Source organism: Carettochelys insculpta, chromosome 1 (assembly GCF_033958435.1).
Source record: "Carettochelys insculpta isolate YL-2023 chromosome 1, ASM3395843v1, whole genome shotgun sequence".
In the NCBI taxonomy this organism is placed as follows: Eukaryota; Metazoa; Chordata; order Testudines; family Carettochelyidae; genus Carettochelys; species Carettochelys insculpta.
This window is the reverse complement of record NC_134137.1, coordinates 194,667,042-195,820,474: the sequence shown is the minus strand read 5'-3', so window position 1 is coordinate 195,820,474 and position 1,153,433 is coordinate 194,667,042. Positions and strand designations below refer to the sequence as shown.

The 1,153,433-nt window shown below is 42.3% G+C and overlaps 1 protein-coding gene across 1 annotated transcript; it reads right to left on the bottom strand.

Annotated features, from left to right (window-relative positions):
- Positions 1–335,370: 335,370 nt before the first annotated feature.
- Positions 335,371–1,043,199, bottom strand: ROBO2 (roundabout guidance receptor 2). Its single transcript, XM_074983473.1, has 29 exons — positions 1,042,988–1,043,199; positions 973,252–973,578; positions 550,682–550,839; positions 548,724–548,844; positions 522,799–522,937; positions 497,689–497,816; positions 494,506–494,517; positions 480,924–481,048; positions 474,460–474,631; positions 468,395–468,600; positions 463,474–463,555; positions 461,511–461,676; positions 459,417–459,583; positions 451,682–451,803; positions 439,760–439,991; positions 432,146–432,270; positions 429,267–429,438; positions 421,172–421,354; positions 410,723–410,765; positions 409,072–409,199; positions 402,841–403,122; positions 388,614–388,770; positions 384,029–384,289; positions 374,514–374,722; positions 359,430–359,612; positions 354,238–354,408; positions 346,605–346,865; positions 338,919–339,119; positions 335,371–335,828 (listed from the first exon to the last, which is right to left on the bottom strand). Coding segments are annotated over exons 1-29 (4,590 nt in total). The 5' UTR covers positions 1,043,043–1,043,199; the 3' UTR covers positions 335,371–335,826.
- Between the last annotated feature and the right edge of the window lie 110,234 nt (positions 1,043,200–1,153,433).

The window sequence follows — 1,153,433 nt, the reverse complement described above, 5'->3', positions numbered from 1 at the left end:
GGTGGGTTGGGCTTTGTTTGTTTTTGGTTTTGAGTTTTTGGTGTGATTCTTTTCCTTCCTCCCGCAAAACACCTGTACAGGAAAGCTGCTGAATAGTTTATTTTCCCTCCCTTCCCTCTCCCTAATGTACATATATTGGCTATTAAGTGACACACCTCCATCAACTGGTAAAAAGCTATTAGACTGAGGTAAATATTCACATACAAGTCCATTAAAACAAATCAGTTTTTTTTTTAAGTTACACATTTGTATGCTTGTACTGTACATTGGGCTTTGGGATTTAGGGCTTCCTATCCATTTACACAAATCCATGCTATTAACAAATGTCCCCAGGGCTCAGATGGCTTTTGGGAGAGACAATTGGTTATGGGGCCTTTTAACCACAGTCATCACCAGTTTTTGAAACAACCCAGGTTGGTCGTAAGCAAAACTTGGCATCTGATTGTTCAGTGGCCTGTATGAATTGAAAAACTGATCCTGGTATTATTCCTAAAGAATAGGTGTTTGTATTGCAAACAAAATTGTTCATTGTTATAAATAAAGCTCTGGCTAGATGTCTTGTCAGAAAGGCCAAAGACTAAACAGATGTGGGCTACGTCTATGCTACCGTCATCTGTCAACAGAAGTTACTGTCTGAAGAGGTCTTCTGGCAAAACTTCTGTTGACAGATAATGTCCACATACAAAAGTGAATCAAAAGAGCTATCTGCTTTGTTGACAGAAAGTGGCCAGACTGCCCAGCCTCTCTCTAACAGCCAAACAGAAGCTTAGCAAATAGGGCTGTCCAGTGAACCAGAAACCCTATCTGTTGACAGAGGGCCCCTAAAGTGTCTGCACAACTATTTTTGTTGACAGAAACTGTCGACAAAGGTATTATTCTTTGCAGAGAGGCAGTATGCTGTTGAAGGAAGTGATGACTTTTGTTGAGAAATTGTTGACAAAACACATTTTGCGTGTAGACGCACCAAGAATTTTTGTCCCCGTTTTGTCAACAAAACTCTCTAGTGTAAATGTAGCCATTGAGTTTGAACAACTCTTCCCTCAAGTCAAGGTGGAAGAAACTGTGAGCGGGTATGTGCGGAAAGCTTACATCTCTGGCTACTTCTGTTGTGACAAAAGGAGAGAACGCTTAGCTCTCATTTATACTAAGGCTCCTCTATATGAAAGGGATTTCATAAAGGAGCCTATGACATTTAAGGTTGCTGTAAAGCTTTGTTCCATGACCAGAGGCTACATCTCCACTAAAAAAAAAAGGGGGGGGGTCGGGGTGGAGAGACCTAACTCAGTGTAAAATCCTGGTGGAGATAAGATCCTGTATCTAGACCGTAGGTAGTCATGGTAAACCTTATTAACCTGAGGTTGATAATGGTGACATTGCCTACCTATATTGAGATAAAAGATACCTGTGGTTTGTCTATGATGTTGATGTAGTTATCTCATGCATTTTTTTCCAATGAAGATATAGCCAGGGTTGCACCAGGGGCTTTTTGTTTATAAGTCTTATTTATAAGTCTTTGGGTGCCACTGAATTCATTGCCACGACTCTCATTGACTTAAATGATTTAATATCAGGGCTCATTACTGTCCATCCAGCATTTATCATGAGAGCAAAAGTCATGTCACAAACAAGAAAAATGATTTGTAATCAGTGAACATGACTACAGTAGGTGCTTTGCTTGAAACAGTTATCTTTACAAGGGAGTAAAACATGTATTATGCATATTTGTATAAATGAATACATGACATGTTGATCCTGTTAGGGGATGAAGGCCCAGCCCTTCAGTCTGTGCCCATGCGGATAATCCCATTCGAATCAATGGGATTACTCTCATGAATAAGGATTATGTGACTGAATAAGAGTTGTGGGATCAGGCCCTAAGAGGCTGTACTTCGTAAGACAGAGTGGAGACATAACCAGAGGAGCATAAAATCAATTACCTGATACTGCAGGCAACTGGAAGAGAATTAACGGGTCTAGAGGCACACAGTTTTAGTATTTGTCTGTTTAATCAATTTTCAAGAGTGACTTTTCTGTAGCCTTAGTAGTAGCATCCTTCAGTCTGTGTAGACTATGGATTGCGCCCTTCGTAGTTCCATTTGGGATCATCATTTGCAGCATTGACTGTGACTGTGAAGGCCCACACGAGAGTGACAGTCCTTGCTGCATCTGTTACATGTGTAATAGTGTCTGGCAGGTCCTTACTGTGCTTTCTGTGGGCTCGCTTCTCCTTTGCTAGCTGTCTGATCCTCATCTCACCCTTCTGAAGGCCCTTGTGTAGTTCCTCCCTCCATCTGCTGCCATCATCTGCCAGCTCCTCGCAGCTGTCTGGCTCGATGTCTACCTCCCTGAGGTCCCTCTTGCAAACATCTGTGTAGCGCAACTGGGGGCATCCGGGAGGTCTTTTGCCAGAGGCTAGCTCGCCATACAGGATGTCTTTTGGGATCCTTCCATCATTCATCCTGTGGACGTGGCCAAGCCAGCGGAGCCGATGCTGCCTGAGGAGGGTGTGCGTGGTTGGGATTCCAGCTTGCTCAAGGACGGCGGTGTTGGACACTCTGTCCTTCCATGATATTCCAAGGATGCACCTGAGGCAGCGCAAGTGGAAGACGTTCAGCCTTTTTTCCTGGCGGGCATACAGGGTCCAAGACTCGCTGCTGTAAAGGAGGGTGCTGAGGATGCAGGCTCTGTAGACTTGCATTTTGGTGTGGGTGTACAACTTGATGTTATTCCACACTCTCTCGCTGAGTCTAGACAGAGCTGTGGCTGCTTTTCCGATCCTCCTATTTAGCTCAGACTCCAATGATAGGGTGTCAGTGATGGTGGACCCGAGGTAAACAAACTCGTGGATGACCTCTAACGTATAGTTGTCAATGCTGATTGATGGAGGTTCAGCTACGTCCTGAGCAAGTACATTTGTCTTCTTTAGGTTGATGGAAAGCCTTAAGTCCTTGCATGCTTTGGAGAACCGATCCAGCAGTTTCTGAAGCTGGTCTTCTGTGTGTGACACTACAGCAGTGTCATCTGTGAAGAGCATATCTCTGATGGGGACTTCCTGCACCTTAGATTTAACTTTCAGCCTTGCAAGATTAAACAGTTTCCCATCAGATCTTGTGTGCAGCAAGATGCCCTCTGTTGAAGATCCAAAGGCATGCTTCAGGAGGAGTGCGAAGAAGATCCCGAACAATGTTGGAGCAAGGACGCATCCTTGTTTGACGCTGCTCCTGATGCTGAAAGCATCCGATAATGTGCCATCATATTGGATGGTTCCTCTCATGTCTTCGTGGAAAGACTGGATCATCTTGAGTAACCATGGTGGACAGCCTATCTTGTGGAGCAGTTTGAACAGTCCATCCCTGCTGACAAAGTCGAAGGCATTGGTCAGGTCGATGAAGGCAATATAGAGTGCCTTCCTCTGCTCCCTGCATTTCTTCTGCAGCTGCCTCAGAGAGAAGACCATGTCAATGGTAGATCTCTCTGTGCGGAATCCGCACTGTGATTTGGGATACACCCTCTCAGCAATCTTCTGGAGTCTGCCGAGGATGATGCGAGAGAACAGTTTACCAGTGATGCTTAGGAGGGAGATTCCACGGTAATTGTTGCAGTCACTTCTGTCTCCTTTGTTCTTATACAAGGTTAGGATGTTAGCGTCGTACACGTCCTGTGGAACCTCTACCTGTCTCCAGCACAGGCACAGTAGTTCATGTAGGGGTTCCAGGAGAGTGTCTGTGGCACACTTGTCTGGTGGTATACCATCCTGGCCTGGGGCCTTTCCTACTGCAATGCTGTTGATGGCTTTCTTCAGTTCATCCACAGTTGGTTCCTGGTCCAGTTCGTCCATTACTGGTAGGAGCTCGACAGCATCGAGGGCTGTATCAACCACAATGTTCTCGCGTGGGTACAGCTCGGAGTAGTGCTTGACCCAGTGCTCCATCTGTTTGGCTTTGTCAGTAATGACTTCACCAGATTTGTATTTCAGAGGTGCCATCTTATCCTGGGTGGGTCCTAATGCCTTCTTGATGCCCTCGTACATTCCCATGAGATTTCCAAAGGCAGCACTGGTCTGGATGCTGCTGCATAGCTCGAGCCAGTAGTTGTTGGCACAGCACCTGGTCATCTGCTGTACTGTTTCTCTGGCTGCTCTGAGTGCTTGCAGGGTATTCTGGCTCGGCGAGCATTTGTACTCCAGGGCTACGTCTACACGTGAACGCTACATCGAAATAGCTTATTTCGATGTCACTACATCGAAATAGCCTATTTCGATGAATAACGTCTACATGTCCTCCAGGGCTGGCAACGTCGATGTTCAACATCGACGTTGCGCAGCACCACATCGAAATAGACGCTGCGAGGGAACGTCTACACGCCACAGTAGCACACACCGAAATAAGGGTGCCAGGAACAGCTGCAGACAGGGTCACAGGGTGGACTCAACAGCAAGCTGCTCCCTTAAAGGGCCCCTCCCAGACACAGTTGCACTAAACAACACAAGATCCACAGAGCCAACAACTGGTTGCAGACCCTGTGCATGCAGCATGGATCCCCAGCTGCAGCAGCAGCAGCCAGAAGCCCTGGGCTAAGGTCTGCTGCCCACGGTGACCATAGAGCCCCGCAGGGGCTGGAGAGAGAGTGTCTCTCAACCCCTCAGCTGATGGCCGCCATGGAGGACCCCGCAATTTCGATGTTGCGGGAAGCGCAACAACTACACGGTCCCTACTTCGACGTTGAACGTCGAAGTAGGGCGCTATTCCTATCCCCTCATGGGGTTAGCGGCTTCGACGTCTCGCCGCTTAACGTTGATGTTAACATCGAAATAGCGCCCAACACGTGTAGCCGTGACGGGCGCTATTTTGAAGTTAGTGCCGCTACTTCGAAATAATAATCACAAAATAATACTTCGAAATAATACTTCAAAATAATACTTCGAATAATAATCACAAAATAGATCTGATTGTAATTTAGAAAAAAGATAACGTGTAGACACGGCTCAGGAGTGCAACATGATTCTTTTCGATGGCTGGAATCATCTCATCTCATCGGAGTTAGCTTCGAACCAGTCATTTGTGTTTCTAGCTCTTCTTCCAAACACCGAGAAGGCCGTGTTGTAAATTGTATCCCTCAGATGCTGCCATCTGGATGTCACATCGGCATCCCCAGGGCTGCTGCGCAGATTCTCCTCGAGGGGGTCTCTGAACTTTTCGGCGCTCTCTGAGTTTGCTGTCTTTCTGGCATCAATGAGGGGCCTTCCAGTTGGTTTAGAGTGGTACAGCTTCTTGGGAATCACCTTGAGTTTGGAGCAAACTAGCGAGTGACCTGTATTGTGATAGCTGCATGTCAGAAGGATATTTTTGAGGTTATCATGTCTAGCGATGACCACGTCTAGTTGATGCCAGTGTTTTGAGTGTAGGTGTCTCCATGACACACTGTGCTGTGGCTTGGTTTGGAAAAATGTGTTTGTGATGCACAGATTGTGGTATGTGCAAAGTTTGAGAAGACGCTGCCGTTTTCATTCATTTTTCCCACACCAAAGTGGCCTAAGCAGGAAGGCCATGAGTCATGATCAGCTCCAACTCTTGCATTGAAGTTACCCAAAATGTACAGTTGTTCGCGAGCAGGTATTTGCGTTATGGCAGCACTAACCACGTCATAGAACTTGTCTTTTACTTCCGGTGCGGCGTACAGGATTGGAGCGTAAGTGCTGATCAGATAGACAGGACCAGCGCAAGTTTGAAGTATGAGCTGAAGGAGTCTTTCTGATCTGCCCATGACTAATTCCACCATTTGTAGAAGGGTGTTTCTGATGGCAAAGCCAACACCATGCTCCCTGGATTCTTCTTGGGCTTTACCCTGGCAGAAAAAGGTGTAGTTCTTTTCCTTCAGAGATCCCAAATCTGTGAGTTGCATCTCTTGCAGAGCAGCAATGTCAACTTGGAGCCTCTTCAGTTCCTCATTGATGACAGTGGTCTTTCGAATGTTGCTGATGTCCTGAAGATCTTCGGTCAGCATGGTCTGCACATTCCAGCAAGCGAGCTTCAAGCTTTGATGGTTTCCTTTTCTTGTTGATTTTCTTATTGGTTTGCCTGGTGCTCAAATTTCAATCACTTGTCAGGTTTGGGAACCTTACACCTCATGCACCCAGTGAGGCAGGTGAACTGTGGCGGGACAGTACCTTACTGGCTGGGGGCTGCCCAGCTTGAGGCAGGCGGAGACTGTCCAGTGAGATGCAACAATCTCTCCCACCATCGAAGGCAGCCCCTGGAGCTCGTTCTCTACGCCAGTCGAGCAAGAGCTTATAACTGGTATCTGTTACCTCCCGTGTTGGTTCAACGCTGTTAAGCAATGCTGGGGTACCTCTCCAGGCATGACCCTGGGCAATTTTTTTGGGACCCTGGGCTGCCCAGATGCCAGTGTTCCCCTCTCAGTTTTGCTGATATAGTCCAAAGGAGAGGATAACCTCTATGTCTGGTACCAGCTCAGCTGCAGGAGTTGCCGGGTCAATGCCCGAAGTTGGCACAGAACCGCCTTAGGACTCCCCTCTGGATTTTCTGTCAGGATTTACACCCTTAGCCTTGCTCCTTCCCAGGATAACCCACAAGGCAGTGGGGCATGGAGAATGTGGGTAACGATCCCACTACCTCTTGCATCTCCCTGGCACCACATGTCCCCAAAGCTCCCTGTGGCCTGATGACCTCCTCACCTCCCCAGGACCCTCCTCCCCACCCCTCCGCTTCCCATCAGCTACCATCACCCCCAGATCCCCCCTCCCCACCCCCTTGTCCCCCGTCCACTCCCATGTCCCCCCACCTCACCACACTGCCCCCTATCAGCTCTCATCGCCCCCAGGTCCCTCTTCCCCCGGACTCTCTGCACCTGGCCACGCGCTGCTGCAGCCCCATGTCCTCCAGGAAGGTGACGATCTCGCGGCCCAGCCGCACCCTGGGTCCCTGCCCAAGCTTCCAATTATTCTTCTGGCTGCGGCTGCCCCTGGAGTCCCACGGAGCTGCTGTGGGATGCGCATGCAGGGATTGCAGGACTGGGCCTGGAAGCCCAGGCAATCTGAGCCGGGCACGCCACCACCAGCCTCCGTGGGTGCTGCTATCCGCACAGCCATTCCACACACCCCCAAACCACATGCCCACCACCGACACCCCTCTGTCTTGCCCCCCCCGCCCCCACACTCCCCTAAGCCCACTTGCGTCCCACTGCCCATGCTGCACCCTGGGGGTGGCGGGTCCCTCAGCTCCAGCCAGCAGTTGGGAACGCCACCGCTGTAACCATCTTGCCGCCCCTTACCCCCGTAGAAGTAACTAGCTCCCTCTAAGTTCACCTTCTAAACTCCCCTCTCAAAACTCCCTCCTGCTAGCAACCACCCTGTTTGCAAGCACCCAGTCGCAAGCTCCCCGGTTGCTTGCCAGCAGGGTTTAAAAAGCTTTGGCCTTCCTGAGAAGCCCTTCCCTCTGACTACTGCTCAGCCAATCGGCACTCACAATTTAGATTTCAAACCTAAACCTAATCAAGGCTAACATCTTCCAACTGCCAGCCTGAGCACACGGCCTTTCAAACAGACAGCTCAGCACTCCAAACACCAGACAGACAGACAAACCCAGGCCCAGAACCCCCAAACCTAGACACTCACACACTCCAGAGAGCCACTTACCCGAAGGTGCTGTAGTTTGCCCCCTCATTCCCCAGGAGAGCCCCTCTGTAGCCTTATTTTGAAGCTTATCTGTGGTTAAAGAGTATTCATCCTCTACCCATCTCTAGCAACAGCATATCTTATAACTGCAGTGTCCAATACATTCCCCACAAACTACATGTGGCAAATGGGACACTGTGGTGTGGTGATTGGCTCTGGAGCCCCATGCAGTTCTTGGAGCCTTCAAATGCATCTTCAAGCTGCACATGTGAGTGACCTCTGCCCACTCCACTTATGCACCCCACCACTTGGTGTGACAAATATGGTGGTAGCAGCAGTGGTGGCAGTGCAGGCTGCGGCTTGGGCCCGAGCATGGCTCCTGCCTGAGTGGCTCGGGCTGTTGTTCAGGTTCCAGCATGGCTCCTGCTGGCATGGGTCGCTCGGGCCCCAGGACTGCTTGTGCTGGTGTAGCTTAGGTCCTGGCGAGGCTCCTGCTGCCGCAGCTCAGGTCCAACATGGCTCCCACCAGGTCAGCTGTGGCTTGGGCCATGGCTTGGACCCCGGCGTAGCTCCTGCTGGTGCGGCCATGGCTTCTACTGGCATGGCTTGGGAGGCCCCTGGCATGTATCCTGCAGCTTCTGAGGAGTCAGTGGCAGCTCTGGTGAGTTGACACATTCAGTTTGTACAGAGGAATAGGGGGCTGGGAGTGCCTGGGTCTGGGGGAGGGGGAGGGCATTGTCGGAGCTGGGGGCATGACAACTACAAGTCTGGCAATCCTTCAATTACTGTTGGACACCACCATCTTAAAAGAACAATAATTAATGAACATTGCTTGTTAGCCCTCACATTGTAACAGACAGTCCAAGCCCCCTAGAACTTTGGATCCAGATCCAAATGCTGAAGCTGTCAGGGCTGCTTCCCCACTCTGTAGTAGAGTGTAGAAAGTGGGTTCCTGCCAAACCTTAAAAATACCTGGCCTGTAAAAGGCTTTGCTTAATAAATTCCCCAAGGTCAAAAATTCCCCGACCCTGGGGGGATGGGAAGGAGAATAGCTGCCACCATGCAAGTTAAAAAAACAAAACCAAAAAAACAACCTTTAACCATGGAAGACACACTTGGTGATGCCTCTCTGCGGGATAGGCCCCTAGCTCTTATCCTTTCCTTAGGAGAGAGCTTGGGAGGAAAGAGCTGTAATCTGATAGCTGACCTTTCAGTCTAAGGCATAAATATACACAGACCCTTCTCAGGACACAGGAATCAGATCATTTGCTAAAAGAAAAAGTGATTTATTCACAAATCAAGAGAGAGTAACTCAGTCATACTGGTTGCAGCACAGAGAATTACTTTCCTGGAATTCAGCTTAGAAGTTGGAGAAAACAGGCAAAGCATCAAGTCATTAACCAGAGCCTCTAAAAAAATAGTCCATGCCAAATTCAAAATAGCCGTAATCTGATTGCTTCTAACTAAACATTTATTTTCTATATAAACATTTATATCTGATTATCAGATCTCCAGCATATTTACTGGATTCATTCCAGCTGCTTAGGAGTTACCATCTCTCTCTGTTCTCCTCTGTAGCCACACAGACAAAGACACCTCAGATGGCAATCGTTCCTAATCAAAAAAAGTTTCTCTTCCTCCCATTGACTTACCTGGCCAGCTCCTGCTGAAAGCCCTCTGTTAAGGGAGACCCTTCCTCTGCATTCATTCATGACAGTAGTTTAGGCCCACAATGAAGCATCTGATGAAGTGAGTCTGTGCTCACGAAAGCTCATGCTCAAAACTTTTCTGTTAGTCTATAAGGTGCCACAGGACCCTTCATTGCTCTTACAGATCCAGACTAACACAGCTACCCCTCCGATAAATGAAATATTAGTTAGCAGTAGCACAATGCTTCTCATCTTCCAAATGGTTTACAAACAACTGAACTAGCAACACTCATATGAGGTAGTAACAGAGAGATAACCATGATAGTCTATACACTATCAAAACAAAAAAGCAGTCCAGGAGCACTTTAAAGACTAACAGAATAATTTCTTAGGTGATGAGCTTTTGTGGGACAGACCTACTTATTCAGATCATTGCCACACCAGAACAGACTCAATATTTAAGGCACAGAGAACCAAAAATAGTAATCTAGGTTGACAAATCAGAAAAATTATTGTCAACATGAGCAAATCAGAGAGCAGAGGGGCAGAAGGAGCTGGGGGGAAGTCAAGAATTAGATAAAGCAAAGTATGTAAAAGAGTCCCTCTGCTCTCTGATTTGCTCACCTTGGTAATTTTTTCAACGACAATATTTTTATTTCAACAGAAAAATACTTTCTCACTTTTTAACTCCCAACTATTCCTTTCTTCCAGTAAAATGAAGTGTAGGTGCGCATTGGGGATGAGGAAGAGGGACATTTTCCAGCAAAATGTTCTTTAAAAAAAATCTTTTTTTTTCCCACTGAATAAATTTTGAGTAACAATTTTTGTGTGTGTTTTATGACCTGTTATAGAAATAGGATAGTGACCTCTTAAGAAGTTGGCTTTGTCTGGAATAGAATTTAAGATGTGAGGTTAGTATCTGATAGCTAACATCACTAATATTTCAAAGATCTACTGAAGACCAGCTTACCCATTTTACAAGCAGTGTATATATTACCTGGAACGTGTAAGCTAGAGATGGGGTGGCTGACATCACACCGTTAAATCCTATTAGAGACATTGTTGTGGTCAGAAAAAGAGCATAAAAGTGGATGCCTTTGGACTATACTCTACATACGCTGTTAGTGAAACACCTCTAGAGTATACCAGTATATTTATGTTGTTTTGGCAATGATTTAGTAGGAGTATAGTTACTTGTTACATTTAAACCATTTGCTTAACATTGGCACCAGCAATGCTGCAGACCCCGGGACAAGGAGAGGGGCCCAGCACTGCACCCTAGAATGGGGGGGAGCAGAAGAGGTGAGGCCAAAGACCGTCAGTCCTCAGTGTCACCCAGACAGCAGTGTTGCCCCCTGCTCCCCACCCAGCTCCCTCCCAGCCCCTCCAAAATGCCAAGTCCAGGAGCAACAGTCACCCTACCCCCCATTAGTGGGCCTGTTGCTTAGTTATAATGTATAGAAATACAATTGTTTTATACATATATAATCTGTTGGAACTGTGCTGAGGCATTTTAACCAATGAGGCAACCAGCTACTAACAGAATGATAGACAAAAAGCTGATACGTGGTTTGAGGGAAAAGAAGAGTGAGATGTTGCTGTGCTATACAAAAGAGGAAAATTGCACACATATTTTTAGAGAATAAATTTCGCAATATATTTAAAAGACAAACAATCCTTGGATGATTTATTTTTTATAAAACACATAAATAACGTTTGAGGATTAGCTGAAGAGCCAATATGTCTTATTCCTCTGTTTCCTGTATGTAATAACATTGTGGTCCTGAGGGATGACAAGAAAAAATAGTTTCATTTACTAGATCTTGAATTTTAGGGGCTTTAAATCTATAATTTTGTGACACAGTAGCACAATAACATTTTTTTTCAGTTTATATTTCTGGTTCACAGGAAAATATGTAACAGAATAGCTGATACTATAGAGCTTTATATGGCTGTGTTCTTCATTGTTCATTTTATTTTTCATTTATTCTTTCAAGGACTTGATCCTGCAATCTTCATCTATTGAGAATCATGAAGATGCTTCCACGTGTACAACGTACAGAATCAGGTTCCTATTTTTCAACAGTATTCTGTGAATACTTGGTATGGGCCAAATTCTATATATCTATGACTTATATTGTAGTAGTTTCTAAGGTAATGTTCATAGAAGGCAGTTTGTTGTAGTAATACATAACAAAAAAACAGGCTCTGGTCCAAAAATCATTTATAATCATTTTATGCTTAATGTGTTAGATCTTTTCCCTGAAACCATGTCAAGAATTTAGCAAATATAACTAGAGATATTTATTTATATACTATTGTAAATATATTTTACACTTCATTTTATCTGGGACACTATATTGTTGGCAACCTTAATGCCTTTAGTTTTTAGCGAAATATTAATTTAACCAAAGGAAAAATACGTATTGTACAAAAATCTCTTATTTTTGTTTTTATAGATGAAGAATCCAAGAGAATCTCATCATAACTTCCAAAAACAAAATGGTTATTGTTATTTTTCATCACTGAGAAATGATGATTGGTCCCAGAAGACTTCACTCAGATGTTTAAATAATTTGTGCAACCTTTCGGTCATCTAATTTATTTGATTTATCTGAAAAGATTGTAGACAAGCAATATCATCAAATCTGCTTGGCTTGCTAGCAGTCCTTTGTCCTAGAAAGTATAGGAAATAAACTAGTTTAAGATCCAGCTTTGCAAGGCTTTTAAAATTTATTGTAAATAATCACATACATGGCTATCAGAGAGGTACCCGTGTTAGTCTGTATCTTCAAGAACAACAAGAAGTCATGCATCTGATGAAGTGGGTCTTTGCCCACGAAAGCTTATATTCCAAAATATCTGTTAGTTTATAAGGTGCCACAGGACTTCTTGTTATACATGGCTATGTGAACTGCGTATAGTCTTCTAGCCTTACACATGCTACGTGCATATTTTGGATGTGTAATTTAGCTTGCTTAGGGTATGGCTATACTTACTGGGGCTCGTTTCTTTTGTCTAGTAGGGACAGGTGAAATCGAACTATCAGTGCTCAACAGTTGACCCCTGTATTCATTATTTTGAAGAATAAGGGAGGTCAGTGGGATAATTTCTCCCTTCCTCTGTGAGGATAGCAAAATAAGTCGATGTCCCAGCTGGATTTGTGTATTTAGGATTGACTTTCACATCCAGTGTAGACCTGGCCTTAGAAATGGCAGAATAAAGGCATGACTGTCCTTGGCAAAGAAACCAGCTCTGATCCTACTACACGATGAGGTTGCAATGCAACTTCCATGGATGCACAAGGAATCTGTGAAGATGCAGAATCCCATAAACCAAAGGTAGGCACCAGATGCATTCCTTTACTTTCCTGCGTACACACACTGTTTTGATGCCCTCAACATCTGGGTGTATAAAGCTTTACTTGGCCCATTGTGCTTTTATTATTTGTTATGTTGCCTGAAAGTTGAAACAAAGATCAGCACCCCATGGTGCTAAACACTATACAAAAGCATGAATGTAGTTCCTTGCTCCAGAGCATTTACATCTAAATAGAAAAGACACAAATGGATGTTCTCTGTTTTACGGATGTGACATTGAGGCCTAGAGAAATTAAGCAATTTGCCCAAGATCACATAATGTGTATTTTAGAGGTAGGAACTAAACCCAGATACTCCACTTCACATCCTAGGCTGTGTCTACATGAGAGAGAAATTTTGAAAGGGGAAACATCGGAAAAGAAAATCGAAATAAGGGATTTCAAAATAACGCTGCTACGTGCACAAAATGGATTGCTGTACCGATCTGCAATTTCAAAAAAACACCCTCCATTTTTCGAAAGAGAGTGTCCGCACAGGAAAATGGGCTATTTCGAAATAAGCAGCCGGGAAACATCATGCACGGGGTCACGTGGCCGACAAGCCCTTCTGGGTCACACAGCCCTTAAAGGACCCCTCCCAAACACATCCACCCTGCACACACAGATCCCAGCAGAGCAGTACACAGCACTGCATGGAGTGTGCACCCACAACCAGAAGGAGAATGGAGCAGCAGCAGCTGCCAGAGTCAGATGCTGGCACTGTCACCGGGACCCAGGTGGTCATTGCCATCCTGGGCGTGGTGGATGCCCTGGAGCCCACCTTCCCACCCACATGTGTCCTGCAGGCCCTGACAAGGGGGCAACAGCTGATCCCCATCCCCCATCCCCCACTGTGCCTCTGGAGTCACCCTAGCAGTGAGGACTGGTGGGAGAGGCTGGTCCTGGGCCAGGGGGATGACGAAAGGTGGCTCGCCAACTTTAGAATGACGAGGCACACATTCATGGAGCTGTGTCAGTGACTCTCACCCACCCTGCAGCACATGGACAGCTGCATGCGGCCCGCTCTCCCACTTGAGAAGTGTGTGGGGATTGCCCTGTGGAAGCTGGCCACCCCGGACAGCCATCGGTCAGTGGGGCACCAATTCGGGGTGGGCAAGGCCACCGTGGGAGCCGTCCTCCTGGAAGTGAGTCAGACAAGGGCCCCACACCCTCCCCAAGAAGGGGCAGAGGGCACCCCGGTGAGAGGCCTGCAGGGGCAGGGGGCGGGGGCCCCTGGGTGAGAGGCTGGCAGGGGGCAGGGCCCCCCCCCGGATGAGCAGGCCCACATGTAGGTGACTCTCTACAGGTGGTCCAGGCCATCAACCGCCTCCTCCTGTGGAGGGTCGTCCACCTTGGCAACTTGGACGATGCCATGGTGGGATTCACAGCCCTCGGATTCCCGAACTGCTTCTGCGTGCTCGATGGCATGCACATTGCTATCCATGCCCCAGACCATAGTGAAGTACACTATATAAACCACAAGGGTTTACCACTCGGTGGTGCTCCAAGTGCTCGTAGATGCCCGGGGCCGGTTTACTGACATCTGCGTTGGCTGGGGCGGCACATGGAGGAGGGCACCTACATCCCTGCCCAGGAGCTCCCCGTGGGGGACACAACAATGGCACCCTGTGTAGTGGCCGATGGGGCGTACTCATTAAAGCTGTGGCTGATGCGCCCCTACACTGGGCACACCACCGCCAGCCAGGACATTTTTAATGCCTCCTTGAACCAGGCCCGCAACACTGTTGAGCGGGCCTTTGGATGCCTCGAGGGGCATTTCTGATGCCTCAATGCGTGACTGGATGTGAGCCTGCACAATGTCCCCAGGGTGGTCGCGGCCTGTTGCACACTGCACAACGTGGTGGAGGGCAAGCAGGAGCGCTATATGCCCGGGTGGGCTGCGGACAGCAGCCCTGGCTGTGAGCAACTGCACATGGACCTGTGCCACCAGGCACAGCTTGAAGGGGTTAGCGTCTGGGAAGCCCTCCGGGAGGCCTTCGAGCAGGAGCCATGCTGACCTCCACCTGGCACATGGCTCACACCCACCCTGCAGCACGCCCTCCCCCCACACACAAGGGACACTGGAGTGCACAAAAAGGTTTATTAACTGGGGACTAACTATGTAAATAAACAGCTGTTAAACAATGGTGTAGGAGTCTTCCTATTGGGGCTAAATATGGGGGGAACAGGGGGAGAACTATATACAATGGGGCAGGGGCATGCCCCCATGGCTGGGGCCACAGGCATGGGCAGGCCTAGTCCCCCCCAGGGGTGGAGGGGTGAGATCCCCGGGGGGTACGGGTGCCCCTGCCGCCCCTGGTGCGGGGGCCCTGTCGGGGCTGGGAGGAGGCTGGAGGGATGGGGAGGTAGGGTCTTTCAGGGGCTGAAGAACAGGGTGGTCTGGGTGAGGCAGGGTGGGGGCTGGGGAGGGGATCCCCTTCCTGGCTGGCACTGGCGGCAAGACAGGAGGATGGGCTGAGGGTGGGTGGGATGAGGGCAAAGTGTTCGGGGGCAGCAGTGGGAGTGGGTTCAGGGGCAGCGGGGGGGCACGTGGGGGCCCAGCTCTTGGAGGGCTGCGACCCCCTTGGACCAGACCTCCCTCCACCAGGCCCTGTTCTCCCACTCCATGAGCAGCCACTCCCGGAGAATGGCAGTCTGCTCCCGGATGACTGCGGTGTAGGCCTCCACTGCCTCCTGGGGGTAGTAGCGCTGCCAGCGTCGGTCCATTCGGGTCTGGGCAGGCGGCATCCAGGGCAATGGGGAGGAGGGCTCTCCAGCTGCATCCGAGGGTTGCACGGGTGTGGTCCGGCCCTCAGAGGACGATGCTGTGGAGACACAAGTGGAGAGTGGCCACCCATCAGTGCTGTTGCCCGGGACCAGGGTCTCCACCCGCACCATCCCCATGCCATCCCCCGAGGTGGTGCCTCCCCTGCCGACCCCCCTTGGGGCTCCCGTGTGCCCGCTGGGACCTCATCTGTGGGGCAATTGCTGGCTGTGGCCTGGCCCCCACATCCCTCCCCGGTCGGGCAGGCTAGGGTGCTGTCCATGGGTGCAGGTGCTGGATGGCTCCGTGCTTGGGTCTGGGACGGGGCAGGGTACTGTGAGATAGGCCCCCCCCACCCAGGCCACCTGATCCACCTGTCACCTACCTGGGCCTCCGGAGAACAGGTCCAGGAACACTGGCCTCGAGGGCACCTGGCTGCAGGTCCCGGAGCTGACTGTGATGAGTAATGGGTCCCCCTCGTCCGTCGCTCACAGGCCCTGCAGGTGTGGTCTGGTTGGAGGGTCCCAGCTGCTCCAGCGGGTCTATCTCCCGGTTGGGGTCTGGGTCGCCTGTGTCCACCTGCACCGACGGCTCTGGGAAGTCCTTCGGGCTGAGGAGCTGTTGCAGTGCCCGGTAGTGTGGGCACCTTGGGCCGGCCCTGGCCCCCGATTGGCTGCGGGCATCGTTGGCCCAGCTGTTGGCCTGCCTGAGCTCCTTAAGTTTGGAGCGGACCTGAGCAGCCATGCGCTCAGGCTGTCCCTGCTTCCACAGCCCCAGGGACAGCCGCTGAAAGGCAGCTGTGTTGCGGGGCTTCCCTGTGCTGTGGAACAGCACTTCGTCCTCCGCCCAGAGGCCAAGGAGGTCTTTTACGTCTGCCTCCATCCAGGATGGGCCCCTCCTTCTCTGGCTGTGGCTGTCCTCCAGTGACCCCTTGGGTGGGGAAGAGGGGCCTCCTGGGGTGCCCCAGAGTGCAGGGGGCTCGCCATCCTGCTGATGGGCTGGGTGGCACGGCCGTCTGGCTGCTGGAGTGTGTATAGGGCTGAGCTTGTGCTTCTTGAGCCCTAGGCACCCCCTCAGCTTCCTGCACGGAGTTTCCAGAGCCTTGCGGCTTTAAGGGGCTGGCCCAGGGACCATAGAGCCCCACCGGGGCTTGGTAGCATGTCTCCCAAGCTCCCTGGAGCCGCCGCCATTGCGGACCCACAATTTTGAAATTGAGGCCGCAGAACATCTATTTCAAAATTTTATTTCGAAAGGGGCTGCTCTTCCCAATCCCAGACGGGAAGCGCAATTTTGAAATTTGTACCTGTTTTTGCCAAAAACAATTTTGAAAGAGGCTGTTGAGCATGTAGATGCTCCGCAGCCTCTTTTGAAATTGGGGTCACTTTCTAAACTAATTTTGACATAGAGTTCTAGTGTAGGCGCACCCCTAGAGTTTTAACACACAACTATGTTTCCTGCCTTGAAGAAGAAAATGTCATCAGTCATATATATTCTAGTGAATGAGTTCTTTGCTTCCTGAAAATCTTTTCTATGTCCATAAAATAATTACCAACATGAGACTACAGAATCATGAGTATTTGCACAATGCACCTGTTATTGTTAAGTTCATCTAGAAAGAGAACAGAAATAGTACTATCTGACTTGTGTTTATTCAAAATTAACAAATATTACTAACATCTGAAGTACTGAACGCCTAAAAGAAGTTGTCTCAGACAATTTATGGACTAAATACATGAGCAACTTTGGGGAATAATACAGTAGAGAAAATAAAGACAATAAATTTTAATTAAGTTTCTCATTATCTGACTTGCTAATTCTCATAGTTTATTAACTGTATTGCTATGTTGATGTAAGGTTTGTTTTGGTGTCTGTTTCTCATGATATGTTTTATCATACTTGTTAATTTGCTCTTAATCAGAACCACTAAATGACTACCATCCCCCACTAGTTCTTGACATTTAAATCTGCCTTTGTCAGGATGACCACTATTTCCTTGTTGCTTTGCCTGTGAAAGTGAGGCTGCTGCCCCAAAGAAGGTGGTCACCATCTTCTATTGTTTTGCATATGCCTGAAACAAGATGGCTCTCAGAAAAGACCTCCTACATTTGTTTTAGGACACTGGAAGAGAAACATAAGGACTTAGAAAGATGTGGGCAGGAACAGGAAGATTAAAGAGAGTATAGGAGAATGTGGTCTTCAGGGAAGAGATGTAGTGCTGGCATAAGATGGGGGACAAGAAACATCTGAATCAGGAGGCAGAATAAGAGGAGTTGCAGGGGACAAGGAAGTAGTATGGTTTGCTGGAGGGAGACAAGAATATGTGGGGATCAGTGGGAGATGGAAAGGAAAGAGGGAAAACATAGGTGTTTATCAGGGAGAATGTGAATAAAGAGAGATATATGGTGGTGTAGGTAAAGCCACTGTGAAGGATGGAAACAAGTAAACAATGAAGGAGGATGTTAGAAAGGGATTAAATTGCAGCATCCCACATCCAGGATTAAGGAAAATATAGCAGCCATTTGGGAGACTTGCAATTTTGGCAAGTGGGTAGCTTTCCTCTAAAGTCTCAAAATATCAGAAAGCCCCAGGCCTCCATTTTAAAAATAAAGTTTGGGGGATATTGGATTCACAGTGAATATTTGGGTTCAGTGGTACCTGCATTATGATTTATTCACTTTCTTCTTCCTGCATTCACAAGCCGTAGCCACATTTTTGACAAAAAGTAGTTGATTTTTACTATTATCTGATAGATTCTGATCTGCATTATTCATTGGCAGTCAAATGAGTCAAATGCTGCATTCCAGTTGTCAATGGTTATACAAGCCATACAGATGGAATACATATGAACTTTCTGATCCCATGTCAAACTGGAAGCAGGAACATAAGGAGAGAATAGCATTATTTTCCTTTCATTCTCTATATGGAAATAAGCGAGAGAGAGAGAGAGAGAGAAAAAATAGGTACAGAGCCACACAAGGTCATTTTAATAATAGCTTTTAAATTAAGAAAAAATGCACAAAGAAACGTTGAAGTGAGAGGTAAGGTCTGATTCTGGTTTTATGTGGGTATATAACAGGAATCACACACCAAAATTGTTGGAGTCATATTGGTATAAGATTATGACTGGGAAGGTTGGTATCAAAACATCACATTGAGATTTGTTAATTTACTTAGCAACAAGAAATTCATAGCTGTTTGCTCATTTCCATCTGAAACAAGATGTTCTCAGTGAATTTATTTTTGAAAAGCAAGACCTTTTAATTTGTGATTTTTTTTTTCTTATACAAAACTGATAGGCTAATTTTTGGAAGGACACATGGATGAAATGGTTTCTCTTGGCAGTAACATTTTAATATACATAGGCATAGGAGGTCAATATGGACTGTTTCAAAGATGGTGATAATTAACAACATGAAAGATTCAAAGAAGCAATTCAATTTACTGATACTAAATCACGGCGTGGTTTGTTTCTCTTTACTTCTTTTAGGATTATTCCCCATGTGTGGGAGAAGAGCCTGAGATAGAAATACTGTGCCTGGAATTTCCTTGCTTTGAGATAAATATTCCTTATCCTCCCTCTTCCCCCACATGGGGGAAGTGAATCCCAAAAGCTTTTTTTCCTGCTGTCCCTGACTCCTACAAAAAGTCTAGACCTAAAGTAGGTATAACTAAATAATTTCAGGGTTTCTCCGGTTTATACGGATTCATGGGTGATGTAGAGCTGCAATGGTGACTAATAGTGCTTCTCCCTCTGTATTCTGATGCAGGGAATAGAGGCAAATGATGCATTCCTACATCCCAGTGATTCCCAGATGCCTAATGACTCCCGGTTGGCATAAATGAAGGCCCTCAGGGTACACCACTTCATAATAATGACTGACACAGAGAACAGCCTAGGATGTGGGGTTACAAGAACAGCTTAGCTCTGTATTCCAAATTGCACTGAGCATAAGTAATTATAGTGGATGAAGGGTTGGATATGAGTCAACAGTGTGCCCTTGTAGCCAAGAAGACCAATGGCATATTGGGGTGCATGAGGAGGAGCATTTCCAGCAGGTCTAGAGAGGTTATTGGTCCCCTCTATTCAGCACTGGTGAGGTCACATCTGGAGTATTGTGTCCAGTTTTGGGCTCCCCAGTATAGAAAGGATATGGACGTGCTGGAGCAGGTTCAGCGGAGGGCAACAGAAATGATTAAAGGTCTAGAGCACATGACCTATGAGGAGAGGCTGAGGGATTTGGGCTTATTTAGTTTGCAGAAGAGAAGACTGGGGGTGATTTAATAGGATCCCTCAACTTCCTGAAAGGATACTCTAAAAGGGATGGAGAGAAACTGTTCTCAGTGGTAACAGATGGCAGAACAAGGAGCAATGGTCTGAAGTTACAGAAGGAGAAGAGTAGGTTGGATATTAGGAAAAACTACTTCACCAGGAGGGTGGTGAAGCAGTAGGTTGCGTTGCCTATGAAGGTGGTGGTATCTCCATCCCTAGAGGTTTTTAAGTCCCAGCTTGACACAGTCATGGCTGGGCTGACTTAGTTGGGGTTGATCCTGCTTGGGGCAGGGGGCTGGACTCAATGACTTCTTGAGGTCTGTTCCAGCTCTGTGATTCTATGATTCTACGAAATGCAGGATTTTAGCCTCTTACTGATATCCTGATGCATCATGACATTTAGCTGGCTGTGAATCTCTGAAGCTGTAACTTCTACATCTGCAGGAGTCCATTCACGTCCTATATTTCCAGAGCATCTCGATTGTTGAGCGAAGCACCCTCCGTACCTATCAAATATCAGTAGGAGCTGAAAATGCTTATATTGTGGGATCAGTTTCTGTGTAAGCAGTCAACTCTTCACAAGGCAGTCAATGTCCTTCTAAACTATGGCTGGGTCTACACTATGAGACAAATTTGAATGTCAAGGTTTTAGCTTGATATTAAAATGTGACTGTCTTCACACATAATACTGTTAACTTGATTTATTGAGCCAAAATGCCGATTACAGAATATTGATATTACAGGACGGATATAACGTCTATCTCAAATTTAAAATCTCAAATCAAGGCTAGTGTGGAAGCACCATGTCCCTAATTCAAATTTGTTAGCTTCCAGAAATGTCCAATATGTATCCCACAAAGCTACGTGGTGACCATGCAAGTAAGGACTCTTCATTGTGCACGGCTGTCAGGTGTGCAAGAAGAAGGTCAAAGTAAGCACGTGAAGTTTGGTTTGAATTTGAATTTGAATTAAAATTTGATTTGGAATTTAGCAGCCCAGCCCTGTAAATAAAAAGGGTGTTCATTATGGAAAAAACCGTTTGACAATCACATCACACCTCATCAGTAGCCATTGCATCGCATTGGTAGCAATTATTGGTACCTCTGTACTGCAATCATGAGCACTTAGGGTAGTGATCTGACTAGCACTTCTCAGGCTTGCAAGAGAGCCCCAGATTGGACCCACCAGAAGATTCTTGATCTCATTGCCATTTGGGGATACCAATTGGTGGCAAAGAGACTTCAGGTGGCCAAGAGAAATGCGGCCATCTATGATCTGATGGTGTGTGAGATGGCCGCCCAAAGTTACTCCCAGGACTCTATGCAATGCTGGGTGAAAGTTAAAGAACTCCATCAGGCCTATCAAAAAGTCCAGAAAGCTAGCCAGTGGTCAGGTGGCGGCTCCATGGACCTGCTGCTATTATCAACAGCTCCACATGCTTACTACACATGAACAAGTGGTCAGTGTCACAGTCTGCGCTGTGGTAGCTGCATGTCACCCTTACATTACCTAAACAGCTGCGTTTGGTGAGGACGAGGTCAAGCTGGTGCCAATGTTTCGATCCTGGGTGTCGCCACGAAACTTTGTGCTGGGGTTTGATGTTGAAGAGGGTATTGTTTAAGCAGAGGTTATGTTGGGAGCAGAGTTCAAGGAGGTGCTGTCTGTTTTCATTCATCTTTCCTGTTCCAAACTGTCCCAGACAGGGTGGCCAGCTGTGGTGGTTGTTGCCAACTCTGGCATTGAAGTCGCCAAGGATGAATAGCGGCTCATGGGAAGGTACCTCACTGATGGCAATGCTAAGTTCATCATAGAACTTGTCCTTAACTTCCTGGGCAGAAGTTAAAGTAGGCGCATAGATGCTGAAGATGTTGACCATGCCCACTGGTGTTTGAAGCTGGATTTTCAGCATTCTCTCAGTTCCCACATTTGGTGGTATGACTGAGCCAACTAGGCTGTTTCTGATTGCGAAGCCAACACCATGTTCCCTGACCTCTTCTGGAGGCTTCCCATGCCAGAAAAAGGAAAAGTCCTTCTCCCTGAGACATCCAGAGGATGATAGCCTTATTTCCTGGAGGGCCATGATGTCCATTCGCAGTCTTCTCAGCTCATTGTTAATGATTGCTGTGTTCTGGGGGTTACTAATGCTCTGTAGGTCTTCTGTAAGGCCCGGAGTCATGGTCCTTACATTCCATGTGCCCAGTCTGAAGCCTGAATTATTTTGTTGCTTGTTTGTTTTGCCTGGTGTAAAGTTAATGATCCACCTGTTGGTGATTCCCTAAGCCCCACACAACCAGTGGAGCAAGTGGACCGTGGTGAGGCAGCAACTACTTGGCTGGGGGCTGCCCAGCCTGAGGCGGGCGGTAGCTGCCCAATGAGATCCGAAGACCTCTCCCACCATCGGAAGCAACCCCTGGAGCCTCACTCTATGCCAATCAAGTGCAGTGGCTTAATACCGGTAACTGCTGCTTCCCGTGTTGTGTCACTGCTCAGAAAGCGATGCCAGTGTGTCCTCTCCAGGGCACAGTCCTGGGCAAGTAAGTTTGAAGAACCAGCTGATGCCCAGCAGCAGGTTCCCCTCTCCACGCCACTGATGTAATCCAAGGGAAAGGCAAAAGCCAGTACAGCTTGGCACCAATGTCGTCGCAGGAACTGCCAGAGTGAGATTGAGCACAACCTCAAACTGCCTTAGGGGCTCCATCTCCAGATTTTTCCTTGGGGTTTACTCCCGAAGCCTTTCCCATGACTAGGTATCGCTGCAAGGCAGAGGAGGTTTTAAATCAGAGTTTCCTTCTCCTAGGTGGGCAGCCTTCCCAGGCTGACGAGCCCCATCTGCCCGAAGCAGCTGGTTTTAAGGCGCCAGTCACCTGCCTTCGCCCCTTCTCCTGTCAGTGCAAACAGTTTTGCCGGGCTTAGAAACTAGGCCACATGTGAAGGCCAGGAGCTGGACTTCGGTTGTCAGAGGTTATTGGAGATGCACGCCATGGGAGAATTTTATAGATAGTGGGAGCTTATCCCCAGTACCACCCCCAGCTATGACAAGCTTTGAAACTTGCTTGTGTGTAGTAAGGTGCATATCCAGGCGTGAAGGTTCTTTCACTCTAAAAAGGAAGGGAGACCGCGCATTGACACTGGTAAGACTTGTGACCCTTCAAAAGTATGCGAGTTTGTCCAAGCACTTGAAGAGGCCTTGCCCCACCCGGACGACTCTGATATCAGCAAGAGATGGGAACAGCTACGGGACACTATCTATAATACTGCGATATCTATCTTTGGGAAGAAGACAGTCAAGTCTGCTGATTGGTTTGAAGCCCACACTGAAGTGCTGACATCCCAATTGAGAAGAAGAGACAGGCACTGGCTGCATACAGGTCCTCTCCCAGTGAGGTGAACCTGCAGGCGCTCCGGTCTGCTTGGAGTCAAGTGCGGCAGGTTGATTGGTGGTGTGCCAATGATTACTGGCTCCAACTCTGCTCCAAGATTCAGCACGCCGTGGACACTGGTAACATGCAAGGAAAGTACGATGGGATCAAGCAGGCCATCAGTCCATCACAAAGAAAGACTGCCCCTCTTAAGTTGGCCACAGGTGAGGTCTTGAAGGACAGAACCAAGCAGATGGAACGCTGGGTGGAACACTACTCACAATTGTATGCCAGAGAGACTGTAGTTACAGAGAGAGTCCTGAATGCCATCGAGCCTCTGCCCACCATGACTGAACTCGATGCTGAGCCCACCTTGGAGGAACTCAGCAACTCGTTAAAAGCACTCTCTTCTGGAAAAGCCCCAGGGAAAGATGGTATTCCCTCAGAAATCCTCAAATGTGCCAAAGGTACCCTACTTTCAGAGCCGCATGGAATACTTTGCCAATGCTGGAGAGAAGGCAACGTACCGCAAGATATGAGGGATGCTAACATCGTTACTGTCTACAAGAACAAGGGTGACAAAAGTGATTGTAAACTATCATGGCATCTCCCTTCTCAGTACTGTGGGGAGGCTATTTGCACATGTTGCTCTGAAGAGGCTCAATGTTCTTGCAGAGAGAGTTTACCCTGAGTCTCAGTGTGGGTTCACAGCCGAACGATCCACTATAAATAATGGTTTTCTCTGTTAGGCAACTACAAGAAAAGTGCAGGGAGCAGAACAAACCTCTGTATATTGCCTTCATCGACCTGACCAAGGCATTTGATCTGATCAGCAGAAAAGGTCTGTTCGCAATTCTGGCTAAGATCGGCAGTCCCCCAACTCTGCTCAGCATTATTAGGGCCTTCCATGAAGGCACGAAGGGGACCGTGGTATACGATGGATCCACATCCGAGCCCTTTGAGATTCTTGGTGGAGTGAAGCAGGGGTGTGTGCTGGCTCCAAACATGTTCAGCATCATCTTTGCAGTTTTGCTCAAATATGCCTTCGGAACTGCTACAGAGGGCATCTCTCTCCACACGAGAATGAACGGCAACCTCTTCAAACTGTCGAGGCTTAGAGTGAAGACCAGGGTGCTTACAAAGAGTCTAAGGTAGTTCCTTTTTGCTGCTGATGCAGCTATTGCTGCTGACACTCAGCAGGAACTGCAGTCACTCATAACTCTCTTTGCGGATGCATGCATGGAATTTGTCCTCACAATCAGCTTAAAGATGACCCAGGTGATGGGCCAAAATGTGGGTAATGAGCCATCTATCAGCGTGCTGGACTACAAACTGGAAGTCGTCCATGAGTTCATGTACCTAGGCTCCACGATCTCGGACAACTTGTCACTTGATAGCAAGATCAACAAGTGCATTGGAAAAGCTGCCACAATGTTCTCCAGGCTGACGAAGAGAGTATGGGCTAACAATAAGCTCACTGTACACACCAAGGTGCAGGTCTACACAGCTTGTGTTTTGAGCACACTGCTGTATGCCAGTGAAACATGGACTTTGTGCTCAAAACAAGAGCAGCGGCTCAACACATTACACTTGCACTGCCTTAGGCGCATACTTGGTATCTCATGGCAGGACAAGGTCCCCTATAGCGCAGTGCTTGAGAGAGCAGGCACCACCTCCATGTTCACCCTTCTCAAACAGAGGCGTATGCCCTGGCTGGGCCATGTCTCACGCATGATGGATGGCCGAATACCAAAGGACCTCCTCTTCGGCGAACTGGCGTCTGGAAAGAGGCCGAAAGGGCGACCTAAATTGCGCTACAAGGACACGTGCAAGCGTGACCTCAGCGCTCTCTCTATCAGTGTGAACACCTGGCATTCGCTCGCCTCAGACAGGCACGCCTGGAAACAGGGAGTGAAGGAAACTCTTGTTATGTATGAAACTACCTTGGTGAAGGAAGCAGAAGACAGGAGAGCCCTCAGGAAGATCCGTGCCCGTGATACCAGAGCGACATCTGCCTACTGCTGCTCACAGTGCGGAAAGGACTGTAACTCCCGGATTGCATTGCACAGCCACAGAAGACGCTGCTCAAATTAGTTCAACTGGGGTGCAAACCCATGATCCCTCGGGATCGAAGGATGCCTACTACTACTACATGTTTATGGGGAGCGACCCCACCACAGAGCCCAGACTGAATTATGATAGTTGCAGACACCCTAGAATGGATTCTGGGGTGAGCATGGAGGAGCAGAGTGGCCCGGAGGAAGAGGGCAATGAAGGGAAGGAAAGGAGCAATGAGCAGGGGACAGAGGAAGTTGTTCTGGACAGTCCAGATCTCTTCACCATAGACCTTGGAACTGGTCCCCTCCACGTCAGTCACCTCCACACTGGTCCATGAGCCCTTTGGAACAAGTGGTTGGGGGTGAGTCCTTATTCTGCATGCTAGAAGCAGGTTGCCAGTGGGTAAAGCTATAGAGTTGTCTGTAGGTACAGGTTTGTTAGCTGCAGTTGTGTGCTCCTCAGAACAGTATGTTAATGTTCCTTGGGATGGAGCATTTCTCCTTTATGGAGATCTCCTTGAAGTGCTCATCTAGGCACTCTTTTATTTTTTTCACAAGATTCTTGGGCAGGCCTGACATTGCGGCTTCCATGGTTGCACACCTTGCCACACCAGGCTACCAGATAACAATCTGGTGTTACAGCAACACACTGCATTTGAACAAACTTTCCAGGCTTTTGATCACACAGCAGGGATAGCTGTTTTTTCTCCATATCTGCTAGTTTTAGGAGGGTGATACCTTATTTGGCAACTTGGGGGAGTATGGGAATTCGCATCTGTTGGTTTGTTTTTTTTTTTTAACATGCTTCCTGCCCCTTTACTTTGGCCTTCAGCAGCTGGCAGGTGCTCCGTTCCCTGCCCCACAATGTGGTTTGCAGACACTGGGGGGGTTTGCCCCCACCATGTTCCTTTCCAAGCACCAGTTCTTTTCATTTTTCATGACCTCCCCCTGACCCACACCACACTGCTGCTGGGCTCCACTGGGCATTTCCCCTCCCAATCCTTCTTTCCCCAGTGTTTCTTTTGATTTTGCAGGACTGTCAGGTGCCATGTGGCTGCTGGGTCTGCTGGTCATTTTCCCTCTTATGTCCCTTACCAAGCCCCATTTGTTTTCAGTTCTCAAGAATCCCCCTGCACCACTGGGGGATTCCTCTGCTGTGCTTTTTCTCTCCCATGTCCCTTTACATCCAGCCTCTCTTTGGATTTTTTTTCTTTGCATTATTTTTATTGTGCATTGAAGCCCCACACACAGCCACCCCTTTGTCACTGGCACAGGACACCTGGCAGCTGCCCCTGCTTTGTAGACCTTCCCATTCCCACCAAAAGATGACAGTTGCTTATAACTTACCATATCCACAAAGCAATGTGCTGGATAAGTGATGGCAAGTGAGGTATGGTGAAATGAACACTTACTGTCTCATCCTTAATAACCCATGGGTCCTTCAAAAGCATACTTTCAGTCATAGTACATGGAAAGACCCATTCATTGCACTTGAAAGCACATTATGTGAATTGTATCTTAATGTTGACCCTCCTTTTCCATACCCACTGTCTAGTGTTGCGGAGAAAACCAGGAGATGCAAGAAATGCAAACGAGATCTGATCCTGCAGCACCTGGAAAATATTGAGGCAGAGCACAAGAACCTGACAAAGGACACTGCTCAGTGGCATCACAGTACAGCTGAGTGATGTCAGAGTCAAGTAAACATTTATGAGCGAATGCTTGACCTGCAGCAGCAGCAGTTGTCAAACATGAGTGAGGCCGTGGCAAAGCAGACTGAGGTCATGGCAAAGCTCTTAATAGCTGTTACCGAGCAGACAGAGAGCCTGCACTCCCTGCTTCAGTTGTAGAGGGACTCCTAACCCAGCAGGGCATAAGCTGATACTCACTGGCCAGAGTCCCCTGAGGAGAGGGCGCCCACCCTTCCGTCATCACATTCCCCATGACAAGTCCCCTGAGGAGAGGTCAGCCACCTCCCCATCATTGGGGTCTCCACACACAGTGAATGAGGGCAAGGCTACCCTGCCACTCCAGCCCCGAGGGCCACTGCAAAAAGCTCTTCAAGCACCTTTGAGAAGGCTTCATTTCCCAGCCACTTAAACCTCTCCTACCCTCAAAATAAAATCATTCCTTTGAGCTCAGTGTAGTTTCTTGTCCTGCAAGAGTTGGGCGGGGGCAGGAGGGAAACACAAATCAAAATGGGAGGGGTGGGGGAGAGTTAGTGCTGCTGAGGGCAGAGCTGGGAAGTGAAGCAGAGGGAACCAAGCAGGATGGGGTGGGGACCAGGTGCTGAAGGCACAGCACACCCTATTTACTTCAACTTAACCTCCTCCCACCAAAAAACAGTGTTCACTTATTACAGTACGATTGATTTATTGGCCATTATGGCAGACACATACATAGGTACCATGTGCATTACAGATGTCGTAAAGTTTTTTTTTTAAGCTTCCCTTATTGCTGCTGCCTGTGCATTGCTACTGGTGGAAGGCAATTGAGACAGCTGCAAGCAAGCCCTGCCTATTGCCTCCGCTTCAGAATTCCAGATAGGATGGAAAGTAATAGGCAGCTGTAATAATGGTAGGGGCATTAGCTTCAGAAACATCGAAATGGGTCAATAAACATCTGAACCTCGCTTTCAAATGTCCAATGGCCTGTGCCACAATCATTCTGCACCTGCTCAATCTGTGAACAAAGTTTTTCTTGCTTGGGGCCAGGGCTTCTTTGTAGGGTTTCATCAGGCAGTGAAGCAGAGTATATGCAGGGTTGCTCAATATAACAAGAGGTATCTCCATGTTGCAAATCTTGATTTTTCTGATCAGGGAAAAGTCCCATCCAGGAGCTTTCAGTACAGTCCTGAATTTCAGAATATGTGCATGTCGTGAGCCCTACCTGACCAGCCAATGCTGATGTCGGTAAAATGACCTTTGTGATCTACCCATCCCTATATGACTATGGAGAAGTACCCCTTTTGATTAACATACTCCAAGGTCTGGTGGGCTGGGGCCATTATGGGGATGTGCATGCCATCTATTACTGCACTGCAGTTAGGAAACCATTGGGCAGCAAAGTCATCCACTATGGCCTGTACATCTCCCAGGGTCGCAGTCTTCCTAAGAAGACACCTACAGATTTCATGGGCCACCTCCATCACCACAGACCCCGCTGTAGATCTGAGTACCCTGAACTGATTTGCCACTGATAGGTAACTGTTGTGGATCGCAAACTTCCACAGTGCAATTGCCACTCGCTTCTGTACTGTTAAAGCCGGCCTCATTTTGGTGTTGCTGTGCTTCAGGGCGGGCTCCAGTACATCACCAAGTTCTATAACGGTGGACTTGTGCATGCAAAAGTTCTGCACCCATAGTTGGTCATCCTAGGACTTCAAAATGATGTGTTCCCATCAGTTTGTGCTGGTCTCCTGAGTCCAAAAACACCGCTCCATTATCATCAATGCATTCATGGAAGTCACCTGCTCTGCATTCTTAGATCACAGTTGGCACATTTGCTGTTCCAAAACACCATACTCCTCCTCCTCATTGTCAGCAGCAGCAGTAGGATAGCCAAGCATCACTGAGCTTTGGACATGAAGGACAAATTGTGTGACAGACACTGTAGTTGCTGAAAGAATCTGTGCTATGAGTTGGAGCATTCGTGGATCCATGCTTGTGCTGGAATGCTGCAACAGGAAATGGCGTGATCTCCATTTCTTTTTCTCACGCAGTTAGTGATACAGCAACTTCTGGGATAGTGCTTGGAATTCTGGAATTCCAACATGAAACCCTCACAAGAAACTGGGGCTAAGGCACAGTGGGATAGGTACCCACAAACTTGCATGGGGCAATGAGAACGCACAGATTCAACATGGAGAAAATGTGGGTTGAATTTCAAGAATCTCTATGGACACTTTGTTCTGATTCATAATATCAAAATTAAGTATTTGAATTTATTATATATCAATTTTGTCTCAGAGTGTAGATGCAGCCTATGACTCTCCCATGAAGTCTCTCCACTGGCAGAGTAAGTGGAAAGCCTTGGCACTTCTGGAACACTGGACTCCCTGAAAATAGTGCAAAGGAGCCGACAATTTGTCATGATGCCAAAGAATGACCAAATTGTCTTTCACGTGTGAAGAGTGCTTGAGACTGAAGTAATTACAGTTATCTCTTTGCAGCACCTGTCAACATTCTCAAAGTATATTTATTTCCTGCCATGTTCTAGGAACACGTGAAATTGCCATATTCAACTTGTTCTCCCAAGCACAACCCTCAACAATTTCTGCTGATGTGGTTCCAATCAAATGCCATCAGATTTGTAGCCTGCAGGAACAATCAAGGTGTCAAACAAAATTTGATTTTTTACTGCTCTATTCTTCTGAAGTATAGATGGCTCCTGCTCCATAGTAGTATTCTACAAAGAGCAAATCTCTTGTCTTTCAATTACAATAAAAGCTCCTCAGTCAAGAATGTAGGAAAACATTGAAACATAACACCGGTGAAGTAAGCCAGAAAAATAGCACTTTACTGCTACAATTTTTACTTTTTTGCCTTGACTAAAATGCTAGTTCACTTCTGTAAACATTCAATATAAATACACAAACATATAGGAAATTACTGAGCCCTCCTAATTAAGTTTATCCTTTTAAAATCTGTTTTAAAATCCATAATTTTGCCCATTTATTCCCTGTGTGAAGGTCATATTCTCTTTCATACACAGTCTGGTGAAAGCCTGGCACTTCTGAAATCACTGGGAATTTAGCTATTGACATTAGTGGGACATGGATTTCTTCCATAAAGTCAGATGAGGGAAGTTCTTATTGAAAACCAGGGAAAATTGCCTTCTAAGGACCTGAGGCATGCCTCCCACTCCTAATAGGCAGGAAGGAGTCCAAGGGGGAGAGCTAATTCATCATTCTCAGAAGCTGTATGTATAAGTAGATGTGGTTGACATTTTTTGAATCTCAAGTTTTTGATTAAATATTTAATCAGTGTCAATTTTCAATTAAATAAAACGTTGCCAAAATATTTCAGTTTTTTCAACTAGTTCTGGAGCTAGTAACAAAAGTATAAAAATTAAAATGTGAATTTTGAAATTTGGAAGGGCCAGTAAAATTTATTTAATAAAACCTATAAATCTGGGGATATTTCGTTCCTGGGGGGTGACTTTTTAAGCCCTTCTAACATTACTATACATCCTGCAGTCTCTCAGTTGTCATTAATACTGCACATATGCCAAACCTCACTAATTATAACTTTTCCTTGACAGCTAATTCCTGGAGGCTGAAATGTCATAGCTGAATTTTATTTTCAGCATGCATTTAAAATAATCCTTTTGTTCTCTTTGTCTGGGGCTTTTTTACAGCAGTTCTATGCCTCCTTTTGGTAAAACCAAAAGGAAACTTAGTCTGAATAGCTTTCCTTCATGTCACTTTTATTTCTCCTCCCCGCCACCCCCGTTTTACTCACCTAGGAAGTTAAAAATGTCTTAAAATAAATCTGCTAAAACTCAACTAATTAATAGCGTGAACACCAATCACCAACTCCTGCCCCTTATAATCTTTGTGGCTGTGTGTTGTATTTTGTCTTAACAAGCATTTTTGGGTCATATCAAGAAACTGAATCCCCTGCCCAGCTGCCCAATCTGGAGTGTTTAGAAGTTAATGAGGGAGCACCATAGGGATCTTTCTTTCAGAAAACATGTCTGTGGAACTGTCTTGATCCATACTGTTTAATCTTTTTGGGTACAAATGGTCAGCAGGCCATCTATTTCAGCCCCCAGTGGTTCATTCGCTGAACATTTTAGTAGAGCTGGAAAAGGATAAACCCCCATGGAATCTTATCAAAATGCTGCAGACCACTCAAATGCACTATATTATAGAATTAATAAAATGAAGAATTAGGTATTGCAGCGCACACTGTAAAATGTTTCAGATCTCAGAGAGGCTTTCTTCAGGATGTATCCAAAGGAAACTATGACAGCAGGGGAACAGATCTGAAGAGGTTTTTTAAGTTGAGAATCGAAACATGCTATCTGAGTATGTAGAGTTTGGATTAAACCAAATTAGCAAATTTATTATAGGTTTTATGGGTATACAAACTACACAAGGAAGGAAGGAAGGGAGGAAGGAAGGGCTATTTTGAATCTGATCTGGTCCTTTAATTTAAAAGATGATGTGGCCAAAAAACATTGTTTGCATGTAAAAGCCACCTGCTAAAATATTTTACAAAAAATTAAAAGCCCAGAATCTTAGGAGATAGTGCAAAAGCTTCCAAAGGACAAGTGGGTGGCTTTCTATTGCAAATGAAACTTTTTGCTAGCACCAGACTGAAGCATCCTTCACTAGGAGGGGTCATAAAGTTGAAATCTGAGAAACTGAAACCAAATACAAATCAGGAACAAGAAATACAAATTATGAAGCTACTCCAGGCTGAAAATTTTACCTTATTTGGCTTAGTACAGCGAGCTGAGGAAAAGGGAACGTATACTCAGTGAAGAGTCTGTGATGAAACAGGAGGGTTTGGAGGTAAAGGTATATCAGGAAACCTCTTTGGTGGTGACTAGGCTTTAAAATAGGAGACTGTCGAAATCAACTCTTTGTTTTTTCGTCCTGCAAAATTTGAGTAAGCATTTCAAAGTCACTTAGATACAAAAGCACAAATCCCTTTGATTTGTTTTTCCTCACTCTCTCTTTTGCACACTTTAAGGTCTTCCCATCTTTCTTTTAAGACTCTACAGGTGCATCTACACTAGCCAGCTACTTCGAAGTAGCTGGCACATCATCGAAATAGCACGTGTCACGTCTACACGCGCCATGAGCTATTTTGACATTGAAATCGACGTTAGGCGGTTAGACGTCGAAATCGCTATTCCTATCCAAAGATGGGAATAGTACCCTACTGCGACGTTCAACGTTGAAGTAGGGCGTGTGTAGGCAATCCGTGTCCCGCTACATCGAAATAGCAGGTGGGACGTGGATTACATCCATGGCGGCCATCAGCTGAAGGGTTGAGAGACACTCTGTCCAGCCCCTGCAGGGCTCTATGGTCACTGAATGCAGCAGCCCTTAGCCCAGGGCTTCTGGCTGCTGCAGCTGGGGGTCCGTGCTGTGTGCACGGAGGTCTGCAACCGGTTGTCAGCTCTGTGGACCTCATGCTGTGCAGGCCAAGTGTGTTTGAGAGGGGCCCTTGAAGGGAGCAGCTTGCTCTTGCCCCAGAAGGGCTAGTGCAGCCTGTGACCCCATCTGCAGGCTTTGCTGGCCCCTTATTTCGGCGGAGAGTGCTTGTGTGCGTGGACGTTCCGCGTTTCCTTCCGGGGCAGCTCCTTTCGATGTTCCCCATCGCTACGTCGACATTGAACATCAACAACAACAGCCGTGGAAGACGTGTAGATGATACATGGCAAAGTAGCCTATTTCAACGTTCTTACTTCGAAATAGGCTACTTCGATGTAGTGTGCTGGTGTAGATATAGCCTACGTTACAAACTTGTTAGCTTAATGGAAAACAGTATTAGTACTGTAGAATAGTAATCATCTTCAAGACTGATATACAGCTAAATAGTTAAAACAAAAAGCAGTCAAGTAGTACTTTAAAGAGTAGCAAAATAGTTTATTAGGTGAGCTTTCGTGGGACAGACCCACTTCTTCAGACCACATCCAGATCAGAACAGAATCAGAAGACTGATTGAGTCTGTTCTGGTCTGGCTATGGTCTGAAGAAGTGGGTCTGTCCCACGAAAACTCACCTAATAAACTATTTTGCTAGTCTTTAAAGTGCTACTTGACTGCTTTTTGTTTTGATAGTGTATAGACTAGCACGGCTTACTCTCTGTTACTATTCAGCTAAATAGTTGAGTATCCTTACTGCGTTCTTCAGTGCAATGTGTTTCCTGTAGTTTTCCTTAGTAGCTGTAGATTATGAGTAAAAAGCAGCAGAAATTATGGTGGTGATGAGCCATTTCAGAGCTATAAAAGACTGCCTGATCCAAATGAAAAAATGACAAAAAATTCTATTTCTTTCAATAGCAAACAATGCCTAGGGTAATAAAAAAGATCTTTATGTATTTTCTTGATATTTAAAATACAGAGTATAATTACATGAAGGCACTATTATTGGTATAAAGTACACAGCCATAACAGCACTTAGTATTGGATAGCAAATATTTGATGCTTTAGCAACAAAGAAAATGAGGAACGTAGTGAATCTAGAAATTCTTATACAATTTTTATTTCACTGAAAGATTCCCCAAAGCAATACTATAAAAAGGTATTGAAAAGTGCACTGTTGCTCACTTTTGGGACTGTATGGCTACGTCTACACGTGAAGCCTACACCGAAGTAGCTTATTTCGATGTTGCGACATCGAAATAGCCTATTTCGATGAATAGTGTCTACACGTCCTTCAGGGCCGGCAATGTCGATGTTCATCTTCGACGTTGCTCAGCCCAACATCGAAATAGGCTCAGCGAGGGAACGTCTACACATCAAAGTAGCACACATCGAAATAGGGATGCCAGGCACAGCTGCAGACAGGGTCAATGGGCGGACTAGCGCTTCCGGGGCAACAGCTAGCCGCTCCCTTAAAGGGCCCCTCCCACATACACTCGGCCTGCACAGCACGCGGTCTGAGGAGCCATATAGGCACACAGACCCCGGGTGCCGCAGTCATGGACCCCCAGCAGCAGCAGCAGCTAGAGGTACACCCAGCCCTCCCAGCAGGAGCAGGGCTTGCCTTGGCCCATGCCATGTGGGAGGCAGCTGAGTACCTCCTTGCCCCAGGGGAGGAGATGCCCCCAGGGCAGCAGGGCTCAACCCCTACCCCTGTAGCACCCCGCTCCACCCCCCGCCTCACACGCCGGCGGCTGTGGAGCTACCCCACCAGCACCGACTGGTGGGAGCGGCTGGTGCTTGGGGAGTGGGACGACGACCACTGGCTCAGGAACTTCAGGATGAGCCAGCAGACATTTATGGAGCTGTGCCAGGGGCTCACCCTCGCACTCAGGCACCGGGACACTGCCATGCGGTGTGCCCTCCCTGTGGAGAAATGGGTCGGCATCGCTGTCTGGAAGCTGGCCACTCCGGACAGCTACCGATCCGTGGGGCAGCAGTTTGGTGTCGGAAAGGCCACCGTTGGGGCTGTCTTCATGGAGGTAAGAGAACCCACAGGGGGAGGCCAGGGCAGGGCAGGGGGGCCAGGGCAGGGCAGGGCAGGGCAACGCACACCCTGCTCACCCCTCACTGGGGCTGTCCCATGTGCTTTCTCTGCAGGTCGTGCGTGCAATCAACGCCATGCTCCTGCACAGGCTCATGAGGCTGGGGGACCCACATGCCACTGTCGTCGCCTTTGCCACCCTGGGCTTCCCCAACTGCTTCGGGGCTCTGGATGGGACTCACATCCCCATCCGCGCCCCGCATCACAGTGGAGGACGATACCTCAATCGGAAGGGCTACCATTCTGTCGTCCTGCAGGCCTTGGTGGACAGCCGGGGATGTTTCCAGGACATTTACGTGGGCTGGCCTGGCAGCACCCACGACGCCCGGGTTTTTCGGAACTCGGGCCTGTGCCGCCGGCTGGAGGCGGGGACCTACATCCCCCAGCGGGAGATCCCTCTGGGGGACACCACCATGCCCTTCTGCGCCATCGCAGATGCGGCATACCCCCTCCGGCCGTGGCTCATGCACCCCTACACGGGCCACCTCTCCGCTAGCCAGGAGCGCTTCAACGAGCGCCTGAACCATGCGCGCCAGGTGGTGGAGAGCTCATTTGGCCGCCTCAAGGGACGCTGGCGATGTCTCCTGACCCGCCTGGATGCGGGCCCCAACAACATCCCCCAGATTGTGGGTGCCTGCTGCGCCCTGCACAACCTCGTGGAGAGCAAGGGGGAGACCTTTCTGCAGGGCTGGGCCGCGGAGGCCGGCAGGGCACACGTGCAGCCACTTGCTGCCCCCAGTCGGCAGGTGGACCCCGAGGGGACCCGGGTCCGGGAGGCCCTGCGGGCCTACTTCGACCGACAGGCCGCGGGGTGAATTCTGCCCACGCCCCCTACTGCCCGCCCCTTCCTCCCCCACACTCCTGCCCCAACGCCCACAACACGGAGCACCCCACTGCCCCCCCCCCCACTTGTCCTGGACAAATGACAGCACGAACTTGTGGGTGAACGTAAATTTTTTTTTTCTGGCCGAACCTTTTTTTTGGGGTGTAAATAAATATGTGAGGCACAAACAGAAAACTAAGTACAAACGTTCAACCAAAGAAATATGTACACAAATAAAACAAACCAAAGAAACAACTGTGTGGCATACATAATAAAAAGAAAACCAGGGAGGAGAAAGGGGAGAACTATTTACATGGGGGGGACGGGGCAAACGGGGGCACCAAAAAAAGAGGGTCCAACTATATACAACAAGGCGGGGGCCACGTCCCAGGCCCCTCGCCCCTATAGCCCCGCATTGGGCGTGCCCGGCCGGGAGCCCCGCCGCACCTGCAGTCTGGTCCGCGGCTGGGTGGGAGCGGGCTGGACCGGAAGGTATCGGTGCCAGCGAGTCTCATGTGGCTCCAGGGGTCCCTCGGCGCTCTGGCCCTCCCGGGTGGGTGGTGGGGAGACGGTGGACGGGCCGGCGACGGCCGGAGCAGCTGGTGGTGGGGCTGCAGGAGCGGGCAGGGCGGGCGATGGCTCGGCCGGCGCGGCATGGGGGGCCAGGTAGTCCACCAGCCAGTTAAATGTCTGCATATAGGCCCCCCATGCCTCCTGGTGCCAGGCCGGCGCCCGCTCCTGCAGCTGGAGGTGCTGCTCCGATACCTCCAGCTGCCGGCGGAGGATGGCCAGCAGCTGGGGGTCCGTCGCCGTCGCTGGTAGTAGGCGCGGGGTCCGCCGTCTAGCCCTCTGCAGGGCCAGTCGTTCCTCGGCCGAGGGGCTGCCCTGGAGCGATGGTCCCGGAGGGCTCTCTGGGACAACTGAGGCCTCGCCGGCGCTCTCTTTTGGTCCTTCTGATGGTGCAGGTGCAGGACACAGGAGAGGAGGGGGGAAAGAAGAATGGAGACAGGCGTTAGTGTGGGCCCCAAGCCATGGCCTCTGTCCCCCCCGCCCTGTGCTGCAGGTTCCCCATCCCCGTCCCCGGGAGATGCTGCTGTGATGGATGGGGTTCAGGGGTCCCCCTGCCCTGCACCCCATCCCCTGGTGGGAGCGACTCTCACTTCACCCCGCGGGGTCTGAGAGCAGGAGAGGTTTCTTAGGCCACAGATGGCCAGTTTCTGGCAGGAGTGACAGCACCAGCTGTTGGAAGAGACAGTCCTTCTAACCCGTCTTGGGGAGAAGACCCCAAGGGTGGCCCCTCTGGGATGCAGCTTTCCCCCTCCTCAGGCTGGCTGCCTACCAGCTCTCCCTTCCCGTAGCCTCTACCTGTGGCCCCCGCCCTCGCCCCCCAATTCCAAGCCAGCTCGGCTCCTCCCTCCTGTTGGTTCAGGGCAGAGGTGTCACCTGCCAGCTGTAGCGCCAGGATCCTCCTTTGGCCCTGGGAGCTCTTCGGCTCTTGTGGCTCATATGTAGCCTGAGTCTCCCTTGGGCACTCCCCCCACTCCATCACATGCTGCTGCTGCGGGGTGTCCCACCCCCTCCGCCCGGGGGCCCCTCGAGGTTCCGCTCCCCCCTGGCCCGGGGATGGGGCATGGCACTGTCATGCAGGGTGGTGGGGGGTAGGGGCTGATGGCTGCAGTGCTGTGAGGGCCATGGCCCTGGTGTCCTTGGGGCCATGGCCATGTGAGTGTGTGGGGGGCCCTGGACACATCTCTGTTACTCCCGCCCCTCCAGCCCCAGGGTGTCCACCAGAGAGGGGTACCTACCTGTGGGTCCGCTCCCACGGTCTGGAGATCCCCGGGGGTCGGAGGCCCTGCTGCTGCTCCGGGATGGCAGGAGGAGGATCTGCAGGCTGGATTCTGCAGAGGAGGAGCCCCCCTCCTCCTCCTCCTCCTCCTCCTGCCGCGATGACCCGGGGATGGCCTCCGGGGGGGGCCCCCGGGGTGCGGGGCTTGCCTCCGGGGCGGACTCTGGCTGCAGGTCCTGCTGGGGCTCGTCAGCCTAGGTGTCAAGGGTGGCCGGAGGGGAGGAGGTGTGCCAGGAGCCCAGGATGTCCCTGAGCTCCCTGTAAAAGGGGCAAGTGACGGGGGCGGCCCCAGATCGGCTGGCCGTATCCCGGGCCCGGGCATAACCCTGCCGCAGCTCCTTCACCTTACTCCTCACATGATCCAGAATGCGGGCAGGGTGACCCTGGGCAGCCAGGCCATTGGCCAGCCGAGCGAATGCATCCGCGTTCCGCCTCTTGCTCCCCATTACCTGGAGCACCTCCTCCTCACTCCAGAGCCCCAGCAGGTCCCGCTGCTCAGCCTCCATCCAGGAGGGGCCCCGCTGCCGCTTCCCAGACTGGGTGGCCCTCTGGCTGGGCTGGCTGCCCTGGCTCCCCTTGGGGGGGGGGTCCCCTGGGGGCGCTGGGGGGGCTCCTGGCTCGCCATCGCCGCTGGCTGGGTGGCTGATGGCTGTGCAGGCTGCCCGCGTGTGTAGGCTGCAGCCTGCACGTTGCCTCAGCTTCCTGCAGAGTCAGGGCGGGGGAGGGGACCTTTAAGGGGCTGCTCCACGCGGCCACCAGTGAGCTGAGGGGCTGGAGAGAGCGTCTCTCAACCCCACAGCTGATGGCCGCCATGGAGGCCCCGGCAATTTCGACGTTGCGGGACGCGGATCGTCTACACTGTCCCTACTTCGACGTCGAACGTCGAAGTAGGGCGCTATTCCTATCTCCTCATGGGGTTAGCGACTTCGACGTCTCGCCGCCTAATGTCGAAGTTAACTTCGAAATAGCGCCCGACGCGTGTAGCCGCGACGGGCGCTATTTCGAAGTTAGTGCCGCTACTTCGAAGTAGCGTGCACGTGTAGACACAGCTTATCAGGTATAGACAGACTCCCAAGAAAAATACTCTAAAGAAGCCAAGAAAATCAGTGCAGATATAATGGAGAACAGAATTTGGTTCCGTGCAGATGAGTTTTTGGCATTTTTTGAGTACTTTTACAACATACTGGCAATATTGCGTACCAATTGTTGGCCTGAAAGAGTGATGAGAAAACATTCAATAGAGTTAGGAAGTGTTTAATCTCTCTTCCTTTATCATGCCTTTCTTTATCCTTCTACCTTCTTTGAAGTAGTGACAAGATAATCCCAGCTATTCATATTTGCATAGCTCATCTACTAAATGCTGAATATTTTATGTTCACATCGGAGGAAAATGGTGTTTTGTTGAGTTTTGGGTTACATTTGTAAAACTTACTGAATATAAGGAGTAGGTGTTTTTATTTTAGACCACACTTAGCACAGCAAACTAAGTAAAATACAGATTACTGTGGATGGTGGGAGATAATATAATGAATTGTTTGAAACTTACACAAGTACAAAGTTGTTGTGCTGCTTAGTGTTAACGGCTGAGTAAAACTGATGTTATGCTAGCTACCCTTCATTTCAGGCTAAGCGCAGGGAAAGAGCAGTTGAATGCCCATTTATGTAATAACAGCTGAAACAATAGAAGCAACCTCCCAAGGCACTGTTCAGACTGCGAAATACTTCACAGAGGCTAAATCATGTGTTCTAAGGGTGTTTCTTTGGGGACCGACTGCAAAGGTAGCGGCTGGGATGCTGCTTGTGGCGCTGTGTGTCAGTGGGTCAAAATCAGAAAGGAACCAGAAATCTAAGAGACAGCAATGAGGGAAGCATTCATGAGACGAGTAGATATCAGTACTTAGGGCACAGGACTCATTGTAAAAGCTGGTGTGGAGATTGGGAGCAGAGAAACTGGCTATTGTTTATTCTTGTTATGTTCAGGGAAAGAGGAGTTTTGCAATTAACATTGAAGCATTAAAGAAACACCTAACTTCTATAATCAGTTTTCCTCATCATCTGGAAACAATCTAGAAAGGTCCTAAATGGTGGCTAACCACTCGGCCAAGAGACAATCTTAACAACGTGGGGAATCATTTTTATAACAGATATAACCAAGCCTGAAATATATAACCCAGCATAAATTACTGTCAATAGAAATGAGGCTAATGAAAAATTAAAGGATGATTACACTAATCTTTAGATGAAACCCTAAAGGTGAGTCTACAGTGAAGCTAGAGGTGGAACTTCTAGTTTGGATGGACATATTTATTCTAGGTTTGAACAAAATAGTGTACTGGCAGTAGAAGTGTCTCTGCAGGGGCACAAACAGCAGGACAGTCTAGCTGTCTCAAGTACACGCTTTGGATTCCAGATGGGCTTGTATATGGGACAGCTAACCTATACTGCTGTTGGTGCCAGCACAGATAAACTTCATATAGTGACAAGGCTAGGTAAAGTAGTTAAATTTTGATTTATTCACAGGCATCTTCCAGTCCTACCATGAAGAAGGAACTTACAGTATTGATAAAATACAACAAAGTGTTTTCTTTGAGGTTGTTTTAATATCCTGGAAAAAAAATGTGAAAATATTTTGAGAAATTGACTTAAATGGTAAGTGTTTTCTCTGGCTCTGGATCAAGGCAAACTGTGCTTAGAGCAGGCAGTTACTCTAGGGTGCTGAGAAAAAGTGTCAGTCTCCGGGATTTGAATATGCTTTGTTCACTTCATAAAGGAATAACAGGAAATAGCTTATTTTTTTTTATCTCCTCCAGCTAGCTGTTGTAATATAACATCAGGACTGAGGTGGGAAATATGGAAAGTGATGATCTTATTTTCCAGTGAATGTTTTCTCAAGGTAAACATTAGATTTACTCCACATTTTTAGTGGTGTTGTAATGAAATATGGTGGCGATGTGCTGGTGAGCTTCTGATTATCTCATCTGTACAAGGAATTGTGAAGCAGCTAAATGGATAAACATGAAGAAAATCTGGTCCTTCTGATATATGAGAACTGGTATTTTCAATGCAAAAACAAATTATGTTCACTCCATTGCTGAGCTAGGAGTTCATACTTTGGAGCTGTTGGAATTCTGTAGATGTAAATAGGTTGGAAAGTTATAAAGCATGTACATATAAGGCCATCTTAGGTGAGTGTCTAATACCACTAATTTGATCCCCCCCAATTAGTAGGATGCATTTTCCGGTTAATTGATAAACTTTTCACGACAAAATCTCATGCTGCAACTGTAATCACCCTGTATTCTGATGGTGACATTATAGGCCTAACCCCTGATTCTAAGAACCTGCTGGTGTTAGTCAAGGGGAGTAATTGTATTGAATTCAATAGACTGGAATTTCACCAGCATAAAGCTGGTTAAAATCTGCACCCTAAAACATGATTATTTCCTTTCAGTAAACATTACCGTTCTCTTTTTATATGTGTTGTATTTTCATATATGTGTAAAACACCCCTATAATCTACACAATCTATATAATTTACAGCTTTGAGATGTTTTGGTTTAAATACCAGAAAGTATATTCTCCTCTGGATTTCCTCTAATGCTAGTGGTGCACATCGATGAAAGGACAATAGATCATCCTGGGTCTGATTGAGATTACTTCTTTGGAGTTCTAGAAAGGTAATTTGTCTTAAAAATGATGTTGTTGGAAGCTGCTGTGTTTGTTCCTTAACTGCAAAAATCTAGAGCTGTCAACTGCCTAGAAATAACTGGCATCTTAAAAAAATATTTAGTCACATTGAAAGTTATTTCTCAGAAGCTTAAACTATGTGTTTTACAAGTGTCTGATATGCGGATAGGGAAGATCTTAGCAGCAGTAAAGTAAACCAGACATACAACTTCTGCCTTATTTCAAGTGTTTATTTCCTATTTCATTTTAACATCTGGCAATGAAATGAATTATAAGGATTGAAACACAAGAGTCCAGGCGTAATACCTCAGAGCAAGTACAGTTTAAATGACATGGTTAAAGTACAGCACAGTGAATAGCAAACATAATGCAAGAAACTGCTTTCTAAAAATAATTTGATTATGGGGCGTAGGGGGTGGGGGAGCTCATGATCTGTCTCAATAAAGTACCAAGGAAGACTGTAATCTTTTTAATATGACAGTTTATGTCCATTTAGGAGGAATTCATGGTGCTTGTAAATAAGCCTGATATAACTAAGTAGTGAGTTATGAATTATTAAATGTTCTGGTATGCAGTACTCCATTTTAGGGGCCAAACTGTGTCTTGTTGGAAGAGGGACTGTATTTTCTACAGGAGACCAATCTCTGCTCAAGCCTCAAAAAGGCTCAATTTGCAAAAAAAAAATGTTGTTTAATATTTTTGAACAATACTTCCCAAATACTTAGAATGGTGGTTTTCCAGCTTGTGGTAATTAATAAGTACTGACTGGAAGAGGGAGAGAGTTTTGTTTATTGCAAGTAATGTAACTGACTAAAGCATTAAGTAATAAGAGGAAGAGACACGCAAGTGCGTTCCAGACAAATGGAGAGAGAAAGAATGGAGTTATGCCAGGGCACCAAAGAATGATCAGACAGCTTAGGCCAAACTCTTCTGTAGAGGTCTGAAGTGATTCTATGGGTACATCAAGATGTCTTCTGGAATTCTATTTTGCGTACCTGGCAGACGTGCAAAATTGAACTATCTGGGGTTGGTAGTTGACCCCGTAAACCTCAATAATGTAAGGAGTAAGGGAGGTCGATGGGAGAGCTTCTCCCATTGACATTCCTCTGTGAAGACATCCAGGTAAGTTGCTTGCAGATAAGTCAATTCCAGCTATGCAATTGTCATAGCTAGAATTATGCATCTGCAATCAACTTACCTGCCTAGTGTAGACCAAGTCTATGTTAACGAGATTACTTTAGCTTTACACCAATATAAGCAAGAACAATTTTAGGTTGTGGGGCAATTTGATTTCTGTGGTGGTAAATAAGAGCAGAGACCAATCTGCAGTATGTAAAGATGTTCTGCAATACAAAAAGGAAGATTCCTTTACATCACCGGTACGTGTTAAGTGCCCTAGAAGAAGCGTATTCAGCACACTAATTTATTAATGTTTGTAAAGCACTTAGATATCCTTCAGAGGGAGGCACAAGGGAAGCGATGTAAAATAAACAGTTTTCCAAATATTATCTTTAGGTCCCACCTGTCAGTTCTGCTGGGCTCTAAAATTTTGAATATTTATTTTGTTAGTATTATTGTTTTACAACCCACAGGGTGCAGTTACCCGTATTCTCTTGACACATCAGTTCTAGCCCTTCCTCACCTGAATTACTCTACATAAATACACCAACAAAACCAACAAACCCTGTAGGCCACTTCCTCTGAAATCCACAAATTTGCCTTACAAAAACAGCAGTGGGAGAATGTGAGGTCTACAGTTGTATAAATCATCTTGGCCATGACAAGGGAAATATATTTTCAAAGGGAAGGTACCTCAGAATGAGATTTTATTGTCAAAGGCTCAGTTTTTCTCATGATTAAAATGTTTCCAAATGAAGGAAAATTGCTCTGAGGATTTCAAACTCATGTAGTTTAATCCTGTTTTTCAGTGCCAGTGTATGCACCATTGTGTGAGTTGTAAGATTAACCCTGACCTAACTCCACATGTATCAAAGAACAGATCTCAGGTGTGAGATCACCTCCTGAATGTATAGATAATCTGGAAAAAATAATAAAAAGATGTTTAGGACTGCAGAAGGGAACATCCACTCAGAGTGCATCCCAAATTCATTTCTGAAGAATGGACTTGCTCAGTTAATCTTTTGGCTAGCTCTAAATCAAAGATTAAGCTATTCTGTTTTGAATGCCAGTTGCCATGGATTCAGATGTTGATTTTTGTTCCTGTCCATTTTTTCAATTCACCAAATGATATGTATCATTAGATACATGATATTATTTAATCAGCTAGGCCGAACTACCTCCATTGAGCCAAGCAACTTTTTGCCATGAAATGGTTTTAATGGTGATATAAACCTCCTTCCCTTTCTCCCCCTTGCTCCCCAATTCTCTGCTCATTGGTCAGCCTCCTTTGACAACTGTTCATTCTGATATTACAGAGCTCTGTATTTAAATGTGTATCTCCAGAATTATCCTCCTAACTTTCAGCTTACTATTCAGTTGTAGTTATTTCCTGATCTGCAGAGATAACTCTGCTTACTCAATAAATGAATAAATATAGAAGTTACATTATGTTATACTCAATTAAACAAACTTTTCCTATCAGAAGCCCTTTTATTAATCACATTTCACTTTGAATTGCATTTAAAACTAAGTGCTGCAGTAATTTCCTGTGCAATAACAAGAAGTTACTACCCCCCACTTTTTTTTCTTTCCATAACATTTCATCATGTAATGCAGAAGCACAAATCTAGACAATTAACGTCTAGGCCATATTTTTCACAACCTTATTATGGGTGCTCTTTTTGCCTGGTGGAGACAAAATGGTTTTAATTACTATCATTGTTTACTAAAGAAACAGTAAAATGAGATACTTAAGAAGAAACTCTTGTGTAATAGTTTAAAATTTTAGTTAATTGGATGGACAAATGATGCTTCACATGCAGGTATGAAACTTCAATGTAATTGTCAGTCTGTTTCCCCAGCTGCTGAGCGGTCACACCTGTAAAGTGGCCCATGCTGTGCTGGATTTTTTAACCAGAAAGAGATTCCATTTCGTTCCATCCCATCCCACAAGAAGGGAAGTGGGTAGATTAGTGGTTAGACCATTGGCTTTGTAAATACAGCGTTGAGTTCAATCCTTATAATGCAGAATTATATGCTTCTTGGAAGCAGGGCTGCATTAACTGACCTGATGCTATTGCATTTTGTGGGACCCCTGTATACAAGTATTTTCCTAATTTAAAACAACATTATTACAATTATAACATCAGGGCTGTTAAAATTATGCTCAATTTGCTCTTGAATTAACATAAGGCCATTCTATGGTTACGTTTCAGTCATTAAATATGTAGAGTATGGTTAATTTAATTCAAATTAGCTTACTCCATACCTTAGAACAGCTGTTATATTAATTTGTTTCTGGGAAAAAGTATGGTAATGTGAGGGGTCTCCAAGCTGGGGCAGAGTGTTGGCATGCAGGAGAGGGCAAGGACTGAGAGTGGTTGGACGGAGTTTGTAGCAGAAGAAGATTCTGACCTGGGATAGGGTTTGGGGTGTCTACTCCAGCCAGGATGCACTTACCATAAGTGGCTCCCAGATGGCTGTGCAGTGGGGCTCAGGAAGGCTTCCTATATGTCATGGCTACACGTTCAAGGGAGGTGGGGGACAGCATGTCTCTGTGCCCTGCCCATACAGTTTCCAGCTCAAGAGAACTGTAGAAACAGTGCTAGGGGTGAGGGCAGTGCAGAGAATTACCTCCCTGTGACCTGTGAAGGGCTACAGAGATGTTTCAGCTGCATGCTGCTTCTGGGAGCAGTGTGGGCCATGGTACGCAGGCAGCCTGACCAAGTGCTGCTGTGCTTTTAATGGCTCAGAGATCACTATAAATTGGAAGAGGCTCTAGGATTAACCAGACAATTCATGATCAACATGAATTGGTGGCCACTGATTTATTATTATTATGGATTTATTTTTGCAGGGCCACCACCCTGTGTGCAGACCCTTAAGCTCCTGTCTTAATTCAGCCCTGCTTGGGAGAAATCATATAAGGGGCATACTATAGAAAAGGCAGTTGGAAGGTACTTTTCAGAGAACGGCAGAACATAATCCTGTGCCTTTTTTGTGGATACTTTGGCATTGGCTTAAATAATTTCTGCAAAATGGACTCGTGGCGGCTCAACACCTGGGGTGGGAAGATTCCTTTCTCAGGTTTGCATCTACCCAGCACTCAGGCTGTACACTGGGAACAGAACTTGCTTCGTAGTGAATTAATTTAAGTTGTGCCCCGAAGTGTGGGACACTACTCTTTGGGGTCACTGGATGGCAGGAAATACAGGAATAAAATTAAACTCGTTTTTTCTGTAATGCAAAATATTTACCTTGTATATGCTGTGCTGTTTGAAACTTCCGAATGATGGTGTGTCATACCTCTTTATGGCTACATCTGCACTAGAGAGATTTGTAGAAAAAATTAGGGTTTTGTAAACAAAACTCTAGGAGCATCCACGCACCAAAAGCATTTTGTCTACAGAAGCAATCGACAAAAAAAGCTATGTAGGTGCTCTGAGGGCCCTTTTGTCAATCGAGAGGATCAAAAGATTGATCAGCTTTTATATGTAGATGCAATCTGTCAACAGAAGTTTTGTTGAAACATCTCGTCAGACAGTAACTTCTGTAGACAGATGCTTGTGGTGTAGACATAGCCTATGTTAGCATGTTCAGTTTCCAAAAATAGAAGAAATGGCTAATAGAAGCTTCTCCCATCTTTTTTCATGTATTACTTAAAGATATTTTATACCCTTGCAAAACTGCTTTAAGTACCAAGACTAAAACTACCAAAGTAAGAGTCCAGAAACATGTGAGAAGTGCTAAAACAGGCAACCCAGATTCTCCAACCCATCATACTGGTGTTATACTGTTGCAATTCAGTGCAGTGACTACTAATTTATGACTGACTGGACTGTTGCTAGCTGTAATGAACCTGTACATGGAAGAGGGGGAGGAACAAAGGAATCCCCTTCTGCAGCCTATGAAAGGGGTAGCCAGACCTGTAAATATGTTCAGGAAATGGTACCCCTGAACTTTCCTACCAGGAGTAGTAGCACCCTGGAAATGGGATGAGGAAGGTGTTAGGAAAGCCCCTACCCTCCATATCAGTAATTGTCTAGCCAGCATCTGGCTGTCCACGTGGCAGGGTGGTGATGAGCTGTGATCTTTTGAAGAGTATAACAATTTATTCTCATATGCCCAGTTAGGTTGCTGTGCGGGTGTGATGAATGGAAAGGGTAATGTCCTTTTCTCGACATTCCAGTCCTTCAGTTAATTAAAGTCTCTCACTCTTTAAACCTAAACCCATTTGTCTTGCCTGTAGGGGTTAAAATCCAATGGCAGCAGGTCCTAGAGAGTCCCTAGGAATTCTAGGGAAGCAGGGAGGGTGTTGGCAGGAAGACAGGAGAGCTAATGGAAACAGGATTTGGGCTTTTGAATTGGAAGGAGCATCCTTCCTGTCCCTGTTATTGTGTGACCAGAAAAGAGTCTGGGAGACATGAAATAAGGCAGGAAGTCAGACATGAGAAGGACTCCATATTGAAATTACAGATAAGTTGAGTAGAACAGGGAATAATTAGTCAGATGTGATCAGATTAATTTCTTTATTTTTGGGCTTGTTGGAGCTCTCTGTGCTGAGTGCATATAGCTAACCCCTTATACTGTAACTTTCCAAACTGAATCCCAGGGAAGCAATTCTCTGTGTTTTAATCTTTTTTTTTTCTTTTCTTTTTTTCAGTTGCACTTTAACACTTAGCAGCCAAGTAATATTTCACCAACTGTGTTTTCTTTATTTTCTTTAAAAAAAAAATCACCCATTTAAGACCATAATCTGATTCTTGTGTCCTAGAAGGCAGGATGTTCTGTATGCATGTGCCTAAGGCTGAAAGCCACATTACTAAGAGAAATTATGTTTTTCAAGATCTCTTTAGAGGGAGGGTTAAAGAGCTTCATGATAGTCCAAATGTATCCCAAATGTATCTTCCCCGGTTCTCTAAGGGTTTTTTTTCTGTGGGTGGTGGCCAGTGAATCTGTGACCTTGTGGAATTTTTAAACACAAGCCTTTAGTGGCAAGGTATTCTCAAGTCTCTTGTGGACCCCCACATTTTGCACTTGGAATGCCAGAGTAGGGAACAGCCTTGATAGAGATGTACAAAATTTTGTTGTAGTGCTGAGAGATAGCAGTGTATGGGGAAAGATGGATTCACCGTAGTGTGGTTGGTACTTAAGATGCATATGCTAGCTCTTAATTCAAATGAGAATCAGACCTAAAAATAGCAGCACAAGTTTAACTGTGGTTTATGTAAGAAGTAATGCTTCTTTCCATGGCTGACTGTTCCCTTTACATTTTCATGTAAAGCGAGTAAAATCCAGCATCTCCCCCGAAAATGTCTTCACATACTTCTTCCTGAGCATAGCTTAAGAAATGCTTTTATAAAATGTCGCCTGGTATCTGTAAGGGTGACAAAGTAATGAAGTTCAGTGTCCAGATGCCCTCCTTCATCTCACTTCTGCAATGACCAGCTTGATAGACCACTGGCCAGAGAGCCTGAACCAGAGCTCTGTCACAGAAGCCCTGCCTATAGAGGGTTATAGGAGACAGCTGAGCAAACCCAGGCTTGATGGCTTACAGCTGTGAGCCCTGGGGGGGGGGGGGCGGGGGGGGTAGAGGGGTTATATAAGGCAGCTGGTAGAATACAGAAGGAGAGTGCAGGAATGCTAGAGAGAGGTTCTACTTTCCTGTAGCTCAGAGGGGTTTCTGTGGCATATAGGAGCTGGTGGACCTTTTGCACATAATAAAAGCATGGGTGCCTGGAACTGGAGTGGTCTCTGCTGAGTTTGTGGACAGAACAGGGGTTTGGGGCGCAGGAGCATGAAAGGCCCTGCCTCACAGCAAAAGTGCCCTTTGTCTGATTTGTGAGGAGTGTACCTCTGAATACTGCATGGGATAGAAAGTCCACCCATTGGTAAGAAAGAATAAAGGCAACACCAACATAAGTCATCCTCATTTGAGTTTTATTTCGCTGTCAAATCACAAGCTACACTGACAGAAAGAAACAGCATACATTTAAAAAGTATAAGTTTAATTTTCCATTAGCAGTCCTGTGTTGATATGTGAGAAAGGAAGGCTGATGTAGAAGCACTAGAAATCTGTTTAGATGTTTAAATTTACACACCAGTTGGACTAACAACCTCAATGGTAATTTCAAAAGCACCAAAGAGAACTCCCATTGACCTTTTTAAGCACCTGTGGGCTAGCTGCCCAAGTATGGATCTACAGTTTTGAACAGGATTGTACTTTGGGTAGTCCAGTCCTGCTCCTCTGTCTCCCAGTGGAACTTAGGAGGAAAATGGGGTGAGAGTGGACCCAGACCTTCTCCACACTGACACACACCCAGCCAGCAGGGTTACTCCAAATCCCAGCCCACCAGCACACAGAGGGAAGTCGTGCACGTGCGCGCATGTGCACACACACACAAACACCCGCCCCCCCATACACACCCCAAACCTCAGCCAGCCAGAACAGAGAGAATATACATACACCTTTTCAACCACCAGCAACCTCAGCCACCCACCCTGAGCCTCTTCCAGCACAGCCTTCCCCACCCTCTTCCCATAGGGTATCCTCCATCCCAGGGAGAATGGGAGCCCCTGCCCTGGGCACCCACCTTGTTGTTTCTCCCACCAGAGCAGAGGAATTACCTGAGACAAAGTAAGTGCTGCTGTCTTCCCTGCTGGATTTCCCCTCCTACCTAGCTGACTCACCTGCAGGTAAAGTCACATGAGACTTTTCATATACAACCCCCCTCAGCACATCCCCTTGGGCAACAACTTGGGTCACTAGGAATGGTAGATACTGCGTAGATAATTGCCTTTGAATGAAAAGGTATTGATGCAGGTCTTAAAAGGCTATTAAAAGGGTTCTTCTTTGGCAGAGTCATTGTGCTTGTTGTATGTTTCTGCTGCTTTTTTAAAAAAAAGTCACTGCATGATGACTAGATAATATGTATGTGCAGCTGTGCTTTAGCTAATTGGAATACTGGCTTGTGGGGTGTTGAAAGGAGTGAGTAACTAAATACTTTCAGATATGGTAGGGGAGTAAAAAGTACAGTATTTTCTAAAAAAAAAAAATACTTAAGTGAAAGTACAATTTTAATGAAAATAATTACTTGAATAAAGTACCAATCCTGAAAAAAATGAGCATGGGTACTGTAACAAAGTATTTCTACTTAGTTACTTTACACCTCTGTTTATTATGCAGTAACATGGATTGGTCAATCAGCACAGCTTGGGGAATGTCTGTGAACTACTTACTGCTTCAAAGCCAGCAGAGGGAGCAGAAACCATTGTTTCTTCGTCTTTTAATTTCTCAGTGATGGTGTTCAAAGAGCAAACCCTCAAAACAACTTAGAATCCCCCAAAGTATATATAGATGTCATTTGAGACCTGTTATGTGGATAGCATCTCTAAGCAAAAATACACACAGACACACAAATTTTGGTGCTGGTGGTTCTCTTCAGCAGGTCTATCTAGGGAAACTGATCACTCTGAGTTTTTATTACACTTTTCCATAGCACATCAGATTGCATATTTCTTACCCATTATCCACCTGCCTATGTTACATTAATGAGGGTCACATAAAATGGTCTATACCACAATACAACAGGCTCCCTTGGTTGCTGTAATTATGGGGTAAATTAGCAATGTAATTTTTGTCAATTCCATTTTTATATTGTTTTTTTTGTATCCTTGTGTGTCGGATCTCAGTGAAATTTCCTCTCACAGCTTCACTACCTTAGGCCACTAATCTGGAACACAGCTCAGATGCTAAAACATGTCAAAAGATAAAGAAAAGGTAAAATCACAAAAAAAGCTCTTTTTTTATCACTTCCTCTTTGGTTCTGTTACTGCTATTTTTCTTTTCTAAGATCTCCTAGGTTTCACTTCTGTTCCGGAGGGAAACTGTCTGCAAAGCCTTCCATGAATGAACTGCTTTCATAAGGCCTCATAATAGCGGGACTAGCTGCACAAATGAATGGAGCACCGCTGAATACTGTGGCACAGGCTGACTCAAGCTTCCAAGGCTGTCTGTAAGAATTAGCGTTCTTGTCTGAGTATTGCACGCTCTGTAGCTTTTGCCCCATCTCACTCTGCCCCTGTAGCCATTCTCCCAATATATTATACTATTCACACAAACCACATTCCACACTGCAAGGATCAAAGAGAGCCTCAGCCTAACAAAAGCAGAGAACTTCACAGCCAAGGCAACCACGTTAACCCTTGTTCCTAGGTATTGTAGTTCAGTGAGAACAGTGAGCTACCTTACATACAATACCAAAGCTGAAGCCTACTTGCTGTACAAGTGACATCAGTGGAACTAACATAACTGAGGCAAGGAGGGTTTGGTTCTTGATCCAAAAGATCCTGCTTTGCTATCAAGGGTTGTAGAAAAGGACTACTGGAGTTTAGATCTCCAGTTTATTTAGGGGCATGTTTGTATGCTTTCAGGGCTAGTTGTGGGCACAGCAGTTAAGGAGAGAGATTCGAGTGTAAAACTTCTCAAGTGATCAATATGATGAAAGAACGTTTGGCTGGGAAAGCAGGAACCCAAGATGAGAAGAGTAGCTGTGTCAGGGTAAACAGGTTAAATAATAGCAAGAAAACTGAAGGACATATTCTGTGACGTGCTGGGCACTCAGTTATCATCAGCAACTCCCATTGAAATCAAAGGGGATTGCAGATATTAAGGTAAGTGTTCAGCTTCCCTAAGGGGAAAGCCTCTACATTCCCTACCAAACAGACATTTGCATCTGTATTTGCCTCGTTGTTTGCAATGAGCACTTTAGTGTTTGCTTTTCCCCCAAAACCTGTGTGTCCTTTGTTGCTGCAGATGGTCAAAGGACTGTTGAGCCTTTTGAGGACAGTCATTTTTTCAACAGGGTACAAGGCATGCCAGGAATGTTAAAGCACCAATACTTTCTACTGACTTCTCCGATTATATTTCTACAAGATTGCCAGGGAACATGTCCTGGAAAGCAGGTGTTCCATGGCTCCCCACACTGGTTTGACAAATATTTCCAAGACTACAGGACTCCAAGCAGGTGATATTGCTGCAAAAATTACATAGGCTTGGCCTATGGTAGCATGGTGAAATGGGGGAGTGGATGTACTACTGGGTTCTACCACCAGCTCTGCTGTGTGTGACCTAGTACCACTAATATTCTCAGTTGTTCCCTCTACAAAACTGAAGGAATTATACTTGTCTTCTACCTTGTCTAGCCATAGACCATGCTTAATTATGGATGTGAATTGCACATAATTATTATGTTAATCAGAGGAAAAGATGAAACTAGAGTTTATGGTCTCCTGACTCCCAACTCAGTGCATCTTCACTATGCTATAGAATATTGTGTGGTGGTGTAAGGGGAAGCAAGGGGACAATGTTTGACAACCAGTTCTGCAAGTGTCCTAAGTGGACTTTTAGTTCTGTATACGTATATGATACAGAAGGCTGAATAGAACCCAGAACTTTGTGTGAGTACATTCTAGAACATTCAGAAGATAAGCAAATATATAATTGGATGGATTTTCATTGGGATTGTGATCGATTTCTCATCAATTTTGGGGGCCATCTTCTTGCCAAATTTTAGCTTTCTACTCCAAAGTAGGGAGGAGGTACTGCATCACAACAAAAATAATGCTGGCTTTGGCAAAAATATCCCCCCCACAACAAAATGGAAATTCCTATCTCATTTTTATTCACGTTTTCCAACAAAATCCATCCAGCATGAGGCAGACACCAAATGAGGAAAATGCAAACCCAAATGGCTAAAGTTTTTGAACATTCTTAACAATTGAGAGAATGGCTTATAGTGAGACGTGTTGGGTAAACTTCATTCTAAGTATCACCTCTAGTTCTGTGTATAAGGCATGTTGTAACCTTAGTAAAAGAAAAATGAAGGCCCTGATCCTCAAAAATATTAAGGTACCTATGACAGAGTGTGAGTGTCTTAAGGCAGTTCGTAAACATTCCCATGTAGGACAAACTGAGGAGATAACTTGATTAAGCCGCAGGTGATTATCCAATTTCAAGGTGATTCAGTTTGCCAGCTGAGGACAGTTAAAGGGAGATGGGAAAGCTCTGCTATGTCTACACTAGAGTGATCTGTCGACAGAAGTTACTGTCAGAAGATATCTTCAAACAAACCTTCTGTCGACAGATCATGGCCAGACATCAAAGTGGGATTGCTCTTTTTTGATCTGCTATGTCAAGAAGGAGCGGCCAGACTGTCCAGCCACTCTCTGGACAGAGCAGCCCCTGGAACCTCAGGGTCACATAGCCAGCAGTGACTTCCAGGAGCCCCAGAAAGACATGCCCTTAAGGCTTTGCACCTCCTTCTACCACCCCCACCCCCCACCAACACCCATTCCCTAACTGTGCTGAGGCTTGCTTACCTCTGTGAGGGACAGCAGGTGCAGCTCTCATCTGCCAAGCCCATATGGACAAGGCCCCAAGGGAGAACTTCTCATGTGGCCCCCGATGACTATCCTGGGGGCAACCCCAGCAGGGGCCTTGGACCTGCAGTCCTACCCCATTCCCACCACTACTCCTCCCTGTGCCCCCTCCCACTTCCTGACCCTTCCCCATAGAAGATAGACATGGCAGGGGTGGTCAAATAGCGATTTTACTTCAACAAAGATAAATATTTTGAAAATAAATGGTGTAATAAAAAAATATGTACTCACAGTACAAAACCAGTGACCTATGTACAATGAGGGGGCTTGGGACCAGGGGGTGAGGGCATCAGAATTTGGAGGGTGGGGGTTGGAATAGGGGGTAGGGAGCATAAAGCCATGGTGGAGGTGGGGGGCTGCAACCCCACTGGGGAGCAGGACCCCAAGTGGCATTGGCCTCAGGATCCCCTCCCACTGAAGGTTCAGGGTCCCTGTCAGGGCTGGGTTGGGGCTGAGAGCATGGAGAGGCAGGGGGTGATGAGGCTTTGGTGGGTTCTGTGTCAACAGGGGTAGCAGGGAGGTGGGAATTGCCCTCACCCATTGGTAAAAATCAAGGAAGGCTTGGGAGTGGCTGGTGGGGGCAGGGCAGCATGGTAATAGTGGGGGAGTGGCAGTGGCAGCCATGGGGGCTGGGCCAACAGGTCCTCAATCACAGGCCTGCGACCTCCACTCCTAGTCCCATGACCACCCCTCCCAGTCATCTCACAGCTGCCACTTGAGGAGGTTGGTCAGCCTACAGAATGTGGGCACTCTGGAGGTAGTCATGTGTCCAGCAATGTCTCGTCCAGCTTCAGGCCCTCCCTTTCCGTGGGGCAGAGTGTGCCAGCTCACCCAGTGCTCCCTTGGGGCTGCCTTGCCCTGGTGGGGAGGTGGTGCTGGTTCAGCCCTGGCTTAGTGTGGGTCCCGGTGTAAAGAAGACAAGGAGGGGAGACAGCTTCAAGGAAATGACAATGACAGCTGACCAGAATGAAGCAGTAGACATAATATACTTGGACTGCAAGAAGCTGTTTGCTACAGTTCAGTTTCAAAGAGCAGTATATTAGGTTAGTGAGGCTGTTACAGTTGACAACATTTTCAATAGGATCAATAATAATGGTGGAGGAGGAAGTGTTGGATGCTAAAAGCTATTTCAGACTGGGTTTGGAGCATCTTGGCATTGACCCTTATATTAATGGGTAAATAATCACGCATTTTAAAACAGGTGTTACTCAACTCTGAATGCTTAAATACTGCAAGTGTTTATCCCAGCAAAGAAGGCTGACTCTGCAGTAAGAAGAATAAGCTTGTCCCCAGCTGACCTTTAATAAAGGATAACAACACATCTAATGTGAAATCTTACTTCCAGTAGGCCAGGAATTTCATACTTAAGGCCCTAATCCTGTGAACCCTAAAATATACGTGTAACTTTACTCACATGTATAATCATCAGGGTTGTCTCGATATCCGAGAAACTAATATCTGCTTTATGCTTACAATTTTTTAACCTTTCTGGATATTTGAGGTACTAGAGTGATTTTATTTTAATGGTGTAGTTGTACCTGCAGAAACCCTAGTGCACGTACAGTTTTTTTTTTTACAAAAGTACACTCATCCCTCATTAAACAAGTACTTTTCTTATGAGTACTCACTAAAATGAGGGACACATATACCTATCTTTGTTCACTAGATGAGTGAACTTCCCCCCACTGATATGAGCTTTAACCCTCTCCCCACAGACCCAATCCGCTGCAGCCTGAACTACCCACAAGCCCTGCAGACCAAACCCACCACAGCCTGAACCACCCACCAGCTCCACGGACCCAACCCACCTCAACCTTATCACTGCACCAGCCCCGCAGACCCAACCTGCCACAACCTTAACACCCTGCCCACCCCACAGACCCACACCGCTGCAGCCTGATCCCCCTGCCCACCCTGAGGACCCAACCAGAAGCAGCCATAACGCCCCACCCTCCCCATGGACACAACCTGCCACGGCCTGAACCACCCCCCCCTCCGCCCACCCAGCAGACCCAATCCATGAACCCAACCCACCACCAGGTTTTAACCTTCAGTCTTGCTCATGGCCCCAAACTGCCACTAGCTTTTAACCCTCCCCAACCCTCCCCTCAAACTCAAGGTTCACTTACCTTTCAAAAGCAGCTCCACAAGCTGTCACTCCTTCGCCGAGTTATGAGCACTAGGAAGGAATCAGAGATTTTTACATGCATTTTAATGGGAATTTAGAGTCAGTCTTACGAGTTTTCACCTACGAGCAGAATTTTGGGAACCAATTGTGTTCGTACAGTGAGGGAAGATTGTACTGTGCCAGTGTAATTATAGCTTTTTTTTCCTTAAAAGAAAAGGAACAATAACATAAACTCACATGAATCACTATAACCATGGCCACACAAGATGGAGTTGTACTCCTTTAACTGTAATCAGAGAATCATAGGGCTGGAAGGGACCTCAGGTGTCATCTAGTCCAGGCCCCTGCTCAAAGCAGGATCAAACCCAACTAAATCATCCCAGCCAGGACCTTGTCAAGCCAGGACTTAAAAACCTCTAGGGACGGAGATTCCACCACATCTCTAGGCAACGCATTCCAATGCTTCTACACCCTCCTTGTGAAGTAATTTTTTCCTAATATCCAATCAACTCCTCTTCTTCTGTGACTTCAGACCATTGCTTCTTATTCTGCCATCTGTCACCACTGAGAACTGTTTCTCTCCAACCTCTTTAGAGCTCCCCTTCAGGAAGTTGAAGGCTCCTATTAAATCACCCCTCAGTCTTCTCTTCTGTAAGCTAAACAAGCCCAAAGCCCTCAGCCTCTACTCATAGGTCATGTGCTCCAGACCCTTAATCATTCTCGTTGCCCTTCTTTGAACCTCCTCCAGCACATCCACATCCCCTTTGTACTGGGAGACCTGAAACTGGACACAATATTCCAGCTGCTGAATAGAGGGGAGCAACCACTTCTTTAGATCTGCTTGCAATGCTCCTCCTAATGCACCCTAATATGCCATTAGTCTCCTTGGATACAAGGTCAAACTGTTTACTCATATCCAGACTTTCATCCACCATTACTGCTAGGTCCCTTTCCATTGTACTGCTGCTGAGCCAGTCAGTCTCCAGGCTATAACCATGCTTGGGATTCATCTGTCCCAAGGGCATGACTCTACACTTCCCCTTGTTGAACCGCATCATATTTCTTTTGGCCCAATCCTCCAACTTATCCTGGTCACTCTGGACCCAATCTCTACCCACCAATGTATCTGCCTCTCCCCCAGCTTAGTGTCATCTGCAAACTTGCTGAGGGTGCAATCCAGTCCCTCATCCAGGTCATTAGTAAAGATGTTGAATAATACCAGCCCCAGAACCAAGCCTTGGGGCACTTCACTTGTAACCAACCACCATTTGGATAATGAGCCACTGACCACTACCTGTTAGGCCCAACCATCAAGCCAACTTTCTGTCCATCTTATAGTCCATGGATCCAGTCCACACTCCTCAACTTATGGGCAAGAATGTTGTGGTAGACTGTATCAAAATGGGAGGCTGTGTCAAAATGATGTAATTCAAGTGTTGCAACTCTGAGACAAATCTTCCTTGAAGTATTTTTTTCCCCCAGTAAGGAATGAGTTAAGAATGGATAATGACCATTGACTAGAACTTCATAGGTTTTGTTGATTTCCTCCAATCTATCAGTGTTATTTAAACTCCTTTATTATTTATTTAATTATTGCAGTGCTTTGTCTTGCGGCTATATGAGGCTGAGAAGCAAGTCCTTAATGACATAACACAAGTACTCTTGGCAGTGTCAGTAAATAAATAGCATGAATCTGTCTTCATTAGTGCCATGCACTAATTTGTTAGTCTTTAAGGTGCTACAGTACTGCTTTTTTTTGTGAAGCTGCAGACTAACATAGCTACCCCTCAGAAGCTGGGTCTACACGTGACCACCCTTTCAAAAGGGCAAAAATCGAAGTTCAGTGGTCGAAATAGCGGCCATCGAAACGGAGCACCTGCTGCCATTATCAGATCAGTATTTCGATCCGCTCTTTCAAAGTGCCGCTGCAGGTACTTCGAAAGAGAGCGTCCACATGGCTTCAAGCCCTCTTTCGAAAGAAGGGAGGCAGGAAACACCATGGACAGGGTCCCATGGCCGACAAGCCCTTCTGGAGCCACAGCCAGCTGCCTCCATTAAAGGGCCCCCCTCCCTCCACTCCGCATGAGCCGAGTGCTGCCCAGACTGGCACAGCCCACCCATGCCCACGATCAAGGCACAGTGATAGTTCCTGCAGGAGGACACCGTCATTATGGACACCCTGCTGTGCACCAATGCCGCAACTGCACCCAGTCTCATTGGGTGGCTGGGCAGTCCCCCTGGTGGGAGTGCCTGGTGCTGGGGGAAAGGGGAGAGGAAAGGTGGCTGTGGAACTTCTGCCTGTTGAGGCAGATCTTCGAGATCTACCACTGGCTTGCCCCCACACTCTGGCACCAGGACACCTGTATGTGGCCAGCCCTCACCCTGGAGAAAGGAGTCGTGATCGCCATCTGGAAGCTGGCCACCCCAGACTCCTACCGCTCTGTGGGACAACAGTTCAAGGTGGGTAAGGCCACCATCAGGGCTGTACTTATGGAGGTAAGGTGGGACTGGGTCATGCGTCCTCCATGGGTGGGTGGGGGTCTGGGGCGAGGGGAAGCCACCTCTGCAAGGGGTCAGATGGAGGGTCGGGGACCAGATGCGGGGGGGTGCAGAATGGGCCCGAGGCAGGAGGGAGATGGCCTGCCACCTGCACTAGAGCACGTGTCCCCCCACTGAAGGTCATCAGAGCCATCAATGCGATACTGCTCCATAGTGTTGTCTGCCTGGGGGATCTGGACAACACCGTCGTCGGCTTCCAGGACCTGGGCTTTCCAAACTGCATTGGCACTTTGGATGGCATGCACATCCCCATACGCAACCAGCCACACAGTGCAGGCCAGTACCTCAACAGGAAGGGCTACCATTTGGTGGTGCTCCAGGCCCTGGTGGCTGTGAGGGGCTGGTTCACCAACACCGATGTGGGCTGGGCCGGCTGCACCCATGATGCCCATGTCTTCCAGGACTCTGGCCTCTGCTGGTGCGTGGGGGCCAGCACCTTCGTCCCCAAGCGGGAGATCCTGGTGGTGGAGGACATCACCATGCCAATCTGCATGGTGGCAGATTCAGCATACCCCCTGCAGACATGGCTCATGAGGCCGTACACAGGACACCTCGACCCCACCCAGGAGGTATTCAATCAGCACCTCAACCACTCCCTCAATATCGTGCAGCGGGCCTTCAGGTGCCTAAAAGGGTGGTGGAGGTGCCTCCACATGCATCTGGAGGTCAGGGTTCTCAGCATGCCCCAGGTGGTGGGAGCCTGTTGCGTCCTCCTCAATGTTGTGGAGGAAAAGGGGGATGCCTATGTCCCTGGGGGTGGGAGCCCTGCTGCCAGTGCTGACTGTGAGCAGCCGGGCACCGCTCCCATCTGCCAGGCCCACTGGGACGGCCACCACATCAGGGAGGCCCTCAGGCAGGCCTTTGCTGACAGACACCTCTGACCCACATGCACGCCCACATCCCACACACATGTGCCACCCACTGTCCCCACCATCCCACCCTCACCAGCACCTCACCCACACATCCACTACCCACCATCCCACTAAGGAGCACAGCACAGAGTCGTAAACATTAAAATAAATATTTAGCTACACTATTTGTGTTAACTATGTACAGGGGGTGGTCACCTAACTTGGAGGGGTGCGGGTGGCTCATTCTGGGGCAGGGGTGGTGGGCCATGAGCCCTGTCAGCTCCTGGAGCCCCTGCCTCCCTAGGTGTGGTGTTTCTGGTGGGGCAGAGAGGGTGCAGGGAGCACCAGCAGGTAATGCTGGCGAGTGGGCCTGGTGGGGTTGGAGAGTTCAGGCTCAGTGGAGGTAGAGGGGGTGGGCTCAGCAGAGCCGGAGGGGGTGGGCTCAACAGGCAGAGCTGCCACGGGGGCCAGGAGGTGGGCATTGTTGGCCACATGGTCCCATAGGGTGTGGCCAATGCCCGCCAGGGTGGTCAGCAGCCTCTCCCAGGCTGCCCTCCACCACTCCATATCAGCCTGGGTGAGCCAAAGGTGCTGTTTGGCCACCTCGGTCTGGCGCTGGCTGGCTGGGTCCTCCTCAGCCTGGCAGGGGCCCCTCCAGCCACAGCCCAGATGGCACGTTGTGTGGGGTGGTGTCTGGGCACCTCCGTGGGCTGTGGGAGGGCTCTCAGGGATGAGGGACAGCTCAGGGCTCTCCCGGCCCATGGATGGTGTGGCCGTGGGGATAGGCTGACAGCAAGTCAGTAATGGGCCTTGGATGGAGGGGACCCGGCTGTGACCCACCCACTCGAGCCCACCCCATGGGGTCACCGCCCCCTCAAAGGCCACTGATCCCCACAAGGGGCACCAACCCACCCCCCGTGGGCTGGGCCTCCCTGCCTAGGGGTGCATCCAGGGGTCTCTCATGTGGGTGGCCCTTCCAGGCCTGCCATATGCTGGCCTCAGGTGCTGTCCAGCACTGACCAGCTGCCACCCCTGTGTGGCTTGTGGCGCTGTCCACTGAATGCGAGCACTGGGAATTGCTGGTGGGCCACTGCGGGGTGCCGCATCCCATGTGGGGGGTGGCTTGTGTGTTGCCTGGGACCATCGGTCCTGTGTGTGGGCAACTAGCCATTGCATCACCCCCGCCCTGTGGAGCAGGTGTGCACCCGCTACCTCTACATACTGGAGGGTCCCTCAGCAATGTCCAGCTCCCTGTCACCTGGCGGAAGGAGTGGGAGGGGAGGACGATGGTGAGGTCTCCCTCCTCACTCAACCACTCAGTGGTCCCCTCACCCTCCTGCGTCCTCAGTCCAGGCTTTTCCTCCTCCTCCTGCTGCAGCTCCTCAGCTGAGGTGTCCAGGAACGATGGGGTTGGGGAACTGTCCTGGGGCCCCAGGATGCCCTGGAGCTCCAAAAAGAAGGGTCATGTGTCTGGAGCAGCCCTGGAGTGGCTGGCCTGGTCCCTGGCCAGGGTATAGCCCTGCTGCAGCTCCTTGACCTTGGGACCGTACCTGCTCCGCAGTACGCTCAGGGTGCCCCTGAGCCAGACGGCTGAAGGCAGCGGCATTGCACCACTTGACCCCCATCTTGTGCAGGACCTCCTCCTCCTTCCACAGGCCGAGAAGGTCCCGCAGCTCCCTCTCCATCTAAGAGGGTGCCCTTTTTTTTCTCCCCCTGGGAGACCTGCAGGGGCTGGGTGGGGGGGGCATGAGGCTTGCAGAGGGGTTGGCTTCTGGCCAAGCTGTGGCGCTGGAGCGTGGGGCTGGAGCACATGCAGAGGCTGCTCCTAGCATGCTCTCAGTTTTCTGCCACGGGTTTCCTGCATGCATGCAGCTTTAAGGCAGCCGGACATAGGGCCCATACAGCCCCACTGCTGCCGGTTGGAGCGGCCCTGTGCTGCAGCTGTCTGGTGCTATGGCAGGCCCGTATTTTGAAAAAGCGGACTGTGGGGCATCTACGCGTGTACTCTTTTGATTTAGTATTTTGAAAGGAGCTGATCTGGGATTGGGATTTGGATTTTGACATCTGCGTCCCTTTCCTTTTGAAAGATGGCGTTACACGTGCAGACACTCCTCCCTCTCTTTTGAAGAAGGGCCACTTATTTCGATGTTTTGTGCATGTTTAGACACAGCTAGAGACTATTTATAGGGTGGCCATTGGTCCTGTATTGGGCGGGATGGTTCTGTATTTGGGATGCCAAAAAGGCATCCCGACTTATATTTTAAAAGGGACTCATTGTCCTGTATTTGCCCCCGGCCCCCTTTTCCACTTGCAACTGTGCAGGTGCAGCTGCTGGAGGGAGTCACTTCTTTGAGCCTTGGGGAAGCGTGGTTAGCTGGCAGCTGTGGCTTCCCTGGGGCTCACCAGCGGTTTCCACTCCCCCAGGGCTCCCAGGGAGTGCCTGTAGCTGCCACCTCCTTCTTGGCTCCCTGGGGCTTGCAGGAGATGCCGCTTCCCCTGTATCTCCCTGTCCCATATTTGGGACAGGGATATATGGTTGCTGTAATTATTTACCAAGCATGATGTAGTACAAGAATGTACCAGGTGGGAAGAAGTATAGTATTGGATGGCATTATTATCCACGTGCTAAATATCATGCCGAGCCTTATGAGAGAAGTAGTCTTTGATCAGCAAACAAAGGTTACGGTCATTTTTTAATTTCTTGGGGAGGATTTTTAGACCTCTTTATTTTAGGATGCAGAGAGTGGAGAATCTTATGAGCTGACTCATCCTCAGAAGCTCTCAGTGGAAATGAAGCAAATAACTGTCATTTGTCCTTTCGAAAAGCTCCCCTACATAGCTTGCAAAAGGATGTTTATCTCAACTGGAATCGCATTCTTTTCCGGCTCAATAATTACAAAAACACTGTCTTAATTAGTTCATAATTCAGTTTTAGATTCCTGAAATAATTTAAAATATATCACTTCCTTAAAGGCTTTTGCCCTTTTTCTTAGAAAAGAATTACCCAGACACTGGGCTGAAAGTCTTGAACAAGGGTAGGAGACACAGAACTGGTATAGATCTTCACTGACTTCATTTATTTACATTTGATGAGTAACCTGACTCACATTAATTATGGGAAATTTATCATGCTAAAAACAACCTTTAGTTTCTCTGAAGTCTCACCAGTGGGCATCCATTCCTTGTGCACAGTTCTTTGTCACAAATACCACAAGTGCCCACCAGACTATATAGCCAGTGTGTAGAATGAGGTAAGAGGGAGGGGATTTTTTGTATCGTGTAACAGTTTTGAAAATATTTCTGTATGCAGACGTAACCCCTATATGTACAGTGTTAAGTCAATGGAATAATTCTTCCATTCACCTGAAAGCCACCTTACTTATCCCAAGTGGCAAATACCTGCCATCAGCAAAGGTAGGGTCTATACTGAAGCATTATAGCAGCGCAGGGGTGCTGCTGTAGTATTTGAGGGTAGATAGAATTGCAGCCATTATGAAGGCTATGTATACACAGCAGCTGAGCGAATACTTCCTAGGAAACAGACATGAACTCTCTCTTCTTGCTCTAGTGCACTACATATGGTAGTAAGGCCATAGCAGCACAGGCCTAAAATGCCAGGAACTGAGATGGGATTGCTCTTAGGTGGTTAGGACATACCACCCATACATGGAGATACACATTTTGTAGAACTGGAAGGGACCTCGGGAGGTCATCAAGTCCAGTTCCCTGCCCTCTCGACCGGACCAAGCACCATCTCTGACAATCTGTCTCTCCACAGCCACACTGCTGTTTTTACTGTGCTACCCACATTCTTGGGTGTAGTGCTCTGTCCCAGCTAGCAGCACTGAGATCATTTAGAGAGAGATTAGTGAGTCAGCTTTACGTCCTTAGCTAAGGACCATGTGTGTCTAAGCTCATGGAGTAGAGGCTCACGTACTAACCTCAGAGGCTCCAGGTTTACTCCTACCTGCTGATGACCGGAGCTGGTTGGTGTTATATTAGTTTGAACAGGGCCTAAATGTTTGTCTGCCCACAATGGGAAGCACTTAGGGGCTATGCATGGGGAGGACGTGAAGGGTCATGTGCTCCACTCCTCATAATGCCATAGGGAAAAGTGCAAAGGGTCAGAAGCCCATCCATTGTAGGTGACGGTCATCCCATTGCTTGGGAGAGGGGTTTGGGAAAGGAGCGGAACACACACACACTCTCTCTCTCTCTCTCTCTCTCTCTCTCACCGATGGTAGGAACCAGAGCAACATAGGTAAAAGCTGGGGGTGCATAGAAGGTTCCTGCTAGGTCACTCTGCTTTCTCCTGCTGCTGGTGACTGTGCAGGGGGCCTATGTTGCTTGGTGGAGGTAAAGTGAGGGCAGAGCAGGGGGTGGGAGTTTGGGGGAAGCAAAGGGATGCAGGGGGCAGGGCAGGAACGGGAAAAGATGGGGCCTGTGTGGCAGCGAGAGTGTTGTTCCTGGCCCTGTATCTTACTGGGGATAGCCCTCCACCAGGCTATGGTTGGCATGAGGAGCAGTCATGGGAGGGGGTTAGGAGGCCAGTGCACGCTTTGTGTTCCCCACCAGCAGCTGCCTATCAAAGCACTCTCATCATTGCTGTGTAGAATCCTAGTTCTTTCGGCAGCAGAGCTACTACTGATGGTCCCTTTCTTTAGCACTGCCAAAAGGCAGCCTCTGGTTAAAAAAAAAAATCTTAATTGCCACCATTGCAGTGCCACACTGCTGATTGGGTAAACAAGTCAAGGCATTGTCAGGAAAATTGCTTAGATGGCAACAGTTTTGTAAGTGGGAAAGACATTTCAGATAGTCTTATCCTGTTTCTTCGAGGGTGACACCAAAGAATTGGTGAATTCCAGATTCCTTGAGGCGGTTAGCTCTGCAAATTCTTCTTGGTTTTGCTCCATTTACATGTGTAACATACATTTACCTTCTGGGTCTAGGACACATGGAGATGTGCCACTTGTTCATGCAGCAAAAGTGGAGTTCATCAAGTCTTGAAGTATAGAACTTGTGAGGACCCCCTCCTTCAACCCTTCTGGTGGCGGTTGAGAATCCCAGGATGCTCACTTGTGCTGCACTATTTCATGGCTCATTGTACTCTGGTAACCTCATTAGTCAATAGGAAGTCTGAGTTTCCGAGGACCATTGAACACTGAACATTCCCAGTATGTGCAATAACAGGAAGAATTCTGCTAAATAACTTCATTGATGACATGTGAACATGTGCACGGTATTCATCAATTCTCAGAATTACTCATTTCTTGGTGTAGAAGAGTCTGATGGGACATCAGTGTGGATTATTTTGGGGACTGGATGTGAGAGACTGAGACTGAGTTTTTCTACAAAATATTCATATTCTTTCCTACCTTGTTGAATTGCTTTAGTTTTGAATTTGGTACTCCAAAAAAGAAGGGTAGAATGCCCAAATGATCGGCTCAGATCTCTGAAACCTCCAGTCCAATAACACACAATTGTGTGGGTAAATTCTGCTGTTGTAGCAATGTAAATCTATAGTTAAATTAAAGAACTGAATGTAACTGAATACAGTCCAATGTAGCTGAGAGCAGAATTTAGCATACTCTGCTCCTCCTTTTTTCAGAATGCCAGATGTATGTATATTGCAAATGTGGAGCAATTCATAGCTCTAGCTGACTGAGAAGGCAACGTACATTTGGTTTATGAGGTTAATGAAGCAATACTCTGTCATGTTCCCTAGCAGCTAGCTTATGAATCCCTTACTCACAAAGGGGACTAGTTTATTTCCACCAATACTCCTGATTGAAATCAGTAGCACTACTGCAAGGAGTATCTTTTCATCATTGTGATTAAGGGGCTCAGTCTACCTTTAAATATCTTATCCCGAAGCCCAGCCTCAGTAGGACTTCCCAGCCATGTGGGAAAAAAACAAAAACAAAAACAAAAAACCAGGAGAAAGGAAGGAAATTGAGACTTTTTCCCTCAGAGGTGCTGGAACTAGAGATCCTGGGGATGTGCTTTCCATCACACACACGGTTTGTATTTTGGTTCAATGGCTCTCAGCATACCCATTATACAAATTATTCCATCACTCTTGCTTTCACCTCTAGAACACTGGACCAAACTGGTTATTGTGTACGGTAAGTAGTACTTATAATTATCAACTTGTAATGTTTTGGTGGTATCACTCTAGTTTCTAGATGACATGCATTTATCCATCATGACCTGTCTATCATTGTTAGCATCTCTAGAGAGGTCAAAAAATGAGTACATCAAGAAACTTGGTTATCTTATCACCCTTAAATGATTCTTTATGTTAGGGTGTGAAGGAAAGCTTTTGATCCAAGCACAGCAGCTGTTCCACGCACAGCCAGAGGATTTCTATGTTCAGAATTGAAAATATGTTACTTTTAGGGAACACTAAACTGTGTGACAAAATTTAAAGTAAAGGGATCCATTGTAGCTGACATTTCAATAATGGAGATCATCAAGTAACTCGAGAACAGAACATCAAAAATTCTTATTTCAACACAAGTAAAAATGTAGAAAAGCTAGTGTAAATCACACTTCCAAGGAGAAGGTAAAACTGTAAGATGACTTATTGTGACAAGGTACTTCAGAGAGCAAAAGGACAAATGTCCATCTGCTATACATGGGGTGTGTGGGACCCCAAATTTTGAAAGTCCATGAATGCTTGCAGGAGTATTCACAACAATTCATTACATAAACTATTCAACAGTCCCATCTCAACAATTAGTTCTGAGCCATTGTTATCCTAGAAGGATGGATTGGCAGAAAGAGAAGCTTGACTAGTGAGGAGAGGAAAAATTTAGTTCTTTATGTGCCTGGGTTGCAGATAAGCCATTTATATTCTGATCACACAATAGAAACGAACATGATTAAAGTTAGTATGTCTAGAAATAAGGATTTGAAATTCCACCGAGGAAAGACTGAGAAAATGTAAAATAGAAATCTGTCATTAAAATAAGAAATATTCCATTAGTAAAGAAATAAATATTGCATTTAGATGTGTTCTATATTCTAATTATTAGAAGACCTGGAAATATCATTTAATAAGGAAATGTAGTGTGTTGTTGCAGTGCTTTTTTTATTTATTTTACTTTTCACTTCAGATGCCTCGGCAGCATCTGTCAATAAAACTGCTTTAAAACCTGACAGAGAGAGAAGAAGAGATCTGAAAAAGAATTTAAACATGACCGTAATGTTGTCTCTTTTCACATCAATGTTAACATTAATTCATTCTTACAGCTCTTAAGTGCATGCATCTGGAGAGAAAATGAAGGAGTATTTTAAATTAGTGGATAATGTTTGTAAGACTTCTGAGGTGAAATAAGTGACAAACCTTAAATGATTATTTACTTGTCTTTGAAAGTTATTTCATATGATTATCAGAGATGCAGTAAATTGAGAACAAACACACTAAGGAGTGCATGACAGGCATGTACTGCTGTTGCAATTTTGTACCGCTTCAAAAAATTCAGGTTGGCTTCTTCTGCTCCTTGCTCTCAGCTATGACTTGGAAGAGATGGGTTATCGTAGAAACATGAACAGATGAAACTTTTCTCTGTCACTAATGTATTGAGCATATCTGTCTCAGTTCATATGCAACTCATGCTGCTTTCAAATATTTTCTATTTAATTGTGCATATTCTCTAAGAGAAATTTCAATTTCTCTTTCCAATGAGCAAAGTGAAAAATGGTGATAAGCCGCACTGTAGGGCATTCCTCAGCTTTCATTTGCTACTGCTGTTCATCAGGAGAGAATTTCTTCCCTTGTACATCTACTATTGATGTAGCATCCAGCTTTGATGAAATAGCAAAATATTACATAGGGCTACATTACCACCGCAGTTAAATGTTTGTCTCACAGTATAAATAGGCCAATTCTGAATGGTTTATAATGGACTCAAGACTAACATTTGATATACATAGTGTGCTCTCAGCCTTCATGCTGTTGGGAAAGTTGATTACCTTTAGAATCACATGCTGAAAATGATGTCTGATTGCATGTTGTTAGGAAAATGGCTGCTGTATATTGAAAGTATAGTACCATCAAATGCACCCATGCCACTGAAATTAAAACCAAGGTACAATAATTGCTAAACACATGCAAGTTATATATTAACCTCATAGACACTGGAACCATACCTTATATGTCCAGTTAACCTGTGCTTCAGCTGCCCTCTCTGTAAAATGGGTCTAAAACCTATCTCTGCATAGTCTTTTGAAATTGGCAGATGTGAATACTGAAAATTTTCAGGCCGTGGTTGTGTCCCTGGTGTGTCCAGATACCAATGAAGATTTTCAAGATAAATTGGCAGTATACCAATTCATCGATGTTCCGCTCAATTTGGATTTTTGGATCAAGGTCAGCAAAAGGTGTGGTCCAGACTAGAAACAAAATTTGACCTAAGATATGCAACTCCAGCTATGAGAATTGCCTATCTGGAGTCCACCTCCTTTGGTCGAATTTCTAGTGTGACAATGAGAAGTACTAGAGTTGATGGGGGTACCCTCAGGGTGGAAATCACACACTGTAGTCTGAATCCTTAATCCTGGTCTGGAAATTGTAAAATTTAGACACAAGGAGAAGAGGAAGGATAACTACATTTGTTTTCCCCAAATTTGTGTTTCTGGAAGCAATGTACATGGTTCTCCTGAGAACAGACATATTAAGCTGATATTTAAACAGATACTATACTAGACCTATTAAAGCTAAATAGGGAGGTATAATTTTTAAACTTAATATATTGCATTCATTGTATTGAGTAAAGCCGTGTTTGGTCTAAAATATTACAGAAAAAATGTGTTTTCTTGTGTACAGTATGCCTAGGTTATTAGAAAACAAATGTATAACTGCAGGATTCTTTTAAGCTGTCACATTGGCAGGTTAATTAGAAATCTTTATCAAAATTAGTGCCAAGGATTTGATTGTGGCCAGAAATTAGCCTGTTGCTGTGATTAACTGTATTGCTTGCTAATTAAAAAAGTAAATTAAGTTGAAAATAGTTATGCTATGGAGTGTACGCATATGCTGTTTGATAACATTTTTAATCTTAATATAACTGAAAGAATAAAAAGATGCTCATTGGCTCTTAATCACTGATCTGTATATTAAAAAACTTGGGAGTAAAAAAGAACAGTTGGGTGTCTGATATAGGAATGTATGTATCAAACTGAAAAGCAAGCTTCTAGTTCCAGAGTTACCTTACACCAAGATCTCCTAGTGGCCAAAATACAGAGAGACAGGTGCCCAGCAACAGTATGATAAGCAAGTGAGGTAATATTCTTTATTAGACCAACTTCTATTACCTCATGTGCCTGACACCCACACTATCACAACACTGCTTATCACATACGCAAGTGACAGTTCTACTCCTTTTCTTACTCATTGACAACCACCTGAGGTGCATAGACTAATTCATAATATATCTGTATTGTCTCCCATTTAAGTGGCCTGAATAGGGCCCAATCCAACCCCCATTAAAATCAATCCAAATACCTTACTGAGTTCTGGGTCATGGCCTTAATTAGCATACTGCACATGAATTGTTTAATTAAAAGACCACACAGCCAGTAATGTGTAGAGCAATTTGGATGATAGTGAGGTGGAGCTGCTGGTGTCTAGGATGGCACTGGTTTCTGTAGCTCACACTTTTCCATTTCTTTGGGCTTGTTTACATATAAAATGCTATAGCAGCAAAACTGCATTGCTGTAGAGCTTCAGTGTAGATGTAACCTACACTGACATGAGGGTTTCTCCTAACTGTGCTGGTTAGTTACTTCCCTGAGAGGCAGCGGTGAAGCCAGCAGAAGAATTCAAAATGAGCCCCTGTGTGGACAGCACTAGGCTGATAAAAGGATTCTGATTTTTCACACTTCTGAGTGACCTAATTATGTTAAATTTTAATGTTTTAGCATCAACCAAGCCTAAAAGTTCATGAGTAACTATCTTTCCACTTAATGGGCCCTGCATACCCACATAAGGCAGGTTTCCTATGGCCACACCCACTCCACACAAATCACCCAACTTACATGCTAGACTGAAATCTTAGAGTGAAAAGATTATATGAGATAGAGATATGCGAAACATTGCGCTGCATGTTGTCTTCCATTGATAGAGATGTCTCCTTGCTCAGTGTGTCTGCATGGCCTCAGTACCCGCATCATGTGAGCTGGTATGGGACTGGCTCCCAAGAATTGCTGTTACGGTGTTCAGAAAGAAGTACCTATGACTTCTTAATATTTTAAAGGCTGGTGTAGCTTTCTTGAAAAAAGACACCTATTCTCAAGGTTTCTCAGATTGTGGGTTAGAACCCCAAAGTTAGTCACAACTCCATTTTAATGGGGTTGCCAAGGTCAGTGTTAGACTTGTTGGGGCTCAGGGCCAAAGCCCAAGCTCCACTACCTGGGCCAAAGCTGTAGCACAACAGCTTCAGCCCTGTATGGTGGGTCTCAGTTTATAGGCTCCCCACTTGAAGCATAAGGGAGTTCACGCAAGGTGGTGTGGCTCAGGTGGGCTCCTGCTTCATAAATACACCCCCAGGGTCATGCGGTAATTTTTGTTGTCAGAAGGGGTTCACAGTGCATTGCACTTTGAGAACTGTTGCCCTAGGGAGAAGTGGTGGAAATGGAAAGAAGAGAACAGCCCATATGAGGTTTTCTGGAAGTTCACTGAAGTCAGGGCTTCTGGATAAAATGGAGAGCAGCCATATTTGCTGCATATGTAGCAAAGATACAGAAAATGTGCCCCATGTTTCTCTCATCTCCGTGCTGTCTGGTGCAAAGGGCAATAGAATTATATTTGACTCTTCTCTTCCTAGACATACTCCTTTGGACAGTCCCTAGCTAGTACCTCTTCCCTTTCATCTCCAAGGGTATATACAGCCAAAATATGCTGTTGTGTGTGAAAGAGAGATTTTCCTTGCCCATTGATTTTCTCCTCCCCCACCAAATAACGTAGAGGCAATCATAAATTATACCTGTGTCAAGAGTCCTATTCCACAGCCTTATGACGGGTATGGCACAGATCTGGAAAACTGAGTGAGGAGAAAACTGAGCAGTGGAAGTTCATGGTTTAATGAACAGTCTACATATTTGCTTGTATGTGGATCTCATTCCATAGGATGAAATAGAGCCAAACCCTGTACTGGATGAAAGATGGAGTGATCATAAATGGTGTGGCAATCACTGTAAATGGGAAACGTTAAACTGTATTATGTCTCCTCACTAGGTTGTGGGGTGTTTAACATGCTTTACTTACATCAATCTTGGTCCTACCTGGCAGGAAACTGTAATATCTCATGCTGACCAGAGCTGTTGTATACTTGGTTAAGAAGGAAGCTCTGTAGCCCACTCAAATCTCATAAAAGGACATGACAATCCCAAGGAAGTTTGCCTCTGCTAAGATCCTTTTTCAAGGATGCCATCCCTAAAGATTCCACGAATCCTTTCAACTGGCGGGCCCAAACCTCTCCTCTTGGTAGGACTCCACAATTCAATCACTGTCTGACTGGATCTCTAGCTGACATCTCCCTGACTGCCCGTTATATTATTTAGCAGATCCAAGAGACTTGGCAACAGCAGTTATGACGACATATGTGCATTGAGATAAAAACAGACCCTTCAAAACAAAGCATGCAATAACCAACCGAGAACATATCTTTCATGTGATATGCAACCAGATACGGTTCTTTCAAAACTGGACTGCACTGATTCTATGGCCCAAGGAACTGCCCTGCTCTGTGAGAGGATGACTGGATTTGCGTTTTACGTCAGTGGTTTTGATTTTTATTAGTTGTCAGTTAACCAAATATTTTGGTTGCATTTTGAGGGCTTGCGTTTTCTTCTCCTCAGAACATTAGGCAGATTTGAGCTACTTGAACTGGGGCTTTACTAATCAGCTGTAACTGGATCCAGGTTTTGGCATTGCCTGGTGTACTATAAAGAAACTCATTGCCCCCTAATCCTTGAAGTTATCTCATTAACCTACCTAGAGGTGTCCCACATGTGATTTAGCAAGGACGCGCCAATGTTAAAACAAACAGGAAAGACTACAGTGATTGGAATTCATTATGTAAGAATAATTTCAGTAAGTTTATAATTTACATATACAGCTGATTTCCCAGTTCAAAATAGCTTTCTGAGAACAGTTGTTTGTGAAGCTCTTTGCTCTAGGAGAGTGGAAATCAGATACACCATACCATGTAATTGTTGTTGTTTTAGTCAAAGAACAAAAAGTCCTTATGGTTAAACTTTCCCTAATTGATGAAAATCCCTGTTAAGTGAACAAATACAGATATATATCAAATAAATACTGCATCCTTGGGAAAATGGGGTAAATATTATTCATGGCGGGATGATACCACCAACTACATTTGAACTAATTTGTAACACAAAATTTATTTAGTTCTGTGTCTCTTGCAAGCATGTAATTCATGATCAGATTGAGATGCCTTTGCTATGCAAACTAATGGTCTGTAGACTTCATATGTTCAATATGCAAGCTATATTGGTTACTTTCTGATTGTTACACTGTTCGTATTCATATGTTTCTGTTCTTTTATTGGAGAAGTATGTCTTGGAGCTCATCTAAACACATTTCTTTCACCAGTGGCTATGCAATGTGGGTGGGAATGATATTTCTTTTAACACCAGTGTAGAGAGGGTGGTATAAGGTCAGTTGTCTTATAATGCATGGCTTATTCACCTTCATGTACAGGAATAGTGAAGTAACCATGTCTACTCTAGACATCTATACTGTTTTAACTATACTGGAATCCTTAAAATGGTACAACTTCTTTGTGCAGACAAGGCTTTAGAAGAGGGGCGGACAATAAGGAAGCAGCAGCCTGCCAAGGTTAGTCCCTGGTGATCCACCACCACTATATTTCCACAAACCCGGAAACCCTGGATGCCCTATCATTTTGAGTATTGGTACCCTTACCACCAGACTATCCAGTTATGTGGACTCCCTCCTCAAACATTATGCCACCAATACTCCCAGCTATATCCGAGATACCACCAACTTCCTGAGGAAATTACAAAACATCAGAAAAGTTCCTGATAACGCCATCCTTGCCACAATGGATGTAGAGGCTCTGTACACTAATATTCCACATGAAGATGGATTACAAGCAATCAGGAATACCATCCCTGACGCCACCACAGCCAGTCTGGTGTCTGACCTCTGTAACTTTGTTCTCACACACAATTATTTCCGATTTGGGGACAATTTATACCTCCAGATTAGTGAAACTCCTACGGGCACCCGCATGGCCCCACAATATGATAATATATTTATGGCTGACCTCGAACACCAATTCCTCAGCTCTCGTCCCCTATTACCCCTCCTCTACTTGATACTTTGATGACATGTTTATGATTTGGACCCATGGTATAGAGACTCTAGAAGAATTTCACAGAGACTTTAACAGTCTACACCCCACCATCAACTTATGCCTCGATTACAACATGCAAGAGAGACATTTCCTGGACACTACAGTGCTAATCAAGGATGGCCTGATTAGTACCACACTGTACCAAAAACCTACCAATCGCTATACTTACCCACACCCTTCTAGCTTCCATCCTGCACTCATAACTACATCCATTGTTTACAGTCAAGCTTTTAGATACAATCGCATTTGCTCTGATCCAACTGACAGAGACCAAAAACTACAAGATCTTTACCAAATATTCATTAACCTGAATTACCCACCAGGGGAAGTAAAAAAACAAATTGACAGGACCACATGAGTACCCAGAGACCAGCTACTCCAAGATCGGCCCAAAAAAGCCAAGAACAGAACACCACTGGTCAACACCTACAGCCCCCAACTCAAACCACTGCAAAGAATTATTAAAGACCTACAACCTATCCTTAATTAGGATGCCACACTCCAGAAGGCCCTGGGTGACATGCCTGTTCTTTCCTACAGACAACCTCCCAACCATACGAGGATCCTCACAAACGGCCACAGTCTATACCCCAGGAATACCAGTCCTGGAACCTTTCCTTGCAACAAAGCCCGCTGCCAGCTTTGTCCACATATCTTCTCTGGAAATACCATCACTGAACCCAACCAGGTTATTCACAGAATCACAGGCACTTTCTCATGCTCCTCTACTAACATCATATATGCCATCATGTGCCAACAATGCCCAGATGCTTTGTATATTGGACAGACTTCTAACTCCCTTAGACAAAGGGTTAATGGGCACAAAACAGACATCAAAACACTCCAGATCCACAAACCAGTTAGTCAACATTTTAATGGAATGGGGCATTTTATTAATGACCTAAAGGTATGTGTGTAACTGAAAAAGAACTTTCGCACTGTTCTTCAAAGAGAAACAGCTGAGCTGGCTTTTATGTTCAAATTCGGCACATTAACACATGGTTTAAACCGGGATGGGAACTTTTTGAGTCACTATAGGGGCTTGCCTGCGTATTTGGCTTTATCTAATTTTTGACCTTGTCCCCCACCCCTCCACTCTCTGATTTGCTCACCTTGATCATTTTTTTCTGATTTGTCCTCCTTGCTTACTGTTTTTGGTTCTCTGTGCCTTAAATATTGAGTCTGTTCTGGTCTGGCTATGGTCTGAAGAAGTGGGTCTGTCCCACAAAAGCTCACCTCATAAACTGTTTTGCTAGTCTTTAAAGTGCTACTTGACTGCTTTTTGTTTTGACACTATATTTACATGCACCTTCACAGGTATTGGATGATCACTGCTCTCAAAGGGAGCAGCTGGAATCAGCTTGGACCAGGACACAACTTCTGAAGACTCCTAAAGGATGCAAAAGGCAATCTGCAGCCATCAAGAGCCATACTCACTTGATACATTAGGAAGTACAGGTAAATATAAAAGTGCGGTCCTGCCAGAGACTAACCCTGGTGGACTGGATCTGGCTCACGGGCCAGTATGTGCCCATCCCTGCTTTAGAATCTGTTTTCTTGCATGAAGATTCAGGCTTGCACTAGGACACCAGTTTGGTATAACTCCATTGATCAGATATGTGGAATATCCACATCCGTGAGAGAGAGAGTTAAACCAGCCTAACCCTCAGTGTAAGCAGTGCTAGGCTGACAGAAGATCTCTCCTGATGTCCTAGCTACCTTTTTTTTGAGAGGTAGAGTACATGCCCAAGGGAGAAGCATTCCAATCTGCATAGGTAGTGTCTGTACGACAGAGGCACAGGTACAGCTGTGACATTACAGAGTAGCCCTCACGTTTCAAAGTATAGGCCCTGATTCAAGAAAGATTATTATTCAGGATAGCAGATGCTTTCCTGAATTGGAACCTGAGAAATCACTTTTCACAAATATTTGCTTAAAATGTGCTGATTCCATCACTTGCTGGCTAACTTATGCATTAGAATAACCATCAGAAGCAAGCACAAAGGATGTAAATACAGCCATAATAAATCTGATTGCAATTATATCCTGACTTTTTTTTTTGCATTTTTTGCCCAGCTCTGTAAAAGATGTTGAAATATTACTGAGGCTTTCAGAGAGGTGATGGATTATTTTACTACTTTGTTTAGTAAATTGATGCATTTTACATCATGCAAGGAATAAACAGTGACTTTACAACATTGTCCTAATAAATAATGAGAATATCCATTAACCAGGGAAACCAAATTAATCTACTTGTAAATGTAATTAAGGATGTGACAGAGCCATTGAATGTGAGGTAAACCAATATTTTCTTTGGAAATTTCTTGGCTTTCTAAGATAGCTGTAATTTTCATGCAAGTGGGGAAACTAAAATTATTTGTATTTATCAAAATGTCTGTTGCTAAAGTATGTTTTCATTTTTTTCAGTCACATAAGATGGAATTAGTCAATACATAATTGACTTAACATATAGATGATTGACAATGCATATTATAGTTTCTACTTACTTACTTATCTATAATGATTTAGGAAGGCAATAAGGGAAATTAGACTGTTGTCTGAAAAGTAACTAACAATAAGGATTTGTGTGTATAGGTTGCATGAGTTTCCTGAAGGCTGATTAACCAATGTTAGCAGTATAATAGTTAGATAATTATAACAAATGCAGCATAAACCAAAAAGGCTGAATCATTTTTTGCAACAGTTTTATAATGGGTTTGCACTATAAAGAGAGAAACCAAATTCATCCACACTTACTTACACTGAGTACTCCTACTTTGTCAAGTTTGACTTCAGTATCATTATTCATGGATCAAGGTGCTCCTCCTCCATTAGTGTGGCAAATGCTATGTCCAAATTAAGCTTGCCCAAGTGCACACAAATTGTGGGCCAAATATCTGTGTGGCCCTATGCTATGCAGCAAAATCAATGTACAATAGCTATAGAACCCTGTTTCTCTGTAAACATCAACCCACCTGATAAGATTAAAAGCCAATGTAGAAATATTTGCCTTATTACTCATTTGTGCTAGCTTTTCATATTAACCCATGAACTGCATATTGAAATGTAGTGGATCTCTCTGAGTTCATAAAATTAGAAAGAAAGCCATTGGGAATCAAGCCCATACTAATTTAAAAACTGATTATATTTCACACAGCAATGGAGGCTGAGTGAAGTTTTGTAATGTACAGCCGCATGAAAGTCCCAATAGATATACAGCTAGGACTGACACCTACTTCCCACAAAGAGACATGGAGCTAATAATTTAAACCTAGAGCCTTAAAATTATTTAGACACCCAACAGTATATATGCGTGTATTTATTTATTGTGAAAATGTATGTAGCTATTTGACTCAAAGGCTACATCTACACTAGCCCAAATCTTCTAAATGGCCATGCAAATGGCCATATCAGAGATTACTAAAGAGGTGCTGAAATTCATATTCAGCGCCTCCTTAGCATGTCGCCAGCTGCAGCTCTTTGAAATTGCCACTTTTCACAGCTGTGCAGCTCATCCAGACAGGGCTCCTTTTCGAAAGGACCCTGCCACCTTTGAAATCCCCTTATTACTATCTGATGATTACTTTCCAAGCCACTATTTCCATCTGTTATCAGCAACAGTCTATTACCTAAAGAACCTTCAAAACCAATTACTTCAAAACTTCTTGAAGTGCTTGCTGGGGTCTACAGCTGGACAAAAGAAAAACAAAAACAAAGCAGATTACTAATGAAGATTACTAATGAGGCACTGAAATACATATTCAGCACCTCATTGGCATGCCACTGGCTGCGGCATCCCTGGGATTTCGAAGTTGGCTGGGTCCTTTCGAAAAGGTGCCCCATCTGGATGAGCTGTGTGGCAGCAAAAAGCAGCAATTTCGAAGAGCCGTGGCCACCAGCGTGCTAATGAGGTTCTGAATATGTATTTCAGCACCTCATTAGTAATCTTCAAAATGGCCATTTGCATGGCCATTTCAAAGATCTGGGCTAGTGTAGACATGACCAAAGTGTTATCAAACTGGTCATCAAGGTATTCATTTACCAAAATCCCAGTTCTCAATAAATAAAAATATTACATAATGACTTTGACAGAAAAATGTGTTGAGGGAAAAGAAAATGGGTCTGTTTCTATTCCGACAAATTGGGAATAGCTTTGCTTTTTCGTTTTTGTTTTTCTTTTGTCCAGCTGTAGACCCCAACAAGCATTTCAAGAAGTTTTGAAGTAATTGGTTTTGAAGTTTCTCTAGGTAATAGACTGCTGCCGACAATGGATGAAAACAGTGGCTTTGAAAGTAATTATCATCCATGTAACTTGTTATATTCAGCAAAAATGCCTGAAATTTTTGAGCTGGAAAACATAAAAACTCAACTAGTCTTCCTGCAGGTAAGCAAAAATTTAGTCCTACAGTTCTGGTTTTGGCAGATAGCTTAGCAATTGGCTGACAGGAGCACAACCTCTAATTCCTATAAGAAAGAAAGAAAATTAAATAAATATTAACTCTGCTCAGTTCTAACATATTCTGACATCTTTTACCAAGTCACTTAAGGGACACTGGTTAGCCTTAAAAATTTTATATATATTTTTATTTATTTATTTTTTTTACAAACTCTGTGGGAGAGAGAGAGACAATATTGAGACTCCTCGGCTATATCTAGTCTACAGTGATCTGTTGGCAAAATGGCTGTTTTGTTGACAAAACCCACAGAGCATCCAGATTTCCTAGGGCATTCTGTTGACAATAAATCAACAGAAGGAAGTACATTTGTCAACAGCTGTACCCCACTTGCCACAAGGCAGAAAGTTGTTGTCTACAGAGACCTTTCAACAAAACTCCAGTCTAGATGTTTTGGGGTGGTCTTCTGTTGACAGAAGAAGCTTTCAGGACACTGCACAACCTTGTCTGCTGTGTTTCCAGGTAGCCAGGTTGTTGATAGTGCAGCCAGGCATTCTGGCCAATCTCTGTCAGTGCAGCAGATCGCTCTTTTAATCTGCTTTGGCGGTCTGGCCATGATATATCAACAGAGGTTTTGTTGCAAGGTATTTTCTGACACAATCTTCTGCTGACAGACCCCTGAAATCTAGATATAGCTCTGAGCTATGTTGGGGAGGGGTGAGGTGGAATCGAGTGGATTACAGCAGCAGGCAAAAACGTCTGGGATCTATAGAGGAACATCGTACTGATCAAGACTGGTCATACGGGGTCAGACCGGTGGTCCATTCAGCCCAGTATCCTGTGTTCTAACAGTGGCCAATGCCAGATGACCTAGAGGGAATGAACAGAAGAGACAATCAACCAATGATCCATCCTCTGTCCAACATTCTCAGCTTCTGGATAACAGAAGATAGGGACATCATCCCAGTCCATTCTGGCTAGTAACTTTTGATGGACCTATCCTTCATGAACGTATTTTGTTCTTACTGCAACTGTGTTATAGTTTGCAAAGAGCTTCCACAGGTTCACTATGAAAAAATAATTTATTTTGTTTTAAATCTGCTGCTTATAAATTTAATTGGGTGACCTTCTTTTGTTATGTTAGTGAAGGAGTAAAGATCACTTCCTTATTCAATTTTTCTAGACAGTGTAGTAATTTCTTTTCCAAATTGTAAGGTCCCAGTCTTTTTAATCTCTGTTCATATGGAAGTTGTTCCTTTCTCCTAATCACTTCTATTGCCCTTCTCTGAACGTTTCCAAATCCAATATATCTTTTTAGATGGGATAAGCAGATCTTCATGCATTCAAATGTGGGCATCCCATGACTGTATATAGAGGCAATGTGATATGTTCTGTCTTATTATCTATTCCTTTCCTAATGATTTCCAATAGTCAATTAATGTTTTAGATAGCCACTGCGCATTGAGCAGATGTTTTCAGGGAACTATTCACAACGATTCCAAGATCTCTTTCTTCAGTAGTAATAGCTATTTTGGACCTCATCATTTGGTACGCATGGCTGAAATATTTTGCCATGTACGTTACTTTGCATTTATCAACACTGAATTCCATCTGCCATTTTCTTACTCAGCCAATCAGTTTTGTGAGATCCCTTTGTAACACTTTGCATTCAGTGCTGGATTTAAGTATTTTGAGTAATTTTGTATCATCTGCAAATTTGGTCACCTCATTGCCCCTTTTTTAAGATAATAAGTTGAATAGCGCTGCTCTCAATACAGATCCTTGAAGCAAACCACAATTCATTCTTAACCTTTGTTTCTTAGCTTTTAAGTGAGGTACCCGGTAATGTTTCCATGATCCTCTAGTGAAGACAAGCCTTTTGTTATCTTAATTCTCCTGCCTTCCTCTGTTTATAAAATTTCATGCCCCAAAAGGCAAGGCTGGGAGGAGCACAATCTCTGTTGCACCGAAGAGCAGTGTCTGGGACCAGGGCATGCACTTCAAGCAGACCTGAAGTATGAAATCCAGGGGTTTGAATTTTTCAGGGGAGGGGTTGGAGCTACAGACCTTCCTGGCTCCCACCGTCAAATGGCGCCCCTGTGCTGGGTTCACATAGTTTTTTAGTCATGTATCTCCCTTGACTGGCATGTGCATGGTAGGGAGACAGAGGTGCTGGTGTCTCCCAAATGTCAACTGGTCATGGCACCAAAATGAGATGCAACTCATAGTAAACAAGTGCTTTTCTGTGACCTTCCCTTTTCTTTTACATGAGACGTGAGTGGTAATGTTTAGGTGTAAATGCTCATTACTGAGCATCTGAGTTAACACTTCAATAAAATGCTTGCATTTCTCAGCTCTGGATCATTTCTACCCTCCTTACAGTTATGAGCTTCTCTTTGTAGTAATAAATTATGAGGGTAACTTTTTTAACACAGTGAAATCCAAGATTTTGTAGAACAAGATGAAAGCTTCAGAAAGGTGCCAAGATGTTATAAGGGTGCATATCAGTCATATCCAACCCCCCCAGGAATGTCAAAGTTCATCCCTGACGCCTGCTGGAGAACACATTCAATATAGTCTATAAATATAAAAGTGGACAGCCAATAGGGCATACACCAAGCCCAAGTCTGCTATGTTTACTCATTTTGAATCCACCTTGCAGAATGACTAGTCTCATGGACTTCAACAGGATGTCATACATGAGGAGCAAAGTGCGATTCAGTCTGTGAAAGGGTATCAGAATATAACTTCTACTTTCTGTCCTGAAATTTCAGAACAGTACTATTATAATCCTTTCAGAAATTAGAACACTGGTGTCTCTGCAAATACAATTTCCCCTAATGTAGGCAGTGTAGCCTTTTTCTCAGTACTCTAACTTGAACATTCTTATAATTTTGTGAGGCTGAATCCTTCAAACATCACTGTATCAAGCATTTTGCTAAATTAACCTTCCTTGAGCAGGTTTAAAAATATAACTTCCAAAAAGCTAAAGATATGACATAATCTAGGAATTTTATTCATTCAATATTTGTCCTAATATATTCACCAACAGAGCTGATATCTAAATTTAAAACTCTTATGACTGCAAATAATCAAATTCACTGAATAAACATGATTTCAATTATCTGCTGCTCACTGCCTCAAAAACCAATTTGTATAGTCACAGAGAGGTAACTGTGTTAGTCTGTATCTTTACAAAACAAAAAAGCAGTCCTGTAGCACTTTGAAGACTAATGAAATGGCCATGCTAATGATGAGATTGAAGAATACTAATGAGGCACTGAAATGCATATTCAGCACCTCATTAGCATGCCGTCGGCTGCTGCACTTCAAAATTGTTGCATTTCTCTCCCGCGCGGCTCAGCTACATGGGGGTCCTTTTCGAAAGGATCCCGCCAACTTCGAAATCCCCTTATTCCTATGAATGGGTCTTTGCCCACGAAAGCTTATGCTCCAAAATATTTGTTAGTCTCCAAGGTGCCACAGAACTTCTTGCTGTTCTTCAGATCTGGAAATTTTGGACTTTCGAGATCTGAAAGTCAGAATTTTCTAGATCTGAAGAAGTGGGTCTCTCCCACGAAAGCTTGTCAACTAATAAATCATTTTGTTAGTCTTTAACAAATGCTACAGGATTGCTTTTTTGTTTTGTAAACAATCTGGATGCTCATTAATTACACAGGAAGCTGTTTTAGTTCTCCGTTTGAATTTACAAAACAAACTCCTCTTGTCTTTTGATGCTTATCATTTACTTTTTCCCCCCAAGAATGTGTAATTAAAAACAACAGTCTCCCACTCATCCTTCTTCCCAAACTGTGAATTACAGTCGACTGTTAATCTTTCAAGCTAACTCCACTGGCAGAGTTCACTGCCCCTCAGGTCCCAAGAACATTCTTTCTAGGTTGACACTTAAGTTTTCAGGAAGTGAAAGTCAATTAGAATGAATGAATTATCCCACCTGGTTTGTGTAGAAAATATGCAAAAACTGACAGTTATGCATGATTTTATTCAAAACCATAATTCACTCTGGGGTGAATCCAGGCTTTGGTGATTGCTGTTAGACTAAATTGTTCAAAAGGTTTGCTGACTCTGAAGGTTGAAAAGCAATGTAAACCCACCCAGTGAAATATTTGTTTTAATTTGACATGAAATCTTATTTCACATAGGCTAGACATACTGGTAGGAGGGTATTAGAAAATGTATTAAAGAGATCTTTAAACAACAGCCCCATTTTTCTCTCCCTGTTTGGAGCACCATAGAATTCACTCCTGCCCTCAGGCTTCAGTGAGTGTGGCAGAGTCTGTCCCCAGAGAAAGGGGGACCTGATTCTGTTTAGAGTAATTGAGTGTTACAGGCATGTTATTTCTATAGCACACCTATAGGAATGTACTGTAACATAGATTTTGAGAGACAAATAAGGAACAGCAAAGAAAGAGGCTAGAAATGATGCTCAGGTTTATCTCCCAACACCCAGATAGCAGTCCCATACCATCAGAAAAGACTTCTGATGACTTCACATGGGTCTACAAGGAGTGATGTATCAGCCCTCCCAGATGGTGCAATTAAGAGCAGTAAAACAAACAAGGAGGTAGTTGAGGATATTTAATTATGGATCATTTTTTGCCGAGGTACAGATGTGATCATTGTCACAGGTTCCATCACTCTGAGTACTGTGGTAGAAAGAAAGAACTAAGAACATACAAAATATAGTAAAAAATGCTAGCCAAGGAGTCAGTAGTATCAGGGTGAGACAGCCACTCTGTGCATCAGACCCCAGTCCCAAGTATCCCAAAAGTTAGTAAATGTAAAAATATGTACACTACTAGAACAATGCAATGGTTTTGTGTGTGTGTGTGTATCTTTGAGTATAAATTGATGACAAGCTACCTTGTGTAGTTCTTGAATTTTAATAACAACATCAGTCTTTCATATATGCATCTCATTTTATTAACATCATCCAAGCTGCGTTGATTGCAATTTGCAGGACACATTTCTGTTGATTTTTTTCACAGTGACTCTCAATGGTGGTTTCTTTTGGAATTTCCTTGTATTCTGCCTGCATGTTAATGGGATGTGTCAATTAGAGCAGTAATAAAACAGTTTATGCTTATAAACACATCTTCTGTAAGCAATTTGTGAAATAAGAAGAAATAGACCAGATCACTGGTATGAATAAGTTCTAATTACTATTTCTGAGACTGCTAACATGACCATTACTGCCAACAACAAAGCACAGAAATTTCAGAAAGTCAAATGGGTGACAAAGTCATTTTTAAAGGGGCCAAATTCTGTCCTCAGTAATGAGCTCGGAATTCCCACAAAATTTAATTGAAGCTGTGCATGTTTACGTGAAGGTAGAATTTAGCTCTATTTATATAGCACTTGATTCCTGCCCTGCCTTTAAGTTTCTGTAGGAAAGCAGGCTCAACACAACATCCATTGAAGTCAATGGAAATTTAGTCGTCCGTGTTCCCTGTAAGCTAGACACCTGTGTGACCACTTGGGAGAGTCAAATGAAGCCCTGCTGATTAATAGAGCACTCACAGCTAGATTTTTGTTTGTACTGGTGGTGCATGCACACATGCTGTGGTGCACATAAAAATTATTCCACGTAGGGATGGAAAACAACCTGCACATGGATGAAAACAATTAGAGGACACATTACTAATTATACTTTGCTTTTACAGGTCTATCCAGTGGGTGGAGAATGTTAAGATCATAACTTTAATGGTTTACATGCCCCTTGTTCAGGTTTAATGACAACATAAGTTGCAGTGTGAAAATCATACCCAGAGTGTATAATTCAGGACCAGCGTCTATCCCAAGAGAAATTAATTTAATCTAATAGAAATTGACTGGGGCTATATCAGGGATTCATTTAGCTTATGCTCAAGAAAATTTATATTGAAATACCTGTAGTGATGAGAGAGGAGTTGCAACAACAAAAGATCAGTAGGCAATGAAAGAAAACATCAGAACAACACCAGCTGTTCCCCCAAAATGACCAGAAGTATGGAAAAGTATAAAAGGAAAATGCTGGTAAGGGGAAGTACAGATAGAAAGGAATACAGTGAGGACAGGAAAAAGAGACACTTCTTTTTTTTTTTGCATGTTAAATTTTATTATAGCTTACGACATAAGATGAAATCACAGCTTATTGAAGAAAAGACTTTGATTGTTTCACTCATGACTTCATTTATTATATGAGTGTTTCATGCATTACATGTGGTTGGATCTGAGCAGTAAATATACAATTTTCTGCTATATAAGTGCATTATTCATGGTAAATAGCAAACTGTGAGTTTGCTGTAGCTTGGGTTACCAAAGACGAAACAATGCAAATAGTTCTCCACATATTCAGACAAGAGGCTCAGCAGTGTATGTGTTCAGTGCTATGATGAATCACTTTAGAATTAAATTGTTATCATGTCTGATCCTTGTAGCTTTCTCTTATGGAGTCTGGCAGGGACAAACTTGGCTTTCTTTACTCATACATGTAGTCTGCCAGTAGGACTACTCAAATACGTAAGAAAGTAGGGTTTGACCTTTAAATTTTTCTATGCTTTGATTTTAGTTTTAGTTGATGGAGCAGGTATCATGAAAAGGTACGTCTACATTTGTTGACAGAAAAAAAAAACACACTAAAACACATTCTGTTGACAGAAAATCGACTAAACCGGGTACTTTTGTCAACAGCCTTCTGCCTCTCCCCTAGGAGGCAGAACACCTCTGGCAACAAAATCTGTCAATGGAAAACAAGGGTAGACGCTTGGTGGGGGGCAGGGCTCTTGTCGACAGAACAGTCCTCCATGGCATCAGCCACCTGGCCAAGGGGACACCCTGTCCCTCACAATCACAAGTCTATGTTCCCTGCCTCTAGCCCTTCTTAAAGACACAGGGATCCCTGGAAACCCCATGACAGGAAGTGGGAAGTGTGGAAGCAGCACAGCAACACACTGCTTGTCTCCACACTCCAAGGCCACTCCTTCTGCCCAAGGTGAGTGACGGAGCATCAAGCCAGCCATGCCACGACCCCCCGTGGACCTCCAGGGAGCTGCAGAAGGGGTCACAAGAGCCTTCCCCCCCAAGGGCACAAACCACCAGGCCCCATCCTGGATCAGGCCCAAGCTGCAGGACCTCCTGAGCCTCTGAGCCAAGGAGCTGATCCTCCTGGACCCTTTGGCCAACAGGAAGAATGCCCCCGACCACGCCCAACTACCCACCATGCTGGCAGACCGGGGCCATCCCACCCAGCCGATGGAGCAAGTTTGTGCAAAGGTGAAGGAGCTCTGGCAGGGGTGCACCTGGGCCCAGAACACATGGTGGAGGTCAGGGACAGGCTCAGCCACCTGCCCCTACTTCGAGGATCTCCACCAACTCCTGGGGTGTGAGGATGGGTCCCTCCCAGTTGTTTCTGTGAACACAGCCAAGGAGGCACGCCCCACTGCTACTGGAGCTAGAGGAGGAGCAGCCCAGGACCCTGCTGGAGCAGGAGCCAGAGGTGGACTCAGATGCCAGCTTGAGTGAGGGCACATTGGTAATCACTCTGGACTCGGGCCTCACCAGCCAGGCCATGTCCAGGGTGTCCTTGGACCTAGTCAATGAACGCTATGGTAAGTACCCTGCACATCATATACCTAGGGCATGGGGGATGGATGCAGAGGGAGTGTGTGGCAAGGCTTGCCAAGCTGGCTCAGCTGGGACCTCATGCTGTGGTACCAACATGTGCAACCACGTGCAAGGCAGCATGGCCCACCAGGATGCAGCAGGCAGCCCCTGGACATGGGAGGCTGAATGAGCCCCAGGCCCTTCGGGGGAGGGGTGGGCCTGGCCGCCTGCTCCTCCTATGACTGGAAGCAGACCAGCCACACAGGTGACTGCCCAACCCCAGAAGCACCATGAAGGACTGTGGCTCCTGGCTCACGGGCATGCCCATGCAACTGCCCCCATGGGCAGTGCTGTGAGCTGCATGTGTGTGGGAGTGGGACCCTGGGGTGGGCCAGGCTGTGCCTGGCTCACCTGCCACCCATGCAGTCACCTCTCTGTGGCCAGACACCCCCTCTTGGGTGCTAGCTCCTCGGACAGGGGGTGCCGCAGTCAACCTGGTCCCCAAGGTACCATGGGGTCCCTGTGCAGCAGGGTCTGCCATGCAGGGCACACATGCTTGTGCCCCCGTTCCATCCCTTTCCCTTGGCCTGGGGGGTTGTGGCTGCTATTGATGGTGAGTCGGGGGCAGGGACTCAGGGGCTATGTTGCAGGAGTGGCTCTCCTCTCTTCTCTCCTCCTTCTCTTCCTGACTTCTCCACCATCTGAGTGCCAGGCCGGCACCACCACTCCACCAGGGCCAGTCAGCTCCATATCGGGACAGGAGCCAGGCAGCTCAGGACCAGTACCTGAGAGATCTGGCACCCCACCACTATGGGGCCAGCTTGTAGTTGGAGGGCTGTCACCAGCCTGATGAGGATGCCCTGCAGGACTACACAGCCGCTGTCAGGAGGCAGACCCACCTCCAGCAGTGGTGGCTGCGTGCAGACCTGGAGTGGAGGGCATGGGAATGGGAGTGGTGGATATGGGCTAACACTGCCATCTGGTGGGCCTTGTTGGCCTAGGCACCATGGCTGCTGCCCCGTTCCTCCCACTGCCCACACTTCCCCTGCCACTGTCTCTCCCCCTGCCCCTTGTCCCCTCACTGGCCTGCTCCCAGGTATGCTGCTGCCCCTGCTGAGCCTGATCCTGCAGCAGCCCCCCAGCTCCATATTTCCCCATGTTCCCAGTCCCAGTCCAGCTCTGATGGGGACCCTAGACCCATGGTGGGAGGGGAACCCGTGGCTGAAGCCAACTGGGGTCCCATTCCCCTGCACGGTCGTGGCCCCACACCCCCTCCCTGGACTGAGGCCCCCCACCCCTTGTCCCAATGTCCCCCATCCCAAGCCCCCCCATATAGTTATATGCTTGCACATTGTAAATAGTCTCTTTGCATGTTTATTTTTAATGCACTTATCTTTGTTTAATCAAACACGTGGGCCACTGGGCCACCAAGGACATGCTCCTTGGTCCGTGTGTCAGGCACATCTCCCCAGCAGAGGTGAAGGATGGCTCTGAGCAGCATGAGCAGCGGCTCTGAGCAGCTTTGAGTGAGTCCAGCACAAGCCCTGGGGCTGCTGTGGGTCCATGGCTCTCTGAAAGCGCAAACTCTGTCACAAAAAGCGTGTGAGCCCTCCCAGAAGAGACTGCTGGTCATGTAATCCTGTCTGATGAGATTTCAGGGTCTGTTCTGTCGATAGAGGGGCCAGGCTGTCTGGCCACTCCCTGTTGACAGAGCAGATTGCTTTTTCAGTCTGCTGTCTTGTGTGGTTTGTGAGCAGATCTCTTTCAACAGTAACTTCTGTCAACAATCACTGTAGTGTAGCCATAGCCAAAGAGTCTAGATAAAACTGAAATACAAGACATTTGGGCTATGGCTACACTACAGCGCTCTATCAACAGAAGTCACTGTCAGTAGCAATTTGCTGACAAAACTTCTGTCAACAGAGTGCGACCACCCACCAAAGCAAATCGGAAGAGTGCTCGTCTCTGTTGACAGAGCAGCCAGACTGCCTGGCTGCTCTTTTGACAAAACAGGCACCCAGAAGCACAGCAGACAGGACTGCCCATTGTTCAGGATGCACTTTCCATTGACAGAAGGCCCCCCCTCACAGAGCACCCACACAGTTTTTTGTCAACCCCGAAATCAGCAATGAAATAGCCATTGACCTCATCAAGATCAGAATTAGGCCAAGATGGAACGCTCTTTAAAATTCTACCTGGCAGACCTTGTTATCCCCTTTCATAAGGAAAGTAGAGTAAAACTGGAAGGTTATGTTTAGTTAATTCTGTGGAGTTTCTGAAGCATCATTTCCTCCATAGAAATGAGCTGAATCTGCATAGGGTTTGAAATCTCAGATTTTGTGTCTACATCATGTTGGGGATGGCACTGTATAGACACAAGAAAGTCAGCATGCTAGAGCAGCATGATTCATCCTCCACAATTAAACTCTGCAGAGGGGACCCAATGCTTGATGACCTTGATGAGCAAAAGATCAAAGAAATAGAGGGCAAGCAGTAGGGAATAGAAGGAAATCTGCAGAGTCAAGGGGAATTGACAAAGGCAGGCACATTTATGCATCTGATGGCATTTCCTGGTGCTCAGGGACACAATCTGCCAGTTGGGATCATAGTAAGTCTCCAACTATCCCATCTCTGTTCTGCTGTTGCCCACAGGTGCTCAAGGTTTTCACACAGTGCTTAGTATCTGAGGGGTAGCCGTGTTAGTCTGGATCTGTAACAGCAACGAAGGGTCCTGTGGCACCTTATAGGCTAACAGGAAAGATTTGAGCATGAGCTTTCGTGAGCACAGACTCACTTCATCAGATGCTGGTCTTGGAAATCTGCAGGGCCAGGTATAAATAAGCCAGAGCAAGGGTGGGGATAGCAAGGTTAGCTCAGTCAGCAAGGGTGAGGCTTACTACCAGCAGTTGACCTGGAGGTGTGAACACCAAGGGAGGGGAAGCTGCTTCTGTATTTAGTCAGCCATTCGCAGTCTTCGTTTAAGCCAGAGCTGAGGGCATCGAATTTGCAGATGAATTGTAGCTCAGAAATTTCTCTTTGGAGTCTGGTTCTGAAATTTCTTTGCCATAGGATAGCTACTTTTAAGTCTGCTACTGTGTGGCCCGGGAGATTGAAGTGCTCTCCTACGGGTTTTTGTATATTGCCATTTCTGATATCTGATTTGTGTGCGTTTATTCTTTTACTTACAGACTGTCCAGTTTGTCCGATGTATATAGCAAAGAGGCATTGCTGGCACATGATGGCATAAATTATATTGGTAGATGTGCAGCTGAATGAACCCACAGTGGTGTGGCTGATCTGGTTAGGTCCTGTAATGGTGTTGCTGGTGTAGATATGTGGGCAGAGCTGGCAACGAGGTTTGTTGCATGGATGGGTCCCTGAGTTAGAGTGACTGTGGTCTGGTGTATAGTTGCTGGTCAGGATTTGCTTCAGGTTGGCAGGTTGTCTGTGGGCAAGGACTGGTCTGCCTCCCAAGGCTTGTGAAAGTGGGGGATCATTGTCCAGGATGGGTTGTAAATCCCTGATGATGCACTGTAGAGGTTTTAGCTGAGGACTGTAGGTGATGGCTAGTGGTGTTCTGTTGGTTTCTCTCTTGGTCTTGTCCTGTAGGAAGAGGCTTCGTGGCATACCTCTGGCTCTGTTGATCTGTTTTTTCACTTCCTCAGGTGGGTATTGCAGTTTCAAGAATGCTTGGTAGAGATCCTGTAGGTGTTTGTCTCTGTCGGAGGGGTTGGAGCAAATGCGGTTATATCTTAGTGCTTGGCTGTAGACAATGGATCGTGTGGTGTGTCTGGGATGGAAGCTGGAGGCATGAAGTTAGGTGTAGCGGTCAGTAGGTTTACGGTACAGGGTGGCATTGATGTGGCCATCGTGTATTAGCACCGTGGTGTCCAGGAAGTGAATCTCCTGTGTGGACTGTTCCAGACTGAGGTTGATGTTGGGGTGAAAGTTGTTGAAGTCCCAGTGGAATTCCTCCAGAGTCTCCTTCCCATGGGTCCAGATGATGAAGATATCATCAATGTAGCGTAAATAGAGACGGGGTGTTAGTGGATGAGAGCTAAGGAAGCGCTGTTCCAGGTCAGACATGAAAATATTGGCATATTGAGGGGCCATGCGGGTACCCATAGCTGTGCCACTGACTTGAAGGTATATGTCGTCGCCAAATCTGAAATAGTTGTGTGTGAGGGTAAAGTTACAGAGCTCAGCCATCAGATGTGCTGTAGCATCATCAGGGATACTGTTCCGGACAGCATTTATTCCATCTTTGTGTGGGATTTTGGTATAGAGAGCCTCTACATCCATGGTGGCTAGGATAGCGTTTTCTGGTAGGTCATCAATGTCTTGCAGTTTTCTCAGGAAGTCAGTAGTGTCTCGGAGATAGCTGGGAGTGCTGGTGGCATAGGGTCTGAGGACAGAGTCCACATAACCAGACAGTCCTTCAGTGAGAGTGCCAATGCCTGAGATGATGGGGCGTCCAGGATTTCCAGGTTTGTGGATATTGGGTAGTAGGTAGAATAGCCCCGTATGGGGCTGTAGAGGTGTGTTGGTATAAATCTGTTCTTGTGCTTGTGTAGGGAGTGTCCTGAGCAGATGGTGTAGTTTCTTAGTGTATTCCTTGGTCGGATCTGAGGAAAGTAGCCTGTAAAATTTGGTATTGGAGAGTTGTCTGGAAGCCTCCTTCTGGTAGTCAGACCTGTTCATGATGACAGTAGCTCCTCCTTTATCTGCATCTTTGATTATGATGTCAGGGTTGTTTCTGAGGCTGTGGATGGCATTGCGTTCCGCACAACTGAGGTTGTGAGGCAAATGATGCTGTCTCTCCACAATTTCTGCCTGTGCGCGTCGGCGAAAGCATTCTATATATAGGTCCAGACTGTCATTTCTACCCTCAGGAGGAGTCCACGTGGAGTTATTCTTCTTGTGCTTCTGGGAGGGTGTCTGTGTAATGGTGTGCTGGTCAGTGTTGTGTTGAAAGTATTCTTTGAGTCTGAGACGGTGAAAGTAGGCTTCCAGATCACCGCAGAACTCTATTATGTTTGTGAGGGTGGTGGGGCAAAAAGAGAGTCCCCGAGAAAGAGCAGACTCTTCTGCTGAGCTGAGTATGTAGCTGGACAGATTGAGGACATTGCTGGCTGAGTTAGTGGTACCACTGCTGTGGCTCTGTGTGGCAGGCAGGAGTTTAGACAGCTTGCAGTCCTTTTTGCTCTGTAGAATAGTGAAGTGTCTAATGTAACATGGTGCTTGTTCATGTCATTATTGTTTTGAACCATTCTGCTCTATTCCCACAGAATAACTTGAACTGTGGATCAGCCACTGCTGCTCTTTGGCCCAGCAAAGACAGAAAGGAGTTCACCTTTTGTTAGTACCACGCTAATACAGTAGCAAAACGTTTGGCAGACCCCTGAACTGTTTCACTTGCCTCTCTTTAGTTAAGTCTCCTTGTTTCTCTAATGTTTCACTTGTAATCTTGAGTATCAATCTCACCTTTCTGTTTATTATTGTTCTGAATATTGCTGACTTTAGATTAAAGTGTGAATGGCTGGGAGCATAAAAGAAGAAATACTTCTGCCACAAAGTGTTCTTGTGAAGTACAGAAGAGGTAACAGAGTGAGAACATTTTTCCTGGAGTGAGGGTGTTTTATGTATTTTTTTTTCTTTCAAGGGAGGATTTGGTTATAATCACTAATATGGGCCTTTTGTCTGAGGTCTCTCTTTCTGTATATATAAAACATGCTATAGTTTTTGTGTTAATACATACCATTTTCCCCACCTACTTTATATCCTACATTGGAGTGTATGCTTTTTTGATAAGTGGTAAATATAAGAGCTTTTCATTTGCTTGGAGAGTAGGCTGTTTTTAATCTTTCCAGCTTTGTGGGTTGTTTCATTAGATGTGAATAGCAATGGTTGAGGCATAAGAATTCTATTAAATAAAAGATTAAGCTATTACACTTTGGATGAACATCTTAAGAAATAGAAGCAAAAGAGTCATAATTCTTCCAAAGTGGAGTAGAAGGAGCAGAAGCAAGGGCAAAAGCAGGCATAAAAGGGAGGTATCAGATGAGAGAAAAATGCCTAGAATAGAATGCACTTTATCCAGATTGGTAAAGGAGAATGCAAAACTAGAAAACAGGTGAGAGTAGTAGCTGGGTGCTAAAAACAGTAACTTCTGAAAAATAACTATTACCTTTTGATTTTGTGTACACTTGCTCCCTTCTTGGAGGGGACATGGTAATCAGCCTGATTGGAGAATACTCATGAAGAGCTGTGATGAATATGCAGCACTTCATTAGACTAATTCTCCCTGCTGCAACTTCAAAGTTGTAAACGTTGAAGTGCTGGTGTGCTGTGTAGCCGTTTGACGTACCCAGGCAACTTCAAAGTGCTCTTACTTCCCAAAAAACCCCATCTTCGAAAGAACACTTCTTCCGGAAACAAAACAGAATGAAGGGTTCTTTTGAATACGGGGTTTATTTTCGAAACAGCCACATCTACACTGCTTTTTCTCTTTTGCAAGAAGCTCATTCTTAAAGATCATGCAAATGAAGCACGAGATATGTAAATTGGCACTTCATTTGCATTTTCCATTTTCCTCATTTGCATTCCTCTCTAGAAAGAGGAATGCAAGTATAGACGCAGCCTATGTGTGTAGTCAACGCCTAGTCTTAGTCTCACATAAGTTTGTCAATAACAGTGTGGCCATGGCCACAATAGCCCCTCCTTTCAGAAGGGCTATGGCAATGTGGCACTTTGGAATATGCTAACGAGGCACTTCCATGAATATCCCAAAATGAGATGGGAAGAAGGAGCCTGCAAACTCAGAGGGCCATTTCGAAAGGCCCCCAGCTACACGGGCAGTGTGCATTTTGAAACTGGCAGTTTCCAAGCATGTGCAGCTGTCATTATGCTAATGAGGCACTGCATATTCATTACATCGCCTCATTAGCATATTTGAATTGCCACATTACTATAGCTCTTCCAAAAGGAGGGGCTAGTGTGGTCAAGCGCGGGGGGAAGGGGGATCAATTGAATATGCCTTTTTCAAACTCTGATCTTGTAATTCCTGTCCATGTAAAACTCCCACTGACTTTGAGTGTTTGGGAAGCTCAGAGAAAGGTAAGATTAGTTTACTTTTGCTATATAACCAAATACTGTATTGTAACTCTCCTGTGCTACAGACCTTAAGTAATCTGCTATAGAGTTCTGATATCATCAGATTAAGTGTGACTGTGTGTTAGCCGGTGGCCAGGTAATGTGCGGTGAGGTACCAACTATGCCCTTGTTATCATCCAAGTTTAAAACTACAAGAGCAGAGAGCTCGTCGCTGCAAGCAGCCAAGACAGGCTGACGGACTCCCCTGGGTCCTAAGCAACCCAGTTTTTTACTGTTAGAGCAGGCAGCTCCTAGCACTCTTACCTACGGCCAGGCTGTTGTAACCAAATGGTTAAAGTTCTTTTGTTGTGCCGGCTGTGTTGCAGTGACAAAAGGGTTAACAAAATAGTTAGGCTTGGATCTTAACTAGTTACAAGTTTATTAAGCTACAGTTATAAGCGTGTGGTTACAAAAGGCTATTGTTTACTTCTTATATGCTAGCAAAGTACAGGTGTTAACAAGTTACGTTACAATCCAATACAAAGATATCTGTTATCATCTAACACAATGATATCTTGGCACAATGACATCTAGTTACAGAGCTCTAATTCTTTAGCTGTGCACAAAAAAAAAGTCAGAGACCTAGCATGGGTGTATCTTACCCTCTCTGCGTCTCTCGATACCAGCGTAGCCAAGCCGGATCGGTCACTCAATTCCGTGGAAAGACGAATACGAGGTTGGGCGTCCCCAGTAGTGGACCTCGGGAGGCAATCACCTGACCCGACCAGCAGGAAGTTGGTCGAATGCACTCAGAGTTAGAGTTCTGCTGGACCCATCTTTTATACCCCTTTTGGGTTACGTATTCTCTTTCTTATCTATGGTGCCAGATCATACTGGTCTGTCTTTGTGACTCCAGTTTGTTACAAGGGCATTTCTACTTAGTTTGCACTTGTAAGACAAGAGATAAACAATTTAGGAGTACAGGACATTCTTTTGTGCGGGCGGGGCACGTCCCCTTCTGAGTGATTGTGTGTGTGCATCATATTGATCAATGCCAGCTGGGGTGATTTCTTGAGGGTTCACCCCCCCTCTCATGTTGACAGTCTGGCCTGTTAGCCTTCTAGCTGTACTTTCTGCTTCTCAGGGTCACGATAAGCCAGCATATCTGGGCCTCAATGAGGGCATCAAAGACTGTGCTGTCAGCAGCCATTTCCGTGCCCTGTGTGCTCCTCAGTGGAGGGGGGGCAACGAGCAAGCTGGCTTGTAAGGGGGAGACTCTGTCTGGCTACACTGTGTAGCTCATGGTGGAACCACTGTTACATATTTCCAACAAATCTTGTATCTTATGTGACATGTCAGCTATCTGTGAAGAGTTTAAGATTTGCTGCTTATGATTATGCTATTTGTATGCACGTACCATTTTCGTATTTGAAGTTATAAATATTGGCTCTACACCTGATTTCAAATATTTGCTCCTGGAGTAACAACCACAAAGTTTTTAGCCAGCATATCTCGGAGGGACTGTTAAAGCTGTATGGTCCATCAAGGAGTACTTGACTAACAGTGGAGCTTGGGAATTGCCAATCCACATCTGAGGTGCTTCCTTTGGAACTTTCAAACTAGCATGTGGGCAATGGCTTCTGCCTGTAAAGCACTGAGCTGTGCTGAGACAGGATACTTGCCCCTGCGCCCTTGGACACCATCTTGTGGACTGTAACTTTCCACAATAAGAGCAATGGGATTTTTTTCCACATGACAGAGGGTATAAAAGGCTCTGGAAACATTTCCAGTTTTCCTCATTCCTGCTCCAGCTGCTCTACTGCTCCAGACTCTGGGCTATGGATTTATACCATGGGAGCATTCCAACAAAGAGGCCGAGGTCCTCAAGCTGCTGTGGCTGAGGGAGTGGCACCCGTCTCCCAGTCTTAGCATGGATCAGCCATGGCTGGTTGGAAAGCTGCCACCTCCCCATCCTGGGCCCTCCCCCAGTTGTAGCACGGAGTTGCCACGGCTGCAGAAGGGGAGATGCCCCCACTTCACCAGCCCCAGCACTGATTGCTGCAGTTCTGGCTTCAGTGCTGGGGGGACACAGGGCTCCATGGGGGCTGCTTGTGCCCTGAGCACTGGCTTGAAACTCCCATGGGCCAGTGAGAGCTGGGCAGGGCTCCCTGTAAGGTGAACACTTGGGCAGCCACCCAGGAGAAGGTCAGGTACTGCCCAGCCAGTTGGCAGAGTGCCCACAGCCAGCCACAGCTGGCAGCCTGTTTCTACTGGTGATGCATATGTGCGCATGCCTGAGTGCACATAACAAAATTTATTCCATGCACAGGTGGAAAGAAATTGAGGGAACTCTGGAGGTGGGGGGTGGTGCTTTTGGGTGACAGCAGCATGCACGGTGCTCTGTGAAGCCTTGTGACCCCGTCACCCGCTTCTCCCTTAGGTGTTACAGCTGAAGGCCACTTCTGGGTTCAGTGTGACACTGCAGGAGAGGCAGGAACCAGGCAGCCCCCCTTAGTGTTAATGTCCAGGAGCTACCCAAGCCCCACCCCACCCCCCAATCCCTTGCCCCACCAGAATTCCTCTAAACCCAGAACCACCTCCTGGATCCCAAACCTTCATTCTGGGCCCCACCCCAAAGCCCACACCCCTAGCCCAGAGCCTATATCCCCCTCCTGAACCCCAACTTTCAGCCTGGAAACCCTCCCCCAAAGTGGAGCTCACTCTTATATCCCAAACTCCTTTTCCCTCGGCCCACCCCTGAGCCCTTCTTCCGCACCCCAACTGCCTCAACCCGCAACTCCTCCTGTATTCTGAATTCCTTGGCCCTGCCCATCAGACTGGAGCACTTTCCTGGACCCCAAACTCCACCTCTTCCAGCCTCAGTCCAGAACCCTCACCCCACTCCTTCACCCCAACCATGTATCCTAGCCTCATTTAGAGTTGAACTCACACTTAGAGCGCTCACCCCAAGCCCTTAGCCTCACTCCTACCGCATTCTGTGTGCAGAATGACTTGTTATGTGACACGTCATCTCTCTACTAGTACTCATAGTAGAAGTCATTCCATACATGGACATAATGAATTAAAGAGAACACTGTGAGTGGCTGGCCCTTTGCGATTTCATTGAGGATACTCAGTCTTAATAACGAATCATCCCTATAAGCTGTGCTGCTCATGGTGATACAGAAGAACTGGAGTATCTGAGGGAGCTGCTTTTCGGACTTCTTGTTAGCTAGCTTGGTAAAACAGAAGTTCTCTCTTCAGCTGGTTGTCAGGGATTTTTATCCCTTGGGCATTATCGTCCCCATGGGCCAGGGGAAACAAGCCTTTGGCCATTAACATCAATATAGGTACAGGTAAAATCTAAAGTTACATAGGCTGCCATTTAGCAGCCCCCTGAAACAGTCACTCTGTGTCAGTTGGTTTCCCCGGTAACCTGAATTCATGAATAATTCATGAACCAGGATTCAAAATCCAGGACTCTGATTGGGCACAGGTGGAGAGTTTCTAGTAACTTCCACAGCCCAGAGGACCTGGTTGAGAACCACAGGTAGAATCATGAATATTTAAATTAGATCATGAATTATGCATAAGATCTGTCCATAAATTCAGGGGCCACCCTCCATTCTGTGGCCCTGGGAGCTAGCTATCATAATAGCTGCTGCCGCATAGGGGAGTGCTGGTTGCTGCGGCAACGTCCACTGACCCTTAGGCCAGCTCACAGAGCGAAGCCTTTGTGAAGAGCTCCTGAGGCAACGCCGGCGGTGCCTACCTGCTGCTGCGGCCCTAGCGCCACTTGATACACCAGCGCCTGCGTCGAGGGAGCAGCAAGTGGGCCCTGTGGTGGAGCGGCCAGGTGGTAAGCTGGCCCCGCCCTAGTGGCGGGGTACTGCATGCCTGGCTGCGAAGCCCAGGGTCCGCTGCCAAGCGGCATCTGTGCTCCCGCCACCTCCACCATCTTGCAGCTTCAACATCCTCGGCACCTACCTGACTGGACACCACAACCAAACGAGACCTACCTACCGGATTGGACTGCTGTCTTCAGGACACGTAACTTACCCATAGGCCTGTGGCATAGCCCGGGACCTTCTTAACACTACTTTACAGATTTTTCACATCACCACGGATACTTCAGGGCACTGGGTCCCCTACCAGGGGGGTTCGGGGTCGCAACCTGGGCAGCGCCCTTCCAGGGCCAGGGAAGGGTTACACCCAGGGGCTTGACCCTAAGGCCGGGCCCAACTGCCCATATATAAACACCAACACAAAAAGGGAAAGAAAACGCTGTACACTTGCATTAATGGTTCAATAATCATAGTTTAAACCAGTTATAGTTTAGTACAGGTCTTATAGTTAGCCATTAGTATTTATTTGTTAGTCATTTTCACTAATTTATTGTGCAGGTGGGTCGAAACAGTGGAGGCTCAGCCTCCCGCTTCCCCGAATCTTCCCTGGACCTGTCCTATTCCCTTTTTCCCTATCCTGATTCTCCAAGCCCCAGCTGGGGAGGCGAAAGACACTCACTCAGCTGGAAGGAGGCCTTAGAAGGCACAGCCCTAAGGTCTCCAATAGGTCAGATTAGCAACCCGGCTGGAGCACATCGGGGAGGAGTAGTGCCCTCCCTCTGCTTGGAGCTAAATTCAACAAAGTTGCTTATACCTCTTTCCTGACAGTTTTCCTTTAACCTCACTCTTTTGCCTTCCTGTTCAATAAAAACAAAGTTACAGGTCTGATTTCATGGATTTATTAGTAGCAATTGTAAGTGTTTAAACAAAGTATCACTATTACAAACTGTTTTAAGCGTTGCTGTTTTGCCAGCTTGTTGCTGACTCTCTTAATAAATATTTAGTTTAATCAAGTCTATACCTAAAGCCTCCCTCTTTTGCCTCCACCTTGCCCTGGTAGCCAGCCACTGCCTGCCAGGGGGAAGTCCCACTGTACAGCGGCAAGGGTGCATGCACTACCCCGGGTCTCCCTGCCGGAGGTGGGGGGGGGGCCTGCAGAGGGGTGGGGTGGCCTTACGTCGCCAGGTCTCCGCTGTCCCTCCTTTCCATCTCAGGCCTAGGCCCCTTGAGGATTCGGACAACTGGTGTCTGGGAGCCTCGCCCCCAGTTGCGCTAGCTGGGGCTGCCCAGAGCAGGTAGAGAGGTTAGTGATTCCCCCTTTTAGCACCGACACTGGTTAAGTGTGCCATATAAGTGGAGGACTGCCGGTTTCACGCTCTGACTGGCCTTTTTCTCAGCCGTTTATCTGGACATGGACTTTCTCAGTAGAGTCCCATGGATGCACATCATTTACAAGATGAATAGCAACAGAGAGGTAGACATGTTAGTCCGTACTCCAACTAAACAAAGCAGCAGAAATGTAGCACTTTAAAAACTAACAACATGATTTATTCAGTGCGGAGCTTTTGTGGGACAGACCCACATCTTCAGGGTCTGCCCACAAAAGCTCATACCACATAAATCATTTTGCTAGTCTTTAAAGTGCTACATTTCTGCTGCATCATTTACAAGAGTACATCCAAATGTAAGGTCTGTAAGCCTGTTAGCTAGCTTTCTAGTTCTGGTGGGTATTTTTTTATAGCTACAGCCAATCTGAATCAGAAGAAGAGAGAAGAGAGAACTGTGAAGGGGAGGATAAAGAGGACAAAGTTTACAGTTTCTTATCAGTGCTATAGTTTCTCTGAGTTGGCCTGAGAGTGGAGTTTTTGCCTCCTCACTCTGCTCTGTTGGATGCTATTAAAATATAATGTGGGCATTTCTGGAGGTATTCATTATTCAGGGCCCTATTGAAAAAGGAGGGCAGCCTGTGAAAGCCTCTTGACAGAATGAGACAGTGTCTTATTAGCAATGAACATTGAGCACTGAGACACTAGAAGAGAGCTGGGGAGGGCAATGATAGCCTGCCAGGAAATACACAGGCGCCACAGTGGTTCAATGAAAATCTCAGCATATAATTTGGTTACTCAGTGGGAAGGCAGCCACACAGTGCTAGATCAGGCAGAGCAAAATACTAGTGAAATAATGTGAAGCTGCTGTGAGCATCAGACCCGCTTTACTTATTGATCTCCTGGGCATTCCAAGCAATGCCTTAGGTACCTGTTTCTAATAGCATTACTGCATATAAGACAAGAATGTTGTACCCTTTAAAGTGTGTTTCCTGGATGAACACCATAATGGGTGTTCATCCCTTATGCTGAGACTCAGGTCTCTCCAGGTTTGCGGGCATGCTAGTGTGATTATCGTAAGGTATTTTTAGTGAACTTCATCAGCAGAGTGCTGTATGGCTAATCAAGCACTCATTGTGGATAAACAGCACATTTAATATTCTTATCAGGCTGCTGGAGCTTAGAAGTTATTGACCCTTGTTCCACTTATATCAAAGCCACTCACAATCCTATCATCTTGTAGAAAATTCATTTTCTTTTAACGTCTGGATGCACTTGATGATACCTACATACACAAAAACTGAAAGTGGGAAGTATTGAGGATCATAATGTCTTGAGGTCCTAATGCACTTGCAGGATATTAATCATGTTAGATTAATACACTAACCTGATCCTCCTAGTTTTATCTAGCTCTTTAGAAAAGTTGTATTTATAATGATCAATTATTTGAACCTCAGTGATTCAAAAACACTCAATTGTCTCAAATTCTGATGTCTATTGATTGAAGTGGTCTATTAGTCTCTATCTAACCTTGTGCCTCCAATGATGTCTCGATAATCTAAATTGTACTGTAGATAATCTCTGCTAACATGCTACCAACTATCTCCCACAACTTTCTCAATCGAGAACAAAAAGAAGTCTTGTGGCACCTTATAGACTAACAGGTATTGTGGAGCATAAGCTTTAGTGGGCAAAGACCTGCTTCATCGGATGCATGAATGTAGGGGGAGGTGATTTCAGAAGGGTATTTAAAGAATGAGGTCCCAGAAAAAGGGAGGGCCAGAGCTGACAAGGTCTATTCAGCAAGGTGGAAATGGCTCATTATCAATAGTAGGTATCAAAAGAGGAAAAAAGAAGTCAGATCAGACAGGGGCATGTGAGCCATTGTCAGAGTCTAATGGGGAGATCTTAACACCCAGGGCAGAGAAGCTGCCTTTGTAAGCTGCAAGCCACTCCCAGTCTCTGTTTAATCCTTGGTTAATGGAGTCAAATTTGCAAATAAATTGCAGCTCAGTGATTTCTCTCTCCATTTGATTTTTGAGATTTCTTTGTTTCAGGACTGCCACCCTTAAATATGCTACTGTTTGATACAGCCTGCAGATATCTGTGTTTTACCCTGGGTGTAATAGAAAGCAATGAAAATTAGGATATTTTCAGATGGAACGGGGTAGAGGACTCAGGTAGGTTTGAATCTTTTAGATTCCAGTACACATGTTAATAACCTGGAACACACATATGGGGTTTGTGGGTAGACATAGTTACAGGTAGGTATATCTCAAGTTGGTAGGTTTATCCCAAACCATATTATGCTTTATAGGCTGAGGTCATGTCTACCCAATGAACTTTGACACAAGTTACATCAGCATAAAATTGCTGAAATTATTACGTTGCTTATGCATGTGCGTACCTGCTGCTTGTGTCTGCTCTGACCATGATCACCAGCAGTTCTTGTGCTGTGTAGTGCACTACAAATTGGTATCTGAGGATATCACACGTCACTGGCTGGGGGAGTGCTTTGTTGGAGGTTTTTGCAAGGTATTATGGGATAGAAATGACTGTGAGCTAAAGGCTAGCATACAACTTTCTCCATTCCATCATGCCATCTACATTCCATCACTTTCACTTTTAAAAAAAGAAATCCAACATATATATGCGGTATTCTTTATCTGCCATCTCTGACAGAAACATGACAGACCCAACCCCCACAACCCCCATGTGGCTACTGATCAACCCACTCATACAGCTCGCTCAGCACGTGCAGGGCTCCAACCTGTCCCCCGGCTCAAGCACTCCACTCCGATGGACCCCCGTTCAACCCCTCCCTCACCTGGTTCAATTCTCCCCCCACAGCCCCACCTCACCTCCCCCATGCATGGGGCTGTGACTTCAACCTGTGCCTGGGGCTCTGGATCGCAGCCCCTCTCCACTCAATCACCTCTCCCCGGTGCACCCTCTGTTTAACTCCTCCGCCTTGCTCAACCCCTTCCTCCCAAAGCCTCAGCTCATCCCCACTTTCCCCACCCTTGGGGCTCCGGCTGTCAGCTGCCACCAGCGTGTGCAGGGGCTCTATCCCCCTGCCAGCTGAACCCCCTCCTGCCCCAGTTTGCCTCCATTCAATCCCCTCTCTGCCCGGCTCAATCCCCACCTCCCCAGCCGACCCCACCACCCCCGGCACGTGCTTGGCTCCAGCTGTCAGCTGCTGCAGGTGCTTGAGGGTCTACCCCGCATCTAACCCCCTGCCCCGGTTCACCCTGTTCAACCCCCTCACATCCCCCATGGCCCCTGCTCACACTCTCCAGCAGGTGGGGCTCCGGCTTCAACCTGCACCTGGGTCTCCCAACCTCTGGCATTCTGGGCTCCAGCTCCAACCCCCTTACCCACCACCCCCACAGCCCTGGCTACATCCCCCTGTCTGGGCTCAACCCCCGCACCAACCCCCTGCTGCCCGGGTCCTACCCTTTGCAAGCCCCAGCTCAGCTGAACCCTCCCACTCCCTGCCCCGCAACCCACCCCAGACTTAACACTCTGCCCCCTCCCAGGCCCCCAACCCAAGCCAACCCCAATTTATGTGAAATTCAATGTACTCAAGGGATTACAGTATAAGGGTATTTCCAGCTTATGACCAAATCAAGTTACAACGAGATGTTGGAATGTAACCTGTTTGTAAGTTGGGTACTATCTGTATGCGGAAAGAATTAACATTGTAGAGAATTATGTACTCACTGATCTATTTTCCTTCTCTAGTGACTTCACTGGGATGCATATATATTCACTGTATAGACTCAGAAAATGTTGCCTTGGAAAGTTTAAAATAGTGATTTCCTCATGAGTAAATTTCCCCATATTCTCCTGTTTTTAAAAGTGCTTGTACGTGAGTGCAGGACATAGTTTTGTTTTTCTCCTTCCCCAATATTAATCTTTTGGCAGCCAGAATATTTCTTACAGAACTTTTGTCTGCTATTGATTATGTGACATTTGGGGAAGAAAGATAATTTCTCACCATGGTATCATGCCTTTCATCCAAAGGAGTCCCTAGTGGTTAAAAAACTAGATGATGAACTGTGGGAGCAACTTTTAGAAAATAGGGTAACTAACATTATGGACTAAAATGGATGGTTAGGTATTCAATCACTTCAAAAATCTTAGCCTTAATATATTGTTTAATTCTCAGTTGTGCTGAGCATCTGATGCTCCTTTTGACTTAAATGAATACACTGAATACTCAGTGCCTTTGAATGTCAGGGCATGCTTATTTATGTGCTAAAACTCGTTTTTACCACTGCAGTTACCACTGAAATGTAGGGTGGAATGTAGATGTAAAAGGGACACATCTGAAGTTCATGAGATTAAAAGACCCTGCTGACATCAGTGTGTTTTGTACAAGGTTGTAATAGCATGAAACCCTGCTCCACATGTGTGGGGTAGGGGAACCTCAGGTTCCACCTAGAACGAATGGAGAAAATGAGCATTTTTATCAAAAGTTATGAAACCCAAACAACTTTGTGTGCCCTACAGTGACACCTGTCAATAACCAAACATTTGTGAAAAGAGTTTAGTGGTTGTGGCCCCAGGTTAGATTAAGATGATTATTCAATACAAATTAGATTTTTCCATGTTATTCTTCATAGCAGAAAGTATGTTTCAGCTTCTCTGTGGCATTCTATAGCGATTCTGCTTGGAAGATGACTGCCATCTCTCGTTGTCTTTAATACAACAAAAGCTATAAACTGCCCACATTTTGAGGAAGGGGAAATGGTTGTCATCTTCCTTGGCTTCATTTTATTGGAAAAAATGGGAGGTGGTGGCCATTTTGAAAGAGGACATTTTTTGTTTCTCTGAAAGAAAAGAGTTTGTACAGCAACCTATGTTGAAAGAGAACTCTCATTATGACACACTGGTGTAAGCAATCAACAATCTTAAATATTTTTCCCAAGGTGACCTTTTGCACTGAGTCTAGTCAAGAGGTGGGAATGGGAAAATCCGGTGTGTATTGTCAGTGCGGGCAGAATCGCGGGCAATAAACCCCCTGCTGACCCCGCACCAGCGTCCCGTCCGGATCCCCACGGGGCCTCAGAAGAGGGCAAAGAAGAGACGGCAGAAGCCCGCCGACAGGCAAAGGCTGCTCCGCTCCTCAGCAGGCCAACCCCACCCACCTCCGGCAGGGGGCCTAGAGACCAGTGATGCACTAGAGGGAGGAGGCTGGAGGGAAGCTCATTCCCGGTTGGTCAGGAGTGGACTCGCTCGTTGAAAGCAAGGGTGAGACGAGGAGAGGAAAATTGAATAAAATGATGATTATATTTATTAACAAAAACAGCAACTTACAAACAAACAACACAGTATGTAAACTAAACTTACAGAACTATTCACTAACTTAACTACGTCTAATTATATTCCAAACACTTACACTAAATATCAACAAGGGTTCCATGGAAGGAGTCTATATGAGACTTTTCTTGTAAAACAAAAGGGTAGAAAGAGTTAGTGAGTTTTTTTCTCTGAGCTATGGGGGCATAAATTAGTTTTGTACCCCTATATACTCTGGATGACTAGTTGTGTCACCCTATTGGATACCTTGAGGTCCAGCCTATCAAGGTTCCCTCCCAACTGGTTTTTCCAGTGGGGATTGGAGAGAAGGGGAGAAGGGAGAGAGAGAAAAGGGGGTTAGAGAGGGAGAGAGAGAAACTTTAACAATGAACAGTTAACTAACAAGATCCTTAACTATGGGCTTATTAACCGATTGTGCAGCTTGGAGCAAATGATTTTAGCTCCGGGTTATAGCTCTTAGTTGGTTCTGAGCTACAGTCTGTTAAGTTCCCCTACACAGCCCGAATTAAGCTTTAAAGTTAGTGTCTCAGGGCGTGGAGGGGGTTTTACGTGTCCTGTTAGGCGTAAAGGTCCTGTCCAGTGGTCTAGTCGAGTGCGATGGTCACGTCCGGTGAAGAAGAATCGAGGCGATGGCAGCGGGAGCGTTGGTGCTGCGAGGGTGGCAGGCTCTAAGCTTCAATTGGAGTGAACGCAGTACCCCACCCTAGGGGTGAGGCCAGTTCGACCCACTCCAAATCCGCTTTGAGCTGCTTGTCGGCGGCGAGGTCGGGACTGCTGCAGTGATTTGACAGGCTCTGGGTACTAACGAGCGAGAGCGCAGTACCCCACCCTAAGGGTGAGGCCAGTTCGCCCCTCACCCAATTTACCTCAGAGCTGCTGCCTAAGCTCTTTTTGTGTCAGTGATACAGCTAGTGCCTCAGCAGGCGCACCCTGCTGGGCGGATGTGGAATTGCTTCAGGGAATCTTCAAAAAGTCAGGAGCTGTTCAAAAAGTCTTCGCCTCAGAGGCAGCTGGTACCAAGTGCCCTGAGCGCTGTGTGGCGCTGCCTTATATTCCCTGATCTTATGCATTATTCATGAGTCTATTTACATACGGACGTTCTGAAGGTCCTGCTTTCAAACAGGTCCTCCTCTAGAAGCTGCCTCACCTGTATCCAATGAGGAGCCTGGATTTCAAATCCATGATTTTTGAAATGTTTGTGAGTTCAGGTTACCGGTAAAACCAACTGACACAGAGTGACCGTTACAGAGGGCTGCTAACTGGCAGCCTATGTACCTTTTAGAGTCTACCTGCCCCTGTAATGATATTAAAGGCCCAAGGCTTGTTTCCCCTGGCCCACGGGGACGATTATGCCCGAGGGATGAAAAATCCCTGACATGTATCTGTGGCTATGCCTACACTAACACCCCCCTTTCAAAAGGAGGGTGCTAAGGAGACACTTCAGGAGATGCTAATGAGGCGCTGCAATGAATATGCAGCACCTCATTAGCATAACTGTGGCCACGGCGCTTCAAAAGTGCTGCTTTCGATTGGATGCTGCTTGTCTATGCAGGGTCCTTTTAGAAAGGACTCCTGCACACTTTGGCCATGTCTACACTAGCCCCAAACTTCGAAATGACCACGCAAATGGCCATTTTGAAGTTTACTAATGAAGCGCTGAAATGCATATTCAGCGCTTCATTAGCATGCGGGCAGCCGCGGCACTTCAAAATTGACGCGCCTTGCTGCCACGTGGCTCGTCCTGACCGGGCTCCTTTTCGAAAGGATCCCACCTACTTCGAAGTAGGCGGGATCCTTTTGAAAAGGAGCCCCGTTTGGACGAGCTGCGCGGTGGCGAGGCACGTCAATTTCAAAGTGCCACAGCCGCCCGCGTGCTAATGAAGCGCTGAATATGCATTTCAGCGCTTCATTAGTAAACTTCAAAATGGGCATTTGCATGGCCATTTCGAAGTTTGGGGCTAGTGTAGATGTAGCCTTTGAAATCCCCTTATTCCTCTAACCAAATAGGAATAAGAGGATTTCAGAGTGTGCAGGGTCCTTTCACAAAAGACCCTGTGTAGACGAGCTGCATGCTATCGAAAGCGGCACTTTCAAAGTGCTGCAGCACCATTATGCTAATGAGGCACTGCATATTCATTGCAGAGCCTCATTAGCATATCCTGAAATGTCTCATTAGCATCCCCCTTTTGCAAGGGGTGCTAGTGTATACATAGCCTGTCTATGTGGGAAGGAGAATATAGTGGATGCAAAAATGGGAGGGAAGTTGACATGTGCCTGTGAATGGAGGAACAGAGATGGTGCACCAAAACGGTGAAACTCAGGTGTACAGTGGAGGAGGTTTGAGCAGAACACCAAAAAAGAGAGAATTTGAGATGTGGATTCCAATCACTTTGTATTGCTCTGGCAGCAACAAACCAAACCAAAAAAACAATGATTTTTTGTGTCACTTTGGAGGATACCATTCAATAAATTTGCCTCCTGGTGTGAGTCTTTTTTTTTAAACTAATATTAGTAACAAAGTTGCTTCAGATTTCCCATACTACTTAAACTCACTGAAATCCTGTGTGTGGATGATGGTTAAAGACTTTTTTAGTCAGAGTAAATCTTAAATTGATAAGACATTTAACCAAAAAAAAAAAAAAAGCCTGCACTCAGTGGCTGTTTCTATGCATGCCATTTTCTTCGGGAAAGTGAAGAAGGGGCCTCTGGAAGGAGGACTTCTCTTCAGAAGACCCCCTGAGGGGCTGCACTTCTACACAATGTTTTGGAGTCCAGAAGAGCATCTTCTGGACTCCAAATCCTGTGACCTTATGCTGACCAACCGGGAATTTACATCGGCAACTCATTAGCATAATTCTCAATTTGAGAAGTATTATTTATTGCTACTTTTTAGAAATGTCTTCACACTTGCTAACTCGTTAAAGTTGAGTTTTATTTTCTGTCACTGCTAGTACTCTTTTACATTTAGCTGTTTTAATATGCTATTGTCTCCCATACACTCCTGACTGGGAGAGCATTCAAAATGAAAAACTGCTTGATAGCAAATGTTGTTTTTTTTATAAATATTGTTATGGATATCCTGAAGATCTATTAGCAGCAGATTTTTTTTATTTTAATTTTTTTAGGAAGCTTAGGTATGACTCATTCTCTGTATTCATAATATGTTAATTTTGGCTGCTGTTTGCCATATTCTCCTGCTCTGCAAATGGAACAATTTAAATAGTAAGAAAACATCTAGGGAGAAAGTGAATAATATTGTATCCAATTGTAAGTGAAAGGAAAATTAGGTAGAATGTAAGGACCCCCAGGTTAGCAACAGTACTCTGCCAAGAAAACTTTCATGAGCTCTGTGATAAGTTACAGTGATCTGGACCTTGGTTTTTATGCTTAATCAAGAAGACAAATCCTCTAGCAGCAGTGTGGTCTACAAACACCAGGCTGATGCATTTGTTTCATACTGAAGCAAAGGGAAAATGCCTCTGGCTTACTCACCACTGCAGTATCTAAATGCTTCCCATCCAGGGTAATCTTGCTTCAGTGGTGAACCCTGACAAGAACACACAGCCTGCTTGAGGAAAGCTGAAATATTAGCAGTGCATTTATGAAGATTTCGGACTGCTTTGAAAGAGTACAATTACAAACCTACATGTGTTTCATAAAATATTTTATGTCTGTATAAATAATATATAGTAATCTATAATTTCAGTTTTACATGTAGTTGGGTGCTCAATATATGCCTGGTAATTTTGTTATTTCTCGCCCTTACTCTGAGCATGCTGGCAGAATTAATTTTATTTGTTTGCTTGTTTACATTTCAAAGAACGTGTTCCTTGGTTTGTCAGACCTCTGGCAAAAGCTCCCTGGTAAACTGTGGAATTGTCCTTATAGAAGGGAAAGCTCAGCAGACACAAGAAAGGGCTTTTTCATGGTTTTGTGCTGCTCACAATCCTTATTATAAGAATGCTTTTCCTTTTCCTGTCACTAAAAAGAAGACATTTCATAGATCATATGACTGTTAGGAGCGAAGTCAGGCGAGCCAGTTCATCTCTAGCAATTGCATAACGGCACAGAAGTATTGTCCTGAGGTACTGTCGGTGTGTCAAAATAACTTTAAAGAAGTTCTCTTCCATTACTTCTGACCAATTATCTAGTGTTAGTGAAGGAAAAATTTAGCTCAGGATTTATTTTTATCTCCGAGAGACAAAAATAGGAATATCCTTCATGTATACCCTGATGACACATACTTTTCCCTGTCACAGGTACTTAGTTTTCCTGAAGTCACCAAAAATTAGCACACTTGTCCATTCAATAAATATATTCCAGGAATTTATTTTTCATAAATGTACTTCTTATATCTTAATACAGCATCCAGACAGCTCATAATAACGTACAATGAAGGTAAATTTTGAAGATTATAAACTAGTATTAGGCTTATGAACATATTAGCTCTGTGCAATTAACCAAGTGGCCACCATATCCACTGCATTGATGGAACTTTTAAAAATCTTATATTAATGTGAGTGTTTCATATAAATGAACAGTGTGACTGTCAAAAAAAGGGATAGGATGGGGCTTGGGAGATTGGGAGTGAAAGTGGTCCATGAATGAGCCTCTGTGTCAGGAGGTTAGTCACAATATAAAAGAAAAGTTAAGAAGCCCTTGGTTAATTTGCACAAATGCTTCCTTGGCACCACCTCAGTGAAGAAAGCTGACAGTAAGTACAAAACTTGCTATGCAGCTGAAGTAGAATGCTTCTCTAAAACGTATAAAAAGCACAGGCCTGAAACTGGCAAAGCTTTCCATCAGTCTCACCTTCTAGTTTATTCCCAAGGAGACTGCAGTTTGAGGAATGTTGCTATATTAAAAAGGACTTCTGTTACGAGTTCCTCAGTTTATTGTTGACTCATTCGAGTGTTACCCAATAGGGAAACACCATTTTATGTGGAAGCCATCCCGGGGCTTAACTGTTTTGGCAGTATAAATTTCTTCTGGCTTTGGGAGTGCTCCCAGCCTCTCCCCCTTCTTTTTTACCATGCAAATGTGCCCAGTGAGGGATTCAGTTGGAAATTACCATGAGAATGAACCCCTGAAAGCAAAAGCCTTATGTATGGCCCAGCATACACATTCACACACAACTGGAGTGAAAAGCTTTCTGGGAATCACTAAGCATACAAAGTGACTACTTTAATCTCTTACTGTTTTCAATTAATGTTTTCAAAATGAACATGAATTCCTTAACGTATCTATTTATTTGAGGTATGGCTTGTTTGAAGCCATCTCTGTGTTTTCTAGCTGATATTGTCTTGTTTGATACAAAGTTGGAAGTTTTCCCACACACAATTTTATGAAATTTTACTCCATTATTCGCTCCTCTTCTTGCCAATATGGACAACTATAGGCTGATTTCCAGTAACTAGTACTTTTTTATTTCTTGAATATGGGTGTTAAAAACAGGCCCCCTCACGCAATATTTCTTCTCCCACTATTACTTCATTTCCAATTTTCTAAGGCGGTGTGACTAATCCAACCCCCTTGGAGCCAAAAGTAGTTTAATGGTAGACATTTGTTTCTGGTGCACTCAATTCCAGTTGCTTTTCTGGCATTCTGATTATGTTCTCCTGATTATCATTAGTTAGGTGAAGACTTATTTCACAGAAGTCATGGATTCTGTGACTTTCAGAGACCTCTGTGACATTTTCTGCTTCAATTTCAGAGGTGACATTTACTAGACATGTGAGCAAGAGGTACCAAAATGAGCAAAGACTGGGTGGATGAAGGCAATGGAGATCAGCTGTTTTGGGGATTGGTGGCAGCAGTAGAGGAATCCTGGAGACAGGTCTGGTGAGGCTCCTGAACTGAATGAATGATTTGTAAAGGAGTGGAGGAATATTGATTGGAGGAGGGAAAACCAAACAACTCAAGGACAGAATTTATTTTGTTTGGGGAAAAAAGCAGGGAAAATCATGGATGATATGAGTGGCAGAATTCAGTAGGGAGGGCAGATCAATGTAATTGTGGAGTCAGAATTGATTAATACATTTGGGGACCAGAATACCTTGTTTGGCATAGTAAAAATTATTTTACTGAGGAGGAATAGAATTGATGCATTTATTTAGCAGTGCAGAATAGATACAACAAGGCATGCAATTGACAGACAAGTGTTTGTTTAAATGAGGGGCAGAAACCTCTTTCTGGAGAAGCAGGAATCATTTAGTGGTTAGGGTATGGAAGATATCTCAACTGAGAGGAAAAAATGTGAGCTTGGGAGCATGGCTTTGTGGGGCTTGATAGTGTAAGCTTTCTTCATGTGTACTAAAAAGGTCAAATCTTTGGAAAAGGGAAGTTGGGTCTGGGAAGTTTCTGATATCCTGCCTTTCATTGCTGCTCTTCCAGGATAAAGCTGTGTTTCATGGCTAGGGAAGACACCTAAATTCTGCCTATCCATGGGCCTAAATTGGACATTTTCAGCCGAATATTTGGCATTACATCAAATAATCATAACCACCTGTGTGCTAATGTTGGTGCATCAACACCGGCTTTATCACATCACGGAATGTAGATGAAGAAAACAAAGATGCATTTAACTGAGAACTTCAGGCAAGTCTCTGATTGTTGCTCAAGCAGTCAGACAGCTGCACTTGGAGAATGTTATTGTCCCAAACTCCTATGGACGATCTACTCTACATTTCCCACAGTTGCTGGAACACTGAGGGGGCATGATCTAAAATTCTTAGTGAGTGACTTAACATTAAAAGTAGAGCTTGTACCTCAAAGTGTTCTTTGGTCATATCCTGCAGCACAAACTTGGAAATTTAGTCAGATCTCCTAAAGCAAGGGTGAGAATTTAGAAAAGGTGATCCATGTGGATGGTCTTAAGCATGTGAATCTGGTAGATAATGTGGCAGAGTGAAAATAGACCAAAAGGTTACATGATAAAGGGGACATTATGATGATTATGATTGGCTGTATGGTCAACCCTTCACTTAATGGTGATATTATTGTCTGTTTGTTCTCCCTTTCACTTTTATTTTCCTCTATTTCTATGGGTACATCTTCACTACGTGGAAAATTGACACTGCCATGGTCGATCTTCCAGAGTTAGATTGTTAGATTTAGTATGTCTGGTAGGGACATGGTCAATCAAACTCAGAGAGCACCCCTTTCAGCACCAGTAGTCCTGCTCATTGCAAGGAGTGAGGGAAGTCAACAGGGACATTTGGTCCTGTTGACCTCCTGCAGTGAAGATTATTTGGAAGCTTAAATTAAGGTAGATGTACTCAAGCTATGCAATTAACATAGCTGGAGTTGTGTGTCTTAATTTAACCTTCCCCTTTAGTGTAGACCTGGCCTGTATTCCCCACAGACTTATGTGACATCTCAATGGATTTAATATCATAAATCAGAGAAGGCCAAAGAATTCCCTGCCAGCTCCAACCCTAGAGAACATGAGGCCAGATACAATCTGCTTCTTTTTAGGTTAATTAGTTATGAAGAAGGTTTCCAATGCCATTTTCAGAAGACCAAAATTTGCATGGTCTTGATGAAAGCTTTCCCTATGTCTTTCTCATGTAAAATTGAAGTCACTATCAACCACACATATATTCCCTCTGTTGCTCTTACTACAGTCACCAGTGTCATGCTCAGTTTGAAACACTTTCTATTAGAAAGACTTTAGAGAATTGTTTCAGCTGGACTGATTGTCACACTATGAACCCAGGGCTGGATTTCAACCTTCCCCTATATTCCCAAAAGTATCCAGGTCTGATCCAGAGATTTAGCTCAGCCTGCTATAAAGAACTGGATCTGCCATAAAAGTCAGATCTGGGGATCTGGGTTCAGATTGTAAACTTTGACAAAAGTTGGGACATGGGTGGATCTCGCTTTCTGCTTCAGGCCCATCTTTAATTGTGATTATTACTGGTTAAGTAGGAAACATTTAGTTGCCAATTGCCAATGGACATAAATGGTTTAGAGGACAACCACAGTTACCACACTTAGGCTACGTCTACACGTGCACCCAACTTCGAAATAGCTTATTTCGATGTTGCGACATCGAAATAGTCTATTTCGATGAATAACGTCTACACGTCCTCCAGGGCTGGCAACGTCGATGTTCAACTTCGACGTTGCTCAGCCCAACATCGAAATAGGCGCAGCGAGGGAACGTCTACACGCCAAAGTAGCACACATCGAAATAAGGGAGCCAGGCACAGCTGCAGACAGGGTCACGGGGCGGACTCAACAGCAAGTCGCTCCCTTAAAGGGCCCCTCCCAGACACACTTTCATTAAACAGTGCAAGATACACAGAGCCAACAACTAGTTGCAGACCCTGTATGTACAGCACGGACCCCCAGCTGCAGCAGCAGCAGCCAGAAGCCCTGGGCTAAGGGCTGCTGCCCACGGTGACCACAGAGCCCCGCAAGGGCTGGAGAGAGAGTATCTCTCAACCCCCCAGCTGATGGCCGCCATGGAGGACCCCGCTATTTCGATGTTGCGGGACGCGGATCGTCTACACGTCCCTACTTCGATGTTGAACGTCGAAGTAGGGCGCTATTCCCATCCCCTCATGGGGTTAGCGACTTAGACGTCTCGCCGCCTAACGTCGATTTCAACTTCGAAATAGCGCCCAACACGTGTAGACGTGACGGGCGCTATTTCGAAGTTACTGCCGCTACTTCGAAGTAGCGTGCACGTGTAGACGCAGCTTTAGGGTTTTTATTTGAAAGAGGAGCTACAAAACCTCATGTTTCAAGGAATAAGCCAACCATCAACTGAGGTAGGAAGTAACTTCCTTTGAAGCAGGTTGTTTAGTTACAATGTTTCTTCCATTGTTCTCTGACACAGCTGGTGAGACAAGACAATTTCCTGTAACATCTTGTAAGACTTGATGGTATTAAATTTCTGTATTTTTGTCAATGGGGATTGGATGTAACCTCTCCAGGGGGAAGAAGCTACAGATGTAAGGCCTGGGAGTTCAAAAGACTATACTGGAAATGTACCAGACATGTGTGGACTACTGGGACAAGAAGCGCTAAGTAGATTTTCTGGGGAATCCCTAGGGAGAGGTTAATGCAAATTACCCACTTCATAATGCAAAACCTAATGTTTCGAAGCTCTGCCCTGAGGAGAGGGTGATCGTCTGCTGATTGTCTGATATAGAAGGCCAAGATCAAATACCTGAGCAGTACAAAGCAATATTTGTTCTGTTCAGTCTCTCTTCTGGTTCTGTATTTGAGACAGTTATGAACTTGTAACTACAGGGAAAATCTAGCTAGGGTTCCGAAGGATTACCATCTACCCAACCCTGGTGTTGGTATTGAGTTTATCTCTGGTAGGTTTATTAGCATTTGGACAGGCCCTTTTACTGTGTACTTTTTTAAAATATTTTTCCCCCTAAGGTTGCATCCTAAGAATAAATGTGCTTGCTTAGAAAGAGCTCTGTGGCAACTTGTAACTGTCAGCAGTTCTACTTTTCTTAGCTTTTATGGAGCAAGAAAAGAGCAGGCAATGGCTTTTTCCTAAGCATTCCAGCAATATACATAAGTATACCTAAGGGTGCAATGAAGTCATATTTCCCTGGGCACAGATCAGCATTTTCCTCCTGACCAAGAGAGGTGGCAAGTGGGAGTTGGAAACCTTTAAGTGAGAGCCTTTAATGGACCATAGAGGGGTAAGAGAGATGCAGTTACCCTGAACTGTGACATTAGTTCTGGCCACTATCATCTAGTCCAGTAGCCTCAGAGAGAGGATACTGGATTAGACAGAGCACTCTGTATCAGGTTTTGTGTTCCGTGTGTTAGCATTTTGACTGCAAGGGGAGGGGTACACTTATATTTGCCCCTAATATTAAACATGAAGAAACACGAGCTTTTTAATTGGGAAAATTAATTTGTAATATTTGCTGCCAAATCCTACAACTAATATATAAGCACAAGTGATAAAACATCCTGATTAATGAAAAAGCATGCTACAAAATGTCATAAGAATGATACTTCAACAATGACATGTTCGGCAGTAATATATCCAGGGTCAGATATTGTGTTCTCAGCACCCACATTATTAGGAAATTCTCATTTTCACAGTGAAATCTGTACTGTAGTTGCAATCACTTCATTCTGACATTCTCCATAAAAATGCATCTTTTAAAATGGGCCCTACTGCAGGTTTGACCATTAGCAAATGGACTGATGGACTTCCAAGGAAGCATTCATGGATGAAACAATATACAAAGCAATGAATTATATTTGTTGGATACTAGCACGTCTCAAGTTTTGCATGTACACTCCAATATCACAAAATAATTTTACAAAAATGCATAGTACCAAAGAAAATTCAACTGACAGCAAATGGAAAAAAGTACACAGGTAAGTATTTGAAGGTTGCTTTAATGCCCGTTTGTGTCACTGTAGTTTAGTTGAGGACTTGTTTGTGAAGATAGGTTAATCAAATCTCATGCGTCTCAATAATCTTAGTCCACATACTGACAAATATTGTTAAAAGTCATTCAGCTGTTTTTGGTTTGTGGGGTTTTGTTTTGAAGCCAGCCCCAGAGTCTGTATTGGTGACATCTTGTGTCAATGAATGCCATAGATTAGTGATATGATTTGACTCCTGATTTCTCTTTGGGATGCTAACCTCTAAAACCCTAATACCTTTAGGTGGAAATGGGTAACTATAATGATCATAGAATCATAGGCCTGGAAGGGACTTTGGGAGGTCATCTAGTCCAGCCCCCCTGCTTCAAGCAGGATCAACCCCAACTAAGTCATCCCAGCCAGGACCTTATCAAGCCGGGACTAAAAACCTCAAGGGATGGAAAATCCATCACCTCTCTAGGTAACGCATTCCTGGTGAAGTAGTTTTCCCTAATATCCAGCCTACTCCTCTCCTTCTGCAACTTCAGACCATTGCTCCTTGTTCTGCTATCTGATACCACTGAGCACAGTTTCTTACCATCCTCTTTAGAGCTCCCCTTCAGGAAGTTTAAGGCTGCTAGTAAATCACCCCTCAGTCTTCTCTTTTGTAGACTAAACAAGCCCAAATCCCTCAGCCTCTCCTCATAGGTCATGTGCTCCAGCCCCTTACTCATTTTTGTTGCCCTCCACTGAACCTGCTCCAGTGCATCCACATCCTTTCTTTACTGGGGGCCCCAAAACTGGACACAATATTCCAGATATGGCCTCACCAGTGCTGAATAGAGGGGAACAACCACTTCTCTAGATCTGCTCGAAATGTGCCTCCTTATGCACTCCAATATGCCACTAGCCTTCTTGGCTACAAGGGCACACTGTTTACTCATATCCAGACTTTCTTCCACCATAACCCCTAGGTCTCTTTCCACTGTACTGCTGCTTAGCCAGTTGGTCACCACCCTATAACAATGCTTGGGATTCTTCCATCCAAAGTGCAGGACATTACACTTTTCCTTGTTGAACGACATCAGATTTCTTTTGGCCAATCCTCCAATTTATCTCCATCACTCTGGATCCTATCTCTACCCTCCAATGTATCTACCTCTCCCCTAAGCTTAGTGTCATCCACAAACTTTCAGAAGGTGCAATCCAGCCCCTCATCCAGGTCATTAATAAAGATGTTGAACAACACCAGCCCCAGAACCAAGCCTTGGGGGACTCCGCTTGTAAACAACTGCCATCCAGATATTGAGCCATTGACCACTACCTGTTGGGCCTGATTGTCAAGCCATCTTTCTAACATCTTATAGTCCTAGGATCTAATCCATACTTCCTTAATTTATGGGCAAGAATGTTGTGGGAGACTGTATCAAAAGTCTTGCTGAAGTCAAGGTATATCACATCCACTGACTTCCCCATGTCCACAGAGCCTGTTACCTCATCATAGAAGCTAATCAGATTGGTCAGGGAGGACTTGCCCTTGGTAAATCCATGTTGGCTACTTTTGATCACTTTCCCCTCTTCCGCGTGCTCCAGAATAGATTTGTTGAGGATCCAGTCCATTATTTTCCCAGGGATAGAGGTAAAAATCCCATAGTAACAGACAGGTAGCCATGTTAGTCTGTATTCTGACAAAACAAACAAGCAGTCAAGTACCACTTTAAAGACTAACAAAATAATTTATTAGATGATGAGCTTTGATGGGGCAGATCCACTTCCTCAGATCTGGAGATATGCCATTTCCAGTACAGCAATCCTCCTCTGCCTTCCCAATTGTCCAATCCATGGTGATTTTAAGAAGTGGGGTCTCTCTTTCCAGCTATCAAATCATGTCCACTGCTGTATTCTCTGCCTTCCTGCTCCCCAGTCCCAAGCAGCCCAGTCAGACCACTCTGATCCTTCTCTCTCACGTGCCTATCTCCTTTCCCTTCAGGGACTTAGATTGTCTGACTTCATCTTGCTACACATAAGAGTTGCTTTGTATAATCACAGTTTACTTTAAGAAGCTCTTATTGTAGAAGAACAGTTCCAAAAATGTTTCTCTCTTCATCCCTGGGGAAATGGTAACTTTCATAATATTATGTGCAGTGCTCCAACAGAATAATATGGTAGATTGTAGAAGATTATATTTTTGCTAATTAAAATTAAGTTTATAGTTCTTTTGTGCTCTGTAACGATAGGAAATAAGGCTAGAATCTAAGTAAAGAGATAGTGTTTTACTAATTTGTTAAATCGTAAAGAGTAATGTAGAATAGAGATAATGTTTGTAATGATTTTTTTCATATATTAAAGTGTAAATGGTTTTACTTGCCACCACCCATAGTTAAGGAAGCCTCAGTTAAGAATGCATTTGCCTCTTAAGGGACCAACTACTTGTAATGTAAGACCACTTTCCAAGCTTTTACGGGACTGTCTGTATCAAAATGTGGTGAGAGGAAGAGAAAGAGGTCAGACAGGCCCAGGGAAAGAGACTTTTTGTATATAGGAGTGAACGGGGTTGAGGGTATGTAGGGTATACGTTCAAGAAAGGTGTGAGAATCAGTAAAGAAAGAGCAGAATGGCTGTGTCTATGCTTATCAGGAATGTCGATAACTGCTAGCTACACAATTTTAGGTATGCCAATTGCATACCTAAAATTGATTTTGCAGCTGTTGACATTAGTCCCTGTCCTCACTGCAGAATGTTGATGGGAAAGCTCCTTCCACCAACATTCCCTAATCCTTGCGGCTGGCAAGGAGTTCTGGGACTGACATTGACCCCAGAATGGACTATTTTGTGCACGTGCAAAACAGCACCCTGGAAGTTTGAATCTAAGCATTTGATCTTCTGCAGCCAGTATAGACCCAACCTAAAAGAGATTAGTGGTGGGGAGCAGTGTTCCCTCCAATTTTTTTTACATCTAGTAGATAATAAACTTTTATGTGCACCAAGGCATGTGTGGATGTGCACCACTGATAGAAACACCCGCTGGTGGCTGTGGATGCTCTGCTAATCAGTTGTGTGAAACCTGACTCTGTCTTGGGTGGTCACCCAAGTGCTCAGCTTATTGGGAATACTGGTGGGGGAAGAAGACTGGCAGTTAGGAGACATGAGTGCAGTTCTTAGCTTTGAGAATATCTTGCACTGAGATATCAAGCAAGTCTTTGTGCCTTTCTCTTCTCCATCCTACCTCATGACTGTAGATGGTAGGCGGTAAGCTCTTCAGTGTGGGGCTTGTCTCGCACTATTTTGGTGTATAAAACCTAGCACAATCCAATTGGGACTGGTGCTGCTAAGACCTACTAAAATTCAAACAATTGCTGATTATTCATGAGACAGATTTTCAGCAATTATACACTGTCATTGCACCTCGAAGTATAACTTCATTTCATCTGACTGCAAACAGCCTTCAGCAAAGGGACGGATAGCAAATAGAACTATGAGGTTGAACAGCATGAGGAAAATCAGACCATAAACTAACACTACAGTTTTTGCTACAGTGTGCAATACTTTACCATGACATCTTTCTATATTTTTGTTGAAATTGAATGATATTAAGAAGAAAAAAAAAACCAGAAAGACACCTCAGATCAACAATAAGTGGTACATTAAAAAATAATTGATGAGATGAAGCTTTCTTTAAATCAACAAAAAGCAAACGAAGTGAAGACATGCCACAAAGATTTTAAAGAAGAGACAAGGGATTATAAACGAACAAGGTTTTTGGCCAGAACAAATTAGTGAATAGTATGAACAGCACTATTTGGAATGTAGGTTGTTTCAGTTAGGTATGACGTGTGCATAACAAGTTATCTAAATCAATGTTGTACATTGGTTTTAGACAGTTATTTTCTCTGCTATTTGTCACAGGTAAGAAATAAGATGTAAGCAGTTTTGAATGGTTATTTTGTTGTAATTATACTTCTCCTTTTTAAAAATGATATGATTTATGATGAACACTAGGTGCTGCAGGGTTTCTTTGTGGCATTCATTATGTCAGCAGGAGAAATAATTTAAAATCAGATACAATGGAGACAGGTAAATGCAAGAGTGTGCAGTCCCACCTGAAATTAATGTGAACACCCAAAGATTTATATATGCACTTTAAGTACTTTATAATAGCATTAAATCTATTTACTACCATCTGGGCACAACATACACCCATATGAAAATTTAATTTTGACCTCTGCTTGCTTGCATGATAATGATGGCCCCGAAAATAGAGACAAATGGATGTGTTATTGCGAAGGGAGGAGGGTGTTTGTTTAAAGGGCTTTAGGAAGCCTGACATCAAATTTGGCAATGCTAACTCTTTTTGACTTTATAAAATGCTTCACATTCTAACTTGATATTCAGTGGGTGCTATTCTGCAGTGTGAACAAATGTGGAGTAGTAAGATGTAGCTGAAAGGCTGTAATCAATTCTGTTCTTGTTCCAACTATTTTTCATTGTGTTCAGTTTAGCTACCCAAATTCCAGTAATGTCACACCACTACAGGGAAAACTTTTGTAATTGTATGAATCATTAACACCCCACCAACTCGTTATCTCCCATTTGGTCCTGTAGTTCTTCCCTTGTGTTTGCTTGCCACGACTCACTGGCAACAAACTAGACTGCCTGTGGCCTTTGTGTGACACTGAGGCAAAGGACTGAGTTTCAACAACTCTTTAGACTTTAGCACCTTACCTTAAATGTTGCAGGGCCATCTTCTCTTTGGGAACATCTGCAAGAAATTATCCACACACGGTAATCATAGCACAACATTTTAATATAAAATAAAATTAACAGAAATAAATGGTTTCCTTAGCAAATCTCAATTTACACTTCCCTTAAGCGATACAGAGTAAAGAGTTATAACTTGGTCACAGATGTGTAAACCCTGTGGCCCGAAGCCTTACAGAATAACGAGTTCTTTATTGTCCACCTGTTGGTGAAATGGGAGGAGGCTGGCCCAGAGAAGCTTAAGAACAGGAAAAAGAGTACTCTGCCAGCATCTTCTGGGAAGCAAAGAAACATTGACTGAATGGGGATCATTTGTATTTCGGTTTTATGCTGTGGTTCGAGGCATTTTGATCATGATACAACTAAACGTGCATGCAGTTGACTTTCTTGGGAAATACAAGGAAAAGATTTGCACATCACCCATGCCTGAGGTCACAGTGGTGGAGACTGTGCTGGCAGATACAGTTGGGCTGAGGAGCCTAGCTGGAATTACAGGGAAAAGGAAAAAAAAATCCTATTGTTTTTACTGGGATTGTGCTCATGATACCACTGATCCTTCTGTGAGAGCTGAGCTGAGCCTGCTGAACAGTGTTCAGTGTACGTTGGCGTAGGGCAGCTTCATGGGGAAGAATGGTACAGGAGCGGCGGCAACACTTTCAAAGAGACTGATGGTGCAAAGCAGCACATCCAGACAGTTTAGGCTTAAGCCACAGAGAGAGATCAGCAAACTACCTTAGGAACTCTAGTACAGATCTCCCTACCCTAACAAATACAGCTGAAATCACTACATCTGGGTCAGGTAGTGGAGCTCGTAAAGCAGTCAGGGCAGCAGTGACTTGCTAGAATCCTTGGCCTTCTCTGCCTCAGGACAGCGAGCTGTGAGTGGACAGAAGTGAGTGGCCTAGAATACATCAAGGACTTGCAGTAGCCAAAGGAGGACTAAAGTTAAGACTACCTGAGGTAGGAAAGTCCTACCTTACTGACTTGACCTTATTAATGACAGGTTTTTCCCAAATTCATTCTGTTGCCCTGACAACTGGCCGTAATGTTCTTTGTTATAACTGGTGCTTTTTTTTTCTAGCAAAAAAAGGAGACAGAACTCAAGCCCCACCAGTAGCCTCAGCTCCAGGAATTCCTCAGCCCAGTGGCTGGGAGCTGTCTGGGACATGGAGCCTTTCCGGCAGTGCCAGCCGTGGGATCCCTGGTAAGAGGGCGGTGGGGACCCTCCAGTCCCAGGGCTGGGAGCCAGCTGGGGAGCGGATCCTTGGCCAGAAGCCTCAGCTACGGGAACCCTGAAGGGGGTGGGGGGGACTAGCTGGGGCATGGAGCCCTGACCTCAAGCCTGTTATGCGGGAACCGCAGTTGGAGGGTGCAGAGCCCTGCCATCAGCACCAGCTTCAGTATCCCTGGCTGGGGAAAAAGGTGCCAGAACACAGTTCCATTGCATTCTGGAAGAATAAAAAAAACCTGGTTATAAAGTTTGGATTTCATGCTTGTGACTGGGAAAGCATTGACCATCAAGGATTGCACAGGGTGTTGCATACAATTTGTCGCATTTCTGAGTGGTGGGGTTTGAGCTGGCTTTAGTTATGTCTTTTTTGGAAGACCTTCTAGAAAATTGAATATATTCACACTTTAGTTAAAAACTGGTGGCGGGCCCATGCCTGCTGACTCAGGCTCTGGATACGAGACTATGACATTGTGGCGTACACATACAGGCTCTGGCAATATTTGGCCTGTACATGTATACCCTGTGGCTATGTCTACCCTAGAAACATCTGTCTACCGAAGTTGCTGTTGGAAGAGATGTTCCAACAAAACCTCTGTTGACAGATTGCGTCTATACATGAAATTGGATTGAATTTTCGATCCACTCTGTTGACAAAAGGGCCCCCCCGGAGCATTTACATAGCTTTTTTGTCAACAGTTTCTGTCAACAAAATGCATTTTCTGTATAGATGCTCTGTGAGTTTTACGAACAAAACCCCAGTTTTGTCTACAAAACTCTCTAGTGTAGATGTAGCCAGTGACTTCTGTCCACGTATTGCTGTAGTGGAGAGGTAGCCTGTGAGTGTATACCAGCTGACACTAGTCAGCTGTGGGTTTAATTTCAGTGTAGGTATATCCTTGATTGCAGATTACACCTGGCAGAAGAGTTACATGGAGAAAGCTAGAGGGAAGGTTTGTAAATATACATTTTTAAGTCAAAGAGCAAATAAATCCAAAAATAAGGGGTAATTTTTGACAAACTTGTGATACACTTGAATAGAAGAAATAAGCGTCAGGTGGTACTCAAATAAATATAGCAATTAAAGATTCAGAGAGGTGCTACCTGGGATTTTTTAAAGTGCATTTGTACCTTTGAAAGCCTCAAATGACACCTGCCTGCAAGTTTAGTTGCTACCTTTAAAAGGTTGTCCCTAAGAGACTCTGCTCTCACACAATAAACAATAAAAGAAAATAAAATTTTCCCCACACCAACTTTCATGTTTTCATGATGTTTGTTAATATTGCTGATCAGCTATTCTGCAGCTAATTGAAATTGTCTATCTCTGCAGTACAAAATGTCTCACTTTTGGCTTTTATTGCAGCCTTGCTGCCTCTGGAGTGAACTTTGTAAGTGTCACATGATTTAAGGTAGTTTTTCTTCCCCCAAACGAACAACTGGTTTTCCTTTCTCATGCATATATATTGTGTGGATGCTTTGTTTGAATTCTTGTCCTGTGCTACAGATCACATATGTCAGATAAACATCCATATGCATACGTATGCAAGCTCCTCACTTAAAAAAACATTTTCTTACTCTGCTGCACCCTCAGCATATAGCATATATTTTAAGGAAACACATAATGAAGAATTCCAGCGAGTGAACTTTATGCCATTTCCTTTGGCAAGAGACCCTTTCCCTCATTCATGTGCATAATTGAATTCTGAAATATATACCATTTTACACCATTAAAAATTTCATACAAGAAGATTCCCTTGAGCCTCCTCTTACTAAAAATTCCTTTCAACAAAAGACTTATTAATCAAAGTTCACACAGTATGAAAGTGTGGAAGCCTCTAGCAAGACTGAAGGTATTTGGAAATTATTTGGAAATTAACTACACTTTTATTTTGTTTGGGTGGAAGACAATTAAGACAAAAGATGATGAACGCAGGAGCCCTGCTGTGTTATATCTATGGAGTGGGAGCACTCTCAAATTGTGTGTATGTGCAGGGGAGAGATTCTTACTGTCTCACCAAACATAAAATTCACTGAAATAATATTTACTGTTTTTGTCAGTTTGAATTAACACCTGCACTTAATGTTCCAGTCCTCCTACCTACATTTGACCTCTATTTTCTCCCCTCTCTCTACTGATTATATGTTATTATTTAAACTCTAAACACAAAAGTCTGTTATGGTTTTTGACCTGGGTCATTCATGTACCATTTATATCAAGGTCTTGCACTTTCTTGTCCTCTCATAAATTAAACTGAAGTTCATATTTATCAACTATTGATCCACTGGATAATGTAACTACTATAGCAACTGGTCCTTGATTCATGGAAGACATAACATAATCTGTAATAGAATGGGTAAAATATTTGTACAGGCACGTTGAGGATGTTGTGAAATATTTTTAAACTCCAAAAATCCTCCTTTCAGTTTTACTGGTTGGATATGCTTATAAGAATTTACATTGTAAAGATATCATGTGGCCCGATCAATTACTTTACAAGCAACATTCTAATTGAAAATGTAAAGTCACAGAACACACAAATGCAATACCCATTACTCAGTGCAAGGCCTGCGCTATAGAATGTTAGCTGGGACATTTGGCACTACTGAAATTATTTCTGGGCATTGCAGCACATTGCTAGGCAACATCCATCCCAAACGCTGGAATGATACCTGCTGTATTAAAATCTGGAAATAGAATTATGGCTCATAAAGTGGCTCAGGTTCTTCTTGCACTTGTACGGGTCCATAAAGTGAAGGCAAGTCAAGGAGTCATCACATGTATGTCCTGTGAGTGGGCATGAAGGGAGAATTGATGTTATTAGAAAGTGAGTAACCTGAAGTTAAGTAGCATGACCTCTTCCAGGCCAGGAGTCGCCATGTATACGAGTGGCTCCCTTGAGCTAAAAACTGGATGTGACAGAGGAGATTTTGTTTTCCTTTGGACTCAAGCCCACAATGCTACTCAGTTGTTGGAGAAGTAGCCTAGCTGCCATGGGATGTAGCATGAGGTTGTCCTGATGACATAGGTGAAGAATGTGGAGCATGCGATCTGGTTGGAGAGGACCTTGAAAGATACCATCTTCTGGTAGAACATGGAAAACCCGAGATGGATGGTGGACAATGCCTTCAAGGTGACCTGCAAGTGGGAGGCCAGCCCCATTCCAGAGCCTGGTAGCTGTGCTATAGTTCTTTCCAAGATCCTCAAACAGTCATTCTGCCACCCACTGGGAACATTGCCATGAACTAGTCTAGCCCTGGAACAGTCAGTCAACTGTCACATCAATCATCATCACTAACGAGGAATGGAAGAGGACTGTCCTGGTAGATGTTGGAGTCCCTGATGATCTGTGATGCCCAATCTTGAAAGATGGAGTAATATATCCCACTGGACAATGGCTTAAGAGTCATGAGTGCTGTTTGGCAGTGATATCAGGAAAGTAATTGAAATACTTCCCTGATGTCCCTCAGTAAATATGAGCTAACCTACACATGCTTTTCATGAGCTACATGTGTCCAAGTATTTGGATGCTAATAGTTAAATGGTATTGTTACATGTATTAACATTAATTAGTGATGTGGCAGACTAAGGGCTATATGCATTGTATGACTTTTTAAATCAAGCTTATAATTTTTGGATATTTTAAACAGATAGACGTTCTTTCTTGAATGTGTATATTATGTACTTTCAACATTAGCTTTAATAAAAATGTATAACTCTTTAACATTTTATAGGATAATGTTTTACAGTCCTTATTTCAACACTCGTTCCCACTTGATATCAGAAGGATTCCTTGTAAGAGTCATAGCTCATTGATGTAAGTAAGAATTGCACTATCTAATCCATTTACTTCCTAAATAGTATTTATAATTTGCCATGCATCAAATTCTGCTATCTTTATTCATATTGAATATTATCCCTCACAAAAACTCCTATTGATGTCACTGGCTTTGCTCATATAGTAACATGTTATCAGCACCTGCCAGTGCACCATATCCTGTTCTGGGAAGGCGATAAGTGTTAATTGGAGCAGATGTTTCCACATATAATGTTTGATTCTATTATCTACATGTCGGGTGTTCTGAGGTAGGCAGTGAATGAAGTAATGACTGCCCACTGAGTTCATTTACTTCAGTTAAGCTGCGTCTACACTACAAAAATAACTTTGAGTGTCTACACACACCCTACTTGGAAGTTAAACTTCAAAGTAGGGCACTACTCCATTCCCGGAAATGGAGTAATGTACTTCAAAGTTGGGCTCCCTATTTCAAAGTTAACTTTGAAGTAAGGGAAAATGTGTGTAGACGCTCTGCTGACTACTTCAATGTGGTGCCTAACTTCAAAGTTAATTTTGAAGTTAGTTCCTAAAGTAGACACACCTTAGTGTTGTGTATACTCAGCATTTTTAAAAATAAAGACCCTAAATCTATGTTATGGCATGTAAATTGTGACCTGATTTTAAGTGGCGTTGAACACTTCTGGCTTTCATTTACTTCGAAGAGAATCGCAGTCCTGAGTACCAAGGAAAATGATGCTACCTGCTTAAATGTCTAAATATGTATTTAGAGACTTAACATTAAGTACCAGCTTTGTTTGTGCGCCTAGTTTTGTACTGAAGTTAAATGAATTCTGTCTTTTCTTTTTGTACATAAAAAACTTGCTGCTGTCAACATTTTCTCTCGTTCCCGCAGAAGACAGCAGGTAGACACTCTACAGTTACTCTCCACATGCAAATGGAATATACACAGAAAGTACTAGTGCTCACAAGTCAAACAGTCTCCTTTTGAAGTTCGAGACAACACACTGTCAGTGTTCATAAGAATGATTGAAAACCATCGTCTGAGTATGGTATGCTGATTTCATACATTAAATTATCTCTTTGTAGCAGTAAAATTGTGTTTTCTGTCATCCTGGGTTTATGCATTTGCTTTAATAATCATGTGTGCTATTTTCTAGATAATTGCAAACATTGGCAAGTCACATTAAAGTTTATGCATCAGGCTATTATAGGTACTGTAAATGTTAGGCTTTATGAAAATGCAGGATTAATTTGATACACATCTTTTATGTACTTCCAGTGACTGATGTATAAGGTACTAATAAATTTAGCCTGAAGAGTTTCATTACAATCTGATTGCCTTTCATTTGCATATTACCTCATTTTCTTGGTTTTCCACATGCTGTGACATTGACTTAATAGAGACACAAAGAGACTGATATTGGGATTTGTGACAAAAACGACATTGAGTGGGCATCCAAGGTGAAATATTAGATGGAGTTGATGTGGAGACTTTATGAGCAAGATATGGGGACAGGCATGTCTCTCCCCGTAGTGATAAAAATAATGGGTGAGTAATGAGTATGACTAATTAGGAACACATTATAGCCCTCACCCCACTCTGGATGTATCTATGCTGCAACTGGAACAAGACTGCAGTGTGCATAGGCATGCTTACGGTAAGCTAACTAGCTCAGCTGACAATAGCAATGAAGTGTTGAAGATTGGGTTTGCCACTCAAATACGTATCACGCTCCATGGCAGATTGTTATTTGTGGAGTTAGCGTTACTACTAGATTTAAATTAGTGTATATCTGCGTGGGCTACACTCATACGTCTGATGGGTGTGTAGACATAGAGAGGCAAGTGTGCTGCTTTGCAGCCATTACTGCCGTCCTCGTTATACAGTCTTTTATGTTGTTCTGAAGTCTCCCCCCTATGAAGAAGAAAGGCTAGTGGCTGTACCGGAAGCCCCATGAGTGCTGAGCTCTGAAATAGATAGGAAAATTGATTACTCAAGCCTTGTCCTCTCTGTTCATGCAACCACACCTGTTCTGCTTAATCTGATGCTCTCCAGAACTATGAATAGAGGTAGCATTTCTTTATTAATCAAGATTTCACATCTGGATATCTGAGTTTCTGTGGGTAGGATCATAAAGGAGAGTGGTTTGATGTTCTTAGCTGGTCCCTGATCACCAAAGAATACAATCCTGGATCCAAATTCTATTAAGGAAAGGACATCTGATTATTTTAAATTGTTGTGGAGCTCGTCCTTATTCCTTTCAAAGTCAATGGAAGTAGAGACCAACATGCTTAACTTTTATACGTGTGCTTTTCTGAATGGGATGCACTTAACCACATGCTTAAAGTAAAGCACAAAAATTTCCCGTTAATAATTAAGTGAAAGTTTTTCAGGGAATTTTTTGGTGAGTTAGCTCTTCTTATAATCTATGCACAGTAGAGCATAGTTGCCTTTGTGATCCATAGTATGGCAGCTTTAAATGTAAGTGTAGAATGACATAAACATGCTTTCATATTACAATATGCTTTTAGATTATAGGAACAATAACATATCTGTACTTTTCCCATCTGAGGCTCATTTAGCCAATTTTACTGAAGCACACAATCACTCTTGAAGGAAGCACCGTGTTTATAGATAACCAATTTTGTTTGGAAAAATCAGCTCAGGAAATCAATATTAAAACCAGATACAGGTTGCACCTCCAAAAACTGGCACTCTTTTGTCTGGCAACATCCTTTGTCCTGTTGGACAAGAGATATTCATGGACCAGAGAACTGAGGCAGGAGGGCAACCAGCTGGCTGCCCCACAGGCAGGGTGGTGAGGCCACAGTGGAGGTGGCATCCCCCAGCAAGTCCTCCACAGGAGACTGGGGCTAGAGTGGTGGTTAACCCTGGCAGCCCTAGATAGCAGGCTCAGATTCTGTCATCCCTGTAAATGTCCCCACGATAGGGCTGTGCAGTACTTTTTTTTGTCAGCAGAACGTTGCAGTCAGGGGTGGTGAGTAATGTAGGCAACAGAAGATGTTGGCTTTCCAAAACTGCTTACTTCCCAGCTGCTTGCGTGTCACATGAACAGCCCTCCCCGTGGCCAGGAAGGATTGGGCTGGGTTGGGCAGAGCTTGTCTCCACAGCGATGAGGGGAGAAGTGGGAGGAAGATTACAGAAGGTGTGGGGCCTTGAATGGAAGAGGTGGGGCCTCAGGCAGCAGGGGCAAGATGGAGGCTTACCTTCCCATGCTGACCCTTCTCCTGCTGCCCATGGTTGCAGTGAAGTTTGAGAATCCCTGACCTTCTGTGTAACACAAGCCATTGGACCTCCATGAATTAATTCTTGTTTGAACTAGAGCATACCTGTTAAACAGATACTCAGCCTTGATTTACAAATCTGCAGCAATGGAAAATCTACCACAACCATTTGTAAATTTTCCCTGTGCTTAATTGCCATCATTAAAAATGTATGTCTTATTTCCAGTCTGGATTTGCTTAGCTTCACCTTCTACCCACTGCACTTTGTCTAGATTGAAGAACTAGATTGAAGATATCTAGATTGAAGAACTCTCTATTAAAAAATTACCAGGTTGATACTGATATACTGATTAAATCACTCCTTAAACAGCTGTAAGCTAAATAGATTCATGGAGTTCAATCACTATAGGGCACATTCACCAATCTTTTAATTATTCTGATGGCTCTTCTCCGAATCTACTCTGTTTTATCAGAAACCTTCTTGAATTGTGGACACGGGAACTGAACACAACATTCTTGCACCAGTTGTTGAACTGCTGCCAAAAAGTGGTAATAAACCCTCCCTTTTCTTACTTGCTGTTTCTCTGTTTATACATCCAAACGTCTCATTAACCTTTTTGGGCAGTATTATACTTGGAGCATATGGTGAATTTTTTTTCCAAGGATGACCCCTAAATCCTTTTCAGAGTCAGTGTTTTCCAAAATAAAGCCTCCATCCCGTAAATCATAATACTTAGCTCTGATGCATGCTTTTCTTCAGCAGATCTCAAAGCACTTTGCAAGAGGACAGTTTCCCACAGTCACTCATCAGGTTAGCATCAGAGCTTGGAATAGATTCCAAGTCTCTTGAATCTCAATCTAGTACTCTGTCTACTAGAACACACTGCCTCCCTAACATTGGCTGTTTTAAAATCTATAATTTTTGCTTCCACTTACCTTACCTAGCAGCCCAGATCTCTCAGTAACATGTCTTTTTCTTGTTTACCAGTCTTTCAATCTTGATATCATCTGGAAACCTTATCATCAATTATTTTGTTTTCTTCCAGGTTATTGATGTTAAAATGTAGTTGTAAACAGACAATAATTATCAAGCAGGTGTCTGTCTAGTGGGGTCACATAGGGCTGTCTTCTTATTCATACTCTGTTTGAGACACATCAGTTAAGCAGTTTTTAATGTGTGCCATGCTGACTTTGTAATCTAGTTTTTTAATTAAAATGACATTCAATCTGAAGCCAAATGTCTTAGAAGTTTACATTTATCAAAATAATTACCTTCATCAACTTTATTTTCAGAGCAGGGGTGAACTGCTATTATTGAAAGGCTTATAACTGAGCTAAGTTGGGGTAAAATTGTGTAATGAAAGCAAAAGTTACAACTATTCTGACACAAAGGCCAGTCTGAGCCAAACTTCAAGTTTCTGCTCCATAATATGGCCTCCTAGAAGTTTTCAAAGAAAAGAGCACAGAATTTTTCACCTCAGCCTCTTGGAAATTCTTGACCTGGTTAGCTGTAATTTTCCAGAAAAATTCAGGGTGAGACAAAGTCCATAAGATTTGATCCTAAACAATTGAAATTTGACAAAGGGTATGTGTATGCTACAAATTACTTGCAGCAACTTCTATTGCACATGTTGCTACAAGAAGGAGTGAAAACCAGACTGTCTTCCTACTATGGTGTATAGTTATGCATGTCTGTGAAAGACTCTTGCAGAAAGGGCTATAACAGTTCCCTAGTGCTGGAGCTTTTCACTGCGGTGAATTCAAACTCTGGCAGAAGGAAGGCATTGGGGCCAATCACTTCAACAGGCGTATCTGAAGCTTTTTAACTCAGGTCTGCCCATGGATCTAGAAGAAGGACAACTCCAAATACAGGCTGAACTTTACTAGTCTGGCACCCTCAGGACTTCACCGGTGCCAAATGAGAGAATTTGCTGGTCCATGGTAGTCAATGTTGTCTAGTAGCATTACCTATTGGAAGAGCTGGCAACAGGATAGCAGCAGAACATGAGCTTGACTCGTTGCCCAGAGCCAAACACCAAATCCTGGGGCTGAAACAGTATTTCCATCTAATGGTTCAGGAGAGGACAAGAAGCCTACTGTAGCCAAGGTCACCAAGTCCCCTTGAGGGCCTTTGGTGTCCCATTGCATAGGGAAGCCCCCCTTTTTATTAGTTCAAAGGCAATGAGGAGTCAAAACATGTAATGGCTTTTTCGGGATCAGGACTCCCTGCAGCAGTCCATGCTGTTCTGAAAAACATAGCCATGTATTTGAGCATGGCACGCTCTGTAGTGTAGCAATCTGAGCCAGTATAGGACTCCTCCAAGACAGTGTTCTCCCAGAATTGACACTGACTTTAATTTCCTTCCACTGCCCTCTGGCTGCCCACCTGTACTCCCTAGGTGCTACTCTGGCTCTGCTCCTTCTCACCCCCACACCACTTCCTCCCTGTTGTCCCATCTTCGCTTGTCTCTTACCTTCCTACAGGGCACCCTGCCCTCACTCTGCCTCTTCCAGTTCCTGCTCTGCCCCCTTCCCCAAAGCACCTCAGGTAGCTAGTGGGTGCTGAACACTTTTTTTTTTTTTGCTGTGGATGCTCCAGGTCTAGTGCATCTCCACAGTCAGTACCGTGTCTGAAGCTAGTTGCTAAAGGCAAGGGACTTTCAGAGCTGACCTACCAGGATTCTAGTCTCCATCTTTCTAATGATTTCTCATGTAGCCAGGTCTGGGGGCTACAGGCCAGGGATTTTTTTTTTCTGCAGAGCAACTAAACCAGAGTGTAACAATGACAATGTGACTCAGGTCCCATTCTTCACAGTCTTTTGATTGATACAGTAGTAAAGCCCAGGATGGGAGCTCAGACTCCCCAGCTCAACCCCTAAATGCATGTTCTTCTCTCTGAGTTGGTATGACACTTACCTTCCTTACCTTCTCCACCTTGGCTGTGTTACTGCATCCAAGGAACGTGCTGTGCTGATGCCCAGCATCGCAACTCTTTGTTGTTGAAGATATTCAGGCCTGGGAAAGAGATATGTTTGGCATTCTGGTATTAGTGTCTGGTTCCTTCAATTCCCATGGATGACTGAGCGCTGTGTGGGGTTCTCACTACATCCATGGCCTAGCAGGACCCCATACAGGCAACAGAATATCTGGACTCTCTCTCTCTCTCTCTGTGTGTGTGAGAGAGAGAGAGAGAGAGAGAGAGATCTCTTTCACATATTGCAGAATCCTGTGATTCTTTTGGGTTCTGAAAGGGGGTGGACAAGGTGGGGCCATGTCCCCATCACCTTTAATAGTGGGATGGCTATGCCCTCCTACTTTTTATTGTCTGTAAGAGTGAGAGATGGGAGACAGAGGGCAAAGAAGCATGAGGGGGTGAGGTGTTGAGGGGGAAGAGGTGGTAGAATGTGGGAGGCCTTGGGGGAAGAGGCAGTGAGAGGCTGGGTCCTTGAGGAGAAGAGGTGCCCATGGCAATCCCACTTTTAGAGAGGTTCTGCTGCTCATGATCTGGAATTAGTTTCCCATTAACGATGAGTTCTAGTTCTGATTATTGTCCACTCCCACTGGGGACAGACACTGGACCCATGTAGTCAATTGCCAGCTCTGGGTTTTGGTGCCCAACACCTATGTGCTTCAGGCACTTTATTTGTTGCTGATTCTGATGGCACCTCCCTGTTGACCATGAAGAACCTTCTCTCCTGTCCCCTTGTCAGCTGGCAGTCTTGTGCATGTCCCTCTAATGTCCCACCCCTCTCAGCAGGAGGACCAAGGTGGGTTCTGGAGTAAAAAAGAAATCAATGTAGTTAGCTTTTTCACACCCAGCTATTCCTAATTTGAGAGGAAGGAGAGGGACTTTCCATCCACCTGGAGTCACTCTTGGACAATGCAGCTTGTTTCTTCCGAAGTCTCATTGCCTAATCGGGGTGAAGTGTAAGAGGAGAGTGCTTGTTTCTACAGGGTCCAAATTCCTGGTTGTGTTGCTTATCCTGCTGGCTCACTGGGGACTGGTATATTCCTTCTCTGCCCTGACTGTTGATATCCTCTCTTGTGCAAGTGTTGTAGAAACCCAGATGTGCCACAAGGTCCTTGTGGGAAAGTCAGATGAGTTCTAGCAGAAGCAAAAGGAGAAGGAATTCTCCAGCATTCTACCTTCACCCCACCCCCCAAATTTCTCCTGGGACCTGGAGACTCCCTCCTCCCACTCACCCTACATGAGACAGTTGGGGAGGGGATAGAGCTGTAGCCTTAAAATTCTCTGGGTGCTTGGACATGGGAACCTGTAGTGAAAGGACTAAGGCAAAGCATGAAGAGTTCCAAATCCAGGCACAGACTTGGCTGGAGCAGGCTATGGACTACAGGCCTTAAAGAATGAGGGCTTTCCAATTACTTAGATGAGGACCTTGATGCCAATGTATTTGATGTCCAGCTCCAATTCTGCCTTCGCTGGGAATTCCTCCAAATACAGCATCCCAGCAGCTGCATATCTCACAGCCTGCTGAAGCCAACGAGGCAGCCCTGCTTATGTTTGGCATAAGAATGCTGGTAGGCCAAAACAGACGCACTGAATACTGGCTGGTGAATCACATATTGGAGTGGAGCACCACTTCTCTTTAGGGCCCTGGATCTCCCATGGGTCTGAATCCACTTCTGGTAAAGGGGAACAGCCCCAGTGGTAGGTGACCTGAAAAGGGAAGGGTCATTGACTCTCAGCTGTGGCTCAAAACAGCACTGAAGGTGGGGGAGCCAAGCAGGAGGTTCCCAGTCCCTAATGTTGCCGTGATGACTGTGGTGGTGCAGATAATGGGGTGGGTCCAGACTGTACAGGCAGCTTTTCAAGCAGCACCTGGGAAAGACAAAAGCATGAGAGAGTCAGGCCCTATGGACCCATGGTTCCTTCCCAGAAAGGAGCTGTCAAAGTGACCCAGAAAAGTGACCTAGCATTCTCTCTCCTGGGCCACCCTTTCCTTTCCCCGGGGCTCCGGGCAGGAGAGGCCGCCATACAGTATTTGCGAAAGTCAACATTTGTGAGGGTTCTCAACATGGAACCTTCATGAATGTTGAGACCCTACTGTATGTGACAGGGACCAGTTCCCTGTCTCTCCACTGCCTCACAACAGAGAAATAAGGGGAAATGACTGCAAGGTCACACCATGAATTAATTTCATAATGCATAGTCACAAGGGGTCTGGAGTACAATTGCATCAGCCAGCCCAATTCTGCATTTCCTGACTTTTCAGAGGTTCACTTTGCAACCTTCAGGAATGTTCTTTTAGACTGTGTGTGCACATGTGTAATTTCCCTAGGTTTTTCAAATTGAAAAAATCATTATTACGTAAAATATTGACACTCAGTTGGCTGGTTCATCAGCAAGGTGGCGACATTAAGATCTGCAACTTGAGCTAAGTGATTGCAGTCATTATTGTTCATCCTCTATGTGGACCTGCATTAGAGACAGACAAGATACACTTTGCCAGTGGGTTTTGTAGGTAGTTACTGACAGCAAAGGAATTCCAAAACTCAAGAATCACAGACTCCATTTCAGAAGCTCTGGAGGGGAGTGTGTTCTAGTAAGAACAGAATCTTCTGGCCATTTTCCTTAAACTTGACACCTTCTGCTCCACCCCTCTAACTTGTCCCAGTCCTGTCTCTTGTCTCAACTCTATTCACATTGCCTACTTACCTAAGGTTTCTCGTTCCAATCTTCCCCTCCCTTGCCCAGCCACACTTAATATCGCCACCCAGGGTTACTATCTCAGTTCCAGTCTACCACCCTGACCATATTACAACTTGTATATATATATGTGTATGTGCTTATCTCGATCTAGATAGATACAGACATATATAGCTATATAGATGTTGGATGACAAAGTTATACAACATTTTATGAGAGTGTCCTCAATAAAATGCAGCTGCTTTTGGGGTGGAAGGTCATAACTTTTGAGCATGGTTTTGCTATGTTTTTGCTATGTTATTTCATATATGTTATATGTTATCCCATAAACAATTTCAAGACAGCTCTAAATACACTTGAATGTAATTACCTATTTTTAAATTGACGAGTGTACTAGAGTTAACCTACTACATTTTGAGAGAGGAAAAAGCCAAATATTTTCAACCCCATCTTGAAAGAGGAAGTTGCAGGTGTATTGTCCCTAACGACGATGCAGCATCATTTCAGTACCAACTCAGAAAGTCACTGAATCTCATTTCTTTCTGCAGAAGCTAGGGTCAACTTTGTTGTTTTAGAGTTCTATGTTATTCATGTGTTCACAAAACCAAATATCGCTTTGTTTATGAAACATAATTTTGATGTCCAAACCCTTACTTATATCCTGTAGGACGTTTCTATTTAATGAGCACTACTTTGTACTTCAGGACTCATCGTTATTCTATGTTTTAACTACATTTCTAATCTATTTGACCACATTCAGTGCAAATACTATCTACATTGACCTGTGATTCCATTTTTTCATTTGCTTTTTTTTCAAATACACCTGTGTGTGAAAATGTTCTCATGTGCAATCCATCAGCACTAAGTAGTGGGTGCCTGTGTTTGTATTATTGAAAAACTTACCACATCTGATTTTGCTTCAGTTCAATTAATATATTTTTTTATTTTTTTGGTTAAAATATTGTTTCCCCTTTTTGACCTGAATATAGTCAAATTTTGAAGCCTGAGGATAATCAAGTTGGAAGTAGAAATTGAGAGAGTCTACAATATTTCTTATTGCAATCAATATTTGCAATGAATGTACATTCTGCTTTTCTGAAAGCAGGAAGGACCAAGAACAAAATGAACAGTTTCGTATCTTATAGTCCTCAAGCTTCTTTAGCCAACAGATTTAAAAACTGTCTCCCTGTTGCCTTGGTGTGTTACATTAAGCCTAGGGTTTCTTGCTTGGGTTTTTTTTATGGCTCTCTGCCTCTCTCTCAGTTCTTGTCTGTCCACAGTTTCTGTCTGAGAAAACGCACCACGCCTGGTGACAATAGTCAGCAGAACTCCCTACCCACACAGCACTAGCTTCAGGGAAGATGTGATTATGACTTGGTTTAGATGTGATGCCTCTTGGGTTTCTTTTAACTATTTGAAAAGAAGGGTGAGTTCACACATCAGCCTGAGAAATTCTAATTTAACCTATAATAAAAGTTTAACACACATCACCACAATATTGTAAGTATAGTTAATTTCCCCCTTCACTCGCTCCTGTCCAGAGGGAAAGAATTAAACACACCTTTTGAAGTTATGCAGTTGTTCTCCCTTTATTTAGTTTATGTGCTGTAAATGCTGATTGAAAGTTTGGATACTAAGCCACCATCATTTTGAACACTAAACAGGTTGCTTTAACCACATGCAGTTAGTATCATTGTCCTGGATCTTACCTATAATGAAATACTATCTTGCCTTATCTCCTTTATGAATGAGTATTTGTACTCAGATCTCAAGTTCTACAAATAGGGAAACAGAAGTGTAACTGGGCTGGGAGTTGAGAAGTAATGAATTTAATGCTATTACATTCCCATCTTGCTTTTCAAAAAGCATTACGCAGAAGTTTCATAGCCCTATGGTTTTTATGTGGAACTCTAGCATAGAAGGCATTAATAGTTTATAGCTGGATTCAAAGAGAAATACTTTGATAATTACTTAGAAAAACATTTAATTCACAAAAATTGTCAAAAGTAACTGACAAGTCTTTCAAAAATGAAAACAAATATCAGGTGGCACATCTACAGATGTTCTTCATATAGACTCATTTCCCCTCTGTTGCTGCTACATATATTTAAATACAAGATTTCCAAGTAGCATGCACAAACAAATTCTCCTCTGCTCTTCTCTCAGAGATTTCTCCCTCTTTATAGTGCAGCCCTAATATTTGGTGTGTTGGATTCTTCACTGGAATTCGTCCAAGTGTCTACTGAAAGGCGTTGGTTCTTTACAAAAATCTCAGAACCTTAAGAACATAAGCACAACAATACTGGGTCAGACCAGAGGTTCATCGACTCAGTCTTCTGACAGTGGCCAATACCACAGGCTTCAGAAGCAGCGAACAGACAGCAAATCAGTAAATTATCCATCCCCTGTTGCCCATTCCCTGCTTCTGGCAAAGAGGAGCTAGGGACACCTTACCAGGATGTTTAGCGTCTGGAACCATCAACAACTAGTAGGGCTGCAGTCCTTGTGTAAGATGACTGGTCTCATTTGCAGGTAAGTGAGGAACCCAGTAGCCTATATCCAAAGTGATATAGAGGTTGGAAACAGCTTAAAAAAGTCAGTTCCTTGGCTCTCTTTGAGGTTCTCACTCAAAACGGCACTCTCTTTTCCTACAGGCCCAGCTAAGTCAGGTAAGAATAGTATGTTTTCATTTCACCAAGTTCTTCTCCTGTTTTTCTTTAATTAAGATAGAATCCAAGTTTAAAGCAATTAATCAATAATTAAGTAGTCTACAGGCTGCAGAGCCTCTAGGGGTGACAGATGTCCCCCTTCCCAGCTCTTCTTCTACATCCATAATACATATCACAGTGGACTAAATATTACAGGAAAATCTCTAGCAAGTAAAGCTGGAATAGAACTCACCAAGGATAGGGGCCCAGCCCCCACTGAAGATGCATCAATTTATCCCAATTATATCAACTACTGAGTCCTACGATTTTCCTTTAACTAGTATAGTCATAACTCCCTCCTGCCCATCCACACACACACACTGGCTCAGCTCTTAAGGGGGAAAAAGGCTGCCAAGGGTTTTGGCATTAATGAAAGCTTCAGAAACAAGTACTAAACATCTCTAGCCACCTGCCATCATCTTGTTCTGGATGCCCTTCCAACTGAGTTATCCCACATGTGCAGAGACACAGTAATCAAGCAAAGACCCATACGTCTTCCCTTCTACTTCTGCCCCTTTCTTTGGGCTATAAAAGTCTAATGCCGCCACATAAAGCATGCAGGTTACATAAGCACAGAGAATGTGGTTTGCTAATAGGAAATTGGGGCTTGGAACAAAGAGTTCAGAGTCTAAGCCTAGCAACCAGGGCACTTGAAACATTGCTGCTCCTATAAGTAAATTGCTGGTTTGAGTCCAGTTTCAGGTAAATATGTGTCTCACTGATCACGGTTCATAATAATTTCCATCCTTTACCATTTTTCTGAGGTCTCCAGCCAGGATGACATGATCATGCAGACTGAACTATCCCCTTGTCCCAGAGTTGCCACCCACCTCCTGACGCAGGGTTGAGACATCAGCAGGGCAGTTTGCTGGGGAGAGTGCACTAGGGCAAAAGAGCATTTATAATAATAATGAGCCATCTGGCACATTAGGCCCTTATTAAACTCATTCTGAAATAAAAAACTAGAGCTAAAGACAGCAGGGACCTTACATGGGGCAGGATTAACCCATCACTGGGCACAAGGCAAACACACACGTCTGGATCTCAACCTTCCAATGTAATTTGGCAGTGGTCCTGCAGTAGGAATATTCTTGTATTAACCCTTTGCTGGCCAGCTGAACTAGATGCCACCATGGTATATGGATGCATTTATATTAATCCTGTCTTGGCCATACCCTAACCCTTGTCTAGGTATTGCTCAAATAACCTTCTCATCTCAAGGTTAGGCAGAGACTGGATTCTGCAGCAAGGAACCCTGCCCTATTTACTAACTCATTTCAGTCCCTCCCCCATTCCCCAAACCCTTATACCCTTTCTCCTTTCCCCTTCCCTGTGTGGGCACTCACCAGAGATCCCCCGTTCATTGCCTGGTTGATGGCAGCAGAGCTCCAGCTGTTCTGGTTCAAACACTTGTAGCAGATCTTAAGGCTTACAGAGAAAATCCTGTAGCAGAAGGGATATGGGCTGCTGGAAGCAAGACAAGTACTGGTAGGCCACCAAGGAGGAACCCGACTGGGGAAGTTGGCCCTAAATTGGCAGCAGAGATAAGAAATGCTAGCTGTCCCCACTGCCCACTCTGTTTTCTCCTGGGTTTGAGGAGAGGCATTGTACCTGGGTGCATGGGGTTGGAGCACCATTCAATGCTGCAATGTCTAATATTTAGTTGCTCTGTGATTTCTTGCCCAAGGAGAGGTAGGTATCTAAGAATGTGATTAACATAATCCAGCAAGCTGAGCATGGAGCTGGCTAAGATAGCCAACAGTAAATGCTAAGCAGAGGAACAAGAACAAAGCTCCACTCCCTCGAAGATATTTGGGTTGATAGCACCATGGGGGACTCACAGCTGTGAACCTTCTCCTAGAATTAGGTGCCAAAACCAGGCCACCCCTTTCTGAGATGAAAAATGGACCGAGTGCTCTCACACGGTACCTACAGATGACAGCTGGAATGTGGCGGGAGCTGTTTTTTAATCCTGTTCTACAACAGGGACTTGAACCAAGATTTCAGGTGACAGCTTTGACCACCAGTCTGGTGAGCATTCCTGGATGGGGGTGCTTTAGAGCTCTCCTAGTAAGGCAGTTCAACTTTACATAACATTTTTAATTACAGCAAGACAGGGACTCAAACTTCAGTCACATATTTTTCAGTGTGAACTAACCAGTGAACTACAGAGTCAATCTCTTTCTCTGCAGCAATTAATTTATTTTAAAAGTTCATTAATACAATTATTTGCACAACCATTTCAAGAGGGGAATTGGGGAGAGAAAGGGAGAGACAGCTCATCTTTTTTCTGCATGGTATTCTCGCCACAGACTGCTCAATAGCTTAGGCTATGTCTTTACAGCATGCTCTTGCCAGCAGGGTCACGCAAATGAGGGCACTTGACACTGCAAATGAGGTGCTAATTTACAAATTGCATGCCTCATTTTCATACTCTTCTGTAATCACTGTCCTGGCAGAGGCCTCTGTCACCACAAAACAGAAATTACAGAATGACAGAAATGAAGGATAAGGAACTGTCAACAAGGGGGCTTTTGGTCACCAGAACCCTGTCTACATGGCCTGCTTTGTGGTGACAGAAGCCTCTGCTAGGACAGCAATCACATTAATGTGCAAATGAGGTGTGCAATTTCTAAATTAGTGCCTTCATTTGCATGACCCTGCTTGCAGCAGCATGCCATGTAGACACAATCTTAGTGGTTAAGGTCTTCAGCTGGAAGATGGGAAGCCTGGGTTCAGACTGCAGCTCAGATTTATTGGGATGTGAACACATTTTAAATGAGAGCCTAATCCACTGGGCTATTGGGTATTTTAATGAATCGTCTTCCCCTTGCTCTCTAATTTAGTTATGTCTCAGGAGCCCATAGCATGTCTATCAGTTTGAGCCAAGAAGACCAGGTAGGTAGGAGAACTCTAATTTCCACAAGGATTGTGCATGAGCCATGCTGTTTGGTAGAATCAGGCTTTGAGTGGTTTTGTACCTGCTCACTCACAGAAAGGTAGGCACTTTGGTGACTTCATTTGTGGAAATTTAGCAGCTATGGAATTTAGTTTCTTACAGGTTTAGAGAGAAGCTGAGTAGAATTTTTGAGGATCTCAGTGAGAGTTAGGTATCTCTGTTCCTTTGTCAATGTAGCCCTGAGTGCCAACCTTTATTTAAAAATAACAAACTTGTTTTTCTTCCCATCCAAGAAGAAACACTCTCGGTTATTTTAAATGAATGAATCATTGAAAGCAAAAGAAAGCCTCAGCATGGGATTTTGCAGGTAGTTTAAATGGAACATGGTGAATAGTCTTTCTTGTCAGAGATCTTTTCGTATGGTTTGGCATGTGATACATGAATGTTTGAAACTCCACTTTCTCCCTGTAGATCATTAAATGTGAGGGGAATGGATATAAGCATTTCTTTTCTACAGCATGTTCCAAATCACCAAAAGTCAGAAACATAACAGTCTTGTAATATGATAGGAGCCTGCATCCTATAATTTAATAGTTGCTCTCAGGAGCTTCTTTGAGCTTTCCCAGATTTACCACGTACAAGAGGGTTGCCTGACATCTTTCATTAGTATTTTAAGAAAGTCTTTGTAAATGAGAATGTACAGTGGTGGCACCGGTTTATTTCACACAGTGCCAATTAAAACATGATTGTATTACCAAACTTTGGCAATGTTTTTCAGCTGCAGTAGCTCGTGCTAATAGGGGGTATCCAATTACTAATATTGAAAACCTGCTTCTGTATAGAAGCTAATTGACCATATTCACTCATGGACTTTTTAGATCCCATCAGTTGTCCAATTTGTACTGTTTGGAACACTTAAATAAAAGATGAACAAACTAGGTAATACAGAAAGTAATCTGAAATTTTACCCCAAACTGCAATAAAACATCCAACTGGGCTTCCAAAAATATTGAAATAATGTTGTTAGATGGGACAGTATTAATCTGAAGTGTAGTCATGTTCAATATGTTAGTAAAATGAATTTTCAGATTCCATCATCCCTTGGGGCTCCTACCTTGACAATCTTTTAAAATTTTTCCATAATATTTTCATGGTTTTAAAATGCTTTCTCTCTCCTGTTGCTATATAGAACAGTATACAAACATAATCCTAGAGGAATTCTGTCTGTAAAAAAAAATCTGTGCCAAAAATTAAAAATTCTGCACAAAATATCTTAAAATTTTGAATATTTTATTTGTCAAAATAGCAGTAAATAATCATGACACTTTCAACTATTTTGGTAATTTATTTCAGAATACCTGTCAGCATGTCTGTAACAATGTAAACACAGACAAAAATCTTCCAGAGCAGAACATTAAAGAATCCCCTATAACACTCTGTTCCTGCTTCTCTGCACTCACCAGCACAGACTCATTACCTTACTTCCCAGAGGCCAGCTGCAGGTCCCTCTTATAACACCCTGCCCTCCTGGAGCCCAAGGATTCAGAGGGACAAACGGCTGCAACTGGTACCAAGCTTGCACACAGTTTCTGCACTATGCCACCTTTTTCCTTAAGGGGAGCTGGAACTACAGCTGCTGGGGACCCTCCAGTTCCCCTGCCCTCTTTGCCTTGTCTTCTGTTTGTGAGCTGGGATCCTCCAGGTCCAGCAGCTCCTAGTGGCAGCCAACATCTGTGTATCCACTTTCTTTGGAGAATAAAGGAAATAATGCACCCAACACTAATTTCTACAAAATTCTGCATTGTACTGTGGTGCAGAATTCCTTCAGGAGTAACAACCAGAAAGAGAAAATGACTGACTGACTATCTAGGGCCGTGTCTACACTAGCCCCAAACTTCGAAATGGCCACGCAAATGGCCATTTCGAAGTTTACTAATGAAGCGCTGAAATGCATATTCAGCACTTCATTAGCATGCGGGCGGCCGCGGCACTTCGAAATTGATGCGCCGCGCCTCGCCTCCGCGTGGCCCATCCCGACGCGGCTCCTTTTCAAAAGGACCCCGCCTACTTCAAAGTCCCCTTATTCGCATTACTTCCTTCAGGAGTAACAACCAGAAAGAGAAAATGACTGACTGGCTATCTAGGGCCGTGTCTATTCAGCTGATGGGAATAAGGGGACTTCGAAGTGGGCGGGGTCCTTTGAAAAGGAGCCCCATCGGGACAAGCCACGCGGCGGCGAGGCGCGTCAATTTCTAAGTGCCGCGGCCGCCCGCCCGCATGCTAATGAAGCACTGAATATGCATTTCAGCGCTTCATTAGTAAAATTCGAAATGGCCATTTGCATGGCCATTTCGAAGTTTGGGGGTAGTGTAGACACAGCCCTAGATAGTCAGTCAGTCATTTTCTCTTTCTGGTTGTTACTCCTGAAGGAAGTAATGGGAATAAGGGGACTTTGAAGTAGGTGGGGTCCTTTCAAAAAGGAGCCCCATTGGGACGAGCCGCACGGCGGCGAAGCGCATCAATTTCGAAGTGCCACAGCCGCCCGCGTGCTAATGAAGCACTGAATATGCATTTCAGCGCCTCATTAGTAAACTTCGAAATGGCCGTTTGCGTGGCCATTTCGAAGTTTGGGGCTAGTGTAGATGTAGCCTAGGAGGAAAAAAGTGAAGCAGTCTGTACCTGAAGTGCTGTGATATCACAAAGTAAAGCAGAAATAATAGAAACAAATCTTTCTCTAATCTTTTCCCTTTTCTATAACTTTAAGTAATGCTAGTAATAGTTGCAGACACAGAGGTTTCACAGAAAAGCCCATGGTTTATGGTTTTACTTTCATGTGTCTTTGTACTTCCTCGAATCAGCCAAAATAGGATACATGAAAGAGAAACTGTTCTTATGGTTTTTCGATGCTGCTGCAAAGAGAAAGTACTATTTATCTGCATAGAAGTCTGGTTCTTTTGAGTTTCCAGCCTATATCTTTACTTTTCATATAGGGCTGGTATTCTTGGCATAAACTTTTGGGCTAGATTCACAAATAAATTAAAGGTTTCTCTACACTTCAAACATTAGAGCAGTACCATTTCAGTCCTTCAGTATAGATACTACTTAAACCAAAAAAGAAGGGTTCTCTTGTTGACACAGATAGTCCACCTGCCTAAAGGTGGTAGCTAGGTGATGGAAGAATTCCTCTGTAGCTCTACTAATGTCTTCGTGGTGACTTAGGTCAGTTTAACAGTGCTGCTCAGGGGTGTGAATTTTTCACACCCATGACCAATTTAGTTAATTTTCTACTTTAGACCCAGGCCTTAGGTGCCTACTCGTTGGCATTCACAAAGCCTGAGTTCAGCACCCTGTACAATAAATGGAGGGAGATAGGCATCTCTGCATGGGATTCGCAAAAGCCAGAATGTTAGGCAACTCTCTGCGTAAGCTGGAGAATGGGAGATGCCAAGTTAAGCAGTGTGTCTTAAGTCGTGCTCCCCCTCCCCAGCTCCTAGGGAGTTTGGTGCCTGAGTCCAGGCTAGAGAGCAGCACCTCCTTCTGCTTGGGATTCTCAGAGTAAGGCCTGCTCTTGGAATTAGATGCCTATGCTGGCAGCACTGGCAGCAGTCATATCGTTCCAGACTACTGAGTCTGAGAGGATGCAATGTAATCTAGTGGCTAGGTCATTGGGCAGGGAGTCAGCAGACGAGGCGCCTATAACCAGCTACTAATCTGCTTTATGATCTTGGGCAACTCCCTTCACCTCTCTCTCTGTTTCCTCACAAACCTTTTGTCTTTTTTCTCTGTTCACACTAGAAAGTTTTCATGGCAGAACCTGTCCTCTCTTGTGTCCTTGTATAGTTCCTAGCACAATGAAGCTGCAAACTCAGTGGAGGCTTGCAAGGACTCATGCTATATGATTAAATAATATGAATATAGTGAGTAGCAATATTTTGAAAGTACAGGCTGTGTCTATCCTCTTTAAAATGGTTCAGATCAAGCCATAAAGGCCATGTCTACACTAGCAGAAATTACTAATAAGGCTCTGAAATGCATATTCAGTGCCTCATTAGATGCCGCTGGCTGCAGCTCTTTGAAATTGCCGTGTTTTGCTGCTGTGCGGCTTGTTCAGATGAGGGTCCTTTCCGACAGGAACCTGCCAACTTCGAAATCCCCTTACTCCTATCAGCAGATAAGGGGATTTCGAAGTTGGCAGGGTTCTTTCGAAAAGGACTCTGTTTGGACAAGCCTCATGGGAGTGAAATGTGGCAATTGAAGAGCCATGGCTGGCGGCATGCTAATGAGGTGCTGAATATGCATTTCAGTGCCTCATTAGTAATCTTCAAAAAGGCCATTTGCATGGCCATTTCGAAGATTTCTCTTAGTGTAAACGTAGCCAAAAGTATAAAGTTGATGGAAAGATACGCATTAGTACAATGGGCTTTGAATCAGGTCCTTAATCATTAAACTGTTCAAATTCCTATTGAAATAGACTGCAGTTTGACCTGACTAAGCCCCTACAGGTGAAATTCACCCATGTAGGAGCATAAACAAGGCTTCATAAATCACTCGAGTTCACAGAGTTGGGCTTAACTGATGTGTGGGGGTCTAATGTGTTCTTCCTGCACTGGGGTGAATTTTGTTTGGTTTTAATTTTTTTCTACTCATTCTGTGTCTATGAGGGGGCCGGGGACCAATGGATGATGCATCAGACTAAGTGCAAGAGCTAATAATTTTTGTATCTCCCGCATCTTGTTTGCCTCACAAGAAAAGTAATTATTCAAGTTTCACAATGCCCTTCTGACAGTTAAGTCTTGTTACTACTATTTTACAAATGAGGAGAATGGAACACAGAGAGATTAGGTGAGTTGCCTGAGTACATATGGCAAATCATTGATACAGCAGGAAACAGAACCAAGGATTATTATATAAATGCATCTACTGATTCAATATTAGAAACAGAGTGACAAAGTAGGGAAAAGGATATAATATGCACTCTGCATCATAAGATTTATAAAACAAAATGAAAGGCATCTACTTAATTAAAATAATATATAAGTAACTTGTAAATTGCAATGTAAATTTAATGTACAAGTACGTACTTGTTGCACCCTGTATTCAGAAAGTAAAATCTAAACTTTTGAGCTTAGTTCATCATTTAAAAAAGAGCCTCCAGATAGAAATATATAACACCACATAATGTTCTCAGGTGGAAAGTGTATTTTAGACTTTCAGTGCTAGGCACAAAACACCTTTAAAATAAATGGTGTTAATTTAATGTGAGCATAAAGGGGCCTGATTAAGTGCTATGGTATTGAAGTCTTTTATATCTCCAGTAAAGCAGGTACAAGAAACTTCCTTACACTGCTATTAAAAGTGTGCCTTGCGTAGGCAGGAGTATTATAGAGACAAAGAAAGATTACTATGTCAAACTGTATGGTGGTTTGTATGATGCGACGTGTGCACTGGGAGCAGAAGTGACACTGACACACTCATTTTACTTTAGACCTCCAAATAGACATCAAATGGTAACATCTGTTGGTCACAACACTTTGGAGAATGTAATATATACGATTTTATGTTAAAGCATCGAATATTCAGCCTAATCTAAAATAGGCTCCCATTTGTATGCCTGCAGGTTTGTGCTTGCAATTTTCAGCATATCTGAAGATATCTAAACACAGTAAACTCTTTCATATCTGGCAGTCCTGGGACTGGGAGGTTGCTGGATAGTCAAATAGTCTGGACAATAGAGAGGTGTACCTAGCAACGCACAACACTAAATTAAAACAAGATTAGATATTAAAAAACAAACAGTCTGCAGAGTACTTTATTGACCAACAACAGTAGTACTGTATACCCTGTAAACTTTATTTGTATTTACTTTCTCTATAGTGTACTTATGGAAAATGTAACTAAAATTTACTTATGGTTAAAATGATGGTTATTTGAGAGTTATGGATGATAGAATACCGGTTATGAAAGAGTTTACTGCAGCTATTTGTGTCTACAGATCAACTACTCAGACAGACAATTGACCATAATAGCTGCTTCCAACAGTGTAAAAAGAGAGGACAGGCTAAGATAATTGGCTCAAAGACTGAAGTTGGTGGGATTTTTTTTTTATTTTGTTTTCAAAGGTTTGTTGCAGTTGAAAGACTCCCATTGACTTGGAGCTGTGGTAAAGGACTAAACATGCTTAATTATACTATTTAAAATATTTATTTTACAATGAACTACCAGTCCTACCAATTCAGCCTGTTCTCCTGAAAGTCAAGCATGTGAGACTTTTCTTTCCATTTTGCACGTAATCAGAAGTAAGAAGATACAATCCAGCCCTGTGCCTTCCATGCATCGTATCATATAATCAGAGATAGTTAGACCCAACTGCATTCTACAAATATGCAGAGGGATTTTATTAAAGCCAGCTTGGCTACCTCATAAATGAAAGGCAACACCTACAAACTACCAGATCTAAAGACAACTGTAAAGTGCTTGGGGATTTGAACCCGCTCCCATTGAAGTCAATGAAAGTTTTTCAGCAGGCTTTGAATCATGTCCCTAAAGAATGTGTTCAAAGCAAAACTAATGACTTCTCTCTATTCTCGAGGACATATAAAGGCTAAAATAGTTGATACAGAAATTAATACCTATTAATGAGAAGAATCAATATACACTTGGCAGAGCACTGCAGCAAGAAAGTGATTTTTAATTCAAAGCTTGAATACAGAATGCATTCCTGATCATTCTAGGTTTAGAAAACTGAATTAACAATGACCTGACTACAAGAGAGCTGCCTTATAGTATGTGTTTTCTAAATCGGAGACGTCAGGCTAACAATCTTGCCTATTATAATTGGAGGAAATTGAGAGATGCATTTGGAAATGTCATGATCACAATCAATATAATTGACCTGCATGGGAAAAGCAGCTTTTTGAGTCAATTATGGAGCCAGTTAAATGATATGGTGTTTATGAGACAATACCAGAAGTTGAAAGTAGAAATGGCAAAGAATGCCAGGAAATAAATTGGATCTTAGTCCCCAGTGCAGGTTAGTGTTTCCATTGCAACTGAAATTCTTGCTGTGAGTCACAGAAGAAAGGACAAGTGATAAAAAGGGGAACCTTAACTGAGGGCTATACATTGTGGTGATGTGGAAAATGAGGTCATAGGAGTAACGAGAGGGAAATTAGTGGTGACGGTGGAGGCAGAAATTTGCTCAACACCTTAGATGTCTAGCTCAAGGGGTGTGGGGAATAAACAGGAAGAGCTGAAAATATTAGTCTATAAGGTACGCTAGAACTTAATTGGTATTATAGAGACTTGATGTTCCAAGTCTCATGTCTGGAATAATTTCTAGAAGAGTGTTGCTTGTTTAGGAAGGATAAACAGGGAAGTGGTATTGCACTGTATATGAGAAATACACTTGTTCTGAGATCCATGAGTCCAAAGCAGACTAGTTGAAAGTCTCTGGGTAAAGATAAAAGGTTAAAAAAAAGAGTGATGTCATGGTAGAGGGATCTACAACCAAATCAGGAAGAGGAGAAGGATAGAATCACAGAATCATAGAAAAATAGAGCTGGAAGAGACCTAAAAAAGCCATGAAATCCAGCCCCTTGCCCTAGGCAGGGCCAAACCCATCAGATCAGCCCTGCCAGGGCTTTGTCAAGCCAAGACTTAAACACCTCCAGGGATGGAGACTCCACTACTTCCCTGGGTAGACCATTGCAATGATTCACCACCCTCCTAGTGAAAAAGTTTTTCCTAATGTTCAACCTGGACCTCCCCAACCACAACTTGAGACCATTGTTCCATGTTCTACCATCTGTGACCACTGTGAACAGCCTCTCTCCAGCCTCTTTGCAACCTCCCCTCAGTAAGCTGAAGGCTGTTATCAAGTCCCACCTCAGTCTTCTCTTCTTCAGATTAAACAGTCCCAATTCCCTCAACCTTCCTTCATAGGTCATATGCTCCAGCCCCCTAATTATTTTGGTCACCCTCCGCTGGACCCTCTCCAGTTTATCCACATCCTTCCTATAACTGGGGGCCCAGAACTGGACACAGTACTCCATATAAGGCCTCACCAAAGCCGAATAAAGAGGAATAATCACTTCTTTGCATCTACTGGCAACGATCCTCTTGATGTAACCTAATATGCCATTAGCCTTCTTGGCCATAATGGCACACGGTTGACTCATGTCCAGCTTCTCGTCCACTACTACTCCCAGGTCCTTTTCTGCATGACTACTACCGAGACAGTCGAACACCAGCCTGTAACAATGGTTGGGATTCTTCAGGCCCAAGTGCAGGACGCTGCACTTATCCTTATTCAACCTCATCAGATTTCTTGCAGCCCAGTCTTCCAATTTGTCTAAGTCACTCTGGACCCTATCCCTACCCTCCCGTGTATCTACTTCTCCTACAATTTAGTGTCATCTGCAAATTTGCTGAGGGTGCAATCCAACCCCTCATCCAGGCCATTGATAAATATGTTGAACAGAATAGGACCCAGAACCCAACCTTGGGGCACTCCACTAGAAACCAACCACCATCCGGACATCGAGCCATTGATCACTACCCACTGGGCCTGACCTTCCAGCCAGCTTTCTCTCCATCTTACTGTCCATTTATCCAATTCACATTCCTTTAACTTGCTGACAAGAATATTGCGGGAGACCATATCAAAAGCTTTGCTAAAGTCCAGATAAATCACATCCATTGATTTTTTTTCCCCTATTCACAGAGCCAGTTATCTCATTGTACAAACTAATCAGATTGGTCAGGCATGACTTGCCCTTCATGAATCCATGCTGATTATTCCTGATCACTTTCCCCTCCTCCAAGTGCCTCAAAATGACTTCCTTGAGGAGCCCCTCCATGATTTTTCCAGGGACTGATGTAAGACTCACTGGTCTATAGTTCCCTGGCTCATCCTTCCTCTCTTTTTTAAAGATGGGCACTACATTTGCCTTTTTCCAGTCATCCGGGATCTCTCCTGATCTCCACGACTTTTCAAAGATAATGGCCAAGGGCTCATCAAAGACATACACCAATTCCCTCAGAACGCTCGGAGGAATTAGGTCCAGGCCCATGGATTTATGTACGTTTAGCTTTTTTTAGATAGTTCCTAACCTGTTCGTTCCCCACCAAAGGCTGTCCAGCTCCATCCCACAGTGCATCACTTATTGCATTAGTCTGGGAGCTGTCCTTGTCCATGAAGACAGAGGCAAAGAAAGCATTAAGTACTTCAGCTTTCCCTACATCATCTATCACTGGGTTATCTCCCTCATCCAGTAGGGGCCCCATGCCCTCTCTGATCACCTTCTTGGTAACATGCCTGTAGAAACTTTTCTTTTTGTCCTTCACCTTCCTCGCGAGTCGCAATTCCCATTGCACTTTTGCCTTCCTGATAACTGCCCTACAGTCTCGAGCTTTACCTTTATATCCCTCCCTAGACATCAGTCCAAGTTTCAACTTTTTGTAAGCTCCCTTTTTGTGCGCAAGTTTTCCAAGGATTTCCCCATTAAGGCAGTCTGGTCTCCTACCATATTTACTTCTCTTACTGAACATCAGGACGGTTTCTTTCTGCGCCTTCAGTAAGGCTTCCTTAAAATACTGCCAGTTTTCATGGACTCTTTTCCCTTCATGGTAGCATCCCAGGGGATTCTGCCCATCAGGTTCCTGAAGGAGTCAAAGTCTGCTTTTCTGAGGTCCAATGTTCATAATTTACTGCTCTCTTTCCTTCCTTTGGTCAGGATCCTGAAGCCTACCATCTCATGATCACTACTTCCCAGGTTGTCACCCACCTCTACCTTCCCTATTAGTTCCACCCTGTTTGTAAGCAGCAGGTCGAGCTGCGCACAACCTCTGGTTGGGTCCTTCAGCACTTGTACCAAGACGTGATCCCCAACATTCTCCAGAAATTCCCTGGAGTGCTTGTGTACCGCCATACTGGTCTCCCAACAGATGTCAGGGTAATTAAAGTCCCCCATGATAACGAGAGCCTGCGATCTGGAAACTTCTCTCAGTTGTCCAAAAAAAGCCTCATCTACCTCATCATCCTGATTTGGTGGCCTGTAGCAGACACCAGCCTCCACATCACCAGTGCTGCCTACACCACTAAGCTTGACCCATAGATTTTCTCCCTCTATGTACTGGAGTTCCAAGCAATCATATTGCTCTCTTACATACAATGCAACTCCTCCTCCTTTTCTCCCTTGCCTGTTCTTCCTGAACAGTTTATACCCTTTCATGACAGCGCTCCGGTCATGCAAGTCATCCCACCAAGTCTCTGGGGCATTTCTAGATCAAGTGACAAATATTGAAAACCAAAGGTCTCATAGTAATGGAGGGATTTGAACTACTCACTCATCTGTTGGAAAAATAATATAGAAAATAACAGAATTTTTAGTGAGTGATTGGAATGTATTGGGGACAAAGTTTGTTTCAGAAAATAAAGGTAGTAACCTGGGAGACAGCCATTTAGACTTAGTAGTGAAGCCGAAGGCATAAGGCAATTCAGGTGAAAGGGATCACAAAATTATAGATTTCATGCTTCTAAAGAAAGGGAACAGCAGCAAAATCTTCAAAAAGTAGACTCCAACACACTCTGATAACTTGGACGTAAGGTATTATGAAAAGTAAATCTAAGGAAAAAGAAGTTAATGAGAGTTGGCAGTTTCTCAATATTAAAGGCACAACTGCAGACTGCCCTGGTTCAACACAAAAACAGGAAGATTAATGGGAGGCCAAGAGAGCTCCATAAGGAGCACCTTAATTACCTGAATGTCAAGCAGGAATCTACAAAAAAGTGGGAAAAGGGATGAACTGGGAAGGAGGAGTGCAAAAGACTAGAGCAAGCACAAAGGGACAATATCACAAAGGCTAAGGCACAATGTAAATTACACCTAGCAAGAGACATCAGGGGAAATAATGAGATTTTTTTAAAATACACTAGAAGCAAGATATCTGGAGAATCTGGTCCAATAAAAGTTATTACTGAGCTCCCCTCACCTTTCTTTGGAGCAAGAGAAAGGAAAGTGTAATTGATCTATTGAATGGGGAAGGTGCACAGTGAAAGTAAGCTAGTGTGCTTACTAGAAACTGGATGCCTCAGGGCAGGGCTCTGATTGCTCCTGGCACCATGGCCTTTGTGGCCACAGTGCACCCAGGCACCAGCCCTGATGCTCGCGTGGTCAGGCAGTGGACCCTGCTGCCCTGGCCACCTTTAGCCAGACACCCCTTCCCCAGCTCACTCCTACACCCTCCCACCCTTCTTGACACCCCACCCTCAGCTTTCTTCTCCACCTCTTTCCCAACCAGACCTCCACTCCCAGCTCACTGCAGCACCCTACCTTCCACCCAGAATAGGGATGTAAAATCTCATTTAACTGGTTAACTGGTTAAACGCTAGGGCCATGTCTCACAGGCAGTTTCTGTCAACAGAACTCACAGAGTATCCACACAGTTAAAGTGCTCTGTCAGGCATTTGTCAACAAAGGTCAGCTGTTCTGCCAGCAGCGTTATACCTCACCCCATTCAGGTATAACATCTCTGTCTACAGTGTTTTGTTGAAAGAGTGCCTGTTTAGACAGTTCTGTCAACAGAGTGGGTCCTCAATGGCAGCTGTCTGGCAGAACTGGGAAATGCCCTCTTCACAGCCAGTGGGGCTCTATGGTTACTGCTTCTATGGTTACTGCTTCCTCCTTTAAAGGAACAGGGATCCAGGAAGCCCAGAGCAGGAAGCTGGGGACATTCCTGCAGGCTGGCTACACATGCCCAGGAACACACCCTAGCAGCCATGCCCCACACAGTGCTAAATGGCAATGGCAGCCCAGGATCGCCTGGCCCCTCCCAAGGACACCCGGAGCCCACCTGGGGAGGAGGGGGTGCTGGCGTGTTCCGTTGTGGTTCAGCAGTGAGGTCAAGGACCTCCTGGCCCTCTGGGCTGACGAGCCTATCATGCTGGACCCCAGTGCAAAATGGTGCAACACCACCAGCTATGACCGCTTGGTAAAAGTCCTGACTTAATGTGGCCACCCTGCATACATCCTCCAGTAGTTGCGGGCAAAGGTGAAGGAGATGCTTCAGGCATACATGAGGGCCAGGGATTCCCAGCACTGCTCAGGTGCAGGGGTTCCCTTCTGTTCCCACTGTGCAGCCTTACACCGCATGCAGATGGGAGACAATAGGGTCCCAGGCCCAGAGATGGTGGACATTGGTGAGGAGGTTCCCCCCACCGAGGCCAGTGCCATGGACCCCGCATCCTTCCCAGAGCCACAGGGCGAGCCATCCTCCGACCCCAACATCAGCCAAGGCATGCTCACCACTGCCCTGTCCTTCTGTCCCTCCACCACCATGCCATCAGCACGGGCATCCCCAGACCTGTACATGTTACTCTCTGGTGAGTCCCCCGTGGCAAGCCTACACCCGGCTGGTAGGTGGAAGGATACAGGGAGTGCCATGGGTCCTGATGGGATGGCCCCACCAGGAACATGCAGCTCGGGCCTGACACATGCACCATATACCCAACAGATCATCCCACATGGAATCCACAGGTGGCCTCCAGCCAACCCCCAGGGCTCCAGTTGAGGGGAGGGGAAGCCACCCCAACCTGCCATGCCTGGGAGCATGCCAGCCACAGGGTTGACAGGCTCACTGCACACACCCCACTCACAGGGACAGTGCCACAAGCTGCATGCATGGGGGGTGGGGGATGACACCCTGGCTACACTGGGTAGTCCCACTTTGCAGGAAGGGACTGCTTTGTAGCCCTCCTGCCTGCAGAGGTACCGGCCCCTGGGGTCAGCACAACTGGGTGGTGAGTTTGGGCCGGTGCCCATTGCACCATGGTGTCCTCATCACACAGAATCCACCCTGCAGGTGTCACATGCGCGCACACACTGCACAGACCCATCCCATGGCCCAGGCGGAGGCCTGCCACTCAATGTGGAGCGGGGGGGGGGGCATTCCAGGGACGGGGCTGCAGCAGGGACTCAGTGTGGTCCACCATCCCAAACCCATAGCTGCACCATCCGAGACCCAGACCAGCCCTGATGCCCAACTAGGCAGCCCTGGTGAGGAGGCCAAGCCAGTGAGACCCAGGCCATTGCTGCCCAAGGAGGATACACTACTGTTCCCAAGACATGCCAGCAGACCATGGGTCCCTTACTGGCCATCAGATGACAGCTACTGGGCTATGGCAGCTGTCATCTGGGAGAAGAATGCCATTGCCTGGAAGCAGCCACAGGCAGAGTGGGAACGGCAGCAGGATCAGAGGTGGGCCCTGGGTCTCTGGTTGGCCCAGGTGGACCTTGCCTGGGACCTTGTTGCCCATTGGTTTGGAAGCCCTGTCCATCAAGAGACACCTCCCGAGAGCATCCACACAGGTTTTTTTTTGTTGACAAAACCTGTTGACAAAAGGCGCTCTTCTTCCCTGGGAGGAGCAGAAGGTTGTCAGTGAATGTGCTGGGTTTGGTCAAGACACTGTCAATAAATCCCATTTTGTGTATGGATGCTCCACTAATTTTGTCAGCTAATTTTGTATGCTTCTTTCATCAGCTTTTAGAGTACATACCCAGGAAAAGACTCCAGCAGCAGGGGAAAGTCAGTAGACAAAGAGCAGATAAGGACTCTGGTAGCAGAGAGAATCTCTGGTGGCGGGGAGCTGCTGAAACCTTTCTTCACCACCTTTAGCTGATATGTGCAGCTATACATCACAGTGCAGTTGCAGCTTGTTTTTTTTCAATGTGGCATAGCTACACCTATACCACATATTATAAAAAGTTGGTGTGTAGTGTAGCTTTAGGTACAAAAAGTTCATGGTGAGTAGATACTCAAACAATATTATTAACAGTGGGGGGGAGGGAATGTGAGTCAGAGTTGGGAAAGAAGAGGTTAAAGAATATTTAGCTAAGTGAAATATTTTCAAATCATCAAGTCCAATGAAATTCACCATAGGGCACTAATGAAAGTAGCTGGAACAAACTTGTAGCCGAAGCAAACAAATTGGAGAACTCACTGAGGATATATGAGAACTCAGACGACTGAAGAAGGGCAAGTACAATAACTATCTTTAAAAAGTGGAACAAGGAGGACTCCATGGATTATCGGCCAGTCAACCTAAATTTGATACCTTGTCAGTTACTAGAACAAATTATGAAGCAATCTGTTTGTATGTGCCTAGAGGATAGTAAGGTTATAAGGAATAGATAGCATGGATTTACCAAAAACATATCACTCCAACTAACCTAATTTCTATCTTTTTATGAGCTACAAGCTTAGTGGATGTAGGAGAACCAACAGGAAGACTTTTGACTTAGTCCTGCATGATATAATATGCAAACTAGGGAAAGTACAGTCTAGGTCCACATCTACACTACAGCAATCTTTTGGAAGATATCTTCTGGAAGATCTCCTTTTGAAAGAGCGCATCCACACACAAAAGGTGGATTGAAAGATTGATCTGCTCTTTCAATAGAGAGCGTCCACACAGCTCCCACTCTTTCAAAAGAACGGTACAGGGAACGAAAAATCCAGCTTCCTGATGATGGCTCTTTCCAAAAAGGGCCTGTGGAGTATCTACATAAGCTATTTTTGAAAGGAGAGCTTCTGGCAGAAGAGCCACATTCTTTCAAGTTTTGGATCGAAAGAGCAGTTTGTGTGTGGACACTCCATGTGTTCTTTCAAAAAAGGGCCTGATTGTCTGAAAGAACTTGCTAGTATAGACACAGCCTAGATGAAATTACCAAAAGGTTAAAAGACCATACTAAAACAGTAGTCATCAAAGATTCACTGTGAAACTGGAGGTGCCAGTCTTTGGCAGAACTTAAAAGGGCTGTTCCTAGGTCTGCTACTATTCAATATTTTCATTAATGACTTAGATAATGGAAAGGATAGTATGCTTATTAAATTTGCAGATGACATGAAACTTGGCAGGGATGCAAGCACTTTGGGGGGAAGAATTAGCATTCAAAATTACCTTGACAAATTGAAGAATTAGTCTGATATCAACAAGATGAAATTCAATGATGACAATTGTAAAGTACTTTAATTAGGGAGGAAAGAAATCAAATGCACGACTATAAAGTAGGGAATAACATGTTAGGAGAAAGGACTGCTGAAAAGGACCTGGGGTCATAGTGGATCAGAAATTATAATATGCTGGAACTGCTAAAGAGACTAATATTATTCTGGATTATGTTAACAATAGTGCTATATGGTGACTGTGACACTGGACATCAAAACAACACCTGGGACCCCATGTTCTCCACTATCATGTGTTGTGTTACACAAGGTATGCATTGTGACATATCATTTTAAAAGTGTTCATCTATTCAATATAACTATCCTATTGGATTGTATGTGCTGTTATTATATGAGAAGATACAAAGTATTGCTGTATATATGCTGAGCTATGTTGTGAAGTTGGGAACACCTGTAACCAGTCTTTCAGGTACAACAGATGTGCTGATGGCCCATTAAAGGGAATCCATTTATCCAACAGCCAACCCATAGGACCTCTCAGAGCACATAAACAATAGAGACTGCTTGTCCACTGAGAGTTAGACCCCATGCCATAGCAAAGGATCTTCCCAGCAAGTGGGGAGAGAGTATAAGAGGGGAAGTGATTTTATCAATTGGTCTCACTCCCACCCTTTTCTCCACCTCAAAACCCAAAGGAAACTTTTGAAGGACAAAGATTTTGAACTAGGGGAAGGAAATCCCAGGCTGGGAAAAAAATCCAGCCTATATAGTGAGGATCTGTGACATGCTTGTACCATTTGTCAGAGTTAGGAACTGCTTGATTCAAATCCTGCATAGTTTATACAACTCAGACTGCCAAATTATTTTTATTTCTTAAACAACCAATGCTGATCTCCAGACTACACCTACAATGTATAAAAATTTAAAATCTATCTTTCTGTAGTTAACAAATCTTTTATATGTTACCCTAGTGTGTTTTGGTTGAAGTGTTTGGCAAAAGCTCAGACCAACGTGTGTTCTCTCCACATCAAGAGAGGGACTGCCTGGGTAATGAAATTGTATTGGCCAGGCTTCTGACCAGGTACAGTTCTGGAATGTGAGACGAGGGAGCTATGAGGAAATTGACTGGAGCCTCCCTATTTATGGTTCATGAGTTTCTGGGAGATGATTCATATAACTCAATAAGAAGTATCCCTGCCTGTGGATGTCTGTGTCACTGTAGTGCCTGTCAGAGTCTTGTGGCTTGACATCAGCATCAAAGTGTTAGGACCAGCCCAGGTTGTGGGAGAGAACGCTCAGCAGCCTTATAGTTTAGGTTTTATCCCAGGAGCTCCAACAGTAGAGGTATTTATCCCAGTCTATTTGACAATGGCAAGGCCTCAGCCAGAATATTGTGTCCCATCCTGGGACGCAGGCTTTAGGCATGATGTGAGCAGATTGGAGATCATCTACAGAAGAGCAACAAAGCTGTTAACAGTTTAGAAAAAATCTGACTTATAAGGAAAAGTTAATAAAAATGGACATGTTAATTCCTGAGAAAAGGAGATTGACCGGGGGACCTGATAAGTCAATAAATATATTTAAAGGCTATTACAAAGAGGATGGTGATCAATTGTTCATCATGTAAACTGAAGATAGACCATACCGCAGCAAGGGTTATTTAGGTTAGATATTAGGAAAACTTTCTAACAAGTGGTGTTATATTCTGAAATAGGCTTCCAAGGGAGCTTGTGGAATCCTCATCATTCAGAGGCTCTGACACCAGGGCTGAAGCATCCAAGTGGAAAAATTAGAAGGTCCTCAGCACCCAACAGTAGCCAAGCTTCCCTGCCTCCCTCAGCTGCTCTCAACTTCTGGCTGTCTTTCTGACTAGCTGCTCTCCCTCCCCTCCAGCACCTATCCCCGTAGGCAGCTCTTCTTCCATTTAGCAGGATGAAGAGAAGCTGTCATACCCCTCAGCTTCAGTGAGGTTTAACCTAGCCTCATAATATATATCATTGGCAGGATATAACAAAATGAAACTTATCTTGGAAAAATATAAGCTAGTATTATGGGGGCGGGCAGCACAGACATGGTATTCAGTGTGGAAGGAAGAAACCTGGAAAAGGGTCATGCTTTACCAAGTAACCTATCCCAAGGTACTTGATTTCAATGACTATTTTGTATATATTAGATGATATGGAATTGGGCATATACACCATCCTCTAAGGAAAACTATGTATTAGTGAAAATAGGACAACGATCCGATGACCCACAGTCTTGCAATAGACTCACAAACAACTCTGACCGGGGGAAGGGCAAAAGAAGCAATTGCTCAGGGGGAGCAGTAGGGCTGAGGCACACTTCCTGCTGTCTTGACTCCAAGTCACTCCTGGAAGTAGCCAGCCCAGCCCTGGGCTGATAACCTCTTTGGGGATATCTCCAAGCACTGCCCCACCCCCCAATCCCAAGTGTGAACTCTGCAGGTCATATTGTCCAGGAAAAGCGTGTGGAGACCCTTATCATCCCCCATCCCCATGCCTAGGAGACACTGCCAGAGAAGTTCACCTGTTGGCTTTCAGGAAATACCTAAGGTAAAAAATACCCCATTTGTCCCCTTCTTGTTCCCAACCTCCAGCCTCAGTTCAGAGCTTACACCCAAACTCCCTCCCAGAGTCTGACCCCCCCACTCCCTCCTACACCTATACTCCCTTTCAGAACCTAAACTCCACCCCATTTCCTGCACTCCCAACCACCATGCCCAGCCTGGTGAAATTGAGTGAGGGTGGAGGACAGCAAGTGATGGAGGGAGGGATAAGGCGTCAGTGGGGGAAAGGACCACAGTGATGGGGTAGGGCAAGGATCTTTGGGTTTGTGCAATAAAACTGTTGGCAACTGTACTGGGCAGGGATGTTGAAGCCCTGATCATATCAGAAGAGCATGACCAGCATCCATCTTGCTAGGTACCAGCCAGAAGAAGCACAGTATAGTCCAAGTGTCAGGCGGACTACATTCGTGTGACCATGATTTGTATGTGCGTGAGGGCCCATTGACTGTTCTGCCCCAAGGATGGTCGTCGGTGGGACTGCACACTAAACAGAAATGGGGACATGACTGGACTTTTCAATTTCTGTAGGATCAAGTCTTGATTTCCCCTTCTCTTGGGAGACTAACAATAACCTCAATAGCAGCCTTTCCCTCTATTCCAGGTCCCACTTAGGTACTGCACAGGTGTTAAGATCCATCTGAGAAGCTGCATACAACATAGGCAGGATGATTTGGAGGGTGGAGGAGTTCATATTGCTCATTAATCTGGAAAGACCAGAATAAAACAAGGATACATGCACAGCCTCTATGATTATTTGGTTCTCATCCTCCATGACTGTGAACCATACATTTAAGAGATGTGTATCAGTACAGCTGTGTCGGCGATGGATATGAGTTTATGCCACCAGGCTGTACATTCAAGAGCCAAAGTTCAGCAAACTCTAGCATGTTGCAAAAGTTGCTGTTGGGTTTTTTTGCTAGCTTTTTCTGCAATTGTTTTTTCAATAAAGCTTGCTGGTTTTATGCAGGCTGAGTATGCATATGGCTGTTAGCAACACTTGGGTCATCCCCTGTGTGGACTCCGGGAATGTTTGTTCTTCATAAGGTACCTTGATACTATGGTGATTGATGCTCTGTTAAATACCTCAGATGGATTAGATACACAAATTAGTATACAGGAGTTGCTTTAGTTGTTTTCCAAGGCTATGATATACATTATGTCACACACGTGCTTTTGAGGACAACACTTCTCCATACCTCTTCCCAGCTTATTGACAAGCTCACCACCACCCAGAAATCTTCCCTGAACTCTTTCTCAACACTGAATAATTAGCTGTGGGAATTCATTTCTGTTCCAAGTTGCTTTAACCCTTTACCATTTTTTTTCTGAATGATAGAAACCTTCTGAAATCCATGTCACTTACAAAAACAGTAGCCCTTTTCCTTCATTTCTAAGGCCCTTTTTGTGCACCACTGATGACTAATGTTTTTGTTCGGTCCACCTGTCAAATCCCCCAGATAGATATAGGAGCGACTTTCAGAGGTCTTGAATAACTTCCTTCACACAAGCCCCTAAAAAGCTTAGGGATAATTTCATATGTATATAAATGGGACCAGATCCTATGGTAAACAAATGTAGTTTCATTACAATTAGTAGAGATTTCCTTTTTCTTACTAGCTAGACTTGAAAAAGTGTAAAAATGTCTGAAATATACTCAACTGCTGAAACTTTCCAGAAAATAATCTGTAGAATAATTCAGCACATTCCTAAAGTTCTTAACTGGGGTGATGACATTTAGTCTTTGGCAAAACTGAGGAAGTACACATCCAAACTCTTGTGGTGATATTTGACTGCCTGAGAGCTGCCAATCTAACATTTAAGGAGGCCAAATGTGAACTGAATGAAGCAGTGCTGAAATCTGATGGGCACATTCCTCTGCTCCTTCCAAAAGTGCTATATAGCCAACCCTCAAAAAGTAAAAACAAAGAAACACACAACCAACCCTAATAAATATATTGCAAAAGCCCATAAGAGACAGGAAACTTTAACATCATTCCTCACGTTATAGGACAGGGTTTCTGTGCACAGCTGAAGAAATCAGTCCAGGGTCACTTTGCTTAAAATCTGGGCTACTTACAGCGCTAGGCTAGGATTTCCTTCTCACTAAGGCAAATCCAATCAGCTGCAAAATACCTCTGCCAGCCCCACAGGCCAGCAAGAAGCCAGACAAGCAAATGTACAGACTTCCCAGCTGCCACACCTGCCCAAATCAACAACCCCACACTTGGATGAGAGATTTGTAAACCTGTTTCACGAACTCCACACAGATCCTTCCAGGTCCCAAAGGGTCCAACCACAGGGCCTGGTCAATTATATACTTGGATCTTAACCAAAAACAACATGGACACCCAAAATCCTTTAGATCTAAATATCTAAAGAGTTGTTTATAAAGAAAGAAAGAACAGAGTTAGAGAGAGTAATTGTTAAAGCCATACTTTATGTACATCAATTATAGCTATTGATGCAGGCCAGTAATGTTATTTGCTGATTCTTGAAAGTTCAGGTTACGTGGTCTTAGTTACTGGAGAATTATAGATTTGGTCAGCTGGAGTCAGCATGCTGGAGCATGGATCCTTTGAGCAGGACCCAGAACAAAGAAGAAAGATCCAGTCCAAGATAGACGCTGCTAAGTCCACCTCATGGTTTTCTCTTGTGTCCAGGGACAAAGACCTTGCTTCTTCCCATCAGGCCCTTGAGGGTCAAAAGTCACCTGGCCTAGGTGAGCTGCTGTGGCAAAATGCCATTGATAGCTGGTTTTGCTAGCAGGCACCAGTCATTTACATGCCAGGTGAAATCTAAGCCTGGGCATCTCATTTCAATTCATTTGCCAGCCCAGGTCACCTGACCAGTGGGTTACAGTCCATTGACAAATCCCAAGCATCTGAGATGTGGATTTAGCATCTGACCACCTGGTTTCCACTCCATGTGCTGTCTGGGGCTGAGTTCGTACCGCCTATTGTGAATCTTAGCACTGAAACTTTTCTAATACAACTGCATAGCTAAGATCTATAACTTTGCCTACAACCATGATACAGACATATAAGTAGCATACATAGATTTAGGGCATCATCAGCTTACATTAGACACCTCACATACCCTGCCCCCACAAGCACAATGTTGGGGCCAACAGATACACTGGGCACATAAAATGGTTTCCATATCCAATATAAAAATCCAGTCATGTGACACCTCTTCTGAAGAGTTTAGGCAAAACACCTTCACTCTAGACCAGTGAAAGTCTAGGGTGAGGTTTCCTTTCTTAAATCCATCTCCCCACTGATCTTATCCTCAGGCTAAACCTGGCAGGGTCTTTCATATATAAGCATTTATAAATTCTGTCAGAATTTTGCGCTGATGAAACAGCTATGAATCATGCTCTGACTTGAGTGCAAGTAAAATATCATGTGTGAATAATGATGGTTAATGATGGTTAGATGTTTCCATTTGACATGCTGACATATTTCTTAAAATTATTTTAATTTTGTCATTGACACTGACTTCCTTTATGGTGTTGAGTAAGTTAATTCTGATAAAAAGTGTGTGCTGATTTGGGGTGGCTCAGCTTTTGGGTATTCATTTTATGAGACACAGAAATGGATTTCAAAGGTGCTGAGCATCCATAGCTCCAAGAGTAGGCAAAAGGAATGGCAAGTCCTCAGCACGTCTGAAAAGCAAGCCCAATGTAATTTCAACTGGGGATCCAACATTAAGGACTGATAAAAACAGTGCGAAATTTTGGCCTAATTTTGTTGACCAAGAATACAAGAAGAATCAGTGTTGGAGCCAGTATTAGAGTGCACATCTTGCTAGCCAGGCTCAAACCACTAGACCACATCTTCCAATATAAACTACACTGCCTCACACTAGTCAATGCACATTAGGGAAGAAAACTGAGCAAATTCTTGTTTATAAGTGTGAGCTTTTCACACAATTTCCAACATATGCTCCACAAGGATGATACAGCTGGATAGAAACAGGATCCTACTTTCAGGCACTGGGAACAAAACATTCCTGGACTGTATGAGTGGCCAGAAAGGATCAGTCTGAACCAAAGTTTGATGAGTTTGGATCAAAGTTTGTAATATTTTCTTCAGAAGCATTGCCCAGAGAGGGTAGAATTCTACACATATGCAAAAGCATGGCCTTTTCCCAGGAAGAATGTGGGCAGGGGACAGAAGACACTTCATCAGGGGGAGGGTTCTTTGGTGCACCATAGAAACCACTGAGCTGGCTCTTCCCAGTGATCTAATCTGCCCATGGCTCACTACACCAATTTACAGGCTACTTAGTGACATTAGTGCAGCTTAACCAATCAGCAACCAAGTCAAAGATTGTCCTTTAAAAAACACATGTAATAGGAATAAAATTCATTTTTCAAAGAAAGTACAATGTATGACCCTGAAAATCCAGAAAGAAATGGAACCACCAGGTGCCCAATTTTACTTAGCACAGAGTAACAAAACCTGTGGTGAAGACAGTAGCTGGAAATAACAGCTGCCAGTTTTGCAGAATGTTTGCATACAAAAACTCACTAGCATTGCTTTCTTGTTTTATTTCTTTTTTGTCCTATAAAAGGCCCCTAGTGTCCTGATAGCTATTAAAAGTAGTTCAGATTCTTCTAACCATAGTGCCATAACATATGTAATTCAATTTTTGTTTAATTATTTTATTGGATGTCATTTAATAAGTGGTGGAAGTTACTCTTTTGAGATAGAATTTTAAATTGATCCACCTTTATGTGTGTTGTCAATACTATTTGTAGTTATATTAAAAATCTTAAAAGCAGAAACTCGGTGAGCATAGCAAAGCTTAATAACTACACAGTCTTGCTAGAATGATAGTCTATTATGTAGGCTCAGCATGCCATGGAAAAATGCCACAATTTGGAAGCTTTATCCCAAAGAATTAATCAACAAAGAAATATCAGACCTTAATCCCAACACCTTTTATAGAGTCACGTCTAGTAGAATTGGGTCATTATTAATATAATTTAATTAAAAGTAAGTCACACACTGAAACTAACATTATATAATTTGAGATGACCCAGTAAATGTAACTTTTTTTCATTAAAATTGAAATTCTGTTTGGATCACTTACATTTGGCCATTTCCCTAAAATGCTGACTTTCACTACAGGGGTATTATATATTTCTCTTCAGCCAAGGAAGACTACATTAACAAGAATAATAAATCAAACAAGCAAGAGCTTTAATTATTAAAAATGAAGGAACCCAAGTCCCAGTCACAGCAGCCCTCCGAAGTCTAAAATGGCATTCTGTGGTAAGATTGCAGCTTTCTGACCACCCCGGCTTCATCTACACTATGAGATAATGTCAACATTTACTAAATTTGAATTTTTAACCTTATTCTTATGAATTCAAATTTAAGTGTCTGCAAACCTTCTGGAAATTTGAGCCTCCATTTTTCTGTCGAGTTTCCACTTCCCCATTGCATGATCCGAATTTGACTGCATGAGCAATGCACTGTGGATTCTTATCCCACAGTGCCTTAGCCTAGGTTGCTTGTGGGTGTTTCATGTCAGAATCCCAGAATGCAATGCACTGTCCCAGAATTCAGACACCCAATAACTGCGTGAAAATGAACTGGAGATCACGCCATTTACCTGGCACAGCACTAGTGCAAGCATGGATGCCCAATTGTTTCAAGTCATTGCACACACAGTTGCGACAACTTCTCAGACAGTCACTCAATTTTGCTTTCTATTACAAAGCACATCGATGGTTTATGATGATGGTGATGGAGCTGGTTTTTAAGAGCAAATCTTTGTACTCACAGTTGCTGGTTGCCCTGCATGCATCGCTGACAGTGGAGCAGCAGTTTTGGACTCATGAGACCGGCACACACTGGTAGGACCACATCATTTTGGAGTCCTGGGATGACCAGCAGTGACTGCAGAACTTTTGCACATGCAAGTCCACTTTTCTGGAACTTTATGACATGCTGGCTCCCGCAGTGAAGTGCAGCAACACAAGAATGAGGCCAGCTTTAATGGTTCAGAAGCAATGGCAATCACACTGTGGAAGCTTGCAATACCCAACAGCTGCCAGTCAGTGGCAAATCAATTTGGGGTGGGCAGATTAATGGGTGGGGTCCATGATGGTGCAGGTGGCCCATGCAATCTGTTGGTGTCTCCTCAGGAAGACCATGACCCTGGGAGAAGTACTGGCCATAGCAGATGTCTTTGCTACCTAGGTCTTTCCTAACTGAGGTGGGTAATAAATGGCACACACATCCCCATCATGGCCCTGGACCACCTGGCTTCTGAGTATATAAACCAAAAGGGGTATTTCTCCTTAGTTTTTTCAGTGCTAGTAGATCACAAATGTCATTTTACCGACGACAGCGTGGGATGGTTCACAATGCACACATCCTCAGAAATTCTGGGATGTACAGGAAGCTTATGGAGGGGACCTTTTTCCCAGACCAGAAAATCCAGATTGGCGATGTGCAAAAGCCTACTGTAATATTGGGCTACTGTGCTTACCCTCTGCTTCCCTTCCTTGTGAAGCCCTACACAGGAGCCCTGGACCACTGGAAAACTTCAATCACAGACTAAGGAAGTGCAGAATGGTTATGGAATGCACCTTTGACCAGTTAAAAGCGAGGTTCAGATGCTTGTTGACCCGTTTGGACATTTCTGAAACTAATGTACCCACCATGAACAATGTAAGATAAATTGAACAGCAACATGGAAGTGATACAAAAGAGATGCATACGCGAATCCAGGAGGTAACAGGAAGGAAACCATGTTCATCATCCGGCTGTCTGAAGTCAAAAGACGGTAGTATAATAATGGAAAAGGATAAAATTTTGGAAAGGTGGTCAGAATACATTTCAGAGCTCTAAGATGATGAGAGAGTGGAACAGTTGAGCACCTCTAAGAAAGCAGATGGTTTACCTATGCTCAAGGAAGAAGTAAGAAAAGCTTTGAAATGCACGAAAAGAAGAAACGTGCCTGGTAGTGCTGCCTAAATCCAGCTAATGGTGTTTTTAGTGAAGACAGTCATGAGTTATTATTGAGCTAACTGCCTTAAATTTGAATTTATCTCACAGTGTAGATGCAGCCTAAGGCATTGAGCATCCTCTCCTGCCACTGAAGTCAGCAGAAATTAAGGGCTCACAGTATCTTGCAGGCTTGAGCCCATAGGTACTGAAGCTCTGATCTTTAGATGAAAATTTCCTTGTTTACATTTTAACCTTATCACTCCTTCCATGTCATTTCTGATGAATGAATTTCAGTGGGTTAAAAAATCCAAGCAATTTGCTTTTGTCCAATCAAAGACAGGTACAGAAACAAGGCTAATAAATCACTAACGTGTTCATACATAAACAGACTGAGAAAGGCCAAAATGTTCGTAGAGATGCAGCTAAAGGCAGAAGATCCTCCACAGCTGAAGGGAGTTTCAATATTATGTTTTGGACCAAGTCAACAGAACTCCATCCCTACTGCAAGCTATACCAAATCTAAGTGAAATATTAAGGACTTTGTTTAATTGTTTTTTGTTCAGGAGATGGGAGGAAGGAGGTAAACAATGAGTCAGACTTTTTTAGAGTATCTGAAGGTGAAACAGTGCTTGCTTTGTAGAAAAGGAGCAGACAACCCATACCCACTATTCACTGATTAACTTACACTGTTTGCTGCATACCCAGGTAAGGATCCCATTAGTGTTACCTTCATTTTGCCCGAGTAAAGGCTATACAAAGTGGATAGCCTTGATGGTTAGACTCCTGACTTATATCCTCTGTTTAACTACTACCATGATTTGTGTCCTTGGGCTAGTCCATGGGTCTGCAACTGAAATAGTGAGAAAAGCCATTTTTTCAAATTCAGTTACAAAATCAATACTTCAAGAGCTGCAATGTGTGTGAATATGAGATGGTCCTTGATAAATAACATGAAACTGTACTTTTTGTCACCCCTATTTTAAGAACAGTGCACACAATGATTTACAAGTTAGAAATATGGAATAGATATGGAATAATCCTTACCTGTCTCACAGAAGAATTAAGAGGCAGTCATAAATTAATACTTTTAATGTGCTTGGAGATCCTCAGATTAAAAAAATACTCCTCAGATGCCCAGGTATCTTTGTTACTGTTTGTTGTGTAATGCTTACTTGTCATATGTTCATAATTACAGAATGCCAAAATTAGCATTAATACACCAATACTACGGTGGCTGCATAGGAAAGTAGCATAAAGATATGATAAGTCTGCAAATAGGTGAAAAGGTGATCATAAATGGATGAAAATCTCTGAATTGTAGGACTGGGATTTTTGTTATTTTGAAATCTCTTTCTTCTGTCTCACACTTTGCCTCCAGTTCCTGTCTTTTGAAAAGTAAACACTATTGAGTTACAAACAATGTGACCCTGAAGCCAAATAAGAAGTTGCTATGTTGTTTATCTAATGAAAGCACTTAATAAGCCACTACTCGATTTTAAGTACCATCATTTTAATTCTAGACCTCTACACTTGTCAAATGATCGCTTATTTTACTAGGATGTCCAAAAAATCTTTCACAAAGCAACTGTGACTCAAGTGTCCAATCTGCCTTTCAGTATGAAGCAATTCCCATTGAATCTTCTCATGCAGAAAAATTCTAGAAAGTGCTTCCTATCAATTATGCAACCATTGTCTGTTAATTACAAACAAATAGGCTGATTTGTTGGTCTCATGCGATTTAAACTGTTCTTTGAAATTATGTGCAAAGGCTGTGAATGACATATTCACCCCTTGGTAATTTGTCAGTGACAGATTATTCTTTAATTAAACTTTCAAGTTTCAAGATGAATTTTTCTTGTACTCAACAGTACTTTTATGTGGTGGCCTGAGGTAATGGTGCAGGTGTGTGTTAATAAATACTTTCATTATGAATAGGGCCTTGCCAAATTTACGGCCAAGAAAAGCGCATCGCAGACTGTGAAATCTAGTCTGTTGTGCTCTTTTGCTCTATTCTATGCAAAGAGGCAGCCTCTCCTCAGCTCTTCTACCTGCAGTCTGCCTCTCTTGCTCCAGCACTCCTGCAGGGAAAATAGGATTGGAGAATGGGGGCTTGTCCTGCCCTGCCCATGCAAACAGTGCTCCAGTTAGGTGGATGGAACAGGGAATGCCCCATATCCCTATCCTGTCTCCCAGCAAGAGCTATGGGCAAATGGGTAGACTGGGCCAGATGATAGGGGTGCCCATCTTTCTGGAACAAGCTCCAATTGGCTACTGTATTGCCACTCTTACGTCTGTGCTGCATTCAGAGCTGGGTGGTGTGAAGGCCTTGCCCCACCCACAAGTAAGGATGGCAATACTATTCCATGCCGTCCTTTTTTTAGTCTGCTGCTACCTTCAGAGCTGGGCAGTCAGAGGGTGGTGGCAGCTGGCTGTGGGCCCAGATCTGAAGGCAGCAGCACCACATGTAAAGGTAGCAATATTACACCCAGCCAGACTTCTTTCGTGCTGCTGATGGTGGTGCCACTGCCTTGAGAGCTGGGCTCCTGGCCAGCAGCCACCACGCTCTGACCACCTAGTTCAGAATGCAGAATCACTGCCAGGATCAGTGCAGATATAATGATAGCAGGATTACAACCCTCCCTACAAGAACATTGCAAGTCTTCCACATCTTTTCTTTACGTCAGCACCCCTATTGTTACAAGGGCATGACATTTCGGATTTAAATGAATGAAGCTGAGGAATTTACAATTTTAAAAACATTGTTACTGACCGAAATGGGAAAGTGAATTTAGTAGGGCCCTAATTAGGAAGATGCATGTATTAAAAATAAATAAAACTGAGGACATGCAAAATGACTAGAAATAAGGGCCAGTTCCTCAGCTGCTATAAATCATTATAGGTTTTAACAGGAATAAGCTGATTTATACCACCTATGTGCTGTAATATTATTCCCAAAGGCACCAAGCCAATAAAACTGAAGTCAGGAGAAAGACTCCCTTTTACGTCAGTGGACATTGGATCAGTCACAGAAATGCCACAACATCTGGTCCAGATTTGGATATCCTTATTCATATGCAATAGCAATTGAATGGCACTGATCACTCTTGCTGTTATGCAGTATCAGACTCTGACTTCCTGAATACATCATATCAGTACACGGATGCTCCATTTTTATATAATTACTCCATAATGGATGGCTAACAAAACAACAGAGATAACAGGCTGCAAAAGTCTCTTTATTCCTACTCTGGCAGAAAGTTATGTGAAAAATGGAAGAGATGGTTTCAAGTTCTAGAGTAGTAAATTAAACGTGCCCCCTTTGCCTGGTTAGTGTTCATACTTATGCCTTTTTGAACAATGTATTTATTTTCCAGTGAATTTATTTTCAATCTGAAACAAGCTTGCTCCCTCTTGGGCTCCCTTTCTTGTCTGTGCTAAGGTGAAGAGCTGAAGTGAAATATCTGATGTTTTTCCTTTGTGAATGTAAATGGTATAAGGGCGTTATTCATGTTCTCAATATACAACAAATCACATACAAATTTAAGGAGTTAAATTCTTTACAAATATTTACATTAGTTGTGAAAGACTTTACATAAATTATAAGTCTAGAACACTGTAACCTTCGGTGAAAAATGTAAACTAACCCCTACAAGACGTTAGCTTCTAATGCAACATGAAAATCTGACAAAAACCTCCAGAAGCCCCAGTACCATTTGCAGAATTTTTAAAATCTCTTTTCTTTTTTCCTTCTGTTCTTTTCCATTCTTCTAAGAAATGTATTGTGTTGCCAAATGTTTTTTGGACTTCTCAAAATACATATAAAGCCCTGGGGATCCTACATCAACACACTGAGATTGCAATAATTTCTGATGAAGTTACCTTACCATAACAGTTTTGATAGTGTTTCTAAATTATGGATGTTTTTCACATTCCCTGTCTACTTTTTCTGGTCACAATAGAAAGGATCCAGTTATACATGGTATGTAAGGAGTTTTATCTAATACTAATATGTTGCAGATACATAGCTATCAATACATGCTTATAAGCAACATGTAGACTTTTGGACTCTATATAAATCAATAATTATCGATTCCTTGTATATAAATTTGTACATTAAACATTCATTAATCCTTTATAAACTGTTCATAAATCAGGCCACAATATAAAATGTGGACAAACTTATTCTTTTGAGGTCTTCTTAAAACTCAGTTCTTTCTACATTGTGAAGGCCCATTCTGTTTTAGGCTATGTCTATACTACATGACAAAGTCAATTTTAAGGCAGTTAGCTCTACTTTAGTATGTCACTGTCTTCACTATAAATAGCATTCGGTCGATTTTAGAGAGCACCAGGGTTGATATTATTACCCGCACCATGCAAGTTAACGTATCATCAAGTTCAGCTTCCTGAAAGGGGTCTCTGAAGATGATGGAGAGAGACTGTTCTCAATGGTGACAGACGGCAGAACAAGGAGGAAGAACAAGCAATGATCTGAAGTTACAGAGGGAGAGGTGTAGGCTGGATATTAGGAAAAACTGTTTCACCAGGAGGGTGGTGAAGCACTGGAATATGTTACCGAGACAGGTGGTGGAATCTCCATCCCTAGAGGTTTTTAACTCCTGGCTTGACATAGTTATGGCTGGGATGATTTAGTTGGTGATGATCCTGCTTTGGGCAGGGGGCTGGACTGGATGACCTCCTGAGGTCCCTTCTAGCTGTAGAATTCTATGATTGTATGATGATTCTATGCCCCTCAGCACAGTGTGTTAATATTTCTGGGGACTGAGCACTTATCTTTTTTCCAGGAAGGCCTCATTCATATACTATTTATTTTTCCATGAGGTTTTTGGGAAAGCCTGATTTATTGTGGCTTCCATGATAGCACACCTTGCCCTTCCAGTTGACGAGACAGTGACCTGGCTTCATAGGGCCACACAACATTTTGGCAATTTTTCCAGGCTTGTGCTCACACATGGGCTGTGTCTACACGTGCCCCAAACTTCGAAATGGCCATGCAAATGGCCATTTCGAAGTTTACTAATGAAGCGCTGAAATGCATATTCAGCGCTTCCTTAGCATGCGGGCGGCAGCCGCGCTTTGAAATTGACGCTCCTTGCCACCGCGCGGCGCGTCCAGACGGGGCTCCTTTTTGAAAGGACGCCGCCTACTTCGAAGTCCCCTTATTCCCATGAGCCCCATCTGGACGCGCCACGCGGCGGCAAGGAGAGTCAATTTCGAAGCGCGTCTGCCGCCCGCATGCTAATGAAGCGCTGAATATGCATTTCAGCGCTTCATTAGTAAACTTCTAAATGGCCATTTGCATGGCCATTTCAAAGTTTGGGGCACGTGTAGACACAGCCATGATGAGCATCTCTTTGTTTTCACTATCTGTTATTCTTAGGAGGGTAATGTCTTCTTTGGCAAACTAAAGAAGCAAGGGAATTTGGATTAGATTCGGATTAGATCCCTGCCTGATTAAATTTCCCAGGACCGTATTGCCACACCATGTGGTTTGTGTGTGCTCTATCTCCCTGCTCTGTGCAGCTGGCTTTCCTGGCTTTCTCCCCTCCCACCATGCTACTGGCTTGATCAGGAGTCACCAAGAAAAAATTTTCCCCCACTGTGCAGCTGTAAAACTTCCCCCTGCATTTCTTTCCACTTTACATGGATCCTTCTCCACCCAGCCAGCCATGTGGCTGCAATCAAACCCTTCCTCCTTGCCCTGAGGTTGAGGTCCCTGCGGACCCTCCTCCCAGACTCTGAAATGTCCAGTGCAGGCAGGATTTCCTTGTGGAAGATTACTCTGGAAACCACCAAGAAAACTTTTTTCCCTGCTCCCGGACACTGGCTGTCTTCCCCTGCTTCAAAGACACCTTGCACTCCCACCACTGTGCCTAGTAAAGAAGGTGGTAGCTTACCATGTCCACAATGAAATGGTCTGGATAAGTGAGGGCTTGTGAAATGCAGAGTTTGATTCCTTTTCATCCTTTAAGTGGCCTTGGGAAAAAAGACAGTTTTGCTGATTGTAAAGACAGAGACCCATTGATACTATGGGTAAGCACTTTGCGTGAATTGTATCTCAGTTTTAACCTTCACTTTCCAGCAGGCATCCTCAGTGTGGGAGAGAGGATGAGGAAGCACAAACGGTCCAGGCAGGACCTTATATTGCAGCAGCAGGAGCAGGCTGACACAACAGCTGCTGCCAGCCAGGGAGCCACAGAACTGTGGCAGCAGAGTGTCCTGGAGTTCAGAAGAAAGGAATCAGCACAGCTGAGAGGAGACATGGCAGAGCTCTCCACAGCTGGGAGAGAGCAAACTGAGGTCCTGCACCATGCTGGAGCGGCAGAGGGACTCCCTACACAGGATTTAGTTTGTGGCCTCCACTCTCTGCTGCCACAGCTCTCCTAAATCCAGGTCAACCCACTCCACCACTTGTCACAGTCCCTGAACACAGGGAGGGAGGGCAAGGACAGGCTGCCATTCCACCCCCAAGACCTCTACCCCCTGCAAAAGGTTATTCCACCACTCTTGACACCCCTTCTTTTCCCTGCCGTGTAACCCTCTCCCCTCCAAATAAACATATTCTTTTTATGACAAACACAGTCTGAGTTCTTTGTTCACATGTGTGGTGGGGTGGAGTGCACAAATCATAGCGGGGAGTTTGGCAGAGGGACCTGGGCCAGAGGTGGAGGTGGAGAGGGCCGATAGCACAGCTGCCTGCCTCTATGCAATGGTCCACAGAGGACTCACAAAGGGACCCAGGCAACGGCAAGGGTTGCCAAAGCTGATGGGTCCAATGAAACCTGGGAGGCACTTCCCAGAGTCCAGAATTGGGGGCTGGTGCGTCGTCAGTGATGCTAGCAGTGGTGAGTATGATCCAGGCCAAAAAGTGGCATGTATTCTGGGCAACTAGGCTCTTGTGTTGCTGCAGCTAAATCCTATTTTAAAGCATACTAACATCATGAGGGCAAACACAGGTACATTTGTGCAGACTGGAAATAACAGCCCACCCTTAGTTCAACGGTTAGACTTACTCATACCCAAGGTATCGCCTGTGCTGTCTGTCAAATAAACAGTGGGCTGGTGTGCCCATTCAATACAGAAGGCATTTTTCTCATATCACTCTTATCAATGGCGGACCAGAGTGAAAGCTTCTGCACATCCCCTCCCATCTCCTGATGCGTTTCCATCCTTCCCCTGAAGTGCAGCTGATGGTAGTGGAGAGTTTCACTTCACCAAGGGAATTCACCATTGAGCATCTGCAGCTAAAATCTGGCCCTTTTCAGCTCTTGAAGTAGTGCAAAGGAGCCAAATCCTACAGAGAATCCAGCCCATATATGTTAAGTGTTTTTAATAAGAAATTGGTGTAAAGAAAATCAAGAAATTGATGATCAGTATATAAAATGTTCATAAAACCAAATATATGTGCATCCCATGTATCTTTCCATAAAGCATATATGCTCACAAACACACAAATTCATGTCTCCTTGGTCCTTGATGGGTTCAGTCTTTGTATTATATATTGACTTTAGGGTTGATGATAAGCAAACCTAACTAGTCGTTTACATGTTCATCCTAAATCACTGAACTTGTCTGTGTGCAGGCTTCATCCACCTCACTTTATGCTGTGGGTTAACATTCTGCATTGTTCCAATTATTAACAATAATGACCTCCACAAAGTGCATTTCCGGACGTATTACTGACTGGGGTTAATGGCCTGAAGCAAACCCAAGCAGTCAGGAATCCCCAAGAAATGCCCCGTGGTTTGATCATTATTGATTCATCATTACAACATAAAAGTAATCAGCAGTGATTAGAGTGTGCTTCAGCAGGTCATCCTTGGAGTTTAACTCCTTCTAGCTGGGAATTGCTGAAGTGGCTAGTTCTGACACTGAATTTTGCACAAGAATCCCGGTGTCATAGAAATTAATGTAAATGTCCCTTAGATGTTGGCAGAGGTATAGGTTCAGAACTGAGTGAGAAAGTGTTAGCTAAATTCAAATCTGATTCTACAAAGAGTAAACACAAACCAAACCAGCAAGGTCTGTGAGAGTGCTCTGGAGACAGCATGATTGCTCCCAGGTGTAGCCAAGAATAAAAGCTGTCAAGTATATGCAGTCTGAGTAGATGAAATACACGTTTTAATTAATGTTGTAACATGAGATCTTTTGGTCTCAGGTGGCAAGACAACACAACTGAATACGAACTTTGGCGTGAAAAAGTTGGTATGACTAATTAACTAAGAGAGAACTCTCTACCAGTAAAATTTGAGTAAAAGGTGAGTTAAGTGCTGAAGTTCTGCAGCAACAAAGTAGAAAATATGCCAATTAGTTTATATGGCAAGATGTCTGGCAATAACATCTTGGGGGAAATTTTATATTGACCACAAGTTGCTGTGGTAACAATTTGCTGTAATTGTTAATGAGAATAAAGGGAATTAAGGAAATAGCCAATGGGAGACCCCTAAATTATTGGGGGAAGAATGGATAAGGAATTATTGGGGGAAGAATGGATTGGAACCTTTATGCATGTTCATAAACTCTAACAGCTTTAGGCATAACTCAGAATAAAAAGGTGTTGATGCTCTGTGTGCTGCTGGGGTGAAAAGCACTGGAGGATACCAGGCTGACAATCAAAAGTGATTATGAGGAAAGTGCTGATGAGGAGGAAGATAATGACTGATGTCTAAAGTCTCCCAGAAGGAGACATGAGATGTGAGTAATGCCAGTCAGAGGCTAAACATGTTGTATTCTCTCTCACTGTCCGCTACTGTGTTTCAGCAATTGTGTGATTGTTTCTCTGCGAAGTGGGATTGTTAATAAGGGACTTATGGTCAATTGCATTGGATTTGTGTGTGCTTCTAAGTTCTCTTATTCTAATGATACTAATATTCCTGATGCTGTAGATCTCATGAGACCAAAACTTTATTGATCACTGTTGTCTAATTGATTAATGAATAATCAATATTAGTTAATCAATCACCAATTTTTCAATAAAGCTGCACAGAAAATTAAAAGCAGTTGTTACCATTGGCATGTTCAACTAGACCTGGTGTTAGGGGAGGAAACCAGGAGGGCTATTCCCCCGGCTTCTGGTGATTCTGAAGGGCCTGGGGCTCCCAACTGCTGTGACAGTGGAAGAGGCCAGAGCTCCAAGCCCTTTAAATCACTTTCAGAGCCGCACGTGACATTCTTAGCCAGTGCTGAGGGATGCCTGGGGTAGGCATTGTGCATTTCTGGCAGCACTGAGAGTTGCCTGGGGGATGCTAGCCCCAACCCCACCCCACCCATTTAAGTCCCCATCCCTTCCAGGGGTGCAGAAACATCTTCGTCCCGCCCATCTTTTGCAGAGGTCTGCAGAGTCTGTAGCCCCCACTCTTTGCAACTACATACCCGAAAGGAGATAATGCCATTGAGATGCTTGTATATTGCAGCCTTAAAGCAGAGGGCTCCCTGTCTGCTTCAAGACCTGCTGTTTTTTTTTCAAGTCCATTGCATTGTCACTTTGTTCTCTCTCACTCACAGAAACTTCACATTGGTTCTTTCCTTTAATTTAAAATAAATATCTAGATGGAGATATGTGCTCTTTGTATGTAAGTATGACATTCTTCAGTGGTCTCTCTCAGGGTCATGAAGGATGGTGGTAGACTCTGGAGGATGAATGGATGTAGCTGGCTGTTTTCCATCAAAGAAAAGTTGTCCACAATTTAGGGAGTGATTGATGGGAAGAATAAATGAGGGGAACGATAGGGGCACCTTAGAGACTCCAACAGGGAGCTGAATTAACATTATTGTATATAATCTAGGTACATGTGTTAAATATTCTGTTGACAATCAATCAAATATTCAATAGTGACCAGCTATTTTGGGAGGTCCACTTAAGGCATTGTATCGGGGCCTGATTTTTTTTATAAATGCTAGGCACAAATCCCTTGAAAATCAGAGGTTTTTAAGATGCGTCAGCCATGTGACACACCACTTTTGAAAAACTTGGCCACAGCATGGGGCAGATATCATAGTAAGATATTTGACATTGTAACATGAAGGAACAACATAACTAAGTATTGGACCATGCTGAAAGAGAGAGAATCAGAAAATTCAAAGCACTAGATTCACAAATGGAATTAGTTAGATATCTGACTCCCATTTTAGGCACCACAGTCCAAAATGTAGGCACCACTAGATTCTGTCAGCTACTGGCTATCAGTGGAGGCAAAAAGTCCCTCAGTGCCTAAATTTCAACTATTAAAGTTATATAAGTGGTTAAGTTTCTGTCTTTGCATGGATATTCCTATTTCATTCTAAGCAACTGAACACCAGATACCTGGTCTACACTAGGGAACAAAGTTGATCCCAGGTACACAATTCAAGACATTCCATTAGCATAGCTAGAATCAACGTATTAGCATAGACTTTGTTCCCTGGTGTAGATCAGAGCCCTTTGGGTTCACACTGATGTCCCTTATTCTAAGAGGTAGCATGGAGCACCTGGGTCAACAGCCAAGTCCAGAGAGGATCATAGATGTGACAAATGGAACTCTGGACAATCGATCACAGTGGTAAATATAGACATACCCTAAATCTCAATGGGAATCTGAAACTACGAGTAGCTCTCCTGCAGGGCAATTCTTAAAGCACAACTAAGGCCACTTAAAAGAGCCTTTAAACGCGATGGCCTTTATATATACAGGGGAGTCTATACTCTCCCCTCTCCTTGTGCAAAACCTCACTTTCCCATGAGATTACATTTTGAAAGCTTTTGGAGGTATTGAGGAAAATTCATGGGACTCATTTGTCCAGCATCCTCACTTCCATTAACTCACTCTGGAGGGATGGTCCTCGATAACTGTGAAAATCAGCTCCTAGGTTTATTTTCGCTCTCTGTCTAAAGGTCTGCTCATTTGTGAAGCTGCAGACTATCATGGCTACCCTCTGAGGCTATTCTGTTTCATCCAGCATGCTCAGTGGCCCCAGCCACTCTAAAAGAGGTCTCAACTTGTGTAAGGAACAATAGTGTCATCCAAAGTCAGTGATGGCTTTCTAACATTGGACATGATTTCAAACTGCCTCATTCTGCTCTGCTAGTGAAAACCAAAGTGTCTTATGCCGCATCAGTTTCCCAGAGAGATCATATAAATTATTTCCCTAGTGTTTAAAACCTGTCATTTAAAGGAATGTTTGGAATTTATAAATATGAGGCTGGTAGAATCTCAACTGCAGATTAGTGTGGCTGTTAGAAAAATAAACAAACATAAACCCGCTTGGAATGCTTGTTATATAGATTGATAGTCTGAATCTGATATCATGGAATGTCATTAAGATTATCATATAAACAACAAAAATGCTTTGTGACTGCTGGAAAATTCTGTGTTGGTGAATTATTGGCTTCCATACAATATTCTGTCATGTTAAAACATGGCTACATACAGAATACCAGAACAGCCTACTTGTTATTCACTTGAATCCTATAGCTTCGGATTTGTAGCAGGGCACTTTGGAGCAGTTTGCTCTATTATATTTGCCATTGTTCACTTAGAGTTGAGCATCCACAAAATGGCATAGTTATCTGAAAAAAAAAAATCACCGTAAGCAACTTTCTGAATTAATGGGAAAAAAAGATTCATTTGAGATTTATTTATTTATTTCTCCTAAAACAAATATTAATGATACTGTGATCAGCAGTATTTAAATTAACTCCCACAGGTTTTCTGGAGTCTTAGACCACAGCGAACATTTGCAGTCACCACCAGGAAAGCAACAACTTCTTTTAATCACTCGACAGAATGCTGATGTGCCCATGGAACCAGTGTATAAACAACTTGCTGTGAGAAACAGCTGAAGCAAGCTGTGTCAAGACAGAATCTGAATTATTACATGCTACTGCGTCTGTCAAAGCAGAAGAAGAGAGTACATGATTATGGCCTACAGCATGTAGTTAGGGAGGGAGAAATGGTAGCTTTTCAGAGTTAGTTGTTGATGGAAAACATCTGCTTCCGTTCCTGTCCCTGTGAAACAGGCAGTTGGGAAATGTTCCCTGATGGTATCTTTCTGAATCAAGTCATTCCTATATTTAGACTTCTTATGTAACATTTAAATCTGCTGAGAAATCATTTAAAATTAGGCTCCATAGTGGCTTTTGTGAAACACAGGAAATACCCAGATAATTAGTTTGGGGAAACTTCATTTTACTTCTGTTCTGTAAAGCTGTACTCTAAGACTAACTTATAACAACTCCCATCTTTGTTTCAAAGGGAAGACTGCCACCTGTTGAATCAGCAGCCCCAGTCTTAGCTGTTCTTGTTGGAGGTCACCTATTCACATAGGCTATGTCTACACTGGCGCCTCCCTTTTGAACGGGGCATGCAAACATGGTGGATCAAAAATGCAAATGAGGTGCTAATTTGCCTATTCAGTGCCTCATTTGCTTAGTAGTGGCCACTCACCATTCCAGAAGAGCTGCTTTTGAAATGCAAAACAGGCATATAGATGGGGTTCCTTTGAAAGGAAGCCCTGCTTTTGATAGCACCCTCATGTGCATTTTCAGTCCAGCACGTTTGCATGCCTTTTTGAAAGGGAGGGGCCAGTGTAGATGTAGCCGTACTGACTAGGTAGGATCTTATTGTATCTGCCAGGTCATAGCCCACGTCACTATTATCAACACTAAACTATAAAACACTAAGGCTGTTTCTACACAGGCCACTTCCTTTGGAAGTGGCATGCTAATACAAGCAGCGAAAGATGTTAATGAGGCACGGATGCAAATTCCCCACGCCTTATTAGCATAACGTCACGTGATTTGGAGTCCAGAAGACCGTTCTTCCAGACTCCAAAATGCCGTGTAGAAGTGTGGCTCCGGGGAGGCTTCTGGAAGGACGTGCTTCTTCCGGAGGCCCCTTCTTCCCAAAAACTTTCAGGAAGAAAGGGCCGCTAGAAGAAGGACTTCCTTCTGCAACACCCTCTCCCCGCCCCGGGGCTGCACTTCTACAAGGCATTATGCTAATGAGGCATGGGTAATTTGCATCCGTGCCTCATTAGCATATTTTGCTCCATGTGTTAGCATGCCACTTCCAAAGGAAATGACCTAAAGTAAAGACAGTAAGGTGTATCAATGATTCCAGGCATTCATTTCCTACTATTCAAAAATGCATGTCACTTTCTCACACACACATTTTGAAACAGAACCACTTCTATAAATTTCCTTCATACATACAGTTTCCTTTACTTCAGACTCAGGTGTACAAAGCATTAGTGGATTCAAAATTTTGGGGTGGCGATGTGAATAAATAAGATGATGGCTTGCTAAGTCTTCAAGTGTGTAAACTTCAGTATCAAAGTATTTCTACCAAAACAAGCAAGTGGTCTAAATAATTAAAAAAAAACATAGTTGTATTAGACAGAGATGATATTCCATTTCAAACTCAAAATTAGCTTTTAGGATGTTACAACTGATTTCACACTGTCAAATAGAATAGCTTGAGAGCACTGTAAACTTCCAGTCAAAAATATTTGATTTTAGAGAGAGGATACCAGAAAACCCATTCTAACTTTTCATAGATCTCTCTTTTTTTCAGGGGTGTGGGCACAATACAGTTGTTACAGTTTAATGTGCAAAGACTTCAAACTTTCCCCTTGAAGGTAGATGCTTTGTTGTATTCTTTAGTGATGTGCATGGAGCGTGTAATTTTTCTATTATATTATGTGATTCTGTTTGTACATGGTGAGTGAAATGGAAATTACAAAAGTTTATTTTAGAAATGTAAACCTTTTGTGTGTTGAATATCTCTGTGCTGACACACAAATATGTAGTGCAAATAGTCACCCAATCACAGCAGGGTGGATACTTGCTTCCAAGTCTCAGTGCAATATTGTTTAAATGTTTATACTTTTCAAGACCGGATGATAAATCAGCTAATGTGTTTGGTCTTATACTTTTCTTACAAATTGATAGTCAGTGGGATGTTATTTCTACTCCTGGGGGAATTCTGCCCCTGGAATTAATATATAAAAAATACATTCTGCTCCAAATGTTAAAATGCTGCCAATTTTATTTGTGAAAGCAGCACAATATAATGATGTCAATTTCAATTATTTTGTTAATTTATTTCAAAATGTCAATAACTATGTCTGCACCAATACAAGCAAAACAAATTTAGGAAATGTATAGTTGACAAACAGGTTTCTTACTAGGCATATTAACACAGAACACAAACATATTTCCCACACCCTCAGAAGTGCAAGCCCCTGCTCCTTTCCCCTGGCAGGAGTGCTGGGTGGTGGAGTGGGGTAAGTCCCTATATGCAAATCACACACTTAGGTAGAAGTGGGTAGAGTGGGACCAGCCTCAGTGCCTCTGCCCCCTCCCTGACAGGAGTGCTCAGTACGTTTGCAAACCAGGCTGAGGATCAGGGGTGCCATTTTTCCTGGGGTCCCCAATTGGTTGGGACCACTGGGCCTGGGCTATGTTGGCCCTCTGGCTAATCCATGACTGACTGTACAGATTTCACAGCACAGACCAAACTGAAGGTCTCCAGGTGGCCAGAGAGCAGCAGCTGCTGAGCAGGTCCCCAGCTCTGAAGGAAGTTCCCCAGCAGCAGAAGCTCAGAAGTAAGGATGGCAGTACTATCCCATGTCCTCCTTATTTCTATTCTGCTGCTGGTGGTGCCACTGCCTTGAGAGCTGGGCTCCTGGCCGAGAGCTGCTGCTCTTCAGTCACCCCTCTCTGAAGGCAGCCCCCCACCAGCAGTAGTGCAGAGGTTCAGGTTAGCAGTACTTCAACCTATTGTAGCAGTACTACAATAACCTTGCGACACCCCCCTCCCCTGGCCTTTTCTTGAGTTAAAACCTTTACAGTTGTAACAACATGAAATTTCACATTTAAATACCTGAAAACATGAAAGTTACAATTTTTAAAAACCTATGTCTGTGAAATTGACTAAAATGGACCATGAATTTGGTAGGACATAATATTTATGTAGCCATTTTTTTTAAATCCTATACTATGTGGTCAAATATATAGACAGATTTAAAACATAGCTGCTTCCTTTGATTTATGCTTAAGATCCTGGGAGTATCAATACATCATTAAGTCATGGCTTGACAAGACCCTGGCTGGGATGACTTAGTGGGAGTTGATCCTGCTTGAAGCAGGGGGATGGACTAGATGACCTCCTGAGGTCCCTTCCAGGCCTTGGATTCTATGATTCTATGATTACTCTCTACAGAACAGTGAAAACTTTTAATATAGTCAGAGACAAACATGCAGATACACACCCACACACAAATATATACCCACACATAAGGAGGGCAGTGGGTAAACAGATTCTGACTATGTCAGAGTTTGATTCTGGGCATGGTCCTGGGCCAGCACATCTTTGTTCAAGGTTTGTGGTAAAGCTACAGTTCAGCCACAGGGACCAGATTGTGATATTACTCAACATGAGCTAGAATTACACACTCAACAAGAGGCCCTACTGATGGCAAAAAGAAGTTGTGGACTAAGCTCTTACTTACTGGTTTTAAGCACAGCACAATCTAGTCTTAATGTTATATACAAGTGGAAGTAATAAGTAGCTGGAATGAAATGGAATAAGGATGGACAAAAAATCATAGTTAATTTGTTCAGACGTATGTTTCTGATGACCATTTAGTTAAATTTAAAGGCAAATACTGAGTTGTTTTGTGCATCTAACAAGCAAGCTAATAGGAGATTTGAATCAGAAGAGGTAACAGCTTGGCATCTCAGAACTCAGAGGTCATGTAATGCATAGAAAATGAGGTAGCAAAAACAGCTGTGGGGAGTGATGGTTGGGGAGAAAAACAGACAAGTGGGGCACTGAGACAGCCATAATTGGTAAACTACAGTAGGAAAGGGAAGATACAAAAAGGGTGTATCAGACAGACTAGAGACAGAGTTGCATAGGATCTTGAAACACTGAAAATGAGCTTGTTTTATAGAGTTCTGGAAAGATCCTGAAACTTTGATCAGTGGCCACTATTCAGCCATTAAACCATCAAATGCTCTCCTTGTATACAGCTATTGAACTGTGCAGAAGAAAAATTAAAACAAATAATCTCTCTAATTTTTTTATGTCAGCATTTCCTGTAACAGCCACAGGAATGGTCTGTGGCTGAAAATGTATTTCTATTCATATATGGTCAATGGTCAAAAATCTCAAGACACTTGCTGTTGGAGAAAACGTCCCAACCTAATTTATTCAATATGCTGATAGTCCTGACATGAATATTGCTGTTACTTTAGACGATGCAGCTTTGATAGTGCTGCTGATGCCACTACTCACAGTTAGGGGAACAGGAGGAAGGGCATTTGATGGCTCTTTGAATACTAAGGCTACATCTACACCGTGAGAGAAATTCGAATTTATGTCAGTAAGCTCAATGTTACAACACGACTGTCTTCACTGTAAATATGATTAGCTTGATTTCGCGAGCACTAATATCGTTATCATAACATCATCAAAACCGACTGGGAGTATCATCAAATTCGAATATAAAAGTCGAAATGAGGGCCAGTGTGGAAGTGCCTTGTCTTAAAATTAGGCTCCAGAGGCATCCCATACGTATTCCACAATGCCCCACAGTGCTCCAGTCTGGCCGCTTCCATCTCCATTGCTCTCCAGGGGTGCAGGAATTAGGTAACAGAAAGCCCACAAATTTGAATTCAGCACCAAGAAGCCCATGGCTGTGCGGGTCATGTTTGTACGACAGGCTGAGAAACTTCTTCCTTTATTTGCTATCAGTGCTGGGAGCACATCTACCCATTACAAATAGCCCCAACATAGAGTTAATGATTCTGTCTGTACCTCTGCAAGCTGAGCCCTTGGATTCTTTTTTCAACACTGGTGCCAGCGAGGCTGTTGCGGGGGTCATGCATGAAAGAGAGTATGAGAAACTTCTTTTCTGTGGTTCGCATTTGTGCAGTCCCTGACACTCCCCTACAGACACCGTGCAGTCAGGGTCTTTCCTATGCCCAACCACATCATGCGGCTAGTCCCTGACCCAATAAAAAGACATGCCTGTTCAGTGCGGGCCATGCTGCCAGGCAGCACAATGTCCTGGCTTGTGCGTGGTGAGGGCTGCAAGGGTGGGAAAGATTTTCGGAGCCTTACTGCTGTCGGAGGGACGGCTTCAACTGGCCCTCCACCCTCAGCAAAATTATTTTCAGCAGATGTAAAAATATTTACTTCTGTAAGAGTGATACTATGATAGATATCTGCTGTGTAAGTGCCCAGTGGATTTATCTTACTTACACACCTAACATTTATTCCTGTTTTTTGTTTATTCTCTACTTTTTCCAGATCACCAATTTAAAATACAGTATACTGGGGAGTCTGCCTCATTTTACACTATTATGATACTAAGAGATTGGTGACTCCTTTACAACATAAAGACAGCTGTTTTGAGGTGGTGTCTGGGGATGAGGGAAGAAGGGTGCTAAACCCAATCAGTTAAATCCCTTTCTCCTTTAAACAAATGTACAGAATTTGTCTTGATTTGCTGCTCTCTCTCTCTCTCCCCCCTCTCTAGCTATGTCTACACTAGCCCAAAACTTCAAAATAGCCATGCAAATGGCCATTTCAAAGATTACTAATGAAACACTGAAATACATATTCAGCGCCTCATTAGCATGCGGGCAGCTGCGGCACTTTGAAATTGCTGCGGCTCGTCCAGACGGAGGTCCTTTTCGAAAGTGCTTTTTGAAAGGACCCCAACAACAACAACTGCTGCAGCAGTGCATTGTGGGAACCTATCTGCTGATAGGAATAAGGGGATTTTGAAGCTGGTGGGGTCCTTTCGAAAAGGACCTCCGTCTGGACAAGCCGTGGCAATTTCGAAGTGCCGCAGCCGCCCGCATGCTAATAAGGCGCTGAATATGTATTTCAGTGCTTCATTAGTAATCTTTGAAATGACCATTTGCATGGCCATTTCGAAGTTTTGGCAAGTGTAAACATAGCCTTAGTGTTTTTGGAGAGTCTGAGGAACAACTTTTCTATCATTGTCTCCCCACCCTGTCCACAAATTTCTACTATTGACCATATGGTTATACAAAATTCTAGTTTCAGGATTTGGGGCAGGATTAACAAGGTATTTTTAAGATAATCTCCAAATAAAATTATTTCATTTCATACAAAAATGTGAATGTGTTAAGTAAAATTTTGGATTTCCTGTAGCCTTCAGTTGCAGAAGTAGAGCCCAGCTGATTGTCACATTTAATCCTAGTAAGGTTATGTCTTCACACAGCAGCATTATTCCTGAAAAAGCTATTCCACAAGAGGTATTCTGAAATAGCTTAGTCTGATAGGCCATTTCTACACTGGCCACTTTCTTTGAAAGTGACATGGTAATACATATCCGGAAATATGCTAATGAGGCATGGATGCAAATTCCCCATGCCTCATTAGCATACGGTCACGTGATTTGGAGCCCGGAAAACCGTTCTTCCGGACTCCAAAACACCGTTTAGAAGCGCGGCCCCTGGGGGGTCTTCTGGAAGGAGGTCCTTCTTCCAGAAGACCCTCCTTCCCAAAAATTTTCGGGAAGAAGGGGCCTCTGGAAGAAGGACTTCCTTTTGGAAGCTCCCCTGGGTCCGTGCTTCTACAGGGCATTTTGGAGTCTGGAAGAATGGTCTTCCAGACTCCAAATCACGTGACTGTATGCTAATGAGGTGTGGGAAATTTGCATCTGTGCCTCATTAGCATATTTTGGGCCGTGTATTACCATGCCACTTTCGAAGAAAGTGGCCTGTGTAGAAACGGCCATATAGCAGAGCTATATACAGAGGCTACATCTACTGTAGCATTTTTTTGACAAAACCAGAGTTTTGTCAACAAAACTCACTGCACGTCCACACACAAAATGTGTTTTGTTGATAGTCTGTTGACAAAACTCGGCACTTCTGCTTACAGCCTTCTGCCTTTCCCAGATGAGGAAGAGAGCCTTTGTCGACAGACTCTGTCAACAAAAATGCTGTGTAGACACTCGGGGGGCCTTCTGTTGACAGATCTGGCTTCCAGGACACTGTGCAGACATGTCTGCTGTGTTTCTGGTTGTCTGTTTTGTTAAGAGATCATCTGGGCAGTCCAGTCACTCTGTTGACAGAGCAGAGCAAGGTTTTGTTCCACTTTAGTGTTTGGCCACACTCTGTCGGCAGATGTTTTGCTGGAAAATCTCTTCCAACAGAAATGTCTGTGGACAGATGCTTCTGGTGTAGCCATAGCCAAAATGTATATCAAATTGGGCTCAGCTACAGTATTTTGAAATACAGCATCTACACACAATAGAGCCTGTTTTGAAATAGAGATATTGAATGCACTGTGGTTTATTTTGAAATAGGCTCTATTCCCTGTCTACACAGCCCTTCTTTTGAAATAACTTTGAAATACCTATTTTTTTCAGGAAGAAGGGTGCTTTTGAAAGTGGGGTTTCATTTTGAGTGAACCCCATCTACATGGCTGCTTTGGCTTTCGAAATCAGCTCTTCTGGAATCAAGATCCTGTGCGAGTATACAACTGAGGCATGAGATATTTAATTCATTTGCATTTGAAATCAGTCACATTTGCATTCCCCTTCTGAAAGAGAAGGGCAGTGTAGCCACAGCTGGAATGTGTTTAGTAATGACCACTTTCTCATGGAGATACTGAGGGTGAGGTGACCAATGACATGGAACATGAATTTTAGAATCTCCATGTCAGGAGACATTTTTGATTGTTTACCTTATCACATAGACAAAGAAGATGAGACATGATAAGAGTGTACAAGAAAATGAGAAGATCGGGTGAATACAAGAGCTTTGTCTATCATAGTGCAAGAGTAAGGGTCATTCAATGAAATTAAAAAGCAAACCGTTTAAAGCTGATAAAAAGAAATATTTTTCAAAATGAAATCAATGTGTGGACTGTATCTGTGACACCAAGAGTTCACCCAGATTTTTAAAAGAATTTGACATGAAGGTGACTAACAAGAATATCTGTAATTATAGTAAAGTTTTTTTTAAAGAATAGTGGATTTTTAAAATATATAAAACTTCGTTAGCTGGGGCTTAAGTCAACCCCTAAGTAATGGAGATTAGAACTTTTCTTATGGGAAGACATTTGCATAACTTCTGATTGGAGGATTCCTCGCAACTCTCTCTCAAACATATGATACTAGCCACTATTAGATACAGGATATTGGATTAACTGGGCCGCTGGTTTGATCACTATGGCAGTTTCTGTGGCTCACTGTGTGTATGTACATATATATATATATATATATATATATATATATATATGCAAGCTTGCAAGCTTTCTGCTTATTGTAGTACGGAGGACTTGCTCAGCTTTTGTATGTAAATTATTCATATTTCTAACTGTGTTGCTGCTAGATACACCTCATCCCTGTCAGTCTATTTTTGAAAACCTATTTGAGCTCTCTTTGGAAAACCTAATAAAAGAGTTGTAACATATTTAGTTCATTAACAAAGTGTTCAAAACCAAAGCCATGTTCAGCTCTTACCAAAGCTTCAATTCACGTCAGCTGTTTGGCTGAAGTTGAAGTGTACCAAATCACTTAGGAATGCCTTCTTCTTTATATTGCCCAGAGGTTAATTGAAAAAATAAAACAAAATTCACTTCTGTGGGAACTTCAATTTATTTTACAGACACACAAAACCACCACCCTATTTACAATATTATTTTAATTACAAATGCTTAAAGAACATAAACACAGTTAAATAAAGGTATCTTGCTTAAAAAAGTGAACACCACGTAAAATAAGCCCCATTACATAGGTATGACACTCAATTTAATAAATAGGTTTCTAGATTCTACACCAACTCCAGTGTATAGATGACACTGAAGCCTACAGCCCTATGGATGCCGTATTGCTGTGGTTTAAACTTAAATGTATTTTTCTATAAAGAGCCTATTTGATTCTGGGTTTTAGATGCCTACATTTCTCGTTGGATCTCGGCCAGAGTGATAGAGCGAAGTTTAATTCTTACAAAAATATTGCAATCTCCTTGCAAAAAAAAAAAAAAGAGAGCGAGAGAGAGAAATAAATCATGAACACCACGGCTGTCTGATCACCTTAACTGCTGCAGAGCATCTAATTAGATGGCCAGATTGTGAACTTCTCATAACTGGTAGGCATACAGCATATGATCTCCTCCATCTCCCAGTTGCTTCCCTGCGATATTACTTCTATTTAATCTGTACTGAACCACAAGAGTCTAGCTTTTGTCTATGCTCCAATTTTAGGCATACTCTGGCTGATTTATTATACCATGAGGTTTGGGTGCGATGGAATCAGGAAGGTGGGCATGTATATTGAAGGCACCCTAATCTGTGCTGCTTCACTAATCTTCCTAGCAGATCCCTGTACTCATAGATCAAGAGTGACTCCAACACATAGCAATGAACAAGAAGTACTAGACATTCAATCTGTGTCTAGACAACAGTGAGTGCTGGTTGACTGAGTAACATTGAGTCATATGCAGCTTAATTAGTAATAAGCTACTGAAGTGAATCTCAGTGAATTCACTGGGTTTCCCAACATATTTTAGAGTAGGTGGATCCTAGCCAAGGCTCTAAAATTATGAAATGGTGATTCATGGCTAATAAGGGCAGGTGCCCTAGAGAGATGAATATATGCTACCCCAACATGCTGACCTTTTTCCAAAGACATATCACTTTAATTATCTACCCTGAAAAGCACAATCACACTACACTCAAAACCTCAGTTTGATTCAGTTTCTACCATCTCACAAAATAAATACGGTGGGGAGTAGTAGTGAAATTGACTGGAGATCTCTAATGAATGGAGGAGAATTTTTTTTCCAAATTTTAAATAGGTAACACAATGCTTTTAGCACAGTCCTACTGTCTATGGTGTCGTGTGACAGTGTTGTCCAGTTCTGCCTCTGTCCACTAGACTTTGTATAAGCAATATGTAATTTTTGAAAAAAAGAGTTGTGTAGCTGGTAGAGTGGATGTCCTATGAGGGGGAAAGAAGGGAAAATAAGAGGTAGTGAGTCAGATAGCAAAGTATTATTCTGAGTCAACTGCAATGATATATACAAATCTTACCTGTGACCAGAAGTGGGCAAAATTTTTCATCTGAGATTTTCCCCTGCAAAGAATTCAGATTTGGCAAAGCTACCTGAATTTGTGCCTCTTTCACCAAAGTGATCATGTTGGAACAAATTCTGAGAAAGTATAAGCAATTTGATATGAACTATTTTCTTTCAAAAATATTGCATTTTTGGGTCAACTAATTACTTTCACATTTTGTTAATGTAGAAAAACAGCAGTAAAACACTTGAAAAATGTTTCATTTTATACAAAATCAATTTACCCCCAGCTTTTTGCTTTACCAACGTTTTTGAAAAAATTCATTCAGGTATTTCTTTTTTTTACAGAAATATGTTTTTTTAGAACTGCTACTCTCCAAATAATAATAATAATAATAATAATTAATAATACTCTTTTATTTGAGTAGCTTCACTTGTGACGTTTCCACTAGAACTAACATGGTCCATTTTCTCTCTTGTCTGCCAGTCTCATCTTTTAGTTAGGAATGTGCCACTGTTTATACGTGCTGATTAAGTCAGTAGTTTTCCCTAGGTAATGCATCTACTTACACAATTTTTAATTACAAAAGGAAAACATTTTGAATGCAGATTAGTTCAGACACTTTCATCATCTGGGACATTTTAAAAGTGAGCTGAGCTCTGATCTGCCGTACTTACTACAGATCTCATGGGAAAGCATTGGCTGAATGAGCATATCTTAATTTGCTCCCACTGTATGGCATTTCTAGCTATTTGATTTTTTTCCCTCAAATACTATAAATCATATTGTGGTCACTAAGTTAATTCCATTCATCCAGTCCCAGTTGCTATACTTCTGCCTACTACCACTTGTCTTGTGGCTTTTGGTTAAGCATAGAGTCATCTTTTGCTTCTGAAGTTAAGAAATTTCTGTTTTATGAATTTATAAACATGGGTAAATAGAAACTTAATTCATCACAACTACTAAGCTTCTGGGGCTTTGAATATGTCAACTGCAAGGTCTAAATGTGTTCCTTGTAGGAACAGAAGCATCTTCTTTCCCTCATAAATGGCCTGCACCATTCATATTAACTCATCATCCCGCCCCAGCTTTCATCCCTTCCCCTAAAAATAACAAAATTCTGAGCCTTCCAGACAATAAAAAAATCAATGTTAAACTGCTTATTATAGACCACTGTACATTTTCCATGCTGAAATTAATTCTATGGTCAGGCAAAAAAAAAAAACAGCAGTTTTCTGGTGGAAAGATGATTGCAATATAGTAACCACCTTATTGGCTCATTCTCCTGTCAGATTTTAATATCCAATCAGTAGAAGGGTTCTCAATCCCTTCCATTACAGGAACAGGAAGTAATAACCTGAGGCCAGTGGGACTCAGGTTTAAGGGAAATCCAAAGGCTGGCTGTATGCAGGAGAGATTGCCTAGTAGGATGATACAAAGAAAAGGTTAAGCAGCGAGCAGTTTGAGAGATGCCCTGGAAGGCTCAGAGTTGGGCTCATTTACCCTGTTACCAGCATAAGAATCACAGTAGACACAGTAGGTGCAGTAAAGGGAGTTAAGGCAAGAGAAGGGTATGGGGAGACTCATATATATGTGTGTGTGTGTGTGTGTGTGTGTGTGTGTATATATATATATATATACACACACACCTATGTTATCAGGCAGCAGTGGAAACAAACTCATACTCCCCCCCCTGCACTCCTCCCACCCCCCAACCCCGCCCAAACAAAAAAGCCTATCTACTATCCTGCAGCCTGTAAGGAATCTTCAAGTTAGACACATTAGGGCTTCGAGTTTCCACCTCCACTCTGTACTCACCAGGGTGTGGGGCAGACACTTACAGGCAGAAAGAGGAATCAAGGTGAAAGAAAATCAAGGATGTTTTAATAAAGTGGGTCTATTTGAAACATATTTTAAACCATGCCGGTTTATCACAAGCTCTAAGTCTTGTTTGGCTTATAAACAGATTTTGAGGAGATTTGGCAAATTTTCTTTTTGACCCAAAGCCTTGTTATCTAGCACATGGATTTTTGTGACACTGGATGGATTTTCCAAACACAACTTTTTTTTTAGCAAAACAGGAGGGTGACATTGAAGTTCCTTGCATACTTTGTTGCTTTCACCAAATGAAAATATTTGGAAAAATATCAAAGCCTTTCATTTCAACATTTTCAACAGCATTTCTTTTTATTGTAAGTTCAAAATCACTGTTTAAAAATTCCATTAATTTTACTACATTTAACCTGTTAAAATGTTCAAAATTAAACTACGTTTATTTTCAAAAACAAAATATTCCATTCAATGCAAAACAAATTTTGCCTTTTTAAAATTGCTATGACCGAAAATTACATTGTGGTGCCAGCAGTAGTCACTGGGGCCATATTTATAAAGTAGACCCTGTTACTCGAGGTTCTGCAGACAGCTTATTTTAATTCAACAGACAATTTCCATCACAACTAGTTTCAGACTGATGGGTCTAGAAAAAATATTAACTTAAATTTCAAGAACAAATGAAGATACATTTTCAGAGATTAGTGATTACAGATTATCAGCTTTCTAATCGTACGCAATAAGTAAGATCAGACGACTCCTCAGCTATTTCTACCAAATTAATACTTGACAGGAGTCTATTTCAAATGAACATCTCTCATCCATCCCTATTAACTTCCACACCATTCTTTTCTTAGGCTGACAATTTTCCTCAACATATCAAATATAGTGTTTTCTTTATGAAATACATATTTACAGAACATGAATTTTAAACACTAGTTGCATATACAAAGCCAAAAATCAAAGATGGCCATGCAACTTTCAAGCTTCCCTTTGTATTAAAGCGGCAGTGGTGCTTTTTATACTTTAGCCTGTGCATAGCACCAAGAAATTCCTCCCAATTTCTCACTAATTCCAGCATAATCTATTTTCCTTTAATTTACTGTAGCTACTATATATGGTACTCAGTGTAATCAAGAAATTAAACAATTGCATAAGGATTTTTGTGCTCAAAATAAAATGAGTAAGAATATTTTCAGCATCTTTTTTTAGTTTTAATGCATTTCTTCTCCCTCCCCCAAGACCTTTTATTAATCTCCAGGTTTTTGTTCATTGTGACCCCAGTCCTTCAGGTAGATCTGTGTGGATAGACCCTTCAGTCCACATGGAGTGCTGTTAAAATAATGACGTTCTTGAAGTGTGAAAGGATCAGCTTACCGGATCAACGGATACCATGGTGGTTAGCCATAGATTTATGTGCATGTCAGAAGAGCAAAAGTTAAAACTTGCTATGCAGCTCTAAGAGAACAATTCTGTTCCAAACATTTAAATAAATAATGCGAATAACAATATTCTCTTTTCCTTGTGCTTGGGGAATGTGGTGGGGAAACAAAGTAAAGTAAAATCACCATTTAACAAAATTCAATTAGCAATACAGTCTCAATCCATTTCCTCACACGCTTAACCTTATCCAAGCCCTGTATCCTTGTGAGACAGTAAAGTTCAGGAAAAACAATAATTCATAAACCATGGCTTTGTTCAGCATTTCCATCTGATCGCAGAATATTTCTGTCTCAAGCTCAGTTTTGTCAACTGATGACAGTTCTTACTTGTTGCCTTTGTTACCCAATCCACGTCTCTCAACATTTTACAGATTTTTGTTTAATCTAAAAAACATTTTTAATCCTCTTTAGCTTGTATAACTGACTCCCACCATTTTACTATGTGGCTTTTTTGTGTTGATTTTTGGTATAAAATCAAATATGCAACTGGCACCCCCAGCAGTTGTGAATGCATGGGGAAACTGAACATAAGTGCTAAATGATCAAAGAAAATAGATGCCTGGTGTGCTGCAACAGTGATGAAAGGTCTGGTACCAATCAGACCAGAAAAATGAAAAGAAAAACAGATCCGATATAGGATGGAGACAGGTAACAGGCAACTGCAGTCCTTCCAAATGCTGATTTAATTAGGGCAAGGCTTCCCTGAGATTGATGCTAGTATCCCAACTTCTCCAGAAGGAAACCTTTCCCTCTGGAAATTTGCAGGTGCTCTGAATATTGTAAAACATTGAAAATGAAGTTTTAGAAGTAGGAATCCAAATCCTTGGCTTCTTTGTCAAGTTTTGCCATCACACTTAAGCTGCGCAAGCCATCCTTAGAGCTAGCCTAAGTAGACCTCTTGGGATTGCCTTTGAATAGAGGTATCCTTGGTTGAGTAAAGGAAGCTTAGCTTGTTCTCTGATGGTGTTCCTCAAACTTTTCAGACTGTCAATCCCTTATGCACAGTGAAACTTTTTCTCCAATTCCCTAATATTTACTATAAAAGAAAGCCATATCAAGAATAAGCCTATAATACAACTCCTACATTTAAGCTTCAAAACAGTTCAGATTTTGATCATTCCAGAGTTATGCTGGAATTTCTTTCTCCTTGCTTTAGAAATGCAATACATTTTTCAACAACCTTCAACTCCCCAGTTACCTTTTTTAACCCACTGGGAGTAGCAACCCACTAGTTGAACAAGAAGAGGTCTGTGGCACCTGATGGACTAACAGATATTTTGGAACATAAGCTTTCATGGGCAAAGACCGGCTTCATCAGAAGCATGAGGCGAAGCGTGTCTTTGCCTAGTCCATGACAGCTGTCTCAGGCTTGTGGGGGCTGTTTTTTTGTGGTGTAGGATGTTTGGGCTCAGGCTGGAGCCTAGGCTCTAGGATCCTATGAGGTGGCAGAATGCTAGAGCTTGGACTTCAGCCTGAGCCGAAAGGCACGTACTGCAACTAAAGAAGCCTGCCAGCCTGAGTCAGCTGGAATGGCCCAGCTGTAGGTGTCTAATTGCAGTGTAAATATACTCCAAGTGCTGTCCTGGTACCTGGTGAGAGTCTTTGCAAGAAGGCTTCTTGGCCACTGCTCCTCTTTTTCCTTGGGGTGCAGAGAGGAGGGAGCAGAGAATGTTACGCCACCTAAAGACTTACATCAGAGGATTCCACATGTAATCATTTAAGCCCACTTCCAAGTTGTCTTGTTGTGCTCTGATGGTATAAAACCACTCAATCCATGGCAGGAGTCTGAACTTCTAAATTGCTTATGAATTGTATGTCTTTAGCCATCTATTAAGTTTTGCTGCTGGATGCTGTTCTATATTTCAGGGTTCTATATTTTGTGTTAACAGTCATGTAGTCGGCATTGTATTTTTCTTTTAGGCTATCCCAGAACTGTTTCACAATATGGTCAAGTATGAATAAAGAGATACAATAGTTGTACAGGAACCAGACAAAGCCTTGCCATCTGTAATAGTTTGAGGATAACTCTTCCAACTTTCTCCCATACACATTAAATTTTAACTCCCACTCCACCTTATTTTATTTCCTTTTGCTGGCATGATGTGGGGACACATTCCCATGCAAAGAGCTTCACATCCTTCTTGGAGATAAAGAACAACCAGTGAAAATTCCCTTCTTCGTATCCAGAAAGAGTGATCGGTTGTGTCAAACAAAGCTTGTCGAACAGCCTTTTCGTATATGAATTCACAAAACCATCCATTTTTGCTTGAATGTGTTGATTTCATTTGAGTAAAAAGATGTTTTAAATATGATGATAATCCTGGGAGAAAATATGGGTTGACTCCATGACCTCTGTCCAAATCCATTCCATGTATTCATGACTGTCTTCCACTTCTTACTATTATTATACATTCCTCTTGCTTATATTCTCTCAACTTCACACTCACAGGTTACCTGATCAGATCTTCCCAGATCTAATTTAATGTTATAGCTGCTGTTTTAATTAATCCTTAGGCAGTTAAAATGCTTCACATATGTCATCTCTTAATTGTCTTCTCCTAGGACAAAGCCCAGTTTTTTTGAATCTTGCCTCATAGATAACTCCCTGAGTTCCATTTACTGAGCCAGATTCACCCCCACAGGTGCAAGAAAGCTCAGTCTGTATCACCAGCCACCTACTAGGAGAGCTGTCTCTTTTCTTTGCTAGCTGTTCCAAGGAAATCTGTAAGGCTGGTTGGTACTCGTTTCCAGATGTCCAGTTTTATGGGCTTAGGTTCATCCTGGTTCTGGTAACCAAATAAAAAAAGGACATCCCTGAAATTGAGCGTGCCTGTATCAGCATCTACCAGCTCAGGTTGTGTTAATGTTATACCATATGTAGTACATTTATAAAATGTGAGTTGGTAGATGCCGATACAGATACACTCCTTCTCAGTGGTGTCCTTTCTTTTGAAAGTTCAAACAGGGTAATCCTGGATGTCCTATTTTTTTTTTATTGCAACAGAGCTGTGCACTGGTCTGCATTCTCTTTTTATAGTGTCCCATCAGTAAGAGCCCTCCAAGGAACAAGGTCCCTCTTACTTCAGTACCACTGTCATGGAACTTATTTGCTATGTTACAAGCATTTTATTATGAAGCTTTAAAAATGAAGAACTGATGTCTGTGTACCACCCTGGGTCACTTCACTCACAGGTTGCTAGCACATTACCAAATTGGAGTCAGACTTAGCTCTTACACAGTCTTTGAGATAGAGTGGTCTTTTCAACAGATGACTATATCAGAAGTGACCCTTCTGAGTCTCCCTGTCACTCACGTCTGAGGCTCTGTATGTGCAGTCTCTTCCATCCCTGAGGGATTTGGCCACCAGATGTTTGTCTCTGAATCCTGTGAGGATTCCTCTTATCCCTCCAGGAAAAGGCAGCAGCAAAATTTTCCCCATTTTGCTCTTTAAATATCCTCTTTATGTTTCTCTCCATAAAAATCTCAGAATTAAAGTGTTCTATTTTTCATTTTAATAACAACCTGTCATTCCAGAATGTTTTTTAAATGTATGTATGTTTAGTTTAACACAACACTACCCAGTCCTCCCATCCAGTTCCAGCACCTCTTTAAATTTTATATTCCCTTTTTGTCTACAATACTCCTGGCTCAGACATTGGTACTCCAGTTTGCTTTAGGTATTTCTGATGTCATCAAATCGGAACATTTTCATTTTAACATACCCATCTTGATCCCTTCCCTGATCGCTGCACTTACCCTATGGGAACATAGAATGCAGGGGACAGGACTTGATGACCTCTTGAGGTGCCTTCCAGTGGTAAGAGCCTACTTCCAGGCTACTGGACAAAATGCAGTCTAAGTAGTCTCAGGGAATTACTTTTAACATAAATTGCTACAAAGATGGACTGTTTACCAAATCCTTTTTATTACTCGATGGTTAAATATTGGACGCAAACTAAACATCCCTAGATGCTATGTTAATGCTAACTCAGAGTGCTCACTACCATGAGCTACATTGAACTAAACATGCCCTACTTTCTCCTCAGTAATTCATTCAATGTGACTCCATGTTTTAAAAACCATTTTTATTTGCTGGCTGACGTGTATTACTAACTTATATGGAACACTTATCCTGGCTCCATACCTAGCATTAAAAGTACTCTAATCTAGTCACAGCTATTACTACAAGTTTACTTAAATAAGAAGTGATCCTTTGTTCACCTGGTGTTTTGCAACATGGAAGCAGTAACAAATCGCCAATATTTGGTTTCTATTCATATGCCAATATATTTTAATGAAGATTAGCAGTAGCTCGTAAGGGTATATCTGCACTAGCAAGGTTCTGCACAGTAATGCTACAGTGCTGGTCATGGAGAAGGACAAAAGGGTCCACTGCCCAAACAGGCTGGTACTTCCTACTGCTGCTGTCACCTCTGCGACATCAGCGGCAGCCCTGAGCCCTTTAAATAACCATCAGAGCCCCAGACTGTGCTGAAGGGTAGTGCTGAAAGGCTGCCAGGGAGGCTAGCCCTAGCCCCAGCCCCACTCTTCTGCCTCCACTTCTGCTCCTTCTGGGTGTATAGAGCCATCCCTCAACCTTGCCCAGGGGCCCAGCAATTCTTTCCCTCCCAACCTCCCGTACATACCCTAAGAATCCATGGAACGAGAGTCCTTTTTGAAGTGACTCTACAAATGACTCTACCTTGCCGTTTCAAACAGGACTATGTTAATTTGAAGGGGGTACCTTTTATTTTGTTCTAATAGCATGTGAAGATGCAGTTACAGAGCAATGCTTCATTGTACATCACAACTCTGTAATGCTGTAGACCACCCCATGGGCCGTGTGGGCATGCCCTTTGTCACCTGGCCATTGTGACATCATAGCAAAAGGACAGAAGACCTGATTTACAACCACTTACATTTTTTGGCATGGTTCAGGGAAGCCCATTGATACACCTGAGGAGAAGACGAAAAACTGCCTCTTGATATTTGCTCTCTGCAGCTAAAAATCAGGTGAGTGGGGAGTGAATTTTGCCGGTCTGTGGACATTTGCATTGGACAGAAGAGAGCTTCTTTACTGTTTTTTTCTGGTTTGTCAAGGATTGACTGATATATGAAATTATTTGATCTGCCTCTGTTTTTTTTTTTTGAACAGCCCACGTAGATGAAGATCTTCAGTGTACTCTTTTGCTTTCCTGAAGATCTTGTTCTATCTAAAAGGAACTATTGCTATGCCAAAGAGCCTGCTCTTCATTGAAGTGTTCAGCTGTTTCAAGCTCATGAACCAACAGAAGAAAAGTGCTAGGTAAAATTTCTGAATTAAAATAAAAAAGGTTGGTTTTGTTTACATTCCAAGATGGTGATTTGTTGAAAATAAACAAGAACTGAAATATTTGAAAACATTCAAGCTGGGTTTATGAAACTTAATTTTCACATGGAAAAAAAATGTAGATGAAGAATGTTTTTCAGTCAAAAAAAAAAAAAAAGTCCATCAGATTTACTGTTCAGCCAGTTCAGCAGAAGAGCACTTGGGTCCCCTGACCAATTTAATGAAGAGCAGGAACTCTGATGTAGTAGTGGCTCCTTTCCCACAAAATACAGTCTTCATTAAAGATGCACTCCCAAGCGGGGAGGACTCTTTAACAAGAGATCATTTTCTTTATAAAAGGGAATTGCTGCTCTTCCAAAGATCCTATCTTAAAGCAAAACAAATGCACACACCTATCTGTGTGTTAGTTAAGTTTCTTCTAAATGTATTATGGCTAGCATAAAACCAAAAGAGCAGGGAAATGAGAAGTTATGGCTACCAATAACACATCCCTTGTTACCTATCTAGAGGCCCACCACACAGAGAGACTGCACTGCAACTTTAATTCTGCTTCAGCAGATATACCAGTTTTTTCAGCACTCACTTCTCCAAGTTCCACACCATCACCTTCACCACAAATAGACCAGGCATCTCTCCAGTACTTTGCCCTTCTGCATGAGTCCTGTGAAACTGCAGGCACTTCACCCTGTGTGCAAAAACTGCTCCCAGAAAGTACTGTCCCAGAGTCTCTTATTTCACCAAACAGAAGTTTCAGCAGATCGGTTCAATCCCTGACTAGCTATGAAACAGAAATTCTACATTTGAAATTAATAGCTCCCCCACTGGCAGAATATTTTCCAGACCTGCTAATATGTCTGTCTAATCCTGATATCTATTGAACCACATGGCTAGTATGGAAATTTTTTATTTTATCCTTTCTGATTTCTTTAAAAGATCAAAATGTGACCAGCCCACATGCTGCATGCTTATGCACAACTTTCCATATGAAAACATGTTCAAAATATTGTCATAGTATGTCTTCCTTTAATGGTCAGCACACTAGCAAATATAAGACACAAACCTTCTTCCTTAAGCCTGTCTAGTCCCCAAATACTAACTAAAAGAAATGCCTAGAGGAAAAGGAATAAAGATACCCTGCATTGCTTACATAAGTTCCAAGCAATTCAAACTTTCTTTCTTTCTGGGGGAGAGGGGCATTATGCAGTACATCATCATCATCATCATTAATAACCGTGGGCTCAGCACCCATTGGTGTCTGATGCCTCTCTCACTATTTCCTTCCGTCGTTCCCTGTCCAGTGTGGAGTGGCTTAGTTTTTGTAGACTAGCTCCACCCCAGTCTAATATATCATCTATCCATTCCCTGTGCAATCTGCCTCTCCTCTTTGAACCGTTCATTATGTAGAATACCAGGGTCTTGATTTTTCATTCATTATGCAGTACAATAGATCCCCTATTTAAGGGTAGGTTGCGTTCCTGGGCAACCACACTTAAGTCAAATTTTGTTCAAGTCAGGACCAGGTGGGGAATGGGCCCTGCCACCTTTGTCGTCTGATCCTGGCTGCATCTGGCTTCCTGCTCCAGTGAGCAGCAGGGAGTCAGAAACATGGTGGCAGCCTGTCTTCTGGCACCCCTCCACTTGCTGGAACCAGGAAACTGATCAGCACTGCTCTGCTGGTGAATTTCAAGTGGTGGGGTGCCGGGACCCAGCTGCCACCTGGTTCCCAGCTCCTGCAAGTGCAGCGCCACTGGCCTGCTTCTTGGCTCCCTCTCCTGACACTCATGAGTTTGACTTGTGTTATTGCAAGAAATGTGTAAGTCAAAATCACGTAAGCTGGGGGTCTACAGTAATGGCAAGGATTAAGTTTAAAATTGATAAGCACATTGTGAGTCTTAGCACCTCTAATTCTTTCCCCTGCTCATTCTGTCTATCTCATTTCCTCTTCTTCTTTCATCTTCTTTCATGCATATTCAAGTCCTAATCTAATAAGGCACCCAATATGGCTATGGTTACACCAGAGAATTTTGCCGAACCGCCCCCCGCCCCCGGTTTTATCACCAAAACTTGTGGAACATTCACAAACAAAATGTGTTTTGTCAACACTTTGTTGACAAAACTCATCAGTTTTGCCAGCTTTAGTGAATGGTGAAAGAGTCTGAACCAAGATGAACCAGAAAAATAGGATGAGCCTAGAAAGGAAATGCTTCTCAGTAAAACTTAGAGTAGAGTTAAAATGTTGACATTTGAAGTAGTGGTCTGCTTCCCCTCAGCTAAGTCAATGCTTAAGCTTTGAAAACCAGAAGAAAATGTTATTGGAAACCAAATTGACCATAGTGCTTTTTTGTTAAAACATAGCAAAAGATTAGAGATTAAAAAGATGAACAAAAAGTACACTTGATGGAATTCCCGTTGTTAAAATTCAAAATGTTCTGTTTATTTTAAAGAAACTTTTAAAATCCCTTTTTAAAGAGCTCTAAAATAGAAACTGGCATAATAAAAAGACCACTTTTGAAAAACACAGTCATTTAAGTAAAGCATGTACACACACCCACTGAAGAGATGATTTTTACTTTTTATCACCAGAAGAGGTGAAAAACAGGGTTCTGTCAGACAAGAGATAGTTACATGTCTCTGTCAATTTACATGTAAATTAAGTATTGTCTGGTATCCTACCACCTGAACTAAGTGCAAATGAGGAACTGTAAGAAAATCGGAAAGAAACTATCAGGATGAGAAAAAGCATCAGATGAAAATATCCTGTCTGGATAGGTTTGCCTGAGAAGGACACAGGAGTCTCCTATGCCCTTTACTGAGGAAGTAAAAGGAAAGTGCTTTTGCTTCATGAAAAAAAGAGTCTTAACTAGGCTTAACTGAAAAGGCTAGAGAGACATTTAGGTGAAATAAGCTTCTTTAGGGGAGAAAAGTAATTAAGTTCAGCTTCTAAACTACCCTAGTCCTGCCCACTGATGCGAGCACCAGGCTTAATGGTAGCTGTCCCTTCCTCACAAAGGTCTACCTCTCTTATCTGAGGGATTGAGAGCCACTGGTTGCCTATGAATCTGAGATGGCGAGGCTAACAGCTGTACAAACACACCAGAGGAGCTGCCTGCATAGGGTGTGGGCTACTGTGAGTAACAGCCCAAAAGCTGCTGCAGTTCCTGATAGAGCTCTGCCAAAACTGGTTTCTATCCATAGATATAAAATTTGTGTCCATGCTCGGCTCTACTTACAGTTGCTTTCCCTATCTCTCACACTCTTAAGGAGTAGTAACAGAGAGGTAGCCATCTTAGTCTATATTCTGACAAAACAAACCAACAGTCATGTAGCACTTTAAAGACTAACAAAATAATTTATTAGGTGATGACCTTCCATGGGACAGACCCACTTCTATTGATCTGAAGAAGTGGGTCTGTCCCATGAAAGATCATCACCTAATAAATTATTTTGTTAGTCTTTAAAAGTGCTGTGTGACTGCTGGTTTACTCTGAAAGGCAGAAGCGAAGAGAGAAAGAAATAAGGAGAGAGAGACAAAAGGAAAAAGAAAGCAGAAAGGAGGAGGAAAAATTAAAATGTAGCTGGCTTCCCTGAAAAAAGACAGTGGATCGTCAGAGAAAAGCTGCAGTTTGCCAAGATGTGGTCTTTGGTTTCCGCACACTGCTACTGTTTTTTCTTTCGAAAGGCAATTGAAAGACAGCTATATTCCCTATATATTGTCTACCTAAACATAGACATATATGTACTCTTTCTTCAGACTGTGTGTGTATTTATGTGTAAACACTCACCCACCGATAAGATATATAGTGCACTGCCATGGCTGTCTAGCATGGAAAAAAATCACCATGTGAAATTAAACTGCATTGATAAAACATCCAATTTAACATTCTTCCCTTGCATCACTAAGTCATGGGAGAAACAGGTGATTGGTACACATTTTGTAGGGCTATTTTATTCCGGCTCTGAATTGTTCTGCTCTGCCTGGCTTGGGTCAACAACTTAACAGATGAGGACTGAATTGTTTAGTAGTTTCCCAATATGCTGAAGAATGATTAGTCAGAGTTAACACCCAGGCAGAGTATGCTGTTCTGTTTTGCCACAGTCCAAATCTAGTGTGCAGGAGACTTGTATGAAATAGGCATTATCCGTCTGAAACATATTGGGCCCTTTTCCGAAAGAGCAGGAGGAGCGTCCACACGTGTAAACCTGTCTTTTGAACGAAAATTGAAAGAATGGGGTGCAGACTTTGAAATCCGAACCCTGATCCCGTATCAGGAAGATCGGCCCCTTTCGAAATACTAAATCGAAAGAGTACACGTGTAGACACTCCACAGTCTGCTTTTTTGAAATACAGGTCCACCATGGCGCCGGTCAGCTGAAGCGCAGGACTGCTCCAGCTGGCAGCAGCGGGGCTCTATGGTCCCTTCATTCGGCAGCCTTAAAGCTGCTCACACGCAGAAAACTGGTGGCAGGAAGCTGTGTGTGCTAGGAGCAGCCGCTGCACGTGCTCCAGCCGCATGCTCCAGCGCTGCAGCATGGCCAGAAGCCAGCCCCTCCACGAGCCCCATGGCCCCCCCTCCAAGCCCGCGCTGGACTCCCGGGGGAGGAAAAAATGGGCCCCCTTCTGGATGCAGCGGGAGCTGCAGGACCTCCTCGGCCTGTGGAAGGAGGAGGAGGTCCTGCACAAGATGGGGATGAAGCAGCACGATGCCACTGCCTTCACCCACCTGGTGCAAGGCTTCCACACCAGGGGCCACCCAGAGCGTACTGCAGAGCAGGTGCACTCTAAGGTAAAGGAGCTGCAGCAGGGCTATGCCCAGGCCAGGGATCAGGCCAGCCGCTCCGGGGCGGGTCCAGCCACATGCCCCTTTTTCCGGGAGCTCCAGGGCATCCTGGGGCCCCAGGACAGCTCCCCACCCCCAGCGTTCCTGGACAAATCCACTGAAGAGCTGCAGCAAGAGGAGGAGGAGCAGCATCCCAGACTGGGGACTCAGGTGGGCAAGGGGACCACCGAGTGGTCGAGTGAGGATGGGGACCTCACCATTGCCATCCCCTCCTGCTCTTCCAGCCAGGCGACTGGGAGCCGGATATCCCTGCACGTTGCCGAGGTACCCTCCGGTACGTACAGGGAGGGGCGCACACCTGCTCTACAGGGCAGGGGAGACGCAATGGCTAGTTGCCCGCACACAGGACCAGTGGTCCCAGGCCACACACAGGCCAGCCCCCACATGGGATGCAGGAACCTTTGGTGGCCTACCAGCAGTGCCCAGCACCCACCTTCAGTGGACAGCACCACAAGCTGCACAGGGGCTGTGGCTGGTCAGTGCTGGACAGCACCTGGGGCTTGCACACCACAGGCAAGGAAGGGCCACCTGCATGAGAGACCCCTGGATACACTCCCAGGCCAGGAGGTCCAGCCCATGGGGGGGTGGGTCGGTGCCCCTTGGGGGGTCAGTGTCCTTTGGGGGAGCGGGGCTCCGTGGGGTGGGCTCAGGCAGGTGGGCCACAGCCAGGTTCCTCCGTTTGGGGCACATTACTGACCTGATCTCCTCCTCTCCACACACCTGCACCATCCATGGGCCGGGAGAACCCCGCGCTATCCCTCATCCCTGAGACCCTGCCCGCAGCCCTCGGAGGTGCCCGGATACCACCCCAGGCAGCACGCTGTCAGGGCCGTGGCTGGAGGGCCCCCCACCAGGCTGAGGATTACCCAGACAGCCAGTGCCAGGCTGAGGTGGCTGAGCAGCACCTGAGGCTCACCCAGGCCGACATGGCGTGGAGGAGGGCAGCCTGGGAGAGGCTGCTGACCACCCTGGAGGACATTGGCCACACCCTCCGGGACCATATGCCACCACTGCCCGCCTCCTGGCCCTGCTGGCAGCTCCCCCCTTGAGCCTGCCCCCCCACCCCCACTGAGCCTGCCCCTCTGCCCCCGCTGAGCCCTCTCTCTCCTCCCCTACCAGGCCCACTCGCCAGCAGTATCTGCTGGTGCTACCCGCACCCTCTCCTCCCCGTGGGGAACCCCACACCCAGGGAAGCATGGGATCCAGGGGCTGATGGGGCTCACGGCCCACCACCCCTGCCCTGGAATGAGTACCTCGCCCTCCTCCAAGTTAGGTTCCCACCCCCTGCACATAGTTAACGAGAATAGTGTGGATAAATATTTTTTTTTACTGTTCACCACATGCTGTGCTCCTCAGGGGGATGGTGGGTGGTGGATGTGCGTAGGATGTGGGTGTGCATGCGAGTCAGAGGTGGCCATCGGCAAAGCCCTGCCTGAGGGCCTCCTGGATTTGGTGGCCATCGTGGTGGGCCTGGTGGATGGGAGCAGTGCCCAGCTGCTCATAGCTGGTGCCAGCCGGAGGACCCCCCTCCCCGGGGACATTGGCGTCCCCCTTTCCCTCCACAACATTGTGGAGGATGTAACAGGCTGCCACAACCTGGGGCACATTGAGGACCCTGACCTCCAGCCATGTGTGGCGACACCTCCACCACCCCTTTAGGTATCCAAAGACCCGCTCCACAACATTGCAGGCATGGTTGAGGCACTGACTGAATGCCTCCTGGGTGGGGTCGAGGTGACCCGTGTACAGCCTCATGAGCCATGGCTGCAGGGGGTATGCCACATCTGCCACCATGCAGAGCGGCAAGGTGATGCCTCCTCCACCGGGGTCTCCTGCTGGGGGATGAAGGTGCCAGCCCCCATGCATCGGCAGAGGCCAGCATTCCGGAATTCCTGGGCATCGTGCGTGTAGCTGGCCCAGCCCACATAGATGTCAGTAAACCAGTCCCTATCATCCACCAGGGCCTGGAGCACCACTGAATGGTAGCCCTTCCTGTTCATGTACCAGCCGGCACTGTGTGGAGGGGCGCAGATGGGGATGTGCGTGCCATCCAATACACCAATACAGTTCAGAAAGCCCAGTCCTGAAAGCCAGCGACAGTGTTGTCCACATCCCCCGGAGTAGCATCGCATCGATGGCTCTGACGACCTGCGGTGGGGAAAGGGGACACATGCTCTAGTGCGGGTGTGGAGGCTGTCTCCCCTCCCACCTCGGGCCCATTCTTCCGCCTTCCCATCCAGCCCCTGCCCCATCCGGCCCCTTGCAGCAGAGGGTTCCCCCTGCCCCAGTCTCCCTACCCACCCAGCCCCACCTTACCTCCATAAGTACAGCCCCAACGGTGGCCTTGCCCACCCATGAACTGCTGTCCCACAAAGCGGTAGGAGTCCAGTGTGGCCAGCTTCCAGATGGTGATCGCGACCCGTTTCTCCAGGGTGAGGGCTGGCTGCATGCAGGTGTCCTGATGCCAGAGTGTGGGGGTGAGCCAGTGGCAGATCTCGTCGAAGGTCTGCCTCGATATGTAGAAATTTTTCAGCCACCTTTCCTCACCCCAATCCCCCAGCACCAAGCGCTCCCACACGTCAGTGCAGCTGGGGTGGGCCAGAGGCATCGGGGCACCCAGGGGGGCGCCCAGTGGTGCCCCGGGTGGGGGAATCCCACGGCCCTGCGGGGGGGGGGGGGGGCGCTGCCCAGCCACCCTATGAGATCATGTGCAGCTGTGGTGATGGTGCACAGCACTGCCAGGAGGGCATCCACAATGAGGGTGTCCTCCTGCAGGAGCTGTTGCTGGGCCTCCATCGTGGGCATGGGTGGGCGCTGCCAGGCTGGGAAAGGCTGGGCAGCACTCAGCTCATGTGGAGGGGACAGTGGAAGGAGGGGTCCTTTAAAGGGGGTGGCTGGCTGCAGCCCCGAAGGGCTTGTTGGCCTTGGGACCCCATCCACGGTGTTTCCTGCCTCCCTTCTTTCAAAAGAGGGCTTGGAGCTCTGTGGACGTTCTCTTTTGAAAGACCTGAGGCAGCACTTCAAAAGAGCAGATCAAAATTCCGATCCGATAATGGCGGCGGGTGCTCCCTTTCGATGGCCGCTATTTCAACCACCAAACTTCGATTTTCGCCCTTTCAAAAGGGCGCTCAAGTGTAGACCCAGCTATTTTGTTTTCAGATATGGAATTTGGAAAAGTATCTCTTAACAGGATTTAAATAGGTGTTACATACGAGTGGGTTTAACTAAACAGTAGGAGGTAGTCATTATAAAATGGCAACATCAAACTTTGAACATACTAATAATGGCCATATTAAAGCTTATCATAGAATACTATTTTAATTCAAGACTATGTTTTAAGTAACAAGCTCTAAAGTCAAACACTAATGTCTTGTGAGAGGCTGTTTAAAAATCACTTACAGTGTCCTTTATGGGAGGTCAGATAATCCAATAAACAATGTTTTTTTAATATCTGGATCACATATTAATATATAATGCCTTTAGCTTGGCCATCTTTAGCCCAGTTTCTTCAGGTAGATGAATGTATTTTATACATGATTCAATTTGATTGCTAGTATAGGTGAAATTTCACAGGCTCTTATAAACAAAAAAGGTACAAAATAAAATACAACGAAAAATAACACAGCCCTAAAATATATCACATCTGCTATTTCCCCTTCCATTCACTAAGAATGCATCTACACTACAGAGCTTTGTCGACAAAACTTTGGGGGGGGTGTCAACAAAATTGGTGGAGCTTTCATATTACAAATGTGTTTTGTCAAGAAATTGTCGGCAGAAGGCACAGTTTTCTTGGGAGAGTTAAGTCGCTCTCATACGAGGCATAGTGCTTCTGTCAATAGATTCTGTCGAAAAAAAGGCTGTAGACATTCCAAGGACATTCCATTCGACGGAGAGGGCTTCTGGTTCACCAGGCTGCCTTGTTTGTGGGGCTTCCGGATGGCTGTTCTGTTGACAGAGGGCTGGCAGTCTGGGCATTCTCAGTCAACAGAGGATGTTGACAGGGGAGCCTGTATTAGGTGTGGCTGCATTCTGTCAACAGAGGTTCTGTTAAGAAATATGTCCCAACAGTAACTTCTGTCAACAAAACTCTGCAGTGTAAACCCAGCTTAAGACAGTAAACCTATCAATGAAAGAAATTCAGTTTGTTTGATGTGATTTGTTCTTGAGAAATCCATGCTGTTCCTAAAAACCATCTTATCACCTAGGTGCCTAGAAATTGTTTGATTAATAATTTGTTCCAGTAGCTCTCCAGGTTTCAAATTTAGGCTGACTGGTCCATAAATCCCCAGGTCCTCTTTGTTCCCCTTTTTTATGTTAAATACGAAATTTTTCCTTCTCCAGTCGTTTAGGACCTCACCTGTCCTCTGTGAGCGCTTGAAGATAATTGCTAACAGAGCCACAATTGCTTCTGCTCGTTTCTAAAGTACCCTAGGATGAATTTCATTAGGTCCTGCTGATTTGAATACAAAGTTAGCCAAATATTCTTTAATCTGTTCTTAACCTATTTTGGCTTGAGATCATCACCCTTGTTGTTAATAAGGTGCTGAGTGTCTTGTCATCATTAGCCTTTTTAATGAATTCATTCAGAGTTTTTAATTTTGCATCTAATGCTGATGATTTTTTTACAGCAAGAAGAACAGGGCAGTCTAGTCATATGTTGCTGCTGCTGCTGCAGGGATAAAGAACTAAGCTTGCCTGAGTTTATATACCTCCATTGAGTTTGGCCCAGAATACATACAGCAGTGGTTTCTATAATATTATAATGTTCATTTAATTGTGTAAGGGGCAGATAAGTGGACTCACCACTGACACTTTCCTATGTAGTGGAGTTAACACAGGAGTCTCTCCTTATCTAGTACCCCCTGCTGACAGAAGCTGTAGGTCTGGCTGCATCTACACTACAAGACAAATTTGAATTTGTTAATATTGATTTTGTAATTCTGGAATTTATAACTTTGATTTTGACTCTCCTCACCTCCACAAATGCCCCTCACAAAATCAACTTATTGTTTCCACACTTATTTGGCAAACATTGATTGTTGCAGTATTGCATTGTGGGAACCTACCCCATGGTTCCCTCATCTCCATAGCATTCTGAATATGCTTGGTGGTCTTTGACATCATCTTCCCACATTGCATTTTCCTCAGTCCTCTCCCATGGTAAGCAAATTTCCATTTTTCCTGTTGGACGGAAGGACAACCAGGGCATCCACAGAGATGGTAAAAAAGTTAACAGAAATCTCTTTCTTCTGTTACTGAATTCTCAACTGGCCAGCCACGGAGTGTGTCCCCTCCTGTGATTGCATCCAATCCCTGATAATAACACAGGGACCCTGAAAAGCTTGAAGAAAGAGAAGATAGAAAAGTTTTTCAAAAAAGAGAGTTGCTGAGGGGAGAGTCTTTGGTTTTCTGGTGCACTATGAGGCTTCTGTGCACAGACTGTGTTCTCAACGGGCCATCCACTGAGCGCCCCACCTCCCATGATTGCATCTGATCCCTGAAAATAACACAGGGACCCTGACTGTATTCTCAAGAAGAAGAAAAATGATAGAAAAGGCTAGGAAAAAAGATTTGTCTTGCCTCTTCACTACACAGGCATTGCCAACAGGGGGGATGGCAGTGAAATCTCATACACTGAACTTATAACAGGAATCTTCACTGGCCCTCAACCCTGTGTTTTGCGGGGGGCGTGTCAAAGCATGAAGACAGGTAGGAGATGTTAGGAAAGAGATTTTTATAACAGAAATATCAAACCAGCAGCTGTCTGCCACGGACATCAAGAGCCCAAAAATATTTGTGGCAGGTGGGGAGGGGTGCTGTGGTCAGCCCAGCTGGCTGAAATGTTGAAGTAGTCCCCATGAATATCTTAGCCACCTGGGGAGACCCTCCCCAGCAGCAGCAACCCCCCAAATATCATAGTCACCATGGGCGACTACCCCCCCCAGCACCTGCAAGCCCCTGAAATTCTTTCCTACTGGGGGAGACTTCCCACCAGTGGCAGCAAGCCCCACTGGTTCCTTGCTAGGAATGTGGGGGAGTTTCAGTGGGGGGGCAGTTGAATTAGTCCAACCAAATATCTTAGGTACCAGGGGAGACTTCCCCTCAGCGGCTGCAAGCCCCCAAAATTCTTTCCCACCCTTGGAGCCATAAACGCATGCAAGCTAGAACATGGTGCTGCCTGGCAGCATGGGCAGCCCTGAATGGCGGACACATCCTTTTATTGGGTCAGGGGCTACCCACGTGATGTGGCTGAGTGCAGGAAGGACCCTCACTGCATGGTGCCTGTGGGGGAGGGAGTGGGGTTTGTGCACGAATGTAAACTGCTGAGAAGTATCTTGTCCTCTTATCAAGCATAGGTGTTGAAAAATGTAAGAGATTGATACTGATTGGCAGCATTTTAAAGGTTATCTGGCATTTATAGATTTATATAATGGTTGTAGATTCAAAGTAAAAGCTGAGTTAGCAGTAAAAATGCTGTGAGATTTACAGCAAAATCTTGTGCGGTCACTCCATTTTATTGAGTAGAAGTTTGGTTTAGTAACCGGTATTTACTGTGTTTTTTACAATGTCGGTAAACTTACAATACTGGTCTCCACCCTGATATATGCACTTTTGACCATAAACATGTAAATGATACCTTTATTATGTTGATTTTTTCCACTGGGGCAGCAAATAAACCATAATGATATACCAACTTTCTGAAAATTACGTAATTTGTGCTTTGAAAAAGCTGCATTTACTTTTCAGTGGAAAATCGTACAATATTTTTATTTCATGCACTAGTGTATTGTGTATCTTCTGTAAAATATTCTCACTGCAGACCCCACTGAAACCTTTCAGAGGTGTCTACTGTCTGTCACTTGAACAGAATACATTACAGTGTGGTGTGACATAGATTTTATAGCCACATGTTATGGATATGTAGCAGAGCCACAAGTGAGTTACAGAAGTCATTTCCTGAGGTGCCAGCAAAACACAATTACTACAGTTGGCTGCACATTTTTTCTAGGACATTTTGGAGACAGAAAATTATAGCCAGTGATTTCTTAAAAGTGCATATAATTTGTTGGGAAGAATACTAGGTCCTTAGTTGGAGCTATTAGAAAAACTGATATTTGCACAAAGATAGTTTCTTGATTGGATATACCCTTCTCATCACTCCAGTAAAAATCTATTTCAGTTTTTTAATGAAAGCATGCAATCATGTAAGTATATTTCTAAATGCATATGCAGAGTGGGACAGATGTAAGGACTCTGAGAACACATAACATTTTGAATTTCTTTATTTTTGAGTACTTCACTTTGCAACCTTAACTTTCTTAAACAGTTTTCCACTCATGCAATTTGTCTTAAAGGAGCATGCATAATTCAGAAATAACAAAGAAGGACCTCAGATTTTTTACAATACAGATATCCTCCCACATTAGAAATAGCCTCTTCTTCTTCTACAATAATAATAATAATAATAATAATAGTAATAATAATAATCAAAGCACGGGTATATAGATGCACATCTTAGCATGTGATGCATTTCAAAATTGTGATGAACAGGATCTAAGTGATAAATTGCATTTTTTGTGGACTTTTGGCTCCTGAACTCAGTTTGACACATGCTAGTGGCATGGGGTAAAATTGTCAAACCTGGTCAACTAACTTACATTTGAAAACGGGACTTAGGAAACTGAGTATGCAGTTCAGGAGGTTAAAGCCTATTGACTTTCACTAAAACTAAGTACCTATGGCAGTCTTGAAAATGGATCCTAGGAATCTAAGTTGAACCAGCACGTCTGAAAATTTTAACCACATGAAATACTTTGATGTTATAGAGGAGATTTTCTTGAACTGGAAGGGATAAACAAGCTGATTTTCTTCTGGTTTGCTACAAAACCAAAAATAGAGTCAAGAGGAACAAAAGGTTGCCCTACATGTCCATTAAAGAACAGGGTATAAAATATTCATACAGGAGAGCAACATGCTTACATTATATGTTGAATTAATTGTGTGATACAGGGATGTAACATTGCACACATTAAATATGTGAAATACATTGTAATGATCCAGTAGGGAGAGCCAGAGGGCAATATTTCTACCTGGCACTTATGGTAAAGACTGCAGATTTCATTAATTAAAGCATGGCATTATGATTGTGATATACACTTCTGGAGCATGCCTCACCATAATGCCAAAGCTCCCTTATCTACATTTGGATTTTCATCAATTGCTTCAAAAGAAACCAACTTTCCTTCCTTCAATTTTAATCTGCTTACTTGCATATTCAGTCTGTGTGGTTTGCTTCAGGGACATACCACTGGGGACATTCTGCAACTGTTAGCAGAATGTCGGCTGAAACAATCTAAATCTTGCATGATGGCCTGAAGGATGCAAGACTTGGATTCAGTGGCAGCAATTATCAATGGTAGGCAAGGGGGTGAGGAGCTCTGAATGCTTAGCAATAGAGCTATTCTTTTTACCCGGAATAATATTCTGATTTTAGCACAACATCTGCAAACCCATGATTTGTATATAACTTAAATCAGTCAAGACAACTGTGTGTGATTTTATTTTAGTCCAGTGTAATCCATTGAAAAACGGTCCAATTAAACCTCTAAAAAAGCGTCTCTGACCATAAACTAATTTTAAAAGTGTAAGTTTTGTCTTGGATTTATCTTATACAAATATCCTGATTTACTGAAAAAAGACTTTTCTCCCATTTGGATGAATTTTTCAACCTAGATTAAGGAAAATTATACACATAAGGATTTTTTTCTTTGGGAGACATGACTCTACCTCATTCTGAAAATATAGTCATATGGACTTACATGAATAATAAGGCTGTATGTTAGATATACAATATGCTGAAAACTAGGAATTTAGTCAATATTGTCTAATATATATTACATAGGCGCCATGTTAAGGTTGTAAAGTCAAACATTCCAGGTCAGTGGGGTCTTCATTCAGCTCTCTTGTGCACATGAGTGATGACATCTTTAGTTACATCCCTTTTTCCTACAAGACCCTTGCCTCATTCAATGAAAAGGATAGTTACTATATGCTGATTTTTATCCTCAGAATTTAGTGTGGATCCCAGGTGTAATTTACTAATTATTGCTCTCCCCTCCCATCCCCCCATGTTCTCATCCTGCCCATCACCAGGTCCCACTCCTCTTTGCCTATGCTCCTGGCCCTATGCTTCATCGTAGCTTCTGTTTTTAACCCTCCATCCAACTAGGTTCTGAGACACCCTTGTCCTCTCAGTTCCAGCCTCACCTCTTCCCCCCACTCCCATTCTTCATCCAACTGAACCCCAGTCAGGCATTTTCCTCCTTATCCTCATTGCTGACTGAGCGCCACCAGGGAGGGCATTCAGAGCACAGGACAGATTCTGCTCACAGTGAAGGAGGCAGGTGCCATAGGAAAAGAAATGGCAGGAAGTCAGGTTCATCTCCTGCAATCACACGCTCAGCCACAGTGTGAGGGAAGGAGGGTACTCAGTACCAGCAATCTTTGGAGCCTACAGATTCCAAATGTTAACACATCTAGCTTAATCAAGGACAAACTTTTTTTTTTCCAGAGGCTCATAGTTTGGGTAGAAACCCCAAGCCAGGTTTCAAGTCCCTATGCCAAAGCATGGAGACACAACAAATTCTCAGCTAAGGGTTGTAAGATTTAAAGCAAACAAGGAAACAGTCATAGACAAAACATTTCTCTCCCCAGGCTATGCACCTCCATTTTGTTCTCAAAAGTGGGTGGACTGTTTTAGCTGAAACAAAATAGCAAACAAACAAAACAAGCCACACACCTAATCTGAAGCAGACCTAGCATGGGAAAATTTGAATCCAAAAGGTTTAAGTCTGGCAAAATTAAAAGCTCCTGAAAACAATATTATAATGGGATGTGGTGGGCAGTCTTAACAATAGGCAGTGACTTCTGCCACCTACAGAAAATATTCAAGCAAAGCTAATTCCTCCTGAGAACTGCTGTGTAAGTAGCTGGGCTGAGTCCTGGGCAGAAGTGCTTGGGATCTTCCTACCCAGACCGCAGAGCAGCTTTGAAGCCATTTTGACCCTGGTTTTTCCACAGCTGGGACTACGTGCAGTAACACGGTATCTAGACTCACTCCACTTTTCCCTCCCTGTTCTCCTCCAGCTGCCTCTGCCAGACACTTTCAGATGTGAACCTCTGCACAGTCCCCAAATTCTGTTCTCATTCATCCATGTACAGTGGTTCAAAACACAAGGTCTCTTTCCACAACCACATATATTTGAGGAGCAAATTAGGTACAGAATACAGTAAACTCTTTCATATCTGGCAGCACCAGGACCCAGAGGTTGCGGGATATTCAAATATTCTGGACAATAGAGAGGTATACCTAGCAACGCATAGCACTAAAGAAAAACAAGATTAGATATTAAGAAACAAACCAAAATGTATGCAGAGTACTATATTTACCAACAGTAGTATTGTAGACTGTAAACTTATACTGTATTTATTTGTTGAATAGTAACACAGAGATAGCCATGCTAGTCTACGTACTATCAAAACAAAAAAGCAGGCCAGTAGCACTTTAAAGACTAACAAAATAATTTATTAGGTGATGAGCTTTCGTGGGACAGACCCACTTCTTCAGACCATAGCCAAACCAGAACAGACTCAATATTTAAGGCATGGAAAACCGAAAACAGTAATCAAGGTTGACAAATCAGAAAAATATTATTCAGGTAAGCAAATCAGAGAATAGAGGGGCAGAAGGGTTGCGGGGAGTCAAGAATTAGATAAAGTCAAGTATGCATAAGAGCCCCTACAATGACCTAGAAAATTCCCATCCCAGTTTAAACCACGTGTTAATGTGTTGAATTTGAATATAAAAGAGAGTTCAGCAGCCTCTCTTTCCAAAGTGTTGTGAAAATTCCTCTTCAGTAAGATGCAAACTTTCAGGTCATTAACAGAATGGCCCACTCCATTAAAGTGTTGACTGTCAGGGTTGTGAATCAAGAGTGTTTTTATGTCTGTTTTGTGCCCATTAATTCTTTGTCTAAGAGAGTTTTAAGCCTGTCCAATATAGAAAGCATCTGTGCATTGTTGGCACATGATGGCGTATATGATGTTAGTTGAGGAACTTGAGCATGTGCCTGTGATTCTGTGAATAACCTGGTTAGGTCCAGTGATGGTATCTCCGGAATAGATATGCAGACAAATTTGGCAGTGGACCTTGTTGCAAGGAAAGGTTCCAGGACTGGTGTTCCTGCGGTATAGACTGTGGTTGTGGGTGAGAATCCTCATAAGGTTGGGAGGTTGTCTGTAGGAGAGAACAGGCCTGTCACCTAGGGCCTTCTGGAGTGTGGCATCCTGATTAAGGATGGGTTGTAGGTCTTTAATAATGCATTGCAGTGGTTTGAGTGGGGGCTGTAGGTAATGACCATTGGTGTTAAATTTATGGTTTAAAATGCCAGTTATCTGAGAGTTCCGGATGAAAGAATGCCAGATGTGAAAGAGCTTACTGTATTTATGCCATCAGTATACAATCATCTCTTTTATGTGCCACTTCATCATCAGCTCACTTCCTATTAATAACATCTCAATGTAAAAGGAAGGCCTTACACATCTCTCTGAAGTTTGTATTAATACCTCCCAATTTTTTAAAATTATCTTCCACTGATGTTTTTGGAAAGTATGCAGCTTCTACAGATTACACAGGAAATCTGATTCACTTTAACCTTTAATGAGAACTGCTTAAATAATAAAAATGAGGAGCAGCATACATTTTATGACAGACCGTGTATGAGTATATTGATTTTGTGCCAAACTCTGTTCTTTTCAAGAGTTTTTGTCACACAAATGAGGTTTCAGAAATGCAATGCCTGTATTTTATGAAATAAATGTCTTTCACCATTTCAAATTGACCTTTTCAATATTTTATATTTTTATGGGTTAGCTGTTTCATTGGTAGGGTCCCTATTAAGATCTTGGTTTTAGCTCTCTCAGAGAACACTTTAATTTACACAACAGTGTGATATAATATCTCTAGCTTTTGTTTTATATTATTTAATTATCTCTGTAACCATACAGGAAGTTAGGCATACCCTGGGCAGAACAACACACACATTGTACATGTCTGCATAAGAATTTATTTTCTGAAAAAGGTATTTTTGACCTGGAACAATTCATGAATTTGACCCAATTACTTTTGGTTGGAAAAAAATTTTGGGAGGCCTTCTTCACAAAAACTTGCATGTCCATCCCCAGTATAACCTTTAGGACAGTATTAGATTAGTAACAGAGAGGTAGCCATGTTAGTCTGTACTCCAACAAAACAAAACAGCAGACATGTAGCACTTTAATGACTAACAAAATGATTTCTTTGGTGATGAGCTTTCGTGGGACAGACCCATCATTTTGTTAGTCTTTAAAGGATTAAGGCAGTTGGTTTTGGATCCCCACTTATAGCCATGCCTTGAACTTAGAGCTTGTCCTGTATGCTAGTCTGGAATGGGCACTCATCTCGTCTGTTGCATTCAAATCAGGCACCTTACATGATACCAGGAGGTGTGTGGGTTACACTGGCACCCGCTAGGCAGTCAGCAAGGGCAGAGTAGAGACAGGCTCCCTGCTTTGGTTCACAGTGCTCAACCCTCCCCTGGCTTGGATCACTAATTACATTCAGATTAAGTATGGATTTGCCTCTGTAGTCCCAAGCATGCTGACTCTACCAGAGCTTTTCAAGCATGGACTAATCACAGATAGGAGCTCTCAGGCATGGTACATGCTCATTTGAGCTGCAGGGCTGCAGCATGACAGTGTGCACAGTACTAAGGGCTGAGTGGTAAAAGTACAGTAGGGCCTCAATATTCACAAACCTGAGGTTCACAAACTCAATTATTCATGAGTGACTGCATGTGTCCACATCCCCGGGGCTCCGGGAAGGGAGCACTGGCAGCTGATGCTTCCACTGGGTCCCCAGGCAGGAGTGCCATCAGCTGTGGCTTTCCCCCAGGGCTCTAGGCAGGGAGCTTCAGCAGCCACAGCTTCCCCAGGGTCACAGGCAGGAGAGCTGGCAGCTGCAGCTCCCCCCCGGGGCTCCGGGCAGGAATGCCGGCACCCGGGCACCAGGCAGGAGCGGCTGCCATACAGTATTTGCGAAGTTCAACATTCGCAAGGCTTCTCAACATGGAACCCTCGCGAATGTTGAGACTCTCCTGTATTCCGACTGAGCATAGGTTCTCACAGAGATGCTGAAATGTTACAATACTCTACTGGTCCCATGGGAGATTTTTTCAAGGTTTAAAACTTGCTCAAATGGAGGGAGTTATTTTTTTCCCACACAGATGGCAGAAGATGTATTACTGACACCCGTAACAAATGTCTAGTTCCTGCTCCAAAATATAAGGTGGGAGGGGCAACATTTTTTAAACACGGGCAAAACAAAGTATTTTCCCCAAAGTACATTGCTTGAACTAGCAGAAACACTGTGGCTAAAAGCTCCCAAAACCATTCAGCTAAAGGCAGACACCTTGTTTGAAAAATTCTGCCCACCTAATTATCATTTAATAAAGTTAAACTCAACTGACAAGGGGTCTTAAAATGGAAAGTGTTGGACAATTGTAATAAAATGACGGCACTAGTGGCCCCCCCCCCTCTACTAGTAGACACAGCTACAAAGACGAGAGAGGTTTGATCTGAAATTTTGAAGTTAGATGTTTTTCCATTTTTTTTTGTTTTTTTTTAAACCAGCCTTTTGTAAATATAGCCTAACATCATCATGAGAAGAAAATTACAAGAGGTGTGTGTGTCTCTTTGTGAGTCCTGCATTCTAAATCTTCTCTAGGCAGGCATACTTCTTACAAAGAAAAAAGTGGATTTTTTAGGAAAATGAGTCACAGCTATTTATAGCCGCGTCTACACGTGCCGGCTACTTCGAAGTAGCTGCGCCAACTTCGAAATGGAGCCCGCCACCTCTACACATGGTGAGCGCTATTTCGAAGTTGAAATCAACAAAAGGCAGCGAGACATCGAATTCTCTATCCCCAGCAGGAGATGGGAATAGCGCCCTACTTCGACGTTCAACGTCGAAGTAGGGCGCGTGTAGCCGATCCACATCCCGCAACACTGAAAGAGCAGGGTCCGCCACGGCGGCCGTCAGCTGAGGGGTTGAGACATACTCTCTCCAGCCCCTGAGCTCTATGGTCGCCACGTGCAGCAGCCCCTTAAAGCTCCCCGCCCCCTGCGTTCCTGTTCAGGAAGCTGAGAGAGCGTGCAGGCAGCAGCACTGCCACGCAGCCAGCCTGCACGTCTCTGCAGCCCCAACCCACCACCCCCCGCAGCGATGGCCACTCGACAGCCCCCCAAGCGCCCCCAGGGCACCCCCCCACGGGGAGCCAGGGCTCCCAGCCAGCCAGCCAGCCTGGGAAGAGGCAGCAGGGCCCCTCCTGGACGGAGGCCAAGATCCGGGACCTGCTGGGGCTCTGGGGCGAGGAGGAGGTGCTTCAGGTAATGGGGAGCAAGAGGTGGAACGTGGATGTGTTCGCTCGGCTGGCTGAGGGCCTGGCCACCCGGGGTCACCCTGCCTGCACTCCTGACCACGTCAGGAGTAAGGTTAAGGAGCTGTGGCAGGGTTACACCCGGGCCCAGGATGCGGCCAGCTGATGTGGGGTTGCCCCCGCCACTTGCCCCTTTTACAGGGAGCTCAGGTCCATCTTGGGCCCCGGTACACCTCCTCCCCCCGGCCACTCTTGACACCTCAGCCGACAAGCCCCAGCAGGCCCAGGAGATGGAGTCCGCCCCGGAGGCAAGCCCCGCACCCCAGGGCCCCCCCCAGGAGCCCACCCCTGGGACGCCGGAGGAGGAGGAGGGGGACTCCTCCAGTGACAGGGGGCTCCTCATCACCATCCTGTCCCAGAGCTCCAGCAGGGCGTCCGCCCAGAGGGTGTCCCCTGACCGTGGGAGTGGACCGTCAGGTATGTACCCCCCCGGTGCACACCCCCGGGGTTAAGGGGCAGGGACAAGAGACATGACCAGAGCCCTCCACATGCCCAGATGACCATGGCCCCAAGGACAGCAGTGGCATGTCCCTCAGAAGAGTGCATCAGCCCCTGCCCCCCAGCACGACAGCGCCATGCCCCATCCCTGGGGATGGGGGGAGCGGAACCTAGGGGCCCCCGGGGAGGAGTTGGGACACCCATCATCATCATCAGCATCTCCCAGGGACGGGGATGGGGAACCAGCAGCAGAGGGGTGGGCGGACAAAGGCCACGGGTCGGGGCACACACTAACAGCTGCCTCCACTCTTCTCCCCCCCGTGTTCCGCAGCTGTACCATCAGAGGGCCTGGAGAGTGCCGGCAAGGTGTCCGTGGTCCCAGAGAGCCCACCGGGGCCATCCCAGCAGGCCAGCCCCTTGGAGGAGCACCGACCAGCCCCAGGATGGGGCTGATGGCGGAGGCACCACGAGAGGACGGCCAAGGACCCCCAGCTGCTCGCGAACCTCCGGCGTCAGCTGGAGGTGTTGGAGTGGCACCTGCGGGGGGAGGAGTGGCAGCTGGAGCTCCAAGAGCGAGCGCTGGCCTGGCGCCAGGAGGCATGGGGGCCTTCACGTGCACATTCAAGCACATAGCGGAATACCTGGCCCCCCCCATGCCGCGCTGCCCGCCATTCTGCCCGCCGCTCCACCCGCCGTCCCACCGCCATCCGCCACCCTGGGACCTGCCACCAAGGGGGACCCGGGGCCTGCAGACACCCACCGGCCATATCTGCTGGTTCACCCGGCCCCCCACCCAGCCTCGGACAGTAGGGGTGCGGGGCCGAGGATGTACCCCCCACCTTTGTACATATCCCCCATTATTTGTATATAGTTTGTGTTGGACCCCGATCTGTTATGGTACCTGCCCCCCCATGTAAATAATCCCCCCTTTTGTTCTATATATATATATATATATATATATATATATATTGTATTAATAAGACATTTCACTGTTTACTTTCAAAAAACAGGTCCACTTATTTGCAAGAAAAATGGGCAGGGGTGTGCTCTTGGGTGCTCTGTGGTGTGGGTGTTGGGACAGGGAGTGTTGTGGAGGATGGGCGGGGGGGGTGCAGTGGGTGGCCTGCCAGCGTTCACCCCATGGCCTGGTTGAAATGGGCCCGCAGGGCCTCCTGGACCCGGATCCCCTTGGGGTCCACCTGGCGACTGGGGGCAGCGGGTGGCTGCATGTTGGCCCTGACAGCCTCCACAGCCCATCCCTGGAAGAATGCCTCTCCCTTGCTGTCCACCAGGTTGTGGAGTGCACTGCACGCGCCGACAACCTGGGGGATGTTGGTGGGGCCTGCATCCAGGCGGGTGAGGAGACACTTCCAGTGCCCTTTGAGGCGGCCAAAAGTGCACTCGACCACCTGGCACTCGTGGTTCAACTGCATGTTGAACCGCTCCTGGCTGGCTGTGAGATGGCCCATGTAAGGGTGCATGAGCCAGGGCCGGAGGGGGTATGCCATGTCTGCGACGACACAGAGGGGCATGGTGGTGTCCCCCACAGGGATCTCCCACTGGGAGATGTAGTTCCCCACTTCCAGCCGGTTGCACAGGCCCGAATTTCTGAATACCCGGGCGTCGTGGGTGCTGCCAGGCTAGCCAACATAAATGTCCAGGAAGCGGCCCCGGCTGTCCACCAAGGCCTGGAGGACCACCGAATGGTAGCCCTTCCTGTTGAGGAAGCGTCCTCCTCTGTGCTCCAGGGCACAGATGGGGATATGGGTCCCATCCAGAGCTCCAAAACAATTTGGGAAGCCCAGGCTGGCAAACCCCGCGATGGCAGCATCCGGGTCCTCAAGCCGCACAAGCCTGTGGAGGAGCAGGGCATTGATTGCGCGGACAACCTGCAGAGGAAGGACATGAGAGAGCACCAGTGAGGGGTGTGCAGGGTGTGTCTGGCCCTCCACCCCAGGGTTCCCCCCTCCCAGGGCTCCCCACCCCGGGTCCTCTTACCTCCATGAGGACAGCCCCAACGGTGGCCTTGCCCACGCCAAACTGCTGCCCTACAGATTGGTAGCTGTCTGGAGTGTCCAGCTTCCAGACAGCAACGCCGACCCATTTCTCGACTGTGAGGGCACGTTGCATGGAGGTGTCCTGGTGCCGTAAGGCAGGGGTGAGCCACTGGCAGGGCTCCAGGAATGTCTGCCAGCTCATGAGGAAATTCTGGAGCCAGCGGTCATTGTCCCACTTGCCGAGCACCAGCTGCTCCCACCAGTCAGTGCTCGTGGGGTAGCTCCACAGCCGGCAGCATGTGCGGCGGGGGGTGGGGTCGGAGGGCAGCAAGGTCTGGGGCTGCTTCCTCCTCCCCTGTGGGCAGCTCCTCTTCCACGAATAAAAGGTGGTCAGCTGCCTCCTGCATAGCATTGAGCAGGGCAAGCACTGCTCCTGCAGGGGTGGGGGTGTGGACCTCTGGCTGCTGCTGCTGCTGCTGCTGGGGGTCCATACTGCTTCGACAAGGTGTGCGTGCCTGTGGCGCTGCAGACCGCGTACTGTGCAGGCTGCGTGTGTCTGGGAGGGGCCCTTTAAGGGAGCGGCTAGCTGTTGCCCCGGAAGTGCTAGTCCGCCCTGTGACCCTGTCTGCAGCTGTTCCTGGCACCCTTATTTCGATGTGGGCCACTTTGGCGTGTAGACGCTCCCCTGCAGCGCCTACTTCAATGTAGTGCTGCCCAAAGTCAACGTTGAACATCAACAGCACCAGCCCTGGAGGACGTGTAGACACTATTCATCGAAATAGCTTATTTCGATTTCGCTACATCGAAATAAGCTATTTCGATGTAGCAGCCCTGTGTAGATGTAGCTTATATCACATATTTTCCCACATACTAACATGGTAACACAAAGAAAAAACATTACCTTTTAATGCATTCAGAACAATTCTGAGTATAATGAAAAAATTAAATAGTGAAACCACAGCCCCTTCATATTATAATGTCAAGATGGTAATCCTTTGCCCCTCATCAGAGATAATCATTTATTTTTATCTATATTGAACAATTGTTTCTCATTGAGTTACGAAATGAGAATTACCTTTCTGGTCTGTAATGTGTTTGTGTTTCACCTTCAGAATGTGTTGTAAAGCACAGAAAGCTAAAATGAGTGACTCCCAATATTCTAGGGACACCAGCCTAGTAGAGATACCTAAAACAAAAGGAGCACCACAAAGTGTCTTTCATGTACACAAGTACACTAAGTGAGTGGATCAGACCCTCACTGGGTGTAAATCAGTATACCTTTCTAAGGCTACATCTACACGTGAAGCCAACATCGAAATAGCTTATTTCGATGAGTAACGTCTACACGTCCTCCAGGGCTGGCAACGTCGATGTTCAACTTCGACGTTGCGTGGCACCACATCGAAATAGGCGCAGCGAGGGAACGTCTACACGCCAAAGTAGCGAACATCGAAATAAGGGTGCCAGGTACAGCTGCAGACAGGGTCACAGGGCGGACTCAACAGCAAGCCGCTCCTTTAAAGGGCCCCTCCCCGACACAGTTGCACTAAACAACACAAGATCCACAGAGCCTACAACTGGTTGCAGACCCTGTGCCTGCAGCATGGATCCCCAGCTGCCGCAGCAGCAGCCAGAAGCCCTGGGCTAAGGGCTGCTGCCCACGGTGACCATAGACCCCCACAGGGGCTGGAGAGAGAGCATCTCTCAACCCCTCAGCTGATGGCCGCCATGGCGGACCCCGCTATTTCGAAGTTGCGGGACACGCAACGACTACACGGTCCCTACTTCGAAGTTGAACGTCGAAATAGGGTGCTATTCCTATCCCCTCATGGGGTTAGCGACTTCGACGTCTCGCCGCCTAACGTCGAAGTTAACTTCGAAATAGCGCCCGGCGCGTGTAGCCGTGACAGGCGCTATTTCGAAGTTCATGCCGCTACTTCGAAGTAGCGTGTACGTGTAGACACGGCTTAAGAGACCTGACATTCACATCTGGTGTACCTTGCTACTAGCCAAAAAGGTGAGGGAGTCAACCATCTGGTATGGGGGATGTTCCTGGTCATTATTTAGTATATCTCTTCTAGAGTTATGGAATCCAACTAGACCCCTGTCCATATACCATCTCTGAACAGTGATCAGCACTCATTGAGGCTCTGTGCTATCATGCTAGATTCCAGCGCAGGGACCCTACAACCAGCAGTCTATGTTGACTCAGTGCTAGTCCTTGATGTCATTTTCCTGGGTTCTCTATCTTCTTGCATGCTTCTGAGTTTATCACTGGAGTTTGCTGTGCTGCCCATAGCTACTTCACACCTCCTAGCATCTTACTAAACTCCTTCTCAAGAGCAGAATCCCCAGACTTCCACTCCCACTACATTTCCTCCTTGCTCCGGGCAGCCTCTCTCTTCCTACAAAGTGACTACAAGTTCCTTCCCTTGATACTCCCTCTACTTTCAGTCTCCTGATTTTATACTACTTTCCCAGTCCTTCCCCTGCTGGATTTCACTCTCAATTAGCCCTGCCCCTCCCCCCGCAAACACACAGGTGATACCAGGTAACACAGATGATTGCTCCGGTTTTTGTTTACAGGGCTAGTATGGGATGCACACCCCCAAACAAGCTCCCACTGAAGATCTGGTCTCTATGAAGCACAAACATGTTGCATTCCTCAGTTATAGAATAGACTGATACACCATTATCAGGAGTGTTGCTTTTGAGAATGATTCTGTTGGGAAAGGTGACATTCACTACCATCGAAGTGAGAGGGGGTTTGGAGATCTGATTTATGCTCAGATCAAACAAATGTGCCAAGTGTATCTACAGCCATGTTACCTGAAAGTCCTCCTTCCTTTCTTGGAACTTCTTGCTTTGCAGAGAGAATTCTATTCATTACTATTGAGCCAGCATGGAAAAAAGCACACTCTTCCTGAAGGCAGGCAAGCAAGCAGACTTTTATGTGACATAGACTTTAACCTCTGAGCATGAATCAAGACTTATGAGGAGCTAGTTATAACATTTCTAAGCATCACCCATAAAAAATGCAGGCATAAGAAACTGTAAAACAGGGAAACTACAGCTGAAGGAAGCTAAATTGGCCTGTATATCAAATGGTTTAAAAAGATATAATATAATTTTGGATTTACGTAGAATTTAAACAGACCCTTTTTGAAAAGCTGTTGCATAGCTGCAGCAATACCCTAAAGGCTTAGCAAAGGTCTAAATCAGTGATTTACTTCAGTTTGTCATTTGGGGACCACTAAAATATTGAATGGGGGTGCAGACCTTTTTTGAAACCTTTTTGATAAAATCTATGGACCTCAGGGGTGAATGGACAACAGGTTGAAAACTACTGTTTTATGGTAATGACAATCTCCTGTAGCCTGCTTAGCCACAGTCTGTGGACCACAGAGATTGAAAACCACTGACAAAGACAAAAAAGGCAGAGACATATTTAACAATGGTTTGTTAAAATGGAAGGTGGCTTTAGTGAAAGTGATCATGAAGACAATAACATAAAATGTGGAAATGGCAGAAGTGAGTGCACTTGATGCAACTTCCATTTAAAAATAAATGTGAAATAGTGGTTGACTTATTTGGAAATCGATAAAACTCATTTAAAAGGGAATAGCGCTTATTTTGAAATAGCTATTTTGAAAGAGGTGCTATTAAGACAAGGAACAGCACCTATTTCAAATTAAGCCATAGTGCATCCAATGACTCTATTTCAAAATAGGCTCTGTGTGTTTTTCAACCTAGCTAAGTGCTATTTTGAAATGCATTTTTGTATGTAGCAGTGTTATTTCAAAGTAAGCTGTTTCAGAATAATATGCTGGAATAGTTTATTTCAGAATTAGACTGCTGTGTAGACATACCCTTTGGTTGATAACTAGCCTCCTGGATATCAGAAACTGATATAAATGGTATATTTTGACTTTAGTAAGGCTTTGATACTTTCTCACATGACCTCCTCATAAACACACTAGGAAAGTATAAGTGTCAGAGTTCAGGTTGGGAAACTGCTCACAGTTATTAGTGGTTCACATTCCAAATGGAATTACATATCATGCGGAGCCCGATAAGAATAGGTACTAGGTCCAATACTGTTCAGTATCTTCTTAAATGATTTAGATAATGGCATAGAGAGCAAACCTATAAAGTTTGCAGATGACATACTTGGAAGAGTTGCAATTGCTTTGGAGGATCTGATGAAAATTCACAATGACATGGACAAACTGGGGAAATGGTCTGTACTACGCATGATGAAATTCAATAAGGACAAATGCAAAGTACTCCACTTAGAAAGGAACAATCAATCAGACACATTCAACATGGGAAATGACAGCACAGGAAGGAGTTCTGAGGAAAAGGATTATAATGGGGATTGTAGTGGATCATAAACTAAACACGAGTCAACAATGTAAGGCTTTTGCGAAAAAAGCAAACATCATTCTAGGACATATCAACAGCGGAGCTATAGGCACAAGACAAGAAGTAATTTATCTGTGCTTCTCCAGGTGGATAAGGCCTCAGCTGGAGTATTGTGTCCTTTTCTAGCGCTACATTAAGGGAAAGATATGGACAGATAGGAAAAAGTCCAGAAAATGGCAACAAAAATATTAAAGGTGTAGAAAATATGATCTGAAAGGAAGGACTGGAAACACTTGGTTTAGTTGGAAGCAAAAATGTGAGGAGAATGGGAGGAGACAATTTTCAAGTCAATTAAAGGTTGTTACAAGGAGGAGGGGGAAAAATTGTTGTCTTAACATCTAAGGATACCACAAGAAGCAAATAACCTAAAATGCTGTAAGGAAGGCATAGTTTGAACTTTAGGACAAACTTCCTGTCAGGGTAGTTAAGATCTGAAGCAAATTACCTAGGTGTAATTATCAAGGGGCAAATTACTTCTGAGGATTTTAAGAATATGTTAGGCCAACATGTCAGGAATGGTACAGTTATTACATATCCCTGCCTTGTGTGCAGGGGACTAGACTAGATGACCTATTAAAGTCCTTTCCAGCCCTACTTATCTATGTCACTATTGTTAAATTCAGGTACATCTTAATAACCAGGATGGAATGAATTTGCTTTGTGACAAATGAAGAGTCACAAGGAGAGCCAAATGGATGGACAAAATACAAATAGATAGTGGCTTTTAAGGAGGGGCGACAAAGATACAGCTGGCTCCCAGAATATCACTTCTGTCAGAGGGACACTCACCTGGGATAAATCAGAGCTGGAGATTGTAGAGATGATGATGGCCAGCAAGTTCCAAAAGACAGCTTAGTGGAAATCATACAAAAAGAAATAGAAATTGTCCTGGTAACATCACTGCATGAAATGATACGAATACTTATGTTCTCCCTATAATAACAATATGGTAGAGATTTTTAGATAGAGACATGAAAGATAAAAACAAAAGATGTAATATAGACAAGATTGCTAAACCATGGTCTGCACAAAAATGATTGGTCACACAATGCTGGTCCTTCCCCTTATGCCCAGCTGTCTAATCACATTAAAAGAAGCCAAAAATGCAATAAATACCTTCTCATGTGATTTTTCATGTAAGCTGTTTCTGTTGCAGTTACACAGATACTCTGTGGATAAAGGTATGGCTTGTCCATGGTCCTGAGGTGCCTGTGGTTCAGTTTTTCTATTAAATAGCAACACACGTGCCAAAATCCATTTGAGAGTCTTTAGCCGTGTCTACACGTCCACGCTACTTCGAAGTAGCGGCACTAACTTCGAAATAGCACCCGTCACGGCTACACGTGTCGGGCGCTATTTCGAAGTTAACATCGATGTTAGGCGGCGAGACATCGAAGCCGCTAACCCCATAAGGGGATGGGAATAGCGCCCAACTTCGACGTTCAACGTCGAAGTAGGGACCGGGTAGTCGTTGCGCGTCCCGCAACATCGAAATTGAGGGGTCCTCCATGGTGGCCATCAGCTGAGGGGTTGAGAGACGCTCTCTCCAGCCCCTCAGCTCAATGGTGGCCACGTGGAGCAGCCCCTTAAAGGTCCCCTCCCCCTCCCTTCCTGTGCAGGAAGCTGAGGGAACGTGCAGGTGGCAGCCCAGACACACGGCCAGCCTGCACGTCCCTCAGCCACCCAGAACAGGGCCAGCACCTGCCATGGATGCCCGGAAGCCCCCCCAGCGCCCCCAGGGGACCCCCCCCCAAGGGGAGCCAGAGCAGCCAGGCCAGCCAAGCGGGCAGCCAGGCTGGGAAGCGACAGTGGGGCCCCTCCTGGATGGAGGCCGAGCTGCGGGACCTGCTGGGGCTCTGGAGTGAGGAGGAGGTGCTCCAGGTAATGGGGAGCAAGAGGCGGAATGCGGATGCATTCGCTCAGCTGGCCGAGGGCCTGGCCGCCCGGGGTCACCCTGCCCGCACTCCTGACCACGTCAGGACTAAGGTTAAGGAGCTGCGGCAGGGTTACGCCCAGGCCCGGGATGTGGCCGGCCAATCTGGGGCCACCACCGTCACTTGCCCCTTTTACAGGGAGCTCAGGGACATCCTGGTCCCCTGGCACACCTCCTCCCCTCTGGCCACCCTTGATACCTCAGCCGACGAGCCCCAGCAGGCCCTGCAGCCGGAGTCCGCCCCGGAGGTAAGCCCCGCACCCCGGGGGCCCCCCTGGAGCCCACCCCTTGGCCATCGCGGCAGGAGGAGGAGGAGGAGGAGGAGATGGGGGGCTCCTCCTCTGCAGAGTCCGGGCTGCAGATCCTCCTCCTGCCCTCCCGGAGCAGCAGCCGGGCGTCCGCCCCCCGGGGATCTCCGGACCGTGGGAGTGGACCGACAGGTATGTACCCCCCTCTGGTGTACACCCCCGGGGTTGAGGGGCGGGGGTAATAGATATGTGGCCAGGGCCCCCCACATGCCCACATGGCCATGGCCCCAAGGACAGCAGGGCCATGTCCCTCACAGGAGTGCATCAGCCACTGCCCCGCCCCCAGCACAACAGTGCCATGCCCCATCCCCGGGGCAGGGGGGAGCGGAACCTCGAGGGTCCCCCGGGAGGAGGGGGTGGGACACCCCGCAGCAGCAACAGCAGCAACAGCAGCAGAAGCAGCATGTGATGGAGTGGGGGGAGTGCAAAAGGGAGACTCAGGCTACATATGAGCAACAAGAGCCGAATAGCTCCCAGGGGCAAAGGATGATCCTGGGGCTACAGCTGGCAGGTGACAACTCTGCCCTAAACAAAGAGGAGGGAGGAGCCGAGCTGGCTTTGAATCGGGGTGGGGGCCACAGGTAGAGGCTAGGGGAAGGGAGAACTGGAAGGCAGCCAGCCTGAGGAGGGGGAAAGCTACACTCCAGAGGGGCACCCCTTGGGGTCTTCTCCCCACGACGGGTTGGAAGGACTGTCTCTGACTGTTGTGCTGTCACTCCTGGGAGAAACTGGGCATCTGTGGCCTGAGAAACCTCTCCTGTCAGACCCTGCTGAGTGAAGTGAGAGTCACTCCCGCCAGGGGACGGGGTGCAGTGCAGGGGGACCCCTGAACCCCATCACAGCAGCATCTCCTGGGGACGGGGATGGGGAACCTGCAGCACAGGGGTGGGGGGACAAGGGCCACGGCTCGGGGCCCACACTAACGCCTGTCTCCACTCTTCTTCCCCCCCTCCTGTGTTCCGCAGCTGCACCATCGGAAGGACCGGAGAGCGCCGGCGAGGCTTCAGTGGCCATCGCTCCAGGCCGGCCCCACGGCGGGCAAGACGGCGGACCCCGCAACACCACACGGTGGCGACGGACCCCCAGCTGCTGGCCATCCATCACCGGCAGCCAGAGGTCGCGGAGCAGCGTCTGCGGGTGGAGCAACGCCGCCTTCACCTGCAGGAGCGGGCACTGGCCTGGCGCCAAGAGGCATGGGGGGACTACATGTAGACATTCAACCGTCTCATGGACCACCTGGCCACTGAAAGAAAGAAAAGAAGAAAAGTGAAAGAAAAGAAGTGTCCTGGACCCTGTGATGACTGGTTTCTTTTGCTTTTGTCATCTTCAAACAGGGCTATTTTAATGTGAAGTAGGAACCTTATAGTCCACAATGTTTACACAGGGAGAGTCACAGAGCAGGACTCTGTTGCTCACTGATAGTCCTGTCTCAGTAGTCCAAACTGCAGGAGAGCCTCAGTTTATCTCACAAGAGTGGTGTGAGAACAAATACATCAATGACTGTGAGGTTTCAGATACTATAGTAATGGGGGTCAGGTAAATATAATAGAAAGAAACACAAGAAATATGCAAATCATTTTTTAAAAAAACTATTAAATAATAATTTTGCCAAGATGTTTTTCCTCTGCAGACTCTCACAGACATTTTCTGCTGCAATTCCAATGGAGCAGTTCAAAATAGTAGTCACTCTCCTTGACAAGAGCACACTCATGTAAACACACTTTTCGCCTCTGATCTCCTTCAGATGTTGTCAGCACTCATGGGTGGAATAAATTTGTATGTCACCTCAGATCTTCAGAACTGGCATAAAAACTGCACAGAGTGTGGTGACCACAGCTCAGTTTAGCAGATATAGTCGTCTGTAAAGGCTTAGACTTGTTCTCTTCAGTTCATGTAGTCAGATAGAATATCTGGCCTGTTGTAAAAATGTTACAGGGTTGAGCTATCTGGATTCTTTGGACTCACAGGCTGCACCTACACTACAAGATAAAATCAAATTTATTAATATTGACTTCGTAACACTGGAATTTATGAATTTGATTTTGACTATCCTCACCTCCCCACATGCTCCGCACAAATTCAACTTATTGTGGATACACTCAGTTGGCATTGACTGCTGCAGTAGTACTTTGTGTGAACTTATCCCACAGGTCCCTCATCCCCATAGCATTCTGAGTTTGCTCGCTGGTCTTTGAGGTCATCTTCCCACATTGGATTTTCCTCATTCCCCCACATATTAAGCAAATGTCCATTTGTCCCATCGAAAGGAAGGAAAAGTAGGGCACCCACAGAGATGGCAAAAAAGTTAGCGAAACTCTCTTTCTTCTGTGCCTGAATTCTCAACTGGCCATACACTGATTATCCCCACTCCCACGGTTGCATCTGATCCCTGAAAATAGTACAGCAACCCTGAAAATCTTGACACAAGAGAGGATAGGACAGTTTTTTTTTAAAAAAAAAGAGAGTTGCTTAAGGGAGGGTCTTTGGCTTTCGGGTGCACTACAAGGCTTCGGTACACAGGCTGAATGGTGAACTAGCCATCCACTGAGTGTCCCCCCTCCTGTGATTGCATCCAATCCCTGAAAATAACACAGGAACAGACTGTATTCTGAAAGTTAGAAAAAAGACGATAGAAAAGTCTAGGAAAAAAAGGTCTTTATCTTCCCTCTTCACTACACAGACATTGCCAACATGGGGATGGCAGTGAAATCTCATACACAGCCGACTGAAATGCTGAAGAAGTTGAAGCAGTCCCTCAACTATCTTAGCTGCTGGGGAGATTTCCCTCCAGTGGCAGCAAGACCCCGAGTATGTTAGCCATTTGGGAAGACTTCCCCCTGGTGGCAACATGCCCCCAAGCATCTTGGCTTTTGGGGGAGACTTCTCCGTGGCCTCATGACGCCCAACTGGTCCCTTGCCAACAGCCTGGGGGGATAGGGAGGGGGGTGGACAAATGTAAACTACTGAGAAGTTGTTTCTCAGCCTCTTATGCAAGCACGACCCCCACAACAGCCTTGTTGCCACGTGGTACAGCATGGCAGCGGATGGCACCAGGCAGCACAGAAAAAAATGAGAAGTTTACAGACAGAACCACAAACTCTGTGCTGAGGCTATTTGTAATGTGTAGATGTGCTCACAGTGCTAACAGCAAAGCCAGAAAGACATTTCTCAGGCTCTCATAGAAACATGATCCTATAGCCACAGTCTTCCTGGTCCCAATTTGAAATTCACGGTCTTCCTGTTACCTAATTCCTGCACAGCTGGAGAGTAGCGGCCAGAGCGGAACACTGAGGGGCATTGTGGGTTACATATGGCACACTTCTGGAGGCTAATAAATTCAATTTTAAGATGTGGTGTGTAGCCAGACAAAGTCTCCCCCTTACAAGCCAGCTTGCTCGCTGCCCCCCCGCACTGAGGAGCACACAGGGCACAGAAACGGCTGCTGACAGCACAGTCTTTGATACCCTCATTGAGGCCCAGATGTGCTAGCTTATCGTGACCCTGAGAAGCAGAAAGTACAGAGAGAAGGCTAACAGGCCAAACTGTCAACAAGAGAGCTGGGGGACCCTCAGAAATCACCCCAGCTGGCACTGATGAATTTGACGACCACACAGCCATCCCAGAAGGGGAAATCTCTGCTCACACAGAAAGGAATGTCCTGTACTCTCAAATTGCTTATCTCCTGTCTTACAAGTGCAAATTAAGTAAGAAATGCCCTTGTAACAAACTGGCGTCACAAAGACAGACCAGTATGATCTGGCACCTTAGATAAGAAAGAGAATACGTAACCCAGAGGGGTATAAAAGATGGGTCCAGCAGAACTCTAACTTTGAGTGCATTCCACCAACTACCTGCTGGTCGGGTCAGGTGATTGCCTCCCGAGGTCCGCAACTGGGGACGCCCAACCTCGTATTCGTCTTTCCGCGGAATTGAGTGACCGATCCAGCTTGGCTACGCTGGTATCAAGAGACGCAGAGAGGGTAAGATACACCCATGCTAGGTCTCCGATTTTTTTGTGCACAGCTAAAGAATTAGAGCTCTGTAACTAGATGTTGTTGTATCAAGATATCATTGTGTTAGATGGTAACAGATATCTTTGTATTGGATTGTAACGTAACTTGTTAACACCTGTACTTTGCTAGCATATAAGAAGTAAACAATAGCCTTTTGTAACCGCACGCTTATAACTGTAGCTTAAATAAACTTGTAACTAGCTAAGATCCAAGCCTGACCCTCTTATCCTTTTGTCACCGCAACACAGCCGGCACAACAAAAAGAACTTTAACCGTTTGGTTACTACAGCCTGGCCGTGGGTGAGAGTGCTAGGAGCTGCCTGCTCTAACAGTAAAAAACTGGGTTGTTTAGGACCCCGGGGAGTACCTCACCACACATTACCTGGCCACCGGCTAACATGGTAGTTCTGCACTGGCCTTCAATCGAACTTCTGAATTCGAGCTTGATACTATACTTATCAGGTACTGACAATATTGTAATATCGATATTAGTGCTCCCTAAATTGAGCAAATAGTATTTACGGTGAAGACAGTCATGTGGTAATATCAAGCTAGTTGCCTTATATTTAAATTTATCTCATAGTGTAGCTCCACAACATTTTGCTTTCCCAGCTTGCGCTTTTATTGGCTAAACCCTCAAGCTACAAATGGGTAAGACAAGCAGAACAACTTGTCAATATTTACTTCGCATTTGCATGTTCACCAAGCCAAGCAACAGCATTGTCAAAGGTAAAGTGAAGCACTTGGAGCCCATCACTGAACTTGGTTTGCAAGCAATGTGCATTATTATTTGATCTTTGCCACAGCTGCAGCTCACTTGCTGATTATGTTGGCATTGATGCTGTGCAGCTACACCCTTCTTCTGGAAAGAGGCCGATGACTTCCAGCTGAGTCCCTATATATCAGTCCTTTGTTTATTCATCTTAGACACGTACAACTAAGCAAGCAGAAGTTTGAAACCTAACCTATTCTACTGTGGCTTTTTTAGAAGCAAAATATCTGCCATGATAGCCCAGCCTTTCAAGGCTTTTTGAAGGACAAATAATTTTGAAGCGCAAAAGGTAAATTTCAAATTCCCCTACCTGGAGAGATAGCAAAGAGGATAAAAGGCTGGTCTAGGGTGATGAGTTACTATAGCTAAATTTGGTTCTTATTCAGCAAAGTCAAGCAGGCACCTTCCTTTAAGCATCTGAAGAGTCCCCACTGAAATCAGGTGAGGTTAGGTTTACGTTTAGGCAGATATTTAATACTTTTGATGATACAGGTGCCTTAAAGATTCCTTAAGATGTATTCAGTAGCAGCTGGCATCAACATTAGCACTGGGACTTGGAAGTGCAAGATTGTTTTCCACGGCTACATCCACATAAGAGCCTTATTTTGACATTTAGCAATAAGGTTCTTTCAGAAATGGGGTTTACTTTTGAAAGTGCCATGCCTACACTGCTTTTTTTCTTTCAAAAGAAGAATATGCAAATGAGTTGCCAGATATGTAAATATTAACATCTTTTGCATTTTTGATTTCCTCATGTACATGCATCTTTCAAGAGTGCAAGGCTAGCATAGGCACAGCCAAAAATGTATTTCAAAATAGCACATAGGTGTTTTGAAATATATTGTCTACACTCATAGCACTTATTTTCGAATATGGCTGTTTTTAAATATGTGCTATCCCATGTCTGAACAGCACCTATTTCAAAGTAGCTATTTCAAAGTAGGTGCTATTCCTCCTTCAATGAGGTTGACTGATTTCACAATGAGGCACCTACTATTTTGAATGTATTTCAAAATAGCATATGCATAGTGTAGACGACAGCAAAGCTATTTCAAAGCAACAGCTGTTATCTTGAAATAGCTTGGCTGTGCGGCTGTAGCCCACATGTGCTCATTACAGACTTTTAAAATAAAAACTGAGAAATCAGAGAGGAGGATTACAGAGAAAAGATGTCACAAGCACAGCAATGGACAAGGAATAAGGCCTTTCTCATTTTGGTGAAGTTAGTTGGACAGGGTAAATTGTTGAAAAATTTGAGTTAGGTTTAAAGTTATGTTTTATATTTAGGGATATATTTCAAGGTTAAACATACAGGTAAGTTTGAGTTTGATGTTTTAGGCTTGAATATATGCATGATACAAAGACATAGATCAGACAGTATGACTTGGATTTTATTACATCTGAGTAGTATCAAGAATTGGACTATAACAAGTGAGGAGAAATAGTATACAGCATCAGTGTATGTCTTCATTATGCATTCATATCAGTGGACTCCTCTTTTGCATTACATGAAATTCCATAGGAAAGCACATGTGAAACTTGCTTTCAGATCCAAGCAAGAGTCAAGTCAGCCATAGATTTGTTAAATGCATTTATATTGATTACATGCATTCACAGTCTGAGAATAATGAACCTGCTTTTGCTGCACTTACCTCATGATGAGCTCAAGCAAGAAACAACTGTTATGCAGAGATGGATAGTAACCTAAAATAGCTGTTTCTGAAAAAAAGCACTCTGTCTGTATCTCTGTCTCCCCCCGTAGCTTCATAATTTACTCCCAGCCCTTAAGGTCCTTATTTTCTGTGATTGGGATGATGGATGGCTCTACTTCAGCTGCGGCCAGGGAAGATACAGTAATGTATCACTCCATAGGAAAAAACAATAGAACAAATGAACCAGCAGGACAGAATAGTGGGCAAAGGAGCCTGGGGAATTCTCCTCTGGTGAAAAAAAATAGTCAGCCATACCCTGGAGTTATGTAAAACACAGCCTGGATCTATTACTCTCGTTGTGTGCATACTTATGTGAAACCTGATATGAATGGGATCCAAACCAAGGAAAAATAGTGGAAATCATTCTGCTTCAGTACTTCTGTTTTCACAGGAATGTGCCTATGCCACAACTTTATTTCTGGTATGCCTGGTATATAGCTATTAATATTTTTTTTTTAAAATTAGGTCAGTTTATGGATAATCTCTGTGAGCTTTAGTTGAATCTGAAGTTTGCTTGTGAATACTAACTCTTAAATCATTCTGTGATAATCAGTTACAATATTTATGTTTTACAGTAAGTCAGTGTTCAACATGAATCCAGTAAATCAACAATAGTACTGCCAAAAACTATCACAGCTCTTACAATAATGCACAGAAACCAATCTGACAAAGAAATAGAATGACAAACAACTTATTAAATAGCACATTTTGTTCCATTTAAAAAAACGGCACAATAACTTGGTAATAGTGGTAATTATGCTAGGAACTCCTACATAAAGCTGAAGGTTTTGGCAACATTCCTGCCCATAACAAACAAGAAAGGTACAATGCATATTGCTTATTACTAGAGACTTTTTAAATTATTTCACTGAAGTTTTCATGGTCACTATAGTAAGCAAAAGAAATATATCTAGATATAAGCCATTCACTAACGTCTAAGGGCATTTCATCCTCCCAGACATATTTTAATGACAGTGAAAGCAAATACTGAAGTTCTGAACGTTTAAATCATAGAATCATAGAATACTAGGACTGGAAGGGACCTCGAGAGGCCATTGAGTCCAGCCCCCTGCCCTAATGGCAGAACCAAGTACTGTCTAAACCATTCCTGATAGACATCTATCTAACCTGCTCTTAAATATCTCCAGTGACTGAGATTCCACAACCTCCCTTGGCAATTTATTCCACTGTTTGACCACCTTGACAGTTAAGAACTTTTTCCTAATATCCAGCCTAAACCTCCCTGCTGCAGTTTAAGTCCATTGCCTCCTGGTCTATCCTCAGAGGCCAAAAAGAACAAGTTTTCTCCCTCCTCCTTATGACACCCTTTTAGATACCTGAAAACTGCTATTATGTCTCCCCTCAATCTTCTCTTTTCCAAACTAAACAAGCCCAATTCTTTCAACCTTTTTTCATAGGTCACATTCTCTAGACCTTTAATCATTCTTGTCGCTCTTCTCTGGACCCTCTCTAGTTTCTCCACATCTTTTTTGAACTGCGGTGCCCAGAACTGGACACAATACTTCAGCTGAGGCCTAACCAGCGCAGAGTAGAGTGGAAGAATGACTTCTCGTGTCTTGTTCACAACACACCTGTTAATGCATCCCAGAATCGTGTTTGCTTTTTTTGCAACAGCATCACACTGTTGACTCATATTCAGCTTGTGGTCCACTATAACCCCTAGATCCCTTTCTGCCATAGTCATTCCTAGACAGTCTCTCCCCATTCTGTATATGTGATTGTTCCTTCCCAAGTGGAGCACTTTGCATTTGTCCTTATTAAACTTCATCCTGTTTACCTCAGGCCATTTCTCCAATTTATCCAGATCATTTTGAATTATGACCCTATCCTCCAAAGCAGTTGCAACCCCTCCCAGCTTGGTATCATCTGCAAACTTAATAAGCGTACTTTCTGTGCCAATATCTAAATCATTGATGAAGATATTGAACAGAACCAGTCCTAACACAGACCCCTGAGGAACCCCACTTGTTATACTTTTCCAGCAGGATTGAGAACCATTGAGAACTACTCTCTGCGTACGGTTATCTAGCCAGTTATGCACCCACCTTATAGTAGCCTCATCTGAATTGTATTTGCCTGGTTTTTGTATAAGAATATCATGTGAGAACGTATCAAATGCTTTAGTAAAGTCTAGGTGTACCACACCTACCGCTTCTCCCCTATCCACAAGGCTCGTTATCCTAGCATATTGGTTTGACATGATTTGTTCTTTACAAATCCATGCTGGCTGTTCCCTATAACCTTACCACCTTCCAAGTGCTTGCAGATGATTTCTTTAATTACCTTCTCCATTATCTTTCCTGGCACAGAAGTTAAGCTGAATGGCCTGTAGTTTCCTGGGTTATTCTTATTTCCCTTTTTATAGATGGCACTATATTTCCCCTTTTCCAGTCTTCTTGAATCTCTCCTGTCTCCCATGATTTTCCAAAGATGATAGATAGAGGCTCAGATACCTCTTCTATCAGCTCCTTGAGTATTCTAGAATGCATTTCATCAGGCCCTGGTGACTTGCAGACATCTAATTTTTCTAATTGATTTTTGACCTTTTTTTTATTTCGACTTCTAGCTCTATTCCTTTCCCAGTAGCATTCACTATGTTAGGCATTCCTTCATCAGACTTCTCAGTGAAAACCGAAACAAAGAAGTCATTAAGCATCTCTGCCATTTCCAAGTTCCCTGTTACTGTTTCTCCCTCCTTACTGAGCAATGGCCCTACCCTGTCCCTGGTCTTCCTCTTGTTTCTAATGCATTCATTAAAAGCCTTCTTGTTTCCCTTTATGCCTGTAGCTAGTTTGAGCTCATTTTGTGACTTAGCCTTTCTAATCTTGCTCCTTCATTCTTGTGTTGTTTGCCTATATTCATCCTTTGTGATTATCCTTGTTTCCATTTTTTATACGATTCCTTTTTTATTCTGAGATCATGCAAGATCTCCTGGTTAAGCCAAGGCAGTATTTTGTCATGTTTTCTATCTTTCGCTACTAGAAATGGCTTTCTAATTTTGTTTGGAAGTTAGGTTGACGGGCTGTGTCCACACTTGCATTCGTCTTTTGAACGAGGCATGCAAATGAGGGAAGTCAAAAATGCAAATGAGACTGATTTACATATCTCATGCTTCGTTTGCATAATCTCTTTTTGGAAGAGCTTCTTTTGAAAGAAGAAAAGCAGAGTAGACATGACTGTTTCAAAAATAAACCCCATCTTCAAAAAATAAAAAAGGGAAGAAGGGTGCTTTCGAAGATAGGGTTTACTTTTGAAACAGCTGCATCTACACTGCTTTTCTTCTTTCAAAAGAATATATATATGAGGCACCAGCTATGTAAATCTCCACCTCATTTCCTTTTTCAATTTCCCTCATTCGCATGCCTCTTAAGTGCAGACACAGCCAGGGAGAATAACAACATGAAGTTTAGTCTATTTGTGATAGTCAAGGGTCATTGTAGTGCTGCCTGTTACTAAGAATGCTTGCATTGCTGTTTATCAGACCAGTTTCAGTTGTTTTCAACTGCTTATAGTTTTGCCACACTACATCTGTCTCAACTGATATTCTTCATGCAAGGTGTTGCCCTCAGGCTGAATTGTTTTTTTTTTTTTTTAAAAAAAAGAAAATTTTCAGCCATTTCTGAGAATGTGTTTGAGGGAAAAGACATTGTTTTTGCCCATGTTAAAAAAGAAAAAAACCAAAACCCTGGCTAGCTTTTAACAACTCAAGTGCCCTGTAACATTGGAGCAGGAAGTTAAAATTTGGCAAGGGCCAGGTACGTACATTTCACTCTTCCTGAGAAAATCTGACTAAATTTGACCAAGTTATAATCATTTGAAAAATCTCATTTAACTCACAGCAATTAGAGATGTCTTAGATTTAAGAATCTGAGACATCTGAAGACTTTGTCTTCACAGAATATGCTCATCACCTAACAACTGCTGTGTATGCAACATCTTCCCAGAGCAAGTAAGCATACTCCAGTTTAGGACTGCTGGTGTGAAGCTGGACTTTTGAGAACAGAAGGTAAACAAATGTGATCAGAAGCTGAAGTGCAACAAGAAAATGGGGACCCACCAGGCCAAAGACAGTGAACAGTGGGACAAGGAGTTGGGAAGAGATTATCAGAGGGAGAATGAAACTGTATGCCCCATGTCTACACTAGCCAAAAACTTTGAAATTGCCATGCAAATGGCCATTTTGAAGTTTACTAATGAAGCTCTGAAATACATATTCAGCACCTCATTAGCATGCAGGTGGCCTTGGCACTTCAAAATTGACACGGCTCACCGCCGTGAGGCTCATCCAGATGGGGCAACTTTTCGAAAGGACCCCGGCTACTTCAAAGTCCCCTTATTCCTATCTGCTCATGGGAATAAGAGGACTTCAAAGTAGCCCGGGTCCTTTCGAAAAGGAGCCGTGTCTGATGAGCCGCGCAGCGGCAAGTCGAGTCAATTTAGAAGTGCCGCGGCCGCCTGCATGCTAATGACGCGCTGATTATGTATTTCAGTGCTTCATTAGTAAACTTCAAAATGGCCATTTGAATGGCAATTTCGAAGTCTTTGGCTAGTGTAGACGTAGCCTATGAAAGAAGAAGAGTAGAAATAGGATCATGGATCTTGAGTGAGGCAGGGATGTCATGTAAAAGTAGTATGTGATTATGTAATTAAAACCTATGTCATAATGCATATATATTTTCATATGGGGTCAAATTTCAGTTTTTACAGACAATCTCAATTCCAGCATCTCTCAACTTTTGAATGGTTGATTTTGGAACTTCAGTAAGGTGCTACTACATATACATAGTATACACCAAAGCATACATTAAATACATGCTTACTACAGTCCCAAACCTACAAGTGGTTGCTTATATACACATGCACAGTTCTAATGAATACACTGGGGACACATTTATCACAGAAGTAGCACTAGTGGGAAGGAGAGAACGTAAATGTAGTATAGGGTTTTATTGAAAATCCTAATCAATAAAGTTGACAGACTGTTCTGCGTTGTGCTTTCCTTGATCATTGGCAGAAGTCATAACATATTGGAAGCCTGGGAAATGCCTTTCCTTACACATATAGAAAAATTCATTTTGTTCCTCAGTGTGTGTGTTTGTTTTTAACGCACATAAGTTCTTGAAAATCATACTCAAACACTGGTGAGTGAAAAATTTGAGACCAGAATGTAGGAATATCTTGCTGCTCTTCCTCAAAGTACGTTTAGTTGAACAGACAAGGTGAACTGCAAATTAGCTGTAACTCTCATGCATGTACTTTATATGATCCATGGGACACATTCACTTGAAATGCATAGCCACCTGCTAGTATATTTGAGATTATATCTATTCTTGTTGCAACATCATTATTTGTTTCAAACATGAAACCATATGGTTTCCTTCAATTTGATTTGCAAAAGGTTAGCTGCTAAATTCTTTGAAGAGAAAATATGCATTTTCAGTGCAACAGATTAGGGAACTGGAAGGGGTAAACTTGACTCCAGTCTTTTGTGTGTGGGTAAAATGTTGGTAATGTTTGTGTATAAACTGTATTTTTATCAGCTTTGTTTTTCAGTATAATGTAATCCAAGTTTCTTCTAAGTTATTTTTAAATGTAAGATCCTGTTTCCTGTTCTCCTTCTCACACCTATGGAAATCAGGAGGCATTGAACTTGTGCAAATAAAGAACCTGGTCCTAAAGCTCTAAATTACAGAAAGGATGGTTCTTTCCCCTTCTCTCTCTAGGTTTCTAAATATTCTTAGAATTTTAACTACACCAATATTCATTTAAGATATGAATTCCAATTGTTTTTTTTCTAAGAGATTTCAAATTAAAATCCATCTGACATTAACATTAATTCCAAATTACTCTTAATGAATTTTAGGATGAGGTTAAATGTTTTAAATTACCCAGGGAAAAAGGTAAAAATTGAAAAAAGTTACAGTGAGATATTCAGTTAAAACTAGAAGTAAAACACCCAATGAATAATATAGTAACAATGAGAAGTCTTGTGGCACCTTATAGACTAACAAATATTTTAAAGCATAAGGTTTCATGGGCAAAGACCAACTTTGTCAAATGCAATGATGAAGAGGGTCTTTGCCCACAACAGCTTAGGCTCCAAAATATCTCTTAGTCCATAAGGTGCCACAAGACTTCTTGTTATTTTTGTGGATACAGACTAACACAGCTACTCCTCTAATAGGTAACAATTCATAATCCATTCATAATTCAAATAGAAAAATGGAGAAATAGAATACATTTTTAACTTGTTAAGATTATTGTTCCAAACACAACTGAGATCAATTAAATATCAGAAGATGTAGTTGCTTACATTAAATCCTTGAATTCTAACAATCCCCTGTAGCATCTCAGATCATCCCAGCTCCCCGTGTACTCTTTAATAAATACACATTCACAGTTAACTACAGAACAGGATATACATTAAATAATGCGTCTTCATTTAACGATTCTTTAGGAAAGCGAATTTCTTCTACCAGGTACACCACTGAGCCCCATAGACATGGCAAAACAGTCAGAGATATCTTTTAAAATATTATCATTTGTATAAAGCAAAGTGCAAGTCTTTCACCATTTTAGAGCATATTGTAATCCATACACCTGCTCCGTGGCTGCACAAGCCCCACCCTTTCAAAAGGGGAATGCTAATGAGCCATTTTGGGATTTGCTAATGAGGCGCTGCCATGCATATGCAGTGCCTCATTAGCATAATGGTGGCCACAGCACTTCGAAAGTGCTGTTTTCAATCGCGCATGGCTTGTCTACACAGGGTCCTTTTCAAAAGGACCCCACACACTTTGAAATCCCCTTATTTATATTTGGTTAGAGGAATAAAGGGATTTCGAAGTGTGCGGGGTCCTTTAAAAAAAAACCTGTGTAGATGAGCCAAATGTGATCAAAAGTGGCACTTTCGAAATGCCACAGCCACCATTATGCTAATGAGGTGCTGCATATTCATAACAGTGCCTCATTAGAGTATCCTGAAGTGTCTCGTTAGCATCCCCCTTTTGAGGTGGGGGGGCTAGTGTAGACATAGCCAATCTGTAGAAGCTGATGCACTAAGCTCCAGAAGTCGCAGATTTTCATTCCACCAGTCTGCGTTATATTATCACCACACACAAGGCAGAACATCATTGCAGCGCTGTCATACTGTGCAGCATGATAGAAAGATAACATACTGAAGATCATTCTATTGTTTTTATATCGTATGTCGTTTTTAAAGTTCTATGGCATCAACCCTCTGAATATTTCGGCATGAGGTGACCATTTCATAAGGTAGAAACTCTTGAGAGAATAAGATGGTAGAAAGCAGCATACAGTGAAGTGATCTATTCCATCAATGACAAAGAAAGCATGAATACCGCCGGTAGAAAGTAAATGCATGGACCAGGCAAGAATTACGAACTCAAGAGAACTGTGAAAGTCAAGGAGACATCAAAGCCAATCACAATGTGTCCTCAAAATGGACTATCATGTTAGAAGGGAAACTGAAATTGTAAAAACAAAACTAACAAGCAGTCACGTAGTACTTTAAAGACTAAAGCTGTGTCTGCACTAGCCTAAATCTTCGAAATGGACATGCAAATGCCATTGTGAAGATTACTAATGAGACACTGAAATACATATTCAGCACCTCATTAGCATGCTGGCGATTGCAGCTGTTCGAAATTGCTGCTTTTTGCTGCTGCATGGCTCGTCCAGATCAAAAGGTCAGAAGGACCCCAGGAACTTTGAAATCCCCTTATTCCTATGACCAGACAGCAATTTCAAAGAGCCACGATCGCCAGCATGCTAATGAGGTGCTGAATATGTATTTCAGCGTCTCATTAGAAATCTTCGAAATAGCCATATGCATGGCCATTTTGAAGATTTGGGCTCGTGTAGACATAGCCTAACAGAATAATATACAGTTGAGGGATCTCCATTTTGAGGCATAGTGTACTACATTTAGCCATTTGGAATGGCATTCCATTAATTATATATAATATTATTAGGCTTTAAAGTGCTACATGATTGCTGGTTTCTTTTGTTAAATACAGACTAGCATAACTATCTCCCTGTTGTTGAAATTATGAACATCAAAATATTAGTTTGGAATATGGAGCTAATTTCTAGTTATGGTGCTGACTGACTGGCCCTGGCCTTGTTTCATAAGTGAGATTACTTTATCCCAAGAAAAATTTTTAGCCCAAACCAATTAAGCCTAACAGAGTCTTTTTCTCCAAACAACAGAGGGTAAAATCCTCATCCCATGAAAGTCAAAAGCAAATCTTCCATTGATTTCTAGAGGGCCACAATATGAGTGTGCTACTCTAACTATCTCTGGAAGAGTCCCTCCCCACTTCAACTTGACAGTTGCTAGGTTAGGAAGAGCTGATGTTTATATTTATACTAAGGAATATTGATGTGTATCCACAGTTATGGGTAAAGTTATATGCTATAAGAATATACACTGCAATAATTCTTGAACTAGTGGCCTTCCAACTATATGGCTTTAATGATAGTTTTTTTTAAATTTTGCATGAAAAATATTTTTCTATATCAAAAAAGTAGGTGAGGTTCAAATGTACTCCAGGGAGTGTGGTTTATTCAAATCAGGCTTGGTAGGTATCCTCAACACAGAATGGACTAATGCTGTCTTTCTTTGCCAAACACTCTGTTGTACCTCAGTATTATGCTCTGAACATTGCTGATTCAGGAAACGTAGAGAGTTCTCTGAGTTATGCAGTTCAGAATGGTGATCAGAAAGAAACGATGTTCCATTTCTGACTCTATTAAAATGATTTGGAACACTGAAAATATGTTGTCATCACATGACAACATATTAGATGATAGTGACTATGACAGGAAGCTTGGAGGGCTAAGCAACTTAGTGAGTAGTTAAAATGTATGGGTCTCAGTCCCTTTAGGTTGAGAAGCCCCAGTGTTTAAGGCCAGGAAGGTAGGGTGACCTTTCTTCTGTATCGCAACCCAGCACTTATGTGCATCAAGCCCTGAATGAGTATCCTATCAAGGAATCAAAATCTGGTGTCCTAGGCGCTTTTCTGTTAGCCTGTTCCATTTGGGCAGGGCCTCTCTTGCCCAATTTACTAGGCAGCTTGCTTTCCATAGGATCTACTCTTGGGTATTGGCGAGTGCCTGACTGCAGTAACAGGCTTCTTCACCAGTAGTTAATTTCTTGAAGATCAGTTATCTATGTTGGAATAATCCAAGAAACAACCCAGAGGTACTCAGTGAGAAGCACCCACAATTGCAGCAGAAAAGAAAGACTGTCAGTGTTTGGCCACTCACCCTTGTTTCCGATATTTCAAGGGAGGAAACACTGGTAATAATGCTATTGAGGATTCATCATGACAAGGCAATAGAAGGAAACTCAGATGTGTTAGTGGGTAACTCTAAAAACAACAAACAGTCCTATGGAAACTTAGAGACTAACAAATTTATTAGGTCATCAGCTTTTGTGGGTAAAACTCACTTCATTTGATGAGTTGGAGTAGAAATTACAGACTCCAGGGTTACCTGCCAATTGTAGGGCCTGTGCTAATGAAGCAAACTAAGTCAGGCTGGATGTATCTCATTCATTGCTTGTGATGTGGAAATGTGAATATCAAAGGCGAAGAAATTGCCTTTGTAATGTGTTAACCAGTTAAGATCTTTATTCAAGCCAAAGTTGATAGTGTTGAATATGTAAATTAACTCCAGTTCAGATGTGTCCCTTTGGAATTGAATTGTAGACAATGAGTTATGTGATGTGTCCTGGATGGAAGCTAGAGGCATGTAGGTAAGAATAGAGGTCAGTACGGTTCTGATGTGGGGTGTTTGTTTATGTGACCATCATTTATTTATTTATGGAGATTGAAATCTGACTCACTGGAAATGTAAATTGTTTGATACTATATTTTTTCCTTGTGGACTGTATATATTTCTCAAGCATATGGCTAGACTGATAGCCAGTAGAGTCTGTCAAGATCGTTTATGCCACTTGATTATTTATGTAATGAAAAGCAAACAAAAAATCCATCACACCTGCAAACTTTGCACATCACCAGGCTGCATCTCCACACATTCTTGTACGGATTGAACCTCTCTAATCTATAAGTCTCTCATTCAACAAACTCGGTAATCTGCCAAGATTTCAGTTAGCTGGATGACCTCTTATCATGGATATGGCCAAGTTTCCCGTGGTTCCATAAAGTTTGTTTACAACCACCAGTCCTGGCTCTCAGCATTCTGTGCTGTTATTTAGCTGTAATATATCCCTTAATGGCCATGTCTACTCTAGCCAAAAACTTCAAAATTGCTGTGCAAATGGCCATTTCGAAGTTTACTAATGAAGCGCTGAAATACATATTCAGTGCCTCATTAGCATGTGGGCAGCCAAGGCACTTCGACATTGACGCGGCTCACTGCCACACGGCTCATCCAGATGGGGCTCCTTTTCGAAAGGACCCCAGCTACTTCGAGGTCCCCTTATTCCAATGAGCAGATAGGAATAAGGGGACTTCAAAGTAGCCCGGGTCCTTTCGAAAAGAAGCCCCGTCTGGATGAGCCACGCAGCGGTGAGCCTCATCAATTTCAAAGTGCCTCAGCTGCCTGCATGCTAATGAGGCGCTGAATATGTATTTCAGTGTTTCATTAGTAAACTTCGAAATGACCATTTGCATGGCCATTTCGAAGTTTTTGGCTAGTGTAGACATAGACAATGTCTTGTAAGAGCCCAGTACACAGAGGAAGTATTAGTAATGTACTAGAAAATACTGACCTCCCATCCTTTGGCAAATTCTCTGATCCAGCACCAGTCACGTCCCAAAGGTGCCAAATAAGAGCGGTTCAACCTGTACCAGTCACCCTCATTTTCTCCCTCAAAAAGAATTCCCAAGTCCAGGACAGATAGTTGAGGATTTACTAGGGTAATAGAGGCAATAGATAGCTTTGAAAGTCAACACATTTATGCTTATTAGACCTGCCAAAGAAGAAAATGGTAGAGACAAGACCTTCCCACTAAGAACTCCCAAGCCTCCAGCTTTTTCTAAGCAGCAGTCATCAAATGTGCAGACACATTTCTGCGCACACATTTTGACAGATGGGCTTTTGAAAATCTGGGCCTTCATTTTCAAATCTTAGCTGATCACAATTGCACAGGAAGTACGAAGGTGCTAAGGACCAAAACCATAAATGGATTTTCATATTAAAAGCAGAACATTGCACCCAAGAACAAACAAATCCAGTGAAATTTTTGGGATATAATTCCCACTTAATCTGCAATCCCTTGTCATGCAGTGATCTTCTCACATGTGTGCCTTTCTACCCCTACGAGACCATTGACTTCAGTAGGCCTCCACCTTCAGGATGGGGAGCTATCTGGGTCACTAGTGAGTTTTAAAACTTCAGATTGTCAGATTGTCAGACTTGACTGTGAGCCTAGCAAGGAAGCTGGTGCTTTCTCCTATGGCCAATTTAATCTAAAAGCTTTTTTATAGTTGGGGCCAGCTCTTGAATGGTATAAGTCAGTGTAAGTGATTGCAGTGACATTCCAGCAATTTATACAGTTGATGATTGGGGTGTCTTTCCCTGACCAAATATTTTTTTTCTCTATTCACTACAAATTTTGCAAACATTACTTATCCTAGGGGATTGTTGTGGGTATCTGCTGTAAATAACTGTCCCTATGCATATTTGTACTCAATCTGTCTTTTCTTGACCATTGTTGGATCACTCACTATGGCATAGTACTATGTATTGGTAGTGGCTTTTTCTGGTTATCTGATGTTGTCATTCTCACACACTGTCTTTTTTCTAAAAAAGAGAAATTAAACAAAGGTTGTTTTCTTTTTTCATGTCTATAAAAATTAAAATGTTCACCTCTTAAACCTACAAGACAGTGGTGAAGTCTGAGGCAGACTAAATTGCCATCTTGATGAGTGCATTCGTTGAAAGAGGCCTGTTCTCCTGCTATGCAGAATTAGTTTATGCCTGTATGGGGGATCAAACCATTTCAGCATTAATCCTTGACACCAGTGGGTGGCATATTAATCGCAGTATTGTTGTTTTGCTCTTGTGTGAGTAATGCCCAGGACTCAAGAATTATCAAGTTGCACATTCCTTTAGTTAGAAATAAAGATTTTAGACTATCAGAATCTCAGGTTTCTTTCTGGCACTCACTGTACATATCTTGTTATTAATTAAAAATATGCTTGGCAGTCAGTACATTAGTGGAATTCCGATAATGGGTCAATTAACTCACTTCCGTGCCCAAAATTTGGAATAAGAAAATAAGGCCTTCCAGAAATGGGCTTGGATATAAAAAATATTATTAAACATTCAACACCAATAATTAGGCAATTCAGACAGTTCTGTCTGCTGACTCGACTCAATCACAGTATGAGTGAATATTTGATTCATCTCTAAAAGAAAAGTTTTGTAAGTAAACATGTATTTCTTTGGGAGAAGTCCAAAGTAAAATATGATTGCACTTACAAATATGGTAGTAAAGTATGGTAAACTTATGTGGCAGTTGAAAATACAGTATTTCTTTGTCTCATAACATTTCAGAAAAATAAAATACTGTTATTATCCATTTAATATAAATTGTGTAGCGAGACAGAAGGCTTCTGTTTCATAGCCGTAGCAATCTTCTACTTTCAGAAACAGTGTTTTTAGTCCGGTACATTTATGGAATTGAACTGCACATCTATCAACACCTCAATCTACTAACACAAAGATTTTTTTTTATTGCCTTTCTGTTTAAGGGTGAGTATAACTGGTTGGATATCTTGACACCATTTTTGCTGCATAAGTTCAAGTTACAGTATAATAGGGTACATTAAAATAACCTGAACTCTAACAAAATATACTTAAGGGTATCAACTAAATTTTTCTTATGGGAAAGACAACACTTATGGAAAGAAAAAAAAAAGTGAGAAAACAGATGGGGTATTCTTTGCCTTTCACTTACCAACATTTTGCATTTTGCTCTGTAAAGTATCCTTTTAAAATGCTATTCATGATTAACTGCTGCAGTTATTACTTTAATTACAAATTAATTTATTTAATAGGTAATGAGAATCTGGTTATATCATGTATTTAAATATGGTGATATCATAGCTAGACGAATGAGTTTCTATATGTGTGTGTGTGTCCATTCATTATATATTCATTTCTATAGGAACAAATTGTCTCCAATTTCATTATGGATGTGCCTCGAAATATGGAAGATGAATACAAAAACTCTGATTACACAAATAACTCAAAAATTGGCTTTTCACATGTTTTGGCCCTGCATTTACACAGTCAGTAACTGAAATGTTGTCACTGTGTTCTAATTGACTCAGAATAGTTCATCTCATGTGCACAGCCGACAAAGGACTTCCTTATAACCAGGAATGCCTTTGTATATACATTCAGGACATTATTTATTATTTCACTTAATCAAGGCAACAATTATCAGAATGAGAAGCTAGGATAAGGATCCCCGAAGATGATAGGTATTTAGCCATTGCTCCAGCTTTGCTTTAGGGCAGACAGATGGACTCCCATGAGCCCTAAGACACTGAGCCTTTTTCTACCTGCAGGCCCCACAGCAGGTGTGTTTTGCTGATGATGCAGCTCCAAATGGAACATACCACAGGTGTTGCTAATTAAGAAAGCTATGGGAATATAAAAGAGCTCACATTTTATTGCTGATGGTGGAGTGCCAAAGGTTAGTGAAAAGCTGGACTGTCTTCTGGCCCAGGGTAGATAAGCACACAAAAGGGCACAGAAATGGATTTGAATGCAGCCACTTATCAGTGCGCCTTTTAAACTTCATTATGTTGCATATAATGGTGTGCTTTTAGCTCTAAAATTGGTAGTCCTTTCATAAATTAACTAATTTATTAACATCAATTTGTGTCACCATTTTAGTGGTTTCTCTCCTTTCTTTAGTCCAGGAATAGAGCACCAAGTCAGCATTAGACCAATCTAAATGGCTCTGATTTTCTTAAAATGCTCATTGTGTGCTGCTGGTATAAATCTGTATTTTGTCCAGATTAGCCCTGATGCTTCTCCCCCACAATCAGGAGAAAGTTAACCTCTTGTAAAACAAAGATATTTATAGGGTATAATAAATTGTTACAAAACCAGGGCTCATTGCTATAAAAATACAGCCAATTATTTTTCAGAGGAAAAACATTGATATACTTTGCAGTTAAATATTTGATCTTGATGCTTATTATGATAAAGTGGTGAATATGAACAAAAGGTAATACCAGATTTATTTGTTTATGACGGACCACTTGGTTGCCTTTACACTAGAAAATGGAACATTAACAAGACTTGCCTTGGATTTATGTTAAGTAATAAGGCAAATTGAAGAGAATAATAAATGTTTAAGATGGCTATACGTTTACTGTCATATGTATTTATGTGTCTAACTAAATCTACCTTCTAAAGCCTGTGAGTCCCTGGCTTGGCCCTGAAGCTGTAGGAGTTTAGGAGATACGAAAAAAATGAAGCATAAGTTCATTGTAACTAGGAAATCCTCAGTGGACATAGGATGTAGGAAACATTACAGGAAAGTATCAATGAGACTGAAGCTGCATTTGCTGAGAGTGCACCCCAGAAATATCAGCACCAAATCTAGAAACACATTATTTGGAATATACAAGTTCAAGTCAAGTAGCTGGAGCAATAACTGACCTGAAAGAAAGACTAAGACCACCCAGCATTCTCAAGCATTAGCAGGGTTGCCAATTTTGTTTGGATGTATTCCAGGAGATTTCATTATATGACAAAATCGTTAATTGAACATTAGTTTTTAATTCCAGGAGACTCCAGGACAATTCTGTTCACAGGAGAAAACAAATTGCGAAAGCTCATATCTAGAATGGGGCAAAATTTTTCAGTCAAAGCTTGTTTTGGTGGAAAATACAGATGCTCAGACACAAACATTTTGTGAATTGTTGTGAATTTTACTTAACTGTTTTACCTGTAATAAATGTGAAAATAAATTTTGAAGAATATCTCGTTTCTTTTGATATGTTCTAAATGAAACATTTGTGATTTTTCAATTCAACATTACTTTCATTTTTAAATTACCTTTAAAATAAAAGAAGGAGACCCTGTGTTAATGCTCAAAATAAAAACAAAATGTTTCATGCAACCCCAAACAATTTTAATTGCCAACAAACAAAAATATTGTTATTTATCCTACTCTACTTGTATGATAATCTTTGTGTTGTCAAGTTTCATGATGAACTTCATTAAAGGAGAGCCCAGACAATTCTTGGAGAAATGGAACCAACAGTTGTTTGTATAACATCTTCCAGGAGAGTCTACAATTTTTTGTAGCATTAGGGCTCTACCACCAAAACCTGGGGACCCCCCCAAACATCTGTATAGCTCTTGTGATGACACGATATGCTTCACCAGAACAATATGAATTTAAAAATAAGATACAGAACTGAGATATCACTTCCGAGACATGTCTGTTCCTTTGGTTACCACTTTTCCTCTAGTTAAGAGAATGCTGTGTTGAAATAAGGCTAAAGTTAGCTGGATTGGAGTTTGATTAAAGTCTAGCAAGGCTATGTCTAAATTATAGAGTTTGAGGATGTATTTTTGCTGCTGTGAATGGGTATGGCATAGTCAAATACAAAATAAATCAAGAAACTGACACTAACAAAGATGGAACTTAAAACCAACTGATTTAATGAACTGATCTAAAAGCACACTCTAGGACTCAGATGCAGCTACTTATTTGCACTAGTAAATGCTATTTTTGGAGTATCTGATAATAGCTTCATCACACTCTACGGTCACCTCAGAGTAAAAGGGCCAGATACACCTGCTCATTACTGCTTTGTGCTGCTCCTTGTGTCCTAAGTATCCTTAAAGGTGACTTAACTGACTACCCGGTGAATCAATTTCTCCTTCACTGAAAATCCTCAGGTGATATCAGGCCATCACAGTCACTCTATGTCTACACTACGAGATAATATTGACATTAAGTCTTTTAGCCCAATTTTATCAAGTCCCTCTCCTCACAGTAAATTCCATTAGCTTGATTTATGATGCACTAAAATCAACATAATATCAATACCACCATGTTGTTGGAACCTGATTGGTGTAGCTTTCAGGTCAAATCTAAAATTCCGAATGAAGGGTAGTGAGTAAGCACCATGTCTTTAAATCAGATTCATTAGCCTCCAGACATGTCCCATATGTGCCACAGAATGCCCCACAGTTCTCCGCTCTGGCCTCTTCCATCTCCACTCCACTCAGGTGTGGAGGAACTAGGCAACAGGAAGATCGTTTCAATTCAGCACCTGGTATACAGTGGCTGTAGAGTCATGAGAGGCTGAAACATCTTCTTTCTTTTTGTTTGCTATTAGCATTGCTGTGGGGTCTGTGTTTCTGTGTCTACCTCTGCTAGCTGCCTTTTTTTCCTGTGCTGCCTGGCGTCAGCTGATGCCCACCCACTCTATGTGGCAGCTAGGCTGTGGGTGGGGGTTGTGCTTATATGACAGGAGGAGAAACTTCTTTTCAGCCACTTACATTATGTCCTGACCCCCACCTATCCTCCCCTCCCACAGAGTCACCTCACAGTCTGGAACTTTCCAGATCCCAGCCACATCACGTGGCTTGACCCCTAGCCAATAAAAGGACGTGCTGTGCAAGGTGTCAGGCAGCTTGCACACGGTGAGGGTCCTGTAGCCAGCCAGGGGAAGTCTCCCTCAGCAGTTACAATTTGCAGGCAACAGAAGAAAATGCTTTGTCACTAGAGTGGCTGTCCTCTCAGAGGAAATTCTTGTGTAAGCTTTATCCAACAGCCAAGGGGCTGGCTATAGTTGGGGGTCTTTTAGCCTCCTGGGGGAAGTCTCCCTGGGCGGTCATGATTTATGTGTGCTGGCTGTAGCTGGAGGTATTTCAGTTGCCCTGAGACATAACTTTTTCAGTGAAGGCAATATAGTAGCTATACAGTTACCATAGCACTCAAAGTAAGGCTTGCAGTGAGGAATATTCTTGTTCTTAGGGTCTTCTTTCACAGGTCTAAACTTGGCTGTAGTCTGGGGTCTTTTAGCTGCCTGGGGGAAGTTTCCCTCAGCGGGCATGATTTTTGGGACTGGCTATAGCTGGGAGTCTTTTAGCCACCCCGAGCAGTAACTGTTTCAGTGATTCATTGAAGTTTCAGTGCAGTACACATGTCTACTTAAACAAATCTTTATTCTAAGGGTCTTCTTTTCCAGGAAGTCTACATCTTTGCCAGGTTCAAACCTAAATCCAAGCCTAGGCATGCTGTTAAGAGAGGCAGGTGGTGGGTTTCCCTGGGCTGTCATGATTTTTGGGTGCTGGCTGTAGTCTCAGGTCTTTTAGCACCCCAGGGGAAGTCTCCCTCAGCAATCATGATTTTCAGGGCTGACTATAGTTGTGGTCTTTTTTACACAGGCCATCGAAGGCAATGTAGTAGTTATACAATTCCCACAGTTCTTGAAGTAAGGCTTGTAGTGAGGAATCTTCTTGTTCTGAGGGTCTTCTTTGACAGGCCCAAACCTAGATCTAAGCCTGGGCATACTAGTAATAGGGGCAGTTGGTGGGTCTCCCTGGACAGTCACAATTTCTGGGGCTGGCTGTAGCCGGGGGTCTTTTAGCCACCCAGGGGAAGTCTCCATTGGCAGCCATGGCTACGTCTACACATGAAGCCAACATCGAAATAGCTTATTTCGATGTAGCAACATCGAAATAGGCTATTTCGATGAATAACGTCTACACGTCCTCCAGGGCTGGCAACGTCGATCTTCAACTTCGACGTTGCGCGGCACCACATCGAAATAGGCGCAGCGAGGGTACGTCTACACGCCAAAGTAGCACACATCGAAATAAGGGTGCCAGGCACAGCTGCAGACAGGGTCACAGGGTGGACTCAACAGCAAGCCGCTCCCTTAAAGGGCCCCTCCCAGACCCAGTTGCACTAAACAACACAAGATCCACAGAGCCGACAACTGGTTGCAGACCCTGTGCATGCAGCATGGATCCCCAGCTGCGGCAGCAGCAGCCAGAAGCCCTGGGCTAAGGGCTGCTGCCCACGGTGACCATAGAGCCCCGCAGGGGCTGGAGAGAGAGCATCTCTCAACCCCCCAGCTGATGGCCGCCACGGAAGACCCGGCAATTTCGACGTTGCGGGACGTGGATCATCTACACGGTCCCTACTTCGACGTTGAACGTCGAAGTAGGGCGCTATTCCGATCACCTCATGAGGTTAGCGACTTCGACGTCTCACCGCCTAACGTCAAAGTTAACTTCGAAATAGCGCCCGACGCATGTAGCCGCGACGGGCGCTATTTCGAAGTTAATGCCACTACTTCGAAGTAGCGTGCACGTGTAGACACAGCTCATGATTTTCAGGGGCTGGCATCTGCCCAGGGAAAGTCTGCAACAGCTGATATAGTCAGGAGTTGGGGGCGTGGGGCTGCGATCAGACTTGCCCTACAATGGATCATCATTAAAGGATTTAAACTCTATTCATTCCAATGTGGCAGCCATTTCTCAGGCTCTCTCTCTGTAATTAGCCCCTGGCTCCCTGTTACCTGTCAGCCAAGAGAGTGCCATCAAAATTTGATTGGGCAGACATTCAGTGTAATACCTGTGGGTACTTAAATGTACATTTCTAGATGATGGATTGGGTGCAAGGGTAGAAATGATTGCTCTGAGGATCTTCTTTGCCAGGAGGTCTAAATATAGATCCAAGACTTTCCTCTGGGCCTGCTGGGCAGAGAAGCAGGTGGTGGGTCCTGCCACAAGGTTTCCTGGGCTCCCAGCAGCTTTGAAAAGGGCCAGAGGAAGGCACCAGATAGCAATGATTACTGTGGCCAGGGAGTCCCTTGGGGAACTAGAGCAATTTTTTCTATGGGCTTGATCCAAAGGCCATTGAATACAAAGAAGTTGATCTACGATTACCACAGTTCTCCAAATAAGGTTTGCAGCAATCAATTGAGCCATAACTGATTTTATGATGTATTTCATTTTCAGTGTTGTGCTCACATCTATTACTTATACATACATTTCCAGGTTTTGCAGTGGTTGAAAGGATGAAAATTCTTGTTCTGAGGGTCTCCTTTGCCAGGAGGTCTAGACCTAGATCCAAGCCTGGGCCTGCTGGTAATAGGGGCAGGTGGTGAGTCCTGCCCCGGCCCGTCAACGAGCAACCAAAGTAGCCATAACTGATTCAATGATCCATTTCATTTTCAGTGTAGCACCCATGCCTACTTAAACCAGACATTTCAGGTACAAATTCTTGTGCAGAGGGTCTTCTTTGCTGGGAGATCGAAATCCAGATGCAGCTGGTGGGTCCTGCTCTGGAGTGGCGGCCAGCATCCTGGGCATGGATGTAGCTCTGTTGGACCTCCTTCATCTTCACCCAGACTTCCTCCATGCTGCAGCAGGGGGCGGCCTCATTCCACTAGGGGGGTGGCCATCCAGCGTAGGCTTGGGCATTATGGCGTTTCACCTTGGGGTCTTAGAGTAGATCCTCTTCACTCCACAGGTCCAGGAGGGTCTGCACCTTTCACCCAGTCCAGGAGGGACCTGCCTTTTGGTGCCCCAGGCTGACTCTCGGGCCTTTGTGACAAAATTATTGATCTAAGGATCTTCTTTGCCAGGAGGTCTAAATACAGATCCAAGCCTGCAAAGATTCAGTGCTTTTGTGCTCTGTTTTAAAAACCTGTTGGTTGGGCAACCCAGAATGTTTTTTCTAACCATTCCTAACCACTTGATGACCCCTCCCCTTCCCTCAGTTATAAAAAGCATATCTCTTTTTCTGGCAAGCCATATCCCTCCTGGGAAAAGGGACGTTTGTTTAACATGGCAGGGGAATGAGATAAATGAAAAGTGGGAAGATGTTATCAGATACCCACATCCACTTGCAGGACATTTTTTTTCCCATGCTGCACCAGTGAAAATAGCCAGAATGCTACGGGGCTCAGGGAACTGTGGGATAGGTTCCCACAATACACTGCTGCAGTCGATTTAAGCTATGTGTGTTTGGCAGCAATAAGTCAATTTGTGGAAAGCATATGGGAATGTGAGGGTATTCAAAATTGAATTGATAAAACCAAGAATTAATAAATCAATCTTAAGAAAATCAGTTATAGCTCATAGTGTAAATGCATCTTTACTCTCTGCTTCAGTTCATTGGGCATATTTGAGCAAAAGGGATAGTGCCCAGAAACCTATTATATCCATTTGGCCTCCTGATGTTCTCCTTGCACCATTCACCAGAGCTGGGACTTAACAGACTCTGAACCACATATCGCAAGAATGAATTTAGAGTTGATTTGGTCCAGAGGACATGCAAAGAGTTCACACCATTTGATCAGATAGGGTTGTTTGTCTTTTAAAGAATAAATGAATGCAGTTTAAAAAAATGGCAAAAGATGCTTTCTATATGAAGAGCTAGATTTTAAAAATTCTTCATCCTGCACTTACACATCTGCAGACCTATTGTACTCACAAATTATGCCAGTGCAGCTTGTTCTCCAAATATCTTGCGAGTTTCTAGGTGAATGCTGTGCACACTTAGGTAGCTGGATATTTAAGTGATACCAGTTATACCACAAATTGGAGGGGTCAAAAAGACATTTTAAACTTATTTATCTTTTGGTAGAAAGTTGTTAAATGTGCCTATTCCTGCCCAGTGATCTAAGTTAGCTTTACTTCCAAAAAGTGATCTGCACACATTTAAACAGTGTCTCCTGTATGTCTTATTGAGGCAATCACTGCTCTGCACTACCGTGTGATGGCAGTGGTGAGCAAGCACACGCCTACTCCCATTTTGCATTACTCAGCAAGTACAAATTATTCAGAGGGAGCCAAGTACTGCAGGCTCCATTGCTCTTGCAAGGGCAGGTACTACCACTGAATTCAGGACAAATGCTGGCTCACCCCATGTCCATAGCACTCTGAACTAGACGCTCAAAGGTGGTTAGGCTCCTCTCTCCCAGGCCATGTCTACACTTACAAAAAACCTTCCAAACAGCCAAATCAAAGAATACTAATGAGGCACTGAAATGAATATTCAGCGATTCATTAGCATGCTGCCCGCCACGGATATTCAAAAGTGCTGCAGTTCGCTCGCCTGAAGCTTGTCTATATGGGGGTCCTTTCCAAAAGGACCCTGCCAACATCAAAATCAGCGGATAGGAATAAGGGGATTTCGACATTGGCAGGCTCCTTTTGAAAAGGACCCCCATATCGACGAGCCACATGCAAGCGAACAGTGGCACTTTCGAAGTACCATGGCTGGCAGCATGGTAATGAGGTGTTGAATATTCATTTCAGTGCCTCATTAGTATTCTTGGATTTGGCCATTAGCATGGCCATTTAGAAGTTTTTTGTAAGTGTAGATGTAGCTCCACTGAATTCAATGGAAGTTAGGAGATTAAATATCTTTGAGGCTCTGAATCTGAGTCCTCTACAGCACTGCTAGGCTCTAATGCTATTTATGGAGAGCACAGAGCCTCTCACAGAGGTAACCAGGGGGCTTTACAATGGCCCATATCCACACTTTAGTTTTTTTAACTTTTCTCTATCAACCCTAACCAATGGTACTTGGGACACTGAAAACTGACATAAGAACAAAAATATCTCCTCACTTTCCTGACAGGTTGGGGAACATGGAGGGAGAGTTTATGGGCTTCAGTAGCCAACACAAGTGAGCGCTCATCTTGGAGCCATTGTTCAGGCTGGGGCATGAGAGACTACCCATTAGGTTAAAGGTACAGAGATGCCCCTGCTTGTTTGGTTCAAGAAACTTTGAGACAAGCCCTTGCTAAACATAAGGGACGTGTCTACACTAGCCAAAAACTTTGAAATTGCTATGCAAATGGCCATTTCGAAGTTTACTAATGAAGCGCTGAAATACATATTCAGCACCTCATTAGCATGCGGGTGACCATGGCACTTTGAAATTGACGCGGCTTGTCCAGACGGGGCTCCTTTTCCAAAGGACCCCGGCTACTTCGAAGTCCCCTTATTCCTATCTGCTCATTGGAATAAGGGGACCTCGAAGTAGCCGGGCTCCTTTCGAAAAGGAGCCCGATCTGGATGAGCCACGCGGCGGTGAGCCGCGTCTATGTCGAAGTGCCTTGGCTGCCCAAATGCTAATGAGGCACTGAATATGTATTTCAGTGCTTCATTAGTAAACTTCGAAATGGCCATTTGCATGGCCATTTCGAAGTTTTTGGCTAGTGTATACGTAGCCAAGATTAAATCTGCTTTGAAGCTCAGATAATCAAATGCAGCCAGAAAGAATTCAAAATGGGGCTATTTAAAAGTTCTAGTTAAATGTAATGTGTCTTGAGGACAAGATCATTTACAAACAGATATTTTTAAAAACACAGAAATAAAACTTTAAAGGGGCTGAAGTGGGCAGCAGCTAAGAGTCTCCTTGCCAGATACTCCTATAAGAAGAACACACTTTTGAGATGATGGTACTAGAGATTATGGAAGAGTGAAGACAAATGAGGAGTGCTTAAATCTCCAAACAAAGAGTAGGCCAAACTTTTAAGCATGCATTTATATTGGTAAATCTTTGTTGCAGGCTGGGTTCTGAGTCTATGAGCAAACAGCTCATCATGGAGAATGCTCACTGAAAAGCTCATTGGGCTGAGAGAGAATTGTTCAGTTCATATGTCATTTGCAGTAGGAGTTCTACAAAATCAGCAGATTTTTTTTTTAAATCTAATGAATATTGTTCCAGGATAAATTAAGTCTTTGATGCCCTGTGCCCCTTTAAGTGTTTGATCTGCATTTTTGTTAGCTGCACATTATCCATTTAGTTCTTTGAAATCTAAGCTACCTTGATCAGTGGCTCATATTTATTTTTTATAATAGTGATACAGTCTTGTAAATGCACAGTGGTTTACAGAGATTGGACAGAGTGGTCCAGCCCCAAAGAACATCCAGTTTAAATAAGACAAATACTGCCTGTGATGACAGTGGACTATGGTGCAGGAGATTAGTGAAAGCCTACAAAAATAATGATCAAGTGATTTTTGTTTTAGAATTGTGTGCAGTAGACTCCCAAGTTAAGCAGAGGTTATGTTCCTCTCAACCCTCGCATTACTCAAATTTTGCCTAAGTCGGGGAAAATGGGAACCAGGTGGCAGCCTGGTTCCTGGCTCCCCTAGGCTTGCAGGAGCCTGGCTCCCCTAGGCTTGCAGAAGCCTGGTTACCATCTGCCCTCTGCTTGCAGGACCCAGGAAACTGACCAGCATGCGGCTGGTCAGTTTCCCAAGTCCCACCAGTACAGAGGGGTGTATGGGGTGTACAGGGAGGCGTAGTACCTCTGTTGGAGGGACTTATTGTACCCCTTCGGGGGTAGTCCGTCCATTTTGGTCTCCACCTGTCACGAAGCTCTCACTTGTGGTTCCAAGTAGATGCAGCATATGCAGCAGCTACACCCCGGGCAATGGCTTCAACAGGCTGGCCAAACCAGGTGAGCGTAACCGATGGAGCTCAAACCCACGGTGAATTTTCGGTGAATTTAGGGATGTGCCTACCCAGCATGTGAAGTCAGTTCTGGTGGACTGGGCGGAAGAGATCATTTAGGTCCAACAGCCAAGAAGGCGGTTCTGCAATGCTTTGTGGAAAGTGAAGGGCTTGACAAGGCACGAAAGACGTCAAGGCCATCCACTGCAACCGAAGAAGTTACCAGTCATGATGCTTCTACATATCACTGGTGCCTGGCTTCCAAGGTCAAGAGAGTGGGATTGCTCCCATGCAACGGCTCTACCACTTAAAAAGCTTTCATGCACAGGCCCTGTGCAAATCATCATATCATCATATGACCCAAGTCCTGTGGCAATGGAGGAGGGGCAAAGTGACAGGTGGAGGTTACCACTGGGAGTCGTAGTCCCAATCCTGCACGTAGGTGGCCTGTGGACAAGTGGTCGTCCAGCTCTGTACCTGGGGCAGCAGAGTTGCCCGGCAGCATCCCAGGCGTCTGAGCAGTCCTCTTTAGGACAGCACTGCTCACCCTAGTAAGGGAGGGACCTAGAAAAGGTGGCCTAAAAATTGCCTGCCCTACAACAACAACTGGCCAGCAAGCCGTGGCTGGCAGTTCAACCCTACTTGTGGTCAAAACCAAAAGAAAAATTTGAGAAAACTTACCATTGGTGTATGGAATGTTCGTACTCTCATGGATCGAGAAGCTGTTGCAAGACCTGAGAGAAGGACAGCTCTCATTGCTCGTGAACTAGCCCACTATAACATCAATATAGCAGCATTAAGTGAGACAAGACTGACTGGGGAAGGTTTCCTGAGTGAACCAGGAAATGGTTATACCTTCTTCTGGAAGGACAAGACTGAGACAGAGGATAAAATACATGGAGGCAGTCTGGCAATAAATCCTCATTGATGCATCAACTCCCAGACATTCCAGTGGGTATCAATGAAAGATAGCTGAAACTATGCTTCCCACTAAATGCCAAACTTCATGCCACCATCATCAGTGCATATGCACTCACTCAAACATGCCCTGGCAACTCAAAGGAACAACTCTATGAAGTTCTCGACAGACTGATCAAGGCCACACCTGCAACAGACAAACTACTCCTACTTGGAGATTTCAATGCCCGAGTCGGGGCTGACAACAAGAACTGGAAAGGGGTAACCAGGCCACATGGTGTAGGCAAAATAAACAGCAATGGACTACTCCTTTTGAGCCTTTGTTCTGAAAAAGACCTGACTATTACCAACACTCTGTTCAGACAAGCGGATAAATACAAAAGGACGTGGATGCACCCTAGGTCTAAACAGTGGCATCTGATAGATTATGCCATTGTCAGAAGGTGAGACATCCGAGACGTACTGATCACCAGAGTGATGTGAGGCTCAGAGTGCTGGACAGATCACAGATTAGTCAGGATGTCTCTTCAACTTTACATCATTCCCTCTCGGCACAAATGCCTTAAGCATGTGCAACCTGCTTTTAACATCACCAAACTGAAGGATGTTCAATGTTTCAACAATTTTCAGAAGAGTCTCAATGACAAATTAACATCCCACGGTCAACTGATGGTACTGTAACCAGAAAATGGGATCAGTTCAAGCAGATAATGATTGACACAGTAATAACATTGCTTGGACCAAAGAAAAGAATACTTCATGATTGGTTTGATGAGAACCAAGAAGAAATATGTTCAGCACTGGAAGTAAAGAGAAAAGCCTTCATTGAATGGTATAATGACCCCTGCTCAGTCTCCAAACGGGACCATTTCAAGCACCTTCAGAGCAAAACACTGAAAGACCTCCATCAGATACTAGACAGCAGGTAGGAGAGCAAAGCCAAAGAAATTGAGCACTATGCTGAGACCCACAATTCAAAGATGTTCCTTACTGCTATTAAGACTGTCTGTGGACCTTCTAAACCAAGGACTACCCCATTGCTCTCATCAGACAACACAACACTGATCAAAGACAAAGAAGGCATCAATGAAAGATGGTGAGAACACTTTAGCAACCTCCTTAACAGACCATCGACCGTGAATAATAACGTCCTCAATGAAATTCCACAACAACCCATTCTGACAGATCTTGACTTTCCACCCGCTATAGATGAGATTAAGAAAACTGTTAGCCAGATGAGTTCATGAAAAGCTCCTGGAAAGATGGGATACCAGCAGAGATATATAAAGTGGCAGGTCCAGCAGCACTAGTAGCGTTCCATAGCATGATCATCAGCATCTGGGAGGATGAAAACATACCACAGGACCTCCACAATGCTATAATTGTCTCCCTTTTCAAGAATAAAGGCAGCAAAGCAGAATGTGGAAACTACAGAGGCATATTCCTCCTCTCCATTGGAGGGAAGATCATCGCCCGCATCATCTTGAACCGCCTAACAGCCAGTATTTCCAAGGCAAATCTACCTGAAAGTCAATGCAGTTTTCGACCTGGCCGGAGCACAGTCAACATGGTGTTTGCTGTCAGACAAATACAAGAGAAGTGCATTGAACAGAACATGTACCTGTGGGCTGTCGTCATAGATCTGACAAAGGCGTTTGATACCGTCAACAGGGAAGCCCTTTGGACCATTCTAATACAACTTGGCTACCCAAAAAAATTTGTCCAGATTGTACTCCTTTTCCAAGATGGCATGACAGGTGAAGTTCTGTCTGATGGAGCCACATCAGCCCCCTTCAACATGAGCAACGGCGTGAAACAAGGATGTGTTCTCACTTCTGTCCTATCTAACCTGTTCTTCGCATGCATCCTTAACCATGCAATGAAAGATCTGGACCGAGGTATATACTTGAAATACCGGCCTGATGGTTCACTTTTTGACCTCAGTCGCCTGAATGCAAAGACTAAGTGCAGAAACTCCTTTCTGAGGCACTCTTTGCCGATGACTGTGCCCTTATGGCTGACAATCTTCAGCACATTGTCAACAAGTTTGCTGAGGTCTCGCAACTTTTTGGACTAACTATCAGCCTCGGAAAGACAGAAGTTCTCCATCAACCTGCACATGGATCAAATGCTCCTCTCCCAAGTATCTCCATTGACGGCACTCAGCTTAAAGTAGTAAAGAACTTCAAATACTTGGGTAGTGTCATATCCAGTGATGGATCACTGGAGAATGAGGTCAACACACGAATATCCAAAGTGAGCCAGGCACTTGGCTGTCTGTGTGTCAAAGTTCTAAACCACCATAACATCCGGATGTCAACAAAACTGCTTGTGTACAGAGCTGTTGTTCTCTCATCTCTTTTGTACAGGTGCAAAACATGGACACTATATAGGCATCACATCAAGCAGCTTGAAGCATTCCACACGCGCTGCCTCCAAAATATCATGAAGATCTGCTGGCAAGACAAAGTGCCCAATCTTGAGGTCCTCGAGGGAGCCCAGATGACAAGCATCGAAATGATGATTATGAAGTCACAACTACGTTGGACTGGTCATGTCAGCTGCATAGATGCCAACAGAATCCCTTGCCAGCTTCTGTGTGGTGAACTCTCCCAAGGGCATCCAGCGTATAGGTTGTTCACGGAAACTCTACAAGGATACCATCAAAGCCAATCTGCAGTACAGCAGTATCAAACCTAGGGACCTTGAGGACGCTGCCAGTGACAGAACACAGTGGCGTGCAACAGTCAGAAATACCTGCATTGCCTTTGAGGAAGACCGCTGCTGGCGTCTACAAGAGGCACGCGAACGACGTCACAGAGCATCAGCAATGCACAACCCACAGATTGCAAACTTCCCATGCACCACCTGTGGCAAAATGTGCACCTCTAGAATTGGCTTATACAGTCACCAGAGGGCACACCATGAGACCAATAACAGATGATCTGCACAGATTTGTCATCATCGGATCGATGGACTACCTATAAAAAAAAAACAGTACAGAGGAGCCAGGAACCAAGTGGCAGCCTCATCAGGGGCTGCTGCTGGGGACTGGGCTGGGAGTTCAACTGCTTCCCAGCCTCAGGGCAGCTGAGGACCCCCAACCATGCCAGCCACAGTTCCCACGGCTGGTGCTGCTGGCTGGGCTCAGCCCCCACAGGGCTGCAGGATCCACCCTGTCCCCCCAGCAATGGATCCTGTGGCTGGAGCTACTGGCTGGGCTCGGTGCTCCGGCCAGCTCCCAGTGTGGATATACAGAATCCCCCCACTCCCCAGCAGCGGATCCCACAGCTGCTGGTGGGGCTCCACACCCAGCCAGCTTCCCGCTGCAGCCCCCCATCCCCCTCCCACGGTGGCAGCTGGGACTGTACTTGCAGAGCTTTTCTCCACCAGCATCAGCCCTTTAACATGGCAGGGTTGGATCCCCCTGTGAAGTGGGAAGAGAGCTGGTGCAGCACTTGGCTCTGCCAGCTCAGCCCCACTAGCTGCTGTGGGGGAGGGACAGGGGATTCCCCTGACAGGGGGATCGGATGGCAGCATCTGGGGTTGTGCTGGCAGAGGGGGATCCCCTGCCCGCCCTCTGTGGTTGCTTTGGGGCTGAGGCGTCAGAGTCAAGAGCTCCGTCAGGTCTCTTCCCCCTTTACAGGGGGATCCCCTGCCCCAATGGCACAAATACAAGATACATGCATATCAAATGCACACATCTTGAGGGATTACTGTATATCTCATGTTCTGCATTTTATTTAAATTTGATGCATATCTTTTACAGAATTTTTTAAATATTTACACCTCTTAAAGAACTAAAGATTTTTTTCTTTTATTATTCTATAATGACTTGGATGAGAAAAAGTCTGTATAAACAAGACAAGTACTATGCCCAGATTTTAATGGGCAGTGATGTAGACTTCACAGTAAGCTATCTCAATGTGATGTATAGCTAAGCTAATATTTCTTCAACAGTTTCAGCATATTTGTTCCATTATATGCCATAGTGAAATCTCCTTTCTCTAGCCTGCAGCCAGATGCTAATAGTTTGTAACTAATTTCAGAAACCCAGGCACAACATGTATTACATGTCTTGTCCATCTTTTATCTCTGTAGCAGTACATTCATTAAGGGATAGAAGGAGCAGCAAGCCCTTTTTCTTGCTCAGAAGTAGTACTGTTTCTCAAGCTGACAGTGAATGGAAAATTAGCAGTGAATGACATAATGGATGCACTTACTGCAGTGGAAAATTTGAGAGCTGATACATCAGGACAGGCCCCAGGCTTGCCCCAGTCACTGTTTGATAGCAAAGGCTGCAAATGTCTTGGATTAAACTGTCAATATGAAGGGGCCAAAGTCTGACAAATAATACTTAGCAATTATTGTACTGATGAAAATTATCTATTTGCGAGCCTCTCGTAAATTTTCTTCAACAACGGCACAGGTTGTTACATCTAGGAGAAATTTCTTTTTTTAGCTGTCATGCAATGCATTTTTTCAGCTGAGGGTGTTACCAGTCAAGGCTATTTTATGTATTCAAATCTCCCTGGTGGAAATCATTCTTAGGTGCAGAGTAGGGCTACCACTTACTAATTGCTGGAAACTGAACAGTCTTGCCCTTCCGCATCTTCCACCTCTTTCTCCTCAGCCCTGCCAGCCCCCTCCTCACTCCTTTTCTCCTCCTTCTGTCACTCACTCTCCATCTCCCTCTTGCTCACTGCCCTCTCCCAGAACTCACCTGGTACCTGTAAAGTTAGGCTGGTAGGAGCTGATGTGGAATCTACCTGCTTGCCTAATCAAGGTACAGAAAGATAGAGGGAGGGGCTTGATCTCCAGAATAAGGGGCTCAGGCACAGTGGCACAAAGCAGGAGCCATTCTCCTGAGCATGGGACTGGGGCAGGACAGGCAAACCCTGTAGTAAGGGACCAGGAGTGGGAAAACCAGGGCACAGAGGAGCAGTAAGTGGGAGCAAACACGTTGCCTCCCCGTGTGGTGGCATCTACCTCTCGGAGGCTAATCCAGAAGCCACCCACTGCTGTCTGTCAGGCACCAGCGTCTGAGCGGAAAGGACCTCCTCCATGTTTTTCCAACCCCTCAATAGCATTCAATGCAACCATCCAGACTTTCAGGGTGCGTCTATACTACATCTCTGTTTTGAAAGAACATCTTTTGAAATAGAACACGGAAAGATGCTCTTTCGAAATGGAGTGTCCATACAAGCCAGAGGGGACCCAAGGTTCAGTTCGTCCTTTTGAAAGGCCCCCAGTGCAATTTTGAAAGACAGTGTCCACACACACCAGGGCACTCTTTTGAAAGAGCAGAGGCAGGAAGCTCCATGGCAGGAAGCCACCCACCACCCACCATCCCCTTAAAGGGCCCCCCCACAGGCCTGTTCCCAGGCAGACACAGAGAGAGAGAGACAGGGACAGAGACAGAGTGTGGAGCAGGCATCCCGGGCCCCCATGGACCCCGAGCAGCAGCACCCCAGCATTGAGGCCATGGCCAGTGCACTGGCTGCGGTCCTGGCCGCTGTGCTGTAGTGGCTCCGGGTGACCACTCTGCTAGCTGTCCTCCCAGAGGCCGTACTCAGGGCGTGATGTCCCCAGACAGGTCCCCAGGTCACCCACCTCTTGTGGAGCTTCCCCACAAACAGCGACTGCTGGGATCAGCTGTTGCTGGAGGACTGGGGTGACAACCGGTGGCTACAGAACTTCAGGATGACCAAGAGGACATTCCTGAAACTGTGCCACTGGCTCGCCCCAGTCCTCCAGCACCGGGACACCCACATGAGGCCGGTGCTCCCTCTACAGGAAAGAGTAGCCATCGCCCTATGGAAGCTGGCCACCCCGGACAGTTACAGATCCGTCAGCCACCAGTTCAGGGTGGACAAGGCCACTGTCAGGGACATCCTTATAAAGGTAAGCCATGGCTGGGTTACACCCACACTGCATGTGGGGAGCAGGGGGCAGAGGGCACCCCAGCAAGGTGCCCTATTGGCGTGTGGTGGGGCATCCCCTGCCGGGGACACGGGTGGGGAGTGGTGGAGCATCCCCTGGCAGGGACAGGTGTGAGGAGTGGGTATGCAGGTTGCAGCCCAGGCCACACTCATGAGTGTACCCCCTCACTGCCCCGCACATCGTCCGTGCCATCAACAAGGTGCTCCTGTGGCAGTTGATCTGCACTGGGGACCTGGATGATGCCATGTGGGGCTTCCAGGAGCTGGGCTTCCCCAACTGCTTTGGGGCCGAGGACAGCACCCACATAGCCATCAAGACCCCAAAGCACAGTCACAGGGCCCATGTGAATTGGAAGGACTACCACTCCATGGTTCTGCAGGAGCTCATCAATGCTAACGGCCAGTTCCAGGACATCTGCATGGGCTGGGCTGGCCATGCCCATGATATTGGGTTTTCAGGAACTTGGGGCTGGGACGCAGCATGGCCGAGGGGACCTTCCCACCCCAGCAGGAGCTGCCCGTCGGGGACATGATAATGCCGCCATTTATCGTGGTGGATGCAGCCTACCCACTGCAGGCCTGGCTCATGAGGCCATACACAGGGCACATCCAGCTGAGCCAGGACTGTTTTAATGAGCAACTGAACTAGGCTTAAATACCATGGAGTGGGAGTTTGGCCACCTCAAGGAGAGCTTCAGGTGCCTCCACATGAAGCTGGAGATGGGCCTAGCCAATGTCCCGGCAGTGGTCGGGACCTGCTGCACCCTGAATAACCTCACTGAGGCCAAAAACAAGCCCTACATGCAGGGGTGGGCCGCCCAGCCAAGGCACAGGTACGAGCAGCCCCCTGCCACCCCATGCCACCTGGCCCAGCAGGATGGGGTGTGGATCCGGTAGTCCTTGTGCTAGGCCTTCGAGTGGGGCGCATGGTGAGCCCCCTGCCCTGAACACACACACCACCATCCTGCACGTGCGCACACACACACCACCACACCCTCACCACCACACATGCATAGGGGACATGGGGTAGAACACAAAAATAAACATTTTAATATGAATAAAAAAGTGTAAGTCTTTCTGACAACTATTTACAGGGGTCGGGGGGAATGGGTGATGGGGACAGGAGGTAACTATTTAGAGCTGTGGAGAGGCCCCGGGCAGGCTCCCAGGGAGGGGGGGCAATATTAGTACTCCCATGTCCTGCCCATCTCCCCAGTGTCCAGGGGCCCCATCGGGGCTGGTCTGGGGCTGGTGCCATGGGCAGGTAGGGGCACACCTGGGGCGAGGCCTCTGCGGGCTGTGCAGGGTTGGCACAGGGGAAGGAGCCATGGCCTCCCCCTGGCCAGCCCCCGCCAGCAGCATGTGGGCCATCTGGATGAGGTCAGCTGGGGGCAGGTGGGTCGGGACCAGGGTAGCCAGGTCAGGCTTTTGGGGGGAGGGTTCACTGCGGGTGGTGGGGTCGGAGGGCAGACTGGGGAGTAGGGGGAGGTTGGAAGGGGGGAGGCTGAGTGGGGGACAGGGGAGGTCAGAGGGGCAGATGTGAGGGGGTAGGAGCGAGTGAGGAGGATGCAGGGGTGGGGGCAGGAGGGGTGGCTGTGGGAGTGAGTGGTGTTGGGGTGGTGGTCAGTGTCGGGTGGCTGGCCATGGCCTGGGGCAGGGTGTTGAGGTTAGCTGCCACCTGGTCCCAGGCCCACCACTTGACTTCCAGCCACTCTTGCAGCACGCTGGAAAGGTCCCACAGTGCTGCAGTGTGTGCAGCCTCCCCCATGTCCTCCTCCCCACCCAGGTGGTGCCAGCAGATGGCCCAGCGGCAGGGGCCTATGCAGGGACAGCACAGGGTCCGGGTAGCTCCCCCTAGCCCTCTGTGGTGGGACTGGTCCAGCCACTGGCTACAGGAGCTCTGGAGACAAAAGGAAAGAGCCGGGGGGGGCATGAGTCCCAGGCACTGAACCTTGTGCCCCTGCTGCTGGGTGCCCTGTGATGCCCATGTCCCAAGATTCCCTGTGTGGGTGCCAAGGGCATGGGCTGCTCCACACTGCCCCACCAGTCCCTCCACAGCCAGCAGGTCTGTGGTGCTGTCCCACCTACATGGTGCTGAGTGCCATGTGTCAGCCCCCTGTCTGGGCCTGGGGAAAGTGGCTGTCTGGAGTCCACATGCCCTGTGGTGGTGGGCATGTGGGAGCACTGCAGCAACCCTGGGGAAGACCAGATGCCCCCTCCTCTGTCCCAGGGTCGTTGGTGCGCAGGCCACCTACCTGTGGGTGCCTCCAGGAAGTCAGGCGAGGTACGGGTGGATGGGGCTCGGCTGGACGGCCCAGATGGGGTGTTGATGACAAGGGCCCCCTCGCTTGAGCCCTCATCATCACTGGCAGTGTCCAGCCTCCGTGGGTGCCTGGTGCCAGGCGCGGGTCCGGGACAGTCCTTCCTCTCTGTCCCCGTCTCAGGCTCTTGCTCTGATGCCAAGACCATCATGTCCAGCAGCACAGCTGGGGGTCCCGCATCCTTGGGCCCAAGGAGGCAGTCCAGGTCTTTATAACAGGGGAAGCTGGTGGGCGCTGCCCCTGACCGCCCAGCTGTGTCCTGGGCCCTGCAGTATCCCTGGCGCATCTCCTTCACCTTGGACCTCACCTAGTTCGGGGTTTGGTTGGGGTGACCCTGGCCAGTGAGGCCCGGGGCAAGGCGGTGGAATGCCGTCGCTTTCCTGCACCAGAATCCCATCTGGTGCAGGATCTCCTCGACTGCCCAGAGGGCAAGGAGATCCTGCACCTCATTGTCTGTCCAGGAGGGGGCCTGGCACTTGGAGGGCTGGCTCCCCTCCAGGGAGGGCTTCCTGGTTTCTTTGGGAGGCCCTGGGGTGGGCAGGGGGTGGGGGCACTAGCCATGGTGCCATGGAGGGCTCTGGGTTGGCTGGAGTGTCATCGCAGGACAGTATTGCGCAGCAATGCAGGCCCCCTGCTGCCTGCACGCTCTCAGCTTCCTGCCTGATGGCTTCTGGGAGCCTGTGTCCTGAAATGTGGCAGGACTCTGGAGCCATAGAGCTCTGCTTGTGCTGGGAGCAGCGCCACCACCTGCCAGCTGATCACAACCATGGAGGACCCGCTCTTTCGAAAGAGTGGGCCTTGGAGCATCTACATTTGTGGTCTTTGGAAATAATCTTTCGAAGGAGGGCGCTCTTCCTATCCCAGGAAGGGAGGACCGATGTCAAAAGAATGGGGGAGTTCTTTCTAAGTTAATTTTGAAAGAGTGTCGTGTGTGTAGACCCTCTGTGAGGTCTTTCAAAAGAACTCGATCTTTCAATCTGGATTTCGAATTTACTTGCTAGTGTAGATACACCCTCAGTGTCTGGGCTGTCTGGATGCCCTCAGATTCCTTTTTCCAGCCAAAAACTGGACACCTGAAAATCCTAATGCACAGCTAATTCCTTCACAATATTCCTATGATAGCAAAAAAATGTACTTCAGAATGCCAAAGTATTTTCTTTCTACAAGGCATTATCCTCACACTGCTCCTTAGAGATAACACTATTTCAGGTGGGAAAATAAAAACAGCCATGAAGTGGGGTCCCACAGCCACACAGAACGTTAGTGACAGCACTAGGTCTAAAAATCTCTCAAGCTTCTTGCTGCCAGCTTTGTTCTGTACTTAACTTGCCAATGCTGCCTCTCTAAAATTTCTGCTGCTGCTAATTAGCACTTTTGTAACCAAGAGCTCACTACAATGCTCCATCACATGCTCATCTTTATCTTAAAAATGTTCCCTTTTGAGTTTAAAATAGCACATCAAATCCACCCATTAGATAGTGTAGGCATGCATGCTGCTACTTATCTTAGGACCAAATCTTTTCAGAGATTCAGAGCCTAAGGTAAGCTGTTCAGTTCACTTAGGCTGCCACCAGGCACTCTACTAGTCTCTTTCTCAAAAAATGCCATTATCACAATACTTCTACATAGAATGCAAATCTTAAAACTGGTATCACTGATGTCCAGGGTATCATGAAGAATACCCAGCTTAAATAAGACAAGGGCTGATGCTGATTATAACGAATGATGGAGAAGGAGAGTAGCAACTTGAGATACAACAGGAGTTCTATCAGTTTAGTTAACCAACCTTGGACAATTCATGGACAGTGTGAGAAACAATTAGGGCAAGTGTTACATTCCTCTACTACTTTGTATCTTTGCTGAAGAAACATCTATGGAAAGAGTTGTTTTGTACAACGTACCTCAGAAGACCTGATCCACAGCTCACTGAGGACAGCAGGGGATAGCCCTGGATCTACAAGGGGAAGTGAGAATGGAATTCAGTACAGCCTGGTAGCTTCCTATCCAGCTTGCAAAGTGTCACAAGGGATAATTTTCAGGCACTTAGAAAAATCACAGAGAATAACACTGAATTCTCAATGCCGGAGTGAGGTACCCTGGAGTCCCTTACAATGTGTGTGGAGCCGTAGATCCCTTCCAAGCCAAGCCACAAAAAGTCAGTACTAGTATCTCGCTGCCTAAGCTAGCTAATGGAAGATAATATTGAGTGGGGATTATATTAAACGCATCTCTGCCAATCCAAGTATATCACATCGGTATCTTTCCACCTCCTTCCAAAGCAGCTCTAATTTTCCAGTTGCCCACAGTGTTCGGACGTTCCAATGGATCGCATGTGTGTTAGCTGTAATTTTCTTTCAGTAGCCAATTTATCGACCCAACCCCAATCGCTCGATTGGTATCGCTGCACCTGGTTTATCCGGGTGATGTCTGAGCCGGCATCTTTCAACATTTAGTTGTACTGGCATCAGATTTCATTCGTATTGTTGTTTGACAGTCAGCACATCGACATACATCTGACCAACCCTCCTCCTTTATCCAGGGTTGGGACTATATTAAACCCCAGCCTTCTCATGGAGCTGGATATATAAGTCCAGGTTGCAGGGAGGCATCTATTTCTTACAGCAATCCACACCTTGGATATCCTCTCCTGGAATAAGGTGGCTGAGGTGCTATAAGGTAGTTTTGGTAAGAATGAGTTATGCAGGTATCTCACATCACAAAATAACCAGAGGAGAAGGACGTGGTACCACCTTATGACTTTAGCTTACAGTTTAGTGTGCTCTCCTGAGAGGTAGCAATGGAGCTTGAGTCTCCCTTCCCCACTCTGACAGAGGGGGGCAGAACTGAAGCTAGCACATCCTTCTAACATATGTTACGTTCTCATGGGAGACATCCTACTTTGCACCTGTCGAAGATCTTCCACTGTGGTTAATTAGTTAGTGTCACTGTGCCAGAGTTAGTGAGTCAGCAGAAAGAATGACAATAGACCAATGGCTAAGACTCCTGTTTGGGAAGCAGAACAGGTAGACTGGACTCCCTAATTATTTATGCAAAGTGAAACAGCTTCAGTAGGAGAGACTGTGGGAGCCCTAATTCAGAAATATCCCATATCTTGGTAGGGGAATCCCTTGTTCACAACCTCTTTCTTTCCCAAGCAAAGGAAGGGAATTGAACCCGGCTTTCCCCACACCCAAGGTGAATTGTTTAATTACTGCTTTAAAAGTTATAAGATGGGCACATCCGCCAGATGGATTTTGAATGGGAGACAGTCCAGTTGGTGGCCTTTGATGATGCCTAATGAATCAGGTCCTTAGGCAGATGGGCTAAAGTTTCTCTCCCCCTGATTTGTGAATTGTTTTGAGGCATGGGCAAGGAGATAGGTGTCCAGATGCCTACAGCAAGGCAGCAGTGCACATGCACAGAGGAAGAAATGTAAGTGCCAACAAAACTTTTACAGCATAAATTTAGGTGCCAGGTGAGTTCAGGCACCTTCAGGATTTGATGGGTGTTTTCCAGATTGCAGCAGCTCCTAAAACTGAGACTTAAGTACTCACATCCCAGATGATTGACCTGCCTATTGGGCTGAGGAGCTCATCTCTAGCTAGGTGTACATTGCAAAAAATTGTTTGATCTTAACTCAGATTAGCTAACCTGGATTAAAATAACAGTTAAGAATTGGGAAGTTGGCTTTTAACTCAATTTAGCTGTTTGAGGACAAATGTTGGCTCCCCTATGGGCATTTGAAAGCTGAGCTGCTCTGTCTTCTCTGCTATTTTAATGTTATTTAGCACTATTTTTTCATTGGTAGAAATACCATCTCTGTATCTGACTCTATAAATATTTAATAATTTATACACAGTGAAACACTTAGAACAGGAGCATCTAAAAGACAGGGATTAACTACTGCTGCTCTGAATGAGGCAGACAGGTCTTAAATATAACGTTCACGCAGCTTAGCTAGGACTGAACCGCAGAGTTATTTGCTATTTTGGAGTGTCTGGCTTTTTGCAGAATACAGAAGGGGAACAATTTTCAAACATATTTGCAGGACAGGAAAGCTAATTCACATCCAGCTCTATTCACCAGATAGAAGAATCTGAAGTGGAGCTTTTGGAGCATCAGAATTCCACCTAGGAAGTTTATGGGGCTTTAAGCCTGCTGAATTGCCAATATATGAAGCATTTCTAGTGCCTGATTGGACAAGAATCCTTCCTCAGATGACTTTGCTCTTTCTACAGGAAAATCTGTTCACTGTTTCCCCCTTCTTTCCCATTCATCTGAGGAAAGAGCCACCTGCTTCCAACTTCAACAGAGAGAGAGAGAGAGAGAGAGAGAGAGAGAGAGAGAGAGAGAGAGAGAGCAAACCATGCTCCCAGCTTCCCATTTCTTACCAAGAATACAAGAGAAGCAATATGGCTTAGGGCACACCTATACTTAAAGAAAGATTGATACTCTTGAGGTTTGATTTAGTGCATGTAGAAGAGACAAGATAAATCAAATGTTCAGGGCATCCCTGCTGGCCCCAGTATTCTTCACAGTCACAAGGAGTAAGTGAGATGGGAGATGTTTCTCACATTGACTTTCCGCAGTCAGGAGAGCACAGGAAGTCAACCTCAGGTACATCAACTGTAGCAACACTCTTCTCATAGCTGTAGTTATGAACCTTATGCACATTTTTTCTCCTACTGTAGACCTGCCCTCAGTCAGTTTCCTCTCCCGTCTTGGGGTCTGGTCTGGGAGAAGATGTCATTAGTAACATAGATGCTGTTTATTTACACAGTTCAAGATTACAAACTCATATGAACACTTTGGTTTGTTGTATCAGGACTTCTATCAGGGCACAGAATCCCTGCACATACGTTTAGTCCTTTATCCTCAGTCTCTTCACCATCTCATGTCCTATTTCACAACACAATACAAAATCACTTCACCATGTAATATCATCAACCACACTCTGCCACTAAAACTGATAGGCCATCCTACTGTGACCTGCCATCCTTTGCTCTCCAGCCATATGGGCATATTATTCTACTTAATTGGGTGATCTCCCCTTGTGTAACTATTGTGACCCTCTCCGTTCTTCTTTTGTCTTTGTACATATCTGTTTTCTCCCCTGTTCTAACAAAAATACCACTGCTGATAATTTTTTTTCTCTCTAGGTGCTTCAACAAACTTGGCCCTTCTTCCAACCCTGTCACTGACTATCTCTCATTTTTAACATTAAATTAATTATCTTTGTCCTTACATGTTGTGCACCGCTCAGCCCAGGTCAATATGTGTTTTCATTCCCTTTAATGAACCTCACATGTCTCTATGAGTATCAGCAGTTCTTTTCTAACTGCTCCAGTAATGGGCTTAATTTGGACTGAAATCTTTCCAGTGAACTCAATAAATTCTGAATATAGTCTCCTTCACATACCACCCCCTCTAAAACGTCTTATATTCTTTTAGGCTGTCTTTTATGTTTGAAACAGTCTCCCACATACTATAACAAATCCCCACCCCCAATTCTTTCCTTATTTAAATCTTTCCTCAACCTCCCACCACTTACTTTATCAAGCATTCTAAAAAGCTGTCTCCACAACGTTTTTCATTTGACTTATCATCCTGCATATAACATTTTACATATTAATTATATGTAAAATCCTCATGACACTGACATTACTTTTTACATTTGCTAAGGTCCGTGTGCCCATTTTATAAAATCACTGCTTTTAGTCTACATAATTAATTTGAGTCCATGCTGGTAAATATTCGGAAGCTAATGTATTGTTTCAAGGACCACTGAGTCCATAGAATATTGTCTCCTAATATTCTGATTTGATTAGGTATCTATCCCTTCTAATTATTATTACAAATAGTCTCTATTTTCCAGCTGGAGCTAGAGATAAGGTTTTTTTTCCCAAGATTGAGAAAGAAGGGTTAATCATTACAGATTGGACAAAATTGGACAAAGAGAGAGAATTACTTTTGAAGACTTTAAAGAGTGATTTGATTTAGGCAACAATGCCTATCTGTTAATAGGGAATTATATTAATATATTGGGAAAAAAATCCAGGAAATCTAGAATTTACAAAAAGTATCTGTATGTGTCAGTGCTGAGGAGCAACTTTACACTTTCAGGGGCTGAGAAGATTTTTATTGATAAACTGACAGGACAGAGTTGGAAAATAAACACATTCAGGTAAAAACACTGCATTCAAGACTAATTTAAAATAATGAAAAGAAAAGACCCTTCACAGACATTATATAGTAAGTATATGTTGCATTCAGGGCAGGGCCTACAATACTGTGAAAATCAAAGCATGAAATCAATTTGATGTAAAATCTTTATTACATTTTTCACATAATTTTGCAAATATATTATTTACACAGAATATTGAAATTATCACTGCATATGCTTAGAAAATTACAGCCTACATGGTTCCCAAAGTGGTACAATAACTATGCATCAATAATAAAGTATTTATACAAGAAGTGTGTTTAGATTAACAGTTACTAGTATATCATCAGTTCTCACTGTAAAACAAAGTCATTTTTTCCCCCAGTGGTCTGATGGAAGTTGAAGGAACATTAGCTATTAGGTCCCAAAAAAGGGAGGAAAACATAAAAACACACTAATGGCTGATCAGAAAGTCACCTACACATGGAATCATTATTAAATCTCAGATTCTTCCTTGGTCTTTTAGGATTCCAATGAAATGTTATTCTTGTTAGGGACAGGAAAAATTATAAATAAAGAAAAGTTTTTCCTCTGGCATTGCCATACTCTGAGATGCAAACAAGAATAGATGCACATTCACATACAAAAGTGAAAGATAAAATAATGAATTGTGATCCACTAACGTGCGGACCTTTGTTACCTTCACATTGTTGCTTCTTTTGAGCCCATTAGCAACATTTTCAGATGAACCTTTCTAAACTACCCTTCTCCTGACAGGAGTGACATAGATGTACAGAGTTTACCTGGATTTTCAGAGATGTAGATGATTGTGAGAAAATGACAGCCCAGGAGGAAAGGAAAATCATCTGGTGATCATATACAAAAATAGTGTCCTTACAATTCAGTTCTAATCTACCATATATTTGAGAAGTGTTCATCTGTCTGCCTGTGTGTGTGTCTGTCTGTTCAAGAACTCTTCCTAACCAATAAGAGCTAGTCACCAAATTCAGTGTGTGGCTTTCTGTAAGCTGCCTCTACACTACAGTATAAATTCATTTTTTATAAATTTGATTTTAACCTCATTCTTATGAATTTGAGTTTAAGTGTCCACAAACCTTCTTGATACTTGACCTACAGATTTTCTGTGTTGAGTTTCTGCATCCCCATTGCCCTGTGCAAGTTTGACAGTGTGAGCAGTGAATTATGGGTACCTATTCCACAGTGCCTTAGCCCTAGTTGCTCGTGGGTATATCATGTTAGAATCCCAGAATGCAAAGCACTGTCCCAGAATTCAAAACACTCTGTAACATAATTCAGCCCTCCCCCAGATCCACCCGGTTTCCCTATCTTGAGTGTCCTCCGCGGTCATAGGCATAGTGGCAGGCAGCTGTGCTATCAGCCCTGTCCACCCACATCTGAATGCATCAGCTGTGTGTCTGGACCTTTATATTTTCAAGCCTTGGTGCTTCAAAATTCAAATTCCAATTCTAATTCAATCAAAAATTCGTGGGCTTCCTGTGACCATCTTCCTGTGCACCTGTATGGAGAGCAGTGGAGAAGGAGGTGGCTGTACATGGAGGGTCACCATACTAGCCTTTATTCAAAATTTTAAATTCAAAACTGATGCGATACCCATGTGGTAATATTAATATTTTGTTAGTGGTATTAGGGCTCATTAATTTGAGCTAATGATATTTACAGTGAAGACAGTGATGTTTTAATATCAAGCTATCTCCTTGAAATTCGATTTTACCTCGTAGTGTAGCTGCAGCCTTGGAGACAGGTAAGGGTTTGGTTGTGCCAGAAAAATGGCATGTGCCTGAAATGTGATGCATAAAACCATACAGAATAGATTGAGAATCACCAGGCAGGTGAAAGGGGCTGGCTACAGCTATGCCCTGCCTTACCAGGACTGCTCCAGCCCTGAATGTCTTATTCCCCCAGTGCTCTTTAGGAGGGTGGGAAGGGGCAGAGGCTGAAGCCCCTGATTTGTATACGAACATTGCTGGCTGTTCCTTTTCATCAGGGAGAAAGGAAAGCAGTTTGCTGCATACCTGCCCCTGCCCTGGGTGGACATACACCCTCCCTGGCTGTGCCTACTGGAGCTGCAGTGGCCATGGAGAGATGCTTCTCACCTGGTACCAAACTGTTGCAGTGTGAAAGGGCAGAGGTAGTCCTCTCTCCTCCAGACTGCCTGCATAGTCACCCACTTATCCCAACCCCCATCACCAAAGCAATGACTGAAATTAAGTGTATACCTCTTAATTGTATCTTCCGGAAAACAAAAAATAATTGAGTTAAGGACCCAAGCAATGCTGGGTAAACCTTCTCGTACAATATATAGCTCAAAGAGAGCAATTGGCTAGGATAAGGAGCACATAGCTCCACAGACACTCTAGGAACAAGACACATGTTCCATGACCATCTCCATATCTTCTGCTCACATGGAATCATTTCATTGTCTCTTCTCTGCTTACTCCCTGCAATTACTCCAAACAGGTTAGGCAACTGCAGCTAAGGGGGCTGAATTAAACAGGGAGAAAAAGATCCATACAAGTCAGGTTTATAACAAAGGGGGATGTAGACCTGAGTAGCTCACCTATTTCAACTACTGAGCTGCAGTGAACCCGCCCCATGATAACTTTCAGGATAAGCCAGACTTCTGAGCCCTTTACTCCAGTAGAACGTAGTCGTAGGATTTGTTCCCAAGCTAAAAATCGCTCACTTTGGAATACTTACATTAAGTAAAAATGTGATGCTTTCCTATGCATAAAAATGCAGAAACTAAAATTTATACAGCAAAAACATACAAATGTGTTTACACAAACACACTTTCCCTCTGGTCACAATTCAGCAATGCATCCCTGTTAAGCTGAAGCATAAGTGTTTTGCTGAACTTGAAGTGCATGTTTAAATCCTGTTGAAGTGATCAAGAGTTAGATTTGTGGCTAATGGCAAGCATGTATTTAAGTGCTTTGCTGAAACTGGGTCCTTAATCAGTAAGTATTCACACACTGAACTGATACTGATATAGGCATTCTCTATATGGGCTACTGATTTTTGTAAGTTTTAGATTCAATCTATATGCCAGATTGAAATAAATATTTCACCAAATTTGGCATATAATGTACACACTGGGCATGAATACAGTAGGCCATGTTCACTACTGGCAAAAGGAACACACTCTATTGACATCAGAAAAGTTTCACGTAGTCAAACCCAGAGCTGAATTTGGCCACATGCTTGGCTATATATTATCTATGTAAACTAAAACTAGAACCTTTTGTCTGAACCATTCCTGATTCACCCCTTAACTGCATTATGATTGCTCAGACAAATGGGTCTGTGATCTCAGCGAGACCTTGGGTTTGTTTTACAAAACCAAAACTTCCATACATTGGGAAGACAAATTTACCATCCACACAACACATACCCAAAATTTATTTATGTATTATTCATATGAGACATAGGTCTACATTCATCGCCATTCACATTTTAGTAGAATTAGGCATGCTTGGAAATTCTGTTACACTTGGTTGAGCAACAGAAACCAATTAGTTCATCAGCACAACCACTGAGTAAAAATGGGAAATTATTCTTCACTTGTCTTTTTCAAAGCAGTTTGGGACACTGGTACAGAAAACATGCTCTCCCCGACCAGTGCCTGAAACTTTGTATGATGTGCTTAGCTCTTGTCATCAGGCGCAGTACAGTTTGAGGTGGATGGATGGTTTCAGCTAAACAATAGACAAACATTATTTTTTGTAGCTTCCTCAATTTTAGAACTGCACTTCCACAAAGAATCTTCTAAATTCTAGAAAAGAAACATTCTACTTCCAACACCTAATGCAGAGAACCAATGTCCACACATCCAGCCATCCATTACAAACCTTTACCTTATCCCATAGTATGATAAATATTTTGGATAGGCACAGAATATGTGGGTATGTGTATATCACACATTTTTCTCCCATCATAAATGCTACAATCTCTGAACTAAAGTAAAATCATCTTTCTAAATGGAATATTAATTTTAGCTAAGCTGCTTTTCAAGACCATGCTCTTTTAAAAACCAAAGCTCCATACAAAGGGGAAGGGGGAAGAAGAGGGAGGCTGGAGTTGATGAAATGCAAATGAGGCCTTGCTCAGACAGCTGGCTGCTTCTGCATGACACGTGTGATGAATGGCCCTTAAAACATGAGCAGGCATCAGGCTCCAATTCAGTGTCAGACTGGCAAAAACAGCAGCCTTACTGGATGCTTCCTTTAATTAATGCACCACTTCTGCATTAGTCCAGACATTGCCGATAAATGGGAGAGAACTGATATCAGTGGTAATATCAGAAGTCTTTCAACCTTGAAGCTGGGATGTGTTAGCCAAAAGCTGCTGTATCGTAAAAGGTTTAATTGTATTTGTAATGTACCAGTGTGCCATGACAAAAATGGGAGATAGTGTATGCAGGACTGGGTAAGCCAGTGATAAATGAGTGTGGGTGAGTGATTACAAAGTAAGGGGGAGTGTGAAAACAGACAATAGACAAGCAAAAGGAAGGGGGGTTATGATAGCAACAGCTACTCTAATGAGAAAAGTAGGTTCAGAGAGAAACCTGGTTACAGTTTCATATGGGAATACAAGCACAAAGCAGCTTAACATAAATCTTTCCTCCTAAGCAGATTTCACTGGCAAAAGTGAGATTTACCACTGCAGCACCTCGCTGGTGGACTTCTTGAGGAAAGAGCTTTGCAATCAGTCATCAGCTTATAATGCATTACAACTTTCTAGATCAACATCATAGCTCAACATTTTAGACTAATTACAGATCAAAACAACATACCTTCCAAACAAACATATTATTAACTAAGTTACAGTTTTAAAAATAAAGTTACATTGCTCAAAATGGAAGTTTTGCATAATTTTGCCCTTGCAATTGAGTCCTAAAGCCATTCTGCATCACTGTGTTAATAATCTAATTGAGATTACTATTTTTAATAACTCATTCAAATTATGAACATATATTCAAGTTTTCATATTTACAGGTTATCCACTATTTTGCTTTCCTTCCTATCCATAAGCATTTCCATTTCTAATATACCTGCAACCTTGGTATCTAGGCTGAGGAACACAATTAACAGTAAATCCTGTTCAAAGTTCTTGATTATGGCCTATACTTAACACTTCTGAGAAAGGTGAAAAATTCCTCTCATGTTCTTAAAGAGATTTGCAATTATTTGATAATACTTTCATTCATGCGGTGACCTTCTGAATCAATTCATATTATTCTCTTCCTTCTCCGACGGACACATATCCAATGTATAAATACATTTTAAAACTATCATTCTCTTCCATGAAGAATTTTTTATAAACTTTTAAAGAATCAGCCACACATAAGTACCCCATCCATTTTAATGCCCTTTCTTATGTTTGCATCACTTTGTTAGAGGGAGAGAGCATGCACCCAAGACAATGTGTATGTGTGCGTGCACGCATGCGTGCATGTGTATGAGCGGGGCAGGGATAAGAAGTAAGCAAAGAAAGAACTAATCCTTACTCGCTGTGGCTCTTAAATATATGCTTACTATTCAGAACATGCACAAGTGCTTCTTTATATTGGGCTTAGAGTGGTTATTCATTTTTTAAAATTGTTTAAACAGGGAAAATTGTCCTTAAGAACATCCATGTAACTTGCTGAGGACATAAATTACTTTCTTAATAAGAATATATATCTTTGCCTTTTAAATGCTATATTTCTATATATTTTCCTTCCAAATGTTTGCATATTTTATACATTGCATGCAGGTCCACTTACTGGGGGGACAAAAGGGACAACTGCCCTCGGACCTGGTGTTTCAAAGGGACCTGGAGCTGCAGCCACTGCTGTTGCTAACCTTTGAAATACCACAGGAGTAGGCATGGGGGTCAGCACAGAGGGTGGAGAGTGCAGAACCAGGGGCAAGGGATTGGGAGGTGCAGTGTGGGGTTCAGGGCTGGTATTGCTCTCTGGAGCCAGGCTGGGGTGGCAGGGCTGTTCTGCCAGTTGCCAGTGTTGCTCCCTGAGGCTGAGCTGGGGCTGTTGGGGGCCTGCTTGCTTGCTGCCCCCCACTGTGGTCATTCTGGAGTATAACTGTCCCTGCTTCCAGTCCCCCTCCCTTTGGCTGTGTCTACACTCGCATTCCTCCTTTGAAAGGGGAACGCAAATGGGGGAAATTAAAAATGCAAATGAGGCACTGATTTACATCTTTCATGCTTCATTTGCATAATCTCTTTTTGGAAGAGAGTCTTTCGAAAGAAAAAAAAGGAGTATAGATGGGGCTTTTTTGAAAATAAACCCCATCTTCGAAAGAACCCATCTTCCTATTTTGCTTCCAAAAAGACATGGCCTTTCTGTTTGGTGAGAAACAATCATATTGGAAGCACATCCTATTGTCCCAGAACAACCATACCCTTACCTTGCTTTAAGATACAATAGGAGGAAGCTTCCTACCAAACAGTGTCGTCCTTATGCTTACCATTAAGGAGGAATTCTTGAACAAATGGACTCACAGATGGACAGACAGGCACACAGACAAACACACAAATTCTCTCAAATATATAGTAGACCGGTTCATTCAGTTTGGCTCATAGATAAAAGAGTATGCCCCCCTTCCCCCACTGGAATTTCAGGTGCAAATTAATACAGTCAGTGTCATTGTATGAGAGGCACCCACACAGCTGGAAATGTCATATCCAAACAGGGCAATATAATGATATGCTTACTCAGGTAGACTAGCTCTTTACTCCATGAGCTGATTGCGATAGGACTGACTACATGAGAATTAAGGTGCTAATCAGTGTGAATGATAACATCAGAATCTGGTTCCTTCTGCTGCAAGGGATTATTCTGAACAGTTTATTAAAAGTTTTCTCCATCTTGCAAAACTTAGGAAACTAGAATGACCATGAAAAAAAAATCCAATTCCTGCTTCCTCTAATGTTTTTTTTTTCTTTTTTTTTTTTTTACTGGCCCTGAGAGCCCATCGTAATGTAATCACCCTCCACCATCCCAGGTCAGTCATTACCGTAGTATAGATGAGCCCTAAAGTTACTACACAGTTTTCCCCAATGGGAATTGAGCTGGATAGCATTTTATACTTCCAGAGGCTAGCCATATATAAATGGCTATTAATCACTTTATCCAAGTGAACCCAAAGGCATGTGCCAAATTACGGTGTCAAACTCTCCAGCATATATTCCATAATAAACAGAAAACTGCAGTTAGCAGACAACGACCAACCAACAACCAGTGTTTAAAACCATCCAACCACAAAGCTAGGCACAGATGGTTCGGACTTTCTTATGGGAGTCCAGAATGCTGGTAACCAGACATGATGAGTCAGCACTCAAGCACTGGTGAAAGAAAAACAATACTGACTATTCTGTTATGCAAAAAACTGAAAAGACCAAGATAATGTACAAGAGCAACATTCATGAAGGAGATAAAGGACATTCTAAACATAGAACAAAAATCCACATACACAAATCCATCTAGAAAGTAAAAATAATTTACCTTTTTTTAAAAAAGTTTGTGTGTAGTCATCTTGAGTGGCTGGAGGCATCCTCAAAAATATGAACATTATTTCTGCAAGATGCTAAAACATCTTGTGGGATTCAAAATTGATCAGAGGCCAAATTTCAGCCATAGTTTCTAGACATGATGAAACTGCTGCAAGTATGTGCAGAGGGGAGGAGAGGGGTTACTTTTAGAAAAGTCCAAACTGGGTGCCACAGAAGACTGAAAATATAGAATCTCTTATTACTTTAAGAAATGTGGGGCCAGGAACTCAGCTGGTATAAAATATGGCTTCTGCTGAAATCAGTGGAACTATATCACTTTACGCAAGCTGAGAGCTGCTCCTCTAATTTTTTACATAACTGACTCACAGGTGTGTAGAGCTGTGAGACATGCAAGTTTTTCCTGAAGTTTGTTTAAGATTGCAAGGATTTAGTTTATGGGAATTTTCAATTCTTACAAAAGCAGGCTGAATTCAGGTTTGAGATATCATTTTAAGCTACTGACATTTTGGTTTGGACATTTATTCTGCAAGTTTTGTTATGTATGAGGAATATAGCAGAAACTTTTTCAGAGGGTAGAAGGAGCAAAGCAGAATAACCACAAATGCTGCAAATGTGAATCCAATGATCGGTACACCATTTTTGTCAAATGCTCTATCTGAATACAGAGGTATGGCTCCCCTGTGAACAATTACTTTGGAAACATGAACCACCAATTCACACTTGTTAGGTGATATAAATTCTTTTTTAATTTAATTACTGGCACTTTTTTGAATGCCACTAATTGTTTTCTTTGATTCAGTGCTCAAAAGTAATTAAATGTAATGTTTTGTTTCAAAACGTGTCTACAAGTTGCCAACCTACAGCTTCAATCCCTGTGCACTATTACTTATGTCAGCCATTTTGGGTGGTAACATTGGATTATATTTCCAAGAAATGTGCAATGGGGCAAACCACGCGAGCAAAGTATTGATGCTTTTCATCGATATCCTGCTGAAATCTACCGGTTCAACTTTCCAGGGAGATTTGAGGACTGTGCAATGGAAAGCCATGTGGTTAATGGATAGAGAATAATGGATCAGGCTACCTGCTGGGGATCCTACGTTGACAGATGACATAACTTGCCCTATCTTTTGTCCTGGTCTATTTAGATGATAAACTCTTTTGGGGCAGGGACTGATTTGTGCTACATGTTCATGTAGCAAAACAGTGTTCCCATATCTAAGTGATAATCCAAATAAGGGGTATGTAAAGCATACAACATTGGTGGTGTACCTATGAATGTCCATCTTTACTTCTCACACTTGACCTGAAAGGGTACTACGTTAAGTTTTAAACATGATAAGAAAGTCTCCCCTATTCCTTGGCCAGGTCTACACTATGGAGTAAAATAGATTTTACATACACAAATCCAGCTATGAGAATTGTGTAGCTGGAGCTGACGTATCTAAAATTGAGTTCTGCCACCATCCACATAGCTGGATGTCAACAGGACAAACTCTCCCATTGACTTCCCTTACTCCTCATGACTGCCAGGAGAACTGGGGTCAATGGTGGCACCATGACAGTTCAATTTAATGTGTCCCCACTAGGCAAGCCAAATCAAACTCCAAAAGATCGACCGCCAGTGGATCGATCTTCCCAAAAGTGTAAACCTACTCTGGAGAAGATCACCTTCCAAAATAACAAAAACAAAAAACAAAAAAAAACAAAAAAAAAAAAAACGAGTGCTGAGTGCAGGAACAAAAGAGAATGTTCAAAAAATATGGTAATGGAATGCCAAATATAGGATTTGTACACGTACCTTAGTCACACCTGAAAAAAAAATAAAAATGAAAAAAAAGGAGTTGACCTAGCAGGTAATGTAAAGGAGTAAACTATTTTCTCATCCTTCCTGTTTTTTCTTTACTTCTTTTACACCTTTTAATGAAAGAGGGGCTGAAGGGCAGTTCATACAAAAGAAACATTATAAATCATCTTTAACGTGATGATTTCACACCTTAGCTGTCATGAAAACACTTTGTGTTATCATAATATTATATCATCCTTTAAAAAAATTTATCTGCATTGAACATCAGCACATTATATGCATCATTACATTGTAAGAATAAAAAGCAAAATGAAGACATGATGAGATTGAAGTATCTTCATAACAATTTCAAATGTGTGGACATGTGAGATGCAATTGTCAATTATAGCATATATTCAATTTTTAAAATGATGGACCACTGTGAGAAAGAACAAACTTGATTATGCCTCCTTTCCAATTTTTCTTTTCAATTTGCCTCAGGCTCTAGATATCAACTAACTGAAAAATGAACATTAAGCAGAGCGATGTGAAAGTTAGGATTTCTGTGCAAAAGATTTTGAGATGATATGGATTTGTACCCTGCAATTGTCATTCAGCATTTCATGTTCAAAATAATGCAAATGAAAAAAAAATCAGTTTCTAAGAAGTGAAGGTCAACAAATCAATAATCTGTTCCTTTTGTTCTGATTTTTTTAAATCAAAACCATGAGAATCACCAAATTTTACATGATTAGTAACTCAAAGCATAAATCAGCCCAGAATCTGTTGATATGAAACCCAAGATAGCTGATATATTGCAGTTTTTAGCAAATTTTAGCTATATTTGAGGTTGATAATTAAAAAGTCACGGCAATAGGCTTTTCATTTAAGGGTATTTTTTCTGTTATATTTTAATTTTTAATAGGTCTGGTCCCGTGCTCATTAAATTGGTTTCCTTACCCCTGAGCTACTCATGGAAAAGTTGAATCTGAGACCTTGACAAAACAGGGACAGATAGGAGAAAGTTTTATTAGACTATTTGTTATGCCTATTGTGAATGAGAATGAAGAATTCTTTTACTGATTTGGCAGAAACCTACTTCTGGTTTACTTTCTATGGACTAGATACTGATGTAACGCCCTGCTTGAGAGCACATCCGTGTACAAGCTGCCCCAAACCAGGAAGAGCCCTGAACAGCTTTGTACCTCAAAAACCATGCTTTTCTCCCGGCTTAGAGGCAAAGTGTCACTTTTCTGCTGCCATATACTCCTCAAAGACTTGAACACTGGCTTAGCTCTTCTAAGCAGAACGCGTGGAGCCAAGCCTCCGACCATTCACCTGCTGCCCCCACCCACCTGTTCCAGGGAGGGAGTAAGCAAATGAATAGTCTACACAGGCAGGTAAAAAGGAGGTCAGAAGTCCTTGTAATACTCCACGGGATAAGTGTGTTGTCTGAGTCAGAAACTAACCCTCTGCCTTCTGGGTTAGTGAGTCACCTAAACAAAGGGACATAACATTTATGTAAAATGTTTAGTAAATATCACAAAGGAGTATCAAATCTATTAAGAGACTAAATATCTCTTATATCATCAGTGACTGGACCTGCTAACTTCCATTAATAGCACACACTCACATTAACTACAGTATGCTAAATCAACGTTTATGCTGTTAGATCAGATTCCAAACTAATTTTTATTCATGTTTTCAGCAGGACATCTGCTGAGCAGATTCTTTAAGGCTAAAATTGCTATTTAAAGAGTCATAACTAAAACTAATTAAGTGTTTTGCACACAGCAAGCGGCTAACAAAATTATTTTGACAACACATTAAAATATTCAAAATCACATAGTTTTAAAAGCCAGAAATATCACAAGATTACTTTCTGCCGGTCCTATTCCAGAAAAGTGGAAATTGTTCACCCAGTCTATGGATAATTTTAAAAATATTTTTCCTTTCCATTCTCATGCACTGATTCACAAAGTCTTTCAATGTACTACAGTCAGGTCCAGACAAACACAGAATAAGACTGCATAGTCTTAGAGTGGGTAGTGGGTAGTCATAGAGTGGGTAGACAAGAGACAAGACAAGAGATGTCATGAAAAGAGAATTAAGCAATAGAGTTCTTTGGGGATTTCCCTCTACAAACCCACTCTACCCATCCTGCAGCAAAGAAACCTAGTTTTAGTTAACTCCTTTGAAGCCCATACAAATCAAGCTGCTTTGTACGGTCTGTGTACTTGTACAGTCTCCCTAGAATGTGACCTCTTCTGTTCCATTCCTCTCTGCTTACCATGTCAGACTTTCAATACAGTCCAGTGTCACTTCCTGCCTGTTGAGATAGGCCCTGATTCCATACAGGCTCCTGCAGTTTTTGCAAAGCTCCACTGATTTCATAGGATTAGGTACAGGTGTCCATTTGTGCAGACTTTGTGAGACTGCAGCCACATATGAAAAGCTGTAGATCACATAACGATATCCTGGCAAAATTTCTGCATGCTGTAAAAATCCAAGGGCAAAAAATAAGTGAATGTAGAATTAAAGTTGCTTGGTGGTGTGTCCTTGTGCCCTGGGAATACTTCCCTCCAAAATAAAACTGCTTTGTATAACTCACATATCGTAGCCACCTCACAGTGCAAACCTTTTGTCGTAGGTGGGGGCTGGTGATTAACGTTTCTTTACAAAACACTTTTGAAAATACTAATTTTCTAGCTTAACCTTCCCTTCTCTTGTACTGCAGTGTAAAACTATGCATGTTCTCAAACACCATTCTCATCCCGAGTTCCCAAATGATTTGTTTGGCGCCATACTCTATCAGGGGTAAAACTCAACCTATTGAAACCATTTTGACCTTCCTTCTACAAAATACTTTAATCTCTAGCACTAAAAATAACCCCTTTACATAAGCATAATTTTCAAATATTTTTCCAGGCTTACTTCAGCATAAGCCCTGGTCAAATGACTCTACATTTGAATAGCTAAATGCAGCATCCTAATGTGTACCAGATTTGAAAGGACCCCAATTAAGCACGTTGATTTTAGAGAATTTTAAAAACTAAACCTATAATTAGGTGTCATGATGCAGCCTTAATTTTAGTGGAGCTGCTCAGCCACCCTAAGAAATACCTTTATTGACCCATATATTCCACTGCTATAGACACACCTATGTACAGTAAACTCTATTTTAACCATCTTTCTATTATCTGGAACTTTCAAATAAGCAGTATTTTAACCATAAGTGAATTTTAGTTACGTTTTTCATAAGTACAGTATAGTGAAAGTAAATACAAATAAATACAGTATAAGTTTACAGTGTAAAGTGCTACTGTTGTTGGTAAATAAAGTACTGTGCATCCATTTCTGTTTGTTTCTGAATATCTAATCATGTTTTTCTTCAGTGTTATGCATTGCTCGGTATACCTCTCTATTGTCCAGATTATTGGAATATCCAGAAACTTCCCAGTCCTCATACTGCTGGATATGAAAAAGTTTACTGTATCACTCTTTTCCAAAATAGTAAAGAAGTGATTCATTTTCAGTATATGCACTCTAGCAAATTAATATTAAAAACAGAATACATGGAAGCATGTACAGGCACTAGATTTTTATAATGGCCACTATAACTAGTATGATGTATATCTATCTGGTTCTGTCAAAATAACAGGGCAAAGATGAACTATTTGCTTTTTATTGTTATCGTAAAGAATCAGTTAATGGCTCTTACAGGTTTTTTTTTTTATTATTTTTTGCCAGCTGCATAACAGACCAACAAACATCCCGTGTATGGCCGTCATACAAGGTCTAGTGTTATATAATCTCACTTTCTCCGCTGCTATTAATAATCATTAATCCATCTTATTGACTTACAAAAGAAAACCCATAAAGGATTAATCATGGGAATTAAGTAGGGAGTTGATTTTCTACTAAATTGCGGTCTATAGTGAATGCGTTTAATCCAAAGATAATTAGCTTTTTTGGTTTTTTTGCTTTAAAGAAATGAGGTGAAAAACTGACTGACCACACTCAAGAAGAATATCATCTTGCCCCATCATCAGATGGTTCTCTTTAAGTCTAGGCTGAGTGGCTCTCTCACAGCAGCACTCTGTAGCCTGTTTACCTTGGCCTGGGCAGTGTATATAACATAAAAGACAGTGAAAAATCACCCATATAAATAAAGGCTCCTTTTAGCTGTACTTTGTGACAGTACTAAATGAGCAAGATCTAGTGCAGGAACTGATCTGATTGCTCTAGACAAAAATATGCCCAAGTTTTCCATGCCTAAGCCATTCATTTGCCAAAATCACACAAAATGGGCACGCTGCTCATTGTTTGTAGAGTCTTCCTCTGCAATCAGAGAGTCAGAGTCTTTACAAGTCATACAAGAATGAGATTTCTTTCCAAGTTATTTTCAGCTGATGAGCAGCACAATCCTTCTGTCAGGGCATCATATAAAAAAGAAATTGTTTGGAATTCTGTCATGGCTAAGTATTTTCACTACAACTGATCAAAAACAATTTCTCCAGAGAATTCATAAAATGAGAAATACAGGCAAAAGCATTAATAAACAGGTATTGAAACTTTGGTTTTGTTAAAGGTTTTATCAATTTAAAATAGTGATAATCAAAAAGGATGCTGCGAGGTACTAAAATTATTTTAAACACAAAATTAGGCTGTAATTCAAGAAAGGACTTTAACTCACATTAATGATCTTCCCAAGTCCATCCCTACCTACTCAACAAGCACTTTTGTACATGATTAAATTTAAGGATGTGCTCAAATCTCATTAAAGTTAGTAGGAATGATCTTAAGATTCTGCTTAAGATCCTTTGCTGAATCAGATCTATGTATTTTAGTCCTGCAACATAATTTGTGTGGGCCAACTTTTTACCCTCATGTAAACTTGTAGCAGTGAATGAGAGGTACAGGGACCCACCTAGATGAACAGTATCACAAGAGCAAAATTCAGCTTTCCTAGTGGACCATAGACTGTAATTTCATGACATCTTAGAGATGAAAAAAAGGGAAATCATTATCTGCATAACAAAAACTTATAGTTTATTTACACAGTTAAATACTTAAAAACACTATAGCATGTAAATGCAGGCAATTTACATCTGCATGGCTTTTAAAATGATCCACCAATAAAATTTAAGGAAAGTTAGGTGGCCAATTGCTAGCAGCTGCATCTTTACTGCACAGTCAAGATTTTATAATGTGCCAGGAGGTAATATATCTCTGCGTACATTTTTCTCTTCAATATGAAGAAAGCCCTTGAGGGTAAACTTAAAAAAAATCGAACAACTTTCTAATATTTTGTTCCCTCCAGTTAAAAAAATAAAATTATAAATTGATTTGATTTTTTTACTCTGTACTCTGAAAAAACTAATTCCAGCTAAGTATTCCTAAGAAATCAGAATGTAAGGTATGAATAGCCACACCTTATTAATAAACATTGAAATTGTTATTCTGCAAATGCGGAGCTACTCTTCTAAATATTCCAACATCTGATAAAATGTCCTGTAAAGAGGAAATAGAATAGAAAACTACAAGAAATGTCTTTTCACTGGAAAACAGCAATGCTATTCGTAATTCCAAATGCATTATCAAAGAAATATTGAGTACCTATTTGTAATTAAATTAGAAATAATACATATATTTTACAGTGCCATAAAATGGGGGTATTAGCGATGAAATAAGTTTCGCATTAAAGTACATTATTACTGTGAAAGTAGGATGTAAAATATAGGTGGACAAATCTGTTAAACACCATGATGAACTTGAGATGTCAGCAAAAAAGGAAATCTAGTAAAGGTTGTCAGGGAACTGTTGAGGGGGCTTTGTACTCTATGACGTTCACGTACTATTGACATTGATTGCTTATTTATATTGAATACTTAAAAAAAAAACCCCAAAACTCTAGTCATCATTTAAGGTACCCCTTGTGTAGAGTGTGAGGACTACTGAATTTTTAGGTTCGGTGTTAAATTCTTCAGAAGACCAAATATTTAAAATGTATAAGACAGTTAAACCAGAAAATACATTGCCAGCTAGTAATAGGGACCCAGCACAATCCAAGATCCAACATCCAGAAAGTCCCAAAGGAAGACTATGTGAAAGTAGCCCTGGACAGCAGGAGTTCCTTAACATTTTGACACATATTTGGTAAGGCCGATGGCTGTGTTCCCAGCACCTCAGTAAGCATAGGCCATTTAATGTCCACTAGCCTGGATGTGGTCTGTATCCACCCCTCCAGCATTTTTCAAATCTAGACCCTGCAGTAGGATGATGGGAGCTAATGTCAGTCAGATGTGAGTAGAATGTAACTTCCACCAGCTTTGTTCCAGCTGTGGATAATAGAGGCTCCAACCTAGTCCGTAAACTCCACCTAACAAAACATACCTCCGGCCCACAAAGACTTCCCTACTGACCTGAGATACTACTGCTGCTGACTCCTGTCTTCCTGGTCTGTTGGTTGAAGTCACTGAGCTTCTCTTCATGATGTTATGTTAGTGAGGGCATGGAAGGCCCTGAGTGGGCTTCAAGAGAGATATTCTAAAGTGCCTGTCCCCAGAATGGCTCCCACTATTTTCTGAAGCCAACTGAGCCTTACGTCTTTTGCAGGGACCAGGAAGATGTTCAAAGAGATCTCCTTGACCAGATGAGGAAGGATCACTACACCCAAAAATGAATCATAGTGAACTTGAGGAGGGAAGAACACATTTTGGGTATGCTCAGATTTCCTCAGAATAGCTCAGAGATATTAAAACTCTTTTTTTTAATTTTCTCACAATATTTTATTATTTTATCAGTCTAGAAATAAAATTCCAAACTCCATTTGCTTTGTCTGGCTGTATTTCATGACACCACATGACCTCAGTTAAACAAACATCGTTTACTTGATCCCTACCAGTTAGTCTCAACTATTTAATTTTCCTACACAATATTTCAATACCTTGCAACATTAAAGACCACTCTCATCAGTCTTCATTGGGAATTGAACTTACGACTTCAGGCTAGAAGCTACTTCATACTACTATGTTAAAGGTGTAAGAAATTTGAAGGATTGTTGTAGTGAGCATCTTTGGATTAGCTATTACAAAAGGGACACAATATATACTAAACTGTAGATTACAGTAGCAGTCTTGATTTACCCAGTATCTGCCAATATATATTATGTTCTTTGGAACATGCTATTTTCTTGTATTCTTCTATAGTTACATTTCTCAAACAGCATAGTTCAGCTGACATTCAGTCAATGGTACTTGTACTATTCACTTCAATGAAAGCTGGATCAGATGGCAAACACCTGAAAGAATAAAACGAACAATTTATATTCTACACTATGATTACATTTCAGTCTTTCATTTCTGAGTTCTGCGTCCTTGTCTCTGCAGTCAAATGTGAGAGTGTTTTGTTGACAAAATATTTTCAAAGCCTGTGCCAGTAAGAATGAGCTCCCTTCCCCTCCCCTCCTTTTCCAGATGGTTGCTTTGGTCTCATGTGGTGTTATGTGCTTCTGTAATGTTTGTCTAACATGGCAATTTCATATTTCTAAAGCTTTCAGTATGATAGTTAATTCCAACACTCAGTTCTTTTGTTTTAAAGGGAGAAAGACTACCAGGAAAATGGACATTTGAATAACTCATGGAAACTATCAGACGTAGAGGACACAAAAGCCACTCATGTAACTAAATCATATCCTGGCAACTTAATGTCCTGCAATAATGAAAAAAAATTGAAACAATGTCTAGTAACAATAGATCACAACTCTACAGCCTCACCCAGCATGCAAGATAAAATGGAAAAATGCAGTGCCCTTTAACAGAGAAAACTGCTCAAAAAGCAAATAGCAGAACATGCCTTAAATAAATTGACTGGGCCACCTAAAGAGATAATGCTAGGTCAAATTTGGCCCCCGACTAAGGTTTCATTTGCAGCACTTAGGATTATGAGAAATGTTTTCATTAACGAAGAAATTGCACTATAAACATATGGCTACTTAAAGCAAATAAAAATCCCAAATATGATTGACATTCTCTTAAGCAGTTTGCAACCCTAATGGTACAGTGTTTTGTCAGTCTGGGCCATGATGAAAACTGAAATTGAGGAAGAAATGACTAGGAAGGAAAGGGAAGATTACAAGTCTATTGTAGTAACATTGTCCCAACATGAGAGAAAAGTATCAAAAGCAAAGAGGGTGGATTAGATTTTTATTTTTTATTTGAAACCTCTGACATTTTAATAACACAAATAAGGACTTTTCTTTAATTACAAGTGTGGGAGGCTCCATTGATTTCCTAGTCTGCAAGATACAGTCAACCAACTTTCATTCAGTTGTGGTCTCTTCTTTCCTGGCCCATCTTTATGACAACTTACAAACAGTCTAAAGAGAACAAAACATACAGTAGAAAAATAAAAACCACACCTACAGCCAAAAGTCTCCACATAGAACCATTCAGCCACGTCAAGCTCATCACCCCACTGGAGAGCTCCTATAATATTTCTTCTGCTTCCTCTGATAGGTGAGGATAAAATTGCCGCATCAGACTTCTCAGCTTTCTCTAAGAAGTGCCTTGCTACTGTTACAACGAGTTTTGTTTTGACATTGCTCTGTTTAGCATACAGCAACTTAGGAAATCAAAGACACAGTGTGCAGAGATCTAGGAAGTAAAACAGTATTCACTTATGAGGTCTGCTAATCCCTAGAGCTCCAGCAGCCAACGTTACTGACAAGAAAATGGTAGAGATGCTGGGGGTCTGATTCTCCTTTTTGGCTAAACTATACTTAGCACAAAAAGATAGCTGTTCAGAAAAGTAAAGGTTATTTCAGGCCCAAGCCAAGCTGGTACACAATGTCTGATAATTCAGACTCAGGGCTGGTTTGACTTGCTTTCTGGCTCTATAGTTCTTTTCCTTCAGCTAGGAACAGCTGGAATGCTACTACAGTATGTTGGTATCCCCTTTTCCTGTATCAACTGTCCTCTCACATTGGGTGAGGTTATGCAGAAGAGAGCACAAACCCCTAATGCTGGTTTGATTTCCCACAGGACTTCAAAGACTATATCAGCTGGGTTTCTCATCCCTTTGCTTTGGTGACATGTGGTAATAAAGAAGTAGGCCTTTATAATTCTGGCACTCCTTGAACCCATGGAATTAGGTGTGTGATGTATGCCTCGCGGAATAGTCAGGCAGGCTCTATGTCTATATCAAATGATAATGTGATTGATAAGTTGATAATAGGTAACTTTTAAACCACTTTAAAAGAGCAAAGAGATATGAAAAGAGGCAGACAAAATGCTTCAAAATTCTGCAGGTAAAACTGTAACACCTTAACTAAACAAAGAACCATTGCAGCCAATCAATGTTACACTGGTTTCTGAATTTATTTATGTAGTGTGCCCATAGATACAGTATCATCAGGTGCCCAATGCAGTTCTCACAAACCACTGTTGAACCTAGTCAGCGGGCATTGATCAACACTGTGCATCATCACTTGCCATGTACCACAGCTAATCAAAGGTCTGTCACGAAGACCCCAGTGATATTGATTGGTGGCACAAAGACCTTGTCTAGTTCAGAACCTGTTCCAGAGGGACAGAGCAGGTCAAAACCAGGTGGGCATATTGTGGAGTCAGTGATGAGGGGCTGGCTGGGAGACATAACTGATAGCCATTCTTCTTACCAGAATGTTTGCACCCTAACATCCTTGCATGGTGGGTGAAACTACAATGGGTGACACGAGGGCAAATGTGCTGCTGATGAGTTTAAAAGGTCATTGTGCAGCAGCAGGCTTGGATTAGTGCATAATTTCTCCAGTAACTTTCCACTGGCTACCTCTCATGAAAGCAGGAAGAGCAATATTGCTCAGAGCTAGAACAATGCCAGTGAACAATGAGGCAGTTTAAGGGAGCAGCACTGCTCACCAGGATGTGTTGGGCTTATTCATGCTGGCCTCAGCCCTTACCTACTACATCTGTGCAGCAGGAGGAAGGGACGTGGAGCCCAATCCAAAGCATCAAAAGTCAACAGAAGCCTTTCCATTCTCTTCCCATGGGTTTCAATACATCTGGTTTGGGACGGGGGGGTGGGGGGTGGAGGAGTTCTGTTGACCTCTAGATGTCTGTGTGCAAGTTATTAAAAACGAGCACTTGATTTAAAGGTAACTTGTAAAAAGTCATGGTAGACTAAGGTATTATTCAATGTGAGGAAGGGTATCAAAATCGGCTCCTAAATAACATAACAAGCTACAACAATAAATAGTAATAATTAGTAACTTCTACTGTGGTAACATATGAAGATCCTAGTAAAGAGTAAGGACCTTTAAACTACAAATTGAATAAACACATAGGAAAATTATAGTTAGGAGGTTTCTGTTGGAAATCAAGATTTTGAACTTCTGCTGCGACCCTATTTTCAGGCACCTAACACAGGTACGACTCTGAAAATCCAGTACACACTCAAGTGCAGTTGGAAATAAAGTTTCCACTGATCAAATGAACCATTTATTCATTGTGTGATATGAATGTCATTGCACAAGATTGCACCGCAGGAAGCTGCATGTTTAAAATCCTTTCACAACAAAACAAAATCTTTTCATGAAATAGGTTCTGTTTAGCTGTCTCTATAATCTGTTAGGATCTATTTATTTGCACGGGAACTCTCAGCACAGCATTTTAGTGGCTAGCCTATAGTAAATCAATTATACAGTAATCCCTCAATTTAACGGACCCTGATATAATGGACTTTGGAAATAACTGATGCTGTCTGCCAGCCCCCCTGCTCTCCTACTGCATAAATGCTGGAGACTCACTAGAGCCGGGGGCCACCACAGCAGCAGGGAATTCCAGGGCCAGAGGAGCTGGGATTGGGGGGTGCTGTGGTGGGCCACAGGAGCTCTTCTCCTCCAGGACCGTGTGCATGGAGCATGTCAGAGCCCAGCTAGTGCTGCCTGCAATGGTTCTGAGCAGCAGCCATGGTGTTGGGGGTGGCCAGGCTCTACCTTCGTGCAGGTGGCTCAGAACCAGGGGCTGGAGAAGCTGCAGCGCTGAGAGCTGCAGAGAGATGGAAGGAGCCAGGCTGGCATTCAGCTCCTCTCCTGGAAATTGGGAGAGGGAGATGGAGGTGTGAGGGGAAGAATGGGGCAAGGGAAGCAAGTGGGCAGAGGACAGGAGTGAGTGAGGGGCTGATGATGTGCTTTATCACACAATGGCTATGTCTACACGTGCACGCTACATCAAAATAGCTTATTTCTATGTAGCGACATCGAAATAGGCTATTTCGATGAATAACGTCTACACGTCCTCCAGGGCTGGCAACGTTGATGTTCAACATCGACGTTGTGCAGCACCACATCGAAATAGGCGCTGCGAGGGAACGTCTACACGCCAAAGTAGCACACATCGAAATAAGGGTGCCAGGCACAGCTGCAGACAGGGTCACAGGGCGGACTCAACAGCAAGCCGCTCCCTTAAAGGGCCCCTCCCAGACACAGTTGCACTAAACAACACAAGATCCACAGAGCCGACAGCTGGTTGCAGACCCTGTGCATGCAGCATGGATCCCCAGCTGCCGCAGCAGCAGCCAGAAGCCCTGGGCTAAGGTCTGCTGCACACGGTGACCATAGAGCCCCGCAGGGGCTGGAGAGAGAGCGTCTCTCAACCCCTCAGCTGATGGCTGCCATGGTGGACCCCGCTATTTCAATGGTGCAGGACGCAGATCTTCTACACGTGCCCTACTTCGACGTTCAGCTTTGAAGTAGGGTGCTATTCCCATCCCCTCATGGGGTTAGCAACTTTGACATCTCGCCGCCTAACGTTGATTTCAACTTCAAAATAGCGCCCAACACGTGTAGCCGTGACGGGCGCTATTTCTAAGTTGGTGCCGCTACTTCGAAGTAGTGTGCATGTGTAGACGCGGCCAATATAACCATTCAGATATGATGGACATTTGGCTTTAACGTCCCCCACATTAGTCAATTAAATCAAGGGTTTACTGTATAAATACAAAGCTTATGTGATCAGTATTTTTCTGAGTTTCCTTTAATTTTGTGATATATTTCAGCATTCTTTCTCAGAATCTGTTACGTTCCTTCTGCTATGCTTACAGTACAATGAAGTTCTAACCCCATGTTTTGTGACACCACAGTGTTGCGATGAAAATGATTGTGATGTTGGGACTGTGACATCATTATGATTTCAGTGAGGGAAATAACAGAAGTCTAAAATACATTAGGGAGCTAGTCTTTCATTCAGAAGCACCAGGAAGTTACTGAATCCAGACCCAGATTTGTAACTAAACCATAGTTTCCCTCAATCTGGGGAACGTGTTTTGATCTAATGTTCCACTTCAGGCCCATTGCTACATGAAATATAAAAACCTTAAGAGTCAGCTCAGGCAAGTGCTAAACTGGGTGACAGACTATCCTGAAAGAACAGTTATCACTGGCTCTCTCTCTCAGACTAGAGGACGCATCAAGAGGGGTTCCACACAAAGCTGTGTTGGATCTGGTACTAATCAACATTTTCATTAATGACTTGTGTAGTGGTCTGGATGGTGTGCTATAAAATTTATGAATGACAGCAAGCTGGAAGGACAGGATAAAAATCCAGATAACCTGAACAAATGTCAAAATTGGTCTGAAATCAACAAAATGAAATTCAATACAGACAAGTGCAAATTGCTTCCCTTAAGAAGGAAAATTCCTAATGTGCAATAAGGTGGAGAATAACTTGCTGGGCAGTAGCATTGCTGGAAAGGATCTGGGGATTAGAGTAGATCAGAAACTGAATACGTACCAACCATGTGATACAGTTGTGAAAAGGCTAAATTGGAGTGTATTAAGTAGGAGTGTCATACATAAGTGCAGAGGGGCAGGCTCTGGTTCTGCCATCCAGCTCCAGGCTCAAACCAAGCTCAGAGTGCAATGTTTGCATATATCCTCTACTAACACCTTCCCCAATCCCTTGCAACAGCACTGTTTACAATATCCCTGAGCATTTCACCTCTCCTCAGGACCAGTCTACCTGCTCCTGGGCTCAGCTAGACCTGCTCTTCTCCCCAGTATTTCCCTTCTATACCTTTTTATCAGCCTTAAGCTGAGAAGCCAACTCACCCAGCCTGCAGGCCTGATTACTAATTACTTTCAGTTACCTTAATTAGTTGTTTCCTGGGGAACAAACGGGTGTCAAAGCATCAGAGTGCAGGCTCCCTTCCTTCTCTTCAACCACACCTTTTCTGTAGAGAGCAGCATTGGACTCTGCTGCTAACCCTGGCCTCCAAGATGGTCGTCCATTCTCCAGCCACGGAAGTCACACTTTATAGTTCGGGGTCACCCCCATAACTCCATTCTCATATGAAAGGAGGCTTTCACCCTCAATCCCTTTAATTGGTTTGGGGTAAAGCTTGTTGCTTTGCCTACTTTTCTTCTGTCCATCAGAGGCTATGGTTCCCCAGAGCTTCTTAGACTGTTCTAGAGATTCTTAAGAGAAGGTGAGGGAGAAAAAGACTGTCCAGGAGAAGATGTAGGGGAAAATAACGCTAGTTTGCTGATTAAAGTCAGACAGACCCATTATCTGAATTCTTGCTAGCCCTGCTTCCTGCCTAAAAGGACTTCCAGCTTCCATTTTTCTCTTATTAGGGGAGGGACTCTAGTCAATTCCTATAATGGAAGGATGAGTCAGTCTATCCACCACACCTACCTGCTTCCACTTAATCTCTGCGGATATCTCTGTCATTGGGCAGACTTTCCTTTCATCATGGTTGCATTCATGCTTTAAGTCCCTACCAATAGAATCCATGAATACCTTTCAACTGGAGACCTGCCTGGAGCTGCATTCACCAGTGCCCTCTGATGCTTATACCTGCCCTCCCAAAATTTCCAGGAATGGTAGGCATACTCTTTTTTCAGTCATCTCCGCCACTCCACTCACAACATGCTGTGAACCTATTCCATATTTGGGCAAGTCTGCCTTATATTCCCTGTATGCCCACATTAGTAGGCACACTGGTTTACTGAAAGGAGCCTCTAACCCTTTTCCTTTTTCTCCTGAGTCCAATCCCCGAAACATCTAGATTTCATTCTTGGGAAAGCCTGCATCCACAAACTCATCAGCAAACCTTACCACCTCCTTTAGTACCATAGGATGTTGCCTCCAGATTTAAACATGTGTACTTTCATGGAGGGACTGGAAAAATTGCTCTTATACTATCATATTTATTATTTCCCACAGACTTTGGGTGTTATGCCTCAGTCAATAAGACACCTGTTCAGTAAGCATGTTCTTGTGCAAACCACCAGGCCATATCTTTCCAGTATACCTACAAAATTTCTATTGGCATTCTTTTATCACAAGGTCCTCCTTGTCCAGAATGTTTGTCTTTGCCTCATCATAGTCCCGAGCCATCTCTTCACTCAGAGGCCTATTGGGCTGAGCTGTCCATGACAAGTGGAGCTGGATAGCCCACAATCCTTTCCCCTTCCTGCACCCATTGCTATTCTCTAGAATATTAATAAAGACACATCAGGGTCATGCACTGAGTCTTCTGTGTCATACTGCTGTTCCCCATCCAAGACTCACCAGACCCTGGAGCAGTTGTTCCTTCACCTGCACCTGCTCTTTCATCAACTCCTATAGGCTCTTCTGCTGTTTGACCTACCACACTAGGATCACCTTTCCTTCTGTTCGGATTCCTGGAACAAAGGCATCATTTTCTACATCTTTTTTTGTTACTCCACTAATCACTGTAGAGTCTGCTCCATTACCATAACACCAAATCCACACACCAACTTTCTCCCCATCTGACCTGCAGTTACCACAGATGGGGAAATCATGATCCCAGACAAACTTCCATATATAGTAGGGCAGGTTCTGCTGCTGCCCTTTAGACCATAAAAAAAACAGCTCAGACTCCATTGACGATGTGTACTCTGTGCCATTTGAGTCCCTTCCACCAATATCTTCACTCTTCTTCTTGACATTATTATTTACAATATATCTGATGCTTTCTCCACTCCAATCTAGAACTAAGGGGGAACAAAAATCTCCCTCCATCTAGAAGCCTCTTTGATTTTAGTCCTGTTCCTCTCCCCGGCACACTTCATACTTGTTTCTCTTAATCATTTGTGAGGTACTGGGCTACTTGGCTTATTAGCTCACCCAGCTCATAAGCCTGATTATCTAATTATCTTTAATTACACTGCTGTTAGCCGGTGGCCGGGTTGATGTGTGGTGAGGTACCAACTATGCCCTAGTTACCATCCGAGTCTTTAACTGTTAGAGTGCAGGGCTCCTTCACAGCGGGCAGCCTGGGCCAGGCTGACGTATGGCCCTGGGTCCTAAACACCCAAGTCTTTTACTGCTAGAGCATGGAGCTCCTAGCACTCTCACCTATGGCCAGGCTGTGGTAACCAAATCATTAAAGTTCTTTTGATTGTGCCTGCTGTGTTTCAGTGACAAAGAGTAACAGCAGTCAGGCTTAGATCTTAACTAGTTGCAAGTTTATTAAGCTACAGTTATAAGCGTGCGGTTACAAAAGGCTATTGTCTACTTCTTATATGCTAGCAGAGTACAGGTATTAACAGGTTACATTACAATTCAGTATCACGACGTCTTAATGCAACAGCATCTATCTATAGAGCTCTAATTCTTTAACTGTGAGCACCAAAAGGAGACCTTAAGGTGGGTACATCTTACCCTCCTTAATATGGGTATATCTTACCCTCCTTGCGTCTCTCAATACCAGCGTAGCCAAGCCAGGATCGGTCACTCAATTCCACGGAAAGACGAATATGAGGTTGGGAGTCCCCCCAGGCAATCACCTGACCCAACCAGCAGGTAGTTGGTGGGAATGCACTCAGAGCCAGAATGCTGCTGGGTCCATCTTTATACCCTCTGGGTAATGTATTCTCTTTCTTATCTATGGTCCCAGATCATTCTGGTCTGTCTTTTGTGACGCCTGTTTTTACAAGGGCATTTCTTACTTAATTTGCACTTGTAAGACAGGAGATAAGCAATTTTGGGAGTACAGGACATTCTTTTACAAGGGCGGAGATTTCTCTTCTGGGATGGCTGTGTGGGCGCATCAAATCCATCAATGCTAGCTGGGGTAATTTCCTGAGGCCCCCCTTATTGACAGTTGGCTTGCTAGCCCTCTATAGCTGTGTCTACACGTGCACACTACTTCGAAGTAGCGGCACTAACTTCGAAATAGTGCCCGTCGCGGCTACACGCGTCGGGCGCTATTTCGAAGTTAACTTCGACGTTAGGTGGCGAGACGTCGAAGTCGCTAACCTCATGAGGGGATAGGAATAGCGCCCTACTTCGACGTTGAACGTCGAAGTAGGGACAGTGTAGACGATCTGCGTCCCGCAACGTCGAAATTGGCGGGTCCTCCATGGCGGCCATCAGCTGGGGGGTTGAGAGACGCTCTCTCCAGCCCCTCAGCTCACTGGTGGCCGCGTGGAGCGGCCCCTTAAAGGTCCCCTCCCCCTCCCTGCCTCTGCAGGAAGCTGAGGCAACGTGCAGGCTGCAGCCTGCACACGCAGGCAGCCTGCAGCACCCTCAGCCACCCACCCAGCAGCGATGGCTAGCCGGCAGCCCCCCCAGCGCCCCCAGGGGACCCCCCCCAAGGGGAGCTAGGGCAGCCAGCCCAGCCAGAGGGGCAGCCAGTCTGGGAAGCGGCAGCGGGGCCCCTCCTGGACGGAGGCCGAGCTGCGGGACCTGCTGGGGCTCTGGAGCGAGGAGGAGGTGCTCCAGGTAATGGGGAGGAAGAGGCGGAACGCGGATGCGTTCACTCGGCTGGCCAACGGCCTGGCTGCCCGGGGTCACCCTGCCCGCACTCCTGGCCACGTCAGGAGTAAGGTGAAGGAGCTGCAGCAGGGTTACTCCAGGGCCCAGGATGCGGCCAGCCGATCTGGGGCCGCCCCCGTCACTTGCCCCTTTTACAGGGAGCTCAGGGACATCCTGGGCTCCCGGCACACCTCCTCCCCTCCGGCCACCCTTGACACCTCGGCTGACGAGCCCCAGCAGGCCCTTCAGATGGAGTCCACCCCGGAGGCAAGCCCCGCACCCCGGGGGCCCCCCCCGGAGGCCACCCCGGGACATCGCGGCAGGAGGAGGAGGAGGAGGAGGAGGAGGGGGGCTCCTCCTCCGCAGAATCCAGCCTGCAGATCCTCCTCCTGCCATCCCGGAGCAGCAGCAGGGCCTCCGACCCCCCGGGGATCTCCGGACCGTGGGAGCGGACCCACAGGTAGGTACCCCTCTCTGGTGGATACCCCTGGGCTTGAGGGGCGGGGGTAAGAGATATGTGTCCTGGGCCCCCCACATGCTCACATGGCCATGGCCCCAAGGACACCAGGGCCATGGCCCTCACAGCACTGCAGCCATCAGCCCGTGCCCCCCCACCCCGCATGACAGTGCCATGCCCCATCCCCGGGCCAGGGGGGAGCGGAACCTCGAGGGGCCCCCGGGAGGAGGGGGTGGGACACCCCACAGCAGCAGCATGTGATGGAGTGGGGGGAGTGCAAAAGGGAGACTCAGGCTACATATGAGCCACAAGAGCCGAATACCTCCCAGGGCCAAAGGAGGATCCTGGCGCTACAGCTGGCAGGTGACACCTCTGCCCTGAACCAACAGGAGGGAGGAGCCGAGCTGGCTTGGAATTGGGGGGCGAGGGCGGGGGCCACAGGTAGAGGCTAGGGGAAGGGAGAGCTGGTAGGCAGCCAGCCTGAGGACGGGGAAAGCTGCATCCCAGAGGGGCCCCCCCTTGGGGTCTTCTCCCCACGACGGGTTGGAAGGACTGTCTCTTCCGACAGCTGGTGCTGTCACTCCTGCCAGAAACTGGCCATCTGTGGCCTAAGAAACCTCTCCTGCTGTCAGACCCTGCAGGGTGAAGTGCGAGTCGCTCCCACCAGGGGACGGGGTGCAGGGCCGGGGGACCCCTGAACCCCATCCATCACAGCATCATCTCCTGGGGACGGGGATGGGGAACCTGCAGCACAGGGCTGGGGGGGCAAAGACCACGGCTCGGGGCCCATACTAACGCCTGTCTCCATTCTTCTTCCCCCCCTCCTCTTCTGTGTCCTGCACCTGCACCATCACAAGAACCGGAAGAGAGCGCCGGCGAGGCATCAGTCGTCCCGGAGAGCCCTCCGGGACCATCACTCCAGGGCAGCCCCTCAGCCGAGGACTGACCGGCCCTGTGGCGGGCTAGACGGCGGGCCCCGCGCCACCAACCGCCGCCGGCGACGGACCCCCAGCTGCTGGCCATCCTCCGTGGGCAGCTGGAGGTCGCGGAGCAGCACCTCCACCTGCAGGAGCGGGCGCTGGCCTGGCACCAGGAGGCATGGGGGGCCTACACGCAGACATTTAACCGCCTGGTGGACTGCGGCGCCCGGGGTCTGTGTGCCTATGGCTCCTCAGACCGCGTGCTGTGCAGGCTGAGTGTGTGTGGGAGGGGCCCTTTAAGGGACCGGCTAGCTGTTGCCCCGGAAGCGCTAGTCCGCCCGTTGACCCTGTCTGCAGCTGTGCCTGGCATCCCTATTTCGATGTGTGCTACTTGGGTGTGTAGACGTTCCCTCTCTGTGCCTATTTCGATGCTGAACATCAACGTTGCTGGCCCTGGAGGACGTGTAGACACTATTCATCGAAATAGGCTATTTCGATGTCGCAACATCGAAATAGGCTACTTCGATGTAGGCTTCACGTGTAGACGTAGCCTAGCTGTGTTTTCTGTTTCTTAGGGTCATGATGAGCCAGCACATCTGGGCCCCTTTAGGAAGGCATCAAAGACTGTGCTGTTTAACTGCTGTTCAGTGCCCTGTGTGCTCTGAGGCACCTTAGAGGGGAGGCAAAAGCTGGTTTATAGTGGGGAGATTTTGTCTGGCTACAACTGCTCAGCTTTCTCCAGGGGAACTAATGGGTATCAATGGGATCAGAGTGCAGGCTCACCTGTTAACTCACTGCACTCTGTCACAGCAAGACAGGGAAGGTAATTCTCCCACTCTCCTCAGAACTGGTGTGGCCTCAGCTGGAGTATTATGTCCACTACTAGAGACCACACTTTCAGACAGGTGTGAACAAACTGCAGAGAGTCCAGAGGACTGAAACAAATAAATGACCTACCAGGAAAGGTAAAGAGCACTGGGCATATTTAGTGACTATCTATTCTACACTATAAAGAAGGTCAACCCAGCTCATCACTCAGGGACATGAAAAGTCCACAACCTGAGTGATGTAATAAAGCTGGGCTAACCCCTGGTGTAATTGCTGCTGGATAGACAGAAGTCGTCAACTGGTGTAGGTATCATCCTCCAGGGAGGTGAATTACTTGTGGAAGGACCCACACAGCAATCTGTATATGTCACAGTAAACTCTTTCCTAGTCAGCAACCCTGAAACTGGGAGGCTGCAACAGACAGCAGCTGCAGGATCCCTGGTATGGGGGGGATGCAGGGAACCCCACCAGTCCAGTAGGTGGTAACAGGCTGGGGCGCAGAGCCCCATCAGCAGACCCAGCTGCTAGAAGCCCAGCCAGGTGGTGGGGGACCCTGCCAGTCCCATATCTGGGAGCTGGCTAGGGTGCGAGCTCCACCAGCAGCTCCAATCCTGGGGGCCTGTCCCGGGTAGCGGGGAGGAATTCTGCAGAGGTGTGAAGCTCTGCTAGCAAAACCCAGGTCTGGGGGAACACTGGCGGCTGCCCTGAGGCTAGCGGAACTCCGCTGGAGTGCAGAGCTCCACTGGCAGCCCTGGGGCTGGGAGCTGGCCAGGGCACGGAGCTCTGCCGGCAGCTCCAGCACTGAGGATCCAGCTAAGGGAAGCCGGCAGCATCAGAGCTAAGAGCACCTCCGGCAGTTCAGAGGGAGGCAGGGTGAGCCCTGACCGGGCTGGCCCCTGAGTTGCTTGTGTGCTGTCACTTTTGTGCCAGTTATCTGAGAGTTCCCATTGCACAAATACCAGACAAAAGAGCATTTACTGTACATGCTGGTAGAAAGAGGATGACGATGATCCATTGTTTTTCATGTTAACTGAAGGTAGGACAAGAAGTAAAGGGCTTAATCTGCAGCAAGAGAGATTTAGATTAGGTATTAGGAAAAATCTTTCTAACCATCAGGCTAGTTAAGCTCTGTAATAGGTTTGAAAAGAAGGCTGTGGATTGGTCATCCCGGGTGATTTTTAAGAGCAGATTAGATAAACATCTGTGGGAATGGTCTCAGTACATTATATGTCATCCTGTGGTGCATGAGGCCAGAACAGATAACCTCTCATGGTCCCTTCAAGGCCTGCATTTCTGTGCTTTTATAACACAATATATGTGCCCATACAAGGTGTTCCCATTCCCATGTTGCCCTGGATCACAGAGGAGGATGGGGGAAAGCCTCTCTAGTGTGTCAACCAACACAGATTAGCCAACGTAGAGAAAGAAGTCAGGAACTCCACGGAAAGAGATAGTGCTGTTTATTTAGCTTCTGGAGTGGGGAGAAACAGGGACAGCATTTCATTGCCTGCTCTGGTCCAGGGGCAGTTCATCCACAAATAGCCTCTTACTCAAGTCTTAGATTAACTCCACAGTCCAGCTCCCAGTATTCAGCAGAAATAGGACCTAGTCTTGCAACTAATTCAAGCAAGTAATACTCTCATAACTAATCTCACTGAAATCAATAGATCTGCTCACATGACTGAAGGTTTTAGGGATGCACTCACAGTAAAAACATTTCAGAGAAAACACTGTAAGTGGACTTTGTGTGTCTGCCCGTCCAGAAGATGCGCGCGACCTTGCAAGATCAGGTGTTAAAACAATATGCATAAGAGAACCACCATCTGTGCCACAGCAAACAGCCACTAAGAATAATAAACCTTGGGGATATAAAAGGAAAATAAGTGTCTGTATGATCAGACATGTAGGAAGACAATCGGTAGAGCCTTGAACTTGTGTCCTTGCTAATCAAGTGCAGATTAAATGATACCATTGGCTGGGCTTGAAAAAGAAAAATGTAGATGGCTTCTGCCATGTTTTATTGCTGTCAATCAGATTCTGAGAGTAGAACACGGCAGAAAGACTTAAATGGTGCCAATCCTGCCTATTGAGTATTATCCTTTAAGAAAAGATATTCTCTGAACACCCTGAAGGATAAGAACGTATCTCACCATTACGTATGTATTTTAGTGTTCCATTTATACAGCTAAAAATACAGCATATATATTATATTGTAAATGCTGTACAAGCAGCTCGTAGCTATTGAAACATATATCAGCTAACATAAACATGAGCCCTTTCACATACTATAGTCTATTCACATGTAACACACAGAGTCTATGTTAAAAGCACATTAAAAGGTTGCAAAGTCTAGCACCCAAATTTCAGAAATGCCAGTGTTTATGTAGTCTGTGCAATCTTGATTTGGTCCCCATCAGTGTAATGGCTGCACTCTTTATGATAGTCTTTCACTACATGATCACATGCTCTTTTTTTGTTCAGAGGGCCCCTACCTCATTCACTACTGAAAATGAAGGGTGCTCAATGAGGCTATGTCTACATGGAGGGCACTATTTCGGGATACAAAGATATCCCAGAATAGCTGCCTGCATCTATGCAATGTGCCCCTTGTCTCAAAACAGTTTTTGAAATAATGAGCACACTATTCCAGCATCTCTGTATACCTCATCGCATGAGGAGTACATGGATGCCTCGAAACAGAGCTTTAATTTGGCAGGAGAGGGGACATGGAGACTAAGAAGGGAGATTAGACAGTGCCATATGCTGAAATAGCCTATTTCAGAATCTACTCAAAATGAACTATGCAAATTGCGTAGCTTATTTTGAGGTTAGGGTGCTGTCTAGACATAGCCTTAATGAACAGCCAGTCCACATTTTGCTTTCGCTTCATTGTTCAGCGTCTGGCCCCAGGTCTCAGCTACTGCTCGCTATTAAAACCCTGATTAAAAGATAGAAAAATCTGCGTGAAAATTCAATTGTGTTTATCTTCATGGTATCTGAGTTGTTCTCAAACACCAAATAATTTTACATCACAGTACGACTGTGAGGGGATAATATTCCCATTTTACAGATGAATAAGTAAGGAACTGAGAGAGTAAGGTTAAAAAATTTCCATTAATTCTGATTGATCAGTGTTAAACCTTGATTGCTTTGCGCGTTTAGCCTTTTATGGATGTTTATGTGCTCAAAGCAGAGCTCCCACTATTGCCAGTTGCAACTGTAATTGCTTAATATTTGTGCAAATCAGATTCCAGGGTACCAAGTTGGCAACCCAACAAATGAGGAGTACATAATTAGTGATTACACCTTACTGGATCCCAGTACTAATCTCCCTGCTTAGGCTTCTCATCCAGCCTCAATCTCTTCTGTGTCGCCTCTCCTGCTCCTTGCCTCAACTCCCCTCTCCCTTAAACTCCATTGGTTTCTTTTTCCATTCTCTTTGCCAAACCAGTGTCAGGTTGCCCCTAACTTCCTTGTAAGCAGGAGAACCAGAGGAACAAGGGATGCTGCAGCATCTACAGGGCTTTTTGGGTGTGGGGGCATGCCTGCCACTCTACACCTAGGGCCTGGCACAGTAAGCTCAGGTCCAGTCTCCACTCCAGAACATGGACCTGATATCCTGGCTGCAAGACCCAGGTCAGAGATCTGTTTCTGGACCCTTACGTGGGGTACTATCTAGTGGTCCAGGCCTCTGTTCCCGGCTACCACTGGGCCAACACCCAGGACTATGCTCCTGGTCCCACATTCAGGGTCCCATCTGCAGTCTCATGCCTGGGTTCTGCGCCCAGCCCTGCACATGGGGCTCCAGCTACTGCTAGCCCTGCTCCCAGGGCTCTTCTCCTGGCCCTATACCTGGGATCTTAGCTCCTGGCTGTCACCAGCCCTTTGCCCAATGCTCCTTTCATGACCCTGCACCTGGAGTCCACATACGGTATCCCGGTGGCAGATGCCCCAACACCTGCAACTCTACTTCTGTCCATCCAAGCAGGGTCCAGGTTTGGTCCCTGTATCCGTGCCTACATTTCTCTCCCTCACCTCATGGCCCTGCTTCTGGCCCCAGTTCTGGAGTGGTGGGGGTCATGGATAGGAGTATTGGGGGTGATAAAAAGATTGGGGTGGAGACCCCTGGCTTTCAACACCCTCACTGAAAAAAATGTTCCAGCAGCACTGCATTTCCTAGCTCCTTCTAAGATCTGATTTCCTGATCCCTTACTTTCTTTACCCTTAACCTGGTATTTGTTCCCCTGTATTTACATCAGACATCTTCCTCCTCCTAGGTGCCAGCAGAGGGTTCACAGAGAGCACAGGAGAAACAGGATCACTGCTTTTGCTTCCAGTGGCTGACCCCATTCTACCCCTGAGTGGTTGTCACAAGGAAAGTCTAGCCTGCTCTTTGAAGCCCTGGATTATAGCATGGCACATGGAAAGTCTGGACAGAACTAGGACTAGGAGAGGCTTAAGCACGCTCAGTGAGGACGGAATCTTCACAGATTTTTTAGCTATTAAAACCTCAGGAAGCATATTCTTCTAATACGGCTGAATTGGTTGGATTGTCATAGCAACATGAATAGACGTCTCACAGAATCTCCAATATAGAGGACGGAAAGAAAACCACAATAGGTCATCTAGCTCTGTCCCTGCACTGAGGCAGGACTAAGTATTATCTTCTAGACCTTACCTGACAGGTGTTTGTCTAACCTATTCTTAAAACCTCTTGTGACAGAGATTGCACAACATCCCTAGGCAATTTATTCCAGAGCCTAACCACCCAGCCAGTTAGGATATTTTCCCTAAAGTCTAACCTAAGTCTCCTTTGTTGCCATTTAAGCCCATTACTCATCCAGTCCTCAGTGAATAAGGAGAACAATTTATCACCTGCCTCTTTACAACAACTTTTTATATACTTGAAGACTATGTTCCCCTGTCTCCATGCTCCCGCCCCCATCTTCTCTTCTCTGGACTAAATAAACCAAATTTTTATTCAGTCTTTCCTCAGAAGATAATATTTTTAGAACTTAAATAATTTTTGTTGCTCCCCTCTAGATTTTTTCCAATTTTGCTACAGTGCTACATTGTTCACTCATACTTAGTGTGTGATGTACTATAACCCCAAATCTTTTTCAGAAATAGTTTCCCATGTCATATTTGTGCTGTTGACTATTCTTTCCTAGGTACGGACACCCCCAAGTTATAAATATCTGACTTAGGAGCATCTGGTCATACAAACAAAAGCTCACCTGCAGCCTCAGGCAGGGGCATCCTTAGGATTTATGGGACCCTGCGCAGTAATATTAAACTGGGGCCCTTATGCCCAGTGCAAGCCTGGGCAGGGGAGGATGATGATTTTTAAGATGTAATTTCATAATCTTCAGAAAAACACTAATGAAGTTTTTTTTAAAGCAAGCTTTAAATTAAGGTCCTGTTGACAAACACAGTACATTCAGAAACTGATAGTATGTACTTGGAGTTGGCAAATGCCTGTAAAATAGCTTCATTACTATTGAATGGCTCTTTCACAGGTTCAGTTAAGAGGGCTGGCAGGACTTCTCACTTTTAAGTTTACTAGATCCTCTCCAGAGGAAGCTAAGCCATAAAAAAGGGATAGGAAGAGGTCTGGGGACTTTAAAACGCAGGGGTTCCCTAATTTTCAGATGCCCTATAGAGATAAGTATTCTGCATATGGATCAGGAAGGCCCTGGCCTCAGGGGAGCTGGGAGGCATCACAGATGGTGAGGAGTGAAAGTGCTAGCCAGCGGACTCCAGAGGAGCAGGAGGCATTCGTGCAGTGTTGAAGATTAACGAAAATGTTTCTACCGTTTTTTATTGCAAATATACAGTATTTCAGCTACATTATGGGTTACATAGCTTTTTGTGGGCCAGCCTGTGAACTACCATTTTCAACATTGTATCTATGAGAAAATGTGTTCCAAGTTCCAAACAACCAACTTACGAACAAACTTTTGGAACCCAGCCTGTTCATAAGTTGAGGACCTCATGTATCATACTTTCATTTGTCCTTACTGAACTTCATTGTATTCATTTCAGACGACTTCTCTATGTCATCAAGATCCTTTTGGATTTCAGTCCTGTCCTCCAGAGAGCTTGAAATTGTCTGCCAGCTTGGCACTGTCCCCCAACTTTATAAAGTATACTCTTATCCAAATCATTTATGAAGCTACTGAACTGGACTGGACTCAGGTCAGATCCCTGATGCTCGACCCCATTGATACGTCCTTCCCGTTTGACTGTGGCCCATTAATACCTACTTTTCCAACCAGCTGTTCTCTCACCTTATGGTCGGGCCATCTAGGATATATTTCTCTTAGTTTGCTTATGAGAAGATTTTGTGAGTCAGTTTCAAAAGCGTTTCTAAAGTCAACATAAATCACATCTAATGTTTCCCCTCATCCATCAGTTTTGTTTCTCTGTTAAAGAAATAACAGATTGATTTGACATCATTTATTCTTGACAAATCCATGCTGACTGTTACTTATCACTGTATTTTCTTCTAGGTGCTCACAAATTGTTGATTATTTGTTCCATTATTTTCCAAGTACTGAAGTTAAGCAGACTGGTCTGTAATTTCATGGCTTATCCTTGTTCCTCTTTTTATAGACAGGCACTATATTTACCTGTCCCCAGTCCTCTGGCATCTCTCCTGTTCTTTGTGAGTTGTCAAAGGTAATCCACTAATGGGTTAGCAATCTCTTTAGCCAGTTCCTCAAGTATTTTCAGCAGGATTTTTTTCATCAGGTGCTTACCACCTGAAGATATCTAACTTGTCTAAATTATTCTTAGTTTGCTCTTTCACTATTTTAGTCTCATACTCTACTATAATTATGATGTGCACTATATTAATTCACTGATCATTGCTAGCCTTTTTGGTGAAAGTGGTCATTTTTTCCCCTGTTACCGCCATTCCCTGCACAGCAATCTTTTCTCTTCCTTCTAATACATTTGAAGCATGCCTGACAATAAAGGCCATCCCTCTATCAAATTATCAAGTTATTCCTTTAGAGCAGAGAATGCTACCATTGCTCAAAGAAAAAGTCAGGAGATTTTTTTAACAAGGATAAAACAAGTATTTTCCATTCACTTCCTTCTAGGAAAGGGATGAACAGTATTGCCTGAAATTTGCTATAGATATTTTTGTCCTGAGCAGATACACACAATATGTGAGCCCAAAGAGTTAATTGTGAAAAACTGAAAAATTATTTTTTATAATGTGATATAATATATATATTATATATATAAAAAATAATTTTTATATATATATATATATAAATATATATATAATTATTTTTATAATATAGCACCAGCTATAATAAAAGTTGCATTATTTTAAGGTATTATTAATGTTTTGGTGTAAAAGTTAGTTACATTTGTGGTTGCTTGAATTTTAATGGTTTGTGCCTCGGCACATCTTCTGTGTGCTGAAAGAAGCAGGGGTCCATGGAAAAAAGCCCATATAATCATGCAATTAATTACTATAATTATGTACAGGAGGCAGAAATAAATGCTTGATTTTGCACCTTAAACCTTTTTAAACTGTAGTTTTTTGTATATAATCTCCTGGGAGGCGGTGGTGGGGAGTTAAGGAAAAAGAGTAAAAACAAATGATATTATATGCAATTGTAGCATTGTCTGTTTCCCCATCTCCTATCATGCATCAACACCACAGTTACTACCTTGAAGCTTCAACACAGATTATATCACTTGAGCTAAAATACCATCATCACTAGATTAGCTATAGAGGGCCATAACTTTATTAGCTGGCAATAGGAAATGAGGGGGCTATTACCCAAGAAGGGAGAGATGAGTCACTGAGGCCAGTTGCTGGGTCCATGCTGGGGGGGCAATGGGGATCTTGGTAAGGCTCTCTTTCTTTCCTGCCCCAGCTCGGTGTGCGATTTCTACCCAATGTGTTGACCCCACAGTAGGTATGGGATGCTTGTGCCAGGTGGTGGGGATAAGTCCTCCCCAGTCATCCCCAACTCCTATTGGTAACTCAGGCATTCCCAGTACACTGTGTGATGCTGCTGCTTTGGGAGCAATATGGGCCTAGTTCTTTAAACTGTATTCAGTTATGCAGCCAGCTGCCAACATTTTCCAAAGAAACACAAGCAAAATAAACAATAAGATTTTTGTCAATTTGTAAGTCAGCTAAATCTGAAGAAAACTTCATCAGACCAATACAAAGCATGTTTCTAGCCCATGGACTGTCTTTCAGCTAATTGTTAAAGACCTACTGCAAAAGAGAGAAGTGTTAGGGCTTCTCCCTCTCTCTCTCTCTTTCTCTCTCTCTCTCAAAAAGAAGTCAGAATCTTTTATAATATTTTATAATTATAACCTTTCTACAATAGCCTATAGAGAGGGATCGCTAAACACTCCTTTGGTAACACAGAACACACTGCTTTGTATAATAAATATGCATGTGCTCACCATAAACGGAAAGGCATTTTTAATTTCTGCTGCGGAATCTTATCATTTTAGAATAGCACAGCTATCACATGCTTTTGCCCAAAGAAATCAGCACCTATGACTGTTTGCAGCTGATAACTACAGATCAGTGCTGTTCAAGCATCATTTGATCAGCTGAGATGGCACTAAGAAAATATAGCTGATGGTTCCATGGAGCTCTAGTTGTCAGCTTCAGTTGAGTGCTAGCTGTCTCTTCACTGAAGATATAAGCTGAAATAACTCATCAAGAGTGAGAGCCCTTCTGAATAGTTAAACACTCTCTTTGAGCATTAACTAATTTGCATGGCAAAATTCCAGTTTACCGTCTATCACTTAAGTAACAGCTTGTGCTATAGTAATTCAGCACTTTTCTTTTACACTGTTAGATTTCTGTATGTATCAGATTTAAGTACAGTGTTTATGGGGGGCATACAGAGCAAAATCATAGGCAGAACACATACTTACCATCACTAAAAGAATTAAATTCAAAATATAGAATAAAAACATCAAAAATAGACATTACCGTGCCCAATTAAAAAATCACAACTCTGCTTGAATCAAATGTGGACAATGAGCAACATTTCATTATCTTCCTTAGGGTTCTCCTTTCAATCCAAATCACCAAAGGCATTCTACCACGCAACAGATTTTCTAAAGCGTAATTGAAGCCAACCACAGAATTTTCATTGAGAAAATTGCAAATGCTGACATTAAATGCAGCTCCCCCATTTCTAAGGGTTGCGGGCAGAGTTGTACCCAGTATATGTGCAAGTGCATAGGTAGTACCAGTTTTAATACAAATATTATTTCTGTGGAAGACCAATTCACAGGTGATGTTTAACTGAGTTGCATTCCAGCTATTTTGTGTGACTCTGGCATTCCAAAGGACCCAGAACCAGAGTAGCTAGTTCTGAACGCACCAGCCTAAAGTAAGGAATTGTTAGAGCAGGACCAGGTGTGGTCAGCCCAGAACACTGTTACTCAAAGGCTATTCTCAGCTTAGAGACAGTCACTTGGGGACTTCTAATGTCCATTTGGTTTGGTGCAACCCCCAGGTTGTAAGTTTGTAATCAAAACTTAAGGGGAAGTCTAGAACTGCTAGTCCTTCCCAAATACTACCTACTTGAAACCCCACTTCCATGACCAGCTATATTAGTGGTAGTCAGAGCGGGTGAGGGTGAGGGTGAGGTTGCCATCTGCCAGTCAGCTCAGTTAGAAAGAGAAGAAATCCATGAGGTTCTGTTATGACGTGCAAGCACTTGGCTCAGGTCTGTGATAACCTGCTCATCCTGAGCTAGGGGTTGGACGACACTGCTAAATCATCTCAGTGTTGCCATAACCTGTTAAATGAGCCAGCCACAGTCAAGTTATCTTGCTGCCAGCACCAGATAGGTTCAGTCCCTTTTCACAAGTTCACTTTACTCCACTGTACAGAATTGTCAGCAGAAAAAAGTGGCATAAAAATGCCCTCAGACAGAAGTCCTGCATGTTGGCATAATACTCCTACTACCAAAAAATAACCCCCTTAACCCACCTTCCGTACTCAACTTGAGTTTAGTTAGCAAACCAAAGGCCACTAACTCTACATTCAGGGTGACCCCTCCCTTCTGGACATATGCCACAAAGTTTATGCCTTTCCATGAGTTGGATGAATGAATCATCAATCATCTTCATCATCATCACAGAAAGAAAACTATAAACTAATGACAATGAAAGCCGCAAAACACAATACTTGGAATCATTGGTAAACATACATGTAAATTAACATGGCCAGAGCTGGAAATTTCCCTTCTCTCCTACAAAAACAGCAGAAAATACAGTCTTCTGGAGCTGGGATTTAGATCTGAGTAAGGGCCACTTTCATATATTATCTCATATGAACCTATTATGCTAATCATATACTTGATATCATTTATCCCATCTCTCTCTATATATATATATATGAGATATGTATATATGTATAATTTTGTATGTATGTATGTATAGACATATGTAATGATTTTCAGCATATCAGAACAGCACTGACAAGAGATCACAACAGATTCCCTTGAGAGACACAAAAATTGAGAAAAACCTAGGCTTGGACCAATCTAGAATAACTGTAAGGAGAGAAACTACATCAAAACATTGGTGCTGGGCAAGACCATAAAATAAAAATAATTTTCTGAAGCATTTAGAGTTTTGAAATCTAATCCAAAGATCACTGAGGTCAATGGAAGTACTCCATTCAGTTCCACAGGATCTTGCACAGAACCAAGCTGCCAACAGGGACATCCATGAAACTGCATCTGAATTAGATCAAGGTGTGAGTGGACAAAACTATTAAAACTCTTTGCAAACTTCCATATTCAGAATTAAAGTGGCCTTTTTTTAATTTATGGCTAGCACAAATGAATTAAGAGGCATAAATAGACTCCAAAAGTAGGTTGATCTATGTAGAAGGCCCTGTCCATAACCAATAAATGGAAACCTTAATTTTGTAAATGGTAATTGGGTCCATTAGCTTTGTTTTTTTATAAAAAGTCAGAAGGGTTGTTGTGGTTTATATTATGTGAAAAAAATTCACAAAACTTATCCTAAAAGTTTTCAAACTTTGTTCTTCCACTCACTATCTGCCTGAACACATCTTTCCAACCACCAAGTATTTGACTAGCTTCAGGCTGAAATGCTTTAGGCTTCCCTCCAGTTGATTGTATAGCAGCTCCACTGGTGGTCATCTTTTTTTCATAGCCATCTGGATCTCCTTTCATTTATAGTTTTATTTCCTCTCATCCAGATGATTGGGACAAGATGAATGTGATCCATGGGATGACTACAGGGCTCCACTGATCCCATTCCACTGTATCTGCTTTTTAACAGGCTCAACCTTTCTGGTTCTGACACTATAAAAGAGTTAAGCATGCTTGATTAGCTTTTGCATCAATATTTTGGCCTTTGAGGACTGAAATGCGTCTTCAGCTTCTTGGCCTATGAAGACAAAGGCTCAGATTGTGGACCCAATGACTTGTCTTGAGTTAAAATCAGAACAGTAGAAGTAAAGGAACATTTGAATATCACCATTTGTTGCTAAAGCAGAAGCACAAGAAGGTTCTGTTACGTTTCTACGATGACCTTACATAGTGTTCATTGGTCAAGAACAAGATAATAGTGCTCAAGTATGTATTTTATATATTATTGATTAGAAAGCTGAATTCCCTATGAAAACATTTACTTTTTCTTGTCTAAGCAGACTGTGTGTATTGATGTATCAGAGCACTTTGCATACTTTATTGGTCAGCTTTTCACATGCTGCAAAGGCATCTACTAGAATTTTGATTTTTCCTTCCCAATGAGAATTAAAAGAATCCATGGACATATCTTTAAAAAAAAACTCAAATAATTTTGTAGATTATTTTTTCAGAAAGCAACACATGATAATCACGTTTCCTTGTATTTTTACAGAATAAAATGTAATATTGAGTTAAAACTTCCTAGTGAACAGAATGCTGAATGCTCTATCCATTGAAAAAGAAAGTAACTAATATACTCCCACAGGTGAATGATTATTCAGAATGGTCCGAACATCTGTTCGAAACATCACACACCAGGAACCTTTGTTGCTTGTGCAGCAGAATATTCCTGGTTCCAGTCATTTACAAAATTACAAAAGCAAACAAACAAAACACTAGTATCAAAATCAAACAAAGCCACACATATGCAAGCAAAATAAACATTTAATCTGTGCCATGACACTTTCCTCCACACAGTCCTACGAGTAGCACTATTGCAAAGGAACTTCGAATAAAAAAGTAATTTTTAGAGCAAGCATGCAGCATCCAAAACCTAGACAAACCATTGTACAATATCTGTATGTTTCTCTCTGAGTTTAATTGTTGTTTAAATTGGTGCTTCACAAAATACCATGTGCCCTGTTGAGATGTTCTTAATGCATCAGGAAGAAGCTCACATTCTGTGTTCTGATTGCATATAAAGAGAAGCTGCTGCCTCTTTGGTCTTTCCCCAGAGGCGATGGGCAGTTTGCCAGTGTTTCATTTTCAAGGGCTATTGTTCACCTAGGTCTTTAGCAAAAAGCGTTTGCTTATTTATTACTAATCCTAGTCTAAGTAATGATCTTTTTTTTAATCCTTTCACTTTTCATAACCTTTTTTTTTGAGACAATGACACCAAACACTGTCACAGATAGCTCTGGCACTTACTTTTTCATTTAGTAGCTAATTCTGTATTTAACACATCCAATGGATTGCTTTATTAGTTGATGAAGTCTGCCTTTATGAACATTCTATTGACAAAATCTAAATCAGTGGTTGAGAATTCTTTTCAACATGGTTTCATTAGTTACAGTCTTCATAACACAGCAGTAGAGCAGGTAACAGTGTTTATTGCATTAGCTAATCAGTCTGAATGTGAATCTTTGCACCACACAGAGTATATTCATATATTCCCAACATTCAATACTTATATGCACTGTAGGCTCAGAGTAAAAATGTTTTACTAAATAACACTTCACATTTTTTTGAAATAGTAGCAACATAAGAGAAGCAGAGAATTTTTAAACATGATTTCACTATGAGTTCATGCTGTGGTTTTAAGGTAAATACATTTTGAAGGACCAGTTTAATCCCAGTCTTCTAAACCAAACAGCATAATTTGGTTTAATTGACTGTGTTCAACTAGGAGAGGCCGAAAACTGAGCAAGCATGGTTGCCAGATGTCATCTTACACATTATAAAAAACCTGATCCCTTCAGTTTGACGGCTAATGTGCTATAATTGCTAAGGGATGCTGTGAATATCAGATGACTACCTCTCTAGCTAGGCTACTTTACCATAACGGCCTGCCAATCCCTAATCTTCAGAACAAAATAATTCACCTAATTATTTAACTAGTTTAATGTCAACAAGAAAATACTTGCCAAGCAATTTGCAATGAATTCATACCATGGCTTTTTTTTTTCCTTTTAAAGAATTGGCATAACATCTGATGTGAGCTCCAAACCCATCCAACCTCAAATTTCACCCATGTAATGTTAAACAATATTTCTACAGACACACATATTTTTGCAGGTTATTTGAGTCCTTCATCGAACTCTCAAAATTTTTACTTGTGGCCCACCATTTGTGCCCTGGCTTGGATTGCCAGAAATACTCTAGAGATCGTGTGATTATGTGGTTTCCACTCAATGCAGAAACAACAATCTTGGATGAGGAAATGGAAAATGGGTATGTCATTTAAGCTGTGCATGGGAGGTTACTATTTCATCTTTTATTCCAGAAATTAGGCCGATCCAAAAAAAACAAAATCCAGTAGGCAACAGATTTGCATAAATTTGTACACATTATAGACATTAAGGTATGTAAAAACAGATAGAGTGACGGGGACAGAGCATACAAGACAAATAGTGAGATCCCAGGATTTTGTTAGTTTTTTCACTTCTCTAACTGCTTTCCTTCTCAGTATTCCAGGATTTTTCTTCCTCTTTATCCTACATCCCATCTTCTACCATAACCCAATGCTTCAAAGAATCCTTGTGCCAGTTATCTTTGAGAAGCCAGAGCTGTAGGGAAGGCAAAAGAACTTAAAAGACTTCTTACACACCTAAGCCTGGAACCAGAGAAGATGAGAGTTGCAGAGCTGGCAGAGCATCCATCTTCTATTGCAGTGTTCCAACTTTTTAAGAGGGAGATGGTAACGAGTGCTAGCTGCTGTATGTGCTAAGGGATCAGACTGTCACTCAGCGCAGGGAGAAGCTCTGATTGGCTGCCTTTCCCCAGGGTGCTGGAATGTTAAGAAGGATAGGCAATCCAGTGGGACCCCAACAGGCAGGCCCATTTGAGAGACAGGTAAACCCATAAACTATGAAGTTTCTCCAACAGCTGAGCAGCTTGGAAGGTGGTAGGTCAGACTGAGTGATGTGTGAATGTCAGTTGTAGTTCTAGGAAGGGGACTTGACTGATATAATGTCACCTGCCAAAATCTGTACTATCTCCCTGTGATGGTCTTTGCTTGTGGATAGTGTTTCCTAGTGGTCAGGAGATGAAGGCCCTTCAACATGAGTGAGGGACAAGAGGAGAAAAACAGGGATAAACTGGGGAGAAAAAGAAAGAAGGAAAAATTGAAAAAAAACAGAGGGAAAGCTCTGAAGCTGGAACAGGGAAGCTGAGGGGAAAAAAAGGAGAAAGATTCAGAAAATGAAAGAGAATGAGAGACAGGACTGTTACAAGTTAGTAAAAGTAGCATAAGTAAAATTAAGAATAACATTTAAGTGACTAATTAAATGTACTATTGTACTCTGTAAATGTAATTACATTTTCTGTTCAAAGACGAAGCGTTAATCTTTCGGTCACTTTCTACTGCACACACACGTTAGCAGATTTGAGTATTGGAAAACACGTGTAACACCCAATTTAGACAATTTAAGCCACATATAAAATGTAGAGAAATGCTGTATGTGCTGCAGTGCTTTTGTTGTGAGAGAGAGGGAGAAGCAGTCATTTTAAAAAAGAATCAGGTAAGTCTGGAAAAGTAAAGGCAAATTTCAAACAATGGATACAAAGTATTCAAGTGAAATCACTGTTGAAATTAAAAGCTCAGTCAACCTATTGTCAGGATCAACAGCTTATTTTCTGTTGAGATTTATCATATGTGATAGTAACTCACCTGTGGAATCTGAGGAGGACCAAAATCAGTTACTAATCAAAATTACCTCTGAAAGACCAGGTCATTCACAATAAACGCTGAAGGACTGGCCATCGACACTATAAGGATGTTTCATAAACTAAATTACATGTTGACTGTTTTTCCTCATATCACTACTGACAGGTGAGTCTGATTTATGCCCCAGGCCCAACTTACTCACACTCATTTAGAGACCTAATGTGGAATTTTAGTTGAAGGAGAACTCTGGTAAAAGTAATTGAAGAGAAATTTCAATAGATTTCTCTGGAAATTTGCCCACCAAGCATATCGTTTACATATCCGCCTCCATCCAGTAGGTGGAAAATATATTCCAGGGCACCTGCATTTAATATTATTGCCATGCTGTAGCCAGGCTTCACATAAAGCTCCTAAATGTACCAAGCCAAGGCAATTAATCAATGTCAGGTTGTGTGATGATTTGTGACTGTAGTTGAACCAGGATGCTGGCTTGGTACTGTTTCTCCACTACTAATTATTTAGAATTGAAACAATTCCACATAGCTAGCTGGCAAAGTGGATGTAGCATTAGAGATAAAGAAGTTGTTTGTTGAATTTCTGGGTACAATCAACAACAATAATTTTCACAGTTAATGGAAAATATTGGAAAGGTAAATATTGGCATAAAATCTTTCAACTGCACAACATACATGAGTTAATAGAGCATATTGAATAAGGAAGTTAGACTTTCCTTGGGAATAAGAAATCCTCTAAAATGGATGAAGAGTTATTGAGTCAGGATTCTTCATGAGATGCTGTCTGTTAGCGTATCAAAGTAATGAACAGCTAAACAGATATCCAGCACAGATTTGTGAAAAGAGTGCGACCTCACTTAACCAACAGAGCTGTGCATAAATATAGACAGCCTATGAACAAATCTGTTTGTACAAGAGGAACATGTTGGCTGAGAAGCTTCAAAAATCTACTTTTTACACCACTGTTTATAATCTGTATCTTGGGACAAAAGAGCAAAATAATATCCTCAGTAAAAAAATGAAAGAAAAGTGCCATTAAGCAGCAGTTAGCAGGTGAGTTTTAGTGTAAACTAAGATGAAAATCCATCTTTTCCAAAAACCAAAAAACGGGGGTTAACCAATCCACAGAGATCCACAGTCACCTGTAAAAAGTAAAGAAAAACACAGAAGGAGGGTCAAATTGACTTGTACTGCATGACTCACTACATACCAGAGGAGCAACTTAACTCCACAGGCAGACACATTGACTATGTCTGCACAGCAGCATTATTTCAAAATAAAATATTCCAGAAGAGGTAGTCTGGAAAGCTGCATCTACATAGACCCTCCCTTTCAGAAGGGGCATTCAAATATGGTCAGTCGAAAATGAAAATGAAGCTCAGATTTATAAATCTCACACTTCATTTGCATACTCTCATGTGATCACATTTCCAGAAGTGAACTTTTTTCGGGGAAACAAAAAAAGCATTTTTCAAAATATCCCCTCTTCCTATTTTGTTTTAGGAAGAAGGGATCTTTTGAAAAAAAGGTGTTTCTTCCAGAGGAACCCTGTTTATGTGGCAGTTTGTTTTTTGCTTTTTTTTTCAAAAAACTCACTTCCAGAAACACGATGTCATGAATATGCAAATGATGTGTGAGATTTGTAAATTTGCACTTCATTTGTATTTTCAATCAGCCACATTTGCATGCGCCTTCCAAAGGGGAGAGGCCATGTAGAAGCAGCTGAATAGTTTATTTTGAAATAATGGTTCTACACACAAAATGCATTTCAAAACAGCTCTCACCTCTTTTGAAATAGAGCATCTACATACAATACAGCCTATTTCAAAATAGTGCCATTGGATACACTATGGCCGTGGCCATGCTAGCCCCTCCTTTTGGAAGGGCTAAGGAAATGTTACACATCAGAATATGTTAATCAGGCACTGTCATGAATATGCAGCACCTCATTAGCATAATGGCGGCTGCGCAATTCAAAACTGGCGGTTTCGAAACGCAGGCAGGCTATGTGGCTGGGGACCTTGTGAAATGACCCACGTGATTTTGAAAGCCACTTTTTCTCAAAACCAGATGGGAAGAAGGGGTTTTCGAAATCAGGCGTCTGTTTCGAAAGGCCTCCAGCTATACGCGTGGCATGCATTTTGAAATCAGCAGTTTCAAAGTGTGTGCTGCCGCAATTATGCTAATGAGTCACTGCATATTCATGGAAACCACCTCATTAGCATATTTTGAAGTGCCACATTACCATAGCCCTTCTGAAAGGAGGGGCTATTGTGGCTACAGCCTCTAGTTTAGTTCGAAATAGGGTCTATTTCCTGTCTACAGTGCCCCTCTCTTGAAATAGGAAGTATTCATCTTGGAATGGCTGTGTTTACACTTGCATTCCTCCTTCAAAAGAGACATGCAAATGAGGTGCAGATTTACATATCATCTCTTTCAAAAGTAAACCCCATCGTTGAAAGAACCCTTCTTCCCTTTTTTAAAATCAGCTGATAGGAATAAGGGGATTTCAGCGTTTGCAGGGTCTTTTCGAAAAGGGCCTCAGTGTAGATGAGCCACACACAAGCAAAAACGCAGTATTTTTGAAGTGCCAAGGCCAGCAGCATTCTAATGAGGCACTGAATATTCATTTCAGTGCCTCATTAGTATTCTCCAATTTGGCCATTAGCATGACCATTTCGAGGTTTTGCCCAAGTATAGACATGGCCATCGTAAATAAAGGTATCAGAATCTGGCACTATGTCAGTGGATGAATGTACTTCTCAGGACTTAGCAACTGGTTGTCCGCGTGCAAAGAGTAAACTGCCAGGTCAGCGCAGTCAGGGATGCCTTTGGTTCTCATTTGAAGGCTGTTGCATGAAAATGGGCACTGAAGTGAATTTAGCTGTGGTACACTGTGGTAGCCTTTATTTTATGTTGCATGAAACCTTTTACACTTTGGTTAAAAACCCAAGACCCTGCTGTAATGTTTAATAGTGGTGTTTCTGTCGATTTCACTTGAAAAGGCAAAGGACAGACTGGCAAGATATGGTGGTAAATTGTTCACCGCCATGGTCTTTCCACAGAAGTACTGCTGGCAGGGGTGGGCAGGGGGCAGAGGGAAAATGGTGCTAACTAGGCCAAGGGCAGTGATCATTCTGCCAGATTGCTGAATGTCTCTACTGAAACAGCAATTTCTTCTCATTAGATTCTGCTTTATCTCTTCTGCAGACATGCAGAAAACACAGCGAAAAACAGAGCAGGTTGTGTGTCACTTGTTTAAAAACCTTAAAGGCTCCCCCTCCCCCAGTCTTTTTTTCCCTGAAATATGTAGGCCTGTGAAAATCCATTATGCCATCTTTGTCTGTTTGATTGCAATAATGATGAAAACAGTATTTCATATACCTCAGCTGAGACATTTAAACACTGAATGGCTGTGCAATCCCTAACCTAATCTGCTTTTCCTGTACAAAACTCTGTTTGCAGTGCTGTACAGGGATATATATCCCAGCTGGGAACCTTAGCTTTAGTATCTGTACTCGCATGCACTGGCGTATACCTCATGGAAACTGTGAAAATAAAATAATCTTATTTTCTTCTGTAATGACTGGCTCAGTAAACTTTTGAATCTGGCACAAATACAAGGCTGTGTTACTTGAATCCCGCATGCAAGGTGAAGGACAGGGAAGGTGATGGCTGTGCCAAGAGGATGACATTTTACGCACACAGATGGATTTATTGTCGCAGGTAGGCAACTGCCAGGCAGGAGAGACGGGGGATGAAAAAGAAAATTAGTGGGTAGGTATGTGCCTTTGCTGTCTTAGCATCCCAGGAGTCAATGATCAGTGCAGCAGCATAAATTAGGCATGTCTACAACAATATTTATGTCAGCAAAACTTCTGTCATGTAGGGATCTGAAAAGAACACTAAGGCTACGTCTACACTAGCCAAAAACTTTGAAATGGCCTTGCAAATGGCCATTTCTAAGTTTACTAATGAAGCGCTGAAATACATATTCAGCACCTCATTAGCATGCATTTCCACGCTTCATTAGTAAACTTCGAAATGGCCATTTGCATGGCTATTTCAAAGTTTTTGGCTAGTGTAGACATGGCCAAAGTGACATAATTTTCAGCGGTGTAAGTGTAATGTGTACAGCACTCTGCTGGCAGAAAAGCTTCTCCTGCTGATGTAGCTACCATCACTCACATAGGTGGTTTTATTACACACTCATCCCTCATTAAACGACTACTCCAACCCACTGCAGCCTGACCCTCCCACTGGTCCCACAGACCAAACCCTCGGCAACTTAAACCCCCCCACCGACCCCCCCCCACACAAACAGCCACAACTTAAATCCCCCCACCGCCCCACACCCCCAAAGCACTGCAGCCTAACCCAGCTGGCCCCTCAGACCAAAACTGTTGCAGACTTAACCCCACCCCTACCCCACCAGCCTCACAGACCCAACCTGCAGCAACCTGAATCCCGCCCACCCAACCTGCCATCATCTTTTAACCCTCCCTCCCACTTATGTCCCCAAACTGCCTCCCAGCCATGAACCTCCCACAACCCCAGGTTCACTTACCTTTCAAAAGCACTGCCATCTGCTGCCACTCCAAGCACTTGGAACCAATCAGAGATGGTTACACATATTTTAATAGGAATTTAGTGTCCCTCTTACAAGTTTTCACCTATGAGCAAAAAGTTAAGAACCAATTGTGCTTCTATAGCAAGGGATGAGTGTATTGATGGGAGACCTTGCTCCCAGCAGCATACAGCAGCTGTAAGGGGAGTCCGACGGCAGCATCACTACATAAGAACAGCTGTGCCACTGTAAGGGTCCCAATACATGGACATGGCCTGAGAAGCTGATTGCCTGTTCCAGCTGCCATTTTGAAAACGTATCCTGGAGGAGGACAATGGAAGGATGTGGGCAACAATGGAGACAGGGAGGCGAAGTCTGGGGATTTGGAAAGCATCCTACCTCACATCATGCAGAATAATTGTTGCCATCAGGCACTTGTAACAGAAGTTAGCAGAGCAGTATTGAATCATCAACATCATAAATTGTGTGTGTGTATATCTAGATAGCTAGAGCTTCCGAGCTCCCTGACTCAGGATCCCAGGCTGGGTTGACAGCTAGAAATAGGGATGTTTTCTTATGAAGTCACTCTCAGGCCATGTCTACATTAACCCCCTTCTTTCGCAGGAGGCATGGAAATGACAAGGACTGGAGAATATCAATGAGGCTCTGCCATGCATATACAGTGCCTCATTAGCATAATGGCAGCCAAGCAAATTTCAAAGCTGCTAATTTCGAAGTGCTGCCAGGCATTCTAGACGTGGGTACTTTGAAATATGTGCCCAACCAAAATTCCCTTACTCCCAGTTTGTTTTGGGAGAAAGGGAATTTCAAAGTTGGGCACGTATTTCAAAGCACCAGCAGCTAGACTGCCTGTCAGCAACTTCTTAGTTAGCAACATTGAACTTCACATGGCCGCCATTATGCTAATGAGGCGCTGCATATGAATGGCAGCGCTTCATTGACATTTCCCAGTCCTTGTCATTTCTATGCCCCCTTGGAAGAAGCAGACTAGTGTAGACATGGCCTTGTCACAAGTTGTGAAGAAATCTAATGTAGGAAGAGCTCTTCATTGCCTTGCTCTGCTGATCCATGGGTGTTTTCAGGCGCCACAGTCTCCTTGGTTGTGGCAATGGCAAGGTATCATGTTCCACAATGTCACAGGTCTGCACATTGATGAATTTTCCACTGGGCTACCAGGACCTATACCCAAGGACCCCAGCTAAATCTGGGGCCCCAAATACATGGGCAAGCCAATGCCCCAACCCACACTACCTGCTCACCCAGCACCCCTGCTACAGATTATGGGTGCGGTGTGGAAGTGTCTCCCGTTCCTCAGCAAGTGAACAAGGACAAGTCCCTACACCCTGACCCCACTCAAGTTCCAGGAGGGTTAAGACTCTCTTCCCCAACCCTACCTCCCAGCAAAACCACAAAAGGGCATGGGGCAGGACTGCAAGAATAAGAGATGTGGCTGGGACCCCCTTGTACTGGATTATGGGCCCAACACCTATCTGCCTTTGAGTCACCAGTAGCATGCTGTCAAAAACCCTGTCTAGCTCTCATAAAATAGACAGGTAAAATAAGCACCCCCATACTTGTTTCTAGTTTTCTTTTAAGTTTTCCTGGGCTCTTGTCTGTTTACAGGGCACTGATCCTTGTCTTGGCTGTGAAACTTCTTGGCCACCTGCTTAGGGATGGCCTTAGAAATTGCATAATGCAGTGATTAGTGACAAGAGCTTGCTGTACCATCACTTCTCCACAAATAGCAAGAAGCTCAAAGATCTTGGGGTGCACCAAGTAGGTTCAGGAGGTAAGATGGGCTGGAGTAACGTCACTGTAACCTTTGTGATTCTGGGAGCAAAAGGAATGCTCCTGTCCTGTGCCAGATTTTAAAGGGAGGAGAGAACATCCAGTCAAAGCAGTATGGGATAGCAGATGGAAGACTCCTATACAGAAATATTAGATGCACACAGACAATAGTGTGCACTGACTCAATTTGCAGTACTCTTACTTCACTTTTAAAGCACCGTACACCAAGCTGCACTCTGGGATTTTCATTGCACTGTAGATGTCCACACTGGATGTTACTGCTTGCATGGTGCTGTGCTGGAGAGTCACATCCCAGCTTGCCATGTGCTAACACAATGTGTAGACAAGCCATAAGAGAGCTACCACAGACTAGGGCAAATATGCTTCTTCTTTTAACAATATTTTCTAAGGGAAAACCTTTTATCCTGTGCTCTCGTCCAGCTGCGCTTTATTAATAGTGCCATGCTGGTAATGGACTGCCACAGAACCATTCTTGTTAATTTACCAGTTAGTGAGACAAAACTGAGCATAGTCAGGAGAAACAAAAAATACCCACAAGCTTTAGTGATGTTCACTCAATTTCATAGAATCCACTGGCAGGTCTAAGGCACTTCAGTATTATACAAGAAATTTTGAAGATTACAATACTTTTAGAGCAGGATAGCCTTATTATTCACTGCAGTACCTTTCAGAATGTCTTGACCACCTCTGACAAGTGTTGCTGAACCTGCAAACCGTCAAACCCTCAAATTATATTTGACAAACAGAGAAAGCATTTTGAGTTAACTTGTCCTCCCTCAACGCTCGCTTATTAGGGAATGACCTGCTCTGTTCAGTGTTCGACAAGACATACGTTCCTGCAGTGTGTGTTGATTGCAAGTTGATAGTTATCTTATCTGACATTCACCAGCTTTTATATGCCAGGGAATTAACATTAAAAAGGAGCTTAGAAATAATGCCTTCTACAACATATGAGGGGCCCTTTCAGTGTTTGAAGGAAACAGGAGCCATGTGGTCCTAGCAGAAAATGAAGTCTGCTATCCCAGACCCTTTTAGCAACATTTTCTCACCACAATTAGGCATGCAGAACAAGGCAGCAAGGATAATGGTATCCCATTCTGGGGTGCAATCCAGACTAGTGACGAGTTGTGTCACCTCTTATCGTGCAACTTGTGTTTCCTTGATACTGCAGCTGTCCTCCTGGGATGCTCACAGTCTGCATCAGATTTGCACACTATATCTGTATAGTGGAGCCCAGAGCCTGCCAACAATACCTCAGACTTCCATTGCTTTCAGTCAACCTTGGTTAACAACGTGTAAAATGACTCCACATTCTCACCAACTTCAAATTTTCCACAAAACTTGTACTGGAACAATCAGCAAAAATGTTAAGGTTCATTGCTCCGTAAGATTCGATATTCAACAATGTGTGGCTTTGATTGAATCTACTAGTTTAGTTGAAAGAGCCCTGAATTAGTTTAGGTTACAAATAAAACAAATTTGCTTAATTCCAAAAAGACACATTTTAAATGAGCACAATCATAAGGATAAAAATCTGAAATATCTCCAAGATAGATAAAGATTTATAGCAACTGCAATGTGTGACTTGATTCAAGGTAAAATCCTTCTGCACTTTTCCCGTCAGAAAAATATGTGGTTTTTTTTCACTGAAGCTATGTCTACACGTGAATGCTACATCGAAATAAGCTATTGCGATGAATAGCGTCTACATGTCCTCCAGGGCTCGTGCCGTCGACGTTCAACGTTGACGTTGGGCAGCACTACATTGAAGTAGGCGCTGCAGGGGAGCGTCTACACGCCAAAGCGGCCCAAATTGAAATAGGGGTGCCAGGAACAGCTGCAGACAGGGTCACAGGGCGGACTAGCACTTCCGGGGCAACAGCTAGCTGCTCCCCTAAAGGGCCCCTCCCAGACACACTCAGCCTGCACAGCACACGGTCTGCAGAGCCATAGGCACGCACACCTTGGCGAAGCAGTTATGTACCCCCAGCAGCAGCAGCAGCAGCAGCAGCAGCAGCAGCAGCAGCAGCCAGAGGTCCACCCAGCTGCCCCTGCAGGAGCAGTGCTCGCCCTGCTCCATGCCATGCAGGAGGCAGCTGATCACCTTTTATTCGTGGAAGAGGAGCTGCCCCCAGAGGAGGAGGAAGCAACCCCAGACCCTGCCGTCTTCCGACCCCCCCACCCCACCCCACCGCACACGCCGCTGGCTGTGGAGCTACCCCACGAGCACCGACTGATGGGAGCGGCTGGTGCTCGGCAACTGGGACGACGACCGCTGGCTCCAGAACTTTCATATGAGCCGGCAGACATTCCTGGAGCTCTGCCAGTGGCTCACCCCCACACTGAGGCACCAGGACACCGCCATGCGGCGTGCCCTCAGCGTGGAGAAATGGGTCGGCATCGCTGTCTGGAAGCTGGCCGCTCCAGACAGCTACTGATCCGTGGGGCAGCAGTTTGGCGTTGGCAAGGCCACCGTCAGGGCTGTCCTCATGGAGGTAAGAGGACCCACGGGGAGGGGGAGGCAGCCCTGGGGGTGGAGGGGAGCCCTTGGGGGGTAGGGGAGTCCTGGGGGGGTGAGGGCCAGACACACCCTGCACACCCCTCATTGGTGCTGTCCCATGTCCTTCCCCTTCAGGTCGGCCGCACCATCAACGCCCTGCTCCTCCACAGGCTCGTGCGGCTTGGGGACCTGGATGCCGCCATCGCGGGGTTTGCCACCCTGGGCTTCCCAAATTGCTTCGGGGCTCTGCATGGGACCCATATCCCAATCCGAGCTCCGGAGCACAATGGAGGACGCTTCCTGAACAGGAAGGGCTACCATTTGGTGGTCCTCCAGGCCTTGGTGGACAGCTGGGGCCGCTTCCTGGACATTTATGTTGGCTGGCCTGGCAGCACCCATGACCCCTGGGTATTCAGGAATTCAGGCTTGTGCCGCCGGCTGGAGGCCGGGACCTACATCCCCCAGTGGGAGATCCCTGTGGGGGACACCACCATGCCCCTGTGCATCATCGCAGACGCGGCGTACCCCCTCCGGCCATGGCTCATGCACCCTTACATGGGCCATCTCTCAGCCAGCCAGGAGCGCTTCAACACGCGCCAGAACCATGCGTGCCAGGTGGTTGAGCGCTCTTTTGGCCGCCTCAAAGGGTGCTGGAGGTGTCTCCTCACCCGCCTTGATGCGGGCCCCACCAACATCCCCCAGATTGTGGGCGCGTGCAGCGCACTCCACAACCTGGTGGAGAGCAAGGGGGCGGCATTCTTTCACGGCTGGGCTGTGGAGGCTGGCAGGGCTGACGTACAGCCACCCGCTGCCCCCAGTCGCCAGGGGCTGGTCGGTGCTCCGCCGAGGGTCTGGCCTGCAGCGATGGCCCCGGTGGGCTGTCCGGGACCACTGACACCTCGCTGGCGCTCTCCAGGCCCTCTGATGGTGCAGCTGTGGAACATGGGGGGAAGAAGAGTGGAGACAGCTGTTAATGTGGGCCCCAACACGGGGCCCTTGTCCCCCCACCCCTCTGCTGCTAGTTCCCCATCCCCATCCCCGGGAGGTGCTGCAGCTGCTGACGCGTGTCCCAACCCCTCCCCCCTGGGGGACCCTAGGTTTCATGCCTCCCATCCCCAGGGATGGGGCATGGCACTGTCCTGCTCGGGGGGGCAGGGGCTGATCACTCTTCTGAGGGACATGCCACTGCTACCCTTGGGGCCATGGTCATCTGGGCATGTGGAGGGCCCTGGTCATGTCTCTTGTCCCCACCCCTCAACCCCGGGGGTGTGCACTGGGGTGGGGGGGGTACATACCTGACGGTCCGCTTCCACGGTTGGGGGACACCCTCTGGGCGGACGGCCTGCTGGAGCTCCGGGATGGCAGGAGTATTTGGAGCCCCCTGTCAGTGGAGGAGGATCCCCCTCCTCCTCCTCCGGTGTCCCAGGGGTGGGCTCCTGGGGGGCGGTCCTGGGGTGTGGGGCTTGCCTCCGGGGCGGACTCTGTCTCCGGGGCCTGCTGGGGCTCGTCGGCCGAGGTGTCAAGAGTGGCCGGCGGGGAGGAGGGGTACCGGGGGCCCAGGATGGACCTGAGCTCCCTGTAAAAGGGGCAAGTGGTGGGGGCGTCCCCCAGATCGGCTGGCCACATCCTGGGCCCGGGTGTAACCCTGCCGCAGCTCCTTAACCTTACTCCTGACATGGTCAGGAGTGCGGGCAGGGTGACCCCAGGCGGCCAGGCCCTCAGCCAGCCGAGCGAACATATCCGTGTTCTGCCTCTTGCTCCCCATTACCTGAAGCACCTCCTCCTCACCCCAGAGCCCCAGCAGGTCCCGGATCTCAGCTTCCGTCCAGGAGGGGCCCTGCTGCCTTTTCCCAGGCTGGCTGCCAGGCTGGGAGCCCTGGCTCCCCTTGGGGGGGGGGTGCCCTGGGGGCTTTTGGGGGGCTGGCGGACAGCCATCACAGCGGGGGGGGGTGGCCTGGGGCTGTACAGATGCGTGCAGACTGGCCGCCTGGCAATGCTGCCACCTGCACGCTCTCTCAGCTTCCTGCACAGGAAGGCAAGATGCGGGGAGCTTTAAGGGGCTGCTGCACGCAGTGACCATAGAGCTCAGGGGCTGGAGAGAGCATCTCTCAACCCCTCAGCTGATGACCATCATGGTGGACCCCGCTCTTTCGACATTGCAGGACCTAGATCAGCTACACGTGCCCTACCTCAACGTTCAACGTCGAAGTAGGGCGCTATTCCCATCTCCTGATGGGGATAGCGACTTCAACATCTCGCTGCCTTACATCGATTTCAACTTCAAAATAGCGCCCGCCATGTGTAGCCATGGCAGGCGCTATTTCGAAGTTGGCGCAGCTACTTCGAAATAGCCGGCACGTGTAGACGTGGCTTGAGAGATCCACTTGATGCTAACTGTGTTCTTTAGAAGAGTGTGATATCCCTTTTAAGTCATTTCAGCTCGTCATAGGTCATGCATCGTTGCTCTGTCAAAGGTCCTCAGATAAACCACTTGTAACCATTCAACTGTTCCCACACTTTGTTTTTAAGGCTGTTTTCTTTCTTTTACCTCACTTGCATGGTGCATTGGTTACAGTTCAACTGACAAGTTATAAAATGCTGAGGTCCGTGTACCCTTTGAAGCAGGCAAACTATGACGGGACAGCAACCCACGTATGGGGGATGCCCAGTTGTATGGCAGGGTTGGCTGTCTATTGAGGTATAATTCCACAGTCAGAGACAGCCTCCTGCCACTTAATTCTATCCCAACCAAATAAGAGCTTAACAATTGGTGACTGCTACCCCCTGTGTTGCATTGATGACCAAGGCAAAGCTGTTGTGGCTCTCTAGGCTGCAAGCCTGGGCAAATGATATGGCTCAGGACCTGCCCCAGAGCAGCAGAACCAATACATCTGGTACCTGATCTGCTGCAGAAGTCACCAGAAAGATACTAAAATGTTAGTAGCCTTGCCTTCTCTCAAATTCACCCACAAGGCACTGGGGTTTTTCTGTCAGGGATTGCTCCCTAAAGGTGTATCTAACCAGCAAAGTTATTTTGAAATAATGGCCCCATGCCGAAATAAATTTACAAGTATGTACACAGCAAAACAGCTATTTAAAAATAATTTTGAAATAGCGGATGGGTTATTTTAGTTTCTGTAAACCCCATTCTATGAGGAACAGCACCTATTCCAAAGTAATATTTCAGAATGGGGGCTGCATAGGCAGCGAATAAGGGCTATTTTGAAATGGGGGGGGTGGGCTCCAAACCCCTACTCAGGGTGCCCTATCAGTTTGGATGCTCTATTTCAAAATAGCGGAGCACTATTTTTATATGCATTCAAGTATCAGAGGGGTAGTCGTGTTAGTCTGGATCTGTAGAGCAACGAAGGGTCCTGTGGCACCTTATAGACTAACAGAAAAGTTTAGAGCATGAGCTTTCGTGAGTTAACTCACTTCTTCAGATACATCTGAAGAAGTGAGTTAACTCACGAAAGCTCATGCTCTAAACTTTTCTGTTAGTCTATAAGGTGCCACAGGACCCTTCGTTGCTTTATATGCATTGTGTGTGTAGATCCACTATTTCAAAGTAAGCGTAGTCTGGAAAATCTCTTCAGGAATAGCATATTCTGAAATAATCCTGTTGTATAGACATGGTCTTAGTGTTACACTCTACTGGACTACTCATAAGATAGGGAGTTTGATGAGTTGCAGGTAGTACCATCTACTCTCATTAGGGTAGCAAGCATAACCTGACTAACACAGTCCTGAGGAAGTAATTCCCCAGGAGGTGAAACCATCTTCCTTTAGTAGGATGGGGCAATTCCTGGTTGGCTGCCGTCTACATCTTAATGATTGTGATTTCGGTTTGCCTCCATAACAGAGCTTCAGTTGCTTGCACCTACATTAAACAATGATATTAATGACCAGTGAGTTGTGAGCTTTTCCCTGACACCTTGCACCACACTTTTCATGATGTTAAAGAAGTGGGGTGCTCTTAGACTGGTTCTGCTTCCCGTAATTCATTACTTCGTATCTGCGTGCCCCGTCGCCCTGGGCCCTTTTCTTAATGTCACAGTCATTTACACTACATAAAGGCTGCAATCTGCCATAATGAAGACTTCCTTAAACAGTGAACACTACCGGCTCACTGCAGTCATCTTGATGGTTTCCCTTACAACCTTCAAAGCTGTCGATTTCCCAGCTGGACTGATCTTACTGAGCGTAGTCATGTATGAAATTTTAAAGCATTAACCACCGGCAGCCATGCCAGAGTTGAAAAAATCTCCCAGAATATCATTTCAGCAATAAACAATGGTCTGCCTAAATGAAGATGCGCTGTCTTGACAGTCCTTCTTGAACTATCAGTTACACTTGCCAGCAAAAGGCAAGGGGACACACTGTGGCATTATAACATAGTGTTCAAAAACAAGTGCCCTGAAGCAATTAAAAACTACTTGAGAATAAGTTAATATCAGTAACCTTTTTAAAAAAATATTTGGATTGTGAAGGGCATATGAAGCTTCAAAGCACTCCTAAAATCATGGTGGTAACACAAGAGGGACTATTCACCGTAAGAAGATGATAGCGTTTTGTCTCTCATTGGTCTTGGTGCAGGGGTTAATTTAGAGTACATATCCACTCCAGCTTGGCACATGCTTCCCAGCATGGAACGCCAACAAGCACTAGCTCAGCTTGAGCTAGCATGCTAAAAATATCAGTGCAGCAGGGGATGGCCAGGGGAAAGGTGGCATTTTGGGCTAGCAGCCTTAATATGTACTTCAAAAGTCTGGGCAGTGTTGTAAAAGATGGAAGCTTGTCCAAACTTCCAGCCCTGCTAGTTTTAGCTCATTAGCTAGAGCAGAACCGAGTCTGCTCCCTAAGCTAGGCAGCACATGCCCCCCCAGAGTCCTGTATTGTTGGTATCCTAAGTACTAAGAATACACCACTAACTACAGTCTGTTTGTTGATATTACCTAACAGACATGATGGTCAGAGTACTGAAGTAAAGAGAAGGTTCTATTGGCTGTTCACCTTAGTGTTTGTTGGTTTTGTTTTGTAATCTAAACTTCAAGGTTTCTTTTACTGAGCCTACTACTCAGTTTCATCCATGTGTAAAAGAAGCTTACAAAGGGTTTTTACAGCCTAAGAAATAATATTTTTTTAGGTTTTTTTTCATCACCTTATGCTACCTGGGACCAATAAGCTTGCTTGAAAAATTTTGTTTGCATTTTTTGGCAACATTTTTCTGGTCAGCTGCAGGCCCTAGCTTCCAAGTGTTAATAAAAACAGTAGGGCTGTGTCTACACTAGCCAAAAACTTCAAAATGGCCATGCAAACGGCCATTTCAAAGTTTGCTAATGAAGCGCTGAAATCCATATTCAGTGCCTCATTAGTATGCAGGGGCCGCAGCACTTCAAAATTGATGCAGCTCGCCGCTGCGCGGCTCGTCCAGACGGGGCTCGGTTTCGAAAGGATCCCGGCTACTTCAAAGTCCCCTTATTCCTATGAGCAGATGGGGATAAGAGGACTTTGAAGTAGGTGGGATCCTTTTGAAAAGGAGCCCCATCTGGACAAGCCGCACAGCGGCAAGCTGCGTCAATTGCGAAGTGCTGCGGCCCCTGCATGCTAATGAGGTGCTGAATATGTATTTCAGCACTTCATTAGTAAACTTTGAAATGGCCATTTGCATAGCAATTTCAAAGTTTCTGGCTAGTGTAGACGTAGCCTAGGAGTTCTCAGAGGCTTGTGGGATGCGTCCCATAGATAAGCCAAAAGTAATGCACAATTTGCTAGATGAGAAGAACCTTAACTTTCCAGCAGTGAGTTTACAAGGCGAGTTACACGATAATTACAGAGGGCATGGGGAAAATGCCCTTTTTTTCCTATTAATATTGTCTAAGTCTGTGCCTATACTTGCATTCCTGTTTTGAAAGAGGAAAGCAAATGATTTACATGTCTCATGCCTCATCTGCATAATCTCTTTTCAGAAGAGTTTTTTTAAAAGAAGAAAAACAGTGTAGATGGGGCCTTTTTTGAAAATAAACCCCATTTTTGAAAGAAACCCTCTTCATATTTTGTTTCAGGAAGAAGGGTTCTTTTGAAGCTGGAGGGTATTTTCAAAACAGCCTCGTCTACAGTGCTTTTTTTTCTTTTAAAAGCCTCGCTTCCGAAAAGAGACTATGCAAATTAAGCATATGTAAATCAGTGCCTCTTTTGCATTTTTGTTTCCCTCATTTGAAGCCCTCTTTAAAACAGGAATGCAAGTGTAGACATAGCCTAAAATAAGCCTAATTAGCCAGTGCTGTCTTCCAAAAGTGCTTTACCAGCTGAGTACCCTTATCAAGGTGATTTGCTGCTCTGAATGAGAATAGCTGCCCATCCCTTTTATCAGTCAGATAATTTTCATAGGATGGGAGGCTTTAGAATCTGGCCAGTTTTACTCTTGGTAGTTCAGAATGGTATAATGCTTCATCATCATTCTGAAACAAGCGGTACCTGCGACTGATATGGCAACAATATTATTCTTAATAATATTAAAAGTACAGAAAAATGGTTCTGTATTGAGACAGTTATTTATGTTACATCATTATAGTAGTCTCCCTGCACTTTACAGCTTTTAATGTATTTACTTTCACAGCACTAATATGGGAAGAGAAGTGCTGGCATCCCTGTTTTACAGGTGCAGCACTGACTCAGAGCTTGTCTAGTTTTAGATTACATGGGAAATCTATGGCCGACCATGAAGTTGCAAATGGATTACCCAAATCCATAAATATGTCATTCAATTCTTAGCTAACCATCCTGTCTGAAATAAGCCTTGATGAAATTAACCAGATAACAACAGTTAACTCAAAACTGAAATGGAAGTAATTCTGACTTCATTTAATTCTCTATTGTAATAACCTTGGCCATGGATTATATCAACTAGACATGATTTTGGAAAGATTTTTTTTTTATTAAGAGATTGCAGAACATGATGTTTAGTAATGTTGAACTCCTCTACTGACCCTCACAGAAGATGCCCATCTTCTACGTATGGGCTATCTAGTTGACAGATGTGTTGGTTGGTAACCTTCATGTTCCTGAGAAGATGGACTCCTTGCTTTAGATTGCATTTGCTGCAGAGACTCAAGCACTGTCAGCCTGAAGCCATCTTTTGCTAGACCCAAGAGACCTTTCAAGCCATTGAACTTGTTGCAAAGTTGTGCACTCATACAATGTAATTCATTCAACTCCATGGTTAGGCATGCCATGCTATATTTGTTGCATCTGCCCATGTTTGCTCATTGTTCTCTGCTACATTTGTTGGATCATTTACTTAGATCATTGTATACACTGCACTTGAAATGTCCTATATGCATCTCATAGAGCTGGAAGGGCTCTCAGGAGGGCATTGAGTCCAGTCTCCTGCCCTCTTGGCAGGGCCCAGTACCATCCTATTTTTTTTTCCTTTTTTAATTTTAATCTATTTGCCCCAGACGACTTCCTCAAGGATTGAGCTCACAACCCCGCATGTAGCAACCCAATGCACGAACCACTGAGCTACAGCTCCCCTCAGTTCACAGCCTCTCTGTTAATCTGGCATCCAAGGCAGTTTGCTGGGGTATTAAATTTCTATACCTCTCTCATGTATTGCTCCTGTTTCACATAACATTGTAACACCATAAGAGCCCTTCTTGCCCTGCCCTGCCCAGCCCAGCCCATTTCAGTTCTCTGAAGCCAAGCATGTACAGATGGCATTTTTTTATTTCTCATGTAACCTATGCTAACTTTCCTATACTATAAAAAGTACAACCATTCATACAATTGCTACATATTTGGTCATCAAAATTCAATGTCTCTTGATCTCAGCTTTTTAAATGTTTCCCTGTGATCTATAACACAAGTCTCAAGAGCCATCTGTACTTATCACTCTCAGTTTTGGGTTTAATTTACTAGTTTCTATTGCAGTAAAGTTTCACCAGAGTTGGATGCAAACCCAACTGCACAGCTTTCATCTTTCCTCTGGGCTTGGGCGTGGCACTGTTGATAATAGATGGTGACTCTGATCATTTTCTGTTTGAAGCCTCATAACAGCTACCGCCAAAAAGATCACAAACACTGGGGGATGGGAGAATGATGTTATATAAAATACAGTACAAAGTCCAGTGTCCACTTAGTCACCAGTTGATTACAGAGGGAAGACTTCAGGCAGCTCTATAGACTAGATAGCTGGGTGTGATATTACATTATGGCTATGTCTACGCTGGTACAAAACTTCAAAATGGGCATCCAAATGGCCAAATCAAAGATTACTAATGAGGTGCTGAAATGCACACTCAGCGCCTCATTAGCATGCTGCTGGCCACGGCACTTCAAAATTGTTATGTTTCATTCCTGCACGGCTCGTCTAGATGGGGGTCCTTTTCGAAAGGACCCCTCCAACTTCGAAATACCCTTACTCCTATCAGCTCATAGGAATAAGGGGATTTCAAAGTTGGTGGGGTCCTGTCAACAAGGACCCCCTCCCCCGTCTGGACAAGCTGTGCAAGAGCGAAATGCAGCAATTTCGAAGCACTGCAGCTAGCAACATGCTAATGAAGTGCTGAATATGCATTTCATGGCCTCATTAGTAATCTTTGATTTGGACATTGGCATGGACGTTTCCAAGTTTTGCGCCAGTGTAGACGCGGCCTATGATAGAATGACAAAAAAACACCATGTATAAGAGTCAGAGAATTGACAGAGCAGGACAGGTTAGAAAGCATCATCAGAGAATGCCAGCTGAGATGGCTGGGAAACAAACCCCATGAGGAGGATGGCGGCCATGTTAAGCAAGCATTGAAGTGGGTATCCAAGGGAGGAAAGTAATTGAAAGGAGCACTTTTTGAACATTGGTATAGTGGGTACTGAATGTGCTGGCGTCACCTGGGAAGAAGTACCATAATCAGTGAGTGACCATAGCAATAGGGTCATTCCCAGTGAGAGCTGATAGCTGGTTGTGCTATGCTTGAGTAGAATGCAACTTTCACTTGTCTGTGAATTTTCTTTTCCACTGAAATTGGAATTGACTAGCATAGTTACTGCACTGATTTGCACAGCCTATCCAGCAGGATGCCAATTGCACTTTGCTCCTGGTAAGAAAATCAGTAAAAGCGCTCATTGGAACTTGGACCAACTATTGTTTTATAATAAATGGGGGTGACCCCCAATGCAGGAGTTGCTCACACTTTTTCCAGGGATGTGTAGTTAGCAGATGACTGCAGACATAAGCTGTGTCTACACGTGCACGCTACTTCGAAGTAGCGGCACTAACTTCAAAATAGCGCCCGTCACGGCTACACGCGTCGGGCGCTATTTCGAAGTTAACTTCGACGTTAGGCAGCGAGACGTCGAAGTCGCTAACCTCATGAGGGCTACGTCTACACATGAAGCCAACATCAAAATAGCTTATTTCGATGTAGCAACATCGAAATAGGCTATTTCGATGAATAACGTCTACACGTCCTCCAGGGCCGGCAACATCGATGTTCAACTTTGACGTTGCGCGGCACCACATCGAAATAGGCGCTGCGAGAGTACGTCTACACGCCAAAGTAGCACACATCGAAATAAGGGTGCCAGGCACAGCTGCAGACAGGGTCACAGGGAGGACTCAACAGCAAGCCGCTCCCTTAAAGGGCCCCTCCCAGACACACTTGCACTAAACAACACAAGATACACAGAGCTGACAACTGGTTGCAGACCCTGTGCCTGCAGCATGGATCCCCAGCTGCCGCAGCAGCAGCCAGAAGCCCTGGGCTAAGGGCTGCTGCCCACGGTGACCATAGAGCCCCGCAGGGGCTGGAGAGAGAGCATCTCTCAACCCCCCAGCTGATGGCCGCCATGGAGGACCCAGCAATTTCGACGTTGCGGGACGGGGATCGTCTACACGGTCCCTACTTCGACGTTGAACGTCGAAGTAGGGCGCTATTCCGATCCCCTCATGAGGTTAGCGACTTCGACGTCTCGCTGCCTAACATCGAAGTTAACTTCGAAATAGCGCCCGACGCGTGTAGCCGCGACGGGCGCTATTTCGAAGTTAGTGACGCTACTTCGAAGTAGCGTGCACGTGTAGACACAGCTCTGGGGATCGGAATAGCGCCCTACTTCGACGTTCAACGTCGAAGTAGGGACCGTGTAGACGATCTGCGTCCTGCAACATCGAAATTGCTGGGTCCTCCATGGCGGCCATCAGCTGGGGGGTTGAGAGATGCTCTCTCTCCAGCCCCTGCGGGGCTCTATGGTCACCGTGGGCAGCAGCCCTTAGCCCAGGGCTTCTGGCTGCTGCTGCGGCAGCTGGGGATCCATGCTGCAGGCACAGGGTCTGCAACCAGTTGTTGGCTCTGTGTATCTTGTGTTGTTTAGTGCAACTGTGTCTGGGAGGGGCCCTTTAAGGGAGCGGCTTGCTGTTGAGTCCTCCCTGTGACCCTGTCTGCAGCTGTGCCTGGCACCCTTATTTCGATGTGTGCTACTTTGGCGTGTAGACGTACCCTCGCAGTGCCTATTTCGATGTGGTGCCGCGCAACGTCGAAGTTGAACGTCGACGTTGCCGGCCCTGGAGGACGTGTGGACGTTATTCATCGAAATAGCCTATTTCGATGTTGCTACATCGAAATAAGCTATTTCGATGTTGGCTTCACGTGTAGACGTAGCCATATATAGACAAGAACGGAATTTTATAATTATCACCCCATTTCCCTGTCTTTTCACCATTATTTTGCTATCTCAGCATACTGGCATCCGGTCCAATAGGTAGCGAAAGGGCTGCCTATATCACTAATTTTCCTGTAGCTGGGAAACTGCATGTTTTTCTTGCTAGTGCACACCTGTATAGTAAACTAGCAAATTAATATTTAGGGCTACAGATATCTACAGACATTGATTTTTAAAATTCCCAAGGCAGAGCTCTCACTTACATTGTACTGCCCATATCTGGTAGTTATTAGGACAAATTGGGCCAAGCCTTTTTTGGTTGTCAAAGCCACATCATTACAGACTGCTTACATGAAATTATGCAGCACATACAGGCTTAAAGGCAATATCTCCACTCTGCAAGGACAGAACAAGATGTAGTATGCATTTTACTGCCAAAGGAGGTCAATTAAGTTTAATTGGTTCTAATTAGCACTTGCTCAAGCTGCTATATTCTTTACCTGCATCCGAGTGGCTCTCAAATTGGTGCAGTTCGGTTCCTGCTTTTCAACACATCACTGAAATACTAATGGGATCCTTGAAGTCAAAAGCTGCATTGATCAGCATAAATGAGGCACAATCATCAGCATGAATGGCAACTCGCTTTTGGAAAAACTAACTGTACCTCTAGTCCGGATTTCATCAGTTAAATAAATGCAAATATGCATTTTGTTGCTACTTTCAACATGGAAAACAAAGTAAACCCAACCACTTTCTGTAATTCTTCTGAATAGCCATAATTAGGTCAGACCCACAAATACATGCTATAGGTGCATTACTTTCTGCATGTTGGCAAGAGATGAATAGTATCAGTGGAAGTGAGCAAAAAAGCATGTTAAACAGAATACATATTTGAACATTGGTTTTAAGTGAAAATTCTTTACCATGTGGCCTGTGTCATGGATAGGAACATAGTCCAGTAGATTTGAACTTGACTAAATAAGAGTTGTGATGGAATGGGAATCTAAGTGAGAAAGTGCAACATTAGGCCTCATCTTCATAGTTAATGGAAGAGTAGGCAGCAAGTGAATCAAATTAATAGATAGGACTAAAGTTGGAGAAGATATGACCATCACTGAATATGGAAAAGTTATGCAAAGGAAAAGATTGAAAATATAGGCAGGGACCTGAGAGCTAGTCTGGAAAAATTCAAGGTAATATAACAAGAGAAGAAATCAGCGCCAGTCAATGGGATGCTGAAACCTGGTTAGCAACGTTCAGCTCCTCAAAAATACATAGGCATGTAATCCCAATTGATTTCAGAAGAATATATTTTCCATCTAAATGCAATAATTTGCTGTGACTGTGTAACGAGCAAAGGCAACAAACCAAAAATTCCAAACCCTCCTATGCCCAACAAGCGCAGAGAAACCAAGGCATGTTTGCACTGCCTCTGGGATACCATATGCCCTTCCATAGTTCTGATTGCTGTTTGTGACTAAGATATGCTCAGCACAGGAAGCAAGGGCTTGTGGCTGAGGAGAGGACCAAGACCCTGTTAATTTGTTTTTGTGTTTCCAAGTAGTCTGGGTCACTTGCTTGGCATAAATCAGAGCACACTTGCAGCCTCAACAATGTCTTAATTTAATCTAGTCTTCAATATTCCCTAAGGGGCTGGTTCAGCAGCAAAGAATAGACTAGTCTTAGATGTGGTATGCCATGGTGCCTGAAGGCGTAGGCTTTATGCCCTCCCCCACCTCTAAACTGATGGGGCAGCAGCCACAAAATAATTGAGCATCTGTGGTGTTGTGTAATGTAATACAACTGGCTGCCAACAGGTGCCTTCTGGCCTTTCAGCAGATAGCCCATAGGCAGCAGTCAGAGGTGATATAGAGCAGGGAAAATAGACCATTATGATGTTCTTTCACACTAACATCACAGAGATAAAATACAAGTCTTTTCCCTCACAGCCTTCATTAACACTGCTACAGGTCCAGAAATAGGAAGGCTGAATGTGAGCTTAGTTTGTACTAATGGTGTGTGTGTGTGTGTGTGTGTGTGTGGGTGTGTGTGTGTGAACTAGCTATTAAGTAAGGTAACTCAACCTATAACCATATTGGGGTGCCCGAATGGATTACCCCAGTTTTACAGAGGGCTGTTGGGCAACATGTAGGAACTGAAACAAGTATTAATGATAAGCTCGCGTGATATCTAGTACTTCAAGGGTCTCTAAGAGCCCAAGGGTAGGCTACTAAGAGGACATGCCTAGGTGGCTGGTGCGAGACAGGTAAACGAGCCTATTTAGCCAAGGCTGGGGCACTAAGTTCAAAGGACATTAACGCAGTAAAGACTGCTATGTGGAAAGGACATGTGGATGTGGTAAGTGGGTATCAACTGCTCAGGGGGAAAAAAACGGCAGGCGAGACATGGTGAGAGAAATGTCTGTAGGGCAGTCAGCTCCTGCCAGCCCAGAGAGGAGAGAGAGAGAGAGAGCGAGAGAGTATTTTGACTGTATAGCACATGCCAACAATTGCAAGGAAAAAGGAAGGTGTAAGCCTCTGATGGGTTGTCATTTATAGTTTTAACCATCTGCTGATTTTTATATGCCTGTGGGTGAATAAGCTATTCATTCTCTTTTTTAGAAGCATTTTTTTCGTTACTCTCTGTGTTTGGGCTCAGTGGCTCATTAGAGGGAAGTGCTTTGCAGCTGCCAAATAGTGTCATGTTAACGACCATGGTTGGAAACTGAGGCAGAGACATCCATTCAGAAAAATGGGGGGATAGGAAGTAAAGGTGTGGCCCCATCTAGGATTATATGTGCTTATATTATAGCCTGCATAGTTAAATGATGGAAGAGCAAAAAGCAGTGAAAGTCATAATGGAACACAGCGTTGTATATAATGCCTGGGGCAGCTACGGTCCCCCACCATAGCAAACAGCAAATGACATCCCTGAACAGGTGCTCTGATCCAGAGAGTCAGGCCAAGAGCGGGTAAGCCGTAGAGTTCCACAGCTGAGTGAAGCCTGGCATATGAAGGGCTCCCTTGAAAGGGACTGTCAACGGGATTTGAATCACAGCTTGGCCTGTACCTTTGACTTGGAGTTAGTTGCAGTGCTGCCCTGAGCAACTGTGTAAGCCTGGGCAGAGGGTTCTAAACTGCCATGTCTCTGGAAGGGTGTGTGCGAGATGTGTTCATTTGGACAGCCAGTGTGTGTGGAGGGAGGTAGCTTGCAGCTGCACTAGTTATTTTGGCATCAGCCCCCATTGTGTGGCTGGCGTAATGTCGACAACTCCAGGCACCTCACTACTGTAAAACTTTTGCCAACAAAACACAAACCAGAAACGTGCAGGAAGAACATGCCAGGGTTAGAAGAACAAAGACCTAAAAACTATGAGGAATGTTGAATGCTGTCCCTGTGTGAGTGCAAAAGGGGAAGGCAGGTCACATGACACCTTGGTCTTGATAGCTCACTGTTGAACACAAGTAATGGCGTGCAGCTACAGCGATGAGGCATGCTAAATACTGTCAATGGGTCAGAGAGGATGTAGAGGCACAGCTGCATGTCACCTGCTGCACTCGGCAGCAGTGCATTATGGTAAGCCTCATACTCTCAACAGCCCTTTGGGGGGCAATGTGCTCTCACCTCCATCATGAACATGGCCTTAGGGAAGCAGCCCTTACAAAGGTAGGGCATGATAGGGGAAATACTTGAGAAGTCTTTAAAGGATGCAAACACCCAGGAAGGAGAGTTTATAGAAGGCTTTCCTCATTAGAACTATATTTTCTGATTTTGCCACATAACAAAATTTTACCTCTTTGTTGCACTCAGGAATCTCTCTTTTACTGGGTGTGTACTGGGTGTGTACACCTTTCAAGGGTTTTTCAAGTGTTTTTTTGTCATATCCCATTTTAATGAAGTTTAGGATGAATGTAACTCAGTCAAAGTAACCCGGTAGCCTTTATATTTTTATTTATTGCTGGCTGTATGTGTCCTCATTTTTTTTAACAGAAATCCTGAATGAATCTATAGCCATGTCCCATTTGGTTTTTAAAAATAACTTATTTTTAGTTAATACATTCCAGATGTGATGAATGACTTAAAAATAGCTAATTTATTTGATTCAGTACATGGGAAATACAGATGTCTAATCTTTGGACAACAGCATGCAAGTGAATTCAAAGTCAACTACAGAGCAGACCTTTAGAGAAAAAAAAAAACAAAAAAACCCAAAACCCTTTAAAGTTGCAGTTCCCATCATTTTTTCACCTAGCACCTCAACTCAGTCTCCTTTAATTTGAGAAAAACATCATCAACAATGGAAATCTCCTAAAATAAAGCAAAATTATTCCAGGAAGTTTTTAAAAATACAGTTTCTGTCCATCTCCTTTCACTTGTCAGAACACTCCCTCAACAGCACTACTAAAGTTTTGAATTGTCTCACAACAGGTTGGGAAGAAGCATAAGCTAGAGGTATTTTGGACAGATTCATGATTTTTCTGCTCAGCTAACTATGTAGTTTAATAAGTACATTAAAACAATTAATGCTTTTAAAAATCTGTATCTTCCCATACAGTATTTTTGTATCCCAAAGAAGATACAAAAACTGTTTTTGTTGTATTTAAGGATCTTTGGAAGATACTTAGAACCTGGGTGCTGTATTTCTTAAACCCGTCATTTAAACACTACTGATGTTAACGATGACTGAGGGCAGGGGACAGGGCATGAAAGTTTCATTTATTAGATTGGGCTTTGTATCAGGAGCTTAGTGAACATTTATAAATAATCTGTTCCAAGATGCCATTTACATTTCTGTTCCTGACACTGAAGTAGCTGTATTTGAAGAACATGCACACTTTTTTTAATTCATTAGTGTTTAGTCTATGCAAATACCAGAGAAAAATGGTTTATACTGCGGATATTTGTACCAATGTAGCTACACAAGTGCAAATCCCCAAAGCAGATGTGCAGCATCAACATAAAAGTCTCTACCCAAGGTAAGCCATGCAGGTGCGAGCCTTGTATTACATTGACACAGGACATCTACACTGGAGAATGTGGCACCAGCATGGATTAAAATGGTGAAGTTACATCTGTATAACTATCCTAATTCTAGAGAAGCCTTCAGACATAAGTCCCCCATGGTGGGCAATATTTGCTATTGGTCTACGCAGGCACCGCCAAATTGATTTCAGTAATGTGATGCCACTGACAATGGTGGTAAATTTGTCTCAGAGTTCCTATGGAAGTTAGCAGCTTTGTCCAGCAGAGTCTGGTACCTGTAAGTAGGCAGTAAACATTATAATTCAGGGTCTGTTGTAGTTCCCTGATTCTTCCCAGTTTACAGATTTATAGAGTCCAAAAAAACATTGTTATAATTTAATCCAACCTCTTGTATAACCCAGGGCATAGAAATGCCCCAAAACAGTTCCTAACTACTATCGTTTAAAAAACAAAACAAAACAAAACCAAAAAAAAAAAAAAAAAAAAGCCCTACAATCATGGTTCAAAATTTGCCAGAGATGTTCGCCCTTGGTAAAATGTTCCAATGACAAACTATTCTCAGTTTGTCTAGCTCCAACTTCCAACCACTGGACTGATTTATTTAGAGTCTTTTAACTTATTTAAGGTTATTAATTCTTGTCACATATTGACTCCTTACATTATTTTCACATTAATGTGAAATGTGAATACAATTTATTTTCTTCCCCAGTAAATATACAATACACACTTAGACAGTACTCTTAACCAACTTCTTATGCCAATAGAATTTTGCTGCACTAACAATACCTTTGAAAAACATCGAGGCTGTACTTTTTCATAAACATACTGTTGCTAAAAATAAAATAAAATAAATTGGAAAACAAAGTGTCACCACAAGTCCCTCTTTTAAAAGCACATTACTCACTATAAATGTTTTCAGTCTTTTCAGTTTTTTTTAAAAAAAGGAAATAATTTAAAAAAAATAGAAAATTAAACTTCATTTTAAAAATATGTATTGTGGATTGTTGGAAATATGCTGTAACGAAAAAAGAGAGAAAAAAAGAAACATCACCTGTAAGATAATGGAGACATTTTGTAATACACACTGACTTCTTGTTCTGTAATATTGTAAGAAAATTACTAATGAACAAAAACATACAGAAGCAGATGGACAAATTAGCGAATATCGTGGTACTGCACAGCTTTAATACTGACACATATTTAGTTTCCAGTGGAATAGATAAAACATAGCTGAAAGAAACTGCGATGGCTTTTGTCAATTTCTAATCTCTCCAATTTTAAAATAGAACATAGTAAGAAAGGTGTTCCACCAAAGCTCAGCACTAGTGTTCAAAATCAAAATCCTCTGTAGATGTATTGAATTGTTTCCAGAGCTGTAAAATTTGAGACGCGTGCTGAAGAATCTGTATCTTGATGTATCAAGAGTCAGCAAAAGTCTGAAGCCCTTTTTGCCTTGAATATTTCTATACAATTATAAACAATGGCTTTAACTATATTCATTTAATCAGCAGGAAAATTACATATATTCATTGGTTACACATATAAATAAATTCATACATTTTGTTTATTTTTGTCTTGTAATCTGTTAAGTAACAGATTTAACCTTAAGTAAAGTTAAATACCAGTTTTTGATATTTGACAGTGCTGAATATGATTGAAAACTGTAGTTTTCTTGTAAAATGGAACCATTAAATAAACCTAAAAGAAACACAATTTAGCAGTGTAATTTACTTTTCCAAGACTTTGCCATTACTAAAAGTGTACTTCACTTAATACTGGTGAACACCAATGTAATATACAAATCAGCATATTAAAGATATACTTAATGGAAGTTTAGATGCAAACTTGCATTCAAGATTAGGGAATTAACAGAAAGAAAAGCTGTACTATGTAATATTTAAATTAAGTATTGAATGAAAGTGGTATTTAACACACGAGGATCATTCTAAGAAAGGTTTAAAATTTACTCATTGGGATTTCTGAGATACAGAAAGTCATGAAAACTAATGATGAGACATGATGCTGTTATTAATGTCCACTTACAGAGTTCGGTTTATTCAAAAAGTGTATAAACATGCGTAACTTTGTTATTATAGTAGGGTTGAAATTCACACGTTAAAAGTAGGTCAAAGTTTTTTTTATCCAATTTCTGAGAACATATTGTATTGAAAGAAAATATTTACTGCAAACTGAACATAATTTTACCATTGTTTTCTTATTCAAACACTAAGAACTTTACTACAAATTCTGTGGATTCAACTTCAGTTATTGAGGACTTCAATTAATAAAACACAAAATTTCTAGACTGCATAAAAACAATTGTGTAATGAATTTCAGTGGTGCAGCTCTATCCTCTATTGTACTGTACATGTATTGGAAAGATGAACTAAAATACTCCAACGTATTAGAATCATCTTGAATATGTCTCAATAATAAATTGCATCCTTAGCTACTTGCTAGGTAATCCCAGAGTTTATATTGACTGTTTTTTCCTAGGGGAATTTCTGCATTTCATGCTGTCTTTGAGAGATTAATTATGGTAATTCTTTTTAAAACGTAACATGAAAATGGCTTTAGTGAAACACCTTAATTTCTCTTGCTTGCAGCAAGTCACCCCTCCCCTTACTGAATTATATTGGGCAGGTAAAAACTGATCCTAAGAGTTGAAAAGATTAGTATTCTGTTCAGAGGTCATAGTTCAACTCTATATACCTTCTTTCATATTCACTCTTGAAGCTCCTATCTTCATCTTTTGACCCTCCCCACTTTTTAAATAGTAAGAGCAACCATGTTGCTTATTAAAAGAGTTAATTCTGTCCCTGACATCTCTGCTAACATCAGTTTTTCCTGTCCTCTTCCTATTTCTACATCCCAATGGAAAACCATTTACCATTACATCCATTACATCCAGCATGATCCAACACAGCTTCTAGCACATAAATGCTCTTCACACATTCAATCTTCTTCTTCATGTCACAATGAGTAGAGTTTTGTGCTTATCACCAAATAAAATTGCAGTGCAAACTTTAAACATAAAAGTTACACAATTAAAAGTTAATATATGGCACCACAGCCTATTAATTCACATATAGTACAACAGACCAATAAGAACAGACAATAATATGAACATAGCTAAAAAGAAGGTGAGCTTGCATAGCAATGCAACAAAAGAAATTATATACAGAGGGGAAACCTTTTCATCCTGGAGGGTGATTTTTTTCTTTCTTTTTTAATATACGCCTGACAAGAAATAGTTTAAGGTGGGTGGTGTATTAAAGAGACAAACACAAGTATCTGTGGGATATGTGTGGCTGTGTCTTTACATTGCATTTACAGTTCTTTTAATAGTACATAAATAAAGAAAATGTTCATTGCACTGTTTAGTGTCATCACTTCCATGAGTTCAGACCTGATGGTCCTTCAGAGCAGCTTGGGATGTCTCTTCTCAACTACTCTATAGAAGGAAAAAAAAAAAAAAAGAAAAATTGCACTAAATAAACAAATCCTCTGATTATATTGCAGCAGCATATCACATAGACATTTTTTTTAAATATTGCTTATATTGCATATTGCAAGTGCTTGGCTTTAAAATTCCACACTTACCACCAGAGATAGTAAAGATACTCAGGGTGCGTCTACACTTGCATTCCTCTTTCGAAAGAGGTACGCAAAGGAGGTAAATCAAAAATGTAAATGAGGTATAAATTTGCATATTTTGCACTTCATTTGCATATCCCAATTTCAAAAGAGCTTCTTTTGAAAGATGAAAGCCAGTGTAGAGGTTGCTCTTTTGAAAGTAAACCCCATCTTCAAAAGAATCTTCTTCCCTTTATTTAATGGGAAGAATGATTCTTTCGAAGATGGGGTTTACTTTCGAAAGAGCCATGTCTACACTGTTTTTTTTCTTTTGAAAGAAGCTCTTTTGAAATTAGAACATGTAAAGGAGGTGCCAAATAAGCAAATATGTTTCTCATTTGCATGTTCAGTTTACCTCATTTGCATACCTCTTTTGCAAGAGGAACACAATTGTAGATGCACCATAAATGTCCCTTCTGTGCATGTAGCTGTGAGGTAACTTCAGTCTCTCTCTTCCCACCACAGGTAACTACTGACGGGCTGGGTCTTTGCTGTGCCTGAGGAAGTTAAATGCCTGTGCTGATAGTCCATTGAGAGGTAGGGGTGTGTGTGAGAGAGAGAGAGAGAGAGAGACACAGAGTGAGAGAAATCCTTTCCTGATTAATAGGACTAGTAGGTTTGATCCAAAGTGTATTGAATTCAGGCATGAAGGCATACCACACGCTAATGGTAGGTCTACACAGCAAAGTTACTTTGAAAAAACGTACTGTTTACCAGAGCGAGTCTCCAATTTTATGGGTCAGTGTCACAGTGGAGAAGGGCCTGGCAGAGATGAGAGAGACACACACAAAGGTGTCTTAAAGGCACTTTTGCACAACCCTGAACCTGAGACTGATCTTCTCACTGCCTAGGGCACTATGTCATCACCATGGACATATGCTCACTGAATTGCAGCAAAATCTTAGCCACATCCCTTTTCCTCTGGCCACTTTCTTTGCCTTGGTGGTATGATGGGTCATCCTAGGGCCTTGCCTACATGTGTAACTACATGCTGCTGCGAGAAGAAGGTTACATTAATGTGACAGTGCATAGCCAGGCCTGCTGACTGAGGGTGGCGGGGCAAAGAGGGCTGATGTTCCCAGCCACTACCACTACCACTACCACAGAAGCAGCAGTGGCCAGAGCTCTGGACCCTTTAAATCATCACTGGAGCCTACTGCAGCAGGCTCTTGGGCTGGCTCTGAGGGCAGGGAAGTGGGCAGCGTGGCATGCTCCTCGAAACACTGAAGGCTAGCTGCTCCCTGCCCCGCCCCTTCTTGGAGCTCAGAGCAGGTCCCCCCGACTTTACCCTGGGGACTGACAAGTCTGTTCCCCCATCACCAGTGTGTGCAGATACGAGCAGTAATGAAAGGCTCTGGCAAGGGGGAAAGATTTGAGCAGAAGGGAGCACCCAGAGCTTTTCCCTAGCATTTCCCCACCAGCATTAGTTAGGCAGAAGGACACTAGTCAGCTAAAACCAGCTAAGAGCACACAGGAGGCACGACCTGGACATGAATAAAGCCATGTAGCAAACATACCCTAAAGTTTTGAAATGTCTTTATTTTCAGTGCCTTCTGTCAACATGGTTATTTATACCTGTGCTGGAGGGTGTCCAATGTATGTACTCCACATTACACCCCATGTGGAGGACTAGCCTGAGATACCCTATATCTTGAAGAACTTTCTGTCACTGAGTAATGCAACACTGACATTGCTTTACACTGACAATCGTCAGCCAGGGTCAGACATCAGCCTGCTCTACAGGTGCTGGCGGTGGGCTGAGACAGTCCCAGAACTTCCCTCAAGACTTCTAGCCCAGATGTGTTCTCACTGCATTTCCCACGCAGCAAGAGCTCCACAGTATTTACTCTTCCTGGAGCAAAAACGTCAGTTGCTATGATCGAACAGCCTGAGCTCTCATGTGAGTGTCAGCTAGCTGCTGCATACACTGCATGGTACCAGGTATGATACATATATAGTAGTAATACATTTGGGAAAGAGTTCTGCTGCGCTGGGGAACTTGAGAGAACAGGATGCATCCTTTTTTTGGGATGTACAAAAGGGAGACCCTCAGGTTTGGTTTACATTAGATCTTACAGTCGACTGCAGATACACAATTCTAGTTATGGCAACAGCATAGCTAGAATCGACGTATTTGCAGTCGACTGTAAGGGCTGTCCTCACTGAAGGAGGCTGAGGGGAGTGTTTCTCCAGTCAACATCCTTTACTCCTTGTGAGAGCAGGAGTACAGGGGGTTAAATTCAGATCCCCAGAGACATCAATTTTGAGCATCTTTAACAACGTGCAAAATCAAACTCTGGGAGATCAGCCTTGAACAGGTTGATCTCCCAGTATGTGTACACTTACCCACAGTTGGGGCCAGGGACACAAGAGGTGAGAGCAAGGTGAATCAGAAAGAGAATGGGTAAAGAAGAGGCGTGATGAGCTCACCTGCAGTAACCAGGCAAGCATAGAGCTAATGCCTCTTTTTAATGCACTCCTGTAACAGCTCCACCAATGCCACTTTCAGGCCAAGTAAAGTGAACATGGCCAAAAAAAAAAAAAAATTGAAAGCATGACTAATTCTAACCACCTGACCTGAAGTATGCCCCCTAACACTAGCATGAAATGTTCAAGGATGATTTAAATGGATGAACCTGGAATAAGTCACATTGTTAACATGGATTAACAGTCTCGTTTCAGGATGCAAGCTAAGCGAAATCTAAAGGCACAGAAAGATACATTTCAGGCACTTGTCTTTGTCACAGGGAAGTGATCTTTCAGAGATAACAGAGATGTGAGTCAGAGTCACATCTGACTGTCAAACTGCGCTTCCCATGCTCTGGAGTTCAATCTTGCATCAGTGAAAATTTTAATGTAAATTTCTCCTTTACTTTTACATTTGAATTGTAGCAAGAAAGACACTCACATAATTCACCAGTAAACTGTCCTGGATTATTTGATCCCATATATCCTACATCAAGAAGGTCACCAGCATTGCGTTGGTGACCTCCTCGCAAGGCTTCGCCTTTTCTGGGTCCAGTTGATCCTTTAGAAGAAGCTGTTCCTGAAGAGCTGTGACCACCTGGGGACGGGAAGCTGGGCTTGCTATATGGCACCAGTGCCTCTTCTAGGAAAAACAAAAATCAAATCATGTATATATTACTAACAGCCTTCGCCAGGTGTGGCCATCATACTCAGTGAGTATTACCTTTAGTAAGGGGCTATTTTGTCTTATGTTATGACAATAATACCCCAGAGCCTCCATGTGCACCCCAAACTGCTTCCACAGACAATGAACCTGATGTGGTTTGCTTGTAAATTTACAAACCAGTTTCCATGAATTACAAAATGACATTTATTGTGACCAAATATACGAGCACTCAGATTGCTTGCTAGAATAACTGCACATACAATTTCCAGAACAATGCAATGATTACATTTTCCTTGAAGCACCTAGGAGTATATTTTTTACCCTTTAGTTTAACTTACGCAACACCACTTCCATCAATTTACATAAAGAACTGTGGTATCAGTGAATTTAATTAGCTTCCTGCTTCACAGACCTTTCCAAGGCTGTAAAATACATTGGAACAAAACTTATTTTCAAATAATCCTATTTCTTACATATTTATGTGTGTGTGTGTGTGTGTGTGTGTGTGTGTGTGTGTGTTGCGGGGTGGGGATTAAACCTTCTGTAACACTGCTTCAGGGGTGCTACATGGCCCTTGTTGAACAAAGGGTTACTTCCCACCCTGTTTACCCCTCCTCTTGCACAGACAATAGACATCTTGGGAGACAGACTGTCTTTGGGGAGAGAGGGATCAAATCCCAGTGGCCATAGACTGGCACACCTGTGTTTGTACAGTACTTAGAAAAACAGGGCATCAAACCTGATTGGGTCCTCTGGGAATTATTGCAAAGACAGAAGCAGCAGCCACCAACAGAAGTGTTTTGACTCCCACAATGAGGAATTTAGCAGATTATTTTGTGGAAATATTTTTATTTTCTTGTTGTACACACAGCACTGTAGCTGACCTAAGGAAAAGACCATGCTAACTAGCAGACCGGATCAAGGTACTTAAGCATACGTATAACTTTAAATATGCTTTCATAGTCCCTTTATAAAAGTCAATAGGACAACTCAGGCTATGTCTACACGTGCAGAGCTTTTTCACTGAAAGTTTGTTGGTCACAGCAAAGTGCTAAAAGAAATGCAGTGTTTTGTATTCACTTTGTTTTGCACAGGCATCAGACCATGTTTACTTATGCCCCACCTGGGCTGCCAATGAGAGGAGCACACTGTGGTAGCTATTCCACTACGCATTGCTCTAGGACACAGAGCAAATCATTATGATAGCAGAGGTATGACTGCCACCGGAAGCAGCATCTGTGATGCAGGGCTATGGCGAGACCCTGATCTCAGCTCCCACCTCCCTCTCTAATTTCACACAGCACATTCTATCTGCATACCAATTGTTTGCATTGTGGGAGGCAGTCAGAGCATTCCACATTAGTGATTTGTTTTGCATCCTAGAGCAGTGACAGTCAGCAAGGAGCTAAGGGGGCGGGGTGCTATCCTGCTGGCATGACTGCTGACTTTCAAAAAGCAGCCACTCCCACTCTGCCTTGTGGGACAGCTTAAGTGGGTGATTAGATTGTTAAAAATCAATCAAGAGTCTTCACCGGAACATCTGTGCAAGAGGACTGTCATTGTGTTGGCTTTATTTTTGTGCTGAAATTCAGCAGTTTAAGTGCAAAATGTTGATTTCCAGTGGAGATGCTAGTGAGAGTCTGGGGAATAAAATATGACTTTTTGCACCAAAACAGGCAAGTGTAGTCATAGCTTCACAAGTTTAAAGCGTGCACTTGCTTAAGTACTTGCATGACTCAAGGTTAAGGTTACTCCTTCCACCACCTACTATTTGAGTATTTAATTGGGCAAGATGTATCTCATATAATAGGAGGTGGAGGCGGAGGCAGAGACAGAGAGGGAGAAATAGACAGCAGCATTGTCCAACATGGAGCGCCCAACAGGGAGCGCACAGATCAGAATCCAGCTTGCAGAGCCTTTTTATCTGGCCTGCTGAGATGGCAGCAGCACCATTTTTAAATGGTGGTTGGGCAGCTCCGAACCATGTGTCTCTTTCAGGCGCCATTTGCTGCTCCTGCTTGTGCTGCTGCTCTGCCTCTGGCTTGTGAACAGCAGGGGCAGCTCCCAGAACCCTACTGTGCTGAAAGAAGCATGCTCTGGTGGCAGCCCTGGCGCGTGGGACTCTGTTGGGGTGCAGAGCTCTGGCGGTGGCCCAGGGACATGGGGGACTCTTTGGGTAAGCAGAGCTCCATCAGCTACCCCACAGCCAAGGAGCGGAGCTCCGCAGGGGCCACAGGAGAGTACTGCCAGCTCCAGGGCTGACAGCTGGCAGCTCCAGCCCTGGGACCCAGACAGTTAATATTGGCAACCCCAGGACAGAAGCAGCCTGGGAGCTGGCAGGGAATGGCAGCAAGCAGAGCTCCTGGGTCAGTGAATCCTGGGTTTGTGGGGTGCAATTTGGTGCTGTGAGGAGAGGTTAAGCTTATGGGTGGGGGGGCAATTTGGGGCTGTGTGTGGTCTAAGGCTGGGGGTGGTTTTGGGCTGCAGAGGGTCAAGGGCTGTGGGGTGTTTTGGGGCTGTGGTGAGTTGAAGGCTGGGGGTGGGGGTTGATGGGTTGAGGCTCCTTTGTGTTTGGCCCCCAGAACATGTAAAAAATTGTCATGTGGTCCCCAACGAAAAAAAGTTGGACACCCCTGCTAGATAGGGACTAGTGAGAAAGGAACAAAGAGATTATATTTGACTCCCTTATATAATCTTAGGGCTGACAGGTCTAGAATTCTATCAGTCCAGGATATCAGCTTCATATGCTGTGATTGTGCTGTCCTTGTTGAAATGCAAGTGAACATTTAAAAGACATAGCTCTTTTCACAGCAAACCCTAACAGCAGGGAAAGCTCTTTCCAAAAGATGGATGAAACATGGAGCAACTGAGCAAAGCCAGCAATAAACACAAGCAGAAGAAAGCAGTTTAGCAGAAAGTTGGATACATTTATAGAGTATTGCACAAAAAGATGCTAGTTTTGCAGAAGTTTAGGAGCATGAAAAATATTATAAACTTGTTTGTTTTTCCAGTTTTGGGATGAAGACCAAGGTTTGGTGAATAATCCATTCTTTATTACTTTTAAGAGTGAAATGAAATACTCAGACACCCCCTGCAACCTCTCATACTCTATCATATATTTTAAGAACATGTAATAAAATATCTGCTGGTTTGATGTTGCTTGAGAAATGTGTAATTTATAAAATTAACAATAACAATACAAAATAAGAGTTAGATTCTCCAGACATTCTACAACTTGGATGATATTTGTCTAAATCCCACAGACAGCTCCAAAGGATATGTTCTGTCTCACACTAGCTTCTTTTGGCCTGATAGTGCAAAAAAGTTCAGCAAGCAGGGGGAGGGATAGTTCAGTGGTTTGAGCACTGGTCTGCTAAATCCAGGGTTGTGAGTCCAATTATTGTGGGGGCCATTTAGGGATATGGGGCCAAAAAATAAAAAGCATGGTGCTTGGCTCTGCTAAGAGGACAGGGGACTGGACTCAGTGACATCCTGAGGTCCCTTCCAGCTCTACAAGATGTGTATTCTCTCTATATTATATATATTTTATTTAGTATCTACCCATGTGGTTATTTTTGCAGATCCAAGGCCTTAATGCACACCTAAAACAACTGAGTTTGTTTGTCCAGACAGGTATTTGTATGGACCCACATGCACTGGACAACCACAATATTCACTTTGTTTTCAGAACTAAACTAGTCTAATCTAGTTCACACGGTGTGTTCATCAGAGGAGTAGCTGAGCACATCATATTTAGGTGTGTTGCCACTTTTGCTCCACTCAGTGATTCTGAGCATACTAATAAGTCACCAGTGAAAATATGGTTTTCAGTACTATACTACTTATACTCTCTTATAAATTTAATGAAATCCTGCACAATTGAAGTCAAAGGGCTTTATGCCCCATTGATATCAATGGCAGCTGACCAGGCCCTAGGTGGGGCCCTAGAACAAAAAAAATATAATATTTTATGTCTACCATGATTAGAAACCCTAATACCATAATTAGAGTTATTATTATAGCTAGTACAATTCTTAAATATCTGATAAACATTACTGTTATTAATTGAATACATCATATGCTGAGCATGATAAATTTTTCATTGTATAAATCAATCAAATTAAAAGAGAGTAATACATTCTTCTAATAGTTCTCAGCCAGCTCTGCTTATTGTTTCATACACACAGAACCGAAAGCAGGCTTGGGGTTTCACAGGTAAAGTACATATGGCCCCTGCCCCAAAGACTTTACAACCTCACGCTTTGATCCTGCAAATATTTGTGCACGTGCGTAACTTTTTTTCAGGTTAATAGTCCCACTGACTTCATATCTGGGCCAAATCAATAGGACTACTTGGGAACACAGGTAGCCTCAGATGCAGGTGTTTGTAAGAGCTGGGTCCAAATACAGACATAGTGCAGTGAGTGAAAGTAATGCAATGGGAAAAGGGAGACAATGGACGGAAGGATGAGGGTGACAAAAAGGCCATGCAGCTACTGTGGTTGCTTAGGCACGTTCTTGATTCTTCTTATACATATAGTCGTTATCAAAACAAAAAAGCAGTCATGTAGCACTTTAAAGACTATATTCTTATGCAAGTGTTTTCAAGCAGGTTGCAATTAGCATTTTCTTGCAAAGCAGATTATGCCTCTCATCACATTCACACTAAAAGTCATGCTTACAAAATGTTAAGGCAAATACTTGGTAATAGTAGAAACTGTTTTGAATGATATCAAGGAAAATGAGCAAATAATTTTTCGGAAAGACAACAATTAAAAATGCTTTCTTTTGGAAATGTATGCTAAGTGTCTAACCCTGTTATCTCGCTTCCCAAGTGACCTTCCTCATTAACTGAGGAAATAGTTCAGGGAAGCTTTAAAGAAAAATACTCATAATTAACCTTATATAAGGGGTGTGTGTCTATCCATTGTTAAACCTAATGGAGAAAAGATCACGGAGACAAAAAGCTTCAATACAAGAAGAAGAGAAGACATATATTGACACTGAAAATGCTGGCATAGCTTCAGGAAAGCACCTTGCATTCAACTATAGGCCATCACAGAGAGTACTTTCTGAAGACAGATCTCTGCATGTCTCCCATGGAAAAAGGTAGCAGCAGCTCTCAATGCACCATATGCATGAGGAAAAGTCAGTTGCCTTGGGGATCTGAAAAGATTCACAGGACAGGAAGTTTTAAATCACTCTAACCTCTGAGGGGGTCTGATTCAACACTCCCTGAAGCCAATGGGAATTAGTTCTTAACTCAGTGGGTTTTGGCACCGGCCTGAGGTGTGAGGCATGGGAGCCCTACTTTACAATCCCTGGCTGCGTCTACACGTGCACGCTACTTCGAAGTAGCGGCAGTAACTTCGAAATAGCGCCCGTCACGTCTACACGTGTTGGGCGCTATTTCGAAGTTGAAATCGACGTTAGGCGGCGAGACGTCGAAGTCGCTAACCCCATGAGCGGATGGGAATAGCGCCCTACTTCGACGTTCAACATCGAAGTAGGGACGTGTAGACGATCCGCGTCCCGCAACATCGAAATAGCGGGGTCCTCCATGGCGGCCATCAGCTGGGGGGTTGAGAGATACTCTCTCTCCAGCCCTTGCGGGGCTCTGTGGTCACCGTGGGCAGCAGCCCTTAGCCCAGGGCTTCTGGCTGCTGCTGCTGCAGCTGGGGTCCGTGCTGCATATACAGGGTGTGCAACTAGTTGTTGGCTCTGTGTATCTTGCACTGTTTAATGAAAGTGTGTCTGGGAGGGGCCCTTTAAGGGAGCGACTTGCTGTTGAGTCCGCCCCGTGACCCTGTCTGCAGCTGTGCCTGGCTCCCTTATTTCGATGTGTGCTACTTTGGCGTGTAGACGTTCCCTCGCTGTGCCTATTTCGATGTTGGGCTGAGCAACGTCGAAGTTGAACATCGACGTTGCCAGCCCTGGAGGACGTGTAGACGTTATTCATCGAAATAGTCTATTTCGATGTCGCAACATCGAAATAAGCTATTTCGAAGTTGGGTGCACGTGTAGACGTAGCCCCTAAGTTACATAACTGTTCACACCCTCATCAACCCTTCCTGCACACTTACTAGAAATGGAGCTGGGGAGCTGAGGACCTCCCCTGAATCTGGCTTCACACAGCAGAGAGATATATATGGTATGTAAGTGGTGTCTATGTAGAAAAACATTGTGTACAGATATGGCTACGGATATAGATCTATCCTGCCATTAAGGTTGTTAGTGGACTATATCAAGTGAATTCCCACATATGAACATAATTTTTAAACAAACAGTTGTACTGTGAGGACTGTAGAACAACCCATACCTTTTAAGAATTGTTTTGGTTTGTTTTTAGTGGCAAGATTAGTTATTAAAATATGGGTTATAGTATTTACTGTAGCAACTGTATCTGGATATTAACCTTTTTTTTTTGGTCTAGAATTAAACAGACCAGGCATTTTTCCTCCGAGCCTGTCCTGAAACACAGATAAAGGAGGGTATTGCAGAGGTATCAGACAGGGCCCATACAAATACCCTTGCTCCAGGACAGACGCACCTTCCCCTACCATTATTTTTACAGACAGATGAAAAGTGCGTAGATTAAGCAGGAGAATGAACATTGAAATAGTTATTGCCAGTGTCATTGTGTAAGTTTACTGCCTGCGTGTGGGTCCAGCCTGGCCCTAGGAAAAATGAACTATATGTGATGTATGTATGTATGTATGTTCCTTGTGAAATGATCCCCTGGTATCATTCTATTTAATCAGTGCTGGGGGCTACAATGTGAGAAGCAGATTAAGGAAAATAGGAGCTCCTGAAAAGAAGCTGTTAGTGGCTGAAGTCCAGCTGACAGAAGAACTCTATGCATATTGTAGAACTGAATCTCCAGTTCAATTTCACCTCCTTCTCCTGGACACATTTTTACAGCCTGAGATCGATTTAGAAGTCAAGTTCACTCAGCAAAGACAAGTTCCTGGTTAAAGTCTACACTGTCATCAATCTAAGCCTCACAGAGGAAGGTTATTTTGTCATATACTTAAGTTGATAGGAAAGGATGCTATAAATATAACCAGGAGAAACAGCTTAGGCTAAGGAGGGTCAGCCCTCCGTAGGTATGCAAAAGCAGCTGGTGCCAATTTAGTTTCTGGTTGAAGCTACTGAATTGAATATATGGCTTTACAGGTCTGTTTAAGTACATTTTATAAAGGGGAATCATTAACACACTGTTCTCTTGCCTTGCCCACCAACACAGTGTTCAGAGTTTAGTTTTTCTATGGTTATGTTTGACATCGTTATTAATTCCTTGTATGGTGTAAGGGGTTGAATGTATTTATTCTTGTAATATAAGCTTTGGCAATGTTGGGGACTATTGATTTAAGGGATCTTATGTACTAGTGAATTGGAAACCCCTGGTGGAAATGTTTCAAGAAGCTGTCTACAATTCTTTTACTGGTGCAGCACACACACCTGATCCAAATGCTTGTTTATGTTGGGCTTTCCTGAAATCTTCTTGACGTTCTGTGGATCTTATCCATTCCTGGGTTTGCCGCTGCCACTCTAATGATGTTCTAGCTTGACGATCCAATGAGCTCTTTGTTTCATCTATGTTGGAGGTATGCTGCCTCTCAAGAGAGCTTCCTTTTCTCTCTGCCGAGCCTCCACGTTGGCCAGGGCCTATCTGCTGCCTTAAACCCTGACCAGGGGGCGGATCTGGTGGTGGTGGAAGATCTAAAAAACGTGAATAAGATTTAGAACAAGCTAATGTTTAATTGACATACATGTATTGTATGAAACTGCAGAGAAAAAAGTCTCCCCTAATAAAAGGATTTGAGTCACTTATTATGACAAAAAAAATGGAAATCCATGTTAGCCCTCTCACTACGAGCCTCTACCTTCAGCAACTGTATTATTAATGCTTTCAACCTACAAATGAAATCAACAGAATATGAGATATGCTTTATGTTTCTCAGCACACAGTGTACTATACCTAGCCAATTGAACAACAGTCAAGGAATTACGTCAATTAAAAAAAAATCCATTTGAATTGACTGGATTTGTTCTGTTTCAGTCTGAGGCTTACCTTACTGCCCCCCACAAGCTTTGAGTTTCATTTTGGGTTTCAGTTTCAAATGAACTCACAATCTAAAAGTAAAACTCAATCAAATCCCATGAAGTTATTTTTTTAAAAAATGGTAATCACTGATAATCAATTATAAATGTGCAAAATATATTTGAAACTGAATTATTTAATAGGATATTTTTCCCCCAGAAAACCTTTCTTTTCAGAAAACAGTTCAATCAAACTTACTGTTTTTGAAAAATTTCAGCCAGTGTTATCCAAATTAAAACAAATTTTCAAAGACAGGTTTCATGTCAGGATTAACTTGAGTTCTACATTTCAAGTTTATCCACTAAACTTGTAGTACTGTTCTAAAAAAGTGTCAAAATATGTTTGTGATGATGAAAGCATACTTTTCTCATTATATGGAATTCTGATTTACCCTGACAGTGATAAAACTCCATAGCTCAAAATTAAAGTAGGAAAAGAAGAGACCATGGTTTTCTATGCCCTCAAGATCAGATAGTTACGAATTACAAAAATAAATATTGATGTGCCTCTGACATTCCTCTGAGAGGCTGCCCTATTCTGCTTATCTATCGTATGTTACAATAGCCTGTTGTTTATCACTGTTATGTACTATACTGTGGTTCAACTTTCTGTATGGGAGAAATTATGAAGATATTTTTGGAACGATCCTCAGATGGCATAGATCAATTGATTCCAGTGGAGATATGCCAGTTTACAGTGCCTCAGTCTCTAGCTCTTTGTTTTTTAATCCTTCAGAAATTACAGCGTTTAAAAAATATTTAATAGGAACTTGATCCAGAGCAGTGGATGGATGGAGGAGTATTTCTCTGCTTTTAGAAGAGGAGTCTCAGGTTTATAGCTATGAAGGGAATGAAGTCATTTTATATATTAACGAGGAGGCCTTGGTCAACAGATTTATTTTAAAATACTGGAACTGCTTCTATTTTATAAGGGGTATATTTCCTCATTTTCATGTCCTTGATGGTAGAGGTAATACTTGTATTTCCTATGTACAGAACAGTGATGTCTCAAAAGTTGATGAGCCTTCTTCCCAGTCAGCACTTTTGTTGTGAATGGTTAAATGAGAAAATTCAGGTTATTTGAGACAACAGGCCAGTGCGTAGTGGAGGAGAGATATATCCAGTAGCAGCACTGTATCTTTGCTCTTGAATAAGGTGTCAAACCCCAGATTAAAAGCTCTCTCTTCTGGTTAGCAGAATATTATACTAATCTGTCAGTGGGCTTGGTGTATCCTTTATGTTCAGTGCTAATTTATTTGAGGCTTTTTTTGTGTTGAATACAAATGTGACCTTCCATGCCAACAACTGTGTTTGAGTTATTGGAGGTGGAAAAGGGAAAGGGTATGGGAGCCTGTCAATACTAAAATTGCTTTATAGTTTTGGCTTCCAAAATGGCATTCCTGATAATTGATTTTACTGTAATCATAACTAGTCCACGACACTAGCGTCTGCTTATACAATTTGAAATTCAGATTACTGAGGTCATAATTTATAATCTCTATTTGAACATCTATGGAGTCCAGTAAAGGCAGTCTGTGGCATCCAATAATAACATAAACTATTACAATTTCACATAAGCAAAATAAAATTATACAAAGCAACAAGTGTGTAAATTTTAAATCTGTAACAGACAGTAGAACAGCAAAAGAACATCATTAAATTCAGTGTATACGGTGCCTTTCATCTGGCTTCCCCAATGCAGTGAGCAAACTCCCATTAATCAAACAAAGAAGAAGGTAAAGGCCTTGCTGTTAAGGAACAAATTGGTAATCAGGAGATCTCAACACAACTCCTGGACCTGCAGTAGATTTCTTCTGTGAACTTGGGCAAATCACTCAACCTTGTCTCTCTTGCTATTCCAGCTCTAAAATGGATATCATTGCCTGCTGCACATTAGTGATGTGAATGTTCACATTTGTAAAGGTCATTGATATTCTTGGGTGATATCAGTTATTTGCAATCAAACAAGATGTTTTTGAAGGAAGTCTCACTGTGCCTGGAGCCATGATGAGTCTATTCTCAGTTCACATCAAGCTAATCTGTCCCGCTCCACTGTTTAGTGCGTAAATCCGCAGTGGTGGCAGCACCTCAAAGAATATAAAAAACACCATATAGTGGTCAATCAAGAGGTTGGGATTTGGGCTACCAGAAAAAGGATAAGAGAGACTGGATCAATTTACAGTCTCACTTACCGATGTCCAGGACACTATGGTTAGATGCAACTCCATAGCACATCTTGAAGGGAGCCAATTCATTTCTTAAGGTCAATGGCTCCAGGAAAATTGTAAACCAAGAAATACAGGGATTTTAGAGGGCAGACCCTGGTACATGGTGAGTACTGCCTAGTATCTTAGCTGTTCCATCTCTGTAGAATTCATCTTTCTGTCATAAGGTACTACGTACTTATTTTATATATCCAGATCTAACTAGCAACTGCTTGGTTTGGTGGAATGCTGGCTAACCACCTCCAGCAGTATCTAATGTTGAGATCACAAATTTGCAAGCTATTCTGTAACTGAAATGGTGGGGATGGAGGCCTTGTCTCCTGATTGCATAATTGAGGGACTGGGATTCAGATGCATTAGCACAACACTTACCACACTCAGAGATTAATGGAGGGTTGTCTTGGGTTTAGTTTAGCCCTCCTTATGAATGCAGAGAGCAAGCTGACTCACACAGCCAAATCAAACAGGCTCTTAGGCTGTCATCATCAACTGAATGAAGGCACAGCAAATGATTGCAAGGTAGGCGGCAGGCATCCCTTTCTGCAAGATCTAGCCATTCATTGTTTTCCCAGGGAAGATTATTATTGTTACAGTCAATAAAGCTTCAGCCTATGAGCTGTTTCTTGTGATCGGAGTGTATGTCATCCTTACAGTGTTACAGGCAAAAGGGAGCAGAGGCAAAAGCTGGACAATGACAAATAACAGCAAGTCAGTGGCAAAGATGAGGAAGTAAGTGATGTGCTAACTTCAGGACTCCTGCTGTAGCCACTAGACACACCTCCTCTCTGGTTCTTCTTCAATGGATTAGTCCAGCACTCTGTTCTAGTAAAGAGCTAAATTAAAAATCAGCCAGGAGAGTATGGTAGTATGGTTAAAATATACAGTATGCAGTGCTCTGAACTTCATAAGTCTATTAATTAAAAGAGGAAAAAAGTAACTGACAGCTATTTTTGACTTTTGAATGTCCCACTGAGACTGACTCTACTCCCACTGCAGTCAAAGGCTCTACCCACATGGTGCTGTGAGCTCAAAATAAACTGTGCAACTGAGTAAATTTCAAAATAGACTATTGCATGTAGCACTGCCTGAACAGATGCCATAATAACACACCTGTTATCTTGAAAACTGTGTCAAGACAACAGGTGCATTGCTTAGATGCGGACAGCTATTTTGGTATACTTTCATATCCCAAAATAGCACTCACCATGTAGAAACAGCCAAAGGAAGTTTTGCCAGAACTTCAGTAGGAGTGGATTTGGACCATATTTGATATGGTAGATCAATTATTGTGTGATTCCAAATGGTGGGATTTTCAAAGCCACTGAGGGAATTTTGAGTCACAGTTTCCATGGAAATGAATAGGAATTGTGTCTAAATCCTACTGTCCAGCTTTAAAAATCTCACCCCAAGTTTTGGATGTCCAAAAATGGGTAGAACATTGTGCTGGGATTCAGAAAATCAGAATTCTGTTATATACACATATCTCATAGAACTGGAAGGGACCTTCTGAGGTCATTGAGTTCACTCTTCTGCCCTCACAGCAGGACCTATCACCACCTCTGAAAGATTTTTTTTAAATCTGTGTGTCCCATTCCCCTAAATAGCCTCCTCAAGGATTGAACTCACAACCCTGGCTTTACACGGCTATCTATGCATATTAGGCTTACCATTGGCTTTAATGGGTGCTGCACTTGAATGTATTTGAAAACCCTACCATGGAATAGAGTAGGAATGCAAATGAGGAAACCCAACTTTGCAAATGAAATACTGATTTACAAATCTCATGCTTCAGTTGTACAATTGTGCGTGATCATGTTGTCGTGAGAGATTTTGAAAAAAAAACCAGCCATGTAGATGGGGTTCTGTTGGGGAAAATCCCCTTCTTCAACAGAATGCTTATCCCTCATTTTTTCAGAGATAAAGAAGGGGCTTTCTACATGGCTGATATTTTTTTCACCAAAATCCCTCCCGACAATGTGCTCATGCGAGATTATGCAAATTAAGCATGAGAGTTGTAAATCAGCACTTTATTTTTAGTGTTGGGTTCCCTCATTTGGATTCCTCTTTCATGAGAAGAATGCCGTGTAGATGTAGTAGCCCTTGTTTTTAACTCAATACATGAAGCAGCTCTGGAGTGAGGGTGCTAAACAGCCTATCAACTAGATACCTCCTTTTGACTCACTTTGATATTTTATTACTCCAGTAGAAGACAATTGTCCCAAACTCAGCAATCACCCACTATAACCCCTCAAGCCCTACACTTTTATTGCTCATCTTATGCAACAATTGAAAAAACAATATAAACAATATTAAAACGGTGATAAAAGGAATTAGGAAAGAGATTCAGTATATTACAGGTTCCTTTCTTATGCTTAGAACATATACCTGTTGTCTCCTTTGGAATACGTATGTAGTACATATTTTAATCTAAGATCCTAATAGATCAGACTAATGATATCCAACAGTGGAGTAAAGTAATTGCATGCCATTACTTAAGACTGGGAGATTGAATAACAATGCCACATTACAGGTGTTATTAGTCAAACTTACTAAGGAGACTCCAGGGAGGTTTCTTTACTATAAAAAAAGAAGTTAAAAAACCCGGATTGGAACCACTTCTTTGATAAATTAGGACTTTCGAAGTTCTGGTCTCCTTCACTAATTTAAACTGTAGCATGAAGAGCAAAATACAGTACTTTGCAATGCTGCCTGCATTCCACCTATGCTCCATGATCTACATTGACATCCAATGTGCCTCTGAGTGCACATATTGTTATTAAACATTGATATTGCTGTAGCATCCCAAGACCTTAACATTAAATCCCCATTATACTTAGCCCAGTTTAATACATAGATAGACATAGACTTTACTCCCAAAGATCTTACAATTTAAGATGGTACGTGACTCACAAAGTGTGGGGGAGAAGAGAGAAATCAAATATATGCATGTTTGATATATGAATACTCCTTTGCCCAATAAAAATAAGGTGACTTTTTCCATTTAATACACACCTAGCCACCATTATGTGGCTGATTTTAGTGAATGTTTTGGTAGAAGAGGATCTTGAGGAGGGGTTTGAAGAGGGAGAAGGCAGTAAGGTTTCAACCAAAGAACATCTATGTGGCTTGGGTTATGGCTATTTTAGAGATCACCTCTTTTCTCATAAGATAGAAAGGTGGTGATCATTTGTGGATCTTGATCTAAAAAAACCCCCTATTTTAAAGTGTGTGCTTATGACAAGGCATTTTTGACAAAGTGTTTTCCCTGCTTTTGAATTTGTTCCTCACCACCTTGGTCTGACAGAGCCTGACATTGATCTTTAATGCCTATCTATTTTTCCTATCCTACTTCTGAGTGCCAAGACTAACTTGAGTGAGGGGAGCTTTACAGCTTGGGTGGATGAGGGTCCCAATACAGACATTGGTCCTATTGGTACAGTGTTAATAAATTCTGTATATATGTCAAGGGTAATGTGTAGGCACATTATACATAAACAAAAATAACTCAGAGCTACACACAATCTACTTGCAGTGTGGCATCTGAGCTCCCAATAAAGTAATGGAAGGGTTTACAAATGAAAGGTTGACTTGAACTCTGAGAAATGTTCACAATAGAAACTGACACTACACACCACCTGACTACTGCATTTTGCTGGAAAATGTGTCAAGGCTCACTAAAACTTAGAAAGAAACAAGAGGCTCATTTCTGAGTGAGCACAGATCACAGGCATAAATCCCATCCTAGCAGGGTCTGAAGTAGAGAAAATACAGCTCCATGGGACTCCCTTCTTTCTATTGTTGATCTGCCTGTGTGGAAGAGAGAGCAGGCAGCTGCAAAGCATCAGAGGGCACTAAGGGTTGACCAGAACAATCACAAATAGTGAAAAGAGTGACTACCTCCCCACCCTCATTAGAGGAGTGGTGAACATGTCTGGTAGCTCTTTAGAGTTCTTTTTTCTGCCTCCTACCCTCTCCTAATCCTTCAGCCTTTACAGAGGCCAGCTATGAGAGCAGCACAAGTGGTAAGAGAGCCACACACACCATGAGTAGATGGTGGTTCTGTCTGTTGCTAAGACAGTTTTGAATGAGGTAGGGATAACATGGGAGGTAGTTGTCAAGGTGATTACAAGGAACAGATTGATCAGGGATTTCCAGGTTGGAAATGGAGATTAAAGAGAAACAGCAGGGCCAGAGAACTGAAGAGAAAAACAGAGCCACTAGGGAGAGGAGATGAGTGGAATTCAGGAACAGGACAGCATTACTAAGCAGAAGGACAGGTGGGCAAGGGAAGCATGGTATGAGTTAATATGGACCTTTGTGTGGATGGCACAAAGTTACAAGCAAAGTAGAAAACAGAATGGCTCCCTTTGAATTTGGTCTTAGAAAACCCATTTGGCTATTGGTACATCCATACATTGCTTAAGGTCACGGTTTTGGTGATATTCAGTCATTTTAGATATAACTTGCAATTAAATTTATGGAATCCTGAGAGGAGTTAAGCCATCCATAGATGAATGCAAAAAAAAAAACAAAAAAAAAAAACGGTTTGCCTTAAGTCTTACTCAATGATGCACCAACTAAGTTTTTCCCAACTTTCACTTCAACATTATTAATTTGATGACTCAGAGCTCTTCCAAATGAAACAAATCGCTTGTTTCAGCACACATTCCTTAAGGGAACACTTTACACAGATTTATTTTTTTTTCAGTCCTGAATGCATGGAACATATCACTATTACCGAGCTGGCTTCAAATCAAAGAACTTACCATCTGTCATTCCCTCCCTGCGGTGAGGCAATGGGGGTTGGTCCAATCTACCCCCCTTGTGTTTTTTAGTAGGCCGAGGCCTCTGACTCTGATTCAGAGCTGCACTGGTGTTACTGTCAGTTGAAAATGGGCTGCTTGGCCGAGGTCGCTGGGAGGAAGGATATGCTTTGCCTAGAAGGGGTAGGGGAGGAGGGGAAAGGAAATCCAAATGTAAAATATTATTATAATGAAGTAGGTTGTCCACTTATGTATCATATCTGAAGTATTACATATCCTCCCTGTCAGCACACAGGTGAACACCGCCATCCTATAGGAAGCATCTCTATGTTCATCACTAGCACAATGAGGGTCCATGTCTATGACTAGAGATTGGAGGCTCTCTGGTGATACAAATATTATTAATAATAATAATGATGATGATGAAGATAAAGTAGATGCCCTGCTGAAATACCCACTAGTTAACTCACTTCAAAATACTCTGCAATGAGCCAAGTAAGAAACTCAGCATTACATTTTCCTTTAAAAATTTAATTAAAACCATTCCAAATCAATCATGATAAAACTGTTATATGGTGTGCAACTCATACCCACTTTGTACGCTAAACAGATGTGTTCAGAACAATTTCTTACACTAGCAGGGTGAGAAAAGAGTTTTACAATTGTATAGTATTTGTTCACCATAACCCATTTCTTTCTCTGTGTCTAGCACACAAATAGTGGACCAGATTTGTGATGGCTCCAGGTGTACTGTATATGTGAAGTAACGCCAATGACACTAATGTGACTGATTTTACAAAACATATTTTAACTAAATCTATGAACCCAAAAGAATAAAGAGAAAGAAGATCAATTTTATAATGCTTTCTCAATATTCTGAGAGTGTGCAAAAACTTATTTTGGATACGTGTTGACAAACTGAATTGATTACTTAAGAGTTTCGTTTATTGTCAGTGATAATTATGACTTCTCTATACCCCTCCTCTGCTTGATCCTATTTTGGAGTGTTCAATAAGAGTGACCATCAGGCTGGAAGCATTTTGCCATGGTTAGCCCCCAAAGGGCCACTGGTGGTTTATTTACGTGCACAACCTGTGGTACAGCCACTTGCACCTCCTGTTAGCTGCAGATTACCGTTCCTGGCCAATGGGAGCTGTAGGAAGTGGTCACAGCTTCCTGCCACTCTCATGGGTCAGGAATGGTGATCTGTGGCCAATACGAACTGTGAGGTACCATACTTCCAGACTGGCATGTAAATATATCATTGGCGGGCTGTCAGAGGCTAACCTTGGTGAACAGCTTCTGATTCACTTCCCACCTTGTCCTATTCTAATCAAGCATTCAAGAGTATCATAGATGTAGTTTATTTCTATTTTTACAGGTATGTATTAATTCACTCAAATATTCCATAGTGTTCTGAAAACGTGCTTACTTTTTAATGATTGGATGAGCCATTTGGAACCTTTTCAGCATGTTTTATTCTTATTTCACTTGTTTGATGTCTGTAACAAGTACCTTAGGAGGAACTTTAACATTGTGCTTTATTTCGAATTAGTGGTTATTCTGACCTTCTTTAATTTTCTCTAGGGCTGAATGTGTTAAGGCAACTAAACTCATCTTTGTATTAAACTGTGAAGGACCAGTGCTTAGGTCTGGCCAAACTGAGCAGGACTTGACAGGAGAGAGAAGATGGCTATATGCCATCTTTGTGCTCCCCGGGCTGGTTGGAATTGGGTGGGTGTCTGGCGAAGAACTTCAAGAAAATCCTGGACTGCTCAAACCTAAATTGGCTGTTAAAATCCCGCAAAGAGGCCACAGGTTTATAGGGAACCACTGGAGCACAGCAGTGTTCTATATACATTCTCTTCTTTTAGTTATGTCTGAGCACACACTCTACTCTGGAAGGGTTTTTTTAGGGTTAGATATAGACATGCTGACTGTCTATCATCTGGGGTTTTCTCTGGTACAAGGGGATCTTTATTTGCCAATTAGTAGAACTTTACACCCTTATGCACTGCCAGAGTGGTATAAAGGTGCTGCAAAAGGAATGAAGATCTGTCCCACAGTCTCCCAAAGACTGATTTTTAGTAATTCATGCCTGCCAGGATTGCTTTTGCCTATTTTTCCCTAGATATAGACTGAACCAGAAAGAAATGCTTGCCAAAACAGAGAGGATTTGATTTAAAAATAGTAAGGAAAAGAAATTCAGAGACGAGTCTGAAATCCCATCCTTAACTCACTCCATTTTGCAGCACAGATGTTTTGTAAAAATCAACCCCTGCAGCACGTAGGCACTATGGAGTGTAAAAATAACCTCCTACATGGTACTTCAATCTGCACCCGAGAAGAATAATGTAAAGTGTCTGAACGTGCATAAATGTCATACTGTTTGGAATGGGACCACATGAATGAGCACTTGGACATTTTAGTGCACTACTCATAGTGTCCATGCTGGTCAGACAGGGCCTGGCACACTAGTGAGGACTAAAACTTGCACCTCTCTGGTGAAGTTTAAGGCACCTCATAGAGAAGCCCTGAATCTTGGATGCAATGTCATCTTTAAATGAATTCTTTTGCTCTCATGGGTATGTGTCTGACTCTTAATTTAACATGCAGGCTACCCAGCACATATATTTCAGTGCATGTGATATGGTTAATAGCTTCTCTGTTATTCTCACCTCTTTAGTAACATCTGCTCAGTTGTGCCAGACCATCTATTTTGCTGATGCAATTGCTCCATAGTGTGTTACAAAAATGAAAAAAAAATTTCCAAACTCATTGAACTATATGAAAATGAGCAAGATGGCACTTGGAGACCTGAATGACAGTGTCACGAAGGAGTGATACTTGGTCCCAATTGGCCACTGCTTTGTCCTCTGTGCAGTCAGACACCCATGAAAACTGAATGTAAGATGCTACCAAATCAGAATGCACCAATCACACCAGTGATGGTGGTTTACACCCACTCAGCATAGGTATTCAGAACTGCATAGGGTACAAGGGAGTGGAGAATTACGACTTGAGACACGACCCCTGAATGACAGTCATACACAATATTGCCTCTTCTCAGATACAGAAATGACTGTGAAGAGACATTATGATGCATCAGGTAGATAATATGCACTTTAAAGTCCATATAAATATACTGTTCAATAAACCAGGGATAAGGATGGACAAATCATGTCATTTAACTATATCAACCCTGGGGAAGTTTTTTTTACTGCTGTATCAGATCCATAGAGTAGAACAATAATCGTTTGCCATAATGGTCCTTTGATGATAACTGGATAGTTGGCATATTCTAAAACATAATGGGTTATCAAATAGATAATATATTAGCATGCAATTTTAACACACTAGGTAAACCATAACACCACCATCAAAATCTGATCGGGTGTTTTTCAAGGTGGAAACACCCAATACTCAACCAGAAAGATGTACCCTTCTTGCATGGATATGCTACACAATAATACATTTTAAAGTTTCTGCATGGGAGGGGGAAGCAGCCTGTAACTTTTAATGAGGTTGATACATACAACATTAAGTCAATGGAACTCTCATCATTGACTTCAGAGGACTTTGAAGAAGACTAAGAGTGCACAAAAACTAGAACAGATGTAAAAGCTATGATGATCTCACACAAGGCTTCTCAAAGAGTTTCTTCAAGCAAAATTATCAATGTTAAGTGATAGTTTGGCCACATTTTGCATCCAGGATCACCATATAAATTTATGGGCAATTTTCCTAAATGCACATAATGTACTAATGGGGAAAATTTTATATGAGAAAAGTATTAAAAGTTCCAAAGTTACGGGGGCATAGAGAGATTCCTCTGGGCAGGAATTTGAAATGAGTGTGTAACTTCCCCCCGGCCACAGACAAAACCATTCCCTAATTAATATTGTGTTATTCATTTTTGTCAATTTAATTAAATAGCAAACTTTGTTTTGTTGTTGTGAGAAAACTCAGGATACAAATCCATTCTCAGAGGCTGTTTCTACACAGGCCACTTCAGAAGTGGCATGAGATGCTAATGAGGCACAGATGCAAAAGATGCTAATGAGGCACAGATGCAAATTCCCCATGCCTCATTAGCATAATGTCACATGATTTGGAGTCTGGAAGACTGTTCTTCCGGACTCCAAAATACCATGTAGAAGCACAGCCCCCGGGGGCGGTTGTGCATCGGGAAGAAAGTCTTTCTTCCGGAGGCCCCTTCTTCCTGAAAAGTTTTGGGAAAAAGGGGCCTCCGGAAGGAGGACTTCCTTCCAGAAGCCACCCCCTCCCCCGGGGCCACGCTTCTACACAGCATTTTGGAGTCCGGAAGAATGGTCTTCTGGACTCCAAATCATGTGATGTTATGCTAATGAGGCATTGGGAATTTGCATCCACACCTCATTAGCATCTTTTGCTCTCTATATTGGCATGGGCCTGTGTAGAAATGGCCAGTGTGTCCAGAACATCTTATTATAATTTATGTATTTCTTTTTGTTAGAAATGAAGATGTGAAAAATGACAAGGGACTTGTGAATTATAAATTGCATACTACTTAGTTATTTTAGAAGAAAAAGTGTGTTGTTTTCAAATGCAAAAGTCACTTCACCACTCTTAACATGATGCTGTTGGTATATTTTAATGAATATCCTGAGAGCCAAATATAATAAGTTATTCAAATAAAAATCATTAAAGCAACTGATTAATAAGGCTGTTAGCAATAAACTTACACCAGCTCACCCCATGCTTGGAGAGCCTTCTCAGAAAATACATTGTACAAAAGAGATGCACTAGAACAGCAGTAATGGAGGTAATGACTAAGTGTGCTTTTCATCACTGGAAATATTATTGATTGTGAGAAGATTTTGCAAAAAATAAATCATCAGAAATCGCATGGCAAAATTAGTAGTCTCTTTGCTGTAATATAAAAGGGAGCACATGTCAGTAAATCCATAGTGGAGTGAGAGTAAAGGGAAAGAGCAGAATGACGCTGATTAAAAGCTACTGCTACTCATTGCTAGGAATGCTAACATTAAAACATAGGGCAAGGTTTTGATTAAAGATATGCAGGAAAAAAATGTCCAACCTTCTTATTCCATGCAGGTTAAATCATTTCCTAGTAAGACTCAAGTTTGCTGAAAAGAAGATAAGAAAGAACAGGAGGAGACCATGCAGAAAGCATCAACTTGGAGTCTACAAACCTTTTCTTGTCAGGCTGGTTCCATCCAGCCTAAACCCAGCTTTATCTGCTGCTGCAACCAGTGCTTGTGCAAAACTGCCGCTGGTAAAGATCGAGTCATCTGAGGAGCTACCTACACTAGATCTATGACTAGAAAAGTTACGGTCCTCATCAGACGCAGAACCCCATCCATTTACCATTGAACCTAAAAACAAATGTAGGGGGCTAGTGAGTTGTATACATTCAATATCTCATCTGTTTATTGAAAGCTCAGAGGCCATCAACTTTATGTTATTTCATCAGGAAAAAAACAGTATCTGTATACAGAGAAGCTTTCAAGAGTAGATGAAATGACATTCACTGGTTATCCTTTGCTCATTTGACCATACATACAAAATAAGCCACAGTCTGTTATCATCTATACTTACAAAAATTCTGTGCAAACTCCACCAAAGCCTATGCATTTATTCCCAATTTACCGCAATGTAAAATCTAATGCCACATGATCTGGCTCCATAGGTTTTAAAGTAGTACATAGCCTGATTTTTACAATGTAAGGCCTTACTTAAGGAGAATACAAAAGTGTAAATACTGTCACAAATTGGAATGGAGGGAAGAAACTGTGTAAATTCTTTCTTTGATTGAGGTCTTAAAATAAGGTTAACATATTTGAATTTTCAAAAAAGAGGACATCCCTGCAAGGGAGTATATGTGTATCAGTATCTACCAACTCATGCTGTAAATGCACTATGTGTACTATAACACATTAATGCAACGTGGGTTGGTAGATACTGATACAGATACACTCCCTGTCAGGGCTGTCCTCTTTTTGAAAGTTCAAATATAGCAATCCTGCACAAAATAGCAATGTGATTTTTAAGTCAAAACTATAGAGTAACTACTACACACTGAAGTTCATTGAGCACATTCAGAGAGTTTCTGTTATAAAATATTTTTGGAACAGATCGGTACAACTGATGTGACTACATTCTGAATTTAATATTCAATCACCTAGACATGCAAATACTGCCTCCTGCTCTGCTCATGAGTTACAAGGACTGTACAAAAAACGTGCAACTAAAGTGACAAAAATGTATTCAGAAACAGACACTGTCTGAAATAGAATGGATCAAACTGAGAAAGAGCGAGCGATAGAAAGAAATACTTTAAATACTATTGGAAGGATACATTCTTTTTGCTCTCCAGATATCCATAATTAATAGTATCTGACATATGGTTTTGATATGAAATGTGCATTATAGTATCTACTATGTTTTCAAAAGTTACCCATGAGACTGGAGTTTTTAAAAGTTCTGAGCATCCGTAGTATGCACAGTACGCATTGGCTACATCTACACTACAGCGATCTTTCAAAAGAAGTTTGTCCAGAAGATCTCCTGAAAAAACAAACGAATAAAAAAAACAAACAAACCTTTTTTTGAAAGAGCGTGTCCACACACACACACACAACCTGAAGACTGCTCTTTTGAAAAAAAAGGGCCTCCAGGGCATCTACACACACATTTTTTTTTTTTCAAAAGAATCTTTCGGAAAAAGGCACTCTTCGTCATCTGGGCAAAGAAGAGGGCTGCTGGAAAAAGTGCTGTGCTCTTTCAATTTCACATCAGAGGAGCATATTTTATGTGTAGATGCTCTGCCGGTTCTTTTGGAAAAGGCCTTTTTTTTTTTTTTTTAAAGAACTTGCTAGTGTAGACACAGCCAATATTGATTTTAACTGAGGTTATAAGTGGCCTGTACTTTCGAAAATCAGTTCCAAAATAACACAAGTTTCCAAAAATGGAGGTACCCAAAATCACACCACGGCCTACCTCAATGCATGCACTGCAAAATAAACAAGTGGACATGTGCAGCAGCAGAAATGCTGATTTTTCCAAGATATGTAAGAATACATGTGTAGCAATAAATCATTCTGTAGATTCACTATGCAATTAGTGGTGATATACAAATGTTGAAGTGTAATTTTAATATCTGACCTGCAACCTATTGTTTTCCTTACATGTACAAGGGAGTGATTTAAAGCCAGTGTTTAAATGAAAACCTTTAATTATGGTTTGCTTATTAGGCCCAAGATGACAGTTACTGTGGTATTGTAGGTTACTGAAAACTATCTGATAAAAGTAAAGAAAAATATAGTTGAATACAGGAATTCAACCAACAACACACACCACTGGCTCTCAGCCACTGGTATGTGTATCCCTGGGGTGCACATGGAAGTCTTCCAGGGGTACAGCTAGATATTTGCCTGGTTTTACAACATCATAGAATCATAGGGCTGGAAAGGACCTCAGGAAGTCATGTGGTTCAGCCCCCTGCTTCAAGCAGGAACAACCCCCACTAAGTCATCCCAGCCGCATCAATTTCAAAGTGCCACGGCTGCCCGCATGCTAATGAGGTGCTGAATATGTATTTCGGCGCTTCATTAGTAAACTTTGAAATGGCCATTTGCATGGTCATTTCGAAGTTTGGGGCTAGTGTAGACATAGCCCTGGTGAAGTAGTTTTTCCTAATATCTAACCTATACCTCTCCTTCTTTAACTTCAGGCCATTACTCCTTGTTCTGCCATCTGACACCACTGAGAACAGTTTCTCATCATCCTCTTTAGACCTCCCCTTCAGGAAGTTGAAGGTTGCTATTAAATGACCCCTAAGTCTTCTCTTCTGTAAACTAAACAAGCCCAAATCCCTCAGCCTATCCTCATAGGTCTTGTGCTCCAGCCAAATAGAGAGGGGCTACGTCTACACTAGCCCCAAACTTCGAAATGGCCATGCAAATGGCCATTTCGAAGTTTACTAATGAAGCGCTGAAATGCATATTCCCATGAGCTGATGGGAATAAGGGGACTTCGAAGTAGGCGGGGTCCTTTTGAGAAGGAGCCCCGTTGGGACGAGACGCACGGCGGTGAGGCGCATCAATTTCTAAGTGCCGTGGCCGCCCGCATGCTAATGAAGCGCTGAATATGCATTTCAGCGCTTCATTAGTAAACTTCGAAATGGCCATTTGTGTGGCCATTTCGAAGTTTGGGGCTAGTGTAGATGTGGCCAGGAACAACTACTTCTCTCAATCTGCTCGAAATGCTCCTCCTAATGCACCCTAGTATACCATTAGCCTTCTTAGCTACAAGGGCACTCTGTTTACTCGTATCCAGACTTTCATCCACCATAACCCCTAGGTACCTTTCTGTCGTACTGCTGTTGAGCCAGTTGGTCCTCAGCCTATAACAATGCTTGGGATTCTCCCATCCCAGGTGCAGGACTCCACACTTCTCCATGTTGAACAGCACCAGATGTCTTTTGGCCCAGTCCTCCAATTTATCCGGGTCACTCTGGATTCTCTTTCTATTCTCCAATGTATCTACCTCTCCCCCTAGTTTTGTGTCATCCGCAAACTTGTTGAGGGTGCAATCCAGTCCCTCATCCAGGTCATTAATAAAGATGTTGAACAACACCAGCTCCAGAACTGAGCCTTGCGGCACTCCGCTTCAAACAGACCGCCATCCAGATATTGAGCCATTGACCACTAGCCATTGGGCCCGACCATCAAGCCAGCTTTCTATCCTTCTTGTAGTCCAAGGATCCAATCCGTACTTCCTTAATTTATGGCCAAGAATGTTGTGGGAGACGGTATCAAAAGCTTTGCCAAAGTCAAGTTATATCACATCCCCATGTCCACACAGCCCATTACCTCTTCATAGAAGCTAATCAGATTGGTCAGGCAGGACTTGCCCCTGGTGAATCCACGTTGGTTACTTTTGATCACTTTCCCCTCTTTCAAGTGCTCCAAAATGGATTCCTTGAGGATCCCCTCCATTATTTTCCCAGGGACTGACGTAAGACTGACCAGTCTTTAGTTCCCTGCTACATACAAAGCACTAGCAAAGTCAGTACAAACTGCAGTTGCATACAGACAAAGACTTGCATATTCTCAGGCCCAGCCTCACAGCAGGGCGAATTCCTGGGGTCCCACATTTTCAGGGCCCTGAGCTCCAACTGAAAATAGCATCCATCACCTATCAGCCAGGCCCCACTAAGCCAATTCTGTTTATACTGCTCTATATACTATAAACAGAGCAGCCAACAGGGGCGTAGTGGGGGGGCTACAACTGCCTTGGTGATTTAAAAGGGCCTGGTGCTCCCAGGTGCCACTGCTACCATGGCAATGGCCAGAGGCCTGGATTACATGGACCAGGAAGTGTTAAAGGGATGTCTGAGGGAGGTTAGCCTCAGCTCCACTCCTTCTGCCTGAGGCCCTAACCCCTCCAGGAGCCTAGAACAAGTTCCTCTCACCTTGTCCTGAGGCCCAATAAATCTGTCAGAAGCCCTGACTACATAATTAAATGGAAGGACAATATTTATATTACAATTGATTTATTTTATAATGATATGGTAAAAATGAGTAAGTTAGCAATTTTTCAGTAAAGGTGTGCTGTAACACTTTTTCATTTTTCTCTCTGATGTTGTGAGCCAGTAGTTTTTAACAGATGTAACTTGGAGGTATACAAGACAAATTAACGCCCTGAAAGGGGTACCCTAGAAAGGTTGAGAGCCACAGACATGCACCATGCCACAAAAAAAGAGTAAGAGAGAGACGTTTCTGTGCCACTAACTTTTTGAAACAAATGGATTCCTTTGCAGTGCTGCAGTGACCAAATGTTTTAACATCAGCACAGTGGCAGACCGTAATAACACAGGGTTCATGCACGCCAAAGATACAAGGACAGAAACCGAAGAGGTCTATGGAGGTCTGACAGGCGGAAAGTGTGTTAAGCCCAATAGAGTGTGACAGAGTTTGATTCTACTTGCCAAGAGCACACACAAAAGTATTACTTTCCAAAGAGATTCCACCTGACACACACAGATGTAAAGAAGCAAAGATAACAGCAAGGGAAGGCTGACACCCAGCCTCCTCCAAAAATACAGTTTCTTAAACAATTAGGGGTCACAGAACAGCATGCAGAAAGCACAGCAGTGGGTTGGCAATGGTATTGATATGAAATAGGAAAAACAACAATATAAACATGTATAAAAACAAGGAAAGCAGAAATGAGATACTCGAGGTGAAGATGCTTTAAAAATAATTGCTTCTTAGGACCTTAAAGTTCAGTATCTGCTCAGTTACCTTGCTAAATTTTAATAATGTAAATAGTGTGAGTCTAAGAATGTGTTAAGGAAGGAAATTAAAGCATGCTTTTTATTTGCATATGACATTTCCATCTATTTGCACACCAGTCACATAATTTTCTGAAACAGTTGTTGTACAATATACTATCCATGCATACAAAAGCGGCACGTGCATGCGCACGCACACACACACACACACACCAGATTTATTTTGCAATACCTAGATTTTTAATTATTGCCCGACTAGTATTACAAGAGTATCTGTCTGTCAGAGGTATACTTTTGTAAGGTGTTGAAAAGCCTTAAAGACTTACGTCCCCCTTTTAAGCATGGAACAAGCAGCATGGTGAGTGGCAGCGCACTTCTACACTTGCTCTCTCTCACCCAGGGTGAAAGTGACTGCCTTAGAGGTAGGCCTTGTCTACACATACCTCTCTCTCCCTTTCGGAAGGGGCATGTTAATGAGGCAGTTCCAAATATGTTAACGAGGTGGTGACAATGAATATCCAGTGCCTCATTAGCATAATGAAAGCCAGTGGCGCTTCAAAAGTGCTGTTTTTGAAATGCAGACTGGCTGTATAGATGCGGGTGCTTTGAAATGAACCCCACACTTCGAAATTCCCTCATTCCCAAAACAAATTCGGAATAAGGGAATTTCGAAATGTGTGGTTTATTTTGAAGTGCCCATGTCTATACAGCCAGTCTGCATTTCGAAAGGAGCACTTTCGAAGCGTGACTGGCTGCCATTATGCTAATGAGGTATTGAATATGCATGTAGGCACCTTATTAACCTGTTCTGAAGGCCTCATTAACATGCCCCTTCCAAAAGGGAAGGGAATGTATAGACATGGCCGTGCTGTGCTATTGCAGCCCAGGTCCCGTCAGCCCTTTTTACAGGTTCCTGCTGGTTTTTGTCACAGCTCAGAACATGCTTGTTGGAGCTGCATACCAGGGCGTGCTTGCTTACTTTTAGCTCTGCTTTCAGCCCTCATACCCTAAATCCGTCATGCTTCAACCATGTCACGGAGGGACCAGCTCTATGAGTGAAAGGGTAGCTCAGTCCTCGTGCTGATTTGAACTATATTCAGCGTATCTGTCAAGCTGGTTGCCAGCTAGACATGATATTTTTGGTATTATGGTTTCCGGTACTTTGGTAGCTGAACTGAGATTCACGGCTCACTTGAGATAGATCAATAAATTGCTATGAAATTGTAGTGAGTTTTTGGTCATGACTGACTTGGGCTATCACTGAACTGGGAACTAGAGGTAGAAGTATGCACATATTATATGACCACTCTCCCAAGCTACTCTGTCCAATGTCTTAAACAGCTTTTTCACCACAATCTATATATATCTAAACAAAAATATTCCCTTGTTTATCTTACAAACAGGTGCACCATCACAACTAAATATTGAACCTTGGTTTGTGTACAAACACCCTTCAGGCCAGAACTCATCTTGGATAATCTACCGCACTTAGTAAATAATGACTGCCTTTTAATGGTGCCCACTGGCTCTGTTTTCCAAATCAGATAAGCAAATGTTATCCGAATAAAGGTAGAATAAAAGGCACTGCTGTCCCTTTCAGACCAACCGTGCATTTTCAAAATGGGCTTTTAGTAGGTGTTCCTCTTTTGCATGCAGCAGCTTACTCTGTGTTGTCCAACAGTACATTGGAATTTTTATAGTTATCTGACAACTGTAAATTTTACTCTTGCAGACAGCAGCAGGAAATGCATTATGCAAACCAAAATCAACTATCTGAAAAGTTGAACTCCGTTTTCTTGATCCATAAAACATTTTTTGATGCTAAGGAAAAGAGAAAGTTGTTTTGCTCTTACAGAAAGGTTAAGAGGCTAGAATTGGTAGTCTGTTGTAGATTGCTTGCTACAGATTTTATTATTTCCTGACATTTTATAGGGAATGAAAAAGCTATTTCTTTGTGCAAACTGAATCTTTCAGGACTTGTCTTAAGACTAGCCTGCCTGTGAAACAAAGCCAAATTCTTATCAAAGAGAGCTCCCTATTGGTCTGGATGCTTTCAAAACAAGCCCTTAGCCATCGACTACTATAAGTCAACTAGGTCTTACTCACAAAAATTTATTACCTAATAAATAAAATGGTTAATCTTTAAGGTGCTACATGGCTGCTTGTATTTTGGGAAGCTGCAGACTAACATGGCTACCCCTCAGAGACTAGTCCAGAGGTATCCATTTAACCCTTGATCCTTCAAGGCAGGGTGATCATCCATTCCATATTAGGTGGGATGGCCCCGTATTTGGGATGCCAAAAAGGTGTCCACACTTACTTTTTAAAAGGTACTAATTGTCCCATATTTGGACCCTCCCCACTGTTGACCTGCTTCCCTGGGGCATGCTGGAGGCTGCCACCTCCCTGGGGCTCCCAGAGAGGGCAAGCAGTTGCTGCTTTTTCAGGCTCCCAAGGAGGGCTGGAGGCTGCTGCTTCCTGGGGCTTGCAGGGAGATCCGATGGCTGCCGCTCCCCTAGGGCTCCCAGAGAGCACTAAGGATGGCTGCCTCCTTCCTGGCTCCCCAGGGCTTGGTGGAGCTGGGAAAAGCCACCCCTCCCACCCCCATATCTCCCTGTCTCGTATTTAGGACAGGGAGATATGGTTGGCCTACTTCAAGGTTCTGAGAACCCTGGCCCCTATGTAGCAAATCACTTAGACCTAGCTTTACAAAGGCATTTAGATGTAAAGATGCAGGTAGTTACCGACTGGGATTTTCAAAATAGTCCAGGTGTCTAATTCGTATTGCCCTGTTTGAAAATCCAGCTAAGCACCTATTTACATCTTTTGGTGCCCAAATACCTTTAAAACTGTCCTTTTTATACTCACTAGAAAGGTATCCCTATTGAGTAAAGCACTTGTAAGCACATGCTAAACTTTAAGCAATGAAGCCAACAGAACGTAATCATTTGTTTCAGTGCTTCCCCAGATGGTCACCTTAGACACATGCTTATCTTTAAGTATTAGGGTTATCTGTATTTTCCTAAATTTGTCTTTTCTGGCCAGGGAATGCTTAAAAAAGAACACAAGACATTTGTACAAGTTTGACACTTTGTAGGTCCAAACATAATCAAGGCATCTATAAACATTTAATGAAAAATGAATTTATGCCACTTAGCGAAATTTATTTGGGTTTTTTATTTTCAACCTTCCTACATGTTTTGTACCCATATGGCTGAAAGGCTCCAAATTTTTTCAAATTTATTCAAGCTGTTAGAGAAGAAATGCACATAGAACATTAAGTAGTTGCTGAAATGTTGCCGAGCAGTAAAATACTATGATAAAGTGGCATCTTGCTGTGTCTCCACTACATCTTCAGCACTAAAATTAATTTATGATCAGTCATCAATTCATTTACATGTCATTTTATGCTAAATCCATCCTTGCTGATGAATGCGTATCCTCAGATCCATTAAGCTAGGATAAAGTCTGTGCTTTATAGTATGACCCTGCTAATTGTTGTATTACCATTTTTATGAGATACAAAATCTAGTAGTTCCCTATTTCCTAAGCACATATTTAATCCATAAACCACATTCTTCCTATTAAATGCAATCTGCCTAACTGCCTGTAAAATAAAAACTTTGGCAATATGTATCCCAGAGCAAATCAATACAAATATTGACGTCTGCCTTGGTAAAATATTGGTTAAGTAACCGATGTACAGTTTTCCAGAGTTATTCCATTTGTGCTCAGACTCATGGAATAAACAGCTTTTAACATGCAGCTAAGAAGAACAGTGACTTTTCTTAAATCAGGCTGAAAATATATAAAACAAAGCTCTTTTTTTCTCTGTGCTCTACTTCTTGTTGGCTATGTCTACACTAGCAAAAAACTTCGAAATGGCCAATGGCCGTGTCTACACTAGCCAAAAACTTTGAAACTGCCACGCAAACAGCCATTTCGAAGTTTACTAATGAAGCGCTAAAATACATATTCAGCACCTCATTAGCATGCGGGTGGCCGCGGAACTTCAAAATTGATGCGGCTTGCCGCCGTGCGGCTTGTCCAGACGGGGCTCCTTTTTGAAAGGACCCCGGCTACTTCTAAGTCCCCTTATTCCCATCTGCTCATAGGAATAAGGGGACTTCGAAGTTGCTGGGGTCCTTTCAAAAAGGAGCCCTGTGTGGACAAGCCGCACAGCGGCGAGCCGTGTCAATTTCGAAGTGCTGCAGCCACCCACATGCTAATGAGGTGCTGAATATGTATTTCAGCGCTTCATTAGTAAACTTCGAAATGGCTGTTTGCGTGGCAATTTCAAAGTTTTTGGCTAGTGTAGACACAGCCATTGGCATCTTTATTAGATTTTCAGATTACTTTATTTTTGTTACTTGTGTGCAAAAATAACTGCGTATTATTTTCAGCCAGAGAAACGTAAGAGCAGCCATACTGTGGAGATCAATGATCATTTTAACCAAATCCTCTTGTCTGACAGTGAACAATATCTGATGCTTCAAAGGGAATGAACAGAACAGGGCAGTCATAAAGTCATCTGCCCCCTTTTGTCCAGTCCCAGACTCTGGTAGTTAACAGGCCAAGGACACCTAGAGCATAGGTTCACATCCCTTACCATCTTGCTAATAGCCATTGATAGACATAATCTGTGGAATTTAAGCAGACTACAAGTTTGATTAAACTCTGATGGGACTTTACAGGCGAACATTTACACTAAATCCCTTTCTCCTCAGCTTCCACATCAGTAAAGATGCACTAATAATGGTAATGCATAAACCGTTATGCACAACAGTCACTGGTGTTACAATAGTAAGGTGGTCTACTCCAGCCCAGGACAGGTCAATCATATACGACAAAGTCTGAAATTTCTGAAAGTGTCAGTACTTTTTTAGTAAGTAGAAAGCCCACTGTTTTTATCTGGCTGGTGGCAAGAATATGGAATTTTAAGGAGTGGGTAGTGGTGAAAGGGTGTTGCCCAGGCTTTAGAGTCTTTCCATTGACTTCAGTGAAAAGTGGATGAAATCCCTATACACTAATCTTACACAATTACATTCTTATGTGCTGGTAAAGTGGAAGATCAAGGACTCTGGTCAAAATTATGGCACAGAAATGCATCTCAAATACAAATACTACATTAAGCCTGTTAAACCTATGCAGCCATGCCCCTCACCTTTTCCATTACCAATATTTCAGTGAACCTGTTAACAGAAAAGGATAAAAACGATCAACTAAGGGAAATTTAAGAAAGCAGGAGTTCTATATTAGTTCTATATTTAGCTCAATATTTTTTATCAGAACCAGTAACTTAATCATCTAATAACCTATGGGGTTGCGTCTAAACTAAGGGTTGGTTTTTTTCAGAAAAGTTGGGCCTTTTTCAAAATAAGCCACTGAGTGTCTACACGCAAAATGCATTCTTTCGATTTCAAATCCAAAGAGCATGGCCCTTTTTCTGGCTGCCCTCTTACTCTCCCAGATAAGAGCACCTTTTTTCCGAAAGATTATGTCAAAAAAAGCATGTGCAGATATCCATGGCTCTTCCTTCAAAAGAGCAGTCTTCATGGTGCTGGATTTTTCTGTCCCTGGGCTGTTCCTTCGAAAGAGCAGGGGTTGTGTGGACACTCTGTATGGAAATAACAGAGTGACCTTTTAATCTGCTTTTTTGTGTGTGGACGTGATCTCTCAGAAGATCTCTTCTGGAAGAACTTCTTTCAAATGAGCTCTGTAGAGCAGATGCAGCCTGGGTGATTTAGGTGTTGGGAAGAACATTGTAAGAGCTAAAATATGTCCTTCTTTCCATTTACTGTTACTCAGAGTTTTGTTGGAAACAAATTAAAGCTTCTGCTTTTACATTTATAAAATCATTACTCTAAACTGAAGTTTAAAGAGATTTTTTCCAGTGTGGGTTTTCTTTGTAGTATCTGTAGACTGAAGATGTGTTTGCTGTGAACTACTCTTCCTCCCTTTTTTTAATACTTGTCAATATTGGTCTTTGTCACCCACAAACAGAAAGGCTTAAAAGCACAAAGGAAAAACTTCTGTCTTGATCTTCCACCAGCACTAACTAAATCATGAGGGCGCTAGGAAAAAAAAAAAAACAGTCATATGCCAACTGAATCTAGAGTATTTTAAAATAATGATTTATTCCTGTTATTTGAGAGAACTTTGTATCAAGTAAAAGAAAGTTATCTAATAAACTTCTGCTCAAAAACAAGATTTAAAGCAGAATTTTGAGGGTAAAGCTGTAGGAGCCTATACCACCAGCTGCTCTGCACATAATGGACACTTACCTATGCATGGATAACAGGGATCCACCTTAAGGTGTAGCTTGCAGGAGCAAGGCTTGTAGCCATTATTTTGCCTCCTTTATTTCTGGAACTGTTGCATTTATTAATTATGGTATGGATCCTCTCTTTATCAATGTTGATGATGACTTTTCATTTTGGGCTCCAATCTCAAACTTTTGGAATTATATTGGATTTTCCATTTATCAAATTATATGGGATGATCAAAATAATTCCATCACTTTCAACATAAAAAGACTCACTTCCACAAGTAGGCCACTCAAAATGCATCAAAGCCTGAGGGCATCTGCAACAGTTGTACCTAATTGTGATTTTAGGACTTTTCTATCTGCCATAATGGGAGATTCCCTAGAGAAACATCAATAGTAAATTCCAACACTTAAATGTGCTTTGCAAGTTTAGAGCTCTGTTTTCACAGAAATAGCATGCATGTGTAACTGTCTAGAAGCAGGCTTGAACCAGGGACCTCTGGAGGATATTGTGGACACTACTACTGGTTGAGCTAAGGGCAAGCTGGCTCTTTGGTTAGGCTGTAGAGGACACTTATTCTTTCTCTGCGAAGTGCTCTAGGTACCACTACATTGGACAGTTAACCGCCCATAGGTGTGTGGGTTACACATAAAAATCTCCCCATTCAGGGTGCCAGACTGCGTCAGCAGAAAGGACAAGGCTTGCCTTGGCTATGAAGACAAAACTAGCCTCACTTCTGGAGACAGTGCTGAGTCAGTGACCTAAGGCCACTGCTAGTTGTGTTGTTTCTCTGTTATGAGGCCCTCCATATCTAGGCATGTGACCCACTATTTTTCCACATGTACTCTCCTTACAGAAACACATTTTGTTTTTTGTTTTTCTTTAAATAAATGTTGGCCTCGGAGTCCTTTTTTGCTCAATTTTCTAAAATAGTCAGTAGCTTGACAGAAGTGAAACATAAAATACCAGGAAATTATTCTAAGGAATTTGAAGCCCCGTGCAAACTATGGAGGCTTATATTTTAATGTGGGGAGAGGGTGAGACCATTCATCAGTTAGTTTCATTGCAGGATATAGGAAGAATTCCAGAATGCCTAACATATCAAAGATAAGCAAATCAGCCAATTTGAGAAACCTTTGAAAAAATGGGTTCTGAATGTGTTTTACAAGTACTGCTTATGGCTGAAAAATCCATTCTATGGGGCTGAAGAGATCACAGAAATCTCAAATTATTACCCACTGAAACATTCCCCACAAATGAAAACTGCACTCCCTCATGTGAAAGTTGTACTGTTGCTAGCAGACTCAGAACTAAAAGAGAAAATGAAGGCTTTGATCATACTTTCCCATACTGTCCTTAAAGACAGCAGAAAAAAAAATATCAAGAAGCCTGAGATTTTGTAGGTCATTTGTAGAAAACAGATGCATTATTTATATGTTATGAGGTAAAGCACAGTTTCTTCCTGCAACAAACAGCTTCATGGACTGACATTTTTAGCATGTCAATAATTAAGCAGTATCTCTATCTAGGAGAGCAGGTTTGATTTTTATTCATAAAAACATCAACTGTAAAGAACACAGAAGTATGTTGACTGTAGCACAAATGCAGCTGTCCTTACTTCATTCCCATTACCTACGTAAAGTAGGGTAGCAATAATAGTTGAAAATGTAAATGTGTGAAATGCTCATTTTCTGATATTCAGATATGTCAATATTGACATATTAATGCACACTGATGGGACAATATACAGTAAGCTGATTTTTTATTTATTCCTGTATTATCACTGTAAAACCTTTGCTGAATTCCTAATGGAAAGGCTTCAGAGCCATTAGTGAGATATGCAAAAATATGCAGAATTATAGCCTAAAGGAGATTACGCTAGAAATTCAGGCAAAGTAGCTTAACATATTCATGCACTAATAAGTCAGCCTTCTGAATTTAAAGATTTAAACTTTAACTCTACAGCTTTCAGTTGAATCTGGATTTCATATCACAACACTAGAGCTACAGTTCTTAAATCTTAATTAGCTTGGCAGCAGTCTGGCCCCAGGGTAAGAGAAAAACTGGAAAGTGGGACAGAACAGCACACTGTTTAATTCAACAAGGGAAGAAGAGGAAAACTGCAGGTACTGATGCTTCATCATTGTCATATTCCTATCTCCATCTGTGGGAATTACAATGTATTTTCAGAGCTGCAATGTTTAGATAAAGGAGTAAAATCCTTCGAACTTGTAAGGCTCAGAGAGGTGAGATAAGATTAAGTGGTGCTACATTAATTTGTCCCCAGTGAGCAAATGTATGCAGCAGGTATATCTAGAAACTAGTGCTTTCACGTGAAGATCAATGACTGAAGAGACAAACAATATATTTAATGAGCTGTATAACATCAGGCATGTTTGAGTCATCAGTAGAGCTAAATCTTCATGGATACAGCACATTGGCTGCGTCCACACTATCCAAAAACTTCGAAATGGCCATGCAAATGGCCATTTCGAAGTTTACTAATGAAGCACTGAAATACATATTCAGCGCCTCATTAGCATGAGGGTGGCCGCAGTGCTTCGAAATTGACGCGGCTCACCGCCGCGTGGCTCGTCCAGACGGGGCTCCTTTTCAAAAGGACCCCACCTACTTCGAAGTTCCCTTATTCCTATGAGCAGATGGGAATAAGGGGACTTTGAAGTAGGCGGGGTCCTTTCAAAAAGGAGCCCCGTCTGGACGAGCTGCGCGGCGGTGAGCCGCATCAATTTCGAAGCTCCGCGGCCGCCCGCATGCTAATGAGGTGCTGAATATGTATTTCAGTGCTTCATTAGTAAACATCAAAATGGCCATTTGCATGGCCATTTTGAAGTTTTTGGATAGTGTAGACGTGGCCATTATGTATAGGTCTACCTTCAGTTAAAAGAAGAGGAGTGCTGATTCTTCAGAAAGGGTTCATAATGTTCACGTAAAAACATCTTTTTTCTAAGAAAACTCTGTGGCTTCCTATCATTTATTGACAGCAATTTTACTAATTCAGCTTTGGTTGGATAGTTTAGCATGCATTTTCAGGACCCTCTTTGTTGATCACAGATCTAGATATGCACGGAGTATGAAACAGTGAAGGCAAAGGTGACAGAATAATTAAATAATTAAATATCTTCACTGAAGGGAAAAATTGTTAAACCCAGCAATATGAAATAGGTCCACAATATATGTTTCACCTACATATACATTTTCTTCAGTCTACAAATAAACATTGTGCTGGTCTATCCAAGCTTATTCTGATAAGTCTTTTTACCTCCATGTGCTCATCCGTTCATGCTTTTTACACAGCCCTATATCTAGAAACATTTTATGATAACATTTACTTTTTATGCCGCTCCCAATATGCAAAGTATAGTATATCATTTCCAAGTTGAGGGCATCCTCCCCCTCTTTTTATGTAATAGACTAGCTTTCCCCAAAAGAGTGAACTTTCCATGAAGGACAGCATATAATTTGAGTTTTCTTTCATGTCTTTAAAGCTTTTTAAAATTCATGAATTTTCTTATCATTTTTGCAGCAAAGCAAAAGTATTTTCAAATCCTTTAACTTTAGTATTTAATATTAACATATTTTAAATATCACAGAAATAGAATGGAATACATTTTTGCTTAAAAGGTATTCAATTTATGATGAATTTTAATATTATAAACAGGAAGATTTCACTGTTAAATGTATTTGATTACCTGTCACAGAGCTGTCTAGATTGTCCATACTGGATCCTGGAGTATGTTCCAGACCTCTTAGTGGCCTAGTGATTTCTATAGCTTCCTCATCAATGTCCTCTTCATCATCATCTGGAATGTCTGTTTCCAAATCTGAAATAAGTGTTCCAGCTACATAGCCAAGTGGTGGAACTGGGGCCAGAGGAGGTTGAGTATTGCTTTGGATGTGCCTGTACAAACAAACAGAAATGCAGTTGGGCCGAGTGGAAGACCTGGGCTTGGTGAGCCAATGAGAAAAGAGACAATCTCCCAGTATAGCCTGAATATACATAAAAAAGTTGATTGTAAGTTGCTTACCCAAGAAAAGTTGAATCTCGTATTTTATCTCAGCTACATACATGGTTATCACATTATCAGAGTATCCGAAAACAATATTTAAAGTTTTTCCTTACCACCACATCAGTGGTGTGGAGAACTGTTATTACGTCCACATTGCAGAAGGAAAACTGATGAGGCACTGAGACACTTATGGAGTTGCCCAAGATTATGTAGGAAATCTATGGCAGCATAGGATCTACTGCTGGAACATCCTTCCCCTTAATTATAAACCAAAACCTTTAAAATTCAACATGTACTGCAAGATGAGGATACCTGTCCCTGCCACTCCAAACTAGGTAGAGTAAAACCTCGAGTTACACAAGGGTTACATTTCTGCAACTCTAGCATAACTCAGATTTTAGCGCAAGTGCAGGGGAGATGGGTGCCAGGCCACAGCCTGGTTTCCTACTCCTGTCGGGGCAGCAGTTCTTGGTGGGCTGGTCAGTTTCCTGACTCCCACAGTGGCAGCGAGCTGAGAACCAGAGGCAGCCTGGCTCTCACCTCCCCTCCATTCCTTGTAGGCAGCAAACTGTCCTGGTCAGTTTCCCAGCTCTGCAAGAGCGGGGAAGACAGGAGCCAGGCTTCCACCTGGTTCCCAGCTCCCTGCCACTCCAGGGACTGGGAAATTGCTCTTGTCGGGGTGGCAGCCAAAAGTCAGGCTGCCACCCCTAACTGGAGCAGTTTCTCCACTCCTGTCAGGGATGGTAGCCTGACTCTCAGCTGCTGCCCCTGACAGGAGTAGGAAACCACTACTGTCAGGGGGTGCAGCCGAGAGTCAGGCTGCCACCCCAGAAAGGGACAGTTTCCCTGCTTCTGTCTGGGACAACAGCCTGACTCTCTGCCGCTGACCGTGACAGGAGAAGTTTCCTACTCCTGTCAGGGGTGGCAGTCCTGTTAACCCGAGACACACGCAACTTGGTTGCACATATCTTGAGGGTTTACTGTATTATAAATGGAATTCAGCCTCAAGAGCAGACAATGGCCTCCAAGAGAGGAGTTTTCAGGTAAGAGGGAATGTATCTCATCTTCAGCAAGCATTCATTTAGTTTGACCAACTAGAGCTAATTTAATGAGAGCACAATAAGGTCATCTGACCTGATTCAGCTCACAGAGTGTATCAATAGACCAATCAGGCTCATCCAGGTCTTTGACTATAACATCTAGACAAAAGAGCAGGTAACAGTTGTCATTTGTTTGATGATATTAACCTCCCTCTATTGTCTTCTTTTACAGGCCAGTCCTCATAAGAACTTTACAACATATTATTGACCATCCTTCCTTATCAAATATACCATTAAAAAAGCACTCAATTAGACTTCCCTTTGTTTTTAGATGGTAATCCTGTTTACAGCAAGCATTCTAGGTTGGAAAGCTTCATGGTATATCTTATGTACCAGAGTAAATGAAGTTTATTTGTCTCAGTACTCTTTTTAAAAGAATATATTACTATTGTGATATGTGCAGTGCTTTTCAGATTGACCAGAATCTAATGCATTCATCCTGCTTTAGAAACAGTCTTTGCATGATAGCTTTTGAATTTGCATTTTCTCACATGTATATTGGATGCAAAGGAAACCTTGCCTCTTAATTTAACTCTTGACAAACTGTGATTAGATCTGAGTGAACCAAATATGCTTAACTTTAAAATATGTGAACAGAACCATTGAAGTCCATGGAATTTCTCATGTGCTTAAAGTTAAACAAGTACATAAGTAGTAGTAGTAGTCGAAGGCATCCTTCAGTCTGCATAGACTATGGATCGCGCCCTTTAAAGTTTCAATTGAGGACTTCATTCACAGCGTCTATTGTGACTATGAAGACCCACACGAGACTAGATTAAGGCTGTAATAACTCCGTATTGTTCCAGTAATCTTTAATGCCTTGTCTCCTAAGTCTTCAGTCAGTCAGTCTCTGTATTTCCCCTCCCAATATTCTTGCAGTAATTTATCTAATCCCTTTTCATCTCTTCAGTTTTCTTCCTCTGTTTTCAGAGCAGTAATTTTACAGAAAGAAAATCAAGTGACAAATCTTACTTGTAAAGGTACAATCCAACTCCTATTTAAATCAAGGGCAGTAAGATCAGTAAGATCAGCCCCTAAGATAGTAGGAGCAGTAGAACTATATTACAGCAAACCACAGACCAACCAAGTATCACAAACATAGTAAAATCACCTTTCCTTAACTGATGCACTGCAGATTTGCTATATTGGCTGATGTTTGGCTTCTAGATTCCAATGTGAATAAGAAAATCTATTCATTTCCTATTAAAGATGATTGTTCCAAAGTCAATTACTGTGGCCATTCACAAGTCCAATTTTGGCATCTGTGACCCTTGTTTGTTATGGAACCTCATGACTGGCTTTCTGCTGCCTCAGTCTTTGAGAAGTGAGTTGTTTTCTAGAGCATTTTGTTTGAGATGGTGTTCTGACAGGCCAGAAGAGGGTTGTCAGAAGCTGGTGACATTTTAACTTGTAAGTTTGCAATCTGTGAAGCGGATCCTGGTTAGCCAGCATGATAGAAAGCTCAGAATTTGTCTTCTTGATGTCAAAGGAATAGGTCCCCAGATGAACTGGCCAGGGAGGCTAGGTCTCAGAACATTTTGTCTGCGCCAGTAGTAGACCATACTGGGTCATCTGATTGCAGTTGAACACATTATGTAGAGCAGGTGTCACTCACTGGCTGTGTCTCCACTTGCTCCCAACTTCAAAGGGAGCATGGTAATCAGGGCCATGGGAGATTACTAATGAAGAGCTATGGTGAATACGCAGCACTTTATTAGGCTAATTTTCCCCTGTAGCAACTTCGAAGCATCAAACTTTGAATTGCTGGCATGTATGTACTCGCTGGCACTTTGAAGGGCCCACACTACTTCGAATTCCCGTTACTCCTCAGAATTTTGACCTATTCCTTTGACGTCAAGAAGACAAATTCTGAGCTTTCTATCATGCTGGCCAACCAAGATCCGCTTCACAGATTCAGAGGATGTCTATTCACCACACAACTTCATTAGTAATCTCCCGTGGACCTGATTACTATGCCCCCTTCGAAGTTGGGAGAAAGTGTAGACGCAGCCACTGTATAGCATCATTCCAAAATGGCCCCCCATCCCTTATTAAAAAGTCATGAAGGAAACTTACTGAGCAGGTGTGCTGTAGGGGGTGGGTATGTGTGTGTCTCACAGAGCGTGTGGGACTTCTGCTGAGAGTAACCTAGGTAACCAGGTGACACCTCTGGACTGCAGACAAAGAGGGAGGCAGAGCCTGAGGCGTGTGAATTGGAAATGGGAGTTGGAAAGCAGTCAGTCTGGGCTGGGAGAGAGAAAGACAAAGGAGCGGGCAAGGCCCCAGCTCCAGGAGCCCCTTGGGATCGCCTCTCCCCAGCATGAATTGGTGTCTCTGGCTGCTGTACTGACTCTTCTGTACAACGCTGTGTCCTGTTGGTGAATAAACCCACTGTTTTCCTGCTGAGTGAGAGTCACTCCTGCCTGTGGATGGGGTGCAGAGTTTAGGGATGCCTGAACCCCATCACACTGGTGGCAGAGGTGGGATCTACTGCACCCTGAGGATGGAGCATCCAGCAGAAAGTGACTGGGGTGCAGGAGGAAGAAGAGGGGACAGCGAGACCCAGGTTTGCTGAAGGACAGCGAGGTGCAGTTCCCCAAGGTGGAGGGGCCTGTGGCTGAACCCAAGCAAGTGTGGTCATGGTCCCTCAGCGGGCATGTCACACCCAAGGAGGGGTACTCCTGGGTGTCCATTGGAATCGGTCCTAGAAGGCGGAGGGGCTGAGTGACCTGCCAGGGGGCTGACAGACTGAAGGGATTCTTCCAGGAATCGTGGAGTGCAGCAGGCATCGTCCTGTGAGTATGCAACCCCACTCAGCAACTGTGCTGTGAAGCGGCAGCACCTGGAAACTGAACTGAGATTAAAGGAACTGGATAAGGGAGCGTGAATGTGCAATGGCAGAGCTGAGGGTTAAGGAACTCCTGCAGGGGTGAAGCCAGACCAGGGGAGGGAACCCTGGACTGCATGGAGCTCTGAACCGAATGGCCTGCCACAGTTTAAAGAGTGATTCCAACCCATTGTCTACCAGAGGCCAAGACAGACTTGCGAAGAGTTTTCCAGGCCTGGGCCGAAGAAGGGTGCCTGTGTGTCTGCGCAGGCAAGCAGTTTGTCCACTGGCAATGGCAAGTTGTCTGTGAGAGAAGCTGCCCCACCTTCTGGGTGTGTCTGAGACAAGTCAGGGGGGCTGGGACAAAGGAGAGAGTGCCTCCTATTGTCTGTCTGTGTTGAACAGCAGCAGCATGCTTGGGGAGACAGCAGAGCCTGCATTTGAAAAAGGTGCCAACGAGGAAACTAGTCCATTGTCTGAGAAGTCCCCCAGCTTGGGGTGGCTGGAGAGGGAACCCGGAAAGAGCATTCCAGGCATGACTCTGAATCCAGCCATGGCGGCTGGAACAGACGGAATGTCTCTGGAATTGGCAGTGGCATCCCTGATAAGGACGCTGGTCTTTGGTGCAAGGAAGGGTGCTTCTGCTTCTAGGGAAGTGAATCCTTTGTCTGAGCCTGTCAGGGCTTGAGATGGGGCCAAGATCCTGAGTTGGATCTGAGTGCAGCTGAAGCCCAGATGGGAAGTGGGCCTAGTTCAGTGTCTCTTGGAGGACGATGCTTTAACTCAGTCTGGTTCAGTTAGTATCATCAGGGAATCCCAGAGACCAGACAATTCTGGTGCTTGTTCTTTGCCTGATGCTGAGGTGTTGCTTGCAGGGGGGCGAGAGGACTCTGTCTGACCAGAGTCATCCTTTAGCCAGGACACAGGAAGAGCAGACTGGCAAAGGAGTTATGCTGCCTCATGAAAATAAAGAAGCTGGTAGCAGAAGGGAGGAAAGTGATCTTAACCTTTTGTCTGGTGGTACTAGCTGTCTACCTGGAAGGGGGTTATATGGGAATCTGCCTGATGGGCCAGAAATGATCCTGGGTGTGGGTAAAACCCAGGAGGTGGTTGTGGCTCAAGGGAGCAGTGCGAGTGGTTGAGGGTGAGTTGTTGTTTGAGGGAGCTCTTGAGGAAGATAATTTCTCTGAAACTTTTCCTGAGAAGTCTGTGGGGATTGTGGAAAATGGGAGTGTGGTGAAGGAGAGTGAGCAGGAAAGGTGCTTGTCTGCAAGAGCCAGAGCCAGCCCTTTGCCTGGAGAAGTTTGTTTCGGTTCCTGATGGCCAGGACCTGCCTGAGTGTGAAACCACTGGCTGTGCTCTGGATGGATCCAAACCAGGCAGTATAAAGGTTTCTCAGCAACTGGAAGTTGGCCCAAGCAAAGTGAAAACTCTCAGGGAATGTGAGCAGCCCTGCGATAACCAAGTGACTGGGAGTGACCAGCTTACTGGGAATGTAGTGCTACTCCAGGCTGGTGTTGTAAGTGAACAGAATGGGTCTCAGGTTCAGAGGAAAGATAGTGTGGCTAAGTATGTGGAGCGGAACAGCTGCACAGTCAATCTCTGTAGGATGCAGGAGATGGCCAGCAATTCCCCATCTCCAGATGCTGGAAACACTTATATTCTCACAATGTACTCCAACTCTGATTCCACAGGGGACAGAAGTTGGAGGTGGAAGGACAAAGGAGCTGTGGACCTGGTGGGCCAGTAAGTGGCAAGCAGGGATTCCTTCATGTGGATTCTGTGTCTGGGACTCACAAAGCAACTTTCAGAAAGCAGTTTGGTGTGCAAATTCCTAGAATGTCTGGGAGGAGGAGGTCTTTCTGAGGATCAGCAATGGCCTAGCTATTGTTAGAAAGGAGAGCACACCCAGAGAGATCAGATTTCCACCCCACTGAGCCAGGGAGAAAATTAGAACTTGATCGTGCAAAGAAAGGCCTCAGCCATTTAGCCCCCAAATGCCAGATTCTCAAGGATGTTACACAAAGGTTGTGGTATTCCAAAGAGCAATGCAAATGGATAATTGCAATGGGTTTGCTCTTGTTACTCATGCTGACTGCTGTAACCAATGGGCGCTGCTACCAAAAGTTGTAGAATTGTACCATGTACTGAATGTTTGGAAAGAGCCATTTAACGTGTTGCTACTGATGTATAAGCATGAATTGTATGTTGAAGGCGTTTGTAATTCTGAAATGTCACTGTTGTTCCCTGTAACTAGTCTTGCAACCTCTCACATGAGAAGGAACATTCCAAACCTATTGTATGGCATGGAAGGGGAAACTGAGACACACAACCATATTCATGGTATGGCTAAATGCCGAGGGTAGAAAGCATTTGCACCTTCATTTAGTGGACTGTAACTGAATTCCAAACATTTGCTGGAGCAGCTGTTTCAACTAGTGGCCACATGGTGCAAGGCCCAGACCAGAGAGGAACTGTTTGATCTGCTGGTGCTGCAGCAGCTTTATGGGCTCTGCCTGCCCAACTTGAGAACATGGCTGATGGACCAGGGGGCCAAAGCAGGGAGACCACCCAACCCGAGGCAACTAAAGGGGCTTGCCTGGCTGCATCACACGAAAGGGGCCAATACCAAGTTGCTGATGTAGAGCCTCCCCCTGCATGATTGTGACATGGAGATGGTATGCATCAAGGGGAGCACTGAGGGTATAGCAGATGCCTTATCAAACGGGGATGCCTCAAACTTCCCCAGGTCAGTGGCTCAGTGACCTCACTGAGTTTGGTCTGGAAGTGGGGTGAGATGTGATGTAGTGGGGGATACGTGTGTGTGTCTCACAGAGTGTGTGGGGCTCCTGCTGAGGGTAAGCTAGGTGATCAGGTGACACCTCTGAACTGCAGACAAAGGGGGAGGTGGAGCCTAAGGGGTTTGAATTGGAACTGGGAGATGGAAAGCAGTTAGTCTGGGCTGGGAGAGAGAGAGAAGATGGAGGGGGCAAGACCCCAGCTCCGGGGGCCCCTCAGGATCTCCTCTCCCCAACATGAATTGGAATGACTGTCTCTGCCTGCTGTACTGTACCACGCTGTGCCCTGTTGGCTAAAAACCCACTGTTCTCCTGCTGAAAGAGAGTCACTCCCGCCTGTGGATGCGGTGAAGAGTTTGGGGACACCTGAACCCCATCACAGCAGGGAAAGAGATTTCTACCTTATAGGTAAACCAAGCAATTCTGCCTGTCTGCTGGTTTAAAAGGCTTTCAGGTGGCGTGAGTTAACTTTTGGTTTGTATATATGATTTATGGGTGTAATGTATATTTAAGTGGGTGTTCTTCTGTAAGCTTAAATCAGGTGGATGACCCTACCCAAAAGAATATAGATGTCAAAACAAGATCCACAGTGTCATCTGCCACCAAAATGGCACCTGCAGTTTGCAGGCCAGTGGAAGCAAAACAGCTGCGAAACCCAGCTTGGTAGGCTTCACAGACAGAGCACAGATTTGTGTGCCCACTCAAGTCAGATATTGGAATGGGCCAGGATTAGCCACTGCCTGAGGTACGGGCTAGGGCCTACACTAGTCAATGTGCAGTAGTGCTTAATTACCCCGTTGATTTAATGCAGCTTGTAAATAGGCCTCGAGACATCTAAGAGAAAACTGCAGGTTTTGAGTTGGCATGGACTGTTTACCTCTCTGTTCTATTTATGACAACTAACGTTCAATATAGTCGTGGGCTTTCTCTGCCAAGGAAGCATGCCTGCTTCTTTACTCATGAGCCGTGTCTACACGTGCACGCTACTTCGAAGTAGCAGCACTAACTTCGAAATAGCGCCCGTCACGGCTACACGCGCCGGGCACTATTTTGAAGTTAACTTCGACGTTAGGCGGCGAGACGTCAAAGTCGCTAACCCCATGAGGGGATAGGAATAGTGCCCTACTTTGACGTTCAAAGTCGAAGTAGGGACCGTGTAGTCGTTGCGCGTCCCGCAACTTCAAAATAGCGGGGTTCGCCATGGCGACCATCAGCTGAGGGGTTGAGAGACACTCTCTCTCGAGCCCCTGTGGGGCTCTATGGTCACTGTGGGCAGCAGCCCTTAGCCCAGGGCTTCTGGCTGCTGCTGCGGCAGCTGGGGATCCATGCTGCAGGCACAGGGTCTGCAACCAGTTGTCAGCTCTGTGGATCTTGTGTTGTTTAGTGCAACTGTGTCTGGGAGGGGCCCTTTAAGGGAGCGGCTTGCTGTTGAGTCCGCCCTGTGACCCTGTCTGCAGCTGTGCCTGGCACCCTTATTTCGATGTGTGCTACTTTGGCGTGTAGACGTTCCCTCGCAGCACCTACTTCGATGTGGTGCCGCGCAACGTCGAAGTTGAACATCGACGTTGCCAGCCCAGGAGGACGTGTAGACGTTACTCATCAAAATAGTCTATTTCGATGTTGCTACAAAATAAGCTATTTCGATGTAGGCTTCACGTGTAGACGTAGCCATGGAGTGCCATCCAGCAACTACCTATATTTATCTTCTGAAATTCTCAGACAATTTTTTATTTTCTCTAGATGGAAAACTTGTAAAAGGACAACTACTACTTAAGGGACATCCAGAAATCAACTGACCTTCAATTCTTGTCCTGTGCGGCTAAAAAGTTCTTTTTTAGTCCCTGAAGAGATTGCATCTAATGTTTGTTTTATAGTGAAAATGTTACAGTGATATTTGCTTGTTCTTCTTTTGAATAGGCAAACAAGTCTAAAAGACCAGCTACATTCTTTGTAATTTAACAGCTTTTTCCTGCTGTTTCCATTTTCTTCTTATTAAAATTAGAGGTGATAGTTCAACATTATATGAAAACTCTTAGCCATGCAGATATGTCATTCTCATTGGAATGGGAATGAAGCTAATTCTCAAAAAAGAAAAAAAAAGTTTTGTTGATAATGAAGGTGCCTGAGTTGAAGTTTAAATAACTATTTAGTGCCTTGTTATTTCTAAAGTTCTAATAATTTCTATTTATTTGGTATTCTGAAATATGTGGATAAAAGTTACCTGCTGATGGGGTTGATCAATAGCATATACTAGCATTCGGGATGCATATCAACTTTAGATGTATTTGTAATGCAATTTTAATACAGTACCTAATTTAGCCTCCCCTTTTCATGCCACAGAGATACTCTTTTTAATATATTTTTTTCAATTAGCAGCTTCAGTTGTTGTGAAGCACTAAGGATTCTGACAGTGGATTCTGTATTATTACAGTATCATTTTCTCAAATATATTTGTCTAATTCAAATATTTACCATGTTTGTTTTGTTATGTCAAACTGGTAGGCCCTGGTTAATTCATCCAGGTGGGCTTGAAGCATTGGCTGCATTTCCTCGCGTGGAGAAGGCGTGAGAGTTGCAGTGGATTGCTGCCCAAAGGAGATTGCTGGTGAGGAGGCTACCCCTCGGACAGGTGGTGTTGGGACTCTGTCATCATCTTCTTCAAGCTCATCCTCCATGCCCTGGTGTAAGTAAGTCTGAACTGGTAAAGGAGGACACCAACCATCACTGTCATACCTGAAATCAAGAGCATGTAAATTTAGTGTCTACCAAAACTAGAATGCTCAATATATTACAGGGAAAGACAGGCATCTTTATTATTTATTATTCACATTATTCTAGAGCCTAAGACTCCAGTGTTATAGACTAGACCCCATTGTGCTAGGTGCTGTACAAACTCAGCAAAGCTTAGTTTTGAGGATGAATTTGAAGATGCACATTGAGGTTGTTTGGAAGATGTTTACGGGGCATGACCACCCTGATATGTAGAATTGTTATTTTAAATATAAGTACAGCAGCAATTACTGAAATTTGTCAGATTGGTTGTTTTTTTTTTAATTACCTTATGATAGGTAAGCAATTTGAATAACATTTGCTACAAGTCACATGTCCATTATCCTGTTTAAAAATATTGATTAGATAGGGTTATTTCACAATTGCCAAAGGAAATAAACTTTTTCTCAGGGTTATTAAGCTAAAAGAATATATTAAAGGCTTACCTGCATCTAGCCATGAAAACCCAAGCCACTGATTAAGAGACAGTGAAGGAATTCAAATATTTAGTCATAGCACTTGCTTACTTCCACCCTTCTAATAAACATATGTTAGGTCTCTTCTTGCAATACCCAGAGCAGTGACTAAAGATATTGGACCATGCCAAGCGAGATTTGGAAGATTTGCGGTTACTATTGTTCTATATGAAACCCAGTCTTCACTTCTGCAGAGTTGTTAAATTAATCTGTTACTGGGAAAAGAACCAGCCTTTTCACATGCTGTTTTATTGCCTGCTCTTCACCACATGACCTTTAATATAGTCCAGATACAGGAGTGAGGGAGGTAGTTGATACAGGAGATGCCTAGTCTAGTTTGATGTCCTGTCCTGAGGAATTCTCATCTGGACATTTAGCATATATCTACATTGGGTTTTAAAACACATGGCAGCAAGTTTCTGAGCCTGGGTCTAGAAACTCAGGCGCATGCTACAGCATTAAAGACAGCAATGTAGCACTTGAGTTTTAGAATGTAGTGCAGACATCCGCCTAAGGGCATATTTTTAAAAAGGTGTTTAGGCATCCAGCTGGATTTTCAATAGTAGATCCCAGGTGCTTCTTAAAATTCCATTATTTGCCTATCTGCATCTTTAGACACCTACATACTTTTAAAATCTGTCCATTTGGTCCATGTGCCAGCCCCCTTTAGCTCCTGCTCACTACAAGGGAGCTAGAAAAAGGGGAGAGAACATGGCTTTTAATGTAAAACACAACAGTTCGTTACATCTTTGTCTTTCAAAGCACAACATGTAGTGATTTCAGAAGTTATGATTTCCACAAAGATTGTAAACTGTGCACACAGCCTTTCTGTATTTTATGCAACCTAGAAAAAATATTCAATTCATACAACAGCATCACACCCAATTCGTGCCATGCACAAGTGGAGGCTATATACCTACGATAAATCACAAAGCCCTCTGGTAAATTGCATTTATCATGCACCTGGACCATTTGCCAGCCCCACCCCTACTAACTACTCTCCACTGGAACTATTTAAATGCCACTCTAAATTTCTAAACATCTTCAACACAGGAGCCAAAAAAAAATGTAAATGGCTCAGTCCTATAAAGAAACACAGAAAGGCAGCCTCAGGCCACGAAGGCTACAATCTGAAGTTTTATTTCTAGTCTATCACATTATGGGAGAAAGTACATTCAAGTTGCATTATCATAGACTCCTAGGACTGGAATAGGACTCAAGAGGTCATCCAGGGTGTGTCTACACAGCCACATTATTCTGAAACAAACTAACCTGGAAGAGATAGTCTGTATCTGGGACCTCATGGATTAGGAGAAGAGAAGATTGGATTCTTCCAGACACTCTCATGCTGATATTAGTTCGTTCATTTTCAGATCACAAGGCCTATCTCAATGGATTCAGTTTTCTTGTGCGACATGGTCATTTCCAAATATGTGACATTATGCAGAGTATTTATGCTAGAAATCTCAAACTAATTAAGATAAAACTATAAAAAGAAAAATCTAAGCAACTATTTTCCCCAATATTTCAATATGACAGATGACACACTTAGCATAAACTTGATTTTTCTCAACTTGCATTTGATTTCAGCAGGTTGAAAGAAAAAATGCAGAAAAGGCCAAAACCGTACTGGCTAATTCAGTGGTGGGCTGCACATAGCCCACCAGGTTCTGTATGCTACCTGTGCAACTTCTTCTCACCCCTGCCCTGCCACAGCCAGCACCTCTCATGTGCTGGTGGCCTTGCAGTGAGGGGAGGGTCCTGCTCCTCCTCCCAGAACTCCTGGAGCACTGTGTGTATTCCCACTCCATCCCATCCCCTCCTGCTTTCTCCCAGAGCTTGAGCCCTGCAAATCAGCTGATTCACAGCATACAAGTGCTGGGATGGAGGGGGAAGATGGGGCATGGATAAGTGCTCCATAAATGCTTAGAAAGGAGAAGGAGGAGGAAAAGAAGAAGAAGGGACGGCACATGCTCCAGGGAGGAAGCAGTGAAGCGTCTGGGTGGGTGTTTGAGGGAAAGGGTAATATGGGGTGTGGACTGCAGTGAAGGGGAGAATCAAGCAGCCCCTGGCAAAATAAGAAGTGTCTCAAATTTAGAGCAAGGGTACATGTGAGGTGTGTGTTGATTGTACACAGCATTGTGAGAGCCATGTGCTCCCTCTGCTTCTTTATATTACTTTTGTCAGTGATTTAATTTGACACAAAAATGGATCGCTTTGTGTTGGAAAGGCAAATGAATCAAGAAGGAGAATCCAATGCATGTATTCTTATTCTTGTGGTCCTGGCTAGTGTACATGCCCACTTTTATCCTTGTTGCCCCACTGAGAGGTAGGAAGGCCCTAGCCTTGGTTGTCCAAAGCTGGGTTAGCTTCTCAGTTGGTATAAACCAGTGTAACTCTGCTGGTTTCAGTAGAGCTGTGCCTGTTTATGCTAGCTGCAGATCTAGCCTCTAAGTCTACTTTTCCTTTTGTCATTTAGAAAGTCTGGTTGCCATTACCATCAATGTGACATAAGTAACTAAAAAGTATAATTTGAAAGATAAACACAGTAAAAAGCAAGCCTGAACTGTGTGGGACTTGGAAGTGTGCCGATTATACTACCCGTAAATAACTAGTGTTGTCATGGTGACTAATAAAATTTGTTTCAGCTATGTAACAGATATTTCATGCAACTAAGAAGTCAAGGCCTCTGTCACAAAGGCTTTCACTAGATGATATGTCAATTCACTCGCTTAATGTATCAGTTTGTCATCTTTCAGGAAGATGGAAGTCATTTGCCTATTACTGCAGAAAAAGTTTTAGTTAAATAGCAACACACATGGCTTTTAACACACCAAATGGATCTATAACATTATTTTTATTTATTATACCTTAATTTTGTATAGTACTCTATTAACATAAATTGCATTTTTGGAAAAACATCCTTAAATTTAGACAATATATTGAAGTCCAAAATATATATATAACAAACAGAGCTGGATGAAATTTGGACTGCAAAATTGTTTCCTCCAGAGAAATGCATCTTTTGGTTGATTGAAATGTTTAGAGACTTTCTGTTGATTTGACCACTTTTGTATGGATGAAAAAATATATTTAAACAACTCTAGGTATAATATGCACCATTACAGATTCTAACATGGTCACTGAGCCTGGAATCTTACTCAGCAAGTCATGCCACACATTCATGAAGCTGAATGCCATTCAGCATAAATAACGGTGGCCAAACTCAGCTAGTAGTCCATATTTTAGATTTCTTTGATCACCTACATTTTGGAAGGAGCGGTTTTTAAGGGATATGTCAATCCTTGTAAGCATGACAGAGATTAAATAACAATATACTGCTTATGCCAGAGTGATGGGGAAACACATAAAATGGACCTGAGCCTTTGCACATTTTCTGAAAGGAAGCAAATAAAAACTTTTGTACCCATATCAGAACAGTGTAAAAAAATTTCTTTTTTCCTTCCAGAAGAGTTTTGACAAACAATAATAGGTTATATCATTTCTAAGTGTTGACAAGAGATGCTGGTGATAGAGATCTTAGGTTAAGCTAGGTTAGTGTGAAAAAAGTAGAGATGATAGAAAGGAAAATTAAGTAATTTTGGAGAGTCAGAGACAGAGAAATTTACAATTTACTTGATGAAAGGTTGCAGCATAAGGCCCTTACTTTACGGAGAATGCATATTTTTCTACCAGAACCAGGAAAGTACTGCCACGGTTTGCAGACCGTCTAAGATAAGGATATTTTATTCACATTAGGACAGTGAGTGATGAAGAACCACTGATTACATCTGCAAAAGAAAAGGCCTCACCCTGCTTCTTGCTGGTCCTCTGCATAGTGCTCTAGTTCTGTGCCCGGGAGTGGCTGCACTGGAGGAGGAGGTAGGGGGACGTTGGCCCAGTTAGATCCATTATTTTTCTGGGGCTTGGAAGTATTTTTGTTTTTCTTCTTTTTTCCTCCTTTCCCACCTGCAAAATCAACAAAAGTTACAGAGATATAATGGGAAAAAATATATTGACTGTATACATTTCTTTGGAACAATTTGGATTCCAGATGGCATATCCCAAAAAGATGTATTTATATCTTAGCAACATCAGCATCAACATGTTAAGGTTGTTACAAGGTTCTAAATAATAATAGGATAGAATGGGAAAAATATTCTGCATAATTGATGAAAATTGCTTCTTTTTTAAAATATGAACCCCCATAAAACCTCATCACAATAGTGCATAAACTGAATAAAGTAGAAGCATTTTTCTTATCAGAAGTATATTTATTGATTTATTCATGTCTGCTTTAAGCCTGCATACATTCATTGTTGGAAAAAATAATAGACCACAGCAAATTCTTTCAGATGTCAGATTTCAGTGTATTTATAAAACTATTTTGCATAATCTTTTACTGTGGAAAACAGAGAGGTTAAGGACACAACCTAAAACTTTGCCATTAGAGTCAATTTCTTTCAGCAGAATGACAAGCATGGTTGTCAAAACATAAAAGTGAAAGTAACTGAGTTTCTGCTGAAATGGTATTAGCAAGTTCAATTTTTAAAAAATATCAATGAGCCTTTCAAACTGTTGTAGGAGAGTACCCTTCACATGGCTTGTTGCATAGAAATCATGCAAAACCTTGTGGACATGATGGGAAATGGGTATTACAACTGAATGTGCTAAGCAAAACCAGAAAGATGCAGGTGGAAATGTGGTGGGTAACATTACTTGCCTCTGTCCTTCTTCCGCAACCCCCTATCATGTTGTTCCTTGCCTTGTATCCTCTTTTGTACACACTTCCTTTTGGTCTTTTCCACCTTCTTGTATTATGTCCATTTGAGCCACCCTGTGTTTGGTGGAAACCCATCAATTTCCACAGATCTGTTTGTTGCTTCTCCGTGCCTCTCTGCCCTTTTTCTTGTTTTTGTCCTCCCTTTATTTTATCTGCTTTCCCCATGAAAAATGTAATTTGAGGGGTAAGGCATGTACAAAAGAGGTAATATTACTTAAATAACCCTCTGTCTTTTTTTTCTTTTCTGCTGTTAGCCACAAGCATTTGTGAAAGGAGTTATTAGTTTGGGTAGGCTCGCCAATCTGACTTAAAAAAGTTCACATCTACCCCTTCCTCAACTTTAGTCTGAAGTGAGATATGCCCTGGGCTCCTGAGGTGGTTCTTGGGATTTTCAGTGATTACACTGGCAACACTGTTTAGCAGAATTTATGGTTTGTTTATTTTAGTAGCATGACGGTATTTAAACAACAAACAACAGATACAAACTGAATGGAGTTACATTGCAGTTAGTATCTGATTACAAACAAATGAGCTTACTTAACTATTCTAACGCAGCTCACTTAACTAACTTCACTTGTAGTTTATACTTGTGCTAGGAGAGAAAATACAATACTTACTACCGCCTCAGAGTTCTCAGAGCTGAGACCTGCTCTGCTCCAGTGGGTGAAGGATATATCACAGTAGTAAGTACAGTAGAGAAGTAAAGAGACTTTAAAGATTTCGAGAGATTGGATATAGAACAAATATAGAGATAAGAAAAAGGTGCTCATGAGCACGAGTCCATCTGGATTTTGGTGTCAAGAAAACCCTTTGGTGTTGGACCCACACGTTTGCCACACATGGCGATGTGTTATATAGCTTATTCTGCCTCTTTGTGCTTAAATACTGATGCTAAGTTAAGCTTCCATCTTCCCAGAATTTCTGAAATATCCAGATTTCATAGATTACATCAATTTGGGGCCTCCTCTTTAACTATATGCCTATGCGCCAAGTATGATGTCAGTCCTTATGGGCAAATTCCAAGAGAAGGTCAGGAAAGCACCACAAAATAACATTATCTGACTTTTAACTGTACCTTTCAGTCAACAGGGCAGGGGCCTGTTGCTGCTATCACACCTTTCTGGCCATAGCCGTATGTGTAGGTTTGAACACAAGATAAGGCAGAAAATTGATGCAAACATATAGCTATTCATCAGTGCGTACTAACTTGGTCATGCCCTTTCCTATAAATGGGGAAAAAGACGACAAATGAAAAATCCCTTTGCCAAAGGCCCCTTCTTGCTGACTTTTCCTGCAGGTTACTTGCATCATGAACGTGATCACATGGGATCAGTGCCCATTGGTGTCTGATGCCTCTCTCACTCTGTCCAGTGCAGAGTGGCTTAGTTTCTGTAGACCAGCTCCACACCAATCTACTATATCAACAATCCACTCTCTGTGGGGTCTGCCTTTCCTATTCGAACCATCCATGATGCCGAATACCAGGGTCTTGATTTTTCATTCATCGTTCAGTCTGCAAATATGCCCAAATAGTTGTAGCTTCCATTTTATAACCTTTCTGCAGCAGGTTCTCTTTCGGCTGTATCTTTCTATATAACTCCTCATTGGTGACCTTCCACATCTATCCTATTCTCAGAATCTTTCTATACCTTTCAAACACCAATATTCTTCTTTTCAAATCTTTCATTATCACCCATGTCTCACATCTATACAACATGCCACTGAATACACACATTTTCAAAATGCTCAGCTTCATTGTTAAGCTAATTGCTTTGCTTTTCTAGATCTTGTCCATCGGCTTCAAACTCACTCTTGCTTTCGCTATTCTAGTCGTTATTTCTTTCTTACAGTCTAGATCATACATTATGCTGCTCCCCAGATATGTGAACTTCTGTACATTTTCTAGTTCAATACCATGGACATTGATCTCCCTTCCTATTTCCTTATCTCCAAATACCATGGTTTTTGTTTTATCAGTATTCATAATCAGTCTGTACTGCTTCCTTTCTTCATATAACACTTGCACCGTTTTCACTAGCTTCTCCTCATCTTCCTCAATGATAACTATATTGTCCGCGAACCTCAAGTTGTTAATTCTTTTCCTGTGCACGGATATCCTTTCTACCTCTTCCTTGATCTTGTCCATCGCTCTCTCCAGATGTGCAATGAGGATACTTGGTGATATTGGATCTCCTGGTCTCGTATCTCTACTTGTTTTAAACCAACTTCCCAACTCCCGCATGTTCTCACCACTGCCTCTGCATTCTCATTGATATCCTTCAACAACCATATCAGTCTGCTATCCACTCCATATGACTCCAACACTGCCCAAGTCACTTTCTGATCTCCACTGTCAAATGCCTTTTGAAAATCGACAAAGCAAGCGTATACGTTCTTGTTCTTTCATCAAGCTTTTTCCCCTATCAGTCTTAGTGCCAATATCTGCTGTATGGTGCTTCTATCTTTTCTGAACCCCGCTTGTTCGTCTACTATATGTTCTTCTATCTGTGACCTTAGTCTCTCAGTCAGTATCATCATCAGCACCTTGCCTAGATGACTTATTAGGGCAATTGTTCTGTAGTTCTTGCACTCCAATGTACTTCCTTTCTTGGGTATTGTCACTAGCACAGATCTTGTCCATTCCTTAGGCGCCTTCCCTTCTTTCCATGCCATACTACATAGTTGTTGTATTTCCTGAATCATGCTTTCTCCACCGTATTTGATCACGTCTCCCCCGATCTTATCATTTCCAGGGCTCTTGTTGTTCTTTAGTCATTTCACTGTTTTGTCTACTTCCTCCTTTGAAATATTGGTCTTGTTCTCAATGCTCGGGGGAGATATCTCTTTCAGTTCTTCAATCAGTCTCTCTGAGACACTTGGGTCCAACTTCGCTTTGTATAGATTGGTGCAATATCTTGTCCATCACTGCACAATCTTCTCCCTGTTCATGAGCACTTCTTTGTTCTCCTCTTTGATCACCATCTGCTTTGGTTGCCATTTCCTATTAATATTCCTAATTGTTTTATACACCTCCCTGGTTTTACATTCGCTGTAATACCTCTCGATAGCTTCACATTGCTCCTCTAACCATTTCTCCTTATTCTTTCTGGCTGCTTTCCTTACCTCATTGCATTTCATCCTATGTTGGTGTTCTGCCATCTCAGAAACATCTCTTCTGATCTTCAGCGCTCTCTTCTCTTGAACCAACTTCAGTCTCTCCTGGGTAACCCACTTTGTATTGATCTTTTCTTCTTCTGGAACAGTCTGCTCAATTGCCTCTTCTATAGTGATGGCTGTCCCTGTGACTCTCTTATCTAGGTCTTTCTCTGTGGCGATATTCTTAATCTTCTCTTCGAGTGCTGCTCTGTATGCATTCCCTGTCTCTTCCTCACATAGCCTCATCACGTCTCTTCTTATCTTAAACTGTGTCTTACATTTTCTTTTGAGTTTTATCTTGACATTTGCGATCCCTAGAGTGTGGTCTGAGTGTATATCTGCTCCTTGGAAAGTTTGGCACTGCTGTACTGATGTTATCCACATTCTTCTTATCAAAATTATATCTATCATGTTCTTGGACTTCCCATCATTTGATCACCACGTCCACTTCCTACAGTCCTTTTCTTGGAATCTCGTTTTGCAGATCACCATCTCATGCTCTGTCGCAAACTCTAGTAGTTTCTCACCTCGTTCGTTTCTTTCTCCGTATCCAAACCTTCCCATGACTCTCTCCCAACCTTTGTTATCTCTTCCAACCTTCGCATTCCTATCTCCTCCAATGATCAACACATCTTCCTTCAGTATCTCCTCCACCACCTTTGTCAAGTCTTTATAGAATAGTCCAATCTCTTCCTCCATACTGTCCGACGTGGGTGCATACACCTGAATGACTGAGATGTTGAATGGTTTTGCTTTGAATAGGTTACTTGTGGTTACTGCTAAAATAGACAGGAAGGTAGGCCTAAATACACTATGATGGCTGCACAAGCTATCTGGGATTAATATATAGAAAAGCATGAACTTTTCTCCTTCTGTGAAATTATAACAGTCAGTCATCACTCCTTTTGTCACCTGCAGTGACACACAAATAGCGGAATGGCAAGCGAAAACAAAGAGCCAACCTCCTCCCACGAAAAAACAAAACAACTACCCCCCCAAAAAAAAACCTCTCTCTGTTTTGATCTGTCAAACTGAGAGTGAGTGTTCATGGACTGGTGCTGCAGCACCCTCCCTTGTCAAATCAACCCTTACAAGTCATCCCTAAACTGTGGTGTATTGTGGGGGGTGGTAATACAAGGACTAGACAATGTGGGTGTGTCAGTCTGTCAAAGGAGGTGGATACAAGGTTTCCCAAATAGTTACCCAAACAATCTATATAGTGTCTCAATGAGCAGTCAGCAGTATCTCTTTAAGAAGCCTATCACACAACTGAAGCAATTAGCATCTCTAGGTCCATTATTAAATATTCCCCTTATATTTTTGTTCCTCTTCCACATCAACAAAATTTAGTCCTCTTAATCCCAGCCTAGAGTAAGGAAGATGCTAGCCACGATTAAGAAAAATATCCTCACGCTATTTTTTGTTGGACTAGGTCAAAGAGGCAGGGACTGGACTTGATAGCCTCCTGAGATCTCTTCTAGCCCTATGCTTATAAAATGTAAGCTAGTCTATAGCCCCTTGGAAAAACCTGTGGCTACCATGGAAGAACCGGGACATCCTGAGCAAAACACAGAAGTATCAACCAGAACAATAAGTCTGAACTCTACAAATAGTCAGCCATCTTGTGATGGAATCCAGGGGAATAATTGTTCCCATGTCAGATTCCTGATTCTACAGGAAAAAGTTAAGTGAACTAACTCAAAAGCTCATATTTGGGATGAAGCATCTCCTGCCCTAAAGGCTGGATTCTGAAAGCACAGCCTAATCCAACCTTCCCATCCTAGTCTCATTTTATGATGAGAGGAGTATTCAGTCAGAAAAAATTATGAGCCAAAACAAGATCAGAGGCCACAATACCCCAAGAAAGACAACATTTCTAAGCCATGATTGAATGACAGATAGTGGTGCAAACTAAGCTGCAGGCCCTGCTTGCCTCATCCCAGCTCTATGAGTAAAGAGACTCAGCAAAGGGCAAAATGGTAAAGGTGGAGGAAGAGGTACACAAAACTTTTAGCTTGGAAGAGACAACAGCTGTTTTCAGCTGGTCTAAACTGGGGAGAGTCAGCAGACATATGCCATGTGATAAAAGGGAAGGTCCTCTTATGGATCAGTAACTGGTTAAAAAGATGGGAAACAAAAGGCAGGAATAAATGGTCAGTGTTCAGAATGGAGAGAGGTAAATAGTGGTGTCACTCAAAGGTCTGTGCTGGGACCAGTTCTATGCAACATATTCACAATGATCAGGAAAAATAAACAGTGAGGCTACTAGCAAGTTTTAACAACTAAATCCCAGGTTTGTCAACAAAACTGGTGGCATGTTGATACACAAAATGCATTTTGTTGACAGTTGACAGAAGTCGGCACTCCTGCCAACGACCTTCTGCTTCTCAGCCATGAGGCACAGTGATTCTGTCGACAGATTCTGTAGGCAAAAAAACGCTATGTGGACATTCTGGGGGGCTTTCTCTCAATGGACAAGGTGTCCAAGACCATGGGTAGACATGTCTGCTGTACTTTTGGGTGTCAGTTTTGTTGCGAGAGCAGATGAGCAGTCTGGCCACTTTGTTGACAGAGCAGAGCGGTCTCACAATTGGCTTTTCTGTGTGGCCACACTCTGGCAATAGACGTTTTGTTAGAAAATCTCTTCCAAGAATGACTTCTGTTGACAGATTGCTGTAGTGTTAACTATAGCCTGAGGTGGCAAAAGTTGCAGATTATACAAAACTACTCAAAGTATTTAAGTTTAAAGCAGACTGAGAAGAGCTACACAGTGACTTTTACATGGCTAGGCAACAAAATGGTATTTAAAATTCAATACTGATAAATGCAAACGAATGCACATTGGAAAACAGAATCCCAAACTTGCATATTAAATTATGGGGTCTAAATTAGGTATTACTGCTCAAGAAAAAGATCCTGGAGTTATTGTGGGTTGCTCTTTGAAAACATCCATTCAATGTGCACAAGCAGTAAAACAAACAAACAAACAAACAAAAAAACCCTAATAGAATGTTGGGAATCATTAACAAAGAGCTTGATAATAGAACAGAAAAGTACATATTGCCTCTGTGTAATGCCATGGTGTGCCCAGTCTTTGAATATTATGTGCAGATGTGGTCATCCCATCTCAAAAAAATGTATGCTAAAAAAGGATGCTAAAAGAGCAGCAAAAATTACTAGTGGCATGAGGAGAGATTAATAAAATGATTTTCAGCTTGGAAATGAGGTGACAAGGTAGAATATGATAAAGGTTTATAAAATCACGACTGGTGTGGAGAAAGTAAATAATGAAGCATTAACTACTCTTTCTCATACCACAAGATGTTGGGGTCACCAGATGAAATTAATAGCCAGCAGGTATAAAACAAACAAAAGGAATAATTTTTTCACACAATGCGTGGTTGCCCTGTGGAACTCTGCCAGAGGATGTTGGCAAGACCAAGACTGTAACAGAACTAAGTAAGTTCATGTATTATAGGTCTATTACTGAGTATTAGCCAGGATAGGCCGAGATGGTTTCCGCAGCCTCTATTTGCCAGAAGCAGGGAATGGGTGAAGGGGTGGAACACTTGAGAGCTATCCATCTTGTTCATTCCTTCTGATGCACGTGGCATTGCACACTGTTAGATGGACCTTTAATCTGACCCAGTCTGGCAAGTCTTTTATTCTTAATTAGGCTGCAGCTTTATGCAGGAGTACTCATTCACGTCTCCTCCCATAACCTGCATCTACACTATAAGATAAATTTGAATTTAAGGCAATTAGCTCGAGAGTACCACGTGACTGTCTTTCCTGTAAATAGCATGAGCTCAGTTGAGGGAATACTCATATCGATATTACAATATCGTAAGTACCTGATGGGTGTAGTGTCAAGCTTGAATTCAAATGTTCAATTAAAGGCCAGTGTGGATGCACCACATCTTAAAATTGAATTTATTGGCTTTCAGAGGAGTCCCATATGTAATCCACAGTGCCACTCAGCACTCCACTGTGGCCACTGCTCTCCAGGTGCGCAGGAATTAGGCAGACCGTGAATTTCAAATTGGGACCAGGAAGCCTGGGGCTGTCAGATCATGTTTGTACACGAGCCTGAGAAATGTCTTTCTTTCTTTGCTGTTAGCAGCGTGAGCACATTTACCCGTTACAAATAGCCCCAGCAAGGAGTTTGTGGTTCTGTCTGTACACTTATTTTTTTCTGAGCTGCCTGGTGCCAGCTGCTGCCCTGCCACAACATGGGGCAGCAAGGTTGTTGTGGAGGTCATGCTTGAATAAGAGGCCAAGAAACTTCTCAGAGGTTTACATTTGTGTGCTCTCCCACCCTCCTCCACTGGTGCCATGCAGTTGGGGTCTTTCCTCCACTCAGCCACATCACAGGGTGGCCCCCAACCCAATAAAACGACATGTCTGCCATTCAGTGCTGACCATGGTGCCAGGCAGCACCATGTCCTGGCTTGCACACAGTTAGGGCTCCAAGTGTGGCTAAGATATTTGGGGGAACTAACTCAACTGACCCCCACTGGTTCCCCCGCCCCACCCCTAGCAAGGGACCAGTGGGGCTTGCTGCTGCTGGGGGGCTGTCTTCCCTGTTCGCTAAGATATCTGGGGGGACTACATCAATCACTTCAACATTGCAACCAGCTCTGCAGCCGCAGACCACAGGCCCCACACCCTCCCCGCCAAAAATATTTTTGGGCTCTTGCTATTCATTACAGACACCTGCTGCTTTGACATTTCTGTTATAAAATCTCTTTCCTAACATTTCCTGTCTTTCTTCATGCTTTGATCCCCTCAAACACAGAGTGGAGGGCCAGTTGAGATTTCTGTTTCTGTTATAAGATCAGTGTATGAGATTTCACTGCCATCCTCCATGTTTACAGTGTCTGTAGTGAAGAGAGAAGACAAAAGTCTTCTTTCATAGATTTTTCTATCATCTTTCTTCTAACTTTGAGACTACATTCAGGGTCCCTGTGTTATTTTCAGGGATCAGATGAAATCACAGGAGGCGGGATGCTCAGTGGATGGCCATTTGAGAACACAGCCTGTTCACAGAAGCCTCATAGTGTACTGGAAAGCCCAAGACCCTCCTCTCAGCAACAATCTTTTTTCAAAAACTTTCCTATCATCTCAGTCTTCAAGCTTTTCAGGGTCCCTGGATTATTTTCAGGGATCATATGCAATCACAGGTGTGGCGGGGGTAGGGACAGTCAGTGGATGGCCAGTTGAGAATTCAGTTACAGAAGAAAGAGGTTTCTGTTAACTTTTTTGCAATCTCTAATTGTCCTTTCTTCTGACAGGAAAAATGGACATTTGCTTAACAGAGGAGGGGAGCAAGGAAAGTGCAATGTGGGAAGATGATGTCAAAAAACGACGAGTATACCTAGAAGGCTACAGGAATGAGGGAACTGTGGGATAGTTCCCACAATGCACAACTGCAACAGTTGCTGTTTGCCAATTGAGGGTTGCAGCAATAAGATGACTTTGTGAGGAACACATGGGGAGCTGAGGATAGTCAAAATCGAATTTATAAATTCCAGAGTTACAAAATCAATATTAATAAATTTGATTTTTTCTCATAGCATAGAAGCAGCCTGAGACTCTCCTTTGTAGCTAGCTCAGCTCTGAGCCTTCTTTGCCATTGTTCCTTTTCTTCTGTGTGGAAGTGTCTGAGCACTGGTAAGAGGCAGCAGGCTGGTAGGACTGGAAGGATGCTGAGCAGGTTAGAAGGTGTTCTAGCTATGAGATGGGTACAGCAGTCTCTTTTCTTCTCCTCTTCTTTGGGGGAAGATACAGGAGGAATTTTAAAGAGATGCAGAAAGTTTAGGAAAGGAAGACTGTGAATGGAAAAAGAAGCTTCGTGAGGGGGTGTTGTCCCAGACCCCATACTCCATTAGAGATGACTCTAAATACAACGGGCATGATAGGCAGGACAGAACCCGTGGGAGACGAAAACAAGGAAGGCACTTGGGGCAAGGAAAGTCAGAGGAGACTGGGAACATTAAGCATAGATATAGATTTGAGGGGTGCATGACCCTAATAACATCTCAGTGCAGACAGTAAGGGGCTCACTGTTATCTGCTAATCAGTCTCAACTGGCCTGAGCATTTCAGTATTGCCCAGCTCACTAATGACATAACCTGTATCTACAAGGTATTATGTAAAATATCAAAACAATAACACACTAATAATAAGCATTGTTTCATGCCGATGTGCAGAAGAGTAACTCAAAATTACAAGCACATTGGAAATTGTGTTATTTCAGAGTATCTGTCAGGCAGGGTTAAAGTTACCCTACTCTAGACAAAGGAATATGGTTCTACTATTCTGAAGATGCTTCCAAGATACAATTAGCAAAAATGTGAATCTACTATATATAGATGATGCTTCAGACCATCAAGCCACCAAGAAGAGCACCATTTAGTATCACAGCAGAGGAGGAGACTGAAGTAAACAGATCAATTTGCAGTTCAGCAAACACTGGCAGCGAAAGAAACCAGCAAGGAATTTCCTTCACCCCCGAACTCTGTGTCACTTTGAATGAACTTTACACTTAACGAATAATCTATTTAAAGGGTGCACTGGACTATAAAAGAGTGAGGTAAAGAGCCAGAAGGGATCTTTCACCTAAGGTAACAATGGTATTGAGAACTTTGGACTTTGTGGGAGATCCTATACAGTGGGAGCATCTTGCTGGCAGGTGGACTGGTAAGGAGTTCACCTTGAACATTCTTCAATGTATTTCTTATTTTATTGAAGAAACAAACAAATCTTGGTCTCTCTCTCTGAATGGTGCAGGAGAGGGCAGAGCACAGTTCTGAGAAAATTTACCACTGGGGGCAGAGCTGGGGTCATCTTACCACGCATCACCAAGGCTGCTAGAGGCTACTCTGTGGCAGTAGTGTAACAAGCACGGTCTTGTCATCACTTGCTGAGTCAGAGCTGCTTAACACACAAGAACTCACAGTGCAGACTTGTATGCTGGCTGGTAGCTTTCATCTGACAATGAAGCAGAGCATTTGGAAGCACTCTGGGTTACAGGGCAGATGATAATATACCCCCTCATTAGTTTGGATTGCACCACAAACTGTGTTAGAGATCCCAGAAAAGTGGGAAACTTGGTCATGAATACAAGACCACCACCTTAGGTAAGGAGAGCTGGGGAATGCAGGATGCTGCAACAGCTGGACCTTGGGGAGAAGCGACAAGTAGTTGGAGACTTTGAGGCTACTGGGAACGAGATGCATAAACTTGGGAGACTGTTTGAGAGGACAGCCTTGGGAAAAGGGGGGCAAAGGTGTAGGAGATCACGTTAGGGGAGATAAATCTGGGAGGAAAAGAAAGAGATTTGCAAGATAAAAGCTGAAGACATGGGTAGCAAACTAAAGGGGCATATTGTGCAGGGAGGAAAGACATGAAGAGTATTGAGAAGGGACGAGGAATCTCAGGGAATGGAGGACAGAATGGAAAGTGAAGAGAGAAACACAGGCTTGGTGGTCAAAAATGTGGGGGGAGAGAGAGATAGTAGGAGAATGTGGCCTATATGGATCAGAGGAGGATGTTCAGGGAGAAGAGGGAGAATGTGAGATGGGAACTTGTACAGGTTGAACCACTCTAATCCAGAACTCTATTGGCCAGGAACATCTGCAATCTGGCAAGATTTAGTTAGCCAGATGACTACTTATCATGGGTGTGGCCAAGTTTCTCATGGACCCATAAAGTATGTTTACAGCCACCAGTCTTGGCTCTCAGTGTTCTGTGCTGTTGTCTAGCTATAATTTACCCCTAAATGCTTCCAAGAGCCCAGTAAGCAGTGGAAGTGTTGGTAACGTGTTAGACATTGACCTCCCATATTCCACCAAATTCTATCGTCTGGCTTTGGTCAGGTACCCAGATATTCACAACCTGTATTATTTGATCCTTGTGGATATGGGCCACACGGTACTTTGCAGAAAGGGATTTAACCTCTCCTAACTCGCTATAAGCAAAAGTATTCCAGTGTCTGATCAGAGGAACGGAGAACTAGAATCAAAGTGTATATCTGAATATTGTTCCTTGTAAGTCTTATTTTCCCATGCTTGTCAAGCCAGAAACTCAAAGGTCTCTTCACGCTGAGGTACAGTGATTCTACTATTAAATATATGAATGAATCTAGGCCTCAGAGTCTACTTGTTGGACTTATTGCAGTGCGGACAACATATTTAAAATCTTGATTATGTTCTCTCATACTTAGCATGTACTGACTCATATTTTAGCATAGAAATATCTGCACTTGACAATATGAATGCAGAGGAACCAATTTTGTAAGATGTGTTAATGCTCCCCACAGTATATTAACTTGCATTCTCTTTTTATCAACACAATACGCTTACTTTCCCCATCTAACTGGAATAAGTAATTGTTGCCCATCAAATATAAGATTACTTTTGGCTATTTAAATTACAGGCTGACAGTTATAGCTGTCTGACTTAAACATTTATTTTCAATCATCATTAAAACTGAGCTACACAAAACATTTCTTAAATTGATCTGTATTATTATGGCTCCTTCAGGTTACACCAGAATTTCAAAGGTTACAGAAAAAATAAAAAAGTATCTCTAGTTAAAATCCCTGGAACTCTTTCCTCTTGTGCTTAAATATAATGATATACAGGTTGAACCTCTCTAATCTGGAACTCTCTCATCCAGCATGCTTTTAGTTAGCTGGACAACCACTTATCAGGGTGTGGCCAAGTTTCCCATGATTCCATAAAGTTTGTTTATGGAAACAAACTCAGTCCTGGTTCTCAGTGTTCCGTTCTGTTGTTTAGCTGTAATTTACCCCTAAATGTCTTCCAAGAGCCCAGTAAGCAGTGGAAATGTCAGTAATGTGTTAGACAATATTGACCTCCCTTAGTCTGCCAAAGTCTCTTGTCCAGCAATGATCAGGTCCCGAGGGTCCCAGATGGGAGAGGTTCAACCTGTACTTTCACTTTAAGTGCAAGATTTTTTGTTTTGTTTTTATTTTAAAGTGCATAATTTTACCATAATAATTTTTAACTAAGTCAAAATCAGAGTATTTATAAAGAAGCAATATTATTTGTTGTTCAGTGAAAATGTGTTATGTTTCCAGTATAGCATGCAGCACACACATACTATTTACATTATGTTTGTATGCAGACTTGAAACAATTTTTGAAGTATACCACCATCCTGAGGATTTGTCTGCACCTGAGATTTGTCTGTTTCTCATATGAGTTGGGATCCAATAATGATTCTGCAAAATAATTAACCTTTTCAGGATGCTCAACATAGGTAATCTGTACTGTACAGTGAAGACTGATTTTGGAATCAATTCAACATTGTACTAGAAGGGACAAAGTAAGATTTGAAATCCCACTAAAAAGTACAAGATAGAAAGGCTAGAAAGATTTTCTTATTATCACTAAATAGATTTCTTGTGCAGCCTGGACAAATAAGATATGTTTTTGTAAGAGCATGTTTTTATAGACTACAATGACATGTTCAGTGAAGTCTAAATAGACAGACACACTAATGTTTGACTGTAAACTGTGACTGAAGTAATCTCTCTTTCATGGTAATAATCAGAGCAAGCTGCTTACAAACACAAACACTTCTCTTTACACGTTGTAAAGAAACCAACCTGAAAGGCTGCCACTTCTTTCTGAGCTGTTGTGAGAGCTGCTGGTGCTGAAATCCTGTGACTGGTTGTGTGGCATTCTATTAGACAATCCCTCAGCCAATCGGTAGTCAGGGATGTAAAGCAAGGCTAAGGGTTAAAGGGCAAAGGTCATAGTGGCATCATGTGATTAGTTTACAGCACAAGCACATGCAGTTAGCAAGTCAGAAGCAGATGTGGTAGGATTGTGGGAAATGTTTTACCTAGCCTGTCCTAACGGAAATGAAGATGGGATAGAGATTACGGTGAGACAAAGAGGACGAAATACAGAATAATTAATTTTAAGATGGTGTAAAGAACAGCATACATGCAAGGTGTATGTTATTGGTTAAGGTAAACTTGAACAGTAAATCACAAACTACTACTTTCTAATTCATGCACAGAAGATCTAGTATAAATAGAGTCAGGAAAATAAAAGTAGGAATCACCATTGTTGCCTTTGCTTTGGTCCGGCAGAGAGTAACCAAATCCCATCAGGTCATTTTTTTGCTGAACTGAGCTTTTCCACTGGGGATCAGGTAAGTCGACTGCCAACTCATGGATGCTGTTCGAATGCAGAATCTGTGTGGTGGCATATGGTGTAGCTTGTGTGATTTGGCTGGAACTGTTGTAACTAGTTTTGGTGGTGAAGTCAATGCTGCTGTAAATGGCCCCATCAGAAAGCATAGTGGCAGTTTTATCCCCTTGGCCTGGCACTGGTGGCAGCACATCTGTGGTGAGCAGAGGGAAATGGAACAAATCAGCGATGCACAGGAAGCCTGAAATTATCAAGGTTTAAGATGAAAAATAAATGTGTCATTCTGCACGTTTGCATTTCAGCTGAGACAGGGTCCATGAGCCAACGAAGGGAAGATGATGTACAACCATTGCCAAGCTATCAGCATCTGTGACAGGCTTACCACTTGTCCTTCACGTTTCACTGCCTATAACCATCTTTCTTCTTCCATACCTTCAACTGTGAAAGTGAAGTATGGAATATTTCACTACTGAAGAATGTTTTCAATTGTTTGTTCTGTGTCAGAACCAATGAAACTGTCTTGGCTTTAGGGAAATGATGAAAGAAGTTAATCTACAAATCACAAAGGAAACCATCTCCCTGAAAATACCTAGCCAAACCAGTGAATGAATGCCACAGTTTCTCAAAGTAATTCTTTCCAGGGCACAAAGTGCATTTTTCTAAAGTTTATCCATCAATTTGCCTGGTTTGATTTCAGAACCTAAAAAAAAAGACATTTCATCTCAAAAATGCAGGAAAACTGACATGAATAAGTCATTTCAGAATGTGACAAGACTTCAGCTACACTGAAGAGATTCTGGTGATCAATTATAAAGATACAGTACGCTCCAGGAAATGGAGAACAACTCAGTTCAAAAACTGGACCATGTGTAGACTGAAATTAAACCTTGGGAACAAAATACCTGCTCACTTTTTCACACTGAATCATTTTACACATTTCAGATTTATAACTTTAATCCTTTAGATTTCAGTTCTGTCCCCTTCTGAAATTTCACACTGACACTTACTGGAAAAACACTAGATTTAAAAATTAACAACAGTGTTCCCTGTAAGCTAAGTGCTTGGGCAGCTTCTCAGGAGAGATTCAGGTATCACCTAGCTGACTAGTGGAGCATCTACAGCCAGTCACAACAGGTAGCATGTGTTTTCATTGGTGGTGCACATCTGCACATGCCTGGGTATACGTAACAATATTTATTCCACCTGTGGGTGGAAGAAATTGGAAGGAACCCTGGTTAATGCCTCTGATTATGAAAAGCTGCCTGAAAGGTGACTGGTACTGAGACATAGACAGCAATATTGCTCAGCTTATGATACTTAAATATTTCAAACGTGGCTCTTTTTCTAATTTGTATAACCTCAAAAAAGGAGTACTCAGCATGGAATCCAATGAATGGAAAATATGCGAGCTCTCTTATGCTTATAGCTTGACTACCAGGACATAGGCTCTGACTGTAACATTTCAATCATAATGATTATGACTAGTCCTGACTTCAGAATGCTCAGCTCTTGGGTTTTGTTTCAACACACTATAAAAATCAGGGTAGCTGGCAGGATTTTGGGGACTGTGTCGTACTAGCTCAATGGGATCCTGACCTTGGTAACAGCCTCTACACCAGGGTTCAGCAAACTTTCTAAGAGAGAGTGCTGAAATTTGACCTTTTGACCTCTATGTATGGTTTGAGTGCCACTGATACTTTTTTAAAGTCACTAATAGTCCTACTTACAATAGCTTAATTAAACAATACATTAAGATGCAGAGCTTTACCATTTAGGTGGTTGTTGGTGGCCTTAGCTGGTCTTTTGTTAATCCACAGATGGCATGGCTTTGAGCCAACTCCTGGCTGCACTGGTGCAGAGGGGTGGGGCTGACCTCCCACTTCACATGCTGATGCAAATCAGCTTGTGTGCCACTCTGGGCATCCACGCCAGAGGTTGCTGACCCCTGCTTTAGACATTACTGTAACAAAACTAAAAACTACTGTTCTGGATTCAGATTTCAAATATTACAAATTCAGAAGATTTTGGAAATGAGGACTTGTTTTGGCTTATCTGTATTTTCAACTTTTGCAGACACCAGAGAAATGATTTAGATGTCCAATGTTCTATTTGGTGAGGAAAAATCGTATACATAAAATGGCTAAATTTTAGCATGACGACAGATTATGAACACAGAAGTGAGATATAAAAATGAAGAGCATAAATTATAAAACTAGCATTAACTTTTTTAAAAAATCAGGCACTTAGAATCTACCTTTCCTGCATCTAATATACTTTCAGTATTCAGTTTACAGCTGTAAGATTTTTTTTTTCTTTTAACTACCAGCCCTGTAAACTCAGCCTGAGATCTGAGAATCAAGCAGAGTCCCATGTGGATTGTGTATCACTGCAAATAATAAAGATTCTACCTTGCCCCCACATGGTTTCATGAAGGTACAATGGATTAAAATTTAGAAAATGACTTTGTTAATATCATACAAAAATGTGTTGGGTCTCTTGCAGGGATGTCAGGAGTGAAAAACCTGTCAAATATACTTGCAAACTTGTCCTTGACGTAATCAGACATGACTCTTAGGGCAGGTGTACACTACACCTGAAGGCTGATCTTAGATATGCAATTCCAGCTGGAATTGACATATCTAAGCTTGATTTATCAGACTGTCCACACAGAGGAAGGTCAATGGGAGAAACTCACAAGATGAAGTATACCAGGGTTGACTGTCAAGCCCTGATGGTTTGATTTAGCACTCCTCACTAGGGCCGTGTCTACACTAGCCAAAAACTTCGAAATGGCCATACAAATGGCCATTTTGAAGTTTACTAATGAAGTGTTGAAATACATATTCAGTGCCTCATTAGCATGTGGGTGGCCTCGGCACTTCGAAATTGATGCAGCTCACCGCCGCGCGGCTCATCCAGACGGGGCTTCTTTCCGAAAGGACCCCGGCTACTTCGAAGTCCCCTTATTCCCATCTGCTCATAGGAATAAGGGGACTTCGAAGTAGCTGAGGTCCTTTCGAAAAGGAGCCCCATCTGGACGAGGCACGTCAATTTTGAAGTGCTGTGGCCACCCACATGCTAATGAGGCGCTGAATATGTATTTCAGCGCTTCATTAGTAAACTTCGAAATGGCCGTTTGCATAGCCATTTCGAAGTTTTTGGCTAGTGTAGACGTAGCCTAGGTGTGCTAAATCAAATTCCAGAAGATTGACTCTGACCAGGTCAATTTCTGATAAGTATGGACATACTCTAATATATGCAGAGAGCAGATCACTGCTGAATAAGGTTGTGACACTTCTATATAGTCACTTTTCAAAATAGAGTTGCACTTCACAGGCAACCTTCTGCCCTCCTCCAACCACATCCAAGATGTCAAGAAATTCTTTATGCCAATTCAGAGAAGGGATAAGTATCATCCCCTGATTTCAGGCCCTACAGTTCTAATCAAGGGACTGACAGCAGAATGATCAAGTTATGAATGTGACTTAGCTGTTCAAATTCAAAGAATAAATAAATGGTGTGTCTTTCTGATGACTGTGGCCCATGACCACTGAAGGCAAAAATCTCTAAAAGTTATTTCCACTCTTGGGGCTTATAAGCCAATTATAAGAAAAAAATGCAACGTGGGTGCTTATATAAACATGTGGAAATGCTGACTAATCATATTTTCAGAGCCTCTGCAGCCACAAGGCTGACTGATAAAGGTAGAATACTATAGCTGTTCTCTAAATATTATCTATAGACGTGCTATCTATTATAACACTTTTGTAAGATACACTGATCCCTCACTCTACGAGTACAATTGATTCCCAACTTTGTGCTCGTAAGCGAAAACTTTTAAGAGGGACACTAAATTCTCATTAAAATACACCTAAAAGTCTCTGATTGGTTCCTAAAGCTCGGCAAAGGAGTGGCAGCACGTGGCAGTACTTTTGAAAAGTAAGTGAACCTTGGGTTGAGGGGCTGGAAAAGGTTAAAGGCTGGGGGCAGTTTGGAGCCATCAGTGGGAGGCAGGGTTAAAACCTGGTGGCCAGTTGGGTCCATGGAGTGGGTGGGGGGTTCAGGCTGCTGAAGGTTGGGTGGGTAGTGGCGGTGGGGATCAGGCTGCGGCGGGTTAGGTCTACTAGGCTGGCAGGGAGGGGAGGAGGCAGGTCAGGCTGCTGCGGGGCTGACAGGGGATGGTGGGGGTCAGCAGAGGTAGGGGGTCAGGCTGCCATGGGCCAGGGGAGGGCGTAGGGGTGTCAGGCTGCTGTGGGCCAGTGGAGATATGGGGTCAGGCTGCCGTGGGCTGGCGGAGGGTGGGGGAGGGTCAAGCTGCCACGGGGCCAGCTTAGGTGCGGGGGGTCAGACTGCCATGGGTGGGGCCACGGGGCAGGGCTAAGGATCATATTAGTGGGAGGGAGCTCACTCGTAGAGTGAACAAAGGTAAGTAAACCTGTGCCTCATTTAAAGTGAGTACTCATAAGTACTAATTTAACAAGGGATAAGTGTATAAGACTCTCATTGTTAAGGAGTCAGTACTTGAAATAATAACAATGAAGATACTCCAAAAAGAACTTCCAATGAAACCACAGCAGGAAAAAAAAACACTAAAAAAATCCAAACAGCTCCCTGCTTCCCAACGAAGATTTAAGATTTTCTTTATATATTATGGTCTAGAGTGAGATCAGCTCTCAAATGTGGCTGCGGAGGGATACAGAGGTGAGCAACAAGTTTTCTCCTGTATGGAGATGTTCAAAAGCTGCTCTCAGCTGCTGTCCCTAATCTCCTTGCTCACTCTGCTTTCCCAGAGGACCCATTCCTCCAAAGGTGAAGAAAAAAAGAGGTGAGCACATTTTATTGTCCCCTCTACACCATCTCAAAGGGCAGACTGCTCATCCTCATACATTACTTAAATAAGAGTATTTCCAAAAGCCCACCACATCCCCACTGTTCTCCATGGGAGGTGCCCAGGTTAAGGGCTTCAGCCTCATGGTAGATGCCCAGGCTCAGGGTTTCAGCCCTGTGGGAGGTGCTGAATCTCAGACGTTTAGCTACAGGGCAAGAGGTCTCAAGGCTTTTGTTCCACAAGACTAAAATATTTATCAGAGCTCTGCTCTGGACAGCTCTGGATGAATTTAAGCCTAGCCCTTATATGAAAAGAACAGCACCCGGACAGTATCTTGTGCGCTCTCCTCCTATCCGTGTTTTTGGTCGACAGTTTAAATCACTATCTAGTCCTATAATTAAAGAAGTAGACAGGTGCACAAAAATTATGCTTTCTTTACCTTTAATAAAAAGGAATATTTCATTTTAAGTCAATCATAACATTTACAAAGAACCTGCTTTTTACCACCCTGAAACAAAAAATAATTTTATGTATTGCTTATCACAGATCTTAGCAAACATTAAATAATTAATTAATCTTCAGCAGTCTGGTGTGATAGAAATTTTTATATTCCCACTCAGTGTTTTAGTCTCTATGAGTGAAGTGCTTAATTTCACACAGTAAGTTGCAGTACTGAAATTAATAGCAACAATAACAATAATTTTACAGAGTGGGAAAATGAGAGGTGAAGCCTAACATTTTCAAGAGTAGTATCAGATTCTGGATGCCAAAGATACCTTGGGTCTGATTTTCAGAACTGTAGAGTGCCCAGGGAAGACAACAGAACCCTGGGCAGCTCAACTCTTCCGCAAATGAAACCCATGTGGAGAAGTCAAAATAAGAGACTTGAGCCGAGAGTTTTGACTGTAATGATTTGCTTCTGGCAACACACTAATCAGGGGTAGGAGTCAGGAGCTCCAGAAATGGTATGCTCGTACTGACACACCCTGCCTCCCTTCTCTCCTGTTGGTGTTTCTATGTTAGATTCAGAAATATCAGCAGGGCATAAAAGGACTGGAAACAGTGAGCTTGAATGCTGATAAAACCCAAAGATTATTAATAAGCAGTGTCACCATGCTTTACAATATTGTACCAGGAAGCGATTTTACAGCACCTCTAAGGTTCTTTGATGAATAGCCTACCTTCAGATCCCCGCCCCCCCACCACATACACAGAATCCACAGTAGCAGAAAAAGAGCCCTATATGAAAAACAAACTAAAGTGAAAATAAAATACATTACTTGCTGAATGAGGACAGGATTTAATAAAACCCACCTCCACGACCAAAATTCCCAAGCTCATTGGGTCCACTAGTGCTGTTGTTTACTGGCAGACTTGTGGCAGGCCAAGAGTCTGCAAGCCAAGGATAACTTGGGTCACTTGCATTCAACAGACCTGGTCGACTGAAGCAGGATGAAAAAAAATGGAAAGAAATGAACATTAAAATATGTCTGTCAGACAACTCGGGATAAGACAGTGATTGAAAAGACTGTATCATTTTTCTCCTGTCACAGTATGTAACAAACAGCTTAGGAGACTTCAATGTATTTCAAATTAAAACTGTGCTGGCTTCATGATTTACCGAATTTCAGCAGTTAATTAAGGCTATATACCAATCAGTTTTGTCAGTGGAAATGGTACGAGGCATCAGTTGTGATTTTGCCAGAATCCAAATGAACTCTGTTGTCTGTCTCAAACAGGGAGTATGCTGTAGTACTGAAGGATTCTAAACAAGGGTTGAATGATAAATTGCCACTTCAAGGGAACCATCACTCAATATGACTGCTCTGTATCAGCCATTTCCAGGACTTTGGGCTACTGTTTCTTCACTCCTTGAATTCCAAATGTACATCTATCATCTACAGGCTGGTAGCTCTTTCTTTGTGTACTCTTGTATAGTTTAGAGGCAAACAGGTTTGAGTAGGATTAATGGAAAGTTCACAACAGTATTTTTTTATCTCTGGCTACAACATGCTTTCATGTTCTTGCAATGTTAAACTCTTAAGAGCTGTAGTCAAACTTGGACATCTCAAAAAGGGAAGGGAACTTTGGCCATATGACACCGAGCAATCACACAGCACAGGATAAATAATGTGGCCCTATCCTGAAATTTAGCATGGCAAATGTGCCCAGTGTTCTGTGTTTTGCAAGGAAAATCAATCTCTTAAAATGAAAAGCACAGTTCTGAAGCTTTTTCAGATTATTAGCACACTTATAATCATGGTAGTTTTTCTGAAAGACCCCTTCTGGTACAATCCCTAAGAGAAACATGGGTTTCTATGGAAACAGCAATAAGAAGAGCTAGCAGTTTTCTTGCCACAACCACTAGCTCTCATTAGGCCTAATCTCTTTTTGCTAAAATATTGATTAAATGGGAGATTGGAAGTTATTACCAAGGCCTAATTACAATCTCCATATTGGCAAAGAGAAAATAGATGACGATATATGGGTTTGTTATCGGCTTTTATCAATTTCAACTGAGTAGCCAAAGTTGTGGAATCCAGTCCCATCAATCTACAACCTATTTATCATCCATGAATCATTTATTTTGTGATCGATTATGTGTAATTGTTCACTCACAGCAATTTAGTGGGAGCCAATAAGGAGTCTTAAACAACAGCAACTTCATTTGCTAATGTCTAATTAATGCAATAAACATCCTGGTAACAAATGAACACATTCCTTGTGATATTTACTACTAATTTCTTCTCGGGCATTTGGGAGATATGAAACATCTGGACTTGATTCCTCTAAAGTGCCCAACAGATAGACCATTAAACCTTCTGGTAAGCCATTTAATTCCTCTAAGTCTTGTCAGTATTATAACTGCTGTTTTCTTATAATAGACTTTTATCTATAGAAAAGTTTAAGTAACCAGTCATAAAGAAAATAGGATGGAAATAGATCACTTTAAAAAGAAACTTACCTTCCATTGCTCATTAGTCCTCCATCTCCTCTTTGAAAAGTCACTTTTTTTGTTAAAAAATTAAAACAAAATAAAAAACACACAAGAGGAAAATTAAATTAGTTAGTAATAATTATTAAGAATAAAGCCAATATTTTTTTGTTATCCAAGACTAAAATCTCTGGGCATCACACCACAATATAATGCAGCAGTTACAAAAAAGACATACATGCCACTTTAGTTTCCACTCAACAGATGCCAATCAATGTGACCTGTAGCATGTCAGCCAAAATTGCAGGATGGCTAAAAAGTCCTGAATTTACTATGGGTTCTCTCACACGACACTGTGCTGGGAGACTATGTCAGGCGGTGAAATTGTGTTTTCCTGGCATGCTTCTGCATTAGTGTGCAATGCCATTATACAAATATATTAATGATATCAGGGTCATGATGCACTTCCATAATAACACTACACAAATATTTTTTGTCCTATAGCATAAATGCAAAGACGTATCAGCTTTACTGGAGTTATAGTGGAGGAAAAACAAGTATAAATTCTATTTTATTTCCCTTACACATACAAAAATAAAACATCACACACACAGACACAAATACATATCAACCTTACATGAGGAGGTAAACTCTTCAGTCTTGCCCTGAAGGATGCCTAAGATGAACTTCGAAGTATAGGAATCATTTAAGATCTCCAAAATGGACCCATGGCAGAAAAGTCCCTTTCCCCATCAGATATTCACAGGGGTGTATTTCAAGATGGTTGACAGCTGTAAGCCCGATTACTCAGGTGCTGCTTTCACCCATAGGTCATTATAGGAGGTCCTATACTGTGATTCTGATTTTATTAATTCCTTTTTATACTAATTTTAAGCCAGCCATTGAATCACACTTGCTGAATAACAAGTGCAATTCATGTGCTGCAAAAGTCACTAAGTATTGTGAAGCAAGACCAATGACTGGTCCTGGTTTTTCAATGATAATAATTGATTAATTATTGTTGGAGATTATTCCAGTTACAGTCCCCTACAGCAGACTATTTTGGTCAGCCCTGATCTTTCAGATCTTGTGCAAAATCCACATTTAGGGGCAAAGATTTCAACTTCAGATGGAGGGGAGCTTCATGGTCTGCTCAGTTCACTATAACCCCCACTCACGGAATTCTGACCATCTTCCTCTGGCAGACATCGTCATCAAAAAATATACAGTCACTTTTGCAAGATTCTCCAGATGTCATCCCTACCATACAGAAATACCTTTATTGTATCTAGGTTGACTTTAGCCAGCTCTTTGTCATACACGGTACCCTCAGTCACATAACATTCATCACCAAGATGGAAATGCCATGATTCACAAAGTAATTGACATAAATTTGGATATCAGTGCCATACTGGTGACACACTGTATTTTGCCAATTTACCAGTTCTCCAAGGGGCTTCTAACAAAAATTTAAAGCAAGAAAATTGTGCACTTTGGAATTCCATACAGGAGAGCTCTTCAGTTTGACGATTAATTATCCATTACCATAGAATGGACTGCTGGGTCTACTGGAAAGCCACTGAAGTTCTATTTCATACCACGTTATTTAAGAGTTGTAATTTGGAAAGAGTTAATCTGAAACAGCCAATGAAAAGAAAATCAAAAGTGCGGGAAGTATTATTTAAAATCCTGATTAGAAAACACACCACATGCTAAAAACATTGCTGCTAATTAGCTTTTGATATGACACTACTTTCCAGTCATGTTGCTTTTTAGCGGATGGTATAGCTTGTTGCCAAAAAGTGAATAAGCTAAGGCTAAAGAGCTGTGGATATCATTTGAGAACATGCAAATAAATAAGAACAGTTTAGCTATGCCTCAAAAACGTTCTTTGGAAATATATTAGTAGAAGCCATTTTAATGTTCTTTTTCTTCCCCATCTTCCAATCCTTCCAGACTTTCTATCTCTATCAAAGCAACAAAGATATAAGTCAGAACAGGCCACTCATATATCAAATAAAGAACTTTATGAATTTGGTTTTATACATTAAAAGGGGTTTCCAGGGTAATATGGTCTATATTGAAACTTATTTCAGTTGAGATCAATATGTCAGTTTAGGCTAATTTTGAATATAAAAAGGAGGGGATAATATGATATTTGTAGGATTTTCTTGTGCCTTTGCAATGTACAACTGAAGGGAGGAATGCAGGGGGAGAACATACAAACAATGATCCCCAGAGGCATGCTATCTGCAAAGCTCTGAAGTATGCAGGATACTTCTGAACAATCTGGGAAGAACTTATTGGGAAAAAATGGTTGCTACACTCCTTGGCCGTTTCTACACATAATAAATGGCCCAAAATACGCTAATGAGGCGTGGCTGCAAATTCCCCAGGCCTCATTAGCATAAGGTCATGTGATTTGGAGTCCAGAAGACGTTCGTCCGGACTCCAAAATGCTGTTTAGCAGTGTGGCCCCCGAAGGCTCTTCCAGAAGGAAGGTCTTCTTCCGGAGGCCCCTCCTTCCCAAAAAATTTCAGGAAGAAGGGGCCTCCAGAAGGACTTCCTTCTGGAAGACCCCCTGGGGGAAGCATTTCTAAATGGTGTTTTGGAGTCCGAAAGAATCTCTTCCGGACTCCAAATCACATGGCCTTATGCTAATGAAGCAGGGGAATTTCCATCCATGCCTCATTATCATATTTTGGGCCATTTATTAGCATGCCACTTTTGAAAAGAGAGGTAGATACCACTGTTCTGGCCCACTCTTGAGGTCACAAGCTTCTAGTGGTAACCCTGCCTTGAGCTTGCATACAACCTCACTTTTTGAACAAAAATCTTGCACCTTCGTGGAGACAGAGATAGATACTGGCTGAAAAAGAGAAAGTCATACCAAAGGATGAGCTATGACAACGTCACTGGCTTTTTAGGGGCTGCATTGTGGATAAACATGTGTAGGTGCATGAGGCTTGAAAGGAGGAAACACCTTATGCTTGCTTCCATCTTGCACACAGATGTAGGAATGGATATAACCTTCCAGGAATGTGGAATAAGAAGATAGTACAGGCACTGTTCTTATTTAATTAGGCTCCTTCTGATCAGCTAAACTCGCCAGTCCAAGTCTGGATATCTTGATTTGAAACCACAGGATGCTAGTGGTAGATCACACGATCATTTTATGTGGTTGATCTCCTCCAAAAAGGACTACTTGAGATTTGCAGGAGCATGTGCATTTCTCTTAAGAGTCAACAAGATAGGAAAGTCAACTAAAAGCAAATAAAGACACAAGGTGCCAAAATAAACACTTTGTTTATTACTCCTGTCAGATGTTTTGTCAGCAATTTTGCCTGCAATTTCAGTTCTAAAAATACAAAACCAGACTAAATTCTGCAAAGGAGCATATTCAATGCGCAGTCGTCTCATAGATGTCAATGTAAAATAAAATGCCCAAACATGCTGGCTTTATTCAGGCTGTCTCCATTGCAAATCAAACATGAACTGTCTTGGGGGGCAACAGGGGAGGAGGATGAGGATGGTGTCTCTATCACTAACCCATCTCAACTTCTCTTGCCTTTTATCACTGAGTAAGCATGAAAGGTCTTTCAGCATTATCTGTATTTGATATATGTTCTTAGAATGGTTGAAGACCTGCATTAGGTGAAGGGAGGAGACTGGCTTGCAAAAAAAGGATGGGAGGAAAAAGGAGAATAGGGATTTCTAAGGGATTCTCACCAGACTATACTGCAAGAGCTGCAAATGTCCAGAATATACTCCAAAGTGAATTTAAAAAGCATACAATGCAAAGAAATTTTACAGTATATATTTGTATGAAGAATGTATGTTAAAGAGCATTGGCATGTTTTCAAATATATACGGAAGTACCAGTGCTATTTACTAATATTATCTGACAAGGTTAAACCTAATCTTCATGCGTGCTAGAACTGGGAAAATATGAATATATAGTAAGTTGACATTTTGAGGCAAGAAATCTTCAGAAAGCTTTCAACGTGCCTATCTCTAACAGGCCATATTTTCCTGCTACAAATGAAAACTTTAATGTTGTTAGCCAAGTCTCATTCCTTTTCCTGATAAGCTGTTCCTCAAATATGAATGTAGATTAATCCTCCTTTAATAAGCATTAACTCAGAACAGATAATCAGTGTGTAAAAATTCCATCAAATCTTCTGCCTGCCTTTGGATGATTCTGTCAAATAGTTTATACTCGTCTAACAATTTTATGAATTGTTCATGAAATGTTTAGAATGCCATAATTTCCTCATTTTAATTTGTTTGCATTTACTAAGTTTCACAAAAATCTTTAATCTCCTTAGGACACTAGTCACTAAATAATCTTTCCTACTCCTAACTGAATGTATACATTTACTTTCCTTGCATGGCTGATGGCCTGTGTACTCTTGAAAACACCTTGACCATTTCTACACAGGCCACTTCCGTCAGAAGTGGCATGCTAATTCACAGAGCAAAAGATGCTAATGAGGCGCAGATGCAAATTCCCCATGCCTCATTAGCATAATGTCACGTGATCTGGAGTCCGGAAGACCGTTCTTCTGGACTCCAAAACACCACGTAGAAGCGTGGCCTCGGGGCGGGGGGGCTTCCGGAAGGAAGTCCTCCTTCCGGAGGCCCCTTCTCCCCAAAAATTTTCAGGGCCACGCTTCTACACAGAGTTTTGGAGTCCAGAAGAACAGTCTTCTGGACTCCAAATTACTTGATGTTATGCTAATGAGGCATGGGGAATTTGCATCCACACCTCCAAAGGAAGTGGCCTGTGTAGAAACGGCCCTTTAGTATTCAAATGAATGGTTACTGGCACACCAATGAGTCTGGGGCTACATGAAAATGTGCGTCAATTTGTAAATGATTTGCAAATAGAGTTGGAAAAAGAAAAAAAAATGATCTTCACTAAATATTTTGAAAAAATGTTCAGTTTTCAAAACACTCCAACCACTTGTTTATGAATATATATCACAAATATACATAATGAACAGTTTGACCAATTCTAGTATATATTCAGGATATTCATGCTTTATGTATTCATGAAAGAAACAGATGTTTAGCTTGAGTAAAAATGTTCTTTCACAAAATAATTTATTAGGATAAATTCTCCTCTAATGTAAATTTGATGAAATTCACATCTGATGAAGATGAATTTGGACCTTTGCTTGTCTAAAAACATAAGACTGAAATCTATTTTAGTATGCATGGGTTAAAACTGATCATGGGAAGAACAATCTTGAGTATTCTCAGCACCAAAAGGTTAGGGGGAATTTTAAATATTTTGTGACTGTGGATCTTATAACTCCAAATTCTCACAGTCAGGAACTTCATGTGGACTTGAGACTCTTCTTGAGGAACTCTGAGCCTAGAAATAAATCAGCTGATTTTGCTCATGTATATTTGTGCTAATTGTGCCTATTTCTGAGGAACATGGGCAGATTTTGATATTTGTTCCTCTAGTATAAATACAATTAATTGTGATAAATCCAGATTTACTCATCAGAAGAGAGATCAACATCTAGCCCAGTATGTTCAGATCACAAATGAGTTAAGCTACTGATAGAGACAGTAGAAGACAATGGCTGTGTCTTAGCGACTAACCCCAAACTTCAAAGGGGGCATGGTAATCAGGGTGTTGGGAAATTACTAGTGAAGTGCTGCGGTGCATATGCAGCAGTTCATTAGACTAAATCTCCCCCATGGCAACTTTGAAGTGCCAGCTTGCGTGTAGCCATGGGTCATGAGTAAAAGGACTTCAGAGTAGCAAAGGCACTTCGAAGTATCTGCGGCTGACCTGCAGCTACGCGCAAGCCAGCACTTTGAAGTTCCACACTTTGAAGTTGCCACAGGGGAGATTTAGCTTAATGAAGTGCTGCATATGCACCGCAGCACTTCATTAATAATTGCCTGACACCGTAATTACCACGCCCCCTTCAAAGTTCGGAGCTTGTCTAGACACAGCCAATGAGGGTTTAAAGAGTTCACATTGTGTCTCCCAATGTAACGAGAAAAGCATTTCAGGCTGTGTCACTGTTTGTCAAGGTTTGCCACACCTTACTCTTATACGAGCAAAGATAGCAGTAGTGCTGGTTTGGCTGAGCCATTCATGAGTTTTCAAACATATTTTTTGGGTACAGTTGTTCCTAAAAATTATATAAAGTTTGCGGGTGTATTATGTGTCCTGTATCTTTTTACACCTCACTCACCAGACAGCTGTGCACTCCTGCTTAGCTGCACACAACTCCAGAGAAAAAGTAGACAGAGCAGAAAGCAGTAACTAGAAGGGAACAGAGGAAGGTCCCAGCAAGCAGAGGAAAAGTCACTAACTGCATAGGGAGTGCAGAGACTGAGTTTACCGTTAGCTATGGGGAAATAACCAGTGGCTATGAGTTTGAGAGCCTTGCATTACCACAAAAGGAAAGCAGAAATGATGGCAGGATAAGGAGAAGCACCATTTAAAGGGTCTGCTTTCAACTGGTGTCTGGGGGGGCTGCTGAGGATTCTGGGTATATTTTGGTGAGTTATAGTTTTCTCTATTCCACTTTATATCATACATTTCTTAGGACAAAATAACCTAAAATTCACCAAGAAGCACACACGGGCTACTACTAATGGGGTGGCAGGGGCAGTGGCCCACAAGCCCCCAAACCATATAGAAAAATGTCCCCGGTGAAAATTGTATTTGTCAGGTATGACTGAGAGGCATACTTCATGCCACAATACATTGCAGACACATACTGGAAAATATTAAAGTACACTGGCTATGTACATTGTAGCGCACGGAGATAATGTAAGAGTGTTTGAGACTGTGACACTCACTCATACTTAGACATAAAAATTGAATTTTTGTAAGAACTGAAGTTAGTTATTTGTACTAACTATTGCAAATAACTGGATGCATTGCATCTCTTGACCATACATATGTTGGCAAAGCTGTTTGCAACCTGCTGTTTCAGCCACAGTTCGTTTAGTCTTCACATAACTTTAATCACACTCAAGATAATGGTCTACCGTATGTTATGCCTTGTAAAAACATGGCAACACAAAGTTGTTTCTGGATTAGACAGGCAGAACATAGGCAAATGTTTCAGTGAATAAGAAGCTTTAAAATGCCTTAAAGACCTTTCTAATGTATCAGAATGAAAGGGTAGGTGGGTGGTTAACCGCTGGCTACAGTTAACATAAGTGCAGATCTGAAAACGCCATGCAGACACAGATTCATGTAAAGCAAAGAGCAGAATATGGGATAAATCCTGCTTCTCTGGCCAGCTGCAGAAGCCCTCTGAAATCTGCACGTTAAAAACATGAATCCTCAGGGGCAAAATCTGGCCCTTTGTGACTAGTTGCTTTCCTATGGGAGCTATGTTATTTCAAGCATTGCCCTGAAAATTACCTTTCAAAATTGCATAATTCAGAGGGGTTGGATGAGTCAGAAGTATGCAGAGTTATAAAGAAAGAGAAGTTAATTGTGGTAGATTGTAGCCTTTTTCTGAAATCACTAGCAGAGTCAATACCACATCACTATAACAGATGGGAAAGGGGAGTGTTTCGCCTCACTTGGTTTTAATTCTGTATACCTGCTATGATTACAAACACTTATTCTGATGTTTGCTATGATATGTCGGTGAGGTAAGAGACAGACTAATGGACAGTACCTGCAGGGGTGAAGGTGAAGGACTGAACTGCAAAACAAGAAAGCAAACACATTGTGAGTTACAGACCCTGGTAACAAACACTAATTGCAGGGTGCAAGGTTCCTTTGGAATTCACTAATCTCTGGCCTAAAAATCATATGCAGATTATAACAATTGTGATTTAAGCACTAGTCAGCCAGCAGCCAATGAGAAATAAAGGTTGAAAAATGGTGAGTAACGAATTTTGACAATTACATTTGATGGAAGTTAGTTCTGAGGGGGACATGCTATTAGGATGAGTTCTGATGCATAATGTCTTATGAGCTGTCATTGTTAAGAGCACACAGCATTTCACAATTGTGATAATGGTCATTCTGTGTCATGAAGCAATGTTCACATAGGCTGCGTCTACACTTGCATTTCTTTTTCAAAAGAGGAATGCAAATAAGAGAATCAAAAATTAAAATGAGGCACTGATTTACATATCCCATGCTCCATTTGCATAATCTTTTCACAAGAGATTCTTTCAAAAGAAAGAAAAGAAGAAAGCAGCATAGATGGGGCTCTTTTGAAAATTAACCCCATCTTTGAAATAACCCTTCTTCCTCATACAAAATTGGAAGAAGGGTTCTTTTCAAGACCGGGTTTATTTTCATAAGTGCTCCATCTGCACTGCTTTTTCTTTTTCAAAAGAATCTCTTCTGAAAAACAGATTATGCAAATGAAGCTTGAGGTATATAAATCAGTGCCTCATTTGCATTTTCAATTTCCCGCATTTGCATGCCTCTTTCGAAAGAGGTATGCAAGTGTAGACACACCCATAATATTTAGATACTGCAAATATCATGAGAAGTAATGTGCTATATTACTCTATATCATCTTGTACATTGTCTACTGACTATAGTGAAGTCTGTTCAAGCTCATTTTTAAAGTACAGAAGACTGCTCATATAAGAATGCCATTCCAACTCACACAGACATAAACCAAAATGCTTCCTTTGGAAAAATTAGGCTTAGTATACATTTAGTGGATTTGAACTACACAAAAAGATATGACAACTCTCTAAGTAAATGAGGTAGCCCGACTCCATTATCAATTTAAAGCAAGAAAGTGATAAAATAATGTCACTATCTCCTACTGCTAATTATCCTCGTTAGACAGATATATCTATATCTGCATGAATTAACAAAACCTCTCACAGTAGAAATTATCATGTTTATATGCATTATTGGTTACAAGGAAAGCAAAAAAAAAATACCATGTGTAATCAGCATAGCAAACTAATAATGTAGTTGTACCACTGTGGTCACTCAAGCTCATTCTACAGATTAGAAATCATCAAGGCTGTTTCTACACATTCCACTTTCGAAAGTGGCATGCTAATAAATGGCCTGAAATATGCTAATCAGGCATGTATGTAAATTCCTGGCACCTCATTAGCATAAGGCCACATGATTTGGAGTCCAGAAAGGAAGAAGGGGCCTCCAGAAGGAGGATTTCCTTCCAGAAGACCCCCTGGGGGTGGCGCTTCTACATGCCATTTTGGAGTCCAGAAGAGCGTCTTCGAGACTCCAAATCATGTGACCTTATGTTAATGAGGTGCTGGGAATTTACATACACACCTCCTTAGCATATTTGGGCTCTGAAAGTGGCATGTATAGAAACAGCCCAAGATTTTGGAGTGAGTGTAGCCTGGCTTGCTAATATTGCCAGTAGTAAACACGTGGGCCAAGTCATGAAAGGTGTTTTCCTCCTTGAAACCAATAATGTGCTAAAATTAATTTGTGCATTAGGTAAGAACACTAACTGGAAAAATACCTCATTATTTAAAGTAATTTTTCATGTAAAATTGGCCAAGAGTTGGAGATGTGCTTTTCTCCTTGGAGGAATTTTCAGTAGATTTATAGGTAATTTTATTACAATTACCTGACTTCACCACAACTGACAGGAAACTTGACATACTTCAGAGGGTTATAGTCCTGACACAACAGAACAAAGTGATCTGATGAGGAAATTTTTTTTTATTTGATGAACTCATTTTCCCTTCCAAATGTAATTCTCCAAGGCTAGATTGTGACTGTAGTAAGCACAGCCTTGAGCACAATGTGGCATACCATCCTAGAGGATACCTCCAGAAGGCACTGTGCTCCTCGACAAATCTGAGACAATACTTCTCACCTACTGTACATTAGTGAATTATTGTTTGCCTACACCAGCACTAAATTATCACATCTTCTGCACAAGGTCAGCTATTCCCACCAGTGAGTAGAGGTGTATGAAGCCCCCTACCCTTTCCCCTCTCCTTTCCTCCTCAAATCTGCATTGCCAGAGAAGGAGTGAGTGAGCAGCTCTGTTTACTTATGTGCCCCTAAACCCAAAGTCTAGGGGAAAGCATGGGAACGCAGGGTGGAGCCGATGTGGGATTCATATTCCCTCTCACTGTTGTGTGGTTAGGAAATCTGATTCACAGTGTCAATGAGAGCTGGGAACACTGAAAGAGTTCCTTTTGCCAAAAGCATTGGGTGAGAGGTACAGTTAATCCTTCTTGTACTTTTGTTATGCTAAATATGCTGAAGATGTAAAAGACTGTCTTACAGTAATGATGAAATGTGGTCCACAGCAATGCAATTAAAGCTTCTCATACACTGGCACTTTTACAGCACATGTTAAACAGGCACATAACATTCATCCATTCCAATATCATTTGTAAAACAAGCATTATTAGGGTTGTTTTATAAAAACAAAACAAAACAAAACAAAAAATCTAAAAGCACCTGTCTTGCTCAAGAGAGAACCTGACAAATCCATAGCAAATCATTACTGTTCTTACCAGCATAATTGCTCAGCCCCTTCCTCTTCTTTCTTCGCCAATAAAGCCAGATGCTGAAACCCATCAGAATTACCCAGCATGCCCCACCAATGCCAGCTATAAAGGCAGGCTGCTTGACAACATCCGTAATTTGCTCAGTTATGCTGTTGTTATTTTCAGTGATGACAACTTCGTTACGGCCTCCTGCAAAAAAAAAAAGTCAATGTCACACGTTTATAATAACGCAATCAAGAGCCAGCAACCTTAAATAAAAAAAAAAAATCCAAACCACAAACTGTACTGTGCTTCAAAAGAATTTTCTACGGAAAAGTAAAGAAAGGTGAGTGTACATTTACAGGGTATTGAAACACAGATCTGAAGGCAATGTTTCCCGCAACAGAACCTACAATCCATTGCAGTTATTCAAACATATGTTGAAAAACACAGTTATTATACTACTGTCCCCATAAGATACCTGATGGCACCTCACAGTCATTTTCTTTTAAATAGCTTGCTATGTGTATAAAATACCCTAGAGAAAGAATGATGATTATTAAGGGGAAGGAAGGATAACTCAGTGGTTTGCGCATTGGCTTGCTAAACCCAGGGTATGAGTTCAATCCTTCAGGGGGCTGTTTGGAGGTCTGAGGCAAATAGACTTTAAAAAAACAATGCAAAATTACCAGGGATGGTGCTGGATCCTACCAAGAGGGCCGGGGACTGGACCAGATGACTTCCTGAGGTCCCTTCCAGCTCTATGACATGTATACATCTATTTACCAAACTAAGATGATTATTTCTTAGAGGGCCCTTCTAAGGGCAAGATCTAAAGCATATTGCACATGAAGGAGCTTAGAAGAGTCAATGACACCTAAAACTTAGAATAATAATTATGAAATGTGTAAGATCCATAAAACTTATGAACTGCAGAAAAGTGACTGAAACACAGGCTATACCTGTTCTTGATTGCAGTGAATGATTCAGAAATTGACCTCCTGCATATGTCTCATTTTCTTTCTCCTGATTTTAAAACTAAACTGGTAGCTCAGTACGTGGCTTGATAACCAGCTTCTAATCTAAACTGTTATCTCTGGATGTAGGTCATACAATGCCAAACCGTGGAACTCCAGAACTGACAAACATTGTGATCGCTGAAATATTAGAAACTCTCTCCAGAAATACAGGTTGAACCTCTCTCATCTGGCACCCTCAGGACCTAACCAGTGCAGGACGAGAGAATTTGCCAGACGATGGGAGGTCAATATTTTCTAGCACATTTCAAACACTTCCACTATTTACTGGGCTCTTAGAAGACATTAAGGGGTATATTACAGCCATATACACTGAGAGTCAGGACTGGTGACTATAAATAAACTTTATGGGTCCACAGGAAACTTGACCACACCCACTATTACTTAATCCAACTGACTAAAATGCTGGATTATGGAGTTTGTCAAATGAAAGAGTTCTGGATTAGAGGTTTCAAATTGTATTGCATCTCTTCAATCTGAGCAGTAGACTCCAAAATTCAGCATTACAAAAATATAAAAATCAGACATTTTAGTCAAAAAATGTGAATGGTAGCCTTCTCCTTGTTAGGGGGTTTAAATGATATGAAATTATACAACATTAACGTTTGGAGCCTAGACATATCTCGACCCTCATTCACAGAACTACCTACAGTGTTTTTCAGATATAGATGAGATGATTCAATCATGTAAATGCTGTATTACAAAAAGGAAATATTTAGACTTTTAGTTATGGCAACTAGTAAATTATGGGAACTAGCAAATTATAAGAACCTATCACAAATGTAGGAAGTAAAATATATGTGGCAATAAAGTTATTATTTTAGGCAAATTATTATAAATATTGTAGCATTTTGCCTTGCTGTAAAATTTTATATATCTATTTTCTATAATTCAGCAATGGTTAAATTCACTGTTCACTTCTTGGAACACACTTAGTGTTATGTCAGCATACTGACTGTAGTCTAAAGTAAACAAACAAGGTCATTTGCTGAAGTAGATGTAAGAGAGAAAAGACTTTAAAGATGTGATTTTTATACCAATAAATGCTCCTTTACACAACTCCAGCAGCCTTGGAGTGGTTGTAAATGTAATTTCCCCTTTAAAGCTCCCTTTCAATGCCAAAGCAGCATAATGGAGCCTTAATATAATGGGACTCAAGATCAGAGAACATAAGAGTTCACTTTACTTCATTGTAATCTACTTGTCTCAGCACACTTTAGCTATCAGTGCCTGCACCTTTTATTTAGTCATTGATGTCAATGGCAGCAATGCCTTAATAAGAAGCTAGGTTTAGCTTTTATATCGCATTCGAAGTTGGCTGAAATTACTTATTAAGAAATGAGATGTAGCATATCATACTGCTGGAACAGCTGTTAATAATCCATGTGATTACACTATGCTTTCCCGCTATTTGATTACTCTTGTCAATCCTTAGTAATTCTGACTGTGTGTTCTTGTGAACAAATAGTTGAAATTTTACGCTGGACGTTGACTTGCTTTTAAAAATTCTGTTAAAAAAACTTTGGCAATTGTGCTATAAAAAAGACCAGGGAATATTAGGAAACTCTGAGAGACAAGGGAGAAAAGACCTTGACTTATTACGGATGCTTGTTTAGAAAAGGCAGCATGCAAGCTTCCTTATGTATGTTTGGAAATTTCAAAGCATTACATTGAATCATGCCTGACACTTGGAAATTTTACTATGTGCAAGGTGCTTTGCCAAACTTTAAATGGTATCCTGCCAATTACAAAACCCCAGGGCGTCTCACCTATTAAATGGCATAAAGGCAAAAAAAAGCAGTGGAACCCAGTGAGTGAGGAAAAGACGGGAGAAAGTAGTGGCTCCATCAGTTGTTCTCCCTTTCTTTGATGCCCTTGGAATCCTTCTTTGGGCGCATCTTAGGGCTGCACGTCCCTAGGTTAGAAGGAGATGCAATCAGTGTGTTTCCCCTTCTTTGGTGTCCATGGAACCCCGCTTGAAAGGGCCAGAAGGCAATATGCTGGGGTGAAAAAGGGGAGCAGGTATACTCTGAGACAGACACTTCGGAGGACATAGTAAATTAATAATAGAAATTGGCTTGGGAACTAATGTTGCACCAAAAAGCATTTATGCTCTCTTCATTACTGTTGAGGGCAGCCACATCCACTCTTTTGGACATGGTGAACAAAATGCTAGATAACGGGGCAATGGAAACATGGTTCTTGAATAAGCTATGGAAAAAGTATCAGAATGATGGCCATGTTAGTCTGTACCTGCAATAACAACAAGAAGTCCTGTGGCACCTTATAGACTACCAGATTTATTGGAACATAAGCTTTCATGGGCAAAGACCCACTTCATCAGATACTCTGATGAAGTAGTGTCTTTGCCCACAAAAGCTCAAGCTCTGTGGAAAAAGGAAGGTCAGGGAATACTGTGGACATGCTAGCTTCTTGAACATGTTCCTGAATCTGAAGAAGGATAAAGGCAGTGCTCTGAATGAGCTCTTCCCTCTCATCTACTAATAGGGGGAAAGACGTATGGAGCATACCATATTTTATAGCTACATCTACACTGAATGACTAGCAGAAATATCTGCTCTGCCCAAGTGATCAGTTTTGGCTGTTTTGGCCTAAAACTCATTAAAGGCTCGGAGGGATGACCATATTTAATATGCCCCAACTCTAGCCTTACTTGCTACGGTGATAGTGATGCCAAATCCAATTAGAAGGGAAAGGGAGGATGTGTTCCTATCTAAGGATACGTCTACACTAAAGCATTTTGTAGACAAAACTCGCAGACCATCTACATACAAAATGCATTTTGTTTACAGAAACTGTCGACAAAAAAGCTTCATAGATGCTCCCCGGGGGTGGGGAGGCGGAGGGGCATTGACAAAGCAGATCAAAAGATCGATCCACTTTTATGTGTAGGTGTGATCTGTCAACAGAAGTTTTGTGTGGACATCTCTTCCATTAGTAACTTCTGTAGATGGATTCTTTTTGTGTAGAAGTAGCCTAATAGTGTAGGACCTATTAAAAGGTTTGTAGAGACCCACTCTCTCCAGTGTTTAAAGGAAGAGCTGATTAGATTCTGCACCACAACCTTAGCGTTACAAGTGATTGCTAGAGTAGAAATCCTTAATGAGTGAGGGGACAGTGCTGCCATGAAAGATGACACATAAGAAGCCGCAGCAGTGAGGGTCTCTGCTACATGGTGAAAGCAACTGAAAGCAGGAGAACTGGGATAGGTGGTGGAACATCAGAACACAGTATGGCAGCTAAGAGGAGCAGGGCAAGGGGAGAGCCACAGTAGTAAGGATGATAGGCAGGCAGAGACATCACTCAAAACCCACCTTCCCTCAAGCCTCCAGGCAGGAGACAAGCCCATTTGATCACAACTCTGGACTTTGGGACTCTGCCAAGCTCAGACAACACATCAGAGGGAGGCTGCAGTAAGGGAAATGGGAGTGGTGAGTTAAAGGGACATTCATCCCTAGAGCTTTTCATACCACAAAGGACTATCACCCAACACTACAGGGCAGGTATTTAATTTATGGCTTGTCTGCTTTTGAATCGTCACTTGAGTGGGTTTTTTGTTTGTTTGTTTGTTTGTTTTCCAAATTACTGCTGTGTTCCTTCTCCTTTCAATTAAAAAAAAATCTTTTGTTATGCACAGACAATGTGCAAGCAGGTACAGAAGTATTGACTTCAAGAGGCATCAATGAATGATGATTTGTTTTCCCAGATTTCTGGGTGGGGGATTGAGCTATTTCTGTTTTGTAATGTTAGGAGGAACTCCTAGATATGAACATAGCCCTAGTTGCTGCTGTTACTATCTTAGAAACCTTAAGCCCTAGACTGGACACACTACTTTTGCAATGAGGTCAGACACATAGCCTGTGTAAGTAATGGATGCACAAATATCTCCAAAAGAAGAAACTTAGAGGAGCCTTCTGATGACCTTGACCCCTCACAGAGCCTCTTCCAAAGGAAGATGAAATCTGTCTCCAAATTAGGTCAACTTACTTTCTAAGTTAGCAGCCTGAATGTTTGTTCTACCCTTGGGTGCTTAGCAATTACATGTGTAAAAGTAATAATTCATTTAAATGTCAAAATAACATATGCTTTGTGATTTCAGTAGCTGAAAAGTAAATGAACACAGATGCATGTTTCTTATTGGCATAAAACAAAATTAATGTAATTGTAAGGTCTTTGGGGAATAAAACACATTAAATATCATATGAAGAAACATAAAATTAATCAAAAATAATACATATGTCATCCAGGGTATCAAGGTACTTTTTGCATACTGCAGGTTTTCTGTAACAATGCTGTCAGTTCTACTAATTAGAACATATACGAGGCATGTGTGTGACCTGTAACGCTCCATTGTTCTTGCAGACAAAAATATAATGAAATTTGTCTTCCTCCCATTGGAGAGTAATGAAGAACAAAACTAATTTGTTGGACCAAAAATTAATTAGACACATCAGATTTGATTGTACCTATTACTGTGAAAGTTTGCAGCTGTTCCTCCTATTGTTATACCAACCATATAATATAAGTATGGACATGCCAACTGATTACTGAAATAATTACTATATCATTAACCAATATTATTTTAAAATTTATTTCTTCTGATAATCTAACTACATTTACTTATCTAGCTTCTTCAACACTGGTAAGCAACATTATATGTTTTCCCTAGAAATAACATTTTTATTTTATTTATTTTTGTTTGTTTATGTACAGAAGCTCTGCAGGGCTTGAAAACACACAGGTTATGTCTACACTAGAGAGTTTCGTTGACAAAACTGGGGTTTTGTGGACAAAAAAAACTGTCTACAAAAAATTTGTGTACGTGCTCTGGGGGGCCCTTTTGTTGACAGAGCAGATAACAAGATTGATCTGTTTTTATGTGTAGACAGGATCTGTTGACAGAAGTTTTGTCGGAACATCTCTTCTGGCAGTAACTTCTGTAGACATATGTTTCCAGTGTAGATGTAGCCACACAGTTTACAGAAATAACAAAATTCATAACAGTTTCTTTGTATTAGACCAGGCAATCAAAAATATAATTTCAAGATGTTAATTATAAAGCCAGAAGGAAGTATTTGTAATGTATTTAGGGCAGAAAAATTGTTATGGATATCTGGGTGTATCATTCGAATGGCCAGGTAAGATATCAAGGTGATGTTACTTAAACTGCACCAGAGTTGTGATCTTTTTTTTTAAATTTTGTGCACATTATAGTCCCTTCCTTACACAAAATATAAATTTTAACCTGTAAACACAGATATGTAAGTAACTTTATTCACTTGAGTAGTCCCTGGGGCACAAATTATAGAATAATCAAAGGTCATCTATTCTGTGTCCTGAGTCAGTACCAAGCAAACTATTCCTAACAGCTGTTTGCCTATCCTGTTCTTAAAAATGTTCTACAAAAAGAGGATTCCACAACTATTCTTACAAGCCTATTCCAGTGGTTAACTTTCCTTATCGGGATAAAGTCTTTTCTAATACTTTGCCTAAAGCACATTTTTTACAGATTAAGGTGATCACTTTGTGTCCTGCCTTCAGTGGCTATAAAGAGTAACTCATCACCATTCTCTTTATAACAACCCTGAACATATTAGGCAAGTGCTTTCAAGAGCCCCTGTAAATCTATTTACATAGTTGTTTTGTATTGTTCTAGTTTCTCCAGCAAAACATTATATGGCACAAGGTCATATTTTAGGGAAATCTAAGTATATTACATCAGCACTATTATGTTTAAAAAATAAATCTGTGATCTCATCAAAAAAGGATAGCAATGTGTTCTAGATGCGATTTAAAGAAAAGTGAGATGCAGACACTGTCACTGCTAGTGAGAGAATCTTTCTTTGACAATACAAAAGAGAAAATATAACTGAAAAAGGAAACCAAAATCAAAACAGGAAAGACCTTATTAGTCACTTGTAGCCTAAAGGGTATTAAATATGCAGAAAGTGCTACCAGACAAGATTACTGAGGAAGATATTCTGGGATCATTAGAGAAAGAATACCATCAGGAGTTTAACAGTAAATAAATTAGAAGTCTCCAAATTGCAGCTGGCTTTTCTCAGTTTATAACATGTTTACTTTCACATGTCACTTCCACCTCATACCACAAATATGGAAACAGATCTTACCGCGTTCAGCTCTGCTGTATATTAACCAGTGTTGTAAGAATCAGGGAAGAACTCAGAGCTCAGTTCTGCAGGATGCTGAGCCCTCTAGCTCTGGTCCAGCAAAGCACTTTAGCACACATGTAAACTTATCCAAATTCTCTTTTAAAAATAACATCATAAAGCAACATTAATGGTTGGCCCAAAGCTATAGATCAAATTGATTAAATTAATAAATAAATCCCTGTACTTGAAGCACTTTAATGAAGCCCTAAAACAAAAAAGCTCTATTCAATGTTGTTGACCAAGGTTTCCTGCCCTGCCCCTACTTTATTTTTCAGAAGAATCTGAGAAGGATCAAGTTCTAGGTTTCCCTTAGATCATGAAATTAACTCAGCATGGAGACCACTAACAATAAACAGTAATTTTCAAGGAAAGAGATGACGAAGCCAGCTTCTCTCTCTGTTTAGACTAGAGGCCACTTGTTCATTAGCAGAAGGAAGCCCATCTGCTTAGGAGAGCTGAGAAATGCTAAACTTCAAAGACTCAGAAAACCAACTTTCAAGAGTGCCTTGGGCAGCAGCAGCAGCTCAAATCAGGCAGTATTATAAGCATTTTACAGGATAAGATAGTTTTGGTTGCTAGTTCTATAAATCTGTCAACCTGCAGGAGCTGTAAATTCATAATAAAATATTAAATCAGTTGTGCAGTATAATCTATGTTTTTTAATATGTTTCAGGAAAGGAGGAAATATTTCATCTTATTAGCTGTGAAAACGAGACAGAAGAGTAAAAGGCAGTGTTGGCAAGCAGTGGTATATTTAAAGTTAACTAGATCTCTCACATTGAATTGCTCCTTTTTTTTAGCTCCACTGGATTTTTAGGCTTTCAAAAGTGATTTATGAAAGCTTTGCTGAAATATTAAACAGGTAAAATAAAAGAGTAGGCAATCACTTACCAATTACTATGGGTTGTGGTTCACTTTTTACTCCAACACCTGCACTAGTACTTGCTGCAACTTCCACTCGATAATGAATACCAGGGTATAGGCCACCTATCACTACAGAGCGAATGGCTGCATCTACTGTTTTGTTGATGTGAAACCGAGTCTCATTACCGAGGCACCAGATCTGGGATAATGGTTGGAGAAATAAAACAGTATGAAAATAACCGTGCTTACAAATAACATTACACATATATTGTGTATCAATATACAGCACTGGAAATATATATACTGATATGCTAAAATGCAACTGCTAGATTCCTTTAAACTTTTAGGCCCAATTCTCTGCAAAGACTTACGCATATACTTAACTTTACACATGTGGCTAATATTCTCATTCTTGTTCTGGTCTCTTTACATCAGGTAAAAGAGCCAGAGGAGCATAAAGGAGTTATTTTAAAACCACAGACAACCAGTGTGTAGAAATGGAGGACGAATACCATAGGCTATCTTCCAATGACCTATTTGGAAGACATGGCATCGGGCGGTATAATGGAAACAGGCAACTTGGGATGGGGTTCAGAAAACTTTCAAGCAGCCCAGGATTAGGAGGGTACAAAGATGGCTTAAATCACCTCCTTCCCCATGTCCTGGTGCTGTCAGTTCTATGCTGCAATTCTTGGAAGCACAGCCCAGAATCTCCCCTACAGGCTTTAATTACTTCACCATGACTTATTCCAGGCATGACCAGAGGTGAAAGTAAGCAGGTGCGCCCTGTTGTGAAGCTCTGGCAAAATCTGGCTGAGCTGCAGCAGAAGCCAGCAGGGAGCTATTTAAAGAGATGGCGGGGACCTGGGTTTGCAGTAGAACAGTACTTGTAAAAAACTTTAAAGTTACTTTCATCCTGGGGCAAGACATTAGGCATGTGCACAAATCTTTATCGGATCAGGCTCATGTTCAGTTACTATAGCTGTGACCTACAGTTCCCTAAAGTTGTTTTTCAGTCTAATTTTTTTTTCTACTGAACAGAAAAAGGGTGCCAAATATTACAAGAAGAATCATGTTGAAACACTCTTAACAGTGCTGTACAAATGTCATTTAAAGTATTTTCAGCTCTCTATCCTGGTAGAAAAAGGGTGTGTGCCATTTCTAAAACGCCATGCTACGTTGTTGCTGTCACAACTGAAATTGTTCAGGAATCTTCATTTTGGGGTCTGATTTATTTCACCCTGTAATTTCAACAAACATAAAAATGTTCCTTAAGTATCCTACTATATGCCATATTCCAAACCAGCACTTTGTGGCGTGAGTGGTTTATTATTTCAAGGCATTTTTTTGCTTCTCTCACTTATATTTATTCATGAGCATTTCCTGAGACATTTTAGCATTGAGGGGCTCTTCTTTAGTTGAAGGATCTGCGGAGACTATTACTATAATATTAAAGAATGCATTAGCTACCACTCTAATTTCACTCAAGGGAATCAATACATGAAACCCCCTATATGCATGTATGTAATTGCTGTACAAAAGGAAGGTGCAGCTGGTTGACAACAACATGTGGTTGCAGACAATGTCCTTGATTATCCGAGATCTTACTCAGCTCAGCAAAGAATAAGCAAGAGTAAAATCCCCATTGCTGTTGTTCTTGGTCCTGCTCAGTTTTTTTTTTCATATGAGCTACACAGTACTAGGGACTATTTACCTGAGAGACCTCCCTATAAGCAAGATGTGCAACATAGAAGACATCCTGGCTCTCCTAGGTTCAAGCAAAGACTATTTACAGGCAAAAGGTACTGGCTAGGAGCATGAGGGAGTGGGGAGGAGTTGTCATAATTTGTTCTTGATCTGGTTCTTGGAAAGTACAGTACTATGTGGTGTGCCTAACTGAAGGCAGACGATAAGGTTGCAAACCAGCACTTCGTCAATAAAGGCACTTCAGACTACTGCAACAATGAAATTATTGTAAGCATAAATAAAGGAAGAAATGAAATTCTCAGATGTGTGTGTAGTTTAAGTAGCTGAAAAATGCTGAATTATTATATTACTTGATAATAAAATTATCATAAAACAATAATTACAGATTACTCAAGTTTTTAAAGTTACGTTTCGAAATTCACATTTATTTAGGAAAGTAAATAAGGTAACTATTTTGCAAAAGGTGCTGCTGAGTATTTGTTTACTGGAGTGGGAAGAACAGTCCACTGGATGCTATTTTGTGACATATCCATGCTGTAAATATTTATTTGTTCATAAGTCATCAAAACCTAAGACTGAACTTTGACTGATAGGGCCTCGGAGGATGACAAATCGCAAACACCATATCTATGAAAGAGGACAAAAGACAGCCAAAGTTTGCTACTAGCCCACTGATACAGGAGGCATTGGTTATACTGGTGATGTTCAACATGTTGCCCAGCGAGGCTGCTTGTGGCCTGCAGTTCTCTTCATTTATGGCCTTGGAGGTGACTATGGAAGAAGATTTACATTTGATTACAAATCGAGCTTCTGTTCTCAGGGTCATACCCTGTGATTTTTATACTCCAGCACTGTTGCAGGGCAGAAAGAAAGGAGTAGCTCTGGCTGCCCTAGTGCCAGCTTCTCTGTCAAGCTGTGGGAGCTCTACGATAGGAGCTTGGCTGATTCACAGCGAGCCCGGAGTGGTGCCTTGTACGAGATGGTCCCTCTCCCCCCACAGGGTCAGTTGTATTTTTAACATAATGTTCATGCCACTTAATTGAAGGAAGAAGGTACAAGTGCTCAGACCTCTCTGCTTGTTATTATACAGATCCGTATTTCATTATGTAAAAATCTAAGTCCCCCAAAACCTGATGCCCTATAATTTAACTATACTGTTTGCTTTGATTTACATCTCTTCCACTGCATATCAGCAGTACCTTGTACTCTTGGATGATTCCATTTTGGTGATCTGGTGGGGGAGGGTCCCAGGAAATGCTGATGCTTGTGCTGTTGTGGTTTCCAACTGTCAGAACAGTAACAGACTGTGGAGGGGCACTTGGAGCTGTAGCGGGTAAAGGAACAAAGAGAAGAAAGACATTAGTTCAGTGGCTGGGTCGTTAATTTTGCTCAACATTGTAAGAGCAGGCAGAGAATCTGTGAAGTTTGCACTCTCACAAGCTTGGGGAGGCGTACATTGTCAGGCAACACCTTTCTGAAGGGAACTGTAGCACAGACAGAAACTGCCATCATTGTGACAACACGGAGGCAATACAAATCACACTTCTTCAGTTATTTATTTTAGAAAGCTTCAGATTTCTACTAGAATTATCCTCAGAGTCATATTCATTTTCTTACATACAGAATTGGGCAAGCCCACTGATGGGAAGGGCAAAGGAGGCATACGCTGAAGGGGCCGGCAATTTCAAAGGCTCTAGGGTTCCTGGCTGCTGCCACCACTACAGCAACAGCAGCAGCTGCAGTCGTACACCTAGGGCCTTTTAGTCACTGCTGGAGCACTGCAGCAGGCATGCCAGGAAGCTCTCAGGCTGCCAGGAATGGAGGGGTGTGACATGCTCTGGGCAGCGCTGCAGGTTGGCTGCTGCCATCGCCATCTCTTCCACCCGAGGTCCTACCCTTTCTGGGAGCGCAGAGCTGCCCCCCATCTTGCCCAGGGGTACAGCAAGTCTGTGGGCTCTCCTGTGCCTACATTAATGAAATCTGCTCAGTCCACTCTAAGCATTGCTCTGAACTCCCCTATCCTCACTGTCCCAGCATGATCTAATATTGCTTAGTGGTAAACAGAAGAGGATATTTTTAAAGACACATATCCTCAAAGTATTTAAATGTAGGACATTGCAATTTTTGCACAGCCAAAGATCAGGGCTTACTTTCACTCAGATTTCCATAGAAATGATTTTGTGTACTTGTACCCCTTTGGATCTGAGACCTTTAGCCAAAATTTTTGCTTCTTGTGAGTTGTTCCAATTAGGAGGAAAAACTGATGATGGACTCAGATATTTCTCTGAAGCAATCCTGTTTAATTATAAAGCACATAAGTGCTCAAGCTCCTCCTGAGACAGAGCAGGAATCAAACAATCAGACAAATGACAGTTTCTTTGCTCACAGGCCAAGTCTTTTTCTGACAGCACACAACTCAAACAGCTCTGTCTACAGTTTTTCTCAGGGCCATGCTCCCAAAGCTCATCCAGGCCATGCCCCTGTCTTTCTGCTGTATCCCTACGTGGCCCTTTATTTTGCTTAAAGTGAATTAATCTCCAGTTGCAACATTTTCAAACTCAACAGAGTGAGAACAGACTTTGATGCATTTTTTGAACCATGGAAAATCTAGGAACACACAAAGTTCAAGGATAAGGATCACACACAAAATTACAAGTAATTATTATTGTCCATAGTACAGGTTGAACCTCTCTCGTCCGGCACTCTGAGGACCTGATCACTGCCGGATGAGAGAATTTGTCAGATGATGAAAGGTCAATATTTTCTAGCACATTACCAACATTTCCACTGCTTACTGGGCTCTTAGAAGACATTTAGGGGGAAATTACAGCTAAATAACAGGACAGAACACTGAGAGGCAGGACTGGTGGCTGTAAATAAATTTTATGGGACCATGGGAATCTTGGCCACATCAATGATAAGTGGTCATCTGGCTAACTAAAATCATGCCAGATCATGGAGTTTGCCAGACAAGACAGTTCTGGATTAGAGAGGTTTAACCTGTACATTTTTATTAAAGCAGTTAGTAAAGTTACAGTTACTCATGCATATGAGAATCCTGCAAAAACCCATGTGGTCATTATAACTGCATGATAGACTTCTCCATCCTCAAAGGCCTGATGGACTTCTCAATAGATGATTATTGCTAGAGAGGTGGTTCCTCCAGGAGTTTCATGGGAGGTCATCCCTTGGGTTTTCCCACTGTTATCCAACCACAGACCCCCTCTTTTATATTATAACTCTGATCTGTACTGATCTAATCTGTAGACCCCAGGACTACTGGGGTGTCCCATGTTTCACAGGTTGTTCTTAGTTCCTCTTATTCTCATTTGCATCTACATATAAGCTGTACCCCGTGGTTAAGACAGACATTCAAAGGTGTTGCAATTAGGTTTGTAGGGATTTTGGACAGTACACTGCCGTTTACTATAATCTACTTTTCCACAGTATCAGGTTTTGACACATTTTCACAGTAATTTTACGACCTTATGTACACGTGGTTATTCCAAGGTCATCCACTCATGCCAAGTGCTCTTAAGCCTATGGCCTAGCTTGACTAAACTAACATATCACAAGTCCCAGTCCATAGGCCTTGAGTTCCAGCCATGCCTTACTTATACACACTATCTACTTATCACTCCTAGATACTTATCAATCCTATAAATCTATAATTCTATAATTTAAATCTATTTAGCATACTGTCATTCTTTATGAAATGGCATATTGACTGACCATAATATCACATAATACAAAGATGATAAAAGGAATTAATTGGCTACATCTGTAACCATCTGTGGTGTTAAGTTCCTTCAGTTTCCATTTTGTTAGGAAAAAAGTCACAGGGGTTCAGGATTTCCAGCTGAAACCTCCCTCTCAGTTTTCTTCTCTACTTCCTACAGTCCTGTCTGTAGAAAACATAGTTCACTTTGCTGCTCTGTTAGTCCTGTGGGCACCAACACTCTGGAAAACTGCTTTCATTTCTGGGTTTTCCTGATAATTTAAACACCCTTGGACCACAGGTCACTGAAAAGTGGGACATAAGTCACCGGAATCTCACTGTTCACTTTTTGGTCTTCCCTGGTTTTCAGTGCCTGCATTGACCAAAACCCATGGCAGCTCCAGGACAGCTGGATTGTGAGGGTCATTCCGGTTTCCTGAGTCAGTCCAGGTCTCCCTTAGTTTTTACCATGGCTTCTCCACTACACCTGATGTTTTGTAGCATATGACCAACAAAACTTAATCCAGGGATTTAAACTCAGTTCCTTTTAGGGATTTTAATGGGGGAGGGTGGGTCTCACCTCTTGAAAGACTTCTAATAGGTTGCCAGCTGACCTTGCCCTCCAGCCAAGTTACAACGTCCAAATAAACCCCTTCAAGGACAGCAAAGTGTTCAATAAATAAATAGTCCACTACCTTCACTAGGGTCTTCAGCCCAAACTGTGGACCCTTTTAATGTAGCCCTCTGTTCAGGTTCTCAAATAAGCTATATTCCTCTCTTTGTGTTCATACCACTGTCACTGGAAGAGGAACGTGGGATCTGTGACTACTTGAGGTTCCAACTAAGGGATTGCATACACCGTAAACTTGTATTAATTTCACTTCATTGAAATAGTTCAGCTCAAAAAATTAGGATCACAAGCATTCTGGAATTCTTGCCAATCTTTCCTGTTGTTGCTCTGTCATGATGATCACTAGATGCAGGTTGGCAGTGTCTACTTCCTTTATGGCTGCCACCTTCTGTTGCTTTTGCATTGCTGCTTCTCGCTTCATGAGCCAGAGCAGTGCCTCCGTCTTTCCCTTCTTTTGGGGGCTGGCCCCAAAATCCCTCATACCAAATCATAATGGGGCACTCACATGTCCACTGTCTCTTAGGAGCTCTGTGTGGTACCACAGCCCTTTACTTCCCAATGGCAATATAGCAGTCTCTAAAGGACTGCAATAGCCAATGTAACTTGAGAGTAGCACTTATGTTGCTCTAAATAACTCAAGGGACCAGTTGGCCCTTGGCCAGTCCAAACCAGTGAAGCACAAAGGTGGCCTAGACACACTTTCCTCAACCACACTGAGTATAAAATTGGTGCAGTTGTAGACTAAAGGCCTAAGTCTTGAAGAGGATTAAGCTGCATAATTAAAACAGTATTGATATAAAAACCCTATTATCTATTACAACAAAAAGTATGAAAACCTGATTATAAAATAATAATAATAATAATAATAATAATAACAACAATCATAAATTTTAAAACTAAGCTGCTTATTCTTTTTGTGCTAAAATAAAATGGAATGTTTTGCAGAAATACATCGATGCTGCTCTTTAAAGTTTATACTGTTCATTTTTATACAGACATACACAGGGTATACGGAAATATAATACGCCACACACACACACACACACACACATTAAATCTATAAACACACCCAACAAATATATGTGGAGATAGAGAACTGGGGGAAAAACTGTAAGATATTTTTGAACACTATTCGTTTTGATATTTTTTAATAAAACTTTCAATTAACTGTATTAATGTCTTTGAGTTTCTATTTTATGAATATTCTAGTGAGTTAATTTACTGAAACTAATGTTAAAGGAAGTAGCAAAATTTTAAGAAGGTATAGGATAATATTAATGGAAAGTAAAATTGGAAGTAACAATCACAATCAGATGCCTGATTCTAAGAGTCAGAATCCAAACAGCCAGTGGGCATATACCCTATGAAAACGGTGTCCAATGAACACTAAACAAGAGAGCCCAAGTTTAGAATATCATACATTTGCAATGAACAGGTCATGAAAACCACAAAGACAAAGAATAAATCACCTCCGTTACTCCATGAGGCATTTCAAATAAGTGAATGAATTTGGAAAAACTAACAACAAGTTATCTGGATAATATGTGAGCAACAAAGAGCAAAAATGATCAAATATGTTATCCATTTAATCACTGTCCAACTGTGTGTGTGTGGGGGGACAGCCCTGATTTCTTTCTCTGTGATAGTATTGCTCTGTAAGCTGGCAACCTTGTATAAATTAAACAGCTTGTCTGACAGTGGTTAGTTATTAAATAGACCACACTGAAAAATAACATTTTTAAACCCGTTTTCTCATTTCCCTTGCTGCTGGCTTGTGGAGAACACCTTGCCTGATTCTTGACAGGTCAATTATTCCAGTGCTCAGCTTCTTCCTAGAGATATGAAAGAACGCGAATCGCTGCTCATCTTTTCCACATGCAACCAAACAGAATTCCATTTGTTACTTTCACAAGGACAAAAAGGTAGGAGATGAATGGATACTGACTTGTAACAAATGTCTGATCTAGAGGAAAAGTCAAACTGTGATGAAATTGATTTTTGGAGGTAGGCCTCAGAAGTAACATTCTATGTAAAATTAAATCCGGTAAAAAAGCTGATACCATACATGTTTGCAGCACCAAAATATATAGCTTTGGCAAAGGCAGTGTATTACCAGCAAGAGTATTTATAGCACTCTTCCATAATAACTATAAAGATAATATACCTGACGTTCAATAGCCAGGTTGGGAAAGTTTAATTTTCAGAACAGAATCGATCTCAATGTTGCAAGTGTGATACCTCAACAAATACTATTCCTTTTATGTCTAGAATAAGAAGTAAAGCATAGCCACCAAAAATGTATCTGGGACTAGCTTTACAAAAGTTTGCACAGCTGGGCAAAACCAAGATAACTGGAAGAATCAAAGGAGATGGACATTGAAATGCACTCACTAATTATCTCACGGAAGCTTATACTATTCATTTGTCCTTTGACAGAAAATACAAGCAGTTAAACTGTGTGTGTATGTGGAGTGTGGGGTAGTGGAATCTATTATAGTGGTTGACTTTTGACAAGTGAGAACAATTTGTTTTTCTGAAGAAGATACTATTCAACAGAGTGGTGGAAAGTTATACTAAAATACACAAGGATTGTTACTTTAACTTATTTGTGGTCATGGAAAGTTCTAAAAATCTTTACTGGGTATAAAGTTATTCCACAAGAAAAAGTGTCCTTTAGAGTAGAAAATTACCTGACAGGACCTGCTGGGAGATGATGGTTACAAATGAAAATGTCACTCCTGAAGTACTTTACAGAAATAGACTAGAGGCACAAAGCCTTTTCTCTTTTTTAGTATTGCTTAATTTAACTTTAGCAGAAGACACTTAGATGAACTCAATAAACAACAAAAATCAATTGAGAATGGACAAGGAGCAAATCCTTTAGTGAGGAGGTGAAAAATCCTACAGTTAAATTCTTGCTAAGCAATTTCAACCTAGCAGCTTCTCCAATGTTATTTTTAAAAAATCTTTTAAAACAAGCTTTGTTGTATGACAGAAAAGCTAACCTTTACTGAACAATTTAGGATTTATTTTCATATCAAAGCAATGTGAGTCAGGCATTCCCCCAAATTCTAAGCCTGCCTTCTCCAGTGATTTCCTGTATGATCTTATCTCAGGCAAGTCACAGGAACCTCAGTGTGTTCAATCTGCAAAACAGTGACAGCAACTGCCCAAATTAAAGCATTGATCATAGGCTTGGTTACTTAACTGTTGGCTACTTAAGAAACTATATTTTTGAAGGTGAAAAGTATAATTGTAATAATAATAATAATAACAATAATAATAATAGAAGACATACTCCATTCCAAGATTTCAGAGCGCATAGTGCATAGTGCAGTGATTACTTGAATTAACTTCCTCACAACACCGTCTGAACAATGGGCATCAGATAGACCCATATCTGAATGGTTAAAAACAACAACAACGCAGGCACAGAAAAATTATGGTCAAGATATAGAAACAAAGCTTTTGTCCGTTTTGAAAGTCTTGGCCTATATTTCTTGCCCCAGGCTTCAAAGGAAGTTTATGGTAGAGCCAGGAAGAGAACCCACATCTCTTTGCTCCAGACCAGTAGTTCGGCCACAAACCCACCCAAAAGATGTCCATGATGGCTTATATACTATGCTAATAGGGATGATCAGTTAAACAGACAGATTTTTTAGACATTTTGTGGTTACATCAAGGCCAGTTTAATTTATCTTATTATTACATTCCAGCCAATTGTAAAGGTATTTTACTATGCTGAACAATACACCCATGTCACGTTATGTACAGAGGGTTGTTTCGTCATTACAATGTTATAACATGGGTACTACTTCTATATTGTACTCATGCAATGATCTGTGTTTTAAGGATATGTTCCTCACACTGAGTAACCGACAACTGATTTCATTGTGTAAAGCAGCAGAGAAGACTGCTTCATGCATTGTGTGGTGCCAAGGGTAGTCTTGATATTTTTCTCTCTAATTAAAGGCAATATTTGGACTCCTCTACCCATCATTTTCTCTTAGCCATGACATCCATCTATGTTATTTCTGAGTCAGGAAAGAATGCCTATCATTACTCAGTCATCTGCAAAAGATTTCTGTGCTTTCAAACCATGGCCCAGGCTCTGTTGCACCAGCAGCCTGGGTACTTTAAAGGAATTACTGTGGCATAACTTGTGTCAGAAACCCAAAATTACTTGCTGGACATGTCAAAGAAACACAAGGTAATCTTTGGGAGAAGAAAGGTGTAGGAGTGACCAGTGCAGACTCCATAATATTACACCACCCAATTAGATTGTTAGCTGAAATCCTGAAGTCAGCTTTTTTCATGCTACACACATAAATCTTCAACTCATTACATATAGACCTTTTGGAAACGAATCAGAACAAATTTGCACAGACTTCACAGTGAACACAGTGATTTCCCCATTAAGACAAGATGGGAAAGTCAGTTGCTTCTTTTGATGATTTTACTAACCTTCTTCAGTGGTACGGGCAGACTTTGATTCACTATCCATTCCTTGGAATTCATTGAAATACGGTCGAACTTTAATTTCGTAAGTAATCCCTTTTTTTAAGTTGACTAGGACAGCACTGCGCTCAGTGGGGACTTTGACATCCAAATTCTGCCATGCCATTGGAGAAGGCAGGCCTGATGTTTGGCGATACATGACTCGATAGCCCTGAATAAACTGGGATTGGCGGTCAACCTAGAAATAGTATTAATTAGCACATTAATACACATGTTAAAGAATTCATTACATAATCCAATAATTAAACTTAAAAGACCACCTGCTGTATTCAGGTGGTTATGGCAAACAGCAAACCAGTCAGTTTCCTGTCTACTGACTTCCTCTAAATCTAAAATTAAAACATCTTGTGGGTTACTATCACTTCACTTATTTTTTTTAACGAGGAGTAAATATCTTTTTCATTATCCCCTTTACTTTTTTGTATTAGATATAATGATACACCCACCTACATCTGAAAGCATAAAACAAATAACAAAAATCTTCAATAGACAATTTTTTAGCCATTTGGCATAATGAGCACTGCATGTAAAGCAATTAAAACAAACATGGCTGCTGATGTGCTAAAATATGAGAAAGTAAGGAAAAAATATTTTCAAAACAGTACAAAGCTTTGAAGATGTACTATATGCTTTTGGTTAGCCTGTTAATTGGATCATTACTAGTCTTTTCACGAGATATTTAGTAAAATACAATAAATATACACAGATGCAGAAAAACAATAACCGAAAAAATGTGTTGTTTCCTGTGTTCCTAGGCTAACCACTCTATTTGCATTCCAAGGTTACAAAATACTCATACCATCAGATGCAGATGGAATGCTGTTGTTTGTGTTTAATTTGTTGCTGTGCAAACAGAATTAAAGATTGAGGGTTGTGCACTGAAATATACCTATTCTATCCCATCTTTCAAAACAATAAACATTACTGCAATTGAAGGAAGATGGTTCTAAATGTATTATCTTGAAGTAGCCAGAGCCATTTTTATCTGGGAAAAGGGTAACATATCTAATAGCTTTGAGGTATTACAATGTTTTGCAACATTTACACAAATTTCTAGTTCAATCTCTAACAGTCAAAAATGTTTCATACTAAAAGATTTTCACTGCTGCAGTTGTCAAGTGAAGAGCCAAAGAAAATAATAGAAGTAGCACGTTCCGTGTGTCAGTTTGGACATATGGCTGGCTGGGTTGTTAACTCTAGTCTTACAGCTGAGTTTTGACAAGAACAATTTCCTTCACCTTCTTGACAGCTTGCTAAGTCATCAAAGATATTCCAGAATTAGAGCTTGTTTGGGCTGTGTCAAGAAGAAGGGATGCCATGATTGACAACACAAATCAAGATCTTCTGACTTCCACTACCTTCACTATAACGTCACTTACTCGTCATTAATTCTTCGGTGGAGATAAAGTTCTTATAATGTTAAAAAAAAACAGAGCAAACAAGAAGAAGGAATCTTAATTTATGACAGAAAACCAGAAATGCCTTTAATCAAAACTGTCACTGTTACAAACCCTGCAACATATGTGACAACAACATTAAGCTTGCATTTTACAAACTTCTTTACATTCACTTTAACTGAATTTATGCACTGAAAGAGGGACATAACTCACAATAATAGCTTGTTAATACTGAAAGAATCAAGCTGTGTTTTTAAGAAGAACATTAAGCAGCTGTTTCCAGATGAAGGGAGTCTGTAAATCAGGGTAAATTGTTTTTATCCATGTTTGACTTTCATTAATTAAATGTTTTACAGACGTAAAGACTTCATGAACCTCACATTTACCAGCAAAACACAGTATTAACTCCTTTGCATACTTCATAATACATCATCTTCACCTAAACTGTAGTATACAGCTAAACTGTTTAATTACTCAGAACTAATTTTAAGATTGATTTCTCTCTATACTTCAAAAATAGGGCGTAAGTTGTGTTGATTTTTGTGTTGAATATTTAAGAATTGATTGGTGCAAAGAGTTGTTAAAAAGCAAAAAGTATGCTGAAAATTGGAAGGATGTGTACAAATATATATTTGTGTTTCTTACACAAACTATAGTCATGTGCATCTACCCCCCATACAGAGTACATCTAACAATAAACTTCCAGCTCATAAAGCTGCATACAATGAAACTGTAACTCAGATCAACAGATTTTAGCCATTAAACATCTTCAGTTCTGAAGTGTGAAATATTGCAAGCACTCATTACACTACTCAATACTGAGAACAAAAGATCTTGCTCCCCATTTTTAGCACTCCCAACAGTGCTACTAATAAAACACCATCTATAGTGTCACTTGTGGCATGTACTTGTGCACTGCCAACAGTAACACCCCTGACCCATTGTTAATGTCATGTATTCGGGCCAGCCTTTGGTTGGCCTCACAATCATTTACACGGAGGGTCACAGAGGACAAAAGGAGAAACCTTCCTTCTCTTGTCCTGTACAGGGTCCAGCCACAAACTACTCCTTGCTTTCATAGGTAGCAATGTTGTCCACTCCACTACAGCTGGAGAGGTGGTGAAACCCCGGGCATCCTCCTTTTTCAAATAAGAGGGTGCATATGCTTTCGGGTACCAGAGAATAACTGGTGGTGGACAGGTGCCTTACACTGCCTCCCGCCCCGGTATCACACTGTGTTTTAAACACACTATTGCTCTCTATGTTACGATGACTAGAGGAAGGAACTATAACACCAATCAGAGTTTTCTACACAGGACAGGCAATGCACAGTAGATTTTGTACTTAACTAACATATTCATTTTACCTACTATTAGGATCAGTTAAAATGCATTAGTGACACTTCGTGCACTATTCACACTAGTCACAGATATATTCCTATGGAACAGGAAACTGACTTGTTCAGATCTATGCACATCACCACCAAATGCTGTATGGATTCTAAACCAAGGTGATTATCCTATTAGGCTACTCAGGCATTTAAATATGGCAGAGAAATTCATCACTTAACAAACCCTGTAACTGTGGCTTCCTGGGGATGAGCCCACTAAACCACAGTCCAAAGACTTTTTGCAGAATACTCTTCTGTATGTAAATTCTTCTCCCAGAATATCCTCAATTAGATACAACTTACAACCCTGCCAATAGCAATTCTCCATCTGGGAGGAATAACTCGCGAGGCTGGTCAGAGCTACTGTACTCTCAGTGTGTGACAATCTCAACAGGAAGAACTCACCACAACTTTGGAAATTCACCAGTATTCATGCCTGCCCAGAATACCCAGGAGGACTGAATGCAAGGTCCAGGCTGCTAGGAGAGTATGCAAAAGACACTATTTCTCAAGTTTGCAATGGGATGCATCTAATACTTAATTTGTTATCTATGCCACTGCTTTGAAATATGAGTTTAACTTGCTTAACTATGGGATGGATAACCAGGTGGCTCCCTCTCTCAGTTCCTTGAATCCCAGCTCCCATGCTCTGCGTGAGTCCATGTCATGTGTTGTACACAGTGTGTGACTGAAAGTAAAGGAGTGAGGGGGACAGTGGGATGTATTAGAAACAGTCAGCTGGTTCATCCACCTGTCTAGTATCATCAGAACCTGGTTTCAACACTCCATGGAAGGCACGGGTTGGAGAAAGAAGAGAAGAAATTATGGGGATCAGGTGAGCTCTTGGCTGAGAGCGAAAAGAAATCTTGTGAAACAGAAGAGAAAAAAATGGAAAGAGGGAAAGCAGAGGGAACTAGAATGGAGGCATTAAGCTGTGTTCTTGAAGTGATGTAACAGCAGGAAGGTGCTGCTTTCGGATTTACAATTTTGTTTTGCTCAAAACAGTTTTCTGTTGCACAGCTCCATAAGACCAAATCAATTTTTTATGAAAATCTACCAATCTTGACAAAATGTCATTTTGTGTGTGGGGGAGAGTAAAAAGTGTCATGTTGCCATTTTTAGAAGAAACAGTTTCAATTTTTTGTTTCAAAAAAACTTTTCGTTTCATTTTAAATTAAAAACCCCATAAATCACAAATGGTCAAAATTGAAATAAAACTTTCTGAATTATCAAAATGAAAAACAACTGTATTGATCTGAAAACAAAAAAAATGCAGAAAAGTATTTCACGCATGCGTGTGTGTACACACGCACAAAGAGATAAACACATTCTGAAATCTCAATTCTTTTTTAGGATGAGAAAAACATTTTCTGATAGCTCAGCTGAGCTCTGAGAGATGTCATACCATTGGAAAGAAAAATGACCAGAATACTAAAAAGAATCCTCAGTACAGGACTTAACTCAACAATATAGCAGAGACATTGTTCAGAATTGTATAACATTCCACCATTTGTTTCACCTACATATACAAATTCTTCTAGACAGCAGCATTTACTCATCTTTTGTTTTTTGGAATGGAATGCCCAAACTCTACTATAATGTACAGCCACTAGGTGACACCACTTATAACATACCTCACTTGAACTGGTAATGGCTATAGCCAGCAGTGCACTCGTATCTCAGATGGAACACATCTCTTGTATCTCTCTCAACATAATGAAAGCACTTTAGCCAAGTCATATCCACTGCAGAAGCCTAACCTGCTAGTAGTAGTTCCGCAATTATATCATGTACCAGGAGTGGAGGAGATCCTCATTTGGGCATTTAATGAAATCCAAATAAAGAACATTTTGATAAATATAATCAATGCTTTCAATGCTGACTAGATCTGAGTAAATAATTCATAGCCAATAATTTATTAGATTTATGCAGGCTCTTCAACTTGACACCCACAAGCAGACCATCAGCAAATATATTTCTTATTCAAAATTAGAACACAATATTTTGTCACATTTTAATCATGTGGAGTAATCCTTTCCTGCTCTCTGGGTGCATTTATTATTTGTGCTGTGTTGGCTATTATGATTAGTGAGACAAGTCACGTACTATAGCTTCTGCTTGATTATGTGAAACTCTGGCTGATAGGAATTCTCTCACACATAGGCTACGTCTACACTAGCCAAAAACTTTGAAGTTGCCATGCAAATGGCCATTTCGAAGTTTACTAATGAAGCACTGAAATACATATTCAGTGCCTCATTAGCATGCAGGCGGCTGCGGCACTTCGAAATTGACGCGGCTCACCGCCGCATGGCTCGTCCAGACTGGCCTCCTTTTCGAAAGGACCCCGTCTACCATCTGGTGATAGGAATAAGGGGACTTTGAAGTAGGCGGGGTCCTGTCAAAAAGGAGCCCCATCTGGGCAAGCCGCGTGGTGGCGAGCCATGTCAATTTCGAAGTGCCGCGGCCACCCGCATGCTAATGAAGCACTGAATATGTATTTCAGCGCTTCATTAGTAAACTTCGAAATGGCCATTTGCATGGCCATTTCCAAGTTTTTGGCTAGTGTAGACACGGCCATAGTGTCATGGATTCACAGGGTCTATGCTACTTCCCACATTTTAAACAGAAACCACTTCAGTGTAACAGTCTCCCAAGGGGTCCCACACCTCCTTAAGGGTAGGCCACATAGCCTCAGCACCTCCAAGACCAAGTCTCTATGCTCCAGCACTCCTGTTTCTGCCAAGAAAGTTCAACTGACAAAATCTCTGAACATGAGCCATTTTCCATCTAGGAGTTCATAGAATCATAGAATCACAGAGCTGGAAGGGACCTCACGTGGTCATCAAGTCCAGTCCCCTCCCCCAAGCAGAATCAACCCCAACTAAGTCATCCCAGCCATGACTATGTCAAGCTGGGACTTAAAAACCTCCAGGGATGGAGATTCCACCCCTCCCTAGGCAACACATTCCAATGCTTCATCACCCTCCTGGTGAAGTAGTTTTTTCTAACATCCAACCTGCTCCTCTACCTCTATAACTTCAGACCACTACCTGTTGTTCTGCTGTCTGTCACCACTGAGAACAGTTTCTCACCATCCATTTTAGAGCACCCCTTCAGGAGGTTGAAGGCTGCTGTTAAATCACCCTTCAGTCTTTTCTTCTGCAAACTAAATAAACTAAAATCCCTCAGCCTCTCCAGACCCTTAATCATTTTATTTTCCCTCTGCTGAACCTGCTCCAGGACATCCACATCCTTTACGTACTGGGGGCCCCAAAACTGGACACAATACTCAAGATGTGACCCCACCAGTGCCAAATAAAGGGGAACAACCACCTCTCTAGATCTGCTGGAAATGCTCTTCCAAATGCACCCTAATGCCATTGGCTTTCTTGGCTACAAGCGCACACTGTTTACTCATACCCAGTCTTTCATCCACTATAATCCCTAGGTCCCTTTCCACTGTACTGCTGCTTAGTCAGTTGGTCCCCAGCCTATAACAACGCTTGGGATTCTTCCGTCCCAGGTGCAGGACTCTACCCTTCTCCTTGTTGAACTGCATCAGATTTCTTTTGGTCCAATCCTCTAATTTATCCATGTTACTTTGGATCCTATCTCTACCTTCCCTGAAGCTTGGTGTCACCTGCAAGCTTGCTGAGGGTGCAATCCAGTCCTTCATCTGAGTTAATAAAGATGTTCAACAACCGTTGCCCCACAACCAAGCCTGATGGCACTTCACTTGAAACTGACTGACATCCAGATGTTGAGCCACTGACCATTACCCGTTGGCTCCAACCATTAAGCCAGCTTTCTATCCATCTTTTAATACATGTATCCAATCTATATTTCCTTAACTTATGGGAAAGAATATTGTAGGAGACTGTATCAAAAGCTTTACTCAAGTCAAGGTATACCACATCCACTGACTTCCCCATGTCCACAGAGCCAGTTACCTCATCATAGAAGCTAAGTAGATTGGTCAAGCAAGACTTGCCCTTGTTGAAGCCATGTTGACTACTTTTGATCATTTTCCCCTCACATCTCAGCAAGTATATGCAGAAAAATTTTCCAAATGAAACAGGATTTATAAATCTACTGAAAAACAGCACTAAGAACCCTCTAGTTTATAGAGAAACAAATGTGAAACCATATTTCAGACATGCCAACAGGAGGGCTTTCCCTATTCAAGATGCCATAAAATCCATTTTGGCAGCCTCTCTCTCTTTCTGTCTCTGTCTCTCTCCTTCTGTCTTGTTCCAGATGCATGTGGTAGGTGTCTCTGTGAACTCATCTCAGCCACCTGGTCCTTTCCCTCTTCATTCTACCACTTGAGAGTTTTGCATGGCTTCCTTGCAGAGAAGTGAGGGGAAAATCTCTTTCCCCTTGGCTGTTGGATGCTTGTGTGAATGTCCATGCCACTGGAGTTCCAAATGGCTTTCCAAACTGTTAACTGATTATGGGTCAGTTTCAGGCAGTTCTTTAACAAATAATTCATACATCCCAACAGGTACAAACTAGTGGCTTGGACTCTTAACCAATGACCGCTTTTGGGGTTTTTTTTTTGCACTGTATGGTAGTTATCTCATGGTCAGTAAATTGCTGCCAAGATTATAATTCATTAAATGTTCTGCCTGCGTCTATACTACCCCTCTCTTTCGGAAAGGGCATGTAAATGCAACAGATCAAAAATGCTAATGAGGCACTGATACAAACATTCAATGTCTCATTTGCATAATTGCAGCCACTCATCATGTCGTAAGTGCTGCTTTCAAAATGCAAAATAGCTGTGTAGATGGGGGTCGTTCAAAAGGAAGCCCCGCTTTCAAAAGTACCCTTCTTCCTATCTGGTTTTAGGAAGAAGGGTGCTTTCAAAAGCACAGGCTCCTTTCAAAGGAACCCCATCTACACAGCTGTTCTGCATTTTGAGACCAGCACTTTTGACATGGCAAGTGGTCGTCATTATGTAAATGTAGCATTGAATATTCATATCAGTGCTTCATTAGCATTTTCAATCCACTGCATTTACATGCCCCTACCTCCATGTTCCAGAGTTTCTAGGTGCTCAAATAACCACACGTGGAGCCAGATTTGCAGAAATGCTGAGCCTTCACAATTAAAACTGAAGTCAACCAGAGCTGTACTTTGAAATGCATAAAGGTGACAGACACTGAAAAAAAATCAGGTGTTTCAAGTTAAACATTGAAAATGAGTGGATATTTTTGATAATTTCAGCTTTAATGTTTTTGGTGTTTTGGTTCCCCATGTATATAATGGAAATAAATGATCCCATCTAATCTCATAGGCATGTTGTGAAAATAAATTAATTAATGTTTGTGAAGCACTCAAATACTATAGTGAGAGCACTGTAGCAGCAACCAGGAGGAAATTAATAATTTTGTATTCAGTACAGGATTTGGATGGTGTGCATTAAATAAAGCCTGAGGCCATACTTTGAATAAAGAAGATAAAAAGAAATATTGAACAACTACCCATTCGCTGAATGATCCCGGGGTCTTCTGGAAGAGAATACTATGCAGTCATATAATTAAAGACCAAATCAGGGCAAAGTACATTGGAAGAATAACATTAATACTGCCACCTCCTAACTTTTGAGGTCTTGCTTTCACACTTCTTTTGACATACATATTTGGATGCAATATACCGTCCTCTATATATGTATAAATATTGCCAATCATGCATGTTGTATTTCTGGCAATTATTTCTGGAATTTCAAGTCCCGATACGTGAGACAATACTTTTAAAAATCTGCAACAACAGAACTCAGTGGAGGAGAGTGAGTGATGTTACTTTTCCGGCAGTCAGAATGCTACAAAGGCATCTAGGTGACCTGTGACCTGCATAAAGCATTTGTATTCCAAACAGGAATTTTCGAGAGGAAAAGTGTCATCCTTCTTCTGGCATCTATCTCCTTTTGGATGGGTCTTTATGTTACATTAATAAAGTTGGCTTTACTCTCTGGATAACGCAGTTGCTATCCCAAAGAATAGGATTAACTGAATGTTTTTGTCCTCTTTGCTAGAAACTTTCTAATTAGCAGCTTTAAATTCCCCTTCTTTTCCAATCTCGTCCTTCCTTACAGAAATCCTGACAGAACATTGGGTGGGCACTCTGTGTTTATTAGATAGTGTAGGGTAACTACTTTTTACATTAAGGGACCCAGCAAATGCTGAAATTAGAAATCATAACTGTTTATATTTTCCTTATTAAAACCACCTTTTCTTTCCTCTTTATGAATTTCAAGTAGGAACCAAGCAGAGAGGTTTTTTACACATTATTTCACCTCTTTCTGGTAGGAAGCATGAGTGAGTTTGGGTAAAACTGTGCACTCAGGTTTGTACTGGGAGACCCTACTTTACTAGGGCCTCTATTTTGTATTATTTGATGAACACATCTTTCCTTTCCCAGAGCAAGAATATTTAAATGCATTCCAGATAGCTATGCTGCCCAGGAAAGGCTCTTCACACGTCATGGAAGGACTGTCACAGAGAAGCCAAGGGAACTACAAACTAGGGCTAGCAAGGTAGAATGATTCCAGCCCTTTGGAACAAAGAGTTTTCCACACAGGTGCATTGCTGAGGGAGGAATTAGAGTATTTCAACTGAGCACCTGGCAAAAGAGAAACAGAGACTGCCACTCAGAGGGTTTGTCTACACTACAGGGAAGATTGACCCATTCAGGGTTGATCTTCCAGTGTTTGATTTTATGCATAGGGTAGATGTTTCTCACGAGGAATAAGTGAGGTTGACAGGTCTATGTAGACAGCCAGGTAAGTCAGTGGCAGATAAATTGATTCTAGCTGCACAATTGCCATAGCTAGATTTGCATATCTTCAATTGACTTACCTGCCTTGTACAGACGAAGCCTGAGTCATAAGCCAACCATCCCTACATGTATCAGGACTGGAAGAAGAGAGAGGACAGGAGGGACTCTACTCAGCCAGAAATACGAATAGACTTCAGACCCACAGAAGAGGTGAGGCTCTTACATATTGAGGGTTCATTAAAGATATTTGTTATTCTTCAGACAAAAGAGCTGTCTATCTAGAGTCAAATTGCACATTTAAGCAATTTCTTTGCTAAGACTGTATTCATTTGTTTACAGCTTTGTTGCCCCTGAAGGGGTTACACTCAAAACCCAGTGTGACCACAGCCTTGGTGGAGCTCTGAGGAAGCAGTGTACCCAAGTAAGGGTTTTAGGATATGGAGCTCTGGTGGAGTCCAGAATGGCTGTACTGCAAAGTCCCACATCCCAAAGAAGGGTGTGGGAAAAAGTCTGAGTCTCAAAGACCTCAGAACAGTGATTATAATCTGACCAGACGAAATTGTCTTAGAAACAACTCAGTTCCTTCAAATTGGACCCACAGGCAACAGTTTGGTGACAATACAACCTGTTCCAGTACCCCTCGGTGACACCTGGTTCTCTGAACCATATGCATGAGCATACTAACTGCCTTGTTCAGGGATAAATTCTCTTCTTATGCCAATCCAGAGTGGCAGAGCTTGCTACAATGGCAATATGTGAGGGCTGGGAATAAGTGTGTTCCTCCATTCCCAGCCTTTGAGGTGCAGTGAAACATTTTCTATACTCCTACAGAAAAGGAAAATCAGTGAACTTCCCAGTCTATTTCAGGCCAGTGTCTGTCCTTCCACAGCCTCAAGTTTGAACAGGCATGTGGTGTATACGTCCCCACCAAGTCATGCTCTGCAGTGCAAAACCAATAAACCTTACATCAGCACCGCAACATCCATGAGTCCACACTATACAAAAACATACACACACAGCTCTTATCTTTGATCCCCTGTTCTGTCTTAGCCTATGTCTACAATACTGCAGAAAGGTGACCTAAGGTAAGCATGTTCAGCTATAATAATGCAGCTGGGGTCAATGTACCTGAGGTTGAGTTACTGCAGGGTCTGTGTTTTGGTGGATCAACAGGAGAAACTCTTCCCTCCACTTAAGTTGATCTTCTCATCAGAGTATAGTACAGGAAATCTAGCTGTGGTCGATATGATGGGTCATCACTAGACCCACTAAACTGACCTCCACTGTATCGATCTCAGAGCATCAATCCCTGCTGTTGTGTAGATATAGCCTTATAGTCTAGGAGACTCGCTAGTTGCTGGCCAAAATGACACTGCATATGTAAACAAAAAATAACGTGCCCACTCCTTGGAACCCAACACCAGCAGCATTCATCCTGTATAAAATAATCATTCAAGCCATTTGCTCTGCTGTGGTGATTAGTCGTCTCTTCCTTCACTGGAATTCCCCTCCACCAGGTAACTGCCAGAAGAACAAAGCACTCATTTGTGGTGTATAGTGCCCTAGAAAATCTCTGCTTCCATGGTTACAAATCCCTTCCTTGAAGTGCCAGGAAAAGAAATGTACCATTTTGAAAGCTACATACTATAAACTTAGTCCTCAGTAGCTCTAACCCAATAGTTTGATCTTGTGAACAGAGATGTTGTAGGTAAAGCCAAAGAGATTCAGGTCTTCCATAATCCATCATCTGCAGGAAAAACTTATGCTATAGACCAAACTATCATGACGTTCTTAGGCCTTGCGCTATCAGAATACACATCTGTTCACGAGTGCCCTGTCAGAAGATCATTATTGCAAATAAAGGTCACCAGGCAAATGGGGTATTGTGGGAGTCCCCATGGACTGAAGTAGAGAGAAATTATTAAAACCTCAATCTATCCTTAATTCTGATACTTAATTTTGATGATTACCCTCATTTACATATTGAAGATTAATGTAAGGATTATGTATTGAGACACATTCTGCTAAAAAGATCTTTGTCAGTCAATCTGCCTTGTGCTACATGTGAAGCTTCTAAATCTGATTGACTTTAACTAAGACAGAGTGATATACAAAAAACAAGAAAAGAAAAGAAAAAATCTGCTCCTTTAGCACATTGTTCATTTTCTGTACAATGTCAGCTTACCTGGTCACTTGTGCTCAGGTCAGAACACATTTCTTCTAGACTGAGAAAGAATTCCAGGGACTTGTAAACAAGATTAAAGCTGTCAATGAAAGGAAGTAATTGAGAAGTCTTACCGTCCAGGTGACTTGAACTGTTGTGGGTGTTAATACAACAGGATTATGCAGCCTTACAATGACATCTCCTAACTCTTTCTGGACTTGCCTGTGATCCACTCCTTGTGCAGGTGGACTTATATCTGTCAGGCCAAACAGAGACACAAAATGATTATTTTAATAAGGAGGCTCACTTGTATCACCAGTCCATTAGGGTGACTAAAAAGACTGAATTAACTGAGTTAAAATATTCTTAGTTTGTAACATTTTCAAAAAACAATGCGGCAGATAAGATTGAACCATGAATTTTGAAAAATCACCATGTAAAAATTCACTGCCAGAAACAAACACCAGTCTATTATTTAGGCAATTAGAAATATTCCTATCTAGCCCAAATAGTCATTTAAAGCATTTTTTTTGCTAACAGGTAGTGAGTGATTGGTGCACTGCCACATGCATATGCTTTAGAATATTCAGACGATAATAGTCTTGGTGTGCCTCCAGGTCTAGAGCAAAAGTAGTTTGCATAATTTAAGCAAATGATATTGTTGGACCTGAATATGTACATTTATTTGTTTTTAAACTGTGTCTGTTACACTCTTCACGCTTCTACAAATGTTTCCCTCCTTTTCAATATGCACTACACTTTCCTCTATGACACCATAAAAGTGAGACAGACAGAGGAACCAGTGACCCATACTAAAAAGAGCAATTTCCTGTTATTTAAGTCTATTCCTGTACAGAAAATTTATACATCTCCCAGGAGTTCATGTCTCGAAAAGGTATTAAGTTGTGAGGTCAATTTGCCCTCTGTCACAGGGAAAAAACATCAGAGAAAATGTCCACAAAGATTACCTTTCAGAGATTATTCCAAATTGTGCCTTCCATAAGAGGATGAGAAAGGAATGCATGCATTCCCCCACCTGAAACCAGGTAGATTCCAGTAGCTCTCTGTCGGACCAGCTCAATCTATGTGGAGGCTCCATCCCACTGTACCACTCTGTTTCTGATGCCTGGCAATGGTGGCCCTGAGAGACTTCAGTATGGCTATATGAAAAAAGTTAGGCAACCTGCAACTGCGATCTTTTGTGTGTGTGGACCCTAAATATGAATGCCCCTAGCCTTTCCTCTGGTCTACTCATTCATTCCCCATTCTTTTCACATTTCCTCTGGGCCTGCCCATTTCCTGGCCATTCCCTCTGGCCAGACCCACAAACAATGTGGGGACAGGTGTGCTGGTCATTGCTGAAGAGGTGAACGAAAGAAGTTTCTGCTCAGAGAAATGGCTTTGTGTGGGCAGATCAAGTGTGGTGTGATCTGGTTCCACAGTATGCAGCACTGTGAGAAAGCACTTTGTCCCAGTGTTTTCAAGATTCCACCTATCCACATACTGGGCCACATAGTCCTCTCCACAACATGGCAGTGGGGTGGGGGAAGACAGAGGGAAGCAAGCTAGCATAGAAATCTTATTAGGCTGATGGAGGGAATAGCTGTACCTTCACCACATTCTTCTCTAACTTGTCCTTGGAAAGAAGAGAGGAGCCGTACCAAGACATGTACTAATATTCCTTAGAGCATGCAGTGTTATCCTGGGTTAAGTAAGAAAGGAGTAACTGAACATGACTCACTTCCTTCTGCACACCACAGACATCCAGGTGGAAATCCTGCTAATGGAAACCCTAACCACTAACTACCCTGGTGTGTGCTTCTCTCCCTGAAGGGCAGGGAGTTGGGGCACAAGCAGGGTGCTCAGATTCTGTGACATCACAAAAGTTGTGTTCCTAGAGCAGAAAGGGGCCTACAAAATGTATGAGCATTCATGAGTCCTGCTGTGATTTTCCAAGTGAACCACTGGAGCTATTGGTTTCACTGACCACACTGACTTCCCCATGCACGCTGCCTTCACACTCCTTCCCTCACAAAAGGAAGTCTCAAGAAAAGTGATACCTTTTCTGCCAGATGGGTTCACATATGGGCGAGTAGCTTGTGGCCCCTTATTCTTTTAATAGGAAAAACATAATTGTAAAGTAGAGATAAGACTGCTCTTAAGAAAAAAATAAAAAACAAACAAAGCATGTCTCAGATACCTCAGTCCTCAGGATTTTGATAAAAATCTGGTTTTCATAGTCCAGATTTCAGCTTCATATTCTGAGCAATATTGATGGTTTTGATTCACCAAAGAGAAATCACACAGGCTTTCCATTGACTTTCAAATATGTGGGATGACTCTATGAGCCTTTGAAAGGGAACATAATCCACATATGGAAAAGATAGCAATGGTAGAAAAGCAGTGTGCCAAGCAAAATATTCCTATTTAAAATGAGTGAAAAGGAGAAAGACAGCCAGATATTATGATAAACTGTAACAGAGAAGCTCAGAGTAGCTTATTGAAAAGTAACATACTAAATACAGGACCCACTTCATCAGATGCATGAGCTGGGGGGTGGTTTCAGAGGGGTATTTAAAGAATGGGGTCCCAGAAAAAGGGATGGCCAGAGCTGACAAGGTCTATTCAGCAAGTTGGAAATGGCCCATTATCAATAGCAGGTATCAAAAGAGGAAAAAATAAGTCAGATCAGACAGGGGATATGAACCATTGTCATAGTCTAATGGGAAGATCTTAACACCCAGGGCAGAGAAGCTGGATTTGTAAGCTGCGAGCCACTCCCAGTCTCTGTTTAATCCATGGTTAATGGAGTCAAATTTGCAAATAAATTGCAGCTCAGAGCCAGACGGGTACCCAGAAGCCACCTGCTACAAGACAGGCCTTGCAAGAAAAACAAGAGAACACCACTGACCATCACATACAGCCCCCACCTAAGGCCTCTTCAACGCATCATCAGTGATCTGCAACCCATCCTGAACAATGATCTTTCACTCTCACAGACTTTGGGAGGCAGGCCTGTCCTCACCTACAGACAGCCTGCCAACCTTAAACAAATCCTCACCAGCCACTACAAATCACAAACCAGCTGCCCTAGGCCTGGAACCAGCCCCTGGAATGGACCTCGCTGCCAACTCTGCTCACATATCTACACCAGTGACATCATCACAGCACCTAACATCAACCATACCATCAGGGGCTCCTTTACCTGCACATCTACTAATATAATATATACTATCATGTGCCAGCAATACCCCACTGCAATTTACATTGGCCAAACTGGACAGTCTCTATGTAAAAGAATAAATGGACATAAATCAGACATCAGGGACAGTACTGTACAGAAGCCTGCGGGGGAATACCTCAATCTCCCTGGACACTCAGTAGCAGATTTAAGGGTGGCAGTCCTGAAACAAAGAAATTTCAAAAATCAAACGGAGAGAGAAATCTCTGAGCTGCAATTTATTTGCAAATTTGACTCCATTAAATGAGGATTAAACAGAGACTGGGAGTGGCTCGCAGCTTACAAAGGCAGCTTCTCTGCCCTGGGTGTTAAGATCTCCCCATGAGACTCTGACAATGGCTTCTATCCCCCATCTGATCTGACTTATTTTTAACTCTTTTGATACCTACTATTGATAATGGGCCATTTCTACCATGCTGAATAGAACTTGTCAGCTCTGGCCCTCCCTTTTTCTGGGACCCTGTTCTTTAAATACCCCTCTGAAACCACCACCCATTCATGCAGATGATGAAGCAGGTCTTTGCCCATGAAAGCTTCTGCTCCAAAATATCTGTTAGTCTATAAGGTGCCACAAGACTTCTTGCTGTTCTCAAAGCTACAGACTAACAGGGCTACCTCTCTGATACTAAATACAGGACACTTTTATACTTGATCGAAAACAATTGCAATAGCTACCTATGATTATTATCGTAGAACAAATTGCCTTCCATAGGACAAAACTGGCTGTATACTTGGATTTTGTTCCCTTTTGGAATCATAGGAATTTGTATTTTTGTATATTGTGTATGTGCTTATGCATATTTTTTAATATGGACAAATGTTCATAAACAGAAAAAAGTACTAATTAGAGCTATGTAGGGATATCACTACCATATCTGTATTACTGTTCTTTATAAAAACACAAGAACCCACCTGTGATAGTGTAAGCCATGTGATTAATTGCATTTTGCATGTAACTTTAACTTCCAGACCAGCATTCTGCCCACTTATCCATCTTCCCAAGGACTGAATTTTAAATGTCTAGCCACTTCAGATGGTTGCATTTTTCAAAATCAAACTGAATGAGGAATATGTCCTTCTCTCCCAGAATTACATTCACCTGTGCTACATCTACATTAGCCAAAAACTTCAAAATTGCCATGCAAATGGCCATTTCGAAGTTTGCTAATGAAGCGCTGAAATACATCTTCAGCACCTCATTAGCATGCAGGTAGCTGCGGCACTTCGAAATTGATGCGGCTCGCCACTGTGCGGCTCATCCAGACGGGGCTCCTTTTCGAAAGGACCCTGGCTACTTCGAAATCCCCTTATTTTCATCTGTTCACAGGAATAAGAGGACTTCAAAGTAGCCAGGGTCCTTTCAAAAAGGAGCCCCGTCTGCATGAGCCACGTTAATTTCGAAGTGCCGCGGCCGCCCGCATGCTAATGAGGCGCTGAATATGTATTTCAGCACTTCATTAGTAAACTTCAGAATGGCCATTTGTATGGCCATTTCGAAGTTTTGGGCTAGTGTAGACATGGCCCTGATGTCCTGAACAGGCAATAGTAAGTCCTAGACTAGTAACAGCTTTAAGTCTCACAACCATTCAAGGCTAGAGATGAGAGCTTTAGGCTACTGGAATTGGAAGAGTCCCAGTGGAAAAGTTCTAGCCCAGTAGGATCCAGACAAAGATCCTAAGGTACTGGATTTTCAAATCATGCCATTGCTAGGCATAGAAAATGTGCTTTAGGTCATTTTAAGAGGTTTCTAAAATTGTTACTTGTTGTATTCATGTGCCACTGAATCGAATGCTATTGGACTCATGGCACTAGGAATATGTGGCTTTACAGATGAGGGAAGTGAAATAGCAAACCAATAAATATTACTCTCTGAAACAATATGTTAAAATATTTTTTGCAAAATAACAAGTCTATAGGAAATACAATGCAGGAGACATAGCTGGAATGTACAGGTTAAGCCTCTCTAGTCTGGCACTCTCTGACCCATCAAAATGAGTGGTCCAGCATGATCTTAGTTATCCAGCTGGCAACTAATCATGCTTGTGGCCAAGTTTCCTGTAGTCCTATGAAGTTTGTTTACAGCCACCAGTCCTCGCTCTCAGAAGGACGGCTGATCATTTGTGCTGGTGGGAGGCTACACTTGTACTTCTTAGCAGAATCATGCCTAGAGAGACTTTTGGTTGGTTGGATGAGCTTGGGAAAAGGAGACTGAGATAAGCTAGGGCAGCACAGGATTCAGAGAAGCCACTGAAATTCAAACTTTGTTCACATATGCAAAGCAATGCTCACAACATTGAAAAATTTGGTACTCAGCCCCAAGCCATCCTGAAAGATAACGGCAGTTGGAGCTGCATGGAAAGAAGATACGCCAGACTAGAAACTGCCTGACAAAAGCCAGAACACAATATGGTATTTGAGAACACCTCAGAACAGAAGAGCTAGCCTCAAGTCATGTTTGCTAGACCAACATCCACTCAGAACCATGTATTTATTTGGAAATGACAAGGGGCTTTATTTTAGCGTGATCTCAACAACTAGTAATTCCTATTGAAAATAGTAAGTTTTGAAGCATTTTATTTAGAGTTTAGTATTTCAGTAATACTTAAGAGTGTTTATAAATATGTGGTTATTAAACATATAAAGCAATAAGTAGTGTTCTTAGTGGCTTGCAGAATTGTTGCTCAGAGTAAGGATTTTCAATTCAAAGGTGTAAATTTGCCTAATATAGCCTACATGTCATTTGCCATATTTTTAATTTAATGAAGCCACATGTTAAAATATAAAAGTTACCACAGATGCATGCTGTGAATGAATATAACGTATCATTGCTTTAATTGCTTCTTTACTTTGCAGTGGATAGCACAAATAGGGTTTTTACTGCATGTCAGCTTCCTTTGTGAGTCTGAGCTGAATCCAAGCATTATTAGAAATCACATCAAAACATTATGCTAATTCTCAAATGATTTTATGATTTAATACCACTAAATGGCAAGGTAGCAAAGAGCTGTACATACTCTACATGTTGTAGCATGTGTGACTGGTGAACAGCTTGTGGAAATGGAAACTACAGCATGTCCAGATGCTAATGAAAATAAGTGTTTTTCTGCAATCAACTCACTTGTCGATATGTCAGATGTCAAGAGGTGGAACATGAGTGTGCTTAAGATCCCGACTGTGCTATGAGCATGGAGCTTAAGCCAGGGCTGGTGCACAGTCACACATCCACAGGGGAACTGAGAGGAGGCATACTCCTTTGGAGATCAGATTCCCACCTGGAGTCTTCTTGATGCAGTGGAGGTTGGGAACAATAATATGTAACAGATTTTAAAATAACAAGCCTCTGCCCACTCTGTCTCTGTTCTTACCCAACCCTGCCTCTTGCCGAGACTAAACTAGAGTCTTCCACAAGTGCTGAGGTTATCAATCTGGGTTACTGCACAGAGATGGAGAAGTTGTCTGCACTCTTCTTGCCTCTATACAGCCATAAAAGGTGAGGAAAAGACCTTTCTGTAAATGAATTATAGGACATTACTCTGAATCATCGGTGGCCAGGAATAAGTCTGGTTAAACAGCTGTTCATAACTGTTTTCCAATCTGTTCAATGAAGAGATATGCTGTGGAATGCAGAATTTGGGCAATACATTGGCAAAACTAAGCCACAGTCTGTGCTTGACAGAGAAGCTTGTCCTTTTCCACTATATTCACTTAGGCTGAGAATAGTGAGAGTAAATTAGATATAATACAAACAATCATTCCTGTTTGTCAGCATGTGACTTACCTTCTGCATAGGTTTAAGTGATGGGAGACAATAGAGGGTCAGTGACATGTTCATCTAATTGCTCTAACTGTCCTACAATTGACAAGTCCTATTTATGCCAGCCTTTTTTCATTCAGTATTTGGTGGATGAATGTCGAGAAGATTTTATCTATGTAAACACACATACGTCCCGGATTATCTTCTATAATAATTCTCAGCATGAATTAGATTAATTTTAATTCTCTGCAGAAATATTGAGCCCTATTCATTCATACACTCTGACTGCTTTGTGCCACTCTGGTGATGAAAACTAGCGAGACACCTGGCTTCTATGTCCCCCCACTAACACAGTGTCAGAGTGCCTCATGATCATGAACTTATTTATCCTCACAAAAACCCTAGCAGGTTGGGAAGTGCTAGTATAACTATTGTAGAGATGGGAATGGAGAAACAGACAAAGGGCCAGATTTGTTATGGTATTAATGCAGTAAAAATGAACATAGAAATTTCAAAAGCATACATGTAACTATGCCCCAATGTGTGTGGAACATGTTAGTGCTTTTGAAAATTCCATTACCCATCTAACTTCCACTGTGGGCACCTTAAAACTTTTACAAATCTGGCCTTTAAGTGACTTGTCTAAGGTTACACAAAACGTCTGTAGTGCAGCAAGAAATGAAACTGGATTTAGCAGCTCCCCCTAAGGTGACATGGGTATATAGTGTGCTTAGTTACCAGGGTAGTGCAAAGCACTGAACTAAACTGGACCAATTTTTCAGAGATTTCTCATCCTTCTTTCTGTTATCAAGTCATCAAGCAGAAGTCTTGGATACAGTTGAAGATTATGTGGACAATTTATAAGTGAAATTACCTTGTGTGCGGACAGGATCTGACATAGGGCTGGGGTCACTCAGGCCTTGTGAGTTGATTGCTCTCACCATAAACAGGTAGATTGTATTTGGTCGCAATCCTCTTACTGTGTAGAGTGTTCCCTTTACATGATTAGCAACTGTTTGCCAGCTATTGCTTACAGATTGGCTGCAAAGAAAACATGGTTGAAAACTACAGAATAAGCAAAAAGAAATCATAGAGATGTAGAACTGGAAGAGGCTTTGATCATTCAGTTCTTTGTACTCAGGACTAAGTTTATCTAAGCCACCCTCAACATGTGTTTGTCTAACCTGTTCTTATAAGCTTCCACTGATAGAGATTTCACCATCTTCCTGTTTGATCCCATGTCTAACTATCCTTAGAGTTAGGAAGATTTTTCTCAATGTATGAATCTTCATTGCTGCAATGTAAGCCAACTAATTCATGGCCTGTCCTCAGTGGTTAAGGAAAACAATTTATCACTTAATAAAAGTTTTTTATACTAGAGAGAGAAAGGATTTGTAAAAGAAGTTGGTTTTCATTTCCTGGCCAAGATTAACTACCGTGGAAAAAAAATCTAGATCAATAAAAAAAAAAAAAAAGAACAGTCCTGCTGGTTTTAGTTAATTCATCAAGAGGGTAGACCATATTGTAAAACAAAACAATAGTGCCATAAAAATGTTTCATCCCAGCTGAAGTGAATGCCTTTGCTAACACATTACAGCCCACTAAAATAAATACCTGCAAGAGGAACAGATATGGAAAAGTGAAAAAAGAAATTTGAATGATAAATGTGGCCCATTTGAACAAATATTTGTTAAGAATTAACCTGTTAAAAGACTAACTTTCTATGCTACAGGGAAAATTATGTCAATAACTTGTCCTGCTAAAAGAATGTATACTCTTTGCATTAAATTCATATGCAAATTACAACAGACCCTTTCAAAAACATATCTATAAAATAATAAGAAAAAACAAGAATACTTTTTCCTGTGCTTATGTTTTCATCTGGACTGTCCTATAAACGTCTCACATCTCTGTAAAGATGTCAAGTGTGATTGTTAAAAATAGCTCCCTATGAATATATGGTGCCTTTTAGAGTCATTGGTAGGCACCTTTGCTAAAGACAGGGAAAGAAATTGATTTCATAGCTGTGAATTGTTTATTTTTCATGTAAAAGATTTTTGATCATTTCCATTTGATGTTATTAAAAGTAGTCACTATTTTCATTTCATCCTTACACAGAAGGATGATTAATCATCATTGTGGCCTTCTGAACTGTTACCTATTTTAGAAGACCACAGACGACCATGCTAACAAAAATGGAAAATATGTTTACTCTTTTTTTCTGTCATTACTTTAAGACACAGATTCAGGAAGGTAGTTAAACACAACCCCAAAGAAGATTTCACATAACTCATTGACTTAAGTACTTTCTTGAACTATGGCCTAAGGATTCAATCCTGCAAGGAGCTGTGTCCGCCTGTGGAGCGCTTAGCACTTCAACTCCTATTTTGTTTCAGGAAGAAGGGTTCTTTCGATGATGGGGTTTATTTTCAAACGAACCCTGACTACACTGTTTTTTTATTTTTGAAATACCTCTTCCAAAAGAGATTATGCAATTAAAGCACAAGATATGTAAATCAGTGCCTCAATCTGTATTTTTGATTTCCTTCATTTGCATTCCTTTTTCGGAAGAGGAATGCCAAGTGTAGTCATAGCCACCACGTTCAAGGGTTAGGGGATTCTATTATTAGCTTTTTATATCTAGTTTGCACAACACGAATTGAACTACTTCCTAAACATTCTCATTTAAAATCCTCAATAATAATTAGGATTAAGAAACAAGTAATAGATGAGTGGTCAAGATATATTTCTGCTGACCTGAAGAAATAGTCTAGTGCTTGCCTGCACTTTCTATTAAGAAATAGATGATTACAAATAAAAGAGAGAAATTCTTGAAGACAAGGCTTTTAGTGAGTTAACAGAACTTGCAGATATCTATACAGGTACTTCTTCACCAGGAGCACAGCTAACACTAGGGTTAGAACAAAATTCAAAATGAAATAGATGAGAAGTGGAAATGTTCACATACCTAAAAGCCTCAATGATATATGCACTAGCTGGTAAGCTTCCAGGGGTACCTGGCTGCCAGGACAAAGTGACACTGTTCTTTGTAACATCAGTGACCTGTGGTTTGGATGGTGGCCCAGGAAGGTCATTCAAATCATAATTTTTGCTGACTGTTGCTCCACCAACCTCTGTAAGGGGTAAATAAAAATAATAAATTTTTACCCTTGACCGCACAATTTGATTTAAAATAGGGAGAGTAAAGATTAAAAAAGCCTTATAACTCAATTATAATATTAAGCATAATAGCCCTAATTTGGACTGAGCTAACTTAAAAATAAAGACAGAAAGAGTCAGGTTTACATTTATAGACTTATGTTACTGGACAATGGGCTGTTGCTCTTTATAGAAACTTTTGCTCGTAAACCAAACCTTACCAAAGGAGGCAACAACAATAGAAGACAAAAGGAGAGGATGACAGACAGAGTCTACTTTCATTTTTAATAACTGGAATAGACTCATGTAAAATGTCAACACATTAGCCAACAAAATGCCTCCAGTGCGACACAAGAGCTACATCTACACGTGCATGCTACATCAAAATAGGCTATTTCGATGAATAACGTCTACACGTCCTCCAGGGCTGGCAACGTCGACGTTCAACTTCGACATTGGGCAGCACCACATCGAAATAGGCACTGCGAGGGAATGTCTACACACCAAAGTAGCACACATCGAAATAAGGGTGCCAGGAACAGCTGCAGACAGGGTCACAGGGTGGACTCAACAGCAAGCCGCTCCCTTAAAGGGCCCCCCCAGACACAGTTGCACTAAACACCACAAGATCCACAGAGCCAACAACTAGTTGCAGACCCTGTGCACGCAGCATGGATCCCCAGCTGCAGCAGCAGCAGCCAGAAGCCCTGGGCTAAGGGCTGCTGCACATGGTGACCATAGAGCCCCGCAGGGGCTGGAAAGAGAGTGTCTCTCAACCCCTCAGCTGATGGCTTCCATGGCGGATCCCGCTATTTCGATGTGGCGGGATGCGGATCGGCTACACGGTCCCTACTTCGACGTTGAACGTCGAAGTAGGGTGCTATTCCCATCCCCTCATGGGGTTAGCAGCTTTGACGTCTCGCCGCCTAACATCGATGTTAACATCGAAATAGCGCCCAAAACGTGGAGCCGTGACGGGAGCTATTTCGAAGTTAGTGCCCCTACTTCGAAGTAGCGTGCATGTGTAGACACGGCTAAGGATATCCATTCAGGGATACTCCTTCAACCTACATGTAACCCCAGTGACATCAACGGGATTGTACACGGAGTGAGGGCATTTCAGCATGGAAACAATTAGTTTGTTTGTTCTCTAGTTTACCCTATATATAACTCTCTAATGTAGCTCAATACTAATGTAACTGGTATGGCAAGGGCCCCTCTTACTCAGTGAACTGTTCAGGTTAGTCTCTTTGGTCTTTCCAATCTCTCAGTCCTTTTCCCCCAGGGGCTGGGGCTTGCTATAGGTCTTCAGGGCAGGGAGCCCGGCCACTGCTCCCGGCTCCCTCCTCTGCTGTCCTGGCCCCAAACTGGTCTGTCTTCCCTTTAGCTTTCCTCCAGTCCTCCTTCTCTCTCTCCTCCCCTCCTTCCAGCTGTGGAGGGTTTTTAAAGGCATCTTACCAAGGCAACAGGGAGTCAGCTGGCCCCAATTCAGCTGAGCCAGCTCCCAGCCAGCTGCTTGTAATTGACATGCTTGTACTTAGCAGGCCCTGCCTTCCTCTCCCTCTGAAGGAGCCCTCTCACCTGGCCCAGCCACACTGCTATACTATCAAGAGTATAAAGAGAAATTAAGCAGATTAAGAGAAATTAACATCCAAATTTAAGTACGTGAAAGCATCCCGCCTTTCTACCTGAAATATATTAGTCTCAATCCTGGCTCCCTTGAAAATGGATCTGTTACAGTACAATGAACATAAGCCTCTCACACAGCTTACCTGTCACCTCTAACACAGCACTCCAAGATGTCTCCCCACTTGAACTTGTGGCCACACACGTGTAAGTGCCAGTGTCAGATATCTAGACATACGAAAAAGGTTAAGGGCATTTTTCAACAAACCTTTAATATCCCATGGTGCAATCCTTTTTAGCTTTTTTCTGAATATCTCTTGATGTAAAATAAGAAGGACTTAGCCTACATTGTACATCATGAAAGAACACCAGACATTTCTCAAATAATCATTTAATGGTGGCTTACTTCCAGACATATATAACAAGATTACTTGCTCGTAATAGTATCACTCCGTTTCCCCGCCAAGCCCTCCCTGCCATTATTCTAATTCTCATATTGTTAATGACACTGATGCAGAGTATGGGTATTACAAAATGGTTAATTTAAAACATATCAACAATGTTTTTAATATATGGAGGAAGATACAAGTGAATTCAAGTAAAATATAACACTATATGGCTACGTCTACACGTGAAGCCTACATCGAAATAGGCTATTTCGATGAATAACGTCTACACGTCCTCCAGGGCTGGCAACGTTGATGTTCAACATCGACGTTGTGCAGCACCACATCGAAATAGGCGCTGCGAGGGAACGTCTACACGCCAAAGTAGCACACATCAAAATAAGGGTGCCAGGCACAGCTGCAGACAGGGTCACAGGGCGGACTCAACAGCAAGCCGCTCCCTTAAAGGGCCCCTCCCAGACACACTTGCACTAAACAACACAAGATACACAGAGCCGACAACTGGTTGCAGACCCTGTGCATGCAGCATGGATCCCCAGCTGCAGCAGCAGCAGCCAGAAGCCCTGGGCTAAGGGCTGCTGCACACGGGGACCATAGAGCCCCGCAGGGGCTGGAGAGAGAGCATCTCTCAACCCCCCAGCTGATGGCCGCCATGGCGGACCCCACTATTTCGAAGTTGCGGGACGTGCAACGACTACACGGTCCCTACTTCGACGTCGAACGTCGAAGTAGGGTGCTATTCCCATCCCCTCATGGGGTTAGCGGCTTCGACGTCTCGCCACCTAACGTCGATGTTAACATCAAAATAGTGCCCAACACGTGTAGCCGTGACGGGCGCTATTTCGAAGTTAGTGCTGCTACTTCGAAGTAGTGTGCACGTGTAGACACGGCTTATGTATGTCAGAAATTATAATCGAAAGTGTATCTGAATTATTGTGAAACTGGTACAGATGTCACTTCAGAGGAGATTATGCTTGTTTCATAATCCCTCTCTTGATTTAGAGTTTCCAATCCAAGCAGAGTTGTCCCACACTCTTTTATTCTTCTGTTGTACAGAAAGTATTACTATGAAGTTTATCCTGTGCTGTGGTTTTCTGTTAAAATTAAAAAAAAAAAAAAAAAAGAAGAAGCCAGTACTCAGTGGACTCCCCACCCCAACCCTCCAGCCAATCCCATGGCTAGGGCTGCTGAGGTGCCGGTACATGAGTACCGGCACAAAAGCAGCATTAATCATGCATGAGTCTTTTTAGAGGAGACTTTAAAACAAGGCCTGTCTAGTCATTATGGATATTGAAGTCCTCGGGCATGGCATTTTTTTAAAGGGTAAGGCTGGGTTAGTGGCCAACACAAATTTTCCTCTCCCCTTTTCACTTTTATGCAGAACTATGAGAAACTGTTAATGAGCAGGCAGCTTTATTCCATGCCCAAGGGGCTGCAACTCAGTGGTGTTGTACATTTGGAGCTTGAGAAGTATTTTGGAGATCCTTTGGGATGAAAAGTATTACGTTCACCTAAATGATCTTCTCTGCAGTTTAACAGATATATAGAGTTTATTTGTGGAAATTATTTATGGTTACGTGACAATGAATTATTTTTCCTCCACTTCTTTACTAATTTTTCTGTCACACTGACTGCTTCCCCCTTTTGTTTTGTTATTTTTCACTATGAAGGCTAAGGGATGCTGTGCATGAGACTGATGATGGTTCTGGTGAGATCTACTGAGACCAATGGGATATCACAGTTGGCCAACAGTATGGAGTGTACTGAGAAGCTTCAAACCTGTTGCATGTAAAACTTGTTAGTCTATACGTGAAAATCAAGTGGAGAGACTGCTGACTCTGATGATACAAGAGAAGAATTATATTCACCGCGGGAAGGTTGCACTGGAACATCACAATAGATATAGGACTAAATCCAAAATGGTTTATTGGACTGCAAGGGAATAATATCTGTTTGCTCTGTACTATATTAAATTGGAACTGAAATCAATGTGCTCATAGCTTGATGTTCCAGATGGCTCTTGAGGCAAATTGGCAAGAAGCTCTTTACAATATCTGCTGATATATCTTTTAATTGATTTTGAAGTTTATCATTTTTTAATCATGTTGGCCCTTTCTGCTTCTGACACATTATCACCGCAGTATACTATTGTTATGGACAAGGCAGGAGAAGTAATTAGTGATGTAACTGTTCAGTAGAGTTTTAACATCACTAATTACCTGTCCTGCAAGACCTGAATTTTAAGAAGATGCAGATGCCCTGGGTCATTAAGAGCTTCTGATACATGGTGAAATATTCAACATGTGAACTGGCTGCTGAGGAAAGACAAAGGCACTTGATGGAATGTAGACTTATCGGCAGGGAAAGGCATGCTCTGCCATAGTGTTTTACTATATGTTTTCCCAGCTGCTGTTTGGGAAAAAGGTAACTCCTCATTACATATTAGTGAAAACTCTTGGCTGCTACTAAGGGCATCAAGGAAACAACTGAAAATCTGACCACAGAGATAGATTTTGATGGTCATTAAGTAGTGTCAGTATCTCTTTTCTCCTTTATAATCATGTGTCTCTAACAAAGCCATTAAAGTGGTGGTATGATTGAACACATATTTTACTGTTTGCATAAATGCGTAGAGGCAGGCACCCCATGAACTTCTGCCTCATGGATATTCCACAGGCCCCCATCATCAATGCTCTGCAAGTTCGTTTGAAATCACCAAGCTCCCACCTTTAATTGCTGCTTTCTAACACTACTGGGGATTCTTGACTATTCAACCGCACTCTTTAATCCAGCTCTACAGTAAAAATGCATTAACCTTCATGGCCCAAACCCGCCTTCAGCCCAGAGAGGGAGGATAAATTGTTTACCCAAGGAAAGCTGGCATAAATTTTTTACTAAATTCTCTTTTGTTCCAAGGAGGTTAACAATTCATTTACGATCACTGATGAGATGTTGGCAGAGAACTACACTGCAGCTCATTTCTTGTTCTTTATAGTCCTGCTGATTATTTTTCCCCCGATAAAACTAAGTGCAAACATTAGAGCTGATGAAATAAAATAACTACTGAAATTATTTTTAAACAATGTATAACATACCTATATTCACCTTTCTGTATTTTACCATCTTTAATATATACTTTGATATCTATAATGAGTATCTCTATATTTTATACATTATACATAAATATACACATCTACACAATGACTGTCAGACAAGATTTAACAGCAAGGTACAGCATTGTGGTAGCTGAGATATTGCAGATTTCATTAATACATTAAATAAGACATAGCAGTGTTAGCTCAGATTTCAATGTCTTAAACTGTTGATATATAAATTTTGAATGGCAACTGCTTTACAGGTGAGTGTAGATATATCAAAGATTCAGTCCTCCATGCTTGATCAGCAGAAAGCTGCCCTCAATGAGTGACTGAGTTTCCCATGAGACCTGGCTCCTGTCAGTTCTGATGGAGAGCACTCCCCAGGTGCAGGAGGGGCAGGTTGAAGCCCACTGTACCTGCTGGGACCACTGTACTTGGCACAAGTAAAAGCCATCACGTGTTTGATTCCAGATTTGGGCCTGGGTATGCAAATAGAACTATAGTTTGTCACTTCCTTCAGGGTTATTTGTATTTATGTTTTACTTTTGCTTTCTTATAAAGGCTTGTGACCAGCATATTGTGAATACAATCCTGCTTTACCTCAGTGAGACACATTGACTTTGTTGTGGCCATCTGCATTTGTAAGGATCACAGGCACGACTAAAGGCTGCAGAAATGGACCCAATTTATACAAGAAAATCTCCTATTCATTAATTCTAAATCCCATTTGAACAATGTGCATGCCTTAAATATTTATTTTATTTATTTTTAAGAGAGAAAGCCATTTAAAATGTTTGACAAGAGGTGATCCACAGACCAGAATTTAATTTCAGATCAAATTTCACAAAATATTGACACATTTTCATGCCTACCTAAATTCTACCCTTCCAAAATTCAGGGCATTTGATTTTCAAATAATTCCAACCACACAGGAGAGACAACCCTCCATGCCTTATGCCAAACAGGGGGGAAACACTGTCCTAATCAAGCAGCTGGGAAAATGCCAGCATACATAAGACAGAACCAACATGGCCAACTCCAGGGACCCTCCCTCTCCCCAGCCCTAGGTGTAGTGAAACCAGTAGGGAAGTGAGTAGACCAAGCCCAGCTGCAGCCTAGGAATCCCTGATGGTGATAACAGCTCCTCGGAGACAATTGTCAGAGGGAACAAGTCTGCTCCAAATGGTAAATAGTGAATGAACTGACACCCAGTCTCAGGATCAAATGAGATGGAAATGGTCACCAGCTCCCTGCCACCCAGCTTCTGCACAGAATACAGCTTGGCCAGCTTCCACTGCTGAGTACTATCTTCTAATACATTCTGTCTGAACATTACTATGTTCTTTGTACAGAAATGTTGAATCATATCTCCTTTTTTATATCTCTGGCAGAGGCAGGATATGAATTTTGCTCAGTGAAAGCTTGACAGTGAAAGACGTTATTCTAAATGGAGAGACACATGTGAACTCTGAAGGCAACGATGCCTAACTGCTTGATGGGAGCTCCACACCAGCTTAATAATGATTCAGTCCTAACAAAGATTCATTTGTATTCGTACTTACCCGTAGAGTTTTAATCTGCAAGGTCCCCTGCTCCTGTATTGATGTTCTAGGATCTCTGCCCAGGAATGTGAATCCTTCCTTTAACCAGCTAATAACAGGAACTGGATCACCAGTGGCCTTGCACTTCAGCAAAGCTGTCCCATCTACTGCCAATGTCTGATTGGCTGGACCTTGGAGAATGATGGGAGGAGGCCGATCTGTCAAAACTAAATGACAACGCAGCAATGACTGAACAGCTGTTCTTTTTAACCGCATGTTTAGCTGTTAGTACTCAGTGAAACAGAGTTAATAAAGTAACAAAATTGTAATTTCTGCAAGGCCCTTTATTCATGCCTGCACCACACAACTGTGATGTTGGATTGGCATATATACATAGTTTTACTTAGTTACAGTGAAATTAGCTGTGCATAGGCAATTAACAACCACGGAAAGATTATCATCCCTGTCTCAGTATGGATATGTCTACATTGAATAAAAAATACTCAGAGCTGTCCCAAGGCAGTTGAGTCAACCTCACAAGGTTTGGGCACCACTCTCTTCAGTGGGAAACAGCTCAGATTTAACCTAACTCTCAGTTTGCTTATCAAATTGCTTTACCACCTTTTAAAACCATGAACACTGTTACAATAGAAGCTCGATTATCCAACCTAAATGAGACCAAAGAATGGTCGATTAATGGAAATGTGAGATAACATGGAATACTAATTAAAAACAGATAAAAATATCTAGAAACTCAGTTTATTACTAATTCCAAAGAAAACACAATACAATCATTCTTACAAATTCTTATATTCATCATGTCAGATAACACAGAAAGTTGGCTAATCAAAGGGTGGATAATTGGGGTTCTTCTATACTTTTTTCCTAGTATTTTATATTTGCATGCCTGAAATATTTCATAAAGGATTCTATAAGTAATGAGTGCCTGGCAGCATCTGAGCTGTATTGAAGATAAGGATAAGCTCATTTTAGCTTTTTTTTAAGAACAATTTTTTATAAATAATTGTGATCTTGAACTTATTCTTTGTTCCTTCTGTGAAGTAAAAAAAATAGTTTTGTTGTTTTTATATGACTGGAAGGAGGTTAAAATGGGAAATTATAAAAAAGGTTGGATTGTTCATCAATGTGTATGGAGTTATACCGTTGTAACACAACTGAGGAACAGTTCTCAGATGTTTAACTTCCACAATGTTATAATTTTAAATCCATGAAGAGCATATTTTTGCATCTGAATGAAAATATTCTAACACACAGGACTATCTCCTGAGTAGAATCACATTGCTCTACTGATACCAATTGAGTTATACTAGGACTGTGTCTACGCTAGCACCCCCCTTTCAAAAGAAAATGCTAATGAGGTGCATCAATGAATATGCAGCACTCCATTAGCATAATGACAGCCACAACACTTCAAAAGTGCTGCTTTCGATTGCGCGTGGCTCATCTACATGGGTTCCTTTTTGAAATGACCCCGCAGATGTTGAAATCCCCTTATTACTCTTTGGTTATAGGAACAAGGGGATTTCGATATTCATTGCAGCACCTCATTAGCATAACCCGATGTGTCTCATTAGCATCCTCCTTTCAAGAGGGGGGTGCTAGTGTGGACATAGCCTAGGTGAGGACCTGGAACTATGTTTTTAGCATACCGTACATTCCTCTGAAGGAAATTAAAATAAATTAAGTGTGTTTTAAGATGGCTTGCATTGTGTTTCAATTGTTCAAGTCATGAGCCCACAACACTGATCAGGCTACATAAGATTGTCATGATATTGTTTAATATGTAGGGAAGAGGAAAGCTAAAGTAAACTGCTTTTATTCATAATGTTTGGTTTTGGAACTGTAATACTTCAACAACCCTAAAACTTCTCTTTATTTGAGAAATAAGGCTGATGAATTTACGTGTTGCAATAATAAATTGGGTTTTGCTCTCAACAACCTTAACTGAAACTGAAAATTTCAAATGCACACTGAGAGTTCATTTAAAAAAATTATCATAGGAAATGAAAGGTGCATTGGAAATTCTCATATATTATGCACTGAATTCAGCATTGACACAAGAACCATCGTGACACAAGAAGGAAACAATGGAATATATTTCTCCTCAAAGCACATGTTCACATCTGATTAGGGTTAAGTAGCACTACACACAACTGTTGATGAGAAAATGATGCCAGCCCATTTTAAGAAAAAAAACCTCAATCTCACTTTTATGCTGTAAATATAGAAACATGTTTGGTCCATGAAAATACCTACAGCAAAAATATATTCAAGTGACAACCAGGCCACATAAGTTTTAATTTACATTTAACACAGAACAACGAGTCTTCGGTTTTTCTAGATGAGTAGGTATAGATTGAACGGTTGATAACCATACATCTTTAGTTATTTGTAGCAAGTCGTTGCCTTTTTTATGGGTGGCAATATAGGTATTTTAAAAGCCTATTGTTTTTTAGGTATTGCTCTTTGGCATCTAATTAGTTTTTTTACTGCCCAAATGAGTAGCTCATAATCCTTTAAATGTGTTTGATCAATAAAGTAATTGAAAGTCTCCTGGCCAGAAGGAATCTTCATTTTCAAGGGTGTTACGGGTGAAAGACTACTACAGGTTTCCATGACACTAAGGCTAAAGGTTAAATGAACACTTAGAATTTTCAGTGATCTGTGAACAACTGTATTGTCTACACCACTATGACTTGTAAATCTTCTGTAAAATGTTTTCAAATTCTCCTGCCTTTGTCTGTTATTTAAAAATGTAATCAGGGTTCCCATGATATAGGTCTCTTGGTGAATCTGGAACCAACACTCAAGCATATTATTGGAAAGATGTTTGTATACATATGAGGATCTATCTGTCTGAAAAATGGAAAAATACTGTAAAGCATCTGTGAATTGTTGCTCTAATTCTGAGGTGAATTTGGTTTGTCCACATGCAAACCCTTTTCTGCTCATTTTCTACACATAGTTGTGATTTGATTTGAACTATACTAGTATGAATACACATGGAAAGAGAACTTGAATGTCATATGTGCACGCACTCGTTTAAAATTTACTGAATTTAAGATTAGTATCTGCAAGCATTCACATACAAATTTAAGATACTGATGGAATCAGTATCATGTGCTTTATCTGACCAGTCACAACTAAGCAATACAACTTTAATCTCAGTTACACAGAATTAGGCACTTACCGTGAACTATTTATGACCAGCCAATAGAATTAAAAAATAATACACACTGGACAAAATTATCAATCAATAAATATGAATAATGAATAGAGGAAATTGTGATTTACTTCTGAATATTCTGTGCACAAAAACAGGCTAAATTTATGGAATATATCACTACTTGTGAATTATTCTGTGTGTAACACACAGAGAGACAGTTAAATTGAAGATTTTAGTTTATTTGCATGATGTGCTGCTCTAAGCCAACGAGTTGCATGCTTACATTTGCTTTTGAAAGACTGCAAAGACTGTCTCATTTTTTAAAGTGATGTGACTTTACCAGATGTGATTAGACACTGGATTTATGTGATGATCTTTCAGGATAGTACAAGATTTGAATTTCAAATATATTGAAGGCTCTTAACACAGTCCATAATCAGCAAAATTATCACTCAACTCAGCAAATTTCCTCACAGCAAGTAATCTTTTCTCATAGGAACACTTGAGTTAAAAATATTTCCAGTGAAGACTTCTAAGTGCAAAAATGTAACAACTGAAACAGTGCTATATATGGCATAATTAAGCACTTGTTTTTCTGCACATGACATATGTTTTCATTCTGTACTGGAATTTCAATTGAATCCAAATTACTCTGGGATCAAACAAAAATGTGTTCAAAATGAAAATGATGGCTCGCCACTATTATTAAATCATTAACCAAACAGAAAAATTCTGGGCTATGAAATAAAACTGAAATCACCAGCCAAAAACCGGAAAGCTCATGCTTTAATATATAGCTAATACTTTAAATGTTTAGGTTTTAATATATTTTTAATCATTGAAATTAGATTTCACTACTCATTAATGTCTATAACCTAAACTTAGTGTGAGCTGATGAAGAATATTTGGATATTCATGTTTAATTCCCTAATCAAAGGCAATGTCAAAAATCACCTGTGATATAGTGGTGCCTATAGAATCACATTTGCAATGTACTCTTATTTCACATTCCTTGTGACTCTCCTCTACACATCAACTCAAAAATAAACTCACATTTCTATAAAATAATTGTGTAGTATATAACAGTGACTGTCCTGACTTTCAGGTTCTGGGAGATGTTTGAAGAATGCAGATTTGTCATTCCTTTAGTCATATAATCACCACTGAATGCTTTCTTAAGGAATGCAAAATGCTGAGTATCTTTGAATGTAATTAGTGTGAGCTGAGTTTGCTTTTTGCCATGGACACCTTAATGAGCTTTGTTGTTGACTGGGTGCATAAAATGATGTAGATGCAGCAGAGGTCAATTATGATATTTTTCCCCCAAATGCAGAAATAAATAAAGAATAAGATAAACCAGAGGCCTTGTCTGTCTAAAGGAAGAATTTCTCATCACTGATATCCTTGAACCTGACTTGCTCCTTTCAGACCCCACTGCAGTAAATCTCTGCAGCAAAAGCAGGTGCAACCATTAACAGCTCAATGTCCTATCAGCCAATGTTTGTGTGTTCTATTTATTCCAATCACAGCCACGACATGGAATCAGGCAGTGCCATGGACAGATATTAAAAAATACTGCCTTTCCATTAATTTTCAATGACCTTTTAATCTACATGTAAATTTGAATTGTATGAAAATGCATCATTTTGTCACAGAGAGTAAGAGAAAGGGAAGACTTAGCGAGGTCACAGAGCTAAGGTTAGGCTTTAATCTCCTAGAAACTACTTTAAGGGATTGCAGTGCATGCTTGTAAAGATGCAAGGATAAGGGAGAAATTATCTTTCCTTGTCATAAAAATACGGACAGCTTTTGGAAAACAACAACAAAAAGGCATCAAATTCATGCTCAAACTTCTAGAGCGTGTGTCTGAACCTCTCTACCTGTCACTCGTGATGAATATGCTTTTGTGAAGAACCAGATTATTCAGAATTAGACATCTTTTCAAACTTTCATGATGTAGGCAGGTCTCTGAGGGAGCTGTAATAGTGGATCTGTGCATGTAACAACAGTTTTAACAGTAAAAAACCATCAAAGTATGTCAGAAGCTATTTAATGATTCAGTTAAGATAGGGAATAATAAGGCCTGGGAATGCAATAGCCTGCCAGGAAAACAGGGATTTTTGTCTCCATTTTCTGTAGTATTATAAAGGACCTATTTTACCCTAGATCCATGAGAACTCACATTGCTGTCAATGGGATTCATGGGATCCAATGGAAGGAGGTATATACACCATGTAGGAAAGAATGCATGTAAGGTATTTTTCTAAAACACAATGTTGAAAAGGCTAGTGACAAGTCATGGTGGTAGAATTTCTCAGTCTATCTGACACCTATCACTACAGTATCTAAGCACAAACATTAATGTCCTTAAAACACTCCTGTAAGGGTAAGCAAGTATTATGGGCCCCTATTAACATTTTTGAGATCCAAAAAGACTAAAGGCCAGGATCCTCAGCTGATGAACACAGATAGAGGACCATACATTTAAATGGAGTTATGCCACTTTGTATGAGCTGACTACCTTAAGTTAACAGAAGAAGACTGTTGCCGAGGTGGGAATTAAACCTAAAATTGTTATTAAATGTTTTACCACAAAACCATCCATTGTTCACTTTGGATTAGATTTTGGCTCTAGAGTATCGAGCAGCGTCTCTTACCACTAATTATACTTCGAGCTGGTGTACCCCTCCTTTTTAACTGATCATTTTAAAGATGCAGAAAGTTGCAAATAATATGCAAACCCCTGTTCCATGTTTTTGTGTTCATGCAGAAGACTCTGAACTATTCATAATTCACACAAAACCACGTTTGATGATATATGAGCTAACTTATCTATATTTAGAAATTATATTTTAATCCTTAAGTACTACAGGTTAAAAAAGAGAGCCTAATTTCTCACCATCAGTAACTTCCAGCTGTGCTTTTGCTAAAATGCTCCCAGCAACCGTCAGTGCCTGACAGATGTAGTAGCCCGCATCAGATCGCTGAATGTTGGTAATAGTGAGATCACCTGTTGGAGATACTGAATACCTACTGTTGGGTTGAAGAGGCTGGTTTGGAAAGAGTAGATTCTGTAGAGACAATTCAAATCACACCAGTGAACAATACAAGAATATTTCATTTCCTCAGGCACAATAATTTTCTTTACATGCTTTACATGTAAAGACAAAAAAGCATGACTATATATATCATATCACAGGTGTGCATTGGGCTCTACAGACACATAATAAACCAATGTTCCCTGCCATGAGAAGCTTGGAGTTTAAACTAGACAAAACATCACTGAGAAATGACAACACACAATTGCGTTCCTGGTTGGAGTGGAAGTGTGGTGGAAGATTTCAACCAACACGTGAGTGAATTATGAGTCGAGAGGAGAAAGAGGAAAGTCAGAGAAAGAGTAAAGTGAGATTGTTTGGCATTGAATACTGTTCCTAGCAAAAGGGCAGCATGACAAGGCAGGGAAGCAGAAATGGCCAGAGGAAAATTTAAAGAAAGAGGGCTGGCCAAGCATGGGAGGTGAAAGGAGGAATAGGAGAAAATTAAACCTAAGATAAGAGGCAGAACAGAATGGAATTTTGAAGGAAGGACAAGGAGTATAAATTTGACATGAAAATTGGCAAGGAGACAATAGTTTTGAGGACAGGGCAGCTCATTGAAATTGTGTGTGTGCGCTGGGGGAGGAAGAGGTATTTTAGCTGAAGCCCTCTTAATGGACTGGCTGGGGAGAGATAAGAACCAAGGTAAGTAGAGGAGAGAATTCAGTAATCAATGCAAAAAGATAATCAAGGCAGGCATCAGGGTGTTCACACAAGCAGGCAAATTTTAGAGGGAAAAGTGATGACAGATGACAATGGCCTTGATGAGAGGAAAAAGGGGCTGAGGAGACCAGAGAGACAGCACTGGAGGAAAGACAAATTAGCAAAACTGGTGGGGGAGGAGATGGAAAAGGGGAACTGGGGGGAGGATTTAGGAGTTATAGTGAGAGGTCAGTACATAAAGGAGGAAAACTGTCTGAATGAACTAACTCTAAGAGTTTTGGAACCATGATTTATGACCTTGTCAAAGTAAAACAAAAGTGAACCAAACTCCATAAAAATATTACAATTCTTAACACTAGATGAGTATCCAAGCATTGGAGGCACACTACTGTAAGCCGTTGAGCATTAGTGGCTCTCACACCTATTTGATCACACCACCCACCAGCATCCACCCACTAGAACCTTCCCATTCCCCCCAGCACTACCTCCCACCACCAGGTCCTACAGATCAGTACTTTCCCTTCCCTCTCAGTGCCTACTGTCTGCCACAGATCACATGTTTTCCAGCATCAGCAGGGGCTTGAGGTGGGGAGGGTAGGGTGGAGGACTGAGGCTGCTGTGCACCCAGGGAAATGGCAAAACTGGGCAGGGAAGTAACAGGGCAGGGGTGGGAAAAAGAGGACAGGTGTGGAGCCATGGGGGGAAGGTATGGATGGGGTGGGGCCTGGGTATTGCTGGGTAGAGCACCCCCCTCCAGAAGATAAGAAACTCAGCACTTATGTCACAGGCCCTGCACCCCCCCGGGACAGGCCTGACTGTCAGCTTAGCTAGTGCCATTCGAGGAGGTGGTGTAACAATGTCAGCAGAACTTTGCCTCCTTCTGTGTGTCTACACTGGGGGTTCTGCTAGAATAGCTGTACTGCTCAAAGCCCTGTCACGCATGCAAGCACCGAATGGAGAATGGGCATAAAAGCTTGAGAGAAGTGAAAATCTTGATTTGGCAGTTTTGCAGCCACTCATCAATCATCTTGAGGATTTGTAGATGGCACCGTATAAGGTGCAAGGCCATGCGGGACCAGGCCCCTAATCTCTATGCCATGCAAACTGGGGTTTATAATAATTTTCACTGTTACATTCAAAATATTTATTTATCACTATCTCACAAGCCATCTTTGATTCTTCAGCTTGGACCAGATCCTGAGGGGCCTCAGTCCCAATGAATTCTATATCTCAGTGGGAACTGATAAGACTCAGTGCCCTTCAAGCTCAGATGTCATGGATTATAAATGGCCTTAAATTGACTGCAGAGTAAATTTAAAAAAAATTAAAATAAAGTAAGTGGATTCAATTAAACTGTTTGCTCATTCAAGCATAATGGTGACATGCAGGGCCCCAGTTATCCCAGGTGTAATTCCACTGACTTTAGTTGCTTTACATCCATTGAGTGCACCAGAGGTATATCAGGGATTAATTTTGCCCATGGTAGTTAGTAGTTAGAGACTAGGAAGAATAAATTCATTGCCTCGAGCTGCTGCATTTCACTGGAGGGCTGCTGCCAAGCTTTGGGAGAAAAGGCTACCAAATACAAAAGACCAGCTGCTGATGCACAACTTGGAACAAGTGTAATTCCAGAGAGACTTGTTCCCCTCCCTTCCAGCTGGTGTGCTCCGTAAAACAGAATGAAGGAACAGGTCCAGGATGAAGAATCACCTGTAATCACTGGAATGGGCCAGCTTGACTTGTTCAAATCACACAATACCGCATACAGTCACACAATGCCACAATAAACTCCAAAAGCAGCATTGCAAGGAAGATAGTTTCTTGAGTAAGAGTCTGTCTACGCTGCAATTAAAACCTGTGTCTGTCCCATGGCAGCTGACTCAGGCTCAGCCTAAGAGGCTGTTTAGTTACAGCATGGATGCCCCGGCTTGAGCTGGAGCCCAGATTCTAAGAACCTGCAAGGTGCAAGTGTCCCACATCTTGGACTGTGGCCCAAGCCTGAACAACTATACAGTTTTCAAACAGCCCCTTAGCCTGAATCAGCTAGCATGGGCTACCCCAAGGATTTTAACTGCAGTGCTGACATACCCTAGGAGGCAAAAGAAGCATTACAAGTCCATAAGACAAGGAGTAAACCCTCAGGAGATAAAGTGCCCCCATGTTCAGCATGTTACTCTTGGGTGTAGTCGAAGTATTATACTCTTTATTTCCTTGATAAAAACACAAGACGTGGAGATTCTGCTATTTAAGGAAACAATGTCTCACTTCAAAGCCTGGGAAGTTTATATTAGGGTGGTAACATTAACCCAATTAACCTGTGTTGCTTCACTGTTGCTCAATTAAGAACAAGGTGTAGGTATAATGAATCACACTGAAATATGTTTCAAGGCTTGATTATAAAAATGAAGATATCAATTTTATGTTGCCTTTATTTGCCAAAAAAGAACACTGCAACCCTATGGGATCTAGTTCTCAATATTGTAATTAATTTTCCAGGTTTGTAATTAAGCAGCTTCAACATGGTACAATCTGTAGGTAATAACATTCAATTAAAGACAGAAGACACATTTTCACCTTAAAATGTTTTTTACCCTTGAAGTGATACCAATGGAAGAGAATAAAATAGAGTATTAACACTTTTCAATTACACTAAATGACTTTAATCCTGCAAATGATGCCCTACTTTAATTAGAAGCTCTTCTCTTTATTACAACATGATGGATGTCCACTTTATTAGATTCAAGCATGACACTATAAGCCCACTTTACATAAACATTACCATGTTATTAAAACCCTCTACAAGAAGGGTTTTTGAATGTTTGCTACTACGTCAGCACTTCCTGGTTTAATTTAAAAATGCTATTATATTTTCCTCCTGGAACAATTTTGTTCCTTAGCAAAGGCCCATAACACAGCATTTTCCAGAGCCATGTATTTGCTGGTTAGAACCAAACTTCCTTACACAGTGCATAATCAACTTAAACAACTTAACTGTTGTGCATTAATGTACTCTTGCAGCTGTACAACCCCCCATAGCACAGAGCACTAACGCTAATCTTGATCCTGTAACTAGATTGCTGTGCCTGTGTGGTGCTCCATTAATTTCATGGTGGCTCTGTGTGGTGCACCTTTGCATAGGGTAAGAGGCTGCATTAATGAAGATCTTCTGATGTCTCCAATAATATGTGCAGTAATAAAGATGTCTTTGGACCCCTTTCGCATACAGTCACACAAGCCCCATTTTAACACGAGAAGATGAGCTTTTACCAAGACTAGATCATGCTAATTTTACAGACCTTCCTCCAGTCTTAGCTCACATTCTGGCTATAAACACACAGTTAGACAGGGCAGAGCAGACTCCTCAGCAGAGAAATGAGAAATGGTGACCAAGCTGATGTCATTTCAGTGAGGTTAGGTGGTAGCAGCTCAAGGTGGGGCCAGACAAGCAGTTTCAACAGGCCCAGAAACAGAGCTGCAGAGAACAACGGGTTATTATTATTCTCCAACCCAAACCAAGATTGAGTTGTGTTACTGGTTAAGTGGTATGCTTAGCAGAGCCCTGAACAGTTACATTTATCTCCCAGCCATGTGGCTGTACCACCACTAGCCCTGCCCCCAGAAGGCCCGTAGGACTCCAGACATGACACTTCACAGATGGGGTTGGTAAAGATGTATGGCCAGGAGGAGACAGTCACTTTCACCTCCTCTGTTCTCCAGGTGTGCAGGAAGTAGATAACAGGGAGACCAGGAAATTAAATTCATTGTCTTTCTGTCCAGCAAGATTAGCAGCTTCAGTAGTGCACCACAGGAGTGATCACATCGGGCTATGAGTTCTCAAGGTCGCAAAAGAGTCCCAGCATGGAGCCATCAGGAAATCCAGAATCTCATTTGGGGCTGGGGGGACAGGATGAACCTGTGCTAAATACACAGTGAACCAGCGAAAGAAATGCTGACGTTTATGGGAAGATTTCCCAGGGCATGGATAGTCTGGGTCATCTCCCAAAACTTGCTGCTTTCAAGAGTAGTTTGATGCAATTCTGGGGAAGGACCCAATCATGGCCGCAAAGAACTGCCTGGACTTCTCAGGAGACACTGCTCAGCTGTCCTGTGAGAGGAGGATGAGGATGAGGAGATGGAGGCCGATAAAGAGGAGGAAGGTGCTGAGCAACCCAGTCAGCAGGCAGCTGGGGAAGCTTATCCTTCCATCAGCCAGGAACTCTTCATCACTCTGGAGGCAGTCCCCTCATTGCAGGATGATCCGGAGGCAAGCAATGCTGGAGAGGGCTCTTCTGGTGAGTATATTTTTTAAACTCTGAGGCCTCGTCTACATTGGCAGCAGCACCATGTAGGGCACATTGCTATACACTGCAGTGGAAAAAAGGCTGTGTCCACACTGAAGTGTGTAGCTTCCCTGTGGTAGTGAAATGCTTCAGCAATGGATCGGCAGTGGGACAGTGTAGATGGGGAAGACACTGCTTGTGTGTGAATAGCACCATGTAGGGTACAAACTCTAGGGTTCTGCTGTGTCTTTACTTGCCTAATCTATGCCTTGCTGTCTCTTGCTATTTATACCTGTGCTAGTTGGGAGTGTACTGTAGGTGCTGTGCATGCTGCAATTCATAGACATCACCACAGCGCTTTGGTGGAGTGTGGGGAATTAAGTTCTGCCTGCTTAGGGCAAGTGGGAGAAAGTTTACTTATTCTTACCAGAAATCTAGGTGTGGCAAAGGTCAATTTTGTTATTCTCCAAGAGGAGTCTCAGCATACTGACTACGGCCCTTCTAAGTGCCATTCAACTCCCAGCAGGAGGGTTACCTACAAAAATATATCCAACTGACTCCAGGGGACAAATATTATCAATATTCAAGCATACAGTTTCTATTCAGGTCTGGGCCTCCAGACAGTGTGACAGCTTGTCTTCTGAAATAGCTAGTCTTGGTGACGAAACAACCTTGAAAGGCTACACAAAGATTTATCTGGGAGAGCATCATAATCAAATCTAAAGCTAAGGAAGTCACTGTTGGCACAGAGCAGCCAGGCTGGTGTCTGAAACGAGTACATCATAGGGAAAGTTTTCTAAAATGGGCCTCAGAAATTGCGCATGCCAGTTATGTAGAGGGAAGTAGCTGCATCATCAAGACCTTTATTTGCATGTATCTCCCACTGCAAATAAGACAGTTAGATATACTGCTATTTTGATAATGATGACACAGGTGCCCTATTGTAGTCACTGTCCCTGATTGGCTAAGAATTGTGTACAGCCTATTATTTTGGTTACCCTGTCTCTTTCGCTCAACACCACATTCATCCAGATCTGTGGTCTCGTGTTTCATATTGAAAACTTCTGGGGGAATACAAACTGGGATTTTCAATATGTCTGTACAATACTTAGCACAATAGGACCACACCTTGTTTGCCCTCTAGGTGCTTTACAGTATAAATATGCATCAATAATGATTTATTAAAGGATAACGAAGCAGACAAGAGCTCTGTATAAGGTCCACAGAGCATGTGAAAGGCAGTAAATTAATTAAGTGACTTAAAAATATTGAAAAATGTGCAATTAAAAAAAAAAGAGTTATGTATTCAGATGAAGACTTACCTGGCTGCCTTCCTTTTGCCAAAAAACAGCAGGCTGGGGATTTCCTTTAGTTTCACAGGGAAAGGTCACTGTTCGACCCTGAGCTACAATCTGGTCTCGTGGTCTTATCACAAATTGCGGGGGAGCTACAATGTTAGAAAAAACATGATGTAAAATTAAGAGAGATTTCATAATGAATGAATGAATAATATCAAAGGGAAAAGATGGCATTATGTAAATGCATTTTCATGCCAGAGGATAGTCATTAATTAGTATGTACACAATTAGGAAATACCAAAAAAAAAAAATAAAGACAGAAAGGAAAGCATTTCCATGTATGATCTCCATCAGCAGGAAGAAGGGAAGCATTACAACCTCATATATTTGTTTAAGCTCAGTTGTCAGTACAAAGCTGAAGAGCAACATTTGGTCCTTTATGTTCGAGTCTTGTCTTCTAGCTTCCCCTGAATCAATACTGACACTCCCATAATAACTGCACTTTAGCTTGCTCACTGTTCTACCACACGAGCAAAGGCAACAGTGCTTTTACTATGGTGTGCCCCAAGGCATGGAACTGGCTCACCCTCAACATTCTTTTCAATCCATCTCATCACACTTTTAAAAATGAATGAAAAGGGAGTGGGAAGGAAGAGTCTGGAGGTGCCAGAAGTGGGAGAGGAAAAATCCAATGCCTCCCCTAGGATTCTGGTGGCAGAGGGGTGGAAGAAAGATGGCTGCATTTAGGATAAAGATGGTAAAGGCAGTGACACATTTAAAAATGCACAACATGCAAAATATCCCTCCTTTTACAATACCTGATCCTGCTTCTGAGTTGTATGATTGGGCTCAGAGTATTTAATGTTTCCAGAGGTTCACTCCCAAATGATCCTAAAACACCCTTCAAATATGACCAGCTGTGTGGCTGAGATGTAGGGTGCAAAGCAGCTCAAGTAGCCTACTCCTCACACTCCTGAGTGTGAATTTTCCAGCTCCAATTGTTGAGTGCAGTTTGTGCAGCTTTCCAGTGCATGGCAAGTTGCTAGTTATCTGAAAGTTGGTTTGGGGGGACTTTTTTGAATTTATTGGAAAGAGGTTCTTTGTCAACAGCTGATAAAGAAGCAGTTTCTAGAGGTGTGTAGTCGCCATTATTCCCATCTTACAGGTTGGGCAACTGTGGCACGGAGCAACTACGTGACTTGTTTAACATCAGCAAACCAGTGGCAGAGCTGGGAACAGAAGTTTGGTTTCTCTCCACTTGCTCTTGAGTGCCCTGACCATTGGACTGTAAGTTATGAAGACTTATAACAAATTTTAATCAGATAAATTCATAACAATCCGAGCAGGTACTCCTAGAACACGTAGGTGCAACTACCTAAAAACCCTGCACATTAGAAAACCTGGCAAAAGAACTTCTTGTGATGTAATAAACCAAATGTTTTGCCTATCAAGCAATTACTCTTCATTGCTTCAGCTGTAACATTAATGGGCATGAAGTAAACAGTGGAAAAAATTGTTTAATTGACATTTGCAAGTCAAAGACAATAGCTCTAAAACAAAGTACATTGCCTGAACTCCAGAGAACAAGACAAGAATATATTAAAAAAGAACAATTAAGATTAGAGGCCTAGGATGGTTTTCTTGCAACAGTGTTTTGAAAAACTTAAATATAGTACACAGTAAATTAGATTTGATTTCTGGCAAATTATGCTTTGATACTGCATTCAGCAAGCACTGGCTTCAATCAATGTCATGCTAAAGCTCTGTTATGCTAATAGCAGCCTGTGAGGGTGAGTGGGATGATATGGAAATCAGACAGTTGAACATGAATAGAAAGCACAGGCCATGTATGAGGTGGGCTTTGAGATGATGGTCTGGGGGACCTTTAGGTTAATCACATCACGTTCGGAGTTGTTTTACAGCATAGAATGGAATTGTATAGCGTGAATTAAAATGGAGATAGTGAAGATACCGCTGTGAGCATTAATATGTTGCTGAAGATGCTAATGGCGGAATTCTGTTGCACGCTGTCTTTCTGGATGTTTTTTCACACCTGAGTGATTGGCTCCTTTATGCTATGTTAATAACGGTTTATAAAAGGTAGCCTGTGCTTATGTCTTAAAGAGCCTTAATAAGGGTGGAGCAATGAATATTGCAAAGAATTTCAAAGGAACTCCTCAGCATCTATCATTTCTTAATAGCTAGCAGAATGAGCCCACTGGGATGGAATGCAAGTCATTCATTTCCCCACCCAGTGGTGTTGCTGAATTCTAAGGTTATGCTGACTCACATGGGGCTTATAAAGCATCAGCTGTAGGAAACTTTGACTGAATCAGTTCATTCCTCCCAGCTGAATGCTAGTCACATGATAAGAAATGTAGCAGGCCATGAATTGTAGCCAGAGGCAGCTGAGGGATTTTATCACGGTAAAATGTATAATCAAGGTAAAATGTATAATTTTATAATAAAATAGTGCAGTGACCCTATAGAAGTAATATCACAATGAGATTTTTGGCTTAACCCCAAGAAGTGCTGTGTGCTATCAGCCTCCTTGAAACCAAGGCTCCTAAAGGATATATTGTCATTACCTCCTCACCAGCAACTGCCCCAAATGACTCGAGTCTATGTATTATACATTATTTATTTTAATTAAAAATAAAAAATGTACTATATAATCACTATTGGAAACTAAAATTGAAATAAAATCAACATAAACAGTACTGTTGTTATGTCTGCAATTGTCCACTAGCTGTTACTATGCAAATATAACTCTTTGTATTTAGTCCATAATAAAACATTTAAAATTGTGATAACCTAACTCATTTTTAAGTGTGTACTTTAATTAGAATTTTTAAAATACACTTTTTTATTTTACAATTTTACAATTTTTAAATAGGTTATAGCAATGATGAGATCGTGATCTAATGAGAGACTTTCCATTGATTTTGATGGACTTTGGACCAGGCCTCTAATGAAAACTAATTCTCACAAGAGAAGCATGACCACTACAACATTTGAAATGGGTTATTTATAACTAACGCATATCCATTACGTGCAGAGTACAATTTAAATCACTGATCTCATAACATAATTTCAGCTATTTTATATCCACAATCAGTGACATACAGCGTGACAAATATTTTGGAAAGCTTAAAGTTCTAAAAATGGAAGTTCATTTGAAATGTCAGTGATTTATTAACACATTTACCTCAAAAGGAAACGCTGTATCAGATGAGATCTCTAATTTGTGAAGGAACACATGTGCCTTAAGGCTGCAGGATCAAAAACAAATTCACTATGAAAGCCTTTTTCCAGTTGTACTTTATTAATTCATGGTCTACTGTCTGCAAGTGGCATGAAAGTTTAATTTCTAAACTCTTTTCACCTGTAAGATGCATAATTTTCACAACCTCTGCCAGACACTTAAAATTCCATTAACTGTTCAGATATGCTACACTACTACAGAGATCAGACCAGCTCTTATGTTAGGTAGTATTATTACTAACAGTTGTCATCTCTTTTATTTATTTTTCAGTAGAGTTAGGGTGATGCTGAAGATTAAAATGACTCTTATTTTATTTGACTTGGATTTCCCTGATATTCCTGCAACTGAACCAAACAGAGGCACACGGCAGCAGCTCATTCTGAGCAAAGCAGAGGTTCTTCTAATTGACAGGGAAATGCTAAAGAAATGGTCTGTGGCCACTTCCTCAACTGGGATCACCTGGTTCACCTTCCTCTCCAAGTGATGACACAGCCTTCAAGTACTGCTGTTGAACTTCTAGATGTAGCAGTGGGCAAAACTATTTTTTTTCCTGCCTACATTATGACTGGTCAAAACATTGCAGTCTTTTCCATCAGATGATCCCCAAAGTACATTGAGTCATTTCTCTAGGAAGGCCTCCTGGAGGTTATTTCTCACACAACATGTTGCAGCACAGGATGGTCTGCTGGAAACATATTGTAACCGTTCTTTCCACTGGTTATCTCTCTTGATTTCAACATCACAATTCAAGGTCCTTGTCTTCATCTGCAGAGCCTTCAAAGGGTTTGGATCTGGTTCTCAATGACCATTTCTTTTTCTTGCTCCCAGGACACTAATGGCATTCATTATGAACAGATCACTGGACTTAGACACACATGGTGGGAAATCCACGACATTGTCAATAGATGGCCTTTGAAATGGTTTCTGCTAGAAATCAGATGAGTCAAAGTCTTCCCGTGTGCATATCAGAAAGTAAGCCTCACCTCTACATGGAGGTGTTTTTCTAAAGGGTAGCAGGATTCTCTTGCTCCATTTGGAGTCAGATAATACAAGCAAGAGTCCAAATGTTCAGTGAAGCGAGCAGGGTCAGTTCCTATTGGGTAGAGTTCATTACATTTTAAAACGATAGGTAAGTAGGCACGTGGATAAAGGAAGGGAAAGGAAATAGGGAGGAATTATGGAGTGGGGCTGTTTCTTTTCTGGCAACCACTCTCCTGTACTGAGATTCAGCTTAAATTCAAAAAGGATGCATACAAGAAATGGAAACGTGGACAGTTGACTAAGGAGGAGTATAAACATATGGCTGGAGAATGCCAGGCAGTAATCAGGAAAGTGAAAGCACAACTGGAACTGCAGCTGGCAAGGGATGTGAAGAGTAACAAGAAGGGTTTCTACAGGCATGTGAACAATAAACAGGTTATCAGAGAAGGTGTGGGGCCATTATTGGATGAGGGAGGTAATCTAGTGACAGATGATGCAGGAAAAGCTGAAGTACTCAATGCTTTTTTTGCCTCAGTCTTCATGGACAAAGTCAACTTCCAAATGACAGTCCAAGACAATGCAGTATGCGAAGGTGGAGGGCAACCATTTGTGGGGAAGGAACAAGTTCTGAGCTATCTAGAAAAACGAAATGTGCACAAGTCCATGGGTCTGGATTTAATGCACTGCAGGGTACTGAGGGAACTGGCAGAGGTCATTGCTGAAACGTTGGCCATTATCCTTGAAGACTCTTGGAGATCAGGGGAGGTACTGGATGACTGGAAGAAGGCAAACGTAGTGCCCATCTTTAAAAAAGGAAAGAAGGATAATCCAGGGAATTATAGACCCGTCAGCCTTACCTCAATCCCTGGGTAAATAATGGAGGGAATCCTCAAAGAATCCATTTTGGAGCACTTGGAAGAGGGGAAAGTGATCAAAAGTAGCCAACATGGATTCACCAGGGGCAAGTCCTGCCTGACCAATCTGATTAGCTTCTATGATGAGGTAACAAGCAATGTGGACATGGGGAAGTCAGTGAATGTGATATACCTTGACTTCAGCAAGGCTTTTGATATGGTCTTCCACAACATTCTTGTCCATTAAGTTAAGAAAATATGGATTGGATCCTTGGACTATATGATGGATAGAAAACCGGCTTCATGGTCGGGCCCAACAGGTAGTGGTCAATGGCTCAATATCTGGATGGTGGTCTGTTTCAAGCGGAGTGCCGCAAGGCTCGGTTCTGGAGCCGGTGTTATTCAACATCTTTATTAATGACCTGGATGAGGGACTGGATTGCACCCTCAGCAAGTTTGTGGATAACACAAAATTAGGGGGAGAGGTAGATTCATTGGAGGGTAGAGAGAGAATCCAGAGGGACCTGTATAAATTGGAGGACTGGGCCAAAAGAAATCTGATGCAGTTCAATAAGGAGAAGTGTAGAGTCCTGCTCCTGGGGTGGAAGAATCCCAAGCATTATTACAGGCTGGGGACCGAGTGGCTCAGCAGCAGTACGATGGAAAGGGACCTAGGGGTTATGGTGGATGAAAGGCTGGATATGAATAAACAGTGTACCCTTGTAGCCAAGAAGTCTAACGGCATACTGGGGTGCATTTGGAGGAGCATTTCGAGCAGATCTAGAGAAGTATTTATTCCTCTGTATTTGGCACTGGTGAGGCGACATGTGGAATATTGTGTCCAGTTTTGGGCCTTCCAGTATAAAAAGGATGTGGATTTGCTGGAGCAGGTTCAGCGAAGGGCAACAAAAATGATTAAGGGTCTGGTGCACAAGAACTATGAGGATAGCCTGAGGGATTTGGGCTTGTTTACAGAAGAGAAGATTTAGATTTAATATAGCAGCCTTCAACTTCCTGAAGGGGAGCTCTAAAAGGAGGGTGAGAAAGTATTCTCAGTGGTGTCAGATAGCAGAACAAGGAGTAATGGTCTCAAGTTGAAGAGGGAGAGGTGTAGGTGATTCTCCATCCCTTAAGGATTTTAAGTCCAGGATGGACAAGGTCCTGGCTGGGATGACTCAGTGGGGGTTGATCCTGAGGTCCCTTCCAGCTCTGTGATTTTGTGAGATTAATCCTGAACTTCTGGTTTTGGTGATTGGAGAATGTTATCCCATTTCAGAAAGGTGAGAGCAATTTTTTTTTGAATCTTTATGACACATGGGTCTAAAAGAAGACTGAAATATCTATTTAGGCACCTGGATGTTGTGTTCTGTCCATTACATGACTGAGATGTCAATGCAGCTATGAGCTGAGAATATGAAAGTCAAGGGGACTGGTTGAGGGGGTCACTTTGATCTCTATTGTTGGGAGTAGAGGAGATAGGCATGCTAATACATGGAGTGAAAGATGCTAATGAGTCGCGGATGCAAGTTCCCACGCCTCATTAGCATAACGTCATGTGATTTGGAGTTCGGATGAAGGGGCCTCCAGAAGAAGCACTTCGACGTGGCATTTTGGAATCCAGAAGTGGCCTGTGCAGAAATGGCCATGGGGACAAACAATGTAAAATAAGAGAGTGCAATATTGGAGACACCTGCTGAGACAGATGTATTTTCTCAGGAATACAGAGCTGGTGGACAATGACTCTGCTAACTGCTTTTTTGTGAATCATAATCACTATGACCATAACTGAAGGCCCTAATGTTGGAGACAAAACAAAGAACTGAAGGGATGACATTGCAGATTTATTACTAACTCAGATATTTGTGATTGGTTACTCAGTTCAACATGAAACTAGGGCGGGTGAGGAGATGGCGAATCCATCTCAACATTTATCTTTAAAATTGAGAGGGTTTCTCAATTTGATACTGGACTTAATAGAGTTCCAGCATGGTGTAGAGATGCAACTAGTACTGTTGTGCAGATCATCTTGCTGTATCACACTCAAAACTAATGGAGTTGTTTGGGTTGTCCATGGTCTCACTGCTCTGTTTGGTGTGTTGGGTTTGCACATGGAGGTATGCCAGCAGTCACTTGTCTGTGTATGTACATCTTGGCTTTGAGGCTATTCCATGGATTTCACTTTTCTGGGCACAATTTGTATTCTGAATAACAATGAGCTTGTATGTATTTGTCATTCGCTTTTTCTTCTTTAGCTATGCAGACAGGGTAGCTGATTCATACTGTCACCCACTAGAGTTGGGTCCTTACCTAGAAAATGTAATAAAGCCCAAAGCTCAGATGATGGGACTCAGACGTGTATGTTGGGTGGATGTTTCCAGAGTTAGGGTTTCATAGGAGAAATAAAAGAAATTTGAAAAAGAGCAAACTTCTTTGAGCGCTTCACAAGGGAAGTATCTTGATTGTGGCACTAAATAGTTTTACCTTCAATTTAACTACAGAATCTTAATTTGATAAATAATAAAATATGGATTCTTATCTTGTACTCTGATTTTAATGTGGTACAAAACTCAGACAATTTCTGAAAGTTTGGAGAAACATTCACAAGTCCCTCAGTCTTTGAAGGAAGAGAGAGAAGGTCAAATGAGAGCAGATCAAAGTGCATTAACCAACTGCTAACACATGTCTCTGGGGTCAACACAGACAGTTAGTCTGTGACAGGCTAATAAGTCATAGATTCCCACCTCAGTTTGTTGTGAATTTCACATTTGTAAATGAGCTCCCATAGACTGACACAAAGCCCACCGAAGTCAGTAGAAAAACTAACATTGATTGCAGTGGCCATAATGGAATTAGGTTATATTCAAATAAGGTTCTGATAATTAGCATCCAAAATTGTGGAGGCAACAAGAAAGCAAAAATCCTTTCGGGCCCAACAATCATTAATGAAGGTCTGTCCGAATACTTGTACTTGCAATAATCTGGGACACTCTAAAAGGTACATCATGATTTTGGCACATACCTGGCAAGCGCTTGAGAAAGCCTACCTGGAGAAATCAGATGAATTTTGGAGATTTTGAGGATGGAGAGGTTTGTGGTCTAGCATTTTACGTTAGGTAGTCAGCTGACTATTCTCTTGACTGAAATTGCAAGTGTTACCTGAGCCATTTGGATCTCTATGTCGCTACTACCCAATAAAGTTGCAGCAACATCCAGTTTGGACGAGTCAGAACTACTGTATTGCTGGAAGGCCAAATCCTTGGATACTTACTTAACACTCACTCAGGGAGAACTTCTGAAAAAGGCAATGAGAGTTTTTCCCTGATCACAAAACTGCATAAGGATATGAAGATTTGGCCAGTGTATTTTAAAAAACGATAGCTGTCAGGAGAAATTGACCTACTGCTCTGCATCATGATTAAAACCCAACAAAATGTGAATGTTGAGATGTGATTAGGTTTATTTCATTTTCTGATTTCATTGCTGATCTGTTTAACGTGTTTATCAGTTAATAAATAAGGAAAAATCATTTTACTTTATTTATCTTGCCAGTTAGGGAAAAGCTTGCTGAAAAATCACCACTGTTGCCTTGGTTAACTGCCAAATCCCTATAGATAGCAGTAGTAGACATATTGCCCTTTGATGTAATTATGACAATTTCTGCCACCAAGAACTGGCAAAATCCTTGCAAACAGGATCTCATCGATCAGCATTTCTAATGATGATGAACTTTTCCTGAAAGTTCCATGTGAACTGTGATATTTCTATGACTGGAACTAGAATACAGCAACATTCACTGTGTGGAGTGTTTGCTGCAGAGAAATATCTTCTTCACTTATCATCTAACAACAGTAATTTCAAACCACAAAGAAAATTTAGTTGAAAATACAGTTCTTTACATTTCAGATGTATTGTGCTGCCACATTCCAGTGAGGCCATTAAGTTGTGCCAGGTTGATTTATGATGTGACAGCTTCCCAGAACAGAGGACAATGCATCAAAAAGTTGCATTTCACTTAAATTTGAATAGATTGTTTCTAATTGGTATTACACATGGCAAATGGAAGTGGGCGACTTCTCTGTGTGTATCTGCGTTCCCCCATTGAAAGGTACTTGATGTTTTCTTAAGGTTTTTGGTTTCTCCTTATCCTTCATTGTTAGCTAATTCCAGTTTGATTTTCTTTTTAATTCAAATTGAAAACAAAATCCAACTTGTTGTTACTTCCTTTTCTGGGAAGTTGAGTCATATCATAAATCAAGTTGGCTTGACTTGTTAAAATGCAATGGAAATGCAAGGAACTGTACTTTCAAGTGGATACAGGCAATTAATTTGAAAACTGAGTAGTGTTTTTGATCTGAAATGACTTATTGGGACTTATCAGGAAGAAAAGCAGGTAACGAGAAGCATCAGCTAAGTTTCTTCTCTGTGAACTTAACTTTTTTTCCTGTAAGTTCTCCATCTTAGGCAAAAATAGTTCAGCAGTTTTTGAAGACTAGGACTAATAGTTTTATTTTGTGGTGCTGATGGAACTTTGTGGTTCCTCCCAACACTGGTGGAGGCTTTTCATAGTTATTCCAAAGTGTGACTGCCACTACAAAGACAGCAAAAATGAGAATGTGTGAAAATATTAACTTGTTCATCTGGAAAACCCATCTGATGAGTGAAATAACATAAGTAAATGGCCTAAATAGGGATAAATATCCTGCTTCCTAAACCCATCTGTTATAACTCCTATAGGAAATCTTTCAAAAGCTTATAAATAAAGAGAACATCTATTTGGGAGATTGGCAACACATTTATTTCAAGCAGCAAATCACAACATGATGAGTAATCTGGTAAAGAACTGTTAAAAATTCACCAGCTGCCATCCACCTCGGGCAGAACCATGCTTCATTTCTGTATATGGAATGAATATTATATGCTACCAGCTGCTTGAACAAAAGATGGTGACCAACAGAAATAATTCAGACCTGAAACTTTCCATTCCAGATAAAATTTAAACAAAACTGGTCAAGATAAATATATAAATAAATATTTGAAACAACCATGAGAAAAACTGATTTGAAAATTAAAAGTATTAATTTTGCAATAAGAACTAAATTCTCTGTGAGCATTAAAATTCTTCTTCCCTGCTCGTCAGGGTACATTCCATTAAATAACATCCAATTTTGTTGTGTTTTTTAAAACACGCTCTTGTCCTCAAGGACAAGAAGAAATATAAAGTACCAAAACCTCTTCTGCTGTCTGTGTGAAAGGGATGAAAGAACAAATTCCTTCAAACTATACATTGCAGAGAGCCGTTGTTGTTCTACATAAGGCCATGCATGAAAATAGGCATATGTTCAAGGAGAGCTTTACGTATTTTAACATTAATTAATGAACAGCACCATTATCTTTTGTCATACTGTCTAATCTTGCTGACTGCTGGTAGAGACTGGCTTTACCCAAATCCCTGATATGAATTTACTAAACTTCGTAGAATGGAGACCTGAACCATGTGAACCAGGCCCATTCCAGCTCAAGAACAGTAACTGCATACGTTATAGTTTGGGGGAGCATTTTTTTTTTTGGTTGTTGTGATTTCTTGTAAAGTAGTTCCATTTTACATGAATGATAAAAATCAAGCAATGTACAGCCCCTAGCATAGTAAGTTTGCTTGGTAGCACGATACATTTCATATGCTTACAGCTGATATTTTGATAGAGTCATCGAAGTGAATTAAGTAATATGATAAAAAGTTTACTAAACAGTAATTATTTTAAAACATGCCTCTCTATTTTATGGCCACCTCAGTAAGTCAGATAAAGAAGACACTATATTTGTACTAACATTATCTTTAGAGTAACATTAAATAATTTTAGTACGATAAATATAAGCTGACCACAGTGCACCCTTATGAAGGTCTCATATGCTTGGAAACAGAATAATTTAAGATCAGGAGATTCAGAACAAGCTTAACAGCTGGAATTGTGATCCCAGGATCTATGGAATATGAAAGCAGAGGATCAGTATTTTGAAATAATAGGCAGCATCAAGACAGCTATTTTTTTCTTTAATGTAGCCTTACACAACTCACAAAGGCTTACCTTATGATTTTTTTTCTTCCTTCTCTTTTAAGAGTGAGAAAAAAAATCAAAGCATTTCTAAATAAAATGTGAGTGTTTTAGTAGTGCTGCATCAGCCTAGCCCTAACTACATGGGGGGATTATATTACACTCACCATGTCACTCAGGGATGTGGATATTTTTTAAATCCCTGAGCAAGATAGCTGGGTAACAACTTTCTTGACATAGACCAGGCCTGAATCAAAATAATCCCCCAAACAAAGGGCCTCATTTATGCCATTTTCACAGTAGAGTAATTCCATTTATTTTAATGGAGATCATTTGTGCAAAGTGGAAGTGATCCAGTGGTCAGTCAAGCTCAGAGTCTGTTTAAGAAACTCCAAATTGCTCACACAAACTTAATGTCAAACTCCACTGAACTCTTACGAGAATTTTGCCTGAGTAAAGTTTGCAGGATTTTACCATTCAGGAACATAAATACTGATGTTTGATGCTAAAGATTTATCCTCACTACATTAGCTCCAGTCAGTAGCTGAGGATAAGGGGTGCTTTAACATCACATCAGGGATGTGTGCATGGAAGCTGGAGTGTGGCTGGTGTTCAAGCTATTAGTGCAGCAGGGACTCGGCTGCTCTGTGCTGCTAATATACACGTTGTGGTGGAGTATTGTGTTGCTGTGTGACATGTGAGTACAGATAACTTAAACTAATGCTGCAGTGAAGACAACCATTTACACAAAAGGCCGAAAAATCATTTTTCTTTAAAAAAAAAACAAAAACAAAACAAAAACAAAACCAGTTGCAACCCATGATGTTCACAACAGGAATTTAACCAGGACTGCAAACGGGGGGAGGGAGGCGAGCAAAGGGGCACCTGCACAGGAGTCCAATGCACTGGGTGCCACCACCACTACAGTGGCAGTCTGAGCTCTGGGCTCCTGTGAAATGCTGTGGCAGTGCTGCTTTGCAGGGGGTAGGGCGGGTTTGCCATGAACTGAGTGGCTCTGCCCCTTCTGCCCTAGGTCCTGCCCCTTCAGGGGGTGCAGAGCTGCCCCCACTACCTTGTCCTGAGGCCTGTGGTGGCTGTCAGCCTTGCAGAACTTAACTGGAACAATTGTCCAACCCATCCCCCTGAGAACAGAATACACATCCATTAATGAAAACGCCCCAATAAACAATGTATACCTTTGAAATATTTTTCACTATAGAATAAGTTTCATGGGATGACAAGGTTTCTTTTCACGTCACACAATATTTTAAATGTAACCAAAGTTTTGAAAGAAATAACCAGGGTTGGAAGTTTTTGAAGAAAGATTCAAAATGCAGTTGGTCATCCAGGACCAGCTTTCTTAGATGTTGTACAGTAAAACCCCAAGTTACGTGGGAGTTGTGTTCCTGCAACCCCTGCATACCTCAAGTCGGGGGTGGGGAGACCGAAGCCAGGCTGCCACTTGGTTCCCAGCTCCCTGATGCTTGCGGGACCCGGGAAACTGAATTGCCGGCCACAGCCGGTCAGTTTGCTGGCTGCTTCTCCCTGCTTTCCCCCAGCTGCACTGTTATCAGGCTGACAGCTGTGTGGCTGGGGGAAGGCAGGGAGAGCGGGCTCTTATCCTGCCTAGCTGCCCACAACTGTGGTTAGCTAGGCAGACTGACAGCCGCAGAGCAGCTTCAAGTTGTGCTTAACTTGTGTTAAAATGAGTTACGCACAGCTTACAGCCACGTATTTTGGGGGTTTACTGTATTAGCATGCACAATATGTTCCTCTGCATTTCATTTTCATTTTAACTTGTGCACTCTAGAGCGAAAAGTTACACTGTAAAAGGAGAATTATGATCGAGGAATAAAAATCAGTTGTGGTAGGCTTTATACAGTGAAGTGGGTGAACTTCTCCAACACGAAAGGAAATCCATTCCACCCTCTCTTCAGTTGTAGCATGGGATAAAACAGACTTTACTATTTCAAAGATTTTTACAATGGTGTGAAAGACACAGGACATGCATATCTTCTTTTCTTACATCAGGAAAAAAATCATAATGGGCCACTCATCAGTGGCCTGATCCAAAGCCATTTAAAGTCAATAGGAATCTTCTCATTGACTTCGGTGTCCTTTGTGTCAAGCCCATACACACACATCCATAAACTGTTAAGAATTATCCTATTAGCAAATTTTGGCTTATTAACACCCTCCCACACCCTCTCAGTCACATTAATTGCTTCTTTGTTAGTGATTTGGCCCTGTTCTTTATAGATGACACTCAAGAAGTGGTGATAATTCAGAAGTAGCACTACTTGCCCAGTCCAAATCATTTGCCTAACATCAATAAGTGAACACTGTTAAGCACTGGTCATTAATAAGTGTGTTTAAGCCAGTCAAATTCTACTGCAAATGAAAGATGAAGCATTGCATGAAGCCATGCGAAAATGGATAGAAGGATGGTTACTTACCAACAGGGCGAGCTGTAGATATTACAATGGTGTGGTGAGAACATAAAAAAGAAATTAAAAAAGAAAAGAAAATTTGTCAGAATGCATGATGTGTAATGTTACATTTAACTATGGACACTCCAATGAGTTCTACACTCACAGTGTCAGTGTGAGTAAAATGTCCAGCATTACTGTTTAACTGAGTTATTGTTATTACAGTTTTGAGAGACAGTAGTTACACAGCTTCTGAATAAGCGGGCAGGAGCCAATAATATAAGAAATATTTTTGATAGGTTCATATGTCGTCATCAAGTATCATAGTTAATGTTTGATTGATGTAAAATAGCTTTGGATTAGCACAAACTTCTAGGCCCTGATGAATGCATCCATTCAATCCATGGACTGGCAAATGTCATGCAAATAAATGAAAGGCCTCACTGTCTGATTTAAATACCAATTGAATTTTAAGCATGGCCAGTCACTACTGCAGTAAAAGCTGGAGAAAAGCCCAAGACACCATTTTTTGCATCCATGAAAGCTTACAGCACATCACTTTTTCCTCACCGACAGGGCTGATGAAAATATAACAAATAGGTTGGAATGGCCATAGAGATTTCAGTTCAGAGCCTCCCAAATTACTGCATAGATAAACTTCTGCTTTCTAAAAAAAATTGCTGCTGAATGATCGACAGGTTAATTCTGCTTCAGACTGATAAAGAGATTGAAAGCAGTTACTGCAACAAGTGATTTTTTGATTATAGTAGCAGTCCTTCATTGTACTTGAGTTCAGGGAGAGAGCTGACAGGCCAGTTATTAAAATACAGACAACCCTTTTAAAGGAGCTTAACATTTGAACAGAAAATTCACTCGAGGTTAAAATCTGGGAAGATGAACTTGCATTGTTTTAGCAATGAATGACTGTTACCTACTGTGGAACTACAAGACTTTTGAGCAACCAGTTCCATTTGCTCACTTGGGTTCGCATCATGGCTGAACCTATATTTGAAGAGCCTGCATATTTAGTTTTCATCCTTCTTACGATCTGAGCCCTACACAGTCATAACCACTCCCTTTAATCATTTTCTGACTGCTGCACACCTCACCCCATAGCAACCTCCACCTGTTCTCTTTGTTAGGCTCTGTGGCTTTCAGTAATATGAAATAACCTCACTTTCATGGACTGGAAAGAAAAGAAGTAGAACAGAAGTGCAACTTCCCAGTCATTGAGATGAGGGTAGAGTCAGGAAACTCAAATTCAGTGGCTAATGGCATCTATAGGAGCCAGGGATTCAGCTGTGACAGGTACTGTGTATATGCATGCACATGTAACTGCAGCACCGGGTTTTCAATGAACATGCAGGTTACTCAGGAAAAGAACCACCTAAAACAGTGAATTCTAAAGTGTATCAGTTGTTTCCTCCCTTTTCATGGAACAAAAAGTGATTATGATGAAATCAAGTTAATTTTTTTACAATAATGTTGTATTAAATACACTAAAGATACAGGCTGAAAAAAGTTTGGTAATTCTCGGTGAAGACCATCATTAATTAAAATAGGAACAACTCCTTATTCATTTGAAGCCAAGGGAGGTTTTCTTCTTTGTTTTCAAAGAGTACTGAGCATTCAGCATTGCATTTCTTGCTTTTTCTCATTATCTGTCACACCCTGAATGTTTAATATGTTGTAATATAGTAGCTCCTTTTGTACTGAATAAACACTCTGCCTGTGGCTTGTGGATTACAAAGCCAAGAAAAAAAGATAATGAGAAATCTTCTGAGTGTAGGAAAATCGATTAAATTATATATTTCCTTTTTCCACCTTAATTTGGTCAAGTTCAAGCTCCAGTGAGCTCAGAGGATTTTTGCTTTGTTCTAGTCATTGCTCATATCACAAGGCTAAGCTAGTAAAAAAGAAAGGCTTGAGATGATAATGTATACTGTGGACACAGCTCTAGGAGAATGAAAGGCCACTAAACTAATGGTTTTTGATAGTTAGTTGTTCTGACTATTTTCTCCTCAAATTACATAATGGAAAAAACAATCTTCATTACAAACAAATAGCAAGTTAAGCCATTTCCCAGTTTACAACAGGAAAGCCACATTATCACTTACTATCAAAAGTGAATATTATGGCAATATTTTATCAGGTGGATTATCACAATACTCTCTTGTCTTTGTTATATACTAACCTGCCCTCTTTCCTGCGGCAAAGCCACTGGGTGACTTTTTTTTTCTTTGAATTCAGCAAATTAAACTGAACAGTGTCCATGCATTAAATGGATGGAAATGGAAGTCAGCCTCTTGGGTCAGTTGACCCTGTTCTAATAAAGCAATCCATAGAGATTTTGAACATTTGATTTAATGTGTAAGGTGGCCGGGGGTGGGGCGGGAGGAGAAAAAAAGATATAGCTAAAAATGTTTTTATTAACCTTTCACAGCTCTACTGAAAACCTTCATCATGCACCAATAAACTGTGAAATAGTGTCTGTGTGATACCCATTGTATCAAAATTGAAGCTTATCTGTTTTGAACAAAATGCAATATTTTAAATGTTATATTTGATTTACTCGTATGGAAATATGTTTTCATATTTAACCTCTCTCCACAATATATAATATCTCCATATGTACTGTCACAAGTACTTGAATAAAAAAAGCTCACTGTGCTGCTCTGGTTTTAAAACTTCTCACTACATCAAACAATACTGTGTAAACAATAGGTGGGTACTAGGGTGCACAAACATTTTAAAGAGGAAGATTTTATGACTTAGCTTATTATACTTAATTAAGTTTCTTATTTCTTGGAATGGTGCTACTCTTTCATAGGAAAATGGCAAAAAGCTCCATTATGAAATGTCTGAAATTAAAAAGAACAATTATGCTTAAGTGTAATTTCATGACAGAAAGGAACATGGAAAAACAATCTCCATAGGGAGAAAAACCTACATCTAGACCCATACATACATACATATTTGTCCTTTCAGTTATGAATACTGGGACAGATCCTCAGCTGGGGTGAAAGCCTTGCCCTTTTATAAGAGTTTTGTCTTGGACTCAAATGGGGCTAGGATTTCACTGCTGGTGAATATCAGTGTAGCTTCATTGACGGTGATAGTTATGCCAACTTATTCCAAGTGAGGATGTGATCCACTGTATCAAAAAGTGACAGTAAAATGTGACTCATTTTCAAGTACTTCAACACTCACCTCGAACTGTGAGGGTAGCAGATGCTTCCACTTTTCCAACTCGATTTTCAGCAATGCATGTATAGGTTCCCTCATCTGTGCTGGTGGCCTTTTTAATACGCAAGGTATAATCATCTTTGATGTCATATCTGCAGTACAGATATAAAAAAACGAAAGACATTATGTAGCTGACAGCATACGTGGCAAAATTTCTCACCTGGAGAGTACCAATCTGATTTTATCCTGGATACATCTCTGGAAGATAATTTATTATCTAGAGTTAGATAATTCCACCAGGCATTAATCTTCATGACATTTTTATTGCACTATGCATTAGTTAAAAACTTTACAGCCATAAAATTAGTATTGCTATGTTCACTCAGTATTAGGGCTTTATTAATAATATCACTCACTCTGCCCTTGATCTAGAGCAATATGATAAAATTAAGCTATCAGGCATCAATTATCAATATATGACAGCTCTGGTGTATCATGGTTTTAACTACATGAGCTGAATATTTTACTTCTGCAACTTTAAAAACAGTTTTCCCCTAGCTGGCTCCTAAAAATGGACATACATGGGGCAAAAAATTACATCACGCTCACTTACGCACAACGTACTTGGTGAACACAGGCTTTGCACAGCTGTAGTTTGGATGCAATACTAAAATGCACACATTAATTTCCAGAAGCACAGTGTAATAATTTAACATTATAGAGAGAGGAACTTTATTTTAACAAATAAGGAACATTTTCATTACCTTTTTTCTCCTTTGGGTGGGGGGGAGGTTACTTACTCTTGTAATTGCTCTAAAACTACTCACAGTATCCTCATAGTCCACTTCCGTACGCAGTGAACATTCATTTTTTAAAGGCTTTGTAACTGAAATTCTGAAAGTTATTCAGATATTAATTGCTATTCCCCTGCAAAACACTTCCTTTATACAACATAAAGGATGCTTTAAGGCCTGATCCACTGGATTCAATGGGAGTCTTTGTCTTTTAGGCAACATCTACACTAGACCCTTCCTTTCAGAAGGGACATGGTAATGAGCGAGTTGGGAAAATGAGAATGAGGGGCGCTGCCATGAATATGCAGTGCCTCATTAGCATAATGGACGCCATGTGCAATTAGAATGTGCCGTTTTTGAATCGCCCGTGTAAGGGTGTGGGGGGGCTTTTGAAAAGACCTCCCAGACTTTGAAAGGCCCTTCTTCCTATTGGGTTTTAGTAAGAAGGAGCTTTCAAAGTCCAGGGGGTCCTTTCGAGAGGCCCCTGTCTACATGGGCACTGCACGGTTTGAAAGCGGCGCTTATGAATCACACATAGCTGGCATTATGCTAACGAGGCACTGCATATTCATGGCAATGCCTCATTAGCATCTTCCCAACTTACTCATTACCATGCCCCTTCCAAAGCGAGGGGGCTAATGTAGATGCGGCCTTACTAATTTCAGTGGACACTCTCAGTCCCACAAATGTTTTTATTAGATGTGTTTTACACCTGAAATATTCTGTCTTAAAGAACTGATAAATATTGTGTTTGGAGACTGCAATCTTACTACACCTGAAATCAAATAAGTTTGAATCTAGTATTGCAGATTTGTCAGCCTCAAGGGGGAAGGATGCTCTTGAAGGTAACGTACCAGACTGGATCTCGATGGAGCTAATTCTTATACCTATATTCACAGATGCACACATGAGTAAGCGAGTCAGCTGCACTCTGCCTCCATTTACGTATCTGTAGAATACAGATTATGGTCCCAATTCAGAAAAAAAAAAAGAGCACCATTTAAATGGGATTTAAGCACATAGGTGAACATCTTGCTCAGTCAGGACATAGTTCATCTACTTCCCTCAGGAGTACTGTGACATTGTGTAGTATGAATCTGAAGCTGTAAACAACTTTGAAAACCCCAGATCTTTAGTTCTGTGTACATACTAATTATTATGTATTTGTATTACTTTTTTATTTTGCACTTGTAGTAGATGCAGTCAACATATAGTAAGGCTACTGGATTGTTAAATAATGTACTAACAAAATTACTGGAACATTAATCCATGAGTTCTTCATTCTGAAATGCTATGAAAAGATCAGTTTTGCCAAATAAAGCTCAAAATAGCAATTAATATTAATAGCTGCAGAGATAATTAGAAATCAACGTCCCCTTATTTCACATACTGCATACCTTTATTTGCAATTTGAGATCATTCCCTTTCAAATTCATTAGATAAGCAGCTAACAATAAGAACCGAGGGTAACCATTTTACCACTGGTGTATAGGATAGGAATCATATTTAGACGTACTTTTATTTAGTATTGCAGATTTATCAGATGTTTAAGTGACAGGGTGCTGCTGTATGCTCCAAGAAGTTAGAGTCATATTTGCAGCTGGCATAATTCCACTGAGGTTAAACATTATGACATCAGAAAATCCAGCCCTCTGTTCTTTGAACAGCACTAAACGATTGTAGATAAACATTGAAAATCCATAAGCAGTTACAGCACATTTCTTCTGGGATGTTGCACTAAATTATGTAATTTTGCACACTTTGCTGCACTAGTCAATGGCAAATTGAAATCGCCATTTTCATAGGAAAGAAAGGCAAATGGAAGCAATAACTTCCATAAAATCACAAAACTACAACTCCCATTTCCCATACTGATGTCCTTGGCAACCAAAAGGCTATAGACAAGAGAGAATGATTATTTCCCTGACACAGAGCCAGCTCTAGAGGAGTCAAACGCTTGGGGCCACATTCAGCTAATGTAAAGTATTCAGAAATTAAGACTTGATACCACTTACAGCTTAGGGGAGGGTAGAAAAAATATCTACAGTGCAGGGGAGAAACTGGCCATTTATTTTGCTAACGTGGTTTTGTTTGTTTACAGAAAGACAATATCCAAGTAGTGCTCTCACCACGGCTGGGCTAAAACCAGACAGTCAGCAGGACTGTGACTGACTGTTTGAAAGCAGGCACAATCTGGTACACGACTTCCCAGTCTGCTGTGAGCTGCAGCTGACTTGCTCCTCTTCGTCTCACTGATGTGTTGCTCCTGGCATGCCAACCAGCTGCCTTGTTAGCCTTAGCAGCCTTTATGCTTGCACCTGTCCATCATACAGATTGTGCAAAGGCTACTGGGTGAGAATGCCAGCCGCCTGGCATGCCTGAACGCAGAACTCGAGCACAGCCTTAATCACGCTCTTGGGTATTGACATGGAGGGTAGAGTAAGCATGTGCCTATCAAGGTCTAATAATCATTTACTTCAAATTCAGGTCCAGGCCTTCTTGCCTGCCCACCTGTTAGGGCCTCAGTGGGTTTCTGGACCATCCTGAAAAGGCATGCCATCTAGCAACTACACCAGTGCATGGAGGAACTCATGGGATGTTACAACCATCTGGTGTCCTACAAGATTGATGAAATGCCCCTCAGTCATCTGTTCTTTCTGCACTGTCCACACAACTCACCACGGTTAAATGATGAACTTTGAGAGATGAAGCAGGCAGTAAGGAGCCTTGAAGGAAAATTGGCTCTGAGTCTGATCTACAGCAGCACAAACGACCATGTGTGATAACAGGTGGGGACAGTGAATTTTTCTTCTCCTCAATGGTCTCCATAATGTCCCATCCTGTGGAACTGTTGTGGATGGTCAACAATCTAACCAGTTCAAATGGCCTTCTCCCAATATTGTAGTCCAGTATTGGTTATTGCAAAAAAGCTTGCATTTAACGGCAGCCAAGATCCCCTGTATCTGGATTAATGTCACTGACATTCTAGAACATCACAGCTGACCAGCTGATGATCATTCTCTGACCTGGAGGTACTGAAGGCTTTAGGATAGTCTTTCTACCACATGAGAACTAGACTCCTGACTTTTACTACTGATAAATGGTATAGTACAATTATTTATATGTAAAATGTCGTATATGAAAAATAACCTAACCTCCCTACGAGAATACTACCACGTCATAGATCTCGTGAGCTGAGGATAGACAGCATCAGACTGCGGAATTTGGTCCTTCATTTGTTGGCATGCAGTCACATAACCGTTAAGAGCAGAGACAACTAGAAGCCAAATAACTTACCAGTGAAAACTCTTGACAAGTGCACAGACCTCTTCATGTCACTGACTCATTTCTACCAACAGACCATTAGCATGCAATGATGACTAATTTCATCATAGCTCCAGGTAACAGTGGTCTAAGCCACTGATCCAGCCCTAGCTAATTAAATAGAACAATTAATAACTTACCTTAATTATAATATAAATTCTTCAACTGTAATCCATACATAAGATTTCAAGGAGCTTTAACTTTATGAAAAGTTTGAGGGGCACAGTTTACTCCATAATTTATCACCAGGGCTGAAAAAGGTCTGATAAAGAAGGCTAAATTTCCTAGACTGGTCATTTTCAAGTCAACTTTGACTAAGACTTGTTTAAGGGGTGAACTTGGAAAAGGTGAGAACATTTTTCTGTACTCAAAGAATAACTAGAGTAAAGTTTGGGGATGATACGTTGAACTCATCTATAGCAAAAAGGCTGAATTTCCAGGTTGAGGGGAAAAAAAATCAGCTAACTTTTAATTAACTATAGAGTCACAACCAGAGCTGACACAATATGCATAGTGTCAAGAAACACCTTTGAACATACTACATGAATATTACTGGCTGTTACCCAAGCTGATGCCAAAATCAACTCTGAATGTGTAGCCCCTAATCTGTAGTTGGAGTGTGTATGTGTGCACACACACACACTGTCATCTAATAGCTTTTAAATAGTTCTTTTGTTAAACTGTTTGAGGTACTTAACCTTTCACTGTATCTTACTCTTCAGCCATCAGTACTGAGTTAAGAGGCTTTTTAAATAAGCAGTCATTATATGTGTGGATACAAAACAGCCACTTTAAATATCATATAAAAATTATTCCTGTTCTTCAAGTAACAGTCAGAATGGGTCTGGCTTCAATAAATGAGAAAAAAAAAGAGAAAGCGAGCACATGAAAAAACTTTGCTGGCGAGGAAATTCTAACAGAAATTGGGTGATTCTGATTGTGAAATTTGGCAGTCTCTGGCATATATGAATGCACTCATTGTTGCTGGTTTTGATTAATGACAGTTGTACAATAGTGTGCTGACAGTCCCTGCCATGCAGACGCATTTTTTTCTGATATGAAACACTGCTGAAAAAATGCAACCCAATCAGATTTGGCCCCTGGACAACATGTGCTATCATCACTGTACCGTGAATTGAGATTGATTGGTAACCAGCTGTGACAAAGTGAGGAAATGAAAAGAAAAAAGAAAAAGAAAAGAAAATAGTGACAAAACCATTACCATCTGTTTGACCAAATAATGATTAAAAGAAAACAAATTAATGCACAGTGCTTTAAAACAGTTAAATTATTTTTCTTCTCTGCCAATGAATTTGCCCCATTTTCTAAAACTTCACATTTAACAAATAAAACAAGATAATATACTGGAATTTCAAACATTTTGGTAATCCAAATGCTGTGTAGGTGACTATTAAAATTAAGGCTTTTAGATATGTTAACTTCAATTTAATTACAAATAACAAGCATTCATGTAGGACTTTAGAAACTAACAAACTTATTGTGTCATTAGAGCTTACGTGGGTAAGGTGCACTTCTTCAAATGTAATTAATGCACACTGTGCTTTATGAAACACATTGAAGGCTAGATTTCCAAAAATCGAAAATATACTTGGACTTGGATGCCTACTTTGCATACACAATTAGCACAATTGTGTCTGCAGTTGAAGTTATTACACTTATAGATGACCTGGTAAATGCCTAACTGGTGAATGTGAGTGGGCATTTTCTCTGACTGTGAATTTCATCATTGCAACTGTGAATGCAGAGTAGATACATCAATGGGCATGAATTTTAGCCTTCACACAGTTCTGCAAATGCCACCCATAGAAAGTGAAGGTCTCTGCAAAAAGCAACGTACAAAAGGAAGGATCAGATCTTTCACTGGTGCAGATTGGTGAAATTGACTAAAATGAAGTCACAACAGTTTATGCTATCTGCAGATTTTGTTAAAAAGAGAGGTTGTGACCAGATTTTTTGTAACTACAGGTTGCACCTTCCTGGTCTGGCACCACTGGTACCTGACTAGTCCTGAATGAGGGAATTTGCTGGATGCATGGAAGTTCCTGGCCTCTGCCACGGCAGTCTGCAGTTCCTGACATCAGCTCTGCTTCCGTCCCTGCTGGTCCTCCTGCCTCCAGTCCCCACTGCTCCTTACTTCCAGCTCTGGGCTGCCTGACACCTGCTGGACGGATGCAGGCCCTGACTGGGCTGCTGGAGGTGGCCCCAGCCACTGGCTCTGTGAACACCGACGCCAGCCCCAGACATGTTGCTGCCTCTGGCACTGGCTTCAGGGACACAAACTCCACCAGGCTCCCTTGCACAAGGTTCCCCCCATCACCAGGCTCCCACCCAGCAGGGCTCGCAGCTGCCAGCCCTCCTCCAACTATACCCCCAGCCTGGCACTCTTGCCTCCAGGAACATCTGTGGTCCCACCAGACCATGGACGTTGCCAGACCAGGGAATCCTGATTGGGGGAGATGCAACTGGTACTACAGAAAGCGAGAATACTTTGCTCCATTTTATGAGTATTCACTTTAATTGTTTGTCAGGCTAATTAAAAAGCAAAAAAGCAAAGTTTGGAGAAAATTAAGTTATTTTATAATGGGAAGTGTTAGGCAATATATTTTACCTTAATCAATTGGTCCATCAGCCCTTACAGAGAGAGGGTTAGTCTTAAGATCATTCACATTGTTCTAATCTGCCCTTCAGCCACCACATTGCCAGGCTGTCAGTGGCACCAGACACCTGATGGGCATAGTGTACCCAGAAGACTTCAGCAATGTGCCAGCCTCACCCTCCCAAGCAGCTGAGGTTAAAAATGTATGCCACGATACCCAACTGGTTTAGATGTTAACGTCAGAACTTTCACAGTGCTGTAATGATGAGAGTCCCAAGTGGAAAGAGACATGTGAGGGGTCAGAGGTTTGCTACCCTTACTTCTGCACCACTGCTGGTGGGGGCACTGACTTCAAAGTTGGGGACCTCAAAGGCACCTTCAGCACCACAGGAGTGAGAGTCACAGGGTATGGGGGGGGGTCACCATTGCGGGTGGGGGGCAGAGACTGGTCCTTCTTACAATCTGGCAAAAGCCCCTTTAATTTCTGAGTCAGGGAGGGGAAGGTTGGGGGACGCCCCAGCTGGGGGCTCCTATTGTGCACCAGGCTGGGAGTATCCACTGGTTGCAGGAAGCTGTGTGGCTGTTGGCTGGGAGCTCAGCCCTAAAGGCAGCATAAAAGTGAGCTATATAAAAAATGTCTGTACGGCTACAGAACAGCCACTTTAAAACATCGCATAAAATCATTCCTGCTCTATAGGTTACATTTAGAATGGGTCTGGCTTTAATAAACCAGAAAATAAGAGAAAGCGAGCAGATGGAAAAAAAAAAAACATTGCTGGTGGGGAAATGCTAATAGAAATTGGGTGATTCTGATTGTGAAATTGGGCAGTTCTCTGGCACATATAAATGCACATGTTGCTGATTTTGGTAAATGACAGTTGTACAATGGTGTGCTGACAGTTCCTATATGCTTTTTTAAAGTTAAGTGTGTGCGTGTGCATGTAAAAATAAAATGCACTTACACACAGATATAGCTTTAAATAACATTTATGTATTCTTGAGCCTGGGAATCACAGGTGCTGGCATGGTTTTGAGAAGTAGGTTAGAGTCAGCTCAGGACCATTCTAAATTGAAACATCTGATAATAGCTCCCACTGCAGTATTAGAGCATGTGGCAGCTTAGTGCACTTAGTGGTTACCTGTACAGTCCCTGTTCCCTGGGCATACCCCACGCACCAGTGGTGGAGTATAGGCATAGTTTAGGTATGCTGTGCTGCCCCTGCATCACCCTGGAATTCACCAGGCCAGCAAAATCCTCAGGTAGCTATTTAAAATGGCTTCAGCCTGGCAGACCAGTGAAGTTGCCACAGGAAAGCCCATGGATAGAGGTAAATGGTACAAGTTATTAATCACATCTGCTATTGGCACCTTAAACACCCAGAATAAATTTTTTGGCTTCATCTGAAAAAAAATTATAGTTTGCTATCAGCACATTTTTTATAATTGAAGGACCATTTACAGTATTAATTGCGGCAATATAATATACAAAACCACATGCTTACTGCGCCTTAAACTAACAAGTGCTTTTGGCATTTGACAGAGTGGCCTGAAATATGTTAAAATACCATAAAACTAACAATTCCATTCCTTGTGCAAAATTGCTTCGGTTCTGAAATAAAACATGTTCTGTGCAAGGAAGTCTTTTTTTCCAACTTTTTTGAAAGCAATGCGTTCTTTTGTTGCTGCTGTGAACAAAGTGCCATAAGTCACGCACGCATGGGTGCATAGGTATGCAGCCTGGGAGCTCAAATTCTAAATAAGACAAAATTCAGAAGTGACGGTTATAGATAAAAAAATAAATGGGAAGGATAATCCAGAGCAAAAAGACAAATGAAGCTGTCAGGGATTTTTTATCCCTAGGACATAATTGCCCCCCGTGTGTCAGGGGAAACAGGCCTCTGGCTGTGTTAAAATCAATGCAGGTACATGGAAAATCTAAAGTCTCATAGGATGCCATTTAGCAGCCCCCCTTCAACGGTCACTCTGAGGCAGTTGGTTTCCCCGGTAACCTGAACTCATGAATGATTCATGAAGCCAGGTTCAAAATGGAGTCCTCTGATTGGCCGAAGGGGAAGGGTTTCCAGAACCTTCGGCCAAAAGGAGGACCTGATTGACAACCTAGACATAGAATCATGAATAGTATAATGAGCTCATACATAATAATGAGGACTTGCTATAAATTCTGGGCTCTCAGCTTAGTCCCTGGCCCTGGGGTACTGAGACAAGGATTCTACAGACCCCGTATTGGGAGAACACTGGCTGAAAAGCGTCCGCTGATCCCAGGGTCAGCTCAATAGAGAGCGAAGAGCTGATCTCACTTTGGCATCTGGCCCTTGAGTGGCGCTGCCCAGAGCTGAACACTGCAGCACAGCTTGCATCAGGGGCAGCTGAGCTGTGATGCGGCGCCGTCGCTCAAGCGCCTCTCCGAACTCCAGCGCCGCGCTTGCTTCCAGGAGCGGCAAGTGGGCCTTCAGGCGTACTCACTGGGTGGCGAACTGGCCAGTGGCTTCGGCCACAGGTACTGCGTACCCGGTGAGGAAACCGGAGGCCCACCAATGTCATCGCATCGACATCGCTCCTCTGGCCACACCACCACCTGCGCGCTGCTGAGACTGACATCCACCATCTGTGACTCACCGGATTGGACAACCTACCCGAATTAGACTACAACCGGATTGGACTACAACTGCCGTCAGGACACGTAACCTTTACTAGGCCCGTGGCAGAAGCCAGGGCCTCATACACCAGACGAGGCATATGTACATATTTCACTCAAAAGACATTTCAGTGGGCACCAGGACCCCTTATATGGGAGCGGAGGGTCACCACTTCCATTGTGCCGTCCTCCGGCGGGGGAAGGGCAGAGCCTGGGGGTCTGCCCCCCCAAGGGCCGGACCTAAAAAAGCCCATAAGAAATTAGACACACTTGATTAAATTTGTTCATTATAGTTAGTTTATTATTATAGTGTTTGTAATTGAATAGTTATAATTATAAGGAAAAAGTAATTAGTTAAGATAAAAGTTTAACTTGGTGCCAAAGAGGCATCAATACCCTTTACATATCTCCTTTTACCTTCCTTTAATTTTCTCTCAAGTGGGCCAGAGGCCCTGGGAAAGGGCTGGGGTTAAAAGGGGGCTGACTTCGGCTGAGACCTGGCAGCCCCCACCACCAGCCACTTGGGACGGGTATAGTGCCCCGGCCCAGATCCCCTTACCTTCCCTCTTCCCTTTATCCGCTAATCGAATTTTTCCTTTCCAGTAAATAAAAACAAGTGTACAGGAGAGCGTCATGAAGTATAATTTAACAATTGTAAGTTAGAGTATAGTTATAGTAGTCGATATAGTAATTAATATGAGTAGATTAATGTGTATGTTTTATTGTTGTTGCTGTGTGTTTGCTTGTTGTCTTTTTTGTTAATAAATTATTTACTAGTAGTACCCTTTATTCTGTGCCTGGGTCTCCCTCCTGCTGTCTGGACCTCTACCTCCCAGGGAAATAGAGTGTAAACCGCAGCACTTAAATTGCTCCAGAAGTGACTGCGTTTATCCTCCCGTTTGGTGAGTTGGTGGGATTCCCCCTCTGAGGACCCTGGGTTTTGGCCCCGGCTCATCCACATCTTATTGGCCATCTCTTGTGGGGAGAAACCACCGGGCGCTGTCAGAAGCATGTTAAGTTTTCTTGCTATATAAGTCAGTAACTTTTGTAAGAGACGTGGTTAATTATGAAAAGTTAACCAAAACTTTAGGTGTTCTAAATGGATGTCAGGAAGAAGAGAGTGAGGAGACCATGTTTTTTTCTACAAAGAAGTTTTCTCAAGGACACAGAGATAAATCAGTAGTACCAAAAAAGTATAGACAGGACACAATATTTGGATTTCATTAAATGGCTGAGGAGTGTTTATTAAAAGGATATTGAGTCATTCTCCTCTACATTACCATTTCAAATACAGACAGGGTTAATAATGACTGGAAATTGTTACCACCTGATGACCACATGAAATAGCTTTCTGGTCTCACTTTAGTTCCTCACAGACAGTTCTCCAGTTGTCACCTTTGTTGGCAATCTGAGGTAAGAAACCACATAGGCAGCAGTAACAGAAATACATCCCAGTGCCTGAGAAATACACTTGAACTCTGATGTAAAGGATCACTGATGTGAGGAGGCTAGGTCTCCATTCCAGTTCATTATGGGTATGGGTACTCTGCAGCAGGGAGTGAGCCAGAGCTGTGGTAGTGGAGTTGCACTATCATACTAAAAATGGCTGCATGGATATTGTGACACTGGGACAGGCTCAGCCCATCTACCTGTAAATCTGCTCAGACTCAGGGGTTCCCCATGGTTTCCCAGGTGCTTTAAGAGCCACACAGCTATTTTTAGTGCACTGGACTGAGCCTCACTACCTTCTGTCTGTCAGGGCTGGGAGGTTCACTCAGCTGCAGGCAAGATACACCCATAATGAACTGGCATGGAGACCTACCTTCCTAGCTCTGAAATGGTTCTTTACATCACATTTGAAATGTATTTGTCAGGCACTGGGGACTTTACTGCTGCCTATGTCATAATTCATCTGTCAACACTGGACTCTCAAGTCTCAGGGCTGTCAATCTAGCACTGTTCACAGCCACAAAATTTGCTTTAAAGAAAGGAGAAAATACTACTTTATGTCCATTTCTGCTAATATGTATTTTTATATACATATTTATTAGTAGAAATGGACATAAAGTAGTATTTCCTCCCTTCTTCAAAGCAAATTATTACACACACACACACACACACACACACACACACACACACACACACACACACAGAAAGAATATAGCAATGGCTGGAATCCAATAAGCATGCCAGAGCCAAGAGCTGCATCTTGCATTCACTAAACATGATATTATACAGTTAAAACAGACATTTTTTTTTTAAATCTGTACATGCTGCTTATTCACAGTGTGTAAGGATGAGACTATGTGCTGACTGGTTTGTGCTTCTTCGCCTTAAGTGTGATGATTAACCATTGTACTCATCAGTAAAATGAGCAGAAATATTTCCTAATCTCTATTGTAAATCAATGACAAAACATTAAGTGGTCACTAAAGAGGAAATCATTGTAATGTTCTAATTTAAGTATTTTTTATGTTACAGTAGAACTTAAAAGTCATATTATTAAAACCAGGTGTTTCATTATTGTAGATCTGTTCTCAGCATAAGACCTAGCAGGAGAAGCTGGCATATGTCAGAGCTTTGTTGGTTCTTACAGAACAAAAATTCTTGTGCAGTGGTTTCTTTGAAGAAGATGCTCCTCTTTCATATCTTTACAGGGAGGGAACATACTGAAAATAAGAGGAAATCTCTGCTTCCCCCACCTTCTGAATAGTGCCAATGAACTGGTCATTACTGGTCCTAATTCTTATTCCCCTTTGTGGAAGAGCCGTCTAATTTCTCTTTCCCTGCTTTTATGAAGGGGAATCTAAGGGGGTTCTATGCAACTTTTCCCACACAATTAAAAACAAAATGGATTTAGTCTTATTAGTCAACACGAGTGTTCTAACTATTTATCAGAAACCAAAGACACTTCTTCCTGAAAGATGGTAGTACGTACCAAAAAAGTAGATTTCCTTAGCTGGCACTCTGAGAACCTGCTCAACTTTTCTGAGTTTTCAAAGCAAATTTTATTAATCATATAATTAACAAGCTCTTTATTTGATATAGCCAAAGTTTTCCAATATTACATAAGGTGATTAACTGGAACAGGTCATATTAAGAATTTTAAATTTGACTGCAAGTCTACATCACAGGCTACATGTACACTTACAAAAAACTTCAAAATGGCCGTGTTAATGGCCAAATCGACGAATACTAATGAAGTGCTGAAATGAATATTCAGTGCCTCATTAGCATGCCACCAGCCTCAGAACTTTGAAAGTGCCGCGGTTCGCTTGCCCGCAGCTCGTCTACATGGGGGTCCTTTTTGAAAGGACCCTACCAACATCAAAATCCTATCTTTATTCCTTTCAGGCAATTTCGATGTTGGCAGGGTCCTTTCAAAAAGGACCCCAGTGTAGACGAAGCACAGGTGAGCCAACTGTGGTACTTCGCTGGCTGCATGCTAATGAGGTGCTGAATATTCATTTCAGTGCCTCATTAGTATTCTTCGATTTGGCCATTAGCATGGCCATTTCGAAGCTTTTTGTGAGTGTAGACATGGCCAAAGCGTTTGCAATAACATTCATTTATTACATATTATTATATATTATTCAAGGAAGAATCGGTACTTGAAATGAATAGCATTGGGCTGGAATGTTGTTCCAGAACTTTATCAAGTCATCCAAATTTCAGCAGTTATGATTTTTTAAGAAAAATGTTAAAATGGTAGAAAAAAAGTAAAATCCGCTGTGACCAATCACCTTTCAGTGAGGAACCAGCAAGTGTTCCACAGGTCACCAGTTGCCCATGTGGCAAAACTGAGCATCTCTGGATTGAATCATTTGTCAGCAGAGTCCCTTTAAGTCCATAGTGTCATGGTTGCAAAGAAATTCTTCCAAACTGGGACCACATCAATGCAGGAATGTCTTCATGAGTATGCAAACAGACAACTTAAAATAATACCACTTCTGAGATGTCAACTCACTTTTTCGCAGACTCCTAAATTCCAGGTGAGAGGGTTGAGGGCTAACATGAGAGAATCCTGGAGAGTGGGGCACAACTTTGATACTTGGGGTCTATACTACACAGCTTTTAGCGACACTGCTGGGTTGACAGTCATGCGATATAAATGGTGTTTGTTGGCTCTTTTGCTGACAAAAAACTTCCAACCACTAGAAGTGGTGTTTACTTCGTTGACAGGAGAGCATTCCTGTCAACAAAATCCTGCTTACTCTATTACTGGCCCTGGTAAAGATTTGGTCACATTTATATTCAAGTACATACACACCTACGCAGTTTTAAATTACTTTCCTCATTTCTTTTAGGAAAGCAGGAAATGAATTTGTTTGTACTGCAGGTCGTGGACCTCTACTTTTGATCTGTTAGGTTGTATGAAATATCCATCACTTATATTACAGTCTGACATGTGCCAGCCATGAGCTGTATTTAACATTGAACCACAACACCCCCTGGAATCTGTCTCTTGTCTCTCCAGTTGCATATAAGTATACAAATAGCACATTAAACCTCTATCTCATTTGACAATCTATTTAGAACATCCAGTTTTGTCCCCTATGCTCATCATAAAGGGAGTCAGTCTCTCCTTGATGGTTAGTTTAGGGAGCAAAATGCTGAGAATGGAAAACACAATGGATGTAAGGTGATATAGTGTGAATGCTACAGTTAATATGACAAACCTTTCCCCTGATTCCTTTATTTAGTACTGTTAATTGTAATTAATTACAACTGAAAATTGCTGATGTAACCAAAGATTAGATCCATCACACCATTAAAACACGGTCTTTCCTCTAATTAATTTTCGGTACACATTAGACTGCATTTTGTTACAATCTGCACTGAGATTAACTCAACCAAAGCACTCAGCAGTGTAGTGTTATTAACTCATATTTCATTGAAAGGTCATTTTCTCCTTGGTTGTATCTAGAGAATGCTGAAGTTAAATACTGCACGGTGCCAGCCACTAAATAGAAATGTTACATAGTGTTTTTTTTGTACAAGAAAATTTACAGTTGCACAAAATCTTGCCTATTTACTGAAAGGCCTGATCCTGAGAGATGTTGTGAAAGGAAATGGAAGTGCTTAGGAGGAGGCCCATCCCAAATATGATTTAGAAATGAAAGTTTCTGACTTTTATGCATTTAAAAGAGATGCTACAAATCTCAACTGAAGATCCTTCTGAAGAGTCCTGCTACTGCAGTCACTAAAGGGATGATTTTTAAAATCCAATCTTGTACTTGCAGTTTTGTGCCCACAGAAGTCACCTGTGCTAATCCTGGAAACTAGAAACCTGAAAATGCATGCAAACCTGAAATCTAACTGGTGGAATTTGTGTCTATAGCATACATATGAAATTATTTTCCGAGCACTAAAAGAGATACTAGATTTAAAAGTGTGTCGGCAATTCCTCTGTCGCATGGGGTTTATAGTTGAGGCCAAAATGTAATCAAATTCACACTCGAACCAAAAAGAGAACTTCGAATTACGCTAAATTCTCAGTTGTAACTGAAGTTGGTGGTTATTTGCTCTCATTTCAACAATTATTAAGTTCATAAAATGAAATATAAAGGGAGATAGTTACAAAGAGGAAGCCGTGCTAGTCTATACACTATCAAAACAAAAAGCAGTCAAGTAGCACTTTAAAGACTAGCAAAATGGCTCATTAGGTGAGCTTTCATGGGACAGACCCACTTCTTCAGACCATAGCCAGACCAGAACAGACTCAATATTTAAGGCACAGAGAACCAAAAACAGTAAGCAAGGAGGACAAATCAGAAAAAAGATAATCAAGGTGAGCAAATCAGACAGTGGAGGGGTGGACGGGAAGGTCAAGAATTAGATTGAGCCAAGTATGCAGACAAGCCCCTATAGTGACTCAGAAAGTTCCCATCCCGATTTAAACCATGTGTTAATGTGCCGAATTTGAACATAAAAGCCAGCTCAGCTGTTTCCCTTTCCAGAACGGTGCGGTAATTCCTTTTCAGTAACACACACACCTTTAGGTCATTGACAGAATGCCCCATTCCATTAAAATGTTGACTAAGTGGTTTGTGGATCTGGAGTGTTTTGACGTCTGTTTTGTGCCCATTGACCCTTTGTCTAAGGGAGTTAGAAGTCTGTCCAATATACAAAGCATCTGGGCATTGTTGGCACATGATGGCATATATGATGTTAGTAGAGGAGCATGAGAAAGTGCCCGTGATTCTGTGAGTAACCTGGTTAGGTCCAGTGATGGTATTTCCAGAGAAGATATGTGGACAAAGCTGGCAGCGGGCTTTGTTGCAGGGAAAGGTTCCAGGACTGGTATTCCTGGGGTACAGACTGTGGCTGTTAATGAGGCTGGGAGGTTGTCATCATGTGCCATCATTTTTGAGCAATTAAAATAAAATATTCACCATGTGCCTCTATCCTTGACTCAGAATGCATTTCAGTCTTGAGGCATTGATTCAAAATGGACAGCTGCTGGAATGAAGCTTTACACATCCCAGTGTTCACATTGTACTATTATTTTCCCCATTGATTTAGTACCGAAACACGCAATATAGGGAATTGGTAATGTGCTGGGAACAGTTTGTGGTCTAAAAAAAGAGTACAAATGCTGAAGAACTCAGTTAATAACATAATCAAAACAATGTCAGGGACATGTGAGAATGTGGCTGTAGGTAGCAACATTATCATATAAACTGCATCTATGAAGCCCTTCTTAGAGCTTTCTTTATTCATGGCCAGTTTCTTTGGAAACAAATACAGTGTGATGTAACTGTATGTAGTTAATAAAGCTGCACTAGGCACCAAAAACCTCTACATATTTTCCTTGAAGTACCTACTTCAAAGTTTTAAATAATATGCCTATATAAAATTCATATATATATATATACATATATATAGAAATATATACATCAGCTTATTAATACAGTATCTGAGCATCTCAGTCTTTGTTTTGCCCTCCCAACTCCTCCAAATGCTATTATCTTTACTTTACAGATGAGAATGAATTACAGAGATGCTAATGATCTATTTAAAAATGATATTTATGCACCTAATGATGCAAGTTGCTGCCTAATGAGATTTTCAAAAGCATCTAAGTGATTTTCCTAAAACTCGGAAAAGAAATCTGTGGTGGAACAAGGACTTGTACCCAGGTCTCTTAAATCCCAGGCTAGTGCCCTGAGCACTTCATCACCACTCATTTCTCCTAGCTTCTCAAAATCAGGCTGTGATGTTACTTAATTGAAATGTGACTTTTCAGGTCACTGTTGCAACTAGAGATGTTAACGGTTAAGTGGTTAATTAGTAAACCTCATCCTAAACAATAAACTGGTTAACTGGTAGGGGTTGGAGCTGCTCCAGCCCAATGGGTTCTGCCACAGGCAGGGGCACTCCAGTGTGGCCAAAACAGCCCTAATTCATGGCAGGCCCAGGAATGCTGTGGATGGGGAGAGAAGAGGGGAGCACTCCAGCCAGGCTGGAGCATCCTCCCATCCACCACACCCCCATTTAATTGGATAACTGGTTAAACTTAACATTTAATGGGTTGACTAGTTAAATGGGATTTTACTTCCTTAGTTGCAAGCCCTGTGAAATATTTGCAACAAATCTTACACAAAGTGGGCCAAGTGAGGTGTCTGTGGAAAGATTATAATTTGTTTGTTATGATTATGCCATTTGTATGCAAGCATCATTTTTGTAATTGAAGTTATGAGGTTTTGCTATTAACTTGTTTTTCACCAGGTCTGATTCCAAGTAAGTGAGGCATCTGTTGACCAGTCTATTGTGAAGGGACTGTTCAAGAGCAGTAGGAGTACTTGATTAACAATGGGCATGAGAAGGTGCCAATCCACAGCCTTTCCGTGAACCTTCAGACTAGCATCGGAGCAATGGCTTTCTCCTGCAAAGAATTGAGTCATGCAAGAATTGAGTCAAGCGATTTGCCCATGTGATGACTTGTGACTGGACACCCTCTTGCTGTACTTTTCTACAGCAAGAACAATGGAATTCCCTCCACTTGGAAGAAGACACAAAATGCCCTGGGAACTCCATCATTTTCTCTTCTTCTGACTCCCGCTTATCTACTGCTGAGGCCTCTGGATTGTGGACTTACACCAATGGGACCATTCTAACCAAGGAAGTAAGGCCCTTCCAAAGATTTGGAAGTAACCAGAGACATAGCTTGAGACAGCAATTTATTCTATCAGTGCTTTGATTCTGAATCAAGAGCTTTGTAACTGTTGTATGTATTTGATTCTTTTAACATTGTAACTTTCACTTTTCTTACTTTCTTTTTAATACATAAACCTTTATATTTAAATACAAAAGATTGGCAAAAGCATGATTTTTGGGTAAGATCTGAGTTATAAATTGACCTTGCTGTTTGGCTTTTCCCTTGGGATTGGAAGAAGCTTTTTATTCTGTGAGACAGGTTTTAACAACCACTCATGCTGATATGAAGTGCTATTGATGGTGATGCCGGGGAACTGAGAGAAATGGTTTGTATGACTTCTTGTTTGCCAGTGTGGTAAAAGAGATGTTTTCTTTCAAGCTGATCTGGTGTACCTTGTATGTGAAGGATCCCCAGTTTGGGGCTGTGGTTGTCTGATTTCTTAGCAGTTTGACCTGAATTAGATACTCTCAGTAGTGTCCCATTAGGGCACACCCTGATACAAAGGCCTATTATTGAGGCACTTACAAAAAATGAGCATTAAGATTTTTTTTAAAAATAACAATGTAACTTAGAGGAACCCATCATTAGCTTTAATTGGGATTTATGTTTCTAAACCTCATAGACTCTCATGAAAATTCTATCACACAAAACTTTACTCTAGGCATCCAATTTAGAAAAAAATTCTTTAAAATACCAATCCATGCTTCATAATTCTACTTAAATTCATTTTAAAATAATATCATTTATTTATTTTTGTAAATAAGACTCAGTGAAAATACTAGGTTACCACTTTCTTGTTAATATAACTAAAATAAGCAGTTTCTTCAGAAGTTTTGAGCAGCTTGCTATCCTTCAATCAATCCAGCTGCAACTTGAGATACACATTGTTCACAAAAGGATATTTATAATTAAAACTGCAATAGTAAGGTTTCTGAGGAACTAAAGGATTTTTCAATTATTATGCAACACAAAGTTTAGTGTAGAAACAGCTATATAATTTGACTATATTATCTGCTAAGTATGCTGAATGATCATGCTTTCCCAGCTCTTAGGCTGGGTCTACATGGCGTGGCTTTTCCAGCAGGTCCATGCTAATGAGCAGCCTCAAAACTGCAAATGGCTACTCATCAGCATAGTTCTGCGGCTCATTAGCACAGCCGCGTGAGAGCTCAGTCTCAGCAGCTCGTGCCAGCAAAAAGCCCCTCTGTCGCCAGACCCTTATGCCTGAATTTTTTCATCTGTACAGCCTGAATTTTTTCAGGCATAATGGTGAGGCAACAGAGGGGCTTTTTGCTGGCAGAGGCACATCCAAACGGCCTCTGTACTGCTGGCACCCAGCTCTGCCGAGACCGAGCTCTCACGCGGCTATACTAGTGAGTTGTGGGACCATGCTAATGAGCAGCCATTTGCAATTTCAAGGCTGCTCATTAGCATGGACCTTCCAGAAAAGCTGTGCCGTGTAGACCCAGCCTTAGATTTCTCAGAACACAAAAGTTTAAAGAAAAATTTATATTAACACGGAGAGATTTTCACATGCTTGTAGTCTAATATCCTGATCTCGCACATTACTCTGTATGTTTGCTTCCTCCAAGGTGTATGCTGAAGAATCAGGGCCCAACATAATCTATAACAAAATTCATGTATTGGCATCATTGAACTAGAAACTTTAGAAACTTGAAATATCTAAAGAAAAACTTAATAAACCTTTAACAGTAGTCACCAAGATGGCACCTCCTATAATCCTGCCATTGTAATCCTGGGTTGAAGCCAAGAGGAGAATATTATTTAAAAACAGAATATACACACTACCATCAGACAGCTGCACAAAGAATGTCATCAGTTGTGGAAATAGGAAATTGACACTTTAAGCTGTAAGACAAATAGAGGGCTGGAACATCTGCTCACAGGAGGTTTTATTTATGTAATAAATGCAAAGGGAAAACTTTCTGAAGGTTTCACGCTGAAATGTACATGTAAAATGCTTATAACGGAGGTGCTCAAAAGAAGTGAGTTAGCTTCATTTTCTCTATAAAAACAATCTAATCAAAGAGAAAATACTCAGAAGTTCACTTCTCTTCAACTGACATCTGTCATGCTGTGACTTGCCCATCTTTTAGATATTCATTTGGTCTACAGCTAGACAAATATCTTTGTCCACACTGAACAAATGCATAGAGTAAAAGCTGTCATTTTAGATTACTTCAAATTCTAATGTTTAGATAAAACCCAGTCTAAAATGATTTTAGAGTCCCAATTACTCATCAAATGATGAAGACATCCCTCTAAGCTTTTGTTTGCATAAATTGCAGATTCTCCCTCCCTTTACCACACTCTTAAAAGAAGCTAAGTGGCAATAAATTGTACCAGAGTGAAAGAAATAGAAACTAAAGTAATCTGCTTATTCGATGTACATGTAAAGTACATCAAGGGGCAGTAAAACTGTCACACACCCACACAAACAGCCAACTTGATGGGGTCAAAAATGGAGGAAGACAGTCCCTGCAGCAAGGGAGGGAGACACTTGCAAAGGGACAATAGGCAGAACCTACCTTTGGAAGCCTGTTGAATTCATTGGCCAGCTTGGAAGTGAAAGGCTCTGATTAGCCAGCATTCTCCAGCATGGGGGTCATGTGGAGCCTCCTTTGGCTCTGTTCCAACAACCCGCCCTACCCTCTCAAGCAAGGAATGGAAATATGACTGGACAGATGTTGCAGGACTAGCTAATAACCTGCTGGGAAGATCAGAAAGGATCTTTTCCTCCTATGGGTCATTTGGCTGAAGACCAGGAAGTTTTTTGCCTTCCTCACAGCACTTTCGTGACACAGTAGGCTAAGTAGGAAGGTTCCTAGTACATAACTGAGGTACTAGGATGGACTTTATTCATTACAACCTGTGGACAGTCACCAGACTATCTAACAAATAGCTCCAAGAAGTGCAAAACCTGGCATTTTGGTGAAGGTCTTTGGGCTCCTGTGATAGGTTCAGGCACTGTGGCCCTGCTACGTGCTCTGTTTCCCCTGGGCGGAGGGATACATGGTGATCAGTCTCAGAGAGAGCTGGCTCATGGAGGGTAGACAGAGGAAAGCTTATGAGGACAGTATGGTACACAGCTAGCCTTCCCTGTGCTAAAGTTGTGTTCTGCTGCTTAATTCCATGCGTCTCTCCTCATTTTACAGCTGTATCCACGTCGAATCTTCCTTGTATTATCTCACCAATGCATCTCAGCCCTGACCTAAAGAATTTGGCCCAAGTCTTCAGCAGGTGTAAAACATCCTAGGTCTATTATTTCAATGAAGACATGCCATTGTAGTAGGTAGGGGACTCCAGTCCTTTCTCGGAAGGGAACAGCTTTCATGCCCTTCAGATCCTCTGACTTCCTAAGACTGTTAACAAGTATCAGCTTGTTAGGGTGACATTGATCACAAAAAAAAAAATAGGAAACTGAAGATACTAACTAACTCACAAACTAAATAACTAACTAAGCCAAAGGACTCAAATAAAAGAGTTGAAGAAAAAATGGCAGTAAATTACCAGCATGGTTTAATGAAACACACATATTGCCAAAATAATTTCTCTTTTCTAAATACAAGATTACAAGACTGGTCAATACAGATACTGGAATAATCTTCATGCAATATTCTTAGATATATATAAAATGCATTCTCTTGCTATAATTTTTGTTAAAATATAAAATCATACAAAATCAATATGATGTATATTAAATAGACTAACAACTGGATCACTGATGGGTCTCTAAATGCAATTTTAAATGTGGAATCTTTATCAAGGAGGTGAGTTTCTAATGGGATCACACTGAAATTGATTCTTGGCAATACAGTATTTAATAGCTTTATGAATGACCTGAAAAAAAAAACCCATTACTGATATAGTCTGCAGACAATGCAAAGATTGGAGGACTGGTAAATGATGAAGAAGAGAGGTCACTGATTCAGAGTAATCTGGATAACTCAGTAAGATGGGCCTGAGCAAACAATTGTTTCAGCAAGTCCAAATGTAAGGTTGTACATCTTAGTGCTTATCTATACTACCAAGGAAGGTCAGTCCTCTCAGGGTCTTCCAGGGTTCGATTGACCCCTGCACTCCTCATGAGATGCAAGCAGTAAGGGTGGAAAAAGGGAGAAACTCTCCCCCTGACCTTCCCCTGCACAGAAACCTGAGTGCAGATACATCAACTTTAGCTACACAATTGGTGTAGCTAGAGTTGTTGATCTGCAGTCAGCTTGCTTGGTCTAGTATACACATAGCTTAAGAATGTAGGCCACACTTACAGGAGAGAGAATTCTAGGAAGCAGTAAGTCTGAGAAAGATTTGGATACAAGGTAGAAGGTCAGATCAGATTACTGCAGTGGACTTTAAAATTCATGAATCATTGTAGCAATTTGTAATGTTCTAAGGAGTAAGATGAAACCTCTAACACAGTACCTCAAATGCAAAACTTGTTAATGCAATGTTAAACTTCACTATAAAAGCACTATCACACTGCTATAGTGCTGGAATGTTCTCTGGTGGCTAAAGCTGGTTACGAACAGAATTTTAGCATGTATGTTCCTTTCCTTTATTTAACAATGAAATCCATAAATAAATAAATATATATGAAAACCACATGGACTTTTAAAAATTTTTTCTAAGACATGACATTTTGGTATGAAATTAAACATAATGCATTCTGCAATAGATAAAACTATGAAAACAAAGGGAAGAGCATAAGGACAATAAGAATGAACAGGATCTAATGATGGTTTTGGTTCTACAAAGTAAAAATGTATTTTAGTAGCAAGAAACACACACATCCTATGCAAAAGGCAAATTCCTTGCCTGTAAATAATAGGGCTATTTGTCCTGTTCTCGTAATGAAGGAAAAGCTGAAGGAGATTTAGTTACTGCCAGGGAGCATCAGGGAGAGGAGGTTGGAGGGCAGATGGAAGGTAGGACAGTGGAATGGAAAGGGCAGGAAGAGATTGACAAGGTCAGAGGGCTGAGCTGTTGCAGAGAAGCAGCTGAAAGTTAGAGGAAAGACGGGGAAAAATGGGAAACAATTGAATGTCAAACAAGGGTTGGGAACATATGGCCCGCGGGCTGGATCTGACCTGGAAGGCTTGGGGCTTGGTCCACTCCCACAGTAGGGCAAATGGGCACTGACGCTCCAGCTGTCGGGGAGCTCCGTGGCTGGAATGCCAATACCAACCAGCACATGTGGCTGCAAAAGTTGTGAGTGTGTGAAGAACTGAGTCTCAAACCTCAAGGGCTGTATCAAGGTAAGCCAGGGCCAGATTCAGACACAAGGCTCTGCCTGGCAGGGGGAGGATGTTCCTCCACATGCCACAGGGAAGCACTCCAATCTTGCAATTACTACTAAGAGCATTATCACCACCATGAATTGCTACCACTGACTTCAATGGGCCAGTGCAAAATAGGAAATGGCACACAGTTGGCAATAGCATTTGCAAGATCGGTCTCTAGAATAAAATGCTTATGATATTGGATGCGAATATATTACCATATACGTAAATTCAGTATCTACTATAACCACATTAGTTTTGATGTCATGATATATTCTCAGGTAGGAATATTACAGAAAGAAACTAATTCCACTTAGCACGTGTTTTAAATATCTCGATGATGACGATGACGACGACGATGACGACAAAAGAAAACCAAAACATCTTTGGATTGCTATGTACACATCTGGGAAAAGACAGTGGTTGATACATATTTGGATTTTGGATACCCAATATCAGACACCTTAACAGGGTCCAATTTTCAGAAGGCAGTTGCTGAGCACTTTCTAAAAATCGGGCATATATAAATCACCATAAGTTAAGCACACTGAAATTGGGGCCTACAGAGGCTATGTCTACTGTATGAGCTAGAGCTGTGCTTCCCCTGCTCATGCACACACACACGTGGTCACCTGATGAGAGCTAGTTCAAGTATAAAAGGCAGTGTTGCTGTGGTAGCATAAGGACGGCAGAGGTGGAGGCACAGCTCAGCTGTGCAGAAGATGCTCTCACCAATTTCAGTATTTCTGCTTAGAACAGCTAAACAGTGACATGTGGCTATTGCCTCTGCTACCAAAGCCATGCTTTTATTTTTACGCATGCTAGCTCTTGTTGAGCTACCACATTTATGTGCACCTGAGCAGGGTAATGAGATCCCTAAGTCATAGTTTAGGCATAGTCAGAGTCACTTTTTATACCTTTGATCACCAGCTAAAAGTACCAAGAGACCTTCAGTATACCAAGGGAAGGTCAGCATAAGTAAAATGTACTATATGTCAGACAAAACATTTTTGCTGCCTTTCACAATGTCTTATGAGAACACAAGCTCATATTGATACTTCAGAAAAAAAAACATACTAATACAATCCATATCCATTTTTAGCAGAGCATTATTCTAGTGAATAGCGAAGTGCTAATGAAATACATGCACGTTTCTGTGCTGCTTTTCATGTCCCTCTTCCTGTCTATATATAGAATGTTTTAAGAAGAAAGAGAAAAGACAATATTAAGGAACATGACGCAATACACTGTTGATGTGGGAAATAAACAAAGGGTTAGATGATGACTTAAACTACTAATAATGTTCGTTTTAATTACATACCAATAATATGCCACCAACCAGCAAAATTTTGACCAAACGTTTTACCGTTGCTGGAAATATGAGCATTCCTTTTTGTTTGTGCTTGATCAGGTGAGAAGAAATGTTTGCTTGTTGAATCTGTCTACTCCTGCTGATTCTCCTCTCAGTGCGACTAATGGGAGCTATGCAATTAATTTCAATAGGAACACTCTTAATGAGTTCACAGCTGGAGTACTTTCCCCTTCTTCATTTGCTCAGTCCTCTCAATTATTATACAAATATTCACCTATGATTTAATAATGACCTTGTCAGGGTGTTGCCTTATTTTTCCATTGCACTGGGAAATACATGTTTCAAGTTAAACTAACCCTGTTGTGAGAGTGTCTTCCTGTGTTTCCTCCTGCCAGGACATGTGTTAATAATGACTAAGCCCTCTTAACTTTCTTTTCCCTACTTCTGGCATTGTCTTACGCACTTTCCAAAATATTCCAGAACAGAAAGTCTTTTTCTCCAGTCTCAAACCATTGCATAAGACTGGAGAAGAGCCAGCAAACCCTTCCAGCCTGACTGATTTTTATGCCTTTCAACTACTGTTTCCAAGTGCTATGTGAGTGCTCTAGTCTGTTTACCCTTTGTAGATCATCTGTAAGTTATCCTCTGGACTAGCAGCTTTCTCAAATACTTATCACTCTTGATCTTGGGGAATCATTAAACATGTTCTTCTAGTGGAGTGAATGCCCAAGTTGGCAAAATAACTTTCCACCACTCCTGCCTCAAGACCCTCTTCCCTGGGTGATCATGCCTAGTGTGGTTTTCCTGAGTTCAGCCGCTCAGGAGAACACATTATGTGACAATTTGACCAATAGCTCATACACTTCCTTACGTACCATATCAGATTACTCGAGTTTACATTAGACAACAAATCAATCAAGGTAACCAAAGAGGAGAGACTGACAATGAGAACAAGAATGGTTAATCTTACCTTCCTCTTGGCAAATCCACATCATCCTTCTTCCACCGGACTGTTGGCTGGGGATCGCCCTGGACCTGACATCGAAATTCTACCACCTCTTCCTCCAGAACCACTTGATTAATTGGTCTCCTGAGAAACGTGGGTCGTTCTTGAAAGAGATTTTAAAAAGACATATAGTGAGTTGAGTTGACTACATTAAAATATAAGTAAAGAGATAGATGACTTGATAATGATGCAATTGATGATAATGTGCACATATGTTCTCAACTGTTGAGAACAAGGAAAGAAAGTCAGCAGCTGCCACATTTTCTGCATGAAACATACAAACTGCATGCCACAGGGGTAGCAAAACCACTGAATCAGCTTCCATAGATGAAGTAACTTAACAAAGAGAACAAATATTTAACTGCATCAGTTCAAGTCCCAAATATGCAACATCAGGTTATGAAATACTAAGTCCATGGGCTATGTTAAGCCTCCAAAGAAGGCAAAAAACATTCCATACTGGCATAATTTCATAACAGCCACACAGTTTAAATTGTATTCCCTCCACTCTGGGTAGTGTACATACAGTTTGTGGGAAATGAAAAATCAGAAGATTGGCAGGGAAGTCGGGTCCCTGCCCTCTCTCTCTGCACAATGCCCCAGAATGGGGTCAGTGCACCAAGATCAGTAATCCATTAACAGATGGAGTAGATTGCCCACCTACCGTGTAGAAGGAGCAGCCCTTCTGCAATCATAGGAATCAGAGGCTTAAAAGGGAACTCAAGAAGTCATCAAGGCCAGATCTCTGGTCTGATGCAGGACCTAGAGCCTCTCTGACAGGGAATAGAACCAACACTGATGAAGAATGCACCAGAAATGGCTTACGTGTGGGACTAGAGAGAGAACTGTAGTCAGCTGGGGGAGAGAACACCCCAGCAAGAAACTGTTGGAGTGTCTCCTTAAGCCATAAGAAGAAATCCCATGCAGGAGATCACAACACACAACCCTACAAGGAATACATCACACTTCCTGGGCAAGCCTGACAAAGTGAGCCTGATTGAGTTATCCAAACAGAATTCCTAGAACACTGCTAATTTAGCTATTAAGTAACAAGGTAGCGCTGGCCCTTTCCCCCTAGGAGTTGGCCCTGGGAAGAAGTTATTCTCAGGTGCATTGGCACATTTATTTTTCTTTTGATTCCTCATGACAAGAGGCAAAAGAAGGCCCACAAAGGATGGAGACCCTAAGTGGGGATGATATGCATCTCCCACCATCTGTGATTTAGACCTAATGGGGACACTTTTACACCATCTCTGACAGGTGTTTGTTTAACATGCCCTTTAAAAACATCCAGTGACAGGGATTCCACAACATTTCCTCATGACCTATGCTACTACTTAAATATCCTTACAGTTAGAAAGTTTTTCTTAATATCTAACCTATATCTCCCCTGCTGTAGCTTAAGCCCATTATTTCTTGTCCTACCTTCAGTGGACATGAAGAATGATTGATCACCATCATCTTACTACATTCTTTAAACAGGTTTAAAAACCTAAGAGGACCCCCCTCCCCCACCGTCTTCCTAAAAGACTTCACACATCCAGTTTTTCTTAATCTTTCCTCATAAGTCAGGTTTTCTAAGCCTTTTATCATTATTGTTGCTTTCCCTTTGTGTCTGTCTGAGTGTTCCTCCTTGCTGTGCTCCATATCATAAGCAGCGTGTGTTTTAAAACCCATTGTTTAGGATTTGCCAAGCAATATGAGACTAATAGGCTATTTCCTGTGGTATTCTGCCTTTCATGATAATCAATATGTGACACTTGGGAGGAAAGTGAAAACACCCTTCAATGGATCCGGACCTGATCTCTATCACTAACCCCACTACAAGAATCTAAATGATGCCCTCAATAAGGAGTTTTGTTTATCCTTTATAGTTTTGCATGAGCAGATACAAAAATGTGATTTGTTAAAGCCTTATCTATGCCAGTATCAAAGACGGACACATACAGCCAAATTATGACTTCAGTTACATGGGGACAAATCCCAAGGTAATTTCATTTCAAGATGTATCACTGCTTTTTGTCTCCAAGTTACTTGTGCTTCTTCACCCAAGTTTAGTTCCATCATCCCCACGACCAAACACACACTTATAGTGTTCTAAATTGTATAGATCAGAATTAAGGAAGTTATAGTAAGAGTTATTTACACTAAAGAAAAGGGAGTTTAAAATAAACGTACTTGTCACGCACTGCATCCCACATTTCAGTCTCAGTGAGCTGAAACATGACATTAAATGAATTCAGATTTATACTATAGTAAATAAGAGCAGAACTTGAACCATAAAGCTTGGCTTCCTGACTTCTTATGAGAATTTCCCAGGTTGACTACATTACCCATACAACTTTGAGTCTTTGAAATATTTGTATAATTACACAAAAATGCATTAAAATATTAATAAAATTGCAAGGCCAAACTCTCAGATTCAGTATAATCCCAGAATTAGGTTTGCCCATGCAGCTTTAATTCAGTTTCCTTCTGCTTATGCATCAGAGGACAGTTTTTAATTACACGATTGTATCTTAGTTTTTCCACAGTACACATACTCACCAAAATTAAATAAATGAGCAGCTACACAATGTTTTCTTGTACCCTCATTGTTTAATCAGTGGCCTCAGGACTTATTTATTGGACATAGTTCATACTCTGCTCTGAAAAAGATTATCTTAATTTGTTAGTTATTAAGTTCATGGGCTTTTCTGTGGCACTAATTACTATAGTATCCGAGTGCTTCACAAAAATAATTAATTTATTTTTTCCATCTGATGAGATGAGAGTATATTATGTCCATTTTGCAGAAGGGGAAATGCAGCACAGAAATACTGTGTTTAAAAATATCCACTACTTTTGGCAGCCTAATTTGAAAGCCTTAGGACTCATTTTTCAGTGTTCTTAGCACTGTATATCACTTCATAAACTCAAAGCACAACTCAGATTGACTTCAGCTGCAGCAGTGAGTCCTGCACACTTCTGATTTAGGCTCTCAGATCAGGCAGCCCAAAAACGAGGAGCCCATAACTTGCGTCTCTCTGTGAAAGGTAAAGAGATTTAAAAACACTATTCTGGCTTACCTGTGTTACTCATGCGACTACATATGCACATTTGTGCAAAAGTATGATGTTTGATTACAGATAAAATATAAAATCTGTTTATATTTTTGAGCATATATTTGATTGTAACAATGCATGTGCACATGCTCCAATACCACAGATGGCCATACAGTTAGTATGTGCAGATTTGTGAGCAAAAACGCAATACAAAGGCGTATAATGATCCAGATGTCCAACATTTTATGGAAAATGTAACATTTGATAAGTTCTTCTCTCTGGCTGCACATGTCTATGCAGAATGAGCCAGCAAAAATATCCCAACACATTTTCAAGAGACCCTTGCTCATGTGGCAGTAACTGGATCAAAGGGCAGAAGGTAGAAGACTTGCTCCTGCATTGGGCAGTTGAAGAGCAAAGTATCAGAGCAATGTAGGAGTGAAAGGGAAGATTATTGAGTTGAGCCCTCTGCACTGAGGCAGGACCAAATATAGAAAGCATGCTGCCTCTCTATGAATGCTCTGGTAGGCAGTGAAGAGACAGTGAAAAGGCAAGGCAGGAGCAGAAAGAGACATGCGGGGAAAGGGTGAGACCTTGCGGGGAAGGGATGAAGTGGAGGCAGAGCCTGGCGTGGTATATGAGAATGGAGCCTACGGCAGCATCTCAGAATTGCATGGTTTCCACAAAAAGTTATGAACTTGCAGGAAAATAAACAACTGAGTAAGTACGGACTGCAGTCATTAAGGACACACAAATTACAATTGCTGTTATTTTCATTTTGCCATCATTTCGAATTTTGCATAGTGTGAATGAATAAGGAAAGAACAAGTAGTTTTCCACATTTTGTATCACTCATACTCATTTTGTATCACTCATACAGGCCCCTGAACATGTCCAATAGTTAATTATACAGCTATAGAGTGATCAGAGTGCATGCCATTGACAATGCAAATGACATTCTTTGTGTGATAGTAACTCGATTTGAATCACCTGCACAACTTGCTTACAATATTAATCTCTCAAGAGACAGAACAGTGCTTGCCAGTGCATGATAACTAGAATAGCAAGCAAGTGAAATCCAGTTTCAGATCAGAACTTTATAAAATATAACTTTTTCTAAAGCATTGGCTGTAAATAAATTCTTGTGGGATAATTAAACATTGTAATTTCTGTCAATAATATTCAGGCCACAACATTTCTGAGAAAATAGCAGGAAAGGGTGATAAATTAAAATCATAGCGCCATATAAAAATTTAATGTAGCCATTTTAAAAGCTTGAACTGAGTAAATAAAGTGCCCACTGACCAAGCTGTGCTTCGCTGATGAATAGTCTTTGAAGAGGACTATAAAATAGGTTATGGTTATGCGTCATGTCAGCTTGTTGCACGATTACTAGTGTGACCTTTATAACTTCAGCATAAACTTTGTTTGCAGCTATAAAAGTGACTTGGTAATGTAATCAGAATACCAGATAGGCACCTGTGGTATGCTGTAGTTCTTGAGATAGGAACTTTGAGAAAATTCTCGTTAAGTAGTTTACTGGAGATTAAGGCAAAAGCTGGCAGAAGGCATCCTACCCAGATCAGAAGGAAAATCCTGTTCTTTTTTGGAAAATGACCAGCATTTGGGGCCCTTTCCCAGGGTGACTGTTCTATAAAGGTGAGGGGAAAAATAGCCCACTGTCTCTCTCCCTCTTTCGTTTTCATCTAAGACAACAAAGCAAGCAAGCTGTTGGAGAGACCCTGACCTGAAATTTGGTCAGCCCTTTTGCTGGGAATGTGTGGGAAGTATGCCATCTTGAATCCAGTCTAGTCTGTTAAGTTTCATCGGTTAGAAAGGTTTTTATATCTTTATTTCTCTTGTAACCATTTCTGACTGTAACATTTTACTGTTATACTCACTTAAAAGCCCTCTCTGCTGTAAAATGCATTTGCTTTATTCTTTAATCCAGACTAATCCATTATTGTGAATGAAATGGTAACTCCAGTTACGGTAGCAACCTACTGGATATTTTTGCCTTACAGGTGCAATGGAGCTAAAATATTTAAACACTTCAAGAGAAAGCTGGACATTGCAGAACTCATGTTTTGGATGAAAGTTTGGGACTAGGAGTGTATTGGTATTATCCTGCAAACAGTAACCAAGGCTGTTGGTAGCCAGAGTGTGGCTGATGTGCTGCCAACAGACTGCTGGGGTTAGAGCTGCTGGACCAGGCTGTGGACACATACAGTCATGGTGCAATCTGCCTGCTGGCAGGCTGATTGTGAGGAACCCAAGTTGGATGCTACAACAGCAAAGTGGGGTAAGGACACTCCGAGATGTAGTGAAGGGGTGACACTACCCCTCACTGGACTTGACTGAACCCTGGAAAGTGACAACCAGTACTTACTTTTCCTTTCATTTAATTGTGTGCATACAGCAGTCCACTAAAGAGGCCTTGATGGGCTTCAGGTATGTGTTACTGCTCTCCATATGCTCCTCAAAAAAAGTTAGGAGATCATACTTGGGAAGTCAAAGTCTTATACAGGTTCTACCTCCCTTGTCCAGCAACCTCGGGACCTGACTGATCCTGGAGGAGGGAATTTGCAGGATGAAGAGTGGTTCCATGCTCTGGCCACTTGGTCTGCTGCTGTCTCCTCTTTTGCCACCCGCACTCCCCAACTCCAGCTTCAGGGCCCCCTTATCTCCTTCCTGGACCTCAGCCCCTGATGGCTGATGCTGACCTGGCCACCTGGGTCTGCTTGCCGTGGAGATCATTCCAGCCCTGGCCAGCATGCCAGACATAACCCATGCTCTGCAGGAGCTGGCTCTGGCTGCAGCCATGGCCATATAGAGCCAGCTCAGCCCCAAATGCTCCGCCAGTACGGCCCCTGAGGCTGGCGGCCAGCTTTGGCTTGGACAAGCTGCTGGCTCTGGTCCCAGCCCCATGGAGATGAGAGCAGCACCAGTTCTCCTTTTTTCTAAAGGTTTGGCTGGTGCAGCCCCAGCCAGGCTGTCAGCATGGTCCCAGCTCTGCAGGCACCGGGTGCAGCCTTGAACCCACAGAGGCTGGCTGTGTCTCTGGCCAGGGACACAAGTCCTGCTGGGCTCTTGTGCCCAAAGCAGCCAGGTTCTCTGTACTAAATTCCCACCCCAGCATCTCTGCTCCAATAACATCCACGGTCCTTCTGGACAACGGATGTTGCTGGGTGAGAGAATGTCAGTTCTGGGAGTTTCAACCTGTAAAAGCAATCCTAACTGCCTTACTAGCTTTTTCTGCCAAGACAATTTCTGGACTGAAGAATGTACCATGTCGTCTACTAAGTAGACTCAATCAAATTTTAAACTGTTTACTCTTTCTGTAATGGAAAGAAATACTCATGTTTAAAGTGTTCTCATCTTCTAGTAAGAATCATGACAAACAAGAAAGAGAAAAAAAATATTTCAACCTTTTTCAACAAGAGTGGCAGTTCTCAAACTTTACTGCACTGTGACCCCATTCTGAAAACAAAGATTACATGACCCCCCGCACCCTACAAGGGAGGATCAAAGCCTGAGCCTTCCCAGTTCAGGCAGGGGAACCAAAGCTAAAGGTCGACCCATGCAGGGGAGGAGGAAAAAGCAAAGCCAAAGCATCAGCTCCAGGTAGCAAGCCTGTAACCTGAGCTCTGCTGCCCAGAGCTGTTGCTGAAGTCTGAGCTCTCCCCCCAGGCCTGAAGCCTGAGGGGCAGTAGGGCTTGGTTTTCAGCTTTGTCTTGGCCCCAGCATCTAACACCAGCACAGGTAGCCCCATTAGATTGAGGTTGGAACCCACTTTGGGGTCATAAACCATACTTTGAGAACCCCTGACCTAGAAATATTGACACAAAGGAAGAACATTCAAGACATTTTTTTCTATATCTCAGCCAGTGGAACAACTATTTTGCTAGATGTAACATGATTAGGATTACTTTCTACCCTACTAGTCTCAAAGTTCTCATTGTCAAAAATGATGGGGTCATATTATGTTTTTGAACAGTTCTTAGTGTATGTTGAGTGAGCAAGTGAAAGATGACAAAGAGCTGACAAAAGCTGGTGGTTCTGCATTTAGGACAGTCTTCCAAAGGTGCATTTGTCCTTCTTAGGCTATTTTTTCTAGTCTTTTTGGAAATAAATCATTTATGCAGTTACAGTTAACTTCCATGCCTTATACACTATCACAGTGCTGTGAGTTTTGGCAATAAAAGCAGAAAGAATTTTAAGAGCTACACATAAATGGTCTAGAATCACTATTATTGAAGTTCAGAAGTTCCTACTCTCCACAAACATAACTCTCTCCATTGATTTCAGTGATTCCTTCTTCTGAACATTAGGTTCAGACATCTAGCTAAGGGGCACTAGCTTGACTTGTGGCTGGGCCTACCACATGGGACAGTTGTACTTTGATGATTATCCCAGTAAAGGTGGATTGTCTGGCAGCATATGTGAGGGTGACAAATGTTATTAGACCAGCTCATCTCTTCAGAAAAAATATTGTGAGCATCGTATATTTCCATTCTGTATATGGAACATTTTCATAACTAATTGTAACTAAAACAAATGAGGATGAGGAAAATAATCATGACCCTTGCCATGACAAAGGACACACTGACTTCTCTCTCTCTCTCTCTCAGGACTGAATTAAATTATAGATAGAGCGATGATTTAGTCAGGTTTGTTCCCATGGTGTAGTTAGGAATCTTCCTGTAACAGAACTAAAGGACACTTTCTAACAAAGATATGTCCTTATTCCACAGTTATCAAAACACAATATTCATATAGCTGAAAATAAATGGCTAAATTCAGAGATGAGTATATCTTAGAGGTGTCTAACTGGTGTAACTTCCACCTTCCTTTGGCACCCTCTGTAGCCATGTCTCACCTACTTAAGTTCCCTCTCCAAATCTTTAATTACTTTGACTTTCTCAGGGCCCAGTCAAAAGACTGCCAATGAGTGAGATTTGGATAAAGCTTTCACACTTAGGCTTGGTCATGCTTATGGCAGAGGGCTGGACTCAATGGCCTCCTGAGGTCTTCCACCTTTTGAGCCCAAGACTGTGACCAGGTGCAACTCAAGCTGAGGTCTTAGATATGAGGAGTGTAAGAGGAGAAGCAATTCACAGAAAATAGAAGCTTCTGTGGAACTTAACATATATCTCCTGGGTCTTCAGTTTCCATTACACACTGGAGAATGTGTGTATGTGGCTGTGAGAGAGCTTACCTGTCAACAGAACATAACTGTGTGCAAGATTATTTGGCTATGTTCTCCATCTTGCTGAGCTCAGCACAGCACAGGAATAGAGTAAGGGGGCAAAGATGCCTTTTAAGCCACTTTTGGGCTGGCCTGTTCCAGGGCTCAGCATAAATCAGACTAATTTATACCATTTATATTTCTGAACATGGCTTTTAGAACTTAGAAAAAAAATGAATCCATAATAAATTAAAGTATCATGTTGCTTTTTGTGATTGCAAACTGTTTAATTGGTCATCCATTGATCCTGGATTTCGTGACAGTCTTGCTCGCTTGCTGCCCAGTTCTGAGATAACAACCAGGGATCCTCAAAAGACCGAAACAAGCAGTGACCCTCAAAAGAAGGGAGTGGTGAAACCTAATGTTGAAGTCATGTCACCACTTGAAGAACAAGACTAATTCTGAGATGTGCTACTTACATAGATGATTACATGGATCAAATTTTCAACTATGAAAAGTAAGTCAATTTTCTGCTTGGAGAGGATTCGGGATTTGACTAGGAGGAAGAAATCTCTGTTTTTACTACAAAACACACACAAAACATCAGTTTTATAAAGAGAGGGCAAAGTGTAATTTGCTTGTCTTGAGCACAGCTCTAATTGGGAGATTTTTGAATATTATTAGGGGATACTTGTGTATCAAAGGGGTAGGGTTCTAAATTTCAAAACCTACCCACAGCCCCTTCTGACATTTTCCTTTCCTCTCGGTCCTCCAAAACCCCTTCTATTGTGGTTTTTCTTCTCTACTTATTTAAAGTGTTGAGTTTAAAAGTTTTGTTTTTTAAATGCCAGACTTCCCTGCTGTTACTATCAAGCCACTAATTACTATTGCATAACTCAGGTTTTCCAGAGGCACTGCCATAAGCTAAATTCACTGCCTAAGGAACCAGAAAACTATAACAAGTAACATGCAAAATGTACTATAGAAAACTTCCAGAGACAAAATTCTTGAACTTAATTCTTGAAAATGATTGTAAACTATTATACTGCCCTAGTAAGGCAGTTTTGTAACATAAAGCCTGCCATAGGGATTTTTAACTTTGGTTTGGTTTTTTGAGCTGGGACTTCTAAAGAAGAGGAGAACAATAATCATCTGATTACTGAACTTTCCCTTTCATTATCAGTACTTTCTGTGTATTTATCAGTAAAATTAATAAATGTTTATAATTTCATAATAAAGACAGATTTAGTCCTCTCCTGGATTTATTTTAAGTATCAAGGCCAATATTTTCAAATCAACTCAATCAGGAAGTTCGCATACAGGCATCTAAATCATCTGTCTAACTTTCAGCATCCAACTTTGGCCTATATGATAATTATGCTACAGCAGAAAAAAACCCCACAACCCTGAAAAACTGGAAAATTTTGGAGAGCAGGGAAATTCTAAGAATAGATATCCTTATACAGATTCACTCAGTTGTGTGGGATCAAAACTGCAAATTTCATTTATAATTTCTTTTATATAGTAGTAGGAAGACAGGCAAAGAATGTCCTCCACTGGTTGACTGCTATGATTATATCCTGTAGCAAATTTCAGTCAATTGCAATTGACTACATAAAAGTTTGAATATTAAGGCAAATCTAATATTTGTCATACCTTTACAGTGTGGTGATTTAAATTTATTTCTCACATGATTTTATCTGTAATATTTAATTCCTTTAGCAAGTTATGAGAACCTTTGGCCTTTGAACTTCTATCTGCTTTGTTTCTACAGGGATTATTACCACAAATTACCAATTAGCATGCAAAGTGATGAACAAGAGAGGCTGAGGCACTCACTTTTGTGCTTGCTCTCTTTTTCTCTGTAAAATAAATAATAATAAATATATGTGCACCCATTGTAATGGAAACTATAATCCAATTCTGGTATTTCATGCATGGTACATTAGCACCTTTTGAAAAAGTCATGGGCTTTCATGCTTAGTCAATGCAGTACGCAGGGAGGTATCTTATAGTCCTGCAGTACTCCATAATGGCAAATCTGCAGGTGATCATGGAATATCACAAATGGGAACCATTTAATGCTCACAATTTGTTTGACTGGAAAAACAAATTTTGATTTATGTGTATGTGCAAAGACAGATAACATTTTATACCATATTAGGTAAGACAAAAAGGCCACAAACCAATTTTATAATTAACTTCAAGCAGAGCTTTCACAAACTCCATCTAGACATCTTCTGCTTGTAATAAAGGGCTTCACTGCCAGGACTGGGAGTAATAACATGGCCTGGTAGAACATCATGGGAAAAGAAGAAATAGAATTAAGAAATGAGAACTGATAATAGTGCAGACCTGAGGTAATTTAACATCTTGTTTATAACAAACCCAGCATCCCAATACAGGCAAATCAATGAAGAAACTCGGAACTTCAATTATGGTATTACAGAAAACATGACTATCTTCATCTTAGTAAGACAGTGCTGGAAAACAAGCATATAAGACTGTTGGGGTCTACAGAAGTCTGAGAGAAAACTCAGACGAAAAAGTGGTGATTATTACCATCAGGATCAAACTTAATATTTCAAAATTTGCAAATAAAGTCAAGATCACTTATAATATCAAAGTTATGAAGCAATACAAATGGTATCCTGTGATATGCTTTCAAAATACCATCAGTGGCCTTTTTTTAGACCTTGACGATAGAGCAATAGAACAAGTCTGGGCAGAGCAAAACAAAACAAAACAAAACAAAAACATTATGTATGCCACACGTGAGGTTTTGGGGATGAGGTTGTATACAAAAAGCAAAAGCAGAGTGCGTAACAACAGCAATAATGTATATATAGACACTATTTTATATATACATATACACAGACACACATATCAAGAACATCTGAAAACTGAAGACTGTGCTCAGAATATAAACAAATAGATCAATGAGGAACTAAAATGAATAGTTAAGAAAGCTAAAAAGGAAAGACTTCAGAGAGAAGTTAAAGAGCTTGAAAAACACAACAAGAAATACAAACAACTTCTCCAGAAAGTTAATTACAATTACAAAAGATAACACCTGTGCCACTGACAAATCAGCTCAGTTTTGAGAGGGGCTCTCCTGGGGAAGGAGGGGGCAAACTACAGCACCTTCAGGTAAGTGGCTCCCTGGAGTGTGTGGGTGTCTGGGTTTGGGGGTTCTGGGCCTGTGTTTGTCTGTTTGTTTGGTGTTTGGAGTGCTGAGCTGTCTGTTTGTTTGAAAGGCCGTGTGTGCAGGCTGGCAGAGTGGAAGCTGTTAGCCTTGATTAGGTTTAGGCTTGAAATCTAAACTGTGTGTGCCGATTGGCTGAGAGGTAGTCAGAGGGAAGGGCTCTCAGGAAGGCCAGAGCTTTTTAAACCCTGCTGGCAAGTGACTGGGGCACTTGCAAACAGGGTGGTTGCTAACAGGAGGGAGTTTTGAGAGGGGAGTTTAGAAGGGGAACTTAGAGGGAGCTAGTTAGTTCTACAGGGGTAAGGGGTGGCAAGATGGTTACAGCGGCAGCGTTCCCAATGGCTGGCTGGAGCTGAGGGACCCGCTGCCCCCAGGGTGCAGAGTGGGCAGTGGGATGCAAGTGGACTTGGGGGAGTGTGGGGGTGGGGGTGTGAGCCTGAGGGGTGTCGGTGGTGGGCATGTTGTTTGGGGGCATGTGGTACAGCTGTGTGGATGGCAGCACCCATGGAGGCTGGTGGTGGTGTGCCCAGTTCAGATTGCCTGGGCTTCCAGGCCCAGTCCTGCAATCTCTGCATGCGCGTCCCGCAGCAGCTCCGTGGGGCTCCAGGGGCAGCCGCAGCCAGAAGAAGAATTGGAAGCTTTGGCAGGGACCCAGGGCGCGGCTGGGCCGCGAGATCGGCACCTTTCTGGAGGACATGGGGCTGCAGCAGCGCGCAGCCTGGTGTGGAGAGGCCGGGGATAGGGGGACTTGGAGGTGATGAGAGCTGAGGGGGAGCAGTGTGGTGAGGTGGGGGGGACATGGGAGTGGATGGGGGACAAGGGGGTGGGGAGGGGGTATTTGGAGTGATGGTAGCTGATGGGAGGCAGAGGGGTGGGGAGGAGGGTCCTGGGGAGGTGAGGAGGTCATCAGGCCACGGGGACCTTTGGGGACACGTGGTGCCAGGGAGGTGCAAGAGGTAGTGGGATCGTTATCCACATTCTCCATGCCCCACTGCCTTGTGGGTTATCCTGGGAAGGAGCAAGGCTAAGGGAGTAAGCCCTGACAGAAAATCCGGAGGGGAGTCCTAAGGCGGTTCTGTGCAAACTTCTGGCATTGACCCGGCAACTCCTGCAGCTGAGCTGGTACCAGACGTAGAAGTTATCCTCTCCTTTGGACTATATCAGTAAAGTTGAGAGCGGAACACTGGCATCTGGACAGCCCAGGGTCCCAAAAAATTGCCCAGGCTCGCACCTGGAGAGGTACTCCAGCATTGCTTAACAGCATTGAACCAACACGGGAGGTAACAGATACTGGTTATAGGCTCTCGCTCAATTGGCATAGAGAACGAGCACCAGGGGTTGCCTTTGACAGTGGGAGAGATTGTTGCATCTCACTGGACAGTCACCGCCTGCCTCAAGCTGGGCAGCCCCCAGCCAGTAGGGTACTGTCCTGTCACAGTTCACCTGCCTCACTGGGTGCATGAGGCTTAAGGTTCCCAAACCTGACAAGTGACTGAAATTTGAGCACCAGGCAAACCAATAAGAAAATCAACAAGAAAAGGAAACCATCAAAGTTTTAAGCTTAAGAACATAAGAACATAAGAACGGCCATACTGGGTCAGACCAAAGGTCCATCAAGCCCAGCATCCCATCTGCCGACGGTGGCCAATGCCAGGTGCCCCAGAGAAGGAGAACAGAAGACAATGATCAAGTGATTTATCTCCTGCCATTCATCTCCTGCCCTTGTTATGAAGGCTAGGGCACCATACTTTATCCCTGGCTAATAGCCATTTATGGACCTAACCTGCAAAAATTTATCAAGCTCTTTTTTAAACCCTAATAGAGTCCTGGCCTTCACAGCCTCCTCGGGCAAGGAGTTCCACAGGTTGACTGTGCGCTGTGTGAAGAAAAATTTCCTTTTATTAGTTTTGAACCTACTACCCATCAATTTCATTTGGTGTCTCCTAGTTCTTGTATTATGGGAAAAGGTAAATAATTTTTCTATATTCACTTTCTCCACACCATTCATGATTTTATATACCTCTATCATATCGCCCCTCAATCGCCTTTTTTCCAAACTGAAAAGTCCCAGTCTCTCTAGCCTCTCCCCATATGGGACCCTTTCCAAGCCCCTAATCATCTTAGTCGCCCTTTTCTGAACCTTTTCTAATGCCAATATATCTTTTTTGAGGTGAGGAGACCACATCTGCACGCAGTACTCGAGATGTGGGCGTACCATAGTTTTATATAGGGGAAGTATGATATCTTTTGTCTTATTATCGATCCCTTTTTTAATAATTCCTAACATCCTATTTGCCTTACTAACTGCCGCTGCACACTGCGTGGATGTCTTCAGAGAACTATCCACTATAACTCCAAGATCCGTTTCCTGATCTGTCGTAGCTAAATTTGACCCCATCATGTAGTACATGTAATTTGGGTTATTTTTTCCAACATGCATTACCTTACACTTACCCACATTAAATTTCATTTGCCATTTTGCTGCCCAATCACTCAGTTTGCTGAGATCTTTTTGTAGTTCTTCACAATCCCTTTTGCTTTTGACTGTCCTGAACAACTTGGTGTCATCTGCAAACTTTGCCACCTCACTGCTTACCTCATTTTCTAGATCATTGATGAACAAGTTGAACAGGATCGGTCCCAGGACTGAGCCCTGGGGAACACCACTAGTTACCCCCCTCCATTGTGAAAATTTACCATTTATTCCAACCCTTTGTTTTCTGTCTTTTAACCAATTCCCGATCCATGAAAGGACCTTTCCTCCTATCCCATGACCACCTAATTTACATAAAAGCCTTTGGTGTGGGACCGTGTCAAAGGCTTTCTGGAAATCTAGGTATATTATGTCCACTGGGTGCCCCTTGTCCGCATGTTTATTAACCCCTTCAAAGAATTCTAATAGATTAGACAGACACGACTTCCCTCTGCAGAAACCATGCTGACTTTTGCCCAACAATTCGTGCTCTTCTATGTGCCTTGCAATTTTACTCTTTACTAGTGTTTCTACTAATTTGCCTGGTACTGATGTTAAACTTATCGGTCTATAATTGCCAGGATCTCCTCTAGAGCCTTTTTTAAATATTGGTGTTATATTGGCCGTCTTCCAGTCATTTGGTACCAAAGTGGATTTAAAGGATAGGTTACAAACCACTGTTAATAACTCCGCAATTTCACATTTGAGTTCTTTCAGAACCCTTGGGTGAATGCCGTCTGGTCCTGGAGACTTGTTACTATTCAGCTTATCAATTAATTCCAAAACCTCCTCTAATGTCACTTCAATCTGAGTGAGTTCCTCAGATTTGTTGCCTAAAAAGGCTGGCTCAGATTTAGGAACCTCTGTAACATCTTTAGCCGTGAAGACTGAAGCAAAGAAATCATTTAATCGCTCCGCAATGGCACTGTCTTCCTTGATCGCTCCTTTTATATCTTTATCATCCAAGGGCCCCACTGCTTTTTTAGCAGGCTTCCTGCTTCTAATGTATTTAAAAAACATTTTACTATTGTTTTTTGAATTTTTGGCTAGCTGTTCCTCAAACTCTTTTTTGGCTTTTCTTACTACATTATGACAGTTAATTTGGGAGTGTTTATGTTCCTTTCTATTTTCCTCACTAGGATTTGACTTCCACTTTTTAAAAGCTGCCCTTTTCTCTCTCACTGCCTTTTTAACATGGCTGTTTAGCCATGGTGGTTCTTTGTTAGGTCTCTTACTGTGTTTTTTTATTTGGGGTATACATTTAAGTTGGGCCTCTAGTATGGTGTCTTTAAACAGTTTCCATGCAGCTTCCAGGGATTTTAGTTTAATTACTCTACCTTTTAGTTTCTGTTTAACTAGCTTCCTCATTTTAGTGTAATTCCCCTTTTTGAAATTAAATGCCAGAGTGTTTGACCGCTGCGGTGTTCTTCCCAACACAGGAATATTAAAAGTTATTATATTGTGGTCACTATTTCCAAGCGGTCCAGTAACAGTTACCTCTTGGACCAGATCCTGCGTTCCAGTCAAGACTAGATCGAGAATCGACTCTCCCCTTGTGGGTTCCCGTACTAGCTGCTCCAAGAAGCAGTCACTTAAGGCATCAAGAAATTTAATCTCTGAATCCCGTCCTGAGGTGACATGCACCCAATCAATATGGGGATAATTGAAATCTCCTATTATTACTGTGTTTTTTATTTTGATAGCCTCTCTAATCTCCCTCATCATTTCAGCATCACTATCACTGTCCTGGTTAGGTGGTCGGTAATATATTCCTAATGCCATATTCATATTAGAGGAATGAATTGTTATCCATAATGATTCTATGGAACATTTTGATTCCTTTAGGATTTTTACTTCATTTGATTCTATATTATCCTTCACATATAGTACCACTCCGCCACCCGCACGACCTGTTCTGTCTTTCCGATATAATTTATATCCCGGTATGATAGTGTCCCACTGATTGTCCTCATTCCACCATGTTTCTGAGATGCCTATTATGTCAACTTCCTCCTTTGATATGAGGTACTCCAGTTCACCCATCTTATTAGACAGACTCCTAGCATTAGTGTAAAAGCATGTTAGAAAACTACGACTATTTATATGTCCGCCTTTCACAGACGCGTTGGATTTTTTTATGCACGATTGTTTCACATCTGATCTTGCCCATATATTATTTCCCACATTCCCTATCTGACTAACTTCTAGGGAATCCCTGTCTATGGAGCCTCGTGTAAGAGAAGTCTCCATCCGATCTAGGTGCTCCCCCGCACCAATCGGCTTTCCCCCACCTCTTAGTTTAAAAACTGCTCTATGACCTTTTTAAATGTTTAATGCCAGCAGTCTGGATCCACCTTGATTTAGGTGGAGCCCATCATTCCTGTATAGGCTCCCCCTACCCCAAAAGTGTCCCCAGTTCCTAATAAATCTAAACCCCTCTTCCCTACACCATCGTCTCATCCACGCATTGAGACTCTGAAGTTCTGCCTGTCTATCTGGCCCTGCGCGTGGAACTGGAAGCATTTCAGAGAATGCCACCAAAGATGTTCTGGATTTCAGTCTCTTTCCTAGTAACCTAAATTTGGCCTCCAGAACATCTCTTCTACCCTTCCCTATGTCATTGGTACCAACATGTACCACGACGACCGGCTCCTCCCCAGCACTGCCCATAAGTCTGTCTAGATGCCTCGAGAGATCCGCAACCTTCGCACCAGGCAGGCAAGTCACCATACGGTTCTCCCGGTCATCACAAACCCAACTATCTATATTTCTAATGATCGAATCCCCCACTACTAAAACCTGCTTCTTCCTAACAGCTGGCGCTCCCTCCCCCGGAGAAGTATCCTCGGCACGAGAGGATACAACAGCACCCTCTGGAAGGAGGGTCCCAACTATGGGATGGTTTCCCTCTGCTCCCCTTGACTGCTCTCCTTCCCTGAGCCTTTCATCCTCCGTAACAGCATCAGGACTGTCAGATTGGAGGTGGGACAGCCCTACTATGTCCCGGAAAGTCTCATCCACAAACACCTCTGCCTTCCTTAGCTCCTCCAGTTCAGCCACCCTGGCCTCCAAAGCACGCACTCGGTCTCTGAGGGCCAGGAGCTCCTTGCATCGAGCGCACACATACGCCACCCGCCCACAGGGTAGGTAGTCATACATACTGCACTCGACACAATAAACAGGATAGCCCCCACTCTGCTGCTGGGCTTCTGCCTCCATTTCCTACTCTAGTTATATATGAGGGTTAATTAAATGTTTCAGATAGAGGTTGTTATAAAGGATTTAGTTTAAGGGCAACAGAAGTCACTGGCTCCCTCCAAGCTCCCCCTCTCAACTCCCCTCTCCAAACTCCCTCCTGTTAGCACGCCCCCTGTTCGCGAGCACCCGGTCGCAAAGCTCCCTGGTCGCTTACTAGCAGGGTTTAAGTGCTCGGCCTCCCTGATAGCTCCTCCCTCTGCCCACAGCTCAGCCAATCAGCACACGGTGTTTCAATTCAAACCTAATCAGCTTCCAACTGCCTGCCTGCCTGCCTGCCTGCCTGAGCACACGGCCTTTCAAACAAACAAACACTCAGCTCAGCACTCCAAACAAACAAACTCCAAACTCCAAACAAACAAACACACAAGCCCAAAACCTCCAAATATAAGCAGCCACTTACCCCAAGGTGCTTTAGTTTGCTCCTTCCTTCTCCTCCTCCAGGAGAGCCTCTCCAAACTCCCTCCTGTTAGCATGCCCCCTGTTCGTGAGCACCCGGTCGCAAAGCTCCCTGGTCGCTTACTAGCAGGGTTTAAGTGCTCGGCCTCCCTGATAGCTCCTCCCTCTGCCCACAGCTCAGCCAATCAGCACACGGTGTTTCAATTCAAACCTAATCAGCTTCCAACTGCCTGCCTGCCTGCCTGCCTGCCTGAGCACACGGCCTTTCAAACAAACAAACACTCAGCTCAGCACTCCAAACAAACAAACTCCAAACTCCAAACAAACAAACACACAAGCCCAAAACCTCCAAATATAAGCAGCCACTTACCCCAAGGTGCTTTAGTTTGCTCCTTCCTTCTCCTCCTCCAGGAGAGCCTCTCCAAACTCCCTCCTGTTAGCACACCCCCTGTTCGCGAGCACCCGGTCGCAAAGCTCTCTTTAAGCTTCCTTGCTGCAATGTGCGGACCATGCTGACCAGTTTGACTGAAGATCTTCAGGACATCAGTGACACCGGAAAGACTGCTGTCATCAATGAGAAACTGAAGATGTTCCAAGCTGACATTGCTGCTCTGCAAGAGATGCAACTCGCAGATTCGGGATCTCTAAAGGAAAAGGACTACACCTTTTTCTGGCAGGGTAAAGCCCAAGAAGAACCCAGGGAGCATGGTGTTGGCTTCGCCATCAGAAATGCCCTTCTACAAATGGTGGAATTAGTCATGGGCAGATCAGAAAGACTCCTTCATGTCATACTTCAAACTCGCGCCGGTCCTGTCCACCTGATCAGCGCTTACACTCCAACCCTGTACACCACACCGGAAGTAAAATACAAGGTCTATGACGTGCTTAGTGCTGCCATAGCGCAAATACTTGCTCATGAACAACTGTACATTTTGGGTGACTTCAATGCGAGAATTGGAGCCGATCGTGACTCATGGCCTTCCTGCTTAGGCCACTTCGGTGTGGGAAAAATGAATGAAAACAGACAGCGTCTTCTCGAACTTTGCACATACCACAATCTGTGCATCACAAACACATTTTTCCAAACCAAGCCACAGCACAGAGTACCATGGAGACACCCACACTCGAAACACTGGCATCAACTAGACGTGGTCATTGCTAGACATGATAACCTCAAACGTCCTTCTGACACGCAGCTATCAAAGTGCTGACTGCGATACAGATCACTCACTAGTTTGTTCCAAACTCAAGGTGACTCCCAAGAAGCTGTACCACTCTAAACCAACTGGAAGGCCCCACATTGATGCCAGAAAGGTGCCAGGCAAACTCAGAGAGAGCCAAAAAGTTCAGGGAGACCCTCGAGGAGAATCTGCGCAGCAGCCCTGGGGATGCCCATGTGACATCCAGATGGCAGCATCTGTGGGATACAATTTACAACACGGCCTTGTCGGTGTTTGGAAGAAAAGCTAGAAACACAAATGACTGGTTCGAAGCTAACTCCAATGAGATGACTCCAGCCATCGAAATGAAGCATGCTGTACTCCTGGAGTACAAATGATCACCAAGCCAGAGTATTCTGCAAGCACTCAGAGCAGCCAGAAAAACAGTACAGCAGACGGCCAGGCGCTGTGCCAACAACTACTGGCTCGAGCTATGCAGCAGCATCCAGACCAGTGTTGACTTTGGTAATCTCAGGGGAATGTACGAGGGCATCAAGAAGGCATTCGGACCCACCCAGAACAAGATGGCACCTCTGAAATCCAAATCTGGTGAAGTCATCGCTGACAAAGCCAAACAGATGGAGCGCTGGGTCAAGCTGTACTCATGCAAAAACATTGTGGTTGATACAGCCCTCAATGCCGTCAAGCTCCTACTGGTAATGGACGAACTGGACCAGGAACCAACTGTGGATGAACTGAAGAAAGCCATTGACAGCATTGCAGTAGGAAAGGCCCCGAGCCAGGATGGTATACCACCAGAGGTAATCAAGTGTGCCACGGACACTCTTCTGGAACCCCTACATAAGCTACTGTGCCTGTTCTGGAGAGAGGGAGAGGTTCCACAGAATATGCGTGATGCTAACATCGTAACCTTGTATAAGAACAAAGGAGACAGAAGCGACTGCAACAATTACTGTGGACTCTCCCTCCTAAGCATCATGGGTAAACTGTTCGCTCACGTCATCCTCGGCAGATTCCAGTAGATTGCTGAGAGGGAATCACAGTGAGGATTCCACGCAGAGAGATCTACCGTTGACATGGTCTTCTCTCTGCGGCAGCTGCAGGAGAAATGCAGGGAGCAGAGGAAGCCACTCTATATTGCCTTCATCGACCTGACCCAGGCCTTCGACATGGTCAGCAGGGATGGACTATTCAAACTGCTCCACAAGATAGACTGTCCACTACGGTTACTCAAGATGATCCAGTCTTTCCACGAACACATGAGAGGAACCATCCAATATGACAGCACATTATCGGATGTTTTCAGCATCAGGAGCGGCGTCAAACAAGGATGCATCCTTGCTCCGACATTGTTCATGATCTTCTTCGCGCTCCTCCTGAAGCATGCCTTTGCATCTTCAACAGAGGGCATCTTTTTGCACACAAGATCTGATGGGAAACTGTTTAATCTTGCAAGGCTGAAAGCTAAATCTAAGGTGCAGCAAGTCCTCATCAGAGATATGCTGTTCGCAGATGACGCTGCTGTAGTGTCACACATAGAAGACCGTCTTCAGAAACTGCTGGATTGGTTCTCCAAAGCATGCAAGGACTTTGGGCTTTCCATCAGCCTAAAGAAGACAAATGTACTTGCTCAGGACGTTGCTGATCCTCCATCAATCAGCCTTGACAACTATACGTTAGAGGTCGTCCATGAGTTTGTTTTCCTCGGGTCCACCAACACTGACACCCTATCACTGGAGACTGAGCCAAATAGGAGGATCAGAAAAGCAGCCACAACTCTGTCCAGACTCAGCAAGAGTGTGTGGAATAACATCAAGTTGTACACTCACACCAAAATGCAAGTCTACAGAGCTTGCATCCTCAGTACCCTCCTTTACGGCAGCAAGTCTTGGACACTGTACGCCCACCAGGAAAAGAGGCAGAACGTCTTCGACTTGCGCTGCCTCAGGCGCATCCTTGGAATATCATGGAAGGACAGAGTGTCCAACACCACCGTCCTTGAGCAAGCTGGAATCCCAACTGTGCACACCCTCCTCAGGCAGTGGCAGCTCTGCTGGCTTGGCCATGTCCACAGGATGAATGATGGAAGGATACCAGAAGACGTCCTGTATGGTGAGCTAGCCTCTGGCAAAAGACCTCCTTGACGCCCCCAGTTGCGCTACAAAGATGTTTGCAAGAGGGACCTCAGGGAGGCAGACATCGATCCAGACAGCTCGGAGGAGCTGGCAGATGATCGCAGCAGATGGAGGCAGGAACTACAGAAGGGCCTTCAGAAGGGTGAGATGAGGATCAGACAGCTAGCAAAGGAGAAGCGAGCCCACAGAAAGCACTGTAAGGACCTGCCAGACACCCATTACATATGCAAAAGATGCATCAAGGACTGTCACTCTTGTGTGGGCCTTCACAGTCACAGTTGATGCTGCAAATCATGATCCCAAATGGAACTACAAAGGGCGCAATCCATAGTCTATGTAGACTGAAGGATGCTACTACTACTACTGGAGCCAAGAGCTATGAAGGCAACAATGATGAACACATCATGGATGCAGAAATTGAAGCTGCAATCAGGTCCCTGAAAAACAACAAGGCACCTGGTCCACACAATGTACTATGTGAAGTCTTAAGGTACAGAGGAAGAAGCATATTTGTACTCTTTACAAACAATTCAACCTATTTTGGGCAAAGGATGAAGTCTCTGAAGCCTACCCATGCTTAATCATTGTACAAACTCTTTAAAGAAAAGTCATTTGACCGATTGCAGTAACTACTGAGGAAAAAGTCTTCTGAGTATTCCTAGCAATGAACTTAAGGTAAGTAATAGCTGAATCAAAAGAGCAGAGGGAACATAAGTTCTAGACCTCAGTACTTCCAGCTTAGGCAATTGTTTTTGTCAAATCTCAGAAATGGACAAGTTTTGCACATTTGTTTGATTTTTAAGAAAGCATTTGACTCTCAACTGACAGGCTTTGCTCAAAGCACTCAAGCAGTACAGTTCTAGCAACAGACTGAGTCAAGTACTGCAGAAACTGTACAGCTTCAGTTTTGTACGCAGTAAGGGACAATGGAGAACTGACCCAGTGATAAGATATGCGAACAAATCAAACAGAGATGTATACCCAGTTCAGCACTTTTTGCTGTATACATAGAAAACTTTTTGTTCAACTTTCTTAGTAACAGTGAGGGAAGCTTCAGGGTATTTAGGCAAAGTATTAATCACCTTGGCCTAGCAGACAATATCATAGTGATAATGTCTATGGCGAAGTGAAACCAATAAAAAGCAATTAACCTGTTCACCTCAGAGAATAGGGATTAAAAATTAATGAACAGAAGACGAAGCTACTGTTAACATCAAAAAGCAAGAAGCAGGCAAACTTATTCATTAACATTGTACACTGAACCTTCGAGTTACGCATGGGCTGCGTTCCTGCAACCCCCTCATAACTTGAATTTCTGCTCAAGTCAAGGGGAGTCAGGAACCAGGCTGTTGCCTGGTTCCCAGCTCCCATGGACTTGGAGGAGCTAGAAAAGTAGGCTGGTCAATTTCCTGGCTCCCAGAGTGGTGAGGAGCCAGGAACCAGGGGGCAGCATGGTTCCCATCTCCACGCTGCTTGTGGGAACCGGGAACGTGATCAGAACATGGCTGATCAAATTTCCAGGTCCTGTAAGTGGCAGGGAGACAGGAACCAGGCTGTTACTTGGTTCTCTGCTCCCCACTGCTTACAGGACCTGGGAAACTGACCAGCTCATGGCTGGTCAGTTTTCCTGCAAGTGGCAGGGAGCTAGGAACCAGGCAGCAGCCTGGCTCCCACCTTCCCCCATTTCCCTAGCAGAGCCAGGAAACTGACCAGGGCAGATGCCTTGGTCAGTTTCCTCACTCCAGCCAGTGAAGAGGAGCCTGGATCCAGGGCAGTCTAGCTCCTGGCTCCCCTCCACTCCTTGGAGCCAGGAATCTAACTAGGGCTCCTGTCCTGCTCAGTTTCCCATCTCTGCAAGTTCAGGAAAGCAGGGAGCCAGGCTGCTGCCTGGTTCCCAGCTACAACCACTCTGGGACCGGGAAACTGCTCCTGTCAGGGGTGGAAGTCGTGTTAGCCCATAGTTGTGTCAGGATTTTTTAACACCTTGGACACCATCGTCCCCGTGGGCCAGGGAACACATGCCTTTGGCTGTGTAAAATCAGTGCAGGCACATGAAAAATCTAAAGTGTCACAGGTTGCCATTTAGCAGCATTACCAACGGTCACTTTTTGTCAGTTAGCTCCCCCGGTAACCTGAACTCATGAATTATTCATGACTAGGTGTTTGAATCTTAGGCCTCTGATTGGGCGAAGGTACGAACATCTAGAACCTTCTACGCCCCAGAGGACCTAACTGAAAACCACACCTGCATGTAAATTTGATCATGAATATTTATACAGAATCATGAATTATGTATGAGGACTAAGAATATAAGCAGGTGCTGCGGAGCACTCTGTGGCCCTGGGAGGCACAGACAAGGATTCTGTGGTCCTGTATAGGGAGGCGTGGCTGCAGGTGCGGTGTCCGCCGAGTCCCTTAGGCCAGCCCACAGAGGCAAAGCAGCTGAATCACTCTGAGCTGTAAATCACTTCACCACTGCCATCCACCTGCAGCACTGACTGGACTCGGGCAACACCTACGCTCTCTAGAGGCACCTCCTCTCCACCTGCGGTGCCAGCAGCAAGCTGTCTCCGTGGGGCGACGGCCGAGTGTTGAACTGGCCCGCCTTTGGCGGGTACTGCGCGCTCGGCTGCTTAACCCGGAGGCCGCCATCTTACCATCGTTCCCACCTCTCCACCTGCGGCACCGCCATATTGATTACCAGACTCTTCTACTTACCTGGACTTGACTCAACACTGGACTGGACTACAACTTCTGGACACGTAACATACCTGGATTAACACTTTATATAGATTCACCACAAAATACCTGGGACATCGGGGCCCCCAAAGGGGGAGTAGGGGTCGTGCCCCTATGGTGTGCTGGCCCGACGGGGTCGGCGCAGAACCTGAGGGCCTGACCCTCAGGGCCGGGCCTTGGAGCGCAGGGTATACAAAGTACAGCACATTTAATTATTAATTGTGAACAGTTTTATATTAATATTATTATAGCATATATGAAGGTATTTAGTAATAATTTTATTGGGAAGGTATTCTTGCTTGCCCTGTTTTACCCTCAATCCTCCTTTATATATATTATTGTGAGTGAAGGCTTGACCTCCTCACCTCCCATCAGCTGCCAACCTCAGAGCTACCTGAGGCAGAGCTAAGGCCGCCCAGGAGCCCCCTTTAAATAGAACCTATTCAGGGAAACGGAAGGCCTCCCACAAATAAGAGGAGTCAACCTTGACCACCTCTAGACCTTTACATTGGGGTAGGAGTAGCGCCCTGCCCCCGGTTAGAGGCGGGGGTTAGCACCCCTCGCCCTACCTGTATTGTTTGGCAGCAGGGATATTTAAACCCTTCCCCTTTTACCTATCCCTTCCTACTAATAAATTCGTTTTTTGCCTTCCGGCTTAATAAAATCTACGTCTACATCCAGGAACCATAAAATCTTCACAATGTTACTAGTAAGTCTATAGGTATCATTAAAGTTGTAGTATAGATTGTTATTTGGTTAGTGCTGTTCCAGTAAAAACCTTTATTTTGTTATCATTTTAATCCTTGTCCTCGGTCTCGCTCTTCCTTATCGGCCACTTCCCTCTAGGAGGCTTGGGCGGGGTAAGGTGTGAACCAGGGTGGAGCTCTCCTGCCTGGGTTTGCAGCAGGGAACTGACTGGGTGCTGGGATCTGTGCTCAGGAGGTGTCAAACAGACCTCCTTGGTGTAGGGCTTTGTTTAATCTAACATCCTTTAGCCTGTCCAGAAAAAAGCCCGGCAGGTTGTACATATCTCAAGGGTTTATTGTGGATACTGAAGAAGTAGACAGCTGCACCTGGATTAACACATATCAATAGGAAGATGACATTGACAACCAGATAGCTGCGGCCTTCAGAACGTTTGTGTTCTTGAATAAAAATATTTCGGACCTTACATCAATGCTCCTGACAATAAAAACGTAATCATACCCAGCACTAACTGTGGATTCATTATTTTATAGTTGCAAAACATGAGTATTGACAAAATGTCTGGAGCAAAAGCGGTAAGAGTTTGAAATGAGATACCTGGCCCATATCCTAGTCATGACAAGGCTTGCCAGATTAAGAACCCACAGAACACTGGACGTGCAATGAATGACTATACTCATCAGAAGACACCAATTATAACAGTTTGGTCATGTTGCTAGGATAACCCCATGGAGGAGAGCAGGGTGAGAGAGGCTGTGGATATCCAAGGAGACAATGGCATCACATAGTACATAAAACTATCCAGGAAACCCCACAACAGGTTCAAACAGTGGCTTCAGACAAATGTATGTGGAATCTCTTGATAACTTCAACTCAACCCAACCGTGGCATTGGAAAAAGGAAATTATGATGATACTAGTTAACAGGTATTCTATTTAGGAATGCATATTCCATAATATAGTGCTCAAGCCATACAATCAGATAGGAAGAAGGGCTTTTGAAAACTGGGGGGGGTCCTTTCGGAAGGTCCCATCTCCATGGTCAGCGCACGATTTGAAAAGACGCACTTTCGAGTCGCCGTGGCCACCATTATGCTAATGAGGCGCTGCATATTCATTGCAGCGCCTCATTACCATCTTTTGAACCCACTCATTAACATGCCCCTTTCGAAAGGAAGGGGCTTGTGTGGGCACGGGGTTAAGTTGGTCCAACTCTCTGTTAAGCGACATGGTGTTAAAAGTGGTTTGATTATCCTCTGTAATTTTATGGGAGGAAAGCATTATCTACTGGATTAAGGTTTCTGAGTTTATGCAGCTCGTCAAAGACCTCCAATTAGATTTCAACTATGCACTCAGAAAAGATGGCTTCTTCATCACAAGTCCCAATTTATAAATTGCAACGCTCAAAATCTGTGCTTCCGAAAAAATTGGGGAAAGTACTCTGTACATCAGCAGTTACTCTGTTACCCTGATTTTGTCACTTGCTTTGGCTCTTTAGCTAGATCAATTAAATATTTCACATCATCTCTAGTAAAAAATAAAACAAAAGCCTAGGAAGTAGTTTACCAAAAACAGTCAGCTCAGCTGGGTCGCTATCTCGTTCCCCCACCATGTTGGTACCGACACAAGTGTACATGCCAGCGTCACTTTTCCTTGTGTTTGAGATCATTAGTTTCCCACCTCGTATCTGTTTGAAGCAAAGAAAAGAAAGACATAAACAGATGTTCAGAGAGAATTAGATCACAAAGATCCAAAATATGAAGGGATTCTTTTGTTTTTTTACAAAAAAGCCTTGACTTTTATTGTTTAAGGGTCATCAGCCCATCTATTGGTTATTGAACAAAAGCAATACTAATGTGATATTAGGATCTTCTGAGGAATATTTCATCCTACTTCTGATCTTGCCTCAATTTTTTGTTTGATGTTGTTAAATTTTAGAACAGTTACATTTCTTGCTACCTTTTTTTGGTGATATATGATGCATTTGGTGCACTATTTCTAGCACGTTAATTTTGTAAGCCTACAGTATCATGGTGGCACTTTAAAAGGAAGCCAGCCTTACCTACAGTAAATTGATCTCAGAATCTGTAGTATCCCCTTCTACTCTCTGTATTTACAGAGCCAGATGTTCTCCTTAGTTCTTATTCGTGCAAATGGAGTAGACTCAATCTGCAGATAACCAACTGAGAATTCCCTTGACTCCTATATCAACCTCACTTCCATCTCAGGAAGGGGACATATTGAAGAAGGAAACAATCACATTAATTAGAAGAAAGTATACTGCTCAGCTCTGCAAATTACCAGAAAATGTATGGACTCTTTGGGACCATAGGTAGCTGTTATAAATTAAAGCAGCCCATAGTTTTCTTCAATTTATGGGCTGGAGCCATAACAACTTATATGTAGTGAACTGTAGTAAGACCCCTACTATGCTTCCTTTATCCCTGAAGAACCTAGTGGAGAGAGCATGGCTCACATCATTTTGAACAGGAAATACTTTAATTTTATTTAATTGCAACTACTTACACATGAAAGGCAATAGAATTTTCTAAAGCCACCACTGTGTCAAGTGATACTAGCACTGAACAAGTTCAAAAGTTACTATGTACAAAAGAAATGTTAAAGAAATACTTTAAAGTTGGTTGCAAAGCCAACTTCTCAAAAGTTAGAAGAGGCTAGTATTAAGGTTGCCTGTGCAAGGGTTCTACAGATAACTGCCTTCTTCATTACACATCCCTGATTTATTCTCATTAGTGTGTCACTTTGCTCTTTTACAGCCTGTGGCTCCTGTCCCTGGTCCTTATCAATGTCTTGTCTCCACCCCTCCCCAGCCAGGTCCTTTTTCCCTCCACTTTCCCTCACTTCTCACTCCTCTGCACTTAAGTCAGGATGTTTCCTTATTCTGCATATTTCTGGGCATTAGCACACTCATGGGGGCTTGCTCAATGGAAAACAGATTGTTCAGAGAATTTTGCTGCCAAACTCTAACAAATCTCTCCTAAGTATGTATAAACTGACAAACATAACTTGGAAAATTTTCCTAACTTTTCACAGAGGCAAGGGTACATACAAGACAATCTTAACTATTGCTTCTGGGTCTTCCTATGACTACAGATGGACCTGAGATGCAAATTCTTAACTTCTTCAAAGATTAATGTTTGAGTGTTTGGTTTGGCCCACTGTAGAGAAAGAATTAATTTGGGGAATTCTGCTCCATTTGAAGAGTTGTAAGGTTTTCAGGTGTGGAGGTGTGAGATAGGCCAAATGAGAATACTCACATCCTCAGTCCTACAATCAGAACTGTGCAGGAACACTCATTGCTTGGCGAGTATCCCAGCAACATCAGATATATTCCATATAAGCCCAAGGATCACCCTGCATGGAGCCACTTGGATTATAGAGGTTTATATTTTTGTGGGTACAGCTATATAAATTATTCAGAACTCATACAAATCCATAGAGAAATCTACTTCTTAAAAACACCGTAGATAATTATGTATCAAAGATATTTTGGTAGGACTTACACTGATTCTTTCTTCCCTATCATCAATGCGGATTTTATCTTTCTTCCAGTAGATTGTGGGTTCAGGATGTCCTCGAGGAGGCTGGCACTCAAGAATAGCAGGTTCTCCAGCTGCCACAACAACATCAGTAGGGTTTTGGCGAAAGTCATCTCTTAGCACTAACGGAACAAATAAGGAAAGGAAAAGAAAATGAGTTATTAGGAATTGCAACATGGCAAACAAGGCAAAGGCAAAGGCAAATTATTTTTCCCAGTCTAAGTTTTCAAATGGCAGCTTGGTAGTACTATATGAACTGTAAAACTCCTTGTAAAATGAGTTATTGGCAGTAAAAAGATGAAAGATGACTGACCAGGTAGCTTCTCTTATTAAGTGGATACAGAAAAGCCATACATGTATTTACTTTACATTTGCTAAACATAAATGCTCTCACTGCTCATCATTTAAATTCAGAAGGACCAATATACACAGGGCTCCTTTTAGTCTTCTATTCTAGATCCATGTGCTGAGTGACATCTGGCAAACCTAAGTTCTGAGGAGAAATATTCCTTATGGCAGTATTTCTGTTTTAATTCTGGACTCTTTTATTAAAGAAAGTAGCACACTGAACTTGCAACCCTTTAAAAATGAGGTGTGCCCGGCTCTTCAATTCACACCTTTCTTGTCAGTGATCTCCCCACCCTACTACTGGCTAGGTGAAAAGGTTCTAAATTTGACACACTAATGTTCTATATTTGACACCATAAAAATTGTGTAGTTTTGCCTTTATTCTAGAAGACTTTTTTTTTTTATCAAATTAGTGCAGAATGACCAGTGTTTTCACAAGATGCCAGGAAACTGAGCTGACGCAAAGTATGCTAGCAGTGCACCTGCTTCTGTTTTTCAGATATTCTTGAAGCCCTGACCAGTCTTGCCTCATAATACGCAAAAGAAAAAGCATTTTAATTGCCAAGAGCTTTGAAAAGTAAATTAGGCAACACACACTAGCTCTGTATGTAAATCACGCTACTGTAAAGCAGGATTAGGACCAGCTAGCTGGCTCCTGCAAGTGTTGAAATGATATCCACTTTATTGTTATTTCTCCATGGGTGTCCTCATCTCTAGGTTAATTAACATTCTTATAAAAATTGTCCTAGATAGAGTTACTGAAATTGAATTTAGGGCATATCCCCTTCTTGAATTGCAGCTATGTGTAAGCTTCATTACTGCTTTGCCACAGTTCCCATTCTTAATGAAACCAGGCCCTCCGAGAAATTAGAAAACACTTTATCCTAGTGAAAATGCAGTCAGAAAGACTTTAATATAAATTGGTCTTTCCCAGTTTATATGTAGAGTTAATTTACTGCTTTCGCTGTTAATAAAAACAACAATGTTTTAAACTGAATATTTTATGTCCTCTTCTGTACCACACAAGAAGAAATTGTTATTTATATGCACAAGGATTGGCTTCTGACTGCGGTGAGATGAATGTGCATGGAATTCAGTATAGGCATGGGGTTACAGTTATTATTCAGAATGTGAAATACACAAGTAAATCCCAATGGTGAAAGGAAATTAACTGAAAAGTATTATGATATATAAAAATACAAAAGAATGATTGTTTAGACCATTTGTAGAGGTACAAATACGACAGGAAAATGATCGGAAATGGTGAGCATAAAACAGCATTTTGGCAAGGACTCCACTTTTTTCAAGGTAGCACATCTGGTAGCTTTCTTTAGTACTGCTTTCCCAACAAATGGCTTGCAAAATGTCTCATCCCAAAAGGTATTTCTGACTGATATGACTAACTAAATAAGAAAAGAAAATAGAATCTTTTGGCATTCTGAGATAAACTGGAATGTAACGTGCAACACATAAAACAGAAATGACATGATGAAGATTACGGGCTTCTGACAATTTGGCACTACAACATGTGTTTGTGGCTATCATATTAGGCAGACAGTATTTTCCAAATGAAGCCAAGAAAGGCAGCATCAGCAGCAATTTCAAAGGTGGGGCCAGACAGAAATGTAAAAACCTCCCATTTCTGGAAGTGTCTCTTAAATCTGAGAGCTAAGAGAGAAAGACATATTTTTGAGTGGAGAAATAGCCTCATGCACAACTGGTAAATTGCTGCCAAGCATTGACTACTTCTACAACCAAAAAACTTCCAAGTGACAGATATTAATTTTTCTGAAGACACAAATGGACAGCCTTAAGTGGTTCCATCCTCATTACATATGTTACTAAACTCATAAATATTTTAAAAGTTAAACAGATATGTATGACCTGGTTCTTCTTTATATTGGAGCAATTTGAGAGATGCAGAAGTTTTACAAAGTATAATAGTTTTATACCACCCAGTCATAGTTCCCAACACAGGGCCAGGGATGAGTGTGTGGCTGGAGCACGGTGATTGTTTTCACTAGCCAGAACTTGCTTTCTTTTTCACCATAAGAAGCCTCTTAGTGCCAGAGGAAAGTAAGTGTAAATTACAGAAACATGGAAGCTCTGACTTATGCTCAGAGTAGAGTAGGGCCCTGACCAGTCAAGTGCCTCGATGGAATACAGAACTGAGATTTAGTAAGGGGAATACATTGAAACTTGACTCTTAATACTGCAATAGATGCATCTATGTTCCTCTGAAATTGTCTTATGTGCAAGAGAGACAATTGGAATAAGGACAAGCAGAAAACAGAAAAAGGAGAAAAAAAAAGGGCTACAGCTAGGCTAGTTAGTTTTGTCGATGAAACTCACTACACATCCACACACAAAATGCGTTTTGTTGCCAGTCTGTTGACAAAACTTGGTACTTCTGCAGAAATGGTTCTGCCTCTCACAGAGGAGGAAGAGCACCTTTGTTGTCAGAATCTGTCAACAACAAGCAGTGTGATTACACGGGGGTGAGGGAGTGCCCGTCTGTCGACAGACAGGGCTTTCAGGACAGTGGGCAGCCTTGTCTGCTGTACTTCTGATTGGCTGTTTTGTCAAGAGAGCCGCCAGGCAATCCAACCACTGCCAACAGAATGGATCATTCTTTCGATCTGCTTTAGAGCATGACCAGATTCTGTCGACAGACGTTTTGTCGGAAAATCTCTTCCAATAGAAATGTCTGTCGACAGATGCATCTAGTGTAGCCATAGCCAACGAGGCTGGGGAAGAAAGAGATGTGGGATCAGAAATGTGAAAGATGAACATGCAAATGTGAATACAGAAACTATGGAGCAAGAAACAACGAATTAGAATAGATTGGAAAAACTAAGGCAAAAGGAGGGGAAAGGAATGGAATAAGGAGGATGCAGAACAAAAGGATGAGGTAAACGAAAGGAAGGAATAAGTATGATTAGAGATCACCTGATGCCCTTTAGGAAAAATAGGTGGATCAGTAACAACTTGTTGGCATAAAGTCTTTCAAGTTGATGTATCCTTCATGCACATACATACTTGGCTCCTCGCACCAGCATTGTATGTGCTTAGCATGAGCACTTCTGTCAATGCACAGTGTGGTGTACCATGTGTAGGTATGCCAATGGGCAACCTGCCACAGCACAGTGCACCATATTTTGTGAAGTTTTGGCAGGCATGGTGCAGAAGAAACATGTTGTACAGGTTGTTTGGGAGCAAGAGGATCAACTTCTAGGGTGCCAAATCCTACTTGGCCTTCCTTACCATCTCCCACCTCTGACAGAAGTATGGAGCCTGCACAGCTCTGCACTCATCAGAAAAGGACGCAGGACACACATTCCTCCTCATGTGTCTGCTGAGACACAAGAATTGACTCTGTAGTGAACGTGAACGTTTCTTAAAGGAAAGATCTTTGTGGAGCATGGCAAGGAACATAGACTTTTTGTTTTGATACTCAGGATCTACTCAAGGTTGCATCCACAGAGCAATTGCAGATAGTGGAGCAGCACTTCTGGGCCTCAGAACAAACACTGATTAGTGGGGTTGCACTGTAATGAAAGCTTGACATGACTTGAAGTAGCTGCAGAGCTTTCAGATGTGCAAGACCACATTCCTGGATCTGTATGCTGAGCTTGCCTCAGCCCTCCTGTGTAGCACACCAGAAAGAGTGCTGACTGGCAAAGGAGAAACAACTGACACTGTGGAAACTTGCAACCTGGGAGTGCTACCAGTCAGGGGAAAATCATTTTGAAGGTGAAAGATCCAAAATGGAGGCTATTGTCATGTATGCATACAGGACCATGAATAGTCCCCTGCTATGCAGGAGTCTGATTCTCAACCATGTGCAAGACAGTTGGGTGAATTTGCAGCAATAGGGCTCCTGAACTGCACTGGAGCTACAGACAGATATGCCTATTTTGGCACCAGACCACAATGCCACAGTGTACATCAACAGAAAGGCCAATTTCTCTACAGCCGTGCAAACTCTGGGGAATCACTGACAATGCTTCACCAACATAAATGTTGAATGGTTACAGAAGGTGAGTTAGTTTAGTATCTGTAAGAACACAAAGGGCTAGAAGCAGGAACTTCCTTTCAAAACCACCATTTTACCACTGGAAATGTTGAAATGCCAATAGTGATTTGGGAGGGGAGCCCAATCTGTCCCTGCCTCATGAAGTCAAATACTAGCCACTCAACAATGCCAAGGAAATATTCAACACATGGCTCAGTGGGTACAGAATGACAGCTGAATGAACTTTTGGAAGATTGAAGGGACACTAGTGATATTTCCTCACAAGTGTGAGTCTCCATGGAAAAAATGCTTATAGATGTCTGCAGCACAATATCTGTGAAGCAAAGATGGGAAAGCTGCTTCTTCAATGGAGCTGAAACAGTTGTTCGCTGAATTTGAAGAGCCAGACAGAAGGGCAACTAGAACATGGAACTATACAGCTCAAGAAGGCTTTGAAAAAGCATGTCACAGTAATGTGCTTTAATGTACCATGATCTATCTGTCTCTGCTGTCTGGGGCCTATTGGGAATTATTTGGTTTTTGTTATACATCTATAAATATAGCAGTGTAAATGTAACTGTTAATGTTATGGTGCTTGCTGTACATTTATGATTATTACCCTGTGTTTGTCACTGATCCTATGAGATGTCTCAAACTGTACAGTAACAATTAAGTGAGCATTTTCAGAAATGGGAGCTGTGATGCTGTATAGGTTATGAACTAATAAACATGAATAATTTCCAAACAATAGCATTTTATTGAGTAACCGAACCAGTGCAAAGAAAAATAAATTAATTGAACAGAACTGACAAAGGGGAAAGAACATTTGTGCTCATTTTACCACGTTAGCAAATGTGGCTTTCAGAAGTCAGTGTACATGAAGATGCAGTGGTAGGGGTAGGGTTGCAGATCCTGATGCTACCTATAATGTTGTGGGAAGTAAAGTGGTGCCACAATTGAGTACTCCATGGATAGTTAAGGAAAGAGAGCCTGGAAATGTTGAAACTATAGATCCAAATGTGTCCACAAGTCTGTTTTTTTGCTGTGGGAGCAGCACCAGTATCATAAAATCATAGATGATTAGAGCTGGAAGAGACCTCAGGAGGTCATGTAGTTCAACCTTCTGCTGAAAGCAGGACAAACTTTTAACTAAATCATTCCAGCAAAGGCATTGTCAGAAACAGCCTTAAAAACCAATAAGAATGGAGATTCCAGTACCTCCTAGATAACCCTTTTCTTTGCTTCACAGCCATCCTACAGAAATAGCTTTTGTCCCCGAATATCCAACCTAGATCTTCCTCATTGCAACTTGGGACCATTGCTTCTTGTTCTGTTATCTCCCATCACTGAGAATATCCAAGCTGTATCCTCTTTGGAACCTCCCTTCAGGAGATGAAGGCTGTTACCAAATTTGCCCTCATTTTTCTGTTCTGCAAGCTAAACAAGCCCAGTGTCCTCAGCCTCTCCTCAGAAATCATGCACCCATGCACACTAATCATTTTCTTTGTCCTCCACTGTATTCTGTCCAATTTTCCCACATCCTTTCTGTAACAGGGGTTCCAAAACTGGATGCAGTACTCCAGAAGTGGCCTCATTAGTGCTGAATAATCACCTCCCCCATTTGCTGGCAATGCTCCTACAGATGTAGCCCAATATGCTGTTATCCTTCTTGGTAACAAGGGCACGTAGCTGACTAATATTGAGTTTCTCATCCACTGTAGTCCACAGCTCCTTTTCTTCTGTAAATCTGCCACTTACCCAGTAAGTCCCCAGCCTGTAGCAGTGCATACGATTCTTCACTCCTAAGTGCAGGATTCTGCACTTGTCCTTGTTGACCCTCATCAGCTTTCTTTTGGCCCAATACTCCAATTTGCCTAGGTTACTCTGGAAACCTATTCCTACTTTACAACTTATCTACCTCTCCCCTCACCCCCATCTTGGAATCATTGCTGAAGGTGCAATTCATCCCATCACCCAGATCTTTAACAAAGATGTTGAACAAACCTGACCTAGTACTGACCCCTGGGGCATTCTGATTGATACCAACTAGGCATTGAGCTCTTGATCACTACCCATTGATGCCAATGATCTATTCAGCTTTCTATCCACTTTACAGTCCATTCATCCAAGCCTTATTTCTTGAACTTGCTGGCATGAATACTGTGGCAGACAGCATCAAAAGCTTTGCTAAAGTCAAGTTATATCACATCCACTGCTTTCCCTGTATCCACAGAGCCAGTAATCTCATCATCAGGTTGCCAGGAATGACTCGCCCTTGGCAAATCCATGTTAACTATTTCTTATCACCTTCATGTGGTTCAAAATGGATTCCTTAAGGACCAGGTTGATGATTTTTCCAGGGACTGAGGTGTGGCCAACTAGTCTGTAGTTTCCTTTGTAAAAAACAGGCACTACGTTTGCCTTTTTCCAGTCATCCAGGATCTACCCCACTCAACACGAGTTTTCAAACATTATGGCCAATGGCTCTGTAACCACATCAGCCAATTCGCTCAACATCCTCCAATGCATTAGATCCAGCCCCATGAACTTGTACTTTCCCAGCTTTTAAAATAGCCTTTAACCTGGTCTTTAACCACAGAGGGTTGTTCACCTCCTCCCTACACTGGGCTGCCCCATACTGCAGTCTGGGAAATGACCTTGTCTGTGAAGACTGAGGCAAAAAAAGAAATGTGTACTTCAGCTTTTTTCCACATCTCCTGTTACTAAGTTCTCATCCTCATTCAGTTAAGGTCCCTCACTTTCCTTGACAGTCTTCTTGTTGGTAACATACTTGTAGAAGCCAAACTGCACTTTGGCCTTCTTGATTACACCCCTGTGTGCTTGAGCAATATTTTTTATACTCTCCCCTAGACATCTGTCCAAATTTCCATTTATAATATTATGTCCTGACGCATTTTCTTCTTTTCCAGCTGCCAATACTGAGCCTGTCTTCTGTCAGCAATATTCTCCTTCCAGGTGCCTTGTTCATGGTCTGATGCACCACTGGCTTGCAGGATTTCACTGAACATGTCATCTGGGGTCTTTTTTCCCCCTCCTTCTAATCTGGCTCAGGCATTCTGCAGGTGTCAAGTGGGACATCCCTTCCCTAGGCTGCAACAGCAGCAGCTACAGATAAGGCACACAATGGTACTATTGTCAGAATAGTCACAATTGAAAGTGAAAGTTAACAACCAGAACTTCTTTCCCATGATTTCCTGGTTTCAAAGAAGACAGGCTTACTGGCACTTCTGCTTTGGAGTGCTTCTGTACAGCAGAATGCACAGCATCAGTAATGGTGAAAATGGCCCATCAAGGGTGAGAGAAAAGAGGAGGAAATTGTTCAGTTGCATGAAACTATCAGTATAGATCAATGACAATGAACACTGTCACCTTTTTCCACTCATTTTAATTACTGAGGGTAACAAAAGTAGGCCACCAAATCCATTGAGCCTTTTTTATGCAGTGGGGCCTGATCAAGTTATTGCTGATTGCAGTGGGAAAGCATCCTACTGTGGTGGTGTATAAATAATTCAGCCACTAGAAACCTCCAGAAGATGATTGCAGAGTTCCATCATGAACGTTCCATCAAGATCTCTCAGGAGGAGTCAAGGAAATCCCTGTGTACATAAAAAAACTGCTCTTCAGTGTCACCCCTCCCACCCCCATATACACATCACTGTAGAGGGAAATGAAAAGCCGCTAACAAATTTCCCTCTCCTGGTTGTACTGCTACCTTTTCCAGTATGAGTAAATTAATAAAAAGTCAGAAGTTGTGCCCTGTGAATCAGGGGCTGGCAAAAGTACATCACTATAATGGACATACAACTGCACACTTACTTGATGTTCCTTTCCCTACAACAGGTTCACCCATGCTCATCTATTGGGAGCAACTAGAGTGCAGTGGAGTTTCAAGCAGGTCCAGGCTTGTGCCATAGATGGATTCTCAGCCCCCGTCTTCTTCCTTCTCCTAACAGTTCACAAAGGCGGCTGTGGCTTGAACTCCTCTGAGGTATCCACAGTGGTGTGCAGGAGATGGTGGTCTCTGCCAGGTATGACACAGAGCTTTTTGTAAAGATGGTAGGTCACTTGGCACCAGAATGACTGTTAGCTTCCCTGGCACTCTGATATGCCTGCCACAGCTGCTTCACTTTCACACAGCATTCCTGCTGATCACTGTTGTACCCTTTCTTCCACAGACTCAAGGCAATCACCTTCCAAGTTGTTACAGCTCATCCATAGGTGTACTTGCACAGTCTCTTCTCCTTACAGGCCTAAGAGAGTCAGTATTTTCTGTATATTCCAAGCCAGAGCACCTAGCCAGAATGGATGCAAGAATGGAGAGCTGCTAGATGTGCCTGCCAAGCTGAACAATCAGGATAAGGTGTTTCAAATATGCATAGGGCTTTAAAGGGAAGGGAGAGTCTTCTGTCCTTCTGACCTCAGGCAGTGGAGTTCACAATTTGCGTCCACCATGGTTAGAGTTGGGCATTGTGGGATAGCTGATAGAGGAGTGTCATAGGTGACATAAACCACAGAGTCCACACTCACACTGTGTCAATCTCTGTACACAGAGCATGGCTTGATGCCACTCAGGGAGACAGTGTTACTACATTGCTGTAATAAGGACTTTCATTGGTGGGACACAAATTTAAGTGTGGACACGTGCACAGCAAGGCTGACACATGACAACTGACATCAGTCTAGCTTCGTAGAGTAGACCAAACCTGATAGGCAGATATATCAAAGTGGTGGCTTATAATTCAAATATTTCAACAGCAGCCGCTGCAAGAAAGTAAGCATCACAAGAATCAATGGCAGAAATCAGCTTCTGATGACAATTGAGTTCACAATTCTTATTAATGTGGAAATGGACATAGAAAAGTTGCACCTCAGCAAGTTCCACCTCAACATCTTGTTGGCATTTTACATGGGATATGCTGCCTGGTTTACGTTTGCAATTAGTGTTACTCCATGAATGACAAATGATTCTGAAAGCAGTATGGTCAACATCGAGTCCCACACTGTAACTTCCACAGTGCATCTAATACCTCAGGGAGTAAGAATCTTGAGGTGATTTCTAATCCAGCACAAAGCCGTGCCATGCCAGCCAGCCAGCCAGCCTGCCTGAGTGGGGCATATTCCTTACCCCTGAGGTTCAGAAACCTATGACTGACATTTTGTTGTAGAACCATTAAGTAGAAACCTTACTCTTTGGTAATGAAGGGGGATTACACGGTTTAAAGGGATACACATCTTATACATACAGTTGGATGATGATGTTAGGGATGAAAGTTAATTAAAGTTTGATCAGACACTTTGAAGCTCTAATGTGTGGGTCTATCTGATGCTACTCAAACAAAATAGATATCTATGAAGAATCATATCAGGTTTGAATATTTGAAAGGCAACTTGGGAAGTATGCACAATTGTATTAACTGGCAGCAACTACAGGAAGAATTGAGATAAACACTTGCCGGCAATGCACCTGTTATATTAAACAAAAACAAAAAAAAAAGTCCCGCTACCAAGGCAACTGCTTACCAGCACCTCCAAGGTTAGGCCCAAATCCAGGCCCTGGTCAAATGGATACCCAAAACTCAGAGAATTATATAGAAACTGAATTCATCTCTTCAATCAGGGCTCTAACAATTTATTCAAAAGAGGCAGAGGGGAAAATATGTTTTATGACAGAAAAGGTGCAGAGGTCAAAATTATTCTAGGCTAGATAGCCATCTCTTAATCCTACTTTCCACTAAACCAGCTTTCAAGCCCTTAGGAAAAAAAATCCAACATTTTTATAGGATTTACATTTACATGATGATTACAAATAACCATCTGTCTGCTTCTAGTTTTTCAATCTGGTCCATGTCCCACGAGCCCCAAGTCTATGGTCAAAGCAGCTAAGCTGGAAGGAAGAAGTACAGGACTGTCAGGAGGCTTGGAATAATTGCATTCTTTTCCCAACAGTGCTCAGCTTCTCTCCTACCCCCATATAATGAATGCCTGAGATGATTTGTTAAAAAAATACAGAAACTGTCCTTATATTTTCCTCCTCACTGAATTATACTGCCTTAACATACAGATACATCTGTCAATCTGACTAGAGGGTATAAAAAACATACCAAGTAAATATTAATGTGCTGCTGCAGTTTGGGCCCTGGTAGTTTATCTTGTCCCTCCCATTCTGCTTAGTGCTTATCTGAAACTCCAAGCTTTTGTACTAACTCTGTGTTAGAAACATGACAGGCAGGTTGGTCTCCTGATCTGAGGTAATTCCATTCTCTCCTCATCCCACAGCATCTTAGTTTTGGCATTTTTCTCATATGAGGTGTGTTGCTATACAGGGTCAATATGAATTATCATGGCAAATAACAACTGTTGGTTGTCATGATTTAAGAACTTAATAGCCTAAAGATTACTGGCTAAAATTAGACACTGTTTTGTGCAGAAGGGGTGCCCAAGAACACTTTCTTTTATTTATTACAAACTGACATGACCACAGAACAATCTGAAATTGCTTGAAGGAACAGGTTGGTTGAGGACGAGAAGCAGCAGTCATGGTCAGCCTCCCTTGTGAAGGATATTGTGCCTTCTTCGAGGCCAAATCCTTCCTGCTTCAGCTGCTGGCTCAGATATGTTTTGTTGAGGCAACATAGCCTAGACACAGGGTTCACACTGGCACCCTCAGCAGACAGTACATTTCATATCATTGCATGGACCTATAACCATGTAGTACAGTTTTGTTGAAGAGATGCTAATGTAACCCATGCACCCACGTGTGGTGTACTGCCCCATGTAATGGTATCTAGCCTACTTACACAGAGCAAGAATAAGTCACCTTCACAGCCTTAGCTAAGACGTGCCAGCTGGCTTTTAGATCAAACTGTAGTGGCTCCTGAACTAAACTCTAGAGGTCGCAGATTCAAGTTTGCCTTCAAGACTTCAGGGAACGATTTGAAAAAAAAATCCATGCTATTAAGAAACAACTCTGCCTACACATCTTTATTTGTCTTTCTCTGTGGAATCTTCCTTCTCTGCTCTCCCCTTGCCTTCCCCAAAAACAAATATTTCTACGGCATCTAATATGGACCAAAACTTGCAAACTTGAGTGCAAAAATGAAGCACCAAAATCAATGCCCTGATACAAGTAGCGGTGGAAATCAGCTGCAGAAGAATATTTGCTAAAAATACTTGGATCTTCATTTCTGACACATCCACCTATGTCACTGTTTTAAGTCACAACTTTAAGTTAAGCATTTCCTTTACTCTCTTTCTTGATGATGAAAACTCAGCTGAACTTTGTATTTAAGCCACCTCCTTAGTTCTGCTATATAAAGGTAGCATTTTCTTTCTTTATTTACACCATTCATGTTGGACCAATAGAATACTGAAAAAGACCCTGCACTGACTTTTGCATTATAAATTGGTACGAGCCCACATACAAAAGCTTTAGACATTTGCACAATGTTGATGTCATGCTGGCTACTAATGTCTAAACTTTGAAAGAATCAGAGATTCACTCCCAAAATGCATAATATCTTAAATTGTTTACTACAGCGAATTAGCTCAATTTTGGTTTTGATAAGGGAAACATTTGGTGTAGGTAGTAAAATTCTGGAGAGCAAATCACACAACTTTCTAGACAAACTCCCACTGAAAACAGTTAAGGTCCATAAAAATTCATTAAGAAACTCAGGATTTAGGGAAATCTTTACACATTTGCCACAGCTTCACTGGGCTTTTGCCAGTAGCGAGTTTAAATCACTGAAGGTGCCATATTGTCCTGACCTTTCTCCTTCCTTATTTGTCGCATGAACTGCAGCCATTAGTTACAACTCTGTAAGTTATACTTTGAAATTTGTCAATAGTTAACCCTTTCGAAGGGCCTCTCAAACACATTTTCTTTCACACACAATTATATAGTAACTGGAGCTTGTTTAGTATCAAATGTGTTTGATTTTTCAAGTGCTTTCTACTGTCCTGAATAAAATACATCCAAAAAAAACTTGATTCCTGTATGACTGTGCTACTGAAAAAAGCTGTAGAATGTCCTTCTGACTCACTGTGTTCAAATGAATGCAAACTGACATTTCCGTATTTTCTGTGAAAGATATTATTTGACTGCTGGATGACATAAAGACTGGAGGTTTTTCTAATAAAAATGTAACGAATTTATGTTTAAGCTTCCTCATTGAAAACAAAGTTATATCACCAATCTACACTGCTCTGAAGTCCCAATAACCTTCTCTTTTTTTTACCCCCTAATGAATTCTGAATGCAGCAGTTAACATTCAGCAATCTCATTACCCATCTCCCATAAATCTTCAAAAGCATCAGTGTGTTTTGACAGCCAAGAAAGGGAAGGGGAAGCAATACGCATATCCAAGCATTTTTTTATGAATGCAGATTTCCTAAAGACCACATTTAAATTATTTCAGAAATCCAACACTACATTTGTCACAGTGAATGCAAAGAGAGGTGCTGGAAAATTTCCCATAACCCTGCAACAGAAGGCACAATTATATTTTTCCTGATATTGCTGAGTACATTCTCTTTTGATGCATGCCCTGTGAAAATAGATTGCTAATGCTAACATGGAGTCTGTTACAGAAAAAACTGTATTTTCTTAGAAAAAAATAAGAACAACGTTTTATACTTAAAATTTCAAAGGCTTTACAGAAAAGCTGATAACAAGATTTCAGAAACACAAGCTTGGCAAATGCGTGTACAGTACTTGGCTGTTGGAAGTCTTTAAATTTAACAAGGACCAGACATTTAACAGTTTACTGGAATAGTTATTTAATGATCCTTTAAACTGAAGTCTGACATTATCTGTTATGTGTTCTTTAGACTTAATAGGCTACATATTGAGAAAACCATGGGCAAGTCATTTATTTTCCCCAACTATTGTATTGTGTGTATAGTATGTGCTACTATGTGCAAGAAACAAAGGAGCTGTATCTTCTAAGGCTGTCACCTGTATAACATGACTGTGAGAACTAAAAAGAGACAACAAACTCAGTAGTGCCAAAGTATTTAGTGTTCAACCCACAAGTATATTCAAAGCTTTGTGGATTGTCATTTTTAATTATACTTCCTTCCAAAAGTTAGTCATGATGCTCACCAGTGGACAATGTCAGCATATTTAAGAATTTAATTGTATTACAGTTTTTCTTTTGTTCTCATGGCATCATTGAGATACTTTGTAAAGTAAAATAATACAAGCATGAACTAAACCATCCATTAATGTATTTCTACATCATCAAATTAAGAACTGCACAGGAAAATCTCTGAACATGTTTGGAATATTTAATCGTGGGCTTCCAGCTCACCCGACTTGAAATTTCTCTTATATATGGCAAACAATGCAATAGCAAACATAAAGAACAGTGACCATCTTTCAACAGTATTGTTGTGACAGCTCCTTCCCTCCAGCTCCTATAATTTTGGACTAGTTTCTGGTATATCCCCAAGTAATCAAATCTCTTCCTCACTTCAAATTTCACCTTAAAGCACAAATTCTGTTCCTGGGTTCTCAAGAGTATTGGAACTCTAGTCCAAATGGCAGAAGCTGACATTCAGTCCCCTCCCTCTGCAGGCTGTGACAGCCATCAACACCATCCTGCTGCAGAGGGTTGTCCATTTGGCTGACATAGACACAGGTGTGGCCAGATTTGCTACTTTGGGGTTCCCAAACTGCTTCAGGACTATCGACAGGGTGCACATCCGAATCCCTGGGCCACAGCACAGACACATATATCAGCAGGAAGGGGTACTTTTCCATGGTGCTGCAGGACCTGGACAGCCACTGTGGACAGTTCATGGGCATTTATGTGGGGTGGTTGGGCCAGGCACACAACGAGTGTGTGCTGCACAACTCTGGTTTGTGCTGGGAGATGGAAATGGGCACGTTCATCCCTTGACGGAAGCTAGCAGTCAGGGACATGCATATGACACTGTGCATCGGGGGTGCAGCCTATCCCTTCATGCCCTGGCTGATGAAGTGCTATACTGGCCAGCTGGACCCCCGCTGGGAACTGTTCAATGCCTGACTCAACCAAGCCTGAATGTGGGTAGAGAGCATCCTCAAGGCACGCTTTAGGTGCTTGCACCTGCCTGGGTGTGGGGAAGCACAAGGTCCCCTAAGTAGTAGCTGCGTGTTGTGTCTTGCACAACATAGTGGAGAGGAAGGGGGAGGCCTTCCTCCCAGGGTGGGAGGTGGGTGCTGGCTGTGGTTATAAGCAGCCAGGCGCAGCTCAGATCCGTTAAGTCCATTGGGATGGGGTGTAGATCCACGTGGCCCTGAGAGAGAGCGTCTCCCATGGCCCACAATAAGCCTCCCCAGGTCCTCCTCAGCAGGGGGTTTGGGACCACAGCACTACCCTATCCCCACCACAGTCTCTCCCATCGCCCCCTTACCCATCCCCAACTCCTGCCTAATAAATACAGATGCAGGAGTGGTGCTCAAATAACAAGATCCTCCCACAGCTCCAATAAACCCCTGGAGGTATGTGGCTCATGGGGACCGACTCCAGGACCATCATGAGGGTGCTCCCACTCGCCTCAGCCCCGGTGTCCACCTCAGGCTCCTGTGGCGGTTGGGTTCTGGGGCTCTGCTCCTCCTTCACTTCCTTCATGGACTCCAGCCACAAGGTGAGGTCTGCCTGCACGGTGTGGACAGGGGCAATTAGAGGGGATGTGTCTGCAGCCCCCCAGGAACTGGTGCAGTTCCTTGTAGTAGGGGCAGGTGGTGGATCCTGCCCTGATATTTGGCCGGCATCACAGGCTCCAGTGTAGGCCTGCCAAAGTTCTTTTAACTTCTCCCACACTTGCTCCACAGCACGAGCAGGGTGGTGGCCATCCAGGCATATGTGGGGGTGTTGTACTGCTTAGGCTTGGTGTTCAGAAGTGTCTCTTCCTCACCCCACGGGTCCAGGAGGGCCTGGACCTCAGGCCTAGCCTTGGACACAGCCCATCTCTTAATGCCCTGGGGTAACACTGGCAAGAAAGGAGTGGCTGCAAGGGTGTGGGGGACAGCAATCTGCAGCTCTGCTGCTTCCATGCTCTCAGCTTCCTACCATAGGGTTTTCTGGCTCCTTGTGGCTTTAAGAAGGGCCAGAGGCAGGGACAATTAGCACACTGATTGCTGTGAACAGGGTGTCCCCTAGAGCACCTGCATGGTGCCCTGGAGATCTTTTCTGTTGAGAGAAGGCCCCCAGAACATGCAGACTGGTTTTCTGTCTACAGATCTCTGTCAACAGAGGCGCTTTTCCTGGTGGGGAGTGGAATAACACTGTTCACAAAAGTACTCCATTCTGTCAATTTACACCTTGGCAATGTGGATGTTTTGTGAGTTTTGTCCATGAAACTCTCAACTGTAGAAATAGCCATAATATCTGAAAAGTGAAAACATTCCCCCTCTTTTCTGAAAAGCAGAACCTGGATGAAATATTTGGCAAGTTTTAAAAAGGAGGCATGAGACTTTCAAAAAATTAATTTTCAAACAAATGATTTAAAAGAGCATTTTCAGATGTGGAAAGGAGGAGAAGCAGGAATTTCTGTAGCCCTACTTATTATTCATACATAGTGCAAGAGGGAAGAAAAATTAAAGCAGCAGGAGAAACGGCCAACAGTTATAGCCTAGAGCATGGGTGTCCAAACTTTTGGCTTGCCTGGGCCACATTGAGTGAAGAATTGTCTTGGGCCGCATATAAAATATATAATATAGTTAATGTATATAAATCACATAATAATGTTAAAAGTTTACAATCTTGTGGGGCTGCATTACTAGCTGTCCAGGGACGCATGTGGCCCGCGGGCCACGGGTTGGACATGCCTGGCCTAGAGCAACAATTTATAAGGAGAATCTCAGCATCCTCAGGGAGACCAGAATCTGGATGTCCAGAGCCACCTTCCAGTCATTCCATTCTGAGCTCAACAGTCAAAATGACTTTCAGCCATCTGGTTCCATCAGATTCTGTAGATACTCAAATGTTCACCTACATATTTTGAATTGCTGGGGAACATTATCACCTTCATCCCCATCCTGTTCTCCCTAGATATTCTAACTAACATGCTAGTTCATGCACAATGAATTTTGCATAATGCTATAAGAAGCAAAAGGACCAGACTCTCTGCACCACACATCCTTCCGAATCCTCCCATAGCTTGCAGCAATCCAAAACCAGAGTAACTATATGTCACTGGACTTCCCTAATGTAAGTGAATCCCTCTGCTGGCAAAGAGACAGAACGTTCCTTTCTGGGACATTGCTCCTCATCCCAACCTACAGGAGCAGGGGCATTTTGAGGGTTTGGCCAGAACACTGCTACACTTCCGCAATCCCCAACTCATGGTGTAGCACCGAAAGTGTTAAAACAGAAAATCACCATATAAATACATGTTTATGGCTTCTCTAAATTGTGGTGGGACCAAACTGTAGGGTTGCCAACTTCCTACTAAAACAAAACCAAACATTCTTGTCCCTCTCCTCCTTCAGGGCCCTGCCCTTGTCCCACCTCTTCTCCAAGGCACCCCGTCACTCCTTTCCAGCCCGATCACTTGCCCTCCCCACCATTACTCATACACTCACCTTCACCAGCATAGTTCAGGAGACTGTGTAAAGGAAGGGATGAGGGGTCCACCGGGGGTGCAGGCTCTGGGATGGGACCACCAATGAGGAGTTGAGGGTGCAGGAGGGCCTCCAGACTGAGGCAGTGGGTTGGGATGCAAGAGGGGTGTGGGCTCCAGAGCACACGGATGAGACCCCTGAAGTGGGCAGGGGGGGAGCCTGAGCCATGGGAGTGAGGGAACAGGCTGGGGGTTGTGGGTTCCAGGGTGGAGACAGAAATGAGGGGTTCAGGGTGCAGGATGGGGGCTCTAGGTTGAGACAGAGAGTTAGGGTAGGGCAAGGGAATGATGGATTTGGGGTATAGGATGCTGCTTCACAGTCTGACTGAGGGGTTTGGAGGGCAAAAGGGGAATCAGGGTTGGGGTGCAGGGGAGGATGTTAGGACGCCACCTGTGGATTCAGGTTGTCAATGGGGCAGAGGGGTTTGGGGTGCAGGAAGGTGCTCCAGGATGGGAACAAGGGGATTGGAGTGCAGGTGGGGGATCAATGCTGATGGCAAGGGGTGGAGGTGTGGGGGGTGAGTCTCCAGCTGGGGGGTGCAGGCTCTGGGGTAGGGCTGGGGATTAGTGATTAGGAACGTGCTCTAGGCAGAGGGGTTTGGAGCATGAGACGGCAATGAGAGCTGGTGTGGGTGCGCGTGTGTGTGTGTGTGTGTGTGTGCACGAGCGCACAGGGATGGATAATGTGCGCAGGCTCCGGATGGTGCTTACCTCAAGTAGTGGCATGTCGCCTCTCTGGCTCCTATGCAGAGGTGCTGCTAGGCATTTATGAGCGCTTCCCTCCCCACAGATGCCAACTGCACTATCCCACTGGCCAGAACCATGGCCAATAGGAGCTGCAGAGCCAGTGTTTGGAGCAGGGACAGCTCTCTTGGCTGTCCCTATGCATAGGAGCTGGAGTAGGACATGCTGCAGCTTTCTGGAGCCACAGCAGATAAAGAGTTTACCATAGCCCTTCTGAGTGGATTTTAATGGCCAAAAACCGGACACATGGCAAAAAGGCCAACAAGTAGGGTTGATAAAAGTGGAATAAAGCCACAATTCTTCCCACTTCTCAACATGTGCATGTACAACCCTGGCATAGCTGAAGATCTGAGACAACACGTGAATATCTCATGAAGAGCCCTTGAGTATTTTACTACAAATATTTTTAACGTGGCGACTACCTAGTTCATGTCATATAATAAATGCAGAATTTATTGATCCTTCTTTCTACTTCTGCTAGCCCGGTGTTTTAAAATGACCACAGAACATACTAACTGTTCAAGTGACATCCATGAAAGGATTAATTTGTATACACTCAACAAACTCCTACCATTTTTCAATTAGAATAGCCAATGAAAGGTTTATTGACTAGACAAAATGTTCAGATACCATGATAATGAACACAGCATAACAATCAAATAGGCAGATATTAGATTATTAAATTAGATGTAATTTGATAAAATGTACTTTTATCCTACCACAGTATTTACAAATAAATAACATTTCCTTACTCTCTTTCTCCACATCACTCAAGATTTTCCAGACCATGATTATATACTCCTTTAGATGTCTACTTTCCCAAGCTGAAACTCCCGGTCTTATTAACCCACTTCATATGAATGATCCATAGCACTAATCATTTTAGTTGCCCATCTCTGTACCTTTTCTAATTCCCCATCATTTTATATTAATAGCTGGGACTGTGTTTCCCAATGTGCAGGACTGCCAATGGGAGCGGTGGGGGGTGGGCGCAAAAGGGGCAGTTGCCTTGAGGCCCATCGATTTAAAAGGACACATGGTCTCCGCTCTTTAAACCACTTCCAGAACCCCATGTCATGGTCTGGGCACCATTAAGGGCTGGCTCGGGAAGGTGCGGCATGGTCCAGGTGGCATTACGGGCCTTCGTCTTCTGCATAAGGCCCTGCCCCTTCCAGATGGGCTCCCATATTGCCCAGGGCCCATTGAAGTCTGTCACCAGCCCTGTCAACATGCATGACTTTGGATTTATCAGACTTGAATGTTATCTGCCATTTTGATGCCTAATTCCTTAGCTCTGTGAGACCCTCTCCATAATTCTTCACAGTCGCTCTTGACTTAAATAACTTGAGTAATTTTGTATCATCTGCAAAATTTTCCATTTTTCCAGATCATTTATGTTGAACAGTAATGATCCTAGTACACAGCTTTGAGGGAAACTGTTATTTTCCTCTCTCCATTCTGATAACTGAATGGAGAGAGGTAAATAAATAGCTTTAATAAAACAAATGTTGTGTTACCATACAGATCGTAGGTAAATACTCATAAAAATATTAACTACAGATTTAGGTCACAACTGCAATTCTCTAGTGGCATGAGACAAAAATATTTTCCCATGCACAAAACCTCTCTCTCGCTCTCTCTCTCTCTGTATATACCTGTATGTGTGTTTTATCTCTATATCTCTCTCTCTCTATATATATATATTCATACTCTCTCCATTCAGTATATGTGTGTGTTTATGTACAATCACACACACATTGTACAATTGTGTACAATCCTGAAAAAAGGAACAACTCAAGTGTGCAACTTTAACTTTAGAAGATTCCTCCACTAATGTGAAGAGACCTACTAACAGGCTTAAAGTGTGTTCAAGTACTTTAGTTTATCTAGGTCACTATTGTAAATTTTGTTTAGAAGCATATCTTAAAAACACTTTTTTTCCTCATTACTCATATATTTACTTAGTTTTAATAATCTAAAAACTCTAATTCAAGTTTTCCCAAATAACAATTCAGGTGTTTTAGATGTGTAAAGTGAATGAAATATACAAGGCAAACAAGTGAATCATGTACTAATTTGGCCTCACGCAAATTTTATACAAAATTAATTTGAGATTTCTTGAACATCTTTTCTAATAACATTATATGTTAGTTTTGTATTATCATTATCATCATCACCACCACCACACTTAGCTGGAAGTATAAGGTAAATCTATTTTTTTTTTTATGAAACACATGGCTGTTTGTTATTTCTGATCCCTTTTGTTCAGTGAGTAGGTTGTTTTTAGTTATGGTACTGTACAAGACAGTAAAGAACTAAAACAAATACAACACACAAGAGTCTCATATTTCTCTTGACCCAACGGGCAGTGGTATCAACCAAGCACTTGTTTTGTTGTTCATCACAGTATTTATTACCAGTATAAGTAAGAGTGATACACTCATTCAGAATAACAATAAAAAATATACTTCAGATGTTGAAACACACAATGTTCATTTTTAATTCCATCTGAGCACTATACAGTCAAGCTAGGATCCCTTCATCTTATCATTTTAAATTGGGCTGGTGTTGCTGTTTGCCTCTTTCATAATAAATACATTGCCATTATTTGTAGCCTGTCTTCACATCCCCGTAATAAATGATATATCCATTAAACTTCACTTTTTTTTTTTTGGGGGGGGGTGTTTCAGAAAAAATCCTACATGGGATACAAACTGATTACTCAGAGTCTGCTGCAATTGGTCCTAGTTATTTAGTAACAAACTGGAGAAGAATAAAGTTTACTGAGAGCTTCTAGTACCAAATACTTTTATTAAAAATCTCAGAGCAATAGTGAGTAAATCCATGTGTTCATATCAATATAATAATGGCATTATTACAAATATTAATAAATATAGATCTGCTGATGGGTTTTGACTGATGGGACATCATAAAATGAATTATATTCCTTTCTTAAACAATATCGTTAACTCTTAATGAACCTTTCCCTTGCCCCAGTAAATTCAATTTTGTCTAATCCTTAGGTTTATGGTAATGTTGAGCTCATTAAAATGTTACTTAAAACTCATTAAAATGCACACTGAGAGGTAACAGCTTCATTACGGTAATATGTTGTAAAAGAAAAAAAGAATGCTTTATTATCATTTAATTGTTTCCAAAACTGAATACATTTGCATAGTGATAAGGTTCACAGGATATTTTCAGTGGTACTCAATAATTAAGCAGCTCAGTAATTAAAAATACATTTTCTAAAAATAATTTTATGCTATTGCCTATTCCCGGTTGTTCTTTCAATTAGGAAAAGTGGACATATCAATACAGTTCATGGAAGTTGTGGAACAGAGATAGCAGCATTTTAGCAGCTGATATTAAAAATATTTTAGTCACTTTAAGTCCTTGATAAAATTATGTTGCCAATATTTCCTACTGAAAAACAATTGCATTCAACATGCTTAAGTGGTTCAAAGACAAAATGTATGCTTGACAATGAAGGTATATTTTACTAGTCTCCAATATTTTTATTTATTCTTTCACAATCAGATTATCAGGTTTTAGGCACATCACTAGCCTTTCAATTTTGGAACCTTTGCTTCCACCTGTAATTTAAAAGTTACAAATGGAAACAAATTTTGCCTCAGTCTTTATGTGGGGACAAAAATTACTGTTATGTTGGTACCGTTTATAACTTATTTCCCAGGCGTGCAGATAATATGATGAATTGTCCTCTTAGAAACCCCATACGCTGAGTTTGGGGCCAGTTGCAGCCTAGTTCCGGCTTCAGGGCAAATCAGATTAGCCAAAATGCTGCCCAACAGTATGTCCAGCCTTAGCAGCTTAAAAGCTGCTCAATGGTATGTGTCAGATACGGATTAGTTGCAGCACAACTGTGTTCTATCCATACCCCTTTTTCCTTAGTCAAATCCATGAGTTACATCTCTATATCATACAGGATACAGATGTTTCAACAGATCTTACCTGTATTACTGAGCTGGTTATCACCTCTAGGTTTAAAGGAAAAGATAAGTGTGATAAGAGTTATCTATACAATTCCAACTTGAATAAATTATTCTGTTGGTTAAGGGAATTTACCCAAATAATTGATCTTCCAGACCTATCTGCCCCATATTTCTGGGGAGCAGCAAATATCAAAATTTGAAAGAACAGCCATAACATTTTGTTCACAGTTACAAACCTTTCATAGTTACGGACAATCCCCATTCCTGAGATGTTTATAACTATGATGTTCAACAAACATATATACATCAGCATGCACTCACCCATACCACACAACTCATTTAAGACAGCACAGATATGGTTTCAAAGCTGAATACTGAGGGAGCTGCCTGACTGGCATGCCAAAGGGAAAACAAACTGAACTTGAACATGTTGTGAGGGCAGACACAAGAATATGTATAAGCTTAAGTACAAGATCACTGCACAAAGAAGGTCTTTGGATCTTTATATCCATAGAGTGCAAGAGGAGGATTTGCTGTAGTCTTGTAGACAGAAGAAAGAGGTAACCTGAAAAGTACTAAGTCCAGGAGCAGCACAACTGGATGGGTTCATTTTGGGATTTCTCACCTCTGCTTATTAAGCACTAGGCTTTACTAACGTGCTAAGGAATGATATTCTGGAGAGAAAGGACTGGATTGGAACTCAAGAGAAACAGGGTTCAATTTCCAAATTTCCCACAGATTTCCTTGGGGAAATTGGGAAATCAGCTAAACTTCCAGGCCACAGTTCTCTATCTGGATAACAAGGATAATACTTCTTCTTATCAACATTTTGTCTATTTAGAGAATTCCTAGCTCTAAGATCTCCACCTCTTATAAGTTCTCTGACCAGTGCTTAGCAAAAGGGCCCCACTGCATATTTCTGTAATACAAGCAATAACAAAGTATTAATAAATAAAACAAATATAGAATACTGACTCTAATAACCCATAGTACATTGGTGTGCAAACTGTAATCTAGTACAAGTTAGATGATGTTTCTAGCATTCCTACGGACACATCCTTAACAAACACACCATTACAGAGATTTACACTGTCACTTCTACTGTCTTTCACATTTCATGTCCTGAGCCTTTCCAAAAGAAAACAAAGAATGTACCTCTGTAGCCAAGTAAATAATATCTTATTTTATCTTTATTGCTCACACCAGCCTGATAAGTTATGTCATTTCTCCCAAAGACAATGTGAGATGCCTGAAAATAACCCAGACAGATAATAAGTAACTGCCACAATAAGCAAGAATGCTAGACTCTGTTGTGTGTCAATGTATCAAATAAGCAAAGTTAAATGAGGTACTATAAAAACAAAATAGAAGAGAGATGATAAAAGTAATTGTGTATTATATTTACTAAAATTCCCTAGTATAAGCACCATCTTCACTGTACGACTAGCAACAAATCCCTTGAAAACACCAGTAGAAAACTGTAAAGACAATTTTCCACTGATATTCATGGCAATATATCACTATATATCTTACAAAATTCACTGTTTAGCATGTGCATACAAGTGCTGATTTTACATTATTTGAAATATTGTGGTACATGCATACATGCAAGGCTAAAAGGAATAATAAAATATACATTCATGTTCTCATTACACAGATGAAACTGATACAATTTTAATTGTGAACCAATACAATTCTGAAATGAAACATATCAAACTCCAATTTCTAAAATGCAGTGATGATGTCTGAACAATTTTGTCCTTTTTATATTCAATAGTAATGGGGAAAAATGCTCATTTACTAGTTAAAGACAAAGCTTCAGACAGTGCGTTGATCTAAGTCATAAGTATCTGAATGGAAGAGGGGTTGTTTTTCACTTGTGAAAATAACCATCCAGCTACTTATCAAATGCCAACCAAGCCAATCGACTTCCTGAGTCTGCAGGCAGGCAGAGTGCCCCTATTGCTTTTCATAAGTTCATTAAACAAACAAACAAAAACAAAAATGACTCAGGGAAATCAGTAAGAGTCTAGTGAGATTTATTTTGAGTTGCAGCCAGTCCATACAGTAAACTCTCAAAATACATGCCTTCACGTTGTGTATAACCTGCTTTAACATACATTCATTTGTTTTACAAATACCCCTATAAATAATCATCATCCCAATTTACAGATGCACAAAAGGAGTAAAGTCAAAATGTCCATTCATTTTGGGTGCCAAATTTTAGATATTAAGACATGATTTTTCAGCGCACTCAGTATAAACCCTTTAGCACTTTCTGTGTTCAAAATACAATTTCATCTATAAGTGTTCAGCATACATTTCAGAAAATCAGACCCTAATGTTTCATATTGGACACACAGAAAATAGGGCACACAAGGATTATCTGTGAAAAGAATGGTCTAAATGACTTGCCTAGCATCACATAGTAACACTAGGACAGAAACTGCAATGGAATGCAATTTTGCCTTCACCGAGACCATCCTTTCCCCTCTTGCAATCCTCTTTTTCATTCATTATGCACCTTACAACTTCTGCAGCAGAGATGTAGGGGTACATGCAGACAGAGGCCTCCTTCAGTATATGAGATGATTCAATCCCACAAAGCTCTACTCTATGCATTGAATGAAGTAGCAGTCCTGTGAAAAATCACGATGTGAGTGTGGAATTAAAGTCTGTCAAAATGCAAACACGAGGGGACAAATGAAGGTTGTTATATATGGGCCTGCTACTGGAGAGGGGTGGAACACACACTTCACCAGAGGGTTCCTTGGCTCTTCGTTCACAGCTGAGGAATAGTAACATTCAAGAATTATGGGTTCTGGAGTGAGATGTGCCATGTCAGGCCTTCCATCCTGTCCCCTCCAACCTAGCCCTGCCCCAGTTCTATTTCCCAGATCTGACTCCTCATCTTAGTCTCACTCCTTTTTCCAACCCAGTCCCAACCTCCATCCCTCAGGCTTCTCAGTTCTAGTTTTCTTGCCCAGATCATTCTAGTCCCTAGGATCTCTACCTAAGGCTCTACCTAATCTCTTTCTGTCTTAGGAGTGAGGGACAGATTGTTAGGCCAAGTGCTCAGACTCAGGGGCCAGGACCAAGGGTCAGAGCTGGACACAGAGTGAGGAATCAAGATAAGAGTCAAAACTGGAGCCAGAGACTGGAGTGAAGCAAGTGTCAGGGATAGGACATAGGATCTGGGATGAGCAGAGAGAGAGAAAGAAAAGCAGGAACTAAGAACAAAGGACAACCCAGGATAAAGAGGGCAGGAACAGGCTGGTGTGAAGAACCAGGAGTAAAAGGAAAGGCAAAACTCAGGGAAGCAGGTAAGGTCTGAAATGGCAGCCAGTCAAGGATTCACCCATTGGTTCACACAAGTTTCTGGACATCCTTCTGGCATACATGGTATATCTAAGCCAACTGGTACAGCTAAATGTCCCCCCGAGGAAGGAGTTTGTGCGCAGCACCTTTGGAAAGTTAGAACCTGCTCTGGTTTCAGTGAACTGCTGAGTGGCAGCTGTGGTCTGAGCGTTGCCTGGAGCCAGCTGGATTCAAAAAGAATGCTCTCTCACTCAAATCCTCGGCTACCATAAGTGTTTTCCTCACCTGGTCTCAGCCTCCTTGCCCAGCAAGCCCCATTTTTTCCTTCTGACTCCTCATCTGATCTTTCCTTCCCTTCTCAGCAGCAGGATCCCAGTCCTAGTGTTCCCTCATTAAATGCAGTCTTCACAACCACCCACCCGCTACCAAGTCTCTTTCCTCAGCCAACCCTCAAGTCTCTTCCTACACCCAGCTCCTTGTCAGGTTTTTCTCTCCTGTCTGCTGCTGTCCAGTCCTGGTCTAGCCTGATGCCTCTACAGCTGCTCTTCTGATCTCAGGGTTCACCCAACTCAGTCAGGTCTCACCTCCTCAGTGGCTCCCAATTCTAATCTTTCCCTGACTTTCAGACCCAGTGTTCTTGTCCACTCAGCTTTTCCTCCCACTTTGTCCAGCCTCCCTACCCAACCTCCCTCATTCACTCTCTATTTCCTCTACCAGTAAACAGCCCTGGTCTCCTTGTCCAACCAGTTCCAATCTGCCCCTTCATCTCCAGTCAGATTTGGTTCCCACCTCCTCTCGCGCCGCCATCAGCTGCAATCCCAACCTCAAATAGACTTGGTCCCAGTCTACTCTTTCCCCTCTCTCCAATCTAGCTTTGGTACCTTCTGCATTTGAATCAGGCAGTGTCATGGTTCACAGTGCCAGGAGGGGGAATAACTGAGAGCACAGCATACATAGGCTTTTTGCTATCAAGGTCCTGCCCCACCCTAGACTGAAGCAGCTGGAATAAAGCAATTACTGGGCAACTCCAACTTTGCCTCTGTAGCCCTGGCCTGGAGGAGCATATTTACTTATTCCAAGGCCATGGAATGTGCAGGGTCAGCATTAGGGGACAACAAGAAGGGAAACTGCTGGAGGTCTCATGCCATAGGGAACCTGGCACAGTGTAGCACAGATTTTGGCTTCAGAAACACTGCAGAAATCCAGTGTGTGAGCAGGTAAGCGGCAACAAGGAGACAAGGAGAAGATGCACTCTTTAGTTTCAGCCCTGAGCTTCAGCAAGTCTTAACACAGTCCCTGAGCACAGTATAATTAGGACTTGGAGCTATGAGAGGCAGAAGCAAGTTAAGTGAGGGTGGAGTCTTTGGAGAGATTAGTTGTGCGATTAGCTCAACCAAGTTTCTGCTAAAACAACAAGAAATCCTGTGGCACCTTATAGACTCACAGATATTTTGGAGCATAAGCTTTCGTGGGCAAAGACCTGCATCTGATGAAGTGGGTCTTTGCCCATGAAAACTTATGCTCCAAAATATCTGTTAGTCTACAAGTTTCTACTGCACATGTGTGAAGTGTGATTTTTCAAGGGCTCATAACTTGACCTAATTTGAACAGATTTTTGTGAGAACACCCAGAGGAGCCCTGATTCCCCATCTCATCTTCACAGCCAAATTTCAAGCCCCCTGCTGTAAAGCACAGGAGAGGTAGAGCATTTCAAAAAAGTGGACTGCATTTTTTAATATGGGTAAAACAAATTATTTTGGCGGAAATCAGATGTTATATATCAATCTCAGCCTGAGGCAGACATCTGGCATGTAAAAGAATGGTTAAAATCTGGCAAAATTATAAATAACTGAAAAAAGAAGCTCATCATAAATTGTGTCTGGCAACCTTAATAATTAGCAGTGCTACCAGTTCCACTTTTAATTTGTTCTGTGACATTCCTAATTGACATAGACACACTACATGCACAATTGCTGGCATCCTATAAGTGTAATATAGTTTATCAACCTGCCAGAGCAGGCGGGAGTTGGAGTGAAAGGGGCCAGAACCAGGATAAGAAGAAAAAAACAACTTGTGAGAGCAGGAATACGAATCAAGGACTGCATTACCAGTGTAACCCCTCTAGCAAAGTGTTTCCCTAAAAGATAAGAATGTCCACACTGGGTCAATGGTCCATCTAGCTCAGTATCTTGTCTTCTAATAGTGGCTAATAACAGCTGCTTCCAAGGAAATGAACAGAACAGAAAAGTTTCACCATGTTGTCCAGTCCTGGCCTCTGGAAATTGGAGGTTTAGGGATACCTGGAGCATCCCTGTCCTTCTTGGCTAACAGCCACCAAGACACCTATGCTTTATGAATGTATTTAATTCCTTTTTGAACCCAGTTACACTTTTGGCTTTCATAACTTCCCTTGGATACAAGTTCCCCAGGCTGACATTGTATTGTACGAAGAAATACTTCCTTATGTTATTTTAAACCAGCTGCCTATTAATTTCATTGGTGATGCTGGGTGCTTGTTTTTGCGTGAAGAGCTAAATAACACTTCATGGTATGTCTGTGTCAATTAGGATTTTTCACAGGATAAGTTATAAGCAAGACTTGTAACACTGCTAATTAAGGTTGCCACACACAACTTGTTATAAACAATTGAAAACAGGGTCATTTCTCCACATTTTACTATACTTTTACATGCCATATGACTGCCTCAGGCTGATGCTTCATTAAAAAAAATCAGCCAATAAACAAAGTTTTACTCATGTTAAAAATTCCCTTTTTGCACATCATTCATGATTTTATAGATTTCTACCATATTCCACTATCATCCTGATATCATATATTGTAGTTCATGACTATGCTACTGCCTTTGAGTTAGCCATGTTAGTCTGTCTGTTAGTGATAAACACAGACTTGTGCCTTTAAATTTGGGAATGCTGGGTTCAACTGGCACAGAAGACTGCCTAATCATCATGAGGTAACAGACTGTCAAGCCACTACATAGGGACATGTATTGGTATGAGTTATACTATCCCCCATGCCAGATAAGATCTTCTTATGTGTCAGAGTCCGACAGAAATTCCAATCACTGTAAATGTCTCACAGGACCTAAAGGCATAAACCTGGGCTGACTGAGCTAAAGAACAGATTGGATAGCGCAAAGGCAGTAGCAGAAGAAACTTTTAAAACTGGTCCAGACAACATCGTGACAACACCATAAATAGTTCTTCGACTGATCTGTCAATAGATGGATCTCATTGTCTATGATGCCATTGGTGAGTGACCAAGCCAATCCTTGATCAGCAGAGCCGATTACAAATGTCACATAGAAAACCGCCAACTGCAGGTGTTGGATGTTCTTTTGGATCCTATGCTTTTCCTGTAATGCCTGGATACGCTGACCCTCAAAGCAATTAAGAGCCTGTGAAGTGGTTTACCACCAGGACAATCTGTCCTGAATGAGAGTTTCCAGATCACTAGGAGGTATGCTGCGTGATTTTACTTTGGCTTTTAAGGTGTCTTCATAGTGCTTATACTGACCACGATAGAGCACTCTCCATGAGCAAGCTGGCCATAGAAGACCATCTTTGTCAACCATGTATCATGTGTTCTCATAATATGACCAGTCCAGCTAGTTTGTTCATAAGCATTGCTTCTATGACCAAGACACCACATAGCTTAACCTCCATGTTAGGAATTTTGTCCAACCAATTCACATGGGCAATCTTCCTCAGACAGGGCATATGGAACTGACTGAGCTTCAAAACATGGTGGAGATATTTTGTTCATGACTCTGAGCCATACAGCAGCATATTCAGGACAACTTCCTGATAAACTGCTCCCATGGTATGGTGTTTAATATCATGGTCAACCCATAGGCCTTGGGTCAATTTTCTAAAAGCTTTGGCTAATCGAGCAGCTACGTGATGATACATATTTATGTTAGAAGACAGTACACTTCTGAGGTAGCAGAACTTGTCAACAACCTGAAGGACTGTACCAGCAGCAGTGATCATTGGCATACTGGGCACTTTCCAAACAGCCTGAGGTATAACTTCTGTCCGCTTGAGGCTCGCTGTGAGTCCAAAGCGGTGAGAAGTAACAAAGCGACCAAAAAGCTCCTGTGCATCCTTCACTGAATGATCCAACAATACACAGTCATCAGCAAACAGAAAGTCACAGATAGTTGTATTAACCAGTTAAGTGAAAGCCTGTAGTCCCCAAAAACTGAAAATACTGCCATCTGTTCAGAAGTGAATAGGTATTCCCAATGTGCAGTTCTTAACAGCAACTAATGGCATAATTGAAAAGTAGATGCTGAACAGGAGAGGAGCAAGGAACATTCTTTCTTTGTACCATTTGATATTTCAAAAGGTGCTGATGTCTCGCCATTGTTAAGGACATGACCAAGCACGCTGTCATGAAAAGACCAAACAGTGTTGATAATTTTTTTGGGATGGCCTATTTACCTGAGTATTTTTCAGAGCCCATTTCTGTTGACTGTGTCAAATGCTTTGGTCAAGTCAATGAAAATCACATAGAGGTCCTGATGCTGCTCTCTACATTTCTTTTGTATCTGTCTGGCTGTAAATATCATATCAGGGCTGCCTCGACCAGCATGAAATCTGCACTGGCTTTCAGGAATAATGTTATTTTTGAACACATGAAGCGAAAGCTGGTTGTAAAGGATGCGAGCCAGGATCTTACCAGCTATATAGAACAAAGAAATGTCCTGATGGTCATCACAACTCACACGGTCACCTTTTCGCTTGTATATGTGTACAGTCAAGGCATCTTTCAAGTCCTGCGGGACAAGCACTTTCTCAAAAAATGGTGCTAAATAAATGGTGAAATGGTACACTAGCTGGTCACCATCAGCTTTATAAATTTCTGATGGAATTGCATCACCACCAGGTGCCTTTCCAGATTTCATCTGTTTAACAGTATTTGTACCTGATCAAGAGTTGGTGTTATAACCAGATGTAAATCATTAGTTCACTGAGGAATGCCTTCACAAACGCTGTTGATAGAGCAAAGGGAATAGCAGAAAAACTTTTAAAACTGGTCCAGAAAAGAGGAGATGACAATGCCATAAAGAGTTAATACAGGTTCCACAGGAAAAACACAAAAAAGACAAACAAAAATAACAGAAAAAAATGAAACTCATGGTGAAAATAGACTTTTCCTTATAAAAATTAGAGTGCGATTTTTACTCTCTTCTACAACAGATTTAATATTTAATTGCTGGCTGAGGTACATTTGGGGTTATAACCACTTAGGTTTCAAGTCTAAAACACAACTAGATGTAACACTATTCTTGTAACCTTGGTTAATTACAATGCCTTAGTTGCATCATAATCCATACTAGCAATTTACTGTTACTAACTCTGGGTATTGAACATTGTATATTAAATTGTTGTTAGCACTGTTCCTGAAACAAATACATTTTAGGCCATATCTTCAACTGGAGTAAACTAACATTGCTCTAATGAAGTCTTCTCTAAAATGTAATGATTCAATGCAACACCCTGAGCACTCAGGACTCCTAAAGGATGATTAGTATCTGCAACTCACTGAGGATATGGTTACTCTGTAGCCATAACTTGAAATAACTTATGCAATTTGAGTTACCTTATTTCAAACTTGGTACCATCCAAACAGCACTGAAGTTTGAAATAAGGGGCTATTTTGAGGTTCCACCACCCCTTTCATGAAATGGACTGCCATGCTCAAAATACCACTGCTATTTCGAGCACAGCTATTCTGGGATACATTTGTACCCCAAAACACCAACAATAGTGTAGCCGTAACTTGAGAGTTTAGCACACTGAGCAAGTGGTAGGACCAAGTCCTGAGAGATTACTGGTAAAGATTTCCATTATGTTGCCAAGGCTGAGCATTTGCCTGATTTGTACAACTTTTGCCTTCCATCTGGATGTTCAGTATTGAGAATCGCAATTATGTGGCTTTCTTTGGTTGCCTTGGGAAGTGAGAAATTGGTCAAAATATTTCACAAATGGAGAGGGAAAGAGAAGAATAATGGCAAACAAAGGGGAGAAACAGTCTGCAGACTGTGACCTGTTCTTATTTAAAATGTTTAAAGTCACCTGTTCCTAATCTCCTCATCCTCCATCTACTAATGAGTGTACTGATAAAAAAGCAGTCCAGCCCACCCCCTGACATCCTTAATTGACTTCATAGTAAGTTTTATCAGGAGCTACTCAAGCAGTACTAATGGTGCCTACAGATTTCTCACACACTGCATGGTTGACATACAATGGACCTTAAAAGGGCTAATAGGAGAGCATATTCTCCACTCGGTATGTCAGTAAGAACAAGGCTATCTCAAAAACAATGAATAATTAGATAGTGCTATTCTCAGACAGAAGGAAGGTGTGTAATGAATACAAAATTGGTACCCAAATATACACACTCCAGCAAACTACTCCATTATGATATTCAGATTACAATACAGTGATATTTCTAAGGTTTGGCAACAATTAATATAAGGAATAAATTAGAGAATATGGTGTAATTTTAGTTAAAGGGTTGAGGGTGTTTTTCCCTTTGTTGGTGTTTTTTAAGGAAATATTCCTTAACAGAACAGATGGAGTCTGATGGCATTAGGAAAAGGGATGAAAGACCTGGAGAGAGCCAAAAATATATCGTGAATTTAAATTAACATTACAATGACATTCTGGTGAAGAATGTAACAAAACTCGTAAGCCAAAGTCCTATTGTTTCTATCACCAACTAAGCAAAGATCATCTTGTAACATAATGGCAACATTTAACAACATATGAGTGTCCAGTTGGATGATCTTTAACACTTGACTGTGGGGGTGAGGGGACACAATTTAAAAAAAATTGGAGAGATGTGACCTCTCCACTTGTCGCCTCTAGCCTTATCCCCACTACCCCTGTATCTCCCATACCTTCTGCAAGCCAGAGCCACCTTGCTCCCAACTCCCATCACAACTCCTTCCCCAATTACTTCTCCTACTCCCATATTGTGTATGGCATGGACTGGAGGTGTTTGCAAACTTACTACTGAGCAGGTAACTGCAGCTGTGGACAAGGAAGGAATAGGTCTCAGATGGCTTCTCTGCACTCCTGCCAACCAAAGTGCGCTGAGAGCTCTTTCGTTCCATCTTCTGGGTCCTTTTTAGAAAGGCTCAGTAGGCACACTAGATTCTGGTGCCTTACCCAAGCATATCCCCCTCACCTGTGTTCAGCCAGAGTCCCATACTGGAAGAAATCTGGAGGGGGGATATTATTCCATATACACACTTCCCCTTTCTCAAACATTGTCTCTGGCCATAATTACTTCCATCTTAGATTTTGTGTAAATGCTAATATTTTAGTAATGGTATATGCATGCTGATTTTCTGTAAGTCCTTTATATTTACAATCTTCAAAGTGTGTTGAAACACTGCCTACCTAAACCTTACATATCCTTGAGAAATCACTGCTGAGATACAGCTCATTGTGAAGTGGTCCATCCTATCGCTAACCTCACAAACCAGTATTACAGGATTGTCTGGACTAAGAAATGAAGATGAATTCATCCAATTTGACACTGCAGAAGAGATTTCAATAGGCAGAAAGTAAATATATGAGTGAGAATTTAGCTTTGAAATGAGGTTTAACACAGGAGTCAGCAATCCCCAACACGGGTGCCAGGAGTGGCATGCGAGTGGATTTTCATTGGCATGTGAGGTGGGAGCTCAGACCCAACCCACCTCCCTTATGCAGCCAGGAGCTTGCTCAAAGGTATGCTGCCTATGGATTAACAAAAGATTGGCTAATGCTACCAACCCCCACCTAAATGGTAAAGCTCTGCATCATTATTCATTTATTATTGAAGCTATTGTAAGTAAACTATTAGTTACTTTAAAAAAGTATCACAGGTGCTCGGACAGTACAGAGGGTTAAATTTGGGCACTCCACCTCAGAAAGGTTGTTGACCTCTGTCTAACGTAAGTGAGTTTCATGGGAACTGTAGTAACCATGGGTGACCAGAAGCAAAGTTTCATGTCTCTTTTGAAAGATACCTCCTCCGTCCGTACAATACCCTGAGCACCATGCTCAGGGGTGGTACTGACTCTGAGGGAATGTTTCTGAATCACTAAAACCACTACTTGCAATAAATGCATGTTTCTTTGAGCTTTCTCATCCAAATATCGACCTATTTTTGATTTGTGATCTGTGATAAGATCATATGGCATGTAGTATGCTATAAGCAGCAGACGATAATCTGTGGCCTGACACCTTTGAATGTTTAAGTTTTGTGGCTTTCTGCAAGATACTTACTAGCACTAGTCACTTCATCTCAAAAGAGCTATATTGGCGTTAGAAAAGGTTCAGAAAAGGGCAGTTAAAATGATTAGGGTTGGAATGGGTCCCCTATGAAGAGAGATTAAAGAGACTAGGACTCTTCCTCTTAAAAAAGAGGAGACTAAGATGGGGGATCTGATAGAGGTATATAAAATAATGAGCGGTGTGGAGAAAGTGAACAAGAAAAAATTAATTTACTTGTTCCCATAATACAAGAACTTGGGGACACCAAATGAAATTAATTGGCAGCAGGTTTAAAACAAAGAAAAGGAAGATCTTTAGACAGCACACAGTCATAATGTAGAACTCCTTTCCAGAGGAGGCTGTGAAGGCTAGGACTATAACAGGGATTAAAAAAGAGAGATAAATTCATGGAGATTAGGTCCATTAAAGGCTCTTAGCCAGGATGGACAAGGAACGGTGTCCCCAGCCTCTGTCAGATGCTGGAAACGGATGGAAAGAGAGAGATCATTACGTGTTTGGTTCACTCCCTCTAGGCCACCTGGTACTGTCCACTGTCAGCCGACAGGATACTGGGCTAGATGGACCTTTGGTCTGACTCAGTATGGACGTTCTTATGTTATGATAAAACTCACTACATTTGTAAAGGATAAAGAGACTAATAATTGCTATAAGGACTCACTTCAGTTGGGAGACTGGGCATTACAAGTGCAGGTTACTTGATTATTCTAAATGAAAGACGATATACGGTGGGAAGAAAAGTATAAATTCAATATATGTGCTAATTGGATCAAGAATATTAAAATACTGAAGGAAGAAAAGGACACAGGAGTGTCAAAATTAATCAAGCCTGAAACAAATCCATGTGCCTTTGTCAGTTTATAAACTCTAAACTAAATATTACCAATAGAAGCTTTTCAAACACTCCACAAACTGTAAACTGTTCTTTCTGATATTTGTGTAGTATTTTAAATTAATAAATATCTCATTACAAATTATCTAACTTTTAATGGGTTAGTATTTGAGAACAGAAGCCTGACCTTCTAAACATTTAGGCTGTGGCTACGCTAGCCCCTGCCCCCACCCTTTCAAAAGGGGGATGCTAATGAGCAACTTCCCTGTGAGCCTTCTGTCTGAAGTACAGATAGTCTGCGCTGATGTGACTAAGCCAAAGTATACATGAACTTGCTCATGTGATGCCATACTCCATCTTTACCTGTAATTTTCTACAGAAAGAGTAAAGGGATTCCTTCCACATGGCAGAAACTAAAAAGCCTTGGAAACACCGCACTTTTGCCTCTTTGCTGCTCCACCCTTTGTCCTGTTAAATCTAGACTATGGACTTATATTAATGGGAGCAGTCTAAACAAGGGACTGAGGATGTTCTAGTGATTTAGAAGCAACCAGAGACTTGACTTAGGCCAGCAGTTTATTCCATCACTGAGATAACCAAGAACTTTGGAATTTCTCTTTCTTTCTGTCAGTAAACCTTTAGGCTATGGCTACACTAGTGAGTTTTGCAGACAAAACCCTGGTTTTGGCAACAAAACTGGTGAAATACCCATACACAAAAGGCATTTTGTCCACAGTTTGCTGACAAACTCAACACTTTTGCCAGCAGCGTTGTACCTGTCAGCCATGAGGCATAAGGCTGCTGTTGAAAGATTCTGTCAATCAAAAAGGTGTGGGTGCTCTGGGGGCCCTTCTCTTGACAGACTGGACATCCAGAGCAATGGGCAGCCCTGTCTGCTGTGCTTCTGAGTACCTGTTTTTTTTTGAGACAGCAGCTGCGGGGTCCGGCTGCTCTCTGACAAATCCGAGAACCCTTCCAATTGGCTTTTGTGTGTGGCCACACTCTGTCAACAAAAGTTTTGTCCAGAAATCTCTTCTGACAGTGACTTCTGTCGACAGTGCTCTGTAGTGTAACCATAGCCTTAAAATGTAGATACTAAAGGACTGTTAACAGTCTGATTATTGGGTAGAATCAGTGATATATTGACCTGGATGTGTCTGGTCATTTGGGATTAGAAGAACCTTTGATGAGACTGGTTTTAAAGAACAACTCGTTTCTGAATACAGTGTTTCTGCAGATGATACAAAGACTGAAATACCTTAGGAAACTGCTTTTATGACTTATTACCCAGTGTGGTGAGTCAGAAGTTAATTTTTGTTGTTTATTTGGTGCATCTCATTGGAGAATAATTGGTTTTGGGGTATACTCGTTCTATTTCTCAGCAGTTGGCCCTGAATTTATTATTCTTAGTTAAGACTCATGAAGGCACGGTTACATTGAACAATGCTTTTTACAATTAAATATTTAGAAAACAGCACCCTGCCTTAATCATGTATATCATTAAAAGTAGGTAAATTCTAAGAGCAAATTTAAATTTTGAGCCTTATTCTTATTTATACAAAGGCTCCAGAGCAATGTTAAAAGAGCTTCAAAACGGATGTAAGGGTTGTAGTGTTAGAATCATGCCCTGTCACTAATTATAGGGTAAGCCTCCAAATTTCATAACCTCTCCAGTACTCTTAAAGCTGATCTTATAAATAAGAATAACACTAAAAGGGTAAAATTGTGTGAACATGCTTGTTTGTGTTTGGGTGGGGAACAGGATTTGGCTGTTCACCTGCCAGAGTACTGAAATAAAAATAATTGCTGCCGTGGTTTACATCAACATTTAGATCTATAAACTACCTGTTCTGGCCTGTTTAATTAAACCCTCTGCTGGAAATGAATAGCTTTTTCTAACAAATAAAATCATTCTGACTTTTACCATGAGACACATTCATTTTGAAAAAAGAGGGTCTCTTATGGATTCTGTTCTATACCCAGCCCCCACATCCACTAATTTACTTCAAACAAGTGGTTAAGAGCTAGTTCTGCTGTTGCTTTTAATTTTAAACAAAGTTAATTAGAATCAGTATCTCCAGCCAAAGGTGACAAAGATCTTGCCACCATCTGAATTATTTTATAAACATGACCAGTTAAACAGGTAGTTTATATTAAGCCGTTGAGTTAGCAATTTTCATGCTCACAAAATATGACAGTACAATTGATTATTATTTTTTTCCTCCCAGGAAAACACTTTCCTCAGAGATCAGAGGCTAGATGATAGGACATCTGTTATCTCACAAAGCATTTTTTTTTAAATCTAATATGTCTGTTATACTCTTCAGAGAAACGTTAGTGTGTTTAATGCTGTGGCTGCCAATGAAATGAAAATTGCTAACTGACACTGTATCTTTTCTCGCAGGCAGAGCCATTTGGAATTATGAGTTGGCCATATTGGGTTTAACAATTTATTTGTACACTTTGCAATCATGAACAGTATATTTGGCTAACCTCCAACTATATTAAAAACATACTCATGTGTATGTTGATCCCTATCATTTATAAAGATAGCACAAATCATGGAGACAGAAGTGCTGTATATTGTATTTTTCAAGAAGACATGATAGAAGAACCTAAGAAATAATATATTTATACAGGACCTAAAACTTTCCTCTCCTAGCAGTGTAAAAGCTTATGTAAAGTTAAATAATCCTCATCTCCTGACTTTGCTATTCAAATTCTTATTAAAAAAATAGAGTACAGTGCACCGTGAATGGGGCAAAACAGGGCTAGAAACATATGAGAAGAGTAAGAATGTGAATGAATAATTAAAATGTAGAAATATCTATGGAAGCGTGTAGACAGTTGTCACTAGTGACATTTAATCATTTTTCTGAATTATTTACTCTACTGTGGAATTTGAGATGCTGAAGTTTTCTTCCAGCCTCAAAATGATTGTGATATCCCAGACACCATTGTATAGTAACCGTGGGCAACACCCTATCTTGTTTAGCAATCTTCCGAATTCAAGAAACTTGAGATGCATATCTTCAGTACTGGATCTAGATCCGGATTCTTCTACCGCTGCTTTTCTTTCTGTCTCCTCATAAACTATTTCCATCATTCCCCTTCTGGTCCAACTGGTGATGCGCGAGAGTTGCACATATGCAAACAGCTAGTCCCTAGCCCTCCTCGCTCTCAGACTGATGTCCATAACTGGTAACCTGAACCAATCTGCTCAGGGAAAATTAACAGAAGTGGTGACAAGGTTAAGGTAAAGGAAACCAGCAGCGAAGTTCCAAAACTAAAGAAGTGGGAAACACTGGCTGGAAAGGTGCCCTGAAGACAGGGAGTGGGATAGCTGCTTACAAAATTGTGCAACATTTCCTTAAAGTAGGTTAAACTTGCAAACTAAAGAGTAGAAAATATGGTGCCAGTCCCTAATCTGTTTGTTGGGGCAAGCCTAGGAATTAAAGACTGGTAAACCTTGTTCCAGTACCAGGAACACCAACTGAAACAACTACATATAAAACTAGGTACTCCCTAAATGAGCATCATGGCTCCTGTTAAAGAAAACCCTGAATCTCATCTACTAGAATTGTATGTATCAGCAAATCACACAATTTACATTTAAATGTATTTGCAGTAACTCTTGTTCAAAGCTCCTTCCGAAAACGTTCATAAGGAAACCAAGAATTCCTACTTGAGAGGTAAAGTTCTGTTGTGGGTTAAAAAGTGGCTGAAACTGTGTGATACAGAAGCTTAGGGGTGGTTCACTATTGTGCGTCAGCAGCAGCTCTCGTCAGGCCTGAGATACACATTAGACCTCACACAATAAGGTCCTGAAAATCACTGTGTGGTGGAGGTACACAGTGAATATAAAGACTTATAATTGTACATTAGAATTACGTTCTTAAAATGTGTTTAGAAAGCAAAGCATAAATGAAACTGCCACAGACAAAACTCTGTGGCTATGTCAACACTAGACACATACGTCGACAGAAGTTACTGTTGACAGGGAAATCTCGACAGAACCTCTATCGACAGCTTTGCATTGCTCTGTCGAAAGAAGCGTCTACACTGCACTTCTGTCGACAGTACTCTGTCCAGAGATTGCTATGCCTCAAATTTTTGACGGATAATACTGGTGAGGAAAATGCAGAGTTGCCTGGAGACTATGCTGACAGAATGCTTTAAGTGTGTACACACTCCCTGAGTTATGTCAACAGAAAGCCCCTTCTGTTGACAGAACTCTCTAGTGTACACCCAGCCTGTGTGTTTGTCTGACCAGTCAGGCCATCAGGCACTGACCATGATGATAAACAGAGTCAACAAGCCAACAAGCAGAGGTAAAAAACAATGTGGAATTTACATTCCAGTAGTAGAGAAAATATAGTTGGGGATGCACCTTAGAAGAATACGTTTCAAAATTTAACTGTGCAATGTAAAAAAATGCTCCATAATTGCAGCGTGATTCTGCATACAGAAAGACTGCAATACTGATTACATGGAAAACGTGTATAATTGAGGCAGTGAGGAAGAGGAGATAAAAAGAAAACAGAGCTTTTACTTATTACTTAGAGGAGAATTAAACAGCTGTTTGTAAAATAATGTACATAAATTCAGAAGAGAGCATGCTTGTTCTTAGACTCCTGCAAAAAATACAGGGCAACATCCATTTACTACATATAAAATGAGCGTTGTGGTATAATACAGGGGTGAGCAAACTTTTAACAGTAGGCCCCCTTTTCATCCCTGCAATTAGCAGCTCCCCGCACCCCATCTGTGTAATGTAATCCAAAATGATGGAAAATTTGGTTTTGTTCATGTGAAAAAAACACTTTCAGCACGTGTAAGAAAATAAATATGTAGAATGTAAAAATGTTACTAACCAATATATAAATGTGACTACACATACAAGAAAAGAGCAAAACATTTCAACATTTTTAATGAGATGGGTGAGTCTGAGACCCAGCAGTTGATCATGCCGCACTCTGCTTACGAAATGTCATGCCCACCTCAAGGAGACCTGCCCCCCCTTTGCACACCCCGATCTAATAAGTCTTCTACATTCTAAACTATTTAGGAAAAAGAAGGTTCAATGATGCAAGAAGGTAAAGTTAATAAAGTTAATAAATAAAGTTTATGAATAAACTTAATAAAGTTAATAGAGCTTTGCCAACTTGCAGAAGCTTAGGATACAAATTAGACTGCAAAATACATACCATTCTATCCCTGATTTATCTAATTGAATGCTTTCAAACCTGAGTTCAGAATTCCATGGTTCCCTTTAAACAGTTGGCATTATTACAAACATCTAAAATAAAGATAGGAGTATCTCTTATATTTGCCAGCACTTTTTAAAGTGTTTGTGATGTTGCACACTCTTGTAGAGAAAATCCAGAATTTTGAATTCTGCTCTGGTACATGTTCTGCACACATCACAAATGCACTGTTCTCACAGGTTATAAAAGGAGTTGGAAGAACTTTGTTGCATCCAATCTTTACTTAAGTGGCTGCTGAATAAAATCTAATCTGTAGCACTGTCATCTTCCATTAGTTGATTATAGTGGCTTTATTGCCTACACTAATGCAGACTTCAAGCCAGGGTGTAAACAAATTGATTTAAAAATATTTTTCTTATTTAAGTAAGTTTTTTTCCTTAAAAAATAAACTTGTTTAAAATGAAATCTGGATTTAACACTTACCATAACCTCTTAAATAAAAGAAATATACTGAATCCAAGAACTTCCATCAAATCATTGGCACTAAAGGCTGCACCCTGGAAACAGTCAGCAGGTCCACCTCCAAAGCAGGTGACATAGGGCGCCATGTGCTGCCCCTGCCTCAGCAGTGGGTCCCAACTCCTATTGACGAAGAACCAGCCTATGGGCAAGAGCAGCAGATGGAGCTTCCTGATTCTGGCTTCTCATGCCTAGGTGCCAGACTCACTGTACTGTTGGCCAGCAGCCATATGAAACTCTATAATTTCTACTTGAGTACTGTTCTGTTCAGTTCTCAAATTGTGAATGAGTACGCCTTCACTCACCAGAGAAATGTACTCTCTCGCACGTGGAAGAACACTGGAGTTTATGTATTAAGAACATTTAAAGGTGTTTTGTTTATTGAAGACATTTTACAGGTTATTTTGTGTGTTAAAGTAAATTGCAATTGCCATGCTAATACAACCTGGCATAAATCATCAGAAAAAAAAGTATGTTATCTAGTAAGTAACTCATGTCATTCACCATTTTCTAACATATTAAAATGAACAGCTGAATCTATTGATCTGTATAGTGGCTTAGAAAAAAATGTATGGAGCCATAGCGTACCCTCCTCAGTAGTACAACAGACGTAAGAAATCTGGTATACAGGCTCTATTTAGTTGTAAATTAACAAGTCTTAATAGCTTTACCAACCAAAGAGAACATACTTTACTTTAGAAAACAACTAAAGTACAAACAAAAAATTTGATTCAAATCAGCTATTTAAACCTAGGGTTTCCAACTGGTGACATAATCATGATCTAAATCACCTTGATTTAAATCACTCTGCTGAGCCTTGGCCTGAACAACCACAGAACACACTACACTCCAGCAGGTTATAGGAGAAGGAACTGATTTTAAAACTAGTATCCTGTGAAGAACTATGAAATCCGCTTAAACGGGATGTCTCCCAGGGAACTAATTTAAACCCAATGATACTTAATAGCTATGATTGGTACTTAGTAAGTATGGTAATTACATTTAATGGTGATGCCTTAAGGCAATAGAGTGGCACTTAGGTCTTTTTTGTGTCTCATTTTCAAGGTACTGCTCTCCATTTTCTCCTCTAACAGCTTTCTGACTTTCCATAACTGCCATAAATGTGGAAAATTTACACACCGCCACCTGTTCCTGCTAGTCTGTTCCTTCCCTTCCATATGCAGGACCACAACACCAAGCATCTCCGTGCTGGCAGCCAAACGAATCTGAGTAAAACCATGCTTTCTCCCAACCCCATGTTATGGGGTTTGGTCCTCTCCTCTCTCTCCCTCAGCCCCACATACACATACAAAATCAATGTGAGCTTAACCTCTGACTTTAGTCAGAAAAAAGAATGAGATTCATAGTAAGTTCAATAGCTCTCCAGGCAGCAGCACTGCCATTGAAGTAGGGAGCAGCAGTTCCTTTTAATGGAGGGCGGGAGGGAGGTTGAAAGACCATACACAATGCCAATCCATTTTAAGAGGCTACTTCAGTATCTCTTTAAAATATTTATTTATTTGTAATGTTTGAATTTAAGGATAAATTTTGTCAGTATACAAAAGGCCACCAAAAAGCTTCTGGATTAGCTCACTACAAAAACAGCATATATTCTAGTCCTGTACTAGCCTTCTGCACTGGACGATTTCCATTACAGTATGGTTCAATGTCTCAAAAGTAATGAAAAATTCTTCACAATAATAAAATGGTGGTGAGGCTATTCAGGGCAAATTTCCTCTCTAAAATCTTAGCTTTAGTGACTGAACACACCCTTCATTTTTTCACATGCAAAATTTGATTTAAAGAAATTGAAATGTTGTAAGCTAAGCACATCAATGCTATATTAAACACATGCAATGAAGTAGCATAAGCAACTGAAATGTAGCCCATTAAAGAAACTGTGGAACTGTTGTTGCCAAAACCCATTGCCCACTGAATGAAGTCGTTTTAGGAAGATATCCCAGTGAGCTGTGATTGAAACATGATTACATTTTAAGGAGCAATGTAGATCCTTGATTCAAATACAGAAAGTGTATTTTACTGTTTTGAACATGTTTGTTCATAACTAAAACAGGCGCCAAAGTCCTTAAAATGAAAAAAAAATTTTTTTTAGTACACTTACAGATCAATTTACATACAACACTGAATCCACTATGAGGAGAACAACAACTTTGTACTTGACAAGGCTATTGTGTTCTCAATATTTTTATAATTATGGGATATGCCAATGTATATTAGTTAGTAGAGTAGCCTCCTAAAACACTTGGCAAGACGTATGTATAATTATTACAGTTATGCTTCAAAGAAGGGTAAAAATATAGTGTTTTATTCTGCTACTTGCCTTCAATTCCAATTAGCTGTAGTACCTCCCAGGATTGGATCCTAAACATAGAAAACCTCCCCAGTTTTCACATTCTCTTACTGCTGTGTATCTTGGGCTTCTTGTAGTCTTTATGGTAAAGTTTCAATCTTCCTGTTACCAAGACACACGATATTTCATTTTAATGAGATATTAAATTGTAGCATATTAATCCCTCAGGTTTCTTTCTCACCGCTAGTCTGTTCACTGAGTTCCTGCTAAAAATCAATGTGACTTTTATTTAAAAATAAACAAAAAACAAAAAAAACAAAACAATGGTAGGATAAGTGTTTTCTTATTGGTCTTCGGTTTCTTTTGGTAATATCCACCCATAAGCAACCAAACCTTCCAAGTAGCCTTATCCCATCACAAAGATGTGGGGTGCGTCTACACTAGCCGGCTACTAAGAAGTAGCTGGCACAATGTCGAAATAGTACGCATCATGTCTACACATGCCATTAGCTATTTCGATATTGAAATCGACGTTAGGTGGCGAGACGTCAAAGTCGCTATTCCCATCCGAAGATGGGACTAGTGCCCTACTTCGACATTCAACGTCGAAGTAGGGCATGTATAGATGACCCGCGTCCTGCTATGTCGAAATAGCGGGGTCCTCCATGGTGGCCATCAGCTGAGGGGTTGAGAGACATTCTGTCCAGCCCCTGAGGGGCTCTCTAGTCACTGCATGCAGCAGCCCTTAGCCCAGGGCTTCTGGCTGCTGCTGCTGCAGCTGGGGGTCCATGCTGCATGCAAGGGGTCTGCAACCGGTTGTCAGCTCTGTGGATCATGTGCTGTGCAGGGCAATTGTGCCTGGGAGGGGCCCTTTAAGGGAGCAGCTTGGGGCTTTGCTGGCCCCTTATTTCGACGGGGAGTGCCTGTGTGTGTGGACGCTCTGTATTTCCTTCTGGGGCGGCTCCTTTCGACATTCCCTGTCACTACTTCAACGTTAAATGTCGATGGCACCAGCCCTGGAGGATGTGTAGATGATACGCGTTGAATTAGCCTATTTTGATGTTCTTACGTCAAAATAGGCTACTTCGACATAGTGTGCTAGTGTAGATGTAGCCATGATGTTTTTGGTTGTTGATTGGTGAGCATGTCCACATCAGCTTCACTCAGGCAACTCTATAATAATAAACTAAATATTTAAAAATAATAGGATCACACTACAGTGGGTTTTCTCAATGATACAAAAATACTTTAAAATAATAAGACTCTTTAAATCTATGAGAGTTAGGACACTAGTATTACTTCTTTTTTGGATGTAGCAACTGAGCCACTAAAAAGTTAAATATTTTGCACAAGGTCACACAGCATGTTGAGGCAGAGATGGAAAGATAATGCAGATATTCTCAATATGAGCTTTTAGCTTGGACAGCTAGATGGCTCTCCCTCCATGATAATCCACACACACAAAATGCAGGCTAGAATCTGTGATTCGTACTCACAGTGGGTAGCTCCATACTCACAAGCTGTCCCATTGATTTCAGTGGGATTACATGCCAAGGAAGTGACTTCTTCATTTAACAGTGAGACCATCTGTCTGGAACTCAACTCTTATTTGAGGATGCTTAGAAAAATAATTTGAATCTAAGGAATGGCCACCACCATTTTTTCTTTTACTAGTTCATATTTTATGTCCACACCTTCAATCTCCTGGGCCATGAGATAGAAAATAGAAAATCTAAATGCAAGCCACAGGATTTGGGACAAATTTAGCTGGTGGTGAAACAAACTAGATTTTACCTCCTGGTCTATCATAGAAGAATGGTATCCATCCACATCTAGGGTTACCATATTCGATCTTTCAAAAAAAGAGGACACGCCTGAGAGGGAGTGTATCAGTATCAGTATCTACCAACTCACATCTTATTAATATAGTATATATACTATAACTCATTAATACAACGTGAGTTGGTAGATACTTATACACACACACCCCTTGCTCAGGGGCATCCTTATTTTCTATATGGTAACCCTATATCATACCTGTTAGCAATTTACTCAGAATGTTTCTATAGAAACCAAAAGCAGCAGCCTCCAACCAATGATAGTACTGAGAAACTGCTGAGATTAATACAAAATAGCATGCAGAACTGCCTTTCACAACTATCTGTAAGTAATCTGCCTTTCCACATCCTCTGCTGTTAGTGTCATATTAACTCTGAATGGGAGATGGGATAAAAGCAAGTTCTGGACCTTGTCGGGGTAAGCTGCCCAAATACCCACTTACTAAATAATATACTGTTGGAAAATTATGTTAAGTATTGAAAAATACTAAGTGGAGCATGGCTGAAATATTGTAACTATATTTGAGATGAACATATTTGCTGAAACAAGATATTGGATGCAATTTTCCTATAAGGTTATCCCTATGCATAATTATACAGCATCTTATCTGCTTAATGCTGCCCAGGTCGATAGTGCTTGTGTTAATCTGTGGACTAGGACCCCAATACAACACCCACTAAAGCCAGTGGGAGGCTTTCCATTGATTCAATGGGAATTTGGTCAGATAACAAAGGCCAAAGTCTGACTGGTACTCTCAATTTTACCATAAACTGCATTTTCAGCTTGCGTGAGGACAGGCACCTGCTTGCTTCTCCTATGATTTTTTCTGAGATTCTGTGCAACACTTTCTATTGATAAACAAATAAGTAGGGTTATCCCCTACCTCTTTAAAATATGTGAAGTTTCCTTTATACATTCCAATCTATACAAATTTTCCCAAGCTGTACACCATTTTCTGTAAAGTAAACAGGGAAGATGTACTATATGGCATTATTATTTTTCCTTTCAAATGCAAAGGGAAGTGTTGAGAACAAAGGTAGGTAGAAAGTATCCCCAGATCATCAGGTGCTGCAAGTCAATATAGCTTTATTCTGGCCCAAAAATTTAATTTCTATTCCATTTTGCCAAGTCCTGAATTTTGTCTAACACATGTCTAGGTGCCAAAAGACTAATCCTATTAACATGTACTGCCATTAACAAAAATAGTAACAGAAATCACCTTTAAGTCGTCAAAATGGAAAACACATGATAGGCTGTTAAAGTATGTAGAATAAACTGGTGTGAGATGTCAATCACCAGTTAGCAAGTTTTGCCAAAAAAAAGAGAGGCAGGAAGGAAGGAAGGAAGGAAGGAATTATAAACGCCTTGAAAATAAAAGTCATAAAATTATTCCATACAACAGTCTGATAACTGGTAACAATAGTAAAGGAACTCACATCTTTGTTTTATAGTCACAGAGAATTTTCCAAATTTGAAGAAGTGGATCTCACTCCCGAAAGCTCATCACCAAACAAACTATTTTGTTAGTTCATTAAAATTCTACAGGACTGCTTTTTTATCTTTGCTTTATTTTAAGAACAACTAACTCCACGGCATACTGTGCCAATGCAACTTCTGTGCACTTGAAAGCAACTGTGCCAAACCAGCAATGGTTTTAACAGTCCTGTCCTACAGGGTGGAACTTCTACATAATAAATTCAGTATCCTGAAAAAAAAGCTTACTTCAGTCAGTCTTGAAAAAAAATATTACACCAAATCGAGGAAAGTTAATGACATCCAATTGTCTTGTCTACACATTATCATTCTCCAAATCCATTTTGCTCCATTTGCCACACTTTGTCACTATGAGTATGTTTGGGGATTTCAAATGGCCTCTTTCTGTTCTAACAGATGTCAAAGAAGAGGTACATTGGTTTTAATGCCTATTTGGGGCAAAAGGGAATAGCTTTTCTTGTGTAAAAAGTCTGTTGCAATCACCCAGCAGGATCTCTCTCTATTCTCCTCCATACTTCTAGCCTCTAAATTTACTCAAATTTATGAAGCTATTGTTTAGTATTGCACTGACATTGATGTGTGGGACTGCTGATGCACACCATTATTATAACACCAGTCAAATGACAAGAATGCATTCACCACACCTTTATAACACTATGCAGGAAAGTTGGTCTAGTCTGTAAATAAGAAACAGACTAGGAAAAAAAAAGTTTATTCTCTTCTTCTGAAACAAATAAAGGGAATCATAGTTCATGGGCTTTCCATTAGGTAAGAAGTTTAATAAAGCCCAACAATGAAAACAAAAAGGTCATTATTAGAACAAAGGTTTTAAAGGGGTTAACCAATTACATTATTTTTGAGGTGTATTGTTTTCAAAAATATTAACATTCAATTGCCTAAGCAAATATTGCAAACCACTGTCATGATCACACATACAATACATTGTTTCTACATAGCATTTTAATGCACAAAAACACCTGATTTGCATATAAAACAATGGCAGCCATACCCATAAGTTAGGTACACGAATTGTGGGCACATTTTTTGTACACGCAAAAGAAAAAAAAAACTGGCCCTTGGAATCTTTCTACTATTTTTGCCTTAAAAGTGAGACACTTGTGAGTAAACCACTAGTTCACGTGCCAATTTTTGCTCTCAGATAGGAGAACAAAAGTTACATTACATGAAATAAGTGTGTGTAGTACATGTGATTAATATATTTGGCTCCAGTTAAGGTTATTAATGTCATCTAGAGTAAATTGCTTCTCCCCACTCCAACCCAGAGTCCTTGAGTGCAAAGAAAGCTTTAAGCCTTAGAACATAAAGCATGCAAGTGGCCATGTCTGTGTCATCACATTTTCTTTTTTCTTTTTGGCTCTCCCTATTTTTGTCCTCTTAAGTGATTCCTAGGCAATTAAATGGTGCTAAAAAGTAGTTAGTGGCCTAAAGTATGATACTATTACCATCACTCAGAGACACAAAAAGAATCAATACAAAATTTGCTTGCAATTAGCAAATAATTCAATTATCTCTTTTCAGTCCCCGGGAAAGGAGGATTGTGATATCTCTGAGTTCAGGTAAAGATCCTTTGGATCTATTTCAACAAAAAGCTTATCTCACAAACTTGATGAGTAACAGCATAGTTCTGAATGGGCCAGTGCCTTTGGATAATTGAATTAGAGTCCCAATTACTGTACATCATACTCAGTAATTATATACCGTATACATGGCACTCTCTTAATATGGGATTCTGTGTTTTATTATCTTAAAAAAAACTTGATAGTGCTGTTCTCTGTGTTGCTTGGCAATGTACTTCCAATATTTAATAAAACAATGGGGTCTACTTGTTTCAGCACAAGAAAAAGAAGGTGAAGGAGAAACTCCCTCTGTGGCTTTGAGAAAGCATGTAACATCTAGCTCAGTTTTGCCCTTTGGGGCAGTGCCATTTGCCTATTTTACACATGTTCTGTAACACTAGTCTGGGCTCCTAAAAGGCTGTCAAGAAGTCGGGTGGAATTTTCCACACTGATAAAAAAATCTAGACAACCAGTGGCCAGTAGAGACATGGGCACGAATCTTCCTCACACTCTTTCAGAAATATAAGCTGTAAAGTTCTAAGTACAATCATGAGCATAAGAAAATGGATTGCAGGTCATAATATTTTTCTTTACAATATTCTCTGAGAAATAATGGCATAAAATTTTATTTTTCCTCTGGAAGCTACCATTTCAGCTGTGGTATCTGTTCTGTGACTCATATTTGTACTGTACTCATCTTTCCTTTTACACAAGCTTCTTCTGTGCCTTTTACGATCTTACAGTAAGTCAAGGTTGAATCAAAGCCCTTGCAATTGCCAAAGTGCATGTATAAAATTATAGCAGTAAGTGTTAACCCTGCTTTGTAGGTTCACATACTTTTCAGTTAAAAGCCATCTTTAATACTGAAGGCTCAGTAGTTTATAGGTTTTAGTCAAAAGTCACCTTTAGTATTTAAGTAAAACCTATTTTATGATCATTTGCATGATTTTTGAAGTATAGCAATAGCTGTAATGTAGACAGCAAAGCTAATACAAAATTGCCATTACTTAATTATTGTTTCCTTTCTTGTACTGGTAAAGGAAGATGTCAAAATAACTATGCCCTCTCTTTTACAAAACTGATAATACAGGTTGAAACTCTCTTGTCCAGCAACATCCCTAGTCCGGCAGGAGCACAGATGTTGCTGGACCAGACAGCACCTGGTCAAGAGAGTGCTAACTGCACAGCTGCAGCAGAGCCATGCTGATGGCAGGGAACCTTGCTGTGAGCTGGGTCCAGGAGCCCCACTGTGGGTAGCCCAGCCCAGGTTGGGGAGCCCAGGCAGGGTTGGGAGCCCTACAAAGAGCCCTGTAGTAGTGAGTCAGCCAGTGAGCACAGCTAGGGTGGGCAGCTCAGGCTGGGCGAGACCCACAGCCCTGAAGTGGGGAGCTGGCTAGGGAGCCCAGCTAGGGCATGGACCCTGCCAGCATGCCCATGACAGTGGGGAATCCGACCGGGGCACAGAAGCCATGCAGCCCTGCTGATGGGATGCCAGCCTGGGAGCCTGGCTGAGGCATGGAGTCCCACAGGCTGGGAGTCCCATGGTGAGCACTGGCCAGCAGCTCATTGGCAGGGCTCTGGAGTGGAGCCCCACAAGCAGCCTCAGGACAGGGACCTGGTGGCAGCTAGGAGGGGAGCCAGGCCAGCAGGCTGGCAGCCCCCTGACCTACCCCAAGACAGCATGGAAGCCTTACCTCCCTCTCCTGGTCTGGCAAATCCCCTCGTTCAGGATTACTCAATAATAAGAGTGCATTTTTTATTGAAGAACTTGTACAATATGTTTGCTATACTGTTTTTAAGTATTGGAGCTAGACTGGGAAAGGTCAGGATAGCATTTACAAGAGTACATACCAATTTTTGTCAGTTTCAGTCAATCACAGGTGAGAATTCTGGATCATTGGTCACATATGATCTGGATAAATAAACAGGAAGTGTGTCCCTGCATATTCCTGTTTTGCCTGTAGGCCTCAAGGAAAGATGCTTTCTGGACTGCACTGATCAGACCCCACAAAGTAAGTCAGCCAAAACTTTAAGTACTTAATCAATCTATACTAAGTGTGAAGGCCCTGATCCCACAAAGAGCTGTACTCCTGTTAGCCTTCACTCTTTTTCAGCAATCCCACTAAAGTCAGTAGGGCTATTCACAGTGGATATAGTTAGGCATATCTGTAAGTCTTTGCAAGATGAGGGCTCAAAATTTCAATGTGGCCTTTAGGACTTAGCTCAGTAATGGTTGCCCTTTTCCATCTCTGGTTTTCACTGACTTCTCCAGATAAATTAATGGTTACAGGTATCAGCTCTACTCTGTAGGAAAAACACTGCTCTGTCACATTAAGATGTTCAGTACAAATATGGGCCACTTTTAACTTCTAATGAAACATAAACCATTGTAATGTTAGTTCCAATTAAATGATTCATGATTATTCCATGAAGCAGTTTCCTGACAAGCCTCAATGTGCATGGGTAGCCCACAGTGGGTGATGGAAAACAGAAACAGTGAAAATGATCAGTCACAAAAACAAGATTCCGTATATGTAATATAATACAGGGTGCTGGAACAAATTTTAATGTGGGGGCGAACCAAACTGTACATAACAGAAACCATTTCAAGTTTGGGGCACTCCTTGCAGCCTTACTTCCAGCATTTCTGGTACAATTTTTTTTTTGAAATTTACAGCATTATACCAGTGTCATTAAGGCTAAATCATCACAGTGTCAGAGTGTGCACAGTGATAATAAAATGTTACAGGCTGCATACATGACTGAAGGTCACACATTTGGAAAATATTCAGAAAGAAAAAGACAAAGTGATGTCTCATGCAACTTGTGAAGCTGCAACATCACCCTCAAATTAGACTACATGAGGGAAGAAAAAAAATACTTCTTCAATATCAATGCCCCCTGCTCCTCTGTTATGACAGCCTTGACAAGAAACCTATTTATTTTCTTCAAAGACAATATTCTGAGGTGGTTGATAGACAAAATAGCAGCTTGGCTTTTTGGACCTCTGCTGGATTAGCCTGCCTTGATAATCACAATGTTGCATGTTTGTCTCTTTAATGCTTAAGAAAAGTTGTACTTCTCTCCAGAGTTTCTGATTTAATTTGCATTGCAGAGATTTTGAATTCCATCCTTGTAGAAGTTGGAAATCATCATAATTGTCAACAAAAACCATAGGCTCAGCACCTGTTGGTTGTCTGATGCGTCTCTCACTAGTTCCTTCCACCTTTTCCTGTCCAGTCTGGAGTGGCTTAGTTGCCGTATACTACTTCTGCACCCATCTGCCATACCATCTATCCATTCTCTGTGGGATCTTCCTCTCCTATTTGAACCGTCTATTGTGCCAAGCACCAGGGTCTTGGCTTTTCATTCATCATTCATTGTGCAGATGTACCCGAATAGATGTAACTTGCCTTGTATAATCTTCTGCAGCAGGTTCTCTTTCGGCTGTATTTTTCCTACATAATTCCTCAGTGGTGACCTTCTGCATCCATCTTATTCTCAGTCTCTTCTATAACAACTCCTCTCAACTGGCAATATTCTTCTCTTCAAATCTTTTGTTATCACCCATGTTTCACATCTGTACAACATGCTGCTGAACACACACATTTTCAAGATGCCCAGCTTCATTCCTAAGCAAATTGCTTTGCTTTTCCAGATCTTATCCATCGCCTTCAAACTTGCTCTTGCTTTCACTATCCTAGTTACTATTTCCTTCTTACAGTCTAGCTCAGATGTGATGTTGCTCCCCAAATATATGAACTTCTCTACATTCTCTAGTTCGATCCCATCTACACTGATCTTTCTAATTCCTATTTCCTTATCTCCAAATACCATTATCTTTGTTTTATCAATTTTCATAATCAGTCTGTACTGCTCCCCTTCCTCATTTAACACTTGCACCGTTCCCGCTAGCTTCTGCTCATCTTCCTCAATGATAACTATATAATCTGCGAACCTCAAGTTGTTAATTCTCATCCCGTGCACAGATATCCCTTTTACCTCTTCCTTGATCTTGTCCATCTCTCTCTCTAGGTGCATGATGAAGATACTCAGTGATATCAGATGTCCTTGTCTCGTACCTCTACTCATTCTAAAACAACTTCCCAACTCTCTGCACATTCTCATCACCACTTCTGCATTGTCACTGATATCCTTGAACAACTGTATCAGTCTATTATTTACTACATATGACTCCAACACCTCCCAAGTGACTTTTTGATCTATACAGTCAAATGCTTTCTAAAAATTGATGAAGCAATTGTGGATGTTCTTGTTCTTCCATCAAGCTTTCTCCACTATCAATCTTAGGCTACGTCTCCACGTGCACGCTACATCGAAATAGCTTATTTCGATGTAGCGACGTCGAAATAGTCTATTTCTATGAATACAATCTACACGTCCTCCAGGGCTGGCAATGTCGATATTCAACTTTGACGTTGGGTAGCACCACATCGAAATAGGCACTGCGAGGGAACGTCTACATGCCAAAGTAGCACACATCGAAAAAAGGGTGCCAGGAACAGCTGCAGACAGGGTCACAGGGCGGACTCAACAGCAAGCCACTCCCTTAAAGGGCCCCTCCCAGACACAGTTGCACTAAACAACACAAGATCCACAGAGCCGACAACTGGTTGCAGACCTTGTGCATGCAGCATGGATCCCCAGTTGCCGCAGCAGCAGCCAGAAGCCCTGGGCTAAGGGCTGCTGCCCACGGTGACCATAGAGCCCCGCAGGGGCTGGAGAGAGAGCGTCTCTCAACCCCTCAGCTGATGGTCGCCATGGCGGACCCTGCTATTTCGATGTTGCGGGACGCGGATCGTCTACATGTGCCCTACTTCGACGTTCAACTTCGAAGTAGGGCGCTATTGCCATCCCCTCATGGGGTTAGCAACTTCGACATCTCGCCGCCTAACGTCGATTTCAACTTCGAAATAGCACCCAACACGTGTAGCTGTGACGGGCGCTATTTCGAAGTTGGCACCACTACTTCGAAGTAGCGTGCACGTGTAGACGCGGCCTTAGTGCCAAAAACTTCTGTATAATACTTCTACCTTTCCTGAATCCCACTTGCCCACCCACTAGATGTTCTTCTATCTGTGACCTCAGTCTCTACGTCAGTATCATCATCAGCTCCTAGGCGATCGTTCTGTATTATTCTGTAGTTCTTGCATTCCAACGTGCTTTTTTTCTTGTGTATTGTTGTATAACTTGGAAATTATCCCCAAAATTATAGCATTTTCTCAAACATGTATTCACAGAATGTGATAGTCAGAACAACTAGCAAATCAAAACAAAACAACTATTGCAATACAACAGTATCAGATTACAATAATTCTGGGGGCACAAAAATATTCAACCATCATTTAGTATTAAAAATATTCAATCATCTCAGCTATATGTTCAGGTGTTTTTTTTTCTAGTAATGCCTTTGAAACATGCATCAAAACAAATTCTAAGAAAACTAAAAACAAGGATATTCTAAACATATTTTATATACATATGGTTAATTTAAGGAACACATTACTCTTAGTCAGGGGCCAGTTGTTAATTAGAGAGCAATGTTATCAGAGCTATCTTCACTCATCGGCTGCATTATGTACAGTTTGAGATGCCTGATTCAACCAATAGTTAAGAAAATGAGAGCTAACTTCAAGCTATGGAATTCATATTTAGGTATCTATATAAGTGTCTACATTCCAAAATTGGTGAGCACACAGTGATTCACAAAAAAGAAAAAAAGAAAACCCCGAATCTATGCCACGTATGCATAAAATAACTGATTTATTTAATTTCCCAATGTAAAATGCCATCTAAGCGTTAAACCTATTCTTCAGAAATGGGCCAGAAGGTGTATTCTCTGATAACCAGGGAATTCTCACTGTAAAGGCTAAAATTATTACAATCCCTTACAATGTAGTTCTGCAGTGGAAAATGACACCACGTTATCCAATAAATAAGCTCCATGTATGCTGTATGGAGTGGTGTCTGCTCGCTGATTTACCCTTACAGACGAAAATAAGTTTTACTACTTTTTACAGCAGAGCCAGCAAGCTGTATCCTATTCTGGCTCATGCATCCCCAAGACTGTTAATTAAGTTTCAGCTTCCAGATCAAATTACATCAAATCCAAACCTCACTGATTTCAATGGGCTTTGGATCAGACCCTGGGAGCTTGGTTTATTACTGTTCCAGAATCAAAATATTGTGACTGTGTGATCAGGTCTGACATGCATGTGCACTACACAGAATTTTAGAAAAAAATTAACATTTAATTTAAAAATATGAATTTTCTGTTAAAATAGTTATACTGGTGCAAACCATTAGGTAGACACCAACACCTTTATACCAATGTGATTTACTCCTATATGCGCCAGGATATAACAGTGATTTGAGCATTGGCCTTGTAAACCCAGGTTTGTGAGCTCAGTCCTTAAGGAAACCATTTAGCAGTCTCAAGCAAATAGGTTTTAAAAAAAAAGATTGGTCAGGGATGTTGCTTAGTCTGCCAACAAGTCAGGGGACTGGACTGGATGACCTCTCAAGGCCCTTTCCAGTTCTATGAGATGAGTACCTCCATATTTATTATTATAAATCACCTTTATACTGACAGGAAGGCTTATTCTGTTCTCACTGTATTGGTTAATTTAAAGTGACAAGAGTTTGTGGGTACACAAGCCCACATAAGAGAGGCAAAGAATTAGTGGCTATAGTAGTTCCCTTGCTAGCAAGTGAAAAAGTCAATTTTTTGGTCACTTGCTGTAGGTGAACTTTACCTCACACTCCAGAGCTCTTTATCATATGTATTGTCTGACACATTCAGCCACTTAGTGAATTATATAAAACTCAATGATGGTTACTATGATAACATGAGTGTGGATTCTTAACATTCTAGAAATAGGCTTACTTGCTTGTAAATGGTTTATAGGATTTTATGAACTCATCTGTGTTAAAGTAAATGGCTGTTTGTTAGTCATGAATAGGGTGTCAGATACTTTATTAATCCATACAGCGGGGCCACCAGCCACTGTGGGCCCTGGGGCAAAGTGGGAGGGGGGACTCAGCTCCATGCCCCTAGAAAGGGCAGGGACAAGGGGAGAAGAAGTGGGACAAAGGGCCATCAAGCTTTCGCACCACCCTGACCACAGTGCTGTCCTGCCCCTCACAGCAGCGAGGAGAGGCAGAACAGTGCTGCTGCAGCACTTCAAAGAGGTCCAGAGTGCCGGCTGCTGCCACTGCCAAAGCAGCAATGGCAGGGACCACAGCTCCAGGCCCTATCTTAACATGAAGAATATTGTGCATACAAATGGTACAGGATTAATCACACCACAATCTCATTTTATCCCAAAGGCGGACAAATACATCAGGAAAAAAAAACCAAAGTATATGCTAGACTTTGCACAGCCAATAAACTTCAAGGTTGATTGACACCTCCTGTGGCTATAGCTCATTTCAGTTTCTTCCTTCCCTGCTTCTCCTCACCCCACCCCCAGCTGTTTCATAAACAATTTTCCAGGTACTTATGCCCAGAAGTTTAGCAAAGACCTCTTTTACTAGATATTTTCCAAAAAGAGAGTCACAAAAAACACTAAATAAAAAACATAAGATCAGTTGAGTAATCTATTGTTTTGATTTTTAAGAGAAGGGTTAATAATCATTTCGATACTCTGTTAGCCTCAATGGACATGAATTTTGGATCAAACATTCATTTACTGAATTGCTCTTAAACTAAACTAGATTGTCTTTTTAGTTGCCTTCCTAACAGAAAATGTTTTCTTTAACATTCCGTTAGCATTGTCTCAAAAGATGACATTTGGCCACCCAATGCCTTTGGGATTTAAGGCCTTTGTGTGAATAATTCATACCAGTTTTCATTCTTAAAAGCAGTTGTTCTAAATGTCAGTGTTGCATATCATCCCTAAAATGTATCTTATTCCAGAAGGGAGACAAGGAGGAGGCAGAGGTACAAGAAAGGATGAGATGAGCATTTTCATTTTTAAAAAACCCACACAACTTCTAGCAGCCCAGCATTATAGACGATTCATATCCTAAAGAATATATATAGCTATCCATAATTTGACCAAATGTTCAATTTTATCCCACTGGGAGGAGAGGGGACTGCTATTCTGGTAAATTGTTGATTTGTGATTATTGTGGAAGGTCTCTCTTGTACTTAAACTTTCATCTGCCCAGCATGAGACACTTACCTAGAAAAGATGGTAAAACCTAAGGAAATTGCAGAATTGATATTAAAAACATGGATTAGAAAGCCATGGAAGCAACTGTTTTGAATGACACTCATTCAACAACTCTTACAGACAAAGCAGCAGCAGATTAAACATTAATTTGGGGGATTAATACCTAAACTATAATTCATGTGTAAGCAGGCATCCCTCTCTTATTAAAAGTGAAATTTCAAAAGCAGAATGAGAGAGGATTAAAAGGCAGGAAAGCAGTAAGGGGCTGATCATACTGTAGTAAAGAAAAGGTCCTGCTTATTTAAAATAGAAAGACCTTGGCAGTCCCAGTGGATGTCAAGGACACAATAAATGTACTCTATTGCTGCATAATACACCATGGTACAAGTACACTTCAGTGCTAATGTCAAATTAAACCAGCATATGTCTACTTTAGTAATAAGCATGAAAAGCTGAAATGTAATAGAACTAGGCTCTCAAAGCTTGCACAGGCCAGCAATTAGAGCCACCTAAATAAGTTTCAGAGGAGTCTACGAAGGGAATAAGGATATGTGAACACATGAATTTTACAATTTTCTGATGTGGTCAGCAAAAGGCAAGACCCTTCAGAAAAGCACACTGCCGTTTTACCACTACTTAAGGCTGTGAATTGTTGAAGGACTGCACAGAATTTCACTTTCGCAACTGACTCCTGATAGTCAGCTGCCACTCTTCAGTAGAACAAGTCCTACTGCGCTCTAACAGGTACCTAGAGTCCCAGATAGAGCTTATTATCGCCAACTTACAAGGTGAAACCTGTTACCACAGAATTCCTTTACAAATACCAATCAGGTCTACTTTATGATCTGTTCATTTCATTGTCTCCAATAATCGTGCATACCCTGTTCCTTTGTTGACCTTTGTTGACCCTGTTTCATACTGGTCTATACTGCGTATTTGCATTGATCTGTAGACAAAGCACTGTCAGCTAGAATCAATACATCATTCCTTTAGTAATGAGACTGGTTTTCACTCAGTTTACTTACCTTTCTTTAAAAAACAGATCAATAGTGCTAAACTGATGCATTGTAAATTGGGGAGCAATTAGTACCTGTCTCCAAGCTAGTTAACAAGGCACAATAATTTGTTGCACAGAATTTTATTTGAAATAAAGATTTCAAAATTTCCTCATATGTCCTGCCACTATTTACATGTGTAGTTTTTAGGACAAGATAAAAATCTCAATGAAAAGCCAAAGAACTCAATCTAAACTAGGCCCAAAGTAATTAAATTTAAGGGCGCACACCTTGTATCGATAATGCAAAGGCATCTACTGATTAAACTGAAACACTTAATCAAATCTGACTAGCAGAATGCAAATTCACCATGAATACTGATACATACATCATACGCACTACTCACCAGTAACTTAGGGTGAGGCGGTCATTTTTTGTAATAATTTAGTTTTTTATCTAAAATTCCATTGTGCCTAAGAATACACACACGACTAAAAAAGGGCAACAACTGAGAAGCTTCTGAAGCAAACAGCATTGCTGCAATTATTGCTATGATGTGTTTGACACCATCTGGTTCCAAATTTTAATTGCAATGTGCTAATTATAGCTTGATAAAAATAAAAAGATTAAGCTTATCTGACTCTACTGTCATCAATAGTTAAGTGGAACTGCTTAAAAATGATCGGTATTTCTGTATCAGAGAGAAAGAAAAAAAATCCTTCAACAAAGACAGCATTTGTGTAATTTGTAAATCAATTCAAAACTTTTTTTTAAAAAAAACATAATACAGATTGTTTTCTGTAATACAGTCTAAAATAGATTGTGTTTGAACCAAATCTTAATGACAGGATCCAGTATAAGCCGCTCCAAGAACTACGCTGAGGTTCAGAATTAATTATACACAGGCAGGCAGAATTAGTGGGATGTGTGCAGACTTTGGATCAGAATGCACAGTGTGGGCTAATGGGAGTTATTACTACTCCATTTTGTTCAGCGCTCACTGAGACATGACATACACACTGGCTACGTCTACCCTAGCCAAAAACTTCAAAATGGTCATGCAAATGGCCATTTCAAAGTTTACTAATGAAGCACTGAAATACATATTCAGTGCCTCATTAGCATGTGGGCGGCCGCGGCACCTTGAAATTGACGCTGCTCGCCACCGCGCGGCTCATCCAGATGGGGCTCCTTTTTGAAAGGACTCCGGCTATTTCGAAGTCCCCTTATTCCCATCCGCTCGTAGGAAGAAGGAGACTTTGAAGTAGCCAGGGTCCTTTCGAAAAGGAGCCCCGTCTGGACGAGATGTGCGGCGGCGAGCCACGTCAATTTCGAAGTGCCGCGGCCGCCCGCATGCTAACGAGGTGCTGAATATGTATTTCAGCACTTCATTAGCAAACTTTGAAATGGCCATTTGCATGGCAGTTTCAAAGTTTTTGGCTAGTGTAGACACAGCCACTAAGTTCAAGTCAGTAAGTCAAACACCTTGTTTTTGCTTTCAGCACGGTCTGTAACTTAGCCTTCTCTTACCTCATCTCTGTCAAACTGTCTGGAGTAGCTCGTGATCACAAGTGCCAAACGCAGGATGGAGTCTTCCGAAGCAGAACATGAGCCCCACATTTGTAGTGTGTTCTACAATTAGATTTGACCAACCAAGTATCAAGTCTGAACTCCTCAAGAACTATAACAGCCTTAATATGGAGTCACAGACGCTCCCTTGGGATATTCCAGTCTATCATGCCACCCAGGCAAACTTACCATTATGATAGATGGCCCCTTACATCAAAACTCACTACCATGTTCAGGTTACTCCTAGTCTCCATGGTGCAGTCATTTACCTCCCAGTCAATTGTAACTTATATCCCTCAACAAAGACAAAACTTCTAGCCAGTCCTATTATAAATTAATTATACATTTATTAAGTAAGAAAAATAAATGAGAATTATTTTCAAAGATAAAACACATAAACTCGCACAAGTTACAGCCTTAGGTTTCAAAAGGCAATAGAAAATGTATGCAGGCTTTCTATGTCCTCTAGAGGCAACCCAAGATAAGCAACATAGGGATCCCTTGCTTATGCTTACAAACATTGTTCTCTCCAATTTCCAAGTAACTCAGTGATAAAGTTCTTTCTGGGCATGAAGTTTTCATCTCTTCCTCCAAAGTTGGCACCTGTCCTCTCCTCACTGGGGTAGAGGTTTTTGGAGAAGGAGAATTAACTACATTTGTCCTTTGATGTTTCATAATGGTTCATTTGGTTTCAGTAAGCCTTCTTGTGTGCAAAACCAGCACGTTAAAGTAAGTAATACTTCTTTCCTGTTTGGTGAGTTACATAGTTTAAGAGGTTTACCATACCATGAGAAATGTATATAGGATGTGGCCATGGAGGTATCAGGCCACATCCTATATACATTTCAACAAGTTAAAACACTAAACACATTCTTATAAACTCCACATCTATGTAAACACACCAACACACAGGTGATAGGGAGTCAAACAGGTTTCCAGCTATGCATTCATTATTGTCCAGTGAGGCCTAGGGGCCTGGGCATGAGCTGGCACCTGCTCTGACTGGCAAGCTTCCTTTCTTGACTCAGCCCATACTATACACCTGACTGCTTCCTTTGTACTTACCTGCTATGTCCTCCACAGTTCTTTCTTTATACAGCTTCTGAATCATAGAACCCCTCCTCCTTCCTGACCTTTACACCATATCTCACCACTCTATTTTGGTAGGGGTAGCTTTGAATATGTTTCACTGTCCTTCCCAACTACCCTTTCTGTGAACTTCTCTTTTTGTACTCACCTTAATGTAGGCCTCAATCCTGTAAGATTTACTCAAGCTCAGCGTTACTGCATTAAGACATAAATTCTACAGGCCTGCATCAAGGACCCCCTTCTCCTGTAGTTCTGTGCCTGTCAAACCACTTTTTTGTAAAGCATTTCTGGCTTTAATGGTTGAAAAGAAAAGCTGGAAAACGTGAACTACTTTATCAAAATAGCAACATCTGCCTGAGTTTGCAGGCAGCCTGAGCGCAGGAATACAAAGTCATGGGGAAAAGATGTGATGAGACCAATCTTGAGGAGAAGTGGCAACATATATGCCTCCTTTTATTTTTTTTTTTCCTTTCTTTTTTCCTTCCTCAACATCATGCCTGTGCAGCTCAGGGACTTGAGTTGGGACAAACAAAACAAACAAACAAAAAAATAAAACTAAACAAAACAAAAAAAATGCAGCAGGGCTGGAAATAATAAAAGGAGATGCTCACACTAGGCAAACCACCCTTCCCCTCCAACAGAAGAGAGCACAGAGGGGAGATATTTACACTCAAGGAAATTCTTTCCCCAAAATTTGGCACACAAATTATGCACCCAATATTTTAAAATTCTGCAATTTGTGTTTGTGAATATACAAATGTGGCCCCAGCATGGCAGTGGGGAGCATAGGCCACTGGTTGCATTGTGGTAGGGTATCAGCCTGAAACCCTCACTTCCCACAGTATGGCATGTCAGCAGTGAGGCTGTACCGAGCCCAGGCATAGTGTAAGGGACAGGCCTGTACCCATAGCACTGGGGTGCCCTGCCCCTCTATGCCAAGGGCACCAGCTGTGGATGGGCGGGCTCAGTCCAGCAGGAACCAAGTTGGTGGGAGGGGAGAGCCAGGTGTGGGGCAATCTGGGTGTGGGTAGCTCACTGGGAGAGCTGGATGCACAAGGACTCCTTGTGGGGTTCTGGATGCAGGGGTAATGGGACTCTGCAGGGGATCCACATAAAGGTGGTGCAGGGAGGTCTGGATGTGTGGCGGGGGTACAGGTGCAGCTGGTTGGGTCTTGGTGGGTATAGAGTCTGGGTGTGCAGGGTTCATGGGGGGCAGGTGCCAGGGAGGAGGGGTTTGTCAGGTTGAGGGCTTGAATGGACTACTGAACAGGGGAACTCCTGCTGCTGCCAAGGAGACAAACATGCTGGACTCCTGCTCCTTCCCATCACCATCTCATCCCCCTCCCACACTGCCCTATGCCACATCCCCACTTCCCTCACTCCAGGGTGCTGGACCAATCTGTATAGTGCTGGTAGGGGGGAGGCTGAGAGCCACTGAACCAAACTCTAAAGCTTGTATATGATGGAAAGCACTTCAAGTTAAGGAGTACAGCAGCATCCCCGAAACCTCTAGTTCATACCAATATCTCACTCCCATAGTCCCTTCTCCCAGACTCTGCATTCAACTTCCTTCCCCACTGCCTCTTCCCCCACCCGCCTCACTCTCTTTCCCCCTTCACCTCTGACCCTCCCCTGCCACAGGCACTCACTGTTGCACAGAAGACAGGAAAGCTCCCAGCACCCAGAAGGGGAACCCAACTGGCACTAGGACTGGAAGGTGGCATTTAACTGCAGAGTCAGTGGAGCTAAAAGGCGGCCTCCTTTTGCTGGATAACTACATGTGCACAGAATGGGGGGGGGGCAGCGTGCAGCCCCCATCCCCATGCATCCCCATGCTTTGCCTGTTTGGGGAGCCATCCCCCCAAAAAACTGCACCCTTGATCACCCCCATCCCCATTCACACACGACTTCCCTGTGCCTGACCACAGTGCGGTCCAGGTCCTAACACTCACTTGCACTTTGTAGTTCGAAGTGACATCAGTGGGACTAGCTCTTTGTGGTGTAAGGCGGGGTGAGCAAACTTTATAGACTGGGCCCCACTTTTCTTCCATGCAATTAGCAGGCAACCCTTCCCCCCAGCCCACAGATGGCCCTGGAAGCAATCAATGGTCTCCCGGAAGGGACACACTTCGTGCCCTTGTAGGCAGAGGCCATGAGGGTGTGGTGGGGGGGTGGAAGTGGAGGGGGCAGTGGAGGCTGCAGAAGGGCAGGTGTTGTTAGAAAAGATTGGAGGAAACGTTGGTCTGGGTGAGATTTTTAGAAGTCCCTGTGACACACACAAGCCCCATGCTGGGGAGTCAAATTAAAGGGGCTTCTTTCCTCCCCACTGTGCACACAGCCACCCCTCCTGGCTCAGTGCTGTGCTGGGTCATTCCCAAGAGTAGTAGCAGCAGTACGGGCAGGGGCAGGAGCTGTTCCACTGGCGCACCACTGGTTAACTGACTGTGGCCAGGTGGCACAGGGAGAGGGGTCAGAGGAAGCCGCTCCACTGCCCAGCAAATGGTTGTGAAAAGGCAGCTGGAGGACTCACTGGGACAGGCTGCATGCCAGGTTTTGTCCATGCATGGAGCAGGAGCGGGGTCGAGTGCTGGGCTGGAGGGAGGCGGCGGTGGTGCACACACTCTCCAGGATGCAGGGGGAGTGTCCCATTGTGAGTTAGAGTGGCTGGGGCACGTGCCATGCATGCACTCTCTCCCCTACAGCCAGCTTTGTCCCATTAATGACCAAGGAACAGGACTTTGCTGCAATGCCCATAAAAAAATCATGCCTCCCCCAGAGGGCACACCCTGCACTTTCTGCCCTCCTGGTGCAAGGTATTACTCAGTTTGAGCAAGGGTATCAGAACCTGTCCCTATCTGACTCCCCTCTAAAGAGTCACAACACATGCAAAGGTTGGAAGTCAACGGCAGCATGGCTATTGGTACCACTGTGCTAATGCTGCAGAACAGCACAAAACTTTCCTTCACAGGGCTGGAGTGGAATAGTAGCATGGTGCAGGGTAGGGGCGAGGCTGCATGCACTTGACATTCCAGAACCTTTTGAAGCCATGCCCTTTACAAACTCATGAACGATGGGGTAGGACAACGCTTCAACTCCACAACATCAATGAAACAGCAACATTTTGACATTGCATTGTTCCCCTCTACAAGAATTCTGTATTGGGGGAGAGCACTCAGGCCTTAAGCTCTACTCAAGCAAAACTGCCAATGATTTCAAATTGTTTTGCCTGAATAAACTTCAGGGTTATGCCATAAAAGTAAGGCTCCGAAAAAGACCAAAAAAAAAAAAAATCAGTGCAGCTAATGAAGGGGAATATTTCAGTCCAAGTACTTCATTCAGAAACAATCTGTAAATTGTATGTGCACTGCTGATGCTGAGAGTTCCTCTGGTACTGTCTATGTTCAATATACCCTATTCTACATTTTTACACACTGCCATTGCTTAGGAAAATAATTAATTTTAAAAGCCTCCCTGCAGCATGATTAAAAACACGTGGGTTTTACAAATACTTATTTTTCACAGCATAAGCCAACAAGGTGACATTTTTCAAAGCTGTTCTTTCTTTTCCTTTTTGGCTGAAGATTGTCCGTATGCTACAACAATACATCAAATATAGACAACTTGTTTTTTACCATTCAGTGTTATGCTTTGAAAGTTCTATGCATCACTGGAAATGACCTCATTGATTTTCTTTCTAATCTTTCAGCAGGAAAAAGATATAAGGCTTTAAAACTCTATGCATCTGTGCATGAAAACATATCCACTTGGCCCTCAAAAAGATAAACTGAAATTAATTTCTTTCAACTTTCCCTTTGAGTACTTTCTTCTTCCTCCACTCGCTACATGCTATGGTATTCTGACTTACAAAATTTCCTTTTCTTCTTTAGTGTCCACTTACAACTAACTGTTTAAAATGATCATCCATCACAGGTTGACAAAAGTTGATTTTTATATTTTTTTCAAGCTACAATTCACAAATGACATACATAAAACCAAGTATTTAAATGTGCCACAGGGAAGTACACCCTTTGTTTTAATTTAATCATACTCAAATAGCTGCTTTTTGTGTTGTCAGAAAACTCAGAAAGTCACATAAATAGACATTTTTGGAAGAAGTTCATTTTAAATTCTCCCCTGTGAAAATTATGTGTTTAGGTATGTATGCATGTATGTATGATGCCCTAGATTTAAAGAAAGACAGGCAGCACAGCATGACAGTTCTCACACTTCTTTTTAAATCTGGACATTATGCTGCTCTAGCTGTGAATATAAGAATGTTTATTTCATGTATTAGCCCACCTTTCCTCCTCCTCTCACAGTGCCTAATCAACATTCAGCTTAATTTATCAGCATCCAGAACTGGAACTGTAACAAGTTCTAAAACTGCTAGCCAGAAAGAAAGAAAATCAATCTGAATTGCAAATGCCAGTTCACACACTACATATATAAATATGTGTAGCACACTTCTCCCAAGAAGCATAAGTGAAATCCATTCAACAACAAAATATATACTTTTAGCAAAAATATAAAGTGAAAGTGCTGCATGTCGACCACTTCCCTTTCTGAATGAACACACACTCCAGTATCTGTATCATTTTGTTTGCTTACTTTGGCCAAACTGTGCTTTAAATTAGCTTCTGCACCAAATCTCTGGAGGACAGCTTTTGTGACACCAATTTTTATAAAGGGCTCTAGAGGTGATACTGACAATTACAGACAAAACAAAAAGCAGTCAAGTAGCACTTTAAAGACTAGCAAAATGGTTTATTAGGTGAGCTTTCGTGGGACAGACCCAGGTCTTTTGCTAGTCTTTAAAGTGCTACTTGACTGCTTTTTGTTTTGATAGTGTATAGACTAGCACAGCTTCCTCTTTGTTACTAATTACAGACAATAAGTCTAACTTCACTACCAGGCAAACTGATTGAAAATATAGTAAAGAACATAGTTGTTAGACGCATAGACAAACATAATTTGTTGGGGATGAGTCAAAATGTTTTTTGTAAATGGAAATCATGCCTCTACTAATCTACTAGAATTCTTTGTGTGTGTGGCAGGGCGTCAATGAACACGTGGACAAGCAGGATACAGTGTAGTTAGATTTCCAGAAAGCCTTTGCAAAGGTCTCTCATCAAAGGCCCTCAAGCCAATTAAGCTTTCATGGGATAAGAGGGGAGGTTTCCTCATGGATTGATAACTGGTTAAAAAGATAGGAGACAAAGGGGTAGGAATAAATTATCCATCTTCACAATGTGGAGAGGTAACAAGTGGTGTCTCCCAAGGGTCCATACTGGGACCAATCCTATTCTATATATTCACAAATGATTTTGAGAAAGGAGTAAATAGTGAAATGGCAAAATCTGCAGATGACAAAAAACTGCTCAAGATAGTTAAGCCCAGGCCTGCTGACAGGAGGTCAGGGGAGTGGGGGACAACTGCATAGTGTCCCGTCAAATCAAAGGGACCCAAGCTCCTGGCTGCTGCTGCTACTGTAGCAGCAGCCAGAACCCCTGAGTCCTCTGAAGCACTGTGGGAGAGCCATTCCTTCAGACTCTGAAACTAGGGGGCGGGGGGACAGCACCAAGCTCTGGGTGGTGCTAAGTGTTGACTGCCCTTGGCCCTGCCCCTTCTGCCTGAGGCTTTGTCACTTCTAGGACTGCAGAGCCAACTCCCCTACCTTTCTCCAGGCCCAGGATGGCTGTAGACCCTGGTGGTTAAGTCCAAAGTAGACTCTGAAGAGCTTCAGAAAGGTCTCTCAAACTTGGGTAACCAGGCAATAAAATGGCCGATTCAGTTTAATTAGAAAACATAATGTTAACTATATGTATAAAATGATTGGGACTAAATTAGCTGTTACCATTCAAGAGAAGGATCTTGGACTCATTTTGGAGAATTCTCTGAAAACATCCACTCAATGTGCAATGAGAGCCAAAAAAGCAAATAGAATGTTGGACATGTTTAGGAAAGGAGAACAGGATAAAACAGAGTATCTTATTGCCTCTACATAAATATACATCCTTAAAACTGCCTGCTGATGGTCACCTCATCTCAAAATGCTATAATGTCGCTAGAAAAAGTTCAGAAAAGGTCAACCAAAATGATAAGGGGGATAGAATGGGTGCCATATGAGGAGAGATGAATAAGACTGTGACTTTTCAGTCTGGAAAAGATCCTGCTAAGAGGAGAAGTTTATAAAAGTGTGACTTATGTGAAGAAAATTAATTAAGAGTTATTTACTCCTTCCCATAACAGAAGAAGTAGGGGGTCACCAAATGAAATCAATAGGCAGCTGATTTAAAAGAAATAAAAGGAAATCTTTCTTCACACAACACACAACCAGTCTGAGTCAGTCTTGATCAGAAGATGTTCTGAAGGCCAAGATTACAACAGGGTTCAAAAAAAAAAAGAGCTTGATAAATTCATGGAGGATAGGTTCATCAATGGCTATTAATCAGGATGGATCAGGAGGGTGTCCCGAGCCTCTGTCAGAAGGTGGGAATGGATGACAGGAGAGGGATCACTTGATGATCACCTGTTCTGTTCATTCCATCCAACCACTGTCAGAAGACAGAACACTGGGCTAGATAGAAGATTGGTCTGACCCAATATAGCTGTTCTTTTGTTAAGGAACGGTCCCACGTATAGAGCTGCATTGCCCCAATAGTAGCTCTAGGAGAAATGCTGTTTGATGCTAGGACAATTCCCAGAGTTCTCCAGCACGTATGAAGTGCTGGATCTATTCAACCCCTTACTGCTGTGCAGAATGCTACCTGTAACACACCCAGCAGATGATGCTCTGGATCAGGTTCCTTCACAATCTCTTACTGTATCCTGTGTGGTGTCTGGTGTGCCAGTGGATACATGGGAATACGAGTTCATCCAATCTAGCTAATGGAGGGACTGCAGTCATGGAATACAGTTGTTTAAGTCAAGAAAACCAGGGTAACTGTTTGCCATCCTATGAATTGTAGAGATGCATGGACAATTTACCCCAGAGATCATACAATGTTTGAGAGAAGAACCTGCATCTTCCTTTTGTCTTCTATCCTCTTCTGAATATTGCCAATGCTTATTATAATGGAACTATCAAACTCACAACCTTTTTTGGTCAACTTCATAGTCATGGGCTACATCTACACTAGCGAAAAACTTCGAAATGGCCATGCAAACGGCCATTTCGAAGTTTACTAATGAAGCACTGAAATACATATTCAGCTCCTCATTAGCATGCGGGTGGCTGCGGCACTTCGAAATTGACATGGCTCGCCGCCGCACAGCTCATCCAGATGGGGCTCCTTTTTGAAAGGACCCCGGCTACTTCGAAGTCTCCTTATTCCTACCTGCTCATAGGAATAAGGGGACTTCGAAGTAGCCGGGGTCCTTTCAAAAAGGAGCCCTGTCTGGACAAGCCGCATCAATTTCACAGTGCCACAGCCGCCCCTGTGCTAATGAGGCACTGAATATGTATTTCAGCGCTTCATTAGTAAACTTCGAAATGGCCATTTGCATGGCAATTTCAAAGTTTTTGGCCAGTGTAGACACAGCCATACAGTTTTAAAAATAATAAATTTCATGATTTTACATATTTAAATCTGAAATTCCATCATCTTGTAACCGTAGAATTCCTTTTCAGGACACGCTTTAAGGATGTTACCGATATGAATTTTATGTCAAGTGTTAACATGGACACAATCCGGAAAGATAAAAAAAGAGAGTGATTTAGGGAAACATTATGCAGGACAACAAAGAAAGAAGTCAGATCCATCAATATGACACTCAGCTCAACCACATCAGAATAAGATCAAAATAAATGTCAGAGACTGGTGGATGATATATGCACCTAAGAGTATAAGAAGAAAGGAAAAGAAAGAAGAGAAAAGAAAAGTAGATAAGGGATGTCAGTTCATCTTATTTTATATTACTAGAAATAAAGAGATATTCAATTAAACTGAAAAAGAAGCAATTTTCAAACTGTCTAAATGAAATGCTTTATCACACAAGGCCAAATGGTATCACTGAAATCAAGAGCTTAGATAATTAAACCCAAGTTTTAACATATAAATGTAGAACAAAAAAATCTAGGATTATAAATATAAGGATCATATCAATAAAACTACTCCAACACTCCATCAAGAGCCTTCTTGACATGGAAAAAAAAAAGTTTGAGACTAATATAAACCCATGTGCGATAGGGAATAGATCATGCTCTCAATAACGGAACTAAGCAGTCATTCTTTGTTTTGTGGTGATTCCAAAATTGCATACAGTGGGTTCGTTTCCTCACATTCTCCTCTGTCATCTGGCAGTGGACACTGACATGTCAGAGACACCAAGCTACCATCTGAGATGGAGTACAGAGTCTAATACAGTAAGGCAATTTTTATGTTCCTAACCATACCACACACTCATGCCCACCCACCCAATTTGCAGACCATTCCCAGCTTTTAACCAGAACACATTTAAATTTCCTTCAAGCCCTTGAGAGCTAGCAAATATTGGATCTAGTCATAATCATCTTTTATACAGAAAAGATACATTAAGTAATTCTTAGAGATGTCGTCAAAGTTAAAACAGACATACACTTTTCACCATCTGAGAATTGTTCCAAAAAACTCGTGGAACAAAAGTACTTAGGACATTAAAGGTGGAAGGATTTAAAAAAAAAGTTGTAATGTAATTAATTAAATCACTGATATCTAAAAATGGTAAACATGTAACACATAAGAGAAGCTGATGATGTGGTGCATTGCAATGGATTTGTTGACACTTGTTTGAGATGACCTGTATAATTCACTTATGTCTTTGCAATTCACGAATACATTGGACATACTCTTGGGCCGTGTCTACACTGGCACAAATCATTGAAATAGCCATGCTAATGGCCATTTCGAAGATTACTAATGAAGTGCTGAACTGAATATTCAACACCTCATTAGCATTAGCACACTTCTGGCCACGGCACTGCAAAAGCGCCGCTTTCGAAAGCTCACTGCTCTGCGCAGCTACGGGGGGTCCTTTTTGAAAGGATCCCACACATTTCAAAATCCCCTTATTCCTCTCAGCTGAGGGGAATAAGGGGATTTCAAAATGTGCGAGGTCCATTTGAAAAGGACCCCTGTGTAGCCCTGCCAAGCTGCATGCGTCTGGAAGTGGCACTTTTGAAGGGCCGCGGCCGGAAGCGTGCTTGTGCTAATGAGGAGCTGAATATTCAATTCAGTGCCTCAGTAGTAATCTTCAAAATGGCCATTAGCATGGCTATTTCGAAGATTTGTGCCAGTGTAGACACGGCCTTGGTGTCAGTTTGTCCTGAAATTCGTGATGAAATATCACTATATTCAGTTTGCCATGATGCAAAGTCACTTGATCATGATACACAGATCAGAACACTCTAGAGAAAATTCATCACATTTCAACTTAACCTTGCAGAAAGACATTTTAGTGACTCTGGAAATATTTCAGGATAAGAATAGGATCCTGTAAACCTACCTTGGCAAGAGAAATTAATCCATGAAAAACCCTATCTAAAACAAACAAACATACTGAACAGCTAAGAGTATTATCAAGAGATAATAAATTGAATAAATAATAAATACCAGTAATCATAATAATAACTGAATTGTTATTTTAACGCTTAAAGCTAACAAAACGTCACTCATATATTTACAGTGAGGTAATTATGTCAGTTCTTTTAACAGTCACGGGAAGAATTAGGTCATATGATTCCTGCAGACCTGAGGGAAAAATGAATTGCCTGTTCTAAGTCATGAAGAGATTCTTAAGAGGAACAAAAGGAGTCTTGTAAACTTTTGGCTTAATTTCTGTAGACAGACATTTAACTGCAATGTTTCAAGGCCATTAATTTGTGCTAAGCTGTTTTGCTGGCTGCCCAGCAAATGTAGAAGTTTGAAGAAAGAAACAAACAAAATAGATATAACCAGGAATTCAAACTTTCAATGTCACTAAACTTGCAACAAGAACAAGATATCTAGTGGCTTTTCCTACCTATCACAGTTATTGATTTCTTACACTTTTATGCAACACTGATGTTTTATTATTATTATTCTGAGTTAATTAGAATGCCCTGTGTGCCATGCAAACAAAGCTAAGCAGACTGCATGATTCAGGTGAAATGAATCGGCAGAGTACCAGGTGCAGAAACTGCAAGCCTGACAGTTAGCAAGGTGATAGTTTATGGATCCAAAAACCTGCTGTGCTTTTTTGTCTGTTTTTCTTTTTGCCAGTGGGCACCAACAGACACTTAGCTGCAGGCAACATCCAAAGCTTCATTTTGGAGCAGCCTCTTTTCCCTCCTGGGCAGCCAACTGACAACAAGGAACATTTCCCTCCGGCTGAGAGGATTCTATATGCAACATCTTTCACAATGGCGAGCCATGGGGTTTCATTAAACAGCCTATAGGAGGTACTGAAAAAGGGACAAGCAGAGCAGGGTGGAACAATGATAGATGACTGAACTGAAGTGTTAGTATAATCTAAACAAGTAACCTGTTTTCAGCACTTGTTCAGGCTGAAAACTGCTGCCAAAAATGAGTGAATTTCTAGAATTCAGGAATGAAGTATCACAACATTTCTCTCATTTCTCTCTCTCACACACACACACGCACACACACACATTTCATACACGCACCAAAATCAATCTCTCTTCCAGAGATGGACAGTTTGGCTAGAGCCACACAGCTACGTTATTTCAATATAACAGTTGTTATTTCAAAGTAAATTTGTTGTCGTCTACACTATGCACATGCTATTTTGAAATACGTTGGGAATAGCAGGTATCTTATTTCAAGACTGGCAAACATCATTGCAGGAAGAATAGCACCTCATTTGAAATAAGTGTTTTGAAATAGGTGCTGTTAAGACACAGGATAGTGCTCATTTTGATATCGCTCTTTTGAAATAAGCAGTATTCCCTCTCTTAAACAGTTATTCCAAAATAGGCGCTAAGTGTGCAGACTTTGCACTGTATTTCAAAACAGGTAAGTGCTATTTTGAAATACATTTTTGTGTGCAGCATCCCTATTTCAAAATACCTTATTTTGAAATAAGACTGTGGTGTAGATGTAGCCTTCCTGCCCTACCTTTCAACACATTTCTACCAATGGGTTTATTAAAAGTGTAATTGCAAAACCCATCTCTACATACTTAACAAACCACTTCGTGTCACACGAGGCTGGCGTCACTAGGCCCTGGGCAATGAGGAGGGGCATGCAGCTCCAGGTCCCCCTGAAGAGGCAAAGTCTTAGGTGGAATGGGTGGAGCTCGGGGCAGCCAGCCCTCTGTGTGTCCTGGACCAGGGGTCTGGTGGCAATTTAAAGGGCCCAGAGCTCAGCCACTGCAGTAATAGGGCAGCAGACCAGACTCTTTTAAACCGCTGGGCACCAGGGCAACTGCTCCCTTTTCCCCTCCTGCTCATCTGTCGGCAGCCCAGGTATCACATAACCAGGGGTCAGGGTGTTGTTGTCAGACAGTATGCCAAAATTTTATACACTTCAGCTGGATATCTTCAGGTGGTATAAAGCAGGCTGGATTCTCTTCAGTTCATAAAGCTACCGTCTTTACACCTAAGCATAAGCCTTCATTTTTCTTTTAATTAATTATAATTGGGCTGACTAAAGCTAATGTTTACTCTAAAAGAGAAAACTAGTCTTCAACATTCAAACTAAAGAGTTGTATTTTACTTTCTTGCTTATCTGATATCAACAGATTCTCAGTCACTCAAATTATTTTTAAGCATCTATGTTACAGATATGTAGCCAGACCTGAAAATCAACCAACATGTTCCCTGAAAAAACCAACCAAACAGAAAACAAACAAAAACAAAAACAAAAATCAAACAAACAAAACATCACCAAGAGATAAATGGATGGATGTATACATAGCTTTCTTTTTTAAAGTAAACCATGATTTGTTTATTGCATACTTTAGGGCTGTGTCTACACTAGCCCAAAACTTCGAAATGGCCATGCAAACGGCCATTTCAAAGTATACTAATGAAGCGCTGAAATACATATTCAGTGCCTCATAAGAATGCCAGCAGCTGCGGCTCTTCGAAATTGATGTGGCTCACCGCCGCATGGCTCATCCAGATGGGGGTCCTTTTTGAAAGGACCTTGGCAACTTTGAAATCCCCTTATTCCTATCACCAGATAGGAATAAGGGGATTTTGAAGTTAGTGGGGTCTTTTCGAAAAGGAGTCCTGTTTGGGCGAGCCGCGCGGCAGCGAGCCGCATCAATTTCGAAGTGCCGCGGCTGCCGGCATTCTAATGAGGCGCTGAATATGTATTTCAGCACTTCATTAGTAAACTTAAAAATGGCTATTTGCATGGCCATTTCGAAGGTTTGGGCTAGTGTAGATATAGCCTAAAAGAAATTGTGAGGGGTGGCCATGGCAGGCAATTGCAAAGACAACTTCAATTTTTGAGAAGATAAAGATATGTTCTCATATCAACAGTAACAGAAAATAGCAAATTATGGATTTTTTCTCTTTTGTTTCATGAGATATTAGAAGGTGCTTTGTCATAATCAGAGGTCAGTTTGTAACCCCAAATATTGAAGACAGACTTTTACAGAATAAATTAGCAGGGAGGTGATTTGACTTCAAACTCTAAGGTTTTATTTAGTTTAATGGCAAGTGTAGCAAAAGGAAACAATACAAATGGCTTTATGTGGAGGAGAATGGTCTCACCATCCTTACCTCTTTTACTGCTGATAGGGTCAAAAACTTGCTTTTCAAGTTACTTACATTCATCCTTGAACCACTGTTGTGAAACGAATATTCTCATTCAGTGTTGGAGAGCAAACAACATTTAGGGAAATATACAGGAAAAAACCATGAGAGTTTCCCATCTCCCAAAGCTCATCAAATATGACAATTACGAAAGATGAGCTTGATCTTCAACATTGAGATCTAGAACTAAATCCACCCCCCCAAAAATTGATGGAATTTTGAACCCACTGTTTTGATGTAAATGTTCATAGACAAAAGGGTTCGTTATAATGTTCAGATCTGGGCAACTGCTTATATATGCACATTCATTTTGGACAGGACCCTTGGCACAAAGTTGATAGGGTTGGGAGAATAAATCAGGAAGTAGCATCACACAGATATTAGAGCACAAAATAGGGACCTGGGGATGTGGGATCTGTTTCTAGCTCTGTCACTGACTTGATATATGACCTTGCGCAGGTCACCAGTTGCCTGAAGGTCAGACATTCTAAGCTCCCAGAGATCCTATTAACTACAGTGAGAGCCGTGGACGTGCCACAGTTTTGAAAATCAGGGATTTGTTAATCCTTTTCTTCAAATTTTTCACATGCTGGGAAGAGATAACACTCCTTACATTGCTTTGAGGATCATTCATTCAAGTTTATGAAGCTCTTTGACTTGTTTGGATAGAAGGTACTAACGAGTGCAATATTCTTACTCTTATTATAAACCATGGCATGTTTTCATGTCATACAGAATTCAGTTTTATGGTATCATTTGCTTAAGAGCTACTTGTAAATTCTATTTTTAAAGTTCCATTGCTATCAACTGGTTTCTCAAAACTGCAGTTTAAGACACTACAGCTATGTCTACACTAGTCCCCCCCTTTTGAAAGGGGGATGTTAATGAGACACTTTCAGATATGCTAATGAGGTGCTTACATGAATATGCAGTGCCTCATTAGCATAATGGTGTCCGTGGCCTTCAAAAGTGCCACATTCGATCATGTGTGCTCATCCACACGGGGTCCTTTTTTGAAAGGACCCTGCACACTTTGAAATTCCCTTGTTCCTATTTGGTTATAGGAATATGAGGATTTTGAAGTGTGCGGGGTCCTTTCGAAAAGGACCCCAGGTAGATGAGTCATGCATGATTGAAAGCTACACTTTCGAAGTGCTGTGGTCACCATTATGCTAATAAGGTGCTACATATGCATTGCAGCACCTCATTAGCATATCCCAAAGTGTCTCATTAGCTTCTCCCTTTCGAACGGTGGGGGCTAGTATAGACATACCCTACGGCTGTGTCTACACATGCCTCTTCCTCCAGAAGCAGCATGGTAATGAGCAGCGTGGAAGATCCTAAACAGGCATGGATGTAAATTTCCTGTCCCTCATTAGCATATGGCCATGTGATTCAGAGTCCGGAAGAAGTTCTTCCGGACTTCAAAATAGCCACATAGATACGCAGCCCACAGCAACGTCCCAAAAGGAAATCCTTCTTCCAGAAGCCACCTCTTCCTCAAAATCACATGGCCTTATGTTAACGAGGCACAGGAAATTTACATCTGGATTTCATTAGCATTTTCCTGGCTGCTCATTACCATGCCACTTCTGGAGGAAGAGGCATGTGTAGACACGGCCTATGAGTTTGCAACATATGAAGGAAGAGAGTGTCTTGAAACAGATCAGCCCTTTTCTGTAGAACAATTGCTAAAGACAGAATAATCCTCTTTTTCACTTCCAGATGTTCATCTCTCTCTCCCCATCTCCTCTGTGTGTGTGTGCATGCGTATATGTGGAGGAGAAGTTGCTTACTGAGGGATGGTAGGAAGAGAAAGGTGTAGTGGGGTGGGATGTACAATAACAAAGACAACAGGCAGCAAATTTGTGTCTAATTGAGAGAGAGAGAGAGAAAGAGAGAGATCTATAGCAACATTAGCTACACAAGGGGAATACTATAATGGAGTACATTTATACCAAAATTCACATATTACTAATTATGCCCCTTTTCTAGCTTCATTACCAATGTTTAGATGCCCCTATTTCAGCTCAGTGTGAATCTGTGTCCTCATTATGCGGAGATTTTAAAAAAACAGACAGACAGACAGACGTTTGTGAAAAGTACCCAATCAACCTCAGTAGACCATAAAGATCTCTGATTAGGCCCAAATCATGCACAGCAGCAGTGCAAACTGTGCAAGCTTCCACAAACAGCCCACCCAGAGTTGGAGGGATCATCTCCAAAGATGGTAGAATAGCTGTTTCCTTACCAACCCAAATAGCGACTTTTGCTGAGATCATCACAAAAGTTCTGGTTATTTTGGTATGTCTAGGGGAAGAACACAACATTGTACAAAGTTGTCTTCAAGTAACTAGACTGATTCCATTAATTTAAGTTTTCAGCTTTTAATGACTTTGGTCCTGAACTGATGAGTTGGAAGTGAAAGGTTTTGTATCCCATTAATAAATGCCTGAGTCAGCCACTCCCTGATCATCTCACTTATAGCACTGCCTAACATTTATAACAGATGTTGAGTAATGAAGCTGAGTTCATTAACAACATTGTTTATGATAAATGTGTGTGAATCCTACATCATTTAAAGTGCCCATTAATATTTTTCCTCATGACCACTGTTTTCAGTCTTCATCACATCAATATTTGACAACAGATAATAAATCATCAAACATTTAATACAGGTTGAACCTTTTCACTCCAGCACTCATGGGGCCTGACCAGAATGAGTGAGAGACTTTGCTGGACCATGGGACATCAGTATTATGTTGAAGCATTACCAACACTTCCAGTGTTTACTGGGCTCTTAGAAGACATTTAGGGGTAAATTAGAGCTAAGTAACAGCACAGAACACTGACAGCCAGGCCTGGTTGCTGTAAACAAAGTTTATGGAACCATGGGAAACTTGGCCACACCCATAATAAGTGGTCATCCAGATATCTAAAATCTTGCCAGATAATGGATGTTGTCAGATGAGAGAGCTCTGGATTACAGAGGCTCAATCTGTGCTGCCCTTTATTTCAAATGATTGCAAAACACTTCAAATTTAAAATTATTTCGATGTAGCGTGCACGTGTAGACGTAGCCCCACAGAACAGTGAAGCTGAAAGTGGTAGCCAGAGTGGTCATATTGGAGCACTGTGGGACATCTCCAGGAGGCTAAGAATGTTGAATTTCACAATGCTCCATCTGCACTAACCTAAATTTGACCATGAAAGATTGAATTTGGTGGTACTCCTTGTGAAAAGCAGGAGTACAAATCGAGTTCAGGAGTCAAAGTCAATGGAATGGCCCCTGTAGTGTGGACTGTTTCCTCAGAACTTTGACCTAAGTCACCTAAATTCAACCTAATTTCCTAGCACAGACCAAGCCAGAATATGTACTTAGCCACTTACTTTAAGACCAGACCTGAGACTGCATAGTTTGTCTGTACTGTTGCTATTTTAAATAAATGTAATAGTATTATAATATATTTCAATATTAATGAATAAACATAAGCCTTTACATCTCTGAAATCACCACTGGGTGGAACACATCAGGGTGTTTAACATGCCATAACACTTTAGGAAGATATGATGTGAAGACTACTGCAAATGGCAAATTAGGTAGGCAAAATATTATATCAGATTTGAATCTGACCAGCATTGTAAGTCTAAACCTGTTATTTCTGTGACCTGTATGATCTTGTGTTCTTTATGATCAGTAACTCCAATTTATGTTTAAACTAAACAGCACCTCCAATACCTCCCTCAGTAGTATGCAGCAGCAATGATCCAAAGGGAACTATGCCACCCATTAAAGCACTTGTACGTGTTCCCACAAAACAACTTATTTTTTTTTCACCCAAGCATTGTCAAGACTCAGTTCTACTCAGCATGTAACATTATCAGGACCAGACATTATACAGTAGTGTCTCAAGCCTTCTAAAGTCAAAGCCAGGAGCTCTCTCTGTTTTTGAGGGACAAAAATGAAAGTTTTGTTCCATTTCATACCAATTGTATTACTGCATTTGGATGTTGCATATGGTTTTAAACAGGGAGTTCAGAATTTAGTAAAGCATATTTATTGATACAACACTTAATTCCTCAACTTTCTATTTGTCCTATAATCTCAGACTGCTTGATACAGATACTATGACACACAGTACACTCGTATCACAAAATAGTTTCTTTTTTACTATGATCTGCTACTGGACCCTACTAATTATATGTGTCTTCAGTCACAGTTACTCAACACCAATACACCACTACCTTTGGAGTAGCATTGAAAAGCTGCATGAGTCAAAGGAACTGTGTGAACATTTTCTGATGCCACCTAAAATTATTAACGGTATACAGTCATTTGCTGAGGATATGTCGATTCCTTCTCCAATGAAAATGACTAGTTATGAATCAAGCAAACATTTACAGGAATCTGCAAATGAAAAAGCTAAATCCAGGATGACAAGGAGCCTCATAAAAGCAACCCATTTACTCTCTGAGCACTCATCCCCACCAGGGGGATCAATAGCAAACCTCATACAATACAATTCTAAATGCCATGCTGCAAATCCTCTTTGCATTTATGCAGTGGGATATGTCCCTCCCCCAGTTTTAGAAGCTGAAATCAAGTAAAAAGGCTATAAAATGAATACAAATAATAAATCTAAAAGTAACCCTTTTAGTCTCAAACCTGTGATTTTACTACCTATTCTTCCACAATGCAACAATTAGGACAGACAGTGAAACAGAAATTTTAGCTGTTACACACAGGGAGACGAAATGGGTGGTCACAAATTTCAGACTGCTTTTATCTACCTACATAGAGAGATTCAGAAACAGCAGCAATCAGATTAGTACTATCAAAATGAACACAACTGGTGGTCTTAGATATTCCCTTTCCTAGAACTCTGTGTGTGTGTGTGTGTGTGTGTGTGTGTGTGTGTAAAGAAAACCGATCATTACAATAAAGTTGGAGCACTACTCTTGTTAGAGGTAACATTTTTAAAAATGGCTTTGCAACGCTTCATAAAGAGGGGGATTTATGAGCCAAAACAAAGGTGTTGGCAAAATAGGGACGAATAAGAAGAGAAGATTCAGTTCTCACTAGAAGAGTGTTCAGCAGAGAACGATATCTAAAATGCTGAGATTCAGATACAACACAAATCAGGGCTACTGCTCTATTAAGGGTTTGAATTCAACTGTGCTCAATTTTCCAGAGTTATATTTTAGCTGCACCTTAATCTGTGTGAAAAAAGGAGTCCCTTTTGTTCTGGATTCAAATTAGAGCCAAAATTACAGAACCTGTTCTGACACATGGATCTGAATCTCAAAGATTCTGCTCTTTCAAAACATAAGAACATTGCAGCCTAGGGCTACTGGACTGGTAATCTATTCTCAGGTTACATTAAGATGAAATAAATAAATATTGCTACTAGATACTTTATGCCAACTACCTGGCTGTGAATTGGAAAACTAAGTAGTTTTATCAGATGTATGATTCATGATAATTCGGCTTCACACAATATCTTTGGGATAAAGGCTTACTTATAATATTAGTGCTTTTAAATAATGAGGTTATGCTACTTATAAAAAATACATTATTCTGAATAGATAACTTAATTAGTAGCTGAACTTATTCCTTCTGTAATAAGACAACCTCTTCAGAACAACCAATATACTCTGCACTCAAATGACGCATTTATCCTAAAGCAAAGAGATCCACTGTAACACAGCAGGACAGTTTATTGCTTCATAAAAGCTAAAATGTTCCTGAGGAATGACATCTGTGATGTTATTCTACAGCAGCTCTACCAAGGACTATCATAGAGTTTTTAGTTTATATTACGTTGTCAGATCTATGTAAGAACTCTTGTCTTCCAAGGGTGTAGGTCCCCCACCTGCCTCACCAAACCAAAAGCATTAGAATAATAAAAGCTTCACACAAGCTGTAGGGAACTAGGACAAAGAAGAAATTTAATCCCCTAATCCCTTGTCAATGACAGGGTATGTTCTCCTATAAAGTTTTATCAACTCCCAGGGGAAAAAACCAGGCCATCCTTTCTGCCTTTCCAGTAGGATATCATTCATTGTAGCACCTTTAAAGGATTAGGAACAGTATCTATAATAAACATAGACATCAATTTTTAAAATTTGCTCTAAGAATGATAACATTTCACATTTCAAGCTGTGCAAATGGTTTGGTTTGGGGGATGGCCTGAGAGGCAATAGGCCAGCAGGACAGCACTGGGATTAGCCCTAATTACCTCATGTTTCACCTTAATTAACTACTGATACAGAAGGTAAACTCTGCAGGATCTATGCAGAGACCTTATGCCAGTAGGCAAGATATCTAAACCTTCATTGTTTACACAAGATAATCTCTCTTTTGAATTCACTTTAATTCCTCAAAAAGATTAGCTGAAGGCTACACACTGCATATTGATTGGCTATGCTAAATAGATATATCATTTTCATATTTGTTTCATACACCTGTAACACTTTAAAGAGGCACACGTTATTTGCTAATTGTCAGAGATATACAAACCTAACTTTGATTATGACATTATTGTCCACAATAAAAACTGCTGTGAACATAAATGGGCACAGAAATATACAGCAAAGGATCTCCACTGTTATCCAGTAAATACCAGTGTGCTACTGCAATCTTTCATGTACGCATCTTAGATTGGAGAGCAAAGGAAGAGAGACACAATCTAGAAACAGAAAATATTGACAACTATGAAAGCGATTAGTTTCCCCGTTTCTGAATTCTTTTATTTTCCCCACAGTTCTGCTTTCTTTGCCATTTTATCAGTTCTCATCTAATCTTCATCAGCTTTTGAGAACCACCGAATGAAATTTAGCAGAATTTAAACACAAATGAGCTAAATCTTTATAGCCTTTCGATAGTTAAACTGACTGTACAGTACTACTCTCCTCACTTATGTCAACAGGATTCTCATTAAAAAACAAATCTTCACAGTGCTTTTTTTGAAAAATTAAATAAAAATGAGGAGCTGGTACTCAGCCAACTTCCCCACCCCACACCCACACCCTGCCACCAGCCAATCCCACATCTGGGGCTGCTGAGGCGCTGGTACGCAGTACCAGCAAGTACCGGCTCAAAAAAAAGCACGGAGTCTTCAGAAGTACTCCTTATTGCTAAAAATAGAACAAAACTTGCGAAATTCCCCTTTACTCAAATGCAGTGAGGAAAAATAATGTGCTGTGTTTACACTGGAAAATAATATTTATTTAACATAATACACAAAATAATCAAAAACACAGGATTGCTACAAATTGTGGACCAGCCTACAAACAAACAGTTAAAAATGTCTAAATCAAAAGATGAACTTGTCTCAAATCAACTGAATCAGTTAACATTTTAAGTGTGCCTTCAAGCTCATGAGGTCAGATCTTATCTGTACAATGAAACATTGAGGAAGCTTATGAATTAATGTTTTTTTCTGCAAATTGGAGTTGTAATATTGTTGATTAGAATATGTTTTGAACATTCTGATGATACTGAGCTATCTGGTTGAGTTTGGAAGATTTGATTCAGATTTCTCTTATTCTTCCCAAAAGACAACCTTCCAGAACACTATTACTCCACAATGTTTCTTCTTACATGTGCACTTCATGCAGTGGTTTCAGTAAGAACAACTGTTCAAATTTGCCTGTTTCAAATACTCATTTTTTTTCCCACTCACTAGAGCTAAAGGAGCTGAAAACTTTCCTTGGGACCTCACTTTCTTCACATGCCTGACAAAACGCAATTCACTGAGGGACAGTGCAATTTCACTGGTGACTGATGCCTATTCCAGATCACTGCTTCATTTCACTTGTGGTGTCATCTTGTGGCTCAGGGCAAAAGCTCACAATGGCTTACTGGACTGCTAAGGCTTCCAAAGAAACTTAAACAAAATTGAACACATAGCAGACATTCATCAAAGGCTGCCTGATAAAATAAAATACTCTGCGTATAACTAAAATTAAAATGAAAATTTAACTTGTTTTCTCCTGAGCACTTATGAACTATTTTTACTTCCAGTGAGTCCCCTTTGAATTTTCTTGAGAGTTTCCTAGAGAGACAAGGTGTATTACATACTTGCCAGATCCCTGGACAAGGTGGGAAGGCCATCTTTGCATACGTGAATGGAGTGAGGCCTCAGACAGCAGAGGCAGGGCTGGGATAGCCAGCCCTTATCAATGCCCAGACCATGTCATACTCGCCCAGCTGCCCCTGTGCCACATGGGGCTCTGGTGGCAATTTAAGGGGCCTAGAGCACCAGTCACCACCACTGCCACAGTAGCTGGGGTGACAGCTGGAATTGCTGGATCATGGGAGAGTTTGTATCTACCATCCCACATTGGTGGACAAGCTTTAGGCTTGTGTGCACTGAGAATTTGGGTTTGCAAGTCAGAGTTAACAATGTGTAAAATGTGCCTAACAGAACAGCTTCAAATAGTATTATATTTCTCATAACAAAGAGCAACTCTAGAAAGTCCTCTCTTACATCATCAGAAACCAGGGCCTTAAAAAATAAACTGCTGTGACATATTTAATTAATTTAAATATGTTCCCATTGTTGTTTGCATTGTAAATAAACAGAAAAGGAAATTACAGCATCAAGAATTTTCAAACAAATCTTAAAGTTTTAAAAGTCAACATACAGAATATTTATCCTTCAGAAATTTTTATTTTAAATTATTTTAAAATGAAAACATAAATTGAACTTAGGTAACCAATTTTGTATATAAATGCAGCTGTAATTTTACACTATACTTTTATTTAAGATGGCTGAGTTAAGTTTGTCTTCTTTAAAAGTTTGATACACAGTTGTACTACATCAGACTATGATCTTATCAGCTCTCACATGATAAACAGATTGGAGCTAAGAAATTACTTCAGTGTGAGATCTCTCAAAGCTCTCAAAGGCTGTGTAGACTAGAGGGATTTGTCAGCAAGATGGCTGTTTTGTCATGGAGGGTCCAGATTCCCACGGGCATTCTTTCAACAGGAAGTCAACAGAACACAGCACTTCCGTCAACAGCCACACCCTGCTCACCGTGAGGAAGAACACCGCTGTCAATGGAGATCTGTCAATAAAATGCTGGTCTGGACATTCTGGGGGGCTTTCTGCTAACAGAAAAGGCTGCTGGGACACTGCACAACCCTGTCTGCTGTGCTTTGGAGTGGCCGTTTTGCCAGTGGAGTGGCCGGGCAGTCCAGCCGCTGTCGAAAGAGCAGATTCCTCTCTCCATCTGCTGTGTGGTCTGGCCACAATCTATTGGCAGTTTTGTCGCAAGATATATTTTCTGACAGCAACTTCTGATGACAGAAACTTCTGATGACAAATCCCTCTAGTCTAGACATAGCCAAAATGTACTGCAGTTGAGGAAACTGATGATTCACAAGTTAATTATTTTCAATCAGTGTCCCCATGTAACCAGTGCCCCTGTATGATGACAGTGTACTTTTGCTGGTGCCATGTAAAACCAAGGATGTTGTCAGATGGTTGGTTAAAGTACTAACCCTAGTCTCTGATTGGAGTACTACCTGGACATTTTTTTCCAGAGGTTTGCAGGGAGGGAAGAAATAAATAAATCTCAGTTTTAATATTGTGTTGTTCTGCTCTGGCCTGGAAGAAAAACAGAGATGGTGAAATAACTCAAAAGAGGCTGTTCTTACATTCAGGGTCAGACAAAAATAAAATAAAATTTGAAGTGGAGCAAATATATTCAGCAGCACGTTGTATGGATGTGAGACCTGAGATTTGAAGAGAAAGATGTTGACATTTGAGAGGAGTTATTACAGAAAGATCCTGAGAATAGGATGGATGCAGAATGTCACCAATGAGGAATTATATAGGAAGATACAGCCGAAAGAGAACCTATTGCACAAGGTTATACAACACATGTTACAGCTATTTGGGCAAATTTGCAGAATAAATGACAAATGAAAAATCTAGGCCCTGGTATCTGGCATAATGGAGGGTTCAAATAAGAGAGGCAGATCCCACAGATAATGGGTAGATGATATAGTTATTTGGTGTGGAGCTAGTCTACAGAAACTAAGCCACTCCATGCTGGACAGGGAAAGATGGAAGGATGGAAGGAAATAATGAGAGAGGCATCACACACCAACAGGCGCTGAGCCCATAGTTGATGATGATGATGAAGAAACTTTATCTGGGTTTGCCAAGGGACAGCAGCTTTGATTTATATCCAGAGGGAAAGGGGAATTGATGTCAGAGACTGCTGCAAAAGGTGAAGGGCAGTCAACATTGTGGCTCACCATGAAGGAGTGTGAAGTCTGAAGGCCATAACGGTGCAGGCCATGAAATGTTCAGTGCAGGTACTCTCCAGCAAAGGCATTCAGTGACAACATAAAGGGTCAAGAAAAGGACTCAAAAGGAGGTGCTGAATAAGCACAAAATGGGAGATGGGGGTTGGGGACTTGTATGATTTGTATGGCAAGAGGCCATACTTCCCATCCCCCCTGCCCCCAAGCCCACCTTAGCCCTTCTACAAAAGGACTAGATAATAAAGGTCCAAGCCATGAGTTGGCTGGGGGGCCTGGTGGAATCCCAGGGTAGTGACTGGAATTAAATATGGAATTCCTTCCATTAGACACTTTATTGGCTGGATAGTCCCAGAAATGCCTAAAGTTGCGAACTGATTAAAATCAATATCAAGTGCCTCCTGTCCTTCCTTCCTTACTTTGGGATACCCAGACAATGAGATGAAAGACTTTTCTAGGAAAATTTCTTGCTTAATTCTGCAGTCTTAACTGATTTGAATAAAGAACTTTGGGAATGTCTATTCTTACTGGAAGATCAACATGCTGGGGTTAGAATTTCTGGAGTTTGATTTAGTGCACTGAGAGGGGCTGCACTAAATCAAACTTTTATGGCACTGCCATCAACCCTGGTACTCCTCACAGTCACAAGGAGTGAGGGAAGTCATTAGCAAAGTTGTTCCCATCAATCCTGAAGCTGTGGGAATGGTGGCAAAAATAGATTTTAGAGATGTTGACTCCAGATCCACAATTCCTGTAGTTTGCAGTTGTGTATCTTAAATTGATTTTATCTCCTACTGTAGACTTGATGTAAGTGTTTGTGTGAAGACAAAAAGTGAGCCTTCTGAGAGTTGCCCATAACAAGTAAAAGTATTTTTAAGTTTGGATGGAAAAATTTTTTTTAGCAAAATAACTGTTTGCTCACACATACAAAACCAAACAAACAAACAAAAAAAGAAATCAAACTTTAAAAGTACATTCTTGGTCATGATGTTGGGCTGGAGATTTATTATTGTTATTTCCTAACAATTATTTATCTTTCTCCGATCATTGCTATTTTAAGGGGAAAAACCTTGAACCAAACAAAAAACAAAACCAAAACAAAACAAAATCCCCCCACCCCAAAAAAAAATATATGGATTTCAAATGCATTCTTGTGAAATCTGATGAACTGACAGCCGAGGTCATTAGTCACCTGGAAACCAACAGAGCATTTCTAAAATATCTAGCAGTCTGCTTCAGTGATCTCAATGGAGCATTTTTAATGAACCCTGTATCTTCATATACAGCACTGAGATTTAAAAAGGATCAGCTCTGAAGTAAACACAAAATAAGGATTTTTTTTTGCTTTGTGAATTTATTGGGGGAAATAATAATTTTCATATATTAAAGAACAGAAGTTCTTATTTAGGTATCAAACTTAGAAAATCTTTGATGCAAGAAGCTTGGTTTGCCATTCCCTATTGTTATAGATGTAAATTCACAGACATCAGTAGACTTACACTTGATTTACACCTGGGTACATGTGAAGAGACTCAGTAAGACCCAGTGAGGTTGAAACATTTCCAAACTGCACCATATTGCATAGAGTTACTCAGGATTTTTAACATTTCTGAATTCAGATTAAAGTTTTAGGGTCTGATTTTGCTCCTATTGTGGCAAAACTCCCACTAGCCGTGGCTTGCAGTCTTACGCTGTTTCTACACATGCAATTTGTTCTGAAAGTGCCATGCCCAGAAAATGCTAATGAGGCACGGATGTAAATTTCTGGTGCCTCACTAGCATAGAGTCACATGATTCAGAGTCCAGAAGAAGCTCATCCGGACTCCAAAACAGCATGTAGAAGCACAGCCCCCGGGGGATCTCCCAGAAGAGCTTCTTCCGGACTCTGAATCATGTGACTGTATGCTAATGAGGCACTGGAAATTCACATCTGCAATTCATTTGCATTTTCTGGGCCATTCATTAGCATGCCGCTTTCAAAACATGTGGCATGTGTAGAACCAGACTTAACATTTGATTAAGTTGTTTTCATTTTGAGGTTTTTTACTTTTTTATTTTGTGATAGAAAATAAGCATTTGAAATCAAAGAGCCTTCTGAAATGGTAACAGTTGACGTAACAAAATTTTTCACTTTCTAGGAGTTAAAATTTCTCCTTATCTGCTACTACGTGTTTGTTCAGAACAAAGCACAATGGTTTCCAAATGCTGATGGGGATCTCTAGTTGCAATGATCACCTACAGTTAGCAGATGTCCAGTTTTCAACCAAAACATCCACTCAAACAGGGGCCCTGGCAGCTCTAGTCAGCACTGCTGACTGGGTTGTAAAAAGTCCACTTGGTGGCACAATGTGGCTGGCAGACTTCCCACCCAACTTGGTGTTGCTCTTGGGAATTGGCTGGCATGTCCATCTGGATTGGGGTGGCTAGAGAGTTTTCCCATGATGCTCCCACCCAGAGCACTGGTTCTGCATATCCCTTTGGCTGGGAACTGAAGAAAAGGAGAGCTGCAGGTGCAACACACAGAGGCTCATGACTATCCCTGTGCCTCACTTCTGGCCCCAGCCCAGAGCCTACACAACAACCAACAGCCCACACTCTCTCCCTTACTTGAATCCCTGCCTTGGCTCAGAGGCCTCCCCACTCTACAAACACTGTGGCACCAGACCAGTTCTTCTTCTATATTCCATAGCCCTAATCTCAGCTCCACCCTGAAGCTCCTATCCCTTTATGTACCACAACCCCCCACCTCAGCTCACAGGTCCCTCCTCACACTCCCCAGCCTAAAGTCCCCTCGTGCAACCCACAGTCCAGAGCACCTATCCCCATCTAGAGCTCTTACACCCCAACCCATGCCCCAGCCCAGAGCCAGCTCCTGAACTTAAAATCCCTCATATTCTGGTCCCAAACCAGAGTCTGTACCCTCAGCCATATTTTCACCGCCTTTACCAGCCTGGTGAAAATGAGTGGGTGAGGGACTCTAAGGGTGGTAAGGAAAGAGAACGGATGAGTGAGCAGGGGCAGGATATCAGAGAAGGGGCAGACCCTTCGGGCAGAGGTGTGGCAGGACAAGGGCTTTCAGTTTTCTGCAATTAGGAAGCTGACAAGCCTTCCACCATTTTCCTAGGTGCTTTAGTTTAGAGATTTGCACTAGGTGCCCACAAATCCCTGATTTCCCTTTAAAAATGACATTAAATAGATATTCTCTCTTTGTTCCTTTACTTTGTGTTTGAGGATCCTGTATGTCTTAAGCAGCACCTCAGCTTGAAAGGATGTATTATAATAAGACCTTGGCCATGTCTACACGTGCCGGCTACTTCGAAGTAGCGGTGCCAACTTCGAAATAGCGCCTGTCACGGCTACACGTGGCGGGCGCTATTTCGAAGTTGACATCAACATAAGGCGGCGAGACGTCGAAGTCGCTATCCCCATCAGGAGATGGGAATAGCGCCCTACTTCGATGTTCAACGTCGAAGTAGGGAACGTGTAGTCGTTGTGCGTCCCGCAACATCGAAATAGCGGGGTCAGCCATGGCGGCCATCAGCTGAGGGGTTGAGAGACGCTCTCTCCAGCCCCTAAGCTCGATGGTCGCCACGTGCAGTGGCCCCTTAAAGCTCCCCGCCCCCTGCCTTCCTGTGCAGGAAGCTGAGAGAGCGTGCAGGTGGCAGCCCAGCCACGCGGACAGCCTGCACGCTCCTCTGCAGCCACCAGAACCCCACAGCGCTGTGATGGCCGCCCCCCAGCCCCCTAAGTGCCCCCAGGGCACCCCCCCAAGGGGAGCCAGGGCTCCCAGACCAGCAGCCAGGCTGGGAAGCGGCAGCAGGGCCCCTCCTGGTCGGAGGCCGAGCTTCGGGACCTGCTGGGGCTCTGGAGTGAGGAGAAGGTGCTCCAGGTAATGGGGAGCAAGAGGTAGAACGCGGACGCATTCGCTCGGCTGGCTGAGGGCCTGGCCGCCTGGGGTCACCCTGCCCGCACTCCGTATCATGTCCGCAGTAAAGTGAAGGAGCTGCGGCAGGGTTACGCCCGGGTCCGGGATGCAGCCGGCCGATCTGGAGCCGCCCCTGTCACTTGCCCCTTTTACAGGGAGCTCAGGGACATCCTGGGCCCCCAGCACACCTCCTCCCCTCTGGCCACTCTTGATACCTCGGCCGACGAGCCCCAGCAGGCCCTGGAGGCAGAGTCTGCCCAGGAGGCAAGCCCCGCACCCTGGGGGCCCCCCAGGAGCCCACCCCTGGGGCACCGCAGGAGGAGGAGGAGGGGGAGTCCTCCTCCAGCAACGCAGGGCTCTGGATCCACATTCCGTCCCGGAGCACCAGCAGGGCGTCCGCCCACCGGGTGTCCCCCGACCGTGGGAGCTGACCATCAGGTATGTACACCCCCTGGTGCACACCCCCAGGGTTGAGGGGCAGGGGTAATAGATATGACCAGGGCCCTCCACATGCCCAGATGACCATGGCCCCAAGGACTGCAGTGGCATGTCCCTCACAGGAGTGCATCGGCCCCTGCCCCCCCAGTAGGACAGTGCCATGCCCCATCCCTGGGCATGGGGGGAGCGGAACCTAGGGTCCCCTGGGGGGAGGAAGTGGGACACCCATCATCATCAGCAGCAGCATCTCCCGGGGATGGGGATAGGGAACTTGTAGTACAGGGGTAGGGGGACAAGGGCCACTGCTCAGGACCCACACTAGCAGCTGTCTCCACTCTTCTTCCCCCCTGTGTTCCGCAGCTGGACCATCGGAAGGACCGGAAAGCGCTGGCGAGGTGTCAGTGGTCCCGGAGAGCCCACTGGGGCCATCACTCCAGGCCAGCCCCTCGGCGGAGCACCGACCAGCCCCACGGCGGGGACGACGGTGGAGCCGGCCCCACTCCTGGATGGCGACGGACCCCCAGCTGCTGAAGATCCACCGTCGGCAGCTGGAGGTCACCGAGCAGCGCCCAAGGGTGGAGGAGCGGCACCTTCAACTTCAGGAGAGGGCGCTGGCCTGGCGCCAGGAGGCATAGGGGGCCTTTATGCAGACATTTGAGCGTATCGCGGACTACCTGGCCCTGCATGCCGCGCCGGCCACTGCTCTGCCCGCCCTCCCTGCTCCACCCGCCGCTCCATCTGCCGTCTCACCACCACCCGCCACCGAGGGCCCTTGCGCCGAGGTGGACATAGGGCCAGCTGACACCCGCCGGCCTTATCTCCCGGTCCGCACGGCCCCCAGCCAGCCCCGGCCAGGGCTGAGGCCAAGGCATGGGTCGCGGCCACCCACCCCCAGCGCTGGACATTAGGGGGTGTGGGGCCCAGGACGTGGCCCCCCCTCCCCCTTTGTATATATCCCCTTCAGTTTTATCTTCTTTTGTAAATAGCTTCTATTAGACCCCTGTTGTTATGTTGTTATGCTGATACCTGTCCCCCCATGTACATAGTTCTCCCCTTCCTTGTCTTCCCCTTTTTTTCTTTCATCTTATCTGACTTATAACATATATATATATATATATATATATATATATATATATATAAAATATTTATTTGGCCTGTAAATAGTTAGTTAAGATACTAACAATGAGAGTTCAACATATATCTGGTTTGACAAACAAATGTCTGCTTTTATTTACAAGAAAAGTTGGCGGGTGTGCTCTTGGGTACTCTGTGGTGTGGGCATAGGGGCAGGGAGTGTTGTGGAGGATGGGGGGGTGCAGTGGGGGGTCTGCCAGAGTTCACCCCGCAGCCTCATCGAAATGGGCCCACAGGGCTTCCCGGACCCAGGTCCCTTCGGGGTCCACCTGGCGACTGGGGGCAGCGGGTGGCTGCACATCGGCCCTGCCAGCCTCCACAGCCCAGCCCTGAAAGAATGCCGCCCCCTTGCTCTCCACCAGGTTGTGGAGTGCGCTGCATGCGCCCACAATCTGGGGGATGTTGGTGGGGACCGCATCAAGGCGGGTGAGGAGACACCTCCAGCGCCCTTTGAGGCACCCAAATGTGCGCTCCACCACCTGGCGTGCGTGGTTCAGGCGCATGTTGAAGCACTCCTGGCTGGCTGACAGGTGGCCCGTGTACGGGTGCATGAGCCAGGGCCGGAGGGGGTATGCCGCATCTGCGATGATGCAGAGGGGCATGGTGGTGTCCCACTGGGGATGTAGGTCCCCACCTCCAGCTGGCGGCACAGGCCCGAGTTCCGGAATACCCGCGTGTCGTGGGTGCTGCCAGGCCAGCCCACATAAATGTCCAGGAAATGGCCCCAGCTGTCCACCAAGGCCTGGAGGACCGCAGAATGGTAGCCCTTCCTGCTTAGGTAGCGTCCTCCACTGTGCTCCGGGGTGCGGATGGGGATGTGGGTCCCATCCAGAGCCCCGAAGCAATTGGGGAAGCCCAGGGTGGCAAACCCTGCGATGGTGGCATCCGGGTCCCCAAGCCTCATGAGCCTGTGGAGGAGCAGGGCGTTGATGGCGCGGACGACCTGCAGGGGAAGCACATGGGAGAGCACCAATGAGGGGTGTGCAGGGTGTGTGTGGCCCTCCCCTGCCACGGCTCCCCTCCCCCTCCCCCTCCCCCCGTGGGTCCTCTTACCGCCATGAGGACAGCCCTGACGGTGGCCTTGCTGACGCCAAACTGCTGGCCCACGGATCGGTAGCTGTCTGGAGTGGCCAGCTTCCAGACAGCGATGCCGACCCGTTTCTCCACACTGAGGGCACGCTGCATGGCGGTGTCCTGGTGCCTGAGTGTGGGGGTGAGCCACTGGCATAGCTCCAGACATGTCTGCTGGCTCATGTGAAAGTTCTGGAGCCAGCGGTCGTCGTCCCACTCTCCGAGCACCAGCCGCTCCCACCAGTCGGTGCTCGTGGGGTAGCTCCACAGCTGGCGGCGTATGAGGCGGGGGGGGGGGGTGCTGCAGGGTTGGGGGTTGTGTCCTCCTCCCCTGCGGGTAGCTCCTCCTCTGCAGCAAGGATGTGCTCAGCTGCCTCCTGCATGGCATGTAGCAGGGCGAGCACTGCTCCTACAGGGGTGGCTGGGTGGACCTCTGGCTGCTGCTGCTGCTGCTGGGGGTCCATGACTGCGTCGCTCGAGGTGTGCGTACCTATCACTCTGCAGACCGCGTGCTGTGCAGGCTGAGTGTGTCTGGGAGGGGCCCTTTAAGGGAGCGGCTAGCTGTTGCCCCAGAAGCGGTAGTCCGCCCTGTGACCCTGTCTGCAGCTGTTCCTGGCACCCTTATTTCGATGTGTGCTACTTTGGCGTGTAGACGTTCCCCTGCAGCACCTACTTCAATGTGGTGCTGCCCAACGTCGACGTTGAACATCAACGGCACCAGCCCTGGAGGACGTGTAGATGTTATTCATCAAAATAGCTGATTTCGATGCCGCTACATAGAAATAAGCTATTTCGATGTAGCGTTCACGTGTAGACGTAGCCCTTCTGTCCTGGTTCTAAAAGCAAATTACCCCTGTGTGCACAGTTAAGCTTATTCCTCCATCACTTTTAGAAAATATATTTTGTCATTGCCACTGAATGGCATAACGGTATCCAAGCATGGACTCGTCATCATCTCACTGATCTTATACAGGCATGCCCAGAAGGTCTTTGTCTCTCAAGGCAACAGATAGAGCATAAGTGTGTCTGGGTCCAAGTAAATAAGTCTGCTGTGAAATTATATATTGAGTAATGTAACCAAACATTTTTGAGCCAACTCTACCATCTCTCAGTAGAAGTAGGTATAAAAAAAGTCAGATTGTAGATTTTCAGTGTTGCAAGTGGGAAATGTAAGAGTTCTCACATAGCTTATGACTTAATAAATGACTTTATGCCTTTTGATCTCTTCCCCAACCTTCCAGGAATAAACTCAGAGGCACAAATTGCATTACTGAGACAAGCAGCAATTTGCATGCATGTGCACTAATGGATTTCCAGAAACTGGACAAGTTTGACCACAGCAGAGAGGTAGCTGCGTTAGTCTGTACTCTAACAAAACAAACCAGCAGTCATGTAGCACTTCAAAGACTAACAAAATAATTTATTATGTGATGAGCTTTCAAGGGAAAAAACCCACTTCTTCAGATCAGTTTTACTGAATAAACATAAGATTCAAATTTGGACTGTTATGTATACTGGTTAAGAAATATAGTGAGGTTCCATTTTAAATTGGGCACTGGAGTAGAAATCCCTCAACGTCAGTGACAGAAGAGTGCACTATATCTCTAGTATTGTGCATAAACAAGCAAACAAACAAGACCAAACATTGAACTAATGGAGATCACTTCAAAAAGTTCAAATCTGAACCAAAGTGTTAATTAAAGCTAAAAAAAAATAACCTATCCCTGGATTCCCAATGGAACTGCAAACGGAATAAATAGTACTATCTACTATCATTGCTTAAATGAAGAAAGATTTACTGACCAAGAAAACAATTTGTCGTAGCGATGGTGAATTGATGTATCAATCTTACTGTGGTCCAAATGACTAAGTGCTGTTTAACAACTCATGTTATTCTAAACATAAGCATCATCAAACAGACCTGGTTCCTGTCCCACACTAGCAAAGCATGACTCAACAATGCAAAAATACCCAGTGAAGATAAAATGCTTGTATTTGCCCTAACATATTTAATTATAAATGTAGAAGGAAGCCACTGAAGCCATTTACATTTGAAAAAGTTGTGAAGGTGACTGAGGTTAGAAAACTCCTACATAATTAGAAACTTAAGAAGGAAAAACTGAAACTTGACTAACAAAACAAAACAGGACAACTGAGGAGGAATAATGCACAGTGTACATGCAATAAGAAGAATAAGTCAAAGAAGTACCACCGTACAAACAATAAGATACATGTTTGCTAACAATGTAGCTTCAGAAAAGTCTGTTATGATTTTGGCTGCATATGTAAATGCCTTGGGCTCCAATGTAGCTCTGGTGGAACAACGCTTCAAAAGTTTGCTCATTTCTTTCCACTGTATTACCAGTAAGTTATTGAAAACCTGGAAGGAATTCAGAGAACAACAGAGATTTTTTAAAAGAGTGTGCAGTAAAACTTGCCTCAGTGACAACAATAAGTATCTAAAAATGATAGTCTTCAGATGCATGAAGGTTGTAAACAATGACACAGAGTCACTATTTACCGTAGAACACAGTAGGGTACTATATGAAGATATAACAAGAAATAAGATAAAATAAAGAAAGAAACATAAATAAATAGCTAAACTTGTATAATTTTTAATTTGTTAAACTGTACCTTTTCTTTCTGCTTCAGGTGAGTTGGGTTGTTCGATATTATCATTTTAGGCCCCACTGGGACAACCAGCAAAGCTAAGATGGGAGAATGTTGCAAGGAGTTGAGTAAAACCTTGTAATGTGATTGAGTTTGACAGATGTGAATCGATCCATCAGTTAACATAATTGTAAAAGCTTGACTTCCATGAAAGACAAAAAGAACGTATGGACCCACAGGTTTGAGGCAAGGCCGAGCACAAAGAAACAGAATGCAAAAGAAGCTGACAGATAAAGTTGAAATCACATTGACTGATCCTGAATGAAACATGGGGAGAGGTTTTCGGGCAGGGTTTATGCTGAAAAGACTGCTTTTGGTGGGTTTAAGCAAAAGAATTTGTTTGATTCTTTCTGCATTCAGAGACACAGGACTTTGTGAGTTCTTTTTAAATAAACAGAACTGCATGAAAGAAATGCAATGACAAAGACTACCACCAATTTCTACTCCCACCTGGGCCACCCACTTGGCTCCAAACTTCTACTAAGTGTTCAGGTCAAAAGGGAAACAGTGCAAAAGGGGATAATCCTTCACATATAAAGAGATGGGAAGACTTAACAGTTAATTTTTTCTCAATATACTTCTGCCTTATGACTGATGGACCCCAAGATGGCAAGGACATACTTGATTTTCTCACCAACTGGCAAAGAAAAAGACAAGAATGGGACTGATTGGAAAGGGAAATGTGAAGTTGAAGGTTTTGATGTATTCATGTGATCATGGAATTTTCCCTTGCAATCTTGGGCTACTATTGATGGCTATTGTTAGCTTTGGCTCATAGTGCTATTTCCATCTGCTCTTAGCTAAGAAGCTGTAGATTCTCCCCTATGTGGTGGATCTCAAAGCAATCTTTTTTTGTCCTCTCAGGTCTCTTTTCCTTCAATGCAATCTTTGTGGGGCTGTCCTTAAAAGTCACTCAAACTTCAGCTAGTGAAACATGTAGTATACAGACGATGTAATGGTGAAAGCCAGTGTAGAAACACTTGTATGTGCTGTAAATGGAACTGCCTTTCCATCTGCTTCACCAGGAGTAATTGAAGGTATTGGTTCAAATCTGTAAAACTCTGCATACTCTGTGCTAAATAACTAGAGTTAATTCTGTAAGTGCTGTTGTAATAGATATGCATGCTTGATGACAAGTTGGTACACTGGTTTGGTGCAGGAAATTCCTTTTTTTACTAGGCTACATGCAATGGATTTCAGAAGGTAGTGTAAAACAGCTGTTTTTTTTAAAGTATGTGCTTGATTTTGCACATTTAGGCTGTGTCCACACTAGCCGGGGCACAGTAATCAGTCTGAGCAGAGAATACTAGTAAAGTGCTGTGATGAATATTAGGCTAATTCTCCCTGAGATAACTTCGAAGTTGCAAACTTCGAAGCACCGGCATGTGGTATAGCCACTGGCACTTCAAAGTGCCTGTGCAACTTTGAAGTGCCCTTACTCTCAAAAAAACTTTGAAGTTGCTGTGGGGAGAATTAGCCTAATGAGGTGCTGCATAATCATCGCAGCACTTCATTAATATTCTCCACTCAGGCTGATTACCATGCCCCTTTGAAGAAGGGGGCTAGTGTAGACACAGCCTTAGTGAGTTATTTATGGGTAGCTACAAAAAGCCGCCTTCTTCGTTGAGTACAGTCTAAATGTTAACATCAAGTAGGATTTAATGTCTCCAATGTGTCTAAGTACTATGGCAAGGTTGTACAATAAATAAAACATAAGTTCCCTCAAATTCTTTAAACATATTCCTATACAGTGCAATTAAATATAATGGTGAAAAATATATGTATGTCTGTAGCTATACTGATATCTATCTAAATACATACATAGACATAGACATAGATATATAGATATAGATATAGATATAGATATCAAGATATAGATATACAGATAGAGGTACAGATGTAGATATATAACTGATTACATTTATGTAAAAATGAATTACACATATACTTGTTTCTCACTTCCATCTTTTTAAATTCTAAATATTGAGAATTACCACCATTATGTTGAACTGATTTTCACCCTGACAATGGACAAGAAAACCTCACAGATGTTCATCTTTTAGCTTCCCCATTAATATGAAGTGGCTTGACCAAGAAAGTATTTTAATTTTCCTTGGTTGCCTAACAATGTAAAATGAAATTGGCAAGATGAAGACAAATGGCATGAGAACCTTTTGCTGATTGGCTAAAGTATTTTGTATAGGTTTGAAAATTCAGAACATCCATCCTAATTGGCAGTGGACAGAACACTTTAGCTGCTATAACTGTGTAAGACAGCAATCTATACATAAGAGGGTCAAAGGGTAAGGTCAACAGGATAGGATGGTGATGGTATTATCTGACATACGAGTTATCTTCTATAAACTCCGTCTGTAAGACATGACATTGTGGTGAACTCTGTGATGGATATTAAAATTGAGATTTCAACATGTTGAATAGGATGAGCAGAAAATAAAGGATGGGTTTATGAGCTAATTTTGAATAGCAGAAACAGAACTTGAATGGCAAAATAATTAACTGACATTACGACAGTTATAACGGATGGAAATCTGCAGCAAGAATGAAATCAAGATTCATTCAGTGCTGCAAGAGGAAGACAACTCAAGAAGGTAAACAGGGTCAAAAAGACAATGGGACAAATCATTTTCCTTGTAAATCTCTTATTAAAAATGTACTAAAACAGTATAATGGTCAAAGGGGATTTCAGCAGTTTGGCATCATTTAGATGCTCTATCTAGATATATCCAGAAAAACAAAAATATGCATCTTAAAGGTTTGGGATCAACCTGTCACCTAAATTATGGTTAAATAACTAACATTATCAGGATACGTCCCAAAGCACTGATCATATTTCTGCTCTATTTGCAAAGCCACTAGAAATGCAACAGTAACATCCATGAATTTCCATGACCTAGAAGGGAAAACCAGAGCACTAGTTATGTTTTCTGCACACTTTAATGTACATCTATCAGCAATGTGTTCGCCAATTTTTATTCTGTTTTTCTCATTGATGCATAGATCCCTACATTAATCAGAGGAGTGTTAGAGGACTGGATAGTCACACATTCATAATATCCTGTAATATACTGGACAAACCTAGTAGAATTAAGATAAAGTTTCCCAAATTAAATTAAACTTTATTGAACTATGATTAAAACCCTTAGAATTCATTGCACTACAAAAGGAAATTTTTATGTACTATTTGGAGATTCTACTGAAGATGCCCCATGTAAAAGAGAAGATTAGGGCAATTTCTGGAAGTTCAAAGGTCTTTTTTGAACAATAAGTGTAATGTGGATTTGTCTGGGACATATTTTGAGGTGAGGGGAATGAAAATTCTTTTCCATTGAAGATGACCTTTTTGAAGACATGCCCTGGGGAAAGAAACCCTTTCTATATTAACTTCCTGCTTCTAGAAATTCCAGCTCAAAAGACTCCTGAACTGTATAAAAAGGAGCCTGAACATGTTATGAGTGTGCCTGTTCTGAGCTGAAACTCTATTGGACTTGTAAGCATAAGGATGCTTCCCCAAGGCGGGAGTATTGCTGGGAATTCTTGTAAGCTCATTAGCACGTGTAAGTTCTCTTATTATTAAGAAATGCTAAGAAAAAAGTGTGTGGTAATTTATAACTATATCAGTTACATTGTTATCCATCTCTGAAGAGAAATCAAGCAGGTGTCTAAGGGCAAACTGTCTTTTCTGGGAAATACACAGAAAAGGCAAGAGAAATGTCCAGAATGGGAACACCTCAGTCAGAAGGGAAGGAGATGTCTCTCCATCCAAAAGAAGTCACCACTGAGAGCTGAATACCAAGAGTGTGTGCCCTTGTTCAACCACTGAGGGGAAATATGGGTGCAGTTGCCCTGAACTACGGCAAATGATAATCCAACTTGTACTAAGAACTTTAATCAAAAATGACTTAGTTGGGGCTTATTCATGCTTGAAATACAGCAGCACAACTGCAGTGCTGTAGCTGCACTGCCTTTGTGCTTAAATATACACAATAACTACACCAACACCTTAGTCACACTACCTTCCCGAGAGCCAGTAGCTGGGCTGAGGGAAGAATTTGTGGATTGAGCTAATGATGTCAACATCATGGTTAAGTCAGCTTAAATGTAATGTTCAGGGGTGCAGGACACTATAAGTACCAGGCTTTCAAGCATGTAGTGAAGTAATCTGAAAATAATCGATTTCATTCATGGAACACTGATATCTAGAATTTCTCTGCAACTGCTAGTATTGAAATCCTTATAGATATGCTATTGTGCTAATACAAAGAGTGGAGAATGCATTGGGAGGAACATACAGGCATAGAAAAATCTCATGTGAGAAGCTGAACTGAACTTTTTTGCTAGTGAGCTGAAACAGTTATTTATGGTGGGGTTTTTTTTCCTGTTGCTTTACCCTCCCTCAGCAGGTTGTTCTTTTATGTAGAGAACTTTCTTGAACCTTGATAACCTTCCAGATCTGTTTGGATTGAGCATCTCAAACTGCCCATAGGCTTTTCCAGGAAGGAGGAATTCCCCACAATGATGATAAAAGCTTCAGTCGCCTCCCATATTCTTACTAGCCCCACTCCTTCTCCTATCCTCTCTTTTCCTTGTTCAGCTTTTTCTGCTTCCCATTCGTGTGATTTCCACTGTGTCCTGGTGGGAACTACAATGAACAGTTTCATCAGTAGTCCAGTTTGTAACACTCACAACTCGCAAACTTGATGTGCATGGGAACAAAATGCATAACATGACACACCTCACTATATTCTTATTTAAGCATCCCTATATTCTAATTTAAGCGTCAATACTGACCATATTCCTATTTTACTTTATTTTTGCATCACTGCTTTTTTACAGAGACCTCATCTTTGACATAGAAGAGCGCATTATTCTTAATACTCCCACCCTGAAAATCAACATGTTTTATGGAGCAGCTACACCATTTCAGACCTAGAATCCTAGCACGAAACTTTCTCAGAATGGCATGAACTCAGAGTTGTCCTGTTACTCCCTTGCCTTCAAAGTGAGGGAGTTGATTGTAGGGTAGCTGCGCACCAGCTATTTTAAAGAGCCAGCCTTTCAACCAAATAAACACTCTCCTCAGGAGTCTCCCAGTCCTGTTTTGCTTTTCAAGTTTTCTTAACAGAACCATAATACCAGCGCCCCCTTTGAAGAGCACTTTCAGGTAGCATCAAGTCCTTGTCACTGGACACTCACAGACATGACCAGGGGGCTGTTTCCCAAAGAGACAGTATACAAAACACAGATGGTTACAGCTCACGATTCACACTTTATGTCAATACAGCAATGTAATCTATTTATAGTGAAAGCAAACACCTGTATAAGTTAAATAACAAAGAACTGAAATACACCCATTCAAATAAGCACTGAGTAAGAATAATGGAAATAAATGGTAACATGGAAGTATAACACTTTCTAGAGAGTAAGACTTAAGTTTGTAGACTACAACTTCTGTTTGAAGAAGGTTCTCGCCCTTTACATCTTTTAGAGATGCCTTGATGGATTTCAGTGAATCTAACATAAGAACAGCCATACTGGGTCAGGCCAAAGGTCCATCCAGCCCAGTATCCTGTCTGCCGACAGTGGCCAGTGCCAGGTGCCCCAGAGGAGGTGAACCGAAGACAATGATCAAGCAATTTGTCTCCTGCCATCTGTCTCCAGCCCTTGACTAAAGGTTAGGGGCACCATACTTTTTCTTGGCTAATAGCCATTTATGGACCTAACCTCCAAAAACTTATCAAGCTCTATTTTAAACTCTGTTAGAGTCCTGGCCTTCACAACCTCCTCTGGCAAGGAGTTCCACAGGTTGACTGTGCGCTGTGCGAAGAAAAATTTTCTTTTATTAGTTTTGAACCTGCTACCCATTAATTACATTTTGTGTCCTCTAGTTCTTATATTATGGGAACAAGTAAATAAAACTTTTCAATATTCACTTTCTCCACACCATTCATGATTTTATATACCTCTATCATATCACCCCTCAATCTCCTCTTTTCCAGACTGAACAGTCCCAGTCTCTGCAGCCTCTCCTCATATGGGACCCTTTCCAAACCCTTAATCATTTTAATTGCCCTTTTCTGAACCTTTTCTAATGCCAGTATATCTTTTTTGAGGTGAGGAGACCACATCTGAACACAGTACTCAAGATGTGGGCGTACCATAGTTTTATATTGGGAAAGTATGATATTCTTCGTCTTATTCTCTATGCTTTTTTTAATAATTCCTAGCATCCTATTTGCCTTACTGACTGCCACTGCACACTGCGTGGATGTTTTCAGAGAACTATCCACTATAATTCCAAGATCCTTTTCCTGATCTGTTGTATCTAAATTAGCCCCCATCACATTGTATGTATAATTGGTGTTATTTTTCCCAATGTGCATTACCTTACACTTACCCACATTAAATTTCATTTGCCATTTTGCTGCCCAATCACTCAGTCTGCTGAGATCTTTTTGAAGTTCTTCACAATCTACTTTGGTTTTGACTATCCTGAACAGCTTAGTATCATCTGCAAACTTTGCCATCCCTTTCTCTAGATCATTGATGAACAAGTTGAACAGGATTGGTCCCAGGACTGACCCTTGGGGAAAACCACTAGTTACCCCAATCAGGAATGAATCCAGGATCCATTCCTGAACCAATCACACACCCCTGCTACAAGGGTATTTCTTACTGAAATGGATAAGAAAGCGGTCCTTTCCCCTTCATTTTACAGTCCCATAAATCTTTGAAATGTATCTTTTTGGAGTGCAGCACCCAGATCAGACTCTTCTCCATTATTGCTTGTTCTTGACTAAGCTGGCACCATGTTCAGTTCACATGCCTGTTAACCAGTTTTTTCCCATGTACTCTACATGCAGATAGTACTTCCTTTATGTTGGGTTTACCACCCTCAATTTACATTTGATAGAGAGAACTACCTTCTTGCTCATCTGAAAAAAGAAAGGTCCCACTCCCCATGCTTTGTTTGATTACAGACATCCATAAGTAACTGCAGTTGGTACATGCAATTCCTCAAATAAAGTTAATACATACATTCACAATGCTATTAATGATGTTTGCACCAGTAGGAAATTTGACACATGCTAACTATCTCTGTACAAGCTTGTTCCTGGGTAGGTACTTTGATTGATACCTGCACTAGCCAGATCAAAGATATGCTGCAATCACAACTTCATTTGTGATAGACATGCCCCATATGCATATCCCCTTCTTCTAGCCCTGCCATCTCTGATGAGTCATCTTGGATAGCCAGTTCCCTATGGACTAGGGAAGCATCTGGCACTTCTGCTCTCTGGTGGCTGCTGTAATCATTTTCCAGGATAATCTCCTAAAGGCAGTGTCTGTATTCAGCTACAGATGTCTTCCTCTGGCATTCTGCTGGATTTCTCAAGCCTGGTATCTTCCCTGCTTTGCCTCCATGAAAAAGCTTTATCCCTTTGGGCTGGTATTTCAGCTACACTCTTATTTGGAAGATAGTCACAAGAAAACAGAAGACTCTCGTGAAGTACTTCACTCATGCCCTTCCCTCTTTGGTTATCATCTTTTATAGAGGTTTCCTGTTATTTTTTCTATAGTGTATATTAAGTTAAAACGTATGATCTGAGAGTCCAATGTTCAAATACCCTTCTATGTGCACACCATTGCCAGTTTTCAGCTGTCATAAGCGTCCTTTCTTGTAAGTCATTTCCTACTGTTTGTCAGAGGAATTTTATAGCCTCTCTCCAATTGTTCTTCCCATTGACCTCCATATTCAGCATGTCTATTAGTTCACTGTTATGTATGAATTTATAAAGGGTATCTATAAGTAACCTTAAAGATCACCCACGTAGGACAAAGGTGTAGAATGATCATCTATCTTCACACTCAGTGTAATTATAAACAGGTTAATGTAGTTTTGATAGTTCTTCCAAGCTGACATTTGTTCATGAGTCAGTGTTTGTAAGATTGGTAACAGCATTCTGTTAAATCTTTTGGCCGGGTTTCCTTGTGGATAGTAGGTTTTGGGGTATTAGATATTTGCATACCCTTATATTCACAAAGGATGAATTTCTTTGACTTTTGTCTCCTGAGAGGAAGACGACAAAAGCATAATGGGGCACTGGGGGGCTGGAGGGAAAGTGCAGAGGAGGAAACATTATTTAGGCTGATTCAATGGCTGACACCAGGGCAGACATGGGTTCGACTCTTGTGACTCTCGCATACAGTCTATATGCACCATCACAGCGGTGTACAGAGGTTGAAGCAAGAGCCAGAGTCCTTCCCAAAGTGTATGGAACTGTTAACTTTCAAATTCAGTACTCTGGTGATAGTGATTTTTTTTCAGGAAATCCCAGTGGAAGGATAAATTATTTAGATATTTTATCAGCAACTTTCCCCTTTTGTTGAGATTGTATATCAATCACTAGTGCTCTTATAGTATCCCCTCATCACTCCTGTGTGCATAATTTTATTACTTGCTCAGAGTTATTTAGGAAAAGAAAATCTACATCAATATTGGTTTTCACTGACACAGGTCATGAGGTAATTAAAATCAAGTAATTCTGACACCCATAAAAACCTCGCTGTGTTATGGGAGAAAGGGAGGGGGTTACGGTTGATCCTCAACCCTCTGATCATCAGACACAATGGCTATGTCTACACTTGTCCCAAACTTCAAAGGGGGCATGGTAATCAGGCTGCTGGGAGATTACTGATGAAGTGCTGCAATGAATATGAAGCATTTCCTTAAGCTAATTTTGCCCCAGGGCAACTTTAAAGTGTCAAACTTCGAAGTGGCAGGATGCCGTGTTGCTGCAGATACTTCAAAGTGCCCACGCTACTTCAAAGTGCCTTTACTCCCCAAAAATTTGGGGAGTAAAGGCACTTCCAAGTAGTGCGGGCACTTTGTTACACGCCATGCTGGCACTTCTAAGTTTGACACTTGGAAGTTACTGTGGGGAGAATTAGCCGAATTAACTGCTGGATATTCATCACAACCTGATTGCCTTGCCCCCTTTGAAATTCAGGGCAAGTCTAGATAGGGCCAAAGTGTCTAAAATTGGGTACCCCAACCACAAGACACAGAAAATTAGTGAATAGTTTTGAAAACATAGCAATTACTCTACACCATGTCAAAATAATACAACTATGAGTATGGGCAAGTACAACATTTAATTTTGTCCAAGAAACCCTGTGACCAGTTCACTTAAATCATCTTTTATACCAGGAGGAAATGAAGTTACTATTCTAAAAATGTATGTCTTGTGAAATATTATTTATGCTCCACTTGTGGTTTCTCCACTATCTAGCTGCCTTTCCTTTCATCTTCTCTAATGACAGCTGAAATATATACTACTCAGAAGCATTTGCCACCCTCCCCCCATCTTTATTAATCCAATTTTCTTTGTTATTAACAAAGAACTTGACTTCAATAGAAGCTACCAGACTTCTGCAACTCTGAAAATTAGCTATAAGCTATCTAACACTGGGAACCCAAAAACAGAGGCACAAAAATAATGAACTTTTGTAATGTATTAATTTACTTCCTCTCATAGAATAGACACATTTACATTACAATAAAGGGATTTCATTATGTTAAAAACAATGACACATTTTGTTTGAAATTTGCATGTGTGCATTACATGCTAGTCATTCATAGCTCTTCTGAAAATGATCTAACAGATATTGGTTTTATATATCTATATATATATATATATATATATATATATATATATATATATATATATATATATATATATAAACCTGTTTGAGAAGTTAAACTAATGTCTACCTCCTTTCATTGCAGTGAATAAGGAAGAACACCTATCATAGTATATTTCTATCATAGTATATTTTTAAAATAGGAGCTCCATCCATCACCTCCTTTTACTGACATTTTTACCCCGTTATTATCCATAATATATTCCACTGAGAATTTTCTCCTACTACACAAAGGGGGAAGATATTAGCCAAAGGCATCCCCCAACAACTACTGCCTTCTAAGCCTGCTCACTAATCAGAAGTGGGTCAAATGGTCTTCACATGAAAGCATCTAACAAGGTCCCAAAGGAGGTTTCCCTTTAGTGGCAACAGGGAAACACACTATTCCTCTTCAGAAAAGATGGATATTATCTTCCATGGAACAAGTGAGGTGCTGATACTTGCCCCTTTGAACCTGTTATATTCACCAATGCTTTCTGAAGAGGGTATATCATTTGGAAAAGTAAGTTCCCAAAACCAAAGAATCTGAGCAGTTGGAAAGGCCCTGTTCACAAATTCTGAGGAGAATGGAACAAAGCTTGGATCCCTGACACTGTTTTCAAGAACACACCTAGGATAGCATCAAAGTAACATAAAAATAATCATGTCTCATTTCTTCTTAGTGCATTTTTTATCAGGCTTTTTAATGTGATATGATGTGGATGTTGTGGGGTTTTATGTTTGGCTGTGATGTAAATGTAAGACTGGATTTAAATCATGCATCTCACTAAAGCAATTTTCTATTAATGCAATGTGAAGGGACCTCTATGTTAACAACAAAGAAAATTAGATTAATAAGTGAAAGGGGAGAAGAGTCAAATAATTTGACTACTGTAGGAATGATAGATGCCAAATTTTAGTAATTAGGATCATATGTGCAGAACAAGGAAGATCAGATCAATTAAAAAGACAAACCGTACCAACTGCATCAAACCAATGCTTTGAAGCTGAGACAATGGCTTTAGTGAACAGGGTCTTTCACACAAAAGATAACATCTGATATTAAGTGTAGGATTACCCATACACACACTACCATATTTTTACACATATTTTTCATTTCACAGTAAACCCGACATAGCCAGGATGGTTTACCAGTTGTATGACTTCTCAAATTGTATAGTGCAACCTTATGCACCACAAGGCCATTTTAATCAGCTATGCAGAGAAATGCACATAAATTGAGTGGCTTAAACAAGTCATTTATTTTAGCATATCCCAAACTACTCTGTCTCTTTGCAAAGTTCTGGTTGATGTTCACCAGCATCCCTTTTTACAACTAATACAATTTAGCTTCCAAAAGATAGTTAGATTTCAGAAAAGGGGAAAAAATAAGGCAACAGAAAAGATCCTTTCAGAAGAAACAAAAAGATACCCCACTACCCCCTACAGATGCACACTTTAAGCCCCATGAAATTAATGTTTAGCTCAAGGATTTGCTGTTCATCTCAATGCCCTTCCAGCCTGAGGGATTAGGTTCCAACAACGGAAGGAAATCAATAGATTTCACCTTTTTAATAATTAAAAGACTAACAGACTTTCAAGTGATTAAAATGGTGTATAAAATGTATGTACTATTATAATTGGAAACGTACACACACAAAGGGGGCTTTGAATCAGGCAACAGACTAGAGGGAAAGAGATTAACTTGTAGTGACGTATGGCAGTAAACAGAAAGGAAGGAGGCCACTCCATGCAGTACTAACAAGGTATTCACTTGTAGCTGGACACATAATTTTCTTTACTTTCTAAATTACCTATGTAATTTCTGAGTTATTTAAAAATGCTGAGTCACCTCAAGATACATCATGCCCCATTAGAAGACATGGAGAGGGACAGGACAAGGGAAGGCATGATAGAGAATATCACAGTTAGGTGGACTCAAACAGATATAATAAACAGAATTGCTATCATAAAAGTTTCCAAAAATAACTCAGTTATTCCTAAAAATCTTCACAAGTTTAATGGAAGCCAGTGATTTCACAATATAACCACTACCCACATTCAGGCAATATTAGAACACACCCAGAGCTGATATGCCATTTTTAAGAAGATACTGGAGGATAAAGGAAGCAATTATTCCACATTATTATTGAAATATGTGTCCCTTTTTTGTCCCATTGATTAGGTAATTGAACTATGACTTGGCTAAGCGTGTTACAAATGTCAGTGTCTTCACCTGATCTAAAGGTACACACACAAAGGGAGCTTTGAATAAGGCAGCAGAGCAGAGGGAAAGAGATTACCTTGTAACATGTGTATTTTGCATGTATTTGACTGATACACAGTTTTAAAAATACCTGTGAAGAGGAAAGGAATAGATAGAAGAAAAGGAATACCATTGGTTATATGTGACCTGCATCTTCAACTCAGTCAGTGAAGTGAGGAGTACAGAAAAAGAGAAGTTATTCACCGTAGTAACGGTGGTTCTTCGAGGTGTGTCCCCGTGGGTGCTCCATGTTAGGTGTCGGGCTCGCACTGGCGCCGCAGGTCGGATCTTTCCAGCAGTTTCTGCTGGACCGCGCATGCGCTGGCGCGCGCCGCTCCATTGTGTGCTCCCGGCCACGTGCGCGATCCAGTCCCTGCCAGTTCCTTGACCAACCGCCTTGGATGCTCCTACAAAACACTAAACAGAGATCCGAAGCGGGGAGGATGGGCGGGTGATGGAGCACCCACAGGGACACACCTCGAAGAACCACCGTTACTACGGTGAGTAACTTCTCTTTCTTCTACGAGTGTCCCCGTGGGTGCTCCATGTTAGGTGACTACCCAGCAGTAACCCAAGATAGGAGATGGGTAATCGGATTATGTGCAGCTTGTCCCCGAGAGGACCGCTGTCAAGAGATGGGGGGTGTGGATGCACTATGGACCCCTGAGCTTGCGTGAGCAGATCCGGCGCCATCGGGAGGGGCATCGGTGGACGGTCCGACATGCGCAGGAGTAAGGGGAACCACTGCTGTCGATCCCACACTGGGACTACTAGGATCATTCGGGCTCCCTCTCTCCTGGCTTTCTGCAAGACTTTGTGGATAAGCACTGTGGGAGGAAATGCGTAAAGCAGGGGGCCCTTCCACGAGATCGCGAATGTGTCCCCCAGGGACCCCCGTCCCAGTCCTGCCCTGCAACAGTATCGTGGGTACTTCTTGTTGTGTTGAGTGGCAAACAGGTCTATCTGGGGAAAACCCCATGCGTGAAAGATCGGTCGTAGCAGATCGGAACGGATCTGCCACTCGTGCGTGAGTGCGAAGCAGCTGCTCAGCTGGTTTGTCTTCACATTGTGAGCGCCTGGTAAGTACGAGGCTTTCAAGGTTATATTGTTGGCGATGCACCAGTTCCACAATCGGACTGCTTCCGCAACATAAGGCACGGGACCGAGCTCCTCCTTGCCGATTTATATAAAACATGGTGGAGGTATTGTCTGTACTGATCCCGACTACTTTGCCTTGTATATGGTCTCGAAAGTGTCTGCAGGCGTTGAACGCTGCTCTGAGCTCCAGTATATTTATGTGCAGTGACTGTTCCGTAGAGGACCACAGTCCTTGCGTCAACTCTTCGCCCATGTGTGCTCCCCACCCTATGTGGGAGGCGTCTGTGGTGAGGAAAACCGATATTTGTGGTTGGTGAAAAGGGCACCCGTTAGCATGTTCTTGGGGTTCACCCACCATTGCACGGATCTGCACACCTCTGTCGTGGGCGACACCACCCTGTGAACGGTATGTGCTGCCAGTTTGTAGACGCTCGCCAGCCAGTGCCTCATGCTGCGCATGTGTAACCTGGCGTTTTGTACTACAAACGTCGCTGCTGCCATGTGGCCCAGCAGCTGTACGCACGTCAGAACCGGCACCGTAGGGCTGAAGGTGATGACCTGCATGAGGGAACCGATGGCTCGAAAGCGTGTCTTTGGTAGATAAACCCTTGCTGTGATACAATTTATACGTGCCCCTATGAACTCTATGTCCTGTATGGGGTCTATCTTTGATTTTGCCAGATTGATGACCAGGATCAGCGGAGAGAACGTGCCTGCTGTGACACGTATCATGCGAAGTACCTCCTCCTTCGAGGCCCCTTTCAGTAGGCAGTTGACCAGATATGGGAATATAAACACCCCCTGTCTGTGCAGGTAGGCTGACACCACTGCCAAGGTCTTGGTGAAGACTCTGGGGGCCGAGGAGAGGCCGAACGGCAGAACCTCGTATTGAAAATGTTCTTTGTCTACCATAAACCAGAGAAAGCGTCTGTGAGCCGGGTGAATAGTTATGTGGAAATACGCGTCCTGTAAGTCGAGGGCTGCGAACCAATCTCCATCGTCCAGTGCCGTAAGTATAGAGGCGACTGTAATCATCCGAAAGCGTTGCTTGCGCAGGTACCGGTTGAGGACCCGAAGATCTAGGATGGGCCTCCAGCCTCCTATCTTTTTTTTTTTTTGTGAGGAAATATCTGGAGTAGAACCCTTTCCCTCGAAGTTGCTCCGGCACTCTTTCCACTGCCCCTATGAGTATGAGATGGTCTACCTGCTGCTTGAGTCTCACTTCGTGGGAGGCATCCTTTAGGTGGGGCCTGGGTGGAGGTCGTGGCGGTGGGAGTGACTGGAAGGGTATCGCGTACCCCGTGGCTATGATCTCCAGTACCCATTTGTCTGTGGTGATCCTTTGCCACTGGTCGTAGAATGGTCGGAGGCGATGGTGGAATAATAGCTTCGGATGACATTGCGCGATGGTAGTGATGGTGCAGCCCAGGATCTGGGTGTCAAACTTGTGGCCTTTGGCCCTGCCCCGAAGACGCACGGCTCTGTTGGGAATGTCGCCTGGGAGTTCTGTATTGCTGGTGCTGTTGATGTCGCCCTTGCTCGTAACCCCTGTGGGTCGGTTGATTCAGCAAACAGCTTCTGCGTGTCAAAGGGGAGATCGACGATCTTCGCCTGCAAATCCCTTGGGATACCCGATGTTTGGAGCCAGGACTCCCTGCGCATGACCACTGCTGTAGCTGTTGAGCATGCTGCTGTGTCCGCTACGTCTAGGGCGATCTGAACTCCCGTCCTCAAGGCTGCATAGCCTTCCTGCACGATGGCCTTGAGCACCGGCTTCTTGTCCTCTGGAAGGGAGTCCACGAGGGAAGTCAGCCTGTAGTAGTTGTCAAAATTATGGTTCGCTAGATGCGCTGCGTAATTCGCCACTCTCAACAGTACGATAGAGGAGGAGTAGACCTTTCTGCCGAACAACTCAAGTTTCTTGGCGTCTTTGTCCATTCCCCCTGTCTTGAACTGAGAAGTTTTCGACCTCTGTTGAGACGATTCCACCACCAGAGAATTTGGTTGCAGGTGGCTGAACAGGAACTCCATGCCCTTCGCCGGGATGAAGTATTTCCTGTCCGCTCTCTTGTTTATAGGCGGAATGGACACAGGGGTCTGCCATATTGTGGTGGCGGACTCCATGATTGCTTCGTCGAGTGGTATAGCTATTTTGGAGGAGGCCGGAGGTCTCAGGTTTTTAAGGAGCTTATGGTGCTTCTCCTGCACCTCTGCTGTTTGGATGCCTTGCATGAAGGCCACCCTTTTAAACAGCTCTTGGAACTGTGTGAGATCGTCCGGACGATGGATGTCCCCTGGGGCTGTGGCCTCGTCAGGGGAAGATAGGGAGGAACCACTAGGGTAAGCCTCTCTGGACCCCTCTGGGTCCTGTTGACGGTGATACATCTGCTCGCTGGAAGCTTGCGAGGGAAAATCTCGGGATTCCAGAATCACCTCCCCTTGAGATGTCTGTGTCTCTGTCCCCGTTCGCGATTGCCCTCGGAGATATGGAACCGTCTGGGGGGATCTGTCCCTGGAAGTATGCCTATGGTGTCTATGCCCCGCGTGATTGGGGCGACCATGGCAACATGGGCACTGCTCCTGAGATGGGGACCTGGACCACTCTAGAGGCACATACCCCCTGCACCTGGGGGAGCGAGATCGTCTGGATAATTGAGATACTGGAGAGACTGACTTTTGGTAGTACTCCAAAGGTTCAAAGCCCAAAAAGAGAGAATGTGGTCCGAGCCATGGTGAGGCTGGCTGTAGGAACGGGGATGGGGGCTCAGGATAGGCTGGGGGTGACCCCTGCCTTCTTGTTGGGGTCCGCAGCATGAGCAGAGGGCTCAGAGCGAGCAGCCCTGCAGCCCTGTCTGGAGATGGGCTGCGGTGCCGGGTTTTCTGTGCTGCCTTTCCCCTCCCCTGTGGGGCTGGCCCCGCCCCCTTTTGCGTCGGGGATCTCAGCCCCATTGTCTGCGCCGCGCTCGGCACGCTGCGCTGCGGTGCCGCGCGGGTGGTCTCCCCCGGTGCCTGCAAGCTGCGTGCCTGCGCGCTCTGCACCGCCGGTTCCCCGGGCATCGGTGCCGCTGCCTGCAGTGCCGCCGGTTCTGGCACTTGCCTGGCCGCTGCCCTGCCCGTGGTGTGGGGCGGCTGTTTGACTATCGGAGGCTCAGCCTCTGCCATGTGCATCTCCGCACCGCCGCCGCTCAGCTGTAACTGCGGCTGAGGGTACGCGCTCCACCCGTCCCGCTTGCTGTGGTTGCCAGCAGGGATCGGGTTGGTGAGAGCTTCCTCCATTTTTGCGCAGACGGGGTGAGGGAGGCAGCTTTCCTTTTATGGTCCCCTGCGGGTCCCTCTTGCTGCAGCCGCTCCGGCACGTCTGGCTGGAGGGCCTTGTCGAAGAGCTGCATTTTGAGTCGCATCTCCCTGTCCTTCCTTGCTCTGGCTGTGAGCTTAGCGCAGAAGGAACATTTCTGGGTGACATGAGATTCCCCAAGGCACCTTATACACTGACTGTGCCCGTCGGAGGCCGGCATCGCTTCGCGACATGACTCACACTTTTTGAATCCTGAAGAGGACATTATGGTGAGTCTTTGAGATGTTAATAGGGTACTTAGCACCTTCTCTGTGCCTGTTCCCCTCTCTGACTCAGCCTGCCGTGACAGGAGGCCTAATGGCCCTACGTCCCCGGGCCTCCGGTGCTCCACTTGTTACTAAGACTGGAAGCTTTACTCCTTCCTTTTTTTTTTTTTTTTTTTTTTTTTTGGAAAACAATAACAAGCTAACTTAATCTAAAAGACTGAAAAAGAAACTCTAAAACACTTTAAGAACGTTAAATACGCTGACTCTGGCCGTAGCCTGAGTGGATTCCGTCTGCAGCCGATGGCGGTTAAAGAGGAACTGGCGGGGACCGGATCGCGCACGTGGCTGGGAGAGCGCAAGGGAGCGGCGCGCACCGGCGCATGCGCGGTCCGGCAGAAACTGCTGGAAAGATCCGACCTGCAGCGCCGGGGCGAGCCCAACACCTAACATGGAGCACCCACGGGGACACTCATAGAAGAACTCTGTCTTAACTGGCATTCTATCATGCACAATTCTCAAATAACTAGCATTTTAACCATAAATAAATTTTAGTTATCTTTTTCAGAACAAGAGTATAGTGAAAGTAAATACAACTAAATACACCAAAGACAGTGTAAGTTTACAGTGTCCAATACCACTATTGGTGGTGAATAAAGCACTCTGCATACATTTTTGTTTGTTTCTTAATATCTAATCTTGTTTTTCTTTAGTGTTATGCATTGCCCGGTATACCTCTCTATTACCAAGAATATTTGAATATCTGGTAACCTCCCAGTCCCAGGGCTGCTGGATGTGAGTTTACTGTGATCAACATCGGCATTTCTCCTTGGCATGCTATATTTAATATTGGATACCCAAGATCAAAGTAGGTCTCCAATAAATTCAATGGTACCAGTGTTTGGGTTAAATCCTAAACTCATGTACTATACCATAGCTATGTTGAAGTCACTGGAAGAACGCTACTGGCAAAGGGCCGAATTACAACAACATTCTTTGAGCTGTGTGTGATGGATTGGGCCATAGTGATCCCCTGCAAACTGTCATTCGATGGGCTGACCACTCCGCAGTAAAGACACAGAGTTTGGGGTCACAGGCCCCATAGCAAAGCAACACAGACTAAGAGCTGTTCAGCTCTGAGCAGGTTCAGTCAGAGGAAGCTGACATAGCACCCATAAAATGTTTTCTCTATAAATGTTTTATAGAGAGCAAGCACATAAATTGTTTGCCCCATTTATGAATTAAATATTTGCACAGCTGTTGTCTCCTCCAGGTAATAACATTTACACTGGTTTAATTAATAAAGAAAAGTGATTTTATTAAATATAAAAATAGGATTTAAGTGGGATTGCAAGTGACAAAAGATTAAATGAAGTTACTAATCTAAAACAAAACAAAACAAAACATGCCAGCGAAGGTTAATACTCTTACACTTAGGCTATGTCTACACTAGCATTCCTCTTTTGAAAGAGGCATGCAAATGAAGGAAACTGAAAATGCAAATAAGGCACATATTTACGTATGTGGTACCTCATTTGCATATTCTTCTTTTGAAAGAAGAAAAGTCGTGTAGACACTGCTGTTTTGAAAGTAATTTCGATCTTCGAAAGAACCCTTCTTCCTTAAAAAAATAGGAAGAAGGGTTCTTTTGAAGATGGAGATTACTTTAGAAAGAGCTGCATCTATACAGCTTTTCTTCCTTCAAAAGAATACACAAATGAGATGCCAGATATGTAAATCAGTGTCTAACTTGCATTTTTGATTTCCTTCATTTGCATGCCTTTTTCAAAAGAGGAATGCTAGTGTAGACATTGCCTTAGAGATCTATGTTTTTTTTTTTCCTCAGAAGTTAGGCAGCCTCCTGGTTTGGCCATGATCCTTCCCCCTGGTCACTTTTAGATGCTTCCTGCAGTCATCTGGGTAGTAACAAGGGGGAGTCCTGGTATCTGGCAGCTGCTCCTATTATGTGGTTTTCTGCCTATAAATAGATTTTGCCCACGGTGGGAATCCTTCATGTTCAGCAAAAGTGGGTCCTCTGAGCTTGCCTAGAAAGCAGCCTCCACAGTGAGTATTTTGGAAACCACAGAAATCCAGTCTTCCTTGGGCTAGAGGAGCTAGTATCAGCCAATTAGGGTCCTTCTGATTAAAGGCATTGTTTGTCCTTAGACAGTCAGTTCCTGGCTGTGACCAAAGGGGCAAGCAAGGTTCTCTTCTGTGTTAAAAGATCTCTAGAGACAGAGTTTGCTTCTGGCTGCATTTCTCTAGCTAGGTTTCCAGGGAGATAGAGAGGACTAAGGCTGTGTCTATGCTGCATGCTTTTTCTTAATGTTATTGCTGTCAACGTCCAAAGATCAAAGTAAGTAAAGTCAAAAAATTGCATTCACACAGTCACAGCATTGCAAACTGGAGTGTTCACCTTTGCAGCCACCGCTCAAAGTCACAGCACTGCAAAACAGGCCTTCGTATAAGCTGATACAGCTGTGCTTTGTTCACATGCACTCATTTTTGGGGGCCGTGAGTTGATGAAAGTAATTCACAGAGCTGGAGCTATTATACTGAGGGGAAAGCCCTCTTATCTCGACCTTTTGTGCCTGGCAGTCTGAACTCGCCACTTTTTTTTGTGGGGGGTAGGGTTTTTCTGGGGGAAAAATATGCAAGGGTAGACTTGACACTGTGATAAGGGTAAAGCTAAATGGCCTTTGTTTAGGGTCCCTGGATTGGAACCAAGAGTAGGGGGAGGATCCGCATTCTGCCACTGGCCAAAGGCAAAGTTGCCTAAAACCCCAAATGGGACAGAAATTATCTGGAAGCCTGAACAAAGAGCTGAATTTAAAGGGCCCAGAGGTGGAGCTGAACACCCTACCAAATGCAGATAGACTGTTCATGTATTCGATTAATCAATACCTGAAAGGAGTTCATTCAGACTTTGTGACTTGGCCAGATAGCCAAATCACTGACGAGTCGCCAAGGTTAGCCAGAAGCCTTCAGGGGTGTGCAAGGATGGGGTGAGGGAAGGAAGACTGAATGACATAACCCTGCTCACTGAGACACTGAAGATGTCAGTGTACCTTACACTTCTTCAAATTTGACACCTCTGCCACATTCATTTTTTAAATCCCTGCTCTCTCCGCTAATAATGAATTCCTCACTGCAAAATATACAGGCTACGATAAGCAATCTGGAGTTGTAAAATAAAAATAAAAATAAAAATAATGGAGCTAGAAAGATTTCACCAAGGAGATATCCAGTTGAAATTAACTATTACTTCATGCAATTCATATAGCAGTTATGTTTCTGATGTTGAACAACTGCTCACTTGACAAAACAAAAATTGGAAAATTAGTCTGAATGAACTAAAACATTTAATGGGAAGAAATTAGGCACTGAGAAAGCTTTATAACAGATAAGGGATGATGAGATCATCAAGAAAAAGGAACGTGAAAACTACGCAACCCATAGTTGTAACAACTAATTCTTCTCCGTCGCTCTAAAAAGCATCTGTACCAAGTCATGAGCTGATGCTGCATTCCACACTTTAAGCACTGTCTTTAAAAAAGTTAAATCCCTTTTCCATTTAAGTTACTTCTGGGGAACTTTGCTCTTTTAGACAGATTTTTGCAGTTTCCACTGGTATATTAAGGTCTTTTCCTGATTTACAGTCAATTTACGGTGGTTGTAAAAGGCCACAAATTGAAGAGCTGTGATACAGTACTTAAGAAACATCATTCCTTCCCAGCTCAAGCTGCAACTTGGCATTTATTCTCAGTTCAGTGAGAAAGATCATCTATAAACATATATCTACCATAAATGTGAAAGCAGCCCTGCTTGTGTCCTACAGTTTTAGAAAATAGCTCTATTTCATCCCTTATAAAAATATCAAATGCATGGAAAATTGTGCTTGGTGCTGTGGAGAGTGTTATTCTGTTACTATTGAATTGGCTTATTTTATAGCTATCTTTGCCAGTGATCCACTGGCTACTGGAACAAAAACAAAAAAAGATACAAGTAACATACGTATATATAGAGACTGTTGAAGAATGATTTCTTGTTTGACCTTGACAAATGTTGTAAATGTTTAAGTAGAGGGAGCTAATTCCCATACTAGAATGGTCTACATCAGCATTCAAAGTCACAAAATGATACTACAGGCAGTGGAAATCTGCTGTGAAATCCAAGGCTCACCAAATGGCAAAACCCCAGTAAATGCAAAATCTTGTTGATTCCTATAACAAGTACATGTTTAGGACAGTTCTACTCATATGGGAACCTGCATGTGGTATAAAATGCAAAGAATGTAGACATGCATTTTTATCAGTTCAATGTTCTACTGTATTTGTTTTTTGCTATACAAGTCTATGTTTTTTTTAACTCAGTAAATGCCACTCTCATTGTAGTCACATTTGGGTCAGCGTAAATTAAGAGCTACTCTACTGCAAAATAAAATTTCACCTGTTTAAAGCCAATGGAGATCAGAATCAAGAAAATCTGGTGGAACATTTAGGCCAAATGACAAGTGAGGTAAGACACCACAGCTGACCTTAACCAAGTCCCTTAGCCCAGGGGCTCTCAACCTTTAGAGACTAGTGTACCCTTTTCAAGTGTCTTATTTGTATTGTGTACCCCAAATTTTACCTAATTTAAAAACAATTATAAAATCAATAACATAGAAAGTAATACAAACATGTCATTGTCTGTATGAAATTTTAATTAGTACCGACTTCGCTAGTGGTTTTTGTTTTTTTTTTAATGTCGCCTGTTTGAAAACTAGGCAAATATCTAGCTGAATCAGTGTACCCTGGGAGGACCACTGAGTACCCACAACAGAATGGACTACCCTGCTTGAGAAACACAGTCTTAGCCTGTTTCTCATACTACTTTGGCATGGCCCACACTTACAGCTACAGTGCCCAAGGGTGTGAAAAATCCAAAACTCTGACTGCCATAGGTCTTCCAACCTAACCCCCAACATAGATGCTGCTAGCTGAATAAAAGAATGCTTCTGTTAAAACAGCTGCCATGGTGTGGCATGGGGAAATCAACAGAGCAACAGGAAAAAAACAAAAACAAAAAACCTTCTGCCACTGGAGAAGGCATCTTCACTGTGGTACTGTGTGCTTACCTATACTGCTGTAGATCCCATCATATAAACGTGTGATCCTGAGCAGTAACATTTCTACTCTTCCAGCACAGTTTCTGCTTGTGACATAGACCTACATTTGAAGTCAAGGTTAAGTGCAGTGCAACCCTATGTCCCATTTTTATTTCTTATTAGCATAATAAACCCTGTTAGTGAAGCGAATAGGAATGATGCTCAGATTGCATTAGTACAGCACAATGCTTTAGCAGACATACGTGCCATGTCACAATAGGTACAATGAGCTACTTATTGCTATACTGCAGCATGTTAGAAAAGACCAACAACAAATATTTTAAAAACTTCAAACAACCTTATAATTATGAACTTAATTAAAATGTTGTCTGTCAAAGTAAACATATAACACTGAGAAGGAGATTTGTTGTTCTCCATACCACCTTTTCCCCATTATATTAATGGATGTACAGATTGAATCATGCTGTCGCTATGCCAAATGACCAACAGTGATCTGTGTTGCATTCGTCCTCCAGGACAAATCCCGGTCCTGCTTACGGAAAGGGCAAAACTCTTACAGACTGTAACTAGGTTTTGCCCTCACTTCTGGCAGAAGTGCAGGTGTCAGTTGCACTCCTGAGTGACTGCCCGGATAGTCAGGTAACACATAGACTTTACATGCTCCGATAGACTTTACATGCTCCACTGCCCACCACCATCCAGAAGTGACTGTGCAATTTGAAAGAAAAGGAAGGATGCAGTGGTCCTGGAAAACATTAATAAGAAAACAAAAATGGAGAGAGACATTGTGTGGGTATAGGCAAATACCTATTTAAAACGACTAGGCCTGCAGCCTTTCCTCAGATCCCTTTCCCTCGGGCTTGAGTAGAACAATTTCTTAAACTCTTCTTCTTCAGACAGACTTCCGCCTCTGAGTACTCACAGGTATCAAAACTGGTGATTATCTAACTGTGGGGACTGTGGGTGGTATGTATGCTGTAGAACTTGCCTTGGGGGAGCGACAAATGTCAGTAAGATGCAAAAATAGACACAGTGTGAAGTCAAAGAAATATGGAAAGTTTAGAAGTCATCATTTAAGAGCCCCTCATGCAGAGTTGCTCAGCTGAAAACAGTAATGCAATATACTTCTGATGATCTAAGTGAGGCACAAGAGACTGAAAATCTGACAATAGTTTTATGGGCTGGCAGGGTATCCTGGAATACTTTAAATGTTCTATAGAACATGGAAACAGAGGAAATGGAAGCTCAGGGTTTTAAGTATTCTAAATGCTTGATTTACAAAGAATTCAGGGTAAAAAGCCAATGTCTTGTTAGAAAAAATGTACCCTGTGATCTCAGCGTCTTTGAGTTGAAGGGGGAAAAAAGGCATCAAAAGGCTAAGGTTTATCACACTTGCCATTTGGGACTGTGCTAATCAGCAGAGGGAAACAGAGCACATTCATCTTAGCACAGACTCGCCACTGAAATAATCTCGGTAACACCCACTGGTCTGATAAAAAGGACACTTTAGCCTAACACAGCTTTAAGGCCACGCAATACATGAAAACAAAGCACTGTTATTTCTGTTAATACTTTGGGTCCCCAAAATCCCCATCTGCTGCTTTTTCTTTATCATCTTTAGCTTTCAACTCCTGTCTCCTTTGTGCTCCTTTATTTAAAGTTCCTGGATTTATGTTATCAGGGACAATTTTTCTTGGTTTTTTTTTCCTTCATGTCTCAGTTTCCCCTCACCAAAACAATGACCCGACATCCTCTACAATATACATTTAGATCTGTATTTAATGGGAAAGATATTACACAAACAAAGCTATAGTGTGAAATCAATTTTATAGAAGATCCAAAGAAATCAACAAGCAATGAAAAACTGGCGTTAGGATATGGACCAGATGTGATAAAGTGAGCATTTCTGGAAATACTGTTACGAATCCTGTGTGTGCCACCCTATGGCTACATCTACAATATCCCAAAACTTCAAAATGACCATGCAAATGGCCATGCTGAAGTTCACTAATGAAGTGCTGAAATACATATTCAGCACCTCATTAGAATGCCAGCGTCCACAGCACTTCGAAATTGCTGCGGCTCACCACCACGTGGCTCGTCCAGGTGGGGGTCCTTTTCAAAAGGACCCCGGCAACTTCAAAATCTCCTTATTCCTATCTGCTGATGAGCCGTGCGGCGGCGAGCCGTGGCAATTTCAAAGTGCCATAGCTGCTGGCATTCTAATGAGCCACTGAATATATATTTCAGTGCTTCATTAGTAAACTTTGAAATGGCCATTTGCATAGCCATTTCGAAGTTTTGGGATAGTGTAGACATGGCCTATATGTTTCATGGCTACCAGGGTGGGGCAGAGAGAGGAGGAAGACTAAATCTGGGCAGAAATCAGAAGATACCAAGGTGTGTTACCTGACTTCTTAGCCTGCATGTGTTTCTGAACAAGGACTGGTCAAGGCCAAACTAACATCAGTGGAGTACCCAAGAAGACAATAGAAAACGCAATCACCAGGACATTGACCACTACCAGTCAGTGACCCATAGGGAGATATATTTTCCCACCTCTCACCAGGGAAGCAGGACACAGACCCCCTCAGCTCTAGAACAAAGGACTGGAAGGTGTGAGGTGGGGAATATAGTGTTGGCTGCTAGAGGAAGCTAGGGGCACTTTCACTTGGAGACAGACAAAGTGAGATTGAGGGGGAGCCAGAGCATGGGGTTCACAATAGCTTGGCCATAGCTCCAGGCTAACCAGAAGGGATTATGCTTTGCCCTTCATCCCTTTGTGCTAACCCACCAGTTTTCACATTCTGAGAGCATTGCACTCTGGAGGGAAAAGCTTCTCACAGGACACTAGTTTGACTGGATTTGTTACAGTGGGCCATGGACACAGGAGAAGCTTGTGCCAAAGGCTCAGTCTTGAAGGCCACAGGCCTATTGCTGTGGAAGTGAGTGGATACTTGGGGTCTGGCACACTGAATATTTCTGCAGAAGTTGCACAATCACAGATAGTGCAATCAAATGGTCAGGCAAGGTTTTGTCAGTGCAGCTCCCTGTTTAAGCACAGAGACTACACTGGTGGCTAGTCAAGGCCTTTTCCAGCTAGTAGCTCACCTCATGGCATGGCAATGTCCTCTTGGAAGGAATAAGGGATCCCAGGCCCGTTCTTTCCATTGGGCTCTGGACAAGGGCTTAGTGGTGGACAGTTACACCTGACACCTTGAAACGCTAAGCTTCTGCCACTCTTGGCCCATTCCCACACCACGACTGTCAAGTCTCTGACCTGCACTCAAGCACTTGCCTCTCCTTTGTGAGTTTGTCTTTCTCTGTATTGTTTGGTCCCAGGCAATAAGCTATTGGGCAGTATTTTCCATTCAAGACGGTCACCTGCTCCCTTCCACTGCCTACCTCTGAGGTGGTTTGCTCCCCTTCTTAAAGGCCTGCCTCCCGCTTGCGCAAGCTTTGCAGGTGAGCTCATAGGGATAAGAGCATTTCAACGTTGGTGGGGTCCTTTCGAAAAGGATCCTGGTGTAGAAGAGCCGTGCAGGAGCAAACTGTGGCACTAATGAGGCACTGAATATGCATTTCAGCGCCTTATTAGTATTCTTCGATTTGGCCATTAGCATGGCCATTTCGAAGTTTTTACTAAGTGTAGACATGGCCATGGAGTCTGGAATAGACCTTGCTGTCTGGCCATAATGGAATGGAAGATATTTCTATGGTATAAACACAAACATCTTTGCTATTTTTTCAATTTGGCCATTAGCATGGCCGTTTCAAAGTTTTTATTAAGTGTAGAGGTAGCCCACATGATATTTCAAGTGATGATATCATAATTTATACTCCTTTGTCCACTTGTGCCCCTGCCTCACTCAGTCACTTTATATTTGTGTATAACATATAAGGTGAGTCTGTTCTTTTCTGGTCTGCAATACACCACCCAAAACTGCTGAAGTCAGCTGTCAAGATACTTCCACAAAATACCTTCACATCTTGAATTTCAAGATGAAAGGAAGATTGTTGCCTTCCATTTGTGTGCCAGCCACAATGGAAAGGGGGCAAGGAATAAGTATAAATCAAACTGACAAAAAATGATATGAGAAGTTTAATAAAAAATAAAACTCTCACCATTTTCTCCAACTGGTAAATATTTTTAACACCCTTTCCCTTCTTTCTGGGTGATTATAACTGGCGTGTTTGTCAAGGGCAAAATATTTCATCTACTTTAAATGTACATTAATACAGAAATCACTTCTATCCTCAAGTATTTGGAATAAATTGAGATTAAGACCAAACCTTCTGCACAAAATTGACCCTCAAAAGAACTTTGCTTAGAATCTTTTTTTTTCAAGACAACTCTCTCCCATCATGCCCCCAGGCTGAACCTAACCTCAGCTCAACTCAACAGGGTCATGGAGTAAGGTACTTACTATTCATTATGAGTAAGGATGATAGAAACTCATGCTATGAATGTAACTGTTTCTTCTCCTATAGTTTGTATTTTTGATCATCTCTGTATTCACAAATTCCACTCAGGACTGGAATGGAAGAAACATCTCTTGTTGCATGTGAGGCACAACTCAAAGCTGACCACTGCTCTCAATTCAATTTTCCAGTTTTCCAATCCCAATGATCAAAAATTGACAACTTCTCTGAACTGACTCCTAAAGTTTGTCCATGGTCACAGACTTCCTAAATAGTTCTGCTAACTACATTAAGTACCTTTTCAATTAGAACAATTCTGAACTTGAATACCCACTAAACATTGGTGGAATTAAAAACCATGACACAGTTTTACAATGGGGGTATACCTCACTTCTTTTAAACCATGAATGGAAATTAAGGTACCAAAACATAAATATGCTGTGCCTTCCCTCCAAAAAAGAATCAGCTGAGTTTGTAGAGATTAAAAGTAAAAATTCAAATGCAAATACATAAAAATAAGATAGATTGAAGCAAATACTTGAGTTATGTGTAAACTAGAACTGGAAATAGCCATCTTGGAAAACATTTCCTAATGGTTAGCACAAAGAATGCAAATGACTACACCTAAAGATTCAGTTACAAAACACGAAAGGCTAGATTACTGTGACCCATGCACATGTATCCAGGGAACAGGGGAGAGGTGGGTATGTATGTGTACCTTGCCTCTGGACTTGTTAGCTTTATCTAGAAAGCATATACAATTGCTGCATTTATTCCAAGCTTCCCGATTTCCCAGAGTCTGGCTTAGGTGTGCCACATAAGAACATAAGAACATAAGAATGGCCATACTGGGTCAGACCAAAGGTCCATCGAGCCCAGAATCCCATCTGCCGACGGTGGCCAATGCCAGGTGCCCCAGAGAAGGAGAACAGAAGACAATGATCAAGTGATTTATCTCCTGCCATCCATCTCCTGCCCTTGTTATGAAGGCTAGGGCACCATACTTTATCCCTGGCTAATAGCCATTTATGGACCTAACCTGCAAAAATTTATCAAGCTCTTTTTTAAACCCTAATAGAGTCCTGGCCTTCACAGCCTCCTCGGGCAAGGAGTTCCACAGGTTGACTGTGCGCTGTGTGAAGAAAAATTTCCTTTTATTAGTTTTGAACCTACTACCCATCAATTTCATTTGGTGTCCCCTAGTTCTTGTATTATGGGAAAAGGTAAATAATTTTTCTATATTCACTTTCTCCACACCATTCATGATTTTATATACCTCTATCATATCGCCCCTCAATCGCCTTTTTTCCAAACTGAAAAGTCCCAGTCTCTCTAGCCTCTCCCCATATGGGACCCTTTCCAAGCCCCTAATCATCTTAGTCGCCCTTTTCTGAACCTTTTCTAATGCCAATATATCTTTTTTGAGGTGAGGAGACAACATCTGCACGCAGTACTCGAGATGTGGGCGTACCATAGTTTTATATAGGGGAAGTATGATCTCTTTTGTCTTATTATCGATCCCTTTTTTAATAATTCCTAACATCCTATTTGCCTTACTAACTGCTGCTGCACACTGCATGGATGTCTTCAGAGAACTATCCACTATAACTCCAAGATCCCTTTCCTGATCTGTCGTAGCTAAATTTGACCCCATCATGTAGTACGTGTAATTTGGGTTATTTTTTCCAACATGCATTACCTTACACTTACCCACATTAAATTTCATTTGCCATTTTGCTGCCCAATCACTCAGTTTGCTGAGATCTTTTTGTAGTTCTTCACAATCCCTTTTGCTTTTGACTGTCCTGAACAACTTGGTGTCATCTGCAAACTTTGCCACCTCACTGCTTACCTCATTTTCTAGATCATTGATGAACAAGTTGAACAGGATCGGTCCCAGGACTGACCCCTGGGGAACACCACTGGTTACCCTCCTCCATTGTGAAAATTTACCATTTATTCCCACCCTTTGTTTTCTGTCTTTTAACCAATTCCCGATCCATGAAAGGACCTTTCCTCCTATCCCATGACCACCTAATTTACATAAAAGCCTTTGGTGTGGGACTGTGTCAAAGGCCTTCTGGAAATCTAGGTATATTATGTCCACTGGGTGCCCCTTGTCCGCATGTTTATTAACCCCTTCAAAGAATTCTAGTAGATTAGTTAGACACGACTTCCCTCTGTAGAAACCATGCTGACTTTTGCCCAACAATTCGTGCTCTTCTATGTGCCTTGCAATTTTACTCTTTACTAGTGTTTCTACTAATTTGCCTGGTACTGATGTTAAACTTATCGGTCTATAATTGCCAGGATCTCCTCTAGAGCCTTTTTTAAATATTGGTGTTATATTGGCCGTCTTCCAGTCATTTGGTACCAAAGTGGATTTAAAGGATAGGTTACAAACCACTGTTAATAACTCCGCAATTTCACATTTGAGTTCTTTCAGAACCCTTGGGTGAATGCCGTCCGGTCCTGGAGACTTGTTACTATTCAGCTTATCAATTAATTCCAAAACCTCCTCTAATGTCACTTCAATCTGAGTGAGTTCCTCAGATTTGTCACCTAAAAAGGCTGGCTCAGATTTAGGAACCTCTGTAACATCCTCAGCCGTGAAGACTGAAGCAAAGAAATCATTTAATCGCTCCGCAATGGCACTGTCTTCCCTGATCGCTCCTTTTATATCTTTATCATCCAAGGGCCCCACTGCTTTTTTAGCGGGCTTCCTGCTTCTAATGTATTTAAAAAACATTTTACTATCGTTTTTTGAATTTTTGGCTAGCTGTTCCTCAAACTCTTTTTTGGCTTTTCTCACTACATTATGACACTTAATTTGGGAGTGTTTATGTTCCTTTCTATTTTCCTCACTAGGATTTGACTTCCACTTTTTAAAAGCTGCCCTTTTCTCTCTCACTGCCTTTTTAACATGGCTGTTTAGCCATGGTGGTTCTTTGTTAGGTCTCTTACTGTGTTTTTTTATTTGGGGTATACATTTAAGTTGGGCCTCTAGTATGGTATCTTTAAACAGTTTCCATGCAGCTTCCAGGGATTTTAGTTTAATTACTCTACCTTTTAGTTTCTGTTTAACTAGCTTCCTCATTTTAGTGTAATTCCCCTTTTTGAAATTAAATGCCAGAGTGTTTGACCGCTGCGGTGTTCTTCCCAACACAGGAATATTAAAAGTTATTATATTGTGGTCACTATTTCCAAGCGGTCCAGTAACAGTCACCTCTTGGACCAGATCCTGCGTTCCAGTCAAGACTAGATCGAGAATCGACTCTCCCCTTGTGGGTTCCTGTACTAGCTGCTCCAAGAAGCAGTCATTTAAGGCATCAAGAAATTTAATCTCTGAATCCCGTCCTGAGGTGACATGCACCCAATCAATATGGGGATAATTGAAATCTCCTATTATTACTGTGTTTTTTATTTTGATAGCCTCTCTAATCTCCCTTATCATTTCAGCATCACTATCACTGTCCTGGTTAGGTGGTCGGTAATATATTCCTAATGCCATATTCATATTAGAGGAATGAATTGTTATCCATAATGATTCTATGGAACATTTTGATTCCTTTAGGATTTTTACTTCATTTGATTCTATATTATCCTTCACATATAGTACCACTCCGCCACCCGCACGACCTGTTCTGTCTTTCCGATATAATTTATATCCCGGTATGATAGTGTCCCACTGATTGTCCTCATTCCACCATGTTTCTGAGATGCCTATTATGTCAACTTCCTCTTTTGATATGAGGTACTCCAGTTCACCCATCTTATTAGACAGACTCCTAGCATTAGTGTAAAAGCATGTTAGAAAACTACCACTATTTATATGTCCGCCTTTCACAGACGCGTTGGATTTTTTTATGCACGATTGTTTCACATCTGATCTTGCCCATATATTATTTCCCACGTTCCCTATCTGACTAACTTCTAGGGAATCCCTATCTATGGAGCCTCGTGTAAGAGAAGTCTCCGTCCGATCTAGGTGCTCCCCCGCACCAATCGGCTTTCCCCCACCTCTTAGTTTAAAAACTGCTCTACGACCTTTTTAATGTTTAATGCCAGCAGTCTGGATCCACCTTGATTTATGTGGAGCCCATCATTCCTGTATAGGCTCCCCCTACCCCAAAAGTGTCCCCAGTTCCTAATAAATCTAAACCCCTCTTCCCTACACCATCGTCTCATCCACGCATTGAGACTCTGAAGTTCTGCCTGTCTATCTGGCCCTGCGCGTGGAACTGGAAGCATTTCAGAGAATGCCACCAAAGATGTTCTGGATTTCAGTCTCTTTCCTAGTAACCTAAATTTGGCCTCCAGAACATCTCTTCTGCCCTTCCCTATGTCATTGGTACCAACATGTACCACGACGACCGGCTCCTCCCCAGCACTGCCCATAAGTCTGTCTAGATGCCTCGAGAGATCCGCAACCTTCGCACCAGGCAGGCAAGTCACCATACGGTTCTCCCGGTCATCACAAACCCAACTATCTATATTTCTAATGATCGAATCCCCCACTACTAAAACCTGCTTCTTCCTAACAGCTGGCGCTCCCTCCCCCGGAGAAGTATCCTCGGTACGAGAGGATACAACAGCACCCTCTGGAAGGAGGGTCCCAACTATGGGATGGTTTCCCTCTGCTCCCCTTGACTGCTCTCCTTCCCTGAGCCTTTCATCCTCCGTAACAGCATCAGGACTGTCAGATTGGAGGTGGGACAGCCCTACTACGTCCCGGAAAGTCTCATCCACAAACACCTCTGCCTTCCTTAGCTCCTCCAGTTCAGCCACCCTGGCCTCCAAAGCACGCACTCGGTCTCTGAGGGCCAGGAGCTCCTTGCATCGAGCGCACACATACGCCACCCGCCCACAGGGTAGGTAGTCATACATACTGCACTCGACACAATAAACAGGATAGCCCCCACTCTGCTGCTGGGCTTCTGCCTCCATTTCCTACTCTAGTTATATATGACAATATATACACAGACAATAACCTGAATGTGCACCTTAGTCTAAGTTTTCTTCCCAAACTTGGATGTGTCTCAGGTTCTCTGCAGAAACCTCACTGTCTAAAAGCCCATTTCTCTCTGACCAAAAATTGTTCCCACCTTTCTTATATCATGAGTGGAATTAAAAAAGCCGTTAGTACTAAATGATTGGGAACCAATGTCTCTGTGCAGATTTTCAGCATCTAGATCAAAAGAACATTATCAGAGTTAGCTTACAGTCTCAGACAAACCATGCTGTTAAGCATTAATGGTCTAGGTGAGCTGTTAGATAGCTCAAAGGGAGCAGGCACATATGAGAACACATTGTATTTTCCACTAACACACATTGTTCCAACTGCTAGCAGACACAGAAGACCAAAAAAATAGACTGCTAGTTTGATCTGTTGTAACAATTACTATTTTCCTAAGATAAGGAGTAAAAGGAAGAACATTAGGTCAAATTTGACACAAAATATAACTTTGTAAAAACAAGCTTTTGAAAACTTTATGCCCAAGAGAAATAATTTAATGATATTACTTCAAAATAATCCCAGTGGAAATAGTTTGGGTTATTTTGCTTTGTTTTGTTGTAGTTTTCAATCCATCTATTACAGGTATTTACAGCACAGGAATTAAAAACAAAAAACAAAACCAAAACCAAAAAAACCCCTGATAATTGCAAGAAGTTAACTGATCATTTTTATAGTCCACTCTGAATGACATGATTTAACAGTAAACAAATACCACAAATGGCAATTAAAATACGATAAAGTACATACAATTTTAAAAATACAATTGATTGCTGTTTAATACTCTGGCACCTTCAGACATGTTAATATAATTTTTGGACGGTCTGTTAAAGATATGTCAGGATAGAATTTTTTTTTATTATAGAAATGGATACTAACCACATAACAGCTTTCAAAAACCCTGCCACAGCTCAGATATATGTATTTATTTATTGTTAATTTGTCCTACTCTGCTTAGGTTTGGTACAGATTCAACTGCTTGTGCTCTTATCTATCAGTATTAAGCAATCCAATAAAAATTGATAGTTGTATTTTCTGCTGCCAAATTATATCCAACTGGCAAAAGGCTAGCAAGATATTTAAAAAGAATTAATTAAGACCTCTTTGCTCCTGATGTGAACATGGCTATCCAAACATAAATCAGATATTTTACTTCTGCTCCAGTAATTCAACAATCTCTGCTTGTTTTAACAGGCCCCTGGTGCACAAACAACGAACATGCTTGCCAAGAATCACAGTATGCAGCAAACTTTAGGAAGGCCTGTAGCAAACCCACTGTTGCTACTTAAGTTTTAAAAGGCAACTCGCTAGGTCAGCAACCAAAATTGCAAGAGGAGCCATTTTTCACATTTTTATTTTTATTTTTATTTTACAATTCACTAAAATACTCAATAACTCAAGAGCCAAAATGCATGTGAATACAAGATGGAGGCTGTGTCCGGGTGAGGAATACAACAGGGCTGTGAAGGCTGGAGCCAGGTGATAACTCATTACAGAAATTGTGGAGATTTCTGGTGATCTAAGCAAACAAAGGAGCCCGAAGAGGTCTGGGAACATTCCTCAGATGCAGAAGAAGGACCCTGCCGATGTGACAGGAGCTGCCCAGTTCCAATAAAAGGAGAGAGCGGGTGGCACAAGCTCTTGTTCTGATCAGCTTGCCAGGCAGGGTCCTTGACTGCAGGCAGCCACTTCAGATCTACTATGCCTTGGCTCTAGACTCCCTCTGCAACCCTTTGCCTGTGTGGATGAGTACCTGAGGGCATGAATGAGAGAGAGAGAGAGAGAATGGCAGATTGATCCCCTTTAATTTACCTTATAGTGGCATTTGATAAAACCAGATGAGTGTATCCCGGGAGTGGTCCCTACTGTAAATCGAAGTAATGTAACATTTCTTACTGGTACTGTCCTATTCCAACCCATGTCCCTGCCACTACCTGGTGGTTTTTGCTGCAGCTCAGCCAGCTTTTGCTGGAACTGCACACCAGAGGGGCACCCACTTATTTTCACCTCTGCTGGCATATAATTCCCTGGAGTTGTCCTGAATCCTCTTTTTATAGATTGGTATTATACAGGCCCTCTTCTCATCCCTTGGAAAGCTTCCCGTCTTCTGTGAATTTTTGAAGATGATTGTTTATGGCTCAGATAGCAACTCAGTCAACCTTGAGTATTCTCAAATGTATTTCATTGGGCCCTGCTGACTAGCAGACTAGTTTATTTTTAACCTGTTCTCTCTGTATTTCAGCCTTAGAGTCTACTTAATTTTCGCTATATAGATGTCAAATTGCTAGTCACCTTTTGGTGAAAATGAACAAAAAAATCATCTAGCACATCTGCCATTTTTCCATGTTTTCTATTACTGACATCACTACTGTGCTTGGTCTTCCTCTTGCTTCTAATATATTTGTACACTGTTTTCTTGTTATCTTTTATATATCTAGCTAGTTTAATTTTGGTTTGTACCTTGGCCTTTCTAATTGTATTCCTATTCCTCTGTGCTTGTGTTGGGCTTTTTAAAGTTCATCCTTCATAATTTGACAATGTTTCCACCATTTGTAGGACTCTTTGGCTGGGTTTACACTTGGCCCCATCTTTGAAGGGGGCATGTTAATCAGGGCAATGAGAGATTACTAATGAAGTGCTGCTGTGAATACGCAGCACTTCATTAGGCTAATCCCTGCCCCAGCAACTTCAAAGTGTCAAACTTCAAAATGCCAGCATGCGTGTAGCCGTGAGCACTTTGAAGTGCCTTTAATCCCCAAAATTTTGAGGAGTAAAGGCATTTCAAAGTAGCTCAGGCACTTTGAAGTGCCTGCAGCTACATGCATGACAGCACTTTGAAGTTTGACACTTCAAAATTGCCACGGGGGAGAATTAGCCTAATGAAGTGCTGCATACTCACCACAGCACTTCATTAGTAATCTCCCGTCACCCTGATTAACATGCCCCCTTCGAAGATGGGGGCAAGTGTAGACAAGACCTCTGAGTTTCAGCTCACTATCTCCTCATTAAGCCAAGGAAGTTGTTGCCATATTTATCTTTCTTATCCAGGAGAATAGTGCAATCCTGTGTGTCACAGAGTGTTGAGGGGCTCCAGGTCCTGCACCCCACCTGCAGGCAGGAATGACTCTCGCTCAGCAAGTACAACTGAAGGTTTATTAGTTGACAGGCACAGAGCCTAGTACAGACTTGTCAGTACAGCAATCAGAAACAGTCAGTTGAATCCATTTTGGCCCCACTTCGTCTCTCACCCCCTGCCCAGGCTAACTGCCTTCCAACTCCCAGTTCCTATTCAAATTGCCAAGCCCCACCTACCCCTTTTGTCCCATTTCCCAGGGAACAAAGGTGTCACCTGTGAGCTCAGATTACCACAATGCACTGATGCTGCCTAGTGAAACTTAGGAAAACTGCAGGGAACTACAGGGCATCAGGAAATGCATGACAACTAACTCCAGGGGATAACATACACACACACCCCACTTTGTCACACAGCACCAAGAGAAAACTCTCACAAAATATTTTTCCCTTTATACTTGCTTCTCATGGGCTCTTACCTACCAGCTCCCTGAGTTTGCTAAAGTCTACCTTCTTGCAATTTATCATTTTCACTCTGCTGTTTTCTCCTCTGACCCTACCTTAGAATCATGAACTCTACCATTTCATGATCACTTTCACCTAAACTGATTCACCTTTTCAAATTCTCAACCAGTTCCATCTTATTTATTAAGATCAGACTTAGTGTAGCCTCCCAAGTTGTTTTCTGCACCTTCTGAAATAAAAAAAATGGCCTCCAATGCATTCCAAGAGTACATTGGAACAGTCCGTGTCCTGCTGTATTATTTGAAGTTGCCCATCACAGCTACTGTGTATTAGACGATTCTGTTGTTAAAAACAGCAAGCAAACCAAAACCACTTTATCTTCCTGGTTGGGTGGCCTAAAGGAGAACCCTGTGATGCATCACGCTTGATGATGATTACCCAGAGGCTTTCTTGTAACAATTCCCTTATTCACACTTTAGTCAACAAGGCTATGGACTAGACAGCACACCATTTTTTCTATACCTCTTAGTTCCCAATATCCTGACATCTCATGGTGGTTTGGCAGCATTGCCAGAGTTGTGGTACCAGGCAGGGCTGGAAATTAACCAAAGAAAAAGGGCTATATTCTCCACTGTAACTGCACTTTTCACCCACTTTCTTCTTGGATAAATTACTATGCAAATGTGCATGTAGAAGAAGTACAAAGGACCATCCAGGTATAAACCAAGGGGAAATTGTTTTTGTCTAAAATAAGGCCACTGAAACGCAGATGTATTTGCAATGTGTGGTTCACCAGAAGCAGCCTTATTTCAGTAGTGCCCTAGGAATGCAGCTTCTGAAGTGATTCTGTGCCATATGGGATAAAAGATATTACTCACATATAACATATTGCTATAATAAGATCATCTATAAAAATGTGTTCTATTTTTAACCTTTTAGACTACTTCCACCTAAATTAACAAAGGAAAAAGAAAAAATGGCACAGGAAATATCAGGAACAAAAGAAAACGGAATGAGGTGAGGACAAAAGGGTAGTTACAAATACATATGTATTTGTTTCAAATTAAAACTATTTTCATGTATCTAGTGAATCAAGCATAGAAAGCGTCCTCTGCTGGGCATGAAGGAAAGAACATGCAATGCTATGCAGAAGATCTTGCCTTTAAGCACTGCACTAGCAGCTTTGTTCCATTTTGCAGGTCTTGTGCATGATCCTGACATCATCCAGGCAGGGCCCTTGTTCTTCTGCCATTACTCAATGTTAAAATATGAGTGTATATGAGAGTTTTGGTATACAAAGAAAAAAGTAACAAGTGTCAAGTACAGATGCCTGACACATGTATGACTCTTAAATGGATGAAGTACAATGCTGTGCAGCTGTGATTTAATGGTTAGAAAGAAAAAAAATACAATTTACATAGAGAAAACACACACTCTAATGCTGTTCTGCATTTCAACTTATCCATTTCAAGTTATTCAATTTACAGACAAGAAAAGCTAATCTCTACACACCTACTTCCCTGCCAAAAAAACCCAACACTGATATATTGTTGCCAAGTGCCAAATACAGTGAGGCTTGCTACTCCAATGGTTAACTTGAGCACCACATTCTTTGGAGAGGATAAATGGAATAAAGTTCTGAAAGGTTATATTTCAGCCTCAGATTTTATTAAACAGTTTCTTTGCTAAGCACAGTCTCCCACAGAACTAGAGAAAATTACTATCTCCTGTTTTCAAAGGCTGGAATCCTTCATCACTCTGATAATCCCACAGTAAGATGCAGAAAATCACTTCCAAAATCTCCATAATGCCTTTAATTTTTCATGTGGAATGTCTTTTTTTATTGCCCATATAAGAAAGGTGCCAAGATCTCAGTTATTACTTATTAGCCCATACCAGTTTATTACTATGTTTAAAATACTGTGCTCCAAATCTCCAACTAGGTGCAATACACGCAATTTTTTATCAACTTTCCTTTTTTCTTTCCAAGGCTATGGTTACTCAAGCAAGTTTTGCCAACAAACCCCCAGTTTTGTTGACAAAATGGGTGGAATATCCACACACACAAAATGTGTTTTGTTGACAAAACTCTGCCATAAGGCATAACAATGCTGTCAGCAGATTCTGTCAACAATAAAGTTGTGTGGTTGCTCTGGGGGGCATTTCTGAACAGACAGAGCATCCACAACAATGGGCAGCCCTGTCTGCTGTGCTTCCAGGTGCCTGTGTGGTTGAGAGAGCAGCGGGGCAGTCTGGACACTCTGTTGACAGAGCAGAGTGCTCTTCCAAATGTCTTTTGTGTGTTGCTGCACTCTGTCGACAGATGTTTTGTTGGGAAATCTCTTCTGACAAAATCAACACATCGCTGTAGTGTAACCATATCCCAAGAAGTAACTGGAGCGAGCAGGAAGAGGTTTTTGCCAGGTGATCTCATGCATCTAAATGTGTGCATTTGCATCTAATTAGCTTTAGTAGAACTTATATACAATGGGACTGACAGCTCCTACCCTCCAAAATTACACTCATCCCTTGTTATATGAGTACTTTATTTATGAGTACTCACTTCAATGAGGGACACATATACCTCCCCTAGTTCACTCGGTGAGTGAACTCTCCCCCGCTAATACAAGCCTTACTGTGTGGCCACTCCAACCCTGGTAGTCTGACCCCCACCCCCACCAGTCCCGCAGCCCCAACCCACTGAAAAGCCAGACCCCTCCTGCCGGTGCTGCAGCCTGACCTCCCATCAGCCCTGCAGTCCCATACCGTAGCAGCGTAACTGGCCCCATGGCCCCATGGACAGACCTCCCTGCTGGTCCCACGGCCTCGTACTGCAGCAGTGGCAGCATAGCCAGCCTCATGGCCTGCCAGCCCTGTGGCCCTGCACTGCAGCAGCTTATCCAGCCCCATGACCCGACCCCCCTGCCAGCCCCATGGCTGGGTACCACAGCAGCCTAACCGGCCCTGCAGCCAGACCTTCAGCCCCACAGCCTGACCCCCTTGCCACCAGTCCCAAACTGCAGCAGCCAGACCCCCCCACTGCCTTTACCCCCCACGGCCCCGCAGCCTGAACCCCCCACCAGAATTTAATCCTCCCTCCTGCTCACGGCCTCAAACTGCCCCCAGCCTTTAACCCTCCCCAACCCAAGGTTCACTTACCCGTCAAAAGAAGCACCACCTGCTGCCACTCCTTCCCCATGTTAGGAGGCCTAGGAACTAATCAGAGACTTTCACCTGTATTTTAATAGGAATTCAGTGTCCTTTTTATGAGTTTTCACCTATAAGCAGAAAGTTGGGAACCAATTGTGCTCATATAGTGAGGGATGAGTGTAGTGATATCAAGACACGCATCAGCATATTATGCTATTCTGGGTCACTTCATTGTCCCTTTTCCCGGGTACTTTGCCAAAATGGAGTACAGAAAAATCATTTACAATTTGGCTATTGTGTCTTTCTTTTGGTTCATGTTAAAAATCAAAGAATAGAAGCAGAAGTGTTCAGTGCACATTTCACAGTTTCATAGCTAGGCAGCAGTCTGACCTTTGTTGGTGCTCTGTCCCTTACGTCAACAGAGGTCAGATTCAAATAGAACACGTTGCCATTATCACTACCTACACACAGAATATGCTGCAGCTGAATTTTTTATTCACCAACAAGATCAAACTTCATTGCTCACAGTAAAGCAGCAAAAACTATGCCTAGCTATCCAAGCGTCGCTAAGTGGCCTTAATTTCAGCTATGCTGAAAACCCACAGCACCCATGACAGTTTAGGTCCCTAAATATAGATTTTTCTGCCTGTCTACAGACTTTAAGGGCAGAAGGGACCATCATGAACACCTAGGCTACAGCTACACGAGAAGCGTCTGTCGACAGAAGTCACTGTCGGAAGGGATTTCCCGGCAAAACTTCTGTTGACAGATCACGTCTACACACACAAGCAGATTGAAAGAACAATCCACTCTGTCGACTGAGAGCAGCCAGACTGCCCGGCCCTCTCTTGACAGAATGGCTAACCAGAAGCTCAGCAAACAGGGCTGCCCATTGAACTGGAAGCCCTGCCTGTCAACAAAGAGCCCTGGTGCATCTATATGGCTGTTTTGTCGGCAGAACACTGTCAAGAGAAGCGTTATATCTGAACGCTCATGGACGTGCCGGGTTTTGTTGACAAACTGTTGACAAAGCGATTTTGCATGTAGTTGCACCACCGTTTTTCTTGACAAAAGCCCAGCTTTGCCAGAAAAAGCCTCTCATGAAGACGTAGACCTAGCGAATCCTCCTGTACATTGCAGGCCACAGAACTTTGCCTACCCACTCTTGTAATAAACCCCCAAGCTACCAACATTTTTCACATCATGATTTAAAGACTTCAAGTTACACTACACAAGTTTGCAGATGATACCAAGTTGGGAGGGGTTGCGACTACTTTGGAGGATAGGGTCATAATTCAAAATGATCTGGATAAATTGGAGAAATGGTCTGAGGTAAACAGGATAAAGTTTAATAAGGACAAATGCAAAGTGCTCCACTTGGGAAGGAATAATCAGTTTCACACATACAGAATGGGGAGAGACTGTCTAGGAATGACTACAGCAGAAAGGGATCTAGGGATTATAGTGGACCACAAGCTAAATATGAGTCAACAGTGTGATGCTGTTGCAAAGAAAGCAAACACGATTCTGGGATGCATTAACAGGTGTGTTGTGAACAAGACACGAGAAGTCATTCTTCTGCTCTACTCTGTGCTGGTTAGGCCTCAGCTGAAGTATTGTGTCCAGTTCTGGGCACCGCAGTTCAAAAAAGATGTGGAGAAACTAGAGAGCGAAAAGAATGATTAAAGGTCTAGAGAATGTGACCTATGAAAAAAGGTTGAAAGAATTGGTCTTGTTTAGTTTGGAAAAGAGAAGATTGAGGGGAGACATAATAGTGGTTTTCAGGTATCTAAAAGGGAGTGATAAGGAGGAAGGAGAAAACTTGTTCTTGGCCTCTGAGGATAGAACAAGAGGCAATGGGCTTAAACTGCAGCAAAGGAGGTTTAGGTTGGACACCAGGAAAAAGTTCCTAACTGTCAGGACGGTCAAACAGTGGAATAAATTGCCAAGGGAGGTTGTGGAATCTCCACCGCTGGAGATATTTAAGAACAGGTTAGATAGATGTCTATCAGGGATGGTTTAGATAGTACTTGGTCCTGCCGTTGGGGCAGGGAGCTGGACTCGATGGCCTCTCGAGGTCCCTTCCAGTCCCAGTGTTCTATGATTCTGTGATGTTATTTACACCCACTTTATGCCTTCAAATAACCTGTGCACCATCCTGCAGGTGAAAGAAAATAAAACCTAGAGTCTCCAAATCTGATTCATGGGAAAATGTGATGATCAGTTATACTCCAAACATATCAGCCATACCTAGAAGCTAGACTTCTGGGAAAGAATGCTCTGCAATAACTCAGAGCACCTAGAGTCTCATCTCCAGCTGATGGGGAATAATTGCTATTAGGAGTCCCACATTAGCTACTTGCCCTTGCAGGTGATCTAATCATACCATACCTTATGTAAACTTACCAGGCTCAGTCTTTAAGAGAGTTAAGATTTTTGTTCCTATTGCTCGCCTTAGAAAGTGATGCAGTTAACAAATTTAAAATGTGTATTGTGTATCTCATTCAGCCACAGATCTCTCAAATGCAAAGGCAAAGTTTTGATTATAGGGAGAGACAGAGAAAGAACGGGCTGAATTTGAGCATCTGACAGCAAACCAACTTAGTCACATTTGTACTGTTGTGTTATTTTACACCCTACAGCAGAACCGCAATAATCATTTGTTAATAAAATATGTATTTTAAACGAAGCAATAAATGATCAGTTTCCAATAATGGTTCTTAAAAGACATCACTATTAGTAGGGGCAGTGCACACTGCAATGGACATGTTAGATTTCTCACACAGAGATTGCAATAGTTTGCATCTAAAGCAAATGCTTTCTGTCACATCTAAGTACAGTGTCATCTATTTGTACGTTTTTTCTGTGCTTTAGGTTTCAAAAACTATGTGTGTCCTTTGAATTCCACTTTATCACACTTTGATCACAATATAATAGCTCTCAGTATTGACATAAAATGCATTTTCCATTAGAGCTCATGCCCCCATTTATTCCGATTTTTTTTCAAGTAAGTTGGCTTTTTTAGCAGAATAAAACCCAGTTTCTGTTTGTTTTTAACACTATAGTGTGAACTTTCACTGAGCACTAGTTGCCCTCATATAGATGGTCTCTTTTTTCCTATTGGCGTGGAAGCCTTGATCATCACTTAATATCAAGAAAATAATGTTGTCACTGCTTTTTTACAGCAATAATTTCAATTGGAATCAGAAAAGACAGATATCCGTCAGAGATATTTAAACTTAAGACAGGTGCTTAAGAGCACAAAAAGATCTTTGAGCTTTAACGTGTTTGCTTTCTGTGATATACACTGTGGGATAAATACAAAATTAAGGAATTTGGAATGGAGGGGGAACACAACATTTGCAATTAAAGTTCTGTATTGTGGGTTGACATAAAATCACTCACATTTTAATGGAAGTGAGCTGCTTTATGGAGATGACCTGCTGTTACTGATCCTGAGAACATAATGAAAAGTATTGACTGTTTAAATAGAGATATGAATAAAATATATGATAAATAACACCAGACAATGGGAGCTGAGAGACATCTGCTATACTGATGCAAATACTAATAAGGAAATAATGGAGCAGAATAAAGCATTATCAGATAGCTTTATCAAATGTATTCATTAAGCCTTCCCATCATTAATTAAGACTAGCAAACCTATGCCTGTACACATTACCCAACTATCCTGACCGTTCCACGCCACTTCATTCCATACCTGAACAGAGTCATTTATTCCCACATGTGGAAATGTAAGAGGCCATCTTAAACAGCACTACTTTACAATCCAAAGTCCACTGAATAAAATAGGAACCTTTTCTTGAGCGCAATGGGTTTTTGATGAGGCCCAATAAACACACACACTGTGGTCTGTGTGTGTGAGCATGTGCATACAGGCTGCATCTACACTACCAGATAAATTCAATTTTATTAAAGTGATTTTATAACAATGGACTTTATAAATTCAATTTTGAGTATCTTCACTTCCCACAAAATCCACACAAAGTTGAGTTAGTGCTGCCAAACCTCGACTGTTGCAACAGTGAATTGTGGGAATCTATTCCACAGTTCTCTCAGCCCCACATTCCGCGATCTGCGCTCGGGCCCTGCTGTACCCCAACTGCTGGCAGTGTTCACCCTGATGCCTGGTTCCTGGGTCCCCGCAGCCTGGGGGAGCTGGGAGCCTGGCGCAGCAGGAAGCCAGGTGCTGCACTGGTCAGTCTCCTGGCTTCTGTAAGTGGCGATGAGCTGGGAGCCAGGTGCAGCAGCACCATCAGTTTCCCGGCTCCCTGCCAGTTTCAGGAGCTGGAAAACTGACCAGGGCTGCTGCGCTGGACAATTTCCCAGGTCCAGTGGGTGGTGGGGAACTGGGAGCCAGGTGCAGCAGAACTGTCAGTTTCCCGGCGTTCCACCTCTGTGCTTCATCCAGGGTTTGCTGAAAACACATCTGAGTGTCGTTTCAACTTGTCAAGGTCTTCCCCCCATTGATCAGTGCTTAGTTGTGGGGAGAATCCCACCTGTCTCCCTGGGTCTTCCTCCAGCCTCAACATGCTCAGAGCAGCCAGCTGCCCTTCCCGAGATACAGGATAGGAGGGCTCACTGAAAGTCAAAAATCGGTACTGGTTGAACGTCTCTAGTCCAGCACTCTCTCACCTGGTAACATCCATGGTCCAGTATAATTTTCGTTAGCCAGATGTCCACTTATCACGGGTGTGGTCAAGATTCCTGAGGTCCCATAAAGTTTGTTTACAGCCACCAATTCTCAGTGCTCTGTGCTGTTATTTAGCTGCAATTTACCCCTAAATGTCTTCTAACAGCCCAGTAAGCCGTGGAAGTATTGGTAATTTGCTAGACAATATTGACCTCCGAGGTTCAGCAAATTCTCTGGTTGGGTATGGGTCAGGTCCCGACAGTGCTGGACTAGACAGGTTCAACCTGTAATATCTTTCTTAGCATTTCTATGATGGATGGCAAATTAGGATTCAGTATGCCTCTTCTAATGCATAAGTTAACGTTTAAAGTAACATAAAAGACAATGAAATAAACTAATCATACATTTATTTTCAAAAAAGAGTGTATGGTGGAAATTTCAGCACATACATTTTGTAGTACAACTTAAAGCTACTCTAAAGAATGTGAACCAGCAGTGAATGAAACGTTTTTTCATCTGACATTTAATGTCATGGCAATCAAAAGTTTGTACATGTGTACAATGACCTCACGTGTTTTGCTTCAATTACAAAAGTGTATTGGATTGAACTACTGTGCTGTGACAACAGACAGCATGCACTGTAATGACAGTGATGGAAATGCTCGTTCAGTTTGCATTCCGATTACATGCATAAGAAAATTTTACTTGTTAGTTATGTGGAGTGGAAGGGAATGCTGGGAGGAACACACAGACTCAGACATTTCTTGAAAAGCTGATCAGAACTTCAACACAATAAAAAACTATTGAAATGCTCCCAATAATTTCTGCTGCTGGCTCCTTAAATTTCATGGGTAGACCTTTCCTTTCTCCCCAGAGCACAATTTTCTCTACAGTTCTCTTACACCAAGTTTCTTCACTTGTTCAACCAATATGGCAATAAAGGGACCAATCATCTAATCACCCACATACTAGCTCTTAAATCCTATTTCTTCTTTTTCTTCTATGGGCAGTTTTCCTGCTTCTCCCCATAGCACACACTAACTACTCAGAGTGATGCTGCTGTTTTGCTAGATGGGAGTCACTATAAACAGATCTCCCCCTCCTCCACATAGTCCAATTTGGAAACATACATTCCATTTTAACTTCCCATTTGAACTGTATCTATATATATAGATATATATACACCATTTTAAGCTTACTACTAGAAGATTAATCTTAGTGTAATCTGCCTAAACAAATATCAGTACTAAAATTAATGTTCTATTCTTCCAAAGCTCTACAATGGCAGTACGATATATCTAGGAAGATAAATATGGCTGAGAAACACAGGAGGAAGTATTTTATCATTCTGGTTAATTGTTTCTCTATGTTTAATGATTAATTTGTTTTTCCTGAATGGCATTACATGATTTTGGAAAACAGCATGATGTGCACTCTGTCTGGAAAATTAAAACAAAACAAAACAAAAAATAACAATAACTTCATCTTAATGAAGCCTCAAGCAAATATTTTACTCTACATATTTTTCATAGAATACACACTGTACTTCCCTAAATTGATAAGTAGGGTACCTGAATACCAGAGAAATACGAATTAAATATTTTAAAAATATTTATCAGTTTACTCATACTGTTCAGCTATCCGGTCAAGCAGTGAAAAGAGGTCTTTTATTTTATCAGCCAGCACAAAATATAGAAAGCTTTATTTCTAATCATGAAGATATATGCACATCAATTCACACTATTGAGCATGGTCTAGGAAAAGAAGCACAAAGCTGTTAGAAAGACTAGAATTGTAAGTCTGAAGAGTTAAAGGGTCACATTCTAAAACACATGAACATGTAAAATAAGTTAAAAAGAAAAAGTGGGGTGCTGTCTATAAACTTTTTGTATCAAATCACATTTTTCAATACAAACTCAGAGCAGATTTGCTTCACAGCATATGGAAGAAATTTACTCAGAAATAGATTCTGGTATGTGCAAGTTGCTCCCCTAGCTGAATTCCCGCACCATTAAAAAACAGTGTAAAAGGAAATACCTTAGACAATATTTTTGTACCTTGTCTTACTAGAAACATGTTAGAAGCTTAATGAACAAAAACTACACTATAGAAGATGGTCTGCTTTTGTTTTCTAAGTGACCTCACACTGAGCTTTCAATCCAGGTGTTAGGGGAACAGAACTGACATATCATATGCTTTCAAGACTTTAATGATGCCCAGAGCTTTCATTTTCTTTTATACTCTGACAGTGGAAAACATGGCCTCCTTATGTACAACATAAAACCTAATAAAGTATCCAGCTGTTCTTTCCCTGGTGATTCCCGCTGCTCCAGTCTGGGGTACACTAATGTCAGATTTTCATGAAAAAGGGTAAAACACACTGCTAAATAACTGTGCCATACCTGAACATGTACAGCACGCTTGCCTTTTCTCTCTGCCACTCGGTATATATCAAATACACAGACAGAAGCTTTATTTCCCAGTGGTCTAAACCAGCAAAATAATACATCTACTTAACATCTAGCAATTTTTACACTGTTCCTTCAGAGGTTTTTTCTGCCACAATATTCCATGACCCTTTGTTTTCTAGCACCTTTTGTGCACTTCAGTTGCTTACAGTGCAAACTGACTTATCCATACAAACTATTGGAAAAGGGCAAATATACCAGAAATATTATGTAATTAACTGTTCTGTTGACGTCATCTAACTTGGCATATTATGTCAAATGCTGGTTTGTGCTACACCAGCCTGCATTCAGTCTGAATGAGATCATCCATACATTGGAATATCTGATGCCAGCATCTCCGCCAGCCACTATCTTGGTTTGTCCATTCCTATGCTAATAATCATCTAAACAATAGCTGCCACACAAAGCACTAACTATAGCTGTTCTTCCGCAATCCACTTCACGGCTGCTGAGAAGCACAGCTGCTGTAGCTTCTACAAAGTGCGCGCCACCCCACTGGAGCATTTCTCTGATAAGGCTAGAGTAGAAAGGAGGGAGTAGAGGTTAAGTAAGGACCAGCTGTTTGCAAGAATCTTGGCACCTGTGAAAGGACCGGAGCAAATTACTGCTCTGCCCATCACAGCCATGGAGCTTTCAGGAACTGCCACCCCACCAAAGCAAGATGCAGTGTAAATTACTAGGTGATGCAGCTAGTTGTACCAAGGGTGAGCTATTGTGAAAAATCCTCAGAAAAATCAGGTTTTCTTTCTTTTTAAATGTGAAGTGAAGTGTTAACATTTTCCGATCATCTTTGCTATAGCACAGTGAAGCAGCTGAAGCAGGCTAATGTCTCTCTGGGATAAAGTCACTATTTTGCTACTCACCTCACTGTTTACTGACTGGGGAGAAACACTCTGTGACAACATGATTTTGGGAACTGAGTCTCAGTGTCAGGTAACAGTGCTTTGTTGGCACAGACATTCTTAAGTCTCCCTTTATCAGGCTATCCAGGTAATTGCATGATGTCTATCTTTTTTGGTAGGGCAAGAGACTATGGTAATATAATGATGATTACAGCTTCAGTTCCCCCCTCCTCCCTCTGCTCCACACTCCACCCACACTACCTCACTGCCATTTCATTAACAGTATTTAAGGGGAAACATCCCTGCACCAACACCAATGAACACACAGACGGCCCCTGACTTACGAACACATCAACTTAGACAATTCGTACTCATGACCAACCTCCAGCTCACCCGCCTCGCATGCCCCAGCTCAGAAGGCTGCAGCCGCATGCCTGCAGCTCCCTTCTGATCCCCGCCGACCCAGCTCCAACACCTGTGCCCCGACCCCCACCCACACACACCCGGGCGTCAAACCCTCCACCCGACCTCGACACCCACAGACCCACACCCAATCCCCCAACCTCTGTGTGGTCCCAGATCAGCACATGCAGGGCTCCAACCTGCACCCCGCTCAACCACCCCACCCCGATGCACCCCCCACGTTCAACTCCCCTGCCTAGCTCAACCCCTCCCTCCCACAGCCCCAGCTCACCCCACCCACCACACTTGGGGCTCCAGCTGTCAACCATCACCAGCATGTGCAGGGGCTCTCTCCCTGATGCCAGCTCAATCCACCCCCACCCCGGTTCAGCCCCATTCAATCCCCTCTCCGCCCGGCTCAACCCCCCATCCCCAGCTGACCAGCTCCCTGGCATCCACTGAGCTGTCAGCCGCCAGCACTTGCAGGGCTCCAGCTGTCAGCCACTGCAGGCACATGAGGCTCTATCCCCTAGCAAACCCCCCCCCCCGCCCTGGTTTACCACATTCAACCTCCCACAATCTCCCATGGCCCCAGTTCACGCTCCCCAGCAGGTGGGGCTCCAGTTTCAGCCTGCACCTGGGTCTCCCAAGCCCCGGTGCATGGGGCTCCAGCTCCAACCCCTCTACTCACAATCCCCACAGCCCCGGCTACACCTCCCTGGCTGGGCTCAACCCCTGTCCCAACCCCCTGCTGCCCAGGTCCAACCCCCTGCAAGCCCCAGCTCAACTGTACCCTCCCACCCATCCTGCCACCCTAACCCACCCAAGGCATAACCCCCTGCCCCCTCCCAGGGCCCCAAGCCCTTCCCGACTTACGAGAAATTCAAGGTACACAAGGGTCGCATGGAACGTACCTCGAGGGATTACAGTATACGGGTATTTCTGACTTATTACAAAATCGAGTTATGACCAGGTGTTCGGAACATAACCCGTTCATAAGCCGGGGACTGTCTGTCTTGATAGTCAAAGAGCCTCGGGGTGTATCAACACAGTACAGAGAAGAATACTGGATTTCTAGAATGGACACTGGGATGAGTCTCCAGGTATGTTCTGAAAACTGAATTTTGCTGTCTCTGCAGAAGTTCCTCTGTTCAAATCTGTTTATGGAAAGATTTGTTTGGCAGCTTTTTTGTATTGAATTGAGGGGTTTTCCAACCAAGCCCTGAGAGGTACCCTCCCTTGGTGAGGACTTTCCAAACTTCTGAAGTGTCTGCCTGAGATCAGAGATTTTGGTATTAGACTTCCCTGCTGAGTCCTTGCTACTCCCTATGGAAATGAAATAACAGAACTTTACCAGAAACCATATCCACTCTTCAATCTTATTCGAATTTAGACTGAACCTCTCTCATCCGGCAACATCCATAGTCCAGCATGATTTTAGTTGGCCGAATGGCCACTTATCGTGGGTGTGGCCAAGTTTCCCATTGTCCCATAAAGTTTGTTTACAGTCACCAGTCCTACCTCTCAGTGCTCTGTGCTGTTATTTCACTCTAATTTAACCCTAAATTTGGTGTTGGTAATGTTCTAGAAAATATTGACCTTCCGTGGTCCAGCCAATCCTCTCATTTGGCACTGGTCAGGTTCTGAGGGTGCCGGACTAGAGAGGTTCAACCTGTATAGACCTCATGAACGTATTTTTTAAATGGTCAATAACAAATCTGCAGTAATTCTGAGATTTTTTTTTTCACTCACCTATTGGAGATATATGAAATCCCAGTCATTTGGGCAGAGGCAGCAATTCAGAAATCCACGTCAATGACATGAAAGAAAAAAAAAAAAAGAAAGGAAACAGTTAGCCAGGCATGAGATTAAACCAGTGGATTGATGGTGATCAATCAGTATTTGTATGCTACCTCTAATATGGAGTATATTTGTTTCAGGAACTAACCTCTAGCATTTCTTTATTTTTCCCTTTTAATATTCCTTACAAAAATATGGTTGTGAAAACAGTCACCAAAATGTGGACTGAACTTCTTACTGAACTTAAATAAAATTGAACAAACCTGCTACTTCTGATAGCAAGCTACACTGGAACAATTTTCACGGCATTTCTATTAAGGACTCAAATTAAATCTTAAGTTGAAACTCAGCAAAAAAGAGGTCCAGTAAGGAAATTATGCATTGAAAAGGAAATTGAACAATTTGGATAGTTGTGAAAAGTTCATAGTGTGGGACATCTAAATTGGCACAAAACAAAGCTACTATATATGACGTGCAGAAACAGAAAGAAAACTTCCTATCTGGACATGGCAACGGAAAGCTACAGAAAATCATTTTTGAAGAAATAAAATGAAGGACTAAAATGTGTCTCTCCTCCAAACCCATCTCCTAAATACAACATAATGACCCAAACCAGTGATTCCTCACCAAGCCTCACACATACATATACATTTTAGTTTTCCCAGGCACATTGAAAAGGCTGCATTTCTCTAAAAGATTTGGAAATGACATGCCTTTCAAAAGCTTCACACCCATACAAGATAATTTTAATGCCTCTTTGAAGTTATATTGACTGCAATCAGTTCCCGCATTTGGCAGATGTCTGATCTCTTCTAAAATGTGAACTGCACTGCAGAGTTGTCAGATCAGATTTCCTTTTAGACGTAAACATAGTGAAAGGCTGTTGTCTAGACTTGGGCTGGCATTAGAAAACTCAAGAAGTCTGGCTGGAAACAGCAATCACACAGGTAACTTTTCCAGGGTCGAGTCAAGAATATGGAGGAATAAGGAAATGCACTTCTCCAATAGCAAATATTTCTAAAGAAATGATTAAATCAGCGTTGAGCAGTTCTGCTATTTTTATTTGGGGAAGCACATACTAGAATTTGTGATATTGGGCATTAGGACGAGCAGCTTCTTTTTAGACTTTTTTTTTTTTTTAAACATAAATACAGGCCTTGAAACAGCACATCTGGGTACAAATGCACTGCAGCTGGGCGTGTGCTTGCTTCTGAGCATGGCTAGGCAGACACATGCTAGGTTTGCAGGAGCCAGTAAACTAAAAATCCCAGTGAAGCTAGTGAAGCACAGGTAGCAGTGCTGATTAGACATGGAAGTGCGTAACCAGGGGTTCCAGGCCTGTTCATATTCTGGTGGCTAGTAGGCTAGGCAACTTTCTAATCACACACAACTGAACACACTCCCCCACCCTCTGCCCCCACTTTTTCTGTCCTACCTTTTGAGGCCCTGCCCTATCTCACTTCTCCCTTCCCCGCTCCCCAGTTGCTCCCTCTTCCTCATGGCTGGGGTGCAAGGGGGCTGTGGGCTCCGGCTGGGGAAGCAGGTTTTGGGTGGGGCCATGAATAAGTGATTCTGAGGGTGGGACCGAGCTCCTAGCTGGGGCAGGGAGTGGGGCTGGGGAGGTGAAGACTCTGGGGAACAGCCAGGGATGAGGGGTTGGGGGTCCAGGAAGGGGCTCTGGGCTACCAGTTGTGTAAGGGGGGTTTAGAGCTCTAACTGGGAGTGTGGATTCTGGGTGGGCTAGAAATAAGGGGTTAAGAGTGAGGAAGAGGGCATTGTAATTTGGAGGCTGAGGGCTCCAGCTGGTTGTGGGCTCTGGGTTGAGCCAGGGATGAGTGTTTTGTGGAACAGAAATGGGCTCAGATCTAGGATGAGGCTTCCAGGAGTGATTTTGGGAGGGCACTTCAAGCTGGGGCAGGAATTTGAGGCGCAGGGGTAGTTCACGGTGCAGGGTCTTGGCAGTGCTTACCATAGCTCCTAGGAAGTGACTACCATATCCCTGGAGCCCCTAGGTGCATGGGTGGCCAGGGAGGCTCTGTTCACTTCCCTCACACCTGAAGGCACTGCTCCTGCACTCCCATTGGTTGCTGTTTCCAGCCAATGGCTGCTGCTGAACCAGCACTTGGGGCAGGGCAATGCATGGAACCTCCTGTGCCTAGAGGCCAAAGAGGCTTTGGAGACACTTCTGAGAGATGTGTGGAGCCAGGTCATATAGGAAACCTGCCTTAATCCTAGGTCCCCGCTGCACTGACCAGAGCCAACATGGTCCATTTTTAACTAGGTGTTCCTGTTGAAAACCAAGCTCCTGGCAATCCCAGTAGCTAGCCTGACCAGAGGTAACTGGTGTGGGGATTCCAGGGGAAGTACCAGCCACATGCCTCTGCCTTATCCCCTCCCCTCGCCACACATGCCCCTCCCCTGCTCTATCCATACCTGCTGTTTCTGGTGAATGTGGGGGCAGCCACCCTCCCCCAGAGTGGCACAGCCCAAGAGGGAGAAGCGGTGCAGAGCTGGGGGCACATGTGTCTCCCTAAGCAGCCCCAAGTGCTGCCTCTGATTCTGACCCACAACCCATTCTACTGCAACTGCACTGCTATTTTTAGCACACTAACTCAAGTGGAGGTAGCAAGTCTGTCTACCTGTACTGGGAAGAATACTCCCAGTTACAATGCAGATCTATTTTATACCAGTACTTGATGATAACAAGCACATGGCAATGGTTTTGCTCCTTTGCAGCTGCTGGAGGGCAATCGTGCCTCACTGTGCTGCCGTGTTGTTCTTCTCTGCATCTGCTGCGCAGAAGCTTAGCTCTGTGTAGCTGCACAGTCAGAAAGATGCAATGTTAGGATTAAGAGGAAGGAAGGAGCAGGATGGTCTGAACTCTGGAAGACCTGTCCGAGTCCTGTCCCCTGGCAATACTCTTCTGCCAGAAGCCATGCTTCTGGCAGGGAATGATGTGGCTGAATATCAGACCAGGCATGACAGATGCACGTCCTCTTCTCTGTGCGCATTAATGTGCATAAGGGGAGCATCAAAGCCTTAATTCTGAAGGATCAGGGAAAGTGATTTGTCTTCACCAATCTCAGAGTTAAATGCAGGAACCGAAAAGGGGCCACAGACATTACTATATTTTTTCTCATTATTCAGTCTGTCTCATTCTACGTAGGTTCTTATAGGCCCTAATTCAGCAAACCACTTAATCACAGACTTATGTTCTATTTAAATGCATAAAGCTTAAGCACATGTTTAAACCGCCTTGCAGAACTGATGTTGAGTGTCTTCCTCAGATCTGAAGATCTCCGTGTGACTCCGAAGTTTGTCTCTGTCACCAACAGTAGATGGTTCAAGAAAAGATATTATCACACCCAGGCTACGTCTACACGTGCACCCAACTTCGAAATAGCTTATTTCGATGTTGCGACATCGAAATAGGCTATTTCGATGAATAACGTCTACACGTCCTCCAGGGCTGGCAACGTCGATGTTCAACTTCGACGTTGCTCAGCCCAACATCGAAATAGGCACAGCGAGGGAACGTCTACACGCCAAAGTAGCACACATCGAAATAAGGGAGCCAGGCACAGCTGCAGACAGGGTCACGGGGCGGACTCAACAGCAAGTCGCTCCCTTAAAGGGCCCCTCCCAGACACACTTTCATTAAACAGTGCAAGATACACAGAGCCAACAACTAGTTGCAGACCCTGTATATGCAGCACGGACCCCCAGCTGCAGCAGCAGCAGCCAGAAGCCCTGGGCTAAGGGCTGCTGCCCACGGTGACCACAGAGCCCCGCAAGGGCTGGAGAGAGAGTATCTCTCAACCCCCCAGCTGATGGCCGCCATGGAGGACCCCGCTATTTCGATGTTGCGGGACGCGGATCGTCTACACGTCCCTACTTCGATGTTGAACGTCGAAGTAGGGCGCTATTCCCATCCGCTCATGGGGTTAGCGACTTCGACGTCTCGCCGCCTAACGTCGATTTCAACTTCGAAATAGCGCCCAACACGTGTAGACGTGACGGGCGCTATTTCGAAGTTACTGCCGCTACTTCGAAGTAGCGTGCACGTGTAGACGCAGCTCCAATGTGACACTCAAAATGATTGCAGTGAAATAATTGAGCATATTATATCCCTGATTTTTTTTTCTGAAAATCTGCTTTTTCAAGAAATTGCCACAGAAGTGGCTGTTTGTACATGTGCAAATGTGTGTGTAGCTATTCTTCTGCTATTCTGATAATCTATTCCTATGGCTAATTGAAGAAAGAGCAGCAGGAGCCAATAGTGATTTTTTTGTGCAAGTGTCCTAAAATATTTCCCACTCTCTCTCTTTCTCCCCCACTCCCCACTTTAAATACATAACTTGTGAAGTTTTCTATAAGCTTTAAGTGGGTCATACAAAGGTCTCCATAGCCTTCCTCATCTCTCACATTCTAGTGACAGTTGGCTGAACTCTTGATCTTTGACCTGGAAAGAAATTATCCCTCCATAGTCAAACACATAACCCTGAACACGTTAGCAGACTTAATAATGAGACGTTATTAAAAAAATCCGAAAAGTTCAGCAGAGCATTTCAAGGACAGCAGAATTAGGCTTCAGCCAATACCAACAGATTTATTGGCTAATACAGCCTATTTGATTTGTTAGGCTACACGCTGCAAGACTAGTTTAGAATTTGCTGGCATGGCAACAGCCATTTGGCAAATGTAAGTGTACATGGGTAAACATTCTAGTTCAGGACTTGTGCAGCTATAAAGTACCAGAAGATTTACCTGACATTGCTCTGGTCCTGAACGCAATTCATTTTTGGTTTTTGGAAAATAACATGACAATGTACATGTTTTATTTAAATCATTACTCCAGAGTGGGGCTGGGGAGGAGTGGTCCAGTATGCAGGCTACCCCAGGGGGAGAGAACTACCCCAGCCCTCTCTCACCACAGCAGTTTGGGACCAGGTAAAAAGCGCCTCGCATGGCTGCTGCAGCTCCACGGTACACAGCCGGGGAGGGATGCATGTCCCCTGGCTGGGGCAGGGCTAACACTGTCTGCCCTCTGTGCTCCCCCACACAGAATGAGGAAAGCAGCAAATTGTGCACTTTCCCCTTGCTCTCTGATGAAGGGCACCAGCCAGCAATGTCCCCCTATGAATGGAGGATTAACCCTGCCCTTCCTAAAGGGTGGAAAGCTCAGATTTGGGGCAGTTCCAGAGGGAAGGGGAGCACATCCCCACCCAACCCCTTTCACCTGCTTGGTGATTGTGTCTCTTTTCTGTACGGATTTATCAGTCCCCATATGAAGCAGAGGGGGTGGAAGCTTCAGCCCCCTCTCCTGTTCTCCCTGAGGGGAGGCTATAGGGTGGGAGACTTGGGGCTGGAGCAGTCCTGGATAGAGTGGGGGCATGTTCCCAGCCAGCCCCTTTCACCTGCCTGCTGATTCTCTCTCTCTGTGGAGGCTTATGAGCTGCAATCCAATTCCAGGCACATCCCATTTTCCTGGCACAACCAAACTCTTACCTTACCAAACTCTTTAAGTTATGGGTGTCAAATTTGGTGGCCCTAGCTCCTACCATTTAGGATGAATTCTTGAGCAGACAGACAGACTCATACACTCACAGGAGGACAAACTGTCTCAACAATATAGATTAACTCCCACTCTCCTGCCTTTTGCAGAAACAATAGAGCCATGTAACTCTCTTGATGCAAATCCAGAAATAGTGCAGAGGATGCAAGTTTATCACGTCACCCAAATTAGCCTTACATCACTTTTATCTTCCATGAGAGTTGCACAGTACAGACACTGTGCTGGCATGGGGAGGGCAACCTTTGTACTACCTCTCAAAATCCTGTGCCTCCTTCCACATGCTCTCACTTCAGTAGCTCTGAAATATATCTCTCTATATCTGAAAGGCAGCTGTTCTATAATTAGCACCCTACTAAAGTCACCATCCATTTGGGTCAATTTCACAGTCATAGGCTTTTTAAAATGGTAAATTTTAATATTTCAGATATTTAAATCTGAACTGTCCATGTGTTGTAGGGATCCTGCCCCCGCCCAAAGGGTTTTGTGGCAGTTGCAAGGTTATTGTGTGAAAGGGTTGTGGCATTGCTACCCTTACTTTTGTGTTGCTTTTGATGGTGGTGTTGCCTTCAGAGCCGGGCAGCTAGAGAGCAGTAGCTGCTGGATAAGAGTCCATCTCTGGAGACAGAGCTGCCGCCAGCAGCAGCAGCAGCAGCACAGGAGTAAGGATGGGATCAGATGGCATTGCCACCCTTATTTCTGCACTGCTTCCTGCAGAGTTGGAACCTAAGTCGGCATGTGCCATGCTCCAGGTGCCCAGTGCTCAAAGCAGCAGTACAGAAGTAAGGGCAACATGGATGTAGCATTGCCTCCTTTACTTCTGCAATGCCACTGTGCTGCTTTCAGAGTTGGACACCTGACCACTTTACAACCACTGCTCACCGTTTGCTCAGCTCTGAAGGGATCAGAGAAGTAAGGGGGGCAAGACTATGACCCCTCCTAAAATAACCTTGTGGGCCCCCTGCAACTCCTTTTTGGGTCAGGACCCATAACTTGAGAACCACCAGCCTCCCCCACGAAATCTGTAGACTCGGTGCTTTTTTTTTTTCCTGGAAAAAAGAGTGCTGGAACTCAAGTCTGATGATTCCTCATAGGGATTATGGTGTTCAGTTTTAATGCTGCAGTCCCGTGCTGTTGCAGGGCAGCTGGGGCTTTTGCCCAGTCCCCATGCTGCTGAAGGACCAGTGGGGACTCCTGCCTAGTCCCCATGCTGTGGCGGGGCACCGGGAGCTCCTGCCCTGGTCCCCGTGCTGATGCAGAACTGGCGCTGAAATTTCTTCTGGTGTTCTAATGCAAAAAAGGTGCCAGAACTCTGTTCCTATGTGTGCTGCCAGAAAAAAAAGCCCTGTGTAATAGCATAAGATAAATGCACGCAAACAGCCAGATTTCCTGGGAGGACCCCGGATTTTACAATTTGTGATGAATTTCACATGGCTGTGAATTTGGTAGGGTCCTATCCATAATGAGGATACATGTCCACTATATTTACATATTATAACTATTATATGAATTAAGGTGTTGCTTCTGACTACGGCAAAGTGAATGGCAAAACTCCCGCTGGCTTCAATGGGCTAGGATAAGGCACCAGATGACTAGCTCAGGAGCTTAATAGCATATGACGAAACCCAGACTTCCACTGAGAACAGACTGCACGCGTGCCCAAACTCAATGAGGGGTCCGAGCTTTGTGGTACCGCATCAGTGGGGCTGTTCACCAGCCTAAACAGAGTAGCAGCAGGTCTATTCAGAGCTTCCTGAGGAGGAAAGCCAAGCACTGTGGGCAGAATTCATGGAGTCAGCACATCTTGCACAGTCCTAATCAAGTTGAAAACATCAAAAAACAAACAGGAAGATAGATTGTGCCAGCCTCATCTGATATTGTTCTTTGACAAGATAACTAATTTTTTAGACCAGGAAAATGTGGTAAATTTACTGTATCTAGACATCAGTAAAGCATTTGATACAGTACCACATGGGAAACCATTAATAGAGAAGATAGAAATTCATACAAGAATTGTACAGCAGGTAAGAAACATGCTGAAAGAGAAACAACTGTGAGTTGTGTTGAAAACAGAATTCTCAGACTGCAGAGAACTTTCTAGTAAAGTTCTTAAAGAATCTGGCTTGGGCCCTGTTTCACAGAATATTTTTACAAGTAGAAGTATGCTAATGAAATTTGCTGATGAAAAAGCTGTGAGGAAGTGACAATGTAGAGGAGGATTGGAATATTACACAGGAAGAGATGGATGACAGGGAATGAGATGAAAGTTAATAGTACAAAGTCACTCGTTTAGGAATTAATAAGAAGAATTTTTGCTATAAGCTGGCAATTTACATGTTGCAAACAGCAGAAGAGGTGAACTATCTCCCTGTAATAGCTGATCACAGAATTAGTATGTGCTACCAATGTGATACTGCTCCCTCACTGCCAAAAACAGGCAACACACAATTCCAGGATGTATCATGTGAGGTATTAAAAGAAGAGACAGGGAAGTAAATATCCCATTTTACAAGGCACTGGTAACAACTGATTTTGGAATGCTCTGTACAGTTCTGATCATTCATGTTCAAGAAAAAAATGAATTTGCACCGGAACGGTGCAGAGAAGAGCTACTGAGATGATTAAAGAGAATGGAGCACTCATTTTATAAGAGGAGACTAAAGGTATCAGTACACTGCACACTAAGCCCAAGTCTGTGGAACCCAGACTTGTGGACTCATGTTTCCAAGTTCATGACTGAGCTTCCAGACTGCATTTTAAGCCCTAAAATGGTTCTAGAACCTGGATTCTCTGTGTTTGTTGACTCAAGTTGCCTCTGATTCCAGAAGACCAGACACAATGACTTGGGAAGTCCCTGATAGTCCTGTGTGCCTATGAAGGAAAAGGCAGCAAAAACAGGAAGCCAGAAGAGCAATAATATGCAGTGGGAGCTAAAGAAGTATAAAAAAACTGAGGCAGAAAAAGGGGCCAGTGATTAACAGAGGCAGAAAAAGTTGTGACTTGGGTTAAAAATAGGTTGGAAGAAAAATGAAGACCAATTAGTCAGGAAAGTGAAGGGGAAAATGTGAAGGAACAGGAGCCCTATAGGAAAGTAGGTCAGGCCATGAAGTGGTATGGATGTAAGACTACAAGGCAGCATCATTGCATGGGGCCAGTGGGGGCTTTCTTCTGTATCTTGTCCAGGTGTGGCAAAACATCACTGTGGCCTTTAATAGAAGCATAATATTAAAATGTACCAGATTGCCACCACATCTACACTTCTAATTAGCAGTTACTAAAATGGGGCTGGTGTAATATCACACTTTGATAAACAAATTCATTGCCAATATAAGACTCTCAGAGACCTGAAACTTCAGCAATGCACTGTGTCAAAATCAGGAACATCACTATTTTTATGTGTTGTTCTCTAGTTTAGCTGAAACTTCTGCCTAGATACATTCGTCTCAGTTCCCCTTTAACTGAACTAATATCAAAGCAATCATACAGCTTCATAGATCAACATAAAGATCAAAGCCAGTTTTTTATCTTTCTTCGGCTTTTCATTTACAGTATTTATATTCAGTCTAGTCAAATTAAATTGCCTGAATATTTCTTGTGGTTACATTGTCCTACAAACTGCTAGGAAGAATAAGCTAACTTATCAAGCTTCACCAACAAACTCCACTACTAGCTGCTAACACAATCTTGCCATTTGCAATGGCAAATGTTTCGCGCCTTTACAATCCATATTTAACTGAAGTGCCAGCTCCCCACTTTGCTGCCACAGGCTGCTAGTCTGCAACCGAGTTCAGTTGCAAAAATGTCAAACTTAATGAAAGAGCACAAAACAGAAGTTTGGCCAGTATATACACTCCTCTGGGTCACCACAGCCTAAGCAGATTTTTCTGGTTCAGCCACCACACCTGAGTTAGAGGAGCAAGCTACTGCCAGCTCTGCAGCAGCTGCTTCTGCTTCTCTTATTATGCCAGTAGGGTGCCATCCATCAAAGAACACCTCTTGAAGAACAGCATAATGTCAATGGTAGCTGCCAAACAGTGAAAACCTGTCATAATACTGAACATTAAGAAGGGTGTGCTGGTGCTTCTTCAGCATACACCAGACAACCTGACAAAACAGCCAACAGCTATTGTAGAACTAATTTAAAAAGACCTTCTTTGAAGTTACTAAACATTATCATATGTGCTGTTTAGCCCCAGCCAAAAAGATCCCATCCCTGGCTGTGGAAATGGGCACAGACTCTCATACTGACAGCATTCATGCCACAAACCTATTATGAAGAACAATTATTTGCAGAGATCAGCTTTCTATCACCCATCCATATTGCTGCCCAATATGGGGCAGCTGTTACTGACCAGCCAGCAGATTCAAAGTTCATTACCTGTGTTGCTATATACTGAGTTGCAGAATGTAGCATGTGCTTGTGGTCTGGCTTAGGGAAAATAAGTAGTTCTAAATTCCCCATAGAAAAATTTCTCCTCACCAAAGAAGATGGTTTTTCTCTGTTGTTCTATTTGTTTGTTTGCTTGCCTGTTTCTTAGTTACGAGATCTTTCTTCTCTTGGTTAAACACCAAACCCACATTTTTCAGAAACCAAAATAATCAAGCTAAGTACTTGAAAAAACCCTAATGTCCTAACGACTCACTACTTGTAATCTTTACTTTTTGGCCAATTGCCAATCTTTATTCAACAACTTCTGTAACATCCTCACTTAGCCTTCTCTCCATGGTGATGGGAAAGGGAAAAGGGAAGAACTCTTAAAGCTACTAAAGATAAACAGAAAAAAATTCTGAGTCTGTTCTGGTATGGCTATGGTCTGAAGAAGTGGGTCTGTCCCATGAAAGCTCACCTAATAAATTATTTTGTTAGTCTGTAAAGTGCTACTTTACTGCTTTTTTTGGTTTGATAGAAAAAAAATCAGATATGCATAATGCAGAAAAAATCCCACCCTTCCTGTTGCCCCCTCAAGATCTGTTAATTTACTGCCAATTTATTGCTACCTATATGTATATAGCTTCTTAAAGGTAAAGCTTTACTTCCTATTCAAAGGAACAATAATGTTATTTCTTTCCTTTGTCAGAATATGCCTGATACTTGGTTGACATATAAACCGTATTCAGGAAAATGTGCCAGCTTCATTGTTCTTTATTCCACTAACTGCAAGTGTCCTCAAAATGTCACCAACAATAAACTCTAAAAGGCTTCACATCAACTCATTAAAGACACTCCCCAAGGCAACAGACCACAAAATGAAGTTGCCAACTACCTTAGATGTTATTTACTCATTCAGGCGTATCTAGGCACTGCAACTTACCAACCTTTTATTTTATATAAATGTTCATACATTAAGGGTGTATTTCACTACAGGTATGTTGAAAACAACAAAAGAGAAAAGGTACAGTATTCTTAACATGCTTTCATTTCTCCAGTAAGCATCCTTGAAATGCTTTGGAGAGCTACTGTCCCTGAAGTCCTCAGGGCTGTTCACCTGTCAGTTTTGACAACAAAGTCTAATGTAAGAGGACATATAGCTTTCTTTCTTTTTTTCTTGTTCTTTATTTTTTTGGGGAGGGGGTGACAATGAATGACAGACTCAATACTGCTATATGCACACTTGGCAATTTGCCTTTTCTTTAAAAATAGATTGTTTTCACATTTGCTACTAGGCTAACGAATAGCAATTGCTAATGTGCATAAAGAAGTATAAAAATCCAAGACTTCCCTTTTCACAGTGGTAATTAGTAAAGAGCATGGAAGGAAAAATCAAATTCTGCCCTCAGTTTAAGCTCGTGTGAATTGACAACTGCCTGCCCCATTACTGTGAATGGAGTTACACTGTCCTAAAAGAGCAATGTTAGTGAGGAGAGGATGGGTCTCAAGGTGCTGGGGGAAGGGCGAATGAAATCCTCATTACTCTTTTTCTTTCTTCTTTTTTTTTTTTCATTTTTAAAGACCCATGATTACCTGCAGGTGGTTCATTTGTTATTGAAGTTACAGAACAGAATTTGTTTACCCTGTAAACTGTAAATGCTGTTATAAATAGCAGCACCACATCACAGAGGAACTGACAACTGACTGCAGAGTACTATTCAAGGTTAAATCTGCTTGAAGCATCAAGACAGCAAATTAGAGTTAAAGTATAGAAATTCGCACTGCATTGCTGTTTCGTAGCATAATCACACACGTAAGTGCATACACTGAGAATGCTCTCTGCCCTCTGTTCCGTAGCAAGTGGTGTCCCTCATTTTGTTACTTCACACACGTTCCCTCACAGTAGCTATTTATTGTTAAGTAGCATCCTCAGCTCTAGCTCTGGTATCCCATTAGGGTGCATTGCCTTGATTTGTCATTGTGTTATCATTGCCATTTTATTTTCTTATGTTCATTTCAAAGAGGTCAGTGGATACTGGGCACTAATTCACCACCATGGGATATGCAGGGGTGAGGAGCATATATATATGCCTGTTAAACAGAGTGTCGTGTGTTTATAGTCTCCTTATTTCAGTTTTGTTGCTTAGTATTTTATGTACATATTTCATAAATCTAGCATCATTTGCACTTCCCCGAGTGTGTTTCTTAAAGACAAAGGGCTTGTCTACACCACCTCCTTACTTTGAAGGGAGCATGGTAAGTAGGGTGTTGGGAGTTTATTAATGAAGCGCTGCAGTGCATATGCAGCATTTCATTACGCAAATTCCCCACCCCCACCCCGCGGCAACTTCGAAGTGTTAAACTTCAATGTGCCGGTTCGCCTCTACCTGCTGCTAACCTGCCAGTACTTTGAAGTGCTTGGGCAACTTCAAAGTCCCTTTACACCTCAAAATTTAACACTTTGAAGTTGCCGTGGGGGGGAACAATTTGCTTAATGAAGTGCTGCATATGCACCACATCACTTCATTAATAAACTCCCAACACCCCTACTTACCATCCTCCCTTTGAAGTAGGGAGGTAGTGTAGACAAGCCCATTGTCTTTAAGAAACACACTCAAGGAAGAGCAAATGATGCTAGATTTATAAAATGTGTTGACAAAATACTAAGCAACTAACCTACTATACAGCAATACAAGTAATGAACTTTGAATATGCTGGCTGGTCAGTAACAGCTGCCCCATATTGGGCTACGGTATGGATGGGTGATAGAAAGTGTATATCTTGAAATAATTGTTTTTCATAATTGGTTTGTGGCATGAATGAAGTGTTAAACTTCGAAGTGCCGGCTCATGTTTACCCATGGCTAACCCGTCAGTACTTTGAAGTGCTCGGGCAACTCAGAAGTCCCTTTACTCCTCAAGCACTTTGAAGTTTAACACTTTGAAGTTGCCATGGGCGGTGGGGATCTGCTTAATGAAGTACTGCATATGCACCACAGCGCTTCATTAATAAACTCCCAACAGCCTACTTACCACCGTCCCTTTGAAGTTTGGAGGTAGTGTAGACACAGCCAAGAGAAACAAAAACAAACAAAATCCCCGTAACTTTAAGTGGCAATATGCTACCAATCAGTACAGCTCTTCTGAAATCGGTGGAATGACACTCATTTACATCAGCTAAAAATGTAAAGAAGCTCAAGACGCCCACACTTTTACCGTGTCTACACGTGCACGCTACTTCAAAGTAGCGGCACTAACTTCGAAATAGCGCCCGTCACGGCTACACGTGTTGGGCGCTATTTCGATGTTAACATCGACGTTAAGCGGTGAGACGTTGAAGCCGCTAACCCCATGAGGGGATAGGAATAGCGCCCTACTTCGATGTTCAATGTCGAAGTAGGGACCGTGTAGTCGTTGCGTGTCCCGCAACTTCGAAATTGTGGGGTCCGCCATGGCGGCCATCAGCTGAGGGGTTGAGAGACGCTCTCTCTCCAGCCCCTGCGGGGCTCTATGGTCACCGTGTGCAGCAGCCCTTAGCCCAGGGCTTCTGGCTACTGCTGCTGCAGCTGGGGATCCATGCTGCATGCACAGGGTCTGCAACCAGTTGTTGGCTCTGTGGATCTTGTGTTGTTTAGTGCAAGTGTGTCTGGGAGGGGCCCTTTAAGGGAGCGGCTTGCTGTTGAGTCCGCCCTGTGAGTCTGTCTGCAGCTGTGCCTGGCACCCTTATTTCGATGTGTGCTACTGTGGTGAGTAGACGTTCCCTCGCAGTGCCCATTTCGATGTGGTGCTGCGCAACGTCGATGTTGAACGTCGACGTTGCCAGCCCTGGAGGATGTGTAGACGTTATTCATCGAAATAGCCTATTTCGATGTCACTACATCGAAATAAGCTATTTCGATGTAGCGTTCACTTGTAGACATAGCCTTTGAGTTCAGCGCAAGTAAAGGAAGAATTTCTTTAGGAAGTACCTAGAAAGAGCTACCGCTCCATTTTTTTCTTTGGAAGAGGAAAGCTTAATTCGGTTTAGAACACTGTAAAGCATTCTAGGTAAAAGTAGCTGTGATTTCCATTCTGAATATATGTAATTTCCCAATATCATTGTGACCCTGGCAGCCCCAGGACACAAACCATCTGAACACTCACCATACTTCAACATGCATCAAGCCTGATACATTCAGGCCCCAAATCATTGTTTTCATAATATTTAGCCCATAGATGTCATCTAATGTAACGTACATAAACTAGTGACATACTTGTCGCAAAAATCATCACCAGGGTAATACAACACACGTGGCTAGAAGTTTATTTTACTGTCCAATTTACTGGCGCCTAGACCTCTTACACAGAGAAAGAATGAATTTCCTCTACAGCCTTAGCTGACACCCAGATGGCTTTTAGCTCAAACCACAGAGTGGGAGTCAGCAACCTTTCTGAGGTAGAGTTCCGAAATCTGACCTTTTGACTTCTATGTATTGTCCGAGTGCTGGTGATACCTTTTAAAGTCATTAATAGTCCTACTTACAACAGCTTTATTAATCAATAAATTAAGAGCAGAGCTTTACTGTTGAGGTGGCAGTTAGCAGCATTAAGTGGTCTTTCGTTAATCCACAGGCAGAATGGCTTTGAGCAAGCTCTCAGCTGTATGGGGGAGGAGGCGCAGGGCTGAGCTCCTGCCTTGCACGCCGGGGGTTGCTGACCCCTGCTGTAGAGACCCCTACACTAAGCTCCAGAAGTCCCAGGTTTGAGTCTACCTGTGGGCGATTACAATAACACCATGACTTATAGCTCTGGGAGTCCTGACCAAGATAACACAATTTTATTCCCTCGAACAATGAAGAGTCCTGTGGCACCTTAAAGACTCCAAATTTATTTGGGCATAAACTTTTGCGCGTAAAAACCACTTTGTCACATGCATGTACTTCATCACCATGCATCTGACAAAGTGGTTACACCGAAAACTTATGCCCAAACAAATCTGTTAGCTTTTAGATGCCACCGTATTCCTCTTTGTTTTTGCAGCTACATACTAACATAGCTATTCCTCTGATATCTTCTCTAAGAAGTCCTCCAGAAAGATTTAGAATCCTCGTGTTTCAAAAGGCTCAGACAACAATGGTAACATCTGATCTATTGAAAAGAAGAAATGGACAAAGTCATTACTACTATTTCAAATATTATTTTAGGAGTGATTTGGAAAAGAAAAGGTCCAGTTAATAATAGAGCTGGAAAAAATATCACAGGGAACTGCTTAATAAAATTCATTCAGATTCTTTTAAAGTTTGTGAACCATTTATGACTCTATCAACCTACGTATCTGCTCTGCAGCACAACAGTATCAGAGTACCTCAGTCTTTAAATATTTATCCTTACATTCATGAGATAGAGCAGTGCTACCATCCCCATTTTACACATGGGAAAATGAGGTACAGACTAAGTGACTCATGGGGTGGCACCCACCTCTTGCAAACACTCCTTAGCCAGATGTGTATCTGCTCCTCTCTCAGTCTGTGATGTCCATCAGTAGTTTCAGCAGTTCAAGCTCTCTGGCTAAGTCACATAGTTTCTCTATGGCTGTGTCTACATTACCACCTTCCTTCAAAGGAAGGATGGTAATGAGGCTGTTCGGAGTTTACTAATGAAGTGCAACCGTGCATTGGCAGCACTTCATTAAGCAAATTCCGCCCTGTGGCAACTCTGAAGCTTTGAACTTCGAAGTACCGGCATGTGTCTAGCCGTGGCACACCTAGGAGTAAGGGAACTTCAAAGATGCCCCAGCACTTCGAAGTACCAGCGGGTGAGCCGCAGCTAGACAAGGTGCGGTGGGATACTGATGACTCCAGCAAGGAACCTTTGGGCTTAATTAGTTCACCTCATCATAGTGACTTTTCAGATTTACTATTAACACATTAAGAAGGAATCTGTGAAGCGTCAGGACCCCACTGCAGTAGGCACAGTAGTCACCATCTATATACAGAACAACAATGTAAACCCTGCCCCAAAATTTTTACAGCCTAAGAGAACAGAAAGCAGACGGATACAGACAGACAAGAAGTAAAAGTGAGTAATCAGACAATATTCGTAAGCATGACAGACATGGTCTCAGAACTCCAGCAATCTTATCATTGTCAAGGTTTCTGTAAGCATTGTGAAAAAAGTAGAATTGAGGGTTTTTCAAAAGGAGAATATGTTACTTATCTGGATGTTTATGGAGAGCTCAATTGAAATATAAGGAACAGAATGAGAGAAAGCATGATGGATCATGTTTGAAATTTTAACAAGTAAACAATGGATGCATTATTGGTCAACCAAAAATAGAAGTTTACTTTTTTGATAGTGACTGAGAGATAAAGGGACAGAGTGAAAATAGACCACAAAGGACTTTAAAGTGAAAACAAATAGCTTATATTTTATGTCAGAAAGAAGAGAGACCCCATTGGAAGATGTGAAAAAGGGGGTGACTTGGTTAAAGCAAATGACAGTTAAATTGGAAAGAATGGAGATTAATGTGAGAATTGAAATATGGATAAGGAATTGACTAACAGGGATGCTACAGAGGGTAATGCATTATGAAAGAAGGGTCAGGCTGGACAGTTTACTAGGGAAGCTCATTAGGGATCCATATTGGGAGCATTCTTATATAACATTTTATTCATGATATTGTCAGAAAAAGTGGGAACATGGTAAGAAAATTTGCAAATGAGACATAGGTGAGAAGAACTGTCAATAAGGAGAAGGATTGGAGTGTCATACAAGGAGACAATCTGGTAAACTGAAGTACTATTAATCGGATGGAATTTAATACTGTGAAGTCACGCACTTAGGGATTAAATTATTTCTGTAAACTGGGGACTGATCAGTTGGAAGTGACAGAGAAAGAAAAAGGCCTGCATGTACTGGCTGATCACAGAATAACTATGAGCTGCCAACTTGATGAGATTGTAATAATAATAATAATAATATAGTTCCAGGATGCACTGGTCAAGTATTTCCAATAGGCACTGGACAGTGTTAGTACCATTTTACAAGGCATTGCTGAGATATTATCTGGAATACTGTATGCAATTCTGGTCTCACATGTTGAATGGGTACAGAGAAGAGCTAATAGGATGATCCTAGGAATACAAAAGTTGACATTGTGAGGGAAGCTCTGGCTTACTTAGACCAACCAAAATAAGGGGTGGGAGGAGATGTGCTTGTTTTCTATAAATAAATAAGAGGAATATATATCAGAGATGGACAGGAGTTATTTATATTAAGCAAAAATAAATGGATATAAATTGACTATCAACAAATTTTGGCTTGAAATGAGGTGAAGGTTTCTAACCATCACAGCAGTGAAGTTCTGAAACAGTTTTTCAAGCGGTACATTGGAGGGGACAAAAACCTAATTGGATTCAAGACTGAGAGTGATATTCTTTGAGAGGATAGTATGATAAGACTGCCTGTAATGGTATGTAGCCAATCAGCAACTGTTAGCAGCAAATACCTCCAACTGGTACAGGGAGTGGGACCACTAGATGGGGAAGGTTCTGAATTACTGCAAACATTCTAGCCTGGGTGTTTGGCTGCTGAGACTTGCTGTCATGGTCAGGATGAGCTGACTAGGATTAGGGGGTTGGGAAGGAATTTCCCACCAGGTCAGATTGGCAGCGACTCTGGGCATCATGGGATATAGGTCAAACTGCAGGTATAAATTACTGTAAAATGATAACCTGAAGGCTTTATTTGAGGACTTCAGTAACTTATCCAGAGGTTATGGATCAATCACAGGAAGGGTTGGGTGGAGTTCTGTCTCCTGCAGTGTGCAGAAGGTCAGACTATATGATCTCGATAGTCTCTTCTGGCCTTAAAATCTATGAGAAGAAAAGTGGCTTTTCCATCAAAATTCTGCATGGCCTATGACCAAAGTCAGAGACAAAGAAGATGCAGTAACTGAGACATGAGATGAAGAGAGCCTGAAGAAGATTTTTAGCTGTGTGGATGGGGAGAAAAGACTGTATCTTACAGATATTATGCAGAAAGAATCAGAAAGATTTAGATATGGCCCAAATGTGAAAAGGTCTTAGTCTCAGGCTACGTGTACACTACAAGATAAATTCGAATGTAAGGCGGTTAGCTCGAGATTAGAATGTCACTGTCTTCACTGTAAAGACCATTAGCTCAAATTAGGGAGTACTAATATCGATATCATAACATCACAGGAACCAGCTGAGTGTAGCGTCAAGTTTGAATTTAAAAGTTCGAATAAAGGTCAGTGTGGAAGTGGCACATCTTAAAATTGAATTTATTAGCCTCCAGAGGTGTCCCATATGTATCCCACAATGCCCCACAGTGCTCTGTTCTGTCCACTTCCATGTCCACTGCTCTCCAGGTGTGCAGGAATCAGGTAACAGGAAGCCCACGAATTTGAGCTCAGCACCAGGAAGCCCGTGGCTGTGGGGTCATGCTTGTGCGAGAGGCTGAGAAATTTCTTTCTTTATTTGCGCATGATGAGGGCTCCAAGGGCAGGAAAGATTTTTGGGGGCTTGCTGCTGCCCGGGGGACCTCTTCAGCCGGCTCTGTACTCACCCGTCCCACACTTCCATGCCAAAATATATATTTGGGGATTTGTTGAAGCTGGGGGGAAGTCTCCCCTAATGGCTAAGACTTGCAGGGCCTTGCAGATGCCACAAGGACCCCTTTAACTGGCTCTGCAGCCAGAGACCCCAAGACTTGTCCCACCCTAAATAGATATTTGGGAGTTTGCTGCTGCCAGGGTGATGTCTCCCCTGGCAGCTAAGATTTCTGGGGCATGGGGGAACATTTCAACTGGTTCTGCAGCCACCAACCCCAGACACCCCCCACCAAAAATATTTTCAGGGGCTTGCTGCCCATTGCAGACACCTGTTGCTTTTTGCAAAATCTTTGATATTTCAGTTATAAAATCTTTTTTTCTAACCTCTCCTATCCTCTTTCCTCATGCTTTGGCCCCCCGAAAACACAGGTAACAATGGGTGGAGAGGCAGTTAAGAGTCTTATTTCCATTACAATGTAGCAGGAAGCCCAAAATCTTTTTCCCAACCCTCTTTCTTCATGCTTTGGCCCCCAAAAAACACACGGAAGAGTGGGTGGATGGCCAATTGAGAAGACACAGACACCTTGCTGCCCATTGAAGACACCTGCTGCTTTTTGTAAAATCTTTGATAATTCAGTTACAGCTACAATTTTATATGGAGATATACCTGTGTCATAGAACTGGAAATAACCTTGAGAGGTCATTGAGTCCTGTCCCCTTCACTCACAGCAGGACCCATCATCACCCTTTTTTTTTTTTAAACTATTTGCCTCTGATTCATACACAGCCCCCTCAAGGATTAAATTAACAAGCCGGGGTTTAGCAGGCCAATGCTCAAAACACTGAGCTATCCCCCACCCCATCCCCCCAGGTTACCAAAAGCAATTTACTTAAAGAACAAGAGATTTAGTTAATTCGGTGATCTTTGCTGATGCCAGGCCCTACTTGTCCATCCTTCCTCCTAGAAAAATGGCCTTTTGCTTTCCAAGGGAGGGGAATGAGGACAATGCAATTTGGGAAGATGATATCACATACCCACAACCACTTGCAGGGCATTTTTTTCCCCATGCTGCACCTGTGAAAATACCCAAAATGCTATGGGGCTGAGGGAACTGTGGGATAGTTTCCCAAATGCACAGCTGCCATAGTCTGTGTTTGGTGATTGAGTGTGGCAGCAATACATCGAATTTGTGGGAAAGTGAGGCTACTCGAATTTGAATTTATAAAACCCAGCATTATAAACTGATTTTAATAAATTTGAATTTCTCTCATAGTGTAGACATAGCCTAAGATGAAAGCCACATCACTAGCTTGAGTGGCAGGCAGGACAGTGGTGTTGTTCACAGTGATTAAGAAAGTAGGCAGGAGGGAGACTTGGAGAAAAAGATTAAGAGCGCTGTTGTAGTCATGTTCTGCTTGAACTGACAGGTTTACATACACAAGGAGATATCAGACAGATGGGCTGAAATTGTAGTTTGGACAGGAGACAGGACTAGAATAGACAGGTGGAATAAGGGGTGGAGGGCCAGTTGAATCAGCAGCATGCAGATGACAGTTGAATTTGTTTGCGGACAAGGTTACACAGAGGGTTTGTCTACACAACAGCATTATTTTGAAAAAAAGCTATTCCTGAAGAGTTATTCTGTAATAGCTTATTTCGAAATAACACTGCGACACAAATGCATTTTGAAATAGCAGTTAGCTATTTTGAAACACAGCATCTATACATAATGGCTGCATCTACACTGCCCTGCCCTTTCGGAAGGGGCATGTAAATGCAGTGGTTCAAAAATGCTAATGAGGCATTGATATGAATATTCACCACATCATTTGCATAATGGCGGCCATTCACTGAGTTGAAAGTGCTGCTCATGAAATGCAAACTAGTCGTGTAGACAGGGTTCCTTTAAAAGGAAGCTCTGCTTTTGAAATCACCCTTCTTCCTCATGTTTTTAAGAAAGAAGGGTGCTTTCGAAAGCAGCACTTTGGACATGGCGAGTGGCTATTATTATGCAAATGAGTTGCTGAATATTCATAGCAGTGCCTCATTAGCATTTTCAAATTGCTGCATTTACATGCCCCTTCCAAAAGGGAGGGGCAGTGCAGATGCGGACATTAATAGAGACTATTTTGAAATACAGCCATTAGACGCAATATGGCTTATTTCAAAATAGGCTCTATTCCTTGTCTTAACAGCCCCTATTTTGAAATAGCTATTTTGTAATAGGTTGAAATAGGCACTATTCCTCATGGGATGAGGTTTACCTATTTCAAAATAAGCATTGTGGAGACACTAGTAGGAAAGATATTTCAAAGTAATGTCTATCATAGACGTATCCGGAAATAAGGTGTAGAGAAGCAGACCAAGGACAGAGCCCCATGGAATTCTACAGAAAGTTGGAAGGGAGATAAGGAAAGGTACACAGTGGCCGTGTCTACACTTGGACCAAACTTTGAAATGGCCATGCTAATGACCAAACTGGAGAATACTAATGAGGTGCTGAAATGAATATGCAGCGACTCATTAGTATGCTGCTGGCCGCAGCACTTCAGAAGTGCCACGTTTCACTCATGCATGGCTCATCTACATAGGGGTCCTACTGGCAACAAAGTAAGTGATAAAATATGGAACATACTTGACAACTTTAATCCTGACTCCACCAACTGAGTCCCCCCCAATACCCACAATTACAATATGAAAATAAATATTTACAATTCAAATAGGAAACATACTATACTTTTCAGGTTAGATTTATTGTTTCCCTGTTTGCTGGAAGCAAATTCTCTCATAACACTTGGCATGGATTCTTCCATAACTTTGCTTGCTTCATGTATCCAAAGTCCAGGATACAAATCTTGGCCCTGTTGAAGTCAATAAAAAGCAACCACTGATTTTAATAGAAACAGCATTTGACCCCTTCTTAGGAGTACAGAAGAAAACTTCCCAGGACAAGTGGAGACTTCCAAAACGAAAGAGGAGTAATAATCATAAATTCTATTTCTTCCCCTAAAATAGAGGAGTAAAGGGGATGGGAACAAATCTAGAAAGATTTGGGAGTGGAGGTTTTCAATAATAAGGCCATAAGAAGGAAACATACACACCTGATAGTAGTTAAAATAGTATTTGTGCCTAATACAGAGAAGTTATCCAACAAAATTCTCTGCAGATGCCAACAAGACATGTGCAATGCTGCCAAGGTCAGTACGATATTGAATGTTGTGCTGCTGAACTGTGGCCTTGCCAGTTAAACCTGCCCAAGCGTGCTAGCAACTTACTCACACACTTAACAGTTTCAAGGAAATATGGAGAAACAAAATCACTGTAACTTGACAGTTTGTGCTGGTCAGTGCTCCGCTGTCATAGGTGTCCCTATTCCAATTTAAGAAACGCAGCATACAGTACTGTCCTTGATTCACTTCAGATGTGTCCCAATATCATAGAGGGAAATGAGAGAGCCCCATCATGCTGCTTTGCATTCAAACACCTCAACAAACCCTAGTGATCAAGACAGGGTCCAAAAACATACACAAAGAATTGGGTAGAGGCAGAAGTCCCTGATTTCACAAACAAATGGACTGATCTGGTAGGGCAAATCCTTCTTCCTGTATGCAAGAACTGTGGGCTTTATCCACAATGTTCAAAACAATAGGCTAATATAAATTCATTTTCAAGAGAAAGATGGATGATATCCATTATTAATGGAGCCCTACTGGACCCTTTTGCCTCCACAATGCATACACAGCCTTTGTCAAGATCTCTCAGACAAGAAACACAAGGCAAATAAAACAATGAAGTTTGGTTTTCGAATGATCAGTGCATTGAGAAAGGATGAGTAGAAGTACTGTGTTCAGTAACAGTAATTTGGTGAACACCTAGTATATGTCTTTTAATATGTCTGACTAGTTGATTCCTCTTATTGAAGAACATCTCCTCTTATGCAAAACATTTGAGGAGAGGGGGGTGGGATTCCAAACCAGTACTATCCTCTAAAAAGAAATTCTAACAGCTAGAAGAAAATGTAATGAACCATGTCACACAGAACAATTATATTTCTATTAGAAGTGAAACTTACCCTCCCTTTACACAGCCAGAGTAATTGGGCTTTGAGCTGAGATATCCTTGGAGCTGATGGGGGATGGAATTTTGAATAACTACCTACACAGGATAAGAAGATTCTGATAAAAACTTTGTGGCTTAGAGCCTATAACTCAGACAAACTAAGATGAGACTATCTCAAAAAATGGTACAAATAGTAGTTGATCAATATTCCTGTTTTCAGGCACCTCAGAGATATCTGTTCAGTGATGCATGTTCTTCAGTGTAACAGAGATAAATGGAGGAAGGGAAGACTATTGGTCGAATACAGAAGATAATACTAGATTCCTTCCCTTCACTATTTTTAGTAGTGCTACCATATTAGCCAGATTTGATATTGGGAATCATACACACAGGCTGCATCTACACTAGCAAGTTCTTTTGAAAGATTTTTCAATAGAAGGGGGCTCTTTCAAAATATCCCGCAGAGCGTCTACATGCAAAAAAATGTTCTTTAGAAAGTGAATTGAAAGAACATGGTGCTCTTTTTGAAAGCGCACTTCTGCTGCTGTTTAAGGAAAAGTGCCTTCTTTCAAAAACTTCTTTTAAAAGAAGATGTCTGTAGATAATATGCAGGCCCTTTTTTTTGAAAGAGCAGTCTTCATGGCGCTGGATTTTTCGATCCCTGGCCTATTTTTCAAAAGAGTGGAGGCTGTGTGGATGCTCTCTTTCAAAAGAGCAGATCACTCTTTTGATCCACATTTTTCTGTGTGGCCGCACCTTTTGAAAAAAGTTCTTTCAGAAGAGATCTTCTGGAAGGGCTTCTTCTGAAAGATCTCTGTAGTGTAGGCATAGCAAGATAAAGCATTGCCTTATTGAACAGCCACACACTTTTGTGCCCAGTATTTCACTCATTGTTTTGGACAAGCTCTTGGGTATATTTTCTGTTGTTCTGAATAGAATGTAATGCTGTTTTTATTCCAGACCTCCTACTAAGTAATATAATTAAATATTTATCCAGGGATAAAAGAAAGAAAAAGTCAGGCACCTCTTATTATTCCTGTTCCTTCATTCCACCAGCTATAATCCATGCAACTCAAAAGTAAACAGTTGCAAATGTTTATGCATGGGTGATGCCTATGCTAAATATAAAAACAATAAACATTTCAGATATTACTGCAAAGTAAATGATGACAAATGGTGACCAGTGTTTGTCAAACTGTGGGCAGTTGTGGATCTCTTTTCACTGATAATCCATTCACCCTTAAAAACTGTCATTTGACCAAAATAACTAAGAAGCAGAATCTCAGTATTTTCAGTATTCCGGTACTTCCTCATATTTACTTTAGACAACACTTCAAATATTGGTGGAGTGAAGTGGTGGGGCATATATCTTTAAAACAAGACTTCTCCTTCCATATATGTATAAGGAACGGGGTGAAGGGAGATACATTCCTAACTAAAGACACCCCTTAGGAGAGTGATTTTCAACTGGTGTGCAACAACACACTGGCGTGCTGTTAAGAACTATCCAAGTGTGCCCAAAAGGTTCGTCGATTTCCCCTCACTGTGGCTCTTCACAAAGGATCTCCCACTTTTTGCAGCCACATCCTCCCCTCATCCCACAAGCAGTTGAGTAATTGCTGAAATTTTCAACATCCCTAGCATGGCACACGTTCACTTGCCAGCTTTTCTTTCACCTCAAAGAGAGTGTGTTCTGCAGCAGATTTGAAACATTAAGGCATTTGATACTTACTTAACTTGTTGAATGACGTACTGTGTTACAAACCTCTCCAGTAAGACTGCAACCACAGTAAGTGTAAGTAAATGTGACTTTTACGAGCAATCGATTCAGCTGAAAAAAGTGGGTGTGCCGTGGGATTGTTTGTCTCATTAAAATGTGCCACGTTACTGAAAAGGTTGGGAACCACTGTCTTAGGAGATAAGTATGAGAAGGGTAGCTGAGTTAGTGCGTATCTTCAAAAACAACAACAGTCCTGTGGCACTTTATGGACTAACAGGTATTTTGGAGCATAGGCTTTCATGGGCAAAGACCCGCTTCATCAGATGTGAATTTGACCCATCTGTGAATCTGCTCACGAAAAGAGAAGTTACTCACCGTAGTAATGGTGGTTCTTCGAGATGTGTCCCCGTGGGTGCTCCACGTTAGGTGTCGGGCTCGCCCCGGTGCCGCAGGTCGGATCTTTCCAGCACTTTCTGCTGGACCGCGCATGCTCTGGAGCGCGCCGCTCCCTTGCGCGCTCCCAGCCACGTGCGCGATCCGGTCCCTGCCAGTTCCTTGACCAACCGCCTCGGATGCTCCTGCAAAACACTAAACAGAGATCTGAAGCAGGGAGGGTGGGCGGGTGGTGGAGCACCCACAGGGACACATCTCAAAGAACCACCGTTACTACGGTGAGTAACTTCTCTTTCTTCTATGAGTGTGCCCGTGGGTGCTCCACGTTAGGTGACCACCCAGAAGTAACCCACGATAGGAGATGGGTAATCGGATTATGTGCAGCTTGTCCCCGAGAGGACCGCTGTCGAGAGACGGGTATCCTCTTGAAATACCCTGTGAAGGGCGTAATGTTTGGCGAAGGTGTCATAGGATGACCAGGTCGCCACTCTGCACATGTCTTTTAGCGCAACGCCCTTGAAAAAGGCTGTTGATGCCACCACCGCCCTAGTGGAGTGAGCCCTGGGCGGGGCCAGTAAAGGAGTCTTTTTGAGTTCGTAGCACATTTTTATGCAGGATACGATGTGCTTCGAGATTCTCTGCGAAGAGAGACCTTCTACTTTTGATTTGGGAGCGAGAGAGACTAGGAGTCTATCTGTTTTCCGGAAGGGCTTAGTCCTGTCTATATAGAAAGCCAGCGCCCTCCTCACGTCCAGGAGGTGTAGGCGTGCCTCTTTGTTAGAGTTATGAGGCTTTGGATAAAACGAGGGTAAAACTATAGGTTCGTTAATATGAAACTCTGAAGAAACTTTGGGAACAAAGGCTGGATGCAGCTGTAATGTTACCGCCTCCTTGGAAAATACTGTGCAGGGTGGCGTTGCCATAACTGCTGCAAGCTCGCTCACCCTGCGAGCTGACGTGATTGCGAGAAGAAAGGTCGTCTTTATCGTAAGGAGACGGAGGGAAACCGTGGCTAAAAGTTCAAACAGTGGTCCCGTTAGCTCACTGAGCACCAGGTCCAAGCTCCACGAAGATGGAAGCAGTTTCCGAGGGGGGTATATGTTTACCAGCCCTTTGAGGAACCTGGTAACCATGGGATGGGCAAACACGGTGTGCCCTTCCTCTTCATGTCTGAAAGCCGAAATAGCGGCAAGGTGGACCTTTAACGAGGATAGGGAGAGTCCTCCTCTCTTGAGGTCCAGTAAATACTCTAATATTAAAGGTATAGGCACAGCAAGGGGGGCTAACTGTTTGGTAGAACACCATGCAGTGAAGCGAGTCCATTTCTGCTTGTAGGTCTTCCTGGTGGAAGTCCTACTGCTACTTTCTAGGACTTGTTGCACTTCCTCCGTACATGTGCTCTCTAGGGAGCTGAGCCATGGATTAACCATGCCTGTAGTCGTAGGCCTCGGGGGTGTGGATGCACTATGGACCCCTGAGCTTGCGTGAGCAGATCCGGTGCCACCGGGAGGGGCATCGGTGGACGGTCCGACATGCGCAGGAGTAAGGGGAACCATTGCTGTCGATCCCACGCTGGGACTACTAGGATCATTCGGGCTCTCTCTCTCCTGGCTTTCTGCAAGACTTTGTGGATAAGCACTGTGGGAGGAAATGCGTAAAGCAGGGGGCCCCTCCACGAGATCGCGAATGTGTCCCCCAGGGACCCCCGTCCCAGTCCTGCCCTGGAGCAGTATCGTGGGCACTTCTTGTGTTGAGTGGCAAACAGGTCTATCGGGGGAAAACCCCATGCGTGAAAGATCGGTCGTAGCAGATCGGAACAGATCTGCCACTTGTGCGTGAGTGCGAAGCGCCTGCTCAGCTGGTCTGCCTTCACATTGTGAGCGCCTGGTAAGTACGAGGCTTTCAGGGTTATATTGTTGGCGATGCACCAGTTCCACAGTCGGACTGCTTCTGCACATAAGGCACGGGACCGAGCTCCTCCTTGCCGATTTATATAAAACATGGTGGAGGTATTGTCTGTACTGATCCCGACTACTTTGCCTTGTATATGGTCTCGAAAGTGTCTGCAGGCGTTGAACACTGCTCTGAGCTCCAGTATATTTATGTGCAGTGACTGTTCCGTGGAGGACCACCGTCCTTGAGTCACCTCTTTGCCCATGTGTGCTCCCCACCCTATGTGGGGGGCGTCTGTAGTGAGGAAAACCGATATTTGTGGTTGGTGAAAAGGGCACCCCTGTTAGCATGTTCTTGGGGTTCACCCACCATTGTACGGATCTGCGCACCTCTGTCGTGGGCGACACTACCTTGTGAATGGTATGTGCTGCCGGTTTGTAGACGCTCGCCAGCCAGTGCTGCATGCTGGGCACGTGTAACCTGGCGTTTTGTACTACAAACGTCACTGCTGCCATGTGGCCCAGCAGCTGTAAGCACGTCAGAACCGGCACCGTAGGGCTGAAGGTGATGACCTGCACGAGGGAACCGATGACTCGAAAGCGTGTCTTTGGTAGATAAACCCTTGCTGTGATACAATTTATACGTGCCCTTATGAATTCTATGTCCTGTGTGGGGTCTATCTTTGATTTTGCCAGATTGATGACCAGGCCCAGCAAAGAGAACGTGCCTGCTGTGACATGTATCATGCGAAGTACCTCCTCCTTCGAGGCCCCTTTCAGTAGGCAGTCGTCCAGATATGGGAATATAAACACCCCCTGTCTGTGCAGGTAGGCTGACACCACTGCCAAGGTCTTGGTGAAGACTCTGGGGGCCGAGGAGAGGCCGAACGGCAGAACCTCGTATTGAAAATGTTCTTTGCCTACCATAAACCGGAGAAAGCATCTGTGAGCCGGATGGATAGTTATGTGGAAATACGCGTCCTGTAAGTCGAGGGCTGCGAACCAATCTCCATCGTCCAGTGCCGTAAGTATAGAGGCGACTGTAATCATCCGAAAGCGTTGCTTGCGCAGGTACCGGTTGAGGACCCGAAGATCTAGGATGGGCCTCCAGCCTCCTATCTTTTTTTTTTTTTTTGTGAGGAAATATCTGGAGTAGAACCCTTTCCCTCGAAGTTGCTCCGGCACTCTTTCCACTGCCCCTATGAGTATGAGATGGTCTACCTGCTGCTTGAGTCTCACTTCGTGGGAGGCATCCTTTAGGTGGGGCCTGGGTGGAGGTCGTGGCGGTGGGAGTGACTGGAAGGGTATCGCGTACCCCATGGCTATGATCTCCAGTACCCATTTGTCTGTGGTGATCCTTTGCCACTGGTCGTAGAATGGTCGGAGGCGATGGTGGAATAATAGCTTCGGATGACATTGCGCGATGGTAGTGATGGTGCAGCCCAGGATCTGGGTGTCAAACTTGTGGCCTTTGGCCCTGCCCCGAGGACGCATGGCTCTGTTGGGAATGTCGCCTGGGAGTTCTGTATTGCTGGTGCTGTTGATGTCGCCCTTGCTCGTAACCCCTGTGGGTCGGTTGATTCAGCAAACAGCTTCTGCGTGTCAAAGGGGAGATCGACGATCTTCGCCTGCAAATCCCTCGGGATACCCGATGTTTGGAGCCAGGACTCCCTGCGCATGACCACTGCCGTAGCTGTTGAGCATGCTGCTGTGTCCGCTACGTCTAGGGCGATCTGAACTCCCGTCCTCGAGGCTGCGTAGCCTTCCTGCACGATGGCCTTGAGCACCAGCTTCTTGTCCTCTGGAAGTGAGTCCATGAGGGAAGTCAGCCTGGAGTAGCTCTCAAAATTATGGTTCGCTAGATGCGCTGCGTAATTCGCCATTCTCAACAGTAGCATAGAGGAGGAGTAGACCTTTCTGTCGAACAACTCTAGTTTCTTGGCGTCTTTGTCCATTCCCCCGTCTTGAACTGAGAAGTTTTCGACCTCTGTTGAGACGATTCCACCACCAGAGAATTTGGTTGCAGGTGGCTGAACAGGAACTCCATGCCCTTCGACGGGACGAAGTACTTCTTACCCGCTCTCTTGTTTATAGGCGGAGTGGACACAGGGGTCTGCCATATTGTGCTGGCGGACTCCATGATTGCTTCATCAAGCGGAATAGCTATTTTGGAAGAGGCCGGAGGTCTCAGGTTTTTATGGAGCTTATGGTGTTTCTCCTGCACCTCTGCTGTTTGGATGCCTTGCGTGAAGGCCACCCTTTTAAACAGCTCTTGGAACTGTTTGAGATCGTCCGGAGGATGGACGTCCCCTGGGGCTGTGGCCTCATCAGGGGAAGATAGCGAGGAACCGCTAGGGTAAGCCTCTCTGGACCCCTCTGGGTCCCGCTGATGGTGATACATCCTCTCGCTATATACTTGCAAGGGAAAATCTTGGGGTTCCAGAATCAAGTCCCCCTGAGATATCTGCGTTTCCGTCCCCATCCGCGATTGCCCTCGGGGATATTGAACCGTCTGGGGGGATCTGTCCCTGGGAGTATGCGTATGGTGTGTATGCCCCGCGTGATAGGGGCGACCATGGCAACACGGGCACTGCTCCTGAGATGGGGACCTGGACCACTCTCGAGGCGCATACCCCCTGCGCCTGGGGGAGCGAGATCGTCTGGATAATTGAGATACTGGAGAGACTGACTTTTGGTAGTACTCCAAAGGTTCAAAGCCCAAAAAGGGAGAAGGTGGTCCGAGCCATGGTGAGGCTGGCTGTAGGAACGGGGATGGGGGCTCAAGATAGGCTGGGGGTGACCCCTGCCTTCTTGTTGGGGTCCGCAGCATGAGCGGAGGGCTCAGAGCGAGCAGCCCTGCAGCCCTGTCTGAAGAAGGGCTGTGATGCCGGGCTTTCTGTGCTGCCTTTCCCCTCCCCTGTGGGGCTGGCTCCGCCCCCTTTCAAGTCGGGGATCTCGGCCCCGTTGTCTGCGCTGCGCTCGGCATGCTCCGCTGCAGTGCTGCGCGGGTGGTCTCCCCCGGTGCCTGCAGGCCGCGTGCCTGCGCTCTCTGCACCGCCAGTTCCCCGGGCATCGGTTCCGCTGCCTGCGGTGCCACCGGTTTTGGCACTTGCCTGGCCGCCGCCCTTCCTGCAGTGTGGGGCGGCTGTTTGACTATCGGAGGCTCAGCCTCTGCCATGTGCGTCTCCGCGCCGCCGCCGCTCAGCTGTAACTGCGGCTGTGGGCTATGCGCTCCACCCGTCCCGCTCGCTGTGGCTGCCGGCAGGGATCGGGTTGGTGAGAGCTTCCTCCGTTTTTGCGCTGACGGGGTGAGGAAGGCAGCTTTCCTTTTATGGTCCCCTGAGATTCCCTCCTGCTGCGGCCGCTCCGGCACATCTGGCTGGACGGCCTTGTCGAAGAGCAGCATTTTGAGCTGCATCTCCCTGTCCTTCCTTGCTCTGGCTGTGAGCTTAGCACAGAAGGAACATATCTGGGTGACATGAGATTCCCCAAGGCACCTTATACACTGACTGTGCCCGTCGGAGGCCGGCATCGCTTCGCGACATGACTCACACTTTTTGAATCCTGAAGAGGACATTATGGTGAGTCTTTGAGATGTTAATAGGGTACTTAGCACCTTTTCTGTGCCTGTTCCCCTCTCTGACTCAGCCTGCCCTGACAGGAGGCCTAATGGCTCTACGTCCCCGGGCCTCCGGTGCTCCGCTTGTTACTAAGACTGGAAGCTTTACTCCTTCCTTTTTTTTTGGAAAACAATAACAAGCTAACTTAATCTAAAAGACTGAAAAAGAAACTCTAAAACACTTTAAGAACGTTAAATACGCTGACTCTGGCCGTAGCCTGAGCGGATTCCATCTCCAGCCGATGGCGGTTAAAGAGGAACTGGCGGGGACCGGATTGCGCACGTGACCGGGGGCGTGCAAGGGAGCAGTGCGCGCTGGCGCATGCGCGGTCCAGCAGAAACTGCTGGAAAGATCCGACCTGAGGGGCCAGGGCGAGCCCGACACCTAACGTGGAGCACCCACGGGGACACTCGTAGAAGAAGCTTATGCTCCAAAATATCTGTTAATGTATGGCCGTGTCTGCACTAGCCCCAAACTTCGAAATAGCCACACAAATGGCTTTTTCGAAGTTTACTAATGAAGCGCTGAAATGCATATTCAGCGCTTCATTAGCATGCGGGTGGCCGCGGCACTTCGAAATTGACGCGCCTCGCCGCAGCGCGGCTCGTCCCGACGGGGCTCCTTTTTGAAAGGACCCCACCTACTTCAAAGCCCCCTTATTCCCATCAGCTCATGGGCATAAGGGGAGTTCGAAGTAGGCAGGGTCCTTTCGAAAAGGTGCCCCGTCGGGATGAGTAGCGCGGCGGTGAGGCGCGTCAATTTCGAAGTGTTGCCGCCACCCGCATGCTAATGAAGCACTGAATATGCATTTCAGTGCTTCATTAGTAAACTTCGAAATGGCCATTTCCGTGGCCATTTCGAAGATTAGGGCTAGTGTAGACGCAGCCTATAAGGTGCTACAGGACTTGTTGTCCTAGGAGATTATAAGTGGGCACCATGGGCATTTAAATTGATAATTTTAACTTAGGAAAATAAAGTTACCTTAATATTTGCAGTATTCACTGTGCTTCTCTTTACCATAGCGAGTACTACCAAAAGGGAGATAAAGAGTACATTTGCCTTCAGTAAACAAGGTTTCAAGATCATCCACAGGACATGCTTTTCATTCTTGCAAGGAGTTATTTTCCTTTTTTATTAGAGGTCAGAGCCCTCTCTACCCCACCTGCTTCTTACATGGAAACATACAAAGAGGGAAATCTTATTTTCAAGATCTTCTGCCTTTACCCACTTCACTTTCTGCCATATCACCTTCCATAGGAGACTGTGTCCACAATGGAAAAGAAGAGAGCCAATAGAGGCAGAAAGCAAGGTCTGACAGCAGGATCATGTACGGTTTGATCCAATGCTCAGTGAACTTTATGGCATGACTCCCATTAACTTCAAGGGATATTAGATTAGACCTACAACAAGCATTTTCCTCCTTTAGCTATAACAGCCTGGGTCTCTCTCAATATTTATCTTATCCTTTGATGCTGGTGTTTGTTGACCTCTTTACTAGCCCGTTTGCCCCCTCTAGACTTGGAAATGACAAAGAAGGGGAGTTACCACTACATCAGCAGCTTTGATTCATTTAATATCACAAATTGTGGGGTCTTTCAATGGGAATAAGCTGCAGAGATCAGCTGTTCCTTGACTTTGCCTAGTTTACTAGACCTACAAGTATTGTGATGGTTACACAATCTGGGCTAAAGTGTGTTTTTCCCTTTCACATGGATCCTCTGCTCCTTATACACTCTTCTGCATTTTTTCTCGATGTATATTTTAAATACAAGATAACCTAAGTGATCCTTACTGAGAATGGAGAAACTACCAAATAGATGCTGCAGCAGTGATGAATTTTCAAATCATATTTTGAATGTATACTATTTCTAATATCCTATCTTGATTGGAACCTATAGCATTCAGACACAAGAATAATTAGATTAGAGCTACAACAACAAAACAAAACTGTGAAATTGCCCCATCACAGAAGCTAAGGTAGGCTTTTATGAGTTTGATGTGATGCAAAGTTTCAGATTTCAATTGTATATACTTTTGCTGTAGCCAGCTATAAAAAAGTAAATTTCATTTTTTCCCATTTAAAACAAGTATTATTTTTCCTTACACATAGAGGTCTGCACAGATGCAAAATCGGAATCCACATCCGCAAAAGTGATCTGTGCATATCTGCATACACATCTGCAAATGGGTATACCTGTAGCTATAAAGCAGATAACTGCAGATTTGCAGGCTCTGCCTATACCAACAGAACTCTAAAAGCTGAATGTGGACAAAAACTGACAGGGAGAGAGGTTTTCTTCTTGCTCCTTGTCATGATGACAGGGCAAACTGCCTGCAACCACTTTTACTACTATCTAGTCACCCCTTAGGTAACAGACATGGCCTCTCACACCTCACTGTGGGTGGAACCATGTAGCCTAACCACTAAGACTTGATCTCTGGGTTGCCATTCCCATTAGCTAACTATGTTAATGACACAGGTCCATCTCTGTTTGGCATCATAACTGTTTGACTCCCCCTGTGAGCGATGACCAGTAAATTGATTAATGCAACTCCAAAACAGTTCCTTCATAACAAAGCATTATTTATTCATTCTCCCAACAGGGACAGAGTGTGTTGAGCAAAGATTAAAAAACAAACAAGCAAACAAACCTACCCAGATTTATGAGTCATAGTTGCACCTCAGTCATGTTTTGCCATGTTTCTGAGTTTCCCTCAGCCTAGGTAATCCCCTGCCGCCGGCTAAGAGAAATCATTTCTTCCAACCTCTCTCTAACATGCTTCCTCAACAGGCTAGCAGCTTTTGCTGACACTCCCTGTGTAGCCTGTGGACACTCACCAAACCTACTTCCTTTCCTAGGCCCATTGTCCTGTCATGATTTGGTTTCCTTTGATCTCTCTTCTCATCCTTGGCAAAACAGATATGTCACTCGGGTTGGAGCTCAGTAGTCATCTCTTCACAGCTTTAATCTGGGCTATTGCTATTGAATGTCTGGATGGGCCTTAAGTAGGCCATTGTTTTATTATTCCCTCTTGGTTCCTTTAACAGCCCCGTTTGATCTTGGTCCATGACAGGTAATCCATCATAAGCATACAAAGAAATGCAGTGTATTAATAAAGTAATCACAGCTATTCCCTAGTTCATCACACCTCCTCAAATACAGCATTTTCCTCCAAAATCATCCTCTTAAACTGAGATAATAGTACCTTTGAACCCTTAAAAAGGGAAGATTCCAAACTTTATACTGAAATATATAGTGCTTGTTTCTAGCCCAAGAGAATCCAGATATATCAAATCTGAGTATCAGACAAAAGAAACAAACAAACAAAACAGAATATGGTAGTGTAAAAAACTGTTTCAGCTGATTTTCTGAATTTTCTAAATCATTGTCACTTTTTTCTGTAAATTTAGATTCATGGTAAGTATAGCATTTCTAGTTTACATTCTAAGGTTGTCCATAGAACCAATAGCATTTTTAAGTGCTATCTAAATCTATTGTTCCAAAATAGGTAGCATATACAGAAAATGTGATGGGATGGTATCTAGGTTTTAATGGTTCTCACTTCAAATTACATGAATGGAGCTTTTTTGCTTGTGAATAATGGAAGATCCTAAACTCGATGCATGTCTCTGACATTTATGCTGTACATATCAGGAACAAAGAACTTGTGGATATACATATGTATGTATGTGTATCATCAATAGCAGCACAAAGGCACCCATACCCAAAAAGATGGAGATGAGAGGAAAAGAAATGTGGAGAATAAAAATCAATAAATATAAATAGGGCTCAGAAAATCAACTGATTAAAATATTGAATCAAAATTGATTTAAAAATAATTCAAATATCGAGTTGCGAATGGGAAAAACATGGCTGTTTTCTTGATTGTTAGATCCAAATTCTACTGACACCAGGGTAATACGAGGAGTGAATTTGATCTTTAGGATGAAGAGCAGAGTAGTTCAGATGTCTCAAGCAGTTATCCCACTTAAATAAAAGAATATTTATGGCACTGCCCATCAGCAGAATGAATGAGATCTATAAATCTCAATTGAAGAGATTCTTTTGAAACATATTTTGCCCCTGTTTAACACTGGTAACACCATTTACACATACAAGCACTGATGATCAAATCTTGGCCTTCCTTTAATCATGTGCACCTCTGAAAATGAATGGAAAATGGTTGAGAAATACATGCATTCTGACTTGGTAGCATTTTATTTCCACTTTTCACAATTGCAAATTATTGCTTAAACAGAATCTTGCCCTCTCCCCAAGTCCTGACTCCTCCATGTAAGCTTGTCCAACTTGCTTGGTAGGTCCTCAATAGCTGAGCCCTCTGGACAAGTCACACAACCAACCTGTTCCAGGGGCAGCACAGAGCTCAACCCACTGTTGACTCTCACCATGGTCTTCAGTCCCATCTCTGTAACCATAAAGAGCAAGCTTTGTCTACTCTGTCATAGGACAAAGTATCCCCCCACTTGCCAATGGCCAATAGGGTCACCCATGCTCACTTACAAGTAACACTGCCTCCAATTCATTGATGCTACTCCCTGAATCTTCTTCCACATAGCTGTGTTCCTTTCACCTCCTGCCTTAGGGCCAGAGTACAGAATGAACCTCATTAATCCAGCACCCTCTCATCCAACAATGTCCGTAATCTGGCATGATTTTAGGTAGCTAGATGCCCACTTATCATTGATGTGGACGAGTTTCCCATGGTCCTATAAATTTGGTCTACAGCGACCAGTCCTGACTCTCAGTGTTCTGTGATATTATTTAGATGTAATTCACCCCTAAATATCTTCTAAGAGCCCAGTAAGTAGCAGAAGGGTTGACAATGCTGCTAGACAATACTTACCTCCCATGATTGAGCACTGGTCATGTCCCAAGGGAGCCAGATGAGACAGCATCAACCTGTAGTAAAATACTCTCCTTCCTAGGGGCAGTAAATCAGACCATCAAGCATGTCTGGGCAGGTTTCAGCTCCGTTCTTTGCCCCTCTGATCCTAGCTGGAATCTGCTCTCCTCAGACCCAGCAGCTCCTTTTATGTAATCTTGTTGTACTGTGATTGGGTGCATCTAGCAGCAATTCTAGGCAAGCGTGAAGAAATCACTTAAGAGTTCCTATCCAGGGATGGGGTTTAGTAGCTCTATGGGGTCTCCGGCAGGTGGCCTCAAAGGGCTAGGCACATTCAGTCGCATTAACCATAACAGTGCATTGTTGAAAGTGAAACAAATTCCAGTGCTTTCACCTTATTATCTTTCCCTGAAGGTTACCATTCAGGTCACCCTGGCTGCCATCAGAAACTTCATTCCTCTGATTTCTAACAAACTGAAATGCACTTTATTAAATAGTTGCAAGGGAAATGAATAGGTAGGGTTCCAAGCCATATGACCGCTAAAGCTTTCTGCAAAATTCAATAATTCTAATGGAGTCCAGTAAACAAAAATAAAAAAGCAATTGGCGTGCATAACACACCACAAGGGAAATGCTGCAGGAATTAGCTTGTGTTGAGTTAGTTCATGTCCCCAAAGAGCTGCATTTGAGCTGCTTGAAGCTGCTCACTCTGAGGGATTATCTCATTCAATCTGCTTTAATCACAACTAAATGCTTTCAATTGGTATATACACTGAGACAGAATTAGAGAATCACAAGCCTTCAAGATCTAAATGACAGGCTTGCAAGGGAGGAGAGCAACAAATGATATGGCTGAAGTAAAAATTCAATAAACCAATGTCCACTTTTTTCACTCACTGAAGACAATGTTGTGCTTGACATTCAAATGAATCTTAAAAATTTGGCAAATGTGCAATGAGCTTGAATCCGAAGATTACTAAAATAATAATAAAGTTACACCAGCATAAAACTAGAGAAGCACATTGGTGAACTGAAGCCAACCTATGCTTCATTAGGGTGCTTCCTAGTGTGATAGGGGGAGGCAGGAAACAGTGGGAGGGGGACAGCAGAGTGCATCTCCTTTGAACTTGGCAGGGAGTTAGACAGAGTTCAAATTCTAGGCTATTTATGTCTTTTTTGCTTTAGGAAGATGAACATATTTCAAAGCATGATGAGTAAGTGAAACCTTCAACATTTGTAGTGAGTGACATCTAGATTTTCTCAAGACTCCATGAAGACCATGCACTCCCAAGATTGTATAAGAGTGTTTATGCACACAACAAAAAAGTTGGCCAGGCATTTACAAGTGTAAAATAAAAACCGACTTCAATCAATATATTAATTTGTCTTCAGAAATCTGTGTGTTCTCTATACTTTTAAGATTAACCAGTAGATAAACATTTCTCTCACCAAACAAACAAAATCATAGCCAGTTCTCCCTTCCTTTGCCTTACCTGGAAGGCCTAATACAGGCACAGAAAGCTTTCTCCCTTCTCTCCATTCCTTTCAGAGATTAACTACAATCTTCGTCCCTTCTGGGTTTTTGCATACAGAGGCTCTTCAATGCTATCACTGTTGCAATATTACTGTTATGGTGCTTACACTTAGCTAGCAGAGCTAAATTAGCCAGATCATTTCACAGAATTCTGAAATTCATACATTCCTGGAAATTTATGTGATTAGCTGTAATTATGATCTATAGAATATGTGGGAATGGATTCTGAGTTCTAGGGGAATCTTAGAAACATGAAAACAACCCTAGGAATTAGGGTCAATGCTCTATTAACCTTTTAGAGGCTTTTTATATTATTTTTTTTGGAGGGCGGGGGTAAAGGATCATGCAAGGCAGAGGAAATTTAAACTTTGTTTATAGTTTCCTTATACCCTAGGGAGGAGGGCATCCTTTATCGGAGTTGCTGACTGGCACTATTAGATGAGGATGTCAACATCATTAAGTTGCCTGGGACATTATATTTTTTGCATTCTTGATAGAAGACATGTATAGAATGTAATGGCATTCTCTTGTCTGCTTGCAATCTAGGTTAATATAATAAGATATATGGGAATGACCGTAATATTGCAAGCTGTGGAAAATACAACCAACAATTTTCCTTTATAGAGTCACTATTAATATTTTCAATTTCCAATCATTTACATGAGTTCATATGTCGTGCCTTGATTTCATTGCATGCCCAGCTAGAAGTGGGTCTGTCACACGAAAGCTCATCACCTAATAAATTATTTTGTTAGTCTTTAAAGCGCTACATAATTGCGTTTTCGTTTTGTGAGGATACAGACTAACAGGGCTACGTCTCTGTGACTATTGACAGCGTGTATGCCCAGTTTCTAGGCAGACTGAATCCTTACTGAAGGCTCACAGCGGAAATGAGGATACAAATGCCTATGAAGCTGTGGGATCGTTAACAACGTTGACACTGTGTGGTCTGTTCACTGTAATGCATTTCATCTCTGGAAACTGATTTAATTGAGTTTGTAACCATGCAAGCAGAATAATTTTAAGCATTGTGATGATGTTTGTTACCCAACTCTAAATTCAGTGTACTTCATTTGGTATATAAGTAAAACCTGGGAAAAATGAAGTACCTATAACTACTTATGAGAGGAGAAGATTGTGCACTTTATGGAGAATTCTTTCTTTTGCTGCATATAATCAGGAAATATTTTATTTATAAAATCACTGCTGTTACAGACACTGTTTACAATAAAATCTGCTGTATTTTGCAGACACTATGGAGAAAAACCTTTCATATTATATGGCAGAGTGACTGGTTTTGATATCATCATACTAAAATCTACTTGTTTTTTATATTTTAAAAACATCTCTGAACATGATTTTAAATTGAAATGCGTTTGCAAACAGGTTTCAGCCACTTCTTCAGTGGGATTGTGTGTGACAGTATGTGTGTAAAATACAGTCAGTGGAGACGTGTGCTGTATATGCCACAACATACAATTGTAAGCTCACGGGGGCAATATTTTGGGCTGGGGAGTTGTTCGTTGTTAAGCCTTTTATGAACACCCCAGGGGATCCCCTGTCTAGTGGAACCCACCATGCAGCTGTCATATTATACATTACTGTATGTCTAGCATGAGGGATTATGGGGATAGTGATGGCACTGGACTGCTAGCTACTCCCCTGGGTAAATTGCACTTTTAAATATAGCATGCTGATAACAATGAGTAGAAAACAATGAGGTTGGTGGCTATTTATAATTACTTATTATAATAAAATTATGAATATTTCTACATGTTCATTTGTAGTTTCTGCAGTTCTCAACCAATGCAGCCTACAGAATAATAACCTCCCAGCTGTGGACGTGCAGAGTCCAAACTCACCAAGGCTACTAACCACGTGCTGAACACAAGAGCAATAGTTTAGACTTCTCACCTTAGGCAGTCAACATGAGGAAAACTTCATGAATTTCACCTTATAGGAGACTAGTTATTAGGGCAGATGCAACGAGGGAGTTGCCAACCTCCCACGCACATTGACTAGATTGACATTTGCTTAGCAGTAACAAGCTGCCATGGTTTGTGCCATGGGGGCCCTTGAGCTTGATTTAAGAGTGCTGACACTGACTGCTTGTTGTTTCATATTTTAAAGCTGTCAGGGAGGCAACTTATGTCAGCATAAAATTATTTGATAGCTCTAAATCACAGGCAAAGTATAAATCTATTGACGGACTAACTATAAACCAGAAATCAAATTGCTGACCTATTTGATAGTGAGGAAACTGACAATTGAACAGCACTCTGAATGTAGAGGCATTCACACAAACAATAGAGCAATGTTAAATCTTAGTCTGCTGTTATGTATCTGGCATCAACTCTGGACTGTAGCACTGTCTACCTTTCATTACAAAATATTCCTAATTGTCTTTGTGCTATCCATGAACTAGTTTCTGTGCCCGAATGCACGGCAGATTGTCCTATCAGCAATGAACTTCTATTTGGCTTGTCTCGTGGTAGCAATGTTTTCACTGCATATTTTACCTTTGCAAATGTAATTACTTATGTCTTTGCTAACACCCTTTCAGAATTTTAATGCAGAATGGAGGCATGCAGAAGGGAGTACAATGACTAACTGTGGAACCTTGTAAATGCTTGTGAAAGGCGCTGAGTAGGAACACTGAAAGACAAAGTCCCCATCCAGGCTTGTGGATTGAGTAGTTATTTTGGATGAACAAATACTAAGTATCTGCAATTTAAATGTTGAATACTGTTAATACACCTTTCTCATCTAGATTGTCCCAAAAAAGAGAAAATATCGATCACTTAGAGTGTCACCAAAATATTGTCCTAAGTATTCCTAACTTAGAGGCCAGGCTTTTTTAAAACAAACAAACAAACAAACAAACAAACAAACAAACAAACAAAAAACTCCACTAGAATATCTACTTTGAAATCACAAACATCATTCGTAAAAGATTTGAAATATGTTTTTTGCTGAAATATAACATCTACACTCCTATAAAGACACATCTTTGGCTTTTAATGCTCTCAGTGCATTTACCTTTCACAAGATGAAATCTATTTTTTTTTAAAGTAAAAACTCCACGTGCCATTTTTTCCTCATCTTTGGCAAAGGAAAAACACAAGGGCTTATTCTTACAAGTGCTCTGTGAAGAGCTGTGTAAGTAACTATTGCAATTTGTGTCTCTCTGGGGGCAAATGCACGGGAATCTAACATCAGTACTGGAAAAGTGTGGGGGGGGAGAGAAAGAGGAAGGCAAGAGACAGAGACAGAGACAGAGTGAGAAGCCATGTCCCAGTTCAATTCTCTTCCACTGCCATCTGTCACAATCGCTGTCATTCCCAAAAGGCTAGGTTTAGAAAGACTACTACAACTAATGAGCACTGCAGAAAGGTAGAATCCTGAATCAAGCTACATATAAACATCCAAAAGCCACATAAACCTTGCAAAGCTGTTAATAAACTCACAAGTACAGCGGGACAAATGTCCAACACTGTTGGTCCCATTGGTGGCTTATCTGGGCTGGCAGTAAACTCTTGAGCAATTCATATCTAGTTCAGAAGAAGATTTGCCATAGTGTAGTTTGTTTATATATTGCTTCTTTTCTATATCTTTGTGCACACACAGCTGAGTAATTCATAGTTTTGATTTAACCAATTATTACAGTACTGTTCAACACTAAATAAAAATGCATTATATTACATAAAGTTGACAGTGTTCAACTGTGGCATAGCAACATAAATCAGTTATTCTTATGTTATTCTTATTCTTATGGATGCCGTAAGTCATCCGAGTGGTATACTGATAAGATCTTTCCAGAATCTTCAGCACTCAACCATAAGAAAGAAAATCAAATGTTAAACCTCGAAATCACCTCTCTCTATGTATTTTTCAACCCTTTAAGAGAAAAGAAATATACTTTTAGGGTCGTGATCAGAGTTGTATGAACATTCACTTCATAATCCAACGTAGAGTGAGGAGATAGTAGCCCGAGATAAATTCATCCAATTTCAGTGTGAAAATAAAAGATTAAGCAGATTAGGCACAGTCCGTCTTCCAAACTCACAGGACTGACAACTCTTGCCATGACATGACCCCCTGATGAAGCCTGTTCCAAAGTTCATGAAGTCAATGGAAAGACCCCAAATATCTTCAGTGAAGTTTGGATGAGACAAAAGTTGAACAAGTAGGTCATTTGTGTAACCCACATGCTTACTAGGTGCAATTCATTGTCCCATGTAGCAGCCCTTAGATCGCTTAGGCTGACTCCTAATGAACCACAGCTGTTTGTCTGGGCGGCAAGGCTGCACACACTGTGAGCCTAAGTGGGGTACAAAGAGTGTTTATCCAGCTCCCAAAATGCTTGCCCTCCATCTGGCTCTTCCTGCATGCAGCCTGTGGTCTGCCACAGCACATTGCACTTATCACTACTGCATGATTTCCCACATATTTCAGAACTACCAAACTTCGGTGAATGCAGTCTGGATGGAGCTTCCTTTCAACCCAGTCAGTACTTCTGTTTATTGACAGTATGCTCTAGAACCACAGACAGACTCTTCAGCATAAAAACCAAGAACCTCCCTTCAGCACTTCCATCCACAGTGCAGCGATTACAAAAGAATATCTCCCTCATGACTGTTCAGAAAAAATCACTATTATGCTACATATACACACTATCACTATTACACCCACATATACACAATATATAGTAAATGGAGTTGTGTTAGCTTCGACCAGGTATTAGTACAGTCACACGCTCACTCACACACTCTCTCCCTCTCTCAAATCTCGTCACCTAAGTAAAACCGATAAAATTTGCAAGTGCTACTGTTCCTTATTGATCAAATCTCATTTGTAAACGGGCAGTTGTTCACATTAACCAGCTAAAAAACAGTTGAGTGGTGTACATAAATACCCACCTGCACATTCAGTGACTGGCTATGACCGTTTGGCAAGTGATGTTTAAGCAACCAACCATGGCAACTATAGATTCCCATGCATTTTTATAATCTTTCATCTAAATTTAGCTAGCTCCTAACATATATACTCCAATATATCTCTGTTCTGTTCATGTCTGCTTTAAAAAACCTCCTGTTCCACGTAACAGAAGGTCCAACATGCAACCTGGCAGTGCCAAAAGTTTGATTTATTTTCATTATTTTTTCACCATTTGTGAACACAAACAGCACTTCATGAAGCATTTCCTGGGGCTTTTGCTTCTTCTGTGTTGGCTAAATTTGATATTTTATTGTCCTGTATCAGCTCAAAAAATACCAAACACTGGATTTCCTGCTTTCCCCCAAAACAATCACTTACAAAGTATGGTGCACTACTTATGACTGATTGTAAATACTGCTATACAGTATATGATTTTTAAAATATTGTTAAAATATTTCGAGACTGAGATATGTTGGTACCTCACAGGCATTCATATTTGTTTAGCTAAGAAAAATATAGTTGTTATTTCTGTGCCTTGGTGGAAAACTCCAAATAAGGGCATTATGAAACTGCAAATGAGGTAATTATGCGACTTTCAGAATGAAACATGGCCAGGTTTGCTGCAAGCTTTGTGGAGGTCTGAATTCTTACCAAAACTAAGGCCCTTCTTCATTTTTGGATGGAAACTATAAGAACATGGTGATTTTACCAGCAGTGTTTTTTGGAACACAGAACGTCTTAGTTGCAAAGTACCCAAAATATATACAGTGCTTTCCAAAGCAGAGAAAAGGCAATAAACAACAAAGGATCTTACTTTCTGAGTGACAGACGCAGAGACAGAAGCCAACTAAATGCACTGAGGAACACTGAGGAGGGAGTTAATTTTGATGGATTTATTGTTGGTATTTTGATCTCCTATAGTGTGACGTTGAGAGATCCAATGAGTCTCACACATTTCATTTTTTTTTCTTAAAAATCACACCACCTGGAATCAAGTGATTAGTAGAAGGTCATAACTGTAATTTATTTATTAAGTTTCCAACCCTTGTGATTGTGGAGAAAAGCTCAAAAATGTGATGTGAAGGTAACTCCAAAATTCAAAAAGTGAGGGGCAAATGAAAAGAATCCCATAGTTATTATTTACAAAGCTGGTGACTTTTCAGCTATTTTGTGATTCTGAAGGGCTTGTCTAATGATTTTTCAGTGGTTGAGGTTGGCAATACAACTAATGTGATGACGGAGTGGAAAGGACATCTAGTTTCAGTTCTTTGTGAGAGGACAGGGGTGTTAAAGAAATTAATTAGTAAGAAGGAATTCACTATGACCAAATAGGGGCCACTGAGACTCTTGGCAGATTATTCCATGCATAAAGTGAAAGATGCAAGAAGGTACAGAGACAATGAGAAAAAAATAGTGGGTCACTAGAACAGGCTTTATCTGTGGAAGAGCACGCCAATGGAGGATGCAGTAAGAGTCAAGAGTGAGTATTTTCAAAAGCATCTAATTGATTTAGGAACCCAAGTCCCATTTTAAAAATTGGCATAGACACTTAGGAGCCTAAGCCTTATTGATTTTCAGATTTATTAAGCTAAAGTCCGAAATGTGGGCCAGGGCAGAATTCTGAAGGGATCTGAAAACTAGAATGAGACTTAAAATTTAGCATGAGCCTCAAGAAACCACTAGAAGCACTGGACAAATGGAATTCTAAGTTCTGACTATGGGCACCATCATTTTCGATAGACTAGAGGTGATGTGTTAGTATTAGGGAAGCCAGACAGAATTATGATGCAACAACCAAGGAAGGAGATGGACAATCTAGCCTCAACTGTTCATCCACTAATTTCATCCTTTTAATTTTAATTTATTTGCCACTTCCACTATGCTATATAATAATGCAGTTTCCTTTACTGGTATTGACACCCTTCAGATAGTTGAAAACTGTTTTCATGCCCTTCTTTATAGTCATTTAGTAAGCTACACATATTTAATTCAATCATTCCTCAATAATCATTCTCTCTGGTACCTTACCTTTTGATGCCATTTGATGCCATCAAATTGGTCAATAACTTTCTGGAACTGAACACCTTTTTCTGCATACGGTTGCACTACAGCTATATAAAATGAAAATACTACTTCCTGTTCCATGATGAAATGCCTCATCAGCATCTACAGCCAAAAATATATTGGGATTGTTTACTGTCCTATTACATTTAACGTGCAGTCCTTTCTTATTATGTTCTGAAAATTGACTTAGTACAAAGTAACAACAGGGGGGTAGGAAGGGGGTGTCAGTTCCCATATCTAAATGTGCTCCAGTTCATTACATCTCCTCCTACCAAATATCCCTGAAAACCCTACCTGGGATCCAAAAACCACGCTGTGTACTTTCCTTCTCCTGAATTGTCCCCAGTTATAAAAGATTCTGCAGGCCAAATAAAACTCACTTACATCAGTGCAACTCACAATCTGTCCAATTAGATTGCAGCATATGTGTAATTTTTGTCCTCAGTAGACCCTCCTACAGGAAGATACAATATGACCCCCCCCTCCCCGTAGGAAATAAGTTAACAATTACATTGATGATAGATAAACTTAAAAACATTCCTAGACATTCTGCATTCATTCCAGTGAGCTTCGGACCTGTTCAGCTGTGTTCACTCTGCCAAATGAACTTGAATAAAAAGGGTAGCATTTATTTAAGTCAATTGTCAGGCTAAGTTCTGATTACACAAAAGAAGCAGTGCAGTTTTATTTAGTCACCTTTTAGACTACAACTACCATACTCAGAAAAGGATAAAAGACTCGTCTGTAATAATAGGCATGAATTTAGAAAATATGGGTTTTCCCCCTCTTTTTTTTTTTTTTCGTTCTGAGAAAGAATGTAAAGAATGAATGACTGGAAAGTGGTGGTAGATTAATGTATCTGAATTTAGTAAATGATTTGATATAATGAAAATGTTTCTTTTATATTAATCCCAAAGATTAAACAGACAGACTCATTTTTATAATTGCTTGTAGAATCCTGTGAAGCAAAATTACAGTGTAGTGGGAGTAATTATGCTTCCATAGGGTGACCATCCATCCCATATTTGGGCAGGGGGGTCCCGTATTTTGGACACCAGAAAAGGCATCCCTACTTATTTTTTTAAAAGGACTAACTGTCCCGTATTTGAGCCCTCCCTCGGCTGACTTTTTCCGCCAGCAGCTGTGCAGGTGCAGCTGCTCATGGGAGTCATTTTCACCACCCTGGGGGAAGCAGGGGTGGCAGCAGCATCCCTGCTGTTTCCCTGGGGTTCCCAGGGAGGGCCGGCAGATGCTGCTTCCCCAGGGTTCTGGGGGCATGCTGGGGTCTGCAAGATTCCTGAGGAGGGCTGGCAGTTGCTGCCTCCTTCCAGGCTCCCCGGGGCTTGGTGGAGCCGTCCCTCCCTCCCATATCTCCCTGTTTCATATTTGGGACAGGGTCACCCTATGCTTCCAATACAAATCTACCCCCTTTGAAATAACTAGCAAAGAGTTCTCTAACTTCACAATCTCTGAAAAAACAAGAAATGACTGTCTCATTATCATCATTTATATTGCAGTAGACCCCAAAAGTTTCACTCCAGCTCAGAACCTGATTTTACTAGGAATTGGAGAACCACAGACTATGTCACAATGCCTGCCCAGAGAGTTTATAGTCTAAACAGACAGATCTGTCAGCACACAGAGCAAACTTTAAAAATCTATTAAACAGATCCAGCTCATGGCATCTCCTTTGCCCAATTATCCTGATAAACCAATGCTGCCCTGCTGTAACTTTTACCATGACGACACCATACGAGAGGGAAAAAAAGAAGGGCAGTCAGTATCTACTTCAGTGAAAATGTGTGAAAACTAGCAAAGGTCACCCTCCTTCCAGAAAGGCAGTGTAAGTGTGGCTTTTGCCACTTTCCCCCTGTACAGAGCTGTGCGTGACAGAAGGCTAACTCCAAAAGAGTTTAGGGAAACAGTGGCGGGTGGGGGCTTTATTGCCAATTCATACCTAATTATAACTGGGTGGCTCTTGGCTGTTCTCTCCTCTGGGTATGCACGATTATTGGAGTGGAGGTATGCTCCACCTTTATCTTCTGGGGTAGCGGCAGAGAGTACAATATGGTTTCTCATGTAATATTGTTGCTGCCTAACAGGTTTTTATGAGACTTAAATTGAAGGTACTGTAGAAATGTGATGGACATTTTAACAAGAAAGAAATATTAACATGTGACACAGCTAATTCTACTTTATTAGTTTCTGAGAAAACTGCAGCTTCAACTATGCTATTTTTTAAGGCGTGCCTCCTGATTCTTAAGATTTGGGATAAGGAGCAGATGCCGTGAGATTTGAGAGACATAGTGATCATCAGTCTTTTCAAGAAAGATGACAAGTTGGACCATGGAAACTATCATGGCATCTCCCTTCTGGCAACAGTAGGGAAAATCTTAGCGCAAACTGACTCCTGCCACTCTCAAAAGAAATTCTCCCAGAATCCCAGTGTGGCTTTCAACCATTCCGAGGAACAGCAGGCATGATCTTCATTGCCCAACAACTGCAAGAAAAAAGTTGTGAACACAACCAAGTCTTACATATGAGTTTAATTGACCTGACCCACATATTAGACTTGGTCAAACGTACTGCCCCATGAACCATCCTCTCAAAGATTGGCTGCACCAAAAAATTCATTAGCATTTTAATGCTGCTTCATGACAACATGACTGTCACAGTATTGAGAAACAATGGATCCCAAAGTGACTCCTTTGAGGTCAAAATAGGAATCAAACAAGGCTGCTTCATTGCCCCGTCATTGTTCTTCGTCTTCATCACCATGGCCCTTCACCTCATTGATGGCAAGCTTCTAGATGGTGTGAAGATTGTTTACAGAATGAATGGGAAGCTTTTCAATCTCAGAAGACTGAAGGCTAAAAGCAAGACCTCCACAACCTCAAACAAGGAGCTCCAATACACGGATGGCAATATGGTTACTGCTGTTTCTCCTGAAGCTCTTCAGACCATCTTAAGTGCCTTCGCTGAAGCATGTGAGAATCTCAGCCTCATACCAAACATTAAAAAGACCAAGGTGCTGCACCAACCCTCACCAATGGGACAATCTTATGGACCTTCCATTGAAGTCAATGGAGAACAGCTGGAAAATGTGGAGGACTTCCCATACTATGGAACACATCTTTCCACTAAAGTTGACTTTGATGTGGAAATCCAGTCATTGTCAGAGCCATGCAAGCTCTGCTTTCACCTGCCCGACACAAAGGGTCTTCAAGAACTGGGACATTTATCCCAAGACAAAGCTCCTTGTATGCTGTGCAGTGGTTGTTCCAATGCTACTATATGCATATGAAATCTGGACAACATACAAGTGCCATTTGAAGGCATCTGAACAATATCAACGCTTCCTTATGAGAATCTTAAATATCTCTTGGGAGGACAGGTGCAGAAATCCTAGTGTCCTGGAGGAGCTGAAGCATTCTTTGAAGCCATTATCGTTCATCAACAACTCCGTGTTGTTGGACTGGTCATGTGGTTCAGATGTCTGATCAGCACCTCCCAAAACAGAGTCTGTTTTGCAAATTGGAGGAAGGACAGAGGAGCACTGGGTGCCAGCGGAAGCAATATAAGGACATGCTGAAGGGACACATGAAAAAGTGCAGCATCAGTGTAGAAAGTTGGGAGAACCTTGCCCACAACCATCCCCAGTGGAGAACAGTAATCCATGAGGGGGTGGCATAAATTGAGAGGTTCCACCACAGTGCAGAGGGGGAGAAGAAGAAAAGAAGGTCAAAAGTTTTCCACACCCCTCCAACAGCTTCTAACACCTCCCTTTTCTGTGATAAGATCTAAGGCTCCAGAATTGGGATGATGAGCCATCAACGGACTCACAAAAAGGAGGGTGACATGAAGACATCCTACTCATTATCAAGTGACTGCCAAGAAGAGACAAATGAATTTATTTCATTTTTCTAAGCAGCCAGATCTCATTTATTAGGTCACTTACACACTAGTTCACACTGGTTTAATAAGTCAGGTGTTTTTTTGTTCTGTTCTGTTTGTTCATTTGTTTGCCCAGTGAACAATTCATGAAAGACTCTTTGGCCTTCTGAAAGTATTGTAATTGCTTGCTACTAGGTGTTTGACCTTGAAACAAGATAGCAGAAGCTTAAAAGTGGATTCAGAGAAATATAAAAAAAGAGAAATGTAACAAAAAAGTTTAAGAAGTTACTTAAAAAGAAATAAATAAATGCTATTTTGCTAAAATTGCACAGTCTAAGCAATGCAGAAAGGCTATTTGCTGTGAAATATTACACCTTTAAACTTCATCCTTATGTTTCACAGACAATTTCATACAGTCATGTATATTTGGGGGTAATTACATTAATATTATTTTGAGAGGGACAATTGTCTAGTGGCTAGAGAGGGGGAATTAAGACTTTTATGTTATATCACAAGCTCTGCCACAAATTTTTTGTGATGTTGATATATCAAGTAGCAAATATATCCTATTCCCGTATCTGTTTCCCTATTTGTAAAATTGAGATATTATTTTCCTACCTGACAAAGTTATTTTGACAATGTTTGTACAGCATTTCGAGAGACTCAGATGAAAGTACCATGTAACTATAAAGCATCAATATTATTCAACTAGCAATGTTCTATGTACACAAGCAAAATGAAGCAGGCAATTTATACTCATACATTTGAAAAAAATTGCATACAAATATTGAATATATGCTTGAATATATTTTCCAATTTTTATATAACATGAATTCCTATATCAATGGAACATGGTAAAATGGAGTGCTTAGTTTATTCCTGTGATCTTAACTTATTTGCGCTGAGCTACTTTTTGTTTTCATTTCAAGTTATAACAATAATGAAGAATGTGGATTTGGCCTACCAACATTTATTGCACATAATAAAAACTGTTTTCTTCATAAAAAGTATGATTCTCTCTAGGGGTTTGAGATCTGTTCTTCATAATATTTTACAAACCAGTGGTCTATTGTATATAACTTTTGCAGAAAGTGGAGGGTGGGGTGGAGTGGGAAGAGTTATTGCTTTCACATCTTAAGTTACTTCCATGTGCTGTTTAGTGAACTTTCACTTTTCAAACTTGCTTCCTTTGCAACTTGAGAGTTTTGCCTTGGCCACAAGAGAAATCCCAAATTTCCAACAGGAACTCAAGGCAAACAATATGAATGTGCTGAATATGGAGTAATTCAGTGTTCAATTTCATGTGGAGTCGGAGCTTTAAGATTTTTTAGAATGTATGTACCATATGCTTTAATTTAATCTTGATAGCGTACATGAGAACCTGTGTGAATTCACTGCACTGAACTGAAAGCTTCTGGGCTAAGAGATAAGGGGGGAAAATGTATTATCTGAGCACCATAAACTAGATCCTCCTGTCCTTTATTTCCCACCTGAGGACTCCAACCAGCATGGTGGTGTCTCTGAGTCTTGATAAGCTACCACACTTGGACTCTGCTGAATACTTGCAGGTGTGCAGCCTTTGGTTTTACCAGATTTATACAAAAAGCCTGTGATAGGGGAAATCACTTATTGGAAAGAAGATTAGGAAAAGGGTTCCTCATTGGCAGGGAAGGAAAGCAAGCAATAAAAGATCACTTAGAATATTTAACAGATATCAGCCTTTCCTCTATTTAACTGTACAAATGTTTCTAAGTGGACAAAATGTGAAATAAAGAGGTATTGCACAGTACAATTCACTGAAATTTTTGTAAGCCAAGTAACTCGGTATGGTACAAATCACCCTGCTCTTAAATGTAGGGTTGCCTGTTCTGGTTAGACATATTCTTAGAGATTTAATCACATGACATAGTCTTTAATTAAAGATTAATCTGGAGACTCCAGGCTAATCCTGGAGGTTTGGCTTGCAAGTTTCAATCTGCTTTCTAATTGGGTATCAAAACGTGAAACTGTGATAGCAGCTATCTGTACAAATGAAAGTATTTTATGTCTGTTGATAAACCTGTCCTGTTTTTTCCCTTGGGCAGAAGCTGCCTTAAATGAACACATGGCTATGAAATTCAGGGATCCTTGTTAAGCAACCAAAACTATGCAGAGGGGGCAAAAGTGGATAAAATTATGTTTTAAAGGTCAGAGAGAGTAAAACCTTTAAACACCTCACTCTAATACATATTTAGTAGTAACACAGAGAAAGCCGTGCTAGTCTACATACTATCAAAACAAAAAAGCAGTCAAGGAGCACTTTAAAAACTAACAAAATAATTAATTTGGTGAGCTTTCGTGGGATAGACCCACTTCTTCAGACCATAGCCATACCAGAACAGACTCAATATTTAAGGAACAGAGAACCAAAAACAGTAATCAAGGTGGACAAATCAGAAAAAAAAAATACCAAGGTGAGCAGATCAGAGAGCAGAGGGACAGAAGGTGTGGGGGGGAGTCAAGATATAGATTAAGCCAAGTATGCAAACGAGCCCCTATAGTGACTCAGAAAATTCCCATCCTGGTTCAAACCACGTGTTAATGTGTCAAATTTTAATATAAAAGAGAGTTCAGCAGCCTCTCTTTCCAAGGTAGTGTGAAAATTCCTCTTCAGCAACACGCATACTCTTAAGTCATTAACAGAATGGCTCACTCCATTAAAATGCCAGCTAACAGGTTTGTGGATCAGGAGTGTTTTTATGTCTGTTTTGTGCCCATTAGCTCTTTGTCTAAGAGAGTTTGAAGTGTGTCCAATATTCAAAGCATCTGGGCATTGTTGGCACATGATGGCATATATGATGTTAGTTGAGGAACATGAGAATGTGCCCGTGATTCTGTGAACAGTACTAGAAGATTTGCCCAGTATCGTTCAGGGCCAGAGAGTAGAGGACTGGTGTGTGTGTGTGTGTGTGTGTGTGTGTGTGTGTGTGTGTGTGTGTGTGTGTGTGTGTGTGTGTGTAATCACACAGGAATCAAAGCAGGGGGCTGAGGTTGTAGGAACTCAGGATTGAGGTTGTGGGGGTGCTGGAGTGGAAGACAGCTGGGGGGTGTGGAGATACAGGAGTCATGGTCTGGGACTGAGGAGAGGCTCAGGGTGGGTGATGCAGGAGTCATGGTAGAACATTGGGAAGGGAGGAGGCTCAGGGGAAGAGGAAGGAAAGGGCTGCAGGTGGGAGGACAGCAGCTGCTCAGTGGGGGCAGCCCAAGGCTATAGAGGTCATGCTGCCCATCTGCCAGCTACTCCACAGGGGTTGGATGCTTGGTGCCCTCCTGTGGTCACTCGGGAGTGTAACTGTCCCTAGTGTTTGCTGCCCCTCTGTTATTCAGGAGTATAAGCCTATGTTTACATGGCAGTGTTATTTTGAAATAAGCTATTCCAGATGAGATTTGCTGGAATAGCTTATTTTGAAATAGCACATGTACATACACAATGCATTTTGAAACAGTCTTCAGCTATTTCAAAACAGAGCATCTACTTCTGATTTGAATAGAGCCACTGGAAGCAATATGGCTTATTTTGAAATAGGGTCTATTCCCTAACTACACAGTCCCTATTTCAAACACCTATTTCAGGATAGACACTATCCCTCATAGGTTTACCAATTTTGAAATAAGCCATATGCTATTTAAATTTTTTTTCAAAATAGCAGTTGCATTGTGTAGATGTTCACAAATTTATTTCGAAATAAGAGGATTTTATTTCAAAATAAAATTTTGAAATAAGTTTGCTCTGTAGACACACCTTATCCCTCTCTGCTATCACAGCCCTCCTTTTCTTGTTTGAGGAGAAACAATCACATTCCACACATGTCCCATTGTCTTGACACAACCAAATCCTTACCTTGGTTTAAGTTATGATAAGAGGAAGCCACATACCAAAGTGGTGGTCCTGGCACTTACAATTCAGAAGTTGTTGAACAAATAGACCCAGAGACTTATGGACATACAGACAGATGCACGAACTCTCTCAAACACATCACAGATAGTGTGTCTAACTCTGATGTATTTGAAGAACTGAAATATTACAAATGCTTAACCAACACTGCACATTGCTTATAGATACACGTACAGGCACACAAATATGCTCAGTCTAGAAGAACTGCCTTCAACCTTCCAATGAAAGACTCACATCCAATATTTATCACACCACTATGTGACCAGAGATCAAATTTTCTAACACAAATGAAGTGAAAATGGTTCTTCCAATTTGAAGCCCATAAAACACTTATTACAGATAAAAGCAGGTTACTTAGCTATACTGGACTCTGCAAGATGCAATATGTGCAACAAAATGAAATAGAAAATTCCGTGATAGAAAATCATCCTCTTTCCCTCTTGATAGTATAATACCCTTTTAAATCATGTTTGACATTTGTAAGTTGAGTGAGCTGGCAGCCCTGTAAAATCTATGTGGTAATATATGTGGTAAACCCTTTCTGGCACAGTAATCTCATTGCTTTGTCTAATGGATCTCACTTCATGTGGGCTACATGTCCCCAAGAGACTTATTTGACTCTGCCTTTCATTCTGCCACTGGTTGCTAATGCTCCTTATTATGAAGGAAGTGGGAAAGTGCCTGGAGGCAAAGGCTACTCAGCCAGTGGAACAACCACAGGCCAACCTTCTGTTGAGCTTTTCCCCCTTCTTCCTAAAGACCATAAAATATGCACATGCGTTATAAAAGGAGTTCTTTGTGCTAACTCACCCCCCTACTCCAATTTGACAGCACTATTTACTCTGCTTCAATTGCTAATCTGACAAGCTCCATCTGCTAAGCAGACCTTTTATCTTCTCCAGCCCTAAATCTCAGAAGGAAAGTGGACATTAGTGGCATATGTCCATTGATGGTCCTTATGCTTAATGAGCCACACTATTTATAGGTCTAACCGTAAGGACACCTTAGAGACGTTACATCAAGTTGGGTCAGGAAGGAACATGAGGAAATAATGTTAAGCTCTGCATTTTCTTCTCTTTCCCAGCAATCCAGTTGACCTGGATGTAGAACTAGGCAACAAACTCTGCAAGATAATGTTGTAAATTCTACAACAATTCACAGATCTACATTTGATTCAGACAAATCTGTCCAAGTGTTTCTTTGGCAATAGTCCGGCTACCATCTAACGGGGTATTAAAACATTCCATAAATTTACTAATCATTCCTCAACTGCTTCAAGGGGTAAAATAAATGACCAAATTTTGTAGTCAGGCTTTGTTCCTACTCATGTAGCAAACTGTAAGACACGAATGCTGTGAAAATATATTCACTGATATTTGTGAGGCACTCCCAGATGATGGGCTATTGGGTCATCACTGGTACCTAGGGAAATAAAACCTTCATTTTAATTGAAGTTACTATTTTGGACCCCCCCATATTATCCAGATATTAAAGCAGTATGGTCAAGACTGCCATAAGAACGGCCATACTGGGTCAGACCAAAGGTCCATCCAGCCCACTATGCCGTCTGCCAACAGTGGCCAATGCCAGGTGCCCCAGAGAAGGACAACAGAAGACAATGATCAAGTGATTTATCTCCTGCCATCCATCTCCTGCCCCTGTACTGAAGGCTAGGGCACCATACTTTACCCCTGGCTAATAGCCATTTATGGACCTAACCTGCAAAAATTTATCGAGCTCTTTTTTAAACCCTAATAGAGTCCTGGCCTTCACAGCCTCCTCCGGCAAGGAGTTCCACAGGTTGACTGTGCGCTGTGTGAAGAAAAATTTCCTTTTATTATTACATATTGCATACTGCCATATGTAGTTCACCTATGTCGATGTGTTATTTTGTACTTGATCTTCACAAATATGATTTGAACTGAGTTCATCCCATTCCAAAAAATAATGCATAAAAATCACAGACTATCAGTGTTTGTTTTATTGGGTTCTAAACAAGAATCAAACCCAGTGGTCAAGTTTTTTGTTTTTTTTTTTGTGACACACACACACAAGCTGCGTCTACACGTGCACGCTACTTCGAAGTAGCGGCACCAACTTCGACGTCAGGCGGCGAGACGTCGAAGTCGCTAACCTCATGAAGAGATAGGAATAGCACCCTACTTCGACGTTCAACGTCGAAGTAGGGACCGTGTAGACGATCCGCGTCCCGCAACGTCGAAATTGCTGGGTCCTCCATGGCGGCCATCAGCTGGGGGGTTGAGAGATGCTCTCTCTCCAGCCCCTGCGGGGCTCTATGGTCACCGTGGGCAGCAGCCCTTAGCCCAGGGCTTCTGGATGCTTCTGCGGCAGCTGGGGATCTATGCTGCAGGCACAGGGTCTGCAACCAGTTGTCAGCTCTGTGGATCTTGTGTTGTTTAGTGCAACTGTGTCTGGGAGGGGCCCTTTAAGGGAGCGGCTGGCTGTTGAGTCCGCCCTGTGACCCTGTCTGCAGCTGTGCCTGGCATCCCTATTTCGATGTGTGCTACTTTGACGTGTAGACGTTCCCTCGCTGCGCCTATTTCGATGTTGGGCTGAGCAACATCGAAGTTGAACATCGACGTTGCCGGCCCTGGAGGACGTGTAGACGTTATTCATCGAAATAGACTATTTCGATGTTGGCTGCACGTGTAGACGTAGCCACATTTATATATATATGGCTTCATGACTAGTTGAAAGTTCACTCCATAATAGGGCAGTCTTACAGCTCAGGCCTCCAAACATTTTACCTACCTATTTATTTCTTTATTTGTTTGTTTTTAATGCCCAAGTGAGGTTTTCTTAACCCCCAGATTTTAATTCATAATATAGAGACATCTTCAAGTCTCTGAAATGTCTCGATTTTAACTAGTGCCTCAGTGTAGGTCTTAAGGCCCCATGGAGAAAAAATGCATTGAAACTTCCCAAATCATCCATCTGTCCATGGCAGCCAACCTTCAAAAGGGCAGTTAATTAGAAACATTACATGGAGACAAATTTTGATCTTGTCCAACTTTAAATCAAGTATTTTGAAATGGTCTCACATTAAGACTGCCCAGTGTCTGATGGGAGACGGAATCAGCACTTTCACTGGCAGGCACACAGATGCCACACAAGGTCATCAAAGAATTTTCGGGTCAAGACAACTTTGGTTCTACTGAAACCGATAGAAGAAAGTTCATGAATGCTTCCCATTACAGTGTGAATGTACACAATGATATTTGTTCCCCCAGAGAACCTTCAGCCTGAGCCTTCAGAATTAACCGTAATTCATCCTCCTTTTTTTGCCCAATCTATGTCATAGGCTTACTACACCCCACTAAAATGTCGTTTTAGATATCTCTCTTTAGACAACATTGACTCTACTTAGAAATTGATAGGGGAGGTGCAGTCATGTGAGACACATTTTCAGTCTTATCAAAGTCTCCTCACAGGATCCTCAGAGTTATGCAATCACCACACTTGGCCATGAGATAATTAATAGCATATAAAAACAGTAATAGACACAACAGTCTGCCAAGAGATTTAGGTACTTCAGCTGCCAAAGCTGTAGCGCTGGGTGGGGTCTACAATCCCCTCCAGCTGCCTGCAATCACCACTTACTTCCCCATGTTTCTAGGTACCCTGCCTGTCACCTTCTCTTTCTGAAAGGCTTCTAAATGCCCCCTCATCTGGAAACCTCCATCCACCCTGAATGGGAGAAAGAGATCAGAGGCAGTTCCACCCTTGGCAAATGCATCACATTTGCCTCTGTTGACCTATTTCTGCTCAAATTCATCGTTACACAATGAAGAAACAGATTACCTTCCAGTCCCGTACATCTTTGCCTTTTGCCCCCACTTTTCTCCTCGTGTCTTCAATTCATGACTCCATTCCACTCCATTTTATCTTTTTGTATTACTTTACCAACACTAATGACTCCAAGCTAGTATCCTGCCCCTTACTCCTCAGTATTACTTGCACTCCCTCAGTTTTCTCCTGCCCCCAATACAGCACCTCCACATGTACAGATTGAACCTCTCTAATCTGGAATGCGTTCATCTGGCAGCATCCATAATCTGGCATGATTTTTGTTAGCCAGATGACCATTTGTCATGGTGTGGCCAATTTTCCATGGTCCTATGAAGTTTGTTTACAGCCACCAGTCCTGATTCTCAGTGTTCTGTGCTGACATTTAGCAATAATTTACCCCTAAATGTCTTCCAAGAGCCCAGTAAAAAGTGGAAGTGTTGGGAATGTGCTAGACAATATTGACCTCCAGTGGCATGGCAAAGTCTCTTGTGGAGCACCAGGGTGCCAGACAGGAGAGGTTCAACCTGTAGTTCATGCTCTCCTGCTCCTTATCACTGTCTCCTAATATGTTCTCCCACACTTGCTCATTCTGCCTCCTGTCTGCCACATCCCTCTCAGGCTTCTCCTGACCCTCTTTAGCTCCATATCTTCTCTTCAGCTCTGTATCTCCTCCTACCATTTTGTACCAAAAATGGTAGCTGTTTTGTTTTGTTTTGTTTTCTGAGAGCAGCCAGGCTTCAATTCCATACAAAATAACAGGTCTTGGCCAGGACTAAGGATAGGTCACTTCAAATTTAGGAAGACGGTGGTCATCTTGTTCAGCTCCAATAAAAGTCAGAGAAGATGGTTACCATTTTGAATAAGGGAAGAAACTCACATTATGGAACACAAGAAAACGGAGATCACATAAAATACATCATAGAATATTATTGTACTCTTGATAAAATCACGAAAGTTAGTAGAAGTGTTGGCACCATAAAAAGGCAGTGAAAAGTAATTCCTGTCCTTTGGAGATTCTAATCTAAGGAGTCAGAGAAAGGGCAGGAGGAAGGATGATCATTATCCATTAACTACATTTTACATAGTCCCTAGTCCTGAAGCCTCCTTTCTAGTGCTGGTCCATCTGATTAACCAACATTGTTTTTTTTCTTTTTCATAACTGTGCTGCACTGCTTTTGGTACACTGTTAGTGAAGTAAGATAACAACTGTGGCATATTGTACCTTTGTAAACTCCTCTACCCTTTACAGCAGTGTAGTTCAACAGATCAACCGTCATATTTATCCTGCTATTTGTACGTCATAAATAATATTACACCTTGCCAAAGCCTTGGCATGTAGGAAAGGAGAGCTACAAAGTTAGATGACTGCAATCTTGACAAACTAGGTGCACACAAAGATGAATAATGATAGTTGTGAATGTATGAGGAGGGCATGCCTTCATACAGCCAGTACAGTTTAACAATAGACCCTTTGTTCTGTTCCTGAACTCAGTGAAAAGCTTTCAGCTTTCCAGAAGTTAAAGAGAAAATGTTTGTTAGTTGTAACATATTCCATAGTGAACATTTGATTCCCGTCATAAACTGCCAAATCGTTTGTAGTCGGACAGTACAGTAGTCTGAGCACTGTTTTGCTAAGGAAAAGCCTAGCAGTACATTAGAATTTTTCTGCATCTGAAAATCAGCAATGAAACACACTGTTAGAGCTATCTGACAACGCCTGTGTATTGTCTGCCTGTGTCATGACTGGCTCATGCCACGATACCACTAGTTCCTGACCTAGACAAACATCAAATTTACCCAAACAGTCAGAGAAAAAAAATAAAATTTCAAACAAAATTTATGACCACTGTCCAAATCACTGGCTGAAGCTTTAATCATGTTTACACTTTACAGCAAATCTCACAAACGTATAACCTTTATTAAGTTACCTAACACCTTAAATTACCGAAGTTTTTCCCCACCTATGCCTGCCAGACTCCCAAACTGTGTAGAAATTTGAGATAGCATAACAATAATATTATGCTAGAACGTTATTTGAGAAAATATCGTTCCCACTGGAGGGAAGATTTCAGGTAACAACTTAGTCACATGCCCAGTATTTACAGGGGTGGCTTTATGATTTTTCCAGACCCCTAAACAAGAGTGGAGTACAGGAAAACTGAAACAGAAAAAAATAAGGTTTGCATTTCTTCTTTTATTTGTGTAGCTAAAGGAAATATGGGATTCTTCAAATGTGGAATCTTCTCCCCTTGTAATCTGGGTGCTTGAGATGAAGGCACAAGAGCCCATCATCTGCAAAAGCTGTAAGTATGCACAGCCTCAGACACCTGCTTGCCTTGTTTACCTTAATGAATACGCAAGTTACAAACCCTTATGAAAAATATCTGTATATTATGTAGCACTCTCCATCACTGCAATGATACAGTTGTAGACATATAGATGGATACGGTAAGTTAAATAAGACGTAGAAGTAAAGGAGTCTTTTCTCTATCTCTCTCTCTGTACACTCACTAATACTCATTCACAGAAATTCTTTTAAAACACGCTTTGGTAATGCCATTATTTAGACGATGTGATTACATTTGCGTCTGGTGCACTTAGTGCAGAATCTGCTCCATTTAGCATTTCCCATGCTGATTGTTCACAGAGGGTGCCAGACCAGTGGCTGTCATATGGTCAAACAAGGAAAACAGCACAACAAGGAATGTTAATTAGAATAGCTATAATCAACTCTAATTGCCTTGCTATGGCAGTTAACATAAGGCATAAGCCCCATACTAGCCCTCCACCTGTGGTTATGCCTAGAAGGTATAGTCTAAGCTAAACATAGGCTTCCAATAAATACACAAATTAAAGGTACTGTTTTATCAGCCAAACAATACACAAGTGCAAGAGTGCATTCCCCCCACTCCACCCCAGACACACACACAATATTTCTGATTCTTTGCCATTTGAACCAGCTCCCACAGCTGTAGAAACAATTTCATGGTTGGGCAGTTTTGTAGTCAGGTATTTGATCCTAGTATTATTGAAAGAAAAAAAGATCAACATAAAATATATTAAAATAGGTTTCCAGTACATTAAAGCAGTGCCAAATTCTGCAGAAGTTAATAGCTTGTCAGAAAACAATTACCAGATATCAAAATATTTACTTTTAATCTAATTACAGAAGATTCAATGTTGGAATGACAGTACCTTCACTAAAAGCCCATCCTACATTCAACAGTGCAAGAGAGCCTTAATGAAATAAACAGGTTGCATAGAAATACTTAACCAGTTTAGCTCACATTTATATTAATTTAAGGAAGAATTTTCTTCTCTGAACACTGACTGGCTAAATTATGCTGAATTATGCCACAAATGGCTTGCTATCTGCAAAGGATGAACTGAGACAGCAAAGCTCTTAGTCACCACATCTCAACTGCAGTCTCTTTTAACATGACACTCAAAGTACTGACATGATAGACAAACCTGTGAAAGTCTGAATTGGAAAGACTCTCTGCAAATCCTTCTCTCCCAAGAGAAAAACAACACACCTATCTTTGGCTCTTCACTTCCCACCTTCTAACCTCCTTATGCACATTTCCATCACAATAGGTTTTGGTGTTGCTCAGAACCTCACACTGAAGGATGATTGCATTTGCATTATCACTTTATATGCTAACAGTTTAACTTCACTTGGAGACCATTATTCCAGGAACTTCTCTATCTTAGGTATTTGAAGAAGATGCCTATCATCTTCACATCTACTTAGGTATACAATGGAGTAGAAAATTTGAACTAGCTGGTACCTAAGGAAGCGCAAATGACATATCTGACCCATTATCAGGAGGCTAAGTTACTCAGTGACTTAGATCCAGCAAATAATCAGTTCTTCTCCTTTTTTTTTTTTTAAATACCAATGACAGGGAACAGCTCATTACTGCCTATTCTACTAACATGTAAGAAACTATGTCCCTTATTCCCCATATTACATAGCAAACTGATTTTACTTGTTGCAAATGCTCTATCTTTAATTATTAAAGCAACAATTCACTACAGATGAGCACTTTACCTTGTGTCTTCGAAGCTAAGAGTAATTAATGCAAAATCAGCACAGAAGTCACTAGCTAAGGTGCACTGCAAAACATCAGGCACAAAAGTCTTGAAATAATTCTGTTTTGTAAGCATCTTTTTGTTGTTTACTTGCCTCTCCAGGGAATGAATGTCTGTTAGCAGCAGCATTCTAAATGTATCCCATGTGTTTTCCTGAAGAATAGCAAGCATTGGGTGATAAGTCAATTCCACTCAGTTAAGGGTTTTTTGTTTTGTTTTGCAACCACTAAGATAAAATATATCAAGAAAAACAAGAATGGAACCATTTCCATGGAATTGCTATCACTGTCTTATATCTGGAAGCATTTTAGCGTACGCAACCTGCTCCAGTGGCAATTAAAGCCAAACTCAGGACTAACTATACTGCAGCAAAGAATATAAGCATAACAGACTAAATATTTACTACAGTTTCATAACAGCAAGATCAACTGAAGCCACCTGGAAGGATATAGTGAGATAATATATTTAAATCTTGGGAAACCTTAATCTGACACATTTCAGCTGTATTTTGTTTTCTTTTATGGAAGCATGAAAGTGAATAAGCCTGAAGACTAAATTGCCCTGCTGTCTTCAGAGAGGTCAATCCTTCTACATCTGAATGAAAGTGCTATGCCAGCGTGGGGGTCTAGAGAAGTGTGCTTTTGGTCTCAGTCTAGAAAGGTGGATTTATGTTCACAATATCAGCCATACTGAACATTAATAGGACAAAGACAAACTTTTTTTTAATATATTTATTTTCCTTTCACTATAATCAACTTTAAATGATCAGCTATGATGCCTAAGTCAGTCACCCCACCCAAAAAAATTAGACTTAAAAATCCATTTAGGGCTCTTTTTATTTGCCTTTTGATTTGTGAGCCTTACAGGCACAGTCATTTACTTTCCCTTATAAATGAAAAGTGAGATTCACCCCTAATCCCAGGTCTCCAGAAGCTGGGACTTTAGGAAAACAATAAATGACATGAAATTAATCAACAAATCACAAGAGTTGTCGATACTCTTTTTAGAGAGCTTGAAAATTGCTTTTCTCCCTTTAAATTTAATTTTGACCTTCTTTATATAGTAAACATTATGCCATGACATTACAAAATAGACTTTCTTTAAATCTGAAGACCATCTCCAATTACAATATTTAGGTCCTATATAACACCAGGCTAGAGTATAAACATATTGACCAGAACTATTGAAACTGAAAGCCAGACCATTAAACCCTCAAAATGATGGAGTTCAAGTTGCACTTAACTCACATTAACGTGAGTTATGTGCAACTCAAAATTCCACTTCCCCCGGCCCTGGTTTAACCTTCCTGGCCCCAGGCGCAGGTTCGGTTCAATGCCCCCCCACCCCACTCACCAACCATGCATGACTCTGGATCACCCCCAACTCCCACCTCCAGCTCACTACCTGCCACATGTGGCTCTAGCTCAGCCCCCACTGTGCGACTCCAGCTCAACCCCCTCCCATGCACAACTCCAGTTGAAATCCTGCTTGCACAGCTCTGGCTCAACCCCCTGCCCCCCTCCTGCCCCAGTTCAAACCCCCTGTGGCCTGGCTCACCACCCAAGCATGGCTCCAGCTCACCACCCCCATGCATGATGCTAGCTCAACACCCCCATCGCGGTTCAACTGCCCACCCCCCCGCACACGGCTCCAGCTCAGCTCTACCTCCCATTCACCCGGCAGCCTAAACCTACCCCAGGCTTAATCCCACTTCCTCCTTCCCATGGCCCCAAACCACCATCAGGCCTCATCCCCCACCCCCAGGTCTTACGTGTTGAAAAGAGCTCCAGGTGCTCCTGCTGCTTCCCTGGCTGCAGAGCATGCTGTATTTTGCAAATTTGAGTTAGTTATGGACCAAAGTATTTGACAACTATAATATTTACCCAAGATGGAGGAAAGATCGCAATTTTGTTTTATCATTAGACGAGGGGAGGGGTATCAGGATTCCAAAATGTTACCACCACCCCCACCACAACTACCGCTCCGCCATTGATTGTGTGTGCAACTTTGGGCAATGACTTTATCCCTGGTTGCCATCATCTACTTCCCTATGCAAACAGAATCGATCTGTTACAGGTGTTTTTGGAGGTTTAAATAACTTACATTTTAGGGATGCTTTCATGTAAAGGGCTATATATGGACTTTCCAAAGCCTGGAGAAGTCAATAGAAGTCTTTCCATTATCTATGTGCTTTAGATCACACCTTTACTGCACAAGGGAAAGATTTCAGACAGAACTGCAAGTTGTTGGTACCTCTCAAGACCACCATCTTCTTACATAACTAAAAATGTGTGGCCTGAATTCCTTAACCTGGCTCCTGCAAATTGATCATTGCAGCTCCTTTTGCAGTACACCAACTGAAAGTGATAAAGCTCTACATGGGGCATAGGTCTGCTGCTGTAGCTATGATCTCCACACTGGATCCTGAGTGTGTAAACGCTGGATTAAAACACATTCCCTCCCAGTGACCTAAATTCAGATCTGGAGTAGATCACAAGTGGCCTCACCTGAATCCCTAGGCAATATTTGGTAACAATATAAAGCCACCAGCATATTCTACAACAAGCGGTAGCATCCTCTGCTCCAAATAGAGTGAAACTGGAACCAGAATGCTGTTTCAGGTCAGGACTAGACGAAGTTTACACATGAAGCATCTGGGCACACTGTTCCCGGCTCTAGCCTGTGGGAGTAATCCCTCCCTTGTATGAGCCTCCAGACACACACATCCAAATTAAAAAACAGCAGACATTCCACTCATGCCCCTGGTTATTAAACATGCATGAAAACAATAGGGGGCATGTTTTCCTCATGATCTGCAGTTTGTTTCATATGTATCTGCAATTACTGTGTACAGGAATTGAGCGTGCCTAGTCTGCACTCTCAAATGCTGTGTCTCTTTACATGTTCGTAGGGTGGAAAAGAGCAATGTTATCTTTGCAAATTGTATGCTTTGATTGTCAGTGACTTAGAAAGCAGTTTATTTTTAAAACAAACATCCAGAAAATCTTTGATGGCATATTCATCAATCCATCTGCTTCACTGTAAATTCTTTGAAGTGCAGGTGGCTTGTAACGTCATGTTGCAGCAATTAATGAAGTTTTTGAATCTCTTTTGCTCTTTCACGCTCTGTTGAATGGTGAAAAAGGAGTTATCATCTTTAATTCTCTATCCAAACAGTATACACAATTAGATATTTTCAGACATTTTCATTTCCCTTTCAATAAACGCATGCCTTACATGTGTTTAATACAGAGTTACTGACTTCAATATAACTACATCTTAAAATGTTCAGGGTGATCGTTTAAAAAACAAAAGGTTAAAAATTCTAGATGCTGCTGTATGCTAAAAATAAAAGTTGAATAAAGGAATAGGAAAAAAACCACCATGTCCCTGCCTGTATTCATATATTCAGAAATTTAATTATATTCTGAAATAAATCATACAGTTCACACTGTAATTCTCTAATGAAGTATCTAAATAGGTATGTTTTCATCTGTCTTCTCTCTGCCAGAATTAGACCTGCTCCACTCACATGTAGAATCAGTTCCAGAAATGGGGAGAGAATATTTGGTGTTATAAGCCCTATATTGCTAATACCTAATCAGGGTTCTCCTATAGCTCAGGATCAAGTTCTGAGTTCTATCCCTGCTGTTGTGAAGATTCAATGATCATGGTGTACACTACAGCATCATGACAGCAGTCAAGTGCTACACAATCGCAAGAAAGTTATATACATTCACACACAGATCAGATCAAATTATTTACACATCTATGACTTTCTTCATGTCATTCATAATTGTATTATTAAGAAGGGCACCAGGATAACAAAAATATTGTAAAACTTCTTGCCTAAATGTGAAAATGGTCTTTGCAGACTGGGCATAATTATCTGAACTGAGTTTTCGGCAGTAAAATTATTGTTGGTTTGTAGAAATGGGAAATAAGAAGTTGCATTCCTGTATTTTTGAAACTGGAATTTTTATATTAACTTGTATTTTAAAATAACACAGAGGAGAAAAGAAAGCATGGGGTGGTCTGATAGAAAGACAAGGGAGACATGTGCCTTTGTCCAACAACTATAAAGACCAACCCCTAAGCAGATGGATTTTTGTTTCCAAATTTATGAAGAATAAGGGGCTGCCTTGATGCTGGAGTATGCTGTAGATGCTAACCTGTTTTTAAAGTGTCCTTTCTTTCACTATATTAGTTTGTTGACCCTAAGACACCCTATCTTTTGTCTTCCATAACCGCTACTGTTCTCCCAGCTACATAGCAAGATATACAAAAAGGATTTTTTTGAATATATAGTGTACAGCCTATCCATTAAATTAAGACTAAGCATATATATAAAACAGAAGATACCCAACCACCAGGCAGTACAATGTCAATACTAAGGCTATGTTTATATGGGAGGTTTTTCCTGCAAAACTGGGCTTTTGTTGGGAAAAAATGTGGAGCATCTACACACAAAATACACTTTGTCGACAGTTTGTCAACGAAACCTAGCACATCTGTTGGCCCTGTTATACCTCTCCACGTTCAGGTATCACACCTCTCTCAAAAGTGTTCTGTTGATAAAACAGCTATGCAGACACTCTGGGGCCCTTTTTTCAACAGAGAGGGCTTCCAGTTCACCAGGCAGCCCTGTTTGCTGAGCTTCCAGTCAACCATTCTGTCAAGATAGGGCCAGGCAGCCTGACTGATCTCTGTCAACAGAGTGGACTGCTCTTTCGCTCTGCTTTTATGTGTAGATGCGATCTGTCAATGGAAGTTTTGCCAAGAAATCCCTTCTTACGGTCCCTTTTGTTGACAGAGGCTTCTCATGTAGACATAGCCTTGATGTAATGAAGTAAAGAGATTTTGGTTCTGTACTAGGGCAGTATTCTATTACACACATACACTTAGGAAACCAACACTGGAATTCATTTTGTAGGGGGCCATGATGTCAAACAAGCAATACAACTTCGCATCTCACTCCCACATGCCTACTATGCACCTCTTTCCAACATTTCACATCATGACACTCATCTTCAGAGAAGGCCTGCCTGCCCATTCACTAACCTTCTGATGCAGTGGCCTCTTTTTCTAGGGTTTTCAAGAGATGCTGGCTCATGCAAACTCCCTTGCACTAGTTCTGTATTTGGGCTGAACAAGAATGTTGGCAAGATTACTACCCCCACCAACTCTGAGGGATTTCTTCGGGGGAACAGAGAGGAAGCAACCAAATCTCTACAGGGCAGTGGGAAAGGGAAACTCTCTGTCTGTGACTGCTGTTGTGATAAGTTGCAGATGCGGGTGGAACCCCATAAGTTACAGCACAAGAGACTTAGACCCCTTCAAACTTCCCTATTTATTTTGCATTAGAAACAATAGGGTGACAATTCCCTACCATGATGTTGCTAGGATACACCTGGCCATTCTTTTTCCTTCTGAACTGGCCATATTAGGCAAGATCTAACCCTGCAGGTTGTAAAATCAATTTTTAGTATGAAAGGAAGATTTTCTCCTCTCACCTTGCTTTTGCCAATTCCAAGCCCCGATTCCAGGGGTAGAAAATAAGGCAGTAGCCAGACAAATACCCTCAAACACTCAGTGTGGTCATTTAGCCTCACTGGTAGTAAGAGAAGGAAGGAAAATAAAGATGAAAATAAGAAGCAGAGGTTACACTGAACATTTGGGATTTTCTAGATTTCTTTGGTATCTCCACTATGATGTAAATGTAAAAGTCATTAATATAATACTTTTGTAGAGACTGATAACATTTCTATATAGAATACATAGACCCATTCCTAGAATTGCAAAGAACCACTCCCTATGAAATTATATGTTTAAGTGGTTCATAAGGAACCATATTGTTTTCATCCCTATTAAAACTCTAAACAGCTTATTCCTTAGGGGATGCCTCCACTAGAGGGTTTTCTCAACAAGAGCCAGGCAGCTTGCAGATTTCCAACGCATTCTGTTGACAGTAGATTGACAAGATGCAGCACTTTTGTCGATAGCCTTATCCCTCTCCCCATGAGGTATAACACCTCTGTTGACAGAAGACAGAAAGCCAGTCTGGATGTTCTGGTGGGTCCTCTGTCAACAGACAGGGCTTCCAGGACACTAGGCAGCTCTGTCTGCTCTGCTTCAGGTTGGCCATTTTGCTGATAGAGCAACTGGGCAGGAGCGATCTGCTTGGCAGTTTGGCCATGATCTGTCGACAGAAATTTTGTCAGAAGATATCTTCCAATAGTACCTTCTGTCGACAAATCGCTGTATTCTACACTTATCCTTAATGAAAAGCTTATGTGTCCTGCCAGCGTCAAAGATCATGAGTGACTATATGACAGGGTGGGGAGGAGAGGGAATTTCACAATTTGGAAAAAAAAATTATATTTGAATAATAAATTTGGAACCAAGAAACTGAACCCAAATATTGCCTTCCTTGTGCAGTTTTACTAAAGAGTCCCTCCTCTCAAACAAAATTTATGCATTTGATCTGCAATTGTGCTGGAATAAAGATACATAACACTGAATCACATTTCTTTGGTATGAGAGAATTTGAGTTACTGGATTAAGAATAAGGCAAAAATATGATACTGGCTTATCTTGACATAAAAAAATTAATAAAGATGGTATGGACCTACTAGATACATGGGCCAGGTGAAACCACTTGAAAGAAGGGGTTGAAAGAACATAGGTATGCAGAATGACCTTGTAATTTATAATATAAGGTTTTAGAGTCTGGAACATTAAAAATCCACATTAAAAAAAAAGGAAACATTCATAATGTTTGGACTCCAAATTTACAACAATGCCTCGAATGAATGAATAAAACTGAGGTCCAAGAAAAAAAGGAAGATGGGGGGGCAAATGTGTGATCTATTGCTAAATAATTTCTTAAAGGGAAAAAATCATGTAAAGGAGGCACACATGGTAATGAAAAATCACTTAAGGAAATTGGAGATACTGTCAGCAAGAAGCAGCACTCTTCTCTTTACTGACAGTGTACCTTGTGCTATTTGATATCTTTTGTTTTGGTTTCTAGCTAAAAGGAGGATTGTGCTTTGTGTGTTCAGAGAAAAGAGCTTGGCTGTGGGGTGTATGTACTACACTTGTACAAGCTTTTTGTTTTTCTTCATTTGAACTTTTTTTCACCCACCCCCCTCCCATCCAATATCTTGGCATATTATTTTTTTCTATTTCCTCTTATTTGTTATGGTGAAACCCTGGCTCCACCAAAAATAGTGGGGTTTTTGTCATTGATGTCAGTGCCGGCGTGCGTGTGTCATGGGTACTTCAAAGTGCCCGTGCTTCTCCATAGTCCCTTTACTTCTCAAAATTCGAAGTACCCGCAGCTGACCCATGGCTACACGCAAGCTGGCACTTCGAAGTTGCCACGAGGGAGATTTTGCCCAATGAAGTGCAGTAAATGCACTGCAGCACTTCATTAGTAATCTCCCAACACCTTAATTACCATGCCCCCTTTAAGGTTGGGGCTAGTCTAGACACAGCCCCTGTGTGTTCATTTTTCTCCTTATTCTTTCTCTTCTCCCTGTCTATTTTAAAAGCAAAGCTTACTGAAAAGTAGTGGTCTTTTTAAACTTTTTGTATTCAAGTGGGCTAAAAATTAGACAAAAATGAAACTGCCTACCCCTTTTTCTCATAATTATATTTAAACAGTTCTCCTTCCTGGCTGTAGCTGCATATGATAATCCCTCCTAGTTAAAGGGTCGATGCTATTCTCAATTCTCAACATGTGGATCCCATTGGGTGCCTCCTTGTTTGCACAAAGCCATTTCTAGGGGAAAAAAAATCTTCAGCTCAAGAATGTGCTGTTCTTGATCTGAAAGAACAGCCCTACAACTGTGCAAAGAAATAATATTTTGTGCAATTAACTACTGAAAAAAAAAAGAACAGTAAAAATGGTCCTAGTTTTAGAATGGCATGCACAACAGCAGCATACACTACAACAGGGGTCAGCAACCTTTCTGAGGCAGAGTGCTGAAATTTGACCTTTAGACCTCTATGTACAGTTTGAGTGCCTGTGACTGTCCTACTTACAACAGATTCATTAATCAATAAATTAAGATGCAGAGATTTACCATTTAGGTGGTGGCCAGCAGCATTAGCTCGTCTTTTGTTAATCCACAGGTGGCATGGCTTTGAGCAAGCTCTCAGTTGCATGAGGGAGGCACAATGGGGCTGTGCTCCCATCTCACATGCTGCTGAAAATTAGCTCACATGCCACTCTCGGCATTCGTGCCATGGGTTTCTGACCCCTGCACTAGACACGGATATGCATGTATAAAGGCAAATATAATCCCTCTGGAGTAAACTTGTATAAACAGGCAGAGCTTCTGGATATTTCCACCAAGGCTATGAAGAGAAGGACTGCTTCATTTCACAGAGAAAACGTCTCCAGAGCTGCTACTTCGTAATTAGAAGCCTTCCTCCCCTATGCAAGGAAAATGGCCATTAGTTTTTGCATAAACCTGGATCTACAGAGCCTCCATCCCACATTTACCCTGCCTGCTGGGGTACAGCCAACCACCCAGGGAATGCATCCCCATTACACGCAGGAGATGTGGATCCACTGACATCATGTCTCTCCAGCACAGTGAATCATATGAGATATTTTACCGTCAGAGATTTCTGTGCATACAGAGCATGGGATCCATTTATGCTCAGCACTCTTGTTACCAGCTCTGTGTTTTTGGGGAGCCAGAGCTCGACCACCTGTCAGCCCTGTGCTCTTGGGGAGCCAGGCAGTGATACTCATGGAAAACAAATCCCCTTCCCCCAGGCCTCTGCTTGAATCAAAGGCATAGCACTGAAACTGGTAGGGGTGGACACACGTAAACCCTACCAACAAGGATGACTGGATTAAGGAAATACCCCAGCCTCATCTGCACTGAAGACAGAACAGAAAGATATCTCCATTAGCATAGAGAATGGAGAACAGCTCTTCCAAAGAAGTACCCACACTGAATTATGGGATACCAAAAGCAGATAAGCACTGCCTGATGTGAATTCTGCTCCAGATGCTTATGAACCAGGCCCACTCACACCCAAATTAGTCATTATCAGACCAATTCTAGCAATATATCCTATTAATACCCAAAATACTGAAACTGCCTAGTTGCACTGTGAGCTGGTTCAAGGAACATCACCCATAACCAGGCATGATTAGTCTCTATTGTCTTGCCTCTGTTCACCCATAACCAAACCCACTATTCTTCTTGAACCATTGTTCTGTCTCTACAAAACCACCTACACTTGCTCAAGAAACTGTTCTGATGCCTGGATGTAAACTCTGCATCAGTTCCATTGAGATGCCATAATCTCCTCACTGATCATGCTGGGGGCTCTGCTTATCTCCTGGCCTCTGGATCCCCTTGGCTACCTTCACCATCTGGGGGACCCCCAATCAGTGCAAGCTGCATGGAGTGGTGAGATTCTCTCTCTCTCTCTCTCTCTCTAGGCATATACTCCTGACCTTGCCTTCTGCAGTTAGTTATATGGTTTGATAATCCTAACATTTGTAATTCGTTTATATACTATCGTAACTGTTTTATATATATGAGTATTGTATATTGTAACTGGTTTTATAACTATATATATATGAATTACTCAGAAATATATAACTTCCATTGTTAAACTGGTTGCCTCTTTCTTTCCTTCCTCTCTGGCTCACTCTTCCTCAGGGGTGTTGTTTTGGCTTCCCCATTCACTCTTATGGTACCTAAGAGTAACTCTTCTGGTAACTCTTCTGGTAACTCTTATGGTACCTAAGAGTAACTCTTCTGGTAACTCTTCTGGTAACTAAGCCAAAGATCCCTGTGGTGCCCAGAACTCCTGTGGGGTTTGCCCATCAAGTGGGTCACTTGTAGAATGTTTGTGCTGTCAAACTAGGGATTGGGGAGCGGGTGCTGAACCAGGATGCACATGAAGGTGGCAGCTGAGAGTGCTGTTTAACACAACCACTGAGTCCAGGAGCACATAAGGACCACAGCTTGGCAGTTAGTTATATGGTTTGATAATCCTAACATTTGTAATTCGTTTATATACTATCGTAACTGTTTTATATATATGAGTATTGTATATTGTAACTGGTTTTATAACTATATATATATGAATTACTCAGAAATATATAACTTCCATTGTTAAACTGGTTGCCTCTTTCTTTCCTTCCTCTCTGGCTCACTCTTCCTCAGGGGTGTTGTTTTGGCTTCCCCATTCACTCTTATGGTACCTAAGAGTAACTCTTCTGGTAACTCTTCTGGTAACTCTTCTGGTAACTAAGCCAAAGATCCCTGTGGTGCCCAGAACTCCTGTGGGGTTTGCCCATCAAGTGGGTCACTTGTAGAATGTTTGTGCTGTCAAACTAGGGATTGGGGAGCGGGTGCTGAACCAGGATGCACATGAAGGTGGCAGCTGAGAGTGCTGTTTAACACAACCACTGAGTCCAGGAGCACATAAGGACCACAGCTTGGCACTGCTGTGCAACCCAGCCCATTGAGTATAGGAACACATAAGGTGTCAGTTTGTAGGTGCTGATTAAGTGGTTCTCTCAGAAGAGCTCTAGCAGAGATAGTGAGTGTGTTCACCTAAGTCCAGGGTGGGAAGAACTTAATCCTGCGGACCCTGGGTTGGGCAGAATAGCTCCATAGGGTGGGAATTATCAGAAGGGAGAAGTAAAGCTCCTTAGAAACGCTAGCCTAATAAGCAGCACACTGACACAATTACTCACCTCTCCAGCATACATCCCCAAATAAATGAGCATACACCAGAGTAATGGGCAAATCCGGCAACACTTTGTCTTGCTTCATCCTAGTTTAAAAGTATTATCCCTGAATTGCACAGACTTGTATTCTGAAATCTTTCTGCATAGACTAAACCTACTTTTAATCATCATGAAGTTTGGTCTGATCTGCAGTAAGAACATCTGCCCAGTTGTCTCCATGCTCAGGCTTGCAATTACATTGTGTTTGGACTAGAAAAAAAACAGACCCATAGGCAAAATCAATTACAACTGTGTTTTTCTCTTTTTCTTTTTTAATTACAGGGTTTATTGTTTCAAATAGCTGGTTCACCTATCCAAGTTTTTCTTCATTGAACGATTGGAAGAGATATTTTGGCACAATATAAATAGCAAATGTCTAAAAAAGTTACACCAGCCATCCAAAATAATAGTAATAAAAATCTGTAGAAAAATGATTGAAATGCCCCATTTTTCTCAACATTCTTTTAACTATTTAAGGAACTTTCATACTCCTGGTTTTTCAGCAAGATGGCTGGTTTGCACATTAAAACACCAAAAAGAGAAAAACAAAAACACTTAAAGCTTCTTTCCAGACTGGTCCTGCTTTTAGCCTTTCCTCTCTCTTTTTGTCCAAATGTTTCACCTCAAAGTTGTCACAGTGGGAAATAACTCACACATGTAAGTCTATAATCAGACCTACAAACCTCTGACGAGTTATGCATTTCGGATAAATAAGCATCTCTGTTGGCTGCAGTATTTTCAAGTGAGGTCCACAGATAAGATAGAGAGCAACAACTTCTCAAATTACTCTCAGGAGAAGACACACTTGGACAGGAACTTAGAGACCATGAGTTCTAAACTCTACTTTTCCATCAGCAGCAGCAGCAGCAACCACCATGGGCTCAGCACTCGTTGGTGTCTGACGCCTCTCACATTATTTCCTTCCATCTTTCCCTGTCCAGTGTAGAGTTGCTTAGTTTCTGGAGACTAGCTCCACCCCAATCCACTATATCATCTATCCATTCTCTGTGGGGTCTGCCTCTCCTATTTGAACCATCCATTAAGCTCAATACCAGGGTCTTGATTTTTTGGTCTTTGTTCATTCTGCAAATATGCCCATATAGCTGTAACTTGCATTGTATAACCTTCTGTAGTAGGTTCTCTTTTGGCTGTATCTTCCTATGCAATTCCTCATTGCTGATCTTCTGCATCCATCCTATTCTCAGGATCTTTCTACAACAACTCCTGTCAGAGGCCAATATTCCTCCCTTTGAATGTTTCATTATCACCCACGTCTCACAGCCGTACAACATGCTGCTGAATACACACGTTTTCAAGATGTTCAGTTTCGTTCCCAAGCTAAATTGCTTTGCTTTTCCAGATCTTATCCATAGCCTTCAAACTCACTCTTGTTTTCACTATTCTAGTCACTATTTCTTTCTACAGTCTAGATCATATGTTATGTTGCTCCCCAGGTATGTGAACTTCTTTATATTCTCTAGTTCAATCCCATCTACACTGATCTCCCTTCCTATTTTCTTATCTCCAAATACCATTGTTTTTCTTTTATCAATGTTTATAATCAGTCCATACCACTTCCTCTCCTCATTTAGCATCTGCACCATTTTTGCTAGCTTCTCCTCATCTTCTTCAATAACACCTATAACATCCACAAAATTCAAGTTATTAATTCTTATCCCGTGCACAGATATCCCTTCTACCTCTTCCTTGATCTTGTCCATCGCTCTCTCTAGATGCATGATGATAATAACTGGCAACATCAGATATTCTTGTTTCCTACTTCTACTCATTCAAATCAACTTCCCAAATCTCCACACATTCTCACTGCTGTCTCCGCATTGTCATTGAAATCCCTCAACAGCCATATCATTCTGCTATCCACTCTGTACAGCTCCAACACTGCCCAAGTCACCACAATGCTATTCAGAATGAATGTGATGTGGCCTGTCTGCAAACCCTAAATCATGCTATCTTTTCAGACATAAGAGCAGAATCCAGGAATCCTGATCAACATTCTACTGCTAAATAGAAAACAGTTATGTAAGCGAGCATCAAAGTGTGCATATTATTTCCTCCCCTGTTGACTGTTCTATATAAGGGGTAATTGCTGGCAATCTAAAGGTCTAAAGATGGAACTCTGATACTAACCTCTGCTTTACATTTTATGCCTTTCCTTCCAGTTTTCTTGATAATCAATGGGTTTATTTAACTCAAGCAGTGGAACGTCCTTAAAACCCAGGTTTGATAGTTAAAAACAATTATAACCTGTCAATTATGCCATAAAATGCAACAAAACATAGGTGTTGTACATTTTAGTCATTTGCTACATGTTCATTGCCTCTGTTACTCACAGGCACGTTCACTGGCTGAGCAGCATGTCTATACATTGGTATGACAGGAACTGCCTTATCTTTATAGTCCCTGAAATCAGCAAAGCAGAGTGACTGCAATTTTGTTAGTTGTCCTTTCTGGAAGATGTATATATGGAATTTAGGTCAGGTGGGCTGGACACAGAGTTCACTCCCAGTCAAAAGGCAGCTCTAGCAGAATCAAAATAACCAAAATGTTTTAGAAAGAAAGCACATGTCCAGTTGTAAATACACAGGCAGCATCCTCAGGAGCAACAGTAAAGATGATTTTTTTTTAAATTTACTTTGGCTATGTCTCCACTTACCCCCAACTTCAAAGAGGGCATGGTACTCAGGGTGATGGGAGATTACTAATGAAGTGCTGCAATGAATATATAGCACTCCATTAGACAAATTCTTCCCTGTGGCAACTTCAAAGTGTCAAACTTTGAAGTGCCAGCATGCCATGTAACTTCGAAGTGTCTTTACTCCCCAAAATGTTGAGTGTAGACATAGCCTTTAATTTCTCTCCATATTCCCTCTCTTTACTCCTGTGACTTCATTTATTATTCTGTCCCTTAATGCACACATTGCCTTCCCAACTCATTTCCAAGCTTCTTTCTTTATATATTGGGAAAGGCATTGCTTTATTCAACCTTTAATTACCTCTGCCACCTGTACTTCAGTACCTCCTGTCATAACATGTCTGACATTTACCACTGGGTTTGTCAATGCCAATAGCTATATTCTACTTCCCCAGAAGTAATCAAATATGCAGCACATTTTCATATGGCTAGAAGTTGTTTTGGCTGGAAAGGGGATAGTAAAATGGACTCATCCTTTTCACCAAGATGAATATTTTTCAAAAGTAAGATCTTTAAAAGATTATTTTTTTTAATTAAGATACAGAAAACCAACAAAGTGCAGCTTTATAGGCCCAAAAAGGTGTGGATATTACCTCCCTGGATATGAAGATTTTAAGTCAGGTCAGAACAGAGCCTTAAACAATAGTTAGTCTTTTTAAACACATAATTAGAGACAAAAACAGAAAGACTTGAAACAAATCTACATTACTGATCAAATCAGTACTCGCTATATTATTCAAATAAAGTTCAACAGAGTTGTGCTCAGTTAGTATAGTTTAAAGGTCTGAGGATAGTTTAAGAGACTTTTTTTAAAAAAAAATTAGTTGCTGTACTCAAGACATTTATTTCCTGTATGCAAACATTCTGAAGTCTTACAAGGCTGAGGGGGGAATGGACATGGGTGCTTCAAAGTCATTAATATTTGGGAGATACACTATACAAGTCTTCCTGCAAAAATTAAAATATTCTCATAGATGTAAAGTAACAAATAGACTTTCAAAGAAGAGATTAATCCTAATTTGAGTCTCAATGGCTCTACTTCACCCTCTGTCTTCCCAGAGACACAAGCTATTTAATCACATTGTTGCAATTGGAACAGGTCTGGCCTACCCTGAAATATGTGTATGGGCCTAGCTACTTCAGTTATGGCTGAAAATCAAACACACCCCTGAAAAATGTAGATAGGCCAACAGAGCCCCCAGGGTAACCCCAGATGTCCTGATGGAAATGGATTTCTGTCAACAGACAGTAAAAGCTGTGTCATCTGGCACTGTGTTAACCTGGAAGCTACATTGCACAAGCCTGTACAAACAGCAAAACTGCATGAGCTGGCATTGAAAGACTGGCTTATAGTTCGATTGGTGCAGGCAGACAGGCTCCGTACCTGACCCAGAAATTGTACCATGTCTTGTGTTTCTTCTAGAGAAAGAATGGTCAAGGGGAGTTCATGTGCTGTCCCACACTCCAAGTGCTCGCTTTACAGCTCCCATTGGCTAGGAACATCACCCAATGAGAGCTGCAGGGGTAGCAAGTGTGGCAAAGGCACCGTGCACACCCCTACAGCTGCGCCTCTGCCTAGGACTAGCAGAGATATCATCACTTCTGGGCTGACACCTGAGGAGAGTGCTGCCCAGAGCTATCATTCTTAATTCCCTCCCATGCCCCTGCCCCAACTCCCTCCCAGGGCCCAAACCCCACACCTTCTCTCACATGTCCCTCAGCCCCAACTACTCCACAGAACCTCACTCCTGGCCCCACCCCACAGCCCAAACTGCCAGCTGAAGGTCTCAACCCCGCCCACACTCAACCACTGCCCCAGCCTAGAGCTGCATCCCACACCATGAACTTTTTTTCAGGGAGGTCAAACAGGTAATACGCCAGAACAACAACAACAAAAAAACCACACCCTCCTTCAGTTGGGGCAGTCAATGACATACTATACCATAAGACATATTGTAAATGTGAGAAGTGAATTGAGATTGGTGGAATGATCTAATCTGATCATTTTGCCATGTATGAGCTATGTACCCATCTATAACTTAAGGGATAAAACTGTATCATCATTAGTAACACACAAATAAGGACTACTGTCTAGTGGTTACATCAAGGATCTGGCAAATAGGCATCCTGGACTGTATTCCAAACACTGCATCTGTTGTCTTGTGAAACTTTGGGCAAGGTAAGTTATCCATGGCTTAGTTTACTCATCCGATCCATGGGAATTTGTAACAATTTTAATACCATGTTTTGTTGACAGTTAGTGTGAGCATATGCGTTTTAGAATAATGATGTGCCACATTCTTCTAGAAGCTCAAAACATAACTTTCATAGCTTCCCCAAGGTTGCTTTTAAAGTCCAGTATGCACAGAGGTCTGTGTTCTAGCAGTCAAGCCAGCAGGCAAATAAAAATATTAGCAGGAGAATGTTTTGATACACCATTTTAGTGTGAGCTTACATGTTGCTTCCAACTACATCTTTCATATGGTTTTAGGGGTTATTTTTTATGTGATCTTGAAACTCCGAAAAAATAAAAACAATTGGAGAACTACCACTGAAATCTCTCTTATTTATTCATTTTTTCCTAAGCATAGATCATATGAATAATAATCAAACAAAAACACTAAACGCCACTTCCCTAGTTATTCCTTCCCAGACTCCCACACACTAGAAAGGATCACGTATCCACTCCTTTGTTGTTATAACACTTTATTAGCATTCTGGCAGAAAAATAAAAACAAAAATTTGATGATTCAAATCAACATGTTTCTCTTCTTTCCTTAGTCTGGCCTGAGGAACTATTTAAAAATATTTATTCACACACGCCCACAGTCACCAGTTTGACTTGGAAATACAAGGTAGTTTAGATAAATGGAACATTTTCTCTCACACAGTGTAAAATTATAGCCACCTGCTACCTACCCTATAGTAGTATTGCTGTTAGCCAAAATAAAAGCTCACATTTAAGTGCTTCCTTAGTCTCTCTGCAGGGAAGTTTATTAGTTCACTAAACAAAAACAAACAAAAAAAAAGAGTTAAATTTACCATTGGTAAAAGTGGGCTAAAATAATACTGCAAAACACTCTTGCATTATAAACTTATTCAGAAAACTTAAAATGCCCACAAAACACTGCCTAGCAAACTGCATAAAGAAATTCATGTTATGATGAAACAATGAGAGAAATTGGACTCAGCAACCAAAACCTACTTTTGCTCTGTATTGATCTAGGGTCGAGCGACTCTGCTCAATACCGCGTTAATTGTGAAAGAGGTTTGGAATACACAAATGAGTTTTCTACTTTGTTTTCATGGTGTTGACTTTCATTGTTTATTAGAAGCCATCAGCCTTTCATGCAACCATAGAAAACAAAACCAACACAAAAACTAGGGAGACATCAGTTGATTTCTCAGACAAACAACTATCCAAGAATAGCACACTGAAAAGTGATTTAATCATACTGTGTATCCTTGTTTGCTTTACACAGTGTCAGTGTTCCCTTAATCCTTCAGCTGCAGCTTATAAATACTCTTTGGGACAATGCCTGACATGTTAATTTCTGTCTAGGGACCATGCCCTGTTTTGAAACTGGTATGCAGGTGAACACACACAGGACTCCGATTATATATTTCACTCAAGAAAAAAATGCATGGAGAGCTGCTTTAATCATGCAGCAACGCAAACTTTCCCACTTCTTTTAGACCTTGCAAACCATGACAGTGATGATTAATATTGCAATATGAGGTTTATATGCCTTAATTATCTTAACTAAGAAGGAGCGGCATCATAGACACACAGCATTGAAGAAGTCTGGGGATGATCAAGTCTCAGTGAGCCACCCTGAATCAACTGAGATGTCTCTTGTGCTATAAACAAAAGGACAACAGAGATACTAATTTCCATAAAAATATGCAAAAAAAAATTGTAACTTTGAAATTAAATGTGATTGATGATGTGTTCAGTCCTGCTTCCACAAAAATCTTTGGCAAACCATCACAAATTTTAGAAGTGTCAGGATCAAGCTCTATGAATGGAAAATATATCATTCATATGCATTTTGTTTTATCAGATGCTTTTCTTTTTGGATAAAAGTTGTAACTCTACCTATCTGATCAGATCAGATCAGATCAGATCTGATAGATAGATAACAACCAGCTGTTAACTTGTTAGTATGTTACAAGAACATACGAATTGCCGTATCAGGTCAGACTAATAACCATTTAGCTCAGTATCCTGTCCACTGTTGCTAGTGCCAGACACTTCAGAGTTTGTAAAAGTACATAGGAATGTATTGAGTGATCCATCCCTAGCTTTTGGGAGTCAGCTTTTAAACATGCCAATGCATGAGGTTGCTTTCATGACCATTGCGGCTAAGAGCAATTCTTGGACATATCCTCCATTAATTTATTTAATCCTTTTTGAAGCAAGTTATGCTTTTGCTCTTCACAACATCCCTTGAAAATTAGCTCCACAGTGTCAAAAAATGCTTCCTTGTATTTATTTAGATATTCTATCTATTAATTATAATGGGGCAATGCTTAGTTTTTATATTAGATAGTAAATAACATTTCTTTATTTTCTTTCTCCAATTAGTCATGGTTTTATATATCTCTATCATGCCCCCCGTTTAGTTGTCTCCTTTCCCAGTTGAATAGTCCCAGTCTTTTTGATCTCTTCTCATATCTCATATGTTTCCTGCCCCTAATGATTTTTGTTGTCCATCTTTTTTTCCCCAATTCTTATCTATCCTTTTAGAAAAGGGTTAACTTTTTTTTTTTTTGCTCTTTGTCTGATTGACATATGCCCCAATGACTTAATTTAATGGTGAATAAGACAACAAATGGAAAACAAAGGTCACGGAACTGGTAATTTGCTTAAACAAGTGAGGGAGATTTGTTTGCAGAGATTAGTCATATTGCATCATTACCAGTCTCACAGAAGCACAATAGAATCCTTGTCATCTGAGTAGCAAATTAAAAGAAACTAAGATTTATTTTTTCACAACTTTTGCCACTGAACTTTTGTACACACAAAAACAATCTTATTTTTATTATATCTTGTTTTATTAAGTATTACTTAGCTAGTCTCCTATTGAAAACAAAGATTATGATACAATAAATTAAATTAAGCATACTGAATTTTACTTGTCATATATAGTTAGAGTGTTTGGTCACAACAGAAACAAATTAAAATATCTATATGCATATGTTGTTCTTTATTTTTAAATGTGTCAATTTCTCTTCTCGACCAATTCAATAATTTGTTCTTCAGGATAAAAGCTTCCTCTGGCTGAACTATAATTAGCTGGGAAGTGAGACAGAAATAAATCACAGATGTGGAAACAATTAGATTGTACGATGCTGGGATCAGTGCAATATATTTTAATATCTATGCATTATTCCATACAATGAACCTGATCCCAGTTTCAGTGATGTCTGTTTTGAGTTGCTACAGGTTTTAATGGATGGAAGACAAAACTCACAAATAGAGATCCTAGCCTTGTTGCAAAAATAAATCTCAAACACCTAATTCAGATTGAAGTTCTGCGCTTGATACAGGAATTTTACTTAGTAAGGTCCTTTGGTCTATGTTATGCAGGTCAGTATGCATGATAATATGGTTCCTTCTGCCTTTAAAATCTATGAAATCTTATCTAATTTACAATGGTTGTAATTAACTAAATGGTATCACAGTAGTTACTATGGCATATCAAGAGCACACAATAGGACAAAGGCTTGTTTACGCTGGGAATTTTTTGAACTCTGAAAATGGTTCATCTAAACCAGGGGTCAGCAACCAAAACAGCAAGAGCCTTTTTTTCCCCCAAATTCAGTAAAAAATTAATATTTTAAGAGCCAGAATGCATGTGCAAACGAGACGGTCCTTAATAAATAATGTTAAACCATACTTTTTGTGGCCCCTATTTTAAGAACAGCGCACACAGAGTGATTTGTAATGTGATACATGTTTACTGCAGGACGTTCACAAACTTTTTACATATTCTGTTTCATCAGACTTTATATGTTTGTGTTTACACTACTATCTTCCTGACTTTTACTCCTGAACCCACTTTAGTTATTCCAATTTTACTTCATGTTTAATTTCAGTTTTCTTTCTTAATAATGCAGGTTGCCCTTCACAACAGGAATGCCACAAGCTTCCCTTTCCTTTTCAAAATCAAGACTTACTAGCAACATGATCAAAACACAGATTCAGTATCATATCCCACAATGCACTGTACATGTAAGACAGGGACTTATCCAACATTTTGAGATCACACATTGTTTGCTATTTACATTCGAGTTGTTCATTCTTGGCCTTTTTGACTTTCAACATTTATCAAAAAAAAAATCAGGAGGGATTTTTTACTTTGTAATTACAGTGTGTCAGGAGCCACTAAGAATTCCTTTAAGAGTTGCATGTGGCTCCGGAGCCACAGGTTGCAGACCTCTGAGCTAAACTTTTTATTTTTTAAATGTCAGTGCTATGTCTATGAACTTCGAAGCAATCTTGTCCTCTGTTCTCAGTGAAACAGTTGTAAGACCACTACATAGAAATACAGAATTGTAAGGAACCTTGAAAAGTCATTAAGTCTAGTCCTCTGTACTAATGGCAAGACCAAGCACCATCTGACCATCCCTGACAGTTATTTTCTAACCTGCTCTTAAAAATCTCAAATGACGGAGATTCCACAACCTCCCTAAGCAATTTATTCCGGTGCTTAACCACCCTGACAGTTGTGAAGTTTTCCCTAATGTCTAACCTAAACCTCCTTTGCTGCTATTTAAGCCCCATTGGTTCTTGTCCTATATTAAGGAGATTTTTTTTTTCTGGGCCCTCCTTGTAACCATCCTGAGATATGTGAAAACTGCCATCCTGTTCCCTCTGTCTTCTTTTTTCCAGACTAAACAAACCCAACTCTTTCAATTTTCTTTCATACTCATGTTTTCTAAACATTTAATAATTGTTGTTGCTCTTCTCTAGACTTTTTCTAATTTGTCCACGTTTCATGGAATCTGGCACCCAGAACTGGATAGAATACTCCAGTTAAGGTCTAACTAATGTGGAGTAGAGTAGAAGAATTACTACTCATGTCTTGCTTACAACGTTCATGGTAATACATCCCAAAATGATGGGTTTTTTATTTGTTTTGTTTTTTGCAACAGTGTTACACTGTTGACTCATATTTAGCCTCTAGTCCACCATATTCCCTAGATCCCTTTCTGCTGTACTTCTTTCTAGGCAGTCACATCATATTTTGCACACGTGAAACTGATTATTCCTTCCTTGGTGGTGTCCTTTGCATTTGTCGTTATTGAATTTCATCCTATTTACCTCAGACACTTCCCCAGTTTGTCCAGATTATTTCGAACTGTAATCCTATTGAATAAAGTATTTGTAACCCAAACCCACTTTGGTATTATCCACATACTTATACATGTTCTCTTTACTCCAGTTTCTAAGTAATTGGATTAAGACAATGGAACAAAATTGATCCCCAGAACCCCACTCATTTGATATGCCCTTTCAGCATGATAGTGAACTACTAATAACTAGGCTCTGGGAACAATTATCCAACCAGTTATGTGCCCACCTCTTAGTAGCGCCATCTATATTGTATTTCCCTAGTTGGTTACAGTGAGATCGTATTAAAAACCTGACAAAATCTATACCATATCTACTGCTTCTCCCGTATCTGCAAGGACTATTACCCTGTCAGAAAGCTAGTAAGTTGGTTTGACATGATTTGTTCTTAACAAATCCAAGCCAACTGTTACTTTAGTTTCTACCTACACTTTGGTTATGAAGAATGTATTAACTCCTTTGGAGTACAAAAGTAGTAACAGGCAAAATATTAAACTGGAAACATACTCCGTTATAATTCACCAATGGTTTTTAAGTATTGTACCTCAATGGGATGTATCATACTTGTGCTGCATTGTCAATAATAAAATATGTATTAATTGAATTCAAGGGAGTTCAAACTAAGTTTAGTGCATCCAAACTCACTGAATGCCCTTCAGGGAACAGTACTTTTCAGCAACCTTCTTTTTTTATAGTAGTAAGGTCATATAATATTTATCATTTATTTCAATGAATGTGAAAACTAGATGCAAAATAATGTGCTCTTTTGTATAGAAAGGGTTAAGTTATGGCCTTTGTGAGCCATTAGCTGGAGATTTATTGGGGGAGTTAGTAAGTCTATAGTTCAATATGTGGTGATTGAACAAGGACCATAGGTGCAGAGACAGAGAGAGGAAGAGAACTCAGTCAAATGATGCCTCTGGGGCTTTGCAACATATGGCCCATCAGTCAAGGGTCAAGCCCCCTCACAAATTGCATGCACTTTACATAGCCATCTGCATCAATAAATTACTACTCTTCTGAAGCACAAACACTAATGCATGGGCAAGAGGGATCACCCCACTTACAAATGAACTGCTTTATTTATTCTCGTTCCCTTCTCCCTTGAACAGTGACCCGTCTTTTCTACACTGGGATTTTCCTGCAGAGCTGATGAACTAATAAGCACCTAAACCCTTTTTACAGCACACATCTGTCTTTTTCCCAGTGTGTAGCTAGTGTCAGATCCGTATGAGGATCAGGTGGATCAAGTTAGGAAGCATGCATTTTTATATTACCTTGTCTTATTTCTGTGCTCTGAATCTTCTTTGCTTCTCCCTAGCTTCTTTATTCAGCATAATTTGTTGCCAATGAGTCCTCCATAAGGAATTCAAAATGGTTGCCTTGCTCCAAAGTAAGACACACCTACTCTGCAACCAAAATCTTTCCCATATATTACAAATCAGCCCTTCTGTGTGCTAGCAAATGATGCTCCTTAATCAATAGTCTTTAGAACAGCATTTCTCAATAACAGTTCCACAGACTAGCACTGGTCCCCGAGATCTTCCTGGCACAGGTTAGGAAGGCAGCAAGTTGGTTCCTGATAACAAAGAAAGGGCTAAGCAACACTAGTTTAGCACCTGTTCAGCTATATGCAGAGCCTTCTTTAGAAAGCATTGTTTCTTCTTTATTATTGTTATACCAGTTTCTCAACTATATTCTCTTGTGAGAGGCATGTGTAATGCCGACAGACCCAGGTTGCCAGAACTGGGGATAGAACCTGCAAGCATGGGGGCTAAAGCCCTGCACTTTACCACGAGCTAAAGAGGAGCTGGCTGATAGCCCACACTGTAGAGCAGAGACTTCACTCACCCCAGATGAGGTCTCTGTACCTCTGGGTACTACACACGTTCCACAGTATACTTTAGCTTACATCTGTATTGGCTGTCATTCCCTTTTTTCCCCATTTTTTAAAAACAAATTGTATATTGGTTGAAACTTAACAAATGTGGTAAACAATTTCCTAGCATTAAATAGTATTTCAGATCAGATCATACCGTTCAAAGTTGTAGACTGATATTTGGTGCATTAAGTGAAATGAGCTGGTGTTTTCAGTCCAATCCTTGGTGCAACAGTTTCTATAGCACAGAAAATTCCAGTATAGCAACTGTTAATCAAAATAGTGTGTCAAGTAGAAATTCAGAGGGATGGGCTCTAGAGGCAGAAGTATGGAATCCATTTAAACCCAGGGGCTATGTCTACAATAAAAGGAAAGGGGAATGCTATTGAGATATGTCGGGATATGCTAATGAGGTGCTGTCATGAATATGCAGTGCCTCATTAACATAATGGCAGACACAGTGATCTGAAAGTGCCACTTTTGAATCGCACGCTGCCCATGTAGATGGGGGCCTTTAGAAAAGACCCCCAAGTCTTTGAAAGCCCCTTATTCCTAAAACCAAATAGGAATAAGGGGCTTTTGAAGACTGGGGGGTGCTTTTGAAAGACCCTCATCTACACGGGTGGTGCGCGGTTTGAAAGAGGCACTTATGAATCGCCGCAGCTGCCATTGTGCTAATGAGGCACAGCATATTGATGCCAGTGCCTCCTTAGCATATCCCGGAGTGTCTCATTAGCATCCCCCTTTCGAAAGGTGCGGGCTTGCGTAGACATAGTCAGTAACATGATCTATCTAAAGGTATGTCTACACAGCAGCCTTATTTCGAAATAAGCTATTCTAGAAGAACTATTCTGGAATAGCTTATTTCAAAATAATGCCGCTACACACAAAAATACATTTCAAAATAGCACTTCACTATTTCATACCACAAATGTTAATTGGACAATACTCAAAATAAGTATAGTAAGATTTCCATCATAAGAAGGCATCGGCCCTTGGTCTAAATGGAAATATCAGTAGAAGTGTTTCATTGAACAAACTGATCTATTAAATCATATCGGCTAGGTCTACACATGCTGGTTCTTCCAGAAATGGCATGGTAATGAGCCACCTGGAAGGTGCTAATGAGGCATGGATGTAAATTTTCCAAGCCTCATGAGCATATGGGGCATGTAGATGGGTGTGTAAAAATACACATGTAGACGCGTGGCCTGTGGGAATATTCCAGAAGGAAACCCTCCTTCCAGAAGCCCCTTCTTTCTCAAAATTTTGAGGAGTAAAGGCTCTTTACTGCATGTGCATCACATCACTTCATTAGCAATCTCCCATCAGCCTGATTACCATGCCCCCTTTGAAGAAGGGAACAACTGTAGACATAACCATAGTGAGTTTAGCTGTACTAAAGTTTGGTCTCCATTAGACCTTACAGTTGACTGCAGATACAGAAATTGCATAACTAGAATTGACATATCTGCAGTTGACGCTAATGTCTGTCCTCAGTGAGGGAGGTGGATGGGCATGACTGTGTGTTAAAGATGTGCAAAATCAAACTCTGGAAGATCGACCCTGAATGACCTCCAAACAAGCCTTCACTGTGTACAGGACCTCATTAGCACTGTCAGCCTCAGGATGAAGCCATAAGTCTACAGAATTTGGCACAATCTGACCCTTAAAGTGGTCTGAAAACAGTGTGTGGGTGTACTGAGGGGAAGCAGGGTCCCTTCTGGCAAGACAGTGCTTAAAGTGCACCACTTAGTGACCGGCTCTATTTATGATTAGTTTTTGCTGGGTCTGAGAGTCCCCGTTAACACCCCCACGTGCATGCACACACACAAGCACATTCACACTTTAATCACTGGGTCAACAGAATAGCAGTGTGAAGGAGGGAAGAAGAAGTTGTAACAACCAGGCTGCATCTACACGAGCAAGTTCTTCCAGAAAATCAGGACCTCTTCCAAAAGAATGTGTGGGATGTCCACACACAAAATGCGTTCTGTCAATCCGAAATCGAAAGAATGCGGCTCTTCTTCCGAAGTTGTCTTCCACTCCTAGATCAGGAAAAGCATCTCCTTTTGAAATCTTCTTTCAAAAAAAAAAAAAGCACATGCAGATGCTCACGGCACCAGATTTTTCAATCTTTGGCCTACCCATTCAAAAGAGTGGGGCTGTGTGGACACTGTCTATTGAAAGAGCAGATCAATCTTTCAATCTGATTTTTTGTGTGTGGACATGCTTTTTCAAAAGAAGATCTTACAGAAGATCATCTTTTGAAGGATTGCTAGAGCGTAGATGCAGCCACAATGTATAATAGCAGCCATTAGAGTCAGAGCAGTCGTGATAAACAATACTGGCTCATGTAATATGCTATGGGCAGGAATGAAGAGCAGTCTTTTGTCAGCACTTCTGTCTATTACCCTTCATTAGAAAATAGGAAGCTGAATCATTTGCAACCAGTGGGACTTTGGCCTTTGTTTTTAAGATTAATAAGATTAATAAATCCATAAGGTTCTCTTACCACACGGATTCCCCCATCTACACTGAATGTCTTTGAATAAAATGATGTCCGACACAAGATGCCTCTTTTCATTCCTGAATGCAGATATGTTTTCAGCAAGCAAAAGCGGTGGTGTATAACCTCATTTTCTGTCACTCAGAGATGTCATCATCCAGGGCACCACTGTTATTTTCCTGGACTTTCTTTGCCAACACAAGACTCGTTTCAGAGATGTAACTGTTATATTCACCGCAGAAGTTACTGACACATTTGTATGTAGCCATAATGGTTTTCCAAGATATTTATTTTCCAGATAGCAACAGACTATACAAAATTGAAGCAGTGAAAATTACTACATGGGCCGCCCCAAGCCATTATTTTCTGTGGAACTGAAAACTGTGCCAATCAATGTGAGGACATTTCAGAGAACCATAAACTGCCCCCTCCCCATCTCATTCTTGTACAAGATGAAATCTTAAATGTGCTCCTTGGCATCAGAGCAACCTAGAGGGACTGTGACAGTTTATAATGTTTCCTCCAGATGAGATAATACCTCTGACTACTTGGCTGCCAAGATACAAATAGCAATATTTTCATTGTTTCTGGTTAAACTACCTTGCTGTAGAAGCTCAGTCTCTAATATAAAGGGCTGATCTATAATAAAAGCCAGCTCCCCTCCACTGACTGTTTCAGAAAACAGCATTGTGCTGCTGGATTCCTTTGTTCCTGTCAAGGCTGTATTTGAAAAAGAAACATGCTTTGTAGTCAGGTTTAGAAAAAAAAAAAAAAAACCTATCAGGACATCAGCACCTTTTTACACAAGAGAATTTATTTTCTTTGGAGGTTTTGTGTCTGGAAAATGAAGTACGATGATAATTAAAAGAAATGGCACAGGAGAAGAACAGGACTCTCCACTGTGCTCTGCCAACCATAACCCAAAAGGACTATATCAAAGGGTGAGAAGATAGGTTATTTTAGCAGTCCATAGCTGCTTTGCTGAGATGGCAAAGAGTGATCACTGAGGTGGCTGTTCACATGGGTCCACTAGGGTCTGACCTTTGCCCCATCATCTCATGTCACAATAAAACATACAATAAAGTAACTTTACTTTGTCTAGTAACTGACAAAACGTTGTTTTCCTCCTTTTGGGGGATTCTCTGGGATTGCCTATTTTCCCCTTCACACCCCCCTTTTCCAGTCTCCTTTGCCATGAAGGAGCCCTTCAAGGCCATTCCTAGGGCATTCGGCCTGCCTCAAACAAAAGAGGGTTCCTCCTCACACAAAGCCTCTGAATGGGGAAAGATAAAAAGAGTCAGAAGGTGGTTAAAAATAATCAGCTCTATCCAGTTACTAGGGAGGAAAATAGTGTTTCTCCCTCTCTTTTATAATGTGAAATGAGAGGATTGTCTTGGTTCAGTTCCTAGGGGTCAGCTGTTCACATCACAAAAAACACCAATACAGCTGCCACTAATTGGCACCCTTTGCAGTCACTGCAAACAAGCCCTAGATTGAATGACTTGTTGGGTTTGCAAAATGAACTGCCCTTACTTTCTCAGTGGGAAGTGATCTCTACAGGTCAGAATGGAAGCATACTGTGTGTTCAGCTTCTCTCTCTGTCCAATGTATTAGCACAGGATTCCTACCCCTTTCTTGTAAAGCATAGTTGCTGTGATTCCCTTCCCTAGGACTGAACACACATACACACACACACGCAAACATGCCTCAGCAGCATTCTATGTTGCTGCCAATCTGGAATGTTCCCTATTACAGCGCACAGTGTGGCGTCAATATGGCAAACATGTCCTTAACTTTACATGAATATACATTACCATCAGAGAGGTAGACGAGTTAGTCTGTATCTTCAGAAACAACAAGAAGTCCTGTGGCACCTTATAGATTAACAGATATTGTGGAGCATAAGATTTCATGGGCAAAGAACCGCCTCATCAGATGGTTGGTAAATCATAAGCTTTCATGGGCAAAGACCCGGTTTGTCAGATGCAATTGAGGATGCGGGTCTTTGCCCACGAAGCTTATGCTCTAAAATATCTATTGGTCTATAAGGTGCCACAGGACTTCTTGTTGTACATTACCATGTAATTCTGCAGTAGTTTCAATGGGACTACTCACTTGAGTAAAGATATGTGGGTGCATGCACATCTGGAAAATCAGGAACTAGAAAAACAGTCTTGTTAAATGTGTTTTTATTATTGTTTGTAGCGATTTGATCCAACCCTTCCCATTTCTAAAGTTTCTGATCTACCAACCAATTGAGAATCATTCTACTGGAAGAAAACTGGAGAACTGAATTCTTGTCATGTGGGTCTGTGCCATGTATGCGTTAAATATTGAATCTACTCCCCCCCGAGTGATACAACTGCAAAAAATATAATAGTCTATATTACACCTGCAGAAGCCTGCATGCATGATGCCTCTTTAGCATAAGACACACTCTGAATTATGTTGATAATCTGGTCTTCTTACATACTGAATGCTAAGAATGCTACTTTTACTGTTATGTGAATATATGTTTTATATTTTTACTTACTATGCATAATAAACCAATTTAAAATAAATTAATCTGAAAAAAATCTACAAAAATATAATGGAACCCAAAAGAGAATAAAATACTTGAACATGATTATGATTTTGAACAATCTTTGAGATTCAGCTTGAAAATTTTATTCCTGATCCATAAAGAGGTCCTCAGAGTGAATATCTAAGGCATTTCCTGTTTCTGTAATATTAAAGCATACCCATGTTGTCTTCCTGTATATGAGGAACACCTGCGTTACGCTTTTCAAATGGTGCTATAGACACATAAAAGGAGTTAAACAGCTCTCACTTAAGAGTGATTCAAAGGAAAATGGCATCAAAGCTGACAAAGGAGTCCCAAAATGTTTTGACCTAGTAAATAATCCCTCAGGCTGTTCTAGTGTCCACCAAAGCCAGGGAGTGAAAACAGCCAAGAGACAATAAAAGAAACCAGCCAGAAACCCAGATGGCACTTCCATAAACATACATTCCAGAGCCTGGCATCTGGATTTTGCAGATGCCAGGTGCAATCCATGTGTGCCCATAAATATTGGTTCTAATGCTGGATCCATTAGAGACTAAGCTCAAATGGAAGCACATTTGCCATCCCAAATAATAGAAGGTGGTAGTGCCAAATTCAATTTAAAATGACAATTTTTCATGTGTATTGCTATCAGAATTGTTATTATATATGTGTCTGGCTTAAAATTAGAAGATCTGTTTCTCAATCTGTATTGTCAGCATCCTCATTTCCAAGAGCAGGCTCCATTTAAATAGGGAAACTAGAGTCTAGATCTCACATGAGAAGAGCAGCTCTTACCACGTGGCCTTTTTTTGAAGAGCTGTATTGTACTTATATGTGAGTTTTATCTGTTTTCTCTTTGGCAGAGGGAATCAGGTAGCCCAGCCCCTCTGGACCAGTCACGTGTGCTTTCACGCCACTTCTCTGAGAAAAACCGGATTATGATAGCCTTCTAGAAAGCCGCATTTTGGGTAACCATTTGCTGGACAGCAATGGCTTGATGGATAAAGATGAAGTGGGATTAGGGGCAAGGTGGAAATATGACTGCAAAGGGTACACACATGCGCAAACCAAATATTTATATGTATACGTGCCCATTCTGCAGCTCACCTGAAAACACCATAAGAAATGACAACAAACAAACAAACAAAAAACTCAGTTTCAGTACTGGCCATTTTTTATGTAAGTTGGGAAAGTTAACAGAAATAGAAATGTCTGAGTATCAAGGGGATAATACACCCTATTTGTAATGTGGTACACAATCAAAAGTAAAGGAAAAAAGATGGTTGAGAATTTGCTGCCGTGTCCAGCATGCAAGCTAGAGACTACTTAATCTCAACGTATAGACTCCGAATAACATCACTAGATTCTGAATCAGGCTCCTGATGTGTCAATTAATATTCTCAGCCTCCTATAAACCCTCTATTACTAGCACTAATACAATATGTAAAGAATATGACTGATGTTCTAATTGAGCTTATCTTTTAAATTCAATTTATATCATTGGAGCTCTGAATAGAAATGGTAGAGCCTCAACAACCTGAAAATACAAGATTAACATTTTTGGGGGGGGGGCGCTTAAAATATTTGCAAACCACAAGAAAGTTTCAATTTATGATAGGTTCTAATATGCACCAAGGTGTCAAGGATAACAAAAGTCTATGCAAAAGGTGGAAGAGAGAGAACGAGAGAGAGAGAGAGGAAAAGTTGAGTTTATCTGAAATACATTTTTCTTTTTTCTTTTTTTAATCCCAGATGTTTTCAGTCTTGTAAATACTTTAGGCAAAGATTTTTTTAATGCATTTCAACAACCCACTCTACAATTATTTATTTTCTGAGTTACTTATGATATTTGGTGTCCTCAAATTATTATTGCAAAACTATACAGCATCTCAAATACAGTAAGGATTTCCCTGGTATAGTTAAAGAATCCAGAAGAAAGCTTAAATAGTTTTAATCTGTAAATCACTATCACAGTTGCAGAAAATTACATTTCTAAAAGGGCAGTGTCTAGTTTCTCCTTTGCAATATACAAATTGATTGCATAATTATCTGGCAGAATTCCTCCATAAAACAGTGATTTCATTTGGTGGATCAAAACATAAAAGAGACTTGTGCTTAACTGGACACATGCCCCCACCTCTGCCAACTATTTACAATGATGCTGGTTTAAGAGTAAAATGACTAGATTAATACATTCGTGACATTAATACTGCTCCTATATGTAGGGGATTAGGGATTAAGAGAAGGGCATCAAAAGAAATGTTTCCCAATTTCAATTAATTTGATAAATATATAGATATTATAAGATGAAAAAAGACATCTTCCCCTGTATTTTTCCTGATTTTTCTCTAACTACTAAAGTGAATGCAGTGCTCATGACAGCTGCTACCCCGAGACTAGAGTATTCTGTCCTCACAAAAGACATAGTAATAGCATCACCAGAACTTCCCTCAAACTTCAGAATTAGTGTTAAGAACTGCACAGAGGAAGAAAAACAAATTCTATTGGTTCTGCAAAAGCTAGGAATTGTGCTATGTATTCTTCAGCATCATCTCCTGTATATTTACTTATTTACTTTTATGTAGCCATTCTTCTAGGGGTTGCTGGCAGCAATGAGAAATTGGTTCAACCCATATGGGTTCTTAAAACTAACAATTACCACTAGCTGCAAATGCCACCCAGAATTTCTGGTGTCCCTGAAAACTTTCCTTTGGTACTCTCAATAGGCAATATTGCCTCAATCACACATACAGAGTCAATTTACAAAATAAGGACAGCTTTATTACGGGAAAGAGGAAACTTAGCATCAGATTGTGAAAACACAGCAGCAATCTATATGAATGGTAACTAAAATACTTCCCTCCATAATAACTTTAACTGAAGTCTATTGTGTCCACCCACCAGAATAAACATCCACTAGTCAATATCTCTACTGCATCACTTCCACAACCTTCATCTGCTAAACCCCACTCATATTTTGCTGGTTGTGCAGTACAAGTTGGCCCATGTCCCCTGGAAAGTCTGCTTGGTCCTGTCCTGAAGCTGCCCCACATAATGACATCAGCTTTATTTAGTGCCTGTACAGAAGGGGACCAAGCCAGAACTCACTCAGCTCCACTGAACCTTCAGAAAAAAGCTCTCCCAGCATGCACCCATTGAGTCATCCTTGAGTCACTTTCAAATTGAAGAGTTACTGCTTCCAACAGAACAATGAAGGGTAACCACTACCATATGCGGCCCTTGAACAGAGTGCTGACATGCAGCAGAAGCCTTCTCGCCTCACCTTACTCCAGTCACCACTCAAAGAATTCTGAATTTCTGTGTCTGGATTCACAATTACCGTGACTACCAAAAAAAGCACTGGAGGAATCTGGATTCTAAGCTTATGCAAATGAGACCATCCTTCTTCCTGTTCACCACCAGATGGTGACAGAGAGTTCCATTTAATTTGGAGCTTTAGTTGATCTGGTATTCGGAGTGGGGCTGGCAGAGGTGCTGTGGTGGCTGGTTGGATTTTCCTTAGTAAGAAGGATTTCTCTAGCTGTGGCCAGAAACCCCCGTCCTATTACAGGTGTATTCAATTCCCACCTTCTGTACCAAAAATGCCGACCAGGGCGTCAATTAATGCCAACTCTTTGGTCTTTGGGTGGTCACCAGTGTTCCCCCAAACTTCTTCCATCCATGGGTGGAATAAATTTTATTATGTGCACTCAGGCATGTGTGGACGTGCATGACCAACAGAAATGCATGCGGCCAGCTTAGTCACGCACATCAAAATTACAGCAACAGCAGGTTTGCCTGCTGAAGCACCTGGCAAATGCGTTCCTTCACCTGCCTGTTTGAACCAATTTGGAACTGGATGCGAGCGTTCACAATGTAAAAAACATTAAATAGTAAGCTTGTCGCTTTGTAGGCAACCAAAGCAGCCTTTTATCATTAATCTGTACTACCGTAGCAACACTGAACTGGAGGTCCAGTAGCCATCTGCTTAAATACATCATTTCAAGTCATAAAGGTTTATTTTTCCCACTTGCCAGACAACCCATTTCACCTGAGGAGACTGATGAATGACATACTACTTTCAAACAACTTGGTTTTCCAGACATCCTAATAAGATGGAACATTTACTCGGTGCTTCCAAAGTAATTTTCCAAGTTATAGGTGCTAACATGCCAACTGTGAAAGTCAAACCCAAAGCCAATTTCCCTGCTATGCTGGTAACAGACTTTCTGTGGTGCTTCTCCTTTTAAGAGGCTTCATTTTATTCAAGTATTTCTGTGCTTTAATGAAGTAAATACATTGCATGTTTTCATCAAGCTTGCTATACTGCAAACATTTCTGAGCAGCACTCTTTCCTTTGTTCTGTAAGATATTTCTCAATGGAACCCCCTGTATCTTAAGGCCATAATGCCAGACCACCAAGCATTCAGACACACCTCTTCCTCTTTCCCACCTCTTTCTTTTCATTTATATTTAGGTTTTTACAGAAATATAACAACTGGCCAATTTAAAGAGACAGAAATGGAACAATAATTGGTTACCATTTTTCGTATCCTTTAGAAGATGTGTAAGATCAAAAGATCACTAACTCTTGCATCATGAGCTATTTTCCTTATATCTTTTTCACTGACCCAAACCTACCACACCACCTGCTTGGGTGTAAGCATTTCTCTGCTCTTTTTGGATTTGGCCTCAACAGCTCTTGGTCACCTGAACAAACAAAGGGTATGTCTACACAGGAGCCTTATTTTGAAATAAGCTATTCCAGAATAGTTTATTTCAAAATAACACTGCTACTCACAAAACACATTTTGAAATAGCACTTAGCTATTTCAAAATACAGCGCCTACATATATGGGGCCTATTTTGAAATAAGCCACAGTGCATCCAATCCAAAATAGCTGTTTCAAAATAGGTGCTATTCCTCATGCAATGAGGTTTACTGATTCTGAAATAAGCCAGCCGATATTCTGAAATGATTTCAAAACAGCGGTTGCATTGTGTAGACGATTGCATAGTTATTTTGAAATAATGACTGCTATTTCAAAATAACTGTGTTGTGCCGACATTCCCAGGGAAAATTATGGGGGGGGAATAACTGCCATGCACTTCGTCCCTTTGTGAATGTCATTTGCCTGTGTCCCACAGTCCCAGTTCCAGAGTGCTATGGATTTCAGGCAATCTGCCCTGCTATTGTGAAAAGTACACTGCATTGAAAACGATGGCAAAAGTCTGAAATTGGACTGTGTCAATTTCTAGATGCCATCTGAATTATTCTTATTATATTGAAAGAAAAAGGTACAAAAATAGTTCTATAAATGCTTTTTTTTTAAAATGAATGAGCCGTACAAACAAGACATACTGTATGACATGGCTTGTCACTCACAACAGCAGCTGGTAATTAAAGGGAGAAAAGGCAGCACTCTCACAGACTGAAACTTACTTTACTGTAAAGCAGAATGACAAGGTTCTCACAACCCTGCTGCACACTTGAAACAATCATGCGGCGTCTTGAAACCCAGGCAAGCAAATGAACATGAAATAGCTGCAAACAGATGTTTGTCAAAGCAGGAAACTCTCTTTAAATCAGCTTGCATTTCAGACTGATAAATTAAGGTTTCTGCTGCTTAGTTCACCTGTTAGGCAATTGTGTTTATTCTGTCCAAGTATCATAGATATTTTTGGGGTGGGGAAGATGGAAAGGATGAGGACATTACCACTACCCAGACAATAGCTAATTTATTCTTAGGAAAGAAAAAGCACTAGTCTCATAAGCCTGAGAAGCATAGCCATCTGCTAGGGTCTTGAGTGACTAGTTAACTGAGCTCAGCAGCAGGCAGTCATACGGTTATTCAACTCTGCATTGGCCACCAGCAGGGTTTCCAGTGTACTACAATGGTTCAAAGGTAAAAGGACTAACACCTGGACAAGGCCAGAAACTTTTCAACTTGAGAAGGGGTGGACAACAGAAGGTTTGGGCATCCGATATGTCTGAAGGAGGAGATTACCTTTGAACAACCCATTTGCCCCTCTAACAATACCACATGATTTTTCCCCTTTGACCTGCGTCTGCTGCATTAGTGAGGTAGTGAAAGGAATAAGGCAAAATAGATTACAGAGAACAGGGTATCATCATCAGGTAAAATTAGGTCAAAGAAACGTTTGCTGTAACTCCCGGATTACAGAAGCTGCTGAAGATACGGTTCACCTGACCTTCACAGGATAATTCATTCCACTGCCAGATGAATCATACTGCAGTGATCGATCCACTGGGGGTCAGTTTAGGTGGCGTAGTGCAGACCCATTAAATTGACTGCGCATCTCTTGGCTGCTGATTCTGATACTTCACGAAAATGATGTGACTAAGGAGAATTGAAGTGTAGTGTGGACCCCATGGTAACTATATCTAAACCACACTGACTTGAGTTACATTACTATAAGTTCAACCTCCCCCATCCAGCACCTTCGGGACCTGAGCAGTCCCAGATGAGGGATTTTGCCAGACCAAGGGTGGCCAATTCTTCTCCTGCCCTCCAGCCTCAGCTAATGCTCCTGGCCTCCCCTCCCCACTGTCGCCACAGCTTCCCAACTCCCTCTTTCCTTCCTGTCCCTCACACTGGCTCCCCAGCCCTGGCTCTTGGCCCCAAACACCCCTTCCCAGACTCCCCATGCCACAGCTTCCTGCCAGATCCAGCTGCAACTTTGTGGGGCCACAGCTTTGTGCACAGTCCCAATAAAGCTTCTTGCCTGGAACTGGGAATGAGTTGGGTGAGTCGCTGCTCCCCATCTAGGGGCTGTGCATGCAGCTCCAACCACAGCTTCCCACCCAGTCCCTGCAATGATCCTGAGCTGCCAGCTTACCAGCCACTGGATCCCTGCTGCTGCTTCGGGCCTGGACTCCCTGGCTGCTGCTGCCCCCCTCCCACTTGCCAAAAGACTAGGTGTGTCTGCCCTGCCCTGGGCTCCTGCCACTGGTCTGGCTGGCCCCTTCTCCCCCCAGCCTTGGGGCTCTCTCATCCTGCAAGATCTGTGATTCAGACGGACGACAGATGTTGTTGGATTTAGAAGCTTTAACCTTGTAATATAACACAGTCTGCAGCTTAGATTGACTTTTCTCCTGTATATTGACCTGCCTTGAGAGCATCTGGGTAACACAATTGTAGAGCTGATGGAAAAACTTTTTCCTCTGAAAGTGTTCATGGGACGTATTAATTATTATTAACAACAATATTAAAACAAGATGAACTGACTGTATAGAAAACATACAAAAAACTGGGAAAGGGAAGATTTGTGAAATTGGCATTGTCAAAATACTGAAATTTTTAGTGGGTCCCCCTCAGAACTTTTCTGACCTGACTGACAGAGGGATTCGTCTAGTGCACCTCCCACTGATTCCAAGGATGGGATTACTCGTACGGCTAAAGTTAACCACTCAGTGCTTTTTTAATGAGGGCTAGAATGCCATGAACCTTGATCAATGAGTCCCTAAAGCCCTCTGCCCACTAAACAGAAAGTGGCTTCCCACTGCTGCTCTACCATTGTGCCAAAACTGGACCTGAAAAGATATCTTCTTGAGAGGAGATGGTTGCTTATTCTCTACGTACATTTAGTCCTTGTTTTTTCACCTGAGACTGTCAACAAACAGGTTAGTAATTGAGAGTTTGGTTGATGGTCTGTCTATATACTGTCATGTATAGAGAATAGATTTAAGGCTACCAGCTCATTTCATAAAGTCCAACACAACCTTCAAACAGGACAACTTTCAGTCTATATTGAACAGACCTCAAGTCAGATTGGAGGTGCATAGGAATAGTAGAAAGGGGCTTGTATTCTCTGAGCTATCAAGTCCACTCAGTTTTGCTTCTTTAAGATCACTACTCACATTTTCCTATTCACACAGGTTTTTACTTTTCTAATTGCATTCTGGTAAGAAATATAGCCAACAAAATGAACATGGTAGAAAGCTATTACAAATACTGAAAGAAAAATATTTTTTGTTTCAATATCATGCTTTAAACCTCACACGATGCTCCATAAATGTATCTCCAACCTGTTGATTCAAGGACACTCCTAGTTCTCAAAGCTCTTAGTTGGTAAACAGAAATTTTCTTTCTCCTGAATTTCACTGGCTTATTTATATTTTTTTTTTAATTTCAAACTTTCGGTGACAATTGTTCACAAAATATAATCCCAACTTTTCAATGAGAAATACCTCTGAGGAACCCTTAAACCCACAGTTAAACTTCAATGTTTTTTCCCATGATCTCCTCTGATCGCTCCTCTTCCAGGCAGAAGGCAGCATTGCCTTCCATACTGACAGGCACAAAGACACAGAGTTTGCCTTCCCAAATTTCTCATGTAAAGAGAACAGCTCCTGGAGACACATGGCACTAGACCAAAACCTATCATGACAATGGTCTCCACTGTAAAATGAACAGTGTTGTTTTGTTTAATTAAAAGCCTCTGATGAATTTCAGAGCCAAATCTACCTGATAAATGTCACCGGGCAACATCATTACCAGATCATCATAACAAGATAGTTAAAGCAGATGGCACAGCACTGCATCTTCAGCATTACAGCCTGTTAATTTCAGCCATCTCCCCTAGAAAAAGCAAAATTGGCTCATGTCAATCAAACATGACAGCACTTTGGATTTCTCCCCCATGATATTCTTTAGCCTTGAGGCAGATATGACAGGTGCCTTATTAAATTCCAAAAATAAAATGTGGCACAAGAAGGCAGTGCATTCCAATGAGACAACAGACTTGTTAAAATGCAACATGCATAAAACATAATGTGTTTTATTTTTGGTTATCAACAGTTTCACCATTTAAAAAAAAAATCAAATAAACATCCTATTTCCAAAAAAGTACATCAACATACTGTTTAAAACCATCCACCCATTCATTTCAGAGAACTCTATACCTCTTCTAAAATGTTTCATAGATGTTAAAGGAGATGATTCTTTTTATTTACTATTTTACTGTGCAAATGACTGTGTATCATGACTTCATTATACAGCCCCCGGCCTGTAATAGGAAGCATTTAAGCAGAATACTGCACCAATGCAGAGTCTCAATGAAGTCAAAAGTTCTCCAAACAAGCATGGAGATTAAATATCACACATCATATTCATGGTGTACATCCACTATGAGAACAAGGCCATTGCTTGCGATGCTCAAACAAAATTAAAGTAGTCAAAGGTAAAAAAAACACACACACACAGTTAAGACTGTATGGTATATATGTATAAATTTTCTCGGCTTCTTTCCGTGTTTGAATCAGCAGCTATTCTCCTTTTGAGTATCCCAGTCTAAGGCCTGGTCTACCCAAGGGATCAAACTCGATCCCAGATGCCCGAGTCAAGTCACACTATTAGTGTAGATAGAATCAATTTATCAGGATTGACTTTGTACCCTAGTGTAGATCAGGGCTTTTTGGGCTCCTGCCCATGTCTCTTATTCCACACAGCAGTGTGGAGTACCAGGTTCAATGGCTGAGCCCAGAGAGATCGATTTTGCTGTGTCTTCACTCACAGAGCAAAATCTAACCCCAGTGGATCGATAGTGGTGCATTGAACCCATAGTAAGTATAGATATACCCCAAGGAAGTTAACTAGTCAGATTCCACCGAGTTAAAATATGAATTGGGCATTCAGCTGCTTTAAATTCTTTTGAAAATCCCACTGACAGAATAAAATCATTTTGCTGATTATGCTATTTTTTTTTTTAAGATTTATGAAATCCCAGGTCAGAAGAGACAATCATATAATGCAATTTCTTGCATAGCACAGGCCTCAGAAATCCCCCCAAACTAATTTTTACAGCAGATCTTTCAGAAGAACATCCACTCTTCATTCAGAAGGTGTCAGTGATGCAGAATGCACCACAACACTATCCAGTCTGGAGTTGTCACACTTCAGTTTCCAGGCGATGGCTCTCTAGTCTACCAGAAAGCACTATTTTTACCCATTGACTACAACAGCACTAAAATTTCACCCATTGCCTTTCATGACAATCATTTGTTTATTCACAAACTGTGGCAAAAGTCCAATCCTAGGCAACCACACTTCAGTGGTTCCCACAGTTTTCCTTGGTGTGGTTTTGTCAGGTATTCTTGGGCGTCAAGGGCTTTGCTAGTGCCCCAGTGGGGAAAAAAGGGGGAAGCAGAGAAGTGTCACATCTCCCTCAGCTTCCTAGGCTTCTAATCCTCTTTCCCATTAGGTAAGTCTTCTCTCAGTTTTCTGTGCCAGTGAATCCCTCCACTCTTCTTGGGCAGGGTTTTGGAAAATGCTTGTGGGAGGGTCTCCCTGCTGCTCCCATTGGCCTGATTTCAGCCAACAGACGCAGTGGAGGATGGTACGTGGGAGTGGTGGGGAGCATGGAGTCAGGTAAGGGTGCCTCCACAATCCACTCATGGCCAATCTCCTGCACTCCCATCCTTCTCCTGTGCTCCTCCCCCGACCTCTACTCTGCTCCTGAAACCCCCTCCTCACTCAGGCCTGCAACTCCTCCCATATGGCTCTCCACCCAGGTCTGCTCCTGTAACCCTCTCCTGCTCAGCTCTCCCCTGTGCCCCCAAGGCTGCTCCAACACCCCCAGTCTGCTCCTGCACCCTCCCCTCAACCAGACACCTTTCCTCCAGCCTGCTTCTGCTCCCTCCCTTGCTCCTTTACCCTTCCTCCTGTCCAGAGCCTGTACCCACCTTGCTCCTGCACCCTCTTCTCTGGCCAGACACCCACCCCCAGCTCACTCCTACATACTTGCACCCTTCCAGACCGCTACTCCCAGCCTGCCCCAGCAACCTGTCTGCCACCCTGATCTGCACCATCACCCCCAACACTAAGCCACTCCCTGGCAGCTCCCTCCTGCACACTGAACCCCTCATTCTGGCCTCACCACAGAGCGGGAGGCTCACAAAATCTCCTAATCCTGGAACCTCAAATGAGTGAATCTGGCCTGTGGGAAACCCTGAAGCTTGGCCCTCCCTGACTCTGCTCTCCATCCTCCCCTTCCATGGAGCTGGAGTGACAGGCGCATAAGGTATCTCAGTTGGTGTGACAACAGTGAGGGGTTTTTTTGGGGGGGGGGAGGGGAAGGCAGCCTCTCACTTGTATGGCCCCCAACTGATTTTTCTGTAGCTCAATGGTCCCCAAACCCAAAAAAATGTTGCCCAATCCTGGACTAAGGCTTTGCCCATCCTACAATGTTTTGTCACCAAAAACTGTCTTTTGGCAACAAAACAGTGAGAGGATGATACTGCATTGTGATTTTTGTTGGGAAATATACCCAACCAATAATTTGAAATGATTTCCACACTCACAAGAGAATCCTTTCTTTCCCCTCTCTTTATTGTTGACAGAACCAGAGTAAACACTGTCTCTGTCTACACAGTGCACTGCTACTGGACGGGTTATGCAAATGAGGGCACTTGACAATGCAAATGGTCACTCATTTGCATAGTCACACACCTCATTTGCATAGTCATGCGAGATCACTGACCCAGTACAGGCTTCTGTCTTCATAAAACTAGACGTAGATGGCGTTCTGTCGACCAAATCCCACTTGTCGATAGCCCCTTAGTCCTCATTTTTGCAATAAGGGGCTGCTGACAAGATGGGGAGTTTGGTCAACAGAACCATATCAACATGGCTTGTTTTGTGATGACAGAAGCCTCTGGCAAGACAACGATCTTGTGCAGCTGTACAAATGAGGCACACAGCTTCGCAAATGAGCAGACATTTGCATTGTTGAGTCCTTCATTTGCATGACCCTGCCAGCGGAGGTGTGCTTTGTAGATACAGACTGTGTTTTTTCAATGGAATTGATTTCTGCCAGTACCCCACAATTCTTGTCCTGATTTCTCAGCTCATTTTGATTTCTGCTGCCCTGCAGTCATGTGCCCTTCCCCCCACTTCAAAGCTCTGGGAAGTATGACTGAGTGAGCTGCTCCATTTGGGGAACAAAGAGGAATCACTGGAATGCTCCTGTTCTGCTCTGCACAATGAACACAGTGGCAGGCAGACGGCTGCTGCAAGGAGCCGGGAGGCTGAAGATACTCTTGTGCTGCTTTGACATTCCTCAGCATGGAGAGCTCACTGGAATGAAATCCTCAGGTGTGCAGGGATGAGCTCTGCCTTCCCACAACACTGCATTGTGCATTGCTCACTCTGTTGATGACAGTGCCCCTAATGGGGACATGATTTGTTGACAAAAGGAACAAGTGTGAATACCCTTTACTGATTCTTGTTTGGTTGACATTTGGGTGTCACCAGAAGTTTCGTAAACAAAACCTGGTGGTGTAAACAAAGTCATATATACCTCCCAACTACCTCTCTCCTGCTGCCCTCTGGCCTCATGCACTTATAACATAATTGTCTTTGAAAAAGATGATATATAGATAGATAGATAGATAGAAGTAGGCCACGCTGCTGCAAACTCATAACTATATGCAGAGCTTTTTTTCTGGTGAAATGCACTGGAATGGACTTCCGACACTTTTTTTCCATTAGAACACCAGTTCTACAGCAGCGCGGGATCTGGGCAGGAGCCCCCACTGGTCCCACAGCAGAGCAGGGACCAGGCATTAAAACTGAACACTCTAATCCCTATGAGGAATCATTGGACTTTAATTCCAGCACTTTTTTTCTCAGGAAAAAAACCACTTATTGTGTAAATTTATACACGTGAGTAGTCCCAAAGATATTAGTGGAGCTACTTACATGAGTAAATTGAATGAACTACTTGGTGTCAGTAAAGTTAGTTATGTGCTGAATATCCAGGCCTGAATTAACTTCTCTCTCTGTGGCTACGTCTACACGTGCATGCTACATTGAAATAGGCTATTTCGATGAATAACGTCTACACGTCCTCCAGGGCTGGTGCCGTTGACGTTCAACGTCGACGTTGGGCAGCACCACATCGAAATAGGCGCTGCAAGGGAACGTCTACACGCCAAAGTAGCACACATCGAAATAAGGGTGCCAGGAACAGCTGCAGACAGGGTCACAGGGCGGACTAGCGCTTCCGGGGCAACAGCTAGCCTCTCCCTTAAAGGGCCCCTCCCAGACACATACAGCCTGCACAGCACGCGGTCTGCAGAGCCATAGGCACACACACCTCGAGCGACACAGTCATGGACCCCCAGCAGCAGCAGCAGCCAGAGGTCCACCCAGCCGCCCCTGTAGGAGCAGTGCTCGCCCTGCTTCATGCCACGCAGGAGGCAGCTGAGCACATCCTAGTCACAGAGGAGGAGCTGCCTGCAGGGGAGGAGGACTCAACCCCGAACCCTGCAGCACCCTGCCCCCCCACACCTCATATGCCGCCGGCTGTGGAGCTACCCCACCAGCACTGACTGGTGGGAGCGGCTGGTGCTCGGAGAGTGGGACGATGACCGCTGGCTCCAGAACTTTTACATAAGCCCGCAGACATTTCTGGAACTATGCCAGTGGCTCACCCCCGCACTGAGGCACCAGGACACCTTTATGTGGCATGCCCTCAGCGTGGAGAAGCGGGTCGGCATCGCTGTCTGGAAGCTGGCCACTCCAGACAGCTACCGATCCGTGGGCCAGCAGTGTGGCGTCGGCAAGGCCACCATCGGGGCTGTCCTCATGGAGGTAAGAAGACCCATGGGCGGAGGGGGAGGCAGCCCTGGCTGGGGAGGGGGGCCCTTGCAGGGGAGGGCCACACACACCCTGCACACCCCTCATTGGTGCTCTCCCATGTGCTTCTCCTGCAGGTCGTCCGCGCCATCAACACCCTGCTCCTCCACAGGCTCATGAGGCTTGGGGACCGGAATGTCGCCATTGCAGGGTTTGCCACCCTGGGTTTCCCCAATTGCTTCAAGGCTCTAGATGGGACCTACATCCCCATCCGCGCCCCAGAGCACAGTGGAGGATGCTACTTAAACAGGAAGGGCTACCACTCAGTGGTCCTCCAGGCCTTGGTGGACAGCCGGGGCGCTTCCTGGACATATATGTCGGCTGGCCTGGCAGCACCCACAACGCCCAGGTATTCTGGAACTCGGGCCTGTGCTGCCGGCTGGAGGGGGGGGACCTACATCCCCCAGCGGGAGATCCCTGTGGGGGACAATACCATGCCCCTCTGCGTCATCACAGATGCGGCATACCCCCTCCGGCCCTGGCTCATGCACCCTTACACGGGCCACCTGTCAGCCAGCCAGGAGTGCATCAACCTGCGCCTGAACCACACACACCAGGTGGTGGAGCACACATTTGGGTGCCTCAAAGGGCACTGGAGGTGTCTCCGCACCCGCCTGGATGCAGGCCTCACCAACATCCCCGAGGTTGTGGGCGCGTGCAGCGCCCTCCACAACCTCGTCAAGAGCAAGGGGGAGGCTTTCTTTCAGGGCTGGGCTGTGGAGGCTGGCAGGGCCGATGAGCAGCCACCCGCTGCCCCCAATCGTCAGGTGGACCCCGAAGGGACCCGGGTCTGGGAGGCCCTGCAAGCCCATTTCAATGAGGCCGCGGGGTGAACGCTGGCAGGCCCCCCACTGCACCCCCCCATCCTCCACAACACTTCCTGCCCCTACGCCCACACCACAGAGCACCCAAGAGCACCCCCCCATCTTTCTTGAAAATAAATAAAAACAGACATTTGTTTGTAAAACTAGATCTCTGTTGAACTCTCGTTATTATTAATCTCTTAACTAACTATTTACAGGCCGAATAAATATTACACACACATATATATAACTCCAATAAGATGAAAGAAAAAAAGGGGAAGACAAGGAAGGGGAGAACTATGTACATGGGGGGGCAGGTATCAGCATCCATAACAACAACAATATAACAACAGGGGTCTAATAGAAACTATTTACAAACAAACATAAAACTGAGGGGAATATATACAAAGGGGGAAGAGGGGGCCATATCCTGGGCCCCACACCCCCTAATGTCCAGCGCTGGGGGTGGACGGCCGCAATCTGCGCCTCGGCCTCAGCCCTGGCCAGGGTTGGCTGGGGGCCAGGCGGACCGGGAGATAAGGCCGGTGTGTGTCAGCTGGCCCCAGGTCCCCCTCGGCGGAAGGGCCCTCGGTGGCAGTGCGATGGTGGCAGTGCGATGGTGGGTGGAGCAGCGGGTGGAGCAGTAGGTGGAGTGGGCAGAGCAGCGGCCGGCACGGTATGGTGGGTCAGGTAGTCCGCAATGCACTCGAATGTCCGCATAAAGGCCCCCCATGCCTCCTGGCGCCAGGCCAGTGCCCGCTCCTGCAGCTGAAGGCGCCACTCCTCCACCCGCAGATGCTGCTCGGCGACCTCCAGCTGCCGACGATGGACGGCCATCCGTCGCCGTCCAGTGGTGGTGCTAGGTCTGCCGTCGTCCCTGCCGTGCGGCTGGTCGGTCCTCCACCTAGGGGCTGGCCTGGAGTGATGGCCCCGGTGGGCTCTCCGGGACCACTGACACCTTGCCGGTGCTCTCCAGTCCTTCTCATGGTGCAGCTGAGGAACACGGGGGGGAAGAAGAGTGGAGACAGCCGTTAGTGTGGGCCCCGACCCGTGGCCCTTGTCCCCCCACCCCTCTGCTGCAGGTTCCCCATCCACGTCCCCGGGAGATGCTGCTGCTGATGATGATGGGTGTCCCAGCCCCTCCCCCCGGGGGACCCTAGAGGTTCCGCTCCCCCCAGCCCAGAGATGGGGCATGGCACTGTCGTGCTGGGGGGCAGGGGCTGATGCACTCTTCTGAGGGACATGCCACTGCTGTCCTTGGGGCCATGGTCATCTGGGCATGTGGAAGGCCCTGGTCATATCTGTTCCCCCTGCCCCTCAACCCCGGGGGTGCACACCGGGGGGGGTACATACCTGATGGTCTGCTCCCACGGTCAGGGGACACCCGGTGGGCAGACACCCAGCTGGAGCTCCTCAACGGCACGACGATGTGCAGCCCCCCGTCACTCAAGGAGGATTCCCCCTCCTCCTCCTCTGGTGCCCCGGGGGTGGGCTCCTGGGGGGGCCCCCGGGGTGCGAGGCTTGCCTCCGGGGCGGACTCCGCCTCCGGGGCCTGCTGGGGCTCGTCGGCCGATGTATCAAGCATGGCCGGAGGGGAGGAGGTGTGCCGGGGGCCCAGGATGGCCCTGAGCTCCCTATAAAAGGGGCAAGTGATGGGGGCAACCCCAGATCGGCTGGCCGCATCCCGGGCCCGAGCGTAACCCTGCCGCAGCTCCTTCACTTTACTGCGTACATGATCCGGAGTGCGAGCAGGGTGATCCCGGGCGGCCAGGCCCTCGGCCAGCTGAGCGAATGCATCTGCGTTCCGCCTCTTGCTCCCCATTACCTGGAGCACCTCCTCCTCACTCCAGAGCCCCAGCAGGTCCCAAAGCTTGACCTCCGTCCAGGAGGGGCCCCCCTGCCACTTCCCGGCCTGGCTGCCAGCCTGGGAGCCCTGGCTCCCCTTGGGAGGGTGCCCTGGGGGCGCTTAGGGGGCTGGGGGCAGCCATCACAGCACTGGGGGGTTGTTGTGGCTGCAGAGGAGCGTGCAGGCTGGCCGTGTGGCTGGGCTGCCACCTGCATGCTCTCTCAGCTTCCTGCACAGGAAGGCAGGGGGCGGGGAGCTTTAAGGGGCCACTGCACGTGGCGACCATTGAGCTCAGGGGCTGGAGAGAGCGTCTCTCAACCCCTCAGCTGATGGCCACCATGGCGGACCCCACTATTTCGATGTTGCGGGACACGCAACGACTACACGTTCCCTACTTCGACGTTGAACGTCAAAGTAGGGCGCTATTCCCATCTCCTGATGGGGGTAGCGACTTCCATGTCTCGCCACCTTACGTCGATGTCAACTTCGAAATAGCGCCCAACACGTGTAGCCATGACGGGCGCTATTTCGAAGTTGGCGCCGCTACTTCGAAGTAGCCGGCACGTGTAGACACGGCCTGTATGTGTTCTCATAATAACCTCTGTGCTAACTGCATATCTTTCATATGACTGAATGTTGGTTGACCTTATTGCTATGAAAATTCCTCTTGCAGCCATAGTAGGGCTTGGTCCATCTGTCCATAGAGAGACCAGAGCAAACTTTGCCATACTTTTCTACAGATGTACCACATTCTTTCCCTTCAAGTGCCTCATTATCTCAGAGCCAAGCCTCTTGGAAGAACAGCTCGACAATTATGGACAGTTGTTCCTTTCTTCTTTTAAACTGTGGACTCACTGTAGCTTCCATTTGCCCAATTTCATTTTCCCTGTTTTGTGACACACTTGATTTTAGCTCCACTTCCACAAGTGTTTAAAGCATGTGCACTTACTTAAAGAACCACCTAACTCCTTGAGTTTCTTTATATTGATACAGCAAACCCTCAAGTTGCGCAGGGGTTGGATTCCTGCAACCCCCGCATAAGTCACATTTTCGTGCAAGTCAAGGGGAGAGGGAACCAGGCTGCCACTTGGTTCCCAGCTCCCCCGCTGTTTAGGGGACACGGGAAACTGAACAGCTATGAGACGGTCAGTTTCCTGGGTCCCGCAAGAGGTGGGGAACTGGGAACCAGGCAGCAGCCGGGCTCCCATTTTCTCTCCCCTTGCAAAGCCCTGATCAACTTCCTGTCTCCAAGGAGTGGAGGGGAGCCAGGAGCCTGGCTACCCACCACTGGCTGGAGCCAGGAAACTGACCAAAGGTGCTACTTTAGTCAGTTTTCCAGCTCTGCAACCTGAGGGGAGATGGGAAGCGGGAAGCAGGAAGCAGTCTGGCTCCTGGCTCCCTTGGAGCCAATGGAGAGGAGTCAGGAACCAGGGGCCCTGGTCAGTTTTCCAGCTCTGCATGCTGCCACCTGGTTCCCAGCTCTCCACCACTCCAGGGACCAGGAAACTACTCCTGTCATGGACGGCAAGGGGCAGGCTGCTGCCCCTGACAAGAGCAGTTGCCCACTCCTGTCGGGGCGGCAGTCACATTAACCCGAGACACACACAGCTTGGTTGTGTGTATCTCAAGGGTTTACTGTATTATAGAGCTGTTCTTCAGATCTGATGCTTTGTGTCTCTGTTTTCATACTGTCAGATATTATCTCTTACAGTTTCACTTCCCAACAAGAGAGTATTTAAAATTAGAAAGTTTAAATGTTGATAACACATTCTCACACACAAGTTGCATCTCTGCTGAAGTGGTATTAACAGAGCAAGGTGTTTGCACTGCTCAGAAATTGCCCCCCAAATGCCAGTGATCAGAATACTGTCAACATGTGCTGTAAACCAAACTGAAATTCCATCATCGTTTTACATACAAAATTTATTTCAGCTCCTGTGTTTGTTTGTTTGCTTGTTTGAATTTTTTAATGTATAATCATGCAAATCCTATTTCTGGGACTGTAACCGAAGTGTTACATAACACGCAGAAAGTGATATTTTCCTGCGCCAAGAATTTGCACTGAAAGCAAATAAACGGGGGAGACTAGTAGGAGCCCATTCCAACAGGGTGTGGATGCCGTTATCCTTGTCAAACAAATACCATCTTGTTGCCATTTCAATTTGATTTTCAGTTCCTTGGATTATGGTCCTCTTCCCCCCACACCCCGTAATAAATATAAACTCATCCAAGTACTCCTTGAAACGTGTGAACGCTCAACGCTCAAGAGAGTTTGTGCCAACAGCAGTCCATAAGGCAATACATATTCCAGTGCTAATGGATGTACTTTTATAGCAGAGAGGAGCGAGTAGTGGATAATCAAGGAAAAAAATAAAGGAAAGAGCTTATGTTCAAAATGCTAGTAAAGCAGCTGCACAAAGTAACTTCATACTAATTAGTGTTCAAATGTAGTCTCCTCCTGACACACATTTTTGAGCTACTGTGATTTTCTTAGGGACCTGGTTAACTAGAAAAAAATGTGCCAGAATTATTTTTCTCTTCTGCATACAGACACTATGGCTATGTCTACACGAGAGAGTTTTTCCAACAAACAAGAACCCTGACTTACATGATTTTGACTTACACATTTCTTGCAATAACGTGAGTCGAAATTGTGAGTGGCAGAGAGCTGGGGACCAGGCAGTTCTGGTCAGTTTCCCGGCTACCATGAGTGGCAGGCAGCCCAGAGCCAGGTGCAGCAATGCAAGTCAATTTCTAGGCTCCCGCAAGCCAAGGGGAGGGAGGAGACTGACCAGCGCAGCAGCCCTAGTCAGTTTCCCAGCTCTGCAAGTGGAAGGGAGCCAGAAGCCAGGTTGTTGCCTGGTTCCAAGCTCCCCATCACTCCTGGAAGCCATGAAACTGACCAACACTGCTATGCCTGGCTCTGGGCTCCCCACCGTACACAGGAGAAGGCAACCAAGCACAGCCAGACCTTGGGGACCCAAAGGCAGAAGAGTGCCTTCCCCACCCAGTCCTGACTTACACTAAACTTGACTTATGCGTGGTTGCTCAGGAATGCAACCTACGCATAAGTCAAGGGTCTACCGTATCTAGCGCCGAGCCAGGCAAAAGTCAGCCTACAGGCTGGATCCAGGTCACCAAGCCACTGGATCTAGCCTGCAGCCCAGCAAGAGCCTTGACCAAATGCCTTGCTTGACACACCCTGCTCAGAGTGGGGGGACCCTGAGTGTCTCTGAGCATGGACACAAGTCAGGGGATGATGCACCCTTCTCCAGATCAGAATCCTCTCCTGCACCCGTGCACCCTCCCAGACAGTACTCCCCAGTCTGCTGCCCCAGGTCACAACCCTCTCCCAGGTTCTGCACCCCATCAAATGACACCTTCTATAGCTCAGAACCCTCTCCCGCACATTCACACTCCCTCGCCAACCATCTGCTCTCTCCTCCACCCAAACCCCCTCCCAGACCCCACACCTTCTCCTGCACTTGTCTCCTGCCCAAGCTCCCTTCCACACCCAACCCCAGTACCAGACCTTGCACCTCCGCCATTAACATAATGGAAGAGTGTGGCTCTTGACCACATGCCAAATGTTTGCAGTGGCCCCCCTCAGAAATTGTTACCCACCCTGGTCTAGTATTAGGTTTCAAGAATGCAGTATAGCTGCTTCCTGTTACTTTCCTACTAACATGTCACACATGCCAGTAGCGGAATTGAATTCTTCCATCATTTGGGAGCAATTTCCAGTGATGTAGATTTAAACTATGACCACGAACAAAAAATGCATTTCATTTTGTGGCACAATTCTTTTGAACTGCCCACAGAACAAGCTCTGAATTGTGTAGCACTGCCCTAAGAATGTTTTTTTGTAGTAACTTAAAAGGCTTGTGTACATTTTGTTTTTAATAATTACAGTAGCTGCCTTTAATTAGTTGTTACAAACATTACAAAATTATCTGGCACATTGCATTGCTCTAGCACATTCACACACACTGACAACATGTGGGCATTTTTTTTACAGAAGTAATTCTAAACGGGCATTTCACTGAAGGAGGGAAAGAAAATATACTGTCAAAGGAATCATTTGAGTCACTATTTAAAGAAAAAAGAAAAAGGGGACAAAATGTTGGACTCATTGGGTTTTCTTAGATATGTGTGAGGATCAGAGAGTAGGGAGACACATAGAAATAAGGCTCAATTCTATGACATTGACAATACATGTGAAATGATGCAATGTAAGTACAGAAGTCATTATACCAAACTCTTTATTAAGCTTCCGAACATGCTCAGGTCCAATTTCCAAAAGCCTTAGCAGACACAGTCTGAGCTGAGATCAAGGTAATAAAAGTGTTGTGTCATTTTTCTACATGACTAAATATCTCAGTAAGTACACAGGCTAGTGGGTAGTGTCATTGGTTGTCTAAAATATATTGAAATCACCTATTACAATTTTACTACAATAGAGCATGGAGGCAACATTTGAGAACTGACATCCACTGAGTTACACATTATATATACGCAAGAGGATACCGCTCCTGCCCCAAAGAGATGACGGTATAAATAGGCAAGTCAGACAAAGAAGGCATTTAATTCACCTTCCCCTTCTAAGATGGGAAGCTGATTCACTGACTTATTTAAAGTAATTCAGGAAGTCTGTGCTAGAGCTAATAACTGAACTTGGAATGCCTGAAGAGAGCTAAACAGGAAAGAGTTTTCCTATCCAATGAAACTTTTCAAGTATTCAAAATATTTCTTGTGCCATTTTGTGGAAAAATTCTCAACAGGGTGTACTCCTGAATGCCACTCTGGTGCCTCAAACTCAAGACTCTCCTCCCTCTGAGGATAAATTCTCCAATACCACTATACATTCAGTCGGTCAGTGGATTACCAGGTGAACAACAGGTCATTCTTATGGTGTGCCAAGACTAGTGACACACTTGATGGCAGACCAGCATAAAGATTCCAGTCCAAACAAGATTGTGTGCAGTACTTTGTATTTGCTAGGAAGAAGCTAGAAAATTACGTCTGAATTTGGTGTTCCCATATTACTCATTTGCATCATATTAACAAACAAGAAATCTTAGATTAGCAACCTCAACGTCCCAAAAAATTCCAGAAGGCAATAGGGGAGCAGCTCTCTTCTGTTTGACTTAAGCCGAGCTTGTTGCAATGGCCCACCCTACAGTTGTTTCTGTAAAAAGATTACCAAAAGAGATTTCAGTGAGAAAGATCAAAGTTATTGTGACCCACGCAGATATCTGCAGCATTTCCTGTGCACTGTTGAAAACACCTCTTCTCACTTTTCAGGTACCCACAGTGCACTTACACTTTGAGTCTGTGAGAAAAATGTGTTGCCCACTTAAAGGCTGTGTGGTCAGTTGAGTTTGGACTTCCCAGACCAAGTTCTAAGGGGCATGTGGCCATATCACTATTAGCATTATTCATGGTTTACAGCAAATAGGCTAAAGACTGTGGAAATAGCAGTTATAATAAGCTGTCGTGTCTAGAGGCAGTCTTCTGAGAATGGAGTTTAAGTACATTGGCAGATTACTCTGTGGCAGCCTGCATTGCTGATGTCAGGCCATAATTGTTCCGTTTATAAACACTGAATTTTATTCTAAAGAGCCACTGTTCCAGCCCCTTTCATAATATTCAATTAATCGTTTTACAATATATTTGACGCTAAAGGAAGAGAAAAATATAGACTCCTTTAGGACTTTCTCACATAGGTCACTGCATGGTCTGAACCTCTGCCCATTCTCTGAAAGATGGGAGTAATGCACCAGTGGCTCCTCACAGAATACTTTTTTTCCTGATAAAAGGAAAAAAGAGGATGGCTCTGGAAGCATAGGGATGTGCAGCCACTGCTAAACTACCTTACCAGACAACATAGCATTGACTTTCCCTTGCCCCAGGCCACATGTGGTTGTTGGTGCAGAGACTGACGTGACCATCACTCTGCACTCGATTCTCAGTCCTTATGCTGCAATAGCACAAGGACTAAATTTGTGCCTGGTACATGAATTGGGTGTACATATTCAGTGTAGAAAAGGATCCTTCCACCATTTATACACCAGCACTGGCAGCCTTGCAATTTCCCTTACTATTTAATTCCCAAGACAGATTTAGACAGGCTATCAGCATGAACAAACCTACCCTTCTACTATTACCTCTTTCATCAAGCCTTCATTAAACGTGTGGATGAGACGATGGTGTAGGGAGGAGGGTTTTTAGATTTATTAGCAACTGGGGAAACTTCTTTGAAAGGAAGACCTATAAAGAAAGGATAGGCTCCACCTAAACCAAAATGGAACCAGATTGCTGGCATTTAAAATTAAAAAGGGAGTAAAGCAGTTTTTAAACTAAAAGTTAGGGGAAAGCCAACAGATGTGGAAGAGCACATAGTACTGACACAGGTCCTAAGAGGAGGCTCTACTAATGGAGAGTCTCTATGTCCTAGTAAGGAAAAGATTATGTAAATGATAAAATAGAGACAGGATCTGATCAGAAACAGTCAAATGAAAAAGAAGCCCATTCAATCACACCATGTTATGGCAGAAACCTAGAAAGGGACATGATTTAAAAGTGCTTACATACCAGTGTTAGAAGCCTAAATACTAAGATGGATGAACTATGGAGCCTCTTGTTAAATGAGGATATTGAGATAGCTGGCATCACAGAAAGTTGATGGAATCAACAGGACTTAGTAACATCATGGTAAAGAATACTTTGAAGAGACAGAATAATTTGTGCTGGTCGGGGAATGGCCCTTTATGTTAAAGGATACCCAGAATCAAAATCTTAAATGAACTAAACTGTACCATGGGATCTCCATGGATACTAATTCCATGCTCTATTAATAAGAATATAGCAGTAGAGATATATATTACCAACCACCTGGCCGCGATGGTGGTAGTGACTGTAAAATGCTAATGGAGATCAGAAAGGCTATTATCATTTTTAAAAAAAGAAGAACAAAAAACAAAATTCCTCTCAATAACGGGGGATTTTGATTATCTCCACTTTGGCTGGGTCCATATCACCTCAGGATGGGATGCAGAGATCAGGTTTCTTGACATTTAAATGACTTCTTCATGGAGCAGCATAGTCTGGACAAAGAGGAGAAGCAATTTCTGGTTTAGTTCTAAGTGGAATACAGGACCTGGTACAAGAGGTGAATTTTGCTGGACTGCTTGGTAATACTGACCATGATATAACTAAATATAACATCCCTCTGGCAAAGAAAACATCATAGCAGCCCAATACTATAGCATTTAATTTAGAAAGGCGAACTACACACAAATGAGGTAATTAAACAGAAATTAAAAAGGTACAATGCCAAAAGTGAAATCCCTGTAGGCTGAATGGAAACTTTTTAAAGACACCACAATGGAGGCTCAACTTAAATGTATATCTCAAAAGGGGAACAAAAAAAAAGCGTCACTATGGCTAAACAACAAATTAAAAGGAGCAGTGAGAAGCAAAAAATGCATAATTTAGAGAGTGAAAGTTAAATCAAACTGAGGGACATAAAATGGAGCATAAACTCTGACAAATGAAGTATGAACATATAACTAGAAAGGCCAAAAAGAATTTGAGGAACTGTGAGCCAAAACTCAAAGAGTACTGGGTGGGGGGGGGGAAACAAAAAACAAAAAAACCCCACCAACTATGTGGTAAGTATATCGGAAGCAGAAAGCCCAGTAAACAACCAATGGAGCCACTGGATGGCCACGATGCTACAGGAGCACTCAAGGATGATGAGGTCATTGCAGAGAAAGCGAATGAATTCTTTGTATCAGTCTTCATGGCTGAAGATGTGAGGCAGATTCCCAAACCTGACACATTGTTTTTAGATGACAAATCTGATGAACTGTACCAGATTGAGGTGTCATTAAAGTAGGTTTTGGAACAAACTGATATGCTAAAAAGTAATAGGTCATCAGGATCAGATGGCATTTACTGAAGAGATCTGAAGGAATTCAAATTTTAAATTGCAGAACTATTAACTGTGGTTTTCAACCTATTATGTAAATCTACTTCCGTACCAAATGATTGGCAGATAGCTAATATGACACTAATTTTTAAAAAGGGCTCCAGAGGTGATATCAGCAATTACAGGCCAGTAACACTGACATTGGTACCAGGCAAACGGTTTGAAACTACAATAAAGAACAATATTGCCAGACATATAGATAAGCATAATTTGTTGGGGGAAGAGTCAACATGATTATTGTCAAGGGAAATCATGTCTCACCAATCTACTGGAATTTTTTGAGAGGGTCAACAAGCATGTGTATAAGGGTAATCCAGTGGACACAATGTTTTTAGATTTTCAAAAAGCCTTTTACATGGTCCCTCGGTAAAGGTTCTTCAGCCAAAAATAAGATGTCATGGGATATAGGGAAGATACTTCCACAGGCCGGTCTAGATTCAGTGTGGCTGCCGGCAGTATGATGCAAATAAGGGCTCATGAAAATGCAAATAGCCAGGATTTGCAAATTCACTTTGCTCATTTGCAAATTCATGACAAAAAACAATCAGTGTATTTGTGGTTCTGACGGCAAAACCCCCCTGTGTTGTCAGCCCCTTATCCAGGAAAAAAAATGAGAGGTAAGAGGCTGGCAATAGAGGGGGTTTTGCCAGCAGAACCACATCTACAGGGCTTGTTTTCTGCCACCAATATGCAAATAAACTGCACAGATATGCAAATGAGTGGCCAATTGTAATTTCGTGAGCCCTCATTTGCATCATACTTCTGGCAGCTGGACTGAATCTAGATGCAGCCATAGATTGGTAACTGGTTAAAAATAGGAAACAAAGGATGAGTTATAAATGGTCAGTTTTCAGACTGGAGAAAGGTAAATAATTGTGTCCAACAGAGCACTGTACTTGGACCACTCCTAGTCAACATATTCATGAATGAAAGGGGTAAACAGTGAGGCAGCAAAATTTGCAGATGATATAAAACTATTCAATAAACTTAAGTCTCAGGCAGATTGCAAAGAGATACAAAAGGTCTCTCATGTCTCGGCAACAAAATGGCAGATGAAATTTAATGTTGCTAAATGCAAAATAATATACAGTGGAAAACATAATCCCAACCACACCTATAAAATGATGGTGTCTTAATGAGGTGTTCCACTCAAGAAAGACAACTTGGCGTCACTGAGGATGATAGTTCTCTGAAAACGTGCACTCGATGTGCCGGTGGTCAAAAAATGAACAGAATGTTTTGAGTCAGTAAGAAAGGGATAGAAAATAAGGCAGAAAATATCATATCGCCTCTATATATATCCCTGGCATGCCCATATCTTGAACACTGTTTGCAGATATTTTTGCTGCCTTTAAAGAGACATATTAGAACTGGGAAAAGGTACAGAAAAATGCACAAAAACGATTAAGGGTATGGAAGAGTAGGGAATGGCTGCCATAGAAGGAGAAATGAAAAAGATGCAGACTTTTCACCTAGGAAAAGAGACAACTAAGGGGGATAATATTAAATCATTGATTTGTATAGGATCTGCTTATCACACAAATGTATGTCCATGGTCTCCAGCAGGGTTCTATACAATATAAATACAGTTGGCTTGAAAGAGGCCTCATTACAGGTGTCAAACAAATATTGACATATCAGTACAGGTATTGTTTATGCTATAGATTTCCCTCCCGACCTTCTCTGTTTAATGTAATATGGAAACTTACACGGAATTGTTAATAACAGCTATTTCAGCTGAATATGGTCAATCAGTTGCATACTTATAGTGGGGGCTAAACTCAGTATGAAAATGTGAATGTTAAAAAAACTCTGAATGACATAGTGTTACTTTTAAATTCATAACAAAAATCTTTGTAAAATTGATTTTATGTAATAGTGTGATTACTATTGAGCTCTCATAACATATACACACCTGTCTCATAGGAAGTGTAACTTGCACTATTAAGTCTCCTAACAGCATTTGAGCATGATTCAGCAGACAGAAATGTCATGGCTAGAGTTGTTTCTGTTTATGCTAATATCAATACCTAAGTATTTGATGAGACTGTTTAATACAGCCTCATTTTATAGCCCAGAGGTTTACAAAATAAGCCCTATTCCAGGGATTTCCAACCTATCGTAGGGACCCAAACATGGGTCCCAATTAGATTTGTTAAGGGTGGCCAGCAGCTTGGAGCTGCATGTGGCTCTTAAAGAAGCCATTTTCAGCTCCTTAATGCTGCCACATCCAGCAGCTCTCTCTACCAACAGAAAAGGAATCACACGTTACAGAGACAGCTTCTCCACCTATTTGTGGCTGTCCCAAGCAAGCCACTTGACAGACTCTTGCAGTATATAATGTTTGCCCTCCCCTCCACCCTTACTCCCTTTTGCCCCCCTTTCTCTTCTATGTAGCTGACTTGTCAGTTTTCATTTTTTTGTTTGTATCACCTCCCCAGTCCCTGAGTGTGACTCACCCAGCCCCTCCATCCGCTGAGAGTGACCATCCCAGCCCCCCCAGCTCCAGTGTGACTCCTCCCAGCCCGAGTGTAACCCCAGCCCCTCAGCCCGACTGCGATTCCCCCACACTCCCAGCCCGAGTGTGACCCTCCCAACCCACACAGCCAGAATGTGACTGCCTCAGGCTCTGAATGTAATCCCCCGCCTATCCAGCCGCTTAGCATGATTCCCCAGGTCCTGAGTGTGACTCACCCACCCCAAGTCTGACCCCCCACCCAAGTGTGACACTCTCAGCCCCCCAGCCTGACTGGGACTGCCCAGGCTCTAAGTGTGACCTCCAGCCCCCTAGTCCCTGAGTGTGACCCTTCCAGCCCCCCCAGCCTGAGTGTAACTCCTCCAGCCCCTGAGCGTGACCCCCCTCGCCCTTGAGCATGGGGTTTAAGCTGGGAGAGCAAGGGGGTGGGAGTGGTTTGGGGATGAGGGTCTTTCCCCCACCACAACTCCGATCAACTATAATTATAAAATTACAAACGTAGTGTTTTTATTATTATTAATGCATTTTCCTTTTCTCTACAAAATAACTACTATGAATATATAAACTTGAAGGGGCACAATTTTATATTCTTGCCTCAGGCACAAAATTAGCTAGTTACAGTACTGCTCCCCTCCTTTTTTTGAATTGCCTTGGGTCACCAAATCTTCCTGAATTGTCAAAATGTGTGCCCCTCTGGGAAAGGTTGGAAATCACTGCTCTGTACAGATATGAAGAGAACCTTCATGATATAATACACCCACCAGTCTTTCACTGATTATGTACCCTTTTCAATAAGTTCACTGCATCTAATCAGACACAGGAAGGATGCTACATGAGCAAAGATCTCAGGGCATACATAAAAATAAGAGTGAAAATAAAAATAAGAAAGATCACAAAAATGCTATTTAAAATATATTAATAAAACACTCTGCCCATCTTCCTTGCTCTGTTTCTTACACATTATTCCCATGTTCCTTGGGGAAATAACTACTCCTTTCATTGCTGAGATAAGCTTTAAATATGTGCATCGTTCATTTCAAACAATGCTTGTAAAATGATTTTAGACATTTAATCTGTATTACTCACCTACTGGTATTCTTTTTAGTCTGTATAATCACTAAGTAACCTAGGAGCAAATGTTCAAGCAAGAAGAATCTCATTGGCAGCAAAACAATGAACGAGGTATGTGCCTCCCTAGATTACTCCATACAATATCAGACTACCTCCTGGCAGAGCACTAATTTCACTTCGTGTTAACACCAGCAAACCTAGAGGCTGTAAAGATGGCAATGGTGACAGAGTCCTGCACGGGCGGGGTGGGAGGGAAGCGGGCAAGAGGGGAGGATAAGGCAGTGAGAGGGTCAGGTTTCATTTCAGTCAACAACATTAGCTATTGCTCCTCAGTGTACGTTGATGTGGCACCCAAATGAGAGATGATGCTTTTCAAAGTAAGCACAGACAAAGCAATATTAAATATTTAATATCCAGAGTCAAAGGGGTGAAGTCCCAATGTTCAAAGAAAGCTAATGGTGCTCAGACAGTGAGGCCAATGTTAAAGGGAGCAAATACCTATGCAAAATCTTTGGTAAGCTCTGAGGTTTTATTAGGAAAAATGAAAGAGTCGAATTTACCTAAATGCTTCTTTCTACATAAAACATGTAAGTCATATGTAAATAAACAAATAAAAACCACCTTACTTATTCATCGACTTGCACCTCTTTAAGTCTTATTGCAGTTACACAAGGAATGGTAACATCAGTGCTGATTTTGTCACAATAAGGTTACCATGGTTTGCAACTTCCATTAATTTCAACAGGAGCAAGAACCATGCCTTTATGTACACTGCACACAATTTCAGCAAACTGGAGACCACCAGTGGATATTTTTCACGAAGTGCAGTTCACAAAGTGCATTTTCAATTAATTCATGCCCTTTTTATCACTGGTTTTTGAATGAGTAACGAATGTTTTAAAAATTATAGGAAAGTTTCTCTCTTCTTCCTTTTGCCCCCCCCCCGCATGCAGACAGAGAAAAGTATGTCATCATTATTCATGGTTTGTTACAGAATGAAATATCATAAAGATTAATGACTATGGATACTGCTGAGATAGTGATACCAGAATAACTTTAGGGATTTGATATGGAAGGAAGTTCTGATGTATTCTGAATAATGCCTGCCACCTACTACCACTCCACCGAGACCTGCTGCTGAGCCGCCTACATCCAGGTTGCCCAGTGCAGTATCCTTCTACCCCACACTAAGCCCTTCCACAGTTGGATCTTGCAGAGTTGAGCCTGCCTTCCCACACCTGGGCTGTGTCTACACTAACCCTCCCTTTCAGAAGGGGTGTGTAAATGCCATGGATCAGAAATTCTAATGAGGCGCTGATATGACCACCTGGAGCGTCAAAAGTGCTGCTTTCGAATTGCGTCGAAAATGCTGCTTTCAAATTGAAAAGTAGCCATGTAGACGGAGTTCCTTTGAAAGGAAACCCCAATTTCAAAAGCACCCTTCTTCCCAATTCATTTTGAATATTCATATCAGCACCTCATTAGCATTTCTGATCCATGACATTTACATACCCCTTCCAAAAGGGAGGGGTAGTATAGTGTAGACGCAGCCCATGTGCCTGATTTGGACAGGCAGAGCTCCAGAATGTTTCGTCGGTAGTCCACGCTCTTCTGATATATCAAGGCCAGAAGCAGCATCACTGCCAAGTTCAGGGAGCTAGAGGTGACTGCAGGGTGACCTCCCACCTCAGTGTAGCCTGTGCTTCCCTCTGCTATGCTGGAACCTCCGTATTTATGGAAAAATAAAATTTGCAGAATTTTCAAATATTGTGCACCCAAGTTTTAGTTTTGTGACACAGAATTCCCTCAGGAGTACATAACAGCTCATCCTCACCTGAAGCAGAGGGAGCAGTCCTGCAGCCTAAACAGTATGAACACTGTGCAGACTCATTGCACAAAAAGGACATAAGATCCCAGTGGAAACTGGTTGGTTTGAATCTTTGCATACAGTAAATGCTAAAGGTAATATCCCTGTTGTCTCCAGCAACATTCTACTGTTTCCAATTCTGTCCCCGGTTCTGTACTATGATCATTCTACTTTTTGTCATTGCCTAGATAGGACTCATTTTAATGCCCATTAATTGCACTCCTTAAGACGCTAGAGAGCATGCTGTTGAGCCTGACAAGACCATCTTTTCCTGCAGGAACTCAGCGTGCTGCTTGTTTAGCACTGTCGGTTCCCTGCTGGAAGAGGTACTGATTATCAAAAACTATAGATCAAACCTGGTTCTTCGGCATGCTATTCCAGACTGTGGAAACCATTATAATCTACAGCTTAAAAAAAGAAAAAAATCAGCAGCAATGAAAACCCAGTAGTGAAATGGATGCTGATTGTACTGCCAGCAGGAAGATATGGTTTTCTTGTTGATCGGTGCCATTAATTTACCAGAAACCTGACACAAGATGTCACTGGAACTGGCCTTTGAGGTTTATCACACCGAAGTATTTCCTATGATATCTATTATTAGATTTGGTAAAATCTGATTTAAACATTCCTCTAAATTTATTTACCAAATGCAACAAATGTTAAGGATTTAATTACATCCACAGGGTGGTCAGTCAGGGTAAAAGAGTTTAGAAGTGTGGGATATGAATTTTCTTGTTCAAAACTCTGTGAGGACTGTTCTCTTCTAATAAATGGAAAGAGAACCCAACACCAGTGAATGCTTTTTTCAGAGTTATTTTTTTTCTGTTAATTTATTTGAGATTAAATGATATGTCAAATTTTGAGGCAGTGACCCTTCCTTATCTCTGCCAACGAAATGAGAATTTATTTTACAGGACATCTTACATTAGTAAGAGTTTCTCCTTGCATCTTTCAGAGCCTTTGTCGATAGTGGCATATTAATGGGTGCCTTAAATGCTACCCACTATCATAAACAATAACATGAATTTTGGATTTCTATAGCCATTTTCAAATACCAAGGACCCTGAAATTGCTTAGGTTACTGGTAATTCTGATTCTGATACCAAGCACAGAACCCATTATTCTCTAATCAGTCATGAATTTGTCAGGATTCCTGCTACAGGAAAAGGAAATTCTGGAACATTTAGCCATTCTGCTAAAGAAACCGCCAGAAATCCACACACATTTTAACTTAAATCAGGATGTACACCAGAAATGGGGCTTCTAGTTTAATACCTCACCTGAAAAATGGGACCTGTCACAGTGTGTGGGCACACTGCAATTCTATGTAGTAGTATCAGTAGAGGGCATGAGTCCACCTAATGGGGTATGAGCTCAACTCACTAATTTTTAGCTATGCATTTACAACTGCCACAGTTTCAGGGTAGCATCACCTTACTCCCCTTCCATGTTCTTTCTAGGACACAAGCTGCAAAGTTTCCAGGCCCCCAGCCACACATCAACAGGATAGTGCCTGTACTTTGCTTTCTCTCTGAAACAAACTAAAAAAAAATCATTAACTGTGTTTTGTCCACAATTACAAGGTACCACGCAGCTCTTTTTAAGGAAGCACAGTTACAATTAAGATAACAGTACAGTCATACCCCGAGATACACCCATTTGGGTTATGAGAATTCAAGTTTACAAGGAGTTTGATTTAAAACCCCTACCTCGTCTTACGAGGCAGTCCCTCGAATTTACGAGGACCAATTTCAATTTTGTGCACCTCAGCGGGACGCGGATGCCCTGCAGCAGGAGAAAGGCTGTGGCTCTAGACAACTGCTGCCTGCAGCTGCATCTCGCCCGGCACGTCTCTCTGCAGCGCCCGGTGGCAGTTTCCCGGAGCCCCCGGCCCAGCCTTTACCTGTGGCTGGTCTGGGTCTCTGCCTCGGCTCTGCAGCAGCGGAGAGCCCCAGCCCAGCCAGCGGCTGTGGGCTCCCAGGTGCTCCCACAAGACGTGGCTGCTGGGCACGCAGCCCATCCCAGCCCCGCCCCTGCTGCTCGCTCCCTGGGCGGCTAGGGTCCGCCGCTGCCCACCCTAAGCAGCTGTGCCTCAGGCGCCACTTGCCGCCTGTGGTGTTCCTTTGTATTTAGTGCCTCAGCCGCTGCCGGCGGGGCCTCTTCTCTGCACAGCCCCACATGAGCGAGGCATCACCCCTTGCCAACTGGGGGCCTCCTGTGCCTGCCTAGCTCCCCACGTGGCCAGCCCCTGACACTGTCCCCTCCCCACTTAACCTAAGCTGCACTCAGGCTGGGCTGCCTCCCTGTGCCCTGCCCTGCCCACCTCCTTGCACTGGCCCCGCTTCTGCAGCCGCGGGCAGCTACCCGGCTTTGTGCCCCCCTCCCAGACGCTCTTCGATTTCCATTCCCATCTCTGAAGGTAAACAGACATATTGTAGAGTAATGAATGAAGGGAAAATGCCTTGTTAGGTTGTGTTATGATAACCAATGTTAACTATTGAAGTAATTGTGTTCATTTTAATGGGATTTTGTGTTGTTTTAGCGTAAATGGGTGTAAATTTTGGGGCTCAGGAACGCATAAAATTTTTTCCCATTGAAATTAATGGTAATTACATTTTTGACTTACAAGAATTCGCCCTAACAGGAGTTTTTCAGGAACGAATTCCCCTTGTAGGGTGGGGGAAGACTGTATTAGAAGAGACAGGGGGAAGTGGGCTTCAAGCAGGCTGATTTCTCTTATTCATCACCCACTGTCTTTAGTTACTGGAGGGGCTGCTGTAGCCCTCCCCAATGGACTAGAACACAAACATAGATGAACTGTTCATTCAAAACCACAGATCCCAAAGATACTGTATCCCCAATCTGTCCCATCTATCCCAATAGAAAGATTAAATACATAAACTGAATACAATAAGGTATTTCAAGGATCTTGCAAGAGCAGTACCCTGTTGGAACAGTCACTGATAATACATTAAACTATGTATTTTTCATATTTTGTCAGAAACTGAAGAGAAATCTCATAATTTCAAATAAAACGGAAAAAACACTGTAAGAACTACGATAGCCTCCATCACTACAGTGCCCAAATAGCTCTCCAGATCCATATATTTCCAGAACGATTACAAAAAATATGGATCCTGATTGTACCACACCTTTGTATCTTGAAATGGAACAGGAATAAAATACGATTCCATGAGTCTATTTCAACTTTATGGAAAATATTAATAATTAGATTTCCTATTATGAAATAAGTTGTTTAAAATTCTGGTGACCTCCAGTGTCCATTTTTCATAAGGATTTCCAGTGCGCTCTGTGATTGTCAGATACTGCATCTAACATACTACTCCAGCATTTCTTTTCAAATTCTTTGCTTCTGTCACATGACCAATGCTTATTCTTCAACTCAGATTTTTTTTCTGTTCTCCCAGAAACTGGATACCATAAATTTATATTTGATAGGAGTTACATGATTACATTCAGCTTTCAAATAGATCACAAGGAGTCGAATAGAAATGTAAACTAATATAAAATTCATACACCCAGTCTGCACCTTTCACTTTTGTATAGTCCCACATATCCAATTCTAGTACTAATATTCTTTTAATATCATTTCCCCCTTTGCCTTTGGCAGGCCTTATAGCATTCACCTTTGTCCTTAGAGATATCTAGGCTAATATTACATTTGTGTAGCAGGTTCTACATTTTTTTTATTTTATTGTAAAAGCAGTCTAGCATGAAAGAATGAAGGCACAACCTTAGAATTACCGGAACCAGTGGAGAGATATACTTCTAATCACCAGGGAAAAATCACTTAATACAGTTCAGTCCCCTTATGAGACCACCTATTTGCCAGACAAAGCAACTACTTCATTTGGATAGTCCCCATGTCACACCATGAGCATTGACTATAGGTTAAAACATTCTGCCTCCAATTTTTTGTACAAACGCCAACCTGTCAAAATCTGTCATTACATTTTTTCATTCACTCCCCTCCCAGGAAGAATAAGCAAGTGAGTGAGCGAGAGAGAGAGATTGAGAAATGGTACACCTGCTAAATCTCTAAAATTATAAATTTTTGAATATAGCTTTTTATAAAATTGGGGAATGAAATAAACTTAGAGATGTATTTAACAGTTAAAATCTTGACTTCAGCATCATGCCACAAAGCCATGAAAGAACATTTTGGAAGCGGAACATATTTTGCATGAATTGTGCCCTCAAATATAATATTCATCTTAAGAGTTTCAGCATTATACAGCCTTGCCCTCACCTTGGAAAACATAGCAAAAGTATACATCTGTTAGGGAACGTAGATCACAAAGGCTGCATCTACACTAGCAAGTTCTTTTGAAAGATTTTTTGAAATAAGAGGCTCTTTTAAAAGAGCCCATGGAGTGTCTACGCTCAAAAAGCATTCTTTTGAAAGTAAATTGAAAGAATGGGGTGCTCCTTTAGAAATCACTTCCTTTCCCATTTCAGGAGGAACGCCGCCTTTCAAAAGCTTCTTCCAAAAGAAAATGCATGTAGATGCTCCAAAGGGCCCATCTTTCAAAAGAACAGTCTTCATTTTCAATCCCTGGCCTGTTTTTTCAAATGAGCAGGGGTTGGGTGGATGTTCTCTTTTGAAAGAGCAGCTTATTCTTTTGATCCATTCTTTTGTGTGTGTGGACCTAATCTTTCAAAAGAACCTCTTCTGCACCAGCTTCTTTCAAAAGATCTCTGTAGTGTAGATGTAGCCAAAAAGTGGCTGATTTCTGATGGACTCACACTTCAATTTTTTAAAATGCATTACATATACTGCCAAAGTGTCCAATCACTTCTAGGGCACTTCCTCCAGCTGATATTAGGATTAGCTCCTACCTGGTCTGATGCCCCCTTCTACCATGCATTGGGAGCCCCCACTGTGCCTCTTTCTGTGACTCAGGGTGCTCTTTGTCATTTGGCCCTCTAGTTAGATCATTGTGTGTTTAACCCTTCCAATACATCAAAGTCTCTCCACACAAACTGTCTCAGCCAGGCAGTTTTCTCATTCACTCCACTGTTCGGGACACTTCCCCAGTGGCTGGCCAGGGAACCCAGGTCTGCCGATTATTTCAAATTCCAGTTCAGGGGCCCTCTAATCTCCAGCTATGGTCTGCACCTTCTCAAACCTTGTTGCCATTTCCCTAAGCATTTTTCTTCCTATACTCTTTCCTTCCATCATAAGTTTCTAATTGTCCCTCTTTAATGTTCCCAGAGTCCCTTCACTAGCCCTGTTCAGCTGCCAGCTTCCTGGCTTTATAGCAGCCCAGTCCATTCCTTCTCAGCTGGGCTACTTCTTCACTACATCTACACTACAGAGATCTTCCAAAAGAGTGCATCCACATACAAAAAAGCGTATCAAAAGAGTGAGCTACTCTTTCGAAAGAAGAATCCACATAGGCCGCCACTCTTTCGAAAGAACAGGCCAGGATCAAAAATGAAAACTGTTCTTTCAAAAGAAGGGCCCTGAAGAGTGTCTACACACGTTTTCTTTTTAAAGAAGCTTCAAAAGGGGGCAATCTTCCTGAAACAGGAAAGGAAGTGTGACTTCGAAAGGAGCACCATATTCTTTTGATTTACTTTTGGAAGAATGCTTTTTGTGTGTATACACTCCTTGGGCTCTTTCGAAAGACCCCTTTCTTTTGAAAAACCTTTCAAAAGAACTTGCTAGTATAGATGCAGCCCTTAGGTGAGGCCTATCCACTCAACTTACCCTTCCTCAATTTCATTAAGCTTTCCTAGGTTATTGTGAAATGAATGCCCCATCGCAGATATGTTTCCAGTCAGTTTATCAACCAAGCCTGATGCTCTCATTCTTCTATGAAGAGTTCCAGAGAACTGAAGGGCTATTTTTTTTTTCCAGAGGATAAGAAATAGTTCATTCTCAGTGTTAGGTCAAGCCTGAGCCCCACCTGAGTGTTAAAAAAGGATTTACAGTAATGTTTAGAGATTTCTGCAAACATCCCACATGTTGACCTGAATTACACAAACTATTTTAGAACACCAATTTTAGACAAACTCACAAGGTTGGGAGAACTGCTCACGCACTTGAGGCAACACTTGGTCTCAACATCAAATGCAAAAAAAAACCCACCACATTCAGTTCACCTGTTGTCCTGTTGTTTATTTCCCCCCATTACACAAGTCTGTTATATGTTCCTTTTCATTTAATATTTTATAAACATAATCTGAGATCTTGGTCTGTAGCTCAATCTTTAACCAAGAAAATACCCCCTTCAGACACAAAAAAAGTCTTGCTTCTCAAGTGCGTGTGTGTGTGCGTGAGAGAGAGAGAGAGAAACTGTCTTCATAATTTTTGCTGAAATGTTTCAATTTTCTATGCAACAATTCCCCCAAAATGAATTATTTTTTCAAGCTCTTTTTTATTCCATTTGTGTTTAAAAAAAACGGAATAAAAAGAAAACCCAAAAAACAGAAATGGAAATTTAGTTTCATTTTATTTGATTTTTTTCATTTAAAAAAAAAGTCAATAACTGAGTTTAAACTGAACTGCCCCAGTGGAGGATTGCCATAGTGGGGTGAAGCTCTACAATATCTCCTAGTCTCTGACATGCTCCTGTTTCTGGACGGGATAGAAGACAGAAGTGAGATCTGGAACCATCTCAAAATGCACCAGCAGGGAACCACCATAGACTCAGGAAATTCTCTGCCAGCAGTCTGTAAATAGTATTCAGTCTCTGTATGTTCTCAGGATGGCATAAAAAAGCCAGATTTATAGAAAAGAATATGACCTACTAATCTACTGCAATGTGGCCAAACCAGTTCTTCTTTATAGGACCTCAATGCTACATCCACAGGCATTGAATACTAAAAAAAACCACAACTTTTCAATAATTTATTGATATATTTTAAGATTATATAAATTAAGTTTCAGCTCAAGATTAATTTTATTTCACAGTCCGGCAGCCTCATTCTCCTATTGAAATGGTGGGTTTATAAACAAGTGCTGACTCAACTTCACCTTTCAGCATGCTGAACATCTTGTTATAATACTGAAATGAGTACAACATAAAGACTTATCTGGATATTACAATTCTAGCTGTATATACTTACCCTGCAATGAGGGACTGAATTTAAATGTTTATAGCTTTTCAAAGACTATTATGTGCTTGCAAATGTTAATTCAGTTTCAATGAAAGAGTCAATCTTTTTTTTAACAATATAGAATGCATTTTAATACACTATTATGCACAATAGGCCAACAGTGAATGGACCCATAATTGATTTAGAAGCACGTAGTACTATCTCTCTACCTCTATCTCTTTGGTAAATCATTTTTTAATCGGGCTAGTCTAAGCTGACCCATACAGAGCTTTATTTAATTTATTACAGAATTTATGTCTAAGGTTGACTGGTAATGCATGGCTGAAGCAGCATTAGAATTGTACAGTGAATAACAAAGAGGAAAAATAGAACAAGAATTCAAATAGCCCACGCACATGGCTGAGGTTAAGACAGGTTCAAAATGAGCAATGTTATTCAAATGCTTTAGAAAGGAAAAAAAGAGGGGAAAGGGCTCTGACACCATTAGAGCTTATGCAAAAAGGTTTGGTTTGAATCAATTAGTAAAGGGAGAATAAGGAAAAAAAATCTTACAAAATGCATTAGTTGGCTTTTATTTCTCCTAATGGGGAGGGGGCTGGGGAATTATATACAGGGCTAAATAGCAGTTTCAGAGCTCTTATACAAATCTCAAGAAATCTTACGAAAACACGAGCAAGGCTGAGAACCTGAACCTATGGATATGAAATCAATGGGAATTTTTTTCCTATATTCCAGTAGGTGCAGGTTCAGCTACGCTATGCTATGCAGATCCGTCGTGTTCTTAGATAACACAGAAGCTCAGTACTGAACACCCTGTAATAATTAGCACAGATATACTGGACAAAAGATAAGTGTCCCCTAGGACAAGTGGATGGCTCCTGTGATCACTAATGGGATGGAAAGCCTCTAGGCCAGTGTTCAACTCGTTATACCAGGGACTGGCTAGCTGCCTGCATTAACTGTGCCAAGGAGATCTCACAGACAAGTGCCAGTCCACGCACTGATTAGTGAGTCAGTGCTCTAGGCAACTGGCTTGAATCCCCTGTATGTCATTATCTTCACAGCTCATTTGATAGTGGACATGAAGGTAGCTGACACTCCGTCTAGCGTCCACATTATAAATCAGCTAACCTGATGGCTGTCTCAGCAGCGAAGTCAAGAACTGAAGGGGCACAGACACTCATTGTTAGAGGTAGTTTCTCGAGGGTCAGAGTTTTGGCAGAGTTGCTGAGAAAGTGTGCAGTGCTCCCTCTCCTTTGCCTCCCGCCCCCTGTGTGGCATCACTTCTGCAGATAAATACACAAATTAATCCTCAAGTGCTGTCTCCCGCCAGAAACTTACATGAGCATTTCATGCCTATTAAAAATATGTTCCTCAGCCAGAGGACAAGTCCATACTTTTGAAAGCATGTTTATTGTTATAGCAATACTTTTCACAGCCAAGTTAAAAAAAAAAGATGGAATAAGCACAGTTGGTCACTCTGTTTATGGGTCAGGTTTACAATAACTGATTGCAAGAAACATAGAAAATGCTAATTTTATAGACTTTGTAATAGGGTTATTAGTAAAAGTAACAAGACTAGCAATTCCACTTGCACCTCAAAGCCAGTGAATGGTCACGCCTTTGGACGTTTTAAATGGCCTGACTAGTGTAAAACTGAATAATCCCAACAGATCAGATTAGTCAAAGCAAATTAAGAACTCTTATGAGCCACTGTCACCTCTAACTTACCCACAAGAGCATCAGGAGCCTGGCAATTGAAACATCATTCATTTCCTATGACATAACTAGTAATTTCCACTGAAAGTTGTATGTTAACAAGGCAGGCAAATCACTGACTTGACTGCAAACCTATGTAAGACTTTGTATTTGGAGTGTAAGACAATACAAATTCTGTGAAATGCCATCCCTGGATGTGGCTGCTTCTTGCTAGTCCAGCAGCACAAAACAACCACAAAACTTAGCTGGCTATGCCAAGGTGACTCTGGTGTGATATAAAACTGCCTTAGCTGGCGCTATGACGCATTGTCAGCTCCTCTGGTATAAGACACATAACCAAGTGAAACTGGCCTGGGTGAAGTGCTGCTTTGCTCTGGAGATCAACAGTTACTAATATGCCCCTTAGGGATTGTTGGAGCCTATTGCAAGTTAGAACAGTATGGAGGTTGCTGTAATTCATGCTAAACCAGACCCAGTCAGTCCCAAGGTGTGTGAGGGTGCAAAAGTGGTATATAGTCACTTTTCTCTTTCCTTTTTATCTGCAGCTCCTGCATTTAGTGCAGGTCAGCTGGGCCTTAGATCCTGTCCCACTGTCTTCCAGACTGAAATTCCTTTCCATGTGCACTTTCCTTCCTTTTGGTAATATTCAGATACCACCAAAGCACTAAAGCCTAGAATTTGTCCAATTACATTTTTAATGGCTAATATCCAAGTTGATATGCATAATACTGCATTCAGACAATATCACTTTGATGTCAAACTGAAGAGAGGACACAGATAAAATGTTAGCTATCTATGGTGAGTTTTTTGATTTATGTAATATTTAAAAATCCTTCAATAAAGATTTAAACATAAGAACAATGGTACAGATCCAGTGCAACATGTACTGGAAAGAGATGTGCCCGATCCGTCCTTGTCAATGTCCAGGAGGACAGAAATGTATTATATTTGATCTTGTTTTGACAGGGTGAAGTAGACTACCTAAACAACAGTTCATGCATATTTAAACAGGAAGAAAATTGCTCTTTGGGATCTGCAGCTTTAAGTGCCCAGAACACCAGATGTCTGTAATTTAATGGGCTCTCTTATTTAGAAAAAGAAAATAAATTTAGGAATTGACCATACTTTTGCTTGGGACCAACGCCAATTCCCACAACCAATCATAAGTTTAGACCACACTGCTCTTCTCTCTGACAACATTTGTCTACACAAAGAATGAAACTGAATTCAAGTAGGAAGGAAGTGTCCGATCAAAGAAAACAGCTAATTAAGTCAAAATTATTAAGTGAAGCTACATTAAAGAAACATCTAACTGATAAAAGGTTAAACTTTTCTTTAAAGAAAAAAAATAAGTAAAGGCTAACATTTCCACTCTGGTCTCCCTGGCTGGAGGACAACTTGAGTCCATGAATTCCTCCAGAAGGAACATGGGGTTGGGTGTAAGAGAGAGAAGAGAAAAGGCTCTGTCGAGTACACCTCTCCGCTTATGCCCCCAACCCAATGAAATGCCCTCCACAGGCAGAGGATGTGTCAGAGAGAGGAAAGAAGGGCTAGCTGCTTCCTAACCTCAAACCCACAATACATTGTGAGGCATCCACATCAGGGGAACCCAGGCCAACAAGGCTCTGGCAGAAGACATGAAATACAGGAGCCATCAGCAGCTAGGGAAACTGCAGTCCTATTAAGATGCACTTTGCCTCTGACAAATGCTCTCAGGGTTCAAGGAACGAAACCCATGTCCTCTTTTAGGGATGGGCAAAAACTTTTTCTCGATGAAAAAGATGAAGGGAAACTCCATGAAGTGTAACTTAGAGTTTTCAACCTCTCACCCTACTGAGTAATAACATGTAGAAGGGTGAATTTGGCCCAAAGTGCAGCTCAAGACATTCATTAATTGCTAGACATTAAGAACTTCCTCATTGTTCAAGGTTTTAGGTTATTTATTGTTCATCTTGAATATACACCTTATGCACCTTAGCCATTTACAATAAAAAAGCTGCTATTTAAACAAGTATTCTCATTATACATGTAATAAAGCTCACGAGCATTATTGAAAGCTATGTAATAATTTGTCTTTTAGGAAAAGATAAATGGGTAACTTGGGTGCACAGGAATGAAAATTCATTAATGTCTTAATGGTGAAACAGATATGAATCTTTCTTCATTAGCTCAACAAAATTAGCCAAGCTAAGTTAGAAAATGTTCTCAGACATTATTTGATTTCAAATGAATATGCCTGAAGTATGAATTTTCTGAAGAGCTATTATAAACAACAGTCGGGAGAAATACCATTTGAAAAATTACCTTGACATTGTCCTTTTAATCATGTACTGTATTCAAGTAAAACTATTCCAATGTATCTCCTGTTTTGTGAACAAAAGTCTTCAGTGTATAAACAGTATTATTCAAAAGTGGCACACAATTAATTCAAGGTATATATTGATATAATTCTTCTGATCCTGTGTAAAATGTACATGAATAGAAAAACAAGTGTCAGTTATAAATAGATGTTTTCTAAAGAAAGATCATTTTAGGGCATTATTTTTTCTCTATATTATAGAGAGATGTGGGGTGATTTGATAGAAGTTTACAACTTCCTGAAGGGGGGCTCTAAAGAGGATGGAAGGATGCTGTTCTCAGTAGTACGGATGGCAGGACAAGGAGCAATGGTCTGCAGTTACAGAGGGCGAGCTTTAGGTTGGGTATGAGGAGAAACTTTTTCACCAGGAGGGTGGTGAAGCATTGGAATGTGTTGCTTAGAGAGGTGGTGGAATCTCCATCCCTAGAAGTGTTTAAATCCTGGCTTTACAAAGTCCTGGCTGGGATAGTCTAGTTAGGGTTCATCCTGTTTAGGCAGGAGGCTAGATTAGATGACCTCCTAAGGTCCCTTCCAGCCCTATGATTCTATGATTCTATAAATCTACAATAAACTCTAAACATTCATGACTGTTTACCAGATTAGGCACAAAAATCTACTTCACTTTCCACTATGACTGCCAGAAATGAAGACAAGCAATGTTTACTGTTCCAACAGAATAATTTACTTGCTCTGGGGAAGTGGACAAGTAGAAACTTTGGATGTCTGTCATAACAACAGAAGTCTTGTCCTCTATTGAATGTCCAAAAGAAATACGTTTGTTTGTGATTTTCTTCCCCTCTCTGCAATTATTAAAGAACATTTTTTTGGTTTTATGTACTCAGAGAATTACTGACCTCCTTTAAGTTAGAAAATCCTGGATCTCCCTCCTATCTGGTCACCAAATAACTGACTATATTCAAAGTCATTATTGCATTTGAGTGAATTTAATCAAAGGGGTTGAAGTGTTTGTGACTATTGTATGTTTACCTCTAGTGGCTACAAACACACACACACACCCCTTACCATACTCATAGCTAGTGAAGATTCTGTTTCATTCACAGGATAGAAGCTTTGGGTTTTGAAGCTGAAAATCATGATTATACTCCCCATGTGGCAGGCATTTGGTTCATTTCAAACTCATGGTACGTATATGCATGCAACACTGGATTGCTACTATCCCTACTGGCAAAATAAAAACAAAAACAAAAAAAAACAGGATTTCTAAACCTAAACTCAACTAAATCTGATGAGACAAATTAGAAAATGGATGCCAGATGCTGAAATGGTGTATTTCTTATTCTTCATTCTCTATTGCATAGCTTCTCAGTTCTTTATGTATATATTTCATGCAAAGCAGCAGAAACACACATTCTTTTGATCTATCAAGGATCAGATGTTTGATGTTATCCTTACAGCTTGGTGGGAGTGAAAAAGGCTCACACTAAGGACCCAACCAAAAGAGGCAAATGGCTCAACAGTAATTTCTGCGTAAGCAATCTTTTGGCCTTTGGATTCAAGATGTACCACTGTTGTTGCTCTAATATTTTACTAAGGAAACTATGATTTAGAACCAACATCAAAAAGGCAATATTAGGAAGAGAACAAGACTGACTGAAATAAGGGGTTATGATATGATTATGACTATGAAGTTAAAGTGTGGGGAAATTCAATGGTAAGCATATAGTAGAATGTAGACTGTAGTCTCATAATATATCAGTAATTCCCTCTTATCTAGGACATTCATCATGTAAGAATCCAATTGATGATGGAGAAAAACACGGTCTCTTTTGTGGGGAGAGGAGAAATGACACAAAACAAGCACAGATATCTCACAATCCTCCTTTGCCAGTACATCTGGAACTTTGTTAAGGATCCAGCACAATTTTCACTGCACTGATAGCTAAATAGGATGGAAACAAACTGGATAGATTTTTCTTTTCCTTTTTAAAAATTTAAGCAACAATTTCAAATAATTGAAAGCCCTGACAGAGGATGAGACACAAAACAATAAAGTTTGGATCAAAATGTGAGATTGATTACCCATTTAAACCTGCATGATAAGTATCTTCCTCCTATTAATATTAATTAGATCAAGACTAATGGGCTCATGAGCAGAATGTTTAATAGGTCAGGAGCCAATGAAAGGGTGGCAGCAGATACAATACCGTATACTGTCCATTGTTACAAGTGAAATGCTTCCATGCACATGGTAAACATGTCTTGTAACATTATAACTGTGAGCATTGTTAGCAGCTTCTTGACTGCTAAGAATCTGACTGCTCACATCAGGGCTGAAATACTGAAAATCAGGCTGCCACTGACTATGAGAGTGAAATTTTGAAACAGTAGATATATATATACACATCATTTTAATTAAGATTCATGAATCAATTTTTAGTGTGTCTGAAAATGTCAGGTTGACAGCACTGGGAGCTGAATCCCTCTGCTTAGCTACAGAACAGTACAGCAGAGACAGCAACACGGCAAATTTCAATATAGAGACCAACCCGCATGCCCGTGTTTTGTTTTACAAATACTTCCCCATAGGAGGAAAGGTCACTCTCCACATGCCCAGTCATTGCCTGGTCTTTCATCTGCATGGTTAACAGAGCATTAATTATGATACACTTAAGCCTCCATAATCTGGGTGTCCCTGATCTATGAACATCCATAGCTTGGATCCCCTAGCAGGGATAGAAGGAAACTTCACCCCATTGCTCCCATAATGGCCAGGGGTGGTGCCTGGTTGCAGCAGGGGTGTGTGTGTGTGTGCGCACGCATGAGCACATGCACAGATGTGTGTCCCCAGGAACAGGGTACCCAGTAAATGCCCCCATCCCCCGACATTCAGATCCCACATTCCTATCCCTCTCCCACACCTCGCCTGCCTCCCAGATTCTGCACTCCTACTCCCCAAAGCCCACTTGCACCTTACCGCCCTCCCAGACCACACACAGATTGCTGTCTATGTTAAGTCTGAACTAAAAATTTAGCACTTTGTAAAATGTTTATTTTCGCCTTCAAAAACAAAAGTGTGCATGAACATCCATGGTCGAGAAAATTCCACAATCCGGCACAGCCTATTTCTCGAGGTTGCTGGATTAAAGAGGTTCAAGCATATTAAATTTTGCAATGTTGACATGCATCTTATTAAGAACTGGACTTATTGTATACAGACCATCAAACAGCTATTGGATAGTAACAGTTATTGGTTGACTGAAATCCTAACATAAGCTTCCTAATGAAATGAAAAAGTTATCATCCTAAATGCACTTGCCGTGCATTTGCACCCAAAGCAGGATGCATGTATGAAATAGTCTCAAGTGCATTAAAAAAGCAAAACCAAAAATCCTTCCTACTATAGTTCCACATTTATGAACAAGTAGAAATCAAACCCAACATTTAATCATGTTTATTAGAGGCTGTTCTGTGGTCTCAGTCACAGTAGCATCTGGAAGCACATGGTATATTCATTCATAGTCTCCCTTTCATCTTTTCTGTACTAGGCAGACAATGTGGAGTCATGTCACTGATTAAATGTATGTTCTTCTGCTATGGAAAAATGGGTTCTGAAACTCTATCATCTTACTAGTGTTAAACTCGTCCCTCTGCAGAAAAGCCTACAGAAGGCATAGGCACCACTTACTTTCCACTTGAACTTTCAAAATAGTATTTAAGTGGCACTGAAGTGCGATGCAGTCCCAGTGCAGTCTCTGCCCAGAGTGAACTTTATACAGCAGAGAGGACATCAGGACTACACTGTGACCAAGATTTTCAAAAGTGGCTAGTGATTTGGGGTAGGCTTCTATTTTTAGTCCCAACTAGAGACACTGTAAAATGACCAGATTTTCAGAAAATGCTCTGAAGGTCAATCCACTCACATGACCAAAATATCAGTACCCAAAAAGTTACCTTTGGAAATCTTAATTTGCATATATTGGTTCAGAACTTGCGACTTATATTAAATGTACTTTATTTTTCTCTGGAGTTTCAAAATGAGATTGTGTTCAAAACAACTTCAATGCCTTGATGAGGTAGCTGCTGAAGCAAACAGTGGTGAACTCAATAGCAAAAGGAGGGAAGGAATAAACCTTACATGGATGAGTAACTAGCATGCGCTAGGGCTATGCTACAAACTGATGTTGGCATAATTATGTTACTTCGGTGTGAAAAAACACTCCCTGAGCAACACCTATATACTGTCCTAATCCCCAGTGAACACAGTGCTAGGTCCATAGAAAAGCTCCTGGTGGTCCCTGCCTGTATGTCTGTTATGCACACTTATTCTAGCAGTGAGTTCTCCTATGACTCACGCCCCATTTGAGTTGCCTGACTGGGTGCTGAGAGACCATAGCTCTTTTGAGAATCTGACCCTCATCTGGGATAGAAATTATTTCATAAGTATAATAATTCAGCTCTTTCCGTGCAAGATGGCTAGTATATTTATTTTAGTTTGCGAAGGGTAAAAAGTAAGATTGGTTATTAACAAAAACACTGCATCCTGTATTATACTGAAGTCATTAACCAAAGGCAATTTAATATGAGTGATGATACATTACACACTTTTGTAGAAGACATGGAATTTGTTCCATTTGCTCCAGTAGTTCTCTTATTGTTACCCAGGCCTCTGTCAACAAATGAGCTCCTACAGCTCTACTATCTGCACAGGTGAGAATTCGAAAACATAGAATAGCTTCATTGCATTGCAAGCTTTTGTTCTACCATGAACACACAGCAATAGCATGAAACACAGGGCTTGTCTACACTTGCCCCAACTTCAAAGGGGGCATGGTAATCAGGGTGATGGGAGATTACTAATGAAGTGCTGCAATGCATATGCAGCACTTCATGAGGCTAATTCTTCCCCTGGCAACTTCCAAGCGTTGGGAAGTGTGTAGCCGTGGGCACTTCAAAGTGCCTGCACTACTTCAAAGTACTTTTACTCCTCAAAATTTTGGGGAGTCAAGGCACTTCAAAGTACCACCATGCATGTAGCCACAGGCACTTTGAAGTGTCTGCACTACTTCGAAGATTGACACTTCGAAGTTGTCATGCGGGATAATTAGCCTCAGGAAGTGCTGCACATTCACTGAAGCACTTTATTAATAATATCTCATCTCCCTGATTACCAGGTTCCCTTTGAAGTTGGGGGCAAGTGTAGACCCAGCCACAATGATTAACAATACTTGTGTTAATCGGTGCACATAAACTGACTTCTTAAAAACCACAGAGAAATAACAAAAAGCTAATATATTTGATGGAAAAAGCAACATTGTTCTATTTCTTTATGATTCATTTTCATCAGTGGTAAGCTTGCTAGAAGCCTGAATAGCCACATTTTCAGGCAATCTGCAATAAATGTGGCATGTCTTTTGCACAGCTTGAAGGAAATGTGCCATTTCCTCTAGTGTCACTGTCCATAACACAAGCATCAGAATATTTCTCAGCCTATACCCCATAGACAGGAAAAAAATGTTTCCTCTAACAGTGCAAATTATAAAGCTGGTTTAAAACTATATGAGGCTACAGTTGATGGCATGACATCCAGGCACATCCCCGCCTTCGTGCCCAGTGATCTGGCTAATTAGGCTACCTAGATTCTATAAATTCTCTCCCGGAAGGGCAGTTTCAGCTGGACACTGTGGATGGTATGTCCTTGAGTCTTTCACCAGTCGCCAGTTGGGAAGTGGGAGAAAGAATTTAGCTCAAAAGAGGACCTATTGGCTCAAGTGTTCATGCACTGACTATTGTGCCACCAGATCAAATAAGGTGATAAACAGGCACTTGCACCTCATAAAAATCATATCTATTCATACTTTGGGGGAGACTTCCTTGCTACAAAAATATAGCTGATTCTATATTTTAAAATTTGAACTATTGGCCCAGTGCACAACTGCTACTGCACTAGGATGTGCAAGTACAGAATTTGGTTCATGCGGCTGAGGAGGGAGAACTCTGGTAGTTTTCTCCCCCCAAGTCTCTAAGGCTGCCAAGGTATAAATAATCACAAAGGACAGCTCAGAGCCTCAGGTCACTATGCCATCACATCAACAGAGATTGACAGCGCAGCACGTACGAGTCAAGCCACTTCCAACCCAACCAGGGAGTGGAGAGGGGGTATTATAGAGCTAGGGATGTCAGCTTTACAGTACTTGGGGATTCCCTGCATGCCGAGGCAACTCACAACTGCCCATTCAAAGCTAACTATTAGTCCCATTTGAATTATTGAAGCTACACAGAAGATATTTATCAGAGCTAAGGATCTAGCCAATTGCTCATAGCAGATTAAGAGAGAAGCCAAAATCTTGTGTGTGAAGTACTACTAGATTATGACAGACAATGTATTTTAAAAAAAAAAACAAAATAAATTCACATACAAATTTAATGAAATTTCTTCAAAGTGTAAATTTAACATTCAAAAATTTGGGGTATTTTATTCATCAGGTCATTTCCTTCCATTGCTTCAAGTGCCATCACCTACATAGCTGCCGATATTGGCCTGAAGATAGCAAAATACTTGGCCACGTCTAACTTTAAGCATGTGAGTGTGGTCACTAAAAAATTTTTATTGGACAACTTATGTCCTTAAAAGTAAAGCATGTGTCTAAGGGTCTTGCTGAAAAGGCAGCATAACAGTGTTTTTCCCAGTTACATTATAAGTGCACTGGTGGTAAGGGACAGATTAAATTATTATCCTACAATCAGCTTTTAAATTTGTACTGTCACAGGGTCACAAGTGTTTCAAAAACCTTTCCTTTCATCGTGAGTGTAACCAATCACACTTTGTGACACCCATTTCCAAAGCTCAACCAATGACCAAATGAATCTTCCACCTCTGATAATTATATCAGAGCTGAATCCTTTGAGCTGCTTAGTGCTTTGTGAGAGATGTAGAGCATTTTCATTTCTCATCACCTTTGGGATCCATTATATCTTCATGATTGAAGATGCCATCCTTCCACTGATCAACTACAGTTAACTTGTAATGAATTCAACATAATGAATTAATCTATTATGCACAACCTTAAATCCTAAAAAAGGGGTAAGTGCAAAACAGGTGTTCTGTAATTGCCTACATCATTCTGATCAAAACACCATGCTTGACTTGTTTTTAGGATGAAAAATATTAAACTAAGCTTTCTTCTAAGTACTTCTCAAGGATGCTAAGGGTAACCACACATTAACAAATAATAGTTTGGTTTTTTTTTACTGTATTATCCCTCCCTGAAGTCCCATTTGAAAATTTGCTACAAACCATCCAGTATACCTCTAGTGAGATGGACATGTAATCAACTGCAGCAAATTGGTATAAAGTACTGCGAAGCAGAAGTGCTGTATACTGCAGAAAAACGTGTTGATTCCAGTTCACTATATGCAGTCAAAATGAGGGCAAAAATCCTGATGATCAGTAATTTCGCAGTTGGCTGACTTCTCTCCTCTTTGATGTTATTTGTAAAATCTTTCCTAGGCTTCCCAATGTGTAAGTAAAGTAACATTTCATTCATTTACTTGTTTATAGGAGAAATTAAAGAAGCTGACATTATTGAACATACTGAATAGACAAAATACTTATAGTATCTGAATTAAATTACTGAGAAGTCCAAAGCATTTTAAAAATATACTAACAGGAATTTACAATGCTATACCATGATAAACTAGAAGTAAAAATTATGAGTAACTTAGCCATACTGTGCAAAATAAGAATGCTACTGTGTAGGACTGAACACATTTATAAAGTGTGCCCATGAAAATAAAACTGAACGATAATTTTCATACAAAATGGGGGCAACTGTTGTATATGGTTTATCTAAATATTTATACATAAACAATACACTGGGGATTTTGTAAAGAAACATACTTTACAAATTTAAGGCAAGTGACCAAACTCTTTCATTTTACAGTCAAATATAGGTATTTGTGAATGGTCCATAAGTGCTGGATTAGAAAGAATAAGGAGAGTAAGGTTTTAATTCAGAATAGTTGTATGCTCGTAACTTTAAACATCTCAGTAATCCTCTGAATTCAAGCCATTGCTTTGAGTTGTGCTTTCCTGAATATGATCTATAAACGTAGTCAGTCCACAAAATGTGTATTCTCATTTTGCACAATTTGAAATCCATGCAATATGTACTGCAGAATTACAATTTGCAGGATCCAGCTTTTAAGAGGAGATATTAAAAATGATGGAAGTGTGTTAGCTACCTAACATCCACTAATTTTCAGTGTGATTTGGGTTCCTAACTCCCTTGAATCTTTAAAAATCCAACCCTGCAGCTACATCTATACATGGAGCTGTGTTGAGACCTGCAACTCAAGCAGACATCGTCATGTTAGCTCTTAGTGAGTTAGTGCACTAAAAGTTATAGAGCATCTGCAGTAGCACAGGCAGTGGTAAATAGAGGTATGGGCTAGCTGCCCCGAGTACACACTTGAGAAGGCCAGCCCATGTCGCTGCTTTTGGCTCAAAGAAAACTAACGTGAGTTATGTCTACTTGAGCTGCAAATCACATCCTCCCCACCCTTCAAGTGTACTCATAACCTTATACTCCACATTCTTTGGGTCAGGAAATCAAATTTCTCCAAGAGCAACGAAGGGTCCTGTGGCACCTTATAGACTAACAGAAAAGTTTAGAGCATGAGCTTTCGTGAGTTAACTCACTTCTTCAGATGCTGGTCCTGGAAATCTGCAAGGCCAGGTATAAATAGGCCAGAGCAAGGCCTATTTATACCTGGCCTTGCAGATTTCCAGGACCAGCATCTGAACAAGTGAGTTAACTCACGAAAGCTCATGCTCTAAACTTTTCTGTTAGTCTATAAGGTGCCACAGGACCCTTCGTTGCTCTACAGATCCAGACTAACACGGCTACCCCTCTGATACTTGAAATTTCTCCAAAGCTCCTTGGCACCCACTTAAGAAATAATGCACATAATAACTAGGCCTGTCAAACATTTAAAAAGAACACGATTTTAAAGATTACTTGTGATTAATCTCACTGATAAACAATAACAGAATGCCATAAATATTTTGTAAGTTTCACTCATTTTCAAATATATTGATTCAGTTATAACACAGGTTTAGTGTTTTCCTTATATCTATTTTTATTATAATTATTTGTACTAAAGAGAACAAAATTGTATTTTTCATTTCATTTCACACAAGCACTATAGTGAAATTCATTTATCATGAAAGTTGAACTTACACACAGAATTAAGTACAAAAATTTGCATTCAAAAATGACACAACTGAAAACTTTACAGCTTAAAAGTCCAGTCAGTCCTACTTCTTGTTCAGCCAATCACTCAGACAAACAAGTCCGGTTACAATTTGCAGAATATAATGTGGCCTCTTTCTTGTTTACAGTGTTACCTGGAAGTGAGAATAGTTCATATGGCACTGTTATAACTGTCACTGCAAGATACAGGCTGAACCTCTCTAGTCTGGGACAGTCTAGTTTGGCAACATCTGTGTTAAAACCATGGCTGTTGCTGGATCAGAAAGCCCCTGCACCAGAGAGTTGGGGCCATCTGGGAGTCCACTGGCAAGCAGACTGTCCTTCCAGGAGCAGAGCCAGTCCAGCAGCAGAGGGGTCAACTGTCCAGGAACAGAGCCAGTCATGGGGGGGAAGAGCTGGCCATCTGGAAGCAGACCCTGTCCTGAGGGAGAGGGGCCAGCTATCATGTGACTGGATTTTTATATTGGATATACAAGCCATTTTATGGGTCCAGTGTAGCTACTGGCCCCAAATATTGTGCCGGGGGCGGGGGCACTTTGTGAGGTGTCTAATGAAACCTGAGGATGTCCTGAATTTACGTATGCTATTTATTATGTCTATGTTATGTGTTGGTAAGTAAAGTGACAGAGTTTAGCTGTGCAACAGTGTTAGAAATTGTTTTAGTGCTAAGCTTCAGAATAAAAGGTGTGAACTCAGCCCCAAGCTTCTGAATCCATACCTCAAAAAGACTAAACTTGTCAATGGAATGCAGCCCACTGGTCAGGTGACCTGGCTGAGCAAAGGAACTGAAATCAGATGCCCAGACATAGATTCCATCTGTCATGTAAATGACTGGGGATAGCTGGCAAAACCAGCGACCAATGGCATTTTGCCACAGCAGCTCGCCTGGATCAGCTGATATTGACTTTCAAGGGCCTGATGGGAAGAGGAAGAGACAAGAAAGAACCATGAGGTAGCCTAGCAGCATCCATCTTGGGGACAGAAGTCTGTTGTGCCCATTCCAAGGATCCATGCTCCAGCATGCTGACTCTAAGTGGCCAGATCTACATTTCTCCACTAACTAAAACTACGTAACCTGAAATGGACTTTCAGAGACTTTCAAGAATCAGCAAATAACACCGCTGACCTGCAGCAATAGCTGTAATTGACGTATGTAGAGTATCACTTTCACGGTATTTCTCTCTACCCCTATTCTTTCTTTTTATTAATAAACCTTTAGGTTTAGATCTGAAGGTTTCCTAAGCATGTTGTTTTGGGTAAGATCCAGGTATACATTGACTGAGGTCTATGGCTGGGCTCTTTGGAGCTCAGAAGAATCTGTGGGAGTTGGTAAAATAGGCTTAATGACTTCTTGCGTGAATTTGGGGGTTGTTGGTCTGGGCTGGTATGGCAGACAGGAAGTCAGTGGGTTTGCTTGTGTGGCTTCTGGCTGGCCAGTGGGGCTGGCAGAGGTACTTTTGTGGCTGACTGGATTTGCCTCAGTGAGAAGGAAATCCCAGCCTGGGGCTGTAAGTGGCCCAGATTTTAATCAAAGATACTCTAGACTGATTTCTCTAGCTGTGCCCAGAAACCCTGTCATATTACACCAGCCAAGTGTAATGAGAGGTGTCAGTCCAGCAGCAATGCCAGTCTTGTAACAGGGAGGCTGGTGGCAGGCAGACTTGTGGGCTGGAGCCCAGTCAAAGCTGAAAGGAGAGCTGGTCTGGTGGCTGGGGGAAGTTGGGGCAGGGAGTCTGGCTGGGGCTGACAATGGAGTTGATGGCCAGGAGGGGCCCCCCAGCTGAGAGGCTGACAGCCTCCTGGGAGACCTTGGAAGCTAGACTTCCCATAGCCCAGAAAGCTCCTTCCTTTGGGACTGGTCAGGTTGTGGGTGGGTGGGTGGGTGCTGGCCCAGAGGGATTCAACCTGTAAGTATGTACCAAACATGCCAAATATTCATATGTTCATTAATGCTTCAACATCTTTCCAGAAGACATGTGTTATGCTGATAATGGCTTCTGCTTGATAATGATCCAATACAGCATGCACTGATGCATGTTATTTTCATGGTCTGAGTCAGATGCCAGCAAGCAGGTTGATTTTCTTTTCTGGTAGTTCAAGTTCTGTAATATCCACATCAGATCATTACTCTTTCACAACTTCAGAAAGAATGATCCATACCACATCCCACTCAGATTTTAGCTGTAGCTTCAGATTCTGAAATCTTGATAGAGCGGTGTACCTACCTTTAGAAATCTCACATTAGTACTGTCTTTGCTTTCTGTTAAATGTGCAATGAGAGTTCTTAAAACAAAAAACACATGCTGGGTAACCATCAGAGACTGCTATAATGTGAAATATATGGCAGAATGTGGGTAAAACTGACCAGGACATATGATGTTCCCTCAAGGAGTCCAGTCACAAATCTTGTGAATATATTTTTAAAAGTACATTATCAGCATGAAAGTATGTCATCTGGAATGCTGACCGAAGCATGAAGGGGCATATGAACACTGAACATATCCAGCAGTTAATACCTTACAACACTGGTTACAAAAGTGCCAAGCAAACACCTCTCCTCACTTTGCAGTGATGTAAATAAGAAGCAGGAAGCAGTATCTCCTGTCAGTGTAAAAAAATGCTTGTCTTAGCAATTGGCAAAACAAGAAGTAGGTCTGAATAGACTTGTTGGCCCTTAAATTTTATATTGCTTGGTTTCTGAGTGCAGTTATATAACAAAAACAAACAAACAAACAAACAAAAAAACCCTACATTTGTAAGTTGCACATTCACAGTGAAAAGACTGCAAGTCAGTAAGTCAGTACTTGCGTGAGATAACTGAAGAATACCATTTTTTTATGTTTTTGGGGATGTATTCAGAATAACAATAACAATATAAAGTGAGAACTGTAAGCTTTGTATTCTGCCATGTAATTGAATGTAATATGGAAAATGTAGAAAAAATCCACATATATTAATAAATGTCCATTGGTATTTTATTATTTAACACCGAGATTAATTACAATTAATTTTTAATTGTGATTTGTTTTTGAGTTAGTTGCCTGAGTTTACTTCAATTAGTTAGTTAGTAGCATCCTTCAGTCTACATAGACTATGGATCGCGCCCTTCGTAGTTCCGTTTGGCATCCTCATTTGCAGCATCGGCTGTGACTGTGAAGACCCACACGAGAGTGACAGTCCTTGCTGCATCTGTTGCATATGTAATGGGTGTCTGGCAGGTCCTTGCTGTGCTTTCTGTGGGCTCGCTTCTCCTTTGTTAGCTGTCTGATCCTCATCTCACCCTTCTGAAGGCCCTTGTATAGTTCCTGCCTCCATCTGCTGCGATTGTCTGCCAGCTCCTCCCAGCTGTCTGGTTTGATGTCTATTTCCCTGAGGTCTCTCTTGCAAACATCTTTGTAGCGCAGCTGGGGGTGTCCGGGAGGTCTTTTGCCAGAGGCTAGTTCGCCATACAGGCTGTCTATTGGGATCCTTCCATCATTCACCCTGTGGATGTGGCCAACCCAGCAGAGCTGCCGCTGCCTGAGGAGGGTGTGCATAGCTGGGATTCCAGCTTGCTCAAGGACGGTAGTGTTGGACACTCTGTCCTTCCACGATATTCCAAGGATACGCCTGAGGCAGCGCAAGTGGAAGATGTTCAGCCTCTTTTCCTGGCGGGAGTACAGGGTCCAAGTCTCGCTGCCGTAAAGGAGGGTGCTGAGGATGCAAGCTCTGTAGACTTGCATTTTGGTGTGAGTGTACAGCTTGTTGTTATTCCACACTTTCTCGCTGAGTCTGGACAGAGTTGTGGCTGCTTTACCAATCCTCCTATTTAGCTCAGTCTCCAAGGACAGGGTGTCAGTGATGGTGGACCCGAGGTAAACGAACTCGTGAACAACCTCTAACATATAGTTGTCAATGCTGATTGATGGAGAAACAGCAATGTCCTGAGCAAGTACATTTGTCTTCTTTAGGCTGATGGAGAGCCCAAAGTCCTTGCATGCTCTGGAGAATCGATCCAGCAGCTTCTGAAGCTGGTCTTCTGTGTGTGACATGACAGCAGTGTCATCTGCGAACAGCATATCTCTGATGAGGACTTCCCGCACCTTAGATTTAGCTTTCAGCCTTGCAAGATTAAACAATTTCCCATCAGATCTTGTGTGAAAAAAGATGCCCTCTTTTGAAGATCCAAAGGCGTGTGTAAGGAGGAGTGTGAAGAAGATCCTGAACAGCGTCGGAGCAAGGACACATCCTTGTTTGATGCCTCTCCGGATGCTGAAAGCATCCGATAATGTGCCATCGTATTGGACAGTTCCTCTCATGTCTTCGTGGAAAGACTGGATCATCTTGAGTAACTGTGGTGGACATCCTATCTTGTGGAGCAGTTTGAACAGTCCACCCTGCTGACCAAGTCGAAGGCCTTGGTCAGGTCGATGAAGGCAATATAGAGTGGCTTCCTCTGCTCCCTGCATTTCTCCTGCAGCTGCCTCAGAGAGAAGACCATGTCGACGGTAGATCTCTCTGCGTGGAATCCGCACTGTGATTCAGGATACACACTCTCAGCAATCTTCTGGAGTCTCCTGAGGATGACGCAAGCGAACAGTTTACCAGTGATGCTTAGGAGGGAGATTCCACGGTAATTGTTGCAGTCGCTTCTGTCTCCTTTGTTCTTATACAATAGTTCTTATACAATTGTTCTTATAGATCTTCAGTCAGACCTGTCAGCATGGTCTGCACATTCCAGCAAGCAAGCTTAAAGCTTTGATGGGTTCCTTTTCTTGTTGATTTTCTTATTGGTTTGCTGGCGCTCAGCTTTCAGGTCACTTGTCAGGTTTGGGAACCTTAAGCCTCACACACCCAGTGAGGCAGGTGACCTGTGGCAGGACAGTACAAGGTTATGATGTTAGCGTCACGCATGTCCTTTGGAACCTCTCCCTCTCTCCAGCACAGGCACAGTAGCTCATGCAGGGGTTCCAGGAGAATGTCTGTGGCACACTTGATCACCTCTGGTGGTACCATCCTGGCCTGGCGCCTTTCCTACTGCAATGTTGTCGATGGCTTTCTTCAGTTCATCCAGTTGGTTCCTGGTCCAGTTCATCCATTACTGGTAAGAGTTCGACGGCATCGAGGGCTGAGTCGACCACAATGTTCTCGCATGAGTACAGCTCGGAGTAGTGCTCGACCCAGCGCTCCATCTGTTTGGCTTTGTCAGTGATGACTTCACCAGATTTGGATTTCAGAGGTGCCATCTTGTTCTGGGTGGGTCCTAATGCCTTCTTGATGCTCTCGTACATTCCCCTGAGGTTACCAAAGTCAGCACTGGTCTGGATGCTGCTGCATAGCTCGAGCCAGTTGTTGTTGGCACAGCGCCTGGCCGTCTGCTGTACTGTTCTTCTGGCTGCTCTGAACACTTGCAGGGTATTCTGGCTCGGTGAACGTTTGTACTCCAGGAGCACAGTGCGCTTTTTTTCGATGGCTGGAATCATCTCATCGTAGTTAGCTTCAAACCAGTCATTTGTGTTTCTAGCTCTTCTTCCAAACACCGAAAAGGCCATGTTGTACATTGTATCCCTCAGATGCTGCCATCTGGATGTCACATCGGCACCCCCAGGGTTGCTGCGCAGATTCTCCTCAAGGGTCACTCTGAACTTTTCAGCTGTCTCTGAGTTAGCCGTCTTTTTGGCATCGATGCGGGGCCTTCCAGTTGGTTTAGAGCTGTGCAGCTTCTTGGGAATCACCTTGAGTTTGGAGCAAACTAACGAATGATCTGTATCGCAGTCAGCACTATGATAGCTGCGCGTCAGAGGGACACTTTTGAGGTTATCATGTCTCGCGATGACCACGTCTAGTTGATGCCAGTGTTGCGAGCACGGGTGTCTCCGTGACACTCTGTGCTGTGGCTTGGTTTGGAAAAATGTGTTTGTGATGCACAGATTGTGGTATGTGCAAAGTTCGAGAAGATGCTGACCATTTTCATTCATTTTTCCCACACCAAAGTGGCATAAGCAGGAAGGCTACGAGTCACGATCTGCTCCAACTCTCGCATTGAAGTCACCCAGAATGTACAGTTGTTCGCGAGCAGGTATTTGCGCTATGGCAGCAGTAAGCATGTCATAAAACCTGTCTTTTACTTCCGGTGCGGCGTACAGGGTTGGGGCGTAAGCGCTGATCAGGTGGACAGGACCAGCGTGAGTTTGAAGTATGACCTGAAGGAGTCTTTCTGATGCACCCGTGACTAACTCCACCATTTGTAGAAGGGTGTTTCTGATGGCGAAGGCAACACCATGCTCCGTGGGTTCTTCTCGGGCTTTACCCTGCCAGAAAAAGGTGTAGTCCATTTCCTTTAGAGACCCCGAATCTGCGAGACGTGTCTCTTGCAGAGCAGCAATGTCAACTTGGAGCCTCTTCAGTTCCTCATTGATGACAGCGGTCTTTCGGGTGTCGCTGATGTCCTGAAGATCTTCAGTCAGACCTGTCAGCATGGTCTGCACATTCCAGCAAGCAAGCTTAAAGCTTTGATGGGTTCCTTTTCTTGTTGATTTTCTTATTGGTTTGCTGGTGCTCAGCTTTCAGGTCACTTGTCAGGTTTGGGAACCTTAAGCCTCACAGACCCAGTGAGGCAGGTGACCTGTGGCGGGACAGTACCCTATTGGCTGGGGTCTGCCCAGCTTGAGGCAGGCGGTGACTGTCCAGTGAGATGCAACGATCTCTCCCACCATCGGAGGCAATCTATGCCAATCGAGCAAGAGCTTATAACCGGTATCTGTTACCTCCCGTGTTGGTTCAACACTTTTCGCGATGCTGGAGTACCTCTCCAGGCACAAGCTTGGGTGATTATTGGGACCCTAGGCTGTCCAGACGCCAGTGTTCCCATCTCGGCTTTACTGATATAGTCCAAAGGAGAGGATGACCTCTACGTCTGGTACCAGCTCAGCTGCAGGAGTTGACGGGTCAATGCCAGAAGTTGGCACAGAACCGCCTTAGGACTCCCCTCTGGATTTTCTGTCAGGGTTTACTCCCTTAGCCTTGCTCCTTTCCAGGATAACCGACAAGGCAGTGGGGCATGGAGAATGTGGGTATGGTCCCACTACCTCTTGCACCTTCCTGGCGCCACATATCCCCAAAGCTTCCCAGGATGACCACCTCGCCTCCCCAGGACCCTCCTCTCCACCCCTCTGCCTCTCATCAGCTACCATCACCCCCCAGATCCTCCCTCCCTGTCCCCTTTTCCCCCATCCACTCCTGTGTCTCCTGACTGCACCACACTGCCCCATATCAGTTCTCGTTGGCCCCAGGTCCACCTTCCCCTGGCCTCTCCGCACTTGGCCACACGCTGCTGGAGCCCCACTTCCTCCAGGAAGGCACCGATCTTGTAGCCCAGCCACACCCTGGGTCCCAGCCAAAGCCACCAACTCTTCATCTGGCTATGGCTGTCCCTGGAGCCCCACAGATCTGATGCGGCGCGTGCATGTAGGGAGCGCAGGACTGGGCCTGGAAGCCATGCAATCTGAGCCAACATGGCGCAAGCAGCCTCCGTGGCTGCTGCCATCCTCACAGCCGTACCAGATGCCCCCAAATCACTTGCCCACCACTGACATCCCTTGATCTCACGCCCCTGCTCCTCATGCTGCAGTAGGTCCCTCAGCTCCAGCCAGCAGTTGGGGATGATGCTGCCTCTTATACCTGAAGTAGTAACTAGCTCCCTCTAAGCTCCCCCTCTATACTCCCCTCTCAAAACTCCCTCCTGTTAGCAACCACCCTGTTCGCATGCTCCCTGGTCGCATGTCCATTTCATCTGTGAGTATATGGGTGCTGCCTAAATGCATGACACATTATGGCACTTGTAGCAGTTCTGATAAAAGGAGGCTCCAGCAACGACACAAATACTTTCACGTGACAAAAGCAACCTGGCAAGTTGAACAAATGACTTTTAAGGGGCTTGTATGGATCAAGGTTTAAAAAGAGCAATACCCCCAGACAAGGAAAATTCATCATCAAGAATCATCTGTGCATCCCAAAGTAAATATCAAGGCAAGCCCTGGCTGCCACATTGACGACCCTTTACTTTGGGCAAATCCTTAAAAGCAACAGATGCCTGCATCGACCAACAATTTAAACTGCCTTGTTTCCAGAATGTGAATTCTCATTAGAAGAATCCCAGTGGGAGCAAGAATCTCAGAATTGGAGGGGCTCCTCCAGGAGTATGACCTCTTTGAAAAAAAAAAAAGAAACAAAAACAAAAAACTCCCACACCAACAGTAGATGCATTTAAAAAATAAAATAAAATAAAATAAAAGGATCTCTCCCAGCAATATTAATTCCTAAAGGGGGAACCTCCAGAGATGTCAACTTTTAGAAAAAGGAATACGATCAGCAATGGCAATGTGGGTGTGGAAAAAAAGACCAGTGGAAAATTCAGCCCTTTGCAACATTGGGAGGTTGCTAAAAACAAGATAAGTCTGTATCTACACTTCCACTTTAGGCAGTGATTTACTCAGATCTTCGCTCTACCTCCAACTGGACTTATTACATATAAATGAATCATAACCTTCCAAAGGCAATCACGATACAAAAGCATCAAGCCAAGCACTTCATTTGTCTTACTTGCACACAAAAGAAGAGAAGTCCTTAGATAAATAGATAAATAAGTGGCTAAACAGAAAGACAGAGAGACAGGCAGAAGAATTAGGCAGGCAGACAAAGATTTTTGCACAGGGAATTCTTCTCTCTTCGTAATTGAATCATTTAGTAAAATCTTGACTTGACAGGGCATTTCCAATTTCACTTTTTTTTTTAATAGTGTAAAGGCATCCTTAAAACAGTGAAAAGCTAGAAGAATTTCTCGTAGTAGCATTTGACTTAATAATAGCTATAATCACGACATGCTTTCAAAGGGAACCATCACATTCCCATACAAAGCCACGCAGTGCCTGAAGGGATCAGCCCACATGTCTGGTGCTTTCCTATTAGTACCCCACAGCTATCCAAGTAAGCTGCCAGAAAAGGCTCTAACTATATTTGATTAGTTTCAGGCTTCATTTTTAGCGAGTCATCACCCTCTTAACAGCAGATGATGCCCCCTAGTTGGAATCAATGTGAGTGGACCAGCTCACAATAGGCTGGATTAATGATGAAAAATGTGTAGTCAGCCTACAGGCCTTTGGACATTTATCACCCAATGGGTCTGCCAATTGGTGGGCTGCCCCCCTGACTCATCAAGACAATATCTACTCTGCCTTAAAGAGACAGCACACATACTAAGATTCTGACTTAATGAGACCTAAGTAGGAAAGGTAACATAACACAGCACACAGGATTTGTATTATGCATTTAAATAGATTCAAAAATATATTTTCTTCCCAGTCTCTTTTGCAATGTTAAGGTGCAGTGCCAAGTGGATTTTAGTGAATGATACTTAACAGAATTCAGTTACTTTTAAAATGAGGTAAGATTGCCCAGGGTGAATATTTCTCCTAAATTCTTCTTAACTGTGAAACATTCCTGTGTATATTATTTGTTAAAAAAGAGACTGTTTTTCAGTCAATGAATAGTCAAAGAACAAGTGATGTGTGGCACTGTCTTGGAAAATTTCTCTTTTCCAATTCATTGAGGAGAGTAACTTTTTGACAGGCTAGTGAAATCTCATCAAGGTTTCATCATCAGCACCACCACCACCAGGACAGGTGGGCAAACAGATTTTGTGCCTGTGATCATAAATACTCACATTAACTTGTATATCAGAGGTAAACTCTTATAACAATATAACAACTCAGAGCATATTTTAAAAATGTATATTCCCAAACTTTTGATTGTATGAGATAATTGTACCATGTTCTCTTTGAGGCTTTACTATTATGATACCCGCCAACAGGTAGTCACGTAAGTCCCCACCATACATCTGCCTTACCTTTTCAGTTATCAGCAGAAGTGATGAGGATGTGAAATGCAACAACATTTATAAAACAGGTCAACACAAGCAATACAGGCACTGACATATGAAAAGTACACTAGTACCTTCCTAATCCAGGAACCCTGCAATCCGGGAACACCCATGGTTTGGACCCTGACATGGGGGAGTAGGAGGAAACACACTCTGCATACTGTTTTTCTCTTTTCCCTTCCCCTCCAGCTCAGGGCATAGCACCAGAGCAATGCACTTCTCCAGAGACGGTACCTGGGAGCAGCAGGTGTGTGCAGAGTCATGTGTGTCCCTGGGAGTGAGACACCATCCCCTTCATGCCAGGGCTCACAGCACCCTTCATGGCCTAGAAAATTCTAAACTTGGCACACTCTGTTTGCCAGAAGTCTTGGATTAAAAAAGTTTAAGTGTCAGCAGGGTCACCAATGGAGGTGGAGAGGGCAATCACCCGGTGGCCCAGAAATATAATAAGGCCATCCACTGTGGATAGAGCGGTGGTCAGATCCCCAGGTGCTTTAAATCAGTGCTGGAGCCCCATGCAACACAGTCTAGGCAGTGCTAGGGCTGGCTGAGAGAGGCTAGCTAGTCCTTAGCCCCTCCCACCCAAGGCCCTTCACCTTCCTCCCCCCGACACACATTGTCCAGTGAAACGAAGTGGGGTCTGTGTGCCTGAACTTGGGTGTCAAGCTTCAGTTACTCGAACAGAACATGCCTACACCACAAACGAGGTGTCGCTGTATCTAGGCACACCTGTGCTAGGTTTAATCTCACTAACATGGGTAATAACAGACTTGGTAGGATGAGCTGCAGCATTTGGTAGCTGCCCTAACAGAAGCCTGCCACTGACACTGGGTACATGTCCCATTTGCTAGCCCAGGCCAAAGTCTGTGATACCATGTCTTCACTGCAGCTGTTACCAATTACACTTTCATCTGAGTGTAGCCATATCATATGTAAGCAACTGGAACCTGTCACCCCAATTCAGACAAATAAGCACACGCTTAAATGTAAGCTTCCCTTGAAGTCCCATTCCCAGCAATAACTCTTAAACACTGATGTAAAGTTAAACAGGGGTGTGTGTGTGTGTGTGTGTGTGTGTGTGTGTGTGTGTGTGTGTGTGTGTGTGTTCTTCTGAATAGAATGGATTTATGCGTATGTTTAAGTGTTTTCATGAATTAAGGCATGTTACCTCCCTTCCCATTGTAAACTGAATTGTTCTCACCAACTTCAAAGCAATTTGCTGTCAAACAAACGAAACAGACTCATTAGTAAAATTAATAAGCTTACTCAAGGCTCATCTTTACAATGAAATAAAGGTTCTGTCCTGAATTAGAAGAGCGCCCAGTTAATCATGAGGGATCTTTTCTAAACTCATAACTTCAAGCCAACGTGCAGCCTTAGGAAAACAAACCAAGGTTTCCTTGTGAAAAATTTACTATCCTTAGAAAAAACAATGATAATTTCAACATATATTTTAATGAAGAATGTATGTTTAAAGTTATATGAAAACCTGAACATTAAATATGAAATGTGTGTAATCTGGTCATCCATGGCCTGCAGACTTGAAATACTTTGGTTTGGCAAATGACAAAGACCCTGGACAAAGTCTCATAAAATGTTAAATATTTTAAGATTTTTTGATACTTAATTAGGTTATAGTCTGTGCTATCATAGGGATACAACAAAAATGTAAATAATAAGTTTAATTTCAAATTTATAAACTTATTTATTAAAATGTGACTCAGAAGAGTAGTATCATTATTGTATCACAAAATAGTTCAGTCAACTTAATATCTCAAAGATCTTAATAGCTATCTGAGACAGGGTGCGACTCACCATGGTGGCACCTCCCACCAGCAGTCCTGGGGATTAAAGCTGCGAGGCAGGGCGCCTTTTTCTGGTGATCTCTCATCACCAGCACTTCTACTCCTAGACCCTTGTCATTCCAAGAACCACCACATCCTCTTCAGGACACAGCCCCTCAGCTGTGCCACACTCTGTGGCCCTCTTCCAGAAAAATGTATTGTAGTCTGACACTCCAACCACTTTTTCAGTGGCAAGTGAGGATCAGGAAGGACATGTGCCTTCCCATTATCCAAGTCCCAGACTAGGGACTCTTTTTATGGGAACCATATACTGAACCCCTTTCAACCTCTCACTATATTTCCATGTGTCTCTTTCCTGCAGCTCTACCACTTTCTTCATCCTTTAGGTCAGGGCCCCAGCACACCAATCTTAGCATCCACCCAGGAGCTTACTCTCTGATCCTGCTTAGCACAGTGCCGTTCAAGGTGCCAGCACTCTTCCACCTGCAAGGCAGCCAGTCCTTCCTCAGAATCTCCAGAGGGCAACTAATGCTGCTTTGCCCTGCAGCTCTTATTAGGGCCTGCTAGACCCTAACTGGACACTCCTTACAGCCTCACTCCTATCAGCTGCTTTCTGTGGAACCTCCCAGGACTATATTACTACCTTACAGGCTAATGTGGGGTGGCTGCCCCACCTTGCTACCTTAAACCTTTTTTCCATAATTCAGAGCCATACAAAAATGACACAAAATTGAGGCATAACCCCTAATTTAGGATCAAATTGTAGCTGTATCAGAAGTATGGTTGAGTTGCCAAAGGTTAAGGCCAAAAGCCACATCAACAGCTGCTCTTTTCATGCATAGTCCCAGCATGAGGTGTAAGTGATGTGGAAGCAACTGTGTGGGCTTGCCACACCATGGTGAATTTCATCCTGTATGATGTTTTAGACTTCTATCCCCAATTGGTATCTCTTTTGTCAGATTCTATTATGCAAAAATCCCCATCCCCATATGCCACTTGGCGCTACTATATCCTGGCCTTTTGTATTCAACTCTTGCTTGATGAAGCATCATCATGACCATGTATTTCCTCAACTATAGTTGGTCAATAAAGCAGTTCTCTATTATACATATTGAATTAAAAGGTGGACAGGCAAGTACTTTTATGAAAAAAAGAAATTGTAATCTGTTGGCTGAGCAAATTAAACAGGTTATTTGACCAATCTTTGCCATAAATTCACACCACATACATTTGTTGATCAACAAAACCTGAACAGTATGGCTATGGTTACATTAGACAGTTTTGTCAACAAAACCCCTGTTTTGTCAACAAAACACATCGCACATTCATACACAAAATGGGTTTTGTCAACAGTGCGTCGACAAAACTCAGCACTTTTGCTGGCAGCATTTTGCCTCAAAACTTGGAGGAATAATGCCTTCATCAACAGATTTCTGTCAACAAAACAGATGTGTAAGTGTCCCCAGGGAGCCTCCCTCTACAGACAGGGCATTCACAACTGGCAGCCCTGTCTGCTGTGCTTCCAGATGCCTGTTTTGTCAAGTGAGTAGCCAGGCAGTCTACCCACTCTGTTGACAAAGCAGAGAACTCTCCTGACTGGCTTTTGTGTGGGGCCGCACTCTGTCGAATGAAGTTTGGTCAGGAAATGTCTTCCAACAGAGACGTCTGTCAACATAGCGCTGTAGTGTAACTGTAGCCTACTTTACTAAACTGTGTCAAAAATTTCAGCATAAAATTTATGTTTTGCTTATTTTTGGAGGTCATTTAGTAAGCAGCTCTATAAGGAAGAAAGAAAGAAAGAAAGAAAGAAAGAAAGAAAGCCCTATTTATTAATGACTCTGCCATGAATTATCATGTCATTGCTTTATATAAAGTAGGAAAATTAGTTATCACTTACACTTTTACAAGACATCCTCATTGAAATCCCAGTGTGAAGAATTTACAGGTATACTATTAAATTTTACTGCAATAAATGAGGAATCTCAAATCAACAAAGGTGCATTTTCTGTCTTAAAAGCTTAGCAATGAAATTCCAATCTTCACCAAGAAGTGTGATGCAGAAATGCCTAATATGGTGAATGCTAGTGGAAAGGGGATATGTTTATAGCATAGAAATAAAAAGAACAAGTTAAAAATTACTTAGAAAAATTAAATGTCTGCAAGTCACCAGGGACTCATATAATGCATCCTAGAATACTCAAAAAGGTGATAGATGAGTTACCAGAACATTTAGCTATCATCTTTGAAAAGTCCTGGAAGTCAGCAGAGAGTCCAGAAGACTGGAAAGGGGCAAATATAGTGCCCATCTATAGAATCATAGAATGCTAGGAATGGAAGGGACCTTGAGAGGTCATCGAGTCCAGCCCCCTGCCCTCATGGCAGGACCAAGTACTGTCTAGTCCATCCCCGATAGACATTTGTCTAACCAGTTCTTAAATATCTCCAGGGATGGAGATTCCACAACCTCCCTAGGCAATTAATTCCAGTGTTTGACCACCTTGACAGTTAGGAACTTTTTCCTAATGTCCAACCTAAACCTCCCTTGCTGCAGTTTAAGCCCATTGCTTCTTGTTCTATCCTCAGAGGCCATCCTCCTTATGACACCCTTTCAGACACATGAAAACTGCTATTACAACCCCATTCAATGTTCTTTTTTCCAAACTAAACAAGTCCAATTCTTTCAGCCTTTCTTCATACGCCATGTTCTCTAGACCTTTGATTACTCTTGTTGCTCTTTTCTGGACCCTTTCAAATTTCTCCACATCTTTCTTGAAATGTGGTGCCCAGAACTGGACACAATACTCCAACTGAGGCCTAACCAGCGCAGAGTAGAGAGGAAGAATGACTTCTCGTGTCTTGTTCACAACACACCTGTTAACGCATCCCAGAATCATGTTTGCTTTTCTTGCAACAGCATCACACTGCTGACTCATATTTAACTTGTGGTCCACTATAACCTCTAGATCCATTTCTGCCATACTGCTTCCTAGACAGTTGCTTCCCATTCTGAATGCGTGAAACTGATTGTTCCTTCCTAAGTGGAGCACTTTGCATTTGTCTTTATTAAACTTCATCCTGTTTACCTCAGACCATTTCTCCAATTTGTCCAGATCATTTTGAATTTTGACCCTATCCACCAAAGCAGTTGCAACCCCTCCTAGCTTAGTATCATCTGCAAACTTAATAAGCGTACTTTCTATGCCAATATCTAAATCGTTGATGAAGATATTGAACAGAACCCTGCAGAACACCACTTGTTACACCTTTCCAGCAGTAGTGAGAGCCATTAATAACTGCTCTCTGAGTATGGTTATCCAGCCAGTTTTTGCACCCACCTCATAGTAGCCCCATGTAAGTTGCATTTGCCTAGTTTACTGATAAGAATAGCCTGAGAGACCATAACAAAAGCCTTAGTAAAGTCTTGGTATACCACATCTACCACTTCTCCATTAACCACAAGGCTGGTTATCCTATCAAAGAAAGCTATCAGATTGGTTTGACATGATTTGTTCTTTCCAAATCCATGCTTGTTGTTCCCTATCAGCTTACCACCTTCCAAGTGTTTGCATATGATTTCCTTAATTACTTGTTCCATTATCTTTCCTGGTACAGAAGTTAAACTGACTGGTCTGTAGTTCCCTGCATTGTTCTTATTCTCCTTTTTACAGATGGGCACTATATTTGCCTTTTTTCCAGTTTTCTGGACTCTCTCCCATCTCCCATGATTTTCCAAAGATGATAGCTAAAAAAAATCTATTTGCCTCAGATCCCTAAATAGTCACCTCAGGGATTAAACTCACAACCCTGCATTTATCAGGCCAATGCTCAGACCACTGAGCTATCCCTCCCTGTTTTAAAAAGGGGAACAAGAACAACCCAGGACACTACAGACCAGTCAGTTTAACTTCTGTGCCGGGAAAGCTAATGGAGCAAGTAATTACATAATTCATCTGCAAACATCTGGAGGAAAATAAGGTAATAGGTAACATCCAGTATGGATTTGTGAAGAACAAATCATGCCAGACCAATCTGATAGGTTTCTTTGACAATACAACAAGACGTGTGGATAAGGGAGAAGTGGTGGATGTCATATAACTAGACTTTAGTAAGGCATTTGATATGGTCTTGCATAATTTTCTTATCAATAAACTAGGCAGCTTAGATGGGACTACTATAAGGTAAGTGCATAACTGGCTGGATAACCATTCTCAGAGAGTAGTTATTAATGGTTCGCAGTCATTCTGGAATGGCATAACAAGTGGGGTTCTGCAGGAGTCTGTTTTGGGACACAGAGTGCGCTTATTAAGTTTGCAGATGATATTAAGCTGGGAGGAGTTGCAACTGCTTTGGAGGATAGAGTTAGAATTCAACATGATCTGGACAAACTAGAGAAACAGTGAGGTATATGAGGTAAACAGGATGAAGTTTAATAAGGACAAATGTAAAGTACTCCAATCAGCCTCATACATACAAAATAGGAAGTGACTGTCTTGGAAGGAGTACAGCAGAAAGGGATTTAGGAGGTCGTATTGGACCACAAGCTAAATATAAGACAACAATGTGATACTGTTGCCAAAAAAAAAAAAGAGCAAACATAATTCTGGGATTCATCAACAGGAGTGTTGAGAGCAAGACATGGGAAGTCATTCTTCCACTCTATTCAGCACTCACTAGGCTTCAGTTGAAGTGCTGTGCCCCATTCTGTGCACCACATTTCAAGAAAGAGGTGGAGAAATTGGAGAAGGTCCAGAGAAGAGTAACAAGAGTGATTAAAGGTATAGAGCACATGAGCTACAAGGCAAGACTGAAAGAACTGGGCTCATTTAGTTTAGAAAAGAGAAGACTTAGAGAGAACATGATAGCGGTTTTCATGCACTTAAAAGAGAGTTACAAGGAGGAGGGAGAAAAAGTGTTCTTCTTAGCCTCTGAGGATAGGACAAGGAACAATGGGCTTAAACTGCAGCAAGAGAGGTTTAGGTTGGAAAAACTTCCTAACTGTCAGGGTGATTAAACACTGGAATAAATTGCCTAGGGAGGTTCTGGAATCTCCATCACTGGAGATAATTAAGAGCAGGCTAGACAGACATCTATCAGGGATGGTCTAGACAGTGCTTGATCCTGCAGTGAGGGCAGGGGACTGGACATGATGACCTCTCAAGGTCCCTTCCAGTCTCATGTTCTATAATTCTATGATCAGTCACTGCTTGGAACCTCAGAGATTTTTCTGAGTAAGTAGTCTAAATTATGGAAGAATAGTAAGTTTCCCCAGATGTTCTTTAGTTAAATGTGCTATTTAATTTTGATAATTTTTATTAAGCATTTTCAATATTCTTTGCCTTACTGGCCAAGAACAGGAGAAACATCTCTCTAAAAATAATTTCAATTACAAGATACAATTTACTCTAGATTTTACTAAGAAACAAAAATCAGTATGGCTAGGTAGAACTTTGACCTAGTGCATTAGTACTTTACCTATCTAGATGAGGATTCATATATCTACTAGATCACAAGTTAAGAGAGGTTGGTGGTCTCAACTAAATTCCCACCTGATTTTTAGGCACATCGTGAAACAACTGCATATTTAGGCATTTCTGTTCAAGTGCCAACCCAAGACTGAAGTGAAGGGCGGCTAGAGGTCAGGATTAAGGCATGAGAGCTGAGCTGGTTGGGAAAAGTTCACAGCAGTGCAACTACAGAGACTAGTAGGTGTCTCTATTATATCCTTGATAATATCAACATGGCTATATCAATACTGCATATCACCATTGATGGATATTTATCACTTACTTTCATGAAGAAACAAAAGAAAACTTTCACAACTCCCCTTGATCCCTCACTAGCTCCCTTCCTCCCAAAAAGAAACATGTTAAAACATACTTCAGGTGCTTTTTCCTCTGAAAAGTGACTTGTATGAAATTACATCAATGGGACCCATGTTCATTGTCTTTCAGTGTTTAGGTTCCACATGTAAAATTGGGAGTTTTACCACAGACTTCAGTGAATCTATGGTTTTATCCTGTTTGTACGATGTGTAATCTCTAAAGGTATCCCATCCCAAATTTCCATATCAAATTTGCTTTGTCTACAAGTGAAAGATGTTTTCCTTTCTCACTACCAGCCCTGAAGACTTGGCTGCGGATCTGATCATCAAGTTATGCTCCACCTTGCTTAACCACCCACAGTGTTCTGCCACTAATAAGATATGTTACAGCAACTAGGTTCAGCTGTGATGAACACCTCTGGGTAAAGAAACAAGAAAGCACAGTGGGTTTCAATAAGAGACCAATATTTGCCCATATCCTAATCAGGCATCTAATACATTGCAAAACACAAAAGGAAATAAAACATCTGAGATACTTCCTCATGGCAGCTACTGTCAAACTTTTCAATGACAATCACCATGGTTAACAGATTTTTTGTTGTTGTTGATGTATGACCCAAACAGAAATAAGAAAGCTGAACTTCTAGCAATCTTCTATCCTGTTCTGAGGTTTATGGGTCAAATGAGTATAAGGCTGGTGGTGACTGAGGAAGATCACTGTATACACACACATTTGGGAAGGAAGAACCAGCCAAAAATAAAGGTCTAAGTCGACATTTCTCAGAAGTTTGATGGTGTTCAGAGAGTGTTTTCATTCAGCTGCATGACAGAAGATTTACACACTGTCAATAATTTGTTTCAAGGAAATATTTTTTTTAAAGTGACATCTAACCTCTGTATTCATCATTGATGAAGGCTGGGTGCATTCAGCTGGGAAACATGGGCTTGGGCTGCACCTAAACTTGACACATCTGTCTATAGAAGTTACTGTCAGAAGAGACATTCCAACAAAACTTCTGTCAACTGATCGTATCTATCCATAAAAGTGGATTGATCTTTTGATCCACTCTTTCAACAAAAGGACCTCCTGAAGCATTACATGACTTTGTTTTTTGACTGTTTCTGTTAACAAAACACATTTTATGTGTAGATGCGCCAGGAGTTTTGTCAACAAAACCCTCTAGTATAGACGTAGCCATAGAGATCTGGGGTATATAGTGCTTCAGAAGAAATAAAACTACGCCCTATGACCAGGGGGTGTTAACAGTCCATTTGGTCACTTAAGGTGTGTGCTAGTTACTTTTTCTAAAATATCTGTTTCATTTTTTTCTATTATTATTTCTATTGAGTTGTGACACTCTAAGTACTCTTTCCAGGCCTGAAGAAGAGTTCTGGGTAGCTGGAAAGTTTGTCCAATAAAAGACATTACCTCACCCACCTTGTCTCTAATATACTGAGACCAACACTGCTACAACACTGCACACAGCAAGAGATGTACAGACTGTTGGAGGGTGGGGAGGCATATCTGAACATGCACACTGATCAAGGAATAGAAAAGTGGACACAGAAAAGGATGTAGGAGTAAGGAGATAATCTAGAAGTATAAGACGCTGACAGAACAGGAGAGTGATCAGAGCGGATACTCCTTTCATGGGATATAAGCTATTCATTATTCTGCTTTGGCTGTGTCCACACTTGGCCAAAACTTCAAAGTGGCCCTGCAAATGGCCATTCAGAAGATTACTAATGAGGTGCTGAATTGAATATTCAGTCCCTCATTAGCACTAGGACACTTCCGGCTGAGGCGCTTTGAAAGCGCTGCTTTTGAACCCGCACGGCTCGGTGTGGCTACATGGGGGTCCTTTTCGAAAGGACCCCGCACATTTCGAAATCCCCTTATTCCTCTCAGTGGAAGGGAATAAGGGATTTTGAAATGTGTGGGGTCCTTTCAAAAAGGACCCCCATGTAGACGCCCCGAGCCATGCCGTGCGTGTTCAAAAGCAGAGCTTTCGAAGCACCGCGGCCAGAAGCATCCTAATGCTAATGTGGGACTGAATATTCAATTCAGCACCTTATTAGTAATCTTCGAAATGGCCATTTGCATGGCCATTTCGAAGTTTTGGCCCAGTGTGACCACAGCCTTTCTGTATCTAAATTAATGCCTTTTTTAAACTTAGCCTATCAGTGGTGTGATGTTACATATATTACATACTTTCTTTAAATGTCTTTTCTTTTGCTTCAAATAAATCCTATTTTCATTTAGTTTTCTGCTCTATGAGTAATTCCACACTGACATCCCCAACAATAAGAAAATCCTGTGCCTCTAAAGACAGGTGCTGACAAATGAATTAATCCAACCATCCTCAGTGTCGGTCAAGGGACAGGCACACAGGTGTCATCTTCCAGTGAGTATGTTACCAAAATGTTGTCCTATAAAAAGAGTTTTTGGAATGATTTTATCCAGAGTTTCCCAGCATTTAGGGAATAAAGCAGTCTAAGCCCAAAATTTGGCCCATCCCCATACACAATATAGATATATGGATAATACTGTATGACGTTTAAGCAACATTTGTGTCACTTAAAATTTAAAATGAGATTTTCATAACTTAACTTTACTTACTATTTTTGGAAGAGATTTAAAAGTTTCTCAAACTAACTTTAGCCTAGCACAGTAAAGACCTGTCATCTCTCACAATAGAGCCCATCTTCTCAGGATTATTAATACATTTTATCTAAGAAGGGGAAGTATTGTTCTTTGCCAAACAAGTATCATTCATCTTTAGGAAGGACCACCTTACAGCTTCAAACAACCTCAATGAGGATTTCAGCTGCCTGAAAGGACAGCTTGAAAAAAAATTGGCCTCTTGCCTGCTTAACACTCTCCTACTTGGCTGTAGGACATCCTTCTTGTGTACGTTCTCGCATACTTCATCCACCCCAGCAGCACAACAACCATATAACAGTTTGATAATCTGTGCCACTCACAGAAGGAAGTCGGCAACTGTTATTTCTGTTTCTCTTCTATTATTCTTTCTGAAGGGTTTACCAAGATCAAAGTCAAGAGGAAATCCAGCAACAACTCCTTCCGTACCCAGATTTTGCTCATAATAGACTTTTGTGTACTACACTGAATTTCACTGTGTGTATCAGCTGCTGGTCTAAAAGAGGAATTATGACATTTGGTCTGAAAAGAAAATAGGATTCTTTTTTTAAGAGTTGAATCGAGAGATAAAAGCTAAAAAGAGGCTAGTAGGTCGGGTTTTGTGTACTTTGCTCTTAGAGCTATTATCCTGGTCTTGAGAAATTTCTGGTTGAATAAACAAGAAATCATAGCTTTAAGTGAGGCATAGTGTGGCTGGGCACTCTAACTACTTAATGTGTTACTTCACCAGCTATAGACATATCATAAGGCAGCCACTGGAGTTGGAGGGGAAGACACTTTTCCATGTTATAAGATTTTTCACTTTATTTCACTCAATACCATAAAGGGACACAATTGACAAATCACTCCATCAGCAGAGACAACCTTGGCCCGCACTGTATTTGCTTAAATATGTTAGGAAACACATTATATCCATTTGCAAGCACAGAACACTTCCAAATATGAGTCAATGCAGTTTTCTAATATCCTAATGGATATTTTGGGGTGTTTACTGTAATTTTGGTCATGACAATATTTAAGAAAAATTATGAGGCAGGACATAGGACATCCAGTTTTAAAAACCAAGCACATTGTTTTATACCCACAATAATTTTATATTTTAACACTGTGTAGAAACCATTCAAGAGCCAACTTCTAAAGCAAAATCCAAGCTTGTTCTTTATTAATTCTCATCAGGGTTTTCCCTAGGACATCGAGACTTAGGCAACTCCTCCCCGGACTCTGCCTGCAGGCCCCACCAATGCCCCACCTCTGCCCCACCCTCATCCACACTCCATCCCCTACCCCAAGCCCTTTCCCTACTCCTCCCCAACCCTGCCTGTTCCATGGACCGAGCTCATTCCCCCAAGCAAGGCGATGCAAGGCTCAGGGGTGGGGGGATGGGAGTGGCCTGGGACCAGGGTGCTCCACTTTGTGCTGCCACAGTGAAGTGGACCCCAGAAGGCTGGGAGATGGGCAGCAGAGTTGAGCAGGCTGCTGGATAACTCTGGCTCCTGCTGCTGTGGTGAGTGCAGGGGGCCTGACCTCTGTTGCCACCTGGCACCAATCTCCCACTGGTAATCCCCGAGGTCACTCTGGGACCGCGGCTAACATGTGGGATTGTCCCATCCATTGGAAGTTTGGGGGTTGCCACTGCAGGGCCCTCACAAAGCACAGGGCCTGGGGAGGCCACCCCAAACCATCCTATATATGGGATGGCTCTTACTAATATTCCCTTTTGGGAGGGGGTTTGTGACAGAGAAAAACATCATGACCCCACCCAAAACAATAAGGAGATTGCTCACAGGACCCTACCTGTAATTTGTTCAGTTATTTTTCTTTACAGCAATTCATTCACTCATACAAAAGACGCCAAAGAGAAAGAAGATTTTTTAAAAGTATAACAATTCTTGAAATTAATGCTTGTCATAACAATTTGCAGCTTTTCCCATACAGTTAGTACATGAAATATTGCCACTGCTAAGATATAGATACCTAGATAGATATAAACTAAGAAATAAATGAGTGCCTTCTGACAAAATCCTGTTACATAGAAGAATTCAGAGCTTGTTCTACAACTAATTAGCTCTCTGAAGTTATTTATCTACTACACATCCAGTAAGATACAACACTGACAATTCGAACCCCTTGCAAAGAAGGTGAATTCAACACCTCTACAAACTTTTTTCTTTGCTGATGGAATAATTTGCAGCACTGGTAGTCTACATCAAAATAAGCCACTCAAACAAAAATAAGAGGGTTTACAGAGAGGTTTGCTTCATTTAACTAAAATCATTTATAAAACAATTCAAATTAGATCAGTGCAACAGCTTTGCACAGACAAGTGTATTGATAAGCTGTTCAAATGCGTGAGATACCTCAATGTTTAGGTTAAAGACAACTTTGACATAGCCACCTTAGACTGTATTTGGATATATGTATATTAATGAAACATTTTGTGTGCATCTTTAAAGGTCTTTGCATTTGAGTTATTCATTATTATTACTCTAGTTTTTGCTTTAGTTAAATATCTTAACTCCACCTAGGGATTTTATTCTACAGATTTTATTCTATTTCATTACAAAGAACATCCTTCCTCTTCTAAGTCAAAGTAAGCGATGCAATAGGATGCTTGGTAACATATTACCTCACCTCTGCTTTGAGAAAGCAGTATGGAGGCAGGTGTCAGAATTCTCTCCATAACTTTGATAGGTCATTTTGCATATAAACCCATCTAACCCATCTAAATTAATGCTCTGGGGAAAGTCAGAAGTGTGTTGAGAACTATCTCTGCTTTACCTACAGGTTATTAATCCTATTGGTGTGTGTCAGGGGGAATTAGATACAGTTTTGTTTTGAGAATTTGTGCTCTTCTCTTGGCTTCTGGCTTTCACAGTGAAGTATAGCAAAATTTCACAGGGAATAATAAAGTTCCATTTTTATCTTTGTTCTGTATTGGTCACAGGTAGATATAGCCAAGATTCATGGGAAGCTCTGATATATCAGTGGTGTGTTTCGTTGCATTGAAACAATAAAAATATTCTTCAAAAATGCAAAGGAGGTAAACCAAATACATATAATTTATAAATATAGTTAATAAAATGTATGAAGTTTTGGAATTTTCATAGGGACTTTGTTTAAATAAATTGTCAGGCTCATTCACAATTTCACTCCTTTTCTCCTACACGTTATGATCCTTTATTGCCACGTATTTATAAAAACCCTTTATGTAAGCAGACAAAGGAAAATAAATGGTCACATGAATAATCAAATGTACAAATGATGTTAGGGATCAACTTTTTAAGGCAGGATAGTGCCTAGATTGAGTGTGATCAAAGGAAATTCTTATTTCTATTAGGGCATAGTGACAGGAGCACTTTATAAAGAAACACATTCAACAAGATTGCATGTATTCTTCAACTACAAAATTTAGAGGTTCCTTCACCTAATCAGGGCTCCCAACTCAAGGTCTTATGGAGTCACAAGTATGACTCAAGATTCTTTTGTTCTGCCTAGCACCAGATATAATAATCGTTTGACCAGTTACAGACCTATTCTTATGCAACCTATCACATAAGGATCTGAGAGAATGCTAACAAGTGGAATAGGTAGAAGGATTCTTCCAAGAAACCAGGAAGTGGAGATGTGCAAGAAAAAGGTGATTGTGTCAGCTAGACTCAGAATGAGCCAAGGAATAATCATGGCTCACTACCCTGACAGTGCTCAGTGGTGTCTTCATTATAATCTTGCATCATTATGGTATATGTGGGAAGATGATGATGCAATGTCACAATACAAAGGCCAGATTCTTGGTCAGTGTAAATTATCATACCTCGGCTGAAAGAATATTGAAACACCAATTATATCAGATTATGATTTGGCCCTGCTGTTTGCCACCCAATGGCAGAACACTAGGATTTTCTCATTTCTAAGCAATTCCGTGCCTTTACTTCCACCCTCAAATTCTATAGGAACTTTGGAAATAGTGACTGGAAACAGTTTTGATTGCCCTGCACATGAAGATAGGTGCTGTTAACATGTCAGGACAACCTGCTCTTCCCATAGTATTTCTGAGAGGGAGAGGGCAACAGGAAAGCAGATGGGGGAAATCTTCTTGGACATGGTATTTCTAGGAATGAGATTCTCTTGTTTAACAAAAACCTGCTCCTAACTAACAGTGGGAACATGGGCTCCTTGTATCCATTGTCAAAAACTAATATTCTATCAAATGCAAACTCTTCAATATTGATTTGTGTTATTTTAGACAAATGCTGTTGGCAAAAAAAAAACACAAATAACTATTTGCATAAATGGTATTAGTGATCTGAAAATGATACTTTCAAAATGATTATTAGAATAGCATATGTGACAACGAACATTATGATCTTCAGAATACTAAGCAATGCATTTGGAGTGCATCATAAACTAAACAGGCCATTACATTCATCTAGTTAAAATAGGACCCTGGAGGGTCTAAAAGAAAGAACTCTTTGAATACAATTGTAACTTTCAAGCTTATTCTATGATTTAGTATGGTAACTGACAATGTAAGTATCCCATATTGCTAGCGCTTTTTTATTTTCTCGTACATGAAGATTCATACACTATATTTATAATGGAAATGACTAAATTATACTTTTTTGCTACTTGGAAGCAAAGTTTCATTGATAATGCAAGGTGGCAGCTCACTATTTGTTATTGACAAAATACTACAAGTATACTGCCACACAGCTTTGAAATGCTGTCAATTAATATGCATTAGGCAAACATAACAACAGGGAATATTCTCCAATGTTTGTAGAGGACAAGAACAAACTGAAGTTTCCATTAAAAGTATTTTCCATTCCTTCAGTAACTCACACTTGCCTTGGTTTGCAAAAGAAAAGCTTTCTAAGTCAATTGCAAAAAATTAAAATCTAATCCAAATGCAAAGACACTCAGTTTCACATCTATAAATCAGTGCTATAAAGCTAAAAGGCTTTGCTGATTTTAGATTTTGCAAAGTAGGCTGATGTAAGCCGTGCAGGGAAAAAAATATGCACTTTACAATTAATGTGATTGTCTCTGGAGACGTGTGCTGTCCAGTAATAAGAATTTCTCTAGAGTAATTATACATTATACCAATCTTAATAAACAGGTTCCTAATTACTTGTATGTATTTTGGGTATAAGGTTGTTTAGAAATATTTAGTACAGGTCACTTCACTATCACTAGCTTGCAGAAAGCAGAACTCTACAGCAAATAGAGCAGACTCATTCAGGACTGCAAACAAATTGACAAGAGTGCTAGGCTAGAGACTATTACGGGGTGGACACCTTTATAATACTTTGATGAAGACAATGTTTATATGAATCTAATGTTTTAGCAATGTGCCCATTCAGCTACATTACAAAGCCCTTCCTTAGTGTTATGAAAAAGCCTTGATCAAAAAAATGCTCAAAGTCCACTCAGCCTCTGTCCATGTTTGTTTTTCATCCTTTCTGCTGGGCCACTATCCATGTAGAATTGCAGAATTCTCCCACAGGAAATCTTATTGCACAATGATCACATCTGTGGGGTTTTGTTATGTTCAGTTCATGCCCTATAGCCATGCTACCCTGGGCTTTGATCTTTCAGACTGAGCAGGATCGTACCTTGTCTATACTTGGCTGGGTGTCATCTAGGGAAAACACAGGTGTTGCAGGAACGGTTTGGTGATTCAGAAGCTGGCAGTTTTCCCTTTAAGGATCTGATCCAAAGCCAACTGGAGACAATGGGGGGTTTTCTATTAACTTCAACAGGCATTGGATCAAAGCCATTGTCAGTATTGAGCCAGGAATCCCAGGATGGTGTGATTGAGCACTGTTCCTGGAAATGCTACCTTTTGATGATATATATAACTGAAGTCCACTTGATATTAAATAGCTCCTGACACTTAATCTCAAAACCTAGGCAAAAGTCCAATTTATCTAATTACCTTCTGCCTATCTATATGACCTCCTGAAGTTTTAATTTAATATTTTACATTTTATTTTCTGCCCAGGTACTGTTAAAGAGTTCTTGTGTCCCACCTCACCTTAAAGGAGTCTTTATGAACTGGTGAATAAAGTGCATTTACAGTTTGTAAAGCACTTAGTGATTAAAAAAACATGTATAAAAGCAAAATCTCACAATAAAACTGTATATTTATACATCTGTTGCCTGATATAGATCAAGAGTACCCAAAGGTTAGCTATGAAGAGCGTTCCAGATGTACTGGCAGATGGTATTTAGTATGAAATTTATCCCATGATAACGATGTGTTTATTTAAATGTCAATACAACATTAACTCAAAAATGAAAGGCATCCAAAGTCTTCTGGATTCTAAGAAATTTCCAGACTACACTAGTGGAGAGAAACATACAACTACAAGACAAAACTGTGGTGTCCTCACTGTGGCATACATCAGAAAAAGCATAAAAACTGCAAGACCAGAACACTGATGACATAAAACCTTCTCTGGTAATTTCTGACAACAACCTGGGGACTGTTTGCACAACTACACCATGGCTGTTAAGGATTGTAAGAGAGACTTATTCCTCTTTGTCATAAACTCTGTCAAACCACAGCTGGATGACCTATTATTTATAGTCAATTATTTGATAATGCCATACTACATCAGGCAAGCCTGGGATCCTAATGTCACCTGCTACAAAGAGCTCTAGAACTACTCCTTGGAAAAGATTAGCCAAGTAGCCTTTGAGGGGTGTGACAAGCTAGAAAGTAGATCCTAAAGCAATTTTTAGGCCCCTGGAAGCTCAGAAACTTATGGTTCCACTACATGTAACTTAGGTTGGTTCTGTTCTCTAATTGCTGGTAACAACAGGAGGCCATGATCAGTTCAAATCATCAGTGCTTCCGCAAAGAAGTGAGAGTTCCCTTCTGCTCTTAGTGGACATCAAACACATTATAGTTAGCGTAAATTTATTTCCTCTCCACTCATCACACCCAGATTTCTTTTTATGGTCAGTTGTTTTCCCGTCAGTGTCTTTGCCATCTATCTGTACTATTATATAGCACATTCTTCTACTGGCACCCTTCATAGTAGTACTGGTCCTAGATCCTAGCTTTCTGTCTCTGAATATGTTCCATCTTCCTAATATCCAATGTGGAGTTAATAATCTGCATCTGCCACAACAAACATAAAAACAACCATACTGTGTCAGACCCAAGCTCCATATAACCCTGTATCCAGTCTTCAGACAGTGCCAATGCCAGGGGAATTGATGCCAATGAATCATCATCCTGTCCTAACAGGGCAGATCAACAGAAAAGCCCTGTCACCCCTAGTGTAGTCTCTTCTGGAGCAGGAAATCTATTGACCCCACCAGAAGATGCAGGAAACCAACAGTGGATACAAATAATCTCATTAACTATAACCTGTTTCTAACCTCACTTTCCCAGGCAAAGTAACTGAAAAAGTTGCAATGCCCATGCTCTTTCCAAGTAATCTCTGCCTGGCTTTTTGGATCATTTACAATCACAATTCTGTCTGAGCCACAATATGGATATAGCTTGATTAGTACTGATGGATGACTAAAGACAGAGGTCAAACTTCAGTGCTTACCCTCTTGCCCTGTCGGTGGCTTACGTTAGCCTAACACAGAGTGCTACTGACCCACATACAAGATATAGCAGAAGTGATAACGGACAGTTGCCCATCATCATCAAGAGCCCTCACATGTAGGGCCCCTCACCCCCATAACCAATAATGCCTCATCTCATTTGCAATGTAAGTATGAGCAGAAGTATGACTATCAATAGGGTTTTTTTTTTGTTTTTTGTTTTTTTTAAATGGCACTCAAGCTCTGCATCTACCCAGGTAATATGACCAATGCCATTATACAGATACACAGATGTCATTGTCTTTATGAGAGACAGGATTCTAGGTAAAAAATGGCTGGTGAAAATTAACCCAAGGAAGAAAGAAACTGTAAACGCATAGAGCAATCATAAGGAACAAACCAAAAGCCTGACAATGCCCCTCTCTTTATGGTATCTTCTTCTCAAAACAGAGTGTAGTTTTGTCCCAATATATATGTTGCAATTACATGATAATCAATTAATGATAGTGGCAAAAAGTGTTTTCTTCCACTTTGCCTTACTTTGAGACTATAGTTACACTTTATAATAAGGCTATAACAACTATAACCTATGAATTTACCTTCTCTAAAATGGACTATGAGAATTTCTCATTTGTTTAACATGTGGCAGCTTGTCTCTGGGCCTGGTGCCTGATCTGTACCACATCCATCATTGGCTCCAGTTCAAAATCCTAATTTCTTATTTAAAGATGTTGATACTAATGAGTGATTGCCTCACTGAGTAGAATCAACAAGAAATGACAATTATTTGAAAACTCTTCCATGCTGAAGGCAAGATATTCTCAGCCCTAATATGAAACTGTGAAACACTCTACTGGAGGGCCACATCTTGACTAGCAAGTCCTTTCAAAATATTTTTCAAAAAAAGGGGCTCTCTTGAAATATCTAGCAGAGTGCTTACACACAATAAAGCATTCTTTCAAAATTAAATCAAAAGAATGCAGGGCTCCTTTCTAAAGTGCTCGTCCACTCCCAATTCAGGAAGAGCGCCTTTTTTGGAAAGCTTCTTTCTTATGGAAATGTTTGTAGACACTCCACAGACACTCTTTTTTTCAAAAAGAGCCATCCCTCTTGGTGCCTGATTTTTCGATCCCTGTCCCATTCTTTCGAAAGATCGCAGACTGTATGGATGCTCTCTTTCGAAAGAAAATATCGCTCTTTTGAGCTGCTTTTTTGTGTGTGGTTGCACTCTTTTGAAAGACATTCTTTTGGAAGAGATCTTCTGGAAGGACTTCTTTCAAAAGATCGCTGTATGTAGACATAGCTGATGAGAACAGAATGACACCTAGTCTGACCGTTTTTAGAGCTGGTGCAAAGTCTACTCTGCAGAAAACTGAAAAGATTGCAAGGAGAAGTAGGAAGTCCCCAAATTTAAGATACTGAAGCCTTGGATGGTCATGCAGGCTCAGTCTCCAGAGCTGTCAGAAATGCCCTCACATGTCAAAAGGAAATTTACCTTGAGAAAAAGAAGGCAAGACTTCCCTAGAAACATTTATTTTAAGAAAAATACCGCAAAGGAACCCATGCCATCAACCTCCTCCTCATCAGCTAATTAAACCTTCCTCTCCTCTAGCTTCAGCATAGTTATATTAAAAAAAAATTAGTAAATTGTATTGTTTTTCTGTTTTGTTTAATTACTAGTATTGTAACACTACTGTTGTCTACTATTTCCATTGCAGATGTACAGTATTTTGACTACATTATGGGTCAAATACGCTTTTTGAGGGCTAGCCTGGGAACCTTACCACTATTTAGAACATTTTATTTCTATGGGGAATTGCATTCTGTGTTCCAATCAACCAATTTACAAACTTTGGAACACAACCCATTTGTAAGCTGGGGACTTCCTGTATCGCTATCCTGCTTAGAGAGGCTCTTAATGCAACTCTTTATCAGCTGGTAAGTACTTTGTAAAATGTTCTTTCTAATCTCTGTGTGCAGTTTCTGTCTTTGACATCACAGTGTTTGTTCTCCCGCTCTGTCCCATTACCTACTCTAAAATTCCACCCTTTTTGTCTCTCCAATGGCTTTGCAATTTCCACCCCTCTCCTGCCTGAACTCCTCTGTATTTTCTTGTCATTGCCTCTCCATTCAACTCTACTATTCACTGATTTACTCCCTCCTGCTCTCTACCCCGTCCAAACCTCTAGTCTCCAATTACAGGTAATCTCCCACAATCACCAACTCCATTTTTATATTGCTTTTCTTATGCACACCCTCCTTTGCATGCAACAACAGTTCTCCATCTTGTGTACTTATTTATCTTTTCATATGTGGGCAGCAAACTTTTCAACATATGTGTATCTTTACATATGTATGTGCTTCTGAGTTTACAATGTAGATTGTGGATCTCAGTTTACCTCCCCATACACTGTAAATTTGAATTCTCCTTAGACTGCAAATTCACTAGAATGAAAAATTTCTCTTTATTTCTGCAGAATGCTTGTAAAATATTTGGCACTACATGTAATATGTACTATTATTATTAATAGTGCTCATAAGATTTCAAGGCTTCACTTAAAGTTATTTTGTTTATCTGACTCCATCTGTGACATCTGGTGAAAATGAACTGAAGAAACAGAGCCAAAAACACTGTACAATTTTAATAATTTGCTATAATTTTAAAAACTCTTAATTTTTGCAAAATATAATTATTTTAGTATCTTCATACAAAGTTGGTTGAAAAATAATCAGTATCTTTCCTTTGACCTCCATGGGGTATTTGGATCAGACCCCAAATTGTGTTAAATATTCATTTACTGTGCTGTTCAACACTAGAAACTCAAATTTTACATTCCTAGAATAGATACAGCATAAGGACTAGCACTCCCATGACATCCTAAAGGATAATCATCTTTAGGAACAACAACTGCCTCCATGTCAATTTCAGTCTTCATGCCTATTAAGCGTTTGACCTCTTCTGAAACTCCAACAACAAGAAAGTCAGTCAGGCTCTCTTCTAGTTTGTTTGTTTTTAAATATGGATTCTTATCTATTGGAAATAGCAGGATGCCACCACCTTCATTTCACATAGGATTCCAAATAGCCATTACAGAGTTAAAAGTATTTTGTCACTTACTCTACTGACCCTGTCTGGAAATGAATAAGCAGACTAGAGGATTAAAGTTCTGTATCTCCTTAACAATCTCCCCAACTGGCATGACCCCTTTATATATTTTATACTGAAGCTATTTTATACACTTGTAGAGAACCACTGTGGCAAAATGGCGGGTGTCTGTCTGTGAGATGCCTGAAAAAAAATGGGACTCTGAAGGAGAGATCCCGGCAGGGTGGGGGGGCGGGCAGGATGAAAAAAAAAAAACCAAAACCAAACCAAAAGTACATACTTAAAAGCTTAAAAAATAGTTATTTTCCACCCCTGTGGTTGATGCTGACTTTTACAGACTTAGAACATGTCTGAAGCTTAGAGCACTTCTGGGTTCATTATTGTTAACCTATATACATAACATGCAGCAAGCCACAGAACACTGTTAATTCCCATAATGCTTTGGTACACTGTGTTCAGCTGACAAACACACTGGTTAACATTTAAAACATATGTAACATGATTAAGAGTGGCCCTGAAGAACAGATCACACTTAGAGAACAAAGTGCCTGTGAAGCAACAAAAGAACATGTTCTGCTTTAGGACCCCATCCTGCAAATGGCTTGGTGAGGTGAGAAAACTGCACTCTCGTGTGTGACCCCACCACTGAGATTCTGCACTGGTGCAGGAATCCACTCATGCAGAGCAATACGCAGGATATGGGACTTAGTAGCCCCAGATGTAGTTCAGGAAATCACTTCTAGTTTCTTCGTTTGTTTTTAATCAAAAGATAAGTAACAGATGTACTTAAGAATTCATTTCTTCCCTTCAAAGAGTTAGAGCTTTGCTGTGGTCCATGTTGTTCCTAATGAATAGTCCAAATCTAGCTGCTTCTCTGAACCAGCCACAGCCAGTACTATGCTTACACTGATACAGACCCACCACAGTTTCTTTTTGTGGTACTGTGCCCTTATCATAAGAGGTTTGCTAGAAAACATAAGAGTGAATGGAAGCTCTGGGTCTCATCAACACTAAACACAGGGATGAAATGTCTGTGGCTCTTTTCCAGGTGGCAAATTACAGAGTAATTGTCAGTGTTACTCCAAACAAGGCCTGATGCTTTTATTGACTATATCGCCATCTCCTGCGCTACCTAGTGTTCAGTCAATAGCTGTCACTGGAGGGAAGCCACTAACTCAGGGCTCTTGTCAGTATTTGTTATCTAATTACAAATGGGCCCCAGCTAAAGAAACTAAGTATCTCCTTAACAGATGCCGCCTCAGCAGCAAGTTTAATTTTACAAATTAACGTCACCATGTTATCCTTTTGCAGCTGCCAAGGATTGTTTCCACAAAATGTTCTCCCTTCTCTTTGACCAACACAACTTCTGTTATGGAACGTAAAACAAATAAATATATCATCACAAGTCAATCTGTATGCAGGCATATTGGGGAAAACAGAGAGCTCATTAACTATACAAGAGCTATTGCACTTCAACAGTCTGTATAGCTTGTGAGCAAAGACAGCTGGATATTACAGTTCCAAAATCTGAGATGGGGTAAGAACAAAACATCCAGTCGGCATGGCTATTCAGCTGCAAATTCTAATACGTTCTGGATAAAGAAGGCCTACTGATGAGTGGGGGTGGTGGGGCGAAAGGGGCAGTTGCCCCAGGGCCCGGCATTTCAAAAGGGACAGGCTCCAGATGCTGCTGAAGCTGCTTCTTTGAAATGCCGTGGAGCACTGTGCCCCCACTCCAAAGTAATGAGGGAGTATGGGGAGGGCACACAGCTGACTGTACTAAACCACGCCCATTGCTGCACTCCTCCCACTTTGTCCCCAGGCCTGCAGTGGCTGTCAATGCTGCTGGGAAGAGGCAATAGACTGAATTGTCAGAAACATTAAAAACAAGGCCAGATCCTCAGCTGGCATCAGCTGATGTCTCCAAGCCGCCCTGGGTTCCAAACAGAACAAGGGTTTTTCTGTCTTGTCAAACCATATTATCTGCATCTGACAAAGTTTCTTGGGGAAGATGCCAGTTGTGAGGAGTCTGCTGAAAGCAGCAATGAGTCAGCAGAAGGCAGAGAGGTAGAACTGTTGGAGGCGACTCAGTTGAGGAGGATCCAGAGGCAGTGAGGAAGGCCACTGGGAGGGTTGAGGAAGAAGTTGTGGAGGAGAAGAATATGAGGTACTGGGAAAGGCTTGTTGTTGAAGGCAGCTGGGTTGTGTATATTGGGACCCACAGAGGGGTAGGAGTCATCAGAGTCTAAATGGCCGAAATCCCTACAGGGTTTCCATTATCCATAATACACTTGACCCACTAACAGGTCTTGTGTCAAGAGACGAGCTTATGTAAAACAGTGCTAATTGACCTCAGGACGAGTCAATATTTACATATCTGTCTCTATCTATACAGATCTTAGTATGCTGGCAGTGCTCAAAAAATAAATACATCAAAATAGGCGTAACAGAATATAAAAACAGTGCAATAGGCAGCTTGGAAGACAAAAGTCACACAAAGAAACAAGCATGCAACGCCTGCTTTTGACTACAATGCTTCATACTTTAGCCAAGTATGTCGTCAGTCCTCCCTGATATTGATATGAACCCATGAAAAACAAGACTATTTTAGAGATTTGAAGATAATAATTAAGGCTGATGTTCTTAGAATACTCTAAAAGGTCTTGAAGTTTTTAATGAAATATATGCCTAATTCCCCTAAATCCCCAGAAAAATAGTTTGGGCATGTTCTTTCAAAGCCTACAGCTAACTTCCATCAGTTACTGGGACTTACACGGGCTCACTGATGGGAAAACAGATACTTAATGAATGGACTGGGAGTCTTTTAAAGGATAACAAGATTCTCTTCATGCTCTTTCCATTCTCCATTCTTCTGGAAGTAAATCCATTTACCTACATGTAACTGGCAAATCAGAAGAGAAAATGGAAAAAGTGAGGTAATGTGGGAAAGTTAAGTACTCTTGCTGAGGTTTCCTACAATATTATAAATTTATTCACAGATTAGTCAATGACAAGGCAAAACAAAGCAAAATGCTACTGCCCTAGTAGTCTCAAACTGTGGAGCTAATACTCTCCCCGAACCTTTCCTATTAATGTCAGTGAACCTGGAAGATTAAGTTATTCTTGCTGAGTTTTGGGGTCAGAATATCAGAACAACGCTAGGTGCGGGTTTGTTGGAGTTTGTTCTTAGTTCTTAGGTACATTCTGCACTATAATAAAGTCTCTCTCTTCCGAAGTGGAAAGAATACAAAAAATGAATGGGAGGGGATAAAGAAATGTAAAAAGTTGAACTGATAGGCAGCTCATTGGGACTTTTACACAAGGGCAAAGTAAAGAATAAAGAAGGAAGCAAGACAAACCACATGCAGCTGAATCAAGTCTCCAAGAAAAGTTTACAGCAGGGATGTGCAATACATTCACTACATGTGGCGAACAGATATTGCATTGTGCCAAATACAGCTCTTGAGATACATGTAGCGCTTGAAACCTTTAAATGTGGCTCCTCCTGGTATCCGCACGTGGGGAGTGCTGTCTGTCCACTCTGTGCACGTGCCCCACTGCTTGGTGGGAGAAGCGTGCTGCAGTCCAGACAGCTCTGGTGAGTCACTGTCATTGAATTAAAATGGGGGATTTGAGGGTGCCCGGCTCTGGGGGAGGGCATTCAGTTAGAGCCATGCGGAGGGGGCCTGGGGGTGCCTGGCTCTGGAAAAAGGGGGAGGGCATTTATTTAGAGGGGGAGAATATGAGTGCCGGGCTCTGGGGGGAGCCTGGCTCCAGGGGAGGGGGAAAGCATTTATTTAGAATGGGGGTTGGGTGAACGTGGTGTATATGGGATGACAACAACCACAAGTGTGGCAATCTTTGAATTCCTATTGGACAACTCTAGTTTACTGGACAACTATACATCTGCCACTAGGCTCGCCCTCTCTTGGCATTGCTCAACCAACTCAGATGAGTTGGTGAAGCTATTACCAGCAGGTGTTCTGTTCACACAGCGAGATCAGATCTTTCAATGGCCAACTCTACACTTACAAATAACTTCAAAATGGCCATGCTAACTGTGAAATCGAAGAATACTAATGAGGCACTGAAATGAATATTTCACCCACGGCTCATCTGCACAAAGGTTCTTTTCAAAAGGACCCTGCCAACACTGAAATCCCCTTACTCCTATCAGCTGAAATCAGGGGATTTCGATGTTGGCAAGTTCATTTCAAAAAGGACTCCTGTGTAGCTGAACTGCAGGAGAGCAAACTCCAGCACACTCAAAGTGCTGTGGCCGGTGGCATGCTAATGCGGTGCTGAATATGCATTTCAGCACCTCATTAGTATTCTTCTATTTGGCCATTAGCATGGACATTTCAAAGTTTTTTGTAAGTGTAGATGTAGCTAATAGTTTCTGGATTTAGAGCTTGATTTGTTCATGTTAAAGTTATGCCTATTATTTAGTTTAATTTTATAAAGAGTACAGTTATTTATAACAAATTTTACTATCGTTTTCCACTGAATAGCTAGAGTGTGAAGCAATTTCACATCTGCACAGGGGATTAACAGAGAATAAACCCACCTCCACTTATTCCTTTGCAAGGGCTACCTAGGCTTCAGGGTAGCAGTCACTGCATGAACACACCCACAAGCCTCTCAGTTAGTAGGTGGGCAGAGACAGTACAAAAGCGATGCCTCCCTCTCCATTAGTGAAGTATCTGAGCACTTCATATTCCTTAATGGCTATGTCTACACTACAGCAATCTGTCAACAGAAGTCACTGTCAACAGAGTTGTGTTGACAAAACCTCTGTCGACAGAGTGCATCTACACACAAAAACAGATCGACAGAGCAATCTGCTCTGTCAACAGAGAGCCGCCACACTGCTCTTTTGTCTCTTGAAAGAACGGCTGATCAGAAGCCCTGCAAACAGGGCTGCCCGGGGAACCAGAAGCCCTATCTGCCAACAGAAGTCTACACTGCACTTCTGTCGACAGAGTATTATTCCTCAAATTTTAGAGGGAGAATTCTGTCAACACAAAGCCCCTTCTGTCAACACAACACAACACAGCCAATATGTTCATCCTTGCAATAGCCTTGTGAGGCAGAGAAGTGCTCTTTCCTGCATTTTCGAGATGGGGAACCATGGCATAGAGGACCATATTATAGGCACTTAAAGGTGTAGATAAACTAGTAGGATTTTCGAAACCCCTGGGTGCCTAAATCCTGTTGAAATCAAGGAAAATCGGGTGATTTTGAAATTCCTACTCTGTGCCTATCTGCTTCTTTAGGTGGGTACATTTATCTTGATAAATTTGGCCAAGAAACTTTAAGTAACTTGCCCAGGGTCACACAAAGTCTGTGTCATAGCAGAAAACGGAACCCTGGTCATGCAAATCCTAGTTTACCAATGGACAGACCTTTGCCCTAAGTGTACCAGGTACCAAAGGACAAACCGTTGTCTTAAGTGTACCAGATGGCACAGCTGAGCCAGAGCAACAGCAGCAAATCATCAATTTTCAAGAGTAAGAGGAATGCAGAAGGGAAAACTGAGAGCTACTATTTGTAACACCACAAAACACCATCTTTTATTAGAGGCAATGGTCTGGGGATGCATTTCATTACCTACTGCATCAATTACTTTATTATGACACACATCAAAATAAAATCACATATGACTAACGAATCTCTTAACTACAAAATATTTGAAAGACTCCCTATCAGAACAGGAACAGAAAATTCAGGAAAAGTCATCTCAGATATAAACCTCTTAAATGTGCTAATAAAATGATGAATAGAAGATTAGTGTCCAGCCAACAAAATGCCATTTTTTTATTAGCTCAAGCATATGGAGTGATATGTATACCTGACTGTGTTATGAACTTGTGTTAGCCCCAGTACATGCCTGCAATCCTAATTAGTAAGGGGAAAAAAACTGCAGAAGTTTAGAAGTATTTCACTTAAAAAAAAAAAAAAAACCCTCTTCCCAGCTAATTGTTTTAGCCTTTAAGACATAATGGGTGAAATTTTATATAGAGAGAGGCTACAAAGAGGCTATCTTTGATCAGTTTAAAAACTGCAAATGCAGGATACATCAGCCTTCTCCCTTATATATTTGTCTTCTCCCAAGGGATTACATTGCTTATTCAACTTTCTTGTGCAGACAAAAAATAAAGTGTCAGGAATAAATTAGTCAAAGATGAGAAATTAGCCACTGTTTTATCTACAGATTAGTCATTTTTCACGGAGACCACACAGAATAATTATGACATCTGACTGACAGTGGACTTCCCTTAACCACTTAATGCATGGCAATGAATCACAAATAATTTGGTGTTTAAGATTAACCCCGCCCCCCATATAGGGACTAAGTAGGGTAAGGGATTCAGAAGACAAAATGACGCATTTGTTAATTTTAAAAAGCATTACTTGGAAAACATGTCTATTCTGTATATTCTTTTCAAAGAGTTCACTCTATAACAACTGCTGCAAATCAATATGCCCCCATTGAAGACATGGGACTATTCTGATTTACACTAGCTGAAGATTTAGGATAAACTGAATAAAGGACAAGACTGACAGAAGCTCCAAGCTCTCGGATTTTCAATGAGACTTAGTGTGGGATTCACAAAGATACACAGGCACATAACTCTCATTATTATCAATGGGTGCCAATTCGATCTGCAGGCTCTGTAGTCACCTAGGCACTTTTGAAAAAAAATTAACCTCAAATCTCAAAGAATATCAATGGGATTCAGGAGCCAAAATGACTATATCCCTTTTAAAAATGGTATTTTAGGCACTTTTGAAAGATGTACGTAATTATTAGATAGCAACTCTTTAGCACAGAAAGTTCCAAAACCTTGCCTATGACAATACAGTCTGATGTATCTAAGGAATAAACAGCAGGATGATAATGACCAAAGATGCCAAGGGCTAAAAAGCAACATAATGGATCTGGGATTCTTCCTTGTGCACAGATTATGCAGTAGTTTGAAATAGGACCAGGAAATAAAGCACAATTTCCAAGACAACAGAAAGTTATTTTTAGCATGAAAAATCATGTGTGAATATTTAGGTCAGTTAGAAATGTGTCTCACTATGAATCCAGAATTGCAAATAGATTTTTTTTTCCCAACTGCTACTTTACAATACCACAATCCTGAACCAGTTCTACTGTTTGCAGAGCTCCTTATATAAATATTTTAAAAAAATATTAATAACCTCATGTACACAGTACACAGGAATTATCGTATCAGTGATCCATATAGTCCAAAAGCCCATATCCAACTATGAAGTTAAGAAGGATCTATATTTTCTAAAACTATTTGGTATTTATTACATGGTGTTCAATTGATTGGCAGTTAAGTTAAGCTTATTAAGAGCCTATTAGATCATGTGGGGACCTCAGGTATTTTGCAAGCAAATTAAAGGTTTGTTTGCTAGATTGCTGAGTAGCAGCCCAAGGCATCAAACTGAGATAATTTAATATTTCTTTTACTTTTTCAGTGACACACAATTCAAAGTCCAGTGCACACCTTTGAGGTATGGCAAGTTGAGAATCCTGCAAACCTTTATAAGGCTGGGAGTTAACTGGCCACCATCAACTTACTGATACTTTTGTCTAAAAATAAGCCATAGTAATGCAAAAGTTAGACAAAATTACTTTATAGGAAAATATTCTCTTTTCAATTTACTTACATTTTGTTTTTGACAGCACACTGTGTCACAAACAGTAACTTTTCTCTTCTTTTTCATACAGCACTGATGAAAGGGTGTTTGATTATTTGTTTGATCACTTGTTTGTGTTTAAAGAAAAAAAAGTCTGTAACACCACTGGAACAAGTGACATGTGGACTCAGGATCAGACGTACCTGAAAATGCTTAATATGTTTTTTTTTAACTACACTAAATGACCATTGAAAGGAAATTAGTTGGTTATATGGATTTTTTTAATAGAAAAATATTTGTTTGGAGAGTTTTCCTGATGGCAAGAAATCCACTTCTGTTTTCAGTTATGCTCATATAAGTTGGCCTCCTCTCACCCACCACCCCCGACAAGTCCTTTTCTGTTAAACTCCATATTCCATTTCCAAAAGGATTGTACAAAAATATATATTCTTGAAACATAAGCCAGGACACTACAAAGACCTTTTAAAAAGGTATAGTCTATCTCCTCAAGTTGCTGAAGCAACTAGTGACAGGAGTGTCATTATAAAAAATATCAGTCAAGTTATTTTCCAGCCCAAATAATTCACACACATTTCTCTTAGTTACAGGACTGTCAAGAAAAGTAATTCTTGTCTCAAGCATGAGTGATTATGACAAGGTAACCACTGTGGTCAAAGTCTCATTAGGAAGCATACATACACCCTACACACATAATATACTAGTAATCAGTGATCTATTACTTCTAAATCTATTACTCTCATGAAAAAGCAACTAGTAACATGTAATAGCTTACTCTTAAAAATAAATTTAACTACAGTCTTTGCTTGAGGCTGTGGTAATGAGCTGTTCATGCATTAATTTGAAATTAATGATTTAAAGGCTTCCATGAGTCAGGAAAAACCTAGAGATGGAGACTATGGGGAATAGTAACAAAGCTAATTTCACAACAGAGAGGGTTCATTTAAGAGCTGTGCCTTCTAGGAAATCCAGATCCAAAGGCAGAGGTTTTACTGCGAGTAATAATTGGAGATCAAAATGAGATGCATTGAGAACTTGTTTGTCTGAAATCTTGAAAGTTGCAACTACACTTAGATTTGTGTGCTTGTATTCCTCTATAAACACACCAAGTTAAACAGGGGAGGGGGAGGAAGTCAAAACCTGAAGTAGATACGCCTATCCCAAACTTTGTCCTATCACAATTATGCCCTCAGTGGGACATGAAGGGTGCCAGAGTTTGCACTGTGAAGACCCATATTACCAAAAGGATATGTCAGAAGATAAAGGATGGTAGTTTTCCCTGTCAGGCAAGCATATACAAAAGAAAGGAAAGGAAAGACTACCTACTCATACTTTTTAAAAAAAGATTACACAGCAGCACACAGAGCTCCTTGTCAAATTAATAACTCATTCTATTATGACAGAAAAGACACAGCACAGAATCTACCCATGACTAGGTTTTACATAATGCATCAAAATCTTCATGCGACACATGCAACTTTTTGTTGAAGAGGAGAGATGGTACAGTATGAGGATGCCTGCCAATGGTGTGTGTTGAGAGATGTAGTCAAGAATCAAAGCTACGGATTGGAACCTCAGTTAGATACAAAATACCAGAGCCAAAGGCCAAGGCAGAATCAGAATTCAGGGTCTGGGATCAAAGCTAGGCCTGGTAACTGATGGCTAGATATGAGGCATAATGGCAGGAATCAGAGAAAAATCAAGGATCAAACACACAGCAGGAGCCTATCAGGAACAGCACTGAAGGCAAGGGCAAGGCAGGACACAGGAGCAGCACAAGAATCAGACACAGGAATGGGTGCAGATACAAGCATCATTAAGGCAGCTATAGCAGGAAATCCTTTTGCTGCTCAGGTAACTTCTTGTACCTCCTTCTGGCCCAAATAATATGGTTAGACTAATTAATCGCAGCAGACAATCCTCCAATCCATGGGTAGTGCCCTGACTGAGGCTGTAGTTTTACCAGCATCTCAGACCAGCAGGTTTGGGCTGAGACTGGGCAGAGACCAGGAAGGAACAACTTTGTGGGGACTCAGCTATGTCCACAAGGCAGCACTATTCCAAAATCAGTTATTTTGAAATGAATATCTTGAAATATATTTTGAAATAACAGGTCCACACAGAAAATGCATTTCAAAATAGCATTTCTGGGACCATAACACTATTTCTAAATAATGCCATTGGAGCTCATTATGGCTTATTATAAAATGGCGCTATTCCATATCTTAATAGCACTTATTTTGAAATAGCAATTTATAAATAGGCATTATTCCTTGTGAAATGAGGTTTACTGGAATTGGAATAACACACCTGCTATTTCAATTTTATTTTGAAATAGCATTGGCGTTGTTTGGTCATTGCCACAGTTATTTCAAAATAATTGCTGTTATTTCAAGATAACTTTGCCATGTAGACACAGCCTAACAGGTCTGGGACATCAAGCAGGAAGCACTTCTAAACCCAAATAGGGTGATAGTTTGGACTGATGTATTTCGGTTTGCAAGTTAAAGAAAACAATTAATTAAAAATTTAATCAAATCAAAAACACATTTTCCACTGAGAAACAGTTAACTGAAGTTTTTCAACCAGCCTCACTTACACCACCTAAGAAAGAAAAAGAAACTTGCTTCTGATTGTGAGACACATTTTGGGCCTGATTTTTAGCGCTAAGAACTCTGACTGATTGCTAAACATTTACAGTTCAGTTGAAATTTTGAATATAAGGCTAAAAATGTCTCAGTTTGAGTGCCTGAAGCCAGAGATCGCTCTTTTTCAAAAGTGCCATTAATGCATGATTGGACTTCAGTGGGATTTCCTAGGTGGAGTCAGGCAGAATTTGGCCTTCTCCTTTCATCAGATACATTTAGCAAATATTATTTATTTATGATATGCAAAGGACGTGGTTAATTAATATGTTAAAATAATATTTTTTAAAAAATATGGCTAATAAGACATTTGAACTCTAACCTAACAATGGATATAGGTAATTATGTTTGTACGAACGTGCCATACAAATGCCTCAAACAAATTGGTAATAATAGGTTATTATGTACAGTATCTCTAGGAGTGTGCATAATTCTAGATCAGGTGTGCTTGGGTCAGATGCAGATTTAATTACTAGGAAGCAGAGAAGAATATAATCACTTTGCAAGTCAGTGTCCTCTCTGCTCTATAAATGTCTTTGGTCTTTTTACTTATCCTTAAAAATCTCTTGAAAACAGGGTACAAAAGATTTCTCAGCTGCCACCAGCCATTTTCTCCTGACTAAATCCACTATGTCAGTTTACTCTGTCTGCTTACCTGACATCTCCACTCTATTCTGAGTTCATCAAACTCAGACACCTCAGATTAATGGCTAATTTATTATTTGCCTTGCAAATGTTTATCTGCAGGGAGATGAGGTAAATATACTTCTGTTCTGACAGCCACTCTGGCTCCTCTTCCTTGACTGATGGAATGGTCAGTTGATGCTGTCCCAGAGGAGTCATGCCCAACCATGGGCTGCTGAGACAGGCCTCTAAAAGGCAACATATCTATTTTTAATGAGCCCAGCATAAAATCAATTAGCTACTGGCTTGGAAGAGGAAATTAATAATCACTTTTGTTTGGCATTTTCATGAGCCCTATCAAAAATAAACTTCAATATTAATTATGTATATTGGTATTCCTTGATAGCTCAGAGAAAAAATGCTTGAAAAAAAATCAAATCACAGTCATGTTTTTACATCAGTCATTTAGCTGAAGAAAGCTATAGAAAAAGAAAACATTCAAACAAAATATATTTTCAGAAAAAATTGAAAAAGAGAAGATAACTCTCTGATGTAATTCTCTACCACCACTCAGTTGGGTGACAGCCAACTTCATACGTCACACTATACCCCTGAAGCAGCACACAATTCTCCCCAAAGAGCTAAATGTTTAAAAAAAATTTGCATACCTGGAAACTAATAGCTCTGGAATAAGGCCTCTTATTTTTGAAGAGTTTTCTGACACTTCAGTGCACTGATGTTTTAATTTACAAAAATGACAGACAACTTAGGAATTAGAAAACATGGCCACACGGGTTAGGTTAATATAGTTAGACCTTAGAAGAACTGAGGATAACCAGCCAAGTGATGCAGGTTTAACACAGGGAAACAGATACATTGAAGCAGGAAATATAAAATGCATTCCCTTTTACACCTGAGAGAGCAGCTGTTCCAAAAATGTTGATCATGTTTAAAGAAAATCACCACCCACCATCCCCTTTGCAGTCTATCTGGGATTTTAAATCTGCTGTTTCCTTCCCAGCTCTGCCATGGGTTGCCTACCAGCAATATTGAATCGAACTGCTTCAAGACGGCCATGCCCTGTTTGAGGGGGTGTGCCATCTATGTCCAGTCCGCACATGGAAGTGCACAGCATTCTCCACCACAGTGTTTCTCTTTGGCTACATCTACACTACAGAGATCTTGTGAAAGAAGCCCTTCCGGAAGATCTCTTCCAAAAGAATTTCTTTTGAAAAAGTGCATCCACACACAAAAAAGAGGCTCAAAAGAGAGATCTGCTCTTTTGAAAGAGATCATCCACGCAGCCCCCACTCCTTCGAAAGAATGATCCAGGAATCAAAAAATTAAGCCACATGAGAACTGTTCTTTCAAAAAAGAGAAAAAGGGAGGGGGGAAGGCTGCGGAGCATCTACATGTTTTCTTTCGAAAGAAGCTGTCAAAAGGTGATGCTCTTCCTGAAGTAGGAAAGGAAGAGAGATTTGGAAAGGAGCACCACATTCTTTCTTTCGAAAAATCTTTGGAAAGAATGTGCTAGTGTAGATGCAGCCTGTTTAGTAGAGCTATTACAATCAAAGCCTTCAATGCAAGGAGTGAATTAATCCCAAAAGGGTGAGCAAATTCCTTTTTGCCAAATTTTTGATCCTCTTGATCACTGTGACTGACTTGATTGTTGTTGGGTTCAATTGGTTGAAAAAAGGGATCAGAAAGATAGAAAAAAGTTCCCTGAAAAATAGAGGACAGAGTAAACAGAGAGTGGAAAAACAAATACAGAGACTGAGGGGAAAAATAGCAAGGTGAAGAGAGAGGAAAAAAACCATAATTCTTTTTCTTAGGATATGTTGGGTGACCAACCCGGCTTCTTGTGCTACATCAAAGTGTAAATACGTACTTATTCACTTTATCTAAACTGTACATGATTTCATAGACCTCTGTCATATCCTCCCTTATTCATCTCTTTTGCTAAGTGGAATGATCACAATATTTTTAATGTCTCTAGACCCTCCCCAATCATTTTTGTACTTCTCTGCATTTTTCCAATTTTAACAGCTGTATAACTTATTTTTGAGATAGTCAATAAGAACTGCACACAGTATTCAAGGTAGTCAAGTAGCATTTTAAAGACTAACAAAATAATTTATTAGGTGAGCTTTCCTGGGACAGACCTACTTCTTCAGACCATAGCCATACCAGAACAGACTCAATATTTGAGGCACAGAGAACCAAAAACAGCAATCAAGGTGGACAAATCAGAAAAAAATGATCAAGGTGAGCAAATCAGAGAGTAGAGGGTTGAGGGTGGGGGAGTCAATAATTAGATTAAGCCAAGTATGCAAATGAGTCCCTATAGTGACTCAGAAAATTCCCATCCTGTTAAGGACATAAGAACGGCCATACTGGGTCAGACCAAAGGTCCATCCAACCCAGTATCCTGTCTGCCGACAGTGGCCAGTGCCAGGTGCCCCAGAGGAGGTGAACCAAAGACAATGAACCAGACAGTTCGGCGGTCTCCCTTTCAAGGGTGGTATGAAAATTTTTCTTCAGTAACACGCAAACTCTTAAGTCATTAGCAGAATGGCCACTCCATTAAAATGTTGACTAACGAGTTTGTGGATCTGGAGTGTTTTTATGTCTGTTTTGTGCCATTAACTCTTTCTCTAAGGGAGTTTGAAGTATCCAATTCTAAGTAACCGGTTAGTCAACATTTTAATGGAGTGGGCCATTCTTTTAATGACTTAAGAGTTTGCATGTTACTGAAGAAAATTTTTCACACCACTCTTGAAAGGGAGACAGCTGAGCTGTCTTTTATATTCAAATTCGGCACATTAACACATGGTTTGAACCGGAATGGGAATTTTCTGAGTCATTACAGGGGTTCGTTTGCATACTTGGTCTAATCTAATTCTTCACCTCCCCACCCCCTATCCATCTACTCTCTGATTTGCTCACCTTGATCATTTTTTTCTGATTTGTCCACCTTGATTACTGTTTTTGGTTCTCTGTGCCTTAAATATTCAGTCTGTTCTGGTCTGGCTATGGTCTGAAGAAGTGGGATTGTCCAATGAAAGCTCACCTAATAAATTATTTTGTTAGTCTTTAAAGTGCTACTTGACTGCTTTTTTGTTTTGATAGTATATAGACTAGCATGGCTCCCTCTCTGTTAGTATTCAAGGTGTGTATGTCCCATGTATGTATCAAGTGGCATTATAATATTTTCTGTTATATTACCTACACCTTTTCTAAAAGTTCCTAGAATTGTTAGTTTTTTTAATGACTGAAAGAAATGTTGCTCAATAGCTCCCAGTTTGTGCTCCTTTCTATTTTCCTCAGTAGGTTTAGACTTTGAATTATTAAGAGATGCCTTTTTGTCCTAACCACTTCTTTTACTGTGTTGAGCCACGATGGCATTTGTACGGTCCCCCTTATTGTTCTCATACATTATTGTTAGTTACTATTATATATAGTTTCAGCCTCTATTCTGGTGCTTTATTTTTTTCCATGCAGCTTTGCAGGCACCTTACTCTTTTGATTGTTCCTTTTAATTTCTGTTTAACTAACCTCTTTATTTTTGTGTGGTTCCTTCTTTTCTGAAGTTAAATGCACCCTCAGGATGTTAAATTTAATGGTCACTCCAAAATACCAATACATAGTTTCTTTTTAAAACTGTTTATAGATTAGTCAGACAACATTGTGATAGGAATTGTATAAATTAATCAGAAAGCATCAAAAAAATCCATGATGTCTGGATTGCAAAGGCATTCTATGTGACAAGCACTTCTCCTTTCAGTCTATAAAGCAGACAGGAAATATTCATATTACCTTAGTGTATTCTTACATTCATCTTCAGAGACCCACACAGACCTCTATCATGTCTTAGTCATCTCTTTTCCAAGCTGAAAAGTAACAGTCATTTTAATCTCTCCTCAAACCGAAGCCATTTCACATTCCTAATAATTTTTGTTTCATTACTCTGTACCTTTTTCAATTCCAATATATCTTTTTTGAGATGGAGGCAGACAGAGCTGCATGTAGTATGTAAGATATGGGCTTACTACAGATTTACATAGAGACATTATGATATGTTGTCTTATTATCTATCCCTTTGCTAATGCTTTCCGACATTCTTTTCACATTCATTGACTACTGCTGCATTTTGAGTGAATAAAAACGGCCATATTGGGTCAGACTAAAGGTCCATTTAGCCCAATATCCTGTCTTCCAGCAGTGGACAATGCCAGAAGGAGCAAACAGAGGGAGCAAACAGAATAGATAATCATCAAGTGATTCCTCTCCTGCCATCCTTTTCCAGCCTCTATCAAAGAGAGGCTAGGGACCATCATTCCCATTCATCCTGGCTAATAGCCATTGATGAACCTAACTGCCATGAATTTATCTAGCTCTTCTTTGAACCCTGTTACAGTCCTGGTCTTCACAACCTCCTCCGGCAAGGGGTTCTACAGGCCTATCAGGTGCTGCGTGAAGAAAAATTTCCTCTTTGTTGGCTTTAAACCTGTTACCCATTAATTTAACTCGTTCATATGTTATGAGAACAAATAAATAAATTTTCCTTATTCACTTTTCCATATCTGTCATGATTTTATAGACCTCTATTTTAGCACCCCCCCCCCCTTAGTCTCCTCTTTTCTAAGCTGAAAAATCCCAATCTTTTTAAGATTTCTTCATCTGGCATGGTGTGTTTTTAAAAAAACTATCCACAATGACTCCAAGATCTCCTTCTTGCCTGGCAATGGCTAATTTAGATGCTATCATTTTATATGTGTAGTTAGGATTATGTTTTCCAATGAGCATTACTTTGCATTTACCAACTTTGAAAGTCATCTGTCATTTTCCTGTTCAGTCACCCAGTTTTGTGAGATCCTTTTGTGACTCTTCACAGTCTGCTTTGCACTCATTCTCCAGTGTAACAGTGTCATCTGCAATGATTTACACCACACTGTTTATCCCTTTCTCCAGATCATTTATGAATAAGTTGAATAGGAAAGGTCCCAGTACAAATTCTTAGGGACATGACCGTGTACCTTTCTCCATTCTGAAAACTGTTTACTCCTATCCTCTCTAATTTATCTTTTAGCCAGTTACTGATCCATGAAAGAACCTTCCCTCTTATCTGAGAATTTCTTATTTTGCTTAAGAGATTTTGGTGCAGGACCAAAAATCAATGAGAATTTTACTGAGGACAGCCACAGACATAGGTAAGAGCCCTTAGCGTCCACCAAAAATATTTGAGAGACTACACCCACGAGCAGTTGTTTTCTAGATTACATCTCTCTTTGAGCATAGGATACATATATACAGATATAGATGGATCTGTGTTAGCAAAAGAGGCACAAAAGTACAAGTATTGTTCTATTGGTATGTTATTAACATCAGCTAACAAGGTGAGCACTAGTGACAAACTTTCAGAGAACTCCTGTTAATTCACTTGTTACAATATGTCAGCAAACACCTTTTTCTGATGGCTTTCAAAAGACATTCCAGTACCAGATTCTCTTTGGTAAATTAGGTGTAACAGATTTAGCAAAGTCCCTAACTTAAAATATTTGGAATACAACCTCCAATGTGTCGAATCCTGCATAAACTGTCATTTTACTTTATTTTTATACACCTATGCAGAAAACCAGTTCCTTGAAAATTTATTCTCGATCAGAATTCTCGTGACTGCTGATGAGAAAACCAACAACTTGCCCAGGACTAATTTCTACACAGGATGAGTCATACATAGTACAGTGTGTGTTGGTGGCTGAGGCAGGATAGTCTGGCCTTGTTATTCAGACATCAAATATATAACTAGTCCTGACAACTGCTGATTATATCTTTTTTAAAGCACTACCGCCTTTTTTTGTTTGCCACTTATCCTCTAGTGTATATGCCAGTGCAGACAATGTCCCACCACTGTAATTGTCACTCAGCTGTCTGTCAGTGATGGGAAGAGAAGGGTGACAGCCTTGACATCCCACCAATCATCCCTCTGGAAAATTGATATCGTCCTCCCCAGTAAACAACAGCTAGTGGATCGACCAGCCTTGCCGGCACATCCCTGAACAATCAGCTTCCATTAAGGGCAGAAGCCACACATTTATCCCACCATACTCGAATCAATAGTATTCTAACTTGTTCTATGCTTATACAGGCAACCGATCCAGGCCTGCATTTAGTACTGGCTAACTTTCAAACACTTTCTGAGGCTCATTTACCAAAATAGGTCTTTCTGTTCAAATGAAAACAAAACATGGTTTAAAACATTTTTCCTCCCTCTCCCATTGATTTGGCGTATTTACTTCAGCCCACGAGAAGGTTAGCAGATTTATTTGCTTAATTAAATCTTATATATGATTATTTAACCTCATTATTAAAGACAATAAATAACAGAAATTGGGCTGTATTATTATTCACCCATTGCAGTCTTGCATTTATGTTTAGATGTGCTATGGGGAAAATAATGTGTGCTCTTTCAAACTGGCTTTAAGTGAGCTACACTATATTTACACTCTGGCTGCTCTCTGGGGCTACATCTGCACAACAGTCCCATTTCAAAATAAGATATTTTGAAATAACACAACCACACATCAAGTACATTTTGACAAAGCATTCACTTATTTTGAAATATCATTTCCATGTCCATAGTGTTACTCTGATATCGTGCCACTGGAGCTCATTGTGGCCCATTTCAAAATAGGTGTTATTCCCCAGGAAATTAGGTTTACCAGAATTGACGTGATGCACCTGCTATTTCGAATTTACCACTCAGATGCTGCCAAAGTTCTTTCAAAATAAATGCTTTATTTTGTGATAACTTGGCCACGTAGACATAACATGGGTAAACAGTGCAATTTGTTAACTCTGAAGCCCACATCTGTTTATACACCACCACAGCAATGGAAAATTATTTGGGTGATTGATCGGCCTACTCGTGTAATAACAGCACTATGTTCTGCCATGTGGAATGTCTGAGATGAGAAGGGGAAGACAGATTATTAACAACTCACTGATGGGGAATGAGTACTTCACAGGCATAAAATGTTTTATCATTTCAGAAGATGCAGCTGACAGATCCTGCTCCCCAGTTTGCAAAGCTGTACTGGTGTTAGTCTAACCACACAATGCAATGCTTTATTTCCAGATAGGACAAAGTCAGCAGCTGAAGACACCTCCTCGATTCACTAAACCCTTGATGTGCGAGAGTTTTGAAGCTATTGTTGGACACAGGTTTCCTGTGTAGACTGCATAGTCTATCATTAATGCTATAACTAACCTTTTGAAGAACACTATATCCAGATCTGAAAAAGTGGGTCTGCCCTGCAAAAGCTCATCACCTAATAAATTATTTTGTTAGGCTTTAAAGTGCTACATGACTGCTTTTTTTCTTTTCTTTTGAAACAATTTCAACATGTACACCATCTCTCATGGATGACCTTTACCTACAGTAAGAAAATATGAACACCCTTGTGATCTTATCAGAAACATTCTTCAACTAATAAACCAGTATAATTTGGGGCTGTGGAGCATTTGAGTGGCAGGGACAGCAGCAATATTGCAAGGTATTATACACAATGGCTGACACGAGAAAGACTGCTCTGCAATGTGCGACTTGAATGTGATGGAACGTACAACTACAGATTTAAATTCCACACTACAGAATAGTAAGTCTCACTCTGCATGCCTGGCTCACTTTACAGTCTCATGTCTCTCTGTGCAGAATGTTAATCTAAAGTAAGGTGAAGATCCTTGCTTATCAGGCGTATTTTAGATGCATAATGGTAAAACCGAACATACAAATTAATTTAAGTAACATCAAAAGGCTGTATGCTTTAGCAGCAAATATCTTTCAAAGCCTTTTTTTAAATCTACGGAACCACATCAGCATTAACATACGTATTTTTATCTATGTTTAAAATCAAATTTCAGGAGTTTAAAGAATACGATCAAGGCACTTTCTTTGTTTTGGGGGCTAGACACTAACCAAGTGATGTGCAAACCATTAGGGATGTCATTGTCCCCTTCACTTTGCTAAATGGACACAATCAATACCTTAATTGGAACATTTGGAAGCATGCTTATGAGGACCAAATTGGCATATTATAGCACTTTTTCTGGCCTGTCCATTAAGTTCATTAACTTTTCTCATTTAAATTACAAATTCCATTTCTCTGATCAAGATGAAGACAGGCTTTTCATTTACAAGCTCAGATTTGTGCTGTGATAATGTTTTACAAGAATGGTAAAGTTAATGCAGTGAGTGACATCGTGTAACCCCTACCGGTAGACAATTATAGATAAGGTTCCAAATTCCAATAACCCTGACCGGAGGCACTCAGGAACTTCCATAGACAAATGACAAAAATATTAAGTAACGAGGCCAAAAGGCTAATCAATCCTATTAGGACTATATTCCCTCCTGTCACTACACAAGCAAAATCCACAAAGCCAAAGTGTGTTATTTAATTTCATTTCATTTCATGAACAAACACAACCATGTGCTACTTAGCATTGAATATTAAGTTGTGATTAAAACCTTTTTTTTTTCCAAGATACTTCTCTAATTTTTATATAGCAGTATGTTTAGAAGCTCCCTCAGGTTTTGGAATGTAAATCCTATAGAAACTTTCCCATACTCATACTGAAGAACGAGGCTTACTTAAGAAAAAAAAATCAACCACCACAGTGCTTGTATTTATTATGGATATGTGTATGCAGATGCTATCAGCATAACAAATTTACATTAACAAATACTTATAAAAGTCCCTCCACACTATGTTCAGTTTATTGGTGCAGACAGTCTCAGGTGTTTAATATCTGGTTGTTGAGAGTATGACTACCCCATTCTCACTTAGGGTATGTCTACACTTCTGGGATGATTGACATGGTCAGGTTCAGTCTTCCGGAGTTTGATTTTGTGCACCTAGTAGAGATGTGCAAAATTGAACTCTCTGGTGTCAGCAGTTGACCCCTGCACTCCTTGCTGTCATGAGGAGTAAGGGAATGTGACAGGAGAAACCCTCCCTCAACTTCCCTCTGTGTGGATGGTCAGGTACATCGATTGCAGATAAGTCGATTCTAGCTATGCAATTGCCTTAGCTAGAATTGTGTATCCGAAATCAACTTAAATCCCGAGTGCAGACCAAGCCTTAGTAATTCCTTATGCCTCAAGAAGCCTGTAGAAAGGTCACTCACCAGCTGGTGTGCACCCTGATAGCACTAAGATCGTTGTCTGACTCTGGCTCCATCTGTTGATAGGTTATAGTGATTTGTTCTGACTCAAGACTCACAAATCTGGGCAGGTCGCTTACAGCTCTATGCCTTCTGGAGTATCAATGTTTCCAATCAACCAGCTGTATAATGACTTTGTGCCAGGTCTTTGATTGGGTTCAGTAGTCCCTACCCCTTCTTTGGGTGGCAGGTAGAAGAACACAGGCCTTTTCTCCTTTCTGGGTTCCAGCTACAGGACCCTGCACTAAGCAGCTAATTTCTGCTTCTTCGGCCTCCCTGCTACTGCCCTCTTCACGTCTTACCTTCATCTGCATCCAGGCCCCTCCAAGAGCAGATTATTCCATTATTTTGTCCTTAGAGATTCTAGCTCCTCATTTTCAGAATACTCAAGTTCCCTGGCAACAGCCTCTCTCTGACTGAGCCATCTCCCCTCCCCCCCACTTCATCCCAAGTGTTGCGGTCAAACAAGTGAGCTGCAGGTGTAGAAGAGCTAGTCTGTCCATTAACCTATTCATGACTTTTGCAGCATATGATTTAGAACACCTCACCTCTATCTCTTCACGAAGTCAATGAAGATATATGTGAGGTAAAGGGCTCCACTATGCTGGATTGCTGGTATTGAAATCAGGCCTTATGTTTATTGATAAAACTGAAATTCCCAAGAATTCTGTAACTTTGACGTAACATGACATTTCCAATTTACACCGAAAGACAAATACAAAAAAAAAAAGATCCACTCATGACAATTGCAAGGCTAAAGCTCCGTACCATTAACAGCAACAGGAACGATGTGCAGTCACACTTATCTCAGGGGAAGCTGGGGCAATCGATCCCTGAATATTCAGTTGTGTCTACAAAACGTAGAATGTACAACACCCATTAGAACAGTGCTACTTACTCTGTCTCTCTCTTTTTTTTTTTAAAAAAAAAGGTCAACACCTTTGGCTATAGTGTAGTTGTAAGAACCTTTCACCTTTCCATTCCTTCTGCAGCTGTTCATGACTTCTCTTGAGGGCAGACCCTACATTTTTCAGTTGCTTGTGCTATTCATAAAGCTCAGGTAGTGTCCATTGAAACAAACTCTGTGCATATGTCTAAGGGCTGATCAAAACCTACCCCAGTCTGAGTAACTATTGAGAAAGGAATGCCACTTTGTTCAGAAAACTCATACTTGATTGCTTGGTCGCTCTCTTTCATAATTAAGGGTACTAATTTTGAATTTAATTTCACTTTTAAAGACATGAACAGCCCAATTTGATTTCAATGGCAGAGGTATTTAGAGTATCTCTTAATATTAATAAAAACTGGCTATTGTAAAATTAAGGTCTGGGGAGAGGAATTTGAAGGGAGAGGCAAACATCAACGGAAATAAATGAGATTCAAAATCAGAATTGAAGTAGTAATAACTTAGTATGAATAGATTATTTTAAAAATATACAGCATTATAAAATGAACAGCTTAGGGCATTTCCTCGTGAGGTGTACTTGAGCTAGTATAGTTTCTGTATTATGTAAGCTGTTGAATTGATGACTAGAGAAAATATCTTAGCTGTCAGCAGATTTTTAATGTAGATAACTTGAAAACAGTGGAATTTGTAGGTCAAAAATAGGAAAGGATGTTAGGTAAACGCGTCAGTACCCATCAAAATATTTCTGCCTACTTCTGATTGACTCTTTATGTACCTTGGCAAGTTTGATATGCATCATTCTCTTGCACTTATGCACATACATTACACACCCCAAAATTTTATAAAAACTTATGGGTTTTCTTTTCAAGGGATGAACATGGAGCATGTGATGTGTGCTGGAATTCAGTGTTGTAACTGGGAACAAACAGAAGGAATAGCTCCTCTTACAGATTCTTCCTTTGCACTGTATTCCACTTCCCCCCTGAAAAGAATAAACACTACCAGCACAATATTAAGTGTACATTAATATTAATATCAATATGAAAACCAATTGGTGTACTATATTACGGAAAGTTAATTTGCTCAGAAAACCATTCACTCACTGTTGTAATAAGGTGGATTCCCAATAGCAATTTGGGATTTACATTGGGAACATCTACTTAGAAATAATCTAGCCATGGTTCAGGAGAGACACCAACCTCTTTCCACGTTACGCATTTTGTAAGAGATTTGTTTATGCTCTCAACTTGTTTTATCCAAATCCATTTGAGGCAAGACAGCTAAGGTGGTATAATGAGAGGGGTCCTAGAATGTATTGCAGAAGTCAGACAATATTTCAATTTCAGCCAAGCAATTATTAGAGTTTTTTTTTGTTTTGTTTTGGATTTTTGTTTTTGTTTTTTTTAACCCTACCGCACTAAATTATGAGTTTTCTCTCTTTTTTAAGCCATACTGCACTATTTTGTGTCCTCTATATATAACATATAGCTCTTTGTACATTTTTTTAAATCTTGGTAGCCCCTTCTTATAGCAACTAACAGGACCTGCCCCTTTGTGATGGCTACAGTCAAATTACTCATTTGCACGGGAGCTCCCGGTGGCCTTGGCAGGGAGCCATCTCCAGACACGGGTGGGGAGCCCCGCCAGCCAGGAGCACAGAGCTGGCTGGGGGAGGGAGCAGCGAAAACACTGCAGGGAGATAAGCGGCCTCCCTTCACCCAGCTTGTTCCTGCCATCTCCTCCTGCCCAGACCACTCCACCCTGCTCCTACATCTCCTCCTGCCCAGACCATCCCTCACCCACCCTGCTCCTGCACCCTCCGTCCCACCCAAATCTCTCACCTCTAGCCAGTCCTGAACCCCTGCACCCACTGCTGCACCTTACCTCCTACTCAAATCCCCAAACCCCAGCCCATTCCTGCACCTCCTTCCCATACAGAGTGCCCATGCTTAGCCCACTCCTGCACCTTCCCTCACACCTAGACGTCAAACACCAACCTCCAGCTTGCTCCTGCACCCTCCACCCTGGCCAGAACACCCACGCCCAGCCCATGAGGGAAGGGGACAGAAACCAACCTGGAGCAGATTCTGCAGGCTCCATGACGGGGGCTCCGGCCCCAGCCCCACACGGTGGCTCCCACTCCAAGCCCATGCCACCAGCCCAAGCCCTGTAACAGGAGCTGGCACTGCAGGGGACACTGCAATAGGGCTCCGGCCTCAGCTCCACACCACAGAGGGGGACTTAGCAGCAGGGGCTCCGACCCCAGCCCTGCCCTCCGGGGGATGACAGGGGAGGTGGAAGCTCTGGCTCCAGCTCTGCGCTTCCGTGGAGACCTTGGCAGCAGGGACTCCGGCAGCCCTCTGACACCCTCCTGTGCTGCACGGTGCAGGAGGAGTGGCAGCGCTGAGCTTCTGACACTATACCATTAAACAGTGGAACAGACAGGCAGATGGACAGACAGACAGCTCTCCTTTTATAACAGTATGCTTTCAGTTTACTGAATCAGAAACAAGGACAAAAGAATTCAGTGATAGCTCACAATTATTTTCTGTTGATTTCAAAATCCATCAGATCCAATTCTTTTGACTACCTTCTGCTAACCCAAAATATATGTTCTTGACTAGAAGGTTTACTACTGATTTGTCAGATCAGAAGCATTGCTAATGAAGTTAATGCCAATAGCAGATTACAAGGTAGGAGTACCTCCCTAATGGAATGATAATAGTTTGTACTTCTATCCATCAAATCATTTTATCCAGGTGTCTATTTATCAACACCATTTTAAACATCGATAAACTGAGTCACAAACAGATTAATGACATGAACTGGCACAATATAATGCCTTTTCACCACTTGTTGCTTCAAAACAGGATTCAGGAGTCAGTGGTAGCTCTGGGCCCAAGGCTTTTTATTACCAGTCTTTTGCTTTGGACATGAAACGATACTGTCTCCCTGAGGGGCAAAAAAGAAAATTCTTTACTTTGACTTTAAAATATTTCTCAGTTGTCCAACACTGTTGATATGTTAGGGAGTACATGGGGAGACGAGCCATGAATATTCCTTAAGAGAGACTATTCATAATCTTAACATATTTACTAAATTAACTGTAATAAAATTCCTGGTCAATTAGATGCCCATATTCTAGTAGTTTTATTATGCTCCATTAGCAAATGAGGCATCTTAAAAAGATGCTGAAGCTGCATTTTAATGCAAGATAGAATTTTGTGATGTAGATGTAAAAATCCAATTCAAATACATAGCTATTATTATAGTCATAATGTGTTTTTCTCAAAACCTAAATAAACAGCTCAAAGCCTTTGGGGACATGCATGTCCTAGGCAGTCATGCTTCATTGGCTCTATCTCCTGAGAAGCAAATGCTATGAAGCTTTCTGAAGCAGAGTTGTAATTACCAGCCTCCTCCAATTCACTTGAGTACTCTTTCCTTTACCTATTTATGTAACCAGTTAGCCGCTCAATAATAGAAGATGCTTTAACAACACTTTACATATTCAGAATTTCATAGAAAACCAAGCAACCCAAACATAAGAATGACTGTAGTAAAGAGAAAGCACTAACTACAGCAGTTCAAGTTCACTGCAATTTCATATCTAAATTATTGTTTCTACTTTGAAACAGCAGATTAATTGTTTCACGAGGCCAATATAAACACTACTAGAAAATCTGCCACAGTTTTCTGATCACAGTCACTACTGGTGTTTTGAAAATGACTGCATGATTGCATTTAGTCCTTCAACAATTAATATTCCATTGCACTCATGCATAGATGAAAGAAAGTATCTGAATTCTAAATAGTACAAATCAGAAATTTCTTATCCTGCTGGTTTTTAGTACAAATGTCCTCTACTGGAATTCCAGACAGGTCTTTTTTTTTTTCCCTGCCTTGGTGTACATAATATACTTAAAATTAGTTATTGTCATAGTATCTACCTCTGAAAACATTGATTTAATTGGATTTGCAGTTTTAAAAAAATTGTGTTTTTATTCATCGTCAGTATTACTAATAACATCCAAGAAGGGTAGACAGTTCCTGCACAATAATGCTTTTGTCACAGTAGCACATGTCTGCTGCCACAGAAAGAAGAAGCAGTTCAGTTGTAAGATGTGGTAATATTTCTGCTGTGCCTCAGCAATTAATCAGCCTGAAGACAGGAACTGGAATAGAGTTGTGAACTTGTCAGGCAAGCACATCAGACTTACTATAGAGCAACAGAGACTACTACTACAATTTTAAAGCTACAAAAATAATCCACTTCAGATCCTTTGTCATATCAACTAATTTCAGAACATGGAAATCTTCTCTGCTCCTTGAGAGCAAGAACAGTTCCATAGCTGTATCCTTAGAAGCACCTGCCACCCCAAATCGGAGGCACTCAAAAGAGGTGGATCTATGCTCACCTCCCACTGGAGATCACCAATAATGTAACTGAGCTGGTCAAACTCTCTCACATTTCAAGTTCTTAATGAAATTTTAATTGATTTTTTTTTATCAAAAAAAAAAAAGTCAGAGGGGTGCTGATTAAAAAAAAAATCAATATAGGCACAATGGGAAGGATCCACAAAGTGATTTTGGCACTACAAAGCTAAGGCTTAAAAGTCCTCAATTTGTAGGTGCCTGGAAAATCACAGAAACACTAAAAGCAAACTGCAAAGCTTGAGTCTGGCAACTATTTTGTCTACACAATGAAGGGAGGGAGATAGGCACCTTCGAATGTGATGTAGCACAGGAGCCAGCATGCTAGATGGCTTGCTGCATGTAACAGCGAAGGGGAAATGCCAACAGGGGTGTGTCCTAAACCCAGCTCCTCAAAGAGAGATGCCTATGTCTGGACCACAGAAAGATATCCATCTCTGTTTAGCTATTCATGAGTGGAAGCACCTAAAGCATTACTCGTGCGAATGAGTTAACCAGCTGTTCATTCTGCAGAAGAGCGCTGGATGAGGAGGTATTGCTGCTGGTGGTGTGACTGCTCTCCATATAACTTTTACCTCAAGTTCAATGCCTCCATGCCAGAAGGGAAGAAAGCATTTGGCTACCACTGAGCTACAGGATGGTCTGATGTTGGGACTCCCTCAATTTTCTGACTGAACCAGGGCAACCGGACCATGGATCTTCCTCAGGTGACTACCCTAACCACTGGATTGCAAAGACATTCATGTTTTATCTTGACTGATATATATTTAGATGTTCTTCTGAGTGGAACAGTCACTAGACCACATAAAGAAATAGTGGATGGGAGACCCTCCTGCTCTAATCACTGAGAAACTGCCTACTCCTTGGAGCAAAATAAGCAGACCAGATGACACAGGCTGATGAATGACTACCTCCTCTTCTACCCACCCTGTTTCTGAACAGCTCAGAGGCTTAGACAGGAGATAGTCATCCAGCTACCTAACAGAATGGAACAGGGTGCATGACCAGAGTCAGGAATGTAGGCATCCAAGAAACTTTTACCCTGAAAAGGTGTTGAGCGAGTTCAGGCACATACAAGTTTCCTCAGATTGTTGTAGATCACAGTGGGGCCTAAAAAGTTTGATCTTAGGCACCTAAACCCAAAACAAATGCCAAAGTCTGGGGTTTAGGCACTCCTGTATCTTTCTGGATCACACAGAGAGCGCGCAAAATTTATACTTTAAGGCTATGTCTAGATTCCAGTGATTTGTCAACAGAAGAAAACTTCTGTTAGGAGATCGTGGCCAAATTGCCAAGCGGATTGCAAGAGCAATCCGTTCCGTCGAGAGAGAGTAGCTGGACTGCCCAGCCACCCTCTCAACAAAACTGCCAGCCGGTAGCACAACAGACAGGGCTGCCTGCTGTCCTGGAAGCCCTGTCTGTCAACATAGGGCCCTGCGGAATGTCCCCACCTGCTTTCTGTCAACAGATCTCTGCCTCATGGGGAGCAGGATAAGACTGTCAACACAAGTGCTGCGTTCTGTCGATTTACTGTTGACAGAATGCCTTGGGAATCTGGATGCTCCCCAAGTTTTGTCAACAAATGCCAGTTTTGTTAACAATACCCTCTAGTGTAGACATAGCCTAAGAGTATTTAAAGTTAATGGCCAATTCCACTTTCACTAAAATAAATGGAAATTACAAAACACACACCCAAAGTCAGATTTGCCTTTCAAACTACTAGCCAGAGCCTCATCTGGTGTAAGAACTGACATCGTCCTTCAACTTAAATAATGTATAAAATTTTCACCAGTGTATACAAGCTATCCCATTGCCTAGTCTTCTAATAGTAGATTGAACCATACAATTCTCAAACACCAGCCAATCCTTCCTGACAAGAAAGGAGATTGATTTTTGCCTCTTGGAACATTCTATTATCACATGGAGATTGCGCCTATTAAGAATGCTATAATTTATACTGTAAAAAATCGTGACAAAGATTTATATTAATTGGCAGTTACTTTTATGATTGTAATATTGTTTATAGTTGACATACTTGATTCACTCCTCTCTCTCCCATGCTACCTTATGAGTGGATATTCTTACAAGTTCCCTCCTGAAAGCAAGTATTAAGTTCATAGGTGAGCAAATGCAAGACTGTATGTCTGAATGTGCCCCAAAAGCTTTGTCCACAGACTCTGCATGGTTGCAGAGTTGGTGGCAGTTTATCACGGCTGCACGTTATTTATTCCAGTTGCGATACTGTGTGCATGAACTGCCACTGTTTGATAAATCACTGAGGAAAACGGGATCTGACACACAGCTCTTCTTTTAGCAGCTGGCTACTGTGACAGCATCAATAGAAAAACACATCATTGGTTCTAAAATGCCACTTTTCACCATTTACGTTGAGTAAGACATGCAACTCTTTAAGGAGAGCAGTAGTACGTTATCATTAGGGCCTTTGGACTCTGTGGAGGGTGTGCTTTGCACTCGATTTTGTCATCACTCTTAATCTGAAGCTAATTGCATTCCACTCCAAAGAGACGGAAAGACTGCCTGCATGGTGACACTGGTGCCAGTGATGAAGTACTGCACCCCTTAAAAACAAATTTACAGAGTGGTTTCATTACCATCCATCTGAGATGGAACATTTCTGCCCTCATTAGAATCACATGATCTCTGCTTTCACATTATTTTCATGCAAACAGAATGTCATTGGGATGAATGGTATGGAACTTCTATTTATTTTTCCTATCATCTTTTTTGCCTGATTGTATCTTCTACTTCATTCTTAGAGGTAACACATGCTATCTGTTGATTATGCCCAGGGTTGATTCTTTGTTTTTGCTCAAATCATGGAGTTTCCCAGCTAAGAAGCTAAGGGACTTTTACTGTGTCCCTCAATCTGCATCATCTATTATGAAGCATTCCCAATTCTCCTACAGTGGGCTCCCTTCAACTGTGAAAATTAGGCACTATGGACATTGTATCCTTTGTTTTTGCCCAGTGACCTCTGTGAAATCAGATACATGATTTAGCATAAAAACAGCTATTTCTCAATTATACATAGTATAATGATGTAATTAATGCAAACCCTCAGTGTAGAAGGATTTATAATGTATCCATAAAATGTTGCTTCCCATCAAAACAGTATTATTCTACAATAAAGATGAATCCTTTATGGTAGGATGTCTTCCAGCAGTATCTAATATGACTGAAACACTGACATCCAAACCAAGTCATCAGGTGCAGAGACAGTAATTTTTGCTGCGGATTATTTTTTTAAATGTGTAACGTTCTGAAGCCATATTTTGAAAATGTGCGCAGTTATTAATATGCAGAGTGAATGCTAAAGGCATATTAAGAACAACGCACAAATTCAGCATAATCTTAATAGGTTTATTGACATACTATGCATTCAAACACAAAGATCAAACAGTGGCAGATTTCCCATATTAGCAGCAGTACCTATAGGGAGTTGGACACAACAGGGTGAGTTAAGGATGGAGTTTCAATCTGAATTCTGAATTTTCTTATCCACTGGAGTTCAAACTTTACCTCACAACAAGAACAGTTTTTGTGTATTTATTCCAGCTTCAGTTATAGAAAAAAATCTCAGAGATAATTTCACTTAGTCATAGCTGAGCATGATGATAGGAAACAGATTTTATTAAGAATCATGGTGCAGTACAAAGCAATTCTCTAGTCTCAAAAAAAAAAAAAGCTATATGGCGAGTAAATAAGAATCAGTAAGTGAGGGGAAGCATTATAAATTCATGTAAAAAGTATCATTAAGCTAAGGAATTCAGCAACCTGCCATCTTAAAGCAATCCAGAAGGGCTTTTACTAGTCACATTCTCTCAGAATCCTGTTTTTACGGCATGATTTGTGTCACATGCCATGTAAACGGGTCTCAAAGTATGACATGCCATGACAAATACCTTTTCATCAGTAGGATATGTCAGCGGTATAGATAAAAGACATTTAAAAGGAGATGCTCCCAGTCTGGAGACCACATGACTAGAAATCTTTTCTGCTATCAGGCCTAGGCATGTTGTTATAATTATAGAATCAGTTTTCTATTTTTGCATTTATTAATGTGAATTTACATATGCACTCAGATATATATACAACTCGCCTTTATGAAGTCAGTCTGTTCACCATTTTAGATTGCGTTATTCTAAATACTTTTTATTATACAGACTTAAGTTGCTTTTTTACATGCAATCCTTGACATTTATTTCACTCTCTCAAACAAAAGAAAGAATGGCATATATACCAAAACCTGAATATATATGAAATAATATCCCTTCTTATTTTACAGAATCCATCCCATGTTTCATAATTCAATCATCCATAATGCAACCCTTCTTTCAAAATTTGCAAACTGGTGACACAATATATCATGCTACATACAACAATGAACAGTTACAGTAAACTTTGTAACTGAGCTTTATTACCTTTGTACCTTTCTTAATACCTATACCAGAGGTGCACAAATTGGGGGCTGTGTTCCCCAGGAGGGGTATGACATTTTTTTTGGGGGGGGCACAACACAATCAACTCCCCTGACCCCCACAGCTTTTGCTGCCTCCCCAGCCCTCTGCTTCCTCCCTCAAGATCTCCACTATTATCCTCGTCCATGGAACGCCCCCCCCACAACCCTCCCACGGCTGAGCCAATTGGATTATTCAGAGGCCCTGCATGTGCGGTGTGAGCATGGCTGGAGAGGTAGTGGAGGCTGTGGAAGGAGCGACTGCCGAGCACATGCAGAGCTGGCGGTTGCTCATGCAGCAGTGCCCCCTTCCTGAGTGCCCCACCCACATCCGTTCCTGTGGTCCTCCCACAGGTTCGGGGAGCCCTGGCTAACTGCAGGGCTGAAAGGGGAGGTGCGACGTAAAAAGCTCTCTCGACCCTGATCTATACTCTTATGCAGTAATAACAAATTTCCCCTATGCAGTTCACCTTCTGACTCTTACATATGGAATTCTCAAGGACAGCACAGTATGTGGACACTAGTACCAAGCATTCAGCCGAGATCCCCAGAGAGGCTGAGAGAGACTTTTTTTTTTTTTTAATTTATTAAGCTTTTTCTACCCAAGAAAGCTGCACACATATAATGAAAGGCAAGATATTAAAACTCAATTCAACCTGTATTGTTAAACCAATGCAAAAGGCTATTAGGACAGGTGTGCTTTATGCTAAATCAATGTGGAAGCTAAACCAAAAAAGTTTAAGCTAAACCAAAATAAGTAAGTAAACCAATGTAAGCAAAAGCATAAGGCTTTAAACCAATTTAATCAAAATAGTTTAAAAAGTGATTTAAGTTAAACTAATATAACTTTCTGAAGTGGCGAGGCCTCAGTGTTCTCACTAGAAGGGTACTGAAGCACAGTACGTAAAGTATTTTAAGGTAATGATGATACTGTTTAATGGGAATTTCTAAATTTCAAAGAGCTCTACTAACACCTATGACCTGCCTCAAGGGATGTTAAAAAGTTACGTAAACTGAAGCCCAGCCAATGTACACATTTGTAATAGTTTTGTGACATCAGTGACATATAAACTAAAATAAATATTTTAAATTATGATTTCACTGAAATCAATGGCAAAATTCCCACAATCTTCAGTGGGGCAAGAATTTTACACAATGTCGACACCCTCCTTTGCACCGGCTCAACTAACTCCATTAAAAAAAAAAAGTTAAACCGATGACTATTCTCCACATAATAAAGCCATACAGCAGAGTTTGAGTGACTTGGACAAGTCACAGGTGAAGTCACTGTCAAGGCCATTACTCACAGCCTTCCTGTTCTGTGATCAGTACACTGGACTGTGCCCTCGTCCAGCTTAAAATGGTTAATTTATGGGGAAATTTACCCTAAGCAACAGCCATCACACAGTATTAACCGAAGAACAACAAACTAAGCAGCAGTCTCTTAGCAGCAGTTTTGTCATTAGTTTGAACTGAAGCCAGATGCAATTTCCCACGGCAAAAAATTACAATTTGCAACCTTGCATTATGAAGTCGTTCAACCCAGAAATGTCTCCATTAATATGTGTTTGGTTCCACCTTAACTATTAATTTGGCCCCTGGATATGATCATGTATTATATTGGAATCTATTACACGCTAGCTGGCAATATAGCAGCAAATGAATTAAGAGTAGGGAAGCACATTATTTATGATGCAGAGCTGAAAATAGAAAATGGCAGCTCAGGCAAGGGCGTTCCTAAACATGTGAAATATGGCATCTATTTCCCCACATCTGTTCTCTCAAAAATGCCAGTATTTCTTCCAAAAATGTTTCTGAAACCTTGGAATTAAGACTTATATAAATTGTATATCTAAGCTATGAACGTGTTTTCCAATTTAAATGTATTAAGACAAATATTCCCTTTCTGTATCACTTAGCCTAGGAGTCTCCAGCACTGATTTCATCCAGGTTTTCCCCTTTTACTACATTTAACTAATTAACCATAAAATCAGTTTCCTTACACCAGTAAAGCTGTCATAGTGCCAGCAGAAACCTGGTATAACGGATCTTAGTTAGGCGGCAACATTTAAAAGTTATTCTCATTGGGTCATTTTGAAACTGGAGAGATGAAACAATGAGAAGTGCGGTGGCACCTTAGAGACTAACAGATATATTGGAGCATAAGCTTTTGTGGGCAATGACCCACTTCATCAGCTTCATCTGTATTCTGATCTACAAAAGCTTATGCTCCAATATATCGGTCAGTCTATAAGGTGCCACAGGAGTTCTTGTTGTTTTTGTGGATACAGACTGACATGGCTACCCCTCTGAAACTTGTCACCATACAGAAGAATGCACACATACAAGGTGTGACTGGTCAGATTAATTTTTTTTTCACACTTACTTGTATTTTAAATCTGGATCTTTACAGACAGTCATCAAACGTGAATTATTTTATTTAGAAAACTGTCCATTCAGCAGCTTCTATCTCTGCAAGAAAATCACGACAGAAAAACAGTGACCTGTGTCACAATGTAAGCAGAGGTTCAGAGTCTGGAGCATGGAATTGGACATTTGGAACAATCCTACAAAATTTTACTACAGGTTGCACCTCCCTGGTCAGGCATATTCGGGACCTGACCAGTCCCAAACAAGAGAATTCGCCGGACCTGTGGAGGTCCTCGCCACAGGCCCCCAAGTGCCTGCTTTGGTTCCTCTGCCTCCATCTCCTTACCCCCCTGCTATATCCTCACTGGCCACTGCCTGCTGTGAGGCTCCCTGCTGTCCTGGCCCCTGCTCCTGCAGGGCTAGTGCGAAGCTCTAGACCAGCGCTGCTGGGGGACTCCAGTCCTGCCCTATGGAGCTCCAGTTCTGGGCTCAGTCCCTAAACTGTTGTCATGGGGCTCCAGCCCCAGCTCCATGCTCCTCAGGGCTGCAGCAGGGTTCCAGTCCACCCAACATGTGGGGCTCTAGCCCTGATCCCAAGACATCTGGGGCTGCAGGGGGCTCCAGTTTGTGCTGCCACGGCACTCCTCCCTGGGCAGAACTCCAGCCTCGTCCCCGGGCTCCTAGGGTTGCAGCGGTGCTCCAGTCTGCCTTGTGCGGGGACTCCCCTGGGCTGCAAAAGCAGGGCTCTGTCCCGTGGCTCCTGTGGGGCTCTAGCTTTGACCCCCTTGGCTTCCAGTCCCCACGTCCTGGAGGGGCAGAAGCCAGCCCCGCACTGCCGCTGCTAGGGCTTTGGAGCTTGCCCCTTGCTACTGTGAATTACCACAGGGCTCTAGTCTTGGGGTGCTCACCTCCTCGCAGCTGGCAGCTTGCCCTTCTGCTCCTAGGTTCTCTGGTCCGGCAACATCCATGATCCTATCAGACCAGGGATGTTGTTGGACCAGAGAGTGCCGATTTTTGGAGGTGCAACCTGTATTAGACTGAAATCCGTAAGAGTCCCATCTGAATCACAGTATGATATTATTATGAATACTTGGAATATTAACAGAAAAGCCATTTCTCATTGTCAATAATGTACAATCTAATAGAATGACTCCATAAAAATAGTTGCAGTCAAGATTTTTTCTTTGAGATTTAATATTTCTAATAATAATAATAATGATTATAATAATAAACTTAACATGACCAGAAAGCAAACAGAAAAGCTCCTCTGGTAGCAAATCCTATGAGACTTTAGTCCCTTTATTTTCATATGAAGCCACTTTTTCCTCTGGGAACACACACAAAATTGAAAATGAGCTGGTGTTGATTTTTTTAATAGGACATAGAGTTACAGGCTAAAGAACAAGACTGGTCAAAGAAACTGTGAGACTGTGACTCCCCAAGAAGCAGCTTATGGACCTTGGATGCTCCACAGACACCTAAATACAATAGGGCAAAGAATCAGCCAGAGCAGGGGTCGGCTACCAAAATATCAAGAAGAGCCATTTGTTTTTAAATTCAGTAAAAAACTCAACAATTCAAGAACTGCAATGCACATGAATATGAGACGGTCCTTAATAAATAATGGCAAACTTTATTCTTAGTTTTGTTTTGTTTTTACTTTGCAATTAGAGCATCAGGAGACACAAAGAAGTCCTTAAAGAGTCGTATGTAGCTCTGAAGCTGCAGGTTGCAGACCCCTGAGCCAGAGCTTTACAGCCTAGACCTTCAACTGCAGAGCCAATGGAACTATGTGCATTTAACACAGATGGCGATCGGATCCTGTCATTTATTTATTTTTTTTTAATTCCAACAAAGATCTCTATAGCCACTTAAAGTAGCAGGGTACCACCAAAACCGAGGACTTGGGAGATACTCTGATACAGGCTTACTGTCCCTAAGGCACAGAAGAAAATTAAGGGTGATAGACACCCTAGATGTACCATCTGAATGAACAGTCTGTCTCCAGAGGTGGGCCTATGTACACTTGCTCCTCCCATCTGGGTGACTTCTGCTGATGATACAGTCCTTCTGCCTACTGCACATAATGGCTACGTCTACACGTGAAGCCAACATCGAAATAGCTTATCGATGAGTAATGTCTACATGTCCTCCAGGGCTGGCAACGTCGATGTTCAACTTCGACGTTGCGCAGCACCACATCGAAATAGGCGCTGCGAGGGAACGTCTACACACCAAAGTAGCACACATGGAAATAAGGGTGCCAGGCACAGCTGCAGACAGGGTCACAGGGCAGACTCAACAGCAAGCCGCTCCCTTAAAGGGCCCCTCCCAGACACAGTTGCACTGAACAACACAAGATACACAGAGCCTACAACTGGTTGCAGACCCTGTGCCTGCAGAATGGATCCCCAGCTGCCGCAGCAGCAGCCAGAAGCCCTGGGCTAAGGGCTGCTGCCCACGGTGACCATAGAGCCCCGCAGGGGCTGGAGAGAGAGCATCTCTCAACCCCTCAGCTGATGGCCGCCATGGCGGACCCCGTTATTTCGAAGTTGCGGGACGCGCAACGACTACACGGTCCCTACTTCGACGTTGAACGTCGAAGTAGGGCGCTATTCCTATGCCCTCATGGGGTTAGCGACTTCGACGTCTCACCGCCTAACGTCGAAGTTAACTTCGAAATAGCGCCCGGCGCGTGTAGCCGTGACGGGTGCTATTTCGAAGTTAGTGCCGCTACTTCGAAGTAGCGTGCACATGTAGACACGGCTAATGAGTAGGAATGTGCTTAACGTCTGCAAGAGGCACCAAGGACTTCTTTCGTGCTTTCCTTCTTTTTTTTTACTTTAAAGCTAGCACACCAGAGGCAGCACTATTCATCAGCTCTCTCTTAATGTTTAAAGCTGGGATTTTTAAAGGTGCCTAAGGAATGTAAGTGCCCAACTCCCACTGAACTTTAATAGGATTTAGATACTTAACTCCCTTAAACCCCTCCAAAAATCCCCACTCACAAGTGCACCAGGGGTGTGTTAATTCTAATGAAATTTTTTTGGCAGCAGATGAAGTAAACATTTGTAGGCATAGGAGTAGAAAATACAAGTGTCTTTTTGAAGTAAAACAGACAGCCTCATTCACACTTTTGCCCTTTGCAACTCACACAATCTTCAATCATGTATATGCCTTGTTGCTCGCTGGTTTTGTGAAATATAAACAGATGGGAGCTGAATGATTTTTCACAGAAATGGAACTTCCGTTTCCAGAGTTCCAATATATCTTTTAGAATGCTGTTCCTGAGATCTAAAAATAAAAAAGATGAAAAGAAAGCTTGATATATTTCCCACTTGTTGTCAGCACACTGTACTCTCACTCTCTGCTCCTTAAAATCCTCTCTTAAAGCCCTCTTCTTGGATTGATCATTCCTGTGCTGGCATTTTCACCAATGATCTTCTCACCATCTTTCTTTTCTGCCATGATCCCTCTTACTGTTCTTGTCAACATTAGATTAGAAGTTTTTAAGCAAGAGACTGTTCCATTTTTCTACATTTTGTAGAATGCCATGTACATTTATGATGCTATATAAATGCTTAGAAGCAACAGTAATGACAAAACCGAAGAGTATGTTGGTGTTTAAAAGGGATGTTTACCACCAGAATCAACAGAATTGTGAAGCACAGTACTATTGGCAACAAGCAGTCCTGTAGCACCTTAAAGACTAACACATTTATTAGGTCATAATCTTTTTTGGATAAAACCCATTTTGGATTATTGGATTAGAATCCAGTGTATATATATCAGGGAGAGGTGGGGGTAGACCTGGAAGGAAGGAGGAAAACACGTTGATGATAGGGAACTATCTTTCCGCTATGTATTTGTACAACAGATAGCATAAGCAAGTCCCAATCCCTGTCTGGGACCACTAGGCATTACCACAATGTGAAAAATAAAAAACACAAAGTAGTGTTACTAGAGATCATCAACTTTATCACCTCATTCAGAGTATTACAGATGCAACAACTACCTTAAAAAGACTCAGTGAAATCCTTGGGCTAAGTATTTTTATAGAAAGCTACATCAATGTGTGTGTTACTACCCTGAGAATAAGCTCATAACCATACTTCGGTGTGTGTATTTAAAAGGCCTAGTAGGGAGTTCAAAATCATGACTTTCACATTCTTGACAAAAGTTAAGGAGAGAATAAGCAGCAGGTGGAAAACAATGACTCAGTGCCAAAACTTTAATTGCACATGTAATTAATTAGCAGCACATTTCAAAAGCTTCCTCCTGCCCCCTCACCCGCACCCACTGATCTGTTGCTCACTGAGACAGATACCGGGTTCAGGGAAGGAAGAGGCATATCCTGAATGCAGAGATCTATCCTGGGCTGCTTGACCGCATTCTTGAGAGCGATTGCAGCCCACGTGAATTACAGCATTCCTTGGGGCTGCTCTAGTTTATGCTGAGGCAGCTTCAGTTCTTTGCTGCTTCTCAAATCCAGGAGCTGCAAAGCAGCATGTTTTCACTCCCCTTCCGGGTTCTGCCTCTTCAGACATGCAGCTCAGAATCCGAGCCTCACTCCTTATTGCTTTGCAAAGTGCCATGTGCCTGTGAGGTGCAACACAACTATTAACACTGATTACTTTTATTATCACGTTGATGACAGAATGCACTTACAGTTGCCAGAAAAATCCTGGTGTCCTCAGTTTACATGGAAGAGCACAGAAGGAGGCAGGTCTGCAGATCAGTCCTCATCTCAAAGCAGTCAAGAAATTGATTGAGATATTGAGCTTCCTATGAGGATCTGTGAAGCTAAAGATCTGCAGATTAAATACCCCCTCCAAAACACAATGAAATGATAGACTGTGAGGGCTCTGTAAGATGTCAATACAATAATCCTCACACTAAAGACTCAAACAGGTATCAAGTGATAATACTTATATTGAGTGGAATCAATAATTTGCAGATTTTAAGATATCCTTAACATACCTGGTAACAGGACAGAACCTAAGAGCTACAAAGGTGTTTTGTGTCAATAATCCACAGACTCCCTAAGTCCATATTCATGGAATCATTACAGCTACAGTTATTTGATACACTGGAAGAATTTATCTCAATAGAAGAAAGATAACATGTTAGTGAAGCGTGGTATTGGGTCAATATACTGTAACCTACACTTGGAGGAATTTGCCATACAGTAAGGCGGGACTGCAAAGGAGAACACAATCTACTGGATCAATAATCCACAATTTAAAATATTTTAATTATATTTATAGCTAGTACTCTAAATTTTAAAAGGTTCCTAAAATTGTAGCATCATAATCTACTGTCAAGGAAGGCATTTTCTTGCCAGTTTTCCTCCAGGCCTAAGAAATATAGTGACTTTGTTAACATTGATATACAGATGGAGGAGAATTGCTGGTGACATTCACAGGAACAAAACACAAGTTCTGTTTAAATGAGTTGACACATTGGTTTCCTTTGAGGGTGGTAATAGATCTTTACTATAAGGACAAAATAAAGGGTAGGGAATGAAAAGATGAATGCATTACTTCTACAAAGCTACAGTGTTTTAATTTATCTATTTACGGCAGAGCATAATCAATTTACTGATAAAAAGAAGAGGGTGGAGAAAACAGGAAATTACAACAAAACATAAAAGCTCCAAATTCTAGTCTTGCCCAAACTGGCAAAAATTAAGAATAACTTCAGTGAAGTTGATGGTGTCCCCAGCTCAGAATCTTGTCCAAAATGCTTAAATTAATGTAAGAATCTGATGTCAGGCTACGGAAGGCTGCCATTCCAACATTTTTTTACTTAGTACAACTTCTTTCAGTAATATAATTAATGAGCATTACACAATATATTATATATGCACATCTCTCAGCCGGGTAAGTATGCACACATGGTTTAACACAGATCATTTGAACCTTACCTTAAAAAGGGTCACACAGATACACCTCTCATCCATTACACTCAAATCCAATACCAACAATTTGGACAGATGCCAGTTACTCACAAGCATTACTTATTACCACAATCAGCCTTCTTTTTTCCTCCTGCTGTACATAAGAATGACTGAAACTTATTTCTAAGCTACAGCACGTCGGCATAATTTATGTCGCTAAACAGACTGGATAAACTCAGCTCCCAGAGTGACATAAGTTAAAGCAACCTAAGCCCTGGTGTGGCAGTGCTGTGTCAATGGAGAGCTTCTCCCACTGACAAAGATTCTGCTGTTTGTGGAGATGGTTTTGTTATCCTGAAGGAAGACCTCTCTCCTCTCAGCAAAGAGCATCCCCACTGCATAAGTTCAGCAGTAGCACTGTCTACGGAGGCATCCCCTAAAAAGAAATATTCCAAAGCTATGTTTGCTTTTACATCTACAGGACAAAAACCAAAACCAAACAAATTAAACAAACACAAAAACAAAAAACAACAAGAACAACCACAACCCTCTTACCTATCTTTTGTATTTTATGGAACAGAACAGCAATGATTGTGTCAGTGACCATTAATAGGTCTATTACCCTGGGCAATATCTGAATGCTTTTAGTAAGACAACCTGTATCTCTTAGTAATAGTACCAAAGATTTTTAAAAGCTTTAAAATGGCCAACAGACACAAATGCAAGGCATGTAAACCTCCAGTAAAATGACAACTATTTCTTTAGGAAATGAGTGCTCACTATTCACAATTTCAGTGGATTTCTTCTGCCGCTCATTGCTGCTTTCCACAATTTTAAGAACATACAAATGCAACAGATCAATTCTTAAAATAACCATGCAAATATTACCTCCACCTTTTAAACTTTTCACTTTGGAAAAATTTAAAGTCTCCTTAAGCTGACGAAATATTTGTTTATCAACTGTTACATGCAGGCAATCCCAGCAAACAACCCCTGAGACACCCTACCGCCAAAAGGATGGGCTCTAATGTGTAACTGCATAGTCAAGCATAGCCCGTGGACACATCCTCATCTGGTGTAAACTGGCATAGCTCTACTAATGTCAATGGAGCGACGCCAATTTAAGCAGCTGTCTGGACAGGCATTTCAAATAAATGACTGAACGTGAGCAACAATTGATAATATCCCTACTTTCAGATCACTTAAATTTAAAAATTCTCACTTGAACTTTCAGTGACTCATTAATTGATTGTGAAGACTGATACATCTGGTTTGCTCCAAGATCTTAGAACAGTATGCCCTCGACATAACAGACTAACGGGAAGAGGGGAGTCCGTTAAATCCAAGGGTATAAAGGGGAGCAGCCAGCTGCACAGGGGGCTGCTCAGGCTGACAGCCTCCCACACTCAGGGCAGAGCACAGGGGCTGCTCAGGCTAACAGCCACCCACTAGGCAACTGCTGCCCTCAGCTTGCCAGTGAACATCAGCCTCAGATACCGGCTGCTTCTCAGCGCCATTGCAGGCATCTGCAGCCAAGCGCTGACATTCTTTGTGCACATAGGGTTGAGGGAGGAGAATGCCCACATCCCACCTGAACAGCCTCTGGGGTCCCGGGCATGTGGCTGCCCCATGGGGGTTTGCTGCCCAGCAGGGCCACGTGTGACAGGTGCCTCATCTCCGTGGCTAGCTACAGTGGAAGGAATGCAGAGGGCTGAGGAGGGAGAGTTCACCAGCAGGCTCGTTGCTCATCACCCACTCAAGATGGGCACTCCTGAGCAAATTAAGTTTCCCTGGAGCTGGCATACCCCTGCCCAGGACTCTGGCTGGCAGAATACCTGCCAGCTGTCCACTCTGGGCACCCACCATGCTGGGAGGGGGCTGAGCACTTGCCCTTGGCTAGCAGGCAACATGCTCAGACGGAGAGTGTTTTCGGCTCACCTGGCCTTGGTGCAGTCATCCGGGGTGACCGGGAGAATAGAGGGGGTTTCCCCAGAACATGTCTCCAGGCCCATCATTCAGCTGTGGCTGCTTCTATTGCTAGTGGCAGTGGCCAAGGTGACAGGTGGCACAGCGGACACAATCATGGTCACCTGGTGAGCCTCAGCCCCCTACTCTCTTCACAACTATGTGCAACAGGACCCAAAACACAGTCTCCTACTTGCTGACTTCCTCATGCAGCAGCCACTCACTCGGAACCCTCCCCTTCCACAGCAGGCTGCAGGTACCGCCAACGCCACGCACATGAACAAGCTGCAGCTAGAGCCTCAAAGCGTGCGCAACACAGCCACTGGGGCTGCAGGACCCTGTGATTCATAGGTGTAGGAGGAGCCACATCCACCACTGCCAATACATGTTTGTCCCACCAAGTGGTGGGGTGCACGTGCAAAACGGGAAGAGGGCGCTCAATTTCACCATACGTCTGGTTTCCATTCACCACATGTGGCAAATGGGAAGCGTACTGGACACCACAGAGCTATACAGTTCTGATGTAGCTAGAGTAATGCATTAGAAGCCCCAGTGCACACAGTGCTAAGAGCAGAGGTGTGACTTGTGTGACCAAGAATGTCATAAAGCAGATGCAAAAATCAAAAATTTAACCTTTTTTTACTAAGCATGCTCGTGGCTATGGAAAAGAATGAACAAAGCAATTAGTTCATATTGACAGATTACACTACACTACGCAACATCAACAACTTCCGCTTGTAAAAACAATGCTCTTTGCCTCAGACATCATACACTGCTTTGTAGCCCTTCATAGCTGAAAAGAAAAATTAAGATACATACACTCCAGAAAAAAGAGAGCACCTTCTTGACCCAACACACAAAAGCCCCAGTTCGACTCAGTCTTCCAATTGTATCACACTAATAGAGTGGTATGGTGAGGGAGAGTTAGGACTAGCGACAACAAGTTTGAAGCATGTGTCAAGCTTTAATTGAGTCTTACGTTGGTGCTGCTTCCTTATTGTAATTTCCCTAAATGTACGAAAGTGAGCATAATAAAGCTACACTTCAGGATCAGATGATGAGCCAATGTAATTAGTGATGCCATCCAGGTAATCTCTTATAATAGAGCATTTTGGTTTGGTAACTGTCTGTTCTTCCTCCTCCTCCTCTTCCTCTTCATTCTCCTTTTCTTTGTTTTTTGGCTGGAAGAACTTCTTCCACAATCTCCCCTTCAGTCAACACCTGGTATCCAGGGTCGCCTTAATCATCCTCTAAACACTGAAGAACATCATCCTCAGTTGCATCTTTTTCTCCAGCTTTATGATGGCAACTGCTGACCTCAAAGCCCAAGTCAGTATCAATATAATATAAAAGTTTCTTCCAGCCATTAGGTAAAGTTGATACTTTCATTGCCTTGCATGCAGCAGCACAGTTGAAGATTGCAGACTTCAAGTTGTAATTTCTGAGGTTTGCCAAAGTTTGCAGTCCTCTTGTATCAGTCTCATTATCTCTGTCATCCTCCAACACAACCACCACCTCTTGTAGGAATTTCTTGTGGTATAATCTCTTGCAAGCAACTGTGACTCCCTGGTCCATTTGACTGGATAAGCCAGGTTGTACTAGGTGGCAGAAGCAAGCACTTGATTCTGCCATCACTACTGCACACCTTATCTGTGCTTGGATGTGCAGGAGCATTATCTAAAATTAAGACAGCCTTCACATTCCCAAGAGCATCTTTAAGACCTCTGTCTGGTGCCTGAGAACCTCAGGAGTGAAGTGGTTAAAGAACCAGTCACTAAATATTTCCATGTTAAACCGCGCTTTCTTAGAGTTGTAATAAATCACTGGAAGCTCTTTCATGATATCCTTTAGGACTCGTGCCTGATGTGATTTTCCAGCAACAGGTTTCAATCAGTATAACCCATGTGCATTGGCACAGAGTAATGCCGAGATCCTTTCCTTACTTATTTTACAGCCTAATGTAGAGCTTTCATGTTTACATGCCTGCGTGTTTTCCGGGAGTGAATGCCAAAACAAACCAGTCTCAGCAGCTTTGTAAATCTGTGACAAAGTCAGGCCATCCTTCTGAATGAGTTCATTTAATTTTTTTCCTAAATGGCTCAATCTCCTCTGTTGGTACACTTAAAGACTCGCCAGGTGTCCCCTTGTTCACTATGCCATGGCATTTAAAGAGACACCAAAGCCACCCATCACCAGCTTTACAATTTATTTTCATGCGAGTTGCCAGTGTACTCACAGCAGAACGAAGTTCAACACCATGAACGTTCATATTGTATGAGTGTTGCAGCACAAACCACTTTTACACAGCATCCTTAAGGTCTTTATCCTGCACCCATCTCATATGCTTCCTGATACTAACTGCTGAACCACTTGAGGAAGAATCAACACTATATTTCAATGAAAACTGCACAAGCTTTGCCTTCCTCTTCTGAATATCTGACGCTGTTTGTTGCTTTACACCATATTCCTCACATACGTGCACAACTGAAACACCATAATCCAGCCTCTGAATTAATTCAAGTTTTTGCTTGATACTTAAATTCACTCTTTTTCTTTTTTCACCAGTAGCTACAGAGGCTGTAAAAGCAAGTGGGTAAAAAGGCTACTCACAGCATGCAGTGTGTCAACCTAAGCCTGGACACGCACATACACCAGAGCACGTACAACAACACTGGTGGGAAAAGCACATGGCGGCCCCAGCTGTTCTGGTGGACCAGCCAAGGAAGTGACCCCAGCCACTCCTCCAGAAAACAGGTCTTCAAACCAAGCAGCACACAGCCACTGAGTTTCTCAGGGTGGGGAGACCCTGAGGCGGCAGGGATCCCAGCCACATGGGGTGGGTTGGGTGGGGGCAGCTGGCAGTGGTGGCAGTGGCCAAAGACCCTGCAGCTGTGGGGATCCCAGCCGCAGGGTTTGGGTGGGGTCTGGGGAGCTGGCAGTGGTGGTTCTCCCATCAATGCCAGGGATCCCTTTACAGTATTGCACACGACTGCACTCTATTTTCATTGTGGGAGGATAGCAGTCTGTTATGACTGATATCTGGTAAAACGGGGTCAGCTATAATGAGAGTTTGGTCCCAATGAAAAGATATTAATGATTTGATCCCAATGAAAAGATATTAATGATGTTCAAAGACCCAGACTGTTCACAAAATTACCAACTTGAAATTCAATTAATGACCTTACCAACAGAAAAACTTAAATGCAGCCTAGTAGATGTTCTAAGTTATACCAAGGTCAGGACAAGCTTTCAGAATCAAGGAATCATAACAGATTCTTGTAGCCCCTCCTCGCCTCTTCTAGACCTCTGATATTCAGTGGGAGGGAGCCCTTCTCTCAAAAATTTATATCAGCAAAGCTCTTGTCATAAGCTGAGGTGGTATTCTGTAGTGGCTAAAGAATGTGGAGACTCAGGAAATCTAGCTTTTATTCTTGACTGGATTGTTAATTGTGTGTGATCTTGGATACGTTTCTGTGTCTCAGTTTCTCCGTCTATAATGTAGAACTGTAACCACAAACGCAAGTGCTTTGAAATCGTTATATATGTTTAGTAAAAATACAAAGAATGATTCAGAGTTTATATCTTTTGTCAACTGATTTTTAAGTATGGTATGAGCAAGCCCTCTCTTCCAGAGGAGAACATCTCAGGAAGTGAAACGCAGATATATCAATTCTTTTGTGGATCTAATGTTAATTTAACGGAATAAGAGTGTATGACTTCAGAAAGAACTATATTTCTAAAACTGGAGTCATATGGTAGCTTCAAGAGTTTCTTTCCATCTTTCTTTTTTTAGTGAATAATCTACAGATAACACATCAAGGCTCACTGAGCTTTAGGAACTGAAACTCCTTCCTTTGGTTTGAACGAAAGGATTGCTTTGATCCCTGTGAGGCAGGAACAAGTAAAAACAAGGCTCATGTTATCAAATCTCTTTCCGTCATATGGGAGTAGTGGAAGAATGGAATAAGGAGAAGTGTGATCAAAGTCTTAAAAATGTACATATGAAGGATGAATAAATTATAATTCACTCAATGAATAATAATACTATCTGGGTTTTCTTTATTATAATTAAAACATTTTATTTTCCAAACATAAATTAGTTTGAATGGACTGTAAATGTGCCCTACATAGCTTATGACATGATGGGCACCTGTGTTTTGTGCCTTGCTTCTTGTCTTTACAGACAGCTTGATTTGTTTTATTCTCAGCACACATATGTGGAAAACTTCACTCCAGGATTTGCAAATATCCTAATTCAGCTTCTGCATCTTCTCAATAGGATACACAAATGGATCATTCCAGACTGTACTCAGCCGGCTCCCGAGCACCTACTCACAAGAAATTCCACGGCTGGGGCTGCTGAGGTGCCAGTACTCAGAACTGGCAAGTACCAACACGAAAAAAGCATTGCCTTCCAGTCCTATTTACAGTTTATCCTCCAATACATGTATATCTGCTCTAAACCCACCAAGGCTGCTACACTAGCAAGTTCTATCAAAAGATTTTTTCAAAAGAAGGGGGTTCTTCCAAAAGATCTTGAAGAGTGTTTACACACAAAAAAGTGTTCTTTCGAAAGGAAATCAAAAGAATGTGGTGCTCCTTTCAAAAGTGCTCTTCCACTCCCATTCAGGAAGACAGCCTTCTTTCAAAATCTTCTCTCAAAAGAAAACGTGTGCGGATGCTCCACAGGCCCTTTTTTCCAAAAGAGCAGTCCTCATGGGGCTTAATTTTTTGATCCCTGACTCATTCTTTCAAAAGGGGGCGGGGCTGTGTGGATGCTGTCTGTCAAAAGAGCAGATCGCTCTTTTGATACGCTTTTTTGTGTGTGGACTCACTTTTCTGAAAGCAGTTCTTTCAGAAAAGAGCTTCTGGAAGGGCTTCTTTCAAAAGATCTCTGTAGTGTAGACACAGCTCAAGTTTAATTCAGCTTTATTTCAAAACCTGCGGCATCTATATTGATTTATTCTATTATTTTAATTAATACATGCTGCATAGGCAAATCTTAATACCATGTTCCTTTTCTTGCTTAAATTGAATGTGTGTTTCTCGTAGGTGGATGTCTTCCATGTGGAATATCAAATTGTGCAGTGTAGCCCTCATTAAAATGGTCAGAGTCTCTTTTCCTAATTCAATGTACCTGTGCCCTCCCTGTACCTGATCTAAAGTTAACTTCATTTATTATGCAAAAGTAAGATCCGCTAAATAAGATGGATGAAAAGCCAATATTTAGATTAGTAAGACCATGCATAAATAGTTGTATATAAATACATTTTATGGCCTCTTATACTTTGAATCAAAATGATTAAATAATTATAAATTGGATCAAGCAATGAAATATTCTCATTGACCTGAATGGGAACTGGATCTGGTCTTAAATGAAGTAAATACTAGGAACAGAAAGGGGATCTTAAACACTCATGCGCCTCTCTTACCATGCTGCTTCTAATGCTATTCACCATGAGCATTCCAATCCAACTGGAGCAAAGTAATGTCTTCACTGCGGCTGTCGCAAGAGTTAAGATATCTCATTTAGAAAAACAGCCATAATTAGATTTAGGGGTGTCAAAGACAGAAGGATCCGTGATATTTTATCCAACCTTATTGCTGAGTCAAATGGTTCCTTTGCCAACACCCCTCCCCCGCAGGTTCTGAATGGTTAACCATTCATTAGAAATCTCCATTAACTGCAATGACACCTACTGATAAAAGAAATGCTGAACAACAGTAGCACAGCATTTATGCTGAATACTATCCATTTGTCACTTGTGACTTCAATAGATATTTCTGCCTGAGATGTACATTTAGTTAGTCATCACAGAAGATAACTATCCATAGATACATGGAAATACTTATTTAAAACAGGTATTACTACGAAATCTGATGTATAAATATTTTCTAATACATATTATATTAATAAGAATCTTACCAATACATTTTAAGGCAACATATGAGAAACCTATGTCTAAAGTTCCCCAGTGGTATTAGAATTTGTGTATGTCCTTCATGCTGTTTACACTACAGTGCAAGTGAACTTGGTATAACGAAAAGCAGCTCCATGGGAGGATGAAGTTCCTTGTGAAGTGAATAAAATGTATATAGAAAAATAGATTAGGTATCTATCATTTAACAAATCCAAATCAGAATCCATCCACGTGACAATTAAAACAGTGAGAAACTCACACTTTCCACTTCAATGGTTCTGCACCCATGCATCAAAGAACTGCATTTGTGTATGTATGCTATTTTCTACCAATCACTAGTTTTGCTGTCCACCAGCTGATGGCAACTGCAGAGCTGTCTGTGCAAATGATCACTATTAGGCAAAAAAAGTTGAGGGAGGAGGTTTTAGGTTTTTTTGTTTGGCATTGGTCTCCCTTGAACTGGTTCCAAACCTTCTGCAATAATCAAAACCAACTAAGCCATTTCTTTCCTTCCCAATCCACAAATCTCACTAGGGTGACCAGATAACAAGTATGAAAAATCGGGATGGAAATTAGGGGTAATAGGCACCTCTATAAGAAATATAGCCAAATATCAGGGCTATCCCTATCAAATCATGCTATCTGGTCACCCTAAATCTGACAGAAGCTTCTGTGAGACACAAAGGCCTCTATATAAAACTGCAAAATCTAAATTTAGAGCAAAAAGTTTTTATTCTAAGTTAAAACTGAACTTTCCAACACATATTTTGTGTCATCAATGCTGTTCAGAACTGAAATGCTGAGTATCATATATATAAAAGGGAAGTGATAAGCCCCTCTGCATGCAACGTTACATGTGCTGTCAGGGTTTTCCTCAGTTATGCTCTCCTGCTTTTTGATAGCTTTGACATGGGACTTTTGTGGGATGGTTGCAATAACCTCTGTGGACTGAACTATGACCTCAAAAGTCTCAACATACTTAAGGGTATGTCTACACAGCAGGTTTACTCCAAAATAAGCTGTTCTAGAAGGCCGTGGCTACACTAGCTCCCACCGTTCGGAAGGAGCATGCTAATGAGCCACTTCAGCAGATGTTTCTGAGGTGCTGCCATGAATATACAGCATCTCATTAGCATAATGACAGCCAAGTGTGTTTCGAAAGTGCCGTGTTCAAAATGCACACCGCCTGGACAGATGGGGGGGGCCTCTTGAAAGGACCCCTCCAATTTCGAAAGCTGCTTCTTCCCAAAACCAAATGAGAAGAAGGAGCTTCTGAAATCAGGGGATCCTTTCAAAAGGCCCTGTCTACACGAGCAGTGTGCATTTCAAAAGCAGCACTTTTGAAGCATGCGTGGCCATCATTATGCTAATAAGGCTCTGAATATTCATGGAAGCACCTCATTAGCATCTGCAAAGTGACTCATTAGCATGCCCCTTCCGAAAGGCAGGGGCTAGCGTAACCACGGCCAAAGAGCTTATTTCAAAATTGCTCTGCTACATCCAAAAATGCATTTCAAAATAGCACTTAGCTATTTTTAAATACAGCAGCTGCATACACAGAGCCTATTTTGAAACAGACTCACTATAGGCACTATTCCTTGTAGAATGAGGTTTACCACTTTCGAAAAGAGCCAGCCACCATTTCAAAATAGTGGTTGCATTGTGTAGATGCAAAGACAGTTATTTCAAAATAATGACTATTATTTCAAAATAACTTTACTGTGTAGACCTACCCTCAGAGACCTGCTGATTGACTGTTTAAGCAACATCTTCAGTATGAGATACATTCCAATTTATTAATATTGATTTTGTAATGCTAGGTTTTATAAATTCAAATTTGAGTATTCTTGCCTCCTCACAAATTCCCCACAAATTTGACTTAATGCTGAAACGCTCAATCGCCAGACATCGACTGTTGCAGCAATGCACTGTGCGAACCTATCCCACAGTTTCCTCAGCCCAGTAGCAGTCTGGGTATTTTTGCTGGTGGAGCACGGGGAAAAATGTCATGCAAGTTGTTGTGAGTATGTGATGTCATCTTCCCACTTTGCATTACCCTCCCATGGAAAACAAATGACCATTTTTCCAGAAGGAAAGAAGGAAAAGTAGGGCATCAACAAAGATCACCAAACTAATTGAAATCTCTAGCTTCTACAAATGAAACAAAAAGTAGCAGGTGTCTGTGTCTTCTCAACTGGCCCTCCAGCCACTTCGCCCTGTATTAAGGGGGTCAAAGTTTGATGAAAGAGAAGGACAGGAAAAGAAATCACTGGAATATCAAAGATTTTACAAAAAGCAGCAGGTGTATGCAATGGGCTTAAACTGCAGCAAGGTGTCTGTATCTTCTCAATTGGACCTCCAACCACTTTTCCCTGTGGTAAGGGGGCCATGGCCTGAAGAAAGAGACAGCCAGAAAAGATTAGAAAAAAGATTTCTGGCGTCCCACTTCACTACACAGAGTTGTCCAGAAGGAGGATGGGGCTGGCCAAATTTCAACAAGCGGTGTTGCTTAGGTGTGGGGAGGGCAGGCCCAATTGACTGTTAGGGGCTGGACCCCCTCATCCCACTGGGAGGGAGGTGGGTGGATCAGAGGATGAGGAGCCAGTTGACAGGTTGGGGGAGCAGTCCTGATTTACTGTGGGGGAGGGCAGCCACCTCATCACCACAGGGGATTGTGAGGTCTGTGGCTGCAGAGCCAATTGAAACAGTCCCCCTGGCAGCAGCAAGACCCCCGTAAATCTTTCCCACCTTTGGAGCCCTCGCCATGCACAAGCCAGGATATGGAGCTTCCTGGCAAACTGGTCTGCACTGAACAGCAGGCACGTCCTTTTATTGGGCCAGGGGCTAGCCACATGATGTGGTTGGACACGGGAAAGACACCAGCTGCATGGCTCCTGTGGCGGAGCGGGGGAGGGCCCCTGCACAAACGTAAATGACAGAAAAGAAGTTTCTCAGACTCTCATACAAGCATGACCCTACCACCACCCCCTCCAACAACCTAGCTGTCATGTGGTTTGTTGGGGCAGGGGCAGACACCAGTGCTAAAGAAAAGTCCAAGTGCTCATCTTGCAGAGGAAGAGATGGATACATCAGCTCTGTCTTGGGGCTATTTTTAATGGATAGATGAGCTCATGGCACTGATAGCAAAGAAAGAAAGAAGTTTCCCCACCTCACACAGGCATGACCCCACAGTTGTGTTGACAGCAAAGAAAGAAGTTTCTCAGTCTCTCATACAAGAATGACCCCAGAGCCACAGGCTTCCTGGTGCTGAATTCAAATTCATGGGCTTCCTGTTACCTAATTCCTGCACACATAGACAGCAGCAGAGATGGAAGTGACCAGAGTGGAGGACTGTGGAGCATTTTGGGATACATACAGGACACCGTTGGAGGCTAAGGAATTCGATTAAAAGACATGGTGTTGCCACACTAGCCTTAATTTGAACTTTTAAATTTGAACTTGATGCGACACGCAGCCACTTTTGACGATATTATGATATCCATCTTAGTGCTCCCTAAAATCGAGCTAATGGTATTTACAATGAAGGTAGGGACATTGTAAAATTGAGCTAACTGTGTTAAATTCGACTTTAACATGCAGTGTAGACATAGCCTTAGAAAGAGATGGGAAGAGCAAGAGAAAATCTGTGAACTTCCTGAAAAAACTACTGGAATGGGGAGGTTCTTATGTACTTTTGCATAAAGGTGAGCTAACTAAATCACACTAGTGATGCCTGTGACTTCAGAAGGTGAGTGCTCCTTCACAATCCAGTAAAGAAACTCCTTGTGAGTTCCCATGGGGGAATAACTATCTTCTGGAGGAACCAACCCACCATCATAAAAACTGAAGGAAAAGTAAAAGCCATTTCTTGCTTCCTGTCTCTATCTTCAAGTTTCTACATTTTTTTTATTTTAAAAAATGTATGTAAAGAATGTATCTGTGAATGGTGTACACAAAATAGTTCTTCAAACACATAAAACAACATTGTGCTTAATAATCTTGCCTTCTAATAAATCACACATGCAGGAGCTGTAGATTTAATCCTGCGAAATCATACTATTACACCTAAATTTGTCATTTGAATATAAAATGTACAAAGCTGTCATACCAAATTGTACTGGCATCTTTCATATAACCTTATATTTGGGGAACATGGCTAGAGACTAGATATTATATAACCACCTCTAATTGGGTAAGCTGTCTTAATTGGCAATAGCTTGATAGTCTCAACACTGACTCAAACCTGTGAGCTATTTGTCCTTCCCTGTATGAGCCTTCACCTGGAATACAAATATTGCCATAAGCATTAAGACTGATAGTATCTTTTACTTATGGGGATGAACACTAAACAAGAATGCCTCCTTTCCACATTATTAAATAAAGCTTGTAATGAACTGTTGGTTTACTCTGGTTTAATAAACCTGATAATTAATTAAATTAATCACTTGAGATTAGTCCAATTTATTCTAATTTGGTTTACTTATTTCATATCTTGCTCTGTTATTTCGTTTAGCTGACATATTATTTAAAAATAGAAATCTGTCTAGTTTGAATATTTCTTCTGTAGCTAGTCAGATTTCTATAGAGCAGTGTTTACCCAACTAATCTGGCTGCAGAAAACTTTTGGTCTTGGAATATATTGATGGAACACACAGATGCTGGCCTCAGCAATGGGGTTGGGTGGCAGCTCACACCAAAAAATGCTGCATATAATGCTTAAACATTGATTTTAAAAAGAATTAGGTTTTTTAGATGTCTTATTTTACAAAGAACAAAAAAATAATGAGAGAATAGTCTGAATGAACAACTAATGTCTTCTGATAGGAGGACAGTTAGCAACCCTATAATTAAGTATAAAAATTAAAAAGTACAAACCCAAAACAAAACATCAACATAGAAGCTGAAAGAAGGATAGCTAGTGTGGGGGTTTTTGGACAAAAATAGAAAAGACAATATTGTTCAAAAAAGGACTGTCCTCTCTCAAAGTTTAAAAACCAATTTTACATAAATATAGTAAAACAAATTGGCTACAGTTTCACTACAGTGCTCTGTTGACAGAAGTCACATCAGGAGCGTTTTCCTGACAAAACTTCTGTTGACAGAGTACAGCCACACACAAAAGCCATTCAGGAGAGTGCTCCACTCTGTCTACAGAACAGCCGGACTGCCCGGCTGCTCTCTTGACAAAACAAGCGCCAAGAAGCCCAGCAGACAGGGCTGCCCATTGTTCTGGATGCCCTGTCTGTTGAGAGAAGGCCCCCTAGAGCATCCACACAGCTTTCGTGTTGACAGAATCTGTCGACAGCAGCTTTATGCCCCAAAGCTCTGAGGCAGAACACTGGTGGAAGAAGTGCTGTGTTTTGTCCACATACTGTCGACAGAACGCATTTTGTGTGTGCATGCTTCACAAGTTTTGTCAACAAAACCAGGGTTTTGCTGGCAAACCTTGCTAGGGTAACCATAGCCAATAGGCATGGAAAAATATTTTTGGTTTGTTTTTATAAATTTGCTATTTTTACAGAAAACTACTGAAAAATACAAATAACATTTGACAGTTTTCAATGGGAGGAGTGGTTTTGTATCTCTCTTTCAGCACAAGTTGCATAATAACTATACAATTATGAACGGGTTATAAATATTAATGTACCTGCAATCTAAATACTATTCAACTATCTTAGAATTTTTGATACACACATACCCTGTGTCCACACGAGCCCCTTCCTTTCAGAAGGGGCATGTTAATGAGCAGGTTTGAAAGATGCTAATGAGGTGCTGCAATGAATATGCAGCGCCTGATCAGCATAATAGCGGCCACGACGATTCGAAAGTGCAGCTTTTCGAATCACGTGCCACTCATGGAGATGGGACCTTCTGAAAGGACCCCCACCCCCAGTTTTCAAAAGCCCTTCTTCCTATCTGGTGATTGGAAGAAGGGCTTTCAAAAACTGGAGGGGGCCTTTTGGAAGGTCCCGTCTCCACAGGCAGCACGCGATTCGAAAAGCCGCACTTTCAAATTGCTGGAGTCACCATTATGCTAATCAGGCACTGCATATTCATTGCAGCACCTCATTAGCATCTTTCAAGCCTGCTCATTAACATGCCCCTTCTGAAAGAGGGGGTCTTGTAGACCCAGCCATAATTTCTTATTTAATATTTTAGAAGGAAAAATATCGTTAGCATCAAAATTGTTTTCACAGAACACCTATTCAAATTGCACAGAATACAAGCGCTCTACAAAACACAGTCTGGGAAACACTGCTATGGAGGAATCCCAAGACAGAAACCTAAAACTTTGGCCCTCCAAGGTTAGGTCCATAGAATTGCCTAAGTAGTTGTCCCATAATTTGAGCCTAAATAGTGCTGGATTGGTAGTACCAATAAAATCATTGTTTAGCTATTTTCTAGCTATAGTATCAGAATGAGCAACAATCTGTAACACATTTATCCTCACAACACTACTGTGAGGTACAGAAGTGCTATTATTCCCATTTTATGGATGAAAATCTGAGGCACAAAGAGCCTAAGTGACCTGCCAAAAGATCACATAAGAAGCTTGTGTTAAAGCAGGATTTTGAACCCAGACCTCTGAAGTGCAAGGCTGTCATACCAACCATTCTGGGAACAGTGGATAAAAAGAGACACTATTAGCCTGAGAAGGAAAGCTATCTTATGTACCAATCATTTATTTCAATGAGCAATGTGGGTTCCAGAACCTTTGGTGACCTGGGGTAGATACTAGTGAACCTAGCTAGCTAATCGCTGACCACTTCCTACAGGAAGGCTAAGTGTCTCACACTTGTTTACTTAAATAGCTGGTTTGATAGAGATATATTTAGGGCTATGTCTAGACTGCAGGCTTCTTTCAATAAAACTTGCACATCCAGACTTCAGATCTGTTGGCAGAGATCTGCCAGTTGGGAGCATCCTGTCGGCATCCCTGCACACCTCATTCCACGAGGAAGAAGGCATGTCTCAAGAGAGGGGTTTTTGCAACGTTTGTCCTTGTGTGGACAGGCCAAATGTTGCTACAGAACTTAAAGCAAAAGATATACGAATGCTTTGCACAATCTGTGTATCTTTTGCTGTCAGATCTTTTCCATCTAGACTAGGGAAAAAGCATGCTGCAGCTCAGACTTCTAATTTTTTAATTACTGTTTTCAGTAGACTCATGGAATAGAGGTGTAGAAAAACTGTAGAAAAACACAGCTCATATACACACTGTAGGTAATAAACCAGCAGTGTTATTAGCTACCCTTGTTAAAATGCTAATGGCTAGGCTGCAATCAGTTTGCTGACTCTCCATTTATTTTTGAGTAGTTCAGCATTTTTAAGTTTCTGCTTCTTATACTCTATTTCCAGTGTACTTTATTCAGTATTTTAAAACCGTTTTAATGAATATTGCATTTCATTTAAAATAAGCAGTTACATGGCACACTCCACATTGCCGTACACTAAAAAACTCTGGAATATTATATAATATTGAAACAGAACATGATTACTTGTTAAACACAGGCACAGGAGATTCATTTCTGAACATTCTTGCGTGGAAAGAAGAGAGAAACTGCAAGTATATCTATATACAGTCCTTTAGATGCCATGCCAAAGGTCTGACCAATTTTACCTAACTTTTGAGATGAAAGTCCTATTTTAAAATGAATTTTTCTGCAGCATTCCTTTTATGGCTGTGATTCTCTGTATATCTTATTTCCCCCCACCCTAGTAAAAACAAGTGTAGTAAATTCCATATGCGGCCTTGAATGTTATTGAGGTACACAGTAAGATGTGTATCCTAATAACAAAATTATGATAATACAATTTGATTATAATGGGGAAAATAAGCAGAATAATACTGAAAACTCAATTACTCTGGCAGTTCTAACTGTGAGCTATTGTGACTTGGTAACATCTGCTCCTAAAGCATATTAAAAATGACTTTCACACAGTTAATCCACTTACAGAATTCAGTTTCTGAGGTATTTTCTTTGCAAATGATTTCCTTCTTATATGTGCTTTACTGTTTATGGTTTTGTTTTGTTTTGTTTGCTGCTGCACTGCTCACAATGCACTGCAACCTTGGGCGATCCTTGAAAACACCTATCTCATATTTTTACCTTTCTACGTTTGCTCATCCTAAGAAAGCACTGAAGAAGCCAACTCCTTCTTCATAAAAGAAAATGCTCAGGGAATGTATTCTGTTTAGCCGTGTTATTTAACAGGCACCCCACTGCATGTTAAGTTTGGGGCTTTTTTTTTTAAATTCAGTACAATAAAAACAACAAATATGGTTTTCATGATATGGTTTTCAAGTATTGGTTTCAGGTTCAAACAGGTTACATCCATTACAGTTTTCAAATTCTATCAAAAAAAAAAAAAAAAGAGCTTCATAATTTAAAAAAATAAAAGGTGCTCTCAGAAAGACAGATGGACTAAAAAGCAAAACAAAAAACACACCAAAAACTATGTGTATAATACTGACTTATTTCCCCTTTTTTCTGTGTTTTAGTTTTAAGTATTTTCTTTTGTTCTCAATGCAAATGGTCACCGGTTCATCGTCTCTCACCCGGGACAGTTATGTCACATCACTTGACTAATACGCATGCATTTGCCACTAAAAGACATTTTAACTGAGAGCTGTCACATCCGTCATCTCCACTCGGGCTGGTTAAAATTTTTATCTGCCGTCTTGAATTAATTTCAGCTCGCCTGAGCCCAGCAGGGGACTTTAGAGTGGTTTAGTTAAATTCCTTATTTTAAAAAAAGCATTTAGATATTGTCCCCCTGCATCTAATTTTTGTTTCACATAACTGAAACAATGATACAATTATACATCAGGTGAAGAGAAAATCAATTTTGACATTTTTGTAAGAAAGCATTTTCTTTTCCTTTCCTGTTTTTTATGTAGCTTAGCAAATTGACTATGTCCCTAGTTAAATGGGATTAAACTAAGAATCAAATGTGCAGAATGCAAAGCAAGAAGGAGAAAGACATTAACTGAAAGTCGAAACATGAGAGTTGGAGGCTAGAGACACAGATAAAACAGAAATGAAAGATCCAGTCACCAAAATATTTCATACAAATCACGTCTGTGACAAGGCTGAATGTAACCAAGCCAATAATCTATCCTTCTTAAAGCAATCCTTCAACAGTTTGCTTTTTAGGCAGCAAACACACATATTGGTAGGTGAGGAAGTTCAAGCTGTGAATTGGATGAGAGGGATGTTTGAGGCTAAGTAATGCTAGCAAAAGAATCTAAATCTCTTGAAAAGATGTATAAGCCAGCACTGACCTGTGGGAATTTACGCCGGACCCCCCCATTCCTCCCACCCCACATGACGAGTATTGGGCTCTTGATAAATTTATTTTCTTACAGGTTGGAGGCCAGGGAAAGCCTCTATGGGTATTCTCAGCACGTGGACACACACTAGAAAAGCTCAGCAAGTGCAGGGAAACTAATCCCCAAAGGCACTGTATCTAATCTGTACTAAATACTACTGTCTGCACAAAAATGTTTGGAAGATGTGTAAAATATTCTGTGGTTCCAAGCATATGATTTACGTGCTTGACTACTGTCCAAGTACTCTTAAGTGAACTGGCCCACAACTATACTATGGACCTGCAAGCGAAACCTATTAGAATAAACTTTTATCAAAAAGAAAGCTTATAAACTAAATATTTAAAAAAGAAAAGGACAGACAATCATCAAGAATATAGGCCTAGGATAAATCTAGCTTTGCTCATGTTATTCACCAGGAACTCAAAATAGTCAAAAGAGCATTAAACACAGGGGAAAATCAAAGGATGCATTAAAAATTTCAAAAGGATCTTCCTACTCTGGCAGCTTACCCAAAATTTACACTGATTTATACACGTCTTCCCTGAGATTCTTCAGAAGCTGGGGATATCTTGAAGGGTGACACAGAGCTGGCTGTACAAACTAGGTCAGTGAGGCTACGTTATTCTGAAATAATCCATTATGGAACAGCTATTCTGAAACAGTTTATTTCAGAATAACTTGGCTACACGCAAGAATGCATTTTGAAAGAGCACTCAGCTATTCTGAACATAGTACCTATTTTGAAATAGTGCAGTTGGATGCCATTATGGCTTATTCCAAAATAGCGGTATTCAGGGTCTTAACTGTACCAGTTTCAAAACAGATATTTCAAAATAGGTGTTATCCCTGCTGCAATGAGATTTATGAAATTTGAAATAATGCGCCCGTTATTTCAAATGTATCTCAAAATAGGGTGTGTGTGCTATAGGTCCTCGCTAAGTTATTTCAGAGTAACAATTGTTATCTCAAAATAACTTTGCTGAGTGGCTGTAGCCTAAGGAAATCCCCCATGTCAGAGGAAGTCCCCGACGGGCAGCTGCTGTGGCTTTGTGGTGAGTGGTTTCACTGTAAAGTGACCATGAGGCAAGATGAATTTCACCCATTGACTTGCTGACCCATTAACAGGTTTCTTATTGCTGTTCATCCTACAATGTACAAACTATCTATCTGTTTTGAAATGGCTATCATGCACATCTGCTGACATACAACTGCATCAAGGGCAGCCCACGAGATTGCAGCATGAAGTTTTAAAACCTTTTTGTTCATTGTGATTTAATGGACTGAAGTAGCTGATGTGGAGGAGTGGGTAAGGGGCTAAAAGTTATAAGCTTATGCACTTTTAAATTTATCATTTCAGCCATCTGGCAAATTACAGCTATTATTATAAATTCTTATTTAAATGGTAATAAAATCAGTTGCTGACACAAAATTGGTTGTGCAAGGACCTGCAGATGTACCGCCTTCTGCCTAGGCATTGCAACTCCGTGTACAAAGTTCAATCCCTTTCATTTGTTCAGAGTGTATGGAACAGAGGAATAGCAACAACTTTAAGTGCCTTATGGTAGAGAGTGGACGGTGGGGGATTTCACTGAATTCACAGATACTAAATTTGAAATGCTTTTCATCTTACTACTGGGATACTTACTTCATGTTTTCCCAGCAAAGTTGAATGCATGGGCTAGACCACAGGAATTTGTCCTGTTCCTTCTTTATCTCCCTTTTGTCAGATAGCAGCTGTATGAAACAAAGGACTGGGAGGAAAACACACTGGAATACGCTTATTGCAAGCCCCAACAATTACATTCTATATCCATATTGGAGCTCTTTATGAAGCAATAACAAGTTACATAAAATAACTCCACTTTACTCTGCTAAAATGCTTTTTGAAATTATATTTAACAGCATGAAAATGTTACCTCCTGAAAGGATTTTACAGTTATACTTAAAACACTAATATGAATCCATTATTATTAATAGTTTATTTATTAAAAAATCGCATTTCATATGCTAAAGAAATAAACACTGTTTAAAACCTCTTTGTACTATTTTATAATCTTACAAAATTTGCACCAGTTCATACCTAGTTATAAAGTCCGTCTCACAAAAAATGGATAGCATAATAGCTATGCAATTAAACATCAGTACAAAATTCAAGGAGAAAGCATAATTAGGCTGTATATTAACACCTAAAATTTCCACCTTCCTCATGGATTTCTGAACTGGGGAAAACTCTCAAAAGCACATACGACTCAAGAATTTAAGCTCTATTTTAAAAGTAACATAGGCATTCAAGAGCCTAAGTCCCCCTGATTTTTTTTTTATTTAGGTTCTTAAGTGCCTGAATCACTTTTGAAAACAGGGCATATTTAGGAACATCTGCATCCCTCCGCCCCCTCCCTATGCTTTAGTTTATTAACCAAAAGAGTCTATGCTGTAGTGTCTTCTATAGTATTTGCTATTAACAAAACACTACATTGCAGGGACTATTTAAGAGTCTGATCCTGCAGCATTTCTCATGTAGCTATGGGTCAAGTTCTGCTATTCTTTCATAAAGTGGCATCTCAGTGCAATGAGATCACCATCTGCCACAGTGTGGATGGAGGACTAAGGATACAACACCCTAACCTCCCTGATTTGCTTTCAGTGTCCTTCTCTGGAGCAAGGGGTGGAGATGGGAGCTAGAACAAGCATCCACTTCAAGATATAGAGCACTGGAATAACACGGACTGCTACCATGAGTACCACATGCCAAGTACCACAAGTTGACAGGGAAGCTTTTTGCTCATCCCTCTGTCCATGCAGACCTGGGGGGTCCTGGCAACACAGACCTTTGTACAAGAAATGAAATTAAGAAGAAGATATATTAAGCAGATAAGGCCTCCAATACTGATTTTACTCACACTGTGTAAATCAAAAGAACGAACCCCATCACTACCTGCTGTAAGTGACCCACAATCAGGCCTATAGACTACACAGGTGAATAAGATAGATTCTCTCCTCCTTTCTCAAACTGAGTGGTGTTTTATTCAATACTTGCATGACAGACTTGTAGGATAAGGTGTTAACCAAGATGAGTAAGGGTGATGGAATGTGCTTGAAAATTATGTGATCTATTACAATAAGAAAAAGAAGCTGCAAATGTAAGTAACCAGAAAAAAGTATCTTCTCTCTCAAATGTCCAGTTAATTTATTGAGATGCTATGATTAACTGACAACAGCAATTTATATTTTACTGTACACTTGTGGACTCCCCCCAGTGCTTTCTTTGCCTCCTCTCTGCCTTTGCTCCTCTGTGCAGGGTAATGAAGAGCTTCTGACAGTGACTCCCCCTCCCTCTGCTCCCCCACCCCCGACAGCTATATGGAATCAAACATGCACAGCTCATGCATAAGCAAACAGGTTAAAGGGACAGGGGTCTGCCTAACCCCAAGCTAGCATGAGGTACATATGTATCTTGCTGATTGTGGCATGGTACTGATAGAAGACTACAAGGCCAGACAATAGGTAGGGTCAGTAGGTGGCTCTTTGATTTTTCTGGCTCCTGACACAAAGCAATGTGGGAGTTTGCATATTGTGGCGAAAAACTGTCCCTGTGCTGCTAACCCACAACGCTGAAGCATTTCGGCAAGCAACTTAAGATGCATCTGGGATGTAGATTCTGCATTTCTATTAATTGCTTACCACGGAAAGAAAATGCAAATCAGCATGTTTATCCCCCTGCCTCCAAACCCTCATTCTTTTCAAAGTGGAGAAATCATTAACAGTAAGAACTTCATAATAAAATAAATGGTTCCGTGCACATTGTAGGTTTTCCATTTGAATACTCCTCTTGCAGAATAATAGAATTCTGTAGTAAAAAACATATGTATGGTAAAAGTAGCATAGACTCCCTCTCTCCCCCTACTCCATGAAAAAGAGATTAACTGCACTTACACGCTATCACGTTTACATTCACATCAAGCTTCTTTTGCTTTCTCTCTTTTCCTCAGAGACACTTATTACATATCTGAGAAATTAAAAAAACAAACAAACTTCTATCCAAAATCCTTCTAAATAAAAACTTCGGTTGGCTGTAGTTGATTTACAAAACTCTTGGCGATACCTATATGCAAATGGTAAATGAGCCAACAGTGCCTTCATTTCAATGTGAACGTTCACACAAGGTTAATCATGCAAGCAAAGTATACTGGTATCCAGATTAAAGGAAGAATATATGGTAGCATAACTTAAAGGTTACTGAAAATGTAGGGCCAGATTCACGACTGGTGCACTTTGGTGCAACTTTATGATCTTCAACAGCACTGTACCAATTCACAGCAGAAAGGAAGTTGGCCCTTTAAAATTTGGTGTGGGTTTTTTTAAATCATATGTTATTTTCTTTTAATTAGCTAGCCCAGAAACATCAAGTAATCTTAATTAAGAGTTATCAGACAACTTTTATTAATTGAGCTGTAGGCACCCCTACAACATATTCAGTGGTTCCCACAGAGAAGTCAACAATTATTGTGATACAATGATATAAGATTACTGCAGTTTACAGCAGGAAAGACAAAAGGATCTCAAGCTTTCATAACACTTGGCAAATGCTGATTTTTTCAGAGCTTTTTTATTATTTTTTAAAAGAACTTTCTATTTATTTAGTGCAGAATTATGCATCTGGGAGACTGAGCTTTGCACGTTCTGAGGAAAGAGGTGCTCTGTTTGGGTAGTGGTCCCTAGAGAAAGTTCTAACTGTATGCATTCAATTTAAACTCATATTGTAGATGCTCCAAATTTCCAAAAAAACCCACGCTTTTTATAGCAAAAATCTCCAAACTCTGAACACACTAAGCACCTACATTCATACTGAGGCAGTTAAGTGTCCTCATCTTCAAAGCTGTTGAGCACCCAATAGAAACCACTGAATTCAGTGGGAGCTCAGCACCTGGGAGAATCAGGCTCCTTAGTTACCAAATTTTAGGCACATCTGCTCGCCTTTGAAATTTTTGGCTTCTGTCTCTATAAAGCAAAAACCTCACGGGGTACTGCAAGGTCATTGCATTGTACCTTTGAAAACATGGGTGTGGCATTCTGCACTCCCTAACTGTGTGACAGCTCCCTCCTCAGCCCCTGCCAAGGCACATATCTTCTGGGGCTGACATAAATCTCATGTAGAACACACATGAACAACCCCCTTCTCCCTGCTCCCCAGTGTAGCCAGTCACATTACGGATGCTTCAAGGACAAGTGCACTGGGTGGGCAGGTAGAAGGGACAGTAGTCCTGACAACCCATTAATTAACCCATGATAGATTAACTGAAATCTGTCTTTAAAATCTTTTCTGTCATTTTTTGACTCTGTAACTATTAGAGCAAATAAATATTTCCTATTCATTTTCCATTTGCATTTAAGTACCTTCATTATGCAGATTATTAATATTTAAAAGCCAATGGCAAATGATGGATGTGCTATAACCCCTGACAGCTTCTTCCCATGACCTGTTTTTAAATGTTTCCAGACGGATTAAAATAAGACAAAACAAACGATCAGAGAAGTAGCCACAGCTCATTTTTATCATCATGCTCCATTGGGCTAGGGCATTAATAAACAACTGTCTTCCAGTCTCACAAGTATTACTAACATTGGAGACTTGATTTAAAGCCCAAATCCTGTGACTTCCATATTAAAAAAATCAGTTCTGTCTTTCAAAAGGGTTAATTTTCAAATTCAATCTACAGATCTCTGTTTACAACTTCAGTAACCTGTAACCTAACCACACACAGCTACCCTGTGCCCCTTCCATATTCATAACTTCTTTTTTCTCTTCAGTTATATTTTATCTTGAAAGCTAATGCAATGTTCATTTGAATTCTTCAGTCTATAATAAGGAATCAAAAGAGAGGTAGCTTAAAAGGCTTTAAAACTAGGTTATTCATAGAGAGGCTTACTGTAATGACAAAATCTTTCCTTCACTTTGATCTAAGATTTTCCACGGCAGAGCTCGCACTTCTGGCACCACTGAGGAAAGGCTTCAAACTCTAGTATTTTTTGTCACCCCACAATAACTGTCAGTGAAAAATGCTGGGAAATGTACAGAATTTAAAATCCAGATACTATATAGTACATAAAGATTTCTGTAAGGTACTGATGCTTGGTTTGGCTATTTTTTCCACCCTGCTTTCCTTAACCTCTCTTCCAGTCAAAATGCAACTATAGGAAGTGTGTGTGGTTGGTGGGGGAAGCAAAGAATATCTCTTACAGGAAAAAAAGATATGGAACAAAAACTCCCATTGACTTTAATGGAGACAAGATTTCACCTACAGATCTAAAACACTTTCTAGAAATGTAGGAAGAAATTGCTTATTCTCCTTCCAACATGTCTGTCCTTCTCCTAACTGTTGAATTCAATCCTTTTTGTGAAATTCGTCTCAGATATAAATTGGCAATAGCTGTTATTTAAGTTTTCAGTATACTGAGAGGAAATTGTTCCCTTTTCTCAGCTCCTTCCCCTCTTATCTTAGGCCTCCAATCACTTCTAACTCAGTAGAGTACAGAACATATTGTAAATTGTGCAGTCAGCTTCACAATTCCCTTGCTTAGTCTCCAAAAAGAATTAGCAGAAATGGATGGCTGACTAGTTAGAAAGAACTAATGCTTCAACTTGAGGTCATGCAGATGAAGCTGTTTACTTGTTTATAAATGACAGGAAAAAGCTCATATGAGCAATTGCTTAATGCGGACGGTAAGCACATGAATGCACTAGTGTGGTAAGGACTGTATCACTGAACTGTATGTACTGTTGATTCAGTATGTGATTCTCAGTGCCTTGTAAAACTATAGTAGCTATACAATTTTCTACCATCTGCAATTAGTAAACAAGCAACGTAGTGTAGAGGCCAAATATGGCACTGTTGGCACCACTCACGCAATAGATTTTACCCAAGGATGTAGCAGAAATGAACAATCATTCAACTAGCCTGCTTGGCCTGCCTCTAATTTATCATGGCTTACATCTCTTGCCTGCCAGAGGAGCCGAATTCATATGTTATTGTCCCAAACCTGTCACTTTCTGGACTGCTTTTTAATCTTCCTCCCAGAATTACATTCAGAAAGGTCACCGCTATCCAATTAGAACCTTATCAAAGATGCACATGCAGGCTGGATTCACGCTTATCAAGAAAGGGTCATAAATCCAGAAATTGCACATCACAAAGTACCATTACCATAATGAATAACTGAAGGGGGGAAAGAGAAAAGTGACAAAAATACCTGCATATTTGCCAGGCAAGTCTTTTACTCTATTTCTGTGAACACCACTATAGGTGAACAACTGAAATGTTTCTTTAGGAACACAGGAATGGATTGGAATGGAAGATAATTAAGGCTATTCAACCAGTGCCATCGGCATAAAGTCTGCAACAAATAGATGAGTCATCTATTTTTTAAAAGCTAGTTTACACCAAGCAGCACATATTCAAGAAGGCTGGTTTTTTTTTTTTTTTGTTTGGGGAAGAGTGATATTTATTGCAGAATTATCGACCAAGTCAATGGTTGTATTTTGGCTTCATGCCTTGAAAATAACACATGCATCAGATCTCCCCCATGAAAGCTCATCACCCAGTAAGTTATTTTGTTAGACTTTAAAGTGCTACAGGACTGCCTTTTGGTTTTGTGAAGATACAGACTAACACAGCTACCTCTCTGTGACTACCTAGCATGATTTTAGTTAGTTACCATGGGTGTGGCCAAGTTTCCCATGGTCCAATATAGTTTGTTTCCAGCCACCAGTCCTGGTTCTCAGTATTCTGTGCTGTTATTTAGCTGTAATTTACCCCTAAATATCTTCCAAGACCACTCTGTCCAATACACTCCCCATTCACCATATGTGGCAAATGGGGCTGTGGATTGCGATGAACATGGGGCGCCTCTCAGGCTGCTCCATGCATGTGCCCCACCACATGGCGGCAGCAGCGGAGGCAGCTCCTTTTGTCCTGTCGGGCTCCAGCCTTGGGGCTGGTCGGGGCTCTAGAGGCACTAATGGCTCTTGGGGCTTGGGCGGTGCAGGTGGTTCTTGGGGCTGTGGTGGCATAGATGGATCTTGGGACTTGGGTGGTGGGGGTGGTTCTTGGCGCTCTGGCAGCATAGGCCTGGGTGGGGTGGCTGGGGCTCGGGCAGCACAGCAGGGCTCACAGGGGCTTGGCGACACAGCTCAGGGCTGGGCAGCTTCAGAGGCATGGCTCCAGTGAGTCACCGGAGGTGGGGATGGGACCTGGGGGGATGGTGCCTGGTGAGGGGAGGGGCATGTGGCAATTGGATCAAATGGTTTTAGGCACCACAGTTGTAAGAGGCAAGTAAGCAGTGGAGGTCTTGGTAAGGCTACTAGATGACATTAACCTCCCATGGTCTGGCAAATTGTCTCATTCGGCACTGGTCAGGTCCCGAGGGAGCCAGACTAGAGAGATTCAACCTGGATATATTTGACAGAGTCTGGCTGGCTGGCTGGCTGTTCAAGAACTCCTTCCAAACAGTAAGAGCTAGGAACACCAAATTTGGTATACAGTTTCCTCTTATCATAATTTAAGGCCAAACTCGGGGTTTGATTGTCTCAGGAAAATGGGATGGGCTTGGAATGGGATTGCTTTTCATAAAACCATACAGAAAAGAGCCACTATCACCAGGCATGTGAAAGAAGGCTGGCAGGGACATCCCCCAACCATCTGAGAATGTCCAACACAGAGCCTTTTATCCCCAGGTTCCCTGTTCAGAAGCCGGGGTCTTGGGGATGAAGCTCCCCACCACCATCATTTGTACAGGAAAATTGCTGGCTGTTCCCCTTCCCCAGACAGTGACAAAAAGTGTGGTTTCCCACATTCTTGACTCTAGCTGGGAGGCACAGGGGAAGAGGAACCCGTACCTGCCCCAGTGGGGGACATGCACTCCTCCCCTGGTTGTGCCTGCTGGAGCTACAGAAGCCATGGAGAAATGCTTCTCACCTGGCTCCAAGCTGCTGTGGTGCTAGAGGGCTGGAGTAGTCCTCTCTCCCTGGGGCAGCCTGCATACTGAACCCCTCATCCCCAGCTCCATCCCAGAACTATGACTTAAATGAAGCATGTACATTTTCACTGTATTTTCCAAAAAAACAAAAATGAACTGAATGAAGGTCCTGAGCAACGCCAGATAAATCTCCTTCTTAAATAGATAAAGGGCAGGCGGCTAGGACAAGCACGTGAAGAAACCGACTCAGTCAGAATTCCCATCAGCATCCCGAAATGAATGTATGCTTAGTTTCTCCTTCATGCCCAGCCACCTTTGTTGACCAGTGCATTAAGAAAAAAAAGAAAGGCAGGTGAGGGTAAAAGGAGACAGAGACCTGCCCTCTTTCTAGCCACTTGCTTGAGAACCCAGTGACACAATGCAAATTGCCTTATTGTGCATGTGCACAGTTACATTAGGGCTAGTCCAAAAATAGTTTAAGATAATTTAGGCCTCCACATCCCCCTGATCCCAGCTCATTTTGTTTGAGTAGTCTTTTGTAAACCATTGTTTAACTGTTTTCATTTTTAGCAAATTCCAAATGCTCACTAGAGTTATTTTAATAAGTAAGCAAGTAAACACAAATAATTCTACTGAAACTTCAATGCATTTTTCTATTGAGAATTGTTTTCAGGTGTTGAACTGGGGACTTATTGCATAATTATATATGTCACTTGGCAGCCTGAATCATGTAGGGTTTTTTTTTAAATAGAAAAACATATAAGATAAAGAAAAAACAAACAAAAAAATAACCACTTCTCCTTTTTTCTCTTAACCTTTGGCAACTAAAATCTTACCTTGCAAAATCAAACATTACAGGGAAGAGGCTCTCTCTTGGTACTGGGTTTGTGCACCACCTAACACGGTGCCCCAAAACCAGTTGGACCTGCCAAGCTCTGCTATAATACAAGCTATGCACATTAATACTCAGTCTATCTTTGCTAAACGAGGATTATTTCAAACTCTTTTTTCTAAAGCCTTAAACATAAAAATATTTAACACATTAATATTTTATATTTGGTAAAAAACAAGGCAAAACAAAACAAAACCCTGACCTCTGATTTTTGGAAAATGATTGATAAAACCAACACTTCAAATGAAGGCCTCTGCATGTCCATTTTTAAGTTGAATATTTGTGTTCTCTTAGCATAATCCCCGCACACCTTCAAGAAATAAAATGTAATTCTCCATTCATAGAACTTAAAATGAGAATCCCCAGCTCTGTGTATCTATGGCTGACAAAAGGGCTGCCTCCTCTACTTTCTTTTGGTTTTGGTTTGGTTTTCACTTTCAGCTGGTCACAAAGAAGTAAAGATATATCCTGGGGTTTAGATTTTCGTTTCAGTGTTGACAAGCATGTCATCTATAGCTCACTCGCTGACACATGAAGCTGTCATTATCCACCTTGATGGAAAAGTGATTGACCTTTGCTCATAATTATCAAAACAAGGGAAGAAAAGTGACTTGCAAGAAGCAGCTGCTGCTGTCCAACGGATGGGGGAAGAAGGCCTACTGCAAAGGTTTCCGGAGCTTTTGCTGCAATTAGGACATTCGTACAAACCTCATTATTTACTGCTAACAATCTCTAATATTGTTCTGTTGCAGGGAAGTTCTGAACATTTTTGTTCACGTCACCATTGCATTAGTCATTGATCGTAACAGTATTGCTAACTCAGACTTCAACACAGATATAGCTCTGAAGACGGTGTAACAAACCATATGGGAAAAGGTTAATTGTCCCAGGCCATTTCGGAGTGGACGCATCCTCATCTCATGACTTACACTGTAAACTCTTTGGAGACAGGAACTGTCTTTGTTATGGCTGTACCCTGCCAAACACACTGGAGCCGTGGCCTATAAGCCTTCTTGTAATACAAGATAATTACATCTGCCAATAAAAATTAACCTCACAGCTGAGAGCAAGTGGCATCAGTTTTGGCAATCCTAAGAGAGAGAGGCCAGAATCTACAGAACACAGAGCCAGAAATATGCTATCACAGCTAGAGATGCCCAATGTGGATCAAGGTTACAGTATACTACAAAGGGAAGTCTGTATTTCTTTTGTCACTAATGAGTTCTCCCCTTATAAATACAGAATTTATAAGCACCATGTCAGTTTTGCACCTTGCATCAGTAATAAATTGTCCCTAGGAAAAAAACAGAACCCCGTCAGTAAATGAAATGATTTACACTAACGAGAATCCTTGTACCATCGTCCTTAAAAATGAGGTCAGTTCACTGTTTAACTGTCATTTATGGAGCATTTTACCAAAATTCTAATGATGCAGTGAGTACCTCAGAAGTTATCAAATACCCACCCAGGGTTCTATGCTCACCTTAGAGTGTTGAATGAGTTAAGGGAAAGGTATTAGAACATGTGCCAATCTGAAAAAAATTGTTAGTTTCAACGAAGTTGTACATTTCATCCACTCCTTAAATTTCTTTGTGATCATCTTTTTCAGAATGTGACTTATTTTACTAGCAATATGTTTGCACTAGACTGAAGACTATGTGTTCTTTCACTCTGAACTCATCATTCAAAGGCTTCACGACCCCACCCTAATCCTTTGCTCACCCAGGAAAGTTCATTACTTAATAAATACATGTGCTAGTCTTTAAGGTGCTACAGGACCGCTTGTTACTGGGGGCTAATAAATTAGCACACAAATGCTCAAACTTGGTATAAAGTAGATTTTGAAAACAACTTCAAAAATGTGTTTTTGTGACTTATATGGTTATCATTCAGTGTTTGTGTATGACACAGACTACTAAAATACTAGCAACTATTTCAAAGATTAAATTAGGCAGATAGGCATCTTCTCGCCTTTGAATGTGTCTGTACTTTCCTTGCTTCTGCTCTTGGGCATGTCTGACTAAGAGAAAATCAATGCTTTAGGGTCATGTCCTGTCACTGATGATTTTATGATCCTCATTTCTTCCTGATAGAAAAGCTACCAGAAAAATTTTGACTTGTTTATACTGATTCCAGTTGGCAACTAGGTTTTGGGATGAAAAATGGGATCTAGTGCTCTTCTATTTGCAGGGTCCTTCAATAAAAAAAATGATTCATGCCCCACAGCAAGAGATACCAGCAGTAACTTAGAGACCAATTGAACAGTTGTAACAATATTGGAATTTTCACTAGGGTAACGGGTTTCACACAGAACACTGACCTTCAGTTTGAACAAGTAGCATTATTCTTATTACTACAAAGGGGGAGTGGAAACCTTTAAATACCTACACCTATCTTCATACTTCCTCCAGCATTTCTAATGCATTGAACCCTGCAGCATCACGAACCATTAACTATTTATTAATCATTAGAGATTTTAAAGCAAACAATGTGCTTATGCTGGTCATAGAATAGAACTTTTTAGCATATAGCTATTGCTGAGCCATTCAACAACATTTTATAATTTTTATGTATTTGGTAGTACAGGAAAGTAATCGTATCAGACAAGGTGAAAACTAATACTCACATGTACTGAACTGGTATCTATAATATCATTGGCAGGTGTCCTGGATGGACAATTGCTTTGGTTGATGAAGGTTTACACTCACAGCCTCTCTCTCTAAATACATCATTCTCTCTGAATCCTCTTCAGCCTCAAGGTATGTCTGCACTGCAACATAAGCCTATGATTCAACCTCAGGCTCAAACGTAATCCCTCATTCATCTACACACAAATTATTTTAACTCAAGGCTCAGACTCAGGCTCCTAGGTACCCACAGACCTGGACGGTCTGACCTAGGTCAAGCCAGGACCCCAGGGCTCAAGTTCTGTTACTCTGAAGTGTGGACACAGCCACACCAGACTTGTGCTCTGGGAGTCTGCCAAAAGTATTCCACAATCCCCTGGGTGAATTTTTCTTTATTCTCTGCATAGTCATCTTTCATCGATAGTCAAGTTTTCCCACTCTACACTATGAACAAAGGACTAGAGTGGTCACATTTTGGGATGGCTCTAGAAAATCTGGGATATTGGGTAGCCGGACTCGAGACTGCAGAGCCACCGATGGGGTGAGGGAGAAAAGGGGGCAACGTGGGCAGCTGCCCCAGTGCCTGGCAGCTGGGCCTCCACTGGGTGGGTTCCGGGCCTCCACTACTAATACCGTGGCAGCAGCAGCTGGAGCCTCAGGTCCCTTTAAATCACTGCTGGAACCCCATGCAGCTCAGTCTGAGCACCACTGAGGGCTGGGTAGTGGAGGGTAGCCTGCAGACCCACCCTTCCACTCAAAACCCACTACTTCCATGGTCCTGGAGCCAAGCCCCTGCTACCCTCCCCAGGGCTGGTGAGGTCTCTTGCCAGCCCTGTGCGCCTGCATGATGCAGTGCAGATGCTGAGGCTCCAGCCTGGCTCCCAGAATTCCACAGTTCCTAGCCTGGGTTACAAATGGGAAGAAAATACTCAAGCACTAGGTGAACAAACCCAGAGTTTTTCGACTCAAGTTCTGCTAAATCAAAGAAAACTACTTACAGTGCAGTGTAGACATACCCTCAGAAAGCCAGATGCCTGGGTCCAGTTAAATTGTATTCAACACAGAACAGGGTTCCCTTGATCCTTCAGCTGTTCAAGGCACCATTTAGCCACTAGCATGATTTCAAGCAGTTTGCTTAGCCACCTAAAATGGTGAAAATGACCAGGAATGCCCTGTCCGCCTAGGCAGGCGGTAAAGAGATGTCTATGTAAGTTTTGGACACATGGGACAATAATCTGGTATTTATTTTTTACTTTTTCATTTTATTTTTTCAAACTGTCATTATCATCACAATATCAGCAAGTTCTATTAAATAAGGAATTGACCATTACTGCACGCCTGCTGTGTTGTCTTGGCACTGAGAAAGGAACCGGTTTGAAGGATGCACACTTTTTTTCAGACAGGGGCAGTGATCTAGATCCTTGCTGTCAACCCCAGCTAATAAAATGTCAGTATTCCAGTTTCTCTCCAATGCATCCTTTAAGTAACAGGGTTTTAAGGTGATTTAAAACACTCTCAGCAGCACAATCAAGTGTTGGTATATTGCAGAAGACACTCTTGCTTTGCCATCCACAACATAAGCAGGACCTATGAGAAAGCAGGCAGCAGAAATGATACTCTGGGCCAACAGAGTGCAACAATGCCAAAGAATTTTTAATACTGAAGCCCAAAGATCCAATAACCAGAATGAAAGTTTTGAGACTCTTGTTCAAACTGAGTAAGTAGAAATGCTGATCACACCACAACTGTCAAGAGACTATTTCAGAGTACGTAATCAATATAATAGGATAGAAAATGGGTCTTTTCAAGCAAATTAGATATTGTTTGATAAAAAAGGATAATAAAGGAAACAGCCACAGTGGAATATTCAGCAAGACACATTTGACCACACAACATTCTGATTAGCAAATTAGTACTATATAAAATCAATAGGGCATACAGTACATTGATTTGAAACTGCTTAAAAGATAGATCTCAAAACAGAATCTTCACTGCAGACTTATCAATGAGAGAATGCATTTCTAATGGAGTCCTGTGCAGATCAAATTAACTCCCCATACCATTCAATATTCGTATCAGTACTCGAAAAGAAAATATAAAATCAGAGCTGTTCAAGTATTCATATGGCACACACTGGTACATAAACATGAAATACAAGATTTATAAACACTTATCTGAATTAAGTTGGGTATAGCCAAACTTCATACATTTTAATACATCCCGTGCAAGGTCATATTTCTAGAAATTTAGGATAGGTCTACACTACAGGGACGAGTCGATTTAAGCTACACAATTTGACTTCTGTTAGTAGCATAGCTCAAATCGATACTGTTTAGATCTACTCATGGCAGGGTCTACTTCGCATTGGTCAACAGAAGAAAATCACCCATTGACCTCCTTTCCTCTTCTCATTCTGGTAGTATATTAGAGGAGTTGATGGGAGAGTGATTGGCTGTTGATTTAATGGGCCTTCATTAAACCTGCTTAAACAACCTGCGGTGGATCAAATGCCATCATATCAATCCACTCTGTAGTGAAAACCTACCGTAAGTGGTTAGTCATATTTACAGAATGAGAGACTGCATCGTAGAAAGCAGTGACACCGAAAAAGAATTAGCTATAAATAAATGCTCCTGGTAAAGAATCAACTGAACACGAGCTGCCAGTGTGATGTTAAAGAGCTATACGAATGACTGAAAACACAGCTTCCAATGAGAGAAGTAAAAACCTCAAGTTTTGAAAATCAAGACACTTCCCAAGTACCGAAATGTGGGTTTAGGTGCTTATCTTTAGATCAGGCTTTTGAAAATGTTGACTGTAATATATATTTTAGCTATCTTTTAAAGCAGTTTAGCATCTGAAAATAAAGAGGAAAAGCCAAAACCATGTGGCAGGGTATTTTCCCATGGACTCGTTTATGGCTCTGCAACAGGGAGTACACTGGCGTGGGTTAGTATTACCACAGGACACAGAGCAGGGGACAAATTAATTATTTCTCTTTGCTTTTACACAAGTCCAAAATTACAATTGATATGATTATTTTTAAAATTGGCAAATTTTAAAAATCATCTTAAATTACTTTGCAAATTATCCCTACTTATTTCCTCAAAGTTCAGATGGACAAACAAAGAAGCCAATTAAAGACTGTTGTCAATATAGCTAACGGGAAAGTACAAAGAGAATGGAACAAAAAGATAACCTTGTCAAGAACTATTTGCATGGGTAATCTCAGATGGAAGACCAGGTCAACAGTTTTTGTTTCTAAAACATTGCAGATTGCCAATTCTCTCTTCTCCCTCTCTCCCATCTGCCCTCTCTCTGACTAACCTCTAAACTAGAGCCCCAGTGTTACCCCCACACCCACTACAACTTTCTCAGCTAACTGCAATTACAAATTTCTGCCCCCATAGTTTCTTGCATTTAAAGGCTGTCAGTACAGTTGTCAGAAGTGTGTAATTGCTATTTGAGACCCTCACAACTAGCCTCTGCACTGATCTATAGAACTACTCAATTCCACAGCTGTCAGAGTGCTGACACCCACTGCAGATAATGACACGGTGTCATCTCTCCAGCTCGTTTACCTGCCGGCCTTGCAAACAAATGGACATTGGCAGGGGAGAAAGGGAAGTGAGCAGCAAATACCATATTTATCATAATCACTGTGATCCATGGCGGAGGAAAATCAATTTCTCTTAATCGAGTAGAGTGACTTATTAAGGGTTATGAGTCCTGGCTGGATAGCTGTACTGATTTGATTATATTGGGAGAGAAATTAGCAGCAAGCCTCCTACACTGTCTTTCTCTTTGTCTTCTGACTCAGGGCTGTTATTAAATTATTAGCTTATGAGAGTCTTAGTAAGCAGGTTATGCTTTGATCAGGAGGAGCACTAGGAAACAGCGTGTTGAAGGTTTCAGAAGTGTTGACGGGTAGAGACATGAACGTTCACAATATGCCCGTTGCAGCATTTTTATTTATCACTGAAAGAGCACTGCAACAACACATGGCTGCTACAAATGCCCAAGCCCTCCCAAAGAGGCTTCACTCAGGTGCTGATTCAACTCTCCATTTCTAGGTTTGAGCTGGGAATCCTCCCGCAAAGAAAGATTACAGTTAATCATTTTGAACATTATCTAAGTGCAACACAAATTAAAGCTGAGCCAAATCAGCTTGTGAGAATGCTTAAGAAAAACTTATTGTATGTTCTTGAATTTAGTGTAACTAAAGTCAATGGCAGAAAAATTAGCACTTCAAAGTGTAGTGTGAGAAGTCTGTAGAAGCTGACACTGACAAAATGACAACATTAATTTTTTAGGGCTGTTGTATTGCAGCGCTAGGGAATGTAGTGACTAAGGCTCTCTTTTTCACTGCTGCTCCAGCTCTCTAATATTTCAGTTGTGGAGAAAAGCACTTAAGAGCCATACTGTAGAAGCGGAGCTCCGCAAATAGCTCTTCCTCCGCAATCAAAATGCAAGCTTTACTTTTACGACATGGACGTCCTTAGGGCCACCGACGTCCGGAAACTAGATTGAAAGATGTGGACACAACAAAGCTCAACAGGAAATCTGATGTTTTTTAAACGCACAAGAAAAATGTGTACATGTGAAATATTGTGTGTAATCCTGCAAAATGCTGAATGGCTCCTGCAGAGTGTGCCAGCACCTTTAACTATCATTGAGATGACGGTACTCAGCCATGTCCAGCACCAGACACAGACCAGAGCATTTGTATGTCTTCAAAAGACACTGGGCCAGAACGCGCCTGACACACTCATTACATCTAACACACCATTGCCACGATATATACACACAAGATGATATGTCATATGTCACTGAAAAACTAATGACTCACTGATCACTCATAGTTTTGTGCACTGCATGTACAATCAACACACAAACAATTATATGGATGTGCTGTAATTACATCTAAAAGGTGATTAAACCCAGCACGCATGCAAGAGTTAATAAACAGGGGTTTTTCCTCAGACAAAGGAATGCGATTCCACCTCCTTGATGTCCCTCTCATGTAAACTGAGCAAGGTGTGACTAAACACAAAGACAAGGAACCCTAAACTCTTCAACCTCTTGAGGAGACAAGGAAAATCAGAGCCTTGGACTCTGGGGATCACAGCAATTGCTGAAAAAGGCAGATGGGACTGAATCTGCCTTCACTAAAGACTGTAGTTTGTTCTGTCATATCTTCGCCATGAGCAGGCATATTTGTCCACTTTTCTTTGTAACACATTCTGTCTTAATTCCTTATCTATCTTAACGCTACATCTCCTATTAAACAAGCTTGTTTTACTTTCATTTAAAGCAGTTCAGATGCTGGGATGGAAACAGGCCAGTGTGGTTAAGTGGCAGCTAATGTTCCCTCTAATTTTTTCCACCCGTGAGTGAAATAAATTTTGTTATGTCTGCACGGGCACGTGCAGATGCATACCACAATAGAAACACAGGCTGCCAGCTGTGGGAACTATGCCGATCAGCTGGGCAGCTGTTCAATCTCTCCTGATCAGCGGCTCATGTGCTCAGCTTACAGGGTACTCTAACACCAGCGATACATCAAGACACTAAAGTATATTATCTCTTTAGAAGAGTAATGAACACCTTTTGTAAGTGTGCCAGGAAAGGGCGAATGTGGCAGGGGGATGTCTTTGGGGACCTTGGGAGATGGGGCTCACTGTCAGTTACCTCAGGGCAATGGTTGGGCTGGTAGAGTCTTCAACAGTTTGCTGGCAAGACAGACAAACTGAGGTATCAGGGAGCCCAGCTTAGCAATAGGAAACCTCCCACTATCTCAGGCAGAGAAAGGTAACACAGTAACAGAATTCTGATTGTCCCATTGGCAGATAGTTTGTGGGGAATATGGGACTGAGATATGGTTGAGGTCTTTCTGCAAAAAGAAACCACAGAGTAGAAAACAAAGGTGGGACCTTGTGTTTGTTGGTTGTTTGAATCAGGGCTGTTAAAGCACCTGATGTTGCATGGCAGGCAATGGCAGGTTCCCTTAAATGGTCTAAGTGGACCACCAAACTACATTGAAGTCAATGGCACTGTGTCAATTTACATCAGCTGAGGAACATGGACCAGATAAGAATCCTGGACCACTGCTTTAAAGACTATTACAACAACCACAAGATCAACATTTTCAGACATGCTGAACAGTAACAAGCTGTGTCTACACATGCACGCTACTTCGAAGTAGCGTCACTACCTTCGAAATAGCGCCCGTCGCGGCTACACGCGTCGGGCGCTATTTCGAAGTTAACTTCGACGTTAGGCAGCGAGACGTCGAAGTCGCTAACCTCATGAGGGGATCGGAATAGCGCCCTACGTCGAAGTAGGGACCGTGTAGACGATCCGCGTCCCGCAACGTCGAAATTGTGGGGTCCTCCATGGCAGCCATCAGCTGGGGGGTTGAGAGACGCTGCCTCTCCAGCCTGTGCGGGGCTCTATGGTCACCGTGTGCAGCAGCCCTTAGCCCAGGGCTTCTGGCTGCTGCTGCTGCAGCGGGGGATTCATGCTGCATGCACAGGGTCTGCAACTCGTTGTCGGCTCTGTGTATCTTGTGCTGTTTAGTGCAAGTGTGTCTGAGAGGGGCCCTTTAAGGGAGAGGCTTGCTGTTGAGTCCGCCCTGTGACCCTGTCTGCAGCTGTCCCTGGCACCCTTATTTCGATGTGTGCTACTTTGGCGTGTAGACGTTCCCTCGCTGCGCCTATTTCGATGTGGTGCTGCGCAACGTCGACGTTGAACATCGACGTTGCCAGCCCTGGAGGACGTGTAGACGTTATTCATCGAAATAGGCTACTTCGATGTAGGCTTCACGTGTAGACGTAGCCACAGAGAGATAGCCATGCTAGTCTATATACTATCAAAATAAAAAAGCAATTCAGTAGCACTTTAAAGACTAACAAAATAATTTATTAGGTGATGAGCTTTTGTGGGACAGACCCACTTTTTCCCATGAAAGCTCATCACCTAATGAATTATTTTGTTAGTCTTTGAAGTGCTACTGAACTGCTTTTTTGTTTTGATATTCAGGCACATTATCTTTGGGCGCTGTCCATTTTGATTTAAAAGAGGTTATGTGTTTATTCCTTGACCCTGATCTCTCTGCTTCTGTGAGATTTTTACAATGAACAAATCATTGAAAAGTCTATTTTCAACACTTGGGTGGTCAATACATGTTAACCACCAGTCTTTACTATAACCATATGCAATGTATGCCCATGCTTGTGGTGAACAATGAATGGTTTCCAAGCACTTAGGATCTCTTTGCTTTTATTTCTCAATACCTTCATGTTGAGTGCTTCTGGTCGCCTTAAAAAGAAAGGCAGCCTTTAGAAGTTCTACCCATTTTGAGTGATTTTACTAAACATGAATAGAACTGCCTATTCTGAAAATCAGAAGTATCTGCAAAATTAATAGTTTTTACTGAGGGAGAGAAAGAGAGGTGACACATTGGTAACATGTATGTGATAACTTGCATTCACCTTTGAACACAACTACTCTCTGTTCACTAATCCATCACCATAGGCATTATCCAAATATGCCAACCCTTGAAAACCTCAAACAAACACCATTTGAAATATTTCTAAAGAAATTATTTCTTCTCCTGCCCAGGCAAATTCACCAAACCTCTCCCTTACTGCACATGACACTGGTCTGACACCCAGGATGGGCATCCTTCAATCCTGGGTCAACAGTAGTAGATTTAGGGACCAAAGTTCTCTGATTTAGGAGAAGAGCCTTTTACTGTGTCAGAAGGGAAATTCTCAGCCTCTATACTAGACAGTTATGAGATTTTGTACTTGGAAAGGAAGATTGTTAATGGCATGAATATTGGTGAGCAACTACCACCCCCATTCCCAGATGTAAGTCAATGCTGCTAAAATATAATTAATGCCATTTGAAATCTTCCACTTAAATTATTACTATTACATACGTAACCTGAAACAAGAGTCAACTGTAATCCTCTACATAGAAAAGCAGTACAGCTGGTGAGAACGGTGAGACTCAGGAATTCTGAGTTGTCTTTCAGTTTCTGGACAGGACTATGACCACAGACTCCTTTGCATACTCCTGCCAAACTTGACCACTGCAGGCTTGTCCCATTTAACCTGTCCTAGTCCTGTCTCTTCCCACCATGGCCTCTTATTCCATTCACCTTTCTCACCAGTCCTGGTCTTTGCTCGTTCTGGCTCCTCATCCCATTCCAAGCCCCCTTGCTAGTCAAGTTGTAGTCTCATCCCTCCTGCCTTTTTGTCACAACCTCAATGTCTTCACTTTTCCCAGCCTCTGACCCCATGATTCCCAGTTCTCCTCTGTCACACAGATCCTAGTCTTCACTTTCTTTGGCCAAGAACATGGCAGCACTTTCCTCTCCTGGCTTCTCATCCCGTCTTCTCCTGTCCCTTCCCACCTGGGACTAAGGTCACCCACATTCTCCATCACCCAGTAGTTCCCAGTCCCAATCTCCCTAGCAATTGCAAAAGAAACCTTCTTACTCTGGAGGATAAACACCACTGACTTTAAAAGTCAAGGGTCAAAGGAGATCTTGCAGCAAACACTTTATAAATACTGGAATCCATTGACAGCCTATTAGGCAAATTCCTAAATTAACCCTTTTGTGCCTTCAGAAGCACGGGTAAAATATTTCTTTTACCCTCTAACATCAGTGAAGTATTGTTTAAAGCTGAAAATCAATGACTGTAAACAAAATGTACCATTTAACAAGATTTTAGTCCTCAGAAAGATTTAACTCTCAGTGAAACTGTAGCTCTGTCGAACTGCGCTCTTAACACCTACTTTGATTATACCTTAGAATCTGATAAAAATTGACACATGACAGCAAAAGGCCTGTTTTAATTAGAAAAGGTTACAGCAACATTTACTGCAGAGACTTAACTTGGATTTCTTTTCTTCTTATCAGTGAATACTCACCCAGATGCATTAAGGTACGTTATCTCCACCTGCACAGAAATTAAAACTACAGTGTACTTCATTATATATGTATTACAATGTTATTAACAATATAACATTACTTTTTTTCTGTGTAATGAGTCAACAAAGAAAATAAAACAATAATTCTAATTTATGGAATAACTTGCAGCAAAAACACAATTAAAACATGTCTGTATCTTCATGAAAAGATTCATTTTTAATGCATGCATATTTTCAAATGGATGGGATGAAGGGTTGTTTGTTTGTTTGTTTTTTAAGGAAATGTCTTCTAAATCAACCAGCAAACCTAAAAAATGAACAAGCTTACAAGCCAAAAAAGAAAGTTCCAGTTATTTTAGTGTTTTCTTGTGAAAATCTCTAAAAAGCAACTGCAAAACTTCTGTGCCACGTATTTTCCTTTAAATCATCTTCCAATTGCATTTTAGAGAACAGACTGTGACAATGGTTTGAAGCTTTATTCCCTTCTGTAGCTACAAGTCATCACAATGCTGACTCTAATCAGGTTACCCTGCATCTGTCTGTCACAAATAACCTAGTAACAGCTAAATGGATTGCCATAAATCTTTCAATTAGAATGCATAACTTTATTAGCACAATATTTTGAACTGATTGCATTACTTTAAAAAAGAGCTTTCATTTACTCTGTCATTTGGGGGTCAAATGTGTTCAATGGCTGGGAGCTGCATACATAACATATGAACCCTGCCTTTGACAGTACAGTGGTCTCCAGAATATCTTCTCTTAACACACCATAGCCATATATGAAAACCACAGAGGCACCCTGCAGTAGATTCTTTGCTCAATGTTATAAAACTGACTGATGATGTGGTGTGTAGTTCTGTAGGTTAACTAAACACACCCAAGTTTCTTTTTGACACAGGAAAGTCATAGGTCATATTACCACTTTCTCAGCAATGTCATCTCTCGTGTATCCTTATTGTGCTTTATCAAAATAGATTGTCATCAGATACATTTTCTAGATAGCGTTATGCTTATTTTTGGTCTGGGAACTACTGAAGTCTAACTACAGGAAAACTGCATGCAGTTTGAAATCCATGCCAGGACCATGTCACAGAAAAAGACTTCCTATCAAGTTATATTCAACGGGCACAGTCATTGCAGCTTTAGGGAGATCTGTATCTTGTTTCATAAACTGAGAGAAAAATAAAATAACTAACTCAGTGAAAATAGAACAGATTGTTTTATTCCATTACTTTTAGAAAAACTGTATTCCATTCACTGACTGTAGTGATGTTGACATTTTTCAAAGCTCAATCGTAACAGTTAAATATTCTTCTACAGAAAATGAGATGAATTCACCAGTTAATGTACATTATGAAGGTAAACAGATTAATAAATAAACGTAATCATTTATACAGCTATAGAAGCACATAATATAAGAAGAGCAGCTATAAGTATCCTCCAGCTACGGTTGCACAAGTATTTTCATTCAAGGGACAATTTTTTTCACTATAGAAATCCATTCTTGTTGAAATTTAGAAGTTTTTTTTTCTCTCTCTTTCTTCAGTCCAAGAACAAATATTTACTAGAAAGCTTGAGGTTTTGTCCATTTTCAAGAATAAAAAAGGCTGGGGATTAAAACCACTTCAAAATAATGCATCCATTCAAGAAAAATAATTTTTAAGAGCTCGTCTGGTATAAATGGCAGACAGGAAATCTGCAGATGGTCCCTATACCACAGATCACCTGTTGTTGCTTAAAAGCACCCACATCTGCCAACAGCCTGTGTTTCTATTGGTGGTGCACATATGTGCATGTCACGGTGCACATAAAATTTATTCCACACATGGTCAGAAAAATTAGAGGGAACCCTGATTGCAAGTGGTTAAAAATGAACATGAAAATGCCATGGATTCACTAATGAAATCCAACATCCCCTGTAAACTGAGAACTTGGGCAGCCACCCAGAAGAGATTCAGGTAACACCCATATTATTAGCAGATCACCCAAAGCTGACTGCATGTTTTTCTACTGGTAGTGCACATCCATACATGACTTAGTGCACACACACAATTATTCTGGTCACGGATGGAAAAAGTTTTCATAAGGGACAGAGAATGAGGCTGGTCTATGTAGAGAATCAAACTGGAACCCAAAGCACGTCTGCTTCACTCAGTGTATGCTATGTGCCAGATGACACAGGTGGCTGTAACACTCATTCCTTATTGGATGAAGAAGTTGAACTTTGCTTGAGAAGTCATGTAAAATGGGAAGAGGAAGAGTACTCTTAAATTAAGACAATAGACTAGAAACCAAGGAAATTAAGTGATTTTTGTGCCTTGGTCACTGATTCTCTCTGTGGCATTTTCAATTTTGATAAGTACTATGATAATAAGAACTGTATCCAAAAATCTATGAAGAGGAAAAGAAATAACTTACACCACACAATGTTTGGGTATAAATGACTCCTGGGCCCAAACACTGATTAATCAGGATACAAAGCGTTAGTCAACAGACATCTGTTTGACTGGGAACTATTCATCTCGTTCAATGACTGAAAGAGGGATCCTGCACAAAATACTGTATATGATCTTGTAATAACAGACCATATAGCAACAGACACATGGGGAAAGAGTTAAGGCTTCTGAGGCAGCTTTATCCCTGTTGTTTCCTGACTACTTCGCTTTACAACATCAATGATCTTTTAATGTGTTTTTAATACAGGTTGAACCCCTCTCATCTGGCACCCACGGGACCTGACCAGTTGCCAGATGAGAGAATTCACTGCACCACAGGAAGTCAATATAGTCTAACAGTATTACCAAGACTTCCACTGATTATTGGGCTCTTAGAAGACATTTAAGGGGTAAATTACAGCTAAATACCAGCACAGAACACCCAGAGCCAGGACTGGTGTCTGTAAACAAACTACATGGGACCACGGGAAACTGGGCCACACCCATGCTAAGTGCTCATCCGGCTCACTAAAATCATGCCAGATTATGGAGTTTGATGGATGAGAAAATTCTCGATTAGAGAGGTTCAACCTGTACTCTGTGTGTGTGTGTGTGTGTGTGTGTGTGTACCTACACACAAAACCCTGAAAAAATCATTAATGTATAATATTGTACAACATATATGCATACATACAGACATGTAATATAAAAATATTATTAAAAACAAGCACAATCCGCAGACAAATTAATCCTTGGAGTAAAGCCCTTAAAAAAAAAATCAATGAAACTACAATACAATACCCGAGATGAATGTGCCCTGTTTTGTCTGCTGTTAATCCATTTCACAAAGTATACACTCGAAATAAAGGCTACTTGTTTACTTCACTCTCCACTCTGGAATAGACCAAAGATCACTTGATTTAGTCTGATTTGTCTTTCCATACATATCTCTTTTACAACAGAAATCTATTCTAGGAAATAGTCTTAAACAGATTGTACAGTTTAAGATTAACTAACCTTATTGGATTCAGTTATAAAGTTGAACAGTATAAAGCAAAATAGTTGTGAAGGTTATATTAAGGTTTCTGTTCCATGCACTGCTTATCATCTTTCCCCACCAGAATCCCGTAATAGATCTAAAATCAATATTCATGTCATGTCTTAAATTTAGCATTTTCCCCCTGCAAAACAGTTCCACAGGGCCTCATAAAGAATCAAGTGGTTAAATTTCTTTTAAAACTAGTCAGTTATAAAGATGGGCCAATTTGTTCATTACCAAACTGTTCAGAGTTTAGGTTCTTGATATAGCACTTGATTCTCTGCTGCTCATTCTCCTCCAATCAGCTTTAATAATAAAGTAGCTCAGTTCTGAGCATGCAATTTCCTCTGGCTACTGAGGGAGACCACCATAAGTAGTTTCCACATTTGTCTGTGAAGCACATAAGGACTGGAGGGAAAAATAAAGAAAGAATTATTTTATTAGCCATGGGGGCATTAAGGTGGGAGGAGTGTAAAGAAAAAGAACATACAGGCCATCCACTTTCAGTTTTAAATCTATCAGACATGGTTTGTGACATTATGTCACCGGATTGTTGCGTTGTCAAGATGAAAGAACACAAGACAAAATTGCTTTAATACTTGAATGCTTGTAATATTACCAAATTGCAGTGTACTGTATATAGCAGAACAAAGCCTTGGGTTAGTATGGTACACTTGTTTTTCATGTTGCCAGCATAAATGTTAGTTTCAATTCCATAATATAAAAGCCATTTAAGTAACAAATTTATTACATTTCCCATGAATAGTAAAAATTACACAGAGGTCAATGGCACTGTGCCAATTTACACCAACTCAAGATCCACCACTAATTTTAAGACTATTGCGATAACCCCATGATTAACATTTTTAGTTACTTTTCAGGGCATGCCCATGGCACTTTAAAAGAGATTACATGTTTGTTTGTTTTTCTCCCCCCATGACCTCTACCTCTCCCCTTCACTTAGATTGTTACAGTAGACAAACAGTAAATATTACAAGATGACTTTATAGCATCTTGCTTTTGTTCTTGGCATTTAGGTGGGGGAAAATATAAGGACAAATATAAATATGGTGGTGCAAAGAGTCATTTGTGAAGAATAAAGGTTACAACTAGATTCCCATTTTAGCCTCAATTCTCTGCTTCTACTGCTGAAACTTCTGCAAAACTAAGCCAATCCATCTAGAGCTGTACATAGCACATTTCTCAGAAGGGTACGGTTTTTGGTTTTTTTTGGTTTTTTGAGGGGGTGGTGTTTAAAGGGGAGGAAATTCTTAAAGAAAACACACATAAACTAGGTAAAATGAATATTTAACTTTCCTTTTAATTAAAACTTCTACTTTTTACCATACAATTGCCTGCTTTAAAAGCTTTTTTTTTTTAACTCAAGACCACAGAATTGTGAATATGTGAAGTACTTAGTGTACCTAAATACCTCATTAGATTGAGCTGTATTATGCTTATCTACTGAGATGGAAAACTAAGAATATTAATATAGCAGGTTTGACATCACAACAATTGATGCAAATTCTAGGGTCTAACTTGATTATTTCTGAAGGCTTCCCCCAGTGAAAGAGCAGAAATGTTCTCAAAAATGTAAGTGTTATGTGTATGTGTGTTAGCCTGATCTTGTATTTGTAGCAAGGAACTGTGACAAAGACCTCAAAGACATTCGCTAAAGGAAGATGAATTTTAAAAAAAATAACCATCACAAGAAATAATGGGGTTGATTATAAGTTAGGCTAGATTTCAAAGGGACATTTCAACTGAAAAGCAGTTTCAAAATTGAGTTATAAGTAGGTTTCAGGTATGACAGGCAGTCCTGAATTCCTCCACATTATCTTCTCCTTTTAGAATAATATTTTCCCACATTTTTTGCCTCTCAGTGCATTAAGGACAACAACTAATATAAAGTACCAAACACAAAACAGAGGGCAATGAAGAGCCTGCTCTTGCACGTGCTTGTGGATATAATATTCCTGATGAATTCAAACGATTATTCATAGCCATAAATTTACTTATGCAAATGTTGGTCAAATCACAATTAATGGCTTGCTTCCACTCACATTTACATCAACAGGAAAGAGAAGTTACTCACCGTAGTAACGATGGTTCTTTGAGATGTGTCCCCGTGGGTGCTCCACGACAGGTGTCGGGCTCACCCCGGCGCCGCAGATCGGATCTTTCCAGCAGTTTCTGCCAGACCGCGCATGCACCAGCGTGCGCCACTCCCTTGCACGCTCCCAGCCACGTGCGCGATCCGGTCCCCGCCAGTTCCTTGACCAACCGCCTCGGATGTTCCTGAAAAAACACTAAACAGAGATCCGAAGCGGGGAGGATGGGCGGGTGGTGGAGCACCCACAGGGACACATCTCGAAGAACCATCGTTACTACGGTGAGTAACTTCTCTTTCTTCCTCGAGTGTCCCCGTGGGTGCTCCACAATAGGTGACTACCCAGCAGTAACCCAAGAAAGGAGGTGGGTAATCGGGTTATGTGCAGCTTGCCCCCGAAAGGACCGCTGTCAAGAGACGGGTATCCTCTTGGAATACCCTGTGTAGGGCATAATGCTTGGCGAAGGTGTCATAGGATGACCATGTCGCCGCTCTGCAGATGTCTTTTAGCGCAATGCCCTTGAAAAAGGCTGTTGATGCCACCAATGCCCTGGTGGAGTGAGGCCTAGGCGGGGCCAGTAAAGGAGTCTTTCTAAGTTCGTAGCACATTTTCATACAGGATACGATGTGCTTCGAAATTCTCTGCAAAGAGAGACCTTCTCCTTTTGATCTGGGAGCGAGAGAGACTAGGGGTCTATCCGTTTTTCGGAAGGACTTAGTCCTGTCTATATAAAAAGCCAGTGCCCTCCTCACATCCAGGAGGTGTAAGCGCGCCTCTTTGTTGGCGTTATGAGGCTTTGGATAAAACGAGGGTAAGACTATAGGTTCGTTAATGTGAAACTCCGAAGAAACTTTCGGAACAAAGGCTGGATGCAGCCGTAAGGTTACCGCCTCCTTCGAAAATACTGTGCAGGGTGGTGTTGCCATGACTGCCGCAAGCTCGCTCACGCTGCGAGCTGACGCGATTGCAAGAAGGAAGGTCGTCTTTATCGTAAGGAGACGGAGGGAAACTGTGGCTAAGGGTTCAAACGGTGGTCCCTGTAGCGCGTTAAGCACCAGGTCCAAGCTCCACGAAGGTGGAAGCGGTTTCCGAGGGGGGTACAGGTTTACCAGCCCCTTCAGGAACCTGGTAACCATGGGATGGGCGAACACCGTGGGCCCTTCCTCTTTGTGTCGGAAAGCTGATATAGCGGCAAGGTGGACCTTCAACGAGGATAGGGAGAGTCCACCTCTCGAGGTCCAGTAAGTATTCTAATATTAAAGGTATAGGCACAGCAAGGGGAGCTAATTGCTTGGTAGAACACCATGAAGTGAATCGAGTCCATTTCTGCTTGTAGGTCTTCCTGGTGGAAGTCCTTCTGCTACTTTCTAGGACTTGTTGCACTCCCTCCGTACATGTGCTCTCTAGGGAGCTGAGCCATGGATTAACCATGCTTGCAGTAGCAGGCCTTGGGGGTGTGGGTACACTATAGGCCCCTGGGCTTGTGTGAGCAGGTCCGGCGCCACCGGAAGGGGCATCGGTGGGCGGTCCGACATGCACAGGAGTAAGAGGAACCATTGCTGTCGATCCCAAGTTGGGACTACTAGGATCATGCGGGCTCTCTCTCTCCTGGCTTTCTGCAAGACCTTGTGGATGAGCACTGTGGGAGGAAATGCGTAGAGCAGGGGGCCCTTCCACAAGATCACAAATGCGTCCCCCAGGGACCCCCGTCCCAGTCCCGCCCTGGAGCAGTATTGTGGGCACTTCTTGTTGCGATGAATGGCAAACAGGTCTATCTGGGGAAACCCCCATGCATGAAAAATTGGTCGTAGCAGATCGGAACAGATCTGCCACTCGTGTGTGAGTGTGAAGTGCCTGCTCAACTGGTCTGCCTGCACGTTGTGAGCGCCTGGTAAATACGAGGCTTTCAAAGTTATATTGTTGGCCTTGCACCAGTTCCACAGGCAGACTGCTTCCGCACATAAGGCATGGGACCGAGCTCCTCCTTGTCGATTTATATAAAACATGGTGGAGGTATTGTCTGTATTGATACCGACTACTTTGCCTTGTATATGGTCTCGAAAGTGTTTGCAGGCGTTGAACACTGCTCTGAGCTCCAGTATATTTATGTGCAGCGACTGTTCCGTAGGGGACCACATTCCCTGCGTCACCTTTTCGCCCATGTGTGCTCCCCACCCTATGTGAGAGGCATCGGTGGTGAGAAAGATAGATATTTGTGGTTGATGAAAGGGTACCCCTGTTAGCATGTTCTTGGGGTTCACCCACCATTGCAGGGATCTGCGCACCTCTGTCGTGGACGACACTACCCTGCGGACAGTGTGTGCTGCTGGTTTGTAGACGCTCGCCAGCCAGTGCTGCATGCTGCGCATATGCAATCTGGCGTTCTGTACTACGAACGTTGCTGCTGCCATATGACCTAGCAGCGGTAAGCACATTAGAACCGGCACCGTGGGGCTGAAGGTGATGACTTGTACGAGGGAACCAATGGCGCGAAAGCGGGCATCTGGTAGATAAACCCTTGCTGTGATGGAGTTTATGCGTGCCCCTATGAACTCTATGTCCTGTGTGGGGTCGATCTTTGACTTCGCCAGGTTGATGACCAGGCCCAGCGAAGAGAACGTACCTGCTGTAACGCTTATCATGCGTAGTACCTCTTCCTTCGAGGCCCCTTTCAGTAGGCAGTCGTCCAAATATGGGAATATAAACACCCCCTGTCTGCACAGGTAGGCTGACACCACTGCCAGGGTCTTGGTAAATACTCTGGGGGCTGAGGAGAGGCCGAACGGCAGAACTTTGTACTGGAAATGTTCTTTGCCGACCATAAACCGGAGAAAACGTCTGTGAGCCGGGTGGATTGTTATATGGAAATACTCGTCCTGTAAGTCGAGGGCTGCGAACCAATCTCCATCGTCCAGTGCCGTAAGTATAGAGGCGACTGTGATCATCCGAAAGCATTGTTTGTGCAAGTACCGATTGAGGCCTCGAAGATCTAGGATTGGCCTCCAGCCTCCTGTTTTTTTTCTCTGTAAGGAAGTATCTTGAATAGAACCCTTTCCCTTGGAGTTGCTCCGGCACTCTGTCCACTGCCCCTATAAGCATGAGATGGTCCACCTCCTGCTTGAGTCTCGCTTCGTGGGAGGCGTCCTTTAGATGGGGTCTGGGTGGAGGTCATGGCGGTGGGAGCGACTGGAAGGGGATCGCGTAACCCGTGGCTATGATCTCCAGTATCCATTTGTCTGTGGTGATCTTTTGCCACTGGGCGTAGAATGGTCAGAGGCGATGATGGAACATTAGCTTTGGATGACGTGCGATGGTAGTGATAGTGCAGCCCTCGATCTGTCCGTCAAACTTGTTGCCTTTGGCCCTGCCCCGAGGAGGCACGGCTCTGTTGGGAACGTCGCCTGGGAGTTCTGTACTGTTGGTGCTGTTGATGCCGCCCTTGCTCGTAGCCCCTTTGGTAGTGAGCACGCTGGGGTTGATACGGGTATCGTCTTTGCTGAGGGTAATACTTTTTCTTTCTGTATGGAGGGGTATAAATCCCCAAGGTTCTGAGAGTAGCCCTTGAGTCCTTACTGGAATGAAGGACCGAATCAGTTGATTCAGCAAATAACTTCTGTGTGTCAAAGGGGAGATCAACGATCTTCGCCTGCAGATCCCTCGGGATACCCGATGTCTGAAGCCAGGATTCCCTGCGCATGACCACTGCCGTAGCCGTTGAGCGTGCCGCCATATCTGCTACGTCCAGGGCGATCTGAACTCCTGTCCTCGAGGCTGCGTAGCCTTCCTGCACGATGGCCTTCAGCACCGGCTTCTTATCCTCTGGAAGCGAGTCCAAGAGGGAAGGCAGCCTGGAGTAATTGTCAAAGTTATGGTTCGCTAGGTGTGCTGCATAATTTGCCATTCTCAACAGTAGGGTAGAGGAGGAGTAGACCTTTCTGCCGAATAACTCTAGCTTCTTGGCATCTTTGTCCATTCCCCCTGTCTTGTACTGAGAAGTTTTCGACCTCTGTTGAGACGATTCCACCACCAGAGAATTTGGTTGTGGGTGACTGAACAGGAACTCCATGCCCTTCGCCGGGATGAAGTATTTCTTATCCGCTCTCTTGTTTATAGGTGGAGCGGACGCAGGGGTCTGCCATATCGTGGTAGCAGACTCCATAATTGCTTCGTTGAGCGGAATAGCTATTTTGGAAGAGGCCGGAGGTCTCAGGTTTTTGGGGAGCTTATGGTGCTTCTCCTGCACCTCTGCTGTTTGGATGCCTTGTGTAAAGGCCACCCTTTTAAACAGCTCTTGGAACTGTTTGAGATCGTCCGGGGGGTGGACGTCCCCTGGGGCTGTAGCCTCATTGGGGGAGGATAGAGAGGAACCACTAGGGTAAGCCTCTCTGGATCCCTCTGGGTCCTGTTGACGGTGATACATCTTCTCGCTGGAGGCTTGCGAGGGGAAATCTCAGGGTTCCAGAATCAACTCCCCCTGAGATATTTGCGTTTCCGTCCCCATCCGCGATTGCCCTCAGGGATAGTGAACCGTTTGAGGGGACCTGTCCCTGGGGGTATGCCTATGGTGTTTATGCCCCGCATGATAGGGGTGACCATGGCAACACGGGCACAGTTCCTGGGATGGAGACCTGGACCACTCTCGAGGCGCATACCCCCGGCATCTGGGGGAGCGAGATCGTCTGGGTGATTGAGACAGTGGTGAGACTGATTTGTGATAGTACTCCAGCGGGTCAAATCCCAGAAAAGGCGAGGGTGGCCCGAGCCATGGTGACGCTGGCTGGAGGAACAGGGAGGGAGGCTCAGGGTAGACTGGGGGAGACCCCTGCCTCCTTGTTGGAGTTCACAGCATAAGGGGAGGGCTTAGAGAGAGCAGCCCTGCAGCCCTGTCTGGAGAAGGGCTGCGGTGCCAGGTTTTCTCTGCTGCCTTTCCCCTCCCCTGTGGGGCTGACTCCGCCCCTTTCTGCACCGGGGATCTCGGCCCCGCTGTCGGTGCCGCGCTCGGCACGCTTCGCTGCGGTGCCGCGCAGGTGGTCTCCCCCGGCGCCTGCAGGCCGCGTGCCTGCGAGCTCTGCACCATCAGCACCCCGGGGGTCTGTGCCGCTAGCTGTGGTGCCGCCAGTTCCGGTGCTTGCCTGGCCGCTGCTCTGCCCGTGGTGCAGGCCAGCTGTTTGATTATCGGAGGCTCAGCCTCTGCCACGTGCGCTTCCGCGCCGCCGCCGCTCGTCTATGATTGCGGCTGGGGGCTATGTGCTGCACCCGTCCCACTCGCTGTGGCTGCCAGCAGGGATTGGGTTGGCGAGAGCTTCCTCCGTTTTTGCACTGATGGGGTGAGGGAAGCCGCCTTCCTTTTATGGGCCCCTGCGGGTCCCTCTTGTTGGGGCCGCTCCGGCACGTTTGGCTGGAGGGCCTTGTCAAGAGCAGCATTTTTAGCCGCATTTCTCTGTCCTTCCTTGCTCTAGCCGTGAGCTTTGTACAGAAGGAGCATTTTTGGGTGATGTGAGATTCCCCCAGGCACCTAATACACTGACTGTGCCCATCGGAGGCTGGCATAACTTCGTGGCATGACTCACACTCCTTGAATCCTGAAGAGGATATTGCAGTGAGTCTTTGAGTTGTTAATAGGGTACTTAGCACCTTCTCTGTGCTTGTTCCCCTCTCGGACCCAGCCTGCCACGGCAGGAGGCCTAATGGCCTTACGTCCCCGGGCCTCTGCTGCTCCTCTTGTTACTAAGGCTTTTATATACATTTTTTTTTTTTTGCAATAAGAAAAATAACAAGCTAACTTAAAGACTGAAAGACTGAAAAGAAACTCTAAAAACACTGAAAACATTAAATACGCTGACTCTGGCCGCAGCCTGAGTGGATTCCGTCTGCAGCCAATGGCAGTTGAGAAGGAACTGGCAGAGACTGGATCGTGCACGTGGCCGGGAGTGCGCAAGGGAACGGCGCGCGCCGGCGCATGCACGGTCCGGCAGAAACTGCTGGAAAGATCTGATCTGCGGTGCCGGGGCAAGCCCGACACCTATCATGGAGCACCCACGGGGACACTCGAGGAAGAATGGGATTTATTTTATCTAAGTTATTTATTTGACATTTCTTACCCAGTGTCAGAGTATCTCGGTGTCTCCAATGTATGCACCTTCACAGTACCCTCCTGAGGTCAGGTATTACCATTTCCATTCTACAGATCAGGAACTAAAACACAGCAAGACCATGGCTGCACAAGAAGGGTGCAAAAGAGCAAAAAAATGGAACTGAAATCTCAAGCTAGAGCTCTTACCACTGGGTCATTCTTCCTTGTGAAGAAGCAGGCCTTGGACATAAACAGGAAATATTTTATGTATATTCCCAACATTATGTTAAAGCACAGAGTGAATAGAATGAAAAAAATGAGAAAAACTGTGTATCTGCAGTCTGTCTCTTTTATAGTTATCTTAAATTTCACTTTTAACAATTGTGAGTTACATATTAAGATCAAGTGTGATGTTTAAGCTGATGGCAATTCCTTTCAAAACTTAAAATTGTAGAGTCTCCACTAGTTGCAGATGGCTGAACCCAAGTATGTTTGGGTGCTAACTTTTGTTTTAGTAATATCAATGAAACCGTAGTTAGGAACCAATCATTTCCCCTTCCCCTAAAGCTTCATTCCCCTGTGGCTGTAGGTGACATTAAAAGTTTCAAATGTCGTACTACTAGATGGCTCAGAATTAAATATGTCCTTTGAAAGTGCTACAGTAAATGGGTCTCCAAGTTGATGATGGCTATTGAAAAAAAAGTATTTCTAAGACAATGGAAATGTGTGTCAAGACTATGCCGGAGAGAGAGAATGGATGGCCGATTTCACAGAAACAACTACATACAAAAAGATATTTTAAAGAAGGAAAATCTTGACTCTTTCAGCCAAATACAGTAAACTCTTTCATATCCATCATTCTATCATCCGGAACGCTCAAATAGCCTTACGTAAATTTTAGTTACATTTCCCATATGTACAGTACAATAAAAGTCAATAGAAATAAATAAAGCAAATACAGTATAAGTTTGCAGTGTACAATATTACTGTTGTTGGTAAATGAAGTACTCTGCAGACATTTTTGTTTGTTTTTTAATATGTAATCTTGTTTTTTCTTTAGTGTTATGAATTGTTAGGTATACATCTCTATTATACAGAATATCTGAATGTCTGGCAACCTTCCAGTTCTGAGGCTTCCGGATATGGAAGAGTTTACTGTATATCAGCCCCACTTTTAGAGGCTAGAAGTTGTCATTATTCCATCTACTGAGGACTGGAGAGAACAATACTGTCACATTACCAAGATGTAGAGGCCTATTTCCCTCTTAGATGTAAAGTAACACTTTCCTTAAAAATCTTTCCTACCATCTTAATTTATTAAGATAAATGGGGTAGGGATTGCAATTTATTATATGCTTGTCCCATGCCTGCTACAATGGAACCTGGTCTGGTTTAGGCCCCTAAATCCTCCCACAATATAAAAAGTAACAATAACAAATAAAGCTGGAATCTATTAGAATCTGCTTCAGCTACATTAGCATTATAATCTCATCTTTCAGGCTGACATCCCAAGCAAGCATTGGATCAATTAGCTTCATAAGATATTTGAAAAAGAAGACGCACCCTTTTTTTCCTCTTTTGCTTTTGCGCCCTGTGACTGTTTAGCTTTTGCATGTGTGCAAAAGAAAAAAAATACAAAATAAAGTTTCAGTCCTGTATGTGAAGTACTTTACATATAAAAGTAGATCCATTACGTGATTTAAATGAAGAAAAATGGTGCAGATTCTTCTCACATACATGTTCTATGACTAGGCTTTTTAGTATTTGGAGCAAATGTCTTAAATACGGCAACAATTGGGCATAAAACCACCAGGACCTAGGTGTGACACGTATTATCTACGTCTGTTTTTTCAGCTGTTTTCATTAAACTTCCCCACAACCCAGTACAGATCCTCACGATATGTCAGGTGTATAATCTGCAAACACTTCCTAAGAATAAGTAATAGATTTGCAAGAACAAGGCAAGACAGAATACTCATATTACACCTTTCTGTGCAGCTGTTACATAGCTAATGTCTTACTGGGCTCCATTTCAGAATAAGTAACTTTAGCCAAAGTTAATTTCTTACTCCACTTGTGAAAGATCATTACACATGACAAAATGTTCTGAAAAACGATACCTCTTTTCCTGTCATTACCCAGATGACAATTTATGCATCCAGGAATGGATGGCCATTCACATCCATATACCCATTAAATAATGTTAAGGGGCTTATGCAGAACCAAACAAAGCCAGGAAGCTCAAAATTAGAAGAAAAACAGCATTCTGACCTCATGTAATTCAGTGCAACTTCATGTAATTCAGTGCAACTTCATTGTTTCAAAACCCCCCAAAATCAGCTTGGATACCTAATGAATTCAGAAGTTTTAATATGTTTAGTTGATAATACAAGAAGAACAAGCCAGTTGAGGGAGAGAACATTCCACATCAAACAGTTCAGAGCTGACAACCATGTACAAGTTAGGCATAAAATGCAATACCGTACTATATTAGAAATAGAAATGGGACCAATAACACCTGATGAAATTAAAGCAGCCATTGAATACCTCAAATAGGATATAGGTCCTGGGTTAACAAATTCAACTGGAGATACGAAAGGCTGGAGGTGAAATTCTGACTGAGACATTAACAGAACTCTGTAATGAAATATTGTAAAAGAAAAAAAAGAGATATAAGTACATGAACGTGAGAGGTATTGTACGTCTATTAATTCCAGGGAAAGTATTGGCTACCGTTACACTGAACATAATAAAGATGACTGTAATGAAATTTTACAAGGACAAGCTGAGTTCTAGGTAGATCGTGTTCTGAACTGATATTCACTCTTTGACAGATCAGAAAAAAAAGCTGCTGCAAAATTGATCTTAACTTTATCAACTTTAAGAAAGCATTCAGTAGTATCCACAGAGACCCATTGTGGAATATTACTAGAAGTTTTGGGACACCAAACAAGTTGATTATCTAGGAGTTTATGAGATGTAAACAGATGCACAGTAAGATGGGATGCAGGCCTGGATGAGCGTTTCAATACTGTGACTGGAGTTGGACAAGGATGTGTATTATCATCACTCCTCTTTGTTTTAGCAGCAAACTGGGTGATGAAGCAGGCAAAAACCATTCTACACCATGGTCGGTGTAAAAATAGATAAGGGGAGACAAGTTCCATGTCTTTGATATAGTCAGTGACACCATTTACTAATATTATGTGGAACAGAATAATTGCCCTTGTATCAGAGGCACAACAGAAAGCAGCAAAAATTGGACCGATAATAAATGCAGAGAAAGCCAAAATGATGAAGGTGCAAAGGTGTATTTGGGTGGGAAAGCAACTGAACAGGTAGCAGAGTTTTGCTACCCAGGGAATGTGACAACATTGGAAGGTAGCTGGGACCAAAACATTTATATGAGATTAAGTAAAGCACTGCTAGTTTGACCGTCCAAAGGTCAGAAAATATAATGTGGTTGTACTGAACACGCTGTTGTATGAACCCGAGACTTGGCTAAAAACAAAGAGTTTGGAAGCTGCCAATCACAGATGGCTGAAGAAGATACTGCATGTTCCATGGGGAAAAAACAACAAATGTTAGACCCTGATTGAGCAACACAAATTAGAAAATATCAGAGGGAAGGGGTCAGGTAATTGGGATACCATGGCTTAGAGGCCCACTGGTATTTCACCTCTCTTTGTCAGTAATTCTCAAGCCTAACATACTCACTACACCCCTTTCATTATGGTTATAACCTGTATCTAAAAAGTGTCATGCAGTATGTCATTGGAAAACTAATAACACGCTCATCATTAATATTCTTGAGTGATATACATATAAAGAGCTTCTTAAGACATATGGATGGACGTATGCTGTGATTATGTCTAAATTGTGCTCGTACCAGGAATGTTGGGGCAGTTGGTAAACAATGCTGCCCTAGAAAAAGGAATGTATATTTGCGTCTTTGACCAGCTCAGGCATCAGAAAGAGCTAATGAATGTCTATTTATATATTCAGTAAACAAAGCTGGCAAAGAGGAGAAGAATAAAGTTTCTGGATGATAAAGACAGGGTTTGAAGCAACTGAAACAACTGATTGTACAGACCAGGATGGCCAACCAATTAGAAATAAAGAGCTAAAATTGTGGTGGATAGAGGGCAAAGGGACACGTATTATATATTTAGTGATATTTTGTATAGTGATATATCGACATATATAGATATATAAAATATAGATTGATATTATATATTTATTTTATATAGTTATATATGTGGCTCAATGTCCTCCCATTCTCCTAGAGCCAGCCACCCTCAGGACTCCCCCCCACCCACACACATACTCTAAATTGATGCCAGTTACTCACAGGAGATGCCAGAGCTGCTGCTGGAGTCGCCACCACACCCACCACTGCCACCATGTGCTTCTCCTACCAAGTGCAGGGGTGTATGTGTGGAGCAGTGGATGGCACCCCCAGCATTCAGCTCTGAGGAGGAGCTGCACTTAATGGCTCATAGAGCTGCATGTGGCTTGAGAACCACAGGTTGGCCACCTCTGATATTATTCTATAATAGTTTACCAAGTGAAGAGTTTCATGACAGCAAATGATGCACTAGTGATTAATAAAATTTTAACATATATATATTTTAACGCAATACAAAAAATTATGCATACTCACTGATATGAGGCTTCATAGTCTGTGTCCAAACCAAGGAAGAAACAGGCCTTTCCCTGACAAGACAGCCTTTACCTTTCTCCCATATAAATTAAGCATGACAGAATGAAAACATTGGAAGTGCCCCTTACATAAATGAGGTGAGTAATTAAAGTTTGGAAGATATAAGAAAAGTCAGAAGCCATCTTTGGCACCTGTCACTATCCAGACACAAGGAAACAGAGCTCTTGCAAGCTAACGAAAATGGGTTGAGGTCTGTGGGAAAAGTCTACAAAGACAAAGACAAAGACAAAGCCAGAATTTTGCACTTTCATAGACAATCCTGACTGAAAGTCAGCTAGGGCTAGGAGAAGGAAGACTGGTGAGAGAAACCATATTGAACAAAGCCTGTACATTGCTAGCTTAGTTCAGGACTTTTATATGGATGTTTTCACTTTTATTTGATTGTAACACTTTCTGTTTGCCTTTTATCACTTAACCTATCTCCTATTGTCAATAAATTTGTTTTATTTCACTTTATATCAAATCAGTGTTGTGCTTGTCAGTCATGAGGCATAAAGTTGCTGTCAATGGATTCTGTCAACAAAAAAGCTGTGCGGGTGGCTCCAGGGTGCCCTTCCTTGACTGACAGCATCCAGAACAATGCGCAGTTCTGTCTGCTGTGCTTCTGGATGCCTGTTTTGTTGAGACAGCAGCCGGGCAGTTCAGCCACTCTGTTGACAGAGCAGAGACCTCTTTCGATTGGTTTTGTGTGTGGCTGCACGCTGTCGAAAGAAGATTTGTCAGGAAATCTCTTCTGACAGTGTCATCTGTAAACAAATCACTGTAGTGTAACCATAGCCTTTCAGGATCAGGCTCTGGCATCTTAGTCCAGGAAAGTGCCAGGCGACAGGGCAGAAAATAAATTGGTTGGGTTCTCGTGTCAATCAGTGGTGAAATCAGGGATTAGAAAGAAACAGAGAGGTGACTTACTGATTGCACAAATAAAATACAGGTTGAACATTTCGAGTCCGAAACTCTCCCTAACTTCATCCATAATTGGTCATGATTTTAGTCAGTCAGGCAACCACTTATCAAGGGTGTGGCCAAGTTTCCTGTGGTCCCATTGGGTTTGTTTACAGCCACCTGTCCTGAATCTCAGTGTTCTGTGCTGTTATTTCGCTGTAATTTACCACTAAATATCTTCTAAGGGCCCAATAAGCAGTGGAAGTGTTGGTAAAGTGCTAGAAAATATTGACCACCCATGGTCTGGCAAATTCTATCATCCATCACTGGTCAGGTCCTGAGACACCAGACTAGAGAGGTCAACCTGTACATTAATTTAAATATATAAGTTTATTAGTTTTACAATATATCAGAAGAGCTAACTCAGAAAAACAGCAGATAGCTATAGATTTTCAGAGAGATGGTGGATTCTCCATCCCTAGCGGTTTTTAAGTCAAGGCTAGGCAAGGTCCTGGCTGGGATGACGTAGAGGGGGTTGATCCTGCTTGAGGCAGAGGGCTGGACTGGATGACCTTCTGAGGTCCCTTTCAGCCCTATAATTCTATTATTTTATGACTTTCTCTTATAAAATGTCCTGTTAATCAATGTTTATGTTAGTGTTCAAGAGAAACCTGGTTTGATTGCTTTGATTCTAAAATTCCTATTTAGTACCTTTAGATATTATGGAAGAAAAAACAATTAAAATACTGGTGAACTATGACTGAATCTCCGTGCAAACCTCTTGAACTATTTATTAGTCAACTCTAATGGGTGCTTTTGCTACCCCAGAAAATCTAATAGCCTTCTAGTTGCTCTGACATCTGTCCTATTAATTCTGAACAAAACGTTTCCAATATCCAGATCCACGATCACACAGGTAGCTGAGCATGTTATTGTCCAGGCAAATTTGTTATGAATTCTCAGATGATGGACTACAATAAGGCCAGATGTCAGAGGTGCTGAAACTGATAATCCATCAGTAATTTTCTATCTGCTGCAATAGCTCTGACCCATTGAACTAAATAAGTATGTTTAATCACCAATTGGTCAGCTTGTCAAAAAGTGCCACAGGGTAACAGTAGGTCTTGACAAAGAGAGGACAAACATTGCCTGTACCGTTGCCACAAGCAGGAAAGTAAAATGCCTTATCTCAGCATCTTTTTTTTTTTTTCAAAAGAAACATACTTGAGATGAAAGCACAAAGAAAAACAGTATTGGGATATTGGGGAAAAAAAGCCAATAGGTTAGAGCTCCTTTCCATCTGGAATGCCATGATTATTTTTTACTGTGGATTTTTACATTCTGGATTTTTGTTTCATGTTAGCAAAGAAGTTTCTCTCTTTTATATTAAAAAGTCCAATTATTTTCTGAGATGCTCAAAGCATAAGTAATACACAGTACAAGTGAATGGCCTAATTGCTTAGCAGTACTGCTGTTTCTCTGCACCTTTATGGATGGACCCTTAAATGATGCATTACCCATCACTGGGATACATGTGCCACCAGCTGGTGTGACTAAAAAAGAATGGCAGGCAAAGCCTCATGGAAATCATGAGACTTATATAAACTCTTCCTGAAGTTTGAAAAACAATCACACAGAGAAAGTGGTACTTTATCCAGGTGTATCTACAGTAAAGTGACCTAGCTACCCAACACTGGGTTATTAGTCTCTCACTTTGTGGCTGTCTGGGGCTGTCAGTCATGACAGAAAGCTCTTGAACTTGTTTATTCACACTTGTTTAATCCTGTTTCCACATACTGTCTCACAGTCTGTGGGACTAAGAAGATGGATGAGGAGAGCTAGGGCCATGAGGGGGTCAGGGTCATGATGTCGCCAGATCTCATTAACTACATCACTCACCACTCCAGTCACTCCAGAGGTCACCTCAACTGAGGACTCTGGGATAGACGATGGAAAAATGGCTGGCAGAAATGCACATATTTTTCTTTCCTACAGCTGGAGCTACGTACAGAAATAAGTAAAGATACTAACACTGGCCTTAAGCCCCAAAGGCTATTGGATGACAGATAGATATATTTATATGAACCTTTTCTGACAGATACCACAGAAAAAGTGAGAGAGGAAAATCATGATAAGGACGTACAATTAATTTTGGAAGTTAACATTTATGGGGAAAATCTATGTTATGTTTCTTCTACAAGCTTTTGCATAAATTATGAGACTAATTGGAAAGGGGAAAATACAGCAAGTATATTATAGATTATATCATATAATAGATTTTACCAAATTAAATAAAATGAACTAGAATCTACCCATATTATGCTGAAATTAAATTGAACTCACTGTATTCTTAACAAAGGAGCAGTGTCATAATTTAGAAGCTTGAAAGTTTACATGAACATTCCTTTCAGGGCCCAGAGTATGAGAACTTTTAAGGGGTACTATAAAATAACACTGTCTATGTTTCATTATAACTTGAGGATGTATTATCTCATAATATTAGCAAATAAAGATATTTGATTTATAAATGATATTTTGGACATGTCACATAGTTCTCTGTTTCATAGTTAAAACTTCATTTAAAATAAAACCTTTATGTACCTGTTAGCTATAACTCTGTTTAGATGTATTTACTGTAATCAGTCATTCTATAAAGGCGAAATCAGTTGTAAGAGATGGAGAAAACCCTACATTTAAACACCCCTGCAGTGCGGGAACGAAAACAGCAATAAAAGGGCATTGTGATCTTATATTACATTCACTGGTTTAGTATACAGGAACATAATAATAAGGAAATATGATGGAAACAACCTGAAAAAGTTAAAACTGATTCTGATCGTATTTTCCCGAGTTACCAGCAGATGCTCTCAGTTTACATTAGTCTGAGCAAGATCAAAGCAAGATTAATAATCAATAGATTCCGTCATGAGTGTGCACATGCTGGGACTCCACATATTCATTCGTCAAGGTGCCCATGGGCACTTAGACTGTTTTCGTAAGGGAAACCATTTATCCAGTATTTTTATTTCTTTCTCCAGGGACTATTTATCTGTAAGTTATGGTTTATATTGATCACCTGAAAAAGAAAAAAAGTCTCACCCCTTCCACAATATGACTCTGAAGAGAATTTATACAATTAGTTAATTCCTTGTAAAAGGTATAAAACATAAAGAAAGCCTCCATTTTACCAGATGTCATAGCAATTCTGTGTTGCCAGAAAACATATACAGTCAGAGCAGGAGTGAAAGTAACTTAGGGTATGTCTATACTTACTGGTCTCAGCCATCGACCCTAGTATCCAGACTCCCCCCGTGTGGAGTAAGGGACATTGGCAAGAGCCTGAAGAGCCCTAATCTCCACCAGGGAACAAATTCGAACCTAAGTGAATTCTAGCTACGCTAATAGCATGGCTAGACTTGCGTATCTCGGAATGATTTTGGCCCCTAGTGTAGACCAGGCCTTAGTAACTTAAGTTTCTTGCAGTAATTGTTGTCTTGCACCCTGGTGGGGAGCACTCAGGGCAGGCAGATGTGGGCGTGTGATACAACAGTACCTGTAAGAAATTTAAGTGTGGGGTGGCATGTGGGTGGCTCAAGGGAAAGGATGGGTATGTGAGAGGGGCACAGGAGTCGGGGTGGGGGGTGTGAGGAGGGGCTCAAAGCAGAAAGTTAGGGTGTGGGGGATACAGGAGTCAGGGGCTGGGGTGAGGAGGGGCTGATGTCAGACGGTTGGGGTACATGGGGCTCGCTGCAGGGGGTTGAGGGTGCAGGAGTCACGGCAGGGGGCTGAAGGGTGTGGGGGGTGCAGGTGTCAGGGTTATGGGGCAGGAGGATTCAGGGGTCAGGACAGGGGATTGGGAGTGTGGGGAGCTCAGGACAGGTGTTGAGATTGTGGGGCGGGGTGCCAAAGTCAGGGCTGAGGGCAAGGAGGAGCTCAAGCACAGAGCTGGAATATGTGGGGCTTAGGGCAGTAGGCAAAGGGCACGTGGGACCTAGGAAAGGGGGACTGAGCGTATGCAGGGGTGAGTGCAGGGAGCATGGATGCCACGTGGGGGGCGGATGCTACTGCACATACCACCAGCACACTCTTCTTCCCCTTCCCTGATTGTCAAGAAGAAGAAGAGTAGCAGAGTCCCAGTACATGTAGCTGCAGTCCCCACAACCCGCAGTTCCCACAACCTCCTTAACGTACACCTGAGGGCGGGGAAGACTCAGGGCTGGAGTAGTCCCGGATGGGGGAAGGATGCGCCAGTCAGCCCCTTTCACCTGCCAGATGTTGAAATATCCTCACCTGAGGTGCTTGATATGTCCCTGGCCATGGGCTGTGGTGTCTGTGTGTTTCTCCCCACATCTTAACCAAAAGCCTTAGGATCTGAGCATTTTAACATCTGTGTTGTTTAATTCATGATTTTGTTCCCTATCAGGCCCATAGAAGCACTTTATAAAAATCTACTGTAAAAAATCCCCTTTGAAAACACCATATAGAACTGTCTAGAATGAAGTAAACAAGAATGACAGTTAGAAAATGACAGTTGGTGTAAATATTTATGAGGGGTAGTAAATATGTATAAGTTACAGTTTGAAATCCTAATAGTTAGTTGGTTAGTTTTGGATACCTACTAAATATGTAACATATAGCTTTCCTCGGTTGCTATGGCAACCAAAATGCAACATGGACTTCAAACAGGTCCTCACAGGCCCTATAAAGTTAGGAGCCTGAGGCCCTTGCTCTCACTCCTTCTGGGGACCTGGACCGAGCTGAAGAAGAAAGAAGAAAAGAAGGTGACAAGCTTCGTGTCAGTCGTCGTACCCCAGGCACTGAGGGACGTTGAAGACCCGAAGCGGACGCCTTCAGGAACTCGGACTTTGCCCCCATAGTCATCGAGGGACAAACAAGAGCTCCTGATTGCAGCCATTTTGAAGGCTCCGGTTTTTCCCGGAGGGTTTGTTCCAGCAGGTGACGCTGCCTAATGAGCACGCGCCCTGTGACAGGGACAAACCGCAGCAGCGGTCCTGCCCTTCTCCTCCTTGACCATTGCCGTGGCCGGTGGGGAGAACTAAGGCCGTTCTGAAATCACTACAAATTTGCTTGCTTATTTGCAAAATTTGTTACAGGAGGTTTTTGTATCCCAAGTTGGTTCTTCTCCTCCTGGCTCTTTTCTTCAATCCTCTTTCCTGTCAGGCCTAGCGCGGAGCTGTAAAAACGTGCCTATGCAGCCATACTATCCTAGCTCCTGAAAGAAGCAATTGCAGGCCCAGTGCCTGGAAACAGAGCTAAGGAAGGAGAGGTAACAATCAAATGTACTTGTAATGACCTGGTTAATGTGTGTATTTTACACGTGTTGTTGTATCTTTGCTTGCTGCTGGATGTGCTAACCAATAGCAGCAACACATTATAGGTGGTAGGCTGGGACTGCCCCAGTTCTGCTAAAACAATTCAAACTGTGTAACCCTTTGTTTCTACTAGCCCATGTAAAGCACAGGGGGCGCTACTTATAGCCAGCCCGAGATACCTTCACCCCTCAGAGTATTCTAAAAGCATAATTTACTTTGCCAGCAAGAGGCAAGGATTAATTTGACTGGCCCGTAATAGGGATGGATACTGTATTTGGAAACTACCGTGAAAGGTGTTTCTTACCTTGGGCTAGCCGTTAATTGGCAGTCCAATCTAGGGAGTCATCGTAAGAGGTGACCCTAAACCTCGGGAGTCGTCGTAAGAGGCAACCCCAAACCTTGGGAACTGTCGTAGGAGGCGGTCCCATTCCATCTGCTCCCCCAGGTCAAGAGGGAGGTTGAGCGCCCGGATCATCGTAAGAGGTGATTCCGGAATTAGGGTTGAGAGCCTCGTGGCTCTCCCCCCCGCCTGTGAGGGACTAACTCCCTGCAGCAGGTGATTTCTTATTCTCTGCCGTTAACTGGCACCTCTATAAAAGAGGATTGTGTAATATTGTGCTTTAACTACTTTCCCCTTGCAGCACTCAGCGAAGACGTCATGGGATTCCTGGGATTCGCTGTAAGTAGTGGGACATTTTGAGGGTGCTGCTCATTGCAGCTTTACATAAGTCAAGGGCTGGTGTCATAAATAAACAAACTCTGTGCTAAAAAACTAGTAGAGGAAAGGGAAAACCTATAGTCTGTCAATTTAGGTTTATCCTCGTGTGTAATTTCCCTCCCCTTAATAAATTCCTCTTGTGGCTGCAACTTTAAAGGGACTCATTCATTCTTTCAGGGCAGACAGTGTTCAGCACCATTCTTTCGGATCCTACCACAACCCTGTAAACCCCATTGTGAGCGACCACCGTGTACACCGCGCTGGGTTGCGGGGTAAAATCCAGTGAGACACTCTACCAGCATCTCTAAGGGTATGGTTAGGTGTCTTGGGGGCAAAAAATCAAGAAAAATTCAAAATTTTTGTAGTGCCTCAGTTTCCCCAAGTGCACACATATTGCTTAACAGCATTGCCCTCCGTGATACCAGACTGGGGCTCAGTGCAGCAGCCTCCACTAAAAAAAGAGCCCTGGGAGCCACACTGGGAGCAGCCACGCCTCTGCTGCAGCTCAGCGGCCCAGCCAGATGGCTTCTTCTTGCCATAGTGGTACACCAGGGCGTGGGAGCTTAATGTCACCTCTGGGTCAGAGCATGAAGAACTGAAAACAATTTTTTGTTATGCTTTTCGTAACAGGGTAGGGAGAAGAAAGGGGAAAAAAAAAGACAGAAGACCCTGTTGAAATTTATCTTCAGAGTTCCCCGCTCTGCAACAACTTCCTGAGTGACTTCGGACAGGTCATTTAGTCTCTCTCAGTCATCCTTTGAGCTAATCTCAGGCATCGTTTGTGAGATGCTAAAATACTTCAGTGATAGGACCCACATAAATATCTAGAGAAAAAGAGGAGTCATTGAACTCAGGGAGGATGTCCTTCTTATTACAGTTGAAAAAGAGTGTAATGGCAAAATTTCTTTTGCTTTTCTTTTTTTTTAAATTTCATTTTAAGTTTGTCAACTCTATCCTTTGAAATGGGGACAGAAGGAACTTCTTTTCTCGGAGGCGCTTCTATTTCTGAATTCATTCACCCACTCTAGTTTGAACACTCATTGGCACCGCACAGATTTTGTTTTACACTACCAGTTCGTTCATTTTTAATCTGAGAAAACAAATATTCAACCTATTTTGTACGGAAGAAAAATACAAAATATTCCCTTTCTGAACTTTGCATAATAAAGACGCCCCCCCAACCCCCTGACCACGGTCTCTTTGGTAAACATGGGGAAGGTGGTTCATTTTTCATAATCTCCATACTTTTCTACTTTCAGCCAGAAAGAAAGAAGGGCTACATCTGCACTGAGGCTATGTCTACACTACCTCACTACTTCAAAGGGAGGATGGTAAGTAGGGTATCCGGAGATTATTAATGAAAGTGCTCCACTGCATATGCAGCACTTCATTAAGCTAATTCTCCCCCACAGCAACTTTGAACTGTTAAACTTCAAAGTGCTCAAAAGTAAAGGGACTTCACAGTTGCCTGGGCACTTCCAATTACTGGCGGGTTAGCTGTGGCATAAGCATAAGCAGCGCAGGACTTCATTAATAATCTCCTGACACCTTACTTGCCATGCTCCCTTCGAAGTAGGGAGGTAGTGTAGACACAGCCTAAGAGATGAATTCAAATTTATTAACATTGGCTTTGTAACGCTGTGTTTTATAAATTCAAATTGGAGTATCCTCACATCCCCACTGGCTCCCCGCAAAGCCAACTTATTGCTGCACCACTCAACTGCCAAACATTGAGTGATGCAGCAGTGCATTGTGGGAACGTATCTCACAGTTCCCTCAGCATTCTGGGTATGTCCACTGGTGCAGCATAGGAAAAAAATGCCCCACAAGTGTTTGTGGGTATGTGATATCATCTTCCCACATTGCATTGCCCTCATTCCCCTCCTGTGGAAAGCAAACGATTATTTTTCCAGGAGAAAGAAAGGAAAAGTAGGGCATCAACAAAGATCACCAAATTAACTGAAATCTCTTGCTTCTTCAACTGAATTGCTTTTTGTAACTGTAGCTGTAGCTGAATTATCGAAGATTTTACAAAAAGCTGCAGGTATCTGAGTCTTCTCAACTGTCCTTCCACCCACTCTTCCCTGTGTTAATGGGGCCAAAGAGTGGAAAAAAAGAGGATAGAAACAATTAGGAAAAAATATTTTTGCCTTCCTGCTACACTGTACAGATGTCCAACATGGGAGATGGTGCTCACCAAATTTAAAAAAGTGGTGGTGCTCAAGTGGGAGGGCCAGCACTGACTAACTGACAGTGTGTCAGACCCCGCTTAATACCGTGGCAGGGCTTGAGTGGGCAGAGGATGATGGGCCAGTTGAAATTGTTCCCTGAAAATCTTTGTGTGTGTGTGCTTGGTGGGGAGGGACCATGGCTGCAGAGCCAGTGAAATGATACCCATGGCGGCTGCAAACCCCCAAAAATATTGTTGGTGGGGGTGGGCAGCCAGATGAAGCAGTCCTCCCAGTGGCAGCAAGCCCCTGAAAATCTTAGCCACCAGGGGAGACTTCACCCACAGTGGCAGCTAGCCCACCCCACTGGTTCTTGTTGGGGCAGGGGAGAGTTTCAGTGAGGGCCAGTTGAAGTAGTCCCCCCATGCAGTACCAAGCCCCCAAAAATATTTCCCACCATTGAAGCCCTCACAGCACCCAAACCAGGACATGGTGCTGCCTGGCAGCATGGTCCACACTGATCAGTAGGTGTGTCCTTTTATTGGGTCAGGGGTTAGCCAAGTGATGTGGCTGGGTGCAGGAAAGACCCTGACTGCATGGCACCTGCAGGGGAGGAGGTGCCCTGGGCAAATCTGAACCACAGAAAAGAAGTTTCTCAGCCTCTCTTTCGTGCATGACCCCCACAACAGCCTAGCTGTCCTGTGGTGTGGCAAGCAGGGGCTGGCACCAGTGCTGGAGGAAAAAAAAAAACACCCAAGTGCTCAGCTTGCAGAGGTAGAGATAGAACCATGAACTTGGTGTTGGGGCTATTTTGAATGGGTAGATGCACTCACAGCACCAATAGCAAAGAACGAATACAAGCATGATCCCACAGCACAGCCACAGGTTTCCTGGTGCCAAAAATCAAATTCATTTGCCTCCAGAGATGTCCCTTATGTATCCCACAATGCCCCACAGTGCTCTGCTGTGGCTGCTGCTTCCACCTCTGCTGCTCTCCAGGTGTGCTGGAATTAGGTAACAGGAAGCCCGTGAATTTGATTTTTGGCACCAGGAAACCTAGCGTTCATTTGGACTTGTAAATTCAAACTTGAAGCTATACTTAGCTGGTTGAGATGATGTTATGATATTGATATTAGTGCTCCCTAAATCAATCTAATGGTATTTACAGTGAAGATGCTGATGTTGTAATATCAACCTTACTGCTGTATTATTCGAATTTACAGTGGTAGTGTAGACATAGCCATGGAAGTACTAAAATAACTTAACAGCCTTTTCTTGTGTATTTCCACTCACTTCAAAGGATTAGATGAAAGCGATAGTGTAAATTCTCTAGAAAGCTTTTACATGTTAGATTTCAAACCCAGTTTTAGATTTTCGATAAATTCTGACTATTTGAATGAGGTCTAAACTGAAAGTCAATCATTTGAGTGCTTATCTAATCAGGAGTATATTTAGTTTACGGTTAACCACCTACCACATTAAAAATGAATAGCACTGAGAAACTACTTAACCTGAAGTAAAACCCATTCTGAAGCTTTAACCAAATTGCAAAGCAAATCTTTTTGAAAATTTAAAAACAAGTGTTCCCTTTTTTTGTCTCCACTTCTGTTCTGATGCAGTTATACACCCTGGTTTCTGCTACAAGTGGGGCAAACTAGGACCTCCCAAAGTCTTTTCTAGTATGCCCACAGCCTTTTTTGGTGCTCATTCATACCAAAAATTTGCAGCCTCATTCACCAACATAAAAACAAAAATACCCTGTCTATTAAAAAATATCAGTACACACTTTAAATCTGCCAAGAGTTTTATATATGCTGACAGAAGAAATCTGAAGGCTGTCTCAAGGATTCCATTACTGCATTTCTTTGATATAAAATGAAAGGCTGGAAAAACGCGTGGCACATACCTTGAGATGTGGTTACGAATACAGTTTCACACTGAGTCGTTGAAGTCTTTGAAAACCAAGCCAAGGTTTTGAATTGCTAATGGAGGTGGATTAAGAGTCACCAGAGTAATGGTCTCAGAGGCTCATAGGCTGCTTATACTCATCCCACCTCCCGCGGGAGTTGGCATGAGGCAATTCAAAGCAGGCTAATAAGGTGCTAACATGAATATCCAGCACTCCATTAGCATAACGGCAGTTGCATGATTTTGAAGTGCAGAGTTCAAATTGCAGATTGACAGTGAAGGGGGGGCAGCATTGAAATAAGCACCCCACTTCAACATTCCCTTACTCTCACAAAACTAGATTGGAGTAAGGGAATGTCGAAGCAGGGTGCTTATTTCAAAGCTGCCCCCATCTTCACTGTCAACCTGCAATTCAAAGTCTGCACTTTGAAATTCATGTGGTCTGCACTGCGCTACTAAGGCGCTGTGGATGCACTTTAGCTCCTCTTTAGCCTGCTATGAATTGCCTCATTACCTTGCCGCTTTGGAGGTGGCATGTGTAGAAGCAGCCCAAGTCTCTATAAGCTTAAACGTCTATATTTTGTCAGCATTAACCCTACACTGAGTGATTTAAAAAAAAAGACCCTATTACAAATGGGATAGGGCTAAATTTCCCAAAGAGCTGAAGGTGGACAAAGTCTTTGCTGATTCTGAATGATACGGCCACTAACACCACCCAGGCAGGACAATTAGAGCAAACACCAGCAGGACCACAAGAATTCACACCCTTTCATGCTTTTGTACAAGACTTTTCCTTTTGTACAAAAATTCACACACCTTTTGTATAACATTACAGGTATCTGTGATGGAAGAAAATAAAATAACTTGCGGATAGGCCTGAAAAGAAAAGAATATTGAAATTTTGCTGAGGAGTGAGTCAGTGCCACATGCTTAAAAGGAAAATACTCTCCCCACACTAGAAAAAGTAATACAATAAGTCCACCCATGTGCTCACACCAAGATGTAAAGCTGATTCTTGTCTACTAGAAATTGGTTCTTCTCCCTCCTCCCAACGAAAGAGCCATCAGTTTTTATTAGATTATCCACTCAAAAACACCAATGGAAATCATGAAATGGGTCTCATCATCAACAGCCAAGGTGAAGTTTCAATACCTGGAGACCAGAAAAAGGATATGCACAGCTTTGTGAATGAAGACAGAATGGATTAATATTAAAAAGGAAAAGGAAAAAAAATGATAAGATTCTAGTTTCCATGAACAAAGCAGGTAGGTAATTATTTGAATGCAAGCCTATTAATGTTTAACATCCAACTTTGCCCCAATGATTTCTGTTAATTAGCAGTGTAATGCACTTTGTTAGTATTTAGATCATGCAGAACTTGCAAGTGAAAGGTCTGGAGTGTTGCTTCAAATGAGTTTTATTTTATCAGATTTGACATCACAAAGTAGTACAACATGTCTGAGGCATATGCCAACAATAGCCAGTATTTCAATTAATATTCAAATAGCACTCATAAGCTTTCTTAGCAAAGGGAGCAGAGGTGTGGAAACACAAATGAGTTAAATAAATTGATGTTACAGCATTATCTAGATCTGCTGTGTTATTTCCTGGACTGACTAAAATGAGAAAAAATGTCAAGCACAGAAGGAGTACACAAAACTAATGGAAGATCAACCCACATAGACTGGGAGGTATTTTAACAAAAATACTACATAACTCACGGGCAGTTGCTTAGCTTTCAACCTTTTATCAGATACACTGTTCAGAAATTATATAAACAGGAGGCTTGAAAAAATCAAAGGCAAGGGAAAGAAGGAAGCCTCAGAATCATATGAAGTGATGTGCAAGAGATTATTAAAAAGCAGAATCAGATCAGCAGCTCTGCAAAACAGCTTCCAAAATGAAATGTCAGCTTTTCTTGTGCGGGAGAAAGAAGTGGGCACTGAGCAGATAATTTCAGAGGGGAAACTGGATATCCTGAAGAAATTTGCTTTGTCCCTCACATTTTTGGGGTGAAAAGCCAATAGTCTATTCAAGATGTGGAGAGCTGTGGAGAAGCCCATTATGTCAGGTGCCTAGGAGTGGAAAAGTGGAGATGAAACAGGAAAACATCACGGAGTCTAGAAAGGAAGTTTTTTTTTCCCCCTTAGGTATTCTTGAAACTTTCATAGATCAAGGCCCCATTTAGTCATATTACAGCCAGAAGGGGGAGGACAGTCAACAATATTTTAGGTCCTGAAGCTACACCTGGGCCTGGGTTCCCATGTGCAAGCAAAGCAGTGGTAAGAGGGGCTAAGGTACACTTGCCCACACAAACCTGGTTGGTGGATCAGCACCTTAATCACTAAAAGATGCTTTGAAATAGATTATCTTTCTTTGCTCAATATACTTGCTTTTGCATAATTTGAAATGGGGAGCTAGAGTACTATCTGAAGCAAATGAGATGTGCTAACCACAGGTGGTATAGCTTGAAAAAGTCCAGATGTGTCAGCACTTACCCTGATCTCAGAGGCTGGCTACCTAGTGAGAACAGGATCCTCCATCACATTTCTTTTATCCTGACTGCAGCCAAGTAGGAAACAGCACAAACAAAGCCTCTCTCATGATAGGTCTGCTTCTATTCTCAGAGGACTAGGATTGTGACCTATAAATACATACTAAATTACAAATGAAATAATTAGACAACATGTGACCCTCTAATAGGAATCGGAGATGTTGTTTCATTCAAATGGTGGTTATCTGAAGTGGTTTTACTCATTGCTAGTTGTACATTTCTCTAGTTTCATATTTTCACCATAGAAATAAATGTGTAAGTCATCTAGTGACATGATTTATCATGCTGTAACTTCCTGTAGCGGTAACCACCAGTGGGTTACACCAGATATCCAGTTTAGTGCTACAAAAGTATACAGCAGAGAGGGTTTGGTTTTTTTTTTTTGGTTTCTTTTATTTTTCTTAAGCCATTGGATTTTTTCATAGTGATGCTATAAAGGTTCGGCCAAGCTCATGCATCTATTAAAATATACACCTCTTGTCACTCCTGATTGAAGTTGTGCATGTATGTTAAAGACTAACAGACCTTTTTGAGTAGAAATTGCACACTGGGAAAACTTTGAGGGCAAAGAAGGAGTGTGATTATATCTCAAAAAAACTACATTTTTGACAGAGAACAATGCTGAAAAGCAGTCAGACAAGATGATACTACATCTGTTTTTCATCCCACTTCACATGTGAAATTCAGGCATCTGTTTTTTCAAAAAAAGAAAAAACAAACAAACAAAAAGCATTTTAACTATCTAACAACACAGTCCTGATTTACCACATCTGTCACAATTTTCATTTACATTCATGAAATGTGTTCTTTTGACAGCCTTGCCATATTTAACCCCAGAAGAGCTGACATTTGGGAAGGACAGTACCAACTTTACCCCAAAGCCCTACTCTTTTGCACTACTGATGTTCTTAAATGGCCACTGACCACTACATTCCAAGATCTTTACCAAGCTTTTCTGAAACTACAAGACCCACCTAAGGAAGTGAAGAAACCAATTGAACAGTAGCATACCAAAACAGGAACAGGAACAGTAGCATACCAAAACCTGTAGGAGAATAATTCAATCCCCCTGGACACCCAGTAACAGATTTAAAAGTAGTAGCAGTTTCTCTGCTCTTGCTGTTCACAACTCCACATTAACTGCCAATAATGGGCCACATCCACTCCGACTGAATAGACCTTGTCAGCTCTGGCTCTCCCCTTTACTGAGGCTCCCTCTTAAATCCTCCTCTGAAGCCCCCCTCACCCCCATTCATGCATCTGACAAAGTGGGTCTTTGCCCATGAAAGCTTAAGCTCCAAAATATCTGTTAGTCTATAAGGTGCCACAGGACTTCATGTTGTTTTAGAAGATACAGACTAACTTGGCTACCTCTCTGACAATTTTCTGTGTGGACATTTATACCCCTTAAGTAAACATACTGTGGTATGGCAGGGCCAGGAAGCAGTGGGAGAGTGCTAACGCAGAGACACTTCAGTTCTATGCTAATTAAGGTGTGGCTCCCTGTAGACTAGGGAAAACTGAACCACCTGAAGCCAATTAAGGCCCTAACAGGAATCTAATGACTCGTCCACCCCATGGTCATGCAGCCAGTATAGACTGAGGAAGGAGAGAGAACTGGAGAGTTCAGCAGTGTGTTGCTGAGATCTGAGAGACCAGAAAATTGGAGGAAAGCAGACTTCTTCACCCCACATCAAGAACCAAGGGTAATCTTACCCAAGGGTGCGGGGAGAAGAGGGTAAGAAATCTAAAGCTCTCGACAGGGGCTGAGGATATGACCCCTTTCCTACCATCTTCCTTGGCCACTATTGGGGCTTTTCATATTCCAAATGTAGGAACAAGGGTGACGTCCTAGCTCCTGCCAAGAAAAGAGCAGGAACCATCATACCAACACTGGCTGCTTTGCCACAAATGACAGCTACCAGTTCAGACATGTGGTGATGCCCAGTCACCTGGCAAAGATGTAAGTGACTAAAAAGATGCAGAGCAGTGGACTATTCATCCTCCACACACTGGAGAGCAAATCAGGTCTTTTGCCACTGAGCCTGTAGTTTCTCTGCTGACACAGCCATTCAGTGCCAACTATGAAAATTTTATATATTTTTTTTAAAAAACGGGCATATCTCTGCACACTAGACCAAGGTCATCGACACACTTTACTATGCCCATATGGCATAGGTTGCTATGTTATGTTATTTTGCAGGTGCTTTGGATTTTAGGTATGTTTGATAAATATCATTAATTTTGCCGTCATCAACACATAGTTTCCTCCTAAAAGAACTTCATAGGGTATCTGGAGTGATTATTTTTATGACATACAGGTGATTGTTTGGTCAATATGATATGCCTCTCATTGTTTAAGATACACATTTTACAAATAAAACAGAGATGTTGTAATATTAGATTTCTTGTGTAACAGATTTAACTCACTTTGGAGAACACCTGCGACTGCTCTTGATAATCTCAGTCTAGTGCTGTAACCTCTCTTACTCATACAGATAAAGCATCAATTTAGTTTTGGATTTAACACAAACAGGACCATTATGTTTTGAGAGTGTTCCAAAGCTTGCTATTCCAGCAATCTGTGACCTATAAATAATGCAAGACCTTTTCTTTCTCCTAATGACTTCTGTACAAGCACAAGCCCTGAAAGATGGAGGCCAAAATTTATACTGCAGTCGTGGAATTCAATCTAGTTCTGCTTCCCCGACTGAATTATGAATCAGAGCTTGTTCACTCTTTTGTATCAGCCCCAGATGCCACACTCCTTCCCCTCTTGTGAAAAATACCCCTGCTTTTGAACATTTATCTTTTTTTCACTAATGTTGGTATCAAAGGGAAAATAAAGCCTGCCTAATCTGAAAAGCCCTCGTGTTTTGTTTTAGAGAAATGAAAGGAGTGGGGGATGGAGATGATTTTTTTTTATTCATGACTCCTAACCTTTGAACCACAACCTCTTTGCCACTAAAGCGTTCAACACCTCATTTAATCTCTCCTCACTGCATTGGCACAGCACTGAAAAAGGAAAAAAATAATCTGGGGACTTCATCAATTTTTCATGAATTTTCATTTAGGCCAAAGCCCCCTCTTACACTGGTCGATAGATCAAGCTGCTGTCACGTATTTAACACCTGGGGCTACAGCTGTTATCTCTGGGGGCTGCCACTGACTCAGGCTAGATCAGAGACAGCCTCAGACAGTGCGAGGACCCCTTATGCTCTTTCTGTTCCTTACATGTGGCGCCCTAGTGCTTGAAATTGAAATCCTACCTACAGTAGCTATGCAAATGTGTCTCTCAATATTCCCATTGGAATAATCCACACCATAGTTTCAGGCATCTCTTTTTTTTTTTTTTTTGCTTTGTGAAAAATAGTGCTTTTATTTTCAAAACACTGAAGTAGTACTGAAGGCATTTCACCAAAGGCAGATTAACTCAAACCTATCTTTTTATACCAGATTATTTAAAAATGCAAAATTTAAGTGTTACACTTATGATGTTCTTAATACCAACTTTAAGTTGCACTAAAGTTCTATTTGTGGTATTTGAAAGAAACAAACTCAAGATAAGCACATTTTTCTATTTTGAATAAAGCAACTATTTTTCATTGGTTTAAGAGCGTGGTGTTTATTGTTAATGATTGAACTATGAAAAAACCCACAAATTATCAGATCTACGAATGATGGTTGAATTATTTTTGTAGTTAGGAAGACATTCTTCTTAAAAACAAGCATCAGTCCAAGCATAATTGAATGCTTCACAACAATGAGGAATCATGCTTTCATATAAAATATTTTTGAAAATTTTTATGAGCAAGAAATTTGGTTAGTTTTCTTTAGGAAACTTACAACAGCAACCATAAGCCTCTATCCATCAATGGCCATAAGCACATGCTTAACTTTAAATCTGTATTTAAGTGCTTTCCTATAAGGGCTGCTTCTTTGAATTATGGCCTACTGTAGTTCTAAGGATTTCAACTAAAACAGGACTATGAATAATGTTGTTCATGATGTTTATATGATAGGTGCTCATACGAAAGTAGGAAAAGGAGACTAGTATGAACCAGTGAGCCATTTGGATCTTCACCTAGGTCAAAAAGCATGAACAGTTTCACTAACAACAAGACTAATGAAAACAAACCTTTATTTACAAAGTGCCCTTCTCAAACTGACTGTTCAACTTCAAATTTTGATAGGGAGAGAATTTAATATGGATATTTAAATAATTCACTATTGAGTAATCCCAAAATGGAACAGCAATTTAAGCATTTTTTGATCTATGAAAAACAGTTGCTTCCCTTTGGCTACAGTCAAGCTCCATGTACACTTGAAAAATGATCCATGTCAGTGATTGTCATCAAAAGGACCCCACCAGCTCCACTTTATCTTGTGCTGAAAGAGGTTTAACTGCTAGCGTGGAGAGGGAAGTTTTCAACCACTACAGACAGCATGAGAGATCCCTGGCGGAATGTGGCTTAGCCTGCTTTCTCATAACAGTACTGCAGCATCCCCAGAGTACTAACAGCTTGACAGCATTGAAGACAGCAACTGGAGCAGTGCAGAGGCACATGCTGCTGACAATTGTTACTAGCGACGGGCCATTTTTCTAAGGAAGACTGACTTTTAGCTTCTCCAAGAACCTATAAACAAGATGTGCAAAGCTCCTCCATGAAAAACTGTGCCCTACAAACCATTTGGAAATTTCTTTTCTATCCAAGAGAATAAAAATTCAGACATTTGAATGAGAATATAAGTGAACATTCACAGTAAACTGGAAAGAGTCAAGCAGTTTTACTATCGGACTCCAGTAAGATGTGCACCTCATTCAGGTGCATCAAGAGAGATTCTTGATACGTAGGCGGCCAACACATCTATGTACATTTGAGGCAATGCTGCCTGATCTGTGAAAAATATCCAGGTCACAAAATTTAATAAGGATGTGTTTTACTGAGTCTATAGTCCAGTGATATCTATTAGTCCTATTCACAAAGGCTGTGTCTAGACTAGCTGCCAGCTTCGAAGAGAACATGGTAATTAGGGTGTTGGGAGATTACTAATGAAGTGCTGCAGTGCATATGCTGCATTTCATAAGGCTAAATCTCCCCTGCAGCAACTTCGAAGTGTCAGCTTGTGTGTAGCCGTGGGTCAGCCACGGGTTCTTCAAAGTGCCCGCACTACTTCGAAGTCCCTTTACTCCTCCAAATTTTGCGTAAGCCGGCACTTTGAAGTTTGATACTTTCAAAGTTGCCATGGGGGAGATTTAGCCTAATGAATTGCTGCATACGCACCACAGCATTTCATTAGTAATCTCCCAACACCCTAATTACCATGTCCTCTTCAAAGTTGGCGGCTAGTCTAGACACAGCCTAAGTGAGCAAGGGTGCAGAATCTTACCCTTAAACGAAGAGTGAACATGGGTTATGAAGTTCCTCATACCATCATGTTTCAGTTCAAGGAAAGAAAAAGCACCATTTAATTTAAACGGACCAGGAATGTTCCCTGTAATCCCCTGAGACTTTAATTGGAGAACTCAGTCAGTTAAACTTCAAAGGTACAAAAACAGTAAGATAATCTGGTGTCAGGTGCACGATGCCTTTACAGAAACTTTGGCCGTGGTTTCAGTTCTCAGATTTCATGTTGTGTGATCCTTCTTGAAAATACTATCTACAAGGAAACCTGGTTTCATTATTTTTACAGTCTTCTGTTATCTGACTTTTGGTTCATGCATGACCTGCCACCAGCTGCAGTGGTTAAAACTGTAACTCAGGAAAGTGAACAGTTTGTAACTAGAAACTCACAGCAGTCATTGCAGTAGAGAGCAGTGAGATTTAATGCAATAAAAGCTGACTTTTATTTTGCAATAACCAACCATTTTGATGTGATAGAACAAGGTGCAACTGTGCCACTTTTTCCACTCTATATCCAGACAATAGATGTTTTAAGATTAACGTCATGGAACCAGGCAAATCTTCAAGTTAAAACGGCAAAAATTCCAAACCACTTTAATAAAGACAACACACCCTCTCTCATTAGAGATCTTAACAATCATGCATGTGCATAAAGTACTTGGAAGAGTAATTATCTAATACAGGTTGTATACCTCCCTCGTCCAGCACCCTCGAGACCTGAGTGGTCCCGAACAAGGGGATTTTCTGGACAAGGGAAGGTCAGGCCTCTCGGCTGTCTGTCGGTGGGCAGAGGGGACACCAGTCTGCGGGCCAGGCTCCCCTTCTGCATGCTGCAGGCTCACTGGTTGTGGGGATCCACCCATGCAGGACTCCCCTGCAAGGCAGCCAGGCTCCCCCATCCTGGCCAGGTTTCCCACTGCTGAGGGGTTGCCAGCAGGATCCATGCCCCAGTTGACTCCCAGCCCCAGGGTTGCTGGGCTCCCCCAGACCTGGTTGGGGACCCTGCGGCTGCTAGGCTGCCAGTGGGATTCTGTGCTCCAGCCAGGCTTCCTGCCCCATGGCTCCTGGAAGGGCTCCCCAAACCTGGCTGGGCTGCCTACAGTGGTGCTCCTCAACCCCATCCTTGCTGCCAATAGTAGGGCTCCCCAACTTGTCTCTCTACCCTGGGGATGCCCCTGGAGCTCCCAAAGAAGGCCACCATCAGGGCTCCCTGACACTAGCAGAGCTTTTCTGAAGCCCAGAGGCTGGAGGTCTCTCACCAGGAGCTCTGTGGTTCAGCAGCACCTATGGTCCTGCCAGTCAAGGGATGCTGTCGGATGACAGAGTTTCAGTCTGTAGCACTGGCTGGACACATGCATACAATTAGGTTTCTTCACATAGCTTTGCAGCCTTTCTCAGGCTGTCCTTTTCAGCCCCAAAGTGCCTACAATTTTAAACTATGCAAAACCAGGTGATGCTTTTGTGACCTGGGCAAGATTTCACTGGGGATTTGAATGAACAGGGCAAACTACTTTCATGAAAAGCATTTGAAACAAGGCTATATAACATGAAAGCCACTAGCCTGCTCTGCTTTAGCATTTAGCTTCCATAGCATGTGAAAGTTAGTTCAAAGAAAGTCCTTTCTGTATGTATGAGGAAAACAATATATTATCAAGATGAACGAATATATAGCATGGTATACTTAAGTCAGCTGAAGCCAGAGAAACTCTTTGTAGGAAACTAAACCAGCAGTTCTTCCGATACTCCTCAGTTACTTCTGGTGGTTTCACATACGAGCTCCTGTCCTGGTTTAGTTTATTCAAATACTATTAATGATATTAGCCATGGAGAATGTCATTGTTTATCCTTGCAATAGGGTGCCTCTATGACAATGTAGGGAACTGGAGGGTGGAAGATTAAAAATATTAGATATCCAGAAAAAAAGAGTAGAAAGCAAAACACTTAGGTCCTGGTCAGCAAGGCACTTAAGCCCATCCTTAAATCCATCCCTCTTCACCTTAAGTGCTAAAGTATGTGCTTTAGAGCCATAGAAATCAATGGAGCATAAGTTAAAACCCATGTTTAAAGTGCTTCAGTAGGAAACAACAGCTGAAATCAAGGCCTTGAAGCCTTCCTGCAGTGAAAATTAAGTCTAAGGAAAGAAGAGTGGGTTTTTTTCCTTTTAAATCATCTTTTGAAAATACAGGTATGTGAAAATGCACAGACAGCATTAGCTGACTTCAATTTACATGCTGAAATTCACCTCTCTTTCCTCGCATCCTTTTCAAGCCAGATGATTAATTAGGGACAATTAACACATAGCAACATTACATTTTGTGAAGGACAAGCTTCTTTAACTTGTACATAAAATGAGCCAACTTCAGTTTGTTCACTTGGAAGATGAGCATCCATGAACGAGGGTCTCACTAATTTCAGATTCTCTGGAAGATCTGCGATGACTTCACTGTTCTACAAAGCAGATCAATCGGAAAAAGACTGTTCCAGATGTGTTGAGAAATGGTACACAATTATCACATGCCAGTCAGGACTGAGGTTTCAACAGCACAGTACATGAGTCACCAGACCAGAAACAGACTACCTCTGCAGAAGTAACAGAGGATTCAATAAAGAGAAAGAGACAGTGTACCTCTACATTAAATAATTATTTTTTCACACTAGGTTCAGTACAGCCAACTTCACCCATAATTTCAAAATTAGGCTTCTGCCATGGTAGTGTGAATTATGTTTATACACAGGCTAGAATAGTAACACAGGATAAATCATACATTTCATATGGTCACTGGCACTCAATAGATATATGTGGAAACTACTTGGCAAAAAACAAACAGTTAAATGTAAAAAGACATGCTTAGCCACATTTATTATTTGTAAACTTGATACTGCGGGAGCGTGCTATATTTTGGCATGAAAGCAACTACAAAGTTTTTAGAAGAGGATTATTGTATTTTGGTTTACTTACATGCTACTTCCAGAGATGCGTTGCGACTCACAGCTTCACCAAGGTAGTTCCTTGCAACACAAACATAACTTCCTTCGTCAGGTTTGCTCCTGCGTCCATGTACTATGCGTAAGAAAAATAAAGATCCGCTGGGCAGCAACATACGGTGGGAACGGGGGTCATCTTTGTCTGTCTCCACTCGCTCTCCATCCTTGTACCATTCAATAGTAGGGGTTGGCCTTCCCTCAGCCTTACAGTTCAGAGTTGTTGGCTCTCCTTTAGAGACTATCACATCTGAAGGATGTTCAACAATCCGTGGGGGAAAGTCCTCCTGGCGAAGACGGGATCCTGGAAACAAAGGACAGGGGAAAAGGTTTAGGGTTTTTTTTAAGTTCATCTTGATAGGGTATTCTTACTGCTAGTCTCTCAAGGTAGCAGACAGGTTTCTAAGCATTCAGGCATGTGTGATGGCAGCCATCCCAGCTGACATATTAGGCATCGAACCAGGAATCTCCACAACTAAAAAGCATGAGCTGCTAAAGCTGAAGCCAAGGCTTTGTGGCGGGGTTTGTCTACACTGCCACTTTAGAGCACTGTAACATTCTCACTTGGGGTGTGAAAAAACACTCCCATTCCACAAGCAGCAAGTCACAACACGCAGATGGCATGCGATTTTTTCACAGAATGAGCAAGAAGAATGCAGCCTACTAACTTGCCAGTATAGATATGACTGTAACAGAATAATATTTTCTGCAGCTGGAGCACAGAAGGAGAGTAACACACACTTGCCAGTGGGTTACACATGGGCTTTTCCTTGGTCCAATCGTCTCTCAACACAACGCATACCTCTGGATGTCCAATGCCCTCTGCCTCCAGACTCCACTCAGAGCTGTTGCTCTCTTGCTCTTTCACCTGACAAATCAGTAGACTGACACATCCAAAATCATTGCATTTTATACCTAAGTCTCAGGGTCTATTGGTTAATGTGTCTCTGCAGATGTGTGACCATATCTTGTACCTCTATCACACAAACAACTTATGCGGGAAGAACAAAGGCTGAAACAGGAAAGCTATTCCTTTCTTTGCTCATTTTGAATACAAAAGTTTGGCTTGTTTGGGGGTTCAGAGTCCTGACTCATACAGGCTCTTCCTTGTTTTTAAGAAATGACAACTATAAGCTTTAGACATTCCCAGTTAGTTTATATTAATTTTAAAAAATAGCTTAAAAGGACATTTCTGACACCACTCTTTATCAAAGGACTGTCCCTTGTTCTTTTCCCACTATTTTCTTAATCTGCAGCATTTCTGGGTTTGTTTTCTTGGCCTCTTCTCTGCTTGCAAGCTCTTTCCCAGGATAGTTCATTAGTCTCCCGTAGCAGTTCAAACATCAGTTGGTTAAGTATTGCATCACACCTATTAGTAAGTAAGAGTACATGGTACAGCCAAATACACATAAAATAATTGACTGGAAATGCCTGCAATGGAGCTGCCAATCTAACACTATTGCACAGAGTCGCTTAGACCAGAGGTGGCCACAGGTGGCCCATCAGGGTTCTCTGTGTGGTTTGTGAGTCATTGTGTTTCTTGTTGCCCATGCACAGGGTTGCCAGATTCTGCTGATGGGCATCCACATGGAGGGTTTTTTTTTTTTTCCTTACCAGTATTACTAAAATGATACACACATAAAAGCAAGTGCATGTGAAGTGAGGTGCATGCTGATTGCACACACCATTGACTATAAGAACTGTGTGTTCCCTCTGCATCCAATCAAAGCACTGCTATGGTCCAATTGGCATGCCAGGCAAATTTTACATACACAAGCATAGTTCAAAAAGTACTCTACCCGATGAGACTATTTTGTCTGCAACAATCTTGCAGCCCACAGAGTGGAAGGGGAGCCGCTCATACAGCCCCCTCATTAGCCTAGGTTGCCCAGCACTGGCTTAGACTCATGTAACAAATCTCATCCTACGTGAAACTTAACACGCTTCAGACTAAGGATTCTGCAGACTATTAATATTTAGGGAATATATTTAACATCACCACGTTCCAGACTGTATGTGCTGGAAGATATATTCTAGGCCTCATTGGCCCCCGAAATGATGAGAAATAATGATGCATTTCACATATCACAAAGTTTGTCCACTTTTAGAATTCTGTTTTACTGATATCTGGGTCATTAAACTGAGGCTTACCCTAGCAATAATGTGTTAAACCACTGCGGCAGATGTGAACTCTTTTAGTGGCTACAAAACCCCTTAATGAATACAGTAAAATTATCTGTTCAGCACTGAAAAGGCCTAAATTAGATTAAGAATTTCCCAGCATGATATGGCCAGAGCATGATCAGAAAAGATGCTACTTATTTATTTAAATTTTAGCTAGCAAATTTGTAATTAGAAAGCATCATTACTTCTCTGCCAAGACATGAATGCAAAGCATTAGAAATGTTCACTAAAATAAAAAGCATGAATTTCATATAAATCAGTTGAAATCTATGAGAATACTGAGTAAGAAAATTGGCAAGAGGCAGGTATATAATATACGCCATACAATTTTTAATGTATTTCATAAATTCTCCTGCCCTAACAAGTCATCTCGGTAAGGTGCTGATGATGATACTGATGGAGAGACTGAGATCACAGATAGAAGAACATCTAGTGGGCAAGCAAGCGGGATTCAGGAAAGATAGAAGTACCATACAGAAGATATTGGCACTAGGAATGCTAGCAGAGAAAGCTTGACAAAAGAACGTGAACAATTACAATTGCTTTGTTGATTTTCAGAAGGCATTTGACAGTATAGATCAAAAAGCGACTTGGGCAGTATTGCAGTCGGACAGAGTGGGTAGCAGATGGGTATGGTTGTTGGAGGATATCAACAACAATGCAGAGGCAGCAGTGAGAACGTGCAGAGGTGGAAAGCTGATTTAGAACAACTAGAGGCACGAGACAAGGAGATCCAATATCACCAAATGTTGTCATTATGCATCTAGAGAGAGTGATAGACAAGATCAAGGAAGAGGTACAGGGATATCGGTGCAGTGGATGAGAATCAGCAACTTGAGGTTTACGAATAATAAAATATAATATAGTTATAACTGAAGAAGTGGAAGAAACACTAGAGCGAACAGTGCAGGTGTTGAGGAAGGGAAGCAGTACGGACTGATTACGGTCACTGATAAAACAAAAAATGATATTTGGAGATAAGGAAATAGGAAGGAAAATCAGTGTAGAAGGGATCCAACTAGAGAAGATGGAGAAGTTCACATTTCTAGGCTGTAAGAAGGAAACAGCAACTAGAATAGGAAAGCAAGAGTGAGTTTGAAGGTGATGAATAAGATCTGGAAAATCAAAGCAATTAGCTTAGGAACAAAGCTGAGTATCTTGAAAACGTGTGTATTCCGCAGCATGTTGTATGGATGCGAGACATGGGTTATAACAAAAGATTCAAACAGAAGGATGTTGGCTTTTGAGAGGAGTTGTTATAGAAAGATCCTGAGAATGGGATGGATTTAGAAAGTCACCACCAAGGATTTATATAGGAAGATACAGCCAAAGAGAACCTACTACTGAAGGTTATACAATGCAAGTTACAGCTATTCGGGCATATCTACAGAATGAACGAAGAATGAAAAATCAAAATCAAGACCCTGTTATTCGGCATAATGGATGGCAAAATGGGGGGAAGACCCCATCCCACATCAAAATGTTTCCAAAGCTCACATTTTTGACATAACCTTTTAGTGAAAATTTTGAAAAAAAAAAAAAACTGACCAGCTTTAAGTACCAAAATATGTTTGGTTTGTGATACATCAGTGTTCGCAGAAGACTAACAACAGTGGCCAAAGCAGAGCAAAGGATTAAAGGCTTGAGTCAATGCCTCCTGTTACCTTTCCTTTAGCTTCATTTGGCTTGCATTTGTTCCAGCCTTTCACCTTGTGAGGCTGATTTCAAATTCGTAGTGTCATAGAAAATCCACACAGGTAGGTGGTCACTACAGTAGCCCCTCCTTTCAGAAGGACTATGGTAATGTGGTACTTTGGAATATGCTAATGAGGCATGTCCATGAATATGAAGAGCCTTATTAGCATAATGGCAGCTGCGTGTACTTTGTAACTGCCGGTTTCAAAACAAACGCCGCCCGTGTAACCGGGGGCCTTTCAAAATGACCTTCCTGATTTCAAAAGCCCCTTCTTCCCAAAAACAAATGTGAAGAAGGGGCTTTTGAAATCAGGGGGTCCTTTCAAAAGGCCCTCGGCTACATGGACAGTACGCATTTCGAAACTGGCAGTTTCAAAGCCCGCGTGGCTGCTATTATGCTAACAAGGCTCTACATATTCATGGTAGTGCCTCATTAGCATATTCCAAACTGCTACATTACCATAGTCCTTCTGAAAGGAGGTGCTAGTGTGGCCGCAGCCGTACCACCAGTCACATCTGTGTGCATAGTTAGAGGGATGTGGGGAAGCTTGTACAAAGCCTTCTTTGGACCATAACATTACCTGGATCTTTCCAGTTCTGAGCGTCACTTCCATTTCAGTTTCAGGAAAACACTGAAAGGGGGAAAAAAATGTACTAAAGGAGAGGACCATACTCATGGCAGGTCTATACTACAGAAGACAGTCAAATTAAGGCACACTGTTTCAGCTATGTTAATTAAGTAGCTAAAATCAACATACCTTAATTAGGGCTTTGACACCATCTTCACAAAGGAAATTTGACTGAAGCCTGCACTCCCCGTTGACTTCCCTTACTCGTAACATGGGGCCAGGAGTACCATTGGTTGATGGAGGTACTCCTTTAATTGGATTAGTGCACATAGTGGGGAATGTGCAAAAATCGAACTCCAGAAGGTTGACCGTGCAAGGGTCCATCTTCCCCATACTGTAAATGAGATGATATCCACAGACACACACATACACACCAGCAGTCATGCATAGAGCCATTTGAGGTACTTTTGCTGGGGGTGGCTGGGATGGGCAACAGAAGAGAGAGAGGGATGATGAATTTTATTTCTGTCCCCCAATCTATGTAAGAGTACAAGTCGGTTCACTGCGAAAGGCTGCTGCTACACTACTATTCTCCCGTCAAAGGTGCCATGGTAATGAGGCAATCTGAAGCAGGCTAATGAGGCATAAATGTGCATATTCAGCACCTCATTAGCATAATGGCAGCCACAAAACAGACTTCTAATTGCAGATTGACAGTGAAGATAGGGGCAGCTTTGAAATAAGTGCCCCACTTCAACTTTGCTTTACTTCTACAGAAATAGACCAGAATAAGGGAATGTTAAAGTGGTGCACTTACTTTTAAGCTACCCCCATCTTCACTGTCATTCTGCAATTCAAAGTCTGTTTCTCTGGCCACCATTATGCTAATGAGGCACTGAATATGCAGGTTAGTGCCTCATTAGCTTGCTTTGAACTGCCTCATTACCATGGCATCTCTGACAGGAGAATGGTAGAGTAGCAGCAACCGAAGACAGCTTACTTTGTGTATTGCATGAGCCAGATAGCAAACTTTTCATTTTTTTTTTTATCAAAAGATTCCCACCATGGAGACCTTGCATGCATGTGTGCAAAGTGAATAGCCCCTGAAATAAGAGTCCCTAAATAGTCATTGCCATGATAGACTTCAACTATTCTAAATTAGCTGTTACACTCTACTGCATCCAAATGCACTTTTGCAGAAAGCCATTACAATGTGAATTTATACAATGGACCATGATGGCTACTCCCAAGAAGACTGTAAGATTTAACTGAGAAAAAGTGGTCATTTAAAAAGTCCCTAAATATATATTTAAGCAATACATTGTAATTGCTATACTACGCCTATAAAAACCTGATCTGTTGGGCATTAGCACTGGCATATGATCATTTATTACGGAGCTTCAGAATTACAGTTTTACATATACCTTATGAACTCACCAAGACAGAAGGGTAACCAATAATGGCAGATAACTTTTCAGCTTTGCCTCTTCATTTCCTAGCTTTAAAGATGTTAATATTATTTTTAAAAGACTTGTAAGGCTCTCACAGTATATTCCACTGTTGTTATTTATATTGTATTGGCAGACAAAAACACATTGGAAGCTCTTCAAATCATAAGTAGCCATGATCCCTGTCCTAAACAACATGCTATATAAAAAGACCATTACTCATATACAGTATTTTCCTTCTGAAATATCATAATACGTTTGACAAAAATTATAAAAAGAAATCACGTCACACTCCAAAGAAGTGCAGCCACTTGGTCAGTCTGGTCCATAGGAAAAATTCCAAGAAGGCCTATGGAACTTAGAATCATCCAAGACAAACTGAGGATAATTCTCACTGATTTGTGAATCTGAATTCTAGACGACAAGAGGCCCAGGAATCAGCAGAACTTTGGTACTGAAAGCTGGCTGATGGAGAAGAGAGGAGACCAGAACTCTGGTTTCAGTTTGGGATGGGTAAACTCCAGCTGCCTCTTGCATTTGAGTGTTCAGATGTGTGATCACAAAATATATTCCTGTAGCCAGACAGAATCCCTCTGCTCTACTCCATCTTGCTCCTCCTAGGTGCCTCAGAACACAAAGCACAAAGGAAACAGCACAGTCTTAGAATGTCGGAAAGCACAGATGTGCTTATCTCAAGCACAGTCTTTGATGCTTCCAAAACACAGATGTGCTGCCTCATCATGACCCTGGACGGAAGAATACAGATACAAGGGCTAACAGGCCAGCTGATGACCACAGGGCCTTAAACTGCTCTTGGCTGGTACTGATAATTGATATGCCTATACATCATCCCAGAAGAGGAATCTCCCACCCATATGAAAAGAATGTCCTGTCTTAATGATTTAGTTCTCTCTATCTTACAAGTGTAAATTAAGTTGTAACTCCCTTGTACGAACTGGCATCACAAAGACAAACTAGTACAACTGGTACCTTTAGGTAAGGAAGAGTGTACGTGACCCAAGGGGTATAAAGAAGGGTCTGGCAGACCACTCTAACGGAGCTCTAATTACCTATACCTGCCGGTCGGGTAAAGTCTTTGCCTGCCGAGGACTCAAGGGATGCCCTCCTCGTAGTGTTCTTCCCGAGGGATTCGGTGAACAATGTTGGCTACACCAGGAGTCGAAGGACGCAGGGGTGAGAATTATACCTGCAATGTATTTTGTGCACAGTTAGTAGTAAGAGCTCTTTAGGCTGAGGTGTCTGGTCCTCAAATGGGTAACCTTTCACTTGTAATCTAATTGAACGTCATAGGTATTATCCTACTAGTCATTAAGATGATAGAGCAATTACCTTGTAACCATTAAGATTCTTGTTTCTGCTTTTAATAAATAGTAACCATTTAAGCTTTCAGCCTGACTCCTTCCAGTTACTGTAACTCGGCTGAACACAAAACAAAGAACCCTAGCTGTTTGGCTATATCAGCCTAGTCAGTGGTAAGGTGCAGTAAAAGCTGAGCGCTGAGTCGTGTCGCCTCCATGGGACATCCTGGCTGCCCGCTGCAAAGGAACAGTCTGTCCTAGCAGTTAAAGACTCAGGTGGAATAAGGTCTCTGCACCAACCTTTGGGGCACCCGTCAGCCGCACTGGCTGCCCGCTGTGAAGGGACAGTGTGTCCTAGCAGTTAAAGACTTGGGTGGATCTCTGGGGCACTCATCAGCCATTTTTGGCTGCTCGCTGCAAAGGGACTGTCGGTCCTCGGAGTCAAAGACTCAGATGTAACTAGGCTCACAGACCACTCATTACCCAGCCATCAGCTAACAATTCCCTGTGTCTACACATGCCCCTTCCTTTCGAAAGGGGCATGTTAATGAGCGGGTTCGAAAGATACTAATGACATGCTGCAATGAATATGCAGCGCCTGATAAGCATAATGGCAGCCATGGAGATTCAAAAGTGCGGCTTTTCGAATCGCGCACTGCTCGTGGAGACAGGACCTTCCAAAAGGGCCCCGCCCCCCGCAGTTTTCAAAAGCTCTTCTTCCTATCTGGTGATCGGAAGAAGAGCTTTTAAAAACTGAGGGGTCCTTTCGGAAGGTCCCGTCTCCACGGGTAGCATGCAATTTGAAAAGCCGCACTTTCGAATCACCGCAGCTTCCATTATGCTAATGAGGTGCTTCATATTCATTGCAGCACCTCATTAACATCTTTCGAACCCTCTCCTTTTGAAAGGAAGGGGCACGTGTAGACCCAGTGATTATGATTTTAGAATCCTATAATACATAGCATAAGAGCACACTAGTAAATGGGTGTGACAAAGCAAGCTCTCAGAAGCCGTGCCTACCAGAGAATCACAACGTGAAATTGCAAAAACAGCACTTTCAAATCCAGTAACTGAAAGAAGAAAAATAGCATGAGCACTGCCCTTGGCCTTAGGCTAATACTTCCCTGCCCCTTTGTTGTCACCTCTGAGGATGTGTAACAAATTATTTGTTGCAACTAATATGACATAAATATCTGAAGAAAGTTAAAAAAACAAACAAGAACAAAAAAAAAGTGATTTAAAGAATAATGATGCCCTTGGACCATAAGCACCATGATGTAATATTAGATACCTAATGCAACACTTTTATACCAAATGAACTGAAAGGTCTAGAAAACATGACCTATGAGGGCTGACTGAATGAACTGAATTTGCTGTGTTTGGAATAGAGGAGATTGAGGGGAAAAGACAACAGCTTTCAAGCACCTAAAAGGCTGTTACAAGGAGGAGGGGGGGGAAATTGTTCTCCTGACCTCTGAGGGTAGGACAAGGAAAAACAGGCTTAAATTGCAGTAGGGGAGGTTTAGGTTAGACATTAGGGAAAACTTCCTGTCAGAGTGGTTAAGTACTGGAATAAATTGCCTAGAAGGGTTGTAAAATCTCAATCACTGGAGAAATATAAGAAGAGGTTAGATAGACAGCTATCAGGGATGATCAAGATGGTGCTTGTTCCTGCCATAACTGCGGAGACTGGACTCGATGACCTCTCAACATCCCTTCCAGTTCTAATATGCTCTGATTATATGATTCTACCACTAGACAAAGGCTGCATCTACACTATGAGATAAATTTGAATTTAGTTCAGTTAGCTTGATTTTACCACATGACTATCTTCGCTGTAAAGACCATTAGCTTGATTTTGGGTGCACTACTCTCAAGATTACAAAATCACAGTTACCTGACAGGTATAGCATCAAGCTCAAATTCAGAAGTTCGATTAAAGGCAAGCATGGAAGTGCCATGTCTTAAAAATGAATTTATTAGTCTCCAAAGGTGTCCTGTAACCCATAATGCCCCTCTCAGTGCTCTGCTCTTGCTGCTGCTCTCCAGGAACAGGAAGTGTGTGAATTTCCAAGTGGGAGCAGTGAGCCTTTAGCCGCGGGTTCATGTTTGTATGAGAGGCCAAGAAATGTCTTTCTTTCTATACTATTAGTGCTGTGAGTGCAGCTATCCATTCAAACAGCCCCTGCAGGGAGTTCACAGCTCTGTCTGTACACTTGCTATTTTTTTCTGAGTTGCCTGGTCCAGCCCATGCCCCACTGTACCACGTCAACAAGGCTGTGCTGGGGTTCATGCTTGCATAACACACCGAGAAACTTCTTCTCAGCGGTTTACATTTCCCTCCCTCACAGGTGCCACACAGTCTGGGTCTTTCCCTCGCTCAGCCACATCACATAGGTAGCCCCCAAACCAACCCAATAAAAGGATGTGCCTGACAATGCTGCCAGTCACGCACTTAGGGCTTTAAGGATGGGAAAGATATTATGGGCTTTGCTGCTGCTGTGGGAAAGTCTCCCTTGGTGGCTTAGGGGACTTGCTGACACTGGGGAAGGACCACCTCAAATGGCCCTCCACTGAACCACCCTCGTACTCGGGCTTGCTGCCACCTGGGAAAAGTCTCCCCCAGTGGCTAAAGGGCTTGCTGCTGCTGGCAGAAAGTCTACCCAGGTGGCTAAGGGGCTTGCTGTCACCAGGGAAGGACCACCCCAATTGGCCCTCCATTAACACCCACCCTCCTGCTGCACCGCTTGGCCCATACCGGGACTTGCTGCTACTGGGGAAGGACCACCTCAACTGGCCTCCCAGTGCATGCCCCCCCACCCCTTCATCCATACCAGGTTTGCTGCCACTGGGAAAAACTAAAAATTATTTTTTCCTGCACTTTTCTATCCTCTTTGTTCTCACTTTACAACACAGTCTGGCACCCTGCATTATTTTTAGGGATCACATCCATGCAATAATGGAAGGTGGGACACTGAGTGGATGGCCAGTTGAGACAGTCATTGCATCAATGTTGGCAATACCTGTATAATGAATCGGGAAATCAAAAATTCTTTTCTATCCTCTATCCTCTCACTGTCAAATACAGTCTGGGCCCCTGTAATGTTTTCAGGGATCACATGCATGCAATGATGGGAGGTGGTACACTCAGTGGACGGCCAGTTGGGAACACAGTTGTTGCACCCATTTGGGCATGTAATGGCCTGGGAAACCAAAAATTCTTTTTTCCTATACTTTTCTATCACCTTTCTTCTCACTTAATAAACAGTCTGGGTCTCTGCATTATTTTCAGGGATCGCATGCATGCAATGATGGGAGGTAGGATACTCAGTGGACGGCCAGTTGACAACACAGTCATTGCATGGAAGCCTTATAGTGCACCAGAAAGTCAAAGGCCCTTTCCAATACCAATATAGGGAAGGGGGAAACCAAAAAATCTTTTTCCAACACTCTCCTATCCTCCTCCTTTTCACTTTAAAAAATAGTCTGGGCCCCTGCATTCATTTCAAGGATCACATGCACTCAATGATGGGAAGTGAGACAAGTGGCTGGACAGTTGATAATACAGTCACCGCACACATGCTGCAAACGTAATCTGGGGGTAAAACAAAAATTCTTTTCTCCTAGACTTGTCTATCCTCTTTCTTTTAACTTTGACCGTCCCTGCATTATTTCCAGGGATTGGCATATTTTCAGGGATCAGAAGAGAAATGAGGAAAATACAATGTGAGAAGATGACATCAAGACCAGCAAGCATACCCAGAATGCTACAGGGATGAGGGACCTGTGGGATAGCTTCCCACAATGCACTACTGCAATAGTCGACGTTAGCCAATTTGTGCGTGGCAGTAATGACTCGACTTTATGGGGAGCACATGGGAAGTGAGGATGATCAAAATCAAGCTTATAAATTCTAGAATTATAAATTCAATATAAATAAATTTGATTTTAATCTCGTAGTGTAGATGCAGCCACAGTTTCTTGTTAAGGTTGTATCAGAATCAACCTTGAAAGCATGACGACATGAAGGCTTGGTCTGCACGGCATAGTTATTTCACAATATCAGCCATTATTTAAAATAACTATCCTAGTACCTACACAATACAACCGCTATTTCTAAATAATTTCAAATAGCAGTTGGTTTATTTCTAAATTGGTAAACCTCATTCTATGAGGAATAGTGCCTATTTTGAAATAAATGTTAAGACTGAGAATAGAGCCTATTTCAAAATAAGCCATAGTGCATCCAATAGCTCTATTTCCTCTACAGTAGAGCCCTGACATATGCACACTCGAGTTGCGCATATCTTGGGTTAATGCAACTCTGAGTGGCGGGGAGCTGGTGCCTAGCTCCAGACTGCCCACCACTTAGAGGAGCAGGGAAACTGACCAGCACTGCTGCACTGCTCAGTTTCCTGGCTCTTGTGAGTGGCAGGCAGCCGGGAGCCAGGTACCAGCTCCACGACACTCACAGCAGCAGGGAAACTGACCAGCGCTACTGCACTAGTTAGTTTACCAGCTCCTGTCACGGGCGGCAGCCGACAGCCTGACTCTGAGGTGCCACCCCTGAAAGAAGCAGGGAAACCGCTCCTGTCAGGGGCGGCAGCCTCCCCACTCCTGTCAGGGGCGGCAGTCTGACTCTTGGCTGCCACCCCTGACAGGAGCAGGGAAACTCACCAGCGCAGCACTAGCATTCATACACATCCCCTTGAAAATATCTGGAGCTAATCTACTATGCTGTCCCAGAATTAGCACCTGAACTGAGTGAAGTATGTTGCTTTCTACTTATTGTTTAGCAAGACTTCCAATTAAACCAAATAATTTGCTTGCATCTATGAAAGCAGCAGTTTTCCAATGAATAACACAAAAAGAAACAGAATAGTAAATAAATCTCCCTCATATATGACTCATTCCTCTACACTAGTTAAAGTGCTTTCACTGAACTTTATAAATGAACCAGGAAGCCATACTATTTCACACTAAACAAATGTATATAGCTCAGAGGAAGACTTATGACTTTGCTTTATATCTCAGCACTGAGTTTGAGGGGAAAAATCATTTTTTTTTAACACTGAAAGAAAAATACTGCTTCCCTCACATGCCCCCACATTTTTCCTGCTCCTCCAGTTTCGATTTTATCACTTTCAGACAAAAGTTGATTTGATTTATTAAACCTTCTACTTTATGGTAGTCACTTTCCAAGGCCAGCATGTTGTCATATGTAAACAATAAGCAGGCTAAGTTCATGGACAATTTTTACTTCTCAAATTACCAGACCATTTCATGGTTATTGGGATAATGGCAATTACTAAACAAGCATAAGAGAATGCTGATTTCACTACAAGCACTGAAAAGTTTAAAAGAAAAATAGCAAGGACATATAAATTCAACAGTGTATACAGAAATACTTCATCTTACAGTTTTAAGTCTTGCATTTAAGGTCCTCTTTAACGTTGCCACTTTTTTTCCTGTCAGATTTGGTCACCCCTTTGTTATAATAGCCAATTTTATTTCATCAAAGATGTCAAGCTTGATATGGCATTTAGTTGTCACCTCTCCTCCAACTTCCCTGTTTATGGCCCTCTGCAGACAGAGGCCACATCTTCACTGGTTCCTCTCTTTTGAAAGCAGCAAGTTAATCAGGGAATTTGGAAGGTTTTTTGGGGGGAGGGGGAGGAGAAGAAGGGAATTCCTTTTGAAGGCATCCCATTTACACAGCTAATTTGCAATTCGAAAACAGCACTTTTGATGCTCTGGGTGGCTGTCACTGTGCTAATGAGACACTGAATATTCATATCAGCACCTCATTAGCACTTTGACCTGCTTCATTTACATGGCCCTTCTGAAAGGAGAGGCATGTGTAGACATAGCCAGATTTAACAGCACCTATTTTGAAATAGCTATTTTGAAATAAGCACTACTCCTCATACAATGAGGGTTACCAATTCAGAAATAACTCAACAGCTATTTTGAAATAGCTATTCCAGAAAAACTTATTTTGGAATAAGCCTGTTGTTTAGACATAACCAGAATGCCCTTCTTTGGTTTATTCTTGTGCCCTTTGGCTGAGAAGCAACTAATTGACACCAGTGTGTAGTAGATCTTGTTGTTATTACCTTCGAGCCCTCAGTGTGGTTTCATCCCATTGCAGGGACAATTTTTAAGAAACAAACAAAAATGATTTACAATATGCTTACCAGTCACTTTTATGATTTAGGTTCAACAATATTATGTTGAATTTTGTTCCCTTACCTGTCATCCATTTTTGAATTTATTTATACCAGTCTTACCACATTTGAGCAGCTATCATAACATCCATAGAAAACAAAATCTTGTTGCTGTCTACATACCCAAGATTTAAAAAAAAAAAATCATTGAGTATGGCCAGTCTTCATGCTTTGAGACAAAAGATTAAGTAAAGGAATATTGCCAGCTTAAATTCACACTACTATTTGAAAACTCTGTGCCTATGATTATTTAAAGTAACCCGTACAACTACCCATAGCTGAAAGTTGGTTTGTTTGCTTTGTGTATTCGGCAACATTTTGAGCAGTCACTGTCACAGTTTTGCTAATGGTCCATGTCCTTCCCCAGGCACTTCAAGTGCATTGTGTACTTGTAACAGCAGTAGCACAGCTGAAATTGAAGAGGAAAAGACATCAAGCAGGAACAAGCAGACAGAAAAGAACACCAGAGCACATTTGATGTTGCTCTTGGTCCTGTCTAAAAAGATATTTCTAAACAGCTACAAACATATGAGGAAAAAAATCTTCTTATTAATTAAAATTAGTATATTTAAAATATCACAGCCTTAACAAGCAAAAATAATTTCTGACTTCCTACAATTCATGTCATAGTCACACTTTTAGGCTAAAAAGGGTAGTTATATTAATCTACTCTAACCTACTGTGAAATCAAATTAAATTCAGTGGAATTTCACCCGATTCCTATCTATTGCCTGATCACTTGTAGTTGAAGCTCACAAAGTTTCAACAGTAACTTTTCCTAATAAAGATAGTAAGTCTCTAAAAAGAAACACCATATTTAAGATTCTGAAGGCGGTAGCTAATAATGAAAAAAAACACAGTTTTAACATATTGTTGATAAAGTAGCAATCCTGGAAACTAAACTAGATCAGTGAGGTCAGGACCTTACAAAATCTACACAGTGGCAGGCAGATGTGCACTGACTGCATAATATTAGAACTGATATTGCTAATACCCTTTGAAAGCTCTCAATATGGCTCTGTAGAACAAGAACGTAAGATTATTTCTGAGTGACTTTTGAGGGAAGGACACATAAGGAATAGCGAAAAGATACAATACACAGAACAGTCTGAAAACGATTGTATCCATTCGCATTGTATCCAACCCTACACTAGCCAGGTAGAATTGATCCTGTGGGCTGTTACTATTTAACATGCAGGTCCTATGACGCCTATTTGAGACTGTTAGTGTAAAATAAAAGAACCACATTTCTGGAGAAAGGACTGCTTAGCAAAGTTTATTGGAAGATAGCCATATATAGACACAGTTATTGCCCACTATCCTACTTTCAAACACATATGCTGGCTGTTCCACTTAGAAAGTACTTGCGAACCACACTTATTATCCACATCTAGATGTAATGAATAAATTTGTTGCTTTCACTACTCTCTTAACTAGAGAATTGGCTAAAAGAAAGCAGAGCTCTCAAATAGAGATCCAGTCAGTTACATGCTAGTTTAAACAAAAGATAGTGTGGAAATTCAAGATAATGAGAAAATGCAACTGGAGTATGAACTGATGTAGCCTGATGCCCTCTCTCTGATTCCCCTAGATGCATTCCTCTAGGCAAAATGTCACAGTGAAGGTTACATTTGTAGGCTTTGTAGTTTGCAATTTTTTTGCAAATCTTTGCAGATCTGAAAGGATTCACATTGTATGTTCCCACAGAAGGTTTCCACTGAGAGTGAGCTGTGTCAGCTATGACAATGTCTGTAAAAGCTTTGTCTACTGCAAAATTAACCCATTAAGCAGCACATCCTACCTTACTCAAGTACCTGATTTTACAAGATAGGGCACCTTTCATGCATTGCAAGTTTCCTTAGGATGGAGGGAAAAAAGATAAAACAGATCTTCAAAAAAGCACTGAAAAAAATCAATATTCACTATTAAAATATTCAATAAAATATTTTGGAAAGAGAAATTATACACAATTTTAACTGATTAGGAGTACATAACCAATTCTAATGAGCAAAAATATTTTGTAAACACAAAACCCTGCTATTGATTACACGATAGGGAACAATAATATGTCAGTTGTGCTACAAACAGCTAGCCTGTTGTAATACAAGTACCGGTGGCAAATATATTGTATTATTTAAAGTTTGCTAATTTACCACTCCTCAATAAACTCTCACACACACAAACTCTTACGCACACAAGCCTACCACAAATTCAAGAAGAATTCAGGAGATCTGTAGGCCAAAAATAGGCATACCCAGAACAAAGTAAAAGAAACATCTACCCATTTAAGAGACAAGAACCATTATTATTAAGACTAATCAGTACTGCACAGAGAAATTGGATTAATTTTGTCTTGCTGAATAGAATTTTACCTAGACTAATTCAAACTGTAGGGACTTCTTTTATTTTCCTTGTTTCTTACCCTCAAAATTTACTTCAGGTCTTGACAACTAATGGTCTTCTCTTGATGGTTAATTATTATATTATCATTGTAGGGTAGTCTGGTTTGAGGAAAGGTGTCGAAATTAATCATGCATTTTAGAGTTGTTCATGAAAAGATCACAGACGTATCTTTATTCACCTCATCCTATAATTCGTATTCATATAGTTAGTAAAGCTGTTCTATCTATAGACATTTTACTTTTGAGCTTAAAAAGTGAGACTCATTTTTAAATTTCAGTTCCAAGATTGCCCCACTGTATCCTGACAATATGACATGATAAATCCACTTCAGACATGAAAATATATGGAGGAAAACTTTGTGAGCTATGAAATATTATATGAATTCAGGAAGAAAAACAGCTTCTCATCTGAAAAAAAACTGCAGGTAACCAAAGTACCACAAAGGGGTTTTCTCATTCTTCTGATCCAATGCAACTCAAGCAAAGTAGCTCATCCCAAGAGAGTTCCTCAAAGCCATTTCTGGAATTTTGCAAAGTTAAGTATATTCCTGACTGCTCTCAACACGTTTCCTTTCTGATTTTTTTCCGATCAAGGATGAGGGGGAAAAAAAGAGACACGCTTTCAAGACTTCCCAGTCTATCCTCTGCTACAAAACTGACCTATCATCACAGCATTGGGATAATAACAATTACTTCTTCTTAGACAGCAGAAAGACCTTCTCATATGCTTGAAAAATCCCCATTAAAGCTGAAAGCTAATTAGGGAGATTTGGTCAGGCTTTTAGGATGTTTTTGTAATATCAACCAGGTCCTACATGCACGTAATTTATTGGAAGAAATATGGTTACCTGTTTTTTATACTTTATAAAAACTATTACAAGTAAAATCAAGTATCATAAAATCAAGTTATCACAGCTAATTTCTCATTAACAATAATAAACTGAGAATAAAGAAATACAGTACCAGCAAATCAATTAATCAACAAGTTAGTCTTAATAGTTGACTGGAATCTAGTAACCAAATTAGTTAAATCATTGGCTTTATACAGCAAATTCATGCTTATAAATTCTAAGAATCTATGGAGGTGACAATCTGGTTGTGTAAATTCCAGCTAGGTTTGTTATAAGCCCAGCTGCTTAAGCATTTTGACACGAAAAACAAATCACCATCTAATATATATACCAGAACCCCAAAGCCAATTATAAAACTACCATCTCTGATCTGAATTTTGTGGGTGGCTAACCGTTTCCCCGACCTTCTCCCTAACAGAGATTTTGTAATATAGACTTTTACAGAATATTTTGACAAGCAGAAATTTGTCATCTTGGCTGTGTCTACACCAGCACCCCTGTTTCAAAAGGGGGATGCTAATGAGACACTTTGGGATATGTTAATGAGGTACTGCAATGAATATGCTTATTTCACCTTGCAGTGCCTCCCTGTAAGGCCTTCAGACAAATCAGATGTGAGGCAGACCTTGAACCCAGGCAATTTGGTCAGTGGTAATTGGTGTTGAAATGGAAAAATCCTGATTAATCCAATATTTAGAAAAAAATAATGTTTTATATAACAAATACAGTAAGCCACTGCCCTCCCACATAACAAAAATCTAAAAATATGAGGTTGCTTTTGAGGAAGTTTTGGCCTACATACATATCTCTAAACTGAAAATAACCTAGCAATAGCCAGCCAATCAACGCTCATCCCTCATCAAAATGCAAAATAAATTTGAACATCTCATGTGAACATATCCTTATTCTTCTTACAAAACAATACAACATACTGAAGTGTTTATTTTTAGGAAATCAAACTACTTACTTTTTGAAGTTTCATATTGAGAGGGAAGAATTAGTTTAAAACATCTCAAGATGAAAGCCATCATGAAATAAAAATAACTAAATTTATATAACTAGGTTTTATAATGTGCCCTTTTTCTTACATCATACACAAAGACTTTAGCCTCATTTTCAAGGTTTTGCACTGTCTGCTCCTGCTTAAATCACATCTCTCATTGCATACACATTTTGCTCTATTCTTTCCCAACACATTAGTCCTCCTTGTCCTTTCTGACACTGCACTTGCACAAGAATCAATACAAACACAAGCTACCCCTTCCCAGGACAGGACCTGATCTCAAAGGAACCATGCTCTTATACCCTTTCACCTTGCACTTGGATGTGGAAGGAACAGCATCCTTTGCAGCTTCTCCATGGGTGGCAAAAATATGCTGCCAGTATGTGCTTCCTGATTACTGCACATCCCTATTAGCATGGATGATGTTCAGTTATTAATGCCACAAATTCTAAATGCAATGGGATTCGTTTGGACATCTGCAAACATTGCCTTGGAATTTGCTCTTTGTAGCATGCAACTTGCGAACCCATTTAGTTGCTTTAAAATAAAAAAGGATTTTGTACCAAGAAAAAACTTACAAAAAACTTCAAAGTGGCCATGCTAATTGCCAACTCAAAGAATACTAATGAGGCGCTGAAAAGTATATTTAGCACCTCATTAGCATGTCACCAGCCACAGCACTTGCAAAGTGCCACAGTTCACTCACCCACGGCTCATCTACACGGGGCTCCTTTTTGAAAGGACCTTGCGTACATTGAAATCCCCTGATTCCTATCATCTGAACCCTCACATACATAACCAGGGGTAACCACAAGCACTTACACTGTGGTTACATCTACACTATGAGATGAACTCAAATTTAAGGCAGTTAGCTTGATATTACCATGTGACTGTCTTCACTGTAAATACCATTAGCTCGATTTAGGGAGCACTAATACTGATATCATAACATCGCTGAAATTGGCTGGACGTAGTGTGAAGTTTGAATTTAAAAGTTTGAGTGAAGTCTAGTGTGGAAGTGCCATGTCTCTGAATTGAAGTCATTAGCTTCCAGAGGCTGACTGGCGCACCTGCCTCGCTCCCCACTCCTGTAAGCCAAGTGCAGAAATGCTGGTCGGTTTCCCAGCTCCCACAAGCTGTGGGGACCCAGGAACCAGGCACCAAAATTAGCACTGCCAGTGGTGGGGGTGCAGCAGGGCCCACAGGGAAGGTGCAGAATGCAGAGCTGAGGGAACTGTGGGGTATGTTCCCACAATGCACTGCTGCAATAGTCAATGTTTGGCCATTCAGTGTGGCAGCACTAACTCAACTTTGTGGGGAAGTGAGGATACTTAAATTTATAAAACTCAGTGTTATAAAATCAAATGTAATAAAAAACTCAACCACTACTGGTTAGTACTCACATTGAGGATATCTTTAAAAAATCCTTTTCTGAAAACGGTATCTTTCCAACAATGGTCTTGTCTGCTGGTAAAAGGATGTTTCAGTAGTTATCCTACTGACGTTTGAAGTAATAATTATTTCCTCTTATAAAGACAGACTATGGTGATAACAAATATCCTGAATACTTTAGTATCTAGGTACCACAGTCAAACTCTTCTTTTAGCACACTATCTCAATCAGAGCTAGCATGGATATGTCTGAGCTGGAATTTACATCTCCTGGCTCAAAGTGCAGCTGCAGTTGTGATTCACGCTTTCATGCACTCTCACTGCTTATCGAATCCCACTGTGAAGTGGGACACTGAAAAAGCACTGGGCACTTCTGAAGATTTTCCACACTCAACAGAATCTTGTCATGCGCATCATTTAAACTGGTTTCACAAACATCTTACACAATTTACTGTACAAAATGGGTCAGTCTTGCCATATTTACAAACAGTGACTAAGTCATCCACTAAGAAGACAAGGTGAATCCTCCATCCCCCTCCCACAGTAATCCAGTTTCCGTCCTGTTGAACTGTAAATTGGAATTCTCCAACTCTACCTTGTGTAGCCAGGATTAAATTGAATGCCCTTGGGTCTGATGACAGATCATGAATGCTCAGAGTCATTGTGCCAACTCTTGGCACTTGTTTCGACAGTACTTACTGAGTTTTCCTCAACTCCCTGGCTTCATTTATTTATAGTCAAAGCTGGCAGACATCAGAGATGTCATATGTAATACTTCAGCTTGAAGGCACCAGTCCAGTGCTTCTCTTGTGCTCTCTATGAATGCAATGGACCGAAGTCTGTTCTCTGTTATATGCATGTAAAGTCTCTACACTAAATGCAGGGGCATATGTGAATGTGGAGAAGAATTCTGCCTTTCAAAGGACAGGCATGATATAAAATCTGATAGCAGCATTATTTCAGTTTTGATGCATTAACAAAAATTACTGTTCTATGACTTGTACTTCTAATGTGCAGTCTAGGTCAGTGTTTCTGTCAAAATACCTTTATTGGCTTAAGGTCTCTGTTGATTCCATTAATGCATCAACACATTATCAGTAAACCACCACTAGCAAGAGTCGCAGAATGGCTGAGTGTATAGCCATGATGATACTTACTTTAAAAGCTTCTTCCAACTATGCAATTTATTTAATCTATTTTGTTCCACTGCGAGCAATATGCACAAGAATAACAGAGACTAGTACCCAAGAAAGTGTCTGTCTCACACACACACACACACACATATATATATATGCAGGCAGTTCTCGCATTGTTTATTGCCATAGCCATAAATTTGTGAATGAAATGTAAAAGTAGTGGGACAAGAAGTGAAAGGAATATTACAGAGAAAGCAGATGGTTGTAAACATTAATTGACTTATTATCATTATTTTCAATAAGCGTAATGCATGCTGTCTGGGTCATAATAAAAATATACATGTATATTTCAGTCTTCCAACACTTAAATATGTTTCATGCAACTGACCTACAGGAGGGTGGGTCACACTACTGCTACTGAATATTGGGTGTACATATTTGTCTAGAGCTAAAAATTGCAGCAGGTATTCAGGAACCAGAGGTTATTTTATAAATTTCCTTTTTTTATCCTTCAGTACTGTATATTTGTAAAAGAGGTAACATGAGCATTTAATAAAAATACAAACCTACTCCCTTATGGAATTAAAAACACTTACTACATGTGTCTGGATCACCTATGTTCAAACAAAACAAATTCAAATGGAATATAATAGTATTCTGTTATGCAAAACTATTTTGTAATTAAGAAAATCTCTCAGAGTTTCCACTACTATCTCAAGTGACTAAAAGATAATTTTGTACATTAATCTGTTTGACGTGTTTGTACAGATCTGTGGCCTTATTTGCTTCCATCATAACAAGCAGTCCTAAGCACCTTAAAGACTAACAAATTTATTTGGTCAGGAGTTACCCCTCTGTGACTACTTGCTTCCACCACTAAAGCACAAAACATTTTCAAGTGTAGTTCAGAATGAACCTGAAGAAGTGGGGTCTTTCCCACAAAAGGTCATTACCTAATAAATAAAATTGTTTGTCATTAAGGTGCTACAGGACTGCTTGCTTAGTTCATTAACAATTCTTTAAAAGGAATTCAGATGCAAGAAAGGTCATTTAAAACCAAAATTACTCTTTGTTTGGATCCAGGTGCATACTTAATCTTTTTGGGGTTCTAGGACAACAAGTCAAACTATATATAAAAAGACAGACATGAAAAAGGCTAGATACTGCTCACAAACTGGTATACAGCCCTTGTGTGCCAGCATCTGCATTACAGGTGAAGGACTTGGCACCACCTTACTGCATCACACTTACGTGCAGTGATTTTACGCCTTTAATAAGCATTCTGTTCTTTTCATCACCTTGTATTCAGTACTGGAAGGTAATCAGATCAAAATGTGGTATGGATTTCTCATTTTAACATAGCGTTTTTTCTGGCTGTTCCCTCCCCCATCTAAGCAACACAAAGCTATCTTCATCTTTTTTGCTCTCTCTCAGGTTGAAAGCAAGCATTCAGCGCCAAGAACACTGTTGAGATGAAAGAACTGTTTAAAAGACAACAGAGCTGTTGTCAGCCAGTCTCTCCAGATTTTAGGACAAACCAGTCCAACATCAGACATTTCAGGTGCAGTAAATATAACTCTCTCCAAAAGAGTGCTGAAGCACACACAAAGAAATCTGTCTTGTTTTCCCCCTCAAGGAAGAATCTGCCTCTCATCATGAATGTCGCAGCTACATCATGGTCATAACACAAAATGTTACTCAACTACACACAGTACAGTATATACAGTACCTTATTAAAACTGTGAAAAGGGGGATTATTACCAGTAGCTTGGGATTGATGTGCTTCAAGGGATCAAGACAGGACTTCAGATAACTATGCAGCTGGATTTATGAAGGCAAATTTATTGCAAAACAAAGCCCAATAAATTTCATGCATGCCAAAAGCAGCAGCTTACTTGAGGAAAATTACACAGGTCTACCGTAACAGTCAACTGTAGCTAACTCGGCTAAAGAGAGATTTCCATTTCTTGGCACAATAACAAATCCTCTAGCAGAGAGAGGCTAGGGGTGAGATTTTTTCCTCTGTAAGTAACTTAATGAATGAAGTACTAATTAACATTATGGCATTGATAAATGGAGAGAGAGATTAGGGATATACTCGATATTCAGGCCTCCCCAGATGGACTGTCAAAGCCACATTAATTCCTATCTCATTGGAGCATCTGCTTCTCCCATAATCCTCTGCCCCTTGGTACGAACAACACAAACTGTTGTGACTCAATTCGATTTATATCAATCTAATTTCTTTTAATCCAATTTGTATTCCAATCTACTACCTTCTAATCACTTAAATCTTCAGCCTCCATCTGGTAAATTTTCTCTCAAAATTAACCGAGCAGATGCCTCTGCAATTGTCTTCCACAGTCAGGCTAATCATGCCCTAGCAGTGGCCTACAGAACTCTCTGAATAGGTACGTGACTTACAGCGGTGCCCTTCTTATTACAGACATGGCGATGCAGGAAGGCCATTTTGTCTGTCATTAATTGGTTAATTTGCATAACACTGTCAGGGAAGATGCCTAGAAAACAAAGACCAAATGTGGAAAGTCCATGAAGACAGAGCACCATGCTCATCATTTGTCACATGGACGTTATACCCTGAATCACCTATTGTTTGCACGTAAAAATACGATACTGGATTACAGCTAAATACATATCAAAAGTCTAATTTACACGCAGTCTCAGATTGGAGAGTGTTTGGTGTCCTTGCCACTGAATTTGTAGCACGACATAGCTCTAGATTTCTTTGGAAAAATATCCCCAAGCTATATTTCAAAACAAATACCTAGTATTTTAACGACTGCATGTTGTACTTCATAACTTAAGTGGTAAATTAAGTGGCCACTGGCTAGTAAGCAGTTACACTAGTTTCACACCTGCAAAGAGTTCAATCATCACATATAGTAGATTCAGTAATTTAAGCCTTTCCCTTATATACAAATTGGATAATGATCTTTACTGACAGTGGCAGATACAGCATTTACTAAATAGTAATACTAATAATAAAGTTATGCCTAAATTTTATACTGTGTTTGTCAGCAGTCATTTAACGGCCTTCTATGTAACATGAATAAATATTCCCATTTTATAGATGGGGAAACCAAGGCACAAAGAAGCCAATTGTCTCACTGAAGGAATAGAATGCTGGTTTTCCTGGTCTCAATCCATTTATCTGGCCACTAATCTACACTGTTAAAAAACAAACAATAAAAGAAAATGCAACCATAAGACTACTCTCAGGTATTAGCTTGGAGCTTCATGTGTAGTTTAAATTAAACATATAGGCTGCAGCTACATGTGCTGCTTCCTCCAGAAGTGGCATGATAATAAACAACCTGGAAGATGTTAATGAGGCATGGATGTAAATTCCCCATGCCTCATTAGCATACAACCACATGATTCAGAGTCTGGAAGAAGCTCTTCCAGACTCCATAATACACATCCAGACGCATGGCCCAAGGGGATCTTTCGGAAGGAAATCCTTCTTCCTCAAAATTTTGTGCTCAGCTGTATTGGAGGAGAATTCAGTACACCTAAGGGGAATGCAAAAGTGGCTTTAAAAATCTTTCTGCTTCCTCCAGTGCTGGCTAGTAGATTTAATCTTGCCCCTGCTAGGCAGTTAGTGAATTCTTCCACAACCTGAGGTTAGCGAACACTTAGATACAGAGGGTAAAAGCCACACGATGTTGAGGGAAGGAGATTAAGGGAATGCTTGGTTAAGAAGAGAAAGGAATAGGCTGTCTTTTTCCCCCTACAACAACTTGACAAGCCTTTCTGTGCTTGTTTCCCTTCCTGATACCTACTAAAGTCTCCCTCTACGTGCCTGTCATGACAGGTGGTCCAGATTTTTCACCGGAAACTCTGGTAATGCTATGTGTGCAACACCTCCTCATTTAGTGTCATCTGTGAATTTAATTAGCATGCAGTTTACCCACTCCTCCGGGTTATTAACAAAGACGTTAACAAGACACAGACCAAAAAAAAAAAAAAAAAAAACCTTGCAGCAAACAACCCAATACCTTCCTCCAAATCATTACAGTGCTGTCTCTCATTACCCCTTATTTGCAGTCCTCCAACCAGTTGTTAGTCCATGTGATAGCACTGATATCCGAGCCAATTTGCATTAATGTTTGAACTAAGATTGTGTGGTATTGTAACAAATGAAGGTGTACGACTGGCTGCCTAACTCCACTTAGTGTCATTGCAAATCCCAGCCTGCATCTACTACACTACTTTTAGCCACTTAGTTTTTAATCAAGCTAGATTATCTAATCTCTTCTTGCCGTCTCTTATTCTACCTGCTATTCCCCAGCAATAAAGTCAGGAAAGTCAGCTTCACTGCTAAATGCAAGACAGGAAACATCCACATCATCTGTGAGCACTTCAAGTGACACAATCCAAAACCAGTCAGTCAAACTCTGGCAAAGGGTAGCAGAGTCATTAGAAGCAGCAAAATGGGGACAGATTTAATATGTTTAACAGTTTTCTAAATTGGCCCTGAAATGAGGGATTAGCAATAAAGGAAATCGGGTAAGGAGGTTTCAAAAGGAAATGCTATTTTTATTCATTAAAACTGATGGAGAAAAGTGAAGCTCTGAGGAAAGAAGCTTTGATGATGTCATCACAATTTTATTTAGCAGAGAAGTAAGACTATCAAGGAATTATGTGCCTCCTCATTTCAAGTACTGTGTGCCAATATTACACTTTTATTTTCAAGAGTAAATGTAACAGGAAGTTCATATAAGGACTCCTTCCTGAAGGAAAAGCACTTTGGTAGAAAACATCATATTAGGAGAAAAGGTAAATAATGCTATCCAGTTTCACTTCAATACAATTATCCACAAAGACCAGTACAGTAGATCCCTGACTTATGCATAGGTTGCATTCCCTGGCAACCACACATAAGTCAAATTTCACATAAGTTGGGAGTCAGTTAGGGTGGGGGACCTGCCACCTTTGGCTCCCCTGGTCCTGGCTGCACGTGGCTCCCTGCTCCTCTGAGCGGCGGGGAGTCCAGAGCAGGCGCAGCCGTGCTTGTCACTTTCCTGGCTCCCGTAAACGGAGGGGAATCAGGAAACCAGGCTGCCGCCTGGCTCCCAGCTCCTTACCACTCACAATTTTGACTTGCGTTATTGGAAGAAACACGTAAGTTGAAATCATGCAAGTCAGGGGTCTACTGTATGAGAAAACATTCCATAACATTCCATAAGAGAACTGACAGAGAAGACAACTCAGAACACAGGGCTCCATCAATATACCCTACTATGTTTTATATGACTACAAACCTGACATCTAAGTATGGCAGAAAGCATGGGGAGCAAACCTATTGCGGTTGCTTACTTTTGTTTCTATTGTGACAGTACATATCTGTGCACGCACAGGATGGAATTTGGATATTGACTCATACGTGGATCTGTAACCCCCTAACCTGGGCCTCTTTTTCTCTAGGTAACAGATCTGTTGTACATACGGACCAAAAACATTCATTGACTGACAAATGTTTTTGTTTGTACCAAGTACACTTCAGGACTTAAACTTACCTCCAGATTATATAAAGTTATGCTAAATGTTATATCTACATAGCTGTATATATTACCTTTTTTTCCCTGAGTTTATCAAGGTGACCTCTGCTTTCCCCGCCTTCAAATTCCTTCTCAGTACCTACCTCTTGAAAAATGGTCCCCATACAACAGTGAGGTCTTTGGGACAGAGACTTTCTTTCTGTCCCCTGTTTGTACAGTACCTAGCACAATGGAGTACTAGTCCATGATTGGAGCTCCCAAGTGATATCAGAATAAAACAATAATGGACTGCTCACCATCCTTTGCCAAGATGCTACAATTTGTCCAACTTTTCTCTAAAGTGGCAAGACTTAACTCACTGAGTTTTTTGTAATGCTGAAAAGTAGTAAAAACTCAGCTGTCTATGGAATAAAGGTGTAAAAATCTCCACACACATGATATTTAGTAAGGACGCATAAATTCCAAGCATCCTGATCTGCTTGAATCTCTTAGGCTGCGTGTACAAGGTGTGTGCTATTTTGGGATACAGTAGCATCCAGAAATAGCTGCCCGTATCTAAGAAATGCACCTGTTGTCTCACTATTCCAGCATTTCTGAACACCTCATTGCAGGAGGAGTAAGGACGGCTCAAAATAGCACTTTATTTTGGCATGTGGTACAAGGCAGACAACACCATATGCCAAAACAGCTTATTTTGAAGTTAGGGCATCATATAGACATAGTCTTAGTTATTTTCAGACTGATACTGTGCATTTCAGCAATAGTAAGCCTTTACATGCAGGATATCAGCAACATTATGAATGTATGTAGGTACAGATATCATACAACATATTAATATCAGGGTGGAGGAAGGTGTGGAAAACCAAGGGGCTCTGAATGACTACAAAGAGAAATACTGACCAAAGGAAGTCAGAAGCTATTTGCCACATGATGGCCACGTCTACACTAGCCCCCTTCTTCGAAGGGGATGTGGAAATGACACGGACTGGAGAATATCGATGAAGGGCTACCATGCCTATATAGCACCTCATTAGGATAATGGCAGTCGCACAAATTTAGAAGCTGCTAGTTTTTGAGTGCTGACAGGCAGTCTCGATGCAGGAGCTTCGAAATACTCACCCAACTTTGAAATTCCCTTACTCCTTGAGCTGCCTGAACCCACAAGCATGGCCCAGGCGGCTTCCATTTGCCAGTTTCTCAACAATGGGAGTTGTGAGGTATATGCTGAGGGTGGGATCATTGGGCAGAGACTTTGAGCACCACTTTGAGCAGCTTGTAGGACGGCAGCAGACAGAAAGCCTTCCTGAGGCTCCTGCTGAGTCACGGGACATTGGGAGTCAAGAGGATCACAGGAGGCCAGACCTGGCCCAAGGAGGTTTTTTTTGGCTGTGCCTGCTCTAGAGGGAGTAAGAGCTAGTCTATGCTGAAGATACAGCTGAGTAATAGAGGATTAAGAACTGGGGTGAATGGAGTAACTTGCATATGAACTGGAGAGCAAAGGAAAAAAAGGATTATCTAAAACATATGCATTGCTTGTTTGCAATGACCATTTAATCTTCCTTTCATAATAGGTATATCTGTATTGATCTAATATGTCTGTTCTGTAGAGATTTTCTATATGCTATGAAGACTTGTGTCAAAGGCTTTGAGCTGCGGGGCTAGAGCTTGGATCCATTTGAATTTTTTTTAAGGATAGAGGAAGATGGAGGTCAAAATAGGTCACATTTTGTTGAAATTAATTGGTTTTATGAGCCTCTCTTTACTTGATAAAGGGAACATTTGTCACCAGACCAGAAGTACTAATAATATGCTTATGTACAGATTTCTATTGTTTGAAATGCAAATAACTTGGCAGAAAATAAAATAAAAACAAAATTCCTATTTTAAATCAATATGCTTGTCAATGTATCAATGTGGCACATTTAAATGAATGATCTCATTAACTAGTCTGTACTTTTTATTACTTACACAGAGAAGAAATGGGAGATAGTAATTGCCTCATTTGGGAATATCCTGAATGCTTAGATGCTTATAGACAAATTTTCAAACCTGGACATCTGCTGTGCACCGTAAGTACCTGTTTGACATTTCTTATAAATCAGGTTAGATCATCCACTCACACAAACAAACAGCCAGTCTGATACTAATTATGCCTACACCACTTTATAATGATTTAACTCCACTGACTTCAGTGGGACTACTTCTGATTTAAACCAGTGTAAACTTGATCAGGATCAGCCTGTATGTGTGCAAAAGCGGTCATTTTTGGTAACACAAGTTAGACAAACATTTGAAAATCTGTTGTGTTAAAGTAGAAATATTCTCCTCTTTGACTAGGTTGTTATTTAGTCTCCTTGTAAATTGTAAACAGTGGAGAGGAAACTTCATGCCCAATTCAGCACATCAGTGCAATTCAGTAATTTTTTTAAAAATGTAATGTAAAATATTGAAAAAAACAAGCGTATTTCAGTTGGGCTCAAACCAGACACAATAAGGTCATCCTAAGTGTTAAGGTCAAGTTGTATATTCCCAAGAAAACAGCCTGAAATAAACGAAGTACAAGTTAACAGTGACACTGGAGAGGAAGTTACTTAATATTCATGTTGACAGAAAAGTAGAAAGGATTAATCATGTGGAATTAGCATTTTCATTCAGGAGCTCAGTTCAGTCCTGTGTTCCAGTTTGAGGGGAAGACGGCTGCTTCACAGTAGTATTTTACATCTCTCATTTATCGAAACATTGCAGCTTGCTCCTAACTGTCATTAACTGATGAATAATGAAAGACTTCCTTACTTTTACTTCAGATTAATCATGCCGTTCCCGTGGTCTTTCCATTTTTGAATGTGTTGTTCTGAACCTTTTTTTTCAGTTTGTAGGATAAAGGAATCTGTTTTAATTAAATTTCAATTCTATTGGGGGAAGAAAGGTCTTCAACAAAAGGGTCTCACCTAGCATTTTCACCTCAGAGCTCTGGTGTTGCAGCGCCATACAATTATCCTTCTGAAAGGAGAAGCGTCACTTTTATGAGGAGAAAAGTCACTTTTATGTTAATTTTACCCTGATATTTTGTGTATGTATACACACACATACACACACACGCAATATCCATCAAAATAACGGATCATAGTTACCCGATGTAAGAAACACTTTAGTAAAATTGTTAATACTACATGTGTAGGCATAGTAATTAAGGAAAATTACAAATAATGTGTCACAAGCAATTTATTAATCATTTTTTGTTCATCCAGCTAAAACATTTTTAAAGCTACCTTTATTACAGTGTCTTTGAATGCGCCCCCCAGTCTTCTTAACAAAACGTTTACCCTGAAGTCATAACATTCATGTAGAATATGTGTTGTTTTTCCTACAATAAGCAAGGCATTGAATAACATACTGTATTTGGCTTCTTAATGGAGTCTAATTACTCTAGAAAAACCTAAAGGAATAAAGGATTTGCCAGAGTAGATCAGACCACACTACCATCTAGTTTGATGTTATGCTGTAGGGTGAGGGGAGGGCAGATGGACAATGAATTTCTCATAAATTACCTGCAAGTGATCAGATTACATACTGAAACACAGACTTTGATTAACCTTTCTACATTTTAACTTACATAGCAACAGATGTTATTTATGGTTAGAGAATCATACAACACAATTGAAAAAAATCCAGCCAAAGTTTAACAACCCAGTCCAATTTTTTTCTCTAACAGAAACGTCTCTAAAAAAACAACGTATCCCCATCTCTACCTATTTGAGGGCCCAGAAACCTAACAATCATTTTGATTATGGTGCAACATTATTCTTGCTAGGACATAACACTAGCTAAAATATTCTTCCCAAAATCATCTTCCAGGGTATATTGAGGGTGAGTAGCTGTAAAAAAAAAAAAAATGGATTAATTGCAATCCATTTTAGAAATTAGAGATTTTTTTTAAAAATGCATATTATATATTTTCATCCCTCAGTCTGCAAATACGCTATCACATGGCTTTATCCAGTCTAGTTTTGAATGACTCAAGCAATGACAAACCCCTCCCCTTGGGAGAGTATTCCACAGTTTAATAGACCTCACTAAATTCCAGACTAAATTTTCATTTGCTTAATTTCACCTCATTATACCCAACTGAGCCACCCTACACAGCACCTCTTTTGCTACAATATCTACACCCTTGAAAGACTTTAGACATTTACAGCTACATTTGCATTTTAACTGTGCATTCCCATGCCCTAGTTAGGTTTAAATTTCATTTAAGTTTTTACACGAGTTCTGAACTTCCTAAATGTGTCTTTAAAAAAAAAAAGGTGAAAACAAAAACAAAATTGTGGCAGCATTACAGTAATCCTAAATTGCCAGTATGTGCCAGCAACTTTAACCCACCGTCACTTGAACTGAGTGTTTTGTCTGGGAATAATGAAGAAGCAACCTAATTTTTTTTTAGGTAAATACCCATCTAATAGCAACAGTTCTATCAATTTTACCATCTTGTTTACAGACTAGACTATCACATGTTCACCTCTTCTCACAAAGCTTACATATCCTCCTTATCTTCTCTGACTTTTCTCTAGTTGGTGATACTCTTTCTGTCACTAGAATTGCTCTAGTATGACAAAACTAAAAGCCACTCCTTCGCAGAGCACATGAAGACTGTGCACATTTCAAGTCTCAACTTCAAACCCCTTGAAAAACTGACAGAGAGGTAGCTGTGTTAGTCTGTATTCTACCAAAACAAAAAAGCAGGCATTTAGCACTTTAAAGACTTTCAAAGCTCTTGAAAAACTGGTATGCATTTTTTCCCTCTACATGCTGTAGTTTGCATTTTAGCTTTCTTCTGTCGGATCAGACCATTGGTCGATTGGGTCTGGTATCCTGTCTCTTACAATTAATGTTACACTTAATGTTATATTAACATACCTATTTTTCATATGCTGTACACCCGTGAGTATGAGGATCTCATATTGAAGCACAGGCCACGTCTACACTAGCCAAAAACTTCAAAATGGCCATGCAAATACACAATACCTGTAATAAAACATTGTGGCTATGTCTACACCAGCCAAAAACTTCGAAATGGCCATTTCAAAGTTTACTAATGAAGCACTGAAATACATATTCAGCACCTCATTAGCATGCGGGCGGCCGTGGCACTTCAAAATTGACGCAGCTCGCAGCCGCACGGCTCGTCCAGACAGGGCTCCTTTTCGAAAGGACCCCGCCTACTTCGAAGTCCCCTTATTTCGATCTGCTCATAGGAATAAGGGGACTTCGAAATAGCCAAGGTCCTTTTGAAAAGGAGCCCCATCTGGACGAGCCACGCGGCTGCGAGCTGCGTCAATTTCAAAGTGCCGCGGCCTCCCGCATGCTAATGAGGTGCTGAATACGTATTTCAGCGCTTCATTTGTAAACTTCGAAATGGCCATTTCGAAGTTTTTGGCTGGTGTAGACATAGCCACAGTGTTTTATTACAGGTATTATGTATTGGATGCTTTCCTAGTTATTTTATAAACTGACTCTAGATTCCTTTGAATTATTAGTGGCAGAACTGTCTTCGCTTCAGGTCTGAAAGCTAACAGCATTACTTTCTCTGCTCTCTTCCTACAGATCTCTTAGCTATAGATTATCTTAAAATGAACATGTTCATATAGTCTACATTTACATATTTACTAACATTACCTTCTGCTTCTCCCTGATGCTGCCCTCTCTAGGAAGGTATATTATCACAGCCTGCAGAGTGTGTTCTTTCAAAGCATAACTGATAACTCCAATTTTCAAAGGTTTTTAACGCAACAAAAAAGGGTAAAATGGTCCCCTAGACTCGAACATGGGATTTTTCTCCCTATCGAACAACGACTGGGGAATGTAAAATGGATTGCAGTATTTTGTTGGTGCTACAGTAGGTAAAACTTTTGTTATATTTTATATTGTTTACAAGATTCCATTTGACAATATTTTCACTCAGAAGTGCTATTAGTTACTGTTTTCATAAATCTGTCCTGAGGTTGTTTTTGTTTAAATTGATGTATTTTAACATTACAGAGCCAAAGTCTGCATACTAAAGATTCAGCACACTGCAGACAGCACACTCAGAATTGGTATCAGATGCATGCAAGGAACAAGGAAGCATTTCTAGACAGGACATAATGTGCAAGGACAGCTGAATACACTATAAGCTACAAGCACAATTAATGATGTAATAGTCATAGTGCTCTTCCTGATGATGACAACACATGCACTTGCTGGATTTTGGGTCAGTCAAATTCCTTTGCCTTTACTGCATCTTCCTGTTGCAACGGTACATTAGCATTGTGGTTCTGCTGGTGTGCTCTTTTGTGTTTAGCAGGATATACCTGGATGTCTGTCTTGCATTCACTGACATTTGTAATGAATTTGGGGGCTGTTTACACAACCCTCATATACCCATACAGATGTGCTGCATTTCGTCCCAATTTTTTCATCTGCTACCTCTGCTCTTCTCTGGAAAAAATAGCTGTGGTATCACTTATTCGGTTCCCCACAATTTAGACTTCTAGTACAGGTTGAACCTCTCGAGTTCAGCACCCTTGGGACCTGACTGGTGCCAAATGAAAGGATGTGCCAGACCACGGGAGGTCAATATTGTCTAGCACATTATCAATACCTCCACATCTCATTCGGCTCTTAAAAGACATTTAGGGGGAAATTACAGCTAAATAACAGAACAAAACATGGAGAGAAAGGACTGGTGGCTGTAAACAAAGTTTATGGGACCATGGGAAACCTGGCCACAGTCATAAGTGGCCATCCAGCTAACTAAAATGGTACCAGATTACGGATGGTGCTGAGCGAGAGAGTACCAGTCTACAGAAGTTCAACTTGTACTATTTCAAAAGGAGTAACTGATATCTAAAAGGAGATTCCATATTTTTAAACAACTGTTTTTAAAGTATGTATCATGAAAATTCACAAATCACTTCCTTGTCTTATTAACTATGCTAGAATTAAGTCAGTCATTCTCTGGATGTTTACAATCCATCGATAGAAATTCTTAATCTTGGAACCAATCTCTTCATTTCAGCAAACCTCTTACACTCTCTAAGCATTTGTTTCCAATCATCATTTTAACTCCCTTTTCCCACTCAATATTCAGTCATCATTTTCATGTTTGTCACGTTGGAACTGCTTCACACATTGGGCAAATATTCCTGAGCATCTTATAAGGCCAAAAACAGAATTGCTTCTCACAATGCAGTTATCATATCATTGCTGATGAAAATAGTTGAATGATTATGTTATTATATGTAGACAAACATTGGCCAGTTTTCAGCTAGTATAAGTGAGTATAGCACCATTGGTTTAAATAGAGCTGAGAATCTGACTCGTTTGCTTCCCAGGTTCAACACTATGCCCCACATTTGTTTATGCACACCACAGCAAGTTATGTCAGTTGCAATATTCAAGAAGTTGATGATGTCACATCAGTTATTTTAGGTGATGACAAAGGTGTTCTGGAAATTCTGATCCTATTCCTACACTCTTAAGTAAACTAGAGTTTGACAACTGACTTAATGGTGGTAAGTTCAAGGCCTCTGTCACCAAATAGGACTCAACTCTACAGTGTGAGAGGTCAGTTGATATCCTATAATGCATTCAGGCACTAAGAAAGAATCCTGTGCCATGTTACAGGAAGAGACATTACCACTCTATTGGCAAGACTTCCTTTTCCATACATACAAAATAATATAAGCATCATAGTGCAGGGCATGTTGATTTTTTTTTGGTAATACTAGCTTTTGTTTGTGTTTGCTTGTTTGTTTAACTTGCAGAAATGCATAAAATGCATCTACCTTGTTCCCCAGAATTAAATATTGTTGTGCTGTCACTACTCTATTCCTCAAACAAACAAAAAAATAGCCATCTAATTAAATCTGAAGCACTCTTGTCATTAAACAAGTTGATTAAAGGAAAACAAAGGCTCTACTGTCAGCAAATATAACCCTTTAAGATAAGTAAAACTCAGAATATATTATTCTCTGGAAAAAAAGACTGCTCTTATAATCAATGCTCCCTTCATCCCCACAAACCCCAGCATCTAACAAATACAGGTTGAACCTCTCTAATCCGGCACCTTCTTGACTGGCACCGTCCATAATCTGACATGATTTTAGTTAGCTGGACAAGCACTTGTCTTGGGTGTGACCAAGTTTCCCATGGCACCAGAACATTTGTTTACAGCCACCAGGCCTGGATCTCAGTGTTCTGTGCTGTTATTTAGCTGTATTTTACCCCAAACGTCTTCTAAGAGCCCATGAAGCAGCGGAAGTATTGGTAACATGCTAGACGATATTAAACTTCAGTGGTTTGGCAAATTCTCTCATTCGGCACCAGTCAGGTCCTAAGGGTGCCAGACTAGAGAGGTTCAACCTGTTGTAAGTCCAGGGACAAAGTCTACCCCCTAAAGTTACTGTATCCACAGAGTTTATAATAGTGCATTGTTCTATTATGCGCTGAGAAAGCACTAAGAATGTGGTATTGCTCATTGGGAAGTCCCTTCTTGACAGGCCAAACAATGAGGACAATAACATCAAGAGAAGAAACTTAAAAATACATTGTTTTAAGTACAGTACTGTTTTTCATTGAATGTGTGCTATCAGCTCTTTGGCTAACTGTTCAACAGAAGCTACTAAATCAGACACTTTTAAATCAGCGGGTCCAAATAATACGCACCACAGAGTTCTAAAAGTACTGGCTGATAAGTTCACTTGACTTTTAATATTGATTTTTCGTAAGTCTCAAAGCAATGGGGAGTTTCAAAAGAGTGGAAGTATTATATTAATATGCTAGATTTTTTTAAAAGGGTAAACAGAATGACCCAAGTAATTTATAGGACTGTGAGGCAGACATCAATCCCAGGAAAGATTGTGAAGTGGCTGACACAGCAGTCAATTAATAAACAATTGAAGGAAGGTTATACAATGTAAATCAGCATGGGTTTATGGAAAATAATACCTACCAAACTTGATTTTTATGAGTTTACAATTTTGATGTGTAAAGTTAATAGCATTGATATAATATAGTTAGATTTCCGTAAGATGTTTGATCTGGTATCACCCAATATCTTGCTTAAAAAAAAACTTGACTAATATAAATACACACATTCCATTGCACACATTAAATGGATTAAAAATTGACAAACTGACAGGTCTGAAAAGGTAACTGTAAATAGGAAATCATCATGAAACAGCTGTCTCCAGTTCTTTTCCAGGTTAATTTCAGAAGCCAGTTCTTTGTCAAGTACTATTTTAAAAAGTTTTATCAATGATCTGGAAGAAAACAAAATCACTGATATAAAGTATCCAAATAACACAAAAATTGCAAGAGTGGTAAATGAAGAGGACAGGGTATTGGATTGCCTGGTAAACTGGGCACAAGCAAACAATAAGCTGTAATACGGCTAACTGTTAATGTGTGGGTTTGGGTTCTAGAAATGTTGACTGATGTTTCATTACCTGCCTTGATTATGTCTGTGGGTAAGTCATCTGGACCAGGTGCTTTTCTGCTTCTTAGATGGGCAACGGCTTTTCTGAAGAACAACAACTTTGTGGAAAACCTAGCACAAGAAGTGGAACAAGCTGCAGGACACAAACTTGAAAGAGCGCTATAACATCACAGAAGCTAGCTGGGTCACAGCGTACCCTGATCAGCTAGTACAGGATAAGGAGGGGCATGCACTAACAAACCCAAGTGAACAGCTCAGTAGATGGATGGAGTGCTTTGAAGAACTACTGAACTGCCTTGCCAACACAGAACCTTCCGAGTTACCACCTGCAAATACACTGCAGCAAATTAACAGCAGCAGACCTACAAAAGAAGAAATCAGAAAAGCCAAAGAACTTGATCAGATAAAAGGGAAACTAGAAACAATATTTTTTTTTTATTGATCACATACTGCAGAATCAAGAACAAAGCCAGAATCTAAACCCAGATTTAGTTTCTCTGCTTAATTTTCATTGCAAACTAGCTGCCATCGAGTCTAAAGTCTCACTGAAGGTCAGCAGTGGCAAAGAACGGAACATAAGTTATTCACCCACATGAGGGGAAAGTTAATCACAAATCTAGGTTAGATACCTCAGGAATATCCAAGAATGGAGTCTTCTCTTGAGAGCATGATTAAGACAGCAATATGTTCTATTGCCATTGTCCATCAAGAGTGGCATAACCCCAAGTATTCTCTCCTCATAACTTAAAATCTTTCATATTATCTTAATATGACTTGAGATAATTGAAATGGATGGTAGAGCACTAGCAGGAGCCTGCTAGAGACTAGACAATTAATTATGGCATACAGAGAGATTTTGTTCTAAAGAAAATGTCTTTATATAGAGGAAGCGTCATCAAAGTGGAACTGATTCAGCTGCAAAGAGTTTAGTGAATCCAGGCTTCTGTTCCGTGTGCCCTCACACAAACCCAGATTTCACGTAAGTGGGAGTCCAGCTTTTTCCCCAGCAAAACACATGTTCTGCCACCGGGGAAGTAGCAGAAAGGTAAGTCCTGGGTTGTGGGGGCAGTTGGGGAGGGTTAAGCCTGGCAGTGGGTTGGGGCCGTGGGCGGGTGAGGGGGCTAAGCTGGGGTGGGTTAGGGCTGCGGGGGGTGAAGTTGAGCCAGAGCTGTGCGTGGGGGTGGTGAGATGGAGCCCTGTTCACCTGGTGAGCTGGGCCATGGGGGAGTAAGGAGCTGAGCTGGAAACAGAGCCAAGCGTGGCTGGTGAGCTAGCAGCAGGGTTAAACCGGGGGTGGGGTGTGTTGAACCGAAGCCACGCGGGGTGGGCAGCTTGAACCGGAGCTGCACGTGGGCAGTTTAACTGGAAGGGAGGTTGAACCAGGAGGTGGGGTGTTGAATCAGAGCCACACGGGGCGGGGGCAGGCAACTTGAACCAGAGCCACATGTGAGGGCTTTGAACCAGCACAGGCAGTTTAAACCAGGGTGGGAGTTGGCAGAGTGAGCTAGAGCTGTGCGTGAGGGGTGGTAAGCCAGAGCCAAAGCAAGGCGTGGGCATATGGGGTGAGCCAGAGCTGCATGCAGGTGGTGAGCCATCAGGGTGTTCAACCGGGATGAGGGAGGTTGAGCCAGAGTCGCGCCTGAGGGGTGGTAAGCTAGAGCCAGAGGTGGGGATGAGTAGTAGCTATGTGCCGGTGGTGAGCGGAGTAGTGGGTGATGAGCTGGGGCCATGCAGAGCTGGGTGTGTTGAGTCAGGGAGCGAGGAGGAAGTTAAAAGCAACTGGAAATCGCGGCGCAGGGTTTAATATAGGAATTGGAGTCAGACGCGTAAGAGCAGGGTCACATACTCTGAGTTTGCATACTCTGAGACCTTACTATATTGCCGCTCTCGGCCTTAGAAGCAAAATGAAATATGTCTCACTGATAAGAGTTTAATTTTTTGAGCAAAAAGTAGTAAGAATTGGATCAAATTGCCTGCATCAGAGGGTCAGAGATATATGACATGTGGGAATAAAATATAGATTGAACCTCTCTAATCTGGAACTCTCTTGTCTGGCAAACTCTGTAATCCAGCCAGATGGCCACTTGTCATGAGTGTGACCAAGTTTGCCGGGTCCCATAAAGTATTTTTTACAGACACCAGTCATGGCTCTCAGTGTTCTGTGCTGTTATTTAGCTGTAATCTACCCTTAAATGTCTTCTAAGAGCCCAGTAAGCAGTGGAAGTGTTGGTAATGTGCTAGAAAATATTGACCTCCCATCATCTGGCAAATTCTCTCGTTCAGAACCAATCAGATCCTGAGGGTGCCAGATGAGAGAAGTCCAACTGATATATCACTTAAGTAAGAGTTTCAACCAGTTTCATTCACTAATGTCCAGCAGTAATCTACAACCTATCCTGAAACACGATCCCTCATTCTCTCAGGTCTTGAGTGCCAGTCCAGTCCTCAACTACAGACGAAAATCCAACCTAAAGAAAATACTCACCAGCAGTCACACACCACACCTCAGAAACATTAACACCAGACTCTATCCCTGCAACAAACGCCATTGCCAACTCTGTCTACATATCTGTACAAGTGACATCATTACAGAACCTAACCACATCAGCCACGCCATGAGGGTCTCATACACCTGTACATACACTCATGTGATTTGTTCCATCATGTCCCAGCAATGCCCCTCGGCCAGGTAGACTGGACAAAGCAGACAGTCTGCACCAAATGATGAATGGACATAAATCCAACATCAGGAACTGAAATACACAAACTTATAGGGGGAACACTTTAACCTCCTTGAACATTCAATAATGGATTTAAAAGTGGCAGTTCTTCCACCAAAGAATTTTACCACAAGATTACAGAGCGAGAGATCTGAATTGGAATTCATATACAAAACTGACACATTTCATCTGGGCCTGAACAGAGATCTTAACTATGTTATGCATTACACAGGCAAATCCTCCACCCTCAATATTGGGCAGACAGAGAATAGGGGCTATTTTAAAAAAAGCTGTAATGCATCCAATGGCTCTATTTCTAAATAGTCTCAGTGACTCTATTTTGAAATAGCTGAGTGCTATTTCAAAATGTATTTTGTGTGTTGATGTGCTATTTTGGAATAAACTATTCCAGAAAATCTCTTCTGGAATAGCTTATTCTGAAATAATGCTGCTGGGTAGTCATAACCTATGGTGTCACAGGACTGCTTGTTATTTGTGATGGTATCGTACCAGTGAGTTCAATATTTGCCCCCTAATTAAAGTACTAGTAAAATGAAAGAGAGAGGGTTAGAGCCTGCTGTTATTAGCTCCTCTCTGAGGGAAGCCAGTGGGCCAACTCTTCTCCAGGAAAAGGGTATACGGTAAACCTTTGATTTAACAGACTAACGGGGGAAAGGGGTGCCCATTAACGCAAATGTCCACTAAATCCGAATGCCTATACTGTATGACATTGCACTGACCTTGCCAGCCCATCATTCACTCCTTTCCTCTGCCCCCACCTTCTCTTTCCCCCTCGTACCCCATTCTTCCCCTCATACTTCCATTTCCCTCTCCCAATTACCAGGAAAGGGAGCTGCTTGGCTCCTTCCACCTCTCACGGCTCTTGGCATGCTCAGCTTTGTGGCTCCTCCAGCTTCTGGCTCTGAGCCACACGCGCAAAAGTAGAGCATGGCTGCCGGTCCCAGCCAGCCACAGGGCAGCAGCCCCTGACACCACAGCTGCTGCTCAGTACCATTGCAGAGAGCAGCGGCTGGGTGCCAACAGATGTGCCATGAACACAGGGGTGGGGGAGAGCTCCTGTGCCCCACCACAGCCCCCCTCCCCTGGCTCCTCTGGCTCCTCCAACCCCAGCCTCTCCAGCAGCTCCTGCAGCTACTCCAGCTCCAGAGGTGGTGCCAGCTCCAGCAGCTCTGGTGAGTCACCAGCATTTTATTTTGGGGGGTAGGCCTGGCAGACAGTGTCTGTTAATTCCCAAGTCCATTAAATCAGGGCCTGTTAAATCGAGGGTCTACTGTATCATCAGAGTAAGATTTTCCCCCAACACAATGGCTTTTCATGGAAAGAACTGTTTCCATGTCTCTTCCCATTTTACACAAACTTAGTTGATGTCTAGATTGCCAAGAACTGTCAGCAAAAGATACACAAATTGCGCAATGCATTTGCGTATCTCCTGCCGCTGGTTCTCTCGGGAGAGGATTTCCCAACATCTGGCCCATCCACATGGGGCCAAATGTCAGGAAAAACCCCCTCTGCCGACATCCCTTCTTCCTCATGTAATGAGGATGATAGGGATGTCAGCAGAAGGCTCCCAACACAGCATACTTCTGTCTCCCAACAGAAGCCTGCAATCTAGACAAAGCCTTAGAGAGGCACAGTCAAGAACACGCTAGAATCACTTGGATAGGGATTTCACATAGGTTTCAGGCTTGATTATGGCATGAAGACTGAAGTCATCTTGCTTCGTCTGAATGACAAAGAGATCAAATTTCCACAGAGATTCTTTTGAAGGCCGCTGACCAAGAGTATTGATTGTCTCCACTATACACCTGTGAAAAGGGTTGCAGGAATGGTTCTGTTACCTGCTCTTTGCAGGATCCCAGAAGACAAGTACTAAGGAGTAAGCCAGTCAGTCTCTTTCTGAACACCGGTCATCTGTACTAATGGATTATCCTTGCAAACAAAAAAACTGATTTCAGTTCTAGAAAATAATTGCCTCTGTTTGCCTGTTCATTACCTCGACGGGGATCATTATATTTTGTGTCTCTGAAATCACAGGTAAAATCCAGTACACTACTGTGAAGCTAACAAAAAGTAGTTTTGACCAGTATAAGATAAGACTTTCAGTTCATATTTGGAGAGGTATTTAGAATGCCCACATTATGGTTAGAACAATACCTTTGCCCATAAGTTGTTTAAACATACTTAATTGCCTAATTTTATATGGGATCCAATCAAAGTGATATGCCCTGCTGCAAATAAAATCTTTATTTCCATAAAATGCAAAATCGTATTTATAAATTACTACACCTCAGTGATATCATTAATTACTAAGGCAATAAGCATTGATTTCTACTACACAGAAATACAGCGGATTTTAGAGCACATAAAGAGTGCATTGATCTCTGTCAATGGGCCCAATCAGAGGGTGCGCTGTGTGTGATAATAAAGTCCAAAGCCACATAAAAAGCTGCGTGTTCACTGAAGAGGGCTAAAGCAGTTAAAACTCTACGTAGTGACCCCTCAGTTCACTTCTGTATGCGGAGTCACTGCAGCTGATTCTAGAGCTGGGAAGTAATCAGGAGGCCAAGATTCCATACACAAGGTAGATCTTCTTAGCCAAAGCAATTTAAGGAGAGCACCAAGACACGTCTACCTACTTCCCCCACCCTCGTCACCCAAAATGCAGTAAAAGAGGTTGATCTGTCCCATAGCCCCATAACAAGCATGGAGCAAAGTCCTTTTACTTGGGTTTGCCTTAGTTTTCTGACGTTTCAGGAGCAGTTTGACACCCAGATGACAGGGTCATTGGTGTCGTATAAACATGTAGAAAGAAATCTGGAGACAGAGAAAACCATGGCCTGAAGTGAGTAAAACATTTAAGAATGAAAACAAAAAAGCAGTCAAGTAGCACTTTAAAGACTAACAAAATAATTTATTAGGTGAGCTTTCATGGGACAGTCCCACTTCTTCAGACCATAGCCAGACCAGAACACACTCAATATTTGAGGCACAGAGAACCAAAAACAGTAATCAAGGAGGACAAATCAGAAAAAAATGATCAAGGTGAGCAAATCAGAGAGTAGAGGGGTAAAAGGGTGCGGGATCAAGAATTAGATTAAGCCAAGTATGCAAACGAGCCCCTATAGCAACTCAGAAAATTCCCATCCCAGTTCAAACCACATATTAAAGTGTAGAATTTGAATATAAAAGACAATATAAAAGGCTGTCTCCCTTTCAAAAGTGGTGCAAAAATTTTTCTTCAGTAACATGGAAACTCTTAAGTAATTAACAGAATGGCCCACTCCATTAAAATGTTGACTAACCGGTTTGTGGATCTGGAGTGTTTTTACGTCTGTTTTGTGCCCATTAACTCTTTGTCTAAGGGAGTTAGAAGTCTGTCTAATGTACAAAGCATCTGGGCATTGTTGACACATGATGGCATATATGATGTTAGTTGAGGAACATGAGAATGTGCCCATGATTCTGTGAATAACCTGGTTAGGTCCAGTGATGGTATTTCCAGAAAAGATACGTGGAAAAAGCTGGCAGTGAAAAGGTTCCAGGACTGGTATTCCTGGTGTACAGACTGTGGCTGTTGGTGAGGATCCTCATAAGCTTGGGAGGAATACCAGTCCTGGAACCTTTCCTTGCAACAAAGCCCACTGGTTTAATGGGCAGCAGGGCGGCATGAGAGATTCTGCCATTAAACCAATTACATTTAGTTCCATTATTTCAGCATGGCAGGGCAAGGAACCACCCACACTGCAGGTGTGGGAAGTGAGCAAGAGAGCTGGAGGGAGGGGTAACCAAGTCTGCCTCAGCTAGAGCCCCGCAGCCCTGCTGAGGAGGAGGAAGAGACGGGGGAGGCTTCCTGGGAGCTGAGTGCAGCTTTTCTCCCTACAGGGCCGACACATCTTTCTAGCTCCTCCTTACACGACAGCCCCTCCCCATTTCTGCTGGCAGCTGCCAGAGCCTGGACCCGTGTCCCACGGTGCCATCTCAGCTCCCCCAGGATCCAGCCCAGCTCCCTGCCCAGCCCCGGGACCAGTGAGTCTGGCACAGGTGCCACTGGGTGGGGAGCGGCTGGGAAAGTTGCAGGCATTTTCAGGGCTGAGGAGTTGGGGAGGAGGGTAGCGAGACCCAGAGAGCATGTGGGGAGAGAGCAGCAAGCGGGCAAGTAAGATCTGGGTTCAGTGGGCAGGTTGGAGCAGGGTGTGTAGCTGGAGGAGCTTGTCAGCTAAGGAGGGTTAATTCTGGGGATGGGAAGGTTGGGGCTGAGAGAGGTACGCCTGGGGGAGGTGGGTTTGGGGGCTGAGAAGGGTAAAACCTGGAGATGGGGGCAAGTTTTGGAGAGCTGATGTGAACATTGCTCCCTCCTGCTTAACAGCCTATCACCTATTCCTAGTTCTCATTTGCTCTCCAGTCCAGGGGTGAATGTAACATACTTTCTAACTGGTCCAAATCATTGTGTGTGTGCTGTTCTTAAAATAGGGGTGATAAAAAGTACAGTTTGGCATTATTTATTAAGGACTGTCTCGTATTCACATGCACTGCACTCTTCAAGTACTGATTTTGTAACTGAATTTGAAAAGATGGCTCTTCTCACTTTTTCAGTTGCAGACCCCTGATTTAAGAGATGGCCATTAGGGCCCACAGCTAGTTGGGCTGTCATGACTATCTGCCCAGTGATCATACTTTACTTTCTTTTTTTTTTTTTTTTTTTTTTTACACTGCAAGGTGCTGGAAGGGAGCCAGTCAACAACTACAAGCATGAGATAAAAATATCAGAAGTACCTCAACTAAAATTCTAAATTGAGTGATATAAAATTAAAAAGGATTAAGGCAAATGTGCAAAGTAATTTCCTGAGCAAGCACCAATGCTCCTTTTATTTTTTAATTTTTCAGTGTGATGTCTTCATTAGCAAATCCTCTGTGTAAAGTTAATCCCTTTTAGCTACTTAGGCTTACAACAGCTCCCATCTCCCATTCCTGCCAATATGTTCCACAGATGATACAGTAACAGTCTGTAGAAGTTCTATATTTTATGAAATCTGCTCCCTATAAATAGTTACCACAAAAATATATAAAGCCACCAGTGTTAGAAATTAGAAAACTAGGCGATTCAATCATACTGAATTAATTGAATCATATAGGATAACAGTTCATTATCACACAATGTGTCTTTTAAACTGAATTCCCAAACTCATATTGAATGTTGTCAGATACATGATGGCATTTGACCCAGTGCTTGCTGTAAATATTTAACTTACTTATGTTTAAGATAAACATGCTGAATTGCTTGTTTTGCTTTCTCAGTACAATTAAAAGTACAGGCATTTTTCTTCCATTTTTTAAGCACAAAAGAACACAACAGAAAAGGATTTTGTCCTGTGTACACATGAACTTCATATATAGGTAAAACAGTCTCTCTCTCTCTCTCTCTCGTCTCTCTGTAGTTACTTATGCTTACCTTACAAATATGTACATGTAACAAACAGGCATTATGTAGTACTGATTAAAAGTCTTCCATGAAAATATTTGTCACTAGAAAATGACTTTTCAACAAAAACAGAAATTTTCACCAAAAAACCATGAAAAACAGTCTTCCTTAAAACAATGTGTTTTCATGAAAAACAGAAAGGCCACAGACAAAAAAAAAAAATCCATCTCTCTCTCTTTTAGGGGGAGGGGGGCGGGAATGGGGCAGCAGAGGTTGGGCTCAACCTGGTTTCAACAAAAACAGAACCATTTTGATGGAAACACAAATATTTTCATTATCTTTGGAATTTTGGATAAGAAAAAAATGTGATTATCTTGAACATAATATCCATAATATGTGATTTAATTTAGATAAATTTTCCTCTTACCCTTGTCATGGTAAACTGCTTCTGATGGGGAGACTAAAATTAGTACTATTATGAGGTAAATAGTCTCAGAGGGCTAGCCATGTTAGTCTGTACAACAAAAAGCAAGCAGTCCTGTAGTGCCTTAAAGACTTTGAGGTGCTACAGGGTTGCTTGCTTTGTAGTACAATTATGTGTGTTTTATGACCCCCCGATAATTTTCCTGTCTCTTGTGTTCTGTATCATGAGCTGCTCTCTGATCCTTCTCTTTTTAGCTTTTGGGAGCAAGAGCAATCTCTGCTTTCTGGATAAACAACACATAGTACAACAAGAGCATAATTGGATCAAGTCCTTTAGGTGCTACTATAATCCTGATCAAGAAGATTGTTCCTAGTTAGAATGCAGCCCACTAGAAAGACTCTTTTCCATTCCCTAAATCGCCTTGGCTCAAACTGGAGGATGGGGAAATGTAGGGAAGTAAGTATTGGTGCTCAATCCCAGGAAGTTGACAAGAAAGGGGTTGAGCCATGACTCAGTGCCCCCAACCCATCTGCCAACAGGAACAAGTCTGACAGCTGATGAAATCTCTAGCACACAATACTTTCCTTTTGAAGCAAGAGAAGATCAGGGAAGAAACAGGGCTCCTCCCAAGATTCCTAGGATCCTCCTGGGAGAGCACAGATACAGCCTGCCCCATATTCCAGTTCAATCTCAACCTTAATCATATAAATTGTATTCATCTACATTTCTCTCCACATCTCTGTCCTCTCAAAGGTCAGAAGACCATCATGGAAGCACTAAGGTAACTGTCATTAAGCCATGATAAATTATTACTCTTTTTAATGTCTATGAACATGTGAACTCTTGCAGTGTATGAGGCATTTTGTACTGCCCTTGATTCATATTGATTTTTATTTATTTTGTATAATAAAAATGCTGAATTAAAAACAGCACTTCTCATCTGCTTTAAGTGCCTTCAATATCATTTGAAATTCGGACAGTATTGGATTTTCTTCATGGATCTGACAATGACCTTAACCCTGACCTGGAGAGAGCATCTTTCTAAGCAGTAAAAAATAGTTCATTTTCAATGCCAACTCAGTCCTAAGAGAATGCCAATTATGCCAAGTTTGCAAAAACAGATGCATTGGGATTTTGTAATATAGACTACTTTACACCAGGGACATAGCTAAAACCATTCATCTCAATTTACTTAGGACCTAAGGCTTTATTTGAACTGTGGCCTCAAAGGTCAAAGGCTATCGCTTCATCCAATAATATATCCATATGTGTTACTTGAAATAAATATAAACTCTCCAGTTTTACATACAAAAAACTTTTATAGAGCGCTTTTTTACGTCTTTAATTATAGATTTCTGTGTAATGTAATATGCCAATATATATGAAAATCCATCCATATGTAGTATGCCCATATGTATCAAAAAGGTTATTGGTGCTCTTATACCAGTGGTTAAGTTTGCTGAACATTCTACATATCATTTAATAAAGATGAGCAAGTGGTAAAACAATGATGCCTGATCAATAATATGCATGATGACAACTGACTGAAATTCCCCAATTTAGGCATTTACTTCTGTTTGCAAATAGCCGCATAATAACAAGTGATGTCAGATTTAAAAAAGCAGCTCAGATGCTTATGGAATTTGAGATCATTTTTGAAAAACACCAAAGTCACACATTTAGGAATAAGGATTCCCAAATAAAAGAAAAAAATATTAATTTTGACTGAACAATCAATAATAAGCTCCACGCAAATGTTTGATCTAAAATTTTCAGGCACTTTAAGGCCCATCAAAGCACAAAAATACGAATGCCACTCCACACCTAGCTTTGTGCATGTGTAAACCTAACACTCACTCAGAGTGGCACTCTCTCCACTTGGAGACACTGGGCAAGTTTTGCCACACAGTTCTTTCAATTAGCAGTCCTCTTGGCCCACAACAATCAGTGTGATAAAGTCGCCAATCTTTTCATTCAAAAACTGAGAACTCTGTGAAATCCCCTAGTGATCTTGCCTTATATGCCCATGCTAAATACACGAGGCTAGAAAACAATAGCCAGAATCTGCCCATGTTGTGGTGAAACAAAGGGAGTATAAACTTCTTTCCATTTGTAAGCTGAAGATTCCCCATCTGGCATCATTCTCAAATGAGACAAAGTTCACACACTGCCTTCTAGGTCACTCTCTCCCCGGCCCTCCACAGTGCAAGGCAGCAGGAGTGGGCATGGCCCACTCTGACACTCCCTTGCAGTGAAAGCTCTTGGGGTCCATTATAAACCAGTGCAAGTTAGAGCAGTTTGGCTTATGGTCAGTCTCATACCAGAGACCAAGTCACTCCTGGTCGCACAAATTACTGGAAAAAAGTAGTGAGTCCTGTGCTCAGTATAGTTCATCCAGACTGAAAGAAAAATCTCCTACTTTTTATTTGTGACCTTGGATCAATTTGAAACCCAGATGCTGAAACGTAACTTGAATCTACCTCCCCTCTTCTCCTTTAAATTTTACATGAATGTTTGTTACGTCAATATATAGGCCACAGATCTATCTACATGGTCATGACTCCAACTATAGTATGAATTTGAAAATGTACCTCTTTCAATTCACAATTATACAAGATAAGTTTTTTTGTCTCACAGGCTATGTCTACACTAGCCCCAAACTTCGAAATGGCCACGCAAATGGCCATTTCGAAGTTTACTTATGAAGCACTGAAATACATATTCAGTGCTTCATTAGCACGTGGGCAGCCGCGGCACTTCGAAATTGACACGCCTCGCTGTCGTACGGCTTGTCCCGACAGGGCTCATTTTCAAAAGGACCCCGCCTACTTTGAAGTCCCCTTATTCTCATCAGCTGAAAAGGAGCCCCGTCAGGACGAGCCGCGCGGTGGCAAAGCGCATCAATTTCGAAGTGCCGCAGCTGCCCACATGCTAATGAAGCGCTGAATATGTATTTCAGCGCTTCATTAGTAAACTTCGAAATGGCCATTTGCGTGGCCATTTCAAAGTTCGGGGCTAGTGTAGACACGGCCACAGACAAGATAGGTGTTTTTACTGTTTGCTTGTTTCAGGGAAAAAACTGCTTTTTAACATCTCTCTCTAGGTTTATGATGGCATTAGAATCTATCTTTAGGGTAACTGTCAGATATTAATGAGATCCTTGCAGTTACAGTTTTGAGAAGTTCAGAAGCAAAAAATGAAATAGAAGTTCTAAAAGTCTTTCTGGAGACTCCTGTGCTTGGGCAGTGAAAAAGCACTCATATTTATTAATTGTTAAGAATAAGAATATAGTTAACTGTTTCATATCCAGCAGCCCCAGGACCATGAGGTTGCCAGATATTCATATAATCTGGATAATAGAGAGGTATACCTAGCAATGCATAACACTAAAGGAAAACAAGATTAGATATGAAGAAACAAACAAAAATGCATGCAGTGTTTTATTTACCAACAGTAATATTATACCTTGTGAACTTACAGACTACATCTATACTTAGGAAAAACTTCGAAATGGCCATGCTAAGGGCCAAATCAGAGGATACTAATGAGGGGCTGAAATGAATATCCGGTGCCTCACTAGCATGCTGCTGGCTACGGCACTTCAAAAGTGCCACTTTGGATCGTGCGTGGCTCAGCTACACGGGGGTCCTTTTCGAAAGGACCCCACAGACTTTGAAATCCTCTTATTCCTGTAATCTTCGTAGTCTTTCAAGAGTTGGGTAGGAATAAGCGGATTTCAAAGTCTGTGGGGTCCTTTCAAAAAGGACCCCTGTGTAGCCAAGCCACCCACGATCAAAAGCAGCACTTTTGAAGTGCTGCAGCCAGCAGCATGCTAGTGAGGCGCTGAATATTCATTTCAGCACCTCATTAGCATCCTCCAATTTGGCCCTTAGCATGGCCATTTCAAAGTTTTTCTTAAGTGTAGACACAGCCACACTGTATTTACTGTATGCATTTGTATTTAACTTTTACTATACTGCACTTATGGTTAAAATGCTGGTTATATGAGAGTTCCAGATTATAGAATGCTGGATATGAAAGAGTTTACAATATATAGACTCCAGAAATGTTTCAACCAAGGTTATAAAGCAAAGTGAGCTCTGTAAGAAGTATGATGCAAAAAATCAACTTGATATGTATTTTTTTCCAGATCTACCTAAATGTTAAAGTGGTTTGAGACTGCTTTCTTTTAAACTCATATTTGTGATTCTGAACTACTACCTGCAAATACAACAGTATATTTTGGGTCATAATATCTTGGTTCTGACAAAAGCAAAGAAAAAAAACCTTTAATTGCCATATTTCCTTTACTTAACAAGGAGATTTAGAAGTCTAACAGTTTCAAGCAAGCCTCTGGTCAAAATCAACTGAGCAGAACAACTTCCTCATTAAACCTTCCCAATAATCTATGTTGCTATTATTCTGTAGTCAGTATCACAGGGTTTGTCCAAATGTATTTTGTTTAGACCATATGAAAAGGATTAAAATGAACAGATACACAGATTAGAAGTCAACAAATAAGTCATTTGTATGATCTAACCGAACACCCAACATAAATTAAATCAGTAAATATATTACCATAAAGAAAAAAGCACCAACATTCTGTTATTTGTTTGATGGTACAAAGTATGATTTATTTTACTGTGTTAACAGTATTCCTGATTGTATCATGTTCAGCTTAATGATTAGCATTTCCTGTCTACCACTGAGGAATCTCACAGGAGTAACAGGCCACGGAGTAGGATTTGCCATCAAAAACAATCTGACAAAGGTCCTATCTGAAATCCCTGTCGGCATCAATGAGCGTCTCGTGACTCTCTGCTTGAAGCTTGCCAAAAACCAAAAAGCAACTCTCATCAGTGCTTATGCACAAAGTCTAGATGCCGAAGAGGATGCATAGGAGAAGTTATACACCAAACTGGACACAGTCCTGATAGACACCCCCAAAGGAGACAAGATTATTCTCTTAAGTTATTTCAATGGTGGGGTCAGAAGAGACATGGACCTCTGGCAAACTACCACCAGGAAAGAAAGGGTGGGCAACAGCAACTCAATAGAGTGCTCCTCCTTATGAAATGTGCAGAACATGAACTCGTCATCACAAACACCCTCTCATGCCAGAAAAACAAGTTTAAGACCTCATGGCAACATCCTCCATCGAAGCACCAGCACCTCGTGGACTATGTCATTGTCTGAGCTCAGGAACAGTGTGATTGGCTACCAGCCCAGGAAGCATCAGGACTGGTTTCATGAGAATGATGTGGAAATTGAACACCTCATTGAGGCAAAAAGGAAAGCCTTTAGGGCCTGGTATAGTGAAATCAATGGCACAAGAAAGAGAGGAGTACATGCCAAGGCAGAAGTCCAGTGTAACACAAGGAGTCTGAAAAACCAATGGTGGACTGAGAAGGCACGAGAACTACAGCATCTCATGCACCTCAATGATATCAGAGGTTTCTTCAATGCTCCCAAAGCCGTTTCGGGACCAAGAAACCATAGAATAAATCCCCTAAGATCAAAGGATGGTGCCTGACTCTTGAAAGACTATGAAGCCATTGCTTATCACTGGAGGGAGCATGATAATAAGCTCTTGAACCACCCCTCCACCATGGTCAAGAATTCCTTAGCCAAATCCCTCAGCAACTGCATAGGGACAATCTTGCATCACTGCTTACCTTGAGTGAGGTCCAAGCTGCCATCAAAGCAATGAAGTGCAACAAGGCAACCAGACTAGATGGAATACCCACTGAAGTCTTCAAAGAAGACAGGCCAGAGTGCCACAAACAACTCCACCTCCTGATTCTCCAGATCTGGGATCAGGAGCAGATGCCAGGAAAATTCAGAGACACTCGGACCATCAGTCTCTTCAATAAGGGCAACAAGTCTGATTATAGAAACTATCATGTCATCTCCCTCCTGGCAACAGCAGGGAAAATCTTAGCCCAAATCCTTGCAAACTGACACCTGCCAATCTCAGAAGAAACTCTCCCAGAATCCTAGTGTGGCTTCCGATCATTCTGAGGAACAGCGGACATAATCTTCACCACCCAGCAACAGCAAGAAAAATGTCATGAACAAAACCAAACTTTATATATGAGTTTCATCAACCTAACCAAAGTGTTCTACTCAATCAATCGTAGCACCCTGTGGATGATCCTCTCAAAGATTGGCTGTCCCAAAAAATTTATTAACATCTTGAGGCTGCTTCACAATAACATGACTGCCACAGTATTTAGCAACAACAGATACCAAAGTGACCCCTTTGAGGTCAAAATAGGAGTCAAACAAAGCTGCTTTATTGCCCCATCACTGCTCTGCATCTTCATCACCATGACGCTTCACAACAAAAAAGCAGTCTAGTAGCACTTTAAAGACTAACAAAATAATTTATTAGGTGACGAGCTTTCGTGGGACAGACACACTTCTTCAAAGCATAGCCATACCAGAACAGGCTGATGGCTATGATCTGAAGAAGTGGGTCTGTTCCACAAAAGCTCATCACCCAATAAATTATTTTGTTAGTATTTAAAGTGCTACTATACTACGTTTTTGTTTTGATAGTATATAGACTAGCACGGCTATCTCTCTGTTACTATGACCCTTCACCTCGTTGATGGCAAGCTTCCAGATGGCATGAATATTGTCTATAGAATGAATAGGAAGCTTCTCAATCTCAGGAGACTGAAGGCTGAAAGCACAACTTGAAAGCATGACCTTGATCGTGGAGCTCCAGTAGGTGGATGACAACATGGTTGCTGCTCTTTCTCCCGCAGCACTTCAGACCATCTTAAGTGCCTTCACTGAAGCATACGAGAATCTCAGCCTCACCAAGACCAAGGTGCTCCACCAACCCTTGCCGATGGGACAATCTCATGTATCTTCTACTGAAGTCAATGAAGAACTGCTGGAAAATGTGGAGGACTTCCTCATCTTTCCACCAAAGAAGACATTGATGTGGAAATTCAGTCATTGTCTGAGCTGTGCAAGCTCTGCTTTCACCTGCCGGTGACAAAGGGTCTTTGAGAATCAGGACATCTACCCCAAGCCAAAGATCCTTGTATGCCATGCAGTGGTTGTTCCAATGCTACTGTACACATGTGAAACCTGGGTAACATACAAGCATCATTTGAACGCACCTGAACAACATCAAAACCTGCCCAAACCTGAGAGGTACATAGTTGGTGGCTAGCCCAAGCCGCCACCCATGCTACCTCCAGCTATACTGCTATTTTTAGCATGGTAGCTTGAGCAAAGCTAGGAGAGGCCTATTTACCCACACTGGGAAGCAGAAGCATAGACACACAGAGTTAAGCATTTCATTCTTTTTACGTAATCCTTACTATTTTCTCTACCAGCGGCTGAAGTCTATCAGACCCTAACAAAGCAAAAGGCTTTCCATCACTGAAAGAGAGAGAAATGAAAGACCCAGTCCAACTTTCAAAGACAGCCCACTATCAAAACCATAGCTGCATATGAACATTTTTGGAAGGGAGGAGAATAAACAACAGCATGTTTGAGGATGGTTATTTTGCAACTGTTGTGATTTTTGCCCTTTAAAGCCTGTTAAAAGCTGATCTCTTCTTACTGAAACTGCTATTCCAACATTTTATAACTTGCTCAGGTCCAGCTTTTCCCACAAAAAGTAACTCCTTTAATTATAGCCTAATGTGTTTGTAAAATGCTTATAAAATAATTTCTGTAATCTTTCCCTTGAAGGCAAAATGATATTGTTTAGTCTTTTGCACTGACAACTCAGCTACTGTTCCCAGGCTTTAAACTTGCCTCACAAATATTTTAATAAAGTTGGGGTTTGGGGGGTGGGGTTCTTCTTTGTTTGGTGTGGGTTTTATTGTTTTTTATTTTATTTGTTTTTTGTGCTCAATATTTTCTAACCTCTAAAACCCTGGGGGTAACTTTAAGGGTTGTAAGTGATGGCTTTGTTTGCATCTTAAAGCAGGGGAAAAAGAATGAGAAATAAACATGCAGTATATTTGCAATTTTCATAGCTAATTCCTGGGGCCATATGTACAAAAGCTGCAGGCTGATTTTTATCACTGGTTTGAAAAAAAAATCTAGTTAAATCACATTATAAAAAAGTCCAACAAATTCCAGTCAAGTTCAAATAAAAAAGAGACACAGTCACTGCAAAACACAAACCTCAGCATTCATATTAGCATAACCCTTTTTGCAACACACATAAGCTACGGTTACACTAGCAAGTTTTGTAGACAAAATTGGTTGAGTGCGTACACACAAAATGCAATTTTGTCAACAGAAACTGTTGACTAAAAAGATGTGGAGATGCTCTGGGTGGCCCTTTTGTCGACAGAGTGGATCAAAAGATAGATCTGCTTTCATGTGTAGATGCAATCTGTGGACAGAAGTTTTGTTGGAACATCTCTTTTGGCAGTACCTTCTGCAGACAGATTGCTGTAGTGTGACTGTAGCCATATAGTAGTGGGGCTGTTACAGTATACACATAGTTCTTAAAATAAGCTATCAAGAATCCTAGATTTTTAACCATCTTCTTACTTTTGACTTACACATGGCTTTTAGGACCTAAACATTAAAGATCCAATATCAGCCTGGTGTCTCCCTGCAGCTCTAAGAATTGCTTTAATAAAGGAGATGAAGTTATAGCCCTAAGCAGCCAGCATACAGGTAGAACAGTTTTTGTTCTATCATACCAGTAGGGTTGTTAAAGCATGAGGCTTAGCAGTATGCTTACTGTTAACCAGCCCATACCAGTGAACTCTAGGGACAGTCAGCCACACCTGTCTGAAACAGCCTTAACCACCAAGAGGCTGGTGAGCTGGGCAGTGGGATGGACTCTACAGGTGTGCTGGGGCTGGGTGGCTAGATCTAATTTAAAACAGTTAACCATTTAAGTGCTATCATTTAACCGGTTTACTATTTTAACATTGCTACATTTAGATATTTTCACTTCTTGTGTCACTCCTGAACAATAACTTGCTTCCAAAGAGTTTCTAAAGCTAACTCTAAGGGTACATCTACACTTATGGGAAGATCAACATGCTAGTGGTTAATCTTCTAGAGTTTGATTTAGTGTGTCAAGTGAGGACACATTATATCACACTGTCATGGTGCCACCATCAATCCTGGTACTTCTGGAAGACTTGAGGAGTAAGGAATGTCAACGGGAGGGTTTCTCTCATCAACCTCCCACTGTGTTGGACAGCAGCAAAAATTGATTTTAGATAACTCTACTCCAGCTATGTCAGGGGTTGGCAACCAAAATAGCAAGAAGAGCATTTTTTATTTCTTTCAAATTTGGCAGAAAACTCAAGTCAAGAGCAGCAATGTATGTAAATATGAGATGGTGTTTCATAAATGTTATCAAACCATACTTTTTGTAAACCCTATTTTAAGCACAGCGCGCACCGATGATTTGTAATGCAATACACGTTTAGTGAAGGACATTAAAAAAAAAACTTCTTACATATTCTATTTCCTCACACTTTACATGTGTGTGTTTGTATCACTGTCTCCCTGACTTTTGCTCCCGAACCTTCTTTCTCTGGAGAACCCTACATTCTGAACATTTTTTTAATTCACTCTATAGCTGCTCTGATAATTCAATGATGTACTCTTTTATATATTCACCATCCATGAAAAGGTCTCTACATTTCACAATCTCTCGAGTTGCCACAAAACTAACCACAGTTATGCTACTTGGTGATTTCACCCATTTAGTAAACGTGTTCTTACTTTGCTCTGTTTTGCATAGCTGCTCCTCCCCGGCATCTCTAGCCGGATCCTGTCTGGCAAATGTAGTTTGCTTTTTGAGAAAATGCCTCTCAAGATTGCATTTTTGTTGTTGGCAAATTTCTCACTGCAAACTTTCCATAATGGGGGCCCAGCCAAACTCGATATTAATATGAAGGATCAGAGCTATTCAGTTTGAAATTTTCTGTTTTCATTTTCGAAGCCATTCCATCCCCACTTTAATTATGCCAATTTTACTTTACATTTAATTTCAGTTTTCTTTCTTAAAATGTGTGTTGCCCTTCACAGCAGGAATGCCACAAGCTTCCTTTTCCTTTTCAAAATCAAGACTTTATTAGCAATACAACATCACAGTATCGGAGCAATACACTATCATGTCCCACAATGCACTGCACATATATTAAAAAGGGAGTTAACCCATATTTTGAGATCACATATTTGCTATTTAGAAATGAGTTTTTCACCGCAGGGTTTTTAGACATTCACCATTTATTGAAAATAATCAGGAAGATTTTTTGTTTTTGTTTTTGTTTTTTTTTTTTTTTACTTTGCAATTATAGTGTCAGGAGTCACAAAGAAATCCTTAAATAGTTGCACACGGCTTTGGAGCCACAGTCTACAGACCCTTTAGCTATGCAATTCTTGCAACTGGATTTGCGTATTTAAAATCTTATGCCTCCTAATGTAGACCTGCCCTAAAAAAACATAACTAGGTCAACTCAACTTTTAAATGTTCTTTCCAGGCCTAGAAAATATACGTGTAGACATACTATTATGAGCCTGAGAGATCCCACAAGCTAAGGAGACAGGAACAGTCACAGCTGGATAAAAGACTATAGAGGAACACCCAAGATGCTGCAGGATGTGGTATTAATGATTCACTAGGTAGCAATCTTTCCAGTGGGTCAATACTAAAATAAACCTTCCAGCTTCACCACAATCACTAAAGTCGAGAGTGCTGTTTCTTTGAAATGTTAAAGCAAGGTCTGGGCCACGTACAATTAATCATAGATTGACATTGAAAAAAACAGGGGCATTAAGATCCTTGTCTCAGCCAAATTCCAACTCCGAGAACTATATTTTATTGACAAGTCTGCCTTTGTAATCATATATTATTTCATATATCCTACCCTGAACCGGCGTGTCAGTTTTCTGAGCACTTGTGAACATTAGCTCTTCTCCACCCCAGAGGTGGCTGCATTTTAGGGGCAAGTGAAGAAAGCCTTGGGTACAGTTTGTATAAGAGGTAATGAGAAGTGCAGACTGCCCGTCTGCACCTACGTTCCCTGTAGTGCTGTGCAACTGACTACTTAGTGTCATGCGCACACTCAAGGCACCTCCCCAAGGTGGAGAGGAAGCCCAACCAATGCCCCACCTAGTCGTGGCCCAGCCAACAGTCTATCATGGCCAGGGAGGAATGGCCTCAACCTGGTGCCTCTCCCCCCGCCTGAGCCACAATCACAACCCAGCCCCAGAGCACCCCAGCACGGCAACTAAACTCCAGCTACCACTTCAGAGCTACCATGGCTGGGAGAGGTTCCTTCCCCCTCCTCTCCCACCCAGGTGCTGCTGTGAAGGGAGAGTTAGGGCAATCGTCTCTCCTCACCATAGCCTTGGGGCACCCTCCTTTACTCCAAACCCTTCAACCCATCCTCACCCAACAGCCTACGCCCCCAGCTGGACTCACGCCTCTCCACTCTATCCCAGGCTTAAGCCCTTCCAACACTCAGAACTCCCCAGCCCCACTCTGCCCCATTAAATTTTCCCACCCCTGACACATCACCTCCATATTGGTGCACATAACAAAATTTATTCTGCTCAAAGGAAAAACTAGAAGAATGATGCTCTGTACCTCTATGAAATGGACATTATAATATCACTACAGCATCCACTTAGCAAGAATGTGTCAGTAATTAATGTCTTAAATCCTAGGGATGATCTAGCCCTAAATGACCACAAAAGAGAACACAAGAGGAATAAAAATTTCTTCACCACCTGCAGGGCCACATACGGCCTTAGTGAGATCACAGCTCTGGGTTTTTGGGAAAGCACAGCAGCTGCACCCCCAATGCACCCCACTGAGAGCAACAGAGTGAGACACAGGCAGAGAAGAGACTAAGCCATGACTCCACAGCCTTCCCTCTCATGTACCAACCAGCGGAGTCCACTGCATGTGAGTATGCTGTACCTGTATAGCACTATGGGAAATTATTACTCCTTCCTGCTCCAAACAGAGGTCCAGAAGGCAGTCTTTCTCTCTCAGACACATCTTTGAGGGCTCCTCCCAGGACAATATAACTGCCCCATCCACCACTCTGGGCAGCATGGAAAAATCACTGATACAGCCCTTAATGGTCCTGAAGCACTAGGAAATCCTTGGAAAGAAGTTATTATGTATAGCCTAAGTAACAATATATTGGTACCCAGTCCTGCAAACCCTTAATGCTAGGCACAGAGTCATCACTTAAGTCAACTGGTAATTGCCTTGCAATGAAAGGCAGTATATAAAAACATTATTGCATACACATACACACATTTATACTGCTACTTAGGGTGTACACACCAACATATATACACACTAAAATACCTTGTTGACAGATATACATAGCTTGTAGGAACTTCCCATAAAACAAGAATCACTACCAAGGCAAAATGCATAGATGAAATCTTAAATACGATACTTTCTACCCCTTTCATGTCTTTCTGAAATCCTGAATTATTCCTCATTTGTTTAGTGCCTGTCTATATTCAAGTCTGCTAATACACTACAGTCTTGCAAGACAGTGGGATGGAATTGCAAAAAGGCAACAAATATATCATCCGGCAAAACTGATAACTCTCTTCTGAGTCTGACCCATCCAGTCTTCTTCTTCCACATTTTATTCCATGCGTATTTGATATGTGTAGTTGAACATTTCCCTAATGCTGGAAGCTCTACTCCTCAGCACAGGCATAATGCCAAAATTAGTCAACTTTGATTTTAAAAAGAAACAATTTAGTCTTCATGCGTTTATAGAGATAGGACTGATCGGTTCATAGGTTGGTGAGTATGCTGCTTAGTGTTGGATACAGGTTTAACTACACTGGTGTTTGAGCTAATTCCCAACTGTCTTCATTTAAATGAAGACAGTCCAGGTGAATCTTCTTTTATCTAATAGTCTTGTGATTATAGCGGTATGTTTAATTTTAAGTCAATCTCTTAAGCTCTGTGTAATTAAAACACATCCAACTCCATTTTCAGAATTATCCTTCCACAAAAGAAACATTGTGTACTCATAGGTTGAAATCCTGATCCCACTACTTTCAGTGACAAATTCCCGCTGACTTCCATGGGATTAGGGTTTCACCCAGAGACTACAAGCACTACATACAATGGAATGATATCGATACTGCTTCATCAGCATTGGCAATACCAACACTAAATTCAAATGTCTATAGTTATGAATATCTGCCTTTGTAGTGGGGCTTTTGAAGGGGGAGCGATGCAGATCCTCAGCCATGGGGAGGAGACAGTGGAGAGGAGTAATGTTGGACAAGACACTGGCCACAAGGTGGCGTGCACGGTGCGCGTGCACGCGCGCACGCACACACACACACACACACACACACACACACACACACACACACACACAGAGTCAATTCCCAGTATGATCAGCCAGAGACACCATGGCGGTGAGTCAACTCCATTACAGCCCCAAAAATCTTACAGATACAAACTTTAAAGAGAATTTGTGGGCCAAAGTCATCCTGGATGTAATGCCCTAGACTTCACAGAGTTACATCAGAGATTGTTTTGAACCAGGGACTTGAAATTTAACAAAATTCTCCCGCTATTCTCTCTCTAATAAGTATGCTCCCTCACAAACTGGTGAGGGAGACAATACCAGGGAAGAGGGGCAATAAAAATCAGCGGGTGGGTCAGAGAAGAGAAAAAGACATGATGAAGAAAAAAGATAGGACAGAAGGAAAATAGACAGAACCAGCATACTTACCTCCAGAACCTGGATGTGAACTCTTACTTTCAGCACTTCTCTACAGACAGCAAAAGCGCACATCTTATCCAGTTCAACAATTGTCCAGCAGAGAGGGTAACAGCCTACTACCAATCACAGAAAACTCAAATGGAAGAGGTCTGAGAGATGGATCTAATGGTTCCAACCCAACCAACAAACTGTGTGCATACCACTATGATGGAGTTGGGGGGGTGTTCAGTTTTGTTTTAATGTTTTTTTTCTGTTAAATTTAGAAAATTACACACAAAACAATATGATAAAGAACATTAAGACTGGAAAGCAATCAAAAATTAGCAAATGCCAGCATTAAAGGTTGACTCTGCAACATTAATTTGGCTATCCTACTCTACAGTCTTTGATCTCACATTTTTTTTCTCTCTAGAAAAGAATTCTCTCTGGGATAAATCAGGGCTGTGTAGTGAAGAAGGTAGTTGTCTGTAGAACGTCTGCTTCATTTTCGCAAAAAGTTGGAAGTTATATGGTGAAAGACAGAAAAGTACAGGAAGATCTCATAGTTAAAGGAGTTCAGGGCTCTCCTGGAAGGTGCCTATGACATTGGGCAATCAATTTGACCAAAGTTTGCACAGCTGAATATTGTCAGCTAGCCAGTGTGCTACTAAGCATAAAGATAACTAACCAATGCAACAAGAATCTATCCATTGTCACTAAGGTTTACTTTTACATTGCAAAATAAGTACATAAAAGTACAGCTTCTACTCCAATTTACTAGGTCAAATACAACCTGTAAGAATGCACTGCCTTCATGGAAGTACCTGTGTGAAACCAGTGATGGCAATCTAAATTTTTGTGGTCAGCAGAAAAGACCACTGATGGCACAGTGTAACATGAAGAAAATGCCCTCTAATTTAGCTTACATATGTGTTGCCTATCACTCTCCCAGGGGACAACATATTCAGCCTTGATCTGAATAGGCACTAATTCCACAGAATTATAGCAAACCTGAACCTGGTACCTAAAGGTAATCTGATACAATGTATCCTTATTTTTGGAGATGTCTTCTCAGCCATGGACAAATTGTAGCGGTTATGCTTCTCTTTCCATTTACACCATCATTTATGTCACCACTGAAATTGGCCATACACTTTTGGCAAGTCGACAAAATGAATAGCCACAACATTCCAAATTAATAAAATCCTTGGCCACAGCAAAGTACTGTACCTCAACTACTAACTTTCCTGTTCAGAGAGTATGCATCAGGCTGTTCTGATCTCAGTCACTCAACAGCTTCTCAGCACAAATCACAACCATTTCAGTTACATGGCTTCCTCTTCTTAACACAGCTCATGGGGAACCTCAGATGTCACCTCTGTAGCTTTCCCTTTAGGAACTTCAAAAAAAATTCTTGTGAAAAATCTAATGAGATTTTAATTATGTAAACTAAGCAAACAGTCTAGCTAAGCATTCTGCAATTCAGTTAAAGTGGGAATAGGCTGAATTATGACAACTAACTCAGTTTTTCACATTAACAGGCATCTCACCGTCCAGCCGTACAATGAAGCACAACCATGTTTGTGCATGAGATTTTAGGGGCATCCAAAAGCGTTTGAGTAACTTCTGTTTCAGATGATCGGGAGAGGTACTGATTAAGCAATTCACACCAGGGCATAGGGTTAAGTCATACAAATAAGAGCTTTAAATTAAAAGGCTTTGCATAGGTACGATTGTACTTTAGCACATTATTAATACTTTTGCCCTGTTGGTTTTAACTAAATTGGGTATGCCACTATTAGAAATGTTAAAAAATGCCCAGGAGACCTCTGTTCATTGCAGTATCCACAGAACAACAGTTCTACCAGAATCTAGGCTGAAAAGTGGCAGAACCAGTTCGAAGACCTTTCTGAGTGCTTTTTACCCCCACCAGAAACAGAAGGTATTAATCATTCAACTTTAAAAGCAGCTGACTGAAGCTATTCACTAAGTTGTGCATTGTCACTAATGTGGCCCCATGAATAACTCTCAACCCTTGTTTTTGTTTCTCTGAGTGGTCTCTCAGAAGCACAAATTTTCCCCCTCTTTCTGAAAAGCTTATAGAGGCTGGTTGAAAAGAAGCAGTATTTGGTAAAAACAAAAGTTTTTGAAGAAAAAGTGGGAACAAAGTGGACATATTAGAGACAACTCATGATTCATGGCCCATACTGGGCTTTGCTGCTCGCTCCACCTCAATAACCCCTTTGGTTTTACTGCTGGATAAGAGACGGCCAAACCACTGCACTTCTCCTAGCAACCAATATCACTAACGGAAAAAGGCATGTTGTCTGCTCAAAGGGGGAACAGAAGAATTTGGGGTCATACAAAGCCAGACACATGTCCTATTGCATTTGATCCTAAATTGATCGATTGTCAAAAAGGATTCAGTAAATGCTAAACAATTCCATTTTATATGAATCTTAACAATCCATATTAACTAAATATCTATTTATCTACTTGTCAGGCATTTCATTTTCTTTTAATTCAACGCTCCAGCAATCCCCATTATTATGTTTACAGTTTTCTCCCTATAACTGCACGCATTCTCCTATGTTTCTGGAGATGTTTTCTCTAACACTGCCAGGCACAAACATACATGAAACACATTTTCAAAGGCACGGTTTTTAAAGCCTGTAGGATTGCATGCATCTCGTTTTTAAATCCCCATATTCCAAAACCTTGAGTTTTATCTTATGTGGAGCTGAATTTAAAAATAAACTGTCTGGTCTTATTAAATGAATGCCATTTTCTGGTGATAAGGAGATGAAACGAGTTCATGCAGAAGTGCAGAACAAATTTGTACTTCAGACATTTGCATGAGTGGAGACATCGCTTAGATTGGCTTGAAATTTCTTGAACTCCAGTCTAGAAACATTACAAATGCGAAGAGTGTGTAGCAAAAGTCCAGCCGTTACCCATAGTTTCTCTTTCCCCAAAACTTGCTTCTTTACACAACGTTCACTACTCAGTGACTGCCCCTCTTGTCAACAGGCAAGTTAACACACTGAAATTCATTTGTACCATATAACCACAATACAGTACTTGCAAAAATGAACAAGAACATTATTTTGTGCTGCATATCTCCATTGATGTGAGTGCAGTTATACCAGCAGAAAATTTGGTTCCTTATGTCTACACAGCATTCAGTTTAGGGTCTTCCCTTCCCTCTTCCCAAAACAATTTTAAATCAATGTGTGCCATGAAAACAGACCTCCACAGTTTCCACATCCATGTAGATCTAACATATAGTGCTGGAGGTTAAAACTCCTATATCCTCTTGCTCAATGAAGCAGCAATACTCAATGTGGAACTGTAAGGACCTTGAAAAACTATATGGAATTACAGCTTTAAGGTCCATGATTACAGGTCTGATGTATCATTAAAATACTTCTCATAACTGCTACTTAACATCTGACATCTTCACAGCAGTAAAAAGTACCTCTGATACTCCCAAAAGAAGGATTCCTCTAGACCACCTTGCAGAAGAAAGATGCTGGCTGATATAATTTACCTGAAATTTTGATTTTAAAAAGGTTAATTTTTTTCCGCTCAGTTTCTCCTGCAATGAATGGCCAGTGGTTAAAAGAAGTGATCTACAACTTGCTGCTGGCCATTTATTCTTTGCATTATTTGTCTGATGTACATTTATGACAAGCACATTACTGATAAAACCTACTTGTGTTGCCACCCAGCACTGCAGTTGCATAGGCAATGCATAAATACATACTAAGGGACTGTAAGCCACAACAGAAAGAGTGGCTTATTCATCTAGGCAGTTGCCTCGTTCTGCAAGAAAAGAGATTACACTGTGAATCTTGGCACTTCAGACTAACAGTGTATTTCCCTTATCTCAGGCCAAGAAAACGGTTGCTCCACTTAAACCCAGCTGAGAAAACAACAACGTGAAAGGTGACAATGATCTTGTGACTGAGCAAGAAGAACGTCATGCCAGATCATTGGCTTGCGTACAGGGCACAAGACTGGACTCAGAAAACCAGAGCTCAAATCCTGCCTTTGACACTGGCTTCCTCTTGACCTTGAGCCAGTCACATCAGCTCTCTTTGTCCAAGTTTCCCCAAATGCAAAATTGGGACGGTGATACCAACTTTTGGTGTAAAACACTTTGGCTATGTCAAGACTAGAGTGATTTGTTGACAGAAGTTTTTGTCGGAAAATATTTTGTGACAAAACTTCTATTGACAGATGGCATCCAGACCACCAAAGTGGATTGAAAGAGCGATCCACTCTGTTGACAGAGAGTGGCCGGACTGCCTGGCCGCTCTGTTGGTGAAACAGCCAACTGAAAACACAGCAGACAGGGTTGTGCTGTGTCCTGGAAGCCCCGTCTGTCGACAGAAGGGCCCCCAGAACATCCAGACCAGCTTTTTGTCGACAGGTCTCTGTCAATAAAGACATTCTTCCTTGTGGCGCGCGGGGTACAGCTATCGACAGAAGTGCTCCGTTCCGTTGACTTATTGGCAGAATGTCCTTGGGTATCTGGATCCTCCGTGGGTGTTGTCAGCACAATGGTTTTTTTGCCTAGAAAACCATCTAGTCTAGCCATAGCCTCAGAGATCTATTGCTGAAAGTGTTATATAAAAGTTATTATTGTTACCTAGGAGGAGTCTGTTGGTACTGAGGAGGTGCAGTGAAGTCCCATTAAAAGGGAGGGTGATACTTGCGAGCATCACACATCATGAAGTTTGCTCCAAACTAAACTTAGATACTGAGTAATATAACACACACACACCCTAAGGTGTTGAGGAACTAGCCGTTTTAATGTGCAGTTAAAGTTGGGGTAGCTTTGCCACTATTTCAGATGAGTTGTGTACAACATACATAGTGAAAACTCAGCATAATTGCCTTTGATTTCAGGCTTTGTGTGAAAACTCACATTGCCTTCACCAAAACATCTGCTAATGTTCAGGAACTCAAACCTAGGACAATTTTTGGTTTCCTGCAGTAACTATGGAAAATACATGGTTTTGACACAAAACCAGGTGAAATTCCGTGGTTTTGACTGCGTTAACTATTTGAAGTTTTGGGCTTTGCTTGAGCTGAAGATTGGGCTTTGCTTGGGATAAAATGTTTGTAAATCAACTCAAAAGCAAAACAAAAGAGAAAATTAACTCAATACCTGTGAAGCAAAATCACTAACTAGTACAGAGCTGTAGATAACAGCTGTTATTTAGTAAATTTACAAAGAAATCACAACCAAAGAAACAACTGGCTTATTAAAGGCTCAGAATCGAATACACATGCAGAAGTTTAGTAATTTTTGCCAGGCTGTTTGTAAATTGGCACTGTCATAACCATAACAGTCCATGGATTCTAAATAGTTTCCACACAGGCACCATCAGCTTATGATGTCCGTGTTGTTGATGCAGGTTATGTGTTGTTATTGTTAACATACTTGCCTGAAGGAGGTACTCTTTCTATAAGCATTTAAATTCCAGACTGTAACTGCTCTCATAGGGCTCCATGACAGTAAGGTCAGCACATGGAGCAGGCAAAGCTACATAAAAGGTCTTCTCTACCTCAGACATGGCCTCCCCTGGGCAATGTTCCCTCTGATCTTTTCCCTCCTTGTGCCAAATAATTTTATGCAAACCATGGTATGTGCGAAAGCGCACCACCAATAAAAATACAAAACCTAGATGCGGAAAGTCTGCTAATCAGCTGGACAGCATTTGAATCTCTCCTGAGCAGCTGCACAAGCACATAGGTTAGCAGCAACACTGCCCATGGGTGGCAATGTGTCAAACAGTGAAGGGCTACACAGCCTTAACATAGAGAAAGAGTGAATGAAACCTGAGGAGCTCCATACCTGTAAAGAGGCTGTGGTGAGATCATGGCTACCCTAGTCTCACCCCTTCTAATGTTTAGAGGCTACTGCTAGCATGACCTGGAGCTCGTGGTGCACCTTTTAAAAGGGTGCAGTCATTGCAATCCCTCAGCGTGCTCCCTAAAAATCCACTGTGCACCAAGGAGCTCCTACCAGAGCAGGCATGCCTAGCTAAATGGTGGCTGCAAAAGCCAATGAAAAGAATATGCAAGCATCTCCACTTCAGAAGAACTACTCAAGGCACAAAAACACATCATTTCTGCCTTGCATTCTCTCTCGGTGGTGAGAATCACAGATAGGCTGTGTCTACACTACAAAAATAACTTTGAAGTTACTTCGAAGTACAAATTCAAAGCAACACACTTCAACGTTGAGCATCTACACACACCCTACTTTGAAGTTAAACTTTGAAGAAGGGCACTACTTCATTCCGAAAAACAGAGTAAGGATTTTGAAGTTGGGCTCCTACTTTGAAGTGTACAAAGTAAGGGAAAATGTGTGTAGACTCTCTGCTGGCTACTTTGAAGTACTGCCTAACTTTGAGGTTAATTTCTATTGTAGATGCACCCTCAGAGTATCAAACCTTGATTTTGAATGCCTTAGGTTTTAATCAAGATGGTGCCAAATCTGTATCATCATAAAGAACTTGTTGTCCTAAACTACTCTGCACATCCTTTCAAATCTAGGCTTGGATTCTGCCTACAGTACAGCAGTGAACAATAATTCAGCAAACCAACTCCATGGGCCAAAAATTAAACATGACACAGACATATTTTGACTACTAGCTAAAATAGACAGGAGATAAGAAAAAAATAGTTACAGTGTTAGCAGTGCACATTCATGTACTTGTTTCAAGTCTTACAGGTCATACTACTATTCAGTTGGGAGCCCTGCATTTATTCTATTCTGAGCACTTGCTGAAAAGGGAACACATACCTGATAACCTGTCTGCCAAGACTACAGGGACTTGGTAACAGGTAAATCACATTCACAAATGTTACATTATTTATAATGATTTGATATACGACGGTGGTCTTTCGATGGTCTTGCCCCAACTGAAGTCAACTTAAAAATTCCCATCACGTCCTAAATGAACAGGTCTTGTTCGTTTTATGCACTAATGAGACGTATTAACAACAGAAGAGGAATTCTTATTTTGTTGAAGAAAGGACTAGAAGGAAGGGCAGACTTTCACAATTTTCTGTCATTTTTGATTGTGCTAAGTAACAGAAGCTGGGACTGAGACCAAAAGATGACAAAATAAGGAGGGGAGGTGATTTTGCACATCCTAATTCAAGTACATAATCCTAATTCGAGTCAAACAAATCACTTTACCTGGGTAATAGTTTGCAGAACTGTGCCCATTTTAAGGACCCTCCTCCTGCCCCCAATGTTATCTCTAAGGTCAAGACTGAAGGCCAAATTTCTGCATTCTGTGCACACCCAACATTCAAAAAATACGCTGGAGAGGCACCAGGAAAAGCTGCAAGTGTATGTGCTTTGTACAGGAATAAATATTCTGTATTTCCTCCAATACTCACTCTCATACAAGGAATAACATTTCTGTTTGAGCAAATGCAGCATGTATTTATTTAGCCAGTATGAATACTTCCTTTCTTCCATAACACAAAATGGAGAGATTCCCACAGAAATGAAGACGTGAATGCCAGTCAGCTAGCTTACTAGTAAGACAGAAGCTAACATTAATATGATTTCTAACTAACAGGGCAACTGAAGCAACGGTAAGCTTACAAGATTGGAATGGAAGGTGAGGAATCAGTTGATAACCAAAGAAAGAGCAGCCATGCTACTAGAGATGGGGGAAAAAAAACCAAACCAAACAGAAACCCAACTGACAGCAGCATTCCTGTTAGGATGGATAAAATAAAAAGTGGTCAAGCTGCCAGCAATGTATTTAGCAAAGATCAACATTTGTATAGTAATTCCAGGGTAATAAATTGATAACATGCATCAAGCCACATTTAGCAATTTATTCTAAACATTGCAGCAGTGGACAAAGCACGCTCTGGGCCATGCTGTGACCCTTCATATCAATTCTTTGCCTTCCTCAATGTTGAGTCCTAGAAGCACACTTGCTGGATGGCCTATTCAGAAGGCATATAAACAAGTCTGTGCTTTCTCTTCCCCCCTGAATTTGCCTTCATGCCTCTCTCCCTTTTTAAATAGATTTTTGAAGCCTGCCAACTTGTTTGGTTACAGCCCATTAATCCATTAATCTGTTGTATAGCTAAAATGACATTTCCAGAAGCAACACTGGCTGTTCCCTACACAGAAGACTACTTCTGGAAGGACTGATCTCATAGTACATGCAGTCCAATGAGCTGTTTGTTGCGGAAGAGATAGAATAAATATTTAAAACAATCACTGCTCCTATCATAGCCTTTTATTTTGCACCAAGATGAGTTTACCTTAAAAAAAAGGGAAACAAATTCACTGTGAAAAGAGATTGCCTTTTACATACACATTGCTTGGAATTGCTACTGCAACATAATTTTCTCATTTCCTATCTTTACAGAGGAATGCATGTTGCTGAGATAGATAATTACTGTACAGGAAGCAGGAAAAAAGCAAATACTAAGTTCCCAGTTTAGCACATAAATTCATCTCTATTCAGCTAAATTCTTAAGCACGTGATCAACTTTAAGCACGTGCTGAAGTCCCTATAACTTCTATAGGACTTTGCATCAATGGGGCTCAAGTATCTGCTTGACTGCTTTGCTGAATCAGAGCCTAAGGAACAAAAGGCCACAGAATGAAGGAAAGAAAGATGCGAACTGTGTATCTTAACAGCACTTTACTCTTAATGCATTAAAATGCATACATTCCACAGAATCAAAGGTTATCCATCAACAACAGCAAAAACCACATGAGAGATCAAGACCCTGTCAGCACAAATACCCATTGGAAGAATATATTCCAGCTTTATAGGTAATCTGTGTCCTCTGATGGGCAACTGTGATCTGGATGAGGCCACAGATGTTAACCCTACCGTTTAAAAAGAGGAGTTAGGCAAAAGGGAAGCAACATGCTTGAACCTCCACATTAGATACATATTTTTCGTTATGAAAATAAACACCTCAAAACATTCACCTCCAGAATGATATGGGAAAATCCAATTGTGCTTTATATAGAATTATTTCTGTTTATTGAACATCACCAATTACATGGAAGCATTGCACTTGCAGTTCACTATGGGACAATGTATTAAACTCAGACATGATATAAAAAGTTTCAATTTACATTGACGCAAAAAGTTGCATCAAGTCTCAGTCTGGCCTTATAAGACAATTGGGAGGGGTTTAATGTTCAAGTATAATTATAGCTGTTCACAAACCAGAATATTTGTGAACTTGCTTATTGATCTTTGCAGCTATTTTTCAAATCATTAGTAAAGCCTGAAAGAAAAAAAGTGAAAGAAAAGTACATGGAATCAGCAGTTTTAACTCAGACTTAAACTGGTTTGGTTTTGGATGTGTGCACTATGGTAAAAAAAGCCTCTCCCCACTCCTCCCCAGAACTGGACCCAATAGTGCATGCTAAAGGAAAAAAAGGGGAATTATAGTTGTCCCCTGAGCAGTCTACAAAAGGATACAGCTTCAGGAATATGATAAGCAGAGTAAAAATCTCTCATTTCTGCCGTACTCGTGGAGCACTGCAATTTTCAGGTACAACAGAAGCATAAAGAAAAAAATAACTTTACCAGAAAAATTACCAACTAAATCTGCACCTCTATCATATCACTATGTAATACCACCTGCGAGTCACTGAACAAAACTAATGTCACAGCAAGGGAAAGAATATCTATTATGTCTCAGCCCCTGCTGGATGTTTCTCTCCACTTGAAATTCAGGCCCAGAAGGTATGTTAAGAGTGAGTCTTTAAGGAAAAAAATTCTACAGGGATTTAGTAACTGAGTGGGTGCTGACATAAGTTTTGTTTTATTTCTGGCACTGCCCAAGGTTTACTTCTAAGCCGCAAATCAATTATTCCCAAATGAGTATGTGCTTCATTATAATTGTCTTTAATTTTCTTTGTAATTTTTTTAACAAAATAACTGATGGCATCATGTTACCCTAGGGTGCTACCATAATGATTATGCATCCCTGGGGACAAAAATGACAACATGCCAAGGATGACTGTCAGTTGTTTCTTCAAAGTTACTTGTTAGCCATTTTGACAATAAGAGCTTATCTGTAGTTTGCTCTGATGTGCTATCCACAAGGCATTATACAACAGTATCTTTAAAGCCTTTTTAATGTAGACAATTTGACACTGCCCCTGCAGCATCTTCCCATGAACCAAGGAAGACTCACATCTATTTTTGGCAATTTGCTCACAATATTAGTGTTCCAGGGCTAAATCAGCTGTCTGCTTCACCTGCCCTCTCTCTTGTACTATAATACTAAATCTGAACAAAGGTTCCACTTTTGTTCCCCATGACCAAAACAGAATAAATTATGTCCTGCTTCTGTAGTTCCAGCTAGCTAGTTAATTGCATTTGTTCATATTCCTCCAAACAGCCTGGTACATTAATTACTTTCTGTAACACCAAGCTCCTCTGGTTCTCTCTGTCACTTCCACTGAGCACTTTAATTGTATTCCTTCCAGATACATACAGTTTTTAAACATAGCTTAATATTTACAGAGTCTGGTGTTCACAGGTTCTCTCTCTCTCTCTCTCTCTCTCTCACACACACACACACACTGCACTGATGTTCTTAGATTTGTGAATTGTGGTAGGTTTTGTACTAAAATTCCATCCCTGCAACAAATGAAGCTAGAGGTAGATGTTCAGTCAAAATCCTTGTATTGTGAGATGGTGAGTACTGATTATGATGTACATGCCATATGCAGAAACTTATTTTTGTACCTGAAGACCAAACCGAAGGGCCAATTGCAAAGCACATTATACAACTCATGTGAAGCAAAATTTTCATGTTATCTTACAATTAGCTTTGGATTTGTGTGTTCTGCCTACTGGCATGCTATTGAACAGAGATGCTTAAGTTGCCCATGATAGCAAAACATTTCTACAGGAGGTTAAATGATATTACTGCATGTTCATTGAGAGGTCTTACTTTGATTGAGATATATTACATTTTTTTTAATCAGCAGAAACAAAGTTTGCTCCCACAGGCAGGAAATGGCCAGTGTTCCAGACAGTGATTTAATCTAGTGTCCAAAAACCTATTAAAGTTAATATACAAATGATCCAAATTAGACAGCCAAACATTTGGTACCACTTCGTACCACACACAGGACTGGCAATATATGGATATGTTTTCTAATTGGGTGCATACAAATACGTTAACACACTATGTAATTCTGCATTGTGCTGCACAGCAGCTAACCATGTTTCAAGTACTTCAATCCTATCCTTTTACCAAAGTATCTGTTAAGTTGCAGTCTGCTTGCCACATAATGCTGATTTAATCTTTTTTACCCCTCAGCTTCCTTCACTTGAACACCACAACATGCACTGCAACACAATTCCACAGGAAACCCTGTCCAAAGTGCTGCTGAGTTTAATGACAAAAATATCCTGGGATAATTGGCAAAGAAACAGAAACGAAACAAAAAACCAAAACAAGCAACACCTAAGCAAGAGTACATGTCTTGATAGAACGGGGGAGGCAGCGACAGCACTTGGACAGAATCCTTTCAATCTATTAATTTTGACATAAGAGTTTTTCCCCCAGTAGCAAACCTGGCTCCAGTACTGTACTTGTCCCCGGTAACACAACCCACTTGCACACTACTTTTGATAGTTTCCCCCGACACGACATTTTACAGTCAGATTCCACACCCTTTAGCACATCCCCCTGCCTGCATCACATACAGACGGATCGTTTAGAAAGCTTACAGCTGCAGCCTCCTAATTCACCTCACTTGAATCCAAGGATCGCAGTTACCCTGTTTTAAATCAGCTGAATCTCCACCTAAAAGTTCAACAAGAGGACCAGGCAGAATAACAGGAGCTGAAACACAGTGGCTCCTCCAAGAGGCTTACTACTGTGAGGTCGTCTCTTTCCTTTCTAGCTTAGACTGATTTTTTTTTCCCATTCGCGACCTATTTTTCATTAAGTTGGCAGACAGGAAGGATTGCTTATTGGAAACATATATACTGTCTCCCTTCTTTCCCCCCCCTCAAATGGTATTCCTTTTCCATTCACAAACTTGATTTAGATCCCGTAACATTAAAGCTAACTAATACCCTCCAGGTGCCGTCCCAAATCAAATTCAGATGAAGAGGAGATTCTGCAAGATGACAGAATTTTCCCCCTTGAACTTACCATACACTTGAAAATATAAAAATCCAAGGAGCAGGAGTGGCATCAGCAGACCCATTTTGACATATTAAAAGCAATCCAGATGGCTTGAGACACCAATCCCGGGGTGACCCCCCAAAAGTACCCAAAACCAAGGAGAGGTCGGTCGGTCGAAAAGTTTAGACTTTCCTAGCAGCTAATTACAGTGGCTGGGGAAAGCTGCAGAGGGAAAGGGCTTGAATGTGACACTTTTAGATCCATCCAGATTAGCAGAGAGCGCTCCAAAGGCTTCTGCTTTGCACACACTGCCTCCTAAATTCCCACCAATCCAGCTCCAGCAGAGGAATTATTCAAGTGTGTCTAAGGCTCTCCCATGGGCGGTGGGTGAGCGGCTGGCTCGGGGAGGCTACCCCCTCGCCCCGCCCCTTCCGCCCCAGCCTCCGCCTCTCCGTGCCCACAGCTGCACAGTCTGCGTCGTGGCTGCAGCCCTCGCGCTGCGAGCCCGTTCTGCCAGCCGGCCCCTACTCCAGCTCCTCGGAGCCGGGCGGCGCACCCCGCAGCATCGGTCTCAGCTTGAGGCTTGTCGCGGCCACCCGGGGAAGGGGGTGGGGGCTGCGCTGATCGCTGATCGCAGGGCGGAGCGGACCACGTGCGGGGAGAGAATACGCTCACGGGGACCCCTACCCCTTCCTCTCCCCTCCCTTTGCCTGGCCCTCTGGCTGTGTCATCCACCCAGTGTGCGCCTTCCCGCGGTGCTGCGTGCTAGCGCGCAGAGCGCAGCCCACAGCTGAGCCAGTGTTCGGAGGGAACGGGGACGCAGCGCGACCCATAGCGCAGGGAACTGGGCGCGGGCGGGGATACATCTGGCCGGGGGAGGACTTTGGAGGACGGTGGAGCTCTCCCCTCCCGCGATACGCGCAGCTCCTGGATCCCCTTGGGGAGCCCAGCTCCTGCCTTGAGCAGACGAGGAAACGGCGGGGAGAAGGGCCCCGATTCCTAGAAAGTGCCCGGCAAACTCCCCCCGTACTTTGGCGGACACGCGCGGGCCGGGGTTGGCTGCTCCGCCTGGCCCGGGCTGCAGAGCGCCTCGCCGAGCGGCCCGCGGGGCTTAGGCACCGGCCTGGGGCAGGGGGACTTCGAGCCCGCCCGGGGTACGAATAACAAGCAAACTACTTGTGCGTAGACAGGGCAACGTGGTGCTGCTGTGAATGGGCAGAGCGGGGCTGGAGGGTGAGTGTGAGCGCAGCCCCCGGGCAGCCAGACGTCCGCCCTCCTCCTCCTCCTCCCTGCGGCGGCAGCCTCACCTCCCCGACTTGCAAAGCAGGGGAGGGGAGCGAGCGCGGCGCCCAGGCGGTCTGGGAAAGGGTGGAGGTGGGGCGTGGGCTAAACCGCTGCGCTCCACACCCACTCTGCCAGCCACTGGGTGGCGGGGATGATACCATTAGGCAGCGCTCGGCCCCTTTCCCACTAATCCCACTTCCCCGCTGCAGTTGGGGACGGCGGGATTTACATGATCGCCCCTCAGCGCAGCCCGGGTAAGGGGCAGGTAATTTCGGTGAGCGATTTCCTGGAAGTAATCCCCTCCGAGTCATTCCCTCCCTGGCGCTCGCACATGCACGGAGCCTTGCCGCGATCCCCTCGGTTCCCCGCAGCTTTCTCCCCTCCTCGCCTCCTTGGAAGGGATGCGGGTTGCCTAATGAACCTGGCCTTTTATATGGATATGTCTTTGTGTCGTTTGATTACATAAAATCCGGGTAGCGCTTTGCCAAAGCCTGGCCAAGACCTTGCTGACGCTCTGCACCCACCCATGGGTGACAGGGGCTGAGGGGAAAAGTTTAGCTCATCGAACCTGTGATCCACGGGAGGATAAAGGAGGGGAAAGTGTGACGCCCCCAACGGTAAACCCTCCACAGCACAGGAGATGGGAGAATCTCAGCCGAAATGTAGGTAGAGGGAAGGCAGGAAACAGCGCTGGGGTCGGAGGGGGGAAAGGGGGAAAATAAATTGAAATAGGAAAAGGACCCCGACCCAAGCCTGAATTAAAAAATCTACCAGAGCAGAACACAGGGTGATCAGGTAAAGACACAATTAGATCAAAGGGTTTGAGTATTTCCATTGCCTTTAGTGTAAACAGGGTGGTTGGACCACATGTGATCACAGCCTAGCTAGTAGCTATTTGATGTTTCCACTGATGATTAGACAGTGGGTTACAAGAACACAGACGGGTCCCTGAGCCAAAAGGAAGGTTGGACGATGAATCTTTAGTTCCCCCTACTGGAAGATAACAGGAAAAGGGTTTTCTACTTGAATATCCAATACTACTTAGGGCATTTGTGCTATGGCTGATTTCAGAGTACGCTCTTTTATGCACACACACACAGCTCTGTATAGTTACAGAATGAGATAGAGATTATTTCCACAGGCATACGTTTCCAGAAAATTTTTAACTAGAAGATATTTTGTACACTAATGTCAGTCCTGATAGACTGTGCATTCCACACACACACAAAAAAAAACTTTTACATACTGTAAGCTTAAAACTTGTATATTGCTTTCCATTCATTTTTCAATGAGTGTGGTACTGCAGAAATGAACACATTCATCTTAAATTTGGAGAGTAGTTATGTTTGTAACAGCATTAGTATGGCACAAGAGTCTTTCAAAGCAGTATAATAGAAACCTGTTAAATGGTGAGGGAGAGGGAAGGAGAGGAGAATTACTTTTGTTTCACCAAGATTAACAATATCAAAAGGGCTTTATGGCCTTCTTGTGTGTGGCAAATGGTAAATTTCTTCTCTGACTACATCTTATTTCATCAAGTTAGTTTACTGTGGCTTTTTAAATGTACTAGAAATTTATTCCTTTAAGTTCCTCCCTCATTTAAAGGAGCTACTTTACATTTTTTAAACAATACATCTTTTACAAGTATTCCTTTAAATAAGCTCCAGCATATCAAGTCAAGCTGGAGGTAGCTTTCAAAGGTCACAGACAAAATGAAAACATCCAAAATTGCTGTGTAAATTTGTTCTCAATATAATACGATTTTGAAAAGCATATTGGTGGCCATCCCTAAACAGCCACAGCTACAGGATACAAAACTGTATGGCAATTCCTATCTCTTCATATAAACCAGGGGACTACATCATCCTCTTATATGCCCTGCACATAAATATATTAAAAGGTTTATAGGCACTCATGCTTATATAGTAATTAAAATGATGTAACATAACGGAGAACTATGAATTGTTGAAAGTCTTACATCCCATAACTCTCCTAGACAGGAATTTTATTTCTTACAAAAGAAAATATGCTGCAGTCAAGATAGCAAACGAGCTTAGGCTCATTGCCACAGCTGATTAGTTGTAGTGGACAATGTACTGTCCATAGAGAGAAAACCAGAGGTTGAAAAAGTACCCAAAAGCTTACTTGAGTAAAAGTGCAGTTGCTTTCACTTCTGGATACTTGAGTACAGCTGAGGTGTGGGGTGTGTGTACTTTTTCTCAAGTAGTTTTCCAGAGGGGAACAGGTAACTTGTACTTAAGTACATTCCCTCACCCCTGCCAAGCAGCTGCACTTGAACTCAAGTAACTTTTGGGGTACTTTTTCCACCTCTGGGTACAACAGTATGGTCCTTTATCAACAAGGGATGAGACATTTCACCCAAAGTTGGAGGAGGAGAAGTGATACCCTCAAGGCTGGAGGAAACCCAAGGAAGAGTGGGCTACCACTCCTAAGAGGAAATGAAGGGAGTGGTGGTCCATGATTCCCATCTAAGAAAGACAAAGGCACCAATCTACAGGTCTGACTGGCATCCCAGGTGGTGTGCTGCCTTCCAGGGGCCCATATCTGAGACATTATGAAGGAGCTGCCAAAAATCATCTGGCCCTTCTGATTACTACCTGATGCTGCCCATCTGTGTGTGCACTAATGATACTGTGAGGTGTGGCTCTGAGCAAATGAGAAGTAACTACAGGGCTCTGGGAGTTAGGATGAGGGTGATTTTTTCATTAACCATTATGGTCAAGGGTACAGGGCTGGGAAGACAGACATATGCTGCAGGTAAATGTCACCAGGAAGGCTTTGCTTTCTAAACTCTGGGATGCTGTTCCAAGAAGGACTGCCTTAAGGGGAAACAAGGGATGTATGTCCAAGATGCCCAGAGACCTGCATGAATGGTCGGAACCAAAGGAGAGGGGGCATTAGAAATCATAGCATGGATAAAAGAGAGACAAGAAAAAATATAGAGGGGATATCAATAAGTATCATAGCTGTCTGTGTATGAATGCAAGAAGTATGGAGGATAAACAAGGAAGAACTAGAAATATTAATGAATGGACACAGATACAACATAACTGCTATCAGAGAAACCTAAAAGCATAATTTACATGACTGAAATTTTGACATAGAAAGAAATATTGGCTTCTTCAGGAAGAACGGGGGGGCAAAAGTGAGGAGGTATTGAATTGTATATCGAAGGTGTACACGCCTTCACTGAGATTGAGATAGAAGTGGAAGGCTGACCTGTTGAAAGTCTCTGGGTAAGGATAAAGGGTTAAAAAAAAACGAGAGTGATGTCATGGTAGGGGCCTACTATAGACCACCTAACCAACAAGAACAGGTGGATGAGACTTATAAAACAACTAATAAAATCATCAAAAGGCCCGGACTTGGTCGTGATGGGGTCTTCAGCTACCCAGAGGTGGAAAATTGGAATGGCACAGAATGGAATGCACTGGAGACAACTTTTTATTACAGAAGGCAGAAAAAGTGACTAGGGGATAAACTACTCTGGATTTGCTTTTGAGAAAGGGGGATTAGGCAGCTGAGAATCTGAAGGTGGAAGGCAGCTTTGGTACAAATAAGAAATGATGGAGTTTATGATTTTAAGAAATGGTAGGAGGGAAAGAAGAATAAAGACTACAGACTTAAGCAGAATCAGAAAATTGGTAACATATACACACACACACACGAAGTAGAAAGTAGGTCAAATTATAAGAGGGACAAAAATAGAAAGGCTAAGGCATAAAACAAGATTAGACCACAGTAGGAACACAAAGGGTAAAAAGAAAGCCTTTTACAAATACATGAGAAGCAAGCTGAGGACCAGAGGTATATAGTAGGGCCATTACTAAATGAGAGAAAGAAAGTAACAAAAAATCCTGCAACCAACAAGGTGTTACATCATTTTTGTTTCAGTTTTCACCAGAAACATTAGCAATGATTAGATTAACAGTGAACAATGATCTAAATGAAGAGATCACAGAGTCATAGCAAGTCACATGCAAAAGATGCTGTAACACTGGCAAAAAATGAAAATTATTTTGGAACTTTTAGCGTAAGTGTTGTAAGCAAACAATAAGTAATTCTTCCAGTCTGCTCATCGCTGATAAGACCTCTGTTGGAGTATCTGGTCGACTGCTGGGTATCACAATGTTATTTTTAAACTAGCCATTTTAAGAAGCTGCAAAAGGACAGACAAGCTGAAGAAAGTCCAAAAGAGAGCAACAAAAATTATTAAAGGTCTAGGAAACAAGATGTGTGATGAAAGATTGAAAAAAAAAGGGGTTGTTTAGTTTGGAAAAAAGACTGAAGAGAGACATAACAGCACTCAGGTACATAAAAGATGTTACAGTAGACCCCCAACTTACACGGCGGTTACATTCCTGCACAACCCTGTGTAAGTCAAATTTTGCATTACTCGGGGGAGCCAGGAAACTGATCAGTGCTTCTACAGTGATCAGTTTCCCCACTCCTATGAGCATGGGGAAGCTGGAGCCTGGTTCCCAGCTCCCTGCCACTCACAGGAGACAAGAAAGTGATCAGTGCTGCTGGCTGGTCAGTTTCTCAGCTCCTAGCAGTGGCGGAAGCTAAGAGTCAGGCTGCCACCCTGACAGGAGCTGTGAAACCACTCCTGTCAGGGGCAGCAGCCTAACTCTCACCACACCTGACAGGAGGGGGGAGACTCCTCCTGTCAGGGATGGCAAGAGTCAGGCTGCTGCTCCTGACAGGAGTGTCTTCCCCGTGTCTGTCAGTGGCAGCAGCCAAGAGTCAGGCTCTCTGTTGCTGCCACTGACAGGAGCAGGGAAACTGACCAGCGGAGCAGTGCTGTTCAGTTTCCCTGCTCCTGTGAGTGGCAGGGAGCTGGTGCCTGGCTCTGGCATGCCCACCACTCACAGGAGTTGGGAAACTGACCAGCGCTGCTGCACTGGTCAGTTTCCCAGCTCCTCCTGAGTGGTGGGCAGCCCAGAGCCAGGCACCAGCTCCCCGCCACTCAGAGTTCCATTAACCCAACTTTAGCATCCCTTGAGTACGCATATCTCATTGTTCTACTGTACACAGAGGATGATAAATTATTCTGCTTAGCCAATGCAGATGGGGGTTAAATTGCAGCAAGGGAGACTTAGGTTGGACATTAGGAAAAGCTTCCTAACTACAAGGGTGATTAAGCCCTGGAAAAAGGTACCTAAGAAGATTGTGGAATCTCCATCATGTGGATGTTTTTAGTAACAGGTTACACAAATGCGTGGCAGGGATCATCCAGTTAACACCTAGTCCTGCCTCAGCGCAGCAGACTGGACCAAATGACCTGCTGAGGTCACTTTTAGTCTCACAGGTTGCAGGAGTTTGCAGATTGGAAAGAGTCCATGGGAACGCAAGTAAATCTTTGTAAAAGAATGTACTGTATGTGTAAACAGGGGAGAGATAATGGGAGAGGAAGACTTGTCAGGCAGGATTTGTTGATAAGTCCCATTGAAAACTAAATAATCAAAGGTGAAAAGCATTCCCTAACGTTCTCCTAATGCCAGCCTTCCCCTGCATAGCCAGACATAAGAATTCCTTGCAGATGTGAAAAAATCCCAGACCACCTCCTTCACAATTTTTCCTTTAAACAAGAGGGTTTATAGAGGAAAGCTTGAGATGGGACAACATTCTAAAGTGTACTCACTACACTAGGAGACAAAACAATGTTATTTCTAAACTAGCCCTTTTAGGAAGCTGCAAAAAGATTTTAAAACTAGAGAAGCACACTTCATTACTTCATTACTTCTGTATAACTCACTGCACACAGCAGGGCACCTTTCATGCTCCCTCAAGCTCCATAGTGCCACTTTCCAATCCCCTTCTATTTCAGGGACTCCTCACAGCCTGCTTCTCCCCTCACTTGAGCCAGGGACTACCTCTGTCTCCCTTTCTTTCCTCCCCTCCATACCTGAGGCTTTATGTATCACCCGTTCTTCCCTCCCTTTATAACCTGGTTCCCCATTCTCCCCCTCCCCCCATTCCTGGGTCCACCACTCCTCTTCCCATCATTCTTTATTTTCTGTCAGGGAGATAAGTCATTTAGGGTGTCAACTTTTTAAACTCTATTGTGTCAGTTGGAAGAGTTTGTTCAGAGTCATTGTTATGATGGAAAGTCTTAGTGGCTGCAATCAACCAATTCTTTGATCAGCCATACTCAGTCTCAGACTTGACTGAAGCTGATGGCTATGCTAACCAGATGCTCAGGCTCTATGTATCTCCCAATTTCCCTGTCTGGCTTTCCAATTTCCTCACCCCAAAATTCAAGTGTTCTGCCCTTTGAACACTCTGTGGAATTTTGAAATTGACTGATTTCCTGGGTCAGAGATTATCTGTTGTGTTACATCCTAAGAGACAGACTGAAAAACATAGAAATGCCATCAAGTAGATTTGTAGGATCTTGTTTTGCTTGGCCAAATAAATATTCTGAATGAAAATAAAAACATATATGCCTGAGAACATGCAAGCAATCACAAAGAAACTTGTCAATGGGGAACATGACTAATGACAAAGGATGGTATGTTAGATCCTGAAAATATTCAAGTTTCAGGATATTACGTGGATAAAAGAGATACGGTACCAATTTGCTTTCTTGTAGAGATGTACCATGCTTAACAATGTGAAAGTTAATATTGAAGAATTTACTGCAGATATCATAAAACTCTCCCTCCTCCCACCATACACTTTACAGCAAATGAACCTGGCAAGCAGCCCAATAAAATGTAGACATACATTTGTAGGACAAACTCTTAATTCTCCTGGATTTTAGAGTTACCACAGTCTAAATGGGTGTCCTTGGCCCTCCTCAGACATAACATCCTGAAGAAAAAGTAGACAACAATTCCTTAATTCTTTCCACCAAATGAAGAATCAGGCAGAAAAGCTAGATCTTCTTTTGATAGGCTATAGAAAATCATGTACCATACCATATGTCGGGTGGTGATTTTTTTTTTTAAGCTTTAGAAAAGAAAGTCCCAAATTTATATTTGGTCCAATGGTACCCTGAGAAACTTGTGTTGTGGCCAGAAATTGGACCTTTCCCTCTGAGGCCACACACTTCTTTGTGAGACCTCAGTAATGCTTATACAAAGTGTTTCAAATCTCTGCTTTGACTGTAATTAGCTCACTTGAAAATTACGCTAATAACCCTCTCCAAATGAAAAAAAAATATGAAGTATAAATCAACACTATTACATACATTTTCTGATAGGGCAGCAAAAGCCTGGGTAGTCAGTGGATGGAGCTGGGGAGTTGCGAAATTGCCTCAGAGAATTAAGTGTGCAGCAACTATTAATTTAATTTGCTGCAGTATATGTTTAGTATATTTTACTCAGTGCTTTCTTTGTCAAAAAAAAAACAAAACAGGAGCTGGTACTATGCCAGCTTCCTGCCCCCCTCCCTGTTGCCACCCAATCCCATGGCTGGGGCTGCTGAGGTGCCTCTACTTAGTACTAGCTAGTACCGGCACAAAAAAGAACTGATTTTACTGATGTTTTACGTGAAAGAAAGCTGTGCTGCACATACATGCCTGACTAACTTAGCTACATGAAATCAGATGCTAATATATCCTTATTTGTATTCCTAATTTACTGATGTGAAAGAATAACTCAAGTAGTAATCTATTACTTCATGTGAGAAACATCTTATTAGCCATCAGAATCTGGACCACAGTGAACGTGCATAGGTGAGCACTACTGCCTTGGCCAAAGCCATTCCTTCATTCTTCTAATTTTATTACTTCTGGTGACCTGTTCATCACATTTTAAAAATTATCCTGCATTTACTTACAAAATAGAAATAAAATGAAACTGTCAATAAGCAGCTTAAATTCCAACTAGAACAAATAACTATAATTTCAAAAGAAGTGCAAAAGTTGCTAAGTGAGCACAATATAATCATTTCATCATTCATAAAATCCAAACATCTAAAAATCAAGGAAATACAGGAGGCCATTAAATCTCACGCTGCCTAAATGAGAAAGAGAAATTACATGGTGCGAAAGTATATTCATCACAGCCACCACCTCTTTAATGCTGACCTAAACTAAATACTATTCTTGCATCAGTAAATGCCAAACACCACAAAACCTAATGAATGACAAACATATGAACACAATGACACACTAATAAATCTAAAAGAGAAGTCCATACATTTACTCAAATCAATAATGTTAATGTTATACACATACTTCTTAAACTACATATGCAGCATTCGCAGTAGTGATTGTATGAACTTAACCCAAAAGTATATTGTCAATTATTAATCATATTAGCTGATATTTGCCATTTAATCATCTCTCAAAAGAAAAATATGTTTATGGATGTATGCATCTATACTTCATAGTCAGAGGTTTCTGTGATGTGAAATGTGTATATTTCTTCTTGACAGTATAATATGTTCATGTTAATCATATGGGAAATGGAAGTTTTATTATGTTGTAAACTATTCAGTTCCTTACTGTGCACAGGTTTCTGTAATAGTATGATAGGTAAGTCAAGTGTTGTCTTTTAGTCCAAAATGGTTTTTGAAATTATGCTTTTTGGACTAGTGACTTGCTGTGGAGAAGCCTCTCACTCTCAAACCCTCTGTGTTATCACTGACTTCCAAAATGAGTTCAGTTTGATCACATTACTTCATACTATGACTTCTTCTAGGTAAGGTCCTCTATTATCCTAATGTATTAGCTAAACCATGGATCTCATGTGATACACTGCACTTCCAGGTTTATGAATGTGTTAACCACTGTGAATCTTGTCTATCATCATGGTGGCAGCCCTAAGAGCATTATGGGCTCTTGTCTGGTTCAAGTGGTATGTCATAATGCTTGCATCAGGAAAGGATTCTTTTTTGCAGTAAGATGCTGTCAACACTTGTATCATCAGTTACACACATCAACATATTAACATAATTTGTCAGATTTTCATATTAGTTTTTTTCCCAGTACAACCTTACCTCATTTCAGCAACAAAACTACATTTTGCAGAGAACGACATTTTGTCTCCAGAAATGTATTTTACATTAGAAATGATTTTTCAGGCATATGTTTTTCACTGCTGATGTAATTTAGTTGTCTATTTACATTTTTCATAGGATGTAGGATTTAATTTTCAAAACATGAGGCTGCTATCCAAAACTGAAGCATTCCTGTACTATGTTTTGGGGAAAATGCTCCCTGCACACATGATAAACTAAATAAGTGCTCTTAACTGTAACAATTTTCTAAAGGAAATATTCTCCTAGAGCAGTCTGAAAGTTCAATGCATTATGCTGCTGTTCGGGATTAGACTATTTCATTCATTTATGTGTTTTATGAAATTAGGAAAATCAATCAATAAAATCCAAGTACCAGCAAGATCACATGCTAATTTTTTAGTGGTTGCATTTTATATATTCTGCAATTAAAGAGGATAGAGGTTTGAATGTCATTAGGTACAAAATTATTTTGAAAACTACAACTAGGTGGTAGAAATGGAAGATTTTGACATTGGGTATCGTGTTTCCCCACCTATGTTTTTTTTCCACATTAAGGGAAATGGGGTGACATGTTGACTAAATGTTTATTACAAAGAACATATTGGGCAGGACAAGTTTTCTTTTCCATCCAAGCATCACGCAGCACAGGAACTGAATTTGGGAAAGGAAGGTTGAGACACAAAGCGAGGGGGTAATTTTGTTCCCTCTTTGTACCTCTTCATATTGAAGGGCCAACGAGAGACCTGCCTGTCTCTGGCATAAGTTAGAGCAGCCTCAAGGATCTTTAGTTTACAATTCAAGTTTTTTATGAAAATCTTAAATCCAAAATAAGCAAATCAAAATCAGGAGCTAAGCCACTGTGTAGTTTTAAAAGCAAAACAGGAAAGTACACAATGAATAATAAAAGGAATGATAATATGGTAATGTTTACAGTTGTGGAAGGAGACAAAATAGTGTTTAGTGCTGGATATAGTTTTTTATGGGCACTCAAAAATAAGTATTAAGAGTGCATGCTAACAATAGGATTTAATGTTTCTTATCTAAATGCATAGGAATTTGTATGCTACTCCCCTGAGTGTTAATGGGCCTTACACACATAAATCCCTACATATGACAGGGATACTAAATGGCTTTTTCATTATCATCCTACCATCCTGTGGAAGAAAACCTCACTTAAGTAACGCAGATGGCCAACTTTCAGATTTTCCCCATGGTGGTGGTAAAGATTCTTTGAAATGTTCTGTATTGCAAAAAAGAAAAATTAACTTCACTTTGGATCTATTTTGCCCTGTTCCACCATCAACCTATAATGAGTTTGCAGAGTCATAGCATAATGCCGATTATTTAATCACATTTCTCCTAGTATGTATATTCTTGAGCATTGACTTTGACTTTATCCTTTGCAATGCATTCAAATGTAATGCCATATGATCTGGAAGTCAGGCCATGACTCGAAATGTGTTAAGTTAAATCAAGTTTGGATGAGTTCTAGGACATATTAGTCTTCAAGCCACCATAACACAGTGTAAAAAAAATTAAAAGATGCAACTCTGTACAAGTTAGAAAGTGGTTGGACAAAGGAATGGATCTAATTTGTTGTCTGTCAACCATGTACAGCAATTACCCTCCAATGACTTCATATTAAAGTATTCTGAACAATCACATTTCTGAAAGCTTATAATTCACAGTTATTAATGTCTAAGCACAATAGTAGTCAGTAAACATATACAAGGAGGTGCCTTGGCTGTGCATTTTTCCTGCTAATTAGGAAACCTTGTTAAAATGGCATTTTTTATTATTATTTTTGCAAATACAATATTGACAGTCAGTGAGGGCACAACATTTGGGGTCATGAATCCATGATCATCAGGGATGTATGCAGCTCCACCACTTAAAATATCATCATGCCACTGACACAGGGGCTTAGTGGAGCCAAAACATGTCCCTCTCCATCGTAAACATACCTGGGAACAGGGACGCAAAGCCTTTCTATGGCACATACACATTGGCAGAGAGATCTCCTATGAGTAGGAATGGGATTATAGATCAAAAGTGGCACAAAAGAGCACGTGTGCTAGGGAAACTATTTCAGAACACATATTTATCCATTAATCTCTGGATAATGTTGATATAGATCATCTCATTCTTTAAAGCAAAGAAGACATTTATAACTCATGATGTTTCAAAATCTGTGTACAATAAACCCTTGAGATATACGTAATCAAGTTGCACATGTCTCGGGTTAATGCAACTGCCGCACTGGACAGTAGTGGGAAACCACTCCTGTCAGGAACAGCAGCCTGACTCTTCCCATCATGGAAAGGAGTGGTTTCCTGCTCCTGTCAGGGTTGGCAGCCGCTGCTGTCAAGGGCGGCATCCTTGAGTCAAGCTGCGGTCCCTGACTTAAGCAGTTTCCTGTCAGGGTGGCAGCTGCAAGTTAGGCTGCCGCCCCTGACAGGAGTGATTTTCTGGTCTCCAGAAATGCGGGGAGCTGGGAACCAGGCGGCAACCTGTCTCATGGTTCCCTTCTTCTTGCAGGGCCGGGAAACTCAGCAGGCCAGCAGCACCAGTCAGTTTCCTGGCTCTAAGGATTGAAGGGGAGCTAGGAGCCAGGCTGGTTCTGGTTCTCAGCTCCCCCCGACTGGCTGGAGCTAGGAAACTGAACAAGGCTGCTGCCCTGCTCAGTTTCCCCTCTCTGCAAATGGAGGGGAGCCAGGAGCCAGGCTGCTGCCCGATTCCCAGGTCCCTGCCACTTGTGGGAACCGGGAAACTGAGAAGTCCTGATAGGTTGGTCAGTCTCCCAGATCCTGTAAGCCCAGGGGAACGAGGAACCAGGCTGTGCAGCCTGGTTCCCATCTCCCCTCAACTTGCACTAAAATTCAAGTTACGTGGGGTTTGCAAAAACGCAGCCCCCTTGCAACTCAAGGGTTTACTGTAGTCAAATAAAATAACAATACTAACATAGTAACAAGACCATTTTGTGAGGAGGTGGGATTTCATATAATATTTTAAAACTTCAGATGTGTGCTCTTAATTCTCGATGACTTCTTAGATATACTTTACATTTAGAGAAAAACTAGAACATTTTAAATCCATCTGCTTAATCTTCTAGACTGACAGACTCATTAAACTAAGCAGTAGGGACTCTGTAATATGCACTTCAGGCACTTACAGTAGGACATATTCTATTTGTGCACTCCAAATAAATGTTTTAAGGGAAATCTATGTTGTTAAAACTATAATTAGTTTTTGTTTAATTGAGAAGCACTGCTTTATGTCTGACACCTGATCTGTACTGATAGCATGGACCTCTACAAAATTCTGAAAAATTTAAAGCCAAAGAGATTTTGAGAGTTATGGTGTTTGTGCTCCTGTTATAGCACACTAATTTCTTGTTTTTCCAGTCCATTTATAATCTATGCTAATCTACTTTCCACCAATGCCGTTAATCACCTACTGCTACTGTATGTGTTCAGACTGGCAATATTACATAGTAATTTCTATTTGGTCTATGCTGTTTTTGATGCCTGAAATGTCAAACTGTACATACTAAACTGCCTCTTTTGTGTTAAGTAGGTCACCTTATCAAACAGCATTTAGTTGTTATTTTATCTTGCAAGTTGTTTTATTTCATCTTCAAATTTTACCTGTGATGATTTTCTTGTTCCTTTGGGGCCAGATTTATAAAAGGTATTTAAAGATGCCTAAAGAGGTAAACAGCTGTCTAGAGGGACTGACAAAAATACATATGCAAGTCAATGGGCATTAGATACTTAATGAAGTAGGGGCACTTTTGAAAAGCCCATTTGGTGCCTATCTGGATTTTTAGTGGCTAAATACTTTTATACTGGAAGGCATTAATGGCTGCCCTCAAAACAATTCTAGATATCTCATCATTCACATAATGATTTAATTAAAAAAAATCTTCAGAGTGGGTCTTACCCACGAAAGCTCATTACCAAATAAATAGATGTGTTAGTCTTTAGGTCACCATGGGACCTGTTTTTTGTGAAGCCACAGACTAACAGGGCTATCCCTCTGAGAATAATGATTCAAGTTGATGTATGGGCTAAGTACCAGTCTTCCAGGGTAAATGGAAGTAGTAATTATGGTCTTTTGTAAATGAAATAGCTGGAAACAAAAGAAGCCACTACCCAAGGGCATATGGCAAGGCCAAATCAGAACCTCAACTATGTGGGCTGAGTGGTTCCCCGATTGCAAGTGCAGGGGCTAGATGATTCTTTGGCAAGTTGTGGGTGTGGTAGGGCACCAAAGCCAGGAAAGGGTCAACAGATAGGGAGAAACAGTTAGGAGCAGATGTGACTTCAAGAGGGGCTAGGGACAAAATTCCGTGGCACAGAACACTTGAGGGAGGGAGGTTTAGAGAATCCAGCGAATGTATTTGTTTCTAATATGTTCAGAGAGACATGATTTTGGAGATAGCAGAATTGTACCAAAATATACATAGCTGACTTGTATCATCAATTTCTACTCCCCACTGAAACAAAACAGCAACATCTCATTATTGACCGACCACCAATTGGCCCAAGGTGCAAATAATGTACAGATTTTAGGGACGTGCACCCCCTGCTGTCCCCTCTGAACTCCCCAATATCAAGTCCATTGCCATCGTCAAATCAAAACTTAAATTTGAGTTTGATTTTCTCATCAACAGCAAAGCAAGAAGAAATCATTTTGGTTTTTCCAATTGATGCCTTGCATTTTGAAGAGGCATCCACTGGCTCATTCTAATTTGTTACTGAATGGCAGTAATTAAGGTCCCTTAAAGTGGTTTCATTTGCCTCACTTTCCCAGAGGCTCAGTTGAAGTTTGGAATTTATATGAAATTCTGACAGAATATTGTAAATTTTGCTTCTTGCTCCTTGTGCTGTCTTTGGGATGGAGACAGGCTGAGAACCATTGAGGTATTACAATACACTCTACAGTAAACCCCTGTATAACTCAAATTTTTGTGAAAGTTGAGGGGAGATGGGAACCAGCTGCAGCCATGATCTGGTCAGTTTCCTGGCTCCCAGACTGGTGGGGAGCCGGGAACCAGCGGGCAGCCTGGTTGCTGTCACCCTGCCACTTGTGGGACCTGTGAAACTGACCAGCCATGGGCTGGTCAGTCTCTTGGGTCCTGCAAGCAGCTGGGAGCTGGGAACAAAGCAGCAGCCTAGCACCCAGCTCTCCTGACCTTGCAGAGCTGGAAAACTGATCAGGGCAGCAGCCTATGGTTAGGGTTAGTTTCCCCACTCCTGTCAGGGATGTCAGCCTGACTCTCAGCTGCTGCTCCTATCAGAGGCATCCTATTAAGGTAAGACATGCACAGCTTGGTTGCACGTATCTTGAGGGTTTACTGTACTACAGATTAAGGCCTTATCTGATTCTGGCACATCAAACTTCTTGAGGACTAATTGTATCAAGATCCACAGTGCGGGTTTACAAATTTCCTTGTATGGTGGAAGGTTTCTTTACCTATGATGTACAGTTGCTCTTAGAAAATAGACTTTGATGTTGGCGTATTGAGAAGAAAGATTGTTTGACTCAAGTGCATACTTACTATCTTCTCACAATGGGTAAATGCTTGATAAAAGAAAAAAGGGGTGATGCACTTTTGCCTCTGTTGGTTCTCTCTCTGTCTATATAGTAAGCTCTACCATTGCCTAGTTTATGCTGTAACTTCCCCTTCAGCTAAATGTGGCTTACTTACAGTATTTGAATACTTACTGCATGCTTCAGCACATTGTCTAAGAAGCCCAGGTATGAGGCAATAACCCATTTTATACATTCACCATGACAGCAAGAAATGTTTCAAACTGACCAACTGAATAATTTTGGGAGAAGCTGCAAACATTTCTGTTAAACTTTCCAGAGCATAAAGACATCTGTATTATATAAATACAGGGCTTTTTTCCTGCTGGAATGCCCCAGAATGACATTCCAGCACCTTTTTTCAAAAGCTGTCTGGCTGGGCGGCTCCATCCAAGGCACGTGTGTCTCTTTAAGAGCCATATGCAGCTCCAGATGCAATCACCCCAGCTGACTCCTCCTCCTCTCCCACCCCGCTCTGCCTGCCATGCTGAAATGCCAGCAGAAGGGAGCCATGTGGAAGAGGCAGTGGCAAGGCACTGGAGGTAGGCGGTGAGGTAGGAGGGGAGGAAGTGGCTTGGGGGAATGTGGGGTTTAAGCCAGGGGATGGGTTGTGGCTGTGTGGAGGAGGGTTAAGCCATCAGGGGGATGGGACAGTACAGGGGTGTAAGCCGCCAGGGGGGTTGGGGCTGCATGGAGTGGGGTGGCTTGGGGGCTGCGCAGGGAGGCAGGTTGGGCCCTGCCAGTGGCGGTTAAACCACCAGGGAAGTGGCTTGGGCCTCATGTGTTGTGGGGTTAAGCTGCCGGCGGGGCATTGGGGCCATGTGGTGGATCAGCTCAGAGGCCACACGGGGGTGTAAGCCGCCGGGAGGGGAAGCCACTGGGGAGGAGTTGGGGGCCGCACAGTGGGGGGTGACTCAGGCCCCACCAGGGGCAGTTAAGTCACTGGGGGAGGGGGGTGGATTGGGTTTGTACAGGGGTAAGTCACTGGGGGGGTTGGGACCACATGGGGGGCAGCTCAAGGGCTGCAGGGGGGGGATGTAGCTCTTGGGCCCTGCGTGAGGGTGGTTAAATCACCAGGGGGCAACTTGGGTCCTGCCCGGGGCAATGAAGCTGCTTGGGGGCAGTTTGGACCCCAGCCAGGAGTGTTAAGATGCCGGGTGGCATGTTGGGCCTTGGGGAGGGGTGGAGGGGCAGTTTGGGGCTTGAGTTCTGCCACCTCTTTTTCCTAAAATATTAATTATATCTATAAGGATATTGGGAGCCATTTCCACCAGACCAGCATCTGGCACTTTTTGAGAGAAAGGGGCGCACTCTAAGCTATTTGCGTGGCACTCTCATTGTCACATTACCACCAGGCACTGCCTTGTTTCCAAGTAACAGCTTCGAGAGCAGCTTTAGAAGGGTAACTGCTGACATGGTCCCCACGGGTAGCAAGGGACCATCCTCATGGCTTGGGATGGCTGGAGTACAGCAGAGCTCTGGCCATGGTCCTTTTCTTCCAGCTCCTGACATGCTCTCTACACTAGGATCAGCAGGAAGTTACTACAGATAGGGGAATCCCCAGCTGTCTGGTTCAGTTAGATTTCTGCTGGCTTTGCATGATAAAGTACATGAAAATATACAGAATGATGATAGGATCTAGCCTCTCACTTTGTTTTTTAATGCAAAATGTCAGGCTAGCTAAGTGCTTAAAGTCTACTAATCTGAGCTCAGAGCCTGGGAATATAAAAGATAGCTGTGATGAAATGAGTTATGTAAGTTTAATTGTTTGCGGTAAATACAGAAGTAGACCAGGCTCAGTTATCACATATATGGCATAAGAAAGTACAAAAGCAAGCGAAGACAAGACACCAATTTGTATTTTCCCCTCATTTTGTACTAGTACCTCACGTTTTAACTGTTTTAGTCCTTTTTTTTTTCTATTTGACAATGACTAGAAATTTAAATTGGACACTTAAAGCATCAAAAAAAATCCATGTAATAGTCACACACAATATTCTCCTGTACATATCAACCAGGCAGGAGTTACTTATGCTATCTGAACTGAAAGCTACTGAAATTGCTCAAATATTTTCTGCAATTGTAAGCACTTTATCTGAAAGATTTGTAGCAGAAAATAACATCCTATTTATGGTTCTTAAATGGTTCTTTTGATCCTGACATTCATTAAATGTTCTCTGATTTTAGGGGTGATGTGTGTTTTTAGTGATGGCAGGGGAGGACTAAAGAGATGGGAAGGAGAAGCAGTGGTACAAATCTATTGATAATATCACTTCTAGTTTTTAATATACTTATTTGGATCTTTCCCTCAATTTCCAATGACTTTAAAGTTATTTCTTCTGAAAGTTCCACAATGAAGTCACTGACCCAGTGTGATGAGATATGTTGGCAGTTGCTGGATTATATACAATTACTATCTCACACTGCTCACTTAATTCCACTGAAAAGGGATCATCTCTTGTTGCCTTATGAATTCATTTTATTTATTTATTTATTTTTTACTTCAACCTCCTTATTCTTTAGCTTCCAATAGCAGGGAGAAAAGGAGAATCTATACAGCAGAGGTTCAAACTGCATTTCTCTCTCCATACCTCATATTCGATTTCTTTCTCAAGGTGCATGTTGTTGCTTATGGGAAGAGCTCTATATCAGCTTCATCAGTGGACAATAAATTCACAAGACTTACAACTTTAACAGATACAAACTCTATAGGCCAAACGGGATGAGTAAAACAGTCCCTCCACAAAGGCAACAAATTAACTCCCACCAGACAGATAGTACTGCTGAGCAAAATAAATATTATTTAATAACTATGAGAGATGATGTACCATGGGTTCAATAAACACAATAGTAGACCCTCAGCTGGGTCCATTGACTTTAGTGGAGCTGTGACAATCTGCACACTAGCAGAGTTTCTGACCCTTAATAACTGCCACGGTTGGGCTAGCTTCTGTTGGAACAAAAATGAAGATCTGTTTTGGGGCCAGATTCATCCCTCATTAAAGCAGAAAGAGTCAAGACTCCTGTTGACTTTAGTGGAAGTGGGATCATTCCCTTAGTGGAAACGAGTGTTGACTATTGAAAAATCACTTTTTTTTTTTTTTTTTTTGTCTAGAATGTGAGTGAAATGAAGTTATGCTTAGCCATTTGTTGAGGCCAGAGTTTAAATCTTTCTTCACTGGTCAAAATGTAAGTAGAAATCTTCCTATATTAATATAGTGGATGAGACAAATCAAAATATTCTACCTAATCGGGGAAAAAGTTAGGGAGAACCTCAGACTTGAGATTCCACAGGCTTGAATCTTCCCCTTGTACTTGGCTGCCCTTTGCTCCCTATAACAAACTAATGTGAAATATCTAGCCAAGAGGAGGAAGAAGTCTTATGTTTCATAATGTTTTATAATCTGAAACTGAATTTGGAACTTGGGGCTGAAGAATAAAATTTGCATAGTGTGGCTTTGATTCATGGATGGAAAGAAGTTTAATATCGTATGATCCTTCAGTGACCTTTGAAAAGGTGTTCCAAGGAGACTAGGCAGGAAAATGGAACATTCTGTTAATATATCATTCAGCGACAAGGAGGAGATGTAATCTTTAATAAAGTGTTAGCTTTCAATGTGTGCACCTCATAAATCCCAGACAAATACACCAAAGGGCTTTCATTAGAAATGTTATATATAGAGAGAGACAGAGAGAAGGGTGACACCAGCAGTACCAAAACACCTAAATAATATTCAACATATTTAAGGAAAAAAAGAAATAAAAGTCTTTGGTAAAACACTAAGTCTTGTACATTGATTTTGGTCTTCCCAGTTAATTGATTTTAAAAATGATTACCCTAGAGCTTTCCTGGTGAGTGGAATTAAAAAAAAATGGCTAGTTTTACACAGAACTTATGAATCCCATCCATTTTGATCATAGATATCTTGATAAAAATTGTCCAAAGTATTTAGGTATCTAAAAATCCAGAGAAGCATTCATGGGGATTTATAAAAATAAGTGCCTAGATAACTCCCAAGAGAACTTAGGTACTTTTATGAATCCCAGTAGGTGGCTAGCCACATCTTTAGGCACCTAAATATCACTAAAAATCTGGCCCCTTAAGTAAAATAAGCTGTTAAGAGGATAGAGTAAGCTAAATTGATATGGAACTATTATGCACGAATGGTGATTGAATTCATTAGATGTTTGTAGAATTTTAATTTTCTGTTTTCTTTTTTCCGAGCTTTTTCTGTAAAAATAAAAACAAACCATGTTGTGACATATAATGACACTATAATCATTTGTTTTTAAAGAAGGAACATTTTTGGCTTGGTATTACACATCATGTAGTGACCCTTTACCCTTACACTCCCCTGGAGTGTCTCTTTTTCTGATTCTTACTGCATACTTATTGCTAATTGTTAGGTAATTAGGTCCCAGTTCAGGAAGGCTTTTAAGCATGCACATTGTTAAGCAAGTCAGTAGTCCCATTCCCTTCAGTGTGACTTTGTGGCCACAAATGAAATATAGTCAAATGACAAGAGTTCATAGGAAGAGGTCACTGATACCTAATAAAGTGTAATGACTACAACTGCCTTGTGATTCACAGCACCTTCCTTTATGTAAATTGACCACAGGAACCATTAATAAACCCCTGAGGCTGTGTCTACACTGCAAAATGACTTTGAAGTCACTTACTTTGAAGTTTACTTCAGAGGAAACAACTTTGAAGGAGAGCATCTACACCCTACTTCAGAATATAATGTCTACATACAATTAGCCCCTACTTCAAAGTAAGGGGCCAGGAAATGATGCAAGCATGGGGTCGCCTGGCTGACAAGCCCTTCCAGGCTCGCAGCCAGCCAACCCCTTAAAGGGACCCTCCCAACATCTCCACCCTGCACATGCTCAGTACTGCCAGGCTGTGGACAGCAGCAGAGCACGTGCTGGGGAGAAGAGCCACACACCATGCCCACTCCCACCCGCCCTGAGGATGAGGTCCTTTCCACCCTGGCCAACATGCTGGCCATGCTGGTCGCCCTTCTCTTCTAGCAGCATGGCTGCCCACATGGGACCTAGCCTGCAGGCCCTGCCCATGCCATTGCTGCCTCTCCACCTGGGGTGCCCGATCCAGTGCCAGTGGGCCTTCACCACCAGCAGCAAGTGGTGGGACCGGCTGATGTTGAAGGACTGGGATGACAAGCAGTGGCTGAGGAACCCGGATGCGGCCAGCACTACCAGTGCAGAAGAGGGTGGACATCACCCTGTGGAGGCTGGCCAACCCCGACCACCTCCATTTCATCAGCCAATCTGGAGCCGTCAAGGCCACCATCGGAGCAGTGATGATCAAGGTAAGTCCAGACCCACCACCACAGACCCACCCTTGAAAGGAGACTTCTGGGCAGGGAGCAGGGGGCCCCTGGTGAGGAGGGGGTAGGGGGGCCTCCCGGTCTGCCATTCCTGGACATATTTTCCTTCCCTCCTGCAGGTGGTTTGAGGCATCAAGAGGGTATTCCTGCCACGAATTGTGACCCTGGGGGACCTGGACCCCACCCTGACTGGGTTTGCAGACCTGGGCTTCCCCGGTTGTTATGAAGCTCTGGATGGATGCATGTGACAATCCAGACTCCAGGCCCCAGCAGGGGCGCCTACATTAACAGGAAGGGGTACCACTCCCTGCTACTCCAGGCCCTGGTGGATGCGAGGGGCCATTTCCTGGATGTATGCATGGAGTGGCTGGGAAGGGCCATGATGCTCAAGTGTCCCGGAATTTGTGGCTGGAATGCCAGATGCAGGAGGGAACGTACGTCCCTCTGCAAGAGCTCCCGCTTGCAGACCTCACAATGCACCTCAGCATCAAGGCAGACTCTGCATACCCACTGCCAGCCATGGCTCACGCAACCCTATACCTGGCACACCATGCCAGCTCAGGACAACTTTAACAGTCACCTCAACCATGCTAGGTGCACAGTTGAGTGGGCATTTGGGAGGCTGAAGAGGAGGTTTGTAGCCTCCTCACCATGCTGGATGTCAATCTCCCAAATATCCCCCAGTCATCACTACCTGCTGTGCCCTCCACTACCTTGTGGAGGGCTGGTGGGAGCCTTTTATCCAGGGCTGGGCCATGGACCTGGGGGTCAACTATGAACAGCCACTCACTGCCCCATGCTGCACAGCACAGAGAAATGAGGTGAGAGTCTGGGATGCCTTGTGCCAGGCCTTTGCCTGCACAGGGGCCTGCCCTGACCCTCCCACACACCATGCCCCACCCCCAATCTCCCATCCCTCACACTCTCCCCATCACCACTGTCCCACCAAGCACCAGGGACATGGAGTTAGGATGGGAACAATAAACTTTACTATGGGGGAATAAACATTTTTGGCAAAACAAAACAGACTAACGTGTGAAACTATTTACAGTGCACAGGGGGAATGATCCACAGGAAGGAGGTGGGGGACTGAACTAGGAGGGGGGCTAGATGTGGGAAGGCTCAGTCACCCAGGGGTATGGAGGGCCAGGAGCCACATCGGCTGCAGCTGCCCCTACTGCCCCAGGTCAAGCCCCGCCCCCCGCAGGGCTGCAATGGGGCTGGGACCACAGGTAGGTAGGGCTGGGGTAGAAGTGCTGCAGGCTCAGCTTCTGCAGGTAGTGTGTGCATGGGGGGGCATTGGGACTGGGCCACATGTGCCCATCTTAGCCAGCAGCCACTGAGCCAGCTCCAGGTGGGCGACAGTGACAAGTCAACAACACACTGAGCGGCTGTGGGCCAGGCTGGTGAGAGGGTGGGAGGCTGAGCAAGGTAAGTGGCCAAGGCCTGGGCCATGGCAGCCAGGCTGCTGGCCAGCTGCACCCACACATCCTGCTCCATTGCTAGCCAGCTCCGGAGCACCTCAGTTATCTCCCGCACAACTGCCCAGTTGGCAGCCGCCTCTTCATCCCTCCAGCACCATCTGCAGGAGGCCCCGCTGCAGCTGGATGCAGGCTGGGGCGATGTGGCGGCCTCCTGGCCCCCGCGGCTCTGGTCCGTTCTGGTGGGCTGTTGCACCTTCCTGATGATGGACCTATGAAGATGGAAGAGGAGGGAGGATGGCCCATTACTGCTGGCCCCCCACCCCTGAGAGGGCTGGGGTCCCTCTCCACTGGCCTCCACCCTGCTCCCTGATGGCCCGTGAGCCCCATGAGGTCCTGAGTACTCAGCCATTCCAGCTTGGGTCAGCCCATGTTCCCTCCCCATCCCCTGTACTCAGGCATGTGGGCTGTGGGGCTGTTCTGCAGGGGGATGGAGGTGGGGCATCCCCAGCTCTGGTGACATCCTGCTCGTCCCGTACATACTGGCTGCAACTTCCCAGGTCTCAGGCTCAGCTCAGCTTGACGAGGCTCTTCCGGGTGTCCTGGAGGGTAGGGTGACCATGAAGGCCTGTTGTTAGAGCCTTCATCATCGCTCTCGGTCAGCTGCTCCCTGTGCAGGGGGCTCTTGGGTGCTGGAAGGGCCCAGCTCATCCTTGCTGTCTGCAGCATGGAGACCAGCAATGTCCACCAGATACTCTGGGGTGGTCATCTCCCTTGGCCCCAGCAGCCTGTGCAGCTCATGGTAGTGAGGCAGTGGACAGGCCATGCCCCCAACCATCTGGCAGCTTAGTGGGCCTTGATGTACGCCTGCCTGAGTTCCTTGACCTTTGTCTGCATGCTGCTGCAGAGTGGCCAGGGTGGCCTTAGGCAGCATGTCCACTGGCCAGCTGGTCAAAGGCCTCTGTGTTCCTCTGCCGAGTGCCAGTTTGCCGAAGGACCTCCTCCTCCTCTCCTTTAGCTCGTCCTCAGTCCATGAGTGTTCCCTCCTGGCATGGCCCTTGACCGACCACTGTGAGCCCTCAGACTCTTCATCTGGGGCTCCCAGGGGGATAGTGGGTCCTGGTGTGATGCTGTGTTGGCCAGGGGATGCAGAAGATGGCTGGTGCTTTGAGCAGGGGCAGTCTGAGGGTGAGCTCATGCTGCACCTGCTTGTGGCAGAGTCTCAGCTTCCTGCCTGGGGTTGCTGGGGAGCTGCTTCCCGTAAGGTGGCCGGTTTGGACCATAGAGCCCTGCTTGGGCCAGAGTGTCTCCATCCTCTGGGGGTCGGGGGGTGACTCCTTGGCAGACCCCTTACTTTGAAGTAAGGAGTACAGAGCTTCTACATGCACTTAACTTCAAAGTTAGGATATGGAATGGAGTAGTGACTTCAACGTTAGCCTCCCTTCCTTTGAAGACAACTTCAAAGAAAGAAAAAGTGTGTGTAGATGCTCTGCAGGCTACTTTGAAGTTATTTTGTAGTGTAGATGCAACCTAATACACCCCAAAATGTCCCAGTTTTTCCTCTCTCAATGTTTTATGTAACTACAAAATGTTTCTGCAAACATATTGCTGTATCCAGTGGAGGTTGGAGGGTTTTTTTTTTTTTGTGTGTTTACCATAACAAACTGTCCAGTGGAACATCTATTCAATGATATGGTCAGCATATGGAGTGATTAGGAAGCTGTTTCTGTGCTCAAAGTGAATGCTAATGACACTTTTTTCTATGCTCCGTGATATACTCATTCAAACAACTAAGTTACTGGAGGAAAATGCACTCCGATAACAATATTAATATTGCTGTTGACTTGTTGAATAGAAGCTGATATTAGTGACAGTAAACAATTTAAAAAAAAAGAAAAAACAGAACACTCATCCTCTCTCTTTTTCAGTGATTTCCTATGCCTAAAAGCCAATTAACAAACATGTCCTGGTTTGTTGTTTGAAAATAAGGTGCCCTTAGATAAGTCAACAAATCTGCATTCTTGCCACTTGAATAATAGATGGCACTGAGAACACATCTGACCAAGTGGGTTTTTGGCTACAAAACCTTATGCCCATGCCCAAATAAATCTGTTAGTCTTTCAGGTGCTACAGAACTCCCTGTTGTTTTCGCAGGTACAGACTAACATGGCTACCCTTCTGATTCTTGTCACCATTTCAATGTTGATTCAATTTTCAGAGTTCCACCTAGAGCAATTTTTCAATTAAAAATACTTTTTTCATTTAGTTTCACTTTTTTTCTCTCGCTTTGCCATTCAGAGTAATAAAATTAATGATGTCCAGTTTCTCACATTTTTCTGTTTTGGTACCCTGATCATTTTTCAAAATATATTTAAATTTTAAAAAAGACCCTCAGAATTAAGAGTTTCAATTGTCCTTTTGCCAATCTGGAGATATTACAGATTTGCAAAAATAATTTAAAAAATAAATGGAAGAGAAAATCTCTTGAATCATTCATACAGTTATAGTCAGTGCAGTAGAAGGAGGGAAAAGGTAATAATAAAAATATCCTTGTAAAATGAATTTCACAAAAATGTAAACTATTTAAAAAACGAAAAGGTTTTTATGGATGTTTTCAGTTTCAATGGATGGTCATTTTTTTTTCTATGAAAAGAATTTTGACCCAGCTTTTGTCTCTTTAGAAGAGGGCTGACGTGAATCAGTAAAGGAGTATTAGGAAGATTTAACCATGCAATAATAGAATAATATAATCACTTTATTTTAGCATGCATTGCAGTAGCTTTCTCTTCAGTTCCATCCTTCACACTCTCTTCAAACTTCTATGAAACCCTTTTTTTATGTAATGAAAAATGGGCAAGAGTTTTGCCATTAGTTCTCCATGCTGGATTAAAAAAAGTGACAATTTTACTGTACATATCACAGAAAAGGGAATTAAGGAAACCTGAAATTATATTTTGCCCTATGTTTTATTTGTTCTGTGTTCAAACTTTCATATGTAGTACAGTTAGCAGTTAGCATGTTAGCCTCAGCCTTCCTTGCTTCTGCATTGAGTTCTGTTCCCTGGGGTTCTCTCTGAACATGAGCTTGAAGTACATTGATGAGAGTTTGCCACAGAATATGTGGTATTCATGAGGGGAATTTGCATTGCCTTTTCCCCGCCTTTTTAGCCATTATCTAGCCCTAACTACCAAGCAATTCCACCTAATAACAGTTTATCAGAGAAGAAAGAAAAAACTGTACAGATATTTCATTAATAGTAAAAGACATCTTAGCAGGAATGTAGTTTTTCAACACAATGATATTGAGTTTAAAAGTAGTGTGCTTGAGGCATGATAATCCAGGTTACAGCCTTGCGATAGTCCTCACTGTTTATTAAACAGAACTAGCCTCAAGCTTTGCTTGTGAGTGAAATATTCAATAGCTAATCAACTATGGGTGTTTTTTTCTTTTTTTTAAAGCAGTTTAGATTACATTGGGCCATTTTCTGCAGACTCTTCCTTCACCTATCACTGCTGTTCACTTCTGCTGGAATAGAGTTGAAGTCTGTCGGTCTGGCATGGAAAGTTATCTCAAAAAGATGAAATACAGAGGATACATCAGGCTTTTGGAAAAGAGCCAATTTTTTTTCCAGATAAAAGACATAAGGGTGCATAAGATACTATTGAGGAGGTTTAAGTGCCAGAGGGTAGTACAGCATAACAAATGAAAAGAGCAGTATCTCTAATACTTCCTCTGGTCCTAGGGGCAGACACCTAGTATGATCCAAACAGCCAATCAAAAGCACCACTTTAACTACTGCAATGCATGGTTTTCTTCAGTCCCATCCTCCATTTGCTCTTCAAACTTCTATAAAAGCCTTTGTATTTCATGAAAAATGGACCAGAGTTTTGCCATTAGTTCTCCATGCTGGATAAGAAAGTAGCTGTTTTTACTGTAACCTGTGATTATATTTTAAGATTTGTAATCTATATCAATCAAACAAAAGTATCAATTCTTTACTGAGATGCTTGCAGTCTAAGAATGAGCCTTTCTTCAATTACAGGTAGTGTCTAATTCTGATACCACTGATTTGGTAATTATTTATATTCAGCAATTGTTGACTGTCAGTGCACCCTAATGCATAAGGTAAAAAAATGATTCAATGAATGAAAAATGATCTAGGGTAAGTATAAAGATTAATGCTCAACATATTTAGTCAGAGGCCTGCTTATTCTGCTTTGTAGGCACTCCTCAGGATGTGCAGAGCTGCCATAATATCTCTTATACCATATCATTGCTGGTCCACCCAAAATCAGGCAAAATGGGACAAGGATTATGTGTTCCTGCATGTTATCAATTTTGGCCAATAGGAAAGCCCCTGGGAACCATTGTCAGCCAGCCAGCCAGCCATCATATGATGCCGTCATTTATTCCAAGCACCAGCTCATCGTATAGCTAAACAAAGAATCGGGGAGTACAAAGGTAATATAAAGAATCAGTTGGACCTTGTCTTGAGTAGACTACAGTGAGGGGGTCCAGGACACTGTATGTTAAATGTTAGAGCTGGTCAACATTTTCTAAATTGATGTTTTTTCACTTAATTTTTTACCACAAATTTGAATTTTAGCAGTAATAGAATTCATTTTATTTGCCTACATGTTTCTGAATTCAATTTTTTGACTGGCTCTATAAACATAAAGCCACAGGAGAGTTCATACATCCTTTGTACGGTGACTTTTACTTTATAAGAAAGAGTCAAGGAACCATTCATACAAAACCCAGTCCAAATATTCGGATATGGCATATGTATAACTAAAATAGTGCTTCTAAGAAACTCAGAAATAATATCCTTTCTTCTTGGCTTATGGACAGTGTTGAAAAGAAGGGATGACCATACATAAAGGGAAGAGATGGACTTTCTAAAGCTACTAGTTTATCAGTGAACCCTTGCTTCATTTGCCCAACACTTCAAGAATCACTAACATGCTCCCCACCTAAAAGAGCTTGATGTTTTGAGTAACTATAATCACATATGGCAAAAAAGTCAAAGAGGGGTAGCCCCGTTAGTCTCTAAATTCAAAAACAGCAAGCAGTCCTATGGCAACTTAGTGCCTAACAAATTTATTAGGTCTAAGGTGCCGCAGGGCTGCTTGTTATATCACATATGCATAACACCAGACTGTAACTAGGTGAAACTGGGAGTGGCTTTCCAAAAACAGAGATATGAAAAAGTTAGGGGAGCTGCATTCTCAGTAGCTTTTGAATAGACATAGTTTAGAAGTATGGTAGTGCCATGATGGTTTGTTATGTAATACTTGCTACGTCTACACGTGCACGCTACATCGAAATAGGCTATTTCGATGAATAATGTCAACACGTCCTCCAGGCCTGGCAACGTCGACGTTGGGCATCACCACATTGAAATAGGTGCTGCGAGGGAACGTCTACACGCCAAAGTAGTGCACATCGAAATAAGGGTGCCAGGAACAGCTGCAGACAGGGTCACAGGGCGGACTAGTGCTTCCGGGGCAACAGCTAGCTGCTCCTTTAAAGGGCCCCTCCCAGACACACTCAGCCTGCACAGCATGCGGTCTGCAGAGGCATAGGCACGCATACCTTGAGCGACGCAGTCATGGACCCCCAGCAGCAGCAGCAGCAGCAGCAGCAGCAGCCGCCGCCGGCAGAGGTCCACCCAGCCGCCCCTGCAGGAGCAGTGCTCACCCTGCTCCATGCCATGCAGGAGGCAGCTGATCACCTCCTTGCCACAGAGGAGGAGCTGCCCGCAGGGGAGGAGGACACAACCCCCAACCCTGCAGCACCCCGACCCCCTACCCCCCCGCCGCACATGCCGCCGGCTGTGGAGCTACCCCACGAGCACCGACTGGTGGGAGCGGCTGGTGCTCGGAGAGTGGGACGACGACCGCTGGCTCCAGAACTTTCGCATGAGCTGACAGACATTTCTGGAGCTATGCCAGTGGCTCACCCCGCACTGAGGCACCAGGACACCGCCATGCGGCATGCTCTCAGCATCGAGAAACAGGTCGGCATTGCTGTCTGGAAGCTGGCCACTCCAGACAGCTACTGATCCGTGGGCCAGCAGTTTGGCATCGGCAAGGCCACCTCATGGAGGTAAGAGGACCTACGGGGGGAGGGGGAGGCAGCCCTGGCAGGGGAGGGCAGGGGAGGGCCCCACACACACCCTGCACACCCCTCATTGGTGCTCTCCCATGTGCTTCCCCTGCAGGTCTTCCGCACCATCAACACCCTGCTCCTCCACAGGCTCGTGAGGCTTGGGGACCCGGATGCCGCCATCGCGGGCTTTTCCACCCTGGGCTTCCCCAATTGCTTTGGGGCTCTGGGTGGGACCCACATCCGCATCCGCACCTCGGAACACAGTGGAGGACGCTACTTAAACAGGAAGGGCTACCACTCAGTGGTCCTCCAGGCCTTGGTGGACAGCCGGGGCCGTTTCCTGGAGATTTATGTGGGCTGGCCTGGCAGCACCCACGACGCCCGGGTATTCCGGAACTCAGGCCTGTGCCGCCGGCTGGAGGCGGGGACCTACATCCCCCAGCGGCAGATCCCTGTGGGGGACACCACCATGCCCCTCTGCATCATCGCAGATGCGGCATACCCCCTCCGGCCCTGGCTCATGCACCCGTACACGGGCTATCTCTCAGCCAGCCAGGAGCGCTTCAACCTGCGCCTGAACCACGCGCGCCAGGTGGTGGAGTGCACATTTGGGCACCTCAAAGGGCGCTGGGGGTGTCTCCTCACCCGCCTTGATGCGGGCCCCACCAACATCCCCCAGACTGTGGGCGCATGCAGCACCCTACACAACCTCGTGGAGAGCAAGAGGGAGGCCTTCTTTCAGGGCTGGGCTGTGGAGGCTGGCAGGGCCGATGTGCAGCCACCCGCTGCCCCCAGTTGCTAGGTGGACCCCGAAGAGACCCGGGTCCGGGAGGCCCTGCAGGCCCAGTTCGATGAGGCCGCGGGGTGAACACTGGCAGGACCCCACTGCCCCCCCCAACCTCCACAACACTCCCTGCCCCTACGCCCACACCACAGAGCACCCAAAAGCACCCCCCCCGACTTTTCTTATAAATAAAAGCAGACAGTTGTTCGTCAAATCAAATATCTGTAGAACTCTTATTATTATTATCAAGACTAACTATTTACAGGCAAAATCAAACATATATATGTATTATAAATAAGGATAAGATGAAAGGGGAAGACAAGGAATGGGAGAACTATGTACATGGGGGGGCAAGGATCAGCATAGCAACAGGGGTCAAATATACAAACTATTTACAAAATAACATAACACTGGGGGGAATATATACGAAGGGCGGGGCCACGTTCTGGGCCCCACAACCCCTAATGTCCAGCGCTGGGGGTGGGCGGCCAGGATCCACGCCTCGGCCTCAGCCCTGGCCAGGGCTGGCTGGGAGCCAGGCGGACTGGTCGATACAGCCGGCGGGTGTCAGCTGGCCCCAGGTCCCCCTCGGCGGAAGGGCCCTCGGTGGCGGGTGGCGGTGCGACGGCGGACGGCGCAGTGGGTGGAGCAGGCAGGGCGGGCGCAGCGGCGGCCCGCGATACGATCGAAGGTCCGCGTGAAGGCCCCCCATGCCTCCTGGCGCCAGGCCAGTGCCCGCTCCTGCAGCTGGAGGCGGCGCTCTTCCACCCACAGCCGCTGCTCAGCGACCTCCAGCTGCAACTCCCCCTCCTTCTCCTCCTCCAGTGCCCTGGGGGGGCCCCGGGGTGCGGGGCTTGCCTCCGGGGCGGACTCTGCCTCTGGGGCCTGCTGGGGCTCGTCGGCCGAGGTATCAAGCGTGACCGGAGGGGAGGAGGTGTGCTGGGGGCCCAGGATGTCCCTCAGCTCCCTGTAAAAGGGGCAAGTGACGGGGGCAGCCCCAGATCGGCCGGCCGCATCCCAGGCCCGGGCGTAACCCTGCCGCAGCTCCTTCACTTTACTCCGGACATGATCCGGAGTGCAGGCAGTTTGACCCCGGGTGGCCAGGCTCTCGGCCAGCTGAGCGAACGCATCCGCGTTCCGCCTCTTGCTCCCCATTACCTGGAGCACCTCCTCCTCGCTCCAGAGCCCCAGCAGGTCCCAAAGCTCGGCCTCCGTCTAGGAGGGGCCCCGCTGCCACTTCCCCGCCTGGCTGCTGGGCTGGGAGCACTGGCTCCCCTTGGGTGGGGTCCCCTGGGGGCGCTTGGGGGGCTGGTGGGCGGCCATTGCAGCAGTGGGGTGTGTGTGTGTGACTGCTCAGAGACGTGCAGGCTGGCTGCATGTCTGGGCTGCCGCCTGCATGCTCTCTCAGCTTCCTGCACAGGAAGGCAGGGGGCGGGGAGCTTTAAGGGGCCGCTGCACGCGGCCACCATTGAGCTCAGGGGCTGGAGAGAGCGTCTCTCAACCCCTCAGCTGATGGCCGCCATGGAGGACCCCGCTATTTCGATGTTGCGGGATGCGTAACGACTACACGTTCCCTATTTCGACATTGAACGTCGAAGTAGGGCGCTATTCCCATCCACTCATGGGGTCAGCGACTTCAACATCTCGCCACCTAACGTCAATGTTAACTTCGAAGGAGCGCCCAACACGTGTAGCTGTGACGGGCGCTATTTCGAAGTTGGCACCGCTACTTCGAAGTAGGCGGCACATGTAGACGCGGCTACTATGTCAGATTCAGGCAAAGACTATCATTATTACAATCAATCATGTGTAAAATACATTAAAAAGAGGAACTTATCCCATACTACCCAAGTCTATCTGATAAATATTTAACATGAAATATCTTAAAGTATTTTATGCTTGTGAAAGATGTGAACTGCAGCTCTTGAAGGAATTTATGGTCTGAGAGTGCCTGAGCCTTTGATTAACTTGCCAAAAGTGGTGCTACTCCTTGCCTTTATGGTGGGAATTTTAATAAGGACATCTTGTAAGAAGGACAGACTCCTTTCCCACTGGCCAAAGAACCATCAGTTCTTTACTGGTCTGAATCACAAGCAGACAATATTCCTCATATTACTGTCCGTCTTTATCCATCAAAACCTAACAGCTCTAAGTACCTCATCTTTCAGCTAAAATAGGCTCACAAATTGCATGTGCACTTTTATAACAGTCTGCATCAACTTCAATAAAGTGATCCAATCCTGAAATAGTATGAACTGGAAACGTGTATGATATCTCAGCAGTTTGTATAATTTACTGGATCAATTCTCATGTTTAAAAGACTTCAGTTTGCAAAGTAAGAGACTGCACAGATAATGGCAAAACTAAGCGTGCCTGTATGTTATGTGAGTTACACTTCAGTCTTTAAATACATAGCCTTAATGCACCAGAAATAGTTTGTAGGATTAGGGAGCTGGCATTAATTCTATGTACATCACTGGTGGACCATTACAAGAACACTATACCCAGTTTTGAAAATCTTAGCCTGTGTACCTATCACTGAGGCTCTATAAAATTTGAAAGAAACAGATCGCAACTGGGAGAAAAATGTAGCTTCTGCATTTTCTGTGCTTGAAATCAGGTGAGTAGTTTGCTACAAATCTTTTGCTTCTTGACTTATAGTGAACATACCAAATTTCTGCTCAAAGATGTGAGGTTTCATGTAAATGGAAATATTTGGGCAGCCTCAACTACAGAGATCTTCAATCAGTTTTATAAACTATAAATACAACGCTACACTACATGTATACGTGCACAATAGGAACATCACAATTCTTAGTACGCTCCATTAATTACTAATGCAGACTGATGTTTAAAGATGACAGAGTTCTGACTATTATGCACCAAATTCCATTTCCCTTATTTACACTAATACAATTTAGCATAAATAAAGATTACCAGAATCTGGCCTTCTGAGAGTATAATCTCTGAGGCACAAATGGATTACATGAGGATGGTATTTAAGCCTTAAATCAATTTGTCTTATATTATAAAAATGTTTATAATTTTCATATAGGTTTTTAAATATCCTGGGAATACCATTGTCCATGTTTTCCTGTGTGATTTAATTATGTGGCACACTTTACAAATACAGTAAAGGAGTGGGCAATACATATAATTCACAGCTGTAGCTATAATTAAAGCTTCATACTTACAAATATAGTTACAGCATTTGCTGCTTAAATTTATGAAAACTTTATATGGTACAGTGTTCACTGACAAAGGAATCTCCTCTCCCAAAATTTGAATGAATCATCAAAATTAAATCAAAATTCATTAATGATAAAAGACTGTAGTAACACAAATTTTATAGGCTTAGGAATGTTCAAAAACCCTCCCTGCAGACTTCTGTGAGTATGTTATAACGTTTTGCCTCATTTAAACATGTCTGACAGGATATGCTGTTCTTTTATTTAAGATTAGGTTCCCACTGTGGTTTGAAACACTTCCATTGTAATAATCGAAGAACTATTTTTAGTATTTATGGAATGATGCTACAGAGCCTATTGTAAATTTAGAGCATATGTTCAGTGACAAGAAACAGCAGAATCCCCTCAATTTTATGAACTGTTAATGAGTCTATAAACTGATTGTTTCGTAGCCAGAACTCTGTAACTACTGTTGTCCAACATTCCAGTCTGGTTTCTGCTGGCAAAAGTGATTGTTTCCAAAGTTAGAATTCTCTTTTTGCTTTACTTTTATACACACAGAAGATTTTTATTGTGTTTTTTTTTCAAATAAATTAGACAATTCAAATGGAAGTGCAGTGCCATGCTGTTTTAACACTCAGATGAGATTAAGTCAGTGTTCTACTTTTCAGAATGTGTGAGCATCTCTGAAGACTCACAAACACACATGTGGAAACTGTGGGACAGTGGTGGTGTGGATGTACATTTATTGAATAAGTTTTTGCCTTGTAGTTCTCATTGATTTTAATAGACCCAGAATATCTAAAGCAGCACTGAATGCTTTGAAACGAGATCTATGGCAAAAAAAGCAGATGTGAGCCAACACAAATTAATATGCCACAGAAGTTCCTTTTCTACTATGTATATTGTTACATGAGTTGTATACCAAGGCATGGGATAAGACCACATTACCGCGAAATCCAGTCAACTTTAATTCAGTCCAAAACCTCAAAACAGCAGTGCCTATCTCCCCTATCGCTGGAAACTGGTGCCACTGGAGTATCTCCTTTCAGTTTCCTATTTCCCCAGTCTCACTCTTAAATCACACACCCAGCCACAAGGGGAGGGGAAGCCCTCTACAATTTTTCTTAAAGAGATACTTGACGTGTTCTCTTACATTGGTATGTGGCACCCATCTAAGTCATCTACCTATCCTGCTACAAGATACTTTGCAATAACCAGTTGAATCTATCATTCAGAGAAGTTGGTTGACCAAACCAACTAATTTTTTCTGTCGCCATTTAAATAGCTCACACTGAAGAAAGAAAGATGTTTGTGAGACAAACCTAAATAACTGCATCATTTACTTTCAGAGGATTACTGAACACTAAAGGAATATATGCTAAGTGGTACATTTTCCATCTAGTTCTATCATTAAGTGTTAATAGGACATTCTTTTATGTCAGTTAGTGTAAAGGAGAGTATAGATGATCACTTAACTGGAGTAACAGATTTTTTGGATGCGTGTAATCAAGTGTGTCTTTACCCATGGAAGCTTATGCTCCAAAAAATCTGTTTGTCTGTAAGGTGCCACAGGACTTCTCATTGTTTTTGCAGATACAGACTAACATGGCAACCACCTCTGATACTAACCAGGACTGTGATAGCACCCATAATGTACAATTGCACAGGAAGGGGATAGTCCTTCCCTAAATAACTTATCAAAATGTAAGCAAAAGGATAGGACTAAGGTAAAACATGTATAAGCAAAATGTTCAGGGCACTGGCGAACATGGAAAGAAGGCACATGCTAAAGTAATTTTGATTACAGTGGCACAATTGAGATGAGAGAGAATGGAAGAGGAGAGATGTGATAAATAGAAGAAAGGAAAAAGAAGGACATTTAAGCTATATCTGGATTAGAATGATTTTTTGGCAGACGTTTTTGATGGAAGATATCTTCTGACAAAACTTTTGTTGACTGATTGACGCCAAATGTGGATCGCTCGATCCACTCTGTTGACAGAGAGTGGACAGACTACCTGGCTGCTCTAATCGGCAAAATCGTCACCCAAAAGCACAGCAGACAGGGTAGCGTGGTGTCCTAGGAACTTTTCTGTTGACAGAAGGCTGCCCAGAATGTCCACACTGGTGTTTTGTCAACAGATCTCTGTCAATAGAGGTGTTATACCTCATGGTGAGTGGGGTGCAGCTGTTGACAAAAGTGCTGCATTCTGTTGACTTACTGCCAACAGAACACCTTGGAAATCTGGGTGCTCTGCGAGTTTCGTCAACAAAATGGCCGTTTTGCTGACAAACCCCTCTAGTCTAGACATAGCCTTAGAAAGAAGGAAGTAAAGGGAAAGGTGGAAAACCAAATGTAAACCCATGTGGAGGTCAGGGGCATATGTCAGGCAAGCACTTGAGCAGGAAGAAATTGGGAAAACAATCCATCAGCAGAGAAAGCAGAGGGTCTAGCATGCAAATTGGGAAATGTATTGTTCTTCTGATATTACCAGGGTCACAGGTGGTGGTGAAATCAAGAGGATCAGGCTGGGTCTCAACCTGCTCATCTGTTGCTGTTGCTGCCCTAGTTCCTTCTGGTGGACACCTCCAGTGTGAATGGTAGATACAGTTATTGTTGTGAGCCACTTCTCTCCCTCCCTAGTCCATGTCGCTAATGGAAAGTGGATTGCTTTCAACAAAATTCTAACTGCAATGAGGAGGGAGGACATCCTCTCCCTTGTTGATAACCAGCCAGAAGCTTAGGATATACTAACTTCACCAAATTGCTAAATATTTTCTGATCTGAGTGTCTGCCCTTTACTATAAAACTGATCATGTAAAACTAAGGCTATTTGCTCATCCACCTTTAAATATTACTAGTCCTAGACATGTGGGCAAAGAACTACTTTAAGAATAAAGCCATTTGCTAGACACTTCTGGTGATCATTTATACATGCTACTGCACTGCACTACAGGAAGAAAGCACTGTGTTCAAAGAGGTTGGTGTAAATACAACTTGGGTAGAGGCTCATTGTTAGCCTGTTGTCTTAACTACAAGTGTTGACAGGACACTGTCTATCAGTGACATTTCAGCAAAGAAGCCAAAGCTGTTGAAACAATCACTGGAGATTGAACCATCAAAGAGATAGGGTGCCAGTAGCTGATTAAGTGTGCAGCGAGCCGTGTTACACAGCCCTCTCCCTTCTGTACAATGCTGATGAGTAAGGCAGAAGCAGCTTGGGATGCAATAGGTCCTCAAGGGCTGAGACAGAACGAAAAGTATCATGGCTTCAGGCAAAGGTATAGTTAGCCAGCTGCAGTCTGTCCACAAAACAGACTATCAGGATAATCCAACTCAAAACCAAGAACTGGCTCTCCTTTATTAATATTGGATAAAGTTCACCCCAACGCAGAGTGTTATCCCAAAGCTTATACTTTGCTTAACTTCCATATCTACCCTTAAAACAGAGGAACCCTCTACACTAAGAGGCTGTGGCCATACTTGGCCAAAATTTCAAAATGGCCGTACTAATGGCCAAATCAAAGAATACTAATGAGATGCTGAACTGAATATTCAGCCCCTCATTAGCATTCGCATGCTTCTGGATGCGGTGCTTCAAAAGCGCTGTTTTCAAACATGCGTGGCTTGGTGTAGCTACATGGGGGTCCTTTTCGAAAGGACCCCCACACATTTCAAAAAGGACCCTGGTGTAAAGTGGTGCTTCTGAAGCACTGCGGCCGGCAGCGTGTGAATGCTAATGAGGTGCTGAATATTCAATTCAGTGCCTCATTGGTATTGTTTGATTTGGCTACTAGCATAGCCATTTCAAAGTTTTGGCCAAGTGTGGCCACCATCATAGTGTTATTTATTTTCTTGGTAGTTGCTATAGCTATATCTGACCAAGAAAATATGCTGTTTCTTCATATAGTCACAAAGCATGTTCATTTATTAAGAGCACTTTGTTGGGAATACCTCTATAGTGGTACAGTAGACCCCCTACTTAGGCGGAGGTTGCGTTCTTGGCAACCCCGCCTAAGCTGAATTTTCCAGTAACTTGGGGAGTTACTGTTAAGTGGTGGGGAGCCAGGAACTAGGTGGCAGCCTGGCTCCTGGCTCTCCTCTGCTGGCAGAACCTGGGAAACTGACCAGCAAATCGCTGCTCAGTTTCTTGGTTCCTGCCAGTGCAGGGGAGCCAGGAACCAGGCTTCTCCCTGGTTCCCAGCTCCCTGCCACTCCTGGGGACCAGGAGGCCACACTTGTCAGGGGCTGCCACCCCGACAGGAGCAGTTTCCCCATGCCTGTTGGGGGCGGCAGTCATGTTAACCTGAGATATGTGTAACTCGGTTGCATGTGTCTTGGGGGTTTAATGTATGCCAAAGATTCATACTCCATAAGATAACAAAAGACATCAAGTGTGAAATAAATTTTACGCATTTGTTTAATTTAGGAGGCAGTATTGCTTGCAATTAAGGCAATCATTTTTATTTCAATTTGTTACATTTTAAACATAAAACTTTTCCAATCACTGTTCGCTAAAGAATGTACTGGAACTCACTTATAAATGGTTAAGTAATAGCCTGATGGAAATATTTGTCACATGCAACTGCCAAAGTTTTAATATTCCTTGTTCTAAAGCAATATTCATCTCAGGGTGCAGGAAATTAAGCATCAACCACTACTTAACCCACATCCACATTCACAGGATAAAGTTTACCCGCAAGTATGTTGTGATAATTCATGAACTAGTGGTCCTTCTGCTATTCTGCTTTAGGATATTGTTACCTAGACACACATGCACAATTCCAAGAAAATTTTTAATTCATCATAACATACCTTCCCCCAAACCCCCCCCAATATATGAGGGACACAAATGTATCCCAAATGTGTTGCAATTCTTTCTTTTTTTTTTTTCAGTATTTCTATGTATATATTTACTTTTTGTGAGAGTATCTTATACTGTAATAGTGGTACTGGTCTTCCCTCACTAAGCCAGCTTTTCTCTCTCTTTTTAAACATGCAAATATAATTTGCATATATCGACCGATACCATATTATAGGGTAATGTTATACCCTGCAGTTATATATGTTTCAATAACTCAAACTAGTGGCCATCCAATTATGTTGTTTTAGGACAACGCACATGCACTGCTGTGACAGGGGCTGTTGAGTCACAATAAAATTAAAAGGTACTTCAGGGAAAATGCATATGTGAAAATTGCATATGGGCTTACATAGACTGAGACTCCTTCTAGTTCATTCATTTTGCTAGAAGTTGCCTCCCCCTGGCTCCACACACAGAAAACATCACCGAAAAAAGATTAGTGTAGTCTAAAAGTTAATATATAATGTAATCCATGACTGGATTTTAAATATTTTTTGTCCTAAAACACTAAGAAAATGTTATTGGTTTCTGAGTATATTTGGAGTACAAATTTCCAACATGATATACAGTAGTTAAAGTAACATTTTTTCTGGATGCTAGATGAAAGTTAAGGCTTAACAGACGTTAAATCTCTAAATCCCTACATGTTAAGGTGAGATACTACATTGAACCTGCACTTCATAATAGCCCAGAGTGTTTGTTCAAAAGTCTATAACTTAGGCCCTGTGACGGGGTGTACCAACCCCACACTGGGCCTAGCGTGAGAAGGCCCTGCCCACACAATCCTGCTGGACATGCTCCAGCTGGAGGCCAGCTAAAGGGCCTATGAAATAGCTCATTCAGGGCTGATTGCCACTCGGGGGAGGAAGTGCCAGAGGAGCTCCTGAGAAGGAGCTGCAGATGATCCAAACAACAGACTAGCCAGCAAGGAAGGGCTGGAAGAATCCTGTCGATTGGAGGAAGATAGTGACTGTGAGGCAGTGGATTGCAAATCCACAAGCTAGCCCTGAGATGGGACTCAGTGAAGAGAGAGGGCTGAGGTCCCCCTCTCACTCCCTATTGACTCCAAGGGATGCTGTACTGTTGACTTCAATGCTAGCTACCAAAATCACACTACCATCTACGAGAGAGGGTGACTATTGCCTTGCACCACTAGGTCTCACTGCCCTGAAGGCAGCAAGTAAGACTATTTCCTCTGGCTACAAGGACTTTACTGCCAGGAAGGCCAGGAGTCTGAATATGGACTCAGGCCACTACACCCTATTGTCCTGAAGGCAGAGAGTATGACTATTGACTCTGGCATCTCACTGTGAAATCTGTTTTATATGAACCTTCCTTAGATTAAAAAACCCTTCTAAAGGGAGTTGTCTTTTAGCAAAGGTGAAGTGGATGACAGAGGGCTGACCAGCCCCACTGTGGTGCTAATAGAGATTGTGTTGACTTTCCCGGGGCAGAGGGAGGTTGTGCTATGCTGGAAAGCAGAGTCTGTGAAATACCTGATGGGGTATGCTGCTCTGAAGATGCAGAAAATATGAAAACATTTTATTTCCGGAAGGATTAAATTAGTATCCATAATAGACTGTGGCTTGAAAGCCTGAACCCAACAAAAATGTTGCCATGGGTTTCAGTGGGGCCAGAATTTCACCCTAGGTGTCCAGCAAAGTTTTTTACTTCATTTCCATGGGAAGCAGATATATCCTATCAAACAGATGGGACAATTATACCAATGGTTGGAGAGATTTCTTTCGTATGCACCTGGTTTCATGAAGTTGTTAATTCATAGAAAAAGTGAGAGCAACCCTGCTCCCCTGACTCTGAGGACTTAAAATAAATGTGAATGGCTGTAGAAAGAAAGCAGTTTATTTTTGAGACTGCTATGACAATGAGAACTCCCTTTAAAAGTCCAGAAATACAATTTAATATGCATTTGCTCTGGCTGTCTCTTTACCATATAAATGAAAAGAATATGTAAGTGTGTGTTTAATCTCCTCCAATGTCTGTTAAACAGTGTAGAAAAAGAAGTTATTTTTCTTGAAACAAGGAGGTTATTGACCTAGATAGCATAAACCTCACATCTACAATGTCAACAGAAAAAAAATCACTGCTGAAGGTTTCAAAGTACTATTTGCCCACGTAAATTCAAAGGCATGGCCCCTTTTTATCTGTATATTTTTCATGCTCACTGCTATGTGAATGTCCGATTAAAAGCTTTTGAAAATAATCTGAGTGTGTAATTAGGGGCACACAGCTCCCAGACTGGGGTTAATACCCTAACAAACATGCTGATCTAGCTGGGAATCAATCAGTTTCACTGTCTGTTCCCCTGTGTTTAAAACCTTCCTGTGTTTTGAACAATGATAAATCAAAAAGGGATGCATCAACTTTTAGAATAACTATAGCTGACGAAATACCCATGTTACAGAAATAGGTTAACATTGCACATTAGTAACTTATCCTGTTAATTTTTACCTAAACATCAGCATATTTCACCTAAGAACTAAATTATTTTTAATCTCCTCTGCTTGTCTTTATTGCACTGAAAAGTTCCATGAATTAACTGATATCAGGCATTTTGAGGCCATGCTTTATTCAACATATATAAAGTATGTTTTAGTAAAACTCTAAGAGGGTGATATAAGAAATCACCAGGATTCCATTTTAATTGGTGCTGGTGGCCACATATTCCACAGAAGCTGCATAATGGTAGATTTATTGCAGTGCATTACACTGACAGCGCAATATATTTGTACAGTAAACCCTTTAGTTACATGGGGGCTGTGTGTCTGCAACCCCCTGCGTAACTCAAATTCTTGTGTAAGTCGCGGAGAGATAGGAACCAAGCTGCAGCCTGGTTCCGGGCTCCCCAGGGCTTTCAGGAGCTGGGAAACTGACCAGTTCAGCAGGACTGGTCTGTTTCCTAGCTCCCAGAGTGGCACAGAGTCAGGAACCAGGGGACAGCCTGGTTCCCATCTCCCCACCACTTGCCAGACCTGAGAAACTGACCCAGCTGGTCAGTTTCCTTGGTCCCGCAAGTGGTGGGGAGCTGGGAATCAGGCAACAGCTTGGGTCCCAGCTCCCACCTCCATGCAGAGAGGAGAAACTAAGCAGGACAGCAGCCTTGTCCAGTTTCCTGGCTCCAGCCAGTGGAGAGGAGTTGGTCACCAGGGACAGCCTGGCTTCCAGCTTCCCGCAGCTCCTTGGATCCAGAAAATTAAACAGGGCTGCTGCCCTGCTCAGTTTCCCAGCTTTGCAAGTGGATGGGAGGCAGGTTGCTGTCTGATTCCCAGTTTCCTGTCACTCTGGAGACCGGGAAACTGCTCCTGTCATGGGCGGCAGCCTGACTCATGCTCCCACTCCTGTCAAGGGTGGCAGTCGCGTTAACCCAAGACACGCACAACTTGATTGCACATATCTTGAGGGTTTACTGTATTTTAATTATTGCAAGAGAGCAATAACTTGCAATGGGTTGCATAAATTGCACTTGATTTCTTTCTTTATTTTGTACCCATAGGAAAGAACAGCAGAGGCTATCAAGAGGCCTTCTTTTAATGTGTTAGTACCATTGGGTTGCCTGATGATCATGTGATTATATGTGTCACTGGAGTGTAAGGAAGTTATTGGTTTTGAACTATAACACGTGGTTTTCAGGGATTGCTGTGTAAGTATAAATTTTGTCCCTCAATTAAAGACAATCTGAGTCCCTCTACTTAACCATACACACCACTTATCCATGGATCTTCCAAGTGGATGTCTTGGGTATGGGGTATACTGCAGATACAGTCTGATCTTGTGAAGTGCTGAACCCTGTGTCCCTAGTCTATCAAAGTACATAAATACTGAACTTTAAGCTTAGGCATGGAGTAATGTTAAGCATGTGCGTAAGTGCGTAAATGCTTTGATGTACTGGGAACAGAGTGCTCAGCACCTTATAGGATTCAACACATAGCACGTAGTGATGCCAGGAGAGAATTTTGCCAGGTGTGGACTACAATATAAAAAAGCTGATACTGAGGCCAATTGATTCCTTTTTTAACCATATCAGGACACAAGTTGGCATTCCCAGAAGGAATTATGGTTTAGTTTGTTCTGCAAAATAGAGGAAGAAATGCACCATCAAAAATATTAAATCAACAAATGGCCATATTCTGGGATGCAAGGTGTAGTCATGATGAATTTACACATTACAGGTATGATTGATAGCCATATTTGTTCTCATAATGTCTATGAATTTAAAAAAATTCCTTGAGAGTGCAGCCATGAATACTCATTTTACAAATACAGACAATGATTCCATGGTTAAAAAAATAATTCAGCCGATGACCTGCTTTGAACCATGAAAGATGGGACATTGGCTACAGCTCATTTAACTGTCATTTAACTGCCATGTACATTTTTCTGAATTTCCCTTTCCATCAGTACTGATAACCACAATCTTTGTACCTGAACATAAGTTTTTGCCTTTCTAATTTAGCCTACTTATCTCTCTTGATTCTTTCAGAGCTTAAGACGTCGGCTGCCTTAGAAGACAGAGTACTCTTGTGCATGCAAAAACAGGATTGTAACATGGAGCTAGGAAGGAGAAGGAATAGGAAAAGGTAAAATGGAAAATTAAGATCCTTCCTTCTGCATGAGAAAGGAGAAGGAAAAAAAGGCTAGCTCTGGCAGGCTTTATGTACATATTAGAATTGCTCTGCAGTGCTGATCTGTACAAGTTTATATGATATTTTATAGAGTTTGTGTTCTGCTTTTGGAAATTATATTAATGGTGCATGTAAGTGCATTTGAGAAAGCTGGGAGAAATTATGATAGGTTACAACTCAGGAAAAGCAGGCTGAACTGATGGACAGCGGAACCTAGGTTCTGAGTTCAAATTCAGCAAGAAGAGATCAGGGACTCATTTTCTTTGCTCTAGATTTCCTGCTCAGAGATCTTGATGGCTGTGTGAAGCTGACTTTATAAGACTCACTTGGCAGAAATGGAGCTGACTTTGGGGGGCTAGCTCCATTAGCATCCAAGTTGGTAGAATGAAGTTACTGAACTGTACTATGAAGCATGTGAACTGGAAGAGTTGAATCCAGCTTGGCCTGCTAGAGTTGACACTGTGGAATCCAAAGCAGGAGCCACAGATTGGAGTGGGGTATTGGGCTCCAGACATCACTACCTTGTGGCTGCCAGGCAGAAGAATCCTTCTTTCACTACTTGACCCCTATGATGTCTGATGGGGCTTGTAAGGGAGGTTTAGCAAAGAGGGTATTGTATTTTATCAGGATTTCTGGGGACTCCAACAAATGAACAGTTAAGACTCTATGGGGATTGCCCAGTACGCTCACACTGAACTTTGCCAATTTCATTTTATGCTGTCAATAGATGTTTCTCATTTAAAAAGTGTGGTTTCATAATCCCAAGGACTTCAGCGTTCTTAAAGCAGGGAAGAAACTCTGGTATAAAGTAACCAAGGGAACTAAAATATTAGGGTTCTGAAATGGCAGAATGGATAAGACTTTAGATGGGACTTCAAGTCAATTATCTTAAGGAGAGCCCCTATACATAGTTTGAACTTAGTGCCTATTCTTGCAAACGAAACATGGCAGACGAGCTGCATAATTTGAGATGACAATGTTTATGTGTAATAGATGTAAAATGCAACATAAACTTCAGATATTTAAGTTTGGATAGGTTCATAGAATCATAGACTACTAGAACTGGAAGGGCCCTCAAGAGGCCATTGAGTCCAGCCCCCTGCCCCAATGGCAGGACCAAGTACTATCTAAACCATCCCTGGTAGACATCTATCTAACCTGTTATTAAATATCTCCAGAGATGGAGATTCCACAACTTCCCTTGGCAATTTATTCCACTATTTGACCATCCTGACAGTTAGGAACTTTTTCCTAATGTCCAACCTAAACCTCCCTTGCTGCAAGTTAAGTCCATTGCCTCTTGTTCTATCCTCAGAGGCCAAAAAGAATATGTTTTCTCCCTCCACCTTATGACAGCCTTTTAGATACCTAAAAACCATTATCATGTCGCCCCTCAATCTTCTCTTTTCCAAACTAAACAAGCCCAATTCTTTCAGCCTTTCTTCATAGGTCACATTCTCTAGATCTTTAATCATTCTTGTTACTCTTTTCTGGACCCTATCTAACTTCTCCACATCTTTCTTGAACTGTGGTGCCCAGAACTGGACACAATATACCAGCTGAGGTCTAACCAGTGCAGAGTAGAGCATAAGAATGACTTCTTGTCTCTTGTTCACAACACACCACACATAAGTAGTGGTAGTTTTTTAACGTGCTTTTACACTAATGCTAGGAGTCTGTCTAATAAGATGGGTGAACTGGAGTACCTCATATCAAAGGAGGAAGTTGACATAATAGGCATCTCAGAAACATGGTGGAATGAGGACAATCAGTGGGACACTATCATACCGGGATATAAATTATATCGGAAAGACAGAACAGGTCGTGCGGGTGGCGGAGTGGTACTATATGTGAAGGATAATATAGAATCAAATGAAGTAAAAATCCTAAAGGAATCAAAATGTTCCATAGAATCATTATGGATAACAATTCATTCCTCTAATATGAATATGGCATTAGGAATATATTACTGACCACCTAACCAGGACAGTGATAGTGATGCTGAAATGTTAAGGGAGATTAGAGAGGCTATCAAAATAAAAAACACAGTAATAATAGGAGATTTCAATTATCCCCATATTGATTGGGTGCATGTCACCTCAGGACGGGATTCAGAGATTAAATTTCTTGATGCCTTAAATGACTGCTTCTTGGAGCAGCTAGTACAGGAACCCACCAGGGGAGAGTCAATTCTCAATCTAGTCTTGACTGGAACGCAGGATCTGGTCCAAGAGGTAACTGTTACTGGACCGCTTGGAAATAGTGACCACAATATAATAACTTTTAATATTCCTGTGTTGGGAAGAACACCGCAGCGGTCAAACACTCTGGCATTTAATTTCAAAAAGTGGAATTACACTAAAATGAGGAAGCTAGTTAAACAGAAACTAAAAGGTAGAGTAATTAAACTAAAATCCCTGGAAGCTGCATGGAAACTGTTTAAAGACACCATACTAGAGGCCCAACTTAAATGTATACCCCAAATAAAAAAACACAGTAAGAGACCTAACAAAGAGCCACCATGGCTAAACAGCCATGTTAAAAAGGCAGTGAGAGAGAAAAGGGCAGCTTTTAAAAAGTGGAAGTCAAATCCTAGTGAGGAAAATAGAAAGGAATATAAACGCTCCCAAATTAAGTGTCATAATGTAGTAAGAAAAGCCAAAAAAGATTTTGAGGAACAGCTAGCCAAAAATTCAAAAAACGATAGTAAAATGTTTTTTAAATACATTAGAAGCAGGAAGCCCGCTAAAAAAGCAGTGGGGCCCTTGGACGATAAAGATATAAAAGGAGCGATCAAGGAAGACAGTGCCATTGCGGAGCGATTAAATGATTTCTTTGCTTCAGTCTTCACGGCTGAGGATGTTACAGAGGTTCCTAAATTTGAGCCAGCCTTTTTAGGTGACAAATCTGAGGAACTCACTCAGATTGAAGTGACATTAGAGGAGGTTTTGGAGTTAATTGATAAGCTGAATAGTAACAAGTCTCCAGGACCAGACGGCATTCACCCAAGGGTTCTGAAAGAACTCAGATGTGAAATTGCGGAGTTATTAACAGTGGTTTGTAACCTATCCTTTAAATCCACTTTGGTACCAAATGACTGGAAGACGGCCAATATAACACCAATATTTAAAAAAGGCTCTAGAGGAGACCCTGGCAATTATAGACCGATAAGTTTAACATCAGTACCAGGCAAATTAGTAGAAACACTAGTAAAGAATAAAATTGCAAGGCACGTAGAAGAGCACGAATTGTTGGGCAAAAGTCAGCATGGTTTCTGCAGAGGGAAGTCGTGTCTAACTAATCTATTAGAATTCTTTGAAGGGGTTAATAAACATGCGGACAAGGGGCACCCAGTGGACATAATATACCTAGATTTCCAGAAAGCCTTTGACACGGTCCCACACCAAAGGCTTTTATGTAAATTAGGTGGTCATGGGATAGGAGGAAAGATCCTTTCATGGATCGGGAATTGGTTAAAAGACAGAAAACAAAGGGTGGGAATAAATGGTAAATTTTCACAATGGAGGAGGGTAACTAGAGGTGTTCCCCAGGGGTCAGTCCTGGGACCAATCCTGTTAAACTTGTTCATCAATGATCTAGAAAATGAGGTAAGCAGTGAGGTGGCCAAGTTTGCAGATGACACCAAGTTGTTCAGGACAGTCAAAACCAAAAGGGATTGTGAAGAACTACAAAAAGATCTCAGCAAACTGAGTGATTGGGCAGCAAAATGGCAAATGAAATTTAATGTGGGTAAGTGTAAGGTAATGCATGTTGGAAAAAATAACCCAAATTACACGTACTACATGATGGGGTCAAATTTAGCTAAGACAGATCAGGAAAGGGATCTTGGAGTTATAGTGGATAGTTCTCTGAAGACATCCACGCAGTGTGCAGCGGCAGTTAGTAAGGCAAATAGGATGTTAGGAATTATTAAAAAAGGGATCGATAATAAGACAAAAGATATCATACTTCCCCTATATAAAACTATGGTATGCCCACATCTTGAGTACTGCGTGCAGATGTGGTCTCCTCACCTCAAAAAAGATATATTGGCATTAGAAAAGGTTCAGAAAAGGGCGACTAAGATGATTAGGGGCTTGGAACGGGTCCCATATGGGGAGAGGCTAGAGAGACTGGGACTTTTCAGTTTGGAAAAGAGGCGATTGAGGGGCGATATGATAGAGGTATATAAAATCATGAATGGTGTGGAGAAAGTGAATATAGAAAAATTATTTACCTTTTCCCATAATACAAGAACTAGGGGACACCAAATGAAATTGATGGGTAGTAGGTTCAAAACTAATAAAAGGAAATTTTTCTTCACACAGCGCACAGTCAACCTGTGGAACTCCTTGCCCGAGGAGGCTGTGAAGGCCAGGACTCTATTAGGGTTTAAAAAAGAGCTTGATAAATTTTTGCAGGTTAGGTCCATAAATGGCTATTAGCCAGGGATAAAGTATGGTGCCCCTAGCCTTCAGAACAAGGGCAAGAGATGGATGGCAGGAGATAAATCACTTGATCATTGTCTTCTGTTCTCCTTCTCTGGGGCACCTGGCATTGGCCACCGTCGGCAGATGGGATGCTGGGCTGGATGGACCTTTGGTCTGACCCAGTATGGCCATTCTTATGTTCTTATGTTCTTACACCTGTTTATGCGTCCCAGAATCATGTTTGCCTTTTTTGCAACAGCATCACACTGTTGACTCATATTTAGCTTGTGGTCCACTATAACCCCTAGATCCCTTTCTGCTGTAATCATTCCTGGACAGTCGCTCCCCATTCTGTATGTGTGAAACTGATTGTTCCTTCCCAAGTGGAGCACTTTGCACTTGTTCTTATTAGACTTCATTCTGTTTACCTCAGACCATTTCTCCAGATCATTTTGAATTATGAACCTATCCCTCCAAAGCAGTTGCAACTCCTCCTAGCTTCGTATCATCTGCAAACATAATAAGCGTACTTCTGTTATTTCCTTTTAAATTATGTGTGCTGCTTTCTTCTGTACACAATTTATTGATTTTGACCAAGCATGAAACAGTGCAATAGAAACTTCTTCAGCACTGTTTCCTTTCTGAACACAAAGGAGGAGCTTTCTTCAGTTACATCCCACCCATGTATTGATGCAAATTTGAAACTGCATGACTCTTGCCCACTGATTATTTAAGACATGCTGAATAACTGGTTTGCTTGATGGTGCAGTAATAAAACTACTTGCCACAAAAAACAACCAAAAAAAGAAAAAAAACAGATTTGGGATGGACAGCTATCTCCCTAACACTACAGATACCTATGGTCTAATAGGAAACTTACCTGAAGCAAAAAGAATTGATACTTCCAATTAACCAAATTTGGTCTCCTGTGAGTCTGCCAGAGCTGGCAGGCAAGTAGTGTTTTTTGATGTCTCCATCAAGACAGAAGATCAGACTCTTTGAAAGTGACAGTAAAAATACACGAAATCTCAGAAAGAGAAAGGATCTCTCTCTCTCTCACTAGTCTCTCTCTCTCTCCTTTCACCCATGCTGGGCTAAGTCAGAAGAGATGTTGAGGGGCAGAACTGTGTAATAGTTGCATTGTTTATGTACTAAATACAAAACTCCATAGAAATATTGACTCTTGAAATAATTTAAGAAAAAAACGTGACCAGATAGAATTCCACAGAATCAAACTAAGTTCGAATTTGGTCCGAATATTCTGCAGCCCTCACTGATTGCCTGAGGAAGGATTCAGCAGTAGGCCTTATGAAAATAACGCCCTTTACACAGATCCACAGTGGGAAGCAACAGCACTGAAATGATTCTGAATCTATGTTCCACCTGCTTTCTCCTGTTCCTATCCTTAAACTAACAGGAGGAAGCAGTGACGAGCATACTTTCAGATTGTTGTGCCTTACACATTTTTACCTTAATGCTGGTGCAAAGAGAACACCAATAATGTAGAACTTGTGTAAAGTTTCTAACCGGATGCATGAGGCCCTTGCTGGAACTGCTGGCTCAGCTATGTTACCTTCATAATTTCTTGCAGGAATATTGCAGTGATAGGAAGAGTAGGAAGGTTAAGGCACATTCCCTCTTCACCCCTCAGGGTCTTTACAAGGTAGGGCACCGGAGCAGACTGCAAGGCTTCTTCCAACCTGCCATACTCAGTCCCAATACCTGCGATTAATGAATATAAGTTTAAACTGTCATCTCCCTGGTCCTGCACTGGCACAGAACAGCCTCACTACAATAACAGAAGGCTATGCAAATTGATTGTACAACAGTGACAAACTGTATCCTGTAAAGTACCGACTGATGAAGTTAATGCAGAAATTGCTGTGCCACTACATGCCAAAGAGGGAACAATAGGTGACCATGGACAACAGAAAAAAAATCACTTGAAGGCATTCATGTCAACCATAAACAACGATTAAGAATTTCACCAAGGAGGGAAGGCAAACAGCTGGGGGAGAAAATGGCTTATTTTCTGTCCCTTGGCCTTTTATGTTTCTTGGTATATAGGAGAGATGTTTAACAGAATGAATAGCACAAATAATTCTGTGAACACATGTTCTTTGAAAGTGGTCAAGATCTCTAGAGGGTAGTGTTAGATTTCAGATATCTGTCTAAACCAAAAATCATAAAAGCATGAAATTAGTAATTGACTCTATTTACCTCATTTATTAGTGGCACAGACCTCTGTTTGAATTAATATTACCCAATGGAATTTCACGTGGTAGTGACATGCTGTATCATGACACCAATTAGTGCCTGTTTCTATTACTGTACTTCAAGCCACCCATATCCCCCAATTAGATTGGGTCTAATCTAATAGGCATGGTCTCAGAATTTCTATTGACAAATGTGACTGCTTTTTTCCCCCTACACTGTCATGTTCATTTTACATAGCAGCTAATTTTCTCAGCATTGTGCTGGCATGGATATTGGGTTACTGATTACAGTCTACCACAAATGGTTACATACACTATTACTGTGAGCTATGCCACATGTTGTATTCAGTCACAATTAAGTCAAATGATAAAATTAACTTTATAAGACATCTAAGCTATGTCTACACGTGTATGCTACATCGAAATATCTTATTTTGATGTAGCGACATCGAAATAAGCTATTTTGATGAATAGTGTCTACACGTCCTCCAGGGCTGGTGCTGTCGACGTTCAACGTCGACGTTGGGCAGCACCACATCGAAGTAGGCGCTGAAGGGGAGTGTCTACACACCAAAGCGGCACACATCGAAATAAGGGTGCCAGGAACAGCTGCAGACAGGGTCACAGGGCAGACTAGCACTTCCAGGGCAACAGCTAGCCGCTCCCTTAAAGGGCCCCTCCCAGACACACGCAGCGTGCACACCCATCGAAGCAGTATGGACCCCCAGCAGCAGCAGTAGCAGCCAGAGGTCCACACACCCGCCCCTGCAGGAGCAGTGCTTGCCCTGCTCAATGCTATGCAAGAGGCAGCTGACCACCTTTTATTCACAGAAGAGGAGCTGCCCCCAGGGGAGGAGGAAGCAACCCCAGACCTTGCTGCCCTCCGACCCTTCCCTGCCGCACATGCTGCCAGCTGTGGAGCTACCCCACGAGCACCGACTGGTGGGAGCGTCTGGTGCTCGGCAAGTGGGACAACGAGCGCTGGCTCCAGAACTCCAGAACTGGCTCCAGAACTCCAGAACTGAGCCGGCAGACATTCCTGGAGCTCTGCCAGTGGCTCATCCCTGCACTGAGGCACCAGGACACCGCCATGCAGCGTGCCCTCACGGTCGAGAAACAGGTCAGCATCGCTGTCTGGAAGCTGGCCACTCCAGACAGCTACCGATCCATGGGCCAGCAGTTTGGCGTGGGCAAGGCCACCATCGGGGCTGTCCTCATGGAGGTAAGAGGACCCGGGGGAGGGCAGCCCTGGGGGGGAAGGCAGCCCTGGGGAGAAGGGCCAGACACACCCTGCACACCCCTCACTGGTGCTCTCCCATGTCCTTCCCCTGCAGGTCGTCCGCGCCATCAATGCCATGCTCCTCCACAGGCTCGTGCGGCTTGGGGACCCGGATGCTGCCATCACGGGGTTTGCCATCCTGGGCTTCCCAAATTGCTTTGGGGCTCTGGATGGGACCCATATCCCCATCCATGCCCCAGAGCACAGCGGAGGATGCTTCCTGAACAGGAAGGGCTACCATTCTGTGGTCCTCCAGGCCTTGGCGAACAGCCGGGGCCACTTCCTGGACATTTATGTTGGGTGGCCTGGCAGCACCCACAACGCCCGGGTGTTCAGGAATTTCGGCCTGTGCCGCCAGCTGGAGGCGGAGACCTACATCCCCCAGCGGGAGATCCTTGTGGGGGACACCACCATGCCCCTTTGCATCGTCACAGATGCGGCGTACCCCCTCCGGCCCTGGCTCATGCACCCTTACACAGGCCATCTCTCAGCCAGCCAGGAGCACTTCAACATGCGCTTGAACCATGCACGCCAGGTGGTTGAGTGCACTTTTGGCCGCCTCAGAGGGCGCTGGAGGTGTCTCCTCACCCGCCTTGATGCAGGCCCCACCAACATCCCCCAGGTTGTGGGTGCGTGCAGCACACTCCACAACCTGGTCGAGAGCAAGGGGGAGGCATTCTTCCAGGGCTGGGCTGTGGAGGCTGGCAGGGCTGACGTGCAGCCACCCGCTGCCCCCAGTTGCCAGGTGGACCCTGAGGGGATCTGGGTCCGGGAGGCCCTGCGGGCCCATTTCGACCAGGCTGCGGGGTGAACACTGGCAGGCCCCCCACTGCAGCCCCCCATCCTCCACAACACTCCCTGCCCCCACACCCACACCACAGAGCACCCAAGAGCACAGAACCCCCGCCTTTTCTTGCAAATAAAAATGGAGCTGTTGTTTTTGAAACCAAAAACCGGTGATTTCTCTTATTATTCATACAACAAAAATATATATAGAGAGAGAGCAGAACAAAAGGGGGGAACTATTTACATGGGGGGGCAGGTACCATATAACAGAACAGGGGTATAACACAAACTCTATACAAATATATATGGGGGGATATGTACAAAGCGGGGGGCACATCCTGGGCCCTGCACCCCTCTACTGTCCTGGTGCCCGGGGCTGGTGGCGTGACCCTCGCCTTGGCCTGAGCCCTGGCCGAGGCTGGCTGGGGGCTGGGCGAACCGGCAGGTATGGCCGGCGGGTGTCAGCAGACCCCAGGTCCCCCTCGGCGGAAGGCCCCAGGGTGGTGAACGGCGGTGGGATGGCGGTCGGAGCAGCGGGTGGAGCTGCAGGTGGAGCGGTGGGCAGGGTGGGCAGAGCGGCGGGTGGCGCAGCATGGGGGGCCAGGTATTCCACTATGCGCTCAAACGTGCGCATAAAGGCCCCCCCCCATGCCTCCTGGCACCAGGCCAGCGCTCGCTTCTGGAGCTCCAGCCGCCGCTCGTCCACCCGCAGGCGCCGCTCCGACACCTCCAGCTGACACCAGAGGGTCATGAGCAGCTGGGGGTCCGTGGCCGTCCTCGGGTGGTGGTGGCTCTGCCGTCGGCCCCATCCTGGGCCTGGTTGGTGCTCCGCCGAGGGGCTGGACTGCTGGGATGGCCCCAGTGGGCTCTCTGGGACCACGGAGACCTCACCGGCGCTCTCCGGGCCCTCCGATGGTGCAGCTGTGGAACACGGGAAGGGGAAGAAGAGTGGAGACAGCCGTTAGTGTGGCCCCCAAGCCGTGGCCCTTGTCCCCCCACCCCTCTGCTGCTGATTCCCCATCCCTGTCCCCAGGAGATGCTGCTGCTGCTGCTGCTGGGTGTCCTACCCCCTCCCCCCGGAGGACCCTAGGTTCCGCTCCCCCCATCCCCAGGGATGGGGCATGGCACTGTCTTGCTGGGGGGCAGGGGCTGATGCACTCTTCTGAGGGACATGCCACTGCTGTCCTTGGGGCCATGGTCATCTGGGCATGTGGAGGGCCCTTGTCATGTCTGTTGTCCCCACTCCTTAACCCTGGGGGTGTGCACCGGGGGGGTACATACCTGACGGTCCGCTCCCACGGTTGGGGGACATCCTCTGGGCAGATGCCCTGCTGGAGTTCCGGGACGGCAGGACGATGTGCAGCCCCCCATCGCTGGAGGAGGATTCCCCCTCCTCCTCCTCCGGCGTCCCAGGGATGGGCTCCTGGGGGGGCCCCTGGGGTGTGGGACTTGCCTCCGGGATGGACTCCGCCTCCGGGGCCTGCTGGGGCTCGTCGGCTGAGGTGTCAAGAGTGGCCAGCGGGGAGGAGGTGTACCGGGGGCCCAGGATGGACCTGAGCTCCCTGTAAAAGGGGCAAGTGGCGGGGGCGGCCCCAGATCGGCTGGCCGCATCCCGGGCCCAGGCGTAACCCTGCCGCAGCTCCTTCACCTTATTCCTGACATGGTCAGGAGTGCAGACAGGGTGACCCCGGGCAGCCAGGCCCTTGGCCAGCCAAGCGAACGCATCCGCATTCCGCCTCTTGCTCCCCATTACCTGGAGCACCTCCTCCTCGCTCCAGAGCCCCAGCAGGTCCCAGATCTCGGCCTCCATCCAGGAGGGGCCCCGCTGCCTTTTGCCAGGCTGGCTGCCAGCCTGGGAGCCCTGGCTCCCTTTGGGGGGGTGCCCTGGGGGCACTTGGCAGGCGGCCATCGCAGCGAGGGTGGTGGCTTGGGGCTGCAGGGAGGTGTGCAGGTAGGCCGCGTGTCAGTGCTGCCACCTGCACGCGCTCTCAGCTTCCTGCACAGGAACGCAGGGGGTGGGGAGCTTTAAAGGGCCGCTGCACGCGACGACCATAGAGCTCAGGGGCTGGAGAGAGTGTCTCTCAACCCCTCAGCTGATGGCCATGGCGGACCCCGCTATTTCGATGTTGCGGGACGTGGATCGGCTACACGTGCCCTACTTCAACGTTCAACATCGAAGTAGGGCGCTATTCCCATCTCCTGATGGGGTTAGCGACTTCAACGTCTTGCCACCTTACGTCGATTTCAACTTCGAAATAGCGCTCACCACGTGTAGACGTGGCGGGTGCTATTTTGATGTTGGCACGGCTACTTTGAAGTAGCTGGCACGTGTAGACGCGGCTCTAATGGCTTGAACAGACTTTCATGGCAACGCGCTGGCCACCATGTTACAACAACAGTTTCTCAGCTCAGCACAACTACATTTTCTTATGGTGTTGAATGAAAAGCAGGATGTTTAAGTTTGTAGAATAGTAGCTCAATTGTTTTGAAGTGGATTAGGTAAATTGCTAACAAAGATTTGTATGTAACTGCATCAGATTATCTGAAAGGACGAATGATTTCTGCAATAAGGCCACTAATTAGTCTTTACTACAATGTTATCCACAGTCAAGGGTCTAGTGCAGGAGTCCATCTAGGCCCATCAGCCATTTTAATCCAATTCTAGAGCTCTCATGGGGGGCAGGGGCAGGTAGGGTCTGGGGTTTGCCCTGCTCTGCACAGCTACCAGAAGCAGGAGCATATACCACTCTGGCTCTGTATGCTGCCTCTACCTTAATAGACAATTCAGGGAAAGTACCTATGGAGAGGGGGACAGCACACAGAGATGCCTGCCTGTGCCTCTGTGTAGGAGCCAGCTGGAAGGGGGACATGCAACTGCTTCCCTCCCCCAACCCCAGACTCCAACCCCCTGCTTTAGTCTGGAGACCCTGGTCCAGCACTCTGAACTCTTTGTTTCTGTTCCCACCCCAGAGCCCTCACCCCCAGCCACATCTCAACTCCCTCCCACATCTCAACCGTTTGGATCACACTGCCCACCTTCAACCGGACATAAACCACATGACAAAACACTGTGAAAAGGACAGATGATTACTTTAGAACCCTTACATAATCTAACCTAAAAATGTGAATACACATGCTTCAGAGTGTATAAGTCTCCAGCTCTGCCCCCTTTCCCTCACTATAGCCTACACTCTGTGAACACTGAACACAGTCACACGAAAATTCCATTCTCATTAGGGAAGATTCAACTAGCTGATTAAAGGTGGCTTTCCAGAGCCGCTGGGTAGATGGGGAAGTGGGGTCTTTCACTTCTGCTTCCATTTACTCTGTTTAGATTCCTTGGATACTTACAGAGAGAAAAAGGCATCATTGATCTTGTCAGACCAGCAGAGTCTGAGATAGAGAATTGGAGACTAATATATTATGCCCTATAAAGCACTACATGCTCCATTTGTTGGCAGGGAAGGGGAACAGGTCCCTGGTTGGAGTCACCCATTGGTTGAAGATTTTGCTCACAATGGTGTTTGAAGTTCCTGCTTATGATTGGTGATGAATCTTCTGTTGAGGGACACATCAATCACATGCTGAATCCCCAGAAGAGGGGCTTCAGAAAACAAGATCTTGTGAGTGTTATGCCAGTTCTGTTGATTGAATGCTTCCACACACAGAGCTGTTGACTTCATGTCTCAGTGTAGTTGTTAGAAAGTTATCTATGGCATATTGTACTGTCCAGGAAAAACTAGAGTAATGGAGTCACAACTCCCTCCTCATGACTATGCAAGAGTGAGGTGATATCTACTGCATCTACTGCTGATTGGAGTGAGGTCCTCACTACTAGCTTCTCAGAGTCAACTATTGCCTGAATTGGGTCTGGTCTTGCTGTGGTAACCCCAGAGACAATGACAAGGGAGAATGAACTCTCTGCTCTACAGCCTGGGCTAAGTAACAGCTGGCTTTTAGCTCTTGTTGCAGAGCATATGGCTTTCGGCCCTAAGGTCACAGGTTCATTCACTGCTGCCATAGACCTGGGTTCATTAGCCTTACACTGTGGTAGGTTGTCAGCAAAGTCCTCCTATATGGTATAATTCAGGAAATCAGAGTTGCCAAGCAATGCTTGCTAATTCAAAGGTTGGTGGAACAGAAGACCTTGTGATCTAAAAAGTTCAGTAGCTTGCTTTCACTGTGATATGGGATTCAATGTGGATGTTCCTGTCTTGTCCATTCATTGGCTGCCTGTACCACAAATGACTTCAGAGTGTGGTGCAGGAAAAGAAAACCGCATCATTTGGGCTGGTGTAATATCTTTTTTCTGCCCCTTATGGGATAGGGGTATGTGTGGTTGTCATATGCCAAACTGTTCTAACTGGTTTGATAATGTCATAATTGATTGGTAGAGCAGCTCTGCTGGTCACTGATGAGTGATGTATACCTGGCAGGTTATGCTGAACTTCTCTGATTTCTTCCAGGGGAAGGTGAAGCTCTCCTGCTACTCTTTATAGGAGATCTTGAAAGTGGTGATGGTCATCAGGGGACGGAGGAAAGTTGAAGCCACTGCTGTATCAGGTGAAGATGATGGGAATGTCTTTTCCAGTGGTACCATTGGAACCAGACTGTGCAGCTTATCTTCCTTTACCACTTCCAAGCATCTACAGTAAGGTCTCAGAGTACATGACGGTTCCGTTCCACGCACCCTTGCATAAACCTGGATTTTGCGCAAGCTGGAGTCTGTCTTTTTTCCCAGCAGAACACATGTTCTGCATCTGGGGAAGCAGCAGAAAGGTGAGTCCTAGGGTGGGGGGGGCAGTTGAGGGGGTTAAGCCTGGTGGTGGGTTGGGGCTGTGGGAGGCAGGTGGTGGGCTAAGCCTGGCATGGGTTAGGGCTGCAGGGGGGTGAGGGGTGGAGTTGAGCATGGGTGGTGAGCTGGGCTGCGGCGGGCGAGAGTTGTGCCAGAACCAGAGCCGTGTCTGGGTGTGAGCGGGCGGGGGGTTTGCACTGGAGCTGCACGGGGCGGGGTGGGGAGGGGTCGGGTAGGCAGCTTGTGAGCTGTTGGGGGAGTTTGCACTAGAGCCGCATGGGGCGGGGGGAGGTCAGGCAGGAGGGCGGGCAGGCAGCTTGTGAGTCAGCAGGGGGGCATGCCAGAGCCTCATGGGGTGAGGGAGGGCAGCTAGTGAGCCAGCAGGGGGGTTGCGCTGGAGCCTCATGGGGCAGCGGGTGTGGCTTGAACCAGAGACGCTTGCAGGTGGTTTAAACAGGGCTGGGGGGGTGGGGTCAGGGTCAGATGTGCAAGAGTGGGTTCATGCACTGAGTTTGCGTACTCTGAGACCTTACTGTACTTGAAGGCTCTAAAATAGGACATGATGCATTGCAGATTGAATGGATAGGTTCCAAAGCTGGATGCTGGCACCAGGATCCCCCGTAAGGCAGCATGACACCTGAAGAGTGTGTGGAGGGTCTCAAGGCATCAGAAACCAGTGACACTGTGTTGGCTGGAGTGGAGGAGACTGACACCATGTGGAAGGCTGACATTGGTACTCATAGGCTACGTCTACACGTGAAGCCTACATCGAAATAGCTTATTTCGATGTAGCAACATCGAAATAGGCTATTTCGATGAATAACGTCTACACGTCCTCCAGGGCTGGCAATGTCGATGTTCAACTTCGACGTTGCGCGGCACCACATCGAAATAGGCGCTGCGAGGGAACGTCTACACGCCAAAGTAGCACACATCGAAATAAGGGTGCCAGGCACAGCTGCAGACAGGGTCACAGGGCAGACTCAACAGCAAGCCGCTCCCTTAAAGGGCCCCTCCCAGACACAGTTGCACTAAACAACACAAGATACACAGAGCCGACAACTGGTTGCAGACCCTGTGCCTGCACCATGGATCCCCAGCTGCCGCAGCAGCAGCCAGAAGCCCTGGGCTAAGGGCTGCTGCCCACGGTGACCATAGAGCCCCGCAGGGGCTGGAGAGAGAGCATCTCTCAACCCCCCAGCTGATGGCCGCTATGGAGGACCCGGCAATTTCGACGTTGCGGGACGCGGATCGTCTACACGGTCCCTACTTCGACGTTGAACGTCGAAGTAGGGCGCTATTCCGATCCCCTCATGAGGTTAGCGACTTCGACGTCTCACTGCCTAACGTCGAAGTTAACTTCGAAATAGCGCCCGACGCGTGTAGCGGCGACGGGCGCTATTTCGAAGTTAGTGCCGCTACTTCGAAGTAGCGTGCACGTGTAGACACAGCTATAGTGGCAGGAAGGGATCTGATCCCCGTCTGATTCCTTCAAAGAGAAAAAAAACTCAGATTGGCTCCACTGGTGCTACATGAGCCAGCAGAACAGAATACCCCACCAGAGCAAGGGGAGAAGAGAGCCTCGGATGCAGCATATGTGGTTTTGGAAATCATGTTTACCTTGAAGTACACAACCCCAGAAGCTACAGGATCTTGGTTCTCCCAGAGCAAACAGTTCCTGAGACATCGTTTTTCTTCCAGTCTCCTGGAGTCAAGGAGTCCCCAAAACTAGGACAGAAGCAATGGTCTTCCCTGGAATGAATGGCTCTTGAGCTCTGAAGGTTGCCGATGTTGACTGCATACGAATCCCTTCACTTGGTACCTTTGGTCAATCACTTCATGTGGCTTCTTCTCAGGTTTGCACCTTAGACTGTGCTCCATCCCTACAACTGAAACTCCTGGAGGGAGTCTCTCATCTTTGGCTTACTGCCATGCTTACAAGCATGTTTCCTTATCTCCTTGACTTGCCCAGTGTGGAGCCATAAAAATTGTACTGCTGGAGACTTCCTTAGTTGGAAGCACACTCCTGGCAGCTTTATGCCTATGCTGGGGAGAAGGGAGGATCCAAATAAGATTTCATGGATACTTGCATGAAGTGTTTCTGGATGTGGCAAGGCCAGCCTTCTTGGATGTGTCTTGGGAAGGACTGGCAGGCACTTCCCCCAGATGAAACATGGGTTTCTCCCAAGCAACAGAGGGAGAGTGGATGTTCACTGTTGACCATGGAGGAATACGGGCAGAAGGTGCAGATTTTAAAGCCAGGGCTTTTGGTCGGTGGCTGTAAGAAGCCGTAGGGAAGTTCATGGGAAATCAAACTCCCAAAAAAAGATGCCTGGTCTTATTCCTAAAACTAGTAAACCACCATATAAGCACACAAATGATAAAAACAGTACATTAGCTATGCATAATTGGATTTTTTAGAAGTGTAACATGCATTAAAGTGTAACATGCAACATTAATAGTACCAGCCTGGACTATGTGGTGGCAGGAAGGAAATGGAGGCACGGTTGGTCTGCCCAACCCTTTATTATCTCAGATGGTACCATCTAAGGAATTGAAAGCACATAAGTGGACCAACAGATACTACAACCATCACAATCTCTGAGTACATGGTCCCCATGCATAAACCTTCAGCAGAAAATAGGAACTAACACTCCAGAAAGAATGCAAATATCTTAAGTATAACTTTCCATATCTGAGAAGAGAAAAAAAATGAGAGCTCTCACTTTAATGTGAATGTTTCCATTTTCTATTAAAAATCATTAACCCGGTATTAAAGGGTATTAAAGTATTAAAACTTGAAACAGCGGTTCTTATTACAGACTGTACTGGGCACTAAGGACCTGATCCATAGGAGGGAATGAGTCTTTCCACTGACTTTGGCTCAGATCCCAATTCCTTGGTGATTCCCAGATAGTGCTAATGCCATTAAAATAGTTTTCCTTACAGAATTTTAGAAGTATATTACGGTAAAGGATAAAATAAGGTAACACATTTTTTAAAAAGAAAGTTGTAATAGCACTAATGACCTTAGCATAGGGCAGTTCCTGGGGAATTAATGAATGTCTTGGGTAGTGGCCGTTGGCTTTTCCTCAGGCCATCAGCTCAGCTGGTCATTAATCCCCAGGATATGCCCTATACCTCAAGTAGTAATATTTAACTTGCAGCATAGCAACAAGAAAACATTGCTGATTATTGCTATACATTATGCATAATACCAGCTATGTTATAAATCTATTAATACAAATAATATTATAATGCATTAAATATTGATGGCTCCAGTGACTTTGGTTTGTGATCAGGCCCAACTCCTGCATTATTTGTATGAAATCATTTGTTACATAGTAATTTATTGTTTGAGTTCCTAAGAGCAGGACAGACTGTCAGTTTGTGTGTACATATTTTGTCACTTCAGTTCTTTATGTATTCAGATTCTGAAGGAATATGTTCTTAAACTCACAGAAAACCCACCCTCAATAGATTTCTATTTATTGCTTGTTTGTTCTGGTTAGCTATCTCAGTTTTTTGAATGTTCAAGTAGGTTCACCAAAGAAATGGAGTGCTGGGTGTAATTTGTCTACACTGAATTGGATTCAGAATTTTGATACAAGCAGAAAAGGAAATCTTTGACAGAGAGCACGGGCTATTGATTAAAATGCATTTCATTAATATAAAGGCCTTTGAGCAATGGAAAAAAGAAAGTAGTAGGAAGCACAGAAAAGGGGTATGTTTAGGTCAGCTAATATCTACCTCCTGTGGCTCCATAACAAATTGATTTGTGGCTGCACTGGCTTATTCATCTACTTTAATGTAAAATTAAAGAAGCTACTGTGGTAAATAATAAAGATTTTTACTTAACATTTCTAAGCTAAGAATAGCTATTTTAAATGTGTACACATCTTCAAATATTTTTTCTCAGCTGTGACATAAAGGCTACGTCTACACATGCCCCAAACTTCGAAATGGCCATGCAAATGGCCATTTCGAAGTTTACTAATGAAGCGCTGAAATGCATATTCAGCGCTTCATTAGCATGCGGGCGGCAGCGGCGCTTCGAAATTGACGCGCCTTGCCGCCGCGCGGCGCGTCCAGACGGGGCTCCTTTTCGAAAGGACGCCACCTACTTCGAAGTCCCCTTATTCCCATGGCAAGGCGCGTCAATTTCGAAGAGCCGCTGCCGCCCGCATGCTAATGAAGCGCTGAATATGCATTTCAGTGCTTCATTAGTAAACTTCGAAATGGCCATTTGCATGGCCATTTCGAAGTTTGGGGCACGTGTAGACACGGCCAAAAGGAGACTGTATAATGAAGGGGCATAATTTTATGGATTGTGTACTTCCAAGTTTAGTATATTACACATGATCATTTGATGTGTCAGTTTTCAAAATATGATATATTTAGCTTTTATGATGTTTTAATATTTTTAAAACAAACTACTAAACTGCTTCCCCAGTACTCCATGTTCCCACTACAAAATATTTAGTGTATGTGTTTTATAATTCATCAGTAAGATGAAAGAGGGAAAGTGTGCGATTATAATGCACCTCTGGAAGTATTATATGGGTCAAGGTTAAATCTAGAATTACTTTAATCACCCAAGTATAATAATTGCCTTGAAATATACTCCCTGCAGTTTCTTATTGCTAACAGAATTACAGTTGGATAACTCAGTCACAGGGATTGTTAAGGCTGCCGAAGTAGTTCCAGTATGAAAGCGCTTTTTCTGTTGCTTGTAACTTTTTAACTCTCACCTGATATTTCAGCAGAATATGGTTTTGAAAGTGTGAGCAAAAATTTGCTGTTTTTGAGAGCAACAATGAGTATGGGATTTATTCTATTTGAGTTTTCAACATAGAAAGAAGAATTGCTTAAGACTCTATCTATGCTTGGATATAGTGGTCAGATTCCCAGCTCACAGAGATACTTGGAGATAGCTCTTGTTAAGAAAGTGCTCTAAAAAAAATAGCATGAGTGAATGCCAGCACAGATTAGTGTGTGGAGCACAAATCTACCAAAACTCTGTGGTACATACTAGGTATGGTGACCGTCCATACACTACTAGTTTCAGCATGGTAGCACAATGAGTGCTAATATGTCTATGTGAGCTGGAAAATCATACCACTAACTCCAGGTAGAAACAAAAAGGGAAATTCATCCCTATGAGGAGACCAAGCAGAAGGCCACATTCTGAAGGTTTTAAAGATATACACACACACACACACACACACACACACACACACACACTTGGTTTTACCCTATGCACTGGGATAAATGTCAATCAAAGTGGAAGGGGTCTTTTGGCAACTTGTTCTGGACTTTAAAAAGAAATATAACAGTGCAAAAGCAAAATATGGAAAAGAGAGGTGTTCTTGAAATATTTGGAGAGATTTGGCTTAAAAATAAAGAAAGCTATAATTAGTTGAAAATCGTGCATTGGCACACACACACACGTGCGCTCTTCCAATCATTTGATTATCAAATAAAATATATTTCTTCAGGTTAGTGTTAGAATTGAGGAGCCTAGGAATGTGGTTGTGTACTCTTTGAAATTTTTCAAACTAGACTTGCATATGTCAGATCAGTACCTTCTAGTGAAGACGTTTAACTGCAAGAACTCACCTGAGAGTCTTCATGAAGTTATACGGTTACACTTTTATAGAACCTGTTTCATTAGCATATGAGCACCATGATTCAAAATATGTAAACAAATACATTATGCCACTCTTGATAAGTAGCACAGAAAGAACCCTTGATACTTTAATACACAACATATCCAAATTCTGAAGGACCAGAAAGATAAAATAACAATGATGTACTTTATTTTGTCCTTTAAAGTCCCAACTCTGAAATTCTGTCTCACAAGGTAAACTCCATCGACAATCGCTGAGTTCTGTGGCAGAGCTGCCAACGGGGGCTGGGGGAAGAAAACACAGGGCCCAGTGATTTAAAAAGGCCTGGGTGTGGGCCACAACAACCATGGCCAGAGTTCTGGGCTCTTTAAATTGCTTTCAGATCCCTGGGCAGGGCTGAGGGGAGGCACATCATGTCTAGGCAATACTGAGAGCTCACTGCCCCTTGATACAAGCTCCCCACCACCTTTCCCCTCTCCCTCACTGCTTAGGGCCCGGTAAACTTTGTCATCAGGCCTGGAATTAGGTTCTTCCACTCAGGCTTGTTCACCCAAAATCAAAAAAAGGCAAAAATGCTGGTAGAGTAAGCTCTGCTAATAAACCTAGAAAATGCAACTTCAAGGACTAACATCAAGAGATTCCCAAGTGATTATAACTTTGTTTACAGGTTATGTCAATGTGAGAGGCAATTTTTCAGGTCCCATGTAGTTTAAGGCTTTAAAGAGATTGTCATCGATAACTTGAATTATGCCTGTAAGTCAAATGGAAACTAGTACAGAGCTCTGCGGTATCTTATGGGTGAGAGCATAGAAGGCTAGCAAGTGGTCTTTGCAATAGGTAAAGCTCCTGCCTTTACTTAAAAGTTATTGCTACTGAGAGTGAATTATAGGCTTCTAAACGAAGTGAAAAAGGAGAGGATGATCATTGGAACACTTCTCAGAGTAAGAAAATTGCAGCTCCTTATCTGGCTGTATGTAATAAAAAAAAGACACCATGGCCACCATTCCTTCCTAGGAATCCTGAAGCAATGATACAATTAATATGGAGACAGACACTGCAAGCTATTTTGAGAGTCTGCTTGAATATGTGGCACATAGACAGCCTTTACTAATTCTTCTTGATGCTTACTTGTGTCAGAAAACACTGTTCTAGCTTTATTTTGATCAAATTGGAGCCAATTTACTGCTGTACAGATTTCTACCTCCAGCAGAGGAAAAAGACCATAGAACAGAATGGCCATTCCTGTGCAAAACTGTGAATGTTAGCATATAGAACTCCAAGACTTTAGGGAAGAAAAGAGTTTTATTTTAAAAGCTCAATACAAGTTAAAAATCAGAAGACAGGCAATGAATACTTAACCACACACTCAATCCAACAGAAACAAATCCACAAAAAACTATTCTCTGGACCCGCGCAATCTGAAAAACTGGGTACAGAAACTGCTGACAGAACAGGCAGCAGTGTGGTGGACATTAACCACCTTCCTCCTTTCCCTCAAAAATGCAAAACCAGCTGTAAGGTAATGTCCACATAAGATCCCTGAACGGGAGAGAGAGGTTTAAAGATTGGCCTCTGGATGGGGAATACCTTCATTTCCTTTGGAGAGAACAGTGATAGGAAAAAGGTGTGTTACTGATGGATTAAGTGTGAAATTTAAAATTCACGTTGTCCAGGAAACAGGCCCAGAACCTCATCTGTTGTAAATTGATGTTGTTCCATTGGAATCCAGGGACCTGTGCTGATTTACACTCTCTAAAGTTCTGTTATTGTCAAGACTGTCACAGCACAATTCCCTTTTATACAAGCATTAGCACCCTTCATATACTGTAAAACTGAGTAATGAGACATACTATGTGGGTAAATTATGCTAAATTCCCAGGTGGCATAAACAGATTTGTTGAAATTAATATAATTGCATAAGTTTAGGCAACCAAGGCATATAACCACATGCTTGCACTTCCCACAGGATTAACAGGGGCTTTTAAAATTATTATTATTTAAACAGTGAGGCAGTCTCTAAGAGCACCACAATCCCAAACCATATGAGAATCTGTGTCAAGGGGGGGAAAAACTTACTTTCTTCTAAGAGGTGACTGAGAAATGTAATAATTTGGGTTCAACTCACATGCTTAGCACTATCCCAGAAATGCTCAGGACACCCTTTATATTTAGATGGGATTCAAAATGCCAGTTAAACAAAACCAGAAAGTCACAAGCCAAACAAATGTTGTTTAATGCAGGAAGGAACTGAGTGCAAGCATCCAAACCCATTGGAGCAATGGAATATTATTTTGCTTGTAGCTGTTACATAAAGAGGTGCCATTTTTCATTCCCTATTCAGAAAGCTGATCACACAAAAACCGATGTATTAGATCGTTAGAGCTTAGGGATGCCAGCCTCACTTCTCTCTCCTTCTCTGGGAAATGCATTAGCATATTCTCCTGTGCCACCCCTTTAAAGCAGAAAAAGCTTCCAGTCTCAGGCTGTGTCTACTCTACCAGATACATTCTAATTTATTAATATTGATTTTATAATTCTGGAATTTATAAGTTTGAATTTGACCGTCCTCACTTTCCCATGTGCTCCTTACAAAGTTGACTCATTGCTACCACACTCAACTGGCAAACATCAACTGTTGCAATAGTGCATTTTGGGAACCTATCCCACTGTTCCCTCTTCCCTGTAGCATTCTGGGTATGTTCTCTGGTCTTTCAGATCATCTTTCCTCATTGCATTTTCCTCATTCCCCTCCCACGGTAAGCACATGTCCATTTCTCTCATTGGAAGGAAGTAAAAATAGGGCATCCACAGAGATGGCAAAAAAAGTTAACAGAAATGTCTTTCTTCTGTAGCTGAATTCTCAACTGGCTATCCACTGATTGTTCCCACTCCCGTGATTGCTTCCAATCCCTGAAAATAACACAGAGACCCTGAAAAGTTTGAAGAAAGAGAAGATAGGAAAGATTTTGAAATAAAGAGAGTCGCTGAGGGAAGTGTCTTTGGCTTGCCAGTGCACTGTAAGGCTTCCCTGCACAGGCTGCGTTCTCAACTGGCCATCCACTGAGCATTCCCCCTCCCATGATTGCATCCGATCCCCGAATGTAACACAGGGACCCTGACTGTATTCTCAAAGTTAGAAGAAAGAGGATAGAAAAGTCTAGGAAAAAAGATTTTTCACCTCCCTCTTCACTGCAAAAATGTTCTGAACACAGGTGATGGCAGTGAAATCTCATACACTGAACTTATAACGGAAACACAAATCTCAACTTGCCCTCCCCCCTGTGTTTGAGAGAGTCAAAGCATGAAGACAGATCAGAAATATTAGCAAAACAATTTTATGACAGAAACATCAAACCAGCAGGTGTTTGCAATGGACAGCAAGCCAAGCTCCTGTATATATTTTTGGTGGCGGGGGGGAGGGGGGGAGGGTGCTGTGTCCTGCGGCTGCAGAGCTGCTTGGAACATTGGAGTAGCTGAGGTAGTCCCCCTGACTCCCTTAGCCACCAGGGAGAGACTTCCCCCAGTGGCAGCAAGCCCCCAAGTATCTTAGCTTATGGGGAAATACTTTCCACTGGTGGCTGCAAGTCCCCAAAATTCTTTCCCATCCTTGGAACTCTAAACACACGCAAGCTAGGACATGGTGCTACCTGGAAGCATGGCCAACACAAAACAGCAGGCACATCCTTTTATTGGGTTGGTGGCTACCCATGTGATGTGGCTGAGCACAGGAAAGACCCCGACTGTGTGGCGCCTGCAGGGGAGGGAGGAGGGTTCACACACAAATGTAAACCACCGAGGAGAAGTTTCTCAGTGTCTTATGCAAGCACACCCCCACTATAGCTTTGTTGCCATGTAGTGCAGCGGGCAGCACAGAAAAAGTAAGTGTAGAGACAGAACCTTGAACTCCCTGCAGGGGCTATTTGTAATGGGTAGATGTGCTCACAGCCCTAATATCAAAGAAAGACAGACATTTCTCAGGCTCTTATATGAACATGAGCCCAAAGCCACAGGCTTGCTGCTCCTGCTTTGAAATACATGGTCTTGCTGTTACTTAATTCCAGCACACCTGGACAGTAGCAGCCAGAGTGGAGCACTGAGGGCTTTGTGGGTTACATATGGGACACCTCTGGAGACTAATAAATTCAATTTTAAGACATGGAGTTTCTACACTGGCTTTTAATGGAAGTTTTTGAATTTGAGCTTGATGCTACACCCACCAACTAATGCCAATATTGTAATCTTGATATTAGTGCTCCCTAAATCAAGCTAATGGTATTTAAAGGGAAGACAATCACATGGTAATATCGAGCTAACTGCCTTAAATTCAAATTTAACTTGTAAGATAGCTGAAACCCTACAGGAGCTTGCAGTCTAATAACAGCTAGGTAGGTGGCAATTTGTGATTAATTCTCCATTCTGGTGAAGAATTTTATGTACATCTTGTTTTTTGGTCATTCTATCTTCTCCGCTTCCACCTCAGCATGCTCATTTATTGCATCCACTTCTTATGTCAAAAAATAAATATATATATTTTTTATAGTCAGAGGGAGAAAATGTCTCCTCACTCCTCTAGTAATTTTTGGACTGCTGAATCAGGTAGCGGTAGCAACAATATTCTCAGAGTCAGGATTTAAAGATCTGAATGGTTGCTGTTATTTTTCCCTGTACAGGGTAGATCCTGATCATTTGCAATCACAGATTTCCATGGTAAATAATCTATGCTAATGAAATGCTATTGAACAAAGAAAATAACCCTCATTTTTTTTAAATTATCATGCCATCAGAATATTTTAAATTGAATTAGTTACATACAATCTAAATCTTTTATCTAAAAATCCAAAATTCTTCACATTTCTAAGCTTATTGGAAATGTTTAATAATGACAAAACCAAGGAAGTTCTGTTCTGAATCCAAAGTTTAGTATCTGGGGCAAATCTATTCTTAGTAAAATGGTTATTCTGAAATGCTCATTTATTTATTTTTAAGTGTATGTTTAGGGAGGACAAGAACTCCTATAAAATGTGTTTACCTCAATACTGGATTTGCTGCCCTACAACGTAGTTATGTATAACACCTATGAGGACGTCAGTTTGATGTCTGTGGAATTGACAGGCCTGAAACTGGCAGCTATACTGCAGGCATTCCTACCCTGTGCTGCTAGGTAAACTGTGTTGAAGGCAGGCAGAAACTCCTGTAGCAGAATCAAAGCGTGTTATTTTCCATGCTAATTTAGCTCAGTCTTTTTGAAAGAACCATTGTCAAATCCAGTTACTAAGTTGTATGTACAGCAAGTGTCAACTAAACTTCAGAAAACTGAATGGCTGTCCTCAGACACATGCCATTTTCTTTGCTTTGTAGACAACGTTTAATTACAATTTGATTACCATGCAGAGAAACAGAAGCAGAGAAAAATCAAGTTAGGGATACCTTTTCCTTTTAAAACCCAGGATTTAAAAAAAAGGACTAATAATTACTTATGCTTACATATTTTAGTGCTTGAAAATCCTTAAAGGGGCCCGAATTTTCAGGGGCCCAGTGTTTGAGATTTTCTGAAAAATCAAACACCTTTAAAGCATCGAGATGAGTATCCAATGTCGAGGCACCTATAATTACCAGCCATTTCTGATAATTTGGCCATTAAGTGTTTCTTACTAAAAGAGCGGATGATATTTTTCAGTGACACAACTGGTCACCAACAAACCAGCTCTTCTGCAGACAGAAAAAGGAATCAGACTTGTAAAAGATTGCCCCCCCCCCCCTACAATATTAAGGTAGTCCTTTCCTAGATCCACCAAGAAGACAGATGGAAAGTCAAGTGGAGCAACTGTAGATTGCAAGTACCTTGTACTGAATGTCTCTGAACTCTATTGAAATGCCATTTGAAACCAATTAACAACCTTGTCTATACATCTCTCCCAAAGCCTACAAATGGTCACGTCTCTTTCTGTATTGATTTCCATCTACTCTTATATATTTCCCTCCATGTAAGCTATTTCAATAAATGATTTCTTTCAAGATGTTCTTTGGTATGCTCAAAAGTGTCAAAACACAGCAGCATGTCTATTAAACAAAAACATCCTATTTATAATATGGATTTTAAGCAGCACAAGGTGTGTGGCTTACTGTGACTCTCTGAATATTATTTCTTCTGAGCATAAATGATTAATTTTCCATTATACACCTGGCAAATAACATGCTGCAATTATCAATAAGATGGAAACATTCAAAGATGAGCATGCCTACAATATTCAAATACAACAGGAGGAGGAAGAGGTACACCTAATTTTTTACTGACTCTTTTATGAAAAGGATGAAAGGGTAGTGAAACAAGCAAACAAAGAATAACTTTAAAAGCAGGACATTTTCAGGAAGACAGGATTCTGGAAGGAGGATTTCCCTCCAGAAGATCCAGAAGAATAAGTGGCCTGTGTAGAAATGGCCAAACAGTTCATGTTGCAGGAGCAAAAGGAAGAGGTGCCAAATAAGTCACATACGCCTATCCTGAATGGCTTTTGCTTCCAAGACCAGAGCCAGGAACCATTTTCTTGATACCAATTGTCACGTTGAACTTGAAATGTGCATCAGAATACTCATGCTGATCTACAGTTTGTCAGGGGAGTGAGAGACAAATGTAGCATTATCTCCAGAGAAGAGATCCTAAATAGTGAGCTGGGTGATATGCTTTTTGCTCAAAAATCATCTGACGTTGACCAAGCTACTGTCCATCCCTGATTCAATTAGTGTGGCAGACTGAGTGTTTCTAAAAGCATACTTAAAAAGAATAGAGAAGAAGATCCCATAGCTGATAAATGTGAAGATGCATCTTTGTTTCATGCCACTACCAGGGCTAAAGTCAGGCTGGCTGATTGCCTGCATTCCCCCCATGGCAACACTTAAACAAGGAGAGCATTTTTTGCCAACAGACAATTTTCAATAGGGTCTTCTAAATACCATTCCTGTCAAAGGCCTTTTGCAGGTCAACAAATGCCACACGCAGAAAGCTGCCTGGTTTACATAAAGATCAGAAATTACCTGCTTTTTTTCATAGGAAGAAGTGTGTTTTCCTAACCTGATTGCTGAGGAGATAAAGATGGATGTATAGGACAGAGCTAATCCTCGTAAGAGGAGGAGCCAGAGTACAGTAAGGATACTAGTGTTTGACTGAACAGTATAAATTCGATCTACTTAAAATAAGATGGGGGTCCTACATGGTAGGTGAACCTAATATGGGGACATGCCTAAACCACTGGTTTTACTGCTTTACCCTGGATGAAGAATCTTAGTGCTGGTGACTCTAATCACACTTTTGGATATCCAGAAAGAGTGGGCAGTGTACCAGGGATGTCAGAGTGCAAGAATGTCCTTTAAGCACAAAGGTTTTGACTGGCAGGTAGTGTGGATTGCTAATGTGGACAGCCAGTGTGATCAGTGATAACTACTGCACACTAATGACATATGAATCAAAATGTACCTTTCCAAACGGGCTATTAAAGCCCTCAAAAATGAGCCCAAATTCTGTCTGAGAATTTTTGTATAGCTTCAGAGAATCACTGAGTTATAGCAATTACAGACTTCACTTCCTTTATTATGGGATATTTTTGCCCAACATGGCACCGTCTTGAGTAGTAAATGATATAAAAATGAGAGCAGAATAGTTACCTGTCAAGTTCCCTAAACTGCTGTTTATGTTAACTGAATAATCAAAGTCTGTATCAAACTAAGCTATAACCGTTCATTAAGTAACTTTACAAACAATATTTATGCATTGGCTCATTAATATCTAGGAAGGTTCAAACTGCAACTGATTTCAGAAGTAAAATGCAGATGTTTGTTTTGTATGCATTTCTGTATTTCTGGTTTTCATTATAAAAACTGCATATAAATTTTCTTATGTAGTGCCAAGGTGTGACAAAACTCGGGACAGGGAGCATAAGGCTGGTTTATGCTGGTGTTCACTAGTTCAGTTCCTGTGGCCTAAGATACTTTTTCATATACTTCAAAATTTTTGAATGGGACTGCAGAGGTGTGGTTTTTTTTTTAAATGGACTGTACATTTAACTATGTAATTGTTTGCCATTCTAGGAAAATACCAGTCTCTCCTGCCTGCCTTTTCTCTCTGCTTCTGTGTGTAGAACGGCGGGTTGAGAAGGGAAGGAGGCAGATACAAAGCTCTGGAGAAATTAATGAACTGTGGACTCCAAAACAGGGTAGGATGCACACACAAAAAAGACTGACATTAGAAAGCATGTAGAAAAGTCCTAATGGTCTCCAAATGAAATTTTCACAGTTTGCTAATGAATATGCTCAACAGTGTGGATAAAACATTTTGTGTTGTTAGAATATTAAATTTTATAGATTATAAACAGATTAGCTGAAGAAGCTACCACAAGAGGATTTCCTAAAATGGAAAGCTCTAGTTCTGTATCTGTCTCTTATACCAGTGCATAGAGCTTTAATCTTTTGCTGAAAAACAAGTACCCAAAAATACTGAAGATGGCTTATGGCATTTTTTCCCCTTTCATCTCAGTTGAAAAATCCCTGCTTCCATGAACTGCAAAAAAAGGTTAAAAATACAGTTTTCTTCCTTAAACAGATATTCAAGCTCCACATTTATTGCATTAGCTACGCGTCAGCTGCGCAAGCCAATTTTGCTTCCTGGAAGGAATAGTCTCTGTCAGTTTGCATTTAGCTCTTATCTTGATCTTATGGATTTAAGCTAGTTAAAATGGTAATAGATAGTAAAGCTGACATTTAGGCATCCCACACAGCCTGACTCCTCCTATATTCATTCCATGAAGAATAGTAGAGAGCTGGTCATAGCCACTGTCCTTCTGATAATATTTACCCTCTATGACTTTGCCATTTAACAGTGTATTAAATAGCGACTTGTATTTTCTCAAGCATTTTATTTTGTTATATTGGTAATCCCGCCTCCTGCCACCCCCCCCACCCCTCCAACTTCAGTGATTAATGGCAAATGTAGACAAGGAAAACAGTGATTTCTAGCAGTGCAGCATCATCCTCATCCCATTCTCCTCACAAAGCTTCACATTCAGCTTTTTAAGAATTAGATGGTACTTTAGTCATATGGCGTCCTTTGGCCTTCACAGGAGGCAGTGATAATACCATGCAGATATGGGTTCTCCCTATTACTCATCAGAATCTGAAGACCCAAGGTTTTCATTGAAAAAAATAGATTTCTAGCCATCATGACTAAAATATACCTTCTTAATGGAACAGCTGCTGTGCTACTGGAATATACAGACAGTTGTAAAATAAATCTGAACTTCCCTATTCATCTGAATGATAATTCTGAAGAACCATTATCCACATTGTTACCTACTTATTTCAAAGAAAGGGGCTGGGGTTCACATGACACTCAGTTTCTTCAAATTCTAGTTTGATGTATTTCGAGTCCAACAGTGCCTGAGTAAGTGCCCCTCTGATGCAAGTCTAACCCATTTAAGATATGCTTAGGATAGGGCACATCCAATTTTACGATTGGGTAACTGACAGACTTGACTGATTGACAGAAGTACACAGGTCTGGCAAAGGATTTCCATGTGGAGATTAATGGAAGATTTGTTATTTGGAGTCAGCCTGTCTAATCAGTCTTAATACAACTGGTGAGAGCAGACAGCTCCTGTACTGTATCTATACTTTCTCTGGAATACTGTGAAGAACCATTGTGTGGTCAGAGTCTGACCACCCAATGTCAGAGCCCTGCATGAGATTCTTCAGGAGTGTTTATTAATGGAGATCAGTTTTGGAGAACCATAGAACATTGACCTCACTGAACACCCTAGGTAAGAAAGTAGATATACTGATGAAACATCAGCAGTTGGAAGACTAGGAGATGAAACAATGGACACGCAATGGAGGAACAATCCCTTTTTTAGGTTAGTAGCACAATATCAGCAAGGATTTCCTCTACTTTACTGAATCAGTTATAGAACTGGAACAGGAATAGCAGAGAAGATACTGACTGAGAGGTGAATTCTATCAGTGGATCTCAGTATGCTTGTAAGCTAGGGCTTTGAAGGTATAAATGCAATAAATGGAGCTCAAGCACTCAGTCACAGCCTAACTGAGTATCTGTTGTACACTTTCAGGATGGCAATCAGTATATCTAGCATGGCTCTTAAAATACAGTTGTTGGCATACAGTTGCAAAAACATTAATCTGAACTCATGTATTCATCCATCATTTATATAGCTGCAATTAGCTAGTATACTGATCCCTCTCTATCACTTTAAAATCCTGGCAGTGCCATTGTGCCACCATTTATTGATTTTACACAACTCAAAGATGTGGTAGGTACTTCACAGAAACTCGGAAAATAATAACATCCTGCCTTGAACAAGCTTACTGCAAAAACATCCCACAAATTAATGTTTGTAATGAAAATGGTTATCAAAGCCTGCTTTAAATGTTTACAGAAATGCATTGGCTGAGTGCAAATAGAGAGGGAGATCTAAATTATGTTCTTTCCATTACAATAAAGTCTTAAAGAATGGAGGTTATAGAAGCATTTCATTTTCACCGATGTCTAGTTTACGAGTAAAATATTTGTGCACATAGTTGTAAACCCTTATAGCAGTTACTACATGATAGGATGCAGCATTGACTTCTAATTATGGAACAAAAACGTTGCATCTTTACAGCAGCATTTCTCTTGGGTCTGAGGGAATACTTATTTCAGTATAGATCCTATCTTCTTTTGGTCTGTGCAAGTCTGTGTGCCATTTACATACTTTCACAAGGAAAGTAAGCCTTGCAGAAAAACATTTTTTCAGCTCCTGGCCAGCCTATTTTCCCTTTCAAAAATATAGAACATTAGAAATGCCCCAGTAAAGACTATTCATACAGGAGCATCTGAGCTTTAAATTACCATTCATTTAAAAAATGTTTGAAAAATGTATCATTCAAACAGCAGTAATAATATTAGACTTTAATCATGCTCTAATAATTTCGAAGATAGCAAATGTTTGCTATTTATTAAATGGGCAATTTACCAGCTATGAGGTTCTCATGACACTGTTAGTGGTAGCCTGGATAGCCAATGTAAAGCATATTCTGTGTGACTAAAGAGTGTAAAGATAAAAAAAGCCATTATCAGAGACTAACTTTTTTTTTTTTTTAAACTATCAGGGCTGATCTATGAAGTGAAGACTGAAAAAGACAGAAAAACTATGAGAAAGAACCAGCATGTGGTTGATAGAAGATATGAAATTGCTGTTGAATATTCTTCAGATTTTTAAAAAAATTTGAGTTCAATTTATGAACCAGCAGAAAGGCCTCCCTGTAGCCGTTCCACCTCTCTCCTCCCTTTACCTCCCCACTCCCCTCCAGGTTACACTGGAACTTCTGCATTACAAGCCAGAATGGAAACTGCAGCCTCCCATTTGCTGAAGCTAATCAGATTAGGTTATTGGCATAATTCACTCAAACTTGAGCATCTCCTCAGAGTGCTCTGACTTCCTGGTACTCTTCATATCTGTAATTTCTCTTATACATTGGATCACTGCTACTTGCACGAATGTGTATTAATATTTCCTATCATGAAATGCTCCCTCCCCAGCTTTGAAGAAAACATTACCTTAGTCATTATTTTCAAGTGGGTCCAGAATTTAACATCTGGAACATTTATAAACACAATACAGCAAACTATTAAGCATTGCCTAAACAGGGATTGCTTCTGACTGTCCTCAACTCCCATTGGCAAGCTGTTGAAGTTGAGGATTCAGCACTGCATAAGATCGGACCTATACAGTTTTTTTAAAAAGAAATTTCTTTTCTGGCAGAAAACATTTCGGCTCTGTCTACACTAGCACCCCCCCCCTTTCAAAAGGGGGATGCTACTGAGACACTTTGGGATATGCTAATGAGGTGCTGCAATGAATATGCAGCGCCTCATTAGCATAACAGCATCTGCGGCACTTCGAAAGTGCTGCTATCAATCGTGCGTGGCTTGTCTACACAGGGTCCTTTTCAAAAGGACCCTGCACACTTCGAAATCCCCTTATTCCTACAACCAAGTAGGAAATATTAGTGTTAGATGAAGATACACAAGGAATTCAAAATTAGACAATTAGGGCCTAATACTACAGCAGGGACCATGCAAGCATGTTTCAGCATGTGTGCTAAATTGCACTAAGGACACTGTGGTTCTGCATGCATTCATGGTCTGTTCATAGTGACTTGACTCCAGCTCTGTCATCTTATCTACCTTGTAGCCAGTCACAATTTCATTGTTACTGAGTTGCTGACATTTATCCATCTCTAAGATTCATTTTCATACTGATCCATTCTTTCATGTCATTAAAAAACAGCAGACTTATCAGTTGTTTCAGCAGCCATTATTAAAATGTGTTGAGCAGCTTTAGGAAAGGTGATTATTCACTTCACAGAAATGGTCATCATTTAGATCAAACAGGCCATAATGTTGTTAACCTTATTGTATTCTAATTTAGTGAAAGTCATGCTTTATGAGGAAGGCCACCTAGGTGGTAGGATGTAGTCTTACAAGACGATCTTAATCAGGTAAGCAAAGCTGCCTTTACATCTCATATTAAAACATAAAACTTATACTATAGATACTGAAGGTATAAAATGATTATGCTTCCAAGTAGCAAGCTGGCTAGATGTGATTGAGCTAAGGTAAGGGTTTTCAGTAAACTATATTAAACAATTTTCTAGAAGGCTTTTTACAGATTTGCATTTCAAGGTATCTGGAATGTCACTCAGTAGCTTCAACCACTACACATGGATTTTTATATTAGCAATGACTGCAGAAAGAGGCGGGGGAGACAAGCTATGTGATTAAGGCAGAAAGTAAAGGAAATAGGAAACTACCCATAGTGATGCATTGGGCATGTGTTGCACTGACAAGCACCACACAAGAATTATAACATGCTCAACAGGGTGCAAAATAGTGTGTGCTAGTCTCTCTGGGAAGAATATTATAAACATTATAGATTATTACGCATTCTCTGCTGGTCAGCACTAGCTCCCCTATAACACCAGAGAAATAGCATCTGGTTGGGAACTGAGAAACAAAACAGAGAAAATAGCACCCAAATGTCTCATAGAGGTTGGTAGCTAGATCAGGAAAAAGCAAAGAATTAAAGTGACTGAGTTACTTTGTGGTAAGCCTCAGCTTCTTTGACTTCATGACATTTGCTTTTCTTGATTCTACTTCTACATTGTGCTTTTAACAACCTAACCTTACTTTTAAAGCCAACAATTTTCAAAATTAGACATCCAAACACACTTCTTTCATAAAGTTCATGCTTCACCCAGCATTCTTGTGCATCCCCATATGCTAGGGGTTGGGTTACACAAATTACACGGTACTTCAACCACAAAATCTAGCCTAATAATGTACAGCCCAATAAACTAAGGGGATTTTTTTTAAACTATGCAAAGGTATCTCAAATGAAAAGAAAGCTAAAAAGATAAAGGAGCTGGACAAAATTATCTTAATTCTTGCATTCCTATGGATTCTGGCAAAAGTGTACATGTGATTTGTAATCCACTTCTTTGCTCATGCCAAACACTGTTGTGGTGAGCTCTGAAGCAGTGTTCTTACAGTTGTAATACTCTGGGTAGGCATCAGCAGAAGACAGCCGGTGATATACATTTAATTTACCAAGGATCATATTTCCCTGGTCTTAGGCAATATCCACCAAATGTACTCGGGTGCGTCTACACTAGGAACTAACTTTGAAGTTACTTTGAAGCTAGGCACTACTTTGAAGTAGCCACCAGAGAGTCTACACACATTTTTTTCCTTTGAAGTTAACTTCAAAGTAGGGACCCCAACTCTGAAGTCCTTACTCCATTCCTGGGAATGGAGTAGTGCCCTACTCCAAAGTTTAGCTTCAAAGTGGGGCATGAGTAGACTCTCAACTTCGAAGTAAGCAACTTCAAAGTTATTTTTGTAGTGTAGACACATCCCTCAAGTGGCAAAAAATTCCACTTTATGGAACATGATTAAAATTTCAGACTTAATTACATTAGCTTTATTATTTTAAAAGGAGAGACTTATAACATATTCAAGGAGATTAACTGGCAATTTCCATATAAGAATAAGATAAGATAACTTTTAGATACAGAAAAAAGTAGGATGGCTCATCATCCTTATGTCTCTTACTGTAAAATTAAGTGCTCTATATTCTATAAAAGTTATAATTACTGTCAGCATGGGAATACAGAAGTTGTCAATGGAGTGAATTTCTGCCAAGCTTGTGAATATGTATTGACAGACATAGACTGAAATGAGATTGGTAGAATAGGAGAATCCTTTCTGTCCCTTGGATGGAGTGATGTTTTCTTTAGCCTCTTCTCATCATAGGAGACATATTGAACATTAATTGAAATGTGTAAAGGTCAATTCTCTCTAGTGGCCAGGCTGCTGAATTATATATATCTTCACAGCAATTCAGGTCAATTTCATAAGCATCTTACTCCTTGCTCCTCTCCATTTCTTGTTTTCAGAAGCTACATCTTTCTGTTTTTGTGACTGAGTTTTGTTTGATTACATGCAGATCAAAATCAAGAAAAAGTTGACATAAAAGTATGTGCAAGTACAAGCTGATAAGCTTAACTTCAGTACCTGGGAAACTGGTAGATTAACATAATTTGCTGGGGAAGAGTCAGTATGATTTTTGTAAAAGGAAATCATATCTTACCAACCTACTAGAATTCTTTGAGGGCCCACAGGGATCAAGTGGACATAACTAACTTAAGTTGCGTCTACACTACAAGACAAAATCAATGTTATTAAAATCAAATTCTTAACGCTGGGTTATCCATTTGATTTTGAGCATCTTCACCTTCCCACATGCTCCCCACAAAATCAACTTACTGCTGCCACACACAAGAAGCTTAAATCAAGCTTAAATTGAGTGCTGCAGCAGTGTATTGTGGGAACCCATCCTACAGTTCCCTGAGACACATTGCATTCTGGCCCCATAAGTAGATGTGGGTATATGACATCTTCCCACATTTCATTCCCCTCTTTCCCCTGCCACGTTAAGTGTTTAAGTAGACATGGTTGCAACACTGAAACTTGAGTGAATCATTCACAGTTATTGCTCGGGGTGGCTAAAATACCTCAGCCAGGTTTGGACCTGCAAAAGAAGACCTTTAGGAAAAGAATATTCCCCACTGCAAGCCTTACCTCAACAAACTGTGGAAATTGTATAGCTACTGCATTAGCTTCATTGAAACATGTATGGCTCAGGGCAGCCAAAGAACGCCTGGCTACAGCCAGCACCCAAAAATCATGACTTTTAACAGCCCCAAAAACAGTGAGTGCCCAGGGAGACGCACCACCTGCCCCTTTGAACAGAGCACCTAGGCTTTATTTTGGGCTTGGACATTGATTTAGGCCTCCTGGGAAAGAGGACTCTAAGTAGACACGTACGCAACACTGAAACTCGAACGACTCATCAGTAATGGCTCAGGGCAGCTAAAAGACAGTAGACTTTTGACAGCCACAAAAATCATGACTGCCCACGGAGACCTTTCAGGAACATGAATCTGGACTTAGGCCTCCTATGAAAGAAGACCCTTATGTTTAAGTAGATATGGTTGCTACACTGAAACTCAAATGATTCACATAAACAAACAGTCATGGCTCGGGGTGGCTAAAAGACCCCAGACTACAGCCAGGTTTGGACCTCGAAAAGAAGACCCCTAGGACAAGAATATTCCCTGCTGCAAGCCCTACTTCAACAACTGTGGTAATTGTATAGCTACTACATTGCCTTCATTGAAACATGTATGGCTTGGGCTGGATAAAGACTGCCAGCTACAGCCAGCCCTGAAAACTGTAACTGCTGAGGGAGATGTCCCTCGGGCAGCTAAAAGACCGTCCACCCCCCTGCCTGGCTACAGCCAGACCTGAAAATCATGACCCTTAATGGGCACAAGCTGCCTGGCACCTTGCACAGCACATCCTTTTTATTGGTTTGGGGTCAAGCCATGTGATGCGGCTGGGCATGGGAATGTTCCAGATTGTGTGGCACCTCTCAGGGAGAGAAGGGAGGGGATCAGTGGGGTCGGGGGGTAAGGACAACATGTAAACAGCTGAAAAGAAGTTTCTCATCCTACAAGATAAGCACAACCCCCACCCACAGCCTAGCTGACACATGGTACAGGGGGCCAGCAGCTGTGCCACGCAGCACAGAAAAAAGGCAGCTAGCAGGGATATACACAACCACAGACTCCCCATCTTCACTACGAGCAAAGAAAAAAGATTTTTCAGCCTCTCATGACTCTATAGCCACGGGCTGCAAGGGGCCAAACTATAATGGTCTTCCTGTTGCCTAATTCCTCCACACCTGAGAGCAGTGGAGATGTACGAGGCCAGTGCAGAGAATTGTGGGGCATTGTGAGGCACATATGGGACATCTGTGGAGGCTAAGGAATTTGATTTAAAGACATGGCACTTCCTCACTACCCTTCATTTGGAATTTTAAATTCGAATTTAACACTCTACCCGTCAGGTTACTACCATTTTAGGATTTCAATATGTCGATTTTAATGGTCCATAAATTGAGCTAATGGACGTTACAGTGAGGACAGGCACTTTGAAAACTTGTGTTAACTGACTTAAAATTGATTTAATCTCACAGTGTATACACAGGCCACGCTCCTTCAACTCCTTTGAGGAGTAAAGGGACTTCGAAGTACCCACGGCTACATGCAAGCCAGCACTTCGAAGTGTCACACTTCAAAGTTGCCGCGGGGGAGATTTAGCATAATGAAGCTCTGCATATGCACCACAGCACTTCATTAGTAATCTCCCAACATCCTAATTACCCTACCCCCTTCAAAGTTGGGGGCTAGTCAAAACACAGCCAGAGAAAAATATAATTACAAGGAAATAGAAAAATCTGAGGTTCTATTCCAGTGTAATGCATTTCTCACTTTGTAATCCATGTCTCCAGTAGTACGTTACTAGCACATTCAGGAGTCTTTAAACCACAGTCTTTGGCCATTTTCACTGTTTATGGCATCCAGCATGCTTGCACCTAACATATGGTGTCATAGACTTAAGTACTCAACTTTCTTAATTAGGTCTGACCAAATACTTTGTTAAAGTATTTTCCCTTTTATAAAGATGTTACGTTCTGTTCTTTTAAAAATATTTTTAAACTTGTATTTTTAGTCTAGATTTTGAGTCATCCATGTTAACTTTGAGACCTGCAAAATTTTGTATATTCTTTAATCATATCACTCTTTGGTGAAAGATTAACTAATTAGTAGATCCAAGAATAAAAAGTTAGTTAGTATTTCAGAAGCCTTCTCATTACTTCTTTCAATATCAGGCCTGTAATAATGGAAGCATTCACAATGGATCTGAATGTAACTATTTTATGTTCAAAAAAGGATGCCAAAATAAACATGTAATTTCATTTTTAATTTAATTAGTTCACTTGAGGAATGGTTGATTTCTGTGACTGGGATAGCCTAAGAAATGGTGATTAGAAAAACAGTATTTTATTGATTTACTTACACAAAAAAAATATAGATCCAATTGTGAACAAGTTCTTCTTCCATTGACTGGTTGATTAATTCAAATAGATTTACTGTTTTAGACTTCAGTTTTCACTCTCAAAATTAAATCAAATTATATATGTTCCCTTCCATGAAAATATAAATTTTGTTCATGTATTTATCCCTGCATAAATTATTTTCTATATAGCTTCACTTTGACATGAAAGGTAGAACATATGAAAAGAAACTTGAAAACAATGTTGTCAACAGTTGCAGGAGAAATATTCAAGTCCTGGAATCTAAGTTTAAGATTTTATTCTGCTATGTTGTCACCATGTAGACTATAATGAGTAATATAAAAAGAAGCAAAATGATCAGGAAGATTTTGGGACAGTGGGTTTAAATTAATATAGTTCAATAGAGCTGTGAAAATCTATACCAGCTGATCTTTATTTTCTATTTACTTTATTTCTTAGACCCCAAGAGGGTTTAAGAAATGAAGGAAAAGATTACTAGAGCTCTGCAAATCTGTGGATATCCACTTTATAGCTGCAAGTATCTGTATCTGATGTCAGCGTGGACATCCGCAGCTCAATTTTGCAGGTACAGATTCAGATGTGGATACAAATTTTGTATCCATGCAGGTCTCTTAAGATTACTAGCTGTAAGAAATATATGTTGTACTGTTACAGAATAGCAGAAATCTGACTTATAGCAGTATAATACCAAGCTGGAAAGGGTTGCCAGTGCTTTGGAGAACAGGATAATAATTCAAAGTCATCTGGACAAACTGGAGAAATGGTCTGAGGTAAATAGGATTAAATGCAATAAGGACAAATACCAAGTACTCGACTTAGAAAAGAACAATCAGCTGCACACATAGGTTACGTCTCCACTACAAAGATCTTTTGAAAGAAGTCCTTCTGGAAGATCTCTTCCAAAGGAACTTCTTTCGAAAGAGTGCATCCACAAAAAAGGCAGCTCAAAAGAGTGATCCGCTCTTTTGAAAGTGAGCATTCACACAGCCCCCTGGTCTTTTGAAAGAATGGGCCAGGGATTGAAAAGTCAGGTGTCATGAGGACTGCTCTTTTGGAAAAAAAAAGAAAAGGGGTGGGGGCATGGAGCATCTACACACGTTTTCTTTCAAAAGAAGTTTTCAATAGAAGGTGCTCTTCCTGAAATGGGAGTGGAAGAGCACTTTTGAAAGGAGCGCTGCATTCTTTTGATATAATTTTGAAAGAATGCTTTTTGTGCGTAGATGCTCTGCTGGATATTTCAAAAAAAGCCCCTTCTGTCAAAAAATATTTCAGAAGAACTTGCTAGTGTAGATGCAGGCATAGAAAATAGGAAGTGACAGCCTAGAAAGGAGTACATCAGAAAAGGAGCTATGGGTCATAGTGGACCACAAGCTAAATGGGAGTCAAAATATGACGTTGTGGAAATTTTATAAAAGCAAATGTTATTCTGGGATATATTAATGAGAGTGGTGTATGCAAGACATGAGAAGTAATTCTTTTGCTCTACTCAGCAAAGATGAGGCCCAATTGGAGTACATTTCAGCAAAGATGTAGAGAAAATGTAAAAGGTCCAGAGAACAGCAACAACGATTAAAGGTTTAGAAAACATGATCTATGAGGAAAGATTGAAAGAATTGGGTTTGCTTAGTTTGAAAAATAAAAGGCTGAGAGGGGACACGATAATCGTTTTTAAATACCTAAAAGGATGTTGCAAGGAAGATGGAGAAAAAAATTATCCTTTCATCACAGGCAAAGAAGAATAAGCAGTGTGCTTAAATTGCAGCAAGGGAAGTTTAGGTTGACATTACAAAAGAAGTCTCTAACTATCAGGTGGTTAAGGCTTGGAATAAATTGCCGAAGGACGTTATGGAATCTCTCTTATTGGAGGAGATATTTAAGAAAAATGTTGACAAATACCTAGCAGTGGTGGGTTAGATGTTCTTGGTCCTGCTGTGAGTGCAGGGGATTGGACTTGGTGACCCTTTCAGTTCTTGTATTCTGTGATTCTTTTATTCTGTTATAAGCACTGAAGAGAAAAGTTCCTGTTCTCTGCTGCTGAAGTCAGAACAATGGCAATTTTCAGACATAGCTACAATTCTCTCTTCAGTTATGCTATGAAACCACAGTGACTTCAATGGATTATACTAGAGTAACAAAGAAAATATTGCTTACAGATTTGAGCTGGTGTAATTCAGAAGGTGCTGGATCATATTCTACAAGGACAGGGATCTGCAACCTGTGGCTCCAGAGCCACACAGGACTCTTTAAGGATTTCTTTGTAGCTCCCAATGCTATAGTTGCAAAGTAAAAGACCCAAACGCGCCTGATTATTTTTGATAAATCGTGAAAATCTAAAAGCCCAAAATGAACAATTCGTACCTAAATAGAAAACAATATGTGATCTCAAAACATTGGATAACTCCTCCTAGCATCCTCCAGATAGAAGTTTCTGGAGTGAACATCAAGATGACAATGGCACAAACACACATGTAAAGTGTGAAGAAATAGAATATGTAAAAAGTTTGTGAACATCCTGCAGTAAACATGTATCGCATTACAAATCATAGTGTGTGCACACGGTTCTTAAAATAAGAGTTACAAAATGTTTGATGTTATTTATTAAGGATCATCTTGTATTCAAATGCACTGGGGCTCTTGAATTGAGGTTTTTACAGAATTGGAAAAAATGCCTCTTCTTGCAATCTGGGTGCCGATCTCTGTGCTTGGACATAAGTAACAACTTAAGTACAAATCCATCAAACACCCATTCAAGGCATTTGAAACATACATAATTGCCATTCAATACATGTAAACTATGCTTTGCAAGGGAATGTGGAGGAGAATTTACAGTAAAACAGGCTGTCCCAGTGTATCTTAAATCTTCATGATATTTGCTTTTTAAACTATAGTGTACATGAAAGTTGCCGTTCAAAAGTGTAGGAGCACAAGATCAAGCCCTTAGCTTAGTAAACTTGTAATAAAACTCAGTTATTACTTATTTGGGTCAGATATAAGCAACTCAAAACAACCAAGATATTTAGTTACAGAGAACATCTACCAAGGTCCTTGACCACCCAGCTACCCATTACTCATAATCCTTTTTTCTTTTTGCTCTGTGTATATACGCCCCCCCACACCAAAAAAAAAAATCCACAACCCTGAGAGAAACTTTCCAAGACCCAAGCAATGTCAAGAAACATGTGTCTGGTCTGGGGTTTTATAAATTCCTAACTCAGTGAGGTTCATGAATTTTTTTGGTATACCCAGGCCAACTTTTGAGCATTACACACAGTGTAGTTTTGAATGAAAAGTGTGTGTGTGTGTGTGTGCGTGCACATGTGTGTAAATGGTTTTGTCATATTGAGTTCTGAGTGAATAACACAATCCTCAATGAAAAGTTCAAGGACTGTACAACAAAAATACAGAGAACAAAGGAAAGCCTTACAAAGTTCTAGTACATAATGTGAACCTTTCAGATACTCTGTATGATGGCCCAGTAATGAGTTTATAGCTATACAACCACCTCGGGGTGATGAAGTCAAAACCTCCATTTGATTGACTCTTGGAATACACAAACAGCAAAAATATTACACATAGCTAAGGTATTTTCATATTTGGGAAGGAAAATAAGATGTTTTTAACATTTTGGGTGAAATCCTGGCCTGAATAAATGTTTCTGTTCCAGTCACACTTGTAATTAAGTAAGAAGCAGACACCAGGACTGTGGTTACACTAGTGAGTTTTACCAACAACTCCCCAGTTTTGTCAGCAAAACTGGTGGAATGTCCACACACAAAAAAGTTTTGTTGATAGTTTGTCGACAGCCATAAGGCATAACGCTGCTGTTGACAGAGACTGTGTCCTCTCTCAACAGACAGGGCATCCAGAACAATTGGCATCCCTGCCTGCTATGCTTCTAGATGCTGGTTTTGTCAAGAGAGCAGCCGAGCACTATTCTGATTGGCTTTTGTGTTGGGAAATTTCTTCTGACAGTGACTTCTGTTGATAGAGCGCTGTAGTGTAACCATAGCCCAGCACATCAAAAAGTAAAAAAATAAAAAAGAGATACCATTTGAACGAACCTGTAAAAGCAGCCCATTGTGAAGAGGGGGATCAACATGCAACCATTATGAGAGTCATGATTTCTGAACCAGAAAATGGATGTTTGTCCAATACTGTGAAACTAATCTTAGAAACTAATCTTTTTTAATCCCTTATGATGGAGAACAAAGCCTGTGAAGTATTAGAAGTGTCCACGTCACTGACTTTTGTAACGTTCCCAGAGGCAGATGGACATGATGGCTAGAACAAATATGAAATATGCTTTTGTTTTTAACAGTTTTACATTGCTTTTTTGTTTAGAAATTGAAAATAACACAAATAATAAATGTTTGACATCTTGCTACAACAGAATGCCTGAAATGCCTTCTGTAGTCAAAGGACTAGATGAAGGCATTGGATATCATGTAACTCCCATATATTATACAGTTAAACTTAAATCTCAAAAGCAACTGTTTCTACAAATAAATATCTTGCTAACATTAACTGTTCAAGAATGTCTCACTCCAGCTGCACAGGCCCAACTAAATTAGGGTGACTTGTAACTGAAAAAATGACACACATTCTTGTCTGTCAGATAAAGCTCCTGAAGTACATAACAAGAGCTGTGTATATAGATAACAAAAATAAAAACCTGAAAGCATTACTGTTTTAAATTTATTTTGGTCTTCTCTCTCTCGCTGGAGTGTTTGCACTTGTCCTGTTTCTCCTTGCATTAGTTAAATGTGTATGTGCATGTGCTTGAATATCTTGTTTGTTTTCACATCTGTGTAGTTCCCACCAACAATCTGATTGTTGGTACTCAATGAACCAGCCACTAAATTTGTCCTCTAGAATGGGCCTGGATCAATAACTAATTTTGCAAACTGATTAGTTTGCATCAGGAAAGTAGACACTGTCTCGAATCTTGCTGGGGGATATAATCAGCCAGTAAATAGCAATATTAGTGCACTAGGTAATAGGCTGCTAATAGCAGAGCAAGAGAACATGGCCCAATTCTTTTAGAAAGCCTTTTTTCACAAAGGGTGATTCAAATCCTTCTTTAAGGGATGTAAATTGAGCTCTCTCTTTTGAATGTTGAAATAAAGCTTTATTACATTCCATACTTGGTTAATAAGGAATGTTTGTAAATGCCTCCCAATAAAGCTCGCAAGTGCAGCCTTGGGTGATTATTAAAAAGCCACAGACATTTTTACACATCTTTGCAGGCTGTGAATTCCAGATGTTTCCAACATGAAAAATGTTATGTTCTAACAGTTAATGTTGTATCATTAGCCATTCAGAAGATGTATCTTCCTATTAGAGCTGGAATGTTGCTATGGTGATAATTGTAAAATTCTAACCTAGAAGAGAGAAAACAAATGCCTACAGTGTAAAAGCGGGTAAAGGTATCTATTAAGCAAATAAATGGGAAGACAATAAAAAGGTAATAGGAAATTAAGAAGGGATGCACCGTTCTATATTGGATGCTTTGCAATATACTGTAAATAATTTTAACTTTAATATGCAATATGCACAGTCTAGCTTCGGAATAAGTAATAGCTTTTTTGCATGTATGTAGATGCGTACCGTGACTGAGAGCACAGAGATCTTCCTGAACTGAATCCCCTTAATCAGGAAAGCTCTTACATTAATCTTCATTGATTGTTTTGATACAAAGTCTTGTACTCAAGGCAGCATTTAAGCACGTGCTTAATTTTAAGCATGCACTGGGGTTTACAGAATATGCTAAGTGTTTTCCTGATTAGGCATTCTTTTCCTAAACCAAGCACAAATGCGCTAGGAGTGAAAGCCAAAAGGCTACACTCCACACTAAGTCCCACTGATAACCCAGGCAAACCAAAACTGAGTTTAAGTTGTGCACCTGCTGTGTACTGGTCTCTCTAGGTGAGAGCAAATTTCACCTTAAGTCTAGCTATTGAAGCATGCATCTGCTTCATTGATGCAGCCACATGATGAACACCAATTAAGCTTGAACTAAAGCTCCTGAAGTCCTATCAGAGCACACCTCTGGTCACGTAAAACTTTTTGGGGATTTCTTTTTGGATTGCTCAGAAGTCTTAATGACATTGGAGTGGCTCTTCCTTGGCTATTGCAGAAGAATAGAGTTCCGTATATGTTCAAAAGTTCATCTCTTTCACCAACAGAAGTTGTTCCAATAAACGATATTATCTCACCAACCGGGTCTCTCTAATGGCCTGGGACCAGCATGACTATACCATCAGTTGTACAAAAAATTTCACATTCAGAATTCAACAGCTATATCATCCATCTAGTCATTCGGTTCAGAAACTTTTTATTCATTTGATGCACATTAGCCCACATATAGAAGAATTGGACTAAAAGGGACCTCAAGAGCTCACCAAGTCCAATCCCCTGTGCTCATGACAGAGCTGCATATTATCAAGACCATGCATGAAAGGTGTTTGTCTAACTTGCTCTTAAAAATATCCAATGACAGCAATTCCACAACCTTCCTATGCAATTTATTCCAGCTGCTAAGCAACCTGATAATTAGGAAGTTTTTCCCTAATGTCCTACATAAATCTCCCTTCCTGTAATTTAAGCTGATTAACCTCTGATCATAGGACATACTTGCCTACCACCAAGATAAAAGCAAAGATGGAGGGTTAAGGAGGGTGGGTTAAAGTTCTCTCTACTCCTTGTAACAACTTTTATGTACCTGGAAACTGTTATGACCCCTCTCAGTCTTCTTTTCTAAATTACAACCCAGTTCTTTCAATTTTCCCTCACAAGTCCAGTTGAGTTGGGGTTGTGCGGGGTTGGTTGAGCTGGGACCATGAAGGGAGTTGAGTCAGGGGAGAGGGTGTGTTGAGCCACGGCTGCACAGGGGTTTGAATCAGGGGAGAAGGTGGATTGAGTCAGGGCCATGCAGCGGGGTTAATCTGGGGAAGGGAGTGGGTTGTGGGGTCTTGAGCCAGGGCCTCATGGGAGGTTGAGCGGGGGTGGGGTTGTGGGGGCAACATGGCGCTTGAGTTCCGGCACCTTTTTTATGTAGAAAAAAAGCACTGACAGCACCTAGCATGTTTGAAACATTTAAAAAGCAGCACTGCATGTGAAATCTCTATGGATGATAAACCAGGGAACAAGCTACCAAAGGATTCTCTATCATGATGTTTTTCAACCATGACTTTACATCTTTCTGGTTGATAGGTTACTGAGCTCAGTGAAGGGGTGAATGGGTGTAATCCTATGATTTGTGTAATGTTGAAGTCTGTGAAAAGGCACTTACCAAATTTAGGATCCCACTGAGTGAAGTGAAGTATGTATAAATTGCTACTAACTAAATTCTTTGGGGTTGGACTTTATAAACAGACAGGAGAGAATAAATGGTGGTTTCTCTGAAATTTGAATTCTTTTAATCAAGATTTGAGGAGTTCACGCACTTAAAGGTTATGGGCCTATTGCTGGAGTGAGTGGGTGGGTGAAAGTCTGTGGATTCTGATGTGCATGAGGTATCTTACAGTGAATCTCTAACACTTAGTTTCAAACACGTCAGCCTGCAATGTGACAGCTTTTCAGGATCATGAGAAGCTGTGTTTTGAAGCCATGTGTTAGCAGTTGTATTTTAGCCAGTTCCTTCCCACAACCAGTTATAATGTGACAGGTTTAGTTACAGAGATCCCCTTGATACTGTCATCTGATGGACTGCTCATATCACTGAGCCCACCCACCTGTCACCTGGGATATCTCAACACCTGGTTCTCCTGAGCCAGAACCTCTGGTTCTCCCAAGCAGAGGCATGGAGTTGGAGTCAGTCCCCAGCAAAGCAACACAGAAACAGAGAGCAGCACAGATCTGGGAAGGCTCATTCACAGAGCTGCGAAGTAGTACGCAGGTGCACAGCCCCAGTGGGATCAGAACCCCACATAAATCTATTTTACTCTGCATAAAAATTTTGTACAGACAAGCTCATAAATTGTTTGCTCCCTTTTTCAGTGAAATAGAGATATGCACAGCTGTTGTCCTTCCAGGTAACAATCATTTATACTGGATTTAATGATAAACAGAAAAGATTTTACTACGTATGAAAGGTAGTATTTAAGCATATGCAAGTGATAGAGAGATCACAGTAAGTTACTAAGCTAAATGAAACAAAACTTGCCAGGTAAGATTAATACTCTAAGAAACTTGTTACATACAATTTCATACCCCCGTATTAATTCAAATAATCTTTTCTCACATGCTAGACAGAGACCTAGTGTAGGTCCGATCCTCTCTCCTGCTTTGTCTTAGATATTTCCAGTATTTACCTTGTTGGTAAGCAAGCAGTGTCTTGGTGTCTTCCTCCACCCCCTATTGTTTGGTTCCCCACCTATAAGTAGGTTTTGCCCAAGACAGAAATCCTTTTTGTTCAATTTCAGCTCTTTCCCCTCCCATGAAAAGTACCACATCTAAAATGGATTCCAGCATCAGGTGACCTAGACAGGTCTTGGCAGGATTGATGATAGTCCAAGCTTACATGAAGAACAAGACTATTCACTGAGCATTGTTATGAGCACTGGGACATTAAACTCCTCGAATACTGCTAATAGCCTTCATTAGCACATCTAGATATATAAACAATGTATACATCATATTGCTAGCTTCAAATACAGCAATGATACCTGCACACAAACGGAACGTTCACAATAAAGGGATTAGAAGATCTAATGACTCACTATATGCCATATTTTGCATAAAACATTTCAGTTAGTCATATTTGCTTTCAAAACATATGACTTGACAAATATAGTGTGCAACATGATACCTATCTTGAAACATGTTAGACTGCTTCAGTTGGGGGATTTTTAATTAAACTAACGACTGAGGCTGGAAGGGGGAACAGAGGAGCACAGAGGTGATGTAACTCATGTAAGGTTACACAACAGGACTGTCACAGAAGTAGGCATACAGACTAGGTCTCCAGAATTCCATCAGCACAAACACATAGTTTCCACTGATTGAGACTGAACCAAAGGAAAGCTGTGAAATCCTTTTTAGGTTTTTTTTTGTTTTGTTTTTTGTTTGTTTACTTTTTAAAGATTAATAAAAGTTATATTTCAACAGCATGATAGAGGGCATTACAGTCAAGGGTGGTGTTTCCTGTAAGCTAAGCGCTTGGGCAGCAGAGGAGGAAAAAAATGTGCTCCTTCATGCTTCAGTCACCATTCCAGAGGACATGCTTCCATGCTGATGATACTCGTTTGACTTTGCAGGCTCAAAGTTAAGATTTCCACCACATCTATCATGGAACTTCAGTATGCTGATGGTAATGCAGTTTTTGTCCACTCTGAGAAAGATCTTCAAAATATCTTAAACTTGTTTATGGATTAAACAAAAAAGCCATCACATAGCACTTAAAAACTAGCAAAATAATTTTTTAGCCTTTAAAGTGCTACATGACTGCTTTTTTGTTGTGTTAGCATACAGACTAACTTGACTACCTCTGCTTCTATGTTTACTGATATTTACAAATGCCTTGGTTTCACACTCAATAACAAGAGTACCAAAGTGCTCTATCAGCCCTTTCCACATGAGGTATCACCTACTCCATCTATTAAAAATCAATGGAGAAGTGCTGGAAAATGTTGATCATTTCTTCTACCTTGGAAGTCATCTCTGATCCAAGACAGATAGTGATGCAGAAATCCCAAACCATCTGAGCTGTGCCAGGATAGCCTTGGGTTTTTGAAGATCATGACATCTGAACATACATCAAGCTTCTTGTTTATCAAGCCATTATTCTCCCAACATTGTTTTATGGCTCTGAAACCTTGACAACCTACTGGCATCACCAATGTTGCCTCTGCAAAAATCTTGAAGATCAAAAGGGAAAGAAAAGGCACCAACATTAGTGGTCTGGAAGAGGAAAAGACTACCAGTATGGAGGCAATGATCATTCACCAGCAAATCCAGTAAATTGGTCGCCTTTTCTGGATAACAGACCATCACCTCCCAAAACAGGTCCTGTTCTCTTAGCTGAAAGAAGGGCATGGTAACATAGGAAGACAATGGAAGCATTATAAAGACTTGCTGATAGATAATTTAAAGAAGTGCAATAGTGACATTGACACTTGGGAGACACGTGCCCAGAATCACTTAAAATGGAGAGAAGTACTCAGTGCGAGTCCCCTGCATTTAAACTTGTCTGCCAACAAGCTGAGAACAAGAGGTGCAAGAGAAAGGTAGGGCTGGCTTTCAGTCATGTGAACAACCTCTTGCTGTACCTGGAAACACCTGTCTTCACTGTAATAGAACTTGTGGTTCAAGTGTAACCACTATCAGTCCCCTGAGGAAGATGGTCTGAAGAAGCAGGTCTGTCCCATGAAAGCTCACCTAATAAATTATTTTGTTAGTCTTTAAAGTGCTACTTTACTGCTTTTTTGTTCTGAGGAAGATGATCGTACTTGGCATGATCATACTTGCCATCACTATCATCACCACTCATTTAAAAAAAAAAGAGTATTAATTAAATTTCTCTCCTTGGAGAATTGTATGTATCCTGCTCTGTGTTTTATCCTCATTCTGCCATATATTTTATGTGATGGCAGTCTTGAATGATGGCCCAGCACATACTATTAATGTTAAGAACACTTTCACTGCTGAGTTGACAAAAGGTGAAGATACCAATGTGAAATTTCTAAAGGTAGTTACAGCACTCAAACCCTGGTTTAAGAATCTGAAATAACTTCTAAAATGTGGTATGAAATGTGGATTGTGTGTTTAAAAGTCTTAAAAAAAGCAACACTTCAGTGCTGAGAAATGCAAAAATTGGATCTCCCAAAAAGAAATTTATAACTTCTGCTGGTGGCATCTGACTCAAATGATGAAAATGAACATGCAGCAGTTTGCACTACTTTGAGTTATTGAGCAGAACCTGTCAACATGGATGCATGTCCTCTGGAATGGCATTCGATGCATAAGAGACATATGAAATGTGGCACAAACGTCTTGGGATGATAGCTACAACAATGCTATCTGAAAGAATGCCTATTCTCACTTTCAGATAACATAAATCAATAGTGGGCAGCATTATCTCCCACAAACCTGTTTGTCTAAGCAATTGACTGACCAAGAGGTAGGACTGAGTGGACAAAAGCTCTAAAATGCTATATTATTATTTTTGAGTGCAATTTCATGATAAAGTTAATTGTTTTAATAGAATACTGTAGTTGTATTAGGTGAAATGAAATACTATTTTGTTTGCTTCTTATTACAAATATTTCCAAAGTAAAAATAAGTATGAAGTGAGCACAGAACACTTTGTATTCTGAGTTTAATTGAAACCAATATTTGAAAATGTAGAAACATGCAAAATATTTAAATAAATTACATTCTACTATTGTTTGCCACCACAATTAATTGTGATTAATTGTTCTGAATCTCTTGGCAGCCCTAGTTTATTTCTTTTCTCTCAGGTAGCATTGACAGAGATGAAAGTATAGCTAAATAAGAGAAAGCTGATTGTCAGGGTATTGGTGTTGACAAACTATTGCACAAAGATCATTCGGATTTGATGGCAAAATGTAAGTCATATACTGATTTATATCTTTCACATGAAAATTTACAGAAATTTTACAAACTGTTGGAATTGTATTGCAAAGAAAATAGTGTGTAGTAACACTCTTTGCAAAGAAAATGAGTTAGAGAAAAAAATAGATTTAAGGGATTTATTGCTTCTACAGTAGAAGCTACTTGAACATTCCTCGGTATGTATAGAAAGATCCTGAGTCTTTATAGGTCTGACATTTAAATTTTTTTCTTGTTTCCCCCATTTTCAATGAAATCAAGAGTGTACATATACTTCTGCTGGTTCTGAGCAAACCTTTCTTTATGTTTCCAACTACCTCCTCATCATTTCATTTTATAAATGCTGTACATTTTGGACCTGAATGCATATATGTAACTATGAATACTTTGTGCATGTACACACACACATACACACACTGGTATTTTAATACTCTGGGGGGGTGCTTTGTTTGCAATTAAACCACTGAATTATATATACACTTTGTTTCCCCTTCTCCTCACCATTTTGTGAATGGCATCAAAGCAACTCTAAAATTCAACCTAAAAAATGTCTTAGATTATTTGATGAATTCAGGGCAGTCAAAACTTTGCATCTTCCATCAAATTAACTATTTGTTTGAAAAATGTGGCCCTGTTTTGGGTTGGGAGTCTTTTTAGTAGATTTCAAACCCCCTGACCAGCTTTAGAACCCAGCCACTGCATGGTACTGGCCTACATGATCCAATCTAGTTTTATGGTCACCTGACTTCTGTACCTTGATTTGTCTGCCCACTTCTTCCTTCAAAGGCTATAGTTACACTGCAGCAACCTGCAGATAGAAGTCACTGGTGGAACACATAAAGACCAACTGGAAAAGCGCTCAGCTCTGTCAACAGAATGGCTGGACTTCCCGGCTGCCCTCTCGATAAAACAGGCACCCAGGAGCATAGCAGACAGGACTGCCCATTGTTCTGCATGCCATGTCTGTCGAGAGAAGGCCCCCTCCAAGCATCCACACACCTTTTTGGTTGACTGCACCTTTTTTTGACAGGTTCTTCTCCTTGTGTGGGAGAGGCAGACAGTTGAAGGAAGGGTTGAGTATTGTAAACAGACTGTTGACAAAAATGCATCTTGCATGTGGATGTTCCACCAGTTTTTTTGCCAAGATTATGCCAGCAAAACTCGCCAGTGTAGCTGTAGCCAAAGAAAACAATGCCTCTTATCTAAGAAAGGGGAGAAAGTAGTATGCAGACACTGTAACACAGCCCTGGAGAGTCCCATTAAATGATGAGTCACTGATTTGCTTTTCAGTCTTCTGCAAGTCAGCAGATTTCTCTGGTTTGATAAGAAAAACTGAAGAAAATGCGCTGTCTTTGAAGACAGGCAGAATTGCACTGGCAGCCAATGAAACCTCTTCCTATGTTTGAAGCTCTCACACATGTATTGTATGGATTTGACTCCAACAGACCTAGAAACAGTATAGCAACAGCAGGCATAAAAAGTTGGGAATAAGTAGTGTGGATACACATATCTGCTAAGGGCTAAAGTGCTACAGAACACATAAGTAGCATGTAGTAAAAGCATATTTAAATACATAGAATAGCCTGCTAGAACATCAGAGAAATGTGATTTGTAATAATGAAGTGTTGAGACAAAAGAAAGAGGGAAAAAATACCAAGAAAAGGATAACAAAGGCATTGAGAAATAGCAAACAGAATAAATAGGTAGTAAAGGAGGTTGGACAGACAAAACACAGATGAAAAAGAGAAGGCAGGAAAAGCTCAGCCACACTGTTTTGTTTCCTTTTCATTCAATTTATTAAGAATTCCAGAGTCACCTTTTATTTAGTACTATGCAAATAATCAAGTCTCACAACAAGCCCATAAAGTATTGTTATACCTTGTTTTACAGGTGGGTAAACAGACAGTGGGGTCCTGTGGCATGTCCAAGGTCACACAGTCAATCATTACAGAGCTAGGAATAACCAAGAGTCTTGTTTCCTAGTCTTCTGGCTAAACAGCCACTTTTTGCTTCTCCAGTTTAAATAAGACTAACTCCAATTTCTGTCTCAGCATCAGCGTTTAAGTCAGACAGTGAATTGGGTAGCTTGTTGAGCACTTGCAGCTGGTAAAATGGGGGAAGCTGTCCTTTTCCCTGGCCACTTTTGAAACAGAATATATTTAGCATGCAAGCTGAACATGGAATTACCAATAAAACAACCAGGAGAGCATCAAAATCTCAATAAATATGTGGATTAGCCTTACCTCAAGGTTTACCTGCTTCCCTCTTAGGTTGTTATCAATGTCAATTAAATGAATTGGCAGGTGAGCATAACACAGCAAAATTTGCCCATGTGCTATGCTATGTTTGTTGTCAGAACCTGCTGATGTGCAGTCGTCGTCCGAATGACAGCTTTTATTAAACAGCAGTGGAAACATAATTTGCACCAATTTTAGTCAGCCAGTCAAACTGGTAGAGAAAGGCAGGAAGAAAACAATCTGCTGCTGCATGAGGTAAAGTAGCCAGTGTCTCTAACAGAATTCTTAGTTTCACATCCTGAAAAATTTCTGATATAGCAGCCAAGTTTGTACTTGCTAACAGAGGAGCATGTAGGGGGCATGGGGACACTTTCTCCCAGGCTTGGGGAAGATAGAAAATCCTTGCAGCTGCAACCACTGCTGGTGGCCAAATGCATTATCAATTAAAATAGGACTTTATGGGTGGCATTACACACTTAAACACAGTGACTACTTTAAAAGAGGAAATATCAAATTTGAACTTCCAGCACTAAAATAAAGTACAAAACTCCTAATCACAGGATAACTTACAGCTCAGATAATGCAGCTGGATCACCCAAACCTAAAGGAATTAAGTTATACGATTGATCAGGACACTGACTTTTGCTTTTGTGAGCTGGCAAGAGATCTCCTAAACCAGGCGTGTCCAACCCACAGCCCGCGGGCCGCATGCAGCCCTGGACAGCTAGTAATGCGGCCCCACAAGATCGTAAACTTTTAACATTGTTATGTGATTTATATACATTAACTATATTATATATTTTATATGTGGCCCAAGACAATTCCTCTTCACTCAATGCGGCCCAGGCAAGCCAAAAGTTTGGATACCCATGTCCTAAACCATAGGACCAGATTCCCTGGTGTGTTACAGCTGATTTGTTTCAAGACCAAATTAACTGATTGGTGGAAGACTCTGCACTTCCCCTCCTGCCTCCCTACATACCAGTTGTAAATGAATCCTAAGGTGGTGTTAGGCTGACAGTGTCACTTTTCCTGCCATTGCAAACCCATTCCTAATTGTCTGACTGAACAAGTCACTTATCTCTGTGCTTGGTAAAATGGGGATACCTCCAGTTGTTGAGCTGTCGTGAGGGTAATTCAGTTATTGAGAGGGCATCCAAATACCAAATAAAATGTCCATTGCAACCAAGAACCAAATACCATGTAATTGCTTTCTTTCTACTACCCACCATAAAATTAAGAAAACTTGTCTGGCAAATCTAGGACTAGAATTCTGCCAGAAATCTCTGAGGTGAAAGCTTACTGAAGTGACAATGAAGTACTCGCAGGATAGGCCCATCCCTTTACGCACTCTCTTCTGAGATGAAAAATTAGTGGTGATTCCAACTGCTGTCAAGTGCTTTAGGCTGCCCTCCTCCCAGCTTTTATTCAGAGTATATTATTTCTTGGTACAGCTGGGACGGTGGTTTAATACTGAGACTACAGAGCGGAATGATTGACAGTCTGAAAAGGTAAACAGACTTTTTCAACCAGCCAATGCTGCTGCTGCTGCTTCGGCTGCTGCTAGAGATGCTGATAAAGCTTCTGACACAGATAGCGATGTGTAATGTCAACTCCAGATAAGGAGGTTACAACACTGTGAAAAGGTAGCCCCTTAACATGAATCCCATGGCACCAAAGCAGCATTTATTAGTGCAGACCTTCCTGACTTCCAGGAAGATGACTGACTCAACAGCTAGGAATGGCATCAATAACTTATTGCCAGCAGGAACTGGGAAAAAAGGGGAAAAACTCCAAAGATCTACATACAATTTATGTTTTGTTGTATTTTTTTTTTTTTGCTCTTCACTCAGAGATCTTTTGGATGAAAGATTACTTTATAGGTGCAATTCTGCAATGAAAATTGACTTCATAAAATCACTTACTTTGTTTTCTCTCTGTGCAGAGTTCTATATGCTAAACAAGCTTTCTTCCAATTGATTTACTAGTTTTGGCACTGGTTTATTAAACTACTACTGTTGGTAACCAGTAATGATTTGCGTTTCCTAGTTTAAGGCTTAGGTTAGTCTAATATGCTCCTTGTCGAGTGACACTTTTTAGACATTATCTGCTTACAAAGATAGGAAGTCTTTCATCAAAGAAAAAATTTCACCTTAGTGTCCAATGAATAGAAGTGAAATCATCATACTGAACGATTTTCTCAACAAAACGTAATACAGGGTACCTTAGATTCCCAAATAATTGTAAGTAGTGGAAACTTGTCTTCCAAGATTTAACTCTGAATATGTTTCCCCTGTTGAGTTTGAAACTTCTCAAAATAGGCACTTTCTTTGGAAACATTCACACAATTTTATGCAGTAGCACAAATGGATTAGATGTAATACAATATTTTTGTGAAGAAGCTATCTTGTAAAACTTCATAGCACCAAATCTTAATGACATTTGATGTCTGGGAGGTATTAGAGTGTGGTTGTAATAATCACTATAAATACAACCGTTCATGTTAGTTGGAATGCATATCTATTCTTCATCTGTCCTTAAACTAATTTGTTCAACACAGGAATATATCATCCTCATCAATTTCAAATACTTCCTTGGGCTATGCAGGTCATTAAGGAATATACATTATGTATGAATCAAACATAGCCAACTTACAAAAGAACTTTGTGCAAGAGTGTAAAAGAGCTGCTTTTTGCAAGTTACTCTAATCAGAATCCAAGTAATAACTGACCAGCACTCACTCTGTATACGCCTTGAACAATTATAGTTATGCTGTGGTTCTCCAGTAAATACTGAATATAGTAATGAATCTGATTATTTTAAGCTTTAAATACAAATCATCAACAATCTTTCCCCCTTGTTGTCATCTATGGTAAGCCTTCTCCAAATTATGTCCAGACAGACAATTAAGGATTCTTTTTCAAAGCAATGCCATTTAGTCACCGGCACATAAAATGTGGCATGCTGCAGCCCTAGATGCTTTAAATTCCTTCTGTCCTTCCAGGGGAATTCCACCCTATAGAGTACAGCAATGTGTGTGCTTGGTACTCTATGTAAAATGGGGCAGTAGGGTCCTGATCAGTATTCCCTGTAAGCTAAGTACTTGGGGACCACCGGGAGATTCAAGTGCCACCCAGCCAATAAGGAAAGCACCCACAGCCACCAGCATATGTTTGTACATATGCCTTCGTGCACATAATTTATTCCACCCATGGATGGAAAAAATAAGAGGGAATGCTGGTCCTGATTCCGTTGGGGATGTGTTCTAGTGCAATATGAATATTCCACAAATTGTGGAAATAAGACAGTCACTTCATGCAGGGAACAAGGAATTTTAAAGGGCTGGGGATGTTCAGCAACAATGCACAACCCTCGGCACAGAAAGTCTCAAATCTGAATGAGACTGAATGGCTCAATGAAACATTATAGGGAACATTCTTCTTCATGGGTGCTAGTCCTAACCTGGAACAGGATGGTAGAGATCAAAAGTGGCTGCCATCCGAACACGATCCAACAGTCAACAGGACATTGTTTGCCTCAATTACCCTGTGGATTAAAAGTTAACAAATCCACCTTTCAGCCTGTTGAGCTGGTCACCTCCAAGTTAAAGGACTTTGGGTACATTTGTGCTGTCTGTACTATACTATTGTAGGCCTCGATTGTAAGATAAAATGGGCCTGTGGGGACAAGGCATCTCATTCCTTGGCACTGCCTATGCAAATCACAGGGCCAGCGTTCTTCTCCTCCACCATCCCCTAACCAGCAAGCTGGTATGGAGATTCAGGAGTCACAGGTTAGCAGAGCTGGCTAGGCTCAAGTGTGGGAAAGTAAGATTTGTCCTAGATAAGGGTAAAACAGGTCACTATAGCACCACTCGGACTGGTGTGATTGTATGTTACATCTTATGCACAGCTAGATGCAAAGCACATAACCCATAATTTAGTGAACAAGTCAGAGGATTTCCAGCCTCAAGGCTGGTAGCTTGTTAGGCTTCATATGCAGTGAATTAGGAAAAAGAGAAAAGCTGTGTGGAGCATGAGGCAGCTGTCCTAAAACACCACACACAACATTACATATTATCTTATACAAGCCAATAGATTCTTAATTCAATTTATGTCTTATGATCACAGTAGACAAGCACTTAGAGAAAGACATCAATAATTTTTAAATGTATTGCAATTTTTTTATTGTTTTATTGATCATTACTACAAGATCCCTTAAAAAAGAGATGTGAACACTAGCTACCAAATGACACAGAGCATGCATTTTCCCACTAGTGACATGATTTGACATCACAAATACCTTCTGGATATTTTGTAGCAGTTGGTAGGGATACTAACCTAATGAGTTTAGATTATTTGTATAATTAACTGTATATGTTTCAGTAAAAATGTGGGAATCATTTTATCTTCAGTAGCACATATTATTTTTCTAACAGTAGTGCAGTTACTTTGGGATCTAGCAAGACAACGCTGGTAAAAAGTCAAAAGATAGTGCTAAAACCCATTGGAATAAATAGAAGCAATTACAACTATTTCTTCCAGATTGTTTATCCTGTAATAATCATCACAGATCACTTAGAGATCCTGTAATTCACTGGGATTAGTCAGATGTATATAATTATTGAATAGGTATATGGGTAATTGCAGGGTAGGAAGGGAGATCTCATTTACCAAAAAAAGTTCCTTTAATGTGTTATGTACCCAGAACTACCCTCAAATGGTTATAAAATATGAAATGCATTGATAGAAACTTTGGCAGGAAGCCAAAGAAAGATTTCAATATCACAGGTCCCTTAGGCTATGCCTACACGGCAGTGCTATTTCAAAATAAGCTATTCCAGAAGAGATTTTCCAGAATAGCTTATTTCAAAATAGCACAGCTAGCCATTCTGGCTATGTCTACACTACCTTCCTCTTTTGAAAGAGGAATGCAAATGAGGGAAATCAAAAATGCAAATGAAGCACTGATTTACAAATTTCATGCTTTTGTTGCCTAATCTCATGTGATTGCTTTTTCATGAAAAAAATCTCTTCTGAAAAGACAATGTAGATGGGGTTCTTTCAAAAAACCTCTTTTTTTGAAAGAACTATTAATTCTGAAAAAAAAATTCACATGGTTTACATGGTTCTTTCACATAAGGAGGATTTTTGAAAGAACCCCATCTACTGTTTTTTTTTTTGAAAAAAATCTCTTCTGAAAAAGTGATCACATGAGATTATGCAAATGAAGTGTGATATTTGTAAGTCAGCGCTTCATTTGCATTTTCAATTTCCCTCATTTGCATTCCTCTTTCAAAAGAGGAAGGTAGTATAGGCATAAACAAAATGCATATCAAAATAGCATGCAGCTATTTCAAAATAGAGTGTCCAGACAAAATTTCATAGTACAGCCCTTAGATGCACTACAGTGTTGAAATATCCTCACTTGAGGTGATTGATATGTCCCTGGCCATGGGCTGTGGTGTCTGTGTGTTTCTCCCCACATCTTAACCAAAAGACTTAGGAACTGAGCATTTTAACATCTGTGTTGTTTAATTCATGATTTTGTTCCCTATCAGGCCCATAGAAGCACTTTATAAAAATCTACTGTAAAAAATCCCCTTTGAAAACACCATATAGAACTGTCTAGAATGAAGTAAACAAGAATGACAGTTGGTGTAAATATTTATGAGGGGCAGTTAATATGTATAAGTGACAGTTTGAAATCCTAATAGTTAGTTGGTTAGTTTTGGATACCTACTAAATATGTAACATATAGCTTTCCTCGGTTGCTATGGCAACCAAAATGCAACATGGACTTCAAACAGGTCCTCACAGGCCCAATAAAGTTAGGAGCTTGAGGCCCTTGCTCTCACTCCTTCTGGGGACCTGGACCTGGACTGAGCTGAAATCACTAAAGAGCTGAAGAAGAAAGAAGAAAAGAAGGTGACAAGCTTCGTGTCAGTTGTCGTACCCCAGGCACTGAGGGACGTTGAAGACCCGAAGAGGACGCCTTCAGGAACTCGGACTTTGCCCCCATAGTCATCGAGGGACAAACAAGAGCTCCTGATTGCAGCCATTTTGAAGGCTCCGGTTTTTCCCAGAGGGTTTGTTCCGGCAGGTGATGCCGCCTAACGAGCGTGAGACCTGTGACAGGGACAAACCGCAGCAGCGGTCCTGCCCTTCTCCTCCTTGACCATTGCCATGGCTGGTGGGGAGAACTAAGGCCATTCTGAAATCACTACAAATTTGCTTGCTTATTTGCAAATTTGTTACAGGAGGTTTTTGTATCCCCACGTTGGTTCTTTTCCTCCTGGTTCTTTTCTTCAATCCTCTTTCCTGTCAGGCGTAGCGCAGCGCTGTAAAAACGCGCCTGTGCAGCCATACTATCCTAGCTCCTGAAAGAAGCGATTGCAGGCCCAGCGCCTGGAAACAGAGCTAAGGAAGGAGAGGTAACAATCAAATGTACTTGTAATGACCTGGTTAATGTGTGTATTTTACACGTGTTGTTGTATCTTTGCTTGCTGCTGGATGTGCTAACCAATAGCAGCAACGCATTATAGGTGGTAGGCTGGGACTGCCCCAGTCCTGCTATCACAATCCGAACTGTGTAACCCTTTGTTTCTACTAGTCCTTGTAAAGCACAGGGGGCGCTATTTATAGCCAGCCCGAGATATCTTCAACCCTCAGAGTATTCTAAAAGCATAATTTACTTTGCCAATAAGAGGCAAGGATTAATTTGACTGGCCCATAATGGGGACATATATTGTATGTGGAAACTACCGTGAAAGGTGTTTCTTACCTTGGGCTAGCTGTTTAACTGGCAGTCCAATCTAGGGAGTCATTGTAAGAGGCGACCCCAAACCTCGGGAATTGTCGTAGGAGGCGGTCCCATTCCATCTGCTCCCCCCGGTCAAGAGGGAGGTTGAGCGCCCGGATCATTGTAAGAGGTGATTCCGGAATTAGGGTTGGCAGCCTCGTGGCTCTCCCCCCTGCCTGTGAAGGAATAACTCCCCGCAGCAGGTGATTTCTTATTCTTTGCCATTAACTGACACCTCTATAAAAGAGGATTGTGTAATATTGTGCTTTAACTACTTTCCCCTTGCAGCACTCAGCGAAGACGTCATGGGATTCCTGGGATTCGCTGTAAGTAGTGGGACATTTTGAGGGTGCTGCTCATTGCAGCTTTACATAAGTCAAGGGCTGGTGTTATAAATAGACAAACTCTGTGCTAAAAAACTAGTAGAGGAAAGGGAAAACCTATAATCTGTCATTTTAAGTTCATCCTCATGTGTAATTCCTCTCCCCTTAATAAATTCCTCTTGTGGTTGCACCTTTAAAGGGACTCATTTGTTCTTTCAGGACTGACAGTGTTCAGCACCATTTTCCTGCGGATCCTACCACAACCCTGTAAACCCCATTTTGAGCGACCACCGTGTACACCGTGCTGGGTTGCAGGGTAAATCCAGTGAGACACTCTACCAGCATCTCTAAGGGTGTGGTTAGGTGTCTCGGGGGCAAAAAATAAATTAAATTTGGTGTCGTGCCTCAGTTTCCCCAAGTGCACACACATTGCTTAACAGCATTGCCCTCCGCGATATACAGCTCATTTTGAAATAGACCCAATCACCTGTCTGCACAGCCCATATTCCAAAATATCTATTTTGGAATAGGTGCTATTCCTCGTGGAATGAAGTTTATCAATTTCAAAATAAAACGTCTGCCATTTTGAAATTATTTCCAAATAGCAGTTGCATTGCATCCTTCATTCCTTAAGTGTCATGCCAACTGGCATAGGTGATCATGGCCCTCCACCTGTCTATTCTGAGCACTTTCTAGCATTTTTACAGTGCTTCTGCACCATAACCAGGAAGTAATACTATCCCATAATTTCTCTCACTGCCTACCCCTACCCCGTTTACCATCTAATTTCCCTGTTGTTACAAGGTGTTCAAGTCCTAATTTTTTCATTACATGTCCTATAAATTTTGCTTGTCTTGTCCTTGTTCTCACTAGCAACCATTTCCTACACTGTGCTTCAATCAAAATGGAGTCATTCGCCTAGCTTCTAATGGTAACAACTTGTTAGTGAGGATACTCCTCATTCTCTGGAATGTAGACTTCGCTTGTGCAATTCTGCATTTAACTGCCACCTGTATACCTGTACATTTAACTGTAACTGTACACCTACCATCTGATGGGATATAACACCAAGTATTTAAATTTAGTCACCTGACATATAACTATCCCGTTCAAACTTATGTCGCACCTTGGTGTAACTTTGCTTTTAGTTGTTATTATTGATTCCGTTTTTGCAAGGTTTAACTTAAGTCCCTTCAGCTCACTTTCCCTATTAACTACGTTGACTAATTCTTGAAGATCCCTTTCATTTTCTGCAATTAAAACTGTATCATCAGCATATTCAAGATTATTTAAATTGTATCCATCAATATTTAACCCAGGGAAACCCTCTATTTTTTGCATAATCCTTTCACTATACACATTAAAAAGATCTGGTGAAAAAAACCCACAACCCTTTCTAAACCCTCCCTGCTTTTTATTTTCCTATAGACGCTTAGTTTGCCACCCAGCAGGCTTCTGGGACAAATTCAGCAGAAGCCTAAAGTAATTTAGAACTCATAAGTAAAATATTCAGTTAAGATTTGGCTGAGATTTGTCTCTTCATTTTGCATTAACCTGTGGCCCATTTTATACGAGTTTACATACATCTATTTTTATTTCTGAGCATGAGATACATAGTTAAACCACTTTTACTGTGTAACTCCTCCCCTCCACCCTTTCCTATATTCAGCTCCAGCATGCCCCTCCCCCAAACTTGCAGTCCAAAGTCGAGAAGCAGAGAGCCTGTGAATCCCAGGAAGCCTGTGCAATATCATATAGGCCACACTGATTAGTGCAGTGTTTGCACATTTTGTGGTTATGGACTATGACGTCTTGCTGATTTGTGAAATGGAGGCAAACATTGCCAAGGATGAATTCTAATTCAAAGGGAAAAAAAAAGACAGGGAAGGCAGAAGAAAGAATGAGATTCATTATTTGAAAGGCAGGTGAATGTATGCACATGATCAAGAGTAGATTTTTCAGATTTGTAATGATGCATGCTGTATGTCTGAGATTAGACTAATATCTAGAGTCTGCCATTTCTGCTTGGAGAATAAAAACTAGTTTAGCTGTTGTCCGAATACCTTTTAATTCCCAAGTGCTTAAAAGTCAAAATATACTTATGATATCCATTTTTTCACATTAACAGTTTAAATTTAAAAAGCAGCACACAATGGCATTGGTTTGGAGTGGAAAATGGTCAAATCAGCCACTGCCTTTAACACTTCATTATTCTGATAATTAACAGTGATTATTTCCATTATTGCAAGTCATGCCCAGTAGCAAGTACACTTCAGAGGTAGAGTTTTCCATTTACTGAATTATTTAATATTACAAATATGCTTACATTCTTATTCATACACAAATGAGAACAGAATTTATGCTGCATCCCGATGAGAGACTTTACTCCACCCAGATTTAAAGATTATGACCAAAGGTACTTGGCTGTGCACAGACTCAGCATACATTAATCCTCTTCAAAAGAATGGTGGGCTACATTTTGATTTCACTGTCCATGTGGGATGCATTTGATTTGCAAAGAAGTCCCTGATGTTAACATCAGGAAGCTTAGCTCTGTCATGAGGCTTCTAATTTGCCATAAAAATAACTTAACAGTTGGAATTAAGTATGTTACATTGCAACAAGATGATAAAAGAGGCTCTTGAAGTATCTTATCCTTATTTTAGGGCCCTATTAAGCAAATGGAAAAAAACTCACACACAAACCCTCAATATCTTAGCTCACTTAGAAACTATTTGGCTTGTGGGCATAAGAAAGCCACCATATTGCTATGGTTTTAATAGACTGGAAAGGAAACATATGGTGTTATAAGTCCAATGATTTTACCCTGGTTCAACACTAGCCAACCTGTTTGATGACACATATCTTAAACAGAGTTGCCAAATTTCTAACTGCAAAAAAAAAAAAAAAAGCACCTTCATTTTACATTCTGCCCCAGGCCTTCCCCTAAAGCCATGCCTCCTCCTTCCATCTCCCCTACCCATTCTTACTCACTCATTTTCACTGGGCTGGAGAAGGGGACGGGGTTGCAGGTTCTGCAGTGGGGCTGAGGAGGACAGACTCAGAGTATGGGAGAAGACTCTGGGCTGGAGCAATTGGTTGAGGATACACAGGTAGGCCAGAAAGGGATAGGGGGCTCAGTGATGGGGTAGAGGCTTGTGGTCAGTGTTGCCTTTAAGATGAGCGCTTGGGTGGCTGACCAGAACAGATTCATTTGATTAGCAGAGTGCTCACAGCCACCCACAGGTGGCATCATGTGTTTCTATGGTGATGCACATCTGCACGTGTGTTAGTGTACAAAAAATGTATTCTGCCCATGGACGGAAAGAATAGAGGGGAACAATGGTTTTGGTATGAGGGGGTGAGGGCTCTAAGTGGTGCCTAATTCCAGCAGTTCACAGAAAGCAGGCATGTGTCCTGCTGGCTCCTAGGCTGAAGCACAGCCAGGTGGCTCTGCAAGCTGCCCCCATCTGCGAGTGCTGTTCCCACTGACCATTGTTGCCAGCCAATGGGAACTGTGGACCTGGTGACTAGGCTGTGCACAGAGCCTCTCTGGCTACTCCGGCAACTAGTCGTTTTGGCAGCCTTAATTATAAGCATGATAAGAGTAAGTCTGCACCATCCCCCAATGGTACCAAAACCCTCAGTAGGCTTAGAAGGTGGTGCAGGGGGAGGCCAATTGTGCATAACACCTCAGTGACACTGTCCATATTTTTCTATGGATAAATTTTTCCCTGACAAACTATCCTAGGTGCTAGCATAAGTCTCCAGCATTAGCCAAAAGGGACAACCTCAGGAAATTGAAAATGGAATAGCCCTAATAATATGAATTCACAGGAAATACCCCTCTTCCCCAAAGAGTGTTAGAAGCGGATCACAGGCAAACCTGAATTTACTATTTCTTTACAGAATCCTATTTCCTAATTATCTGACATCAGAATTGAAAATGAAGTCATTTTATTTACACTAAATTCCCTTGGTATCTTCCTTCTCACCACATCATCTTCTCCTTCCCCACCTCCAAGAATGTAACCCATGCTGCAGTTTCCATACCTTTACACATGCTCAACAGCCAACCCATTTTCTAAACACACGGGGAGATTTTACTGCCAAGGGCAAAGAGCAATGGAAAAGATCTCAGGATTCCGAAAGGTTTGCTGCTACATATCCAGCTGCAGTGAAATGGAATCCTTGTCTCCCTTCCTAAGGCTTAGGTTCTTCCTTTCCCATTATTCAAATTCCTCATTGGTCAGCGAGACTGAAGAATAAAGTACAGATAGATGAATTACATCCCCGGTTGTGTCTGTGCAAGTCACTGGGGATTCTTAACTAATCTACTGGTTTTATTACATATGTGTGGGTTTTGGCGTGCACGTAAAATAAACAGGATGAGGTTCAACACAGGAGTTGAGAGAATATTTAAATTCATCTCAGAACATGGACACACTCACCTGGTGTAAAATGAGTTAATTCCACTAAAGTCAACAAATATAGGCTGATTTACGTCAGTGGAAGATCTGGCCCTCTGCAGTCATTGCTAATCACTGAAAAGTAAGGGATTAGAACACTTTTAAAATAAAAGTTTATAAGCAGCCAAACAATATTTTTGAAAAGGAAATGCCTAGTACTATTAACAATTTGTAAAATTTTGTAAAAAGTGACAATACAAATTTCTCTAACCAAAATGCAAAGGACACAATGATATCTGAAACAAGGTTTATTAACAGAAAAAATAGATTAGAAAAAGAATGGCACTTTATAAAGAGAGAGAAAAGCATTTATTTTTGAATTTCTCATTTTACTTACCTATAGGGTAGTTGGATTTATTAAAACAATTTTAATAAATGCCACAGACCTGTTGTTCAGAAAGCATTAAAACACCTCTTGTATGAGATACTACTGATTCTGCGTCACCTTTTCCTTCTCTACCATCAGTTTCTGATAATGCATGAAAGATATTACTCTTTCAACAGAGGCGTGATTCATATCAGAAAAAATATTTTGTTAAACCATTTATTTGATCATTTATTGGTTCCATATGTGGAAAAATCATTAAAAAAACTATTCTATGACTCTCCATGCGATATTTCCTTTTGGCAATGTATACTGACTATTAAAACAAGGGTAGCCACTTCTGGCAAGATTTATTTTTCATCTCTTTGAATGTTTTAGTAATGTTTCCAATGCAAATCACTCTAACAAAAAGTTTGAAATAAAGTATAGCTGTGCACTTTGTGTATCATTTCATGACACTTTTCGTGGGAAACTTCTATGACATGAGGTTTTCACGTGTAGAATTTTTACAGTGTCTGTTACCATTTGTGTCATGCAACCCTATAGTCACCATAGCTCTCACCAGCCTTTGGATATAGTCTTTGTTACATATCCAACTAGTTACTTATTCCTCTCTCCATTTATTCTAAAGGAAAAAGGGAAGAGAAAAGCCTCAAGTCACCAGTAACTGCCTCAAATTAGCATGCTGCTAATATTAACTGAACTTATTTTTTTAGTTGGAGTCAATGTCTGTTGGGACAGACAGGGCCACTCGGACCTTCCAAGAATTATATATTATCTGTAACTTTGGAGTGCCCCTCTGCTTTTGGCAGTAATTGGGCACATCCATTACCCATGTAGGCTCTTACATTAACACTAGGTACAGTATTAAGTGCAGAAACACCCTGTAGAAAAGAAAGGGCTGCCATAAAAAGGCAGCTGCTGAAAGGAGCAGCAGTCATACCAAATTCAGAGGATGAATATTTTCCACCCCTTAGAATGTTTGAGGGAGTCTTTGAGGGGATCCTCTACTCCTCCAAATTAAGAGCAAGTGGTCTATATCTCAAGCTAAAAAACACCTGTGGAAACCTCTCCCTCCATATCATAAGAGAACTGATGTGGAGGGACTTTTTTCAAAACAAGGATGTAGTGGGGACACTAAGGCAAGTCAGCAGGACAGATGTGATATTAGGCATGAGCACAAATCTGTCCAGGTCTTTTCTATGTGGTGAAGAATATGATCTATAGCCTCCACCCCTGAGAGATTTAGCATGAAACTGGTTGAGTAGGGGAAGGACACGAGGTCTATGTCTGGCTAGCATATTTCAGATTCACTTAGGTCAAGCTTTCGATGAGGAGAAAACTGTAATACTGGGCATCATCACTGACCCTTACTAACATTGCTGCACTAGGAAATGCATTTTAGTCATAAGTGAGGGGAAAACATGAGATGTACAGAAAGACAGTGGGACTTTCTCGATCTATTTTTAGTTAAAACTTGGAAGCACTTGCCACAAACCACCATATTACCACAGGGTTTTCAAAGGAATCATTAATACAAATATTGAAAAAAAGACCTCATTCTCTGACATCTAAAAAGTCTGACCAGTATTTAACAGTTTCATTAAATTGCTCACCCATTTTCACAGTGCAAACAGGAAACATGGAAAAGTAATTGCTCTTCGCATCTGAAGGGTTCCTATTTTTTTGGTTCCCAGAAGATTATTTATAGAAAGACTATTTTGTAATAGTAACACCATATGCTGTAATGTGAACCAACAGCAAGCACTTGCAGGCGTCTAATGTAGGTGCCACACTGGTCTTTTAAACAATTAAACCACCTATTACAGGAAAAGAGCTGTAAGATACATGGGTCTAACTGGCATTTGAGCACATGGATTGCTTGCTTGCTTGAGATCATATTAATCAATTTATTAAAAATAATTTGCAGCCTTGAGTTCTCTTAAAACTGTCTAGTATTTTGGCAAACTACTTGAAAGGGTTCAGTAAGAATTTATAAGTGTAGCTTGGAAACTTTTTTCTGGCTCAACAAAGGGGATACTGTTTCCTTTCTGCACATATCTCTGTTATAGTTTAACACAGTAATGGGTAGGTGTGCCAAAAATCACAGTTTTTAATGGCCTTTGGCAAAACTGTTGAATTGTCTTTGCCTTCTTACTGGTGTGCTGCATGCCTGCTGTTAAAACTCCTCTTAATGTGCCTGGAAGTGTCAAATGTTTCTTGTCTTGAAAAAACAATTTGCACATTGACTAGAAAGTATAAACTTGTATAAAAACCAATTTCCCTCTTCTGTACAGAAGAGTAAATGGCACTGAAGTTAAAACATCTAATTCATTTCTGGTGATTTTCAGACCCAACATAAAAATGTCAGTAGGCCTGGGTAAATTCTAAGAAGTGAAAGTATTTATGCCATAAAATGTTCTCAAATTGCCTGAGTGTCATTCTGACCAATAATTCTAAAGCCTCAGATATTTTGAGAACTTTCTAGTGGTTGGTCTTGACCTCAAATATTTACTGTGTGCATAGCTGTATGTATCAGCTAAGAGCAGGCTCAAGCTATTAATATATAGTATCTGTGTCTCACTACAAAAGGCAATGTGTGTTATCATACATTTACTGAAAGTTATTACAAGTTTGAGGTTTCCAGTTTTCAAACAAAAGTAATGAAAAAGTGCAACTGATGAACCCTCACTTGTTTGGTACAAAGATCAAGTGAAAAAATTAAACATAGTTTGTAATAATCCGAAGGGTCCCATGACTTCTCTTGAATTAATGCAAAAGTGTCATTTTTAGTCAAATAAAGGAACATGTAAGTAAATGTTCCAGGTCTCACTTATTGGCTACATGCACACTACAGTCCCCTTTCAAAAGGGGAAAGCAAATGAAGCAAATCAAAAATGCAAATAAAGCACCCAGCTTTACATATCTCATGCTTCAGTTGCATCATAACATTTTTGAAAGAAAAACAGCAGTGTAGACAGGGTTCTTTGGAAATAAAACACCAGTTTCAAAAGCACCCTTCTTCCTGAAAAAAAATTAGGAAGGAGTGTGCTATCTAAATATAGTTTTATTTTGAAATAACCCCGATGACACTGCTGTTTTCTTTCAAAAGACTTTTGAAAATGTAATTATGCAAATGAAGCATGGGATATGTAAATCAGGATGCCTCCTTTGCATTTTTGAGTTGACTCATTTGCATTTCCCTTTCAAAAGGGGACTGTAGTGTGGACGTAGCCACTGAGAGCATTGTACAGGCTACATACCAAACTATTGCATTGTCTCTGAATTTCAAGAAAAAAAGCTCAGGAGAAAACTCTTTTGCAGCTTCATTTTTTTCAGTGTGGGGAGAAAAGTTTCTAATGCTGTTTCCCCCATCACCAATGTATATAGTTAAAGAGAACTACACTAATGCTAAATAGGAAAGATCTGAAAGTCTCATGAGAAAAATCTACACAGAGAAGAGCATGTTAAAGCATCATGGGCAAACCAGTTCTAAGTTTCAGAACTGTGGCTACAGATACCAATATGTATACATACAACACAAAAGGAAGCAGGCCAAATGTTCCTTCACTTTAATGGGATATTTCTGATGTATCAAGTGAGATTTTTTCTGCTAATAAAAGTGATCCTTTGGTGCACACATTATTGAATTGACTGCTCCGGATTTTCCCCAATGCATTTATTGCCTCACTCGCAGGCCCCAATTCCTTAGTGATGACTACACTGAGGAGAACAGGAAAATGTACAATTTATGGGGTAAAAAAATATGAAATCATTTCTATATCTCAGCATTAAATCTTGACTGTCTGGAAGTCAATGGTAGTTTTGCCTTTCACATCAACAAAGCTAGGATTTTGCCTCGTCAAAAATATGGATTTTTCTCTTTTTTCTTGTACTTTTTTCATTACATGTCACAATCCTTCAGCCCTAATGCACACGAGCAGTCCCAATGGTCTCCAAGGGGCTAGTTGCATTAATAAGGACTAAATAGCTTGAGTACAAGTTTGAGGGTCTTTCCAAAATTTCCAAGGAACGATATTCTTCTAGGTCAATAATTAACAGGTATTTGAAGCATGTTTAATAAATTCAAAGCATTGGAGAGATTATTTCTAAAATTATTATACATCATATAATGCTAAATCTGTCTAACTGTACTGATATTTAAAGAAGAAACTATTTTACAATTACATGGCAATAGATAAGATTTGCCCCACTGCACATTAATTTTGCCATCACCTCTGTGAAATAAACAGGACAGCAACAACTGACACGTAGCTAACCACTTGGAACATTGCAACCTTTGTCAGTGTGTTTCAAAGTTCTGATTTTGTGAACTAGCTCTTAAAATTCTTCTAAAAAGGAGGACTGTATATTCAAGAGGAAAAAAAAGAGAAATGAACAGAATTGTCTGCATTCTTTTGCCCTTTCCTCCTACCTTATTAATTCAGAATTCTGTGTGAAAGAAATGGCAGTAATTAGCTTTGACATGGACCAGTGCCAGAGACTATTGTATCCGGTTTCTTTCCTGTTTATGTTTGAGTTACTCAGAGGCTGCCTCTGTGTGCCCTTTGGACTCAACTAATGTGACTCCCACCACTCCTATGGTACACAGAACGTAATTGTAGCTGACTTGGTCCTGTTTTATATCATATTTCCCTATTTCAACTGTGGATACTTAAAATGGTAAAGAACGATTACTGCTTTAAGAATCAAAGTTTCATAATAGAAAGTTTTCACTTGGGTTGGAAATGTGGTTGTCACTGAAGGCTTGTATATGCTCCAAGATTCTAAAATTTGGTCTACCAAATCTATGAGGAAAGTGGTAGGAGATGAATTCTGATCTGGGCAGTTTTAATTGATCGTACTGTTTTCCAGTTTGCAACTCTGTCTCCCATTTTGAAATTAGTAATTGCCCTATTGGGTCAGGCCCAAGTTCCATCTAGTTCAGTATCCTGTGTCAGAAAAGGGCCAGACTCTAATGGTTCAGAAGAAGATTCAAGGAATCAGTCCTCTGCATGGGGAGTAAACAGCCTTCCCAGGCAGCATGTGTGTGTGCAGAGAAAGCTCCATGTTCCTGGAAGTCACAGGTCCTTGGGCAGAAGGGAAGGCTGGGGCAGCCATCCATCACGCTACTTTAGATAGCTTGAAACCAAGTGTTAGAATTCAAGTTTTTGATGAAAAATTTGGTTTGTGAAAAATCAGAACACTTTTGTTCAGCTTTGTTAACTGTATCTATATCCTGATTTTTGTAGCTAGTGTACATTTTCTGAACAACTTTGAGATTTCCATCTATCTGGTTAGTTAGTGTTCAAGAAATACTGCTACTGTAAATAGAGGAACACGACTTGCACAATGGAACTTTTGGATAACAGCTTAAAGCACAACATTTTGGAGAATGCTTTTAGCAGGGGTCGACAACCAAAACAACAAGAGCCTTTTTTTTGAATTTGGTAAAAACTCCTTAAGTCAAGAGCTGTAATTCAAGTGAATACAAGATGGTTTTTAATAAATCATGTCAAACCATCCTTTTTGTAATCTGTATTTTCAGAACAGCGCACATACAAGGATTTGTTATGCGATACATTTTTACTGCAGTTCATTCACAAATTTTTCTATATTTTATTTCCTCACTCTTTGCATGTGTGTTTATAGCACTGTCTTCCCGACTTTCACTCCTGAACCCACTTAAATTATACCAATTTTAGTTCATGTTTAATTTCAGTTTTCTTTCTTAAAATGTGTGGTGCCCTTCACAGCAGGAATGCCATAAGCTTCCTTTTCCTTTTGAAAGTCAAGACTTGATAAGCAACATGATCAAAACACAGATACAGT

Coding starts and splice junctions, on each gene's coding strand:
- ROBO2 (XM_074983473.1), bottom strand. CDS start 1,043,042: ATGGGTCTGCTGATGCCACTCCTGCTCCTTGGATTTTTATATTTTCAA. Junction 468,601..474,459: donor ACAGCTGGAAGTTACTGATG/GTGAGAAATTAG, acceptor GTTGTCATTTAG/TTTTGACAGATCGGCCTCCT. Junction 410,766..421,171: donor GGGGCTGAGCAATTATGCTG/GTAAGAACAGTA, acceptor TAACAAAAAAAG/TGACTTTTCAAAGAGGAGAT.